This window comes from Phyllostomus discolor, chromosome 4 (assembly GCF_004126475.2).
Source record: "Phyllostomus discolor isolate MPI-MPIP mPhyDis1 chromosome 4, mPhyDis1.pri.v3, whole genome shotgun sequence".
Taxonomy (NCBI): Eukaryota; Metazoa; Chordata; class Mammalia; order Chiroptera; family Phyllostomidae; genus Phyllostomus; species Phyllostomus discolor.
The window spans coordinates 180,716,052-181,869,484 of record NC_040906.2 but is presented as its reverse complement, the minus strand read 5'-3'; the positions used below and the strand labels follow the sequence as shown (position 1 = coordinate 181,869,484).

Genomic DNA, 1,153,433 nt, shown 5'->3' with positions numbered 1-1,153,433 from the left:
ATAGAAAACTGGGCAAAAATACATGAAACAGCTGAGGGACAGGAAACAAACCAATGAGCCTTGTATTGCCCTGGATTTCTGCTTGTAATCACAGCCTAGAACTTAGTTCATGGTGAAGATTCCGAAAAGAACACAACAATTTTATTGAATAGAAAAGTGAAACTCTAGATTTCAGGAGGTTCAGGTGTTCGGAAATTGCAGGACAGCTTTCCACAGATGAGAGATCTACACAGAAAAAAGCTCCAGAAATATGCACAGTGAGGTCCTTGATACTTTGACTGAAAATATGGAAAATTTGTATCTTAAAGACGTCAAAACAATGTTGGACAAGGTTTTAATACCTCTAAGACATGAAGAAATATACTATGTTCATGAATTCACAGATTCCAGATTGTTTCGGTAAGTCTCCACACGTTAGTTATAGCTTCAATACAATTCCAATAAAACAAGCAGGGTTTTTGTGATATTAAGTTGATTGATTCTAAAATTATATGGAAGTGCAAAATGAAACAAGATTGACCAAAATAGTGTTCCTACAACACAAAGTTGAAGACCATGCATTAATTTCAAGAAAATTATAGCTACCAAATCAAGACAATTTGTCATTGGTATAAGAATCAATCTATAGATCAAAGTAACAAAATACAGAGTATTGAGTAGACCTACACAATTGTGGTTAATTAATCTTTGACAAATATGACAAGGTAATTTAATGGGCTAAAGGTAGTATTTTCAATAAATGGTGCTAGAACAACTGGATATGAATATGGAAAAACAAAAACATTAATACTTACCTTACAGAATACAAAAATATAGCTCAATATGAATTATTGACAAAATCCTTAAATTTATATACTTAACATTTCAATTAAGAAAATATAGGATAGAAAACTGTACTTGAACAATGATTAAAATAAAATTTTTTAAAAAAAGAAAATATACGACACAAATATTGACAGCAATCTTGAAGAAGAAAAACAATGTGGGAAGTATCTCAAACCATACTACCAAACTATAGTAATTAAACAGCATGGAAGTGGTAAAAAACAAAAAAAAAGGTCAATAGAACTGAATAGAGGAAACAGAAATAAACAGACAACTATACAGTCAGTTAATCTCTGAAAAGGAAGCAAGAAGATACAATGGGATAAAGACAGTCTAGTCAATAAATGATGTTTGCAAAATTGGACAGATACATGAAAAAAATGAAACTTGACCACCTTCTTACACCATATACAAGAATAAACTCATAATGAATTAAAGGTTCAAAAGTAAGATCTAACACCACAAAAATCCTAGAAGAAAACATAGACAGTAAAATGTCTGACATTTCTCTTACCAATATTTTTTTCTGACATATGTCCTCAGGCAAGGGAAACAAAAAATAAATTAAAAAAAACAAATAGGACTACATCAAGCTAAAAAGTTTTTGCATGGCAAGGATAGCCATCAACAAAATGAAAAGACAACCTATTGAATGGAAGAGGATATTCACCAACAATATACCAATAAGGGGTCAATTTACAAAGAATTCAAACAACACCAGAAAAACAAGCAACCTAATTAAAAAGTGGACAAAAGACTTGAATAGATATTTCTCTAAAAAAGACATATGGATGGCTAGTAGACATATGAAAATTACCAGTCACCAGAGAAATACAAATCAAAACTACAATGAGATACCACTTCACACATTTCAGAATGGTTATCATTAATAAATCAAATAACAACTAATTCTGTCAAGGATGAGAGAAAAGGGAACCCTCATGCACTGTTGGTGGGAATACAGATTGGTGCAGCCACTGTGGAAAGCAGTATGAAGTTTCCTCAAAAAATTAAAAATGAAATTGTATTATGGACCAGCAATTCTACTTGAAACCAAAAACTAATGTGAAAGAATATACAAGGGGGCCTCCAAAACTAGAACTATCTTCTGGATAGTGAGCCCCTTGTAGTAACTACAGTCTTCCCCCTGCTAGGTGAGTGTTCTAGGGACTTATCTGCATTAGTGTACTAGCTAGAGTTGTTGTGAGACACTGCATTTGGCTTCAGTGAATTTCTTTTGAAAACTCAATGAGTTTGCCCATTTCATGATAGGTGATATATGAGTGCAGCTGCCCACACCACTCTGAGTGTTCAGTGATTTTTGACCAAAATGATATGACCCTCACGCCCCACCCTCCCTATTCACACAATCATGTCCTGAGAGACTCTTTTCCCAATGAAATAAGTCCACAAAGGGAAACATTTTGCCAAGGTGGAAGAGGTGAAACAAACAAAAAATGTCTGTAGCTCTAAAAGGTGTCAAAATTGATGAGTTCAAAAACTGTTTTGAGCAGTGGAAAAAACATCTCAGTAGGTGTATTACATCAAATGGAGCATACTTTGTAGGTGACTGAAGTTCAAACATGTAAGAATAAATACACAATGTTTTATAAATAATTCCTTTTGGGAGGTCCCCCCTTGTATGTTAATCTAACTTGCTTTCCCATTGCCCTTATACACAGCAGAATGAACACTGTTAAAGAAAGTTACAGTCATAAATTTATATTATTTAATTGTGCTTAGATTCTGTTTCCTAAAATTTCAATTTATAGCTTTCTAATCAAGGTGGCTAACCAATTATTTCTTTGTTCTCCATAGTTGTTGCAGATTTTCTTCACTTTTCTCATTCTTCTAATTCTTCCCTTGCTTCTATTATTCTTAATATTTTTATTCTTCGCATTTTATTTAGAGATGTAAAGCAAAGCTCAAGAAAAAATCCTTCTATTCCCTGTCACTATGCAAACAAATTCATCTTGCCTCAGTTATTTTATTTTTCCTTCCTTTGTCTTCTCAGTTACTAATCTTCCCGCCTATGTTCTAGATCCTGTTTCTCTTTATCTTCTTGTACTTTTCCTGGCTCCACATTTGGTTGATTATTCCCCTTACGATCAACTTTTTTCCTCTTATTTGCGTACATTGAAATTTAAACATGTTCAAATTACTAATATTACTTTAAAAAAACAGCTTTCTTTAACACATACTGCTTAACCTACCACTTTATTATTCTATTCAATGATGATGAACAACTTTTTTACACTTCTGAAAGAATGCTTTATTTTTCATAGTTATTTCTGGGACAATTTTGCTAGAGCCAGATGCAAAATGTAACTGAGCAGTTTGCATAATTACAAGATAACATAAATGCACAGACTTTCTAAGTAACCTGTTGTGACTTGGCCATTAATGAAGAAGGAATAAGACCTGAGACTTAGTTGACTCAAATGCAGCATTTCAGGTATTCCTGTGTGGACAAAAATAAAATACCCATATTTTGCCAATTAAATGAACACTTTTTTGCCCAAATTTTTGAGGGACAAGTAAAGATGTGCATTATACATGGGTGTAATGATTACATACCAATTGGGTATAATAACCCCGTGTATAATGTGCACAAAAATGTGGGTGCAAAATACTGTAGTTCCTTTTTCTGGTTCTGAGAACATTAGCTCCCTCTTTCTTGAATCTCTTACAATATCCTCACTTAGGTAATTACCTGTTAATGGGCTACCTAATCGCCCCACCTTGTTTGGGTTTTCTATTGCTACTATAACAAATTGCCTTAGATAGTGGCTTAAGACAACATCAAGGTTTATCTTACAGTTCTCTGAGTCAAAAGTTCAACAGGAGTCTCAAGGGGCTACAATCAAAGTGGCAGCAGCGCTTTATTCCCTTTTGGAGGCTCTAGGACAGGATCTGTTTCCTTGGCTTTTCTGACTTCTCGCAGCTGCCTACATTCCTTGGTTCACGTTCCCTGCTCCATCTTCAAAAGCAGCAATGGAGTCCCTCTCACAACCCATCACACTGACCTCCTCTTCTGAACTCCATCATCCTTTTTAAAGGAAACTTGTGATTACAGTGGCCTCACTGGAATAATTCAGGACACAGCCCAGGATCCTTGATCACATCTGTGAACTCCTCTGCTATGCAAGGTAACGTGTTCTGAGGATTAGAATGAGGACATCATTGGGGGCCCATTCTCTTACCTTGTTGCCACTGGATCCATAACTGTGGTCATGAATAAGCATGCCTCAGAGTGGCAGGTACAAAGTGCAAATGGGGAGGGAATAGCTCATTTACTAAAAGAATGACAAGATTTGTGTAATGTATATCGAGCATACCTGATGCATAGATGTGGGTGTGTGTTTTCAGAGTATGAGACCAAGGTGAACAGAATATAACAGGAGATGGTACCAATTTTTCGAAATGGGTAAATTTGCCAGATATTCTAGATCGTATATGTTAACTTGAGAAGCTAGAAATAGCTTTAGTAATTTGTTTTGCTGACAATTGAATGAGATTCATATGCCAGAACTTCCCCAGCACAGTGTAGAGAAAGGAGTTCAAAAGTTTAAGGAAATAGGTGTTTGAAATATTTATCATTTATAATCTCTGCACTCCTTATCTATTACATATTCTAAGAAAAACTAGAGGATCGTTGCTTAACTAAGGCATAAGAAACCAGTGTCCTTGAAAGCCCTGTGGTGACTCTCTTCTGTAGGTCAGTGATGACCACAGGGGAGGCTGCCGGTGAAACAGGTTCCCTAATTGTATTAGGGATGATGGGATGCAGAGTAACAGAGGCTAAGTATCAGAGCCCAAGTAGAACCAAAGAGTTATAATAACGGGCAGCAGGAATAGGGTGTAATGTAAATATTGTAGCCAACTGTGATCTTTGGAGAGGGCTAGTCTTTTAAAATGGTATGTACCTAGGATGCATTTACGTATTGATGGAACCAGCAGGATGACAAAGCTGATTTTAAAAACTATAGGGTAGATATAATTATTTATAACCATGAGGACAAAAAGAATGTTAGATTAAGATTTCTAAATTACATACAAAAAATGCCAATGTCCTATAGTGTAAACAAGGTTTCCAATGACATAAAAATTATTTGTCCTGCATCTCTACAGGACAAAATCAATCTGCATCACTCTAGAAACAAAATCATCAGCATCACTACCTGTTTTCTACTCAACCACCTACCTTCAGAGATTTGCAAAATACTACAATCAAACACACAGGTATCTAACCCTAGGGGTTAGATAATCCTCGTTAGATAAAGCTACTACAATAAGCTGTCCTATGAACCTGATATTCAGTGATGTTGAGCATCTTTTCAGGTATATATTTCCAAATATGTCTTAGTTGGAAAAATGTCTATTCTTATCTTCTGCCCATTTTTAACTGTATTATTTGTGTTGATATCCAAAAAAGGGGGTTCTATGGAAAGTAACCTTGAAGGGAGATCTGATCATAAATTCCCAACTGAGTAGCTGGGTAGGTCTTGCCCCAGACATAAAACTTCTTTATTAAATATTTATCTTTGCCTTATGCAAGCCCTTTCCATTCTTTCTATGCGTTTAGGTTAACACATCGTTGAAATGCCCCCTTTCAGACCCCTCCTTTTAATATTGACCACTTTTTCAAACCCTTCCTTCCAAAGGGTGCCCATGCTCGACAGAGCACATAATATTAACTATCCTGTAATCTGGTCTCACGTTGCTCCCTGCCACCTCTGTGTAATCTTGTTCATGTTTTCTCCTTAACTTCAAGGGCATGGAAGGCACTACAAACTGTCATTTCTCTGAAGAATTTATATCAGTCCATTGAGATCTTCTCCGTGTATCTGTTGTTTGACTCAAAATGATGTTTATAAACATTCTCTACAAATTTGGATGTTACTACATGATATTTATTGTGTTGTTGTTGTTATTGTTATTGAATTATATGAGTTGTTAATACATTGACCCCTCATCAGTAATATGATTTACAAATATTTTTATCTCATTCAGTAGGTTTGCTTTTCATTTTGTTGATGGTTTCTTTTGCTGTATAAAAGTATTTTAGTTTAATATTGTTCTACTTGTTTATTTTTGCTTTTCTTGCCTTTTCTGTTGTTGTCAAATCAGAAAAAAAATCATTGCCAAGACCAATATCAAGAAGTTTAGCATCTATGTTTTCTTCTAGGAGTTTGTGGTTTCAGGTATTACATTTAAGTTTTTAATTCATTTTGAGATCATTTTGTATATGACGTGAGATGAAGGTCTAGTTTCATTCTTTTCAATGTTGTTGTCCAGTTTTCCCACTGCCATTTACTGAAGAGATTGTCTTTCCCCATTATGTATTCTTGGCTTCTTCATCATAAATAATTTCACCATATTTATGTGTGAGTTTATTATGGGGTTCCCTATTCCTTTTCTCTGACATGAGTCTGTTTGTATGTGAATACTATACTGTTTTGATTACTGTAGCTTTGTAATAGCTACAGTATAGCTTTGTATAGTTTGAAATCAGGGCACATAATACTCCCACTTTGTATGTTCTTCTTCTCAAGACTGCTTTGGCTATTTGGGGTACTTTGTGGTTCCCTACAAATTTCAGGATTATTTGGTCTATTTCTGTAAAAACTGCCTTTTGAATTTTAATAGGGATTGCACTGAATCTGTAGATAGCTCTGGGTATTATGGACATTTTAACAATATTAATTCTTCCCATCATCAGCATGGAATATATTTGCATTTATTTGTAATTTCTTCAATTTTGTTCAACATCTTATAGTTTTCAAGGAAAAAAGGCAGATTGCTATGGGAGCCTACTACTATATCAGATATTAATATAATATACAAAATGTTATGTCATTACTGGTAATATTTGCATTCTGGTATGCTATTATAGTTTTAAGTCATCACAATCTTCAAAATATGTATACAGCCCTGGCTGGTGTAGCTCAGTGGACTGAGCGTGGGCCTGTGAACCAAAGGATCACTGGTTCAATTCCTGGTCTGGGCACATGCCTGGGTTGCAGGCCAGGTCCCCGGTAGGGAGTGCATGAGAGGCAACCACACATTGATATTTCTCTCCTTCTCTTTCTCCCTCCCTTCCCTTCTCTCTCAAAATAAATAAATAAAATCTTTATATATATAAGCAGTTTACTCTGGCAATAAAATATCCTAGATTTTATGAAATGCAGACACAAAAATAAAAAAAAATTAGTCTGTTATACAAATGTGAATAATTATTTTTATAATTTTCTACTAATATTATTTTTCTAATCACACTGTTTGTGTATTTTTCTGTCAGTATGTGAGATATCAGTTTACTAAGTCATCCTTTCTACTCTCCTTTCTACACTCAGGTTCAAAACAACAAATATTTTCCTTCTAATTAAAATTAAAATACATAAATAAATTTAAATTTCGGGATTTAAACATTTAGTACTGATTTACAAGTCAACTAAGGGGGTTGGGGAATTCCCCTTTCTTTGTACTAGCAAAACGATTGTGAAGTCAGAGGATCTGTGGAAAGACTGATGATATTCCTGTCAGCTAGGGGTTTTTTTTTAGGCGACACCCATTCCCCAAACCCACTTAAGTAGTCATTGTTTCTGTCTGTCAAGCAAGATACTTCCTAGCCTTTGAGAATATTTCCCTAATAGCTCCACCAATCATTTTTTATCTCTGCTGCCAACCTGAGCTTTCATTAGCAAGTGTAAAAAAAAATGCTTGTGAAGTATGGTAACATAAAGTGGTACTGAACCAATTCAGTCTTTTGAAGGAGTTTTTACTTGTATTTAATGAGAATTGTTTCACTACTAGGGAAGGCTTTGGAAAGCACTACTCATCTAGTATTATTTTTCTTGTCAATAAATTGATCATCTCTATTATTCCAGGTTTTCAGCCCCAAATGAGGAGGAGTTTATCTTAGCTTTTCTATCTCTCATTTCAGTATAGAAATTATCAGCAAAACCTGTTGGTTCTACCTTTAAAGCATATTGGGAATCTGACTTCTCTACAATCTCACCTCAGTTCAAGGATTATCACCTTGCCTGTATCATTTTAACAGCCCCCCAATGAGTCTATTTGAGTTCCACTGTAAGTCTATTCTTTATACCTCATACATAACATAAACCAAAGTATGCCCTTCTAAACTCAAAGCCCTTCAGTAAATGCCCATTTTACAAAGAATAAATTCCAAAGTCCTTATTAAGGCCGACAGGCCCTGCATGTCCTGGCTCCTTACAATGTCTCAGACCTTGTCTCCTGTCACTCTGCTGTCACAGTGCTCCAGTCACACCACTTCTTTGTAATTCCACAAATATGCAAAGCAAGTTCCTCCCTCGGCCTGAAGTGTTCTTTCCTCAGCTATCACTGGGGCTCACGCCATTTCTTAATTTATAGTGCTACCAAAGTGTTGAGACATTTCTTGACTGGTTAAAATAGCAGTCTTGTGAAATTTTCTGTCCTTTTGTTTACTTTATTTTTTTTAAGATTTTATTCATTTATTTATTTTTAGAGAGAAGCAGGGGAAAAGAAAGAGAGGTAGAGAAACATCAACATGTGGTTGCCTCTCGCATACCTTCCACTTGGGACCTGGCCTGCAACCCAGGCATGTGCCCTAACTGGGAATCAAACTGGAGACCCCTTGGTTCACAGTCTGGCACTCAATCCAGTGAGCCACACCAGCAAGGGCTGTCTACTTTATTTTCATATTAGCACTTACCACCAAACACACACATACATGGATATATGTATATAGAAATGTATATTTGTGTGTAATACGTATATACACATATATAAAATATATGTAATACATATACATAGTCTTTAGCCACGAGGCTATAAATTCCAACAAGATTATAAATTTCGTAAGAATAAAGACTATTTTATTGACCATGCACATAACAGTGGGAAATTGTAACCCACCCCACTGTTCTTTTGGCAGTGTTTTCATAAGTGCTGACTCTGATTAATGTGTATATAGATGAACAGCGTGTTTGTACAAGAACCCTAGGAACTAACTTCAGAAGATACAGACCTTGACCTTCAGGCATCCTAGCTCTGGGAGATTTGCTGACCTTTAACCATGCAGCCAGGATGACATGAAATCAGCATGATATGAATCCCAGATGATGCATCCTGGATTATCACTTGCTTTATCAGAATGGACTGTACTCATCTGCATGTAAAGATCTTTTTAACCCCCTTTCCTTGATATCTTTGTTCAGTTCCCCCCTCTCCCTCCTTATAAACACCTCTGCCTCCACTGAGATATAGAGATGGGCTTTGAGACATGAATGACCCATCTCCTTTAAGAGATGGGCTTTGAATGAGTCCCTCATCTTCCATGTGGCTGGCATTTGAATAAACCACTTCCCTTTACATCAGCACCTGCCTCTCAAGTATTAGCTTTCGTAGTGGCAGGCAGCTGGAACTGCATTTGGTTACATGCACATGATCCAAGGCAATATCTGGCACATAGTAGGCATTCAACAATTTTTTAAATAAATGTATTCCTCTCAGCCCTGGCTGGCATAGCTCAGTGGATTGAATGTGGCCTGTGAACCAAAATGTCACAGGTTCGATTCCCAGTCAGAGTACATGCCTGGGTTGCAGGCAATGACCCCCAGCAACCACACATTGATGTTTCTCTCTCTCTCTTTCTCCCTCCCTTCACTATCTAAAAATAAATAAATAAAATATAAAATAAATAAATAAATGTATTCCTCTCTAGTAAAGGACTATAATCTTGATAAAAGTTTATATATATATATATAAATATTTAATAGATAAAAAGAAAATCTGAGATGCATCAAAAAATAAGAGTACCTTTCAAAGCTCAGGCATTGAATTGAGGGGTGGGAAAGAATTTACGTAGTGTGTATGTAAAGGAAAGAGGATGAGTCATTTTGGGAAATTGACTTCAGATTGTTTCTGAATGAAGCTCCTGAAGGTCCACTCAAAAAGGAGGTGCACTGAGCAGGGACTGACAGATTCCAGCTGCATAACAACTCTTTTTCATAATCCACTTTCCCTACGACCAGAAGAGGGATGTGCACCATCGCTGTCTGCCGTCCTCCAGAATTATCCTCCCAGTGATAGTACAATCTGAACTCACCCAATTAGTGAAACCACAGTATGGAAATTCGGACAAGAATGGCTGGATGAATTAATCAAAATTAGTCATTAGCGCGAAAGCTCTGACATTTTTCATCCTCAATTACACATTCTAACAATATGTGCCAAAACCTAAAGATAATAAAAAAAAAGACAAAATCTGCTTAAAAACTGGTAAATCTGTATCAATACCTCTGAGTTTGTCAAGAAACATCAAGCTAAGAATAACTCAGTCAATTCATATTTGCCTGTGTCTCTGCTGGAGACCATGACTTATAATGGGTAAAGGAAATTAGTTTTTTTTTTTTTTTTTAAGAAGGGTCAAAGAATTCGCATTCACTTTTGGACTGAAGTGATAAATTGTTACTGACACTAAGATAATTTTAAGAGGGGTGTTGTAAAACATGATGCATTAGAAAGGGCACTGCATTGAAAATGAAAGACATGGATTTCAGTTCTATCTCCTCACCTCATTTTCTGAACAATGTTGGATGAAACTGACTTTCAATTACCCACTGAAAAATATAATTATATTAGATGCAAGATCCTTAAGGAAGGGATATGAATATCAGAATTAATTGAAGGACTTTATCAAATCACTCATGTCCTTGTGGTCCTTCACCAAGAAGATAAATTCCACCTTTTGGGGAACAATTCTAGTAGTTACCTAGAGGAATCCTCTGAATTCAACTTTAAACCTAAGTTTATGAATAAAAGGGTTCCCATTATCTCTAAATGCAAATATTCATATAGTTAGAGGAGTCATTTAAGTAGCAGTTTATTTCTTCTTAATGCCAGTTCTGTTCTATTTTGTTTCTTGATTACTGCTTACTTTAATAATGGAGAAGTTGCTATATCCTGTAATCATATGTGATCTGGAGAGGAAAAATCTACTGGTATGAGTAACTTCATGGGGTTAATAATTGGGTTGAATATGTCTTCACTGAGTTTCACTAAATTTTTAGAACGCAAGACAGCAAGCAACCATTTAAAATTTTTAAATTTACAAGAACATTTTTCAAAATATTTAAAAATAACAACACCACAAAAAAAGGACGCAAACTTTTCGATTGTAGTTAAGAGCAGGCAGCTAATAAGCACAAAGCCAATATGCTAGTGGTCCGAAGGACCAGGAGGCGCTCATCTGACAGGGGTTCCTAGAAGCCACATTACCGGGCTTTTTGAAGACTACAGATTTTTTCCTTGTTTTTTGGAAAATATCCTTGACTCTGGCAGTAAAATGCATATATTAATTTTTTTAATGTTGGCAAAATAAATGCCTCACAGTTAGATCTTCAGCTACTTTGTCTATTAAAAAAAATCCATTGTAAATCTCAACAAAAATCTTGTATTAAACAAAAGAAAAATCAATCATTTCATCGCAGTCTTAATGATTATTATGAAGTTAAAATTAATTCATGTGACAAGTTAAAAATGCAACTACTGATTCAATAACGAATCAAGGGCAAAATGAAATACAATAAAAATTTAATATGTATTTCATCAGATATGATTAGCATTTAATATGATGTTTTAAACTTTTTAATTATCTTTATTTTGTCATACTGGAAGGTGCCTTTTGAAAAGGAACTTAACAAAGTAAATGAATTCAATGCTTTATAGAAACAATTTTTCAGCACTAATGTAATAAGGATATTGAAAATGGATAACTGGTGAGAGGTTTTCTTTAAATCTAAACGGGTTCAACAAACTAACAGAAAGCATAAACTCAGTATATAAGATCTAGCAGTTTCTAAATAGCCATCTTATCTGATGCTGAGATGAAAATAGATAAATTCATGGATGAATGTAATTGTTTTAACTGTTATTTGTAAATTAAAATATAAAATAGAGTGCTTTCATATTAAATTAGTATGAATAATCAAGAGTAGATATTTACCTTAAATGTACTACTATAAGATACATTTTATGTGTTATATTCTTACTGTTTCTCATAAAATATGTTCTACATTTAATCGAGCTTGATACTGCAGCATGTACCTAATATATACAAACAGCCTGTGAGTTCAAGTTTATGTTGTGAAAATAGTCATCTCCTCTGGGGGCATGAGTTGTGATCATAAATGAGAGGGTAATAATTACTCTTTGATCATTCCACTGTTAAAGTATGAGTGATTTTGAAAAAAATTAGAATTTCAGCACAAACTCTTTAATTACACACATTTTTGTTTTACACTCTCTCATGTCAGAAGAGTAAACTTTGGAAGGCTAACCTAAATCTTGAAAGTTTAACTTTAGGATTCTATTGCTATTCCCAGCAGAATTAAAGGAGGATTCATAAAAATTCCACATATAAAACACTCTCACCAGTATCTTCTCTTTATTTCGAGGGTCTTTTAATTAAGTTAAATTCATTGTAAATAGGTTAAAATACACAGATATTTCTCAATACAATGCATGTACTTTTTCAACACATAGAGTGATTGCATGACTGTTTTCAACTTGTGTTTATCATTTTAGTGACATGTACTCCTAGATAAATGACTTAGCTGAAAGTTTTTACGTGATGGCACAAAATACATGGCAGTTCCTTCTCCACACCATAGCTACCTCATCAAGTCTATTTAATTTTGAATATGGTACAGTATTACTATGATGGGAGATAAGCTTTGTTTATAAATGCATTCAAAAACCTTTCTGTGACAGAACTGTTTAACTACCAACCAAAATTCATGATCTCTCTTTACTAAGGTAAGAGTTCCTCTGGGAGGCCTGTTACCCATCCAAAGTCTACAGTTCAAATTTTTTGACACCTGTAGGCAATGACAAAAATATAATATGAGTGAAAATGATGTTGCAGGTTGAGAAACAACTCTGCTTTATTCACATAGTCTATTTTAATCAAACTAAATGCAAAAGATTTAAGTCTTAAAAGATGGTGGAAACAAGATGGAATCACTGATACAAGGCTAATCATTAACAAGGGCATGTACATTGGATTGTAATTGAGCAGTAAATAATCTTCAGTCACATAAACCAACCAAAACTCTCTTGTGTTTGTGTGGTTTGAGAATTTGTGCCATATGAGTATTATCTATACTCATTATCTAAACTAATACAGGTATTAGTAATCGGAAGTGGGGGACTTCCTTTCATAAACACTTTGCCTGAGTAACATTGATTTAGTGATCAGGGAGCAGACAGCAAGGAAACTGATGAGAAATGGGAAAGATGGATGACTGTATTATGCACGGCAAAATATTCGGTAAAGCTATCAACAGCAACACTTTGGAAGTCACCCAGCTTGCAGCTCTAGGAAAAGAAGTTAGAAAAAGTGAAAATGTAAATATTAAACTTGGTTATTACCCCTTCGTATATTTTGTATTGTTGTATATTTTAACTCTTCACATATTTTAAGCTCCATAAATCATTACTATTATTGCTGTTTTGTATAAACAGTATAGGTTTGAAATTTCCCACATATTTATTTCACCTTCCGAATTGTCACAACTCTATCTGGAATTATTTTCCTTCAGCTATTCTAAGGAATTTCCTAAATATCTGTTTCTTCAGAACTGCTAGTGGTGACTTCTCACTTTTTGTTTGTCTGTAAATGTCATTAATTATTTTGTCTATATTTTTGGAGGATTATTTTGCTTGATATAAAATTCATGTAGGCATGTCTTCTCTAGTGTTTTTCAGATGTCATTCCATTGATTTCTGGCTACAGTCATTCCCACTGAGTAAGTAGTTGCAAGGCTTTGAATATAAAAGGTCTATTTTACTTATATTGTTTTTAAGATTTTCTATTTGTTTTCAATTCTTATGGCTTTCCTCCAACATGTCTGGGTATGGCTTATTTGTATATGTGTTCTGCTAGAAATAATCCAGTAGAGACTGTCTTCAAGGCTTTCATCAACTTTACATAATTCTTGGTCATTGTCTACTCAAATATTTTCTCTGTCACATTTTCTCTCTCTTTCTAGAACTCTAGATCCTATTCATCTGTTTCATATGTCTCTGGTGATACTTCTCTTTCAAGGATTCAAACTGGATTTTTTAAATTGAATTATGTCTTCTGTTTCCATTCTTACAGAGTTCTTAATTTTAGCCCCATTATGTCATTTTTTTCCAATTTCTAATTTTATAACGTTCTCTAACTTTGCGTCTTTTCACCCATGTATTTTCCTCTGTTTTCTTTAACGTATTCATTATTGTTATGTTAATGTTCTTAACTACTAACTCTGATTATTACATCACCTGTGAATCTGTTTCTATTGTCTCTTTTTTTCTCTTTATTTCTGATTGTATGATCCTATTTTATAACATGCCTAGTATCAATGAAATAGCACATATTGTATGTCAAAATTGCAGCTCCAGATAATAATTACTTTCTCCACAGGGGATTTTTGTTCTCTCTGCCCAGGTACTGAGCTAAGTAGCATCTAGTTTATAGTTTTGTTAAGACTCCTTTGATTTTTGAATCATAAAATGAGCTCCTCAGCATGTTCATCTGAGATCCATGTGTTTATTAGGCCTCTTCTGCTGGTGGATCTTGAACACTGTTTTTCTGTAAGAGAGGTAACCATAGGCCAGGTTATGTAGGGACTCTGGTTTTTACTCCAATTGAAATAGGAACAAATGTGGGTTTTTAGTAGAGAAGTGACATAAAATTAATTATGTTTCAAATGGATCACTTAGTTGTTGCAATGGGAAGAAGCTGCAAGAAGTAGGAAGCCATTTAGAAGTCTGTTAAAAACATCTAGTCTGTACATGGTGGTTAAGGAAGAGAAGGGGTTAGATAGTATATATACTTCAAAATTACTGCTAATACGGTTGTCTGATGACTGAATGTGAGATAAAGGAGAAAAACAGGAGTCGAAGATGAATCCACGTTTTGGGAACACAGCAGTTGGGAACACAGCAAGATTCATGCTATCATTTAAAATAGAGATGACTTTTATGGAGTTTGGAAATAGTGGCATTATAGGAAGAGGAGCAGATTGGGAGTTCAGTTTGGGCTTCATTAATTGTAGGAAAATGGGTATATAGCCTCCAAGTCAGGAGAAAGTTTGGGTAGAGAGAGAAATTGTAAGTGGTATTTACCAACTGAAATCAATCTAAGAAAAAAAAAGAAAGAAAGAAACCCCTAAGTGAATAGAATCAAATTTAGGAATGAGAATATTTATTGTGAGATCTTTTTCTCTCCATTCCTGTTATTTTAAAGCTATGTTGTCTATGACAAGCTGAGATAGCTGCCTAAAATCCAATAAAGAGAATTCAGATTTGCCAGAAGAAATGAGCTAATCAGTACTCAAACTGAAAAAAAAATAGAAACTTTCAATGAGTTATTTTTCAACTGTCAGTATCTGCCAAATTCAAGTTGATGTAAAAGACATTCAGGACAGATTTCTATCAAGGAAGATGGCTGGATTTTACCACTACGCTACACACCTTTTTCTTGTATTCATTTTAATCATTTTCATCTCTGTCTTTTCCATTTTCACAACATTTTTTACAACCTAAAAAATTTGAACATGTCTTTATGTCAATAGAAGGCAATAAACTAGTTATGACATAATTTTCAATTGTTTAGAAAGAAAATAGCCTGCTCAAATAGAAATTAGGGTAAAGGAGGAAAAAGAAAACACAAGTACCTTCTTAAAAGAGGGAGTCAAAGATTAAAGAGCAGCATTATGTGAAGTTGAATGATTTTGACAACGATGTTAAATAGGTTGTTTTTCAATTTCTGACAAGAACCAGCACTTAGAGAAATGGGGGAAAATGTAGGATATATCTGCAAACATTTCAAAATACCAGCCTCCTCATTTCAAATAACTTGGTAATAATAGAAAAGAAATAAAGTTATTATTAGTTTAGGAAGGCCCATTTTAAAAAACTAGAATTATATGATATGTATATGTATATCACCTTTTTAAATAATGGTGTTTATTTGTAAAATAAATTTTAAAATTAAAATTTGGCATAAATTACAGTAATCCTATAATTAGTAGATATGTTTATGTTCAAGGCACTAAGAAATGATACACCATAGGAGAACCAAGCTCATCTTAAAAACTAATCTACAAATAATCTGAATATATCACTCCTAGCACCTATCACTCCAACTTTTTTAAAAAATGAGTTTTTTGGAGTGAGTATAAACCAGATAGACTTTCAACACTTATTTTGTAATAAGAAAGAGTAATAAATTATACCTAGAAATATTACAAAGCAATGGTAGAATCTTTCCCATGTATGAATTCTATCTTATGCAAAAAAAGACTACTTTTTAAAAAATATTTTATTTATTTATTTTTAGAGAGAGAGAAAGGGAGGAAGAGAGAGAGGGAGAGAAATATTAATCAGTTGCCTCCCACACACCCCCGAGCCAATGCCTTGACCCACATCCCAGACATGTGCCCCAACCGGGAATCAAATGCTGGCAACCTCTTGGTCTGCAGGCTGGTGCCCAGTCCACTGAGCCACACCAGCTAGGATCAGACTACTTTTCAAAAAAAGATTCAAGGGCTCTGCCTTAAAAAGATGTCCATAATCCTACCACGCAAAATCTTGGGCCTGAATCACCGTCATTTCTCAACTGTTTTCTTTCAATAGTCTCCCAACTGTTCTTTCTACTTTATTCTCTGGTCAGATAAATTTTATTCTCAGCACAGAACACAGCGTTATCCTTTTAAAGTGTTGATACAAGATGACTGTACTGCTTTGACCTCCCTTTCTAACAGCCACTTCAGTCACGCAGCTCCTGCCTCCTGGGCCCCTTTCCATCCGCCCCCCGCACACCAGGTACATGTCTATGCAAAGACTCGACTAGTTTCCTCTCCCCACCATACCTACAAACCTGACTTCCTTGCTCTTTCATGTTTTTGCCCAATATCACCTTCCAAAGGGTACTTACCCAACTCCACCGTTCCCTTAATGCTCCCACCTCTCCTGTTCTCCTCTGCTTCCTTCCCCACAGTGCTTCTCATCTAACATACTATAATTCACTTACTTCTTATGTTCATTTTTTATTGTACATCTTCCCTGCTAGAAGGGGAGTTCCAAGAGGTCAAGAGTCCTTGATGTTTTACTTATTGATATATCCTAAATGCTTAGAAGTGTGCCTGCCACTTAGTGTTTTACTGAACATTTTATTACTACTGGAGAATATTATGCTAATTGAAATAAGCCAGTCACAGAAAGACAAATACCACATGATCTCATTCATATATGGAATCTAATGAATAAAGTGAACTAGCAAGGAAAATATAGACAGACTCATAAATAGAGTAGGCTGAGAGCTATGGGGAGGGGGTTAAGGGGGAAGAGGGATGAAGCAAAAAAGAAAAAGGACTCATGGGCATGGACAACAGTGTGGTGATTGCAAGGGTGAGGAGGTATAAGGGGGACAAATGGCAATGAAAAAAATACAATACAAACAAACTATTAAAACAATAAAAATAAAAAAATAAGACCCTGGCTGGCATAGCCCAGTGGACTGAGCACGGGCTGTGAACCAAAGTGTTGCAGGTTCAATTCCCAGTCAGGGCACATGCCTGGGTTGCAGGCCATGGCCCCCAGCAACCACACATTGATGTTTCTCCCTCTCTCTTTCTCCCTGCCTTCCTTCTCTAAAAATAAATAAAGTCTTTAAAATTTTTTTAAAAATAAAATGCATGGAGAAAAAGTTCAGCTTCAAGTTGAAAATATTATGAAATATTTTCAAAAAACAGGAGAATTGACATTGACTCAGTATCACCCAAAATGAAAAAAGATCAAGAGACATCACATAGCATGTTCCCTCTGTTTCTTTCTGAATCCAAGACTGCCCCACCAATTAATTCCCACACATACCAGCGATTTTGCTTTGCCTAAAATTGCTTCATAGGGATTCACAATAGCAACAAAAGGAAGACCACAATTACATTGAGTCTGTTTTGGTAAAGAAATAGGAAGAGGCAGAGTTGGAAAAATAGTGTTTTATTTACTGACACAGCAGGAGTATTTTAATGAATGATCACATTATGTACGTTTAGTGTTTGTCTTTACTTAAAAGAATCCACAGTCTTTCTTTCTTTTGTTCACAAGGTAAAATAAAATATTTATTCTAACTTTCTTCTTGACTTATTTCTGAAACACTATGTGATAATATGGCATAAAAGAAAAGTACTGAATAGGTTTAATAAACCTGTCACTGAAAAGAAAATGTTTGGAAAGTTGGCTTGTGGTACTGACAAAAGTAGTTATAAATAAACATAGCCCTTAGTATTAAAGTATTACTGTTTAGATAAATTGATAGTGATCCATCTAAATAGGGTAAAAGCCACAGCATTTATTTTTTTTTCTGGGAGAAAACATATTCAGTGTGCCAATAAAAAAAAAAGATGATAGCATACTTAATTGTACTCCTTGCCCCAATAATCATAATGTAATAACAAATATACGAGGGACATTCAGTCTTCTTGACTGGTTCAACACAGCAAGCTACTCTCTCCATTTCTACCATAAAAATCCTGACAAATGCCACTGCTTCCTGAATGCTGCTGACTACTATTTAAGTGTCCTTAAACTTCTGCTCAAAGCACTAATGCTGGAGAAAATCTTCAGACAGAATAAATACTTTGCTTGAAGAAAGAAAAAAGTCATGACTGATAGAAAAGTAAAGGAAGAGACTGGTCACGTCTTCAGACAGATCATATATCTTTTCACCTCCAAAGAGTTCAAACTGGAGAAAAGCCCTTTGAATGCACTGAGTGTAGGAAGGGCCATAAGTTGTCACTTCAACACTGGGGACTTCAGGCGAGGAGAGGACCACAGGTAGGTTGTGAATGTGGAAAGGAATTCACAGAGGACAACTCTGGTTTGTTATAGTTATTTACTAAATTGCTTATTTACTAATCTATGGTACTTCTTGGAGCCAGCCAGGATTCTCATCTGTTTTATCTTCTCTTGTATCACCACAGAGAAACACACAGCTTGATACACCTAACTACTGAAGGTGTTCAGAGCATGCACCCCAAAATATGCCACTCTGACATATTGATTGTTTTGAGCTAAAGGCAAATGAGAAATAGTAGATGCAGGAAAAGCTCTCTGATCACTCCTGCCCTTTTCTACCTACAAGCAGGTCATAAAGTTTCCCATGACAATGGAGTCCTTCCTCTACCAGGAAGAAAAGAGCATTCTTATTACCAGACACCAAATTCAACCTGTATAAGCAAACCTACTGGAAAAAAAACTTTTTTCCATTAATTTCCTCTGTATATTTCCTAGTCACAGCACTGTCGCCCTTGCGTTGGTGCATTGTCTAGTCACATCCTCACAATTTATTTTTCTTTGTTTAGAAAGATGTTTGAGCTTCTAAGCCTAAAAGCTTGGGTAAGCCTTTATTTTCCTTTTGAAAACTCCCATGTGCATGTAAAAATATTTTTCAGAATGTGTGATTTTCTCCTGTTAATCTGCCTCATGTCAGTTTAATTTTAGGCCCAGTCAACAGAATGTGAGGGATAAAAGTTTCTTCCAGGTAGTGTTCAGCAAATTCTGAGTATGCACTCCTACCAGTAGAGCTGTGTGCTTACCAATATTCAGCTGAATTTCTTGTTTCTGCCAGTTGTACTTTTTACTACAATCAGATAAGTAAATAAATTATATGCAAGTTGATGATGTCATTGATGATGGATATGCTATGTAATTTAAGTTAAATGTTTTGAAAGATTCTGTAATTGTGGGTCACCAACATAATCTCTGGAAAAAATTGGAAACTACAGGCTACATTACATATGTGATTATATTAGTAAGAAGAAGTACAGCCCTGGCTGGTGTAGCTCACGCACGTGGTTGGGCATCATCCTGCAAAGCAAAAAGTCACCAGTTTGATTCCCAGTCAGGGCATATGCCTGGGTTAGGGGTTCAGGTCACCAGTTTGATTCCCAGTCAGGGCATATGCCTGGGTTGGCTGGGGGAAACTAACTGATGTTTCTCTTCTTTTCTTTCTCCCTCCCTCCCCCGCCTCTCTAAAAATAAATAAAATCTTTAAAAAAAGAAACAGTACAATTTCTCTCAGCTGACCCATCAAAGCAAAGGTCTTGGAAACCCATTGACAAATAAATATAAAGTCACTTGCTTTAATGTAGAATAAAATGTTAAAACTTTTCTTATATTCCACTTCAAACAATTATTTCAGTTAACTTTTCACCTGTAAGACCTAAGTTGAGTAGGACGAATATTTTTATATACTGTATAGAACGTGTAACCTAGTTCACACTTTGGCAAGTTTATGTGTGTGTGTGTCATTATTTCATGTTGTCGATGAAGGCAAACAAGTTCTGTCAATCATAATGATTCTCAGCATAAACACATCTTAGTTTTATTCATGCTTTATGGGTGGCCGACTACTAATATTCCCCTTCCTCTGGAAACGTTAGCTCTGATGAAAACATCGTTTATGTAAATGACTGTTCCAGACAATCAAAGTTTCCAAGGAAACATGCTTCAGATTCTTCAACAGAATATACAAACAAAAACTTCTTTTCTGATTAAATTGCCTCTGAGTGAGGGAAAAGGCCTAAAACAATAAGCCAATTCAAAGAGATGAAAAGAAATAACTGGCAAAGTGATTGTAGTGGCTTTGTTCAAAAGCCATGAAAAGCATTCTCTTTCATTTTATAGATTTTAGTACCCAGTATCAATATTTGCCTATTGAGAGATTAAACATAAATTAGGTTTAAATGCTCCAGAATTTTCTCAGTGGTGCCTTTGCTTCTGAATAATATCCATTTAGCTGGCTGATTATAAAAATTAAATTGTCCAAGATTTTTGGACATTTTTTAGCCTTCTTTCTATAGGAAGAAATCGATGTGACTTCCCTGCTGAAAAAAATGGAAATAATGGAGACCAAAAAAAAGAGGAAACTAGAAAGTTTCTTCCAATTGTAGTATTATAAAAGTTAGTTATGTATCCAGATTACATTTACAAATATTTATCATTTTACACATTAAATAATCACTTTATCACTATACAAAATGAGGTGGAGGAAGAAGGAGTAATATAAGACGCCACTGCTTCTCACCCCTATAAGCTTACCTTTCAACCATGCCACCCACCACTCTGAAGTCAAGCGAACAGGTGTAGTTTTCTATCCTCTAAACACACCATGCAATTACACCTTTGCTAGTACAAAATGAACTCACAGAGTCCATGTGGGAAGAAAAAGTTAAAGCTTGTCTATGCCTGCTCCAAACTGCAAACATGGGTTATAAAGACTACACTGTGAGTCTGTTTTTTTCTCAGAAGCTTGTAGTATTTAAAAAGAGAGAGAGAAAGGGAAAAAAAAGGCCAAAAGAAACAGTGTGTCAAAGAATACCAGACCTAGGCAGTAGTTAAAGTGGTAAAGGCATTTTATTCAAAACTACTCAAATAGAGGGAAAGAAACCTCTACAAAGAAATGGACTCAATTCCAAGTATAACATTTATAGCCAAGGAGCTGGAGTGGGAGATGAGGGATGATCAGTGGGTAAAAAAATTATTAAGAAGGACTACATGGGTTACATAAGGAAGAATTCTAGGTAAACTGACCTCACAAGATCTGTGGGGAAGACAGGTTAGGATGACCACACTGAGATACCCCAACTATCACCTGGGAGATGGTGGAATAGAAGAACCTGACCTGATATCAAAGATAATAAGGTACTGAGAGTAGGGGATTCTGGCTAAACCTGCTTAGCAGGATTCTAGCTAAAAGTGGGCAATGCAAAGAAGAACATGGAAGTCCAAAAGTTAAGGCCTTGCTGGGAAAAGCATGCAGAGGATCTGGACTAAAGTTTAATCAACAAGAGATTTTTGCCAGGCCCTAAGCACAGATAAGGAAGAATTTTTCTAAAGGGCGCTGCTAGAATCTTGTACCTTTTGCAAAAATAGGGAAACTACACTGAAGGTGCAGGTGAGTATTTCGGCACGTAGAAAGAGGGTATGTGTAGAAAGAGCAAACCAAAGCATTCAGGAGGGATAGCCAAATGTGCTGTCAGTGTCTGTCATGAAATCAAACAGGAATAGATGAACACTAGTTAAATATAGCACATAAGCAAGATTGTTGATACCTGAGTTTGAAATCCCCCAGAAGCAAACCCCCAAAAAGGGGTTAGAATATAGAATAATGTGGGTTGGGAAATGACCCAGGTAAATGCCTGTAAAAAGGTGAAGAGAAAAGAAGGAAAGGAAGGAAATAAGATACAACACAAGTAAATCATCACTGGGGGTGTCTGAAACTGAATGTCCCTGAGGGACTATGGGAGAAGGTGTAGAATATGCTTCGGAGTTATCCCAAATGAGGGACAGGAGCCTGTGATAGTCACCACATCTTATCCAATATTTCTGAGGGCCGCTTCTAGAGGCATGAACAATACAGCACTTTTGCTTTGTACTGCATTTGGAGTCAATCAAGCTATTGCACCCAGAAACGCCCACAAGGGGAGAGGCATGTGTGTTTGCAAAAAGCAAACTTCAGCATTTTGAGTGAATACTAAGAGACATGGGTAAGGCACCAATAGCAATTGCCAAAGTTTGAATAACTGAGATGAAATCTTGTCATTCTTAGCAAGGACACATTCCCTAAAATTAAGAATCCTGTTGTAGGGTGGCTAGAATAGAGAGTCCTTAAAATGGGATCTATAGTTTTGTGGTTAAATTTTTTTAGAAATGCTGTATTTTGGAGAAGATGCACACCATAAAGAAAGAACGTAAGATAAGAGTAGAATATGGCACAGAACAAAGTGCAGAAGTGGTGCAATAGCTTGGTGCAAAGTGGACCAAGAAGTGGTGCAATAGTGACTTAAAGGTAACAGAACTACTGCCAGGACAGTGGCCAAGGTTTACAATTTAATAGCTTGAAGCTGAACAAATTTAAAAGGAGCTTTAAATACCAGCTGCAAGACTTTCAACAGGTCTTTGGAAAGTCTGAAAGGACATTTTGAAAGAATTTTCAAATATTACCACAATATCAAGAAGACAATATATACGTCGGGTCGGGAAAGCACAATTGAAGAATGAATACTAAGATGGGCCCTGGGATGCTGCTCAAAGAGAGCCCCAAGTTCAGTTCAAATTTGTGTCGGTTGATGATGGGTGGAACAGAAATAACTACATTTGTGAAATGCCATCTGACTGGTGAATTTGAAAAGAGGTGTGTAGCTACCAACAGAGGACTCCTTAAGTTCTGTTCTCTTTCATTTCTCTTTAAGTTCTCAACTCTTTAACTTCTCCTGACACGCTGTGTCAGGAGAAATTTGGTAGACTGAGAGATGGCTATCACATTCAAGCCCAGTAACTTCTAGAGTTACTTGTAAGAACGTGCCTAACTGGCATAGAGATCTGGAATGAATGTGTTAAAACATCCCCGTTGTGTTGTATGGCAGCAATGTGGATATTAAGGACAGGAAAATTAAGGCAAAATCGTTGTTTTTCACTGAAAGAAGAACCATCAATACTATGACATTTCTGCAAAGTAAGTACAATTTTGCAAAGCCCTTCCTCTGGCTTTCCAGAAAATTATCTGGAGACCCTAACTTAGAGTTCGTTGCTTTTCCTGCTCTGCCCCACCTGAGGTTGCCATGGGCCCAGCTCTGGCAGGAAAGATGAGCATGACCTAGAGGTTGCTCAGACCACTGTTCTTGCAGATGAGGATGATGACCAGTGAGAAAGGGAAACGAGCCCAGAATCAGAAGTCGAGTTTTATATGCAACTGTTTCATGATGTCAATGGTGCAGCATTTTGCTACTTTATTTTATAGCAAAGCAGAACATGTGCTTGATCTTTGGGATTCTGAAGAAGATGAATGGGCTTTGGAGTGAATGTGACACTTAAAAAATACCTTCATTTTGGACCCTGCATATTTAGTTATTTTGGAATGCAGTTGTTGTCTTACTGAATTTCAAATATAAGACTGCAGTCACATGACAATATTCAATGCTGAAACCTTGTTTGTTACTGTCATTCCCATTCCCTTTCATTCAGAGTCAGAATAAACTATATTTCAAATATCTAAAAAAGAAGAATGAACAATGAGACTAATAAACAGATACATAGCTCAAAATTGTGCAGAGGGTATTTCCTTTAATAAACTCCCCTGATCCTTCATAAGTACAAATAAAGTATAAAGATATCAAAATAACCTAGCCATATTCACTCAAAATAAATATCTACATTGACCAGAAATGGAATGCAAATATAAAACAGTATGAGAGCCTGATGTTTTGTGACTAGAAAATAAACAAAAAGATAATGCAACCTGTGGCAGGAGGCTGAACTAAACTAATTCACTGGTTTTGCGAAGGATCTGATATTTCCAATATTATCACTGGCCCGGAATGACATATCGTCATTCTATGACCTGGTTGTGAAACAGAGGATCAGAAGGTCAGCAGGGAAGTGGGGCAGAATGTGGCAAACTGGAAGAAAGAGAGGGATAGAGGAAATGAGGAGGGAGAAGAGAAAGAGAGAGAGAGATAGGGAAGTTCTAAAACACACAAAGAAATAGAATGTTAAAAGACAGCCAAGAAAATCAATAATTAGAATGTGAATTCATTTTAATTAATTTGAGTTCATTTTTTTAATTGGGCACATTTTAAATATGTTGAAGATTTTCTAGGTGAAAAGGGGTCATAGCTCACTTTACACTTAAAATTTTTTTTAAAATTGGAAATCCTTAAGAAATAAATTAAGAATATTAAAAAGATCATTCAAATGTACTACAAATGAAAAGCAATGCCATTATAATGAAATGTAAGACACATAATTAACAAAATCGAAACAACTGCAGAATGGCTAGAAAGGGGAGCAGAAGGGAGAACTCGTTCAGAGGCCAGTTCAGAGGAAAAACAAGCACCACAAAGCAGAGAAGAAATACAGAGGGTGGACTGAAACACTAAAGCACTCATCTAACAGGGGACACTGACAGAGAGAGACATAACATTTGAAAAGATAACCGCTTGAACTTTTCCAGAACTGAAGAAAAGCATGAGCCCTCAGATCTGAAATGCACTCTGACTTGCTAGTAACATCCATACATAGACACAGTCTACTGATGCTGTACAGCAGCTGGCACAGAAGTGACACTTTTGAAAGCTACCAGAGCAAAAAAGACAAATTACAAATGATAGTCAGATAAAAGACATACTTTTTATCTTTGACAATGCATTGCAAAATCATACCCAGTGATGGAAGAAAAAAAGAAAATTGTCAACATGAGATTTATATTTATTATTCAAGAATGTAAGCAAAATAAAGATGGTTTCAGACACAATATCTAAGATCATTTACTCACTAGCCATTCTTCGAAAGAAAACCAAACCATCTATTTTGTCAAAACAAAAGTGAACAAGGAATTAAGGTAGGGAAAATAGGGAGAAAAAGATGACTAGTGGAATTAACAAAAAATATTCTAGTAAATTTAATTAACTGTATCTTAAAATAATAGTTTTGTGTTTTAAGAAGGGAAATTAAAATTCTTAGTTAAAATAACAAAATGAGGATATTCAGGCATTGCTCACTGAGCAAATCATACTAAGTTCTCCATTGTTATATGGTTAGGAAACAGAAATACTAAAAAAATATATATTTGAATTAAAAATTGTAGTTATTTATGCTAATTTAGGATTAAACAAAATGACTATTTTAGCTGCCAGATACATACAGGAAAAAATGTAGGCACACACATACACACAATGCCTGTCTGCAAGCAGCCCAGCCATTGTTAATATAATAAGAATGGTTTGTGTGACATCCTTGTAACCTAGCAGCTAAGGAGAGGGACCTGGAATGTGTGTGTGTATGCATGAACAATGACAACTTCACTGTACTAGTCAGTGGAGGCAGTAGACATTGTTAAGTAAGCATGTGCACTGTGTGACTGTCATATTGAATATGACTCAGTGAGTAGAGAAATGAATCTGCATCAGATTTTGTGTTAAGCTTGAACATTCCTCCATGGAAACTATTCGGATGATTCAGAAGTCCACAGCTATGGGCAGCTGGTGATTGGCAGCTTCATCATGACAACATGCCTGCTCATGCATCATATTTTGCTCACAGTTTTTTGGTGAAACATCAAATCACCCAGGTGACTCAGCCCCACTACAGACCAGATTTGGTGTATTGGGACTTCTGGCTTTTCCCAAAACTAAAATCAGCTTTGAAAGGGAAGAGATTTCAGACTGTTAATGAGATGTAGGAAAATAGGACAGGGCAGCTGATGGCAATTGGAAGAACTGTATGAGGTCCCAAGGTGCCTACTCTGAAGGGGACTGAGGTGTCATTGTCCTATGTACAATGTTTCATGTATCTTCTTCAGTAAATATCTTTATTTTTTATATTACATGGCTGAATACCTTCTGGACAGACCTTGTATATAATATAGAATATATGTCTCTCTATATAAAATATAGCTGAATGTGTGTGTGTAGAAAGAGAGAAAGAGAGAGCGAGCATACTACATTCTGCTTATAAGCACCATGCTTCAAACATAACCACATAAAAAGTTTGAAAATAAAGGAGTTAAAAAGTTACAAATTTTATGAAGCAATATTAACTTTGATATCATGGAAATAGACTTTTAAGCAACAAAAATTAATAGGAATAAAGTTTACCATATAATCATAAAATAAATAATCTTCCAAGAAGAAAAAGAACCATATATTGTGCGTACTTAACAATATAGGCCCAAAATGTAAAATTCAAAATCTGCTTGAATTATAAGTAGAAATTTAAATATCCACAAACATGGTAACAATTTTTAACAAACTCTATCAGAAATTGAACAGGCATAAAATACATAAGAGAAACTATAAAAGGTCTTGACAGAACTATGGTATTTAGATTACCTATTACATATAAGAAATGAGGCAGCCAATTAATTTTCCTCAAACTAATTCTGCAGTTGTCCCTTTAAAATAGAATTAGGATTTTTATGTGAGAACATGTGAACTCTTTGTTTTTTCCATAATAATTCAGTAATAAGTAGAAAAACTGAATAAACCAGTAAAAAGTATAGAACTTGATTTTGTAAATATATATATGTACATACATATTTATTTACTTATTATAAATCTATGTGTATACAATAAATATGTCCATGCACATATTTACTTACTTATTTTTCATCCAAAGAGGTAGTTTTCATAAAATATGCAAGGAATGATATCAAAGTATTCCCAAGACAGAATATTCTCCAACTAATTGTATGTGCCTAATATATCCTTAATGCCAAGATAGTGTAAGGACAGTAAAGAAAGAGGAAAAATAAAATTAAAAATCAATATCTTTATGAACATATCTCAAAAAATCTTAATAGCAGCTAGACATAGTTGGTAGTGCCTTAAATGCTCACACACACATACACACATGTTTAGTTTGATTATACCATAAGAGTAATTGAATACTAATATAAGATAGCATTGTCTCAAATCAACAATAAACCCATGTAACAATCTCAGTAGACATTGGGCTAGGCCAAAAAAATTGTTTGTTTTTTCCCATAAGATGGCTAGAGTATTGCTTAGTTGTCTTTAACTTCATTCAAAACAATTTTGTTAGACTGTATTTTGACAGCTGTCATATCAGCAGGCATTTAAAAAATTATCAAAACTGGTGAGTTTTTGTGTAGCCATTTTAATATTAAAGATGAAAGTAAACATTATTAGCATATTATTCTTTATTATTTCAAGAAAGTTAAAAATGCAACTCAATGCAAAAAAGATTTGTGCAGTGTGTGGAGAATGTGCTGGGACTGATTGAATGTGTCAAAGTTGCAGGCTGGAGATTTCTGGCTGGACAATGCTCCATGATCGGGTACACCAGTTGAAGTTGATAGCTATCACATCAAGATGTTACCTGAGAAAAATCAACATTATACCACACGAGCAATAGCCAACATATTCAAAATATACAAATCAAGCACTGAAAATCATTTGCACCAGGTTGGTTATGTTAATCTCTTTGATGTTTGGGTTCCACACAAATTAAGCAAAAAACCCTTCTGGACCATATTTCTGCACGTGACTCTACTTAGTTAAATGTAACGAAAATGTTTTGTTTTTAAAAACAAATTATGAAGCAATGAAATGTGGATACTTTACAGTAATGTGGAATGGAAGACATTATGGCAAGCAAAGTTAACCACCACCAATCACACCAAAGGCCAGTCTTCATCCAAAGAAGGTAATGTATACATCATATACATCATGTGATTGGAAGGGAATCCTTTATCACAAGCTCCTTCTGGTAAACCAAATGATTAATTCCAACAAGTACTGGTCCCAACAAGACCAACTGAAAGTAGCACTTGAGGAAAAGAGTCCAGAATTAGACAACAGAAAATTCATAATCTTCCATCGGGATAACACAAGACCACATGCTTTTTTGATGACCAGTCAAAAACTGTGTCACAGCTTGGCTGGGATGTTCTGATTCATCTGCTGTATTTACCAGACAATGCACCTTCAGATTTCCATTTACTTCAGTCTTTACAAAATTCTCTTAATGGAAACCATTTCAATTCCTTGGAAGACTGCAAAAAGCACCTGAATCAGTTCTTTACTCAAAAAAGATAAAAAGTTTTGGGAGGATGGAATTATAAAGTTGTCTAAAAGATGGCAGAAGGTAGAGGAACAAAATGGTGAAAACATTGTTCAATAGTTAGTGGTGAAAATGAAAAATGTCTTTTATTTTTACTTAAAACCCAGTGAATATTTTGGCCAACCCAATAGAAAAATACATTTGACCAATTCAACATTTATGTTTAAAAAATAAGAAAACAGAATTAGAAGAGAATTACTACATCCTAGAAGAAAACACCTTACAAAAATTCATAGGAAACATAATAGACATTGGTATTGAAGTCAGAAAGAGAACAAGATGTCTGCTATCAATATTCTATTGAACTTGATATTGGTGGCTTTGACCATTTCAAAAAGATAAGAAGATTAAAGAGTTACAAAAATATAAATGGAGAAAATAAAACTGGACATATGCCATATTTTCTGAACACATGATTGTTTAATTAGAAAAAAACAAAGACAATCTAAAGTTATATTGTTAGAAATAATAACAAAAAATAGTGTCAGTGATCTTCCATCATAAAATATAATATAAAATGAGATTCAAGTTCCAATAGCAATAAAAAGTAATTTATAGCCTCAATGCAATTCCAAACAAGATCAAGACAAATTCCATGGGACTTGATTTTATGTTTTTAAAATCAGTGTAGAAAATGAATACTTTTACCAATAAAAAAGTTTTAAAGAACAAAAGCAAGATAGAGATACATCTTTACTATCACTTTTACTAGAAAACTAAAATAATTACGCTAGTATCATCTCAATGCAAATAGAGACAGATCTTGACATGTATGGAAAAGAGATATAGTAGAGGTAGTACAGATCAGTTGGGAATGATAACATAACCAACACCGAGTGTGTCCAGCTGCTTGTCTTTAACACCATTCTTGGATGTTATCGGGAATATCATTCTCTGTTAACTACATCTGATGTGTTAATGTGCTATACCTTTAACATTTAACATAATTTTTAGATGTTATTGGGAGCATCATTCTCTGTTCATTATATCTGATGTGGTAATGTGCTGTTTCTTTAATATTCATTTTATTTCCTTGAACTATCAATTCCTGGAGAAATGTGTTTTCAAGTCTTCTACTATGTAGTGGACTTATTCATTTATCATTGTAATGCTTTCATTTTTATAGTAAATTTAGCACCTTATTCATATAATGCTTTTTGCCTAAAACATCAATATTGTCCAATAACAACACAGCTTAGTTTTTTGGAGGGGTGCTATCTTTTTCTGAATTTTTAAATTGTGTGTCTTCATAATGAGGTATCTTCTTATACAAACAGCAGATATTTTGACTTTTACTCTAAATTGATAATATTTGCATTAATTATGATTTACTTCAGAACTAAATTAACTATAATTTAGTTCATTTATACTTACTGTGATTAGGGCTGTGTTTGGGTTTACTTGTATCATAGTGTTGGGAACTGCCCTGCCTGGTATCAGAAGCTGTAACCCTGCCAAGGCTAAGGCTGAGGGAGTGGCCTTGGACCTTAAGCCAGCAAGGAGACAAAAGCTTATCTCCCTGGCAGAAGCTCTGCTTCTGCTGCTTCATTCATAACTGAACCCCAATGCTTGGTCGGTTAGCCAATGACGGGTAAGATTCCCCAAGGGGGGAACGACCTAAGACAGGCACGATCACATAGGAGGTCCCCAAAAGAAGGACTTTGGGGATTAGGGCAAAAGGGGGTGATGGACTCTCACCCTTAGGCTTTGACAAAGCCCAAGTCCTCCTGCTCTGCAAGAAAATCTCCTAATCTCTTGGCTGCCTTACTTCCCTTGTTCCACCTAAGCCTAAAACAATGACAGGGTGGTGCCGCCCTGTGCTGAAAAGGGCGGGTTCCCCAGGTGATCAGGCCTAAGAAAGAACATGTAAATTCCTGTGAAACCTTCTTTGTTTAGAATGCTCTCAGTTGAATGAGAAGGGTCCAAGGAAGAAGTTAGTTTGTTCCTTAAAGTCTTACAGCTCTTTGACCCTGACTCAAAATAGACCCTCAGAGTTCCTTGTTACCTATCGTTTGATCCTTACTTCCTCGCAATGAGTAATGTGCTTTACCTGAATTCTTATGCAAAATGAACCCAATAAAAGCTGGTTTGGACAGTAAATCTGCACGCTCCCCACTAGAGGGGGTGGCTGTTCCGTCCCTACTTCTCCACAGAAACTGGTCTGTCTCTGTGTATGTTTTTTCTTGAGTTTTGATGAGCCATCTGCAGCGTTCCGTGATCACTGCTGGCCGGTGACCCACGCATCATCCTAGTCTTGTTTATTTTCTTTTGACATCTTCTTTATTTTTGCTGAATGATTTTTTTCAATGAATTTTTAGCCTTCTTTTGGGTTAGAATCTTGTTTTCCTCATGACATTCTCCTGTTAGTTTGGGAAATATATCCTTAGAGTTTATCCCATTTATATTTATTGTGATTACTACTCTTTGGGTTTATTTACCATCTTTTATGTGCTTCCTATTGACCTGAATATTTTTTCCTGTTTCTTTTTTTCTTTACTAATTTTTTGTAGTCTGAGATTAGAATTTGGTTTTCTTTATCATATTTTTCCTTCCAGTAGAAATTATATTGTCACTATGCACTTTTTTTTAGCAATCTTACTATTTTAACATTCATGTCTAACAAAGTCTAGAATGTTGAATGTAATTATGAAGTCAATTATTTTATATGGCTCTCCTATGGTCTTTTAAATCTGTCTGTGTGTGTGTGAGAGAGAGAGAGAGAGAGAGAGAGGGAGACAGTGAGAGAGAGACAGGGAGAGATTGAGATTTTTTAAATTTGCCCTCATATTTCTGTGAACTTGATATGAAAATATTCTTCAAGGTCCTGTTTGAAGTTGTATTTCTCCAGAGAGGAAATATGTTTGTGTTTGGAAATTACCTAGAAGCACTACCAACCCCAGACAATTCTAAACTATATTCTTCATTTAAATCATTTATATTAACATAATGAATTTGGACCTGAAATCTGGTTGAAGATTTTTTTATATGAACTTTTATATTATTGTATTTCCTTCTTTCCAGAACAAAAAATGAGACTGGAAAATGCTCTTACTCTCCTCTTTAGCACTGTGAGTTCTTTTCTCTTTACCTTTATACCCTTACACTAGGGTCTCAGTTTTGTGCAAATGTCTCCTGTAAGATTAATCAGCATCCTGCGTGGGCTTTAGGTTTTATATCCTCTTACCTGTGCAACAGGCACTCTTCCAAAGGTAAGCTTAAGATCCTTCAGAGTGAAAGCAAGTTTTGTCTTTTCTTTACCTCCAGGAATTTCTGCTTTCATTTTTAGTTTGTCCTTTTAAAATCCCTTTCCTTTTGGCCAGCAAAACAATATATTTGAGTACTTTAAATTTTCAAAAAAGCACTGTAATTTTTTTTTTATTTGCGAGGGTCCTTTGGAATATCTCACCTGCCATGTTTTGGGAAATAGTAGTGTGGGGTACAGAAGCACTCACCCAAAGATAAGTTTCTGTGATATGCAGATTGGTTTGAGCTAAAGGAAATTTTTGCTTCAGGCTCAAGAGAAACCCCTGCCTCCCACCCACTACCTTAACTATCTAAAAGAATTTGAACTGGGAGTCTGGATAGGAGTTACCACCAGAAATGACTTTTCACTTATCTATATGTCAAGGCAAATTAGTAATTGAACAAGTGTGCTTCCTGTAGTGACCTACTGAGGCCCCAGGGTGCATTACCTCACCCCTAGATCAGGTTATATACACCTTGATCCCCTTTCTGTCCCTGAACTCTTTGTGCACATGGGGTCTCTGATGCTCTCATGCATGCAGGATTCACATACATATACATGCATTAAATTTGGCTATTTTCTCTTTCTAATCTGTGTCATGTCTATTTGATTATTAGATAAGCCAGAAGAAACCTGAGGGTTGAGAAAAGTTTCTTCCTCCCCAACAACAGCAAACCTGTATAATATGATTGAGAGTAATTAGTTTTTATTTTCCTAAATTCCCAGTATAATTTTGTAAATCAAAATCTAAAATAAATTAGACCAAGTGAAATTTCTAGAGAGATAATTATATTAGTTCCAGTTGGCAGCCTAAATGTGAATTAATAAATCAGTAAACAAGTTTTAATACATGGCTTCGAAATACGAGCTAATCCTGCTTGCATAGCCCAGTGACCTTGAAGTTCACAAGTCAGGACTAGATTTCCCTGTACTTCTTGATTTTATTTCTAGATCAGAAATAATGGGATGGTAAAAGTCCTAAATTCTTAGTATAAACAAATTTAAATTCAGCTTGCTATTTCTAATGCTTTAAATATTGTTTATTATTATATCTTGGTACCATAAACATAATAAAAGAAAAGGACACTTAATAATTATTTAATTTAATAATTTATACCCTTAAAAGTTGGTCATTCTAATTCCCATAACAAAATATTCAGAATTAGTAATTTATTCCATTGAATTATGTGTTTCTACCTATGACTTAATACACTAATAATTACATAGGGGTATAGGTTTTGCATTTTAATAAATCCATTTAACTTTGCACATTTGTACTACTGTGATAAATCTGGACTGCCAGTCAATAATTTTTATTGATGAAGAGGTAACTGCAAAACATAAATGCAAAAATATCCTTCAAACCAAGATTGTGAATGTCAATTTATTCATTAAAAAAACACCAAAATAATGTCATTAGACATTCTTTTTATTTTCCACTAATTTCTGTGTAGTTGGATGCCATAAAGGAATTAATAAGAATTTTCCCTGGTATTTATTTAGAAACATTGCAACATTGAAATAATATAAAATTATTAACAGTTGAAATTCAGCCTTCCTCTGAATTTTCTGAGTATTAGTGTGGATTTGGAAAACATTTACTGAAATAGTTAGCTGTGCCTTTTGTACTGGCTCATCTCTTCCTTAATTCACCTGTTCACCAATGTGTGAATCTGAGTGGAATGTAGAGTTATTCAAAATTGCTTTCACTTTGTTAACTCAGTTGATGAATGAGCAAAGTTTGATATACCAAAAGGCAAGCTTATGAAACAACAAAAATCAACAGACTTTAGAATAGTTTGCCACAATGTTAGCACTTTCCTTCAACTACCCATTAAAATAAAGTCAAATGAAAACCTAAGCAGAACTTAATAGCACTGTATACATATACATTCGGTAACAGATTCGTCTATTTTATTGTTGAAAATTTAAAATGTTTTTCTCAGAAAGATGGGGAGTAATAATGGGTGAATGGTGGACCTATTCATTCATATCTACCCTACCACTTGAAGGCCCACTAGGTATGTAACTATCTGCAGCTCTTTGCATACATGACCAGAGCTAAACACTGAAAGCAAAGAAAGAGACAATAATATAATGGACACGATATCAGAATATCATGTGGAATATAGGATATCATGTCTATTATTGTTTCTTGCTGTGCTAATGATGATAAGTAATAATTGCAGAATATTTACTATGAGCCAGGTCTTGAACAAATCGATTTCATTTACATCTCAAATAGCTAATGGGATAGACAGTAGCATTAGCTCTATTTTGTAGAAGAGGGTACTTGTCCAACCTACACATGCCATGCTTCTTAGTTAAAAATAAAGACTGAATTTTTAAAAATCACATGATACATATCAGAATATTTGTGATTAAATAATAGGAGACCAACCTAAAAGATACATATTAGCCTATCTAAAATCACTGATTCTAAAATTAAGCCAATAAAGAACTATTATGAGCCCTGGCTGGTTTAGCTCAGTGGATTGAGCATGGGCTATGAACCAAAAGGGCATTGGTTTGATTCCCACTCAGGGCACATGCCCGGGTTGCAGGCCAGGTCTCCAGTAGGAGCCACGTGAGAGGCAACCACACATTGATGTTTCTCTTCCTCTCCTTCACCCTTCCTTCACCTCTCTCTAAAAATAAATAAATAAAATCTTTTTAAAAAGAACTATTATGAGAACAGTTGCTTAAAAAGAAGTTGAATTACACCTACAATTCAATAGGATATACTTTCCTAGATTAAATATTTCTAATTTTAAAAGTAATACGAGGTCTGTCCAGAAGGTATCCAGACATGTAATATGAAAACTAGAGACATATATTGAAGAAGACACAAGATACAAGAAACGTTGTACATAGGGCAATGACTCCTCAGTCCCCTTGAAAGTAAGCACCTTGGGACCTCACACAGTTCTCCCAGTCACCATCAGCTTCCCCGTCATATTTTCCTGAATCTCACCGAAGGTCTGAAATCTCTTCCTTTTCAAAGGTAATTTTACTTTTGGGAAAAGCCAGAAGTTCTAGGGCTCCAAATCTGGTCTGTAGGGGGGCTGAGTCACCTGGGTGATTGGATGTTTCCCCCCAAATCTCTGCATAATATGCATGTTGTCGTGATGCTGCTGCCAGTCACAGGTTGCCAACAGCTGCAGCTTTCTGAATCACCCAAATAGTTTCCATGGAGAAATGTTCAAGCTTAACACAAAATTTGATGTTAGATTTGTTGTTCTGCTCATTTAGTCACTTTGAATGCAATGGTCACACAGAACATGTGCTCACTCACAGTGTCCACCACCCCCACTGACTAGTACAGTGAAGTTGTCATTGTTCACACACAGCCCAATCCACTCTCCTTGGCTGCCAGGTTGCATGGATGTCGTGCAAACCATTCTCATTATATTAATAATGGCAGGACTTTTTCCAGACAGACCATGTATATGTTCAATTAAAATTTTGAAAATGAACCAAAGTGAAAAGTAGAAAACATCAATCATAAAATAACCTTACCTATCCAGGGTAACCACTGTTAACATTTTGCTACATATACCCTTTCAATCATATGATTATATACATGCCTTTTAGATTTCCTATAAACTTGGTTATATATTATTTTGTAACTTTGTTTTCACTTAATAAAAATACTTTAACATTCTCCCTTGATAGTAAGTATTCTTTAAGATGATTCCTAAAGCTATGCAGTATTCAATCACATGATAATATCCTAAGTGTATTTCCACAATCCCTTATTATTGGACCTTAGATTATTTCTACTATTTGTAATAACCATTTTTGTGCATAAATATTTGAGCATGCCATGTACATTTTCTTACAGCAAATCCCCAGAAGTGGACTTTTTAGGTGAATGGATACACATTTTGGTCTTTGATAAGTAGATTTTTTCCACTGGCCTCCTACTGGCAAAGCCAATGTGTCCAATGTAGTGTGACAACACAAATTATGAGGGAGTTTTGTGTCTTCTCTGCCTTACTCTCCTGTCATCGCTGGGCTAGAAGAGCAGGAGAAGATATGGACAGTTCTATAATCTCCCTGGTGGTGGTCTTCTAATCTTATAGGCTGCCTGCTCTTCCACAGTCCCTCTGCTGCCCACACCAAGCCAGGTCTTGCTCTCCGCTCGACCTCTGAATATTGGTTCTTTTTCTCATTTAGCCAACAAGGAAGCTTCCCCCTTCTCAGGACCTAGCTCTATCACAGTGTTGGGTCCCTGAAGATAGTTCTCTCCTTTCATATCACTGGCCTTTTTCTCCAACAACAAAGGCAGTATTAAGTGTAGACAGATGGATGTCTATTGGACCATTAGGCGGGCCCAGGTATGGACTCTACACCTAGACTCCTAAATGAGTATCTATGAGCTACTTCCTAGTCTTTTTCTAGTTCCTTGGAAGTTGCAGTGTATGACCAGAGAATGGTGACCACTAGGGGGCAGTATTGTCTAAAACCACCAGCTAGCCTGACAGCTGACTTTGCCTAAGTATTGCCTGCTTTCTAGAAAAGATATTGTATATAGAAGATCCATATACTATAGTGTCAATTTCTCCACACCTTTGCTAACACTCTTTTTTAAACTAATTTGAAAAAAAACAATGGTATCTCATGTTATTTTAATTTGGATTTCCTTAATAACTAAAAAGGTTGTACATTTTTTAAATACTTCATTTTTAAAATTATGATTATACAAATAAAACATACCCTATAGAAAACACATTCACACCAATTTTAAATGCACCAAGAAAGGATAGACTGTTACATTTTCACTTCCAGATGAAACCATTTTTATGTCTATAATTCCAGAGTTTCTCCTATGCAAATGTGTATATATGCATAAACAAGTATATTTTATGCCTCAACACACAGACTTAAACCTATCTCATTATTTTTAATAGCTACAGGAAAGTTTTACACAATGAATACCAAATCTACTTAACCAGTCCTATTATGATGAAATTTTTGCTTGTTTCTAACTTTTCACATGACTAACAGTGCTATAATGAATATCATCTTACACAAACCTCCGTGCACTTTGTGCAAACACTTTTGAAAATAAATTTCTCTAAATGTAATTATTGGGTCAAAGGGTTTACACATTAATTTTGACAGAATAAAATTCTGTGAGGTCAGAGGTTTTTGTCTCTGCTCACTGCTCTAACCCCAGCAACTAGAACAGTCATTGGCATCTTGAAGGTGCTCAATGAATATTTTTTAATGAATGAATGAAAATATTTTGCCCAATCTTCATTTTTTTTACCTATTAACCAATAGTGTATTAAAAAGCTCTGGTTTATAGATGTCATACTAGATGTTATTACGTCTTCTGACTGTTACCAGTGTGAAGAGTGAAAAAGAGGCTATTTTTTTCCATTTAATTATCTTGAGGCTAAACATTATTTATTTGTTTATGGCCATTAATATTATTCTAGTAATTGTCTATTGTCTTTTCCTCCCTTTTATTGTATTGTTTTTCTTCAAATTGTGTACTAATGTCTTTAAGCATTACAAATTTTATCCTAAAGTATTGTCTATGATTAGTTTTGTTTATATTTGCATGTCATTAAATTTGACTATTCCTTATGGTTCCTATGATCCTTTCATGAGGAGAATGGTCTTTGCTACCTGAAGATTAGAAAATGTATAGGTATGTCTATATTTCCTTCTTGATCATTTTCCTATATTTAAATCTTTAATCTGTCTCAATCTTTTGTTGTTATTGGCAAGTATGAAATAAAGACCTAATTTTTTATGTTCTTTATCTTTCTAATTTCTTCATAATTTTGCCCATTTCTCAAGTTGTTCATATCCTTCTTATTGATTGAAAGTAATATTCATATAATAAGAGTTTTGTTAGTCGGGATCTTTCAGGTTATTAATGACAGAAAGACAACTGAAAGTGCTATACAGGGGAAAACTTCTAAGGACATTAAGAGAATTTATTGCAAAGATGACTAAATTCTAGCATTCAAACGATGTTACCAGAGTGGAATGTATTTCTTGTCTCCAATTCTTTCACATTATTGTCCTCATTCCCTTTCACTTCTGTTTCCTTTATAGGATGAAAAAATAGGAGGAAAAGTATTGCCATTGGCTATTCCAGATTTATATGATCCTCCAGTTGATAATCTCAAAGCAAAGAACAAGCTTCTGTGACCTACACTCCTACTCAACCCACACTCAGCTCCACAACCGCCTTTACTAATAATATCACAGGCTCTCACACGGTCCTGCCTTTGGATATGGGAAGACGCACAAGAACCTTCTTGTGGCTAAGAAGAGAGTGTTCTGACTCAGGCCAGGCCTGGGTCAAGAGCCCACCCCTCTGACCAGGGGATTCAGAGACCAAAAGTACCAAGAGAAGCACACTGTCAAAGTGGGGAACAAGCAGCTCTTCAAAGGGATAGGATAATAGTGTGAGGCCACATCAGAAACAAGAAATACTAGTAAACTAAACAAAAGCATTGAATGTCAAACCAGTCCTGGCATACAGATATCATGGAAAAAAAATCCAGTTTGTCACCTGGATTTTGTCTTTTGTATATTGTCTCTGAAATAACAATTTGAATTTATGTAGTAAATTTATCTATCTTTCTTTATGGTTGGTTTCTTTTATATTTATAAATATTATTTAAATTAGTGAGTGAGGTATATCCTAGACCAACGCAGGACACAAAATCAATACCTGAACTGTTTTAATTATAAAATGGGATATGGTTCAACTTTTAGGCAGGATGGTATTTAGGTGTTAGAGTTGACAAATTAATAGTACCTGGGTTTACTATTAAAGATAGATCAACATTTGTTTTTCCATTATCTTAGAGCTGAAAGAAACATGAGGAAATCCCCAGTAGGAATGAGAAAGACTGGGTGGAGGAGAAAAATGGGTCCTTGAAAAAAGATAGTTTTTAAACAGTATTTTGAGTAGAACTTACACGTGAGATATTTATGCAAGAAAACCTACTAGATGTAGAAAAGGTACATGGATTTAAGAGAATGATTCGAGAAAGAAGGTATCTGAAGAGCTTGGTGAACCTCTCATGAAGCTCAGACTGCTCACAGAGGGAAGGAAAATTACATGAATCACAAAATGTGCATGTAGCCTGGAAATAGAAAGGCCTCAGTTTAAAACTATATTTAATGCACAGCAATGTGAATGTACTTGATGCCACTGAATTTCACACTTAAAAATGGTTAACATGGTAAATGTTATGTTATGTATATATTACCACAATAACAAAAAAGTAGATTCTGCCATTTCCTGGAGTGGTGACACTAGGTAAATACTTTAACCATGTGGAGTTTTAATTTTAGGTTTGTTTGTTTGTTTGTTTGTTTTAACATATTGGCACAAGTCATAACTTGATTAACAGAGAACTGTTTTAATCTTGATTTTTCACGAAAGCCCTAACACCATACATCAAAGTCAGGTACAAGACCATCAAGGGAATTTGCAGAAAATGGTGAGAGGCACTGGTCTGGTGGGTCTTCAATTCTCACTCACACTGGGTATACTAAAGGACAGGAGTAATGTAGTCAAGAGTTTTTGCAGGGGGACTGTGCTGTGTTCCTCCCCTAACCAGGGAAGGCTCTTGGTACTTTACCAGGGAAGGTAAAGGGAATTAGGGGTTCTTTCATTTTCATGTCAAAACCAAAGTGAGGGCCTTTGAAAAAATCACTGAAAAAGAGCGATGTCTGTTTGAATATGAGGGTGAGAAAAGAACTCTCCCTTGCAGGAAAACTCCAGGTGTGAGAACCTCAGCAGTAGAAGGTGGAAGGAAGGAGTCTGTGAGGAACCCACAAAAGTGTCTTATGAGAAAAGGTAGTTTGCAACAACGTCTTCAAGTTCCGGGAAGCTCAATGCCAGTTCAGGAAAGCCTCAATCAAAAAAAATAAGAAATTTCCTGTTCCTCTCTCCCTTTCTGTCCACTGGCTATGGCCAAAGCTGTACGAGGCAGGGAGAAGCATTTATTCAGAGAAAGGAGGAGACAGAGACGGGATGGTTTGAGAGGATAGTGAAGCCAACAGAGAGGTGGGCCTGTGATTGCTCTCCGTGGCCTCGGCAGTCCTAGTGAGACGTCTAATCTAAAAAAAAAAAAAAGTGACGGGGATGCTTCACTGGGCTTCTAGATTGCAAGAGCATGCTTCCTCAGTCCCCAAATTGAATTTCAGTCAACTCTGAAAATGAAGTGAGGAAAATTTAATTGCCTATACCAAACAAAATTTTGCAAAATAGTCTTTTAACCTTAGAAGTACAATGTCCTGTCTGCCATGTAAAAACTGACACAGAACAGCTACCTTGGTCCATAAATATGGCAAACCCCTTCCCTTTTAAGAAACTCAATTTGACCTTGCTCTCTCTTTTTGCTCTTGTATAATCACCTATAACCTGCTGCAATTTCTAGCAAATGATCCTTGCATACCTCAGCCTCAACCTCTATCTTAGTGTTAAACAATATTCTAGTCTCATATTGCAAAATAAGCATGATATTTTGCTGTATATAATTTGCAGCCATGTTTTTATGTGTGTTATACATGGGATTATTATACCCATGGTATGTAATCATCATATGCACATAGAAAACAGATCTTTATTTTTCCCTCAAAAATTCGGGCCAAAATGCATATGTCATACACGGCAAAACACAATACTTTAAAAATTGAGAGCTCCTTTCTTCACAACCGTTTTTTCAGATTCTCATATGACTGACATCGTGATACACATTGGGCGTGCTAGAAAGAACACAACATTGTCTCACCTGCGGTGAGTTTGTAGATTAGGTGTGGAAACAGGAAACTAAAAATAAAACTATGCGGTAATAAGAAAATTACAGTAAAATATACATACAATTTGTTATAGGAACACAGAAGAAGGAGAAATGTGTTCTTCCTCTCAGTGTGGGGAAACCTACACACAGGGAAAAAATAAGCTGAAGAACCCATTAAATGCAGTTGAATTCCCGTTTAGGCACTGCCTGTCTTCCTCTCCAGCACACTGGAACGTCACTGTGAGCAAGCAGCGACAGGAGCGCTTCACCTGGGTATTGCCATGGAGACTGCTGCCTTGCTTACCCGCTTGAATGAAATTCTTCCCTCCAAGTTGACATGGCTCCCTTTGTGGGAACAATTTAGAGTGCTGTGTGATCCTCACTGTACCCACATAGCTGCCCTATGGATTTCACTACTGGGTCCAAAAAGCCACTATTAGAATCAACTGCATCGCTATCTTCAGAGGGCTACAGAAAATCATACACTTGCCACCTGATATTTAAATACATGCTCTTAGGGTGTTTCTCCACGTGTAACTGATTTACAGTGATGGTCAGCTGGCGATCTCCGCAGAGCCTACTCTGTGCTTCCTGTAGTCCGGCAGCCTCAGTGCAGATCCTACCTCTGGCACTCTACTTGAGCCCCTGTGCCCAGCTTCTTTATCTATAAAATGAAGGTGATTGAAGACTTAATGCCTCGCATAGAATAAGCATTCAGTGGCTGAAAGCACTGCCTTCATTATCCAGATGCCTAAAATGAAAGATCAATGAAAATCCATTCAAAATCAGAAAAAAAGTATAAAGGAAGAGGCAGAGGTAAGAGTTTGTAAAAGAAAAAAAAAGAATGTAAAATTATTGATCAGAATTACTGAAAGGAAGAGCTCTCGTTGGGATTCTGGGTGATCTTTTTTAGGACCACATTATGTTTAAAACATTCCAACTGAAAAGAGATAGGGACCAAGAAAGACAAGTGTCCTAATAAAACTGTAAGATCTATCTTCAAAATTGAACTATGTAGCAAATCAATGAACTAATGATTCCTATCCTACAAATTTTTAAAGATTTTATTTATTTATTTTTAGACAGAGGGGAAGGGAGGGAGAAAGAGAGGGGAGAAACATCAATGTGAGAGGGAAATATGGATCGTTTGCCTCTCATATGTGCCCTGATTGGAAACTGAGCCTTTTATATGTGCTCTGACCCACTCATGTGCCCTAACCAGGAATCAAAGCTGCGACCTTTCACTTTGCCCAACCAACTGAGCCAAACTGGTAAGAACCAAATTTTGTGCATTATTTTAAATGAAAATATTCTTTTATGAGATACATACACACATGCACACACCCCAAAGAAAACATAAACAAACAACATTATATATAGCTCAGCAGGTGCTTTTACCCATAATTTCATCTCAGATAAGTTTTATGAACCCATAGTTAGGATACGCATGATCATTAATTACCTAACTCATCCCATTGCATGGTATAAAACTATTTGTACTATTTTATTAGGCAAAAAATGTTATCACATATATAAGTAAATTATCACATGAAAAACTCATTTTTAAACATAAGGGTTTCAAATATTACACTAAATATTGTACCCTAAAGTGCTTATTGTCTAAAGAATCCTGCTTTAAATCAAGTTAATTTTTGTTCTCAAAATATTTTTTGCCCAAAAAAGCTCAATGGCATTCCCTCATTCATAAGCGTGTTACAACAAGGCAAGGACAAAAAGGCAAAATTGCTAGCACTCTTAGAGTCAAAAGTCTTTTTGCATTCCTTTGCAAAATTGCTTACTTCCAAGATTAATGGTCAGTGAATGGGTGCCGGGTGATGGCTAAAACTTTAAAATAAGGAAGGGTGACCCCTAGTGTTGGCCTTTAGAAACCAAACTCAGGTAAAATAACAGAGCTCCTAAACTGTGGGGGAGATTCGGTAGCATGCGTTATAAAACAAGTCAAAATACCTAATTTATTTACCCTAATTGTCTGTAGACACATAAAGCACTATTGGTTAAGATACTATTAAAATACTTAAGAAAGTTTTTCCAATGATACCACAGTTCCTTCTATATAAACCCCTTTTCACTCACAGCAAGTGAACAAATCAAAAAAGAATAAAGAAGAAAAGGCACGAGATCTGCTTGAATGAGCAAAGTGAAAACTAGCCGAGGGGAAAATAAAGCCTAAACATTAACTTCACATTGCATTGAAGATGACAAATTATACTTAAACTACAACATTAGACTCGTGTGAAGTATTTAGTAAGAAACTCTTGAGATAATCATTTACTTCTTTACTAGATTTTGCATAGAAAAACTCACCTTCAACAAGCTCAAGGTCACCAGTCCTGCAAGAAAAGGGAAATAGTTCAGCTGAAACACCTGTCATTTGTGACAAAATGAAATGAAATGAGAGGTCAGAAGTGACTTACTGCATCATTTGAACCCATTGTCATTCAACAAGAGGAGGCTTTGGCAAAAAGAAGACATGCTGGGAAAGGGAAACCTTATATGTGATGGGAAATTCTTCCCGGAGAAAAAAAAACAAGGTATGGAGAAAAACCCTGAAGTTCTTTCCTATTATGTTTTATTGCCTTTATTTACTAAAGCCCTTGACTGGAGCTGGCTTGGCACCAGCACAGAGCTAAGCAGAAACTAGACATTTGATGCTCTCCTTTGTGTTTCAGGTGCCAAAGCAACATAAGAGTCGCCTAGGTGCAGTGTGTTCCAAGGACAGCTCTGCCAGGGATTTGGCGTGAAGACCACAGAACAATGGGGGAGATAAGGAATACAAAGGCAAATGAATATGCTGATGAATTTGCCAATTTAATAGGAGAGGTAGAACTGAAATGGATGACAGAATTTCAGCTGTTAACAGTGACTGCTGGCATATCACCCATTACCAATACAACATATTTAGTTTTTAGGAGGCAGATTTATTTTCTTGCTTTGTTCTAATGAATCCAAAAATGTGAGCCTTTTGCTTGGTAAAACCTTCACAGCTAGGATCTTAAGTTCCAGTTCTACTTGTAAACAATTTCTACTGGTCATTTAAAACTTTCAAACCTTACTGAAGTCCCCGAATTTTGTTCAAAGTAGATTTCCCTTTTATTTTACTCTTATGTCCTCTGATTTTACCCTTCACCTTTACCAAGAAAAATATCCCTTTTTTTGTTTCACATAAATAGTTCCTAGTAAACATCTGTTATCTAACTTATAACTGTAAATTATTTAGAGCACACATGCTAAATTATTTAAAATACTGCTTTGAACAAATTGTATTTATATATGGGACTATAGAGCAGGGATCCCCTGAAAATAGCAGAATGTGTTCCCTACCACCCTTGATTGGGAGGAGCAGGAAGTGCAGGATATGGGATTTAAGATACTTTGCATAACAATGGCAAGTTAATAGCTGTGCCTTTCCTGAAGGGAAGAGGAGGAATGCTGCCCAGGGAGAAAGGTGTGCTGACTTTAGGAGCGTGTAGTGACTCCTGACTAGCCAGGGGAGGCAGGTGCTCACCCGGGATGCCCCTGTGTCACAGGGAACTCTTGCCCTAACTGAAGATGGAACAGAAAGAAGGTAAAAGATACTGAGGAACTGACAAAAATAGCTGACACTAACACACCATAGGAGGGGCTGGATATGAGGTCACATAAGTTCTAGGCAGAGCATTGAAATGAGGGTGGGCTGAAAGGATGCAGGGGAGAGCCCACCACAGAGAGAAGAGGTCCAAAGTGAGTGAGAGAGACGCGAGTGCACCTTGAGGTCGGGAGGAGAAGAAGGTCAGACTAGAGAAGACCACGGCAGCGCTGATGGAGCTGCGGGGACCTCCCTAACCAAGCACCGATTCCTGGGAGACGCTCGGAGCTGACCTGTGACTAAAACTCCTGAGTTGCACACTTCGGTCTCTCTGAAGGATGTACAGAGAAGTCACTCTCTTGGAGCTGTGCCTCCCTGGACCCCACCGTGACCCAGTACAACATGGCACATGTTTTCCTGAACCACTGCATGGAGGCCGACGGCAACGTACCCCAGATCCTGAAGGAGAGAGCTGCTGCGAGGGGTGGTGACTCTGAAACCTACAAGAACACCTTCCAGAGGGGATGGAGACCGGTTTGTGCTGGTGGGTTAAAGACAGATAAGGAAATAGGGAACTTCTGGGCATGGTTTTGGTTTGTAGCCTTTTGAGGAGCAAGGGAAGTGCTGGTTCTTGCAGGAGAGGAGAGCTCTGAGCGAAAGTGCTGTCAGCAACCACAAGATTAGAACCCTGTTCGTAACAGCCTGTTTCTTTCAACACTAATTGTTGGGTCATGTGTCAAGGTGCCATATGGACCGACCCTGGTTTGCTTGGTTACTTTTATGTTAACAACAACAACAAAAAAGATCTTACCCTCCAAGATGACTTATGACTAAATGATTTATTTTATTCCTTTTGTTTTTTTTAATTCAAACATTTGGAAGAAAATAAAATACCCATTTTTAAGTCTGCATTTTCAATATATTTGTAAAAAGAATTCATTCAAACAAGTTGCCTAGAGTTTCTTTTGCCATTGTACTCCTCAATCAAGGACTTTCAATTACAAGCAATACATCTCATAAATTTTTCCATTTATTTAGCAAGAAGGTAATGTTTAGTAGGTGCATATATAATTTCATTTTGTACGACTGATTTACCTGCGTACTGATGTTCATTCTAGCAGAGCACTAGCCCTCTCTGGGAACTTTCATTTCTTTTAAAAGCTGTGCAATAAAATGTCTTCCATAAGACACTGAAATGGCTTCTTTGAAATTTAGCTTTTGAGAGTGCACAGAATCCTAAGAAGGAGCTTATACACATGTTTTGCCTTTCTTTACACACAACTCCTAAAAGTAAGCAGAACAGGCTCCTTAGAAATGTTGGAAAGGTGATTTCTTCTTGCCAAATGACAGTACAAAATGATGCCCTGTTCAAATACACATACACACTCCAAACCCAGATGCACGTGAGAGTTAAGTGGTAAATACTGTGCTATGGGAGGTGGTGTGCAAGGAAGCATGCAAAGGGACGGTATTAACAAAACACATCTTTTTCGAGATGGAGAATCAATTTTATAAAGATCTGGTGAAATAATTCATTTTATTCCATATTTGAAGTCATAATTTTATACTAAAATAAACATGTTATGAAATTGAATTGGGCAATGCTTGATTATAGAGATTAAATGTGAAACTTTGAAGAAATTTTGTATTAGTTGGGGTGCTTTAAACTGTTTTCCCAAGCCCTTTGGGTTTATTTATTGATTGATTGACAATCGCTTGATTGATTGATTTTTCGAGAAAGAAAGGAAGAGCGATAGAGAAACATTGATTTGTTGTTCCACTTAGTTATGCATTCATTGGTTGGTTCTTGTGTGTACCCTGACTTGTGATCAAACTCATAACCTTGGCGTACCAGGCAGCCAACTGAGCTACCCAACTAGGGCTTTATTTCCCCATGTCCTTTTGTAGGAGGGTGCAGCCAGAGGGTCCCCAAAAGAAGGATTTGTAATGGAGTTCAGAACTCAAGGTGTCCAGGAAATATTAGAAAGATATATAGGATGTCCTCACCCCCCACCCCAGGTGTGAGTTGGGGGAAGGGACACCTGGAGCAGAGCCATTGAGAGCTGTTTTGCATAGCAACTAACCTTTGCAGCTAACCTCTGGAATGGCCATTTAACATATCTATAACCTTTAACTGGTTGCATAGATATGTTAAATAGCTGTGGCCCGTGCTCTGAGCCAGGGGGATGGAAGGAACTTCCCCTAGTTACAATGCCTGGGAGGCAACTCCCCCTAGTTACAGCACCTGCACCTGTGTGAGAACTTGGAGATGATTGGTTCCACAACATGGGGCCACCCCTATGCAGACTCATGGATGGAGCCCAGTAAAGCTGGAAGGATATTTAAACCCAGATTTGGCGGCCACTGGGGAGAGAACCTTGTGGTTTTGACTGAGTGGAGGCTCCTGCAGCCATGTAAGGAGAGAGCCACGAGGCTGTGGCCCTGGAGAGAGAACCACACTGCTGCAGCCATGTGAGGAGGACCATGCACTTTTCGCACAGGGGGATCCCCCCACCCCCGCAGCCATGAGAAGAATCACCACTCGGCTTTAGCAAAGAACCACCATGCAGCTTTAGCAAAGAATCATCACGCAGCTTCAGCAGAGAACCACCACGTGGCTTTTCTTGGAGATCCCGGCAACACAGCTGATGGTGCTGAGAACTGAGGAAGGCCTACCAGCCGGGCACAGACTACTGGGAAGAACCAGGAGCTGCCTGAGCCATGGACTTCTATTTCTTTTCCTGAGATACGGTACTGCAGTCTGGGCAAAGGGGGGAAGGAAGGACTGTGTGTGTTTGTGGATGTTTTAAGGGACTTTGGGATTTTGACAAAGACATTAAGTCATTACTTTTAGCCTGTATAACTTGAATAAATAACTCCTTTCTTTTTCACCAGTCTTTAACATGGAGAGCTATAATTTTCTGGCACAGGGAAAGGTGAACCTAGTACAGGGTGCCCCCAGGAGAAATGGGTGTCAATTTGGTAGCATTGTGGGACCCTCTTCCCTGGTGGCCAATCAGGGAGGATCATGGGAGACCACATGTGCAGTAACTTTAAAGAAATACAACTATTTGTACATACTCAGTAAAAGCCTACCAAAACTAGCCAGGAAGGATCTGCCCCATAAGAATGGAGTCCCTCCAGCCCATGAAGTCAATCTCTGCTTGGAGTTGGCCTGCTCCATGTTCTCTGCTATAAACTCTGGGTGTTCAGTTCAATTCTTTGTCCCGATCACTAAGAACCTGGTTACCTGTGCCCACCTGTGACACTTTGGATTTACAAGGATTTCTGTAACAATGTTTTAGATAGGTTCCATAATTTTACCTACTTTCTAGATGAAGAAATTGAGGCATAAATCTGTATGCCACTTGTCCACATCATACAGAAAGCAAGTGGCCATTCAAGGGTTCAAATTCAAAGTCTGTGCTCTTAACCTGTATGCTATAAAAATCAGGCAATTGTTAAGGTTTTTTTCAATTGCAAAATTAACTTACTTTGTGAATGAAGAAAGTCTTTCCAGAGCTCAGCAGCACAAGTTTCAGAGGTGGGCCTTCTCCCTAGAAAAAAGGTATTCAAGAATTGTATTTATGTATTTCCATAGGAATGTATTTGATTGAAATATCATTTACACATTACATTGTTATTTTTTTCAGCAGTACAACATAATGATTTGATATCTGTAAAGAAATGCTAGTTGCAAATTAAAACTTTCTTTTATAAATTTAAGTAGCAAAAATATAGTTTTCTGCATATTATAAATATATAACTTATAAAGAAAATAATTCTATAATTTAAAAATATATCTAGTGGAATCTCAATGCCAGAATGATTTGACACCCACCACAATCCATTTTTCTAAAAAGCTTTTATAAGTATAAAATTTACATTATTTCTTTTTCCTTTTTATGTTTCACTTGACCCCCATAAAACTTTATACCAAGGTGATACATGTTTTTATGCTTCAGCATTTTTTTATTTATTATCCTTTAATATTTTCTGGAAAAAAACTATGCCTGTAAGTTTAATGTTTAATATTTCAGACTATAAATTTTTGTGTTGAATTGTTCTTTCATTGAATTATTATGGTTCCTGTTGTCAGTTGATTTAAACAACAAAAATAAAAAACTTTATCCCAGTTTGCAAATAATGTGAATAAACTTTTTAAATTTCTTTTTAAAAACATCAAAAACATTGATAATTATCGATCATAAAATATAAAATTTAATTGAAAATGCACTTCTTAGTGACACAGATGGGACTGAAGCTTTTCTGTTTTTTCCATTTATTCTTATTAATTCACATATTCATTGATAAATGTTATTATTGCTTAAATATTCCTATTATTTTCATAGATATAAGTGTTAGAAAGCTTATTCATATAAATTAATAACTGGTCCTAGAAGGAGTTTTGATATAGCAATATTATTCAATTATTTGAACTCATTATTGGTTATATGATAAAAATGACCTAGTGATGTTTCTTTTAAAATTATTTTTAATGATTAATCAATGGAAATTGTATTAGTTCTCCTGAAATTTTACTTAGTGCCATGAGAATGAAATCCCCTGATTTGTAAGAGGATTTGTTACCCAGTCATTAGGCATTCACTTTCTCAACACCAACATCAATATTTCCCACTGTTCTTTGTTGGGCACCCTGGTGGTTTTTACACACTGGTACAATTCACTGATGGAGTTATTCAGGATGCCTGAATGAGGTCTATGGCTTTTTCATAAAAAAGAAAAAGGCAATTGTGAAAATAAAAATGAGAAAAGCATACTTGGAGTACATATGGATGATAACGATGTAGAAATTTGTTCCCTTTACCTATGAGTCCAAGTACCTTTTGGAGAGTCTGCATGTTATGTTCAGAATCACATCAAAGACCACTGCCCTCCTCTAACCGCTTCCTGCTGAGGGACAGAGACAGGATATGTCCCATGGTACCCTCTGAATCTTATACTATGTGACTAAATCATCATTTAGACTATGCTAAAAGATGATATGATGTTACTAATGGGGTGAGTTCATGAAAACTGGAAGAAAAATATATAGGTTACAGAGTTTTGGTAGATTTATGCAAGGTGACAGGCGAGAAGAAAACATTCCAGAAGACTTAAACAGAATGTGTAAAAGTATAAAAGGTGAGAGGAAAATAAAGAACATGCTACTGAATATTTTATGCAAATTTTTATCTTTGGGGCCCAGTTTACAAGACAAAAAATATACCTTTCTCAGTAGGGTAGAGGAAGCTTGTTAAGAAATAATGAAAAATAATATTGCCTATGAAGAGTAGAAACAGATGGAGGATTTTAAAATTCAAGGAAGAAGTTTAGCTTTGTTGTGCTAGGAAAATGCAAGTCATTGAAGGTTCTGAACAAGGGAATGGTATGTTCAGATGAGCGTTTAAGGAGAATTATTCTACATCATTGTAATACACAGATTAGTAGAACTAAAATCTGAAGGCAGGTCAGTCAAGTAGATGGTATTCATAGCTGCTTTCAAAGAAAATTGGAACCTAATTAGGAGAGTAGCTTTAGGTTAAGGGGGGAACAATGGGGTAAAATATTTGGGATTTTGTTTGTTTGTTTTTTTGTTTTTAATCAAAAGGATTTGGAAAATGTCTGTATATGAGGAATGGAGAATTGATAGAAAGGTAAATTCAATCAACTGATACTCAGATGCTTTTTATATATAAGCCACTGTTATTCATGTTTGTGCGTGTAATTTAGGATTGTTCATCTAATAAAAAATGCAAAGATGTAAAAATCCTGATTCCTCTGCTCAAGTGCTTGATTATAATCATTGTTTACATTTTACCAAGAATCTTACAGTCTATGAACATCTTTTACAAAAGTAATTCTCATCCTACAAACGCACTTTTGAATTCTAATTCACCCCGCTGTACAGAAGAGATAATAAAAGTACTAAGAATTTGGGTGTCATGACCAGGTTGCAGTCCTGCAAAGCCAAAACCCAAAACTGTGCAGTGAATCTTCAAACTCCAGGTTCTGCATACTTTTCCCAACATTATGAGGTGAGTTAGCCAGTCATTTTTGAACACTTACTATGTCCCAGCTATGCACATTATGATCTCATTTACTCTTTTGAAGCGTTCCACAAATTAAGCATCATTATTTTTGACATTGTTTACCACTGAAAAAATGAAAAAGCTTCAGAAAGGAATGTGACTTACAACAAGTTATTTATCTTGTAAGTGGCAACAGGAAGATGAGAGCACAGGCCTGCCTGACAACAGCACCTGAGCTCTGAGCACCGCTCCAGTCAACAGTATCAGGAAGGCAAACACGAGCTGCAGGAGCAAGGAGCTGTGGGAAAATTCCCAGAAACATTGGGATCAGGTAAAGATTCTGTGAAGGAGTGAGCAGTTGAATGGCCGTGTAAAGGATGAGCCGACAGGTAATGGAGAAGTTCTCTGTGATATTGTGATAGAATAAGAAGTATATACATTTAGTCTTCATCCCTATTCTACTCACAGAGCTTCTAAAACCCTTGAATTTTCTGAGTAGTAGGGGTGAACGGAGTATCTTTTATTATTCATAAAAAGCCCCTTTCAACAATATATGAGTTTATGTTAAGAAGGTGATTCTTGATGGGCCCCCAGATAGCTTCAGGATGGGTGTTGTTTGCCAAGGAACCATACACATGATTGAAGGGTTGAGCTTTAAGCCCCGCTTCATTACCTAACCTCTCAGCAGGAGTGAGGTGCTAGAGGTTGAGTTAGTCACCAATGGTCAATGGTTCAATCAATCATGCCTATGTAGTGGGACCTTCACAAAAACCCTAAACAAAAAGATGTGGAGGGCTTCCAGCTCAGTGAATGCAACCATGTGTCAAGAGGGTGGTGCACCCAGACTTCATAAGGACAGGAGCCTCTGTGCCGAGGACCCGTTCAGACCTTGCCCTATGTACCTCTTCATCTGGCTGCTCATTTGTACTCTTTATAATACCCGTATATATGTAATATCCCTGATAGTAAGTAAAGTGTTTCCCTGAAGTTTGTGAACCATTATAGCAACCTGAGAAGGGGATCATGGGAACTTCTGCTTTGTAGCCAAATTGGATAAAAGGGTGGGTAACCCAAGGACCAACTACATGTGCCTGGTACCTAAAGTGAGGGGCAGTGGCGTGGGAGTGAGCCCTTAAACTGAGAGGTCTGTTTCAACTCTGGGCAGTTAGTGTAGGAAGTAGATTAAATTGTAGGACACCAAATGGTGTCCACAGAAAACTGGGGATTTCTTGGTGTGGGAAACCCACACTTTTGATGTCAGAAATGCTGTGGACAGAAACAGATCATAGAAGCCATCAAGAAATAATGGTCCAATTTAATCCCATTGGAAGCCTCTTCTGTTTGAAATCAAACTTAATGCAAGGATTGTGAACTACATACTTGGCTAATAGTTGTATTATTAACCCCCACTGGAAATCAGAAGAGAACACTGGCAGGACATAAAATCGATTGTAGATTTAATTTTGGGTGTTGCTGTGCTATATTGAATGCCTACAATACATATCTAGTAGACTTTTGACAAGTAGCCAGATAGCTGGAGGCTGAAAAATATGAATTTAAGAGTCTATAAAGTGAGTATAATTGTATCTACCTCACAAGCTCTTATTAAAGATTAAATATAATTATGTGAGGAAAACTGTTTGAAAACAGAAAACCATTGCTATTTTATGATTTTTCACACAGAAGGGACAGTTGTAGGCCTGGGGGAAATGAGATCTCTAAGGAATAGGGTTTAGTAAAGAGAACAACAGAGAACTGAAAAGGAATATTGAAAAGAACTGAGCATTTAGGAGATAGGAAGAGAAGAATAATTTGACTAGTTCAGAGCAATGGAATGTACTTTCCCAGAAGTGAAGGAGAAGAAACTTGAAGGGGTAAAATCAAGTAGGCTGAGAGTAAATAAATGGGTATTGCAGGCAACAATGTGTAGATCTTGAGAGGGTAATCTCAATAGAATGAGAAAGAATACAAAAGAATTAATTGAATTTAAAACCACATGGGTAGAGATGAAAGGGGCACTAAAGATGTTTGGCAATAAAAGAAAAGAAAGAAAGAGTGCAGTAGGTAGAGTGGGGTATGGAAATAAATGTGTAAGTTAAGCAGGATGTGAGATTCTAGACTGGAAAAACAATATCTGTGAGAATGACATCCCTTATATAACAGGAAGAGCTAGGTCAAGGACAAAGAGACAGTCTGGTTTTATAGCAGAAACATCTTTTTCTCTAAAATTGGAGGAATCACGAATTGCCAAGCTGAGGAGGACAGAAAGTGCCCTGAATCTTTAAATAAATAGGAAAAATAATGATTTAATGAGGAGTAAGAATGAAACTTGAGGAAGAAGGGGATATGGAATGAAAAAATAAGAGGAAAGACAACAAATATTCATGGCAGCTACTCTTCTGAATATTTGTTAAAGAACTAGTAAGAAATTTAGAAGGGTGGGGTGTGGGGATGGCCCAATGGTATGGGTTCCCTTAAAATTAATATAACAATTCCCTGATTCAGATCTGAGAAACTCTTTGTGTTCTCCTTACTGACGTTATGCAGCCAGGGACAAAAAATCAAAATACTTCCGTAGAAGAAAACCCTGTAATTAGAAAATCAAGAGTTTGTGTCAACCTATTTTTTTCCCCTGTAAATAATGCAATGAAGTTAGATTCTAGATTTCTGCACATCAGTTTTATTATGAGATTTTAAAAAATCAGTTTGTGGATGATTCTTGGACCAAGTACCAGTCTTTTAGTATTGCTGCAAATTATTTCCAAAATTTTTAAATGATGATTTTATAAGTAAAATTTTTAAATCTCATTGACAGATCAATGACTGCCTGTCACTGACTAAAGAAGCTGGCCTTTGAAGACTGTGTTATAAAGTAGTTGAAGAAATAAGTTGTGATATTTTCATATTTGCAGTTTTATAGTTGGAACATAAGAGAAGTATTATAGGGAAATCCAGTTGTGACTATATTTCAAGGTAAAATAAGTCAATATAAACATTTTTTGTATAAGTAAGAAGCTTTAAGGAAAGAATATGACCACAGAGATTCTGAATTATTTACTGTAGTTTGTTTCTAAAACTATGTAGAATTTGTATAATTTTTTAGGCAATGAGAAAAATAATAAATTTAAATTAACATTTAAATTTTTTTTAGATTAAAATCTAACATATACAGATACACACATAACAGAAAAATATACAATAAAGATTAATTTAAAAATTAAAAAATAAACGGAAGGACATTAGTAATCTAAAATTCCCAGAGTGGAAACATCTTGTTTTGCGGCAGAAAATAATTTTGGTGAAAAAAACAAACAAACAGAAAGAAACAAAAAAATAAAAAAGGAGAGGAGAAAAGATTTTTAAAAAATGAAAATAATCAGCCCAGGCTGGCGTAGCTCAGTGGATTAAGTGTGGGCTGCGAAACCAAAGGGTCACAGGTTTGATTCCCAGCCAGGGTACATGCCTGGGTTGCAGGCTATAACCCCCAGCAACCGCACATTGATGTTTCTCTCTCTATCTCTCTCCCTTCCCTCTCTAAAAATAAATAAATTTAAAAAATCTTTTTAAAAAAAGAAAGAAACCTTGTTTAAAAAAATGAAAATAATCAGAAAATAAAATATTAAAAAATTACTCTAAACAACTTATAACACTTATCAAATAAACATTAAATCCCAGGCTGGTCATGCCCTCTCACCTTTAACTATATTTTTCTCAATTTTAGTTTTTTCCTGAATGGTTCACTAATTTCCTCACACATTTCCTATATTATACTTATTTTCCCATTAGATTCAGAGGGGAAAAATGCTTAGAGTATAACCAATTATCTTTCAGACACAGGCTTTTGTGAACTTAGTGCATACCACTGAATTTATACAGCACCAATATTTACAAAACTCTTTAAGCCAGACATAGTTCTAATTTTGAAGCTTTATAAAAGCATCAACTCAAACAAACCATTACAGTGGATTTAAAAAGAACTTTGCTGAGTGTAATGGAAGCTTTCTGCACAAAATATTAAGCATGAGTCCAATATTTCTTTTTAATCTTAGCAAAATAAAATATTTTAATTTAATAGCTTCTAAGTGACTAGCTTATTAGCAAATAATATAAAATTAAAAAGCTTCAGGCATATTCTCAAGACTTCTTAAATGATACTTTACTTTTAGGTGCTATTAACTCTGACCCAGACATAGTTTTAAATCCAAATAAATGAATCATTTATTCATTTATTCATCTACAATTTTCAGCTTTAAAAATATATATACATATATATAAAATTAAACCTGATCCCAGATATAGACAATGAAAATTGTTTTTATTATAACAAGCCTATTCCTTGATTATGAAGTCTAATTCCCTAAAGCTGTTGATATATGTTTTTAATCATATCAGCATTAAATTTTAAATAGGAAATTTTCTTCATTGTTTTATTTTCCTTTTACATCTTTTCATGCATATAAGTTTTGGAGGATTGGCTGCTGGTAATGTAAAAGTTTTAAACTTGTGGTTAAGCAGCCTTGAATTACTAAGACCACAAAAATCAGGCACTCACTTGCAGAAGCTAGTGCTTAAAAAATAAAAACATATTTGTAAGCACAAAATTCTTGCTAATGGGCTTAATTACTTTTAATGTTCCCTTCTCTCTTACTTTCTTTTCCTTTTTTTCTCTTCCATGTGGACAATTCCCATCTCTCCTGGCCTAACACATACTTGTCTCGATATTCCCGTGACTGGACCTTTACTTATCCTGTCACAGAGCTTGACTGTTAAATGAAAACTTTCCAATTGCACATCTGTGATTGAAAATAAAGAAGGGTAGGCATAGACCAAGAAGCTCAAATGATGAGCTTCTGTCACCTGGTGTAAGAAGCTATTACTCAAATGAGACACCAGTGTTATTATCACTATGTCTGGATTTTGAATTATGACTTAACATTCTGTAACATCTGGTTAGGAGTAACTTGCCAATATTCAGGATTTCATCTGTTTGTGGGCATAATTGAGTGTGCTTTTAAACAAGTATTTAAATAAATTTATACATTTTTACCTATTTGTGAATTTAACTTATCTTAAAGTTATACCTACATTCATGTAATCCTGTATTTCAAAAGTGTATCTAAAATGGGGATTATATTTTAAATGCTGATTCCTTGTGTTTATCCAAATTTTCAAATTTAAAACAAAGATTAATATTAATTGACCGTAGAGACATGGGTTTATTTCTGGGCTCTCTATTAGACAAAGTGGGGAGAAGTATAAAATGGAGCAAAAATAGCCTCTTCAACAAATAGTATTGGGAGATCTGAACAGCTACATGCAAAAAAAATGAAACTCAACCACCAACTTATACCATACCCAAAAATAAACTCAAGATGGGTAAAAAACTTAAATATAAATCGTGATACCATAAAAGTCCTAGGGGAGAACATAGGCAGGAAAATCTGAGATATTCCATGCAGCAATATTTTCACCAGGATGTCCCCTAGAGCAAGGGACATAAAGGAAAGAGTGAACAAGTGAAACGTCATCAAAATAAAAAGCTTCTGCACAGCTAAAGAAAACATTAGCAAAATGAAAAGGGATCGAGGGTGGGAAGTGGGGGGTGAGTGGGGCAGGGGAAAGTGGTAGCAGGAAAGTGGAGTCAACTGTACCTGAACTTCAATAGTGAGTGAATGAATGAATGAATGAATAAAACCAAGTTTATTCTGTTTACTTTTTCAGTCCATTTCATTTTTATTTTCATGGTTCTTACTGTCTAGCCAAAATATATTTAGGAATCCTTAAAGAAATTCATATTTTCCAGTGAGTTTGCAAAATAGGGTGATAATTTTCAGTTATATCTGATAGTTTCTTTCTTTCACAAAAGGGAGGCCATGTTTTTGTTGAGCTACACATTCTGTCTGTCTAGTTACTTAAGAAGGCTTTCATACTATATGTTTGACCCAAGGAAGAAGACCCAAAGAAAAGGACCATTAATACCTCTTACCCTTTTTTTCAAATGCCAGGGAACCGGGACCTTATCATGGGTACTTTGCTATCTTCTCCCTTTACTTCAATCACCTGTGCAGAAATACTTCACACTTTGACATTTTAGTAGCAGCTGTTTTCCTGCACAAGCACTGATTTTTCTTAAGTGTTATTCCATGTAAACTAGGCTTATGTCTCTGCCACACTGCACCTGGAAAATGGGCCAGCAAGGGGCAACCATGATTTTTACACTTTTCCTCACTCGTTCATCTGAAGATAAGGGATTAGCTGGTATAGATGATTCTTTTTGTTGATATGTAAAAACATTTATGTTTTATAGATGTAATTTATAACCTAAAAGAAAAATATGTACAATAAAAGGAATATGAGAAAAATGCAAAAGAAGACTTCTCAAATGCTAAAATTTTAAATACTTCTTTGAAAAAATAACGTATATGCATTTTATTGTATAAGCTGTGCCCTGGGTGACCTTGAAATTCACAAAGTTTGGTAGTCAAATGAACTCTAGAATTGTTGAAGGAAAAATTAAGTCAAATTAGTTTCCATATGTCAAGTGAACCAAAAATTATATTTGATTGCTTTAATGTTTTGCCAATAATTATATTTATTATAGACACACACATACACTGAAGTTTTTTAGTTCAGTGAACCACACAAAGCAAACTTGAAAAGAATAATATATAAAGAACTCTTATAATAATAAAAGACAAATAATTTTTTAAGTGGGCAAAGGATCTGAATATATATTTTTCCTAGAAGATATAGAAATGGCCAACTAGCAATTGAAAAGATACTCATTATCAGGGAAATGCAAATGAAATAAGATAGCACTTTATCCCCACTAGGATGCTATAATCAAAAAGGTAATAAGTGTTGACAAGGTTGTATAGAAATTGGAATGCCCATGTACCACTGGTGGAAATGTAAAATGACACGACCTCTTTGGAAAACAGTCTGGCAGTTTCTGAAATGATTATTCATAAAGTTACCTTATGATCAGCCTCTAGGCATATACCTGAGAAGAGCAAAAATGTATACTACCTTAAAAATTTATATGAGAATATTCATAGCAGCATTATTCATAATAACCAATGAATAGAAATAACCCAAAATGCCTTTTAACTGATGAAGGGATAAATAAATTGTAGAATATAAACAGAATATTAATTGACATCAAAAAGCAATGAAGTGCATCCAAACTAATGTTATCCAATGTTGTTCAGCTCCAGTGCAGCACTGTGGGGCATGGACTAAGACCAAAAACAGACATTTATTTAATAAATCTATAGTTAAAGGGTATAAAATTTTCTAATTAATTGTTATAAAATTCCTCTAGCCTATTTCCTGAGATTCGTGCCTATGTTAGGAAACTTTCTTGTTGGGAACTGCCCTGCCTGGTTCCAGGAGCTGTAACCCCCCTGTGGCTAAGGCTGAGTGAATGACCTTTGGACCATAAGCCACTAAGGAGACAAAGTTTATCTCCCTGGCAGGGGAGCCACCTCTGCCTCTTTTACTTTATCCTGCCTGGCCCCCAATGCTTTATCGGTAAGCCAAAGATGGGTAAGATTTCTCAAGAGAGGGATGACTTAAGACAGGCACAATCATGAGGGCCCCCAGGGAAGGACTTGGGGGCTACAGAAAAGGGGTGATAGACCTTCACCCCTTGGCTTAGACATAGCCTGAGTCCTCATTCTGTCTTTGAGAAGTCTCCTAATCTCGTGACTGCCTTACTTCCCCTGCCTGACTTAAGCCTAAAACAATGCCTTAAGCCTCAAACAATGCTGGTAGTGGGTACTGCCCTGGATTGGAAAGGGCAGGTTCCCTAGGGCGATCAGGCCTAAGAGAAAATAACTAAAATCCTGTGAAACCTGCTTTGTTTAGAATGCTCTCAATTAAATGATAAGGGTCCAAGCGGGAACTGAGTTTCTTCCCCAAAGTTTTATGGCCATTTAACTATCTGACCGTGACTCAAAATAGGCCCTCAGAGTTCTTTGTATATTATCTATTATTTGATCCTTACTGCCTGATAATCATTAATGAGCTTTATGTATACACTCTGTATTCCTATGCAAACTGAATCCAATAAAAGCTTGTCAAGGCAAGGGTCCAGGGGCTCTCCTCTTGAGAGAGAAGTCACACTGTCCCTTTTCCTCCACAGGACTTGTAGTATGTGTGAATTTATTTCATCTCATCCATAATGCCTCAGACACTGCAGGCCGGTGTCCATATCACTTTCTGATTAGTTTATTACTGTTACAATTAGTTCGTTGTTTTAAATGGTGAAGATATGGTTCACTTTTCTTATTATATAGAACAATGCTAATTGGATTTCTTTCACCTAGCAAAAATCATAATTTTCCAATTTATAATCAAGTAAAGCAAATTTAATAAGCAAAATACAAGAAGAACTTAGTCTTAATTCTTAAGAGATAGTAAGTAAAAATATCAAAGTAATTTTTCCCACACTATAAAATTTACTATAAAAAGCAATTCATAATGGACTCTATTAAATACATGTCAGTATTTCACATTAAAGCTGTGAGTTAACTGAAGCGATTAAAATAATTTGAAATAAATTCTCACCTTGAGCAGTGTCAACCTTTACTGAATTATATTAAAATCATCCATCAGCATAAATTTGGACCTACAAGGGGGAGCTAAAAATACAAAACAATTATCTTCTGGGGAGGAGGCCCCTTGTAGTACAGGCTTCCCTCGTTAGGTGAGTGTTCCAGGAACCCATCTGTATCAGTGCACCAGCTGGTGTTGTTGTGAGGGGCTGCATTCAGCTTCAGTGTTGTTTTAAGACACTTGCAGTGTTTTCCCATTTCATGATGGGTGACTCATGAGTGCACTTGCCCACACCTAGCTGAGTGTTCAGCTGTTTTTTGACCAAAAATGGCATGAACCCCACTCCTCACCCTGCCTATTCACCTGGTCATGCCCCAAGCAACTCATTTTTGTTGTTGTTTCCCTTGATGAAAAAGTCATCAAAAAATGTTTTGTCAGTTTGGGAAAGATAAAACAAAAAATGGCAGAAACACTAAAAGACATCAATATTGACAAGTTCAAAAACTGGTTTGAGCAGTAGAAAAAATGTTTCAATAGGTGTATTGCATCAAATAAAAAGTATTTTGAAGGTGACTGAAGTTTAAACATGTAAGACTAAAAACATAATTTTTGGCAAATACATTCCAAGTTTCGGGGTTCTCCCCTTATATCTGTCATTGAGCAACATACAATTTATCTACTGGTAATAAGTTATGCAAACCTGACTTTGAAAGAGTCTAAGAAGTATTTAGAAAAAAACAAAAACCAAACAAAGAAAACCCTAATTTCTTATCATTGTAATATAAGCAACTAAAACCAATTTTAAGTCATATTTTTGAGATGTGAAGAGCAGAGGCCTGTAGTTAAGTATAACAATTGAAAGAATTTTAAAATTAAACTTTTGTACAAAGTTATGAGTATCTATAGAACTTTTAGTACACATTAACAAGGAACTGTGGTTTTCAGATGTCTGCAAATTTATTTAAATAACAACCTTTTTCCTTAAGAAATAATACAGCCTTTTTATTTTTATGCATTATGTACAATAAAAGAAAGAAGCACTGTGCGGTGATATGGTTGAAAGGTTATTATTACGCCAATGACAGAAACAAAAGTATATTATCTCTTGGATGATGTCAATGAAAGGGTATCATTACTTTTTCTGAAAAGAACATTCTGGTAAGTAAACACACAAGTACTGTATTTATTGCATTTTATTCCATATGTATCTCCAAGGAAATCAGAAGAAGTGCAATTAGTTTGTGATGTTTCGGGGGGGAAATCTTTGGTTTTATTTGTTCAACAAAAATTTTTGAATCACTTATATTTTCATCAAATTTCCCCTTTATACCATAGCATTCTATTTTGCTATCCACTCTATATTTCTCACACACATCCCAAAGTTATCTTGCCACAGAGAGTGAAAATAAAAATTAAAATTCTAGAAGAAAGTGCTTAAATGTCCAGTGTTAAGTCTATTGAAGGGTTATGCATATCACACAAAATTATGTGTACTGCAGCTCTATAAGTCTCTGCAAATAAGCATGTTATTCTAAGAAATGCCATTGTAATATGTAAATAAATAAATATTTCCAAAACATTAGATTATTGTAAACTAAATTAAGCTAATCTGTTACTTAAATTACTTTTTATTAGTGTCTTGGAAATCAGTGGTCACTGTTCATTGCATTTTTCCAAGTGAACTGTCAGGCTTAAAGACTTTTAAATACCATTAAGATGCTACAGGTACAACAGATCACACCTGGAAGAATGTAATTTAAAAGGAGAATTCTTTTTATATTAAAAGGTAGCAGTTGATTCTTGAAGTATATTAACACTAGGGTTTTCCTCACCAAAATTCTCTCCAAATCTACAAAGTATCAACGAAAAACAAAACTACAAATTCCAAAGTACATGCATGTCTTACCCCTTTTATCAGTTTGATATCTCAGATAAAATATGTAGGTTCTACATAGACAAATCTTTCACCATTCAAGTTAAGGACGATCCAGCTAGGTGTGCTGGCCAAGTGACATTTTCCTGTTGCTTATTGTAACTACAGGAAGATGCTTTCACAAGAAGAGAAAGCATCTATGTGAATAATGGTTAGGAAAATACACATGCTTCTCCTTGCAATCTCACAGATCCTGTTTGATTAACCTGATGATGGGTGGATCAATTCAAAATAATCACTTTCATATTTCTTTAGCACCTTTCTTGGAGATTTTTTTCTTGGGTCCCCTGCCACATAAATGTTAATTTGCCTGTTCTTTTTCTTTTCTCCCTCCTCAGATAATTTGATTTCATCGTTATTGTTGTTGTTGAGTGTAGGTCCCATTTATTTTCAAATTTCTAGGACAAAGATCATAGTCACTTCCCCTATTTTAGAATAGGTATAGCCTCAGCTTTCTTCACAAACTGTAAAAATGGACCATCATTCACTGTAATTATGGAAGGAATGAATTTCCAGCTTTCCCACCTAATTCTTCTATGTCAACCAAGTATGATAATAAGAGCTAAATTTTGAGGATTATGTGGGAGGCACCATAGTAAGCACTGTACACATCTTAGCTCATTTAATTTTCCCAACTATGCTCTGAGTTACATACTATCATTGTTCTTATTTTATATATAAGGAAACTGACGTATAGAGAGAATAAGTAATTTTAACCTGTTCACACAGTTAATATAACACAGAGCTGGAATTTAAAGCTACCACCTTGACCCTGTGGAACTGCTTCTTTAACCACCATATCACTATCATTTGTTTCTTTCTCCTAAGCTTCCATTAAGCTCAAAAATTATACCTACAGAATACAGGCTTTAAAGTAATTAATGGAATAGTTTAATATTTGTGGCTGTAAAGCATGAGGGCAAGGAAACAATGTCTACTGAGAGAGATTTCAATTAGTATTGACCAAAGGGCTTAAAAGAAACAATACCATAGTCAAATTAAAATGCAAACAAACAGCACCATTCTGGGTTCTTTTGGCTACCACCATGCACACTAAAAACATGTAATATCTCTGCATTTCTAAATATTGGACATTGAGAGGTGGGCACTAAATTGAACTTTGGCTCCCTCTTCAAGTTCTAAACAATTCAGAAACTGAAGCAGGTATCAAAGAGATGGATATCAGAATACCATCTTCGTTGTCAACAGTACTAGGTTGGAGGACAGGGTTTAAACCTGTAATTTTCTGGGCTTGCTGGTGCTCCCCTCTAAGTATAGGCCTTGATACTCTGCACTGAAAGATAGTTCTGTTCTCTGGGAACTGACAACCTCTCCCAGCCAGCTGGAAGCAGAATCCTAGTTTTAACAACTTAGTGCATTACAAAGGTAGAAATCAAATGGGTGAGTAAGGTAATAGACAGCAACACTAAGCAATGATGTTATACACTAACTTCTCACCATCGGTTAATCACTTTGGTTATTTATTTATTTATTTATTTATTGCAAATGAGATATTAGAGTTAAGGTGGAAGAGAGTTACTCTAGACAATATACATTATTTTATATGTCTGTGAAAAATTTTTTAAAGATTTTATCTATTTATTTATTTTTAGAGAGAGGTGAAGAGAGGGAGAAAGAGGGGGAGTACAATATCAAATTGTGGTTGCCTCTCACACACCCATGACTGGGGACATAGCCTGCAACCCAGGCAAGTGACTGGGGATGCTTTGGTTCACAGGCTGACACTCAGTCCCCTGAGCTACACCAGGCAGGGCCCTTGTCTGTGAAATTTTTACAATGCATATCAAGTACAAAATGACAAAGAATGTTTTTAAAAATTCAAGAAAATAGTTTTGTAGATCATATTCTTTTATAATAATGCAGTAATACATTATATATGCTATATATGGCTATTATATAAAATATAATCTCTAAGAAAGACAGCACTCAGACATATATACTCATGTGTGTGTGTATATATATATATATACATATTTTAATAAACATTTTGAAATTGTAGACTATTGAACAAATTTTTATTGACTTCTACCTAATGGCATCTAAGTGGTAGGAAACAGCTAACTTCTGTTACTTCTGCTTAAACATACCTGGTTAGGGGGAATCTTGCATTTAAAAGAACGTGTGCCACAGTGGCATATACTTAGCATAGTTGTATCGGGACACCTAATATTTGTAATACATAAAAATATTTATATATATTTACACACACATATATATTTACACACACATATATAATTATTTTGTTAGTAACAGAGACAATGTTTTCTTTAATTTTTTGGATAGTATTAACACATGACTCATGTTTGAACTCCAGATGGTAAAATGAGGACCAGTAGGTGACACTTAAACTATTTTAAATCCACAGAAGAAGACTTGCAGCTTTTGAAATCTACATTTTAGCACATGTATCCTGATGTGGACCCTGGCTTGTGGGGTCCTCGACATTGTGGATAGGGGAGAGACATTCACACAGACTACAGAGTCCTGTGGAGGAAAAGAGCGAGCAGCTTCGCTCTCAGGAGCCGCCAAAAGCCTCAGTCTCCACCATGACAGGCCTTGATTGGTTTCTCAGCACATTACATGATGGTCATCATTTACTATGCACAGGTTAGCCTTAGGTGGTTACCTTTTACAGAAAACAAAAGAGCCAAGCTGCTAATCACATCACAGAAGAGGGATATTTGCAAATGAAAAGGGAAAAGTAGTTGAACCAGTTACACTCCATACTGGGGAGTTTTAGCATGGATTTAGGAAGTTACTTTGCAGTAAATGCCCTCAATTCAGGGTGAGGGAGATTTTTAGCAAAAGCAAGACTCAAAGCGACCTAGGCACATTGCAGGCCTGATTCCCCACAGAAGAACCTATCCGTGGGCATGGGTCATGTGCATCTCCGAGTGGGAGCTGGGCCCACACCATGCAGAATGGTCTCCTACAGTATCCCAATAAGGACATGTTTCTACACAGATACAACACCACTGTAACGATAGAAAATATGAATAATAATTTTATAATATCATCTAATTCAGTCGTTACTCAAATTTCCCCAATTATGTTCAAAATATATTTATAGTTTTTTTTTAAACTTGAATATCCATTTAAAGAATCATATATTGCGAAAAGTATTGTTGTGTCTCAAAAATCGCCTTTAATCTACAGTCTTCCTACTCTCTTTTTTTTTCAGTATAAAATTTTTATATTTAGAATTAGCCAGCTGGACTCAGTTTAGATGACCCCAATTTTGTTGGCAACCTCCATCATAGTCTGGAGCTAGTCAAACATATGCCTTCTTCTCCCCATCAGGCCTGATGGCCTTCAGGGTGTTGACCTTGGCCACATCAATGTCATAGAGCTTCTTCACAGCCTGTTTGACCGGGTGCTTGTTGGCCTTGACATCCACAATGAACATAAGTGTATTGTTGTCTTCTATCTTCTTCATGGCTGACTCAGTAGTCGGGGGAACTTAATGATGGCATAGTGGTCAAGCTTGTTTCTCCTGGGGGTGCCCTTATGAGGATATTTAGGCTGCCTTTGGAGCCATAGTGACTTAGGCCTCCTGAAGGTGGGTGACATGTGGATCTTCTTCTTTTTGTGGCTGTGGACGCTTTTTAGCACTGCTTTCTTTGCCTTCAAAGCCTTTGCCTTGGCTTCGGCTTTGGGAGGGGCAAGGGCTTCCTTCTTCACTTTGGGCACCATCTTTGTGGAAAAGGCAAGCCTTCCTACACTTTAGAGAGTATTATTTCTTTTTTCTTGACTTTGACTTTTTAAAAAGTCCTGACTTGAGAAGTCCTGGTTTCAAATTATGGCTTGTCTGATTGATTTATAATGGTACCATTTAGTTTGTTTCTCTAATTACAATGCTTCTTGTAAGCTACAAATTGGAGAGATGCTTTATTCAGAATAAACATTATTGGCAAAACTACTTTATTGGTAATGATTTATAGATTTTATATTGTATAGCAGAAGACACATAGCTGTCTGCCCATCCTATCATTAGTAACTACTATGATTGACCTTCCTCGGTTGGATAGTGACTGCCAGATCTTTTCATACTGAAGGTACATTTTACCCTTTACAATTAGTAAGCAATCTATGTAGTGATATTTTATCACTGTGAGACTTTGATTACTCCCAACAATCTGTTAGCCAAAGATTTTATCTTCCATTGATGCTCCTGCCTGAATATCAGATATCATATCAGTGCTGCAATAGTGATTTCTAAAATCATTTTTTCTATATTTATTAATAAAATACTGATTACTCAGTATCGACTACGCATCTCCATTGGTTTCCTTGCCTCATTGCCTCCTTCCCTTCTTTACAATGCATCTGCTAGAATGCAGCACAACTGTTTTTGACCCACATCACCTTTCCAAAACATTGTTTGCCCTGAAATCAAATGTACCGGAAGTGGAATTACACAGAAAATACCAAAATGGTTCTCAGAAACAGCCAAACCTCTGAAGTGTGCCATATTTAAAAATAAACAAATCAGCACTGGCTGGTGTGGCTCTGTGGATTGAGTGCCAGCCTGTGAACTGAAAGTTTGCTGGTTTGATTCTCCGTCAGGGCATATGTCTGGGTTGCGGGCCAGGTCCCCAGTTGAGGGCGTGTGAGAGGCAACCTATAGATGTATCTCTCACACGTCCATTTTTCTCTCACTCTATTTCTCCTTCCCTCCCCCTCTTTCTAAAAATAAATAAAATCTTAAAAAAATAAAAACAAACCAAAAAAAATAAAATTAAAAATAAATAAACCAATAAATAAGCTAACAGATAAATTCTTCAGTAGATCCTCACATATCATAATATGAAATTTAAACTTTTCTGGATTTCTTTCTATGAAAAACTCTTTCTTTAAGTAGCACCATATGAGCATTTCTCAAGTCACGTGTTCCATACATAACGACGAGGTCCTAGAGGGGTATTTGAGGAGAGCTAAATAAAGGACATTTTATAAATGTGCAGACAGGTTCATAAAGAGACAGAGTGTAGAATCCTACAATTTTCAGCAAGTGAGGAGCATTGCCAGACCTAGAATGAGGCTCCGTGAGAAAAGCCATCTGAAAGAAGTTGCGGTCTTCAGTTGAGGAATGCAGTAAATCTGCGGTGACCTTGTTACTGCGAAGAGGGCGCCAAAGAATGAATGTACTCCCTGCTCTCTCCTCTCACTCTCCCCTCCTTGGAGTGCACGTGTTCCAGGTGGGCCAAACACAACCAAACTCCAACACAGGGTGCTGGAGCATGAAATCCATAAAGATCACCATCCCAGCCAGGAACAGTATGGAGGGAAGTGGAGAGTGGATCTGGAAGAGCCCACAGTGAAAACTATTTGACCCGTCATAGGTTAGTAATAGTTGTTACGTGAAAGGAAAGAAAAGGTAACTGCTGTAACTGCTGGCTGAAATAAAGCCTAGTAAATACAAATATATCCATTTATATGTGTTTTACATAGTTCCAGGATGTGAGAAAACATATGATATATAATGTTTTCAAAACTTCATTTTTAATCAACAGTTTTTAAAGACACTTAGTAGAACTGGTTTTCACAGAAATTATGGGACAAAGATTCACTAGATGTACAACAGTGTCTGGTTTACCTGACTCTTTCCAACTATGTTGTAAACTTAAGAGTCAGAACTGTGTCTTTCATATCTGTGATCCCATTGCCTGAGATATAAACATTTACTGAGTGAGTGAGTTAGTGAGTATGTAAAATGAATCAGCTCTAACCTAATATTCAAGGCTCTCCCCCAACACTTTCAATATTACCTACACCTGTTTCTCTACTCCTGCCAAACCATTCCTGATGCACATCCTATACTTTCTCCATGTGGTAGCTTTCATAGTCCTGTGTTTTCTACCAAGAACAGAATTTCTCAATCTTGGCCCAACTGACATTAGACCAGACTGTGCTTTATTGTGGGGGCTCTCCTGTGGATTGTTTACCAGCATCTCACTAGATACCAGAAGCACTTCTTCAGCTGTGACAACAAAAATATCTTCAGACATTGCTAAATGTCCCGAGGGTAAGGATGGGTGTGGTTCCCCATTGAAAATCAGTGTTCTAAAATATCACTTTTATGGTTTTTTCTATTAAATATAAAGGAAGCTTTAAGGTGCTACATTTACACAGATTGTGTGTTTCCTGAAACCATATATGATGCTTCTCTTTTCTCAGGCATTGTAATACTTACTTTTAAACTTCTATATAGCCCTTGTTACTTTCCACTGAGAATTTAATTACTTGAACTCTTCAATTCTTTTCTTAGTTGAAAGGGCCATGAGGAGGATGCTTTCATCTTCCCCAGTGTACCTGGTGGTATCAGCAGGTTCTTTTTTGTTGTCTATAGCATATACTTGATAAGTGTTTTTAAATGAATAAAATCTTGCTTTTTCCATAGCAGAATTGCCATCACATAGTCACTATCTCTCTTTGTACTGAATAAAGGTTTTTAGAGAAAAATGAACCAAATAGGTTCTAACATGGTAAATCTATTCTCGTAACACAGAGCTGGGAGGAATATTTGGTTCACTTGCTGGAATATGAGGGGCCTATGGCTGAGAAAAACAAAATTCAGAAAAACAGCGTATCCATGATTTCACAGTGTAAATATTGAGACTCGAAGAAGGATTCCATGTCTTTTTCATAAGCGTTGTATTAAAATTCTTAATTAACATAAGGATCCAATTGAAACCTAAAAAATATATTGAGGAGACTAAATGCTTAACTTTGGTTGGTTAATATTTATCATAAAACTTTACCTTTAATAATGAGGCCTATAAAATTGTTTTCATCTTCAAAGTGTTTAAGGCATTAATTAATTATTGCAAGACTCCTTTGCAGTAAATAATTAATTATTACTATCACTGTCTTTATTGATGGGAAAATGAAACAAAATTACTTCAGAACTTTAAGGTATTTAGGTCAGCTACAGTGTTAAAGATCTAATTTTTTTCAGTACACATTTTTTTCACTCTCAAACATGATTTAAGAATCATTTTATGAAATATATTTTTCTAATATCAGATATATAAATAATAAACTCTCTTCTTTCCACTAAATATTAAATCAACTTCAATCTTCAGTATTCCAGTTCATGAGCAATAAAACTTTAAAAAGTGGTGACTTCTAGAAATTACATTTTCATTCCTTCAGTATCATTATTAGTAAGTGCATGAACATTTTCTTCAAGAAAAATATGTAATGTTTTCAAATTCTAGCTCAAAAAGAAATGAATTTCAAAACATAGTTTGATGATATCCTGGGGTTTACAAACCTAGCACGTCCCTTGGAAAATAAAATGACACAAAATTTATTATGTTCTGTCATATTTTATAATGCATTCAGAAGTAAACTCTTGGAAAAGTTTTGCATATTTCTGTCAGTGTTGTTTGTGACTTTTCTGTTTCTTTTGAATTATAGCATATATTCAGAGATCTTGGAAAACAAATTACTTGTCCTTTTAATTCCATACCAGGTATGGGTGTGTGTTTGTGTTTGCACAACTTACTCATAACATGGTTATTTATAACAACATCTTCAGCTGCACAAATGAATCGGTGTTTCCTCTGGAGTGTCAACCATTTGTGCTTCTTCTTCAAAGTGGTCATTTAAGTGGCAGCTTCTCACTAACCACCCGATTTCTACCATCATAACTAGCCTTCTTCTGAGTAGTACTTACCTCCATGTAATACGTCAACCTACAATAGTTCTACTTCTTAAGAAAATATAAAGTATTTTATCATGTTGTAAATTGTGCCCATTAGCTGCTTAATAGTTTGGTTCTACAATGCAGGAAACATTTAGGATGGAAGGAAGGAAAGAGAGGGAGTGGTAAGAGAGGAACAGTGTCAGCACTCACCGTTTCAAATAAAGGGTGTCCGGTTAGTGTGAAGGGAGGCAGGGGAGAGGGAGGGACATGATGGAGAAGTACTAGGAATTCCTCTATAGCAGAGAGTATAGTTAGGAGAGATTATTGTCAATGCTGTTATTTTTTCACTTGTGGGATGACTCCAAGCTACTATCAGGGAAGTCTAGAACTCTGCCAGGAGAGGTGTGGATAATCTCCACATAAAGAGCCACTTCAAAATGCTGCCCTGAAACAGCCTTTCTTTTGCTATTTATACATTTCTAGTCATCTACATGCCTGCCACCACTGTGACATTAATCAGAATGTGTGGGTGCATGAAATCAAGACTGCAAGGAGAAAATACTTTTGAGATGATACAGAAAGCAACCAACACTAACATTTCCCCTAAATTTACACTGAATATGCCAGAATGAAAATACTTCTGTCAGAAATACTGCTCCTTTGTTTTCCTGCAGAGTTATCTGAGTCTCTGTTGATTGAATACAATTTTGGCAAAGCATGGCTTGAGTTGTACTAAAATTAGACCTTAGATTAAGATACCATTGCCTCTATTAAAGTACAAACATTTTACTTTGAAGAGATGAAAAGGAAAAAAAGAGAGCTAGAATGATGGATAAAAAAACGGATAAAGAACTTTCTTTATTACCTACATACTCTATAAGATGCACCTGTTGCCTATTTTTATAGGTGTCTTATCATTTAACTCTCATAGCATGACTATAACATATGTATTTATATACCAGTTTTATAAAGAAAAATTCATGCCCAAAGCTGTGAAGTAAATTGCCCAAGATTACTTACCTAATTTGATTAGTCATTTCGCACCAGACCTAACTCTGAAGAGAAACCTTTGTGTACCTCACAATCCTAATTACCTTATTACTCATTTATACTATTTAACACACAATTTAATATCTCAGTGAGAGCATTGAAGCCAATGAAAAGGTGGCAAAGAATAAACAGTGGGTGAGGGGAAAGCATTCCAGAAATAGAGCAAAAAAGAAGTTCTAGAAGAATAAAGAAAACAATGTGGATCAGGAGTCTGTAAAAGCACCTTACAACCACCAGACCTGTGAAATGCACCTTCATGAAAAGCAAAGGCATTAAAATAAACAAAACAACCAATATATGATTGATTCATTTAGTTTATCATAATTAATCAAAATTCTTGAGCATAACACTCTAACATGCCATATAGATTTATTTATTAATTGGCTACAATACCGTATAATATTATTCTTTCAGAAGACTAATAAAAATGTACTGAGAGCAGGAGAGAAAAAGAATCATCATAAAAAACTGACTTGTTTCAGGATAGCCCTATAATAATTCAGCACAATGCCATTAATCCCACCATGTGTTTAGCACCAGCAGACAGTTTCAATTCATTCAGAGCCACTCATTTCTCAGCCAAAATGACGGTGCAAATTCAAATTAATTTTTCACATATTTCTTCAGGTACTTTTAATGGTTTATTAAATTCTGGGAAGAACATATTGTATCTACTGCCTTTCCTCTATTCTCAAAGCTGGTAATTCTACATGAAACTATCAATCTCGACATGATTTATCCTTTATAAGATCATGTTACTTATTTCTCATTAATTCCATTGGCCTCTAAATTGTCCAAGATTTTATATTTTTAATAGCTTATAAGAACCAGTTTGCCAAAATCATATGCAAGTTTTTATATTAACATATACTCTTTTTATTTCACCTTCCATAGTATCTGTACATTTCGCATAGACATAGGGACCTATAAATAGAGCCATTTCTGTTTTCTCGAATTGTTATTTTCCAAAGACATTGGTTCCTTAAACACCTAGAAAGTCAATAGCTTACTTATCCTACAGAAAGGAACATAATAGAGAACTGTAGAAGTTTCTCTTTTTTTAATGCTCTTGCTAAAATAGATTATAATTTGGAGTGGTTTTGAAAATGACGGAAAGCGAAAGGTTACATTTTCTAGGGACTATTTTGTGCTGTTATCACAAAACTCTAATGCTTATCTGGAAAGAACCAGAGGTACAAAGTATCAAATCTCAGCGTTCCATGGAGCCATTTGTGTTAAATGTTGTTATTCCTTGGTTTACTATCTGGGATTTGGACCAGCTGCATGAGACAGAAAACAAAAATTAACAGTGGCCTGAATAAAATAATAATACAATTATCTCTCAGGTAAAAAGAACTCTGAGAGGAAGGCAGTCAGAGCTTTGAGAAACCCAGACTTCTGTCTTCTTTCTCTACCATCCTAATGTATGCTCCTCATACCAAAGGTCAACTCTGGTTTGGCTCAAAAAGAAGAAAAGAAAGAAAAAAGAGGATAAAGCGCATACTTTCTCTTTTTTAAGGAGACTTTGTAGAAATCCTACATTCTATTTCCACTTACATATCCATGGAAAGAAATTAGTCATATAGTCATATTTGACTACAAGAAAGAGTACAAAATAGCCTTTTAGCTGAACAGTATATCGGAGTTTCATCACAAAAGAAGAAAAATAAATGGGCATTAAGAGGTGATTAAAATTCTATGCCACACCAGGTTTTGCTCTTGGTCCCTCAATTTTAAAACCATTCTTTAAATCCCTTTTCACTCATTTTCTATACTCTTTCTTTGGCTAATGGTTTTCATTACCCAACATCTAACTAATCAACCCTATATTATTGTCATGGTCTTCCAAGTCTACATTTATCATTCTATCCTCTCTCCTAAATTCTTAATTTCCAAATACCTACTTCTATTTCTACACAGATATTCTACTTTATGACAGAAACAATGTTATGTCCTCACTAAACCCGTTCTCTTTGGGGGAGCATATAAAAAGAACACATTTCTCAGCCTCCCTTACTATTAAGCTGAAGCCATATGACTAAGTTCAGGCTCATGGACCACTGGTAGAAGTGATATATTCTTATTAGGTCCCATTTGATAGCTCACTCCTTCTTCTATATCTGAGGCAGGAAGTAATGGGCTCCACGATGGCAGAGCTACACAACTGAAGGGGGTTACCTCCCTGACTTAAAGCTTAGAAATGAGCAGTCCCAGAAATACCTCTGCCCAAACCCAAATCAGACTTTATATTAATCCATAATATTTACAATGTTACTTGTTCCAGTAGTATTAATTACACTAGTTAATATAAACAGGTATCAATAATTTAAGGCATCACTATATTCTTTAGTGATTCAAATATAGCATATTTGTTTTGAAAAAAGAACAAATCATATTTGGAATGACTATTTTTTTATATAAACAAGATAGGTTAAAGTTGAATGTTAATCACATTATAAAGGTTAGAAAAGTTGGGAGGACTTCCGGTCAAGATGGAAGCATAGGTAAATGCAGCTTGCCTCGTCACACAACCACATCAAAATTACAACTAAACTACAGACCAAAGATCACTAACAACTGTCAGAAATTGAGTTGAGTGGAAATCTAACAACCACAGAGCTAAAGAAACTGCATCAATCCAGAAGAACAGGAGACTCAGAGATGCAGAACAGGCAGGTCCCACACCCACGTATGGTAGATAAAAATCAGGAGGGATATCTTGGCAGTGAGGGGTCCCAGCCCCACACCAATTTCCCCAGCCCAGGGTTCCATGCCAGGAAGAGAAGGCTGCATAACTTCTGGCTGTAAAAACCAGTGGGGTTGGAGTTGATGAAAAAAACTACTGGGCTCCCTGGCAATTCCTCTTAAAGGGCCCATATGGAACATACTCAGATGTACTCTCTCTGAGCTCCAGCACCGGGTAGCAGCTTGAAAAGCACCAGTGGCAACAGGGGACCTGAAGTGTCTGGCATCAGGGGACCTGAAGTGTCTGGCATCAGGGCAAGAGCTGGGGGACAGCTCTCTCCAAGACAGAAAGGTGGCAAGAGGCCATTATGCCTTTTATGAGCCCTCCACACCACAGAGCCACAGAACCAGGAGACAGGTGCCATATCTGAGACTCCATCAACCTGACTTACAGTTTGCCCCACTCTGGTATGTACCTGAGGCTCCATGCAGCCCAATTTACAGGCTTGCTCCTAGCCCTGTACCTCTGGCGAAGTGGCCCCAGGCCCAGAACTAGCAGCAGCCAAGTTGGATCACAGCTTGACTCCACCCGGGAACCTCCAAGCCCTGCACAATAACAGCCATTATATGGCTTTGTAACTCATGCTGTGTGGCCCCAGGTGGAACCCAGATGGTGGCTAACCTGACCTGTACCATCCAGGAAACCCCAGAGCCTGCACACCCAGTGGACAGATACAGAAACACCAAGGAACCACCACCCTGCCTTGGCACAGCTGACCCTCCACAGAGGGAGAAGGTTGGTAATCAGTGGTCACAGCCAGCCTTTGCAGCTAACTGGCCTGGATAAATCCCTTCCATAGACCTGCCAACAGCAAACAAGTCTCAACTACAAGAGGAGGGGATACTCAGCCCACACAGGGGGCACACCTTGAGCACCCAGTTGGGGTGATAGGGAATGCTGTTCCACTAGAGCCTATAGGTCATGCTACCAAGAAGAACAGAGACAGAATCATGGATATGGAGAGTGCTTTGATGGTTACCAGATAGGAGGGTGGTGGTTTGGAGGAATGGGTGAAGAGGTGAGGAGGTTAAGAAGTATAAATTGGGTCCTGGCTGATGTAGCTCAGTGGACTGAGTGCGGGCTGTGAACCAAAGGGTCGCCGGTTTGATTATAAGTCAGGGCACATGCCTGGGTTGCAGGCCAGGTCCCCGGTGGGAGTCACATGAGAGGTAACCACACACATTGATGTTTCTCTCCCTCTCTTTCTCCCTCTTTTCTCCTCTCTCTAAAAATAAATAAATAATTTTTTTAAAAAGAAATATAAATTGGTAGTCATAGAATAGTTATGGGGACATAAAGTACAGCATAGGAAATGGAGTAGCCAAAGAACTTATACACAAGACCCATGGACATGAACAAAGGTGGAGGAATTTCCTGAAGGAAACAAGGGACACTGGGAAAGAGCAGCAAAGGGGGAAATTTGGGACAATTGTAATAGCACAATCAATAAAATATTTTTGATCCATCTAAGATCAGGGACAAAATAAGAGTGTCTGCTTTCATCACCACTTCTATTCGACAAAGTATTGAAAGTTCTAGCCACAGTGATAAGACACAGTAAACAGAAAAGGAAATAAAAAGCATCCAAATTGGAAAGGAGGAGGTAAAGCTGTCATTGTTTGCAGATGACATGATAGTGTACATAGAAAAACCTGTAGACTCCACCAAAAAACTACTTGACCTAATAAATGATTTTGACAAAACAACAGGGTACAAAGTCAATATTCAGAAATGAAAGGCATTTTTGCACACTAACAATGAAATACAAGAAACAGAAATTAGGAAAACAATCCCATTTACTGTAGCAACAAGAAAAATAAAATACCTAGGAATAAACTTAACCAAGGAGGTGAAAGAACCGTACTCAGAAAAATACAGAACACTGAAGAAAGAAATTAAAGAAGATACAAGTAAATGGAAGCATATAATGTGTTCATGAATGGCAAGAATTAACATCATTAAAATTACTACACTACCCAAAGCAATCTATAGATTCAATGAAATCCCTAACAAACTACGAATGACATATATTACAGATATAGAAAAAATACTTCAAAAATGTATATGGAACCATAAACAATGCTGAATATTCTGAGCAATTTTGTGAAAAAAGAACAAAGTAGGAGGGATCACAATACCTGATATCAAACCATATTACAAGGCCACTGTAATCAAAACAGTCTGGTACTAGCATAAGAACAGGCACATGGACCAATGGAACAGAGAGCCCAGAAATAAACCCATATCTCTATGGTTAATTAATATTTGACAAAGGGGGCAGGAATAAAAGGGAGTAAAATAGCCTCCTTAATAAATGGTGTTGGGAGATCTGGACAAGTACATGGAAAAAAAATGAAACTACACCACCAACTTACAACACACACCATGCACCAAAATAAACTTATGATGGACAAAAGACTTAGATATAAGACATAACACCATAAAAGTCCTAGAGGAGAACCTAAGCAGGATAATTTCAGATATCCCATGCAGCAGTATTTCCACCAACATGTCCCCTAAGACAAGGGATATAAGGGAAAGAATAAAGGAATGGTACTACATCAAATTAAAAAGTTTCTCGGCCCTGACTGGCATAGCTCAGTGGATTGAGTGCAGACTGCGAACCAAAGTGTAGCAGGTTCGATTCCCAGTCAGGGTACATGCTTGGGTTGCAGGCCATGACCCCCAGCCCAATCCAATCAAAAAGCATGCAAAGGACCTGAACAGACACTTCTCCAAGGGGAACATACAGAGGGCCCACAGACATATGAAAGGATACTCAGCATCACTGGCTATCAGAAAGATACAAATTAAAACCACAACAAGACACCATTTCATACTGGTTAGAATGGCCATCATTAAATCAATAAACAACAAGTGCTGACAAGGTTGTGGAGAAAAGGAGACCCTAGTGCACTGCTGGTGGGAATGCAGACTGGTACAGCCACTGTGGAAAACAGTACAGAATTTCCTCAAAAAACTAAAAATGAAACTGCCTTTTGATCCAGTGATTCCACTGCTGGGATTATACCCTAAGAATTCCCAAACACCAATTCAAAAGAAGCAATGAACCCCAATGTTCATAGCAGCATTGTATACAATAGCCAAATGCTGAAAACAGCCTAAATGCCCATCAGTAAATGAATGGATAAAAAAAAAACAACTGGTACACTTACACAAGGGAATACTATGCATCAGAAAGATGGAACTCCTACCCTTCCTAACAGCATGGAAGGAACTGGAGAGGATTATGCTAAGTGATACAAGCCAGGCAGTGAAAGACAAATACCATATGATCTCACCTATAAGTAGAACCTAATCATCAAAACAAACAAGCAGGCAAAATAAAAACAGAGACATAGAAATAGAGAAAAAACTGACAATGACCAAAGAGGAGGAGATTAGAGGATAACAGGGCAAAGAAGGGGACGGGGAAAGTTAAGGAACATGTATAAAGGACCCATGGACGAGGACAATGGGGTGGAGACTGACTGTGGAAGCAGGGGGAGGGTGTGTGTGGGGCAGGGGAAAGCAACTGGGAGAATGTGGGACAACTGTAGCTGAACAAAAATAAAAAATAAATAAATAAATAATTTTTAAAAAGAACAGCCATGGGGACGTAAAGTACAGCATGGGGAATACAGTCAATAACATTGCAATAATTACTACATATACAGTGCCTGGGGGGTACTGGAAATATCAGGGGGCACACTTTGTAGAGGACATGATTGTCTGACTACTATGCTGTGAACCTGAAACTAATACAAAATAATATTGAATGTCAACTGTAATTAACAATAAAATTTTTAAAATAATTTTTAAGAAGGTTAGAACAATTATATATAAAAGCAAAAGAAAAACATCCCAATTAGGGCAAATTTTGGGGTTTCTTTAAATGTCTGATAATTTGGATTAGCATTTTCTCATTGATAAGTACATATACTGTTCCTATTTCTCGATTATAGTATCCTTGTGATTAGATCTGCTGTTTAATGTCTGTTTACAGCACAAATTTATGGCATCTCACTTTGTATTGAATAAGTATTCAAAGATAATAATTATAATGTTGATGAACACAGTGATAATGACAATGCTGATAGAATTGATGTAAAATGTACACTGGTGTCATTATATTAAGATTAGTGAATATGTAATACAGAGTACTTTCATGCCCTGACTTGTGTGACTCAGTGGATTGAGTGCTGGCCTGCAAAGCAAAGGACTGCCAAGTCTATTCCCAGTCTGGACACACGCCTGGGTTATAGGCCAGATAGCCAGTAGGGGATGCGCAAGAGGCAACCACACATTGATGTTTCTCTCCCTCTCTCCTTCCTTTCCCCTCTGACTAAAAGTAAATAAATAAAAAGTCTTAAAAAAAAAAGAGTACTTTCGAGTAAGGTGTTTGGAGTTGGAATAGTTAAAGCTATTTCTCCTCCATTTAATTTTTTTCCACTCTCGGGGTAAAATTTTGAATAGTATTAAATTCAGCTTTCTTTTTTTTTCTTTAATTTTTGGTTGCCTCATCTCTTTTATAGATTCCAATTTTATCATGTGATCACTGTCACCAAGACCTTTAATTTTGGGCTGTCTTCTGACTTTGTATTTGTGAAAATGAAACAATACATTATAAAATCTTAATTGGCACCACCATCCTCTGATAAAAACAAAGTGCCTTCCTCAGAAATCCAAATGTCAACACTTACTGCCTCACTATTTTTTTCCAGTTGACATGTAAACAATTAGTTTTCCAATGTCTCCAAACCCTGAGAGTAGTCACAAGATGGATTCCCTACTCAAATAAAGAATTAGAGTAAATAAGCATTATTGCTGAGACAGGCTCTGTGTACAGTTTGGGGCACTTAAACATGAATTGCAATACGTACAAATGTTTTTAGATGAGAGGTACAAGGACAGCCTTTTTATGCTGTGTGATCTGTGCAGAAATAGTAGCAATATTTATTCTAGTTGTTTGGGCAGAGATCACGTTCAAGTCATATATACACATAAGGTGGGATGACCCGAGATATGAAGAGAACCTTTATACAAACATAATGGACTTCTTTTAAAAATGTCTTTAGGGAGACTTAGAAAATGTGTACAGCTACCTAAGACAAGAAAGATAAAAGGTATTAGTAAGAGAGGGAAAAGGATGAATACAAGTTTTTTGTGTTTTTTAAAGTAGCGTAAAAAGGAGATAAAAAAATTGTAAGATATAATACAGAGCACAGATAATAAAGGGTCGCTGCACTCTACTTTCTTCCAATTTTCCCTGGAAAGAAAAATGGTCCTGAAAACAGGAAAGAGCCGGGGAAATGCCAGGGGGGAACCATTAGGAAACAAGCAGGTAGCGAACAGGGCACTGTCAACTGCGGAAGAAGATTGTTCTGAGTACAGAGGAGAAAACAGCCTGTCTTATTTGATGACAGAACACTCCTCCCCGCAAAAAAAATTAAAACATATTTTCATGTTTGAATAGAAATACAGCCAGATGGTAAGGAATGAAGAGGGCCTGAAAGTGCCTCCTCTGTGTGGCTCTGCCCTCGTTCTCATTTTCACGGCCTTACTCCCAGCGAAGCTCCCACCGTACAGCGGGGCACAGAGCAAACTGCCATTAGACATCTGAGGAAATGCTCCTCAATTCGAAGTGCTGTTGGGTACAAAAAGCTTTCCTTATGCCTAATGATGCTTTCTGTTTCAGAAACTGCACTGAAGTAATGTTATATTTATGTACTTGATTTTCATATTTTTGATGAAAACCTTTCTCTACCTCGAAAGACACCTTTAAACGGTCCAAAATGCAACCTGGTGAAGGACGCTAATGGAATAGTAGAGGAGAAAAGAGGTAACCAGAAAACAAACATTCAGCCAATTTATTCCTTAGCAATTAGTGGGCTGACAGATGCAGTGCCAAATCACCAATACAGCCACAGAACCGGAGTGGTGCTTGTCAGATGCTTTTCAGATGTGCTGCTGTTTCCATAGACATATTGAAGGACCAGGTTAGGCATTCATGATACAATCATTTTTTTGACCTGCTCAGAGTGATGTGTAGGCATGAAATAAATATCACAGTTGGCAATTCTATCAAAAGAACTCATCAGTTCCGTGTGATATGTTACTCAGAAACCTAGAACATCAGAGACTTGTTTATCTGGCATAAAGGAAGATAACAGGGAGTTCTAGGGTGTTTTTTTTCTTTTTGAAATAGACTATAATTTTGAATGGCTTGAGAATGAGAAAAAGCCATAGGCTGCCTCTTCTATTGGTTCATTTTGCTTTTGCTATTAGGTTCCTTTGATGCCCACCTTGAAAAGGTCAGAAATATGCAGTTATCAAATCTGGCTCCAGTGTGCCATGGAGTCAGGTTGAAGCATGCTCAAGATTCCCAGGGTTTAATCTTTAAAGGATTAGCTTTGGAAGAACAATGTATGGACCATGTAAATCAGGGAAGTATGTAGCAAGGCATGAAGGAATAGATAAAAATATAATCTTTTAAAAACTAAAAGGAGCAAAATCTCAACCTATAAGGACCCCAGACATGGGCCCATAGGTTTGTCCCTGTGACCTCACAAAGGGTGTATTTACTCACTGGAGAGATGACGTTGTTAACCTAGGGAGCTGAGGGGAAAGAATTTTTCCCTGAGGAAGCTGATCAGAGCTTTAAAGGGGGATATTTCTGTTACAGAACAAACAAGAGGGGGCCTGGGACGATATACTATTATTGAAAGAAGGCCCAGGGTCCGTTATGTCCGCCGCCCTAGGAAAGACATCTCTCAATGCCAGAGATTTGTGAAAAGGAAAGGAAATGTTTATTTAATGCTATACTAACTTAAAATAGTGACCTAATGTCTTTATCAAAAAATCCTAACATCCCTAAAAACCCCCACAAACAGACACAGTCCTTCCTTCCTTCCCCCTTTGCCCAGTCCAGAGTACCGTATCTCAGGAAAGGAAATAGAAGTCCATGGCTCAGGCAGTCCTCTGGTTCTTCCCAGTTAGTAATCCCTCTCAACTGGGAGACCTCCCTGGGTTCCGGCACCCTCGGCTGAGTCGCCGGGATCTCTGCTAAAACCAGGTAGTGGTTCCCCCTTCTAAAGCTGCGGGGGGAGGGGGGGTTCCCACTCTGTCTAGGCCGCGTCGTTCTCCCTCTCAGGGCTGCGGGATTCTCCACTCTGTCTGAGGCCACGTGGTTCTCTCTCTCAGGGATGCGGAGTCTCCACTCTGCTAAAGATGCGTGGTTCTCCCCCAATGGCTGCTGTGTCTGGGTTTAAATCCCCCGCGCCAATCTTCCTCTGCAGCCCCATTTGCGACTCCTCCTACACTTGGGCACACTTGCTCTCAATCTGCTGTCTTCTCCAGCTTTTCTGGTCGCCATCGTGGATCTGGGCAGGTGTCACCCCATGTCACGGAGCCAATCTTCTCCCAGCTCCCACGCAGGCGCTGTAACTCAGGGGACCTGCCCCCCAGGTCCCATCTTGGGGGGGAGGTCCCTTTCCATCCCCCTGGCCCAGAGCATGGCCATAGCTATTTAGCATACCTAAGTGACCAGCCAAAGGCTATAGGTATGCTAAATGACCATGCCATGGATTAGCTGCAAAGCTGCCCTGCATGTTCTTGCTCTGTGTGCCCCTTCCCCCAACTCACACCTGTGGGGGAAGGGGTGAAGACACCTTAAAATCTCCTGGACACCTTGAGTTCTGGACCCCATTTCAAATGCCTATTTGGGATCCCCCCTCTTGGCTGCACCCTGTAACATTCCCACTGACCTGTGCCTCTGGGAAAGAAAGGGAATCAAGACTTTCAATTCTCATCCTGCCTTGTGTCTCCTCCTCTCTGGGTTTGTTTTTTTATTTTCTGAAACTACAGCAACCTGTTTCTCCATCTAGCTTCTCTGACTGTGTTCTCGAAAACCAACAACTCTCTGTTGTAAGATGTTTTTGTGGAATACTTGTGACAAAAAATCTAGTTATACACCTTACTGTAGTTAACTTTCTATAAAGACCTTGTTTCTGGACATAGTAATTTTAACTATTATCCTACAACACTATATGACTTACATCTGTGTGATGCTTTTCATTTTTGAAGTCTCCTTCATTTATGTTAATTTGCTCTGTAAGATCAGAGAAATGTAATTTCTCCTGAAGCCCCAAAGGGTCGCACAGCTAAGTCTAAGTATATAACATATCTCATGGTTGCCAGCTCACTAAAAAAATACAGAAGTTAAATTCTCTACTCTGTACATACTCCAACCCTCAGCCAGCTGCACATTTCAGCTACAATACTTAACCTCACTGGTAATTAATTATAATAAAACATTTTAATTACTTTTTTTACCATCTAAGAATCAGTTCCACAAGCCCATTTTGTTCACCATCATTACTCCTGCACAAAGTATAGTCTCTGGAACTTTAGAGATGTTCGATAGACACCTATTGCATAAATGGATGGATGGTTTATTTTTCATCAAGTGGTACTTAATATTTCTTCCTTCAGCTAATTGTACTTCAACTATATCACCTGCAGCTCTTTGTTACACTTAGATATCTCTGCAGGTACACATTTATTTCCTTCTACTAGACTGTAGATGCTTAATTATCTAGGGCCATAAAGGCTTAATACAGGCATCTGTCCTGTAGTGATATCCAATAAATGGTAGAGAAAGTGAAATTTTTCTCCATGCAGTTTAGGAAGCCACTAGAATGCTATGATCATTTGTCTGAGACAAGCCACCCAACAGTAAACCCTTGATGAATTTCAGGATATCACATCCTGTACTTACAACATTTTCTAAGTGGGTGAATAATTTTCTCTTGGTTTGGAATCATGACACGTGTGATAGAAGCCATGACTACTACATATCAATCCATGTGAGAACACAATGTTCTGAGAGAGAGAGAGAAAGGGAGAGGGAGAGGGAGAGAGACAGAGAGAGAGAGAGAGAGAGTCTCCTTTTGCCAGTATTACAGAGCAGCAAGTAAAGTAAAAAGTGACAAAACACTCACAGGCGCCATTTGAACTCTGACATTTCTTGTCAATATGTCAACTTCGCCAGTAATTGCTGTCAGATGGGTACTAAATTTCCTAAATTAGGTGGAGAGGTTTTTTTTTTTTACAAGTCCTGCCTCATATTTTATATGGACATCAAGCTCTTAGGCTTAAATGTGAGAGATGCAAATGAAAAAAAAAGTTCAGTTTGTGAATTAGAAAAATGAATATTTCCAAAAGATTTCTACCACACCTCAAGGGACAAAGTGACATTCTCAATCAGGAATAAAGTTTTCCAATTTAAGAAGGGAAAACAGTAGCTTTAAAGGTAAGTAATATATAACATAAAACTAAAGTTTGTGAAGAAAAATTGTTCGAAAGGATGAAGCTATCCACTCAAACTTCAAATATGCTAATTAAAACATATCTTCTGAAAGAAAAATTGTTAAGTCATATACTTCACAAAATAGTCTACTTTCACTGAAATTCAATTTCATGTAACCAGGAGGTTCTTAAATTGTCATTCAGACCTACACAAATGGTATTGATAGTGGAAATGAGAAATTTTTATTGATCATGTGATACAAATCTCTGGAATTCCTTACTCCAGACTTTATTTATTAAGGGTTACACTTTCTCTCCCTTCTGTGTCTGTTCTAAGGGACAGCTGGGGTCATCCACTTCCTTCAACTTCCCTACAAGGGCGGATTTATTTTGCACTGAAGAAATAGCTGTGTGCCCAGTCTGTCACTCATTCTTGATTACTTGCTTTCAGTCTTTCTGTTTTTACTCGTGGTAGTTATAAAAATAAGAAAAGTGTCTAATTATAAACTATTAAAGCCTAAGTTTAAAATCTGCTTGTAAATTTTTTGTAAACTGTTTTAATTTTTTTTTTCTCAACTCACTTATCACCTACAGCTTCACTGTAATGATGCTTAAGATTTGGTTTTACTATAAACACAAAAGGCATAATTTCTAAGTGTGTCTAACATCAAAACGAAACCCCATCCAATTTGCAATAGCTCCTAGAAAGCACAAAATGTTCTCACCAGCCTGAACAAAAGGCTCGAGCTCAACCTCTGGGAACATAAGAGTGGGATATCTCTTAGTACAAGTTGCTATCGCAAAATCCCATACTCGAGGTGGCTCTTAAACAAGCAAACATTTTTCTCACAGGATTGGATGCTGGAAGTCTGAGATGAGGGTGCCAGCATGTTTGGGGTCTGGTGAGGGCCGTCTACTAGGTTGCACATTGCCAACTCTGTTGTGTCCTCACGTGAAAGAGAACAGAAAGGGGAGCCATCCCTCTGCTGATTCTTCTAAAGGCACTAATCCCATCATAAGGGCTCCACTTTCAAGGAACTCATCTAATCCTAATTACCGCCCTAAGTCCGTGCCTCCAAATACCATCACTTGGGGGGATGTGGTTTCAACACATGAATTTGCGGGGGCGGGGGACACACACAAACATTCAGTGCATAACATGGAGTAACTGCCATGTTAAGCATGGTGCTGAACGGGATCAGAATATAATGCCCCCAAACATGTCGCTTGACATGAGCATTATTTGAGCTGAAAGCAAATGAGAAACAGCAGACTCAGGAAGAACTTTTAGCTCTCTTCCTTTTTGCCTAAAAGGCAGAGCACAAATTTCCCTTTATAAAGGTGTCATAAATTTCCGTTTGTAAATGTCTTCCCTTTTCTAAGACAAGAAAAACAACACTTATCTGCATAAGTGTACTCAACAACACTTATGCACCGTATATTTCTCGGTCATCTTCCGACAGTTTTACTGCCTGTAGGACCCCCCCCCCCCCTTTTTTCCTCTGTCTAGTCTCTTCTCCACAATTTACTGCTCATTGCTAAAATGGTATACATGCCCCTGAGGTCCAGCTGTCTCCTTGTGTTTTCACTGCTTTTCTGTGTGAGGCCTGGGTGTACATAAGAATATTAACATCTTTTCTCCTGTTAATCTGGCATTTGTCAGTTTAATTCACAGCTTCTCAAACACTGACACTAAGAGGATAGGAAAAGGGGTTTTTATACCAGGAACACTTTTGGCTGCAAGAAATAGAAAAGCTGTTAAAACAAAATTGGCCTCTGTAAAATCGTTTGTTATGTAGCACAAGAGTTCACAGCGTGACAGGACAGGAATGGTGAGCTGGTTAATGTGTCATCCCCTGTACCACGAAGGACCCAGGTTGCTCCCATCTCTTCCATACTGCCGTCCTCTGAGTGTAGGCATATGTCCTCAAGCTTGTCTTTTCATGATAGCAAGATGGCAGTAGTAGCTTCAAACATTGTATTTTCACACAACAATATCCAAAAGCCAGGATGTAAAGAAAGCATATTCACTTCAATTCACTTCCTTATATCCTTAAGAATAGTTAAACTTCCTAGGAGCTGTCCAACTGATTTCCCTTCACATCTCACGTGCCAAAATTCTGTCACATGTCCATGCCAGAATGAATCACTTGGCAGCGGTATGGAATTACCATAATTGGCTCGGACTAATCAAGCTTCACCCCTGGAGTTGGAAAAGAAGCCAAATTCTCCTGATGCTCATCGTCCCTCAACAGACAGAGCATGAACGAAAGCAGCGAATGTTTGTGTGCAGGCCACCGACCTACACTGTCTGTCACGCTTGCTAATACAATCTCTTTGTTCTGTTCAGGCATTCCTTTCTCTCCTACTTTCATTAATTACTTAAAATACTGGCTTATTTGTTTTATTTTCCACAACCCCAATTTCGTAGCACCAGCTTAAAGAGTTCCCACCAGACCACTTTGTGGCATGTCTTATAAATAGGCTACATTCATTTCACAAAAGAAGCACTTACAAGCACATTAAGAAATGCAATTGTCCATTAACCTTCCTAATCTTTGAAGATCAGGAACATAATTCACTCAAGATACCTGGGGGCAGGAAGTAGCCACAGCATCACTTAGCAGATTCTATTACTTTAGTTCTTCAGAATCCAAGATCATGATGTTGTGGTACCTGACAAGCTCCTCAAGAGCAAGACTCTCAACTCCCACAGTGACGTTATGGGCAGTTAATAAAGACTTATTGGATAAATTAATAAATTAGTGTTATTCTTTTTGTGACTCTCTTCTACAGTCTGACAAGATGAAAATTGCCCTTTGGAAAGTCATTAAACCTCCTATATCTATTTACAGTCTGATTTTCCTTTACCCCAGAGATTCTAGACTTCTCCTGCAACAATGACCACTTGCATTAAACTATATTAAATTAATAAAATCCATTAAACTACACCATCCTATTTCACAGCACTTTACAGATTTGCATTATTGCTTGACATATTATGTTCAGGGAGTATAATAACAATATTATTTATTCTTACATTCTGGGTTTCAAGGAGTCAACTTCAGAGGGTTATAATACATGCTGTGGTGTTATAAGGCTTTCCGCTGGCTGGCCTTGGCCACACTCCAGGGTCATGTCATGACTTTGAACAGTTCCAGAAGCATTCTACCATTCAGTTTTCAATTTCCTTAATATTCTCTACTTTACACCTCTTCCATGCATTTTCTTGTACAGTTTCCTCAGCCTGAAATACCATTTCCTCCCTGGTCTACCTTTGGACCTTACCTTGAGATCTTCTTCAGACACAGTTTGCCAGATAGCCCCAAGCAAAATTAAGCACCCTTTTTCTAAGCTCTTTTAACTAGGTTTTTCTTTTTTTTATTTCAAAGAATTTTATTATTGTTTTAATAGGCATGTTTTGAAGCAGTTTTTTTTTTAAATCACAGCAAAATTGAGAAGAAATTCCCCATATAAACCCAGCCCTCACAGGCACATAGTTTCCCCCATCACAGTGGTGGTGTACATGCCATGAGTTTGGACAAATGCATAATGACAAGTATCCACGATTATAGCATCATACAGAGTATGTTCACTGTCCTAAAATCATCTTTGCTCTGCCTATTCATCCTCCCCCCACCCAACAGCCAGTGATCTTTTCTAGAATGTCATATAGTTGGAGTCAGATAGCATGCAGACTTTTCAGATTGACTTCTCTCATTTAGTAAAATGCATTTAAGCTTCCTCCGTGATTTGTAATGGATTCATAGCTCATTTAGTCCTTTAACTCTGTTTTATTATAACTTCACTTTGGTTCATTTAGGCTCTTTGACATGCTTGTTTCCTTTTTGGATGGTGAATTTCTTGAATATGGATTTTTTCATTTTTGTTTTTTAATTTCTCTTGCCTTTTATAGTGACTTGAACACAGAAAGTACTTACTAAATTTTTGCTAAATTAAAATTTTGAATTGGATGCTAACCTATACCAACCAAAGAATATTTATAGTATCACTATAGACCTAGTGTCTTGTGTGAATTCTAGTACCTTAATTTCAATCATTTCTTAGTGCTTACTACAACTACAGCTAGTCTGCCCCATTGACAGAAATGCCCTTGAGGGAAACATATTTCTCAGGGTTAAATTTCACTATTACAGATATGAATGGGAAGGGCCATATACTGAAGCCTTTTTTGTTTGTTTACTACCCCGTGAATTCAGTGCTGCTGTTTGGCTACCCAAAACACTTTAGATTTTTTCTATTTCTTTTTCTATCTTTTTCTTTCTCTTTTTTTTTCTTTTCTTTTTCTATCAGAATATTGTAAAGCATCCAAATAAATGATGTGTAAGATTTTTATAAAATAAATTGTCAATATACATTATTTTTACTTTATACTTTAGTTCAAATGGAATAGTAATGGCAAATAATATTATCTCTTTAAAATTCCAATAAGTAAATATTTTTATTTACTGTTTTTGCATAAGAATTTAGAAACAGCTCCATACTTTGTAACCATTTCTCCTTTCACAACTAGCATTCTGGGGCACCATAACTATCTTATTCACTAAGGATTTTTAATTCATCTCCTAGAGTGTAAATACTTCAGGAACAGTAACTTTTCCTTCTTTACTGATATACTTCAAGACCCTAGAAGAGTGCCTGGCTCATGGCACAGGCACTTGGTCACTTTTTGTTGGGGGGAATGAATTTACCCATAGCTCCTGTATCCACGCATCTAGTTGCGAAGACCTTCGTATTTTTTCTCACCATTTTCTTTCATTCTTGTTTCTTCTTTTCCTTTCCCCTATTCAATCTCACATGTACTTATACATGCAAAAAAAGAAAATCTAACACTGAATTTATCTCTTTTCACTTCCCAACTTATTTTATACCCCAAAGTCAATTTTAACTTTCAAAATCCCGAAAATCCCCATTCTACCAATAATGTCTTAATTGGAATTCAAAGCCTTTTATAATTTGGCCCATGTTAATTCAGCTCTAATTCAACCTGGCTGCCTACTCATCATTGCTGAACAAATTTGCTTTACACTTTCCTGCCTTCTGTCACCCACTCATACCCTTGACTTCTCAGAGAATGCTCTCTCTTTTCTTTGTGTTTGTTTCCACAGACAGGCAACTTACAAATTTTAGGCTCAAGTTACCTCACTTCCTCCAAGAGATCCTCCTTGATTATTCCAAATGAAGCCCCAATAACATGAGCAATTATGGTTTTAAAGTATGAGGAAAAACCAATGGAATGTACAAATTCTTTCTACAGAGAATTGTGTACATTCACATCTGCCCACAATTCTCCAAAGAAGTCAAAAATACTTTTAGTCACCTGCGCCACTCACAGACTAGCTTCTATCTTCATGGTTTCAGTGTATTCTTTTACCTTTTCAACTAAATTATCAGTCCCTGCAGGGTATGAAGCATGTCATGGACATATATATCTCTATATATGTACCACGATGTATTGATTAGAGCTTAAAACTTTTAAAAACTTAGAAATTTGTAGTTTATTTGAGTCCATCTTATAAACAATTTTCAGTAAGACAATTAAGCCTATATATTTTAATCATACTACCTATTGTACAATGAATTACTAACATGTGTTCATAACTATATCTTTTAAATCTCAAATCATACTTAATGCCATTCTAATTTGAGAAATTCAAATGACTTCAATGTAATTTTGATAATACTTTGATTATATAAGAAAGAAAAAATAAAGCTGTTCTCTGGAGAATATTGGGCCTTAGTGGCCCCTTGTCCTCACCAGGCCTTATTCCTCCCTCTCCAAGGCCAGTCAAGACCAGTCATCAAGTGTTGTGCCTGTGTCTGCAATCTAAAAACAAACAAATACATTTCTTTAAGTCAAAATTGTAGTAAAATGCATCAGTGCCAAAATGAAAATGTGATGGGGGCCAGAGAAGGAAATCACAGAGCGGTAAATGATGTCTAAAAAGGAGAAAAATAATTTCATGTCTTTAATTTTCGTAGTAACATGTAATGAAAATACATTTTTAAATCCCTAAATGGATTTATTTTATGTCATGAAATACTCCTCTCTCAAAAAACTAAAATCCCTTCTCTTATCTTATCTCTGCCATTAAAATAGGAAATATTGTAGCTTTTTAATGTACAGCATTCAATTTGTAGAGAATTCTTAAAATCAAAGATAAAGCCAATTTCAAAGGAATAGGTAACCATATTAGGATTCTTCTGCAAGAATGTACTTGTTTCACTCAGATTCTCCAGAGGAAATAAACACAGTTGGAATATACAAAAAACCATTCATCATTTTGTTAAAAGTATAAATAATCCACCAGGGGGAAATGTGGTGAGAAAAACCCAAGAGCAAAATGGAATACAAAATTAACTTGGACAAATCATTACAAAATGTACTGCAAAGCATAATCCTTTGTTCCCCCACAGACTGCACAATGTAACAGAGAGAGAAATTCACATGTTTGGCATCTGATAGGAATTTCTCCTAGAATAATAGAAAATAGGAATCAACCTTTCTATAGGACAATTAACCATTTCTTAATCAGTATTATCCTCCAGCTTCTACAAAATATCTTCACATTTTTAGGACTCTTCAAATAGGTACTTTATGGACTGAAATGTGGAATAAGACTTTAAATCTCAAAAAGTCTCAGGTGAGACTTTTTTACCCCCTCCACACACACAAACACTATAAGTCACAGGAACCAGCTATTCATTAAAGAGCCAGATATGTGTAACAGCCTCTGAACCAGCTCTAAAATCCTTTTAGCTCTTGCGTTTGACTTGTTTGCTCAGTTTGTGGATTCATGTGGACTGGTGGCATAGTATTTTTCTCAGAAGTCTCAAGGTTCCTAGGTCTTAAGATTATGAGGTCTACTAGAAAGAGAAGTTTGGTTCCAATTTTGCTAACTTGAGAATGGATTTGGGGTCTGAACAGCTTTTGTCTTTTCAAATAACAATGTAAAATCTTAGATTCATTTAATACTTATATGACTGATATTATAAGCCATCTGGGCTAACTTGACATGTCTGAGCCAGAACTGAGTTGGCCTTGTAAAACTAGAGGAAATAAATGGTAGATCCATGCCTTTTTTCGCATACCACAAGCCATGCTTGTAGTCCAAACTCTCATTTCCTCACACTGGCACTTTTTTTTCTGTAATGGTAGTAGTATTTGTCATTTCTGTTATGAGCTATTCATGCATGCAGGCTTTATCTAATTCATAAAATGTATTTAACAACTGTTGGCCAGGTATTACTCTAAGCCTTTTGTAAGTATTATTTCAATTCATCCTCAGTACAATTCTGCAACGTGTGCACTGTTATTTTCCTCTTTTTATTTTGTTAACTTAATTGTATCTTTCCATGACCATTTATCCTCCTTATATCTCCCTTCCCCCTCCAGTGTGGTGATTATATGGCCTATTGCCAAAAGGCCATGTAATCCCCATACTGTTGTCCATATCCATGAGTTCTTTTTCCTTTTTTCTTAATCCCTCCAGTCCCTAAACCCCATACCCAGAGCCATCAGCCTGCTTTCTATCTATGAGCCTGTCTAAATATTGCTTGTTAGTTCAGTTTGTTCACTAGATTACACATATGAGTGAGATCATATGGTATTTGTCTTTTTCTGGCTGTCTTATTTCACTTACCATAATGTTCTCCAGGTCCATCCATGCTGTCAACAAAGGGTAAAAATTTTCTTTTTTTTTTATGGCTGCATACTGGGGCACAGAGAGATTAAATAATTCTCCCCCAAGTCACATAGTTTGTAAGTAGTGAAAGTGAAATTTGAATTTAGGCTGACTCCAAAGTATATGCTGTTAATCACCATGTTCTCTGAAATTATCCTCCTTAGATATCATTTGATTCTATAATTCCCATACCCCACCTTAGAAAAAGAACAAGAAAAAAAATCTATCAATTTAAATTAATATTTTTGACACAGGTCCATCCTATTTATCCAACTCCACAATGGTCCAACTAAGAAGATGACTGGATTTGGTTTCTCTAATAATGAATCCTTTTTTTTTTTTTTTTTGGTAGCTCAAGCCACTACTTGTGCCCCTCTCCTCCTGACTACCTGTGCACTCCTTCTGTAAGGGTTTGCTAAAAGGCCCTGTAAAATTGTAATTTGTTATGTCTTTACCTAAAACATTGTCTAACAGAACCTGCCTCTCTGTTAGCTGGAACAAGACTTCTTGCCCACTAGACTTACAATACATGCAAGACCCCTTCTACCTAACTGGACTGTTGAACTCCGTCTTAAATAGCCAATTTTGTCCTGCTTTTGTCACTGCCCACTCATGATATTATCCCTCCAATAGTGTAGCTTTCACCTTCTTCAAACATTGCTTAAGATTAATTGTAGCCCTGGCTGGCGTAGCTCAGTGGATTGAGCGCGGGCTGGGAACCAAAGTGTCCCAGGTTCGATTCCCAGCCAGGGTACATGCCTGGGTTGCAGGCCATAACCCCCAGCAACTGCACATTGACGTTTCTCTCTCTCTCTCTATCTCCCTCCCTTCCCTCTCTAAAAATAAATAAATAAAATCTTTAAAAAAAGGTGGCATTTAAAAAAAAAAGACTAATTGTAACAGTATTTTTAATCTAAGAAATCTTTGCATTTGTTTATACAGTGATGTTTTTGGCATTGCATTAACATAGTTTATACTCAGTAAGTTCTCATTAAATACTTGTAAAAGGAAAAAAGTAAGGAGGAATTAATGGAGGTGAGGAGAGGCAGAGGGAAAGAGATGGAGAACAACATAGAAAGAGATGCTCATTTAAGGAATTGTTTACAAGGATAAACTTAAAGCAAATTTCTACTGTTCTTACATTTTTAAATCTAAACTTTGACCCTCAAAATACAATTATAACAATTGAGTCTTTAATTATACCAGTGGACTAACAGAAAACATATATATATATACATATATATACTAGAATAATACATATGCCACCCCTCATACCCATAAAAAAACTTTCATCTAATAACCTTGAATTTCATTTTTAAAGCTCAATCTTTTAAGTAATGATTTATTTTTTTTTACCGTATCTAGAAATGTTACTCCAGGGGGAAAATGAGATCCAAAAGATAAATGTTAGCAATTAAACTAGAATCTTCTATCTTATACTAGATGGTGCATTTATAAAGCCACATAGAAAAATATGAATCATCTTTATGACAATTGTTACAAGAATCATTAGTACTAGTCTTGCATTAAGTAAGGAAATAAATTGCTTTGCTCAAAATTTAATCCATCTATTCCTTTACATGTTTGCTAAAGTGAACAACATTTTATATGCTAGAAGAGTAGCTAAGGACCTAAACTCCTTGCAGCAAATAATTAATATGCTTTACTGTTACCAAATGTCTACATATTGACAGTATAATTTAACTGGATATAGTATAGGGCTTGTTTCATTGTTTTGATTGACCTGACCTGTCAAATCAAGTCAAAACCATCAAACAACAATTGACATTGACAAACAATCCCAGGCATGTGAATCCTTTTTTTAACCTATTATAGTAGGAATTTTGAACAGTGCAAATAACAGAGTAAAAAATAAAGACATCGTGTATATCAATAACAATAGTTACCTTCATGCAAGAATTCCTACTTTCCAAGGCCTGTGATGTCTTACCTTTTCAACTTTTTTTTTTTAAGATTTTATTTATTTATTTATTTTAGAGAGGGGAAGGAGGGAGAAAGAGAGAGAGAGAGAAACATCAATGTGCGGTTGCTGGGGGCCATGGCCTGCAACCCAGGCATGTGCCCTGACTGGGAATCAAACCTGCGATGCTTTGGTTCGCAGCCCGCACTCAATCCACTGAGCTACGCCAGCCAGGGCTCAACTTTCAGTTATATAAGAACTAAATTATCTTTGGTGTGTTCCATATTTACATACTTTCATTTCCTTTTCTCTCCAGCCAGTCATCTTTTGGGTATAATCAAATAAATTACATTATGCCTACTTTTGAAAAAGACTCCATTAAAGGAGATAAAACACAAACCGGTTGCTTGTACACTTGAGTATTTGCAAAACATTGATAAAGAAAATGTATTTATTTTTAAAAAACAAATTTGGGGGTTATAATAGAGTTAACTCATCAACCTGTTGAATTCATCAGCCTCTCAACCAACAGAGGTAATATTAACTTGGACATTTGAAATGTTCATAAAACTTGAAAAAAACTATCAAGATGCTCAAAATGATCATAGGATAATTTTTTTTAACTAAGTGTGAACAGTATTCTTTAATCTTTATATATTTTATTATAATCTAGCAGTAAAACCAATGTTAGTATGTAACAAATGAGAAAAATAGCAAATTTCTTGTATTTCTAACTAGAAAAAAGACATGGTTTTATTTTCCGCTGAAAAAAAAATCTCAAATCACTACCTTCGCTGTATAATTGGCTCTGCTGGTAGTCAGTATGTTTATGTTTCGTATAGCCTTCACACTATCACTTTATAAATCTCTCTATAAAAATCATTTAATTCATGTCAATCTTCTTTACAATGGCTAGCTGTCCATGCCTACAGAACAATTCCTTATCATGACAATAAAATACCCTTAATAATTTGACTTCAGAAGGCCTCTAAGCCCCTTATCCTACTTCTCCACCATCCTGTTCCATTACCCAACTACTTAACTCTATGGGTTTCAACTTCTCAACGTCCTCTTATTTTACTATACTCTTTGATTTTTCCAGTTGGAATGTTCCTCCCTTCCTGGTAAACTTTCATGCATCATTTAAGGCCCAATATAAATGTTACTTCCTCTGTGAAATCATTTCCTACTATTCAAGGAGGAGTAGGTTGCTTCTTCTTCTGTTTCCCAAGCCGGTATTAATTCATAATTATTATACCATGCATCAAATTGGGACATTAATATTTCTTTACGTGTGGGGCACTGCTGTATATGGGTAACAGTGTGGTATCTGAACTCGCTTTAAGATACCTCACAGTGTTTTCACATGAGATGATGCAGGTAAGTACCCCACCCATTATGTGTTTTCTTAAATGAATAAGGGATAAAAACTTTCACTTCTTTCTATATGAGGAGATAACCTAATATAAAATATTTTACTTTTAAATGAAATTTTAAAAAGAATGCACGAGTGCTTAAATGAGTCATAGTATTTATGTATTCAAAGTTAATGTGTATGAAGTACACAATCCACATCTCATATATTGACAATAATGCCACAGAATTAAAAGTATAACTTGACATCCCTAAAGGCTTCAAAAATGCTTTGTTTTTTTTAAGGGACAATAATACATTTTTCACTGGCAATCTCATCTTCTCTTTAATTTTTTTTGCTCAGAGTTTACATTTTTAATTTTGTATTCAGTCTTTTTTGAGACCTATGATTATGAATTAAAGACAGGATAAACTATAAAACTAATAAAATGTGTTCTTCTTTGGAGAAATACCAGTTATTTCAAGGAGAAACCCCCATATGTAGCACATGTATTTATTTATTTTTAATTTATATTTTGATTGTTGTTCAAGTATAGTTTTCTGCCTTTTACCCCCATCCCAGCCACCCCCTGCCCTCCCCACCTCCCTCCCATTTCCACCCCCCTTGCTATTGTCCAAGTGTCCTTTATACTTGTTCCTGCAAACCCATCCCCTTTTCCCCTGAAATTCCCTCCCCTCATTTAAATGAGTAATAAAAGCAGTATAAACAAGAGATGAAAAAAAGTATGTTAACCAATCCCCACATTCCCTACCACTAGTAATGAATAAATCACTAAACATAAAATAAGCCTAAAATAAGAAAATACACAGTAAGCCATGTCCCTGAAAATAAGTGGATTGAGGCATTAAATGCAGAAATTAACACTGATTTCACTAGTCAATATCTTTAGTTTCACAGATCCAGATTGTAATATAATATTTATGCAAGTTTTTAAAATGTGCCTTTCCTAAACAGTTTGGAAAGTTCCTGCTACAGACAATAGGGTGGGGGCAGAGATTTCACGTGCAGGATACATTTAACATTTTCCCGTAGATTGCATTTGGGTTGGAGGCACATAATCAAAGCGCACATCACTTGAAATCAGTATCAGGAAGCTGATTCTGTGTTTGCAATACCTTTACACTGACTGGAAGGCTAGGGAGATTGGATCACCGTCCTGAGAGCCCAGGCACAGCAGATCATCTAAGCACACAGGATAGACCAGCCGAGCTCGCATGTCTTTCAGCCCATGGCATTTACTGGCCTTGTTAAGTAGGCGAATTTTCTGTGTTATTCACAATAAAATGTAATCACAAACAGCATGGGATACAGGGACAAAATACATGTACCCTTATATATAGATACTCTCTATACAACATTTTGTATGTGTGCCTTGAAATCATTTTTTAAAAAAGCTGTATTTAATAATTCCAGATGGCTGCTTCATTTTATCATGAAATATATTTCCAAATCTTCTAACGTTTTACCACTGATAAACTACATTGGCAACGATATATGTGATTGATTAAAATTGATGTTTATAGCAGGTGGCCCAAATTACACAAATCTGCTTTGCTGTGAAGCTGTATTAAAAACACCACTCATAAAACTAACCTGTCATTTTAAGGAAACAGTTTAATCCAATCCAGTAGCTGTTGCTTTTTAAAAAAAAATTTGACCATGCCCTACCAATATGCTAATACCCATCTGGAATTTAATAATCCATTATAATAACCCAAAGATGCCAAATGAAATGACCAGAGTATTTCATTTGTCCCCCAAAAATAACAAGCTGAAACATTGCTAAAGCTCATTTTTTCTCACCTATTTTAAGGATTATATTATGTTGGAAACTTATAAGCAAATATCATGCTTGCCACAGAAACTTCCAAGTCCTCTTGTACTAGGATCTGTTATGTGCTTGGGTAAGACTAGTAAATGTTTCCCCACATACCCTGCCCAATCTAGTTGCTACAATCCGACACTATTTACAAAGTTCGTATCTAGGGGTAACTAACTTATACAGACCATAATGATCAGAAAATAATTGACTTACATTGTCCATCGTACGTTTGGTAACAGTGCTGATGAGAACAGTGTAATACGAGGACTGGACACCAGGATATGTCATCTACAACTGGCTGGTAGTGTGCGGCACTGGCCGTGACAGGGCGCAGACATTTTGTTAGAATTCATTCTAAAAAAGTCATGATAAAACAAATTAAAAATAACATAAATCAGTTTATATTTTAAAAAGTCATACATCTGACTTCAAGAAAATACTTATAAAATTTGGATTCCTATCAGAAACACTAACAAACTAATATATTTTTTAAATTCTTAAAATTTTGTCTGATGGGATGTTGAAAACATAGTTAATAAGTGTATATGCATGTGTATAGCATTTATATGTACAGCTGTATATATAATCTTGGTGTCTATATGTACATATATTTGTATAAACACATATGGCATTTTGGTTTTATCACTAGCAGCAGTTGGCATTGTCACAACTCTTGCTTGTATACTTTAAAGCCTTTTAATGTCACAGAAAAAAAGTGTTATTAGGCCTGGGAAAGATGAATTGGTTATGGTTGATAGGATACTGACCATCAAATTTACATCCAAGTACAAGATGTTTTGAAGTTTCTTTATCATTTATTTCACTAACTTATTCCACTGCCTGTGTGTAACTTCACATGAATTTAAATATGTATATTGTCTCATAGAATTTTCTCTTTAAGGCTAAATGCTGTTTCAGTTGTCCATCTAAGAACTTGCAATTTTGCCCCATCAGAGGAACTTTAACATTTCGAGTCACAAAGAGAGAAACACCTTGTACTCATGGTATCTCCTTTGTATCTACAGCATGGAGACTCAGATCTTTCTGTGTAGGTATTCAAGGCTCTCTCTCATTCATTCATTCAACTTTATTGAGTGCAATTGTGTCTGTTAACTACGCAAGACTATCAATGCCCAATTTTTATGATTCTTACTTTATTTTACTCTTGGTTCTCTTAGACACACACACACAGAACATTCAATTGTACTGACCTGTCTACTCCCCCCTCAAATATACTCTGCTTCTTTCCATTATTGTTGTTTCTCACACACTATTTCAGGCAAGGGTGGCAGCTCAAGCACAGACTCAGAATCCTTATCTTCAAGAAGACTGCAGGCTTCTAAGGGTAGAGACTTTCTTTGTTAAACTCTGAAAATCACCCTCTCACCAGTTCTTATTATTTCTCAATAATTACTCTTTGCAAGAAGAAATATGTATAATATATAAGAAGCTACTCTAACAATATGTTGCATTTGTGTCTTTAAATGAGTTATACGTAATCAACCAGAGCACTACTACATAAAAATATTTTGAAGGTTTTATGTAGTATAATATCCCTTTTAAATACAATGAAAAAATGACTGCTCTGAAAATTGCTAAATTCATAGATCTTTACTGTCAGTGTTACTGAGATTATTGCTCAGTGGAGCAAATACAGTTTCATTTAAAGCACATTCTTTAAATTCTGAATTTGCTTAATGCTGTGAGTAATTAGCATCTCTGGTTTAAAACTAAATCATTCTTCTATGCTTCTAAAAGTCAAATCTCCCTGCTAGTCCAGCATGTGGAGAAATACCTATTAGTTTGGGGAGAATACACCTGCATTTGTACTAGGCTCTCCCAAACATTTAGCATTGTCTTTGGCAAATGACTGGCAAATTAGTTTGCTTGACATAGAATATCACAGTCTGAAACATATGTTGAAATGACCATTATTCTTCCGATGCAAGTCACCTTTTCATTTCACTTAACGCAAACAGACAGGGCACACACTGGCCAGCACTGCTGGACTGTTTCTTAAATTGTTTATGTTCAATGTTGGTACCTAGGAAGGAAGGTATTGTAGAAGGCACAGAAAAGATTTCCACTCCTTAAAATCAAAACCATGAGCAGGATTAAGCAGGATTTAAGAAGGAATCAAGAGCCATAAATTGAAATCCTTCAAATGACATTTTTTCCCCTTTTACTTTTATTTAGAGTAAACTGTGGTGATTTTGAAGTGGGGCAAGAATGAGGAGAAAAAGACAGGCTGCTTCTACCACTGCCCTTTCTCCAAAGACTGTTACAGGAGATTCTTTGCGCTAGACACCCCCATGGTAACCTCACTCCATGTTTTATTACTCTATGCCAAAGCCTCTTCCATCAAGATTTAAAACTTACTATAAAAAGTACTCCACAGGAAATGTGGAATTGGCATGGGTGGGTTCTTGTGTGGATTGATGGAAAATAGGTACTGTTGTAAAAAGATATTTGTACAAATTCAGGTTCAAACCCATCAGTGAAACCTCCTTCATATTTCAGTGAGAGAGTCTGCCTTTCCAAATCTGTCAATAACTAATCGGCAGTATTGGAAGTCGGGGTAGCAGTTACCTTTGGTGGAGAAGGGGCCAGACAGTGGCTGAGGGGAAGACTGGGGCATGCTGGTCATGTTGTGACTCTTGAGTTGCGTGTTTGTTATGCTGGCATGTTCGCTTTGTGAGAACTCATCAAGTTTCTCACTTAAAATCTGTGCTATTTTCAAATTATGTAATATATATATATATTTAAGTTTTCTAAAAATAATGAAACAAAATCTGCTGCCAAGTTAAAAACACAACACTTCCCCTACTGTCAAATGCATTAGAGCCTTCTCAACTTGACATTCTCTAGTCTGCCAGTATGGAAGTGGACTTTATATGTCTTGAGAAGAAAAAAGTAATACATCAACTTGAAAATTAATAAAGAAAATAAGACTTTTTCTATCCTAGTATTACAAATGATGTATGACATCTAATATAATTAATACCTAGTGTTATGAATCTTTAAACCACCAGAATAGCATTGTAAAATTCCAGCATCTCATAATAACACTCTCCTCTAGGGCAAGAACTGAACTGCAGATAATATAGGCCATTTCTGTGTTGTGTCTTTCGAGTACCCAACTCTTTCAAGGTTAGCAAGAACAAGAGGTTAATGTTCATGATCCTCTGCAACATGGGCCTTGCTGGGTAGAATGCAGAAGGTTTCAGGGCGGCAATTTCAGCAGTAGGATTCCAGTGGGTAGAGAGTAGCAGTGTCATTTCGTTCTTTTCTTCTTGTAGCCTCCTGGACACTATCAAGGTGTTGGTAGTGATCTCTCTTTTAAAATATTAGCTCTTCATTGCTATTTCCTACAAACAAAATTCTAGATGAAGGCAAATCCATTTTGGTCCCCAACGAAGAAGGGAAGTACTTACTATCATGTTATCAGCATGAGAGATGAAACCCATGGCAGCCATGTCTGCAGTGTGCCTGGCCTGCAGGCCACTCATGCCGGCCTTCGCTGTCCTCTCTTCAGAATGGAAAAGGATTTTATGTTGCATTCTCAGCATTTGAAATATAGAAGTTCCCAAGCCCCTCTATGGGTGTAGACACAAAATGCATTTTACTACTAGGACTGTTCTAGTTATGAGTTACTGAAGAATGCAAGTCATGCTATCTTACGAAGAATAAGATGGAGGGGTAGGATAATCTATATACACAGGAAACTGAACATTTTGAAGGCACTAGATCCAGTGGCTCAAATTTCATCAATAAAGATACTATCTGTCTTCTTCTCTCATGTCTGCTCTTCTCTGTATGGGCTTTATTCAGTCAAGCTTATCACAGGGAGTAGCCCGATGGCTGAGACATGTCAGGCCTCTGTCTTCTACTTTCAGCAATCATGGTAGAAAGAGCTCCTCCTTTGCAATAGTTTGACCCCAAGAGTGCTCTGAAAAGTGTGGTTCCCCCAGTGGCCCCCCATCAACCATGTTCTATAAGCAGAGGAACTGAATAAGCCCATTGACTAGGCATGGATCACTGCCACATCCGGATTCAGGTCAGTGTTCATCTGTTTTAAAATGCAAGCCCTAAATATGAGAGCAGGATAGTTTTCAAAATGAAGAAGTGGGGGGTGGTTCTGTCAGAGAGGCTTTTGTAGACACAGATAGCAGATATCCAGTAGCAAATATATTCAGATTAGTATTTTAAAATATAATGTTAACTTCCTAAGGAGAGTAGCAAAAAAACAGATCAATTTACAAATTAAGGTAATCACAGCTGTATTCAAAGTTTTGTACCAGTCTGAACTGATGTTCCCAGGTAAACGAGTCCAGAACGTCCTCTGAGCAACACTCCAGATTGCCTCTCCAAGAAAACTCCTCTGAAGACAAAGTCCCAGCTTTCCTCTTGTTTCAGCAACTACGTACTCACGCCTTTCACACTCAGCCCAGGCCTCTGGTTCAGCTTTAACTCTTCTACCATTTTAAATGTTCTTCCTCTTTATTTTTTTAAACCTTGCCTAGAACCAAAGAGAAAAAGCTAAGTACAATACAAATGAAAAACTTAATCTCTATATATAAATTTACACTTTAATCCACACACGCAGTATATATTGCCAATTAATTAGATCTTCTCTGATTTCAAATGTTTGTTTTTGTAAGTGCCTAACATACTATAGGCTTTATACTGAAGTATTCCTTTTAAAAAATTTTAGTGTTATTGTAAATGATGTATTTTTTAATTGTTATTTTTTATTGCTAGTACACAAGAATAAGATTTTCTTTTGTACCTTGTTTACTGCTGCTTTTCTAAGATTCATTTATTCGTTTTTTTGCTGATTTTTGAGGGATTTCCTTTAGAGATAATACCATCATCTATGAATAAAGTCAGTTTTATTTCTTCCTTCCCATTTTGCATGCTTTTTATTTCTTTTTTTGTCTTAGTGAGGTAGCTAGGAAACTAGTACAGTGGTGAACAGGAGAAGTGAGAGAGGACATCCTTACTTTGTTATTGCTTTTGGGGGGAAAAAGTCATTGTGTCATCATTGAACATGACATTAGCTAAGTTTTTTGTAAATGGTCTCTATTGTTTTGCCTGTATATTTTACATTCTTCCAAGCCTCATTCTTTTGTGTGTGTGTGTGTGTGTGTGTGTGCGCCTCTATTAAAATGGTAACTCCCAAGACACACAATAACAACCTACTTTTTTCAGTATCTTATAATGTTTGCCTACTCCCATTCTCCAGCCAGAAAAAATAGGCACTTGTTCATATAACAGGCTTTAATTTTTTTCTTAAAATACTGACTTCTTACTAAATTGAAACTAAGCATATTTCATACCATTTTATTTCAATTCTTCATGGTCCAAATGATGTACTCTCCTGTTACTTGGTCATTTTAATTATTAAGTTATATATACAGAAGTAGCTAGTATTGATGTTTACCATGATTCAAACCACTATTGTCCCATAATCAATGGAACATTTTATGAATGTCCAGAAAGAATAGCTGCTCCCTTTCTGAAAAGGTCAGGAACAGCTTATGACTTGGCTGTTCTTAGATTAAATTAAGAAAGGTAATTTAGATATTGTTTCAAAAAATAAACAAACTGATTCTACTCCCCTCAGGGGTTTAAAGGGCTAAAATGGTGGGATAATAACATGGACTGTTGGCATATGTGCTAGCACTATATCAAGAAGTCTTGGCAAAAGCATAATCTTTGAAAAATCTATCTAAAAATAGCCTACCAATTAGTTGCTTTCCACATAGCTTTAAAGGAAAGATCGTGGCCTCTCCTTCACAAAAGATTTTTAAGAAGCAAAAGAGTGATGTTTTAAGGTTAGTTTGAATGCTTCTGGGCCTGGAGTCAGGAAAATAGACTGTCTAGAAGCATTCCCAGCCTATATGATCCAGGGACAGTCAAACTACTCAGTGATGGGATAATCTACAAACCAATCATTCTATGAGACTCTTGGGAACAGGCTAAGCAAAAAACATAAAGACAAATCACAGGGTAAAGTCCTGGACTGCTATAAGCTCGAGTCTTTTATCCAATTTTACCTGTTGTTCTTGCTATTTCACAAGTTGTTATATGGTAGATTCTCTTTGGGGGAAAAAATAACATTCAGTATCAACTATTGTTGAAATAAAGGACTCCATAAAATCTGTGTGATGGTATCCTTATTTCTTTAGGGATCTGAACATTCTAAGCTTTTAGGCTTTTCTGTGATTTTGTAACATTAACTTTTTTCCCTTTAAGCCTTTGTTTCATGAAAATCTAAGCTTCTTTTATTTCTGTTGAAAGTTATAATCTTTTATATTTGTCTTTCTGCCAAACTGCTATTGATTTCCACATTTCTAATTTTACTGATCAATGTTATCATTTTTAGCCTTATTCTTGACTGATTTTCTGTCTCTCAGATTGTTGTTGGATTTTGGTTTTACTTTTCTTAAGGAACAAACCTAGATTAAATTTGTTTCTCATTTCATTCAAAAAGACTTAACAAAATTTTCAGCCCAGTAATTCTAATCAGAAGATTTAAATTGTTTAATTCTTTTATTGTTAGCTAATATTTTAATTTCCTACTTCATCTACTGGGGTCACTTTGTAAGTTTTGTTTAAATTGTATTGCCACTAAAATTTAAAATATAAAAGCCACTATATTTAAGCATCATTGTTCTCATCAGACCCTATTACTTTCTCTGTTATCTTTCATCAGCACTATTGCAATTATTGTTCATCTGATTTATCAAGTGTTCTCTAAGCACTTTGAAGGTAAACACAATGTCCAACTTATTCATTTTGGAATATTAAGCTTCTATTATAGTTCTAGTACTAGGTCAATAGTACTCATAGCGCATGCTTAACTAATACAGTATGCATTAAAGGAATTAATAAGACTGAATAAATTAGCAAATAATTTTAATACTTGGCATACAATGGAATCTCCAACCATTTCCTTAACAATGAATATAGAATGGTGTTTTCTCTACATAGAACCCATATTTAGTCATTAGTGTATAGCGCAAAAGGAGAAGATTGTTAAGACTGTGATCCTAGGAAAAGAAGTATCTCAGAGAAAATTACTGGGAGTGATGGCCCAGAAATGTGACCTTTTTAATCCTCGTAACAGGTATTTCCTGAAGATGGGTGTTTCAGTCTCTCCTCATCAGATGCCATGAAACATCATATTACATAACTCACTCTCCTATTCAGTCAAGTAGGTTCTGAGTATCTGGTCGCCTACTAGGATATGGTGTTCACAGAGCCCAAGACTTGAGATGCAGTTTTTAAAAACTAAATGAGTCATTTGAGAAGCAACATTCAAGGAAAAGTTGAAAGGAATGTCCAGTCAGACATCGGCCTAAACCATTAATACATAGAGATTCAGCAAAAAGGGGGAAATAGGGAGAGGCATAGAATGGAAAGAGCAGAGGCAAATGAGAGAAAACAGGTTCAAAGAGGAATTCAGGTTGAGAGTTGAAGGCAGAGTTTTTGGAGAGACATCCTTCACTGAAGAATGTATCCACTTTCCAAATGATTTCTGCAGCCTACTGGTTCAATAGCCTGCTGAACATCCTCCTCCAAGCTCAAGTCTGGGTCACTTTCTTACCATAAAAAAAGGGAAGCTAATTTTTGAAGCCGGTAATGAAAGTTATATTATTAGCATACCAACCCAAATATTTTTTTAATATTGATTCTGCAATCAGCTTTCTTAACATTCTTTTTCAGTCATCTCTGACTCTTTTCCCTTCTTCACCTTAAAATTATCAGTGGTCTGCCTGAAACACAGAAAAGGTTGACTGAAGCAAACATAGGTACATCTTGATGGACTGATGGCTACATGTCTTATTGTTCTGTTTCTATTCCTGAACTAGTTTCTTCTCCCATTAAAATTTTTGCTAAGTGTGGCATGATTGCTCAAAGTAGGCACTAAAAAACGTTGGATATATGGTAATGTCTCTACTCTCACCTTGAATTTCTAACACAAAGGGTTGACATTAGGCGTGTAGGAAAAGAGCCAAGGTTTACCTCACTGAAAATGGAATACGTTGGAAAAAGGAATAAATTCAATTGTTATAACTATGTGCTTTCCCAATCTGGAACTGACAATGTGGGAATAACCCAATATGAAGTGCAATTAGGATCAGGAGTATTTTTTGCCAGTGCAGGAGATATTTCTTAAACTTTGGTAGGCGATACAGCCTTGAAGGTTGACAAATGAGATAGGCTGCAAGTGGGAATTTTCCTCTTTGGTTTTTCTGACCTTGGAATATAGAAGCTAAAAATACACTCAACTTCAGGGTTCAAAGAGTGTGTTTTGGTTCTAAATTAGGAAGATTCAAACATAACTTTGGTAAACAGAACTCAACAGAATGCCTTGATTTCTTCATCTTTTTTTCCCAAAGACAGATAAAGTAGATTAAAAAATAGTAGTTAGAACAATGTCACTATAAACACTCCTTTGACTAAATTATAAAGAAATAGGCCAATAAGAATTATATCATCCTGGCACATGCACATAAAACTCATCCTAATCCCTCATCAAAGAAGTAACAGTATTGTGAAAGGGATATCAGTTATCAGGGAAGGTTGCATTGAGAAGTCATATTAAAGAAAATTCCTTTTAAAAGATTTGAACCTTAATCACATAAGTGGATACCACAGGTGATGATGCATCCAGCCTCTCTTCCGGGACATTTGAAAGCCTGGTCTTTTTCCTTCCCAGTCAGGAAATATGGTAACTTCAAGGACCAAACTATGGGCCAGAAGAGGCCTTTAACCTACGTAAAGAAATTTACTATACCTATGTAAAGAAATTTATTAAGAGGTGATATTTGCCCCAACCAAGAATCTATTCCTAGGAAAGGGTGAGATTGAAAAAGCAGGCATTCAATAGACACCCTTTTTTTTTTAATGATTAAGTAAGGAATGCTTGATTAGTTTGAAGCATGCAGTTGGGCTAGGGAACATTTAATTTTTTACAAGTTAATTAATAGTTCAAGAAGTCATTCTGCAAGAAAAAGTCATTCTGCCAATTATATTTCAGTAACCTACTGAGCCCAACTCAGCTCCAACTCAACCTGTCCAAAGGAGAAAAACAACAAAGGTTATTTCCTGCACTTGAAGTATTTATAAGAACTTTTTTCTGGAAAGAAAAGAAACAAGATCAATATAAAATATACAGTAACTAAGCCTCTTAGATTTTGAGCTCTTCAAAATCATATGATCTCACATATAAGTGGAACCTAATCAACAAGACAAGCAAGCAAAATATAACCAGAGACATTGAAACAAAAAACATGCTGACAGTAACCAGAGGGTAAGCGGGAGGGGATAATGGGTGGAAAGGGGAAGGGTCATCTAGGAACATGTATAAAAGACCCTTGGGCAAAGCCAAAATGGGGGTAGGATTGAGGGTGGGGGATGGGGATGGGTGGGATGGGGGATGTGGTAGTGGGAAAGTGGAGACAACTGTACTTGAACAATTAAAAAAATAAAAATATATAGTAAAAAGATAACAAAAGAGTGTTTCAAGTTGTTAACTAATAAAAGGTAACTAGAACAATTTTATTTGTACAAATATTAGATAGAAGACATAAAGCTAAGACATAACAGACAGCTTATCTTTCCTCCATAATATATGACTTTATTTATTCCCCTGCTCTCACAGGAAAGAAGCTTCAGAGGAGGATCACGTTCATGGGTATGAACATTGTCTAAATGTTCTTCATGCAATACAGGTCTGTTATGTAAACATTTTCTAGAAATGTGAACATTTTTTCTATATTTACAACTTAGCTCTGTTTCTAAAAATGACATCCAAAAGTGGAATACAATCTTGAAATTGTAGAAAATTACCTTTTATTTATTTAATACAGAAGAAAATATCCTTAATTTCAGTTTTAGTTCAGTACAATCATTCACAAACTCCTGAAATATCAGTTATAATATAACATTTCCCAAATTTTTTTAAATTTAAGATCATTTTTACAGTGAATCAACTTTAAAAAATCTTACTTCTACCACCAATTTCCTTAGCTTGTTTATTTCTTCTATTCTACAATGGAGATATACATTTAATCAACATTGTGGACTTCAACTAAAACCTTTCAAATAATTGAAAAAAATAAATGTGTTCTTACTTGTTTATTTCAGTTAATTTTATTTATGGCTAGTCTTTTCTATTACATTTACTATTCTTCACTTCGGTCAACTTTCAATATACATATGGATACTGACTATTTTTATTACTTCCTAAATATGTAAGTTACAAAGCAATTTATTAGGTTTTTTCTAGTAGAAAAACCATTCAATAACTCTGTGAATTAGTATTTACTGTTTTCATTTTATAGATGACATAACTGGAACTAATTAAAAAATTAAATATTTTGCCCAGCATCTATATCCAAGTTTCTCAGATTTCAAAGTACTGCTACTGTTTGAGATTCTAAAGCAAAACGAGTTTGATGTTTTTAAAATGTTAGAGGCATTATTAACTATATTAAGTTAAAATAACTTAAAGCTTCATTTATCTCAAAAAACTGTACATCTTTTTAGATGTCATCTCAACCTGCTATGTATTTCCTCCTTACCACTCCTTATCACTTTTCTCATCTTTTAAAAAAATATTGTATTTATTTATTTTTGAGAGAGAAAGGGAGGGAGAAAGAGAGGAAGAGAAACATCAATGTGCAGTTACATTTGATGCACCCCCTACTGGGGACCTGGCTTACAACCCAGGCATGTGCCCTGACTGGGAATCAAACCAGTGACCCTTTGGTTCACAGGCTGGCACTCAGTCCACTGAGCCACACCAGCCAAGGCACTTCTCATCTTTTAGTATCTTTCTTTTCATAATTTATACATTACCTTCTGTAATGCTACATTTTCCACTTTTTTGGTAATGCTGTATTTTCAGGAACTCATCTTCATCCATTCCAGTCTATCCTTTCTATTTGAATATTCTTTAGCTCCAGATGCCACATTTCTTCCTATGGCAATTTATGTACATTATTGCTTGGTTAAACTTGACCCTATTTGTCACAACTGCCTTTATGTGCATTTCTTTAAAGATTTTATTTATTTATTTTTAGACAGGGAAGGGAGGGAGAGAGAGAGAGAGAAACATCAATGTGCGGTTGCTGGGGGCCATGGCCTGCAACCCAGGCATGTGCCCTGACTGGGAATCAAACCTGCGATGCCTGGTTCACAGCCCACGCTCAATCCACTGAGCTACACCAGCCAGGGCAAGTGCATTTTTTAAAGAGAGGTCACAGATAATATTCATGATATAAAGTTTCTCTGCCATCCAGAAAGATAAAACAGGCATAATTCAGAACTTCTTTAAGTCTGGTATTTGCAGTTTATGTGTGAGCAGTACTGAGGACACATAACCAAAAATCAATAGGAATTTAATGTAAAGCAAGTACCATGGGGAGAATCAGGGACTACACATAGAGCAAGAGAGAAAACATCTAAAGGAAATGGATAAAAGCAAGTTTGTAAAGTTGAATAAAAAAATGGATGGTTGTTTTATATGATATTTACCTTTAGGGAATGAATCTATAACCTGTCCTGAGGTTCAATATGCTTTCACTTTCTCAAACTGTTAAAAAAAACATGTCTGCTTGGAAGACCTTGAGGGAAACACCCAGATTAAGATGACTCACCAGGGTATGCCAGGAGGTTTATATATCTTCTTATTCTCTTAACTACAAGAAATGAACTCTCAAACCCTTGAGTATCTCTCAAACGGCAGATGTAACGAATGGCTAAAGTAGAAATGGCTAAACTCAAAGTTGCTCCAGCCACTATCCAGGAAGTAGAATAACCTCAACCTCCTGAATATTCCCACTGACCAAAATGCTGCTCTTTTCTATAAAAAATTGGTTTCTAATAAAAAGTTCAACTTATAATTATATTATGAATTATTCATAAGAATTCCCTACACACTTCATAAGATCTCTGTATGTACTATGTACTTGGGTTAGGGATACATGCATCAATCATCCATTCAATGACTGATAAAAAGGAAGCTGCATAACACAGTGGTTCAGACCATAGGCCCTAGAGTCAGACAGAGCTTCATTCAAAACTTCCTTCTGCCTTCTGCTGTAAAAGGCTAATTCATAAGGTTGTGTGAGAACATTTAAAAAGTCTGTATTTAATCACTTTCTCCATGCACAGTTATGTGAGCAATAACATAATCTAATGTTATTAGTCCTACCTGACAGTGTGCACAAAGTTTCCCATTGTTACTGTAAAAAATTACCACAAATTAAGTGTCTTCAAGCCACACAAATTTATTATCTGACAGTTTTGGAGATCAAAAGTTCAAAATGGGTCCTACTAGGCTAAAATCAAGATGTTATCAGGGCTGCATTCCATCTGAAGGCTCCAGGGGAATCTGTTTTCTGGCCGTTGCCAGCATCCAGAGTCCTCCTGCGTGCCTGGGCTCCTGGCCCCCATCCACTGACAGCAACAGACTGGTGAGTCTTTAACATCACATCACCCTGACTCTGATCTTTCTGCCTTCCTCTTCTGCATTTAAGAGACTTTGTGATTACACTGCATTCACCAAAAATCCCAGATAATTTTCTTATTCTAAAGTCTACGTTTCTCTTAGTTTAAATAAATTGAAAAAATATATAAATAAAAATGCTGAAAAATAAATAAATAAAGTCCATTGATTAGCAGTTTTGATTTTATCTGCAACCTCTTTCCTCCTTGTTAGGAACATGATTTATTCACAGAGTTGAGCTTTAGCAGATGGACCTCGCTGTCAGGAGGAGCTATTATTCTGCTTATCATGTGCCGAGTGGCTAAACAATATTATTCAATTTGTTAACTATAACATTTTTTAAAAATTAGGCATAATAAGAAAAGATTGATATCTACAAAATCCCTTTTCAAAATAACCTAATGATAGTATGTAATAACAAAGTCAAACACCTGTATGTGTATTGTTTATTATATACTAAAAATATTTTATTGTTTATATAAGTAAAATATTTTCTGTGAACAATAAATGAATTGTAAATTATAAAAACATATAATAGTAGATGAATTTCATAATAAATTAATTTTTTTGTAATTTTAAAGAGAATGATATATGCTGTTTGTTAACAAGAATTAAACCCCTGTACCAGAACCTAAGAGGAGGTACAAAAGGCATAAAAGAACTATGTCCCTGGGAACTTTCTATCTGATCTGTAAGAGAAGACACTCGTTTTGCAAACCAGTGAGCATCATGTGGACCAGTTTATGTTTAAGTGCACTAAGTGTTTCAGAGCTGCTTCCAGAATGAGATCAATGTAGGTTAGAGTTTTCATGTGACAAGGCAGGATATTTTAGCAAATCCAGCTAATTTTAACTCACTGTTTTCCTTTAAAGCTGGTAAATATGATGAATGTATTTAATTTCTTGCCCCCAGATGCACATGCAATTGTGCATACAATATGTACATTTTCACTGAACCCCTGAAGCCTATGCACAAATTCCAAAGGCTCATCACGGCCTTGCTGGAAAACCTCAGTTCTGTCGGAGGTTTAGATATGACTGGATTGATGAGGAAAAGAATAGATTTCTAAGGATAAGGAATGGTAGATTTCCTAGGCAGGATAATTCCTTGTCTTCACTGCTTCCTTCTGACAAAGCTAGACAGTATGCATTATTCTCAGCGTTTTAAGTCACAAAGCTAATACTTACTTCAAGAAGAAAATTAATGCCAAAGTCATAAGAAAGAACTAAGAAGTTTCAACCCCAAAGCTTTTATATTTCTGCCATTTTTTGTTACAGGTAACTATAAAGTTATGTTTTAAAAAATCCTTCCCACTTTAACATCTGAGGTATAAAATATAAAAAAAAATACCTCGTTTTACTTCCATAAGGAATCATTCTTTGTCTTCTCGAACTGGTAAAGTCCTTTCTTTTGCTGGCTCGCCTGAATAGTACTCATCACAGTAATAAAGAAGTAAATAAATGTGTAATTAATTGCTTAATTGTCTTTCTACTCCATCCTCACAGGAATGTGAGCTCCACAAGGGTTTCTGCCTTGGTTTCTGCTAAATTTCCAATGGCTTCTATATCTGTATTTGCTGAATGAAACAAAAAAAAATGTTTAAGCAAATTCCTTACCCTTGAGATTCATCCCGAATTGATTTTGCATGAGTCACTTTGTTTTACTAAATGTTACCTCCAAGCTTCTTCCATCAAACTTCCATTTTTGTTTCTGTCCCACCTCCAGCTCTAGAGCACTGATATTTGAACTTCCCATACAAATTTTATGTTAACCCAGCTCAATCTAATCTTTTTCTTTGAAATTATGGAATCTAATAGGTATTTACATAACCAGCCTCTGACTTGACCTTTACATCCTTCTTTTGCAAATTGCCTTCATATGTTACCCAAATGAGAGTGCGTAGTTTATGTAGTCTCTACTCTTAGGGTGGGTTTGGATGCCTCATCTGACAGCTTATACCAAAATTATTCCCCAAAAGATAAACAGGCTGAACACTTGACTGTTTGGCCCTCTTAGGTTTAAGCACTACAAACTAAATTTCGTTAGTTTAAGCAAGAGAGAGACAAAATGACAGAGAGAATGAATGTACCGTAAGGATATAGGTACATTTCATTAATGCTTAAGGACAAGAACATAGGCTGATTTTAGAAAAAAAATTGAACTAGAAAAATGGAAAACATCAAAAACCCAGAAATTTCCTTTCTTTTCTTTTCTCCTGTTCTTCTTGCTAAGCACAAACTTCATCCATTCATCTTCTTCTGGAGGCCTCAGAAATACCATGAACAAAGATACCCATCCTACAGCATCCTAAGGTTACATGTTTTTAAAATCTATTTTTACTTTAAATTTGTTGGGGTAACATTTGTTAATAAGGTTATGTAGGTTTCAAGTGTACAAATCTATATGTCATCTGTACAGGACATTATGTGCCCATCACCCAAAGTCAAATCTTACATCACTATAGATTTGCCTACTTCTATCCTTAACCACCCACCCATGACCCCTTCCTTCTGGTAACCACCATACTGCTCTCTGTGGTCTGTGAGCTTTTGTTTGTTTTTCTTGTCTGTTCATTTGTTGTTTTCAGTTTTATATCCCACATATGAGTGAAACCTTATGGTTCTTAACTTTTTCTGACTTTTTTGTCTAGCAGGATATTCTCAAGATCCATTCATGTTGTCACAAATGGCAGCATTTCATCATTTCTTATGGCTGAGTAGTATTACATTGTATATATGTACCACCTCTTCTTTATCCAGTCATCTAGCAAAGGACACTTTGGTTGTTTCCATTTCTTGGCCACCATAAGCCTGATGCAAAAACTTGTCAAGAATAACACACAAAAAAGAAAATTACAGACCAATCTCTCTGATGAAGACAGATGCAAAAACCTAAACCAAATACTAGCTAATCAAATACAACAATACATTAAAAAATAATGCATTATGATCAAGGTTGGTTCATTCCAGGATCACAAGGATGGTTGAAAATATGCAGAGTTTTAAGTGCAATAAGCCACTTTAACTAAGAGTACATCTTATTCATTCAAGTGCCTTTCTTTGTTTTCAATTTGTTTCACAGCCCAGATTTAAATCTCAGGAAAGTAATGCTAATTACACCATCTTGGTTCAGATGTCCACTGTGTTACAATAAATTGTCATCAGCAAAGAAGAATCAGATTGTGTCACCATGGCTGTCCTGGATCCACCCCATGACACCATGGGGTAGCCAGATGATAGAGCTGAGAACAGTCAGGAAAAAAAGACTAGCTTCATATGAAGAGGGAAACATGTGCAATAAAACAGCACTCCAAAAAATCTGAAAATATAAAATAAATATTCAAAAATTTAGCAGAAAATAGAATTTAATGATTACTAGGTCTCTCCATCAGAGAATAATTTATTTATATGTATTCACATGAGAAAAGGAACAATAAATATAAAGATGAACAATTTTTGCTATGTAAGAATTACAACTAAAATTAAGAAGGCAAGAGTAAATTAGACAATACTAATAAATGATACCCCCTAAAAATCTAGGTCATAAGAGAACTCAGACAAATAAGATAAAAGCCCCCAGGAAAAATGTTTTAAATTTGGTAATACATTCAAATATTCTTAATTTACAATGATTTTATTCACAATTTTACAATACAATTGATCTCTGACAGTAAAACTGGTGGAAATCAGCACAAAATTACTGAATTCCTCATTTTTAGGAATTACTCATGGCACTATCAGAAATGTGAATAAAGAGTTTTGGAAACCCCAAGCCAGATGCTTAATTAGCAAGACTGCGATGTGACTAGGACCAAGAGAGCTACAAAACTATCACTGAAGAAAGGGTTTATCAAGCACGAGGCACAGAAGCAGGAGAGAGGACCAGATTCCTAGGGGAGTTTTCAACATTGTCCAGAGAAGTGGATTTCTTGTCAGCTGACATGCAGTTTCTTGCCTTTTAAGAGGTATTTCCTAATTCTAAAATCCATCTGGATCGCTACAAAAACATTGCTTTTACTTTACTTTGATTGTTTACACTATTACAGATGTCCCTATTTCCTTCCCCTCTTTGCCCACCTCCCCACCCCTGAGCCATTCCCTTCCCTTCCCTTCCCTCTGGCCTTCACCACACTGTAATCTATGTCTGTGGGTTATGCATATAATTCTTTGGCTAATCCTTTTACCTTCTTTCATCCAGTCCCTCTTCCCTTCCCCTCTGACAGCTGTCTGTCTGTTCCATGTACCCACACCTCTGTTTCTATTGTGTTTGTCAGTTTATTTTGCTCATTAGATTCAACACATAAGAGAGATCGTATGGTATTTGTCTTTCACCTACTGGCTTATTTCACTTAGCGTAATACTCTCCAGGTCCATCTATGCTGTCACAAAAGGTAAAAGTTCCTTCATTTGTATGGCCACATAGTATTCCATTGTATAAATGTACCATAGATTTGTTATCTATTCATCTGCTGATGGACATTGAGCTGTTTCCAGGCATTGTAAATAATGCTGCTATGAACATAGGGATGCAGAGATTATTTCAAATTGATGTTTTGGGGTTCTTATGATATAATCCCAGAAGCTCCAGTAGCCTTTTATTTCCCCAACAGTTAACATCATGTCAGAGCCAGTGTACTCAAATGCCTGACAAATTGCTCAGGTCTCTGGAGAAGGCTACATTTTGCTGGTCTGAGTATCAGAGAGGAGAGAGTTATGCACAGAGAGAGATTCAGAAATCTTCAGAGGATCTCTCCTTGAATCTTTGGCTGCATCCTGACCAGTGCATATCTGTGAGGAAACTCTCTGGAAACAACAACAAAAAGAACTACCCAAAAGAATTAGAGGAGAAATTGTGCAAAATGTTCACAGTGCCAGGAATAATTCTTCTGCTCACGGGTCACAGTGGGCAGTATGACATTGGGTAGAATACGCACAATGATAGTTTCCTTAGTAGTGTCCTTAGGCAAAATTAGCTGCTCTGATACCACCTAACAATGATTAAACTCAAAACCTGAAAACCAATCTGTTTCCAAGTAACTTAACTGTGTCCCAGAGCAAAGCTGAAAAGCACTTATAGCAATACAAAAATATTCAGCATCGAACGAGATAAAGTTAAAAAAATCTGTCTTCCAAACATAAAATAAGAAAATGAGAAGAAAAATAAATCAACAGAAACTGACCCCAAATTATGAAGAAAATAAAATTTATAAGTGAGAACATTAAAATAGTTATTACAATGTCGTGCATGTTTTCAAGAAGCTAAAGGAAAGACTGAACATTTCCTTTAGCTTCCATAGAGACATGGATGACATTGAGAAGACCTAAATCAAACTAGAGACGAAGACTACAAATAAGCCTCAGTCCTTACTTCAAATCATGCATAAAAATTAACTTGGAATAGATCATAATCCTAAGTGTAAAAGTTAAAATTATAAAATGTTTAGAATGAAGTATATGACAAAATCTTTGTAACTTCAGGGCACTATTTTTCGTGTTTTTGTGTACTATTTTTAGGTAGTGGATAAAAGCATGAAAAATTTTTTTAAAAAAATGATACTTGTACTTCATCAAGATGAAAAATAATTGCTTTTTGAAAGAACTTTACAAAAATGAAAAGGCAAGCCACAAACTAAAAGAAAAAAACATTCATAATAATTGTCTGACAAAGGACCTGCATCCAGAATATGCAAAGACATCTTACAGCACATGTGCCCTGACCGGTGTGGCTCAGTTGGTTGGACGTTGTCCAGTAGGACAAGGGGTCATCAGTTTGATTCCCAGTCAGGACACATGCCTAGATTGTGAGTTCAGTCCCCATACTTGGAACATGCAAGAGGCAGTCCCCAGACTGGGAACATACAAGTCTGACAATACAAAGTATGGACAAGAATGTGAAACAATGGGAGCTCACATATATTGTTGGCAAGGACAGGAAATTTTTCTACCATTCAGAAACCGTTTTGAGAGTTCCTTATAGGGTGAAACACGCATGTAACATTTGAACCATTAATTCTATGCCTAAGCATTTACCCCTGAGAATTAATAACATGTGTTTACAGAAAGATATGTACATGAATATCCATCATAGTTCCTGGTAAACAAATTGTATCATATTCACACAATGAAATATCACTCAGCAGTGAAACTGATCAAACTACTGATACATGCAGCACCATAAATAGATTTCAGAAACATTGTACTGTAAAATAAAGCCAGGCATTAAAGACTGCACATTTTAGAATTAATCTATAGTGATAGAAATCAAATTAGTGTTTGTTTGGGAAGAGGAGTAAGTGGAGGTTTTGATTACAAAAAGGCACAAGGGTGCTTTTTGCATGGAGGAAATGTTGCTTCGAAGAGGTCACAGTGTGTATGTTTGCCAAAATTCATCAAATTATCCAAGAATTGATGAATTTTCTAAATAGATAAATTCATTCTTTTATTTTACTTTTTAAAAAGACATGCCAATGTACAAAATGTGAATTCCACCGAACAGTTAAAGAAGATTTAATACCTATCCTTCTCAAACACTTCTAAAAAATTAAAGAAGAAGCAATACTTTCTAAGACATTTTATGAAGCCAACATAATCCTGATGCAAAAATCTGGCAAGGATAACACACAAAAAAGGAAACTATAGACTAGCATCTGTATGTGATGCAACCACTGGCCTGCAGTGACCGCAGAATGCTGCAGATGGCTCATCGAAACACGAGAAAAACATACACAGAGACAACCAGGTCCTGTGGGGAAATAGGACAGAACGGCCACTCTCTCTAGTGGGGAGCACCATGGCCAACCTCCCTAGGGGAGAGCACCTCATTCCCCTGCCCAAGCAGGCTTTTATTGGGTTCGTTTGCACAGGAATTCAGGTAAAGCTCCTTACTCATTGCTAGGAAGTAAGGATCAAATAACAAGGAACTCTGAGGGCCTATTTTGAGTCAGGGTCAGATAGCTAAAAGAGCTGTAAAACTTTGAGGAACAAACTTACTTCTTGCTTGGACCCTTATCAGTTAATTGAGAGCATTCTAAACAAAGCAGGTTTTACAGGATTTTACATGTTCTTTCTTAGGCCTGACCACACGGGGAACTTGCCCTTTCCAGCACAGGGCTGCACCACCCTCTGTCATTGTTTCAGGCTTAGGTGGAGCGAGGAAAGTAAGGCAGCCAAGAAATTAGGAGATTTTCTCACAGACAATGAGGACTCAGGCTATGTCAAAGCCGAGGAACAAGGGTCCATCACCCCCTTTTGCTGTAGCCCCCGAAGTCCTTCCTTGGGGGTCTCCAATGTGATCGTGCCTGTATTAAGTTGTTCCCCCCTTGGGGAATCTTACCCATCATTGGCTAACCGACCAAGCACTGGGGACCAGGCAGGGTGAAGTAAAAGGAGCAGAAGCAGTGCTCCTGCCAGGGAGATAAGCTTTGTTTCCTTGCTGGCTTATGGTCCAATGTCATTCCCTCAGCCTTAGCCTTGCCAGGGGTTACAGATTCTGATACCAGGCAGGGCAGTTCCCAACATCTATGAATACAGATGCAAAAATCCTAAACAAAATACTAGCAAATCAAACACAACAATACATTAAAAAATAATATATCATAAAGAAGTGGAGTTCATTCCAGGGACACAAGGATGGTTCAACATATCCAAACTGATTAATGTAATACAGTGCATTAATAAACCAAAGGATAAAAATAATATAATCTTATAAATAGATACAGAAAGAACATTTGATAAGATGCAACATCCACTTATAATTAAAACACCCAATAAAATGGGTATAGAAGAAAAGTACCTCAATTATAATAAAGGCCATATATAACAAACCCTCAGCTAATATAGTCAGTAGTGAAAAAAATGAAAGCTTTTCCTCTAAAATCAAGAACAAGACAAGGATGCCCACTCACTTCTCTCATTCAACATAATCCTGGAAGTTCTAGCTGGAGCAATCAGGCAAGAGAAAGAAATAAAAGATATCCAAACTGGGAATGAAGAAGTAAAAGTGTCACTTTTTGCAGATGACATGACTCTGTATATAGAAAACCTTAAAGATTCCACCAAAAATATTATTAGAAATAATAAACAAATACAGTGAAATTGCAGGGCAGAAAGTCAAGTGACAAAATAAATGGATGAATAAAATAAAACCAGAGGCATGGACACATGGAACAGGCTGACAGTTCCCAGAGGGGAGGGGTGCAGGGGCACTGGAACAGATTAAGCAGAGAACATATAACACATTGTTACGTCACATTATATGGAAGCATAAAGTTGGGTGGTTGCCATTTTTGAAGTTAAAATATGGGTGGAAGGGAGCATGTAGACTCGGAGTTCACAAAGGGTGAATGATCCCAGATGTGTGTTCAGCTTGGTACATGTATGTCCACTCAAAATGTAGATGTTGAAGCCCTAATCCCCAGGTGATGGTATTTAGAGCTGGGGCTTTGGGAAAATAATTAGAGTTAGATCAGGTCACGATGATGCAACCCTCATAAAAGGACGAATGCCCCTACAGAAAGAGTAAGAGGCGTAGATGTCTCCCACCGCCACATGAGGACAGGGTGTAAAGCTGGCCTTCTGTAAACTAGGAAGTGTTCCCTCACCAGACCCAGGATCTGCCGGCACCTTCATCTGGAACTTTTCCAAGCTCCAAAAATGTGAGAAATAAATGTTTTTTTTTTGTTTCACTCACCAAGTCTATGGTATTTTTATTACAGTATCCCCATCTGACTAAAACAGCATCTTATATTTTTCTGCTTCAAAGGAGAAGAACCTGAAACTCCATTTCCAACCCCCCTTTAACTGGATGTTCTGGATTAGTCTGCAAATGATAAGCATTAAGATGCAGGAAGTAACAAAGAATAGAAAAGCTTCTTCTTTTTCTTTTTTTTTAGGCAGCAATAAAGGAATGTTCACAGGTCGATGTAAGACTCTTTGGGAGAAGCCTTCCAAATCATTCATTTTGGGTGCCTCGGGCTACAGGAATAGTAGTAGTCCCTTCTTGGAGACTCTTAAGATTTGCAGCAGCTTCCACATGAACTCTTGAGTGGCTTCTCTAAGGCAACTGGCCACTGAGACCAACAGGTTGACATCCTAACCCTCACTCCCCTATCCTAGGAATGGTTACGTCTGTAATCCCTGTGTCAGCCCTCTCCTGTGTGAATTTCCAGGGTGGCTTCTGATTTTCTGACTGAAACCTACCAATATGGGAAAATACCACAAGTTTGAAATAGCCAGAAAGTGATTGAAAGATAGTCCTTTATAAAATTTAAAAATTGGAAAACAAACAACAACCAAACAATCACCCTCGATATCAGTTCTAGTGAAGTCCCAGCTCAGGGGGTTTTATTATATAATTGTCTACCTCAAGGGCTACTTGTATGGAAAATAGAAAGGCTATTGTTATCTTAATATACTGTAAGAAACCATTTGAAAATACTATTTGTCTCTTGCTACACAATTTTTTATGGGAAATGGAGAAAAGCAGTTCACTATATGAGTATAAACTCAAAACTTTACTCAAATAAATGAACCATCTTTGTGGTTCTTTCTCTCCAGGCAGGAGAATCCTCCACGGGCCCATATCTCGCCCATACTTCAGTTCATCTCAGCAGATTCCTTATCAGCGGGCACACATTACTGCACATAGTCTACCATTGTTAATGTGATAACAATAGAATTGAAATGTTTTGTGCATTATGCATAATTTTAGATTATTGAAAATATGGCATTTTGTATCAGATGGCAAATGATGAATGACTTAGTGTTTGAGGGAAATAAATTCCCATTTCCTGCTCTAAGAAATATTTTATGCCAGTGACCAAATTTAGGGTTTTGTTTCAAAATTAATTATAAAACTAATGATGATTTAGAAGAGAATGTTTATGCTTGCAACAGTTAAGGAAAACACCTCTGTGAGCAACCTGAATAAAGGCTTACTTCTCGGTATTAAAAGTGCAAAATGAAAGCTCTCCGTGTTTGTGAATTTATGTTTAGCTTTAAAAAGATTACTCTCACTTAATAGAAAATATGTGTGGTTGTCAGAAGAAACATTATGGTAGATTAATGCCCCTGGCAAAAGTATTTGAATATTTCATTGTTACAGAGAACCCATCATTCAAGTCACTGAATATTTATTCCCTTTTAATGTGTTAAAAACAAGGCTAAATTAAAGAAGTTATTCATTAAAGGTCTATTTAGCCTATATGAAGTAAATGAAGCTTTTCCGACTTAAAATAATCCTGGCCTCTTGCTAGCTTTTTAGCATGCTAGCAAATGACATACTGATATGCCAAGAACAAGACAGCTATGGTGAACTAAATGTACTTTTGGCACAAAATCAAACAATGTTCTATCAAGCAATGCTACTGTCTACTATATAATGTGACACCTAAATCTATCAGTAACATCGTATTCAGCTTTCAGATAAGTTTCACTGTTGACATGTTCCTCTTAGCATCAGGCGACAAGAGAAAGTGTCCAGTAAAAAGTTTTGAACTTCAGGCACTCCAGAAGCATGACAATGTAATCTGTGCTCAACTGGGCATCTTGGTCAACTGATAAAAATGTAACAAGTGACAATCAATTGTGGGAGAAGTGGATTCTAAGGCAATTGCACAAGAGGGCAGAATTCCTGAAATGGTTCCCGAACATGTTACAATTCAATCTGCAACAATGCATGAACACAGAGAAGAGCCAGAAAGTGACAATAGCAGAGCAGCTATCACTCACTGTCAGAGATGGAGCAGAGGAGAAAATGTAAGTTTGAGGGAGTCTGAGTAAAGCAGCAATCTGCAAATGATCTCCAACAAAGCAGCATTTTCTAAAGGACAAAAACTGGTACAGAAAGGACTATTTTTAGGCAATACTCTTTAGTTCTTTCCAAATGTCGTGTTATTTATGAGGAAATAATAATGTAACTGCCTTTTTTTTTTTTTACCCCTAATAGATGCCAGGCTTTGTATGAGGCCCTTTATTTCTTTATTTTACTAAAGCCCAGTGAAAATACTTCAAGATACTCATTATGATCTTCATTTTTTTAAGATTTTATTTATTTATTTATTTATTTTTAGGGAGGGGAAGGGAGGGAGAAAGAGAGAGAGAAACATCAATGTGTAGTTGCCTCTCACATGGCCCTCACTGGGGACCTGGTCCGCAACCCAGGCATGTGCCCTGACTGGGAATCGAACCTGCGATGCTTTGGTTCACAGCCTGCACTCAATCCACTGAGCTATACCAGCCATGGCATGATCTTCATTTTATAAGTGAAGAAAGTACGGTTCAGAAGCTAAGTAACTTGCCCCAAATCATACAGCCATCAGGTGCGTGATCCAACATATGATCCCAAATTTACAGGGCTCAAAGTCCAATCTCCTTTCATATTTGAAAATTTGTGAACCCAATATTTGTCAATGCTTATATACATGTATAAACATATATGTGTACAAAATGTGAATACACATAGTATATCATGCATACACACATCTTAGGATGCTTCAATAACTGTACCAGGTTCTGTATGGAGAAAAAGCATAAGAACATGTAAAATGATTTTAATCAGTTTTCTGGGATTTTCATAGGGCTGAAAACAATCTTCTTCAAAAAGTTTAAATATTCAATGTTTTTTATAAGATATAGAAATAAAAAGGAGGCAGTCGTTCATATTGTTTTAGAAAAAACATCAGTGAAATTTGAGATATCTCAGGGAAAATTCAAATAGTCTCTCATGTTATTGACCACAGAATAAGCAGCTTTAAGGAGTCCTACAGAGGATTAGGAGGATGTTGAAACTGGCCAGAGTGATTCAGACTGAAGGTTGATTTCCTAGAGAGAGAGCTAAAAATATACTCTGATATTAAAGAAAGTTCTGGAGATTGGTAAATACTCTACTGTTACCCTCTTTTTTCCTCAAGTTTGAAAATAAAAGTGGAGCCCTCTTCAATTTACTGAAAGTAATGATTCAGTCACAAAGCACCCTTTCATATGATTCCTTCAGATAACTCTCTTTAGCTGTCTTCAGCTACTTTTTAAGTTTCCTTCCTCGCTCTGAGTCAGCCTTATGGAAGGTTAAAGAATATCTAGGATGTATGTTCCTAGTACCTCAAGAGAAAAATCAGGTAGAAAAATCAGGTAAAAATAAAAGCATCTGTACCTTTAGGTAATGTAAGAGCACACCAAGATTTTTTTCCTAATTAGCTGCACAAACTTCAACGACTCAATAGCTTTATTTTTACCTCATCTTACTCCACTGTAAAATATGCAAATTGAACTAGATGACATCTATAAGTTTTGAGCTCTAACTACTATAATTTTGTACACCAATCTGTGAACTGTAGCTGACTCCAAAGAGTGACTCTCTGTGGGTATGTCATCCTCCATGTTGTGTACTTGTATTACAGCTCATGTTTTTGTTCTAGCAATGATATGTAGTGCCTTTATATAAAAAAATAAGTATCAGTTTTTTGATCTATTATTTTGTGGCAATTGGCATAACAGAATTCTCTTTGCTTTGGTACATATCATGGCAAATATTCACCAAGGGTCTTCTACAAATAATCCTGTCCACACATTATAAATACATAGCAGAGTACCCTGCCTTCCTCATATTACACTCAGGGGATTGATTTCATTGGTCCTTTTAGTAAATAAATACCCCGTTCTTTTCAAGCTCATCCTTTCTTTCTCAACCCTATTTCACATACTCTAACAAGTGACTTGACTGGGCCCCTCGCACTATCTGACCAAACTCGGTATGACTTGTACCTCTGAAAAGAAAACCCCCGCATTTCTTTTTGATCATTTTAAGAGTATGTCAATCTGTGAATATCACGTTCTTGTTCTAGCAAGAATAAGTCTGGTCACCGCAGCCAGGTTGTTATCAAATTTCTCTTGCTTTTGTGATAAGCGTTTGGGATTTCAGCGAACTGAGGGAGGGCTCCCTGAGACTGTCGCTGCAGCTGGATTCCCTGAATTATCTCCATCTGTCCCACATCTCTGCATCAAGAGAGCTGAGGCCTGACAGCTAGATTATAATGTTGCCTTTGTGTAACATGAAAAACTTTCCTATTGTCTGTCAAATGCAAATTTACTAGTGCTGGCATCCACAGGGTAGTTTTGAGGAAAGAATGCTTCGGAGTGGATCTAGTTGGAGTTTTGAGGCAGCCGTTGTTTTTGTTTTGTTTTGTTTTGAACCAGTAATTTAAACCTTTTGTTGTTGTTTTTTTTTACAGAACTGTTCTTCACATCCAGAGAAATAGTCAGGCAACTTTCCTTCCATTGTTTTTTGTTGATAAACCATAGCATAGACCCTATGTGATTTTAAAGAATAATCCAGGATTTGGGTAAATAACCCCCCCAGAGTAAGTGGCTCCACTTCCCACCCTATATTGTAACTAGAATAACTTCCTGTCATCCAGGTGTTTAGACTTCATTTCAAATAAAAGGGAGACTGGTGCTCAGGAAGAAGCCCTTTCCCTCCTACCATCCACCCCTTCACCCTCCAATTCTCTTAGAATCACTGAAGTTGTAGCTGCCACTGGACTCCTGGATGCTTCCCTCCCTTCCTACCGGCTCTCTAATTGTAGAGGATGTTCTCCAATGTAAGAGTTATTTTGTGTTTGTGTTTCTTAGGGCTGTGGTAACAAATTACCACAAATTTAGTGGAGTAAAATGAGGCACAACAGGAGTTGAATCCCTGTTTGAAGACCATTAGTCTGAAATCAAGTTCCCAGTAGGACTGCATTCCTTCCAGACGCCCTAGGGGCGTGTTCTTCCTTGCCTCTTCCACCTCCTGGTGGCTCCACCCATTTTCTTGAGTTGTGCTGGTATCTCTCTAATCTTTGCCTCCGAGGTTACAGGTTATGTGACTTCCCCTTCTTCTGTGAGTCTTCCCTGTGTGCCTGTGTGGCATCTCCCCCTGCATCCACTGTAAGGATACTTGGGATGGTATTTAGGGCCCACAGGATAATCCATGGTAATCCCTTTATCTCAAGATCCTTAATTTCCTTGTATGCAAAGACCTTTTTTCCAAAATAGTACATTTACACATTCCAGAGATTAGAATTTGATATCTTAGGTGACCATCATGCAATCTACTACAGCCATCTGTGGAATATCTAGGCCATAGGTAATTTTACCTCTTTGAATCCCTAAAAGAAACAATTAACAATTGCTTTATTGAAGAGTTGATATCAAGTATCTTGATGTTCATTGATATATCTCCCTATATTATTCTCTCAATTTTCCTATCAAACCTGAATATTTGTCCCAAGATAGAACACTTGTTCGCCTTTCACAGAATGCTTTTCTTACCTCCACGTATATCTTCTCTACCTTCTACATGTTCTCTGAACAATACTTTTTATTCTTTTGATTAATAAAAATATTTATTATATTAAAGTCTATCTTTATCTCCCTTGGTTTTTCTTCCATTTTCATATATTTCTTGAGTCCCCATAATTCTTCAAGGTCTGTGAAAGTCACTGACTTTTAATCTCAAAGTCCCTTACCCTTAACTTACCCAGGACTCCTAGGGACTTTCATGAAAACATCCTGGTAGCTTGTCTTTCAAGTAAAGTCTTCAAACTAGACAGGCAGGTGTGTAGAGAGGTATAGCCAAGCCTCTGAGAGCTGAGGACTGCTAGATATCCCCTACCTGAAAACTGAAATTTCAACGGCTAAGAAACTCATTGTATTCCTAGAAGTCCCACTAGGGTACTTTCCCTAGAGCACAAAGCCAACCAGAGTACCAGTAACTTAAGTAAAATGGAATAGTTTACCATTTCAACCTGAGGATCCCCTCACCAAAGGAGGCACTATAATCAATACTCTATTCTGGGGTAGTAATTTCTTAACAGAGAGGAAACTAAGAACTCAAAGCCCAGAAGAAAGTCGCGCTAACCAAGAAATCTAAAAACTGCCCCAAGGAATTATCAGATGAGCAGCAGGTCCCGTGGACAAGGCAGTTTTAGAGTCATGTGTGAAAAAACAAGTATATTGATGACCAAATAAATCAAAAGTGGTTTCAAGCCCTGAGTTCACAGCCTGCTTCCAGGAGATCTTTAGGAAACACGAGATTCAATTTCAACAAGCAACTTAGGGATTTTGGCGAACCTTATTTCCTACAACAGTGGGTTCTCACACAAGTCTTCAGTTTAAATCCAAGTTTGAAAGGAGGGGCTGAAGGTGATAGGGATCACCCATGAAGAAGTCAGGAATTATGTTGTCAGAAAATGTTCTAAGCTTATTTTCCTATTCATAAGCTTAGTGGAAAATTTGAAAAGTACAGAATACATTTTTAAAGACTTACTAAAATTATTTCTAATTATCACTCTGATAAAACCATAATTAATGTTTGTTGTATTACTGCTGTCTTTTAATAAAAGTACTGATGTTTATTATTTATTGTAATATTAGAGTTATTGTAAACATATTATTTTTGTATTCTACTTTATTTTTCACATAATGTTGCATAAAGATCATTTTCCAATTTTGTTAGGTTTTCCTTGCAAGTGACTCCAGTGAGTGCATTATATCCTGTTACATAACTTTACCTCTTCATTCTTGATCATTGGACATTTGTTTCAGGTTCTGTGCTATATAAATAATGCTGCAGCAAATATCTTAGTGCATAATTCTTATATAGACCATTGATTATTATTATAGTGTAAGCTCCTAGATGTAAAAATACTTAGTCAAGTAAATTAACACTTTAAGACTCTTGACAACTAGTAAATAAAGCTGTATGTAAATTATAGTATAGTTGCTGACATGTAGAAAATACTAATGAATTCTAGCTAATTTCTAATGATAACTTGCCATTCAAAAAGTTTATACCAATTTATAACCCCATCGTCAGCCACCTTTAATTATGGTTTTTGTTAAAAATACACCTCTGACTTCCCTTTGAAGTTTGGGGTGGATCCCATGTTCTGGCCACCTGCCAACACCAACTGCCTGCTCCCAGGTTCGGTACTGCTTACAGGTGTGGCACTTGCTCTTTTCAATCTCTAAACTGAATGTGCAGAAATTCCCCAATGCTCACACAACCCCTCTCATTCACATCATTGAAAACCATACTGCACATTGTTTGCATTGTGTGACATTTAGGGACAGGGCAGAAGGACCTGACACCCAGAACTGAACTGGGGGCACATGTGTTCACCTCTCTGTGGGAAGTGTTTTTATGCGGCTTGGTATTCTCTGGGGAATAACTTTCCATTTTATGCAAGCCTCGTCCATTGAGAAATGACCAAGGATAATTTTTTTACTTCATAAGGCATTCACCATATTGTTACTGTGAACATTCGCTTCTCCCCTATTTTGAAAGGCACTTTTGGTTTAATACATGGAGTTATGTTATAGTTGTCTTGTGCTTGAATATAGAGGTGATTTACACAGGTTTCCTGCAAGTCTATGCTGTGTAATTCGAAAGGGTGACCTTTTTCACTCTCAAAATTGAGAAGGAATTAGCTCATTAAAAGGCAATATTATACCCCTTATTCAGCTATCATGAAGTTCAACTTGAAGCACAATATATTTTAAGCCTAAGTGTGTATTCTGTCCAAGTATAAGTTTGAAATTGTACTTCATACTATTGCAACAGTGGTTCAATATGTTTTGTAGAATTTTTATAAAATTTCACTCTAATGTTTCTTATAATAGCAAGTATTCAGTTGTACTGTAAGAAAAACCATGTCCTCTTACATTTTTCTCATTTTATCACTGTCTACATGCATCTAAGTCTCTTACCATTATCTAAGACTCAGTACCACTATTCCAAGTGAATTCTACTGTATAACATCATGAGCCATACACATTATATCAATTAGGAAAGTCATTTCAGTTTGAAGGTCAGGGATGGGGTTTCTGCTCATCAGCACAATGCTACAGCACAAGACATGTGTTTAACACCAGATTCATATTTTAAATTGTGCACAAATGAAACATTGCAAATGATGATTACTCAAGATGTATGAGATGAAGACATATTAATCTTATGATCTCAACACACATAGTCTGGGAACTCTGTTTAGGCAAGAAGTAAATCTTTCATTGGTCTAAAAAGCACTTATTATGCTGCACATAATAGATATTATTTTTGCAAATAGTGGGGAAAAGGGGAAAGAAGTTAAGGAAAAGAAAGGAAAGAAAGGAGAGAGAGGAAGGAAGACTGGGAGGAAGGAAAGAAGGAAGGATGGAGAGAGACCTAAGTAACATACCAAATGCATTCAACTTGAGTCTTACTCTTCTTCTATTTCTGGCCAAACTGTTCTTAAACTTTGGTACTATGATTATTTTTGTTGATTCATGACCATTGTCATACTTGACCTTGATTTAGTCACTTGGCTTTGCATTTTTTTTAACTGCTAATGTTGACTTTGTAATATATCCTTATTATTGGCCCAATTACTTCCTCTAGATGCTGTTAAAATGGGTTCCTTTTTTCCCCCAGGATCTTCTCTATGCACTATTGGTTTGGTTTGAAATATTCTAACCTGGGTCTTGTTTAAATTTGTGATTTAAACAAGAAGAAACAAATCCTCTTGTACTGAGTATTAACCTCATACAAATTCTGCCCAGTCCAGCTATCCCAATAGTCAGATTTGCCTAGAACTCTAAATTTATCTGCTCTGAAGGTAACTATCAATATCTTTAAGACTTGTCAGTAGCAGCTACAGCTAATACAACTCAAGTATCCTTATGTGCAATTTGGGAAGGATTTTTAAATCAGCACAAATAATTATAGGAAGAACAACCAAACTCAAAATCAGGCTTTTTGGTATTTCTCTGTGTTTATCTCTCTCTCTCTTCCCCTTCTCCCTCCCCCTCCCTCTGCCCCCTCTCACAAACACATACACACTGAACACACATGGAAAAACATACCAACGAGTGTTCAGCTGGTTTTCTTCAGGCTTCGGTGGTTCATCTTTGATCATGGTGAACAGAATACATCCTTATATTTCTAATCCAAGCTCTAACATTTACGGTTGTATAATGTTAGGGTTTCACTTTTAATAATAAAAGATCTAGATTTAATAAATTTGTATTATACAATTAATTTTATAATTTGCTTTAGAAATTATTTCAAATTTAATTAAATCTATTGTTAGTGCAAATAGAATTAATGTTAAAGATATCATTTTCCAAGCATATGTAATGATTTTAATATCTACTTTTACTGTCTTATTAACTTATTTTGAAGATTTTTTTCTCATATATTTTTTATTTCCCAGAAGCTATGATAGAGTTTATCTCAGAATATCTTAACTTTTCCCACACCATTTTATTTTTTTTAGGAGATAGAGAGAGGGGAAAAGTGGGAAAGAGAGAAGGAGAGAAACATCGATGTGAGAGAGAAGCATCTACCAGTTCCCTCTCTCACGTGCTCCAGGCAGGGACCCCACTGTAACCTGACCAAGGACCGAACCTATAACCTAGGTAGGTGCCCTGATGGGGAATCAAAAGCGGGACCTTTCACTTTGTGAGACGATGCACAACCAACTTAGCCACAATGGTCAGGGCCCCATATCCTTATAAACATACACAATCAGGGGATTTGAGGGTCAAAATACTGCTTTCTGACACTTCCTCTCCTTTGCTCTGGAAATTCCATGAAAATAAATTCTCATGTCCGTCAAATTTAAAGCAATCAGTTTTACTTGACTGTGAATTTTTATTTATGAATACTGGAAATTATACTCAATTTGGAATCAGAAAATAAACACTCAAGTTTGAATGTTCTGAACTGCATCTGATCTCTTCAGGAACCATTGCAAAAGCACAGGATCCCTAAGAAGACTTCAGGACCCGGGCAGAGCAACTACCACTGGGCAAACTTAGAGACAAAGGCAGCAGCGTAAGCTATGTGATAATACCATATAAACTTAGCAAACACGTAAAAGTCAAATTTATTTTCTTCTGTGTCATTTTCCTACATCCTTCTCCCTTTCGTCTAATAAAAATGTCCCAAGACAATCATACACAATCATGCCAGGGTTATGTGTTCCTGAGAGGCAGGCCTGGGAAGCCAAGAGGCATCTGGGACCCAAAACACACAGAGCTGCAGTTCTAAAATGGGGTCCAAAGCAAAAAGCAAAATTACTTTCAGGAGCTGGAAGACTACCAAGGCCAAAGATCAAAGACAAATTAAATAGTTAATTAAAGGTTCAGGAATAAGGTGACCTTGAAATGGTAACAGCTTTAGTCTCCATAAGTAAGCTCTTAAACACTCCCTGCTCAGCCCAGACTGGGACGTGATCATTCTAGGACCCAGCCATACAAAAATATAATAAACAAGCTAATTAACAAGAGTAAACACTTCATAGCAACAAAAAATTAGCTAGTCCCCACATGGATGGGCATAATGCTGCTCTGCTTAGTTTATTGAGAGAATAGCAATTCTTTGCATCAGCCTTGTCTTTGCCCCTTGGTTGAACAACAGGTCACAGAAGTAGGAACAGATCTCCTTGCTCACCAAGGAGACCCTGATTTAGGCAGTGCTACATTTTCTGGGACTTTTCCTTGTTAATTGTAGAGCTGTTCTATTTATTGAAAAATGTTTGCATTAACCTGAAGTGAAACACATAGTCAGTTCTCCAAAATTCCTACTCATTTACTTGCAAGCACTATGTATCCAGGAAACATGATTGCACAATCCTGTTTCAGGGAGTGGGTAGGCTCTTAGAAACATCCCAGCTTTTCCTAGGTTCAAAATGTTACTCCTGCTGCCATTCCTTCTGTTTTCTCTCATGAGATTTTATATTTGGCATTTATAGTTCACGGCTTTCTCTGCTCTCCTGTATTGCCCAAGACTATTTTAAACTTTTGCAATCAGTTTACCTTGAAGTAGGAATTGGTCCTGCTGTTTATAATATTTTTAATGTGGGTAAGTCTCTGCATTTCCCTCCCCCTTCCTGTCTGCATTGTCGCCGGATCCAGACTTCATGTACAGTGTTTCCCATATGTAAGGACTAAACTGGAAAACCTGAATTAGCTGGAAAGAAATCTGGCTCTGGGAAAAAATTCCTTGATGTTTTAAATTTACTAATTGACTTGGGAAGCCCCTCTTCCTGAGATATCCTGAGGTCAAAAAAATTAAAGTCTGTCTTAGCTTCATCCAAAGTTGATATTAAAGTGTGTGTGTATGTATGTATATATATATATATATATATATATATATATATATATATATATATATATAAAATCTCACTTCTGTTAAAATGGCTGTTATCAAACAGACAACAGATAAGGGATGCTGGTAAGCTTGTAGAGAAAAGGAAACTCTCATGCACCGTTGGTGGGAATTTAAATCTGTGCATTGGAAAACAGAGTGAAGATTCCTCAAAAACTTAAAGAGAAAACTACAACATAATCCAGCAATCCCACTTCTAGGAAAATAATCAAATGAAATAAAATCAATATATTGAAGAAATATCCATTCCCCATGTTCAATGCAGCACTTAACAATAGCCAAGACATGGAAACAACTCAAGTATTTGTCAGTGGGTGAGCAGATAATGAAAATATGGTATATACAAAATTTAATATTATTTAGCCATAAAAATTAAGGAAATCCTGCCATTTTCAACATGAATAAACCTTGAGTGCATTATGTTAAGTGAAACAAGTCAGTCAGAAAAAGACAAATATTCTATATCACTTATATGAAGAATATTTTTTAAAAAGCTCAAATGTACAGAAACAGAGTGGACTGGTGGTTGCTAGGGGTGAAGGGGGTGGGGGAAACGGGTAAGCATGGTCAGAGGGCACAAACTTTCAGTAATAACATGAATAACTTCTCAGGAACTAACAAAGAGCATGGCAGCTAGGGTTAACCATACTGTGCTACAAACATGGAAGTAGCTAACAAAGTAGACCTTAAAAGTTCTCACCAGAAAATTAGAAAAAGAAAGAAAATGGCCATAATGTGAGGTGATGGGTGTGTAAACTAACCTTGTTGTGGTAATCAATTCACACTGTGCAGATCAACCCATGCCATAATATACACTAAGTTTACATAACTTATGTCAATTGTATCTCAGTAAAGCTAGAAAAATCACTTTATAATGCCTGATTATCAATTTAGAAACATTATTGCTAATCTAAAACATGAAATTAAGAATTATTATTTAAATTACTAAAAGAAATACAAATAATATGAAAAGAAATAAACAGAATTGGAGAGGCCAATTCTATTGTATTGATTACTACATGCATTTTCTAAAATAATTAACTGAATTAATTATGATGTGAATGCAACAAATATAACTCCTTCCCTCCAGTTTTTTTTAAAACTAAATGATAAAAGGGTCTTGTAACACTTTTTAAAAAGTAACCAAAATACTCTTATGGTATCAGAATGTTTTTGTTTGGATTGGTCTGTTTTATCCTTCCAAGAGAAATTCTTTGCCACCTGATTTTTCACAAATAAGGCGATCTGGCCACCAATGACTTTTTAACTCCCAAATTCAATGGACACTTGTAGGTCCTTATCTTACCTAACCTCTCTGTCACTTTCAACACGGTGACTATTTCTTCTACCTTGAAATTATTTCCTCCATCATCTCCCAAGATTCTGTTATGTCTTGGTTTTATTCCTAATTTTGTGGTACGCTTTCTCAGTCCCTTTTAAGTTTTATCTTCCCCCTCCTCTCTGTAAATATGGGTTTTTCCCAGTTTCTTCATTTGCACTCTTCTGATTTCAGTTAACCCTTTTCCTGGAGCATCTTAGCCAAACTATAATTTCAACTACCATCTGTTCGGCAATGAGCTTCAAATCTATATTTGCCTCTCAGATCTCTCTTCTGAGCTAAAACCCACATAGGTCCATATGTCTATTATACACCATTCATCTCTAAATCAATAGATCCCTAACTGAACTCACCATTTTTCTACCTTTTTTTTATACCCACCCCTTCCAAACACTCTGATGTGGGTCACCATCTAACTACTAGGTTGAGCCAGAAATTGAGCAGTCAACTTTAATCATTCTGTATTTTCCATCCCTATTTCCTCTCTTGTGCATTCCTGTTGATCTAACCTCCTTAGTATTTCTCAAACCAACCCCATTCCCTCAGTTTCTATCACTGCTACTTCAGCTCAGGCACTCATCACTTCTTACTTGCAATACCCAATAGCTCCTAACAGATCTCCCCAGTTTGTTCTAAAACTTTTCTACCCACATTTTACACTGACCCTGAAGCTGTCATTCTTGAGTGACTATAGAAGAAAATCATCATTTAATCCCATCTAAGTGTTGAGGAAGAAGTATCATGAAAGAAGAAAGACCTCTTGAATTAAACAAATCATATTTAAGAGATTAATTTGGAAAATTTTACTAGAGATTCTGTTTTTGTTTTTTTAATGATTTTTATTTTGAACCTCAAAATCTTTTAAAGGGGGCCATATTCTTCTAATGTATATTGAAAGATAACATGTATTTTATGAAAAAATCTGTACTGTGTAAAATTCTTCTATGGGTCCACATTATCCTTAGAATAAAAAGCCATTTGTTTAGCATATTTCACAAGGTTCTCAATGACCTGGCTCTGGTTTATTCCCCTAACTTTCCATCAGTGTTTACTAGACATTACTAGTATATGTACTACAAGTGATAAAGAACTATTTAATGACTTAAGATCTGTACAGGTGCTCTTTTCTGTACTTGGAATTCCCAAACTATAGGCCCCTGTGCACACACACATGAATTTCCCCCTCCCACACAGATTTTCTCCTAGCTGGTATCTTACCTTCTCTTCCTTTAAGAAACCCATCAAGTGAAGCCTTTAGAAAATCTTGGGCAACACAATCAATTATTTTTAGATAAAACTTCCTCTAACTCTTTGCTCTCATCTTTAAATATTAGGTGAAATTCTCTATTATATTACTCATCACACTGGAATGAAGTGCTCAGATTTTTGCTTTTTTAAATCTCTTTTTCTTCCTAGACAGTGAGCTTCTCGAGAACAAAAATTATATTTTTCATCTCTATATCCCCAATATTGAGCCTGATATTTGAATAAACATTTTCTGAAATCATAGAGATATTTTTTATTAAATCTGACATAGTGAACAAGTTCTTCACTATGATTTGTTTTGAACATTTCATGTTTGCTATTCTTTAGAGAAACTCCTAGCTTATAATGTAAGTCCTCTGTAATATTCAGAGGATAACCATTAAGTGACTAACCCCAGTCTGCAGGTTATGTAACAAGGGCACTGAAATCTAAAGGACTAAAATGAAAGTCATTGAAGACAAAATAAGATATTAAAATATCCTATTTTTTACTCTATAAAGTAAATTATGTTTAGCTCACTTCATGATTTTCTCTTTAATTGGCTCTAAAACTCAAATTTATAAGCCTATTAAGAAAAGAAGATAAATTACTTTCAGTAGATAGTACATGAAGAAATTTGGTGAGGGCAAGCTAGCCCAAGTACATTATATTGAAAATCATTTCAGAGAAAATTTAGCCCACTTAAGGAAGATAAGCTCATTATTATTAGCTAAGTTGGTCCTTTAATATCCTTATCATGTGTACGAATTATTATGCAACCATTATTAGTTATATAATTGTCATTACATACAACAATTCTTAGAGAATTCGGCTTGGATTTGTTCCTATTCAACATACAATTAAATATCACCAAGAAATCTGAGGAATTACAGGAATGATGTATTCATGACCACCCTGAAAATATGTTTAAAACATTTGGCTGTCTGCCAAAGTTGTTTACCATCTCTAATGCTAAAGAATTGCACAGGCCATTTAACAAATGAAAACAGCATCTGTTTACTCCTCACCTGGCCTGTTACACAATAGCTGTATATACAGTGTGTAATCAGAATCTAGGGTAAGATAACATCTTTGCTGCCACCAACACAATCAGAGAAAAGAGTCACCTCCAGGTCTCACAATGCTTCTGGCCAAGATCAACACCTAGGCACTCAGGCCACTGGTGCACAACAGACTAGAAATCAGAGCTCAGAGCGCAGAACCTTTAGTCTATTATCCAAGGTCAACTTGCTGACTCCGTGGTATATCCTTGGACTTCATTTATTGTCTAAACCTCTAATTACCTACTAGCCTCATTTATAATCCCACTCATTCATTTTTTCTTTCACAAAAATGCATCTTGAACACGCTTTGAGTATCATGTATAATACATGGGGATTCAAGATGAGGAAACCCGGCAAGGTTTCTGCTCTTGTAGGTTTTATAGTTTATTTGGGGAAGTAGGTATTACTCAAAGATTCACTTAAACATGTATAATTCTAAACTTACCAAGTGTCATAAAGGAAAATATATAGGATAATAAAAATGTCTGATGGGAAAGTGATGGATTTCTTTTCTCATTTTATTACATTCCCTTTCTTGAATCCTCTAAGTCTTATTTACTTCCCTTCTCAGAAGTTGTCTAGTAGCTATCCACTGACCGAAGCTTTGTTTCTCAAACGTCTTCATGATTCCCGGCACAGAGATTGGCTCAGACCACTCAACTCTCATTAGGAACTGTTATAAAAACAATTGTTCTCCATAATATTTTCAATGACAGGGCCCTTCCTCAGATGTATCTAAATGGCTTTTATGTATATGCCTTTTAATTTTGTATATATTTTCAGCTTGAGCAATTTCTTGGCGTAATGATGTCATACATTTATTATCTGCTTTACAAATGTGGAGAAAACAGATTTTAGTCAGTGAATGCCCTTAAAGGAAGCTGTTGGGCCTATTCCAAATGCTGAAGCTTTGAGGGAGTTGTACCAAAGGCATGACAAAAATGAAAATTTAGCTAATATTTCTTTCTTTGAGAGGTTGTGACTGGTGTTAGAAAGGAAAGAAAAAGAATAGTTTTGAAAGTCTTGTGTAGTTATGTAGAAGAAAATTAATAAAGTTATCTTGTGGGAGACACTCAATTACTGTGCGTAAAAAGTGGCCCAGCGCTCACTTACACCACCTCACTTCTATGCCAAGGTAAGACTCAGTACTACAGGGAGGGTATTTAAAGCATCGGAAACTGTGAAACCAGTGCCCACTGCTTAAAAACTTGAGCCTGACGGGTTCTACATACAGAATAAATGCTATATAAATATTAATTTGACAACTGTCAGTTGCACATATTCAGAGTTAGTGTTACATAAACTGTCAACCCACAGTCAGGTTGAAGAGAGGATGGATACACTCGGGGGAACTTATCTTATCAGCCTGCCCACATTGTTTTGTTTTGTGTTTTGTTTTTGTTTTTTTTTTTAAGTAAAGGAACTGACAGAGTCAAGGGCAAAGGAAGGAGAGCTGCGGATTTTACTGATCCTCCCAGGTTAGGATTTTATTGCTTCAGCCCAGATATATCTTCGGCTTCAAGATTCCCCTCTTTGCGAGCACACACTTCCCTTTTCCTCCCAGCAAATGAGTTTACCACTGAGGACTAAGATCGATATCAAGCTGTAATTCAGGACACAAAAACTTTACCTGGGGGACTAAAGAGGTGATAATTCTATAAGGCCTCAAGGTTTTCCCCCAATATTTTAAATCTATTAGACTTGAGAACTCCACCCCATGGGGGAGCAGAAAAAGTAAAGAACAGTGTAGCAACCCTTAGCCAAAAAGACCTTAAGAGGCCAGTTGTCTCCTCCTCTCAAAGCCACAAGTTCAAGGAGCTCTTGCCATGCTTGCCTCTGCCCCACCTGTCTGACCTAGTTGAGCTCGTGCCAGTTCGTCTTTCAGATCAAACCACCTGCTTAGTCCTTCCCCAGGACTTTGATCTAGGCCAACTGCAGCTTCTCAGTCCCAGGCAACAGGCCAGTCAGCTCTTTAGATGGAACTGGAGTGCCCGCTGGCTAGTCCAATGCTCCCTCCTGACTCCTACTGTTTCCCAGCCATCTGAAGCTATAAAAGCCGTGGGCACAGGAGCTGGTGCTAGCTTTGAAAAACCATAAACACACACACACAGTCAATGCCCTCTGTAGAGTCTGACCCTGGGCAGGAAGCTCTACTTTATTCTCAGTTGGATCAGCTCAAAACTTTTCCTGAAAAGAGCTCCCAGTTTATATTTTGTGCCTGTTCTTCTTTCTGCCAAAGTTCTTTTTTCGAAGCATCTTACTAAACTGCCTATTTATTTATTTGTTTGTTTGCAAATTTCTGGTGAGGGTTTACTTCCATAGAAGAGCTATTTAGATAACCTAAAATTATTAATTACCCATATACACCCTGCTTAACAAAGTAGTGCTGCAAGAGCATTATTTCTTTGCCCAAAGAGTTTTGAGACTTACCTTGATCACTACTTGTCTATTAATAATAATTTATGGTTTGGACATGACAATAATAAGAACATGTGGTATATTTAGCAGATATAGGTTACTGAACCATATACAAGATTGGGAAGTATTATCCATGCAGCCTGAAGTGTTCTTCCTGCACGAGCGGCTATCTGCAAAGCTGACTCACAGTATGGCAATAAGGAAGTGGGATGATATACAGCAGTAGAAATGCTGCAAGAATTACCATGCAGGCACTATTCTCAAGTACTACCTACCATAAATTCTCTCAAGATAAAGTGTAGACCAGAGGAAGCAGTGAACCATTTTTTTATACTTCTTCCATTCTGCCAGAACGCTGAAATTAAAATAGGAAAGAGTAAAAGAGAGCCTCTACTTTGAAATCAGAGTGGATAGCACCAAAGGAAAAGCAGATCTGTGATGGGTTCCAGCTCTATATAGGCTTGCGTTACTTTGATCAACACTTAATATCAATGTTCTCAGCTCTTTTCTATTGTTTGTTTTATTTTTAAAGGATAACAAATATCTCCCCTGTTAATGTGAATCCTCTTATTACCATAAGATAATATAACAATACAAAATTGTCATGTGTCACTAAAAATGCCATATACACATGTGATAAAACTACGTAATTTGATGTTTTATTTAGAGAGACTGCATATTATAACAGAAATTCAGTGATTGTATATATCTAGTCACTAGAGATAGAGTTTGCCCAGGGCGAGTCTGACACCACTCTAATTCCTAATATTCTGAGCTCCTCGATTACGTGAGAATTCTAATAATTGGGGATAGGTAAGGGAATTTATCATCTTTCCCATTTACTTTCAAAAAGGAAATAATTTTTAAATTATATCTTCAACTGGCAATTTCAAGAGGGATTTAAAAGCCAATAATTTGAAAATAGGTCTGAAACTATTGGTTATGTTTTTAAACATAAACAGTAGAAATGTGTAATAACCTGGTATCATTAAGTCAGTTGTCCCACAGATGTCCATGATGTATCCTTGAAGTAATCTTGATCGAAGGAACAATCAAAAGATATTTTCCTAATCTAAGCTGATGAATTTATGGCACATAGACGCTATTAATACTGAAAGTGTTGATGAGCTTTGTTGCTTATTTACATTTTAATTTTTTATCATAAAGGTAAAAATAACCCCAAATACTGGATGGAATTTTTTTTAAATTCCTAGGCAATAATCAGAAATCATCATTTTTATAGGAATAACTGAAACAAATTTGTCAAAGGCTTTTCAGAATGTTTTCATCTAAAAAGAAACAACTGATAGAGTAATATGAAAAAAAGCACAAATAAATAAAATTAAAAATTACTTCAGACTTTCTCAAGGTCAATGAAACATAGCTAGTAACAATTATATTTTAGGATTAAATCACTTGGGAAAGTCCTACACTGTAATTATTCAAAAAAATGCCAAAGGCCTAACATGTACCATGCTTAATGTTAGGCGCGGGGGATATATTAGTTGAAAAGACAGCTTATACCAGCAGGAACTATACAAATTAAACAGAAAATTACAGGATTTGAATAAATAATTACAAGGATGCAAAGCTCTGCAGACTGAGTGGTTGAAATACATATATGATCACTAAACAGAAAATTAACTCTTAATTGGATAAAAAGAGTTAATAAAGGGACTACGGTACATGTCACTTGAGATTCTTGACTCATGAGATGAAAATCACCCCATCAGAGGAAAACAAAAATTAGCATCAGTGAGCGAGTGAGACTGGCCAGTGGCTGCAGAGGCCCTTTCAATTCAGGCAGCTTTCCAGAGTCTCTCTTCAGCAAGACTTGTCAGAGACTCAGAAGCACCGTGAAAAGAGTGTTGCCATTTGTATCCCCAGATTTGGGTTAGTATGATTCCTGAAATGTATTGATTACAGGGCAAAGCAGAGAAATTTTCTGGATTCTGAAGCTTAAATGTAGAGTCAGTTGTCTTGAGTGCAATTTTCTGAGATTTATTAACTGAAGGCAATTGCATCTGTTAACTCAGAAACGTAAGATTATTTTTCCTAGTAGTAAATTAAATGCAATGTTTATATTTTAATTAACCTACAGGGGATGAAATTAAAATTCAATAAGTTTTGAAGACACAGGAAAACACTTCAAAGAAACTACCTCCCCAGACACTCCCCAAATACTGGTACATGCTTCGACATGCAGTGTGAAGTGGGGACATAATTTGACTCTCCTCTGGTTTTAGGGAAACTGCAATTGAAAGTTTTGAGGGAAGAACTTTGCAGTGTATATCCTAGCTTTGATCTTGAACAAGTTACTTAAACTTTTTAAATCTCTGTATCCTCATTTGTAAGTTGAAGTTATTAATAATACCTCCTTAACAGACCTGTGAGATTCCAACTGTGAAATGCTGCTAACCTTTGCTAAACATAGAGTAAGTCCTCAGTAAAAGTTTCCTGATCTCTTTCCCAGTCTCTAACTGCACCATTTTCCTGAAACTAAATAAGAGGGAAAGGGAGGGAAGGGGAGAGAAGGGAAGGGAAGGGAAGAGGAGGGCAGGACAAGGGAGGGGAGGGGAGGGAAACCTTGCTTTTCTTTCAAACAGAGCCAGAGTCAGAAGCCCCAGAGTAAGAGATACAGAAACCCCAGGCACAAGAAGAAATTAATGAACTAATCTGCATTTTAGCTATCAACTGGTAACTGAGTGGACCCTATCGCCCCTAATTCGGCGACAAATATAAAGTAGGTGTTTAATAAATATTGAATGAATTGAATGTAATGAAAAAAATGACTAAGTTGAATGCCTGAACTGAAGTAATAAATTAATGAATGGCGTGATACCTGTCTCAAAGATCCCTGCACCTCTATGCATACAAATTTGGGGGTATATTTCAGTATACCAGGGCAACTTTTAAAACCCCTGTGCCCAGACCAATTACATCAGAGGGGAGGTGGGCATTAGTGCTCTGTATGATTGCAATGTACTGTGAAAGTTGACCACAGTTAGAAGTTTTCTATATTATAGTTTTCTATATTAATCCATGTACCACCTCATATATAATTTACTTGGTGACAAATATCACCATTTCATTTTAACCCTATCTCAGTGCCTTTGAGGTGATAATTACTAGTTAATTACTCTATTTTGTTTTAGTTTAGTAACAGATGAGGATTAAATGATGTAGCCCTTGTTGGATCTTGGCTCTCCTAGTAACAAACCAGGATGTGAAATAAATGGTTTGTATTAAGAGAAACTTTAAATAGATCTGAAATGGATTATAATTCTACAATTCTAGCTGAGAAAGAGAATGATCTAGGGTGTACACTTTCTATCTCTTCCACTGTAATGACCTTATATCTATTTTAATAATATCTCCCACTAAGATATTTCTTTCCTTTGATTATTTATTTGGCCACTAATTTTCAGATCACTGTATTAAAGTATACTTAAGGCATAGCAGATAAATTCAGTTGTTTAACACAGTTGCAGTGCATTTCTTTTATTTTTAAGATTTTATTTATTTATTTTTAGAGAGGGAAGGGAGGGAGAAAGAGAGAGAGAGAGAAACATCAATGTGCGGTTGCTGGGGGCTGTGGCCTGCAACCCAGGCATGTGCACTGATTGGAAATTGAACCTGCGATGCTTTGGTTCGCAGCCCACGCTCAAACCACTGAGCTACGCCAGTCAGGGCCTGCAGTGCATTTCTTGACCACATAAAATGTCAATGGTAAAAGTTAGGGGAGTTGCCTCTACTCAGTCAACCTAGTTGGATGGAGACTTGTCGTTTTCAACATAGGGCTTCCCAGGTCACCTTGGGGATCCAATGTCCAGCCAGCAAATGAGAGAGTGGAGGATCACCACGGGAAGTTTGTGTGTCAGTTTTGGAATCAGAACACATTACTTCTACTCACATTCCATTAGCAAGAATTCAACTGCATGGACATTCAGAGGTGTAAAAGGAGCTGGGGACTGTCATCTACCTACATGCTCAGGACAAAAAGGAGCAAGGTTTCGCAGAATACATAGCAGTCTCTGTCACCTCACCAAAGACTGTCGCTCCTTCAGTTCTTATTGCAAATCCTTTACTGAGGAAATCCTTTTTTTTTTCTTTTTGGGGAGAAGCAGGGTGAATTTTTTGTTTGTTTGTTTATTTTACTCCCAAAAAGACCTCTTGAGGAGTAGTTGCATCTCCATGAGGAGTACTCCATATTTCATTTTAAATTATTATCTATTTCATCCAGAATTTCAATTTTATTTTTTTTTATTTTGTTTGTTCGGACTTATCTTCTTCTCTCTGGCTGCTGGGCCCTTTGAAATGACTGTGGCTTGATTTTTGGGTTTCTGCTCCGTGGAACTGAAGGCTGGTCACAGAGCACCAAAGCAACGAAAGGGGCACACATACTGTTGGCCCCCCAGGGGATAGAAATCTTTGTAAAGCACCTGCCATTCTTTCTTAGGCTTGAGCACATGGCAAACGTTTGAGAAAGACCCAATTCTGTTTCTATTACTACAGAAAGTTAATTTTGCTTTGGAAACCAATGAAATCAGGCCCACAAAGATGTCGATCTTCCACTGGGTTTCCACTAATGTCTAGGGTTAAGTGCTCCATGGATCCCAGTGATTATAATCTAGCCCAAGGCTCCTTTGGTGGTCTCGGGCACTTGCCCCATAAAGGCGGAAAAGAAATGACTTCCTTTCCACCATGCTATTCATTCCATGTCTTCTGACTGCCACTTCCCTTAGGAAAGACAGTTTGGATGGAGCAGGTATTGGAGAGTAAGACCACCCAATTCAGGTCACTGTGTTCCTAGAATGTCCTGTTTTGGATCTTTGCACATTAACCTGAGGGTACAATTTTTTTCCCCAACAGCAAGGATTTCACCTCTATCTGTTTATTTCTTATTGATTAATGAAATATGTATATGAGCAAAATACAGAAAACTAAGATTCTAAGATATTTTAAAAGAAATGTAGTTGCATCTACACCAAGTATATGTAGTAACACAAACTCAATTATTGAAAAATCAAAATCCTATTCTATTTACTTTGGTAAATAGCTATTATTAGATTATAATTGGCATTAATCCCATAAACAGTACTGTGCTTTTTTCCCTTCCTTTAAACACTGTAAATAAATTAACAAACTGTTCTCAAATTTTATTTCACCATCAAAATCTTAAAGCAAAACAACCTTCAAACTAAAATGATTGATTTATTATAAATTCTAAATAGGTGTCAATTCAAATTAATGAGACTTTACTTTGAAGATAAAAGATAAAATAAAATATCCTTATATTGGATTAGTAACCAGTACTTCCTAAATCTATTCGTACTAATTATTTTCTAGGACAATCCTGAATAACAGAGGCATTTTTCATTCTCTATGAATTTAACAATTATGCAGTATAATTCAGATGGCTTGAAAACATCTTACTTGCCCCAGAATAAAAGGAAAAGCTTAGAAAAAAGACTAAAAGAGCTATAATTTTGACTTGAAAAACCATTCCCCCTTTTCACTCCCCTCACACCTCTTAACTTCCAATCCAGGGTTTCATAATCTTGGGAAGAAAAGAAGAGGCAGGTAATGAAAGAATTGTATGCAACTACCTCTTTTTACCACCAATTCAAAGCTTCACTTTTAAAGGCCAAGTGACTACTGTATTTATTACTCAATGAACTTGTAATTTCTAACAATGACTGCAAATTGTATAATGGTCAGGCCATTGGTGTGCGTGTGTGTGTGTGTGTGTGTGTGTGTGTGTGTGTGTGTTGGTCAGGAAGCTTGCCCTGATGGAATTATCTTTCAAAGTGCATACTGTGATTATTCAATTGTACTAAAACACTCATACTGTGAGTGCTAATTTGCACAAGCTACCATTGCACTTGCCACTGATGAAAATACAGATAACAAATTACACACTAGATAACTACGTTGGAATTTGAAAACGTTTCTACTCACTCGTTATCCAGAGTAGAAGGAACTGCTGGTGGTAACTGGGTAAAAATAGGAATGCTGACGTCTCATACGTTTTCCAATGAGAGAATTTCATGCATGAAGAAAATCTAGTTACTTATAATTCAAATTATAAGGACTGTTATTTTTTGTTAACTATCATCCTCAAAAAAATAATTTGAGAAAAAGCCAATATATTACACTGTGGTCCCCCATTAAATTTAGAATTTATGTTTGTAAAACACCTATTTTGTGCCAAATACTGGAAGGACTGAAAAAATTTCCACAACTGACATGTCTAGTAGAATGATAGACATATCTATCAATGATTACAAACTGTTATGAGTTATAATGGGATTACAAGATGCAATGAAAGCTGTATTAGTTAAAAATTACACTAGCAGCTATAATAGATAAAATCCAAAATTTAACTTGAGATTTAACATCATGAAGGTTTATTTCTTACCCTTACAGTGGCCCCGGGCAGGAGCTGATGGTTGAGCAGCTCTCTTCTAAGCAATGACTTGGGGACCTGGTTCGTTTTTCCAATATAGTCATGCACTGAATAACAATCTTTCGGCCAATGACGGTCCTCATATACAACAGTGGTCCCATAAGATTATAATGGAGCAGAAAAATTCCTGTTTCCCAGCGACGTCATAGCTGCAGTAAGGTCACAGGGCAACACATCAGTGTTTTGCACCCTCTCAGTCTACCCATACAGAGCAAGGTTATCAGCTAAAAATGCCTGGGGGCACTCACCTGGGCTGGTGCTTCCCCCAGACACCTCCCCTTTCTAAGTCAATGTTATTATTGGACTGACTCTTGTGACTGTTATTATGATTGCAAGATGCCCTTCCATGATAACCACTAAGAAACTTTGAAGAAAAATTAAGAGGTTATTACTTACAGGCCCTGGAGAGTACAAGGCACAGCCAAGGGCACACAGCTAGGTCCCGTGGAGAAAGACAGAGAGAGAGGAAGAGAGACACAGAGAAGGGAGTGAGTCCCTGCCATGAATTTGCACATGTTCATGCCTGAGGTTCTGCCTTTATTGGGGTTGAGGGTAGGGCTGTAGGCTTTGTGATTACACTTTTTATTGGTAAATTTAAGATGAAAGAGTGGGAATTCAAAGCACAGGAAGAAAAATAAAACAAGTACTCCAAATTTTCCAGTTATCTAAATCAACCAAGATCTCTAACAAAAAATGAGCATCCATGGTGGGGGAGCGGGGAGGCCTCCTGGCTCTTTCTCTAGCCACGTGGCTGGCAATACATTTATTCATTCTCAGTGGCTTTCCTGAATGAAAGCAGATGCTTCTGTGAAATGGATGCCAGCCTAGAAATGGATGCCTAGGCAATCAAAGCTTAGGGCAGGCATTCGAGTTACTAAAAGGAAAGCCAACTGCGAGGGCCTACACTACAATTATTCAGGTGTTTGTGGTGATGCGGGTGTAAACAAACCTTTGGCACTGCCCGTTGAATAAAAGCATAGCACATAAATTATAGTACTGTAAGAGTGGAAAATTGTAAAGGTGAGAAGTTGCAACCCACCTCACTATTTTTTTGACATTGTTTCTTTAAGTGCTGACTCTAATGTGCAGCTTGTAGGTGAACAACATGTTTGTACAAGAATTCTAGGAACTAACTTTAAAAGACGCAGATCTTAATCTTCAGGCATCCCAGCCACGGAACCAGGATGATGTGAAGCTGGAATGATATGAATCCAGGATGGCTAAACCAGGATGACCTACACCAGACCATCACCTGCCTTATCTGAAGGGACTGTGCTCATCTGCACGTAGAGGACTTTTCAACCCCTTCATGGATCTGTTTGTTCCGTTCCCTTCATTCTCCTTATAAAAGCCTCTGCCTCCACTGAGGTGTGGAGATGGGCTTTGTGATGAGTCCCCCATTTTCCCAGGGAATGCGTTTTGAGATGTGAGCCCCTCATCTTGCTGGTGGCCGGCACATGAAAATAAACCACCTTCTTTTACATCAGCACCTGCCTCTGAGTTTTGGCTTTTGTAGCGGCTGGCAACCAGCCCTTGTGTTGGTTACAGAAGTAGGTTTCAACACCTGAGTTTGTGGAAGGGCATTCTATGAGGTTCGCACAACAAAGAGTTCACTTAAAGACAGATTCTGAGAATGTATCCCAGGTTTAGCTGCACATGACTGCAGGGCTATCTTCCATACATAGCTCCTGAGATCTCCTTTGAGGGGTTCTCTAAACCAGCCATCTGATAGTGGAAAACCGTATGAAAAATGACAACTGGGAAGAATATATGGCCACACATAAGAGTACATACATTGTTTCCACTCACATTCTACAGCCATGTCAAACAACCAATGAGGCTGAGAAATGTTTTGCTGTGTGCCAGAAAGGAAAAGAAATGTATGCAGCAAGGTCTACACACTAACAGAGGAATAAAGGTAAATTTTACAGGGGCATTAATTCCTCTATTTACTTTTCCAAGTCATCATCCAATTTCCAGAAGGACAACACATCGTAAAGAGCATTCCTGGGTGAAGTAACAGCTGTGTAAATACAAAGAAACATGGAATTACCCAGGGCATTAGTGGAAGAGTAGGTTGTACAGCATGACTGGAGTGCAGGATGCAAGGCAAGCAGGGCATGAATCTGGAAGACCAAGGACTAGATCATTTAGTTCATTGGCACAAAACTTACTGAATATGTTTTATTATGTAACTTTGATAGTTGAAATTAGGAAAAACATAAAGAACAAGCTTCACCCTTGAAGAGGCCCCAGTTCAGTGGGGATCACAAAAAAAAAGAAACTTGTTTAAGAAATAAAACAGACTACAGGCAGACTTAAGAGAAGACTGATTAGGGCTTTGTGTCTGATTGGATGGGAGGAAAGATCACAGTGATAGACTGACGGGAAAAAGAAGAAATATAAAATGGACTCCCAGACTTCTCATTTGGAGACGGGGTACCTAAGAGAGAGAATATAGGAATAGATATATACTGGAGGATAGGTAGAATTAATTAATGAAATTAATTTTAAACTTTTTGAGCTTCAGGAAGTTATGGGACATTCACATTAAGTCTAGCAAGTCTTAAAATTCACACATAGAGTGTGATTAAAATTTCGTTCTGCTCGCTTCGAGAGCACATACACCAAAACTGAAATGACACGTAGCAGATTAGCATGGGCTCTGTGCAAAGATAACATGCAAATTCATGAACTGTTCCATATTTAAAAAAAATAATTTGTTCAGTCTCAGCTGGCTGGAATTCTTTCTGTCTCTTTGCTCTACATGCAGAATCTTTTACTTCAACTTTTTCCCAGTTGGTCAATAAACACTTTTTTATTGTATAAAAAAATGCAACTATCCCTTAAAACCTCATGTAGCTCTCACTGTTAAAATATTTTAAAAGAGAAAAAGAAAAAAATGGGACTTCCTTGCTATTCTGTCCATTGTAGATTTCTGTGTAATGACAAGAATGAAACTACTTTTGTGATTGCGTGCCATGAGTAATTTCCTAAACAACAAAACCAGTAGATTGTTTTCACTCAGCCTACCAGGTGTTGTGCTTGGGGAACGCGACGTTGCTGGGCCATCTCCTTTCTATTAACACCACCCCCCATTTTGAGGGTGAGGACAATGCCCTCCTTGGTATTCTCACCAACTAATCCTCCTCTTTCCTTGAATGACTCCTCTTCCTCCTCCCACTTTCATAATCGGTCCCCTTTTCTTCTTCCAGAGAGCAACCTCCGCTACATCAAGGTCCTTAACAATCAGCTTCATCAAGGCTCTCACTCAAATGCCCCATAGAACAGGGAGGTGGCCCAGGTAAATGGGAAATATTTGTCTATGCATATTCTAAATGAAGAGTTGGATCTAAGGCCAAAAGGAGAGGCTACTCTTTGGTTCCCTTCACTATCTGCCACAGGAAAATGCTAAGCAATAGGCCCACACCACTTGATTTATTAAGAAAAGCCCATTTTTGATATATGATATGAATTAAATGGTAGCCCATTTATATGTCAAAAACTGTTTCAAAAGGAAAAGAATAATCCATTTTTCCAATTTTTGGTATTTAGTCTCTGACATAAACAAATGATTCTTCTATTAACATCTACTGTCCTGACCTGTCCTTAGGTATATTATCAGAGCTCTAGCTGTAAACTGGACACCTTCGCTTTGTTAGCACACAGGCATTTCATATTAAACAGAGATGTACGGAATGTAGCAGGTCCAAATTCTATTCTCTTTCTGAAATATGCTTTAGGACATATTCTAAATCTTTTATATCTATCATCTTTATTTAGGTGTCAACGACAAGGTCTAAAGATAATAGTTAAGCAAAAATTCAAAGCTTTGAATAACTTACATACAATAGGTCACTTGAATGTGTTGGGCAATCTATGCATAACAAGAATAATAAGAACAAAAGCAGGTGGTATGTACTATTTCTGCTACTGTGTTAGAAAATGTATTAAGAATTTTATGTGAATTAACTTAAAGAATCCTCAAAACAATTGTAGGATAAAAGTGCTTTCATTATTCCCATTTTATAAAGGAGGAAACAGAGATTCCCAGGGTAATCTTGGTAATAAATGGACAGACTCTGGATCCAAATCCAAACCTGACTGACCCAGGAGCCTTGCAAACACTATTGCTCAGCTGTCAGCCCCATCTATATGAAACTTGTAGTGGTTGAAGCTAAGGTTCAGAATGTTCTGAACAATTTTGATGAAACGCCTATCATAAATAATCAATTGTTTCCAGAATGGTACTGTGAAATCATGACCTTTGCCCAAGGCAGACTGGTTGCTCTCTGTCTGTGGGGCACCAGCAATCATGGTGTTTCTAGCATCACACCCTCCTTCTTCAAGTTATGAAACCTCTCCTTTTCTCCCAAAGGCATCCTATCCTGCCTCCCATTCTGGAGCTGGTGGTTGCGTGGACCATCCAAAGACCACATCTATCTCATCCTTCTGTAGGATTGGGGATATGGGTCAGTTTGCTAGGGCTGTCATGACACAGTCCCAAAGACTGGCTGGCTGAAACCATGGAAATTTATTTTCTCATAGTTCTGAATGTTAAAAGTTCAAGATGAAAGTGTTGGTGGTGTTGGTTCCTTCTGAGGCCTCACTCCTTGACTTGCAGGTGGCCACCGCCTCCTTGTGTCTTCACAAGACCTCCTCTAGAACATGTCTGTGTCTAGACTTCCTCTTCTTATAAGGACATCAATCATATTGGATTACTGCCTCTTTGATGACCTCATTTTAACTTAATTACCACCTCAAAGAACCTATCTCAAGATATATAGTCACATTCTGAGGTACTAAGGATTAAAATTTTAATGAATAAAATTGGAGAAATATAACTTGGAGAAAATAAAGCTGTCCAATTTCTGATTAATATTGTATATATTTATGCCTTGCCCCTAAATAGAGATACTGGTCCCATTTGGGGATATTTTTCAAGCAAGGTTAAATGATGTCTTCTTGAGGATTGATAAAAATATGGAAAAACAAAGGTCATACACTATTCTCTGAGATTGCTAGCTCCAAAGTTAACATAGACTTGATTACCTATAAACTACAAAGGTTCTCTTCACAGCCACGTGGAGAAGAGCTATCAAGGGTCAACATGAGGAAACAGGCATGAGAAGTGGAGAGAAGGAGAGAGGTTCCTGATGATACTGGTTGACCCCAGATTTCCAGCACACCTAAAAACCTGTGGTTTTTACTGAAGGCCATACATTTTTGTTTTATTAAACTACTCGAATTAGAATTGTCACTTCCAATTGAAAAAGGCCTAACAAATGTACCTGGGAAAAATAGGTACCTTTGGCAGAATAGGTTAGGTAGGATGACTAATGTTATCTTGGTGTGACTATAAATCAATCATAGGCTACCGAACTTTGTTAATAATCAATACCCTTATTGAACAATTCTATATGTATTGCTTATAGTGTGTTTGCAAATCAGGTGCTCATTACCTGCAGAACATTTCCTTATATGGAACTTCCTGAGGAGGGAGGGGCAATGGCGAAACCATACTGATAACTTGAGAACTTAATTCTTCAAACAACTTTTTTTACATACTCAGTTTATTATATAAGACCATAAAAAGGATAAATTGATCAACATCTCTTATAATATGAATGTAAAATAAGGCAAGCTGTCATTTTTCAACTACAGAATTTGGGAAAACTTGCAATGATTCTAGGACTGATCCTGAAGTATATTCTAACCATTTTTCTTATTAGTCTATGGTGGATTGGCATTTCCTGGGCAACTTGTGATTGGGTGAAGCCATTACTCTAGTCCATGGGTTTGTGAATATAAGTGATATTTTCCCCTTCTAGAGCAGAATAGCTAGTTACTGATGTAAAAACTTCCAGAAAGAGGATGACACAGAGCACTGTTTATCCAGCACACCAAATATAATGTAGTTTGTGCAAGATAAAAACCCAAGTTGTTGTAGTTCACTGAGAATGACATAGCCAATTCTGGCCAAAATAAAATGTAAAAAGTATAACAAACTAGTCTGACAATGTGAATTAAACCTGCACACTTTGTACACTGTTAATGGCAGGTAAATTGGGGAAACCTTTTTGAGTATACTTTTGCAGGATGTCCTAAGAGATCATTTAATTATTCATTTTTCTCCTGGTAATATATCCTAATATAAAAAAGGAAAATAAAAAGTAAGTGATAACAACAGTTCTGCTTTCTAGGAAGTTCGGAGCCAAATTTGTTTTAATACAAGTCCAGTGTGTTGTAAATTACGAGTATCCATCCTGAGTTCAGGCCACGCATTAGTGAAGGTTCTCCAGAGAAAAAGAATCAATGAGCTAATAAGGTATATATTTTTTTCAATACATAGAAATTTATTATGAGATTTATCATGGGAATTGGCTCATTTGATTATGGAGGCCAAGGAGATCCATAGTCTGCCATCTGCAAGCATGGAGAACCAGAAAAGACAGTGATGTAATTCAGTCCAAATTTAAAAGGCTGAAAACTTTGGGGGTAAATGGTGTAATTCCAGTTATGAGTCAAAAAGCTTGAGAACCCGGAGAGCTGATGTCAGAGGGCTGGAGAAGACGGATGTCTCAGCTCAAGCGGAGAGAGCAAATTTGCCTTATCCACCTGTTTGTTCTATTTAGGTGTTCGCTGATTGGAAGGTGTCTACCCAATTAATTAATTGTTATTAATGAGTGTGATTTTCTTTCCTCAGTCTACTGATTCAAAAGTTCATCTCTTCTGGAGACACCCTCAGAGACCAACTCAGAAATAATATTTTACCAGGTCTCAGGGCACTAATCAAGTTGGCACATAAAATCTTCCCCTTGTGAGTTAATTTTTTCAAAGAAATTAAAGTCCATACTTATTCTTCTATAATTATTGCTGAGTTCTGGCAGAAGCATCTCCCTCAGACACTAGGATGAGTTTTGAGCTTCTCAGCAGCCATGGCCTGCAACTTTATTACTGGAATGCATGTGGTCGCTCATTCTCAGTGGTAAGTCCAGAGTTACAGGTAAGTTAACAGATGATCACACAAGAAAACCAAGGCACACACTTTTAAACAGTTTGACCTGCTTCTTAAACTGCTCCCTTTTCTTCTTTACCTTATGGGGACTCTCACTATTTACAAGCTTTTACTGACTAATTTCTTTTCAATTTCTTGATGCTGTAATTCCAGTCAATATCTCTACCTCGCTCTCTCACCAGGAGGCCTGCCCATGTATTTTTCAAACATGATCCTGAAATCACTGGGTAAGTATATGAAGGCAATAAGTTCTTTATATTCAAAGTTGTCTATAGTTCACCTTCACCACCCTAGAATTGACAATCCTACCAAAACAATAACAAACTCTGCCCTGAATGTAATCTTCTGCCTGGCTTACCTTTAATATGTTTCAGTTTTTTCTGTCTTCACTTCAAGTCTCAATTTTCTCATTTTTTTGAGCATGTTGCCTCAGGATATAGGACTCTTCGTGCTGACTATCCGCCAGAAATAGCTTTGTTGTTTCTAAACCCATTCAGCAATTCTTTGAAGAGGTTAGGCTGCATTTTCCCTCTCAAGTTTGTTCGAATTTTCTGTAACCTTACGATGTTGCTTCCCGATCTTCCAGGGGTGACTCACTACTTGCTCCTTCTGTAAGTATGATTGGAGTGCAAGGTAAGTAAATGGAATCCAAGGCTATTCCTGGCTGGAGCCTGGGAATGAGATAAATTACATTAGCCGTGCAGGCAAGTCCCCAATCTGCTTAAACTCCCAGTTGCCCCTCGTCCTTCATCAAATCAAGATGGGACCCTCAATCACATATCAAAGGAAGGGAAATTTTTAAAATTTAACAGTTTGAGCTTTGGGGCATTTCATTAGATTAGCAGATGATATGCAGCGTTAGGGGAAATACATTAGGTAAAAATGAGATAGGCAATCATGGGAGTTTTACATTGTGTTGTGTTTTGAATTTGGTTCTGTCAGAGGCACTCTTTGTAGCATCTAGAGCCTTCAGAGTTCAAGAATCTCCGTGATTTGCTACAGTGGTTTAAATTAAAACTCTTTCCAAGTGGTAAATATAGTAAATTGTTTCAATTTATTGAAATCAGGAGGTAGGATCTTTATATTTAGACATGTTTTTAAATGTTTCAAATATTTCATGATAAAAGTGGAAGGTATCTTTTAAAATTCTAAACAGGGTCTCAAACACCAATATGTTAGGTTTTAAGGAGCTACTGGTACCCTTTTCCCTCCACAACTCAGAAACAATTGAGAAACAGACACAGAAACTGGATGAAGATTAGAACGTCATATTTATCATTTGTGAAACAGTTTGAAGATGTGGCTTTAGATCTCGAGTCAAGTGCCTTGTTCATTCACCCAGACGCTGGCGTGTTCGGCACCGGCAGAGGCAGAGCCCTGCTGCAGGACAGGGGTGAACCTGAGCATGCCCTCTCTGCAGGTAGGCAGGTCTGGAAAAACGACATGAGTTTCTAATGTGAGTGGGAAGGGGCACGCGATGGCTTTCTTGGGTACTTGAAATATTCTATTTCTTGATCCATAAAGATTGTTTAAGTATCAATATGTAAATGTGTAAATATCTATCAAGCTGTACACTTAAGATTTATATATTGCTCCACATGTATTAACCTGGTAAGGCTGCCATAACAAAATAGCACAAACTAGGTGGCTTAAACAACTGAAGTTTATTTTTTTGCAGTTCTGGTGGCTGGAAGTACAAAATATAAGGTGCCAACAAGTTCTCCTGAGGCCTATTTCCTTGGCTTACAAATGACTGTCTCTCTCTGTATCTGCACGTGTCCTCTTTGCACATGCGCATCCCTGGTGTCTAACTTCTTATAGGGACACCAGTCATACTGGAATAAGGTCCCATCTTTATAACCTTGTTTCACTGTAATTGCCTTCTTAAAGGCCTCATCTCCAAACACAGTCACATTGAGGGTCAACGTATAAATTTGGGAGATACACAGTTCAGCCCATAGCCACATATATATGGCATACTTCAATAGCAGAGTTTAAAAAGAGAGAGAAAGAAGAAGCAAATGACCATAAATGGGGGCACTTTAATGTAAAGAGATTAAATTCACTATATAAATTTAAGATATCCTTTCCAAGAAAAAACTCTGATAGGGAAAACAGTTAAAAAGAACTGGAAGTCTATGGGAAAGAAGCAGACGAAGGGGGACTAAGCAGGGTTGATGAGAGGAGGGATCTGAAAGAGACCAAACTCCTTTGTCCTGGGACCAGCTGGTGTACCAGGTGCGGTCCACAAGCTGTCCACTTCCAGTGATAGAGATGGAGGGAGGTACGAGAAAGAGGGAGTGGGGATAGATACTCAGGGGCACGTGGGAGGCAATGGGAAGATAATGGAGGGAGAGAGGCGAGAGAGAAGAAGAGCAGTCAATGGGAGAGGGCACGGGGGTGGGGGCGGGGAGAGAGAAGAGAGGGAAGATGGAGTGAGGGAGAAAAGAGAGGGGGAGACAGGAAGACGGAGGAGAATAAATAAATATGACCTCACAAGAGGCAAATATTTGGCTTAATGTTTAAGTAAATAAACTCTGGAGGCCAACTGCCTCGGTTTATGTCCCAACTCAGTCACTTAAGAGCTATGTGAACATGGGGAAATCACTAAATTGCTCCATGCCTCAGAGTCATAACCTGTCAAATAAAATAAAGAATACTACCTACCACGTAGGGTAATTTATAGAAGCAAATGAGCTAATACACGTACAGCATGGCGTATGTTTCAGCAAGCGCTGTATTATTATCACTTGAGCTAAAGACTTCATCTGGAACCTGAAGTATAAATCAGAAATGAGGACCTACCTGCCTCGGAAGATCCAGCGAATATGCACAGCTTGGGAAATAGCCCATTCCCTTTTTCACTCCCATGCCTGCTCCTCCTGCTGGGCCCAGGTTTGTATAATTACTGCCAGCTCCGAACACAGCAAGCCTAGACAGATTGCTCTGTTTACCTGGTGCTGAGGTGGCTGGGATGTACGCTGCAGTTCTCAGGTGATTTTATTTAAGCCTGATATCTCCCAGCATAGACCTGATTTCTCATCTAGGAAATGCTGGTATCCTGCCTTCCTATGATGAGGCGAAGTGAGAAGTCTGCAGTCCTCCAATGTAATTTTTCTATATAGGTTATCTCACTTGCTTTTCATACTGAAAGAGACAACACAAAAATCCACCGAGGACCATTTTATTCCCCTCCACCTCACTGTGCTGTGGGTTGATAGATCACACGAACCCCTGAGGAAGCTCCTTCCTGAAATGTGAGAGTGCGGGTGTCGTGCTTATTTTCTACACAGGCACTCCTTTCCTTGCCAGTGCGCATCTCCAGGGGCCATAAGACCATGCAGTCTCTGGGAGCTGAAAAACCACAGGTAATGTTTACCCTGTGTGTTTATGAAAAGGTGTTAACAACTAATTGGCATTATTACCATGAGTCTGAGGAACATTTGGAGGAACATTTTCCTGGCATAGATTTTTAATAGCTTTTAAAAAGAAAATGGTCCTATAGGAGATGCCAAATTTGTGGCTTCATCCAGTGCAATTCAGATGGCAGACAGGATGTGGTTCAGCAGTTATGGGGGTTGCAGTGAGTCAGCTATGGAGACAAATGTTTCCATGGTGACCTTCCCCATTCATTCAGTGCAAGGCCTCTGTATACCCGTGAGGATTAATGACATGGCATTAACACTGATAATCATAATGAAGAGAGCTGTCTGAGAGTGGCGCAACTCTACCCTGACATTTGTGAGGAAATAGGATGGAGGAATTTAGCCGACATATAAAGGAAGAAAATATTGAACTACGGGGACAGAAAATTCTTTTTTTTTTCTTTTATAGCATAGTTTTCCTGCCAGAATAGACCCTGCTGCTGACAGACTTCTATAGTCTCCCCTCTGGGAATTCTCAGTATTACAACAAAATGGAGAGGGAAATAAATAACCCAAAGAAGCAATTCAAAAAGTCAAAAGAACCAGGATGAAAGAACATGGGAGAGGCACAGATTTAAACTCTACTCAGTTATCATGGTTTATTTGTTTGTTTGTTTGTTTACATGGTTTGAAATGTTCCTTAGGTAGTCCTTTTAAGAAAAGCCTTTTCACTGAGAGACTTGCCTTTTTCTATAGCTTCACGGCACCTCTTTTGTCCCTTTCAGGGAACAAAATTCTTTTCACATTGTGCTAATAGCAACACTTGGTTTCGGTGTACAGAGACGTGGGGCATTGCACAGACTGATAAAGTGAAACATTAGGAGCCTACCCTCTAACTCAGATGCTGGCCTGGGTAAAATTATAGCCACAAAGAGAGATTGTGCTTTCCCAGAGCAGGATGCAGATCTTCACAGGTTCCCAGAGGACTGAGCTGTGTGATTGAGTTAGTTGTGTGCATGCTTATCTTTATTACATTTCAAGATTCCATAGAGCAGAAACTTCATCTTGTTCCTTTTTAGCATTGCCAACTCCACCCCCAACACACACACACACACACACACACACACACACAAATATACACAGGCACACATACAAACAAGTGCACCTAACCACACACACATCAATCTAGCCTCCCTCCGCCTTTACTCACCACATACCACATTACTACATTATCTATTAAATGAGTAGATTTGATCAGTATTAAAACCTCAGATGAGGCAATGGAGCATTTTGTATATGAAGTTTTAGAAACCCATAGAGGCGAACAATAATGGTTTATAAAACTATGCAACACTGTCTTGCTTTCTTAAATGTTTAGACAAGTGGTTTTGACACAAATACAATGAAGCCCAAGAGGCAGTAAATGAAAAACATGTGTGAAGAAAATCAAAAGCTCTCACGGCAGCTGGACTCGTTAGACTGATTAAATGATGTCTGCAGAATGCTGATGGTCGGACCTACTGTGGCATTTGTTAATCCATCAAATATTTTTTGAACACCTACTTTAACAGCTATTTGCTATGTGCCAAGCACTAAGTACTTATGCAAATTAACATGTTTAATCTTCCATAACAGATCAACGTTCTTATTAAAATACCTATTTTTCAGGTAAGTAAACTAAAGTGCAAATAATTTAATCTACACAGATAGTAAGGATGGAGCCATAAATTGAACCAAGCAGCCTAGCTCCAGACTGCAAGCTCCTAAACACTTTGTAATACTGTCGATCCTGTGCTAGGAACTGGGAATAAAGTGATAGTCAGGAGGCACAAACATTTTCTTTGTTTTCGTAAAGCTTCGAGTTTTGAAGAGGTGACATGCAGTAATTAAAACCAATTACAAACACCAGTGGCCAAGTGCTGTGAGAGCCAAGGAATAACTCTCTAGGGACAGGGCAATGTAAGTCATCCTAATTTAAGGATTGCGAAGCTCATTATAATGGGGAAAAGATAGACATAATAAAAGAGGTGAGTGCCATTTTCCTCTGACCTTGTTTCCTGCTGGTCTTTTGTGATGAGGTATAAAGGACTCAGCCAGAGGTGTTGCCATCTTCAGGAATGAACCTTTCCAAGTGGTTCATGAGGTCAGACGATAAACTTTGAGAGACACACCTCTGGTAGGTGAGTCACAGGACAGAAAGATAGCGTCTCGTTGGGCAAGGAATGTCACATCAGGTGGAACCTGTTAGGGGAGACTGTTGGGAACTCCAGGAGCATAGACGCAGATATTCTAGGGAATGACACCATCAATAAAGGATACCAATATGTTTTTAACAAATGTTTTTTTTAGAGAGAGGGGAAGTGGGGGAGAAAAGAGGGAGAGAAACATAGGTGCAAGAGAAAAACATCCATCAGTTGCCCCTCACATGCACTCCACCTGGGGACCAGACCACAATCCAGGCATGTGCCCTGACTGGGGATCTAATCGGTGACTTTTCACTTTGTGGGACGACACCCAACCAATGGAGCCATGCTGGCCAGAGCAGATATTGATACGTTTTGCTAGGGTTAAAGAGATTGTTAAAGATATAGGAAACTTTGGGGAACTGAGCATGTGTTAAAGTAAGTCCCTCTAAAAGTCAATCTAAATCTTGATAATTCATTACACATTTTCACTCATCACCATCAGGGTTAATACACAATGAGCACTTCTATTTACCAAGCTCTATGATAAGACTAAAGAAAGAAGTGTTATTGTTGTTATCCTGATCAAAATTATGACATCCATGTTTAAAGGCAAATTATGCATGCCCTGAATTGTACCTCTACATTTTGTTGCAATTACTTTATAACATATCTATTAGTCTCTGGCATCAAAGCTAAGATTGCTAAGTATTGGGGAAAGGGATTCTAACATCTTTTATAAAACATGGCAATACTTAAATAAGAATATTTTTATTATCTAGGCATATTGCTTAACTAAGGTATTCCTTTCTTAAAAGGTAGGTTTGGCATAAGTTAATTTCACTGAAATAATGTACTTACTTTTTAAAAATCTATTCCTGAATGAATTTTAAGGAGAGCCCTCAAAACCTAATTAATTCACTAATATTGTGGCCCAGAAAATGACTTCCTTATTTTAACAATAGGAAGTATTTATATGACCTGTAGGACCTTGGGTGGTCCTTTGGGAATTACAAAAGTGAGAATTTCCTTTTATGTTTGCAAACCTCTATAAATTGCCAGTGGTCTTGGTGTTTCTGGATGGTTCACGAAGAATTTGATGTACTGTCTTTTGTCCTCATGGATCCTGTCACTGCCTTTACTTTCCTGTCCCTTTCATGGTTCCTACTTGGTTCTGGAATCTCTTTTTGGTTGCTTTTTCTCCTTTGTACAAAATGTTGTCTTGTCTTTTCAGCATTTCAAAAGGCCTCCCCAGTGACTTGAATTTTTAGAAAGCTACAGGGCGTAGCTCAATGGTAAGCTTAGAATGACAGTGAAATCCCTAAACAGGGACTACTCATTCTGAATAGAGAGACCTAAAAATAAAAGCTTTCTGCAGCGGGGACTGTATGCCCCGACAACTATCACTGAAATGCAAGAGGAAATCAAAAACATAAATAAAAAATAACCTTGCTAAAAAGGACTAAGGTGTTAATTTGGTGCCAAGGTAGAAACCTGGAAAAGGCCAACTTCATAGTAGGTGGTTTATCACCTCCAGATAGCTTGATGAGGTGGAAGTTTTAGTTATCTAAGAAATGTCATCCCCAAGAATGTAATGATACAGCAAAGACACTCTAAGTCAGCCCTACTTCTCAAAAACACATTCCCCAGGCAGCTCTCTTTGTTTTTCTTCCTTCTGCACAAGGAGCCCTGGTTATTTATTGGTGGTCTTTTTCTCCATACTTTTTTTCAAATGGCAATTCTTTTGAATACTTTGTCCTAAGTCTGGGTTTCCCCCTTACTCACTTCATTCTTTCTTGGAATACAATTTCACACCATCCCAGTTTTAGGCTCCTTTTACCCCACTGTTCTGAATGTATTTTGACCTCCAGCTGTTCAACTCCTCCCTTTTAATCCTGTCTTGCATAGGTTCACTTCCTTTTATGGACTACACCCAGGTTCTGGTAACATTTGAGAAGAAAGAAGCATACAAAAATGTGTGGTTCCTGCTACCAAAAACCTATGTTCACTTCTTCAGCTGGACCGTCCATGCTGCTCAGCAGTCTTGTGCTTCTTTCAGCTCAACAATGAGCCACTGATATGACTTTAAATCTTCACCCAGTTTTGCAGTTCTCTTCATTCTGTTTGTCGTGTTTTCTCTTAGCATATGCTCTTTAGGAAGAAAAGTGAGGCTCTCTATAGCACACAAGACTACAAATTATTTCTATCTACGTGGAATATAATGTATTTAGGAGCTTAAAAAATTATACTTTTTCTTTCACTTTCTGTATTCTTCTAGCTGGGCTAATCATTAAATTGGCAGAGACGGGCTAACAGGAAAGGGGTGTGGGGGAAGGTAGAAGACAGTGTAGAGTGATAAGAGGTGATGGAAGGAGACTTGACTTGGGGCACTGAACACACAGTACAACATGCAGATGATATATTATAGAATTGTATACCTGAAAACTATGTAATTTTATTAACAAATGCATCCCAATAAGTTCAATTAAAAATAAACAAGGTCTTTCCAATGATCCATCAAAACATTAAGCTTTGCACCAAAACCCTAAAATCATTAAATAGGAGATGGGACAGAAACAAGGCTACTGGGAAGACAGAGGAACTTTCTTTCATTAAAATAGCATATATTGATTTGAAAAAAACCAACAAAACAAGCAAACCTAAACAATATAACAACTAAAAATAACATAAGTTTTGAAGGAGGAGGAGAAAAAAGCAGTATCTTAAGCTGAAGAAGTTAAATTGAGATGAAAATGTTATCCTGGCTTGTGTGGCTCAGTGGTTTGAGCACAGGACTACAAAGCAGAGGGTCTCTGGTTTGATTCCTAGTCAGGGGACATGCCTGGGTCTCAGGCCAGGTTCCTCGGTCCAGGGAGCACAAGAGGCAACCACACATTGATGTTTCTCTCCTCTTTCTCCCTCCCTTCCCCTCTGTCTAAAAATAATAAAATCATAAAAGAAAAGAAAATGTAAAGGTTGTATTATGATAAAACTGTTGAGATGGAGAAAGCCCTCTATCAGAAATTTCTAAATATTAATTAGATCCCTATATACATTTCCCCCCCACTTTTTTTGGGAAATCTGGATTGGCATATGATCTACATCTGTAAGCACAGAATGCTTACAGATATCTGACCAAGCAGAAGAAGTCAGTGTGAGAGAGTTCCAGAGAGGGAATGTTTGGAAAGCGACTATCTGGACAGATAAAATGCAAATGCAAACATGCTTGATCATTTCAGAAACTGGTAGAGGAATGGATTTAAAATTCTAAAAAATTTAAGTCCAAGGCAGAAAAAAAAATAGTCTTTTAAAAGTCGTGTTTTAATGATGAATAATTTTGAGCAATTAAAGTTTAGACTAATTGCTATGGTGATTTTGGAAAAGAATGAAGCTAATGAGTTTCTGAATGTCAACTGCAATTTTTTAGTACTTTTAATTTGCAATCTCTTTATTTAATGGAGAAAGCATTGAAGACTCACTCTGAATGTATTCAAACTGCATTTTCACTTCTACAGCTGTACTTTAGCATAGGGATTATATTTTACTATAATATCCACTCATTTTTTGTAAGTAAAATCTCAGAAAGTCTCCTTTAGGAGTGCCAAATTATATACTCTGTCAGATTCCAAAAATAACTTTGCTTCACATTATACAGGATAAGAATCTGGCCTGATATACTAATCCTATGATTGAGAGGAAAATAGTTGACAGATTGCTTGACCTAGCAAATCATTCAGATAACTCTGCTAGGAGCAATGGCCCTGCCATTTCTTTGTAATATAAATTTTTGATTCATATCAATTTTCACTGAAGGAAACTTTGAGGAAAATGCCTAAGGATTTTTGAGTTGGTTATATTTTAAATGTATTTCAAGTAGATAGAGAGCTATCCCCTCTCTCTCCCACTTTTTGCAGAGGCAAGTGGGAAAAATAATAGAATTATAATTTGTCTTTTCCTTCCTGCCTCAGATGTTAATTACAATAAATGTAAAAAGACAGCACATATACCTATGTGCTTAAATCTGCTTCTGCCTAGACATTTACCTGAAGATCAATAGTTAGAAACCCTTGGAAACTATGCGCATACATAAATAATTGGTGCTTTTCCTCACATTTCAGAAGTTTGCTTTTCATTTGCTGGTATTGATGTCTGCAGAGAAAGGTGCGAAATGACACTACAAAGTCTAACGTACCAATCACAGCAGCCCAATCATCCACAGGAAAGGAGTAATGAGCTGATTTTTCTCATGTTTCTGCCTGCATTTTCCCCTCTTGATTTTTCAGCACCAAGGTAATATTTGATATCAGAAAAAAATGCACCGAAACAAAAACATGAAAAGCCAAAAACCGCATCAAACCTGGGGTCACTTTCTGTGTCTGCATTTCAGATTCACACTGCCAATTATTTCAGGCCCAGGAATCTCAGAGACACAAAGATTACCTACTTGTACAAATGCATTATTTTCCCCTTAGTTGTCAGTGTGACAGACAACACAAAAACAAACACAGAAAATTTGTATTTGCAATGTTTTTATATTCAGTTTTAATGGTTTACTAGTCCAACATTCACTAAACTGAACGATGGTAGAATAACACCTGCCTTGTGGTTTCTCTGACGATCTCCCTCCTCCTCCCCTTCACCCTCTCTCTACCTTGCAATTAAAATGCTCTAATGAGAAATACCACTAGTTTCGAGGCTTTTAGTTGACAGGCATTGAACTGATTTAAGAGCCCTGGCCTTTCCCAGGCTAACTCAGGGGCACTGATCTTTGAAATCAACCTTATTCAAGATAAATATATATATACAAATGAGGGGTTCCATACAATTATTTGATCACTAGAGGGTATTAAAACATTAAAGTAATATTGTAGGTAATGGTCCATGTCACCTACAGATCTATAATGAAAAACTAAATCTAATTGTCTGTGTTTGTACAATAGACATTGATGTATATTTTACCTGCATCAGTATTTGAAGTAAATAAACAAGTATTTTTTAAATTGATTCATTGATTTTAGAGAGAGGGGAAGGGGAGGGAAAGAGAGAAAGACATAAATTTGATGTTCTACCTATTTATGCATTCATTGGTTGATTCTCATATGTGCCCTGACCGGGGATCAAACCCACAAACTCGGCATATCAGGACAATGCTCTAACGAACTAAACTACCCCGACCAGCACTACAAATAAACAAGTTTTAAGAGACAAATTTCACCCCTCTCAAGCAGTGGTCATTCATCAGAGCAACAGTGCACTTAAGTGACACCTCTGAGACTTTGTAGGCTCCTTCAACTTAGTAGCTCAGTGTGCCATGTGCATTCAAAATATATTTCTGAAGCATTTAAATAATTTTAAAAATATACCGTGGTATGTAAATAATAATTTAGTACAATGTTAGAAATAGAAGAACTTTAAAGGTTTCACAGACAATGCTCTTTTTTGGACACAAGGGAAACAAAGCTTTAAGAGAAGAAAGGGTCTGCCCGAATCCAAACCTTGAGTTAGTAAACAAGTCAGAACTAGAAAACAAAACCTTCCAGTGTGGCATATATTCATCAGCACTAACTCCTGTGGAGGTCAGAATGTATTCATTGTCTTTTACAAATCTTATTTTTCCCAGCAATTTATATTAATAAAAGCAGTCTTGAATGGGTTATTTCCTTGACAACTCTTTAAAATATAAGCTTTTATTTTCAAACTTCAGGGTTTTTTTTTTAATTAAAAAAATAGTTTCTGTTCAAACCTTAAGGGTTTTATACATTATGAAAGAGTAACTTAAAATTTGGAAATTGACTTTAGAAATGTTTGTCAGTTTACATATCCCCTGAAAATCCATTTGACATTCAAGATGTTTATTCATCAAGAATTTAAGGGTACTTCATTATGCAAAGCCTACAGTTTACAGACATGATTGACATTCTTTTCTGTTTTTTCCTTCCTTTTTTAAGTCCAGTTGGAATTTGTTAACAAGTAGAAGACTAAAGATTTAGAGAAGAAAAACCCTTTCGAAAATAAAGAAGTTAATGAGTATTCATATTTCTTTGGGGACTTTAATAGACTGTTTAAAGGAGGAGTCACAAATTTGTATTTCCAGAAATTGACTCTCATCCATTGTGTAACTGTGTTGAGTTTTTTTTTTAATGTGAACATTTTTGCAAATACTGTTAATTTAATTTTGGAAAAGAGTATTTTGATGATTATGTAGGATCATGTATCTAATGTTTATCAGACAGTAAGCAAATATTAATGGAAGTTATTTGAGACTATCGCCTGAGTCTTTTTTATTGTACAAAGTACAAAGTCTGATAATTTAAAACACATTTATACATGAAAATGCCTCACCACTTACTGTGAGTCACTAGTGAAAGTAATAGAGGATACAGATTTATGAGATCAAACCATTGGAGATCAACAAAGCCATCAAATAGTCCGCAATGAACGAAATTATTAATTTACCTTCCTATATATCCCAATGTAAATGGTATTTCTTTGATATAGATTTAGAAGTCAATTACACAGACATATACACGCACACACCGGCCTGGTGTTCTAAGCGATTGTTCTAAACCAAGAAATCGCCTGTCCTGCCCTTATCCAGAGTGTGCCCAGCCGTTGTTGCTCAGTGACAGAAGCTGCTCTCCATGGGACACGGTTTTGTATGTAGGCCTCTAGTCTAACAGTTATAATGATGTTTTTATCATAATCACTAAGCATTTAATTGCACTGAGCAATTTAGAAACAAAGTCTTGGTCGAGACAGATTGTAATCTAAAACAGATAACTCTGATGTGGACAACATAGAGGGTATGAAAACAACAACAAAAAATAAGCAGTGAATAATTCCAAAGATAAAACTATTTTCACTATATTTCCATTCAGGGTAAATGCATTTTGGTCAACTCATGTTTAATTGTTAAATACTTTAACGAGCCATTGGGTGCTATTATTTCCTTACTGCCCTTTCATTTTTCCAGAAATCATACTTTCCTAGCACTGTGTCACTGAATAAGAGGCAAGGGGAGTGGGGAACACCATGAAAATTAAGTCCAAAGAGTCATTTCTGTACAACATTTAAATCATTGTTAAAATGTATTTATTTTAAAGAAGAAGGGAAGGGAGGGAGAGAAACATAGATCAGTTGCCTCTCATACGCATCCCAAAGGGACCTAGACATGTGCTCTGACCGGGAATGGAACCTGCAACCTTTCCCTTTATGGGACAATGGACAACAAAGTGCGCCATGCCAGTCAGGGCTAAGCCAATTGTTTTAAGAGCATATAACATACATACAGCTAATTACTATAGTACCTCCCCCCTTCATACAGTAAGTGGTGACTATCATTGACAATCATCGTTTTTTCATTCCTAAAGAGTTGATTTAAAATATGGGAATAAAAATCTTTAAAAAAAAAAGAAATAGGGCAAAGAAACATATATTCAAGAAAATAATTATAGTAAACATCCTTGGTTATTAAATCTCCCTAATGTGATACCAAACTCCTGATATTATTGTAAAATCTTTTGCCTTATATCAATGAATCTTTATTCCAAGAAGAAAAGGGCAATTTGGGCATTTTCAGGTATTTGTATGTTCCAGTAATAACTGGTTATCAAAAAGAGAAGAAAGTAAACAGAAATGCCATTATTTTGCTTGAATTTTTTTAAATATAGGGTAGCATATTTTGGTGTCTAAAGCCTGCAGTGTTCGATTTGAATAAAATGTATCAATATAAAAACTGGTAAATATTTTAAAGACCGTCACTCTGTGATGGTAAAAAGTTCAGTACTTTGTGCTTACTAATGAGGAAACAAAGTAATTATAGTTATAACAAAAAGTTCGCCCTGACCTGAAATAAAGATTATACCAGTTTTAAGTTGCTAAGTTTTGCTCAAATTACCTTCAGTTCTGCTTCAGTGCAACATATGTGTTTCTAAAAAATCTCTACACTGCAAAACAACACAAAACCATAGGGACTGGGGCATGACACTCAAAACATTTCTCAGGGAACATTTTTAAAACTCAAGAAATAATAATAATGGTAGTAGAGTTTTATACTTGTTAAACACTACAACAAACTTGGTAATTTAACTTGAAAACCATCTGAGGCTTGTGGCAGAGTTGCAACTTGTGAGCTCTGGAGAAGTGGAAGGAAGATTTTCTGAGTCAACGGGAGGTTGTAACATCAGTGGCGGTGCATGTAGGCTGTGATTGTCCATGGGATATGTGGGTGTAGGGGTTGTGTCATGCATTTTGCATTCCTATGAGGCTCAACTCAGCTGTGTGCAGTCTCCTGCATTCACCTAATATTTCCAACAGATAAAAATACAATAATGCTCCACATGACAAAGTTTGGGTCGATGATGGACTGCATGTTCAGTGATGGTCTCAAAAGATTGTAATGGAGTTAAAAAATTCCTATCACCCAGTGACGTCAGTAGCTGTCACAAGGTCATAATACAAAGCATTACTCACATATTTGTGGTGATGCTGGTGTAAACAAACCTACTGCACTCCCAGTCATATAAAACTATAGCACGATTATGTACAGCACATACTTGATAATGGCAATAAATGACTATGTTTCTGGTTTATGCTTACCATGCAATCCTTTTATCATTAGAGTGTACTCGGTCCACTTTTCCCCTTTTGAAAAGTTTGTTGCAAAGCAATACACCGTGCTTATGGTGACTCTTGTTGCATCATTTCTCTTGTGCTTAATTTAATCTTGTGTCATTTTGTACAGCGACATGCTGTACAGGCTTGTAGTCTAGGAACAATAGGTTATACCGGATAGCCCTGGTATGCAGTAGGCTCTACCAACTAGATTTGTGTAAGTACTCTATGACGTTTTCTCAAGGAAATGGCCTAATGACATATTTCTCAGAACATATTCCCATCATTAAGTGGGACAGGACTGTAACACATAGGCAAATGCAAAATTGTTGTTTTATGCTGAACTTGTTTTTAACTATATCATTGCATTGGAACAAATCCACATCTTTAAAACCAATCATTATAGAAGAACTGACTATACGATTTTTGTTGAATTCAAAATTTTATTGATATGTACCAAAATATAACAAGAAAACAATTTGTCTGGGCCTCAGTTATCTGGTACATCCCAATCTCCAACAGCAACTAAATGAAATTAAATGAGTCTGTCAAGTAGACACAGAAACCAAGTGACAGCTGAACTAGTTGTTATGCCAGTGGTTCTCAAATGTTAATGCAATCAGAATCAACTGCAGAGTCTGTTAAAACTCAGGTTTGCCCCAGTCCCAGAGTTTCTGCCTCAACATTTGCATTTCTAAACATTCCCAGGAGATGCTGATGTTGTGACTCCAGGAACCACACCTCAGGAACCATTTGGTTAGACTAATACCTCCTGCTGAAAGCAGTTGACAACGCTGTCTCAGAACTCCTATGAAGGAGAACATCTCTTTTCCTCAGTTACCACTGAGAATGTGACTTCCTCATCACAAAGATCCCAATGACCCTTCTCCACCTTTCTTTGCTCTGATGTTAGCAGCCAATCAAACAACAAAGAGAATAAAACAACAAGTTTAATGTTTAGGTTCATGTAGTATGTTGGGCATCTGTATTACCTCCTATGAAGCTGTCATTCTCCAGTCTATAGAAACCATGCATTTTTGGTGCAATTCACCTCCCCTTGATGAGCCTTGATTAGAATGATTCCATTAGGTTAAACTCAGTCTCCCTGGGCATCCATGACGGTTCATTCAGGGAGAAATTTCAGTGGTTTGAGAAGTAATATTTTCTTTCTTTTCCACAAACCTGAATGGAGAAACAGGTCCCTCCAGAAGGTACTGGCAGTCATCTTATAACCAACCCTAAGGCAAGCCAGGCTGAGGGTGAAGGTAGAATTGCAGGAGATCAGAGCCAAGAGGATCGCAGGAAAATGGAGCAGAACTCCTCATTGAACAGAACCTGAAGTCAACACCAGCATTGTAACCTTCAACTACATGAGTGGATTAATCACTTTTAATTTTTAAAACAGTTTGAGTAAGGCTCTTTACTACTTCAACCAAAAATAATACTATGAAATGAGTCAACAAAAAACCCTCCAGTCTAAATAGGTAAAGACAAAGGCAAGAAAGGCCCAGAGCCAATAAATACATCAAGCAGCAAGAATACTGAAGGTAGGCAAAGACTCTATAGGAATCTACTAATAAATATATTTTTTACTGTTTTTATCGACTTTAGAGAACAGGGAAGGGGGGGAGAGAAGGAGAGAAACATCCATGTATGAGAATAGGTTACCTCTCATAAATGCCCCTACTGGGAGTGGACCCCCAACTTAAGCATGTGCCCTGACTGGGAATCAAACCCAAACAAGCCAGGGCATAAACATTCTACTTAAAGTGAACTTCGGCTATTTATCGATATGAGGACCAAGATCTTGTTAGTAAGGGTTTTTGAAGTAAAGTATCAGCTATTCCAGGTAGTAGAGTTTTCTATGAATCCCCCAAAACATCAAAGGATACAAAGCATCTAGAAAAATGAAATGTATAAGCTACTTTCATGGCCACTCTAGTTAGACTTAACTTATCCATACAGAAAATGAATGTAGTCTTCATTCTGAGTGCAGTTAGTCATTCTTAGTTCTTTTGACTAACTCCATAAAGTCTCAACTAAAAGAGTCTTTCTAACCTATTGTCACATACAGATATCTAGCCTGACTATACCCTACCTATAGACACAAAAAGCGAGCAAAACCAATTAGCCAGTCTTCTTCTCATTCAACTTACAAAATTTCACCTTAGCCAAACCTACTGCTGTCTAGATATGGTCTATGTTTGCCAACACAAAAGAAAAGAAGAGCCATGAAAAGTAAAAGACTCATAAATTCAAGAAAAAATAATTAAATTGGTCAGTTTGCCTATGTAAGAGAAATTATTTCACTTTCATAGAGACTGAGGGCAAATTAAGCCCAGTAAACCAAATGACAAGGAGAAAGAGCATCATTTTAGGAGTGACATAGATCTGAGTTTGAAAACCCACCTGCTGTTTAACATTGACAAGCTACTCAGCTTTATCGAGTACTAGATTTCTTATCTGTAAAATGGGGATAGCACATGATTTACAGAAGGATTTTTTCTGGTGTGACAAATAAGGTAGCACATGGAAAGAACCTCACAGTGCCTGATAGATATTAGGTACTTAATATACGATGATTTCCTACCTTTCCCCTAGATACTTCCACAGCCTCTTAGAACAAAATATAAAATAGCTGGATTTTATTGGGTCATTTAGTCCCTTCATGAAGGAGGGTAGTTTGGGTTCTATTGACCTGCAAGACTCAGTGGCATTGCTGTATTGGAGGGATTGTCATTTTGAGAGTACTCCAAACAGAACTGGGCAAGGGGCCCTCCACTGGGGTGTCTACTGGCAAAGGAAACCATAATACTCTCCAGGGAAACCAGGGCAACACTCAGGAATATACAAGAAGGACAACAATCAGTCCCATGGAAACCAGAATACTATACAAAGTGTTTCCTATTAACAAAAAGGCAGAAGCTCTTTGTGTCTCACCTGACAAGCAGCTTTTATGTTTGGCAGTGGGACATGAAACCTAAGGATTAAGTGTGTCCATGGAAAGTAAGTCATCAACCAATGAAGCTACTGGAAAAGTCTGTGGCATTTTGAGACTCATTTATGAACTCCGCCTACAAAGGTGGTGAAATCATAGTCCAATTTACTCCAGTAACAATCTCAAATGGCCAAGTTGAAGAAGAAAAAGGAACTGTAACAGCTTTTGCATATACCAGTCCTGCTGTCTTTTATGTAACAAAAGCTCGCACTATTGCAAATTCCATCCATTAAAAGTAATGTGCATTTATTGTTGTTTATTTATTAATACAAGGTATGTGTTAGAGGATATGTGGCTAGAAGTTTTTCTTTTTAAAAGATTTTATTTATTTTTAGAGAGAGGGAAAGGGAGGGAGAAGATTAGGGAGAGGAACACTGATGTGAAAGAGATACATCAATCGGTCGCCTGGCGTGCAAAACAGGCATGTGCCCTGACCAGAAACTGAACTGGTGACCTTTCACTTTGTGGGGTGATGCTCAACCCACTGAGCCATGTTGGTCAGGGCTAGAATTTTGTCTTGTTTTTCTGGTTGTTTTAACCTGATTTTGGCAGCTGCAATGTACCATTTAAAAGCTTTGTTAGAATAATAGGTTTACCTAAGAAAATTGTAGAATATATGCTGAAAAGCAAAATGTGTCATGTAATGGTTTTATAATTTTCCTGCCTACCACCATCACCTCATTATTCAAACTGTATCCCTGGGTTATTCAGAATACATAGTGTTAAAGGAAAAATTGATTTAATGGGATATTAATTCATATAGCATTCAAAAATTTCTATCATATTTATAATGAATTTTTACAACTGTTTTCCTAAAAGAATAAAAAGAGTTTAAAGAAATTATCATTTAAAAAAAAACCCTGGTTGGTGTGGCTCAGTGGATTGAGTGTTGACTTGTGAACCAAAGGGTCACCAGTTCGATTCCCAGGCACAGCACATGCCTGGGTTGAGGGCCTGGTCCCCAGTTGGGGCATGCAAGAGGCAACAGATTGATGTATATCTCACACATCAATGTTCCTCTACCTCACTTTCTCCCTCACTTTCCCTCTCTCTAAAAATAAGTAAGCAAATATCAGTCGTGTGTTTAGCATACAGCTATGATATTTCAATGAACATGGTTGGACTGCCACTACCATTACCGGTTAGATGACCTTAGACAGATAGACAGATAACTGAATGAATCCATAATATAAGTCACCAGAATTAGAGAGAACTCAGTAAGTACCACATAGATCATTGTGAAAAACAAATTAAATAATAAATGTAAAAATAATTTATAAAAGTAAAAAGTACTGAGGCAGTTCTGGAATATTTAAGTATTCTAGATGCAAGGAGCTGACCTTGAGAAGTAATTTACTGTCTGAGCCCAAATTCAGTGTCGGTACTTTGCAAACACCAGTAATAACATCTACCTGTCTTGTCTGCAAAATGTCAATGATATATTCTAAAAGAGCTTCTTGAACTGTAAAATATTATAAAATATTTAATGAATAGGTGTTCTTGCCCCAATTACACCAGCATGAATTCTTAAACCCATGAGAGAGACACTTCAGTTATCCATTTTGGATTTTAAATTTAGGGAGGTTTAGGATTCTGGCTGTTTTGTTCCATGGTGCATCTTGAATTTCTAGAACAGGGGAAAAGACAGGAGGTGCCCAATAAATACTAATATGATACAGAGGAAAGTATATGAATGTTTATATGCTAATAATGACAGATTGGAAAAAGAGATAATGGTTTGTGTGCTACTAGGAAATAAACTAGCAATGAGAATAAAGAAATTTCTGGAGGATAATGAAATCATTTGAGAGAGGACTGTGTACTTTTATTTCATGATTTACATTGGGAAAGAATAGTCATATTACATTTCCCTTGGGGCCAAGCAATACATAGGTTTTCTTTCACATATGTGAGAAAGAAAACAAATCAATGAAAATACGCTAAAAGCAAGCATTCAGTGATGTATGGATCTTTTCAAGAAAGAAAAGGTGGTATACATCCTCATGCTGACATCCATTTGTCCCTATATGCTGTATCTCTATCTGCATGGATACCTAAAGTTCAAGTCAATGATTGTTGCTCATAAAAGTGACTCTGAACTCTGAAAGAAATGATAAGTCACATTCAATGTTGTTTTTACTAAGGTTTGTAATGTTTCATAAATACACTTTCTCAAAGAAATTGTTACATTTTTAAGTTGTGGTATTTACTTTTTTCCTCCTGTTTAATCAAGAATCTAATATGCATCATAAGATATAGATAATTCAAATAAAAATAAATATGTCCCATACTATAATGCAGCTTATAATTCAATGAAAAAAAATTAAGCCTCTTTTTAAAAAAAATTATTTAATCCAGTCTACCTATTTTCCTGTACTACCAATAATTGTACGTGAGGTTCATTTCCTATAAAACTAAAAACAACTAAGTTATAGTAATGTGCATGAAGGTTGATAGTATAGATTGGTCTAGATTTTCCTTTCTGGGTAGCTTTGCTACTTACAATTAGGTTTTTTTGTTTGGAGGGTTTTTTTGGTTTTGGTATATTTTCTGTGTGTATGAATACATGAGAGTACACTAATGTTATCATGTATTATTTTATAGCAGCTGCCAATGTACATTTCCATCAAAATATTTATCCATAGTGTAATATGATTATTTCTAATTATCTTGCCAACAATTATACTCTGAATTTATTGGAACACAGATTCTTGTTTGACTTTATTTTTCTAATATATACAATAGCAAGATAATCTGGAATATTATAGACACCAAATACATGTGGAAGGAAAGAAGGAAGAATGAAAAGAAGGAAATGGGTTAAACTCCATGCAATTACATGTCACAGTTTAAACAAAATGAGCACATGATCTGAAGACCTGGAGAATTTTTAATAGAACTAAATACACTGATGCCAAATTATGCCGAACTTTTAAGAGCATACAAAAAGCATAAGAAACAAGGCAACAGGGGATATGTTTTGAACCAGGAATGAGATCATGTTTATCAACCTACCCTGGTCAATCTCATGTAATCTTCATGCCACATATACTGAGCTGGACAAGGGCTACTCTTGCAATACAAGTCACTTTCAGCTGCGGGAAGCTCGGGTTTCCACAGCCAGAAGAAAGCAGAATGATCTGGCTGTTACCTCAATGACACAAGCAGAAGGTGAAGGGATTACTCGGTCACCCTCTCTTTATTTTAAACGTGGAGAGCGGCAGAGCTACAAAATCAAGTTTGCCCAGTCTTCACCTGGTACACCAGTCTCTTCATTATTACTCACCCCCACACTCTAAATAAACAATAAAACAACAAGAAACTCACTGAAAAATGTTCTGCCAAAATTACACACCTGCTGTTTCCAGACTTGAGAAACAGAAACTCGAACGTGATTTACAGAAAAACAAAAGCACAAATAAAAGTCTAGCTTGGTGCAGTCCTACCGAGCAGGTTTGACTGGTATCGCAGCAAGCTCACCACTACACTGGGATTCCGCCCCAAGCGCAGGGCCCCCTGCCCCCTCCCCCACCGCGCCCAGGATCTGGGATGGCTTCCCACCACCATCCTGTCCGTAGAGGGCGATTCTCACTGGTGTCTCTTAGGACAGCTGAAAAGATGTTGTTTTACCAAAATAAACTTTTTTATTAAAAGTTATGATTGCGCCTTCAACACAGCCCAGCATGTGGTGTGTCAGCTTTGCTGTATGCTATTTCTCCTATTACTATTCCAGGAAAGATCTTTATCAGCGACTGCCTGCAGAGTAGGGAAAAAAATCCAAAACGCAGTGTTATAACTTAGAGCCCAGAGAACAGAAAAAGAAAACTAAAAACAGTAACAACAACCTGGGATCCTGTAGATCTTCTTTGCCCTTAGGGAAAGGAAAATTTGCCTAATTTGAGTACCTTAGCTCACAAGAATTCTTTTTAAGCCTACAAGAAAGTACTTCATCTAAGCAAATTTAAAATGTATTGAAAAATGTGGTCAGATATCAACAAATTACACTCCAAAATATACTTCCCCTATATGACCCCCCCACAGCCTTACCCAAACTGCATACAACTCACCTCTCCCACACCCACTTGTGTATGGGCCTAGGAAGCTGTTGCTGCTTCTCTCGGTTTCCCACCCTTCGTCTTTATAAAGACTTAGCTTGGGGACACCTTCCCCAGACCTTTTTGTGCCATACTTTTCTTCCCTACTTGGGTTCATTTTGTGTTTTCTTCATCAAAATTTTTACAAATCATAACTACTTTATCTATTTGCCTGCATGCATTTCCCTCAGGACTTATATTTCCAAAGGGGCAAGTACCTTCTCTTCTCTCTTGTTGATCATTACATTCTCAGTTCCAAGCTTTCTGCTTGACATACACTAAGTGCTCCACATTCTGTTGAGTGAATGAATTGTGCAAACTGGTGTTAAGCAACTCTAGTTCATTTATCGGCCTTGTGGTTTGTTTACTGTGTAATCTTGAGGAGGTATTTCCCTCCCTAGACAACTATTGATATCCTTTCTCTGTAAAATTGTAATATGTCTAATCACATAGAGATGTTTTGACCATTAAATGAAATGAGAGTAAAGAGTACTGCATCTAACAATGACGACAACATGAACAACAAAAACTCAAAAGTTATTTGTTATTACAGTTGTATCAACCAGGAAGGGAGACAAGGAGATAAAGTAAGTGAGTAAGCCCAACCAGGCAGGTACTTACTGGAACTGCATATACACTCGTGGGAAGTGAAGGCATTTTGAGTTGTTGATTGGCTGTTTTTTAGAGACAGAAGTCCACCATCTGCTTGACCACAATTTGATTGGAAAGTACACGCGTACCTCTAGACTCAAGGTATTCAAGGGTGAGGATTTCCATGAGTTATCTCTACCCAAACTCTTCTGGATCTTGTGTCTTCTTTCTACAGCATGTCCTGGGAAAGACCAACTATGAAATAGTCATGAGAGGAATAGGAACTTTGTGCTCAACCATATCCTAGCATCATCCAGCACCCCCATTAATACATAGCTACAGAAGGGGAAAGGCTTGAGAAAAACACTAAAGTAAAATATTAAGTTGTTCTATTGTTTTTTATGAAGGGAGTCAAAGAAATCTGCTAGAGTCTTGGGTTTATATTGTAACATCAGAGATGAGATTTACTTCATTGGAAAATGTAAAGAATTAAAAATCAAACTAAAACTTTCTAGTTTAATGTATATTTATGTGTAAATTAAGGGCACTTTAAGGATGAAATTAAGGACACTTTAAGTAAAGAATTCTATCACAAATCATATAAGAAGAAATTAAAAGTTTCACAAAGAAGAATACAATTTTTTTCAATTTTGAAAATCTGTGCATATTTTCATTTAGCAGCCAACATAAAATTGACACATTTTTATTTTATCTAGAAAAAATTTAAAACTAGCCCATTTATGATTTAAAATGTTCAGTTAATGTGCTTAATCTTCTGCTATTGCTTTGTGAATGCTTTAGCAAAGTACTATCAATATTTCTACTGATAGCAGCCCTAGATCTGCCTGAATATCCAAAATATTTAAAGGTACATTTTGGGGTGGCTGATGTTTGTGTAGTCTCTTTTTATAGAGCAATTAGCCTTCATGAAGTTTCAATTTATCATTCAAGGAGTCAATTTCCTACATGTAATACAGTGACTCTCAATTTTATGATATCCAAGCCTCATTTTTATTATAAGTTTGTTACAGTCTGTTTATGATCCTGAAATAAAACTCATAAATAATGTAACTTATTAGCACACATAATTTCAAAAAAAGAAGAAAAGAAGAAAGAGGGAAGGAAGGAAGAAAGAAAGGAAGGAAGGAACAAAGGAAGGAAGGCACACTTCCTATAAAATAACCTATATTTTAACTTGTAAAGACTTGCGCACAAGTATACCAGAAGACATACTGAAATTGACAGATACTTGTACCCACCTGAAATAAATAAGATACAATTTACGACAAGTAGGGTGATGTGAATTTATTCTATGTAAATAGGGAAATGAAAGCAGAAACATGCATAAACACTAGAACAAAAACTGTGGTAGGCAGAAGAATGCCTTCCCTCACCCCTGTGAGATGTCCATGTCCTAATCCCTGAGACATAAATATATATACATATGAAATATATATATATAATGTTACGTGTCGAAGATAAATTTGAGTAAATGGAATTAAGATTGCTAATCAGCTACCCTTAAGATAGGAAGATTGTCTTGGATTATTTAGGAGTCATGAAGGGCATTAAAGTATAATCATGAAGGTCATCAAAAGTGGAATAAAGAAAGTCAAAGTCAGAGAAAGTTGTGGAGACGGGAGCAAAGTCAGAGTGATGTGATGTGAGAAGGCCCAGCTCACCTTTGCTAGGCTTCGCAAGCTGTGAAGATGGAGGAGCTAAGTCAGGAATGCTAGCAGCCTTTAGAAACTGAACCAGAGAAGGAAGGGATTTACCACCACAGCCTCCAGAAAGGAATTTTGTCCTGTCAAAGTCTCAATTTTAGCTGTGACATTTCTGACCTATTGAGCTATAAAATAAGGAATTTTTGTTGTTTTAAGCCACTAAGTTTGTGGTAATTTGTTACAGCAGTTGTAGAAAATTTATACCATAAGTAAACACACCAATCTTACTTATGTGATAAGAGAAAAGGGGATGTAACTTTAATTGCAATAAGGATGACAAGTGAAAACGAATTACAAACTTTTGTGGGGGAAAAAAAAGGGAAATATGACACCTTCACAATTTCCCTGGGCTTTATAAATATGGAGTCAAAATAATTTCTTATTTTGTGGTTTGGTATGAGACAAAAAATATCATCGCAGAAAACGCATCTCGTTTCCTGATTGCCTACTATTTGTCAAGGCATGTATGAGGCACTGGTAGTAAACTTGGAGTTTACGCTTCTATTGGTTTGGGGAAAGTAAGGATGAATTGAGAAGACATACTTACAAACAAACAAACTACAAAACAAGAGTCTATGAAGAAATTATATTATTATTCTCCAGGAATAGTATCAAAGTTTGAAAAACAAGGGAAAACCCAAAATTGTATCAACATGTGTTTTTTCATAGGTTATAGAGTAAATTAAAATATATGGGTGGAAATAATTTATACACATATATGTGTATATATGTGTGTGTGTGTGCTGTGGACTAAATTGTGATTCTCCATATTTCAACCTATATTAAAATACACATGTTGAAAAAATATATATATAAGTGCTATAGACTAAATTGTGACCTCCTAATCAGAATCTTTTCTGATCTATGTGTTCATAGGTTTCATCAAATGTGGGAAATTTAGAACCATTATTTCTTCAAATATTTCTTCTGCTGCTCCCCCTTTGGAGACTTCACTAAACTATTTAGTGAAGTACAATTACATGCACTAAACTATATAGAGAATCACTTCAGAATCACTTCAGAATCACCAGGCCACCTCCTAAACAAATTAAATTCTCAACTGTTAAGGGTGGGGCCCAGTCAGTACATTTTAAAGTTCATAGATAATTCCACTGTGTGCCTAAGATTGAACAACCCTGTCCCAAGAATTTGGAGAATGAGGGGTGGAGACAATTGCCTGAGGTCACATGGTCTTCATCTGTTTTTCTAGAAACCTCAGCAGGAAAGAGTTGCTTCACTGTCCAAAACTTACTCTTGAGGACAGTGGGACAAGGGTTCTGAGCAAAATTTTGAGCACTTGCTCTTTGTCTCAAGAAAATGGGAGGAGGAGCAAGAAGAGAACTCCAGCTCTTCCCCTTCTATTTTATCTAACTACACTATTGGGCTGCACCCTATCTCAGGCTTAAATCATCTACACACACACACACACACACACACACACACACACCAATTGCCAGGAGGGCAACAGAAAGGTGATATCCCAGGGTTCTCTCAGTGTCCTTTTTTCCTCTTCTGGTCCCTGAAGGTTGAAAATAGTAGAGGAAATTAGCATCAAAATCAGTGTATATTAAAATCATTCTCCCCAAATTAAATAATACAAAAACTTTGTACATAATAAAAAGCAATTGGTTCTGGCTTCAGATGAAGCTTCAAACACCTTATGGATATTCTAAGGTCATGCAAGATGCTTAGCTATGAAATTCCTTGTTTCATAGGACTGCCTCGCACACTGCAGGACATTCATCATAGCTACCTCCTCCCATTCTCCCTAAATAACAGTATATTGTGCCAAAACAGAAAGGGTCTCGTGATGACTGATAAATTTGAACCTTTATCCTAAAGGTAATTGGGGGATTTTAAAGGATTCTTTAAGGAAGGGAAATACAAGTTTCAATCAAACAGTAGTGATCTAGACTAGGCTGTCAATTTCTTTAAGGAGGCACTAATTCATATCATCATAGCATCACCAAAGATTAGTTAGGAACACCGCAAATAGCAGACAATTATTGTAGACAAATGATGGTTGGATAGAAGGAGAGAGAAGGACAGAGGCAGAGACAGAGAGAGAGGAACAGAGGAGGCAAGAGGACTAGTTACCTGGCTAATATAATTATTTAGATAATTATTAAAGAAGACTCAAACTGAAGTATGACAATAATGAAACTGGACAAATGATAAACATTTAGAAGAAATAATGAATAGGTCCTATGAAATAGTGTAAGATAGTAAGTAACCAGAACATTTATTCTGTAGCCCAGATAATCCTGATTTAGGAAATAATAGTTTTTACGCAAAAGGAAAGTACAATAATACAAGAAGCACAAAACTTAAGCTACTAAATTGTTTCTATAAGGTATGAATAGTCTTTTGAGCACACCTTTTTCATGCCACATAAGAGCGAATGCAGATACCAATGAAATTGCAGTGAATGCTTGACAGATTTGTGTTAAGTAAGTGAGGCTTTATCTCATTCTCACAATCAAGCTGCTCCAATCCCAGAACCACTGCAACTTGAACAATGGCTCTTTCTGACCTCAGCTCTGACTGAATGAGTGGAGTTTGTTGTAGATTTGCAATAATTTCTGAATTATTTTCTCCATTTTCCACTTTATGTTTGTAATTTTTTGCCAATTTTCTTTAGACTAATCATATTTTAAAAATACACACTCACTCACATCATTAATTATCTAAACCAATACAGCAATAGGTGCTTTTAAAGGAAAGCTTAGGCTGTGACAAAGGAGTTTGAAGGACCTCAGGTATAAAGGATGTACCTTCCTAATGTGGAGACAAATTGAACAAATGTCTCAGTTTATAAAAGGATAAAATTATTTTGCAGTGTGGGAGATTAAATAAATTAGAAAAAAGAAAAGGTGAGAAAAACAAAGAGAAGAAGCTCACACATATCAGGGCAGTCTGAAGAGAAAAGCAGAGTGGATTACAGGGAGCTTGAAAACGAGGGATGAACAAGCATGCGCCAAGGCTGGTGATAGATTGACTGGGGTGACTTTGAACATCTTACTGAAAGATATAAAGAATAGAGTTTAGTGAGGGAAAGAAAAATCAGCTCAAAAACATTTATTGCTGCATTATTCACAATAGTCAAAATATGAAAAAACATGCGTGTCTGTCAATGGATGAGTGGATAAAGAAGATGAAATATAAATACACACAATGGAATATTATTCAGCCATGAGAAAAGGGGAAACCCTGACATTTGGAACAACATGGATGAATCTTGAGGGCATTATGATAAGCAAGATAAGCCAGAGAAAAACAAATAGTATATATCATTTATATGTAGAATCTAAAAAAAAAAAAGCCAAAGTCTTAGACACAGAGAGTAGAATGGTGGTTGCCAAGGCCTGAGACATTAGACAAAGAGGGAAAAAATGGAGACAAATAACCAAAAGACATGTTTTTTGCCAAATTAAAGTCACTGTGTGAAAGTTAATTGATTTAACCAAATTGAGGATCATGCTACAGAGACGATAATTGAACTCAGAAAAATCTTTTAGAAAAGAGAAGTCAAACTATAATAAAATCCAAATGAAAGACTCAAGTATTTACAAAAAGTTTTTCACATTACATTTCCAATAAGCAAACTTCTTGAATGCAACTGAACACAAAACAATCCAGACTTTCAATAGTGTCAGAGAAAAGTACCTGAGAGGATATTACACAGGGAAGTCTACTTGTGCTTTCAAGTCTAATGTATATAAACTCTAAATTATAGTAACAAAGGAAAATTAAATTTTGAATATTCAAGAAATTGTAGCAAAGTCTTGGACAAGGGGATGGTTGTAGTACTTTTGGTTGGCAAGACCAACAAAATGAAGAGCCCTTTGTTCTTAGCCCCTCCCACTTCACCCTTCTTCCCTTTGAGTCTTTGAGCCACCCAGCTTCTCTGCTTTCTGAGAGTCCTATCTCCTCTCTCCAGGGTCTGTCATTGGATGATGAAGGATAATGTCCATTCAAATGTTAGTTAATATCCCTGGCTGGTGTGGCTCAGTGGATTGAGCGCTGGCTAGCAAACCAAAAGGTCACTAGTTCAATTTCCACCCAGGGCACGTGCCTGGGTTGCAGGCCAGTTCCCCAGCTGGGGGTGCGAGATGGGCAACCACATATTTATGTTTCTCTCCCTGTCTTTCACCCTCCCTTCCCCTCCCTCTGAAAATAAATAAAATCTTTTAAAAAATGTGAGTTAATAATAGATTATTGTGTTCTGCATTTAAACTGAAAACACTTATACAAGTCCTTCTAGATAACTAGACAAAGGCACCCAGCAGTGGCTGTTCAAAGAAGTGACTGGGAGTAGGGAAGCCAAAAGCACTGCTCTACCTTAGACCCTTAGAGTCACACCTTTTAAAAAATTGTGTGTGTGTGTGTGTGTGTGTGTGCGTGCATTCTCTAAAGAAATGTACATGAGCTCTCCACTCCCAAAGGAATATTTTACATTTCCATAGTCTAAAGGAAATATAGCAGATTCTAATTAAATGTTGTGTTTATCACTCCTCATCCCCACCCTTACTCTTATGGAATTATAAGTAGTGAGTAGTGCAGAGAATCACAGAAATGACTTAAAGAGAGAGATGAGGTAGTTTAAATTAATGTGGATGGTAAGAATGTACATTTTCCAGGCGAATAGCACTTTGGAAACAGTTATTTTGAAGGCTAAGGTAACAGTCAGAGAGTAGAAAACAGAAAATAATTGGAACAATGGGGAAAATAGCATAGATAGTAGGAAAGCACACAGGATGGAATGACCTTATAATAAGAATGTTTACGTTTTTTAATAACTTAGTGACAGCAGATCTTGACTAATTGTAAAACGTTTCTTCCACTCTGTTCTCTGCTCTTCAGAGGTACCTGGTGCCTCTTATCTGTTCACAGCAGCAGATGAGCTTGCTCTCATCATATGAGTAATTGAGCGTGAACATTACTGGCGCAGATATGGTTTTCTGAGGAAAGGTGTTGTGTTGCTTATTGATAGATACCATTACACACACATGCACTCACACATAAAACGCATATGCAAAACTCCGATAATATTTTATATTACATTTTAGGGAAATGATTTAAATATTTTATAAACACCAATTAAATATCACAGAAGTTCCTTCCTATGAATAAAATCTAAATGGAAAAGACACAGTGAACCTACCAGTGCTGAGATTTTTTGACAAGTACACAGAACAAGAACTTAAGAAGTGTGAGCTGCACGTATCTACTATCTGCTATAGTTCTGACAAATCTCCCATAAACATTTCTGATAGCATATCTGATTAAAATAAACTATATTAACATAATGTGTATAAATTTTAATCAAGTTATCATTTTATAAAGTTTTTTTATAAAGTTATAATCCTATACATTATTCTCAAATAATGCTCTCAAATGCAATTTTGGATATCTTTGTGTTTCTGCCTCTAACACTGCTTCAGTCTTCTTTGTTTTTCCAGGGTAATGTCTGTTTCTGATTCTTCCTTTCTCCTGCTTCCTTGTCAATGTTTATTTCCCCTCCTTGATATCATGTGCCATCTTTTAAAGATTTTGTGTCCAGTCCATTTGTGAAAGTTGTTTCTATTTGTTTTCTTTTCTTCTCTCAGTCTCATGCACTATTCTCTCTGTATCACCTATGTTTTGTTCTTACAGTATTAGAGATTCCTACTATTTGCAAATACTATTGTAAGTCAGTGCTGGGTTGCAATAGGTCAAGGTCAAAACAGAGAAGAGTAAGGGCTGGGAAAAGCAGCCGAGCAGAGTAATAAGTTGACAGTATTAGTGCTAAGACTTCCAGGCCTAAAATTATTTGAACGTTTCATTCATTAGTCTGTTTTATATTTGATAATTCTCCACTTTATAGTTGCTTAAAAATGTTTGAAAAGAGGACATCAGCGGTGTCAAGTAGTGGATAAAGTGGTGGTGCACATACTACACATTCCCTTTTCAGAATGTCTGTATCTGAAGATTCTCAGAACGTGTCCTATTATTGCAGAACAGTGCATTGGCTTTATCAGTTAGGTGTGGGTAATTGTCCTTGTGTGAGTGAGTGTGCACAAAAGCAGTTTATAATATGTCTTCCTCTTCTACAATCTATTCTCTCAACACTGACTGCATTCCCACCAAATTGTGTAGCATGCAGGGCTTTGAGATCCTTAATGTATAACAGAACTCCTTGATGAGGAGTAATCTCACTTGGCCAGAATATACAGGGTTAGACTCCTAGGGCTACTGTAAGAAAGTACCACAAACTGTGAGGCTTAAAATAACAGAAAGCTGTTCTCTCATAGTTCTGAAGACTGAAGGTCTGAGACCAAGATGTCAGCATGAACATCCGCTCTCTCGCTCTCTCTCAAGGCTCAGGAAGATGGTACCCTCCCTTGCCTCTTTCTAGATTCTTGTGATAGCCGGAAATCCTTGGTATCCCTTGGTTTGTGGCCAGATAGCTCCAGCTCTACCTGTCTTCACCTGTATTGAAGTATGTCTCCATGTCTCTGCTTTCTCTTATAAGAACCCCCATCATTGGATTCGCATCCACTTTAATCCAGTATGACCTCATCTTAACTTGATTATATCTGCAAAGATCCCATTTTCATGTGAGGTTGCATCCATAGGTACTGGCTTAGCATTTTGACATTTTTTCTTTTTGGTAACACAATTCAACTCATAACAGGTACCTTTCCATGTTTTTCCCATTTAAAATTAGAGTGATGAATTATCAAATATGATGTTACATAGTCTGTAGATGTTTAAGGTATATTATTTGATTTTTATTTCTTATAATGTCTTCCACTATTAATTATTTTTGTGTTAATGGTAATAAGAAAACTGTCACAAGAAAAGATGTCTGCTTCTTCTGTAAAACACAGGTTGAAGTACAAGATTTAGTAATATGTTACTCAATATCTTATATGTTGCTCAAATAATATTTTTATGTTATTGTTCATATATATTTAGAAAGAAACACACAATGAAACATAAAAATAGCATTGTTCTATGCTAACCTGTCCAGGAGTAAGTTGAGATGTCATCTTTTTATGAACTAAAACTAAGACCACTTTGAAACAAAATAATGCCAGTGGGCTTGGCTTGGATGGAGAGCAGATGGGAGATCTGAATACTCAGTAACTACTGAGCAAAAAAGTAAACCTCTGTTTCTCTTTTGTTGTTGTTTCAGTTAATTATGCTAGTTAAAATGAAAACTTCCACCATTAAAATTACCTGCAGCTGTATGGTTCTTGCCCCTATTGTTGGTGTACCCTGAAAATACTCAACAGATGACGGCAAGACTTGCTTGATCTACCCACCCACATAGTTTTGTCACTTTGGAAAGTTAGCAGACAGCATAACTAATAAAGTTAGTGTGCTCTTGTGAGAAAATAATAGCATGTTTGAAGAAAGTGTATTAACCCTGTTGTAAAGTATTGATTGCACTCTGTAGTAAAGGAAATGAAGACCAAAGATAAAGCGTTTTTAATTCTTATCCTGTTTGCTCTTGCTTGTTTTATTCCATTTCAATTTACACCTATATTCAAGAACACTCAAAATGTATCACTTATCCTCAAAAGCAGTTTTATTTTTCCTATACCCTCTTGTATCAATTTGATGCTTTAAAGAACAGATGTGTAATCTAACTTAGAAAGTGATGAATAAGAAATACCATCCAATCTCAAATAGCCATGAACTTAATTTGCTAAGTTTACTATTTAAAAGGAGAAGAAGTAGAAGAAAAGAGGGTGGGTGAGAAGGAGAACAGAAGGAAAGGAAGGGAAATACTGGGCGGTGGGTAGAGATGGGTGGAGTTTTGTTATTTTGTTTTACTTTTTTATTGTTACTTTCTGATTTTTTTGTTTACTGGGTTATAATGGTTTCAAGTTATAATCCTGATTGTACACTCCTAAAGAACATAGCAATAAGCAAACAATCAATATTTCTGAAATCCCAAGTTTAAAATTAGAAATTTTAATGTTGTACTGTTCCTCATGGAAGACCATTAATGCCAATAACATGTTCACAAATGTAAATATTCATCCACACCAGCACCTCCTATATAGAAAGAGCCATCTCTCTAGAAGATGGATGGTGTGAGAAACAGGAGTAATGGAAACTATATACATATGTATTGCTTGATTTCTTAGTGAATACAGGAAATTCTTGAAACTTTTGTTTCAGATTATAGAGTTTGTATTTACAACATTAAGGCCAGTCCTTTGTTCATTATTTATATAAAAACAAGGTATGAATAAAAATAAGTAATTTTGCACATTGATTGCCTCCATAGTCATCGTGGTGTGACAAGGCTGAAGAGTATGGCTTGTGAGCACTGATGTGCAAAAATAAATTAGATTCTGGGTAAATGAAAGAAATATTCAAAGTTCAAAATCTGGAAGATTCTTAAATAAAAAATTATGACAGGATGAAACTCCACAGTTTTGAAAGGCAGTTGATGAACACTTCATACATTATTAATAAGATATAAATGAATATTTAAAAATCAGATAAAATTATCTTTTATTGTTAATGAACATCTTTTGCAATCATCGTTGTGTGGTGATCTAGTAAGTATAAAACCACTCACCTTTCTAAACCACATCCTTCAAGAGCAGAGCTCCTGTAATTGCACTCTGATTCTCTGTCTCCTTGCCCCCCACCCCTCCTTTTTTTGAGATGTATCTGTAAAGACATTTGGCATCTCATCAGCAAAAACAGCAGCTAGAGAAAGGCCTTCCTACGTGCTCTGTCAAAGAAATTGCAAGTTTAGTTGGAGTTTTAATAGACATCAAGGATTTACTGACATAACATAGATTGCAGGCTTTCATTCTTTCTATTATTGTGCCTTTCTCTTTTAATGGAAATGAAAACAATTATAGAGCAGAAAAGATAAAGCATCTTTTTTAAACTACTGTATTATAATCCATGAAGAGGTATAAATTGACAAACACATGTATAAGGTAGATATTTACACATCAGATGACACTGGTAAAGCTTAACTTTTATTTTCAAATTTTGTAGGAAACCTCTCAAAAGTCAAGCCAAGCCAACAAATCAACAATATTCTATACAGGACAAGAAAGGACTTACTGCTATTTTTGTTCCAATTAACTTTTTCTTGGAGCTGCTAGTGATTATGTATCATTTTTATGTTTCTAATGCTGTTAATAAATTGTTTCTTTCACAAATTCCTCACAATCGAGACTTTAAAAAAATAACACAAATTAGACAAATATCCCCTGAATTTAACCCTGAAGTTTTCCATTATAGTGTGAGGAGAGGCACACTATATACAAAACCCCATCCTGCAAGCAGTGATCCTACATCAAAGATAAATAAAGATTTGGCAAATTAAGAATCAAATTTCAATCTAGAAATAAAAATGGAATCGTCAAAGTATACTTGATAGGGTTCTGTTGAATATATGAGATGTGGACATCATAAAACAGCCAATTTACTCAGTTTAGAATTCATGTTTCATTAAAGAATCATAGAATTATAGAGATGGGGTGTTTCACCTGTCAATTCAATGTTAATTACTTAAAGTAACTATTTAAATTTTTAAGTAAGTCGTATTTCTTATGGTAATTTTAGGAAACAGTTTTCATTTAAACACCTTAGATTGAACTCATGTTTATTTCTATTCCCTTTAGAAGTAAAAGAAAGGAAAGTAATGCTGATAAAACAATAAATATGCCAGCCTTGGTTGGCTGGTGTAGCTCAGTAGATTGAGCACAGGCTTGCAAACCAAAGGGTCACCTGTTCAATTCCCAGTCAGGGCACATGCCTGGGTTGCAGACCAGGTCCCCAATAGGGGATGCATGGGAGGCAACCACACATTGATGTTTCTCTCTCTCTTTCTCACTCCCTTCCCTTCTCTCTAAAAATAAATAAATAAAATCTTCTTTTAAAAAAGATATGCCAGAACAAAGAGAATCAGAAGACAACCATGGGTAGGAAATGTGAATAAATTTTTAGAAAATGAAAAAGCAGATGGAGAGTAATCAAATAGGCAAAGAAAATGAAGATGAAATCTAAGACCTGCCAATGAGAATATTAAAAATTTGCTAGCTGGTTCACCCCTCAGCACCCCAGAAATGCTTGGAACACAGAGGCCCACAGTAGTGGGACAGGCAGACTTGTGCACTTGAACCGACTGTTGGTGTGCAGACTCTGGAACTCCCAGGTGAAATTCTAATTTGCCCTGCTCCCCCCTGCGTTCTATCCACTCTCTCACACACACACAGAAAAAAAAGATTGAAGGAAGTCAGACAACTTTAGATTGGTAGGTGACACTTTAAATAAGAAAGGGGACTTGAGTCTTTTCTTGTGTGGCCAAAAGAGGAGGTCACCACACCTGCCCCCCAGAATCTTAAGAGTTTAAAAAGAGGCCCAAGAGGGCTCAGTCAAGTATTCAATCCAGGTAGTCTCAGCAAGACTTTACACTCTCAAGGTTGTGTTCTTGAAGTGGCTCCTAGTATGGGTACAGTGGGCAGATCAAACATTCTAAAAACCGGGGAGGGTATAAGGAGCCTCCTATTGCTCAGGTCCAGTTCATGGGTCAAACAGTGGTCATGTCCTCTCAATGCCCTCCTTGAACAGGAGTGAATCTGTGAGTTCACACACACTATGTGTATATAAGTGAAATCATATATTATGTGACCTTTGAGTTCGACTCTTTAAATATGGCATAATGATTTTGAGAACCATCCATGTTGTCTCATATATCAATAGTTCAACCTTTTAATTGCTGATTAGTATTTTATAAAATGGATATACTTTTGAAAAACATTAAACTATTGAGAGACATTTCAGTTGTTTCCAGTTTAAGGATATTACAAATAAAGCTGCAACAAATAATCAGGCACAACTTTTTAAATGCACATAAATTTTAATTTCTCTGGGAAAAATGCTCAGGAGTGCCATTATTGGAATATATGTTAAATGTATATAATTTTTAAAAAAGAAGCTGACAAACTATTTTCCAGAGTGGCCATAACATTTTGTATTCCCACCAGCAATACAAGAGACTAAGTTTCTCCACACCCTCATGATCAGTAGGTGTTATAACTATTTTTATTTTAGCTGCTCTAATATATGTAAGGTGATATCTCATCGTGATGTTAATTTTTATTCTCCTATGGCTAGTTATGTTAAACATCATCTCGATCTTGTTCAATATATTTATTATTTTTCTTGAGACTTCTTTTTTCACCCGTGAATTATTTGGAAGTGTGTGGCACAGTATCCGAGTGTTTGGAGGTTTTCCTGTTATCTTGTTTCTTATTGATTTCCAGTTTGATTCCATTCTCATCAGAGAACATGCTCTGTATGATTTCAATGTTTTTTAACTTGTTGACATTTGTTTTATGGCCCAAGATATAACTTACCTTGGTATATGTTCTGTAGCACTTATAAGTAGTATTCTGTTGTTGGATAGAATGTTCTATAAATCTCAGTTGGACCTTCTGGTTGACATTGTTGAGTTCTTCTAAATCCTGCCTCATTTTCATATTAATTTTTGACAGAGGGAGATTGAAATCTTCAAATCTAATTTGGATATGTCTATTTCTCCTATTATTCCATCAGTTTTTTATTCACACACTTTGCAGCTTATTGTTCAGTGAATTTACATTTAGGATTGTTTTGACTGCTTTGTGGATTAACCATTTACCATTATGTAATATCCTTCTGTATCTCTAGTCATTTCTTTGCTCTGCAGTCTGCTTAATTTGATTAATATTGGCACTCTGTATTCTTTTCATTAAGGTTTTCATGGTACAACTTTTACTACCCTTTTTTTTCTTTTAACTTCCCTATATCTCTTCTAAACAATATATGGTTAGACTATATATTTTTATCTACTTTGTGAATATCTGCCTTTTAATTGTGTATTTATAGAATTTACATATAAAATTTACATTTAGTGTACTTGTTAATAACTTAAAATGTGCTATTTTATCTTTTGCTTTGTTCACTCTCTTTTTTCATTTGTCTCATTTTTCCCATTTTCCTGAAGGTTACTTGAACATTATTTTAGAGTTTCATTTTGATTTATCTCTAGCATCTGTACATGAATTTCTGTACATCTTTCTTAGTGGCCATGCTAGTTAACACATTATGCGTACATAACTTGTCACCATGTACTGAATTTCATATTTCACAAGCTCAAATGAAGTGTAGAAACCTCAGCTCCCTTACAATTCTTTACTCATTTATAATATAATTGCCTTAAATAGTTCCTCTCTACATATTTCAAACTACATCATTTAGTATTATAATTTTTGATTCTGTCATCAAATATGATAGAAAAACTCAAGAGGAGAAGACAAAATTATCATAATTAAACATTTTTACCTTTCCTTTTTTCTTTCTTTCTACCTACTATTTCAAGATATACTCTTTCATCATTTTCTCAATTTTAGGAAACTTCATTTAGCCATTGTGGGCAGATAGGTCTACTGGCATCAAAGTCTCTTCATTTTTCTTCATCCGCACATTTCTTGATTTTCACTTTTTTAAAATTTATTTTTAGAGAAGAGAAAGGAGGGAGAAAGAGAAAGAGAAACACTGATTGCTTTCCTCTCATCTGCTCCCAATTGGAGACCTGGCCTGCAACCCAAGCATGTGCCCTGACTGGGAATTGAACCAGTGACCTTTCAGTTCACAGGCCAGCACCCAGTTCACTGAGCCACACCAGCCAGGGCTCCATTTTATTCTTGAAGGATATTTTTTTTTATATAGTATCCTGGATTGACAGTTCTGTGCTTCAACCACTTGAAAAATGTTGTCCCACTTCTTTGTGGTCTTCATGGTGTGTGCTGAGAAATCCACTGTCATCTGAATTTTTTTCTCTATGGGAAAAGTGTCATTTCTTCTTTTCTACTTTCCAGAGGTTTTCTTTGCCATTAGTTTTTTAAAAGTTTGGTGTTGATAAGACTGTGTGATCTTTTTCAGGTTTTCCCTATTCAAATTTTATTCATCTCCTTGAATCACTGTATATTTACCTTAACAATTGAATTCTGAGTTCAAAACTTCCCCACAAAGTCTAGTCATAGATGACTTCACTGGTGAATTACACCACAGTGACAAAAATTAATTTAGTGGTTGTTTGAGTACAAGATGGGAGAGAGGGGCAGAAATAGGAGGAAAGAGTGACAAAGGATCTTGAAGAAACTTCTGGAGATATGGGACATGTTCATTATCTTGATTGCATTGATGTTTTCATGAGTATATACATATATTGAAATAGATCAAACTGTATATTTTAAATATATATGGTTTATTGCATGATATTTTTATCCTTCTGAGTTAACTTTGAAATTTTGTCAAGTTAGGGAATTTTACTTTCGCATCCCTTTTTCTATCCAGACCAAAAGTCATTAACAAATTAGCACTTGACCAAGTCCTGTGTAATAACATTTTCATAATAAAGACATTGTTTTTAATAGGGTAATATTTATGTGTTAAATTTTATATGGGAAACAACATTATATTTTTTAAAAAATATTTTTTTTATTTATTTTTAGACAGGGAAGGGAGGGAGATAGAGAGAGAGAGAGAAACATCAATGTGCAGTTGCTGGGGGCCGTGGGCTGCAACCCAGGCATGTACCCTGACTGGGAATGGAACCTGCGACGCTTTGGTTCGCAGCCTGCACTCAATCCACTGAGCTACGCCAGCCAGGGAAACAACATTATATTTTAGGTGAAGAGCTCCACAAACATCAAAGCTCCTTAAACATAATATTCATTTGAAGGAAGGAAGGGTGAATGAGAAGAAAAGAAGGAAGGAAGGAAGGAAGGAAGGAAGGAAGGAAGGAAGGAAGGGAGGGAGGGAGGGAGGGAGGGAGGGAGGGGAGACAACACAGGTGAAGGACAAATTTTTTTTTTCATTAATAACTTCTGAAGCCCCATATACAAAAGGCACACAATGTTTATTTTTTTTATCATCAAAGAAAGGAAATATAGGTACTCTAGGTATGTATGAGATATGGAACTAAATGGGAGTGAAATGGACCAGCACAGTAAACAATTACATGATTCACAGAGCAGGGTGGCAGAGCACTAAGGGCCATCTATCAAAACCTTTGAAAACAGCTGGATTATGGCAGAAAAATCACAGGACTCTTAGCAGTTGATATATAGTGCCAGCCATCTGCTTCTAGAAATTGTTGATAAAATGAAACTTTTACATTTAAATAAGGTTACTTAGGATTTAGCATTTTATTTCTCTCCATGATGAGGAATCATACCTTTTTGTTTGTTTTCTAATGGACATTCCTGTTTGACAACCAGTGTTCTCCCTTGTTCTCTAATAAAAAATAATCTTAATTCCACTTTTAATGGCTTACGAAAGAAGTCCTGGATATTAACACCTGATCAATTTCTAAACACGGCTGACCTTTAATGTAATCCAAGTTTATTGATTTTAAAAATATAGAAATAAAGAAAAGTTAAGAGTCAACACCACAAGAACAATCCAGAAAGAAATCCAGGTTTATAGTCTCTTTCCTGAAATCCATGGGGCAAGTTGTGTTCAAAGTTAAAAGTATCAGAATGTTAGAACAGGGATGTTGTACATATACCAGTGGGGTTAGTGGGAGCTCAGCCATTACTGCAGGCAAACATGTTCATGTGCAAAACTGTGTAAAATAGAGACCATAGGTACCTTCATGTTTAGCCAGTTGTGGCCATTACAGAAGCTTCAAAACACCTTTTGGTGTTCAAAATGTTTTGGATCTCAGATTTGCAGATAAGGCATTATGGATCTGTAATTTCAGTATGTTGAAAACAAGAGGAGAAAATTGTGGTATAAAACTAGTGATTGACTGGGAGGAGAGGGATATAAAGGGATCAATGGTAATGGAGAAAAATACAATGAAGATTAAATTAAAAGAAAAAAAAAACTAGAGGAAATGAGCTCAAATATAAAAAAATACACACATTTTAACAGATTCCCATTACTTTTCCAAGTGTTGAAAACATAGATATATTTCAACTATTGTACTTTGAATTTGTTTTACCAAGTTTCAACAGAATGGTCATGTAGTTTCTGAAAAGTATGGCTATGAATCTCATGAAACCAATGTTATTTTTAAAGAAAAAAACTTAAGAATTATGATTGGTGGTATGGTATGCAAAACTGTAAAAATTATAAGGTATCATGGTTAAGACAGTACACTTAATATATGCTTTATTTGTACTTAAATTTAAGATAGTTAATTATGTCCCTTTTACATTGGAACCTCATTATGACACTATCATCAGGATCTATGTAGAACAACCTTGCAGTACAACATATTGATACTGAGGTGTAACTGATTACTGTTTCATATGAAACTTTTTAATAAAAGGAAAGAAAGAAGGAAGGAAGGGAGGAAGGAAGGAAAAAAGGAAGGAAGGGAGGGAGGGAGGGAGGGAGGAAGAAATCCGAGTGTATTTCATTCTGGTGGAAAATATATAGACATTTCCCCAGGTGATGGTAAAATAATGTGACCTCCAGCTTCCTGTTCAAGTTTAATTTTGCACTTAATTTCACCATGATTTTCATATGTAATATTGGTTTTTAAAAACTTGATTTTTTAAAATTCAGATTAGGTTAAACTTGGTTGATAAATTGAAAAGAAATTCTCAGTATACAAAGAAGTTTGAGTGCTTAGAGAGGTAAGATACTGTTAAAACTCATGGCCCCATTCCCACTCCTCAGCAAATACAAACTCCAATGTTATTCTGTGAATCACTTTATGAGCCTTTCTCTTAATTTCATTAACACACTCTCTCTCTCTCTCTCTCTCTCTCTCTCTCAAAGTTCAAAATATTTACCTATATAAGGAATAAAATGATTATGACAAAGTTCAAACTATAGTAGACAAATAGCTGTCTCTTAAACGTAAGTGTAGTTGTCGTTGAATAAATGAAGAGAAAGAGAACTACTTAAACAACAACAAAACCACTCAGTTCCAGGCCCAGTGTGAAGTATTTCATGTGCGCTGCTATCATTTAACTTTCATCACAGCACCTCAAATGTCTGCTATTCTATATTTTACAGACAATGTGAAGAGATTTACCCAGGTCACTATTGTGCACAATTTCTTGGTAGTCTACAGGAGTAACCTTTTCTGTGTATGGGACTACTTTTTTTTTTTTTTTGACTATGCAAAAGATTAAGTCTATAAAACCAAATAGATCTTTTCCTTAATGTTGGGATCTTGATAGAATTCACAACTAAATTCTCCCACTAAAACATCAAAACATACACATTCTCCCCCAAAGTTTCTAGTTACCCCAGAGATACTCAAAATAGAAAATATAAAAAAAATGAATCAAGAGCTCAAACACTTAATTATGTCCAGCCTGCTAAGTTTTTAGCTTCAAATGTCCCCTAATCTGTCCTCTAGGGCTCTTGATGCCTGTCATCTCTGTGTCTCCCTATTAGCCTGGGACATTCTAAGACAGAACCAAATTGGAAATGCTTCAATAGCAGCATCTCTAAAATAGTGTTATGCCCTATTGCAACCTACATTCCTGTCCCTTTGGCCAGAATGTTCAGGCAAGGTCGGGTAGTGCCCAGATGTTTTGAGACATTTGATTAGCAGCAGTTATTCCTCTGAAAATATGAGGGATTTTTTTGAGATGTGTGCTCTTTATGCTGACTGCTGCTATAAAGCTGTGGATTATTCTTTCCTTTTTGCCATAAGAGTACTTTATAATTTCAGTAAGGTTCTCTCTGCATGAAATAATGTGCTTTAATGTAGATTTCCTACAGTCATCCACAAATACTTCTCTGTGGGATTTTACATTTCAACCAATGTACTCATATGGCTTTTGCATTCATTTCTACTTACATTTTTATAATGTTCACTCTGGCTAGTAATTTTAGCCTCACCACAGATTTGTGACTTTCTTTCTAAATCTTAAAGTCCTAGAACTCTGAACCATAAGGCAAAAACCCTTTTTTCTTGGATTAGAACTAACTCTTCATTCTAATATGAAATGACAAGTCTTAGATCACAAAATATTAAATAAAAATAAACATTTTTCTCCATGTTAACATGATGAACTTGGGTTAAAAAATAAAACAGACTGGCTTTTGCTAACTTGCATTACAGTCTGGCCACAGGTAGAGCAACATTCTTATTTGGGTCTAGCCTGTGTGTATGCATTTTCCCACCCCCTGAACTAGCATGTTGGTTTAAGCTTCTTAAATCCAGTTCCAATTTCAATAAACTTCATTGGCACGGCAAGGGATGCAAGCATGACTAGAATCCACAAATTATGTTTTGGACTTTAGGGCAGCTGTTTTCACAGAGGAAAGGGTTTTTTGTTTTTGTTTTTGTATTTGTTTTTATCTTCATTTTCCATTAAGTAAGGGAAATGGAAGAGAATGTTTCAGTCCTGGTAAGACAGGACAGAATAAGAGAAAAAAATGGACTTCACAGTGGGGCTCCTTTCTGAAACGAGCTGTGAGCAGGAAGCAAATATTGTCCTTAAAGAAATACCAATTCAGTATGTTATATCGAAATGAAATGTGTAATAGGAAAATATCTAGGTTCTGTGGGTCCTGAAGTTTAATAAAACTTTGTGGACCCATTTTAGAAAAAGAAATTAAAGTGATAAATTCAAAACTGAATTCAAAAGTGAATATTTTAGGTGACTTAAAAATCATAACAAATTATTTCTTTTTAAAGGCTGAAAAATAAATATTTTAAAAATCAAGAAAAACACAACACTTTTATTAATTTACTGCCTTGTATATCTATGTAGTACTTTTTTCTCTAGCACCTCTGTATGTGAGAGTTCCTATCTATATTCTCTACAAATGGAGTGGAAAGATAATACATTTGTCTTATAGCACAGTCGACCAATGGGCTTTAAATTCATGATAGGTTAGAAACCTTTAGTTCAGCTTCACAATTTGTGGTTGGTTGTGTCCCTATGTTGGGATGCACAAAATAGGGGACTTTAAAGCAGACATACATAGTGTTTGTAGAACTGTTTTTGTTGTGTGCCCTACAGTCTGAGGTGTTCTATAAACTTCATTTGTGTTATTCTTAGAAAAGAAATAAATTTAACTGTACATGTTGCATTATTGAGTATGTTTGTAATAGAAGAGAATTTCTCTTTGACTGGGTATCTTCCCCTTACTTTTAAGTATTCAATGGTGTAAAAAATTATCTCAGACTAGCTTCTGCCTCCATGAATTATAATTCTTTTTTCTCCTCCCCCACCTATTTATTGTAGTGTCAACTACTGTAGAGCCCATTTACATAGCGATACAATCTATTCATATTATGACCCTGGGTGAGTCAGCACAGAATATTCAGGAAAGAAGCCCTGGCTGGCGTAGCTCAGTGGATTGAGCGCAGGCTGCGAACCAAAGTGTCACAGGTTCGATTCCCAGTCAGGGCACATGCCTGGGTTGCAGGCCATGGCCCCCAGCAACTGCACAATGATGTTTCTCTCTCTCTCTTTCTCCCTCCCTTCCCCCTCTAAAAATAAATAAATAAAAATTTTAAAAAATAACATAATCCAATTGTTTTAAAAAAGAATATTCAGGGAAGAAGCCATTTCTATACCAGGACAACCAGAAATAACTTAAATATACATGAAAGCGATTGCAAACCACAAAATTGTATTCCACTGAGCCAGGATTTCTCAACCATGGCACTACTGACCCAGTTAGGCCCAGTACACCTCGGCTGGTGAGAGAAAGGGGCATCTTGTGAATTCCAGGTATTTGGTAGTTTCTCTGGACTCCGTATGCCAACACGTTCTCCCTCCCCACTCCAGTGTGAAATCTAAACATGTCTTTAGAAATTGCTGAATGTCCTCTGGGCAGAAAAAAAAAACACATCCAGTTGAGAGTCACTGTATTAGACAAATTTAATGGCATTATGAACCCATCCCATTAACTGAATACCAAAAATGTCCACTGTTCGGCAGGACAAAACATGGCAGGAGGCATGCTGGAGAGGAGGTACAAAAGAACCAATTTCAGGTACATGTATGTTTTTCCTCAAAATTTAGAAAAAGCTGATGATTTTATAAATACATATTTGGGGACCTTCCAGGGTTTTGGAAGGGGTCCATGAATTGAGGACTTTCAGATGAAGCTTCATTACCTCATTTTATATCAGTTTGTTTGTACTTGAGACTTTGAAGACAATAAAGGGTTTTGGTATTTTATGCTCTATCATTTAAGGGTTCCCTGACCTTGGATGAAGGGTCCTTAATGAGCAGTGTTGTTTAAAGTATGATGAACTGGAAAAAAAGCGTGGTGAATGATTCCTGGGTTTCCTCACTTGTTATTTCTCCTCTTTGTCTTTGGGGACTGTGACCATAGGTCTGTCAGTAAAAAATGTATGTGTTCTGACCAAATAAGATTAGAGGATTGAGCATTAAATTAACTGTTTCTTCTTGCAGTGTGTTCTTCAAACATAGTTGACAATGAAACTGTCTTTCATGGAACACTCTTGTTCTCTCAATGGACACCGATATTGTTTGGAAAACAGTTTGGTGAATGCTGTTGTTGTGACAAGAAGATGACATTTAGTACCTTGAAGTTTGGAGTCCAAATCTTAGCTCAGTTTTGTGCTAGCAATGTGGTTGTAATGACATCAATTAACCTTTCCAAGACCTTGAAATCTTATCTGTAAAACTGCAATCCAAATACCTGCCCTCAAGTATTTACTCTGAGGTTTAAAGATGGCACAGAGAAAGTACCGCGTGCAGTGCTTGACACACGGTACATAACACCACAAATCATAACTCCTAATAAGGTTTGAGTGTGTTTCTTGAAAAGACTAAGGAAGCACTAATCTAAAATCATGGGGAAGATGTTTTTTATTGGTTGTGATTCTATTAGTTTTTACTTAATGTATGTTGATTGACTTTCTAGGTAGAACAAAATCTGCCTGGATTTTGTTGAGCCCCATGCATGCTCAATAGTTATCTGCATGACAATCTTTTCGCTCTAGAAGAAGCAATTAAGCAGCTTTTTCTAGTAGAGAATAATTCATAGTTAACTGAATATGGTCTTTCATGCAATAATAGTATTCTCAGTAAGGTTATATACTGAATATCAGCTGTAGTGTGTCTGAGTGGGTGGGAGTTATGATGCTCTGCATTTTCTTCTTTCTATTTTTTTAAATTTAAAATAATAAAACCCTGAGCTCTTTGATGCCAATGTTCTGGTAACACTTATGCTCCAAGTAGGAGATTGTGTCTATTTAGAAAGTGCAATACCAAGTGCAGTTTTGCAAGACCTAAAAATAATCATAGCCTTTAGAATTGAACAAGATCTTAAGGAGCATCTTTTTCTGTGCTTTCCAGTGAAAACATGAAGAAATGCATCCCTTGGAGTGCAGGCAATTGGCAAGCAGGTCCCTAATGATAGACCAAGACTCCTGTGCTCTTTACCATGTTTACATGCACCAAACAATGCAGGTCTGAGGTGACTGGGAGAGAGATTGATCAAAAGTGATGATGATGCATGTGCAGCCAGTTCTATTATTCATATTCTGATTCCTCCCAAATTATCCTAAATCCCAACTGCCTTCTTTCTTTTCCTCTTAAAACAAGCCCTCAATTGAAGAAATTTAAAACAGTCACAGACTGTCTTATAATCTTCCCCTATCCCTTTTGGGATTTTTACCAAAATTCTGAATCTAAATCTCTTCCTCTATGCACAATGTCTTATGATATTCCTGGCTGCTTGAAGTCTCCATCCTGGCCTTCCCTCTCTGAAGCCTGCACCCAATTCCCAAGGTAATGTGGGTGCTTTACCCATACAATTATTATTTATTAAAATTACTGTGTGTTTCTTTCCCCAACTGGCACATGAGTCAGACAAGCCATATGTATTTTTGTAACAAGTTAACTGAAGATGCTAAATATGGAGTGGCTGAAGGAATGACTTAGTATCCTGAAGGTAGCTTGTATCTACTGGCTTTTTAGAGAAAAAAGTGATATGATAAAATAATTCAAATGGAGGTATAAATGACTGCTACACCTTCTTCTCTGCCCTCACAGGAACATGTCAGTGTTTTATAAGACACGTAAAATATTGGCGTAAAGCACTCTGGAAGGTGTCTCTAAGTTCAGAACACATAGGCAGTCAGGTCTCCCTGGCATATAGACTGGTCTGTATTTGAACCGTATGGCAGCTGAAAAAGTCTCGTGCAGGAACTAGTGAGGCAAAACCCTGGGGAGTCCTAGGAAGGCATCAGGCAGTTGGAGGAGAGAGGGAGAAATGAGAAAACATGATTGCAACAACTATTTATTATTGCAGGTCCTAAAGCCAGAACTCATTTCTTGTAGAGATTTGGTCACCAAACAGCTCTCTGACTATATATATATTAAGTTAAATACAGCCTCTTCTATGGTTGACATCAGAATAAATTTCATCCTTTAATTTCACATTTTAGTAGCAGAAACTGACAACCCACATCCCAAATTGTCCCCATTAGAAGTGAGAGAAACAGATGGAAGGGGAATAAGCAGAGTGAAGATATTTGTCACCCATCCTTGCTAGAAAATGACAGAAATTAATTGCTTCTTCATCTCTGTTTTCACAGCAGGTTGTTTGCACTTCAGTAGTGCCTATCGTTTTTGCCTGTATTTCTTTTTTTTTTTTACATGTCATTCTTTGTGCACCCACAGTCACCATTGATGCTAATTTACACTTTTGGAGTTACAGTTCCCTTTGCTCCATCTCTGTCTGTACCCTGTAATGCCCAGGACAGAGCATTACATAGAAGAAGGAAGGGAGAGGGACAGAGGGAGGGAAAGCTGCAGAGAGGAGTTGCCCCATTAGCAAGATATAGCTTAGAATTGTAGTGGGCATTTGGGTGCGGGAGGGGATGTAATGGATGGGCTGGAGTGGGGGAATGGAAGTTGAGGGTTAAGAGGAATAAAAAAGGAGATGGAGATAATGGACCAATTGCACAACCTAGTTTCAAATTCACTTGCATTCTCTGTGATTTTTGCTGAGAGTTTTGCAGAGTCTGGTGTTTCAATTTGTACTGAAGTAGTTAGGACCAACTTTTCAATTTATTCCACTGCTAAATAATTAATCTGCCCTTGGGCTCCTTAGTAAACTGATCAGCAGCTGTATTACTACTGGACAAAATAGCTTCGTGATGGGTCTTGTCACTTACCAACTCACGTGTCATTTTTCTCCATTGAGAAATCATACCTTTGGATCTGGATCACAAAATATTTCTTCTTAATGCAGGCCTAGGTTGCAGTAATTTAAAGGCATTTCTAATATCTTACCTAGTCTCCTCAAACATGTCCTTTTGCAAGGATTTATAGATTCCCCGCTAAGATTTATTTTTCTTGACAGTTTTGTGAAAAACCTGGAGGACCCAGTAGGTCATCCTAATCTCTTTTTCTCACCACAATCCAAGGATAAATGGCAGAATGTCACAGAGGAGATAGAAATGTAAAATTTCTGTAATTTAGAGATGCATAACCTTCGAAGTTACATTCTAACTGATACCCTTTCTTAATGTAGAAACCACTCCCAGTCCCCATTTCACCCTGACAAGTGGTTAATTAGCACAGGCTTGAGGATGCACTATAAAACCTTGGGTAAGGTGCCCTCACATTCTGTGACTTCCTATTTTTCATCTAAAAAGATTTAAGAAGCAGGAGAGTTGAGCCTCTTCATCTTCTTATGAATCTGCCAAACTTAGGCACCCATTCTCCTGGGGTCATTTCGTTTGTTTTGCTTATTTGTTGGTAGACTTAACTCTTCATTTAGAGAAATAAAACAAATACATTGAAATATAAATAAGTAAATAAATCAAGATGAGAGGAAAATAAGGGTAGAATTGTAACATAAGACCACTGGAAATTTAGCACATTCAGCTCAGACTAAGTCATACTGCATGTGACTACGAAGTTAGCTCTAAGTCTCCTAGCAGTCAAAGTAAAAAAGGAAACCCTAATAGTTACACACATTTTCAGAAAATATAAATACACATAGTTTTAAAGAAGAAAATGGTCTATTAATCATACAACCTTTTCTTACACTGAGTCAAAATTTTACTTTGGTAACATTAATATGTTGAAGTTAGCCTTGGTTTCAAAGCCAGCATACAATGAAAGTCCTCTTTCATGACATTTTTCAGATATTACAGCATTGATTTGAATGATGGCTGTTGTTCTTTCTAGGCCATCTGTAAGTTTTACTTATTTGTTTATCATCCTTCTCCGTCTGCTAGAACATAAACACAGAGCAGAGATTTTCCCCTACTTTTTACCCTTCTGTATAAGTACTGCCTAGAATAGCACCCAGCACACTGAGGCAAAACAATGGATACTTACTGAATGAATAAAGAAAAAAAATCAGGTTGTATGGCCCTGGCTCATAAATCAGTGGCTTAGTACATCATCCTGATATACTAATGTGTTGGTTCAATCCCTGGTCAACCAGTGAATGCGGTAAGTGGAACAACAAATCAATGTTTCTCTCTCTCCCTCTCTCTCTTTTTCTAAAAAAGTCAATAAATGAAAAAAAAATTAACTAAAAAAATCAGGTTGTGTGTGAAAGACTGGCAAGAGGGCTACCTTTGTCAAAGCACCCAGAATTAAGGGTGTATAAAACCAGCACCTGGCTCCTTGACCATCAACCTGAACACAATTTGTTCACTGAGGCATTTTACAGTTGAAGACACCTTTGTGAATTAGAGGTACGAACTTAGCTCTCCCTTCTAGAAGCTATCTAGAAAGGGGGAAAACCTCAAACATTCAGATCTGATATGACTTAAACAGCCCCAAACTATTTTAGGATGCAATCTCACTTGATCCAAGATGCCTTGAATGTCAGTTCACAGCTCTCATTATTGCAACAGGAACTGAGTTCTGAGTAGGACACAGCGAGTTGTGACTATAAATCTTCAATATCTCTGAGTGTGAAGAAGGGATATTGATAGATGTTTATTATGCATGAAAGAAAATATTTCATCAATAAGAAGAGTAAACATATAAAAATCTAATAAGCCTGCATTCTTGAACAATATTGTGGCTATAAACAAAAAAAAATAGAAGTCAAATATAGGAGAAAATAAGCTTCAATATCTTGCATGAGAAAGATACTTCCAAACTTGAAATGGCCATAGGAGTGAAGATTTCCTTACTCTGCTCCAGTATTCTTAAGCCCTCTGTCCAGGGGGTTGTTCTTCCATTATCTCAGAATTCTATGCCATTTCCTGCCAGACCATGAAAAGTCTTTTCATTTATTTGTTCTTTTCTTTGTTCACTTTTCCATTATCATTAATTGAGCGACTATGTGACAGTAACTATTCTGTGGGTGGAGATACAATGATAAACAACATTCAATCCTTGACTTGTAGAAAATTACAGAGGCAGCCTATGCACCAATGACCTATAAATTTGGTTCCTGAGGAGTCAATGATCTCCAGAATTAATGACCTACTGATTCATATATAAAAGATTCAAGCAAGTGGGTGGGAGGAAATATAGTCTCAGCCCCTTCAACAGCTTATAATGTATAGAAGACAATATAATGATAGTTGTGACAAGAAATATACCAAATATAAAAAAATTAATCTTCAAGATTACTACTGACAAAGGCCATCTCTTTTTTTAGATGTGCTGCTGACTAAATAATACACTAGTCTAGAATTCGATTGCTCGTGTTTAGAGCAAAGGAATTGTGAGAACTATATTCATTGCAAATACAAATAAAATTGCAAATAAAATATAATTTTTAATTAATTTTCTGTTATAAAGTAGAATTCCATGATAATTTAATATATTGTTGCCACTCTACATTAATGTTTGGAAACAGCATATTTCTTTGCACTGCAAACTCTGAAGTCCGAGTGCCTAGGTTTGCACATGAGCTCCATTGCTTACTTAAACAAATTGCTTAAACTATTTGAGCATCAGTTTCCTCATTTTTCATTTGAGCATGTAAAATGGGTATAATATCTTTAAGGATCAAATGAGGTAACCTGTGTGTATTAATTTCCTATTGCTGCTATAAAAAATTACAAACAGCAGCTTAAGATGACACAAATTTATCATTTCACAGTTCTGGAGGTCAGGAGCCTGGAATAAATTTCAAGGCTAGCAATGTAACATTCTTTTTGCACTCTGATCTCTGTTTCCACATCTTTCTTTTCCTCATTCTGTTTCCTCTTATTCTAAAAAAGTATTTAAAATTATAGTTAATGTACAAATTATATTAGTTTCAGGAGTACAATGTAGTGATTCAACATGTATATACCTTACAAAGTAATCATCATCATAGTCTAGTAACCATCTGTCATTATATATAGTAATTACAATATTATTGACTGTATTCCCTATATTGTAATTTACATTACTGTGACCTATTTTATAACTCTATCTTTACTTCTTAGTCCCCTTCCCCTTTTCCACTGACTCCCAAAACCACCCTCCCCCCGCCAACCATCAGTTAGTTCTCTGTATTTATGAGTTTGTTTTTGTTTCATTTGTTTGTTTCCTTTTTCTTTTTAGATTCCTCATGTAAGTGAAATAGTATGGCATTTGTCATTCTCTGTCTGACTTATTTTACTTAACATAATATCCTCTAGACATAATTATCTATGTTGTTGTAAGTGACAAAATAGAATTTTTTATGGCTGAGTTATATTCCCTTGAATGTGGGTTGTGGCAAAAGTAGGTTTACAGTTGTTCCTATGGAAAATAATATAACAATTGATACATACCAGCATAAACTCTGTGTTTGGTGTACTCACAACTGTAAATCTATTTTTGTCCCACCCTGTGTATGTGTATGTGTATGTGTACGTGTATGTGTATGTATATATGTCTATAGACATAGGTGTAGACATAGACATAGATGTAGACACAGACAGAGACATAGATACATATCACATATTCTTTACCCATTCGTCAATCGACAGACAGACAGCTAGGTTACTTCCTTATCTTGGCTTTTGTAAACAATGCCACAATGAACATAAGGGTGCATATATCTTTTTCCATTTTTTATTTCTTTGAATAAGTACCTGAAATTTGAATTGCTGGGTCCTACAGTAGTTCCATTTTCAATTTTTTGAGGAATCTTTATACTGTTTTCCACAGTGGCTGCACTGGCTTACAATCCCACCAACAGTGCACAAGGGTTTCTTTTTGCCACAGCCTCACCAGCCCCTGTTACTTGTCTTTTTTGGTAATAGCTACTCTGACAAGGGTGAGGTGATATCTCACTGTGGTTTCGATCTGCATTTCTCTGATGATTAGTGATGTGAAGCATCTTTTCATGTCTGTTGGCCACATACATGTATTCTTTGGAGAAATGTCTATTGATATCTTCTGCCCATTTTTAATTCGATTGTGTTTCCAATATTGAATCGTATGTGTTCTTCATATATTTTGTACAGTAAACCCTAGTGAATATGCCATTTGCAAAAATCTTCTTTCATTCAGTAGGTTGCCTGTTCATCTTGCTGATAGTTTCCTTCCCTTTATGAAAGCTTTTTAATTTGAGATAGTCTTCTAGTAGTTTATTTTTGCTTTTGTTGCTTTTGCTCAAGGACGCATATCCAAAAAAATATTGCTAAGACCAATGTAAAAGAGTTTACTACCTGATTTTTTTCTTACAGGTGTTTAACAGTTTCAGGTCTTACATTTAAGTCATTAATTTATTTTGGGTTGACTTTTTTATATGGTAAAAGAAAGTGATCTAATTACATTTTTATACGTATCTGTCCAGTTTCCCTTACACCATTTTGAAGAGACTATCTTTTCTCTATTGTCTATTCTTGCCTCCTTTATCAGAGATTACTTGACTATCTAGGCTTGGGTTTATTTCTAGGCTCTCTATTCTGTTCCTTTAATTATGTTTGGTTTTGTGCCAGAACCATACTTTTTTGATTCCTTTAGTTTTATAGCATAATTTGAAATCAGAAAGTATGGTACCTCTCACTATAATCTTTTTCCTCAAAGTTGCTTTGGCTATTTAGAGTCTTTTGTGGTTTCATATACATCATTCTAGGATTGTTTCTTTGTTCTGTGGAAAATGTCTTCGGTATTTTGATAGGGATTGCATTGAATTTGTAGATTGCTTTGGATAGATTACAGTTATAATGATATTAATTCTTCCAATCTGTGAGCATAGTATGTCCTTTAATTTATTTGTGGCTTCAATATTTTTCATCAATGTCATAGATTTTGGAGTAAGGGTGTTTTACCTCCTTGGTTAAATTAACTTTTAGGTACTTTATTCTTTTTTATGCAATTGTAAATGACATTGTTTTATTAATATCTATTTCTGAAAGCTCATTATTAGTGTGTAGAAATGCAACACATTTCTGAATATTAATTTTGTATCTTGCAACGTTACTGAATTAACATTTATTAATTTTAATAGATTTTTGGTGGAAACTTTAGAGCTTTCTATATATATAGCATCATGTTATCTGCAAATAGTGCCAATTTTACTTCTTTTTAAAAATATATTTTATTGAGTATGCTATGACAGTTGTCCCAATTTGTCCCCTTTTGCCCTCCTCTGCCCAGTACCCCATTGCCTCCAGCAATTCCCACCCCCTTAGGTCCTGTCTATGGGTCGTGCATATAAGTTCCTAGGCAACTCCATTTCCTATACTATACTTTGCATCCCCATGGTTATTCTGTACCTACCAATTTGTACTTCTTAATTCCTGCACATTTTCCCCCATTCTCCCCCTTCCCCCTCTCAGCTGATAACCCTCCAAATAACCTCCACGTCTATCATTCTGTTTCTGTTCTGCTTGTTTGCTTAGTTGTTTTTTAGATTCAGTTGTTGGTAGTTGTGAATTTATTGTTCATTGCCATTTTAATGTTCATTGTTTATTTTATTTTTCACCTTCTTTTTCTTATATAGTTTCCTTTAACATTTAGTATAATGATGCCTTGGTGATGATGAACTCCATTAATTTCACCTTGTCTGGGAAGCACTTTATCTGCCCTTCAATTCTAAATGATAGCTTTGCTGTATAGAGTAATTTTGGTTATATGTCCTTGCTTTTCATCACTTTGAGTATTTCTTGCCATTCCTTTCTAACTTGCAAAGCTTCTCTTGACAAATCAGCTGACAGTCTTATGGGAACTTTTTTGTAGGTAACGCTCTGCTTTTCTCTTGCTGCTTTTAAGATTCTCTCTTTATTTTTAACTTTTGGCATTTTTATTAGTATGTTTCTTAGTGTAGTCCTCTTTGGGTCCAACTTGTTTGGGATTCCTTGTGCTTCCTGGACTTGTATATCTATTTCCTTCACCAAATTAGAAAAGTTTTCTTTCATTATTTTTTCAAATAAGTTCTCAATTTCTTGCTCTTCCTCTTCTCCTCCTGGCACCCTTATGATTTAGGTGTTGGCGCATTTGGAGATGTCCCAGAAGCTCCTTAGTCTATCCTTGTTTTTGGATTTTTTTTTTAATTCTTGCTGTTCTGATTAAATGCTTTTTTCTCCCTTATGTTCCAAATCATTGATTTGATTCTCAGCTTCATCCCCTTCACTGTGGATTCCCTGTAGATTTTTCTTTATTTCACTTAATGTAACCTTCATTTCTGCATGGGTGTTTTTTATGCTGTTGCAGTACCCAATGTAGTATCTTAATATCCTGTGTTTTGAACTGTGCATCTGACAGTTTGCTTATTTCATTTTGTTTAGTTCTTTTTCTGGCGTTTTATTCTGTTCTTTCATTTAGGCCATATTTCTTTGTCTCCTCAATTTGGCAGCCTCCATGTGTTAGTTTCTGTGTATTAGGTAGAGCTGCTTTGACTCTGTTTTAGTAGCATGACCTATTATAGAAGAGTACACCTCTGACACATATGGGGTGAAGCCATAGGTAATCTGCAAGACAGGGCAACCTGTATCACCTCTCTGGGATCTGCATGAGGGAGGGCTCAGAGGGGGGGAAATGCCACTGCCTGGCCTCTAGAGATTTGCCTGGAAGGAAGCTATCCCCTGGCACTCACCCTGTTGCCAGTCTCTTCACTGGCAACAGCTGGTGATCTTTCAGCTGTTGTCCTGGTGCCGAATCCCAGAGGGGATGGTTCTACATAATTCTCAAGACCATTGTGGGCCCTTTAAAGAGGAGCCTCTTGAGAATCCTGCAGTTTCTTCTGCCACCCCAACCCCCACTGGTTTTTACAGCCAGGAGTTGTGGGGACTTATTTTCCTGACACCAGAAGCACAGGTTGGCTGGTCTGGTGTGGCACTGGGATCCTTCATTCTTGAGGTATCCCTCTTGATTTTTACCCACCACTCATGAATGTGGGACCACCCATTCCATGTTTCAGTGCCTCTCCATGCCTCTCAGCCCTTCCTACTTGTCTGGATGAATGTGCCTTCTTTAGCTCCTTGGTTGTCAGTCTTCTATTCAGCTCAATTTTCTGATGATTCTGGGTGATCTTTGTTTTGCAGTCGAGTTGTACTTTTTGCTGTAGTTGTATGAGGAGACGAAGCATGGTTACCTATTCCTCCATCTTGGGCAGAAATCAGCTTATGCTGATAATATTTCTTAATTCAACCAACAGCCAGATGAAGTGACACAGAGCAATGTCTTGAACAAAGGTGTGTCTGTCTTCATGGAGTTAGGGGCCTGGCTTGGAGGCACTTAGAAGTCCCCTCCAATTTTACTTCTTTCTTTCCAATTTGGACATCTCTATTGCCCCTCTCTCATAAGGACTTTGTGGGTTACTTTGAGCCTACACAGATATTCTTGGACAATATTGTTATGTCAAAATCCTTAACTTAAGCACATCTGTAAAGTCTTTTTTTGTCAGGTAAGGAAACATATTTACATGTTCATAGTTTCCATAGACATGAATTTTTTGAGGGAGAGGGGTTTAGGTTGTCATTATTCTGCCTACCACTCCATGTAAAGTGTTTTTTTTTTTAAATCAGCTAATATTACTACTTACATTTACATTGTTCACCATGCTTCTCTAAAGTTTATATAAATTAGTTAAGTAGCCATTTTACATCATGCACAAGCTTAAATAAAACTAGATTTTGAGCAACTGAGCCTCTGATTCTTTCCCCAGACTATTGCAGGTTGTCATCCTTTGACTTTCTGCTGAGATCCGTGGACCATTAGTTTATATCAGCTGTAGTTGTCAACAAGTAAATGAGCTAATTGACTATTTCATTATGGCCCCAAAGAAATTGTATGTGATTTTAATAGTCTACTGTGCTCATATGGCTATTTCTTAATGAACTGTTTTCTGAGCTTATTTAGTTTAGGCAGTTGTGCAGCTTTAAAAGCATATAAACTGATGTTACAAGAAATCTGTATTTTATGTGGTTTTCAACATAAGTCTTCTCAGGTGATTTGAAAATATTCAACAATAAAATGAGAACTCATCTCTAGGGGAGGCAGGTACCACAGTCAACAAGAGGCACATTTTAGTCAGTTGTCAAGAGCAAATTACTTCACAGAAAGCTTGTTCAAGTAAGAAGTTCAAGCTCCGAAAGTTAACACCTCAATCTTTTTTCTGCCCATCACAGCCACCACTTCCTTTAAGATCTAGCTCCGAACTGGTCATCCCTGCAAAACTTTTACTTCCAACAGAACATCACCAGGACCTAATACTTTGCTTTCACTTTTAGGATAAACACACACAGGCATGCACACACACTTGGTTTGTTGTCCCTTGTTTTTTTGCCTGCTAAATGTAAACTACTAATTCCCATGTCCCCCGTGGAGTAACTAGCACTGTGTTGTACACTTAATAAATGCTTGCAAATGACAAAATGAATTCTTTGCTTTGGTTAAAGAGGACTTCAGAATGGAAATGAGCCCCTATGTTTGTGTATAGGTTTTAATGGTTCATTTTCTTGTCAGACTTCCCCTGGTTATGAATGTTGTGGCAGCACCAACAGCGTAAAGGGAGGATTTTACTGGAGAACACTTGAAGGATTAGAACAATTTACAGAGCCTGGGAAGCACCACATTTTGGGTTCAGAATCTATTTTGTTTTTTTTTGTTTTATATCGAGACCTGAATAAGCAGAAGAGGAAGATGGCAAGATCCACAGGGTTCCACACATGAAGCCTCCTCACGACCCTTTTCAGGAGTGGGTGGGAGGGAGGAAGGAGCATAATCATTCGACGATTTCTCATTCAACTGTGTTACGCATCTTCAGGCCGAAACTTTGCATATGAGCTCTTAACCCTGCAAATTGTATTATTGAATACATGATGTATTTAATTAGATTGAAGAGTTATCCTCTTTTCTGGTTTTTGCTAAAATAATAAACAAAGACAAAACAAAACAAAATGAAAAGGAATTTCAGGATAATTTGTCCATCCAGACCAAAAGAATTCTAACTGGATCAATGGGATGCCATGTAACTGGTGCTTTTATACCATTTTTTTTTCTCCAGTGACCTGGGAGGGAGGATTAACTTTCAGGGGGCATGAAAATTACTCCCTAGTATAAAGGATAAATAAGGCACCATATAGTGTCCCAGACAAGTTAATTCATGAAACACTAATGAGGGTACTATGAAGACCAAACATTTATTTTCCATTATAGTTTAGTCTTTTATTAACATCATTAGACTAGGTTCTTTCAAAATGGGGAGAGACTCTGAAGTCAGAATATACCAGTTCTAGAAGTGACTCTCACTGTCCCATCCCTCCATCTCAATCCAATTTACACTTTTATGATTGGCTTCCTTTTTGACCCATGCTTGCTAATTATATCCAGCTGTAGGCAAATTGCTCTTTCAAATTGGCAACACTGAGCTCTCAAGCTGCTCGCATTTTTTTCTTCTTCCCTGGATAAAACCTTTGGAGCATGCAGTTTTTTTTTTGTTTTGTTTTGTTTTTTGACTAGGGTTTCTGAACTAGTCCCCAGTTATGGATATTTTAAGGGGTCAGGGGACTTACAAAATAATTCTGGTTTTAAGTACAATGCACTTCTTTCCATTCAATCCAAAATCACCTAAGAAATGATAGGGAGGAGAAGAGACTTTTTTAGAGACTCGAGCACACTGCCGTCACTATTCCACTTGTTCCTGGACAAGATCTAACTAGTAACTGGCAGGCCCCAGCCCTACTCCAGGGAGCAACTGGACTTTGGCCTCCAGTAAAAGATTCAAACACTCATCCAGGACAACAGCTTTCAAAGGCATAAGAGGCACTTTTTCCCCCTTTTCTGTAAGTCTCTGTTCTGCTCAAGGGCTGTGTTGTCAGAAATTCCCTGTCCCTCCCTTCCTGGAGGACTGACTTTACTAAAATCATACATACTCGTGCAACACAATTACTATAAGAAAGTGCTTTTATTTTTCTTCTTCTTCTTTTTTTCCTCCTTTCAAAGAGAAAAATAGAAGTTCATTTTCACCCACCTGCCCAAGAGGCTCTGTTTGATTGATTGGCCTTGAGGGTTTTGATCCTTAACACAAATAAAACTTTTTAAGAGGTAAGAAAAGGGAACCCTAGTGCACTATCAGTGGGAATGCAAACTGGTGCAGCCACTGTGGAATTTCCTCAGAAAACTAAAAATGAAATTACCTTTTGACTAGCAATTCCACTGCTAGGATTGTACCCTAAGAATCCTAAAACACCAGTTCAAAGGAACCTATGCACCCCTATGTTCATAGCAGCATTACTTACAATAGCCAAGTACTGAAAACAGCCTAAGTGCCCATCAGTAAATGCGTGGATCAAAAAACTATGGCACATTTACACAATGGAATACAATGCAGCAGAAAGAAAGAAGGAGCTCTTACCCTTTGCAACAGCATGGATGGAACTGAAGAGTATTATGCTAAGTGAAAAAAGCTAGGTGGCAAAAGACAAATACCATATGATCTCACCTATAAGTGGAACCTAATCAACAAAACAAACAAGTGAGCAAAATAGAACCAGAGACATAGAAATAAAGAACAAACTGACAGTGACCAAAGGGGAGTGGGGAGGGGGATAATGGGGGAATGAAGGGGAAGGGTCAAGTTAAACAACATGTATAAAGGACTCATGCACAAGGACACCGGGGGCAGGAGGGAGGGTTGAATGTGGGAGAGGGGTATGGGCAGAGCAGGGGAGAGTAATTGAACAACAATAAAATATTTTAAAAATAATTAGGTTCATAAGTATTAGGGGGGTGGGGAAAATGAGATTCAGAATCAGAATATGCAGGTCAGAGGACAGCTCTGCTATTGACCAGTGGCATAACCTTGACTAGGTATTTTAATCTCTCTAAGTTTTTGTTTCTTTCATCGATTAAGTGAAGTTAATAATACCACCTGCCTCCTTTACAGGGTTGCAATGAGGATGGATTGAGATCATGTGGGTCAGCAGGCATTACAAACAAAAAAGCATAATATAAGCAATTAGTTATTATTAACAAGTTGAGAATATTATGTAATTGCTTATAAATCTATGCTGTGGGCACACTCAGGGTCAGTCACTGGGTGAATAAAGCCGTGCCTCTGCTTGGTATTGGTGTGCACGTAGTCCTTCTGTGAAACAGTAAAGGAAAAGAACATTTGCTCAGGAATTATTATCACCCAGGCCTTTTCATAGCTGTGCCTGTAAGTAAATTTATATCTGTAGAAAAATATATATTAAAATATATATTTCATTTAATTATTTGGAAAATCTGACTCATTAGTCTCATTTTTTTAAAGATTTGTACGTATTTATCTTTTTTAGAGAGGGAAGGAGGGAGATAGAGAGAGAGAGAGAGAGAGAAACATCAATGTGCGGTTGCCGGGGGTTATGGCCTGCAACCCAGGCATGTACCCTGACTGGGAATTGAACCTGGGACACTTTGGTTCCCAGCCCGCGCTCAATCCACTGAGCTACGCCAGCCAGGGCTTTCATTAGTCTCATTTTCATATAAAAAAAAGAAAAACAGAGATATTAAGTGTTGCTTAAAGCAGTACTTTCTAAATTCTGTCCCTAAAAGAACCCCAATCCTAAGACATACTTAGGATTGCAATTAGTTATTATTAACAAGTTGAGAATATTAACTTGTTAATATTTCTGAAAGAGTTCTATGGTTAAAACTGAATAGGAATGTGTTTCCTTCTCTTCCAACTTATTCACAGAATGCAATACCACACTGATAACCACAGAAAAGTCTTCTAGTAAAGAAGTCTGCTGTAGTTAAGGAAACTGTTTAATGTTGTTCAATTCAGAGTTCTCCAAACTCATTTGATATGGAGACCCTATTTTCCAGTAACACTGACTAAATGTGGATAGAATTCTATAGAAGCCGTTTTGCCAAATGCAGATCTAAATTCATGACTGGAGTTACTATGTGAAGAAATTGCAGTCAGAATACAAGTCCTCTTTTAACAAAATATACTCTAATGATATATCAAAAACAGAAGGAAACTAAAGGACAGTTATGCAATTTTATTATTCTACATCTATTAATAATTACATCAATATTATGGTTTATGGGGTTCCTTGTTCAGTCTTCTTTTCTTAGGTCTAATCATGGTATATGTTGACTTTTGACATATTTTTTTCTCTAGTAAAATATGTATAACATAAATTACCTTTTAAAAAATCCTTATCCAGCACATTTTTCATTGCTTTTAGAGAGAGAGGAAAGGGGAGAGATGGATGGATAGATAGATAGATAGATAGACAGAGAAACATTGATATGACAGAGAAACATCGATCAGCTGCATCCCAGGAATCGAACCGCAACCTTTTGGTGTACGGATGACACTTCAACCAGCTGAGCCACCTGGTCAGAGCTAAAAATTACTGTTTTAACCATTTTAAGTACGCATTGCAGTGACATTAAATACACTCTCGGTGTCGCAGTTTCGATTCCCAGTCAGGGTACATGCCTGGGTTGCAGGCCATGACCCCCAGCAACTGCACATTGATATTTCTCTCTCTCTCTCTCTCTCTCTCTCTCTCTCTCTCTATCTCCCTCCCTTCCCCCTCTAAAAATAAATAAATAAAATCTAAAAAAAATACACTCTCACTGTTGTGCAACCATCACTACCATCTATCTGCAGAACTTTTTCATCTTCCGAAAGTTTCTGCAGAAACTTTGTACTGTCTTCTGAATTTTTTTCTCCAAAATTTTCTCATAAGCATTTTCCCACATTGCAACTTGCTCTTTTCTAATAACCTTCATTTCTAGCGGCTGTGAGATATTCTATCCAGATAATGCCCATGAATCTGCCGATTGTTGGACATTTATATCATTTCCACTTTTCTTTTTGTAAATGATAAATATCCATTGTATATATAGCACTTTCCACATTGTGGATTATATCTTTAGAATATCTAGTAAATAAAGAATATGGGCATTTTAGTGAATTTTAAATGTATGTTAATTTTTGTTATACCCAATTTATATTCCTATTGATTGATTGAATCATTTAGTCTTTCAAATAAAGACTTAGTAAGTTCCTAGCATTTGCCTGGTAATATGTGTCGGACACACATATTCTCTACTCAAATTATTTTAATCTTAATCCATTCTGGCAGCATTAATTATTATGACTAGCATTAGTGACAACTAAGGACAACAAAATTGATTTACTTGTCTAAAAGTTTTCTTGCATTTCTTTGACTTTCAGTTATAAGCTATCCTTGCTAGATTGCTGATTCCTTTTGAGAATTTCCTTGTCCCTCATTGTTTCCTCTCCCTCACTTCTCACCCATAGGCGAGAGGTTGGGCAAATTACCGAATCTGTAACTTTGTTTCCTCATTTGTCAAATGGGAGTAATGATTGTTAAGAAAGTCATGGGATTGTTGTCCAAGCTGAAGGAGACATTGTATATCTTGATGTTTACATGATACATTGCTTATCTTAAGTCAGTACTTAGCAAATTGTAAGGACTCTATAAACATTACTTGTTACTGTTACTACTTCTAGAACAGAGAAAGTGAGATGAATCATGTATCAGTTGACCCAAGGAATGAACAAAGTAAGAACTACATGGGCTTTGCCCTAACATGTCAATTTTTAGAATTTAATCCATTTATTTAATGATGAGACAGAGAGAGAGTGAGAAAGAGATTTGTTGTTCCACTTACTGATACATTTATTGGTTGATTCTTGTATGTGCCCTGACTGGGGATCAAACCTGCAGCCTTGGTGTATTGGATGATGCTCTAACCAACTGAGCTACCTGGTCAGGGCTGTATGCCAATTTTTAAACAAGCTTTTGGTGTGTTTAATCAAACATATCTACCAAGTCATGAACTTAATCTTTCTTTCAATTGTAGAAGAACAGATTAATTGGTATATAGATGGTGGGTTTTTGTTTTTCTTGAAGCATATTGCTGCTAAATTTAATAAAATTCTAAGTAAAAAGGAAAATATATTATCTTTCCATTATTTTGTTATCTAGGATTTAAGAATGGTCCTCAAAAAAAGAAGTAAGAACAGTGATGTGCTAGAAGTTATAGGCTAATGAATTTTTAAAACTTCTATGGTGCATCCAAAGAAAAAATGAACTTAACTATGCTGAACTGAATTAAGTATCTGGCTAGTTAGTGTGGTAATGAGCCAGCTATAAGACTCCAAATTATGTTTAATCAAGCTTCTTACCAATTTTTTTTAAAAAGCCTTTTCCTTCCTGATTATATGTACATATATAGTCCGGCAGAAGTAATGCTGGCTCGAGTGTGGTTGGTAGGGTGCATAAATGTCTCGCAGGAGATGGACAGCCATTTGAACATTTCACCGCAACTGTCGTATGGTGTGCTTGACTATGAGATTGTTATAGTACAGAGTTACATGCTTATGGTTTTGTAATTAAAAGGGGCATTATTTGTGTCAGACCCTGTATATTTGTTATATACAAACATATTTTTTCCAGATTTATCATAATCCTGGTCTTTAATATAACATATTTAATTTGAAAAAAGGAATATGTATCTTGGTAAATTATGTGTTACATTAAATTGAATATTATTATTATTTTTTTATTTCAATCATTGTTCAAGTTAAATTGAATATTATGTTATATCGATTTACAAAGGCTAAAGATACAATATCCAGTAACTGACAGGTGTCAATCAATAGATTGTGTTTTAGGAATTGTATATATGACATCAATATTCTGAATGGAAATTGTTTATTCAGTTGTGGCCACAACTATTTTATTTGCCACGTTACAAAAAATGAATAAAGTATGCAATACACAGTCTTTTCAGAAGCAAGTAAGTGGCATGTGGTGAGGCCGCTGCTGGAGAAGTAGCAAACTAAAACACTTCACTGTCGTAATAGGCGCACAGCATTCTTTTCCTCCGGATGAAATCATTCGTGGCTCTTTCATTGTCGGTGTGAAGTCCTTTTGTTAAATACTTATGTCTTAAGTAGCTATTAGATACTACAGCAAAACCAAACCCTTTTCTAGCCCAGCAGACCTGTGTGGAAGGAAAGGATGGGAAGCCTGATGCAGTTCTCAGGTTCTTCCTGGGGGCAGACGTGGAGAGAGGCCGGAAGGTTTCCGAGCAACAAGCAAAGTCAGTGAAGCAGAGAGTAAATCCAAATATTCGGCAAATGACAAATAAACCGGGAAGGAGACATGCCAGCTGTTCACACTGGAAAGTTACCGGACGTTTGTTTTGGTTCAAGTTTTATTTTTATGTGACTACGGAACAATAAGTTTTCAGTGGGGGAGGAGTGGCTCATTCCTTATTTCATGAATAAGAAGCGGTGAACTACCGACGCAGGTAGACGTCTCCTCCGGGCGCCGGCACACTCCCCCTCCTCGCTCCCCGCAGCCGCTCGGGTGGGCCCTGCACCTTGGGGACCCGACCCCGGCGCACCTCTGCTGGGGCGGCGGGGGTGTGCCTGCGCTCGTCCTCAGCGGTCTGGCCACACTGCTCACCAGATTCTCGCGTCTCAAACTCTGGTTTCTGGAAAAGGGCAGCTAATGGCGCCAGGTCCCCTTTCCCGCCACCGCTCCCGCGGAGCGGCGGCGGGCGGCCGAGCCCCGGCGGCAAACAAAGGCGGCGCGGGGCGCGGGGCGCGCGGCCGGGGCTAGCGCGCGTCTCTCCGGCAGGAGGCAGCGGCGGCGCCGCGCCCGAGCCCGCATTCCTGCGAAGCTCCCGGAGCCCGCGGGGCGACGTCACCCCCGGCTCCGCCCCCGTCCCTCCCCGAGCAAAGTAACTCTTGGCTAACAGGAGCAGCCTCCGCCGAGCCATGGAGAGCTGCCGCGGCGGCCGACCGGCCACGCGAGCGACGCTGGCGCCCCAGAGGTAGTTCGGCGACCGCTAAGAAGGAAAAAGTGCCGGCGGGTGGCTGTGGACTTCCCGCTCTCACCCCGCGAGGCCCGGCCGGCTGCTCAGTCGTGGATTTCCCTGCGATCCTCCGGGCAGCTCTTTGCAAAGCTGCTTGAAACTTCTCCCAAAGTCGACATGGATACAGCGGTAGCGGCGCTGCCTGCTTTTCTGGCGTTCTTGCTCCTCTCCCCTTGGCCTCTGCTGGGTTCGGCTCAAGGCCAGTTCTCCGCAGGTGAGTGGCCCCGATGGCTTCCCCTGATCCTGTGCTCCGGAGGGGTGGAGTGGCTCTTCGCTAGGGCCGGGGGCTAGGATTTAGGGGAAGCTTTCGCGGCCCGGCGTGGGGGGCAGGGCGGAGGGAGAGGTCCCAAGAGTTTGTGCCAGGTGGGACGCGGGACCCGGGGCTGGGCGCCACTTGGGGGCAGGTAACTTTTGTCTTCGCGACCCATTGTTACCCTCTGAGGCTAGCCCCAGGCGCAGGCTGGCTGGGCTGTGCGGGAGTGAGCGAGACGTTGCTTTTCTTGGGAAACTGGTAACCTCGGTGCCCAGCGCAGGCTGCACGGGGCTGGGGAAGAGAAAGAAAAAGTAGTTACGACTCTGGGGACGACTCTGTTGCTCGCGGGGCAAGGTTATTGCTGTCTGCCACTAGAGTGTTCAAAAAAATTTCCCCGGGAAGCCATTGTCAGAAACGTGGAGACCCTAAGGGACTGACCTCGGCGCGCTTTGCCAGGTGCTTTTTGTCCCGGGAATAACCTCCCCTGACTATTGTCCAACTACTTCCCCGTCCATCCCACAGTCCCCTTTCTCCTCCCACAGCGCTGGGCAGCTCCAGGCTTTGCCCTTTGGGTTAGGGCACTGAGTGGAGTGGGTTCCGTTTGTGCGTTCCATGTTCTGAAATCGGATGCTAAGGATCCAAACGGAGGGGTCCTGGGCAGCGATGGCTGGGAGCTGGGTCCGGGAAACCTGGTCGCCGTGTGGGAGCACAGCTACTCCCGGAGCGGGTCTGGGTGCCGGGGGCTGCAAACGATTGCCGCCCGCCGGGAGAACGCTAAAGGAGGCGTGTGGCGCGGTCTCGCGTGTTATCCCTTTGGGTTCTAGGTAAAGCCACTTAGTGAAGTCCTTGAAACTCGCTGCCTCCCAGTCCCGTTCTGTTGTTTCCTCCCAGTTTTGTTATCCTTTCCGTTGGTTGCTTCTTTCGTTCTCTCCTCTGGGGGCTCTGGAGTTTCACCAGGTGGACGCTGGGGAGCGGGCTCCCGGGCGCTCGTCGGCCTCCCGCCGATTCTAACAACTTTTCTGGCCAACCCACCCAGCTCTGTGTAGCCGCCGAGTACGGCTGCCGCCTTGATTCGCGGTGCTGATGGACACGCAGAGGTGGCCGAGCGGTGCTGGAGAAGACTGGGGAAGCGACCGCCGCGCTCCTGGCTGAGGCCGAAGGACGCGGAGAAAAGAACTTAACTTTGCACATGTCCGTTTCCCTCATTGTTTTGGCTACCGGGTTTCCAGGAAATAAACTCGAATTGTTGTGATCCGGAGTAATGCTTGTTTCCCTTCCCGTCTCCCCTCTTTAGAACTCTGTAAAAGGAGTTAGACACCAGATTCAGGTGGCCGCGTGTGGTGTTCGCTCAGGCAGATTAGGAAGTGCAGCGTGTAGAGGAAAGCTGTGGGTATCGGTGATGTGTGCAAAGGACAAAAACAGCTCTGTGCAATGAATGATCCCATGGCTTAATGTGATTCTTTCTGGAGTAGGCATCACTGTATGCATCTGTGACATATAGTGCCTATTAGTATTGGAATTGTGCTTGATGGAAGTCATTCTGTGCAGGCAAGTTGGAGTGAGTATTGATTTCTTCACAGTGTTTATCACTGCACGGAGAGCCTAGGCTGGGGAAGGCATGCAGTTTGTTAATTGAAAGTTTGAATTCTACCAGTTGCATGATAAAAACTTACCTGTATTCAAAGGCTGAAACTGTTAATGTCTCAACAGTTGATGGCTACATTTGCAGCAATAAAGAAACCTTTCTTTTTCTTTTTTCAAATATTGTTTACTCTTTAATGAGCGAGTAAATATTAAATTTCCTCCAGCTGAATGAGGAGTTGAGCTTTTCTGGATCCCTGGAGTTCAGCTCTCTCTAATGAACCATTGTGTTCTTGGATATACAGTTCAATTAATTTGACTAAATATGCCTGGCTTTTCTATACTGACCCGGCAAAAGCATTTGACTTTATATTACATTTAAGTAAAAGAAGGTGTAATCCTAATATGCAATTTTCCCAGAATTATATCTCAAAATTTTGTTCTTCAGGATTTACATATATGCCTAGAAATGAGTGCCTTTTCTTACCACAGTTTAAAGTCAGGTTGTAGATCTGCCTTTCTTCATAAATTAAAAGTTTGTTTTGTAAAAATGTCCAATTTTTCTGGCTAAGTCATTTGGTGTTCTTTTGTCACCAGCTTTTTTGGCAGTCAGATTTGTTCCAAAGACAGATTTAGAGATTGGCGGTGTGTTCTTTCGTGCTGATCTTCTTATAATATTATTCTTTAAATGAACTTTTATTCTTGAGAAATTTAAATAAAAGTGCTTTAAAATCTAAAATATGTGTTCAGAATTTTACTTACCCTTTACGTGTCTTTTAAATCATACCCACTGAGGCCAATTTATCCCTTTTAGATATTATCATGTGACTCCTAACATAGTAAGCTTCAAAAGCAAATTTTGAAAAACTGAGGCTTGTTGCATCTTTGAATAAGTATTATCCAGTCTACTTTGTTTAACCACAAATTCAAGAATATTTAATCATTCTGACTTTTGCCTTAGCTTTTAAAGTATAAAAATGTTACATGTGAGCCTCTTTCAAACTAGAACCTCTTATAACTATGAACTTATATTTTTTCAGTTTAATCTCTCACTGCAAATGACACCAGTGTCATACGGTACACCTGGGGAGACCAAGGTGTAGAAGCACAAAGATGTATTGAAGTTCTTCACCGGGTTGTGTAGCTGTTCCCTCTTGATATCATGCAAGGTGTAAGAAAGTTTTGTGTACTAGGATGCAGATGGCTGACAAAGCCAGTCACAGATGAAGTCACTGAGAAACTCAACCTTCTCCTCTGTAAAATGGGGGTAATAATACCTACTCTGAACTTTCCATGTGGTTTAGATGAGAATCATATAAAATAATTTATATGAACTGACACTGTCAATTGTAAAGCATTATGCAGCTGTCTAGGGTGTAATCATCATACTTTAAAGTAGCCAAGTGCCTTGACTTCCGCCTCTACTTACTCCTGCACTATCTCTTAGTGAGTGCAGGCTGTTCTGGATGGCTTATGTATGTCTACCAGTCAGCCAGTCATTTGTTTTAATCATTATTAAGCATTAACATCCTAGATTGGCCAGATCATAATTTCATCAGTGCAGTGAGAGAATTATGCTTTTTTTTTTTTTACTTACCTCATACAAATCTTTACTTGAGCTAAATCTGTGGAAGAGTCATTATTGACATCCCTAGTATTCTAGCTATATAAGAAATATATTTTAAGTCATTTTCCCTTAGCTTTTTGTTCATCTAACTGTTGGTTGTTCAGCTTTTTCATCTCAATGTAGAGAAAACTAGGCAGCTTTTTAGATGCAGTCTTATCAATGACCTAGAGAGGGACTATTGTCTCTCTAGTATGATGTGAGCCTGGGAGTGCAGCTCCAGACCCTGCTTTGAGTGTAGTCTCCGGCACAGCACAGCACTCACTTGATTCCTCAGCGCCCTGCCTCTAAGCAGTGCCACTGTCCTAGGGCCTGACTCCTTCATGTCTTCGCATGAGAGATTAATTTCTCCCACACTTATTTCCTACTAGGACATTGCATCAGAGACAGCTTGTTTTCAGGTTGGCCCTTTAGTTTTCTGGTTCTGATTGGCCAGAATCCATCAGTCTCTCAATTCCTTAAAACTCCAAATTCTGATCACTAGTAATGATGTGTGAAGGGATATTTCCAGGACTGGTTTTTGTCTCACTTGGTCCTTTACACTCTACCCTGTTGATTTTCCTAGATTGCAAGATGTCCTTTTGTGTCTGGACTGCCCAGATGAGAAGAGGCAGCTCTGGCTGCACTTGGGCTGTGTGGCGTGTGTGCTGCTGACAGCTCTTCTCTTTGTATTCATATATGTGAATTTGAAAAATAAATCAAGTCCTCCGTCACCCCCCCCCACACTCACTCCTTCCCACTCCTCTAGCAACAACAAAGCTCTACACACATGCACAGAATCACAGCCTTTGTGTTTTCACCAAATATCTCCCAGTGCTGTGTGTTCTTGAAACTGGAAATATAACTCAACCGCTACCCAGAGCAAACACCAATCCTCCTACCAAATAACATATTTCTATCAATGGTGGTTTACTACACATTTTTATGGCCTTAGAATTTTTAGTTCATGTAATGTGGTCTTCTGTAGAGAAATTGTGTGTCACCTTCTAATGCTTTTGAAGTGCAGTGTTCTAGGTCTGCTAAAGATGGTATTGAAGACAGTGTAAGTTATGTTAACTATGCATTTGCCTCTCAGAGGCACAGAAAATGTGGTTCTCACCTGTCCTGTGCTCTTCCCGTTCCTCCTACTTGCTCTTCCTGCAGGGCAGGATGTCAGGAATTCTGGAATATTGAAAGTAGGAAACATCAAGAAAGTTTACAGGTTGTTCTGAAAGAAGAAACAAAGAATGCTGGGAGTGTGTGTGCACACGTGTGTGTGTTTGATGTTGTATTTAATTTTCTAAAGAGGAAAAAAAGCCCTGTTTTGCCTTATTTATTGGAATCATCCTTGGCCTTTGTCCAAACACGTTCGTGTCTAAGAACTTCCCTCTGTGGATTCCTGTCAGACTCCACCCTCTGCTCATATACAGTTGTTTTGTGTTCCATTACCATATGATGTTTCTTTTTGCCTAAAAAGGATATAATTGCTTTTGACTTGTTTTTTTTTTCTATCAAAACTTGTGCCGTTTGTCATAGTTACTGAATAATGGTATTTTATCAAGTCATAATATGTCTTAAACTGGTATTTGATGACAAAGTAAGTGAATAAGTACATCAATCATGATACCTTTCATTTCAGTTGGAGCCAAAAAATGAACTTATACATCCATGAGATAATCTTTTAATCCTACAAAAGATTTATTTGTCTTTGCTTATATATCTCTGAATGGAACAGAAACTTCAAGATCTGTTTTGTAAATGGGAATAGGAATTTTAAGTGCCATATTGCCTGATACTTTGAGATACATGAGATAAGTTACATACAGCTATGCTTTGGAAAACTTTTTAAAAATGATGTTTGAATATTTGATAGCAATGCAAATTCTGGAGGTAGATAGTTTATGGACTTCCTTCAAACTCCATCTCAGTGGAAATGTTCTATGAAAAATGTTCTTTAAAAAAATGTAGTTCCCCATAAAAGGTCTTATTAGTTCCTTAAAGATTCTGTTGTGAGAGGTATGTCTACTTTCCTCTGGTATTCTTGTGGGAATTCTTTTAATTTGTAGTTAATATTCTAGTAATAAAACAGCTTACATAATTTAAGAAAAACCCTTGGTTTTGCGAGGGTTGTCAGATTGTTGAGGCTCCGGGAACACGGCAGGTTTGGGTGAAAGGGTCAGGTCGGTTCTGCTGTGGAACCCTGCCACTTCCCCACTTAACTCGGGCTGCGTGTTTGGTATTCTCCTCTGCGTGTGGATAATCCATAAAAATTACAAGTGGCTTATGTTGTCACTGCAGTTGTTTCAGGAGCAAATTAAGTAGTCCTTGATGAAATAATCCATGTTTCCACTTTATAAGATTGTAGAGCTCTGTTAATAAAAATGATGAGTGGGTAGTGCTGGCTGAATCCTTCCACAGGTGCCATTCTAGAAATTATTTTAACAAGCGGAATACAGAAATAAAGCCAAATAAACTAGTTCCCAGTTGAATTTATTGTTGGGAAAGCTGAAAGATGTAAATATGTACTTACACACATACATACATACATACACATATCTTAACAGTGATAGAACCTCATTGTCCAAAGGTTCAGGTTACAGGGAAGCTAAGGACATCTAGAGATGCGGTCAAACCCCTATACATAGATTCTTGAAAAGAATATTGAACGTAGATAATTTTTGTTTCTATTTCATAGATGAAAAATCTGAAATGGAAAATATGTTAAGTATATAGTATACGGTGTATTTTACTATGCTATACTTTTAAGGAAAACATAATAGATCTTATTCCAGATTGATACCTATGTATATATACCCCTCCCCAGGCAGCTAGCTCCTTAACTAGTGGAATATAGGCTGATTCTTCAAACTCTGACCAGGCAGGGCAGCAGCTGACCAGCTGCAGAAATACCCCTAATCCTTGTTTGGTGGTTGGTCACTTGGCAGCTTTGTAAGTGGCAGACTGGTCACAGCTCTTTGATGTGACTCACGTTAGGTCAGTCAGCAAATTCAAGAGTGGAGAGGACACCTATTTCAGCACCCTCACTGCCCACCTTGGGGGTGAGAGCTGATTCCCTCATGGTCATTGGATCCCTCAGTTGCAAGGTGCCCCAGAATTTTGCTGCTTGAATTGTGTGCTTCATGGGCCAGCCGTATCCGCATCGCCTGGGAACTTGTGATGGTCTTGTGATTACCTATCAGAGCCGACTCAGACTCTGCTGTTTAATAAAATCTCCAGGAGATTTGCTTGAACATTTAATTTTGAGAAACACTGCTCTAGGACAAAAAAAAAAAAAAGCTCAGCTTGCAAATAATTGCTACATGCACTTTACTGTAGAACTGTAAGAGTATTTTGAAAGGATTAATTACAACATGAAACAAATTTCCCTGGAATTTTATTTCTGATCAGTATTTACTTAATTATAATTTAACACCCGGGACACATGAAAACAATAACACCATCCAGCTTCTTAAAGAATATTCAGACAATTTTGAAAGAAATACTTTTATAAGAGAACAAAAATAAAGCAATACGGTTTGGGTTATAGACCCATTGTATAAGAATATTTAAAGGTAAACATTTTATCTGAGGAACCGAACATGATCTATGCTAATCATTTTAGTCTATTGATATGTTGATTCAGAAATAGTATTCCCTCTGACATTTCTAGTAGTAGCAGTTTCTTATTTTACATTTCTCGTTTTCTCCTAAGGGTAATTTAAGGATCTGGGTAATAAGGAGCTCATTTTTAGGATAGTCAAATATAGTGAATGGGAGTTAGGTAGAATACATTAGCTATTCCTGGTGTTCTTTTTGGTATCTTTCCTTCTCATATTTAAGAACAGAGCTTCTTGTCAGTTTTCTCAAGAGAAAAATTATGATGTAATAGACAGTGCACACTATTCATGTCAAAACACAATTTCACTTGCATTTCATAGCTTGCTTTAGCATTCTTTTAGAAAACGAATTCTCCCAGAAGACCTAATTGCCTTCTTATTAATGAGCCTGTGTGTTTTGTTACCATTTACTATTCTAAATGTGTCGACTTTTGCTGGTTGTTTCAACAGTGAAGTCTCTGATTAAATCACAACTGCTGTGTTTGTTTCTGCCATTCACTAGCGATTCAGAAAATACTGGCATAATGACATGGTTATGGCAGAGACTAAAGAAAAACAAGAAGTATAAATTAATGTTAACCCATTGTAGTTGGTTGTATTTTGGTCTCGGGAGCTGGAGTTCCGGGTAATACACGGCAGAATTCTCTTACATGTTTGATACTGTAAATGAAAGCCTGCTTAACCGGTATTGTTTCAAAGACAAAAACAATAGCTCTGGATTAATGAATAAACTACAGATCAAGGGTTGTTACATTTCCCGTGTTAGACACTGGTGTTTATAGGAGGAGGTTTCACTGTAGACAGGTTCAGTGTTAGAGAACTTAGTAATGGAGAGAAGCTCTGAGGGAGAGGTACTTCCTACACATTTTCAAGAGCTTTAGAGTCTGAAGGCAATGACTTGTGACTTTTTGTAATTTTACTTCGGATTCTAGAACTTGCTTTTTGTATTAGTTCTGCTTTTATTATTTTCAGCAATACATAGGTTTATGTATCCTCTTACACACGGGAGAGGAGAGAGTGCCCTAGAGCAGTTGCAGAGACTAGAAGCTTCCATTTTCTGAGTTCCTGTGATCCACCAGGTCTTATGATCAATGTTTTTATGTAATTTTAAATTCTCATGATAATCCTTTAAGATTGGAATCATCTTCACTTTGCAAACTGAGCCCAAGGGAGGCTAACTACAAGCTTGTCTCAGGTGACAGTGTGAGGAACTAGCAGAGCCAGATTTCTTATTGAATATGTACCCATGTGTGGCAATTGGACCTTTTTGCGGGGGTTGCATAGTGGCAGAGAATGCAGCCCTGACTGGTTGCGACAAAAGGGGAGTTTATTGCAGTTAAGGTAGAGCTTCACTTAGGAGCTCACATAATTCCCCTGGTATATGCTCTCTCTCTGCCTGCTCAACTCAGTCCTGGGGCGCTCCAGTAGCTTTGTTCTCAGGGCCCGTGTGTAGAGAGCAGGTTGTTCCGACAGCTCCCACGGCAGAAGATCTCAGGTTCCAGTCTGATAGGAAACCGTGAACTTAAGTGCTGGTTGCACCTGAAAGGGTCCCGAGGTTCACTGTGATTGGATCTGGTGAATCATGTGCCCTGTGGGAAAGGAAGTGTGCCGATTGGCTTGGTTTGCTAGGGTTCTGGGTTCAGCTGTTGGTCCTCAACCAGGTCATATTGGACTGATTCAAGGGGTGGGGTGAGAGTAGGGGGAGGCAGAGGTGGGACTGTGGATCAAACCATCAGTTGTCAACATATAGGGAATTGGGTTGTGGAAAGTCATACAAACAGTAGTCTGGTTGTTAAATAATGTGTGAGCAGTAAAAGCAAAGAAAGAGGGAGTTTCCACCTGTGCGTGTATTTATAATTCTTCTGAGGAGAGGACAGGAGGTGGCGGGGAACAGACAGTTGGATCAGATAGTCCCCAGCTCTGGATGACTAGGTGGTAGCATCAGGAGGACCTGGCGGCTTATGCCTTGGTCTCCAAGGGGAAGGGGAAGGAGGAAGCAAGAGGCAAATTGCGTGGCAGATTTGTGGGCATTACAGCTCAGCTGTTCATAATTTAGGGAGTGTTTCTTTTTTGGCTTCCCCTTTAAACCCTGTTTTAAAGTACAAATTTTATTATTTTCATTGCCACAATATTGAATAAGCCCAACATTAAAAACTGACAGAACTTTGAGTGCTGAGGGACCTTATAAATTAAATGCTCTCCATTTGATGTAATTTGCCAGAATTCATACAGTTTGGAAGAACTTGAGGTCAAACTCAAGTTTTTGATTTACAGGTCACTGTTGCTATGAACATACACATTGTTTTGCTTAATGCTAATTTATATAGATTATTATTTACAGTCTTTGATTAATTATTTTGGTTTGCATTCTGAAGTTCTAAAACAGTATTTCCAGATGCAATCCTGACTCAATGATTGGCTTTGATTAGAACATAATCCAAATATGAGGCGGTAATAATTAATATGTCTGTAAAAGACAATCTTAGATAACTGCTTGGTTTTCAGGTGCCCTGCAGGATCTGTGTATACATATGTGCACAAATAGTTCTTTACATGTATACATTTATTTATTTTTAGTGGAAATCAGAGGGTAAGCTAAGCTGTGATAAATGACAATTGATACAGAAATAAAACCTAGTAACTGTTTACTTTGGAAACTTAATTTTGAAAAACTCAGGAGGAAGAGTGAACTTGTTTATAATTTTGATCTCAGCTCTGTCTTCTGCCTGACTTCACAATGTGTATCTGAACAACATGGGGTGTTTGAAAGCGTGGCTGTCAGAAGGTACTGAATAATGAATAAAACGGAGAGGAGCAGCAGCTGTTGGCCCAGCGCCCTTCCCCAGGAGGGATTTACCGGGCCTATGTTAGAGGCTGGCCTGTGCTAGTGGCCCAAAGCTGGGTGCGACTGAGGACCACAGGCCCAACTGTGGCCGTGCCAGCTGAGAGCAGAGTGTCATCCCGGGCACGGCCAGAGCGGCTAACGGCTCTTCTTTGGCGGGAGCAGCTGGCCTGGCACATAGCAGGAAAAGACTGTGGTCCTGGAGAAAGACTTAGGGGCTTCAGCATGTTTCCTTCTGTCACAGGAGGTTTATTTTCACACACCTGTGTCTATTATCTTAAAGAAATTAATAGATGATTACTTACCCCGGTGTATTGCCTACTTTCTGTGACTTTTTTATAACCTCATGTTACAGTCTTATCAGGTGTGATGACTGTGACTCCTGAGTGTGATAAAGTTTGTAATAATTTGTCTAACATCCTGGCAGGTTGTTGCAGAGTGATATCTAGTGTTGACTCCTTATTGCTTCTTCATCTAAACTCACATTTAAATACCTCGGAAATGTGCACTGTGAAGGGGCTGGCAGCTTCCAAGAGCGCGAAGGGCTGCTTTGGAGATCTGTGAATGAAACCATTTTCGTGCACAGAGCATTGGGCTCGCTCTAAGACCGTTCCAGTCTTAGCCGTCCCTTGCTAGCTCTGTGATCTGGAGGTAATTCCTTTTTGCTTTAGCTTTAATTTCCTTATCACTAAAGTGGAAATATTGCAATGAAAATGATTTTAATCTCTTCTCTAGTTGCACAGTAGGACACTTCTAAAAGTAAAATGAGTAATATATGTGAAAGTACTTTTTAAAAATAATTGTAGACTGCCATAAAAATGTAAATATTTTTGTTGGGAATGTAAATTTTAATAAGAATATTGTTGAAGGTACAGAGTATATGCCAAAGCATGGACATGAGAACAGTAGATGCTTTGTATATTTGTATATCTAAGTTGTACACTGCATATCTAAGTTGTTTACACAGCTGAGTGTTGGGGAAAGTGGTGTGATAAAGCGGCAAACTTCTTGTGAGCAGTGAATAATTTTGTTATGTACCATAACATGTAGTTCCCCAAATTCATTTTCCCATTATGTACTTCCTATGTCCATAAATTCTACTCTGTAATGCTACAACATGGGCTTTGTATTTTAACCAGATATGTTAATAAAGATTACAGGATTAGAAGGTATTTTCACTGAAAAATCTTCAACATATGCTTTAAGGACTGTGATGATATATGGCCAGTTAAATGTATAATTTTTCTTTTTGAATAATTTTATGAAGAGATTAAAAGTACCCTTGCTATTTGAGCTGGTTTGCCTCATTGGTGAGGGAATGATTCTGATAAGGTTTGTGTCCCTTTATTTGTTTAGACTCCATATACATTTGAGCATTTATTACTGTAGTGTTAGGCCCTGGGTGTGCTGGCACATAAGCCAGGTATTGTCCCTTTGCTTTGGGAGCACATGTGACTTTATGACTGTGCATGGAGTGGTTGTCTTTGTGCAGCTCCACATAGAATGATTAACTGGTGAACTGGGCTAATTTGTAACTATCTTACCCCTGTGTTTTCTTGGCAAGTCAAAGCTCAGTCTGTCTCTTGCAGTTTGTTGGTCCACTTCAGAACTTGCCTGGGTCAGTACAGGCATCGGTAGCTTTTCCGTACCCTAGAATCTATACACAAAAAACTTGAAGCCTACCAAAAAAAAGAATTACGCAAAAAAAATTTCCACAATGATAGTAACATTCCACCAACTGGAATTTCCCAAAAGTTGAGTAATCAGAGCAAACAGGTCTTGTCTGGTGGGGGAGAGAGCACACTTGCTTTCTGGAGGCTCGTCACTCTCCTTTCTGGAAACAAGATCAGGAAGTTTGGGGTGTGCTGCACGGGGAGGACGTCGTGTGTGAATGTGCAATCACAACGTGGACATTTGTAGGCAGAGCCCCTGGTTGTTGGGCTGCGGATTCTTCTTTCTGAGACCTGCAGATGCTTATCAGTTGCCACTGTTGTTCTGACTCTCATCAGCCTTTTCCCTGCTGCTTCTCTACTAGTGTGGGTTGCCCAAAGGAGTGGGTCGCTGCTCGAGAGGGAGGCCAGAGGCCTGCAGACAGAACTGGCAACCAGGCATCCGGGAAGACCTTGACCCTCCCTCACTGTCCCTGTACCCGCACCGCACCTGCACCAGGAAGCAGAGCAAATTCCATTCCGGTGCTTTGGTCATTCATTTCCAAGGGGACAACAGTATTGTCATTTAAATACACCCATTGCCCTGCCAGGAAATGGAGATTTTGAACATCAGTATTTAAAAGAGGCCCACAAGAATTTCAGCATGTGAGTTAAGGAGAAACTTTAATTTGGGAGATGCGCAATTTTTTTCTAAGAAGAATTGCCAAACTTCAGAAATAGAAATTTAGAAAACTATTTTGTTTTAGTTGAGTCAGTAACATTTTGTGCTCATTTTATCTTTAAGCAGAGGACACTCATAGAAACTACAGCATAAGTTTAAGATCACAGGCTTTGGATCCTGATTGCCTGAGTGTGACTGTTGGTTCCAACGTTTTCTTGCTACGTGATCTAACCACTTTGCTTCATTTTCTACATCTGTAAACAGGGATGAATTCACGTATGTATCTTGGGTGTTCTGAGGAATGCCGAACTGAAGTGCTTTAAAGAGTGCCTGATAGCACACTGATACAATTCATTCAGTCTCGGGCAGGTCGGAGGAGGTGTGAGATTTGGGGCATTCATGAACCTGCTTACTTGGAGACTGAATCTCAGCTAAAATATAAAAACTCTAATTTGGGTGTAGGATCAAAATGGGACTTGACCGGAAAGTTGAAGAGTGAGATCTGTCTTCCTTCTAGAGATGTCCTGCCTGTCCCATCCTAGTGAGACTAATGTCCTATCTGGGAGCAGCGCTCAGATTTCCAAACGACGCTCTTGGAATGGAGCAGTGGAGGAGAGAGGCCTCCTTAGCTCCCGAAGAATGCCGTTTCCCAAAGGTGACAGAGTGAGAAAAGGATATCGTATTGCTCTATTTGCATGTGACACATGCTAAGTAAAGGCACTGCTAGCATTTGGGACTTCATTGATCCACAAATTCTAGGTAGCATTTTCATTTGCTTTTATAAAGTTTACTGTTGATATTTCATCTTTGTTAGCCTCGGTAGCTTCAAATCCATTTAACCCTTGAGCCACTGTCAACAGGGTCAAGTCTGTGCCGGGGAGCCTGGGGCTGGCGAAACTTTCCACAAGTGTTAGCTCCAGTGCGGATTTGCTCTTTGGCCAGTCACTGCAGAGGGAAGCCTCCCTAAACCTCACAAGGATTTCATGGGCAGTTCGAGTTTCTGATTTCCTGTGCTCTTTCACCTGCCTGCTCTCTCTCTCTTCTAGCTGTAATCAAAACAATCTTTCCTTTTCCATGTATTATATTTACGAAAATCTTTGCTCTCCAGTTATCATTATAAGCTTTCTTACTAGGCAAGCTCTTTGCACTATAGGTTTGAATCTTGCCAAAATACATGGTCTTGTCATATTCAATTTACCATCATAATGCAATTTTGTATCCTGGCTAGATGCTCCTAATACAGGGTGGACACAGTAGGTTGCGGTTGATTTTTGACATTCTTTTGAGTTAATAAAGCTGTTGTAATATCGAGTGCGTGTCTTTTGCCACACAAATACCTGCAAATCCACTCTTGCTCACCCCTGTGCAGGTCTTACCGGCTGTGGTGGCAGCAGGTGTCTTTCTAAGTTCCTCTCTATTTGAAGTTTCTTAAGATGTTGTCCTTTGGGTACACTTCCTGGGAAGATAAAGCATCCTCTACCCTTCAGGGTCCTTCTGGCTGAACTAATAATAATCTGAGTAACGGGAGACAGATTAGGAGCAGAAAAACAAACTAAAGTTTAGTAACATATATAACTCCTATGTCCTTGGGTGTGACCCAGGAACACTGAGTACTCACCAAATGATGAAAGCCATCACCTCAGATATCACTTTCAGCTGGAGACAACAGATGATGTTGGGGGATGGAGAGTCAGTTAAGGGCAGTGACCAGGAAAAGCAGGGAAAACGGGGGTAAGATTCTTATGCAGAGACGAGCCCTCTGCCTTCTTTGGGGACAGGCCTGGTACTGCGAGGGAAGCACCCTCACAAATGTAAATGTCCTTTTACAAATGGTACTTCTTGGTTTTCGCAGAGCTTGTCCCGGGTCTGCTATTTCTTAGAATTAACCAGCCTAAAATAATCAGTGTCCCTAAGAGCCATGTTTTGGGGTAGCACATTCTGCTCGCTTCAATGTTATCTGCCCAGGTTTATAGTCTTAATTAAAATAATTGAAAAGCAAATTCCTATAGCATGTGTCAACTTAAATATGGAACCATTCAAAAAAGGGGGATGCATCTCTGGACTGTTTATTCCGGGCTCCAGAATCATGATCCAGTTACTATTTGGAAAGCGGAATCATCTCTTATATGTCACAACAAATATCTAAAGGGCGAGGAATCAGAAAAAAATTATGTTAGATCTAGGTATGGAATGAAAACACTATATAATAGACAGTATACTTTGTGGGTGAAACAGGATTACTGTAATAAATCATACATTCCTAACTGGGCAGATCATGGTGGATAGTCACGGTCCAGACCTGTAACTTCTTTAGTGAAAGGTTTTTAAGCAAGCCCTGTCCATTGTTCTTGTGCAGCTAGGTTAACACACCTTTGAAATGCCAGAAGTAATACACCTGCAAGGGGTAACCACCCTAAGAAAGTGCATAACCTTGTAATCCAGTCCCCACCTTCCCTCCACCTCCATGTAATCTTCCTTAGCTCCCTCCTTAACTTCAAATGCAGAGGAGAAACTGCAAAACTGTTATTCCTGGGAGCATTTGAGATCTTGCTTCCTGGCAGTTGTTAGTTTTGGCTTAAACTCTTAAATTCTTTACAGGTTTGGACATTTCTTACGCTGAGAAATTAAATTTAATAATATGTACAGGAACTACGAATTCTAACTGGTGTGGTTCAGCCTGTGGCTTCCAATCATTTTTTCATAAAGGAGTTGGGGAGATAGATCCACGAGCCAGCAAATGTTACAGCAGACAGTTCCGGGAGAACCCAGGGGGCTCAACTCCTTGCTTTTAAGGCAGTCTCTTGGATTGAGCAGAGTAGGTCATGTCCTTTCCTGGCCCACTCTTATCAGGAATGCAGGTCCCAGGTGACTCCTGGGAATTGCTTTCAGGGCTGTGTTCACTCTTTTATTTTAGATACAGGAATCCACGGGCAGGACTTTGAATTTCCCTCGAGTACATGCTGTTCACCTATGTATTCATTTAAGATTTTTCCTAGCCTCTCAGTGGTTTAGAGCCAGTCAGTAGACAGAAGCACTCAGTCCACCTCCATCACTCAGTCATTATTATGCCACAGACTTCCCTGGCTGCTTACACATTTTAGAAAAACATACAATTTTATTAAGAGTGTCTCTTGTTGCTATCAAATGTAGTCAAGGAAGGGGGGAAAGTGGGGCAGCATGTCATGTCACCATTTACCTTTACAGCTGCCAATGCCTTGAAAACTGTGCCTTGAAAACACTGAGGGTTGTTTTGTTTTGTTTTTTTGAGGTGGAGACTTTTATTGTTATTGAAACCCCATCTATTGTTGAGATCACAGCTACATCAAGCATTTTTCTTTAAGATTTTATTTATTTACTTTTAGAGAGAGGGGGAGGGAGGGAGAAAGAAAGGGAGAGAAACATTGATGTATGAGAGAGACATCAATCAGTTGCCTCTCATACACCTGCAACTGGGGACCCGGCCCTCAACCCGGGCACGTGCCCTGACTGGGAATTGAACCTGGGACCTATCGGTTTGCAGGCCTGCACTCAATCCACTGAGCCACACCAGCCAGGGCTATTTTCTTGTTTTTGTTTTGTTTTGTTTTTTTGTTTTTTGTGTTTTGTTTTTAATGTGAGCAGTCACAAAAAGAATATATCCGTTCTGTACATTATAGAAATAGTCTTGAACTTTAATGATAGCGTGTCAAATCTAATATCCTTTGAAGCTTGTTAGGTTATATTAGTGTAAATTGTTAGCACTTTCTTTTTGGCATTGCTTGTTGGGGCAGGCAACTTTGGTTTGTGCGTGCATGTGATTGATTAAGGTCCCTGTTAGGCTGGTGAGCCAGTGGCCTCTTCATCCAATAAGATGTGTATGACAGAGCTTGTCTCACTCCGTTCGTGTGGATTTGCTTAAGTTCCCCAAGTGCAGCAGGCACACTTTGCTGTTTTGTGCTTCACAGATGTTGGGTTTTTAACAATAGAAGGCAGGACCCTCCACCAGCAAAGAGATTATGACTCCCTTTATTGTGAAACTTGCCTTATTGTGGTGGTCTGGAACTGAACCTGCAGTATCGCCAAAGTATATCTGTATTTAATGGATGTCCATCTCCTGCCAGACATTGTGTTTACTACAGAGGGCAAAAAGATGCAATTGACTAAGTCCCTGCACTCATGGACATCGCAGACTAGTTGGGGGAACTGAGAAATAAGTAAGTTATAATTCAGAGTGGGAGGTGCAAGAAGGAAGTACCATCAGCAGATGGGGGAAAGGATAATCATTCAGCCCTCATGTGATGACTTAGTCTTTTCTGGATCAGAAGATTATCAACCACAAAATTCCCAAGAATGGGCATACAGTGCACTTAGAAAAATGAGGAAGTAATGGTGATGGTGGGGCATGTTTAGCAATGGAATTAAAAAGAAACCACAAAATTCCCAAGAATGGGCACACGGTGCTCTTAGAAAAATGAGGAAGTACCTGATGATGGGACATGTTTAGCAATGGAATTAAAAAAAAAACACACACAAACACCAAAGTTCAGGTTTGAGCACTTGTCAGTTTCCATCAGGTAAATCCTCCTACTGCGGCTGATTTCAAATTGCCGATGTGACATCACAGAGCTGGAAGGAATGTGTCATCACACACCGCTGTCTAGTATTTCCACCACACAGATAAAAGATAAGTAGGTAACCTTAAGGACATAAGTATAACGTGGTCAGAGTAAAATGTAGTAGAATAATTAGGAAGTGGTGACTTTTGAGTTAACAGCTATTTTAAGTATAATTTATTCAAATGTTATTTTTTGAATAAATTATACTTTTATTTTTATTTTATTTTTAAAAACAGGTTGTGATTAACAACTGGCTTACAAAATTGCTGAAAATCTTCAAATCTGTCTGTCAGGAGCTGGTATGGGCTGGTGCCAGCATACCACTGAATGCATTATAATCTTGGATATGGGTGTGAGGGGTCCAGGGAGCAAATTTTCTTTATTTTATAGGCCCTTCTATAGCACTCTCCCAGGAGAGCAGAGTCTAGTGTGAGAAAGGCTTGTCCATGTTGAAACTCATCAGGGAGGATTCAGTTCTCAGAAAGATTCAGGTTCATCGATATAAAATGCAGACATCAGAAGGCTTTTGAAGCATCCATTACAGAACCTAATCTTAGGAAAAGTCCAAAGAAGCCTGCCTTATGCTCAAGTCTCTTCACTGCACAGGATGAATATCTTTGGTCTTAGGTGTTGATGTAAGGAGTTAAGCTTTCCTTACGGACTGTTTACTTAGATCCCTGCTAAGTCTACTTAAAGAGTAAGCTTTTAAATGACTTTGAATTATGTACCTTTTCATGCTAAGCACCATCTTTTCCAGAATATTACACCATAGGAAGTGTGTTTCCAGCCAATATAGCTCAAAAATTATTATTGAATCCTTGTAATAACACACCAGTTGTGGTCTGCAAGAGCACTGAGCATTCAAGTTATTCACAAGTGTGGGAAGACAAACGTTGCCCGTGAAAGTGAACGCATTTGCATTCCGTTCTGCTATACACTGTGGCTTTCACGATTTGTTTGTGTTTATGGAATTAACATTTATAAAAGAAATCTACATTTTAAAATAAACATATTTCTTACAAATTAATTTGAGCTCTTAGTTTAATCTTTTCCACAGAATGATCAATTGTTAACTAAAATTACTTCTGATTTTTTTTTTACTTAAAAATTTTATAATTTAATTTCTACCACAGTCACATATAGTGGAAGGTTCTTTTATCACGTGCTCCTGTGACATGTTTATCTATAAGACAAAAAGATTCTGTGCACTAAGAAGTGCCTTGCGGGTTAATCTTGCAATGCTAAACGACAACTCTGTGCTCCGAATGCCTTTGTAAGGTCTGCCTACGAGGAAGTTATTGCCTAAAAGTAAGATATTCATACTTCAGATTATGTTGTAAGATCTTTTTGAAACTGGCAGGTTGTTAATAAGTTGTACATGTATGTTTTTTTCCCTTTGGTGAGAGTCTGTGTGTGTGTGTGTATTAATTGAACTGAATAGCGTATGACCAAGTGTTGACAAGTCTTCAAGTAACTTATTTTGATAAAATAGATTTCTCTATGATTTTCTCTGTATATTTTACATAAAGTCTTTCATCTAATATCTGGGAAGAATGATCTTTTCCTCATATAAGAACAATTTCAATAATTTGGAAGCATTTCAGACTTTACAGCTTAAAACTAGCTTCTGTAACAAAGTTTACCCAGTCTGTTCAAAACGAAATACAGATTTTAATTCTTTTGAATTACTGGTATCTCCTGAAACAAAGTGGGAGAAGAGATAAGACAAATGTTACTTTGTATTAAAGACATAGTACTAAATTGACTGGACGTTTTGTTTTTCTGCACTTAAATATGGTTGTCGGAAGAGTCCCATGTTAATACGAACTCTCAGGAAACTACCAGTTTCTATTGTATGACCCGGATCAGTAGACTGAGTATGGTCTTTTACTTTAATGCCTCTAATACTATAGCAATTAATTGATTTAAGAATGATGGGTTCGCTGAGCATCATCAAAGCTTTAATTATGCTATGTACATTGGGTAATTCATGAGGCTGGAAAACGTACCAGTAGTGGCCACAGTGATTGAAAGGAAAGGACACTCCCACCCCTAATTTTGAGGTAATCATATGATTATATTACCCAGGACAACCCATTTTAGAGTATCTGTTTTTGCGAGACCAGTTCTACTTTGTGTTACTTTGTATAGCAACACTATATATTTATGAGGGACTAATATAGATCTGTAATTGATTTCTCAATCTGTTTAGTCCCTTCTTCATTGAAGTCCGATTACATGACACAACTGTGTTGGTATCAGGATTTAACCCTATTCTGCATCGGAAACTGAAGCCATTGGTATATATTTCTCTGGGCTTTTACATGTTTTGTCTAGATTGTCATCTCATGGGTAAAATAAATAATTTTTTAATGTTTCAGGTCTACTAACCTATAGTGACTTGACTTTAAAAAGTATTATTTTCAGTGAATGACGTTTTAGTGGCTACTGGGTCTCACACTGAGTTGAGTACTATCTGAGCATCAGCTCAGTATTTTCAGACTGCATGTAACTGCCCAATTTGTGGGTATGGAATTTAATTCAGTGGGTAGCAGCAAGCTTCAGAAACATGAAATAGAAGAGAATATCACAATAATAAAAATAAGCATGCCTCTTGTAAAGGGAGTATTATGTCATGAAACCTTGGTTTTAATTCAATATCTATCTATTTCTGTCTATATCTATGTATCTATATCATCTATCTGTCCATCTATCTATCTTTCTATCTATCTATGTATTTATCTATCTATCTTTATGTCCCTGTGCACCAGAAAGGCAGGAAAGCCACCACACTATTTTATGTCATGTTCACTACAGTCTTATGAAGTAACCTGAGGTCTGTGATGTGTTCAAGGTTGCACAGTTATAAACTCCAATATCACTCTTCAAATATTATGTTTTGCCATTTCTTGTAGGTTATGAAGAGCACAGGGCTGGCTTATTTTGGTAAATAGGTGATTTAACTTACTTGGCCTGTTTCCTTTTCCTAAACCTGGGTAAAATGCCACTATCTGTTGGATCAAATAAGGTAACTGATGTGAATAAGCGATACGGACCTTGAAGGAGCTCTGGGAATGTAACATTGTTAAAGTGACTTTTGTTCATTGGTTCTTAAAACACTAATTGACAAGCATGTATTACTAGAGATGATTAGATTAAGTACCTTGTATTTATCAAACTCAGAATTCTACAATTCAGTGTTTCTTGAGTGGAGATTTTCTCCTATTTAGTACTTTTTATAGTATTTTGTTTCTTGTTTATGACAGGATGTTGTGGTGAATAAAGAAGCTCCGATTTTTACTTATACTTACTTTTCCTATTTTGTTGACAAAACAACTGAAGACAGATGTGCTTTGGACATTTCAATAAATAAACATATCCAGCAAAGTAGCTGTCTGCTGCCTGTCTTCCGTCTTTCCGTCATTCTTTCTCACAGTCACTTATCTCTCTATCATGTGGCCATGTAGCCAAACTTCCGGGATGTAATGCTAAACATACAGGTATTTTGCATTTTGTATGTGAGTATTGGCATAACCTCTTAATTCAGCATACTTCCTGAAGGCTTAGAGTTATGGACATTTTCACGTTTAAACGTGTCTATCAACCTTTAGAGGAACAACGCAGTTATCTGGACAGAGGTGCATTGATGCCTCTGGGCCCCAGCAGCCCCTTGGTCTAGTCTTACTAAAAGCAGTGGAGGATATTGGGATGCAAATTAGGTAGAGGAAGGCCCTGTGCCAAGTGTTGTTTATTGAACTGAGGAACTCTCTCCCCGCTGGGTTGGAGGGAGCTGGTGAGTTTAAGTAGCAGGAAGGGCCTGCCATCTTTCTAGGACCCAGTTTTCTCAAAGAAATATCCAAATGTAGATTCCCTGGGCCCCTGCAGGGAGGGGAGGGCTTGAGGACCATTTCCCCTCCTGGAGTCCAGGTTGAAAACTACCTGTTTGGCCACTGGGGACACTCCATTGTTTGGAAGGTAGGGTCCTTGGAATGGAAGCTGGGCTGTGATTTATCTTTTTCACAACCTGACAGAAAAAGGAGCATTAGGGAAATAGGATGACTGCAGCTTTGGGGGGGGATTTATTTACAGTTCCTGAGAGAATGAATTGTCTTACGTTTTCACACTTCATATATAAACAGTATGCTAATAGCCAAAGCATCCATACCAATTCATGAGAAAAAGTCTCTAGAGGACTTATGTCAGTCAATGTGTTAAAAAGCACTCATTGTTGAAAAATACTTCAAAGCATAAAAAAAGTTCTTTTAAAGTGTTCTGCAATTCAGATTTTAAAGTGACTCACAAATCATCACAGTCCACCTCAGTTAATGAGATTTTACTGTTCATATGTTAGCTACATCTAACAGAAAGGGGAAAATAATACATTCTGATAAGTGATAATCACTTAAACTTTGGATCCAAACTAAGAGAACAAGGCTTTAATAGTGGGAGAGAATGGTTAAGAGATATGAGGTAAGAAATAAAGGAGGGGAAATGGGAAGAATTTAGTCAAAACAAGAAAGCTGAGGTATTTAAATATACGACTATCATTTGATGTTTATTAAGTGTGAATTTGTACATTTACTCATTTCAAAACACAATAAAAATCTCAAGTATTTTGAGCAACTTTATTTCTGTCTAGTTTTTGTTAAAATTATTTTTTTCAGTATAGAGGCAGGGATAATTAAATTTAAAATATTTTAAAAGAGAGCTTACTTTAATGTTATTTCTTTACCTCAGTTCTCTGGCATCTTTTTTTTAAAATTTTAATTGTTCAAGTACAGTTTTCTGCCTTTTAATTCTCTGGCATCTTAACACTAGTAATATTAAGATTTCTGTTCTGCTCCTGACTGACACATGTGTATTTTGTGTCTCTTGAGTGAGAACTTCACTGCTGGTAGTATGGACTAGGGTCATCTCCAATTTTGACAATTCGATATAAGGCAATTTTATAAGTGATAAAATCACATGCTGTTGTGTATGCAGTAGAGTTGTGTCAGGGAGTTGTTTTGTTATCGTTTTTGGATGTGATCCTTTTTTAGTTTATGAGTAACCTAATGTTTGCTACTTACAGTGTTTTACTGACTTCAGAACCACCTTGGCCTTACTAGTTTGCTGTGATGACAAGCACCATAAACATTTTTTAAGTGAAATTTTCTGAAGGAACTTACAGTCTTCTGTTTAAGTAAAAGAACTTTATTATAAAGTGAGAACAGTTTTATGAGTCGCACCCAAAAAATGTCATGTGTTGTCTTCATTAGTTCATTACCGTGCTTGTGTGACTTTCATGACTTTTGTCTGTCTAAATGCAGGAGGATACACAGTATGTATTTGTGTAGAAGATAAATTCTGCAGGATGGTAATAATTTTGAAAACTATATATGTTGTTACTAATAGTCAAAATGAGGAAGTTACATTATTTCAAAAACAGCTGTCTTTCTGATTGTACCAGGTAAGGATTAAATTTGGACCTGGTCTCAAATATGAAGATCCTAAATTAAATTTAAGTTACTTCGTTTTGGCTTAATATTTTATATTACAAATAGTCATTTATTGAATACTGTATGTACAGCAGTTAGCTTAAAACTGTGAGTATATGATAAATTCCCTAATAGCTGAACTACATAGCAATCATAGGTTGAATTATATAATTAATATTTTCTATTTTCCACTTTACTGGACAGAGTCTTAGGACTAGCCTCCTCCCTGTCTGGCCCACTTTTCTACCTCAAGATTTAGGGAAGTGTTTTTTTTCCTGCTTATCATATGTTTTTCCAAACTAACACATTGTTGGGATTTAAGATGAGACTTCCTCATTAGGCCTGTTTCATCTCCCAGGATTTTGGAGGACACTCAGTGAGTCTCTGAATATGTGCTGGGTACCTTCACTGTGGCATGCTTCAGGGACTGAGGACATGCTCCTTTCCACCAGGGACCTTTGACCATGGTCCTTAAAGTCTAGGGTATACAGATATTAAACAGATAGCTACAAGTAATGAAGAACCGTAAGTTTGTCAAGTACTGTAACAAACAACAGGGAGATAGGAGAATGTCTCCCAGGAAGATTGCTTGACGTCATCGAGAAATGAAGACTGAACCGGGTGTGAAGAAAGCGGGACAGAAGATTGTAGACGAAGAGCACAGCCTGTGTGCGGAGGGCATGGCGATGGAACGGAATGCGGTGGGATGCAGCAACGGTCAGAAGCCTCGTGGTTGGAGTGAAGATTGTGAGGAGCTCAGCTGTAAGCAATTTTGAAGACTTTTTTCATAAGGAAAAAATGGAACCACAGAGGGAGAAAGACACAACTATGTTTTCATTTTATGAGGATCACTGTGAGCACAGTGTGAACAACGAATTGAAGGAAGTGCATGGATTTTGGTGAGGCCGGTGGGTGAGGAGGGCATCACTGTAACCTAAGTGCGGGGTGATAGCAGTCTGAATGAGGGTTGGATGGAAGAGCAGGAGAGGGATTTTGAAGGTAAGAGCGATAGGGCTGGCTGATGGATTTGTGGGGACTTAGTGAGGGGAAAGGATGAGAGATGCTGCCTAAGCACATGGTTTGAACTATAACAATTACCCAAACAAGGAACATTAAAGATGGGTTTTGTGGACCTTTGCCGCTGTGAAAACTCAAAAACAAATTTGCTTTTTCCTTGCATAATTTTGTTCTGGGCACCATGACTAAATATTCTTATTTCCCACATTGTTTCCCTTTCTATTACCTTTATTTAAGGTATCTTTGGAAGTATGCATGTTTGTCTTTTGAAAACTTAGTCTTTTAAAATTATCCATTTCGTTCCAAATAACTGAGTTCTTACCCCCTGGCACCTCTCTATGTTGCTTCTCTCTCCTTTATACTTGAGCTTTCTTGAATGAGTGATAAGCTTTGTAAATTTTTGAAGTTCTGACCTTGTTAATACATGTATAAGCATATATATGCACCCACCCATCTGCACATGCACAATTTTTTTTAAGATAGCACAGAGCTGGTGTGTAATACAACATGGAGAAAGAAAGAAAAAATTTAAAACCTGTTTTCTTTAATGGTTTGTCCTAGAAGATGAACACATGCTAGAAGGTTAAGAACATGATCTTTGGGGGAGATTACAAAGATTTTTACCATTTGTCTCCTTACTAAAGTCAGAAAAATAGGAATTCAGTTCTTATTTCCTCCACATATTTTCAGGGCATTATGACAGATTTAATGTGAATTGTAAAGTGTCGGAGGCGTGCTCTAATTCCCTTTCACGCACAAAAATCAAGTTTTAGCCAGTTTCGGAAATGTTTACTAGCAAGCATGGGCAGAGTTTAAAATGCTTTTGGATTGCATGACAGCATGGTGCCACTTCGATTGAAGGCTTGTAATACTTTATTTTCTCTCCTGAAGAGTCGCGATAAAGCCTGTAAACACTTTTCCCATTTTGTTGTTTCTGTTGTACCATTGTGTTTAGCTCTGACCTTCCCTTCCCACCTGCCTTCCAGGGAAACAAAAGCGTTTTCTTGCTCTGTGGCTCCTGCTGCGCGCCCCAGCTGCTGGGCCGCGGTTTCAAAGTTGTACCTTGTTTGCACACTGTAATTCCGGCTGGTCAGAAAACTTTCTCAGTCTCAACTGAAGTATATGAGTCTTAAGGGGTATATTTTCAAAGGAAATCTTTGTCAAAACCTACCAGGTACAATTTATTTTATTTTATTTTATTATTTTATTTTATATAAAATCTAATTATTGTATCCTTTTGAAAATTAATTATGATATACGTCAACATAAAACCTCAAGAAATTCACAAAATTACAGGTTCCAGTAACTACTCTATTCATTCACCATTAAGATAACTGCAAATGTGTTAAGCCACATGGAAGCTGAGGGCCACGTTAGGTCCTGTTCAGACTTTGCTCTCCAGCAGTCTCAGTCTGTTCAGAGAAATGGGCATGTTGGTAAATGTTATAATTCTCATAGGAATTAAGTTCGGAGACAAGACAGATGGGGAGGAACTGGCTCTACCTGGAAAATTTGGGCGAAGCCTCGGAGATGAGGTGGCCAGCTGCATTAAATCTTACCCTTGGAGTTTCCAAATTAAGAGCAGGGGAGTGGCTTAAATGCAGGATATAAATATAGGATGAGCAGTTGGGTAATAGTGTTAGGTTTTGTATTGTGGGGACTCACTGAAGAGGCAGATTACTTAGTTGGGGGTGGGTGGGTGGAGTTTACCTAGGAAGTGATACCAACTTTGAGACCTAAAGATGTGCTGGAATTAGAAGGGTAAGAGGGAGCCAGCGAGGACTTTCTGGGTAGAGAAAGAGAAGCAGCCTGTGAAGGGCTCAGAATTAAAGCAGATTTTGGGGGGATAGACCATGAAACCCTCGGGCCCCGTGCCATGGAATGTGGGCTACCTTGCAGGCGACCTGATGACACTGAAGGATTTTAGGCAGGGCAGTGATGGCATCAGACTTCCACTACTAGACTACATTTTATTTATTTTATAAATTGGGAACATTGGTGAATCAATTTCCAGCAAAAGCTTCACCACCTAGAACGGGTTTCCACCTTAATGCTTGGTCTTTAGTTACCTAGAAGGCTGAGGTTTTTGTGCCCTGCGATAGTGGTGATTTTTTCTACCTTTGTTTTTGCTGCTAGTCTCATCTGCATCTGTCGTGTTTGTGGAACACAGAACCCCTGCCGGAATTATAAAGAGTGATGGAAAAAGTAACATGAGAAAGAAAACATGTATTAATGTAAACCTAATGTTTGTTTTGGTGCTCATATGAGTACTTGGGTCTAAATTAATCTGACGTTCTCATCACAATTTTCCAGCACAGGAACTGACAGACCGCAGGTTAAATAATTGGAAATGATGGGTATAACTCGAACGACATTACAGCTGCCAAGTGTGGGTACACAGGAGCCAGGCTGCTTTTGTCTGTTTCCTCCTGAACGTTCTTTCCGCATTCTTTATCAGCACACGATCCCGAGGTACAAAAAGCCTTTGTGTCCCACTGGGAATGAGAGAAAATCAAACCTATATATTAGCTTTGCTCCTGGTTAGGAATCTCTAACATTTCTGTATTAACCACCGCAGTTTCAAATGTAGATACATGTTTTCAGCAGGATGTGTCCTACCTTTTCCCCAAAGATGTCACCATTCAAACACAAGAAATTTCAAACACAGACTACAGATGTCTGTTTTTATCTACCTGGTGCTATAATTTGTGGCTCCTTATTAGAAATGTAAATCTGATGGTGCTAACCTTATTAGCAAGTACTTCTGGTAGCACTTCCCATTTGCCACTTTATATAAATTAACACATTAATCTTTACTGTAATCATCTGAGGTAGGTATTATTGTTGTGCACTCTTACAGACTGAATTGTGCCCCCCAAATTCATAGGTTGGAGCCATAACCCCTAATGTGACTTTATTTGAAAATTAAGGTCTTTGATGAGGTAATTAAGGTTAAATGAGGTCATCAGGGTGGGGCTCTAATCCAGTAGGACAGGTCTCATAGTGAGAGAGAGACCAGGGATGCAAGCGTGCAGAGAAAAGGCCATGTCAGGACACAGGGAGAAGGCAGCACTTTGATCTTGGACTTCTAGCCTCTGGAATTTTGAGGAAATGAATTTGCTGTTTAAGCCACCCAGTCAGTGCTCTTTTGTTGTGGCAGCCATCACAGATGAATACATACATGTTTTTTTTTGCACACAGAGAGATGGAGGTATGGAGAGATTAAGCAGCTCGGTCAAGTCCACGCATTTTGAAAATGACAGGGCCAGGATTCACACTTGGAAAGGGTGGTTATATTATCAATGCAGTTAACCACTATGCTGTGCTGGTTCACATGTAGGTAGAGCTTCTCACTATCTGGGTCTGGATAGTGTGATTATATGCTGCCTCTAGCGTTTTCCCTTCCCTCCTTTCCTCTACCGCCCCCCTGCTTTCTAGTGACATCCGTGGTGCTCACTCACTTTGGGCTATACTGAATAGGAATAACACACCTGCAGAATCCCATACTCTTATCATGGTTAGTTATTTGCTGTGGCTCAAGCAATTTCATGGTTCAAAATGAGCAGGGTCAGCAAACACTGTTACATTTTTTCTTGTCATGCATTAACTTTCAAATAGTAGCAAAACTCACCTTCAATTTTTCCCAGCATCAGTCTCATAGTTCTGTTAAATGCTGCTTCCATAGTATATTGCTGACTGCCATGTTTTGGAAAATAATGCCTGGGAAAGGACGGGAAAGAGAAAAGGAGAAAAAAGAAGTTGTTTGAATTAAAGTGGCCCTGTTAATGCCCCAGACTTGTCTGACTGATTGAGTACTTTTAATTATTTAAAAATATGTTCTATATGTTATATGCTTCATAATAGTCTTTAAAATAGGATAGTGTTTTTGGTGGATACTTATGCCTCAGTAAACATACAGAAATGGTACATGTATTAGGTGGGCTTGGTCCCCAAATGATGATTTTTAGAGGAAAAAACCAAATGGGTGGCTTAGCATGGTTGGGGTGGGGACAGGTACGTATAGGTCTTGTCACAGCATTCAGAATACTGGGCTGAGCATGGACATTGGAGCTCAGATAAAACAATACAAATCCAAATGCTGGTCGTCACTAATTTACATTAGTTAAACCATTGTTTAACTTCTTTTTGGTCCAAAATGTGATTCATCATCATCATCATCATAATACCACCTGTTTTCTGGCTGTTATAAAGATTAAATGAAAAAAAAAGTTACCTAGAATTTTAAAAAGTGTGTTTTTCACTCAAATAAAACTGCTATTTGTTTCTCATTTCTAGAAGGGTTTTTCCTATTATTGCTCATCTGATTATTGCTAATTTATTCTGTGATACATGTTTCCAGTAGAAGCACCACTCTGTCTGTTCCCGAACCTGCCCGCTGCCCTCCAGTGGGTCTGTGTTCTTTCTGTCCAGTCTTGGTCCCCGTGGAAGGCCTGTTCTCAACTGCTCCATGGGGTCTTCCTTCGTTCACTAGCATTCCTCACGGCACAGAAACTAGAGCCCAAATAGTCACTTCTTCTTTTCTTGTCTTTTCTTTCTCTTTTTGTTTTACTTCATTTTATTTATTCTAGTAATACATAGAACATAAGTTATCTCTGTGTCTCTGTAGTAGCATTGCCTGTCATATAGTAGGCATTATCTCTGTGCGCGTGTGTGTATATGCATTTTCCCCCTTTGTTGATATATTGTAAAATAAAATTGTATATATTTACAGTGATGATTTGGTACACAGTGAAGTGATTACTATAGTCTAGCTAATTAACATATCACCTCACACAGTTAACATTTTGTGTGTGATGAGTGCGCCTGAAATCTACTCAGTGTCTTTCCAGTGTTCTGTAACAGTATTAGTCATCTCTATGAATTTTCAGTGAACGGTTTGCTAGATAAAGCATTTTTATGATACGGATCTTTATAAACTTACATTATTAGCACATGCTAGGTAGTTTTTTCCCTTTACAACTTTATTTTTTTTTCCATTGAAGGGAATTGCTAGGAACTTGATGGCAACACCAAGCTCCTAGCAATTCCTAGCAAGACTAAATAGCCTGAACACTGGTTATTTGCTTAGAACCTAACAATAAATGTGTAATGTGTGCTAGTAATAAATCATTGTTCTGTGTTTGGAATGACATTGCTTAAGTTATTTAAAAAATGTCATTATGGGTTGATTGCAACAAAACCATAGGTTAACATTTTTATAGATGACTAGGTGTTTCTGACAATTTTCCTAATCATATAGTTGAATTGTAATTATATAGCTTGTATTTTTTTGTGGGTAGCATTACAATGTCACAAAATTGACATTGTTATATGTAGCTCATTCTTCCATTTTACTGTGTGTTCCAAGACTCCATTGTAATGTTTTTGATGCTGTGAGCATCCTGTTGAGATAGTCTGCTTGTTAAAAATGGAAATTTAATTTCTGTGAAGTTTGTATGTGTTTTGAAGGAAACACATACAGGCTTGTGGATTTGATTTGTATTTTCTGAAAGGAAGGAAACTGTTGAGTTTAAAAATGTGATTTGCTTTGAACAAATTATGCTAATTAAATTTATTTTTGAGGCCACTATTAGTAGAAAAACTGTAAATGAGGATGATTTTCCATTGCTCCTTTCTGCATTTCTCAAGTATATAACTCAGTATTTTCTTAACACTTTGTTTTTTAAATAGATCATTAACAAAGTTAATTAACAAGTGATTTATTTGCAACTTGAAAGCTTACTTTATAATGGACTAGACAAGAAATATTTTGTCTAGTTTATTTCTAACCATGGGAACAAATGTGGTAATGGCTCAGCAGCGATGGAGTTAGTATCACAGACTTAGTCTTACTCAGATTTGTAGAAGTTAGCATTAGATTGCTTAACCTGTTAAAACTTGAAGGCAGATTATTATTGAAGGTCAATAAATCACTTGAAAACTTAACTAGGATTATAAACAGGATTGAAAATAACCTGTAGAATCCATAACTTTTCCAAAAGAATTAGATAATTTTACTGTTAGGAGTTTAAAATTTTGGTAAGCACTTACTGTTAAGGCTTCTATAAAGTGAATTAGAAAGAAGAGTTAGTGGAACTGAAATCCACTACTCTTAAAAAAAGTAACTTTGCTAAAAAATAACTGCTTATTAAACTTAGTTTATACTCTCTTGGAAATAACTTAAGACTAGACTTTTGTTTTATTTTACTTGATAAACATGGAAATTGTAGCCTGTGTATCTAGCATTCATCAGTTATACAGTGGAAGGACACTTTGGTCATGAGTTAGGATATGTTTCCACCGCAGCAGGGGACACTGGGGATGTATAAGGAACCACGAAGCGAGGCAGTGGGGGAGGGGGGGATAGATTGAAAAGGAAATGACTGACCCTGGAAATTATCAGGACATCCTGCCCAGGATGTCATTACCAAATCTGTGTTCTGTTATTTTTATAAAAAGATAAAATCTATACATACCAGAGGACAATGGCAAGCAGCAGCATAATTGGCCTGTGATGATAAAGGACATTTCATACCACATTAGCCTAGTACTTTTTAATCAGAGTTTCAGTTTAATTACAGTATAATTCTAAACTAGCTGTAGGCACTGACGATGTGATGATGATAAAGTACAGAGATTTTATCTGGGAATGGATCTTCCCATCAAGCAATAGCTGTGATTGTGAGCAAAGTGACCTTGAATGTACAACAGTGTTTCTGTGACTTGGACATTAAGGAAATGCGTGAGTTCCTTTAGGACATTGGCTTTCCCTTACTAATTTGTTTTCGGTTCCCTTGTTCATCTTTATGAATAAGTAGTCCCTTAGAAGAGAGTCAAGCTCAATGTTACTACACTTAACCCACACCAATTCATAATATTCCAGGAAAAGAAGATAGAAAGGAAAAGGAAGTAAACAATCAGAATTACTACTTTTGAATTATATTATTATTATGAAAGACATGCTGCCTTTTTACTTTTAAACATTCAGAGTGGTGAAAAACAAGATGTAAAGGCATCGATAGGATAAAAATATGTTGGTAGAAAAAGACTCTGCTCTTGTAGGCCTTGGTAATATAATATTGTGTGTTGCTTAAACATTTAAAAATGGAGAGGGACTTTGCTGGGCCCAGTGTTGATGGCATTAGTATACTGTTAAGAGCCCATGTCATGATACTTAATACTTAGACATTCAGGTTAGTAAAGTGTTATTAAATCATACATCTAATGAAGTTAGCCCTAAGATGCTCAGCCAAGAAAAATGCCTGACGTTGATGTATCAAGTCGTTTTTGCGAGCAGGATACCACCTGGTTCCTCCTTGCTCTGACTTCATTTGTTGTTGTCTGTGATAATGAGAACTGTTCATTGGCTTAATGCCTTTACTTGTAAGAGACAGATGCTATCTGATCCCTACTGTCAGAAGAATTTCCAGAATAAACCATTCGACCAAGAACAATTGCTGTCTTGTGGATTACAAACAGTAGGGAATTCTCTGTGTTCTCTCGTACCTTTGCTTTCCACGTCCTCGTGTGCCCATCAGTAGTGAAACTAGACGTTGGTGGCTTTTGAGACGATGCTGCTTGTCTGTGATTTGGCTGTTCTTTATTTGATATGACCACTCAGTACCTAAAAATGTCTGCATTGCTAGTTCACTGGTAGCATTTCTATTGCCCCTATCTCCCTCAGTGTTTTTCTGGTTGACTTTTCTGATATATACATTTTCTTTTAAATGTCCTTAGTGTCTAGTCCTCCTTCTCTTTCTCCATCTCCTTCTCCTATGTCTTGTGCTGTGTCCACACATAATTCACAATTAGACTTTTCTTTAGATCTGTTCCCAGATCAGAGTAGAAAAAGCCATTCATCATGACTAAAGCACATGCAGTACAGTGCACTATGAACTTTGAGAAAAGGTAGATGGAGCCAGGTCACAGGAACTTATTTTCTTTTTTGTTAAATTTCATTTATTGGGGGTAATATTGGTTAATATACACTTCTGGTATACAGCTTTGTAATAAATACATCATCTGCATGTTGCATTGTGTGCTCACCACTCAGTCTAGTCTCCTTCTGTCAGCATATATTTGACCCCTTTACCTTCTTCATCCTCTGTCTTCCCTCTTCCTCTCTGATAACTGTCCGACTATTGTCTTTGCCAATGAGTTTGTTTGTTTTGTTAGTTTGTTGTTTTCTGTTTTATATCCCACATGTGAGTGAAATCATAGGGTTCTTGACCTTTTCTCTCTAATTTCACTTAGCATGATGCTCTCGAGATCCATCCATGTTGTAGCAAATGACAAGATTTCATCATTTTTTATGGCAGAGTAGTATTCTGTTGTATATACATACCACATCTTCTCTATCCCCTCATCCACTGAAGGGCACTTAGACTGTTTCTATGTCTTGCCTATTGTAAATAGTACTGTATTGAACATAGGGGTATCTTTACAAATAAGTGTTTTCAGTTTTGGGGGGGTAGATATTCAGAAGAGGGGTTGCTTGTTTGAGTGGTAACTCCATTCTTCATTTTTTGAGGAACCTCCAAACTGTTTTTTGTAGATGCTGCACCGATTTACATTCCCACCAGCAGTGTATGAGTGTTCCCTCTACTCCACATCTTCTCCATCCCTTGTCGTTTACAGTCTTCTTTATAACAGCTATGCTGATAGGTGTGAGGTGGTGTCTCATTGTGCTTTTGATTTGCACTTATTTCCATTGTAGCTAGTGAAGTTGAGCATCTTTTTATACCTGTTGGCCAGTTATGAACATACCTGTATGTTCAATTGGGAAAAGAGTCTCTTCAGGTCCTCTGCCCATTTTTAAATAGGTTTGTTTTTTTTTTATTGCTGAGTTGTAGGAATTCAGTATATATTTTGGATATGAGCCCCTTATTGGGGATATCATTTTCAAATATCCTCTCCCATTCAGTTCGTTGTCTTTTTGTTTTGTTGATGGTTTCTTCAGGGAGGAGGGCAGAAGTATTTTAGTTTGATGTAGTCCCATTCATTTATTTTTGTTTTTACTATTCTTAGAACTATATTTTCAATTTTACTAATAGGCTGGGGTGGATATTATAATTCTAAGTGTTTCATTTGGTACTTGACCTCTTCATAGGGTTGGGGAATATGTTCAACATTATCCAGAATGGTTCTTATTAGGGTTCCTGAGTCATTTATTTTTGTTTGAAGAAAACAAGAATGTTTTTCCTGCCATTAGGGGTGAATGTTAAAAACACGCAAACAAACAACATAAAAGAAACCCTATAAAACGCTAATTTGTGTTAATGCCTGACATTCATGCAAGCAGGATTAATTCATTCATTTATTTTTATGTTTCATTTTTTGACTGATTCGATTAGAACAAAATTAAATTCTGAGAAGAAAATGCATAGCAGCCAGATGGTCCATTTTAGAACCCCTCTTGAGTTAGTTTATTTTGTACTTATTGTCTGGAAAATGGTAATGCTGTATAGTATTAGGAGAGGTAAAAGACCTGTAATACTCAGTTCTTCTAAGTTTGTAAATCTTGCTAGGGACTTTTGAAATGTAGATTTTTAAAGATTCTTAGTAGAAACTGAGGAGTAGCTCTCACTAAGTTAATGTTAATATTACTGTTTAAAACAAATGAACTGATGAGGTGTTATGTGATCACACTAAGGTAACTGAGGAATGATTATTGAGTCAGGTCGAGAAAGAAGGAGATAGATTTTGAACTGGAGGAGAAAAAGGTATGAAAGGGTTTCTTTATAAAGGGGCTTTGATACCACAGTCACTGCATTATTGCAGAGGTTGCATGGGGAAATCAGGAAAATAAAAATTAATTCATCACTTTACAAGTGTGCCTCCATTCATTCACCTTGGATCACTGTCTCATGGTCTGGATTGGCTAGTCTCTTGAGGATTGTATGTTGTAAGCATTCTACACTACATCAGCACAAAAAAATAAATAAATAAAAAGCAAAGCATTTGTTGTGCAAAATTGTAAGTATTTAAAAAGATAAAGGATTTCACGGTCTAAATCATGGAAAAACCACTGGTGAGTGAGGTAAGGTAAGTAACTAGTTGACAATCTGAACATAAGTAATTGGCTATATCTTAAGTTTTAATTATAGAACAAAGTTAAAGAAAATGTAAGATGATAAAAATACATTTTCAAAATTACTTTGAAAGATAAGGTGTAATGGGGGCTTTTAAATAAATTTTTTGCTCTCTGAAATTTAAATTAGAAATGCTAGCCTATTCGACTCCCATATTTGTCTTAAAACTGGTGTCAGGATTTACTTACGCATTAAAAATAGAGGACTGTCTTTTTAAAGGTGATGTTTGTATACTGATCCTGCACTGGTGCTCAAAGTTACGTTGGTATGTGCGTGACAACTAGAGTGACTTAGGCTTGAGGGGTGTAATAGTGAATAACAAGAAATGAATGTGGAGAAGCAGTAAAAGTGCTAAGGGCTTGAATGATACAGTATAAGATTTTAGGCTTGAATGGTACACTAGCAAATTTTAGGCCTTGTACGGTGTGATGTATGAAGACTCAGAATGGCCCTTGGCCATGGCGGTGGATGTGATATTAGAAAGCTCCCTGAAAAGTGGGTGGGACACTGAATGGGAAGTCCCGAGCCCTTGTTTTGTAGCTTGGATTCCACCTCCCACTTGGGTATGTAAACCTCCTAGAGACTTTGTTTTCATCTGGAGAATGAGAGCATAGACTGATCTAAATGAGTGTTAGCCTTCTGTATTTTGTGCAGGTTATTCTGACAATTCGCTGTAGAAAAACCTGAAGGTGGGTGGATGAGCTAGGGACTTGCCGTGCATGTGTGAGGAGTAAGGGCTTGGGGCTGACACAAGAATGAAGAGGAAAGCGTAGATCGGGGAGATGGGGTAGAGAGGGGAATGGCAGTGTGCAGACAGGATGAATGTTGAGGTTGAAGAAGAGGGAGTCAAAAATAGCTTAACATTTTTGAGCCTAGGGGATTTTGAGGACAAAGTTAACATTAACAGTCACAGGAAATTTTGCAAACACTTGCTTATTGTTGGGGGAAGAAGATGAGCTCAGGCTTTCACATGTCAAATTTCAGTTGACATCTGAGTGAGATATCCTGCAGGCATCCGGAGTGACAAGGGAACGAGGGAGGTCAAGCCTGGTGGTGATGCCACCAGCAGTCTTCCCAACAGAAACGGAAAGTGAGCCCGGCTCTTCGAGGAAGGAATGGGCAGAGAAAGCGTTGGCCTGAGGTTGTAATGAGGATGGGGGAAAGCTCTTCATGTAATTCATACTCAACAGTGTGGAAGTGAGGTGCAAATAAGTTAGTTAGAGAAATCAGAGAAGCCCAAGGGGGCCTGAGAGGGTTGAGCACGCCTGTGAGTTTGGTTATGAGATAGTAGATGGCCTCAGGTAGTTTCCTTGGACTATTTCCAAAATGTTAATGTGTAAGAAAGAATTTTCTGGAAGAAGTGGAAATGATAAGAATATATTCCTAATGTTAACCACAAGATAGAGCATAGACGTTCTATACTCTAGGAAAATAAATATTATTAGGTGAAATTGAAGACAATTCAATAGTGTGCCAAGAGAAAAGAAAAATTACCACACCACCTTAGTTCTGTATTCATTGAGCAATTAACAGTCCTTTCTAATTCCTCCTTCGGACCCTACCTAACCTGCACCGCCATCTACCAAAAACAAAGCACTATCCTTTGCGGGAAGGCAGAGAGAGAAAAACTGATGTGTGAAACCTCCTCTTTCACACCTGCTGAGATTAAAGGTATACTCATACCTTTAATCCGTGGACCACTTGGTTTGTCCAGCCCCTCCCAATCCGTGGACAACTTGGTTTGATCACCCCCATCAGTAAACACTCCTTATGTGTTAAGGTGGATTTTATTACAGTGGAATTTGGACAGGGCGATTAAGTCAATACAGGAGTGACTCTTGTTTAGTTTGTAAATAAGAACTTGAAGCTAGATGTTACAGTGAGAAACATCTATCCGAGGAAGGCCAACCTGAAAATTAGTGGTTTAACTCCTCTATTTTCAGTGCCGTAATCCTTTCAGAAGTGAAATGCAAACATTTTTGTCCACCTGAGACATCTCATTTGCTGCTCTGACAGTTTTATTGAAGCTAGGGACGTAAAGCACTAGTGAACGCCCGAGCTACCCCATTCACATTGTTGTGGATCTTAAAGAGTGTGGCTAGTCACTGAGTAGACATTTGTGAGGTAGAGCGACCCCAGGTCCACTCTGGGAAACTCAGTGTTTGCTGAGGCTTTACCTCAGATTGAGACCCACCCCTTTGACCCACTGAGTACATCTGGCTTTCTTCTCTGTAGCTCTCTAGGAAGGAATGGGAACCTTGTGTGAGGAAGATTAAGCTGGCAGAATGGCTGACTTGAGGCTGGGTGAGAGGAAGTGCTGTAGGGAATGACTGCTGAATTCTGTATCCTAGGAAATTTATTCTTAACAATATAACAGCCTACAACAGAAGGCACTTTTTTATGTGCTTGCAAATTAGCAAAACTTAAAATACTGTTTTACTATCTTGTTCTAGCTATAATGCTGCTTTTCTTTGATGTGGGCAGGTGAAAAGCAAAGCAACTATGAAAATGATCTGCTAAGTAACAGATATCCAAGGCATGGTTCTCTTTCCTTTTGCTAAAACAACAACAACAACAACAAAACCCCACATTTATTTGAGACCATTGAGACCGTTTCTCCCTTAGAGTGGCAAAAAGCATCATGAAAATGCAAAATGGCCCGTATTGACACTCATGTTTTGTGTAGTACATTCTGTTCAACTTTGTCAGTTATAGATGGCATGTGAGGGTTCCCTGAATACATGTATTCCACTTTCCGGAGGAGACAGGTGACCAAAGGATTGTGAGAGCAGTCCCAGCACAAGTATATGAAATAAAAGTACTAAGCAGTACTTCAGGTATGAGACAGTTCATGTGGCGGGGGAATCCACCACTAGCGTCTGCCTCCGACTGGCAGGCAGATGAGTCCCATTGCAGCCATGAATGCTCAGACGCAGTGCTGGCTCTGGGCTGGATCCAGCGAGGAGGGAAATAGCGAAGGGCCTGTGTATATGTTGGTATCACTATCAGAAAACAATGGCATGGGGAGGAGCGATGTGGATAAGGTGGGAAGGAGTCCATGAACCACAAGCAAAACTGGGCCAGTTCTTAACTCTTTGATCTCTCTCTCTCTCTCTCTCTAACTGAACATTGATATTAAAACAGTATCTCCAAAGATTGCCTGCATTCATTAATTTCAATTAGGGAGGGGTGCCACACCCCCTCTTTCAGTTACTATTAAGTAATGTCAACACCTCTACCTAAGTAATGTGATGCTAAAACGCCCCTTTACTTGCAGTGCATTGTTCTTTCTTAGGCCCTTTAATTCATTGGCAGTGGCCTTGGCAAGTGGAAGACAGTGGTCATAGAGGAGCTGTAAATGCCTCAGAATTTAGCTGTTCCTGTTCTCTCACACCTGTGAAAACAAGGTGGTTTTTAAATAGGAACTTTATTATTATCAACTTTCCTCTATTCTTTTTTTTTAATTTCTATTTTTTAATGCTTACCCAGGGATATATTGACTGATATGAGAGAGGGGGAGAGAGAGAGAGGAGATAGACAGATATGCCTTGAAGTGAGAGAGAACCATTCATGGGTTGCCTTCCATGGGCACCCTGGCCAGGCATATGAACCTGCAGCCTAGGTATGTGCCCTGACTGGGATCAAACCCATAACCTTTTGGTGCATGGGACGATGCTCCAGCCAACTGAGCCAGCCAGGGCTGCTCTATTCTTAATGGAAAAAATTGTCAGTGTCTGACTTATGTATTTGAATATGTACTATCTGTATCAGGTTTCCATCACAAATATCAGCTGCTTTTTATACAAAAGAGTGTTTCCTTTCTGAGTGTTTAGGAAAAACTAGGTAAGTGCAATCCTTTCTTTAGTGCTTGTAAATATTATTAGTTCATATATGCTGGTTATTCCTCTTGAATTTTAGCTTTTAGAATTTGGTTTATAGGTTACAGAAAAAAGATTTCAACTTTATGGTAAACTTTGAATGTGACCATGAAAATAATATTGCTACCTTTAGTTCTCTCTCTCATGGATATAATACATCTGCTAGAGATTCCTAAGTGTAACTGTGTGTGTTTTCTTTAAGAGAATTTGTTAACTTCCTGAAATAAAATTGGCTTGTTTTATTTGTCATAAGTGTGTTACTTTTTCTAGAATTTAGTTCAGGGTAATTTCACACCAAAATGGGCAAACATTTTTATTCTTTCTCGCTTTCTTGATTGCTCTGAATTCTTCATAAAATTGGGAATCACATTTTAACTTCTTACTGCTTTTTTATTAAGTGTTTGGGAAAATAAATACATGGTCGCAACTTTATTTTACATACTGTTGGTAACAACATGGTAAAATTTGAATTTTTTCAGTCTCAAGATTGATTTAAAAATCAGTTTAGAAACAATACACGTTTGTTGACATTAATCATCATCTAGGACTTAATGTCACATAGTTTGAATTCCTCAGTGATTATATGTAGGTTTTCAGGTTTTAAATAAGTGATAAATCATAAACCTATAAATATGTAGTAGTTTAGTAAAACCAAACTGAAACAATGCTTTCTTAACCATGAATGAAACTAAGTTATTTAAAAAGACTACCAAATCATGGTAAAAAGAGTGTTGAAATAGAATTAGGTTTACATTTTTGCATGCTTATTAAACTAAATCTCTTTATTAACACGATGCATGTGGCTCTGCAGTGTGTTATTCACACACACGTTAACCTAGAGATTCACATGAAGCTGACAATACTGCGTACGTAGGTTTGCATCGGTGGACAGTTGACCTCAGACAAAAAGATGTTCCCCAGTGCACAGGACATGCTGAACATATTGATGACCAGGCTGTTCTGTGGGGCGTTTTTAAGGATTTGTTTGGTAAAATCTAGATCACCTCTTGGTACGAGAGGAGAAGTTGCTGGTGAACACAGGGATTGCCACGGGAGGCGTAGTTCTGGGGCTGCAGACTTAGGTTTGCACTATGGATGTCCTCTCTTGGAAATTACAGAATGAAATAGTGAACGCAACTTAACAGAAGGCATGTGCTGGTAAAACCTTCTTCCTAAATTTTTAAGAAAAAGCACTTCTTGGTCTGTCAACACCAGGGCTGATTTTGAAGAATTGATGTAATGTTGATGGAATGACTTCAGTATAAGCATAAAATACGGTACAAAAATACTTGATGTTGAACATTATACTGGGATGTGGCTGTAAAACTCCCTCTTTTATTAGGAAGTGCCATCTGTTTCTTCTTTAAAATAAATTTAAAATATTTTTCTTATCGGTGGAGTAGGATTGACTCTCTATCAAAATGGTATCCCAGCTCAGTCCTCTGCTTATGCTCCTGCTCAAGGCAGTAACTCACGGGAAGCAGCAGGAGTCTAACTCAATCTCAGTGTGTTCAAAAGCAGTTGTATTTGCTCTCAAGGATGTTCATAGAAGTCCTTCAGAGGTCCAGTTACTCTGCTGTTTCCTCCTCATCCCTTCCTGACACCAAATCCTGTACTATCTCATTAACATTTCCCATTCTAATAAAGCTTTAGTAAAGACCCTCAGAACATCTTTACTGAACTATTGCAGCTAGTCTTTATATCTGGTCCTCTGCTTTGTACACATGACCTCCTCCAGCCAACTCATTCCTCACTGTGTTCTCAAACTGATTTCTCTGAAACAAAATTATGATCTCCTTAGTCCCATCTTAAATGTTCACTGCCTCCCTAGACCTAACAAAATATGGCTTTATCTCTTAAAATGGTTTCCATGTATGAGGCTTTTTTTTATTATCTTGTAGAATCCTCCTAGCAAGTAAACGAGGTACTTGCCTTTGCTGTACAAATGAGGAAACAGACATAGAGATATTAATATTAAGTACCTGGCCCATGGTTACGTAACTGGTAATAACAGGGCTAGGATTTGGGCCAGGGAGACTGATGCTAGGCCCCCTGTTTGTAAACACTGTGCTATGATGCTTCTAAAGGTGATTGTTTTAAAATTTATGGTATAAAATTAATGTTGAAAGGCAATGGTTCTTGGCCTGAGAGCTGTTATAAGTACTAATTGTTTTTAAATTATTAGGTATATCATATGGCTTCAGTTTTAGTTGAGTCATTAGGCATTTTTAAATGGACATGTATTTGCAACACTCATAGATCATATATATATATATATATATATATATATATATATATACATATTTTTTATCAGTGTCTTTCCCCACCCTTGTGTTGTTGACAGTTTGGGGCATACGTTTTGCCCCAGAGAAAAATATAATGACACTGAGCCTTGGTAGGAAGATATTTCACTTTTTGCTTCTGCCTGAGGCAATTATGAGTTTTCAGTTGTTGGAGAAGTTCAGAAAACTTTAACATTTTGATGGACAGAGTCATTGAAAACTTGCAGTCTTAAAAGTTAAGTTTTGATTTGAGAAAAAGAAACATACAAATATACATCCTCATTTTGCCAACTTCTTGCCATTATTTCAATCCACAGTTTAGTCTAAGCATTTATTTTATCTTCTGAGGTCATCAATTTCCCTTCTATTGTTAAATAAGTTAGAAAGATTATTTTTCCATTGAAAATATTTTTTAGTCATCATTAAAACTTGCAGATGACTAAAGACAAGTTAATTCTATAATGCAACCTCCATGTGATAACCCTTTATCTATTTGGTAACAGCCATCATGTGTCACTTTTCCTTTAAAAAACATTGTTTCCTGCCACAACATGACTTTGTTCCACTTTGAATTAAAAGACTTTGAATTAAAGTGTATTAGTAGATCTTCTTTAACATTACCTAGAAAGTTAGTGGCAGTTATCTTTAATAGCAACGCATTACGGGTCCATGTTATGAGCTGAATTGCGTTGCCCCAAAATTCACGTGTTAAAGTCCTGACCTTCTGTACTTCAGAATGTGACAGTATTTGGAGACAGGCCCTGAGAGCGGTACTTAAAATGAAATGAGGTGATATGGGTGGGCCCTGATCCAATGTGACTTGTGTTTTTATAAAAAGAGATTAGCACATTAGACAAGTATGAAAGGAAGACCATGTGAGGGCACAACGAGAAAGTGGCCATCTGGGAGCAAAGGAGAGAGGCCTCAGAAAATACCAAGTCTGTCACACCTTGGTCTTGGACTTAGAGCCTCTAGAGTTGTGAGAGAATAAATTTCTGTACTACAGCCTGGTAGTGTGTTCTCAGTGACAAGACACTACCTGGCTGTGGAAGTGCGTCCTGGCCATTGCAAACATAGCCTCCAGACTGTGCCTTATTTCCTCAAGCTAAAGGAAGTGGTTACTCTGCTATGATCTGTGACCCTGGTAGTTTAAGTGGAGAGGCATGATTTGTGGGCAGACTCAAAATTGAGATTATACAAAATGTGTTAGGTTTTATTTTTGTATTATTTTGTCTTGCATGTTTCTTTTCTATTGATATTTGTACTGCAGCAATGAATCTTCAACCTTTGGTGAAAACAATGGAAGTTAAAGAAATGTAGCTTTGTAATATATAAGTTGTAGCTTCAAAATATAGGTTTTGTGTACTGATGTGCAAGTGATCTATTGAGTCATGAAAACATTTGTCTAATTGGTCTTTTGAAGCTTGAGAAACTTTAGGACCATTGATGTTCAAGAGTTTTAAAAGTTCAAAGTTCCCTAAGGGATCCTTGAAAAATAACTAGCAACTGATGAAAATTTAATATTTCTGAATATCTGATTTCTGTTCATAAACCGATAGGCCATACTATCTTGGATTTTATGATATTGCAAGTGAACTTGGGAAATTACCACTTTGTATTTATAAGTAAAAATGATTTGGGAAGGAATTGGCACTAGATGTTCAGTTGGGAGGCAGGAGAAGTGTGATGGAGAACAGAACATTTACATGGCCTTAAAACATCTGCCTACAGATTTTTATTAATTGCGAAGACAAAAAGTTGTAACTGTATAGTGGCACAGCAGAACACCAAGATTCATGTTATCAAGGAGGGGCACATGTATATCATATGTGTTTGGGTATGATACCACGTTTGCGGTGTTCAGACAACTAATGCATTGCCTGAATCTGATCATGAGGCAACACCAGGTAGACCCAAATGGAAGGATGGCCTAAAAAAACCCTGACTTTGTCTGCTTCAAAACGGCAATTTCATGGAAGACAAAGAAAGGCTGGGGAACTGTTCTGGGTGAAAGGAGACTCAGAAGTGTGACAATTAAATGCAATGCATGACTCTGTATTGAATCATAGATGGAGGATATAGTTAAAATGGGTGTTATTGACACAATTAACAGTGGAGTGCAGACTCTAAATTAGGGATCAGCAATTTTTTAAAACGACCCAAATAGTAAATATTTTGAGGCTTTGCTGGCCATACTGTCTCTTGCAACAACTCCCCAGCTCTACTGTTCGCGCCGTTGCTGTGGACTGTGCAGGAAGCAGTGGGCAGGCCTGGGTGCCAGAGAGTTTCACATGCACAGTCAGTGGCGGGTCAGATCTGGCCCACAGGTTTGCTGAACCCTGCCTTAGGCAATTGTGCGGTGTCAGTGTTCAAATTTCTGATTTGATAACAGTATTGTGGTTATTGAGAGAATACTCTTGTGGTTCGGAAATGTACACCATGGAAATATTGAGAGGTAAAGGGAATGTTGTATGCAAGCTACTATCAAATTGTTTTGAAGATGTGGATAAAGTGTACAGAAGTGTATAGAAAAAAGTGTTAAATATGTGGAAAAGAAAGAGAAAACAACTGTGTCAAAATGTTGAAAATTGGTGAAAATTTGGATAATGAAGGGTATCCAGGAATTCTTTGTATTACTCTTGCAACTTTCCTGTAGGTTTGAAATTATTTCAAAGTAAAAAAAGCACATTAAGAGAGATCCCTGTGTTAAATGTAGAAATAGAAGCAAGCAAACAAGCAACACACACATGCACAACCCCCGCCCCCCCCACTCATTGCATTTGCCTGTGTTGTACCATCTGTGACAGAGAGAACCATGTGAATAAACAGAAGCTACAAGACCAGGCTTCTCAGGGACTATTCAAATAAAAGGCAGACTTCGGGATGGAAAAGAAAAAAGAACAGAATTAGGAACAAAAGGCTCAGCAGAACCTCCTGTTTCACTTGGCTTTTGTATTTTGAGGCACAGGCCTTCGGGAGAAGGCGAGACTTGGAGGAGGTGCTGCTGGCCCTTGCTCTGCCTTCTCTGCCCTCCTCAGAATCAATCAGCTTCTCCTTCCCTGCCTTTCTCCCTCTCCCATTTCTGTCGTTTCTATTGTTGGCCTTTTTTTTTCTAGTCTTCTCTCTCCCTTCTGCTCTTCAGCTCCGTCTCATAAGATAGCATCTAGATTTGCTTCTGATACATTCCTGTTATATATTAGCTCAGTTTAAATCATTGTAGAGTAGTTGTAACCTGCCCAGCTGCGTTCAGATCACTTGAAACAAAGCATCAAAACTGCAGTGTGAACATACCCACTGTTAACCACACATACTCTCACATACACCTGCTGGACCTCCACCTGGTGCTAAAAATAGGAAGGAATGTGCTTTACCCATGAGTCCATTGGCCGGTCCATTTCAGACAGGCCACTTTCTCCTTATTGATTGGCTTCCTTGTGTGTTGGTTTTCTTTTTCTTTTTGGAGGTTGTTTTATATCTATTAAATGCATTTCTTAGCTCCATTTTTCACTTATTTGTAGTTCTTTCCCTTTAAGACCTCACTTTTCCTCACTAATACAGTCCCTAGTGAATCCCTTTTATCCCATTTGCACTTTGCTTCAAACTCTTCCTGACAACTTTGTTTTTTTTGTCTGTACAACAGTGTCTATTTTATTTTTAAAGGTGCACAATGTGATAATTTAATACACAATGACATTGTGAAATGATTACATATCCATCGTCTCACAGAGTTACCATTTTGAGTCTGTGTAGTGATAACACTTAAGATCTACTCTCTGCCAAGTTCAAGTGTAAAATGCCATGATTTCACTATAATCACCATGCTGTATATGAGATCTGTGGAACTGACCAGCATCTCTCCATTTCCTCTATTCCCTCAGCCTCAGAAAACCACTGTGTTATTCTCTGGTTCTATGACTTTGACTTAACAAAATCACATACATGTGATACCCTACAGTGTTTGTCTTTCACTGTCTGGCTTATTTCATTTAGCTCATCTTCCGTAATATCTAGAATTCTGTGCTTATTTTCTTTTTCTTTTTCATGTTCATTTCCTGCCCCAGTTTCTGTGTTCAGATGTACTGAAAATGAAACATTTGTTTTATTCACTAAAATTCTCCACAAAAATGTCACAGTTACCAGAAAACTGGATATTCTAGAAAATACCTTTACTCCTTGGCATATTTATGACAGCAGTTGGGAAAAGGTTGCACGTCTGTGTGCTGAACGTTTTAGCTACTGCCCTTGCTGTCAGTTACTCTCAGGCACGCTAGCTTCACTTAAGGCCAATAGAACATTGTGGCATAAAATTTACTTTTAAATGATGTCCTTTGTTTATAGTTTTTGAAGGCATTATCCTATATTCTAAAGGTATTTTGACTCCCCAACTGAAGGAAGACTTAACTGGCCCTTAATGTCTCTTAACTTTCCTTGTCTGGTTTCTTTTCAGTTGGGTGACACATTCTGTCCTTTCCTCAAGAGAAAGAAATTCCCTGTGTGGTTAGATGTAGTGAAAATCAGTATTTTAAAAAAAGATTTTATTTATTTACTTTTAGACTGAGGGGCAGGGAGGGAGAAAGAGGGAGAGAAACATCAATGTGTGGTTGCCTCTTGCATGCCCGCCACTGGGGACCTGGCCTGTAACCCAGACATGTGCCCTGACTGGAAATCAAACTGGTGACCCCCTCAGTTCGCAGGCCATCACTCAATCCAATAAGCCACACCAGCCAGGGCAAAAATCAGTATTTTTTTAAACTGTACATATTAAGCAATAGAACCAGGACCTGTAATAGTTTATAGTAAAGGCTTTTTAGCATTTTAAAAAATAAATATATTGTGTCTTCTCTAGGTCATGCCTTATTGAACCTCTGAAGACCTCTGTATTAGGAATTACCGAAAAGCAAAATTCTACCCTGTATTGATTTTTTTCTTGCCTTGCTTCTTCTGCAGTAAGAACAAAAAAGCCGCATGTAGTTACTCACCAAAGCATTTTTTTTTACTTCAACTTGGTCTTTTTGTAAGAAGACAGAAGTGCCATTGCAGAGCAAAATATCTCTCAGAGACCTAAAGGAAAAAGTGATAGGTTACTGTGAATGGTTTTATGAATTTATATCAGATTTATTTTAACATGACTGCTTTTGTTCAAAGCTCATTAGAGGTTAATGGAATGATTTTATAGAAAAAGCCAAAGCTCAAGCAATACCTCAAAATTAGTATTCATGAGACAAGGACACAAAGAATTTCAGAACTCAAAGGAACCTCAGAACATTCCAAGAAACTCCATTATATTAAAAATAATGAAACTGAGACCCCAGGAGAAGTAACTTAACTGTTTTAGTGAGGTCTGAAGTAGACCATGATTTTTTAAAAAAACTATAATGTATATAAAATTAAAATGGTGAGTTTATCATTATATTTAGAAATAACGGGATGTATCTTTTTTTGTTAGCTGTGAAGTGTTTATTAAATTAGTTTTCTATGGATGCTGCAACAGATTGCAACAAAGTTAGTGGCTTTGACCAGTATCAATGTAATGACCCGTTTCTGGAGGTCAGAGGTTAGGTGGTCTCAGTGGGTAGAGCATGGCAGGGCTGCGCTCCTTCTGCAGGCTCTAGGGGAGGAATCGGTTGCTGGCCTTTTTCAGCCTCTAGCAATAGCCTAACTTGCTTTCTTCATGGTTCCTTCTCTCCATCTTTAAAGCTAGCAAAGTCAGGCCAAGCCCTTCACGAGCTGGGGTCTCTCTGGTTCTCCTCTTCAACTTCCTCCCAATGATTACAAGGGTTTACCCAGGTAATCCAGGATAATCTCCCCATCTCCAAGTCAGCTGAGTAGCCACCTCAGTTCCATCTGCAACCTTAATTACTGTTCATTGAATCTAATTTATACACAGAAATTGGGGATTAGAATACTTTTGTTGTTGGGGGCGGGTGCATTATTCTGTCTATCACAAGCACTAATCTGAATACTCATGTTAAAATAAAAATACGACCAGAAGCATCTACATGCTTGCTTGGACACAAAGGTAGGCTTTATTTGATAGTTAAATGCTCCAATTTCTTCCCCTATCCTCAACCCTGGTGTCAGAACATCTTCTTAAAGCAGTATAGGGCATGAATAAATAACAACAGTATGAGAAATGGCCAGCATTTTGTTTTATTAGATTTGAAGTGGCTTTCCTGGTCAGAATGTAAATTATTTTGGAGGCATTTTCAAGTTATTGGAAGGTGAGTCAATCAGACAGGAGTAAATACTCCTTGTGTGTATTCTTACCTTATTAATTTGTAACAGCAATTTCCCTTGGCATACACCTATAGCCAAGTACAAAAGATAACCTTTTGTTTCTTGATAGCATAATATATGCTTTCTAGCTAGATAAAATAAGCAGAGGAAGGCACTCATTTATAGTGTCATTACTAATTTTTCAAGGTTAGATACTGATCTAGTTTTGTTAATCTTGCCATGGATATTGTGATTTTATTTTTCTACAAATGTGAACAGTACATTTGTCATTGCTATCTACTAACTACCTTGTTTCAAAGTTGCCAGATTTATTTATCAAAGGGAACTTCTTTGGGAAAGGACCTTACACCGTGTTGGTAAAATCAGATGCGTTAAGACTTTCTCTTTTTTTGGAAAAAGTATTTAACTTGTGTGTTGAATTACCCTGGCCCGAGGCAGTGCTTCTGTTTGGTACAAAGATGTTAGAAAATTATTTCTGATTGAAATAGAATCATTCCAACTTTTCAAAGTGTTGAAAAAAATCTCTGATTCAAGGAAAGTACTAAAGGGTAGTTAGGTGAAGATAATTAAGAGGAAAGAAAATGGAACTAGCAGCCATCTATTTTTGGGGCGGGGGTAGGAGATGGGGTTGTTGACATGTGTATAAGTGAATGGCCAATGAGGAGATTTGTATCCTGCTCATGGGAGTCATGGAATTATTGGTAGATTTGTTGGGGGATCCTTTTCTGTAAATATACTCCAGAACAACTTTACTTAGGAAACTGTACAAAAACAGTAGGTTCAACAGTAATATAAGCCCCAAAACTGAAAAGGAGTCCTTTTAAATAGAGACAAATTATACTACTTGCAGGTTAATTTTCCATGGTAAGAAAACCTTGAAATTAAAAATTTGTGTAATGCTGCCAGACTGCAATGTTGTTCAAGATTATGTATGTTTATATATATACACACATATATATGTGTGTATATATGTAAAGTTAGTAAACATAGAAATGTCATCCTATTAATATTCCTAGGTTAGTTTGTCCTGATGACTCAATCACAAATAAAAAAGTCTTGTCCAGTGTTAAGTAGGATTTCAGTGTCTACTAATTGCCTGGAGTTATGCTAGATGGTAGGTATAGGGTACTGAACACAAGCAAATTTACTTCCTGACCTTATGGAGTTTATAATCTAATAAGGAAGATGCATATCAACTAACTGCTCAACAGTAAGGTAAATGCTGCTATGAGGATCTGGAGAAGATTCTCCCAAAAGATAAGCTCTAATCTGAGGATAATTATAAGTGAATAAAGTGAAGGAATATGAATTGGGGGAAAGCAAAGCATTCTAGCTTGAGAGAACATTTCAAAGGCTGTGGCTGAAGGAGCTGGCATTTACAGAGTACAGAGTTGTAGAATGTGTTGACAGAAAAGAGGATGGAGAGGAAGTGACTTCCAAGTTAAGCACAGACCAGAGGGGGTCAATACAAACAGCTCTAGAAGTTTTGAATTCTTGAAGTGATCGCTGACCAGGTGGAGTGGCAGACATAACTCATCACAGAACACTCCAGCAAGAACACTGAATGCGTAGAAAGACCAGATGAAAACCTGCCCTTTGTCTCCTTAGGGAAAGGTAGAAGCACCACATTCCATTTGAATTAGAAAAACCCGTGTGTCACCTAGTCTGACTGCCCAGAATTCGTCCTGCCTGAGAGCACGTTTGCCTGGGCTTGCATGCTCTTGGACACATCATATTGTCCAGCTGTCTGGGTGTGTTTCCTGCCCACAGCTGACCTGGAAGGCTTGCTGGCTCATGGCTCCAGTTCTCTGCTTTTCTGAGAAGCCAAAGGGCTCTTTTACTCAGATGTTAAAATCTTCTAGAGCAGATGCTTTTGGAAAGGATGCATCCCTAATTGCCCCACTCGCCAGCAGTGGTGTTTTGCTGCAGGCCAGCAGTGAGCAGTGTGTACACCATGCCTCTCTGATGTCATGCTGATTGGTAAGTGGCTGCAGACCTAGTCAGACTGACCTGTTGGTGTTCCCTAAGGGGGGTAAAAAGCATAGTGCTTTTTACATTCTAAAGGAAATGTTCAGTTTGCCATCTCATTGACATATGGAAACTGGCGGTTGAACCCTGAAGGTACCATGTCCTCAGGTATGGTATTTCTTAATCTCTGAGATGTTGGTATGCACTGAGGCTGGCATTTGGAGATGCAGACTTGGTGGGCAGCACTGTCATGGGGCCCATGGAGCAAGTAGCCACTCCAGGAGGTGGCTACTTGCCACCTCCTGGAGTGGCCATCTAGAAGGGAGGCTGAGAGCAGGCAGCGCTAGGTCAGGCCTCTGTGGACCCTTGCACCCTCTGCTACAGAAATTAGTATGCATCCTAGATACTTTTCAGTTTTGCAGCCAGGAGTGTCATGCATTTTTCGTGCACTTTAACAGCACTGGGCATGCATCTGTGGGCTAAGTCATTAAAAACCAAATGTTTTCCTGAATGAGCTTATCAGTTGTTAACTTCAAATATAATACTGATTATAATAGAGTCCCTGCATTTCTTCTAAAAAAAGGAAGTCATTAAAAGATTGAAACAAGGAAGGTGGTGGTGCTAAGATTGCATTTCTGCTTCAAAGATTATTCTGGCTATAGTGTAGAAAGCCGAGTGCAAGCAGAGTGGACAGGGAGATGAAATGAGACTGCAGTTGTCCAGGTGAGGGAAGTTGGTAACTTGGTTACTGTGGAGCATATGGAGAGAAAGGGATGGATTTGAGAGAGAGGAAGATAAAACTCAAGATTTGATGATGGATTGGATGGGGGGAATGTTAAAGAAGGTGGAGTCACCTTCCAGAATGTGAGCCATACCATCCAGGGCAATATATCATAAATAAAAAAAAAACAACCCTTATTTGTTAGTATATATTTTGGCCATTTTCATGCATACTATTATCTTCTTTAAAAGTCAGGAATAACTTGCATTGTGATCAATATGGATTGTCTGACACGAATTAATAGCTCTTGTATATCCAGTGTATTTTTCTTTTTGTTAGATTTCTCCTGTTTGTAACTACAGCATTGATAAAAACTTGGAGGTAGATATTATAAAGACAGATTTAACCAAGTAAACTGACAGTAGAGGATAAAAGAGAAAGTTCAGTGATATTTTTCTTGTAGTCTGAGTCACAGTTGTCAGGGCTTGCTTCATGGGCAGCCCACCAGTGTAGTCACACAGGGCTTCAAATTCAGAAGGTGGCAAACACTTGGGGCTTAATGCCTTGTGATCTGTCCTAAAATTCGTATTAATACTATCTTTTATTAGAGCTTTGTAAACAAATCCCCATGGGACACCAGAGAAAGAGATTCGGACTTGAACGCCCAATTCACATGTAGTCTACTGCCCATTGCCCCCTCTACCCCTTGTGATGGGTTCTTGGCCACCCACTCTCCTGTCCCTGCCCAACACAATGACTTTGCCCTCTGCCCATGGAGGGAGCTTGGGTGCAGGTGTGAGTAAGGAGGGTTGGATCTGGTGTGTGCTTCCTGCTCATTGAGTTCAAGTATAGAGCCTCACTCACATGTGCAGGTCTGTAATTACCCTGTGATTATGCCCACATCCAAGAGAGCTGGACATTAGCAAATAAGAATTATGACAGGTTGAACATAGCAGAATAAAGAAGGGTAAGACAGTTTTTCCTGTTTTTTTTTTTAACAAGAAGTCTTGCATTTGTATTTTGCTTTGGTCAAATTATGTTTTTGGCCCTGACAATTGTTAATATGAACTAGTATCTAGAAACAGATTTTTATCTTTGCAGCTTGTTGATTGTATTATTAGAAATAGGATTTATCCATGCTGTCACAAAGGGTAGGAGCTCCTTCTTTCTTTCAGCTGCATAGTATTCCATTGTATAAATGTACCACAGTTTTTTGATGCATTCATTTACTGATAGGCACTTAGGAACCTCATCAACAAAACAAACAAGCATGCAAAATATAATCAGAGACACTGAAATTAAGAACAAATGGACAGTAACCAGAGGGGAGGTGGGAGGGGATAATGGAGGGAAAGGAGGAAGGGATTTCAGGAACATCTATAAAGGACACATGGACAAAGCCAAGGTGGGTGGAATCAGGGGAGGGAGGTGGGATGGCTGGGGTGGGAGAGGAGTGGTGGTGGGGGGAATGCAGACAACTGTACTTGAACAACAATAAAATTTAAAAGGGATTTTAAAAGTTTGTAAATATTTTGTAATTGTTATGGAACATGGTATATGAATGGATTTGATTGTGGTGAAACCTAAATATTTTATAATAGCAGTTGTCATTCCACAGGTCATACTGGTTATTAGTCTTTTAATTTCCTTCCTATTAAAGTGGGCTTTTTGTACCTTCACAGTAGTAACACACAGAATTTGAATTTAAAATATGAATTTACAAAATTAATAACAAGTATTCAATTGTTTTTACCTTTCATTGATAAACTGCTTGATATTAATAAAAAACTCTTTCATAGTCTTTTTATTATAATTTCATTTAATGACAGTGTTTGGAGACATTTTTAAAATATTGATTTTTAGAGAGAGGAAGGGCAAGAGAAAGAGAGAGAGAAATATCAATTTGTTTTTCCACTTATTTATTCATTCAGCAGTTGATTTTTTTGCATGTGTCTTGACTGGGGTTTGAACCTGTAACCCTCACATATCAGGACAATGCTCTGACCAACAGAGCTACCAGTCAGGGTTTGGAGAGATTTTTCATTTGAGCTTTTCTACACCCGCACTACCTCAGTATGCCCCCACTGCGCATTTCAGGCCTTCTTTCACTCTCAGTTGTCTTGATGCTGAACGTCTTTAGTTGGAAAATACAAATTTTGTTTGATTATTTTATCGAAGGTCATATATGCATTACACAAGTCCTTTTAATTTATACAAGTCGTGTAGGTCTGCTCATGACAACTTCTCAAACCTTTTTTTCATCATAAAAATCAAACCCAAAAGAAAGAGAACAAACTGGATTTAATCTTCCCATCCATAACTTTTGTGATGTCTGTTATATCTATTTCTGTGAACTGACAATGTTTATGTTGTTTTTGTTATCTTTTTAAAAAAATAAAAAAAATGCTCCATGTCTTTTTTTTTAATTAAAAGAAATAATATTGCTGTTGCTGTTCAAGTTTTCTTCTTTGTCATGAGTTGGAAGAGTTGAACAAGAAGCCGTTACAGGTACTCACTGGGGAATGAAATGCACCTTGGGGTGGCCATCTGTCCTATTAGCTTAAAAACTAAAATAAAGCTTCTAAAGGGCTCCTTGTGAAATATGTAATAAAGAGATGTTCAAAGATTGCTAATGCATTACCTTTGATTTAGACTTATATCAATGCTTTTTTTGGATATTTCAGAGATCTGTTGAAGGTACTTTGTTGATTTTATCCAAATTTACTTTTAGTTTTCTTTAATGTCTACTAAGGTAGATGACGCAAATAGATATTTTGGATTATTAATGAACTCCTTTCTTTCTCAAAAGTCTAGGGAACCTTAAGGAATTTACTTTGGTTTCTATACCAGTATTTTTCTAGTTTATGACCTAGCATTTTATTTCGATCTAGAGGTTAGACTGCCCCTCTAACTTAATAGTTGAATTTGTGGCTTTTTAAATGATTTCACAGTTGAAACAACTGTTTAGCTATGTAGAGACATATAAAGCTTTTGTTATTGTAATCTGGCTCTTTGCCTAAAATATCTTGCAATAATGACTAGGTGTTGCATTCCAAGCCCAATTTAGTTTATCTCTAAGTTTGTCTTGCAATACAATGGTGAAATCATTTATTTAAAAGTAAAGTTTGACTTTTGTAGGGAAAGCTACATTATTTTGCTGGAACTATGATAAAATTTGAATTTAAGTACTTAAATTTTTTTTATACTTCCTAAAAGCTACCTTAATTTTTTGTTGAAGTTATCTATAAGGGCACATTATTTAACTTACAGTGTAAATTTGGTTTATGCAATATTACTTCAGCTATAATACTAATGATGCAGAACTGCCTATTAATAAGAGATCTATAGTGGTTGGTGGATGTTGGCTACATATGGCATAGAAGTGCAGTTCACAGATAAATTGTGGTCATAGTAGTTTGAAGAAGTGTGTGTACAGTAGTCCTCCCTGATTTCATGGTTTTGCTTTCCCCAGTTTCAGTTACCCGTGGTCTGAAGATATTAAGTGGGCAATTTATGAGTTCAAATTGCACATCGTTCTGAGCGTTGTGATGAAATCTCTCACTCTCCTGCTCTACTCTGCCCAGGACGTGAATCATCCCATTGCCCAGTTTATCTGCCCTGTATGCACTACCCACCCTTTTAGACACTTAGTAGCTTTGTCTGATTGATTGACTGTTGGAATATTGCAGTTCTTATTTTACTCAAAGAAGTTCCCATAGTGATCCTAGCTAATTTGGATACTCCAAAACAAAGTTGTAAAGTGCTTCCTTTAGTGAATACAAGGTATTTGAGAAATGAAATTCATATAACTTTTTAATAGTATATTATTATAATTATTTTATTTTTACTAGTTGTTAATCTCTTACTGTGCCTAAGTTATAAATTGTAGTTCATTACAGGTATGAATATATAGGAAAAAACACAGTATACATAAGATTCAGTATTATTTGAGGTTTCAGGTATCCACTAGGGGTTTTGGAATGAATCCCCCACAAATAAGGGGGTACTACTGTACATTATAGATTAAGCAGATTAGTAAGCATTACTAATGCTTACTGCAGCATTAAGTAAGCAGAGCTCTATATCTTAGCCTAATTATTACCCCTGGAAATAGCATGTTAGAGGCTACTAGAGGAACACTCTGCTGAGACAGACATATATTGTACATTTCTTTATGGTTGCTTCAGTAACTCAGTTATTCAGTTAATTCTACTATGTGTGATAGGTAGGTAGTACCGTGGATTTGAGACTCAAAAAATATTTGATAGATTGAAATCTGTTTTTTTCCTGATATTCCTCCATTCTCCACTCTTTTTTACTTTGTGTTCCTTATCCTTTCTAACCTTTTTTTTCTGATGTTTCACTTCTTGTTATTCCAGTCTCTCAATCTGTGCTGTCCAAATGGCAGCAACTAACCACATGTGTCTTTTGAGTCCTTAAAATGTGGTAGTCCAAACTGAGGTCTGTGAAAAATGCAAGTTATATAGTAAACATGATATGAGGAAAAGAATGCAAAATACCTCAATTTTTGATGTTGATTGCACATTGAGGTTGATAATATTTTGAATTAAATAAAATATTGCAGTTAGTGTTACTTGTGTTTTACTCTTTAAAATGCAGCTAACTAGAAAATTTAGAATGACATAGATGGATCTAATTATATTTCTCCTGGAGAGTGCTGTTATAGATTCTTTTATTGATTTTTTTATAGTAATTCACTTAGGACACTGTTTCCTATTTTATTCTCATTCCCCTTCACCTCATTTTACAGAGGCCAGAAATGAGAAAAATGGCAAATCTCCTGAAACGGTCTTTAAAAATAAATGTTAGATGGAATATTCAGAATAACAAACCATGAAGTATTCACACATGCTACCACATGGATGAACCCAACAGATGCTAAATGAATGAGGCCAGTCGTAATAGAACATATGCCGTAGGACCTCAGTTATATGCCAGGTCTAGAATAGGTAATGCTATAGAGACAGGAAGTGGGTCAGTACTTACCTAGAGGGTGGTGTGGTGGGTTTGGGGCTTGTTAGGAATGACTGCTGGTTGGTACTAGGGTTTTGTTTTTGTTTTTAAGATGACATGGAAAATCAGATGGTGGTGACTGTTGCCCAACTCTGAATATACTAAAGACCACTGAATTGTACACTTTTGAAAGGTGAATTTTATGGTATATGAGTTATATTTCATTAAAGCTGTTAAAACAGTGAATATTAAACTATTCTCATCACACTGAAGTGGCATGGGTCGGTCTTGCTTGGTTTTCTGCTCCCTTTTCCTGCTTCTTAGGACAAATATGACTTACCCTTTACTAATCATTTAGTCTTCCTAGTATTTGTGTCTGTTCTTAATTGTGTTAGTAGTGGTCAGTTGCTTTCATCTTAAAATGTGAAAAAATAGGTCAATGTGTGTAGGAACTTTTGTAGGCAGTTATAATCCCTTTTTAAAATTGGTGTATATGCACAATATTTATTTTAATGCAGTTCCTCCCTAAGCAGGCTTGTTAGGCAAATGTATTTAAGTGTCATTTTAATGCATTTTATAGCTTTATTTATTCCTTTATACCTCCATGATGTGTCAACATCTGATGAATTGTGGCTTTTCATTAGGACATGTAGCTTTCCTATATATAAAAAAGAATAACAAAAGAAAAAATCTTTTTTCTTTTTGAGCTGGTTACATGTATCTATTTATACTACAAGTGCATAAATACGTATTTTTTTCTAACAACTCCAGACAATACCCAGGTCTATGTGCTGAAGAGAACCATTTTGATAAAATTGGTCCATTATAAGAAATGAAAAAAGATTAGTATGAAAGAATTTTTAGAAACAATTTTTTTTCTAGATGCATTTTCCCTTTTACCATTTTTTCTTTAAAGGTGGCTAAAAATTGCAGTATTTTAAGAAAATATCTTTATATTTGTGTTTCTATGTTTATTATTTTATATCTCTCCTTCATTTTGAGGGGCTTACTTTCCTAACCTTAAAAATAAATATGTAGGGAGATAATTATAAGTTGACATAAACTTTGACAGATGTTACCTGCCCTTTTGCTTCTTTTGACATTTGAGGAAAATTGGAGAAATTAAAGTTTAATGGTTATCATTTCATATAAAAGTTTATCATCTCCTATAGAGATTTTCTTCTTGCGTCTTTCCCATCAACTGAAGTTGTATTTTCTTTAGATGAGGTGTGTGTTGTTTCGTCTCTTAAGTCAAGAATTTCGTAATCACTTGAATTGTGTCAGTAAATTGATGGGCAAGGAAGCCCCAAATTTGCAACTATATTCACCCTGATGATTACTTGTTTTCTAAGAAAAAAGACATTTTCATGATTTTCAAGTTACAGTTAAGCCATATAACAAATATGTAATCAGTAATATATTAAGACTCTCCACCTCTTTGCATTGTTTCCCATTGATTATGGACCACTTGCTGTAGACTGAATGTTGGTATCCCCCTAACATTCATATGTTGATACCTAACCCACAATGTGATGGTGTTTTTGGAAGTAGGGTCTTCGGAAGGTAGGAGGTCCTGAGGCTGAAATTCTCATGATTTGCATTATTGCTTTTATTGCCTCTTTAAAGAGGCCCCAGACAGCTCCCTTACCCCCTTCTGCCATATGAGGACACAACGAAAAGGCCACCATCAATGTAGCAGGAGGGGGGACGGACCCTCACCAGATACCAAATATGCTGGTGCCTTGATCTTGGACTTCCCACCCTACAGAACAATGAGAAATAAATTTCTGTTGTTTACAAGCTTCCCAGTCTATATATGGTATTTTGTTACAGCACCCTGAATGAACTGAGATATTACTGTTATCTTCAAAATAATGTTACTCTGATAGATTGGTACTTTGTCTACTTGTTTATTAGAATTGGCAATCCCTAAAGGTTTGTTTTTTGGAAGAATTTGAAGAATGATAGTAACATACTAGCAACTTCTTGTAGTCCTGAAGAGGGTGGGGCCAGACTGAGAGGGCCTGTGCTTTTTCACTGGTCCCAACGACTCCCTTTGTTGCTGTGGGTGTCACTTTATCTTTTAATAAGCAGCTCTGATAACACAGTATCAAAATCACCTTTTCAGAGTCCACAGACACAGCTCAGATGGTGTGAGGATGACCTGTATGATTTGCCTCTAGTGTGGAAAAGAACTTGGTGAGATGGGACAGAGATCAAGGCTGTGGGTTTCTTGCCTTCCCTTTTTCTTCTGTCCCATTGTATCTGCGAGAGTAAAAACTGTAGGATGTGATGAACTTTGCCAAGTTTTGTTACCATGCCTGACCTTTGCAGAAACTGGGTATATTAATTAATGTGATAATCTATAAGGAGATACTTTGATTTATTGGGTATTACAGCTTAAAGGAACATAGAGATAATGAAATTTGCCCTCATTTTCTGGAGGATTTTACCAAAGATTTCAATGCACTTAATGTTAACCCTTTGTTCTTTAATAATTCACTCCTGGTAATTTTAACTCACCTTAAAATTTCCAGTGTCCAAGCTATGAGGTCGGCTTTTTACTTGCATATGATACTAAGATTAATGCATGTATTTCCGGGATTCTGTGGTGACTGAGATGGGTGTAGAGAATAAAAAGAAGATGAGCTTAATGAATTTCTTCCATATGTCTAATAAATAATTACATTTAAAAAGGCTCTCGTTCTTTCAAACAGTATTGTTTCTTATTGTGAACAATTTAAATATATGAACAAAATAAATGAGGCATCCATTTATTTTTAATCGACATTCAGATATCTATTATATGATCTTTTCTATGTTATAGTTGAAATATCTTAGTAGAGTTACCAGTCTGTCCATCAGTCTGTGGGAATATGGCTACATACCCGTACTCTGTGAGGAGCTTTGAATCTTTTTATGAACTAGATTTGTGTTTTATTTTATAATAAAAATATAAACTGGTTGGCTTAATTTTAAGGATAAGGCATGCCTGTCAGAGTTTACTCTTCCCTTCCCTTCCCTTTCCTGGCTTTGTCATCATCTGTTCCCCAGAACATTTACATCTTCTCTAATTAGTGGGCTGGGTTGCAGGAACGGAATTGATTGTTGTTGTTGTTGTCATCGTTGTTGATAGTACATCTCACACTGTTAAACTAAGGTGAGATGGAGGGGAAGTGCCCAAATGCTCAAGTCTTTGTGGAGACCATAGTGTTGGCTCAGTAGAGAAAGTTGCGAATTCGAATCAGGAGAATGGTTTCTTGCCTTGCCTACCACTTGTACATTTTGACAGGATAAGGTGTTTGAGGTCAGTACATGTAAGGATATTAAGGAGTTAACATTAATAGCACTGTGGCTAAACAGATGGTGTAATTAGCTCACAATGGGGAAGAACAACTTTTTCACTTGGATAAAAAAGAGCTCACGGTGGGTGGTAGAATAAGAGGTTACAAATGAAAATACCTTATGAAGATTAGGTGACAGTCCTATGCCTCTCAGGGGAGAGGCATATATGGTGAATACATGCATATTTACATGATCTCCTGCCTATTTTATTTAAGTATACTAACCCTTGTTAATTTTAGGGAAAAAAATCTCTGTGAGTGAATGCGCAAATGACTTAATTCAGCTTAGTCGAGGAGATATGGCTAAGTACTGTGGGGGTTTCAGAAATAAATTTTATCTTTGTATTCAAATAACCATTTTTCTGGAATAAATTCATACTACAGTGGCAAATATAGGACCTTATAAACATTTTAATAATAAAGGTATATTATAAATGATTAGCCATATGACTTATTTAGCCTAATTCAGGAAAATATTTTCAATAAGAAGAGAGAAGAAAGATAAAGGACTGAGTCTGTCTGTTCACTCATCTAACATTGTCACTGCTTGTCTGGGTGGGTAGAGTTTGCTTTTGTCAACTCTGATTTATTCTGAACTTGAAGATGAAGATATAGATATATATCTTCACATATATATATGTGTGTGTATATATATGCAGCACAAAGTGATGCAACAAGATAGAAAACATAATCAAATGGATAAAAGAATATGACAAGCCCTTCTGTTTGTATAATTCAAAATGTTTTCTTAAAGGAAATTCAGAAGTTGAAATTGGCTAGTAGTTTGTGCTGTTCAAATTGATAGAACTCAACTTTTGGTAATAATGTAAATTTAAAATAGTATCTGAAACTGTGGTTAATTATTAAGAAGATATTTACAAAGATTTTCCCCCTTGTCAGCCCATCTGCTCCTATGGTACAGTCGTAATGCAGAAACATTGACATCTCAATTATTTCCATGGCAACAAATTGATGTCAGGATCTTATATTTGACTTCACTGCAGGGCCAAATAGAATTTGGATTACAGGGGTGGGCTGGGAGTTCTTATTACAGCACAGGTTTTTAAGAAAGAGAAATAGAAATATCTTGGGAAATTAATTTTAAGTTTCTTTTTTTAAAAAATAAGTTTACTTTAAGAGAGAAAATATAAAAGTTTACATAAAGTCTATGAATAGCCTTCTACCTTTCTGTATATACAAAGACATAATGAAGAGCATTTGCTCTTTTTGTGACAGTTGCAAGGAAGTGCGTGAATCTGATTTAATGCTCACTCAAAAACATACGTAAGACTCAGGAATTTGGCAGTAGTACAGAATAGTAGAAGTCCAGAACCTCTTACTTTTAGTTAAGTAGTGTATATAAATTATCAGTGTATGGTACCTCAGCTTTAAATCACATAATCTCTCTTTGGTTTAGGGTATCATAATTACAATTGATCCTTTATAATATAGGGATGGCATAGCTTCAAAGATTTTGTGGTACACTGCCTTCATTCTTGTGTTATGTGATCCAGTGAAGAGCATTTTGTATTCTATTGCTTATTCCAGATACAATTCTATCAGTGTTTTATTGCTCATTCTCAGGGGAAACAGATTCTTATGAACAAACTTACTTATTGAACCTAAAATTACTTCTCCATTCCATAGCCTTTGTATTAACTTGTCTTAAGGCTGTTCGCATCATATTAAAGTTCATTTGGGATTCTGCCTCTCTAACTAGATAGTGAAGGCAGGGATGTTGTCTTTATACTCTGTGTCTGGCATACAGTGGGTACTTTGAGTCTGCTTGTTGATAGGTAGATGTGACCTTCTAGATTGTTGGGGCATTGCAGATTCTTAGAACATTGATGGTGCTACTCTGTTCCACTGCTGGATTTTAAGTTTTGTAGGTTTAAAATTTTGGTTTTACCTGAAACACTAATTCCAAAGAATATGCACTCTTAGGTTAATTGTAGCATTATTCACAACAGCCAAGGTTGGGAAGCAGCCCAGGTGCCCCTCAGTAGATGAGTTGATAAAAAGCTGTGGTAAATTCACACACTGGAATACTACTTGGCCATTGAAAAAAAAAAAAAGGAAATCTTGCCCTTTGTGACAGCATGGGTGTACGTGAAGAACATTATGCTAAGTGAAACAAGCCAGTCAGAGAAAGATAGGTACCACGTGATTTCACTCATGTGGAATCTAATGAACAAAATAAACTAACAGAAAAAAATAGAAACGGACTCATAGATTCAGAGAACAGACTGACAGCTGTCAGAGGGGAGGAGAGTTGTGGAGCTGGGTGAAAATATGAAGGGATTAAGCAAAAACCAAAAAAATAAAAAAAACTCCATAGACACAGACAACAGTATAATGATTACCAGAAGGAAAGAGGGGAAAGGGAAGGTAGAAGAAGGTATAGGAGGGATAAATGATGATAATGAGACTGACTTGGTGTGGAGAACACACGATATACTATACAGATGATGTATTATAGAATTATACACCTGAAACCTATATCATTTTATTAACCAGTGTCACCCCAATAATTCAATACAAATTTGGTTTTAGCTGTTTTTAAGAGACTGATTCCTCCTGAACAAACTTAAAAAAAAAAAACCCAGACTTATGATGTAACGTTTTTTGGATGAACAACTCCATGCAAAGGATTATGTTACAGATTAGATGGCTCCTGGGTGAACCAGCCCTACAATTTGGAGAATTAGATGTTCAATAGTGTTTTGGTTGCTGTGTCAATTGTCTCTGGACATTTCTGTCCAGGTGCCTGATAACCATCTCTAGGACGAAAGATTTCTCTCACTCTGTACTGTACTGGACAAATACCACCATGATGGTTAATTTCATTTGTCCACAGACTGAGCAAAGGGTACACCCCGACAGCTGGTAAAGCATTTCTGGGTGTGTCTGTGAGGGTGTTTCCGGATGAGATTAGTATCTGAATGGGTGTACGGGGTGAAGAAGACCGTCCTCCCTGGTGCTGGCCTGTGTCTTTAGGTTCTGATGGAACAAAAAGGCACAGGAAGGGGGCACATTTGCTCTGCTTGAGCTGAGGCATCCATCTTCTCCTGTTCTCAGACGTGGGAGTCCTGGTTCTTGAGCCTTCTGGCTCATGCCAGGACTTACACCCTTGACCCTAATTTTTGAGCCTAAAATCCAAGGCTGGAATTTACACCGTTAGCGCTTACACCCTTGACCCTAATTTTTGAGCCTAAAATCCAAGGCTGGAATTTACACCGTTAGCGCCCCTTCTTCTCTGGCCTTTCAAAGTTGGACTGAAGTGTACCACTGGCTTCTCAACCTGGCAGATTAGGGGACTTTTTGGCTTCTGTAATTCGGTAAACCAATTGCTCTAAGTTTGCATAGATATGTATTTCATATACATATGTATTTATCCTATGGTTATATGTAGTATGTATAATACATACTATATATGAGATATATAATATATCTAATAGTATAATATAGACTGTATATACTATGTATAATACATCCCTTAAGCTGTTTCATTGGAGAACTCGAACCATACAAACCCCCAAAATTACATTTTTCTTTTCCTCAAATGACTCGCATATCTTTGCTCTTCCTTTAGTCATTACTTCACACAAGAGTGAGTGAACTTGTAATAGTTTTGCTTATACACTTACGTTCTAACCTTGCTGAGAATGCACCCTGGGACTCTGTGATGATGCCTACCGGTGCATGTCAGTAGTGACTCTGTGCCTGACATTGGGCTTAGTGCCCACATTCAGATTGTTTGAGTAGTCCTAGGAGACAACTACTGTGTTCTCCTTGTGTAATAGAGGGGGCAAGTTCGGCAATGTGCAGAAACTTGCCTCAGATCACGTCTTGAAATCAGTGTGGTGGCTGGGATTTGAATCTGATGCTGGGCTCCTATAGAGACTGACAATTAAAAAAAAATTCTTCTTTTTTTTTAAAAGGGGGGATATGCTCCTTATGTCTTAATTTTTACATTTTTAAATATTGGAAGCTGAGAACATCTCACTGTTGAGCCGAAGGTAGTTTCCTGCCTGTGGCACTCCTGCTCTCAAGAAGCAGGGAGTTGGCATGAAGCAGAAAGGAAAATGAGTAGACTTAATGATAAGAAATTGTAATGAGATTTCAAATGAGCAAATATACCCATTTTGGATTCATTTAATTTTCCCCCATGCAGCCTAATAGCATTGCAGTAAAAACTTGCTGATACAGATGAGTTGTGGGTGACACCTGCCTGAATTAACCAAGTCTGAATCACTGAACAATTTTATACAAATTAAGTTTTTATTTTCCTGATAGATATAATTAGCCTATCAATTAGGAACTGAGAAAACTAAGCTTCTGAGTTACTTAGTAGAATAGTTTATTTTACATTAGTACTCTGTCTTTGATCTTGTTTACACTATGGACTTTTGAAATACTTTAATACTTTCTACATAGAGATCAATTCTTTGAAAAAGGCTTTCATGTACAATGCCACATTTAATCCTCACAAGAACCTCTCTTTTCCCCAGACTAGTTCATCTGATAGTTCATCTGATGGGAAGGGATAACTGTAAAATGATTTCTTCAGGACAACATGGCAGGCTAGTCAGAGCCTGGTCTAGAACCTGTTTCGTTTGAGGCATTTTATTACCACTACACAAATCTATGCTGTTTAGACCGTCCTTTTTGAATTAACAATATTTGTTTAGCAGTATCCGAATTTGTGTTTTTCCCACCACCCTCTTATCCATACTCCCTTCCTTTCCCAGTCTTCACTCTTTCCCTACTTCCCCTTCCATCCATCTATCAATCCAGACTTATATTTCTGAAATATCCAGACAGTGTGTTTGTTTTAAACAGATTTTCTAGCTTTTCTTTTTCTGGTGGTTATTTAAAATTTTTGTTATTTTGGGGGGTCATAATTCCAATTTATACTCAATGGAATGAGTCTTTTCATAATGTGGTAAATTATTGACTACATTCGTTTTCTAATGTTTTGTGATTAGAATATCTATCCACAACCAATCTGAAATAAAATAGTTCATTTAATTGACTGTTGCCGCATTTTAATTTAGGAATAAAATGGATCCCTTTTCTGTTCTCTGAATTCTATTTCTAATTCAAAATTCTGAAGCTTTTAAATAATAGAACTGGCATCAGCTGTCTTTAACAAACATAATTTATTATAAGGAAATTGAGTGCCTTGCTACTAAAGGACAAGAATGTGGCAAATTTCAGGATCAGTGAGGGTCAGGAACTTTCTTTGCCTTCTCTGTTTCAATCACACATACGCTTTCTGTTCTCCCATCCCCACACACTCTCCTATCCTCTGCTCCTTCCCTCTTTCTTCTTTCTTCTTCAGGCCTTTCTTCCTACCTCTTTTCCTCTCTTCCTCTTCCTTCTCTCTCTCTCCTTTCTCCCTCTCCCCCTCTGTCTTCCCTCTCCTTTTCTCCCAAACCTTCTCTTCCTTTCTTACCCCGCACTCCTTTACTTGTACCTTGTCTCAAGGAATCACATTCAGTGGTGGTTAAGATTGACCACTGGCTTTGACTGGTTAAAGCTCAATTGTTTTATTATAGACTTCCTCATCAACTTTATACCTAATGGGTTCTGTCATTCATTCATGACCATTTTCTTACTCCAATAGTTGCAAAATGAAGATTTCCCAATTGTATTCTTCCTTCTCCATATATTATCTAGAATTGTTTTATATAGAAGAACTTTTCATCTGCTAGGGCTATTTGGCTACCTTGAAATTCAGTTCATAGTGGGAAGGTGGGATAATGCTCTTCCTCATGTATCAGTTTTCAGCATGTTAGGTTGGATCCTCTGTGTGCATTGTACTTTTAAAAATCTCTCCAGGTAATTCTTATGCAGAGAAGCACCAAACCAGAGCTTGAATATATCTCAAACCTAAAAGGTTTTATTACTTATTATAAAAGGGATTTTACAAGACAGCTATTGTTTTTACACATGATATATTCCTTTGCTAAGCTTTATCACAGTGTATGGATTTAATTCAAAGCAATTTATGTAGGAGTGTTCTGGGAGGTGCTTGCTTATTTTTGTTAAATTATAAACTGAAAGTAAATGGACCATAGACGAAACCCTCTAAAGGCGACCTGAAAATGATAGCACACCAGCTAACATTTATTCAGGGCTTATTCTTTGCCCAGCTTTGCACTTGGGCCTGTACAAAATTAGCTCCTGCAATGCTCATAACACCCAGTGAAGGAGATAATCTAATTTTTCATGCAATGGAGAGAGAGTCGGAAGCTAAAATTTACCCACTTGTCCAAGGTTATGGGATCAGCAAAGGGGTGCAGAGAGTCGGGAGACCCAGAGCCTGTGTAGTGGATTCTGTCCTCTGCTCCTGTCAGAGGAGGGCATTTCGTGTGTTTAATCATATCCTTCATGTGGAGTTTTCCTTCTTCCATTCTGAGGCAAAGAAATGAAAAGACTGTGTTTTTAATCTGTAGATCCTGTCATAGGAAAATGAACACATGTACAGTTGTATGTAATAATTAGAATTTTGATTCGACCATTATAACTAGTGTTTTCCAAATAATTAAAATGTGGTTACTTAACCTTTATGGTGTCATTCAGTCATAAAATCTGCAGGTTAGTTGTAATGAGCTTTTTTTTTTTTTTTAATGTCTGAGGAAATAAGATTAAGGAAGTCAAGTGCTCCATGTCACACAGTGAACTTTGAGCCAAAGCTCCTGTGGTTGCAATCTTTATTCTTACCTACATTATGCTGACCAGGAAGAGGAAAAGTTAATAGCAATTAAGAGTGGTTCGGAAAGCAGCATATAACCTCCCGAAGACATTTAAGGTTGTTTCTCAACAAGTGCAGGAGACCTACATAGCCATGAACAACAGGAGTCAGAGAGAGTATGCCCCAATTAATTTTCTCCGTGACAGAACTTGGTCATTTCTCTGTAGTCTGTTTTCATTTTTTTTTAGTTACTCCCTAGTGTTAATCATCAGTGAAGGAATAAGGTCTTGACTAATCATGATGAGCTCAGAATTTTGCTGTAATTTTTTTTAGTAGGTGTTGGAAATGGGCACTCAATATTGTATCTTGTTTTTATGTGGTGTGCCTCGTGGTAGATGTAGAAATTTGAACTTAAGTAAGTAAGCTTGTATTATTTTCTCCAGATGAAATCTTAGGTTTTATAGATATATAATGTTACCTTTTCTAAAGTTTTGAAAATCTAAAAGCTCATTAAAAACATACACTGAGTTCCTACAACACTCTTTGGTAATGAAGACACAATCAGTAACTTGCAAAAAAATTAACTCAGGCACAGAAAAAAGTGACCTAAAGGTTATTCCAAACTCACTTGTATATACTTTAAGTGAAAAGAAGGGAGACCTCAGATGGGTAGTCTTGTTTATTTAAAAGGTGGGACCTTTAATGTGGGAGTTGGGAAATCCAGAGAAAGTGAAAGAAGGCCAAAACAAACAAAAACCCCTGTAGAAAATAAAAGCAGAGATTGATGGTGGCCCTTGAACTAGTAACAAGCACTCTGAACTGGTAGAACAGTGGTGCAGATTTCGAGCGTTCAAGCTGCCACATGCCCCGTCCCCAGATGGTCCTGGGATGACTCGGGCATCCCCCTGAGGGCAAAAACTGAGCACTTTCATCTTGTATCCCGAGGAATTAACATGGTGCTTGACAATTTTATAGATTCTTCTAAGTGTGCATAGAAAAGGCATATTTTAATTGTATTATGAGTTTGGCAAAAAATTCTATTGAAAAGCATTCTATAAAGTGGATAACGAGCTTTTAATTTAGGTCTGTGGTTCTCAGACTTTGAGCTAAATTTATTTACAATTTAAAAAAAATTATTGAAGACGCTAAAGAACTTTTGTGTATGTGAATTCTGTCTATTGATATTTACCATATAACAAATTGAAAATGAAAAGTTCAAACAACCCCCCAAATTAAAAAATCCATTTCATGTTAACGTGAAACATGTTTTTTTGTTGGGGGGGTCCCCTACATTTTGAAAAGAAATTAGGAAAACTGGCATTTCTTCACATATTTTACAATTCTCTTGAATTAATTTCTAGTTTAATACATGAGAGCAAGTGTTTGTTTTTTAAAATGTGCTTCAGCATCCAATCTCTCGTATTATGTCTTTGGTGGACTATATGAAAGAAAAGGGAGGTGTATTTAGACTTTCTAAATAACTGTAGCTCTTCTCCTTTGACACAGTAAAACCGTATAGATTGTAGTTTCTTAAAAGTTTCAATGAGGAATCAGAAACTTTTCAATTAACATTTTCTCCTTTGTTGCACTTTTTGTATCTTGTGTAGATCTTTTTACCTGAACACGATTTCGTAACATCATGCCTTGGTCAATTAGAAAATAACAGTTTCACTAAGTTATGCCGATCTCCAAATGTTGACACCCTTCATTATATAATATCGAACACACTTGTTAACATCAGAAAATGTTTTAAGTGTTCTATAGCTGTCAAGCTCGGGATGATGGATAAAACTTCCAAGATACTAATTCTCACTTAAAAGTTCAATTTCTATCATTGGCAACAGCTACTGTCAGTTATTTTTCTTGAAGTGACAGTCTCACTTCTTCCTTTTCCGAAAATGTCAGTCATATCCAATTCTGAATAGTTTGTCTTCAGCCATTCAGTCAAGTAAAAAATAGTGTTTCGTGAAGAGTGGCTAGTTCCCCTCATATCTCAGCCTCTTCAGTGCTTTTCCTTGAGACCAGATTGCGTCGTGTGCTGATATGCAGCAGAAATGCATTATGCATACTTTCCCCTTTCTTTCTCACCTGGGATAATAAAATGGCATGTACTCAAAGATTGTGGTTTTTGAAATTAATTTTACGGGTGTATCAAAGGCATTCTTAAGTGAAACTGCATTTTGTTTACTGTGATTGCATGGCGGTGAAGAGTAAAATGACTACTAGCAAAATCTGCTGCCCCTGCATTCATTCATGCTAATGGCACCATCAGCTTGATTCAGCATTGCTTTTGCACCATCAGTGGAAACACAATACTATCTTAGCATCATTATGAAAATAGTTTTTACCCCACAATGCCTAGGCGGGTCTCGGAGAACTCACGTTTTGAATGTCATTGGCTTAGCTGAGTGGTTGTTATATAGTCATGGAAAACAATTGCTTGTATATGTAAAGAAGTATTATCTTGGCATGTATTTATCACAGTATAATTTCTTCCATTCATTAGAATAAATGGTTTTGTTTAATTGGTTCATTAACAGCTTGAAAAAATTAAATTGTTATTACAGAGAGGTAGATAATTTGTTTTTAATTTTCAAATTAAGTACAACATCGCCTCACAGTGAAATTCTTAATAGCGATCTCAGTCATCATTATAACTATGTATGCATCCTTAGAAGCAAATACGGTTTGAGCAGGCGACATACTTCTCCACTGTCAAAGTATTCCGTCATTTCTCTGTCCATAGGGTTTAGGTTTGATTTTTATGCTACTTCCATTCCATCTCACACAGTAAGTATATGGGCAAAGTAACTTAAGGGTGAATGTGTTGGACTCTTTGTTTATTGAGTTCACGTTAAGGTCTATTATACATATAACTATTAAATATTTACTCCTACTTTTGGTTAATGGTTAATTAACAAAAAATTGTACCTTGGGGGGAATAGAGATCAGAGTATGTCTTTCGAGAATTTTCTGGCATGTTTTTCAGATTTCCTTTGGTGCGGGGTGGGGGTGGAGTAGGGAGAAGCAGCAGTTAAGTCTTAGAACCATGAGAGAGGTGTCCTGACAATAATAATGCCTGTAGTGCATTTTCTTTACAAGCTCTACAGTTGCGTTAAGAACTTAAAACAGGTTTATAAATATACACACCAGGAGTGAAGAAAATAGTAAATTCTAATGAAATTATAAAATACAGGTATTAGCCTATGTTTTAAATAATGCAAAGTTATGTAGGCAAAGGAATAGATTGTTAAAGGTTTTTAAAGGAGCATGTTTTCAACTATGTTTAGCATGAGATTTTGTGAAGTCCCTTCTTCCTTCATGTTCATGTTTATGTTTCAAAATTACTTCAGTACAAAGATTTAAACCTATTTTGTAAAACTGGGATGGCATAAGAACAAACATGAGAAATTGATTTGACCTTTGCTACTTTGACAAGCCAAGATATTCTGTTAGGGGGCCACTTCTAAATGTTATGCTTGATTTATGTATGTATGTATGTGTATACATACATACATACATACATACATATTCTAAGTTAATAATTAAATTTTAAGTTGTAAATGATATTAGTAATTTCTTGCACTTGCCACATACTCCAAATGTATATAGTAAAAAGAGTTTGACGGCAAAGAGCTAGCAAGCATCATAAAGATATGCACACTAAATAATTTGTTTCCAATAATCAGTTAGTGCCTCACGTATGCCATGCTCTGTGCTTGGTGCTAAATATAAAACAGGAATAAGATAAGTTTTTATAGTGTGACAGAGGGAGACACTGCAGAATGTAAGTGGGGGAAAGTGTTCTGAGGTCTACAGTAGGGATATATACAGGGGACTCGGTTCAAGTTTAAGTTAATGGAGAAGGGAGTATGTGAATCGAAAAAGACCAGACAAGCATTTGTAGAATATGTGATCCTCGGGAATTACAGGTACTCCAATGTGTTAATAATTTTAAGTAGCAATCATTTATTGATTCTCCAGAACTGTAGAAACAAGCTTTTAAATAATGAATAGTTCTTCCTTTAGCCACAAAACATTTATGAAGCATCTATAGCATCTATTGTGTGGCAGGCCCAGCCCCTGGTGATGCTGGCATGGGCGGCGTGGTTCTTACCATAAACTGGGCTACAGTTTAGTGAGAGAGACACATACTTACACTGCATGGTTTAAGTGCCCCAAAGTTGACACACACAGTGGCTGGCCAGATCAACAAGACATTTGTGTTTGTCACAATATAAAGAAGAATGTTTACTAAATCATGGAGTGCTTTCCTGTGTGCTGGGTACCGATGTTTCTAAATAAAAAGGAGGCCTTTGGTTTTTGTATTGCACATACTTCTTATGATTGAGGAGCACGGTTTTGATTCCACACACTGGAAAATGGCCAAGATTTCCCACTGCCTTCATGCACTCATGGAGGTTTAAGTCTGGTTCAAAACCCTGGTCCCAATACTAATTAGCTATTAGGTTCTTGAATCAGTTATGTAACTGCTGTAAACTGTACTTTCTTCAACTGTAAATGAGAGATACAAACAGTAGCTAACTCCTAGGGTTTTGGTGACCTTTCAATGAAATAATCTATGTAAAGTACTTAGCGTGGTGCCTGGCACATGGCAGATGCTTGATTTATAAGCTAGTTGTTATTATTTTTTATCTTAAACAGCATCAGTAAACCACATAGCAGTTAGTCTTCAAAAGAACTCCAAAATAGGATTTTTTCTTATTTCAAAGCTCAGGTGGAAATACTTTTTTGCTTGGCCCTGTACTACCAAGAGAAGCGTGCCTGCTCAAACCAGTCCTGGTAGTGACTTCGTGGAGAGTAGTGCTGTCCACCACTTTCCTATGAAAAGTGGGACGTGGGGTAATTAATATTTTCTAAACCCTTGCTATGTATAACACATGGGACTGAGTATTTTTATAAATAAGAGACTTGAAATGATCTTTGTCCCTAAAACACTCACACTTTATCATGACAAGATAAAAGTTAAATAGTTGTGCATATAGGGAAAAAAGGATCAAGTATTACTTAACTTTGTCTCGTTTAAGCTTTACATTTTCCGAGGGGCAAACATCATAAGCTTGCCATTGTTAGAAAAGGCCTTTGTTAAAACAAGATGTTTTGAGCACTTTCCCTTACTGTTTTTCTTAGTTTTATTTGCAAGCTGGAGCAGGTATTAAGGATGAAGTGTTCTGGTGGGACCGGTAGCCCAGAGTGCTTGAAGCATTGCTAATTTCCAACCTTGTAATTTAGTTAAATTGAAACATAACTGCGTTTAGATGAATGGGCCGCTCGTTTTCCTTCCCAAAGCAAACATGCCAACCTTTCATTACTTGTCCGTGCTATGGCTTCTGTGCTATTCCGATCTGCTCATTTACGCATAATCAACATGTTACGGTGGTGCAGATTTTTTATTTTGAAAAAAGAATTTTAAAAAATTAGGGATGCATGATGCATCAATCATTTCACCGTTTGAAGTGGGATTGAGGGAGTGATTCCAGGTAACTCGGTGTTCCTGTGGAAGGCGGTTTGCACTTGGCGCATGCTTTTACAAACCTGGGACTAAGTGACACAGTAGGTCTGATTACAAATACAGTTTATCTTCATTTGGAATCCATGGCTTCTATTAAATTTAATTACTTCCCCCGTGGCTTCTATTAAATTTAATTAATTTCCCCTGCAGCTGGCATAGTGGAGGTGCTGCTGCTAAATGAAGGTGATTGCTAATTGAGGGAGTTTTCTGAAAGAGGTTTTACCCTTTCTCTTGTTTATCTGGAAATCACTTATCCAGCCAGACATCTCAACATTAGTGAGAAATCGCAGGTTGCAAAGTCATACTTGAGTTCATCACCATTACTTAGGAAATCTGCAGTATTTTTTTTGTTTGGTCTGATTTTTCAGTTAGCATGTATTTTTGGTGAGTGGCCAGCCTAGAATTCTAAGCGAAAAAACCAGTCCAGTCTTTACCTAGTCAAGATGGGACTTGTTAGGCCTGTCTACACAGGGAGGTTTTGGCACCTGTGCCAAGGTTAATTGCTGCTCAGATTTAAAAACACAGAGGAAGGGAGGTAAAGAATTGAGCATTGTGAGCAGTGTATTATCCATTCATGAAGCATTATTTGGGTGATTCTCAAGTTAGAATGAACAATCTTACTGTGAATATGGTTTTTCTTACTGAGGCCATACAACTACAGTAAACATCAATACATATTTCTAAGGAAAAACTAAAATTTCAAAGCAGGTAAAAAAATCAGGATATAGAAAAGATATATATCTACTATCATTGTTGTCTGTTTGTACAAGTGGTCATATGTGTGAAAGAAAAGATGTGTACTGTCATATATGTACCCTCATTCTGTGCATTTTTATTCTCATGCAGCTCTCATTTTTTAAGCATCAACATGTGCCAGAAATTATATGTACATGATCATTATAGAGTATTTTTTATATGTGAAAAGTTGAAGTTCAGGCTCTTACCTTTTTCTGATAACAATTACCTGCCCATTGAAACTGTATGTGAAAATTCTGGCTTTGGAGGAAAATTCTCTTTTTCTTTGGACAATACTGTTTTGGCAACAAGCTCCTTGAAAAGCTACTTGTTTTTCATAATCTCATTCTTTGTTTTTTTTCTCCTACATTTTTGGCCACTCCTGCTTGGCTGAAACTTTAATTTTAGTTTGCTGTCCTTCATGCTTCCCAATGGCCCTGTTAATCTTATAGCTGCTAGTACCATCTACAAACCCATTTATTACTCTAACTTTCTTACTTCTGTCCTGGCCTCTCTTCTGAGCCTATTAAAGAAAACTAGAGCTGGGTGTTAAAGTGGTAAAAGTAGATTTTACTCAGGGTCTGTTGCAATAGGGGAAGAGAGACCTCAGTTTAAGAACTCTGCTAAGCTTTGAATATAGCAAAGGTAAGTAGGGGTTCACGGCCAAGGAGTAGGGTGGCTGTCATGGATGGAAACTTCCTAAGTGGAAACATGTGGGGGAGGGGAGATTCTGGTTGAACCAAGGTGACAGCACTCCTGCTGAAGGCAGGCCACGGTGACCAGATATCACCAGGGGGAAGGATGGTGGGAGATGAGATATTTGGCCATGCATTGAGGTTGACCAGATGTCAGGGGGAAAGGAATTCTTGCTAAAGTGACTCAGCTGGAGTTTTGCTAAAATCAGGCTGTAGAAGTCTGGTAAACTATGGGGTCTAGTTGAGAATAGAGCTTAGATTATTTTGATTAAAATTCAATTAATGAGACAGTCTTTATTAAGTCCCAGAACATTTGTTTGTTTGTTTGTTTTAAACTCATTCCACATCTCCACTTGGTTATTTCCTACGCATAGCAAATTGAAATAATCAAATTCCTGTATCGATCTGTACTTTTCTCCTCCAGCCCTCCCTGCTAGCCTTGACTCCATGGTTACTATCACAAGCCCAGGGGTTATTCTTTTCATAAAAATTTTTTATTGTATTTTTTCTATTACTATTTAGTCCTTTTATACTCTCCTCCCCCTGCACCCCTCGCAGTCACCACCCTGTTGTCCACGTCTGTGAGTCCTTTCTCTTTTTTGATGAAGCCCAGGAGTCATTCTTAATATTTTCCTCCCTCATGCCTCTCCTTCAAGCATTAGGCTCTACCTAGTCTACACTCAGGTCTTTCTAATACTTTATGGTGTTCAGCCCAGCCTCATCATTTTAGTCTGTGCTACCTAGACTACTGTATTTGCTCCCTAATTTATTCAGGGTTCCATCAGATTCATTGTTCATTGATCATATACCTTTGTATTGTAATTATGATCATTTTACTTGCCCACACCCTTCCTTTTGGCTCCTTCTCCTCCATATTTCCTTCCTTTTCTCCTTCTTTATTTCTCTCCTCTATGTCTCCCTTATCCCCTTCCTCCTTTCTTCTTTTCCAGTTCTCTTCCTCAAGCCTCCCTCATCTCCTTCTCATCCCTCCCTTTTCCAAGTACCTGTAAATTGGAGTGATAAAGACTAATGTGTTTAAGTAAACTTTGGTGCTTATTAATGATTTAGACTAAGTTTCTTTAAAGATAATGTAAATTACCTATTTTTATTTTAAGAATGACTAGAATGTTTTCTCTGCCTCCATTTTAAAGAAATTAATCTCTTTATGTATTTTTTTCTTGGTGAAATATAGACTCTCTTATACATTATGTTATTATAACTTATTTGCCAGCTTTTAAAATGGCAACCAACTTCTAATGTTTTGAGCTTTACAGTTCTGCTAAAATTACACATATGTGTGCTATTGACTAATGCTATCAGAATTTGAGTAGCTTTTACAATAAATCTTGATTTTTCTTCTCAATTAGTCATTAAGGCTCCTGGGTAGTTACTTAACTGATACTGAATTAATGTTCTGGTTACACTAATTAGAGCCATGCAAATGCAAGAGTCAATCAATGAATGAGTTAGAGCTTTTTCATTAACCCTTTAAATGCCTGCGACTGTCCTCATGTTTTATTCAGGACATAGGTGGGATAGCCTCATGGAGACTGCCCTACCATTTTTTAAAAAGATTTTTATTTATTTATTTTTAAAGAGAAGGGAAGTGAGGAAGAGCGAGAGAAACATCAATGTGTGGTTGTTCCCCACACGCCCCTCACTGGGGACCTGGCCCGCAACCCAGGCATGTGCCCTGTGCGGGAATTGAACCAGTGACCCCCCTATTTGTGGGCCGGCACTCAATCCACTGAGCCATACCAGCCAGGGCTGCCCTGCCATTTTTGTACACTTTCAATCTGAATATATGTTTCGCCAGATATGAAGACATATTGTTATTCTTTGGAAACTCACTACTGTGTGGGAGAAATGACATAGGTAATTGGTAGGGTACAAATTACCCTGTGGTCAGAAACTAGTTATTGCATTTTATAGGCATTGGTGGCTCAGTTTTCTACAGAGAGGTTTATGGGCAGCCATTTAGTGTGGGTGGGAGGCCAAGGGGCTTGTTTTGAAGCTACATTTGATAGCAAGCAAATATTTATTTACTTGAGATGGAGTTTACTTGAGGTGTTTTTTAGAGCCTGAGAAAAGGGGATAGGAGGGATGTTAGATCTTCTTTTCCTAATGTACTTGGTCAAACTAGTGTTGAATGAAAGGAAGAGAATGTGGACAGTGATGAGAGAGGTGCAAGAAAGATATAGGACACAAGGAGATAGACGGCATACAGAACAACGAAGTTACTCTCTGGTTGTAGGGCTAGAAAGACTGAGTTTACCTGTCAGAGTAGAGAGAATTCAGTGAGGAAAACTCCACCACCTGCTTGATTCATTTATGGTTGCAGAACTATTGCATATTTAAACTTTTACAAATGCATCTCTATGCAGAGTTGTAAAAAAAAGTGTTCTGAAGTGTTTTGAGGACATGTCCATCAGTATTCATCTTTGCCTGTCCTATTTGATATTTATTCAAATATCGATTCAGTACCTGAGACCTGACTTTCAATGAGTCCTCGGTGGGTCTGGGTTCGGAATCCTGAGGACCCTCAAAGGTTAGTCATGCTTGTTCTTTAGATGTGGGACTTACTGTAGCTATTGAGTGTTCATGGTGGCTGTGATCTCTTCTGAACTGTTTCTAAGCTTTCTTTTTTCGTGGCTTCTCTTTAGGATGCTGGTATGGACTAGCTGTACTTTCCTAACCTTTTTAAAATTACCGTAATAGTGAATAACACCAGCTGCCCAGCTTTGCATATGTATCCAGCCTGTACATGTCTGCTTAAAATGCGAATCTGCCCTTACTTCTTAGAGGTCAATTTTGTGAATCTGTCTTCTTAATCCTTTTTTGGAATTGACTGATTTATACCTTTACTACTTTGTCTTTTTGTACAGAAGATGGATCGGTCTCACTCCCAACCTTACAGAGACTAGTGCTGTTCTAGGTTGTCTAGAGAGGAATAGTGTCAGTTGGTAAGGACTGGTCTTTGGGAGAGGACCCTGGAGAGTAAACTCAGGCCTCACTGGCATGAAAACAAATGCTCTTTGTCAGTTGGCTTAATTTGCTAATCTTTGGTTTTCTTATTCTTAGAAGAGCTTAAAATAACACCTAGGCCAGGCTGCCCTAGCTCTTTGTTGATTACTTCTGATCAATAACATATTCTCCCTGCAGTGCCTGTGAAAATTAATAAATAGAAACCTCATTTAAAATGGAGCTTGGAGTCTAGAAGAGAGACTGCCCAAGCAGGGCACTCACCCCATGCTACTGACCCCAACAGGAAGAGACATTCGCTGCAACTCTTAAGGGAAGTGATCCCACTTTTCTACCTCAGCAGGAGAAAGAGAAGATTCCTCCATAACTCAGCCAATGAAAAGTCACTATGCTTCGAACTTAGTTGCCTCCAGTGGACTCTTTACAATAGCTCCTTTAAGTCCATTAAAAGAGCATGCCTTCCATTTCTCTGGTCTTGCAAGTGGTTTGCTACCATGTCCTAAATGGTATTTTTTTTGCTGTAGTTTGCAAACTGCATTTGTAGTTTGCAAAACTGCAAATGGTAGTTTGCAGTTTTTTTGCTGTTCCTGAATAAAGAAACCCATTTTGCTGGAGAAATATCTGGCTGTTTGTTTAAGGTCAACAGCCTATAGTTTTAATTTCACATTTTTATGTTTTATGATAGCACCACTTTACAGGCTGATTTGGGTGATTAAGTCTTCTTAAAAAACATCAAATGCTTCTCAGGTGTTTACCCCGCTACCCAAAGTTCACGGTGTAGGTAGGATACAAAACACTATCTGCAGAAAAGAAAATACAAACTTCAACAGATGAAAAGATGCTCAATTACCTTTTTAATAAAGAAGTGCAAATTAATATGACAGAAATGCCATTTTTTGACTTATCAAATTGGCAAATATGAAGAAATTTGATAACACTTCTGTTAGCAAAGGTTTGGGAAGCAGGAGTTCTCTTTGTGTTGTTTGGTGTGTAAGTTGGAGCTCATACTACAGCTCCAACTTACACACCATATTGGCAACATCTCTTGAATACAGATGGGTATATGCAATAACACCTCCTCTGATAATTTATTCAAAATATCTATGTGCAAGAGGTTCATTGCAGTGTTGTTTTTAATAGCAAAAGATTAAAAAGGAACTAAATGGCCACTACTAGGGAACTATTCAAATCAGTTATAGCCCAATCATCATACAGTAGAAAACTCCCCAGCTGTTCAACAAGATAAAATAATGAGGCAGTCCTTATATATTGATATGTAAGTATTTTCAAGTCATTTTATTAAAGATAAAAAGGTGCTGACTACATGTATAGTGTTCTAGCTTTTCTATTAAACAGCAGAGAAAATAAAGTGTATTCCTTCTTGCTTGTATGCACACATATATACATAAAAAGAAATTTAGAAAGAATTCACAAGTTGCTAATAGCAGAAGCTACCTGTGGAAGGGGAAATTTTCACATTTAAATTTTTAGATTTTTGAAACATGCAAATATTATTGTCTTTTGAAAATTAAGTAAAAAAACCCCAGTACTCTAGTGTGAATTAATTTAATCGCAATGTTTCCTTCTTAACACTTATCTAAAATCAGTTGCCCTGAGGTGGGGGAAGAGTTCTAACTGGAAGGAGGGAGGAATTTAGCAATTTTCAGAGCCTTGAGTCCTTAGGCAAGGCAGGACGCACCATCCAGATTCTACACGGGGACATGATGGTCCTTAAGAAATCTGGAAATTAGGTCGTAGGAGCTTTGCAAGAAAATGGAGGTGAAAGGATGCCAACGCTAACTGAAACTACTTTGAAATTTTGCCTACAGCCAAAAACTCCAAGCGAAACAAAAGATAAGATGGGAACATTCTTCTTTCTATACATTCTGTTGTTTCTTGTACAAATCGGAATTTCTTTCTGATTCAGAACCAGAGTTTACAGTAATGCTCAGAATTAGCTTGTGATTGAGGTGTATGACAGGTGAAATATATTCATCTACTCTGGAAACCTTATGAACATTTAGAAATCTGTATCTGATTGTAACTGAGTTTTCACTTTCAACAAACTAATTTCTCTAACATTTGGAAGACTAATTAGGAACAGCATGTAGTCATTTGCAGGGTCATAGACCTTGTCATTCAGTGTGGACTTTACTCCTTGATGTTTGGCTAGTTTTTTCCATCCTTCTCTTTACCCTAAAGCGGAGATTTCAGAATTTTGAAATCATAGCAGGACTAATGAAGGTAATATGTTAAAGGAGATTTGAATTATCATGAACCTACTGTAATTCTTTCAAAGTTAAATAAGTCCTGTGAATTAAGGCTGGTTGATTCACATATTCGTGTGACTATTATTTTTATTTTAATTAATCGATTGTTTTATTAAAACAGTGTATTGATTACTTGCCATGGGACAGAATTTATGGCTCTGAGAGTTCACTGGTCAATCAGTGTTTCAAAGTGTCACCTTCATTTTTATCTGTAGTCTTATAAATAAAGATGTTACTTTGTTCATCCATGCCTCCTCTCCCTTCCCCTGCCAAGGCCCTAATTTCATTTTAAAATATTGGGAAGTAGCAGGAATTGGAAAAGATGCGTAATTGTTCAACTGTTGTTTCTTTCCTGTTGTTTCAATTCCCATTTAGTAAAGAAATTTATCAACATTTATTTGAATCTTGATCTACTAAGAAATTTTTCCTAATTTTAAAAGTAGTTTCTTGATTGCTGCAAAGTATTTTCTACACAATTCTCAGTGGGTCCCTTGTATTGGAAATATATCTTTGTGTAATGGAAAGAACACAGATTTGGAAATCTGATTGGAATACTGATCCATTACTTAATAATTATATAACCATATTTAAGATATTTTCTTTGATCTTTGGTTTTGGTGGGAAAGCAAATTCAACCCCCAGAGCTGACAAAAGATATTGCTACCTGGCACACAGTAGGAGCTGTGTGAATGCTAGCCATTATTTGGCGATTAATTCAGAAGCTGCTGATCAGTAACAGCTGAATGCGTTTTAGTCTTAGAGCCTTATCTTCTTTTGTTTTAGGCTTTTCTCAATTTACCTTGGCACCTGGGGCAACTCTAGGTCACCATCCCCCCCCCCCCAAGTTGATAATGCATTGCATCTGAGGGGAGCATCAGTTCTTTGATTCGATCCCCTAATCAAAGGATGAAAGATGAAGGCAGATGAAGAGAGCTAGAAGGAAGTCAGTTAGACAACAGAAGTAGAGAGATGAAGGCTGACTGATTTTTCTCTTCTCCATTCCCTGCCTGTGACAAGCAGCCTGCTGGTTTCTTAAATCAGATTCTGTGTGCCCTGGCAATGATAGAGCACATTCTTTGTAGGAAAATTCCTGCTGGCAGTTGCCATTTGAGTGGAGAAGAAACTTACAGTAGAATAATTATGGTTTAGTGGCACTGTGTGTGTAAGAGTAGGTAGAGTGAAGAGCCAGGGATTGGCATCCATTTAAAAGCAGCGTGCCAAATCTGCGTTTATTCCCTCACTCAGGAGCAGAAGTGGGAGTGTTAGTGTGGCTCACTCACAGAGAAGCCTCGTTTTTGAAACTCCTGTGATAGATAAGTGGTTTAATAAATCAAATTACCCCTAACATACGCACTCCGTTGAACATTGTGCCTCTAGGAGTAAGTGACACCTTCTGGCCAATGATGGTAGCTGTCTTCCAAGTTCAACTCCTCCTCAAGGCCAGTAAGCTACACTGCTGTGCTTCTCTCCCACCCCACCACACCCAACAAGGATAGACAGCGCTGCCTTACTCTTACTTTTGGGGTGTGCCTTTATTATTTCTGCACTTGCCACTCATTTCATTTTTTAAATCTCATTACATTTCTTTCTATCAAGAACTTATCTCCATTCTTTTCTCTCTTCCCACTTTTGGCCAGCTAAATTTCAGGAAAACCTTTTGACAAAAGCAGTATACTGTAATGGCGAAGGCTGTGGAGGAGTCGGACTGCATGCATGCTTGAATCTCCTTTCTACCTGGTGATCTTGGGCAAGTTAGCTTGAACTCTGTGTCTTTGCTTCCTATAAAGTGGGAAAAATGATACCTATTTTACATGCAGGGTTGTATTGAGGCTAAAATAAAATAATGTGAGTTCTCAGCATATCATTTTATATGAAAAAGTTACTCAATAATTGGTAGCTTTTATTGTTTAGCTACCACTCTGCCCTTTCATTTATGTGCCGTAAATAATCTCAGCTGGTGAAATTAGTGTCAGTATGTACTCAACGCATGATAAAGAAAAGGTGTTTTGGAGAACTTTAGTTTCAAAGTAGCTTTACATCAACATCTGAAGTGGGCAAAATGTCAAAAGTTGTCTTCAGACTTCATATATCTTTTAAATATTTTCCTCCACAAATTTTCAGATTTGCTTTTTTTAAGCTCTAGCGGGTGAGATATGTTTTAGAACAATTCCTTCAGTTGGATCATTGTTCTGTTTTCATTGCTAATATTACTATTTCATTATTTTCTGTCATTTTCCAATTTAAATACAAAATTTAAAAACTACTCCATAACACCAGATTTAAACTACCTACAAATGCTTAGGAGGCTATCCTGGGAAACTAATCTTCGTTTTAAATTGTGTTTTGGAAAAATGTTGGTTGAGACCCCAAAGAGCAATTTATAAATTAATGTTTTGTATACAGCCTAAGGGTATCCTTTGTCACTTTGCCTGTGAGGCTCCAAAACCTGTAAGAAGTATAATTCTTGCCTTTTGTGTTGTCTTTTTTTGGGGGTGGGCATGGGAAGCTCATTAGTTGGATTCTGTTTTCAAACTGCATTAGTCATAATGCCAAAGTGTTTATTTCTAGTGTGATTTTTCGAGAGCTCAATTTTTATTAGAATACTTTTGATGACTACAAAGCACATAGCAAGTTGTTTTCATTACAGTTTCTGAGTACTGGCTCTTCTGAAATTTTTTCCCAGCGTCACACAGTGGCCAAGCCACTCTAATACTAGAGGGCTTTATTTCTTAGACTACTAAAGGAGTTTAGACGGTCATGATTGCTCTCCTCAACCGTTATGATTTGTCCCTTAAGAGTAGCCTGCTAATGACTGTTGGGGTCAGCGCCTCTCTTTCAAGTAACAGGTATGGAACTGCCTTAAAATTACCCACTAGCAAGATAGAAAACTATCATTTTCTTCTACTTTCATCGGCAGACCCAGGCTGTTCTGGGACACTCTTGGTCTCTGCGCAGCCTCTCCCTGGATGCTGTAGGGGATTCAGATCTAAGACATTGGCTTGTTATGTTGAGGTCATTCTACATCAAAAAGGTGTGTTTTTTTTTAACGTCCCACACTATTAGTAATAGATGTACAATATACCTCCACTGAAACTCTTCATTTTCAAAAGACAAAGTAATTTAGGAGAAGCCAGTTACTTACATTTTTGTGGCACTCATGATATTAGACCTTGTCAGCACAGCTATTGTAAGCCAAGCTTTTGGAAGATTTTAAGCTTTGAAATTGGTCCAAACAACTGTAGAACCTGTTTGGGAGAATCTTAACCATAGGCATTTTTATGATTTTTATAATAAAGGCAGTATACTGGCAAGGTTTACCCCATGAGAAATATTTAGTTTTCTTTCTTGATATGAAATGATTCTGTTTATCTGAGTTTATTTTGGAATGGGCCAGCATAAGAGAGACTCCAGTGCCTCCGAGATTCCTTTTTTCCCCAGCTAGTTAACATTTATTGAGTTTTTGAAGTGTCAGTCTTGCTCTACATGCATGATCTCATTTTATATATATATGTATGTATATAGATATGGCAAGTTCTCTCTGCCTGACTCATAGAGCAGGCAAATAAGCTGAGATTTCAGGAGGTTTCAGTTTGTACAAGGTCATTAGCTATTACATGATGGATTTACTCTGCTGTGCACAACTGTGCCGTGCCGCCCTATGGATTATGCATCTCTCCAAAGAAGGTGGAAGGGAGGTTCAGAAATATTTAGGTATGCTCTAGTATGACTTGTTTTGAAACTAAGTAAAAAGGCTTATTAAAGAAAGCCCCATAGGGCCTTCTTGTCTATCGAAGAAGGCCAGTTTGTTGAGGAGAAAAAGCCACAATCCTCTAATTGCTCTCTGAGACTGTATTTTTTAGTCTGTCCACCTGCCTCCTCAGAGTGGTTGTGAATGGTCCCAAGACAGGATAATATTGTGGCTTCAGTTTGTCTCGAGTCTTTTCTAGGCTAGTTTGTCATCTCCTGAGGGATGATTTTACCCACGTGGTGGTTCGTAGCCTGTTGTCTAAATGGATAAAAAATATGCCTGCCAGCCACAACTAGCTAATGATGGTCAGGATCAAATACCTTCTTTAGGATTGCCTAGGAGATCTCTGATTTGGGATGCAGGGCTTCTCTTTTATAAATCGTTTAAAAGAAGGATGCCCTGTCTTCTCTGTTATGGTTTATGAATTGTGTTCCTTTGACTTTATCTGGTAAGCTCAAGTGCCTTCCTCATTTCTTTTCAAAGGAAGGTAAAAGTTACTTAGAAATTGAAGAAAAAACTGTTTAGAAGATGCTGTGGAAATTAAATACAGAATAAGCAATAAACTATTTTAAATAATAATATAATCAGGGTAAAATAAAGTCACAAAAGTCAGAAGACAGTTAAATGAATGCACATGGATTAAGAATTTAAGTAACAAGATAAATACTAAATAAAAATTCATAGAAAAATATAAAAATAAAATTGAATAAATTCCATTGAGTTGTGTGTGTGTGTGTGTGTGTGTGTGTGTGTGTATAACATACTTATATGCTAGAGGTAACATTTGTTGAGACCAGTGATTTTCAACCACTGGGCTGAAAGAAGTTTTAAAACTTGCGATACCTCACTGTTTGGTCAGGGGCACTGAGCTTTTTTCCCTTAGACTGCCAAATAAAAAAAACGACAACATCCAATACAACAATAGCCATCCCATATGAATGAGTCTTAATTATACCTATTTTTTTGTCAGATTGGCAAAAAAAAAATATATATATATTTTTCAGTGTGTAGCAGAATTTTAGTAATTACTTTATGTATGCGCAAGATGAAAAATGTTGAAAATTGCTGGCTTAGACCGATCTCATATGCGTGGTGTTTTGGTCACATGACTTGACTCTTTATGAGAATATTAATTAGAGTTTGAAAATATTAATTGATCACCCATCCTGAATTAGTTTCATTTTGGGATTAATGGAAACATAGGCATATTTTTTTATAGTTCAGATGCGATCTGGTCATTTTAATGGTTTGTAATGTGTCTAAATGGTTCTACACTCTTACATAAACCATGGTAAATTTTCAACACCCATTGCTACGTAACAATAAGTAGACAGTTATATAATAGTAACTTGCATTTGTTCAGACCTTTATGTCTGCTTTCAGTTACATTATTGCATTTGCAAATGTATGGTACACTTTTATTTTATATATTACAGCAGTAATTCTTCAAAGGTTTAGTTTATATCTTTTTTAAAAAGCTGATTTTTTAAATATTCCAGGATATTCATAATTTACCTATTTTATAAGTGAGGAACAGCATTTGCTTTTCAGTAGAGCAAAATCCTTTGAAATAGTAGTTATAAAGATTGTGATCTGTGGTGTATTCTATTAAATAAAAAGTAAGGAGCTATGTTTTCTTTTTTAAAAAAAAATTTATATATTTTTAGAGAGAGGGAGAGAAACATCGATGTGAGAGAGAAACATCTACGTATGCACCCCTACCAGGGACGGAACCCACCACCCAGGCATGTGCCCTGACGGGGAATGGAACCTGCTACCTTATGCTTTGGGGAACAATGCCCAAACACCTGAGCTACACTGGTCAGGGCAAGGAGCTATGCTTTCAATAGCCTCTCTCCCTCCCTTCCACTATCAGACATAAGAGAATAGCTCTGGCTAGTATGGCACAGTGGATTGAGTGCTGGCCTTTGAACCAAAGGGTCACGGGTTCCATTTCCAGTCAGGTCACATGCCTGGGTTGTGGGCCAGGTCCCTGGCAGGGGGCATGTGAGAGGCAAAAAGTGGATGTATCTCTCACACATGGATGTAAAAAACAGTGAGTTTTTTTAAATGAAAATATCAGGGTACCATGATAACTCCACCCGGTCCTTAGGCCAAGTCTTACTTATTTGAGTATTTCTGTTGGCTTTACAAGAAAGCAGTTTTACTGTTAGGTCTCTGTGATTTCAAAGGAAATCTCAGGGTCCTGGCTGGGTAGCTCATTTGGTTAGATAATTGTCCTGATCCTCCAAAGTTACAGGTTCAATTCTGGTCACAGCACATACAAGACTCAGCCAATGAATGCATAAAAAGTGGAAAAAACAAATTGATATTTGTCTCTCTCTCTCTTTCAAATAAATAAATATATAAAATTGAAAAAAATAAAAAAATGAAAACTCATGTTAAGCATTAGCGTGTCCTGTGCACCACCTAAATGAGGTTTTATAAGACTGTTACTCATTAAAAAACAGAAAAACAAGCAATTAGGGCCAGTAGAATGCTGGACTACTTGATGGTTTTACATGAATATATCTTGAGTTGTTCCAGTTCATAATGAGCTTGCCTTAGCTAATAACATTTCATTTTAGTTAATATGCATTGCACATTATTTGTAGCATTTGATAAATTTTAAAAGCATATTTTAAAAATGATTTAATTTTAACATCATCAGCTATGACCACTAATGGAGCTGGAAAGATTGTAGTCTGGTGTCTTAGTTATTCGTTATATAATTTTTTTTTCAAATTGCTTAGCTTACTTGCAAAGGTACTTTGTATTTTTTTTCAAAATATGTTTTAGATATAAAAGACACCTGAGTTTTAAGACTGTATGTTTATTTAAAATTTATAAAGAACTTCTCCGGAGAACATTTGCAACACAACAGCAGACCTACACATTTGCACAATAATTAAGAATGTTTTCAGAATCACTGTGTTGATTCACATGTATTTTTATGTGGAAGTGTGGGGTGGGCAATGGGGAGGGGGCATACAGCATGCACTTGTTTTTTCTGGGAGACACCTTGTATATTCACATCTCCAGGCCTCTGCTGAGGCATGCCTGGTGCCAGTCCAGGGCGTGGCATGCACTAGGCTGCCTAATCAATACTTACTGAATTAATATCTCCTTTTTCTGATGTGGCCTTGTCTTTTTGAGATATCCTCTTGTCTTTATTAGGTAACTAATAAATTAAATCTGTAATTAGTCTATAAATCTGTTAATTATATCACAAAATTTTGTAAGTCATGTTTATATTTCACACTGTATCTTCTTCCTAGAGGACGTACTTCACTTCTGTAGGAAGCAGTACAGACATTACTGCTTTCCAATATTTTGACATTGTGTCTTCAGATTGTCAGTAATGGCAAGGTGTGTGCTGGCTAAGAGGAGTGGCTCTCCAGCCACATGATGTAATTTCATAGTGTTTCTTGGGTGCCTTAATGGAAGGCTGGAAGGATAGGATGGTGGCTAAGAGTTTGGGCTCTGGTGTCAGACTACCTCAGTTAAAATCCTGGAACTGTCATTACTACCTGTGTGAACTCGGATGAATTATGTAACACCTCCTCAGGTTTTCTTGTGTGGAGATGATTATAGTAATGATTTCTTCACTGAGCTGTTGTGAGGGTTTAATAAGATAAAGGGTGTAAAAAGCACATAGCATTCTCTGGCACATGGTAAGTGACAATAAGTGTTATCATTGCTGTTATTAATAGAGTCAGAGTCTAGCTTTGTACCTTTAATATGTGCCTGTTCGTCAGAATACATCACTGGGAAATACAGGGTCCAGCAGAAGTAAGGCCTGCTTGAGTGTGGTTGGTAGGGTAATAATATGGGTGTAATAATTTATGGTTTTAATTTGAACATCTCACCTAAAATGTCATATGGTGTGCTTGAGTGTGATATTATTGTTACAGAATTTCATGCTTATGATTTTGTAATAAAAGGAGTGTTATATGTGCCACATCCAGAATGTAAGGGATGGCTATAATCTTTGCAGTTCCTGGTGTTTTCCCTTTTGAAAGGAGATCTCGTGCCTCACTAGCTGCAGCACTGGCGATGGGGGAGGGCTCCCAGGGGGAAGTGGAATTTGATGAATACCAGCAAAAGTCAAAGCTCTGAAATCTTCAGAGTGTTATCAGTTTATTAAAACAACAACAACAAAAAAGAAAACAAAATATTTCCTTGACAGTTATAGTCAGATAGGACCATTGTGTTTTTAATTTTAGGTAAACCAAGACAAGTGACTGTATAAGGTTATCTTATGCAAGAACAAACAGTTTTTTGTTTTCACTTCCTCCCCCAAACATGGGCTTTCAGCTTATGTTTTTGTTACATGTGACAACATGAAGTGACAGAATGTTCAGTAGAACTTTAAAACGACACTTTTCTTTTGAAAATGTTAGATTTTGTTTCTATATGATTTTAAAGGTGTGGTGAGTGTTGGAAATGCTGAGTTTTTCATTCCTTTTTCACAAAGCAGAGGGCACTTGAAGGAGCATGCTGTGCGATAGGGGTCATAGGGAGTTATAAGAAGTTATAAGGATTATGCCACATTTGAATTTTTCACTTAAGAAATAATTAAAACCCACTGTTGGGTGCTGAGAAGAATAAAAAGACGAATAAGGCCCAAATGCTGCTTTCAAAGGGATTATAGGAATTGAATAAAATACTAGAAAAATAGCTTTAGGAGAAAGTAGAAGGTGGTAGATACTGAAGGAAGAGCAAATTCGCTATGCTCTGTGAGGTATTATTTCCAGCTGCAGATCCCAGGGAGAGCTTTAAATATGAACTGGTGTTTGAACTGGCCTTGAACTGATAAGTGCCAATAAATACCAGTACATGTGGGAAGCTGTGAGGGGGAATTGAATCTCCGACAAAGGGTCTAGAATGTGTAAGGACTACAGACAGAAATCAGAGGAATAATGATGAGAAGCTGTAAGTCATAGTGCATTTTGCCAAGAATACTGATCTCAAGAGATAATATGCACGAAGAGATTTCTATGGCGAAATTAGTTCAGGAAACTTTCGATGCCATAGACACCTCCTTCAAGGAGGTAGAAACCTTCAAACACTACAGACTCAGAGAAGTCTTCTGTTAAAAATGTATAGAGTAGTGTAGTTCATCAGAAACCCTCTTTTTGAGTAAAATGCACAGAAGTGCTGTGGCACAATTCCTTGCAGATGCTTATTGGGAAATGTTGGTCCGTAAAAGTAGATTGAGCTACGGTGGTGGAGGGTCTGAATATCAAAGTGAAGCTTTCTTGTGAACTGGTTCACCCTTTAGGAGAGTGCATCTGGAGACTGTGCAGAGGTGGGTTGGATTGGAGACTGCGAAGAGATTTACGGAGGGGCATCCAGTAACAAATCCTTTTCAGCAGACTGAGTTTGAGGTCATGTAGGCTGGACTTGAGGTGGTTATGGCAGTGATAGGAGGAATGGGTTTGCAAGAAAAGAATCCTGTAAAAGTAGAGCCGTCAGTTCTTTGATGCTGGGTGCTTGGGGCGATTTTGAGATAGACTAGAGACTTTTGGGAGGTGTTTTAAGCCCCCTCTCCCCACCCCCCACCACACACCTCTCTGAAATTAGCCATTAACCTCTCTGAAATCAGTAAGCATTGTAGCATTTAGTCATTTGATTGCCAGTGCCCTTCATTCTTAGTGGCACATAAACTCAAATTTGTTAAAATCTCATGTTGTCATGGATCCTTGTATGTAAAGAAATAATGCAAAGAGTAATTTGGGGCTCAGCAGTTTCTAACAGTCCGATGATCTCGACTTTTGGAAGAGGGGTTACTGGAAGAGTATCCTCCACTCATGCGGGCCAGAGGAAACGTGGGTTTGATTCAGAGGAAGAGAGGGACTGAGCATCAGAGCCAGGATTTCCTTATGAGTTGTGCTGTGGGCTTTTTTGAGATATCTATATAACAGGGAGGAAATCCTTCCGAACTTCCACAGGCCTCACTGACTTATTTACTTACTAACTCCTGTTTTATCCAGCTACTACAGATACTGTGGCTTTATGTAAAATGCTGCTTTGCTGAGAGAGGTGGACCTTCCTTTTGATTTTCTAGGTATTAATTGGTCAAGGTAAGCAGGCTGAAACTCCCTGCTTCAAAGGATTTTTCAGTGGTTGCCATTCTTTCTCTCCGGTAGATCTTTACTCCCTAGCTAAAAAAAGAAAACATTTTGAACCACAGTTTATTTGTTATAGTTCTAAGAGTACTTTAATGTTACTTCTTAAAGATTCAGGTTAAGATTTGTGTTCATACCATACAGTCTATTCTTATAGCCTAAAAATCCCAGCAAATATTTATCAAAGACAGGATACCAATCCTCCAAAACAGAAATATTGATCCAGCCAATTATGAAAGAGCATAAGTTTTATTTAATATATATTTTAAATTGCTCTGAAATATATTGTTTGACTCTATATACATACCTTCATAAATGTTTATCATGAAACACATGGTATTTTTTTCTTATTCTTCTGCCCTGGCTAACTTCATGGGGGGAAAAAAAACATAAAATGTTCCTGAACCTGTCCATAATGGTAGCTTGATTGATAGGGTTTTAGTCTCTTTATACAAAATATTAAGCTTTTCTTTTTCCTTGTTTTATTTTTAGGTTGACAGTGTTCCTAGGTCATGGGAAGATCTGAAAATAGTTTTAATTCATTTTTAGTCACAGCTGTTATTATTAACCTATGGTCAGATCCTGTGTTCAAAAAGAGAAAGAAAAATAATCACAAATAATTTCCTCTTTTTAAGTCAGAAAAGCTGGACTTCTCAAGCTTTTTAGCCAGACATTTAAAATTGAGCTTAGGTGCTTAGAAAAGACTACATCCAACTTTACTCATCAAAGGGTCATTAGTTGCCAGAGATAGCTGAGTCTGTTTTCAGGTGACTGAAAACAAGCTAGTCTTGAGTTTGAACCCTATAGATTTAGGGGACAAAGAAGAGTATATTTGAAAATTTTAAATTTAGCATTGTATGTATACTACTGATTGGCCAGGCTACATTTCAACCTCTTAACCTCTCTTTTTGTTTTTCTAATATTTCTAAAGAGCAGAAGTGCTCAGTTTATTCTTTAAAAACATCTGTGAAACTTTTTATTTTGAGTTCTTTGGGGGGAAAAAAGCATTTTCCCACTGCTATTAAAAATGGGGCCAATAATGTGTTAGTGAAGAATCTTTTGATTATAGACTGTTTAAAGGGGAAAAGGAGTACAGTAGAAAGCTGCAGGGGAATCTAATAAAGTATAAGGATAAACTGAATAACAAACAACCAATGATGGGGAGGTCGGAAAAGCAGTCTGACCTCTGGAACATGTAGAATTGGGGTGCAGAGCTCCTCAGGGTTCTCTGCTCCCCTGTGTCTCTACTTCTTTTTGCACATTGGCTTCAGTTTTCTTTCTTCAGGGTGCATCCTTTTCCTCCATACAATATTGCGATGATTAAGAATTTTCCAATTTCTATATTCCAGTTTCTGTCAGTAGAGTGAGACTTCACCAAGTCCCAAATTTGAGGCAGGGAATTCGGATGTGTTGGCTTTGGTCCCACCCTGGCGCCAAGTCATCAGGGTTAGGGAACAAGGTCTGTGGAATTAACACTGCAGCTCCCTGAAAAAGCATGTCGATGAGGGGCAAGGATGCAGTGGTGCTGGGCAGAACTGCCGGGCAGAACTGCCAAGGGTGTTTGCAGTGCCACCACACACACAATGCCTTGCACATGTTACTCGATTTGAAATTTTCTGAATAAATTAAGAGTAAATTGTATGTGGAAGAATTATTGTAGTGGCACAGAAATAGTTAAATTCATTGGGAGAAAGTGGAGGGCAGTGCGTTTTTATTTTAGAGGGATTCTAAGGTATCAAAATCAGTGTAGTGTATTCACACATGCACGCACACACACGCATGAACTACATCATTAAGTTCATACCTGAAATAACATTAAAAATGTGTGCATGGGGAAAAATAATACACCACAAAAAATTAAATGTGACCTTTTGTCAACACAATTAGAAAATCTACAACAGGGTTTGTAGGCAGGAGGAACTTGGAGTGGAAGTACAAAGCAGCTCTGTTGGCTCCTGGTTGCTAGCTTGGGCTCAGAGGTGTGTGAGCCTTTGTATGTTGCTTAGCAATGTGTGTGTGTGTATTTTGTTTGAATGGATCGAGCCTCATGAATCATGAATTGTTGCTTTACAAGAGTAAGGTGTTCTTACAAGCCAGCCAAAACAGTAACCAAACCCAGGCCCTTTTTATACCAGAAGGATTTTGAGAACAGAAGTTTAGCTTCTTAGATTGTTGTGGAGCTTGAAGAAATATATCATTTGATAATTCTATCATTATAATCATCTCTGCTTTTTATATGCAGATATTTGTGATTCCAGCTAAAGAAGAACAATAGTACTAATTCATCTATTTAGCAATTCGTTTTGAGTATATTGTGTCAGGTGGGAAACAGAGTCCTTCTTTCCTCAAAGGGCCTGTAACTCTGGAAGCGTGGATACCTGTGAAGATAGTCCTGAACACTTAGTAAAAAATCTTGTTCTTACTATTTATCAAGTTCTGAGTTTCTGCCAGACAAGTATTTTTGTTAGATTTTAAGAAAGAAGAAAAGGAGGGGGAGGGGGAGGAGGAGAAATGCAACCAAACCGTGAACCCTTTTTTTATTTGTCCACTGTTACCTTCGTCTCACTTTTTTAGAAAAAAAGACTCACTAGTATTTTCTGCCACAAACTTCAGTGTTCTTTAAATACTTACAGGATTATTTCTGACTACCAGTCTGTCTCATCTGTTTTGCCTTTTTTTAAAAAAATGCAGATTCTGAGAGGTATGGAACGAGACCCAGGGGAGTGCATTTTTTAAAAAATCCTCACTGGAGGACATGCTTTTGATTTTAGAGAAATAGAAGAGAGGGAGAAAGAGAGGGAAAGAAACATCCATGCGAGAGAGAGAGACATCGATCAGTCACCTCTTGTACTCACCCTCACTGAGGACCGAACACACGACTTAAGCATGTGCCCTGATCAGGAGTTGAACCTGTGACCTTTTTGGTTTTACAGGTTGACACCCAACCAACTAAACCACACCAGCCAGGGCTGCCTCAACTGTTTTTACACCCCATTTTGCTCCCACCTTTCCCAGCTCATTAACTAAAACATTGTATTGTCTAGTTTTATTCTATGTGGTAAGATATTTCCCTCTAAAACTTTGTTTCTTTATCATTTTAATACAAAATATTTTAATAGTTTTCTTTACCAGTTAATGTACTAAAAATACAGAAAATTCTATTTCTTTAAAAAATGGCAGTAGGAAAAATAGACCTGTCAGATGTAGAAATATAATTTTAAAGAATCTGAAAATGAATGGCTGTATTGTATACAAGCAACTAGAGACTTCTGTAGGAAAAATGATGAAGTCTGAGAGAGGCAAACAAACCACTGAAGTAGAAAGTTAGGGATCTCACCCAGGCACAGAAAGTGTCTTTCCAAATACCAAAATTGGATGCTGTCATTTTTGCCCAGAGTTGAAGATGATTATACTAAGAAAAACTGTCTAATTTCTATCACGATCTCCTACTTTTTAAATTTTTTATTACAAAACAAGCTACATAAAGCACTGCTTCCCAGACATACCCTGTGTCTGTCATATGTGGTTCGCACAATGTGAATGTTGTCTTTCGGCTCTAGCTGGTAAAGGTATTATGGCTTAGTCATAACGTGGCCATTTCCACGAAATCTTCCTGACCATAAGGGGCAAATGCTTGTTTTCCTGCTTTCTTCTAAGCAGTTAATTTTGCTTGTATTTTCTGTTGTAATTACCATAGATTGCTTTTTGTTGTTGTTTTGATTCGTTTTTTGTATCCATGTCCCGGATAAGCTCTCTGAGGGCAGCCAAAAGGTCTAATTCAACATTTATTCACCTAAAATGAACAGTTGACTCATAGATCAAAGGTAGAAAATATATAGTTTTAGCTTTATTACTAGGAAGACTTTAAGGCAATATTGTGCAAATAATTCAGTTTAAAGCCTTAGGTTTACTTGAAGTCATTACTTTCAATATGTGTAGGAAAAGGTAGGAAAAGACTATTCCTAGAATTTCAACCTCATTGAGACAATATATTTGTTTCTTCCCATTTGATGACTAATTTGAGATGGCTGTTTTTCCCTATAAACTCTACAGCTAATGACAGTTCCCTTTTTTCTTCTGAGAGAACAAACAGCTATATATTTTTTAAAATTTATTTTTAGACAGGGGAAGAGAGGGAGAAAGTGAGGGAGAGAAACATCAATGTGTGGTTGCCTCTCACATGCCCCCACCAGGGACCTGGCCCAGCAATCCAGGTATGTGCCCTGACTGGGGATCAAACCAGGGACCCTTTGGTCTGGAGGCCTGTGCTCAATCCACTGAGCTACACCAGCCAGGGCATGAACAGCTATATTTTAAGCAATGTGCAAGGTAGGACCTGATTTTAGCAGGTCCTCGAGTAACGTCATTTAGTTCAACATTGTTTCATTAGAACATTGATGAGAAAAAAACAAAGGATTTCCAGCAGGAGTCACTGCTTGTGTGGAGCTAGCATGTTCTCCTCACGTCTGTGTGGGTGTTCTTCGGGTACTTAGGTTGCTCCCAAAGCCAAAGACATGTGCATGGGATGGACTGGCATGGCCACCTTGTCGCGGTCTGAGTGAGTGTGTGTGATGGTGCCTGCGGCAGAAGGGCATCCTGTCCAGGGTTGGTTCCCACTTAGTGCCCTGGGCTGCCAGAAGAGGCTGTGGCCACCCTAGACCCTGAACTGAAATAATCTGGTTGGAAAATAATTATCTTACCTGTTTTTTATTAATACTTCTTAAATATATACATGGTTCACATTTATTGAATGTTAATATTAGAAGTGATTTGGGTCTTTATTTAGAAGCTTGGTGATGTTTTTGTGACCACAAATATACCCTAAGAACTCAATCTTTGATTATATATCAGTTTAGGGTTAAATTTGCTGTGTTATAAGTACTTTTCCTTAATGTTGTAGCCTCCAAGAACCCATCGATGGCATAAGTGAGGATGTACTGTACACATGAACTCAGTTGGGCAACGTAATGGCAAAAACTCAAGTGAAGTAGATCTTCTGCATGGTTACTGACATGTTATTCCTCTGTATAAATAAGCTTCAGTACTTCGCAGCTATTATGAAGGATTTCATACTGACCAGTAACTAACCAACCTCCTGAGTTTCCACAAGAGGAAGGAAAAGCTTGAGAAGGTTGTCTTAACAGTAGGCAGTCAGCTAGATATTAACAAAAAAGAAGAGATCAAAAGTGGCTAAACTTAAACTTAAGCGTGATTAAGTCTGGAAGTTCCAGCTGTAGACACCCCAGGGGACAGCCTCAGTCTCAGCCAGTGGAGACTTAATCCCCGGTCAGGCAGGAAGATCAGCTTTTCACTCTCCCCAGGGAGCAACCAGTCCATTCCTGAAGATTATAGGGGTAGAGGGAAGGGAAGAACCATTCCCCAGTTAAAGGAGAAAGTCCTTAATTCCTTTGCTGGGTGCATGTGCAGTGGAAGCCAAGATGGCACAGGGGAAGGGGAGCTCCCAGCCCAAATCCCCGCAGAGCTGGGAAGGAGATTGGTTAGTTTGAAAGAAAGCCTGCTGTTTCCCAAGCCTAGATAATAGAATCAAAGCTTAACAAAGGCCCTGGTTTTGTTCATTTTTCCTTTTGTGTGCTGTTCTCTTACTGTAGCAGCCACACGGGCCTGGGTGTGGCAGCTGTGGGGGCCAGAGCTGTGGTTTGGATGGGAACTGATGGGGGTCAGAATAAGGTAGTTGTGCCCAGGTAATGGGCACAACTGGTCCAGGTAATGTGCCCTGGTCCTCCTGAGCTTTGTGAGGACAAGTGTGGGCTTGTGGCCCCAGAGGCGGACTTGTGCAGCTGAGATGGAGCTGAGCCACCTGCCCGTGAAGGAGATGCTGGGCACCTGGGGGCAGTGGTTTGTTTTCATGTGGTAAACCTTACCACAGTGGCTCATGTCCTCCTGTGCATGCTGGGGTCCTGAAATGCTTTCCGAAATGCTTTTCTTGCTACTTGGTGGCAGAATCCTATTTCCACCAGCACGAGTTCGAAGCAGGGTTTCTGGATCCCTTGGTACTTTCTTTTCTGGGGGATAGCTTTGGAGGAACAGATGTTTTTCTCATCATTTCTGCCTAACAGCTCTTTGTTGAGAACACAAAGAGCGTGTGACCCTTCTGGTCTGGGCTCCTCCGCACTGGTTGCGAGGGCTCCTGAGACAGCAAGCTGATTTGAAATTTAAGTCTTCAACAGGTTCCCAGGTGGTTTTCCTACTGAATTCCAATTTTCTCTTTTCACTCCCCATCATATTGAAGGAGGCAACTAAAAGTCCCATCTATTCCTTTCAGCTTCCATTTTCTTCCTTCCTTTGTGTTAATACACAAATTGAATAGACTCAGTGTTATTTTCTAGTAAAGACCCCCTGCCCCAAAAATGTGTTTTGCCCTCATATGTTTTCTGAGCTTCATGTACTAAGATCAGAAAAGAAGTATTTGATCTTTATTTGGGATTATTGGATACTTGTTAATTATAAGTATTTGAAAAGTTCTCCATAAAGTCCCAATAAGAGTTTTAGAAGGGAAAGAGGGAAAAGCCTTCATGTAATAGATTTGGGTGTATCGAGTGAGTGGTGTGGATTCTCGACATGAGAGTGTTTTACAGAGCTAGAGGGAATCATTAAAATAATGTGGGAGCTGGAGGCATCAAAAATAGGGGTAGGAAGAGGGAATGGGGTGGGCAAGAAAGGCAGTTTGATTAAAAAGTCAGAGATACTCAGCACAAGATGTAGCATTTGGCAGAGTTGTGACATGTACAGTTATTTCCCTGTTATTTGTTTCCACTGGTGTTCTGGTACTGAGGAGGAAACAGGCTAATTCTCAGGGACACCTTTGCCAGACATGGGTCCCGTGGACGCATGCTTGCATGCATGCTTTAGTGTATGCAGAAAAATGTTTCTCTAAGGACCATGAACCTCCGGTTCATTCGAACCACATTTCTTCCTAAAAGGAAAAAATGTCATTTGGCATATTTGAAATTTTAAGGGAGGAGTTTGCAGGAACTGTGACTATGCTAAGAAAGAGGCAAGTAAATGGATTTTAAGTGGTCATAACTTTGAAAGGAAATAAAATTGATAAAAGCTGATATTTGCAAAAATGTGTCTTTTTTGTGACTAGATAAGGTGTCTTATGGAATATTGGAATCTGTCTTTGTGTTTTTTTTATCTTAATTAGAAAACAAACATACCTCCTTGCAACTGAACCATTTTATTTTTCCTTTCATCTGGTGCGCATGGGTAGGAAGTAATATACTTTGTTACCTCAGATTGTGAAGAGTGGGAGAAGAATAACAGAGAATATCTCCGGGAATTATAAGAAAAAGCATGTTCTTTTTTTTTTTCCTCTCACATCAGGTAAATAGATTTACTGTGAAATGCTATTTGTTCCACAGGGAGTAGAGGTGAGCTCTTAATTCATGGCAATATTATTGGGGATGAGAAAATTAAGGAAGAGGAAATGAATGACAAAAATACTGCTATGACCAAATAAATTTTGGTGATATTAAGAAAATCAAGATGCAAGTTTCAGTAGTATTGTCTAATCTTAAAATACTTGTTTCTTCATGAAGTAGGAATGATTTATAATAGCAATAGATCAAGAAAGAATCTCTAATGATATGCAACAAATTACTTTTCTTATATTAACATGATCTGTGCTCGTTCGATGACTCCCATGCTTTCCATTACAGTATTATTGTTTTGTGAATTCACATTATTAACCATTATATTTTTTCTATGTATGAGCAGTATATAAAATTGTCTTTGGAGGTGCTGTTTAATGGCCTATCCTTGTATAAGGCTGCTGGGACAATTGTATTAGCCATAGAGCAATATGAAATTAAAGTTAATTCTCTATTGTCTTCCTGTAGAATGGCTCATCTTATTGGAGTATTTTACCGTCTAGGCCCTGCCCATTCCACATACCATGTATCTTTCATCCTGGACCATTTGTTAAACCTAACTGGTTCATATTCTAAAAGTGGAAACATTAATCTGAGAAAAAATGGAATTACTTTTTCATTGCATGCTGGGTAGTATACAAAAAAAAAGAACGAAAGAAAGAAAACAAGAATTTTAGATACCTTTTTCTGCTTTATGGGAGATTAGATATAGTATGATTTGTCCTGCTTAGTAAATATCTACTGAAATATGTGAACATTCTCTCATTTATTTTAAAAAGGTTTTTCCATAGTTGGGAAAGTGGAAAAAATATAACACCTTAATTTTATTTATTTATTTATTTATTTATTTATTTTTTAAAAGATTTTATTTATTTATTTTTAGAGAGGGAATGGGGGGGAGAGAGACAGACAGACAGACAGACATCAATGTGAGGTTGCTGGGGGTTATGGCCTGCAACCCAGGAATGTACCCTGGCTGGGAATCGAACCTGGGACACTTTGGTTCCCAGCCCGTGCTCAATCCACTGAACTATGCCAGCCAGGGCTAACACCTTAATTTTAAGGTAAGAGAAGTATCTACATTAAGGAAGTTAGAAAATATAAAGAAGGGTGTAATCGCAGTAGCCTGAAAGAAATACCACCATAATTTTGACTTACCTTTCCAGTCTTTTTTGTGTGCATGCATGTGTATGTATACACATGAATGCTTTGTATGTCCATGTATTCTCTAATTTTAATTTTAAAGGAAAGTCACTACATTGAATGTGTAAACTTTTAATTACAAAAGTAACTCATAAATGTATAGTTTTATATTATTTTCCCCAATCATTTGCAAAAAAGAAAACATCTCTATGCAGCTGCACTCACAGTTGGTCTGGTTTTAAACCCTTACCTGGAAGGTAACAGTGGAAGTGGTTTGTGAGAGTGATTTGTGAAAATACTGTTCTTTTTCAGAACACATCCCTAATGGCACCTTTTTCTTTACTTCAGTATAAATACCATAGTGTCCCACTCCCCCCTGCCCTTATCCACGGGGCATATGTATGGTTCCAAGGCCCTCACTGGGTACCTGAGAGCCCAGACAGTACTGAACTTTATGGATACTCTGCTTTTTCTATACATACATACATACATGCCTGTGATACAGCTTAATTCATACATTAGGCACAGTAAGAGATTAATGACAATAGCTAATAAAATAGAACAGTTATCACTATATACTGTTATAAGAATTAGTGAATGTGGTCACTCTCAAAACATCTTACAGTAACTATCCCTTATTTGTAGTAAATGGCTTGGTGTCATTTGTTTTAGGGGATTCCTTGCTGAAGTATTTGTGTAGGCTCAATGCTTTCTGATACAACATATTGTTATTACTTGGACCACATTTAATGTTATGTCTTCGACCCACACATTTTTTTCATTTAAGATTTCATTGATTTATTCTTAGAGCAAGGGGAAGGGAGGGAAGAAAGGAGGGAGGGAGAGAAACATCAATGTGTGAGAGAAACATCAATCGGTTGCCTATCACACAATCCCCGACCAGGGATGGACACCACAACCCAGGCATGTGCCCTGCCCAGGAATCAAACCAATGACCTTCTGATATGCAGGATGACACCCAATCAACTGAGCTACACTGGCCAGCGTGATCCCACAATTTTAATGCTCCATGGGATGGAGCAAGATGACTCGATTTGCTCATGCTTCTCAGAACAGTGTGCAGTTTCAAATTTATGAATTGTTTATTTCTAAAACTTTCCATTTAATATTTTCAGACCATGGCTGATTATTCATTTATTAAAATAAAAAAATTGTGTCAATTGTCCTATGGCCTTGGGCATTAAGCACAAGTTAAGTTTGTATATAATGTCTCATTCAGCTTTTTCTCAAGAATTAAAAATCAAAATTTTTAGAGAAAAGTCCCTTTTATTTGTTGCACAGAAGCCTTCACATTAGAGAATTCTGAAGTTGTTGGGGAGGTGGTTTGAAAGGTGAAATACAGAGAATAGTTTTGCCATGTGAGCAAGTGAGGAGAAATTAAAGAAATTTTATCAAAGAGGAACTAAAATGACCTGATTCAGTAACCCTTACCTAATCTAGACCGTGTGCTTATAATGTGTCCCTGCTGCTTCCTCACTGGGCTGTGTGGGCGTCATCTAGACCTCAGTGACTTGGCTTTTTCAGATAGATTGAAAAGTACACAAACTTTTGAACCAGAGATACATATACAGGTTTCAATTTAACAGTTAATGGTTATGTGATCTTAGCCAAATCAATGAACTGTTTTCTACCTCAGTTTTGTGATCTGTAAAATGAGAACGTTTTCATTGACTCTTATTTGTAAATGTTAAGTAGAATTAAATATACATATTAAGTGAAAAATTATGGAGATTAACATCTGTAGAGATTAAATTATATAAAATTAAATGAGATGTTTGTAAATATTAAATTGAAATACACCTACAGTGTCTGACAAATAAAATGTGATTTGTAAGAAACACTTAGATTACTTTCTTTTTAAAAGATTTCATCTTTTTTTGAAGTGTGTGTTTTCTCTTATTCTGAACCATATTTAGGAAAGCTTTGGAATGGCTTTATTTCATTAGATCAACTGGACAGAGCAATGAAAGGACTAATCTCCTCCAGAAGATGAGGTTTTGAAAATAGGTAGTGGCAAAGCAATCCAACTTCTTGTCTGTTTGAATCATCTCTTAAAAATTAGATGAATGACAGACAATATTTGCTATCTTAAAAAAAATTCTTCCACTCTGAGGAAATGTAATCTGTGTATACTTGCAAAAAAATTAAAAATTAAATGGGCTGGTGGCTTGCAGAGGGAAAATGCCAACTTCGGGGGTGGTGTGTGGTGGGTTACAGAACTGCTGTGCTAGGACAGAGAAGTCTGAGAAAGTCTCATCAGCGACTGAGTTTGGGAGAGTCCGTTAACCTTAGAGAATCACTAGTGTAAAAGGAGCCTACGATACCTTTCCTACCTGAAGATGGAAAGCTGATTCAGGTAAAATTGTGATATCTTTTTCAGTTCTGATACTTACCTATAAAAGTTGAAGAAAATAGCTTTTTTTATGAGCACTTATTTTACTTAATATTACAAATGTATTTAGTATTGATAGACTTGTGCCTTAGAGCTCTGGGGGCATGTCACATGGAATTTCTTTCTCTATACATTCCCTCTTAAAGGTTGAAGGAGTCCAGTTTTGCTTTTGTTTCCTGGTTGTGACCCATAAGATGTTGGAATCCCAGCACTGTGGTTCCTGCTTCTTTTAGTGACCTATTAAATTTTATTAGTCTTTTTTTTTTTGTAACCAGGGTTTTTAAGGCCAATTAAATAAGACAGAAAGAGAAAAATTAAGTAGACATTATTTGGATAAAAAGTCAACAGACGTGAAGCCTTTGTTTTGAAAAATCTCAATAGGAGGCTTTCCAAAAGGCTCAACATAGGAGGGCGATTCTCATAGTGATGGTTATAGTTAAGTGTCACAATATATGTACCTGTAAAGCTACTGCTTAAGTAAGCCTCGGTTGTGGTCTAAGGTTAACCCCAAAAAATGATCCCTAAAGTCCTTTCCAATTCTGAATTCTAGTGGTTGTATTACACTCAACAGGGTGTAGTCTTTGGAGAGGTCAAATTTCTCAAAAGTGTCACATCATTCCATCTGAACTGTCAAATGATTTCAAAGCCATCGTGGTGAAATACCATTGATACCACAGGGGTTCATGCCTTAAGATGAGGCTTGAAAATATCCAAGCAGCTGCAGGGAGGCCATCTGTCCTGAGACTCTAGTGGACATTCTTATATTGGGTGGAGAATGGTTCTTGATGTCCTTGAAGACCTTTTGCAACTCCTGACATTTTCAAATTCCTTCATCCTAAATACATGCATATTTAGAACAACGATAGCCCTGCATTTTCCCAGAAAACCAGGGTGGACTTTATTGAGATAAGGGACAAATGAATGCTCTTTTGTACACTAGTCTGAGCAGCACTTCGTGCAGATAGACACTTGATAGATACCCTTGATACTGTGCTTCTCTCTTCATGGGATTGCTTTGGTCTGTGTCAGGAGTCAGGTTAGAATGTCACTGCCTTGTTCTGCTTTAGCGATCTGTAGGTGGGCTTAAACTACAGTCATTGCCCTCAAATATCTAGTAAGTACATTAAATGCCCTCTGCTACTGAGGAAATGTGTGGATTGTATGCAGGTCTTGAAGTAAGCTGGGGTAAAAGTATTGATAACACAAGGGATGCTAACTGAAAGAGACATGTATCCTTGGTCTCCCAATGGTTTCTGCTTGTAAATGGCATCTCTGAAGGGATGTCCAAATTCTTGGTGCAGGCGTGTAGACAGCTGAGTCACAGCTGCTAAAATGAGGCTGTGCCTCCTTCCCCTTCTCCTAGAGAAGAAACAGGGAGAAAGAAGTGGAAGAGATCTAGTGCCAAGAGCTACTTAAAATTCACTGGCTTGTGAAATGTATGAGATTCTTGGGCCAAGAGGAAGCCATTACTCGACTCTATAGGGGTGTTTGGAGCATGAAATCTGCTTTTCCTAGGGAACTCTTGCAATTGGCCATACTTTGTACAAACATGTATATTTCTCAAGCGGTCTTTCCTGGACTTGTAGGGATACCCGTGGTATGTGGCCTATGGTTTGTGGCTGCTTGTTTAGTCTAGATTTTTGACATGGTAATATCTGGCTTTCCTGTTGTTTTCTCCCTAAAGTTTGATGCTTCCCTTCTTTGAAGTGCTTATTTTCATTCATTTAAAAAAGCTTTGAAATGCCTGCTTTGCTTGGATTTAGCTCCTGTGTGGGTGCCTTTGTTAGCAATATGACCTTGAACAACTCACTTAAGTTGAGGTAAAAAGCTTACCTTAGATTCTTCATCTGAAAAAATAGACATAATAACAGTACCCATTTGTTTAGGTTGTTGTGAGGATTAAATGAATTACTTCATATGAAGTACTTAGAACAGTACTCAGCACATAGTAACACTCAGTAGTTATTAGCTGCTCTTGCTATTGCTTCTGAGGCTGCTGCTGCAATTTTAATTGCTACTATACTGACACCTATTTCTGTTACTACTTCTGACACTGTTAGAGCTTCTACTACTACTCTTACCTTGTGCCTAAAGAGTAGCATTGAAGATGAGTGAAGAGAGTTGCTAATCTGCCCGAAAAAAGTAACACTCTGGCTAATAGGAAGAGCACTAATAAATTAACAGGTGTTCAATACTATCATTATAGTACTGTTTTAGAAACTCTGTTGGCTTAAATAGCTACACATACATATACACACAGAGGGAAACAGTCAGCATTATTTAGATATTATGAGTTTGTATGCAGAAGTCCCAATAACATCAACAGTAACATTATTAAATTTGCAGTACTAGCAAAATGACTGAGTACTAAATTTTTAAAAAGAGAGAGGCTTTCCTAAGTATCAGCAACAAGTATTAAGGAAATATGAAGTTGGAAAGCCTAGAAAAATACTCACCAAAATGTTAGCAATTATTATCTCTGGTTGGTGGGAATATATGTGATTTTTAAAATTTAACATGAAAGTAACTAATGTTTATTTAGTATGTGCTAGGTGTTATGAACAGTGGTAAATATTTTTTGTATCTGTTGGTTTTACACTTTGCATTCTGATCAAATATTTTCATTAATCCTCTTTGAGATCCATAAAGCCTTTCTGAGTTTTGTTTGTGAATTCTAATGCATCTAAAGATTGTAACTGCACAACTGCATACCAAATAGCATGTATTGTGTTTCGCTCTTCCTTATATTTGCTTGACACTGTTGATATTTAGAGAACAAGTTTGATCATAGGATTGAAATAAAATTGCTCTCAATTCTGGACTGGAAACATAAAAGAACTCCTTTCTCTGTATGAAAATACATGTTTATATGTTCTGTGTGTAATGTATACAGTAATGTTGATTGGTTTAGATCTGACTTTTCTATGATAACATTTCATAGAAATGATAACATGTTTCATGATAACATTAAGATGTGAAAAATGTATGTATGACATTCTGGGTCCTTGGCAATATATACTTTGTATCTTAAATGTTTAAAAAGAGGAATGTGTTCATTTGGTTTTCTTTGGGGGCTTTGGTTGTTACTGTGATTATAAATTTAAAGCTGGGAAAAGAAGTTCTACCACTGAAGGCTCAGCCAAGTTAGTGTTGGGCAGGAAGTCAATCCTCCTGCCTTCAATTACTTACCTTGCACTTCTCCCCTGAGATTTCTCGATCAGTGTTTTATAGTACTATAAAATTTTATTCTCTGACTCAGAATTCTCATTTCACCCTTGGAGGTGTAATTAATGCCATTGAGTCAGATTGAATTGCCTTTCACTCACTGAGCACTTGTGGTCTTAAAAGAAATCGTAGTCATCCCCGTTCAAGCCTGCATTTTGTAGACATGGCCGCAGCCTGGCCCATGGCCACATGGCTGGTCACTAACTTTTAATGACTGTTAATGTTTTGGTAGACATATTTTTTTTCCCAAAACATCACCACATTATTGCCAATATTTCCACAGCAAACATAAGTATTTTTGTCTGTTTTAAAAAATGCTTTCTTTGAACACATGGAAAACATATCTTTATATGAAGCATAGTCAGTGCCTTTTAAGTATTACTACCGGGAGGGGTGGCGGCAGACTGCAGAATTCTGTAAATGGGTGATTGTCATCTGGTGGGGATAATTGCTTGTCGATGTGATCACAGTGGGGGGAAGGTTTCTGACCTCACACCTTTCCTTTTAGATTAGGGAGCCCTTAGCAGGTTGGAGTTTAAAACCTATTGAACAAGAATCTGAGTGCCTCTTCCTTATCTAAAACCCTTTTGTGTGTATACAGGCAGTTCTTAAAGAGAAACAACTTTGTAGGCAAGTGCCTACAAAGTTCCTGAGTGGTCTGCCGGGTATACCTGAATTCTGGCTGTGCCACTTAGATTGAGTATGTCATGGACTCGAAGCTGTTATGCCATCTAAGTCTCACCTTGGGGTCTCCACATCCCCACCCTCCACCCCTTTGAGCCCTTTGAGCTCTTAGTCTTCATCTTTATAGCACAGCTCCCCAGTCTCATCCCCAGTCCCTTCTGCTCCTTCTCTAACCAAGGCTTTCATTCCTCTGGGGCTCTTTCCCACTTGCTCTAACCCAACAGCCTTTCTTCCTGTTACTGTCCACTCTGCAAAGTGTGCTCTGGAAGAATCTTAATCAAATACAGCCACTTGGGAATAGCCGCTGGCTGATTGCATACTCTGTCTGTGCCAGGATGTTCATGTCTTGGTTTCTTCAGCTCTGCATCCTCTGTTCATCATCTTCTAACAAAACTCTGTGTTACTGTCCAAACTGTAGACTAATATTAAACACAAAACTGAGAGATAAGAGAGGGATCAGGAAGGGACTGGAAGTTGGAAGGTGTTTTCCTATGTCCCCTAATAATTTTAGTAGGGGACTTCACTGGTTGATTGATTTCTACTCTGCTTATTGAAATTGCTATTTCCAGGAATAGATTTTGTTTTCCTAAAATCAGGTTATTTGAAAATGTAGCATTAAATAATGTTATGAATAGCAGTTATTATAGTCAAAATCATGACTATGGAAATATGTTCAAACATTTCATATGGAAGTATGTTACACATTCTTTGACAAAGTTATAAACCCATTCCTTTGCAGATAAGTCAGCAGCTGAAATGGTTTTGCCGAGTTTGGTTCTCTGTTACGCCTTTGCATACTAGTTGTACCTTCAGATGAGGTGTGAAGTTACTGAAGTGATAAGTGAAGAGGAATTAAGCTGTTTTGTGTTGGTAGAGTACTAGGAAGTTACACTCAAAGTCGTTCTTTCAGATAATTTTTTTACGGGCTGACTTACAATGCTGTTGGTGTCATTAATCTTATCTTGAATGGTTTATTAAACTATTACCTCTTATAAGTAGTTTCTCTTTGTTTTCTCAATCTGCTGAAATAGCCACTTGAAAAAATTGGTGGCTAGGGAGGGATACTATTTTGTGTTGTTGTTATTGATCCTTCTTCCATTTGTGCACTTGGTCAACTTTGCTTTACGTCTACAATATCTTTGGGTCTTGTTTTATTGTCTCAACATTTGCCACATAATTGCTAGATTCTACATTGCTCCTTAAAATATGCATTGTCTTCCCCTTCACCAATTGATAACACTGAACATTTAGGTTCCCCATGAGCATTAACTGTTGTATTAAAATACTTTACCAGTGATCATTAACCCAAAGTTTGTGATTATATTTGCAAGCAATTTTGCTGTAAGTGCCCTTCAAACTTGAAAAGGTAGTCCTGTTGTCTTTTGGTGTCATTAAAAACATCCACAATAATTGCTTTTTTATTTTTTTGGAGGGTTGGTAGCCCTAGCTTGTATTTATAGGACTCAGGACTGCACATATGTGAGCGTTTATGTCAAGTAGAATTGTAGAGGTGTAATTGCTGGATTAAAGGCCAAGTATATTAAAACATTAATAAATAAAAACAAATTGCTCTCTAAAATAGAAAGTGGCAACTGCCTTCTTACTGTCGCCCCGTCCATGGTCACCACTGGATATTATTAGTCCTTTGAAATTGTGCATGTGATAGGGACAAAAATTCTCCTTTTTTTTTTTTTTTTGCAATTTGCCTTTACTTGAATAGCAAGGATGACAGACTTTTCTTAACTTTATAGGGACATTCATTAGGACAACTTGTTTTTACTAATTATTTGCTACGATGGCCTTGTCAGCGTCACATTGTAGCAATGTCTTTTATTTTATCTATTTTTAGAGATTTGACAATTTCTGAGTCTAAGCTATGGCGTGAGGTGAGAAGTCAGGCAGGAAAGCTGCCCCGCGGACTCCAGACTTCACAGGCTCTCCTCGCGCCGCCGCTGCTTTTCATCTATTATTCAAACCTGCTTTGTCAGCTTCTCATCCCCTCATATTTGAAATTAAAAATTTGCAGGTTTTTAAGTTTAATTCTGAAAAATTGTTTCCCTTTTATCAGTAAACTGGACAGCTTGAGAGATTTAGTTGGCCATTATGTTTTAGAGCAAGAACTGGAGGGAATATTAAATAAAGTAAGAAGGCTAAATAAATGGGATATAATGCTTCAGTCCAATCATTAAATTTGATGAGATGAGAATATTTCAAGTCTTTATATATTTTTATACCTACTGTTCTTGGGAACTATGAGCCCCTGATCTGCATAGAGTTTGTGGCGAAGAAAAGTTAACTTCTATCTCTATTAAATTATTTTTTCCAAGCTCAGATGTGCATTCTGCATGGAAGCATTTTTCATATTCTTGAGTTTCATATGAAATTCTAATATAGGCAGAGTCAACATGTTTAAAATATTTTATCATGCAGGAATAGTTGATGTGTGCTAGTTACATTTTAGCAGTTCTACTGGGGAGGAAACTCAGTGGTAGCATGCATTTCTAACATATAACTGAATTTATAATCATATAATTTCATCATTTTTTTTTACAAATGATGGGCTATTGTTACAAGCTTACTTTCTTTTTCCAACCCTCCAAATTATTGGTCATGTTACTTAAGATGTTCCATGTAAATATAAAACAATAATAAGGATCTCATCTACATGTTTTCTTAACTAAAATCTTAATTACAGGATGATTTTTAAATATGCAAAGCATATAGATTTAATAATCATAGGTTATTGCGGAGAAGATTTTGAAATTAATTGGCACAGACCTCTTGTGTAGTAGGTAGAAGCAGAGATGGGAAAATGAAGCCAGAAAATTTTGTTTTGGTTGGGATAGAAATGAGAAAATGAAGACACAGACAGATTTGAATCTTGGTGAGGGCCTTTGTAAAGCCTTCTTCACCAGTTCTCCCAATTAAGACTTTCGCTTAGGTTAGAATGACTATTTACTTACATGTCATTTAAATGTCAGTGTATAGCAGTGTTTTTTTGCTGCTTGAGAAATCTTTATTTTACGTGACGATTTTACTAAATGGTAACCACATGTACTCTTCCGAGAAAGGGAACTTGAGAAGGGAAAGTTATTGTGAGTCAGGATTCAGCACTGACTTAGTTAGAAGTTGACACTTTTCAGAGGCTATTGTAAGTCTCGCTAAAATTGTGGTTAAAGCCTAGAATGCTTCTTTTATGAGAAAAGGGGCAAAGGTCCTTGACAGCAAGGTTTCTGACATGACTTACTCTCCGCGTAACGATTTTCTTGTGTTTGTGTGAGCGGCCTGTTAGCTGTTGACCTGGCCAAGCTGTCTGTCGATGATGAGTAGAATGAGAAGAATGGTTAATATGTTCATGATGGTGTGATTTACTGATTGAAATAATGATATCCAACTTTTCTTTTCCTAAATAAAGAAATTGACAGAAAGAACCCCAGCTTTTTACTCTTAAGAATTTATTTTAAGAACCGTGAAAAACCTGAAAGATGGCCTTTATTACATCAAGTCCAACATTTTCATAGAAAAAAGGCTTCCTATTAGTGAAAATGATATACATATTTTACTTTAGAGATACATTTCAATGACTTACCTAAATTAGCTGTTTATCATTTCCTTGAAGTGTGTTTCAAAGTCTTACAAAAAGTATTGAATTAAATTGTTGACCTTCTTAAAATGTAGCCAAGTACATTTAAGATTCTTTGGCCAATCTGATATAAAACTTTAAATTCAAAGTCTCAAAGCAGTCCTTTGCCCTTCCTCTAGGAGGCTGGGTTGTGGACTTCCATTTTACATTCCATTTCATGGCTTCAACATTTCATGGAACTCCCTTCGTAAGTGAAAAATAATCTATTACCCATCATGCTTGAGTTGGGTCAGGAGCAACTGCTGAAGCCAGAATGTGTCTGATATGGGCGAGGCAGAGCCCACCAGAAATCCCTCCATGAGAAACAAAATAAAACAAAGCCAGAGAAGAATGTTTAAATGTGAGCCTGAGTGGTTTCCAATTTTGCCAAAATGTAAATATGGCTTCAGCTGGAAATTTTATTTTTCAGTACATTTACTTTCTATTACTTTGTTCAGTGGCTTTCTCTAGATTGTGTATCTAACACTAGGCAAAAAAAAAAGGTGAGATTTTACTGGAGTAGATAAAAGAATAAAAAAATAGGAAAGGAAACCTGGGTTAAATACATTAATGATCATTGGAGAAACACCTAATTTCTTATCCCAGGATTAATGTGAGGGCTACTGCAAAAGTTGGCAGAACAAAACTGCTTTTCATTTATCATAATGTTTTCAAAGCTAGAAAAGCTACTTGTTCATACATGATTTAGGGGAGAATAGGTGAATTTTGAAGGTTGTCGACCCGGAGTGACAAGACAGTATCATGACCACACAAATTCTTAGTCTAAAGTCAACCTGTATGAATAAGATTCTTTGCTGACGTTGCTAGTTATCAGTGAGGCTTTTATAGCTCTCTCTTTTTTAATGACGCTCTCCTATCTGTGGCATCAGACCTGAGAGACTTCGCCGTGTGATGTGATTCAAAGTTCACTACATTTTATCCTCAAAGAGTGCGGCACCACCGTTTCATTAAGTGGATGGGACAGGTACTGCTCTCTGTGTTTAGTAACAGCTCGACGTAATGCCGGTTGGAGGGAGCTGCACTGGCTGAGGTTGGCCTTCTGCGAGGTGCGTTTAGTGTAGTGGTTAAGAGTAAAGAGCCTGCTGTGCCTGGGTTCAGATCTTGGCTCTTGGTAACTTTCTTGTTCTGTGACCCCGGGCAATTTTAATTTTTTTCTACTCTGACATATTTTTCATTGATAGTTCCTTTTATATTTTAACAGATCACTTTTCATCTGTGCCATCACTTCTATGGCTGTTTGGCATGTAATTATTCATTAAGTCCATAATGGGGTTGGATGAAGTTACATATATACTATAAGGGCTAACCAGGTCTCACAGGTTTGTTTTTGGACTTTACCTTGGCCTGACGCCTGAAAAGTAGGTATAGAGACGTGGGTGGCTCACACCTGTCTTCTAGGTCCCCTCCCATGATAGACATTTCTTATAGGTACTTGAGGCCAAGGATTGCTGGCCTCTTTTTATTTTTTAATATTTACTTCCCCATTTCTTACAGCTACTTGATTTTATTTCAGTTATAGAAAGAGCTTGGGACTAGTGACCTGTAGTAGAGGATAATAAATGATTGCGTTGTTGGTTCATAGCCTTGGGAGTTCCCTGAGTGAAATGTGAAACTGACCTCTGCACACAGAGGGCAAGAAGAGACCCAGGTTTAAGAAGCAAGGGAATTTACCTATGAGGCTTGTCATGGGGTGGTCACAAGACTGGTGTATCTCCACACCTTCCTGCCAGGATCGTAAAAGCTTATATAGAGTCCTTAACAGGATTCAGCCGTGGATACCACCCAGATGTGCTCATCAGCCCATTTCTTTCTGAAGGCTGTGTCAGTGGGTAGAGCATACATCCCAAGGACGTGGGAGGGGGTCCTGTTGCCTGGGTCCACTTCATGGGTGAACTGGTAGTCACATCCTCTCAGTGACCTCCTGCAACACGAGTGAATAGATGTATTTGTGTGTTCCCCTGCACTGTGTATATAAATATTTACATTCATGGATGCATATGTATGCTGGGGTACAATGTTAAATATTCACCCTTTGTGGTCTTAAAAGTTTGAAGCCCAGAATAGAAGCCCTTGAAAGTGTCTTTCGCTCTCTTCATGTTTTCACTTTTTGACTTACCCCTCTGTCCAGCCCGATAATCTGATTTCCTTTCAAATATGTTATTGTAATTCCATTTCTCTTACAGTTTCCTGGATGTGGTCTGTTGCTACTCATGTTTATATATAGCAAAGAAAATTGAATAATATAGAGGTGATGCTGAGATCAAAGACCCTTGGTGGTGAGCTTTTAACCAGACTGTGCACTACCTGTAATTTTCAGAATTCTTAAGATTGCAGTGACCTAAGTCAGGGGCTGGTGAACTGTGGCTGCAGGCCAAAAGCAGCCTGCCACCTTTTTTGGTAAATAAAAGTTTTATTTGAATACGGTCATATCCATTGTTACATATTCTCCGTGGCTGCTTTCTCGCTACAATGACACACTTACATGGTTTCAACAGAAACGGTATGGCCTACAAAACCTAAAATATTCAACAACGGGTTTCCTGCAGATAAAGTTTGCTGATCTCGGATGTAAAGGAAGGTATTTTCCTAACTGAAAGTGTATCTGGTGATTGTTCAGGGAGAAGTGCTTATGGTAATATGGTAACATGGCCCTTATGGAAATTCTGTTTAGTCTTTCTAGATGAGTTATAGGGAAACCATAAGTTTCTTTCTTATTAGGCTTTAGCTGTTTAATGTGTGCGTAGGATTTTATCTGTATAGCGTACTGATTTCTGTCCAGAAAAAGTCCAGCCATTGTTAATGTAACAAAAACAATTTGTGAGATATTGATGTAACCTGGCAGCCAAGGAGAGTGGACTGAAATGTGCATGCATGAACAATGGTGACTTCACTGTACTGGTCACTGGGGGCAGTAGAGTGTTGAGCAAGCATGTGTACTGTGTGGTAGAAACTATTCAAATGATTCAGAAGGCCACAGCTATGGGCAACTGGTGATTGGCAGCTTTATCACGGCAATGCACACATGCATCATATCTCGTGCAGTTTTTTGGCGAAACATCAAATCACCCAGGTGACTCAGCCCCCTATAGCTCAGATTTGGTGCCCTACCACTCCTGGTTTTTTCCCAAACTAAAATCACCTTTGAAAGGGAAGAGATTTCAGACTGTTGATGAGATTCAGGAAAATATGACAGGACAGCTGATGGTGATTGAGAGACCTGTGTGAGGTCCCAAGGGGGACTGAGTACCCAAGGGGGTACTTTGAAGGGGACTGAGGTGTCATTGTCCTATGTACAATGTTTCTTGTATCTTGTATCTTCTTCAATAAATGTCTCTATTTTTCATATCACATGGATGGGTACTTTCTGGACAGACCTCATCATATACAGAATAATCTGTAAAGAATGGGACATGGAAAAAAAGGGGTGCTTTGAAAACAAACTTGTTGAGTGTTAGAGGATTTACAAGTGTTTTCACTGATCTTCATACCACTATGCTGTAGCTATTATTATCTTGATTTCACTGGCGGAGGGCAGAGGGGATTGAAGCTAAAAGCAGTGAAGTAACAAAGCTGTGTAAGAACTTAGTCACCACTCCATGTTGTGTTAGTTATTACTCTATGCTGTGTCTAGAAACACTGTCTTCTACCATCTAAGTGCTGCCAGATCCTTAAAATTCCTTAAGTCTTATTAATTGAAGTTACGAGATTTTAATCTTGTTTCTCAGCAAAGATAGGGAAATTGGACTTATTATTCCATTCTGGTTAATTCAGTTTTATTAAAGGAAGAATATTCTGTCAGTTGGAGTATTCATTTTCTTTGAATCATAGACAGTTTCAACAGAAGTCTTACAAGCCAAATAATCATGGATTATATATATTAAACATATATTCTTGGCTGCAAATGGAACTCTAGGGGTGAATAGTCAGTTAATTTGTGGGTGTGTTTGAAATGAGTTCTCTCATCATTAAGAGTCATTTGTATCTATCAATAAATGATAGGTTTAGATTTCCACAAATGTGTTTCGAGTTCCATTTTTTGAATAGAGGAGTTAGGTTCAAATAATATTTTCATATACTAATTAACTACAAGCAGGTCAAAGGATATTTTCCAGGATCTGAAATGATTATATTTTTAAGAAATTATTTATCTTTTTTTTTTATCTTTTTTTATTGTTGTCCAAGTACAGTTGTCCCCATTCCCCACCCCACCTCTCCCCCCCACCCCAGCCATCCCCATTTCCCACCCTTGATCCTACCCCCCTTTGGTTTTGTCCATGTGTCCTTTATAGGTGTTCCTGAAAACCCTTCACCTTTTCCCCCATTATCCCCTCCCACCTTCCCTCTGGGTACTGTCAGTTTGTTCTTAATTTCAATGTCTCTGGTTCTATTTTGTTTGCTTATTTTTTTATTAGGTTCCACTTATAGGTGAGATCATACGGTATTTGTCTTTCACTGCCTGGTTTATTTCACTTAGCATATTCTTATTTATAACTTTTCTTATTTTTCTTTGATTGTTCATCTTAGGTACTGAACCAGAGCAATGTATTATGACCAGTGACTCATACCATGCCTTCAAAGGCATTCGTCCTCTGCATCCTGTTTGGATTCCAGTACTTTGGTTGAGAGAGGTGTTGCCTGTCCTTACAGCAGATATAAACTCTACAAGCACTCATCATGAGATGTCGACTTTATTCTGTACTTTCAGTGTTCCCAGAATTTAGAGTTGAAAGGGGGATTATGTATACATATACTATCTCCCCATAGATTAAAATAAAAAGGAAGTAGGGCTCTGGAGGAGTCTGAACATTTTGTGAAGGTCATTTGTAAAAAATATATTGTACTAGGATCTTCAGCATTTTTCCCTCTTGAACATCGACCCAGTCTTAATTTTTTGACTCAGTATAACAGCAAGAACTACACGGAATTATCTTTCCTTGTTCTTTGCTGTTTGTAAAGAACACACAATATTTCTTTTTAATTTTTAAAATGATTTGGAACATACAGTTTGAAAAAGTAAGAAGAAAGACTTAGACAAAATATGTTGGCAAAAGTAATATGTCACAGTTGCTTATGACCCTCATAAATGGAAAAATTAATTTTTCTAATTATAAATTAAGCTGGGATACACAAATTTTCTCACCTAAGTGGCACCAACTTTGGAATAGTCTTTTCTCTGTTAAGGACACAAAAAAAGATTAATACATTGCCACTTCAGGACATATGCAATACTGAATTAAACTAACTTTGAAAGGTCTGCTTTATCTATGCTAATCAGAAACCATAATATAAGTTTACTGGTATAATCCCCAAAACTCATTACAAAGAAGCCAACACATTTCTCTCTCTCTCTCTCTCTCTCTCTCTCTCTCCCTCTCTCTCTCTCTCTCTCTCTCTCTCTCTCTTTCTCTCTCTCTCTCTCTCTCTCTCACACACACACACACACACACACAAAGAATTCAAAAGAACAAAGAGAAACATAATGAATATCTTAAATGTAATTCCATTTATAATCTGAGTTAAGATAGTTTATTCCCAGACAGATCTGCTGCTTGGCTGATGGGCACAGAGGAATTAGCAATCTGTGAAATGGTTATTCAGAAGTAATTTTCCTTTAAGAACCCAGGAACTTGTAGCCATTTCTCTGACATGATTTGCAGGTACTGTCTGTAGTCTTATTAGTAGTAGCACATAGAACAACTGGAGATGTAAGATGTTTCCTTACTGATTTTTCACCCCCTCTGCCTAACTAAATTTCCTCAATGTCATTTCAGTATTGTCTTCTTTTGTTCTGCCATTTAACTCAGTGAGACTTTAAACTCATGAGTTAAGTTTTTGTTTAAGAATTAAAATGTCACTTAAGATATTTCTCTAAAACAGATTACAATACTCTATAATACTTTATAATACTCTATAATACTCTATAAAGATGTCTTGAACTCAGGGACATGTATATAGAACATTGTGTATTATGGAAGACTTTGTATCTAAGGCTTTAGAGTGATCCTTAAGCAATGAACGGGGATTGTGTATAATGGGATTACCTCAAGATACATTATGTGGTATCTGCTGTAAGGTTGGATCAAATTCTCTACCCACCCCAGTCAAGTCTACTTTAAACTCTCTATGGCTGCTAGAATTGTTATTGTTATTGCTATTATTGTTATTGCTATTATTGTTATTATTATTTTTAAACCTGGGGCTTGGATTGTGTCATACCCTCAGATAAAAACCTTTAATGGCTTCACTACAACTAGAATAAAATCTAAAATTTTATCATATCTAAAATCTTACCTAAAATCTTAATCTAAAAACTAAAATTTAGTTTTGTTTGTGTCTTGTTGCCTACATTCTTTTCATATTCGTTGCACAGACTTTTGTGGGGAAAATTTGAGTTTCTCCTACATATCATGTTTCTTTAGGTTTCTATGCCTTTGCTCTTGCTTTTTCTGTAATTTAAGTTTTGTTTGCATTCTGGCCTGGTGCATCCTCACCCATCTCCTAACTCCACGAAGCCTTCTCTAATCAAGCCGGGCATATGTAACCAATTCATTTGTCATTTTTATTCTTTGTGACTTTGGCCATACTGTTATTATTCCTTATTACACATTGTAATTAATATACATGAATATGATGTATATGTATATGTATCTGTGCCCCACTGAACCACCCACTCATGTCTGTCGATACCATTACTCAGGACAGGAAGAGTTTTTTGTATTTTCTCTTACCTAGTTCATTACATTGTACTAGTCCTTAACCTGGAAATACAAAATAGTTTACAAAAAGATTTCTAAAAACTTTTACTAAAGATTTATCAATATAGTCTATATGTGGTAAATAGATATATACTACTGCTTAGATTATAATTTTATTTACTTATATATTTATTTTTATTTAATCTTTATTGTATTTTTTCCATTACCATTTAGTCTCCTTATACCTCCCTCAGAGCAATCACACTCTGTTGTTCATGTCCATAAGACCTTTTTCCTTTTTGCACAGTCCCTCCACCCCCGACTTCCCTCCCCACTAGCTGTCATCTGCTCTACATCTTAAGAAGAAATGAGTCTGTCTCCGTTTTTCTTGTTACTTCAGTTTGTTCATTAAATTGCTTTCACATATGAGTGACAGTGTATGGTAATTTTTTTCTCTGACTGGCTTATTTCACTTAGCATAATGTTCTCCAGGTCCATCCATACTGTCACAAAGTGTACATGTTTCTTTTTTATGGTCAAGTAGTACTCCATTGTGTACATGCCCCATAGTTGTTTTATCCACTTACCTACTCATGGACACGTGGGCTGCTTCCATATCTTGGCAATTGTAAATAACATTGCAATGAACATAGGAGTGTTTATGTTCTTACAAATTAGTATTTTGGGTTCCTTTGGATATATTCCCAGAAGTGGCATAGCTGGGTTGAAAGGCAGATCCATTTACAATTGAGATATCTCCATATTGCTTTCTACAATGGCTGTACCAATCTGCATTCCTACCAATAGTGCAGGAAGGTTCCCCTTTCTCTACATTCCCCCTAGCACATGTTGTTTGTTGATTTATCCATGATAACCATGGTTTGAGATGATACCTTATTGTGGCTTTAATTTGCTTTTCTCTGATGATTAATTAACATTGAGCATCTTTTCATATATCTATTAGCCATTTGTATATCCTCTTTGAAAAAGTGTCTATTCAGTTCCTTTGCCCATTTTTAAATTGGGTTGTTTGTGTTTTCGGTGTTGAATTTTGTAAGTTCTTGATAAAGTTTGAATATTAACCCCTTATCAGATGTATCAGTGAATATGATCTCCCAACTGAATACAGCAATGCATCAAAAAGATCATACTCCAGGATTAGGTGGCATTTATTCTGGTAATTCAGGAGTTGGTACAACATTCAGAAAGCAATAAATGTGATTCAGCACATAAACAAAATGAAGGATAAAACCACATGATCATATCAATAGATGCAGAGAAAACATTTGATAAAATACAACACCCATTTATGATAAAAACTCTCAGCAAAGTGGGATTAGAGGAACATATTTAAACGTAATAAAGGCTATGCATGACAAACCCACTGCCAGCATCATACTCAACGTGCAAAAATTACAAATGTTCCCTTTACATTTGGGAACAAGACCAGGATGTGCACTTTCACCTCTCTTACTCAACGTAGTACCGGAAGTCCTACTCACAGTAATCAGACAGGAAGAAGAAATAAAAGGCATCTAAATTGGAAAGGAAGAAATAAAACTGTCATTATTTGCAGATAGCATAACACTGTACATAGACAACCCCAAAGATCCCACCAAGTATCTACTAGAACTAATAAATGAATTCAGCAAAGTAGCAGGATTCAAAATTAATATCCAGAAATCAGTTGCATTTTTATACACCAATAATGAGCTAACAAAAAGGGAAATTAGAAGACAATCCCATTCACAATTGCTACAAAAATAATAAAATACCTAGGAATAAACCTAAGCAAAGATGTAAAAGACCTGTACCTGGAAAATTATGAGACACTGAAGAAAGAAATTGAAGATACAAATAAGTGGAAACACATACTGTGTTTATGGATAGGAAAAATTAACATATTGAAATGTCCATACTACACAAAGCAATCTATAGATTCAGTGCAATTCCTATTAAGATTCCAAAGATGTATTTCATAGAACTAGAACAAATATTTCTTTTTTTTTTTTAGGATTTTATTTATTTATTTTTAGAGAGGGAAGGGAGGGAGATAGAGAGAGAGACAGAGAAACTTCAATGTGTGGTTGCTGGGGGTTATGGCCTGCAACCCAGGCATGTACCCTGGCTGGGAATCGAACCTGGGACACTGTGGTTCCCAGCCCTAGCTCAATCCACTGAGCTATGCCAGCCAGGGCTTTAGAACAAATATTTCAAAAATTTACATGGAACCACAGAAGGCCCTGCATAGCAACAGGGATTCTGAGAGAGAAGAACAAAGCAGGAGGAATCATGTTCCTAATATCAAACTATAAGGCCATAGTAATCAAAACAACATGGTACTGTCATAAAAATAAAAACAAAACAAAACAAAACAAAACACATAGATCCATGGGACAGAATAGAGAGCTTAGAAGTAAACCCATACTTTTATAGTTAATCAATATTTGACTACAAGCAAGCACATTCATTGGGCTAAAGACAGTTTCTTCAGTATATGGAGTTGGGAAAATTGCACAGCCATGTGCCGAAAAATGAAACTAGACCACCGTTTTACACCACACATAAGAATAAATTCAAAATGCCTGGCTGGCATAGCTCAGTGGATTGAGTGCGGGCTGCGAACCAAAGTGTCGCCGGTTCGATTCCCAGCCAGGGTACATGCCTGGGTTGCAGGCCATGACCCCCAGCAACCACACATTGATGTTTCTGTCTCTCTCTCTTTCTCCCTCCCTTACCTCTCTAAAAAATAAAAAATAAAAAAAGAATAAATTCAAAATGGATCAAAGACTTAAATGTTACACCCAAAACTATAAAAACTGTAGAAGAAAACATAGGCAGTAAACCCTTAGACATTGCTCATAGCAATATTTCATTGGATATATCTCCCCAGGCAAGGGAAACAAGAAAACAAACAAACAAATGGGGCTACACCAAACTGAAAAGTTTTTGCACAGCAAAGGAAATCATCAAGAAACTATACTTTATTTTAAATTCTAAAATAAAAAATATCTTAAGAATGTTCTTCCCACCGAAGTCAAGTTCACCAGGAACGGTTTCAAGTCCCTTGATTGCCATGGCTGTGATGTGCAACAGACAATCGGGTTGGCCACTGGTTTTGTGCAGCTCCTAGTTGTTATTGCTAATGAGAACCCTGGAGTCTCAAATTAACAATTGCTATGAAGGACAGCAGTTAAGGCCATTTGTCTCCAAGTGAGCTAATGCAGGTTGCACTGGTAGTTTAAATTTATACACTGAGGGCACTCACTATTATAAAGGGCAATGGGGGTCCTCAGGGCATGTGATATAGAGCAGTAAGTCATTTTGGGGTTGAGAGCAAATTATGTTTTGAGAAAAACTTTCCCCATGCTATTGTGAAGATGCATTTCCTTGCAACCTCTTTCATTGATCAATTTTAAATTAAAAATACATCATTTTTTATGAGAGCATTTATAGAAAGTCTATTTTAAGCATATTTAATGGAGAATATTAAGCTTTCAAACTGGTGAAGTTTAGTTATTTTAAAGGATTGATGTACTTATGTGTGTGATTCAAGGATTCCCACGTACATATTCTGCTTTTTAAAAAGGTCATTAGGGCTGTAAGTGTCTTCTGGGCATATCTGATCTTGCCTTCTTTGCCTGTGATGCTAGCTTGGGAATGTAACTTCTATTGATATTCAGATTGACAAATTTTGATGAGGAAAATGAATTGCTTGTTTACAGAGCAGAACTTCTAGGGCTGAAGCTTACCACCCTGTAGTCTGCTGTTTGGTTACAGAATTCACTGAGTTGCTTTCCAAAGATTCACCATGGAAACTAAACAAATAAGCTACTTAAAAGGAGACAGGTTATTGGTTTTTCCCCTTAAACCCACTGCTGTATTTTCATTAGTGCTAATTCATTTTCTTTCAAGATTAGACATATAGGCCAGTTCTTATTTTCATGAACTGAATAAACTCAACATGTTGCGTTGTTCATGCCTGTATCTATGTAGGGTGAGAAGCTAATATAATTCTGTCACTGTCATAACATTTCCCTTGAAAATAAAGCCAGGAAAAATGACTGATAAAAAAAGGAGAGCCTGCCTCCATTTCTTAAAGCAATTATTAAATGAACTGGAAGTGGTGAGTATGATTATAGGCTAATCTGATTGGTTTTGCGCTTTAGTTTTTCCCCTCCTAGTAAGTTATAATTGTGTATGAAAGTAATCTAAATAAAGTACTGGACTGTATCACTGACCTCAAACATTTTAGATCCTATAAAGTTTTAACTGGTTCATTTGATATTATATGTACCTTACAAAGTATTCCTTTAAAGCAAGGAACTTGATAAGACTTAAGTACTAACTTCACCTTTTTGAACTTGCATTATGGAAAAAGATGGTTTTCACTCTTTGCCTTTCTCCCCTTATAAACAATAAAGGTATTAAAAACTATTAAGATTCTGTGTGGTTTCTAAATTTCAGGAAATCCTCACTAAATGTGTATCTGACATGCCCCGGCCAGCCTGTGGTTGGGCGTCATCCCGCAGAACGGAAGGTCGCCAGATTGATTCCCAGTCAGGGCACATGCCTGGGTTGTGGGCCCGCATGCAAGAGGCAACCTATTGGAGCTTCTGTCTCTCATCAGGGTTTCTCTCCCTCCCCTCCCCTCTGTCCAAAAATAAATAAAACCTTTTAAAAAATGCATATATAACACTCCACACATATGTCTAATATTATTTTTCATATTTTAAAATCTGTTCCCCAGACTTCCATCTGAGGCTCCTTTGGTTTCTTATTCAGACAAAATACTGATAGAAATTTCATTTTGGGTGAAAATTTAACAGGAATGGCGATAAGGAGGAGTACCATTTATTAGTCAAGTTATGAGTGCTACATTTACATATTGCAGTGTAATGCTTCCCTCTCCAGCACGTTGTGCACCGTTAGCACACCTGGTTAGCATGTAGCAATCTAATGTTATTTTCCCCCTTTTAGGTGGCTGTACTTTTGATGACGGTCCAGGGGCCTGTGATTACCACCAGGATCTGTATGACGACTTTGAATGGGTACATGTTAGTGCTCAAGAACCTCATTACCTGCCACCTGATATGCCTCAAGGTGAGAATCATTCTGTTTTATCCAGGGTTGAGGAAATCACTTTGGAATATGTAGCATTTTCTTATTTTAGATATAAATTAATAATAGTTTAGTTGTTACCATAAACTTCTATGATCAAGTTTCTTGACCACATCTAAAAGCCTTAATATAGTCCTTGTTTTTCCCTCAATAATGTTCTTTAATCCTGTTATTGTTCAATAGCTCATTATATCTTTATTATCTCTGATGTTGAGAAGATACTAGTTTTTTTAAAAAATTACTATTTAATAAAAAGCCATATGTAAATGAAACCAAGAAATAAAAAAAGAAATAAATACAATGAAGAAGAAACAAAATTCATTCAAAATAACCTAAAATATGAGATCAGCTCTCTTAGTACCTGTACAGGTTTGACCCAATCAAACCAAAGGGAATCCTTTGACTCCGTGGTGGGAGATTGCTTGTTGTCTCACTGTCCCTCCGATCAGTGGCAGGCTGTCAACTAGAGAACGTCTTTTCTGAGTGAGTTGTAAAAAAATAAGGCTGAGCTCTGACCATTCCTTACCGAGACCTTGTTAAACGCTTAGGATATTGGTTTTGTGAAATTCTACATTGTCTTATTGTTTAAACCAATTTTGAGTCATTTTTTCTCTGGACTAATATGGGGTATCAATGTGTACATATTACTTTACACACTATCAGACTAATATTTGTACCTCCAATTCTGCATAGTAATTTGGAACTCATTCTAAACTCTATGCATATATATTTTAAAAATTAATTGTCAAAATTGAAAATGCAAACGGTAATTTGAAAATACTGTGCCAAAGAGAATAAACTGTTTCCTTCCAATATGTAGAAATAAACAAATGTGTTCATATGGTACAATCATATACTATATACAGTCATGTGCATATAGTATGCTGTTGAGGGAGAACAAACTTTCCTCTGCCCTAGAGGTTCGTTCTGGCTGCTCTAACAATCGAATAGACATGAGACAGATTAGCAAGAGAAAATGACCAAATTTAACACTTGCACATGTGTGGCAATGCCACATATATGACAGAGCCTGAGGCCCCACGTGCATGAGAATTTTAGAGATGGAAAAGTAACATGGGAATATAAGACATCCTGAGTTAGGGATGAAGTAAGGTGCTTTGAGGGCTTCAAAGGGTCATTTTGGGATGTTACGAAGAGCTGATGCTTAATAAATGAAGTTTGTGCTGCCCTATAAATAGGTCAACAAGAGGTTATCTCTGATAATCTCTTATGATGGGCAAGTTCCAGGTAGTTAAGGGAGGGGCAGAAGTTCACCTTGAGCCTGAGGTTAAAGTTGCCATTAGCTCCAAACATGTCTGCATACCTCAGAGGCACATGTCGGGGCAACTTATTCTGAACCCCCATGAGAAAATATAGTAATATACAATAATATAATATAATAGTATACTATATAATAATATATCAACATTGATTATAATATATAATGGTGCATAATTGATGGGCTGATTGACTATTATAATAATTTCAGTTTTAAAATACATTTTCAGTATTTTTACTGTGATTACTTTAAAATACTTTAATCGTTATGAATTTTCTAGATTCAGAAAAGTCTTTAGACTGAGTGAATTTTAGGTATGAGATTTTTTAGACATAGCCAATGGAATGGAAATGAAAATGTCAATCTGGTGATTGAACTTATATAAAAAAAAACTTCAAAAAGTGAAAACATTAACAGTAAACAATAACACACCACAAGTTTACAAAGCAAATAAAACCACAATGATACATTTCCAAAGTGTGGTTTATAAATGAATATGTCCTTAGAAAAGTGTTTTAATTAGTTCACTGGGTGATGTATTCTTTGAGAGTAGGGTGAAGTAAATCTACTTTCTGTTCTAAATTGTCACTTTCCTGGGCTGAGTAGGCAAATGGTTATTTGTGAAGCTGAACAGAATCTTAGTTTTTTGGCCACAGGAATAAATTGGTACTAGGTGGCTGACATCCTTTGCTTCTTATGTTTGACCCCTGAGTTGTCTGCCGACTCATTTAATTTTGTGCATAGGTTTGTATTTTTTTCTTCAAAGGTACATAACCTTATTTTCCTGGTACATGTTAATTAAAGGAACTACTGTAATATTTCACCTGAGTTTTCTCTGAGGTATATTTAGACTGAATTTTTTTTATAAAATTAAAAGGGGTGGGCTGGGATGCACACATTCTGACTGTTTATCATCAGGGAATAATCAGAAATATGTTGATTTATGGAAATGTTACCATTGTTAATTACCACTGAAGATGGGTAATGAGTAGCTGAAGAGGTACTGCTCAGATGACCTTGCTGGCTCACCTCTGATGAACAGTTTAATAGGTGGTTTACAGGACAGGATGATAGGCACGGAAAATGAAAGTGTTTGAAATTCAGCCACATCTTCCAATTAGTAGGACATTAAGTAATTAATCATGCAGAGGAGGGAAAAAGGTCACCGCCACTTTATTTTTGCCAAATGTAACTTATGTTTAGTCTCAGAGAAGGTGAGCGAGAGCACCCCCATATTCTCCTTTTACTGGCCTCTTTTTACCATACATGCTGCCCCTCCCCCATTTTCCTTCCGCTGTTTCTCTAACATGCTCACTGAATGTTATCTGTTCATAATTTGAGATAAAAGGAGATTTTTAGATTTATCATTAAAATTTAATGAATGCTTCATTTGTTTTCAAGTAAATTGTCTTGCATGCTTCCTTTTAACATTTTTTAGCTTTTTAAATGTTTGGCAGTCCCAAAGTACGAAGGCTGGGACTCCAGTGCAAAGTTGTTCTTGAACTGCTGAACTCTCTGTAAAGTAGTTGGACATTGTTAATTGACTTCATTTTATTGACCTTTTTGGGCTGGAAAAATAGAAGAGAAGAAGAAAGACAGGGTCAATAAATAGATTAGAATAAAAGAAGACTGAAGATCGGTAGAAGAATAGAGAAAAGAAGAAAATTATCTGTCCTTGCTTGAAGACATAATGCCATCAATATTTGCATACAGTGTTTTTCAGCATTTCCTACCCCCCACACTACCTTTGTCAGGTGACAATGAGGGTGGGTGAAAGGCCTGCTGAGAATTTTAAAATAACAAGCAAAAAAAAAGTATATTCTAATGGCCAAAAAAAATATGAAAATGTGAGCAAGTACTCAACTGAGTCATCAAGGAAATGCATATTGAAGCCACAGTGAGAAAATATCACATACTCAGAAGAACATGAAGATTCCAATTTCAAGTGTTGGTGAGAGTATGGAGTCAGCGCAGCTCTCATGCACATCTGTGCAACCACTCTGTGCAACCTAATGACCTAGCAAATCCGTTCTCTGATATAAGCCAAGTGGAACTGAGTACACACGTTTTCCAAACAACATGTGCAAGAATATTTACAGCAATGATATTCAAAATAGCCCCAAAATGAAAACAATCTAAATGCCTATCAACAGTGCAGTGAATAAATACTGACATATCCATATAATGGAATATTACATTACAATGTAAATGAACTAATTAACTATTACTATATATGATATCAGTGAAGATCACAAACATAATTTTGAGGGAAGGAAACTAGACCCAAAAGAGTAGGTACTGTATTTCCTTTATATAAGTTTCAAACACGAGGAAAACTAATTGATGCTAGTAGATGTCAGAGTATTGTCTACCTGCAGAGGGGGCTAGCAGAGGTGCGGATGGTAAGTGCTTGAAAGGTGGCATGAACATAGCTTTTGGTTGCTAGTTAATACTCTGTTTCTCGATCTGGATAGCCTTTGCACAATTGTGCTCAAACTGTGCAAAAAGTGACTGAGCTGTGCAATTGTGAGTTGTGAATTTTTAATATGTATCTTTATAAAAATTGTCAAAAAATAAAGTAGAATTAAACCAGTGTTTACAGATATGCTATGGAAATAAAACTAATAATTAAAAAATGTTACAGATTAGAATCAAAGAGTGTGATAGAAGACCAAAATGGGCCCCAAACCTTTTATCCCCCAAGCTGCTCCCCCCACCTCCCACCAAAGATGTGTGTTTTTTGACATCTCAGGGCTTTTGAATGCCGTCTTCTCTCTGCTTAGACAATTATCTGTGCCCTTATCCACTCACCAAACTCTTACCCCTTCTTACTATGTCTGGTCGAGTTTCATCTGTATTGGGAAGATTTTCTTGACTGGCTTGGAACTCATTGTTTCTTCAATCCTCATATCCAAATATGTTGCCAGTGTACTTTGTACACATTTCAACTGCAGCTATTATAGTATCATTATTTATGTCCTTCTCCTCACTAAGCTTTAATGTCCTCCCGAGCAAAACTATATTTTTCATCTTTGATTTCCCACGAGACACTAGTTCATTTTACTCAGGCGAAAATGTCAACTTATATAATGTGAATTAAAATAGTTTGATCAAGTAATCAAAATGGTTTTCCTCTTTTTAGAAAATTAATTGAAGAATAAGTTTTCCCATTTCCCAAGCATTACATTCAGTTCCAATTTTAAAATAATTAAAAGACCTTCACAGAACTATTAATATTTGCCTTTTACCATATAAATGCTTTCACCTATTTATTGTGGGTACAATTTTAAATGTTATTAATACTACAAAGAAGCTCCCTTTAGGATCTCTCTCTCTCTCTGTCTCTCTCTCTCACCTTGTGTTTGTGTGTCTCTGTCTTTTGTTTGTTAAATTAATTTAAATTTTCTACCGCTCAAAAGCCTGGTATATAAATAAACAAAGCCACAGAGAATGAGAGATGTTACATGGAACTAGAAATTGTTTTTCATCTTGAGTACATCTGTGTCCATGACCTTGTTTCTCACACGTTCTTTTATCTGTATGACCTCCTGAAACAAATTCATTTGACCATTTTGCTCTATGTTCTGTCTCGGATCTGAAAGTGGGGATCATGATTGACATCTCAATACATTTATCTTCTACTGTAATTATAACTGCTTTTTCTTTTTAAGAGGTTTTTGTGAAATGACTAATTGAGTTTTAGTTTAGAGCCCCTGGAGTACCTGTTTGACAGTATTTAAAGTCAGGACTACATTCTACCCCACTTCCAGTCTAGTGTGTTTTACTGAGCATAATATAAATCACCAGGCGGTATTTCCTCTGTAAAATGCACATACACTATTTTATGGTAAAAAATAAAAGCCCTCTCTTATTAAATTAATCTGAAGCCATTCCTCCTCTGACATAAAACTTAGTGAGGTGGGATGCAGTGGCTTCAGGCCCTGCTGGGTCCCAATTCTGCCCCCTTGTCAGCTCCTAGACTAACCAGGAGAGCAAATGACATTACAAAGGGAAGGGTGAGAAATGAACGATGCCGCTAAGAAATGTTCCTTTATGTTAAAATATTGCTTTTAGAACTAGGTATTCTCTTTTTAATTTATATTTTAGGATTATTAGCCAGATTGTTAAAATAAGGCTTGTCTTCTTCAAATACTTCTTTGGAGAGACCAAATGTGTTTGTGTATCCATCCAGTGGGGGCCATGCACGTGCCATGGTTTTTGTGCCCGGCTTTCTTCTGACAGTGTGATGCAGTGAAATCAGATGAAACTTTGGTGTTCACATTTGAGTCATATAATAACATTTCTTAGGTAACACAATTTTAGCTAAGATTTCTGTGTAATGATACTCATGTCTTAATTTTATAAGGGAAGACTTAGTCATAATGTAGTAAACGATAGTATGTGTGCAATGTATCACATTTTGATACCTATGAGGATTAATTTCAAGGGAATATTTTTGGTGACTTACCATTTCTAACCTACAGTCAATCTCTCTGGACACCTTAATCACTCAGTAAAATGAGCGGATCACTTTGTGTAATATTTTCATCAACCTCTTACAGCCAATGTAAGACATGTGTTTCTACAAGGTCATAACTGCCAAAATCTTACATGTTTGAACTAATAGAATTATTTGACAGCAAATCTATCAGCGGCAAACATGCCAGAGAGTGGCAGAATAAAGTTCTGTGTGTACAGTGTTGGTAAAGAGATAGTGCGTTGCAATAGTAGGGCCAGTTTTGTTTGTGTTAAAGGACAGAGCTTATCAGGTCAAACTGGGGATTTCTTTTCTTTTTGTCATCTAGTTACCGCTGTCTGTTAAAATGGCCAAAGAGAGTGTATGCATGAATCTGTGCAGTTTGCCCAAGGAGAACCAAGACAGGGGTAGGGACGGGAGACAAGAAGGAGACGGGGAGAAGAGTTCATTAACACAGTTGGAAAACATTGCGGTATTGGAGATGGGTGTTCGATTCTAAGAACGTGACAGAACCAGAAAATCTCACTTTAAAGCTGGAATGCTGTGTATCATTCAGTGATTTTTAAGATTATGTTCTTTTAAACAACAGAATTCTTTTTTTTTCCTGGAAAGCAGTATTTCTCAGTAGTTATTACCATGTAAAATCATGAACCTCACAAAATTAGTGAAATTTTAGAGAGTAGAGTGAATAACTTTATTAAAGCCAGCCAGGAACAGGATTTGAACTTTGGTCTTTCTGTCTAATATCAAAATTACTCTTGCCATAGTACCATCCTAGTACCATCCTGCTTTGTAATTATGGTATAGCTGACAAATTTCCTTGCCTTGATCATGGATATTTATTTATTTATTTATTTAAATTTTATTTATTTATTTTTAGAGACAGGAGAAGGGAGGGAGACAGAGGGAGAGAAACATCAGTGTGTGGTTGCCTCTCACATGGCCCCCACTGAGGGCCTGGTCCACAACCCAGGCATGTGCCTTGACTGGGAATCAAACCAGCAACCCTTTGGTTCGCAGCCCGAGCTCAATCCACTGAGCTACACCAGCCAGGGCTGATCATGGACATTTAAATTCACTATGCAATCAGCTATATATTATATTTAATTCACAATGATTTTCTACTTTATATAAAATATTTTTTATTTATTTTCTTAAAGCTCTAAAAAAGCTTTTTAAAGCTCTAAATGACTGTCTCTTGAGTGCCACATGAAATGGAATTTCAGACTTGCTGAAATTCCAGACTTGCTGTTTGGATTTCTGCTGCAACTTCAGGGTTTCCTCTGTAATATTCTTACCCCTTAGGGAGATGCTTTGTCCTTCCTTTGATTTACCTGTCTGCTATTTTTAGTTATTTGATGAACACTTGCTGCATGTCTGTTTAAGCAAACCGTTAGAAACACATATATTATCTGGTGCCTCATTAGAGCATGCATGGTAGAAGAAAAATTCGTGGACTAAAGGACTCAGACTAAAGTTTAGGGTTTGAAAATAATCTTGAGACTTTGTTTGCAATGGGGTATTTTAGGACTGGAATTATGGGCTTATTTCAGTGTGTTTCTTCCAAACTGTGTTATCATGTGTCTGTTGGTGCCTGTGCCCTCAGCACAGAGAAGATAGTTTATCGCATTTCAGTTGCTTATTAAAACCAGTGGGAGGTGGAGGCATTGCAGGGTCAGAGAGTGAAAGGCTGTAATGGACCACGTGTAGGGTAAGCCACTTCATGAGGGCTGGTTTTTAGTGTAAGGACTCTTACCCTTGTTGGACATAAATGCAGCATGAAGAATGTCTGAATTACAGTGGACAGAAATGGCATGCTGAGACAGGAGTATTTTCTTGATATTTCAGGGACATATTGTATCTAAGTAGATATATCCCGATAAATTTTAGGGGGAAAAGACAGCCTAATATTAAAAAAAGAGAACAACATATTGATGCCAGTGCTAGAGAACTTCCAAGTTCCTAAATGAATTACAGATAAGGAGACAGAGTAATTTCAAAGCCTGTATAGTCACCTTTAACAGGTATCTTAAAATCAATACATAATCCAAAGGAACAAAATTACTTTTTGTTGTGGGGAGTGTGAGGGAAAGTACAGTTATGACCTTATACTGTTCATCTCCAAAAATAAACTTGGCCCATGCTGGCTGAGCAACTCAGACATGTGCAGTTTAAAAGTTTATTGTCTTCTAAATGCAAGAAGACTGTCAGGAAAAAAATATACAAAAAAAGCAATGAAAGGCAAGTAATTAAATTAGGGATTATTTTAAAATATGTGATGTTAATTATTTCATATAATTAATGTTATGAGAAATGCAGAGTTATGCTTATATATTTTATTATCATTACATAAAAATGCTTTAAAAATCTTGGAAGCGGGCCAGCTTTCAAATCTAATAAGTAGTATGACATGTTTGCAGGCCTCTTCTCCCTCCCCCAAAGAGGAAATTATTGAGACATATTTTTCAATAAAAAGTGAATGTTTTACATATTTAGAGCACATGACAACTTAGAAACGCCAACAGCATCATAAAGTCTTCCCCTTGCTTCTTGCAGTTTTTGAGAGTAAAATTAAAGGAGACAGTTCCACAAGTTTCAGGTTGATTATGTATTTCTGTCCCTCCTCCATTACCACCGGTTTTAAACAGTTGGTCTGTTAAATGGGAAAGTGCAGCGGTAAATTTGGCTATTCAAAAATTATATTTTAAATGTCTGATATTTATTTTAGGCAGGTTATGGTTATAGGATATATTTTTAAATGCCCTTATTACCACTTTTATGTAATCCCAAACATTTTTTATATGTCATTTCATTTATTCTCATAAAGGCCCTTGAAATATGTGTTCACCTCATGCTATCAATGAGGAAACTGAAGTTCAGGGAGGTTAAGTCAATTGCCAGAGGTTTCATGTTTTGGGAGAGTCAAGGTTAGGAATCTGAGTTTATAGAAATATAGGAGAAAGATCTGGCTTTGCAAGTCTATATAAACAAGTATAAGTCGAGATCCTTCTTTAGAGTCTTCAGGAAAAAACAAACTATGGGGTGACTTGAAAGTGTGGCAAAATTTGTTTCTCTCATGCTTTATCCAGCTACAAGTAATGGGATCCCCAAATCAAAATCCCTTTAAAGCGTAAGGAGAGCTGCTTTCGCAAATCGAGAAGTCCAGGATTGGCTAATTAAGTGGCTAATTATGTTCTCAAGGAAACAGGTTCTTCCGCCTCTCTGTTCTTCCCCTCTGGAAGGTCATCTTCTTACTTCAGACCCGTTCTCTCATGGGTATGAGATCTGCAGCTGTTAATAGTTATTACATTTAGACATGAAGAAAAAGCGCTTATTTCTTCATTGTGCCTGTTTTTCTTTTAAATAAGCAAAGAACTTCTCTCAGGTTACCATCAAGAAACTTATCTTCTTGTGTAATTTGCCAGAATTATGTCACATATCTGTCACTAAATCCACCAGTAATGGAGAGAATAAGACAAGGTTTGGCTTATCCTTCCAGGCCCACCCTCCTGCCCCCGTTGGAGCTGAGGCTGAGGCTGAGGCTTCCCATGAGCAACCAGATTGTACTGGAAAAAGGAAGGGGGTGGGGGTGGGGGTGGAGGACACCAATGCCTATTGCAGAACCATTTTATGAGTATATGGTAGCATAGATCTGTAGGTATAATTTAGAAGCTGTAAATTTAGAAGAGTAGACAAAGAATTTAGAAGCTGTAAATTTAGAAGAGTAGACAAAGAAATTGTTAGAGAAGCATTGTATTCTCAGCCTAGTGTTACTAGTTTTTCTTTTCTTTAAAGCATTCACAGGATCTATAACTTGAAAGTGGAAATGTTTCTGCTCTTAATACATTTATTTTAGCTTTATAACTTGGAATTTTTACTGTTGAGAATTTTTGTATTCTCTCATTTTCTTACTCAGTTTTATGACATGAAAGAAATAAGGTAATATGCCTTATAAAAAACTCAAAACCTAAAAATGAGTCATGTTATATATGTGGGTGAACACATGCCAAAGGTCCATTTAATTCACTAATGAGGGAGTCCGCAGGGTGGTAGGCTGCTTCAAAAGATTATAGGAACAAGAGAAGCATTTATAGGCACTGAAAGAAAGAATACTGGAATAAGATTCCCAGTTTTATATTAAATAGAATAATGGCAATAAAATGAAAACCTTTGAGGTATTCTTTACTATCTTACAAGTCATTTGCTTCTGTACTAGACAATTTATTTGCATCATTATCATATAAGTATCATTTGTATTGTCATAAGTTATTTCCCAAATGAACATCTTCTTTCATAGATTTATAAAGCATCTTGACAATAAATAGCCATGCCAGCAAAGGTATATACTCTTGAAGAATTAGCTAATCCTTGGATAAAGAATATTCACTTATTCTTTTGTCTAGTTATAAGTTTTTCCTTTAAGAGTTCAACCCCTTCTGATGATAAATAATCTCTAAGGACAATTCTTGTTAAAAACAACCAAGAAAGGTGGTTTCATTTTGTTTTGCTCTGATTCATTCACATAAGTACAACAAGAAGTACTTATAACAAATATAAGCCTTGTGGTAGGATCAAAATATACAGTGCCATACAGTATTAAACAACTAATAAGTTCAGAAAATTAACTTCTGTTTGGAGATTTTATTAGAAATTTAGGCTAGTCTTTAATCTTTTAATTAATTATTAATTAATTAATTAATTAATCTATCTATTTATTTATTTATTTTGGAGAGAGGGGAAGGATAGAGAAAGAGTATGGTTACTTCTTGTATGTGCGCCTATTGGAGACCGAACCAGCAACCTTAGCATGTGCCGTGACCGGAAATTGAACCAGAGTGACCTTTTGCTTTGTTGGACAACACCCAACCAACTGAGCCATGCTGGTCAAGGCCTAGCAAGGTTTCTTAAATAGTTTCTATTATTCCACAAATTAAAAAATAAAAATCTTTTTCTTTCTGTTTAGAAGCTTAGAAATTCAACTCAAACTATTCATCTACTCAAGGTATCACTTGAAGTACCTATAAAAGTAGGTGAATTCCTTTCTCTTTTATGTCTTCCAAATCAGCTGAGATGCCTAGCCTGTCAGGAAGTGACCTTCTTCTCATGCTGAGAACCTCTACCTGACCAAGGAACAGATCTAATTACTGAGAGAGTTTTGTAGGTGTTGATTCACATATGAAGTATAGCCATTGCCCCTTTGAAAGGCTTACCACTTACATTTTAGTAAAAGTCGATTTTGAACATAACACTCAGTAAAATCCAAACAGTTTGGTTTGTCAAATCACATTCTGATATAAAGAATGACAGATTCGTCTAGTACTTATCCTGTTAACTACTTTGCCATTAAAAGTAACAGCAACAAAAATGTAGTGTTGAATTTTGAGGGATCAATGGGAACAAGGTAGCATTTAAGTTCCTATTAAAGTATGGATTAGATACCAAGAAGGATGAAGAGCTTTATCATATACCAACCAGAAAGTAGAACACTAAAAAATATCAATAGTCTTCCAAACTAAGAATTCCAATTAGATTTCCCCCATCATTCATTAAGTTATACTTAACTACTACCACATTTTGCTCTGTATAATGCACCCTTTTTGCACAAAGTTTTGAGAGAAAAATAAGGATGTGCAATATACATGTGTAGTACTAATTCCATATCTAGATAAATATTTTTTAATTCTTTTATTTATTCTTATGTGTTAAAAGTGAAACTCGACAGCAATAACTATCTATATGTAAAATAATACCCTGAAATAAGATAATCAGTTTTGTTTCTAAATATAAATAAATTAAAAAATTGAATAAAAAAAAAATTAAGAGTTTTTTTCCTGAAAGTTTGAGCCAAAAATGTGGGTTCGCATTATATAGGGCAAAATACAGTAATTTGTGGTCTCTTGAATTTTGGGATCGCAGACTGTTTCAGGAAGTCATCTGCTTTGGCAGTTCTTGCTCTGTGTCCTGATATAGTCTGGCTGACGAGTAAACGGTACCGGCACCGAAGCGTGTACCCGGAGGCTGCACTCCTGAAGCTGGTCCTTGAAGTATCTGGTTCAGTCCTTTCCACTAAGGTCATTAGTTAAGGGCCTAATTTCTAGACTCTATAGCAGAGCCCTCAGGTAAAGAATGGGAGGAATACAGAAACGACTTGCTGGTAAGACTAAACGTGACTAACATGACGTTAACCAACAATATCTGAGTGGAGAAAATTTATCAGGGCATTGAGTTCACCTCGTTCATAAAGACTCGGTTATTGTGTTTCCCTTGACGCTAAGGCTATATGGACAATGAGGGTATTAACAAATTTCAAGTTCTTCCTGTAACTTGCCATATCTTGGGCACCTATTTATTTTAATTACATTTATCTGAAGAAAACTAATTTACAAAAGATTGAATTTTTCTTATTTGAAGCCCTTCCTATGCAAACTTCAGGATGATGTTGAGCTAGTTAAAATATATGGAGCAAACCAAACTTAATTATTTTTAGTTTTCCTAGTCTAATAAAGGGAACAAATCCTTGTAGTTGTCCAAAACCCTATAGAAAATTCTGCAGTTTTTAAAAAGAGTGACTTCTTGAAAGTTTTTATTTTTCTGAATTTAGAGTCTTATCAATCAGGCAGGATCAAAAAAGTTATTATTGTATGAGATCGATCACTTGATCAAGTAGCATAGATCCCTGAGAACTGAAATATTTTAATAGAACTAATATTAATGTTTATTAAAATGGTGGTATTATATTAATTGCAATTAATATTTAGTACTTAGAAATAAAATAGAAGGGTGCTTGCCAAGTTGCTCAGTTGGTTAGAGCATTGTCCCTATGCACTAAGGTTGAGGGTTTGATCCCCAGTCAGGACACATGGAAGAATCAACTAATGAATGCATAAATAAGTGGAACCATAAATCAATGCTTTTCTCTCTCTCTCCCTTATTCTCCTCTCTCTTAAAAAAATCAATAAAAGAAAATAGGAGTTAACACAATTACAAGAAAACTTAGCTCTTTCATAAATAGTGAAGTTATGTTTTTAATAATCAGACCATAATAAAATCAACTTAATGCACAAAACATTTTTCTGGAGAGATATAGAATTTCTGCTTAAATTAAACAGAAGGTTAGGAATGATTTTTACAACCTCCTGTTGAGAAGATTGAAATTACTGAGATCAATTTGTTATTTTAATAGAAGGAAAACATAATTCCAGTCTGGCATTAATGTAATATTTGGCAGTAAAAGATTTTTAAAATTAAAAAAAAAAGTCTATTAAAACTGAGCCAACTTTAACAAGTTTTAGCACAGTTCATTGCTTCTTTTCAAGACATTATTTGCATGTATTATACTCCAAGATAAATAAATTTTTCTTTGCAAATATGTTGCAATTTCTTATGCCCATTGAAGTGTTGTTTTTGCCAAATTTTTCCACATTCTAAAATAATTGTTCCCACCCCCCCACCAGGTCAAAATTACTCTCTTTTCCCAGGTATATAGTAGGTCGTCATTCGATTTCCAGTCATCTCCCACTTTCATCTTCATTAAATGAAAAAAAAAAAGAATTGTGTTAGATTGTTAAACATAATGCCCAAATAGTTAAAATGTAACTAAATAACTAAAGTACAGCATACATAATCTGTTCTTAAAGTTGGTGGTATAACCCTTAAAACATTTTTTTCATGATCCAAACAATTAATATTTATCTAAGTAATTAAATTTATTAGAGTTGTTCTGTATTCATTATATATTGCACAGACCATTTGTAATCACTTTGAGCTTTTCAAGGATATTTACACAATTCTGATGTTTTACTAAAGTTTGAGTGTAACTCACAAATCTTTCTATGCATAATTTTGTTTATATAGGGTCCTGTACAAATAATGCCCCCTTTTATTACAAAATCTTTCATTACAAAATCATAAGCATGTGATTCTCTAACATAACAACATCACACTCAAGCACACCATATAATATTTTAGATGAAATGTTCAAATTACTGTCTGTCTCATGCGAGACATTCATGTACCCCACTAACCACACTCAAGCAGGTGACCATGTATACTATATTGAGTTTTTGAATCATAAGTAAAAATATATTCTCAGAAAAAAATACTGTCCAAAAGTCTTTGTATGGAGTGATATCTCTATTAAGTTGGATATTAAATTTTAAAAAATCATTCTATTTATAAAAATGTTAACAAGGGAAACATTTTGTAGGATATGCCTGTGTGTGGCATGTATCAATTACAAGTTCACCTGCAACCAGTTGTCAAGACAGAGTTATTCTTTAATGAGAAATGAGTAATTTTTCAAAAAGGGAAGATGTTAATATGACATTCCTGGTTTAATTGTTGGTAAGTAGCAAGCCTATTAGGGTATGACTGTACTTCTTTAAATCAGTAGCTACTACAACAAATAGACTATCTTTCTCTGAAATTATTAAGAAATAAATTATTAACTCTGAGAAGCATTTGGCTATTTTATTTGTCTCAGGATATGGAGTTGTAATCTACTCTACATACAGCTAAGAAATAACTTAGAATTTTTTGAAAAATAAATTTTTTTTCAAACTTTAGAAGACTTATAAATGTAAGCTTACTACTGATTTTGATTTACCACTCTTGTTGCTTATAACAATGGTATCTGAAAGGTTGCTAAAGGATTTGCTAGTGTTCATAAAATGACATTGTTTTTGAAAAATAGCATCAAGAAACTGATACTTAAAATCAAGAATAATGTGAAACAAAACACCTTTTTTCTGCCATTTAACACTGCTTGGCACATAGACATGCAATACATAGTTGTTGAATGAATAACTCAAAATCTTTTAAAATGTGAATGAGCATTTTCAACTTTTTTCTTTAATACATATACTAATTATTTTGGAATTCAAATTATTTTTGAATGAATAAATAGGTGAATAATAATATTGATGAAAAAGGAAGTGGGGAGGGTTTTAGACAATCGTTTAAATTATTGACTGCTGTAAATTTATCTGCTGTTGCTAAACTGGCCTTTTCAAGCATTTCCATGTAAACGAATGGGATGTGTCTACTGAGGATGGTTTAAATGGGTTTAATTACAACCCTTTGTGTTTCCTCCTCTTTCAGTAAGTAGAAATGCTCTCTAATACTTTCTCTTTTCACTCTGTATTAGTAAACAATTTCTAGTGGTTAGCACTCTACTAGTATTGTTTGTGTTTGTGCTTTTTATGTGTGCTATGTGAAATCTTAGAAACTGTAGGTCTTTGCAGCAGTATTGGAAGATATTTCATGTTGTGTTTTACAGTTTAACTTGGCTATTGAGAATATAATTGTGACAGTAAAACCTTGCTATATGTGACAGGCACTGAGTTTGATACCCCCACCCCCACTGGATTACTCAAATAGATTCATTGCCAATGAAATCAAATAATCGTCTCCTTAGCTTGGTGGAGCTGAACATTTCTTCTGTTCTATTTTACTCAAAACTAAAATCAATGAATACAATAAGCCCGTGGAAAGAGCTGACTGGTGGTGTTATATGTCATATTCCTCCTTATGAAGTCCAGGTTTCTCTCAAGGCACAGTGTTTATATGAACTCCATTGAAAAAAGAATAAGACAGCTTTCATGTTATTCTCTTATTTATTCAGGTGAAACAATTTTTTTGCTAGTTCAGTGGCAGTGGTGCAAAAGTTATTTGGAATTTTGAATGCTTTGTATCTGTGCTAACTAATTGGATACCTTAGGCTCCAAAATATCATTAGATATCTTGCAATGAGTAAAGAGAAATGAGTGGTCACCAAAAACGTTTTGTAATTTTTAGATAGGTTTTCTTCATGCATTAACAAATTTGCTATCTGTTTTTTTATGGGCCCTTGACCACACCCAGTTATAATACTATAGTATAATAATGATAGTGTACCATAATGGAAGACATGTTTCTTCATGCTGAATTTTCCTTGTCTTTTGACACATGAAATCCCCCAATTCAGTGTATTATATAACCTGTTTTGGTAGTAGTACAAGAATAGCACCCTTAGCATCATGAAAATGAGTTTCCATTAATCTAAAAGAGACCTTAGAGATCATCTCTAGTGTAACTTTTCATTTTACAAATACAGTGGTGCAGAGGTACGTAAACTGATGCAGGAACCACAGGAACCTGAATTTAAGTGCAGATCCTGTCTATTACTTGGAATTTGGTCATGACACTAACCTTTCTGAGCTTCCATTTTCCTATCAGTAAATTAGGAATAAGATTTGTCTCTCAATTTTGTTGTATCAAGAAAGGATATAATGTTTGTGAGCATCTGGTAGTATCTAGCATGGGGTTGATGCCTAGCATTATTTTTCTTCTTCCCTCTGGCCCTAGATGACATGGCTGGTTATTAATCTCATTAATTTGTAAGAAATTGATTTGAATTTCTTTCATTTACTTTTTCTTAGCAAGGTATAAATTACATTTCCCCATTATAATTTTTCAGCAGCTCGTTAGGAATTATTTTACGTCCAATGCAGAAAATTACCTTTCCTACATAATTGTTCACTGAATGAAAGTGCTTTGCACTTTGACACATAATGACATCTGAAAATGATTTCCATGGTAAGTATTGTAGGGCACCTTAAACTTTTCAAATATTATTCTTGGCAAAGAGAGGATATTTAAGACATGGAAATAGTTTGGAAAAAGGTTCATTATTTCTCAACCCTTTAAGCTGTTTTTACATAACTATTTTTCTATTTGGCTTACTGAATTGCTTTGTAATCATTCCTATTTTCACATTTAAAAAATTAAATGCATCATTTTCCCTTGGATTCTACTTAATGTTAGAAGAAGCTGTAGCCTGTACTGTCATAAAGGCATAGGAAGAAGAAATAAAACATCAAGAAACTGGAAAAATTTTTAAAGTATCTCCCATTTTAGAAATTGAGTGTCTGTTACTATACAAATATCTGTAGGCCAGCACCAGCAAATATCTAGATTTGGAAGACTGGATCTGAGTCTGTCTGATGTGGCTTCTTATTTTTTTTTTAAATCTGGATTTTTTTATCATGCAAACTGATTTTGGTATTTGAAGCTTAAAGTTGAACTTATACAAGTATGGGTTGGCATGTACTTATTTGGGAAAATTCTTATCCTTTAATCATACTCTAGAGATAGGTCCAGGCTGCTAATTGGAAATTTCTGTTCTAATTGGAAAATAGATTATGTTGGCTCTTCTTCTCAAGACTTCCTTCCATTTCTTGAAGAATGAGAGAAGGTTAAGTTCTTTTGTTGGTTTCTATATATCTCATCTACATATTGTGTTAATAGTGAATATTTAGGGGGTTATGAACCCTTTAATTATAATATTGTATATGTGTGTGTTTGTATGTTTTTGTGTGTAGGTATACATGTAATTTCCCAGGAAATACTAGACACTGAATATCAGAAAAATCACACAGAACAGTGCAATATTTTTTGGAGTCCAAAAATTGGACAGTTCTCTCTCTCTCTCTCTCTTTTTTAATTATATAGGCTTCAAGTATACAAGTCTTTTTTTTAAAGATTTTATTTATTTACTTTTAGAGAGGGAAGGGAGGGAGATAGAGAGAGAGAGAGAAACATCAGTGTGCGGTTACTTGGGGTTATGGCCTGCAACCCAGGCATGTACCCTGGCTGGGAATCGAACCTGCAACACTTTGGTTCGCAGCCCGTGCTCAATCCACTGAGCTATGCCAAGTTCTCTCAAATGTAGTCCTTCGTGGAAGGCTGAATTTATAGTAGGAGACAAAACTCCCACGTCATGCATCTTCTGGTTTGATGTCTTATACTGACCCTATCAAGGATGATGTCTTTCTGTGAGTCTTGCCTGCATTTGGTTAATTTCATCTCCACTTCTTCAGAGTTATTCATAATCAAAGTTTAAACGATTTAACAGCTTTTATTTTTAAAGGGTTTTTCTTTGAATTTGTTTTTCTCCCAAGGACATAATATAGCTTATTTCTATTACTAGACGAACCCATTGTTTGATGTTCTTGCCACACTGTGTTGGCACTGAAGTCCATTTTTGGGGTGGCTTACATCCAGGATGAATAGGATTTAAAAAGCTTCTTTTCTGCTTTTCTTTCTATGTACTAACTACTGTCCATGGGAAATCTTAGATATATTACTTTGTGTTTCATTGTGTCCTCCATTTCCTGCAACTCATTGTTGATTATTCCATGTAAAGCCATAAGCAAAAATATATAAAATACAGAAACACAAAAGCATCAGTGGACAACAAAATATTAAGGTAGCAAACATTATTAAACAACAAAATAAACACCAGTGGAGTTTGCTGTCCATTCTATAAAATGAATGCTCTGGAATGCCAAAGCTTTTTCTCCGTGGTCCAGCCAACTGGTGTTAGAGAGGGACAAGCAACTTGCTTAGCATTTCCCAAGAGTCTGAGAATATCTACAACCTATAAAGAATTTGATATTTTTGGTAGATATGCCTTTTGAAGAAAAGGAAGCATTTTCTTTTCTTCAAGCGTTGACAGAAGCAGTTTTTATTAAGAGCTTATTATTTTGGAAGACTCAGACTCTAGATTCTAACACTTGAGACTTAAACACAAATTCATGTGATTTAGATGAATGGTCTTCTCCTTAAATATAAAATCATGACATTAATATTTGCCTTTCATTTTCCAGATAGTGGTTGTAATACATGGTATGAAAACAGTGCAAGTACACGTTAATAACCCCAACAAGTAACACGTGTATCATGCAGGTTATGATAAAGGATTATCTTCAATTATTTCAGGTCATTTCAATTCCAAATACTTCAAAGAAGAGAATGAATTGTCTGTTTCACAGCAGTGTATTATATATAATTTATTTGATTTGTGTTATCTTATCTCATGACAGTAGGTAGCAGTGGCAGAGAGTAGGGAGAGAGTAGGAAGCAAGAAGCAGGTACACTGGAGTATGTGGAAATAAAGTGGTAGAAATAGGAGTTGACCAAGATCCAGAAAGACAAGGGTAGAGCTTTTAGTTAGAAACTAAACAGACTTGTAGAAGTATGTCAGGGGGTGAGGCAAGTGGCTAATAATTAGGTAGTATGTTTTACTCTTTTTCTTCCTAACTAGTGCCCACGATAGTGCTCTACTGTGATAATTAGGGCATTTTGGCCATAACAAATAAATTGCCATTTCATTCTGTTATTTTCAATTTTGTTTGAACTTTATGTAGTGTAACAATGATCCTGGAATGGAGGAAAAGGTGGAAGAAAATTATTGTAAATAACAATAGCCTCTTCAAAAAGAAAATAGGCGACACCAAGAAATGACAGATTTCTGCTCTGGAAAGTTCCCACCAAGGTTTCCAGTTATAGAGCATCTTTCACATGGAGTTCTTTGGGCTTCTTTAAAAAAGAGAGTCTACTGATGTATTAACAATAATTATTTTGGAGTCTAGTTTTTGTTTTTAGATTCCTAAAAGATAATTTTTCTCAAGACTTCTTTATTTGTACATTCAGTGGTAATTTTCGTCATGCTTATGTTCTTCTGATATCAAAACCAGTACATGCACAAAAATTTAAATAAGTCAGAAAACTTTAAAAATTGCATGTCTCATAACTAAGAGAAAACCACTATCAATATTTTGATAATATCCTGCCAATGAGAGTTTATGTGTATAGAGTGTATATGCATATATATGTGCATATATGTATGTACATCTGTGTATGTTTATATATAATATTATGGCATGTAGCATGTAACATTATTTCCATTTTTTCTTATCAAATATATTATTGATATGTCTTCATCATCCAAGATAATTTTGGGAAAGGTAACATATAAAGATTCTTTATTAGAGAGCAGTGTAATACATTTTTAAATATTTCTGCAGCATTAGGCACATATGTTCTTTTCTGTTACTAATGCTGCAGTAAACATCCAACACTTCTATAGTTTATAATTGTTATATTTCAGAAGATTGTCTCAATAGGAACTTCTTGGTCTTGGCCAGAGGCAGAGCATAACTTAGGTTTTATTTATCTTACTTTATTATATTTACTCTTCAGTACATAAATGTAAAAATTTCTTAATGTGTAAATGGAAATAACCTCTAATTTTTATTTATTAAAAAATAATTTTTACTTTATATGTGTAGTTAATTTGTCTGATTTCTGTAGAGATTTCTGAGGCTGCAGACCCCTAAAAAGCATACCGCATCCACAGATCACATTGGAAGCATGATTCATTACCGTGCTGGAGTTAGAGCACGAACAACTCCTTTGTTCACATTAAGAAAAGAAGAATTTTAATGTGTTTAAAACACAGTCTAATTTATATGCTTACAACTGTTCTGAGGTTGATTAAAATCTGTAGAGTGAATGAAAATTGCATGTAGTGCTCATTTTAGTTGACCTTCCATGTTAATTAGGACATTTTTTTCATTTATCTCGAAGCTAAGTACATTTTCTTTGTCCAATATAAACTTTGATTCTCTTTTGGGGGGCTTCTTCTTGCTTTAATAAAGTTTATCACTTTCAGAACTGTTTTTGCTTTCTTCCAAAATTTGAATGACAAGTCAAAGTACTATGATGAATAGTCACTGTTTACTTATTATTCATTTATTCATTCAGTGACAAACATTTATTGTATGTGTCAGGTACTCTTCCAGGCACTTGGGATAAATTCATGAACAAAGACAAAATTCTCTGCTTTTGAGAAGCTTTTATTTTGATAGGAAACAAGATAATAAAAATAAGTAAATTAGAGTGTTTCTGAGTGCCATGGAGAAAACTAAGGACTTAAAAAAAAATGTGAGGAAACTAGCCATGCAGATATTTAGGGGAAAAGCATTCTAAGCAGAAGGATTAGCAAATGGGAAGTCCCCAAAGCAGGAGTACTCCTGGTCTTTGCGCAACAGTAACATGACCAGTTTGGCTAAAGGAGAGTGATTGCAAGGATCTGTAGTTAGAGAGAGTGTCAGGGTGGTTATAGTGGTTTATAGAGCCATCAGCAGGACAGTGGGGGTTTGAAGTGAAGTAACATGATTTGACTTATATCTTGACAGGATCAGATTGATTGCAGGATGTAAAGAAGAGATATTGAGACAGAGCAAGAGTAGAAATGGGAGACTATTTAGGAGCATTTTGTGATAATCCGAGTGACAGAAGGTTGTGACCTGAGACCCAGATACAATCAAATGAGGTGATTAAACTTTAGAGTTAATGGCATTGGGTGACAGACTGGATTCGTGGTGTTAAGTATGAATAGTGTTATGGCTTGAGTACCTGAAACAATGGAATACTCATGAACTGAGGTGGGGCTGAGTGTGGGAGGGGCAGATATTTGGAGAATAGATTTTAGATGTTAATTACTTTTTGTATCCAAGTCTCATATTCAGGGGAAGAGACTATTTGAGAGGCTTTACTATATAAATAATATTTGTAACCATGAAATTAGATGAGATCACAAAGTTTGGTATAAATAGAGAACTGAAGAGTTCCAAGGAGTGAACCAAGCATCACTTCAGCGTTCAGAGATCAAAGGTGAGGAGAAATACACAAAAGAATCTAAGTAAGAGTAGTGATGGCTTGTGCCATTGTAGGAATATGTAACACATTGAGAACTATAGACACAAATTTCGGAAATGATGCAGGTGAACTTAGAGTAGAATAGAACTATCAAAAATATTTCTACTTTGGGTACCAGTAAGAGAAAAAAATAATTTGAAACAGGATAAAACTAATATTAAAAAGTACACTGGAGCACTCCTAGAAACTTGGAAGATGGGGACGGCATTTTTTCTTCTGGGGTTGTTTTCTTTTTTATATAGCAAGTAAAAAAAAAGTAAATAAATTAATTGCAACATATAATAAAAGATAATCACACATACTGTGAAACAGTTTTGTTACTCAAGAGAATGACAGCTACTTCTAATATTGAGACTAATGGATACCCATAAGCAGGCCAAAGATTTGTCGCATAAACAATTTTGGAGTGACCACTAACACAGAATGGATGGGTGATGGAAAAGCCAACATTGTAGGCCATTATACATGGATGTATATGTGTTACAGAATTGCCTTAATAATTTGTAATGTTATATTATTAACATAATGGAAAATTACAACAGTAGGTCTAGAAGGAGAGAAAGTAGGTCTAGAGGGAAAGATAATTTCAGATAACATTTAGGCAATATTTTAAGGAAATTATGGAATACTAGTTCTCAAAGCTGGCAGCATGTTAGAATGGGGATTTGTTATAAAGGACCAATGCCACACTCCCAGAAATTTTTTAAATTGTTTTGAGTTAGAGTGAGGGCGTCTATATTTAGTTAAAGTCCCACAGGTGATTCTAATGTGCATGATTAAAGTAATAAACACTGAAATAATAGAATGGACAGCAAGGAAATGTGTGTGTTTTGTGTAAGCCATTTCTGTCTGTTTGTGTTCCAGTAGGTCACCCTGTTTTGTTTACAGACATACTGAATATACACCAGTGCCTGGTCAATGTATATGTACTGCTCATCAAAATGTGAATTAGTACAGCTTTGCAAAGAATACAGGCCAAGGCCTGCAATTTGAAATTGTATTTAAGCATACCATCATTGGTGAAAAAATTTAAAAATAACATTTAAACACTAGGAATAAATCAAGTTGGTGGAATAATAGCCTTAGTACAAAATCTTGAATATGAACTTACTACAGTCTGCCATGTATACCTTGCTTTTACTAGGAGACACTAATTAAAATATATTGGAATATTTCCAGTCTTTGGTCAAAATTTCTGTCTTGTAATTGCCTCTCTTATTAGTTTCCAAAGTTTGCAGCATACATTGCATCCATATGGTGTTATGTACACACCCAAATTCATATGCACACATATACCAGAGTCTTTTCTGTTCATTTCCCCATTCCGTCTTTCTGTTCAAAATTTGGCAAGAGGGAATGTGAGAATTCAGGACACTGTTATACCAGGAATGTATTTGTAATGTATCGAGAAGTTAGACAAAATGTTTTGAGAGCAGGGTGGTCTCATTTGATGCCCCATGAATAGAATGTCCATGTCATTCTTACTGGTCCTTCTTGCTCATCAGAGTGTCATGTGTGAGCCTAACTAAAATTGTCTGTCCTTATCTCGTTATCCATTCACAACAACTTAAAATCAAGTAGGAAAGTCCAAGGACAGGTAACTTCTATTTGTCCTTAAGTTTTTGACTTACTTTTCCACTCTTTTGAAATTCTTTTCAAAAAGTAAATGAATAATCTATAAAATGTCCTACTACCTGGATGCATTTAATGTTGGAATGGATTGAAGCCTAATGTTTGGCTTGAATCCTTGGTTTTTGGAAGATCTTATGGACCAACGTGGTTTTAACTACCACATTCAAAGCATTAGAAAATCCTTTCTTTTCTACAGATTCCCATCCAGTTTTACTTCATTTCTAATTTCTTTTATCACTATTATTTGGTATCTATGTGCCACACCTCTTAAGTCTTTTTGCTATGATATAAGCAACTGGTAGCAGAGCTGTCCCTAGAACATCTTATTTGATAGTTTAGGTTTAAAGTCATGTGCTCAGAACTTGGAATAGATAAGACACAGGCTTATGTCTTGGTAGATCACCTAAATCTATGTGAAGGAATAGGTGCTAACTTTATAGGTCCCAAATATAGTGTCAAGCCTTGGACAACTGGGCCAATGTTCATTCCGTGCAGTTGTGTGCCCGAAGAGTTTTTATTTTTTAATCTCTGAGGAGCTTTCCTCCAGGTAAAATGCCCTTGAACTCATAGCTTAAGTAGAATCATTGAAAAGCTGAGATTTTGAAGATAAAGAATGAAATTGGGAATGGCCTCTCTTGAGGTTAAATACACATTTACTTGTTATTGAGAGAAGCAAAGGCTGGTGGGTTAGTTGGGTGAGTTGGTGGTTAGGATGCTCCCAATATCCCATTTTGACTTTTCTTTGGAAGGAAGGAGGCTGTTTTAGCCAGAGAAATGTGCTAGGGTTGAAATAAGCTCATAAGGTATGAGAGGACAGCAGGAGATTGTAATGGATTTTGAAGTTTTCCAGGTTGTTATAGTATCTTTCAGACACATATGAGAATGTATAAAATTAACATGCTAATAAGCTATTCAGTTTGGGTTAGAAGTGCTTAGCAATAATTGTTATGTGATTGATATTGAAGTAGCCATTTATTTTTACTAACTCCATTCTACACTACAGATAGATTCAAAACTAATTAAACAGGTGTATTAAGAAATGAGTTGGCAGGGTAATAATTGTGAACAGGAAGAATCAAAGATGAAGGAAGTATTTTGAGTTTCTTGCTGACAGGAGTAGTGAGAGTGGTAGACAAATTCCAGTATTTCTGTTTATTCAGTTTCAATTCACTGAGTTGTTTGATTATAATGGACTTTTTCATATTGTACTCTTGAAATGTTTGATGCAATGAAATCTTTTAAAAATTCAATTATACTGAAACAATAGCCATAGGACATCATAAAGTTTATTGACCACGATAACAAAGGGCAAAATGGTAAAACACAATTTGTATTTAGTAATGTTCGTGCTATTGCTTGGAACCAAATATTTATATTGTTTTCGAGGCAAACAAACTTCAATTTAATAGTGACTTTTTGGGTAATAAATCAGGAGGTAGTCTTTTAATCCTTAAAGTAGTAAGATAAAAGTTATTTTCTAATGAGATCAATTGACTCTTTCTTATTAAAACTGTAATGAAAGTATAAAACTAATTTACAATGTAATGATTCTTTTGTTTTGGGGACTTTTGTATAGGAATGTGGAATGTCTAAGAGATAATTTTGAATTTAAAACTTAAAAGTTTTCCTGGAAATTTTTCATCAGAAAATAATGTCCAGGTAGCTAGGTTTAAAATAGAAAAATGCAAATTTGATATGATGAATTACATTGATATTAAAGACACACTGCATCATGAATATTGCCGTGCAAAACTATCTAAGATCCCTAAAGACCTATACAAGAGAAATATTTTATTTAGATAATGAAAAAAAAAAATCTGGAACAATAGCTTTGGGATCCCTGAATTCTATTCCCTGTTTTACTGTTAGCTCCATAGCCATGAGCAACAAATTTAACCTTTCAAAGCCTTTTCCTCATTTGGCTAAAGAATGAGTAATAATTTCCAGCTACATGAATAATAGGGTTGTCCTAGTAGATGATGATCTTTATTTAGTTCATTAAGTTCTGTAGGTTACAACGCAAATACTATAGTGTGAGCCCATGCTGTTATCATTGAGCTACTTGTTTTATTTAAAACAAATGTTTGTTTAAAAAGTATTTATGTTTGGTCTGTTAGGTGCAAGGGACCAAATGACATGTCTCTCCGGCAAAATCTGAGACCATGAAATGCAGTGTCCATTTGTTATTCATTATTGCATCCTGTCCACTCAAGGCCTACTTTTAAACTTGTATGTGGGACTAATCAGCAGTATTTGTTTAGACTATAAATATGGATGACATAGAGTGGTCTTGTAAGTATTAAGCCACCAACTGTGTGCATGTATAGGGGAGTCGAACTGAATTAGGAGGGCCTTTTGTTTTGAACAAGAGATCTAAATTTTATTTTTCTTTATTATTAGTTCCTTATGAATAAACTGTTTTCTCTCCCCTCAAATTTTCAGTCTCCTATGTGCTTTTTGTTTTATTCTGAGGTACTCCCCCAATGTTGATTGTTTTTTTTTCTCTCTTTAATCTGTTAGATTTAAAGAAAGGAACAATGTTCTCTGCTTTCTGCTTTCCTTGCATCATCAAAATCAGTCCTGGAATAGATTTCCTCACAAGACTAGCCATAAAAGGATCTTCAGAAACATGACATCCACATCTGTTGGGCATATGCCACACTAGGTGTATACTAAAATATGAGAGAAGAGATATAAACTAAATAACATTTAAAGAGTTTCCAAACTTTTCAAAGTTTATTAAATTTTATAATCCAATTTCTCAATCAGTGTACATTGAGTTTGTAAGATAGTAATAGGTTAATTGGAAGTTAATATACTAAATGTAATTCTTTGGGCAAGGACTACAACTAAGTTTTCTCCACATATCTACGTCAAGTATTTAAGGATGAAGAATAGTCCATTTTCACCCATAAAATTTTCTTTCACCTGAGGAAAAGGCAAAATTAAATTTAGATTTATCAGGCCAAGATCTGATATATTTTGAATGTCTTATAAGATGTCTTGTTATACTGTGCTTACCTCCTCAAATTTTTACTTAGAATGTTGAGCCTTTGAAACTTATTTACATGTGGAACCATTTCATTTTTCTCTCCAGAGCTCTTTGAAGCTAAACTGTACTTTGGAAAAAAGCCTACTCTCTGAAATCATTATTGCTGCACTTCTGAAAACTGCATCCCTTCTTCAGGAATGCAGAAGGAGGAAATGAGGCAGTGAAACTGCTTAAGAGTGATGGGACAGTGAGGAGGCAAAATTATATAAATGTACTTTCAGGATAACATTTTTTCTTTGGTGAAATGCCTACTATATCTTAAAGACAGAAAGCTTGACTTGTGAAGTGTTGGTGGACTTGAAATTGCATGCAAAGTCAAAGCTCTTTAAAAAAAAGTAAATCAAGTCCACTGTACAGTTTAGCTCTTTGGTGATTCTTGCTTTTTGGGAAAGAAGTGAGGCATTTTATTCTTATATATTCTCTGAATAATGGAAAGATTTTATGATACCTGGGTTTTAAAAAACCATTATGGTAGTCTGTAATCTTATAGTATATTGGTTCTGAGGAGTATTCTAGAAACCTAGCCCAATTCCTAACTTTGCAGAGAGGAAAACTCACTGTCAGAGAATTTTAAGTACTTGCTTGGTGAAGAGCCACAGAGCTACTACTTAGCTTTAGGTTACAATGGGGGTGGCTTTTCCCTTACTCTGGTCCTGTGGTTATAAAGAATTAAGGAAAATGACTCGGATACTCCCATTCCAGTTAATAGCGATCTTGGTTGGGTCAGTAGCACTTATTGTGTTATAAATACATTGGAACGACTTGAAAAGAACGGTAAAGCTTCATTGGGGTAAAACCAGGATTACGCAAAGGAAGCTGCACCTAGTCAGAGGAAGCAACTGGTACAGACAGGATTTTGCTCATTGGTCTTGTCACAAATTTGCCTGCAGATTTTTTTTATTTTTAAACAGAAGATTTAAATGTTAAGTCACCTCACCTTTTATTGGAATTGCTCTTACATTAATTGACTTTGTTGTGGTTGTTGTTGTTTGTTTCGATAGAGTAAGTGCGGATCATGGCTGTCCTCTCTTTTTATCTCAGGTCCTTCCTCAGTTTTTCTCTGCTCTTTGTCACTCTAAATTGAGTTATTATCTCCTTCAGTCTCCGCTTCCTGTTTTCCCTGCCTACCCTCAACACCCTTCCTTTTTTAATGGCTAATTTCAGTGAGACAATTTTATAATTTCCTGACATCTGTAGATTTAACCCCAATGATTTCTAATGTAAACTCAGAAATTCTGGAGTGAGGTGACATCGATGCATTTTTTTGGACCTTGGAAGTGGGAAGGCCATGTATGCACGTTAGAGAGTCAAATCTGAAAAATTAGGTGCTGGATTCACTTCATTTAATTGCTTTATAAAATTGAACTAACACTGTAACTCATTAAGGTGAGAATATTTTTTCCCCAAGGTTCTCTCAGACTCTCAAGTAGAACATTACTTTGTAAATTTTTTTTTACGGTAGTTAATGGTTTCCATTTTAGCACTGCTATTATGTGCTAAGAGACCTGTGTTTGATGTAGGGACTAGTATTAATGAGGCCCAAGTTAGGGGTTTGATTTATGTATGAAACACCTTAGAAGGAGAGACCCTCTTTATTGCTGTACTTACTATTATCATTCATTTTTATATGGGCCTTCTGTCAACACAACTCAGAGATGCAGCAAAGGGCAGTGGTGATCAAACCTCACTGCTAAGACTCTACGGGAGCTTAGAAAAATGTCTGTGCTGGTCCCACCAATTAAATTGAAATCTCCAGGGGTAGGACCAGAATATTGGTATTTTTTAAAGTACTCCAGGGTATGTCATGGTGGAGACTCTCGAATTCAGCAAGTTTGGATTTGAGAAGTCTACTATTTGGGGCCCAAGTGGATATTCTATTGAGTGGCTTTATGTATACTTAAAAGTCTAGAATCATGTGACATTGGTAATCGCTTTTAAATACGTGTCATCAAACTAGGCAGAATTAATGGTGCAGGTACTGTGGGGGGCCTGGACAATTCAGTATCACCTATGGCTGTGTTGGAAAACCAGCAGGAAGTATTGCATACATTAAAATTACATTTTATTTAATCATACATCAACACATTTATTAAGGGTCAGCTATGTTTCAGGCACATAGGTTAGAAAAGTAAACAAATGCAAAAACATTCAGCCCCTGTGGAGTTTAGATCTTTGAGGAAGATGCCACATAGTGGCCAAGGCTTTCCTGTACAGCAGGTCTAACACAGCTCCTATTTTGTTCCCAAGTGTTAGAGGATCCGAGCCTCAGATAGTAGTTTGCCTCAGATAGTTACAAGGCCACTTCCAAGAAGACTCCTGTCTGCCAAGACTGGAGCCGACCTCGGCATCTGCAGAGGCTGGCAGTGTGAGAAGCAGGAAAGAGGTGATGATATATGTGAAGAGGATCACAGGTCCACGTTTGTTGTCTCAAGTTCATGTTCAGAAAATCTAAAAGAAGGCAAACTACCACTGTGATTCTCATTCACTCTCTTTTCTGCTTCTTGAACTCACACATTTGATTTTTATATAATTTAAAAGAGAATTGAAAGTTGAAAAATGATACTCAGTTTATAGGGACTTTGTGCAGGTCTGACATACGTAAAGCTCTTAGCCCAGCACTTGGTATATAGAGGACCTTAGTGAACAGAAATGTCCGTGTTATTAGGGAAAGGGACAAGAATTGTTATTTAAACTTAAAATTAAATAATATGAAAATTGTAAGAACTTTAACATACCTTAATAAAAGATGTGCAAGACATACTTTCTGTAAATCTTTTAGTTCAAATTTTAATTTCTTTAACTGTATCTGTTGTATAGGTTAAAACTGCTTTGGATAGCTACAATTTTTTTTTGTCTAATTGATTCAAGTTTCCTTCTCCACAGACTTACCCAAATTAATGCTCTGACCTCTAATAAATACAATTTTGCAGCTAAAAAGCTGATCAGAGTGATAAACTGCTTCCGGAAACATCTAGGGTCCATTTTGTTTCTATGCTTACCGTAGGCTTCTAGGTTTGACCCCTGTACTGACAAGTTTTTCTGATAATGAGAGCTAGTCCATCAGGTGTACTCTATGGAAAGGTTTATCTGTCTTCCACTCAAATAACTCATTTCTCCTGACTTACTTGAACACGGAGGAACTCGCCTGGCTCAGTACTTGTACAATGTTTGCGAAAAGATTCAGAGACTAGGAAAACACTCTCCTCTGTGGCTTGGGAAGTGGCTGACAGGTCTCACAATTAGAGCCCTATGGGTAGTTTCTTTGAAAGTACTCAAGAATGGCTTAGCATTTGGATATCAAACCTGATGAGCTCTTCTGGTTTTTCCCTGTTTTGATTTAACTTAAACATTACAGAAACAGTTGGGGAACATCCAGCCCTAGAGCTAGGAAAGGGACCTGTTCTCTTTGTTCTAGGACTGATATTGACAAGTTATGTAACAGACTAATAAATACAGTCCCAAAGTGCCAAAATGCTATCAGTAGCATGCTATCAGCACCATGGCTGTTGGTTAGGTGCTTGTGGCATGTGGGTGTGAATGGCCACTGGCTAGAAGAAATACTAGGTCCACTTCAGGTCAGTTATGAAAGGCTCTAGAAGGACTTTTATAATTTAATTTTTGATCCTCTGAAAGTATTTTCATCTGGCCAATAAAAGACCTTAGATAAATATCACCTCAGTTTTCCTTTTAACTTCTATCTTTATTCAAATGAAACAAAGTTTCAAATGACACATTAGGTCCTTAAACTTTAAGCCCACAAGTGATTTGTAAACTGAGTAAAATATCTTTATTCCTGGCTATGAAGCAGTAGATAAGATTGTTCAGGAAAAAAAAATGAGCATGTGGATTATAAACCCTGACTAGAGCTTGAATTTGGTCTGTGGTACACATTTGTAAAAAATGTTTATTTAAGTATAGCTGATAATATTAGCAATATTATAATAGTTACATTGGTTTCAAGTATACTAAGTTTGAATGGTAACAGATGACTGCTAGAATTAGTGGGGTGATCACATTAGCAAGGCGTAAACATTTTTATTCTTGTCTGTGTCTGCTTCATGTGGTATATTGTCCTAGGTTTTGTACGACTTTTGAATCCCAATGTTCATTAGACATTTCTGGCCACTTTCAAAATATATCTAAAGCATGCACATGCCCCCCCCCCCCCACCCCGACAGTATATTTAAAATAACCTGTTCTCAAATTTGTCACTGACAATACAGAAATATAGCTCATCAAAATCACACCATAACTAGGAAAAGACAAAGTCAGTGATTCCACTATAGCAGCCTATTTAATAAACTTGGATTCAGATACAAGAGGTACAACAGAAAGAGTGTTTTTTTTTTTCATTGATTTAAAATATTAAAGACTTTATAGGCCTGTAGGTCACCCTAATACAAAACATGTATGCAGTGCATTGGATGTGACTGTTACTACATTTAAATGAAACTGTGTGCATTTAATCTGCTGGCAGAGTGAAATCAACAGATGAAATAACTCATTATCTATATACTTTCATATAAACTATTTAAGCATTACTGCTTTGGAAATTATTGGTTTAATTTTTTTAAGAAATCAGTGATAATTATTGGCTCTTTTGAAAAGTTTACTTAGTAATGCCTTCACTTTTCTTTTCCAAATGTTGCCAGTTACTTATCAAGATGTGAGAGATATTCATGATGATAAATTGAGCCTATTTTCATGCAGATGACAAATCAATTATGTGTTTCTAATGATACGTTTTTATAGTTATCTTGTGTTAACACACTAGGTGTGGAATTGAGTAAAAGTAGTACAAACTTCTGTAATTATCTGGCAAGTTTATGTATGGATCATTTGGTCCCCATACTAGGAGAGGAAATAAAATACAATTGAATGCCATTTGCTTCCAAGAAATATATTTAAAATTTGAAACAACATTGAGAATGTTTAAGAAAAATGAAGCATTGAAGAAATCATCATGACTCAGAATTACAATATGTTAGACTTTTATTATATAAAACATTATAATGTTTCTATGTTTGAGTACTATAGTTATAAGCAGACTGTATATTTTGTGTGTGACCTGTTTACATCAGTCATCAGCTATCTAATTTGTGTGTTAGACCAACACCAAAAAGTCCAGGCTTTTGCTCTGCTGATTACTATATCTGAGGGCTTTGATTTTATCTATACATTGGAAGGGGACTGACTATATAATCTGTTTCTTCTGCACCTGAAATGCTGTAACTTTGGTAAGATAACTAACCATGAATGTGACTTTGGAAATGTGATTTGGAAGGGTGTGGTTTACCAAAAGCAGTGTGCAAAAAGACTGTATTACGTACTTAAATTCTGTGCCTAAAAGAAACACGCAGAAAATTTTCCAGACGAATTAAAAAGGAGAGCCTTCCTCTTCAGTGGACTTTTCTGGAACTTTGATTTATATTGTAAAATTTTGACTTTGTCATGATTTGATTACCCATTAGTGGTAAAAGTGATAAATCAATAAGAAATGGTGAGTAAACTGATCTCCAGGTAAAGAAATGCAATGTTTATGCTTATTTTTTAGTGAGAGGGTACTTTATGAATTAAAATATAGGGGCACAAAGAAGGCTTCCCGATGTGCAGGTAGGAGTGGAAGCACCTGCTATTGTACCCAGTAGTCTTGAGCAGACCATTGTTGTGACCGTCTCTGACTCTGGAAGTTCTTTTAGTTGAGCCTGGAATAGACTACGTTGTAGTTCCTAATTAACTGTGGCATTTAGGGATAACAACGATTTATTTCTCACTCACGATGCATGTCTGTAGCAAAGTCACTGGCAACATTGTGCCCTGGACTGCATCAAACAGAGAGTACTTTGAAGGTCACTGAAGTTTAATCAATTTTTAATATATAAATTCTGTGTTTCTTGGGTCCCTCCTCGTAAGTTAAAGGATCATGCAGTGTACTCAAGGGCCTGCATAGTCACACCTGTACTATAAAACAGACAAACAAACACATGAAAGAAAGAAATACAAGACATGATAGCAAAAAATGTCTGGATGCTGGTTTTTATTTTTTTAATGGAGAAATAGAGGCTTAATTTCACATGAGAAAACAGGTAACCATTCATAGCACAAACAGAGAAAGCAGATTTTCTCACAGGTAAATTCATACCTTTGGGGGAGTATTAATTTTATGTGTAGGTTTTACCCAGAGCTACCTACAAGTAGAGTTTATAAATTGAATTCCTATATAGTATACTAATTACAAACATTCTAAATAACTGAAAAGCTGGTTTTGGATACTAGACACTTAGCCATATTCATTTCAAGTAGTTAAAGATGCTCAGTGTACTCTGAGTTTCTAAGTGCAGGAAAGCCGTGACTGAGGCAGCGGGTGTCTTACGTCCCATTTTCAATATTTCAAAACCAAACTAAAGGCCATTGTATATGTAGAATTGTGCATTTGAAGCATCAACATTCTCTTTCATTGATTATATTATTTTATAATTGTGACGTAAGTTATTCAAGTTACTCAGAAGCTCTGGATTGGCGGTATTAATGCATCTGAATTAGTGCAGTGATGTTATGTGGAAAACAAGCTCAGTCTAATTTGGTGGTAAGGGGTGTGGAATAACATTGCTTTCCAGCTCTACTTAGTTTCCTAGCTATTAGTTTCAACTAAAAGCATATTAAAGCACATTAAAGTTTTATTGCTGCTCAAATCAATGTGAAGGAAGTCACCTGGGATCCTCTGAATATGTTCATTTTGGAGAATTAGTGTATGAGTTCTGCCAAGGGAAGTGGAAGACATAGAAGAATGAGGACAGAGGTGCATTATACTGGCTTCACACTCACCATACATATTAGGTCAATACTTGAGATATGTTTCTCAAATGCTAATTAATGACTCACCTTGACATTATGTAATGGCAGCTGTCATCACATCTCAATGTTCTCTGCCTCTACTACTTCTTTGCCTCTGATTGATGAAATTTCAATGAGATGGTGTTGAACAAGGCCAAGTTTAGAATCCCGCCAGCACCACTTACTGGCCTGGGACTTTCAGACCATTACTACCTCATCTGAAATATGGGATTAAATGAGGATTAAGTGAAATAATATGTCATGGTTTAGTACTTTGGACTAATACATATAAGTAGATCAATAATAGTTGCTTGTGTTTTTTTTTTTTTTTTTCTGATAGTAAAGTGAACAAGCCCTGGGAAATAAGAGAAATTTAAGTTTCTTAAACTTTCTTAGATTATGCTAAAATGATGGAATGTTATGAGATGTTCTCTTAAGCTTTGTAACTTTCTAAAGCATTGTCCCAAACAGCTATTTGTATGGTAAAAACTTTGTAGGCTCTAACCTTGAACAACAATGAATGAGAACATGCTTATATTTGAAGGGAAATAAGAACTTTCTCTCTTATTTTGGATACATGTGTATTCATGACAAAGACCTCTTCCTAACTTGTGTTGCCCAGGAAGCAGTGAATTGAACTACAACGGTGGAAAATGTCTGTGGAAGAGACCAGCTTTCCTTTGAGTCTAGCCTGCAAGATAGTGTCCGCTGAGCATTCTCTGAAAGATCACTGTGTAGCCTATGGCTGATGCTTCACTTACCAATTGAGCTCATAGGCAGACACTCACTTCCAGATGTGTTACCAACTTTCTGTTGAACTGCAAACACAAAAGAAAAATAATTTGCACTTTTGGATTGCTAGTAAGTGTTATAAAAATTGAATTATACCATTACATAGAGAATAATACTTTTTTGTACTCAAAGATAGAAAATACTGCCTTTGAAATTGAACAAAATGAAAATATTAGTAAACTTACAGAGTATGACTACTAATGCAAATTTAAAACAAGAATATTTGCAGGCAATTGAAATGCATGATTCTCAGATACTTAATCCTATCTATAAAATGCAGTATAATATAGCAATTCATGAGGCACAGAATGCATTCATAAAATAAATGAAATAATATCATATGGTTATTGAACTGGATAATGGAAACCATTGTAAAATTAACTGTTTCTTATTTGATAAACTTTCCTAAAGGTTTCTTCAGTTATCCATCATTTGTTTTCTTAGATGGCCAGAGATGGAGGAGGTGTACAGAGTTCTAGGTAATCATGCCACTTTCGCAGTGTGACCATAGAACCCTGTACTTCTGAATTTCTCTGGGTTCTTATCAAAAGGCCTAACAATCAGGCAAGTGGCACCCAGAACTTGTACTTAATGAGCAACAATTAGGGTGTGTGCCAGTGTTCCAGCCGAGCCTGTGTCTTAGTGAACACAAGGCTAGATGGGTTTTTGTCCACATCACATGTCTTTTCTAACTGGCTCATGTGTTGGAAACCATAAGCATAACTGTCACATAGGTGAAGACTTTTATCCATATGTACATCAGTGTCCCCACTTTTTTCCTCCTGCCTTCAAATCTGAGCAGTCTGTTACAACTTCAGGAACTCCTCCTTCTAACTTAAATATATTGCTGCTTTTCAGCAGCTGCCTGCAGACAGTTAAAAATTGAAACAAGCATCTCATTTGGTATTTCTTCTCTCTACCCACGTGCTGAGATAGATAATGCACTGGATACTTTTGTCATTCAGCTGAACCAGAGTTCTATTTGCTTGGTTTATCAGGATAATTATTTGCTTTGTAACATCAGATTTAGCAAGACATTTATTTCAGGTGATCTGCTCGTGAAGACAGCAAGGATCATTGAATTATTCCACTGTCCAGTGAGGATTTTTGGTAGACTAAACCTCCTGGTCTTTGAAAAATGACCCAGAGCTCTGCTCAAGATTCCCTCCTTCTTTTTCTCATCCTCTGATGTGACCGATTAGGGATGTGCAGCTCCCTCTGCCAATGTTTCTCTGTGGTTGGAGCCATGTTTTCATTTGGCTGCACAGAGCTGGTTTGTTGTGAAAAGGTAGGAGGTATTGAACTCTTTAGTTGTCCCAGAAGCCATTAGCTATGGTGCATGGTGTATGGTGACCACCTTGCACACAAAGGTGTAAGTGACCACAGCCAGCACTGTCCACTGATGGTGTCTTAATGGGATTGTAGGTTCTGGCCCACATATATCCCTTCCTTCATGGCTAAGGACCATTATAGTGAGTGGTGATTATTGTGGATCAAGTGGAATTTGGTCTCTGCTTTATTACAACTTCTCAGAATATCATTTGGCGGCTCCTACCACTTAGTTTTTGAATAAGTAAACCTGTTTTGATGTATTTGTGTGTTAATCATTATAAAAATACATTGAATTTAACTTTGAGATAAGTTGGCAAGTCTGAAATAAAATTTTAATTAACATAGCTCTTTGGACTTATTCTTTGTAATTATTCAAGTATTTCATAGAAATGTGATAAGCATGTATGGATGGTAAAGAGACGTTATTGAATAGAGAGAAACGGTTAATTAATATCACTACTAGTTACTGTCAAAACATATCAACACTATAAATGTGATGCTGTCTCTTCAATTTCTTGAAACGTATGCACTGATTAAAAATGCAGTCAAGTTAGGCAGACAGACATAAGTAATTGTTGCAGTACAATAAGACTTAATATGGTCAATAATAAGGTAATTGTAGTAGAGACCTTAAAATGGAAATATTATATTTTTGCTATAATTTTAAAATACAAAGACAGTTCTTTTGAATATTTATAATTTTACTATAACTATGAATAAATATAATTCTTCATATAAGTTTGAATATTTATATTTATTTGGGTGGTGTTCTCTTCTGACTACAGAGAGCTAGCTATTCTATAAATATAAATAGACCGAGGCTGGGAGCAGTGTGTACTGTGACAGTGGCCAGAAATGCTGAATTCTTAACACTCACTGTATAACTAGATATCTGGAAGCTGACTCCCACCTACGCTCTGAAAGATCACTCTCCTCTCCACACTTCTGCTCCGTTCCTCCTGCCTTTCTTGCCCTCTAAGGAAGTGACTGTTTCCTAGGTCATTCTGTACAACTTGTAAAAGCCAAGGACTCATCAGAGGTCCATGATTTCCACCTTTGCCTCTTTCCTATTGCTTAATAGATTATATTATATGGACTATTAAAATGTGAACTCTGATCCATATCTTGATTAAATAGTTTCTAAGTTATAGCTACAGAATGAGCACACTTAAAGTTCAGACTTAATAGCAGCACGGTAGCAGCTACCTTGCATTGCTTTATTCTGTATTGAAAATATAGCAAGCAGAAATCTCCCAAACCTTCCAGTCTCTATCTCATTCTTAAACTGTGTCTAGAAGCTTTAAATCTTCTTGATTTTTAAGCCCAGCCTTCTCTTACTGCTTCTTTGAAACTTAGCATTTCCCACTTTGTTAGAAGTAAAGAAGTTAGGTACCATGTTATAAAAAGCATGGGACTAAAGTAGGGTCAGGAGGCTTATAATTTCAAATCTGATTCTGGTTATCTGTGTGATGTAGAACAAATTAAAGTATCTCCAGACCTCCATCGTTCAGATACAGGTTTGGACCATGATCTGAAGTAGAAATTCAGATTGTGCGTCAGCAGCACAAATGGACGGCTGACGCCATGGGTGTGGAAGATTGCCCATGAAACATTGCAGGTTGCAACGTGAAGAAAGAAGAAAGAAACCCAGGTGAAAATATTTAATTGACGCCTCAGCAGAGAAATGACATTAGAAAACTGAGGAGGGTCATTAGAGAGGTAGCAAGACAAATAGCAGTAGTTTTGTGCGGAAGTGCATGAGGTGAGAGTTTTAAGAAGGCAGAAGAATAGTAAACAGGTCATGTTGCTATGGAAATACATACTGAGCTGAGAAATGAAAAATACCTAAATGATTCACTAATTAAGGACTCATGGTGACTGTGGAGGGACCAGTTTGATCCTCAAAAGGGGACAAGGGCAAAATTGCTGTGAAATGAGCTCGCTGTGCCCATGAGAAACTCCATTCATTGATAATGCCGTCGAAAGCTTGGGTGGAGGAAGGAAGAATGACAGACAGACACGTATCTGGGCCCAAATGAGGGACTTTTGTTGTTAAGACGGAGGAGCATGTATTCTGGGCTAGATCAGTCAGGAGGGCGACATTAAAGAAGGAGGGAAAGGGGTAACTGATGGGGGAGGGGCCCTGCTGCACTTAGAAGAGAGAAGGAAGACTTGGTCTTGAACAGGATGGCCCGGGCATTTCTCTGTTTTACCAAGTCATTTGACATTGTGTGGACTGATTTTACATTACCTACTTTTCCCAGAGCTATTTGCCTTTTAATTGGCTCACTGAGTTTTAACAACTTCAGAGAAGGATTGTTTAAGTATGACTAGGGAAAAAACTGCATTCAGCAACATTCTGAAATTATGAAATTTCAGTGAAGAATGTTTAGAAAAATTGGTAACTTTGGAGGAAATATTTTTAAAAATTACTTGAATTACTTTCTTTGCTCTAGAGTTGCTAGAATTATACAATATTACACACACACACACACACACACACACACACACTACTGGTAAACAAAGGTGCCCTCCACACCCTAGGCCCTGTGTGTGTTTAGAATGTGCCTTGTTAAAGGTATTAAAAATCTATGTCTTCTAGGTAAGAAAGGAAAGGGAAATTAAAAGACTCAATTAGTATCAAATCTTAAATATTTCAAGTCCGCTGTTTTAAATTGCAAATAATTTGGGCATTGTGGATAGAAATGTAGTTTCCTGTACAATTATGTAAAATGGTTTGTGAAGCAGCTTCATCCTATATATACTCCCAATTTTGGACATGGTGTAACTTACTGAAATTAACTGTTCTGCACATAGGTGTAGGGAAACTCATTCATCTTCACACCATAATATTCATCCATAAATTCTAATAAAGAGAGTGTTTAAAAGTTGTACAATAACAAAGGCAATATACCTTTAAGAACTTCAGAGTTGTCCTGGCTGAGTGTCTCAGATTGTTGGAGTGTGGTCCTGTATACCAAAAGGTTGCAGGTTTGATTCCTGGTCAGGGTACGTACGGGGTTGTGGGTCTGATTCCCTGTGGGGTGCATATGGAAAACACCTCGTTGATGTTTCTTTCTCACATCCATGTTTCTCCTTCCCTCTCTCCCTCTCTCTCTCCCCCCCGCCCTCCCTCCCTCCCCCTGCCTTCCTGTCTCTAAAATCAATAAACATATTCTCGAGTGAGTATTTATAAAAAATAGAACTTTGAACTATAGAGTTAGCTGTTACCATAAGGAAAAAACAGCTTTTTATGTCTGTAACGATAATCCTTATATTCCAGTAAAGTGTTAAATTCATTAAAGTATCTCTTATGCTATGTTTAGTTACTTAATTTCCATTAAATATTTGCCAGTAAAATAACTATGTTTTAAAAACATGCTATAATTTGGACCTAATTAATTCAGACTGACTTTAAATGGGTAAGGGCTGACCATCCAAAGCCAAAAGCATGTGATTAAATAACAGTCTAGATAAAATGGCCTGCACTTGAACCTGAGCTTCATCATGTATTAGCTGTGTGATCTTAAGCAAGTTTCTTTACACTCTCCGGGCCTCACATTCCATATAAAGCAGGAATAATAATACTGCCTTCACACTGTCATAAGAATTGGATAAATTAACACTTACAAAATGCTTATCATTTTGCCCTACTCTTAAAAAAATTTTTTTTATTGTTGACACTATTACAGATGTCCTCCAGTTCCCCCCTTTTTCTCTTTCCACCAAACTTCCCCCCACCCCTTGGCCTTCACCACCTGCCCCACTCTTTTTAATAATGCCATAAATTTTTATTGCTATTTACATTGATTCCCATGTTAGGTAGTAAAATAAAATTGAATAAAAATACAAAATTTGGGATATATTATATAAAGAAATGATTTATAAGAGTGAGTGACTATCCTAGGAATATAATTTTGTTGGATGGAAAAGTATTTCCATATATACAGAAAACAAATGTGTTAAAATGTAAACATTATCTCTGGATGGTATGATTATGAGTAAGCTTTTAATTTTAGCTTTTTTGCATTTTTGTATAATCTCTATGAGAGATATGTGTTACTTTTGTAAAATACATATAGCAAATGTTATGAAATAATAGAGATCATTTTAAATATGAAATATTTAACAAGAGAAGTCTATTTATTTTGGGATTCAATTGTCTTCTAAGAAGTCCAAGCACTTTCTGAAATTAATCAATGAGCATAGTAATTAAGTGGGTGATTTTAGAAGATTTTGCATCCTGGCGTAAGATTCTTTTGCCACCCTGCAACGCGCTTTTTGGAGCGCTCATCCCAACGTCAGTGGGTGTTTGTTCAAGGGTGAAAACCAGCATTTTAGCATGGAAATTGTTGTCTAAAAAAGACTACAATTAAAACAAAACAAAAAAGTCACCCAACCTTGTATAAATTATTTCTGGAGGCTTTGTGTTTCTTACTTTATTAAGACTAGGTCATCATAAGTGAATTTGAATTTCAGACTGCAGAATTTGTGTAGTGTTCTTTCATTAGAGTTCGGTGTTAACATGGTTATTACTGTGTATGTGGTTTCTATTCAGGCTTTTTTTTTATATATACTAGTCACGAGAGCTCACTTTTATTGGGAACATTCATCAAAGCCTCTTTAGATGTTTACATAATGAGGAAATAAAGACTAGGATATGGGAGTTTTGGGTCAGAATGCCAATGTGCAGTATTGTACAATCCCCTAGGAGAGAAAATAGGATCATATACCAGTTGGCACATTGGACAAGTGCAAGCAGCCCTCACTTGCACTGCTGTTTCCCAGTCCCCCATCACCGCGGCCTAAATTTCAGTTACCACGGTCTATTAACTGTGAGTAATTGCCTAAAGCACAAACTTTACCACGAGATCTTCAGCTCACAGATCACCACATGAAAAACAAATGTGCATCATGATCAATGGCTTGTCATGCCACTTCTTTCAAAGTCTGTTGGTGAGTGGTGGCTGCTCATCTGTCACTCCATTGAAGCAGACAGCCAGCGTTTACCTTGTCTGCCAGCGGTAAACCTACATGACATTGTATAAAATCAGGTAATTTAAAGAGGGGGTTGGTGGACAAAGATGAAAGTGCAGTGAAGAAACAAAAAGTGATAACACTGGAAATAAAGTTGGAATCAAACCACATTGGGGTCCTAGAAGAAACTGGTGACCGTGGGAATGTTGACCTTCCTGCTGCTATGTAAGGGACTCCGGTAGCCAGAGAAGGTTACCAATCAGCATAACTGAGCAACATGGTTTGACCAAAAGGAAAAGTTGTGCCAGAGGAAGTGACACGGGCAAAGTATTCACATTAAAAGAATCCTTGTAGTTAAGAGATGCAAAGGCGAAATTGTTGGAAGCTAGTGCAGATTTAGAAAGGGATGTGAAAATTTGCTGAGGCATAAAATACATGCCAGCTTCATACTATAAGTTTTGTGGAGACAAAAAGGCAAGTGCTGTTCAAATGACTTGATAATTTTTTTGAAGAAAGCTGCTATAAACATCTGTACATGTGTGAGCATAAAGTTTAATTTTTTTGAATAAGTGCCCAAGAATAAAATTACTATATAATATGGTAAATGCTTGTTTAGTTTTATTTAAAATTTGTCCATCTGTTTTACAAAGTGGCATAGCCAGTTTACATTCTCACCTGTGGTTGCATGAGTGATTGATTTTCTCAGCATCCTCTCCAGCACTGGGTGTTAGCACTATTTTTTATTTTATTTTAGCCATTCTGATAGTTGTTTAGTGATCTCATTGTGGCTTTATTTATTTTTATTTACTTATTTTTTAGAGAGAGGGAAAGGGAGGGAGGAAGAGAAGGAGAGAAAGAAACATTGATGTGCAAGAGATACTTTGATCAATTGCATCTCCCATGCTTCTACCTGGGGACTTGGCCAGCAACCCAGGCATGTGTCCTGACTGCAAATCAAACTGGTGACATTTTGGTTCATAGGCTGGAGTGCATTCCATTCAGCCACACCAGCCAGAGCTCATTGTGGTTTTAATTAACATTTCTCTAATGGTTAATAATATTCAATAGTTTTTCATATGCTAGTTTGCCATCTGTGAACTGTCCTCAGTGAAGTGTCTATTTTTTGGCCCAAATCTTATTTTATTGTTATTTTTAAGTATTGTTTTAAGTGCCTAGTCTATTGTTTTTCATTGTTTCTAATATTTTATATTTCAGGGCACACAATAATGATTAGTTTCACACTTTTTAATTTCCCTAAAAACTTTTGACTGAATATAAGAGGGCTTTTTAGGATTTCAACAGAAATTTTTTAAAGACCTTGAACTATTATAAATTTTCTCATTGATTTTAAAGGTTTATTTGCACAGCTTCAGCTTGCATGTTCATTTTTATAGTCCCATACTTCTGACCCATTAGAGGACTTCACATTATGGAAGGTGATAGGTGCTTTGCTAGGGATGTACACGATGCTGTGGAAGGACAAAGCCTTCGAGAATAATGTCTCAGTTGAAATCTGCACAAGGAATAGGAGCTAGTCAGGCAAAGACAGGTGAGAGGGCCATCTTCCAGGGGGAGGAAACTGCCTATGCAAAAACTTGGTGGTGCAAGATGGCATGGCCCTGGAGAGGAAAGAAAATAAGTTCAGTGTGGCTGAAAGTTGGAGTGCAAAAGAAAGGCAGTGGAGCAACTGCAAAGATGAGGGAGGCAAGGTCATGAAGATAAGATCAATGTCAAGATGTTACGGGGGAGACCTGAGTTAGGCAGCTCCCCCCTCCTTGGTTCTTGCCTTGCTCACAAGAGAAGAACTGAGGCAAGAGACAGCATGCATCGTGGAAATGAGATAACAAGTTTATTTATGAAATACACTTGAAATGAAACTACAGGCAGGCACCCAGCTAATCTGAATGCCACACGTAGAGAAGAAATGGTTGTTATTAAGTGTGTTGGTAAGTTTGTCCTTTACACTTGAGCCTGAAGCTGCAAGTGGGCCCCCAGCTAATCCGAGTGCCCCATTGGGATTCAGGGGTTTTATACTTTAGCCAGCTTTTGGGTATTCCTCCTCCTCAGCTAGTGAAATTGTTATACACAGAATTTCAAGAGCTCCCCTCCTCCTGCACTGTCATAGTTTTGCTTGTGATGCCTAACATCTGTCAGTCTAACTGGACCAGGCTCAGTGTGGCTGAATCAGTGGGTGAGACATATCTCCCTTTTGTTTCTTGCCTCCTGTTTTAGATTTAGTTCTTCATTAGATTGCCCTGGGTGGGGCTGCTTTATTTCTCCCCTGTCCAGTATTCCTGGCTGTTACCCAACAAAGACACACGGTCATTACACAATGGCCATGAGCAAGACCCCAATTAAATGTGTCATCCACAGAGATCCCCCTGACTGCAGCATGGGCACTGAATTGTAGGACAATGCAACTAAAGCACTTAATACTTTATAGAACTGTTTTACATTAAAATATGTTTTTGTGTTAGTGTTTGTTTTGGTGTTTGAGATTATTGTTTATTAGCATAATGTTTCAAATGACTATGTACTAACCTGTCACATTAATAGCAAAATGTGAAACAGATTAAAGTTGAGCTACTCTGCTTTAAATTGGGGTGGATCAAAGTACCACCTTATTTTCCCCTTCCTGTGTACAACCAAATCCTAACTCCATCTCTCCAAACTTGGCATACAGTGTCCCTTGTAGTCTAGAGTGCATTGCAAGGAGACCCCTTAATGTTTTAACAATGGTATTTTAGATTTTACTTGTTTTGTGTAACTTTTATTGCATGATTTTATTTTTACAAAAATTCTCAGTGAACAAAATGTTTGAAAGTCCTTTTACCCTTAGGGCTTTAGGAATTCATTTTGGTAATTCTAATTTCGAGAAGGGGAATTTTTAACTCTGGAGTACTTTTTTTTTTTAAGTAAGAACTAGGTGAGAAAATGACCTATCAGGAACTTTCCTTTAATCAATTCGACTTGTGAAAATTATGTGAGAAGCTGGTGATCTATCCTCAGAGATATATTTTATTTTTGAAATTAAGTTCCCATGTTCATTACAGTTATTTACCAAATGTTCTTTCAGGCCTTTCAGAAATTATAGTGATGCTTTCCTTCTATCCTACTTGTCCAGACATGCTGTGTTTATAGGAGTACTGTTGTTTTTGGATGTACCGATGTGTACACACACACACACACACACACACAATCTGGAAGAAGTTAAGGGCTGCTTGAGAGTGGTCATTATAATAATAATATGAGTGTAATAATTTATAGTTTTAATTTGAACATTTCACCTAAAATGTCATGGGGTATGCTTGAGTGTTATATTACAGAATTACATGCTCATTCTTTTGTAATAAAAGATTTTGTAGTAAAAAAAGGGGCATTATTTGTTCTGGACTATGTATGTATGTATGTATGTATCAAAACACTCATTTTGACAAAATGGTGGCATCTTTTCTTTCCTTGAAGTGCTTAAATTCATATTTCTTGATTAAATCCCTTACCCTTGAGGCCCTTGGGCTTCAACCCTTGGGTTGTAGTAGGAATTACAACTCCAAAACTGAATGAGTCATTTTTCAACCATAGACATGATACTCTCTCTTTTAAATCCCTGGCTAAATTCAGGATTTACCTCATTGGTGTGGTTCAACACCCAGCAAAGCATCACATACACTTGCATGCCAAGGTGCGTAGAAGTTAGAGTTGAAGAAGTAGAGCTGAAAACAAATTTTTGGGTTGCTTTTTATTTTTAACTTCTAGGCTGGAGAGTTAGAGGTAAAAGAGTACCACATTAAAATGGAAATAAAAGTCTAGCTTTCTGGCTCTGAATGAGTTAATGTGGTTTGCAAATTCAGAGATACGCTAGGCTAGCAATTTTCAAACTGGTGTGCCACAAGATTTTTAAAACTTGCAATATCTGACTATTTAGTCAGGGGCACTGACCTCTTTTCCCTTAGATTGTCAAATAAAAAGATGACAGCAATAGCCATCTGGTGTGAACAAATCAAAATTATACACAAGATGAAAAACGGTTGAAAACCACTGTGCTAAGCCAACGGGTAATAAAAGCTGATTCAGTGTTTTTTTCCATTTAAAGTTTAAATGTTTAAGTTTCCTTTTACACATATTTGCTTAAATGTTTATAAAACACTCTGCAATCCAAACAAAACATTTCTAACATATCTCTTAGAAAATCTTGGTGAAGCGTACACAGTACTGGATTGGATCAATGTTAGTTTAATTGCTATCTCTTTGCATGCTCATTTTTACTCTGTATCCTTTTTTTCTCTAAGAGCCTTTTGATGCTATTGATAAGTGTACTTGTCTTTGAATTGAACAAAAAAGTTAGCTTCCTTTGCATCCTCTATCTCTGTATCCCTGGCACATACAGTATCTGCTGACTTACTTTTTACAACAGACTGAAGATTTTGAAGTTTAAGAACATTTTTGTATCTGATCCTAATTTGTACCACCATTGCCTTCTACCTTGGCTGTGAGCTAGTTCATAGGTTCACTCTACAAATTTAGTGTCTTTGTTCATCTAACTTATCCATGTGGCTTGTTATTTCTGGCTCCTATCATCTTGCCTGGAGTTTTAAATTTCTCCTTTCTGCCTTCCCCATCAAGTGGATGCTTGGGTGGGTCCATGAGCATAGACTTAGTACGTGGTCTACTCTCAGGACTGGCCACAGTGAAAGCACCATGCTCCACCTTCTGAAACGGAGTAGATTGCTCACATGTCTTGGTTTTCCTGGGACTGTCCTTGTTTATACCTGCTGCCTGGGCTTCATTATTAATAGTGTCCCATTTCACTCAGGGCCCTGGTTTAGAGGAAGGTGCATATGGTCACCCTATCTCCGGGTCTTTTCTCCTGCATCCCTCACTGAGTTTCCATTGTTGGGAGACCCTAGCCCAAACTCCAAAATGTATTGGATTCCACATGCACAAAAATGTATGATTACTCAAGTAAAACAAAGCAGACAGAATATAACACCTACATCTACTTAACAGTACTTACTTTCATTAAAAATTTGCATGTATTTCCCAAGTAAAGCCTATGATGCACACTATTAGATTGAGTGAATAAAATTGTATTATCTTTCTTTCCCTCTTAGTGGCATCGGCTTCTAAATATGTGCTCATTTGATGTTAACTAAGGCAGTAAAACAGCAGAAGCTCTTTATCTAAATTGTCCCAATGGCCAATATATCTCACTATCTATTTATTTATTTTTGATGCAATAAAAATATAAGAAGGCAGAGATCATGAAAGCATAAAGCTAGAATAAATTTTTATATTTTTCTGTAGATAAAATCTCTCATTCATCTGCGGTTGTACATTCAATTATAAACCATTATCCAAGAGATTTAAATCTTGAAAAAAAATCCACTAGGGAATATTTATAGGCAAATTCATTTCTGCATTTTGTTTTCTTCTTTCATTTGATTAGGTAAATGAGCCTAGGAGATGTGAGAGAGAGTCACACCACGAGTGTAGGTTTGCTATAGTACTTTTCATTGCCCTTGGTTGGTGGTGGATTTTTGCTCATTTTTCTGGATCTCACACTTGAATTCTTTGGGACTCTCATGAGAATTTTTTCTCATGCCTTATTCATACCTCTTTTCATGATTTCTCATGTACATTCATTTTTTTCCCTTTACCTATAATTGCCTTCTTGTGTAGTATACAGGGGGGAAGGTATGGTACGGAAATCTCTGTTTGCAAAAGCCCATAGCAATTACCAGCATTCTTAGATAGGTGGCTTTTCATTTACTTTCTTATTTAATAAGGACACAGTCATTCCTCTGCTTTAGTTCCCAAATAGTTTTATTCATCAATAGCCAAACTAGTTATTATTTTCCTTATCAGCGTTCAACAGAATGTTTGATTTGCTTTACCTCCAATTTAGAAGTTCAACAACTTGTTACAAAGCTTCTAAGTTCTCACACATGACTTATTAAAGACGTAGCTAAAAATACTTAATAACTAACTGAAAAGTAGTTCTCTTCAATTTGACTATTGGGATTATATTTCTAGTAAATCTTCTTACATGATGGAAGTAGGAAAAATTAAAAAAATGATTATATATTTCATTAAGATAAATGGAACTGTTTCAACTTACAAGGGGGATATTTGGATTGTAATTCTCACAGATAATTTTTATGTATTGTTATGGCTTTAATAATTCACTGTGAATAAAATACAATAAACATAGGTATAAATTGCATTCATAATTTAAAGATTTGGAAGAAGGTTTTATTATATTAATGTAATTAACATATTATTTGCAAGTAGAAGATACTTTTTCATTGACCTAGATGTGGTAGGTATTGAGTTTAAAGCTTCATCTACAATAAGTCATTTTTGGCACAGTTTCACAATTTGGAGCTTCATTTAATCAGATATATTAGTTAATATTACATTATTTTTGGTATAATGAGTTGATTGGAAAGTTTATTTGGAAATTATGTCAATAAATACATACTTGGGAATAATGTTTTATTTCATGTTTTCATACTAGTAATGCCGATGGCTTTTGAATATTGCTGTTTTCCACAGTTTTTTATCAAAGCATCTGTGTTTGTGTGAAATCTACAATAGATCGTCCGTACTGAAAGTCATGCTTTTTTTGTCATGATCTTTGTGTTATTGACATAATATAATTTCTGTGGGTACCCTCTATCTGACAAAATAAGATTTCAGAACTTAGAATAAGCTTTTTGAGTAAAAATGAAAACAGCTAATATGTATTGCTAATTCGTGGATATTATGTTTTGAGTCTGTGTTGTACTTTTAAATTACAATGTAGAGATTGAAGTGTTATTAATTATATAAAATGTAGGAAACTTTTAGGCTTCTTAGAGTGTGTGTATGTCCAGATAATGAAATACCCAATATAAATTTGTAATGTTTACATATTAGTATACATGCATGTTAACTGTATTTTGTATGAGGATATCAACAGTAATTAAGCTTGAGAAATATCTGAGATATGAGATTGCTTTACCTTTGCATGCACTGCTGTCCTCTCCCTCTCACATACGGACTCACATCCAGATAAACTGAAAAACTTAGAGGTAAATTATATAGGGTTAGTCTTGTGCTTCTTAAAAACATATAAGCAAATGAAAAAATAATTTCAACATATTATATTGACTGGTTTCTACAAGTTTAGAGATACCTCAGAATAGTAGATAATGGCTCTGTGATGAATTTAGTCCATCTTTCCATTTCCTGAATTGGCAACATTTTTAGGGTACCATTTTGAAAGGAGAGGGTATAAGCAGTCCTTGGATGATATTCTCATTGTCCTGAAGGGGACAAAATCAGGTTTCCCTCTGATTGAGCATACAAGCCACCATGACCTAAATGATCTGTCTTCTCACCAATTCCCATAGCTCCTACTGCCCCACCACGCTTGATGGTGAATGAGTAAGATTTAGATCAAAGATTAAAATACTAATTTATATTATGCTTTCTAGTGAGATAACCTTGTAATAGTCAGGTGTTAGGAAACTTATTTACAGTTTTTAGTGTTCTTAAGAGTTAAAGTATTATCACTTTAGGTTGGAGTTTTGTTTTATATAATTAATATTTTTTATTCCTTTCCTACTGTTGCAGGAATAGCAAGCATGAGATCATCATTTGTTATAGACTTACTATGAACGAGGCCTTCTGCTTAGTGCTTTAGCAATACTTCCCAATGTTTTCTTCATTCCAGTCCTGTGAGGCAGGCTGTTACCCTTATTTGCTAGATGAAAGACCTGTGTCTTCAAGAAGAGAAATAAGATGTTCAAGATTACACATTTACCATGTATTAAACTGGGTTAGTCTGATCCCATCCATATTGTTGGGAGCAATTAAGTTTATAAGTGTTTTTATCATTCCCTAAGACATGTTTATTGAGAGAAATAGAATCTGTACTGGATTTTTTCAGACAGCCAAAAAGGAAAACAATTCCATCTCACAGAATTTATGAAATGTTTCAGATTGGGACTTTATAGCAGACGATTAATAAAATCACAGTACTCAGGAAATTAATTAATTGAAGCCTTATTTTACTATAGGATGTATCATAAAATTGGCTAAAATTTTTACCTTTTTAAATGACAGGATTATTCACTCTCAGGCAAAAACAAAAGACTTTCTCAGTTTTCATTTTTCTAGTTCCCTTTGCTTCCTTGAACATTTAAAGTATTTGCTGTTTATATATGTCACTTAGGTTTAGTGTCTTTCAGATTTTTAATCTATGAAACATGTAGCAAATGAACAATGGCTAAATTCCTAAAACCCAGAGAATTTTGTGAGATTGCAACCCCTTAGAGACAAACGGGGAAACATCAGGGATATAATACCCTTGTGTTTTTCTGTTCTTTGTTGCTTCTGATTGTTATTCATTGGAACATTTTTGAGACAGCAGGTGTATACTAATGCTAAAGTGCATTTCATCCTGCTTTTCACTAAGGTGAAAGTAGATAAAAAAGACATTTATTGCCTGAGATATACATCCTTTTAAAATGTAACTTAAAAAATAGATACAGTGGGTATTAAGAAAAAAAACACCCACCACTTTCCTTTGTAGTTAAAATTGAGTGCTTCTACTTAAAGGATTAGATAAATATATAATTGTAATGAAAATACAGCTTATACATTTGGATTCATTATCTCAGAGCACTTGGTATCACAGGACACCTTCGTGGTCAGAAGATGTGTTACTGAGAAGGGATACAAATGCAAGTAGTGCATAGCTTCCTTGCATGATGACTAACACACACACACACACACACACACACACACACAAAACCTTTCCAGCCTGTGTTAAGTACTGCAGGGGAATCCTAGATAGTTTTGGAAGAGAAATAAATTGGAAAACATTCTTGCTTCTGAAACTGAGCTTCTCAAATCATAACTTAATTATTTGTGTCTCAGATGTTGGGATTTTCTCAAATGTCAGTGATTCCATTAACTGATACTTACTGATTCCTGACCTCTTCTTAATACAGTGCTGGATTCCCTGGCTTTAATATGGAATATTGTCATCAGCATGATGGCTTGCCTTCTTGAGGAGATGGCAAACACATGGAATAATTAAGGAATAGACAACAGGACAGAGCAGTTACCATTCACTCAATATTTATTTTGTGCCAAATTTAGTTAAGTGTTTCATGTATATAATGGGAATATCTTCTTACCCATATCTAAAGGCTCCATTCTGTTTGGTGTCACTTAAGGAGAAGCATATATTCAATATCAGGAAGTGTTTACAATAGCATGCATCCACAGAACCTGCAGATTCATGCATATGTATGTATGTATGTATCAGTGTATTTGTGGGTGTCTATCATACATTTCACAATAAGTGGAGAAGTTGCTAAAAAAGGAAAAACCTTTTTAAATGATTCCTCAAAAGTCTATACCACATAGTGGTTGCTCTGATTTTGTGCATCTCTCCGAAAATAATCACTTGGCTTTATCTTTAGAGACCTAACTTCTCTCCTCATTTGTTATTCTTCTACACTGACACTCATTTTTTTCTATTTTCCAGGTAACTGTCTGCCCTTTATTAAATAAACAAATGTCTCTAGATTCATTCAGAACTTCCCCCCTTTATTCTCCCTGTACAACAGAAGCTCAGGTGCACAAACACATGTCTTCCATAGGCATAAGAGGAGATTGGGGAGAGTGAAAAAAAGAAGACTGAATAATCATAGTTTAATTGAGAATTTTGGTTGAGTCTGGCTGCACACATCCTATATTGTGCTATGCCAGCCACCATGTTTTACAGTGTTTTGGCAAATGCAGATTTCTTAATTGTTAGCAAATTCTGGATAGGGATCCTGATGTAAATTGAGTTAGTTTAGAAAGATAAGTGTAATTTCTTTGGCTAAGTGGTGGTAATGGGAGGGTTTCTAAGAGAAGGAGCACAGTTAGTGGAGCAGAGAGGATAACACAAGAAACAGTTATCTCAGTATTGTCGGTGAGGATGCAGTTACTGGCTTGTTGAAACAGAGGATCCGTGTGAGGGAGTTGGGCTTCTCTTTGGGTGAGAAGAATGAGGAAGTGTTTTTTGACATAAAAAATCAAATCCCAGAAAAATTTTTATGCAATAAACATTTAAAGGCATAAATATATTTTATATATGTCTCCCCAAACTTCCATAAGGCACATGGTACTCTCTCTCTTTTGCAGATAAAGACCCCAACTCAATAAAGGGGGAAAGAAGTTGTGAAAGTCGCTTAATTTGCATGTGACAGAGCCAGGATTTGAACTAAGTTTGATCTGACTCCAGAGTTCATTCTCTTAACTGTATGCTTAGAAAAATAGACAAAATTACAGATGTTTCTTAGTTTAAGAGCTGTCCTGTTTATTTCAGCTGGACTTGGGAGAAACAAGAACTTTGCCCTTATATATTTCTTCAAGCAGCTAAAAATGCAAACAACTGTGTTTCACATAACTTATGAAATGTTTTTGGATAAAGCATTTAACAGCTGAATTTCTATTTAATTTTTTTTTATTTTAGAGGAATTTGTTTATAGAAGTTTTACTGTACTGCAGAATTAACTGATATGAATAATCTGTTTATAGAAATGAAGTCATCTTTTATTTCTTCATTTTAATACTTGGAATGTTAGAAAACCTTTATTACTTTTATTAATGATAACAAACTATTGATTTTAAGAAATTACAGATATTTGTGTCATCTGTCTTACTGCATTGTCCAGGATATCCAAAACAGTGTTCAATAGAGAGATAGAAAACATCTTTATTGCACTTCTGAATTTTCACAAATGAAATTAATTATATCAGTTTTGATACCTACATTTTTCAAAATAACAGATTTCTTCTAATAAAATGATTTCTTCTTTATAATTTGCTACAATTTATTGCTACAACAAAAATGAAATTGTTAAAATAAAAAGATTTTTAAAAGACTCCTTTAAGTGATATTTTTCCTGTGGTTCTACCATTTTAATTTTGTTTACAGTTTGAATTTTCTTTTTGTTCTAAAAGTGGGGATTAATTTTTAACTTATAATACATTTTTATACACTTTATAATACCCTATTTGACAGCCAGCACATGGCCATTTAATGAAGGCGAAATGGTGTGTGGACAAATGTAACGACATAATGGCCAATTTTTTTTCTTGACATAACTATGCTTAGGGATTTTTTTGTTTGTTTGTTTACCATATATCTGACCCCCGGTACCCTTTTCAACCTTCCTACCCAGCTTCCCCTCTGCTAACTACAATCCTTTTTTTTTTGGCTGTGTCAGTGAGGTTTTTTGTTTTATGTGTTCATTTGTTGCTTTCTCTTTTATATCCTGCATGAGAATTAAATGATGTGATACTTGTCCTGTTTTGTCTGACTTATTTCAGTTAGCATGATACTCTTACGATCCATCCAAGTTGTTGCAAATGGCAGTATTTCAGGTTTCCTTTTGGCTGATAGAAGCTTTTGTACAAGGTCTATCCAGTAGGTATCCAGCCATGTAATATGAAAAATAGAGACATTTATTGAAGAAGATGCAAGATACAAGAAACATTGTACACAGGACAATGACTCCTCAGTCCTCAGAAAGTAGGCACCTTGGGACCTCACACAGTTCTCCCAGTCACCATCAGCTTCCCCATCATATTTTCCTGAATCTCACCAAAGGTCTGAAATCTCTTCATTTCAAAGGTGATTTTACTTTTGGGGAAAAGCCAGAAGTTTCAGGGCTCCAAATCTGGGCTATAGGGGGCTGAGTCATCTGGGTGATTGGATGTTTCACCAAAAATCTCTGCATAATATGTGATGCATGAGTGGGCATGTTGTCATGATGCTGCTGCCAATCACCGGTTGCCAATAGCTGCAGCCTTCTGAATCATCCAAATAGTTTCCATGGAGGAATGTTCAGGCTTAACACAAAATTTGAAATTAGGTTTGTTGCTCTGCTTGCTTAGTCACTTTGAATGCAGCGGCCACACAGTATACATGCTCACTCAACTGCCTACCATCCTCACTGACTGGAACAGTGAAGTAGTCATTGTTCAAGCACGTGCATTCTCCTTGGAGAATGGACTCCTCTCCAAGGAGAGTCCACTCTCCTTGGCTGTCAGGTTACCTCCATGTTGCACAAACCACTCTCATTTTATTAACAATGGCTGGACTTTTTCTGGAGAGATGTTATGTATCTAACAGTTTTTAATGTTGAGATCAGTGCGTAGTAAATGGTTTTACTTCTTCTTAGATACAGCTTAGCAGGCAATCATAGTCAACTATCTTCATCACAATATTATGTAGAATTGGCTTTGAGAGCTTTTGGCAAGGTGGTGCAGGCACTTATTGGAAAACTTGGTCTTAGAAGTGGAGGCTTTCTTCATTTCCTAGTCATTACTTATTTAATTTATATACCATCTTACGTCTTTCATCATTACACAAATAATTTGAAGTGTCTATTTCTAAGATAGTAACCCAAATGCAAGGGTAAATAAAAAAGAAAATCCAGATAAGTAATAATGCAAGCATGATTATAAAATCCAATTCATCGCAGATAAACCTAAATTTTCTAGCCATTGAGACCTACATTGCTAGTTGTTCTTGAGACTCAAATTAAGTTATAAGCTTCCTAGCACCAACTCAAAAGGAAGCACATCATTCATTACTTAGGGTTTTCTTCACTGTGTTAAGAGAAAGCAAAGCTTTTCCATGTATTAAATTCTAATGTTCAGGGGTAAAAAGGAGGCCATAGAACATAAAGTGGCGGTTCTTATTTTAAGGGATTGAATCACTCTGTGTGTCTTTTTTAAAAATAGTTTTTTTCTTCAGCCCTGGCTGGTGTAGCTCAGTGGATTAGAGTGCCAGCCTGCTAATCACAAGATCACCGGTTCCATTCCGGGTCAGGGCTTCCATTTCCAGGCAGGGCGCATGCCAGAGTTGCAGGCCAGGCTCCCAGCTGGGGCCGTGTGAGAAGCAACAGATTGATGATGTGTCTCTCACACATTGAAGTTTCTCTCCCTCTCCTCGCTCTCCCTTCCCTTCTCTCTAAAAATAAATACAATTTAAAAAAATATAAATTCTTTCTTCAAAAAAATTAAAGTTAAAACATTTCTTCCAAGAAAATGAATTTAAGCTGGGTAGACATAATTTTGTTCCAGTGTGGTTTTTGTGCTTATTTTTTTTTACTCTATAGGTATCTGTATTAAAAATGATGAAGTTCTTTTGATGCTGAGTGTCTTGAGCTAGGGAAGTGCTTCTCAAATTATGATCTATAGGCATATTCTCTGAGTTCTATGGAAGTTAAAAAATTGTATATTTTTATTTTTATGAGTGTAAAATTAATATTTACTTACACTTCTTATAATTAAGATGGTGTGGTCTGGATGATTGAGAACTAATGCCAAAGCATCATTTGCATTCATGTTGATGCTTTATTTACATGTTTGCTAAGTGAAAGTGTAAATTGCATTGTAGTTTAGTGCACAAGAGAAGGTTTAATGGTATTTCACACAGAGAAAAGTGATGGGAGAATTTAGTTACTCTGGGGCAGATACACATGTCATGAGCACAAGAAACATGTAAATTTTGACTTTATGTTAGCTGATGTCATACTATTTTTAATCATATTTTGTGCAGTTCCTGGATTTCTACATATTACCTTGGAAAACCTCATTAAAATATAGTGAGTAATCAGAAAGTACTTTTTAATAAGTGGATTTAAAGTTTCATTATTTTTGTATTTTGGAATGCATTATCAAATTTATTGGCCAATTAAAACATAAATAAGTGGCTAAAAATTTCTATCAAACAAAAACAGATTATAATAACATTGATTCAAATGATGTTTCATCGTGATCAAAATCAAAAGACTCAGGCTCAGAAGTAAAATGTAGTATATAAAAAAAGTATATACTTTCCCTATTAAATGTAGTGTTTGTAATATTGATTCTGCCAAACATAATTTATTATGTTAAATAAATGTTAATTCAATTGGATTGATTTGTACATTTATTTGTATGAGTAAATTCTTATAATATTCAAATTTGTCTGTGAATAGTTCAAGTGAACACTGAGGCCAGTGAGAAAGTTTTCCTTTTCAAAAGATTGGTCATGTTTGAGAAAATACTGAATTGGGTTTACTCTTAAAAGGGTTTTATGCCCACAGGGATTCAACAGAGCATGCTTTCCTGCACATTTGGAGGTTTTTAAGGTAAAAGTTATAATGCTTACTTACTAGGTCTGCTAGAATGAGAAGATTCCTTAAGAAAATTGACTGATGCCTAAAACAAATGCTCCATCGACAGAGGAAAAATCTGGAAACCCTATCTGGTTGCCGTGTTTATGTTATGAGCCATGTGGTTTTACTCTGACAAACCATGGAATTCAGCTGTTTTTACTTCTTTGATAGAGACCTAAGAAAGAATTTATACTTAGACAAAATGACTTATTTTAGGAAGACATTGTAGCCATTGGAGAAATCTTGTTCTTCTAGTAGGTCATCTGAACTAATCTATTAAATTTGTGTAAGATTTAGGTTCCTTATGCTTCTGCATCTTTCTTTTGCTTAGCACCTTAATAGCTTGCAGCTGTCCCACTGCTCGTCTTATCTGGGTGTTTGGAGGGGGATTATGGTAGCAATTTTGGCCTGCAGATTTTACCCCAGCTATGATTCTAGGCAATAGGTGGTGAAACCTCATTTTCCATTACTACCCTAAGAAACTTGATAGTGAGGCCATTACTACCTGTAAAGAAAGAATCAGGGATGTACTTCTGATCAAATGACAGAACCCAATTTAGTTACTACATTTTTAAAAACAGGAAGAATCAGAGGCCCTGTGGTATGACTAGTGCCCCTTGTGAGGTCTTTTCCAAGTGGAAGGACATCCTTAGCCTGAAGTCCTTTCTAGAAGCTCACTGTTGACATCGGTGTGAATTTCTTTATGCACACCGAATTTATCCTTGTGATTTTGTTTGATTCTCATTCATTTATTGTATTTTTCAGGTGTCAAAGGATATTTATGTGGTTTTCTGTGTCCCAGGAAGCGATTTAACTACTGTGGGGAGGATAATCAAAATGGGGCTTCAGTCACGATTAGTTCCAATTTTTTTCTCCCCAAATACACATGTCTATTTTAGTGTCTTCTCAAGTTTTTTTTTCTTCTTCTCCCTCAGAGCACAACTTTTTAATTGAATGCTGGTCTGTATAAACATATTAACATACTCAGGACTTTTGGTTTTGTATTTGAAAAAATAAACCAGGAAATTGTTGTTTAGATTCAAAGATGTGGCTAGTGAGGGTCAATAGATGAATATACTCAAGACAGACAAACTAGTTTTGTGTGCTTATGAGTGCAAGATTAAGTTGCTTTTATCCAGCCACAGACAGATTTTCATGTGGGGTCTTGGAAATCACCTAAATTGTTCATTGCTATTGAAGTAATATTTTGGTACAAGATGGTAAGAACATTCTTAGTTATCAGAACTAGCCACATAAGTTAGAAATTTAGAATGAATTTCTCTCTTACCTTCTGTAGTTTTTCTGTCACTACTAGTGATAAAAAGTTTTGTAACCAGGTCGTGGCAGTCCATGTCCCATAGTAATACAAAACATACATGGTAGGGCAATAATTTCATTAAATTTACCCTGTCATGTTCATGAAATATTTAAGATTTTGTTAAAGAGTTTACAAAAAGTGAAAAGTTGTGGCATTATGGAATTTGCATGTGTAATATACATGCAGATGATTCACAAATGTTGCACAAATGTTTACAGCCAAAATCTTCCCTCCAGTTAGATACAGAATCACGTATCTAATTGCCTACTTTATATCTTCACTAATGTGTTTCAATAAAATCAATGCTCATTCTTTCTTAGATGATTTCTTATTTTTTGTCAGGCTTTCTTATATTTGTTGAATTTCTTTCCTTATGAATTCTCAAGGCCTGAGAAAAGTCAAACACCTTTCAACCACCCTCGTAGATAGGATACTCACAGGCGACCAAATCTCCATCATTCAGACCCCCCAGATAAAGTCTGACTTAGGAAGCTATTAACGACAGACTGAGGATTTCCTTCTGCAAAGGGTGGAAGCATAGATCTGCAGGGGCAGCAAAGGGGGCAGTGTTGCCTGTTTCCAGCAGTGTGTCTCCACTGGACGTGTCTTGAGTTATATTTAAGTCATTGTCTGGGCTTTCTAAAAGTCAAACAATGACTCAAATATCTCATGCAGCATCAATTCTTGCTGATTTTTTTACCTGATATAAGTTTTGAATGGTTGCTTCCCATCATTTCCATCATGTACTACCATAATTAAATAGAATTTTTCTCTACCTGAATGTTACAACTATTTTGTAACTGGTCTGTCTTCCTTAACCACTCTGCCTGCTCCTTACCTCTCTACCCATCTATTCTCTGCACTGTAGCCATGGTGATTTTCCAACGTGTACATCTAAATTAGGACAGCAACCTCTGCCTCCCCAGCTTCAATCTGTTCTGTGTATTTCTATAATAGTTAGGATTAAGCCAAAACTCCTTATCTTTCTCCACAGGCCTTCTTGGCCTGTATACTTCCTGCTTCTCCATGCTTATCTCTTCTATTCTTATCCTGCCCAACGTTCAATACGCCTTATGCATTATAATCTCTCTGCTCCAGGTCCTTTGCACAAGTGGCTACTGCCTGACGTGACCTTTCTTCTTCTCCTCAGCTATAATGACTTGCTCTTCAGATAATAGCTCCAACCTCATTTTCTCAGACGAAAGATGGGATGTGATCGTGTCTTTCCATTATATGACCCTATAGCCAATCTCTCCTTTAAAGAGGTTACCACTATTTTGTTTTTTTAACATATTTAAAATGTTTTTCAATTGTAGGTGACATAGAATATTATATTAGTTTCAAGCGTACAACCCAGGGGAGTAGACCTTGATAAATCTAATGCCCATCTGAAACCATACATAGTTATTAAAATATTATTGGCTGTAGTCCCTACATTGTACTTTACATCTCTGTGACTAATCTGTAACTACCAGTTTGTACAACCTCCCTCCCATCTGGCAGTTGTCAAAATGTTCTCTGTACCTATGAGTCTGTTTCTGGTTTGCTTGTTTGTTCACTTTATTTTTTAGATTCCAAGTATAGGTGAAATCATGTGTCATTTGTCTTTCTTTGACATTTCACTCATCACAAAACATTCGAGGTCCATCCATGTTGTTGCAGATGGCAAGATTTTACTCTTTTTTTATGGTTGAGTCTTATGTCATCATATATATATGCATCCCTACTTCTTTATTCATCTATTCATGGACAGTTAGCTTGCTTTCATATCTTGGCTATTATAAATAATGTTGCAATGAACATATAGATACATATGTCCTTTCAGTTTAGTGTTTTGAATTTCTTTGGATAAATTCCCAGAAGTGGAATTCTTGGGTTCTTGTTGTTTCTTGTTATAGCCTTTGTTTTAAGAAGTTTATCTTGTCTAGTGTAAGTATTGCTACCCCAGTTTTCTTTGTTTCCATTTTCATGAAATATCTTTTCTATCCTTTACTTAAAGTCTGTATCTATCTTTTGGTCTGAAATGAGTCTCTTGTAGACAGCATATGTAAGGGCCTTATTTTGTTATCCATTCAGCCTCCCTATGTTTTTCGATTGGAGCATATAATCCATTTGTATTTAAAGTAATTATTGATCTAGAAGTACGCATTGCCATTTTATTACTTATGTTTTTTATCTGCTTTTTCATCTTCATCAAAGCGACCCTTTAATATTTCTTGTGTTGAATAATACCAGTTTGGTGCTGATGAAATGCTTTGTCTTTTTCTTCTCTGGGAGGCTCTTTATCTGTCCTTCAATTCTATGTGATAGCTTTGCTGGGTAGAGTAATTTTGATTGTAGATCCTTGCTTTTCATCACTTTGGAAATTTTGTGCAAATCCCATCATGCCTGCAAAGTTTCTGTTGAGAAATTTTATGGGAGCTACTTTCTACCGTAAGAAATGTTATGGTAGATAACTGTCTTTTTCTGGTGGCTTTTACGATTCTGTATTGTCTTTAATCTCTGGCATTATAATTATGATGTGTCTTGGTATGGGCCTCTTTGGATTCATCTTGTTTGGGACTCTCTGTATTTCCTGAACTTGGATGTCTATTTCCTTCACCAGGCTACAGAAATCTCCTGTTGTTATGTTTTCAAGTACATCTTTAATTTCTTGCTGTCTGTTTTCTCCTTCTGGCACCTCTATGATGCAAATATTGGTATTGGAGTTGTCCTAGAGGCTTCTTAAATTACCCTCATTTTTTGGATTCTTTTTTTATTTTTGCTGTTCTGATTGGGTGTTCTCTGTTTCCTTATCTTTCAAATAGCTGGTTTGATCCTCTGTTTCATCTACCCTACTATTGATTCCCTGTAATGTATTGTTTATTTCAGTTATTATATTCTATATATCTGACTGGTTCATTTTTATGTTTCCTATCTCTTTGTTGAACTTCTCACTAAGTTCATCTACTCTTCACCTGACTTCATTGAGCATTCTTATAACCAGTGTTTTGATCTCTGTATCTGGTGGAGTGCTTGTTTCTATTTTATTTGGTTCTTTTTCTGGAATTTCATTCTGTTCTTTTAATTTGCGACCTGTTTCTCTGTCTCCTCATTCTGGCTGCCTCCATGTGTTTGTTTCTATGTATTAGGTTGGGCCAGTATTTCTTCCAGTCTTGGTAGAGTGGTCTAATATAGTAAGTGTACTCTGTAGAGCTCAGTGGCATGGCCTCCTTTGTTACCTGAGCTGAGCATTCCAGGTGCACCCCTATTTGGGCTGTGCCCACCCTCCTGTTTAGTTGAGCCTTGATTGCTGTTGACACAGCAATGGGAGGGATTTACTCCCAGGCTAATTGTCTCTGAGGACTGGTTGTGAATACAGTGGAGGATTTGCCATGTGGTGAGATGTGCTTCAGTGACACTCGGGTGCCTGACGAATCTGCCCCTTCAGTGTGTTACTAGTGGAGGTTGTCTTTCAGGTGGTCTGAAACTCTACACTGAATATTCTGTCTCTGAGGTCTTCAGGAGGTGCAGGCCAAGATCAGATGCTGGCTGCATCTTGCCTGGATTCATTGGGAATTAGCTACAGAGCAATCCTTGTATGGCTGCTTCTTTGCTGGGCTTGGAAGTGACCCTAAGAGGCCAAGCTGCAAACCAAGGCCTCATAAAGGAAAAACACTGAAATGATATTTTTTTAGAACACTTTACATTTATGCTCACTAGGTTTCCCTGGAATTTCAAAAAATAAATTATGCTATTGTTTTGTAAGAGCACTTTGATAAGAGCATAATACAGGAGCTGAAAATAATGGTTTTTGTAGTTTTTGTATTAGAGTTAGTTCTGGACAAATTATTTAACTTTTCTAAACCTCACATTCCTCAGTATAATGGTTAGCATTTTATGTATTAAGTATCTTTCTAGCTAGAAGTTTGCATTAATAAAATATTTTTACTGTTTTAAGTAGTTCTATTCTTAACACATTCCAGTTAGGCTCCATCATCATCTCTGTTAAGGAGATACCTGCTGTGTGTTGACCATGATGTGGAAAGGGCTAATCCGTGGCAATAGAAGTTTGCCATTAATTTTGGAAAGTTTTATAAACTTTAACACTACAAAGTTGGAAATGTCAGATCTGTTAATAACCTACAGAGTTCTATGATCAATGAAAGGAATTTAAGGAGATTGCCAATTTAAGCTCCATAAAGGAGAAAGAAGTATACAAGCCTTCAAAGCAAAATGGAGGGTAAAAAAAGGGCAAAAAATGCCTATTGTGTCATTATGAAGTGCAAACTAAGAGTTTATGCTGGTGCTTTATGGCATATAAGCACTGCAGGGCTTCTGTGGACCAGACTTGAGAGGATCTTGAGTATTATATATACGGTATTACCTCCTTGAGGACATGCACTTGATTTCTCTAACCAGCAGAACCATACTGAATCTAATGGGTGTATATCAACATGATTGGAGTAATCATTGCTAGTTTATTATGCTTGCAGAGTTTGTCACTGCTTGTAGGACCATTTAACAGCAATCATTTTTTTTAAAGTCATATAAACAGTTCCTAGGGAGATACTTGATAATATTATAGTTAGAAGAAAGTAATGTTGGAGACTTATCTTTGTTTCTGTTATTCTCCAGGTGAGTAGTTTGATCCTATTCTGTGCGTGTAAGGTGTTTCTGTTTATCTCATGAATATCACTGAAATCTTGAAAATATATCTCAGTAGATTGAAAACTCTGAAAGTTGAACTTTTTAAATTACTAAACATTTCCTCTTTTCTTTTATAAAAGAGGGCCAGTGTGTTTTTGGGGGGAGGTGGGGAAACACCTGTGCTTGATTGTTAGTCAGAGTTCCTTGCCCAACTGTTAAACTTGTTTTGGATAAAACTCTTTTCATTTTAGCTTCTACAGTATACCTCAGAATAAAGCTTTACAAAGTTAGTATGTAAAGTGGAATTCTACAATTTCTCAATGTTTGTGTTCTCCCATTGAGCCTTAAGTTAACATTTATGAAAACATTAAAGTGCAATTCCCAGTTGCTCTCAGGGCAAGCGAGCACTATCGGAATGGAGGTCACTTGCATCATGCAGGCTTTTCTGGTGAAGTTTAAAAGGCATGTTTTGTGGGATGAATATCCTGGGGTGATTGTTTTTCCTAAGAGGAAGTTGACTTAATTGCTTGCCAGCAGCCAGGAAAGTATTTTCATGCTCTTTCTTTCCTCACCATTGGTCAGTATTGCTCTTCACAATTGACCAAGTGTGTTTTAGTGGTTTTTTTAAAAATAGCAGCTGAATCGGCAGCACTGGATGTGGCATAGCTTATCCTAGAGAACAGTGATATGATTCAGCGTTATTACAGTTTGCTACAGTATTGGGAACCACTAATTCCACCAGAGCTATATTAAATTAATGTAGGCTTGGGAGATTTATAGAAATGTGTCATTTAAAGAGTTTTTATATTTAATATTTCAATATAGATGATTAAACTCCTTGTGACCAAAACCAGTCATCTCAGCATTTGAGGTCATGATACCACTCTCATTTGCTTTTTTATTTCTGGGACCACAGTTTCTTTTGTCGTATTTGTATGAGCCATGAAGTTACTTGGAGAGACAGGAAAGAAATATAAACCCATTTTCTCTATCATCCTGTTCTTCCTCTTTTCTTCTGTCTTCCTAGATCTTATATTTTAAAGTTTAATTGCTTCTCTTTTAGTCCTCTCACTTGGATTCTTTTCTTCATTTCTCTATCTTGAATACTCTATCTATATCTACTATCAATTCCTTTTGCTCCCCGCCCCCCTTTGTCTGATGTATGCCTTGTAAGACAGATGGTGTTTTTGAAAACCAAGCAGACAGATTGATTTTTGGTTTAGATAATACTTGTAAATAAAAAAAGAGATGTTTTTACTTTGATAGTTCCCATTTCTGTAATTCTCCACAACACTGCTTTCAAACAGTAATTTTGTTGTATCTAAGACACTTATCTTTTCTGAGCCTAAGATATTTGTCTCAAGAATATTAGAGGAGAGTTGGGTGGTTGGGGTGGGTAGTGTCAGAGTTCGGTAGCAGAATCAGGTCTCTGTGACTTCAGAGCCTGAATTTTTAACCATTTCATAGATAAGAATATAGTTTCATTTAAATAACAGTAGAAAAAATGTCATTTCTTCCTTTTGAGACTTTTATAAAATATCTATTATTATAATTTAGAACTTCCACTGCTGAATAAAGAATGTAGTTTCCTTGGTTGGCCATTGAACTTTTCCTGTAGTCTGATCACTGTTGAGTCTGAGAACTCAATTGAGAAATCTTGCCCAACCCAAGTTCGTTTCTATTTGATTGTTACCATTTTCTTTTTCAGGAGTAGTTGTTGACTCTATTTGTTAACTTTGAGTCAGAAAAAAAGCCTAATTCTTCTAATATATTAATATAGATTTTTGGTTCTTTCAGACATACTACAACAACTGAATAAAATATTTTGACTTTGGGAATATCCATTTCTATGGAGATAGGGAAGCACTGTACACATTCTCTACTGACCTTAAGCCCTTGTCTTCTGTTACTAAGAGTTAAAGCATATCTAGACAATAGGCTGGAATTGTTAGTGTGGCATTTAGTCTTTTTGCTGTTTCCAGAGGCTGCAGGTTGTACTATCTTCTCTTGCTCTTTCCAATCTTCATTCCTTGGAAAAGACAAGTGATGATTCACAAAATTAGCTGTAGGACACAGGCTCTCTTGCCTTCATAATATAAGAGAAGGATTATTCTCTTTCAAGTTGCTTTTTATTTTAGTAGCTGCTTCTCAAGACATTTCAGTATCACATAAGAGAAAAGATATGCAGGTTGGGGAGCCATGGGGAAGAGTGCTGTAGTTTCGGAAATGGAAGAAGAAATAACAGGAGATCTTAAACTTACGTCTATGAGTCCTTTACTGTTGTCGGTGAAGTTTTGTCTGTATGTGTGTTTACAGAGAGAATATTCTATATTATCATCAAATTTTAAAGAAAGAAAGAACTTTCAGAAAAGAGGGTTGGAAAGGAATAGGGAGGGCTTCAATTGGCGTGGCTCAGTGGATTGGGCATTGTCCCACAAACTGAAAGGTCACAGGTTCAATTCCTTATCAGGGCACTGGCCTGGGTTGCAGGCCAGGTGCCTGATTGGGAGCCTGCGAGAGGCAACCATTCAATGTTTCTCTGGTACATTGATGTTTCTGTCTCTTTTTTTTGCTCCATACCCTCTCTCTAAATATAAACAAAGAAAAAAATTAAAAGAATAGGAAGGAAAGAGCTGGGAAGGAGGTTGTTGACACATTGGAATGAACGGTGTTAGGTAGAGTTGTAAAGGCTTGAGGGAGGTTGTGAGGAAAGTTTGGAAATTTTTAAGTGTACTAATTTTTCACAATATCATTTCAATTTTACCTTTGGAATGTTTTTTTACATTTTCCGGCTAGATTCTCTCTACTATTTAACAGAGAAAGGAATGACTATGTCTAAAAAAGCCAATACTAAGAACCTACCCAATTAGCATGTTGTAACACTTAAAGACAAGCTCATTTAGTCTTGACAGCAGACTTAATGAAAATTTTAGTGGTCAGAATAAGGACCAAGTAGATTCATGCTTCTGCTTTCTATGATGTTGTAGGGGAACAATAGCATAATGCTTGGCCCAGTTCCTAAATCTTGACATGTAGCAGTTAAACTCCCTGAGGAGGCTAGTGCCCCAAGAAGAAGTATTGTGCTCATTTTACCTAAAATATTGTGTTGCCTGAAAATTTAAGAAGCTGTTCTCTGAAATCAAGACTTCTTAAATTTTCAAATATAAGTTGATTATCTAGAACAAATACAAAGATTTACTCAGGGAATATGAGCAATTTTAGTCCTGCAGAATGTCAGTAACACAGATTTATATTTTTCTAAAGCAAAAGGAGGAATATTTTAGGAAGCACAATATGTTGGAAATAGAATACTGTGAGGATGCATGCTCAGTCCTTTTGAATTGGAGTTTGAGGGACAAACTTCTTTTTCCAATCTGACATTTTATAATGTGTGCTTCATTCTGTCTTTTAGGAACAAATGGCGTGGTGTACAGGGTGAACTCTATTGGAAGGGAAGCATTATCTTAGAGATAATAGAATGCAAAAGTTTGAGGAAATAATAATAGAGCATGCAAAAAATGTGAGGGCACCTATTTCAACCTTATGCAGATAATGGAATCACTAGGGGAACTGACAAGATTGAGAACATTTATACTCCTTTCAGATTCCATGACTTTTTGTTCTATCTGAAAAAAAAAAACAATATTGTTATTATTTCTATAATTACATATTTTTGATTTCCTTCAGCTGAGTTCACCAGGAGTTTACAGGTGCAAAATCTGTTCGATGCTAGAGGGAAACAATATTTCTGATCTTCAAAAGCTTGTGGTAGAGCTGCCAGGTGCACACATAGGTGCACTGTATTTGGCACATAAGAGAGCATTATAGAAGTGCTATGGACATGCAGAGCAGGAAATACAAATAGGTAGTAGTTGTCCTGTTCAGTTTTAATGAACGTGCTGTTCCATACTGAATGTTCCAGACATTGGTCTGGGTTTTTCAATGAACAAGATAGATGAAATCTAGACTTTAACTGGAGTTTTTCAACTGAGTAAACAAATAAATTAAAGCCAGTATGAGGCAAGTGGTATGCAGGAATTAACAAAGAAGGACATGTTACAAAGAACCTTAGGAGGAACTACTTTAGTTAATACACCAAGGGGTGCTTCACTAATAGATAACATTAGAGCCAAGACCTGAATGATGAAAATAAACCAGCTGAGTAAAGAGCATTCCAAGCAGGGGAAAAATCCAGTAGAAATGCAGAGGCAGGTGTGAGTTTGGGTTTTCAAAGGGCAGAGGAAAGCCCACTATCTCCTGAGCACATTGAGTAAGGGAAGAAAATGGTAGGAGATAATGAGAGAGAAAGGCCAGATTATATGGAATCTGGTAGGTTAGGAAGAGGTTGCATTTTATCCTCATTGCAGTGTTGGGGTGAGCGGAAATTAATTATATGTTTTGAAAGCAATCTGGCTGCCTGTAGGGAACTATTTTAGGGCTGCTAATGTGGAGATTATGAAACCTGTTAGAAACCTATTCTGGTTGTCCTGAGAGTTGATAGGAGTTTGATAAGACTAGTGAAGATGGAGAGAAGAGGATGGGTTCAGGAGATAGTTTAGAATCATATGTTACAAGAGAAGTGGGAGGGAAAGGGGAAAAGCAAACTGATTCCTAGGTTCTTATTTTTAGTACCTTGGTAAATTATGTTGTCACCGGATTAGATGAAGAATGAAGGGGTTAGGGGAAGAAACTTGAAGAAAGGAAATGAGAAGCTGAAAGATATAAAAAATAAAAAATAAAAAGGTCAGTGGCATTGGCTTTAGTGCAAAGGTAATAGTGACAGAAATGCTTAAACATTAACAACAACAAAAAATTTAATGTGGATGAGCAGGGACCCAAATCATGATTTTGGTTGTCATTAGTCAACCAAAGAAACAGGTGTGTGTATACATGTGCATGTATGTATGTGTGAATGCATGCATGTATCTATCCTATTCTGTTTCTTTGATCAACTTTGAATAATACACCCTCTAAATTTATACTGGTGTAAAAGTGTTCAGCTTTTTCTATTTTCATTCTCCAGATATCCACTATCCCAGTGAAGACTTTTGTTTTATGGAGTATATTTTTACATACTGCAAAGACTGCATGAGGGAAATAGACTCAATATAAATGAAAGTACTGATTGTGTTCTTGTTAGAGCATAAAAATGAAAAGAATTATGTGTATTATAATATAGTGCTCTCCACATGTAGTCCAGGACCACTATGGGTCCCCAAGACCCTTCTGGGATTCTTGAGGTCAAAACTACTATCATAAAAAACCTAAAGATAAAGTTTTTTCTGTTTTCTCTCATTTTCTCGTATGTGTATAGTAGAATTTCCCAGAAGCCACACGATGTATTATATCACATTAGCTTGGATGAAGAATACAAATGAGAATCTAGGTATCTTAAAGAGATTTGCAAATCTCTTGTTCTTTTGATGTTTTCTGATAACTTATTTTACATGTTGGTACTGCTTGATCAGTTAACATGTTGTTATGTTCTAAGAGTTATTCTATTTTCCTCTTATTCACTCAGCCATTCGATTATTCAGCTAAAACTAACAAAATTTATTGAACTTCTATATACAAGGCCTTTGCCAAATGCATGCTGATTATCAATTCATTTTTTTGCTGCTCAAAATCTACTCTTCATTACCTACCCTGTGATAGTGGAGCTTGGCTCTTTCAGCATTTCTTCTTTGCAGCTTTCACAATGTTAAGCTTTGTCAGTATAGGGTGCTGAAGGGGCATTTTAGTGGGAAGGAGCTTCTACTGGTTGAAGTGTGCTTCTATTTTAGATTCCTCTTGCTGGTATAACAGAGCTAAAAGTCGACTGGTGACACGCCCAATGCCTGCAGTCCCCCAGTGAGCTTGAAGCTGCAGCTCTGGTCTGGCGCCCACCTTGCTGTGACCCTTCCAAGGTGCCACAGCACTCCTGAGCTCTCACACCACCCCGCTGCAGGGAAGTGTTTCCTGCCAGCTCTGTCCTGAGGACTGAGCAAACTCTTCCACCACCCAGTAGGCTGCAGCCACCACACCTTCGTAAGAGGTCGGATCCTCAGCAGCCTTCCTCCCCTTTCCGTGTTCTTTCTCTCCTTGGGTATTGTAGTTATCCTTTGGGGCTCTCTGTACAACTTTAAAGTTTCTGCTCTCTTATAGTTAGTAATTCTTTGTACTACACTTTCACTGTTACATTTACTTTGTGACTGCCGTCTTCTGATTGGACTCTGAATTGGGTGCTATCTTCTGAGAGAGGTAAATTGTCCCTATATACATTTTAAAAAAGTTTTTTATTTATTGATATAGAGAGAAAGTGGGGGGAGAGTGATATAGATTTCTTGTTCCACTTGTTTATGCATTCATTGGTAGCTTCTTGTATGTGCCCTGACTAGGGATCAAACCTGCAACCTTGGTGTAGCTGGACAACACTCCAACCACCTGGGCTATCCAGCCAGGATCTGTATATATGTGACTTAAAATGTGTACAAAAGGAGTGTATAATTAAAAGCCAGAACCATAAAAGCAGAAAGTATTACCAAAGGCATTAAAGGTAGAGAAAGCCTGACATGGGCTGGAGCTGAGGAAGAATTGTGGGTAAAAATTGGCTAGGGCTTTAGATGAGGGGAGGCTTCCTTCCAAGAACATGCACCAGCTGGAGAAGAAAATGGGCATGCTATGTGTGAAAACAGTGAGGGTTCTGTCAGGTTGGAGAAGGTGGTTTGTGAGGAACAGGGGTGGGAGGTAAAGTGGTAAAATTACTTTGTGACCAAATCATGGAGGGTTGTCAGCACTAAGCCAGAAAGTGGGAATTTCTCTTCATATAGTTTATAGGGCACATTCTACATATTTTAAATAAGTACTGTCAATAAGCCCTGGCTGGTGTAGCTCAGTGGATTGAGCATGGACTGCTAATCAAAGGGTCGCCAGTTGGATTCCTGGTCATGGATTGACTTTAAAACCTGGAACTACATTGTGGCTATTTGAAGATTGTTACTTGTGGAATTAATTTTTTTTCTATAAAATTTATATGTGGATCCCTGGTTTATATGGCTCAGTGGATTGAGTACCAGCCTATGAACCGAACGGTTGCTGGTTTGATTCCCAGTCAGGGCACATGCCTGGATTGCAGGCCAGGTCTCCAGTAGTGGGTGTGTGAGAAGCAACCACACATTGGTGTTTCTCTCCCTGTCTTTTTCCTTCCCTTCCCCTTTTTCTCTAAAATAAATAAATAAATAAAATATTTTTTAAAAAAAACTGGCAATAAAAAAGCCATGTTGGTGTTGGTGTGTATCTATATATACACACACATATATATATGTATATATAGGTACATAAAGGAGTTTTAGGATGAAGTATGGCAACTTATTTTTTATTCATTATTTTCTTTGCAGTTAATCCTTTATCTGGCTTAAAGATAAAAATTTTATTAAGATATACGATTCATAGGACATTATTCATCTAGATCTTAGACTGGTATTTATGAATATGGGTCTTGTAGTCTCTGGCTATTTTTTATAATAAAAATTATATTTAGTCTAAATACTCTCTGCTTCTCTCTCTTTTTAAATGAATTGCAGTATGAAGTTTCTGATTTTTGTATATTTCTTGTTGTTGAAAGAAAGCCAAGATGCTCTTAATCTGTAGAATGCAAATTGGATTTATTTTTAAAGGCAAAATACTTTTCTTTATTTTCTAAGTATTTATCATTATTTATTTGATGTTCCTCTTGTAAAATAGTATTCATGTATTTCTCTCTTTTTTTAAAAGTACAAGTCCATTTTATGATCATGTGGAACATTTGGTGAATGTACATAAACAAAAGTAAGAAAACAGAAGACTATCACAACTCCCCCTATATAAAACAATGTTTTGCTATGTATTCTTTGTATTTCTCAGTTATACATACATGTGAATGTAAATATAACCAAAAACAGATACATCCTGCTTCTGTAAATTGGATTGGGATCCAGGATACCCAATTAAAAAAAAGAGAGAGTATAACGTATCCAAAAATATGTGTGGCCAATTTATTTGTTAGTGTGCCATCTATAAGAATCAAGAAGAAAGAAAGAAAAGGAATTCCAGGTCACAAAAGAAGATGAGAACTGGGAAAAATGAAGCAAAAGTACTATGTATAACTTATCCCTGTACTAAGCTTTTTCTGTACTGGGCCTGGTAGTGTTGTGATAAGAAATCTTCCCACAAGCTCTGAATCATAACACCCCCAGATGGGAACTGGTTCTATTTAAAAATTTGATTTCTTTTACAGTAGACGTCCTCTTATCTTCCATGATTTTAATAAGTTTTGGTGGGTTAATTAAACTAATTAGACCAGTAGTCAATGAACGTGCAGTGTTGTGGGTAAAAGTTACTGTATTTTAGAGAGAAAATCCAAAGGGTTGACTAATTCTACAAAATGGTTAGGAAGTGGGACCCAAATACAATCCTAGTAACATACGATTCTGTAACACTACACCTACTACATTTAGGTTAAATTTACATCCTAAGGAAAAAATATTGTATAATAAAATTTGTGTCCTTCCTTAGGTGTGATAAATATATATCCAATTTTTCCATATGGATCTTTGTTAAAATGCACAATAACATGAAAAACACTATTTTTCTGGACATGACCTTGGGCTAATACAGGCAGCTCATGTTCAAGTCTCATTTTTGTACTTAGTACTTTATGGTTTACCTGCAGAACAGACTGCGCCTGAGGGTGGGGCTGTGAGGTATTATGAGGGTAAGCCTCTCTAGTTTTGTGCCTTCCCATGTAAATAGCCGATAAATATTTATTAAATCAAAGGAAGTAAAGTAGATTAGTTATTGTCAAGTGCAGTTTCTGGCAGCTATAGAGCAACGTAAGGACTCTTGCAGAATTAGGCCTAATGGCCATGGTGATAGCTGACAGCTTCACGGGTTAGGCGCTGGACAGGTGAATCTATTCTACATCAGATTCTCAGTCTAGAAGTTTTGACATTATAGATTTCAGTCCTCATAATTACACTGCAAAGTATCCTTTTTTCCCTGACCTGCAGTTCAGCGTGGCCAGTATACTGCGAAAGGTCACACAGCTTTTATAGCTGACAATCTTGGGATTGGAAATAATAAATGATTTCAGTGTCTGCACTCTTAGCCCATTTTCCTATGTCGTGTTATAGATACGGAAAAGGAAAGGTGCACACGGGATGTAAACCAGGCTCGTAGGGTATTGCTTTGTTTGATATTAAAAGACCCTTGCTTAGTAATACTAGATATTTTTCTAGAGTGGGATCTGGATTTAAACCAGGCCTTACCTATTTGACCATGTAAATAATCAAATAGTATTTGGCTTTGAATTTACTAATTATTCCTCAATTTTCTAATTTTTGAAATAGGAATAAACTCAGGTTATTGCAGAGGGCAAATGTGTTAATATATGTCATGTACTTTGAACGATATCTGTCACCTATAATAATTTAGTTTATTTACTTGTTTGACTTCTTTCTATGGCTCTGTTCTGAAAGGCATAGTTCTGAGTTCAATTTAACACTCAGAATAGATTGATACCATTTTTAGTATTCTTTCTATCATATACTCCTTTTTGCTTATACATTTATTTAACTTTATTATATGTAATGTCATTTCAGGTTCCTATATGATAGTGGACTCTTCAAATCATGACCCTGGAGAAAAAGCCAGACTTCAGCTGCCTACGATGAAGGAGAATGACACTCACTGTATTGATTTCAGTTACCTGTTATATAGCCAAAAAGGGTTGAACCCTGGCACTTTGAACATACTAGTTAGGGTGAATAAGGGACCTCTTGCTAATCCAATTTGGAATGTGACTGGATTCACGGGTAGAGATTGGCTTCGGGCTGAGCTAGCAGTGAGCACCTTTTGGCCAAATGAATATCAGGTAATCATGCTTTCTTTTCTGGTTAATGCTTTGATGTCATCGAATCTCACTGTGTATGTAATACTTAGAGGTAATTATTAGCCCCACAAGAATGCAACATAGTCTGTCTAACTCTCCCCAACCCTGTCCTTAAGCAAATGTTTAAATACGTTGGCATAACATTTTCAAAAAAAAGAGGAAAATAATTTTACATATAGAAAAAAATAGTTTAGGTACAGAATTTGTTGGTTGTTTGGCAAAAAGCTACTTACTTATTGATAGATATATTTCTATGTCTCTGTTCAGGAAGAAATAGTGTTTTTGATTGCAGTGCAGTATTTGCAAGTGATTGATTGGTTTACTCAGTTCTTGAAAATAGCATTTGGAAAATAAATATGAAATAGTGTTTCATGAAATATGTTATTTAGGAAGGAGACATTCTGAATAATTTTTTCAGTTACATGAAGTATAAAATTAAGCAAACAAAAAAAAAGAAAAGCTTTTTCGGAGACCCCACCACCACCACCACCAAATGCTTGATATCATTACATTTAAATCAGGCAATAAATAGTGTTAATACCTAGCTTATATTTTATGTGACTGAGTTTATGTGGTTTAACAAAAAAGGTTAATTTACCATATCAGAGAGTTATTCAATAGTCCTCACTATGAGATTCAGTTCCTGGAAACAGAAAGTTACCTCTTTTGAAAGTTCACTTTTGTGTTAGAATTTGCTGTTTAATTTATATGACTTCTTATTTGTAGCTTATTAGCCTAATCAGAATGTGGTTTTACAATAGCAAGTTTTATGTGCAATGAGTGATAATATATAAGTTAAGAACAGTTTTATTTGTTATTTAAAAATTTAACTATTTCTTCAGGTTATGTTAGTCTTTACTTCCAAGGGAGGGAAAAATTCAATGCATTGTTTTAATTGCTTCGTTTGAGTTGATTCTCTATTTGTTAAAAGCCTTTCACTTCATAGATACTGTTTCACAGGTAAAGCTCTTCAGTCAGGGTTATGTGTCATTGAGAGTTCAACGAGCTTTCATTAGGTAACAGTTGATTCCATTATTCCAGAACAGAAAGGTGTTTTTATTCCGCCTGGGAGAGCCATCTGCTTTGGGAGGTCCAAAGCTTTGGTAGGGCTGCATGCATGGTAGCTAGACTGGTGCAAGTGTGTGAAACTAATGCTAAAATACTGGAGGAAAGCTCGATGGGCACAACTCTGATAACAGTCGGTTCATTACTGCCGTTGCATCGTCATACTAACTTCACAGGGAATCTGTTATTGGGGCTTAGCACTAAAAAGAAAAGCCCCACGATTCAGCAAAATAAAACTATCAATGTATTCAGACTCCTTAAAAGATCCAAATTACGAATTAAATTTTTACAAATCTAATTACAAAGCAAAATGGTTAAAAATTTGGGTACTGGAGTCATATTGCCTGTATTCAACCTGATTTGCTCTTTGCTACCTGTGTACATGGTTAAGGAATCAAACTGTTATACCTTAAAATAAAACATAGAAGTAGAGTTTGATAAACCCAACAAGTAATATATCTGTGTTACTAGGCTTCTGTTGCTTGCTGACAAAGAAATGGCATACATTCATCACTTTTTCCTTATTTTCCTAAGCTCTATCTTTGAGTCATTGATATTAATAACTTTTTAATTTCTTAAAAAATTTATTTTCAGGGAGAGGGGGAGGGAGAAACATCAATCACACTCCCAGCTGGAGACCTGGCCTGCAACCCAGGCATGTGCCCTGACAGGGAACAAAGCTGGCAGCCTTTCAGTTCACAGGCAGCTAGCTGCTCAATCCACTGAGCCACCCAGCCAGGGTGATATTAATAATTTTTTTGATGTCACAGATTCTGCAATATTAATGTTGAGTTATAGTACCTAGAACTGGATGGACGCTTTTTGTTCAGTCTCATTTGCATGACCAAGCCCTCTAGTTTACATGGACCTACAGTGTGTTTAATAAGCAAGCAGTGAAAGAAGTTTCTGGGAGAGTTTCAGCTTGGCCAGTAAGATCTTTTTGGAGATCTCTTGTCACGGAACAAGATAAGGAAATAAAAGAACCCATGGGTAAATGTCTCCTTGTTGCAGGTTGCAATTTGAGCCACAGATCATTTTTAAGTGATTACTTTGCTTCCACATATTTTTACTTAACTTGCAAAACTTAACAATCAATGAAAACAAATAGCAGAGTAGAACATTTTTCATGTGCATAGTGCTCAATAAATTATTTGGTTGATGTTTTCATCGATTCTGTCATTTAGATACATACTTGTACCTGTATGTCAGTTATTAGAAACAACCAGCTCGACATAAACTATATTTATGTAGCCTTTTTGCTATTAGGAAATAGCATGAAACACATTTGACTGTTGCTTAATGCAGAAGCTTTATGGATTTAAAAAAAAAAGTAAAACATTCCTATTGCAATGTGTCATGTTAGCTGCTTATTCATTTTAATTCTTATAAAAAGGAAAACTGAATAATTTTTAACTTTTTCCCAGACTCTAGGTTAAGTAAAAATTATTCTCCTTTCTTCCATTGTTTACTCAATTTCTCTTCTCCAGAGAATTTACACTCTAAACTTCTTATTAAACATTTTTAATACTCTCATTTTTCTAGTTATTTTTACTTTTTTGTATTTCTAGAGAGGAGGCCTATATTTCCTCTAATCAACCCCCTTCTCACACAGTTTTTACAGCAATAAAACTACCAAAAAGAAAATAGTCCCAGAGTGCCACTACTTTTAATCAACTTGGACTAATCTTTGGATAGAGGATACTCCTGGAAATGGGGGGGAATCCCCTCATTTTTTGTGACAGAGCTCCCTAATTTACATGTACCTGTGTGCTGCTCTCTTTCCCATTTTTCTGTTGAACTAAGAATCTGAAACAGCTACAGCATATCCTTGCTATCACTTGTGCTTCTCAGTGATTCCATCTTGCCAGATGCCTGAACAGGAAGCTGACGTGGTAATTTAATTACTCATGATGGGTATTATTCAATAATGAGGAGATACTAGATTTTAACCCCAAGAAATTTAACCTCTGATTTGAAAAAGGAAAAAATAATATACATAAAATAGTGAAATAAAAGCAAAAATGATATTCCAAATAATGAATTTGGTTGCCTGGCAGATCAGGATGAGGCTCATGAACTTTGGGGCTGCCTTCTGGGGTGAATTTTGACTCTTATTTCTCAGCCCTGCAGAATTCGACATGGTTCTTAATCTCTTTGACTGCAGTTTCCTCCTCTAAAAAGGGAAAATCACAATAGTTTCTACTCATTGGATTATTATATCACATAAATAATTATATATATGTGTGTGTATTATATATATATTATTTTTAGAAAAGTGACAGAAGGCATGTGTTTATCATAAAGTTTAGTTAATATTATAATGGATAAACAAAATTTGCAGACTCCACTGGATTTAATATGTGCTGATAATTTTCTTCTGTTTCGAAAGCATGCTATTTAAAAACAAGGCTTTATTATTATTATTTTTGAGCAGTTTCAGGTTCACAGCAAAACTGAGGGGAAAGTACAAAGATTTACCATATACTCCCCACCCCCACACATGCATAGACTCCCCTATAATCTACATCAACCACCAGAGTGGTACTCAATCGATGGACCTACATTGACATCAGGATCACTCGAAGTCCATAGTTAATTTTAAGGTTCACTCCTGGTGTTGTGCATTCTAAGAGGACGACAAATGTATGACACGTGTCCATCATTATAGTTTCATACAGAGTTTTTCCACTGCCCAGAAAACCCTCTGTGCGCCACCTATACTTCCCTCCCCCTTCACGCTGTTTTTCCTAGTTGTTTTTTTTTTTTTAATGTTAACATACTTGGCACCTTATTAGCATAAGGTCAAACCATGCTAAACCCCTGAGGATACAGGCAAAGTCCCTCTTCTCATAACCTTATAGTCTAGGTTGGCACTGTAGGAGATCATAATGTAAATCAGATGTGGGGTCTAGCCTTAAGGAGCCTCGTCCAGATGGGAAATGTGAAACATAAATAGATTAACTTTGAAATAGTATAGCAATTGTTAAGTGACTTAAGAGAGATATAAAATGTAGTGGGGAAAATGAAAACAAAGTGTAGATTTGTTTCCAAAGTAATTTGAGGCCGAAGTAGGACTAGAATTCTTGCCTCTGATTCTTCTGTTTCAGATTATTATGCTTCCCATTGTACCACATTGTTTCTCTTAAACCACACTATTTGGAGCTAACACTTTCTGCAGTGGAACAAGAAAAGGAAATGTAAATTTTATGAAGTAAGCACTGCAGTGAAACCCTGATATATGGAGCTGTTTCTCACCTGTGTCTTCAAAACAATAGATGTCTCTTTTTCTCAGCATACAAATTAGAAAAAGTATCATATTATATTTGTTTTATTTGCCATGGTCACAAAGTGCTAGTTTTGCCTGGTCTTCTAGGCTTCAAATAAGTACTGTAACATTTTAAATTGATTAATAAGTAGAAGTGAAAAGAAAAAAAAACCCATTATGAGGCATTATCTCGGTGTTAAATTTCAATGGAAGATCAGCACTCTTCTTGAAAGTGTAATTTTCTCCTCTCTGGAAATCTGACCTGTCTTGTATTTATAAAACTAAGTTCTGCTTTGGGATTAAATCCATTAGTTTCTTACTGAACAGTGAGGTTGTTACCAAATGAGGCAGGCAGACATAACTTCCAAAACTATTAGTGAAAACCTAATCTGCTGTTTTCCATTAACTGGGTGCACATCATTAATCACAAAAATGATGCGTGATGAAAACCACAGGGGTTTGGCCAGAAATTAGAAAGTGATAATATAGCAGAATGTGGGGGTTTTTTTTGTTTTTAAACCCCTGAATTCACTGAGAAACAAACACTGAACTTTTGCAACCCGTTTTCTTAACATTTTTCATTGGTTTGAAAAAAATTGTAAGAACTGGATAGGCATGGAATTTTCTGTTTTTGTTTCGTTTTTAAAGGTTTATGTTAACATGTATTGCACTGATATTTTGGCAATGGGATGATTTTTACACTCCAGGGATACTGCTGGCTTTGAATCTAAGAAGACTGGGACTTAAACCAAGGGAGTGTTTAGTTAAAATAAAGAATCTCTAAAAGATTGATCCTTGGAGATAAGGGCTGAAGTAAGAACATGCTCATGAACCATCTGTGCAAAATGTGAGGAGGAGTAGATGTCACTCCTGTGCCATACATAGCTCTTCCAAATTCAGCCAGGTAGAGAGCCCTGTTGAAGAAAGGAGGCTCGGCTTTCCTTTCTTGGAGGGATTAGTCTGCTGGGTGCCGTAACCAGATACTGAAGACTGGGTGGCTGGGACAACAGAACTTTATTTCTCTCAGACTGGAAAGCCCAAACATCTGGGTGGTGGCCTGTTTGGGTCCTGGTGAGGGGCCTCTTCCTGGCTTGCAGATGGCCCCTCCCACTGGGTCCTCACTTGGTGTGGCCACATAAACTCTGGAGTCTCTTGCTCCTCTTATAAGGGCACCAGGCCTATCAGATTAGTGTCCCGTCCTTACGATCTCATTTAACTTTACCTCCCAAAGGTCCTGTCTCCAAATATAGTCTCATTGGGGATTAGGCTTTCAATACATGGATTTTTTTTTTTTTTTTTTTGGTGGGAGAGACAGGGAGGATACAATTCAGTCATTAACACTAGGTATAGCCGATAGCTGTAACTTCTTCATTTATAAGCATTATAAATGACTCTGGCTCATTATGTTGTATAACAATGTTACAGATTTTATTAATTTTTTATTCAATAGTCCTTCTTTTCTCTTCCACATTGGCCAGACTCCCACCCACCTCGCTTACTTTCACAACTTCCTTTGCCCGTGAGGGTGGCTGTGTGACGCAAGTCTGGCCAGAGAGTTATGGTGGGGAAAGATGTTCCTCTCAGGTAAAAAGACAGAGGCAAGTTGTTACCTGAGATTATAATGCTTGAAGCTACTACAGTTACCATGTGACTGTGAGGTAGGAGAAAACAAACTAAGGGTGACAGAAGAAAGTATGGAAGGAGGAGGAGCCAGGGTCTTACTCTCAGGTCAAATAATAAAAAATAATAATAATAAACAGTTTTTAAACCACTTTTAGGTGGGCATTTCTCTATACGGGCAAAAGCATCTTAATGTGCCATGTCACACCTTTTTTCAACTTTCGTGTCGTCACACTTATCACCACATCGTTTACAGATGAAACGTGAAACACTTGGGGAAATTAAAAGTATTCCTATCTGCCCTGGCTGGCGTAGCTCAGTGGATTGAGTGCGGGCTGCGAACCAGGCATTGCAGGTTTGATTCCCAGTCAGGGCACATGCCTAAGTTGCAGGCCATGACCCCCAGCAACTGCACATTGAAGTTTCTCTCTCTCTCTCCCTCCCCCCTCTAAAAATAAATAAAATCTTAAAAAAACTATGGTAATTTAACATAAAAAAAGTATTTGATTGAAACAATTCATGGTTTTCAGCTCAGGTGTAGAGAGAAGACACTTGAAACTTTCAATAGGTCTGTCAGGCAATAAATCAGTGACTGAAGGAAGCAGAAAGAAAGGAAGAGAAAGTCATCTGCTGGGTGTCCACCATGTGTAAGACACTGAGCTGGATACTTCATGTATGTCACCTTGTCTGGTTTTAATATTTGCTGTATTTCACCATGTATAATGCATACCCATGCTTTTAAGCAACACCCATGTATAATGTACATCCTTAGTACCACCCACGTATAATGTGAATTCTTGTTTTCTCCCAAGATATTTGAGCAAAAATGCATGTATTATACATGGCAAAACATGGAAATCAAGTGTGTGGATGAAAAAAGGGCTCTGTAATAAATCTAACTGAAAGTAACTTCACAGGGTGATTTGATCATAAATTTCTGACAGGGTAGTCATGCCTCAAGCCTATAACTTTTTTTGTGAAAGTTTCTCTTAGCCTTAAGCAAGCCTTGTCCATCATTTTGTGCATCTGTGTTAACACACCTTTGAAATGCCTCCTTTTCAGACCCCTTGGAAGCCTAACCATCCTCTAGGGCACATAATTTTGTTACTGTATTTTGCCGTGTATTATTTGCAATTTTTTGTCCAAATTTTTGAGGGAAAAAACTAAGGATGTGCATTAATACATGGGTAGTACTAATTCTGTATCTATATAAAAGTTTTTAATTCTTTTATTTATGCTTATGCATTAAAAGTGTAACTCTAGAAAGCCATAATGATATCCAATGCAAAATAGTACCCAGGAATATGGTAATTAGTTTTGTTTGTAAATACAAATACATAAAAAATTGAATTAAAAATTAAAACAAACAATTTTTTACTTGAAGATTTGGGCCAAAATTATGGGTGCACGTTATATATGAGAGTCAATTATACATGGCAAAATATGATAATTACTGTGTAATCTGATCTTTGCCTTGCTTTCTTCTACCTTCTTGTAATCTTCTTTACATTCCCTCCTTGATTTTAAATGTATAAAAGAAATCGCAGAACTGTCATTTCTGGGGAGCTTTTGAGATCTTATGTCCTGGTATTGTCAGTTTTTTCAAATAAACTCAGAAAACATCTGTACGGGCTTGAATGTTTCTAACTTGAATTGTTAAGTGAAGGTTTCTTATCTGTTGCATGGACTAAGTTGCTGCCAAGTTTGTGGCCAAAATTATTCCCCTTTCTCTTCTTTCGTGATTTAATCTTGCTATTAAGTGTTTGGACTTGAGCCATATCAGTGACTTCTGAAATTAGTCATAACTAGATAGGCTGATTTTAGTTATGGCAACAGTCAGTTCCTACCACGGGCACTTGGGTTCATTTTTATTCTGGCAAAATACATGTTATTAAGGAAGCAGCCTCTTGCTGCTGATTTTTCATCTTAATGATTCCCTAGTTGTTTCATTTAAAGTGCTCCAAATGGATTTGGAAAAACTCCCACGTTATTATAGTCATTACTTTCTTACAACATAACCATGTGAGGGTGACTTCTCTCTGGTTCCTGACGGCGATTTGCTTTTTTTTATAAAGCATCAGCTTTGCTTTCCTGTTAGACTCTGTTTGCATTGATTCACTGACAAAATTTACAGTTTGTAAATAAATGTAAACAAATGAAGAGGAGAGTCTTTCTGGTTAACACGATGATCATTGCAAGTGTATGACAGCAATCTCTTGTTTTTCCACTAAGTCATACCTGTTTTTATTTAGCATAGCAGGAGCTGTCAACTGCCCCTTACTAATTATTTTGAGAAATACATCTATGAAATTAATTCATTTTCCGTTTAATCGCAGTTAAAATTCATGAGCGGTAAGGAGAGTTAGGTAGTGTTTTTCTCTTAGGAGGTTGTTTTCCCCAAGGTGACTGGGGAAGAGACGTGATCCAAGAGTGGCAGGAGAGATTTGCTTGCCCACTCGCTTACATTTAGCCTTGTGTGTTGCATCTGAGTTAGTGCACTTCCCATTCCATGCCTCCTACATCTCTGTGGAAGTTATTTCACACACTTTTAACAGGCAGATTTTCGTGTGTCAAGATTAGAAAAAAGTGCATTTTACTGGGGCAGAGTTCATAGTCAAACACACAAAAAATGGAAGAACTCCTTCTTATCAGTTTAATGATGTTTCTGACAATGCTGTGCCATTTAGTAGTACAATACCATGTCATATAAAAATACAGATAACAATTTAAAATCAATTTTCTCAGTTTTTTTGCCTATTGACTTTGATAGTTAATTGGAATTGGTCTTTTTTGGAGTTCTTTTGAGTTTCTGTACAACTTGAATTTCTGTGTGACCTCTGTGTCCATTTCCATTTCAAAGGCTAATTTTTTTTTTTCCAATTCAAACTGCCTGTGGTTGGTATGTGAGCAAAATATTGGGTTTTCATGGGCAAAACAAAACTTAGTGACACTATGTTTTTATCTAAATTTTAACTTTTATGCTGTGGTAATTTCAGTTTCAATACTTAGAACAATTTATATAAATAATAAAAGGATGTAATTATCTATTTTACTTTTTTAATTAAGGGGTTGTATTAAACAAAATATAAGGGAAATATCAGAAAAATGTATAGTCTGTAACTATTTTACTCTTTCTTTAGATAATACTGTATATAATCTACTTCTGTTGTTAGTAATACAAAGTGGAATATAAAGGAAAACAAACTTTAAACACCGAAAATAAAAGTATCCACTTATCTAGAAGACAATTTATGGTTAATTTTATCTGTCATGCTTTTCAAAAGATTTTTTTAAAAACATTATTTATTTATTTATTTTGAGAGAGGGGAAGGGAGGGAGAAGGAGAGGGAGAGAAACATCAATGTGTGGTTACCTCTCTCTCACCCCCTACCTCGGACTTGGCCTGCAACCCAGGCATGTTCCCTGACCGGGAATCGAGCCAGTAACCCTTTGGTTCACAGGCCAACATTTAATCTAGTGAGCCACACCAGCTAGGGCTCAAAAGATGTTTTTAAAACTTATTATAAAACTTGCTGCTACATCTTGTTTCTGCATTTAGTTATATAAATAACTATTGCACACACCTCTAGAATTCTCTGATGAGATTTGGATTCTCAATATTCTCTGAATGGTCTTTTAAAAATCATTTTCCTCAGCTTTCTGTAAACAGTAAATGAATTCTCATTTTATGTTAAAAAATAAGGTCTATAGTCACAAATTTATATCAAGTAATAATTCAATAAAGTAATAAAGAATGGAAAACTTTCAGCACCTAGGGATCAAAATTCGTTTTAAACGTAAACATCTTTAGATCCAGGTGTTTTGCAATAGCAGCACTAATGTAATTCTTGGAAATAGACACAGCATCTCTCAGGTTAATTTTTATTAAAAGTCACTTGTGGTTTGTTTGTGAACTTCAATAATGGAGGCCTACATGGGGGTGAAGGGTAAATTTCTTTTGGGGGTGGTGGCTGTATTGCTATTTGTTTTCTTTCATGTTTTACATTCTTTCTATTTGCTTTTTAACCCCCTCTCCCCTTTTTTGGCAGGGCATTGGTAAGCAGAACAATAAATATATGACCAAATGACTTTATTACATTGGGTACTGTGACTTGATGCATGAGAGAGGTGGAAGATCTCACTCCTACGTAGGGAATATAGAGTTGACAGACAATAACATCGAGGCTATCTTATTTATAGGGTAAAGCTTCGAACTAGATGCCCTTTGGCCTGTGTTCAATACCAGGGCCACTGGTCAATGCCTCTGTTCTTTGAGTGACTGTTTTGTGGGCCTTTTTGAGTTTCAGTCCCTGCTAGACTGGATGATAGCTAGTCACTTACTACTCAGATTTTTTTTATGAAATTCGAAGGAAGTAATGAAAACTGCAAAGTGGTATAGGTCAAGTTCTGATTTACAAGTGAAAGAAACCAACTAAAGCTAGCAAAGTTGGAAAGAGGCAGAACTGAAAAGATTTGGGATTCTCTCACACCAGTTAAGGGAACTGGAATATCCAAGACTGAAGAAGACATGGCATCCAGAGCAGTCCTGAGGACATTACTTTGTCTCTGAAGGTTGACTATGAATGACTCGTTTACTTATCCATTCCACAAATGTTTATCCAGCAAACTAATCTGTACTGGGTACCATTCTTGCTGCTAGAGATCTATAGTGCTGAGTATGTCTCAAGGTTCCTGTTCTCCCAGGAATTGCAGTGTAAGAATGGAAGGGGGAAAACAGATAAACAAATGAGAGAAAGATCAGAATACAATAATCACTAAGCAGGTAATTAGAATAATGTGAGAGTTAAATGTCTTGGAAACCAACTTGGACCAGGTGGCTAAGAAAGAATTATTGGAGAAGGTAATGTTCACCTGGAGATCGAAATGGTGCAAAGGACCCAGGGACCGATAATTTTCCTGATCTTTATCAGGGAAATACATTAGAGACAGAGCAAACCGCTCATCCAAGGCCCCGAATCTGGAAGATTAACATGGTGGCGATACGAAGACAAGCATAATGGTCAAAGGGGAATCTTTTGAAGATGAGATGGTTATGTTCTAGTTATGTGGAGCTTTGTAATCCAAGTGAAAAGTTTGAACACTCTGAGATTTCTATCAAGGGGTCCTATTTACTTATTTTTGGCCTCATCTACACGTTTCAGATTTATATTCCTTGTTATTACGCTGCTTACTCTCCAGTCACAGCTTTAAGTGTGCACCGTCTCGATAATGGTAACAACAGTTTCCTGTTTCGTCTTACCTTAAATTCTGATAAATCAATTACTCTTTTGGGATGCTAATTTACTGATATTGAGCTCCTCCGATTTTGTCAATACTTCCTTTGTGGTCAAAATGATTAGCCTTCATTTGAGGTCCTTCATAATTTAGCCTCAGTCAACAGCTCCGGTCTCTCTACCATTATATTTTACAGACACCTCTGATTTAGTCAGACTGAAAACTGCTCTCTCTAATTGTTCTTTGAACAGTTTGAGAACTGTGTGTGTGTGTGTGTGTGTGTGTGTGTGTGTGTATTTACACATGATGTATCTACCTTCTAAAATGCCCTTGTTTCTTCCTTTCTTTTGCCTACATTCCATTTATCCTTTAAGACTCACCTTTATGCCCACTTCTACTAAGAAGACTTTGCTAGACGTATCACTTCTTGTATGTGTATTGCTTACATTGCTATTCAGATATTTAGCCTGTCATACTTCAGATAAATTTATGTCTCTAATTATATATGTTTGAAAATGCTGTGATGAAACGATGGGAAAACAGTTATCTGAGGGAGATGAAGCATTCCTATCAGCTGTCTTGTATTGTTATTTAACTCAGTGCCCAAAGGACCACAGAAATCCATACTCTGAAAGGAGCTCCAGGAAGGAAGCAGTGCACAGGCTCAGGGGTCAGACTAGAGTGGAGGTGGATCTGGGTATGTGAAGGCGGGAGTAAAAGGGGTTTAGGTTTCATTGCTGCAAGGCATAGAGAGTGCCCACACTGCTCAGAAATGAGAATGATCACTCTGGGTGACGGGACTTTATACAGGTCTGAGGTGGAGGGTTTTAAAATGAGGAATAATGATAAATGGTATTGAATAGATTGGACTCTATGATTGAGAAATTTCCAAATCCAGGTCAAGGGATTTTTAAAAAAATATTAAATAAACTATAAAATAAAAATAAACATAGAAATAAAGAAGAAAACAAAAAATTTATTTTGATTTCTACATCCTTGTGGACTGCTCACAAGAATCTAATAAGCAGAGTGTGATGACAGTGATGATTTTTGAAAGTCATTCTTCTAAGTCTTGGCTCAGCAGATCAAAGGTGGCCCTTAACTCAGCATTTGCTGGCCCTCTCCACAATGCTATTACTCAAGCCCCATCTGTTCAAATGGACTCTTAAAGTTGTGACGTTAACTGTTTTTGGATGATGATCTGTGGGGGGCAAGGCGTATTTTTGCTACTTAGAAGAGATTTTTTGCTTAGAAGACATTTATTTGTTATGAAAGGTAATCAGGTTTTGGCAGACAAATTCATATTTAAAAGAAAAAGTCCATTCAAGGATTCTGCCTTTGTCAACAGAATTGCTAAATTTTGTTCATTTAAGCTGATTCTTTCTGCTGGGATCACTGGGGAACTTTCCCTTATTGTAAAGGATGAAGGATGTCCAGATGATGCTCTTCTCCTCCATCTGCCGGTTAAATCCTTAATCTCCTACACCTGGGTGGCTTTAAATCTTTTATTTGTTTTATCTACCAGTGGTTCCAAGTCAGACAAGTTCTTCATCACATATGCCAAGTAAGTTTCCTTGTGCCATAAAAGGGCATGCTGTGCCCCACGATCTCCTGGAAAATAAAGTGGGTTGCTGTTCAAAAATGGACTTGCCAGTTTTAATGCAACCCAGTTAGTAAATGGCATTCGCTCCCTGTACAACCAGAAGTGCCCTATTGATTGGCAGCAGGAAGCTCCTTGTTCACATTGAGATTTCCTTTTGTGGGATTTCTAGCCCCTGTAAATCGTCAGTGTGCTGCCTTTGTGGTGGAACAAAAGGCCCTTTTCTGCTTTTCTCATTGCCATTTGCTTCTCTGTTTGGAACCAGTTGAGTTATTTAGTCATGGGTCTGAGTTGTAAGGCACAGAAATTTGAAATGTGTTTGTGTTTGGGTCTTTGTCAGGGTTCTTTTTGGAAAAGAGTCAAACAAAAAATCCAGGAGGCAAAGTTATCCACTGCTTCTTAGTTATCTCTGTACTGACTTTAATTCACTCAGCTAACTTGTTAAGAGGTTATGCTCCCAGTTGACTTTCAACCTTGAACCCTGTTGTATTTCATAGAAAGCTATTGTTGCAGAAACAATCCTCACCTGAATCACATAAACCTTCCAACAAATCATCTCTGCACCCCATGAGATTATGTACCGGTATATCTATCAGCTATGTTATGGTATAATTGGGAATCAGAAGGAAAGGGACTTTCTCTGTTCTGCAAGTTAAGGCCTATACAGGTATCTATAACTAACTTGGTAAAACATGTTGCTTGTTAGGCCAAGACAAGGGTATATAGCTCAGTAAGCTTGGAAAGGGAAGGGGAGGGGAGAGGAGGGGAGGAGAATGGAGGGGAGGGGAGAGGAAAAAAGGAAAAAGGAAAGACACCAGGCTGTCCAATACCTTTGTATTTCTGATGAGCCATTATATAAATGCATGGAAGGTTTCTAGAATCAGGGACTGGAACTTTTATTTTTTAAATGTTGTTGCTGCTACTAGAAAGACAGTGGATAAGGGAGATTTTTTAAACCAAACTATAATTTGTGATTATATTGCTCGGAGAGAGTGAACTGGTATTGGTGTGAAATTTGGAAATTTTCTATTAAGATGATATTTATTATCTTTGAAAATAAAGATAAATTATTTAAAATTATGAATATTTTAATTTGGAGGGGATCATTTGGAACATATGCATTAGAGAGGAATTTGTACTTTTTATCACAACCAGACTACGAAAAAAGACTTTAATTTCTAAATGTTATTACAGTTCTCTGCTTCAGCAATACAAAGCAGTAAGACCTATAAAAAATTAATGACAACTTCTGATGTAACAGACTCTGGGAGCAGTAAATCTGGAGAGAGGAGGGCCAAGCCGTTTTATGGAGCAGGCCTTATATCCCCAGTATTGCTGTTGCTTTGTGTAGTGTCTGAGCCCTGTTTCCAGACCAGGACTGCTGCATCTGCTTCGGGCACTTCTGTTTGGAAGGATCCTAAAGACTAATGATTGATTCTAGACTCTGAATTGCCCACCCCTCTCTGCTTTCTGCCTTTCTTCTGGAGGCCCCATTTATACCTCCCACTCCTGTCCCAAGGGAAACATTGCCCCTCTGAGGAGAGAATGTGTCCTTGGACCAGCTGCCAGGAGAATTGGGGAAAGACAGAGGTGGTGCCTCTAGCATTGCCTTTAATGACTCAAAAGCGCATGAGCGCTTAATTGGACTAGACTTTGTAGGATGTTAAAATAAATGGGAAAGGTGAACTCTTTGAATGAAGAAACTGTCCTATAGCTGAGTTGTAATTTATAGCTTTCTAACTGTTGAACGAAACATTTAATCTAGGGAATAGCAACCTTATCATGTTTAATGCCCAGGACTATAATTTTATTTATTTAAAAGTAACATATGATCTCTGTAGTTTTTTTCCTCCTGTATTGTTGGCCTTTCTCTCCAGGCCCACCCCCATAGACGCCACATGCCCACTGTCGCAGACCTCTCTCTCTCTCTCTGCAAACATGTGCAGGTTTCATCCAGCGGGAAAGTCTGGCACCCTACTTTTGTGCACACCTAGTTCTTCCAAGGGTGGTTTTTACTTCCTCTGGTTTCTCTCAAATTGTTCTCTTACACCTTACAGCTTAGCTGTTACCCTTTTCATGCATCTGACAATTCCTGTCTCAAGATGATAACATGTCTCTAATTTTTTCCAAGACCTTATTCCTCTTGACTTCTGTATCACTTTGACGGTATGGGACCCACTTTCCCTTCTGGAGATTTAAAGTCTGTAATGTCCTCGATTTTCTATGACCAGTTTAAAAAGCTATCCTTAATTTTTTTTTGTTTTTTTTCTTTCTCATTCCTATATATGTAAGCATATCTGAGTATATAGTTAATTTTCCTTTATAAATATTTATTTTGTATGAGATAAATAAAATATAATCATACATGTATATAAGGTTTTTATATAAATTTTGAATAAAATAGTAAAAATATAAAAATTTACAGAATTTATGTAAATATATGACATTTTATAAATATATGACTGTGTACAAGATATAAAGAAAAATAAAACAAATATACGTGTACCCATAATACTACACTGTTGTGTAGTATTCTGTTGTGGAGTATGCTAAGATTAAATACCCAGTCTTCTGCCTATGGATTTTTGGGTGATTTCTGGATTTTCTAATTGTATATTAAAAAACAATATTGTATATATGTACAAATTCTTGTACACATGACTTTGAGCATATATAAATATTTTGACTTGATAACACCTAAATCGTTTGCCAATATTATCAAACAATTGGCATTTCAACCAGCATTGCATTATATAAACATTTCTATTGTTACATGTTACATTAACTGTAATAATATTTGTATTGTTGGATTTTCAGATTTTTCACATTCGTACTTTTAGATTTTTCAGATTTAAAAAAATTGCATGGGAATAAAATCATAATCAAAATTTGTCTTTTTTGACTCTTTGAATTTCTCTACTGTATTTTCAGGTGTTTGTCCTTTGTGTTTCTACTTTTTTTAAGTACCTTTTTTAAGTGTCCATTCATGTCTTTAGCTCGTTTTCCATTTGGTTTATCTGTTTCTTACTAATTGGTAGACATTCTTTATCTCCTCTGTTAGTCACTTGACAGTGCTACGTGTTTGTTTCAGGTCTGCGCTTACATTTTCACTTCGGTTATAATTCTTGGACAAAGTTTTCATTGTAACATTGATGGTTTTTTAATTGTTTTGTTTTATTCAGAGATTTTTAAAAGTTTTTAGAAACACTTTCTGACTCTGTCATTGTTTTATTCTGCATTTATTTGAAAAGTGTAATGATTTGCCTTCCAAACTTAGTTGTTATTTAATGACCTGGAAATAGATTTTATATATGGTGTGAAGTAGGGCTTTTTATAATAATCTTCCTTAGGGCTGGACTCATTCATATGCATTTTCTCTCTGTATGTGTGTGTATTAAACATGTATTTGCATTTTGTGTACATATATCTATTTTTTCTTTTGTGCTCTGAGTCCTCTTTCCAACTGACTGCTAGAAATTTCCGTGTTGATACATATCACCTTAAACTCACATATGAAACATAACTTTTCCCGTTCTTTCCCAACCCTCATCCTCACATTTAATTAGTTCCAGAATTATTTAAATACTGAATTTGGAATGAATTTTAGGGTTAATCTCCACTGCTATCCTTTTTCATCCCATGTGACCTAAACCCCCGACCTCTGTAATATGTTGCGTAGACATTTAGCATCTCTGTTTTTCCCACACTGATCATGGGAGCTGGTACCATACTAATACTAATTTTTCTAAAGTAAAACTTTGATTTCTCAAATAAAACACCCTTGTTAATTTTTAAACGTTTGTATGCTAGTGTGTAGTCCCTAAGGCTCTTCAGTTCTTTTCTAGCCCTAACTTGGCTTTACTTTATCTTTTACTATAAAATCTCTCTCCTTCTAAATTAATTTTTCTTTAAATCATCTTGTGCTTTTTGATTTTATTTATTATTACTTATTCCATTGTACCCATTGTTTTACTTCTTGGCAAATCTAAATCAAACCCTTCCTATCTTCCTTAGACATTCATGATTCACTGAGTTAGGAATTTCCTGAATGTTTTTGTTGAACTGAAGGTACCAATTCTTACATTTTTATATTCTCTGTATCACATATCACAATACTCAATGCATACATAGATAACACATATTAGTCCATTGATATAGAGGCATATTAATTTTATGAAATGGAATTGTATTGGACAGATTCTATATTTTTTTCTGAGAGATTCACTTTTTTAAAATTTCAGTGGAGAATCCTTCCTAAGTTACATGTAGTATTTATGCTAATTGTAAGTTATTGATTTCTTTTTTCTTGATTTTTACTCTTTTCTGTATTTCTTTTTTTTTACTCTCTCAATATGTCTATAGAAATAAGACTTCATTCTAGTAGGCTTAATTTTTTCCCCTTTTTATTTTCTATAAACAGTCCAAGTAAGTGAAAATGCCTCCACTAACTATTCAAAACAGAGAATGGAGAGAAGAAACTTTAAATTCTCTAAGCTACTAATGATGTAGAAGGTGAACCCATTGTTCCCTGGTGACTCATAAGGTAGAAGAAAACTTAAAGCAAAGGGAAAATCCGGTTTAGGCCTCCCCATAGTCAACTTCATTTCAGTCGTTAATTGGTCTGTACCAGAATGGCGCTGATAAATCAACAAACCCGTGGCCTTGAAAGGGGCTTTCTGAGAAATCAACTAAAAGGCATATACAGCTTTTTTATTTTTAACTTACTCTTGGTCTCCTTCATGACAATCAAAAAGAGAATACTCACCATATAAGTAGAATAAAGAGCTGTTTTTATGTTCAGAAACTATTTTATTTAAGAAAAGAAATCCAGAAATAACTAAATAGGCACAGAGTTGTGCTGTTTAATCCATTTCTTAAACTGTGGGTTAGAACAACTCGTTTATCATAAATTTTATTTATAAAACATGCATTTCTTGCCTTTTCCCCTCTTGATTATTGGCCCGTTGCTATCCTTCTAGCAGGCCTAGGGGACACACACTGATTTTATGTTAAAAAGAGTTCCCTGGGGATTTAATATTTCTTTTCATGATAATGAACAGATACATTTTGTAAATAGGTTTTTTTTTTGTTTTGCCCAGACACATTTCTAATACAGGTAAAGATAGCCTGTAAACTAACTCACTGAGAGAGTTACACATGTTTATGTTAGAAGGCTTCAGAGGTCATTCCCTCCAGCCCTGGGATTTGGGAGGTTCACAGAGGCCACATGATCTGTGTGTGCCGCATGCAGAGAGGTGTCTGAGTGAACCAGGAAGTTCTTACTCTTCAACTGCTTTCAAGATAACTTAGCTGCTTTGTGCACTGCACAATTAAATAACTCTTTTTCTCCTTAACCTCAAACAAAGGGATGTTTGTATTTGCACCTATTGCAGTTATTTGCTTTATATGATATAACAAATCATGGGTAGTTAAACGAAATATATTTTGCAGCATTTTGCTTTCCTGGTGTTTAATGCTCTCCTTAGTAATGATATTAATTTGATAAAGCTTAATACTTTGAGGATTATTCCAAACATTTCTTCTCATAAAACAAGCATATTCCTTTTTCTTAGTTTTATATTTTGGTATTGCTGGCAAGATTATGTAACAAGAGCTCTTACATCACCTCTAATTTACCACTGAAGAGCAAAAGGTATTGGCAGTACTTGGCCTTTTTAAGCAAGCCACAGGCAAAATATGAAACACATTTCATAGTAATTATATTGCTCCGGAGTTGCATAAGTCTGGGCTGTGATAGGATCTTCCATGACTGGGCTTTAGTCTGACTACAGTGCTGCTTTTGTTTTCTGCCGGTAAATGTCTTTGCTGTTTAAACAGGTATCTAGACTTCAAATAATTGTTAAATGAGTGTTGTAATCGAGACAATTGACTCTTGGAACTACAATAATAGTGGAAATCTGTTGTTCTCTAAAGTCTATGTAAAAATATTCCATGTGCTTTAAAGAGAAACATTCCATTTTATGAAGAGGAATTTGCTTGAACAATTTACTTTAATTGAATAAAATTAAGTAACGAATCATCATGCCATAGCTTTAACTTAAGTTTTCTAGTTTAAGAAAATCAGTTAGAGGAGAGATTAAGTTTACCTCTTAAGGTGATAGAGAGTCATTTCTATAGAAAACATGAGTGACCATTGAATGGTATCTGACCGGTGTTGAATCACATCACTGCAAAGTCACCCAGGCAATGACATGGAAGACAGTTGATGAGAAGTCTAGTGGGATGAATACACTAATGGATATGATCTTCAAATATTTATTCTCTGACCCACTCTTTGGCCCTGTGAACACCTTCACATACCACCCCTCCACATCCACCAAGGGTACCTTCCTGTAGACCTGCAGAGCCATCTGCTCCCTAAAGGAACACCAGTAAAAGTGATCCAGAGTAATAAGTGCCAATGCATCTGAAGGCAGAGATCAGTGGCCCCCCCAAAAGAGGGCTACTTTTGGAAGATCTATGTGGGAATGCAGAGCTAATATGAAGTACTGGAATTAGCCTGCTGATTCAGGAGACTCATGTATTAGTAGTTTAGGTCACAAATAGAGAATGGAGAGCATGAAATAGGCCACTGATTATGCAGACTTGAATGAAATCAATTGATTATAGAAATTATTCGGACATGGATAGATAGGGACTGAAGGCTGATTTGGCATGTCAGATTAGAGAAAGAAGGCAGAGGTGATGCCCCATTTTCTAATTGTGCAAGTGGTGGAGTGTGATGCTACTTGTTCACATGGGTTATTTGAGAGAAGGCAGTGTGTGTGTGTGTTGTGTGTGCGCACTAGGTGTTGTAGGGTTGGCTGATGCTGATTTTAGTGACGGTGAGCCATCTATGTGGAGTTGACTTCTAGTTTGGATAACTTTAATATCAGGAGAAAGATCTTAACTAGAGAAACCAATTTGGAAGTCATCAGCATAAAGACGCTGAAAGAAGTCAGAGGAAGGTAGTATTCCCCCGGGAGAGCAGAGTGAGAAGATGGTCTCTTGGACACTGGCACTTATGGTAATCTGTAGGACAGTCCAGAAAGTTGAGCTTACAATGGAGACAGAGAGAGTGATACAAAAAATTAAGGGAAATCCATGAAATTGAGTGATAGGAAATTTAAGGCAAGAGAACATTTCAGGAAGGAAAGGGATAAGAATATGAAATCCTATAGAAATCTCAAAGGTAAAGAAATGAGGTCTATTAAATTTAGCATGGGCAACTTTAGTTTTATCTTCTTTCAAATGCATGTTTTCAATAAACAAAAATACAGTAGTTTCATTCAAGAAGCATAATGAAATGTCACCTGGTCCCTCCCACCCCCACCATGCGGCATCCACACTGCATATGTGCTCCTCGCCCATTGGTCATGTAGTGGCTGCCATCTTGGTTATCAGGTCCACTGTAGCAGGATCGCAGGGCTTATGTTAAAGCAGCCGTCATTCAACGTAATAATGGCCCCAGCATGCAAGAGTGGTGATGCTAGCAATGGCAAAGAGAGGCATAAAATGCTGCCTTTAAGTGAAAAGGTGAGTATAGTACAATTTTGAGAAAGACAGATACCACATGAATATAATTTTAATACAGTATGTTATTATAAAGTTTCTAATTTATTATTAGTTATTATTGTTAATCTCTTACTGCTCCTAATTTATAAATTAAACTTTATCATAGGTATGCGTGTGTATGTATAGGAAGAACATAGTCTACAGGGTTTGGTACTATGCAAAGCGCCAGGCATCCACTGGGGGTTTTGGAATGTATCCCCTGCAGACAAGTCAGGGTTACTGTGGAGCAAAAGTCAGGCAAATAGTTCTGGGGCAAAGAATGTTCTGTATTTTTCCAGGCTTTCTATAAAAATGATGATGTTATTGTTTTATTTCTGTTTGCTTTTTGGTATTATATGTTGTTCTTAGTAGACGTTTTTGAATATGTTACAAAATAATCTACAAGTGACAGAGAAAAGGATGAATATAAATTATTTCGTTTAGCTTAGATAAATCTAGAACATAAATCATTGAGATAATACCCTTATCCTTAAAAAAGAATAAAATAATATAGTTTTCTAGCAGTAGAGACAAGGCAGCTTAGATATCAGAGAATATATCAGCAATTATGACTCTCTAACTCTAAGGTAGACTCAAACAGTTCATTTATTAAGACAAAATTATATGATCTGTATTTATAATGGTTTGATGTGCATTTTAGAATTGTGGTTTCTTCTGGAAAGAAGATAAAAGACTGCTTTTAATGTTTAAATAAATTAGTATTTAAAATGTACATACTATATGCTTGAAATCACAGTGTACTTTTGTATTTAACATTTGTCTTCACTTCTTATGTTTTATCTTATCTTTTAAAGCAAGTGACAAAACACAAAATTTACCTACACTTGAATGTTTTACATGCTTTTATTCAATATCTTTAAAATATTGCAGAGTGATAAAAATTACTATTTTGGTTACCATACTTAGAGCTAAGCATCAGGGCATCTGAGAAAAATTAACATGAAAATTTCTAATTTTAACTGTACTTGAACAACAATAAAAGAAAACAACGAAAAATCTGAAAATGGTAAGTAAAAACATTGTTATTTGGGGAAACATTGGTATTAAAAGTGATGCTAAACACTTTAATATTTGTACCATATGCCTGTATTTTAAAAAGTAGTAATGTTTATACCTTTTCATAAGGCAAACATGAAAAATATTTCTTGAATAAATGAATTAAAGAGCCTTTTTTAATGCCAGGCACTGTTCTGGGTACTTAAAATGCACTGGTGAATAGAAGAGACAAATCGCCACTCTGAAGAAACTTTTGTGTTGGGTGGGGTGTCATAGGAGACTAACGTGGTATGTAAGACTAGAAGCTAGTAAGAACTATGGAAAAGAAATAGAGCAGAATTGTGGAAGGAGGTGTTGAAAGTCGATGGGCAGGGGTAGGCTGTAATTTTACATGAAATAGCCTGGGTAGTTTCCACTGAACAGGCTCTTGGGTAAAGGGTGTAGAAGATGAGGGTATAAGCACGTGGGTATCTGCCAGAAGAGCATTTCAGGTGAGAGAAGAGCCCAGGGCAAAGGTCCTATGCCTGTGTGTCCAGGAGGAACCGCCATGGCTGGAGGGAAGTGAGCTGGGGGCAGGGGTGAGGCGGTGGGGGAAGAAAATGAGGTTAGAGGCTGAGAAAGGTGTTGGATCAGGTCACTTCAGAACTTGTAGTGCCTTGGAAGGACTTGACTCTAACTCAGAGAGCATGGAGATTCATTGAAAGCTTCTGAGAAGAGGTTTTTGGTGAATTTAATTGTTTCTCATGTTCTTTAGCCCACATGAGGGGGGACTCCCCAACAAACAGAATTAATGTATAAAAAAACTGTGTATTTATTCATACATGTTTAAACTTTAGCCACCTTCAAAGTATTTTCCATTTGATGCAATATACCTATCGAGAGGTGTTCTCTACTGCTCAAAATTTTTCACTGTTGATTTTGATGCCTTTAATGCTTCTGCTGTTTTTTGTTTCCCCTCTTCCACATCAGCACAGTGCTTCCCTTTGAGGACTTTTTAAATCCAGGGCAACACAAATAAAAGTTTCTTGGGGCAAAACTGGGTGAACAGGGAAGGTGGGACACAGGGGTCATGCTATTTTTGGTCCAAAGCTACTGAACACACAGCAAGGTGTGGGCAGGTGCACTCATAAATCACCCATCATGAAATGGGTAAACACTTTGAAAGAGTCTTCAACAAAAATTCACTGAGGCCGAACGCAGCCTCTCACAACTATGTCCGCTGGTGCATTGATACAGAAGGGCTCCTAGACCGCTCACCTAGTGAGGAAGCCTGTACTACAAGGGGCCTATCCTCCAGAAGATAATTCCTTTTGTTGGGGATCCACCTTCATACTGTATAAGGTTGTAATTTCAAACTTTTTAAAATTAATATTTATAACAGTGTGCTATAAATAATTGCTACAGTGTAGTCTATGGGACATATATGAAATTGCCCTGAGACTTTATAGGGTCCTAAAGTTTAAGTTATATTGGCTCTGCATATGCCTCATTTTCAAAAACCTAAAAGTTTAATTTGGAAAATTAAGATTTATTTTACATAATCTCCTTAATTTATAGATATGGACACTAATTTGTCTACGGTTATTTAGTTGTATTTGCTAGAGCTAGTAGTAGGATTTGGGTTGAGAATGAGAAGCAAGAACTAAAAACTTCCTACTCTGTTTATCCAGGGGTGGGTGTGCAATATTAGGTTTACCATTGTTTGTATGGATAAAGACATGCAGAATATAATTTTACAACAGCTTTATTAATTCAAAAGAATGTCACTCACAACTATAACCCACTTTTTGGCCACCTCTGTATATGTGCTCAGCGCCTTATTTTTTTTTTCTAATCCAAGCCAATTCCCACTTAAATTATATTACTCTATCCTTTACACATCTCTTTGTCTAGGTGTGAGTATATCATGGCTTTTACTACTAGATCTTTCCTGTAAATTACTATGTAAAAATCAATCTTTTTGTCATCCTCTGGACCAATTTTCAAAAAAAAAATCTTGCTTTTTATGCATCTTGTAGATATTTATAACCCATTCCTACTCTATGGATTTTCCATCTCCTGCAGCAGAGGTCAGCAAATTATGGCCAAATTATGGCCTGCGGCCTGTTTTTTCACATTGTGATTTAATATGGTTTTTGCATTTTAAAATGGCTTGGTAAAAAAAAAAGAAAAGAATATTCTTTTCTTTTCAGATATGATATGATATGAAAATCATGATATGAAAATTACATGAAAGTCAAATATCACTATCCATAAATAAGGCTTTATTGGCCCATGGCCGTGCTCACTCCTTTGCCTGTTGCCTGTGGTGCACTTGTGCTACAAGAGCAGAGCTGAGTAATTGTGACAAAGAGCATATGACCTGCAAAGCCAATCAGTATTTTCTGTCAAGCACTTTAGGAAAATGTTTGTTGACTTCTGTCCTAGAATGTGCTTCTAAAACTTTGCTTTGCATAGAATGGCCTGGGGGGCTTCTTCAAACCCATGTTCCTAGGCATCGCTCGCAGAGGTTCAGGTGCCATCCGTATAGGGTGAGGCTCAAAGCTGCATTTTGTGCCTGGGTGATTTAGATGTGGCCACGCTGCAGACTGACCACACTGTGGAAGCATTCCCTGAAGTGGTCCTTTTTGAACTTATTGTTTACCTTAGCTTATCTTTCCTGTCTTGTGTTACCTGATTTTGAAGAAGGGGAATGGAAGTGGGTATCTCTGAATGAAGCTCAAGCTGCCTTGTTCAAGTAGCAGAACTAGTCCAAGCATATTGAATCTTAAAAATTAATGCAGACTATTTCTTGTACTCTGAACATATCTTTGATTGTATTTTAATATGGAAATATCCATTCTCCCTTTTCTACTGTTTTTCCTACATGAAACCTTTTGTGTGCTCTTGTTTATACTGTGACTTCAGTGCCCTTGCAGAAATGTATTAATTGCTTATAGAAATGACTGTGGGATCAAATAGTTATTCATGTTAATGATATTTTACATTTTCATTTTTCTAAACCATCTCACTTCTTGGAATCCCATCTTTTTAAACATTAAATACAACTTGGCTATTAAAGTTTTTATTAAATTATTTTAAGTTTGAAGAACAATAGTTCAAAAATTTTATATGGTGACACAGTTTATTGTGGCATATCTCAGAGTAAACTAATCATGGTTAACTTGTGAAAGAACATCCAATAATAACAGTTTCCATATAGTATAAATAATTACATAAGCAATTATGTACCTGCTTATGTAGGATATTAAATATTTCTTATTTCATACTTTAATTCCACACAAATATACCATATGTTTTAATGACTCTGGCTTTGTTCCCTAAGGTCTATGATTTCTTTTTGAGTTAATCAGACCTGTGTCATGTATTCACATATGCAAAATCATAATAATTTCTATATATTATTTAATAAAACTTAATTGAATTTAGGATAGAGCAGAGGCAGAATATATATTATACAAATTTATGTAAATGCTACACAGCATGTCTCAAGCAAAGTGGATCCATCATAGTGGATAAGCAAAAATTGGGTGCTTAGCCAACGTGATGCTTAGCTACATGCTAAAATTTTGTTAGTTACTACAGGTGTATTTCAGGTTATTTTCAACACTGTGTCTTGAAGGGAAGGCTGTCATTTAATCAGTATTGGACACCCTAGAAAGGTTGATTATTAGCCACCAGGGTTAGGAAGAACATAATGCTTAGCTCTTATAGCTTGCACAGCAAATGTTTATTGATTGTCTCTTTTTAAGATATTTGTTTACATATACCTAAATTGAGTAAAATAAACTGAAAGTGCCAACATACCATAAATATAAGGAATGTATATAATTTACTAATGTGTTAAATAGCTCTTTTAATTGTCCCCAAAATATACTAATGTTTTCAATAGTTTTTTAATTGTCCTTATGGAAAATATGTAATATGGTAGAGACTGAGAAACATGTAAAAGCTAGAATTAAAAAAAAAGAAACATCCACACCTACACACACCAAGGCTCTATCACTGGGATAACAGGCAGACTTTCTCAGATTCTGTCAGTTGCATTGTCTGCCTGAGTCCATCTGATCACAGTGTGTGGGCAGGGAATTCAGTCTACCTCCTGTTGGAGCACCTCCCCTGGACATTTTGCACATGAGTTACCCGTGCTAGGCACTCACAAGAAAGATTGCTGAAATGAGTTGGATTCTGCTTTAGTCAGTGGAGTATCTCCTCTTTTCTTACGCTGTTTAATTATTATTATTATTTAAGTGTGGTATATCTAACAACTTATAACTCAAATAATTTCTGGAAAATATTTAGAGCTGATATAGTACAATGGACAAGGTCTGAATTTTGCTTCCTTAAATTTTTATTAGTACCTTCACTCCTGTCATGAGATAGGCTGGTAAGTGATGTTTGGTGTTTCCGGTACAGCTTCAGAAATGTCAGCCACGTGAAAGAAAGTAAAGACTTTTGAAGGTCTGGAATACAGAATCATTGTTATGTTAACAGCTACTTTTACTTACCCTGTCTTATATCTTTACTTACATTATCTACCCTGATTTTCACGACTGGATGAAGTGAAATGTTATGTCTAGTTTATATAGTTAGATAAAAGTTACATAAACTTTTTATAAACTAGTTTATTAAAGACCTGATGACATTTACTTAACCAGGGCCACAAAGCTAGGAATTGTCAGCTATGTGTTGAACTCTAAAGTGTCTCACTCCATTGGCTGTTCTTTGACAAGCACGACATTGTTGTTTCTTTAACGAAGGTTATTGGGATTGCTTCTGAAAGACAGGCATTCTTGTAGATGTTGGGATAGAATCCGAAAGTATCCACTGCTGTTAACTGAGAGTAGCCTCCTCAAGTAGTCTTATGGCACATTCCAAGGGGTCAACAAATAATTACATTAAAATTCAAGTGTTATAATAAATGTATGTCCTTATGCTAGGGAACAAGGGGAGGATTAGCTATTGCCTGAGATTTGTAAAAGGAGAATTCACAGGGCAGAAGCACTGTCTCCTGAATGTAGCATCACATTCTGTTGTAGGGAAAAAGGGGAAGTTCATGACAGATAGAGAATACAACACATATAAATCTAGAGCTGTGAAAGAAACGTTTTGGGAATTCTATTTCTTTGTGCCTAGAGCCTGGGGAAAAATATAAGACCATGTGACAGAGAAGTCAGTGTTTCAAAGGGAAAGATAGGTTCTTACTTATACACATACTAATATTTAGTTTTGATAAAAATGTAATTAGAATATCAACAGGAAATATTAGTAAGTTTAAAAATGTCTGGTCTTGATGTAAACCAGTATTTTGCAAAGTCTTTTAAAAATGCACCTGTACTTTTTTCTCTAAATAAATTACATTAAAATATTTGTTTAAAATATATGGTATAATTCCAAGAGAGAAATGTATAGATTACAATCACAGAGGTCAGCAACATAGAATTACCAAAAACATATTTATATTTATGTTACTAATCTTTGTTTTGTTTTTTTTGTGAATTGTGTTATTCCAGTTGTTCAACAAATATATTTCTAAGATAGTGTGTATCAGTGCATTTCTCACTGTATATTCTCTGCAAGTATATAAAATATATAGTAATCTTCCTTATGAACATCTGACAGATCAACTTATTTAATTCAATCTCTTTTTTACTATTTTATTGGTAGTGGATGGTACCTTCTCAAAGAATGCCATGGGTTTTTTTTTTCTAACAGTGCTGTATTTTATTTATCTTCATGCTATATTGCACTGGTATGAACTTCCAAAACCACAGGTATCTTTCTAGCTATTCAAAGGAGTTAGTTAAAAGTTCTGGGAAGAGAACTTTGTGTTTTATCTACAAGAATCGCTAATACAAATGCAAACTGGGCCATGCTGTTAGCCTGAACATGTAAACTGGGCCAATTGCAAGAAAATGAAAAACTACAGGACCAAAGAACTAATGAGCATTCTTTTAAAACACTTTGGGAATAAAACTACATGTCTGCAAGCTTAATTCAGGTAAGGGACTGCCAACAGGCAATCCCATCTGTGAAAGGGTGATTGTAACCAGGAAGGCATTAGAAGTATCAGTATGCTGTAAGAGCTATTAAGTGCTGGACAGTGATGGTATTGATGGGAGAACAACATGACCCCCTGGCAAGAATCTGAATTTAAAGTATGTGGCTCGTCCCCTTCCTAGCATTGTGTCCTTGAGCACATTACTACATTAGTTTTCTATTGCTGCCACAAATTTAGTGCCTTAAAACTACCAAGTTTATGCTCTTATGGTTCTGAGGTCAGAAATCTCATATAGTCTTACTGATCTAAAATCAAGGTGTATTCAGGGATGTGTTCCCTTCCAGAAGCTCTAGGAGGGAATGTTCTCTTGCCTTTTCCAACTTCAAGAGGCTATTCATCCTATTCTTTAGCTTATGGCCTCCTCCATCTTCAGAATCAGCAATGGCAGGTTGAACCCTTCCCAAGTTTTAGCCTTCTCACCTCTTTGGTAATTGTCTCACTCTTCCACTTTTAAGGACGCTTTATGTAATCTTCTCATCTAAAGTTCAGTTTATCATCAATCTTATTTATATCTGCAACATTAATTTCTCTTTGCCATGTAACAGCATACACACAGGTTCCAGGCATTAGTATGTAGATTTTTTTTGGGGGGGGGTTCATTATTCTGGCTACTACACTTATCTTTTATTTTGTTTCTTCATTTGTAAAGTAAGGTTGTTGTGAAGATTAAAAACAAAAAAATTAAAATGTATTAAATGCCTTGCATATGGCAGGAATTCAGTAAGTGGTGTATCTGATGTTATTTCTTGTTTCCTGCATTGCCTTTTCTTTTATACTCTCAATTTCCTTCTTATTGTGCCAGATATTTCTAAAATCAACTGTGAGAGGTATTCTCTGGTAGACAGCTGTCAGAGGGGAGGAGAAAGGGGGAAATTGGATGAAAAGAGGTGAAAGAATTAGTCAAAGAATGTATACGCATAAGCCATAGACGCAGACAACAGTGTGGTGATGGCCAGAAGGAAGCTGGGCAGGGCCTGGGCGCAGGTAGGCAAAGGGGCAGGGGCATGAGGACATCTGTGTCTGTGTCAACAATAAAAATAAAGATGTTTCAGGTGCATAGTTTTTATCCTAATGCATACAGAGGGGCTTAAATAAGTTAGAACTTTTTAAAGTTCAAAAAATTAAGTTGTGCATACGTAGAATCCTTTAAAGCATCTTCTTACTCCCCATCCTTCATCCTAGTGCTCCTGGTCCACTACACTGAGCACCAGGGTTCTTTTACATGAGCAACCATCAGAATACATGGAGGGTTTGGGAAACTGGCGTTGTTGGGCCTGATCCCCAGAGGTTCTGGCCCAAGAATTTGCATTTTTCACTAGGTCCCAGGAGACAATGAATATTGTTGGCCTAAAATTACATATAGAGAAATCAGTGCTCTAGAAATAACCATAAAAATGGGGTTAATTTTGCTTTCTTCCCATGTGCAGTTACGTGTATCTCTGTGCTTTTGGTTTGGTTTTGTTTTGGCTTCTAGTTCCCCAAATACTGAAAATATCTGGGTGAAAGTGCTAAGTTTTAATGGAAATGCATTAGCATTTCTTTCTTTATCGAAGAATGTAAATCTGCTCTCTAAAACATTGTTATTTGCAGTGAAGCAAATTATAACCACAGAGCAGATAGATATCAAAAATCTGTGCCTTTCCACCCAAGGAAGAGTATCTGATCAAGATTCGTATTGATATTTTGGTTTTTTTTTCCCCATCTTTTTTCACTCAGTTTAGCAGGCTCTTTCTCACTTGTGAAAGTAATAAAATTGAATTGTTCTTCATCTGATTGTGTTACTGCTTCACAAATCAAGTGTCTTATAATAATACTGTCTTGAGTTACTAAACATAATGCTATTATTTTGCAACATGACACTTAAGCATGAAAAATAAACTGTTAAATTAATAATGTTGCTTGACACATCTTTGAAATTGTCCTTGAGTTATGGTACTGTAAAATATCTAACAATTTGTGCCACGTTTAAAGTCAAATTTCCTTTGATATAGAATCCTGCAGTAAGTTTCCAAAACACATTTCATCTCCATAAGGTATGCCAAGGTGGCACAGGTCAAATTTTCTGTATTTGTCTAAGTGGTAAGAGGCTGATACTTTAAAGGGAGGAAAAAGACCTCAGAGAATTCTCATTAAAACCTTCAAGTAGGTTGTTAAAAAGTATAGCTCTACAGAGGCAACTGTCTTTAAAAAAAAACATGATTTTTAAAGAAGTTCAGTGTCATTGCATAGAGAAATCAAGTGCATCGTTGAAGTACTTTGAACTCTTGTGTAATTTAAACTATTTAAGCTAGTTTATCACAATCTTTTGAACTTAGAAGGGACATGGATTTTATAAATTTGATTTATAACTTATTTCTCCGAAAGACTATTACTTAAAATAGACAAATTTTTAACTTATAAAATAACTTATAAATTTCTTTATAAAGTTATAAAGAAATTTATAATTTATTTCTCTGAAAGAGTATTACTTAAAATAGACAAAGTAAAATAAGACAAAATTACTTAAGTATTTTAAGTATTACTTAAAATAGACTAATAGACAAAATAGAATTGTCTATTACTTAATAGACAAGTAATACTCTCTAAAAGAGTATTACTTAAAATAGACAATAGTAATGTCTATTACTATTAATAGACATTAATAGTCTATTAATGTCTATTAATTAATAGACATTAATTAATGTCTTCATTTATCACCAAAGAACTCCAAAATGAGAGCAGCCAATGAGTACACAGTGAACTAGAAACTTTCAGTGTTTTGGAAGCCAGTATAGTCAAGCGTTGAGAAGCATGCTGTCACAGAACCAGACAGCTGGAGAATGGCCTGTGCATTTAATAATTAGATCGTCTGCTTCGAGGAGAAAGGCCCTAGTGGTGTTTTGGGTAAAAAAGCCAAATCCGGTTGGCTGTTAAGTTAGGTGTATGTTATAAATTCAGGAAGCAAATGAGAGTAGAAACTTGGGTGAAAAGAGTATGTTTGGACAGTAGCCACAGGATAACCATGACCAAATGCAGGCTTTTAAAAGTGAAGCTACTTGATCATATTTATAAAAGGGCTAGTAGAAAGTAGCAGATGGAAAGGAAATGTTAAAGGTGCAGAAGAAACTGAAGATGGAATGAGATCCCGGAAAACAAGTAGTCAAAGCCATCAGGTTGGCCATGAAAAGGCAGGGTCAGCTCATCTTCCCAGAATGGTGGAAAGGAATAATGACAGTGAAGAAACATAGAAATGTATACCTTTTTGCAGAGGGTCTTTTCAAAACAGAATATGCATGGGTGAAACTTTGTAACAGGAAGGATAAAGAACCACTTTCCCTCTGGACAGCAGAGGGACAAATAATTCTCAGAATTCACTCTGAGCTGGAACTAATTTGCATTCCCATCAACCAGGATAGAGAGCCTTCCAACTACATAGGGCATTGAGTAGAGTCCTCAGAATGATATTGCCCTATTAAGAAGAGTAAATTGGCCTTATTTTAAAGGCTACTCTTGGGCCCACCGGAACACAGCTTAAAACCAGCCCTTCAGATGATCATGTTATATTGATTCACAAATAATAGTGTCCCTCAAAGAGCTCAATACTCTATAAAAGGATACAACAAAATCCAGCATGAAACAATGTAAAATCCATAATGTTTAACATCCAATAAAAAATTACCTTGCATATCAAAAGAAGCAGAAAAATAGGAACTAGAACTAGTAGTTGGAAACAATAATCAATAGAAACATTACCGGAAAAGAAGATGATGAGATTTGCAAACAAAGATGTTAAACAACTATTATATGCATATGTGCCATCTGTTCAAGACAGAAGAAAATATGAGCATGATAAAAGAAATGGGAGATACAGAAATAAAACAAATGGAGGTTCTAGGGTTATTTCTACTAACAAAACAAAGCAGAAGCCCTGCCTGGCCTGGTAGCACAGGCGGTTATAGTGTGTCCTATCCCCCAAAATTGTGAGTTTGATCCCCAGTCGGGGCACATAGAAGAATCAACCAATGAATGGATAAAGAAGTGGAGCAACAAATCAATCTCTCTCTTCCTTCCCCTCTCTAAAAATCAATCAGTAAAAAAAAGTTAAAAAAAAAAGAAACAGAAAATGTGGAGAAAAAGAGTCTCAGTGAGCTGTGAATAGTCAGTATCAACAAGTCTAACACATATAATCGAAGACCCACAAGACAAGGAGAGCAGGCCAATATTTGGAGAACCAATGGCTAAATACTTCTCAAATATGATGAAAATTATAAACCCACAGATCCAAGAGCACAGTTAATTCAAGTAGAACGAGTGTAAATTAAACCACACCAAGGTACATGGTGGTAAAGCGGCTGAATACCAGTAGGAAAGAAACTTGAAGAAGCAGTCAGAAAGCAGCAGGAAAAAGGTGCTACCCTCACTTTCAGCTGTGGGGGGAGGTGTGTACAACAGAGGCTGGGTGGAAGCCCAGTCTTCACCCTGCACTGGTGGAGAGCCAGCAGCATTCAAAAGGTGGGCGATTCTGGGTTCCACAAAGAGGGAAATTTAACAATAGCAGGATCCTCTATGGGTGGAACAGGTAGGGGGTTTGTTGCTGTTTTGTTTTGTTAGTTTGCTTGGAGCGTGGCCGGAGTCACTGAGATTGAGTAGAAAGAATAGTGAAAACTAAGAGGAACCTCCTGGTGCTTGAGGATTACCAGGACTGTAATGAATAGGCTCAATGTTCTTCATTTTGGTTTATGACATTTTCATGCCAGAACTGGCTTAGATTCTCAGACAGTGACAAATATGCCCCGAGGGCTGTGATGTGGTTTGCTACAGCATGTGCGAAGGCATGGCAACAATGAAATTTTAGGTGTTCTTATCATATTTTGGTAGAGAGAAGAGAACTATCTTCGTAGTACTGAGTATGAATAGAAAGTATTGGCATGTAAACTCACAACAAGGTAGTACATTTATTTGCCTTATCCAACTGTATATTCTCATTGAATAGCACAATACCTGGCCCATAACTTAGGACCTAGAAAGATATTATTTAATGTACTTCTCATGCTCTTTTTAATAGGTGGCAATTCTTTAATACCAGAAATAAATTGAGATTAAGAAAACTCTAAAACAAACCTCACATACCTATCAGCCAAGCACAATAGCCTGAACTTCTGTTAAGTCATTGTATGCTTGAGACTTACGAGGATACCATTTTCATTCTGCTTTCCTTAACTTGAAAGGGAAGATGATGCTTCTGACCTACTTTATATGTAGTATGAACAATAATTATAAAACATTATGTACTTTATGAAATGTTCTGTGAATGCACCTTTTCTATAAATATGCAGATTTTAGAAAGTAGGCCGTTGTGTTTTTGTCCTTCCAAACTCTAATTAAATTGAGAAGAACCTTTAGAAGTTTTGTTGAAAAGCCGAAGCATTCATTGTTACATTCGACTATTCATTGAATGAACAATTTCAGCAGGGCCCCCACGAGGCCCAGAATTGTGAAGAGCAAAGTTTTCATCTTTTCAGAACAAACACACGTGGGTCAGTATTTACAGTCCAATCAGTATATGAAAGGTGTCATGTCATTTGTTCACGATATTTGCTCTGACTGTGAAGGGGAGGGAGGTGGAGTGCGGTTGTGGGCATCTAATCACCATGATGTGGAAAAGATTTGGAGGATGAGGGGGCATTTGAATTGTTAGGATTTACCCCCAGGAACCGGGAGTAGCATTTGAAAAAGTGTTTTGGGAGTTGACGAGTAGGCATTTTCAGTGAAGTGCAGAAATCCAAGCTAAATAGAATTTAAGATTAGTTTTGGAACAGAAAGTGAGAATATAACGGGCTGAATGGGGCCAGATTGTGAAGAGCTGTGAATGCCAGGCTAACAATTTTGAGCAGTACAATAGAGAACCCCACTGAAGGTTTACCTGTAATGAATAGCTTCAGAGTCTTGCTTTAGTGAAATGTAATTTCTTGGCACATGTAGGCCACAGATGAGTCACAGCGTCAGGTAGACTTATTTTCGGACTGTTGTAGTGGTCTAGGTATAATGTGCTAATGGCCTATAAGAGTGAAATACAGTGTGTAAGAAAAGTGAAGAGTGGGTACCAGAGCTATTGTTAGGAATTGCTTATACTGTACAATAAAGTGAGTAATCTTTAAAGTTGCTGCTTTGCTGTTTCCTTCAACGGCAGTTTAATTATTTCCATAACCATTTACTATATTCCCCTAATAAATGCTATTGATTTTAATTTTAGTATAAATATGCTATATTTAGTCTCTACTCCTGTATCTGAAAATGATCATTTGGGAATGATTAATTTATGAAATAGAACATTGACAATTATTTAACCTACCAGGAAATGTTTATGAATTTACAATGATATAGTAATGATTTTTATATCAAGCTACAAGCTTTTTAAAATGGGCTCCACTCCCCACCCTCCTCCCCCACCAGTACAAAAACAATACTGCTGACAGGCCAGGGAAGGGTTATCTTCTGTGGGTTCGGAACTGGAATTCTTCTTTACTTGTAGGTTCGTATAGATTTCTGACTCTGTTTGTTGACTACACTGGGCTCTACAACAGCACTTTTCCCTTTTGGCTCCCATCACCTGTGTCATTTTCTAAGTTGACAGGCACGCTGCTGGAGAAAATAATCTGTGGTAGACATTTGTACGTTCAGGACTCTGCAGCCAGGGCAGGTGGGGAGGGAGCCTAGAGATGAATGCAAGTCAAAGGCAAGCCGGTGTCTGGCCGCACCTTCCTTCCTGGAGGACTCAGGCAAGTCTGTGAGGGAACATCTGGCCTGTTCTAACCCCTTGTGGTGGGCTGGTTTGTTGAGTGCCTGGGTAGGAAGAATCAGCTTTTGTTATATTCATAGCACTACTATACCCATGTTTCTTATATTTAGTATCTCCTATAATCTCTTTCAGCAGTTACATCACTTATTTTTATGTCAATTGCCATTTTTGAAAACTCTCATTGCTATATTATTGCTCCCTTTCCCCTTTCTAATAAACACATGGTGTTTCTAAGATATTCTTGGAAGAGAACCCATAGTACTTTTTAGAGATATCTACTAATTAATCTTTACAGAATCCCTTTGAGGCAGATAGATAGGGCTGAAGAGGGTATTCAGCACACAATCTGCTGTCTCTCTGTTATGATAGAGGATTATTAATATGTAGAAATTTTATATACTGAGAACATAAATTTGTAGAGATTGATCTAAACTGAATCCCTTGGTGAAAATATGAACATACATGTAGCATAAAATTGCAATTGTAAAACATGCTCTATCAACTTCAGCTGTTCAAAGAATTCTTCTAGGTCCACACACTAAACCTCTGTCAGATAGGTTATTTCCTTTGTCTTGAATGTTTGGGAGTCATGAGGGATCAGTGAACTCCTGAACGAGGGTTCCAGCACATGATAAACCCAGACTTTTGATAGCATTGTTTAAAAATTACAGCAGGCTGTTGTGGCATGTGTGTGACTCATAGTACATGCATATAATACCTTAATTGACTTGCATCATTAGAACTTTATGTTGATACACTGATATCAAACCCAGGCAAGTGTTTAAGCTTTTACAGTTTGATGTGGGTCTTCAGGATTGGGACTACCCTGTTTTCAAAACAAACCAAATATTCTAAAGACTTGTCCCATTATGGGCGGGCACTCTACTGTTTAAGGGACAGCGAGGTATAGTCCTAAGGTGCGTTAGTGTTCCCTGCTCCATGTCATATGGACTCACTGGAAAAATAGCAAATGAGTGATGGGTAGAAGGGGAAGGCTGGAGAGGAAGGTCTTTCCTATCATTCCTTTCTCTTTGCTCAATATCTGCAGGTTGCCTTACTCCCTATTCCTCCTATTTCTTGTGGCTATTGAATAAATAAGAAAGTACTATTCTTAGATCCTGATTCCATCTAAACACTCAAAGGTAGCAGATTAATTCTGGTAGAGATTGTTGGGTGTACCAGAAAAGCTCTGGAGTTGTAAGAATATTGAGTTTGTATGTAAGTTATGGCTGCTGCTCTGTACCTCTCTCTTACTGGGATTACAATAACGAGGGAGGCCTGTTGGGTTTGGAGTTGGTGGGGTGATAATTGCAGCGATAAAGAGTTTTAATTTGTAGTCACATGGGCTCCAGGATAACAGGAGGTGTTCTCTTATCACTGATGTAATGAGTTCCTTCCTGGGAAAGACTTCAATAGTATGTAAGTCCCTGATTCTGCATCACTCAAGTGCCAGGCATTGGGGAGTTCCGGGAAGATTTAAGGGGGAGAGTAGGGTGATAAAAGTGACATTAAGGGAAAAGTAATTGATCATCATTTTAGCCTCAGAGGGCCTTTCTTTTGGTCTCCTAAACTTTCTTTAACATGCATTTGGAGGAAATTATTTGGGGGAGATATCATATTTCTTATTAAATGTGCCTAAGATTATTTTTGAATAGACAAAAGAACATGGATTGTTTTCTTTGCCATTAAACCCTAAAGCTTAGTCCTTTGCCTTGGTTGGAGAAGTCCCATGGGGCCTGCACTGTCCTCCCCTCAGCCCCCTCAGCCGCAGCCCCCTCAGCCTGCTGGCCTAAGATGGGCCATATGACTCCTGACCAGCTCAGCAGGGTTCTGCAGGGCAGACCATGTTGGTGGGGTCAGTGTGATGTTCAGTTGTTTTCTGTATTGAGGTGGAGAGACAATTGTTGCTTTGTGCTGTAATATGACCAAATGTTTGCAAATACAGATTTCTTCTACCTCTCTAATCCTCTCAGAGGGACACAACATGAACTCACTATTACCTGGGCTTTTCCCCCAAAGTTTGATTTGCTTAAATAGCAAAGTATTTTTTTTAAAAAAGAATCAATTCTAGTAATTTTCTACAAAAGGTATGGGAAATAGGTTTTATAATTATTTAAGTTCCAAACATATTACATAACTACAATTACTATATTAGCATTTTCTGATTTTTCAAAGTTTGTGTTCACATAGTTGTAAACATAGTGTAAGTACACTATTATACCCTGTTTAAAAATGTCTGAATATAAAATAGTCACACCTCCTCATTTTGACATTACTTTCGTGATTGTAGTTTTCAGACTGGAAAACACGCTTGAGAAAATATTATCCTTGACTTAGTTATCCTGTCAATTCCATATTTTTTCTCTTCAGTTTAACATACAAATTTTTGTATTTTCTCATATTATCTCCTTAGTCTTTAGTTCCCCAAGGATAGCACTTGAACTCAGAAAGGATGGTTCACGAGCTGTATTGTGAAGTTGCTTTCTAAAAGTATTGTGCCACCACAAGTAATTTTTTAAACTTCCGTTTTATTAGGTAGCATCATTTTCTTCTTTGATGAAATTTCCTGACAGAGTATTCACACACAGGAGGCCTGTGACAGTTTTATGGCCGCTAAAGTCCTGCAGAAGCAGCACTTAAATTGTTTCCACTGACATTGAGAAGCTACAGTGCCCTCCTCGTGGTGCCAGGCCCCCGGGGACACATCTGCCGAGCCCTGTCCCCGTGTCCCTAACCCTGTAAGCCCAGAGGAGACTGACTTAAAAAAAGATGAAGTTGATTTAAAAGAAAAACAAAACTTGATATTTTTCAGAGGTACATAATTTAAACAGCTTTAGCTTTTATGTATCCATATATTTTTCTTTACCCACCAACTAATATTTGGGAGGAAAACAGTAACAACAATTATTTCGAACTCTATTTGTCAAAATTGTGAGGCCCGGCTGGCCGGCTCATTTGGTCGGAGTGGCCTCCCATGCACGGAACGGGGCGGGCTCCATTCCAGGTCAGGGGGCATGTCTACGTTGCAGGTTCCATCTGGTTGAGGCGTGTACATGAGGCAATGGATTGATGTTCCTTTCTCTCTTAAAAGTAAATCAATAAACATATTCTTGGGTGAGGATTAAAAACAAATTACAGTAAATATTTTAGTAGTCACTGGGATGCTTTTCTTCATTTGTTTTTATGCATATGCCTAACGATTTGAAATGTTTAAAAATAAACTTCGTGAATAATTTCTTCAGTGTTTTCCCTTTTAAAAAAGTGGAGCGGGTGAAGGGGGGGCAAATAGCTCTTTGGCTTACCACTAGAGTACTTATCTACTTGGCTTCTGAGTGCATTGATTCCTATGGAAATGGCTGCTGCTGTAACAGATTTACCTGACAAGCAGTTCTGTAGCCTGCTAAGGAAAACCACTCATTGAGAAATGAGTCCATTTACTTTGTGTTTTTAATTAAAGGTGTCTAATGCTGGAGCGCTCGTTGCTTTCCCATTTTCCAAAACTTCAAAAATCAATTCTCTTTAAGTTTTCTTAATCTAGGGTCTGATCTCTATTAATTTTTGTTGTTGTTGTTGTTGTTAATTAGAATTAGGCTGTAACAAATTCAAAGAACAGACCTAAGCACTGAGTTTTCCAGGCATCTTAAAAAAAAAAAAGAAATCTGCCCTTGGTTGAAATCTGGGAGAATTGATATGATTTCCAGTTCTAAATTCTGTTACGTTCAATTTATAATGGCTCATAGTGTAAGTTACTTCTAGTCTAAATAAGTGCTTACGTCAAATCTCAGGGTGGTTAATGGCTGAGTAGGAGAGGTAAACACAGCACTTTGTGGCCTGAAGACCAGAACTTAGCAGTCTGAAGCTACTTCCATCCCTGGCCTCTTGGCCCAAGCCTCCTTCCTTCACCAGTCTTCATCGGCAGTAGAAGTCTCCAGTGTTTGCTATGTATGACTGGGATTGGAGTACAACGAGCCATCACCTGAGACATCAGGAGGATTGTATTGGAACCAAGGATTGTACTTTGTCCCTAATACCTTTTGTTGTTGTTGTTATTGTTGTTGTTAGATATATTTCATTGTCACAGCCTGTTGAGAATTTTTTATTCTAATTTTCTCAACCAGGGCATGAAGTATTCTTAACAGTCTTTTGTGTTCTCTGTGTATTAGCTACTTGCATTCTCTTTCGTGTGTTCTCATACTAATGATGAATAGACTCAGGCTGCAGGTCAAGCCCTGTGACCTTATGCAGAATGGCTTCTTCCTGGTTGACAGCAATGCCATGGTCAGTTCCTTTTTCGGTATAGAGGTTAGACCAGTTCAAAAGTGACATAACTATGTTATTACCCATCTCTCTTTCCTGCATCTTGCCCCAGTAGAAGAGTGTGAGAGATTTTGCCAAATGCTTTATCGAACTATGGGCAAATTAAGAATTGCATCTTTTCCTTTATCTATTAGTCTGGTATTTCTAGCTTTTCTTTGACAATACTCAGAAAATATTCATTTAAATTACTAATAGAATTTCACTGGGAACTTGGAAACATTGCTTTGTACAATTTTTAAACAAAATTTATTCATTTTTTAAAAAAGAATGGAACTGTATTTGTTTCCATGTTCACATATCATGTGTATTTTTATTCTCTGTATTAGCAAATTGCACTTTGAATCACTCAGTCATTCATTCAACATACAGTTTTCAGTACTGGAAGGGGATCAGGTACTTGTGTAGGTTTCTCCATACTTAGGATATAATTTGTTTGGACCAGGAGACTGGAGTTAATTCAAGATAGCTATTCATTTCAGCTTAAGTGATTGGCTGAGGTCATTTCATAAATCATGCTATAATGTTATTGTAACCACACAAAACTGATGTCTGTCCTTTCCCTAACCTTTACTGTTTTTGTCAAGAGTCTTTTATGAGCTAGGCTGCCAGAGCTCAGGACAGACTGGCCACCCAGTTATTGATCTCATTTCAAAGTCTGTTTCTATATCACCATCTAGAGTCAGGGTCAGCAGAAATACTGTTTGGAGAGAGCAGGTCACATATTTCATTAGGGTAATATGTGATTGTATTCTGACCTCCCTTCTCTTTAAATTGATTCTCAGTGTTTTGCATGCCTCCTCACTAATAGGGGACAAAAGATAACCATTTTCTTATAGACAGTTTCATAGTTCTGTTATCTTAATCTAAAAGGGGTGTAAAAAAAATAACTGCCCCTACAAAATGTGTTATTTTATTCTGTCAATGTACTGTGACTGACTTTTATTTACAATACCCAGCCAAATTACTTTGGCTTATGCCTCACAGGTGGTATTTCTTAAGCTTAGCTCTTGGTTAAACTTTCACTGTGTGTTTTATTGAATGCTTTTTTGAAAATAATGAAACCAAGCAGAGGGCTGTTCTTACGTTAGTGAAAACTTTTTTTCACATTCACATTGTTATGCTAGGCTGCAAAGAGTCCACTTTCTAGGCAGCAGGTCATGCATTATGCTGCAGTTAGAGACGTTTTAGAAAAACCTCTCTAAAGAAGTACGTGTTCTGTGATACTACATTCAACAAAGGATGAACACCCTTTTGGATGCACTCAGGTCTTTTTAAGGCTAGATTTCCTAATTCTCATAAGAGTATATGAACTCTATATACATAATTTCTTAGAATTTAGAGTTGTTTGAAATGTGTGCATTGAAATGGCTTCGTTGGAGAGTATGATGCCCTAGACAGGCAGTCCCCAACCTTTTTAGATGGAGAGCCCAGTTTTGGCACAGACCTGGTGGGGGATGGGGGCAGGAGGTGGAGCTCAAGCTGGCTTCACTTGCTCACCTCTGCTTACCTCCTGCTGAGGAGTTGGGGAACTGATGGAGGGGCAGAGGCCAGAGGCCAAGCTCAGGCAAGCTTCCCTCTAGGTCTGATGCCTAGCATGCCAGGGGCCACCATCAGTCTGCGGACTGGTGGTTGAGGACCTTGCCCTAGACCTTTCCAGGCACCCATAGTTTAGAGAAACAGTATTCTGGGAGGATTGCTTGAAAGATATGCAATTCTTTCTTTCTCTAGGCTCCCCATGTTATCTAAAATCGATCCCCAAATCAAACTGTATCTGTGGACAACTGGCAGACAGAAACACATCAATTTGCCTCTCAGTGGAATTGTTTTACTGATCAAATTACTCCAGGAGCTGTGTGCTGCGTTTATTGCTAGAAAGCTTAGAGCCAATTTATGGCTCCCTAATATGAAGCATATAAATGTTTATGGTAAACTTATCTGAGCTTTATTTCTGACTGTAGCTGATGTCTTCATCCTCATTTTCCCCTCATTTTCCTCTGATTTTACGCTTATGGAATTTTCTTGTGGTTAATGTATCCTTTCAGCTGACACTAGGCTTTCCTAGAAAAGAGGCAGAATCTAAATAAACAAATACAAAACATCTGTAAGCAAAAAATAATAATTAGGAAAGAAATAAATTTGTTTTCCTTTTGAACTTCTTTTGAACTTCTGTTCTGTGGTTATAGACAATATTTTTGCTATCTTAAGATGTCCTGGAGAACAATATTAGTTGAATAAAGAAATTTGTGTTTAAATTACTTAGAGATATCATAAAACTGTACATATGTTGCCTTGAGCAGAATGTTATGCTCTTATTTATTCAATGATTTAATACATGAACATTTATAAGTAAGAGATACTATTTTATATTAATATCTATACTATTTATTTTAATATCTGAACATATAATATTTAATCTTTACTTAAATATGTAATATTATCTAATGTGCATATTTAAACATTTTATAAAGGTTTACATGCCCCATCACACTGATTAAGTCTACATTGTTTATATATAAAACCCCCATTTTAAAGGCTTGATTGGGTTTTCACTTGCATATATTTGAGAGGGAATCCCAAAAACCCAGAATTTATTTATAAAAAATTGTGTGTTTATTTTTACACCTTTAAACTCCATTCACCTTTAAAGTACTCTCCATTGATGTAATAATGCAGCTATTGAGACTTTTTTCACTGCTTAAAGCAGTTTTTTGAACTTGTTGATGTTCATGCTTATTAGGGCTTCTGCCATTTTTTGTTTCACCTCTTCCACATCAGCAGAAATTTTCCCTTTGAGGAGTTTTTTCATAGGGGAAACCAAAAACAGTTGTTCCGGGCAGGGGCAAGATCAGGTGAGTAGGGCGGATGAGGCACAGGGATCAAGCCTTTTTTTGTCAAAACCTGCTGAACAATCAGCACAGTGTGGGCAGGCGCTCTCACAAATCACCCATCATGAAAAGGGCAAAAGCACTGAAAGAGTCTTCAACAAAAATTCACTGAAGCCAACACAGCCTCTCACAATAACACCAGCTGGTGCACTGATACAGATTGGTTCCTGGAACACTCATCTAGTGGGGGAAACTGGTATTAAAAGGGGCCTGCCCTCCAAAAGATAACTCTGGGTTTTTTGGGTTCCCCTTGTGTATGTGTGAGTGTTTGTACATATGTATATATGTATGTATGTATGTATATCTCATGTGGCAAAGGAAAATAAGATATCTAATTTTCAAAGAACTTGAGGAGTCACTTATAACTCATCCATTGTAACAAGATATCTTTTAGCCTCCTCAAATGCTGGTACTAAAAGGGACTTAAGAAAACAATTTGTACAGCCTTCTCATTGTCGGGGTGAAAAAGAGTGGGGTCCTGAATTTGTCACTTAGGTGGTCTTATATAATTCATTACTGACAGTGGGGCTTCAAGTCACATCTCCTGGTCACCAGTACAGTTCTCTTTGGATTATGTCACATCTCCTGCTGTCATATCCCATTCTAATTTCAGAGCACTCAAATAAATGTGGAATCTCCCTGTAAAGTGTGCTCATGGGGACCGTGCTCATCCCGTGCAAAACTCAAGTTCCAGTTGAGCAGTCTAGTCCTTATTCCCAATGACTGCCATCAGCGTCTGCAACTCCTGGTTTGGTATTATTGTCCTTCTGCCCCTCGTTACTGTGACCACTCTTAAAATTCAGTTGCACTGCTCTCACTTATTAATTTATTATCTTTTTTCCCTTTATAGCCAGATACACCCAGAAGGGGTTGTATATAGGTTTTGAACACTTTATTTACACTTTCCAGGAAACATTATGGAGTTGGCCTGTTGTTTATAATTAAACAAATAAAAACCACAAACAAACAAAGAAGTGTAGAGTTCTCTGGCCATCTCTGGGCTCTGAACACACTCAGCTTCGCCTTAAAAAAAAGAAATATTAAATAATACCTACATCTTAAATATAGAAACGATATTGCAGCACTTCAGGGAAAACAGGAGCACCTGCTTTGGAAAAGTTTGAGTTTGGTCAAATTTGTTAATTGTGAAGCTTAGTGTCTTCATCCTTGAAATAGAGATAATACCTGCATCACAAGTGTGTTATGAATAGACTAAAGCATTGTCATATGTTGCACGGTACTCTTAAAGCACAAAATAATATTCTTAGTACTTTTCTGCTAGTGCCACACACTGCAGTCACACAGTGTTACCTATTCTTCACTTTGGAAAAAGGAGCGTAATTTGGCTTATGTGTTACTGAACTGACAATATTGCAAGGTGCTTTCATACATGATGCTGTTGAATAATTTTAGTTGTCAGACCTCACCAGCAATAAAAAGGTCCTGTTCATCCATACTGTGCTATTGGTTAGCCTTAACCAAAAATTTGCTCTTTGATTTTTTTCCATGGTAATCTAAAATGATACAGACATTCATTTTACCTAAATCAGGCTCTTTCAGTTCATACCGTTCTGTGAACTGGTCTACGAGGTTAATCATGAGGAAACCTGCTTGTAACTTTTAGGAGATATTTCTGAATCATTTATCTGGACCCAAAATAAAAATGCTTTCAGGTCTGTTTCTGTGGTGACCAGTGGAGCAACCTGGGCTTTTTTTTTCCATCTGAATGTGCGCACCATGGATTGCTGCTGCGGATGTATCTGCATGTGGGACTGGAACCCTGTGCTGCATTTGTTGAGAAGAATTGTAAATCCCAGGAAGCAGTTTATTATGAAACTTTTAAAATGTTCTAAAAAGTATGTTCAGATTGTGTTTTTTATTTTTACTAAGTTATCTTTATATGCCCGTTGTAATAATTTACTTAGCCAAACACTGGATTATAGTTGTAATTTTTTGAGTTTCAGAGAATGTCAGCTTTTTTAAGAACTAGTAAATGTGGTACGGTTTATGAGAGACAAAGTTTGAGCAGGGAAGTGAACCCTCTGTCCTACATCATAAAAGAAATTCAGTTCCTCCAGTAAATTAAAAACAGTAACCAAAACAATAATATTTTAGTGTTATAATTTGTAATCTTGTTTATTTCAAATAAGAGTCATTAATTAGACTTGCTATTCTATTGGAAAAATTTTAATTATAATTATATGATAAAAGTGCAATTTAAACAGTTTGAAGAGAGGAGGTTTGAACACTGCATAATGGACCGTTTATTTTTCAGTATTGTTAGTATAGTAGTTTCTGTGGGTTTCACTCTTATTATAATAAATTCAGTGAACCGTGTTCACTAATAATGAAAAGGAAAAGGCTTTGTATTTGGAGAACAGAGGGGGGTATACATTTATAATAATAGTTTTTATTTTATTCACTGAACAACTATTTGATTTTGATAGACGAAAGCTTGTGAAATTCATACTATTATGATGCTTTTGACATTATAGTAATAAAATGCTGTATCTGCATTGACAAGTATAGCATATTTCCTTTACTCAAATACTTCTTAACTGGGATTTCTGTGAGTATACTCAAGGGAGATCACTCTGGACATAGAAGGATTGCTGGTCCATGACACCAAGACATGTTTTGGTATGGAGTTCAATCTTGAAGTGATGACAGCAGAAGACATGAATCTTAGCCTGTACATTTGAAGGAGTTTGGGAGATTTAAATTTATTGTCTGGGATCTGTGGATCACTAGGTTGTTGAGTTTTAAATTTCTAGCCTTGTAACTCTCGTACACTCCTTTAGGGTGTATTTCATACACTCCTTTAGGGTGGAGGATCTAGAGTTTTAATAAAATGTGTTCTGGGACTTCACAAAATATTAATGTCAATGCTTTCTCTAAGCACTTGATATTTTCTTTACCCTGTATTTTAATAGCTAATTTATGTGTGGACAAATCCATTATTATCAACATATGTAAAACATTAGAGTTAATATCAGGGTTCTTGTTTTGGGAAATTAAATTGTTAGTATATTGATGAGTGTTATTAATATAATACTTGTTTTCCTGATGAACTTCACATTAAATCTTTGACATTGATATTAATTTTAAGTGTATTTGTTCCAGCTCTTCCAAATGAAGTACACAAATGAGTCAAATTTGCCGAGAACTAAAAGCATTGTTCAGAGATTATGCATCAATGGCCTTGGAAGAGAACCAGAGATATTATAATCACAGTTTGCCAAGTCTGAGTAATGATTTCTTCAAAGTTTAGAACACCAGTGTGCTAGTGTTTTGTGAAGGCTTAACCTTTGATCGAGGAGGGGGGCTTCTGAATTTAGGCCAGGGTGCCAGTAGAGATTTGCACCTGATCAGACCTTCCTTTTTTTGAGTAGATAATAGCTACTTCTGCCAGAAAACCAGATCAAAGCATAGCAGGAGAGATTACTACATTGGGTTTTATCAGCCATTTTCCAGCTAAAGCTCTTATAAAGCTGATAACAGGGTGGGGGTGCATGAAATCATCTGCTTCCAACCCCCCTGTGGAGCTTTCATCTTGATTTGTTAAGAACTTGGGAGGCCCATGTCTACACTGTGGACACCTGGTCGGTCCCCTTGCCATCCCTGTCAAAGTTTGAAGCACTTACCTAGTAATCACTACTCTAACACTGGGGCAGCAGGATACCACGTTCCTTTTGCTTTTAACTTGGCAGCTGCTGTGTCTTCTGCATCTGGTCCTCTGCCAGCACCTCAGTTACCTTGGATTGACTACAGAAGACTTTGGTTTTTGAAGTTTGTGTTTCTCCCGCTACTATCAGGACAAAGTGTCACCCCTTCTCTCCCCTCCCTCCAATACATCACAGCTCTCATGCAACCTCTGTCTGTCCTTCTTTATTCCTTCAGGGCTGCCCTGGACCCTAAAGACCTGAATATAGCAAGTCTTCCTCACCAAAAGTTGACAACTGAAGTCAGAGTCGTAGCTCATTAAAATTTTAAAAAGAATGAGCTACCCAGTTCTGCCATCTCATTCCATGTAGCATATCTGTACATGTTAATAACAAAGCAGGAGTTGGAATCTTGGTCTCTTGATGCCTGACCAGTTCACTGAATCCTCCATGACAGATGATACACGGGCTACATTTAAACAGCATAACTCCTAAGGTGGTTTTATTTTTCTCTTCTGGTGAAGAAATATATGTATAGTATCTAAGTAATCTCTAGAAGTCCATCCCAAAAGTTAAGGCTATTGTATGCTGCATATTATATGCTTTCTAAAGAAACATGTATGAATGATTTTTCTAAGATTTCTAGCATCTGTATTATATGTGAAAATACAAAGACTTGAATATGGTAGAGTTGACATTCATGTGGAGTGTCTTTACTTTTAAATACATCAGCTCTCCTCGCCAGTGCTGGTTATCCAGGACTATTGTATGTGGCTTTGTGAAGTTGGGGGGTGAAGTGTAATAGAACGTTAAGTACCTTGGCCTTTGATCAGTCGAACTTAGTTAAAGTCTTGTTTCTATCTCTAATATACTGAAACCTTTTGGAATCTAATTTAAGTTATGTGTGGCTCTTATCTGAGGAAATAGGATGTTGCAATTTAGATACCTTTTAAGGTTGCCTAGGTACTAAAATTCTAGGAGATGACTTTGAACATCATTTTACTCTTTCAAATGATTATCGTTGTGCATGAATATATATTTGCATTTCTCTTCTGTTGTAATAATACATGATTGACAACTTCATAATTTATTGATGTCAAAAGCTCTACCCAAATTATAACATCATTCCTATGGGAAAGCATAATCCCCTTTACAGCTGTAAAATGTCGTTTCTAGGAAACTATCATGGCTCAAAAGTAAGGACTTTCTGCTCTGGGTTAAGCATAATCGACTAGCAAAGTACAATCAGCAGAAGGGAAAGTTAATTTAATTGGTTTAAAGACTTTCTTGCAGACACAGAGAATGTTAAATTGATTTTGCCTTATTACATGGAAAAATTGCAGCACATTCATTATCTGGAAGTTGCTTTTAGAGAATGTATTACTTCCTAGATCCTACACCAATGATTTCAAGAAATGAGAACAACTATCCCAAATTTACCATTTGTCAGTTCTTTTCCTTAAGACTAATGCATGTAACTAAAGAAAGATTTTTCTCTAAGAATACCTGTATAAGAATATTTTATGTATGTAGCTCTTAATACTTTGAACGTGTACTGTTTATATGTATTTACTCTTTATACTCCAACTCTGTCCCAGTTTCTGTGTTTCTATCAGTGACACATTGTTTTCAGAATCTCTCTGGCTGGAAACTTTGTAGGTGGAACTGACTCAACTCTTATCACTACCCAAACCATACCTTATTTTTTTTTATGATAAAGTCAGTTGATGAATTACATTATCTTGTAATGTGTTCCATATCTGGGTATCATCCTCTGTTCCCGCCATGACCTAGATTTCTATGTGCCATTCTCCTGAATAACTGGCCTCCTGGGCATCAGTATCCAACCTCTGGGCATCCTGCCAACTGATTTTGGGGAACCAAAACCGTTTGTCTGATTTTCAGATCTCTCTTATTAGCCTTCATGTTAGATAGAATGTAACCTTCTTTTGAGCCTCCCCAGCTTCACCTGACATTTAGATTCTCTGTGTTTCAGTAGATTTTTGCAGGTCTAGCCCGTGCCTGACACATATAGATGCCTGCTTTTCAAAATAGTGTCTCTGCTACTGAGGACAGCATCCATGTATTCCACTTTAACTTCTTTCTCTGTGTTGGCTTACACCATGCTGGGCACAAAATTAGGTGCTAAAATGAAGATTTGCCCCTTGAACCCTTCCCTCTGTATTAGTACTTACATATTCTTGATTAGCACTTATATATACTATCTAGTGACTTGTTTCACAGATATTTACATGTTCAGAACATTGTTAGTTTTATTGCTTCAAATATAATAATACTTTTTATGTATGTAGTTGTGGAAGTTTAGTTTTTATTTATGTATTTTAAATGACACGTTCACAGGATTTACTTGTAGTAGTTGCCTTACAACAAAGCAATTTAATTCATATTTTAATAATGAAGAGGTTAGTGCATTTAATGAATGAAGTAGTTACATTTTTGCAGGACAATTAGAATCTACTTTTCTCATAAAATTGATAAACTCTTGAATTTTAGAGCTAAATTTTAGAGGGCATTTTATTAAACTTCCTTTATTTTATCAGAGAGAATAAATTTCTGCCCTCTGGGACTTTTCTGGAACTAATTAGCCCTTAGCATGTGAGATATGAGACACTTATTATCACTTTGTTCTCCTGTCTGATTTTAACTTGACAAGGTTATTACTGATTGATGTAATCTCCCTTTCTGTGTGTGACATCAGAGTGATAGCTTATTGCTTATGATTTCACCTGGATCATTTCTTTTGATGGAGATAATAGTACAGGAAATGACTGAAGAAGATCATATACTAGATGAACACTCACAAGTCATCTTCATTAACATTTCATATTTACACTTTTTTGGTGGAAAGCAAGTGATAAAACTAATGATGATTCCCTTAAGGAATGTTAAAAATACAGTTCTCTCTTTCCTGCCAAGGTAAGGAGAGAAACTGGAAAGTATCTCTCAGAGCAATATAGTAAATCTTCTGCAGTTGTTCTTAGACTCATGGAGAAACACTTCATTTTATTTTGTCTTAAGAGAATGTATAGCTGGCAAAATTCAAATAGTAAGAGTGCAGTATATTGAAAATATGTTACTATAGGTGACATTCACATTTAAAGAGGGCTTAGTACTACAGATAAAGGATTGATTTAAAGTTAGATGATCAGATTTCTGTACAGTAATTTTACTAGAGCCATTGTGTTTTAGAGGTTGTAAAACAAATGAATTGTTAAAAATAATTTTACTGTTCACTGAGGCACAGTGATTATTGCAGAATAATTTCTTTTTTGCCTTTCTCTGATGCTTTGTTTTTCTGAATATGGACCCTGTTCCCAAAAAAGGCTTCTCACAGTTATCTGTCTTCTAGATATAAATTTTAATTATGGTTCTCTTACTTTCTTTAAATTTTGTTTCCTCTTATGTAGAAAATAGGCCATTTTGTGCTCAGTAATGGATGACCCCCGGAATTTAGTGACAAACGTTGGTTAATTTAAGTCATCATCATCAATTTAACAAGCTTCTCTGGTAATACACTTTTCACTTTGAAAAAAATGTGTCAAGGAGCAAAATGTGTTTCTCTGAGGAACAGCAATGACTATAAGATAATCATACACCTCTAGGGCTTAAGCATAGGAAAGGTGTAGACGAATGTATCTATTCCTTTGACATAATGACTGTTTTATATGTGAGTGCTTCTATTCCAGTCTTTCCACTACCCCGGCTCACCCCCTACTCTATTAGTCTGAAAGAGGAACAATTTTTCTCCTGCGGTAAATTATGATGCTGGTGTTTCTATGATGGTTCTGTACATATTCCAGCTGAACTGTACATTTACTTATAATCCTTAGGAAATCAAAATGGCCCATTAGCCGAAGTATTTGATATAATAAAAAATAGATTTTTCTTGAGCTCTTTTGTTCATGCTCTTTCCAATTAGACTTACCAGATATGCCTCTGCTGTAAATCTTCAACTTAAACATGTATTCTATTGCTACTGGTAATTTTGGTATACATTCTTGTATGTGTAGATGCATACTGTTAGGATATTTAAGCTAAAGGTGAACATTGTACTCAGTATTTCAAGTTCTGAAGGTAGACCGAGTTCCCAAGAACACAGAGAGGGGAATTTTAGATGTTGTTTTTAACTGTGGAGACCTGATGGGTGTTTGAGCAATTCCTTAGGATAAACTTTTCTCAGGAAGCAGTTTTGTGAATTCGTGGTAGTAACTAAATAATGGAAGAAGCGTTACACAGTTTTAAAGAGCATGGGCTATAGGATCAAATCCAGTTGTAATAAAGTCCCAGCTGAATCACTTGTTATCTCTTTCCTTGTACAATTTATTTACTGAGTCTAGGCTGCAAATTTGTTCAAAATTGCCTAAGGTATTGTCTGGCAGATAAGCACTCAGTGAACAGCAGTTGTTTGCATTTTTCCGCCTCACATTTTCCATCATCGTCATAAATTTGGTTGGAGTATGCGTGTGTTGGGTGGGTCGGTAGGTTTGAGGTGGCTGTTAGTGACTGTACAAGGAACAGGAGTAGTGGCTCCCAGGCATGGTTCTGTTCCTGCGGGTAACATGAATGACTCAAGAGATTCCTGAAGTAGGTCAGTGTAACTCTTTCTTGCCCATAGACTGGATGACCTCACTGAGAGCTTTAGCAATGAAGGAGGCCTCAGTGAAGCCTTGAGCTTTCTTAGCAGGACTCTTGATGGAAAATGAATGTATTGAAGGCCAACTCCACGTTGCAACAGTTCACATGTCATCACGTGACCCCTTCAAATCAGCCCTGTGTTTCACAGAATGCTGAAGGGATATGGGAGGCTTACGTAATGTTCCCAATATGTGACGACCCAGGATCCCAGACCAAGCTTATAACTGGGGCTAGCTTAGGACTTGGCTTTTATAAAGGTAACTTAATTTCTATTTTCTTGAGAAGTTAATATTCTCCTTTTAGGTGGAGAGTTTAACAGTTCAAAATAATTCATTCCTGTACTTAAGAAAAAGGCTAAGTTTTAGGATTTTAAGATGCTGATGTTGATCAATATTTGTATTTTAACATAAGACTAAGACTCTCACTTAGGATAAAAATCTCCTTTCAAGACAGTATAGTTTATATGTATTTTCACTGCATGAACTTAATTGGTTTCAGTAATTTAACTTTCAGTTTGTGCCACCGTTTGAGTCAAGGGAGAAAATGAATTTAAAGCTGGACATTAGTATTGGTATATCAACAATTTTGCATTGTAGTGTAACTTTCATCATGCTGCTTAGTTTGCCATTTATAAAATTGGGATAAAATCCAAACTTGGAAAGTAATATCTCACTGTAACAGTAAAAACAGCATTGTGTGATCCAAATAAAACACCCTTCATTGTTGCTGTCATTTGCACACATGGAGAGACTTCTTTCAGGCTGAGTAACTCCTGGTATGGGATTTTAGATTTAACCATGTCTCTTTGGCTTGTTGGTGCCATTAAATAATTCATTAGTCCACCATGTAAGAAACCAACTTAAACCCGTTCTTAACCTGCCTTTCTTTCCTCCCTCCCTCCCTCCCTCCCTTCCCTCCTTCTTTCTAGCTATCTATATGGCACTTTAGAGATGGGTTTGTTATTGGGGCAACTTGGCCTATAGACTTGACACTCAAGTTATGTACAGCCTTGTCCATTTACTCCAAGAAGCCCTACAGATATTATAATTTTCCTGGCCTTTTTTTGTTTTGGCTCACTTATTTTTTCACAGTAGAAGAGTATGGGGTGAGGCACTGCTGAAGTCCAGAATCCCCTCCTTCTTGCTGCAAACATCTGCTTCCCAACAGATCTCCCAGCTTCCCTCCTTGTCACTGGTAGGCTCTTCTTTCAACTCACTGCTTACTGATCTGTTGAAAACACATATCAGATATTAAGGATTCTATCCAAAATCTTCTCCTGGCTTCTCAAGGCACTTAAAATGGAATCTAAATTTCGTACCATGGATCTTACTCCTGGCTAACTTCACATGAAGTTGGCCTCTGCTGTCTGCCTTCCTCACTTTGACCTATGCTTCTGGATGTTCCAAGATTTTTCCTGTCTCAATGTCTTTGCGTTGTTACTTCCTCTGCCTGCATCGGTATTCCCTCCATCTTCACTTTCAGGTATCTGTTCATATTTTACCTGCACAGAGATTTCCCTGGTCCCTGACTGTGTCTCAACCCCTTTGTTCTCTAGCTCCTCACCTCCATAGCACTTTATCACCGTGCATGTGTGCCCCTTGTCTTTCTCCCATAGAATGCTTTTTTATGAAGGCACTAACTTTTTCTGTGCTGTTCATCTCTTGTGCACATTAGACATCAAATAACTGTTTAATGAAGAAACAACACATGTATCGTGCTATGCTACAAGGGTGAGTAGATACTGAGATTCATATTGTTATTCCACATATTTCTCATTTACTTCCTTTTCCCCCCCATTGCTTTGGATTTTTTTTTTCTGAACCTTTTTCTCCATTATTAGCATGGGTCTTTCAGGGAGATTTAAAGGAAAATATAAAAATCAAGACATAGTAATCTATCAGTCAACTAAGGTATGCATAATTAACTTTGTGGTATCATTGAGTATATAAAATATTTTGATGTTTTGAACATAATGAAATTAAAGTTTTAAGTATTACCTTGCTTGTTTAATATTATGTAATGGTCTTCCTATGATAATTTCAAAGATTTCCCATAACCTCTTTTCTGTTTAACAAAAGATACAAAAAAGTCTATACAAACAATATAGACAAAGCTAAACTAGTGTTATTCTTTAAGTGAATAAAACTGTAGTTTAGGCAGAAATAATTTATTTCCTGTTACAGTCCTCCCTTTGTACTTCCTCAAAATAGCATATTTAAATAATTTTCAGTAGTCCCAGTTGACTTCTGAATTAAATATTTGTTGGCTACTTTTCTTTCTGCCAAGATTTGTTGTAAGCATATCACCAGAACAGTTTACGTCTGTTTACATATCAGAGAACGCTCTGATCTTTGAGAGTTGGGACTCCAGATTGGATTTATTCAGTAAATCATTATGGATTTTTGGTGGTATGTGGTTCTGTCTTTTATCCATCCTTTGCATCCTTGGTGGCTAGGATATTTAGTGGGTGCTCGCTAAGTGCTTAGAAAATGAAGGATGATCTCTTTGACCAGAGAGTCACTCAGAGAATCACTCACTTTCTCTGATATTTTTTGGTCTTCCCCCAGGTGAAGTAATTTTCTTTGACTCCTGAACTCTCTAATATCTCTAATTCTGCTTTATCACAAATAACTGTTATGGTCCTTTCCTGTCACCTCCATCTCTTCTGCCACATTGTAACTCTTTTGAGGACAAGCTTTAAAAATTAGGTATATCTTTCTTTCTAGTTCCCAGCGAATATTAGACTCGTAATACATTTTTTCTTATTTTTTAAAGTTTTTATTTATGTATTTATTTTTAGAGAGAGAAGGGAGAGGGAGAGAAAGAGAGAGAGAGAGAGAGGGAGAGAGAGAGAAAGAAACATCAATGTGCGGTTGCTGGGGGTTATGGCCTGCAACCCAGGCATGTACCCTGGCTGGGAATCCAACCTGCGACACTTTGGTTCGCAGCCCACACTCAATCCACTGAGCTATGCCAGCCAGGGCGCAATACATTTTTTTAAAGAAAGAATGAATGAAGGAGTGTCCAGTTGTTTAAATGTTTTAAAGTTAGTATTCTTTCTGAAAAAGTAAACCCATGAATCTGCTGTGATTTGATTTTCTATGTGAAGGAAAAGATACTGAAGCAAGAAGACTGGTTCTTAAAACCAGCTCTTCCATTGCTAACTGTAAAACTAAGACAAAGACATCTGGCTCAGTTTTTCTCTAAACTAAGGTAGATATGCTTAGGTGAGTGGTTCTCAAACTTTACCCTGCATCAGGATCACCTAAGAGGCTATGTATGTGCATTTTTACTAGTCCCTAGATGTTGCTGATTCTACTGCTTCCTGGAGCACGCGGACTCTTAACTGCCCTGGTCTCTCTAAGGTAGTATTTTGCAGCCTTCAATACTTTAATGCCAATATGTAGAAGCAGTGCAAATTCAAGTAGCTTAAATATCTCTAGATTCATTTCACTGTCTCCTTCAGGTCATTTCAGTTGGTTTCCATTCTTTACTATATTCATTAAAGAAAGTAATTTGTCATTACAGTGTCCATCACTTTCCCTCACCTTTCACTAAATACTGTCACTGAAAGTAAAGGCTTTTCCCCTTTTTCCATTGCCTGTTCTCAGCAAAGGCACAGGGTCTGGCAGAAGTAATGCCTGCTTGAGTGTGGTTGAGTAGGGCAATGTTATGGGTGTAATAATTTGTAGTTTTGATTTGAACATTTCACCTAAAATGGCATAAGATGTGCTTGAGTATGATATTGCTATGTTACTGAATTATATGCTTATGATTGTTTAATAAAACATTTTGTAGTTAAAATGGGGGCATTATTTGTGCTGAACCCTGTACTTGATCTTTCCCCATCCTGCTTTAGCACCCAGTTATATTCTATTTCTTTTGTATTGTCTGGGTAACAAACAATTGTTTATGAATCTGTCACATTTTTAATACAGTTTCAGACTTTTTTGATTGTACAGAGTGCCAAGGATTCCTTTCTTATCAGTACTGCAAGTTCTAAAATTATCTGCCTCAAATAGCCCATTTTGATTGATTGCCAGACACCCAGTGGGGTAATGGGTGTTCTTCTGAAACAGTGTTGACTATATAATATGGAAAAGCACACCATTTTCTACTTTTTATCCTTTTTAATTTTTTGGAGTGAGATTTCTGGCTTCAGTTCTAGCTAATTTAAGATCTCTGAACATTGTGGATAGCAATTTTCCTTAAAAGTTTACCAAGAAAGACTCTTAATGTAAGTTTGCATCTTTGCTGATTTATGGCACATAAACTTTTGACTAAAGTTGAAGCACAAACTTTTTATTAAATATATCAGCAAATGTTTGAGTTGGTATTTTGCAAACAATAAAATTAAATATATGCAAATTAAATGTATGCATTAGGAAAAAGTCACAGCAAATACATATGTGTATTTATATTTGTAGTTTTTTTTCCAGCAGTGCTAGGATGTCTAGCTCTGTTGTACTCTTAGGATATTTTCTAAACTTTTCTATTATTTTTCTCCTTGTGGAAGCTTACTATTAAATATATTTCCCAGTACTTCCCCCAGTAATTATGAATTTTCACTAACTTTTTACTGACTAGAAGCACTAACATCTTAAAGTATATAGTAATAGCTAGATATATTTTCACCATTCAGTCCTTATAGCAAAAATTATTACTTTACTTGTTCTTTACTTGTAAAATAAAATAAGAATAAAAAGTTCATGGAGATTTTTATCCCTAAATTTAAGTAGGAGTACATACGTTGGTTACTCTAATTAATTTTGCGTACAAATTTTTGAAATTATTCAATTGTTAACTTGTTAAACCAACATGATGAAAGTAAAGAGTTCTGTTTTACATGTGGTCTTAATAAAGTCATTACTTAATATGTTCTCACTTGTGATGGAGGAGCTCAAGTTTAGTTGAACTTGGCCTTGATATACGCAGATCTGATTATGCTGCCTGTTCAATAACAATTAATCACCTAGTTCCCTTAAAGCTTTTTTTCTCTATAAGTACATACTATCAGCAGATTTCATGTTAGTAGTTATTTCATGTGATGGTACATACAGATTGCATTACTAATTTTAATTTTCTTAATTGAGCTGCATGATCATAAATTAAAGCTCTTGAGATTCACTAAACTTTGCTAAGAAACAGATTTACTGTGTTAGTTTGAAAGCATTTTTTTCATATGTAGTCGTGCAAGTGATCTGCTATGTGTAAGATTGGACTGTTGGTGCTAAAATTTAAAAGGCTCTGGCTGTGGATTGCAGGAAGACAAATGGCACATCTCTGGAAGTGAGGAGAAATAGTCCTGTAATTCAGTGTCATGTTGATAGAAATAGCAACCTTAACCATCATTTATTTTTGGCTCAGACAACTAACCATAAAATATAACCCAGATGGTGGAGCTATGATAGTAAAGATACAGAAATGACATTTTGCTGACGATTTGCTGCCCTTTGCTTCTCCACTTTCAGTGTTACACCACATCTTTTATGGTGTAAGTTGCTTGTTTATGTATTTTAGGGTGGGTCCACAGGATGAAAAATGTATTGAATGGCATTTTTACATTTTGGGTTATTTCACTTAACTTTCATTTCCCTCTCCCAATTGCCTTTTTGACTTTTCCTCTCTTTTGCTAAATTCATACTCTAACATAAATTAGTCTCTACCATGAATAGTGGGTCCTATTTCAATTTGTTTCTGAATACATATTTAAAGATGTTTAAAGAATGTAGTATTATGCTCTGTCTGCCTACCTCAGCACTGGGGATGCCGCTCAAGGAGCTGGGCACATTATACTGAGGCCAGCTTCACATGTAGCCGTTTAATTGAAGTGAAAAAAGGAATCATGTAACGGTCCTTCAATGATGTGCATGTCACATGGTTCCAAGCATTTCTGTTATTGTTGTTTTTGCATTGGAAATGAGAATGAGGAACCTAGTGAGTGTATGGTGCTGAGTCTGTTGCAGTCTGAGGGCCAAGAAGTGTTTCCTTGTGGTCTTCAGCATCATGGCCGCCTGGAGCTGCTGGTCCTAATATCACTGGCTGGGTCTAAGGCGCTGGTTATGATGAAATAGTCCCTGGAGAAGGACAGGAAAGGGAGGAAGGGCTTAACATTTGTGAAGAACCACCTAGATTGTGTATAATCTCTTTTAATCCTCACAATGACCCTGGAAAAAAGATTTGAATTGGGTCCTGTGACTGGGGGTGCACTTGTCTGTGGTATGGGTGTGTGTGTGTGCTCATGTATTGGGTGTATCTCCCTTATCATGAAGGACTCACACTAAAACCCATTTGAGAGAGCAGTCTATGTTCTCCCGCCCCTACCCTCCCAAAGGAACCTTAACGCTATGGATAATGTGCAGAGAACACAAACGCTCCTGTGACATTCATTTTGTGAATATTGTTTATCTTTGGTTCAAGTTTTGAGTTTGTTTTCAGAGATGAAAAATTTGTCTGGGACTCTCTTTGCCACATTATAGAGTCCTGTTTTTATACATATTAATTGACATCAATATCCAAATTAAAAAGACTTGACAATTTTTTGCAAGTGCAAGATTTGGGGAATGAAAAATAATTTAAATAGCTAATGGATTATTATTATTAACTTAAATATTCTAGCACAGGATCTAAAAATATTGTTAGTTCCTTTATTTAGATCTTCTAGATATTTTGGCGATTGCATTAGGGATAGTTAACTCCCTGGACTAACTTGAAGTATAGGAATGTACTATGCTTGCATTTTCATTTTGGTGTAGTCTTCTGAAAATCTCCTTCTTTGGATTTTTTTTAAAATCCAGTCTACTTTGAAATCCCCTAAGTTTCATTTTCTCCTTTTGATCTGTGATCCTGCATTTTCACTGTTTTACCAGACATTGGCGGTGTTTTTTGGCTGATGTTCTGTTGTTCGTCAGGTAAACTCAGTATCACTGGAAAGGCTTGTGGTTGGATGGATGTTGTAGTCTCCATGCAAGTGTGGTCTTGTTATAACTAATATTGTCACCTGTGTTAGATAGTGTAGCAGTTCCTTTCATCACTTAGGCAGTTGGTAATGCTAAACCTCAGGATATTTTTGTAACATTGACATTTTATTGAAGAATACTTGACTATACTATACATTGAATCTGCATGCTAAAATCAACTTAATTTACTAGTATATTGTTATAATTGTGTGGGTAGATAGGACTGTGTGTGTGTGTGTGTGTTGAATGAGACAGAGAAAGCCGCTCAACACCAGCTTCTGTTGAGCAGCAGACCTTGTAGCTCTGCACACAGCCTGTGTGCACTCAGGTACCAGGGTGTGGTTTCAGAATCTCTGGAAGCCTAATTACTCCCTGCAAACTGCAGAGTCCTAAGGTTAAGTCTTGACAGGACCAGTCCTAAGGAAGTGGACCTGTTTAATGTTAGGATGTCTTAAGAAAAATAACTGATTTTTGATTCGTTATGCACCTGTATATTTGACTTGTTCGGCACAAGCTCTTCTGGGAGCTCTAAGCAGAAATGTATTCCTTACGGTTTTTAACTATTCAAGGGAAGTAATTGTATTTTCATGATTTCTAAATTAGCTTGGGAAAATAATCTGGAAGTTTCTCAAGGGAGAGTTATTTTATTATGTTAACAGAGTTATATCAGTTAGGTAAAGATGAACTGAATATTTTATCCCATACTTTGTCCTAAGGCAAAACTGTTTAGAATCATCCACTGATATCACATAGTTGTTTTCTTTAACATCTTGGAACTCCTTCTAGTTCCAGCTTTCAACAGGGGTCCTGTGGTTCACTGATGCCATTGACGAGTAAGAACTGTCACTGTACTCAAAGACCTTATATTTTAGTAGAGGAAGACAGACTTTGAAAAGTTACTTATGCAGTTAATCATAGTTATAATACTGTTCTCTTTGTGACTCTAGCCTGTAGACACATGTTACAAAACAGCCTCTAAAAAGCAGATATTAATTCCCAACTCACTTAGGATCAGGTCAGTGGATAGTAAACACTCCTCTCCTTTGTGTTTCTTTCCTTTCAACCATGGTACCATTCATCCCCATTATTGCCTCCCTCGGGACCCCAAGTCATTATCTTCTGTTCACTTCAGTACTAGTTGCTCTCCCCACCTCCTCCTTCCCCTAAATCACCTTTCTTATTTTGCCTCATCTCCAGAAATCACCTTCCTCATTTTACCTTAATTCCCCAAATCACCTACCTTATTTTAACCTGATACACTGGTTAAACAGATCCTATAATATTAATATTTCACCAGTGTTCTCACTTTACATGCAAACATCTCACTCTCTGACCATAACATAAACTCATTCTCTTCTACTCTGCTCAGGTTACTGACGTCATCCGCCAACCTCATGGGGAGCATCAGTCCATCAGACGTTCTGTCTTTCTTCAGTTCATCAACTTGCTCGCCATATTAAAACTTGATTTCATTGTGCTTTTTTTCATTACATTTACTATTTCCATACAATTTTTGCCTGTTTTTTTTCCTGTCTACTATTTTATAGGCTTAAAACCAAGCACATTACACTACGTTTAAAAGAAACCACTGTTCATGGTAGATCAGGATGACAAGAAATCCGCGGCGCCGACTTCAGTTGTGCTCACTGTGCGCTTGGACGTACAGCTGCAGTATCCCGTTTCATTTTTCTTGTTCCTTCTCCTCTTTGTACCCCTGCATCTGACTCTCACCAACTCCCAAACTCCTCCTCCTTATCCGCCTATCCTTCATCGCTGAGAAAATTGAAGTCATACAGTAAAAATGCTCTTATCTACCAAACCTCCAAACTTACTTCTATCTTCATTTATACTCTCGTTTTTCCCTCGTTATAAAAAAGTGTAGAGCCCCTCCTCTGACTGATGCTTTAGATATTGTACTTGGTTATCTCACACTGGCGGTTATCGTTTCCCTCTCATGTACCCTCAGAAATCCTTTAAATAGGCTTTACATTTTCTTTTAAAGTCTAAAATTTAAATTAAAAAAGGGAAGGTCATTTTAAATAGGTTTCAATTTTACATGAAGTCACATGAGTAATTTTACATACATTTTTCTGTAAGTTAAAATTACACTTACGGAATGTGAACTATATGCATGTCTGACTTTGGAGGCAACACTAGTTTAACATCATTGTGTATCGAAATGAAATGAAGTGCGATTTTTTTTCTAGATTTTTAAAATACCTATAATATCTTTTACTACATAGTGTTTCATGTATAATTTAATCATTTCACGTATACCGTTCAGTCTTCACAAGAAACTTGTGATATAAGCGAGGCCAATGATGCCTAAATGAGGCTACAAAGAACAGAGTTAAATAAACTACTTGGATTACATGTGATAGTGGACCAGCAACTAGATCTCAGGCTTCCTGATTTTGAGTTCAGCTTTCCATTATATGAGGTGCTTCCTCTGTACTAAGTCAGTTTACCATAGGATAAAGTTTTCTTTGTCTTTTGGGTCTGTATTCCCCTCCCTACTTTAATTTAACTTCAGTTATTTACTTAATAATCCAAGAATGTTGCTAGAGTAGCAAAAACTTGATTAGAATCCTCACCTTCAGCATTTCAGGTAATGGAGTGGAGGGAAAGCAGCATAAAAAGCAGAGCCCGTGTGTTCTGTTCCTGGGCTGGCCTCCTGGATGGGCTCAAGTTGATGTTTGGTATCGCTTTCACTGCTCTCCTCTTCTGGGAAGCCCTGGTAGACTACTTGACACCAAGCATTACATCTGACCTGAGCATTAGCCCAAGCAAGCTCTGCGTAATTAAGCCATTCAGATTTGTTTCCCCTGACTGGACAGAAGAGCCTGACAAGGTGAGGGCTCTGTCGGAGCGATAACACTGATTAGATCCTTAGCAGTAAAGGAATCTGATCTTAGAAATTTCCTCTAGCTCTCATTAATGAGGCAAAGACAACACTTAGGAGGGAAAATGAGGTGACTAAAAAGAGAAACATTTTTTTTTCGTTAATAAAGAACCGATTCTTTTGAATCAAGGCCTAAATTTATTGTCCAGAAGAAAGCTCAATTTAAAAGAACAAATAAAGTTTTTTCTCAAGGGTGTAGTCATTATGTTTAAAGTTATCACTTATAAGGAGCAATGGAAGTTAAACAATTCAAGCAAATAAAACCAAAATAAGCCTAGAAATTAGAATAATTTAAGTACTGCTGACTAAAACAAAACTGACTAATTATACAAATATATGGTTCATTCATAAGGATGTTTTGTTTTTCAAAAATGGGTTTTTCCCTTTTTCTTTCAATGCCTTCTCTTTCTACATTCAAGCAAGTACAATATTTTTCTGGGATACACATACAAATCTGACATAAAAAGAATGGTGATAACCTTATTTTGTTTATGTCGTACTTTTGCATGTGGTACTATTTAATCCTCATAAAATATTGTAACGAGAGCTGCATCATATCTATATTTTAAAGTCTGATCCCCTCCTCTGTTTCTTGCTAAGCCTTTGGTTCAGTATTTAAAGAGTAACACGGTAATTGTTTTCATATCAAACACGTTTAGATGAAGTGTAAATCCTGTGTATACACAGTTGAATATCTCTATGTTCCTAGGTCAGCTGTCCTTTCGTCATGAAGCATTTCTCTTCCTCCAAAGACTTTGTTCTCCTACTTCTCAACTTTAACTTATTACAGTGAAATCAGTAATCACCAAGGACAAACTTGAAGTGGACAAGAAGTAACATAGGGAAAGCTTATGAGGAGAGTGGATGGATGGGAAATGAATCGGCCACCCAGCCTGCTGCCTGTGTCCTACTGTCATTGGCTTCTGGATGGTTCTAGAAGTACAGTGTCAGGATGGGAAGGCTGTCATGCTGATGATACTGCTATTTTGTCAATATAATACCTAATTAGAATGCCAGTTGAATGACATTGATTTTTAAAATTTAAACTTGAAACTTTAAAAGGAAATTTAAAGCCTATTTAAAGGAAGTGTTCTCACTGTGTTTGCTGCTTTATCTTGAGAGAGGCAGTGTGGTGACATTGATGGGAGAATGCAACTTAGAGGGAGGCTAGCCAGGGGACATTCCTGACTGCTGCTTGTCGGTAGGCTGTTAGCCTTCGGTACCATTACTTTACTTTTGTTTTTAGTAAGGATAAAAATAATACGTACCTCATATGATATGTGTGTGTGGTGGGGTGTGTGCTCACATGAATGCGTATGCTAGTTTAGGACAGACTCTTGTATATAGTAAGTGCTTGATAAATGTTAATTAGTATAGCTGTCAATCAAGCCTTTGCCTCTCCACTGTAGTAAAACTATCTATTGGAAGTTACCAGAGAACTCCTAATGTCTAACTACAGTTAATACTGTTTAATTCTAGTTTTTCTTGACTTCTCTCCTATATTTTATATTTTTTTACCACAGCCTACATTAAAAGAAAAACTAGGCTCCCAAATTTCCAATTTGTCGTTCCTTTTTCGCACAATTCTAGTGAGCTGCACGGTTTCCACTTTCTCTTCTCAGAGGCCCTAAGTCTGTGCTGGGCTAGAAACACAGCCTAATCCCAGAATTCCGAATGGTCTCATGGGAAAGGAGACATGGCTGGAGACTGATCACAGCACCATGTCAGAGAGATTGACCTCCTAAAATCTGTGTTCCTAGAAGTGCCATTGTTTATGCAAATGCCTGTTTTAACATTTTGGTTATTGTAATTTATCCGGACTTTTCTAATCCTTTTGGTGGGAGCGTTGGCCTGCCTGAGACTTCCTGGTACTTCTCTTCCTTTCTTGACCATCATGTGTGAGTCACACTTTCTCGGCTTCATTTCTGCTGGCTGTCTTCTTGCCTCCATTGCAGTGGTCTTCTCCTCTTCTCTTTGAGATACAGCTGTCTAGTCATCTCATAAGCATTTACCCTGTACGTATCCTAGGCAAATCAAACTCGAAATATCTGAATTGTGCTTGGTTATCTTTTACCTCAAATGTGTACATTTTTCTTCATCACTAGTCCTAACTAGGAATCCAAATAGTGTAGCATCCATCTAGTGGACCAAGCCAGGAATTATAATTGTCCACAGCTAATAAGTTAGTAAGTTCTATTTTGTATATCTCCTTAGTATTATTTTTTACCTCTTTTCTTTCTTCTCATTTCTTGATTTCCACTGCTACTAGAATATCACCTGATTGTCTGTTTCTAGTCATCTTTTCTTAGGCCATCCTGGACCTTAAAGCCAAATATATTTCTAATAGGTCAGTGTGATTATATAACTAATTCCTACTGTAAACATAAACTTCACTACATTTCTTAAAATGTTTCCAAGATACTCCAAAAACTCTCCACAAATAAAGGAACCCATAGTCAAATAAAATGTGCAAATATGGTACACTATGTCTATTTTCTCTTGAAAACTCACAGCACATATTATTAAAAGAAAGGTTATATGAATCTCTACTATTGACTCTAACAAGAAAGCTATGCCATATGAGCTAATGTTTGAACATAGAACCTTTTTTTGCTTGTTTAATATTTATTAATGTGGAATGATTGACAGGATACACTCCTGACAACACTCTGAAGGTCTTCAAGGCCTTCCATGCCTTTTCTCATCTCATCCCTTCCTTTTTGAGCCATCGTAGACATACAGATTACATTGATTTAGTTCCTCAAACACATAGCTCTGTTTTTTTAAAGATTTTATTTATTTATTTTTAGAGAGGGAAGGGAGGCAGAAAGAGAGAGAGAGAGAAATATCAATGTGCAGTTGCTGGGGTCATGGCCTGCAACCCAGGCATGTGCCCTGACTGGGAATCGAACCTGCGATACTTTGGTTCGCAGCCCGCGCTCAATCCACTGAGCTAACATAACTTTGTTTTATTCCTTCTTATATTGTCTCTTTTGCCTGAATGTCACTAATTTATCTGATGAGGTCTCTGAAAATTCAACTATTTGAAAAGTTTAGATCATTTGATATCTTCACTGGTCAGCTTACTGCTTGGCATATTGTAAGTGTGTTATTGTAAGTATGTTAAATAAATAAGGAGAATAGAGGGAAATCAATAAGAGAAAGTTTAAGGATATGGGATTTGTTGGATCTGCCTGTTCCTTCTGCATATGTATTGCCCAACCAGGAAATCTGACTTAATAGGTTACTCAAAGCATCTACTGAGAGCTGCTCAACCTCAGTAATTTGATGGTTCTTCAAAAAAATATATTTCATTTACTTGTAGAAACTTTAGAAAATTACTTTATATTATAAGATACAGTTTTATTTCTTACAGGACAAAAATCAAATTAAATTTCTTAAGCTTTTTATAGCTATTCTTCTGCTCTGAAAAGTTTTTATAAATGATTGTTGTAAATGTTTTCTATCTTTCCTGACAGGTAATATTTGAAGCTGAAGTCTCAGGAGGGAGAAGTGGTTATATTGCCATTGATGACATCCAAGTATTAAGTTATCCGTGTGGTAGGTTTGATTAAAAATTGTATTTTTCTGTGTCCCTTCAACACTTATATTGGCTGTGACTGTTGATTGTTTAACACTTGATCACTGCTGTCTCTGCTATTGTTATTATTCCTGGCCTTCGGTTCAGTTGTAAAAGAACACTGAAATATTTCTAGTTTTTAAGTCAAATATTTTTCAAACCTGCAATTAATTATACATATATTAAAGAAGTCTTCTAATTAATTACTGAGAACCAAATGCAAATGAAACTGTAGGTAGGGCTTGTTCGATCACTTGGTATTGGATTTTCTTGGAAATCATAGAAAAATAACAAATCAGAGATCATCTGAAAGAAAAATATAAAGAAGCCTCGTTAACTTATGTAATCTGCCAAGCTGAAATTTGAAGTAAAGTAAAGAGAATGAATTAGTTCACCCTATTCCAAAGTGTCATCATAGATATCTGGTTAATCTATATTAAACAACAAAACAATGGAAAGCCAGTAAAACAAAAAACTCAGTTTACTAACACATTACATTGTGTTAGTACCGTTGTTACATTACATGCACAGCGGTTGTTCAGTCAGTGAGTATAACTACTGTATTTTGGTGTGTGTAATGCACACCCACGTTTTTGGCCCAAATTTTCAGGAGAAAAATCTCTCATTTTAATCTTTTAATTCAGCTATTCATTTATATTTGCATACTACTTTCTTGCATTATAAAGGGATTTTAGCATTTATTTTTGAATGTATTATGGTACAAGGAATTTTATGTAACAAATCATCACAAAACACTAGAACAGATATAAGGTATGTCAGCTACTACCCATGTATAAGGCACATCCTTATTTTTCCCTCAGAAATTTGGGCAAAAAAGTACACATTATACGCAGCAAAATATGGCAAATTTGTGTTTACATTACATTCCCTGAAAAAGACAATTACTGCTTGCGTCCCCACAGCCAGGCGTGAAATAACTGGCAAAAATTCAAACTTTCCCTATATTTCCCGAGAACAGCATTTGTGAGGGTCCGTAAATTCTAGAGAGTGTGTTGAATCATCCTCCTGGTGGAATTTCTGTAGCACATCAGAAGCAGCTTGCACAGGGGGGCAGTGTGCCAGGGGTCAAGGCTTATGCCCCTGGTGAGTGGCTGCAAAACCCTAGTTTGCAGGAGAGTCCCTCATGGAGGATGGCAGATCCCACGTTGCTGGGCCCCTTTCCTGTTCTAATTTGTAGGGCTGCCGGAGCCTCAGAATTTATATTTCTGATAAGTTCCCAGGTGACGCTGCTGCTGCTGGTCTGGAGTTCACAATTTGAGAACCTCTATTCTAGTTCATGTTCTAGCTCAAGCATTCCTTTTTCTGAAGTGCCTACTGAAACGCAGCACTGGAAAAAGGGGTAGCAGACGAGGATCAAATGATTTATACACGTTTTAAGAAAAAGGAGAATAAAATTATCACACTCAGAACTCAAGTTGGCTTACTAAATTCTTTCAATCCATTAGTATATGAAAATGATGTTTCTACCTACAGTTCATTTACACTTCTTGAAAGAGAAATGTTAAAGAAAAGCTTTCTTGAGTAAAATAATAAACTATGAATTGAGTACAACAGCAGCTTCATTGTGATACAGTTTTCTCCGAGAATTTTTTGCTCACAGAGGCTGGGCTTTTTTTTTGTTTATATTTTCTTTCACTGAAAATGAATAAGCTTCTGTCTTAAAAGGGAATTACAGAAAACACCTTTTTGACAGTCATATATGTATAATATATTTTGACTGTACTCATCAGTTGTTGCTGTAATACTTCTGTTGGGTAACTTTCTTTGGAATGTAAAAGAGGAAGTAGATACAACAGTAGTTAAGCTAATATTCTATTTGAGAGAAACACAAATATTTCCTTGCTCTTTGAAATATTAGGGGGTTGTAACTACTGAAATTTTAAAGATCTAACTGCTTTAGATATCATTATATATTTTTATTATTTTTTTCATAATGCTCTGTTTTATACCTATTCGATCTCTTTTGCTTGTCGGACTTGAAACTATTTTGTTGGTACCCATATGCAAAAGTCTATGACAATCCTCTATGCTACGTGTTGAGTGCTCAGTCTGTAGAGTAATGCTCTCATAATTATGGAGCAGTAAGTGATAGAGCTATTGAGGAAAAGTACTGTGAAAGAGAGGAGGTGTCTTTCAGTGCAAAGAAAGCTCAATTTTGTTCCATGTAAGTCTTGGCCAAAGATAAAACATTAACAACATTATTCTCTTGGGGAAAAGTAACATGGCCTATTTTCTTCATGTTAAAACAACAATTTTTTTCTTGCCTTCACAGATAAATCTCCTCATTTCCTCCGTCTGGGGGATGTAGAAGTCAATGCAGGTCAGAATGCAACATTTCAGTGCATCGCTACAGGGAGAGATGCTGTGCGTAACAAGTTATGGCTGCAGGTAAGCCCAAGCTGGCAGCTAAGCTGAAGGGTACACTTGATTTTTTTAAAAGGAATCACTGATGTATTGGTTGTGGTGTCATTCTTTTCTGAGAGAGGAAGAGAGAGAGAGAGGGAGAGGGAGAGAGAGAGAGAGGGAGAGGGAGAGAGAGAGAGAGGGAGGGAGGGGGAGAGAGATGCTCTGTTTCATTTGATTTAATTAGCTGCAGGTCCATTTCAGATATTGTTATTTTTGGAATATGAATAAAAATATAACAGTATTCAGTTAAAAAGTATTTGGATTTGTGTCTAAGGAAACTTAATAATTCTCTAATGTTTCATGTATTTCATGCAAACTGTAAAAACAATTTTTCTAGATTCATTGTATAGGGCCAAAATGAAAATTTCCTCATTTAATATTTTGAAAACTCAACTAAAAAGAGCATAGTACTTAAGTAGGAACTGTCATACTCAGATACATTTACAGAGTATTTTAAGAAATTTTTGGTATTATTTCTAGAAATGTGAATTGGAAGACAACCAATTATTTTTTTTTCAGAATTTTTGTGTATAAAGTTTAATCTTAGACTCAGGTTGACAGTTGCCTTGAATATATTAAATCTTCAATAAGCATGTATTTAATGAGTTGCAATTTAGCATACATGTTAGAGAAACATAAATCATGCATATAAAGAATTTTAGAAGAACCCAAACAATAGACTAAGGAGTGTACCCTGTTTTCAGAGAATTATTTGTCAATCTTGGGGCACTGGGGGTGGGAAGGAGCTAAGTAAGAGCAGTTCCAAAGCCCACTGAAAAAATATTTGAAGTAATGTAAGTAATAATATTTTCTGAGCACATTTATTATTATTTTGTTTCTATTTGCATCAGAATGAGGAAAGAGGTTTAATCAGCTTGAATTTTAAATTCCTGAGAATGCCAACAGAGATGAAAAAGAGAAATTAATGTAAGATTAGCTTAGTTTCTTGAACATAGACGTCAGGATTTATTTTAGTATATCTTTATAGAGGTGAAATTAGTGTTGAGGATAATCATTAGTTTGCAGGTGGTTTGGGTAATGATTATAGTGAGTGATTTATAAAACCATACCTAGTATAATGCCTGGTATTGTACTGGATGTTTTAAATGTATTATTTCACCTAATTCTCACAATAAAATCAGTTGGCAGATGTACTTCATATAAATCTAATTATTACTACTTTTATAATTTTTCTGATTTGCAGGTATAAAGATACCATACTGAATATGTGAAAAGGAAATGAAGCTCCCTTTTTTCTGATTATGCTAATTTCCCATATAGATATTAAAATATAATTATTCCTGGAGAGCAAATTGAATATGGTACTTGCTTTATCATCTAAACCTAAGTCAGAATCTGCCTTACTCTCCCTCTCAGCCTAAATAATAGTTTAAAAAATACTTGTAAACGTATTTTCATTAATTGTTTTGCTAATTATTTTGTATTTATAGGTAGGACCATTAGTTGGCATTTGACTTTTTAGCTGTGATCCAGGTAGTCTTACCTTGGAAAACTAGAGGCTCTGCAGTCTGCACCTGCTTTCATGCTCCAGGATTTAATGTGACATTGAAATAAAAGGGTTTTTGTAAAGGGAGACACCAGTTGCCTTCTAGCAACCCATTCCTGGCCCTGCTGGCCTGAGTGGGTTTTGGTCAAAATACTGCTTTTGTTTGTTTGTTTTCTACTTTGTAGATTGATTCATTTCACTATAGTTTCTTAAAACTTTCTTCTTGCCATGTTTTCAAACTAAGATGAGAGATAAAATTCCGTGGGACTTCTATTCTGCTTTCTATTCTTCATGTTTGCCTAGGTGTGTTTGCATATTTCTCTTCTATTTTGACATTGGGATTGCCCAATTCATCAGCAGTCTGCATATTCACCTTATTTACTAAAAAGAAAAAAGAAACTTTTCTTACTTAAGCTACCTTAATTTATTCTCTTAAGTATTTTTCTCCATGTTTAATATGTATTGAAAACTACCAGTTATTGAAGAGAGAGTTCAAGGGGGTGTGAAGCCATCAAGAGGTGGCAAGAGACCAATAGTCAACAAGTACCTTAAGGGAAAGTTGAAAAGTACTTGGAAGAGAAAAGAAAACTATCAATCACTTAGTTTAGGGATGTTTTCAAATTAATGACTAGTTATTGTACATGCAGAAAATGAGTTGATCAGAAAGTGGCCAGTGACTTAAAAAACTTATTACCCTTTTATTAATATAGTAAAAACATGATAAAGTGGAAAGAAACTTGGTTCCACACTGAATGTTAAAGCCATCCCACACAAACGTATGTCAGGTCAGTTGTGCTTGATGTAGAACCACTTCCTGGAAATCGGGAAGCCTAGTTCTTACTTCTAACCTTAATTCCAGCCCTTTAATTCTGATTACCTAGTTAATTGTGTAGGCTTTAAAGAGTTTATGGAACTATTCTGGGCCTCAGTTTTCTAGCCCTAATCTATAAAACAAGTTGTTGGATAGAGACTAATTGTGATCAACTTTTTATGTCCTCCACATGACTTACATTATATTTAGCATTGTGCTCCAATTGTCAAAATGTTGTCTGAATATGGGGTAGAATAACAAAAACACACAAAAAAACCCAACCGATTTTCTATTTTAAAGGAAAAATAACAATACAACTTTTATGAAAGATACTGATAATAATGTCTGTTACTATTTGATATTTAGAATAATTTATGTATGGAAATACATATGCAGAATAAATTATCTCACTTGTTAATTATCTTTAGATTATAATTCATATTGTAACCAATTTTATTGTTTAAAATGATATATAAATTAGGTAAATTGTGGAATGGAGAACAAAATCTGAGTTAATCTAGAATAATCCATAAGTCTTATTATGGTGGTTCTGGATGTATCTCTAGGGAGTGTTGTTTCCTGTAAGATGTCATATTATATAATTATAGAGCCTTAGCAGTAGGTCATTTATTATGAACATTTAGTAAACAATGACAAAACATGTAATTTGAATGAAACTCCTTGTGTATGCTGAGCAGTCTAGTGATACATAAAACAACACATATGAATGTTTTTAGAAGGTTGATGAGCTATAAATAGAGTGAAATCACGATGCTTTCTGGAACATAGTTTTCCAAATTGTGGTCAGTCAACTTATGCAGTTGGCAAAAAGTTCATTTGTTCTTTCGTTTGTTTTTTTCCCCCATAAGATGGATCTAGTGGTGCTGAGTTGTCTTTAACTTCATTTGAAACAATTTTATTAGATTATATTGTGACAGCTGTTATAGCAGCGTGCTTTAACAAAAAACTTATCGAAATCAGTGAATTTTTTAAAAGATTTATTTATCTTTAGAGAGAGGGGAAGGGAGGGAGAAAGAGAGGGAGAGAAACAGCAATGTGTGGTTGCCTCTTGCATGCCCGCCACTGGGCACCTGGCCTATAACCCAGGCATGTGCCCTCACTGGGAATCAAACCGGTGACCCTTTGGTTCTCAGGCCGGCATTCAAGCCACTGAGACCCAATAATCAGGGAAAAATCAGTGAATTTTTATGTTGCCATTTTACCATTGAAGATGGAAGAAAATATGCAACATTTTTGATGTATTGTGCTTTATTATTTCAAGAGAGGCAAAACCCCAACTGAAATGCAAAAAAAAAAACTTTTTGCAGTGTATAGAGAAGGTGCTGTGACCGATCGAATGAATCACAGGTGGTTTGCGAGGTTTCTCACTGGAGATTTCTCTCTGGATAATGCTCCACAGTCAGCTAGCTGACATTGGTAGCAATCAAATTGAGACATTAATTGAGAGCAGTCAGTGTATAGCATGTGAGAGGCAGCTGACATACTCAAAGTATCCAAATCAATGACGTTATTGGTGAACATGAAAAATGTGCCTTTTGCTTTACAGAAAAAACTAAAAGGACTATTTGGCCAACCCAACAGTTAGTAACTTAGAATATAGTCTTTAGTTTCTTTTACAGACTTTCCAAATTCCTGTGGTAATAAAGCTGAATGAAGTAGCATATATCTAGATATAAACATAACATTTTTTGTCAACATATGGTTTGTAGTATTTTTCACTGTGGTCAATTCTTGCAACAAGTTTTAGAAATAAGCCATTTTGTGTTCCTGAGGAATTCCCTGTAGTACAGTATTTGTGGATCTTACATTAAGGCTTAGTGTAAAACACAGATTTTAGAAAATAAGATCACAAATAAAATTTTAATGAATAATTTATATGGGTTCTATTCCCAAGTAAAACAATAAAATCACCTTGTTATATTACTGAGAAATATCAGTGAATTTTCTTACAGCAAAATTAGGTTATACATTTTTATAGGTTGAGAGTTTTAATTATGTCCTTTTTTATTTCAACTCTTACTAATATGAATAGTAATGTGATGGCAAGAAAAATGAACATATAAGCCAACAACTAACATGATACAGAAATTCCACTCCTAAGTATCTACCCAAGATAAATAAAGACAGATGTTCACAAAAAGACTCGAGCAAGAGTGTTTATAACAGATTTCTTATATAACAACCAATAATTGTGAAGATCTCAAATGTCTTTTAACAAGAGAATGGATAAACAAATTGTGGTTCATTCAAGCAATGGAATGTCACTCAGTAACAAAGAATGAAGTACAGATATATCACCAGTGTGGATAAATCTCAGCAACGTTATATTCTCAGAAGAAGGACAGACACACAAAACAATGCATACTGAGTGATTCCATTTATAGTAAGCTGTAGAAGAGATAAACTAATTTAGGATGATAGAAGTCTGATAGTATTTGCTTCTGGGGGATGAGGATTGACTGGAAGTGGACAGGGGAAAACTTTCAGGAATAATGTAAACATCTTATATCTTTAGTGATGTGTCGGGTCTATGGGTGTATATACATTTGTCAGAAGTTTAGATCTGTCCAGTTCACTGTATATATAGCTTACCTCAATACATTATGAATGGGGGGGAAAAGTGAGTATATGATACAGCTTATTAAATTCCTAAATCACTGTCAGTACTAATCAAGCCAGAGATGATAGTAGCCTACAAATACTACTTACATTTTTGTCCATCTTGTCCAGTTGCAGTGATGTGATTAGGTTTAAAATGTAACTTTTGTGTTAGTGTAGCTGAAATATAAAATAAAGCCTGTCTGAGTGTTCTGTTTTCAGAACATGTTACAACTTTGGAGGATGTGAAAGAATGGAAAGACTGAAACATATAAATTAGTATTCTTTCATGAAAGTCCAGTATAAGTGGACACCTACATGGGGAGTCAAATAGAGCCCATTGCTGGAACATCTGTCGGACCATATGCTTTGGCTTCGGGTTCAGTGTAGAAACTAAAATGCTAATGACTTCATCCATCATTACAGAGCTTTGTGTGCATGCATCATTGCATTGGACAGAGAAATTTGACCGTGGAGTCGTTGAAAGTGGGGAATTATGTGGGTAGATTTGGTAGCACCATTTGTTTCGGTGAATTGAAACGAGGCTGTTTAATGTGTGATTGGTAATCCTATGCAGAGTGCCATCAAAGCTGTGGTGATTGGGCCAATTTGTCAGTAAGTGCCACGGGTGCTGGCACGGTGCCACCACAGGGGGCCTGCCAAAACAGAAAAGTCTGCCATCGCTTTGCCCTTGGTGAGCTTTGTCATGACTAATGTAGTGTGATATGGCCACTTTCTCAGCCAAAGGAAATGTCATTCCTTATGAAGCAATAGATAATTTAAGCGATGGATTGAGAGTAATAGTTGGAGAGTAAAATTAGTAAAATAAGATGCAAATGGCTCTTCAAAACAACCACAGAGAGGGAGATGGACCTCTTGCAGTAACACCTGGTGTCAGCCGAGGGTCAGTGAACATGGTTGGTCGGAATTATCCGGCCACACTGTGTTTTATCTGTTTAGGCAGATGTCATAGCCTTGTTCCTGTAGTACACAGGAACACTGGCACTGTAACCATGGAAATCAGAAGTATGATTTAAGAAAAATGAGTACCACGTTTTAACTGGTGATATATATCACTCTAGTATTTCAACTTTTATCTACCTGATTGCCCACATAGCTCCTTCTGGTGGTCCCATGGTATAGTATTTTTCCATGACTATTTCTACTGTCATATAAAGTGCCAGGACGTTTGCTGCATATTTAATTTCCGCGAGACATTTTATTATTCCTGGTGCTGTTTCTCTTTGAGAGCAAAATCTAGTAATTTTGCATTTATTATAATGAAGATAAGTCCTTGGAAGAAATTAGTCTGTGCCTAGAAATATGCAATCTACAATGGATAATTCACTGAAAATTAATTGGAGAGAAACATTTCAAAGCCAAAGTGACTAAACATGCAATATGTGATAAGCTCTCACTGAGTATCATGGAAAAAGAAACAAAGGAATGAGATACAGTAAAAATGGCCCTTCCTAGGCTTGGTGAAAGTTCTGGCATTTTCCAGGTCATTGTCCTTAAGAGTGACTGACTCACATCTGAAATCCTAGACTAACAAAAGGAAGCATGTAATTACCGGGACAGTGACTAAAGTTGAAGAAACAATGTCAGTATTGCTCAAGTGACATGGTATACATAAATCTTGAGATTTGTGGGAGACTAAAGATATGTCTTAAAATCTTAGAATATTGGAAATACACAAGAGGGATTCAGTTTGTTCTCTATAGAGACTATAGTACAATAATAACTAATGCTTTAAAGCTATATGGTAAGAGTGACATGCTGATTATAAGGAAGAACTTTCTAATGGTAGGTCTGTTGAAACCTACAATGAGCTACTCCAGAAGGTAGTAAAATTACAGTTAGTGGAAGTATCCAAACATAGTCTGGGTAAGCCCTTGCTAAAGATGTAATTTGAGGCTGAATACTTTTTTAAGATCCTTTCAGCCCTGAGAGATGCTTCTATAACTAAGAAAATAACTGTATAGTATCTAAGCACTGCACTATTCCAGCAACATAAACTGGAATGAATGAAAGATTTGACCAAGTCACTGAAGGACATGTAGGACTTGAATGAACAAAGAGTAAGTGGGCATAGTTGTTTCTGAAAAAAGTGTATGTGTATGTGGGTGGTATAGGGACATAAGGAGGGAGATCTTATTGGAGTGGAATGTCAAAATGGGAAGTAGAAGTGAATGTAGTTTATGATGGGTTAGTCCTATGCTGTGATATGCAGGCAAAAGCAGGAAGGAAGCTACTATTAGCAGTACAGACAGCAAGTAACCAAGGCCTTCGATTGGACAGTGTCAGAAGAGTGGGAAAATTTATAGGTAGAGAAGGAGAGGGGCAGGTGGAAGAAGGCAGTAGAGCTTTAGGTCTGCTTGGTACTAGTTGACAGAATTTGGGAATATGTGAGAGAGACATAATAAAAACAGCTCTCTTTCTGAATATCCTCAATAGTTTACTTTTTACAGCCAGCCAGTGAATTTGGTTTCTCATTTTCTGTCTTGGAAATCATTCATCTGTTAGATTCATTGGTTTACATTTTTCTTCCCTACCTTCATAACTGCACAGAAGTTATCCTAAAAGGGAGTGAAAAAAGAGGAGACATTCCCATCCCTTTGGGTTCTTTTAAACCTCAGGAAAAGTTTAACAAGGCAGTCTAAAGCTCTGGCCTGATAAACCTCAGGGTTCTCCTGGTGTCACTTAGGAGAGTCCATCTATGGGCTGGCTTATGGTGCTTTCGGCTGTGGCCTCTCTGGCCCTTGTGGCTAAGGGAACAGGGGTCACGTCAGAGAGCAGTGTTAACCATGTCTGTTGTGCTTTCCTGATGTGTAGACTGTTCTAGACTTCAACTGGTAGATGAACACTAGCCTGCTATTTAAGTCTAATTTTCTCTGTTTATACTTCATTTAAGCACTAGTGATTTTTTTCTGTGTGTATGCTAATTTACAATTAATTCTGCTCCACTTAAGAGACCATGTTCTATTTGGTAGCTAATTGCTATTACTCTTGTCAGTCTTGCTGTTTCCCCAGGACATTGGTTTATTTCAGCTCGTGGCATTATACTTTTCCTTGATAGCTTTCTATAAACAGTTATGGTCATTGGTCTCAAAGTAAAACTATCAACCAAGGACCATGGATTTTAGTGTTTTTTTTCTTTAACTTTCAGCATTTTGGGTGTGTATGCATGTAACAATAAGCATCAGAAATTTTAAACATATTAATCTATGGGATTGTTAAATGTTCCTCAGATTGGCTTTATGTGGCTTTCTACTATAAAGAGTTCAGTGCCTTAAAGATATAGTGCATTCTTTTCCTTTAATAATTTATAAATTCTAAGTTTGTAGTCTACAGATTACATAATCGATTATAAATGAGTAATGAATGTATGGAATATTCTTCATCTTCCTTATCTATCCCTGGAGTATTCTGTAAAAGCTAGGCAGTCATAATAGCTCAAGGATCCCTTCTTATCGATATCCATAAATTACAATTTACTACTTTTCCCGTGCAAAATAATGCACTCTCCCGCAGCTCCTAGAGCTGCCCTTTCAGTGTGCTTTCAGGGTGCTTGTCCCGTCTCGCACTTCGCGCTTTCCACTGAGCTCCTGTGATTAGTGTAACTGCATGGGGGCTCTGGCAGCGGGCTAGGGTCCTTCTTCATGAAAAGGGCTTAATATAAAGATGCAATATTTATAACATCACTTTATTATGAAATACAACAGATATAGAAAACAACACAAGATTAAACCTGTGATTCAGTGCGTTTTTATAAGGTACAGAGCACATGGGCCAGGAAGGGGCCTCAGCCTGCCCTCTGAGAGGCTCTTTCCAAGTGCTGCAACCGGTCACAGCCGACTCTTCTCCCAAGCCCTACAAATAACTGTTATTGTGAATTTTAGTCCTCGTTTCCCTTATTGTTTAAAAAAATTATTGTTCTTTTTTCACTTATATATCTGTCCATAGCTGGTATAGATTATGAGTCTTGTCTATTTTTAAAAATACCTATTAATGTCTCTTTTAATCTTTGGGCTTGTTCTCTATCCATTCCTTTTCTTTGCAGGCTATCTTGTTGGGGAATCCAGGCCACTTGAGTGGTAGTTTTGCAGAGTCTGTGCTTCATTGATTGCATACAATTGTCCTCTTCAGTTCATCACATTCTTCTGAATTTCCTAAAAATTGGGCAAAAGATCAAGTCAGGTCTGATCCTTTAGCAATGCTAGAGGTGGCCCTTGGTGTGATTACAGGGGGCACCGAGGGGAGGCTGGAGTAATCAAGCACAAACTAACCTTGTTATTCGCAGGTTAATGTTCTCCTACTTCATCTACTTCCTCTACTTCTGAAAGCCTCAGCTCTACTCTAAACACATTGTGACTCATTGAATCAAGTTTACCCAGATTATTCATAATCTGCTTTGAAGATAATTACCTTTTCTTAACGTTAATCGGTTACAGACTTTAATCCCATCTTCAAATACTTTCAGAGGGCATTTAGGTTAGTGTTTGATTGACTAATGAGACTAACCTAGCTAAGTTCTTACATCAAAGACCATCATAGTTATAAAATGTATTTTTGGTTTAGAGATTGTTTTGATTATCTTTATGATATTGCTGTTAGAGCTTTTGCACAACACACCAAATATTCTCAACCTCTCTGTTGAATAAGCAGGTACAAATTGCTATTCCCATTTGTAGATGAAAAGGTAGTGATTTGAGTTTGCTTTCTGTGTCTTTAGTTACCAATGGTAGGCTGAGGTTTGGAGATATTAAACAGAAACTTTTAGAAGTAAACAAGTCATAAGTTTTAAATTGCATGCCTTTCTGAGCATTATGAAATCTTGGACAGCCTTCTTCATTCTTTCTATGACATTTGTTATCCCTTTGTTCAGCATATTCACATGGCTATGCTGCCCACCCATAAGTATCTTAATAGCTGTCTTGATGGCCAGATCAACATTTTGTGATCCCAAAGTACAAGAGTGGAGGTGCTTAGATGGTAGTGATGCTTTAGTGTACCAAAGAGACGTACTTCCTTTAGGTGAAGCAGTGAAAGTTCTGTACTTTATAAAGAAAGAAAAAAATATGCTGAGGTTGCTAAGATGTGTGTATGCTAAGACTCAATCTTCTATCTATGAAATTGTGAAGAGGGGAAAAGAATTTTGTGCTAGTATTGCTGTTCCACCTTACTTAAACTGTAAAAGTGGTGGCCGCAGTGCATGGTAAGTGCTTGTTAAGATGGAAAGAGCCTTAAACTTGCGAGGGGCAGTCATGAACAGAAAATGTGTTATGACTGACAGCAGCCAGTCAAACCAGAAAGCACTGGGCCTATAGGAAGACTTCAACAGAGTCCCCTGAAAAGAATGACATCAGGCCATTTGCTGTAAGTGAGGGATGATTGCACAGATTCAGGTATAAATTAGAATTGAAAAAATATAAAAATTATGGATAAAGAAAGAGACTGCATTTACATAATTTTCATTACAGTATATTGTAATAATTGTTTTAAATTAGTAATTGTTGTTAATCTCTTTCTGTGCCTAATTTATAAATGAAGATTTATCGTAGGTATGTGTGTATAGTATACATGCCCTTGGGAGAGACCACTGTAATGAGAATTGTGAAGCTAATCAATGGTCAGTTTAGGACTAGATCCTAGGAAAGGGTATCCCAACTAGGCAAGGGTCAGTCTACTTACCCATGCTCTCTGCATGACCCCTCACATGGGTCACCTGCTCCCAATACTGCAAAGATAACTGTGCTTCTTAAGTTAAAACTTCTTTTCTTGTTTAATAGCTGACTTTACTTTTTGTTACTTATGATCCTGAGTCTAGTAATTTGCTGTCCCCAGCACATTTATATCCTGCTTTGTATCAGAATTATAGTAATTGCCACCTTTCTTTTTCTGTCAGATATTATTCAGTCCATTCAGTTCTTTCATTGCCACATAGTAAATACATTGGTGAACTTCCTGTTAGCAGTTTAGTGTAATTATTCCTAGAAGAACACCATTTTCTTGTTAAGTGTGATTCTACTGAAAAAAAAAAATTCTAGCAGATAGAAATGAGTGCTTTTCCCCAAGAAATGACATAAAGTTTCTAATCTTTATGTTTGCCACGATACTCTTTCATGTTTCTGAAGTGCTTCGATTTAATTATTTGATGATGATGATGATAGCTGTGTGTCATCCCTGTGATAGAGAACAAAAAAATTCACCTGGCAGACAAGCCCTGGGAAGGAACCCATATGTCCTTGGGATTAATTTGGCTAGATTGTTACATGATTCACCTCAATCTCAGTTAATTATGTGTTCAAATTTACTTTGGGGTCAGTTTTGGAAAGAAATGACAAGTACTGACAAATCATGTGCCCTCCTCTGAATGCTGTTCGGCAGGAACCTGAATACCAGTTGCAGACAAACAGTCTCATTCCAGTCTCTGTAGCTCTAAGAGGATAAAGAAGTTATAGATCATTATGTACTCAGGAAAAGCAGTAAAAAATAAATAAAACAATAAACATAATTTTATTTTGTCTTGAAGTCAAAAGAGTGAAATAATCTCTGGAAGTCTTCTAAGTGCCACATTATTTAATTTAAAATTAAATTTTATTAATTTATTCTCAACCTTTGAAAAGAGAAGATGAAATAAACTGTACTTGCCCATTCTAACTGTACCATATTACCTTTTAGGATTTCATGTTGAAAAGTAATAGAAAATGATTACTTTTACGCCACTTAACAGTCCAGAAAAAAAGGGGATTCTAGGAATTGTTGACAACATTTCAGACTGTCGTTGGACAGAATTGGGGTGCACACCCATTTTTAGACCTGTCACTGCTGATGAGAATAGGACCACTGTGATCGTGTTCAATCAATGTGCCTAGGGCTGTCATACCTCAATACATAACCTAGGGATCTTGTAAAAATGCAGATTTGGATTTAGGAGGCCTAGAGGGACCAATAAACTGTAATAATCTGAGAGGGGATCTGGATGCCACTGGTCTGTAGACCACATTGTCAGTAGCAGAGGGTTGAGTTAATAACCTTGTTACTATAGATGTTGGGAATTAACCAGTATCAGCACTAAACTGCTTTATGCCAGGAATCGGACTAGTCAAATAAACACCGCATGCATCCTGCATGATGAGGCTTAGTTGATTTAACAGAGAGTTGATAATACTTAGGAAATACAATGACTTGCCAGGGACATTGGTAAGTGAGAAGTCTCTACAACCTACACTGTAGACAAAGTATGTGAGAAAGCATGGCAAGGATCTGGGGATGGGGAAGAGGAATAGAAAAAGGAAGTGATTAGGTTGTAATCCGTGGATCATTTAATTTTTTTTAATTTATTTTTCAGCATATCTCAAAGTGGGGGTTATTTGGAATGGAAAAAATCATATAAAATCTCAAAGCAGGATGAGGATTTCATTTATTTTTCACTGGAATTGAAAAATAAATAAATGAAGGCAGAAAACTATATGCAAACATTGCTGCATAAGAAAAATGTACCACTAGCTGTTACTGCCTTCTTCATAGCCCTGCACACTCTACTAAAATGACAGCTTGTAGTAAGGCAAAGACCTATTATTTTGGATTATAAAAGAAAAAGTTACCATTTTTGACTTCTGTACACCAACTGCTATATTTAACTGTAATGCGTATTAGAAGCTGAGTGAATAAAACAATGTCTCATATGGCGGATTATGTTTTTTCACTGGTACAATGCATTAATTAAGGCTCAACAACAAATAATGGATTTGCCGGGCTAGACATATACCAATAAAAACAGCAGCTTTGGTTCAGTTTAAAAGGAATCCTACTGAATTTCATGTCATCAAACCTGGCAAAAGTTTGTGGGGACTACATAGACATTTTCCGCTAATTTAACCACAAGAATAATTTATCACAGATATTGGTTGCCAAGATGCTTTAGATTTGTGGGAATGCTAAGAACCTGTTTTTTAAAAGATTGCTTTCTGTTTGCAGAGACGAAATGGAGAGGATATACCAGTAGCTCAGACTAAGAACATCAATCACAGAAGATTTGCTGCTTCCTTTAGATTGCAAGAAGTGACAAAAACCGACCAGGATTTGTATCGCTGTGTAACTCAATCAGAACTAGGTTCTGGTGTATCCAATTTTGCTCAACTTATTGTGAGAGGTAAGGTAAAATGGTTTCACTATATGAAATTGCATGGTTTTATTAGAACAAAAGTGACATTGTAAATATTTGGATTGTCTTTGAAACCTAGTTCTCTTCATCTCAGGTTACTATAAAATTATATTATTTTAAAAATTTTGGTAATGTCTTAAAATGAAATTAAGACTATAGTTCTACAGTTTGTCAAACAAGTTTTCATCAGCTGTTTTCTTTTCATTGAATGGAGTCTCCTTTAAAATGCTCTAATAGGGCTAGCCATATAAAACATTTCAATTCTTTATTGCCATCATCTGGTTTGCATTTAACTTTAGATCCATATTTCCTTTTCTTCTTATAGTTTCAGACTTCATTATTGTTGTTCAAGTTCAGTTGTCTCCTCCCCCCCGCCCCCCACTCGCCACACCCATCCCCACCTCCCACCCTCGATCCTACCTGCCTTTGGCTTTGTCCTTGGGTCCTATATACATGTTCCTCGAAGACTCCCTTTTTTCCTTGTTGTCCTCTTCCCCTCGTCCCTCCAGTTACTGTTAGTTTGTTCTTTATTTCAAAGTCTCTGGTTCTATTTTGCTTGCTTGTTTGTTTTCTTGATTAGGTTCCACTTATAGGTGAGATCATATGGTATTTGTTTTTCATCGCCTGCCTTATTTCACTTAGCATAATGCTCTCCAGATCCATCCATGCTGTTGCAAAGACTAGGAGCTCCTTCTTTCTTTCTTCTGGGTGGTATTCCATTGTGTCAATGTATGACAGTTTTTTGATCCACTCATTTACTGATGGGGGTGGATCATATTTCTTTTTTTAAACAGTTACATGGATACTATATTTGCTCTTCAAAACATTGTGGCAATGAGGTCACCTTCAAAGTTCCTATCCTATGTAGACCTGTAAATTTTATTGGTATCAAAATGCAATGCTTGATGCTCACTAATTCCAGATGCCTATAGTCTCAGGGAGTTAGACTTGCTAAGAGGTCCTCATTAATATTCTTCAATACCAAGGTTGCTAGAAGAATTGTGAGGGATTATGACAAATGAGTACATATCAGAAGTGAATACTGGAGAAATAACTACAAGTACTAATATGTTATCACATTCATTCAAAATTTACTGAGTCCATTTTATTCCACACACTGTTCTAGGCTGCAGAGCTGGAATTGTAAACAGAATACAAAGCCCATGCCCATATGAAACTTATTATTGAGTTATGTTAGGTACACATAAAAAGTTATCAAAAATGTAGTACTGTGGTATGTGTTACAAAGAAAAATAAACTTATAAAATGACAAGGATTTATATTTTTGTTAAGGAGATCTGGAAGGCCTCTTTGAGAGTTGACAACGCAGTTAAAACTGTAAAAAATGAGGATATCTCTCACGTGAAACTTTAGAGGTAATGCAGTTTCGTTCAAGCATCAATCAATAATGATGTAAATAAAAATAATTATAGATTATGTAAGTCACTTCAGGGAGAAGTTTGCCAGATTCTAACAAAATATCCAAACTGGACTGAGATGTATCAGAGGCACCAGGGAAGGCCCCCGTAAGGAAGTTTTCTTTGGAATTGGATCCGAAAGTTGAGAAAAAGCTGCTCTAGTAAGGGGTGTGGCTGTGGGGATAGGGTTAAGTGAAAGAAGTGTCCTCAGACAGACAGCAAGGCCTGTGTCAAAAGCCCAGGGCTGGCAGGAGAATGAGATATATCCATATTCAAGTTAATATATTTTATAAAGCTTGACACCAAATGACTTTACATACATTATTTCATTTTAAGATTTACTTGATTTTAATGTCTTAACCTTTAATACTTTTAGAAGGAAAAAAATGTGGTTCAGACTATTTCATAATTGCCGAGAGCCACAGCAATCTAATAATGGACTGTGCCAGGGTTTAACCCCATCTTTCCAGACTCCCACTGCTGGGCGCATTCTCCCCCACCACAGCTTTATCTAACCTTTACATTATAAAGTAATGCTGTTAGCCTCTTCTAATGTTTTTGCCTTGGCAGATCCTATAGATCATCAATAAAAAACTTTATCTTTACAGATTGATATGACTCTTGTTTTCAGTGTAACTCCTATCCTGTCTGCAGACTCAGCTCAAATCACTTGCTTGATATTTATGAAATCACAGCCCAATTAATTGAATAAGAAAATCTGATCATTTTCACCTCCAGGTTTCGGTAGAAAGTGTAGAAAAAAGGTTTATTTTCTGCTCATGCATACTTGCATATTCATTTTTGTTGAGCTTCATTCTGGCATCTGTCTCACCTGAGCATACTTTTTTTTTTCATTTTTACTGTTGACACTGATCCAGAAGTCCCCATCCCCCACCCTTTGCCTGCTTCCACCCACCTCCACTCTTACCTTCTCTCTAGCCATCTCAACGCTGTTGTCTCAGTGTTTAATATGCCAGGGATGTGGGGAGGGGTGTGTGTTCTTGTTTCATTATGCTCATTATAACCACATGGCACTGTATGTTCATGCACTACACAGCCACTGAAGGGGATGATGGTTTTTAACAGTGCAGATAGAGTGCTTTTGAATAGCTTCCTGTTATACACACATATAATTGGTTTTTGTAGAAATGACGTTGTGATGTATTAAACAACTTATAGAAGGCAGAGATTACAGTTTTTATCCAGGAGCACCCTTTATAGATATAATTTCTTTTTTTATATGCTGTTTCTTTTTAGAGATTTATTTTGTCATATTAGTTCTTCCTTATTTATCTAAATCAACATGTAGATTTTACATTTTTTTTTAAACCTGGAACTACCGTGTGGCTATTTGAAATTTGTTACTTGTGGAATTAATGTTTTTTTTTCTATAAAATTTATAAGTGGATCCCTGGCTGATATGGCTTAGTGGATTAAGTGCCAGCCTGTGAACCAAAGGGTCGCTGGTTCAATTCCTAGTCAGGGCACATGCCTGGGTTGCGGGCCAGGTCCCCTTTAGGGGGCACGCACGAGAGGCAACCACACACTGATGTTTCTCTCTCTCTCTCTCTTTCTCCTTCCTTGCCCCTCTAAAAATAAATAAAAACTTAAAAGTAATTTATAAGTGGAGAATTTTGATTATCATAGAAATGTTTGGCTTTTTTCCTTTATTTTTATTTTTGTAAAGAAAGTTCTACCATTTAGCATATATTTTACTTCGGTTTTATATTTTACCTGTTGGGCTAAAATATGACGGAGCTTCGGGTGTGCTATCCAGAATCTGCTAGCACTTTAGAAACACATTTTGATGGTTTTGGCAGTTTTATTTTTCTTTTCAACATATTTCATTTTGCTATATATCTAATATTTGCAGGTGATACTTTGCTTGCTGCTGTATTTGGGAACTAATATACAGCAATAAATGTTCTTGTTTGTCCAGATAAACACCAAATAAATATAGCCAGCCCACATACCCTTCAGGGGTCAGCTGCCCTGGTGTTGAAATAATGCTAAGAATTTACTATGGTGACTAGTCCTGTCTCTCATTGGCACTTTCAAAACTGACATCCTGTTACAAGGATAAAAAAGATGGTAATTTTAAGGGAAATTTTGGGAGCAGTGATATGAATAGTCTTTAATAAGAGCTGGCATGGGATTGCCTGTTGTCAAAGATGACCCAAGGGCAAGAGTTTATTAGTGCATTTTCTCCTAAACTGAAGTGACAGGGCATGCTTAAGGCTTTTTTGTTGCTGTTTGTTACAAATGAAAATTTTACTGCAAAATTCTCATGTTGAAGAGTATTGATCTGTGTTCCCACAACTAGAGGAAGGGGGAAAAAAAAACGTATACTGAAATGGAATGTACCTTGCCATGACTTTAGCATTGCTGCTCCCCGATCATTGTGAGTAATGATAATGTCTTCAGCTTGTGGAAGCCAATCTTTATTGACAAAGAAGTTTTTACGGAGATGAGATGAAGAGCAGATGTTTTTGCTCGATGTTCCTAGAAAATCGAAGTGTAAAAATGTGAAATACAGGTTGAAATGCTATTTACAAGCCTTAAACCAAAAGCACCAACTTTATAGTCTAAGTTATGTTATATGGATTCTCATTTTCTACCTCATTTGCACGCCTCTCTTTTCTTTTTCACCTGTCTGAATTAAAGACCGTCTTGCATTTCTAACCAGCTGAACCACAATAAGCTTCTATAAAACTCTCCGATTGCTACAATAGACAATTTTTATTTCCATTTGTTAGTTATACTTTATATCTCTTATGTTTATCTGGAAAATTCTAATTACACTTTAGGTCATTTAAGGTCAAAGGCACAGTTTTTTTGTTTGGCTTTGTTGCTGGTTTGATTTTTAAATTTTAGTGGCAGCTATTAGCCGTTATCAAAATACTCTGCACATAAGGATCGTTAATATTTTTTTTACGTATTTTAATAAGTATCCATGACCTTTAGCTGTAAAGTAAATGCCACTTCATTTATCCAGCCTAATTCAGTGTGGCTGGATCTGTAAAACATGTTTGGTGTTTAAGATAATGAAGAGTTGAATTGTTGTTGACACACACCTTTGTAAGACAATGCCAACCTGCTGAAAAAAATAAGGGTGTTTACTGACTTTTGTCACTGGGAAGTGCAGAGATAGGCTTCGGTGCTGGTTCATTTAGTCATGAAAGAGCTAGATTCTTTCCAAGACTTTGCTCAGCAGTCCATGGTTTTGTCTCCTTGTCATAGGGTAGCAATATGGGTATAATTCCTTGGTCACATCCACTTGGATTTAGAGAGGTTATTATTGCCTACGAGTTTCAAAAATTGCATGCTTGCATATGGAGTGACAGCTAGAATGTCCTGTAGAGAATGTTTGTACATGGGACTTAAGGGCATAAATGATGTTATTTAGAGAGTATTATTAAGTCTTGTCAGGTAAGATGGGAACTGAACAAGTATTTCATAAGAAGGTACAATAGCTCAGTGGATTGAGTGCGGACTGCGAACCAAAGCATCGCAGGTTTGATTCCCAGTCAGGGCACATGCCTGGGTTGCAGGCCACAGCCCCCAGCAACCGCACATTGATGTTTCTCTCTCTCTCTTTCTCTCTCCCTTCCCTCTCTAAAAATAAATAAATAACTTCACTTTAAAAAAAAAAGAAAATTAGGAACTTTATATATAAAAAAAGAAGGTACAACTTAACCTGGAAAGACACACAGAGTTTGGAATTGGGCAATGTGGAAGAAGGGTGTTACAGTACGTCAGGTAACAGTGTGGAGTGGGGTCATGGCTTATTTGATGAAAGGTGAGGGGTAATGGATTCCGTCACCTGTACCAGTTACTCACTACACACGTATGTGAAATAGGAAAGAAGTCCAAACTAACACTAGTTTTGCATTTGAACATTTTAGGTTGTGTTCTTGTTGTAATTGTTTATAGTTATGTTCCATCAGAGCCTATCTAGTTCATTTTTGTTGGCATCGGCACCTAGTACATCTTTGCATAAAGACATTGATGCTTTTCACCCTGGCTAGTGTGGCTCAGTGGATTGAGCACAGGCTGCAAAACAGAGAGTCACCAGTTTGATTCCCAGTCAGAGCACATGCCAGGGTTGTGGGCCAGGTCCCCAGTAGGGAGTGCGCAAGAGTCAACCACACATCAATATTTCCCTTCCTCTCTTTCTCCCTCCCTTCCTCTCTCTCTCTAAAATAAATAATAAAATCTTAAAAATAAAAGACACTGTTGCTTTTCTAAAAATTAATAAACTTGTCTAGTTGAAGGCAGAGCAGTGGGGCTGACCCTAAAAGATGTAGGGAATGGGTGATGAACCACATACCCTTCTTTCCCACCTACAGATGGAGTAAGGATTGCTGGCGAACAGGAAAAGATAACAATTGTTGTCGTGTATTCTCTTTCATTTTTAGTAAGAACTAGAAATGGTCACTTAAATTTAGCATTAAAACTTGTTCCACTTGTAAAATAATTCTGATTTAATCAATATGTTATATTCTAGTCTTTTTGTATATACCAGTTAAAAATTGGGTTTGAATACTTGATTTTAATATTTTTTATATTAGAAGTAAGGACATACAGGAAGTGGTAAAGATGACATACTTTACTAATACTTTTGGTGGTGGTTAAAGCCCATGGGATTTCTAGTTTGAGGGCTTCAGCACTCTGCTTAAAAACACACTGATGATTTTTCACTCATTTTCTTTCATAGCACAGCTGTGGGACTCATGAATCCACACAGAGATCCTTTTTCTTAACGGTGACTTGATAACTTTTCCTTGCCTATATTGTGAAAACTAGTCAACTAGAATTATCTGGGGGAATTCAATTTAAACCCCTATGGTTTACAAAACCCGAGCCATCGTGAAAGTGTAAGGACACATGGATAGACCACGTAGTGGTTTTCTCCAACTCCCCGTACACAATTAGAAAAGCACCTGCCATTGGTGAGATCAGATGTCTACGATTTGGAGGAGACTCCAAATGTCACATATCTAAAAATTTTACTTTTCTGTCCTTGAGTATATAAAAGAAACATTTGGAGTTTCCTCTCATTTCATTCATCATAGCTACTTGTAATTCAGGTGATTCAATGTAGGGAATGTCTGGTACATTTTTAAATTCTCAGTGAGCAAAAGGATACTAGATGTCCTTATTTTAGACAGTGCATTATTACTGAAACTCTGTTCTGTCCACTCGTGTACATCATTCCAAATACTTTCTCCTGATACTTTTTTCCTCTGAATTTCCTTATGCTTCTTTACAAAAATGATACAGTGCAGCACTCATTTAGCCCGAGTGGTTATTTTCATGTTATGTATTCTCTGTTTGTTTCAAAAATAAAGATGTAGCAAGAGTTCTTTCCCAAAGGATATCTGATTGCATTTACGTGGACAATTCACATGTAGGACCTCTACATAATGTTTAGCGTTTCAGGTGCTGGGCCCTGCTTTTGGAGTGAATCTTTGGGGAGTTTGCTTTTGTTGGAGCTTTCTTAAGAATTTGAGAAGGATCAAAAAGGAAGGAGAATGATTTGCATGCCAAATAACTCTTTCTGTTGCACTCTCGGGAATTTAATTTCAGAACACTGACACGAGGTCCTTACTTTCCTTCTGAATCTCTCAGTTCTGTTCTCTTGAAGTCTGTGATAAATGAAATTTGGGCCCACTTCTTCCAAAAGACATATCAACTTCTCAGACTAACAGTGTTTTTGTAATTTATTTTTCCCTCACTGTCTACTATTTTTTCCCTTACCCCAATCCAATAAGGAAATAATGAACTTGATTTGCAACTTCATTGGAAAAATCAGCTAGCAGCCTTTACTGAATAATTAAAATGACAAGTAGTAGGCACTAGGAAATTACAGAGAAAGGGCAGGCATAGTCTCAGGTCTCAAGTAATTTTTAACTTAATTATTGTATAGGAAAATGTAGAGTTATTGAATTTGCAGCACAGAGTTTTGACTTTGATTTTGGTAAAATTTTTAATTTCATAAAATAAAAACACCTACGAAAGGATCTATTCTATTAAAACCTTTTATTAAGCATTTATCTTATAAATATATTATATCGTAAGATCATTAAAGAGTATTAACCGAAAGTTCTGTAACTAACTGAACTCAGTCAGCGAGATAGAGGGATGATTCACAGTGTTTACTCAGGGGTGCAGTGAGTCAGGTGGGGGGTGATGTGCATTACGGAGGGGCAGTATTTCATTGGTTGTAGTTCTTGAGTTTCTCCCCCCTCCTACCACTTCATCTTCTAAAGAGTCAATAATAGCATGCTTCTGTATTAGCGTATGACTGACAGATGGATTTGATATGTGGCTTCTTGCAGTTAGTATACACTATTTGCCACATAGATGGTTACGTCTTTTTAAAAGCCTGCAAATCCACTTTCCACTTACTAGTAAAATACCATCAGGAACTTGACTTACTAAGAGTACACACTAGGACTTAAACAAAAATCAGAAAACACTCATGAAGTGTTAGAAGTCAAAGATAAATCAGTCAAAATGAACTTTTTCAATGTTTGTCATATTACTACTGAAAGAACCACCCCCCCCATCTTGGTTACTGTAATTCATGCTATTTCCTTCTCTAAGAAACATTTAATCTATTGGAAATAAAAACAGTCATAAAGTATACACAGATAAGTACAGATAAATATTTATATATGGTTAGTTCTTGGCATGGATTGTGTTTGCTTCACAGTTATCAGTTTTTATAAAAAAAAAGTTGTACTATTTTAGTGTTAAAAGTGAGGATTTGGGGAGTAAAAGTGTGGATTGGGCAGAGATTAAATTATTGTAGAAAAATCCACAAGGATTTTATCAGTGTGTATTCACAGCCACCTCTCTCTGCTCAGCTTTATCTTAGCTCTGATATTTGTTTTTGAGGAAATCATGGCCTACCAGCATGTTCTCATCTCCTACCAGGAACAGGGACAGAATTACTTTTGAATTCAGGATTTAATTTGGAAGTTAACTTTGTTTTGCTCTCCATCTCCGCTTTCTGGGCCTTAAACTAATACTTGTTATCTTTCTGCTGTAATGCGTTTGGAAACAGATTTGTTTGTGATGTCACAGAATCTGTTCTTGTGTTTAAACAAAGACACAACAAATGGATAATTACCTATACCCTGTTGAGAGGAAGTTTTACCCACATGGTTATTTACATCTTCTTAATTGCCATTGGCGTTTTCTTTCATCTTTATACACATATAGAGGAAACCATTGCTGCTGTCATGTGCCCATGTTACCCCTCCACTAGCTTCCCTTCACATTAAGGAAAATAAAAATCAAAGCCCTCTTCTGGTCCAAAAGGCCTTTGATGAAATTTCCCCTGGATATCCTTAACATTTTTTTCTTTTCTTTTAAAAATTATTTTATTGTTGTTCAAGTACAGTTGTCTGCATTTACCTCCCACCACTACCCCCAACCCCAGCCATCCCCCCTCCTTCCCCTGCCTCCACCCCACCTTGGTTTTGTCCCTGTGTCCTTTATAGTTGTCTCATTTCTCTGAACCCACAGCAGGTGCGCTGACTCTCCCAAGCATACTCCTCCCCTAGGGCCTTCACAATTGCTATTTCCTCCATCCAAACATCTTTTTTTCTCAAACATTTGCATGCTTTCGCATTATTTCATTCAGGTTTCCTCTCAACCATTTCCAAAATACCTGAAAACCAAGTAATACTTATTTTCTATTGTAAAAGAGAATTTATTGATTTTTAATAGAGTTTTTTCTAGTTATTTAGCTCTAAGTTTTTAAAAGCTCTTTGTGTAGTGGCTGCTATTAGTATGCGCAGAGCAGTATCTGTACAAGACAATGGCATCAAATATTTTTGTGTTGTTTGGTGAGATACAACAAATAGAAATGCATGTTAATTAATCGCATCCTTCCTTAGTCTGAGTTTTATTGCACACCCTCAGGGTGCCTGGCTCTTTTGTCTCACCTTCACTGCCATCACTGTCGTGCATGTGGCCCTCTCCTTGTTCCTGTGTCTCCTTTGCCCACCTAACCTGAGTGACACTGGCTTCCTTTCCCTCGATTTAATGCACTTGCTCTCTCCTCCCTTAGGGACTCAGCTTTTCCTGCCTGTCGTGTTTGTTCACCTGTCTTAAAAATCATACTGCATTTCTACCATCTGCCTCTTCCACTATATTGACAAGTCAGTGACTATTCCCTTTTGCTTGTTACTGTTGTGTCTCTGTAGCCAGTCCCCTGGCCAGCATCCAGCAAATATAATTAAGTAATTGTTGCTAAAGAAACAAAACTAACATGGATTGTAAAGTGCCATATGAATGGCATGGACTTAATGTGTGGAGCAGAGGAGGGTAGACTCATTGCTGTCTAGGGTGATCAGGGGTTGTGTTAAGGAGCAGGTAAAGTTTTATCTTACCATTGACTTGTGGGTAGGATGTGGGTAGTTGAAGAAAAGTAAAGGGCATTTCAAGCAGAAGGCATGGTGTACACAAGCATACGCTCTTGTGGACTAGTATTAAACAATGACTGTGACACAGTGGTTTCCAGGGAAGAAGACTGAGAAGTGTACTTTGAGGTCTGACTATGGAGCAGTTTGAATGCCAGGCTAAGGAATACAGAGGCCCCCACTGCTATCTGAAAATGGAGCACTTCTATGGAAATGTGCCTATGCCAAAATGGTGTAATGCAAAGAAGCAATTACTATTAATTTGCAAGGAAAATTTTTTCATCATTCCCAGAATGAAAATACAACACACGCACAAATGTCTTTATTTCCTTCATTATGATCAAAAAGCTTAATTACGTCCAGTTTTATACCAAGCATAACATTTTTACGAGCTCTTTGGATACCTTAGGACCCATCTTGTTAACGGATGCACAACATAAATTGAGACAAAGCACAGATGACCACTGGCTACTGCAGCTTGAGGCTGAGACATTAAGTGTAGTTTCCAGGGAAGGAGCTCGGCAGGGCCGCTCTGGCTGTTCGAGGTTCTGCTGCCTGTAATAACTGCTCTCTGCAAAACAAACACTGAATCCTGTTTTTGCTTTTTGCCCTGTTTTGTAAAAGCAAAAATCTTCTTGTGATTTCTTTGAGTAGATGAAAATGGGTAGTAGTCTACATCTTCCATAAAAGTGAAGTAGTGTACTTAAACTTACAAAATGTTGTGTCAATTATATCTTTTTTTAAAAGATTTTATTTATTTATTTTTTAGAATGGGAAGGGAGGGAGAAAGAGAGAGAGAGAGAAACACCAATGTGGGGTTGCTGGGGGTCATGGCCTGCAACCCAGGCATGTACCCTAACTGGGAATCGAACCTGTGACACTTTGGTTCGCAGCCCACGCTCAATCCACTGAGCTACACCAGCCAGGGCTTCAATTATATCTTAATAAAGCTGGAAAAGTATATATTGAAGAAAGTGAAGTGGTGTAATGCAAACTTTCAAAAAGCAGGAGGAACCTGTTTGCATTTATTGTGTCCATTGATTTAGGAATTTCTGGGAGTTTCAGAGTAGTTACTCTTGTCTTCATATATCAGAAAACTGGGATGGGAGATGATTTGGCAAAAGAGTTTTCAGTGAACAGAGGACTCTAAAAAATCATAAAAGCCTGAGATGGGGAGGTGTTCTTGAGGGGGTTGTGGAAGGAGCAGGCAAAGGGAGAGAGATTATGGTGGAAATACCGTTAAGAACACGTGGAATGAAAGAAGCCTGGGGTACGAGGTGGAATATGGTGTCGTGGACAGAAATTCAGCAGACCTAGAGAAGAACCTAACTGAGAGTGCAGATGGTAATTTCAATAGTATATTCTTGATGAGGGTGCTGAAGACAGGTTTAAAATCTTTAGGTATGTGAGAAAGGCTTCAATTAATTGTAGGGTATTAAATAGGGACTCAACACAAGATAAATTAAACAATATGTAGTGCATAGAACTGTTTTATATTTTGTAAGCTTTCATTTCACAGAATTCAGCCAATATTGTTAGAATTTTTCATTTTGTTAAACTTAGCATGAGAGTCTATGTTCATGTAAATGGAATTTTAAAAAGGTGGACTCTGACAGGGTTAAATGTCTTGTTTTTTCTTTTTCTTTTTTTTAAAGATTTTATGTATTCATTTTTAGACAGAGGGGAAGAGAAGGAGAAAGAAAAGGAGAGAAATATCAATGTGTGGTTGCCTCTCATACACCCCATACTGGGGACCTGGCCCACAACCCCGGCATGTGCCCTGACTGGGAATCGAAGGGGCAACCCTCCGGTTTGCAGCCCGCACTCAATCCACTGAGCTACACACACTAGCCAGGGCTTTTTCTGTTTTTCTTTTTAAAGACCTTATTTTATTTATTTATTTTATTTTTAGAGAGAGGAGAAGGGAGAAAGAAAGAGAGGGAGAGAAACATCAATCTGCAGTTGCCTCTTGTGCACCCCCAACTGGGGGCCTGGCCTGCAACCCAGTCCTGTGACCTTACTGGGAATCAAACCAGCAACTCCTTGGTTCCCAGGCAGCACTCAATCCACTGAGCCACACCAGTCAGGGCTCATTTTTTCTTTCTTTCTGACATTATGCACATATAAAACCAAATCGAAGATACATAATGTGTAAATATTTTTCTGCTGTTTTATGTATATTTCTGGTTGAATTTGAGACTGTTAAGTGAACATCTTTTTCCTGTTCTTTCTATAAACTTTTTACTTCATAGAAATAAGGCAAATTCTCTAAAGACTTCTTCACTTTCTCTGCTCTTAGGAATTTCATCGCCCCTGATAATAATGCTCCTAGACATGTCTCAATCCTCAAAGAATGCCATTCAGTGCGGCGGGTGGTTTAAAAATGTTTACTTAAGAGTAGATAAAGAATTCCCACCTGCCATAATGTCCTGTGTTAAAACTCCCAGTAGGTTTGACATTTCTTTTTCTTGTGCAAGATTGTTAAGAAGTAGTTACCATGATGGGGCTGGTTGATGCATGGTAATGATGAAAAGCAGGGTGTTTGGGATTCAACATGAATGGTAGGAACGTGAGGTGTCAGAGAAGCCGTATATTAAAGAGAATTTGAATTAGAAATCGAATCCCAATCTGCCACTGGGAACATTTTGATCATTTTGATTTATTAAACTTTTATAACAGCATTCAGATGGGGTAGAATTAAGACCCTTTGGTCTTGGATAGTTTGTGGTTCACCAACCACTATGTAACTGGTGTCATTTTTGAAAGTCCTCTTAGCAATCAGTGAAAAAGTAAAATATGGGGGTGTAAGAGATTTGTTTTAAATGGCACTTTTTCACGAATATCCTTGCATTTAACTTTACATTTCTCTTTTTTATTGCACTGTGTCAAGGATAAACTCATTTTGATTTGCAATTTCAACATGCTAACTACCTTAAATTTTTATTTTTACTATCAAACATATTCAAAACTCTAATAGATTCTAGGTTGAAGTTTTGCATTTGTATATAGTTACAGCTGTCTTTTCTTTTTTGTTGCATGTACTTTTGCTCTCAGAGGCATTTATGTCTGGGTCTAGTTTTTGTTTCTGAGTGTTATGAATAAATATTAAAATTGAAATGAGAATGCAATTCTGAATATTCAGTTGCAAAAACAAAATAAAAACATTGCATTTTGGTACAACTTTTGGATTTTTTTATCACTTGGGTCTTTTACAAATAATCTCTTAGCATCAGCAAGCATGTCCTTTTCTGAACAGTGGCTCCATGATAAGGAGAAATCATTTACTATTAGTGAGGCACTAGAGGTTAAAGGCATTACAAGTTCACACTTGGTTTTGCAGCCACAAAGTGTACTTAGCTATGAATGAGGAATGATACAAAAGACAGATGAGACAGAGTTCAAGGAGCAGTAATGTGAGGGTCCAAGACTATCATTCCAAGCTGTCTCTGCAGTAATGATGGATGGTTTGGTGGCAAGAAGTAATAATACCAGATGATGAAAGATATCTCAGCATCTTGAGCCACTGCATACTGGCTACCTGTTGGAGTTCTGGGGCATAATGATTTCCAATTTGCAACCAAAGGGTTTGCTGCATTTAGCAACCCAGATTTTTGGCAGCTGTGAAGGAAGCAAGTAGCATATCAAACACTCCTGCACATTGTAAATTTAATTACCTCATGTTTATGCATAGTACTTGTTGACAGGATCTTGTAAGCTATGCTAATATGGAAGGTAATTTGTTACCTTCAGAAATCACTTTCCATGTGTCTTCTGATCATTATCATGAAACATGATAAATGATCTAGCCCATGAAGTATAAATGAAAATGAAATGGATAATTGGATTCCATGTCTAAATTGTGTCTGGGATAGTTGCAGCAATTATAATTGAATCTGTCTCATAAAAATGCATTTGGCAATATATTAATGACCTTTTATCACCTTGAACCTGTGGTCTGTGGTGTTTTACAAAACTACTGTTAAGATGATTGTAAAAATTTTATCACAGTTATTTTTTAATTCTCCCATACCATAAATTTTCTCTTTTCTTGCTTTACTTGTCTAATTTTAAACCATCTTGTTTATTGACAATGGGTTTAAGCAGTTTATACTAATAATCTTCTTTTGATACTGAAAGTAAGTGTTTTGTTGTTTCAGAGGCCTTGATTGAATGGTTAGGAACAGCACAAGATATAATTGAAATGGATTTTATGAACACCTTTTATCATTAGCAGCACATATTTTTCTGCTGGGTGATGAAAGTGTGCCCTCTTGCTGATGTGCGTGTTTTCTTTGATTCTTAAAAGAGAATGTGTCTGAAATACCCAAATAAAATGACATTTGTTTGAAATATCATCACTTTTATTCTTTCTCTCTTGTGTCTCTTCAATTCACTTTAACAAAAAAATTATTATAAACAAAAATGTTCTTAATTTATTCATTGATTTGATTAACATGTTTGATCCTTGTCATAGGTCAATCATTGTGTTTGTTGCTAAGAAAAGTGACTAGCTATGGGACTATCTAGTCTTGAAATTATAATTTCTTTTTTGTACTTTATACTGTAATTCCTTCCTCTCCTCTAGTTTCTGTCCATGAAGGTCCAAGAAGCTTTTTCATTTTCATTTACAGCTGAAACACTGTTTTAAATTCAGCTAATAACGAATATATGGAGAATAAAAAGATACTGAAAATGCGACTATTTTAATGAAATATGTCAATAAGCAGGGCATGTCCTTTGGGGCTTGTTTCTTCTTGAATTTTTGTGCTTCATGCTTCTTCACTTTCTATACACATCGGTAATGAAGGCTGCTTAGCTTCAACTCATAACCTTATTTTAGTAACTGATGTAATGGGATATGGACATGGTTAAGCCATCTATTCTTCTTTCTAGCAAATAGGAATTTAATAAAACATAACACAAATGTTTAGTATATATTGTAATAAAAACACCCACTTATAATGCATTTTTTAATCCTTGCCCAAATATATATTCTTCATTGGTGAGAAAGAGAGAGAGAGGGAGAGAGAGAAGAAAAGACAAGAGAGAGAGAATCATGGGTCTGTTGCCTTCCACACCTGCCCTGAATGGGGACTTAACCTGCAGTCTAGGCATGTGCCCTGACCGGTAATCAAACCGGTGACTTTCAGTGTGCTGGATGACATCCCAACCACTGAGCCATGCAGGCCAGGGCTATGATACATTTACAGTGTGCCAGGTTCTGTGATAGATGGTTAATAAGTAGGTAGATAATATGTGTAACATTATTTCTCTAATTTCACGACGAATCTTATTATCCCCATTTTGTCTGCAGGGAACCTGAGGCTGACAGGTAACACTGCTCAGATTGTGTGGCTCTAAGGGGTAGGCTCCAGACTGTAACCCAAGGCTGAGTAGCTCATAGTCTTCTTACCACACCATGGTGAAAATATGCTATACATAGACTTGTTTAGTTTATATAAGGGCACTGGGAAAAGGCTACTTGAAGCAAGATTTAAATAAATAATGATAAGAAATAGATTTGTATTTTTTCTTTTAAATTTTAATGATTTTAACTACTATGCAGCTATCACCATTTTATTGTTACTTTAGAAATAATGCATTTACTTAGAGTTGCTTGGTTACTGCTTTTCACTACATCCTGCCCTTACAAGTGACATTGTAACTGTAGCCCACCTTTTTATCACAGGGGTTTCCAATAGAGTGAGCAGGAGATAACACCATCCTCTTTAAATAACATATATAGGGTATTTAAATAATGATCATCATTACATATGTTCCTTTCTCCAAATCTGATACACTTATGTAGACTGGTGCGTGTACATACCTGTGTACACTTAAGCACATGTGTGTGCTCACTAAACTCAGATTCCAAGAAGCCTAGGAAGCTTTGATTGAATCTATGCAGAATGTAGCACATGGGTTTATCAAAAGCTAAGAAACTGTTCTGATATTCCACCTGCATTCTTCATGACCTCTTTCCTGAACATTCTTCTTGGACTTTGTGCTAAGAGCTATGAATTGTTTTTGCAGCTCTATGAAAATTTGGGAAATATTTTACAAGTTTCTAACAATATAAGATTTTTTGGATTTCACAAGCTTCCTTGATTGTGGAAAAAGTAAATCATTTAGAATTCAATAGCCTATCCTCTTTCTGAAGTCACAGTTTTTAGTAATCAATAAAAATGCATCTGTAATTATCCTTAATTTATATGAAGATTAAAAATTCTTACAGCCTGATTTTTTTCTATGGTCTGGTCACCTTTAATCAAGTCTGGTGAAAATCCTAGGTTTCTCAGCCCCTTTCTCTCCCTCCCCCCGACCTTGCCTTCTCCTCCCTCTTTCCCTCTCTCTCTTTTTCTCTTTATTTCTATGCTATCTTTATTGTTTTATTTTTATTTTTTTAGCTTGGTCAAATAGGGTTAGAAAACTTTTAATACATGCTCTGGAGGAAGTTTTCCTTTCTACTTAGTCTATTTTTATATTTCAGGTAGGGATGTACTCTGAGTAACTCTTCACATTGAGAGTGAAATCATGAGCCACTTTCTTTTCTTCCAATGACTCACTCCAGGGCAGCTCCATTTCTGTGTTTGCTGCCTGAGTAAACATCTGGAGATGCTATGAGATGGGTTCCTGAAGTTTCTCTGAACTTCTCTGTGAAGTAATAGTGGCAGTGCAAAGTTCAAGTAATGTCAGACACTAATGACTGAAAATGGACATGATTCCAGAATAACATTAAATAAAAGGAAATTATTATAGGAGCTATGGCAAAGGAATGAACTGTGTAAAGATATTTTATTATATAAGGATGAATCCAAATAAATATTTCTCAAAGTCTTATAGTTACAAAGCAGAAAGAAAGTCTACTCAATGGTTTTGTATGGTATAGTCACCTCATAATATATTTAATATACAAAGGTCACTGTCATACTCAAGTGCTCTGTCCAAGATGAACTTGACCCATCTTAACTGAAGACATATTTTAATGCTGAAGCTTGTAGAATGACCATCCCTCCTGTTTCTTTCTAAGAGATTCTCACATTGATCAAGTCAGAAGAGCTGTTTCGATCAAGTGTGTAAGGAAAAACCCATAACCTAGATGTTGTGAGTGTTTTAGGAATTTTCAAGGTAAATTTTGACTAAATTAAATTTTTATTATAAATGCTGCCTTTCAATGTTAAATCTCAGGAGGAGATTCTAATTGTATTTGGGTTCTCGAGTTTTATGTAGGGTGTTTCTGGGCAGGAGTCTGGTTCCAATTAGATGATACACAGTCACCTTTCTCTTTATTTACTTTTACATTTCTTATCTAAGTATGGTGTAGAAAATTGTCCATTAAATATATAACTTAATAAATGTGTAGCTTGATGACTTTTCAGGAACTAGATGTACTCATAATCCATATAAAAATAGAATATTATCAGCACTCCAGAAGCCCTCCTCGCACTTTCATAGGCGCTAACCTCCCTCCCCCATGGTAGCCACTGTCCCTGGCTTCTCACAGTAGTGAATAACACAGGTAAATGGAATTCTGTAGTTCATACCTTCTCTCTTGGCTTCTCTCTCCAGTATTAAGTTGGTGTGCTTTATTAATATTGTCACAAGTAGCTTTTGATCAGTTGACATCATTGTTGTGACTTGCTGGAATTTGTCTGTTTCATTGATGATAGATATTTATTTTCACTGAGCTGTTCTATAGTAATGGTATAGGAATATTCTAGTATAAGCTCTGTGGAACAGGTGAACTAATTTGGGGAAGCCCATACCTACAAGTGCAATTGCCAGGCATGCTTATGTTCAAGTTTAGTAGGTCCTGGAACAGTTATACAAATTTGTTGTATCAATTTATAACCCAGCTTGCTGTGTGAAAATTCCATATCCTCACCAGCACCAGGTATTATCCTTCCTTCCATTTAAAATTGCTTTCTTGTGTTTCTTTATTTTGTTTATAAATGCATTCATAGAGCAATCATCTGTGGGGGGCCTCCACCCGCAGGGGACCCCCCTCCCCCCGCCACCATGGATGAGAATAAGTCTACCAAGACATGATCTGCTTGGGGAGGAAAGGTGGCCAACCTCTCAAAGGAGAAGGGCCAAGAAGAGCCTTTTCCTCAATGGCCTTTTATTGGGTTCATTTGCACAGGAATACAGATAAAGCTCATTAATCATTGCCAGGCAGTAAGTATCAAACAATGGATAACAAAGAACTCTGAAGGCCTATTTTGAGTCAGGGGCAGATAGCTAAAGAGCTATATAACTTTGAGGAACAAACTCACTTCTTGTTTGGACGCTTATCATTTAATTGAGAGCATTCTAAACAAAGCAGGTTTCACAGAATTTTACATATTCTTTCTTAGACCTGATTGCCCAGGGAACCCACCCTTTTCAGCACAGGGTTGTACCACCCTCTGTCATTGTTTCAGGCTTAGGTGGAGCAAGGGAAGTAAGGCAGCCAAGAGATTAGGAGATTTTCTCGAAGACGATGAGGACTCAGGCTTTGTCAAAGCCGAGGGGTAGGGGTCCATCACCCCCTTTTGCTGTAGCCCCCAAAGTCCTTCCTTTGGGGCCTCCCACATGATTGTGCCTGTCTGAGGTTGTTCCCCCTTGGGGAATCAGGTCATTGGCTAACTGACCAAGCATTAGGGGTCAGTTATGGATGAAGTAAAAGGAGCAGAAGTGGCGCTCCTGCCAGGGAGATAAGCTTTTGTCTCCTTGGTGGCTTACCATCCAGGGTGGCTCCCTCAGCTTTAGCCTTGGTGGGGTTACAGCTTCTGAAACCAGGCAGGACAGTTCCCAACAATTGTCAGTTGATTTCTTAACATGTTAAACACTGAAGGCACAAACCCAAAGACAAAAAATATAAAGCTTTGCCTTTCAAGGACCTCAGTAACTAAATACACACACAGAGAGAAAATATCCATAAATCTCTTACAAGAAAATGGTGTCTTTATTTTAGGGTGGAGAGGGTGTGCTGAGGAAGGCTTGCAGAGACCATAATAAGTAAGCTGAGATTTGAAGATGAATGATTTTGCCAAGTATATACATGGTGAAAGGGCCCTTCAGGTAATGGTAGATGAATATAAGAGAAGATTTTCCCATAGAAAATGCAAGTTGTTACATATACAAACCTGGGTCTGGAAATTTAGAGTGGTAAGACATGAGACTTGACAGGTAAGCAAGGGACAGATAATGAGAGAACAGTGTGTTTTATGTTAAGAAGTATGCATCTGTCATCAAAGTTTACCTTCGACCTCTGAATAAGATATACTAGTCCATTTGTTAACAACTGCACAATAAAATACCCCAAAACTTACTGGCATAAATCAGTAATCATTTTCTAATGCACAGCTTCTGTGGGCTAAAACTTCAGGAAGGAACAGCGGGAATGATTTTTCTCTGTCCCATGGTGTTTCAGTCCTCAGCTAGGAGTGTTCACATTGGAGAGCTCACATTGGAGAGCTGAAGGTGACTCACATTCCCGGAGGCGAGGATTATTTGGAAGCTTCTTCATGTATTTGTCTGGCACTGGGGTGGGGTAACGCCACCAGCTAATTGAACTTTTTGCCTGGTGGCGCAGTGCTCCAAAAGCAAGTGTTCCCAGTTTTAGGGAAGAGAGGGAAGCCACATGGTCTTTTGTGACCTGGCCTCATAGTCTCATTCCATTACTTCCTCTGCACTCCACATGTTCAGGCAAAGTAGGTCCAAGGTCGCCCCGAGTCCAGAGGGGACAACATGGACCCAATCTCTTAATGAGAAGGCTCTCAGAGAATTGGTAGCCATGTGTTCAAACCACTGCAGTAACTATGGTGTTTTGTCTTTTTGCATTTTTTGGTGTTATATATAATACTGTGACAGTCACAAAAATTATCTAGTTCCCCCACCACCACCATCCCTGCTATTCTGCTTGTAGTGCAAATACCACGCTTATGGCACCACAGAATATAGAGAGCACGGACATGACCTTTGACCTCTTCTTCCTCACCTAGCTGACATTTGATTTTACACAGGGGTCTAGCAAAAATAATGCCCCTTTTTATTACGAAATCATAGACATGTAATTCTGTAACATAATGATGTCACACTCTAGCATACCTCATGACATTTTAGATGAAATGTTCAAATTAAAACTGTAAGTTATTACATGCATATTATTACCCTACCAACCACACTCATGCAGGTGTTACTTCTGCTGGACCCTATCGATAGAAAAATTTAAATTTAAATTAGTAATGCATTAATTCAATATATTTTGATTTATATTAAAATAGAATAACTTCTGAAGCAAGGTAAAAATATTCAGGCACAAAGCAGTGCCTTTACACTTTAAACATGTCGTTACACTTTATAGTTGTTATATACGTCTGGCGTACCTCTATAAGTAATTTCCAAACTAGCTTTCCTGATCTTTGTCTAATGTCAGGCTCTTAATTTAGAACTTCAACAGAATTATAGATATATACCTTTGAAAAATGTAAGTGTATGAATTTGAAAAAAGAAATGGCAATTCAAAAAATGGCCTCCCCTTTCTCTTGGTGAAGCACACTTTCATTTTTTTGCCGGACACTCTGTCTCCCAAGTTTACTGTAAAAAGTCCTTTTTCAGATTTCCGACAAGATGGAGGCATAGGTGGATGCACCGTACCTCCATGCACAACCAAGATTAGAACAACAACAATTTAGAGGCAGAATAACACCCAGAACTGACAGAGAATTTATCTGAATGGAAGTCAGACAGCCAAGAAGTTGAAATAGACCCGTTCATCCAGACCGGTAGGAGGGGCAGAGAGGAGCAGCCGGGCGCGGGGTCATGGCGTGGGGAGAACAGGGAGAACTGAGTGCATAAGGCAACTCGGGGGGGAGCGTGTAAGGCATCTGGGACGCACACGATCGCGAGTGGACCCTGAGTACGCAAGCGGCAGCTGGTGGAGCCAGTGAGGTGGCGATTGTGGACCAGGGCAGAGCGTGCAACCCGGGATCCCGGAGAAGGGACTGAGGTCCGATGAGAATGGAGCTACCGCCGTTGTTCCCTCCCACCCCCGCCCCCACATACAATGTCACAATCTAGCAACTGGGGTGCCCAGCCCCGGTGAACACCTAAGGCTCCACCCCTCACAGTAACAGGAGCGACCAGACCAAAAAAAATGAGAGAGAGAGAGAGAGAGAGAGAGAGAGAGACATATCTCAAACAGAAGAACAGATCAATGCCCCAGGACTCATCCTTTTGAGTGACCAAGAGATAGCCAATCTATTGGATGCACAGTTCAAAACACTGGTGATCAGGAAGCTCACAGAATTGGTTGATTTTGGGAGCAAATTAGATGAAAAAAATGCAGGTTACCATAAAAGAGATGAAAGAAAATGCACGGAGAACCAATAGTGAAGGGAAGGAAACTGGGACTCAAAACAATAAAGTTGACCAGAAGGAAGAAAAAAATAACCAAACAGGAAAGAATGAAGAAATACGAATTCAAAAAAAAACGAGGAAAAGCTTAGGAACCTCCAGGATATCTTTAAACGTTCCAACATCCGAATTATAGGGGTACCAGAAGGGGAAGAGGAAAAGCAACAGATTGAACACGTATTTGAACAAATAATAAAGGAGAACTTCCCTATTCTGGCAAAGGAAATAGACTTCCAAGAAATCCAGGAAGCTCAGAGAGCCCTAAAGAAGTTGGACCCAAGAAGAAACACACCAAGGCACATCATAATTACATTAGCCAAGGTAAAAGTGAAGGAGAGAATCCTAGAAGCAGCAAGAGATAAGGGGACAGTAACCTACAAAGGAGTTCCCATCAGACTGTCAGCTGACTTCTCAAAAGAGACCTTACAGGCAAGAAGGGGCTGGAAAGAAATACTCCAAGTCATGAAAGACAGGACCTACATCCCAGATTGCTCTATCCAGCAAAGTTCTCATTTAGAATGGAAGGGCAGATAAAGTGCTTCTCAGATAAGGTCAAGTTAAAGGAGTTCATCATCACCAAGCCCTTATTTTATGAAATGTTAAAGGGGCTTATCTAAGAAAAGAATATAAAGAAAAAACATGTATAGTAAAAGGACAGCAAACTCACAATGATTAACGACCACACCTAAAGCAAAACCAAAAGAAACTAAGTGAACAACTAGAACAGGAGTGGAACCACAGAAATGGAGATCACATGGAGGGTTAGCAACAGGGGAATGGGAGGAGGAGAGAGGGGAAAAAGGTACAGAGAATAAGTAGCATAGATTGTAGGTTGAAAATAGATAGGGGGAAGGTAAGAATAATATGGGAAATGTAGAACCTAAAGAACTTATAAGGATGACACATGGGCATGACTAAAGTGGGGGAAGTGGAGGGGAGTGAAGGGGGGAAAATTGGGACAACTGTAATAGCATAATCAATAAAATATATTAAAAAAGAAAGAAATGGCACATTTTGGTTACAATGGGGACACCTCTTAGCTATCTACTTTTGTAAGTGTGGTCATTTTACAAAAATTCACACCCCAGAAAGATGGGATATTTTCTTCTCCTCTTTATTCTATTTAAAATAGTAGGTTTTTCTATCCAATTTTTCTTCACCTTAAGTCCACTGATGGAGGTACTTATTTACAAGATTATTTAGTGCCCATGGAAATGTTAGCATATTTTACTTATGTTTTCATTCTTTAGCAAATTTTTCAGTTGATCTAGCTAAAGTTGCAGCAAAATGGAAAGTTTGAAGTTCAAGGAATATTTGAATGGTCTGGCTGTAGCCATTCCACACCCTTATTTTTCAAAGGCATGATGTTTGTCAAAGTAGAGTAGGAGAGTTTCTCATCACTTAACAATGGCTATAAAAGAACAGCCCAGCCCCTCAGCCATATAATTGCATTGCTGTGGTCTTGATACCCTTTATCTAGGTGGATCCTGACGAGAGCCATGTTCTAGTATTTTCTGTTTTAGATGATAAATTGGATCTGGAACCAATTCCAGTGTGAGTGGGCAGGGAAGGTGTTCCCCACACCAGCAAGTATTTCTTTGGATATCCACTGGGTTTCCTAAATTCAATTTCATCTGACACCATCTATCCAGAGATAGCATCAGACACTGCAGGTTAAGGGTTCTGTCCTGAAAGACTGATCTTGCCCTCCCACCCTCTTTTCAGATGCCAGTCACAATGCTTCTACTGGTTGGCTATAAATTGAAGGTTCCTTAGAACCCCCTTCTTGGGCTTTAGATGCTAGTCACGAGTCTAGGTTATTACCTGTACTACTGCCCTTGTGACTATAGATCAGAGGTTTCTGTTCCCCGCAAACCCTCCTTCATTTGATTTGAGTAATTTGCTAGAATGGCCCACAGAACTCACAGAAACATTTTACTTACTAGATCACCGTTTTATTATAAAATGATACAACGCAGAAACAGCCTTGGTTTTACCACGTTCATCTCACCCAAGAGAATACATAATTGTTTTTGTGTTTTGTTTAATCTCAAAATCGAGGAAATGTTCTGTAATTGCTAATTTGTATCATTTACTTTTTGAAATGAGTATATATTGGGAATCTTCACATTATGACACTGAGCTGGATCTGCATAAGCTAATGACACAGGGCTTTTTTTTCCTATAAAGATTTTTAAAGTCTCTGAAGATTTATGTTTTTTGAATTGGAAAGCATCCTAAAATATGACTACTCTGGAGCTAATAGTGCATACATAAAGCTTATTATTTAAAGGAGTTATCTATATGAAGTCTTGTTCAAATGTTTTTCTATGTCATCACAATTTTTTTCATAAAAATTAAATATAGTACTTTTATACATAGAGAAATATGCCTGCCCCCTCCCCCCAAATGGTCACTCTGTACTTTCCAGAGTCATGTAAAAATACCAGGTAAATAAGAGTTCTCCTGATTAACTTGAGGTAAATACTGTCTTCGGTTTTATGAGCCTGGAAACCAGGGAGGGAGCAAGTAGTATTCCTTCCTTCTATTTCTGACTAAGTCATTACCCTGAAAAATGGCCATCTGTTCCTGGCTACATATACATAAAAACTTCACGCATCATTCTAAAGTGTGTTGGCATAATCACAAAGTACATATTCATAATGAACATATGCTTATCCTGTGTTGTATTACAACGAGTCAGCACAACCCAGGGGTCAAGTTGGCAAACTTAGACAAAAAAGAGTTATTATATGTTTGCAGCTGTAACTTTTTTTTGCAAGCTGTATAAATCATTTGATGCCACTTGGTCACTAAGCAATTGCCTAGAAAGTGTTCTTTGGTTCCAGTCAACTAACTCCTTTAATTAAATAGTAACATTTTGTAGGTGCTGTGTATCAATGTCAGAGCCATTGGCTCGGTACATGGTTCAAAGCAAGAGGCGGTACATCTTATATTTTGAGGACCTAATTTCTGTGTTTGAAGGTAAATTAATAAATACACACACAAATTTTACTAATGCTGTCTCTAAACGTTGGTTGTCACACTGAAGTCGTAGCCTACCTTTTCCTGTATGGCATAGGTATAATTCAGGTAGATGCTTTTCCCTGCAGTGGCACGAATAACTTTTTATCATTACTTTAGGTGTTGTTGAACCAGTCATTCATTCTCATATAATATTCTTGAACACTGTCAGGCACTCTGATAGCTACTAAGAATATAATGATGAGAAGTTTTATGAAAACATTACAAATTTTATTGGAAAACATGTAAAATAGTGAAAGCAAAGCACTCATGGTCTCCCAGTTCTTCAGTCACTGCTGTTAACTTTTCAGTGTCTTTTTTCCTGGCAGTGGTTGTTGGTGGGTTTTATTTTGTTTTTCTTATGCATTGTTTTAATGAAGGATCTAATAATTTTAAACATCCCCTGACTTTTATTTTATAATCTTCACAGCCTGAGGTCTGGAACTGTGTGTGAAATTCCATTGAATAGATCTATCACAATTTGCGTCACCATTTTTTTACTTGGAATATTTTGAATCATTAATTTTTTGTTTTAAACGGATATTTAAATTATCTTCTTACAGTTTATTCCTAGAATTGGGACTACTTTTGCTTATGAACACACTTTTATTTCTTTTTTAAAAAATATGTTTTATTGATTATGCTATTACAGTTGTCCCAAATTTTCTACCTTTAATCCCCTCCACCCGGTATCCCCCATTCCCCCTGGCAATCCCCCCTACCCTTAGTTCATGCCCCTGGGTCATGCATGTAAATTCTTTGGCTTCTCCATTTTCTATATTGGTCTTAACACCCCCTGTCTATTCTGTATTACCAATTTGTACTCCTTAATCCCTGCACCTTTTTCCCCATTCTCCTCCTTCCCCCTCCCAACTGAAAACCCTCCAAACGATCTACATATCTATGATTCCGTTTCTGTTCTGCTTGTTTGCTAGATTTGTTTTTTAGATTCAATTTTTGATAGTTGTGAATTTATTGACATTTTAATGTTGGTAGTTTTCATCTTCTTTTCCTTAAATAAGTCCCTTGAACATTTCGTATAATAATGGCTTGGTGATGATGAACTGTTTTAGCTTCATCTTGTCTGGGAAGCACTTTATCTGCCCTTCCATTCTAAATGATAGCTTTGCTGGATAGAGCAATCTAGGTTGTAGGTCCTTGCTTTTCATCACTTTGAATATTTCTTGACAGCCCCCTCTAGCCTGCAAACTTTCTTCTGAAAAATCTCCTGACAGTCTTAATGAGAACTCCTTTGTAAGTAACTATCTGTCTATCTTTTGCTGCTTTTAAGATTCTTGCTTTATATTCAACTTTGGGCATTTTAATTATGATGTATCTTGGTGTGGTCCTCTTTGTGTCCATCTTTTAGGGATTCTCTGTGCTTCCTGGACTTGTATGTCTATTTCCTTCACTAAATTAGAGGAGTTTTCTTTCATTATTTTTTCAAATAAGTTTTCAATTTCTCACTCTTTCACTTCTCCTGGCACCCCTATGATTCGAACGTTGGTATGTTTGAAGTTGTCCCAGAGGTTCCTCAGCCTCTCCTCATTTTTTATGGATTCTTTTTTTTCTTGTTGTTCTGATTGGTTCTTTTTGCTTTCTTATGTTCCAAATCATTGAATTGATTCTCACCTTCATTCACTCTACTGCTGTTTCCTTGTAAATTGTTCTTTATTTCAACTATTGTAACCTTCATTTCTGTCTGGGTCTTTTTTATGCTGTTGAATTACCCAGTGAGTTCCTTGAACATTGTAATAACCAGTGTTTTGAACTCTGCCTCTGGTAGGTTGCTTATCTCCATTTCATTTAGTTCTTTTTCTGGAGTTTTGTTGTTCTTTCAATTGGGCCATGGTTCTTTGTCTCCTCATTGACACCCTCCCTGTGTGTGTTTCTATGTATTACATAGAGATGCTTTGACTCTGTGTCTTAGCAGCATTACCTATTGGTGAAAAACACACCTGTAAGTTGGATGGGGTGGATCCTTTGGTAGTTGCCAGGGTAGAGCAACCCATGTGAACCAGGTTGATGGAGTCTCAGATATAATGCTGCTGCTCTGTGGCTCTGTGGGGGGATGTTCAGAAAAGGGAAAATGACAACTGTCTGGCCTCTGGGGTTTTGTCCAAGAGGAAGCTGTCCCCTGGCACTCCACCTGGTGCTAGACACTTCAGTTTCTCTCTCTATGCCACTGGTACCCTTCCAGCTGCTGCCTCACTGCTGGAGCCCACAGGGAGTGAGTCTATGTAAGTCCTAAGTCTGTTGTCAGACTTTTAAGAGGAGATGCCTGAGAATCCCACACTTTCTCCCACTGCCCCAAATCCGCCCCCTGCCCTGGTTTCTACAGGCAGAAGTTACAGGGACTCCTTTTCCTGGCACTGGAACCCTGAGCTGGGTGTTTTTGTGTGGGGTTGTGATCCCTTGCTTCCGGGGTATCCCTCCTGATTTTTATCCCCCAAATGTGGGTGTGGTACTGCCTGTTTGTGTCCATGTTTCCATATTCTTATCCCTCCTACCCATCTGGATGAATGTGACTTCTTTAATTCCTTGGTTGTTGGACTTCATACAGTTCAATTTTCTGATGATTCCAAGTGATAGTTGTTTTATAGTTCAGTTGTAATTTTTGCTGTGGTTGTATGAGGAGGCAAGCCATGTTTACCTATGCCTCCATCAGGACTGGAAGTCCCTTTATGATCCTAAGTTTTTCTCTGTGCAAAGGAAATCAGCCTGGCAAGATGTAGCAAACAATGATCCAGTTCTCAGGAGAAGACTAAGCAAAGTGGACATGACACTTTCCTTTACAGGAGAAACCACAGGACAAAAACTAACAGCCAGGAGCACAGGACTCACTTATATATATATAAGTGATATATGATTTTATTCCAAAAACCTAATCAACTCACTTGCCTATGAGCAAGCTGTATACTCAAATGCCTGTTTATGCCTCATTAGCCATGGTCAGTTTGTGTGAATAAATGATCTTATCTTCCTCAAATTCTGCTCCAATGCTCTTTTGAGAAATGGAAGTGTATGTGATGTAATTTTAGGTAACCATAAGCCTCGGGTTATGGAAGGACAATTATTTTTAACATTGTTGTGGGGTTTCTCCAGAGGAATCTACTGGTGTTTTAGGTTAGAGAATTTTTTATGATGTGAGATAAGCTGTGGATTTCATGAACTTTAGTTAGCCTGTCCCTGGTCTACTCAAGGCCATCAACACTCCTGGGTCATAAGCACAACTGTCCTCAGTGGAGAATGACTAGAATGGAGTGAAGAAGAATGTATTGTTTAGCTGGATATAATTCACAGTGATAAAAATACATAGTATAAACAAAGATGCATATTATGTGTGCCATGAAGCTTTTGTTATTCAACCGCAATTTTTTTTTACTTCTAGTTTTTCTACCTACTTACAGCTGTGAAATCGTATATGCTCATCTTATGTTTCTCAGAACTTTGGTGTATGTGTAAAATAGTTGTGAGTGTTAGCAGTGGAATACTGTATATACTTTTTCCATAGTCTACTAAAACTCTATCCTAACAGCCCTCTGATTTCCATGGACTTGATAATAAGTAATTAATAGTCTAGGTGCTAGCATGGAAACCTCAGGTTTAATAACAGTAAACTTTATTTTATTTATTTTTTAAGAAGTTCTGATTCTTTTTTTTAAAGATTTTATGTATTTATTTTTAGATAGGGAAGGAAGGAAGGGAGGGAGGGGGAGAGAGAGAGAGAGAGAGAGGGAGAGAGAGAGAGGGAGAGAGAGGTATCAATGTGCAGTTGCTGGGGGTTCTGGCCTGCAACCCAGGAATGTACCCTGGCTGGGAATCGAACCTGGGACACTTTGGTTCCCAGCCCGCGCTCAGTCCACTGAGCTATGCCAGCCAGGGCAACAGTAAACTTTATTGAAGCACCTGAATGACACGGTTTTAAAAGGGTATCTATCAATTGCATCATGGGATTTAAAAAGAGATTTTTTTTAAAAAGATTTTATTTATTTATTTTTAGAGAGGGAAGGGAGTGAGGGGGAGAGAGAGAGAGACAGACAGACAGATATCAATGTGCGGTTGCTGGGGGTCATGTCCTGCAACCCAGGCACGTGCCCTGACTGGAAATTGAACCTGCGATGCTTTGGTTCACAGCCCGCGCTCAATCCACTGAGCTATGCCAGCCAGGGCGAGATTTTAACATATTAAAAATAATTTGATTTCAAAATCTAATGCACAGGTGTGTAAACATAATTAAAATACTAATTTGTCTGAAAGATTATGTATGGAATTTACCAAGTACATTATTGATATGAGAAAAAATTATGAGAAGGTTACCAGAAGACTGAATGGAGAGGTTCTTGAGTGCCTAGGACATTTGATAGGACTGGAAATCAGAAGTAGCAGAAAAATGACAGTGAAAATCATGAAAGAACTATTACTCCTCTCATTAATATATATGCATTACAGTTCATAAAATGTGGGTGCAGTAGGAACCTTGTTAAGTAAATCTAAAAGGTTTAAAATGTGTATTTTGTTTTATCATTTAAGTAAAAATGCAACATTATGTTGCTACACAAATGATATCAAATGGCCACAGAAAGTGCTTCTAATCTACGGCCTGCTTTCCATTTCTTATGGGAGGAAAACTCATCTTCCCACTCCTCAGTGTCACTGTTTCTAACTCCTTGAAACACTGGAGTACCTTTAAATTGTATTATTGTCTTTTTGAGACATAATTTGAAGTCATTTAAAATTAGTATAGGTTAGCTGGTAAACAAATGCTTGAGTTAGTTGGCTCACTGGTGTCCTCCTTGCTTCTCTCAGTCTCAGTGTCAATTCCCCTTTACCTCAGCACTTAATAGGTGACGAGGCAAAAAAATGAGACCATGGGAAGCATGAACTAGCAGTGTTTTCTTTTTGCCTGGAACTGGATCAGAACTGTAGTGAGAGGAATGCCGAAGAAAGAGAATAACATTAATTTTGAAGTGATCCGTTCATTTATGTAAACAGGTGACAGCAAGTAAGGAAATATCTGTCTTGAAGGCAATTGTTTAAAGTTTATTGTTTTTGAGGTTTCTTTTTTCTTTTATTGCAGTAATTTAGGCATGGGAAGTGAACATTAATTTCTGTAGCTATTTTGATTAATAATTTTTAATCTCTATTTTCATTCATCCCTCTAAAAAAGTGCACAAAGATAAATTATTAGGTCTTTTATAATTTTTATTACTCTGAACCTAGCTAGGAAACTTTCCTAGGTGATGTATTGTTTCTTCCTCACAAGCTCACTACTAACTGAAGAAAAAATATATCTGAGATGGTTTTCCAAAGGAGGATGGTATCATAGTTCATATCTGGGGCAGGAGAAAATGGCCACCCAAATATGAGGTGTCCATCCCTAGAACCTATGAATATTACTTTATCTGGAAGAATGGGTTTGGTGGATTTAAGTTAAGGGTCTTGAGAGGGGGAGAGTGTCTTGGGTTATCTATGTGGGCCCCGAACACTATCACAAGTATTGTTGTAGGTGAGAGGAAGGGGGAATTTGAGAAGAGGAGGGAGAAGGCAGCGTGAGCCATGAGATAGAGACGTGTCAACCGAGTAAGGAACAGACAGTAGTGGCCAGGAGGCACTGGCAGTGGCGAGAAGCTGATTCTTAACCCTAGAGTGTTTGGGGCAAGTGTGACCTGCTGTCATCTGGATTTCAGCCCGGCGACACCAATTTTGAACATCCGGACTCTAGAATGTTGAGGGAATACATTTCTGTTGTTTTTAAAGCACCAAATTTATGGTAATTTGTTGTAGCAGCCATAGGAGATGTATACAATACTGTTGCCTGCTTCTATAGTGGGGCAGTTAATCTTGCGACAGTTTCTTTGTTAAGGAGTCTTTGACGAGTAAATAAAACAAGTTGGAAGAAGATAGAATTGCGAGGCATTTCGTTTATTTATTTGGAAAGAGGAATGTAGATGTGTCATTGTCCTTCATGTTTACTTTGTTAACTGACCTTTTCTGGCTTTGTGACTTCTATTTCTGTTAACTAATTAACTGCATGTTGAAACGTGACACATATCTTTGTAAAATAGCATTTGTAATGGTAATAATGGGATAAGGATATACTTTCATAATGACTTACTGTGATTTCAAGACAATTTTTAAAATCATTTGAAACCAAAAACAAGCAATTTCAATGCATAATTGTGGTTCCATAATAGGTTTAGCTCGAGAATAATGAATATAAGTTATTAATTGAAAGTTAATTGGTAACATCGGCATGGTTTATCTTGTATTTTGGGTATTGCATGCTTCAGTTGACACCTATTGTGCATTTGGGATTTATTCGCACACCTCTGGGTCTGATAGTGTATTAAGTTATGAAGAATATTAATATTGCTGTGGAACAATTACTTGTTCATTTGCTAACTGATTAAAATTCATGCATAATTTATTGAAATGAATAGAGATTTTATAAATAAGCCTCCTTGTTCTCAAGGGCCAAAAACCAAAATATATATGCTAATATGAGTCTACTTTTTTTACCTCCAACATAAAAAATTTAATATGTAGTAGTGTATTAGTCTCATTAATGCTAGATTTCACTTCTTATAATCATGTTGTAAATCAGGGTATACGCTTCTAAGCCTCTCCTAACGTTGCCACATTTCCAAATGTGAAGTACTGCTGTGATTACCAAACTGCCTCTTTGTTGGCTTGACCCTAACAAATGACAAGTAAAACTGATGAGAGGGAGTTGTTTCCATACTTCAGGCCAAGAACCTGATTACTTCAAACTCATTTCTTCATATACATAGAACACTAGTATTGAATATTAATTTTGGGTGTTTATATGCTACCTGAAGAAAAAATAAAACAAAGCAAAATAGCATCAAATATAGAATTTCTTGGCATATTTATGAGTGTGGAGTCTTTAAACATTCTTAAAACAATCCTAGTTTACCAACAAACAAATAGTAATGCCAAGAATTTCAATAAAATATTCAGGTTTACCCAGCTATTAGTGCATGCATTTTTTGAAACTAGATCTCCTGACTTTAAATTCATGTTCCTTTACATGCCATTTTCTTAAAGATAGAAATGACAGAAGAAATATTATGCTTTAGTTTTTCACTTTTTGTAATGTTTTGTTATAGCTTTTCCCCTTTGTTCTCTCCTCTTCTTCCTCTTTTGTTTTCCTGTTTTCTATGGCAATGCTGTGCAGAGTTTTGATGAATAAGATTAAACATTCAGTATATACTCATTAGGCCAGGTTTCAGAACACCCATGAGTTTATAGATTCAACAAAGTTTGCTATTAATTATTTATTGGACAAATCATTTCATCATGTTAATATCAGGTGTCTTTGTGCTGTTCATCTGTAATGTGAGCAAAGGCATTGCTGTTCTGGGGTAGAACTCCAGGAAGCTACGAATTTAGCCTCATTTTCTACTTATATTAGTCAGTGTCTGAGCAATGTGGAATGAAAACAAATATTTCAGGTGAGGAAACTCAGTTGTAAAATACAGACTGCTTAAAATATATACAACATTTAGATAGTTTGGGAAGATGTTTGTGTTTTTTCTTTATGTTTTTTTCTCTATCCAGTTTCATTCCAGTTAAAAGTGTAGAAAATTTATCAACTTTCTCTTTCTCTGTCTACCAGAACATTTGCATACTACAAATTGAAAAGTGCTAGGCTGGTAAAATTTTGTTATATGAAACATCTAGCTCTACTATTCTTTAGCTAATAAATTAAAATTCTAAAGTATTTTGGTTGTATTTAATCTTTTTATTTTGTAACATAAATTGGAGTTAGTTGTGAAATTGGATGTCATTTACCATTTACACAATTTTGATTATATTTGTTGAAATATATTTCAATCCATAAGGTACAAATTTTGTAGTTAAATTTTATAAATTGAGTGTTAAGACTACTTTTCCAAAGCAATAAAAGTAATTCTAAATATAAACAGCTTATGTAGCATGTATGTTACTTGATGTTAGTTTTGTTTTCACTTTGAACATGAGCAAAGTGAAGGACAAGTTCATGTGGTACTACTGATAACTAGTTTGAAAGTAATGAGTCAGAATTAATGATGGGAATAACTTAGCATTTTTCAATAGATTCTTTATTTTAAAAATTTAGTGTTACTCATTACATACTCCCTCCTTTATGACAGTATCTCAATTTTAAATAATGAATTTGAAAACATAATCTTGAAAAACACTTTAGCCTGTGTAGAGATCTAGGCCAGCTAGTCTTACCTTTTAGGTTAAGGATTTTTGTGACTCAGGGTTACATAAGGTGGAAACTATATTTTTATACAGTCAGGGTTTAAAGGCTAATCCTGGCTGTAACTGAAAGCCCTTACTTCATACTAATCTGCATCAGAAGGTAAAATCTATCTATAGGTTTTTTTTCCTTTGTGTCTTATTTTAAGCATGCATTGTCATTAAGATAGAAAATCCATTTTTGAAATACACTGTATCTACCTAACTTTTTTTCTGTGTGTACCTTCTCCAGTTTACTTATGCAAGGGTGGGGGACACACATCATGCAGTTATATTTAATAGTTTTCCTTTATATGATTGCTTTTACTTTAAAAAAATCTTAGCTTTATTAAGAGAAAATTCACGTACTACAAGATTCTCCCAAAGTGATTTCTAGCACATTTATTAATTTGGTGGTTTCTGGTATGTTAAGAGTTGTGCACCCACCACCATGATCAGTTTTAGAACATGCACATCACTCTGAAAAGAAACCCCATGCCCGTTAGCAGTCAGTCTCCATTCCCCTCATTGCCCAGCCCCTGGCGGCCACCATCTACTCTTTACATAGATTTTCTGTTCCAGGCATTTCATATGAATGAAATCACACAATATATGGCCTTTTGTGACTGGCTTCTTTCAACTTGTAATCAAAGTTCATCTATGTTTTACCATGTTTCAGAATCTCATTTCTTTTAATGGCTGAGTAGCATTCCATTGTACGGATGGTGTTGGCTTCTGTGTATCCAACAATTCCAAATGTTGATGGGTATTTGTTTTGTTGTTATTTATTGCAAAAAATGCTGCTATGGATATTTATGTATATTATTGCAGGTACAAGTTTCCATTTCTCCTGGCTAGACACCTGAGTGTAGAATTGCTGGGTTGTGAGGTTACCCTAGGTTTCACCTTTGGGGAGCTACCTGCTTTCCACAGTGACTGCTCCATTTTAGTCCCACCAGTCTTTTTCATGTCCTCGTCAACACTTGTTATTATCTGACTTTTTTTTCTTTTACCCTTTCTTGTGTCCAGTGATGTAAAGCATATTTTCTTGTGGTTATTGGTCATGTCCCTCTTCTTTGGAGAAATAGCTGTTCAGATCCTTTGCCCATTTTTTCCTTGGGTTGCTTATTTTTCATTAAGTCAAAAGAGTTCCAGAGGTATTCTAGATTTGTTTTCATTCTTAAAAAAATAACCTTTGAAACAATGTTGAGGCAGTTGCAACTTTATAAGAGTAATGCCTTCCTTGCAGGGGTGTCCAAGCTTTTGGCATCTCTGGGCCACACTGGAGGAAGAAGAGTTGTCTTGGGCCACACATTAAATGCATTGAAACATGTAATCACAGAAAAAAAATCTTATGTTTTAAGTAAATTTTCAATTTTGTGTTGGGTCACATTCATAGCCATCCTGAACCACATGCGGCCCATCAGCCAGGGGTTGGACATCCCTGCTTTAAAGCCTTTTGGCTACTGGAGATGTACTTTCAGACATTAAGAGAAGGCCTCGCCTGGACACAAAGTAGTAGTTAGAATGTCTTTGTGACATAGCATGTACAGAGTTAGCACTGTGGAGACCTTCATAAAGCCCAGCACCAAACTGTAGCCACACTGTTGTTAAATAAAGAAGAAGTGCTTTAATTCACCATTCGTCATTTCTGTAAGTTCAAATGTTGAAATAATGTTTCCTGAAGTTTCTTTCAAGTGAAATATCTAAGCTGTTCAAAATTAAATTGCGGTATACCTTTGACATTTGAATTTAATATTTGATGTATTGCCTTAATCCATGGTGCTCCCAAAGGTCAGTGATATGTGGTGAGTTGAGATTTTGCCTCAGTGTTAGTTTTAATTTCTTACACTCTGAGGTGGGGGTGTGGAAAGGAGTCAGTACCTGGGATTAGCTTCTGACTTCTGCTTTATGCCTTTCTCCTTATTTCATCAGTAGGAACTCTGCAGAAGTAAAAAAAAAATACAGCAAAGAAAAAACACCACACAGCCACATTTCATGAACTGAATGACGAGTGATAGCAGTATTCCTTAATCTGAAGATGTGTAAAGGTCATAAGACCTCAGGAAGGGGAAAGGGGAACTGCACTCTGTTAGTAGCTAATTGGAGCTATCCGTTCCTAAATATTTCTCTTCATTTTACTTATTTACAAGTATTTTACAGTTTTGTTTCCTGGAGAAGCATGATTTTAATAAGAGAAGACTTATCATGATGGGTTATAGCCCATCTGTGAAAGTATTTGACCTTTAAAAGTACAGTTGCAGGACCACTGATGCCCCAGTTTTCTTTTATGTGTTTATTAGGTACTCCTAAATAAGTTATTTATTAAGCCTTTAGGCTCTGAGATCCATTAGTGTATTCCTATGTATTATGGTATTTTGGCTTTTTAACTAATTAGGTTGTATATTAATCTCTCCTAGAACCACCAAGACCCATTGCTCCTCCCCAGCTGCTCGGTGTTGGGCCTACATATTTGCTGATTCAGCTAAATGCCAACTCCATCATTGGCGATGGTCCCATTATCCTGAAAGAAGTGGAATACCGAATGACGTCAGGTTCCTGGACGGAGACCCATGCAGTCAATGCTCCAACTTATAAATTATGGCATTTGGATCCAGATACTGAATACGAGATCCGTGTTCTACTTACAAGGCCCGGTGAAGGTGGGACGGGGCTCCCAGGACCGCCGCTAATCACCAGAACCAAATGTGCAGGTAAGACTAAATAGCAAGCCACTCTGCATAGTGACAAATTTGAGCATAAGACACATACTATACATACAACATTGGCCATTCTAGTTATTAGGCGCATGATGTAATCACACTATTCTAAGAGTTCAGGGAATTTGGTAAATTGTACCCTTGGATACATCATAATCTGACTGTTTTAGGCACAACGTGAATCTTTCTCTATTACTATTCAGTATTTATTCTGTAACCATAATCTTTTCTGGTATGTTAGTTTTGATCAGCTTGCCTGTATTCACCCCCAAATCTCTGGTAGACACAGGTGGAAGTATTGAGAGCAAACCTTGGCAATTCAAGCAAGCACTGAATACCTTTCTAATATGTGGAAGCTGTCTTCCTTAACCATCGCAGAGACCATATCTGATCACATGAGAAGTGTTACTCTGAACCAAGCCTCAGTGAGGCAGCTCTGCTGTTCAGGAAATCCCATGGCTGAGAACCAAGTGAGCAGGTTGACAGCCAGCTGTAGAACACACGGAGGCCTGCCTTTTGTTTTTAAGCCTTGTTACTGCCTTCCCCATGTCTGAAGTGTACTGGTGAAGATAAAAACATATGGAGAAAACAAAAAGAATAAAAAGTGAAATGAAAATTAATGTATAAACATACATCCTACTTCCTTTTCCAACATATTGTTATAAGGGAAAAATTGTTAGTTATTTGTTAGAAGCCACTGGAAAGTTTAATCATCTAAGTTATTAACAGTGCATGTTTTTGTGCACTCTTTATTTTCTTATTGAAAATAGTTTCGTTGAAAAGACATTTTTTTTAATTCATCAAGCATTATACTGAAACACCTGCAGAATTAATCCATGGATTTGTGCATCGTGAACATTTAATGATCTAGGTTCTGGAAATTGAAAATGAAGACTGTGGGGATCTATGAAAATGTAAATGCCTATAAAATGTGTTTTGTTTCTTGAACATCTGTTTCGCATTGACAATATTTTGTGGCTACCCACCAAGAATACTGATCTAAGATCAAGACAAAACCCATGAAATTTGTTTATGTACTCTCATCATAAAATGTTTTTAATCTGGCTTAATTTTATATATTCAAATTCACATTAATTCATATATTAGCATGCCATATTAATATTGAAAGATTTTCATACACAGGAAGTTTATCTGCTCAATCATTAGTCTCAGTCATTAGTCTGAGATTTAGACATAGAGATTCTACTAATATGCTGATTGATGTTATGTGGCAAATTGTTTTAATTGTAGTGGGGAGAGACAAGTCCATGCCACAGCCTCATCTAGCTGGAGGAATAATGTAGAAAGGAGACAGTTTGGAAGCTGAGAAGTAGCTCATTCTGTCTTCCAAAATTAATATTCCATGATAACAGAAAATGAACAATGGGATTCATTTTACAGAGGATATTGCATACACATTTTCAAGTAAAAATTGCCTTCTTTTCTACATTTAATTTTTATAGTTAATATACAAATTAAAATAATAGTGGTAATTTTGCTATTCCAGTGTTCTCCCTTTTGATTTCCTGTGTCCAGACTTCTTTAAATATCAAAACTGCTTTCTTACTTTTTATTTCATCAACATAAACAATTAAAAATTAACAGTACCACACAATATATATTGCTAATAATTATGTAATTTTAGTTTAATTTAGAAATTACTTGATGTTGGTTATTGGTGTGAGGGCCAGTGGATATTGCAAGTGAGTGGGATAATGTTTTAAAGCTACGTATGCTGTATTACGTGGATGAAAACAACATGTCAATAAGCATTAATTTATCCTCATTGAGTGCCCTTAAAATCCATAGTGAAATGCCGTTAAAATACATATTGAAATGCAATAAATATGTGACTAGAAAGTGCTTTGAGGTATTTTAAGAATAGTCTTACCTGTATGGGCGGGGATAGAATAAAAAAAACATATATTCATAACTGCTTTCAAATTTATAAATGTCTTGACCTTTTGGAATTATATTGGTCTTTTACCCTAATTCTTTATTTGAGAAACATTTAATTTGTGGACTTTGTAGCACAGAGCAGTATCCGGCTCACTCATGGTTTTCATTTGAACTGTAGAAAGTTTTTTGGTTTTTAAACCTGTCTTTCACATGTGGTAAGTCTTGTTCTCATATTTATTAATTTATTAACATCCTCATAAGTTGTGTTTGATACAGATTTTCATGGTAAAAAAGGTGCTTATAGACTAGATTTTTAAAGTACATTATAGATTTGAAAGAAACCAGGGTTACTGTTTTACTAGGAATATCTACTAATCTTGCCCTGTTGTTAGAAAAGGAAGGAAAGTTTATAAAAGAATGTATTGTGTTAGTTATTAAACTATCTTTGACCATCCAAAGTTGAATAACTGATAGACATTGAATATCTAAAACAGAATCAGTATCGATTAAAATTACAGTGTCCATCAACTTCCCTTCTTCAAGATCCGTATACCTTCCACCCAATTACAAGGGCCCTCACACTTCACCATCGTCGTCGCTGGTCTCAGCCCAGGGTCCCAGAACAACAAAATAGAACACAACGTATGCTAACTATGACATTATCTAGTATTTAGTATAGATTTCAGAAGCTTACAGTTCTTCCCAAAATGATTGTATTTCTATCACAAGGGCTGGTATATAGGGAGTGTTCGGTAACACTTAGGCATTACTGTTGCTCTTCATTATTGGTAATGAAACAATGTATTTTTGTTAAATAAACATGTATTACTTTAAAGTTGAAACTAATTCTTTCGGAAAGCAGAAGAATAAAATGCTTCCTAGTCTAGGGAAATGATCCCTTTGAAGCCCCCAACATAGTTTCTGGAGCAGGGTCCACATAACTATATTAAGCTGGGCAAGCCCTGAGCACTGGCTCTGTAACTCCTTCCATTGTAACCCGGGCTGGGAGAGTGCACCCTGTGGTCGTGGTGTTTCACCCTTAACGTCATGGGACTGAAAACGTTGGTTATTTCACTGTAGCTATTTTAAGAGACCCTGCCTGGTAGACTACCAGAAAGCCTTAAAAACAAGTATAAAAATTTCTTTGCTGTGTTTGTATCTGATATCAATTTTATATGAAGTTCTTATAAATAACAAAAGAACGATGATTATTTTCTGCCCCTGAGAAATTCTGATTTTATTTTGGTGAATCAGAGAGAAACAATATTGATATTACATAGCAATTAAAAAGTACATTGGTTATAATTCTATGTTAAATATTCTACTTTAATGTATTTAAGCCATTGAAATTTTATTTCTTGCAGAAATCTGCCTATAAATTATTGTATAGCAAGTTAAACAAATGGTTTTATTTATGTGCATCAATGATGCAATTTTGTATTTCAGCATGCAATGTAGATTTTCATAGTTAAGTGTTGGTTACATGGCTGTATAATTAGCATATGAAGTGAATTTTTCATGGTATTTCCTTTCCACAACAATCCTGTGAATTAGGTACATTTTGCCTGTTTTGCAGCTTGTGAAACTAAGACTCAGGAAGAACAAAATAAAACAAGACTTGTCTGATATTAGACAACTTGGCAGCTATGGCTCAAATGCATTTGCTAAAAATGGGGTTTCACTTAAAAAGCCTGAATTCTTTCCCCTCTTTCTGCCACCGTAGGTGATCTTTTTCTTTTCATGAATAAATGAATGTACAATAGATAGAATCTGGGAGGGATTTACTTTTTTTATATAAAGAATATCTGTATGGATTCCCTGAAAAAAATCGTAGTTTGATGTTTGCAGCTTCACTTTTATCCACTCAAGTACATTCTGTGTCTTAAACATTTTAATCAGTGAAAGAAGCGTTAATAAAATCTTCTAATTTATCTTTACCTGAAAATGTCCTACCTTGTTGCCAAAGCTCTTTTGTTGCTGTTTTTTTTTTCTTTCTCTGTGAAGTGTATTAAAATCATCTGGTGAGGGAAATTACCTGCTTCAGGGTCTCGCGAGTTCGGAGAGGCGGTAATTACGGTCTCTGGTGGCTGTAGCCGCCTGCGCTCGCCTCCTGCTCCCCTGTGCACCTGAGGGGTTCGATTAGTTCGCTCTCTGCTTACAGCCTGGCCTGTGTTCGTGTTCACAAAATGCTTCTTCAGGCATTTTATAAATTTTAAAAAAAAGCATAAATAATAAGTTGTCCTAAAAATGAGAAATAATTCAAAAACTTCAGTGAACAATCAGAGAAAGTATGCTCTTTTTTTTTTTCCATGTGTCTGCTTCCCCTGGGTATACCATCTGGTATTGAAGCTAAGAAAATACAGTTTCTCTTTCTCTTATTAAATGGAAATAAAATATGCCATCCTCAGAAATTGTCTGCATCACATGCTTTGGCAATTGCATGTTAAAATTGCTCTTTTAAATTGCCTTCTGCTTCTGGGTAACCCATTGCAGCTCTGCTTTATGATTAACTGACATTTTAGCAGTATCTCCCTCATAGGAAAGGTGAAGAGTTCAGGGTGTCCGGAATGTAATATATTTATACAGTTGCAAAAACTACTTTCTACTCTTATATTGAAGTTCAATGCTCTGGGCAATTTTCAGTGAAACATGTAGATCTGTGAAGCAGTGAAAGGGAGAGTATCTTATTTCACACGTAAACATTTACTAAAAATACATTTTTTCTCTCCCAAATTCAAACTGGAAGGAAAAATCAAAACAAAACTCTATCATATACCAGAAACCAAAAGGTGAGGAATTAAATTTTGGCCTTATGGCTACAACTTCATCAGCAAAAGGGAATCATGTATTGGTTTTTACTGTGGTCCCAGATAGCTATCTGTCACCAAGACGAGGTATCACAGAAACTTAGCCTCAAGGTTAAAAGAGAAGAAACCACTTTTGTAAGAATTGGCATGGTTTACCAGTGTAAGGGTGAAATCTCTGTTTTAAATTGAAGGCCTATATCAATACTTGTTTTAATTTTTAAAATATTTTTATTTAATTGTTTAAGTACAATTTTCTATCTTTTAGTCCCATCCCAGCCCACCCACCCACCTCCCTCCTATTTCCACCCAACCCCTAGTTTTTGTCCATGTGTCCTTTATACTTGTTCCTGTAAATCCCTCCCCTTTGAAATGTATTAATAGCTTATATATGGACGTCATGTGGCTTCTGTATTGTTACTGAGCAAGAATTTTAAAAGGCAATGGTATTATTTAGAAATTAAAAACAACAAAGGTAAAAAGCTATAAGAAAAGTAATGAAAAGCAGTTTTTTGGTTTTTTAAAAAAATCTAGGAAAGTAAAATTATGTAATTTTTTTTCTTTTTGTAATAACCCAATTTTGTTTTTCAGATTCTATCAAGAATATTACAGCTTGAAATACACATATTTATTCAGAAAAAATCATTTATTGGCTTCTTTCTTTGTTAACAACACTGGGTTAAGTGCTAGGTCTTCAAAGTTATACAAGCAGTGCTTTCCCCTCAGGTCCCCAGTAAACACCAGAGACAGACCCATAAACAAAGAGTGAAAATACAGAGTGATAGAAATTGGGAGGAAGAAGCTGTTCTGTAAGGGGGTGTTTTAGATAAGCTGTGCCCAGGAAAGGGTGGCTTATAAACTGTCTCTTAAAAACTAACAGCAAGTTTTTAAGGCCGAAAAGTATAGAAAATAAACAGAGGGGGACCACGTTTAACCCAGCAGTAAACATTGCTGATGGGGTGGAGTTTGGAAACAGATGGGGCATTCACTGGCTGTCTCTGTGCTGCGGGAGAGCTGGGCTGCCGTGGCGTGTGGCCGGGTCTCACGTGGTCCAGGCTGCTATTCTGCTGTTTTTGAGAAACACACTAACATGACTAGATTTGCTTTTTAAACAAATCTTCCCATTTTTGAGGAAGGTGAGTTTGAGTTAAGGAAGGACTAGGAGCAGAGAGACTATGAAAACATGCTTAGAATAACTTTATAAAACATGCTGTCTTCTTCTTCACTACATGTCTCTCTCATTTTCAGTCAGAAACACAAAATTTGTACATTCTTGGAAAGTATTGTCATTCTTAATAATCAATCTAGTTTCTATCACTAGGGATTTTAAAGATATTTTATAGGTGATCTAACTTATTTCATTGTTTGATTTACTTCTCTTTTTAAAAAGTATGTTTCCCAATGTGATTAACAGATGTGGAAAACGCTAATACAACACATCTTTTAGAGGGTTCAATGATGAAAGATTACAGAGAAGTTCAAGAGCTACTCTGTATTTGATAAGATACTTAACATTTCTTTCATAAATTATATTGAGTGTCCAAGTTGTACACTTAGCCACACTTAGGAAGCAGAAGACACAACATTAATAACACAAGATTCCCATTCTTCAGGGACTGACACTCTGGTGGTAGAACTGTAATAACAACAGAAACACCAATGATGTAACACAGATAAGAAATACTTTAGAAATCCAGGGTAAAGAAGAAGAATTTCTGACCAAAAGTTAGTTTTTCTCAATGATATGTCTGAACACAATATTAACCTTTGTTTTCTGCACAGAGCTAGGTAACACTGTATGTAGCCTCCTCCCTAATTCCTGAACTGTGATATAATGCAGAAAAAGGTGTTTAGCCAGTTGTTGCCATAAGGGTGACTTACCTTCTTTCTTTCCTTTCTTCCAACACTTAGGCAAACTATATGCCAGATGGCAGTATTCAATGAAAACTATAATTCATATTTTAATTTAAATCATCAAAATAATTTGTTTGGTTTATTTGAATTCTCTAGGGCCTGTGGATTATAGAAATGTTATTTTAAGTTGCATAGAGCACATGTATTCTAAATGTCCAGTGGGTGGGGGGAGATATATTTATAATATATTCAACTTCTATTAACTCTACTAATGGTCTGTAATGCTAGGATCTCCCAGCATAAGACTCATGAAAGTTGAACTAATAAGAAAATCATCTTTCCTCCTACCTATTTTTGTCTTTTACCCCTGGCATGGGATGTATAGTTAACCATACATACAGTTCCTGGAACATTTTCTTATGGGGAATATCTTTAGTAACTGTGTAATTAACTTTACTGAGTAGAGGTGGGTTACTTCGAGCTCAGAATTGTCTTCTAACTTACTTTGTTGCTCGAAAGCATTTGGTAACCAGTAAAAATGACACTATTTTATTTATCTGTCATACTTAACTACATGCTGAGTCTGTTAACGACATCATTAAGTACTCTTTTTATTGGCTTCATTTGTTTTTATTGAATTTTGCATACTACAATAAAGCTGACAGGTGGAAATGATTTGAATAACAGCATCAGTCCCATTAAATATCGTAGATTTTCCCTCTAGTCCTAGGTCTTATATATATATATATATATATATATATATATATATATATTAGGAAGTAGAAATAAAAATAAAACATTTTAATATCTCAAATGATAATAATAACACAAGAGCATCTGAAGAAGAAAATGACTAGACAGAATTAAAAAGCTGTGGATCCAGATGTTGAACACTAAGGGATGCGCTGAATGTAAGATGTGCTCGAGACACTAAACCTGAGAGTGTCAGCCCTCATTGTGCTTCCACTGGTGCATACTGGTCCTTAATTTTTCTTCCTTTTTATCCAGAGAATCGACCTCTGTAGATTTTGTCTTTAGTTGTCACTCCCTGTTTTTTCCTCCTGACTTATATTATAATTTGTTTTCTTTGCTGCAGAATAAGAAAAAAACTCCTTATTCAGGCTCTGGCAAAAAAAAAATGCAGTCACATTTTTGGAGGGCAGGAGTATAGATTCTTGGTTATTCTTGAACTCACTTATGCAGATCCATCTTAGTTGTAATCAGCATTTTTGGAGAATGTTGGTCACTCTGTACAGTTTCTCGAATGGAAAAAAATGAGTTTCTAAAGATGTATCCTATTTTCGTTATTTAACTTGACTCTAAACTGAATCTGAAGATTGGATTATCATCTCAAAGTCTCACTTTCTGGTCTTCACTGTCTTTCTACAAGATACGGCCTCATTATAACCAACAAATGCTGTAGGGATGGCTTTCTGTTTTTCTTCTCTACCAACCTGTATATAAACTGCAGAGAGGAAAAAAAACATATTCCATGGCGAAAGATAATAAGTGAGCTCTTATTTTATTTGTTCTGTTATATTAAACATTGTAATCTCCATAAAAACTTCAGAAGGGCAGAAATTCATGCCTTTTTGGTCACCCAAAGAAAGATATGTGCAAATTCGGCTGTCACAACGTGTGACATGGCCTAAATATCACTGAGTGATGTGCGTTTTAATTGCCTCGGACAGATCAGCTGGGCAAAGTTTGAGTTCAAATAGCTCACCTTTCATTCTCTGGTTTTGTTATTATTTCCCACCTCTATGTGGTCCTTCACAATAAAGGAATAACATACAGTGAGAAAAAAAGTTTATCCTATTATGGTATTTTTAATCTGGTACTGTTATATCCACCCCTGAAACTATACAAACATCATATTTTTTGTCCTCATGTTATATGTGAATCTATAATACTTTATTGTTAAAACAAGGTTTTATTTAATATATGCATAAAAATCAATTACATGGTTTCCTTTTTTAATAGTGATTATAGAAGGAAATGAAATCATTTCTGTTCCAATTTTTAGGTATTTTTATACATCAAGAGCACCAAACATGCTTGCTCGTGATTCAGGATAATGTTTAATGGAAACCACAACACATTTCATTGTGAGAAGTGTTTTCTTCTCTACTATAGACATTACACATGAATAAAGAAATTGATATCTAGTTTTGAAATATAAATAGCAGAAATCTTTGCTTGTTACATAGTGTGTTAATTTTTAACTTCTTTTTTGCCATCCAGTAAATTATTATAGTGTAGAAAATTTAGGAACATGTTTTAAAGGTTTGGTTTATCCAGGATTAAACAATGATATCTTAAGCTTTTCTTCATTTTATCACCTTTATATGATGACATTTTAAAGCACAAACTGGTATGTTGATGAATTTGTGATTTTTGAAGAAGGACATTAAAGTTCGCTCTGGTATTTTAAGGATTACAAAATGAAGGCAACAAGAGCTGTTCTCTCACCAGATGAACCCCTTCATGGACCATCACGAAAAATACGCTGTAGGGGATGAAGCCTTCTTCTTTTTCAACAAAAACAACCTGTTGATATGAGATTGTGGGCATAGGCTCTCTACTTGGGCCATTGGTCCTGTTTTCCTTAATTATTTAGTCAATGAATTTTGAATTCTTATTAAATTCTAAAGTAGTAGAGATAAGATAGTATTTTTCTCATTTATCTTGTTTTTAAAAGTAAAATTAACAGGTAACTAATATGTAGATCCCCTTCTAACAAGTGACAGAATGTTGAGACTACATCGTCATTCTATTTAATTTTACTTAAATAATCTTTTTAACTTATTTCCACTGCACATAAGTTATATCAATACAGAAAGCTGCTTGATTTTCAAGGCAATATGGAGAGAACTTCTGCTCTGAGTCCTCCTTCCATCTGATTCAGATAACCCTTTAACCTCTGCTTCTTCTTCACTCTGGTTTACTACCCCCCACCCACAGAGGGAACATTCATTTTTTAAGGCTAGATTCCATGAATAATCTAGCTACTTTGGGGAAAAAGTCAGCTCTTTATATTAAATTAATATTTGATATTTCAGCTTAATTAAACCAATTTGGGTTCTCTTTTAAAAGTTTTAATCAATATTAGCAGTTTGGATACCACTTTAAAATTATATTACTGAGGAATACTAAAGCGGAATCATTGTTTCAGAGTTCCCTTTTGTGTTTCTCCATCCCTCCTCTGGTGAATGCTGCGTCCTGTGTGTTGTGTGCACTGTGCCCTCTCAAACAGTCAGCCTTGCTCTGCTTGGGATGAGGAAATGCACCAGGGCTGCACTACCTGTCTCTAAGATGGAAGTCCCTTGATTGAAGTCCCAGACTTTGTAAACAGCTCGTTAGAATTTACATACCCAAGTCCTTTTTGTAAATTATGCATAAGAAACATTACACCAAATTTCACAAATTGAATTTTTTTAAAAAGCACTACAGTAAATATCTATACAACTATCAGCATTCTTGTCAGTGCACTATTATTTTTTTCAGCACCTATGGTTTTATTGTTTAAGTTATAAAAATAAGATATGTGCAGTATTATGTTCTGCTCATTGTACTTGCCATCATATCTCATTTCCTGTGTTTCTACAGGACATTCTAACACCTTTAATGGTTGCTTAATATTCTACTGGACATATGTAGCACTAGAGTATATTGAACCATTCTTCTATTACTAAAAGTTTGGACTGCCTCCAATGAATCAGTTATTTTACATGCTTCAATGAGAGTTATGCATGTATCATTATTTTGTACATGGTGGAAAATTTCTTGACAAATAATATTCCATTGCTCTCTCTTCCTGGCATCAGCAAAGGCACACATGAAGTCATGTAGTTTTAGTGTAAGAAAGTACTTTGTAATCAAGTCCAACTCTCCCATTTACCACCGTTTTGGGTACTTGGTCTCAGTAGTGAAATAATTTGATCAAAATCAAACAATTTATTAATGAGAAAATCAAGACTCACACTGCATTTTCTGTTTTCCTTTACGTGAGTATCTCCTATGTGGCAAACGCTGCCTCCACGCGGGGTATTGTGAGATGAAGACTTTGCTCGGCAGCCACTCAGTGTCCAGAGAACCATAGCCATCGCAGTTCCCATATATCAAGTACTTACTTCGTGCCAGGCACTAGCTCTTAGCTTCAGGTCCAGGCTGCCTGAGTGCATTTTTATGCTGAGCTGCCTAGAGAGGTTAGAAGAGGGGCATGTAGGTAAAAAGCTAGACCAGTAAGTGGCATAATACATTGTGCTTTGGGCTCTATGGGAACACAAAGAAGCCTTGAAGTATGAGAATTTCATAAAGCAGCAGATCACATCATTAGTAGTGATAAATTATGGTTCATGAGTCAGTAAAATCATACTTACCGCTGGGCAAGTAACATACAGGGCAAGTAACATACTCTCATACTTCCTACTCAGCAAATAATACAGTCTCTCTAATGTTTTGTATTGTCATCTGTAAAATAATGATCAATAATTGAACTTGCCAACTTGGCATTTGTGAGATAATTCATGATGTGCTAAAGCTGAGAATTAGTTGTTAAATTTTCAGGAATTTGCCAGCTGGTTGTTAAATTATTATTAAAAAATAAATATACAAGCAATAATATCAGTTATATTTTAAACAAAAGTAATAAGTACTCAGACCTTCCTTATTGTTTCAATATATTGCACCATTATCTATGTTCTTGAGGCTATTTATGTCTATTTTATCTGTATGTTGAAGATACTATATCATAGTAAACTAATGTTCATCTCTTCTAATTATGTTTTGGGAGTATTACAGCATGGAAATTGGCAAATGCTACAAATCTGGGCTTTTTCCTTCACCTCACCACCTTCTCTGTTTTTGGGAGAGCTGAAAGCATTGTAAATATGTTAAGCATTTCCTGCACACCACTGGAGATAATGCATACAAAATGTTTCCTTAGCATATATACCACAACAAAGATTAGCCATTACTGTATTGCAAGCCATTTCATTAAAAATAATTATTTTGATATTCTAAAAATTACTAAAATGAAGAAAATCTAAAAAGAATGATGCTATGATCCACCCATAATCCTCCCTCTATAATGTTTCCTTTTGCTGTAGTTGCTACCTCACATACCTATTCACCTATTTACCTTTTATTCATCCAACATTCCATGTTAGCTTTTTTATATAATGTATTAAAATATTTTGTTTAGTGGAGTGAATTTTAAAGAATAATCAGTTTGAAATGTTCTTATTAAAATGTTTAGAATGATTTGTTTTTAGAGGTGATTCTGTAGTGGTAGTTTAGGAAAAGGACTGAAAGATTTCAGGGAGATTAGAAGGCGACCACATCAGTCTGAGCAAAAATTGATCAGTGCTTGAAGTGAAGCAGTGGAGATAAGAATTCCAATGAGGTGGCCGAGTTGAAAGAGATTTGAGTGGTACAATCAATAGAATTTGGTGACACATTGTAAGTGAATTCTGGCTTAGAATATTTAAGGTATAGTGACAGGTTTTAAGTTGAAAGAGTAAAACAGTGGGGAAAGACGTTAGAAGTGAAGTAGCTACGTTTAGTTTTACAAATGAGATTTTGGTAGGTAGTTAATATTTTGGGTCTTGACGCTTCAGTGAGAGTGTAGAGAACAGAGTGTGCAGATGTGGGTGCCATCACCATGTCATTGTGTTGTCGGAGTCATGGGTATGCTGTCCTTGAGTTAGAAATTTAAGTAAATCTTATTCAACCATATTTAAAATATTATTCTCCTTTTTTTCCTGGTGGGTGGAATTATACTGCACATATTAGTATCTTATTGTATGAACTCTACAGATTGCTGAAATTGTTCTTGTTTTTATATAGAAACAACTTTAAAATATGTAATGGCTGTTTTATGTTGTCAAATGCATTAAACATGTTCAGGACGTGCTTTATAAAAACTGATTAGTTTGTTGAATTGTGACATCCATTTGTGCGTCTTAAATGTTTCCCATAATGGGCAGGTAACAGCACAGAAATAAGGGCAGAATCAAAATGTGGTTTAGTGTTGGTTTTCTCCTGCTGATCTTAGGTGAACTTACAGATAGGCTCATGCTGTAAAGTGTTCTATCTTTATTCCGGCATTTCCTCTGACCTCCCATGGTACTTCACCCTCACCTCACAGATTCGTGGTGCTCTTACGCACAATGAGCACCCTACAGGTACCTCCATACCACGGCAGGAGAGGATCGTGATCGCGTGTTTGTGGGATTAGCAGCAGGACTGGCATGCTCATTCTTTGGGGTGATAGTATGAGACAGTGTTGCACTGATATCTTACTGGAACTTTGAAAACTTATTTTTCCTTTTAGTTAGTATTAAGTTTTACACTTCAGTGCAAATAATTAGTTTGATTACACTCTCAAATCAGAAGCTTTTGTAAAACAAACTTAAGTATATAGACTTTCGAAAGATACCAAAGCAAAAGATCAGAAGTACCTGTGTACTTATGTGAAGAGCAGACAATAAATGTTTGCACTCTGTCCAATTTTAGTGGAATGTTCTTATAAACTAAAAACTGGGTCAGCAAAACTGAGTTTGTATTATAACATAACAGTACTAACATCATCTTAAGGAAATGATCTACAACTAACTTACAAAAACAAAAAACATGGAAAATTTTTAGTGATTTACTCCTTCAACAGTCCCTTGGTCTTTAAGTAAAATGCAAAGTAAATTGGCTAGGTTACTTGGGTTTCTACGTTTTTAGCTGATAACTTTTTCTCTCAATTATAATATTTTTATGATTGTAATTTTGTAAATAATCAGGAAGCTTTTAAAAAAATCTGTGTTTAGCCTAATCAGTTATTTTGTTGTTTACAATTCAGTGAAAAGGTGATCAAAATGCATTCACAAATTGGTTGAACAGATCCTTTATTATTTTTTAATGAGATGAGTTAGTATCACCTCATATTATTATATTGCCTCTGAGACAAAGTGCCAGATTTGGAAATCTAAGCTCCTAGAAATATGTTTTGACACAAACATATATACATATCTTTTTAACAATAAAGTTAAAATTGGGTAATGTTACTATTATCTTGAATTTAAAATTCAGAATTGATTTGAGGAAGAAATTCTGTTAAAGTTAGAAATATTCTTTTAAAAAATAAGAAGGTGTAATCACAGTCCTTTTATATGCCTGTCACCATACATCTGAACAGTAGAGAAATAGATGTGTTCTTGCCTGTAAGCGGAACCCTAGAACAGAGCTTCTATATTACAAACAGTACATAATACTTTAATTTTCATGGGACTAGTAAAGCATTTGTCATATTGTGGTTTTTAGCAAGAAACAGTACATATATCTTCCATTAAAATATATATTCTTGTCTTGGACAGGTGATATTAAGGAGTGTGGAGTGAGAAATCATTTGGCAGTGTAACAAGGCGCATTACAAGTGCCTACCTTGAAAGTAAGAAAGGAGAGAGACATTTTCCAATACTATCTACTGTTAAGGTGCTTGCATTACCCCTAAACAAACTGGTGCTTGGGGCAATAAGCATGCACTGTCTTTTTTTTTTTTCCTTCCTAGCACTAATATGAAAGTGCAATTCAATCTTTTTGACAAATACCGCATCACTTCCATCTGAGCAATTTTCGTCACTCAAACCCAGTTGATGTATAAGTAGCTGGTGACACGCTGGCTGAAATGACTTTGGATTAACTGTATTGAGGAAAGTCAAATTTCATGTAAGGCATTATCTTTCGTTCACTTCCCTTTCCTTCTCTCCCCACCTCACCCTACCCTCCCTTTGCCCTGAGTTCAGATTCAGCCTACTTGCCTGTTTCTTTATAAGCTATATCAAGCCAGGAAATGTTTTACCCAGGAAAGGTAGCTTTCCTTGGAAGAGCGTAGTTTGCTTCTTTGTTTTATTGTTTTCTCAATTACGTGTGGCTATATCCATGCATGGTGGTGCACAATTTAAGCAATTTAAAACTTTTCGCTCTCTTATGAGGGGCTCTTTTTCTAAAAAAACAGCAACAACAAAAACTGTTATACAGTGTTTGTAACCCTAGACCAGTGATTTTCAAACCTTTTCATCTCATAACACCCAGACTAATTAGTAAAGTTCTGCAACATACCAAAAATATATTTTTTAAAGATTTTATTTATTTATTTTTAGAGAGAGATAGGGAGGGAGAAAGAGAGAGAAACAGCAATGCGTAGTTACCTCTCACATAGCCCCACTGGGGACCAGGCCCACAACCTAGGCATGTGCCCTGACTAGGAATTGAACCAGCGATTGTTTGGTTCATAGCCCATGACCAATCCACTGAGCCACACCAGCCAGGGCCAAAAATGTTTTGCTTTTTTTTTTTTCCTCTCTGACAAAATCATTCACATAGGATGGCTATTATTGTGTTGTCATTTTTTTGTTGTTGTTTGATAATCTAAAGGAAAAGAGGTCAGTGCCCCTGACTAAATAGTCTGGTACTGCATGTTGTAAAATTCTTGTGGCACACTGGTTGAAAATCTCTGCCCTAGACTCTTAAAGTCATTCATAATCTGTCAGTTGGTATGAACTATGAACATTTTGCCTTTAATTTTCTACTTTTGTAGTTAACAATGCCCTTTGCACTCATGTGTGGTTTGGATATAGCTGTTTCATTTTTTTCCTTCTCTAGTTGTTCCATCTGTATCTCTCATGGAATTGAAATGAGAGGTTTATTGCATTATTATTATTTTAAAAGATGACTCATGAGTTCCCACTGCTAATTCCCAAAGTGGCAGTGCTGACAAAGAGGTCATTTCTTTGGTAACTTAATATGTCAGGTAAAATCTATTTGTAGTTTAAAATAATTGAGGTAGAAAATATAATCTTTAAAAAGTGCAGACTACAATTAACAGTTTTCCTTAGTTCACAAGTAAGATTTAAAGGAATTGCCCACGTCTTCAGTCTCTGTTTCATTCCCTCTCCGTAGACTAGGTAGGCTCTGCTGAGTAAGAGCATAGAAATAGTTATAGATATTGTTATAGATACGGGTACATACAAATTAAGTGTAGACATAGGTAACAAAGACACCTATGTCTGTCTGCCCACTCACTCACTTGTTTGTGACCTGCAGGGGAGTTTCGTCCCCCCCAGATACACTCCAGCTCCTACAGGCCGCCCTCAGGGGCAGTCTTGCTCTACTTTGTAGTAGCTGTGGCATGAACTTCCTAATTATATTCCACTTAGTGTTATTTAAAATCAAATTTCTAATTATTTTTTAAACAATACTTCAAGAAACCTATTTTGCTAGTTAAAATTTGCCCTTTAAATAAATTTTGAATTAAAAAGCAATTAAAAAAGAAGAAAACCTACTGTAACTTAAAAATATTCATTCACTAGGATTTAAGCATTTACTTTGCCACTGCTAATTTATTCTTGTGTTTCAAATCAAATGCAAATTCTTTTCTCCCATATATATTGTTTTGAAAAGTACATGGAATTTTTATAAAAATGTTTACATGTATTACTCAATTGTGATATTAGTCTTAAAATAATGCATACAGAAACATGTATTTTTAAGACTAAAATGGCATATAGTTTTAGAAATTGGAAACTAAATGTTCAACATTAGGGAAAGATCTTATAAATGACAAACCTGTATTAAATGTTTTGTAGCCATTTAAATTATGTGTAAAGGTTTAATTTGAATATAAGATAATGTTAAGCAAGAAAATCAAAGTACGATTAAATAAGAATAAAAATCAGGTAATAATATTATATATAGTTTTCTTACTTCCTAACATCATTTAAAGCTATTCAGTTATATAATTAAATATTTATTATAGAAGAAAATTTACCCAAAAAAGAAAGTAGAAATAGCTGTAGACACAAATTTAACTAATTCATGTTATCTTAAACTTTCTGACTTTCGTTTCCAAATCTTTAAAGTTAGGATGAATGAGAATATTAAAAAGGGTCTATTTGAGGACTAAATATCCTAATGACATTGCAAGTTAACACTGGAAACTTATTTCAGGATACACTTAACCCACACATATCTGTAAATAGGTATAATTGAGCATTTTATAAAGTCATGCACTTTGAACCATGCAATTATTTTAGGTTTGGGCTGATTTTATTTGTAGCAAAATCTCTTTTTTCCATTTTCAATAAAAATGCATGAAAGAACAGCCCTGGCTGGTATAGCTCAGTGGATTGAACACTGGCCTGTAAACCAAAGGGCACTGGTTTGATTCCCAGTCAAGGTACATACCTTGGTTGTGGACCAGGTCCCCAGATGGGGGTACATGAGAGGCAACCACACATTGTTTCTCTCCCTCTCTCTCTCCCTCCCTTCCCCTCTGTCTAAAAATAAATAAAATCTTTGAAAAAGGCATGAAAGAATGAAATTGAACTGTTATTGACTGGGAGATGTCACAAGATGCACTCCTAGCATTGTGCTTCTGTGAGAACACATTTTCCAGCACTCACGGGTCACTCAGCACCGTTTTCATTCCGACAACTTAGTCTGAAAAGGATTTCAACTGCGAGTTCTGTTTTCGCTTTTCAGGTATAAAACATATCTCTCTGCTTTCATTTTAGAGTGTTGTTTTAAATTAGACTCTTAGAAATTTCAAAAGCAAGTGTTTGGCCTTGGCCTAGAAGGTACTTCTATTTTTAAAAGATAGGTTGTTAGTGACAGTAACTGCACTGACACATTTTTATTTAGTACTTAACCTTATTAAACGCTAGGCAAGGTACAGCAGGTAGAATAAGGTCCTAAATTGAATTTGGGGGAAGACATATAATATTTAAAAAGCATATTAATAAGTATATCATGAGAATCAAATTTATGAAATGTCCATTCTACTTTTAAATTTTGACCTACTAGAATACTTAAGAATAGAGAATCTTAACTACAGTTGGGTTGCTTGGTAATTTAACGTTCCTGAAAATCACATAGGAATAAATTTTTATAGAAACTTTGTTAAAACCTATTTACCTTTGGGTAGTAATCATGTAATGTAAAATATAATTTACCTCTATTGGGGATGAAAGATAAAGTCAATGTCAAATGTCTCAGATGAAAAAGACACTAGAATAACAAATAGGAGACTAATTTGTTCAATTTAGAAGTGAATCATCACTGTCTTTTCTCACATGAAATAGTAATGCAATAAACTTTTAAAAATCTTCTGGTATAGTTTTTAGTTTAAATTTGTATGTTTAAGATTTATTACATTTGTCAGAGTGGATGCTGGCAAAGAGTATGTTAATATAATATTTACTATTAAAATTAGAGTATTTTTTCTTGGTATATATTTCTGTGCCATTTTGCTTTTCTCACTGACCAAGTCATAATAATTTTGTGTTAATGTTTTTTTCGTATATGTGTTTATGTGTAGGACATAATTCTGGCTATGTCTCAGTTAAGACATTGAACTGATCCCAAAAATTGTTTTGTTATCATTGTCGATTAACTTTGGAGAAGCTGAATGTTTTGTCCTGAGTGGTTATATTTTATTCCTAGTTGTTTCCTGATGATATTGATAACCCAAGTGAACTTAAGTAGCAGAAAACATAACACCCATGATAATTTAATAGGATATAAAACATTATTTGAAGTCTTTATTAGATTATGTATTTACATAAGAAATATGTTATTTACTACCTTATTAATTTCAAGAATGATTTGAGATGGTCTATGAGAACATACAACTTTCAATAGAAGAATATTAAGCACCTTGGGGAGAAAAAGGGATACTAAAGGGAAAAATTAGATATCTTTTGAGAGCAGGCAAATATTCTATTGTCATAGACTCTGGTGTTACTAGAGGAGACCATATATTTGGTTTTGAGTTTATTAGTAGTAAAAGCAAAATCTTCATCAGTCGATAACTGTGATGTTCATCATTGTTTATAATCAAGAGTTAATGTTTATCCATCACTATAGCATTCTAAAAACTGGGCTCAGTATCTGACACAGGATTTTGTATTTATCAGTGAAATGGCCATCCGAAGTGATAATTCGTTATATTTTCCATATGAAGAAAAGCATCTCAGAGAATTTAAGTGTTTTGTCCAAGGTCACCCAATTATTAAACAGTTGAGCTGGGATGTGAATCTAAACACTTCTGACTCCAAAATCAATACTCCTATCCACAGGAGTCACAATTTTTATAAGATAAAGTAAATCAGTTGTTTCAGGAAAATATACCTTTTTTCAATTCTAAGGATAAGAAAAAATATTTTCTGAGGGACTCAGGCCCACTTCAAGAATAAAATGGAAATGTCCAGAGAAATGTCTGTAATGCACATCCTTCTGGCAATCCTTATGAATACTTCTTTGCTCTTTGTTGCTACCGCACTGTTTTGTCCTGAGGCTATGAGGACATTGATTTTTCTAAGCGCTGTGTCTCCTATGAACAGTTAATATTTAAGTCAATTGGAAGATGTGATGGTTAGAACTTTAGTAACTTTGTCCTTATCAAGACCTGGAAAAATACATCAAGATCTGGAAAAAATGCTCTTATAACTGAAAGCTTAGTCTAGAAATTCTTCTGCCATAGACAATTTGTTAAATATCCAATGTTACTTTAAGTAGTCTAAAATGTTTTTCTTATCTGTTTTACTCTTCTATCAACTTTTACCTGCCTATTGAACTACAATTCTTCTAATATATAAACTTTTATCAAGACAGTAGTTTAGGCTTTACTTGCATTAATTTTTAGTAAAAGTTTAAATACTCATTTATATTACCATATGAATTTATAATAAACTTTATTACTGATTTAACTAAGGGAGTGACTTTTGCAAGTTTGTCTTAGTGAAGGCAGTGTTAGAAATTTAAAAAATCATCTCATTATCACTATGAAAATATCAGTTATTTGACCTTCCTATCTTTGTGTGTATTTCAGATCTGTGTTTTATTACTTTATGTATGTAAATATTTTAAAAAATAAGTTTCACATCTAGTGCCCATGAGGTTAGTTTAATTTTTCTATTCCATTTCTATTATAGTTTTAAATGTTGAAACAAGTGTAGAAAGAAAACAATATCACCTAAAAGTTCTATTCTACAGAAAAAATTACCGTTAACTTTCTATGTGTATGTGTATAAAGATGAAAAAGATAGAGAAAGTGTTAATGGTTAGATAAAATACTTTGTGAAATGTTTTCATATGTACTAGTTATTAACAATAATTATTTAATCAATTTTTATATAATAATAAAATAGGATACTTAATAATAAAAAATAGGTATAACTGAAATAATGACTGTCAGCTAGGTAAAAGTTTCCCACTGCAAATATTTCTTAATTTTCTTTTTATTTCTTTGGTTCTTTCCTCCCTTCAAATTTGTTTAATGCAATGTACCAAAAAGTCCTGGAGAGAACTTTCTAAACATAACCTTGCACATGTAGAATTGATAAGATATATAAATATAGTCTGGCACAAATAACATGTGTTTTCTATTACAAAGTCTTTTATTACAAAATCATAAGCATGTAATTCTGTAACATAATAATATCACACCCAACCACACCATATGACATTTTAGGTGAAGTGTTCAAATTAAAACTATGAATTATTACACCCATATTATTACCCTACCAACCATGCTCAAGCAGGCATTACTTCTGCCAGACTATATATACATATATATCCACACAAACCTGTGCAGAATTGCATCTGTGAGATTTTTATGGAGTGTTATGTTCTTTATAATGTGAGAAAATTAGTCAATAAAGTCAGGTATATTTTAAATATTGCATGAGTTAAGAAAATCAATTATTCAAGGAACATGTATAAAGGACATACGGACAAAGCCAAAGGGGGTAGGCTCAAGGGTGGGTGGCAGGCAGGGATGGGTCGTGGGGTGGTGGAGGGATGAAAATGGAGACAAATGTACTTGAACAACAATAAGAAAAGAAATAAAGAATAATTAATTAAAAGATTAAAAAATTAAAATAGTAATTATAGGGGGTAAAAATGACTATATTTTGAAATTCATTTGTTATTTTAGTTGGTTACTCTTGATGTTTTCCTATCTATTACTTCTTATTAATTGGGAGCAAGCCAAAATACTTACAGTGGTATTAATGATGTATTACAACTGTATCATTTTACTTTGTGATGTTATTTATACAAGTATAACATTTATCTTCCATTTTGTAGCCATAATGCTTACTTTCTCTCATCCTAGTTCTACATTTAAGTTTCCTATAATTAGTATCTTATAAGGATTTATCTAACACTGTATATTCTTTATTCGATATATTCCCTCTCACTGAATTTTTTCCAGTAGATTATTAAAAGAATGTAACATGTTCATGATATTTTAAGTGTATTAAACATATAAACAAATATATCAGATAACATTTTCTCTTACTTTTAGACTTTCATATTTATCCATGTTGAACCATATCAATCAAATATTAAGTTCATGGCTTGAAAAATATCCCACTCTGACTTGTCATTTGATATCATCTTTCTATAGATGATCATTAAATTACTTCCAGTTTTTTGAAAATATAAATAATGCTGTTATGAACACTATTTGTATATGTATTTATATGTGTCTTCTTGTAAACATATACAAATTTTTCCTGTGGTATGTGGCTAAAATTAGATTAGTAGGGTGATATGGTATATCCATATTCACTTTTATCAGAAATTATGAAATTATATTCTGAAGTCTCATATTTATTAATATCCTCATCATCAATTAGTAGAGTCCCAGTGTCTGCATTTCTTCACTAGTATTTGATATTGTCCAACTTTCTCTTTTGACAGCCTGAGTGCAAACCGAAATTTTGGTTTTTCATTTACGTTTATTTTATTTATTTATGTTTTTATTTGAAGATTGAACATCTATCTCGTTTAGTCATTGGTTGTTTCAGTTTCCTTCTAAGTGAACTTTAGCTATGTGGTTTTCACCTTTTTTTGTTTTGTACTCCCTTCTGTAAACTTTATTCTTTATAATTAGATCATTTTCATTACTGAAATGTATTTAAAAATATGGAAAACACTTGATTGTCTCCCTATTTTCTTCAGCTAATTTTATTTTTATGTACCAATATATTGTCTGCCTTTTGACAAATTTTCTTTTCCTCTGGCCTTCCTCTCCCTTTTAGTAATTTGTTAAATATTTTTAGTCTTCCACAATCCCCAACTATATTTTTAATTCATGCTTTTTAAAGCAGTACTTATTCTATACAGTTGAACAAACCAGTTCATTGTAGCTAGTGATTGGAATGCAAAAATTAACTTAAGACCCAGTTCTGTATTTAAGAACTTTTTAAAGATGGAGATATTAATTTTGTATTAGCGTTGTCAAAGCAGACTTACACTTTTTTTAATCGAAAGTCTGAAGTGTTGCAGAATTCTACTTTTACCAGGAAAACTTGATATCCTGGTCATACAATTTTATAGTAATGTCATATACAAAATCCCATTAAAGAAAAAGCATTAGTAATAATATATAACCAGTGGGTGAAGAGTTTCTCTTCTGGAGAAAGCAACTGAGAGAGAAACATAGGGCCATGACTGTGATAACTAAAATTATAGGATCACACTTCATGTAAGAACTGTAACTGACTTTCTCCATGGTGAGGGTTGCATCTCCCAGTTTGAACAATCATCTCAGTGTGTTGCTTCTTTTTCTGATTCATCATCAGTGCTCCTTTGCAAATACTTTTATTTACACATGGATGTTTATACAGGTATGTAAGAGTTGCCATAAAATAGCTTCAGCGATGGCTGTTACTGGGATAAGAATAACTAGAGTTGATTATGGGGTGTCCCCCAGACTATGATGATGCATGGGCAATTTGTGTGTGTGATGGGAGTGAGCTGTAAGGGAATGTGACGGTGGAGACAGGAAAAGGAGAAAAGGGTTTTTAGCCTGTTCCAGAATTAAACTGAGGGCATTGGAGAATTTGGACATGAGAATAAATTAATTTTATTTCCACAAATCTGTAACTCTATAATTTAGTATTTCCTTGTGAATAAAGGCCACAACCTCTGATAGTATTGGCAAGTTGATGATTTTATTTCTAACAGTCATGACAGATATTTTCATATCACATTGCAGATATTGTAAATACCTTGAAATAACATGTATGCATCATTATTTTAAGCTTACAGTAGTTATTAGACCTGCCTCTTTTTATTGTGCTACTGAATTAATACATCTTGCTTTGCCTGGGTAGCTTCATTTGTTACAGCATCATGCCAGTACACCAAGGTTGCAGGTTCGATCCCTGTTTAGGGCACACACAAGAATCAACAAATGAATGCATAAATAAGTGGTCAACGTCTCTCTCTCTCTCTCAAAATCAATGAATAAAAATTGAAATTAACACATCTAATATTATATCCCATATTTAAAAGAAAATTTATAGCTATTCATTCTAACAGGATTCACTGCTCTCTGTATTTTATGCATTTGTAACCTTATCCTCATAAAAGAACCTAGATTCCAGTAGGCTGCTAAAGAAAGAGAGCCTCGGCATAAAATATTACAGGAACCTTTTCTGTAAGAGGTACGCTAATTCAGCTAGCTCTTAACCTTCTTTTCTAAATATGGTGATACCTTTCCATTTTTCTCTGCCATCATGTATGAAGTTCTCAGGGAAGTTGAGAAATATTTTTTCTACTGATGAGCTGTTAAATCATGTTGTCATCTTTTTATGAAGTAATTGTACCATATGTAATGGCGGGAAAACTGGTAATTTATTTATGTCTGTTCCACCCTACAGACAATCAAAACATCACAGCAAAGAAAAGGCAGAATGAAAATTCCATTTACAAAAATTTCTTGCAAGAAAAAAGATGTTATTTTTATAAAGATGAGATAGAAACGTTACAACTTCTATTCCTGAATAGTCTTAGGTTTTATTTTGATGGTTTGAAATAATTCTAAGAACAATTGATACAATGATAAACAGATGATACCTAAAAATGTACAAATCATATAGATTAGAAAACAGAAAAGCCTGTGAGTGTTGATGTAGACATTATGTGTCTTTTTTTGAACTCCTGATCACTATCTCTGAGAAGCAAACTGTGCAGATTTTGTCAATATTTGCAGCTTCCTGCAATTTGTTTCACTGCTCAAGTTTCATTAATAGAACTCGCCCAGATAGAGTTCACTGGAGTCTGCTCCTTCTTTTATCGATTGAACACATTAAAAGGTATTTGACTCATTCTTGAACTGAAATGCAGCCTTCACCCAGGATTTGACAATTATTTCCTAATATAATTGGATCTATCGCTTTTATCTCAGGCTCTTTCCATGTATGTGAGTGTTTATGACGGTTTTAGTGAGTGGATTAGCTGTGCCCACCCTTTGGCTTTTCCCACCGAGTACAGCCTTGGTGAAACTCGGAAGTATCTAGCCTAAAGTCTTTCCTCTCTCTTACAAACACACCCACACACATAGAGAAGAAAACAATATGAAACAGTAGAAAAATGGGTAGATTCAATTCATTGGTAGTTGTAATATATATCACACATTTTTATTTATACTTATGAAATTTATGTTTTGAATAATATCAAAAATTATTTAATTTGCTGTCAAACATCAAAGTCTTCTATTACTACATAATAGATAAACATTAAACCTAATATCTATATTAGGTTATATAATAGTGCATTGGCACTTACTGTTATTTAAATATCATCTCCATTTCCTTTTTGTAGTGCTGATGTGAACCTTGTGAGCTTTACAATGTTTGGAAGTTAATGGTCTGTTATATGACTGTAATAGTTCTTAGTGAAAGAATATTAGATTATATTATGCAGTTTGAAATGTAACTTTATCTCATAATCATAAATAATGACAGCGTCAGTTGAAATTACAGACATTTGTTTTTTCTTTTCTGCCGATGCTGTATTTAGTGTGAAGGATTTTCATTTTTTAAAATCTTGTTTAACATATTTATTTGCCCTTCATCACACCCTGGATTGGGGGAAAATAATAGAATGAAATGAGCATACTTCTAAAGGGTACAGTGTTCTTTGTGGAAATCGGAATCTGAAAATTATTATATTAAAGTTGGTAAACTCCAAAGCATCATGTTCTGCCAGGACCCATATATGCCCTTGTCAGGTTTTGCGTGAGTTTTATTCCTTAATTTTATAAGAGGTAAATTTGTATGGAAGCTAGTGTAACTGACAGGAGGGAAGTAGAAGCAATTGGCTTGCACTAACCAAGTTTGAATGGTTGTTAATGTGAGTGACTTTCAGGCGGTGAATGTCAGAGAACAGTAGATTACTTTCTTTACCTCGGGCATTTTAAGCCATCTCCTGTGGTAGACTGACATAATTTCTCTCCCTCTCCCTTGCAACTGGGAAGCAAAATAATTGGAGTCTGGTAATTTTGGCCTATGGCTGATGAAGATAAATCATAATGAACAGTGGAATACACACTGACAATTCACATAGGGCTACCAGAACGTGAACTTTCAGTAATGTATTAATCAAATATTGTTTCTTTCTGATTTATATTCAAGCAAGCCCTGGAACTGTTAATTATGAATGCAACCATCATTTCTTACTTTTGACATAATTTCACAGGATAAACAAATTGTTTCAAGATGTAAACTATTGTGTCCTTTCAACATGGGCTAGAATCTTATATTTTCCATTATTTCCATTATATATGATTTTAAGCCATAACATTGCATATTTAACAAGTACTATTTGAGGCTTGAAAATAATGGAGGTGGAAGGGAGTTCAAGACCATCTGTCTAGCCCCTCTCCTTAAGGCTCTTGAATATGTAAACCATCTCGAACAGATGGAGGTATAGTCACCTGCAAGTTTATAGAAATATAGGTTCTAAAGCTTCTTTCAGGAACTCATTTTTGAATTTGATCGCTCTGATTGTTAAGGGACTCTTATATTCAAAGTATTTAAATTTAAATTCATCTTCTAAGGTCATTTTCTAAGCTTTTGAAGACAATCACTTCAGTGTTTCCCTTGGTCAATATAAATTTGTTAAACTGTGTACTTATTTACTTAATACCATGTAGTAATTATTTTTAATGCACTGGTCACTGTACTCTGTTCATTTACATCATAGCATTCATTTCAACAATCTGATGAGCTTAGATAGTGTCTCCATGTAGACTTAGGAAAGCGAAGTTCAGGAAGGGTAAGTAGTGTGGACAAAGGTACATGTCTAATGAAATGTTGACTGGTAACGTACCTTAAAAGTTTTCTGATTGAACTCTTTTCCACTGAACTGTATCTTTTGTGATAGATTCTGAACTCTTTGTTTCCTTTCTGAGTTACATTTCCGTGACTTGTGGTTGCTGCATTTTGTCCCTGACTCCTTTCCTTAGCTAATGTGGTTGGTTATTCAGTGTTTCTCAACCATAAGAATTGTATGTAAAAAAAGCTTTAGTATGCTCTGCAAAAATACAGCGGTTAGAATTGGGCCTCACTGGTAGTTTCTTACACTGGGAAAGTAAAACAGAGGTGTCATGTTCCTTGGTGTTTCTGTGTATAGTCAGTGGAAACAGACCAGGCCTTTCATTCCATTCATTGAATTAACAATATGAAAAATTGAATCTTAAAACATCGCATACGTCTTTGGAGGTAGCCTCCATACTCAATTATTTGTATAGATAAAACCACAAACTTAGGTTTTCAGAATTTCTTCATTCTGTAGTAGTCTCCACTTCTTTTTTGTGAAAGTTATTTTTGTTCTGTACCGAAATTCACAACCCTTCAGAACTAAGAGAGGCATTTCAGTAGTTTCTGTTGATACCCAAACCTAATTTTGATCTCACTGATGACCTCTTACTTTTTTCAGAAATTAAAAGGAATGTTATTAGTAAAACAAGGACAGGGCATGTGGCCCCCAAAATTATATTCATGGAACTTACTCCTTTGAAATGATTACTTATTACTTTGGAGGGGAGACTTTTGCCAACTGTTACATTTTCCAGGTACATGTAGTAAAGAAGGATAGAATTGCATATTTCTAATTGAATGAAATAGAATTTATCAGATTTCCAGTTTAAGTGGGGAGAAAGAAAATATCTATACTAATGACTCTTTACTAAAGGTCTGGTGAGAGAAAAGAGAAATCTGAATGGCCGCTGTGCAAATGTTTTGAATTACTTCGAGAGTCGAGTATTTGAGAGCACTAGAGCCATGTATGGACTTAGAGCTAAAGAATAGTGAGTGGGAAATAGACACCGGGAAGTTTATGTAGACCTGTGTAATTTAACTCTTGGTGATTCATTTTACAATGTCTGTGTGGTGTGGAGAATGCCCTCAGACTCTCCTCCGTGGCTGTGTTCCCCTGCCGTTAAGTGTGTGCCTTGTTCGCTTTCCAGGGGGAGCACAGCGCGGGCACACAGCACTAGACAGAGCGGTCATTCATTTAAGAAAATTGTCATTATTTTTATCACGGATTCTTTAAAAATTATTTTTTTGAGTATTTACAATTAATGAAAGATAAAATTAAATATTCAAATTACTGTTGAATGTTTTTGACCATTCACAAGTACAATAGTAAGTATGTAGGTCACTGATGTTATAGGAATATCATTTTTGTTGTGCTTTTCATTTTTAGTCAAATGTGTTATACTTCATATTTTTACTTTATATATATATATACCTAATACAATATGTATCAATGAATTAAGAAATTAATTTATATGCTTTAAGAAATACGATAATCCTGACAAATCTTGAAGTACTTTTCCCATTTAAAAAGAAAAAGTGATAGAAGGTATTGAAAGGATACAATAACATTCAAGAGATTTAGAGAGACTAGAAAAATCAATAGTTTATGCTTAGACATGAAAGTGTAAGAATTCTCCATTGGGGTCTAGAGTAACATTCTGTAATCACACACTCAATACCTCTGCAGAAAAACCGGGGGGGGAATAAAAAATCCTAAACCACTCTGTAGGTTAGAATTTGGATAAATGATTATAAGTCTATATTTCATTAAAATTTTCACAATAACAGGATTAGGTACTATTACCCCCATTTTATTCATTCATTCATTCATTCATTCACTCATTTATTTCTATTGTCCCCACTTTAAAAGCACAGTAACTTGAAACAAAGAGGAGTTAGGTGACTTCTTTTGAGCCAGAGGCAGGCTGGCTCCACAACCCGTATTTTTAGCAATGCTGCCATGCTGCCCCTTTGGCATACAGTCACACATGCGTACATGTGTGCCAACAGAGACACTACATTTAGCAAGCAACTCATTAAGGACGATTTAGAAGTGGGTTCTGAAAATTCTAGAAATTTATGTGATTGTTTTAAATGGAGTCTGTATTATAATAACATGTTGCATTTAATTTTGTTAGTGTATATTAACTATTTCTATATTATTTCTATGTTAATAATTGCTATTGAAACTTGTATATACCTTATATTTAGCCTGGCTTTCTGGAAATTCCACATTTGGTATTTTTATATTAGATACAATGTGTAAAGTATTAGCTTATACTAGGAATTGCAATTTTGTGATACATTAGAGGAAAATATGTAGATGACCAAACACAAAACACTCATAGAAATCAAGAAAAGAAGACATAATCAAACTTGCACAGTTTAAGACTTTATGATAATTGCTACATAGGCATTGAACTTAAAGTTCTTCAACTTGGTGTTCCCATCAAGAAAGACTGACAGTTGAATTATGCTTACTGATGTCCAGCTCAGCACTTAAGAATACTGTGTAACATTTATGTTGTCTGTAGTAACATGTTACTGGTTTTGCACTTTTTAACTCATCCAAACTTTTGTGATCCTTTGGAGAAATGACTAATACAGCATCTGGTACAGGAAATGTAAGGGTTGAGCCTGAAACATCATATAACACCAGAAACTAAGGAAGCTATCAAAGGTTACTAGTGCTATGCCACAATGATGGAAGAGCCAGTTCCCATTTGCCAAAATTGGGATATTTTGAAGAAAAAAAAAGAAAAGTGGGAAGGAAGGTAAAGAATAAACTGTTTCAGATTGAATCAAAAGAAATATGTTAAAATTTATAAGTTGATAATAATACTTAAAAATTGATATCATTTATAATTTTCATTTTATGCTAGGAAGTCAATAATAATACTCTGAAAAATTATAAATATAAGAAAAACATCAAACATCTAGCCTGTCTTTCCTATAAACTCAATGTAACTAACTCAAGTCTCTCTTTATAGAATTATTCCAAAGAATAAATAAATAATAAATAATAAAATTATATTTTCACTTTATAAAACTCAAAGATTGGATTTAGTTGATGATCATTAATGGCTATTAATAATACTAAAAGAGAGATCATTGAATATTCTTTGTTTCTGATAGACATATATCAAACCTATGAAATATTCATGCTAAAAAATTCAAGCCTGAATCTAAACTGAGCTTCTGTAAATAACTATGAGTTGCCAGATGTGTACGTTTTACTAAGCATATACAGGGATAAAACTCTGAAGTTTAGAAAACTGCATAGGATAAGTGACCTACTTCCTTTAAATGCAACATGACAGACAGAAAGTGCATAGATTATAAAGGACTTAAAAGACATATCAACCAAATGTAATGTATAAACATTGCTTACATTCATATTTGAACAAATAAATAAAGTAAAATAAAATAATTATTGAATATGTGAGGGTTTGTTAAATTATTCTATATTTAGTATTTTTCATATTAAACTAAAATGAAATATAACTTTGTGGGTGTAATTCTATTGTGATCTTGTATGGCATCCCAAGTAACATTATGAGTGTCTATACTGAGTATTTTTGAAATCGTCTCTAATCACATTTTTATTTTCACTTTGAAGTAATTCCTTAGGGGAATCATTTTTTTTTTCCAAATCTCCATTTAGTTTTAATTATCTGTAACACATTGTGGTCAGAAAATGAGGTAGTACAATTTATGCCTCTTCAGAAATCAGAACTTTTCTTCATTAAACAAGTAAATGATAATTTTTAAACAGACATGTGGACTCTTGAATGTAGGCATTCACTTAAAATGTAGCATTTTACCATAATTCAGATTTTCTCTTCATTACTTTATAGATCAGATATATCATTTTTGGTTACAGTGATCTTTTGGAGATAGTAATGATAGAATTATCAATAAAAGTGAATTTTGTTTTTCTCTAACATTCTAGCAAACTTTCTAACAACTTTCTAGCAAAAGCTGTTGATATTCTGATATTTTAGTCTTCAATACATAAATATCACTCAGTTAACAATCACTAAGAATTGAAATGTCTCTTATCAAAGTACAGTATCTTAATTATTACTGATTTTGATTATCATTAACAAATAATAAGAGTAGTAGTAATAATAAAAGATGTGACATGCAAATGAGATCACTAAATTATATAGAAAGTTATGACCCATGTGTTAAGTCTTAGCCAGCGACCCTGACTGCTTTCCTTCTCTTATAGAATCTTCTAAATCATACTGATAGTCTGCTCCAGTCATAAATCACATCTTTGCTAAATTATACATGCTTCCAAATTCCTAATCTTCCATCATCATTATTGATAAATTTATGGAGTTTCACTTTTTTCTCAAGACCATAGATAGTGAAGCTTATTTTGATAAATGGAGGTCCTAACTACACCTTTCCACTGGTTGTCATAAGCCCTTTGTAGCTATTTTAATATTTCAGAGGAAATGGCCATTTTTTCCATGGGTATGTTCATTGAATAAATTTCCATCAAATGAAATGATTAATAAGGCCTTGCTGAATTTCATATTTTTCATTTAGTGGGCATTGTATCTAAAATGTTGTCATTGTCTGTCAGAATAGCAATGCAATGCCTTTATCTAAATTCTTTCTAAAGTGACTGATTCTTAAAGAGGAGAATAATGTATTTACTTTTAATCATTGTACCTTGAAAGATGGATTTCAGTCTGTTGAACTGTTGTGAAAAATGTAATGCTAATTGTAATTTGAATGGTCTAGTCACCTGATAATACAGGTTCACATTCAAGTAATTTAAAGCAAATTCTAGAGCACACATTTTGTTTCTTGTGCTAGCAAATACATAATACACAGTAATAGAAACTCACGTGCTAGGGAAAGATGAACATGATTAAGTAGACTTAATTATTTTTTTCTACTGTATATTTATAGCTTTCTCAACTGCGTCCTGGTGGCTGCAGCACCCTGCGCTATATACCTTACTGGGTAAAGTGTCTCTTGTTGCCACGCACTCTTCACCGTCTTGCCATTTTCCACCTTTCCCATTTCAACTCATGGACATTCTGGTTCTCTCATGTCTAATCATCTTTGGATTTTGATTACACATACAATACACACCAGTTATTTATATTTTTGGTTTTGCTAATCAACTAATTACTTCACATATTTTAGTTTTCTTCCCAAACACATTCTGTGCCCTTTGAAATCAAAAGCTCTCCTGTGCCAGATATCATTTTTTATTCAGTTTTCAAGACATGGTAGGAACACATGAAAAATCCTAGTGTAATTGGATTCCTGAATTTTAAAATGAACAAGTGGTGTTGTGGGGTCAGTTCCTCAGATGTAAGGTCTGACCTGCCCCCTGAGACCTGAGTGATGCCTGTTCATAATGCAGTCACCTTCCCCTCTCCCCGAGGCACGCGTACAAACCGATGCTACTCCCTGTTGTTATGATGTGCTGACGCTCGGTGAATGTTGTGATGCCACCTAGACCATAGTTTTCCCTCTGCACCCATCTTAGGTGACTTTAACTAGCCAAGTAGATACTCATTTCTTAGAGTATTTCTTTTTTAATCATCATTCACAGGTTTCTAAGATCCTTTGATTTCCAGGATTAAACTTATTTTTTTATCTTTTTTATTGTTGTTCAAGTAGAGCTGTCTCCATTTCCACCCCCACCCCAGCCATCCCCACCTCCCACCCTGGATCCTGCCTCCCTTTGGCTTTGTCCATGTGTCCTTTATACGTGTTCCTTGACAACCCTCTCCCCTTTTCCTCCCATTATCCCTTCCCAACACCCCCTCTGGTTACTGTCAGGTTTGGTTTTTTTTTCTAATCTGGTAAGAGGTTTTGTTTTTTTTTTTTAATTTTAATCATTGTTCAAGTACATTTTTCTGTTCTTTACTCCCATTCCAGCCCACCCATCCATCCCTCCCCACCTCCCTCCCATTACCACCCCTCCCCCCAGTTTTTGTCCATGTGTCCTTTATATTTGTTCCTGTAAACCCTTCCCATTCTCCTCTGAAATTCCTTCCCCTATGCCCTCTGGTCACTGTCAGCCTGTCCTCTATTTCAGTGTCTTTGACTATATTTTGCTTGTTTCTTTGTTTTGTTGTTTAGGTGCCTGTTAAAGGTGGGATCATATGGTATTTGTCTTTCACTGCCTGGCTTATTTCACTTAGCATAATGCTTTCTAGCTCCATCCATGCTGTTGCAAAGGGTAGGAGCTCATTCTTTCTTTCTGCTGCATAGAATTCCATTGTGTAAATGTGCCATAGTTTTTTGATCCATTCATTTACCGAAAGACACCTAGGTTGCTTCCAGTACCTAGCTATTGTAAAATTGTGCTGCTATGAACACTGGGGTGCATAGGTTCTTTTGGATTGGTATTTCAGGGTTCTTAGAATGTAGTCCCAGCAGTGGAATTGCTGGGTCAGAAGGCAGATCCAAGCCCTGGCTGGCGTAGCTCAGTGGATTGAGCATGGGCTGTGAACCAGAGTGTCGCAGGTTCGATTCCCAGTCAGGGTACATACCTGGGTTGCAGGCCATGACCCCCAGCAACCGCACATTGATGTTTCTCTCCCTCTCTCTCTCTCTCTCTCTCTCTCTCTCTCTCTCTATCTCCCTCCCTTCCCTCTCTAAAAATAAATAAGTAAAATAAAAAAAAAGGCAGATCCATTTTTAGTTTTCTGAGGAAGTTCCATACTGTTTTCCATAGTGGTTGTACCAATCTGCATTACTGTCAGTTTGTTCTTAATTTCAGTGTCTCTGGTCATATTTTGTTTGCTTTGTTGATTAGGTTAGATTCAGCCTCTTCCTCTCATTCCATTATAAACTCCAATTCCTCAACTCCCTTTGCATCTCTCTGCCCACCCCCTCCAAAAATTCAGTTCCTTGACTATTGCATCACTGTACTTACTCTGGCTACATTGCCCCTCTCTCTTGCCAGACCACATCGTTTAATCAACATCACCTCCCTCTGGGATGCCACAAGACCAGACACCCTTTCACTGAGCTGTTCAGCTGCAGTACAGGCGCTGATGATTACCATCAGCAGTACTTTCATTCACGAGAGCAACTGATGGTATCCCTAATAGTGTGTCTTCCTTTCAAACATCTAACTGCTCTCTTAGCTCTCAGTTCAAAATCTTACCTTTGATTGTAGTGAGAAAAATCAAAGCCATCTGATCTCAACTCCACCATTACTCTTTCTTCTTTTACTTTCCTCAACAAAACATTTTTTCAGAATTTACTCCTACCTGCCTTCTTCCTCACTCTCTGGCAAGTATATCCTTTGTCCTTTTCAGGTATAATAATATTTTCCCAAAGTTGCTCAATCTCAGCTGCTTGTCTTTCCCGAGGCCTTTTTCCTCAAATAATTCATCTGATGTATTTCTGTTTATTCTTTATACCGCTCTTCCAAACAACCTACAAATACTCATATTCTTCAATCACTTTATCAAAGAAAAAAAACACTTACTTTTACTGCAATTTTCCCTCCTTTTTGCTTTGTCCTCTTATCTTTTGCATTAACGAAAGTATCAACAGAATTGACTTTTTTATGCTGTGGTTTCTTTCCCTATAGTATTTACTTACTCATTAATCATTTGTTTCTTTGACCACTCTATTAAAATTGCAAACTCCTCATTTAGAAGTTTGTAATAGCTCTCTAAGAGGCAAACCAAAGTCATTCCTCTTAGATATTACCCTCACTATATCAAAAATGTTTATGTAAAATACAATAAGCATATATTTATACAATATACATTACACTCACACTTATGGTACATCTCAATAGACATGCACATGGTTTTGGAAGAATTATTTGATCTAAGATTTTTCTTCTATGATGAATTGGTCTTTGTACTACTTGTTGTGGCTCATTAGATGTGTGTTGTTCTCTGGCTGGGTAATTTACCTTGTCGTATCCAATATAACAAAATAATCTAGTCAATAGATGCCTAAAATTAAACATTAAGATGAAGGACAGCTTTTCTTTAACAATGCCTTAATTTGTTTTCTCTCTTTCCACCCCCCTTTTGCTTAATTTTTTATGGATGTATACATCCATAAAATACAATAGTATAGTAATCTTACAGGATTTTCTTGATTTGCTATAGTTCAGAATTCCTTAAAAAGGAACAAGACCCTGGCTGGCGTAGCTCAGTGGATTGAGCGCAGGCTTCGAACCAAAGTGTCGCAGGTTCGATACCCAGTCAGTGTACGTGCCTGGATTGCAGGCCATGACCCCCGGCAACCGCACATTGATATTTCTCTCTCTCTCTCTCTCTCTCTCTCTCTTTCTCCCTCCCTTCCCTCTCTAAAAATAAATAAATAAAATCTTTAAAAAAAATGAATAAGAGTAAAGCCAAAATCCATAAAATGGAGTAAAAATAAAACTCTTCCTACCTATTTTGTTTTTTCAAAATTCTGTTTCTCTTTTAACTTCTAGTTCATTTTTGAATAGATCTAGAAAGTCAAATCATTTAACAAACTTTTCATGAATTCCTAAGGGACGGGCTTCATTCACACTCTGACATCTCAACCAAAACTACTTTTGTACCTTGTATTCCTTTAGAATATTTAGACAGATTTTATTTGTTCATTTTTAGAGAGGGGGGAAGAGAGGGAGACACAGAGGGGCAGAAACATCAATGTGTGGTTGCCTCACGCACATCCCCTACTGAGGACCTGGCCTGCAACCCAGGCATGTGCTCTGACTGGGAATCGATCCAGCGAGCCCTTTGGTTTTCAGGCCTGTGCTCAGTCCACTGAGCTACACCAGCCAGGGCAGCATTTCGGTTTTTTAAGCTATATCACATGTCACATGATATGCCACATTTGAGCTATTGACAAAAGTTATAATAATATTTTAAAATGTAATTCTCTTTTCCAAATACTGCACCAATCCCCTGGCATGTCTTATGTCTGATTCTCGACACAAACCTGAAAGATTGATATTATTGCTCTGTAGAAGAGTAAACAAGGAAAGTTGAACTAACTTCTCCCAGATCAAATAGATACCATCAGGGTTTGACATAAATCTCTTTTTTTATAGCCTTGCATTTCCTCCTTCTCATATTTGTATATTTATTAATTTGTGACTCCTCAGGAAAAATGTGAGATCAAAGAAGGAAGGGATAAACAGATGTTTGTGTAATGTGATAATAGGGCACATTTTCAAGGCATCGACAGCATTCAACCATTGGAAAGTTGCAGTGAAGCAGGGAAGGCCGAACAGAAGGAATAGCATTTGGTGTGCCTCTGGAAAGATGAGGGAGGCAGGGGAGGAAATGATGAGTGCAAAGGACAGACTCTTCTGAGTCTAGTGATCCTAGAATATGAGACGTATACCAATTTAGTTGTTTTTGATCATTTTCCTTATTTGCCTCACAAACAATGTACCTCCTGTCTCACATCCAGTATTTTTAAAGGGAGTGGGGTCATGCAGTTTATTTGGCATGTTGCCTTGTATATATTTATGTAAGTCAAAGGGAGTCAAATCAGAAATGATTCTCTGTGATACCAAAAGCTTAACAGAGCAGCACTGAGCCCAGTATAGTGATTACGGGTTGGTTCCTTCTTCTTCGTGCCTCCCCTCGGGGGGTTGTGTTTTGGCTTGCTGTTATACTAGTTGTAGCAAAAATTCAGCCAGATCTACTGAACTCCTTGGCATTCCCTACATCCCTTGGTAGTCCAAATTAATACTAATGAATGTCTTTAGACTACATCCTTCTTGAAGCCCAGGAGCAAACATTCTGTGTCTTTCACCCAGTGGAATGATGACTCACTTAGGGTTACTGATGAATGTCCCAAAATTTTTATGAAACCCTGACATGTTATGGCTCCCAGAACACCACTCTGCATAGTGAACATCTGCATTTAGCCGAAGGTGATCTCTGTTTGAAAGGCATTCAGAATCATTATTTCTTCCTTACTTATTTGCAAACAAATCCAAAGCTGATTTAATTTCGGCAGAAACAAGTGGGGAGGTGGGGAAGAATGGGGAGAGTGACACATGGGTTTCAGTGTCTCTAATGGAAAATCGTAATACCAATATTATATACAGTTTCTGTTTCTTGAGACTTTGGCCCTATTTATTGAGACTCCACCAAGTGCTGTGCTCTTTACCAAGAGCATGCCTTATCTATTTTAATTCTCACAACTACCGTATGATGTAGGTAGTATTAACCCCATCTAAAATAAATGAATGCACAGCCCGAATGAGATTAGGTGAATGTCACACTGAGTACAAGATTGAGAGGGAACTGTGTGTGCAACAGATTCAAAAACTGTCTACTGTATGTGTGTGTGTGTGTGTGTGTGTGTGTGTAGCACTATGTTACTGCTGCAATATAGCTATTCAAAAATTAAAACATTGTTCTTATGTCAGACAAATCTGTAACATCATTATAGCACATCCCATTTATTTATTCTAATTTAGTGTTATCATTATTATCAATGTATTTTCATTAGTTATGCTGCACCATGAAGATTTTGTTTAATATTGGTGGCAGCCTATGCTGTAGTATCAAGCAGGCTGATTCAGTGCGTGGTGCCCTTTGATTAAAATGCATCAGTCATTTATGTAAGATATGGTAGATGAATTCCCCTTGAAATCATAGAAACAGGTAATTAAATTCTGTTATTTTCCCAAACCCAGGCTTTGATCTTTTCCTGGAAAGACATCATATAATCTTAGAGTAAACCAGGTCTCAGTCCCCCAAAGTTCATTAACATGCAAATAAATTTTCGACATGCTAGTGATTGTTCTTACTAAGTAAATCAGTATAAAAACATCATTTTAAGCAGAAAAGATTTTAAAATTCTTGATAACTCTAAATTGTATTTCAAAATATGCAAAGATATAAAAGAGAGGCTAATGCATTTTGCACATATCTGCCAATTTTTGGTTTCTACTCTGATTGTTACATTGAAGAAATGCTAATAAAATATATTACCTGTTAAGGGATATCAAGTCTCCTCAGAATGCAAATAATAAAATGTTAATGGTCAGCATTAACCATTTAGCTTGGAAATGTTTATAGAGAAACACTTGTATATTTTCTCTACCTAGGGAGGATTGCCTCCTACAGTAGTCTAACACAGGAATTATTGGTACCTGTCATCATTGATAGAGTAGAAATTTTTTAATGAAGGTTTTTGTTATTATTACTAACTGTAAGTCTATACTGTTTTGTGTAGCCTTCTGCATAATATATGCTAATGAAATTTTTGAATACATATTTTAAAAGTTCAATAATCAGGTTTTTCTAACCCACAAAGCAACTCTTTCATTTTTAAACAGCATTTACCTAAGTTAGATGTATTCTCCTTGATCTTTTAGTACTAAATAACAAAACCCTAATTCTTTTACTGCGATAGCCCTGCAGATATTTATTATTCAAACAATTTCATCAGTGTCCCTCTTAAAATATGGCATGGAGAACCAAACTCCTCTTGCAGTGCCTCCGCCAATAGTAGACGGGTTTCCGTCTTCCTTTTTCTGGTCAGTAGGATCACATGGCAAATCTGGGTAGCCATTTCTTGGCTGAAGTTTAGCCATCAACTCAAATTTCTGGGTGTTTTATGTGTTTGTTTTCTTCCTTAATGTTATTATTATATAAATTGGCCTTTTAACATTCTCTACCATAGCAAGATTTTATGCATTTTAAGACCAGTGAAATGGGAAACTTAGCAGGCAGGAAAGCCTTTGCTTTAGTGAATAGAGGGAGGCAGAAAGACTGCAAGCTTATATTAATTATTTTTGGTCTATCAGATATTTTCTTACGCAGAGCACTTTCTCACTCTCAGGTTTTATCGTTTGTTTTGTTGTGTTGGTATGCTTTGTCGTGTTTCTGTGAACTGTTGTGGAGCCCAGGCACCCATGCATTTACTTGAATGAGAGAATTATAAAAACATAACGACAGAGCTTTGTGCTGAGTCTTCAGAGTCAATGAAGATTTCTCTGTGTAGGTATTGATAGCTATTCACATTTACTTACTCCATCCATTTTCTTTCTCAGGGCTGGCCTTTATTCCTAATGATATTATATTTTTGTCAATTGTATAGTCATAGGATTCCACAAATTCAGAGGTTTTTGGAAATAGCTTTTTACTTGCAAGAGAAGCATTAATGATAAATATCTGAAGTTCCATTCTGGAAAAAGTGTCAGGATTTTTTTTCCTCATGTATTGACAAAAGAATGAATAGTTTCTCTGAAATCATAAAATGCCTCTGGTTTCTTATAATTGTAAATACAGAAACTATAGAAAAGGTGTAACTATTTAGCCTTAAACAAATTATTTTAGTAGATATTTAAGCATTTATAAATGTTGACAACTTTAATCATAAATGTTTCCTATATCTTTTGCATAAATCAACCGCATGTTTGTACAGCATTCATTTTTATATATAGTAACAATATATTTACTACTTAAGCACAGCATTAAAAATTGAAGTAATATTTCCTTTATATAAGAGAGATACCTTAGAAGATAACAGGAGAGCAAACCAAGATAGACAAATGAGCTAATTAGATCGGAATAAGAGAAATGTTCCCATTTTAGTTTCAAGCGCCTGTTTTCAAGCAGTTTATTTTTAATAATATATATTCCTAATTGAGACCATTATATGATGTTTATAGATTATGCAAATGAGATATGAAATTGTTGAGTATCACATACTGCTCCACAAAATGATATTAAAGTATTAATTTTAATACCTTTTCATAGCCTGTTATATTTGCAAATTAGAATGCAAAGAAACACCCCATTTTCCCATACACACAATATGTTAAAACACTGCTCCAGTTAATGACAAATTATGTAAAACAGTATATTTGATTTAAAAAAGTTTCAAAGCCAGTTTATTGAGGTACAATTTATACAGAGTAAAATTTGTCCTTTTTAGTGTATACGCCTATGAGTAATTACAAACCACTACCCTAATCAAGATATGAAAGATTCTATTACCCCAAAAGTTCCCTCATGCCCTTTGTAGTCAAAATTCAGTGTCAATAAATTAACTACTTCCTATCTTGGATAACCAACCCCTCCCCCCCCCCCCCCCCCCCCCCCCCCCCCGCCCAATAAAAAAAGGATGGAACTTCTACTTCCAGATCCATTGAAAGGTTTCTGATTTGCCTGGCCTAGATTAAGGCCCACCTGTCCACCCATGAACCACAGCAGAGGGCTAGGGTACCATACCTGAGCCCTGTGGCTAAGGCTTCCTGGGTGAGCTGCCGGAGTGCCCATTGAACCAAAGATGGGGGAAGGAGTGTTTATGAGAAGATGGCTGCTTCTCCTGAGGGCACAGACTTGGAGTCCTGGGTACATAAAATCATTAATTTCTATTATTATATGAATTTGGTAAAATTTAATTTTAAACAAGTTAGTTACAGTTAATTTTTTTAAATAAGAAAGAATTCTCTATATGTTACCCTTAAGATAATCTATGTTGTATGATAGTAGGATCCACTTTATATTTAGTATAAAAGAAAATTTACGATGTAAATATAGTATGAAAGAATCTATGGTTGACGCTTATTAAATAGGTAATCTTCTTTGGTCATTTTTATCTCTGACAAATATAATAGGTTTTTCACTCTTGCTCATTTACCTCAAAAATAAGAAATATGACAGATTTTCTTTTAGTTTCTTAATATTTCTGAATTTTACCTCCTAAGTATATTTGGTTCTTAATGTAGAGAGTACACAGTAAACCCAGCTTTAAACTGAAGCTAAATAGGCTCAGATCCCATCATAAGAACAGTAATCTCCTGACTCCACTTCTCATTTTCATTAAAAGCAATGCTTTCATTGTTCATGCCTTTATTTCAGAAGGCTCTTCTGCATCAAAGCTCTTTACAGTTGTTTCATTCCAAGTGTCCTAAAGCAGTCTTCGACACTTGTTCTTGTGTTGCTTTTGTGAAGGAAACTCTATTTCATATCGCACACCTAACAGTTAAAGTGTAGCCCTGTCCTCACAATGTTCACTGAGAGAGAGAGAGACAAAGAGAGAGACAGAAAGACAGAGAGAGAGGATGCTTAATTTGTATTCCCTAATTTTATAGCACATGGTAAAAAAAATTGAAAGTATACTATTTTAAGAAAAAAACACTATACATCATTATTTGAGAAACAACTGAAATCTTTCATTGTTATACAAACACCTGTGATAGTATCATAGTAGTTATCTTTGTTTACATATTTGTTGAAATTAATGTATTTATTAAATTCCATTGAATACCTACTATGTGACAGGTTGTATTTCAAATATGGGAACTCAGTAGCAAAAAAAGTAAATGGATTGACTTCATGAAATTGAACTTGCATTAGAACAATGAAAATAGTTATATAGAAATGCCAAGTAAATGACAACAGCTAGAAGGAAAAATAACGCAAGGGGATGGAAAGTGATGGCAGGGCTTTATTTTGATAGTTAACAGACCACAGGCAGAGAGTCAGGGAACTAACTCCTCTCTGGGGTGGTGACATTCGAGCTGAAGTGAGTAAATAAAGGGAAGATGTGTGGCTCTTTACAGGAAGAATATTCCAGCAAAAAGAACAACCAGAGCTGGGTCACTGGAAAGGGCAGTGCTATTCAAGGTGTGCTTCCTGGCTTGCTGCCTGGGGCAAGCTACTTGTCAGTGATAGGCACCGAGATAGGGAAACGGGGAAGAAGCTCTTAAGAAATTTGGTGTGCTAATTGGTTGTGTATGTTGAATGTGATATTTGATACATGGTGCATGTCTATTCTTTTCTTTCATTGTTAATTAATTTTTATTATATTTTACAAGTTTATGTTCACACTAGACTGGGGTATGGGAACGTGTTCTTCACCACAGATAATTTGTGAAGCCCTGTGTGAGAGAGAAAATGGGGACCCACTGTTGTGAGGTAGGAGGGAGGACCTTGTATTGCTCAGATCCTGTAGGACAATGAGAATTTGTCTTCCGGGTGAAAAAGAATCAAGTTACGCAGCTAAGAGTGATACTGGGTATAGAAAACTGTGAGGAGAGAGATGTGAAATAGCAGTGCTGGTTGTTGCTTGACTGTGCAAAATCTCTGCCTCGGATTTGTGGTCAGATATTCAACGTGACACCAGTTGTCACTGGTTATACTATTTTCTTCAACAACTTTCAGCTGCTTCGCTGCAAGTGCAGAACAGGCAGAGAGTAGGACTTCACTGGAGGCATGGGTTTCTCCAGGAAATTATTAAGAGGAACAGAAGAGTTGAGCTGATGAAAGGATGTGATTATACTGATGTGCCTGCAAGGAGGGAAGAAAAGACATAAAAGGATGATGGTCAGTGAAAAGATAATTGGGCTGGTGGGCTATGAGGACAGCAAGTCAATGAGAGGGATGCCCCAGTTGGTGTTTTGGAAATGTTGCAATTATTGGTATCGATTGAGGTGGGAAAGAGGTCACCATAATTGTGGTAATATGTTAAAATACTGATAGAGCCTCATTTTCAAATTTACACAGGACAGCAGAGCATTACACACTGTGTTTTAGATAAAGTCAGTCACTGTGGAATGAAAAATACTTGTGTCCTAATGACATTTAATGTTCAAATAAAATAATTTCAGAGGTTTTCATCAAATGCTTTTCATATGTGAATATATAGTTCCCTTCCACTCTGTCTGGTGAGAGGTCAACTGTGTTCTGTGCTCGGTGATGAATCAACTTACTGGGAGAAAGTAAACAGTGAGGTAGGAGCCGAGTTGTTGTATTAGTGTCTGCTATCCTGTATCTCAACAGCAAGCTCTGGCCATTCGCTTTAACTCCACTGTGTCTGAGAGGTGCATGGGAGGCATTGATCGTGGAGGGATCTGCATTATAGCAGTGAAAGTGGGAAATGTAATACATTGCAGGATCAGTCTGCTTTGGAAAAATAATACTGATTCCTTTAACATAGACACATTTTGAAAAGCATTTGAAAAGTATATCAGTATTTTACACAGAGACCTTAAATATCATGAATAGTAATAATAATATAAAATTTTATTAAGAAGTAATGTACCAAGTCATTTATGTTTGGCTGAGCCTTAAAATAGCCTATCTTATATGATAGTACCAAAAGTTTCCTGTCTGAAAAAATGCATTTATGTATGATATCATGATTCTAAATAATGAGGTATTATATGAATAGAAGAGCATTTGCACCTTACTATAAATTTATACTTTTTGTTAAAAACTAAGATTTAATTTTTATTTAAATATTCTAATTTTCTTGAGTCCACTTCCGTAAACAAAACACTTCAAAATTTCCTTGTACATTACCATGTATAACAAATATATTTGCGAAACACAGTACTTGCCTCCTTCCACAACCACATCAAAATGACAACCACAGAAAACCATCAATTAGAACCACTTGAAATCTGGCTGAATGGAAGTCCTACAACTAGGGAATTAAAGAAGCCACATTGAGAATGGTAGAATGGGTAGAGATATAGAACTGGCTGGACCTGCAGCTCTTTGTGGCAGGTAAAAACCAAGAAGGATATCTTGGCTGCAGAGGTACCCTCTGAGGAGTAAAAAGTCCTGGCCCCACCCCTGGCCCCAGAGTCTAGGGTTCTAGTATCAGGAAGAGAAGTCCCCATAACTTCTGGCTATAAAAACCAGTGGGGATAGATGCTGAGTGAGGTGGAGGGCTTCTGGATCCCAGGCAGTACATAACTCTTAAAGGACTCACACAAGAACTAACTCAAACTTACTTCTTCTGAGGTCCAGCATTGATGTAGATTTTAAAAGGGAACAGAGACATAGGGGAGGAAATGAAGTGTCCAGAATCAGTGCAGGAACTTGGAGGGTGGGGGAGTGGAAGGCAGTGTTCTCCCAGACAGAATTGCTGGCAGAGGCCATTGTTCCTTTGATTAGCCTTCCTTCCACAGAGCCAGCAGCCAGGCGCCATATCTGAGTCTCCATCGACCTGGCTCATACTGTTTGCCCCACTCTGGTGATTCCCTAAGACCTTGCTCCACCCAACTTTCAAGTCTACTTAAATTGTTTCCAATGGCTTTTCCAAACAAATTGCCTGTCTTGGCTCATGCTTCATACTTTCCTAAAATCTCTCAAACAAGAAGCATCTGGCCTCAGCATGTCTCATGTATCTTACCTAGTGGCCTCAAACCTGGCAATAGCAACAGCCAGTCTTGTTTGCAGCTTGGCTTCACTTGAACATCTCCAAACTCAGCACAAGTAGCAGCCACTGGCAGATGATTTTGTAGCTAATGCCGGGCAACCCTGGACCGAACACAGGCATCAGCTGACCTTGGCCTGCAACTCCCAAGTTAACACACCCAGCAGACAGCTTCAGACCATGTTGAAGTACCACTATCCAAACACCTCCACAAGTGACATATTCGAGGTGCAGACTCTGTGGGCACCAGAGCCCTGCTAAAGTAAATCCTGCTCTGTGGAGTGGGCCCTGGAGTTTTGTTCTGTTCTTTCATTTAGGATGTGTTTCTTTGTCTCCTCATTTTGGCAGCCTCTCTATACTTGTTCCTATGTATTAGGTAATGCTGCAATGTCTCCAAGGCTTGGTAGAGGGACTGATCCTCCACAGTGGCACAAGTTCGGTGTCAGTGGTCACAAACAGTCCTTGCATCTGACTGGCCTGGGGGTAAATTCCTTCCACTGGCATGCCAACAACAATGAAGGCTCAAATACAAGAAGAAGTGTACAAAACCCATATAGGGGGTGCTCCTCAAATACCCATCTTGGGAGATTAGGGGAGTTCTGCCACAGGGCCCTGCAGAACACCTACTACATCAGGTCCCTCTACCAAGCCTTGGAGTCATAGTAGCACTACCTAATACATAGAAACAAGTATAGAGAGGCTGCAAAAATGAGGAGACAAAGAAACATATCCTAAATGAAAGAACAGAACAAAACTCCAGAAAAAGAACAAAATGAATTGGAGAAAAGCAATCTATTTGATGCAGAGTTAAAAAATACTGGTTATAAGGCTGTTCGATGAACTTAGTCAGAACCTCAACAACATAAAAAGGACCAGAAAGAAATGAATGATGCACTAAGTGAAATGAAAAATACTTTACAGGCAATCAAGAGTAGAATAGATGAAGCCAAGAATTAAATCAGCCATTTAGAATATAAGGAAACAACAAAAAAAAAATAAAACCCAAAACACCCAATCAGAAGAGCAGAAAGAAAAAATAATTTTAAAAAATGAAGATAATGAAAGCAGACTTTGGGACGACTTCAGGCTTACCAACATTTGTATCATGGGGTGCAGGAAGGAGAAGAGAGAAAGAAAGAAATTGAAAACCTGTTTGAAAAAAATAATGATGGCAGACTTCTCTAACTAGGTGAACCAAACAGAGTAGAAGTTCAGGAAGTGCAGAGAGTCCCAAACAAGATAAACCCAAAGAGGCCCACACTGAAACACATCATAATTAAAATGCGAAATGTTAAAGACAAAGAGAGAATTCTTAAAAGCAGCAAGAGAAAAGCCATTAGTTACCTACAGTGGAACTCCCATAGCCTGTCAGCTGATTTCTCAACAGAACCTTTGTAGGGTAGAAGGGATTGGCAACAAATACTCAAAGTGATAAAAAGGAAGGACCCATAGCCAAGATTACTCTAACTAGCAAAACGATAATTTAGAATCAAAAGACAAAGAGCCCTCCAGACAAGAAAAAGCTAAGGGGCTCATCACCACCAAAGCAGTATTATATAAAATGTTTAGGTCCTTCTTTAAGAAGGAGGAAAAAAGGATGAAAAATATGAACAAGAAAATGATAGTAAATACATATTTATCAATTGAATCCAAAAAAAATAATTGAATAAGCAGAACAGAAACAGACTCATAGATACAGAAGACATTTTGATGGGTGGCAGTTGGGAAGGCAATTGGCAGGGGTGGGTGAAAGGGTGTAGAGATTAATCAGTACAAATTGGTTGTTATACCATAGTCATGACAATGTAAAATACAGCATAGGGAATACAGTCAATACTATTCTGATGGCTGCATATGGTGTCAGATGAGTGTAAGATTTATCAGGATGATCACTTTGTAAGTTAGGTAATGTCTAACCACTGAGATGCACACCTTAAACTAATATAATAATGTATGTGAACTGAACTTGAAAAAGAAAAAATGGATAATAAACCATTTTCTTCTACCATTGTTCCTGCACATTTAAAATACTGATTGGCTCACCGAATATATTTGTGTCCAGGGTGGAATAGAACAGATTCGTGAACCATTTGAGTTTGGAAAGTACTCTGGCCATTAGCAAAGAAGCAGCCTCATGTACCCTAAAGAAAGGAGTCACAAAAATGTAGGTTTTTATGATTTAGACACTTGTCTAGGGCCTGGCAGTCCAACATGAGCAAGTTACGTAATCCATTCAGGCTTAAATGTCCTTGTTGGTAAAACAAGGATAATAGTAAAACAAAGATAATCCTTTCAGGATTGGTATGAAGAATAGAAATAATGTGTGCAAAATAAAAGGTGAAGACCCAATAAATAAATATTATTATTGTTGAGTGAAGAAAAAATAAATTTGCATTTGGAAAGCACATATCTGTGAAAGCAATATATATACTGTGGTCTTTATATTCAAAACTTCCAATGGAATGTTACATTCGTACTTTCAGTATACTTCCAATGTTTGACTTGCCTGGGTGAGACTTGTGATGGACTTATTCACCTTAGATGATATTTATTCCTTTTACTTCATTACACATAATCCACCTGTGCAAGATCTTAAGGCCTGTGGTAGATGTTATACTCTACTACACAGCTTATCAGCTTCTCTGCAGGCTTCTCAATTTGAATTTTAAAGTAAAAATGAATGAATTTGTGTTACTTGTGGAGCCCATGTTCTGAGCTATGCCTGCTCTCTGGTTCTCAGGTCACGACTTATGAGTGGAAAGCAAGTTCATGGATTATCATTTACAGTGGCTGCACTGTATCTATGTATTCTTTATGTGTGCACACACATACATTTATATAATGCATATATGTACATATTAATAACAACGCATATATCTTAATGTAGTTTTGGATATTTAAGGAGTAAGGAATAAGTTCTGATTATTGATTATCAGAAAGAATTTGATACTTGTAAAAAATAAAAATTTATCTGAATTTAGATGAGCAATATATTACACTACTGGTTTTGAAAAAAAAAGAACAGTTTTATAACATAAAACCAAAGGTAACACTAGGAAATCATTTAAATGTTTTCCTTCTGGCTTCTATGAAGTAAGGATTCAAAAGATTGTTAAAAGGTATCCAGTACATAAAAAAGGACAAGGTATCAGAGACCCAAGGCTAAAATGAGATGAAACAATTTTAAAGTCAAAGATGTCGTTTTCTAAAGCTTCATGAATTTTAGTCAGGGCGGGGGAGAGAGGACAGAAAAAGAATGCATTGACTGCATTAACTTTATGAAAAAAAGGAAGCAATCATTCAAAAGACCTTCCACAAAGTTTTCTATTTTTTGGTTAGTGTTAAAACCTATTTTCATAACTAGGATGATCTCAATGAGAGGAACTTTTGGAAGTAAAAAAGAAGATAGGAGCTCTATAAACTAAACTTTCCGGTAACTCCACATTTTATGTTAGTGACATGTCTTTTCTGTGCCCTTTTTTTTTCTCAAAATGTCTAAGATAACTATAATATAAAGCTATTAGGGCCCTCATCACTTCACACACGGACCACTGCAGCTGCTTCAAAACAACCTATTTTTCCCAGACTCTCGTAGAAAATAACCGGTTCTGAAATAACCGATTCTACACGCCTATAGATTTATCTTTCTCTTACTCTGCTTTTAACAAAGCTTGGTGACTAAGTTCAAAACTTACAAAACAAGCTTATCGCTGTTTGCAGGAAGTCCGGATTCTTCCTCTAATCTTTAAGATTCTTGATAACGTGGCCCTGCTCTGTTCAGTTTTATCTTTCACTGATCTCTGACCAAAGCCTCACCTCCCACTCCAGGGACTCGCACTGTCCCTGCACTGTCCCCAGACCACAGGGTTTGCTCACACTGACTTCTGCAGGCTGCCCCACCTCATGCTGTTCTCCCTTGCCCTGAACTTTGGGATACATACCCCTCTGCCTGTGTGACTTTGCTGATTACCCATCGCCCCATTTGATTGAAGTCTCTTGGGGATATGGGGAAAAAGCCTTGACACATCTTTTGTATTTCCTCCTTTACTGTGGTGATGAGGAGTGCAGTCTGCAGAGAAAGCACTCAAGTGGTTATGGACTGTGTCCATTAAGTTTCCCCAGTACAAGACCCTTAACTTCATATCCCATTATGCTGCCACTCTGACAGCCAAACAGAGGGTCTGAAAGGCTCAGGATTGCTGAGGCTTCAAAGACAGGATGTGTAGTTCTCTGGATCCCTAAATAGTGAGAGAAGAAATAATTGTTTCAGTATAAAAGTTAGCAAATCAAATGATAAAGAAAAATGAGAAGGATTGAACTTAATTGAAGGAATATAGGTGAAAATATCTTTTAAAAAAAAAAATCAAGTTTGGTGAAATCACCAAGGAGAATTCAGGAAGTTTTGTCGAAGTCAGTTGGACACTGATTTCTAAGAGGTAACAGAATAACAGAATCATTTTGAATAAGAAGTGAATTATGGAAATGCCATGCAAATCAGTGAGATCACAAGGTGTCTCCCATCCTTGTTGGTCATGATTCAGGAAAGTGCACCTGGATCGCACACCCATTCTTCCCTGTCGAAAGGGAAGAAAGCATGAAAAAGGGAAAGAGGGAGGCATGTGACTTAATCACATGGTTTATATAACTGTATATTTATCCAGGGTTATTCAAAACATAATCTCCACTAGATAAGATAAAAAAACTGTGCTGGCCAGTCTCTTGTATATTTCTTACTATCTGAACATGTACATGTAGATGATTTCCATTTTTAAATAATTTGGGGACTGAGTATTTATTAGCTCTTTTAAAGAAAAGTAATTTGTCACATATTCATATTTACATATTCCCATTAATAATAATCCTTTACTTTTATAAAGCTATATATTTTGAAAATGGAATATCTGTGGCTTAATGAATATGCGGCATGTTTTTACATTTCATACAGACAAGAAAAACCAAACATGGGCGACACAAGTTTGTGTAAAGGATCCTCATTTGTTTTTCTTGATTAATAATGTGTATTTTTTTTAAATAATTTATAAAGGATGCATAACCTTTGCATTCACTGCTAGGACAGTTTCATATGGTTTACTAAATTTTGCATTATATTATTACTTTAGCTTGTGGGAACATTTAGTATAATTGCTTTAGCTGTTTTTCATTAAATTGTGAGCCTCCCATTGCTTCAAAAAGTGTATCTTGGATGCTGTTTGGATTCAGTAAATAACTATTTGCTACTGTTAAGAGATACTGAGATTTCCATTTTAAATGGTATTTGGCTAGCAGCCCTGGTCATAACATCCCTAAACTTCTCACTAAATGGACTATGAAGACCCAGAAAAAGATAATTCACAATATGGAGAACATAGACTGATGATCAACTTACTGCCAGAATTTGGGAGGAATTTTGTTCTTTTTCTTTTTTTCCCCTATGTTTGGTTGCATAAAATTTCAAGAATGCAGCAATTGAAATCACTTTATAGTTAACATCTGTGCACCCACCACCTAGATTTTACTATTATCATTTTATTCTACTTGCTTTGTCACACATACATATATTCATATCTCCTATTGTCAGAACTAGATTTTAAAATAGAATTGGTGGGTTACCTGTGCTAGGCTTCTGAAAATAGAGCTAACTAAGCTCACTTTGAAACAAGAAGTAAAAGCTATATTGAACCTGGCTTAAAATGAAAGCTTTCCTCAAAATGAAAAACTAGCCAACTGCTCATATACTATAGACATTTTTCTTTTCAGTGGAAACCCCATATTCAAGTACCTACCTATCAGTTTTAAAATCTATTCAGAAAAGTGAGCAAATAAAAGATATGGAGGAGAGGATATGTGGTTATAATTCACACCCTGCCAAGTATAATTCCCGCAAATGGGACACTACAAGCAAAAAATTACCCATCTCCAGTGACTCTAAAAGGTTTCTGAAATGTAATTAATTAAAATTACATCACTCCCAATGCAGGAATAGAGCATAGTATTGATGCTGTTATAACATTTTTCACTGATGGCACATTGTTACAATGTATCGGTTCTACTTCTTTTAGTGACTGCTGTGACAGGATGTGTAAGTCTTACAGCCTCGGTAGCTTTTGCATATCCCTCTGTGAAGAGCTGCTCCTGCTGGAATGCAAGATACCGACACGCCCAGGTGTTCAGATCCAGTGGATCTGGAAACCGTGACTATCTCCAGTGTATGCAGCATCAGTGCTTTACAAAATGGCATGAAGGATGGCTGTCGCTGTTTGCTGTGTTATCAGTTAGAGGTGCAGCAGCACTGGTAGAACTCAGGTTGTGTGTGGCGGTGGGAAATATTTTATGGAGGACAGAATGAGTATGATAATCATATACAAATTGAAAATCAAGTATGTCATACCTTTATTTTTGTCATGTATTTTGCTTGCATTAGGAGTGGTGTCATCTCTGTGATTCAGGAAAGATCTATGATAAAGGTAGATATTGCTAATGGTCTCCAGAGTGGGCCTTAGTTGGGAAAAGAGGGAATTACAGGAAGCAACTATAATGGTCACACTTATTTTAGAAATGTATAGCCTGTAACGATTTCTCTTATTGACCTTTATCTTATACAATATTTTTAGTGTGCACTTCATTTCTTTGGCTTGAGAACAGATATAGAGTGTTTTGCAGTACAATGCTCTATAATTATTTTGTGAAAAGTATATTTGGCCTTTGAAGCCATAATTCATGCACATCAATGACAATAATTTAAATATCTTATATGCCAATTATTAATCATTCTAATATTTTTCTCTAGGGAAGATCGGAGCTAAAATAAAAACATTAATGACTCAGTCACAGTTTTTATCACAGCATTATTAACTCTGATTTGACATTATTAAATAAATGTAATTAAAAAAAAAACTAATCCCTGAATGGTTAATCATGCTTTCCTACTAAACTGAGATATAGTAGTTTGGGAATATCCCTTTTAAAACAGCCTCATTAAGAGAAAAATAATAGCACTATTGCACAACTCTGCTTGACTTGAAAGAGGACATTTCATTCTGCAGGTGTCCTAATTTCACTTTCGGCTGGAGTGGCACTGGAAGAGTTTTAGCCAAAACTGCAGTGAGAGTTGGATATCTATTCTATACTGAGATGCTGAGATGCCTGGGCACAGAAAAGAGCTAAGTTTACTGGTGAGCAGTAGTTAACAGGCTGCCTGGGTCCAAATGCTTGCATCCCATCTCTCCACCCGCAGATGCAGACTAGAGCTTTCTTAGTGGTGGTCTCTCACCTGACATGGCTCCCCATAGATTTTTATTAGGTCATGTGTCCTTTGCTCAGCCCCTACCTGATCACCCATGTTTTGCTGCTACAGAATTAGTTTTTCGAGCAACACTCACTGAGAATTGGAAGATTGCCAGAGTTGCCACTGCCGCTTTATCTTCCAGTGACTTTGAAAGAAAGCCACAGCATGAATTGAATGCTCAAAGTTCTGCCCCTGAACAATCTGCAGTATATTATTTCAGTTCTGGTTTTTACTGCTTCTTTGGGAATTGATTTTTTATTTCAGTGTACCACCCTCCCCTCAATTCTCTTCCCTTAAAATAGAAAAAAGAAAAAAATACAGTGCACAAGGTGTTTGGGAAGAGGAGCAGAAAGTAGGCATTTAAATCCCATAAGGATATGAAATGGATGGAAATTATAAAACAAAAGGCAATAATTGCTCTCTCATGCAACAGTAGATTCTTCAGTTCTGGAGTGGAGAAGCTGACCCCAGAACCTTGTAGCTTTCCAACCACGTTTCTTAAAATATAATTCCATTATTCAGTTCTCTGAATGTGTTTCTTATCAAGTGTTTCCTTATTTGTTCATGTGTCTCCTTCCAGAGTCTTGGTTATCTATGTTAGAGAGAAATATCTCCATTTTCATATACTTTCCATACCAATATCACCTTTTGTTTGTGGAAAATAGTTCACTGTTTGTTCAGATAGTCTCCAATCTTTTGCTGTAATTGCCAAATGAATTTTTAAAATGTGATTTGGCAAGACACAATGACAACTACCATGTTCACTGCTCAATAAGTCTTATAACAAATGACCTTATTTGATTTGTTTAACCCAGTATTTCCTAAATCAAACCCTTTTTTACGCTGTTATATCTATTCTTTATCTCCTCTTGGATTCATGTGTAGCTAAAAGAATTGCATAGATTCAAAAGACGCAGAAGGAAAAATTGATAGGGTTTAGAGAGAGAGGAATATGGACAGAAGGTGAGCCAGGCTCTTAGCTCTCCCAGCGACTCAGTGGTTCATGGTACCATTCACCGAGATGGGGTACTGGCTATATATTTGGGCATTCGTATATATCCTGGAAATAAAGTAAAACGATTGTTCTTGCTTTAAAGAAAAGCAAGTCTACCTGTACGTTGTAAGGTGTATTATTCAGAACACATTCTTAGGGGGGGAAATGCAATGTTTATAGAAGTAGATTAGTATTTTAGCTGTGTGAGGAAATTGAATTTAAAAATATGATAGTGAAAAATTATAGCTAGAATAATTAGGAGAAATTATATTCCACATTAAGATACCTCAATCTTTTGATCAAGGCAATTACTTAATTGCTGCATTGCTGTTATCTGAAAATGTTATTTGCTTGAGACAAAATATTGCCAATCATAACTCGTACTGTGTTCTTAAATCTGCTCGTCCAGCAATAGGAGCGCAGTTGCACCTTCAGAACTGTTAAGATGATTGTTTGAATGGGACATTATCTGATGATACTCAGAAAGCCTTTAAACATAAAAGATAGAGAGCAATGCTTCATTGCCTTCCTAGGATGACTTTTTCTCTTTCTGAGTCTAAGCAAGATTAATGTTCTCAACTGACAGGATGACATCCAGTCATGAAATGACAATAACGTATACAAAACGGGAATAGAGACATGCCTAATAAAATGCACTGCCTTAATTTTTCCTAGATATTATTAGTTTTATATTTTAATGATGTTTAACTTCTAAATGGGTTGAGTATGCCATTATGTTTTTATATTTGTGTGTGTACACTGTTTTTGTTAGCAGTGATAGATTACTTTCTTTTTGTCTTGATTCCTGTGTCTCAGAAAAGCAATGGCATTTTTTGTATTCCCTTCAGTTCAGTTTAGCAAACATTTATTGAGTAATTTCTCTGTTTAAGATGCTGTGAAACTACCTCTTGTATGAATGTAGCAAAAAGGGAGAGAAAAGCATGAGAGCATCAGTTTAGGCAAATACTTAATTTCTGGTGCTCAAAGCTAATTGGTGATTGAATGGGAGGAAATAACAGTGTTACACTCACGGAATAGATTTTAGTACGATATGAGAAGACAATTTTTCTTTTTTTAAAAGATTTAATTTATTTATTCATTTATTTATTTATTTAGAGGGAAGGGAGGGAGAGAGAGAGAGAGAGAAAAACATCAATGTGCGGTTGTTAGAGGCCGTGGCCTGCAACCCAGGCATGTGCCCTGACTGGGAATCGAACCTGCGACACTTTGGTTCACAGCCCACACTCAGTCTACTGAGCTATGCCAACCAGGGCTTGAGAAGACATAATTTTTTCATACAAGCCAGTTTATTAGTAAGAACATGCACTGCCTATGAATAATAGTGGTGAGTGTTCTATCTTGGATAGTGATGGTGAGATGGCTTACTCTGAGAAGTATGAGAAGAAATCATTTGAGGAGATGTTGAGCTTCAGTTTGCAATAGTCAGAATTAAAACAAATAGGTGTAGGCAAAGCCACAAGCCAACTGAGACAGGTAAAAGGTAAATTACAGATAAAGGTAAATTGTACAATTTTCAAAGCAAGAAAGAAGACCCATACAAAACCAAGATCTCTAGTTCTACAAATCATGAGTCAAGTGACCAGGGACAGTATCTCCTGATGAAATCCATCGGCCCCCTTTAGCCTCACTTTTCAGAACGAGGCTGGTAACTAGTAACATCTTTAATGGAAAGAACACCTCTTACAATTCATGGAGGTTTTGGTTCATATCATTTCTGTGGCTTATTTAGCTCTCACTTATCCACTCCATGAACATGTTTTTTGGTACTTTGTGTTAGTTTGTAATGTACAAAATAACCTGTCAGACTTCCTCATCTAAGAACTCTAGCATTAGGAAAGAAGGGCTAAACTGTTTGGAGAATTAAGGGTATACCCTGATTTCTTCATCTCCAGCAGGACTGTTTCTTTGGAAGTTTTGCTAGGTCTTAAATATTCATGTAAATTTTGAATTCACTGTTCTGTCATTTTAATGAAGTTTCTCCCTCAAATCTTTGGAATCCAGGGAAGGCTGGTCCTGGTAAACTTGAGGTTTCTCCTGTCTCTCAGGAGGAGTAATCGTTGTTAATTTGTAGTTCCTCATGTCTCCTGTGGACACACACGTACCCCCATTTGAAAAACATAGTATAAGATGTTGCTCATAAGGACTTTACCATAAAGTTAGGAAATGATGTTTCCTTGGAGTACTGTGGGCATCCTGGGAAGGAAGGTGATGGCTGGGCCTGTATCCACTTGAAGGGGAATTTTCACTTGGGCTTTGAAGGCAGAGGGTCGTTTCTGTAACCTGAGGAAATGAAGAGAGGAAGACCTCCCAGTCTAAAAGAAGGGTCCTATGATGGCATAAGCAGTGTGGCTGGAAGATGGGATGAGAGTAACTAAAGGTGAAGATGGGAAGACACACACAGACAACTTTTTTTAGCCTGAAAGGCAAACTAAGGAATTTGGTCTTCATATAGTAGTGAGTGATTCTTTAACACATAAAGCCATTTGTTAACTGAAATCAATGTGAAAGCCTAACAGATACTTCTTTAAACATTTTTATTTCAGCAGTTTATGAAATTTCCTTACAAGCCAATCAGTGAAAACAAGAGTATTTTGATAAAAGCAAAAATTGACTTCGTTGGTTCTTGCCCTCCACATCCAGCTTATTTTTTGTATTTTCTCTTGATTTCATGGTGTCTGGAAAATCTTGATTTGTGTAGATAATCCACATAATTGAAAAATATACTTTACTAGTTTATTTAACAAACCCAGCATAATGTAGTTATTTCCACTTTTAACAAGTTCCAGCATAACTCCCCCACTCTGTGAGGCTGAAATACACAGTGGCTTCCTTCAAAAGATTAGAGTATGCAAAGTGCGGGGAAATGAATGGTATTACAGTGGAGAATCTAGACAGACACTACTTCAGCCAGGTGATTGTCAGCATCAGTCATAGTCAGTCATGTTGATACTCTGTGCCCTGGACATGATATAATGAGATTGGCACTTTACCTCTCTGGTCTCCTGCCCCAAAGCCCTCTCAACCTAGAAAAACATCAGAGAAAGCCCAGTAGAGGGCCATTTTTTAAAATATTTTATCAATATTTCTCAAAACTGTCAGTGTCATCAAAAACAAGGAAAGGGAGAATCTATCACAGACTTGAGGAGGCCAAGGAGACATAATAACTAAATGTAACATGGTGTCTTGGATGAGAACCTCAAACTTAAAGGGGACATTAGTTTAAAGCCATAAATCTAAGTCTGAACAAGTAAGCAGTTTAGTTATTAATAATGTATCAATATTAATACACTAATTTTGACTAAGGTAACTATCAAGGTAAGGCATTATTTACAGAGGAAACCACATGTGGGTTATATGGGAACTCAGTACTGTATTTGTAATTTTTCTGTAAGTACACAACTATGAGAGAGAGAGAGAAAGAGAGAGAGCAAGGCTCATGCTTGGACACTGTTATTGAAGTAGATGGGCCGGCAAAAGAACAGTGCAAACAGTGTACCTCTTAACCATGAGTACTGATTTCCCAGGGCTCCCTTAACAAATTACCACAAAATGGGTAGCTTGAAACAGCAGAAGTATACTCTCATACAGTTCTGGAGGCCAAAAACCCAAAATCAAAGTGTCAACAGGATGTCACTCATCTCTGAACATTCTACAGGAGAACCTTCTTTTGCCTCTCCCAGTTGTGGGCGGCGTCCTGGCTCTCCTTGCAGTTCTTTGGCTTCTAGATGTGTGGCTCCAACCTCTGCCTCTGTCTTCACATAGCTTTCTCCCCTATGTTTTTATTTTCCCCTTTTTGTCTCTTATAAGGACACTTATTAAATATATGGCACATAATCCAGGGTGATCTTATTTTGAGATTACCTTAATTACTTCTTCAGAGATCCTTTTTCTGCCCATTCTGAAGTTCTAGGTATGCAAGGACCACTATTCAACCTACTCACAGCATGCTGTATCCATAAGATACATGGCAAAAACATGGCAAAAAAAATCCCACAGGAAAATAATTAGCTGTGCAAATGAACACAGTAGCAGTCTATCAAATATTAGAATTGTTCAAATTTATTACAACAATAAAAAGTATTGTTGATCTTTCACTATATGCTAGGCACTGATGTGAGTGCTTTACATATATTCTCTTAAGCTTCATATTTCAGTTATTCTTGGTTTATAGGTGATGAATCTGAGGCCCTGAGTGATGAAGAAACTTGCCTAGAGTCACAGAGCTGGTACATTTTAGACCTGTGTTAATAGCATTTATGGCAGTTAAAATGTTGCAAATAAAATGCATATCGCACATTTGTGGAAGTCCTGAATCCCTCTCTGGAACCTCAGGATTGCACTTGAAGGCTTAAAGTCCTGGGGTGGTGGCAGGCATTGACTGTTCTTCGGTTGCTTGAGGTGAAGGTTTATCGGTCCATGTTGCTGGGGGTTCCTTGTGAGAGAGATCAGTTGTGCTTTTTTAATGGTACAGGATATCAGATAAGATTCCATCTCAATTACCTAGCTGTCTTCCAATCAATTCTTACCTTCTCTATTTAAATTGCTATTTTCACCCTAAAATATTTTACTTTCTTATTTGAGTTTCCCTCTCAGTAGAGTAAGTTTCTGCCTATTCCCCTTGCATATGCACATACATGCCTTTTTATCCATTTAATTTGTGTTTGGACAGAAAGTCTTAAAAATTCTCTTAATGATATAAAGGCTTATAAACTTTATTACAAGCTAATGTAGCATTTCTAGAGGCTAGTAAAATATGTACCTACCAAGTAAATGCATATAATGAAGTAAGTGATTTAAATAGAACAATTAGCAGATGGCAGGAACAATTATATATTCATATTCCTGGCCAACGACATTTGGTAGATATAATTACCTTACAGGTGTTAACTGCCCTTCTATCATGAAATGAGACATCTCTGAAGACTAGTAAGGCATAGTTAAATGACTGATAGCCTCAAATTAGCAAAAATTCTATTGGCTCCTTTTTCAGACATGAATCAGAAAGCTAAATTCAGTTCTTGGAGTCTAGTGCTAAGTTCAGAAAAAGAGGAACTTAAACAGTAGAACAGGTGTGGTGCAATCTTCACGTTGATTGCTGGGAGGAGAAAAAGAGCCCTGAACATTAAAAAGACATTTAAATTCACTCAACATTTGGAAGGCACAAAGTCCAAAAAGTCAATCATTTGGGGAAAAGGAGGCAGCTGTTATGAAGAATTCCTTTGAGTTTTTTAAAAATTACCTGAGCTTCTTATGGAAAACAGTATTGCAATACCATTTTCAAGCAAAAGTTTTGATGTAGATAAGTTTGTGTATTTTTCTTTATAGCCTTAAGGATTATTATATTAGAATAAGAAGAAAATTAATTAATTATTTTAGAATAAGAAGAAAGCATTAAAGTAATTTTTCATGTTTTAATCACTTTGACCAGAAATATTTGAAAACATAGATAGCCAAAAATACACAAATTATAGGTCATGAAGTATTATCACTTCAATTTGATTTCTGTATTGTGAAGAATAAACATGTTACTTTATTTAGCATACCTATTACAGCATTAGACTAAGGAAGTATTAAGTCTTGAGTCCCCGCTGGGAAAGATCCCTACTGTCTGATTAAAATGGGAAGATTTCCTTACTTCTTTTCTATCTCCTAGTCAACTACAAAGTCAAATTTTTGTATACAAATTTAATTTGATTTTGTATTTTGAATTGAATCTCTGAATTGGGCTGTATTCAGCATCACCATAATTTATTTTTTCAAGTCATGATTTTAATTTTTGTTTTTTTGTGTTTTTACAAAATAGTAGTTTCACAACTATTTTTTATGATATTGAACATCCCTATGACTCACAAGTATCTTATTTATTGCTGGATAATAGTTATTTCTCAATAAATAATTTTGATTGATAAAGCCTATTTTACATAACTGTTTTTACTACATTTCTTCTCTTTCGATTCTGTAGAAGAAAATAGAATGGAGTTCTTCTCTAAAAGGAAAAAAACATTATTTAATGCAGTACACTAAAGTATATTGTTTGTTAACATACTTTTAAAAGTGTAAAGTTGTCCAACTAATATACAGAGATAGATTGTTATGGGGAAATGTGTATTATGTTATATTACTTTTTTCTTTAAAAAAGTAATATAGTAGTTAATGAAAAGTTTTTCATAATTTAAATGTTATTATTTTATTGAAATATATCATATTTTTTCTTTAGCACTATATTCCCTATATAACAGATATAATCAAGTCCTTGTTGCATACACACTTTTCCTAAAAACAGTTAAACTAAAATATAGGGGTTTTGACATCTATCGTCTGAGTTATTCTCCAAACAAACCTTATGCATTAATTGTCCTATTTTTCTTGTGTAGGTAAGAAATTACACTTTTCTGTCTTTTTTTTTTAAATCTTCATAAATCCACTTCTTTTTAAAAGATTTTATTTATTTATTTTTAGAGAGGGAAGGGAGGGAGAAAGAGAGAGAGCAAGAAACATCAATGTGCGGTTGCTGGGGGCCGTGGCCTGCAACTCAGGCGTGTACTCTGACTGGGAATTGAGCCTGCAACACTTTGGTTCACAGCCCGCACTCAATCCACTGAGCTACGCCAGCCAGGGCAAGAAATTACACTTTTCTGTCTTGATCATGGAGAATACTCAATCAGCAGAAAAACTTTTCCACACATATATAAAATTAGCACACCCTTCACTCTTTCCAGGTTTCTAGTCTTTCTGATAGATTTTGGTGAGCGAAATTACTGTATTCAAAAGAAGGGATTTGAAATTGAGATAAAAATTTATGTTTGGTGACACTCTTATTTTAAATCAGAAACAGCACAGAAGTTTCTGATCTGGAAATTTAAAAAAAAAGAAGAGGAGGAGGTTCAGCATGTAGAAAATCTTCCACATAGAAGACCTTTAGGAATAATAATTTCAAATATTTCTTAAAATTATGAGATAACTACTAAAGTCATTTTTAAGAATATAATCTCAAAAGAGAAAGGATCAAGTCAAGGAATGTATGTAAAGGACCCATGGACAAAGACCACAAGGGTGGGGATTGAATGTGAGAGGTGGGGGTGGGTAGGGCAGGGGAAAGTAATGACAGGAAAATGGGGACAACTGTAATTGAATAACAATAAAAATAAATAAATTTTAAGAAGGACCACCTCTATGAAAAGGGATTTACATAGAAAAAGACTAGAATTGGTATACAAAAAAGTAATACTAGTCATACTTGAAAACAGAGTCAAATATAAAATAATATAATGAGAACAAAATAATATAAAAATGAAAATTCTCTTGTAAATTAGGTAAGAACATTTATTCTACTTAAATATTTTTAGATTTTATTGGATTAAATTCTTAAGAATCAGAGTTCTTCCTGCAATACTGTGCCCTTGGACAAAATATTTAATCTTATTTCTAGTATGGAGATAACCATAAGAACAATTTCATTTAGTGTTCAATAAGAAGTCCAGATTGATTTACATTTTTAAAAAAAATCATTGTTTGTTATAAAAACAAGTTTGGAAGCGAAGAAAAATAGAAGAATTTCATATTGTTGTGGCTGGAATTAACAAAATGACATGTAAAGCACGTAAGTAAGTGCCAAGCCTACAGTTACTGCCCACTACATGCTACCAGTAATTAATTGTAAATTTTTCCCATTAGTTCGGTTTAGAGATGGGAAGGTCTGACATCAATATATTAAGATGCCTACAAAGCCTGTCTCATAAGCACTGCAGTTACTGGTTTTCCATTGTGCTTAGGTTCATCATGGTGTTTTGAAATTAATGTGGAATCAGGAAAAATCATGAATGAGAAAACTGTGTAAAGCTGAAGTGTTCCTTTTTTGGGATAAACTCAAGTTCATCCTTGAGTAAATTTACTTTTCTAGCTATTATTTTTTAATAGACAGCTTTAGCTTCTTCTTGAAAATAACTGCCAATTCAGCACTACTATTTGACATAAATCCTTTGAGAAAATATTTTCAAGCAACTACTATATAGATCTGGATTTCTAAATATACCTAAATGTTTTCCAAAATGTATTTTAGCAAGAAGGTAAATATTGAAACCTCTTATATATTAAGAGACTATATTTTTCATTTGGAGAATAAAATTGATAATTAACAGTCCATTTAAAACAGTGTCATTTTGATCTTTCAAAATGTAATTTAAAAGAATAATAATAAAAAAGTATAAGATTTTTAACAAAGTTACAATTTTTTTGTTTAGTGATATTTTGATGCTATTTTTTTTTTGAAATATGATTTCTTTACTGGAGAAAATCAAGCCTGCTTTACGAACATAGTAGATTTCATTTAATCAATGGGTTATGTGTTAGTCTAGCAGATGGGTGAAATTCAAAGTTACTCATGTCACTCTAATTTGTTTGCCTGACTTTTTCATAGTGGCTGATTTATATTGTTAGAGCATTTAAATAATGTTATGAGCTATTCTGTTCAAGGCTAAATAGACCTTTTTCTGAGAGAAATCCCCTCAATGAAGTGAATTGACAAAAGTTATGTATGGGGAACGGAAATGCTTATTGTGGTTCAGAATTTCTGAGAAGGCTCTTCATAAGGCAAAACTAAGGAAGCTAATGACAAAGGGCTGACAGGAAAATTTCCCTCTCATAAAACTGTGGAATGAATAGGAAGCATGCCCAGAAATAAATGGCTGTTTTCTCAAGTGGAAAGAAGTTAATAGGGGGTGTCTTCAGGACCAATTTGAATACTGATGGTATTAAATCTATTAATGATTTGGAAGACAAACTAGAGAAGTTTTGCTAGGGTCATCATTTAATTTACAGTAAAAATAGGCAAAAATTAAGAACACAGCCAAAAAGAAAAATTGCATTTACAAACATTCATAGAAAGAGGCAGTTCCAAATGTTTGGCTGCCCTATACTTGCATGTAATTGACACAAAGGAAATTGATCCTGGAAAACTTCAAGCTTTATTGTTACTATAAGAGAATAAGTGATGTAAAATTTAGCTTTCTTTTTTCTTGCTTTTCTGAATTGTATATCCTATATGCATCAAAAGAAATCTCCATGTTAAAGAAAAATCCATTCGAGAAAAATTTATATACACACCAAAATTGTATTTAGAAGAGAACTGTTTGTTTTGATTTACTTCTCATGCATAGTTACTTCCACAACTGGAACTGGACAGCTCGCACTAGTACCACGGTATTTGTACAAAACAGACGTGCCACAACGCAAGTCCACAGAGACCTCAGTTTACTGCCTTTTGATGCAAATGAAGTCATTGATCCCCTTTTTGGAAAGCCTGGTGCATAGAGGAATAGCTGGAGTTTTGAAAAACTTTTGTTTGATGGGTGATTCCTTCTGCTTTCCACACTGAGACAGACTCTTTGTGGCATCCGTAAATGTTTTGGCTCTTGGAATGTATTTACTCAATCTTAGATAAATAGCTTAATTATAAAATACAAGAATCTTTATTACAATATGAATGCTTATATTCTAGAAACTATACAACATTTATTTAAAGTATAGCTCTTGATTGATAAAGTATATTTACATAGAGAACATGGCAGTCTGTAAATACAGGTGATTGTAAAATGACATCTTTGGGATATACCTATTTCTGTTTGCAGTCAAACTTAAAATTAATTTGAGATGCTTTCTTCTAAAATTTGAAAGTCTGTAAAACTAAAATATAATCTTTTCAACAGTATTATCTAATCAATTCCTTATGACTGCATACCATTCTATGTATTTGTTTTTGCAATAAAAATACGTTTGTAAGTTTGTGACTATTACATTAAGGATGGGAGAGTAAAAAAATATAAGCATTGCATGGCAAATTCAATTATTTCCCATCTCTAGTACCTTTCAAGTAAGACTTGTTCAACATAAGAGCATGTAAACAACCAGATGTTTAATTCTAAGCTCAAATCTAATAATAATATATGCTTGTAGACCTGTTTTTCAAAACCCTTTCTATATATTACTCCAATTACAATTATGTATCCACCTTGGGAGCTTCTATGAGATAGGGGTTAATATTCCCACATTATTGATAAAAAGAGACTCTTTTCTTTTATCTCTGTGTAAATATGTATATTGTATCTGAGTATAGTTAACTGGAACAACACCATAGGTACATTTTGTGTCCATCTTTTTATAACTATTATACTTAGAATTTTCTTCTGTGTAATTGTAAATGAAGGGAGGACAGAACTGTGGAGGTAAAGAGATTTGTTATGAGACTATTCTGAGTCACACTCCAGAGCAGTAAGGAGTTGCAGCTTGATTTGCTAAGTGTAGAGAAGTAGGGGGAAACCTGGTCTATCCAGAGTGGCTCAGGCTTGAGTAAGTGGGTGGGCAGCTGTATAAGGAAACCAGTTCAGAAAAGGGAGATAGGGAAGGAACATGACTCGTACTAACATGGGTTTGAGTTGCATGGAAGAAATCAAACTGCATTTACCCAGTGAATTAGGCTGTTCTAATTCACCACTAAAGGAAAGGGGAAAATATATGGTCTCTGAACTCTATGTGCTAAACTATGTTTAGATACTATATTTAAAAGAGTCTTAATGAATTATTAAGGGAGCTTATGACTCCTCTTCCCCTGGAGGATTTTTTAAGTACACAGAAGCATTTGTCTGCTGTGTTTTGAAAGTGATCTTTCCAAGGGAAGGGGGTTTGCCAGCCCAGCTAACCTGCCAGGAACTCTCCCCAAGTTTTCAACCTGTGATAAACTTGGTTTATGTTGACTCTGTCACATGCTTCTAGTGAACCACAGTTTTTAAAAGTGAATGTTTTCCCTTTGCTAAACCCATATACATTTATTGTAATTTACTTAAATATCCTCTCTGTGTCATAAAATTAGATGCCAAGATCTCATATTAACTTAAAAAGCACTAGTTCTTTAATAGCTTGCTTTTCTTTTTAATGTGTTGTCATTCAAGAAAGTTATGACATATACTTCAACAAACTGTATCACATATAATAGTCTTAAAATCAGTCATTTTTTCATCTTTTACTCCATTCCCTTCCTTAAAGTTTTCTTCAATGTGAACCAAACCAAGTGCAAAAAGCAAGGACTTGGTATCATTACAATAAAATACAACTAAAAAATGGTATATCAAAAAGTTTGAATATTAAGTTTAAAGTTAATTTCTAAAAGTCATTTCTTTGCTAAGCAAATCTGTAACTACCCCTTTTGTCTGGTTCATCAAGATTTACTTCACCCTGTTAAAAAATGGACCATGAAAGCCCTGGCTGGTGTGGCTCAATGAATTGAGTTCCAGCCTGTGAACCAAAGGGTTGCCAGTTAGATTCCCAGTCTAGGACATGTGCCTGGGTTGCCGGCTGGGTCCCCAGTAGGGGGCATGCAAGAGGCAACCACACATTGATGTTTCTCTCCTCTCTTTTTCTCTTCCCTCCTCTCTGTTTAAAAATAAATAAATAAAATCCTTTAAAAAATGGATCATGACAGCAGTAATTTGAGGAATAAATTTATTAAAGCTATAAAATCTTTAGCAATACTATCTCCTCCATCTTCACAGGTGAAACTTAGCATTCATTCAATCATTAGTCATTTATGGATACACCTGCTATGTATTAGACATCATGCTAGGTTCTGGCAATAAAAAATGAAAAAGAGGTGTTCACATTCCAGTAGTAGAAATGAGCATGTAAACAGAGAATTTAAAAACATAAGTCTCTTGATATTTGTATCAACACCATTATAAAGGCATCTTTCTGAGCAAGGAGAGGATGTGGGATCAGGGTGGGTGAGGTTCCTGGAGAGCATCTTAACTAAGAGATATTAACAGATGGCTGAGAAGATTTAGCCAGATGAAACAGTAGAATGAGCAAGCGGCTATCAGAGAGAGAAATGTATCAGAAGAAAGAGCAAAAACAGCGTCATATAGGGAGGAAAAATGAATGTGGGTATGAAGTAACTACAGATAGCTTGGTGCTCCAGAAATATGAAGAGGGAGACTGTGGTGAGCAGACAGGGAAGGGTAAGCAGAGCCTGGATCATTGAGGATACTATATACATTGTTAAGCAATGTGGACTTTACCCAATAGGTTAGTATTATTCACAACTTTGGTACCTACAGATGACATAAAGGATTTTACTACAACTTAGAAAACTCTGTTATAGGTACATTTTTAAGTAAAAGGAAAACTATTTTAAATTAAAGGTGATACTTGTTTCATTTCATTAAAAGTCACTAATTTCAATTTTCATTGTTATTTGTTTGTAGATTTAAGATGAATATTCTTCAGAAACATCTTATGTTTTAGATCCAGTCAGCATTTAAACTTTTCTTTGTTGTAGCTTAGTAGGTACTAACTCATAATTGTAAGTCAGTGCCAAAGAACTCGAGCAAGTGCTTGGAGACTGTCAGTTCTGGATGTTTGGATGTAATATGGCATAAGAAATGACAAATAGATAGATACTTTATTGGAAAGTACTTTTTTGGGAACCGTCAAGGTCTAAATTGGCAAGCATATCCAACTTAGAAGTTAAGAAGTTAAATGTTAATCTTAGGATGTAATGGTAAATTGATTTTAATATACTCTTTTATTGAATCAAGGACTAGAAATTATTTTTTTCATGTTTTGGTGCAGCATTGGATATGTTTTTAAATGTACCTAACACTAGGATAGCAATCTCTTTTTCTAAAAATATAGAAAATAATTATATGTTGAATTAGGTTAAACTTGTAGTGACTGTTATTTGCATCATGATTCAGTCATTTTAAAGAATATTTCTGATGCTCAGAATTAAATATGGTGATTATTCTCTCCCTGCCATGATAGGTTTAGATGATGTAATAAATTGAACATATTCTGAAATTGGGTCATTCAATGACTTGAAGTCATTGAAAAGGTTTTTAATAGCATGGTCAGCATCAGGAAGAAATGTGCTCATCACATCCTTTATTTTGGATTTTGGGAACCCATGTGAACTTTTCTCCACTCAATAGTCAGCATGCCACAGTATGGCTAGGCAATCTTGTATTCATTGGCCATTTCGCTGCAAAGGTGGGAAATACAAGGCAATTTTATTCAGTTTATTATTTCCTTCAGTACTGAAACAAGATCAGGTAGCATTATGCTTAACTCTTTGCTGTTCTTAGTGAGTAAAATACCTGCATAGACATTTGAACTTTATTTAATTCTCTTTTCAAAGTGCCAGCTTTCCCCTCTGCATCCATAGCTGTGTCCTGCTTGTGTTGAATCCACTGTCTTGTTCCTGCATCTTTGTATATTCCTGGTTTTCAGGAATTACTGGTTCCAAAATTTATGGAGCATTGTTTCCTCCAGTTTATTCCACACATCCATGAAGAGCACCTCCTGGGCATGTCAGTGACTGGTCCAGCTGTTAAATGGAACTGCGTCCAAGAGACAGACATTGCTCCTCCAGGTTGACATTATGTAATATCTAACAACAGTGTTTGTTCATTGATGTAGACATTTTGCCAATAGCTTTTACTGATTTTTGAGAGTATAGTATTTATTATTAATTTTCTCAGTGGCATTACAAGCCTCTCAGAGAGAGTGTGAATTTACTTGCTTTTGCCTCCAGGAAGATAGATTAGAAGTCGACATTTGGGCCCTTCTCATCTTTGGTGAATAACATTGTAAATTTCATCACAGAAAACATTCTGCTCTCATTCTGCGAAAACTTCTTTGGTTTAGCACAGTGGTTACTGAGTTCTTTTGGGAAATGATGAGAAAGTGTCAATAAGTGTAAGCTACTATTTGATAATATTTTATTATCAGATAGTGTGGAGATGAATGGATCACCAGTATAAGAAAATCGAGGTTTCAAGTACTAAAGTTTTGCTTTGTGTTTCTTTAAGTATATTTTGGTCCATTTCATCACTGCTTGTCATAGCACAAATATTCACATTATATTTTGACATTTGATTCTTTTTTACTCTTTAAGGACCTGGGTTTGTTTGTCACTGTTTTTAGGCTTTGATGAACAAAATCTGAGACACTGATACATTTTTAATTGTTGTCATAGAACAACAACAAAAAAGTATCAATTAAAAAGGTTTTGCACAGCAAAGGAAAACAACAAAATGAAAAGACAACCCACAGAATGGAAGGGCATTATTGTCACTACATCTGATAAGGGATTAATAGGCAAAATTTATCAAGAACTTATAAAACTCAACACCAAAAAATAAAAAACAAACAAACAAACAAACAACCCAATTAAAAGAAGAGCAAATGACCTTAATAGATATTTGTCCAAAGAGGATAAGCAGATGATCAATAAACATATGAAAAGATGCTCAATGTCACTAATCATCAGAGAAATGCAAATTAAAACCACAGTGAGATATCACCTCATTCTGGTCAGAATGGCTATCATCAATAAATCATCAAACAACAAGTGCTGCCAAGGACATGGAGAAAGGGGAACTCTTCTGCACTGTTGGTAGAAATGCAGATTGGTGCAGCCACTGTGGAAAGCAGTATGGAGATACCTCAAAAAATTCAAATTGGATCTGCCTTTCAACCCAGCAATCCCACTTCTGGAAACATACCTGAAGGAACCAAAAGTAAGAATGTAAGCACCCCTATGTTCATTGCAGCATTATTTACAATCACCAAGATATGAAATCAGCCCAAGTGTCCATCAGTAGATGAGTGGGTGAAATAATCATAGGATATTTACGCAATGGAATACTACTCTGCCATAAGAAAGTAGGAAGTTCAATCCTTTGCAACAGTATGGATGGACCTGGAGTACATTACACTAAGTGAAATAAGCCAGTCAGAGAAGAACAAATATCATACAATTTCACTCATATGTGGTATCCAATGAACAAACTGAAGTAACAAGCAAACAAACTCATAGATAGCAGAATGACAGCTGAGGGGGTGATGGGGAGACGAGGGTTGAGCAAAAAGGGAAAAAAGGACTCTTGGACAACAACATGGTGAATGCTGGTGGAGCAGGGTATAAGGAACTAAATGGTAATGGAAGAAGATACAAAATTTAAAAAAATAAATAATGAAATAAAATAAATAAAAAATGAAAAGCAAGTTTAACATGTGTAAATAATAGCAGTCACAGCTTGAAAAGTCACAGTAGTCACAGTTAGATGGGACAAATGGACCAGCACAGCCTTATGTCAGGTGTACTCCTTTATAATGTAACCATTATTAAGAATTTAAGTAGGTTACATTAAAAATCATAATAAATCTTACATTTCAAACTTCTGAAACATGGGGTAAAAGACAAGGGTGGGAAGGATTTGGCCTACTTAAATGGTTGATGTAGCAGTTCATTTGCATTTAGATACTCACATGTTTAAAAAGCTATGGTCACAACAGCATAAATGTGAGCTATTAATGGCATATAATACCTATTTAAAAATTTTTAAGTCTTCTACTAAATTATAATACTCTTCTATGGAAAACTTTGCCTGTAATCATTCCTTACTTTTTCCACATTTCTTAATATGAATTCTCATACACCATTGTTTTTGAGTCTGTCAGAATTAGATATCAGTTGTAAACTGCTCAACTCCCTCCTAGTCTCAGTTTTATTTTTCATAAAATTGTAGGGGGGAAATACATCACATCAAAAATTTAAAATTTTATTTTGCTTCTTTTGTTATTGACAAGATTTACCTTTTTGAGCTATGTTTTATTTACTAAATTGACTACATTAGCTTGTTATCTTACAACATCATATTGAGGAGGCAGTAAGCTTAGTATAATTCTTAAACAATCCAAAGTTGACACTAAAACTGTTGGCTCTTAAGAATGTGCTTAGAAACAACTAGTTTTGACTGAAGTGTGTGTGTGTGTGTGTGTGTGTGTCCCCTTCCCCTCTTTGGGGCTTTGGTGTAGTTTTGGCATGACCTGGTGACATAATGAAGCAGTTGAGAAATCACCTTCAGGTCCATGTAAAATTAAAAGAAAATTTCAATAATGAGGTGGTTCGTACATAAAAAGAGATAAAGTTGTGTCAAAGACAAAATAGAGGCCTCTTGCTGTAGGGCCCTTGCCATGCGCCCCTGAAGGGGACTCCTGTCTAACTTAGCAGGAGGTGCCATCTTAATTAAGCCTCTAATTGTGAGTCCTTGCCCCATGATGCAGAGCCACAAGGGGAGAATCAGGAATTCCCGTTGAAACCTAAAATCCTCATTTTCTAAATTGTGACAAATATTATTTAACTTGCATATTTTTAATTACATTAAAAAAAACAATGGTGATATAGGAACTTAAGGCATGATTTACTATTAACACTTTTTGTTTCAGTTTTTATTAAATTTTTGGTACATTTATTTAAAATTATAACACCAATACAATGTTCATAGCAGCACACTTTACAATAGCTAGGTGCTGCAAGCAACCTAGATGCCCATCAGTAAATGAATGGATCAAAAAACTATGGTACATTTACACAATGGAATTCTATGCAGCAGAAAGAAAGAAGGAGCTCCTACCCTTTGCAAGAGCATGGATAGAGCTGGAAAGCATTATGTTAAGTGAAATAAGCCAGGCAGTGAAAGACAAATACCATATGATGGCATTATCACCTTTAACAGGAACCTAAACAACAAAATATAAAGAAACAATCAAAATATAACCAAAGACACTGAAATACAGAACAGGCTGACAGTGTCCAGAAGGGAAAGAGGAGGGAATTTCAGGGGAATTTCAGGGGAAAGGGTTTACAGAAACAAGTATAAAGGACACATGGACAAAATTATTATATTATTTTACTTGAACATAACTAATGTGTAGAGACATTGAATACATACTAGTTATTTTTCCATCAACGGGTGCATTTTGTTACTTTGGGCTAGAGGACCTACATGCTTCTGCTCACTCAGGGAGCATCATTAAAAAAATAAGGTAGTTGTTTTCAAATAATACAGATTTAATGTGTTTATTTACTAGGAATTACTGAAGCTATTCATTCTTTCATTCAATATGTTAATTTTAAGTAAGTATCTACTATGTGACATTATGCACGGATCCATGATGGATGGAAAGAAAATGTGGCATAATTCTCGTCTTCAAAAAAATGCACCATTCTAAGAGCCTAACAAATATTCAAATTAGAGAATATTGAAATTACCAGGAGAGTAACACCACAGCAATGAGGATGTGCTTGAATAATTGTTTTAGTTAATATTTTTATATACAGTGTTTAAGATATCAGGAAAGTATGGTTGTTTTAAAAAAGTTTCCTAAATGGTTACATAATCACACTGCATGTTGTAAGGAAAATGTCTCAAATGTCATTAAAATATATATTTCTGATGTATTTCATCCCTTCATGAAACGGAAAAATGAGTCATACTTTAGGGAATTCTTACAAAACTGAATTCCCAAAGCATGTACATCAAGAAAGGGAATGCAATGGAACTGCCATACTTCATTTTAATGATTTTCTGAAGGATCTCCACTTATGGTACAAAATTTTAAAAAAACAAATAGAAGTCCTATGTGGCAGTGAAATATAAGTAACCTTAATTGTTGAAATATAGCTATTTGAATTTTTCAATTTGATTTGCTTATGAAGATTTATTAGTAGATATCTGGATATATTGTTCTGTATTTAAGATAAATCAATATAAAAAATCCAAAAATGAATTACTTAGATGTTTAATTTGAATTTTGTAGAATTCATAGTAAAATAACTTCTCTTAAGCGTTCAGGTCATCTGACTTACCAAATTCTTTTTTACATTTGCAAAAAAAAAATATGAACATGTTCCAAGAAAGCATTAGAGTATTTTATTTTTTTTTTTTAGAGTATTTTAAAATATTATAAATATCTACTGTTTGATTATGACCTTTGGTTTCTGGAAATGCCCTTGAGCAGTCACTCATATTGGAAGATAGATAAATAAAAAACAAAACCTTTCAAACAACTGTCCCTATAGCTTTACATTCAAAACAAGAATTCCTGACAATTTCCGTACCAGTGTTTAATGACATTGAGAACTTCACTTGTAGAGAAAAAGAATATGCGTTCATGTGTGAAAATGAGTGGGCAGGCTCAAGGGGCTCCATTTAGTAGAAAAGGTTTATGCTCAGCAGCGTATTCTATTATTTTTGTAAATTTTTCTATCTGTTAGATTTCTGTTAGATTATAGTATTGTTTTTATTTGAAGTTAGATATATTCCCTAACTTACAAACATATTCTTCATGGCTAGACAATGGGCAGAGTGGTACATAAATCTGGCATTTTTTCCTAAAAGTTACTTAATCTGACATTTCAAAAATTATACATGAATGCTTTTATTTTCTGCATAGAGCATAAAAGATGATAAATAGCCACACATGTAATGAGGTTTGTGGGGGGAGATGGGGGAGAGCTCTTCCGTACTTTCCCAGGACTTAATTCCTATAAGTGATAATACTACTAGACCACTAATATATATGTAATTAGAATAAAGTTAACAACCTCGTTTTAGTCATCAAATAAACCAGGTATTTTTTCAGTCACTTTTTATGTAGTAATCTTATTTTAGCCTTATTATAATTCTTTGAGGTAGATTTACTTTTTCTCATTTCAAGCATTTGGCAATGATGCATATGGATGTTAGCAACTTGCACTTAAATAACCAGAAGTCCCATTCCACAGCCCATTAGCATATATATATATATATATTCACATATATACACACATATATATGATCTTTTCACGGATGGAGGTTTCTGCCCTCCTATTAGGGCTACATTCAGTAATTTAAGATGTATATCAGATGTAGAAACACACAGAGGCTCAGAAATATTCTTGTCAAACTTGTTCCAGGCCACAATAACAAACGTGCTTGTATAGATAAAAACAGCAAGCAAAGGAGCTTGACTTCAGGAATCAGAGTGATTGCCAGTAAAGTCATGGTAAACAGTACTGATTCAGGCTCTAATTAAAGAACCAATTCTTTAGATCCCATGTGAATGAAAAAGAAGTTTAATGTGTCTTTAATGACGCCATCTGTTCTTTAGTGTAACCTAAAACAAAGTCAGTTGTTTATATAGAACATCTAATTTTTAAGCTGGAATAACAAAATAATTTAAAATACCTAAAGTCTATTATTCCTGTGCTTTGAAAATAACAATCATTGTTTGCAAGGACTTTTTTCCCCCTGTCTTGATGAAGTTTATTTTTATATTTTATGTTCAAAGGCTGTAAGTTTCATAACTCCTTTAGGGTAAAATTGCTTAAATTAAATGTATTCATTGCTATTCTTACTCTATGCTTAGCACTAAGAAGTGAAATAGTAAATATGTTTCTTGCCCTGGAGAAACTTGCTCTCTAGTTGAGAAAATTAAAAAAATACTTGAAAGATCAAAAAACAACAACAACAACAACAATAAAGGACAGTTCCAAATGTATGTCGTTAATATAGGCTGATTGATATTCATGATGGATAGAACTCTTAAAATATTCATCAAATTTCTAACATTAAATGTATATTTCCTTCTGTGAAAGTTTTTTCACTTTAGTTTTTCAATGTTCTACAATAATCTTTTTTCTCTTCCTCTTCACTAACTTCTCCCAGTAATTTGACTTTTGCTTAAATGGAAATCTTTATTTGCTTCTTAAGTATGAACATACTATATGTTAAGGCTATTTCTAGAGGGTAGATATGGTTAGCAGTTTAGATTTCATTTTATAACTAAATTCAGGTAGACTTTTAATAGTGACTCTTCTGTTATTAAAAATGACCTTCCTTCAGGAAAATTGTAGCTCATTTATTATGTGTCAGGAACTTCCAGACTGCAGAAGATACAGACATTCATTAATTCATATATATTCATTCATTCATTCATTCACTCATCTGTTCATTCATAAACTGAAATATTTATTGAACAATGATTATGTACCAAACATTTTATTATGAGAAGACAGAAAATAATAAAGATAACTAAATAAAATATAAATAATATTAGATAGCGGTAGTGCTAAGGAGAAAAATGAACAGCAAATGACATTGACATTTAAATAAGATCAAGGAGAGGGAGAGGCAAGTGCATGTCTGGAAGAACATTCCAGGAAGAGAGAATAGCAAGTGTGAAGGCACTACACGAGGCCAGACAGGGAATTATGTGGGTTGGTGGGTGGTAATAGAAAGTGCAGGACATAGTAACCCATTGTGATGACTTTCACTCTTACCTTGACATAGGTGAGCAATCACTGGAGGATTTCTCAGGGTCCCTCTGACAACTTATGTGAAGGAGGGGGAAAAAGGGAGCAAGTGTTCACTCCAGTTTAGTTTGGAGACATTTTCACTAATTGCACCCTGGGTGTTAGTGGCTAAGGTCAAAGAAATAGCAATGGTGCAGGTAGGGCTGAGTGGTCGGATTTTAAGCATGTGTTGCAGAGAGTACGGATGGAATTGAAAATGAAATGGATGTGAGGTTAAAAGCAGGAAGGCCTTTGGATGACTCCAAGATTCTTAGCCTGGTTTATTAGAGCTGTTTTCATTGAAAGAGGAAAGACTACAACAGGAATAGGCTATAAAATAACATTAGCTCTATTTTGGAGCTACCCATTAGACAACCAAGTTGAGATATTTGGTAGGCAATTTGGTATATGAACCTGGAGATTAGAGAGGGATCAAGCTGGAGATTAATAGGATTTACTTGCAGAAACAAAGGAAAGCAATCCCTCCAGGTCATCATTCCTAGTATTATCATTTCATGCTTTCCAGTGGATCATTTGAAAATATTAGTAGATTTTAATAGAAATATCTTGACCAGCTATCTTGCATAAAATACTTAGCGATAGATATGTAATTTTTTTATTTGTGTAATTTAAGGGGCTTTCATTTTCTTTAGACTAGCACAAGGCAGTACAAGCTCTAAACCTCATTGTTGAATACCTTTCTAAAGCTGAAGAAATGAGTTCTTCAGAGTGTGTGTCAATATGAATCACCTCTTATTTATTTCTGCCTTATGTGTTATCGTATATAGGACTTGCACAGATCTTGAACATACTCAATTAGAATAATGAAAGATATTTTTGCAAAGGACCAATGATATGATATTCAGAAAACCATAATAGAACATGAAAAAAGAAAGCTAAGATTTTAAGCTTGGAAAAAATAACCCACTTATGTTAGTTAAGTTTATAGATGTTTATTAATCTTTTTCTGGACATCGTCAGACCTTGAAAAAGTGAACATAAAATATACAGTAGTGTTGTAAAATATTTTAAGGTGAGAACATTCTTAAATAGATTTAGTTGTGAATTTCATTGTCACTAGGTTATTTACTAACTTTAAATGATAATATTTTTGTAGTAATTAAAAAATAGTCCCTTTTCCTTTATCTTAAAATAGATCATGATTCTTCAGTTTAATATAGGCCCAGATTTTGCAGGTAGAAGTTAAAGAGTTCATTAATCTTATCTCTGTCAACTTCCTAATTTACAAATGAGCTGAAGCAATTAATCCTTTCAAGTCTCCTGTATTAATTATAGTCTCAGACAGGTTTCCTTGAGGTTTTGTAATTCTTTTTGTCACATTTTCACTGTGTTTACTTTCTCAGCCCGATGCCTGTTGACATGCTGATTCATGTTTTAGTGTGCTAGATAGGTTTTATTCACCCAGAGGAATGAGCATTAAAAAAGCTGCACCTTATAATCACATTGGCATTTCTAGTGTGTGTAGGCCGTATATCTCCTTTTAATTTAATCTCTGAAAAATGTACAGGGATTTCTGCAGCTAAGCTGTACAAATCGATAAAATTTATAATCAAGGCTGTCTAATCTCTAAACCTAATATAAAACTTCACAACTATTGATTACATGTGAAGGATCTGCAAGCTGTTACTCATGCATGAAAGCAAAGAATAAATGGTGGCTTCCGAAAAGGAAATGGTCAAATAATCAGCAACCTGGCAGCCCTTATCTTTCCATTGCCCTGAAGCAAGCATGTTCCCAGACACTTGCGTTTTATAAAATCAAATGTGTGTCAAGATATGTCGATAGCCTGCATCACTTTTGAAGTCTGCATACTACAGCTTTTTACTTTTATTACCTAGAAATTTTTCTTTTTTCTTAACAAATTATTCTCCTTAAATTTCCAATAGGAATGACAGGACCTAAGTTGAAGTATTAAAATCATAGTATTTGTAAAGAGAAAAATGAGCCACACATACTTGAGATGTCACTAAAATGTAGTTGTGTTTTTTGTGTGTGTGTTGGAGGGTTCAGTGGGACTTTATGTCATAAGATAGCCTCACTTAAAATGGGCCTTCTTAACATTGCAGTCAGTAAATACACTTTATAATAATTTTCCTAAGTTGCATTGACTGATTTATTCAAGGTCAGGTATAAGAGTTTCACAACAGCCCTGGCTGGTGTAGCTCAGTGGGTTGAGTGCGGGCTGTGAACTAGGCATCGCAGGTTCGATTCCCAGTCAGGGCGCATGCCTAGGTTGCAGGCCATGGCCCCCAGCAACCGCACATTGATGTTTCTCTCTCTCTCTCTCTCTCTCTCTCTCTCTCTCTCTCTCCCTCCCTCCTTCCAGCTCTAAAAAATAAATAAATAAAATCTTAAAAAAAAAAAGAGTTTCACCACAGAGTGATGTGGCTGAGGAAAAGGTACTAAACAGTGTTACAGGAATTTGGGAAATATACAGGGATGGGCAAAAGTAATTGTACAGTTGCACCGTGACATTCTTTTGAGTTAATAAAACTACTGTAATAATCATAACCTGCATTCCATTTTCCATTCCAACAGCTGTAAACCCATGGTTGCCCACTCCTGTGTATGGAAATGCATCTTTCCCGTCAGGCCTATCACCTCAAAAGGAAAGAAATTTAGACTATGTTACAGACTCAGTCTTATGTATACCTACAAAGTCATATTAATATAAACAATTAAATTATATCAATAAATGTTTTACAGTGATAGAGTAGGGTACTAAAACCTGCTATTTTAATTTTTATAGATTTGAATAAAGGACTTACATATCTTATCACTCATAGAGTTATTAGCTCAACCTTTGATATATTACTATAACAACTAAACCTGCCCTCAGAGAGCATATAGGAAATAAGAAAAAAACAAAATTGTTTGATCATTTTTAAAGCATATGGTGTGTTACCACAGTATCTGGCACATGTCAAGCATTTAAATGATGCTAACTAAGCATGTCGTGGATCAGCACAACCTGTTAATAGAGAAATAAAATTTGTAAAGTACTGCCCTGAGGAAAGATCACTGACATAATCTTCACACAAATACTAATGTAATTTACAAATGAAGAGATTAAGAATAGAGATTATATCAAAATGCTGAGCAAAAACTAGCCATAGAAGCCAACCAGTGGCATAAAGCGAGCATGTACTATAGTTTACACCCTGGGATGGCCGGGTGGGACCCTCCGATCCTGAGTGCCTGTAGACTCCATTGACTGACCTGCACTGACCTTTGCTGTTGCACCTGGGACAACTCAGCTCCGACTCACAGATATCTCGTTCTAGCACTGTTGGTGGAAGGTGGAAGACCCATCAGGAGCGCAGTGGCCTTTGAGATACATTACACCCCAAGAAATAGCACACCATCACTTTGCCTCTTTGCCTCATTCATTTGACCAAAGCAAGTCATAAAGGAAGCCCAGAATTAAAGGGTGGGGAAAGAAACCCCACTTTTTTCGGTACGAGGAATTACAGTCACACGACAAACTGCAAACAGAAGAGGAGATGAAGAATTAATCACATTGTAATTATAACACAGAATTGGGTCCTTTGGTTGGAATTCATTAGCTCTTGAGCTTAAAACGTTTTTAAATTATTTGCTTTATTGTTCAGAAAAGAAAATTTTCCAGGAATATACTATGAATCAATGACTATGCTTGACATACAAAATATTTACCTCTTTTATTAGAACAATCTATGAAGTAGATAATTTATCTTCTTTTTAGGGATAAATAAGGTATTGAAAAATCCCCTCTAGAGTTTTTTAATTGCTATATACAACTCCTCTAAAGTCATCTTTTTAAATACATATATGGGAGCACTACTTCCCATATTACTTTTTACCAGCATTCTGTACAGATCACTCTACTTTTTTTGCATCTGATGAGTGCTTTGCTATTTTTTATATATAAAAACAATACTTTTTTAAACAGGAAAATAGAGTATTGTCTTTATTTTCATAATTTAAAAAATGTCTTTTCTTTCAATTTTATGTTTTATACAAATGTATACAATTATCTATAGAGAATATTTTATTTTTTATTTAAGTTTTAAAACATAAGTGAGACCTACATGCTATGTTTTAAGATAAATAAAGCAAAGAAACAATAAAAAAATCATCTTGACTTAATCATGTAAATTATTCACTGTGTTCAATAAAGAACATTAGTTTCAACGACATGTAGAGGAATAAAATATGTAGGCTAGAAAATAATCTGCTAAAAAATACAAGTGGGATATTCAGTATCAAAGAGGAATCGAAGTGGGTTCACTGATTATAATTATATGTTTCTGTCAAGTCTAATATTATTACATAAAAATTTAAATGAAAAAACCATTAAAGTGTCCCCAAATTTTCAACTGCTTGCTATACTGAGAAATAGATTTCATGATAAGACAACATTCAGTAGGATTTAATATTTAGAAAAAGAATTACTATCTCTTTTTTGTCACTTTGGTATTGTTGTTTAAAAATCAATTCATTTTCTTAGCATTATAATAGAGAGTATGCGAATGTTAAATTTATTGGAATTATTTGATGAACTTCAGTCAGACTCTTGAGAGCAATGAAGATGACACGTTTTACTTTAATTTTTATGTGCTTGGTATTGTTCTGATGGTACTGGCTAAATATTACTGTGGCCACAGGAGAGCTGAGTGAGCCTTGCACCCTCTGTCACTTTGTATCCCCTGAGCGCAAGTGTGTCATTTCAACAACATAGCCATAAAGCCAGAAGAGCTGACAGTTGGCTTGCGATTATTCCTGGACCCGAGGCTCCCTCATGTTATAGTATTAATCAAGTCATCTCACCAACTTATCATTAACTCAATCTGACCCACGGGGGCAGAGATGAAATCTTTTTTGGCAAGACTAATGATATTATAAGATTGAAAAGCTGTGCAGTGCAAAACCTTGATTATTCTCAATTCTTACCATGGGCCAAATAATAAAAATACAAAGCATCAACAGGGAAAAGTAAAAGAATATCTTCCAAAGACCTTAAGTTTTTTTCATCTCCCAAGGGATGTCAATGTTTTCTTCCTTTTCACTTTGTAAAAATTTACCTGTGTTCAAAAATTGTACCTCAATTATTTCTTGGTTTACACTAACAAATTTTTTCTCTGGCAGTCAGGAAATTCACTTGCCTTGTATTTGTTTTGATAAATGGAATGGAAATTGTGCTTTGCAGTCAGCTTCTCGGATTTCTGATGAAAAGGCAGCCAGGGGCACGCAGCGCCTGTCATGATTCAGTGTTCTCAGTTTGTGCACATCTTTGACAAGATCTTTCTTTTTTTCTTGGCATGAGGTTTGGGACATCTTCTGTTTTTCTCTGACTGACAGCTAGATAATAAGTTTTATCATTAAAAACTGATTCTAGGGAAATAGGATCCCTGTTCTCCATTCTCTGGTAGCTGCTAAAGCTTTTGTTTTCACAATTCTTTCAGAGTAACGAGAGATTATCACTACAAAAGGATATGGATGTTGACCTGCCATGTCATATGCCTAGTGAATACCAAAAGCTCGAATTCCCTTTTATCTGTTGTCTAGAACCACTTACAAATCATCGTGCTCTTCAGAGGGGACTCAAAGTCAACAGGTTTTGTCTGTTCATGTTGCCTTTATGTTTCTTAACCTTCAGGGAATTATTAAGTAGTTCTTTATGTTACCCTATTAAGTTGATCTAGATATTTAACACATAAAATTATTACAGACATAACCCCCATGGCTCTATCTATTTAGAATTTAGGGACAATGATATGTTATTTTTTAATTTACCGCTAATTATATAATACTGGTCCTACATTTGATATGTAAATTTTCTGCCATTTTCTTTTATTTCCCCTCAACTTCATGGAGCCTTTTTCACTATAACAACTAGGAAATAGGTGAAAAGTACAAGGAAAATGGAATGGGAAAACCTAGTAGGCCTGCCTGACCAACATTTGACAAAGAGAATAAAATCAACTAATACTGACATTTCTCATTACATGTGCATTTTTTAAATTAATAGGTGTTTTCCTAGGATTTGTTAGGAATGAATGAATGAAAACTTCATACCAGTTTTAGTGTGCATCTATACACAGGACAGACATTTAACAAGAGGGGTTATGATTAATCATTTAAAGGGTAGAATGAGAAAGAATGAGATTTTTCTTAAAGTACCAGTTTTTACCTGTTTTTTAATGTCCTTCTCTCCCATTCCCCCTTCCCTAAGTCTAAAATTATGGTAATTATCTTCTAAGTGACTTTTCATAACCTATCACATCAAGTTAAATTTCTTACCCTAATATCCCAAGTCTTCCCAATAATCGTTTTCTACATAATCTACTAAATAACTGGCACAACAACCAAATGGGATTACATATTTTTCCCAATTGTGTTCTGCATGTTTATTCATTCTGTTTCTCCTGCTTGTATATCCAAACAATATAGATCTTTCCTTTATCCCTTGAGATATAATGCAAATGTCTCCTCCCTTTTGCACCTGGAGGTCATTTCTTCCTCTTGAATCGCTATACTATATTATTCCATTTATATAGCACTTATATCATACTGCTTAATTACTCTTGTATTTTTCATGACATCATTTTAACTAAATAAATGTGAAGCTCCTTGAGGTCCATCATTGTTTTGTTCACATTAGTATTCTGTACTGTGTCTGGTATTATATACAATGTATATAATAAGTAGTGTCTTTTGGTTTCTTAATAGATTATTTGTTTGAAATATTTTTAATTAAAAAAATTGTATCCTCACTCGAGGACATTTTCATTACTTTGAGAGAGAGAGAGAGAGAAAAGAGAGAGAAACAACAATGTGAGGGAGAAACATTAATCAGTTGCCCTCTCACACAATCCCTGACTGGGAATTGAACTCATGACCTTTCCACCCACTGGCTGATGCTCCAACCAACGGAGCCACACAGGCCAGGACTTCGAAATATTTTAATATGATCCTTTACTACATGAAATTTACTTTCTACCTATATTTCTTCCCAAAATTTTGCCAAAACTTGACCTCAAAAGTTTTTAATTACTTATTTCTTTCCCATTTTTTCTTTTACCAAGAAAGCAAAGAATGAGAGAACTGTTTTTACAAAATTACATAGATAGAATACCTAATGAAAATTTGAATATGGAAAGTCAAATCCTGGGAAAATGAGAGAATATTTAGTATGTTTCAAAAACACTTGATAGCTAGTACATTGATCTCAATTTCTTTACCTTCCTTATGTTTATTAATGTTGTTGGTTATAAATACTGTTTACTGTTGTGCCTCTATGTAACATTCACCGGGCTGGGTCATCTCTTTAAAATTTTTATCCTTAAAACAGCACCTATGCCTGTCTTGTATAGAAGATTGTGGGTTCCAAGTAATATCCTTCTGCTTTTGGGTTTCTATTTAAGTAATTTAAGTAATTATTTAATCAATTTAAGTAATTATTTCAACTTAGAAAGTCACATTTTTTATTTATGTATTATCTCACAAATACAATGCAATTAATTATTGGTGAAGCACAAGAAATAATGGATGAGAGTGAGAAATTTAGGTAATTTTATTTTTGAATTCTTTGATAGAATTTTTTAAATGAATTTCTTAATAGTAGAACAGTCTCAAGTCTCTGCTCTTTATAAAGATTCTAATATAAAAATTTCAGTTCAGGTAGTTGTCAGCTCATGTTAGACCTAACAGAATTCAGAGGAATTGCATAGCACAGTGCCTATCATATGTATGTGTTAATGAGTATATATGTATATGTTATGTCTATGTGTTTATTTTGTGTATGTGTTTCTCAATACTGCCCTAAGGTGAGAGTGAAATTATATAATTAAGTCACATATTTGGAATAATGACAGTCTTGAGCGTTTATTCCATGCACTGAGGAAATACAGATTTTAAATACCATTTTGACTTTGTAGAATGATTCTTTGCCTAACAGAAAACCACTTCTTTCCACACATCTGTATTTTTCTGTGTCAGTTAATAAAGTATTGGTTACTGAAATTATGATGGTGACTTATATACATATGTATAGGATTTATAAAGCTATCTATCTTCTCCTGATTTTGAAATGAGGGTTTTTAATATAATTTATTATTATCAATGTAAGCAAACATTTAAATACACAAGATCAAAATTTGTGCACCAAGTAAACCCCATGCATTTTTTACAAAATATGTAGTAAATATGTCTTTTGAAAATCCTTCAAAAAGTAAGAATTAAAGGTGTAGAGCTGCTCCATCTTCACAGAGTGAAAGCCATCTAGGTGTGCTTTTAGAGTTGTGTTAGAATGCAGGGTAAGTGAAAATGGAACTGTGAGAATAAATGAAAAGGTGAATGAGAGAGAGATTACTTGGAAAAAGAAAAATCCATAAAGGGAGGAAATGTCAGAATCAATGAGGAGTGAAAGCAAGTACATTAATACTAGTTCAAAGAAAATTTGAACAGAGGAGCAAATATTCATTGCTGTATGGGAGATCTTCATTCATGCATTCCACATATTTTCTAGGGAAATCTCACTTTCTTATTATAGATAACTTTTAGAGCAAAGTTGATCTAACCTAAGCATGGCCACTAAATTGTATCTACGTTTTATCTAGCAGGCAGCAAAGTCAGTCTACCTGGGAATCTTGGGGTGATCCTAACTATAATTGCCTGGTCAGCTGGTAGCCAATGGTGCTGAAGACTGCTTTTAGTCTAACTATGCTGAACTGAAAGTATCCCTTGTGCCTGGTAAAGGAAGTGTTATCACAGAGCTAGACATATAAAGAAATTTGCTAAATTATTAAAGAGGCACATCTTTATTCCAACCTAGTTATAGTGCTTAAGGTAAAACACATGCAACAAAAGTAATGAAATAGGAAGAGTTAATACTGTGAACAATCAGAAAACTGGAAAATAGCATTTAAAACCTAAGCATGTCAATGGGGGGAAGGTGGGAAACTGAACAACAATCAATCAGTAAATTAAAAATGACCTGCTTTTTCGTGAATATTTTGTGAATTGCTTAAAAAGAGGAAACATGTCATGTGTCTTCATATCTCCAGTGACTGATATAATTTTATTAAGTTCTATTCTACCAGTAAATTTATTGAGACACAGAAAATATTTTTTCTTACATTTCTGTAGTTTTTGTAGATAAATCTTTGTTCAAGAGAACAATTTAATTTTTGGACGTTATGTTATAACATTATTGAAAAGAAAATGTAAAGTTATGATACAAAAAAACCCCTAAACATTTAGATTCTACCAAAAGGTTAATTTGCATGCATAAATATATGTATTTTTGTAAACTTCAGGTTTTTAATTAAGTGGCCTCCACAGTGCATTGCAGATGACACATTAAATACATTGAACTGGAATTTCAATTGGGACTTGCCATCTGTGTACCATGCTGATTATTTTTACATAACTGACATTTTAATCTCAAAAGTCAAAATGTATAAAAACACCCAATTAGGCTTTTTTTAATTACTTTTTTTCTTTTTCCTCTAATGATTTCCATTTAGCAAGAGTAGTGAATATCTCTGATGAGTTAAGGGAGGTCCCTACAAGGCCTTGACCTTGGCCTTGACTTTAATCTCCTTGTCAAATCAATGTAATAAAGTGTGCTGTGTACTGGTTTGTTTATGGCATAGACTTTGCGATGGCCATGATTTCATAGAGTAATTATTTTTATTAAGTTAGACAATTAAAGTTAGTCTTGCATGAGGAAAGAATACACTTGGGAAGCAGTGATGGATGGACTCCCGTCTTTGGAGTGTTTAGTCCTGCCAGCATTTTCCAGTTGAGTGAATATTCACCTTCCAGTTTAGTTGGGTGACAATGAATGGATTGTTCGACCTGGGTGTTTCCTAGAAAAAGATAGAAAGAGATCAAGAAGCACAGATGACAATGTGAATATCCACATGTGTTCTTGAATTTTTTTCAGATATTTTTCTGCTTTGATGAACAATATCATTACTGAAGTAATAAATGTTAATTAATATCTGTGTCACTTTTTTGTAAGTGGTAGTTTATGTTACAATTAGACTAATTAGGATACAGCATAGCTTGGTGACATGACAAATCATAGAGCAGAACATGTTGACTTTTATACATGATGATATATTAGCTAATTCACTCGCTCAATAATGACACAAGAAAAGATGGAGAATTGGCAGTAACAACAGCAGCAACTACAAAGGCATCTTGGCTACATTTTCAGATCTTTATTTTGCACCGTGCTCCTAAGTACTATGGATTGTTGACATTTTACATTTCAGTCATTTTCCTTTGGTAAACTATAGCCCTTGACCAAAATCTTTAAGAATAAAATCCTGAGTAAACAAAGAAAATGAGAATAAAAGATGAGTTCTAGATTTTCCTGGTTTACACATATGTCATGATCATTATCTTATTTTTCCAAGATTAATTATCATAAAGTTGACAACTCTCTATGTCTTTGGCTTATTCTTCAGAACCTATGCGAACCCCAAAGACGTTAAAGATTGCTGAGATACAGGCAAGGCGCATTGCTGTGGACTGGGAATCCTTGGGTTACAACATTACTCGCTGCCACACTTTTAATGTCACTATCTGCTACCATTACTTCCGTGGTCACAACGAGAGCAAGGCAGATTGTTTGGACATGGACCCCAAAGCCCCTCAGCATGTTGTGAACCATCTGCCACCTTATACAAACGTCAGCCTCAAGATGATCCTAACCAATCCAGAAGGCAGGAAGGAGAGTGAAGAGACGATTATTCAAACCGATGAAGATGGTATGCTCGTATTTTGCTTTGTTTTGAAAGGGGGGATTATATAACACAAATTATGTAAAGGTTTACAGTTTTTTCCTAGAGTACCCAAAATTGAATTAAAATCTGAAATCTGCTAAAAACTCTTAATAAGGTTAACTCTGGAAAGAGTCTGCCTCTAACCAAAGAGCTTAGTATTTTTCAGAGTAGCATCGAATACTAGATGAAATGTAGTATTTTATTTAGTATTTCACTGTATAGTGCTCTGTTTTCATACAGTTTTAGAGAATTGGCAACTGCACTAACAGTGTAAATAAATTTTTCTTTATCAAATATTCAAAAATAGTTTTCACTGTTCATAGCAATATAACAACTACCTGTGGGTAAAATACATTTAATTCTTTAGTCTTTTGCATTTTACAAGCAAACAGCAATAGCTTTCATTTTCCTTAACCTTTGAAAACAGCCCTATTTATCCATTCTTTTTATTTGTATATGACATTATGAAAGTCTGGGTATAAAAGAAGGCCAAAGTTCATACCTTTAAGTCTAAATAAATACCCTAATCAGACATTTGTAAACTATCATCTTTTATCTACTTTATTACTACCCAAGAAATTGAACTATATCTTACCCAATTTCTGTGTTACTTCTGAATTATTGAATAATAGGAACAAACATATTATTATAATATATCCACACACCTATTGTAGCACTATGTCAATGAAAATATAAATGTAGTTTCTTATAAAACAAAAATGTATCCCATAGAAAAATTGTTACAAATGATAATAGTCTAATACAAGAATATTATTTATTTAATAATATTTATTTATTTATTTATTATTTAATAACAAGAATATTAAAAAGCTTTTATAAACAAATTATGTAGGGGAAGAAAGTACTATATAGTGAAGTTATACCCAAGTGGTACCAATCCCCCTCAATTTCTGAACTTTAGGCTTCAATTTTTGATGCCTACCAAGTATGAGATTGCCATATAATGTGTCAATATACCATACTTTCTAGATACTTTCCTTATCACTCTGAAGAACCTAAATGACCCTGATTTGTCCTATTGATTTCGTGGTAATAAAGGGAAATAACAGCCCTTTAACCTCATTTGCTCAGACTTTGAAGGAAACAATTAATATTGCCCAAAAATTATGCTTTGGGTTATTCTCATATTCCTAAAACATCAAAGAGTGTAAACCTCAGACTTAAGGATAAATATACTTTTTCCATTCTTGAAGCCTTAGCTATCATGTTTAACAGCTAAATTTGGACATAATTGAAGCATTTACAATATTTTAAACAACAAACCCTGCTGTAATATAAAAACACACCAATATTCATATCACTCCCCATATATATATACAACATACCTCAACATATGCTTATGCAAGAAGGAATGGCTAGTATAGTAGTGTTACAGGTGCAAAATGGGGAATGTAAGCATAGATTCAAAAGTCTTGAAAAAATGTCTCCTTTCATAAGGTGGGATAAATATTAAAAAGTCTGTATTATACTAGACATTTTGTAACCCTTATTTTTAGTGATAAGAATAGGCTCACATGTTTTATTGCCTACCCATAAAATTTTTAAAAAATAATTCCTTAATTGGCAATTTTAAAACAATACATGAGTTCTGTGCTCCTTAGTCATTCATTCTCTCCAATATAATTCATTTTGATGGTATCCTTTGGTATGTTTTTTTTAAGTTACCTTTCTTTCCCACAAAACAAATAATGCAGTCAGGCTTATATAATGTTTTTCATATTTTCCCATACTTTTTAAATTTTTAAATGTATTTTAGGTATACATATGACTAGATTAATAATCACAGAGTGAATTGTAAAATTTTAAATTATGTTCTAAATTGATCAACTCATGACTGTGTTTTTTATCCAGAAACAGGTTTATAAAAGTAAAATGGCTTCATTTGTTGTAATTTCAGTAATATTTTCTACGCTTATTTTATATTAACCTGTGCTTTGAAGCACTTTGTAGTTGGTTTTAATGATACTGAATTGCATATTATTACTTCAAAGTATGGTCAAGAACTAATTCCTTGTACCTTCAGGTTGTTTTTTTCCCTTTGCTTTATCTCTAAGACTAAATGATAATGATTGAAGCACAAACTGTGACATATTCAGATCTGCCCTTGTAAGTTCCAGTTTCTACACGCAGTGCTTGAAGTGTCTCGAGTTCCTGAGATGGGGACAGAATATCTACATTGTAATCTGTTGTTGTGAAGATCGATGGGTTACAATGATATAATTAAGTCTGTCTTACTAAATTATTGCTGCCCTATATACATAGAAAAAGAATAAATTATCAACCATCTAATGAAAGAATGTAATTTCATGAAAATAATTCTGGGGACATCCATAAATCATGACAGCAAAGCTAGAATGATTTCCCACCAGGACCCTAAGGTAGAATTTATATTTAATTTATTGCATACATTTTTTTAATCCACGTGTAGAATTTTTTTTCTATGAGATTTTGTTTTCATTTTTTTCCAGCATTGAGAAAAATCAATATTAAAAAGTTGGCTCAGCAGAAAAGGTCAGTTTAGGGACAGGGCTTCTTTTTTTTTTTTGCTAATACAAAACTATTTTTAAATGTACATTTATTATATTTTAAAGGTCGTAATGCTTATTTAATATAAACTTGACCCAACTACATTTATTATTTTTTCTCCTTTCCATTTTGAGAGTTATATTTCCAAGGATTTTCTTACATGCAAAAAATTTAGCTGAAACAGCTCTCAAGTAAATCACAAGCAGGGGACTAAAAGTCAGCATTCTCTCTCCATTAAAAGTTGTTGATGTGGAAATATGAAGTGGCAGCCGTGGCAATATGCGGACTGCCATGATGACATCTTCGTAGCTCTGTGTTGTATTTATACACATTTTAAGTACATCTGGACGTATGTATATGGAAGACATTGTCCTCCTTCATTTGTAGACAGTTATTGAATGTAATTTACCTATTGCCCCTGTAGTTCTTTCTTTTGTCACTATACTTGTCCCACTGCAAGTTCAGTAGTATGGCACTCTCTTAGCCATAATATTCCCACAGATTCTTCCCTCTTACAGGCAGGACCTTAGGTACTTGAAGTAAATCCAATTGACAAAATAGAGCTAGTTTAAGGAGAGTGGAGAAATATGTGCATTCTAGAGAGACTTTTCTCCAATTCAATCTCCTTTCAATGCAGAATTATGCAAACATTTAAATCTATCCCTGTTTGTAAACAATTTGAAATATATCCATGGCATCTTATAGTATTTAAAGGACCAAATTGTGTTTGGTGAACCAGGATACTAATTACTTACCATCATATTAAAATTCAGTCATGAATTGGTCTTTTGTCTCCTCCTTCCCTCAACAACCAAATTCTATATACAAGAGGTATGGAAAGGTGAAGACATTTTTTCCTTAATTACATCCATGAGCTTGTATCATTCGAGCAGAATGGAAACAGCAGGTACTCTCATGAAAAACAAACGAATGTCCGTGGCAGCTTCAGTAGATGCTACAGATTGCACATAGGGGCCTTCAGCCGCAATCAGTGGCATAGCTGTGCCAGCGCTGTGGACTGGGGTGTTGGGGGGCGCTGCTCGACACCTTTGGCCAGCTTCTTCCTGAGCCTTCAGCTGACAGGCACATGAACAGATCATCTGAAGTTCAGTAGTGGCACCTTTTCTGTTTACTGTGAGTTTCTTTCCTTTATGAATTTATTATTAATGTGCCAAATTATGTTTGCTGTCCCAGAGGTCTTAACATCATTCATCATCTCCTTGTAGATTGAAATAAATCTGACTCTTTTGACATATCATTCAGAATTTCTTGATGCTGCTAGCCACAATGCAATGCGTTTCCTTTGATCTAGTGATTTTTAATTTATTTCAACCCTCACAAAATTGCTTTATACTCTGAAACTACATTTCAAAATAATGTCATGTGTGAAATTCACTGAAGTTTTATATTAAGAAAAAATATTAATTAAGACCAAACTTGCCCATATTAGGTCAATATTTTCAAACAAAAGACATTATTAAGCAAAGCAGGATGGAGAGAATGTAGTTTTAAACATAAAGCAGAACAAGAAACTGAATATATGAATAAATAATAACTATATATTTAAATAAAATACACAGAAAGTGTGTGTGTGTGTGTGTATATATATATATATACACACAATAACAAAAGTATCTTGTGTCATACTTTGTCAATAGAAGCTGACACATCATTTATTGCTGCCATTGGGTATTGTTAAAAAATGTCATTTTCAAATAAGGACAGGAATAAAGGTTTCTGAAATCTTGTCATACCTGGGGATACTTCAAAACTGGTTATGTCAATAGGTAACTTCTAAACAAGTGTGACGTTATAAAATGATTTGATTCATGGCTTTGAAAAAGTGAATTTCATTTAAAAGACTGAAATAAAAATATTTTGACCTATTTATCTTAGCAGTTTTTTAAAACATAATTAATGTGTCTTTTTTAACTATAGAAATTAATATAGCTTTAAAGGTCAGGTTGACTATTAATGGGCATGTCTTTTTTAAAAAATAAGTAGAACATTTATTTTCTTATATAAATCCATAAGTAGGGTAAGCTTCGGAGTTGAGTGATTCCATGGCTCAGAAATATCAAAGATGCCAGGTTGTCTTAGTGTCTGTGACAGGCAGTCCACGCATTGTTCATCTTCAGGGTTCTTCTGATCACAGTATAACTGCCCATCGGAACTGGGAAAGCTGTGTCCTGTGTTTCATGCATTAGGAGAAAAAGAGAGAGAAAGAAGAGAAGTGGGGAAGAGAAGAGAGAGAGCTAGGAAGGGATGTCTTCCTTAAATATGAATGCTTTCATTTAATCTGGTTGAGCCATGTCCATTCTGTGATCGGTTAGAATCACCAGGAAAATGCTATCCCTTGATTTGTTTTGAATAATCAGAATCTATACTCAGAATGAGAAAGTCATAAGTTTCCTTAGTCACATGGATTGTGTGAAAGATAGATGGATAGTTGAGCAGAATTGGGATTCTTTTCAGAGGAGGAAGAAAGGGTGATGAGTAGTCAACTGACCGCACCCTACGCAGTCCCATTTTATCCCATTTCTCTTTCCTTGTGATGGACTTAAGAGTCCAAGAGATTTGGTAATAGCCTTACAATTTGGCACCTTTATAAAGAGTACAAAGTGTCCTGTGGACCTGAGTTTGAGTCATGATTGTCTTGTCTTCTAATTATCTGACTTCAGACAGGTGAGGTCACTTCCCTGTGCTTCTGTTTTCTTACCTGTCAAAAAGCTTAATGCTACTATATGATTTCACTTTCCAGTGTAAGAAGCATTACCTATTATGTTCCATTATTATATGCACTTAGTTTATAGAAACTCTTTTGGTTATTATAATCTTCACAATATCTTTCAGGGAAATAGGGCTCTGTTCATGAAATAAATTACCAGTAAGATTTTCATGTTATTAGAGCTTTACAACAGAGTAAACTATACTTCACAGTTTATTCAGCTCTCTTGGGCAATTAGAATATTCTTTGAATAAAAATAACTTTTTGGTTGTGTATTTTCTGTATTAGAAGCTTACAGACTTCCTTTAAACTTCTTTTAAGGACATATTTTTATTTATTTTATGTATTTTTAATTTGGTTGTCTGGTCCACATAATTTACTTTTCCTGTTTCTGAGCTAAGCACTCTTATAAACAAAATGTATGTATTTGTAGTGCCTGGCCCTGTACCAGTCAATTCTCTGCAAGGAACATCCTTTGAAAATAAGATTTTCTTGAACTGGAAGGAGCCTTTGGATCCAAATGGAATCATCACTCAATATGAGGTACTGGGAGAACAAGAAAGTTCATTGAAATGTGGATTAGAGGAAAAGTAAAAGGAATGGTTAGAGGGAAATAAGAAGGGAAAGGAGCAAGTGTTAAGGGACTAAAATCATTATTATTTCTCTTGTTTTAATTTGGCATTTCTTGATTTCAAAATTTAGCATCAGAGCAAATATTATATGGCACCTAGAATTTTCAAATGCTTAAAGTAAATGTATGTTTTTTGTGTGTGGTTGTTTCATAAAAGCAGGATTGGTGTTTTTCAAGCAGACTCGATGATGGTTGTAAAGCATGAATTTTTATAAAATTGAGAAACTTATTTCAGACTGTGATTTGGGGAAGGCTATTGAATGTCAGTTTCATAGTAACAGTTTAATAAGAAAAACTAAAACCTTATGTACACTTGACTATATTTGAACTTGGAGTATAAATTATCTTGTTTTTAAATATAATATTTTAAAGGAAAAAAAGGATCATTTTGAATATACTAATGTGTACTTATATTCTTGTATAGTCAGTGTTGATTAAAGCATAAAATACTTAAATTGCTAGTAGCTACAGGGTGTGTCCTGAGATCAGGAATCACTAGTGCAATCATATAATCTGTGACTATATTAGCATACTTGAATACTAGTTATATGTAATTTATATAACTTGAACAAAGTATAGATTAAGTTAATTAAAAAAACTATTTGTTGAACACATCTGTATATCATATGAATTAAAATATATAACCATAAGATTATGTATTCATATCAAGTACATTAATTAATTTTTGATAAAATGGATGTACATTGGTCCAGTCAAATAGATAGTAGATATACATATGAGTATAACCATATGAAAATGAGAAGGAAAAGAAGTGAAAGAAAATGTGATTCCCTCCACAGAGATGCCCCTGAATTCTATCTTATTTAAAAGTATCTATTTAAAATTTGTAATGACTAGTGTTGGATATGTAATAGGAAATGTATTTCCTAAAACAGGTTAGCTACAGTAGCATCAGATCTTTTGATCCCGCGGTTCCAGTGGCTGGACCTCCACAGACTGTATCAAATTTATGGAACAGTACACACCATGTCTTCATGCATCTCCATCCTGGAACCACATACCAGTTTTTCATCAGAGCCAGCACCGTCAAGGGCTTTGGGCCAGCCACAGGCATCAATGTGACGACCAATATCTCGGGTATGCAAATGAATGTAGAATTGGATTGTGTTAGTATGTCATAGAGAATTACAAATACATTGAGTACAGTTTGTTTCATTTATTGAATCTTTAATGTAGTTATTCATGATTGAAGGCACTTGACATAATTATTTGAATACATTTATTCTTGGTTATATGTCCAAAGCTAGTTTTAATTGACAGTGGTCTCTTTAAAAATTGCTTTATATCTTTATTAGGAATCTTTCAAAGTTCACTGGATATGCTAATGGGCTTATAATTATTTTGAGGAGTTATTAATTATTATGGTATCAGATCTTTACTGTAAATGATTTTATCAAAGAATGGTAGATGATCTGTGCCCTACTATTTTAGTACCACGTAGCTTGTCTTTCTGTTCCATTTTTACTGACATTCTGATAATTTTAAACAAATATGACCTTTTATTTTTCTTAGCAATCCCACATAAATTCATCTGCATTTCACAATAGCAATGTTAGGTTGATAAACAAATGCAGTTAAAATTTTATTATGTTATGCTTATAATTTCATTGCTTGCATTTGACTAGATTAATTATAGATGTGACAGCTTCAATCAAGTTGCCAATTAAACCTTTTTAAAAATTTTTTGCCAGGAATTAGCATTGTAAAATGTCCCAAATCTACTCCAGCTTATGTAATGCTATATATTATTTGTCTATGATTAGTAAAATGAGCATATATTATACATGTAATGAGTTAAAATTGACAAATATCTGTCAATTAATATATTAAAATACTAATTTTGAATTTAAGTCCAAAATTGTATTTGGAAGAGTTTTGAATATAATACAAAACTGTAAAAATTTATATCATGAAAAATTAACTATTCCAATATGAGTGATAGTTTCGTTAAAATATTTATTTTTGCCCTGGCTTGTGTGGTTCAATGGATTGAGTGCGGGCCTGCAAACCAAAGGGTTGCCGGTTGGATTCCCAGTCAGGGCACATGCCTGGGTTGCAGGCAGGTCCCCAGTAGGGGGTGAGTGAGAGGCAACCACACACTGGTGTTTCTCTCCTTCTCTTTCTCTCTCCCTTCCCATCTGTCTAAAAATAAATAAATAAAATCTTCTTTTTTCAAAAAAGAGCATTTAAAAATATTTGTTGTCACTTTGCTAGAAAATGTGGCCTGATTAGATGATGTAGTGAGAAATGTTTTCTACACTCTAGAATTAGCAGTGGTGTTGTAGATGAATAAGATCTTTCAACAGAGATGCCTACAAAATTTTCATAAACTTGTGAAGCTGATAGCATTGAACAAATGGACATTATTGAGAGCCATAATTTCTTTGGTTCTGACACATTTTATTGAATAGAAAATTTATAATTAAAGACCAAACACCCATTTAGCATTTTCTTTGAATTATTTATTTTCTCTTTCACTTAAAATAACCTACATCCATGGGTACTAGGATCCAAACTTTAAAAACTTGGTACAATCGCTATATCTTAGGAACACATAGTAGTCAAGTTCATGCTGGTAAAATATATGTTTGTGGTTCTAAGAATCACTTGAACTTTTAAGTCATTAGGTCACGGAAAGCATCTCCTCTCAGGTAGCCTTTACCTCAGTTCCTGCCATTCCTTTCTCCACATCTCCATTTATAATTCCATAACCAGGACACTCCCCATAGTCTCACTGTTACCACCTTCATCCCATCCCATCTTTGCTTATTTCAAGGTCTCAGGAAACTAAAACCTAAAGCATTTTCCCAAAGTGTTTGGAGTGTGTCACAAGTTGCCAAAGTATTATTTAAATTTCTACAGCTCTTGGCTCCTATCTTTTTCTGCTTTAGGTTTCCAGGGTTTGCATTCACTGGTATGCTATTCATCAAAATAAGTATTAAGTTGATATTTTCCTCAGTCACATCATTTATTCAGCCTGACTTAAGATTTATTCCTGCTAATTGATTGAAACTTTTTTTTGTCATTAATCACTCATCAGCTCCAACTTTGCCTGACTATGAAGGAGTCGATGCCTCTCTCAATGAAACTGCCACCACAATAACCGTATTGTTGAGACCAGCACAGGCCAAAGGGGCACCTATCAGGTAAGAGGTGGGGGGAAACGCAATAGCTAAAGGAAAAAAACAGCCAGTAAAAGGGTTGTTTTCTCATAGTTGCTTAGAAGCCAATATACTGAGTGGGTCATTTCTATAGGGAATCATTTAAAAAATTACTAGCAGAAGCTTTTATTTCTCTTTAGTATTGTATTTGTTTGCTTTTCATTTGGACTAAGCCTAAGGATAGACTTATAGTTAAGAGAAGAATTCTAAGGGGATTGTTGAGATATTCATGAACTCAATCATTCACCTCTCTGTGCGATTGGATTTAACAGTGTTGCTCTTTTATTTTTGTCTCTAGTCCCATTTCATTTCACTTCCTCTGTGGATATCTATGGTATATGAGCTTTGAAGGTATTTGTCCTAAATAGAATGAGAAAATACCTCCTATCCAATGCATTAAATCGTTATGAATAATTTCATATGAATGATTGAAAAATAGGAGGCTTTGAGGAAATAAAAGTAGAATATTTATAATGAATGTAGCCTGTGACCTTTTAATTCCTGAATTATCACTTATCAGAAATTTCCATAGTAAATATTAAAATTCACGTTGTATTTTCTTTATCTTTCCAATATTAAAAGCCACCATATTTTCTTCATCTTGCATAAAATTATGAGCCATGTTTTCAGGGATTGAGTCAAATTATTCCAACCATTTTAGATACATATTTAAAACTGATTCAAGTTTTTATTAGGAATTTGTAGCTTTTTTTGTGGATACTTTTGTTTTCATATTGCTATTGAGAAATACATCTAAACTCAAAAGTCAGTGCAGGTATTTCATAATTAAGTCATCTCAAGTTGTTTACATGTTCATTAAAAATAAAATTTATCTTTATTTTATATGTAGAATAAATGCATTTGACCTTATGAGCATATACTAACCATTCAGATAATCCTATATAACTACAAAGGAAGAAATACTTTTAATTAAAAAATATATTGATAAAAGAACTTGAGTTTATAAAGGAAATTCTCTTAAGTCTGTCTGGCTAAAATGCATGGGACTACTACACCAGAGGAGAAGAGAGATGACTGAATACACTTGTAATATAAACACTTAGAAACATTCCTACTTGAAAATGCAAAATAAGTATGCAGTGCTATTCATGAGTCAATGATCTGTGAGTCAGATTGCAGATCCAAAGGAGAAAGAGTAAAGCCCTGCATTCAAAATCTTTTCCTAGTGACAAGAAATCAGGATCATTCACATGTCCCTACCTGTGATAAAATTTACTTTGTAGGTGTTCAGTTCCATTACTGTTTTTTAAATGAGCTGCCAGGTACTGGCATTTATTTATAAGAGTTAGATATTTGAGTGAATTCAACTTTACTTAATATAAGTTGAAAACACAGTGTATAATTTTCCTGCACTGTGGTATAACATGCAGGGCTTGTTATATACAAACTCTGTATTCTTTTGATCAATGTATTACACAAACATTGACTGGCCATGGATTATGCGTCAGGCACTGTGCTAGGCATTGTAAATCAAAAACAGAATGATCACAACAAAACACGGAGCCAGTGTCCACGTTTGTCATGGGCGATCAGCAGTGCCTGTAGCCTGGTAAATACTTTGCTTATAGCTGGTATTCACAAAATTTGTTGAATTAATGAGCATGTTATCAATGACACATTTTTAAATCAAATGCCTTTCTTCTACTTTTTTTTCTTAACACAAAATTTTTAGCTGCTAAAAATCCACATAATCTGAATTTATGGTAGTATAAAAACAATCCTTGATAATCATACATTCTCTTTCTTTGCCACAGAGATGCACCTCTTTGTATCTATTGGAAAGACATCTGACCTTTTTGAGATTGAGCCCAGTGTCTCAGAACCCCCAATTTTATACTTTGGAGCTTAGGGTTCAAATAAATTTAAAATCTGTCAAGTATTACAGATTTCTTTATGTAGTAACATGAAAAAATAATTAAATGATATATAAACAAATTAAAAGTATTGTAAAAGAATGTTACTACCAGGAAAAAAGCTGTTTTCCAACTGATAATCTTATCCATCTTTTCCATTTTTAATTTTTTATAATGATTTGCACATTGATCTGGTACCACCCAAAGTGGGGGCGAGGTGGCAGAACTGGACTGGTCTAGTCGGGCAGTCAGGCCTCGGATGAGCCTTGCCTCCTTTGCTTTTGGAATCCTCCAGTCAGGTAGTCCTGAGTCCTTTCCTCTGACCACATTCCTGCCTGCTGTGTTGCTAACTGGAGCCTTATCCTGCAGTTTATATGGTCTGGTGCTTTTTTTTTTTTTTTTTTTTATGAGAACCCAACTTTATGTAATCCATTTTCAAAGCACTGTATTTATGTTCTGGTACATCAAATTTTTTATTAGATCCTCATTACTATTTTAGGTTCTTGAAATTCTTTTACTTTCCATCCAATTTCTTCTTTATTTATGTCAGCCTATCAGAATCTCTTCTGTGCTAATGCTTGTTGACTTTTCCACTTTGTCTGTGACCCATCTCCTCCCCTCCCAACGAAAGCCATACTTACATACCACCTAACCAAACCTCCTGAGAGCATCCATCTGTTAGCTTTGTTTACTATCATAGGCTCTAAATACCAGGTTCTATCTTGCCTTATTTGACAGCATAACTAGCCTCTGCCAGACTGCATTTCACCCTCTATTTATCCCGTCTCTAGTGAAATATCTAATTCTTTCTGCTCTGGTCTTCCTAATGTCAAGCAAACTGCAATTACAAAAGCCTCCATCATAGCACCTGTGAAATCCTTGTTGGGTAGAGTTTTTCCGTCAATGGTTTCTATAAATTCACTCATCCACTGTGTGCCAGGAGCTGAGCTGGATACTTGGAATAGAAGTCCACATAAGGCGATTTAGTATGTGCCCCCAAGTGGTTAATTGCAAGGGAGGTAAAACATGGTTAAAAAATTGACCTTGTTAAAGTCAATGCCAGGATTTTGAGCCTTGTTATTCAGAAATGAAGAGCAGTAAATGTGATGCTAACCAAAATGATATTTAAACCTTTACTCTGGATCATCAAATGCTGGCAGTGGGGCAGCACAAGCAATGGTGTCTGAGATCTTGGGAAGTCTGTTCACTAGAGAATTAGTAAAATATTGGTTCTGGGGAATTTCTCCTGAAGCTTTAAGGAGACATTTTAGATCAAAAAATAAGGAATTGGCCCTGGCTGGCGTAGCTCAGTGGATTGAGCGTGGGCTGCAAACCAAAGCATTGCATGTTCAACTCCCAGTCAGGGCACATGCCTGGGTTGCATGCAGGCCATGGCCCCCAGCAACCACACATTGATGTTTCTCTCTCTCTCTCTCTCTTTCTCTCTCTCTTTCCCTCTCTTTCCCCCTCCCTTCCCTCTCTAAAAATAAATAAATAAAATCTTTAAAAAATGAGGAAGTGTAAATTGTATAAACTTTATGTGATATCACTAAGAAGGTGTACAGGCTGAAACTATAGTTGGATTCACAGAGAGTTCAATTACTAGTAGTTGAAAATTCATAGCAGGCTGTTATAGGTAATTTTGGGTTGAGCTTCAACATTTTTAAGCATTACATCGAGAAAAGTATCTACAAAATGTATAATATCACTTTTTGAGCTAATGTCAAAATCTTTGTATATTTTCTTACTGTTTTACAAAGCAAAGAGAAATTGTATGATGAGATGTCATTATTTGGTTTCACAGAAACTAAGAATGACTATATTCCAGGTTTAATAACATTAGATTGTAGTCTAGCAAAATCATTTTTGGTTTTTTAATATAAGGAAATCATATTTTGCATATTGAGTGAACATTCATAATGCCAGTATATTAATTTTAACTTAATCATAGAAATATTTTAAAATGTAATTAAAAGAAATGGGGACTAAATGAAGTATGGGTAGAGTGAATAAACTCTTCAGGTGACTTTGGAGTATTTTAAATCACTAGAGTACTGAGCTCAAATAATATTTAGATCTAGCTAGAATTAAGTACCATTACGTAATTAGACAACCAGAAGGATGAAAAAGCACAGGCCCATTTCATGTAATCAGTCAAATCAGTTCCAATTTGATTTCTCTTTCCTTATTTTCTGCCCTTTATTTAATTTGTATTGCTATATAAGGAAGTAGCAGGGGAAAAAGAACAGTTCAAAATAAGTGGAAGAATAGGTTGGGGTACAGCTTGCTCAGACAAATTCAACAATGAAGGGAAAATATATTATTTTAAAAGTGAATGTAACTACTTTGAGTTTAAGCCCATCTCAAGTTCGATGAGATTTCTCCCCCAGAATAGATTTTACTTTTTCTTCCTTCACTTCCCTCCAACATCAGCAGTTTGCTTTGCCCCTGGAAGATTTGAAGAGATGAGCTATTTTTGTGTGAAATGTCTTAATTTGCAATATATAACTATGGCAATTTAATAGAATTAGTTAAGATGGAACGTGTGCATGTATGAGTTTATCTATATACTTTTTATCTGCATATGTATATTTCAGCAGAACACGCAAATGTACATCATAAAGATACAAATTCTAAATTGAAAGTGAATGGAAAAAAATACTAGGTTTGTTTAATGTGGAACATGTCAGCTATCATCTTTTTTCTCTCGAAGGACTATCATGTATTTCCAGTATTTTTTAATGTGGGGTGGGGAGAGTCTATGGGGACTAAATAGTAATGGAAAAAAACACAATGAAAATAAATTATACCAAAATAAATTATACCAAAATAAAATAAAATTAACAAGTGCTCCTCCATGGACCACTCAGAGAGCATGTATCTTTTTAATAGTGTGTCTAAGAACTTACAAACCCAACTTGGAAGAGAAAGAGAGCATGATGCAGTACAGGTGATTTCAAATAACATAGACTTCTGCTTTAGTTACTAATCCAAATCTGAAATTCTGACATTAATATAATTTTTACACTATTTCTAAGGGAAAGAAGATGGATATTGACCTACCAATTTTTTTTGCAATATTTTAATAGGAAATGGGAATTTGAATAATTAAGGAGAAAAATATTTGATTTATAAAACTCCTTTCTTAACCATAGGAAGGTTTTCTGTTTGTAGGGATAACACAGTTTATATATATTAAATTAGAATTTTACACCAGGTTCTAAGCTAGTATAAAATTTAATTTTTAATTGTCATGGAGGCAGATTCCATCTCTCTTTCTCTCTCTTTGTGTGTGTGTGTCCCTCCCCTCTCTCTTTCTATTCCTTTTTATAGAAGTTTACTAAAGGAAATATTCTATTTCTGCTGGAGATCCACTCAGTAGCAACTGTTTTTCCCTGCATTGAATGAGCGTATTTTCCTGGAGGCTCAGAGTCAGAATGCAGCTCTACACACAGCTTATTTATAAGCAGTGTATTTGTGACCACAATGCATTGTCTGATAATTTGCAGGAATTTTGAAACACAATTTTTAAAATTGGTTAATAATATATTAACAAATATGTTAATATATGTTAGATATATTGTTAATACATGTAATATAATAAATGTGTCAATAAAGTCAGCTTCCTTGGGTATACATTTCCTAAAAATGTTTGCCTAAAGAATCCCTTACCAAGGAAGAATATTATTAATATACCAATTTCATAAATTAATAAAAATACATTACCAGTGCTCAGGCAGATCTTTATTTTAAAGTTGCATTTTTTTTCTTTCCTCTGTAAAATAATAGCTGTTATAGAAAAGTTTAAGACATTTAGGAAAGGTATTGAAAGTTTTAGCTAGATTGGAGCTTTAATAGGCCAAATGCCATCTGTTTCTATGATTTGCAACACTTTATTATTAACAACTCTAGAAGAAGGAGGCAGCTCTATTTTGGTGGTGAGGACAGATTTCTGTCCATCTGTGCCCGTATTGCAGCATGTCACTTGTGCTTTAGATCTGCATAGCTGCGAGCCAAAGTTGATGCCAGGGCAAGGTCAAGAGGTGGGGACTGCCTGTCAGCACGTTCTGTCTCTAACATTGTGACAACTGTGAACCGGTGCTTTCAGCTCCGCCCCAAGGCGGCCATTCTGTTGGGCCTTGGAGCTAGCTGGACCTTCGATGCTACCATTTCAAAGGAAAATATTAACTTTAAGCATTTAAAAATACCAGACAAGAAACTTAAATCTATTATGTGTCTCTGGTTAATGTCAGGTTCCTTATTAGGGTGGCTCATTTCTCAACAGTTAAACATGAGTCTAGTTCTTTGCTGATGTTTTTAACTTTCTTGTTTCAGTTTTGTGATAATTACACTGGGATTGGAATCCATGTGAAATTTTATTTTATTGCAAAATAGCTGAAAACAAGAACACAGGGTGTTAATAAGACTGACCTTAAAGTTTTTTAAATGTTTCCTGTTACTGTTAAATGATTGTTTCTTCTTTTGAGAAATCCTAATATCTAGAACCTCTAAATGTGTGCTTTATTTTCTTTTTCCAAAAAGTGCTTATCAGATCGTTGTGGAGGAGTTGCATCCACACCGAACCAAGCGAGAAGCCGGAGCAATGGAATGCTACCAGGTTCCTGTCACATACCAAAGTGCCATGAGTGGGGGTGCACCCTACTACTTTGCTGCTGAGCTACCCCCGGGGAATCTTCCTGAGCCTGCTCCATTCACCGTGGGTGACAATAGGACCTATCAGGGTTTTTGGAACCCCCCTTTGGCTCCACGCAAAGGATACAACATCTATTTCCAAGCAATGAGCAGTGTAGAGAAGGTAAGCTTTCTCCAGGATTTGCTTTTTCACTGCCCTGAGGAAATGCTACAGCCAAGTGTTGCAAATACTCAGTAGCATTTGTCAGTTAAACAAAGGGGGGAAATTTGGTGTGTGCGGGGGGAGGCTGTCGTGCCCAGGTTTGAGTCTGGCTCCATGTGTTACCTTGCACAGGATTCCTGTCTCCTAGTAACTGCTTCTACTTGAACCTTCTTCAGGAAAGCCCGCATGGGCAATTGTGAGCAAAGTGATTTGAAAAGGTGGGTGTGCTGCTGACACTCGAGCCCCAGTAAATACGGGGAATTGTTCTGCCTTTGCTCAGTAGTGGCACACTTCAGAAGATTAAATTTACTGCAGGATAAACAGAAAGCGTGCTCCACAGCAGGCTAATAAACCCTTATAAACTTTCAGGGGGTACAAGCCAAATAGTAAATAACAAGTAACAATCCTCTGATTACACGAGGACGCCTGTGGTATATCTGACAGGACCCAAACAGAAGGCTGCCTGGAGACCCTGAGTGCGGTGCTGTTCGAGTCTGTTTTCCATTTCCCTGCTTGCCCCTCCTTTTCCCATTTTGGACACAGTTGTTTTTGAGGACTGCCGCTGGTCCCAAATGAATATTGGAAAGGAAAACACAACAGGGAGTTAGAAACAACCAGTGGTTCCTTATGTGGGGAAATAACCTGGCCTTTCATGCTTCGTGCTGTTCTCTGTGAAGGATTTTCTTTCCTACAACTTACTTATTTTTTTTCTTCAGAGAGAGATAGGAAAAAAAAAGTTGAGAAGAGAAAATGTCCACAATTCAAAATCCAATAGGAGGAGGATATTTTTGTTGACTTGTAACTGGGTAATTGAGTCCCTGAAGTGAGTACTTGATATCTAGTTGCACTGGTCATGTTAGGTCTTGGAATAGCTTAAGTGGAAGACACAGCAATCCGTTTACATTTCTTCAGGGACCATGGGAACTTAGAGTATTGACCAGTTGCTTTTGATGAAAACTTTATTTTTCTCCTTACCCTAAATGGTTGGCTTGCAGAATATGGCAGAGAAAAATGCCATAGCATCTTCTAAAATGTACCCCAAAGCCAGAGACCGCTCATGGTTGCAAATGCTCTCGTCATTTTCTAGTATATTTCCTCATAAGAGGGAGTCTTTAAGGGCAAGCCAGCTGCCCACTCCCGACCTACACAACGTTCTCTACCACTGGCTCCTCAAAAAAGAGAGGACTATGGAAGTTAATATTCCATTCTGGACATGAAGGTTACATCGTGGTAGAAAGCATACTTCTGTGTTTGGATATTCATTTTTACAGAGATGAAAGATTGCAAATTAACTTTTGTCATTTGGTATATGGTGTGAGAAGAGTACTAATAAATGCATGTTACTTATATAGGATTTTCTCTGGCATTCTTTAAAAGCATCCTTATGAATTTTATCTTCTAATTGTTACTGTGTCTCCATGTGGTATAAGCAAAGTACAGAGTAGCAACAATATATCTCACAGTTATCCTGGCAAAGAGTTTTAAAATTGACATGGTCCCTACCAGCGGAGTCTGGTAATCCCGATAGAGTTAACAGCAATTGCTTTTAGGAAATCAAAATCCCCCTGGGGCTTTATGGGAAAGTGAAATAATCTCTTACAGTTTATTATGAAGGCCTTAGGTCACAATTAAGGGATAGAATTGCATACTTTCATTTTTAATTACTGTTTCTCCCTCAGTGCTTTATTTTGCTTAATTTAAAAATAACACATGCTTAAGAGAAAATGATAAACTCTTGGTTTATCAATATATAGAACTACTCCCGATGAAATTATAACTGCATCTTAAAAACAAATAGCCTCTGTTTTGTTCACTGGCTTTAGCATCTTTATCAACCACTTATAAGTTTAAAGGCATAAACTGAAAGAAATAAGTCTAAGAGTTGTACCCATAAAAGTGTGTTCCCCTCCTAGTGCCACCCCACAGCATTTTTTAAAAGGAAGAGAAAAGGAAAAGATAAAAAATAGAATCTGTAATAACTTGCCCTTTCCTATTTCTACTATTTCCTCAACCCCTTCTGTCTAGCAAGAGGGGGAAAATCATCACCAAGAAAGATTTATCCCCAAACAGCTAAATTAAAAAGAAAAAAAAAGGATAAATTATGTTGCAACTATGATGTAATTTTTTGAAGATCTTTCTAACTGCTGTCATGTAGCTCTTTAGTCATGCCAGGCTCTGAGTGAGAGCATGTAGCGCTTGGCTTTAGTCCAAGCGTACAGCCACAAGGAGAAAATGAAGTTTCTGTTGGGGTCCAATTTGTATTAGCTTTGCAAACACTTTTTTTTTCCTGATTGTTCATAAAGTACAAAAATGCAAATAGAATGCCATTATACTTGTCCCAGACAGAATAGCCTGTTTCATTACAAGATGAGAAAGAACACCTAAATCTTGAGAAAAATGTTCAAATTTTTTTTAAGTTCTTATTTTACATTTAAAAATAAAAGATATCTGAGAATACATATAAAAACATTAAAAGCTTCCTTAATACTGCAATTTGATTCTTTAAACCTATTTTATAGTCCCAAATTGATATTCAAAGTAGTTATAGTTTATGAAATAGGAAACATGTATACACTGACAATTTTCTTTCACTTTTACTCCATCAGGAAACTAAAACACAGTGTGTTCGAATTGCTACAAAAGGTAAGAGGTTTGCTTTTTATTTTTTTTTTTCAAATTTCATTCTCCTGCTTTCTAAAATGAAAGAGCTTTGTTCCCTGCTTCCAGGATAATTACATGTGACACTTCTATTACAGAGTGTTTGTAGTAGGGCCCAGTTAAACTGCCAGTCAAGTCCTCTGACTCACTTGGGTGTCTTCAACACATAGTGGGGTGCTAGTTTCCATCCTCTAGGAATTGACTGGAGCAATCTTGTTATGAGAGTAGGAAGGATTTAGAAGCCCTTAGAAGGGCTTATTTCTGCCATTAAGTATCAGAAAGGTCTTGTGTTGCTGATCAACCAATGTATTGGGAAAAGCTCAGCAACATCAGTTCAAATTCACAAGGTGGTTGTTTAAAAACCTCTGTTACTTTCTGTGGTAGACAAAGGTTAAAAGAACCGAGCTAGTCCATGCCTATGGAAGAGCGTAGGTGTGGAGACTCGTCTTCATCAGCAGTGCAGTTTCATTGAAGATGCTTTACTTTCTTTTTAACCTAATTTTTTAAATCCAGCTGATGCCAAGAAATTAGATCTGTGATGGCCAGTGGCCAGGGCAGTTCCTGCTGACATTTCACAGCATAGTTGTGTTGCCTGACTTCTTTAGGAGAAAATATTTTCATCTTTGGATGAGTATTTAGAGTCCAGAGTGGGAGAAAATCTCCAGAATTTACTCTGTTTATAATCCTTCAGTTAAGACTTATATGATCGTGCCAACAAGGGAGGGTGAGGGATTGGTGGACTTTAATAGGAGGAACAAGAGAAAGCTGTCTGCATGCAGTCGTGGGGCTCTGTGGAGGGTTGGCGCTCTGGATGGTTTTCTGCCAGAATTAGTATTTAGACATTCATGAGCAGGAGCTGATTCCGTTGGGGTGAAAATGAATGGCCATATTCTGTGTGTGCTGGCGTCACTCCTTCCACCGTTTCTCTCGTCCATCATCTCTCTGCTCGGTTGAGCATTTGCGTTGTACCCTTGTTTGTGAAGACAGTAAAGACTTTTTTTCTTGACTCATGAGAAGTAATAAAAAAGCTTCACAGAAGAGAAAAAAATACACTTTTTGATTCCAATACCAAGATTCTTCATGATATTGAAAAAGCAAATCCTTAATGGAGGGAAAGAGAAAATACACACAGAGGCATCTGATATATAAGAATTTATTTTATTCTACAAACAGCTTACAGATCAAGAGTTAGAGTGGAAATTTTTAGAAGATAATGGAAGAAAGTAATTACGTATGTATCATCTATGTTTTTCCAGATTTAAAATAAAGCCAGAAATGTAAAAGGGCCTTGCATCAGCCTCCAAAGAGTTTTTTAGATATGGTCATGTTGTATTTCTATAACTGAGAAGAGATATCTATAAATTATTCTAAAATTTAAGGTTTTTGTATTTGGTTATTTAAGTATTTGCATTTACACAGCTATTTGTTGTTTTATCCCTCCCTTAATACAAATAATATTATAATGAAAAATATCCTATGTGATTTAGACTGCAGGAGAAGTAAGATTATGGAAATTAAACGTACCATGTGGCACATAGCATTTGCCAGAAACTCAGAGGTAGTAAGGAAGAGTCCATTTGTAGTAGTTCCTTCTTTATTTAATAGTTTATTCCTGTTTTACTTCTGGATCTCAGGTTGACCGTGTGGTTTAGTGAGGAAGAGAAGCGGACTCTGGCCCTGGACTATCTGGTTCATATTCTGACTTTGCACCTTACTATCGTTTAGTATTTGCAACATATTTAACTCTTCACTCCCAAAATATAAATAGTGGAGTATTTGATCCTCTTTATCATTGTGAGGATTAAAATAGTTTTTATATATGAAATACTTGAATAATCCCCTATATTGTGACTATTACATGAAATAACTACTAATTTTTCATTGTAATCATTTTGTACCTCCAGAGGACATAGTTTGTATTACATAGTTATGAAGGGAATGTTCATGAAAACAAAACTAAATTTTTACGGGGGGAAAGTAAATGTTTAGTGTTTTAATCCAGATCTAACATAATTCCTTCTCTGACCGTTTAGCTTCTTTCCACACTTATTAGGGTAAAATCAACTTATTGTCTGACTTCATTTGTACCTAACACCATACAAGTATGGTCATCTTTGGTATACAAATTTTCAATATGAAAATTAAAAGGTTTCCTACAGGGTATTTTGAAGACACACTTAATTGACAAAATGACATAACCATACTGACTGGACAGAGACATGAAGGAACCTTTGGGCAAGGAATGGCTAAGTATTATACAGATGTAAGCACACATAAGAATTCATTAAACTGTTTGTTTAAAATGTGTGTACTGTATTGGTTTAGGGCACTGAATTTTCTGTGGAATGTGAAAGTATTTAAAATTCAAGAACAACTAGCATGATCATTTTGAAAAATTTGTGAAATGTGAGACTTGTTCTACAAAATTTCCAATGCAATAGATTGTTGCCTTCTTGGAGCTCATACCTGATGGTACTAAGGCATAAAGAGGGTGGTGACATTGGCCTGACTGTTAATAGAGAGAGCAAATAATCAGCATCACAATATCTGCATAAAGAGTGATGTGAATATATACTATGGGGCAAGAGAAAGGGTGTTTTGGGAGTTATGGTCATTGTAGTTGAGATCAAAGGTTGTGCTGTCTGATTCACATTTAGGTAAGAAGTCATGGAAAAGATACACATCCAAATGGAGTGGAAGGGTTTGTCTAAATTATATTGGATGTCATGAACACTATTCCCTTTATAAAATAGCATATCCAAAACCAGACTTGTTACAAACATATGAAAAGGAATTTAGTCACCTGTGTCTCTGGGAAGCAAAAAGGAAAATAAGTATCAGGAAAGGTTTCAGTGGTACATTAAGAAAACTGGTCATCACTGGAAAGTCACTTGTACAGTGTGGTAGGAGCACCGTGCAGCCTGATGCTTTAGGCCGTTGATGTCGGTGTGCTCTCTATCTTTTTACATAACATGTACAACAGTGCTCTTAATCAGGATACACACAAACAATTTTTTGTAAATAAGCAGCTAAGGGCCTTTTGAGAAAGGTGTACTGCAACTGCTTTCTTAAGGAAATTATTTCAATGAGTAATAGCTTTATGTTTAGATTTAACATACTGATCATGCAAATATTATATAAATTATAATAAAATTTATTTCAAGGTTTTCAAAAGTATTCTATGGAAATATGCTTTATCAGTATTAAACTAATGAGAGATGTATGCCAATTAAAGTTTTATCTCGTTCAATAGTATTTAGCATACCATCTCATTTTAAATTTTCTGTCATTTATGAAACCATGTACTCATTGACATAAAATTATTCTTAACATAAAGCAAACATTGATAAGAAATTAAGATATTGGATAAATCCCTAGAATAAGACTAAAAAACAAAACCAATAATACAAGATATTGACAAGATTATAATCTGTTTATATAAGTAGCTTATTACATTATGAAACTATTTTGGTTATGTCCAATATCCCCCTCTTATGAATTTCTGGATTTTTTAGAAGAAAACCACTTACTTAAAATTTAATTCAAAAGAGGTTTTTATATTGTTCAAATCTATCTATTAAAAAATGTCTGACATGTTTATTGTTAAAAGCCATGAACTTGATAAAACAGAAAAATGTGTCATATATGCAAATTTACTTGAACATAGCATTTAAGGTGAAAGGGAGGGTTTTTTAAGTTAATGAATTGTGGCTATATTCTATTATTATGACAAACACTTAAGTTTTTAAGTGAAAAATGGATTTTATCCCAAAAGCCCATTTGTAAATAACCATTCTTTGACTCTCCCAATTTCTTTTGCACAGAACAGTGAATGCATAGAACAAAGCCTTTGCTTCTATGGAACTTAAATTTCACTAGAGGGAAACAGACGAGAAACAAATAAATACGTGATAATCAGATGGAGGGTACATTTTTGGGGAGAGAAATAAAACAGTAAGGGGGCTACAGAATGCTGGGGCATGTGTCTGGGGCATCACGATTTTATGTAAGATAATCAGACTCGCTGGTCAGGTGAAGGAAATGAGGGAGAAAACATGTGACAAAAGAATGTTCAAGGCAGAGGGAACGCTTGCAAAGACCTTGAGGAGGCTGTGTGCTTCGCTGCTAAGGAAGGTAGGCTCAGACCCGGGGGTGAATCAGATTGGCCTTGGCAATTCTCAAACTTTAACTTGAGTCAGAGTCAAATAAAGGCCTTATTAAAACAGGTTATTTGGTCTCAGCTTCAGAGTTTCTAAGTCAGTGGGCCTAGGGAGGGGCCCAAGAATGGCATTTCTAGCAAGTTTGCTGCTGCTCCAGCTGGTGCTACTCAGGTAACCAACCACACTTGGAGAGCTGCGATGTAAACAGCTCCCACGCACTGATGCCGATGCCTGGTTTAGGGTTGTATCTGTAACCCAATTCTGGCCACAGAGATCTAAGAATATCTCTTCTGTCTGATCTTCTAAGAAATAGTGTTTTTTTCTTTCCAATTCATAAAAGGAGAGATGGCAAGAATAATCTCCAACTCATCCTTCTTATCAGGGGCATTATTTTGTGAGGGTTTGTGATTTAGAAGTTCAGGGCCAAATTAGGTAAAAAGAGGAGAAAATCAAAGAAAACAATTAGCCTATTATGAGCTGAGCTACTCACTGCTGGAACTTCTTAACCCCAGATATATATTTGCTGAAATTAACATTCTTGTTGTGAAGACCACTACTAGTGAGTAATGTATAACCTATAGCAAATGATGTCTGAACTGATGTTAGATTTTTACCCCTCTTAGGAAAAAAAAAATATCACATAACAGTTGCAAGTAAGCAATTAAAGTTCATATAACCTAATCGTTACCAGTGGCCTTTTAAAAACAGGCAATCTCCTGTTAGATATCAGCCTTGCACACCAGGAATACATTTGCTGCCTTGGCTTAGATCCTTGAGTAGGATTTATCCTCACCAGGCTCCAAGAGAGCTGGAAAAGAGCACCCTAGACAGTTCCCATAGTAGCCATGGAAACAAGGACATTCCAAACTCTAGCAGGGGTGTCCAACCTGCGGCCCACAGGCCCAGGATGGCTGTGAACATGGCCCAATACAAAATCATAAATTTACTTAAAACATTAGTTTTTTTGTGATTACGTGTTATATTGTATTTCACGTGTGGCCCAAGACAACTCTTCTTCCAGTGTGGCCCAGAGACATCAAAAGGTCAGACACCTCTGCAAGTCATGCATATCTGCATTCATCCATTCATTTAATATCACTTTATTCATTCTTTTGATATTTTTGATATATTTCTTTATTCTTTCTTCCCTTCTTTGCTGCCTATTCCTTAATTACTAGATAACTGGTTTATTTTTAAAAAATAGGTTTTTTATCATCTTAATTTTGTCTCATGTTGTTTTGTTGAATCTTTCATCGTCATTTTTTCTGAGTGCTGAGAAGGATAAAAGTATCTTTTTGAGTGATCGGTCATGCAAAAATAACAAACACGGGAAGAAAACACTCTGTCAAGAAGTTACATTAGAATCATGGAAGCTCCCCTTGGTTGCACCGTGTGTGCAGAAGCTACTTGACTGAATTCATTTTCATCGGATTTACCACAGATGAACTTGAACTTGATACAACCCAATCATCAGCTCTTAAAGCACACTCTTGTCTTTTACCCCTTTCAGAACTTAAAACTGCAGTGGAGGATGGTTTGGAAACAGGAGTGAAGTCTACTAACATGCTTTATATTTTGCTAGCAACATTTTGAAGGAAATAGTAAAACATCAAACATAAATTTTCAGACACTTACATACCTTTTTTTTAAGCTGATGGAAATTATGGTCAACTGTTATAGTTTATTCTGGCTATTAAGAAATCTTGGGCCAGGTTGTGGCTTTTCTTGGTCCCTAGGATGAAATTAGCTTTGAGGAAGCTGCCAGCTCTCTGAAAAATTTTAATCAGTGAGAATAACTTTGTGTTTTTCCTCTGAACCCTAAATGCTCCTGTGTGTACTCATACTCCTTTCTTCTGCAAGGCAAGTAGCCCATGTCCTAGTTTTCAAAAATTAATTTAATTTGGAGTTTCTTTCTCTTTTTATTTTTATTTTGTGAACTGAGGAAAATGAAAGCATGTCTAAGTGAAACAGGTACAATTTTAATAAAACTTAAATCAGTGGCTCATGGCTTGAAACTCTTCTCTGTTAAGCACCAGTGTTTCCTGTGGCTCTGTCAAAGATCTTATCATTGTAAATTTTTATGTTAATATAAAGAAAGGATTTTCTCCATTATACTATATTATGCTAAAAAATAAAGAGCTAGTTAATATTTTAACTTCTTTGCACAACTAACATATCCCTTTACCTTTGTGAAACTCCGGTAGACTAAAAACATAGTATTTCTACATTGGATTCAAAAGCTAATGACTGTATAAATTGTTTATTGTTCAAAATTTTCATAAGCTGAAGAACTATCTGGATACACTGTCAGGTTTATAAGGGTAGGGGTGACAATCTGCTTATATTTTTTGTCCGTGTCTGATATTTAATATAAATGCAGTCAGTCTCTTTGGAATGGATGAACGAATGAAAGACTATTGCTGTGCAGAATTATTCTCCTTTTAAAACATGGAATGTATATACATTTTCCCCAGTCTTTATTTTATTTACATAATTTAGAAATAATTTGAAGTGTTTGCTTTCTTTTTAATCTTTACAGAAAGTGAAAAAAATGACTGATTAAAAATGTTGCCTCTTAGTATTCCTATTAACTTTTGCTTACCTTCCATTTAAATTGTGCTATACTCTTAGAATTTTTTTTAGATGTAGAAAGAAAAGCTTTGCCTGAGTTATTAATTTATTATTTCTTATATTAATTTCCACCTTTTCTTTTCATGAGGAGTATAGGTGTAAAAAATTGATACAATTTTACTGTCCCCCTGATTGGGTACAGAGTGTGTATGTGTGTGTTATTTGTAATCAAGTCAGCTGACTCCTGGAGACTTGAATGAGTTATGTCCACAATGTCCTGTCCTCAACAGCCCTGTTGAGAGATTATTTACATTTCTATAAATAGAGATCAAATGACATAGCTCTTCACCTTGAGAAGCTTATTGAGCAATTCATGATATATATAAAGACCTGAGGAAAACTAAAGTCTAAAAACAAATACAGTAAAAGTTTTGCATGTAATATAAGTATATATACTACCTAACTACTAATGTAATGTGGAGTGTTCAAAAATGGCAAAACTACTGATGGGAAATTTCTGGCCAGTAATGGATTCTAATCTCTGTTTAAAGAAGCCAATTGAATTGTATTTACTTATTATGTTTATTTATTTATTTAGCAATGATATATTACAAAGATATTACCAGTTCATTTTGCAGACATTTTAGAGATTGAGGATTTACTTTTATAATAAACTGTTTTTCAAATTGAGAACAATGCTTACATACACAAATCTTTATGTATAGAATATTAACAGATGCCTTTCCTAAGAGATTCCATTATTTCTGAAAAGATATAAAACTAAGTCTTCTACCTCTGCTTTTACATATATTGATCAATTTTCACATTAATTACTAAATTAAATGACAATATCATTTTATTACATGTATTGATAAAGTGAAATCTATTAAAATACATAGGTTCCTAAATTCTGTAGCTACTACTCATAACCCATGATTTCAAATCCACCACTGAACAGCTCTTATGTTTTCACCAGTTGGCTTTACAATAAGTAATGGAAATGGTATTGGTAATAAGTGCATTTGATCATATAAATTTATATTAATAAAATACTTATATTTTACTCAGTATTTCTTTAGCAATATGATATGTGCTAAAATTTTAGTGACCTTGCTTTAAGTCATTCCCTCATTTGGTTGATGAGAAAACTGATGTTCACTGATAACTTGATTTTTCCAAAGTAGAATAGACTACTGAAAGTATAGAATCAGAAACCAATCCCAGTACTTTTTTCAATATACTACACTCATTCCACTTTGCCTGTCTAGAATCATTAATGTGAATACTAATATGTGTTCAATTTCCATTTTCATGTCAACCAAGGCACTATGGTTACCAGAAGTCCACTATAGTAATTATTTCTCTGGTGCAATTAAAGGCCAATCCTGAAATTTTATTTGGTAGTTAGTATATACTGATAACATCAAACTGAGGGTGGCAGTTGTTTCTCAGAGAGAATTTTATAAAGTTTCATTCAAATAATATCAATAGCAAAGTCTAAACTATTGCTTTATTTTTAGGAAATTGCCTTAAGGGACTAATGAGAATTAAATAACTCCTCTACTCATACATCATTTCATAGACATTTATGAACAAGGGTCAGAAATAGCATGCCCTTACAGAGCAAAGATGGTAAATTCTCGGTGATGTTTATCTCTTTTCAAAATCACTTTTTTAAAGCTGTCAGTCAACACGGAGCCTATTCATATTTCTAGGCAATAATATAGGATTAATAGATAATGGTAGGCTTAATAATACTTCCCTAACCCCACCCCCACCGCGATGTCCGAGTTCTAATATTCAGACTCTATAGCTGTTACTTTATATGGCAAAAAATACTTCTCAACTACTTTAAAGATCTTGACATAGGGTAATTATCCTGGATTATACAGATGGACTCAGTGAGAGTTCGTATAAGTGGTATGTGGAAGGCTCGAGTGAGAGAATGGGTGTGAGGACAGAAGTCGGGATCGGCGTGATGATGCGCTTTGCAGAAAGGTACAGAGATCAGGAGCCAAGGAAGGCAGGTGGTCTCAGGAAGCAGGAAAAGACAAGTGGTTTTTTCCCTTGAGTCTCTAGAAGGAACACAAGTCTGCAAACATTTTAATTTTAGTCCTATAAGATTCATTTAGGATTTTCGACGTCTAGAACTTGAAGATAATAAATTTGCATTGATTTAACTCACTAATACATGATAACTTGTTATAGCTTAAAAATAACTAATCTAGGTTTTATTAGTTACTGAAAGTGGGGTCCAACTCTAACAAATACCTAAAAATATGGAAGTAACTTTGGAATTGGGCAGTGGAGAGATCAAAGAAGTAATGGCACATGGAGCATGATACAAAAACCTAAATTACCTTTAACAGACTCTTAGTAGAAATATGAATTTTAAAGTCTCTATTAGTAAGGGCTCAGAAAAAATGAGGAACATGTTTTTAGAAAAATAGAGGAAAGGGGTTTGCTGTGACATATTTAGCTGAGTTGCATCCTGCAGGTATGTGGGAAACAAAATTTATAAATGATGAACTTAAATATTTAAGTGAACGGGTTTCCAAGCAGTGTTGAAGGTGCAGCCTTTTTAAAAACATGCACACTCACAAATTACATATTACATATTCACATACACACATGTGTGTTATTTGTTGATATCATTAACTTTATATACTGAAAGTACAGAGCCCCTATTTTAATCCTTTGATTTTGAAGAAAGCAAATGCTAAACTAAAAAAATAAACGTAAAGTATTTTTGTTCTTAGCAATTAAAAACATCTTTAGAGTGAATCTGCACATCAAAATATTGGATTAGTTTTATTGCAGTGTTATGGTATCATGAGCTCTGCCTCTCATATTTCTATATTTATTCTGTTCTAGGGATAAAATATTAAAATCAAGTTTGACCTCCTTGAAACATATTCACTGAGTGTTATAGAGCATTGGTTTATAATTATTGCTCCATAATAGGTGAAGTATCCTTTATCCCCTATTCATTAGTGTCTGACATTTTGCATTCTTTTCAGTTTTTAATGAAACGTGGATTACTTTAACGATTATCTCTATGATTGAATAAGTGGCATTAAAGTAGAAAGTTAATTGAATCTTTCTTGAATGCACAGTGATCACTATTGAAAGAAGATTATAAATTACATACTTTAGAATTTTTTCAATATGTTTAAAACTTTTAGATTAGTATTCATTATTTAGATTACAAAGTATTTATGCGATCAATTTTATCAAGTAAATTATGTATTTCCTATTGTATTTATAAAAATCTTGGAAAAATTCTAGTTCACTTTAAAATAAAAATTTCTCAGATTTTGTGAAAATGAAATACATAAAACACCATATAGTTCAGTCTGTTTTTACTTTAAAGACCGAAAGTGAATGTTATCACCCAACATCTAAATAGTTCTCGATTTTTCACATCCTGTTTTTGACACAGATCTCAACCTAGTTTCAAAATTTGGAATCTTGTTCACTTCTGATATTTTTACTCTTTTAAGAACTCCTGCTGAATTTACTGGGAAAGAAATTACTATTTCCACTTCATGGTTTAAGGAAATGTAGAAATTAACATTTGTAAATATGATAGTGGAGGGGAAAATGTGATCTTTGCCACATTTTCTATATCCCTAGTAATAGCAGAACATTCACAGTTTGTGTATTGATGACCCTTAAGTAAATGTACAAATTGTTCTTTTAAAACAATGCTGCTCTTCCTGATAGATGTTTGTATGTGCAGGTGTGTCTTCCATATTGTAAATTCAGAAAGATGATGTTTTAATTACCGGCTGCTGCTGTTATTTACAAATAACACCTGGCTTTGCATCTGCTCTTTGCCTGCTGTTTTTTCCCAGATGAAAATTAAACTGGGCTATGTTTTTGAGGTAGGGTTTCACTGTATTAGTAAGACTTTCTTCTACTTACTCTGATAACCTTCATCTTAGGTCTGATTTTATAAAAAGCTGACTGGTATTGGCCGATTACTATTTTTCTGACAAGGGTAGCTACTAGGAGAGATAGTTGAACTAAATGTGGTTTATTGTTCATGGCCTAACCATATACTAACACTACAGCAAATAAGAACATTTTTAGAGAGACAAGGAAGAATGAAAAATGTCTAATAAGAGTATGTAACTAACACTTGTTGTTTGTTGATTTATTGATGATGGCCATTCTGACAGGTGTGAGAGAATATCTCACTGTGGTTTTAGTTTGCATTTTTTTGATGTTTAGTGATGTTGAACATCTTTTCATGTCTTTTGGCTGTCTGTATGTCCTCTTTGCAGATGTGTCAATTAGGTCATTTGTCCACCTTTTAATTGGATTGTTTGTTTTTTTTGGTGTGAAGTTTTATAAGTTCTTTATAAATTTTGGATATTAACCACTTGTCAGATATATCAGCAAATATGTTCTCCCATTCCATAGGTTGTCTTTTAATTTTGTTGATGGTTTCCTTTGCCATGCAAATTTTTTTTAGTTTGATGTAGTCCCATTTGTTTACTTTTTTCTTTTCTTTCCCTTGCCTGAGGAGATACAGCAGATAAAATATTGCTAAGAGAAATGTCCAAGATTTTACTGCCTAGGTTTCTTCCAGGATTTTTATGGTTTCAACTCTAACATTTAGGTCTCTAGTCCATTTTGAGTTTTAAAAAAACTGTCAAGACATTTCTCAGAGACAAATGACTCTTCATTATATGAAAAAATATTCAACCTTACTCATAATAAGAGGAATATAAATTAAAACTAAAATGAGATACAAAGGACCCGTGCACATGGACAACAACAGTGTGATGATTATGGAGGTGAAGAGGGTGTAAGGGGGATAATTGGTAATTGGAGCAATACCAAATAAAAAGCTTTTGAAATATGCCTTAAAAATCATTAAAAAAGAGTATATAGCTAAGACATCACCTCCTGTAATTTGGGCTTTTCTCAAGGTTTTCCTACCAAATCATTTCTCAGAACTACATTGTTGGTTGCTGATTTTTTAAACATAAATTTCACATCATCATGGTGAAGGGCAGTCATCTCTTGAATATATCTCCATGCCTTGCTCAGTTTCCCTACATCTAACTATTCTGTCAGCTGCTTAACATTGGGAGGCTGGTCATCCACTGAGAATGTATTAATTGCCTGCTTATACTCTGTCAGGCATTAAGCCAGATTTTGAGCTCCAAGGAAGACAGCTGTGGAATGGAGGGTGTAACACCTGTATGCAGTTACCATGCAGAGCAGTTTTGAAGTGAAAATAGTCATTGGCCAGCTTCCGGTCAAGATGGGAACATAGCTAGACACTGCTCACCTCCTCGCACAACCATATCAAACTTACAACTAAATTATAGAGCAACCATCAGACTGCAGAAATTGAGTGGAATGGAATCTGACAACTATGGAATTTAAGAAACCACATCCATCCGGACTGAGGGGTTGGAGACAGGGAATAGGGCTGGTCTCACAGGAGAAAGGAGTCCCAGCCCCACACCAGGCCCCCCAGCCCAGGATTCCATTGCCAGGAAGATACATCCCCACAACTTCTGTGTGCAAAAGCCAGTATGGATTGAGTTGGGAGAAACTTCTGGAATCCCAAGCAGTTCCTTTCAAGGAACCCACACATAACTCAGACTCACTCCCTTTGAGCTCCAGCACCAGGGTAGCAGCTTTAAAGGCACAGTGGCATACAGGAGGGATCTGAAGTGTCTAAAATCAAGGCAAAAGCTGGGAGACAGCTTTCTCCCAGACAGAAAATCAGCCAGACCCACAGAGCCAGCAGGAGGTTGCCATATCTAAGACTCCATCAATCTGGCTCACACTGTTTGCTCCGCCCTGGAGATTCCCCTGAGGCTCTGTCTCACCCAATTTGCAGCTGTTATCAGTAGCTTTGCCATATGAGTGCTTGGTTTTGGCTCATATTCACAACTTCCTAAATACTTTCAAACAACAGCAGCTGGCCTCAGTGAACCCCAAGCCAAATATCTCTTGCTAAGTGGCTCCAGGCATGACACTAACAGAAGCCAGCCTAAATTCACAGCTTGGCTTAGCCTGGAAATCTCCAAGCCCAGCATAGTAGCAGCCATCTCAGATTGCTCTATAGCTCAGGTAGGATGGTCCTGAGCAAAACACAGGTGTGGATTAACTTTGGCTTGTACCACCCAGGAAACCCCAGAGCCTATGCACCCAGTGGACAGGTATAAACCATATTGGAGCACCATGACCCTACCCTTGCACAGTTGATCCTCCATGGATGGTGGAGGTTGGTGTTAAGTCACAGCCAATCCTTGCAACTGACTGGCCTGGGTAAATCCCTCCCATTGAGCTGCCAACAGCTACCAAAGCTCAACTATAAGAGGAGGATGTACTCAGCCCACACAAAAGGGTGCAACTCCAGTACCTGACTTGGCTGATAGGGGAGGCTGTGCCATTGGACCCTACAGGACACCTACTGCTTTAGGCCATACTACCAAGACAGGGAGTCATAGCAGCTCTACATAATACATGGAAACATACAGATGGAGGCTACCAAAATGAACAAAGAAACATGGCCCAAAGGAAAGAACAGTTCAAAACTCCAGGAAAAGACCTAAACAAAATGGAGATAAGCAATCTATCAGATGCAGAGTTCAAAACACTGGTTATTAGGATGCTCAAGGAACGTAGTAAGAACTTCAACAGCTTTTTAAAAAGACCCAGTCAAAAGTAAAGGATTCACTAATTGAAATAAAGAGCAATTTGCAAGGAAACAATAATAGAGTGAATGAAGCTGAGAATCAAATCAATGATTTGGAACAGAGAAACAAAAAACAATCAGAACAAGAAAAAAAAAGAATCCAAAAAAAATGAGGATAGTATAAGCAGTCTCTGGAACAACTTCAAGAGGTACAAAATTCGCATCATAGGGGTGCCAGAAGAAGAGAAAGGGCAAAAAATTAGAAATCTATTTGAAAAAATAATAAAAGAAAACTTCTCTAATTTGGTGAAGGAAATAAATATACAAGTCAAAGAAACACAGAGAGTCCCAAGGAGATGGACTCAAAGAGGCCCACTCCAAGACACATTATAATTTAAAAGGCCAAAGTTTAAAAATAAAGACAGAATCTTAAAAGCAGCAAGAGAAAAGCAGTTATTTATCTACAGGGGCATTCCCATAAGACTGTCAGCTGATTTCTCAAAAGAAACTTTTCAGACTAGAAGGGATTGACAAGAAATATTCAAAGTCATAAAAAGCAGGGAACTACAGCCAAGACTGCTCTATCCAGCAAAGCTATCATTTCGAGTCAAAAGAGAGGTGAAGAGCTTCCCAGACAAGAAAAAACTAAAGGAGTTAATCATCACCAAGCCATTATTATATGAAATGTTAAAGGGACTTACTTAAGAAAAAGAAGATCAATACTATGAACAATAAAATGGCAATAAATACATATCTATCAGCAATTGAATCTAAAAAACAAACTAAGCAAACAACAAGAACAGAGAGAATCATGGATATGGGGAGTGTTTTGATGGCTGCCAAATGAGACGGATGTGTGAGGGAATGGGTGAAAAGGTAAGGGGATTAAGTACAAATGTATAGTTAAAGAATAGCCATAGGGATGCAAAGTACAGTCTAGGAAATGGAGTAGCCAAAGAACTTATACACATGACCCATGGACATGAACAATAAAGGGGGATTGCCTGAGGGAATGTGGAGGCTGGGTGGAGGGAGGCAAAGGGGGAAAATTGGGACAACTATAATAGCATGATCAATAAAATAACATTTTAAAAAATTGTCATTGGACACATTCATCTAAATCATGAGATATCACACTCTGAATGGAGATTCCCAACTCTGTCAAGATCTATTCTTGTCGATAGAATGCTACTCTGTTCATTCTGGTAGAATATTGAAAGTCTATGTTATAGGTTTATTATAATTTAGGATTTGGTAATAACTTCCATTAAACAAATATAGCCTTGTCTAAAAACTACGTAGGCTTTGGATTCATTTTATAAAACATCAATCTTACATGTTATAGATACAAAAATTTTTATAATTACCCAACCTGGTGAGGAACTCTTTCCCAACTTTGTGATTATGGAGACATACCTTTACTTTTATTGCCAGAAAATGTACAGATTTTTAAAGTTGCCATCATCCTAAAATAGTGGCCTGAAGCTTGCTTTTTTTTTCTCTAACTTAAAATGTCTTGAATATATTTTCAAATTAGAAGACACAGATATTCCATGATGTATGAATGTATGTATGTTTAATCCTTCTTCTATTGATGGACACTTACATTGTTCACATGTCTTGCAATTACATGCAATGGAATAAACATCCTTGGCTAAGATGCTAATTGTCTGTTATAGAATAAATTCCTAAAATCAGTATTTCTAGATCATATGTTGTTTATATATTTTAAAATAATTAAAGTCAAATTACACTCATAAAGAATTATACAGATTTATGTTTCACACAATATACTCGAATGCTTGGTTATCCATTCTGTTATTCTACTAATTGATACCAGTCTTTGCAGGATTTTGCTTGCCTAACAGGCAGAAAAATGGTTAGCATTTTATGTTTTGTTGTTAAATTATTTGCATAATGATACCTCTGGTTTTGTTTTATAACTGTTTTATAAAGACTGAAGAGATGACCACATGAGTAGTTAACTGTTCAGTTTATGTGGTACATTTTGTTTCAAGTTGATGAATCAAAAAAGTTAACAAACATTCAAGCTCTTTTATTGAAGGCTGCCTCTTAGGGAAAGCCTAGAAATACTTTAATTTGCTTTGGAATATCTTTAAGTACATAGTGGTTGTTTCACATTTCCTGAGCTGCAAGCAATTCTAAATCATCTTGGTTTATGATATATATGCGGTTATCAATCACCGGAAGTCTCTGATTTCAGAATTTTTCAGACTTTCTCATATTGAGTAGGGCAACATTCCCTCCCAGATGCTGTGAAAACTGTACTTTTTATTCATTAAAAACAAAAGCGTCAAAAAATAATCAAAGCAGAAGGAAGCATGAGTAGGCAGAGGAGTAAGCTGGGATTCATTAGGTAAGCCAGGTGGCAGGAGCAAATGTGGAGAGTGATTTTTATTTCACTGCTAAGAGAACTTTTTTTAAAAATGCAGTTTAAAGAAGCTATTTGAAAACTTCACATAATGCTCTATAGAACAAGCTGAAATTGTCACACCAATCATAGAAAATACATACTAATTCATATATACAAACTAATATTTCAAATTTCTCCTGAAAAAAACAAGTTATATATTTTTTAAGATGTATAACCAAGTTGAAAAAAATTAGAAAAATATGTACTGCACCAGTTAAGCTCAGTCTGACTTCTGTTTACCAGATGTTTTGATAGAAGTCTTTTTTGTGTTCAGTATTATGTCTGTGAAACGTTGCTGTGAAATGTCTAAACTATATATTTTGTTTATTGATAAAGAACAAATAAGTTTGAGAATCATTGCTAAAACCACATGGAATTTTTTCTTAATTTTTATTTATTTATGTGTTTATTTATTTAATTTCTAAAGCGCAGGGAAGGGAGGAAGGAAAGAGGGAGGGAAACATTGATGTCAGTGAGAACCACTGATCTGTTGTTGCTTCTTGTATGTGCCCTGACTGGGGACCAGACCTGCAAGCCAGGCATGTGCCCTGACCAGACATTTCACTTTGCGGGACAACACCCAACTGACCGAGGCACACCAGTTGGGGCTACATGGAAAATTTTTGTGACACAAACATTTTGTTTTTACTCTCAATATAATAATTGTTTTATAAGTAGTAAACAAAAAGGTAAATTCTCCATGATATATGCAGTCATCTAAATATATAGCAGAGAAAGTAGAATATTTCCTATTTCTAAACTCAGGGTCACTTCTTTTCTAGTTTCAGAGGAATTCAGTTTTAGAATTAGCCAAATAACCAGTGATGCACTTATCTTTCTAATTTATTATCATGATCACAATATATTTATTTGACAAAATAATGCCAAAATGATTTTGTCAGATATTTTAAACATGACTGCCTTCTCTCCACTTTTCTTTATCTAAAGACTTTATTGAAATAAATATGTAGTAAAATCCTAATTATGCTACACTTATTTTCTGAAAGTGTTAGTGTCATGGGGGTAGTAAAATCTAAACTTGATTTTCTAAATATAATATTAGCTTAAGATACACATTTTTAAACCTTGATAGGCAAATGTCCCAGGAGGCTGGGTGGATGCAGAGCCCCACTCGGGTCACTGGCTCAGAGGACTGGCTTGCCCCACATTTGCATCCTGCTTTTATTTGGATCCATTCACAGGAACAGTTGCTCATCATGCAGGGTATCGGAAAATGACCTAAATTAACTTTCCTGCAGGACGTAGAGGCACCTCAGAATAGAGGACTCCAGTTTCAAATTTGCCCTGAGGTGTAAACTAATTCAACCTTTATCTGGAATGACTTAAATGACTTAGTATATGAGGCCTGTTGTTTCTCCCAAAGAAGATCTATCAGGGATAGAGACCTGGGTCTAGTGATCAGGGGTGCAGGACTGCTTCCTGCGAGAAGGCGGAAAACTCCGATTAGTCCAAAATAAAAGAGGGGTGGCGGTGGCACTGTGAACAAGATTCACTTCCAAACACACCTGGGAGAATGAGTTAGGAGGAAGACTGAAAGGAATCAGATCATTTACTTTAAAAAAAATCAGAATGATTGGTAGTTCTTTTCAAGGATCCCTTATAATTTTGTGATATGTCAATTTTTTTGATATTTCGTTAATTTTTACTTTCCATATTTATTTCAATATTTTATTCAAGTATGCTGGGTATTGAGTATGAACAATGTCAAGAGTACAGTGATAAAGATCTGTTCACTGACCTTTAGGCACTCACATCCTAGTTACTGTACATGGTTTGTTTGTCTTTTTCCTAATCATTTTCTCTTTTTAAAGATTTTATTTATTTATTTTTTAGAGAGGGAAGGGCTGGAGAAAGAGAGAGAGAGAAACATCAATGTGCAGTTGCTGGGGGCCATGGCCTGCAACCCAGGCATTTGCCCTGACCGGGAATCGAACCTGCGATACTTTGGTTTGCAGCCCGTGCTCAATCCACTGAGCTAGGCCAGCCAGGGCTCTTTTTTCCTAATCATTTTCCTTTGATAAAAGTTCCTCTCTCTTTTGTTTATGGTGAATAACTATGCTTTTCTTAAACCTTTTTTTTTTTTTTTTGGTAATAATTTCTTACCTATAAAATTAGTGTTCTGTATATGATTATGTTGCTAGCAGCCCTCATACAGTTTGGTTACCTGAAAGGTTAAGTATTTGTCTCAAAGATCTCCCAGATGTAGCTGCTCCCAGAATACAGATGTGGCAGAACTCTGTGGTTTCGTTCAGCTCATTCTCCTGCATCCCTTGGACCCTCTGTGCTTTGGTTGTCTGAGGCTCTTTTGTTCAGATCCTGAGGCGTGTTTATGGAACAGAGACTCCCAACCCCACTGGTTTCAAATGTAACAACTATTTTGTAAGAGCTTCTTCATGCTCCTGAAACAAAATTTATTTATTGTACCAACATATGTAATTTTAAAAGTAGTCAATAAAATGTTCTAACATTAGTATTTTAAAAGAGCTAAAGAAAACATTTCAAATAAGACGTAAATAATTTCCTAAATGATTAGACCCAATCGCACTAAGACAAGAGGAATATCTGATATGTGTCTCTGTATATAGAATCATAGAATGCAGCATAGTTTTTCTGTCTTATATGTAGTTGAATTATTAATGCAGGCTGCCCTGCCTGTCCCCTTAAACCTACATATTATAAATTCTTAACTCTAATTATTGGGAGGCCACAGTGTTTCTACATTTTCTAGATGGCTCCAGAAATCACTAGCTGCCAAAGTGAGACATGCCACAATTGGGCATGATATATTGGAGTTACTGTATCTTCAAGTGGCAGATTATAGAGTTGAAACCTGAATTCCTTTTATTATGTTGTGACGCTGTTGCCCTCGTGTGTCCAGATGATATTGGGAGAAACCACTCACTGAATGCAGCAGAAAATGAGAACTTCCTAGATTTTCTTTAATCAGCACAAACAACATTAAATAAGTAGTTTCAAAATCTTTGTTTCGTTCACCTGCATCTTTCTCTTTGCTAATAATATTCTATATTTCTCACAAAGCTATGAAATACAACATTACTTTAGATGTTGCTTCAACAGATATTTTTACTATATACCAGTTTGATTTAAACATTTCATTAAATTTATCCACAAATATTTATTAAGGATGTGAATGTTTTATATGACTCCAGGTCGTGCCTCAGTCAACAAGTCTTGTTCATCTGTCTCTGATTTCCTAGCCCTTCCTCTTCAGGTTGAAAGCAAAACAAAAATAGCATCTGACATAACTACTTCATTCCCCAAAGAGGAAATGTAAAATATAAACCTTTAACAGTGTTAAATGTTGAAACTGTTAACATTTTTTAAATGTTAAAACATTTCTGATGGCTTATTTTTAGGCCTACAAAGACTGTAGGTTTCACAAAACACAGAACCCATGTTTGTTTTCTGTTGTATCTGTCTCTTCATCAGCTCACTTACTTTACAGTACTCTGGATATTTATTTAATAATTTTGTACAGGTGGCATGAATGAATGAATGAATGAATGTGTGAATGAATATAGCTTGTTTGTTAAACATGTAAATTCAAGAATCTCAACATGCAAATATGTATTTTTGATGAGGATTTTAATGGTTCTTTTCCTTTACCAAAGGGAAACTTGTACTAAACACTTTGATGGTTGAAACGCTGCTGATTAAAAATTGATTATCAATTTGAGTGCATGTTATAGTTTTTCTGTCTTATATGTAGTTGAATTATTTCTGAAAACAGAAAAGGAAAGTTGATTGGGTGCCTTAGCCGCATTTCTCTATAATGAGGGACTTTTAGACTTTAATTACTTTAACTGTGCAAATATTTCTTTCTGTTGATTTTTTAAGAATGCAGTACCAAATATTTCTTTCTGTTGCAAATATTTCTTTCTGCTGATTTTTTAAAAGTTCGGTACCCTTTGTGTAAAAAGCATAGTATGAATAACTTAATTCTGAAGATAGTTTAGTGACCCTGTCTACACAGTTATGGACCAGAGTGTATCTTGTACTGGAGGATTGGTCTGCATTCCAGGAGCTGGTCCTAAAGCTAAAGGAGTATTTTTTCTTTAATGTGGATGTGTGTGGTTACTAAGGGGTTCAAACCTCATTTACATTCATGGGACCCCAGTCAGACCCAATATTGTATATAAAATTATTCCTGACTTGTGACATTGACCTTTAATTATTAATTTTACTTTATAATAGAAAATCTTTCATTAAATATAAAACCACCATTTCATTTAACTTCTAAATCTGTGTCAGTAAAATAAAACAACTTTATCTTCATGCAGTAATAGTAGACATATGCTATTCTGAAATCCTCAGACATCTGGCAAGATATAAATTGTAGAGGTAGCAATGACCTCATAATGTTTTAATATGGGCCTAAACTCTTTGGAAAGAGGTTTGTCAGCAGGGTTTTCATGCTCCAAATCTGACTTCAACAATTGCTACCTTCTACCACATTTATCCTTTATATCTTAGTATCTGCACACATTCCTCGACGAGCCCACTTTCAAATTAAGAGCATAGCTCTGGCATCGGTACCAAGCCCCGAGTGCTACCCTTATGTACCAAAATCAGTAGTGCATGCCTGAGATACTCCCCAGGGATTATGAACTACTGGAAACAGTTTAGAAATACTAGGGAAAAAAAAAGTGTTGTTCATTCTTTTTCTATATTCTCCACATCTACCTCCCCCTTCACTTCTCAAAAGTCCATTAGTGTCTTCACCAACACTCCGTCAGCTGTTCACACATTTAAAACTCTGGGAAAATCACATAGCTTGAAAATGGTTTACAGCACACCTTGGTTAATCTTTTTTAAAATATGTATCTTCCTGACGTGACCTCACCTGCCTGCAGTGACTGTGGAATGCTGTGGATGGCTCGTCAACATGGGAGAAAAACATACACAGAAGACAACCAAGTCCTGTGGGGAAGTAGGAACAACATGGCCACTCTCTCTAATGGGGAGAACGCCCCGTTCCCCCACTGGAGAGGCTTTTTATTGGTTTCGTTTGCATAAGAATTCAGGTAGAGCTCATTACTCATTGCTAGGAAGTAAGGATCAAACAATAGATAACTAGGAAGTCTGAGGGCCTATTTTGAGTCAGGGTCAAACAGCTGTAAAACTTTGAGGAACAAACTTCCTTCTTCCTTGGACCCTTATCATTCAACTGAGAGCATTCTAAACAAAGCAGGTTTCACAGGATTTTACATATTCTTTCTTAGGCCTGATCACCCGGGAACCTGCCCTTTTCAGCACAGAGCTGCACCACCCTGTCGTTGTTTCAGGCTTAGGTGGAGCTAGGAAACTAAGACAACCAAGAGATAAGGAGATTTTCTCCCAGACCTTGAGGACTCAGGCTCTGTCAAAGCCAAGGGGCAAGGGTCCATCACCCCCTTTGCTGTAATCCCCAAAGTCCTTCCTTGGGGGCCTCCCATGTGATCGTGCCTGTCTTAGATTGTTCCCCCCTTGGGGAATCTTATCCACCATTGGCTAACCGACCAAGCATTGGGGTTCAGTTATGGATGAAGCAGCAGAAGCAGCGCTCCTGCCAGGAAGATAAGCTTTTGTCTCCTTGCTGGCTTATGGTCCAAAGCCACTCCCTCAGCCTTATCCTTGGCGGGGGTTACAGCTTCTGATACCAGGCAGGGCGGTCCCCAACATCTTCCACAGGAGATAAGATCTAGTGTCAGGTCCAGGCAATACTGTCGTGCGCGTGCTGTGCTCAGCACAGTGAACCGCACTGCTGCTGATGGCCCTTCAGTGAACAGACCTACGTCTGTGACAGATGCCACCGACACCTTTGTGGGACAAGCTGAAAAAAAATTTTAAATGTAGAGTCCACAGAACATTTGAGCTCTTGGAAACCGGTATGATTGCATCTTTACATCCCCTTAAAGAGATGGATGTTTTTGCCCTGATAGTTTAATTGACTGTTCATATTTGATGGTTATTTGTGGGGGGGTTTAATATCTTGTTACAATCAGCTTATGGACAAGTCAGACATATAAATAATGACTGATACTTTGGTTGAAAATGTCTTGGATTATAATGAGTTTAGAATTACTCTCCTAAAGGTTTGATTTGATGAAGCTATTGCAGCTGTGGCCTTGACAAAATACTGAATCTTCTGTTACTGATCTGAACTTGGGGACTGGCTGAGCTTGTGGAAACCAGCATGACCAGGCAGGCCAAGCCAGAAGCCAGAGCAGGAAAACCACAGGAGACTGAATAACACATCACAGAGCCCAAACGCAGGGGGTAGGGTGGGGCAGGAACCAACCCCCCGCTGACTTGGAAGGGAAGATGAAGTCTGGAGCCAAAGCTCAAATGTCCTCCGGAAGTGAGAGGCAGCGGGCCAGAGGGACCTCCATAGCCCGCCTTACCCGGAACCTATAATCAGGCCAGAGTTGATATCAGAGCAGGCATAACAAACCAGAAATACTTGCACTGTTTCAATAGTGGCTGTCTTCCACAGGAAGCCCTTGCTCTCGCGACTGCTGCCCAACTGTGGCTAGCTTGATACAAGTGCCACTACAGAGCTGGTCACACCTGATGGGCCCTGATACTGGTTGTGAGTGAGGAAACGCAGGGCCTGGGATTGAGTGTGTCAATTCAGACGGGTCATTAGACCAATACGGTGATTTTCATATAAAGAAAAAAAGGAGGGATTGATATACCTTTTTGGCTTTGTCATTTTAAATTTTAGTGGTGAAGCTATCCCCACGTAGTTCAAAATCTACAGATTAAGAGATAAAGAAAAGATTTTTTAAAAAAGAAATAGAAAACAAGGCCAGATTCAATTTGATTTCAGAAATAGTTGGGTAATAAGTTATCTGGGCTCAGGAGCATAAATCATTTTTCAAAAATGGAATTAAGGTCTTGGTTACTTGGTATTCTCTTGCTGGTTGTCACACATACCCACTGACCCCACAAAAAAAGGTAATTGTCCTAGTGTAGTCTTCTATAGAACATTCAGAAAGAATAGATGGACAATTGCAATTACTTCATCAATTTCTTAGAATGACTCTGGGAGTTCAACTTCACATCTCCCCCTCTTTTAAATTTCCAGCATTTACTCTGTAGCATTTGTATTGCATTAATGTTACACAACCTGCATTATTTTATACATTTATTTTCTTTCTCGACCAGATGCAGAGTTTCAGAGGGCAGGGATTATATCTTTAGCTGTGGGGTGAAGGAAAATGTACAGGCTTAGAGTCAGATCACCTGGGTTCTACAAACCAGTTGTGTGGGCTTAGCCAGATCACTGGCCAGTGTCTAGATTGCCTAAAGTTTAAATCCCACCAAATGAGTGGTTCTCGAGGATGTTTGGAAAAATAAAGTCAGAACTTTCAAGCCTTACCTTCCTTATCTCTGTCTGCTTCAGCTACTACATCTGTTCTCTCATTTAGTTTATATCTTGGGCTTCTACATAGGATTTTTAAATATGTTTTTAAAAATTTCCCCTGCTATGAAAAATTTGACTGGCATCATGTTGCCTAATTTCTTCCAAAGTTGAAGACTTAGTAAGTGTCTAATAAATATTTGTTGGGAGAGAAGAAATGAAGGCTGTCACTCAGTCATGTAGTGTCCAGATGTCGTCAACAATTTCCATGTGAAAAGTTTAGTCTGTAGCCAATGACGATTTTGATTTTTGAGGAGAATTCTTTTTACATCAGCTTACAATTCTTCTTGAACTTGATTTCTGACTTAAGGAAATAGAAAGCCAACCTTTGTGCACATGCTTTGTGCAAGGAATGAGGTGCTTTTTAGAGAGTAATCCAGCTGCTATCTGATCAGCCATGTAGGAGTTATTCCATGGAAATTCTTTGAAAAACTTTTTTTTTAAATTTTCAGTCACACATATGAAGGCTTTGATAAGATTAAAATAATCCAAGGAAGCAATTTCAAGAGTCACAGCTAAAGACAGGAGCTAAGAAACATCCATGTCTCACATGACACAGTCTCCTAGTGGACGAATCGGGTTTTAGGACCTTCTTCAGATCTTGGGATATGCAGATATATATGAACAGCTGCTACTTAAGCCTGAAACGCTGCTGGTTAACTTCGAAATCTTATAACGTGTGTCTTCCAAAATGTCTTGTTTCTTGCTGCCTTTTTTTTTTAACTCTATATTCTTTTTTTGAGAGCCAATTATGCTCTCACATGAAGGGTGTGCTTTAGTGTAACTCTAGTCAGTTTTGGTGCTCTGACCAGATCCCTTTAACTGAGCTTGTGGACTTGCTTTCTAGTTTCTGTGAGTGTTCTGCTAATATCTCCATCTGCCCTCTTTCCTTCAGAATCACTTTTAGCTGAAAAGCATTTTCTTTCCCCAGAGCCTTATGCACCCACCTCCCAACCCTACTAGCTTATAGCCTATGACAGACTGACATGAAAGCACAAAAAACTAGCCCCCTCATATCAAGTGAGGTCACCTTTGGGGCAATTTATGCTCCAGAGCTCCCCAGAAGACCCACTGAGACCACATTCTCAGTTACTTCCTTTCCTCATCCTATTCCGTGCCCCTTGCTTCTTTTCTTCCCCCAAGAGCACGCCCTTAATAAACCACATGCAACTGAATCCTTGTCTCAAGCTCTGCTTCCAGGGAGCCTAACCTATGGTGGTGAGACATATTTGAGAGCACAAATACTGTCATCTTTAATCTTTCACCCACATTCCCCAGCACATCTGGAATCTGATGCTCACTAGTATTTTGAAGAGTGAACAAAGTAAGAAAATTTGATCATTTGGCCAAAGTCCTCACAGTGAAATATGAATAACTGAAGTCTTCATAAGTCCAGTACAATTCTTACCTAACTTGAAATCTGAATTCTGAGCTCACTGAAGACATAGGAAATGGGCAGAATTGGGAAGCGGAGGAGTTACGGTGTCAAAGTGGAATCCATTTTAACACATTATCCTGAAATTGGAAAATATCAAAGCATCATATCAACCAAAACTGTTCTTAGTTATAAAATTTCACAAGAATATTTAATTAGCCTTTCCGGCGTCCAAGATGTTGAAGCGTGGATGTGGTGGGTCCTCCGGGGCGAAACTGTGGATTTCCCTCGGTCTCCCAGCAGGAGCCATTATCAACTGTGCTGACAACACAGGAGCCAAAAATCTGTGTATCATCTCTGTGAAGGGGATCGAGGGGCGACTCAACAGGCTTCCTGCTGAGGGTGTGGGCGACATGGCGATGGCCACAGTCGAAAAAGGCAAACCAGAGCTCAGGAAGAAGGTACATCCAGTGGTAGTGATTTCACAACGAAAGTCATACCGGAGAAAAAAAGATGGTGTGATTCTTTGTTTTGAAGATAATGCGGGGGTCATAGGAAACCATAAAGGTGAAATGAAAGGTTCTGCCATCACAGGGCCGGTTGCAAAGGAGTATGCAAGTCTGTGGCCCAGGATGCATCCAGTGCTGGCAGTGCTGCATGATTCTCTGGTGTATTTGTAAAGAAGAAAAAATTTAAAAGTATTTCCTCGCCCCCCAAAAAAGAATATTTAATTAATATAATTTGAGTATTCAACTAATAATATAAATTAACATATAATTAATATAATTTTGTTGAATAAGAATATTTAGTTAATATAATTGTGTTGCACATCAAGAAAATAAAAATAAATATGGTGTAGCTCGTGCCACAAAGGAGTTATGAATAGTGAGAGAGCCTGACAACAGATGAGCTAATAATTGTGATATGAGGTACTCAGAAAAAAAACAGAATTGAATGCCAAATGACACTTGAGATCAGCTGGTAGAAAAGGCCAGAGGCATAGGGAACAGAATGAGCAAAGGTATGTAGGCATGAAAACTGATGGAATGTTCAGGGAAGAATAGGTAAAGAAATTGGTGAGAAATTAGGCTAATAGGTATGTTGGTACAGGGTTATGGAAGGACTGTAAGACTAGGAGTTAAACTTTATCTTGAGAGGAAGGGCAAGCTGTCAGCAGTGGTTTAGGATTTCATTTGTCTCCTCTACCTTAAAAACTGTTAATATAACAACATTTAAAGTACTTTGAGACAATATCCTAAAAGACTATTATCACATTTCTGCTTTTTTTCTTATTAAATGCTTGCATGAATGTTTTCCATATTTGCAGCAATTATAATTATGTCTAGTTTCATCTGTCATGAGCTTTTATCATATTACTGTGTTGTTTCAAGTGCTGTTGTAAATCATGTTTTTATTTGAATGCACATTTTCATTTTCCTTAAAGTTTTGTGGGCTGTGAACAGAGCAGCAGTGGGATCCTAGTTCAGTTTCAGGAAAACCACACACGAAAGCGGCAGGTGGATGGAGATGAGTGGGCCTGGGAGTCGCACCTTCGCGAGGGCAGTGCCGCGGAGTGGGCCAGCAGAGAGGGAGGCAGACTGGGAAAGAGGGGCCACGCACCCCTGCGCCCTCAGCCTGGACTAGAAAAGAAAATGCACAGGCCTGCCTCACAAGCCTCTTAGTTGAATTAATATATTAAAAGAACTTGGCATTTAGGGAGCTGTTAAAGAATCATTCATTCAACAGAGGAAGTTGTGGAAAACATTTAAAGGTTACTTTGACTTGTCGGCATACAACTTTCTGAAAGACTCTTTGAACCCTTTGAAGGTGAGTGCTCTCTTATGCGCATTCATGTGCTAACTATACCCCTTGACTTACGTTATTGCTCACTGTACGTATTTTTTCAACGAATAAACTAATGAACAGCCAGGCAATAATTTCAAATTTACTAAAGGGACACGCAGTGTTTTCTAGTGGAAAGCATGCTTTTAAAAGAAATGATATATTCACTATTCCAAGAAATGATGAATAAGTGAAACTACTTTAGGTATTACATGGTGATGGTTAAGTATTTTCTCTCTTGCTAGTGAACGTATATTAGTTGTGTACATTAATGGGGCTAGACAAGTGATTATTATAAAGCGCAAGGTAATTAATGAGGTCCATTAAGAATCCAGAAATTTTCTGGTCACTATGAAATACGTCATGTCTAGAAAAGAGGGGAATTGGCTTTTTCTTTTGTAGCACTAAACTCAAGTTTTAAAGTTTTATTTAATATCTGTCTCCCGTTCTAGTCTTCAGGCTCCATGAGGTCAGGACTGGGGTCAGACTTGAATCTACCCTCAGCAGCTATCATACCAGGTGCACAAATGTAATTTGTGAAATGAATGACAGATACAAAGTGAATGAATGAAATGGGGCATTAGTTAGGGTGCTGGATCAGCCACAGTGTCAGTGTGAGGATGAGCCTACTTATTGTAATGGAAAAGAAAATATAATGTGAATAAGAAACTCCTCTTCTATTACTGAATTCTTTCTTGTTCCATTTTTAAAACTAGAAGAAAAGATTTTCATGAGACACTATACAAAATTGCTCATAATATTTTTCAAAATTATGTAGTCCTGCCAAATAATATAATATGATGCATTAATTTTTTACTACCTGATAGCAAGTTAAAATTAATATTAACTGAATATTCAGTTCTTGCTACGTGCCAAGCACTTTCAGGTTCTTTAAATATGTATTCAGTAATCTTCAAGACATACCTAGAGAGCAGGAATTATTTATCCCATTTTAAAGTTGAGAAAACTGGGCCTCAGAAAAAGCAGGATAACCTGCCTCGGATTACACGGTAATTTTTCCTGACTCAAATTTTTCCTCCTGTCTGTCTGATACGTAAAACAATGTTTTTACAGATTATAAAGTATCTCTGATCCTTTGGCTGTTGTTACAACAGCCAAACAAACTGCAAACATACTCTAAGCTCTTTAGAAGAGAGATTTTAGAAAATGCAAACTAGGCATATATGATTTCCATCATAATACAAAAGCACATCTATAGATGACTCTTTCTTGGTCTATAAACTTTTAGAGAACTGTTGATAATTTGTCTCTGCTTTATCAACTTCATCCCCTGAAAATGTCCCATGTCAATTTCTAGTTGCTATTTTTAAGTGGATTATAGGCTTTAGATATATCACACTTAGTAGCTTATTCAGTGCATAAAATTTTATATATTTATGTTTTAAAAACTTAACAAAGAACTTAACTCTTTTGTGCAATTTTAAAATGTCCAAATAAACATGTTTTTGCCCTCCAGTTCTTGGACTTAAAAATAACTTTTTCAGTAAATACTTCCTCTGTTTATCCAACCTTAGAATAGGACTAAACCAAGAGTTTTGCTTTCCTTGGCTTCCTCCGTAATACCCTACTATCATGGGGTTTTCTTTTTTTTTCATATACACTTACTTAGTGTGTTTTGCTAGTTGTTACTCCTCCTCTAGAGTTTCCCAGAACTTTGGCCTGGGCCCCTTCTCATCTTACACATGTTCACTCTGCAAGATTTCACCATAGCTGCAACCATGTGCTGTACTAGGATGACCTGTAAACCTGTTTACCAGATATCTCTTCAGGGTTACAGCCCTATAACTGCAGTATCCAGTGCTTCCCAGCCTGTCAGACTCAAGAACTCAAAACTATTCTGACCTTCCCCCCCGAAACCTGTTCTCATTTCAGTGTTCTTTATCTGAATTTATATTGCCATTCACTGAGTAGCTCTGCTCTCTTCCTGCCATTGCTGTCCAAGCAATCATCAAACACTACTGATTCCACTGTCTAAACATCTTAACTTTGCCTGCCGTCCTCCAGCATTTCCAGGGCCACCTTTATCACTGCAGCTGGCCCTCCCACACCTGCCATTGCCTTCTTCCTGGTGATTCTTCCTATGACAACCAGAGGGAGCATTCAAAAATGCAAATCTGATTATGCCACATGTTTAAAATACTGTTGTGGTTTCCAAAGGCCCCTAACATAAAGTTTAAAATCTTTGGTCTACAAAGCCCTGCATTATCTGATTGTAACCCTAACTTCCAAGTGTGGCATTGAGGCACTTCCAACCACTTAGCCACACTAAGATGTCTTTAATTAGTTGTTGCAAGAAGTCCTCAGAAGCCGTCTCAAATGCTTACCTCCAGTGTTACCTTCATGTTTAACTACTACTCAGTACTAGGATCTGGGCCCTCTTTCCTTACTTAGACTCTTGCTGTAAGGTTTTACTGTTGCTGCACTCACATGCTATACTGGGATGACTGCAAACCTGTGTGTCTTATTTCAGACCTGTCTTCAGAGTTACAGCCCAGTGACTGCAATATGTATCCATTCAACATCTTTGTCTCACTGGCACATACCATTGAGGTCTCAGCATAATTATACTTTTCTTATTCCCCAAAACTAGATTAGAATCTTCTCTTATGTGTTCTCATAATGCCCTATCCTTTATGTCAGAAGATTTATCAGAATTCGTTATAAAACTTTGTTTGCTGTCCTTTATCCCCTCTAAGCTAAAAGATATGCTCTTAACACCTGCCCAGGGCCCATCACACAAAAAGCACTCAATATTTGTTCAACAAATAATGAATCTATACTGCTTGGCTTCTATAAAATAAATTTATCTCTTATACAGATTTTGAAATATAATATTAAAAATAAGATGGACTATTTGAATATATGCTTGGAAATAGTTTTGATTTTCCAAACCTATTGTTATGGGAGAAACTTGGTTCTTCTTGCCAACACAGTAAAGATTACAAATCAGCAAGCCTATTCGTGTGCAAGCAGAGTTTATTAGTGATGCATTCTCATGGAAGAGAGCAGGCTTTGCTGACATGGGGGTGAAAGTCAAGAGCTTGGGTAAAAGCAGGGGTGGCAAGAGGCATCAGGTCCCTTGTTCTGAGGACTTATATAGTTGGCAGGCCGGGGGCGAGGGAGTTACATATTGATTGGTGGGTAAAGGTGGTGCCAGCTTCCCCTGGGGGGATGTATCTACCCAAACGTAGCTATGTGTGGGGGTTCTGTCTCAGATAGTGGAGACGGTACGTAGAAACATCCCCACCTTGTAGGCCTTGGGATGTTCAGGACACCCGGCAATCTTAGTAAGATTGTTACAGAAGCTTACAGAAAACCTAGTGTCAAGGACTCTCCCCTGTTTTGTACTATCATAGTTTTGCTTGTGTTGTTCAGCATCCCTGGCCAGGTTCTTGTTGGACCAGGCTCAGGACTGCTGGGTCAACAGGTGAGACGTGACTTCCATTGCTTCTAGCCTCCCGTATTAAGTTCTTTGTTAGATCACAATGGTGCAGGCTCTCCTTCACTTCCCCTCTGACCGCTTATTTCTAGCTACTACCTGACAAAATGGCATTATTTAAAAGACTAAAGCATATGCTGTAATGCAGTATTTTAATAGTTCTCCTTTTGAAAGAATGATTTTTATGCTGGATATCTATTTCAAATAGTGATTTCAAGTATAATGCTTGTCCCTCTGTAGGAATTCAGAGTCTTCAAAAATTAATATGTATCATGTCTTATACCTATCTTTTTTTAAACTAGGATTTAGAGGAGAAAAATCTCTCTCCTTTATAATGCGACTAGGGAAGCAAAGTCATGTAGTCAGAAATACTTTGCCCAAAGTAAAGAAAAAACTTAATTCATTGAACAGTTGTTGAGCCTCAGCTACGTGGAAGTCTGTCTGGCAAGATGTCGATGGATGCGGATCAGGGCAAAGAGCATCACTTCTGAGTAAGACAGTCTTTGCCTTTAAAGAGCTTAATGCAGTGAGGACAACATACACATATTTCACTATGTATAAAACAAGGGATAATCAAGCCTGTTTTTTAAAAGACTGTGAGAGTCTGCCATATGAAGGGATAATGTATTGTATTCCCAGGGCAAGCGGTGAAAGCTTCATGGAAAAGATAGATTTTCCTTGAGGTAGACATTGAAGAAACAAAGGAGACTGGACTTGCAGAAGAATGGTGGGGCGGGACAGCAGCCCCATTACAAGCTGAATATCCAGATAAGCTTGGAACCTGTGACGAAGCAAAAGGAACTGTGGTATTAGATTCCTGTAATTATTGTAAAGGCTTTGTGAAAGTCAGGTTGGAGTGTACAAGCAATTCTCAGCCCTTTCCAAATGTAGCCCTCAGCTATTGAGGAAGAGGTATTGTGACAGGATTGTGTTATCTACCTGATTCAAAAGAAAAATGATTTTTTAAGAAAAATGATTTTTGTAACATGCAAATAAAGAATTTTTGAAGCAAATTGCAGAGCCTTCTGCAGCTACTATGTGTATGTGTATGAGTATGTGGAAAATAAGGAGAGGCTCTATTAGCGACAAAAACAAGTAACAGTGGGAAGGAAGAGAAGTAGACCTGCCTACAAAATCTGTCAAGTGCCGTAAATGATACTTTGTCTTCTGTTATACTTGCCACTCAATACCATCACTTTGGTCTCTCACCTACCGGATTCTTTTGATACTTAAAGCATGTACCTTGAAAAATACTATTTAAAATATGTTGGAAAGCACATAGATTTTAGTAGACTGAGTAATAATCACCCAAACATATCAAGTCCTAATCTTTGGAATGTGTAAATGTTACCTCATGGAGATTTTAATTTGGGGAGATTATCCTGGATTAAGTAGGTGGGCCCTAAATCCCATCACGTGTATTTTATGAGAGAGTGACAGAAGAAGATTTGACATGCAAAGGACCAGAAGGCAATGTGCTACAGAAGCATTTTATGCAGTGACGTGACCTCAGATCAAGGAATGCTAACAGCCACCGGAAGCAGGAAGAGGCAAGGAGCTATCCTCCCCTAGAGCCTCTGAAGTGGTACCTTGACTTTGTCCCAGTGATACTGCTCTTGGACTTTTGGCCTATAGTAAATTTGTGACAGTGGCCATTGGAAATGAATATGTAAATGGAAAATTATTTTATGACTTTTCTCTGAGGTTTTGCTGTTCAGTCAGCATTTTATCTTATTTGAGCAATGATAGAACCAGGGTTTGCTAATCTACAAAACATTGATTTTCATCTTCTAAAAATGTGTTTACTTATTCTTCTTCTATAAGTTTTGTCTCCTTCGAGGTTCAGCTTAAATAACTTTGATATAATAAAAGTTGAAGAAAACGGTCCTGGAATCAGAGTCATTGGTATATGAATTCATAGAAACTAATGAAGAAAAACAAAACTTGGCCTCATAGGGAGAGGATGTCTTAATGCAAATTTTTGTAGTCAGCCAAGTTCATACATGCAGAATTTATAAGTTTGTTTGGGGATTTGGAAATAGCTTGAGATAATCTAATTTTAAAGGACTGGTGAATTCCTTTAGCTTTGTAGAATTTATTCCACTTGTGTCAAAGATTTACTTATTATGCTGCAAAATAAACTAGCACTGTGGGTGACCTTAATTGAAAATGTAAATATTGCACATTACATTTTATTTTTTTCTTATTCATCCTATTGATACATATTAATGAACTGTAAAAATACAGTGGTAGTGCTGCAAAGTCTACTGATAAGCTTTTGGAATGTTAGTTAAATGTATTTCTGGTTTTGTACCCTAAAAATATTAAATTACTAATTTCCATGCCTGATACTGAATTTACATTCATTATAAATACAAAGATATAAGAGGGAACAATTAATTTTTTCTTAAAATATTCCTGGTAAGCAGGAAGATTCATAAGATCATGGTTTGCTGAAGCCATTGCAACATAATCTTATATTGAGAACATTGTTACAGTGCAAGTTGTAGAGGTCATGTGCCTCAAAGACGTGATCTCAGTTCCTAAAGTACGTGGTGATGTAATAGGATAAGATTTATCCAGATGTTTACGCAGCTCGAACAAGGAATTATTTTAGGTGTGTTTACTTGGGTTGAAATGTTATGTGCTAAAGGATTGAGTTACTCTTATGACTTGGATTATTCAAACAGCTTTGAACTTCAGAAGTAGGTTAAATACTTGTTTTGAAAAGACAGAGACAAAAATCTGTGAATTATCTGCTTGCCCTAATGATGTGCTCTATTTGTAAAAATAAGAGATCAAATAGTTCTGTTTTAAAATACACTAGATGAGAAGTGAATTGGTTTCTTTATTTTATCATATTTTTTAAAAGAATACTTTCCATCAGAGTTTTAATAGGAAACCATAGCAAAATATAGAACATGCAAATGTGTAGAGTGCAATTTCTTAGGTGAAGATAAAATGAAAAGATGTATATGAGGGTTCTGCAGAGAAACAGAATCAATTGGATATATAGATACAATTTATTATTTTAAAAATATTGGTTCATAAGAATATGTAGGCAGAGAAGCCCCACAACAATTGTCTATAAGCTGGAGACCCAGAAAAGCCAGTGGGGTGGCTCCTGTCTTGAGTCCAAAGGCCTGAGAACCAGAAAAGTTGATAGTGTAAATTCTAGACTCAGCCCAAGGGCAGGGGAAGACCTGTGTCTCACCTCAGCAGTCAGGTAGAGGGGATTCTCTTTGCTTTCTCATTTTTGTTCTAAAAGAGCCTCCAGTGGATTAGATGAGTCCCATCCACATCGGGGAGGGCCATCTGCTTTACTCCATCTCCTGTTTCAAACGCTAATCTCACTGTCACAGACACACCTAGAATAATGTTTAAACAGATACCCAGGCACCCATGGCTCAGCCTGAATTGACACATAAAATTAACTACCACAGGTAGTAAGGGAAAGGTGGCAACATCAGATCTATGGCCAAGGGAGAGTAGAGAAAGTTCAGAAGGGCTTTCTCATGAACCTAGCTGCCAGGGAGGTTTGATGGGTCCAATCTGACTTCAGTAAGGTGTAACTTCACGGTCAGAAGCTGGTACATGCAGAGAAAGACTACATGCAGTACAGCTGTGCGGGCCTGAGGCTGTCAGGTGCTCTCTAAAGACTGGTACTGGTTTCCACATCTATGTTTAGGTCACACAGATTCTCAAGAGAGAGAGGCTCTCCACCTTTCTCTCAACTCTTAATAGGAATACCATGAAAGCTGAGCCCCCTCTCTGTTCCTCTCAAGAAGGAGTGGTTCTCTTCTTAGCCATGCAGAGCAATAAAAATGTTTATTCTAGCCCTGGCTGGCGTAGCTCAGTGGATTGAGCACGGGCTGTGAACCAAAGTGTCGCAGGTTCGATTCCCAACCAGGATACATGCCTGGGTTGCAGACCATAACCCCCAGCAACCGCACATTGATGTTTCTCTCTCTCTCTCTATCTCCCTTTTAAAAATAACTAAATAAAATCTTTAAAAAAATGTTTATTCTTATTGTGATGCACTGCCTAGAATTCCCTGTAAATTCACTGGTATAATCTAGTAGTTTTCAAGATTAGTTAAAATGTAGTTCTAGCTTTGTACACTATGAAAATACTATCACTTTTAATACTTGAAACTAAATTTATGTTTTTCTTTTCATTGCAAACATTTAAAAGGGTACCACTAATCTATTTTTTCTTGAAAATGTTGAGAAACAAGAGGATCCATAAGACCAGGGTTTGCTGACCCACCGTTAGTTAGAGCCAGGCACAAGAAAGCGAAGTGAATCAGGCCCATCCCTCCCTAGCTGTGTGCCTGCCTCACTTAGTTCCATCAGACCAAATGGTTCAAACCACAACCTAGGCTCTGTCTCCCATCTGCCTGCTTTTGGCCTCACAACTTAGGAAATTCAGACTAAACTGTTTCTACTGTCCATTAGTAGGTAAACGTGTCTACACCTGAGCAAAGGACCACTGGGCTCTGTTTGTACTACCCAAGACCAGCTTGTTTACAAGGAAAATCACACTCATTATCAATGCTGGTTCATTTTCCTATCAGAGAGGGTCAGGGCCAGGTTTCTTCTGCCAATTTGGACTGAATTACTTTGACTGTGGGTCCACTTCTGATGAAAGAGGTATGGGTGGGATTTTGTCAGTTAACCCGCCCCCTCATGAAAGCAGCTGGGCGACCACAGATGCAACGAGGGCATGCAGGTGGGCCCCTGTGTGAGGAACGTCTCCGCCCTGCTGCTCCTGTTTTCTGCAGATGAAAGACCAGGTTGTTTGGAAACATCTCTTCAATCTAATAAATGAACAGGAGTTGGAGCAAACAGAGTGAGCATAATCTGAAGGAAATGAAAGAATCGGAATAAAGACTAGTCTTTATTCTTGTAAAATTAGGGGAATTGTTATGTTGCCAAAACCAATCAGAAAAATAGAGTAGAGCTTATGATTTTACCTGATTCTTCACTTCAGATTTGTCTCTTTTTTTGTAAAGAAAATTAGAAATTAATCCTTAGCTAAGAATTTTGGAACAACTGTTAATATTAACACATGGCATTTATTAATAATTTATTGGCTATCTTTACAGATCTGTTTGCAAATCATCTTGGTTTCTCTGATTTTAGTCTTTGCTTTATCACTTTTGCCTTTTTCCCTTGCTTCTTCTGATTCTACTATCCAGTTCACCACATGTCAGAAAAGTTCTGTATTTTTAAAGCAGAAAAATGTAAAGAGGATGGTATTTTATAAAATAAGGTGTTAATCTCTTTGTCAGAGTGATGATATCAAGTAGCCAAGGTTGGGCAGGATCCAGCACCTGATCTACCTATTATTTGTACACTTTGTAGAAGAAAACATTTTTTCTTCAAAAGCTTAGCTTTCTATATGCTCAAAATATGAAACCATATTAGGTTTGGGGGGATTGAGAAAAGTTATTGTAAAATCTAAGGCTCAGTGAAGCCTAGGAGGAAGCAAGTTCACACAGATGTTAATGAAAGAGGAGCTGATTGGCACCATCTAGGAAAGGCAGGTGTGGGAGGCATTGGTGAGGACTGGGAGCCAAGCTCCGGGATCTGGTGGTGATGCTGGAAGACAGTGCCTCAAGATTGTTTCAGAATAAATGCAGGGTTTTCTTTTTCTCCATAAACTAGGAGGCCTTGAAAGTAGCAGTACTCATTTGGAGTGAGGTGCTTAGAAACAAGTGTTAAGGAATTCAAAATAGTAAGTGGAACAAGTATATGAACAGTGAATTCACCGAGTGTGGAGGTAATTGAAAAAACAAAGATACTACAGGTCAAAGAAAAATGTAAGCACTTGTGTGAAGGCTTCTGTGAATCAGATCTTAAGAGAAAAAAAGTAAGAGACCAAAAGTTGGAATGGCAAAAAGACAAAACAACAACAACAAAACACAGTGCACTTTAAGAATTGGTCTAAGTATAATATGAAGCAGGGATAAAGGAGAAAAGGATACTGCTCAGAGTATGAGAGTGTAAAGGCACCACTCAGTGATGGGCATTCTTCTCCTGGCTTTGGGAATAGAGAGGTTAAAGAGCCTATTTGCATGTACATTGTAGAACTCTATTTTTCAAACAGCAGCATCCACATCGTCAGCGGTTAAATCTCTACCATAACGGAAGTATTTGGAGATCGAATATTTCCTGTATCCCTACTCCCTTGTAGGAAGTGGAGATGCCGGTGTCTGCCCACAAAGAAGAAAGATACGGAAAATCCAGAAAACAAATCTTTATGAGCTTTCTTTAAGATTATCTCACTTAATCCTTAAAATATGTGTGAAAGAATATTATTGCCCGTTTTTATAGGTGAAGAAACTGAGATTCGAAGAAGTTAGGAAACTTCCCAAACTCCATGTAATTAGTGAATGGCAACCCCAGAAACCCTTGCTCCTCCTAAAGCCCCAGCCGCCCTCTACTGAGCTGGGATTTAGAGTACAGATTAGAAAGAGAAACTGGAAGCACGCAGGAATTCAGAAGAGAGGGAGACGGAAGGACTGGAGAAGGCTTCATTGAAGAGGTGGATGCTTCTCACTGAAAGGGTCCTGTCTAGATAAGGAGGGGGTCTTTGAGTATAAAAACAAAAGGTTCATTATCTAGAAGTGGACAAAATGTCATTTAAAGTATGTTGGATGTAAATGCCGGCTAGATATATTGAAACATAGAAGTCATGAAATATAGCCAATGCTTAGATAATTTTAAACTATCAAAAACTATTGGAAAATATGGTTCCCATTTTTCATTCAAGGCCAAAAGATGTTTTAGGATTAAAAACCAATCTCAAGTTTTAAAACATTTATTAATAATTTAGACTTTATACTAAATCATCATGGAAAAGCTGGAACTCAAAATCATTTTTTAATCTGGCTCCTCTGAACAATATTAAGTCAGTTTCTAATTTAGTAAACAAAGACCTGTGAAAATTGCAGTGCAGCCTCTATTAATATGATTTAAACCATGTTGTGTGTTCTCCTGAGATATGCCAGATTAATGAATTATCCCAGCCTTGGAAGAAAATGAACTGCTGAAAATAAAAGTAAAATTCATGGCTAAAAGCAGCTAAAAAAAAACCCTAGCTAATCTTAACTCCTCATTTTATAAGTAAGGAAAGTGAAAATCAGTAAAAAGGCATTTATATTTTAGGTCATATTACATCCTTATTAACTTGAGCATTATTAAAGGTTTTGTTTGGTTTATATTTCTTTAATATCTCATTATATTACATTCAAATGTGTGTGTGGGTGGGTGGGTGGGTGGGTGTTTTGAATGGCGCGTGTGGACGACTGGCCAGATCTGGCATTCTGAGTTCTGTGCCAGCAAAAATGTCAAGTGCATTTGCCCTTCAATTACACGCAGTGCCTGGATTTCATATTCCCAGTTGTTCCCTGAAGAAGAGAATTTTCTGTTCCTGTGTTTTATGAGAGGAAAAAAAAATCACTGACATTATCATGAAGCTTTTTCTCCTAATACCTCTAGATTTTCACACTCATCCATTCATAAACATTTTACTCTTGAGGTTCAGATTTAGTTGTTTTTAGCCTGCTTTGCTTTAAACATTACATGTGAATATGAGATCCAGCATCATTTAATTTATTCCTTTTATTTCTCAGTAATCTTTAGCTCCATCTATTTTACTTTTAACAGGCCATTAGTACCCAGATGTCCCATGCATAATAAGCAGTATATGGAGAATATGTAGTTCCTGATTATTTATACTTTTCTTTCACTTTTGGCATAAAAGCAGGCCAGCTCCTTATTCCCCAGGGTTATGGTTATAGCACTGTCTTATTTTTTACTTCAAGTCAATTTTTAATTTTACCCTATTTTATTCTTTGATCTCCTTTATTACTTGACATTAAAAAAATACTTCTTATCAATAAGACAGCTCCATCATCTCTGAACTCTCATTAAAGATAGTGGATAGACATTTGAAGCATTTTGTTACTGGTGTGATACACTCTTCCTCATGTCAGTAAAAAGGCCACACCATCCACCTCCAGGTCTTCTTTAGAGAGGTTTTCCCTCACATTTGAATCTAAAGAGGTCACCATTTTGCCTGCTCTCATCCCCTATTTTAATTCTCAGTAGGAAACTAATCATTATCATATGATCCTTTTGTGTGTCTTTTGCTTTGCAAACCGAGATGTAAACTGTGTGAGACCAGAGGTTTCTTTGTCAGTAATGATGCTTCAGGGCTTAGAAATATGCCAGGCAAATGGGGAGGCAACAAATAATGTAGTAATGAAAGGAAGGAAACCTATACCTTCTTCCTAGATTTAAGGTGGGTCATGGATTTATATTTTTTCTTTTTATTTAGTTATTTTTAAAAGATTTTATTTCTTTATTTTTAGAGAGGGGAAGGGAAAGAGAAAAGAGGGAAAGAAACATCAGTGTGTGGTTGCCTCTCATGTGCCCCCTACTGGGGACCTGGCCCACAACCCAGGCATGTGCACTAACTGGAAATTGAACTGGCAGTCCTTTGGTTTGCAAGCTGGCACTCAACCCACTGAGCCACACCAGCCAGGGCTATATATTTTCTTTAAAAAAATATTTTATAACATTCTCTAAAAACTATCCAGATTTCATCCTTTCATCCATCTATCTCTGTACCCACCCATATCTGCTTTTTTCTAGAAAGGATTTGATGTGACAACTTCTTTCTTTATGGTAGGTAGTGATGGAGAGGTCATCCTTCTCTCTCTCTCTCTCTCCCTCTCTCTCTCTCTCTCTCTCTCTCTCTGTCTCTCTCGTTCTTTCTATCTCCTCCCTCCCTCCCTCTCTGAAAAGACAGTGCTGAAAATATTCCTAATCATATTTCTCTCAAGCTGAAGTACCAGATGGGAGTCAGGAAGCATGGGGTATATTTTGAATTGCATCAGTAACTAATACTGTGGCCATGATAAAGACATTTACCTCCTCTGAGCTTTTCCTTTATCTAAAAATCACAGTTGGACTTTGATGCTGAATGACTTTTAGGAAATGTTTTAGGATGTTAGCAAACCAGATACAGTTTCTTCCTCCTGTACAGATCCCTACTTATGCTGCTTTTTAGTGTTGCCATAGTCTGTTAATAAGCACAATTATTTAAATACTTATCTCTGCTTCTACATCATATACTCTCGGAAGAAAGCATTTGTTCATCTTTAGCCTAGTAAAGACATAGTTTTTAGCCTAGTAAAATCTTTTCTACCCCTGAGGTATTCAATAAATATGTGATAGATGATGAAGAATAACATTAATATCTCTGTGTTTTTAGAAATTAGACATCTGCCTAGTTGATGCTGTTTATTTTAACTCATTAGCTATGGTTCAGACATTTAGATTTGGAAAGAGAGTTTTATCTGAACTTAATTGTATCTTAACTAATACTTAATGGGACCTTATTATATATTAGATATTGTCCTAAGTTCTTGATGTATTTTAATGCATTTAATCTTAGCCTCAATCAACCTAGAAGGTAGGTATCTTCCTCATTTCTCTTTTACCAGTACAAAAACTGAGGAACTTAGAGGTTAAATAACTTAAGGTCACATAGTGAGTAAGTGGCAGAGCTGGAACTCAGATTCATATCAAAGGTTTTGTTATATAAAATTATTTAGTGCCACGTGATTAGAGTAATTCCTGTAAGTGTATTTTCTATATATGTTAACTTTCTTTTCCCATTGCTATTATGTAGAACAAAATTTTTCTTAAAGTATAATTATAGATGTCATAAATCAGTTAACTCTAGACTTAATGTCTTTTGTTTCAAAAATGTTAAAACTTTAAACATTATATTGTAGCTGATATATGCTTTCATTTGTGTAACACTGATAAATGTTGCATATTTTTTATTTATCAGTTATTCATTAGATTAAGTGGTTGGTTTCTATGTAAATCACTGACATAAAATGAATGAGATTATATCTCTGCTCTCAATTAGCTCTCAAACTGGTAGATGTTGCAGACTTACTGAAAAATACTTGCAGCACAATTTTACATGTGGGTTGTGGACAGATAATTAACTCATGTTTTAGAGGCAAGAGGGTAGTTAAGGATAAGGTCTTGGGAAAGATAAAAGCATAAAATCTTACATTCTGACTTCCACTTTTGGAAGCCTGACAGCTAATGTGCTCTGAGAAACTCTGTGGAATAATCCTACCTGGATAGGACATGTCTTTAGACATTGCTGGGCCCACAGCATCTAGGGAGGTCTCTATTCTGCCTCTTCAACCCCACAAAGGTAGATGACTGGAGCTGAGGACAAGAATAGGCAGGAGGGATTGGTAGCCCCTGAAGGGAGAGGCTGAAGATACATCAGGAAGGTCATACAGGGGTGCTATGGAGAGGTGATACTATGGAGGGTTGCAGAGGTAGTCTGGGTCCTGCGGTACCACATGGTTAGTAGCAGAATTTTAAGATGAAAGCATGATCAGTTTAGGTCTGCAGGATTCCCATAGTTTAACAAAGCAGTTAACTCACAAAGGTCACCAGGTATTCATGAAAGTAACTCACTGTGAGAATTAGCTGAAACAACAAATCTAAATCCCTGAAGAACTGCAGGTATTCGGATTGTCAGGTGCAGAATACAAGAGCAGTGATTTGACTTGAGGTGGTGGACACACAATACAATACACAGATGATGTATTATAGAGTTGTATACCTGAAACCTATATAATTTTATTAATCAATATAACCCCAATAAATTTAATTTTTTTAATGAGAGGTATACAAAATATTCAGAGAAACAAAGTGCAAATCATAAAGTTTAGCAAGATGTTTTCAGGAATAACTAAAAACAAAGACCCATTTGCAAAGAACCAAATGGAACTTTTGGGAAGAAAGTACAATTGTTCAAATTTTAAAAGTAACTCATAGGATGGACTAAATAGCAGGTTTACCAAAATAAAAAGCTAATGTATTGGCTGGCCTTGAATCTGAAGAAGTTTCCCACAGCAAAATACAAAGGAGCACTAAGATGCTCGAGAAGAAAGATGCTAGGCATGGCAATGTGTCTATCATATATTACAACATATTGTAGATCTACAGTAATTAAAATCATGTTATTCCAACATGATACATATATTACCTCATGGAAAATAATGAATAATCTAAAAATTGAATTCAAGCATGTGTATAACTTGGAGACAAGTGGTTTTGAAAATTATCGATCAATTTGAAACCTGCGCACAAATAGGCGAGAAGTGGGGGGTGCTGAAATATGTTCCTATTTGTATATCATACTCAGAAAACAATTACAGATGGATCCAGGGTGAAATATGAAATGTACAGTTTTAAAACTTTTAGCCAAAAAAGAAGACATTGTAATTAAAACTCAAATAAATCATTGATATATTTGACTTCATTAAAATTAAGAACTATTAGTCATCAAAATAGCATCATTAAAATCAAAGGAAAGCCTCCCAGTAGAAGGTATTTACAACATGTATAACTGACCAAAGATTATTACCACGTGTAAAATATTTCCATAAACCAATAAGAAAAACATGAAAACCAAATAGGAAAAAAGGGGTCAAAATTGTGCTCCCAGCATTTGCAGAGAAGAAATTGGTATACATATTTAAATAAGTATCTCAAAAGATAATTCCAGTAGCCAAAAGCATATTAGGTATATTTTTCTACCATAAATTGACAAAAATTAATAGTCTGATAATACAAACTGCTAAAATGTAGTTTAAATGGAGTTTACATACAGTGCCAGGGGTGTGTATAAATCTCAGTAGCAATTTAGCATTATCCTGTGAAGCTGACTATTTGCAGTCATATAATAGTTGCAGTCAAAATCCAATGGAAAGGACTCATGGGGCCACAGTTTGCCAAACCCTGAAATAGATCAAGGAGTATTTGAGTGTTTGGGGGATGGCTGATGCTCTCAGATAATTAGGTACGTGATGCCCTAAGGAAATCATCAGTAGATGAGATGGAGAAGGTTGGTTAGAGCCTAGGTTTGAAAAGCCTTGTATGTAATACCAAAAACTTTTGCCTTTCCTTTTGAATGGAAAGCAGTTAAGGAAGTCATTTAATCACATTGGCATTTTAGGAAACTCATCCTGGTGGCAATAGAGACGATAAATCTGCGGAGGCCTGCGTGAGAACCAGAAAGTCTTAGTGAAAAAGCAGGTTGACTTAAGAAGATGGAATGGAAAATTAAGGACAGATTTCAGACATAACTTAGCAGATAGACTGTACTGTGTTTAAGAAGTAAGAGAATACACTAAGGCTCTGTTTGGCTCAATTGAATAAATCTAACTAAATGAAAAGTTCAATGAAAAATGCACATGTAAAATAAAATATTTGCCTTTCACTAAGTTACTGTGGAGCAAAAACTAATATTTTACAAGTTTTTAGCCATTAGGTACACTCCTGAAATGTGATAGTTATGTTATCACCTTTGTAAAAAGTATTTTTTATCATTTCTTCAGGATCATATGTAAGTTTTGAACTGTGGTTCTAAAATCAAAACAAACAGAAAATCTAAGACCACAAGGAGAGATGCCTTGAGCCATATGAAATTAATTTGAAATATTCACAATATAAATCTATACTTCTATCTCATAGTGAGTTAAAATCTTTATACAGTTCTGCATTGTTTTGTACATCATAATTTTTCAAGTAATGTTCAAATTTTTATTAAAAAAGGGTAAGCTATGTTCTAGTTACTGTTGAAATATGTAGCATATAGCTGTCATTATTTTCACCAAGACAAGACTCCAATAGGCCCTGTCTCTTATTGTCAGCAATCTAAGACTGGACAAGTTTCATGAGATCACATGACATGATAAAGCAGAATGACTTTAGGGGATCACTGAGTTAAATGATACCTGCCTCAAGATGAACGTAGGGCTCAGATATCCAGTGTGGCAGACTACTTAATTAATAACATGTACTTTACAAAACTCTCATTATCATTTATTCAATAGACTGCTAATATTTTTCTGAAAACTGTTTTTCAGTAACGTCAGAGCCCCGGTCCATAATTTTACTTTTTATGTGATGGACCCAAATAGTTAACACCCAAGCCATCTCCACCCAGGACAGCAACATCTACCACTACTTCTGGTACCAGTGTTTCATGGCTCATACGACCTTTCCCCATCATTATGTCATTTAGTACTCCTGGAAGCTATGTAATATAGGCACTGATATTATTTTTACTTTACAGATGAGAAATTAATGATTGGGAAGTGAGTGTAAACAATTTTTCAGAATTAATTATAACTGAGAAGGGAAGAAAGCATTGGTGAAATACCTAGATCCCGCAGTCCTCTATCTTTTTGGCACCAGGAACTGGTTTCATGGAAGACAAATTTTCCATGATGATTGGGGCAGGGTGGAAGATGGCTTTATAGCTTGCCACCAAATGCAGCTTAAGTGTCACTTGCCCCACTCATTGATAGGGTTTTGATATGAATCTGCAAGCAGTTGATTTGTTATGATCTCTGTTCGGTCAGACCTCCCTGCTAATGATAATCTCTATTTGCAGCCATTCCCCAGTGCCAGCATCCCTGCCTCAGCTTCACCTCAGATCATCAGGCATTAGGTTCTCACAAGGAACATGCAGCCTAGGTCTCTCACATGTGTAGTTCACAGTAGGGTTAATGCTCCTATGAGAATCTAATGCTGTGGCTGATCTGAGGGGAGGCAGAGCTCAGGTGGTATGTGAGCAATGGGGTGTGGCTGTAAAAACAAATGAAGCTTTGCTTGCTCACCTGTCACTCCCCTCCTGCTGTTCATTCCAGTTCCTCACAGGCCATGGATTGATAGTGGTCCCTGACCCTGAGGTTGGGGACCCCTGACCTAGAGGATTTGCATAATTTATAGGACGATGGTATCTCAAAAACTCCTGTGAGATCACCCAATATATTATACTTAGAGGCTTCTATCACTAATATCCTTCATAAAATTGGAAAATGTTTTTGTATGATTACAGCTATTAAGTAATTTGACTTTGTAAGTAAATTTTGAGGAATTTGTGTAGGTTTTTTTGTTACCTAATTGTTTTAGGTAAGTTATTTTTAAGTAGTGGAAGAACACAATTTATAAAGTTGCTTTAGCTATTTTTGCAAAAATAAAAAGCATCTCAAAAATTTGTACAATAAAAATGAAATACTGCCTTAGTTTTTCCCACTGTCCAATAAATTATGCTGCTCTTGGCTTCAGAACACCAGGGACTCTGAATATTCTCTGACAGATAAAAAGGTAAAGATTTATGGCAAAGGAAATTATTTCTGAAAAAGGTGCTCCATGTTGCCTTTGCCTGTGTGTTCAAATTATAAACAGGGCTCAGGGGTGCAGTGACTATAATAGTTCTGTGCTCTCTCTCTTTTTTTTTTTAAGAAAACAGAAAATGTTCACTTAGGAGCTACTGCTTGAGTTTCTGTTAATGAATTTTCTAAGCTTGAATGGTTTTAGATAGGATATTTATATTCCTTACTTCTATTAGGCCAAGAACTTAGAAAAATATGTTTGATTAAAGTATCTAAAGTGATACATTTATGCAGACATCTAATAAAAATACTCTTAGTAGCCCCAGTAGTAGAAATAATAATAATACATTTTATAGCTAAAGATTTAAGGAGGATTCACAATCCAAGGGCAACAGCCACCAGATCATATGTTCCTGGGGAGAGCTGCATCAGCCTTCTGTTTTCAAGTTTAGTAATGATGTTGAAGCACCGATGAACAACTCCTTGCATGAGAGTTAAAATTATGACACACAAGTACCCTTACTCAACCCACATGAATGAACTTGGTGTTTTAATTTTCATTTCTTATATTTATTTTATTGTATTTTTTTCCACTACAGTTTATCCCCCTATCCCTCTCCGCACCACAATCACCACACTGTTGTGCCTGCCCATGAGTCCTTCTATTTTCTTTTTTAACCATTCAGTAAATATCTATTGAAATCCAGTGTTTAACAAAGACCTATAGACTGTGACCATAAAGTAATAAGTTTTGGATAATAGATTATGAGTCTTATATCCTGAATGCAACCTCAAGGTTATCAGTACCTATCTTTGGGTCAGAAATTTACTTTTAACTCCTGGAAATATTTTTGGCTTTTCACTCCTGGAAATATTTTTTAATTAATTTATTAGCAAATTTATATTATTTAATAAAACTTAAAAAATGTTTAAAGCTCTGAATTTGAATCACCTTCATGTCTATCTGGTTATTTAATTATTAGACCCAGCTAGTATTAAGGCTGGCTGTTCATACTTTATGAGAGTTTGTTTGCACCTGACTATATTATGAAGGCTTCTTGCTTCTGATGCAGCTTAGCAGTTCTGAAGATTATGAAAACATGCTACTTATGTAACAATATCTCTAGAAATTTATCCCATAGTAGAATATTTTCTTGAACTACAATGTTAGGTTAAATATACGTTTACCTCATTGAACAAGAACTGGTCTTTTAAAGTTTCAGAAGGGATTACTCTCTGAAAACTAAGTGTAACATAAAACTTGATGAGAATAAGTTTTAATTAGTGAATAATGAGGATTTGTTGCCTAGACTAATGTTTTTCTTCTAGAGATTTCTATATCAAACATCCTGTCTCTCTATTTGAAGTGGTAACTATGTGAAACATATTTATTTTGAAAATTACAAGCAATGCTCTTTTTCGCTTCATACGCAACTTTAAAATCTGTTTCCTGTCTTTATTATGGGTGTGTATATCTGTTTAAATTTTTATTGAATTCACTGGTGTGACATTGGTTATTAAAATTCTATCAGTTTCAGATGTATGATTCTATAATACATCATCTATATATTTCTAAAGTTTCTTTTGGGAAGGGAGATCTCCAATATATTTAATCCATGTTTTTATGACTTGAACCATAACGCGGAATTAGAAATGTGGTAAACAGTGAACTACCTCTATTCATAATTAATGATCCTGGAAATTCCCTGAAGCTTGCATATGTGGAAAGTATCAAATTGGACAGGAAAAACCCCTCTCTTACTAAAAGAAAAAAGCTGAAGGCTTGGTTATCCTATTTGAGACTCATAGTTACCAAATAGTGTTCCATGTGGAAGCTTTATTTTATTCAGTTGAAATAAGATAAATTAAGACAGTTAGACAGTTATAGTGAATTGTTTTGCAAAGTTAACCATTCTCTCTAACCCTTTATAAAAACCATGTGTCATACTGGTTTAGCTTTAAATTATCATTTTATAAAATGATATTAATATTAGATGCATTAGTCCTTCTCACTGTCCTACCTGGAAAAATTAAATTTAGCAACCTTGTGTCAATCCCCCTTTAAGTGAAATGGGCTGGTTGGAAAACTGGAGCAGGTATTTAGATGTGCAGAACTGGGGGTGAAAGTGGAGGGTGGGGTAAAGGAGCCAAGACAGAGAATCTAAAGAGGGAAGGACTGGAATGTAGAGAAATGAATTAAAGGTGGAATTGGCCAAGTATTCATTGGAAAAATATGGGGTTAGTTTTAGGGATACACTTGCTTGTTCACTCGGCTACCATTCCTTGACTCTCTGAACGGGCCTTGAAGGCAATTTCCCAAATGTGCAATTCCTAAGAATCGGCTGCATTCTTGTCATACACATTCTTAGCAGGAGGGGCTGTGGATATGGAAATGTTGAGAACTGCTCCTTGAGAAGACAGAAGATATGTTAGATTTTGTCTCTGTTTTTGAGCAATTTATATCTCTCTTTATCTCTCTAAGCTTCAATGTTTTATGTACAATATAGATAATAATACTTTCCTTGCCAATTTTTAAAAAGAAGATGTCTTCAGAGAGCTTGTAAATTGATTAAAGATTATAATTACTAGTATGTGTGTATATGGGGGATGGTCGTGACTTCAAGAAAGAAAGGAAGTGAACATATATAAAAAATTCTTTTTTAAGATTTTATCTTCTCAGCGTTCGGTTTTCCACGTTTACTGTATGGGTTTTATTTATTACGAGAATGTGAAATATTTCTTGGTATATCTGCTTTACTTTTCTTATTCTTTCTGTTCCCCAAACCAATGATTCATTTCAAGTTTTATATATCAGATTATAAACTCACACTTTCAGCAGTTTGATTAGATATTTATTTGACTTAACTACTTGTGTGCCAGACAAGTGCCACTCACAGAACCTTAAAGGGCCAACCACAGCACCCTGTACTTAAGTGGAGAGGGGTTTGCTGAACAAAACAATAAACAAATGAGTCTTTAAATCTGACCTCATCTCTTTCCCATGTACTGACTGAAAAATCTTGTGTTCTCATTTGTAAAGATGTTTGGAGAAAAATTGTTCAACGTTCCTTTGGTAGTTGTCTAGACTTTTGTTTTATTCTTTGTGTTAATCCCTATTCAGAAAGCTTTTCCCTTAACTTGACCCTGTATCTCCCATGCTGTAGTTTAATAGGCTTCTGCATTTATACTTGCAGGCTATTTTTATTCAGATAAACATGTTGCCTTTTGTAATGGTTCACAGTTTCCTTTCTGTGATAATTAGCTGCTTTTAGTAAACTTGTTTTTTTTTTTTTTTTTTGGTTCATTTAGCTGCAGCAACAGAAGAACCAGAAGTGATTCCAGACCCAGCAAAGCAGACAGACAGAGTGGTGAAAATAGCAGGAATTAGTGCTGGAATTTTGGTGTTCATCCTCCTCCTCCTAGTTGTCGTATTAATTGTAAAAAAGAGGTAAGGCCTCATTTTGCCCTGTTTCACTCACTTATTTATCTCACTAGATGTCAACCACTTTTTTGCTTCCTCAAGCTCTTTTAAATTAGAGAATTGAATGTGGAAGAATTGCATTTTAACCATGTTGTCTGCACCTGAGCCTATTTCTCAGGCTTCTCAAATAAATTTTTATTGATTATTTATAGTTTAATTTCAGATATAAATATCTGTTTTAGTCACATTAACCTTTAAATTAGTGTATGAATTTAAATTTCTCAAATTCAAAGGTACTTCAGATATCTGTTTATCTTAAATGTCAAGTGTTGTTTATTCAGAATGACGAAATAAGAATTTATCATAATATTTGGGTTACGGTCTATGAATTATTTTGTATTCTACTTTTCTAAATATTGGCTATAAATAAGATATGAAAAGAATGTAAACATTACTTTGTGAAGTTGTACATTGAATATTCACTGGGTATTTTGGCATTTTAGTATGAAAAGTCAATTTTTTAAAAATTGAGCATTAGTCTTTTCTCTATATCAGCTAATATTTTCATCATCTAGAATTATATGCAGATATTAAGACCCACTAGAATTTCAAATGAACTCTAGCTTGGAGGTTAAATTATACTCCTTTTAAAACGTTTTTATAATTTGAACTTTGTTTTATTCTATACTGTGTTATTGTCTGTCAGGCATTGTCTTAGAAACTGATACAACTCTCTCATCCTTCCAATCACATGTTTTAGATAATACTACAATTGGGAAGGACTTCTTAAAAAAATCTTTACATGCGGACTACAGCCCAAAATAGTTTTGTGTACAGAAGTGTTTGTAATTTATGAATTATATTGAATAACATAATAAATGCTATTGGTTATATTATTATTAAATCATATAATATACTATTGTGATTATTATTTTATACTCCAAATAAATCATTAACAATATAGATAAGATTCATACTACATGTTTAATGATTCCATCAGAGTTTATTTTAATATATTGCCTCTTTACAATTATTTCCTGGAGATATATATGTTGGAGAAGACACATCTGCATTAGAAACATTAGGTATGCATTATAGTATTTTGTGTTAAATTAGCTACCTACGTGCTTTCCCCAATAGTGCTTTCTCTTTTTGCTGTTGTCTACCTCTGTGGTTGGAAAATACATCCTATTTGAGAAAGGAAGATTTAAGTATTTAGTAATACAAATTTGCCAGTCAAGATCAATAAAAGTATTGAATATAACCTCCAGACTTTATCTCTCTTTATACTATAAATTTATACTTGGAGGGTTAACTACACCAAACAGTTAAGAGAGTTAATTCAACTTTGCTTCACAATTAAAATCAGTCCAGTCACTTCAGATTGGACATAGCCTCTTATCATATTCTCATTTAGTTAAAATTGGGTTAAATGATCAGTTTTATTATGTACTTGAGAACAGTTATTTGTTTTTGGAGTCTTTCTTATGCATGGCTTTCTGTTTTAGAGATAACAAAAAAATTGAAAAATAAGTCTCAAGAACACCAAAACAATCTCTAAGCATGATTGGGGGGAGGGGTGTATACTCTGACAACTTGCTATAATTGCATAATGTAAGAAATTCTTTCTGGTTCATATTTTAAATGGTTGGATAAATGAGCCTCAGCGAAAATGTTGAATATGGGAGTTTTCATAGTTATGCTTTAATTGATTGCCTTTTGGTAGAGAGTATGCTAGGGCTTTTGTTTCTCTTCCTCATCACCTCCATAACTAGGAAAAGTTGCAATTTTACAGATAAAGTTACATATTTAGATATATTCCATTACAATAGATAACTAAAGTACTCGAATCCCTTATGTATCTAAGCAACTTTTTAATGCCTTTTACTCATATGTTGTGTGCCGTACATTTATCCTGTATGATTTAATCACAACTATGTTTATTATATATACACAAAATCATAAATACTATAACAATATTGAGTAACATCAAATTTAGGGAAATAATTTCAGTATATAACACACTTAGCCTTTTAATACATAAATGAATAATAAAAATAATGGAAAGGCAAAATATTTAGTCTTTTATTATCTTTATTTTTATGAGAAATTATTACGTTTCTCAACATTTTATCCCTCACTGGGAATACTAATATACATAGGTATATTTCTCATGTTGAAAAACATTCTGTGCATTTTTGGTTGTTGTGTAAAGAAATGGTTTGGAATTCAATTTAGTAAAATTCTACAGCTGAGGATATATATAAAGTAAGTTTTTAGGCTAAGAAAAGGGATATTGCATCTTTCAAAACGCAATGCCATTTTTTAATTTAATTGCTTTTGAATTATTTCCAAATGTATATCATTATTTCATTGGTTATGTATTATATTTTAAATGCGCAGCATGAATAATTTAATAATTCCAAACATAAATTTGAAATTATATTTCAATACAGTAAATGTCTGTGTATAATATCATGGTTACATACATCTACTGTAGACATTATTGTGTGTGTATATAGTGTGTGGTGCATATGTATATTCACATAATATATGTATGTACCTGTGTACCATTAAGATATAATGACTAGTTTATAAAAATTTTAGGTGTCATCCTCCATATATTCTATATTAACCTAATAGGTCTTTATGTTTTATATCTAAAGAAAAATAATCAATTTAGTGTACAAGTTCTATACACAGCTGTTCCATCTGTCATGACATTTAGATGGTAATGGATGATATGCTTAACTGCATGTCGAAGATACACAATCCATTTACTTTTTCTCTTTTTCTTTTTTGGCTATAAAAGAAATGTCAGCATGTTATTTTTTCCCAAATTATGTATTTTAAATTTTATTTTTCAATTGCATATCCGTCTAATTGCATGGCAAAAGGTATCTAACCAATGCATGAGCAAATTGAAATGCAAACCAAAAAAAACATGAATTTTATTTTATTTCATCTTAATTTTAACGCACATTTTTCTGCTTTATTGAATGTGACGGAGTCACGCTTTTCATTCACCATTGCTTCTCTTTTTCCACTGTCTGTGATTTGCTTGCCAGGAGGAGCTACTATTCTTACTCCTACTACCTGTAAGTAGAAAATGGGTGATATACAACTTTACATGTGTTAAAGATGCAATATCCCTTTTCAAAAACAAAACAAAGCAAAAACGAAACAAGAAAAACTCACAGGATGTTTGTGATTTTACTGACACTTCAAAACATTTTTTTTCTGAACTCAAATTATAAAGTTTAGCTATTAAATTATTTTGTTAATCTTTTTAAAAAGGGATATTGCATTTGTGTATATTCAGCTACTTCTAATTTTAATTTTCAATTTTCCATGAGTAGCTTTAGTCTACAACCCAAAACATCATTTATTTACTTAAGTCAAACCTGTAACTTATCAATATGATACCTCACTCATGTGGTAGGGATAGTGGTTGTAACTCACTAATCTCTATCTTTACATAATATTAATTATATTTCACAAAAAATATAAAAGTGATGTGTTCATACAACAAACAGAAGTGCCTTCACAGGATGCAAGTCATGTCAGAACTTACTGTGGAAACATTCGTCTCCACAATTCCAGAAATCCAAGATGGGCTATAACTTTAAAATGAACACCTTTGGTCTGGCAGTCTAGGCCATCAGTATACTCTTGTGAAAACAAATGGGTGAAATCATGATATTACAGTGGCAAATAAATAAAAATTCCTTCTTAGAGAAGAAAATTATTATTTCTTTTTAACTTAAATAGGATTATTATTTTTAAAAACCATGGCCGATGGGGGGGAGGAGTCTCTTCTACCTACACAAGACGTACATGGGTGTCACATATGTCCTTTTCTCTTCCAAAGTCTTATCTCATTCTGTAATTAGGTATGAGATACTAGTATGAATAAGGATCAAGACTATTGTCCACTCTATTTCCCTAGTCATTTTCAATTTATTACCTTGGAGGCCAGGATATTCGTCCAGTCCAAAGGAATAAGACAACAAAGTATTCACGGACATTGCTTGATCAATACTGATCCACCAACTTTTAAAGCTTAAGGATCGTGATTGTGAACGTTTGGGTCCCACACTATTTGTTTCACTAGGTAAATTTAAGTTAGCTTTACAACAAAATTTGTTGAGTCTTAATGACTAAAGCAGAATTCTGGCAACCTTTTTAAATATTATAAACATTTGCCTTCTTAAAATCCGCTAAACAAGCAGGTGTAAACTAACAATGTTCCTCGCTTATCGTGATGAATCATAATATCCTTGTTAAATCATGTTGGATGAAGCCAAAGGTAATTAACTGTACCATTTCATATAATGATGGAGCACTTTCCCTCTTTATAGCCCACCCATATATCCACCTGCAGAAGTTTATGCTGTTGGCTGCTTTGATAATGAAAGTCATTTGCACATTTGTCAAACTCAAGTAGCTGCAAAATGAATTGCTTAACTGTCCTGAAGTGCACATTATATATGCTTGTTGCTGAGGGAGACAAAGCATCAGACACAGAAATCATTAAGTATTTTATTAAGAGAATATCAATAAGCTTTCTATTAATTCTCTGTATATTCATAATGTTAGAATAGGGTTGCCTTTTTAGTGGATGGATAACATTCCAGTATTCTAGGCTAGGTAGTCAGTTATGATACTGTTATTGTAATACTTAGGAACACTGGCATCATTAATCATAATTAGAAAGAATGTCATGGAGATATGCTGTTCAAAGCTGCTTAAACATACCTAGTGAACCTAATCTGAGTTAGATGATTTTTAAAAATATAAAAGCAGTAATACATTAAATTAGAATTTAAAAGTAAATCTAATGTGACCTTTGAGCTACCATTCGTTGACATCATAGTAACAGTTCTCAACCAAAACACTTAATTATGTTGTTAATTTTTATTTGTTTTGTAATAACCTGAATTAACGTCTACCTCACAGTGTTGTTGTGAGAATTAAGTTATTAGAACAAAGCTGGTGATGGTTGGTTGGCAGATGTTAACTAACACATATTCCGCTGTAAGTTGACAACTAACAGAGGTTTGTAGATCTGAAAAGCCAAGATCCTTCATTGCCATGAAAACTTTCATCTGTCGTGAATTTGACAAATCCATTACTTTATATTTTTCCTTACTCATGAAACATGTATAAATTATAGATTTTTAAAGTAAAGCCTCAAAGTTTATACATGTTTTCTATTTCCTTTGAACTTTTTATCTTCAAAATTTTAACATTTTTAATTCGTATTTCAAGTAGTTATTTTTATCTAATTCAAGCTCTTGAATTTTTAGGGAAAAGGATTTTTTCTTCTTGCCCAACAAAGACTGAGATTTATTTCGTAAATGATCTAATTTGCTGTTTCAAAATTTTAAAATGTTAAAAATGTGTGCTGCATTCACATTCCTCTTCTCAAAATTGTAACAATTTTTAACTTGTAAATCAAGTAGATGCTTTTATTATAGTACACTTTATAATGAGGCATTAATAAATGTCAGCAACTGGATATAGTATAAGAGTATAGAACTTGAAAACAGGTCATTTTTCACTGCTTATTAGATAAGTAACCTTGGGCAAGTTATTTAACTTGTCTGAGCCTCAGTAAACTCATCTATACAATTAGAATTCTCATGCCTTTTCAGCCGGTCGGCCTGAGAATTAATTGAATTAGCAAAGGAAAAGTGCAAAGCATATAACAGGCCTAATCCATCCATTCAGCAAGTATTTGAATACCTGCTCTGTGCCAGACACTGCTCTAAACGCGAAAAATATGCAGATGGTTCTTCCCTTCGTGGAACACACAGTGGGGAAAACAATTAAAAGCACACTTGCAATGATATGTGATGAGTGTTATTAGAGGCAGAAAACATTGTGTTTTAAACACACCTCGGGGGGAAACCTAACCTGAGACAGGTTGTTGGAATCAGTCAACGAAGCCTCCCTATTGAAGTGAAACAGAATACAAGTTAACCAGATCTTAGAGGCAAAAGAACATTACAGGTCAAAGAACAGATATCCTATAAGACACCACGGAGGTAAGTTTGAAAAGTGGTCTATCAACTAAAATATGACCTGCTGGTGTTTAATTTGCTTCATGCACTCTTTCAAAAACAACAAAAGCAGTTGGGAAAAATCCAAAAATTTAATGTAAATATTCAGATTCATTACTTCTCTTTAAATATAACTTAAAAATCAGAAGCTCAATACTGGGAACAAATGCCAACAGTCCTCTAGAGAAGTTGTCCTGAACCGCTGTGCAGTTCTCCCCCAGCCCCACCCAGACGGCAGCCTGGCACTGTCAGCCACACGTGCTTACAGTTCCTATCTGAAACCTGTCAGGGCTTTATGGCGATTTTACTGCCTAACCTAGAAAAAAAGAGACAACTTTTTCATTTTCAATGAATAGAGCAAATATTGCTAATAAATGGTGGTGGTGGTGGTAGTGGTACTCATGGTGTAGTTAGTAGCAGTAATGGTAGTGGTGGTGTTGGTAATTCTTATCACACTTTTGTCATTGTTTTCTTACTACTAGTACTATCATTAGTATTATTTCTAAAGAAAATAGTAATGCCATTTTGATCCTTAAAGCTTAATTTATGACTGTCTCATTTAGGTATCACAAATCTGCTGTATTTATACGTTGGATATAAAACCCCTAAAGTCAAGTATTATGATTCTTAGGGGAAAAAAATTTTATTTAGGAGTAGCTCTTACATTGCTAGGATAATCTTTTAAAGGAACATCCTTCGGACATAAATGCAACTATTAAATGAGGCCTTAAAAAAGTATTTGTAGAATATTTACTCAGGTGTAGATACTAATGAGAATCAGAAGAATATGTCCTAGCTAATAATCTGGCTGAGAAATGGTATTCTGAAAACCGCTAAAGAATATTTCCAAGGCAACATAAACTGATGCCATAAATTTAGAAACATAATCTGGCTACTACAAGCTTTTAGAGTGCCTTTACTTATATCATATAAATTGCCTCGTTAGTGTGATATTAATGTTTTATATACCTTTAATCGTTTTTTTATTTCATGTGTAATGGTCACAGAGAATCAGAATGTATTTCATATCTTTGATATGTAAGATAAAGATTTCATTATCTGATTAGCTGAAAAGTCTACCTTCATTATTTGCAAGCCCCCTGAGTTATTTGCCCTGCTTAATATATAAGGCATTTCTATAGTGGATACTCTGCCACGTGGTTCTAAAACACACTTTTAGGATTTGACCGTGTCTATAATTCAAGATTGTAATCATTTGTGTAATATGTCCAATTTTCTTATACAGAATGTAATTTCTCCATATATTCCTGTGTATCTGCATTATATCTAGCTGTGCTTGATTTTACAAGTATTGTCCAGGTTAGGCTTGGATTAATGTTGGAAACATATTGTTAAGTATGTTCATGCTACACATGTTGCATTGTTACTGAGTAATAAAACAATGAGGAATGGGAGTGGATAAAAGAATTAATCATCCAGGAGGAATACCAGAATTTAGCTTTATCTATAATTTTTCTTGAACAACTCTAATAAGGAGATACTCAGTTATGGCTTTAATAAAGTGTAGTTGTGTTTTACAATACTCTATTTTAATGATAAAATATAAGAAATAAGAGTTTGGGGTTGACAGCTTGAATGTTGAAATACCCAAATGACAAACTAGTTTTATAGCAAGCAACAAATATTGTTTGAATGTCAAACTTAATTCCAAAAATTATGACCTAAGTTATTTGTAACCCACATCTGTATCACTACCCTTGGACATTCCTGAACCACTTACTGCTGCTGTCAACTCTCCTTCAAGCTTCACATTAAGGTTTCTTTTTTGTATTTGCCTTGGCAGCAAGCTTGCTAAAAAACGCAAAGATGCTATGGGGAACACCCGACAGGAGATGACTCACATGGTGAATGCAATGGATCGAAGTTATGCTGATCAGAGCACTCTGCATGCAGAAGATCCTCTTTCCATCACCTTCATGGACCAACATAATTTTAGTCCAAGATGTAAGTTCTTCATTAAAATTTTCATACACGATTTTCAAAGCTCTTTTAGTGTACTCTATGGCCAACACATCTTTTGAATAATGAGAGAAAGTAAGAAAAACAGATGGAAGAAATAAGAAAAAGGGCAATAGATAACATTATAGAATTTATAAGAACTCATTTTCAGTCTTGATACTAGATTTACTGTAACCTGAACCTGCATGAATGTTATTACTATGTCATCATAAGAGATATTCATATATACCACTCAGACCAAATCATATGTCATTGCTTTAATATACTTGATGGCCCACATTAAATTAATTTGTGTCAGATTCATAGTTATTTTACCATTTGAGTCTTCCTTCGTGCAAGATAAAGTTTTTTGTAAGATAAGAAACATCATACATTTTCTGAGAATTATTGGCATGGGTAAAATTATTCTATCAAAATATTGTATAGACTCCTGGAGAATTTCAGTAACAAAAATTTAACTAGGGGAGAGCGGAACTACACGCTCTTTAGTGGCTGGTGTGAAGTCCAAAATTTACTTGAATTAGGGGATTGGCATGAAATAGTGAAATCCATCCATTCATCCATTCATCTGTCTATCAACTTATCTATCCCTCCATCCATATTAAGAATTCCTAATGTTGATCTATAAAGGAGGGCTTTTAAAATATTTCTCCTGAAGTACTGTCTAATGGCAGATGATTTGAATAATTACCCCACCATCAATATTAGTTAATTTCAAATTTCTGGTGAATTTTATATTTTTCTATACCCCTGTGTTTGTTACTTAAATTTAAGCTAAATTATCTAACTCTGTTCCTTTAAATCCTCACGTAACATTGATGCTTGACAAAAGAAAATCATGTTTACCTTTGGCCTTGTATATATGGGCATTCTGCCACAGACAGCGGAGGTGTGCTTACTTCAGTTTGGAAAACATATAAGGGAGGATGACAATAGAAGTATTATTTCTTATACAGATTATAAACGTATGTTGTGATAAGGTTGAGAAAATAAAGTGTTTGCAGGTTGTATACGTTTACTTCTTTTCAGAAAGGGAAGTTTGTTTGTTTGTTTTTTTTCTTTTGTTCAGCTTGGTGAAAATTTCAGGCATTACTGGCCCTAAATGCAACCCATTATTTCCCTTGTTACATATCTAACCAAAGTAGTTAGAAATGTTATAGTCATTTTTGAACTTAATTTTAATCATGATAGGGCCTTTCTGATCTATTTTATTTTTATTTCACTGTAAGATAAATAATAGAAAAGAACATAAAAAAGTATTGTTGAAAGTAAGTTTGCCTGAAAATATAGATGTGCCACCTCCCTAACAACTTTATTTAATAGTTAATCTATTTAGGATTTGAGAGCATGTTTGTTCTCCACACTTTTCTATGGCCTAGGTTTGTACCTTACTGGGAAGTTTGGATTCAGTAGTGTAATTATACATACCTACTCATGAACTTGGTGAAAGGGTTAAATCTGTTTCCCACAGTTAACTAAAATCAAATTTATTTGGAATGAATATGAGGTAATTATTTCTCTAAGTTTTTTGCACTTGATAGATCTAAAATTCATGGGTTTCTCCCCTAATTTTATAATCTTTATAATGTCAGGCTGAATCATCCTGGCTTTTTAAATTGAGCAGAATACTGAACTATAATTATAGATACACCTTTCTTATTTTCAGATAACCCAAGCTGAAAAAGAATTTTAATTTTTCAGGATACATTAATCAAAGCATGTTTAATAATTATATTTCTTAAGAAAATATAAATATATTTTAAAGGGGAAAAGATAGTAAAATACTCCTTTAGGGCAACATATTCCTTCATGAGCTTTGTTTTCCCACACAGTGCCCAATGATCCACTTGTGCCGACTGCTGTGTTAGGTGAGGCCCTGCTACTTCATCATTTTTCTTTGCATGGATCACACCTCCTTGCATGGGTTATAATTTTGTCAACAGAGTTATTACTTGCTGTTCAGGAAGCAGCTTGATTTAAAATATATAGTCATTGCCTTATCAAAGAGAACAACCATGGTCAACCCAACTAGTAGATTTCAAATTAGTGATGTATGCTTTTCTGAAGCAACATGTTCATCAGTTCCTGGTTCTGTTAGACTGGGGCAAAAGTACAGTGGCCCACAATGTAAGATGTATGTTTATCTGTGCAGGTTAATAGAATGAACCCAAATGCACATGTGTCAGGGACCAGTGCTACCTGGATAATTTGTTTGTATGTAAGGATTTGGTAGAAAGAGATTTCCTAAATTCTCCTGATATTATAGTTACTATATAACACCTAAGACATCCTGTATTACTAGCAATAAATAAGTCCTTTTCAGATACAATTAATTACATATTTAAGAATGGAATGAGTTTTATTTCAGTTTGTACCATATTCTTTGACTGATTTTATAGCGATGATTGATGACCATTTGCTTATATGTTCACAAGTTATATATCAGTTTTAATCCTGTGTTTCTAATGTTAAGATTTAACTGAAGAAATTGCCAGAAACAGTGTCAAAAGCATCTCAGTTTTCATGTTTTATGTATAAATTTCTTGTGAACATAAAACTTTAGTTTGTATTTTACGCATGCTTTATTATCCATGTATTCAACATTCATTTCCATTTTCAAAATATTTTGGAACAGTTACACTAACTCAGTTAACCAAAATGCACCTCTTTTTCACTAAAATAATTATTTAAAGCTAAAATTATATGTTCTAAAAGAATCAGAAAGTCAGTGTTCTCTATTGCTGATAGCACTGTCCCTTTAATGTCCACACCATCAGAGGTATAGAGCGAACTGAGGGAACTGCCCAGGGGGCAGCCTGACCGTTTAGGGAGAAGTCAGGAATCACCATCTTTGGCAAGGCAGCAGCAGATGCCTCTGAAATTATCATTCTTGCTGAGTACTCTAGAAGCCTGTCAGCATCCAATTAATAAGTAAAATTCAATGAAAATGTTAATAGCACACAGGAAACCATAGTTCCTAATTGTTAAAATTGTATTACAGTAGTATGTTAAGGACATGTAAATAGAGCTGGGGTCACATCTAGCATTGCTGTGGGCTTGCACCATAAACTCATGAAAATACCTTTCGTCTTTTCTTTCCTTTCTGTAAAGCAATATGATAATTCCTACCATACCTTTTCCACAAAGTTTTGAAAAAAGAAAATGAGATGATGGATGAGTTTTTAAAAACTATAAAGTTTAAAATGTTGTGATGATAATATTCCCTGTGAAAAGGGATATTTCTGTGGAAGGAAGGCTGGAGTTAACACAATAGAGTCCTCAAATCTGCTCATATAAACAGCCATTATGAATTTTGTCACTTTGAAAGTTGAGTTGTTTAATTTCTTTAAAAAGTTATTGTTTAAAAACTAAATCTCATTAATCGTATCAGATCTAAAAATGATTTGTTGCATTTTTCATCATTCTTGGAATCATGAATTTTATAGTTTTGCATCCAAGTGATTTTGTGTTTATAAAGCAACTTGAAATCATTTCAAATATTGCTTGATATTTGTATCTATTCACTGATTTAAAAAGAGCTTAGAAACTTTTCATGGTAATTCATATATTTGTTTTTTGTGTTTTACTGCTTCTTTGGGTTAAAGTCCCTATTACTGGTAAGTGTATTGCAAAGAACTCTAGAAAACCTTTCCATCAAGGAAATACTTAAAATTATTATTCTTAAATGTGTAATAAGGATAATGCTTAGTACATGTACTCTCACTACTAGTCACATTATTAGGTGGTTTAATGAGGTGGAAATGTATTGACATTAATAATTCATGTGATTATTTTAAAGAATACTGCTCATTGTACTGCTGTGTTAAAGCTTAATGCAAAACAAAAGACATTTCATACTGGGACACAATTGTGTAAGATTTGGAATATGGGTGAATTCTGTGGGCCTTTTACAAATGTAAATACCCTGCTGCTCCAGCAGGTGCCTTGTGAGCTCTGGGGCCACTCCACAGAGCCCCTTAGGTGGTTGCACTTCACCTCACTGACGTTATCTGTCCTCTTCTCATCCTAAGCTGTGTAGTGTGCCCAAATTGATGCCTTTTGGTTAAATTTACAGGAGAGATGTGTAGATGCTTTATGTCAGTCTATCGGTTGTAATATTTTAGCAGAGATAGATCAATTGAGTATAGTCTCATAGAAGAAGAAAATCTCATGAATTATGTTTGCTAGCAAATGTTTGTGTATAGAGGGGTGGGCAAAGATTGAATGAAGGGCATTAATTCATTTGGGTGATTAGTTCAGAATGGAATCCATCAGGAGTGCTTTTGATTCATTGTGGTATTTTAGAAGGAAATGCAAAAAAAAAAATAATAATGCATTCAGCCTAGTAAGACAAAGTAAAGTAAATGCAATCAAGCTAAATTATAGAAGCACACAAATCTGATTGTGGGGTTCTTTTTTTTTTTCCTTCTCCAGGAAGAAAAAATGTTTATCATGGGGACAACAATTCATTTTTTGCCATATCCTATTTGTAGAGTTGGTGATAGAACAGGCAAATGTACCAGCATTTGAAATATGTTTCACTGTTAATTAAATATCGTTCTCTACAGTATGCATTATCATTAAAAACAAAAGTTCCCCTAAGAGTGTACTTTCTCTTCTGTTAATGAGCCTGGCAATATAATGCTTTTCTCAGTAACACCCCTTAAAACATTTTTTTAAAGTGGTAAGTTTAAATGTGATAAATATAAGCATGCTTTTTCTCATTGTAATGATTAGTACTATGGTCATTAAAATAATATTTATTCTTCATAGGTAAAATGTTCTTGTTTTTTTTTTCTTCCTCCTTATGACAGAAAGATGCTTAAAGTTTCTTTTCATTTTAAGCTAATATAACACAATTGGGATGGGCCTACACTTAAATGTGGGTGGTAAGGGATTCAGCTGATTTTAACTAATTCATTCATTGAAATGTTTATTGACTGCTTTGCACCAGGGACTAGGAATAAAAAAAAAATGACTCTGTCTCTACACTCTAAGTGTGAAGAGTTTAGTGAAGATAAAAGACCCGGAAACAAATTATTAAAATATAAAATAAATGAAATGAATGTAAATGAGAGGTCATGAGAACATAAAGCAGGAGCTGTGTAGCTCTGCCTGGATGGGCCCAGGAAGAATTCCAGAGGAAGGACCTACATACTTTGCCCCAGAGAAATACACTGGTTTCTTTTACACAGTAGCCAGAAGAGTCCAAGTATATTAGCAATAAAAACAACAGCAACAACAACAATAATAATAAAAAACCAAGAGGTAGAGATTGAGTAGGAATAACATGTGGCCTGGCTAGCTGACATAAGAGGGTCCAGGGGATGCTTCTGTAGAATGCCCGTGTCTCCCAGTCTGCAGTGTCAGGGTAAGAAGCCTTAGGGGACTGGGCATAGTAAGGCCGCAAGGGCAAGACAAGCAGCCGTGTGGGATGGTTGCCCAGAGAGAGGTTGGGTTATGGGTATGAAGGAATTTGCTCAATTTAACCAACAATGAAATACTTCTCCAATTGACAATGTGCTCTTCTAGTCCTACTCTATACTTCTGTGAATGCAGACACAAGAAAAAGTAAGAATCCAGCAAAATCTCCCATTATACTTTTAAAAAATGGATCAGCTATTTTCTACATCTCAGAGCATCTGTCTTGGTGAAATACACATAATGTACTCTGACCTCATGCCCTGAGCTGAAGTGAAAGGCTTTGTATTTATGAGGATGCTGCCCTAGGCCTCTACTATATTTCTTTCCCTTCCTCCTATTACCAGAAAGAGCTTGGGGTCTTAAGAATGTTCTTTGCATTGATATATATTAAACAAGGTAACTTTGTCTTTTTTTTAATGTTCTTGAATCTGAAAAAATGCCAGATGAGAACCACAGTGCTACAGCCGAGTCCAGTCGTCTCCTTGATGTACCTCGCTACCTCTGTGAGGGGACGGAATCCCCTTACCAGACGGGACAGCTGCACCCAGCCATCAGGGTGGCCGACTTACTGCAGCACATTAACCTCATGAAGACATCAGACAGCTATGGGTTCAAAGAGGAATATGAGGTGAAAATTTCAGTACTATGTTAAATGTTATTTTTAGTCGTGATACTCAGTGGAATTTAACAGATTTCCTTCCTTTAACATAACGAAGATTTGAATACTCTGTAGACACTCTAATCCTGCATTTGAGTGAAAAATCAAGTGTGTGTATGGGGAGATTAAGCAGACAGATGAAAGACAAGGTACTTCTTGGGGCTATATCTGGGCCTAAATACATTTTAAGTACTTAAAAATGTTGAGTTCCATAATTTACTTTACTGTATTATTTAAACTCCACTTTCTTAGACCTTTTGTTTCCCCAGTCAAGAATCCACGGCAAGATCCCTTGGGTTCCATGCAATCACTACAGGCTCTATTGTTCTGGTGACTTACACAGTCGGTACTACCCTGCCTCTTTGCTTGTTAACACTCGGTTAAGAGATGGGACGAAGTCTTGTGTTCTAAATATACTAGTTGTCACTCTTAGTTTTGAGGGTGATTGGGAAGAAAAAACAGAACACTGCAAATCCAAATGTCCAGAAGCCAAAAGAAGAAATTGAGAAATTATTCCGCCAACCTCATTTCCCCTTCCTACTCAAACCAAAATAATCAAAATTTAAACTGCAAGGGAAGTGATTTAAATGAAGCATTCCAATAAACAATGTATAGCAAAAAGGGAACAGTTCCTTTGCCACCTTTGCTTACTGAAAAATATCAGTATGAGGCAGAGAAGGAAGCTCTTCCACCACCACACATGTAACACCATACATGCACTGCCACACATGCACTGCCACGCATGTACCACCAGACACCCATAGTTAAAGTAAAAGAATTCAAGCAATAATTTACTTTAAACGACCGTTCAGAATACATCCAACTACATGAAGAATTCTCTAAACATTACATTTTCTTTGCCAATTACTTATATACTCAGTTTGGGAGTGAATACAGTTGTCTTTGAATTTTGAAAGTTGGTTTTAGATGTTTGCCGGAAACACTATGCTGTGGTAACGAACTAGTGAAAGGAATTATAATAGGCTGCTAGAGCTGGCTCTTTTTGTTCATTTCATGTGTATTTCTGTGTACCTCACTTCAAAGACTGTTGACTCTTTGAAGACCCTATTTCCTGTGTTGAGCAAAGTTAAAGCTCTTCTGCAAAAAGAAATTTATACCCATATTTTAAATTGTTACATATGGCAATTAAACCAGTCAACATATTCATCTGTTCCAAGATTCTTGGAGATGAAGACTTTTTAAAAATTCTCATATGGTCCCTTGTTGTAGAGACTCAGTCCTTTTCATGATCTTCAAAGAAACCTAAATGTGATGTACTACACGTGATTTAATGAATAATTATGGGGGAAAACAAGTCCCCCCCGTTATATATGCTAAAGGAAGCACGTTTGAAAGATAACTCATTAAAAATAGTTTTGAAGTTTTTGATGCTTTCTCTACCTCTTTCTTACAAAGTTATAGCGATCTTAAATTGGAAATACTTTTAAGGTCCTTCTTTTCTGAAGTTGTCTCTTGTCCTTAATTTGAACTCAGTCCAATCCAAGATGAACAATGGGAGTCCAGCAAATAAGCTTTGTTCTGACAATAGAATTTGTTTACTACTGTAGGACTCCCTCCCCAAGACAGTGGCTGTTACTACTTTGGTCTTCAGAACAGACAAACCTGATTCATGAAAAGGAATTAAATTCAGTCTGCTTGTTCCTTTTATTTTTCTAGAGCTTCTTCGAAGGACAGTCAGCATCATGGGATGTAGCTAAAAAAGACCAAAATAGAGCAAAAAACCGATATGGAAACATTATAGCATGTAAGTTCTCATAGAATTTGTGGTGAATATACTGTAAATATTGTGCATAAATGATAAATAGTAAGTTGCAGTTCTTCTTTATATGGTTTTAAATTTTAAGACAATCCCAGAGGGTGTCACGTTTCCTTATAAAATAACCCACTTAATATTAAAATAGCACTGGCTATTGGTAATGACATTGAAATTGTCATCATCCTTGTTAATTAAATTGACTCACACTCTTCACCCTGTGGAGAATAGTTCTGTGTGATTTTATGTTTGCACACAAATGCACAAGGTGTTATTAAATGACTGAGAATATCAGAATAATTAAAAGAAAAATCTTTTCAGTGATAAATGGCCTCTTTCAAACTTACTCCCTTGGAATCCATCTGAACTCCAGTTGCTCCATGTTATTTCTCATCAGGGACTTCCTCCTTACCTCTTCAATGTGTGTGCATGGATAAATAACATAATATGAAACCACAGAAGAGATGAGGGAAGTAACATAATTTAGCTTGCAACTAGCTACTTATTTACTTTGACCATTCTTTTTTCAATTTAAATTATTTTAAAGTTTCTTATGAATACATGAGAGACTAATCTTGATGCTCAAGAAATAAGTTGAGGGCAGAGGGTCAAAATCCATTTCCTACTTCACTGGCTCATTTGCTATAAAGCGCAGGCAGAAAGAGCCCAGCCCTTTAAAATCACATCTAAGAAGCGAAAATAGGAGTCAAGGCAAGTTGAGTTCCTTGGACAAGTCCATGAGATTCACCAGACACTAGCTGTCGTGTCCTCTAAAAGCTTCCTAACTATGCAGATGTTAGTCAGTAAAACTTTGTTAATAGAATGCTATTGCAATTGTAATAAGTAATAAGACCATTAATTATCTTGAATTTCTTCAAATGAGTGGAGTTTTGGAAAATTTAGATACTACATTATTCTAAGTCTCTACCAGTGGCATTGTGTCAGAACAGGGGGATATTTAATAGCTGTTATTTTATTATTTATAAATTTTAGATGATCACTCCAGAGTAATTTTGCAACCTGTCGAGGATGATCCTTCTTCAGATTACATTAATGCCAACTATATAGATGTAAGTATTTTTATAGTTCAGTATGCCCAATTTGTTGGTTTGCATATGTGAATCTTTTACTTGTTATTACCTATAAAGTGATTGCTAGCTTTTTAAAATAAAGAACAAACTGTACACTTTTCCTTGTTCTACGTCCTAGTACTTACTGACGTTGTTGTGCTTTCTTTCACACCTGACTTTGGTTTGGGCTGTAGATATGGCTGTACAGGGATGTAAGTACCACTATATGTAAATAACAGTATCCTATTATAAATATTTGATGTAACTACTCTTAATTACAGTTATTACTAATGCTTACTACTAGCTTTCTCTGCATGCTTCACGTAATTAGCCTCATACAGTATATCTATGTTCATTTCTTTGTAACTCCTTTACATGTCTTAAGATCTCTTTTATCTCCTTCCCTTATCTATGTTTAGAAAAACAGGACCATTTTTAGCTCTTGACAGTTTCTTACGTACTTGAGTTTTATTTGTTGACGATTTCTGTTTCTGGCTTTTATTCTTACCCTTCCCCAAACATATGTGAGAAGCTGGATAGTATGATGTGTTAGTGTTTCTGAAATTTTACTTTTTACATTTGACTTCTGATGTGAATAATGGGTAGGGAAACTATTTTGTGGTATATGGTATTGGTTTGTGAAGTATTAAAATTACTTAGGCAAAATAATTACCAAATTGCATTTGTCAAGTACACATATCGCACATATATATCAAATCATACAAGTGAAAAAGTTTGTTTTAATCATATATTCTATTCTTAAATTTTACTTAAAAACACATCTACACATATATTCTTTGTTTAATGGAAAAATTTTTTTAATGATAGATAAAATATTGTTTAGGAAGCAGTATATTACATTACATATAAGAGGGACAGGCTCTTTGTTTGTGCTTCCTGGTTCAAAATCACATTGGAAATCATAGAAAGGTTATTTCATCACTCTGAGCCTCAGTTTCCTCATCTTTAAAGTGGGGGTAATGATAGTTTTAATCTTACCACTTTTTTGTGAAAATTAAATGAAGTAATTCATGTTGAGCTTTTAGCACAATGCCTCACACATATTAAGTGTTCATTAATTTTAGTTATTTTTTAAACTAATTTAAACGAGGTGCGTGTAAATTAATCAGTTCAAAATATGCATTATTTGGAAGGCAAATGTAGAAATATCAAGTATTACAGCATATATGCATACATTTACATCTATAAAATGTAATAAATTTAGGAGCCAACATTTTCTAATTTACCAAAAGAAAGAATATTTTTTATGATATTAAGTTCATGTTTTATAGTTATTTTGTGGATTGTAATTATTTATATTTTTGAATGAATAAATTTTATTATATTGATTAAATTTTTGACCCTCACTTTACTCTCACTCAATATTTTAAATTTACTAGACACCTTAACATGGAAAACTAAGTTCTTGGTCTATTTTTTAAAATAAAACACATTAACAGTTCTCTGACAAATTCATACTTGTTCTTACCAATTTAGTTTGACCTTGTTTTTCTGCCAAGACATATACACTGGAGCCTTGTTATAGTGCTACTTTGTGATTCACATGTTAACGGTGAGACTGTTTTATACAGTATTTCTGTTAAGACCCCAGTGTATTTTGGCTGATTATTACACAATTTTATAATTTTCCCACTCCCATTAGATTATTATATTTAAAAGATGTCTCCTGCAATTGGTAAATTTTTCATGAAAAGCGGGAGATGAAATGCTTATGGAGCTTGAAAAAAAATTCATAAAATACTGTGCTATGTGGGTGTATTTAGAAATAGAGAACTTCCAAATTTGCAGTAACTTAATGCTCACGTTATCAAGTTTTAGATTGGAGAGTTCAGTTGATATGCACTTGTATTTGTGCTGAGTCACCCACCCAAAATGTGGATAAATTGTACCCAAGGCTTTTTACTAAAGTGCTCTGGTAAATACACAACAGACCCAAAGCTCAACCCCATTACACCATTAATATTTTTTCTACTCATGATCCATTGGAATTGAAACCAATTGATAACAACTAACAGCTTGTTCCTTCATAGGAATAACTTTTTTATTGAAACAATATTAAGTCTTTAACCACATAGAGGCCTTGGCATATTAAAAAAGAAGATAAGATATATATTTTAAAACTCTTCTTTTCCTATATATGTGTGTACCTATAGTTATGTGTGTGTGTGAATTATTATATTAGTATCAGCACACATAAAACAGTTTCTGGCAGATTCTGGAATGTATTAACAGAATAGGAATACTCTGTAAAATCTCTGCAGGACTTTGATTTGACGCACACATGCATTGTCCAGCTCTAACATTGGAATGTTCTGTTATTTTTTTATGGTTCTAATATGTCGTTGTCCATTTGTAATGCAGTGTGTTGTACTTTTGGATGATAAAATGAGAATTGGTCTTTTTGAACACAGTTTTGCCAGGAATGAATGACTAAAGATTAACATGAAGGCATAAACATTTTAGTGAAACCAAAGAAAATCTATGAGGTTAATCCCTAGCAAACAAATCTTAACTGTGCAATATATATTCTAATCAGAGCCCTTAAAATATTTATTTTTTTATCTTTACCTTTCAGATAACATAGGTTTGAGAAGTGAACTATGAGTTCACTACTCATTTCTGGACTTTTTACTATAACTTAATCTTAACAGGTGGTTGTCTTCATCTTTTTATGCCTTCATTCATTTATTTCTGACACTGATGTAAAATTATGACCAATTTGTTCTCCTATTTTAGGGCTACCAGAGACCAAGCCACTACATTGCGACTCAAGGTAAAACTTCGCCTTTTTGAGTGTTATAGAACAACCAAACTTGCTTATCCCTCCGTATTGGGGAGGGGTTGTTTGTTTGTTTTTTACAATTTTATCTGTCAATTAGATAAATGATCGTTCCTTCTGAATAACACTATTCATTCATTCATTTGTATAATACAAATTGTTTTATCTGTACAAAATATATGTGAGTGTATGTATATATAAGCTTGATTTACTTATTTATTTATTTATTATCATTTTTTTATTGTTGCTCAAGTTCAGTTTTTAATTACAACTGTAAGAAAAGCTGGTGGTAGTTTTTGTGATTGGGCTCTTGGTATCCTGATGTCGCAGAGTACTAGGCAATAGTGCTGGGCGGAGGAATTCCTTATTTTTGTTGAAAGCAAGGGAAGCCTCACCTCACATAAAGTGCCTTGTTTCTGGAGCAGGCTGTGAGCCTGGAATGTAATAATAGTACCCAAGGCCCATATCATTACAATGAGATGTTATACTATCTTCCAGCATTTTTTTTGCAAGTGAAGACTGAGACAAAACATAGGGCTAAAGGGAACCTCGTCAACTTCTTCCTTCATGGAAAATAAGAGAAGAGTAGGGGAAATTTGTTATAGTGGCACATTGGGAAATAAAAGTATCCTAACATCAACAACAAGAGCACCTTTAGTTATCTCTCAAAATTGGCCATGGGTTGTTAGAAGAAAAACCTGCATATCTACTGTATAAAAGAGGAAAGTAAAACAAAAGCTATATTACTCTTTGACAGAGGTTATTTTATAAGTGTTTTCACATATTTTTGGAGTAATTGAGTTTGTGTAAACCATTTAAATTTAGAAAAGTCATCCACGATGAACAATATTCTAGTTTTAGGGTAATAAGTAAAGCCCAGCAGATGCTTTTGCAGTTTGGAGATTATACTGTAAGATTAAGATGTGTCCTGTATGTATGACATGTCTTCATTAACCCCTCAGCATGCACTGTTTATAAGTGATATGCATATAATTTTAATTGGCAATATGTACTTTTTGGTTGGTGATGGCACAATCCTGTTTTCATGTATATTTGAAGATGTATTGACATCACTTAGATACAAATACCCTAGAAACCAGTATTTCTTTCTGAACTGGGAAGTAAAACATAGATGGCAAATAAAACAAACAAACTTGCACATGCCTGTATTTTTACCTAGTGTGACTTAGATAGGAAATGCATTGGAAGTACTTTTAGTGACATTTTGTGTTCGACCTTCAATTTTCTTTTCCATTTATTGAGTTTACATCACTTTTTAACTTACCAAATGTCTTATTAACTATCAAAAGTCTCTGATAATATAATATTCAAATTAATTCTTTGCTAGGCCCCGTTCATGAAACAGTATATGATTTCTGGAGGATGGTCTGGCAAGAACAGTCCGCCTGCATCGTGATGGTGACAAATCTAGTTGAGGTTGGCCGGGTAAGAAAAAAAGTGGGTTGTTTATTTGTTTGTCTGTTTGTTTGGGGGGTTTTTAAGGGGGCTATAAAACACAAGTATAATTTGAGTAGCAAATCATAACAAATTTAAAATAGAATATCATTCAATTGTTTAACAAAAATTATAGTCATAGCTTATCAAATGAGTGCTTGATTCCCTAAGTGAAACTTGATCACTGAGAAATTATTTGATTGCTCATTTATTGATAAAATAAACTTTGATTTTCTACTGGAATCTAATTACATTGTCAGGCTTGTATAATTTTATGAGATAACACAAAGTCTTTCTCTTTAATGTGTAATATGTAAAATGATGTCTCATTTATAGGTTTTTCAAACTATTTCTTAAATTTATTTTTATAGTTTTTTTTTCTATTACTATTTGTCCTCCATATACCCCCTCCAATCCCCTCTCCGCAATCAACACACTATTGTCCATTTCCGTGAGTTCTGTTTCCTATTTTGCTTAATCCCTCCACCCTCTAACCACCCCCATACCCAGAGCTGTCAGCCTGTTCTCTATCTGTGAATCTGTCTCTATTTTGCTTGTTATTTCAGTTTGTTCATTAGATTCCACATATGAGTGAAATCATATGGTATTTCTCTTTCTCTGACTGGCTTAGGATCTGGAGAATATTGTGCTAGATTTTTTAAACTGTATTTTATCTGCAACATGAAGAGTTACCACTCAAATTAAATCATATTGGTTATGTTTTAGGTATTCAGGTTAACCTATGTCTTCCTTTTTGTCATTTAGGTTAAATGCTATAAGTATTGGCCTGATGATACCGAAGTTTATGGCGACTTCAAAGTAACTTGCGTAGAAATGGAACCACTTGCTGAATATGTAGTTAGGACTTTCACCCTGGAAAGGGTAGGCACCCTAACGTTCTATTTTTTAAAATGAATATTGAAACTTATTTTTCTCTTAGAATGCTTGTTAAAGTATGTTTCGACTATGCTATAAATCTGTCCATTTTACTCATTTATTTTACAAATATTTGTTTAAGAGCATATCATGTTCAAGGCATGTTTCAAAACTTTGAAACACATTAAATCCCTGCTCTTGTGGAGCTTATAATCAGTTGAGGGGAGAAAAGCGATAAACATTAATAAAGCAAATACATCATATACTATGAAAGGTACTACAGAGAAAAATGATGTTGGGAATGGAAGTACAATAGATAATATTGCTGAGGTAGAAGAAGGAATGGTTTACAATTTTAAAAGGATGATCAGTAGAAGACTCATTGAGAAAACTGCCTACAAATAAAGGCCTGTGGAAAGTGAGGGAGTGGAGTGAGTGATTTAACTATTATATCCCAGGGAAGTTAGCCCAGAGAAGAATATTTCTGAGGGAGGGAAGATTCATTTTAGAGACCCTGAGGCACGAGTATACCTGTCACAATGAGACACAGCCAGGAGTCGAAAGCCTTCAGAGATAAGACAGAAATACGAGATGGAGTCAGAGAAATCACAGAGCCAGATAAGTGAGCCCTTATAAGCCATTATGATGATTTTAGCTTGTATCAAAGGAGGCAGGCGGTCATTGAAGGGTTAGGAGCCCAGGAGTAACATGATCTGACTTTTATTTTTAACAGGATCAGAAAGACTAAAGCAAAGTAGACAATGTAAGAACATTTAAGTGAGACACAGAAGCAATGAACTACATTGCTGCAGATACCATGGTTGCATATGTATCTCTGTATATCTGCAGAGCTTTAAGATATGGGTGTCCTTTGGCTAAGAATTTTTTTCCATTAATTTATCATAAGGTGTGCATTTAAAATACAATGACTTCATGTATACTCTTGGAAAATTTAGTTGACTGTACATGTCCAGCAGTAGGAAGATATTATACATTTATGATCTAACAATAGCATTTTTTAAAAGATTTTATTTATTTATTTTTAGAGAGGGAAGGGAGAGAGATAGAGAGAGAAACATCAATGTGGGGTTGCTGGGGGTTATGGCCTGCAACCCAGGCATGTACCCTGTCTGGGAATCCAACCTGTGACACTTTGGTTTGCAGCCCGTGCTCAATCCACTGAGCTACGCCAGCCAGGGCTTGCAATAGCATTTTTAAAAATGTATTGACTTGAGAGAGAGACAGAGAGAGAAACATTGAGACATTGATTTGTTGTTCTATTTATTTATACATTAATTGGTTGTTTCTTGTATGTTCCCAGACCCAAGATTGAACCCACAACCTTAGTGTATCAGGACAACATCCTAACCAACTGAGCTACCCGCCTAGGGCCTAGAAATAGCATATTTTACAAACTAGATCTATAAGTATTTATACCCACATTAAAATAATTAGAGAAAATATTAAAAGTAGCATTATACAGAATAACATAATTACGATTATCACAACTCTAAAAAAGTATGGAAATTTCTTAGACAAATCAGTACAATAAGATAATCAAAGATCTAGATTTCAAAAAGAGCCATCAAGTTTGATTTAATGATTAACTAGACCTCATTATTATGGAAAGAAAGAATATAGAATATGCATTTTTCTTGTTAGTTCATGAGAATTTTATGAAAATCAATCACGAACTTATAAAGGAAATGTGAACAATAACAAAAACTTCAAGATGCTTCTAAAATCCAATAGAAAATAATAACAAATCACTAAGCCATGACCCCATAAATTAGGCTCTTAGAAATCACCAAAGCCTCTTCTGAATAATCCCTGAGTGAACTATTGCCTCAAAGCTAAAATTATACTGTAGTAATCAACAATTTATACCAAAATTTCCCACAAGTTATCCTCTAAGAAAAAAATATATCCATAAATCATTTCAATTTTTAAAGGTAGTCTAGATCACATGAAAAATCATTAAACTAGAAAACTTTAAAAATCAATAAAATAAAAAAATAACTATTAAACAGAAACACACACAAAAAATTAAAAAGCTAGTTCTTTGAGAAGATCAATAGACTAACTAAACCACTGATTCAGAATGAGGAACAATCAAAAAAATATGCAACTTTAGCCCTGGCAGTGTGGCTCAGAAGATTGAGTGCCAGCTTGCAAACCAAAGGGTCGCTGGTTCAATCCCCAGTCAGAGCACATGCCTGGGTTGCAGGTCAGGTCCCCAGTAGGGAGCACGCAAGAGGCAACTTCACACTGATGTTTCTCTCCCTCTCACCCTCCATGCCCCCTCTCTCTAAAAACAAATAGTAAAATAAAATAAATAAGTCTTTTAAAAATATGCAATTTTAGTAAATATAGAAAGGATATCATTGTAGCTATGCTTGTTGTTAGGAAACTTATAAATATATTTTGTTTAAACTTAGAGGTACAGATTTTCATCTATATACACTGATATGCTAAAAAATAATAATTTCTTAAATTAAACTCAGAAAGAGTTAGAAGCCTGAACAAATGATAGAAGAAAATAAAATGATTGTTAAAATTTACCATTAAAATTGCACTATGGTTTCATAGTTGAGGTTTCTTTAACATTTACAGAATTATTAATGCCTATATTAGTCAAACCATTTAGGCCATAGAAAACTGTTAAAACCAACTAAATACATTTTTAAAAGCTATCATACCTATGATAACAGAACTAGATAAAGAAACTCCTCTGTTTTTTATCTCAATCTCTCCAGTGTGCATGCCCACACCTTTTGAACCAATTACATTCAAGAACATTCTTGAAACAACTTCAAAATGAAATACTGAAAATTTGAATCCAGAAGTGAACTGAGAAAAGATCATAACATGATCCATCATGATTTTTTTCTAAGAATACAAAGATATTAAAACTGGCAGAATATTTCATATGATAGTGCATTAAAGAAACAAAACTATGTTACTTCATTAATAGACATTGTAATGCACTTAATTTGATTTAAGTGACATTTATAATAATACTCTAATTATATTAGGAAAATAAGGAGAGTCCCTAAACATGAGAAAGGTGTTTCAACAATAACTAGGAGCATGCGTGTTCAGGAATAAAAAATTAAAGGCCTTGCTGTTATAATCAGGAATGTGATGTGGATAATTATTCTCACTAGTATTCAACATTTTAGGAAGCTCTATCAAATGAAATAAGACAAAAGGAATAAACTGCATTACTATTAGAAGAGATGAAATTATTTTTAAATAAAATGATCTTATACCAAGAAAACTACCAATAATATTTTTAAATATTAACTAATAATCACTTATGTAAGCAACTAATTCAAAATAAATATTCATAAATTCTAGCTTATAACAATAAACAGAGGGTAGACATTAAAAGTATCTTTCATGATAATAAAAAAGTATCTAGGAATAAACAATAATAATATAGATAAGTTTCTAGAAATATAGCAAGAAAGGTACAGGTCCTAGGCAAAAAAACCACAGAAGTGTATTGAAAGACACGAAATACGATGTGAACAAATGGAGGCCTGCTACGGGCCCCAGGTGTACTTGTGTGTAATTGTTTTTAATACCACATTAGGGATTCGGTGCAGTACGAATTGGAACGTCATTGGGTTTTTATTTTTGACATGTTTTCTTGTATTAGAACTGGAAAGAGTGATTTTTTGTGAAAACCACATATTTGAAAATTACTTTGGAAAAATTAAATAAAAAGAACAACAAGGGAACCTGTGCTGCCAGATATTAATATTTACTAAAAGGAGCAAGGCCCTTACAGCAACTACGGTGAAAGGATTAATGTGGAAGAGGTGAAGCAACATCTAGAATCAGCACTAGACTTGCCTTTGAAAGTAGTAACAAAAGGGATTTCTCCATTCGTGTGACTCCGTGGTGCTGTTTATTATTGTCACTAGTATAATGGCTTGCTGAGCCCTGCTTTCTGTAGGGTGTTGTGTTAAGAACTGGAACTAAAATAAATAATAAGACATGATCACTGGCTTCCAAGGTTTTAGTCATATTGGTCTGTATAGGATAGAATCAAAACATAAACTTTCTTAATTTGTTTCGTTTATTTCATGCAGTTGTTCTACCTATCCTGCCTTTCGAACAATGGACATTGACATTTGACCGAGAGGTCACAGCAGAGTTGGAGTTGTATAGACTATAGAGGGGGTTTTGCTTGTTTTGTTTTGTTTTTCAGTTTTTGGTATTTTTGCTACAAAGGTGGATTCTGAAAAATAAATTCTGCAGCACTTCATGTGTGCTCCAAGCTGCACTACTACTACAACCTACAGGCTTCTTTTAACAAAAAAAAAAAAAAAAAAAAAGGGAAGGGAAAAGCTTTGAAATGTGCATTTAAAGGTGTCTCTTAAATTAGCCCAATATGAGAGAGGCACAACAATAGATACTTTACCTCTTTTATTTTGTATTTTTGTTGCTATAAATAATACTCTGTGTGCTGAATTATTGCACGGAGTTAAGAAAAATAGGCCGCCCGAAGAATAGTTTAGCTGTCCTTATCTTTTTATAAACCAATCTAGAGTAGCACTCTGCTGGAAAATCTCCACATGCTATGCTTCAAAGCCATTTTCAACATGGATAAGCGAAGCATTAAAATCTCTTTGTGAGGTGAGAAGCTAGAAAGTTGCTTTTATAAATTACTTGAGTACTCAGTGCATTGGGTCAATAGGGCAGTGTTTTAGCTTTCCCATTTCTTCCCTTTACCCTAATTTTATGTGTTTCCATTCCCAGTAAGGAGCAAGCTGTCAGAGTAAATAAAATTTACCCTGACTTACAAAACTGAGCAAGACTTCTAATTTTCTTCCTGTGGCTGTTGTCTGACAATAAACGTAAGCTCCTAAGCCGTATCAGCCCAGCATCCTTTTTCAGACAAAGTCTAGTCTTGGTAAATTCTTCATTTTTTTCATTGTCAGTCAGGTCTAGTACTCCCGATTGTGTTTTATGACTGGATTTGGGGCCATCTTGAAACACTTGTTTACATGTTTGCGCAGAGGGGCTACAATGAGATCCGGGAAGTTAAGCAGTTCCATTTCACCGGCTGGCCTGACCACGGAGTGCCCTACCATGCCACGGGGCTGCTCTCCTTCATCCGGCGAGTCAAGTTCTCCAACCCACCCAGCGCTGGCCCCATCGTTGTGCATTGCAGGTGAGTGATGGTCCACATGGCGATGACTGTGTACAGCCAGCTTTTTAAAAGTATAAACATAAGGCTTTTAAGCACAAACTAATGCATGTATACAAAATTCCAGCTTGCATTTATTACAGATTAGGTAAAACAGCAATAATATAAAAGTTAGCCATAAGGAGGATATAAAATAGGAACTTAAGAAATAAATACGTTCATTCTAATGTGTATAGTGTTGTCCATGATTGTGAGTGTAGAAACTACTTTTCAGTGGCAACATCTGTGTTTTGGTTTTTGCTGGGGGATTTTTTTATTGCTTTTGTAAATCCCATATTTTATGGAATGGTAAGTTGAAATAGAGATTTCTTGCCAATCTAGTAAATTCCCAATAGAATCCCAGATTTTAAAACTAAATTTGAGACATACAGAGTTACTGAATGGCCTAAATTACAGGAATTTGTGCTATAAAACAGCTATTTAAGACTTTTTTTAAAAAAACATCTATTGGAGGACCTTGAAAACGACATCAGTGAGATCCAGTAAATACATGCCAGAAAAACATGAACAGTATATCCAGACTTTCTTCTGATTAGAAGCTTCTCCTAAAATAAGCATTCAGAGATACTAAAAGCAAATTACATGGCCTCATTTTAAGATGTGAACAAAAAAATATATACTGAATTTGAAAGTCTTTTCCTAAATGCTACATAGCATTCTCAAATACTAACTCCTCCAAGCCACATGATAGTTTATACTTAAGCATATTTTTTCTTTCTGAAATCCAATCTATTCAGAATTTAAATGACTATGTATAAAAGAAGAAAAAAAAAACACAGACAATGAAGTAAGAGTAAGTCATCTCATAAGAATTGGATACTATGTACCCTGAAAAAAAATCTTAATTCAATCCTACTCAAGAAATCTGATGGACTCTTCAATTACTTTCCTGTCTCAAACCCTGGGAACAGTGATTGAGGGATAGTAGGCACAAAAAAAAGAGGGAGCGAGAGAAAGAAAAGGGGGGGAAAGAAAGAGATATTCACAATATCTTCCACTTAAATTTCTTAAAGAACAGTGAGTTTAAAGCCCTGGCTGGCATAGCTCAGTGGATTGAGCGCGGGCTGGGAACCAAAGTGTCCCAGGTTTGATTCCCAGCCAGGGTACATTCCTGGGTTGCAGGCCATAACCCCCAGCAACCGCACATTGATGTTTCTCTCCCTCTCTCCCTCTCTCTCCCTCTCTCTCTCTCTCTCTCTCTCTCTCTCTCTCTCTCTCCCCCCCCCTGCCTCACTTCCCTCTCTAAAAATAAATAAATAAAATCTTTAAAAAAAAGAAAGAACAGTGAGTTTAAGAAAAGTGACTGGACAATAAAGAAAGAATGTGAATAATCTATCTATGCATTTAGAAAATGAGATAAATAGGTTTTCAATTCAGGGTTGTCTTATCATAGAGGTTTATTTTCCTATGAATTGTGTGCTTCAGAAGTGTTCCAAGATTCTTAGATACTCTCTTGAAACAGAAGTGTCATTTTCTACTTAGACTCAGGTGTCTCTGAATTTATGGAAACAAGGTTACAGACTACAAAGGGAATTTCCCCTCCAAAAATCCCAACTATATCTTGTTTCCTCCATTGACTTGTATGCATAACATTGGAGAAGCTATCCTAGGGTGTAAAATGGCCTATGCCAACAGCATATTATGATTCAAGTAATTCATTAAATATCTATGCCTAACAATGCATTTTCATATTTTCTTCAGATGTCCATTTAAAATATTCTACTATTGGTCTCCTCCCCATTGATAACCACTATTTTCCCCCACCCTCTTCATGAGAACTTCTCCTGCATTGTAGCTTCTCAGATTTCACATTTAAAGGCTTTGGAATTCATGTTCTTTACCTTGGTGCTTACAAGAGTCTGTTTGACTAAGAGAGCCAGCAGTCTCCATTTCTCCAGAGGACCCACAACTACTTGAGGGTTAATGTCCTTATTTGAGGGTTAAATGTTAAAGTGTGAGTCCATTCCTTGCTCAATTATAATTCTATGAACTTAAAATTATGTGTATTTGATTTGCATAAAATGAACACTATATAAGAGAATAGAATTCTCAGAATTTGAGAAATTCTGTAGAAACTCTACAGAATTTGAACATGTATACATTATTTTCAATATAACGTGGTTTACAAAAATAATTTTTATTTATAAAGTTGTATCATCTAATTTGGAACTCTTATTTTAATCTTCAATTGATACCAAACCATATACTCCACAGGAAATTTTTTTTTTGTTTATTAATAAGTGTTTACAGGATATGTACAAATTATGCCTTGTGGTTTGTTAATTAATTCAATTCCACATGTCTGAAAGACAAAAGGATCCTTATATAAGATTGCACAGACATGATTCCTGCAATTCTTTGTTTAATTTTTTCCAGTGCTGGTGCTGGACGAACTGGCTGCTACATCGTGATCGATATCATGCTGGATATGGCTGAAAGGGAGGGTGTCGTTGATATCTACAACTGTGTCAAAGCCTTAAGATCTCGTCGTATCAATATGGTCCAGACAGAGGTATGTGTTGATTGTTGATTTACCTCTAGTGGGTTTTATTTTTAGCCTTTTCTAACATTTTTCCAACAGATCAATGTTTTTTTACATAGAATTAGTATTAGCTCATCAAACTAATATTGGTATGTTTAATATTGGTATTTTTATTAATATTTCCTTATAGAGAAAAATTCTCTGTATTCTCTCTACCTTTGGTGACAAAAAAATTTTATTAAAATGGTATGAAGATTTTCTTTTTCTTTCTTTTATAGGAACAGTACATTTTTATTCATGATGCCATTTTAGAAGCCTGCTTATGTGGAGAAACTGCCATACCTGTCTGTGAATTTAAAGCTGCATATTTTGATATGATTAGAATAGATTCCCAGACTAACTCTTCACATCTCAAAGATGAATTCCAGGTATTTGCAATTTCTAGGGCCTCTTTTATGAGCAACTTATTTTGACTTGTTCTTGGCATTATTAATTCTTCTAAGAAAGGTCTTTCGGGTCAAATTTATAACCTTTGACCCAATGGTAAGTATAATATAATGACTGTCTCTTTCATTATACATATTATGCAGTCACTTTTGTATTAATGAGCTGGTATCTGCTGTATCATGAAGGGCAAATGAGTTCAGACTCAGTTAGGGAAAAGAATGGGGGAAATGTATAAAAGTCGATTTTAGTGGTGATTTGTGTATTTTTACAACCTTTTTTAAAATTCAGTCTAATGCGTTTTGGCCTGTGTCAATCAGAATATGAGATCAAGCACATTAGTGATAATAGCTTAAGTTGTGAAGTTTAGTAATAATTAGTAATAATAGGTGAAGTTTGTGCTAAACATTGTTTCTAAAAATACCCTAAATGTTTATATTTCCCTTAAAGCATCCATGAAGGTGTGTGACAGTGATGTGACAATGAAGTCAGAAGTACTTCCAGAAACTTAATCCTTCAATTCTTTACTCAGTGTTCTTGCTGGCATAGCACAGCCTGTCTTTAAGTATGGCACACTGAATGTCCTCATAAATGACATTTTCCAACTTTGATGATGGGTTATCATCCTGGGAGTCTCTGATTGTATTTTGTGGGTAGTTGTGTTGCCTAGGTTCCCTTTGCCTTTTAAGAAGAGGCACAGTGTACAGTACATGTATTTTTTCTTTGTCACACTTACAAAGAAAGAGTGTCATTAGCTTAACTACAAAGTCTATCGGCCTGTTATAGTGGCAAGTGCCATCGAGTTGTACAAATCCTTCACTTGGCCTCCTAAACACTTGATGAATCTGTGTTATGCTATTAAATGGGTCACTGTCTTATAACTTGGGTTCCCCTTTTCTTTTTAGACTTTGAATTCAGTCACCCCTCGACTACAAGCTGAAGACTGCAGTATAGCATGCCTGCCAAGGAACCATGACAAGAATCGCTTCATGGACATGCTGCCACCTGACAGATGTCTGCCTTTTTTAATTACAATTGATGGAGAGAGCAGTAACTACATCAATGCTGCTCTTATGGATGTAAGATACTGCTTTCTTTGTTAGTGTAAAGTGTCACGAAAAGCTACGTAGTGCAATGAAAATGAACACTGGCTCGTTTCCTGTCCAAGAAAATTAAAACAGCCTATAAAGGAAAATTGGAAATGTTCAATGAAATACAAAATTGTGAGAATGCTTTTGAGTTTCCTCTATAAGGATTCTTAGGAATGATACATTTTAGGCTTTACTGTAAATTTGGAACTTGATTGTCCTTTATTATATTCTGAATAGGAAATATCTTCAGGTGAGAGTTTTTATCTTAATTATTTTCAGAAAAGAAAATCATGTTATCTATTTTAAATACAGTTAAGAAGGAATTTTAAAAATTACAGAATGCCATATCTTTCTGAATTTGTATTAATTAGGGAAAATTTTATCTCTGGCATTTACTGTTCCAATAATTTAGAACTGACTTGTTCTGTTGGCCCTTAGCTAATAGATACTATTTATAAGTAACTAGAGAAGATATGGAAGATATCATGTCAATATATCTATCCTAATGAAAGAACTGACTTGCCCCACCGCACTCGTCATAAGCTGTAGATGGGAAAGCATATACTCAGCATATTAGCATCCCACAGACAGAACAACATGGAGAAAAAGAGAGTTTTAGAGTATGGCTTTAGCCACCTTGCTTTGGTTACCTTGGGAAGAAGCAAAACGACTGTCAAGGCTCAGAATGCCTTTAAACAGTTTTGTCACCTTCTTTTGTAAACATTTCTGGCTTTTGGCTTTTGGAACCATAGCAAGGAGAAATTAGAAGTCAGAGATCATCCCTTTGTGACTAATAATGAAGCTTTTTAAGTTGTTGCTCCTATTATGTTCTTCAAAATTAGCTTCTGAAAAACCCATGCCACGTCTAGGACTAGTCTTTTAGCCAGTTAACTTGGTTTTTGTTTAATCTGCAGAGCAGAATATCCCAAAGGCAAGCTCCAGTGGAAAGTTCCTATCTGGCTGTGACCAGAGTTTTGCCTACCTGTTAATTATTTTCACTAAAATCACATTGGATTCTCATTGTACCATTTCTTCTCCTTTTAGTTGTCTGGAAAGGCAAATAAACTAAATACAGAGATAAAATATTCAAGACCTTTCAATTCTGAGTCTAGATTGGAAATGAAAAAAAGATGTGTGAAAGGGAAGAAGGAAAGCTATTGATGCCTTTCAGTTTTGTCTTAGGTATCTCTGAAATTTTCCCTGATTTCCAGGTTGTTTTCTAGTTAATTTGAAGATTGAACCTTGTACTCTTTCTGGTTCTACTCTCTGCTTAATTCCCTATGAGTCAACAAATATATTTCATAGTGGACACTGCCCTGTGTATTTAGCAGTATAGTTGGGGCTTCAGAAAAGTAAGGTTTGATTTAGCTTACAAGAACAGGGTGCACTGGTCAACACTGCCTCCTCCCTTCCCCCGTCCATCCCCATCATTAGTGTCATACACCCTTTTGCCATGACTGAAGGATTAGGAGGTAAAGCCAAGGATTCTGTGATTTAAAAGTCTTAGGTATGCTCCTGTGCATAAGGGGGAAAGAAATGGGAAATCATTGGTGTCTTCCCTATCCTCTTCTTCATCCATCTCCCCTTTCCTCTGACTCAAAAAGATGAGCAAACAGCAATCAGCATCTTTGACTTACTTTCCCATGGAGCAGGCATTTCATTGAAAGGAAAGCTTCCTGCTTTCTTCTGATCCTTTCTCATGAGACTTCTTGCTTTCTTAGGAGGGACTCACTCCAGCTGCAGGTGCAGCTCTGTAAAACATTGAGGTCATTTAGAAGCAGCCAGGTGAATAACCATCTACTCACATTTACCCTCAAGTCCTCCATGGAGTGAAATGCCATGGTTAGCAGCATTTCCCAAATAGTGGGATCAATGAATTTGAAGAATCAGTTTCTACACAGATGTTAAGACACTTAGAAGACTGAGAGTAGTGTGATGCAAATGAGTTAGGAGATCACCGACAGTTTTTATCAGCGTTAAGGAAATCTATCTCAGGTAACAATCTAATTATTTGTTTTATAAATCACTAGTTTAAGTTATTAAATGTATATATTTAAGTTATTAATGAATACATTACATGATTAAATAATTTCAGTCATTATATATGTACATTTCTATTTCAGTGTAGAACATCGATCTGTAGAACTCTAGAGATCCAGGCTAGATGAGCTTTGCCTTTATTAGCCCCTCCTTCTAGCCCCTAAAAGAGATAATGTACTGTGTCCCAATGAAGGGTCACTTGGCAAACTAGGGCCCATTTTCTCTTAGGTGGAGCAAAGAAATATACTGATTTTACTCTTTGGCACTTGAAAAACCTTAAATGATTAAAACTATGATCATGTTTATTTATATACATTAAAAATGCCCAGAAAATTAAGGGAAGTAGATTATAAGATGTACAAAATGTGCTATAATATCCAGATGATGTAAAAGCATATGATTATGAAGCATATGTGGATTTTCTTATTTGGAATGGAGGAGAAGCAAGCAGTTACATGTATTACAGATTGGCAGATGGTTGATAGACAGGTACCTACATACACATACCCCAGAGGCTTTGCCTTCAGCCTATCAGGCTAATTGATCACCTTTGGAATACTGAAACAGCCTGATAGGCACCTCATGGAGGATCTTAACCTCAAGAAGTTCTTTAGTTTCTTCTTCTTTATTTTTCTATTTACTTTTCTCAATAAAATAAAACTTAAATTCCTTACTTGATTTGCTGTTTAGACATCAAAATCTTACCACCAGACAACTAATTACTAGTTGTAGTGTATTTCAGTGGTTCAGATTTGTTATCCTGTGCCTTGTAGAGCAATCTGGTTCCATCTCCATGTGAAGCTGTTACATTTTACTGGCTCTACACTGAAGTGCATTGAATCTGCTTACACAACTGATCGTGCATTTTAAGTTCTTCTTATGTTTTCCCATCTACATTGTTTCTTCACAGAGCTACAGGCAACCAGCTGCTTTCATCGTCACACAATACCCTCTGCCAAACACTGTGAAGGACTTCTGGAGATTAGTGTATGACTACGGCTGTACTTCCATTGTGATGTTGAATGAAGTTGACTTGTCCCAGGTTAGTGGCTATGGGCTGCCTTTGTGTATTTATACATAACTTAATAGCATAGTAAGAAAATTCCTTTACCACCCTAATGAGAAAAAAAATCACACTCTTTTTAATTTCAAAACACTCATCCTCTAGGGCTGTCCTCAGTACTGGCCAGAAGAAGGGATGCTGCGATACGGCCCAATCCAAGTGGAATGCATGTCATGTTCAATGGATTGTGATGTGATTAACCGGATTTTTAGGATATGCAATCTAACCAGAGTGAGTCATTGTTTAATTATTCTAATTAAGTTGATCCAGAATATGTGGATTATAGCCATGACAGGGTATAATTCCATTCAGACAACATGGAGAGTAGAATTCATAAACCTTACATAATCAGTCCCCAAAATAGTAATCATCTTACACCTTAGTACTAGAACAAAAAGCAGTATGAAAACAGGAAAGCAGACATGCTGGAAGCTACTGTTGTCTGGTCTATTACTAGGCTAAAGTATTGCATCTGAAAGTCTAGATTTGGATGCACTGGCTTAATTGAGTTTGATTAGTCTACCTGGCTCCTGAGCTCATGTAGACCTATCTCCAGGTTGAGTGCATGTTTTATTAGTGTTGACATCCAGCTCAGAGAAGACATGCAGTTAAAAATAATACAATAATAATAATAACAAAGAAGGTTCACCTCCAAAGGAAAAGCTATATTATTAGAAGTCATTATAGAAGGTTCCATGTCACTATTCCAAGTCCTGTGTGTAAGGAAGAGCCCCAGGCATGAAGAAGGTAAATCACAGACATCACTGATTCTCCTCCCACCTACAACTGCGTCTTTCTAAATGTCCCAACGTCTCCCTCTGCCCAGACCTATGGATAGAAGCAGAGCTCTGCCACTGTGCCCTTTCCCAAGAACAAAGTAGCAACTTTCCCCGACTATTCATGTGCTTTGTGGGTGGGGGGATGTCTTGGGTCTCTCCTTAAAAAAAAGCATTAATAAAAACTGTTTAGGTTATATAACCAAATAACGAGCATAATTTGAAAATAAAACATTAGTAACTTCCATTAAATGTCCCTCCTTTTTTTAAAGAAAAATCACTCTGTAGTTCAGAGCAGCAGCCCTGAACTACATGAACTACATATCTATGTCTGTTATATTAATTGTGTGATTAGGATGATCATATTTCAATGTTTTTCATCTCAAAGTAGCTGTATGTGTTCCTGTTTAGTAAACATATATGTATATAACTATAAACAGAGGATAAAATCCTATCCAATTCTATTACTCATTTTCATGAAGAAAAAGATAAATTCAATCATGTCATACTATTCATGAATATCTTAGATGTAAATTTAAATGAAATCTCATTATATCTGCACATCTGTTACATTATGGTTCTAGTAATGTTTTAGCTGGAAACCATAGCCACTAAACTAAGAAAGTAAGACTTGTCTGTTAATTGAGCTGTTTAAATGAAAAATATTCCAGTAACACGAACTGAAATTGGTGTTACATTTTTTGTTGGCATATTTGTTTCCTTATTCTTCAATATTTGGCATTCTAGGTCTTAACAGTACAGAATTATTTTTCTGTTTTCTATCTCAATATTTAGTATCATTCACTTCATCAAAAATTTAGTACATGAAACAACAAGAAGTTGGGTGTTATACTATGTAGGTCCTAGTTCTACCAAAAGATGCATGAGCCCTCCTTGCTTAACATTGGTTCCGATCTGATGCTTTATGATATGGCACTCATGAATTGCATAATCTTCCTTCACACTTTTATTTGAGAGTTTAAGATTTTGATTCACTCATTCAACAAAACTCTGGAAATTATTTAGCTAGGTTTAAGTGGTACATAGTTTGGCAGGGAAAAAGAGAAATTTTCTTGTCCTTAAAGAATTTATATTTTATCAGGGAAGATAAGTATTAAACAACTAATTAAATTATCATTTATTTACAGATATGAATAATTTTACAGAGAAAGTACAGAATACAAAGTATTTGGGTGATCTGACATAGCTGGGTGATCAGGAAAAATTTCTTTGAGGCACTGATAAATAAGCCGGAGTTTGAAGAATTGTAGAAGCTATTTGAGGATGGGGTAGCCAACCACTTTGGGTTTACACAGCATAGAGAGAGAGAGATTTTCAGGACACACGAGTTTTAGTGCTAAGACCTGCAAAGTCCCAGGCAAACCCAAGACAAGTTGGTCACCATTTGGAACTGAGAAAGGCAAGCAAGAAGGAAATGTTCAGGGCAAAGGGAATGTACATGCAGAGTCCCCAAGGCAAGATTAAAAGAAGGCTGATGTATCTGGAACTTGAATGGCCTGTTCGAGTAAAGGGAAGGTTGAAGAAGAAGGTGGAGCCAGATCATGTAAGGATTCTTAAGCCATGATAGTAATTTGAATTTTATGCTATCATTTGGAAACCATTAAAGCAGAAGAATGACAAGATCAAATTTGCATTTCAAAATAATCATGATGCCTGCAGTAAGAAAGAGTTGGAAAGAGATCAAAGTGTATTCCAGGAGATCCACTAGGAGGTAATTTTCATAACCTGTGATTGGGAGTGCACTGATGTCAGTGGTGATAAAGAAGAGATGACTTTGAAAGTTCTTTAAGAAGTATACACATAGGAATTGATTAATGGACAGGGGCTCCGAGAGAGAAGCTTATATAAAGGATAATTTTCAGGTTTCCTGCTGCTGTAACTTAGAATGTTTCTGCACTGGCATGCATGAACATAGTTAGGACTTACAGACTTGATCCAGTGTAAATGTCATTGATATCATGGTATCCATTGGTAAGGACTTGTTGCTTTTTGGTTCAATTTCTAGTCCCTACTTACGTAAAAGTACTTTTTCCTCCACAGCCACAGGAAGGATATCTGATGGTACAGCAGTTTCAGTATCTAGGATGGGCTTCTCATCGGGAAGTGCCTGGCTCTAAACGGTCATTTCTGAAGCTGATACTTCAGGTGGAAAAATGGCAGGAGGAATGCGAGGAAGGGGAAGGCCGCACAATCATCCACTGCCTGTGAGTACCGAGGTGGCTGACCGGCCCGGGAGCCTTGGTGCTCATGCCCGCCTTGGCCTTCCCCTCCTCTGTGCCAGAGAGCACCTGGCTCACATCTTACACGGTGCCATAGATCTTCCTGTCTCCTAATCCCATCATTAACTACTAACTAACTTGAGCTTTCAGATGCTTTTAAAAGTTGATTATTACATAGTTTTTATATAATTTCAAATAAACTCTTGAACACTACTCTGAACCACTTTTCTGATTTACACAGTTTGGAAATCTGTCACAGTTTCTGAGGATCTAGGTTGGCAAGCTATGCCTGTAACATATTCCTAAGCATAAGCTACCGAGTTAACATCTCCCTCAAGTGTCCTTTCCCTTGGCCCTGCACACATCCAGGTGCACATCTGAAGCAAAATGAAGACACAAATGAAAAAAAATTTAAAGATCATGTTTTATTTTCCAAACATATATCTTTGTGTGACCTATAGTCTCCAAAAGCTTTGACGTAACATGCCTTTGCGTTCCTTGGCTTTAGAAATGGTGGCGGGCGAAGTGGTATGTTCTGTGCTATCGGCATTGTTGTGGAAATGGTGAAACGGCAAAACGTCGTTGATGTGTTCCACGCGGTCAAGACACTGAGGAACAGTAAGCCCAACATGGTGGAAGCCCCGGTGAGTCAGTCTTCGAGACAGAAGGGAGCGTAGAAATGAATCAGGCATTTACCTACTTGTGAATTGGTTTCATGCACACATAGGGGATGCGAGGTGCAAACCTGTCTTTGTGGGGACTGTTCTCTGTAGTTGGTGGACTACAGAGCAGCCCCTCTACCCAAGGAAACTTAATCACATATCACATAAGCTGCCAATAATAAAGAAAACTATTTTCATTAAATTGAGAAAATGTATAGGAATTTGTTTTTCTATTATGGATATAAACATTTGCTAATATAAAGTTAGGGTAAGTGGTTCTATAATAAGAATAAATTTGTTCTCTAGGCATTATTCTTACTTACTTTTAGTTTCTTAGAGTATATTGAGTTTATTGGTAAAACTAATCTGAGGGATATACATCAGGACTTTCAGTACCAATGTTTAAAGGGCAACTGCAATTTTATAATTCATTACTTCTGGTCAAAGTATAAATTTTTAAACTTATCATTGACAATTTTCAGCTTTTACAAATTACAGAGTGTAGTTCCTATGATGCTACCTGACTTTACCAGAGCTCAAAAAATCAGAACGTAACATAAAATAGGAGCAGATGCATATGTATGTGGGAGTGTATCTGGGTGAAGCTGTATAAAGAATAAGAAAGCAAGCTACACTTCTTTAGCACATTTCACTTCTAAGGAGAGATGCCTGTGGGTTACACATGTGTGCATGGCAGGATAGAATCAGGAGCCCCTGTGTAGTGTATGTTCACAGAAAAGTCAACCAGAAAAACCAAGGCATCACTGTTGCTTGCCCTACATTTATCAAGATTATCAGATAACCAAAATGAGCAATTCAATAAACCTTTAAGCATTTTTACCACTTCCTGCTCTTGGATTGTTCACACAAGGGGTGCACTGCTTCCTGAGACTAAATCTGAAGAGTTACATTCATACTCTTTCACTTTCAAGAGTGAGAACAAGACTTTTTCACCCTCTACAAGTGCTCCAACCCCCTCTGCTCCCAGCATCCCTTAGGTGTCGGCAGTTGTCCAAACAAGGCATGGTGGCTTTGACTGGGGTGTTGGCAGTCAAGATGGAGAAAGGGGGATGGGTTGAGGAATTTTTGAGGTGGAACTCTCAGGTCCTTTTAAAAGCAAATGGGTAATGGTTATGTCTTTAGACTCTTTGCAGTCTGAAGATTTCTCAATGTAAACTCTGCCTCTGTCTCTCTGACCAAGTCTTCTTAATGGGGTTACTTCTGACCTCAGAATTCAAATTGTACCTCCAAATTTCACTGTGATTTTCCACCATTACTTTAAGAAAATAATTCTATGGTTAAACTCTGCCATTCTAAAATCTTCCAAAAAGTTATAATTTACTTTTAACTCATGTCCAGTGAATCATGACAAAATCCCCCACCCTCTGATTTGTGTTTCATCACAGGTGATGATTAGTTTAATGTGCTGTTGACTTGTACTGACAAGTTTGGTAAGGAAATTTAGAGTGTAAAACAAATGGCTGGAGACTGATTAAAAAGATATAACTGTTTTCAAGCACTTTTTTGTTTCTTCAGATGCACTTGTTACAGTAGCAGACTAATTAAAATCACATCTACTTGACAATTAGGGTAGGGTAGATGCAGACCTCTTGGGGAAGGTTTCTGTCACCCCAGTTTATTGCTGGAGACACCTGGATGTTAGCTTTAGAAAGAATATGAATTTTGCATTATTCTCCATTTCAGCCTGAATTTATCTACTTGGGTTGAATTGGAAAGTTTTTAATGGGTTACATGTTGTAAGTCATAATTAGTAATACAGTCTCCAATTTTTTTTCAAATTCTGAATAAGCAATGCATACATGGACTTAGAGGAAAAGCAGTTTAAACTCAAAATTTTTATTGCTAACAAAGCCATCTTAAATATATCAAGGCAGCAGAAATAAATTTTCAGATGTAAATAAGCTCAAAAAAATTTAAGAACCAGTAACCAGTGTCAAAAACTTTCTTGAATACCCTGATGGACCAAAAACTGTCAAAAATTAAGAATTTGACATTGTAAAGTAGCAGTTTGAAATGACTGGCTTCTTTTTTTCTTCTAAGGGAAATGTCTAAAATGTGGAGAATATTTGCATGTATTACTGTAGCATTATTTTATAGTAGAAAAAAATAAATGCAATCTAATAGATAAACAATCCACCTGTTATACTTTTATATAGGGTTAAAAGATATGTTAACATGGGAAAAAGTTACCTAATGTTACACAAAAGACAATGAATATAAAATTATATCCTCATGTACGTATGCAAGTATATTTGTTCTAAAGTAATTATTTCAACCATGCATTAAAAAGGACTGAAGCAAAACTAAGACAGTAATATTAACAATTTTATTTTCTGATGATAGAAGTATAGAAAATCTGCTTATTAATCTTTATATTTTTCTATATTGGAAAAATTGTCATTATCAGGTATTGCTATTATAATCAACTTTAAAAATAGTTTTTTTAATTTGATAGAAACTATCAGGCAAAGACAACATATCTTTTTACATCATCTGTTTTCTTAAACAGCAGCCATTAGACTGAAATGTAAAATATATATTCCCAGATATTCAACTTGTATATAGAAAAAATAATTTGTCATTCTTGAATAATCTAAATTGTTTGCTGAGTATTCATGGGGTAGCCGTTGTTCACCATGAGTCTCTTTGTTCCTCACTTTCCCCAACTCTTTTGTGCTAATGTCTTTCAGGAGCAGTACCGCTTCTGCTACGATGTAGCCTTGGAGTACCTGGAGTCGTCTTAGTAGGGTGAGACGTCCGCGTCCCAGCAAGAACCTGTTCATCTGTTGAGCCAGCAGCTGTTGTACCTGTTACACCTGTGCAGAAAGATTTTAATGTTGGGGGGTGGGCGACTTTTACATTCGAGAGGTAAAAGTATTTTTCTTATGAAGTTGTGTATCTTAATAAAAAGGACTCAATTAATTTCTATTACTGTATGAAAGCATCGACATTTCGTGCCACATATACTATATTTAATAAGAACCAGATTCAAATGAGAACTTATCAGTGTTTGTACAGTGAATATGCAGCCTTTTCTCTCCTGGTTTTGGTAGAGCAGCCACCACATGTTGCATGAATTAATACTTTCTATGTGGTGTTTTTTTCCCTTTTTTAGACAAAAAATGTTAAATCTTTAAAGAAAGAAGAAAGAAAAGCTGTGCGAATTCATAGTAAAGTTCATTTTTATATGTTTCAAGTGTAGCAGATCTCTATATAAATATATAAATATATATAACTGGCTTATTTTCTTTCAATGTGCAATGATGGCTGGATCATTTAAAGTTCTTTTTAGAAAAAAAACATAAGCCAAAGACTCAAGTGTAAATATGTCTATATGGAGAAAGCACATTATATTTATTGGTTACTGACATTCCTTTTTTGATGGCTAAAATACTACCACCACGCTATCACTTTTTTTTCTGAAGCTTTTTCTTTCACTAAAATTCATCGTAAACAATTTTTGTAGATTATTTTTTGTATGTTTTTAGTGTAAGTAGAGGATAAACTCTTTATTCACAAACCAGGAAGCAATGTTCTTTATAGTGGTCCTCTTGTGAACATGCTTGTGAATTAAATTTATGTAAAACACCTTGGCAATTGGGTCTTTTCCTATAGGACCAAATTACAACATTTTGCTGAAAAGGTATAATTTTTCATGATTTCATTAGGTAAAATAAATAATGGTTTGGTGATAACATATGAGAGTCGAACACATTCAAATCCTTTCTGGTAGCGTGCGCGGTGTAGAACATAGCCTTTAAGCATCATTTAAATGTTAAAGGACTTGATCTTTTCAGCCTATGGCCAAGCAGAAAACAAAATAGCAGCATTTGTGCTTTCAGGGTCAAGTTTTAGCAATCTGTAAACTGTCAAGGTGATAAAACGTTTCTTTTGATGTTTACATGCACGAGCTTTGGGTTCTGACCATAGAAAGTGTGAACAAATTGATGCCAGATTCCTGTTTTGTGCAGCGTCACAAGATTCTCCAGGGAGCCTTCGTAAGTGTGGTCTTGTTCGCGTGCTCCATGTAGCTGTAACTCAACATCATCAGCTTGCAGTTTGTTATTGACTGAAGCGTTCCAGTAGCCTCGTTCTAGATTGCCAGTACATGACATGGTGCTTTTAAAGATTTAATTAAAGTAAGAGTGAAATAAAGTTTTTATAATTATATCAGGTATTGTTTGCACATCATTTTCTCCTCATTTCCATGCCTGTACTCCCAATTAAATACCCTATTCTCAATAAAAGTAGACCATGAAAATTCTATTAGGAGTAAAACTAATCTCTAAGCACCAATTTCTTTCATTTTGCTTTTTAAAGTTGAATTTCAAAAAGTCCATACGAGTGGAGGAAAAAAAGCCAAGATATTGACATCAATTATTTTTTGAGTTTCCATAGTTATATGTCACTATTCTTTTATATAGTATATATTTTCTCACTTCTTTCTTATAACAAACTTGACAGATAGTAATTATCACCTCTATTTTACCAATGAAATTGAAACCGAGAACATAAATGATTTGTCACCTGATTCAAATCTGAGTCTGATTTAGCAGCTTCCTCTCTTCCACTGACCACACCGCTTCCCTGTTGTGTGACAACAAAAACTGGGTACTTCATTCTTATTTTTCCTCATTAATTGATTGTCTCATAAAGTGTTACCCATTATGGGCATCTTTAAATTCCATTTGCTTTGTACATTATTAGGACATTTGTGACTTTTGTTGGTAAGAATTTAGATAATGAGACTTCCTTTCCTGGGAAGACTAAGTTCCACTTAAACATGGATGCACTTAACAAAATAATTACAGACTTACCCAAGATTTTTGTACCCAGTGGCACTAATCCTGTGCAGGATTCTGCTTTCCTGCAGGACCCTGACTTCATTTCTACTCACATCATTGCATTCACATGCCACCAGAATCACCATGAATACCACTGTTCACAAAGCTCAGAGGTCCGTGTGGCCTCCAGACTCCAAGCAAGGGACAAAAGGAGCACTCTCTCTCTCTCTCTCTCTCTCTAGCAGGAAATGGAAATGCCATGCTTGCTTTGTTTGGACACCACAGAGACCAGTTCACCAGGATCGGGAGGGGAGTAGTTCTCAATCCATCTTTCTCAAAACTCATGTTTTAAAAATCATGCTTTATACCCTTGTGGAGCTCCATGAGTAGTCCCATGCCTGGCTATGTCCCTCTCGGCTATGTCCCCCTGGGCAAGAAACGCTGTGTCAGAACTTTTTAAAAGTGACCATATTTTTCATACTTAAAGGCCCCATGTCTGTATGTCACTTATTCCTGTTATAAAGTTGAATTTTATAGATTCCTTTCGTATATGTTATCAGTAGGGAATGTTGGAAGTGTGTCAGTAGAAACACATAAGCAACTGAGAATTTATAAGTTTTAACCAAGCTGCCTAGCCTTATTCTAATATTTCGTCTTTGGAGAAAGAAAAGGCTTTTGCATGAATGTGTTTCTGTGTCCCAGGCAAATGATTTTTGACATTGAAATATAAACAAAAGAAAGATACTTTTGCTTGGATGAGGAGGGAGAGGAGACGTGTTTACTTCTATACTGATGTGCTACATTCATTCAATATTCACCTTACTGAGAGTCTCTTGGGTTGCAGGCATTTATATAACAAACTTGGAATTCAGATATAAACAGCTTCTTAAAAAGTTAATAAATATTAAAGTATTTATTAATATATAAATAAACATGTTTATATATTAAATATTAAAATGCAGGAGATAAATGATTGTCCTTAGCTCAGGCAAATATGAGATAGTCTGTTAGCTTTGAAAGATCACCTTTGAGATTTACCAAAGTTTTATGGAAGAGTGACAACTGTACTTTTATATTTAATGTCTGTGAACTTCAGCAAGTATTCCTTTTTAATAACAAAACAGCCAGAAAGCAATATTATATTCCCACACCGCAATATAATATGATGAATATTTACTCTATAAAATATTTCCATAAGTAGACACTCCACAATATTCTAGACTCATTTAGGTGTCTTAGTAAACACCCCTACTTAAGAGGGGGGAAAATGCTGTTTTATTAACCACTATCCTGAGTGAGATTAGAAGACAGCTGGCTGTGCCTCTCATAGCAATTTCTACTTACATATTATTTCATAAGTCTCCCCACATGGTAGGAGGGTTATACAAGAGAGAGATTATCTGAGTTTGTTTACAATTCTGGTCTGTTCAAGCAGTCAGCAGAGTATCACAATATTGTAGCTCTAAAGCTAAAAGGAAAAGCTTTGTCTTGGGATCTACTTTAAGTACGTTGTAAATGGTTTCTCACATATAAATTGTCCAAAAATCGATGACTGTGTGGTAGATGCATAACACTCCTAAACTTCCAGCTTCCTCCAAAGTGAATTGAAATGCTAACCTGGAAGATAACAAACACCAAAGGGACACTGTTATCAACTTCCAGGCATTCCCACCATGGTGTGTGGTCTGAGATGAAATCAAACTGGGAGAGAGGGAAAAACAAGGTCACCGTGGCCTCTACCTGTTTGTTGAAAAAGAAGAAATGCCAGCAGGGCCCATGGGTACTGTGAGTGAGGGAAATAGGGCAGGTATATTTCAGAATGGTCATTCAGATCAGGCATCCGTAGCTTGTGCACTTTCTAGTAGGAATAATTTTCATCTCTACAAAAATATGTATCTCATTCTTAATAAAACACATATCACTTCTTGCATTTTCCTACTCTGAATGTAAAAATAGATACTAATTTTATGCCATCTTCAGCTCTACTCTAAGAAACAATAGCATGAGACTGATAATAAATGACAACTGCCAGTAGACATGGGGACTGAGGGAACAATGTGAAAAAGCCAGTCCACACTTGGACTTGAAAGCATATATGACACCCAAATAGAACATGACTTACCTCCCAGCAGCATGGAAATGTGGACTCAACCGTGACTCACTGTCAAAAGGGTAATTTTTATGTGAACTCAAAATTTTTGAATGTTGGCCATTCAAAAACTAAAATCAACTTCTGGATCAATGCTGTGCAGAACAAAACCTGTCAGGAGGCTTCGTCTGGTCATCCTAAGAGCTTCAGGCACCTGGTTTGTGAACTCCCCTGGAGAATAACTCTTGTTTTACTGTATGGGCCTTTTGAAAATGTTTTTAAAAGAAACTTGAATTTCAGTTTTCTTTAAATAGCTGTCATGACTGCTTTTCATACTTATTTTCTGTTTCTCATTTACCTTCTTTTCTTATTTTTCTGTCTTAAAAATGTGCATGGATGAATCTTGACTTCTCAGATATAAAACAAAAAACAAAACATGTCTCTTTCTATGCTCGCCTACCTGGACTAAATTCAGAACAGCATGTTTTAGAAAGTAATTCACACATTTCACCTAGTAAGCAGCCCAAAAATGATGACTAGAAATAATTCTTCTGGAAGTAATAGTATAAAGAACTCAAAAGGGGAGCACTTGTTCTGTGAGCCATGGGATGGGCTGAACTGTTTCAGTCACAAGTGCAGAAAAGTATCTGCGGAAGCCCCAGCCTTCCAGATTGCACAGTGCCTGCTGACTTCCATGGCAGGTGCAAAACAGTATGAGCTCTTGCCAGCCCACAGTGGGAGCCTGAACTCCAGTTCCATAAATCTAATTACTTGAAGCACAGTCAGCAGACTGAAATTGATTTCTTTTCACCTTCATGTTATATTCTTGGCATGATAAAGGGAATAACTATTTTTTAATTATTTACATTCCATTGCTAAGTTCTTTATTGCCTGAGCTCAAAAGTATCATTGAAGGAATAAATTTATGTTCACCTAATAGATCACATAAGTTCACTGAATGAAATGATACATATTAAAAGGATATTAGAGATGATTGAGTCCAATGCCCTTGTTATTAAGTTTAAGAAATTAAAACCTAGAGAGGTCATATGTCTATCAGTAAAGGGTCAGATAGTAAATATTTAAGCCATGTAGCTATTGGTCTCTGTTTCCTTTGTTGCTAGACCTATTCTTAAAGAATGGCTAAAGGAAGCTCTTCAAATGAAAAAAAATGATAAAAAAGAAATTTTCAAGCATCAGAATGCAAGAGCAGTAAGAACAGAACTTTGGGTAAATACAATAGAATATACTTTTCTTCATATATTTGCTTTATAAATCATATGTGATCTTTTGAAACAAATAACACCATCTGGTATTGAAGAAAATGGTAGAGTGGAGAAAAGAATCTAAACAGAATGAGGTTTACATAATTTACTCAAAGTAATAAAATAATAACATTAGGTTGTATTAAGTCACATATTTATAATTTAATGCCCAGAGAATTCACTGAAAAAACCATGCAAGAAATATTCTTAAAAACACTATGAATCAAGATGGAATTTTAAAGCGTGTTCACATAATGCGCAGCAAATTAAGGAAAGAGAAGCAGAAATAAGAATGGTAACATAAAACATAATAAAATGACGATTTAGGGCTAACATGTCAATAATTACCTTAAAAGGTCTAAATATGCCAACAAAAACAGATTGTCATTGGATTTTAAGTGGACAGCTATATGCTATACACAGGAAACTCCATATTTCAACGAAAGATACACTGAGAATAACAGGATTGAAAAAGATAACACCATGCAAGTAGTCTATGTAGAAAATGAGCAGCTACAATCAACATCTAATAAAGTCTACTAAGCAAATCAAATTCCTACATAAAGAGACATGATGTAATGATAAAAAGATCAATCCACAAAGCAAACATAATGATGCTAAATGCATAAACATCAAATTGCAAAATCTCAAAAGTGTATGAGTAAAACTGACAGAGATTGAAACTTCAAGCCCTACTCCTCCCTGCCCATGGAAGTGGATGGAACTAGTAGGCAGAAAGTCAGCAAAAATGTAGATCTGAACAAAACAATCAACTGGAAGGGTCTAACTTAAACATTTAGAACACACTACCCAACAAGAGCAAGATGTACTTTATTCAAGCACCCATGGAACAATTACCAAAATAGGCTATACGCTGGGCCATAAAACAAAACCAACAAATTTAATTCTATACCATATATTATTTGACCATAAAGACATCCAGCTAAGAGAATTCAGTAACAAGACAATAGAAACATCTCTAAACAGGTAAATTAAGTGACACTACTAAACAATTTATATGACAAGAAATTTTCAAAGAAAAATTATAAAAACAGACCTGAAAGAAAAGGAAGTACAATGTCAAGATATGTAAGATGCAGCTAAAGCAGTAGTGAGAGGGAAATTTATAGCTCTAAATGCACATGTTTGAAATGACACAAGGTCTTAAAACAATAACCTAAGTTTCTACATTAAGAAAATAGAAAAAGAAGCCCTGGCTGGCATAGCTCAGTGGATTGAGTACGGGATGGGAACCAAAGTGTCCCAGGTTCGATTCACAGCCAGGGTACATTCCTGGGTTGCAGGCCATGACCCCCGGCAAGCGAACATTGATGTTTCCCTCTCTCTCTCTCTCTCTCTCTCTCTCTCTCTCTCTCTCTCTCTCTCTCTCTCTCTCTCTCTCTCTCTCTCCCCCCCTTCCCTCTCTAAAAAATAAATAAATAAAATAAAAAATTTAAAAAAAAAAAAGAACAGGCCCTGGCTGGCATAGCTCAGTGGATTGAGTGCAGGCTTAGAACCAAAGCATCGCAGGTTTGATTCCCAGTCAGGGCACATGCCTGGGTTGCAGGCCATGGCCCCCGGCAAGCGAACATTGATGTTTCTCTCTTTCTCCCTCTCTTCCCTCTCTAAAAAATAAATAAATAAAATCTTTAAAAAAAAAAGAAAATAGAAAAACAACAAAATAAACCAAAACAAGCAGAGGGAAGAAAATAACAAAGCAGAAATTGATGGCAATGAAAATAGGAAATTAGTGAATATCAATAAAATGAAAATCTTGTTCTAAAAAGTCGTAACATTAATAAACTTCTAACAAGACAGACAAAAGTGAAAAAGGATACAGAAATTGCCAATATCAGGATCATAACGTCATTATAGATACTGCTGCCATTAAGAAGATAATAAATATTATAAAAATGTATACTCACAAATTGAACAATTTAGAAAAAAAATTTACCATTCCTGAAAAAAACACAAACTCTTAAAACTCTACCAAGGTGCAATAGATACTCCGAATAGCATTTTTATAACCACTAAAGAAGTTAAATTCATAATTTAAAAATCTCCTAAAAAGATTATTTAGGCCCAGATGGTTTCACTAGAGAACTCTGTTAAACATTTAAGGAACTAACACCAATTTTACACAATCTCTTTTAGAAAATCGAAGAGAAAGGAGCACTTTTGAACTCATTTTATGAGGGCAGTATAAACATGTCACTAAAATCCATAATACCAAACAAAATACCAATATGATACCAAACAAAAGCAAGAAAAACTACAGACCAATGTAGGCCATAAATTTTACATAAAAGTGTCCAACAAATTATTAGCAAACTGAATTCAACAAAGTAAAAATAATCATGTAAGAAACTAAGTGAAATTATTTTCATATATGTAAGGCTAGATTAACATTTAAAAATCAGTGTCATACTGATTTAGACTGATATATCAACGATCTAAAGAAAACAAGGATATGAGCATGTTACAGATCTAAGAAAAAGTATTTACTAAAATCCAACCCTCGTTCATGATGCAAACTCTACAAGGGAACTTCCCCTGCTTGCTGACATCTAAAGGAACTAACAGTTAACTTCGTACTAAATAGTGAAGGACTAAATGCTTTCTTTTTAACACTGGAAACAAGGTAGACAATCTCACTACTTTATTCATCAGAGTGCTGGAATTTCTAGCACAGCAATAAGCAAGAAAAAGAAACCTAAGTCATACAGATTTGAAGGATAATATAAAAACTTCCCCTATTTGCAAATGACATGATTTTACATGTAAAAAATCCCAAGAATCAAAAAAAATTTTTTTAAAAAACCTACAATCATTAAGTGAGTTAGGTAAATTCACTGGATAGAAGATCAATACAAAAGTATCAATTGCATTTTTATATTAACAATAAAGTGATGAAAGTGAAAAGCATAATGCCATTTACAATTGCCCCAAAGAAACACTTAGATACATACTTATCAAAACATGTACAGGATCTACAAGCCGAAAATTACAAAATGCTGATAAAAAAAAAACTTAAAGCACGCCTAGATAAATTGAGATAGATATTTGCTTGTGGACTAGAAGATCCAACATAGTTCATACTCAGTTTTCCCCACACTGATCTATAGGTTTAAGGTTATTGCAGCAATCCCAAACACAGACCTTAGGGTAGCTAAAACAATCTTGAAAAAAAAATCAAGAAACGGGAGGGATTACTACACCCAATATTAATTAAGGCTTTGTATATTGCTATCTTCATCTGAAAAGTGTGTTGTTGCTGGAAGAAACCACTTTATCCAAAATTAAGTCTTCAATACTGCTATACTTGTTTGAAGAGTGTGGTATTGTTTAAAAAAAAATAGAAAATTTTCTGGATTTAGGGACAAGCAGAGTTCTTCGATTTGACCCCTAAATCATGATTCCTAAAACTAAAATTGATTATTTAGGTCTCATCACAATTAAAATCTTTGCTCTGGGAAAACACCTGTAAAAAAGACAAGGGAAAAGGTTAGAAGAAATATTTGTAAATTACATGTCCAATGAAAGCACCAGCATCTAGAATATATAACAACACTCAAAACCCAACATTAAAGAAGTGCAATTAGAAAATGTGCATAAGAAAAGGCATCTCACTTAAGATGATATACATATGACAGATAAGCACATGAAAAGATGGTCAATGCCATTAACGATTAGGAAAATGGAAATTAAGATACTCAGTTTTATATAAAATGTAAAATGGTAAGGGCACTCTGGAAAAGGGTATGGAAGTTTCTTATATCAAACTAAACATGAAAATAACATACAATCCAGCAATTGTATTCCTAGAAAAATAAATACTTATGTTCACACAAAAACCAAGGCACATGAATATTCACAGCAGCTTTTTTAATATCCCCAAACTGGAAACAGCCCAGAGGTCCTACAAATGGTGAATGGTTGAATAAACTACAGTGCATCTCTATTATAGAACACCATTCAGCAATAAAAAGGAATGAACTATATTATAGGGAACAACTCAAAAGTATCTCCAGGGAATTATGACTCTCCAGGGACTTTATGTTTAAAAAAATAGAAAAAAAGCCCATCTCCAAAGGGTTTATGTTGTCAGATTCTGTTATGTAACCTTTTGAAATGACTAGATTTTAGTTATGGAGGACCAATTATTGCATGGATTAGGAACGTGGGAAGGGTGGGCGAATGGGAAGTGGGCGTAGTTATAAAAGGGCAACACAAGGGTTCCTTGTGATGAAAGTATCTTCCCTGTGGTGGTGGATGCATGAATTTACACATGCAATAAAATTGCATACAGTTAAATATATACACACATGTAAGCACAAGTGAATAAAAGAAGACTGGGTAAATCTGAGTAAGATCGGTGGATTGTTTCAATATCTATATTCTGGTTGCGATATTGTACTTCAGTTTTGAAAAGTAGATTCAATCTTCCCTGAAAGATGAAACTCGAGTGATAGTTGATCGACCAAAGATACCTGGGTCACCTGGTCAGCTACCCCACACATGTTGCTGACCAGGTGACCCAGCCATATGCAACAAACATACAACTACAAAAATTTCCAGGTACTCTCCAGCAGCAGATAATCCAAAGCTATGTCCCCATGCATTAAATATAGAGGACAATATTAGGTGGTCATTGACTTCCGAGTCCATAATCCCTTTTTCATATAAAGACAGTACCCTTTTCAGCATATATCTTTTCTTACTGTTGGAGTGTTAGAAACATCCAAAAGAAAGGGAACATGAGACAGGATTTTAATCCAAATCTTGTGTTTGTCCAAAACCAAGAGTGAAACCAGAGAGAGAAAACAGAAAGACAAACAAATATGGAGCAAGTAGACAATCAAGGCAGACAGTGATATGTGCTATGCAGAAGGTTACAGCCGATGATGTTACACTATCTGGAGAGCTGCAAAGAATTAAGCAAGAGGATCCTTTCCATCCAAGGCTCCAAACATGGAATGTGCAGAAGGAGGAGAAAGTGGCTGGTGAGGCAGAGCACGCTGAGGAGAGTAGTACAGTGTGAGGTCAGTGAGAGTGGTCACAGCACCTGAACTGAATAAGCCAAAACCAACAGTTTGAATATATGATTCATCTAGAAACTCCATTCTCTCCACCCTCACATTGCATGGAGTTTAATGCATTGCATCGCACACGGACAATTTCAAAAAAACGTTTGTTAGATATAATTGAAGCCATACCTAGAATCCGGGCTCATTTCTTCTCCAGTGTATTCTCCACAACATCGCTGAGTAACTCTGCTTCTTAAAAAGCACACAAATAAATCCCTTGGGCATCTGCTTCAGAGATCTTCCCAGGATGTTTTTTTTTTAGGGTTACACTGTAGAGCTCATTCCCCTAAGCACTTTGGCATTTCATTTATAGTATTCATGGGTTCAATGAACTCTTTAGTAAGTAATTTGACTCTAGACCATGATAAACAAAAAATAAATCTGGGCCTAAGGGGACTGTAGCAATTCATCCAGTTCAATATCACTGATTGAATGTAAGAAAAACTTTTCCCGCATTCCAGTCCAAACATGTAAATGATAGCTATATATAAATATACTTTGTAAGTACAGAGCCTACTATGAAGGCCAGAAATGAAAATCTCATCAATCAGAATTGGAAAGGCAGCATACAGAAATCCACAGCAGTGAGTGGGGAGTGGTGGGGGGAGGGGAAACCGAGCTGTATAACCGGCGGGTATCAGGACAGGTGGGCAGGACCAGGGCCAAGCTGAAGTCACACGGCTGACTGACAGTGAGAGATGTGCTGGGCTCCTGAAATCATTTTAAGTTTAAAAAACCGGTTCCAAAAGGGTAGATGTTGTAGGATTCCATTTATGTAACCTTTTAGAAAATGACAGAATTTTAGAGATGGACCACCTGTGTCTGCCTATCTGTGGCCTGAGCCATACAAGGCCAGGAGAAGAACAGGCTGCCCTTGACCGACAGATGGAGTCACTCTCCTCTACTTAATGTGGACTGAGAGTCAAGAAGTATATCTTCTACCCTGAGTGTCAGTCCTGAGATTGTATTAGATTCTTCGGGCTGTCATAACAAATTACCACCAACGGGGTGGCTTACAACAACAGAAATGGGTGGTCTTGGTGCCAGAGGCTGAGAGTTTGAAGTCAAAGTGTCAAACTCTTTCTGACACCTGTCGGGGAGAATCCTTCCTTGTATCTTCTAGCTCCTGGTGGGTGGCCACCAGTCCTTGGCATTTCTTGTTTGGCAGCTGCTTCAATCCAGTCCCTGCCTTCGCCTTTACATGGGGTTCCTTCTGGGTCTCTTCTCCTCCTACAATACCAGTCCTTGTGGATTACGGGCCCACCTTACTACAATGTGTATTTATTTTAATTTAACTAGTTTCATCTGCAATGAAACTGTTTCCAAATAAGTTCCCATTCTGAGGTAATGGGGCTAGGACTTCGACGTACTTTTTGTAGGACACAGTTTAGCCCCCAACACCCAGCAGTAGGTAACTAACACACGCAGCCAAATGACTAGAGTGTGAGGGTAGAATGAAGGCAGCGATGTTTTCAGACACAGTCGACCGGTGACAGTGGTGTGTACAAAACTGCCTCCCCAGTGCTTGCTGCTAGAACATGTTTTTCCACACATGTGTGTGCCCATGAAACGTAGTTTCACTGGATTTTAAACATAATACGAATGCTATAGCATGGGTATCCTGCGGCTCCTTTCTGTCTTCGCTTGTGTTTTTGAGATTCATTTAGATTAGAAAGCTGGTTCATTTTTTAAATTGCTTTATTCTATTGTAGAGATCTAAGCTATTTTATCAAAATGTTCTCTTATGGATGAATGTATGTTATTCTCTATTTGCCTTTAAAAAGTGCATATTTTTTTCTCTTCCGGTCTCCTAAGAGCTACTCTCTGCCCTTCTCTGCCTGCTGGTGTGTCCTGGGAGGCTTACCTCTAGGGACTGACTGCATCACCTGGGTTTAGCCAAGGCAAGACGCCAATAGGAGATGAGCTGGCAGGAAAGGGAAGTGGTGTTTTCTTTTGCTGGTCTACAGTTTTTATGCTTGCTACATTTCTCTACCAGCCTGACCTCGTGACTGCAGCACTCCAGTTCTAACAACACTTCTTCATCCTCTTACCGTTCAGGGCTAGGGATGATGACGAGTTTCAGCCCTTGATATTTCCAGGCTGCTTTACCAACCTTCGTTGATCCCTAAACTCACTAGTTACACTGTAATGGTCTTTATTTTTTTTTAAATCCTCAGTTTATTATTGAAGTATGTCATCAATTTCTTGCCAAAATTTTGACTGACACAATAATTGGTCCCAGAAGTGGTCCTACAGACACTGCTCATCAAATTGGATTATGGGATTGGGTCATTCACAGGTTCGATGAGTGCCTGTAGACTCTTTGCTGGTAAAAATGAGACCCTGGTAATCAGAGGCAAGCAATAGCTGGTACCTTTTCTAAAACAAGGTCTCTGAAATATGATGTACACCTATTGCCCTGGCAAATGCTTTCCCTTTAGTTTCTACCAGTAAATATAACCTGCAGTATCTCACCTTCGGCCTGCATTCAGCAGTACTCCTTTGCTGTCTTTTATCAAAGCTGTGCCTGATCTCTGTCATGTTATAGTCTAGACTGAAGCAGTGATCCTCAAAGTGTCATCTGTGAACTGGATTTTGGTTTATGTTTCTTTCTTGTCATCACTGAATTAAAGATTTTGCACCAGCTTGTGAACCATGTCACTAAATGCACTGTTCAGTTCAACTGACAGTTTTTATCTTAGCGGGATTTTTATTGAGGGAACAGGGTATTGATTTGCAGTCTGGTGCAAGCTGTTTATCTTATTGTTGCAGAAATGCACCTTAAATAGCTGGTATTCTTGTCTAGAGGGACCTTGATCATCTTGATCTACAACAGAGTATCATGTTGGGACATAACAATTTGACTGTGTCACCAAGAAGAAGCTCACAACCAGAGGCCTTAGGGAGACAAAGCATGACTGAGGAAGGGAAACATGTGAAAGTTCATCGACCTCTGAGGTTATGACATTTCTAGGAGGACAGTGGTGTGAAAATGTCAAGATATTGCCTCTTAAATGAGACAAGTTGCTTCACTTTGCACAGCTCAAGGCAGAAAGAGCCCTAGCACTTAGTATATTTAAGGTGTTATATTTGTGTCTACTGCTCTGGCCCATCTACCAGGTGACCTGGAAGGCTCCCTGTTTCAAGAAACATGTGGAGCAAGAGAGGGTCTGAGGCAGGTCCAGGCTGCTGCACAAGCTGACCTGCCACCGAGACCTGTGACCCAGCAGCCTGAGTGGCACTTGAAGAATTTGTGGCAGATAGACATGAGATATGTAGCAATAGTAACATCCCAATGAAGATTCCTGAGGTTTGGAGGAGCAGTATTCCCTTTTCTGCCAACTACTATTTCCCATTGGTAAAGCTGCTTTGGGCTTGCTACGTGGCCCTAGTAGAAAATGAACAGCCGAGTATGGCACAAAACACCAACACTACGAAAATGGACCCTAGGAATGGCTACCATCAAGAACTGAGGGTTACCTGACCCAAGCAATTATAAGGTGTGTGGCCGCATTCCATTGTGAAGTGTGATTGGCAGGTAGGAGACTGAGACTGAACAGAAAAAGAAATCACAACTGCATTTCAGGTGTGGTGGCTCAGCCCACTGACAGCTGCTCCCCGTCCTCACTTCCTCTCCCCTAACTCACACCCGGGGCCTCTTTCGAGATGCCAAAACTCATCTTGGTTTTAATAGTTAGGTACCAGATTGTGTGTTGGCATGGCAGCACATTTCCCACTCCCTTGGATGGCGGGGTCTGGAACAGGTGCTGGCAAGCCACTGTCTGTGAGCACGATCCAGCCCAACACCTGTTTGTGCCGCTCCTGAGTTCAGGAGGTCTTTTCTATCTGTAAACGGCTGGGGTCGGGGGGAGAACCAGAAGGAAAACAAGAGTTTGTAGCATGTAAACATTATCTGAGACTCAAAAAATCAGTGTCTCTGGTGCCTTCTATGCTAGAACGGCAAAACCTAGAACATTGGCTATCTGGACCTTTACTGACAAATGCTAACTCTTATCTAGAAACCTGGGGACCACATCGTCCCAAGTTCTTTGTAGATTAGATTCCACTAATGGAAGGTGCTCATGGGAGGCTTAGAGGAAAGCAAGGAAGCAGAGGGTAGTATTCCCTTGCTCGCTGTAAAGAAATTTCGTGGACTTTGGCAGGCAGCTAATAGGGGTTTTTGCTAGAATCTTCTAGGCATTCTCTTGTGAATTGGCCACAAAGACCCGGCAGAGATCACAAAGGACCCCTCACTTTATGATTTCCCGAATTCTGATATTTAATCTCTTCTTCCTGGAAAAACCTACAGTGGGTATTTTTGACCTCCTCCTCAAACCTGACCTGAGTCAACACGAAAAACGCTGAATCAGCTAGGAACACAGGGTGGCTGGCACCCGGCTCCCAGCTGCGCCTGGAGTTACCTGTTCTGTGAGAGCAGAGAGTAAAGGAATTCTCAGTATTCTGGGGAATCAGGAGAGGTTTCTCCGAGGAAGTCAAGACTGATCTTAGATCTGAAAAACTAACGAAGTAACCGGGCAAAAGGCTCAAAAAATTTTCAGGCCAACAGGAAATGCTATAGGAATGAAGGCTGGTATGCAAATAACCCCTTATGAGGAAGAATATGGTTCAATTAAGAGAAAATTGCCGGTTGGAGGGAAACTTAGAGAGCAAGGTGTAAGATTAAGCTGGGCAAGGAGAGAGCCGTACAATACAGGTGCTTCTACACTGTGTTAAGGGTTAGGGTTTTTTTTCTCGTGACCAATGAGAAACATTTCCATGACCTCTGTTGGTCATGAAAACTTTGTTGAAGGGATGACCAGAAAGATGGGGCTTTACTAATGGTTGGGAGAGTGGTGAGAGACACAGGATCCCCCTCCCCCCAAAAAGGGGGGGGTAGGACAAAATACGTCAGTATATACCAACCAGTTTAGCTGGAGCAGAATATAGTGGAGATTAATTTAAAGCAAGTGTGGAGGCCCAACATGCCAGGGGTTTGGACTTTATTTTGTTGTCAATAAAGTTATCCAGGGAACAATAACTACACTCTCATGGAACTGTTTCTTATGGCAATCATACACAGACATATCGAATTGCAATTTAGGTTGAGAAACAGTGTTGCCTTTTGTTAATGTTGTGTTTTGTGGTTCTTGAAATGAGACAAGGAGGCTTAAAGATACAGGAAATTGGTGGCTTTGGTAATGAGTTTGAGTTTTTTATATTAAAAGTAGCTGTTGCAGAGTTTTTCTTTATGCCAGCCCTGTAGAAATAGAGGTAATAGATTATGGCGGTTTGAATATTAGGTTGTGTCTTAGTTACCCAGCTTTTGCAATCTTAATCTTGAGAAGAAGGTGCTGAAAAGTGTTCTAATTGACATTCGACACACGGGCTTCCAAGAGACAAGAAAAAAATAATTTAAGTATACATTAAAAGTGCTATTTATTGTCTTAGAAAGAGGAGCATCAAGAAAATGATTTAGTATATACTTACAACAGCTGGGTAAGAAAAAAGAAGTGTCATTCTGACAAGCTAGGAAATGGTACAGGTCTGTTTCCCTAAAAAGAGACCCTGAAGTGGACATTAGCATGTGGACAGTTTACGGGGCATTTTGAGAACAGTGATGAGGGTGAGGAAAGCAGGATGGGGCAGTGGGAGAAGGTTTACCACAATGCGGTGGCGGCAGAGCGGGGGTGGCCCTTCAGAGTGGCAGGTGGCCCCTACTGAGGCAAAGAGGCCAGGCATTTGTGTCTCTGCATCAACCGATCATTGGCTGCAGGTTACCCAGAGGGAGGTGCATAACTTCGGAGTGAGAAAGTTTCCACAAACCAAGGGCAATTCCTAGAGCTGTCAATAGTTAGTACTTCTGACACTTGGGGGGATGGGTTTATGAAATCTGAGGAAGGATCTGGGTGGTACACGACAGCATTCATTACCAGCCAACCCCATGTGTTGGATCCACTTATTTTGTATAATGAACTCACACCATTTGGAGTCAGCTCTTCCAAGATTCCAGTTGGTCTCCATTACCAGAAAAAAATACGAGAGGAAGGTTAACAGCACAAACTCTAGATCCTTGTGTTACAGCTAAATTTCAAAGATATCCATCATCTTCCTCCTCTACTACTCATTCTAGAAATACCTCATTCTGGACTCGGTCCTCTGATGGTATTGCTGGCTTATGTAGGTGAGTGATGCAGACTCTCATCCACACTTTTCCCAGCCCAGCAGCTGTGATTGATTATTTACTATCACTCAGGAGCATAGGAGAACCAACAGATGCCCCAGGGGACTATTTGGCCAAATGAATTCTTCTGTACCCCCATTGTGTACCAACAGCCTGCCTCCCCATGAAAATCAGGATCAATTAAACCTTCCACATTAGTGACACCATTGGTTGCCTGCCAAACTCTGAGTATAAGGAGTTTGAAGCGGCCAGGGGTCAACTTTGACTTAAAGTTTGATGGGACTCTGTGTCCTCTGGCAGAAATATTCTCTCTGTGGAAACAGAATATCTAGCATCACAGAGTCTGGAGTTGAAGGTATAGGGAACAAAGCTTCAGTAACCCAAATCTCAGTGGGTTACTGAGATCGATGATAATTAGAGCCGCTCTTACCTATATCCCTTGGCCCCTGCACCCATATATTTACATGTTGGGGATAGAGCACAATATAACGGATATTGATTTGGGGTATGGGTCACATTCATCAGCTCCGTTATTCAAGCTGATGTCTCATCTGCACATTCCCAAGCTATTCCATTATTCCATCAAGCTGGTAGTTTCTGCGTAATATAAATGTAATAGGACGAGTGGGTCTCATGGTTATGTGCTCACTGCTGTGCTGATTTTGCTTTAAAATGCTTCCTGTGGTTTTGTCATTAAGTGGACTCCCATGTTGGTGGTTCTAAAACTCTGTAAGACTTTGGATAGTGGGTCACTGGTTGAGGCTGTGGGTGCAGCAGAAATAACCCATACTTAGAATAACTGTTGATTCTAGCCAACATAAATTGTTGGTTATTGCAGTACAGGGTGGAGCAAATGTAAGTTTTTCGTGGTTCATATGGAAAGTAATACAATAATTAATAAATAACAGTATAAGAATACACTCTGTTTTTCAGGTACTTAAAACTGTAGACCTTCTTTTGCCCACCCTGCACAGAAGAAATTTAATGTACTCCACTTGGCACCAAAGCCAAGTGACTGGTTCATCTCTTCACAGGTTGGTACCACATTGGGAGCTCAGACTTCGTCCAAGTTGCTGTTGGGTTAAGCATTTGCCAGTGGCTAAATGAGAAGTGACCAGCTAAAATGAGGGTGGGCAGCTAACTTCAGTTCATAAATTGTTTAGTTCGGTATATGGGTGCAGCTGAAAATAGATTGCTCCTCCACCACAGCTCCACTCAGAGGCGGCCTTGAAAGACAGTGGAACAATTAGCTGTGTAGTCCTGCCCACTTGGTTGCAGTGAACACTCTCTAATGTCGATATGCAGTACAAGCATATTCACACTTCATGCCCTCTCTATAGATGTGTCTCCACACATCTTCCCCAGATCTCCTTATCTGCAATCATCCCATTTTTCTCCTTCCAAGACCTCAAACAAACAGAAAGCCACCTGCCATTATCCATGAATCTGTCTATATTCATACATGACTGTTCTTCTTTCCATGCAAAGTGGATGTCAGTTGCACTGCTCGAAATTGTATTAAGTGCTGTAATTTTCTCGGACCACTGTCTTTCAAGACCACCACTAAGTGGGGGTGTAATGAAATAGCAGTCTGTTTTCAGCGTGCACCCATATACTGAATTAAACAATTTATGAACTTAACTTGCCCCCCACCCCCATTTTAGCCAGTCACTTCTCATTTAGCTATAGCTGTGCAGTGAGAGAAGAGTGCTGGTGTGAGAGTAATGGATCGTGGGGGGGTCTGCACTACCTTACTGTGTGGTTTACTTGTATTCCTTTGTTTGCTTCAGGTGATACTTCCACCTTACAATGAATTGATTACAGCTAGGCCTGTCTGATCTTATGGGTTGGTAGGTTTGAGAAAACTCTCTTCAAAATGAGAGCTCAGTCCCCTTTGTTGCTTCATATCTATGGTCAGATTCTCAATTTCCACTAGGGCCCAGCAGCAAAGGGCTGTTTTTTGAACGAGTTCTCTGCTGGAATCGCTCCAGAACCCATGCTAGGATTCTTCTACTAGGAAGTAGCCCAAATGCCAAAGGATATCTTCCTACCACAGATAAATTTAACACAATACAGTCTGTGGTTTCAGGACACAAGCGGCTAGGATGCTTCAAGTGCAACTTGGACCTGCTCAGAGTCCTTTCTTGCTCTGGATACCCCGACAGGCGGCAGGATCCTGTCTCCAGAACTGGAGGAGTTCTAGACACTGCCTTTCCTTCCACTGAGGAAGTGAAAGATGCTAATCTGTGTTTGCTGCCTCCGACAATTCTTTATTCCTTGATTTTTGATGTCTTAGCCTGCCCTAGACCTTTGAAAATTTTACAAATGTGGCATGTCACTGAATCTTTGTACATTTTATCCACCACAGTCAGGAGTTATTATTCTGTGCCAAGTCCTACAATATACTTATCACTGCTTGCTCATTGAGTGTGATTAGCATTTTTTCACTGAACGGTGAGCCAATTTAATCTTTTGCAAAATATCCCACATGTCCAGGTCCTTCCAGACTATTTTCTGACAGATGGTGGTAGAAAACAGTAGCTCTCAACCATAACTAGGTGCCGCCACACCTCCTGTGTGAATATGAACCACATGTGGTCCTATGTCTGACTGGGATGGAACGAACTAACTTCCCAGATCAGTAGCCCCATATCACATTTCTATGACCATGTTAATCTGTCCTAGTTAACATAATATATCTGGAGTGTCCATTTTAACTGAAGATCCTACTTAATTGAGTGTTTGGTAATCATTGTTACCTAGAGAATCACGTAGGTGTTTAAGAGCAGTGCTAATGTCTGGTATTTCCCAATGTCGCAATATTTTTAACAGTTTTATTGAGATGTAATCAACATACCATATAGTTTACTAATTTAAACTGCACAACTCAATGTTTTTAGTATTCTCACAGACTTGGGCAATGTTGTTTCTTTACTTACATCTTGTGAAGAAGTTTCAAGGGATTCCCCTTAGTTTTTTCTCTACCATAGCTCTTACTTTACAAATCAAGCAACCAATTTGGAGATTCTGCCAAAGCACAGGATACTAGATTTGGAGAATAGATAAATGACCACTGGATGTGTCCATGTACTTAAGAAACTCACTGTGAATTGGATTTGGACCAGAACTCCTTTTATCATCTGACCCTCACTAGTCACCAGTCCAGTGGGGGTCAACAATGAGGATGCTTTCAATAGTCCTCTACTTGTTTCGGTATTCCTCTTTTTTTCAATGTACAGTAACAAATGTCACAGTTCTCTTTGGGAAAGGGTCGTGGGAATCATTATTCATATACCTGCCATCCTTTCTGATGGTTGGCTGTTAACCAGCCTCGCCTACAGTCACTGGGTTCCCAGATCTAAGAAATAGCTCAGGTCTGGAAACTGGGTAGTGAATCATGGCTTGATATTGGAGTGGCCTTCTGACAGTGAACCAATGATTTATTTCAGTTGCATAGATTGAACACTCTTATAGATTGTTCATTTGTCTTGCTCTGCTAACAGCATGTTTTATTAACTACCTTCATAGCTCTCTGTGTGCCAGGCCTCTCTCTTCCTCCAACATATCATGTCGTTAGCTCTAGTCTACAGATGATGGCCTCTTCAAACTCTTAAAATGTCATTCCCCATCTCCCAAGCACATACTTTAGTAAATAGAGTGTCCTCTGGGACTTCCAATAGATTATGGTCATCTGGTAATTTTCTTGGATTTATGTAGACTCTCTACTCTAGTATGCCCATTTTCGAGCCCTTTAATTCTTTTTTTTACTATTTGCACTGACAGTCTTGATATTTCCTATTCTCTCAGTATGAGTCATCACTTTTCCAAGTGTTTGGACTCAATCTAACAGTGTAATAGCACCATCTCCTAAGTTCTTGCCAATATACTAAATCCTGGGGTGATTTATAGTGGCCCTATACTAATAAAAATGTCCTTAACCAACTTTGTATTCCATCCCCCTGTCAGATCACTCTTGAGATCCAGTCTCATATGTTCTCACAACTCCTATGTGCACATCTAGCCTAAGTCCTTCATTGCCTTTAGTATCTAGGGGCTGATTCTCTTAGTAGGCCTAACACTTTTCTAACCCAGTTATATTGTGACCCAATTCCAGCAGCTTCTCTCGTAACCACAAAAGAAAGTAGGGCTGAGAAAGTATGGTAAACAAGTAATCTATTGTATTTAAGTCAGAAACCTGTACTTGGTCTTCAAAGAAAGGGAGAATTAAAATCATTTAGGAGAATGAGATATTTCTGGAGCCCAGGGGTTCAGAGGATTCTAGATCTTTAGGATCCCTTAGTATATTTTCCCAGATGTCCCCATTCAAGTCTCAGGGTTCTACTCTTTCTCCATCAGTGCCCGGATCTTAGCATATCAGACCTGCCAGGGTTAAGAATTCAACTTGCTTTGGAGCACATTCTCTTATAATTACAGCAAGTCCTAGGTCTAATACTCAGGTTTTCCTGTCTTTAGCTGTAGGAAATAAGAGTGTATGGTGTCAGGGAAAGACATTGACTTTACTACTGTACCTTTTGTTGGTGATTAATAGCCTTCAGCTTTTCACTGCCGTTTTTCGGTATGTTTATTGTCCCAGCAATAATGAACTGATTCCATCTCTCTTAAAATTACTATTTCTCCAAAGCTCTCAAAATCCCAAGATACTGCAGCCACATATTCCATTCCACCAGTATCTCACCCCAGTTCACCACTGGTCAAAATGCCTAAGAATTGCACTGCAAGTGATGGGGTCCTTATTGCCACATGGCCAGTGGTGGACCTATCTCCAAAATGACATTTCTGAGTTTGTTTCCTAGGTGTACTCCCAGTATCGACTTTCCAGTATCAACTTTCTTAGGTTGCATTCCCCAGGAAATAAACTCCAAGGTTCTGGGATTTGCATGCAGATTATTGGAGAGTTCCTTTACTAAGGAACAACACAAGTGAGGGATGAAAGAGGCAAATACTGTAGAGGTCGAAAATAAACAGTGATGCATTGCAGCCAGGCCTCACCTAACCCCATGAAGGTTTCTGAAACTGGGATACTCCTTCAAAATTGTCTCCATTGAGTCAAGGGAATCACACTTTTGAACATTCATTAACTTCAAACAGCCACCTAAAAAGTGTTTTAATGTTCACTAAGGCATTTCTTTCAGTCGAGAATAATTCCTGGAGATCAAGTCAGGTGGGAGGCATGGCGGCAACACTCATGGTAGCTGAGGAAAGGAAATGAGTGCATTAGTTCTGAACACTTAACATTTACTTCAACTGGAGTGTTATGAGAGTAATATTCAAATGCATGAAACCAATATACCCTTAGGCTTTACAAATATGCAGAATCTATGAGCTCTGTCCAGCAAAAGTCCAACCATTGTTAATATAACAAGAATGGTTTGTGTCACATTGATGTAATCTGACAGCCAAAGAGAGGGGAGTGCAATGCACATGCATAAACAATGATGGCTTCACTGTACCAGTCAGTGGGGGTGATAGACCATTGAGTGAGCACGTGTACTGTGTGGCCATCACATTAAAAATGACTGAGTGACTACAGCAATGTATCTGCATCAAAGTTTGTGTTAAGCTTGAACATTTCTCCATGGAAACTATTCAGATGATTCAGAAGGCCACAGCTATGGCCAACTGGAGATTGGCAGCTTCATCAGGACAACATGCCCACTTATACATCATGTCTTGTGCAGAGTTTTTGGCAAAACATCAAATCACCCAGGTGACTCAGGCCCCCTATGGCCCAGATTTGGCACCCTGAAGCTCCTGGCTTTTCCCAAAACTAAAATCACCTTTGAAAAGGAAGAGATTTTAGACCATGGATGAGATTCAGGAAAATATGGCTGGGCAACTGATGCCCATTGGGAGAACTGTGTGAGGTCCCAAGGTGCCTACTTTGAAGGGGACTGAGGAGTCATTGTCTTATGTACAATGTTTCTTCTATTTTGTATCTTCTTCAATAACTGTCTCCATTTTTCAAATTGCATGCTGGATATGTTCTGGACAGACTTTGTATAATTTTGTAATATTTGTATTGTAAGAAGTAAATGTAAAGATGAAAGAACAGAAGAACTAACCTTTTGGGGCCAGTCCACGTTTAATGATTAATTTTTTCCCTCCAGCAAAATTTGAATTTAAAGAAATTCCTGCCACTATATTGTGTTTGAAGACCCAGAAGAGACAAGCACTGAGAATTTTATAATAATGCTATAATCAACTTTGGGCAGAGGAAATTTTTCAAAACTGACACCTCTGATATTAAGAGTTCTTGGTTCTTACAGAAACATAGGGGAGCAACTCTCTTATAATTTCATAACTACTTTTAAAGAATTTTGACTAGTTCTATTTTGCTACTTTTGCTACTTCGTCCAAAATCAACCAGTTCCGTGAGCTTTCTGATCACCAGTGTTTTGAACTGCACATCTGATAGATTGGCTAATTCTTGGTCGCTCAAAAGGTTGAGTCCTGGGGGACTGATCTGCTCTGTTGCAAACATGATTTTCCCCTGTCTCTCCTTTTTTTTTTTTTTTTCCGGTCTGGTTGCTCTTGTTACGGTGGGGCGCGGAGCCTTAGGTGCTCACCGGGGCTGGGCACCCCAATCGCTAGATTGTGACGTTATATGTGGGGGCGGGGCGGGAGCGGGGCGGGGAGAAAACAATGGCGGTAGTTCTGTTCCCCTGGACTCAGACCCTTCTCTGGGCTTCCGGGCTGCGAGTTCTGCCCTGGTCCACAATCGCTGCCCCTCTGGGTCTGCCAGCCGCAGCTTGCGTACTCAGGGATCACCGCTGCCTTCTTGCGCCCCCGGATGGCTTTTGCGCTGATTTCGCGCCAAACTTTCCCCGACCTCCGCGCGCCGCCGACCCGAGCCAGCCCACGCCCGCCCGGCTCGTCTTCTCCTACCAGTCCGGCTGAACGCGTCTACTTCAACTTCTTGGCTGCCCGACTTCCATTCAGATAAATCCTCTGCCGGATCTGGGTGTTATTCTGATAGTAAATTATTGTTGTAAATTATTGGTTTTCTAATCTTGGTTGTACGAGGAGGTATGGTGTATCCACCTATTCCTCCATCTTGCCACAATCCTGTGTTAGTATCTTTATGCTAGGACTAACACTACAAACCTAGTCCTTTGGTACTAAAATAAAAAGTGGATTCCCAGCCCAGATTTTGCCATGTTTCGGTGTTTTTAGAGATCATGAAAATTACTTTGTACTTCCTTTTAATTACTTCCTGATACATTAAGGCTCTTCGTGTTATGAATGCATCATTGTAACTTGTTTATAGAAAAATTTAAGGTACAAGAAGGAAAGCTCAATTTTTCTTCACCATTGCTTGCAACCCATTTAATTTTAATTTGCATTCTTCATCCCTTGATGATGTCTAGGGCAGACAGATACCATAGCTTTCTGAGAATTTACAATTAAAGAAGGGTACGTGTTATAAATTCTAGAACAGAGAACGACATGGCCTAAATCTTAATCAAATAAAAAGCAACTCCCTTTCCTATCCCAACTCAAGCTGACCTGAGGCTGTGGTCTTGCGTGAGTGGAAGGCCTGTTCATTTATTCTCCCTCTCTCGTACCTGACAGAAGGAATCTGAAACAGTACAATGATGGAGAGAAGAGATTAAAGCCAAGGTGTAAAATTTTTATTTATTTTTTATGTCTTTTGTCTTGCAATTTTATCTTCCTTTGGCTACCACCAAAAAGCGGTCAATGTCTGCCCTGGGGAAGACACCTGAAGGCCAGCCTGTGCTACATTTTGTTCTTTGGAGAACTTGTGGAGACTTCTGCGTTGCACCGCGTGGTTTCCTGACACCGAGGATTCCCTCTCTGGCTTACATCTGGCCATACCCAGCTCACCTCCTCTACCCAGTGGGCTTAACTCACTGTCTCTCACTGCTAAGCTTTCCATGCCCCAGCACCCCACCTGCATAATTGGGGATCTTCAATATGAATGTATCCCAGCTTTGTCATAGCAAAATCAACAGTGATGGCTGTGAATGGCTCCCTGCCATAAGGAACTGCTTCTGTTATCAACTGAACTTCAACATTATACAGATGAGAGGTAAATATCTGATTCTATGCTAATGTATGTTCCCAAACTCCAAAGGACACAGGTTAAGCTATTGAGAAGTATCTCATTGCACCACACCTTGGTGAAGTGAGCTAGGGAGGGTCTGTGGGTTTCTGAGGCTCAGTAAGTATGGGAGCAAAATCACCATTCTGGATTATTTTATTGGGCAGCACAGCCCTTGAATGGAGAAGGGATAGGGTAAGGAGGAAGATGAGAAAAGCCACATCCCTTTCCTTCGATCTAGTAATGAATATCTAAAAAGATTATTACATCTAAAACACCCTTTCCTGCCCTGGCTGGTGTAGCTTAGTGGATTGAGCGCAGGCCTGTGACCCAAAGCATCACCAGTTTGATTCCCAGTCATGGCACATGCCTGGGTTGCAGGCCATATCCCCAGTATGGGGTGTGCTAGAGGCAACCGTACATTAAAAAAACAAACAAACAAACAAAAAACTGCCCTTTCCAAATTCTTAGTCTTCCCTTTATATACTTTGACATGTATGGTCTGATGATGGTAGGATTGTTTGCTATGCCTTCTAAAAGTCCTACAGAGGGGTGCATATTGGCTCTTCTTTAGACTGAGCGGGCTCCTGTTATGTATGGCTTATCATGTTGGTAATTTAATAAAAATTCTGAGATCAAAAAAGCCCAACCCTGGCCAGTGTGTCTCAGTTGGTGGTGTGTCATTCTGCAAACTGAAAGGCCACTGGTTTGATTTCCAGTCAGGGCACATGCCAAGGTTGTGGGTTGGGTCCTCAGTTGGGACGCATACAGGAGGCAACTGATGAATGTTTCCCTTTCACTTTGATGTTTCTCTCGCTCTTTCTCCCTCCCTTCCCTTCTCATTAGAATCAGTATAAGAATTTTTTTCTTTTTTTTATTGTGTTCAAATACAGTTCTCTTCATTTTCCTGCCACCACTCTCCCCCAAACCACCCACCACCACCTCCCACCCTCAATCCTACCCACCTTTGGCTTTGTTCATGTGTCCTTTATACATGTTCCTTGATGACCCTTCCCCTTCTTTACCCCGTTATTCCCTTCACCCCACCCCCACCCCTCTGGTTACTGTCACTTTGTTTTTTATTTCAATGTCTCTGGTTATATTTTGCTTACTTGTTTGTTTTGTTGATTAGGTCCTACTTAGAGATGGGATCATATGGTATTTGTCTTTTACCACCTGGCTTATTTCACTTAGCATAATGCTCTCCAGTTCTATCCATCCTCATAAAGGGCAGGAGCTCCTTCTTTCTTTCTTTTGTGTGGTATTCCATTGTGTAAATGTACCACAGTTTTTCGATCCCTTATTTACTGATGGACACTTAGGCTATTACCAGCACTTGGCTATTGTAAATTACACTGCTATGAACATTAGCTTACACAGATTCTTTTGAATTGCTGTTTCAGGATTCCTAGGGTATAATCACAGCAGTGAAATTGCTGGGTCAAAAGGCAATTCCATTTTTAGTTTTCTGAGGAAATTCCACACTGTTTTCTACAGTGGCTGCACCAGTCTGTATTCCTACCAACAATGTACTATGGTTACCTTTTATCCACAACCTCATCAACATTTCTTGTTTGTTGATTGATTTGTGTGACCAGTGTAAAGTGGTATCTCATTGTGGTTTTAATTTGCATCTCTCTGAAGGCTAGAGAGAGATGCAAATTAAATGCTGAACACCCTTTCATATGTCTCTAGGCCCTCTGTATATCCTCCTTGGAAAAGTGTCTGTTCAGGTCCTTTGCCCTTTTTTAAATTAGATTGTCTTTTTGGAGTTGAGTTGTGGAAGTTCTTACAATATTTTGGAGATCAAACCTTTGTCCGAGGTATCACTGACAAATATATCTTCCCATATGATTGGTTCCCTTTTTATTTTGCTGATGTTTCTTTAGCTGTGCAGAAACTTTTTATTTTGATGAAGTTCCATTTGTTTATTCTTTCCTTTATGTCTCTTACTCTAGGAGACATATCAGTGAAGATATTGCTGTGTAGAATATCTGAGTTTTTCCTGCCTATATTCTCCTCTAGGACTTTTATGGTATAATAACTTAAAATTAAATCTTTTATCCATATTGAGTTTAATTTTGTGTATGGTGTAAGTTGGTGGTCGAGTTTCAGTTTTTTGCATGTAACTGTCCAGGTTGCCCAACACTGTTTGTTAAAGAGGCTATTTTTACTCCATTTTATCCTTCTACCCCCTTTGTCAAATATTAATTGGCAATAGAGACATGCATTTACTTCTGGGATCTCTATTCTGTTCTACTGATCTATGTGTCTGTTCTTATGCCAGTATCAGACTGTTTTGATTACAGTGACCTTGTAATACAGTCTGATGTCAGGTCTTGTGATCCCTCCTACTTTGTTCTTTTTTTTTCAAAATTGCTGTGGCTATTCAGGGTCATTTATGGTTCCATACGAATTTAAGGAAAGACAAAAATCACGTGATCATATCAATAGATGTGAAAAAGGCATTTGATAAGATACAGCATTTATCTTACATATGATACAAACGCTCAGCAAAGTGGGAGTAGAGGGAGCATACCTCAACAAAATAAAGGCCATATATGACAAAACCTCCAGCCAACATTATACTCAACAGGCAAAAAACTAAGAGCCTCCCCATTAAGATCAGGAACAACAAGAGGATGCCTGATTTCACCACTTCTATTCAGCATAGTATTGGAAATCCTAGCCACAGTGATCAGATATGAAAAAGAAATAAAAGACATCCAAATTGGAAAGGAGAAAGTAAAACTGTCATTGTTTGTTGATGACATGATAGTGTACATAGAAAAGCTATAGACCCCACCAAAAAACTACTCGACCTGATAAGTGGATTTGGCAAAGCAGCAGACTTCAAAGTCAATATTCAGAAATCAAAGACATTTGTGTACACCAATAATGAAATATTAGAAACAGAAATCAGGAAAAAATTCCCTTTGCTATAGCAACAAGAAAAATGAAGTACCTAGGAATAAACCTAACCAAGGAGGCAAAAGACCTGTACTCAGAAAACTATACACCACTACAGAAAGAAATTAAGGAAGACACAGGTAAATGGAAGCATATATCACATTCATGGATTGGAAGAATTAACATCATCAAAATGTTAATTCCATACTACCCAAAGCAATATGTAGATTTAACACCATCCTTATTAAAATATCAATGACATATTCCCCAAATATAGAAGAAAGCATTTTTTTAAAATTCCAGTTTATCTGTGGGGAATGTTGAATAGTTTGCTTCATTGGTTTGTTCTTTATTTTTCTCATTTGCAAAAGAGAGAAGACAATAACACCTACATAGAGAGTTGTGAAAATTAAATAAAGTGATGCATGTAATCCCCATAGTTGTTTAGCATAGATCTTAGTACATATAAGAATTCAATCAGTGTTAGCTACCATCATATAATCTGATATGTTTATTTAACTGTAAATAAATATTGATGGAACACATATTTATTCATTTAACTGTTGTAGGCACTTTGGAAGGAGTAATGAAAAGAACAGACAGCTCTCGTGAAGCTTAAATTTTAGTGGGGGAGACAAATAACAAACAATAGAGTAAGATGTATAATATGTCAGACAAAGATTAGTGCTATGAAGAGAAATAAACAGGAAGAGTGGCTCGGCAGTTTGGAGGCGTGTTGTTATTTTAAGTGATGGAAGGACTCACTGATGAGGGGACAGATGAGCAGAGACCTGAGGTAGAAAATACTATTCATCTTGTAAGAAAATGTATTAATTAAATTCAGTATTACATTTTCCAAAAGTTCGGTATAATTTACAACTCAAATAGGTAACTAAATATTATACCCAATGAAGAAAAATTACCTTAAGCTGAGTGGATTAATTCAGCTTTTCAAGAGACAATTTATACTATTTATAAAAAATATCTACCAGTCCAGCCAGGAAATCTTCCCTTTTCCCCCCCCTTTTAGCATGCCTTGTGATTTTGTTGTTGAAAGTCAGATTTACGGTAATAGAAATTAAGGTAAACAGGCCTTTATTGTGGAGTTCTGTGTTAATGTGGCCAGGAGTTGGCCTATGTCTAATGCTTGTCGTAGCTGTGGTGCCATTGACTTCAGATTCATCCGGTGTCCTTGTTTTCGTCTCCTTGTTGTTTGGGGAGCTTCCCTAAGAACTGCTTAGGGGCTTTTACACATTGCAGTTCCTTGAGCTCTAATCTGTTGTTATACTGGAGACCTGTTAGTGTGATAGTGATGTGTAGGGAAGGGAAAGTGAGCTATAATCTTATGACTGCAATTTAGGCCCATTTAGTGGGCCTGTGTCTTTCATAAGAATTTGACTTTCATAAGCCAGTTTCTTTGTTTTCATTCCCTCCTTAGGTGAGCCAGGAAGTCTAGAGGGAGCTGGAGCTGAGCAAGGCTAGAGTAAAGTCCTTTCCCCCTGGAGAATAGGCCTTTGTTATAGAGAATTCTCTAGGTGTATTTCAAAAGAGTTATTTCTCCTCCCTCAGCCAGAGCCAGGATAGATATTTCTTAGCTCTTTGTAGTAAAAACCCTGGTTCCCAAAGTAAAAGCCATAAAAGTATAGGAGTAATATCTTACTTTTTTAAAAAATAATTAAGTGTTGAAGTATAGTTTACATACAGATCTGCACAAATCAGAAGTGAAATAAGCCAGTCAGAGAAAGACAAATACCATATGATTTCACTGACATGTGGAATCTAATGAATAAACTGAACTAACAATCAAAACAGAGACAGACTCATAGATGGAGAGCAGATGAATGCTAGTGGTGGAGGGTTGGTTAGGAGGTGGAGGGAATGAGAAAATAGGAAAAAGGACTCACGGACATGGACAGCAGTGTAGTAATTGCTGGGGGCATGTGGGTATAAGGTGACTTATGGTGATGGAAACACATATAATAATGATTAAATCAAATAAAAAGAAAAAGAAAAAAAAAGAACAGCTCAACAAAGTTTCACCAAGGGAAAATACCCACATAACCAGCAACCTGATCAAGAAATAGATCATTGCCAGCATCCTAGAACCTGGCTCACAACCACTTCCAGTCAGTATTCTTTCCAAGGGAACTGTCACCCTTCTCACAGCACAGGTTAGTTGGACCTGTTTTTGAACTTTATAAAAATGAAATCAAACCGAAGAAATTCTTTTGTGTCTGGCTTTATTTTAATTTACACAATATTTGTAAGGTTAGGTGGAGCTATTGTGTGTAGAAGTAGTACATTCATTCCCACAACCGAATAGTCATTTATTGTATAAATATAAATCATTTATCTGTCCATTCTACTGTGATGCACATTTCAATTTTTTCCAGTTTTTCTCCATCAAGGACAGAGCTGCTGTGCACTAGAGTATGAGTCTTTTCATGAGCACAGGTAGTCACTACTGCTAAGTGCATATCTAAGTATGTACCTAGGAGTACAAGATGCACGTTTGCCGTGAATAGATACTGAACAGCAGGTTTGCAAAGTGGCTGTAACACTTCAAACTCTCTCCAGCAGCATTCGAGTTTGAGTCACTCCACATGCTCCCAAATACTTATTATAAATATTTTAAATTTAGTTTTTGGGGGGAGTATGATTTGGAAAAAACAGCTAATGAAATTTAAAACCCATCCATTAATGATCAATATTGACTTCTTGGCAATCTTGAATTCCAAGTTTTGTCTCTAACACCATGGTATTTTCTAAAGTTCTCTGGGTTCTCTGCCTCTTTGCAATTGCCTCTGACCAGATTTCGGTCTTTCACAGGGCTCCAAACATTGGCAAATGCCCCGAGGAAAGTATCTGCTTTCCATTTTCCTTCTTGTGTGTGTGCATGTGGCTTAAAACAACAATCATGGTTTTATTATCTCTCACATTTCTGTGGGTAAAATTTTTGGAAAAGTTTCAGCTCAGGGCATTCCATGAAGTTGCAGTCAGAAGGTGATGTGGGGCTGGATCAGCTGGGTACTGGTTCTTCACACAGTCTGGAGTCTCTCTGTTTGAATTTTGCAAGTGGTATAGCTTGGCCTTTCTTAAAGCACGGTGGCCTGAGGTTGGTTGGCTCTGCTTACAGGCGGCTAAAGAATGTGGATCCTTAAGTTCTGTAGGTTTCTGCAGTTCCACAAAGCCTTCAAAATTGTATACATATCTATCCACACACATCCTAGACAGAAGTAGACAGAGAAGTCCTACTTGATGACCTCTGGCTTGTTTGTTATTAGGAAAATTCACAGGGGTTTCTCTGAAGGAAAAAGGGTTTTACTATTTTGTTTGTTTGCTTTGTTTACTTTTTTGGAAAGAAAATTCTATCCAACATAATCTCCAAAGATTAAGTCTCTTGCATAAGAGAATCAATATGGAATAGGCTATTCTGAGATTTCCAATTCTAAATAAAGTATCATGAATCATACAGCTTTTGATGTAAGCCATTTTCAGAAATGTCGAGGACAGCACTTAGAATCCACGGTATACATCAAACACTCTGCATTGATCTACAATTCAGTAGAAAGGCAGATGGAAAAATGTGTTGACATCATTTTGCCATCCACAAACATACTGCTAAATGTATTTCTGAAAGTATTGTAAAGAGTAGTGCATACTATCATTTTATAAATTGCAAGTACTGTATTCACATTGAGAAGTGATATAAGAAAAGAAGAAAATAAACAGCTGTAAATGTGCTTTAACCAGGAGAATATGGGTTTAAAAAAAATGAAAAAGAAGATTAAAGGAGTTAGTTGCCTTGGGGTCAAAACACTCAGATATTGAGTCAGCAAAACAAAAATAAGAATCATCCAGAGGAAAAAAATGTTGAAAAACAGATACAGGATTCACTTTTGTTCTGTTTTTGCATTTGTCCAAATATATTTATTGGATTTTAAACAAATAAAGTTACTCAAAAGATATATTATAGAAATGGTCCATAATTTTAAAAAAAACTGCTATCATCAGGACTGCTATCATCAGGACTTTAACCTGGCCACATCTAGGAATTACCAACAATTAAAACATGCTATACTGCATGAATGATGATGTTAAAATAATATATTTTTAGCTTCTAGAACAGATGAAAAAATGGTGCAGGTGCTGAGAAAGGAGATGTAGGAATTGTGTCCTTTTTTCTTTGATGAAAATGGAAAACACAGGAGATGTTCACACCACTGATTTATCAACGGTTATACATTGTTCTCCTCTCTTTACCTCAGCAGGGCGCATATGTCTGACCTTCGCCCCAAAGTGCCTGTGCCCCTTACAGTAAATAGAAAATCTGATGCTGCTTGAGTAGCTGCCCATCATTTGCAATTTCACCTTCCAAAGTTTCAATTACCCATAGTTAACCATGGTTTGAAAATATTAAGTGAGAAATTACAGATATGAACAATTCGTAAGTTTTAAATTGCATGTCCTTCTTAGTAGTGATGAACTCTAACAAGCCCCCTGTTCCCCTACAGGCATGAATCATTCCTTTGTACAGGGTGCTCACACCTACCCTGTAAGTTCACACCTGCCTGTTAAGTTACTTAGTAGCTTCCATCTTGATTTTCAGGTCAACCATTGTGCTTTCGCGGTGGCTGTGTTGAAAGAGCCCTTAGTTGACTTAATGATGGCCCTAAAGCACAGGAGTAGTGAAGCTGTCAGTTTGGACATGCCACAGAGAATCTGTGAAGTGCTTCCTTTAAGTTTAAGGTCAGTACAGTAATATAAGATATTTTGAGAGAAAGAGAACATTCACATAAGTTTCATTATAGTATAGTTATGATTGTTCTATTTTATTAATAGTTATGGTTCTTTATCTCTTACTGTGAATAATTTATGAATTAAACTTTACCAAAGATATTACTTATAGGAAAAAAACATAGTATATATAGGGTTTGGTACTTTTCCAGGTTTCAAGAATTCAGGCGGTCTTGGAATGTATTTCCTATGAACAATGGGGGACTTTTCCTTTCTATTTTCTTTTCTGTGCCTGTCTAATTGGGTGAGGGGTATCATATTTTGAGGTGGTAGCCTAAATGTTTAAGATCAAATAGATTTGTGCCCTCATCAGGGACTCCCTCTTTCCCTTATATGTTTAGGAATCCCCATGTCTTTAGCATTGGCCAGTTTGCCAGGTCTGGTCACTCCCAGATCTCAGAGCTGGTATTGGCCCCCAGTGTATGCTCTGAAATTGGAGAATGAGCTGCACCCCTATATTGTTAGTTTTTTTTTTTTTTTTGAGGTGCTCTGGCTCTCTGCTGGACCGTTAGGCCCAAGAATAGGGTCAGAGTTATAGGGAAAGGCTGGAAGAATTGAGTGTTTTCTCCTACTGTCTAGGATAGATGTGCCTGCAAAGAGGGCAAGTACTCGCTCGCGCTCCATCAGTTTCGTGTCAGGGAAGTCCAACATCAAAACTCTTTTGGGCTCCCAAGGCTATAGCTCCTTTTTCTTATAATAAAGCATCATCATAGCAAAATACAGTGAAAAATAGGTCGTGTTAACAGTAAGCATTTATTTTGTTGTTACTTAACCTTAATTTGTACAATAAACATTGCACAGGTTATTAACTCCATTTTACAGATGAGAAAATAGAGGCACCAAGATGTTAAGTAAATTATACAGGGTCATTTAAGACAGAATAACTGTCCATAGTAAATAAGTGCCATCACTTATGGTTAAATTCACAGAGGTGTGGTTGGATTATCTACTTCTCTTGTCACTCCAACGGCTGCTGAGTGCAGATTTTTGACCAGGCAGATGAAATGACGCCACCTCTGCCCAGAAACCACGATAAGAGCTCTCCACACAAGAGCAGGCCATGGCTGTCAGGTCTACGGTTCTTTAGATGTGTTTATTTCCCCAGAGTGCTAGTCTGTTCTCAGTCAGATCTCCTTCCAGCTTTTCTGGCTCACAAATCAAAAACTTTATTTTGTCCTTTTCCTCTATTCCAACCCACTGCTTCTGCCTCTTGTGATAACTTTATTTCAGGGATTCCATTGTTCTTTCTGTGACTAAACCTTAGTCAGGGCTTCTCTTACTCTCTTGAGAAAGTTTCCTTAGTCTCATGATTTCTCCCTGAGTGGAATAATGTGGACGATGGGGTGTGCAAGTGGGACTGACATGATGATGATGATGATGATGATGATGACGACGACGATGATGACGAAGATGCTTTCTTGCTACAAAACATCTTTGATTAAAACTTTGGTCCATAGTATTTAGCATTCCAGATATGCTAGTATCATTTGATTCTCTCTGCTTAGAGCTTCATCATGAATAAGTAAGTAGTCCCATTATTTACCTGAAGCTTGGATAAGTGGATTTGAAGTTTGTTTGTTTGTTTGTTTGTTTATTGTTATTTTGTTTTTCTGGTTGGAGAAGAAAGAAGCATGTTAATTTCTACATTGCCAAACAGCTATACAAAGTTTTTTCTGTTTCATGTTTGCTGCATACATCATTTGCTGAACATTTTCTTGCCACACAAATCTTCCCTCTGAAAGACCCCTAAGAACTTTTAACTGCTGTTTTCATTCTATAAGCATTTTTTGAATGCCCATATATGTCATATGTAGTGTTGGTCAACTCAAAAACAAGTGAAACAAAGTCCCTTTTTCCAAGGACCACTTTTGTCTGTCTAAGGGTGCAAGAAAGCTAATACAAGAATGTGTCCCTTCTCTCAACTAACTTTTGTCTAACAAATAAAGGCATAAGTGGTGAAAGGGGAGAGCTCTGATTTTCAATGATTAGAAAAAAAGCAAAAATTCTTTGAAGTTTAACTGTTAAAAGGACCTAAAGACATTGGATTGCCAGATACCCAGTAAAATTTGAATTTCAGATAAACAATGAATATTTTTTATTTAACTTTTTAAATCTGGCAACCCTAATAAAGTGAGAATGTGTGTTAATTCCTTTTATGGTAAGTATTATTTTCTTCAAGAAGACATGAAATAGAAAAGGAATGGGGTTATGAATCAGCCAGATGTGGATGAAAGTCTGACTTTATCAGTTTTTTGCTAGGTGACAGAGGGAAAGTGATTTGTCTCTGAACCTCATCTTCTCATAGAAATGGTAATAATTTTGATTAAAAGTTATTAAGATCACTAATAATATATAAAAATGGCTAGCATGTAGTAGGAACTGTCTTATTATTATGTGCCAGTGGTAACAATAACAGTAACAACCAACATTTATTCATCTCTTGTGCTAAGGACTTAACATGCATTATCCCATTTCATCCTCACTACAGCTTCTTGAGATAGATAAATAATTAAATTTAGTTTTGAAGATAAACCACTGATGCACAGAAAGTCACACAGCCAGTATATATTTGATAAAGATTTGAACCCACTCTTAAACACTGCACCATAATGTTCTCCTGCTCTATGCTATTTAGAAACAATGACTTTAGACAGACCAGTGTGACTTGCAGCAACACAACTCCTTCATGGCTATTGAAGATCAGAGGTGCTCAAGAAAACATTAGTATGAGAGGCAGAAGCATAACTCTGACTCCTCTCCCACTAATGGCGACAGAACTAGCTTGGAGGATCAGTTTTTTCAGTTACATCTTGGTATGGAGATATTGGCCACTGTCACTGCTGCTACTAATAATAGTGACCATCATCATCATCATAGCCGCTAATATTTTTCTGTGGGCCAGACCATTTTGTCAGCATTTTACATAATTAACCTCTTTAATTTTCATAAGATTTACAGATAAGGAAACTGAGGTTCAGAGAATTTAAGTAATTCACACAGTCCAATTCACCTCACTTACTTCAACAATGAACATTTTATGAAACCTGATCCTAGCCATAATTAGTCCTTTATTCCTCTGTGTTTCATTGTATCTTCCCAGAACTCAGCGTGTGGTTGTTCAATTATTTAAATTCTGTGTAATAATTACTCTTAAACTTAGCTTATACGTTTAAGATATGTATGTATGCATATAAGATACACATAGTTTATTCTGGGTTTTGACAAGCTCAGTTGGTTGTTTCTCAAGGTCATTCATATGGTTGCAGTCAGATGGCCTGTCCTGGGGTCATCAAAAACTTTCTTAGTCACATGTCTGTCACCAGGACTAGTTGATCATCTAGTCCAGGTCATCTCTCTCTGTGGCCCCTGCGTGTGGCTGGCCTGGGCCTTTTCATACCATTGTAGACTCAGGGCCATCGGACTCCTTGCATGGAGACTGAATTCCTGCAGGACAAGCATTTTAAGAAATAGGACGTAGAGGCTTCCAATCTCTTAAAACCTGGCTCAAAATCTGGAACAATATTAATGTGGTTTGATCAGTTATTCTAATTGGCCAGAGTAGTTGCAGAGCTCATCTAGATTTGAAGATTAAGTCCTTTTTACAGTGGTTGTTCTGGGGGGTCCTGCATGAGAGCAAACTCCCCTCTGCTTCATCATACTCTCACTGCAGGGGTTATGGCCTTTACCTGGTCACCACATTTTGCTTTTCTATTTCTGATATCATTGTGTTTCTATTGGTTTTACTTCCCCTCAAAACGAGTATCTGGGCTTCTAACCTAAATCCAATTTCTCCATTGGCCATCTTTAATATGCATCATTGGCATTTCTCAGTAAGTGTTTGATGGGTTGATTAGTGCGCAGATACATTAAAAAGATCTAGGCGAAGGAAAGTAGATGGATGAAAAACATATGAGGGGTAAAGATAGATGAAAATGAAAATATTACAAAGATGATTGCTATTAAAAGTTTAAAAGAGCTTGGGAATGTGTGTCATAGTCTAGATATTATAAAAATATATAAGTAAAATACATAATATGTATGTATGTTAGCAAGTTGATAATAGGCAGACCCCCTCTTTTCAGACTAATACATTGGAATGGAGGTATCTGGAAAATGTTAACAGACATAATGGCTCTTGGCATTACCTTTTGGTCAGATTAGCTTATTATTCTCTTCTGTTTTCATTCAAGTGTTTCTTCTCCATTGAATAATTTAGCTTAAAAAAATCAGAGCATTGAAGTATTTTGTCATTTTCCTTCATGACTTTCCTACACTCTTACATAAGAAATTTCATATAATATGCTGGCTTTATGAATTTATTTTTTGTTTCCCTAAATGCTAAATGTAACTCTAGTCCTCAACTTCCATTTTATTTTGAGGACTTCTACATAGTGAGTAGAAGAATTCCATTATATTATCTTCATAGCTATCACAACCAGAACGAACTTCCTGGATTCTTGATATCTTCATCAGTTTTCCCGTCTCCAACCTTCATCAGTCTCCATCTCAGAGAAATTGCTTTTTAAACTCACACAAATCATTTCAACTTTCTCACTGCTTCCTAGAGAGGAGTAGAGAGAATTATGGGACATGAACAGAGACATAATGAGAAAGTAAAAACCACCAGGACTTTAAATGTTAAAATCAACAAAATATGCAAAATGCCTTGAGGCACTGTAATATCACTGTCTCACAGAAGGCAGAAGATTGCGAGGGGAAATTTAAATGATGTGCTAGAGAATGTCAACTGCATTCAGAATGGAGCTTTGGATTTTTACAGGAATCAAATACCCATTTCAGTCATTAAAATGAAGCACTCTGAAATTGTTTCAGACTGAACTTTGCATAGGCCGAGGAAGAAATTACAATTAAATATATCATGCCATGTTTTTCATTTATGAAATGAGACATGAGGTTTTCTAACAAATGAAATAAAATGCAATGTGTGTCTATAGGACAGCTTCTATTCCTAGGGTGTCAAAATTGAAGACCACAATTGCACCTACACATCCCCTCCCCAACCCCATTAAAACCCTGCGGGGATGATGTAAATATGGCCTTCAGATGCTTCTAGAGGATGAGTTATAACCAGAAGCAAATAGATATTAAATTATCTCTGCAGTGATTTATTTTGTGGGGTTCTTTCATAATAGCAGCCTTCCCTCTGCTTCATCGTCCTCTCACTGCTGGGGTTATGGCCTTTACTTGGTTATCACAGTCTGCTTTCTTATTTCTGATATCACTGTGTTTCTATTTTGTTGGTTTGTTTCCCCTCAAATACAAGATTCTGGGTTTCAAACCTAAATCTACTGCCTCTTTGTCCCTTTCACTGATGATATGGATGAGGCATCCTTGAACTTGAACATTAACTTTGGACCACCCAGTTAACAAGAGGGGCCCAGACGCTTTCTGGGGGGTCTCATGAGACATTCACTCAGGAAATGGGCCTCTGTAGCTTCTGCTCACAGATGCACACAATCTCAAAGACAAACAAGGGGCTGCCAGATTTATACCTTCCTTTGCTCTGCAAATGGTAAGGGCCGCCAAACTGAAAAGTTTCTTTAAGGCTTACAGGTCACACCAAGGATTCTTGATAATGCTGATATAACCTTTAATGAACAACTGTTCTCCTTCCACAGCAAACCTTGAACATTTCTCCCAAATATTCCGTCAGCATTGGTGTTCTCCCTCGTCTCCTGCAAACTTCATTTGCTACCTCAGGTTGCATCTGGTTTCTTCTACTCACTGTGTTTTCTTATTACTTTTCCCCATAATGCAATCTAACACGATTAAAGATTTTTTTTTCAACTGTGGAAAGCAAATAATTCTTTCGATTAAAGAAAAAAGCATAGTTGTTCACACAATGTTGGTGTAAGTTTATGCAATAATGGTCCTACTTCTGAAAGAACTTAGTCCTTTCATTTCTCAGCCCTGCATTTCTCTCACACCTCTGAGACCCAGGATATCCTTTATCATTGCTTTGCTCTCCTGGGGGAGAGGGGGCGGGGGGGTTAGAAAATTATATCAAGTAATTTAACAACATGGGAATTTTCTTTTTTTTTTAATTTTATTTATTTATTTTTAGAGAGGGAAGGGAGGGAGATAGAGAGAGAGAGAGAGAGAGAAACATCCATGTGCGGTTGCTGGGTGTTCTGGCCTGCAACCCAGGAATGTGCCCTGGCTGGGAATCGAACCTGGGCCACTTTGGTTCCCAGCCCGCGCTCAATCCACTGAGCTACGCCAGCCAGGGCTGGAATTTTCTTGATGTAGTGAGAAATTCAGCAATAGGTAATCCAGAATTGGTATAACGACTCTGTGATGCTCTTAGGGTGACCCAATTCCTCCATAATTCCTTTTTAAAAATAAGCTTTTTTATTTTAGAATAGTTTTATATTTATAGAAAAATTACAAGGATTATACAAAGTATTCTCATTTATGCCCAATTTCCCCTGTTAGTAACATTTAACTTTACTATGTACACTTGTCACAATTAATGAACAAATATTGATACACTATTATTAACTAAACTCTATTCTCTATTCAGATGTTTCTTAGTTGTTTCTTAACATTCTTTTAATGTACCAGGATCGTGTTCAGGATACCATGTTACATTTTCTTACGTTTCCTTAGGCTCCTCTTTGTCATGCTAATTTCTCAGACTGGCTGTGTTTATAATGACCTTGACAGTTTTGAGGGGTATGGGTCAGGTATTTTTTTAAATGGCCTCAATAATGGTTTGTCTGATTTTCTCATTATTTGACTGGAGTTATGGATTTGGGGGGAGAAAAATCTCTAGGATAAAGTGCTATCATAGCACATCATAGCAAGGACATATACTATCAACATGAATTACCAGTGTCGTTGTTGACTTTTGCTACCTAGTTAAGGTAGTGTTTGTTAGGTTTCTTACTTGTAAAGTTATATATTTTTCGGACTATAAAATGCACCCTTCAATTTGGGAGGAAAATGGGGGTGCGTCTTATAGTCCGAATGCCACTAACCTGGCTCACTGGGGGAGGAGGGCACGGGCGGCAGTGGAGCAAGGCCACAGGTTATTAAATATTTTACCACATTTTTTGCTTCAAAATTTTTTTTCCTATTTTCCTCCTCTAAAACCTAGGTGCATCTTATGGTCTGGTGCATCTTATAGTCCTAAAAATATGGTAATCTTTTGTCCTTTCCTTTACAAAATGCACTCTCTGGAGAGAAGTTATTTAGTCATGGAGGGTTATGTTTTACCTCCTTGAAAGGGAATAAATATAAAAATTATTTGGAGTTCTTTTTCATAGGATATTTGATATTATCTTCCATTCATTTATCATTTTTTAATATTGGTATGAACTCATCAATATTTTCTTGGTACTTCGAGTTTTACTTCAATGCTATGTTATAATTTTTTTTTTCAAATTGTTCCAGATATGGCCATTGAGACTTTCATTTGGCTCCTGTGTCCCTTTGACCTACCCCATCATTGAGAGAGAGCATGTGTGTGCATGCTAATGAGTGTATGCTTGTTTTGTTTTGTGATTTTGAGTACTTTCTTTCTGACATTACTGAATGTTATAGGCTCATCTCATCTTATGTATTTCTTGTCTCAGTCCTAAAATCAGTCATCCGCTTACTTAATGGTTCAGTATCAGTGCACGTGTAAAGTCTGGGCAGAAAGGGGGCTCTGCAATCAATCTAGTTGAAATTGACCTCAGAGTGTGATCTGATCATAAATTTCCAATTGGTCATGGTGGATAGTCATGCTTCAGGCTTATAACTTCCCTAGAAAAAGGTTATCAATGACTTAAGTCCTGTTATTCTCACTTATGCAAATTGACACACCTTTGGAATACCTCTTTTTGGGACCCCTTGCAATTCAGGTGTGACCACCCTCAAAATAGCACATAATCTTGCTAACTATCCTATAATCCAATCATAGAGATTTCCCTTTCTTTATTCCTTCCACTTTCATATAATCTTCCTTACAGTCCTTCCTTAATTCCAAATGCACTTTAAAAAAATCCCAAACTCTCATTCTTTGGAGTATTTGAGATCTTGCTTCCCAGCATGTCACCAGTTTGGCTCAAACTCTTAGAAAAATTGTCTACCAGACTGAACATTTCATACCTTGACATAAACTATATAGGACTTGTTAACCCATATCCCCCGTGGGAAACAATAAATTAAATAATAATAGGTTAGCATTTATAGAATCACTATGAACTCTGTTAGCTTGATATAAGTGCAGATATATATGTAGAAATATTTATAAATATGTGTGTATATGTGAAATACTACACACATATATTTCTTTTCTTTGTCCTAGAAGCAATGACATCCTAGTAGCAATGAATACACCTAGGACTCAGGTCTTGGTGTTAGTACCATCCTTTAATAAAAGAAACTAGGGCTTTTGGGGAATGAGTGATTTTAGGACTGTGGCAGGAAGTGGGCAAGATGAACCTGGAGCCTATATATGCATTTGATTTGATTTACCATTCTGTTTTCTGCCTTTGGAAATTTAAGAATCCAAAGGTTTCTTAATTTTCAGGTTCTCAAATGCAATTCTTTTAAAATGCTATAGGGTTCCCATATATTAATTTCTAATATGCCTCATTAAATAAAAGCCACACCCACAGATCTTTTTAAGATAAAATCTCTTTTCTACCTTGAGTGTACCTGTGAGGCTGAGGTACAAAGCCCTTAAGATTCTTAGAAACCCTGTTCATCTGAAAGCCATACCTATACAGTCTTTTCAGGCCTTTTTATCCACCTGAAAGGTATCATGAGGCACTGCCTTGGGCCTTTCTGATAACTTGATAGTCGCCTTTTGGATTTGAACTTTGGTAGGAGACCTTTTCTTATTTTGAGAGGCTTTTGCTAGCTGAAAAGACCATTCTACGCCCTTTGCAAATCCTCAAATGCAACTCAAAACCTGAATAATTTGTTTTTTAGTTCCTCTCTTCTCTCCATTTATAATAGGCAGCTAGAAGGCAGCAGGCAGCACTCTCAATGCCCAACCAGGAAGTCCCCTTATAAGATCACTAAGTTCATTGAATATATTTCCTATTTTCCAAGTTACCTCAGATGACTGCTTCCCCCAACTGTCTTTCACTATATGAAAGGATCTCATTTCCTTCACCTTATAAGTCCCTCACTTTCTTCTAAGGTTTCACAGATAGCATTCTTCAGTTCTTTTAAGATTCAACTAAATTTTTCTCTAGACTCTTTAGACTTAACAGTCTCTTCAAAGTTTTTTCAACTTTTGCCTGGTCCTAAACCCAATGTCACATATCTTTGGTTTTTATTATGTACCCCCTTTTAGGTACCAATTCTGTTCCATTTCTCTTTTGCTGCATAATACTTTATGGATCAAAATTGACAGGAGTAGCTTTATTGTCTCTCATGGTTTTGGTGTGTCTGGAATTTGGGAAGGGCTTGACTGTGTACTTCTGGTTTAGAGTTTCATGGACTTGCAGTCAGTGACTAAAAGTGGAACAGCTAAGGGATGAATCTCTGTCTCCATGTAGTCTTAGGGCTTATTCATTGGTCTCTCTGTGCGGGTTTGTTGGGACTTTCCTACAGTATGGTGGCCTCAGGGTAGTCGAGGAAACCAACATGAGAGTTTGGGCAAGCAAGAGAAAAGATGAATTGTCGTTAATCATCTAGCCTCACGATTTGCAGAGCATCATATCCCCCACATTCAACTGGTTTCAAGAGAGTCATAAGCCCACAAAGATCCAAGGGGAGAAAACTTACAGTCTATCTCTTGAAAGAGAAGGGAAAGAGTATAAATGAAGTTGTACTTTGTATACTTGTAATTTGTACAAAATGCCCTTGTCTTTGGTACGCAAAGATACAGAGAGGGTGGACCTATTTGAAAAAGGTCAGGGCCTTCTGGGAAGTAAGCCCATCTACTACCTAGAAACACTTTTTTTGTGTGTAATAAAATATATGCAACATAAAAATTTTAACCATTTTTAGGTGTGTAATTCACGATGTTGTGCAGTAAGTACATTGGTAATGTACAGTATAACCACCGCCACTCTTCAACAAAGATCGCAGCTTTTGAAGGAAGACCAGGCTCAGGAAGTCCAAGCCAAGTTGAATGACAAGAAAGAAACCACAGCTTCTAAAGAATAGAAAGGGCAGTGGAGGCTGGTAACTTAGGCTTCGCGAAAGTGGTGGGGAGGGTTTAATCAGATGTGAATGTGTTGCTCAGAAGCCCTGCCTTAACAGACAGGTGGCAGGTTCTAGGCTTTAGAGAAGAGCAGAACAGTAGTAGAAAAATAAATCAAATACGACTATATTTTACTCTAATTTTGTGTAGCTCATTTTACTGGTTACTTAGAACTGATGAATCTACTAATCTTCAAATCTAGAGAAAGTTGTCTTTGAGCTGAACTTTTAGTTTAATCTATTCTTAGCAACCGTGTTTACTAGAGTAGTGGATTTTTCATTTCTGACTCCCAGTAACTCAGACGTTGGAGCAGATAAAGCAAACGACAGACCAGCTTTCATCCTGGTATTATTATAGCTCTTTGCTGTCAGGAAAGTCAGGCTGTTTTGCTTCCCTTCTGTAGGAAATTGTCAGTTGATAGGCAAAACTTCAAGAATAATTAAATAAATAGAATATGTACACTCTCCCCTGGGAAATCAATCTTTTGCAAATGTATTTAAATGAATTCAGTTTTCTTCTCTTTTAATAGTGCTAGTCTGGGCAAAACATTTATTTTAGATTTTATGTGGCATCCAAAAAACTATGATGCCTCTTTAAAAATAAATTATAGTGTAAAAGTCACAGAGGAAGCTTACTGAAAAGAAAAAAATCTCAGGAACATTCCTTGTGTATCTCCTACTGATTTACGTGCACTTAAAGTATGCTAAATAAATCTCAAAGCACTTCCTGTTTCCTGAGGTCATCTCAAAGTGTCTCAGTAAATGTTTAATGCATCCCTACTCCTATGTCTTATTCAGCATGCCAGGAGGAGAAAGATTTGTTTTTGGCAGAGGTTTGCTCTGGCAAATGCCACAGGTTAATTCAGCAGGTGCCATTGGCACCTGTGTAAATCGTAGGTCTGAGAGCTGCCCAGAAATGCTGGTCTTTCTCTTTGGAAAACCAGACTGTGACACTTGGATTAGGTCATCAATGAATACCAATTCATCTGTTTACCTCACCTATTCCACCACAAAAAGAGGCTTTAAAAGACCTTTTATCAACATGCTTGCTTTGAGAATGTTCAAGAAGGCTGTGGAATTTGGGTAGAAAACTGGAGATGGGACTGCAGAGCTGTCTGGGGTACTGACATGGAATTGTTGATAGTAATAGCTCTAGTACCATCAAAAAGGTTTGCTGTGTTCTGGTGCACTCTGGGTGTCATGAATACGCAATTTCTTATTTCTCTTCCTCACAGCAATGCTCTCTGGTTGATACAATTACTATCCTGTTTTAAAGGGAAGAAAGCTAAGACTTGGAGAATTTAGATTACTTTCTTATGGTCTGCCTAGTGTGGTGCAGCACTGGGACAAAGTGACGCCATGGTCAGTGACTCCATCTACTACACTGTGTTGGAAAACGAGCAGACGCAAGGGAGGTGGGAAATATCTGGGCCTTCAAGCACCTGTTCATCAACCTCACTTGGTGCAATTTACCAATTAGTAAGACATGGGAGGAATTAGATTTGCATAGCTGATTTTAGTTGTTCTCAAGACATAGTAAAATCAAGTAGAAATTGCTCAAAACCAGAAGTTTCGCTTCTATTACAAACTACCTGAGTGAATGTGAAAGGGTTACTTAGGCTCTTTAAAATTTGCAGAGAAAATAAAAATAAAAGACGATGAGAGAATACTTTAAGTTCCAGATGTCTTTTTATTGAATGTTTTGGGGTGACATTGGTTAATAAAATTACATAGGTTTCAGGTTCCAGGGGTGTTTTTGATTTGTAGTTCTAGTTTTTACCTGATCCCTAAGTGCAAGCTTGCCTTGAAACAATTCTGACCCTTCATAATAATTTGAGTCTTCAGGTTAATCTAACTGGAATTAGTTTCTGTTACTTTCAGCTAGCATAGCAGGAAACACTGAGTCGGGTCCAACCTGGGTTTAACCACATCAAGATTTAAGAGCTCCACCCCATTTGTAGACACACTAGGTTCACAAATGGAGCATTCTAAAGGCTCAAGGTTTATGTTTACATTCTTCTCTTTTGGTGCTGCTGGTGGTGGTGACAGACCCTGCATGGCTCCCTGCAGGAGAGGAAGGGAAGACCTGGGCGGTTCCAATTCCCTTGTGCGTCAGTGATCCTTAGCATCAGTCTCTGTGATCAAAAGGTACAGCTCTTTGGAGGATAATCTTTCTTGCATGAGATTTTCACGGGCTGCACTGCAGTTATCATGGGTTTCTCCTCTCAAGTTGCCAATTACAGAGACTTAGGCTAGACAAAAATTTCTCTAAGAAAATACTACTGCTACCTGCAGAATCAGGTTGAGAATTCTTTTTTTTTTTTAAGGATCAAATGCTATTCATAAGGCATGTGTTATACGTGGGTTTATTTATTTATTTTTGATGATGGGGGTCTGTGCTTTGGGACCTTAAGAGCCAGTCTGGGATTAATGATGAGGCACTCTCTATACTGGAATTAGGGACTGCCCTAGGAAAGAGCTTCTATAGTTAGTCCAGCCCTGAATAGTCTTAAAAACTGAATCTTGAAATGGGGACCTTAACTAGACACTGTAGTGATTAAGGTTCTTTCACATACCAATGAGATAAGGTGACTCATGCTAATTTAAGCAAGAGGAGACATTTATTAGAAACATAATATTTTATGTAATCCAAGGAAATGTTGAACCATTAGGCCTTTGAAAAGTGAAACCCAGGAAAAGCCGGTCTTAGAAGCAGGGATTTATGTTAGCTTTTTAAACATTCCCATTTAAATGTTCTCATTTTAAAGACAGTTCATTTTCAGTTTCCAGCATGTCTTTTGGTGCGAACACAGCAATATTTAAAAGGCAGAGAAGAAGGAAGTTGCAAATTTGATTGAGAAGGAGAAGGTAGAAAAAGAATAAAAAATTAGGGGAGCCAAGTAAGGATAATATGCCAAGGAAAGCAGTGTGGCCATGAACATGAAGATAAGGAATAAAAATTGTCCACAAGACATAACAAAGAGAAATAGGGTAATATGTGGTGAGTGAAAACCGTGCAAAGAAGGGGCTAGATATTACAAAAATAGAAAAGTAATCTCTGTTTGTTCAAGAGCAAAAAGATCTTTCATTCACTTTCAATCTTTTAATTTTTTTAAGTAAAACACACTCAAGTACATTAAAAATATATAATTTGGTATGTATTCTAGATTTTGTTTTCTCTGATGCTTGTCTGATATACTCAATTTTTAAATATTGTCAACATTTTCCCAAGTCAATACTTTTTATCTTTGACAACATGCTTTTGAAGCAGCATAGTGTACAATCATGTGGATAATTGATTTAATAAGCTCCATTCTAACATTTTAGGTACCTTTTCATTTTTTGCCATTACAGGTGATTATATCACCGTGACCGGGTAGCTCAGGGGTTAGAACACTGTCCCAATAGGCCAGGGTTGTGGGTTTGATCTCTGCCTCAGGCACTTACAAAAACCAACCAGTGAATGCATTCGTAAGTGGAACGATAGTTGATGTCTCCCCCTGTCTCTTCCTCCTTCTAAAATTAATTTAAAAAATTTAAAAGATATAGATATCTTTGTGTGTATCTGATTCTGTTTAAAGGTAAAATTACTAGATCAAATTCATTTTAGGATAGACCACACTAGTTTGCATTATGCTGAGTGACTAAATACTGTACCCTCAGCAGTATGTCTTTCATAAATTAAATTTGGTTGTTCTAGCGAATGGTGAGTATACATGTAAATGTTTCTTAGTCTGATAATGGATTCTATGTCTTCTCTTCATTTGCTTAATTGTTCATTAGATACTTTGAAGCTATGCATGTTGTTGTGGTGCATAGAGATTTAGGGCTGTCATATCTTCCTCAAGAATTGATAGCTTTTTCATTATTAAACAATACAGCATTTTTGTCTCTAACAATGCCTCTTGTCTTTAAATCAGCTCTATCTGATATTGGTGGAGTTTCATAAGCTTCTTTTGCTTAATTTGTTGTGTGTATCTTTTCCTATGTTTTTACTTTTGGATTTTTCTATGTACTTATAATTAAGGTGTACCTTTTTTAATATTTTTTTTCATTAATATTTACTCCCACTCAACATCATTCCATCTCTATCTACCCTCGCCCCCTCCCCCCTCAAGAACTTGCATCCATGAGTTCTTTCTCTTTTGCTTTCTGTTTTGCCTGATCCCCCCAGCACCCAACCCCCATCCCAGAACTGTCAGCCTACTCTCTAGGCAATATATATTGGACTATTAAATTATTTAAAATTCATATGTGTATTTATTTAATTTAAATTAATTTAAAAAAGAATATATTTTAGTTTATCTATCATCCTACTCTTTGCTAGCTTTTTTCCTTCCATTTTTCTGATTAATCAAAACTTAATTTTATTTTTAATTTGCTGTATTTAGTGGTTTGCCTAAATATTATAAAATACATTTTTATTTATATTGGCCTTATGTTAATGATTACTTTTTTAGGTTCTCTAGAAGGTTAAAACCAGAGAACATTTAATTCATTTACTAGCTTTTTATTTTGCATTATTATTACATACTGCAATATTTTGTTTAAACTATATATAATTTGCACATATTTTAAATTCCTTCAACCATTGCAATTATTGTTTTGTACAGTCAATATTCAATTTACCCTTAAATTTATTGTCCTAATTTCTTCTGAATTTTTGCCTTTCTGTCTGGGATCACTTACCTTTGGCCTGAAAATCACCCTTTCCAATAGTTTTAGTGCAGGTCTACAAAGAACTTCTTTGTTTGAAAATATAGTTACTTTGTCCTTACTTATATTATTTTTTCCTGAATATGGAATTTTAAGTGAGTAATTATTATCTTTCAGCATTTTGATGATGCTATTTCCATCATATTCTGGCTTATTGTTTTTGTTAATAAGTTACATATACAGTAGTCTTATTTTTATCCTTGAAGGTGATGATTTTCTTTCTCAGATTATATTTAAAATACTCTGTTTGACTTTGGTTTTAAAAATTTCAGTATATGTTCCTTGATAGGCTTTTCTTTGTATTTACCCCTTCTTGGTTTTCTTGGAAATTGCCGAACCTGTGGACTGATGTCTTTTTCAACTTTGGGGAGTCTTCAGCCATTATCTCTTGAAATATTGTTTCCCCCTCTACTCTCTTTCTCCTTTCATGTTAGGGTTCAATGTACACATAAGCAAAGATTATTTCACTATGACTAAAATGTCCCCTATATTATTTTCTCAATGCTGAGTTCTTTTTTATCTCTGTAGATAGAGAATAGATATTTTCTGCTTCCACTTTCTTTTCAGCAGTATTCTTATCATATGTCCAACTCATCTGTTAAATCCAATTATTAAAGTCTTAATTTCAGTTGTATTTTTCTCATTTTTTATTTTTAGAAATTTATATTTTTATGTGCATTGTTTATATTATTACAGATGTCCCCATTTGTCCCCTATGCCCACCTCCACCCAGCCCTGGCCTCCCCTTCTCTCTGGCCATCACCACACTGTTGTCTGTGTCTAAGAGTTATGTACACACGTTCTTTGGCCAATCCCTTCGTGTCTTCCATTTAGTCCCCCCTCCTCTCTGACAGCTGTCAGTCTGTTTCATGTATCTATGCCACTGTTTCTATTTTGTTTTTCAGTTTATTTTGTTCATTAAATTCCACTTGTAAGTGATATTATATGGTATTTGTCTTTTTCTGACCAGCTATGTCACTTAACATAATAATCTTCAGGTCCATCCATGCTGTCCCAAAAGGTAAGAGTTCCTTTTTCACAGCAATGCAGTAGTCCACTGTGTAAATGTGCCACATCTTTTTTATCCATTCATCTACTGATTGCCACTTAGGCTGTGTTCAGATTGCAGATATTTTTGCTATGAACATAAGAGTGCATATATTCTTTTAAATTGGTGTTTCAGGATTCTTAGGATATATTTCCAGAAGAGGGATTGCTGGGTAAAAGGCTGTTCCATGTTTAATATTTTGAAGAAATTCTATACTCTTTTCAAAGTTTACATTCAATATTATTTTGTATTAGTATAAGATGTACAGCATACTGTTTAGCCAATCATATACATACAAAGTGTTTCCCCTAATATTTATAGTACCTGCTTGGCACTATACAGAGTTATTGCATTATTAATGACTATATTTCCTATGTTGTATTTTACATCCTTGAAATGGTGTAACTGCCAAGTAGTATTTTTAATCCCATCATCTTGTTTCATTTCTCCCCCCACCACCCCTCAATTCTGGCATCCATCAGTCTGTCCTCTGTCTCTATAGGTCTGGTTCTATTTTGTTTATTTTTTCTTTAGATTCAACATGGAAGTGAGACCATATGTTATTTGTTTTTCTCTGTCTGGCTTATTCCACTTAGTATAATACTCTCTAGGTCCAGCCACCTTGCTGTAAATGGTAAGATATCTTCTTTTTAATGGCGAGTAACATTCCATAGTATAGTTGTACTGCATCTTTACCCATGTGTCTATTAATGGACACTTGGGTTGCTTCTGTAGCTTGGCTACTGTAAATAATGCTGCAATGAACATAGGGATGCATATACTCTTTCAAATTAGTGTTTTGGGTTCCTTTGGATATATATCCTCAGTTGTATTTTCAATTGTATTTTTCAACTCAAGAATTTTCACTGATACTTTATATTTTTAAAGATTTTATTTATTTATTTTTATCGAGAGGGGAAAGAGAGGGAGAGAAACATCAATGTGTGGTTGCTTTTGTGTGCCCCCTACTGAGGACCTGGCCTGCAACTCAGGCACATGCCCTGACTAGAAATCAAACCAGCGACCCTTTGGTTTACAGTCTGTGCTCAATCCACTGAGCTACACCAGCCAGGGCTCATTGATACTTTTATAAATGGCACTTCTCTTCTGAGATTCTCTTTCTTCTGGTTTTGAACATGTTCATCAAAATTATTTTAAACTTTATGCCTAATAATTCTATGTCTGAGTTTTTTTAATTATTAAATTCTAGACATTTCATTAAAAAAGTTATAGAAGTTCTGGTTCCTTTTTCTCACTGGCAGGATTTTTGATTGGTTTTGTCTGACAGCCCAATCAGGGATTGAGCTCATTTTAGTCTAGGGAAAGCATGTTCTATTGATAGTCAATATTTTCTCTTGAAAAGTAGACTTCTGGGTCCCCAGCTGAGAGCAAGGGGCAGTTACAGGAGCTCCTCCCTCCATCTTGGCAGGCCCTGACTTTCCCGCATGATGAGGCTGCTAGAAAGCACTTCTTGGCTTCTTCAAATTCCTACTGATCACTTTCTATCTGGTGTCCCATGAAACCAACCCTGTGCTGCTTTGGAAGGGGCAAACCTCTGAAGGGGAAAAGTGGTGCTGCACAATTCATTTCTTTGAGCTCTCCTGGATGCTTGATAGCCCCAAATTCCAATTTTTCTCTTTCTAGCTATGTGAAACTGCTAAAAACTCAACTCAGCTTCTCTCTTCCTTAACCCTCCCTCACTTTTGCTCTGCTTCTCAGACTCTCTTGTGGTGCCAGTTTCTAATCCACAAATGTTTTGATGGGAAAAAGTGCAGAATATTGTGTTTCCTCATTGTGTTTTTTCGCCTTTCAGGATATTGGTCTCTCAAGTTCCATCTGCCCTGATAATGTTCTTGTTCCTTAAAACAGACGTCTAAGAAATTATCCACTTTTTTTTTTTGTCTTTCTCTGAATGACTTATTTCACTTAGCATAATGTTCTTCAGGTCTGTCCATAATTATCCACTTTTCACATTGCCCTTGGTAGGAGCATTGATCAGATTTATTGAATAAAATATGTTTCCCTACTGCTTTGGAAATTCACCCTTTCATATAGTAGCATTTGTCTGACTACTATTATACTTGCAATCTGCTGTTTCAATGATTGAACTTTAATTATTCATTTTACTACCTGGTGGTTCAAATACCCTTTCAATACTCCTCTTTGTCAATTTTGTCTTGGAGCTCACATCAGCATTTCTTTGCCCACAGTGTCAGCAGTGATTATGATCAGGACTGAAGTGGGAACGGTGGGGATGCAGAGCAGAGTGGGAGATGTGGACTATTGCCGTCTCTAGTGCATGAGGGTTTTGGGGGCTGGAGATGGCACACCCCATGATGCAGCCTTCTGGCTCAGGAAACTAAGAGAATGGTGGTGTCCTTAACTGTGACTGGGGATATAAGAGAAGCAGATTGTAACAGAAAGGATCATCTGTCGAAACAGCAGAAGCAAGGGTAGCATAGATAATTATAAAAGATTGATGATATTTTAAAATGACTTCTTTAGCTAGTAGTATAGAAACTTGACTTATCACTATCAAAAACATCGAGTAGTGCGGGCTGGGAACCAAAGTGTCCCAGGTTCGATTCCCAGCTAGGGTACATTCCTGGGTTGCAGGCCATAACCCCCATCAACCACACATTGATGTTCCTCTCTCTCTCTCTCTCTCCCTCCCTCCCTCCCTTCCCTCTCTAAAAATAAATAAATAAAATCTTAAAAAAAAAACATCAAGTAAAATCCAGTGTGGATGAGATGTCAAATGAAATTAGTTGAGGCACCAATGCCAACGGAAGTATCATTTCAAGGAGCCGTGCACAGCAGCCTTTCTCGTGTGTTCCACTGTGTGACGTATGCTGTTAGGCTTACCCAATGCTCACAGGCAATTAAGGAGTCTAAGCTTGGAGAGAGGGTGCAGATGGCAGAGAAATCAAGTTTGGGAGACTTTAGAGTAAAAAAAATTGTAAGTGAGAATAATAGAAGCTACTGGTGAAAAAGCTAATGACATGAATAAATTCTAGTCTTGTGAAACAAGAAATGAATTCAAGGAGATTATTGCAAGTATCAAGTTTGTTAATAAGAGCTGCAGAAGTTTTGTAAGCTATATATCAAAGTAAGGTAGTACTATATTTTATTGCTAGGTCATTTATGTGAAGGATATGGTAGAGCTGTGATGAGACCTGACCCTCTCTATTCTGGCTCTGCTCTCTTCAGCCTGAAGATAAAACAGTTGCTAGACAGGGAGTTTGTCTAGATGCAGCTTCTTAGCATCTTTCACTTTTGTCTATACCAACTAGTCTTCCCTACCTCACCCTTAAAGAGACTTAGAAGATATCACTCTGGATTGTATAGTCTAGCTCTAAATACAAAGGATGGATTTTTAAGATTTGTTTTTATAGGATCAGAATTGCAGAATTTTAGCCTGGAAAGAAATTGTACAATCTACTTGACTCCTACATGTTCTTCACTTGATAAATGAGACAAAGAACAGCAAAGACAAGGCTGAAGTAACCTGTAAATCAAAAGCAGGGCTAAACTCAGGAAACCCAGGTTGCTCATGACAAATTCAGATACTCTCACTATAGTGTGGAGATTCATACTACCTTACTGAATTAATTTACTGTATCACTTTGCATATTGCACCCCTGCCCCACTCTCCTTTAAGATTCAGCAAAATTTTTATTGTGGAAGAATAAAAAGTGGTTTCGATCCTCTCTCTCCAGAGTATCAGATTTCTGAAAATTGCTGACACAAAACACTTTCAGACCCAAATTTAATATAAAAGCACTGAGTATGCAAATGAGGCATAAAGGCAAACTTTAGAAATGAACTAAAGAGATAAAGAATCAAGATTAAGATGTTTAAGATTAGACTTCAGTCCTGCACTTCTTCTGTTCTTTTCTGGTCAACAAGCAACTTTGACCCCAAACTGTAGATGCACACCTGGGCCAGCAACAGTCACCGAGCTACTTATCAAATCTCACTCTCGGGGCAAAGTCTGTTCAGACATGCTCACCCCACCCCCATCCTGTTTTACTTCAGTGTCAGAAGGAAATGAAGCCACAACCAGAACAAAAAGAACTCTAACACCTTTTGCTCCCTGCCTCCTCCCTCCCTCCTACAGCTACACCACCCTAGCTGGGCTCTAGTGTGACATCCCTGCCTGCCTGAGGGAGGGATCATGAGCAGAGTCTGCATTTACAGGCAAGTGACACCCAGGAGCCACAGGCTTCTGTAAGTACGAGGTCTGCGTGAGACCCAAGTCAGAGCAATGGCATTGTCACTGGAAGAATTTGTCCACTCTCTTGACCTCAGGACCCTGCCCAGGGTCCTAGAAGTCCAGTCAGGCATCTACTTTCAAGGTAAGCACTCTCCTGTCTGTGGGCTGGCTAAAAGTACTCATAAAGTGTACACTCTTGGGAATTGGAGGAAGAAATTTTAATAGAACATGTATGAGTTCTGTTAAAGGACAGATGAAAGAGAGAAAGTAATAAAAGAGAGAAAGTAATAGTCAAGACCCAAGAGTAATGAGGAAGAGAGAAATAGGGCTCTGGGGCAAACAGGAGGAAGGAATTGTGTGAGGCTTCTTGAGCTTTTCATAACCTTCTAAATAGTTCAACATGAACGGTGAATTATTTCTGCCTTTTCTTTGAAATAGGTTATAATGCAAGATCGAAAAGTTAAGCTGTCTATGTTTCTAGAATATAGAGAATAAAATTTAATTTTATAAAACAAAGGTAATTATTAAAAGGGCAGTGTTTAGAAAGAAAAATTCAGCCAGCTCTTAACGACTCTTTGGTGTTGCCTTTGTCAGTGCTTCTTACACCCTTTCTGTAGGGGGCCAAACTCCCCATTCTTTAAATGATGCCATTCTTATTGAAGGTATAGAAATTAATGTTTTCTAATCACAAGATAGTTTTTAAAAATTGATGTTGAAAAGCCAAGATTCAGTTTGGATTATTGATTAGTAAGTTAACGCATTTTCAATGTAATTCACTATGTTAATTCAGCAAAAGCATGTTAAGGCCTAGAGATTCTTTAAGCAGTTAGTTTAGATAGATGCAAGAAAGTAAGAGGTGTTTTCTAGGCAAACATGTATTTCTTGTCATAATGGTCGTAGAACTGATGCACTAATAAAATTGAATACAATAAAACTACTAGGAAAGTAACTTAAAGAAGTGTTGGTAGGCAAACCTTTCATAGAAAAAACGTTTTAGATATTATATTATAAAATAAAACAAACATTGACAAATGTCAAATCCAACATGCACGCACACACACGCACACACCTGTTGGTGCAAGCTGTCACCAGCTTAATATCAGGTTTTGTTTAATTCACTTGTAAATTGATTATTTGAAGTCAAACCACATTTTTCCATGTATACAATATTATGCAATATATCTTTGCTCACAAGTCAGCCCCAAATCATTTTTTTTTTTGTTTCATAGTTTGTGCTATGGAGGCTTTACATACAAAGTCAGTCTTCATTCCCAGGTTACAGAAGTATTTTCCTACATTATTTTATATCGACTTATCCATTTTGTAATTCACATTCAGTTTTTAATTCATTTGGAGGACACTTTGCTAAGGGTGCAGAGGGATCCAATTTTAGTTTGTTTTTTTTCCATAAAATAAACCTGACTCCCCAGTACCATTTGTCCAGCTAGCCATCCTTTGCCATTGATTTGTATCACTGCTGTAAGTTATATGTAAACCTGGAACAATCTGTCTCTGAAATATCACTTACATACCATTAGTCTATTTTTTCTTCGATTGTGCCAAAACCACCATATTTTTGTAACTATGGCTCTGAAGTGTGTTACTGTGTAGTCCATGTACAGATTGACCCCTGTTTTTCCTCCTTTTATCTGAGTCAACTTTAGCTATTCTAGATTTTTTTGAATATGTTCTTAAAGAAATCAGCCAGTTACTTAAGAAATTCAACTAGAATTTGTATTGGATTATACTGATTTTGTAGATTGACTTAGGAAGATTTGACATTTTTATATTAAGTCTTAGAAAAGAACAGAGTATGTCTCCCCATGTGTTGAGACCCTCTTCATCCTTTAATAGTTCACTACTATGCTATACTTCAGTTAAGGGGGGAGGTATATACTTAGAGGAATTTTTATGAAGTAAGGACATTTATGTAACCACCACCCTGGTCAAGAAATAGAAAATTACAAATATTCTAGAAATCTCATCTTGTACTTTTTTCTCAAACATTATCCTTTACCCTCCTCAGAGGTGATCATTATCATGACTTTTGTTCATTTATGAACTTTATATAAATAAAAAATTATAGCATGTATCATTTCCTAACTGGCATATATGCTCAACATCATCTCTGAAAAATTAATCAATAATGTTCTATATAGTTTATTCATTTCAATGTGTATAACACTTCATTGAATGAATATACACAACTTATTAGTGCATTCTACTGCTAGTGGATATCTGAATTGTGTCTAGTATGGAGTTGTTACCAGCAATGTCATCATGAACATTTTTGTACATATGCATACACATGTATGTATACTCAGTTGTGTATATAAATTAGTGAAACTTCCATGTCATATGGTATGTGTATACTCAGCTTTGGTGAATAATGAAAAACAAGTTTCCCTAGTAGTTATACCAATTTACATTCCTACCAGCAGTGTATGAGAGTTTCAATTAATCTATATCCCTGGCAACATTTGATGTTATCAGTAATTATAATTTTAGTTATTCTTGAGTATAGCATTTATAGTTTGCATCTTTCTGCCTGGTGACCCATGAAATTAGGCACCTTTTCATATATATGTTTACTGGCCTTTTGGAGATGCTCTTTTATAAAAACATTGTTCGTGTCTCCAGCATTTCTCCACTGTACTTCATGAACTTTTTTAATTGATTGGAATATATATATATATTCCAACATATATATATCCACACACTGTATATATATACTATATACACACCACACACACACACACACACACACACACACACACTGGGATTTCTGACCCTTTGTCTGTTATCCATGCTGAGATATCTATCTCAGCCTATAGCTTAGTATTTCATTTTTAAATGGTGCGTTTTGAGGAAAGGTTTAATTTTAATGGTATTGTATTCAGTTTATAATTGCTTTCTTTCTTATCCTTTCAAATAATTTTTTACCCTAAACTCATGAAGATATGTTCTGTTTTTTTTTTTTTTAAGTTTCCAATTTCTTTTTTTTTTCCATTACAGTTTACATTCAATATTATCTGTATTGGTTTCAGATATACGGCATAGTGGTTAAACAACAATATACTTTATATTGTTATAAAGTATAAGTATTCTTTAGCAGTCCTCCCATATTTCAATCACCCACCTGGCACCGTGCCTAGTTATTACAGTATTATTGATTACATCCCCATGACTATGTTGTGACTACCAGTTGGTACTTCTCAATCCCTTCAATTTTTTCACCCAGTCTCCCAACCTCCCTCTCCTCTGGCAACCATCAGTCTGCTCTCAGTGTCTATGAGTCTGTTTGTATTTTGTTTGTTCTTTTATTTTGCTCTTTGGATTCCACATATAAGTAAAATCGTGTAGTATTTGTCTTTCTATGTCTGATTCAGCAAAATATCCTCTAGGTCCAGCCATGCTGTTGCAAATGGTAAGATTTCATTCTTTCTTATGGCCAAGTTTATATACATATATATATATATAAAATCTCACCATTATTTATCCATTTATCTATTCATGGGCACTTGGGTTGCTTCCATAGCTTGGTTATTGTAAATAATGCTGCAACGAACATGAGGGAGTATATTGTCTTTCAAATTAGTGACTAATGTTTTCAGTTTCTTCAAATATATACCCAGAAATGCAATCAGTGAGTCACAAGGCAGTTCCATTTTTAATTCCTTGAGAAATCTCCATACTATTTTCCATAATGGCTGCACAAAATCAATCTGCATTCCTACCAACCGTGCATGAGGGTGTCCTTTTCTCCGCATCCTCTCCAACATTTGTTGTTTGTTTATTTATTGATGACGGCTCTTCTGACAGGTGTGTGGTGATATCTCATTGTGGTTTTAATTTGCATTTCTCTGATGATCAGTGACAGTGAGTATCTTTTCATACATCTGTATGTTCTCTCTGGAGAGTGCCTATTCAGGTCCTCTGCCCATTTTTAATTGGATTGTTTGATTTTCTGATGTTGACTTATATGAGTTCTGTATAAATCTTGGATATTAACCTTTATCATAAGCGAGTATCTTCTCACATTCAACAGGCTTTTTGTTTTGTCTATGGTTTCCTTTACCGTGTAAAAACTTTTTAGTTTGACGCAGTCCCATTTGTTTATTGTGGAAGATAATTTCTTACATTGCCTTTTTGTTTTTTGTTTAGTCCCACCTTAAGATCTGCAAGGTGGGACTAAACTGAAAAATATTATTACAATATTTTTATGGATAAACTGCCTTTCTCCTTCTCTCTAACTGTGTCATATTAGTCATAAACAGTGTCCATACATGTCTGGTTCTCTTTCTATAGCTTCTATTCTGTTCCATTCATGTAATTGCTGTACTCACACCAGTCTTACCTTGTCTTAATTAATATAGGTTTGCACCAATGTAATGTACAACTTATATTAAACATGATAATATATAGCAGAGACGTGCTTCCCAAACTTAGTTGCACATTAGAAATATCTGGGAAGTATTAAAACTAGAGATGCCTGGTCTGTCCTCAAAATATAAGAATTTAATTATGTAGGAAATAAGGCATTACCATGAGGTTTTTAAAAATCTCCCTGATGATTATGACATGCACCCAAATTTGAGAACTGCTAGTTTTGTACTACTATGTAATGCTCTCCCAATTTCTTATTCTCCTCCAAGTTTAGCAGCATGAATTTTCATATACATTTTAGAATTAAATTATCAACTTCCACAAAAGCCCTCTTAGCATTCTGATCAACAGTGCATTGGTTGGTTGGACAGAATTGCCACCATTTTAAGTTTACTAATCCATGAACCTCATGTAGCCTTTCAGTTATATAGATCTCTTCATTTTATAATTTCTTAGTTTTGTTCTGTTTCTTTCATTGATCTCTAACTTGATCTCTGTTATTTTATTGTGTTTGTCTGTTTGCTCCTTTTCTAGCTTTCTAGGTTAAACAGGCAATCATTTAAAAAACATTTGTTGAATTTTGATAAATGTGTTTAAAACTGTATTTTTCCTCTTAATACATCTTTAACTGTTACCCATAAATTTTGCCATGTAGTATTTTTTCTATTACTCAGTTCCAAATAAATTTATTATTTTCAATCCAATGGATATTTACTTATTTACTGATAATATGGGGTTTCCTTCAGCTATTCCTTTTGCTTTAATTGATAATTTTATTGTATGTTGTTAGAGAACAATAGTCTGCATCATCTTGTGTCTTTCTAAATGAGTGAGTCTTCCTTTGCTTGATGGCATGAACCATATCTTACAATGAAAGATTTCATATGTGCTTCAAAAAGCACATATTTTGTTGTTTGGTATAGCATCTTTCAGTATATACCATATTGCCTAAGTTTTTCATTGTTTTGTGCTGATCCTGCTCTCATTGCTTAATTTTTTTTGTGGTTTTACCATCATTTCCTAAGAGGGCTATTTAAAAAAAAAATCCTTTAACAGCTGTTGATATATCTAGTTTACTCCTTATTTCTGCTTTTTTTGTTAGATCATATTTTTGAGGTTGTTGCATCTGCTTGTGTTAATGAGGGCCATACCTTACTCTGCTATTATTGTTCTTTTTTTTCTATATGACTTTTTTCACTAAGTTCTAGGTTGTTAGATAATGTTACTAACCCAGTTTTCTCTCGGAACATCTTTTTCTAAGCATTTATTTTCAATTTTTTGTCATTTTGTTTAAAGCACAAGAAAACATGTTCTTTGTCTTCTTTCTGCTTGTTTATCAGTGTAGGCAGCAGAACCAGGTTTGGCCCACCCTGTGGTAAAGACTTCAGGACAGATTTTTGGGGAAAGGAGATTTGAGGGAACTTGAGAAAATGAAATTGTATAAGGTTCTGTGGTACTGGATTGAATGCCCCCAATTTGCAACCACAGTGATAATAAGCAGCGTAGCTATCAATCATATGCTAGTCAAGCACTTAGTAAGTTGTCCTGTTGATGTGCAGCATGGCACCGGGGTTATAAACTCAGGTCTCTGAGTCCTGGCTGTTACAAATGAGGGGTGCTTCCATGGTCAACTTAAAACATTCCAAATCTGTTTTGTCCCTCTCAAGAAAAATAGGCTTCATCATAACCCTGAAGGTTGAAGTGAAGATTAATTAAGCTATTGCATATAAAATATTAGCAAAATGACTGTCCTTTAAGAATCTTGCAGTAAATCTTAAATGTTACTATTATGATTACCATGTTGGTATACTATGAGGAAAACTGAACAACCATTTTTCAAAAAGTAAAACACAACAGATTTGAATTCCACTATAGTTACATACGCTGACATAAATTAAATATGGAGAAGAAATATCAAAAGTTAAAATATTAACAATAAAATCACTAAAAGAAACCATAGAAAAATATTCAACTAGGTGCTTTAAAAAGTGAAAAGTTAAACTTATGAAGGAGAAACTTCTTTATTAAAAAAACAAACTACCCTGGCTGGCGTAGCTCAGTGGATTGAGCGCGGGCTGCGAACCAGTGTCGCAGGTTCGATTCCCAGCCAGGGTACATGCCTGGGTTGCAGGCTATAACCCCCAGCAACCGCACATTGATGTTTCTCTCTCTCTCTCTCTCTCTATCTCCCTCCCTTCCCTCTCTAAAAATAAATAAATAAAATCTTAAAAAAAAGAAAATACATTAAAAAAAAACTAAAATACACAAATGCAGACAAAAGTCAAACTACAAACTGGGAAAATTTTCATAGTATAAACACCAGACAGATTGTAAATACGTAAGTGTATAAAGCATTATTAAATAACGATAAACAAAAATGAATGTGAAGTTTTAAAATAAGAAAATGTGTATAAAAAAGCTTCACATGTCAGAAACATAATAAAAATTTTTCAAGTTTACTAATAATAAGATGCAAATAAGAAAGAAATCACTCAATCACTTTTTAGGTCACAGATCTTAAAAAGATTGAGACATGTAGGCATGCCCAATATAGGTATGTGTGTATTAAAATGAGGAGAAGCACAGTTGTTGGGTGTATAGACTGTTGCAGATGAAAGTATCAATTGGGCAATATGCATCTACATATAACATGTGCATAAATATATGACCTCTAGAAATTAACTTAAAATATACTTACAAAAATAAAAATAATGATTATACAATAATAATCATAAGCAGCATCTTTTATATGTATACATCAAGTGAATATCAGCATGGAATAGCTTATGTAAAGTACAATAATACATTTTCAAGGGGCTGGAATTACAATGGGGGAAGAAAGCAAAGCCCTTACCCTATTGGGGCTTATATTTTTGTGGATGGGACAAATGAGAAACAAATGACAGATTTAATATACATACAAGTGTCATGAAGAACTAAATAAGTAGTAAAGCAAGGCAGGGGGAAGAAATGATCTTTTGATAGGGTAATTAAGGCAGATATTTCTGATGAGATGAAATTTATGCAGGGACCAGAATAAACTGAGGAAACGAGCCTGACACATATCTGGAAGAACATTCTTGCTCAGGACAGAGCAAGTACAAATCACATAACATTCTTCCTAATTAAGAAACAGGAGGAGGTCAGTGGGAATGAGGCATTGCGATTGCAGGGAAGGATGGTGGGGGATGAGGTTGGGGACGTGGTGGGGAGGTATGGATTGCGTAGGACTCAAAGGCCAAAGTAATATCTAATTTGGTACAGAGTGGGCTGGGGAACAGGTGGGGGCTATAAGATAAAGTCACACTAAAGAGCTGATTTAGGGACAGAGAACTGAATGCTGGGAAGGAATCAGCCATGCAAACATATGGAGACCAAAAAGAATTTAGTCTGTTTGAGGAAGAGAAAAAATATCCCTGTACCTTGTACAGACAGAAGAAAACAGAGAGGAGAGCTTAGGAGAAGAGGTTTAAGGAGTAGGCAAAAACATTTCAAGGAGTTTGGATTTTACAACTACTGTCAATGAGCAGTTTGAGGCAGGAGATTGACAGAGCCTGATTGCTGCTTTAGGAGGCTCATTGGCTGCTGTTGGGGGAAGAGGGCAGAATTACAATGAGACGCATCAGGAAACCATTTAGTAGTCCCAAAGACAGACTGTGGTGGCTTGATTTAGTTTGCAGAGAAATGACCAGTCAGGATATGCTTTGGAGATAGAAATGTCACAACTGGGTAGTGGATTCAGTATGCATGAGAGGCTGAGACTAAAGGATAATTCAAGGATTTGAGCTAAGCCACTCGACTGGTGTTTGTATATTTGACAGAGCTGTGAAGGCCAGGGGAGGAAGAGGTCCGGTGGGAAAAGCAAAAGTTCTGTTTTGACATGTTAAATATAAATATTTATCAGAGTAGAGATTTCAGGTAGACAGCTGAAAACTCTGTTTTGGCCACAGAGAAAGGTCATGGCTGAAATGTCCCATCCATAATATAATTGATCAGGATTTTATATGATCACATACATTGTCGGTTAAAAGTAGTAAGTATGATTTTTTTCTACAGATACTTATGATCATTCTAAAGTATACACAATAGTAAAAATTGTAAGAGGATGAAGATGAAATTAACATTTTAAATAATTTTAATTTTCTGTTAACAAAATATATTTTATCTCGTAAAAGATAACTTTATTATATTGACTATGAATATATTTTAGTGAAAGCAATATAACTGAAAATTATTGAAAATATAAGCCCTGGCTGGTGTGGCTCAGTGGATTGCATCTGGCCTGTGAACCAAAGGGTCTCTTGTTTGATTCCCAGTCAGGGCACATGCCTGGGTTGCGGGCCAGGTCCTGGGTAGAGGGTGAGTGAGAGGCAACCACACATTGGTGTTTCCCTCTCTTATGCCCTTTTTCTCTCTCTAAAAATAAATAAATACAATCTTTAAAAAAAACAAATATGAGTTGTAGTTCTAATATTTTCTTCTCTTACCTCACATCTTGTAATACACTATGGAATATGTAACCCACTTTAGAGAACCTTGTTGGGAGACAACATAATTGCATCACGAATCCATGAAAGATCATGTAAGCTATTGCATGAATTATTATGATACACAGCATAGCTACCTTGACCTGTGCCATTATATCACCCTCCATTCTTTGAAAGAATGATTTGTAGCTAAGAAGCAAATTTGAAGAATTTTTAAAATTAGTGTTCATTTACTCCAATTACCTCCATTTGAGCACATCACAGGATTGTGCTTCCCAACACTTCTGCAGCCGTAGGACTTGCACTGGCCAATTTAATGAGAACAGAAGAATGTGTATCATTTGGAAACAGATGTTTTTAGGAACCAGTCCATAACTGAATGCATTTGATCCTGATAGACCATTACCAGACGGAGCCTCTGACAGTCTGGCTTCCTGGGTGACTACAGTTATTAGAGACTCTGCCCTGGTGAAATGAAAAATATACCTATACCATTTAATTTTGTAAGACACTGATGGTTTTTTTTTGTTATTTCAGCATAACCTAAACTTCCCTGACTGATACTGTATTTATTATTGCTAGAAATGCACTTATTATGAATTTTAAAAATTAGACATGAGATTTATTCTGGAGAGAGTCATAAAATGTCAAGGAAGTTCCTTGGGCAATAATGCTACATGTTCATGGAAGAGTGAGTTCACCACTCTGCTTTCAGGAAACACTGCTTATTTCTTCCTTGAATACTCTTTATATTGCTAATATTACCACTCATCACTATACATGTTCATATATGTAACCATTTTGGTGTTGAGTTAAAAATATGGCAAAAAATACCTGGTTTGCATTATTATCTTGTTCAATGAACTGAATATTGAGAAAAATATTTTTGCTCTATAGAAATAATTCAGTGACATAGCTGACAAGCTAGGAAATGCAGAAGCACAGAATTACCAAAAACTGCCTCAAACAGAAAGAAATACTATTAACATTTTGATGTATTCTCTTCTAATTTTTATGAAAGTATGAATTAACTTTTAAAAAGAGAAAAATTGATGCTAAAATTCCTTTTGACTTGCTTTATCCAGAATCTCACTACTCATCATAACCACCATCTACCACCTTCATTCAAGCCATCCTAATTTACTGCCAGAATTATCGAAGTAGCCACTTAACTTGTCTTCCTGCTTCTCTGTCACTCCTTAAATCTATTCTCCACATGACATAAAGAATCATGCTTTCAAATTGTGTGTCAGATTACATTGTTTTTCTGTTAAAAATCCTCCAATGGTTCTCCATTTTTTTTTTTTTACCATGTGTGATAAGGCCCTATTTTCCCCTTCTTGCTCCCATTATTTATCTGAGTTTATCGTTTACTAATCTCCTGCTTCCAGCCACACTGACCTCTTCACTGTTCCTCAAACTGAGGGACGTGCTCCTGCCTTAAAGCTTTGCTCAATCTCTTCTCTTGGGCTGGCTAGCTCTTCTACCAAATGTGAACATGGCTAACTCCTTTTTAATATAAGTCTTACCCTAACTACCTTATCTGATACTGCAAAAATTTTGCACTTCCTCCCTATATTCCCTGTTCTTTCTACCATGTTCTTTTTTTGTTTTGGAATCCAAAACCTATCTCATTCTTTCGTGCCATGTAAGTTACTCAATGTTTAGTTTTCTGTCTTCTCCTATTATATTTTCCTCACATCTTAATTGAGGTATAATTTTCTAAGCTACAGAATCCACCCATTATAAATATGTAATTCAGTGACTTTTAGCAAATTTATAGAGTTGTGTAACCACCACTAATTTTAGACCATTTCCATCACCTCATAGAAGTCCCCTGAACTATTTGCCAATAACCGTCACTGGTATTTCCAACCCCTGGCAACCATTCACCCGCTTTTTGTCTATAAATTAGCCTTGTCTGAACATTTCATATAAAATAAATTATACAGTGTATGTCTTTTGTATTTAGCTTTTTTTACTTACTATGTTTTTGAGGTTTATCCATGTTGTAGCACACATAAATATTCTGTTCCTTTTTACTGCAAATGATATTTTATTATATGAATACTCTATATTTTGTTTATCTAGTATCAATTAAAGGACACTTATATTATTTCCTTTTGAATATATTATGAATAATGTACCATTTTACATTTCTACTTACAGTGTATTAGGATTTCAGTTTCTCCAAATTCTTACTAAATTCTTACCAAAAATCCTGGTATTTTCTATTTTTATATTACGGCCAATGGTATCACAATGTAGTTTTTAATTTGCATTTCTTTAATGACAAGTGATGTTGAGCAATTTTTTCTGTGCTTATTAGCAATTTATATGTCTTTTTTGATGAAACCTCTTCATATTGTTTGCCCATCTTTGTGTTCTTGTTATTGAGTTATAACTGGTGGAACCAGTTCTTTCTACAGCTAAAATAATCTATATACATTACCTTAGAACTGATCCTTCTATGCTTACAGGTAAGGGGAATGGCTTCCACTAAGCATAGCTCACCAGTTTTATCATTAGGATGTATTGTTTATGGAAGACTTCCTGTTTTAGTATAGCCCTTGAGCTAAGAATAATCTTTAAAATATTTACAAATAGTTGAAAAATATCAAAATGCAATTTTGTAACAAGTGATTATTATATAAAATTTAAATTTCTCTGTTTATAAATAAAATTGTATTGGAATGTTAATAAAATAATTATTTCTCTATTTCCATTCTAATATTTGATTTACAAATAATACAAGTATTGTCAGATATAAATAGCAAATATTTTCTTCTGTGACTCATTTTTTTCATTTTTCTTAACATCTTTCAAAGCAAAATGTTTTCAATTTTTATGAAATCCAATTTATCAATTTTTTTGAACACTCATATTTGTAATTAAGGTCACACAAATTTTGTCCAGTGTTTTACATTGGGAATCTCCCAGATCACTCTCAGTTTTGATGATTTTCAGGAAATACAGAACTCAGATAAGCAGTTTTACTTAGAGTTATGGTTTATTACATGGAAAGGATATGGATCAAAGTCTACAAAGGAAAAAGGCACATAGGGCAGAGTTCACGAGAAAAGAAGCATGAGCTGCTAGTTATTCTGTAAGTCCCCTGGAAATGATGTGTCACAACATGGGCAGAATATTTCTAATTAGGGAAGCTCACTCATGCCCTTGTGTCCACAATCTTTATTGGAACAGTGACTTAGGCATGGAGTATCTGTGTGACTGACCTTAGTTACTGTGTCTCCAACCCATCCAGAGGTCAAGTTACACAGTGTGATTTGGGACCATGGGTGTACAAAACAGGCATTCACCATTAATAACATTGTGAGCATAAACTATCTGGTGTGGCCTGAGATTTCAGATATAGGATAACACTCTAATCTGGTAGGTTATTTTAAGGGTTTAGATGTTGTCTCTCAGAAGCCTGTGAAGCTTAATCCTTTCTTTGGAATATGTGGAGTTTGGGCACTCCAAGCCCATGGAGTTAACCCTTTACTTCTTAGTTTTTTTTGAAAAAGAGACTTATCTCTTATCCTTAAATCTAATTTCCATTTGACTTAGCCAGAATTTCCTAAAGTCTTAAATCTAAGTAATGAAAAAAAATTAACCAGCTTTATACAGTTATTAAGCATGCTGTGAACACATCAGTTAGAAAAGAGTTTCTAGTTGGGAGAGTGAGGGAGTTTCCCAGGTAGCTGGGTGAATGGCTTTCCAAACTCATAGAACATCTTTACCAAAATGTTATAGCAGAAATGTGTTAATATATTTCAAGAAAAAGTGAGACATCAATGAGGTTGGAAGGAGGGGAAGAGTGATCAGAAACGATTACAGAGAGGAAATGGTAGAGAACCATATATGGTACTTTTGGACATTCAAAATTTTACTCGTAAAAGAATTGGAAACTTGGAGATACTAATCAAATTAGTAAAACAGCTGAAATAATCATACAACTATTCTCTTAACTATGTATTGAGATACCATGAGCAATGTCTTCTATTTATCAAGCAAAGGAATGCTTGATGAAACCACACATGTATTTACATAAGTCAGAACACAGCTTTGCTGAAATGAGCTCATAAATACAATGCCCAAGTTTTATCTTATACCAGTTGTGAAATGCCATAAAGATGAGTTTCCCTTCTTGAAAAGTAAGATTTTTAAGTACCATGTTTTGAATATATTAAATATTGTATTTCTTTTTCCTGCCAAAATATACAAGAATCATGGAAATTATTTTGTAAAGTTGTATGTCTCTCTCCTCTATTGTTCCTTATGTCTTTCTTCCTTTTACAAAATAAATAAAGTATGATTCTTGCTTTTAAGGACTCCATAGGACAGTAAAAGGAGATAGATATTTTAAAATCTATAATTCAGATATGGAGTGAAAGGTTCTCCAATAGACACAAACTTCTGAAAACACTGGGAAGAGCACAACTTACCACTTAAGTCAGAGGAAGCTTAACAAGAAGTACAGATATACATATATATGTATATGTGTACACACACACACACACACACACACACAGGCTGGGGCTTGCAGACTGAAGATGAGTAGGTAAATAAGAAATTTTCAAAATAGGCGAAAAATGTTTAAAAGGTTATATACATTTAAAAATTTAAAATATGGCTCAAGAAGAACCCAGGGAACAGTAGGTAATTACAAAATTGGTGGTCATATTTTAAGTGGCTTCTGAATTCTAATGAGGATATTGAATTTATTCTGTAATCAATAGAAATCCTTAAAGGGTATCATTTTTAACATGTTTTCCTGATTATAAAATTAAAACTCATTCATTGTAAATGATTTTAAAAATGTAGGAAAAGCCAAAGAATTTTTGAGATGTTTAAGACAAAAAAAAATCAGCTCTGATGAATAGATTAGATTCTAGTAGAGGTTTACAAGATGGATTTGAGTCAAACCATAAGGAGCTAATAGCAGCTGAAGGGAACAGATTAAATCTACAGTCCTTCAGGTAGAATCTTCTGAACTTCACAGTTTATGAGAAGCAGCCAGCAAAAAGGAGGAGTTGATCACAGGTCTGAGGTCCCTAGACTAAGTAAATGTGGTAGGTGTTTAAAACATTACTTGAAAGCGTTACTACAAGAGCAGCAGAGGTTTTGGAGATACAGGCATGATTCGGTTATATCCCAATGAGTCTGAAGCTCCTATAGGGCACTCAGATGCAAATGAACATTACACCACAAAAATGTACTTCTGAAGTAAAAGCAGTCATCAGCTTGTCACTTTTAACATATTTGCAAATGGGTGAAATAAGTCTTATTTTAGGAATGGCCCTGTAGTCCATTTGAGAAGAAATACAAGGGTCTCAAAGAACAAGACAGAAGGTATGGATAGAGGGGGAGCCTGTCAAAACAAAAAATGTCTTTTGGAGGAGAAGCAGGAGAAAGTGGGGTAGTTTCTTGACAAAAGGAAATGACATAGAACGATAAGTTTTGAAAGTGTCAAGGATGTTTGCTTTTAGCACATTGTTTATGATGGATTATTAACTATGACTATAGCTCTCCCTATATAAAGCTTATTATGTGTCAGGCACTCTGCTATGCCCTTTGTATATATATTTGGGTATGTAAACATATATAATATATAATAAACATATTTTATGTATGTATATGACTATATATAAATATATGTGAATATATCTAAAACAACATATATAGACAATACTTTATGCTCATCTATATTAAAATTCAGTATTTATATGTATATAAGTACACATATATTTAATCTTACTTAAATTATTTAATTCATTATTTCTATAAAGAAATTTAATCCCTGGCCATATCTTATGAGATTATTATTATATCCATTCTTAAGGTCACCTATTTGCCATATCACCTACATATGCCTTAGAGATAAAATTTAGAGTAAAGTTTATTCTTGCTCTGCTCACTTGAAGAGGTTATAAGATTCTATAGTGAATTCTATCATTATAGAACCATCAATGTTTTAAGAAATATGATAACAATTTATTAATGGCAGTTTGACAATACAAATTTGGTTGCCAGAATAAACATGCACAAGAAATAACTAGTACTAGTTACACATTTGTTTTGTCTTTTAATAACTTATTACTGGTTACAATTGCAATTTGATATGTGTAACCTTGAAGTATTAACTTTAAAGCTGGTTGAACAAGTATATTGAAAAATGATACTTAGTGAATTATATGTTACATGAACATGACTTTTATAGATTTGATGCATATATAAAGTTCATATAGCAACAAATTATGCCTATTTTAATGCCATAATAATTATTTTATGGCTAATTAAATTTATTTTTTTTTCAGGCTTAATTTAGTCAGCAAGGAACATGGTAGTAAAATCAGGACAAATTTGAAAAGTATAGCATTGTATTCAACATGTATTTACTCATATTTTATATACTTTACATATTCAGACAAAGCAAAACTTTCACTTTTTAATATGCATTTACAATACTGATACTAGTTCATATAGACTCAAGAGGAAAGAAATTACATAAAAGTCTAATGAAATATGTATGGCCTCTCACCTTTTTAAAAAATAAATTTCAACTAAAAACAAAACAGCAACATTTCTTTACATGAGCATATATTTGTAAGATTTATGAAAGACAAGCATTAAATTTCTATAGTAAATTTTTCTGCGTGTTTACAAAATGTTCTGTTGAGCTTCACCAACTGCAATTCAAGACAATCTAAGTTCACAGATTGTGAACACTTTGTTCACAGATTGTTGAAAACCTTTTATACCTCAGCTCTAAAATTAAGTAAACTTGTTTTACCCCGAACTTAAAATTGATAATGTTTTATTAAATAAATCTAAATTTGCTCAGTGTTATTAGCATATGGTTAGACACTAAAATAAATATTAGAATAAAATCTGGAAAACTTGTGTTTATGTTCATTTAAGAAATATATATTGAAATCATGTTGATTTGGTAATATGCAAAACTTACACTTGTGTCTACATTTTTAAGGTTAAATTGTTTGAAATGATGTTAATTTTTTTGCAATCATTTTTATCTAAGACTTGATACTTCAGCTAATGTATAATTTGACTATTGGATTGCATATAGGCCATATACTATACATCAATAAGAACCATTGATCTATGGTTCTTTCAATGTAATTAAACATTATATTTTTAGAAATAAGAATCAAAATGTTTAAAGTTTAAAAACATAAAAAATGTTTTAAAGCTTAGTGAATTTTGCTATGTGTGCTTGAATAGTTTGTCGCCTTAAAATTTAGCTCAAGCAGGCCTTATTTTAGGAAAATGTCCTAAAATAGGTATTTGAAGAACAAGCAAAAGAAACTCAGTTAAGAGTAACTTCAGCTGTATTATTTTCTAAAGTTTTAGAACAAAATGACTGCCAGAAATTTTTTGTGTTATTTACCGAAGTGGGGATGTTCTAAAACGCAGACAGTTTTGTACCAGGGAGCACAGTATTTACATCTGCAGCAGAGTGCTGACACTCACACATTTCTAACTCACTGTCGTCAAGTATCAAACTTGACTACGCGACACAACATTAAAAAGTGGAGTGTGGCATATGATTTTCTATAGGTACATAAATATAGACTATGTACTTTTTCCATTTTATAAACATAAAGAAAAGACTGAGCAAGATTTAAATAAAATAATGGTTTTTATTGGCTGCTAGACTTCCAATGTTGTGAAATGGACATTTTGGTTAGGGATCTTAATTGCCTACATTCATTTTAACAAATTATTGCTCATTTACTTAACATCGAGCAACATTTATTAAAGGAAAAGAAAATTAAAACTTTTGCCTTAAGTATATTTTCTGTATATTATGATATTGATACATTTCTTTATTTTCTGTATAGTATGATATTGATACATTTTGTCAGGCACTACTAAATGACTAATCAGTAAGTATTGAAAATGGGAATGAAAACAACTTTAAATAATGTGTAAAAATATGAAAACATATTTTTAGAAATGTCTATCTTTGATGCAGTATTCAAGTTTTTGATATTTTTTTCTGTTAAATTTTATTTACTTATATTTTTTAAATTATTTTATTGTTGTTCAATTACAGTTGTCTGCATTTACTGCCCACCAAACAATACAGTTTAACTGGGGCATCAACTTTGTTTTACTCCTAATAACTATTGGGAATCATCACACCTTTTTAAAACATAGATTCTAGCAAAAGCAATGAGATAAAATTTACTTAAATGAAATATATTTTTTCATGTGAAATAATACTTTGTAAATGCAATGGACAATCATACTTTGACAAGATTTTGTAGTTGTTAAAGAAAATTAATTTATTAGGATTTGAGACAAGTTTTCACCTAATTTATGTAATGAAATTAGTTCTTTAATATTCTGATCCTCATAAGGAAAAATTAGGTCTCCAGTTTTACTCTAGGGTATAGAGTAAATGTCCCTATGAAAATGTGGTTTTAATGAGTCAGCATTCGTGTCAGTTAAAGAAGGAACACCTGCCCCATAATGATGTGTGAATTCTAACCACAGACCAAAGCACATTTTTTTGACTTCTCTATTATAATCAGAAAAAGCTTAAGGCATATTTAAAAACATTTTTCCCCAGAAGTCCTGAAATAAAATGTTGTTAGTTTTGAATTAATTGTTCATTGACAGAGTTCACTCACAATTTGAACATTAGGAACACACTTACTAATTTTAAATATATTTCTATGTAAGTAGAGTGTATGCATTTCTTACAGTAATTTTTTAAAAAATTAGCAATGATATAGCATGCTCAAATCGTTTATACAATCGACAATAATAAAATATTGAACTTGCCTTAGATCACACACAAGCTGGCCCTTTCTTCTTTTCATTCTATTTTGTGTTCCAGTCAGGTGAGATTTGATACATTTACAGATGTTCTTCCACGGTAATGCACTTTGAGTACCCCCCATGTGCGGCAGTTCAAACAAACAAACAAACAAGCAAACTTGCCATCAAGTTTTTTTATTCAAGGAAAGGGCAAATAAGTAACAGGCTAATAATAGAAGTGGCACCTAAAAACAACAACCTCAGATCATCTCTAGATCCATTGAATGCTTTAAAATACCAGGGGGACGAGGTTGCCCTGTCTTTGGTGACCGGGCTAAATCTGCTGCGAAGTTAGTGCAGGAGTAAATCAGGGCCTAAATCAGGGCCACCTACGGAGGATTAATGCAGGCCTCGGCTCCCTGGGCCTGTGGGTAAAATATGCAACAGCAGAAGGCTTAGAGAGGGCAGGTTGTAAATCCTGGAAGACCAACTCGGAGAGACACGTCCGGTCGGAAACTGTCGGTAACAGAAGGAGCAGCTCCAGCTCAAAGACCCGCAGCAAACTGTAAGGACGCCACCACTACCGCCTCTGCTTCCTCCGCCCTGCGCTCTCACCACCCACGGCCCCTCCAGGTGCATCAGAGCCCAGACAGCAGAATCAGTTTCCCTAACAGCCATAAGGATCTGTTTTCCTTCCCCCGGCCTACACCTGTCCCCGCATAATTTGTCCATTGTTTTAAAAAGTAATTTTCTACATTTCTCGTCAATCTACTCTTTTTAGAATGACGCAGCATTCTAGATCAACAAAAGTAACCTCATTTTATTGAGGCAGAGACCAGTTTCAAGTCACGTTTTTGTGCAATCATTCCATTCACAGATTATTAATAGAAAGAAGACTAAAAATTTTTCTAAAACAGGATCAACAATTACCTTTCTTTTTGGGTTTACTCTTTTTAAAATATATAATCTTATTATATTTTCCATTACCATTTAGTCCTTGTCCCCCTCCCCCCAGCAGTCCCCACCCTGTTGTCCATGTCCATGAGTCCTTTTTCTTTTTGCTCAACCCCTCCACCCCCTAATCTCTCTGCCTCACTAGCTGTCATCTGTTCCCCATCTATGAGTCTTGTCTCTGTTTGGCTTGTTAGTTCAGTTTGTTTGTTAAATTACACTATGAGTGAAATCACACATTATTCGTCTTTCTCTGACTGGCTTATTTCACTCAGCATAACGTTCTCCAGGCCCAACCATACTGTTGCAAGGAGTAAAATTGTCTTGTTTTTCTGGCCGAGTAGAATTCCATTGTGCAAATGTCCCATAGTGGTTTTGTCCATTCATCTGCTGATGGACACCTGAGCTGCTTCCACATCTTGGTGATTGTAAATACAACTGCAATGAACATAGGGGTGCTTATGTTCTTTCGAATGAGTGTTATGGGTTCCTTTGGACATATTCCCAGAAGTAGGATTGCTGGGTCAAAAGGCAGATCCATATTAATTTTTTGAGGTGTCTCCATACTGCTTCCCACAGTGGCTGCACCAGTCTGCATTCCCACCAACAGTGCAGAAGGGTTCGTTCCGGTTTCTCCACATCCTCACCAGCACTTCCTGTTTTTTTTTTATTTATTGATGATAGCCATTCTGACAGGTGTGAAATGGCATCTCATGTGTTTTTTAATTTCATTTCTCTGATGTTTAGTGATGTTGAGCATCTTTTCATATGTCTATTGGCTATCAGTATGTCCTCTTCCGAGAAGTATCTATTCAGGTCCTTGCCCATATTCTAATTGGGTTGTTATGATACTTAAATATAAGGAGGCAGATAAGCAATGAAATGAAACAAAGTAATCTTTAAGAATGACCATTTATTCAGTTGGCAGTGAGTAACTTGGCAGTATGCTGAATTTGCAGCAGCAAGATAATTAAATAACCATGACCTTCTCAAAGAAGACAAGGCCTCCTCCTGAAGGCAGGCATAACACAAAGATATCATGACCCTGCTCCATATAACATGCTCACAACAGTTGTCACTCACTCCTGGATTGATGTGCTTTCGGTCAAGTATGAATTTTCAGATGATGTAACTAAGAGAACATTTGTCCTCAGTGTAAATAACATGATTCTCAAGATTTTTTAAAAGTTGACATTTAATAAACTACTTCTTTTAACACATGCTCTGAAGCTTAAGTGAGTGCTTCAAACCACTTAAGACAAGTAAGAATAGAAATTTTGATGTCTACTATTGAGTGTTCTCTTACTCAATAAGCAATTCATTGACAAGTTCTCATTAAAATTTGGCAGTGAAATTAATAACTGATAGATGTTATTTATCTGACAAGTGACTTTTAGCATTGCTTTTATTGCTAGGCTCTTCTAAACAGAATCCTTAGTGAAACAAAGCTGAAATTATCCAAGGAAGCACCATGTTTTAAAAAACCACAGTCTCAGCTGCTCAGTAAAATTCAGCAGCTCTTATTTATTAATGTAACTCACTGACAATATTAATCTCATTGTATTCATTAAGAGACCAAAAAGTCCTGCCAAACTTTCTGGAGAAATGACTTTTTAAAAGATTTTACTTATTTATTTTTAGGAAAAGAGTAAAGGAGGGAGAAAAGTGAGGGAGAGGAACATCGATCAGCTGCCTCTCACAACCCACATGCCCTGATCAAGAATCAAACTGATGATACATCGGTTTGTGGGATGACACCCAACCCACTGAGCCATACCATGTCAGGGAGAAAATAATGACTTTGTTGCAAACTGACCAGAACTGATTAGGTCATTAACCATTGTTAGGTTTCTTTTTTTTTTTTTTTTTTTGAATATACACTGAGAGACTTCAGTTCTTGGAAGTACATGTCCTCATGTAATGAAAGAAAATCTTAGATCAAATTTTGCCAGATGTAAACATTAATTTTCAAGCTGGCATAAAAAAGCAGATATGTGGCCTGTTTGTCAGCTGGAAATAGTCCCAGCTATTTATCTTTTCAGATGCTCCAACAACACCTTGCAGGAAAGGTTCCTTAGAGACTTGTGCAGCAATATTCCAGATCAGGACCCAGTTTCCCTTCTGCTTACATGGACGAATCTGCTTTGAATCAGCAGCTGCACCAGGCCTGTGAAGCATAGGGTTTATATTGGGACTCAACCATATTCTTACACCCTTTTGCAAGAACAGGGAGTGCCTACGTCATATTTAGAACTAATTAACACATTTTGAACACCACTCACTTCACCAATGTTACCCATTATTGTAATCAAGAACACTTCTGTGGTTAATAAGAATAAGTGTAGAGGACAATTTGTAGCAGGTTGTTTTAAGAGTATATGTAGATTTTAAATAATCTCTTGCATGTTAACTAGTAATCTTGTGTTTATATTTCTGATTATGTACTGTATATTTGGCATTTTCTTCATCTCTTTCTCAGGCTATAAGTTAAAACAATTGAAGAACCTACTTATGAATGTCCTATCTGTGCTGAAGTATTTTAAGTAAATTACATGCACATTCTAATAATATTAAGCGTTTATTTCATATGTGTCCCAGATGCTTTATTTTTTCTCACTTTTAGTGGAGCTGATTTTTCCATAGAATGCTTTTGTTTTGTTTTTTATTCTTACAGTTTTAACTAATTCTAATTTGTCATGATTTCTCAGGTTGACATACATGGGGGCCCTGTCTTTCCTCTATTTAGTGATTTGTAACAGTAGTTCTCAAACCTAAGTAAACTTTGAAATATACTAGGGGAACTTAATACATATATGTGTGTGTGGTGTGTATAAATTTTTTCTGGGTTGCACTCTGGTGAATCTGACTTAGAATTTCTGAACTACAGCCCAAGAATTTTTATTTAAATTGTCCTCAATTCTGGTGCAGCCTGTTGGCAAACAATTGTTTAAGAGGAACTGGGTAAGACTATCTCTGCTTCATGATGACCGTTTAACTTTAGAAACAATAAATCAAGAACCTATCTTGGTGGGGTTTTTTTCTCAGTACTTCCACATATAAGTACGCCATCATCTGCTGGATGTCTACTTTTCTTTCACCAGTTCCTGTGGGGTCATTTCAGTGTCTGAGACTGTCACCCTATTCAGGCTCTCCTCACTTCATACTTGTGTCACTGAAGCATGTGGCAACACTCCGTCAATTCCCCTAGTATCTTTTGTTACGCTGCAAGGTGCTTTTAGAACTTTGAGTATAATGCCTCAAGTTTGAACTCACTTTCCTTAAATTCTCTCCAGCCGCTGATTTTTTATTTTGTAATCAGATCATCTTGGGAAGACACTTACCTTCAGATAATCCTTTAACATGTGTTAATTTGTTTAAATCTGCAAAGAGATATTTGTGTTTTCTGAAATGCCCTTTCCATCAATGTTAATAACTCTCCATCCAGACTGACCCTGTTTGGCCACAATCATACATCAACTACTACATATGTAAGAGATTGCACTTTAAATTGTTTGTTGCCGACTTCATTAGCATGAGAGGACAATCAAGGTGACACAAGGATGCTGAACTTACCAAAGCTCTGAGGCACCTTGAGCAAGGCAAGAACAGAGGGGCTCTCATTTAAAGCTTCAATTTTCCTTTGAGAGAGAGAGAGAGAGAAAGAAAGAAGACGAAAGAAAGAAAGAAAGAAAGAAAGAAAGAAAGAAAGAAAGAAAAGAAGAAAGAAAGAAAGAACGAAAAGAAGAAGGAAAGAAAAGAAAGAAGAAAAGAAAAGAAAGAAAAAAGAAAAGAAGGAAAAAGAAAAGAAAAGAAAAGAAAGAAGAGGGAAGAAAGACAGAGAAAGAAAGACAGGCTGTTCAATACAATAACCACCAGCTTTATGTGGCTACTTAAATCAAAATTAATTGAAGCAAGTAAAATTAAAAATTGAGTTTCTCAGTTACATTAGTTATATTTCAAATGCTCACCAGCCTCAGGTGGTTGTTAGCTGCAGTGCTCGGCACCTCAAATTATGATATGTCCATCATGGCACAAGTACTGTTTTACTGGGCGTTGTTGCTCCGGAGTCCCTGGAGTCCCAGAGTTGGGAGGAGGCTGGTTTCTTCTACAGTAACAGTGTAACCTACTGCCCTCTCTCCGCATCATGACTCTCCTAAGGAGTTACTGCAGTTCTGCGGTTACAGATTTTCCTCAGGATGTTTCTGTTGTACTGCTTTGCCTTGAACACATGTGTTTCTGTGTTTGACTCAACTTTTTCAGTCTGTCAGAGTGTGAAAAGTTGCAACTGCAGTGCACACACACAATTTATTTAAATTGAATTATTTATTTTGAGATGACTGCAGAATACACACAACTAAGCACTGATACAAAGTGATCCCGTGTAGCCTTCATCCAGTCCACATCCACCTTCACATCTTACAAAACCCTGGCACACTATCACAGCCAGATGATTGACATTCGTACAGTCAAGACAGCGACCGTGGCTGCCCCCACATCGTTCACGTTGCCCTTTTATAGTGGTACCCACTTGCTTCCCACTTCTCTATCACGTCTTTAATCAGATTCAACCATCAATCTGTTCAGCATTTTTATAATTTTGTTATTTCACAAAGGTTATATACAGCAAGTCATGTAATATGTAAACTTTGGGGAATGGCTTTTTTCACCTGGCTTAATTCTCTAGAGATTCATCCAAGGTTTTGAATATATTAACAGTTCATTCCTTTTTTACTGCAGAGTGGTACTTCCTAGTATGGTTTTACCAATATTTGTTTACTCACATGTTGAAAGACATTTTGACTGTTTCCAGTTTTTGGCTATTACAAATAAATCTGTTATAAACATTTGTATAAAAGCTTTTGTATAATTTTTTTTTATTTTTCCTGGACAAATACCAATCAGTGAAAGGCTGATAGTGCTTATTTGGTAATTTTTTAAGAAACTAACAAGCAGTGTTTCCAAGTGGCTCTACTATTTTACATTCCCACCAACAATATCCAAGTCATCCAGTTTCTCTATACCCTCCCAGCATTTGGCATTGCCACTATATTTATTTTAGCCATTTTGTTAGGTATGTAGTGATATATTACTGCAGTTTTAATGTACACATCAATAGTGGCTAACAGTGTGTTCATTTGTTATTTGTATATATTTTCTTCAGTGAAATGATTGTTCAGTCTTTTGCCCACTTTCTAATGGAATTGTTGTGTGTGTGTGTGTGTGTGTATTTGACTTTGAGAATTCTTTATAAATTTAAATATAATTTCTCTGGCAGATATATGGCTTACAAACATTTTTTGCTTATCTGTACTTGTCTTTTCATCCTTTCATATTTACTTTTACAGAACAAAAGTGTTTAATTTTGGTGAAGTCCAGTTTATCAAGTTTTCCTTTATGAATTGTACTTTTGATGTCAATTCTAAGAACTCTTTGCCTAACCCTAGGTCCTAAAAATTTCCACTGTTTTTTTTGTTTCTTATATCTCACATTTACATTTATGCTCAATTTTGAATCAACATTTGTATGTATATGGTGTGAGGTTTAGTAATAGGTTATTTATTTATTTAAAAATTTTATTTATTTGCCTCTGTATTCCAGTTGCTCCAGCACCATTTGTTTAAAAGTCCATCTTTCCGCCACTGAATTGCTTCTGCAGCTCTGACAAAAGTCAAATGGACTTATTTCTGTGGGACTGTTGCTGGGCACTATTTCATTTTGCCCCAGTGGTGCGTGTTACCTGTGCCTCTGTGAGGACCACAGTGATGGTCATGGTACTTGTGTCAGGAATCTTGACCTCTGGTAGTCTAGTTCCCTCCACTTTACTCTTCTTGTTCAAAATTTAGCTTTCTAGTTCTTTGCCTTTCTTACACATTTAGAAAAATCTTGTCTCTTGTTATAAAAATCTTTTTGGAAGTTTCATATGAGTAGCATTAGCTGGTATACCAATTTGGGGATAATTAACATCGTTATTATGTTGAGCATTCCAATCCATGAACAGAGTATGTCTTTCCATTTTTAAAAGATCTTTACTTCTCACATCAGTGTTTTTTACTTTTTTACATATAGGTCTTATACATGTTTTGTTAGATTTACAAGTATTTCATTTTTAAGAGATTGTAAATTGTATTTCATTTTCAATGTCCCTAGTTCATTGCTAGTTATAAAAACAATTGACTTGTATATATTATCTTATATTCTATAACTTAATGAATATGAGAGTTTCACATGAGAGTTTCTAGAATTTTTTGTGCATTCTTAGAATTTTCTATTAGATAATCATGTCATGTACAAATACAGACAATTTTATATGTTCCTTTCCAATATGCATGCCTTCTATTTCCTTTCTTCTCTTATTGTACTGGCTAGAACATCCAAGACTCTTTGAATAGGAGTGGTTAGAATGGATGGTCTTGATTTGTTTCTTTTTTTAAAAAAAATTTATTTATTTATTTAGAGAGAGGGGACGGAGGGAGGGAGAAAGCGAGAAAGAGAAACACCAATGTCTGGTTGCCTCCCACATGGCCCCCACTGGAGACTTGGCCTGCAACCCAGGCATGTGCCCTGACTGGGAATCAAACCGGGGACCATTTGGTTCACAGCCCAAGCTCAATCCACTGAGCTACACGAGCCAGAGTTGACTCCTTTCTGATCTTAGGGAGAAAGCTTTTGATTTCTAACCATTAAGAATAATTTATCTGTGGGGTTGTTTCTGATAAATTCTCTGTATCAGTTTGAGGAAGTGATCCTATTCCCTAGTTTCTCAGAAAGTTTTTATTATTATCATTATCACTATTATTATTATTATTATTATTATTAAAGGGTGTTTAATGATCTCAACTGCATTTTTCTGTATCAATTTATCTGATTATAGACTTTTTTCTTTTTTAGACCTTTTAGTGTCTCTGAGCCACACTGGAAGAATAAGAGTTGTCTTGGGCTACACATTAAATATATTGCTACATAATCCCAAAAATTCTCATAGTGTTTTAAGTATATTTATGATTTTGTGTTGGGCCACATTCATAGCCATCCTGGGCTGCAGGCAGCCTGTGGGCCACAGGTTGGACACCACTGAGAAGATTACATTCGTTGTTTTTTTCATATATTTTTAAAGATTTTATTTATTTTTAGAGAGAGGGGAATAAAGGGAGAAAGAAGGGAGGGGAACACTGATGTGAGAGAGAAACAGTGATGGGTTGCCTCTCACATGTGCCCCACATGGGGACCAGGCCTGTAACCCAGGCATGTGCCCTGACTGGGAATTGAACTGGAAAACTTCCACTTTGTAGGATGATGCCCAACCAACTGAGCCACACCAGCCAAAGCTGCTTTTTGGATATTGAACTACCTTGTATCTCTGGGGTTAAGCCCACACTTGGGCTTAATATATAATTATTTTTATATACTGGCGGATTCTATATCTAATATTTGTGAAGCACTTTTTGTCTATACTGATGAGGGATATTGGTCTGCAGTTTTCTTCTTTTGTAATGTTCGTGTGGGTTTGGTGTAATGGTAATACTAGCTACAAAGAACAAATTGGTATGTCTTTCTTTTTCTGTTTTCTGGAAGGGATTTTATAGAATTGGTGAAAATATTTCCTTAAGAGTTTTGAAAGAATTTTCTAGTGAAGGGGGGCCTAGAGATTTCTTTTTTGGATATTTTGTAATTATGATCAATTTTCTTAATAGTTCTATTACTGAACCATTTATTCATTTTATATTGAGTGAGTTGTGATATATTGTGGTTTTTTGCTTGAAAGAATTGGTTCATTTCACCTAAATTGTCACATTACATCTGATTCTGGATTTTTATTTCCCCTTGTGAATAGTTGCATATTTTTCTATTGCATAATTGCTAATGGCTTGTTAATTTTATTGCTCTTTTAAAAGAATCTTCTGTTTGCTTCATTGATTTTTTTCCTATTTTTCCAAGTTCTTGAGGAAGAAGGTTAAATTATTGATTTGAGATTTTTGTTCTTTTTTTAAATTATAGTACTAAATGATTATTTCCCCCTCAGTAGTTCTGTATCTGTATTTCATAACTTTGATAGTTTTTTTTCATTTTCATTCAGTTCACATGTATTTTACAAATTTTCTCTTTAAGTTTTCAATCACAGATTACTTGAAGGTATGGTGCTTAAGTATTAAGGGTTTGCAAGATTTTATGTTCTCTTCCTGTTACTGCTATTTACTTTAATTCATTGTGGTCAGAAAATACTATGGTTCAACTTTTAAAATCTGTTAAGAGTTGTTCTACAACACAAGATATCTTGGCATATGTTCTGGTGGGCACTTGAAAACAATGTGTATTTGTTGTTGCTAGGTGTAGTGTTCTATAAAAGTAGATTAGATTCCATTGTTTAATGGTGTTACTGTTCTCCTATACACTTACTGTCTGTCCAGTATGTCTGTCAGTTGTTGAGAGATGGATATTGACATCTTCAACTGTGATTGTTGATTTATCTGTTTCTTCTTTTAGGCATACCAGATTTTGCTTTATATATTTTCCACCTCTGTTGTTTGGTATATGCACATTTAAGACTGCTACATCTTCTCTGTAGGTTTACCTTTTTATCATTCTGTAATGTATATCTCTGTTTCTAGTAATTTTCTTTACTCAAGTCTACAAGATGTTAACATAATTACTTCTGCTTTCCTTTGATAAATATTTGCATGATATATCTTTTTCCACCAAATTCTTTTCAACTTGCCTATCTTTTTATATTTGATGTAAGTCTCTTGTAGATAGCATATATTTGGATTTTTTTAATTCACTCTGTGAATCACTATCTTTTTATTGATGTATTTAAACCATTTACATTTAATATGACTATTGATATGTCAAGGCTTATGTCTGTCATTATATCTTTACTTTGCTGTTTGGTTTCTGGTTTTTGTTTCTCCTGGAGGGGATGGGGTACATTTCCTCATTATTGCCAGGTGGGGTTAGAAGTCCAGCTTCCCCCTTCAGCCTCTGTTGTCACCTAAGAGGGAGGGGATCCATCTAACTGCTTGTTTGAGTGTGAGTACTGGCTCTTTGCTATGCCTTCGCTAATACCACACTTGGAAGGATAGGAGTGCCTCATTACTGGCCTCCAGTTCAGTAGTAACAGTGCTATTTTTTTTTTTACTAGCCATCCTCTGATATCACCCCAGTGTGAGGAGGAGAAAAGGCACCTCAGTACATCTGGGTAAGGGTGGAAGTCCAAATTCCCCACTTAGTTTTCCTGATGGGGGTGGAGGTTTATTAGTGGCTTACAGAGATGCAAATCTCATCTCCCAACCCTGCCCTTTCTGCCACCACCTCAACAAAGGGTGGGTGAGCATCTTACTGCACACATCAAGGAGGGGATTCTAAGGACTCTACTCAGCCTTTCCTGGTGTGGGTGGTTGTGGAACCAAAATTTCTTCTGTGGGTGTTCAGCTTGAGTGGAGTGATTATTTTCAAAACTTTTATTTCTTACTAGACTGTTCCTTTACCTTTGCTTTGCTAGAAAGACCAATATATTTGTTGGAGCTTATTAAAAATTTTTTTATCTGTACCCATTGGCATTGCCAGGTCCTTCAGTTTCAACTCTGGGATTAATGAGGTTAGGACAATATATATCTTACTCCATCTTCCTAGAAACAGTGGTCTTCAAGCCTTTTAATAAGACTTTACTATGAGCTTGAGACTGGCAATAAATATTTGTTGAATGATTTCATCAATACATACAGTACAAATACCCTGTTCATGGATACCAAAAGATCAGGCTCTTCTCCTTATATCTTGCAATTTTCTTTCATAGTAACTATCATTTTGTAATCATACATTGGTATGGTTTTTTTGATTAATATCTTTTATTCCAATGTATGAAAAAAATTCATGAAGGTGAGACCACATATTTCCTCACCATTTAATTATATCAGTGGTATTCTTAGGTAGCAGCTAAGAATGAGTGGCCAGAGGGGAATTGAAGGAAGCACCCCTGCCATTCTAATATAACAAGGAACTTAATATAGGAGGCTAGAAGCAAAGGAACACATGTCTCATCCTTTGACCCAGCAGTCCTGAGCCTGGTGAAATGAGATTGCCAGGCATGCCACACAATGCAAGCAAACTGTGATAGTACAGGAGGAGGGGAGAGTCTTTGAGACTAGGCTTCTGTAAGCTTCTGTAACAATCTTACTAATTTCCGGGTATTTTAAATATCCCAAGGCCTAGAAGGCAGGAGGGGTGTCCTTGAAATTCTTTGTACCATCTCCACTATCTGGGAAAGAGTCCCCACACATACCTATGTTTGGGTAGTCGTGTCCCCCCGTGGGAAGCTGGCACCACCTTTACCTACCAATCAATATGTAACTCCCTCACTAGCGTCCCGCCAACTATATGAGTCCTCAGCACAAAGGACCTGATGCCTCTTGCCACCCTTGCCTTTACCACCCAAGCTCTTCCCTTTCACCCCCACCTTACTAGGCCTGTTAGCAATAACAAACTTCATTTACATTCTAATACCCTTGTTGATCTGTAATTCTTTACTGTATCAGCAAGAACCAAGTTTCTCCTGTAACAATACTTCTCATAGTTCTCTTCTTTAGCAGAAAGCAGATATTTAGTTAATTTGTTGAACAGATAAAAATGAATAAGCAAATAAGCAAAGTATCTTTCAAGGCTTCTTTCTGAGTGGCTGTAGAGCTGCATCCTTGCTTAGTATAACAGTTAATTCTCAACTAACTTCCATATGAAAGAATGCAGCTGATCTTTTGCATTAGGAATGCTCATGGACCATTCTCCCTATCTCTTTAAATTATGCCAGACACATATACACGATAGAAATATTAGTGTGGCATGTGGGGTAAACAGACAAGGAAACTTGCAGCCAGAGGCCACCAGCCTAAGCCAGTAGTCATCCCAGACCCACCTGAGCAGGTCACTTCAAGGAATGAGAAGTTCAATATGTTGACATACTTATAACCCATATGTGGCATAACAAGGTTCATTGGTGCAAGTTGGGAAAAAAATGACCTTGAATGTGTCTTTATTTCCATTCTCTCAAGTTCCTATTTTCTCTTCCATAATCTTCTCTTCCTTAGGATATTGAACAAAAAAAATATTTTTTTAATTCAGGGAAGCCCCTTCCCCATCCATAAGAGGAAACATCTTTCATCTTGATAAAATCATATGAGCTTATAGTAATATAACATTATACGAAATTATTCAGTCTTAAACAATATCATGTAAAATAATAATGATGACAATAATGATGATTAATATTTATTAAGCCCTAAGCAGATGCCAGGTGCTGGGCTGTGCACCTAAAATTTGATTACCTTTTTTATTCTAAAAATAATTATTTGAGGTAATATTACTATCATCATTTTAAAGATAAGGAAATTGAAGTTATTGCCACGCATCTATTAAATGTAGACCCTGGACATAAACCTGAATCTAGAAAAGGCATTCTTATATGTACTTTTACCTCAACAAATGCCTAAGGATGAATGCAGAAAGGAAGTGTGTGTGTGCGTGTGCACGTGTGCACAATAAGTTGAACAGTTTTGTCTCTTTAGTGGAGATAACGATCAGCACTGAAATTTCATCCTGCAGCCTCAACTTTAGCAACAACACTCCTGTCTGTGGTGTTTCAAACACACAGATATATAATTTCTCCCCATAAGACAATGTAAGATTTACAGGCACAGTGTAGCCTAATTTAACTCATGAAATATACATACGTTTTCCCTGACCTTTTGGATCTGCGACTGTTAGCTCTTCCTCTAACTGCCTCGGTTCTCTCTTTATTCTGTAGTAACAGAGGTGTCAGCTGTGAACACAACTGCCAGGCTACAGGTGATATTACGCAGCTTTCTTGAAACTTAATGTTACCACTTGATTAAGGTTGGGGTGATAGGTTGTGAAAGTATTTGAAGTGTGAGATTTCTATTGCATGCCATGAAGATGAAAGGAACATCGTCCCTTCTTCTCCATCTCTCTTTCTTACTGGCTGAAATTCAGACATGATGTGGTAGGAGTTAGAACAGCCATATTAGAACATAAAACAAGGTCCTGTGCTAAAGAGGCCAGAATAGCAACATTAAAAAAAAAAAGCCAGATGCTATGAAGATTCTATATGTACTCTGACAAGCTACCACTGACTTGTTACTTGAAAGAGAAATAAACATATTTCTTGTTTAAGCCACTGTTCTTATGGTATTTGCTTCAGCAGCTGAATTGGGGTTTTGGGGATGGGTTCACAACCATTCATTAATTTTTTTCTCAAAATAGAGAAAGAGTTGTGACTCAAACATACCAATTAATATTAAAGAGAAATTGCTTGGTTAAGCACAGCTGCATTCAAGCCAATGGTTGTGTCTACATTTTTTCAAGAACAACAGTGTTTTATATAACAAAAAGAACTCTTCAGACTCCCCGGCAAAATGAAAATAATAGTCTTCAGAAAGGAGTTGTCAAATGTCCTTTTCTATAGCACAGAAAACCGTTCTTTTTCTTGCTTCCCATCAGATCTATCAAGAATCAGAAAAACTTTAGTAGGCTTAGTTGCAATTCTTTGTGTCTGGCATTAGTGGCTACTAGTTTACTTATTTTTATTCTTTACCATCAGTGTGTACCTTCCAAGTCCTGCTACCTAGAATGCAAACTTCACTAAGAAAGGGGATTCTTTGTTGTTGTTTTTTATTTGTTTATTTAGTTGGTTGGATTTTGTTTGTTTGTTTGTATCTTTAGATTGTTTCCAGTATTGTGCTCTGAATTGTTTAGGAGATCAGTGGATGATAGTAACTAATTAAAAAGAGTGAGTTCTGAAATTTCTATAAATGTTACAGCCATCAGCTCAATTTTGTGTGAAATTTTCCTCATTGTTTGCAAAACTTTGTAGAAATGTGAGGAAAGTGAGCTCTTTCACAGGGGGCAATTTTTTAGAATGCACTTCAGAATTTTATTGTATTTTATCATTTCCCAGTTGGACTCTTTTGAGCATAAAGTTAAAAAACATTTATCATTCTTAAAAATAAATGATATTGAAATTTTATCTGTTGCAGACTTGTATTGATGAGAAAATCCTTAAAAAAGACATAATTTGATCTGAAAAAATATACTGTGAAATCACATAACTATATGTTAATCAATGTTTATTTTGTAACTTTTATTCACTGAATAAAACTATAGACATTTTGAATGTGTGACTTATAATGAATATTGCACTTTATAGAAAGACTTGTGTACATTTAATATATTTTGAAAACAACATAGGTCTTCTCTCTTTGATCTTCTTTCTTTACTAGATTGATTTTTTTAAAACTCTTCACTAAATCAGGAACAAGGAAAGGGAAAATAGAGGCAAAAACATGGAAGAAAATGTACAGCATAAATCAGACACAATATTTCACAAATGTAAGGGAGGTAAATTTCACTATTGAGCATTTCCACCCAAATATAAATATTGAACACTTTCCTTATGAAATTATCTATGCATTTCTGGGAAGAAGGATCCCATTTTTACAAATAACTAGGTGTATTACAAATAACCAGGTATATCGAAAGGTATGTTGTACAACTAATGTGAGATTAATAAAGTAAAACGTTTCACAAAGTTAAAAACATCACTCTCATGTAAACATAAATGAACATGTGAAAGATTTTATTTAACTCATTAAATGAGAGAACCAGTACAATGTTAAAACCAGGTCAAACACACACATACACATGCAAAAATACATTCATAAATGCTCAAATGAATTTTCTGGTTTCCAAACCTGATATCATTCTCAAATATGTAATATTTACGGTTCTTTTCTACAAGATATAGGTCACTTGTATGTGCACTAAAAACAATCTTTTTTTATTTTAATGGAAAATAACCATTTGCATTGCTGAGGCTAAGTATCATTTCCATACCTCTCAATTTCTGTAAGTCAATGTAATGTATTAAAAGCTGCGTAACTCTATAGAATCAGTAATTCCCAAAAGGTCCGCTAAGTAATACCCAACTCTTCATTCAAAAGACACTTTTTTTTTCTCTTTACAAGTCTTGGACAGCTTTTTCCTGACAAGCTTTGACATATTCTTGAGACATGGTAGGTAGTAAAGGTTAACTCAACAGACTTTGGATGTTCAAACTCTGCACATTCTACAGAAAAGACTGACTTTTGAGTGGTTCTTTGGAATATTCTGACTGATGAGAGTGTCTTTTTATACTTTGGAACATGGACTGCCCAAATAGATTATGTTAACAATGGGACTTGTAGTGAATTCCAATTCTGGTTTGACTGGGGTACCAGGCCATGCTGTGTTAGTTTGACTTCTAAAGGGGTTGATGAATATTGAGTAGTTAAAGTCAGTGACATGGGCATCACATGTCTATGTCACTGACCTTTAACAAAGACCTTGGATACCAAGGCTCCCATGAGCCTTCCAGATTGGCAGTAGTGTGTACATGCTGTTGTCTGCCATTGCGGGGAGACTTAAGCTCTGCCCGTGGGACTCAGCTGGGAGAGGATAACCAGAAACTTGTCTCCGAGACTCTGCCGTACACACCTCTTTAAGTGTGAGTAAAACAGCTTCCTGAGTCCTGTGAGTCCTTCTAGTGAGTCGTGAAACCCAAAGGTGGGCATGGGGGCCTCTGATACACTCGGTTAGACATTATTTCTCCTGGATATTCAGGCAGCCATTGGAGGAGGCCTTTGATAGACAGCAACTGAGCTTTTTTTTTCACATTGCTTTAGTACATGTTAGAATGGCCACTTGTTACAGACTGCAGTCCCAGCTTCCTGAAGCTGAACATAGAGGATGCTGAACAGGCTACTTATGGTATTTGTTGTACTTCTTTCACATCATTTCTCCAAATCCGTCCCAACTAATCTTCTCTAAGATAACTCTTATTTAAACTTTCCTCTCTCCTTTTCAGTTGGTCTCCCAGACAATATCCTGGAAGTTCTGTGTTCTCTTCACAAGATGACTTCAAATTGTCAATTCTATGACCTTCTTCCTTAGGATCTGGTTTTGACTTCTCTCAACAAGAAGCAGATCTTGCAAATCAAAATGTTTGATTTACAAAACTTTATTTTCTGATGTGGCACAAACAGCCCATTTTTGAAGTAAAAACTAAAATACTAATTTTTTTCATCTTTGCAATTAAAAACAAACCCTAATTTTCTTTGCAGCCAGGCAAAAATTCCTTTATGTCGTACACTGAGTCTTGTGTGAAATATACTATGTGATAATCTTTAATCATTTGATTCTTATGTTCACATAAAGATTATAACTGTGAAAAATATGTGCCTTTTCTAATAAAGTCTATCTTTTCATGATTACTATCTTCCAAGTATTCAAAAAAAGTATTTGAGTCTCAGAAATAGGAATGACTAAATCTATCATCTTTCCTGGGGAAATAATCTTTGTGTCTTGCCTTTAATGATGAAAGGAATGCAAAGGAAGAATACAGCTTCTGGTGAGATACTGTTTTCTTAAATTTGCTTCTCAGCTTTAGAACATCTTTACTTTTTATACTCTAAGAATTACTTTGGTTTGCAAAGCTAAATGTTGCTAGTATGAAATAGCTGCCCTTTTTCTTATACAAAGATTTCTAGTTTCATAGGAAGAAACTTCCCCTGAACATCCCTGGCAGGTGCTCTCAAGCCTCCCCAAAACACTCGAGGGCACACAATTTACCATGATGCACAAACCCAAGCATGCCAGCCGCATCCATGTGAGCTGTGCTACAGGCAGTGTTATGGCTTCAGGCCATGGTCCTGAGCATATTTCAATGGTTGACAGATTGATTTGTTATAAAAAACAGCTAATGATAGCTGTCTTCGGACATTTTAAAGTTGCTATTAGAAGAGTTCCCCTGGCTGGTGTAGCTCAGTGGATTGAGCGCGGGCTGGGAACCAAAGTGTCCCAGGTTCGATTCCCAGCCAGGGTACATGCCTGGGTTGCAGGCCATAACCCCCAGCAACCGCACATTGATGTTTCTCTCTCTTTGTGTCTATCTCCCTTTCCTCTCTCTAAAAAAAAAAAAAAAAAAAAAAAGGAAGAGTTCAATAGTTGTTTTTCGTGTGATTCCAAAGGCTAAAAATAGTTCTAATATGTATATCCCATAAGAGCGCATATTAGCCCTGGCTGGTGTGGCTCAGTGGATTGAGCACCGGACTGTGAAGCAGAGGGTTGCTGGTTGGATTCCCAGTCAGGGCACATGCATGGGTTGCAGGCCAGGTTCCCCAGTGTGGGGAGTGCAAGAGGCAACCACACGTTGATGTTTCTCTCCCTCTCTTTCTTTCTCCCTTCCCCTCTGCCTAAAAATAAATAAATAAATAAATAAAATCTTTAAAAAAAATAATGCATATTATACTTAATAAAGAAACTGCAGAGCTTTTCACAATGAGATTGGCTCAAAAGTAGATACATCACCTTAGAATAATTGGAATTCTGTCACTGAAAATGTTCAAACATAGTTTGGACAGCCATTTGGTAGAGACATTGTATAGAGACTCAGTCAGACATTGTAGTATACTAGTAGAATAAGGTCATATTTAAGCTCCTGTCTGACACTGAGATTCAGTGATTCCAGATACCAGTAAAATCAGTGACACTTTGCTTAGAGATGTAAATGGAACTGAACCTCACCCTACAGCTGTCGTCAGACTATAGGAAGTTGACATCATTCTCAAGTTAGATGGTTTATGCCTCAGTTTAGATAGTTGCTCTGGAAAAAATGATGGATCAAGGGAGTCTGTATTCTGCCAGATTTCTTTTAACTAAGTTGTTGGGGGTAGAAGATTAGCCCAAACTCAGGGTTAAAATCTGTAAAAATAAATATCAACCAAAGGAGTGTAAAGAGTGCAAGCTAAATCATGGTGTAGGACTGGGCCGGAAGTAATTCATACCTGACATGCACTCTTCAACTGATGGATGGTCACTTGGAACTTTGTGTTGAAGAGGATTATTAGGCCTCGTCTGGATTCAGCTGCATATGTGCTGTGGATGATTAGTGATGCAGGGAGGAATGTTAGAATATTCTCTAGATGTTTGCTGTCTCTGTCATGGAGAATGCCTGACGGGCTAGTTAGGTAGAACTCATGGAATTCATTTCCTAGGGGATTCTACCTGCTTGTGGCTTTGGACTTGAGCCTGTGTAAGTCTAACAATTCAACACACCCAGGGTCAATTAGGCTCAAGCACTGCCTCATTCAACTCAGAAGAACATAGTGTACAAATCAGAATGCCAAGATAATAATTTGCAATTAGAACTATTACTGTCAAGTTGATTAAAATTCCTGTGTTTTAGCCAGGGCACTCAGGCTGCTGGTGACACTGAGATAGATGAGTTAATAATACCAATTAAAACTTTATGTATTAGGTTATAACTTTCTTTTTTTTTTGCAGTATGTTCACATTTTACTCTAACTCCCTCCAACTAGATCCTATTTCCTGGCACTGACTGTGGTCGGTCCTTCACTTATAATTAATGGTTCATGGAAGAGCTTCTCAAACTATGTGTGGTGAGGGCCCAATTTATTTTCTTTTCCCAATCGATCATGGACTGGCATTTAATAAAAGGCAATGAAAATAAATTGTTGTAAAAACAATATTTAAAATTTAAAATATATCAAATACAAACATATTTTTATTATTTAATTTGGTGGGCATAAAATAACTTCAAAATTCCTACAAAAGTTTCTAAACCTTTCAAATTCTAAACTATGCTTCATAAGCAGAATAGTTAATGAAGTGTTCAGTACACTTGAATGTAGGGAACATTTATAATGTGGTGATGCTTTACTTTTTATGCATTGTATGAATGTGTTGTAGTGCATTGGAACCCTTGTGCAATCAATTCAACCAGTATATCCATAGTCATTAAATAAATGTAGAGACCAGGTTTACTATTTTAAATGGCTATAGAGGTCTATAATAGCTTTATTTAGCATTTAGGATGTAAAACAATAGGCAAATATATTAGAATACATAAAATTACTTGAAACCAAGTCCTTCCTAAAACAATAAACCAAACTTCCAATGCAACATTATTCACATAAGAAATTATATTATTATTAATGATGGCACTTTGAAGGTTAAAATTTGAGTGAAACGTGGGGAACATTTGATCAATACTAGTGTCAGGAGATGAAGAACCACTGATTTGTTCCACCACCATAAGGAAATGTTTTGTAGATGTGTAGGAAGGATGTTCATTTCATACTCCCACATCCCACTTCCCTTCGCTCCGATCATTGTTAACACAAAAAACCACTATGATGACTTCTATTATACCAACTTACAAACCCACTTAGCATAGTTTTATTCAATCTATTAAATTTATTTTACCATTAAATGAACATTAAGCTTTTAGCTGGTGTATAAAACTGCGAATCTTTCTTCCTCGACCAGTGCAACTTATTTGAATGACATGCACTCCACGCAGTGTTTGAAAAGCTGTCCCTTTTCTATTTTCTGGACTCACTACTGTATTAGGCTGCTTAATTGGCTCTCAGGCTCCAGCCTTTCCAACCTTCCCCATATTGGCTTTCATTGCTTTCATTGCTTCCCCATATTCAGACTTCTTAAGACTCACCAACATTCACTGCAATCTCTAGCTCGTTTCTGTCTTTAAGCTTGACTTTCTGGATAACATTTAAATTCTCAGCTTACCTTATATTTTTAAAGGTAAGAGAGATTATACCTTAGTTCTTAGTGTGGACATTTCTCTTACTACCTAAGGTCAATGTTTTGCTGTCTTTTGTATTGGTATTTTAGAGGTGGAGTAAGAGAGTCTCTATGACCTTGAAAGATCGTTTCCTACCATGATCAGATACACCTCTCTGTGGTAACTCCAATATCTAAGTAGTTGAATCTGCCTCTAGGAAAGCTGCAAGCTTGCTGTTTCATACTTATTTTTTTGTCACTACATTGGAAAGAATAATCATACCTAACTATGAAGAGTAAAGATATATCTCTGCTGGCAACCCAATCTGATGTGGTTCTGTATACACTGTAATACAATATCCAGCAAACTTTACAGATGCAATCTTAACTCCTCCAAACATATCTCAGATCATTTCATTTCATCATTTCACTTCCTCTTCAAGTCCAGTAATACAAAAACCTAATTGTAAAGTGCAAACTTAAGCAGAGATTCATAATATAGAATTGCCTACCCTAATGGTCCTTGTATAGATAGTTCACAGGGTGGCCAGCTACTCTCACATATGCTTGTGCATTTGATATTAAACATATCAAATGAAAATATAACCCATGCTAGAGCTCTGGGTTGCCCATGCTTTAAACTTCTGGTGTAGAAGGACTACTACTGTATTCAAAATTACGTACTATCATTTTATGTAAAGCTGATATATAATTTAACATTAACTAAGAATCTACTAAGTGACAAAAATTGTGTTACTAGCAGTGTGTACATGAGGACAAGTATAAATATAGTTAAGAAATAGCTTTCTCTAGGAACTCATAATAAATTCTAAAATATGCATAGTATCAAGGGTTAGAAAATAATGCCCTAGTAGCAGGCTGCGGTAATAACCACATCAGGTCTATGACGGAGATACATGCACGGAAGAGAAAATTAATTCTCACTGAGGTGTGGGGGTCAAGGGAAGTTTGAAAGAGCCCAGGAATATGAGCTGAGCCTTTAGGACTGGTTGAGATGGATTTCTTCTGCCCTGACTACCATATATTTTTAACTTTTCAAGGAAATGGAAAAACAGCTATTGAACCAATTGTTTTGGCTCTTCTGATGTGATCATAGTATTGCTTATATGAATTGTCGAATAAGAGATGAGCTCATAAAAGGATATTAATGTGTCATTTCTGTTGTGCAAAGTAGCGTTAGAGAAGTTGATTTCAAAGGCATATGGCTCTTTCATTACAGGCTTCAGGGGGAATGTTTGATCACTGGAAACAGGCCGCTTTGTTCCAGCTCTCTCTGATGTTTGGCACTGTCCTGAATACTTATGCTATTGATTTGGGAAGAATTCGTCTATAAAGATTTAATAGGTTTGCATATTCAAAATACATGTCTTGTTAAAATGAAGTAAAAACTAGCTTAATATCTGTATACATGCAAACACTTAGTTCAGATACACATCTCAGCAAGTTTTTTTTTTAATTTTTAATTTTTATTTATTTTTTAGAGAGGGAAGGGAGGGAGAAAGAGAGAGAGAGAAACATCAATGTGTGGTTGCTGGGAGTCATGGCCTGTAACCCAGGCATGTGCTCTCACTGGGAATCGAACCTACAACACTCTGGTTCTCAGCCTGCGCTCAATCAACTGAGCTATGCCAGCCAGGGCTTCAGCAAGTTTTTAAAAGGCATTTACACATATTATATGAGCTGGTTCTGAGATTATGAAAGTTGGCTATTTTTTAAATTAACCAAAAAATATTAAATTAAATATTTTTAAATTTTTTTATACTTTTGGTGAGAAAAAGTATATTTTAAGAAACATTGTATTGACAATAAAGTACAAGACCTCCTCCAGTTCAGATATGTTCTTGTTGTCTTCTCATCTACAATAAACATACATTTCTAGTGTTGGGTGTGGTTGACATTCTCTTTATTGAAAGTGGATTAACAGCTTTCTGGTTAGAGAAAATTACAGCCACAAAGAATTAATGATAAATGTTAAAGATTAGTATTTTCGTGAAGTGCCATTCCTTTTATGACTGAAAGAAGTGATTTTCTTTTTTCTGAAGGAGTAACATGTTTGGAATGAGACCCGAAGAGTAAGAAGATTTTTGTGTGTTGACTAAAACTCACAGAATTTTCTCATAGAATTCTCTGACTTCTGTTCCCTATGAGTTGTTATGTAACCTCACAGAAATTCATCTTTCAGTTTTCCAGTGGAGCTTTTGAAAAGGTTGGCATTCCAAGCCAGTCAGTTTGATATACATCTACAATTAGACACTCATTGAAATGAAGCCCAACAGGCTTCAGCTAAAATGAACTGGGTCACATTATGTTCCATTTTATGGGACAAAGAAAAGTCGTACCATATCACTTACCTACTTAAGATCTTTCCCTTTTCTTGTTTCCATTTTCGACATCCTTTACCTCAATGGCACTGAATGCTTCCTCTACAGGGCATCATCTTCCCTATCCAGTTATTGCTACAACAATCTCAGAACAGAGACTATTTCAGTTACACATTTGTTGCCTGGGCCGGTGCTTTCCAAACATTAATGTGCTTATGAATCATCTGGGGGCCTTGTTAAAAATGTAGGTTCTGATTCAGCAGGTTTGGGGTCTGGCCAATATTCTAACAAGCTCCCATGTGATGCTGTAGATTAGACTCTGGATAACAAGCACCTTGATACACATGACCTCTCATTAAACTGGTATTAGTTCCTAAACCCTGGTAACAGAAAATGTAGATCCTTTGATTTTGACATTGCTTCAGGTTTTTATTGGCCCTTTAGTTTATTAATGATTTCATAAAGATGCTGCGTGATCTAGATGCCCTCAACTTCTCTTGTCTTCTTCTTTATCTTTCTTTTTTTTTACTAAGTCCCTTTTCCTACTTTATATTTGAGACATAACAAGCTACTTGAAATTTCCAGAATGTATCACATCTCCGTACCCTTTCAAATAATATTTCCTCTGCCCATCCTGACATCTTGTCAGGCTTCCTTTAAAACAGCTCAGCTGTCACTGCCTCCAGGAGTCCTTCTCTAGTCTCTTTCTCATGTAATTTCTTAATTAAATGTCTGCAGTATCATCCCACATTGCCTTGTATTTCTTAAATTATAACTCTCTCATAATCTGTTTCAATATTTGCTTCAATATTTGCTTACTTGCCTGTTCCCTTCAAGACAGTGCTTCTTTGGGAGAGGGGAAGAGATTGTGCATTTTATCTTTGATGCCAGCTGTCAGTCACAATGCCTGGCACACAGTAGGTTTTAAATGAAAAAGGGAAGTTGATATGTTATAGTTATGCAATACTATAATGCAATATTTCCTTTCACAAAGCTTGAAATTGAATTGGCAGTAACAAAAACTAAAGTCATAAAAAGTTAAGTACAGGATGAGATAATATTGAAGATGTAAAATGTTAGTATGTGATTAATTGCCAAATGAGGATCATAGAAATGAACTATTCTGATTTCACTGGAGGAAAATGTCACTATGGATTTATTATTATTTTTAAGTATCTCAACTTGTTCTACAAAGGGTTTGTGATGGCTGACAAGGCTATGTATTAGAGTTAATGAAAAGGATGAACACATGCAATTAATGGAAGAGTATGAGACAATAGGGGATTTATGGAAATATATACTAAAACTTGAGGAACAGATACACCAGCATGTCTGCTAAAATGGTCTTTATTAAATAATGGACATTAAGTTTTGTGTGCTAGATTTTCATTTCACTCTCTACTTAGGATGTGACTTCTGTGGGGTCATCAGCCCCTCCCTTGTCCTCTGGCTTCTGGCTGATTCTGGCCAGTGAGGTGCCTGGCAGAGGATCAAATGGAGGGAGAAACGTGAGATCAGGATATTTATTTTCTTGCACTGCCTAGAATGGACTGTGCCTCTGTGTAAATCGCCCCTTTGTTAAAACCTCCTCAAAGTATTTTACTTTGAGTGTGCCCCCAATTTCTATTGAGATTCTAATACAATAGAAGAGTTAAGCTAGATTGTATGTCAGTCTCAACAGCTTTTATGACAACCGTTAATGTTATAAAAATATTTTAGGTGCCTGATATATATCAGGCAAGAATCTAGGGAGAATGGGTCCAATAGAGAGAAATTTGGAAAACAAAAACAAACCTCAAATCTTACGTTTATGTTGTTCACATTTTAGTGTGGTAAAGGTGATATAAATCATATCATCTTTGGAGGTAAGGAAAAATTGATATGTCTTAAACTCTACAGTTTTATAATGTTTATTTACATCAAACTAGTTTATTTACTATTTAACTGTAAATTGATAATATCCCAATGATGTAGTTTTGGGGTTGTTCCATTTTTACTAGGGGTAGATCATCCAGAATTTTGCCTCCTCTTTTTTCTGTTGCTCATCTTCTTGTCACTTCACTGCTTGCTCTTCTTCCACCAGGAGGTAAGAAAGGAAAATAAATGAGTGGAAAGCTTTCTCTAGCATCTATGATAAAAGGTTTGCTACGAAGCAGACGGAAATCCTGAACTAAAATGAAGCTTTTCAGTTTATCTGGACTGGTCCGCCCCCTATTGCCTTAAAAATATTGTTTCAGATGTGTCAAAAATCAAGAGATAAAATGGACAGAAGACTTATATGCACAATGATAAAGAGAACCAGGCCAAGAAATCGATATGATGCTCTTGGTGTAAAGCCCTGCTGTGCAGACCCTCTGTCTTTGGATTCGGATTGTATCACAACTGTGTTTGCAGTATTTACTTAGAATATCGTTGACTCACATAAGGTTAATTCTGTGACCCTGCAAAAAATAGATCGTAAATCCCAATAAGGGAGGACATATTTGTAGTTTGACCTTGGGAGATGAACCAAAGGTTCCGAGGAAACCATAAATTCAATTTATAATAATAACAAAAATAAGATTGTTTCTACCTTGCCCAATGGATAGATAAAGTCAAAATCTAATATTTTTCTTGGAACATGCTGTACATTTTGCCAAGCTTGATTAAATTCCTGTTTAGTAGGTAGCTACGAGAGGAACTGAAATAAAACACTTAATATGAGGCTTTTGACTCTTATCTTTTTCTTCATGATTTAATTCATCTTTAAGAGCTGTTTTCTTCTTCTTTTTTCAGGCTCTATTTATGAAATGTTTGGAAATGAATGCTGTTTGGCAACAGGAGAAGTGATTAAAATTACTGGACTCAAAATTAAAAAAATCATAGCTGAAATTTGTGAGCACATTGAAGGTCGTGAATCTCCACAACCATTTGAACTGCCTATGAATTTTCCAGGTAGAGTATATTGCAACCATTTCTCATTTGTAAAACTGCATTGTTAATAGATATAGTCATCCATACAACTGAAAACAAGGAAAAAGTGGTAGTTTTTTTCACTCTAGGACAGTGGGTAAAACAATCATAATTCTTATAGTTCAGTGACTTTAAGAACTAATAGAAGGCAAATATTTTCTTCCTTTTTTTAAATAAACATCCTTTGCTTAGGACTTTATATTTTCTGTTAAAAAATATTTGATGAGTTTCGACTGTAACCACCACTAGCAATATCACATAGCAAAAGATAAAGACATCAAAGATATATTTTCATAAACTATGTGGCACTAATTAATATATATGAAACATATCAACTCTTTTTGTTCCAACTGCCATTTGCTCACTTTCTGGATCACCACTAAACTCCCCTTCCTGAACTTGCTGACAAGTCTGGCTGTTTTTCTTTGTCTAGGCAATTCTACTCAGCCTTACACAATTAGACCAAATAGCATGTCTTCTGGAAAACTTTTGCTGACCTTCTAACCTAATGTAGATATCTCTCTTTTATGTCCCCACAGTGTACTGGGCACCATGGCGTGTACCTTATTTTAATCATTGATGATTTTCTTATTTGTGTTATTCTCTAGACCAGGAGGTGGCATACCTTTTCTATAAAGGGCCAGATAGTAAATTTTAGATTTTGCTGCCAGATCCTCACCCTCACAACTACTCCCTTCTGATGTCATAACATAAAAAAAAACTGGAGATAATAAACCAATGAGCGTGGCTCAATAAATTATATTTATGAAAACAGGTGGCCAGCAGGATTTGGCCTGTGAATTTTAGTTCACTGACCTCTGCTGTAAACTAAAATTCTTTCACAGATAAAATATAACATGAGAGACTTTGTATTTCTAGTAACAGGCACATTTTCTGGCACAGAGAATATGCTCAATAATTATTTATTGAATGAATGATTCAGGGAAGAGAAAAATCTGGCAAACATTTACAATATAATGTGATTCATGCTATCATTGAAGTATGCGTGGGTTCTGTGAAAGCCTTGATAAGGGCATCTAATGGCATGTAGTCATGTTTCAAAACATAGGTTGCTGAGTCCTTATACGATATTTGAATCCCAGCTCTGCCACTCTCAGTTGTGTAACTTTGTCATTTATCCTCCTTTCATATAAAATGAGAATACTAGTGCTATTTCTGTCCTAGTGTTGCTGGGAGGATCAAATGTTGAAATATACTTCAAGTGCCTAGAATGGTACTTATCACTTGCAAGGGCTATAAAATGTGTCAGCTTTTATTACCTTTATTAATTGTTATTATCATTGGTGGAGTTGGGCAAAGCTTTTTAGCCAATGTTGTACTTAAGCTGAGGTTTGGAGAATAAAAATAAGTTACCTATACGAGGAGAGGGTTCTTCCAAGTGCTCTAATGTTCCACCCCTTTCAGTGGAAATCTTTCTCATTATATAGTTCTAATTATTTGTTCCTCACCCTATCTTTTATTTCAATGATTCTCAAACTGGGCTGCACATTGTAATCACTAAAGGAACTTAAAAAATCTTGATGCACCCCGGCTGGCATAGCTCAGTGGATTGAGCACGGGCTGCGAACCAGAGGGTCACAGGTTGGATTCCCAGTCAGGGCACATGCCTGGGTTGCGGGCCAGGTCCCTAGTGGGGGCCAAACAGAGGCAACCACACATTGATGTTTCTCTCTCTCTCTTTCTCTCTCCCTCCCCCTCTCTAAAAATAAATAAATGAAATCTTAAAAAAAATCTTGATGCTCAGGCCACTTGCCTGAGATATTCTGATTTATTTGGTCCGGGATAAAGTTTGGTCATCGAGATTTTCTGAAGCCCCCAGAGTGTTACTAATGAGCAGCCAAAGTTGAGACCACTCTTTAGAAGAAGCTTTTCCTAAGTACTCTAACTGGATGTATCACCTTTTGAATCACCGTAGGCTTTCATGCCTTAATCATTGCATTTCTTACATTTTGCATGTAATGGAAGTTCTTTTGTGTGCTTGTCTTATGAACACCATCTGCTTAATAGATCCCAAGGTTGCTGAGGACTGAATTGAATCTCAGTTATTGCTATAATCCCCCCAGTGTTTAGAAGACCTGTATAATAAATATTTAGTAAGTCAAAATATCTAGAATCTTCTGGTAGAAGGAGCATATCTTATTATAGTAGTTAAAACACTTAGCTTTTGACTAATAATTTAACTTGGGAAGTTGCTACTTAGAATATCCCCTTGAGCTTTCAATTGACATAATCATCCTGCATCCATTGAGTAACAATGTGGAAAATGTATATATGCCTAATTTTATTGCAATGATCAGGATTAAAGTGAAGGGGTAAAGTGACTGGTGAAGATCAGGGAATAGTTTATTTAAAAAAAAAAATCCCCTTCTAGGTCATGATGAAAGGAATCCCAGATAGAGGAGTAATTTGTCCAAATCAGCACTGGGGAGTAAGATAAAAATCAAAGCCACTAATGTTTGTCTTTTATAAATTTCAAAAGAGAAATTTCTTTATTTATGCTCTACCCAAACCTTTCAATTTTAGCTTCCAGTTAGATTTTAAACTCAAAAGTTCAATATCTTTTTAAACATTCTTTCTTATTTGAGAATTTCTTCAAAATTTATTTGTTACTGATTTCTAATTTTATTCTATTTGTGGTCAGAAGACATGCTTTGTATAATATCAGTTCTTTTAAATTTATTGAGATTCATTTTATGGCCTAACATATAACTTTTCCTGGAGAGCATTTCACACGTACTTAAGAAGACTGTGCATTCTTCTTAAGGCTGGGTGGAATGCGCTACACATGTCTGTTGGCTTACAGTATTGTTGAGTCTTCTGCTTTCTTGTGGATTTTCTTGGATAGGCTAGCTCTGCCTATTGTAGAAAGTAGAGTATCAGAGTTTCAAACTATTGCCATTAAATTGTCTATTTTTCTTTTCAATTCTGCAGCTCTAGCTTCATACATTTTGGGGTTTTGATATAAGGTGTAAACATGTTTATAACTGTTATCTGTTCTTAGTGGAGTGACCCCATAAGCCCTTTAATCATTATATAATATTCTTCTTTGTCTATAGTAACAATTTTTGTTTTAAAGTCTATTTTCTTTTTTCCATTTCATTATTTTTTATTTTAGTTGTTGTTCAAGTACAGTTTTCTGCTTTTTACTCCCATCCCAGCCCACCCCCCCACCCTCCCCACCTCCCTCCCATTTCCACCCCCTCCCTTGTTTTTGTCCATGTGTCCTTTATACTTGTTCCTGCAAACCCTCCCCCTTTTCCCCTGAAATTCTCTCCCCTGTAAAGTCTATTTTCTCTGACATTAGTGCAGTCAGTCCCATTTTCTCTGGGTTATTATGTGCCAGCTTAATTTCTAACATTTCATTTTCAAAGGATTTGTATCTTTGAATCTAAAGCATATCTCTTATAGATGATGTTTTAAAATCCATTCTGTGAATCTTTGCCTTTTAATTAGAGTGTTCAGTTCATTTATAGTTAATGCAAACACTGATAATATAGGATTTACTTCTTCCATTTTGCCATTTGTTTTCTATATGTTTTAGACCTGTTGTGTTCTCCTTTCCTCTATCATTGTCTTCTTTTGTGTTAAGTAGATCTTTCCTAGTGTATCATTTTACTTCCTTTGTTTCTTAAAAGAAAATTTATTTTTAGGGCAAGTTTAGGTTCACAACAAATTTGAACAGAAGGTACAGAGATTTTACATATTCTACTTGCTTCTAGATATGAGCAGGTTCCCCAACATCAAAATTCCACAATGTGTTTTCATGGTTTATAGCTTCTTTTTTTTTAGCACTGAATGATACTGCACTGTCTGGTTGTGTCACTGTTAATTTAGTCATTCGCCTATTAAAGAACCACTTGGTTGTTTCCAAGTTTGATAATCATCAATAAAGCTGCCATAAACATTCATATGCACGTTTTTGTGTGGATATTAGTTTTCAGTTTGTTTGGATAAACACAAATTCTTTATGTATTTTGGATACAAGAATTCTTTATGTATTTTGGATACAAGTTCTTTCTCGGATATGTTTTTATAAATATTTTCTACCAGTCTGTCGATTGTCTTCTCATTCTCTTAAGATATTCACCTACTAGTTTATCAGCTATTTCTCTAATAGATTTTGCTTTTAGAATCATATCTAAAAAGTCATTGTAAACCCCAGCTCATCTAGATTGTTGCTATGTTATGTTCTAGGATTCTTATAGTTCTGCATTTGACATTTAAGCCTGTAATACATTTTGAGCTAATTTTTGTGGTGTGTAAGGTCTGTGTCTAGATGCATTTTTTTGCATGTGATGTCCAACTGTTCTAGCACCATTTGTTAAAAATCCTATCTTTGCTCCATTGTACTGCTTTTGCTCCTTTGTCAAAGTTGGTGGACTATACTTATGCAAAGCTATTCCTGGGTTCTCTGTTCTGTTCCATCAATCTATTTGTTTATTCTTTCACCAATACCATATTGTCTTAGTTACTGCAGCTTTACAACCAGTCCTGATGTTGAGTTGTGTCAGTTCTCTGACTTTGTTCATCTCCTTCAATAGTGTGTTGGTTAGTCTTTTCTCTCTATCCAGAGTGGGGCAAACGTAGCTTTACCATTGTGAGTACACAAAAAAACAGAGTTATTCTTGTATTGTTATTTGTTAACTGCATTATTTTCCATAAGAACAACTGTAAATCTACATTTGCCCCACCCTGTGTGTAAATGAAAGAGTCAGTTTGTCAATATATGTAAATGAACTTAGTGGGATTTTGACTGGCATTGCATTAAATCTATAGACATCTCAACAATATTGAGTCTTCCTATCCAAGAACATGGATTGTCTCTCCATTGTTTTTCATTAATTGATTTTATTCATCACAGTTTTGTAAAATTTTCTTATAGATCTTATAAATATATTGTTAGATTTATACGTAAGTATTTTATTTTTAAGGTGCTAATGTAAATGACTGTCTTTTTAATTTCAAATTTTAGTTGTTTGTTGAAGGTGACTGGCTTTTGTACATTAATCTTATACTCTGAAATCTTACTATATTAATTAGTTCTAGGAGTTTTAGGGTGAATCTGTCAGATTTTCTACATAGACAATCATGTTATCTCTGAACAAAGACAATTTTATTTTGTTCTTCCCAATCAACATAATTTTTATTTCCTTTTCTTGTCTTATCTCATAAGTTAGAATTTTCAGTATGATGTGGAAAAGGAGTTGTGAGATGGGACATCTAAGCCTTGTTCCTGATCTTTGTAGAAAAACTTTCAGCTTCTTACTATGAAATATTGTGTCACCTGTAGGTTTCTTGTAGATATTCTTTATTATGTTGAAGAAATCCTGTATCCCTAATTTGTGAGAGGTTTCGATTTTTTAAAAATATTTTATTTATTTATTTTTAGAGAGGGAAGGGAGGGAGGGAGAGAGAGAGAGAGAGAGAGAGAAACATCAATGTGCGGTTGCTGGGGGTTATGGCCTGCAACCCAGGAATGTACCCTGGCTGGGAATCGAACCTGGGACACTTTGGTTCCCAGCCCGCGCTCAATCCACTGAGCTATGCCAGTCAGGGCAGGTTTCGATTTTTTAAAATCATAAATGGATGTTGAATTTTGTCAAATGCATTTTTTGCATATATTTACATGATCACTTGATTTTTCTTTTAGCCTGTCAATGTGATGAATTACATTAATAAACTTTGAAATGTTGAATAATCCTTGCATAACTGGATAACTACCACTTGTTTGTAGTGTATTATTCTTTTCATACATTGTTAGATTTAATTTGTCAATACCCTTGCATAACTGGATAACTACCACTTGTTTGTAGTGTACTATTCTTTTCATACATTGTTAGATTTAATTTGTCAATATTTTGTTGAGGGTTTTGCATCTAGTTCATGAAAGACATTGGTCTGTAGGTTTAGTTTTTTTTATTTGTTTGTTTTTGTGTTTTATTTTTGCTTGTAACAATCTTTTCTTTGCCTGTTTTTTTTTTGTTTTTTTTTTTGGTACTAGAATAATGCTGGTCTCATAGAATGAGGAAAGGAGTATTCTCTCTATTTTTATCTTCTAAAAGATAGTGTGGAAAATTAGTACAATTTGTTTTCTAATGTTTGGTAGAATTATTTTTTTAAGAAATTGATTCAGGTTAAATGACTAAAATTTGTAAAACTTGCTCTTTGTACCAAATGCCTAATACATTAACATTTTTCAAAATGAATTTTCCCATTGTTTTATTTGAGAAACTTGATTGATAGGAAACATATAATATTACATTCGATGGTCATTCATTATATAGGGATATGCAAAAGTAGGTTTACAGTTGTTCATATTGAAAATAATATAATAATAAATAATAATACAAGAATAAACTCTGTGTTTCACATGCTCAAAACTGTAAAACTACTTTTGCTAATTGCTCTATGTTTTATATAGCATTAAAATGACTAAATCTTTTATGGTTAGTCATTTTATAATTGTTCCTAACTTTTTAGAAGCTGACTACAATATCAGCTTATAAATTTCTTTGAGAAATTACCTGATAGGAAAATTGTTAGGCAAAATATATTTAGTAGCTTCATAGTGAATAACCTCTTTAGCTCTTGCTTTTTGAAGTACTTTTGTTAAAAGAGGCAAAGTATAAGGCAGAATCTGCTCCTATTTTCCCATCTGGATGTTATGAAGACATGATTCAGAGCATCCCTAAATAGACTCCCTGCCTTTTGGATAATTTGTTATTCAAGGAATCATGAACTATTCTGGGTCAACTTCTCTTAAGGCATTGTTTCCCCACTGTGCTCACTTAAGCAAAATAAGTTCAGCTATGTCTATTATACAAAATACTTTCCTAGACAAAAAGAGATGTTCTAGATATACTATGCAAAAATCTGTGATGTAATATAAGTGCACAAAATGTTTAGGCTTTTACACTGATTTTCAGTTCCTTTTTGGGGCTATTTTTTCTTCTGCTTCTTAGTACATCATCAGATTGTCTCTCTAAATCTCTAAAATGATTGTTGAATAATTAAGATGTATGGTATCTGGAAGACAAACGGACCTTTCAAGTCTAGGTTAAAATGTTCTTTTCACCAACCTATGTACATTTAAGCCTCAGACCAGCATGCTCTCAGAAAGATCACCCTAAAATCAGCTTTTCCACAATTGTCACTATTCTAAATTTTCATAGTGTTAGTATTTTATGAACATCTTCTAAAAATCTATTTAATCACACTTTGCTCATCGCATTCCCTTTCCTACATGTATAACTCCTCTACATTTCTTTGTGGTGTTCCCTCAACAACATCACCATGCTGGAACCAGATTTCTCTTAAAAATTTGTCTACCAAGATCTTTCTGGTATTTTGGTTCTCTCAACTGGGTATTGGTAAAGCACATTATTATATTTACACATAATTATTAGTGATGTAGAGGTTCTGCCATTGAAACAAAAGCCTTTGTTAGTAGGTTTTATTTTTAAAGAACTGTTTTAGGTTTACAGTAAAATTGAGTGGAAGTTCCAGAAATCTCTCATTTACCACCTGCCCTTACATTTATGCATAACCTCCTTCATTATCACATTCCCCACAAGAGTGGTACACTTTGTTACAGCTGATGAACCTGTATTGATACATCATGACCAAAGTGCATGGTTAACATCATTGTTCCTTCTTGGTTTTGTTCATTCTATGGGTTTAGGCAAATGTATAATGACCTGTATCCACCATTATAGCATCATATGGAGTATTTTCACTGTTCTAAAAGTCCTCTGTGCTGTGCTTGTTTGTCTTCCTTCTCCCACAGTCTCTAACAACCACTCATCTTTTGATCATTTTCATAGTTTTGCTTTTTCCAAAATATATTTGGAAGGTATGTAGCCTTTTCAGATTGGCTTCTTTTATTTAGTAATATGTATTGAAGATTCCCCATGGTTTTTCATGACTTCATAGCTCATTTCTTTTTAGCACTGAATAATATTCTATTGTCTGGACTTACCACAGTTTATTTATCAACATACCTGCTGAGGGGCATCTTGGTTGCTTCAAAATTTTTGCAATTATGAATAAAGCTGCTGTACACATCCACGTGCAGATTTTAGTGTAGACATAAGGAACACAATTTTTTAAAGTGATAAGATATATTGATTTTTCTCAATACCATACAATCTCATAGAAAATTAGAAAGCAGAAGAAAATGCAGAGAAGTAAATTAAAGCTCCCTGTAATCCCATCAGCAGAGCTATATAGCATTGATATTTGTTACATTTCTTCCACCGTTTTCTAGTACATTATACAGCCACATACAAACAGACATATTTAATATAATGGGAAGCAAGCTTATTTTTGAGGATTTGCCTACATTATCAAATATTCCTCAAAAAGCAATTTTTTATTTTCTATATAATAATCCCTCATATACATATATTACAATTTATTAAGTCCATTCTGAAAATGATTATTTATGCAGTTTATGCTATACTGAGCAGCTTTTAGTTGAAGTTTGGTCTGTACTTCTCATTATTATTATAACTTCATATATGTAAAATTGTGACTTAAGAACTAAAAATATTTTTAAAGATTTTGATGCATATTGACAAGTCACATTGCATAAATATTTTGACAATTTACATTCCCACCAGGAAATAATGAGAGGACCACTTCAACTGTTTTCTGAAGCTATTACTTACTGTCCATCTCTCCCTTCCCCAATTAAAAAAAAAAATAACAGCAGTATTGAGGTACAATTTACGTAGCACAAAATTCAGCTATTTAAAGTATATCATTCCATGATTTTTAGTAATCCTCTCTCAGCTTTTAAAAGCAAGATGAATTTATAAACCCCCAGAATCCCAGAAAACAGCAGGGCCTGCCGCTGGGCGGCAGGAGGGCACCCAGCGGGAGGGGCAGGCAGGGCTCTCTGTAGTCAGGCTGGGGCGCCAAGCGGTAAGGCCCCGCGTCAGACAAAAGAAGCACTGTCCTCGAGTGGGTGTTTATTTTCCCTCTCATTGAACACCGTTCTGTAATTCTGAGTAAGTAAATGTGGATAGGAACAAATGAATTTGAAGGCTTTTCAAAATGAGGTAATGATGGTTATTTGCAGTAGGATCATCCAGAAAAACCAATGGAATCAAGTTAAACAAAAATTTTACATTTGTTGTAAGTAGTATGCCAGTTGTTTAAGAGGACAGAATAAAAATATATAAGAAAAAATGTGTAAATAAATATTTAGAGAGTATATACATAAAACATAAAAACAAATATATTTTCATGTATAGAAGAATATATATAACCACTTATAACCATTTAGAACATATTATGGTAATATAATTTTAAAAAGCCACAGAAAAGCACAAAACAACTATGCTTAGTATCTTTATACACAGTATAACTAATATCATAAAACTAACTCTTTTTATTTATTTTAAAATAATATTAAAGCTCACTTACTTATTAAAATTAACAATAACATTTTAAGTGCTGGAATCAGAAAACTGAATATTATATATATATATATCAAATGTACATGAATTAATTTATTAGATAAACAGCAATAAACTTAATTCACATATTATAATCATAATTGTTATTCTGTTGTCTCTTGAAAAAGTAATTCTAAAATTCATTTGAGAGTAAAGAAGTAAAATATTAAAGTAAATATTTTTTGAAAACACAGAACAATAAGATGTACTTGTCCTGACAATATTAAAACCCATTAAAAAGCAGAATAAATTATAGTGAATGCTGCAGAAAATCAAAAACTGAGTCAATAAGTTAGTAATAGTGGTACCGGTTATTATATAAGCATTAGAGCAATGCTTTCAGTTTGATTGCAGTGTCCCTGAACTTAAGCCTTTGCTGATAGGTCTGAAACAGATGTCAATGTAGACTATTACTTTCTACTTGATAAAGTTAGTACAATACATCTGTGATGAAAGGAAAAATTATTTAGTAAATTAATGTAGTGTACTTATCAATTGAGAAAGCAATAGATGCAATTGGATCATCAACTTTATACTACATAGCAAAGGAAACTTGAAATTGATTTAAAAATTATATTTTAGGTAAAATTATTTTATGTTTGTACTGAAACAACTTTCAGATGATAAATATAATGGAAAGCCATGAAGAATCAACATATCCAATTACATATAAAGGAACTTTCTCTACATCACAAAAGTAAAAGCAGGAAGAAAATTTCAACAGCAAAAATGACAATTTCAAAAATGCTAGATATCACTAAAATGTAAGACAAAAAAAATCAAATGGTTTAGAACAACGCTGAGTGGGAAATGAATAAAGGACAGAAGAAATTTAGATCATTTATTAACCACACAGAAATTAGTTTGGACTCTGTAAATTAAAACAATAATGACAACTTCCCCACATATTTATCAGCAGAACTTTTACAATTACGATAATGAAGTCGAGAAAGGTTTTGTCTAGAGGTCACTCTCAAACCTACCTGAAGGGTATATAGAATGTTGTAACCTTTCTAAAAATGAATTTGATACATTGCCAGAGCCATCTGCCAGTCAGTCGGCAAATATCGTTGCTTTCATGCGTGTGCAGACAGAGGCTGGTGACGGGGTGCACTTGTACCTCGGTCCCTGCCCTCCTGGGCCCAGCAGTCCATTGAGGAGAGGGCCTTCACTCAGTGGTTCCACCTAGTAGAATAAACTAGAAGGAAATAGCCCCTTAGAACTATTTATGTAGCAAAATAATACAAGCAATTTCAACACCCAATAGTAAGAAAAAAGATGTTATGATACATCCCTTACAACGTATTATACAGTTATTAAAAATCAAATTTGTGAAAAATACTTTTAAACATGAGGTGTAATCGTGGTTCAATATTATGTGAAACAGAGGGATTCAAATGAATGTGTTTTGGTATACTTTAAATGCTGTGACAACCTTTCTATCTATACATATGTATGTATATATCAAGATTGAAAAAAAATCCCAGAATTTAAAGACTTGGGTGACCTCTTTGATATATTTTAGTACATCAGTTTATTCATTTCTTTATCTATGAAGTTGGTAAAATACAAATATATTTATCTTGTAAAACTCTTCCAAGAATTAAACACGTAAAATGAGGCGATCATTAAGTGCTTCCTACAAAATTTGGCCTATAAAAAGTACTCAATGGTTTTAATTCCTTTTATTTTTATTCTTTTTACCTTTGGAAGATTTAGAGAGGCTCCTCTGTTTCATGGGCCTCAGGGTCGCCAGACTCTCCTGTTCTCATTTCAGCTCTGTCTGTCTTGTTATGAAAGTAAATTCTGTCTTTGGAAGGCAGCTGGTCTATTAATAGTTTTTGGTGGTATGGTAAGCTTTCATCTTTCTCTATCATATTGTGTGTTGTTTTGCAAACAATTAATTTGGAAGTCAGGAACTGTCGTGTTTAGACTGCCAAACAATTGATCTTGAAACCACTCTTGATCAGACACAAACCATATGAAACTCCCATTCCAGTATCTAAAATAATCAACAGTAGCAAGTTCATTGTCTCTGGTCTTTCTGTGAACTCCTGTCAGGACCAACCTCTGAATAGCCTGAGGCAGCTCCACAGGTGTTAGCTGTCCAGATCCCCTTCTGAGCTAAGGAAACTCATCTCGAAACTGCTCAGGAGCACTTGCTGACCAGGTCAGTTCTAGATGGAGTCCAGCAACCTGCTTTATGCAGCCAATCCCATGGGCATGGTGGTGTGCTAGCCAGGTAAAGAGCCACTGATTATAGGTAGGATTTGCAAATTTTTGTGGTGCAAGTTGGTTTCGTTGTTGTTGTTGTTGCTTTTGTTGCCTGCCTAGTAATTTGGAATCAAAATGATATCTTTAGGAAGAAAATGTCCCTTTTTATATGCTGGTGAATTTAGGAAAAAAAGTTTTCTTCATCATGCAAATCAAAATCTATTTAAATCATAAGCTCTGAAATTTATTTAAAACCTACAGCTACATCGGAAAATTATATCTCTTCCTTATTTGAATTTAATGTAAACCGATCTTAATTGTTTTTGCATAACCATGGGTAACAGATTTTTTTGAACACAGAATGGTGAAAATCAGCAAATATGTCAGACAAAGCACACACTAAAGGAAACGCTGCAGCATATGTGACAGTTAGAGAGGAATTGCTGCTGTTTTCACCCTTCACACCAGAATAATTTTTTCAATATTTACCTCCCATGTGTAGAGAGGGAAACATATGGGGCTTTACATAATCGTAAGCATAAACAGGTGGCTACTTAGGTACATTTAATTTGCAAGCAACATCAATACTGAACAACGCAATCAGCACCACATGGCTCCCAAACTCTCTCCACTAACATTCCATTAGCAAAATTAAGATCATTAAAACAGAGGGAGGGGATACTCCTCCCTCAGTTGGCTTCAACTACCTTTCAGAGCCATGAATAAAACATATTTTCAAAAATGCCTTGGCATTTTGCTGTTTCTTTTGTTCAAGGGAACTTCAGCAACTGTGTAAAATGCATACCTTGTGAATAACTACAAGCAGCACAATATTTGCATTTTAAAAGTGCTTACATCTCCCTATAATCTGCTCATTATGGGCATAAAATTATTGTGGTTAAATTCTAAGCAATTAATCAAAGCATGGGGTCAGACACACTCTTCAAAGCAACCTGGAAATGTTTCCCCAAAGGCAGTCCACCTAGAAAAGTCACCCAAGACTCATTTCCATATGCAAACACTTGGGCAAAAGCTATGGAAGACACAGTTGCTGGAATTTTTTACTCAGTCTGTGTCAGATGCTGAATTGTGGATTCTGTATAGTTTATCTTACCTAATTTGATCCAGTCTGGGATGTCTAGTTCATCCTTTTGGCCTTATAGGTACTAATCTCTCTGATTTTATAACCTTCCTACAATGGCCTAGAATTCCAGTTTTTAAAAAAATGAGGAAAAATAATAAGCATTATTTTTTCTTTTTTTGGTGCATGTATATATTGTTTTCTATGCATGTTGCATTTATTAACTCATTTAACCATCACATTGATTTTGTGATGTATATGCTACATTTTTTTTTCATTTTACAGAAAAGGAAACTGTAGCCTGAGAGTTTAAGTTCTCAGATTTGCACCTGGAGGAAAGGGCTGAGGCCAAAATTAAACCCAGGCTGTCTGAATCAACACTTCATACTTCTAACCCCTTCACTTTACTGTTGGGACAGTTGTGTGTCGCTGGTCCTGAGAATTCTATCACCTTAAGTCACCAGGGCTAGGATTATTAAGTCTGGTATTTTGAAGATCCTCTTAACAAAGCCTAGTGAGAGATTTGGAGCATGGTCTCTGGGGTTTCTTTTCCAGCCTGATGCCTCTGTGTGTCTTTCCGTAACCCAAGAGATGAGGCTCTGAAGAACTGGAGTCCAGCATTTGTATACCTGCCAAGGTTAATGAGAAGAATCTCTTACATTCTCCCTCCTCATCCTAGGTTTATTACTCATTCTCATTGCTTGGGGGAGAGACAGCTCAAACATAAACAAGTCAGTATGGCAACTTTATTAAAAACTATGATTATAACAGAGATTTAGGCAGAGATACCAAATTACATTATTTGATTTTAAGACCTAACATTAATTAGTGTAAATTATTTGTTGAACATCCTAAATGTGCTAGATAGTGCAGCATTACTTTTTTCAAGGAGTTTAAATGTTATGTTAGTTGAGAAAAGAGGTATTTTTAAATGCAATAATTGACTTTGAGTTAAAAATAAATTAATTAGTAGGTTTTATGATTTATTTGTTTTACCTCCAGGTAAGAGAACTATTAAAAACTCTTTATAGCTATTATAGACCATCCTGATTCCATTATAATTGTAAAGACATTTAAACATAGAAATTCTACAGCCTCACTTCATGTCATCTAACATTTAAAAATGGTCACCATCTTTGATATGTCTTCTCCACTCCCCAAATACTCAATTAAATTACCATGCAAAATTTTCTTATCATGAACTTTGACTTTTTTTCACATTCCTTATTTCTGATCCTGTAGACTCTTCTCTGAAGACTGTTGGGATCACTGATTAGTTGATGATGTTTAATAATCATGTATTTGACTCTGAGAAATCTGGAGAATTTTCTCATAGTATGAACATTGTTATTACATTATTATATAACATATTATGATATGTTATATATCCTTTGCTCAAAGATTTTGAGGGTTTTGCTTTGATACATTATTTCATGCACCTCCATTTCAATCTGAAATTGAATAGAGATGCTTGAGCTAGAATTTCTAGTAAAAATACTGGACTTAGCATAGTTTTGAAGAAGATTTGTAGGATATGCTGACCCAAGAATCGTCTTGGGAATATAACAAAATGAGAGAAACGCCACAAGAAGCATGTGAAATGAGAAATACATATAGGCAAGTATAAAATTTGACTGCAGAACAAACAGTGCAGTTTTTCAGAGACAAAGCAAACACAAAAATAAATGAGACACACTTTGCTTTATTGGCAGAGCGACAAGACACATAATCAGAAATATGGAATAGTCTGATTTATCTCCATATCTTCTTCACATACCTCATATGTTAAAATTTTCAAACATGCCTCTCAAATACATGTGTATGAATTTAAAACTGTGTGCATATTTGACATATGTTTGATTGTATCTCAATGGCATATTTCTTTATAATGGCAACAGATGAGAATCCATATTTTTATAAATTTGAGTTAAAGGAGATTCAGCCACTTGAATTTTTTATTATACTAGAGTGACATTATTTTACCTTACAATATGGCTGAAGAAAAGCTTGAGTGGGAATAGAAATGTCAGCTCTGCCATATTTTTGTTATTCTCGTGTTTATATTAGTTTTAATTCCAATACATGGTTTTCTTACAGGAAGTATTTCAAGTCATCCATCCATTAGTAAGAGTTATTTTATTTTAAAACTATGACAATATATTCTAGAAATCCACTTAAATTCAGCCAGGTAGCCTGTGGCACGTTGAAAGTACATAAACTGGTGTGTGCAGCACTGGCAACCCTTTTGCCTTTGCAGCCCCCAGGCCTCCACGGGGGCCTCACCTGCACCTGCAGGCACATGGCCACCTGGCCTGTGAACAGATAAGACTTGTGCCCATCAGCGTCGTAAATGTCAGTGAAGTTCACTTTCCTATTAGATTTTAAAAGTTCTAAGTGATTCTGTATCCAAAAGCATGGTGAACACCCACCTTACAACCATCCCTTTAGCCAATAAAAGGCTAGAAAAAAATTTATGATTTCAGATAACAGTGAAAGGTTGAAATGTATAATTCTGTGATTAAGCCCTTGAGCTTCAGAGACACATAACATACTTTGCCTCTTATGATCTACGTGATGATGGAGAATTTATGGCACCTCTTCAAACATTCATATGCTTACCTGTGACATGTTTGTGTTTTATTTGTAGTTACCTCATGTTGCCATTATAAAATTAAATGATATCTTACATGTGAATTTCCAGCACATTGCAAGTTGCTCATGTTTTAATAATTCTAAGTATTAATGATATGAGAGAAAGATGAGAACTAGTAGGTAAAGTTCACTCTAAGATTATTTGTTTCAAAGATGGAGGCAATATATTTTCTTGGAACTGGGAAAACAGACTAAAGATTAGACTAGAAAAAAGACTATAAATTCTTTACAATGCCTCCATGCTATGTATATTAAATAATACAGTTGGAAATTTTCATTTTAAAAATTACTCCCTACTTGGGTGGGAATTGATGAGACAGAGAAAAAAGTGGAAGAAAATGTGATGAACACGAATTATGCAGAGTTAACCAGGAAATTATTCTCACTCTTCCCTTACTGGAGGGTCTGGAAAGGCTGATCCATGCGAAGGGGGGACCAGCTCTAGAGGTGCATATACATATTTTGTAAAATGTATATGCAGAGTAAATATGGTTTCCATAGTAATGTCTTTGTAAGCCATGCCTATGATAGGGAGGTAACCTGCCTGGTGGCAAGAGCATAAAACTCTTATTCAAGAGCCCTGAATATGAAAACAATGGCCACTTTCAGGCCCCTCAGTGACAGCATTTGTTTTACTGTCCTAGGTGATTATTGTGAGGAAAAATGATGTGAATGAAAACAATCATTCAAACTCGAAAATTTCTAAGCTTATTTTATTTGTTACTATTACTAACAATGATTGCAGATCATTAACAATTAGGTAAAAATATAAACTCCCTGAAAATCTAAGATTCAGAGCCAAGATCTTACATGCTAAATTCACTTATTGACTAATTTTCAACAGATCAATTTCATGCAGTTTCCCATAATTTTTCTTTCTCAAGTGACATGTTCTTTGTGAATAATTTCTTGTAATGTAAAAATGATAATACTATCCATTTTAATAGGTGACAATAAAATTTGAAAATAGAGATCTATTTTCTGTGTTTTAACTTATTTTATGAAGACTATATATTGGCTTATTTTATAATCGCTTTTATGACCACTCAGCTTCTGAAATGTGGTTTGTTTTTCTTTGGAAGAATAACAAATCATATTTTCTTTAGTGAAAAACTACCATACTCTTTGTGAAAAAGATGCAGTATTTGTCTAATTTAAACCTGATCAGGCTTATGGTGCTTTAGTTTATTGTGAAATTGAAGTTCCTTTATGACTATCTAGACATATGCTCTAGTGTTTATAAGAAAGGACTTTTGGATTGGCTATAATAGTGTATGAAGAAATGAGTTAATCAATTTTTTTCTGCACTCTGCCACTTAAAAAGCTAAACTGTATACTTAATCATTTTCTAAGGTAAAACATTCAGATGTAAAGATGGATTATTTTTGCAATAGAGACATCCAACAAGACAGCGCTGAAGTGTGTGATTAACTTGAAATAATGGTAGCCCTTAGGGCTTCAGGCTTTTTCTACTTCATAACATTTTAGGTTTGTTATTACCTTAGGTGAACCCAATTCCCAGAGAAAGAAGATACTAAATTAATTTTCTGTGACTTATGTCATCAATACAGCTAGGATAGAAAAACAAAAACAAGCTGTGTTTCTCCACTATTTATGGGATTCTAGGTAGCTATTTTTTAAAACTTATTTCACAAAAACTGCTGAATTCTCTATACCCTGGTGATGATCGTGGACCCTTAGACATAAACCCTCACACACAGACAAATGAGATTAAATGTTGCGGGAATGTACGTGCACAAACACACACACACACACACACACACACACACACACAGATTTCATTTACTGTGAGAATTCAAGAATACTACTTTATTAGATTTTCCCTGATACAAGACATAATAAAATAAGAAGTTCCTTCAAAGTAAATGTTTCTTTCTCTCACGGTCCTCAAACACACTAGCAGTGGATGAACACTCTCAATTTCTAAAGGTTTTTAGGACAGATCTCACACGCTACCTTCCTCATTCCTGCCAGGACTGTGCCACCCACACTTCTTCAGGAAGTTTATATCTAAAAATAACAAAAATCTTACATTTTTTTTGTTTGGGCCAAGATCAACTACAAAAATAACTGACCATAAGTCCTTGTACAATAAACCAAAATATACATAAAAAGCATTACAGCCCTGGCTGGTGTAGCTCAGTGGATTGAGTGCGGGCTGCGAAACAAAGAGTCACAGGATCAATTCCCAGTCAGGGTACATGCCTGGGTTGCAGGCCATGATCCCCAGCAACCGCACATTGATGTTTCTCTCTCTTTCTCTCTCTATCTCCCTCCCTTCCGTCTCTAAAAATAAATAAATAAAATAAAATAAAATAATTAAAAAGGCATTATAACTTGGCTAATAATGGTTTGATATAGACATGAACTTGGTTGAAATGTATATGTTGAGTAAAACTAATAATTGACTTTTCCAAGCTATATCATTCCATTGAGTTTTTAAAAAATACATTGTCTTCTTTGTGCATGCTAGTATATAATATTATCATTAATTTATTTTTGGGTTCAGAAAGCAATTATGTAATTTTCCTTTATTCGTATTTTCTCTGGAATTTATTAAAATTTATGCAGTCAATAAATTCTGAAACTTCTACAAAGCAGATGTGTTCACTAAATCAAAATAATTCAAAGAGAAGCAAAATAATTCAAAGAATTAAACATTTAAATACACAACCATAAAAAGATGCACCTTAAATAGTAAAAAATCATTGTATTAGTGACTATTCTGGTAGCACTAGAGAAAAAATTTCAAATGGTGAAACTATGACAAAATTACAGAAGGAATGAGAAGAAAGAATGAAATGTAATTGAGAGTATTCATTCAAGCCAGAACTACCAAACCTGGTATGTTCCAAGGAGAGTTACATGATGTTCTAATAAAGCATGGTGTGTTATATTGTTATTTATTAGTGGATATTTTACAAAGAGCTCTTTAAGCAAAAGAAATTTAAAAAATTTCAATTGTTGTTTTCCCTTCTTGTGAGTCACAGTGTGACTACATTTTATGAGAAATATTAAATTAACTTGAAATACTGAAATTATTTTTTATTGTGGCAAAATATACATGGCCTGAAATCTGTGGTTTCAAAGTGTACAATTTGGTGTCTTTAAGTTCAGTCACAATGTTGTGCTGCTATCACCACTATCTAGTTCTATGTTTATTGTTGTTTTTGTTTCAGATGAGAAATTTCAACTATTTTTATTTTTATATTTTTAATCTCCCAAAGAATATTTTATTGTTGTTCTATTGGAGTTGTCCCAATATCCCCCCCATAGCTCTTCCCTGCCTGCCCCTCTCACCCCCCACTCCCACAGCCAATCCCCGCCCAGTCATCCACGGGTCATTTATCCTTGTCCTTGAGCTAGGCCCTTCCCTTTCTTTCCTCCCTCATCCCCCACCCCTCTCCGCTCTGGTCCCTGTCAGTCTGTTCCTTGTTTCCATGCCTCTGGTTCTATTTTGCTCATTTGTTTGTTTTGTTCATTAGGTTATTAATTTACCCATAAAACAGTTTCCTTCCAGAATATCTCTTAATTTTGTGTCTAGAGATTACATTTATGTGAACATTGGTCTAATCCAATCCTCTCATTTAAAAAAATGAAAAAATGTTATTTTAAGAGATAAATGCCTTGCTCAACATCACACAGTCAGTATCTCACACAGATTTCTCGTTTCCAAGAACAGGGCCTTTTCTCTCTCAAGGAAATTTTTTCTGGTCTCCATTTACATTGCCTCAATCACATGGTCCAGTAAGCTACAGACAATTCATTATGATTTTTCTAGAAGAGTTCGGGATTCACAAAAGTATATCTAATCTTTAAAAAAAGATACATTACTTTGAAAAGTTATATTATACTTGTTTTATAACTCTTTCACTGCAGTTTTTGTAGAAAACTTTCATTTTAAAAACTGTCTCTAATTCACACAATTCTGTTCTTAGGTCTTTTTAAGATTGTGGCTGATAAAACTCCATACCTTACTATGGAAGAAATTACCAGGACCATCCATATTGGACCAAGTAGACTGGGGCATCCTTGCTTCTATCATCAGAAAGATATGAAACTGGAGAATCTCTCCATAAAGCAAGGTGAGCAAATCATGCTCAACTCAGTCGAAGAAATCAATGGAGAAATAATGGTGAACTGTGGAGTGATAAGGAATCATCAAAATCACTCATTCACTTTGCCTTTGTCACAAGAAGGAGAATTCTATGAGTGTGAAGATGAACGTATTTATACTCTAAAGGAGATCGTTGAATGGAAGATCCCCAAGAACAGAACACGAACTGTGAAGCTCACAGGTTTTTCAAATAAGTGGGACTTAACGAATCCATTCCCTAAAGGCTTTTATGGTGCTCTGATACTCAAGCCTGTTTATGAAATTCAAGGTGTGATGAAATGTAAGTATCCACTGAGAATGATGCTCTATGAGCGAGGGCATTGTGTGATTTGGGAAAGAGAAAAACTTTAGAGTGAAGAATGGGACTTTGTCCCTGACTTGTCCACTAAGCCCTCTGAGAGTTAGATTCTCATATACAAATAGGTGAAGAACATATTCGCTCCAAGGATCAAACTGAATAATGTATATAAACATATATTGTAAATTATGTGGTGCTAACTAAATGTAAGCTGCTCTGTCTCATACAGAGTAAGATATTCATTGTTTTTTACCACTGCTAGTTCAACATGGTCAGAAAAAAGTAACTTTAAAAACAGAACAGATTTGGTTAGAAAGAAACGTTCTTGTATGGAAGTGGTCAAAAAGAGGTAAAAATGCAGTTTTCTTAATGTGTCTCTTACTCCTACTTTTGTGACGACCTTTTCTTCAGCCACCACCACTAGTAATAAATCTTCCCTGCTAGCTGGAAATTCCTCTGACTTAAGGGAAATGATGTGACAAATTAATTTACACATAAGCATGTTTAAATACATAATCTTCAGATAAGTATTTGCATTTTAAAATAGGAATAACTAGAGAAAGCATTGTTACCCTAAAGAAATTAATACCTTGAATTTGCAAGATTAGGTACATAATCAGGGCAAGCCTGGAGCAATGAGTTCTGAGCTTGTAGTCAAAAGATCTGAATTCTAAGTTTGTATCAATAACTTAATAGGTGGTGGCTTTGGATGAGCCAGTAAACTTGTATTTATACAAAAAGGATGATGATATTCCTTTGCCTGCCTCTTGGAGTTGTTTTGAGAATAAAATAAGCCCTTGCCAGTGTGGTTCAGTTGGTTAGAGCGCTGTCCTACTAAAAATTTGTGGGTTCAATTCCTGTTCATGGTGCTTATGGGAGGGAACAAATCAATATCTCTCTCTCTCATTCCCTCCCCCTCTCTCTTCCCAACTCCCTTCCTCTCTCTTTCTCTCTCAAGTCAATAAACATTTTTAAAAAGGAAAATGAAATAAGATTCTATTCAGATTCTTTATGTAATACACTTGAGAACATAAAGTAATATGTAAAACTGTCTAGTCAAAGTGTACTCCTCTCTCAAATTCTATGCATCTCTGCTCCTATTAATATTGTTGGTTACCAATACAATTATTAAAAAGTAGGTGTGAAAATCTGGGTAGGTTTTAGAACTACATATTGAATTTTGTTACATACAAATACTTAACCACAAGTTGATTAATTAATTTGAACCAATGGTATAGGTAAGGAATCCCACTCAAATGGTGACTATTTTTTAATATTTTAAAAGATTGAGGCCACCGCATGATTATTTTTCAATTGGACAAAAATGAGGCCACAAAAAATTTTAGTACTCACTTTAGTGTTTTGTTAGTTATCCCAAAATGTGCAATCAAAATTAATAATTGAGTTTTCCTCAATATTCGTAAATAATGGATAACATTTTCTCATTTTATAATTTGTTAATTTTCTAAAACCCTTGGCACCTCCTCTCACACAGCTGCAAACGAAAGTCAGCCTACGACCTAAGTATTTGAGCAAGATGGTTACACTTAATGAATTTAAATTAGGGATGGTTCAAGAAAGGCTTCTCTGAGGAAATGGCATTTAAACAATGACGTGGAGGATGAGTAGGAGGACTGTCAGGCAAACCCTTGGTGTTAGTTTTAAATATGGTTTTATTGTTAAAATATTGGCTCCATAAAAGAGAAAAGAAGCAAAAAGTATATAAGTGAAATATTTGTTCCTAGTAATTCTCCAGTATACTCCTTATTACAGGCCTGAACCCCTCTTAATTTTCATATACATTTCATATTTTTTTAAAAAATTATACATTTTTTAAAACATTATACATTTCATATATTTTTAAAAAATTATACATTTGGAATTGTACATTCCAAAATTATTTTTGGAAAATAGATATAAATAATTGTCCAAAATCTCTAATTACTGGTCTCATATAAGTCATAAAAAAATACATGTGTGCCTTTTACAGGACGATGGCATTCATATTAGTGTAAGAAATGGAATGCATAATATTTCTAAATGAAAAATTAAGTCAGTTACTTAAATTTGTTTCAGAAAAGAAGCCTTTGTCATTAAAACCTTTTTTTAAAGATTTTATTTATTTATATATTTTTTATTTATAGAGAGAGGGGAGGGGAAGGAGAAACAGAGGGAGAAAAAAATCAATGTGCGGTTGCCTCTCAGGTGTCCTCCTCTGGGGACCTGGCCTGTAACCTAGGCATGTGCCCTGACTGGGAATTGAACCTGCAACCTTTTGGTTTGTAGGCCCATGCTCAATCCACTGAGCTACACCATCCAGGGCTCATTAAAACATTTTAATGGTGTTATGTTTTGAAGTATAGGTTAATAATTTTTTCTTCCCTACCTAAAATTTTAAGGGTTGGAAGCTGCATTCCCCTTAAAGAGAAAAAAAAACAGTGGCTTCCAAAATTTGGGGGTACAGTTTTTGCTCAGATATGACCTGTTAATTTACTTACAAGCAGAAGTCTGACATACAGGCAGAAAGGTGGTATTAGGAAGGTAGTGTATGAATATTGTGGGAACTGGGTAGCAGGAAAAAACTTTCTGAGTGAAAGGCTGTCTCTCTCACTTTATTTTTGAGAATGAATCCAATCTTTACCAAAGTAAAAAGAAAGGTCAAATAGTGGCAAAAAGACATAACAAAATTGCCAGCAAACTTTGTGCTCTTGATCATTTCCTATTTTCCCCCATATCTGCTATACTCCAGTATAACTCGTTTAAACGTACTGTCCCTGCTTTCTTATATTTGCATTTACTTTTCCAAATCATATGGGGAATTTGCTAATTTTCAAGCCATCTGTTTTCGACAGTAACTACCTACTACTACCCCATATGGTGACGAAGATTTAATTCTCTTGTATTTCTACTTCCTCTTTTCTTACCCCATTCTCTCAGTATATGGTAAATTATAATTAATATTTTCTTTATTGTGACAATAAAAAATACACTGCTAAATCAAGAGGTAGGTAATTACTATAATTCCATTTTGTTTAATTAACTCTTTGGTTGTCTGTAATGATGACCTTATTGTTTCATGCTTATTTTTTTCATCCTCTCCTAAGTCTTACAGTATTCTTTAACATCTCTGAAAAAAAAAAAAGAAAGAAAAACCTTTCAATGCAATTTTCCACAGAGATCAAACTATCAGGGAATCTACTTTTTTTCTATTCTTTTCCCCCCTGCAAGTACTCCTCCTGGCCCCTTCACTCTCATGCTCTAATTAGAACTTGTTGCTCTCTAGACCTATACTGCACAGGCAGCTACAACAAAAACGCCAAAAACTGGGTGGCTTATAAACAACAGCAAGCTATTTCTCAAAGTTCTGGAAGCTGGAAGTCTAAGATCAGGGTACTCCCAAAGTCCAGTTCTGGTGAGGAACCAGTCCGTGTTGCAGAGTCCTGGCTTCTCATTGGATCCTCACACGGCAGAGAGCAGAGAAGGGAAGCAAGCTGTCTCATCATTCTTCTGTGGTCACTGATCCCATTCATGAGGACTTCCTCTAATTTTAATCACCTACCAAGGGCCCGGTCTCCTAACACCATCACACTGGAGGGGAAGGCTTTAGGGTTTCAAACTATGAATATTGAGAGACACAGACATTCAGGCCATAACAGTGCTGTCCTGGGATTTATATTTTAAATCATCCCCATGGTTCCCTCTGGACTTGCTTCCGTGCCCACTAGCGATTTCCGAAATCAAATAACTGCGTTCTTGGTTTTATTACAATTTTGAGAAGCCCATCCCCTGCTTGCTTCCTGAGATAGGTGCAGAAGACTAGTTATTATTTAATTAAAGGACGTGAATATTTGAAAAATCTTCATTCTGTGCTCACATAAGATTGATGGTTTGGCTACTTATAGAATTCCAGGGTGAAATAATTCTCCTCAGAGTTTTGAAAGCTTTGCCCCTTCATGTTCTACCTTCCAGTGTTGCCTTGAAGAGATTATCCATAGTACTCAAAAGTTTCACAGCAATGCACTTCTTGGTGGGTGGTTCTGTTATTTCACTGTGATGGCAGTTTTCAGGAGAGAAATTTAGGTCCTTCATTTCTGGGATTATTTCTTTGAAAATTTCCTTTAACTGTTTTTTTCTTTTCCCTCTTTCTGTAACTTCTGATCTCTTGTTGAAGCCCCCATGCTGATCGAGGACTTGTTTCTTCTCCACATTATGTCTCCTTGTCTTTGGTTTCCCTTCAGGGAAAATTCTTCAACTATGTTTCCAACTGTTTTAATGAATTTTTAATTTTAGCAGTCATGTTTTTAATTTCCAAGAGCTATTTCTTACATAACTTAAAAATGTTATTGTGTTCTTATTTTAAAGTAGCAATACATTATCTCTCTGAGACTATTTTACATTTTTTAAAGTTTTCTATTATTCCTTGCATTTTATCTGCCTCTTTTGAGCTTTTTAAGAAAAAGTGTTGGTCTGTCATTCTTGTTAAATGCTTTTTCTCAAATCCTAAATTTTTTTTGCTATTTGTTCAAATTTGCATGTGAGACTGTTTTTAATGAACAAGTGAGACACTATTTCTCTACAATCTCTCCATTCATGAATTTGTTTCACTTTGCCACCTTTTTCACAGGCACATTTTCTCAACTCAGGTCTAGGAGTCTTTCCTCTGGATCTTGCTTGGTTTGACCTGAGAAGAATTTTCGTGCTGTCTTCTGGAGGTTATGAACTATTGTAGCCCAGTGGGGAATGGCTGAGAGTTTCACCCTTCCCCCACGGGCTTAGCCTCACCTCCTCAGCTTTGAAGCCTGTGCATCTCCCCTGTCCACTTGTGCCCGGTTTCCAGATTCTAGGACCCTGTGCCTCTAGGACCCTGTGCAGAGAAAGAGGGGGAAGCAGTGGTCCTGATGTTTCCCAGATTAGAGTTGGAGCCTGGCTTTACCCACTTTTCAGACATTCGAATAATTTCCTTGTTTTTGCCACCTAGCTTCTCTTCCACCTTCAGAGGAGCCTTATGCCTCCAGTTTGTAGGTATAAGGGGCTTTTGGGGGGACAAAAAAGCTGACTTTTCATTAAACTTCTAAGGCGCCTAGGTTTTCCTTTTTCTATTCTGCCAAATTATTTACCATTCTTCCATCCGAGTTAACATTCTTCCATCTGAGTTCTGTTTTCACTTAGTTTAAGGGTTGTAGATGTCTTAGATTTATTGCACCTTTTCTGTCTCTCTCTCTTTTTACTACTGGTAAATTCAAGGGAGAAAAGGGATAGAAGGCAACATATTTGACCCATAAACTTCACTGCTTGTTTAAATTAGTCCTAGCCCACAGTTTTACTTGGACCTAGTATAATCTTAAAACAACTGGTCACCAATATTGCTAAATGATAATTATAATTTATAAACAATTTTAATAAAACAATTTTCAGTAACTTATAAAAATATTAGAATCAGTTTCTTATGTATTTATTTTTAGTGTCCTAATGCTTGAGTTAAAGTCAATATTCAATATTCAATAAAGCAAATACATGAATCAATGAATGAAGCAACCAAAATAATTGCTTCTGTATATACACATTGTGCAGTACAAAGTTTTCATTTAGGTAACAAGAGGGTTTTCTCACCACATCCAGATTTGCTTTATTACAATGAGATATTCATGAATTTAATATCTAAGGAGCATAAATATTCACTTCATGGCACAAAAGTTGGTATTATTTATATTCATATAACAAGTTCAATTTTTGTTAGTGTGTGTCTATGAAAAATGCTATGATTTGACATCATACTTAGATTCAGTGAATACTGTAGTCAGCTTCCATTTGATTTTCCCCATTTAGGCAGCCATCTCATTGCTAATAGGAATATCAAACAGCAAGCAGAGGAGAGTGTAGTTTTTACTATCTGTATGACTATTTATTTTTATACTACCAACTATTCATGTTTTATCAGTCAGGATTCTCCAGAGAAACAGTATATATAATGTTACATATTGTTAATATTACATACACATAATTGTATATTAACTAATTTATTTAATTTAAGGACTTGGCTCATGCAATTATGGGTCTAATAAGTTTTACATCTATGAGATGGGCTGGAAGGCTGATGCTGAGTCCTGAGGCAGAATTTCTTCTTCTCTGGGAAACCTCATGTTTTGCCCCTAAGGCCCGCAATGGATTGGACGAGGCTCAGCCACATTATCAGGGGTAACGGAACACCCTTTGCTCAAAGTCAGTTAGTTAATTTACTTAGACATTACCCACATCTACAAAATTCTTCCACGGCTGCCCCTAGGTTACTGTCTGGTTAACTAACTAGGTACCATAGCGCACTCACCATCACAAACATCAGTGGGGAAAACGTTGAAGAGTATCATCCAGTATGAGAAATGGCTATTCACTTTTCTTAGCTTTTATAAACCAAATGAAAATGTAAAAGACAAAACAGTGTTAAAAATAAACCCATATGAAAAGCCAGTATATTCATTTTAAATTTTCTCAGGGTCATGATGATTTCTTTTTTTTTCTGCTGCTAGTGTTAGCAATCCAACAGTCACTTCCTCTATTTCTAAACACAAACAGCAGTAGAGCCAGAGGAGAACCATCTAACAAAGTGGAAATTCACAGGATAACTTCTCTTATTGTAATGAAACTAAATAAATAAATAATTTCACAGAATAGCCATAAAAATTGAGACCAAAGGCGTGAACTATAAAACAAAATTTAATTTAAAACTCTAGAATAAGGCAGAACTCAGAAATTATTAGTGCATCTAATAATCACCATAAAGAGTATAATGTGATGCAAATGTAAACAAAACAAATTCACTGAGGAATTGAGAGCTAGAGATGGAATTTATCAAAGCACTTTTGAGAGAAATAAGTACAATTTTGGAAAGTAAATGACAAACTTAGAGAGTGAAAATGTCCAACAAATACATGAATTATTATTGTTGTTAAATAATAACATAGGCAGAACTGGACATTCAGAGAGAACTGCGGTGCTAGAATTTATAAAACTTGTTTAGAAAAAGCACCTTGCCTTCGACACCTGAATAAGATTTCTTCAACAGGTTTTCAACCCTGTACTATCAATTCAGGGCCAGTTGCAAAGGATGAGTCCTTATGTGCTGAGTTGAGACTGAGGATATTCCGGAGTTAAATATTAACTTTCCGAGGAAACATGCATTGCCCAACATTGCCCAAGCTTAAATGGAAATCTTTATATTCTTTTTAAAAATAGTGTTTAATGGGGGTAGCGTTCCCAATATTCACAGGTAGCTCAAGAGTTGCTAGGGCAGGAAATGCAAAAAAGCACCACATTGTGATTGACTTTAAGCCCTAGCTGTAAAGGGGCTTTCCCTGAAAGAACAGGCACAAAGGTAAAGTGTAGTAAAATGACTCAGCAACATTAAGAGGAAACCAGTGCAACCTTTTTGAGAAAATGGAATGGACATTTTGTTTGTTTCACAAGCGCTCCTTCTGAATAATCAGAAAACATACCCAAGAGAGAACAATTCACATTCGCCCAGAAAGAAAATTTGGGAAGTCTAAACTAAGGTTGCATGAGTATATATTATTTTTACTTCAGATTAGTTTGAAACTGGAAAATTCATAATAAACACCTCCAGGAATGTCCTAAGTGCTTTGAGTTGCTGCCTTCTTATCTTTTCATCATTTTAAAGTCAAGATAATTTTGGGGGGAAATTTTCTAATTTAGCTTATGCTCTAGAGCTTGTTTTTTCTTTTTCATTTTGTTAGTTTGTTTGTTTTGCTGGGTGTGGGGGGGTTGTGGAGGGAGAATTACATTTCCCAACTGTAAAATCACAAATCCTTGTTTAAAGAATACCTCATACACATGACTACAATTATGTGTACCAAAATGTAAGCAGTGGTACCATAAAGCTGATAAATTGATAAAAAGATTACAAATCTTTTATCTTGTTTTTCTCCCCTCTTGTTTTTTTAAATATATTTTTATGATTAGAACAATTTTGTTTTATAAGAAAAGCAAAACAAAAAGTGATTTAATTTTCTCTTGGACACATACTTAGATATAACATAATTTGTCATAAAAAATTAGTTAACCCCATTCCAGTTTAAGCACTTAAGATATAATTTCTAAATTCTAGGTAATTTTAAACAAGTATAAATTTTTACTTTGACTTTCGACTATAGAGAACATAAAACATACAAGAGCAAATAGAATAGCATTAAAAAACCAAGAGGGATTTTATTTTACCTTGTTAACAAATATGACAGCAAAATGTGTAAAATTTGAAGTTGACGCAAAATAATGAGGCAGATGGAGTCATGGTGCATTGGGTGTCTGTGGCTCCACAGCAGGTAGTAGAGGAAGAAAAGCAAATGTTTGGATTTTGGTGTCTCTTCCCATCGTGCTGTCAAATTAATCTGCCAAATTCTTAATTTAATTTGGTCATTCTTAATTTCCAATTTTTGATATCCTCCTGAAATAGTTATCTCTTGTGCTTGGTATTCAAGGAGTTGATCATCTTCATTGTCCTCCCTTCGGCAGTTCTCCTGTCCAGACCCCCAGCTCTAGTTTAATCCGAGACTGGATTACATGTTGATTATAACCTATGTTTCATGTCTCCTGTCTTGACCTGTAGTCTCTCCCCATCCTTAATGGCTCATGTTACAGAAGCATCTTTCATATCTATCTTTTTCCTCCATTTCAAAACCAAATGTGTTCTTTCTTTCACTCTTTTTCTTCCTAATGTGGATTTAATGAGCCTTTTATGTGGTTCCATTTTCTCTTCTCTCAGCATATCACTTATATTTAAAAAATATTTTTACTAGTTGTAGTAGAGTTTGCAATAGACATTATAATCTACATCTACTTTCAAATAATACTACACCACTTCCTGTATAGTACAGATACCTTAAACAAAGTATTCCCAATTCCTCTCTCCCTTCCCTAATAACATTACTGTTATTCACTTCATTATTCGTGAGCTATAATTATCCAATATATTATTGCTATTATTATTTTTAACAAACTGTTATCAGTTATGTCAAGTAAGAGTAGAAAAAATAAAATATTTTGTCTTCATTTATTCCTTTTCTAACACTATTTATCCCTTTATGTAGATTGAGTTTTGACCTGTATCATTTTTCTTTTCTCTGAAGAGCTTCCTTTAGCTTTCTTTCAAGGCAGGTAAGAAACTCTCTTAATTTATGTTTATATTAGAAAGTCTTTCCTTCTTTATTTTGTAGGGTAGGTGAAGTTTTGTTTTTAACTTATCAGGGTTTTCCTGATGAGCCTGAGCATTAAACTGACATTAGACAGAGTAAGAGAAGAAAAACATACAAATTTAGATATTTTACCTACAAATTTACCTGTCTCGTGTGACACAGGAGCCCTTATAAGGAAATAAAGACCCAAAGAAACCCGCTTGCTTTTATATAGGACTAAACAAAGAGGTACGGCTGTGGGACAGTAACTAAACTGTGTGGGGAGGTTAAAGGAAGGCACGAATTATTGTAATGAGGTCTGTTTGTACAGAATCCTCTTGACTCTCCTTAGTTTCTTTACCCTTGGTAAGGGGAGGACATCTTTCACATAGGAGTTTTTATCTCCTTTTTCTAGAGGAAAGGGGGAGATCAGAATGATTTGCTTGCATCTGCTGTTTTTCAAGTACTTTTCCCTCAAAATAATCCTTATGCTAAAGTGGTATATTTTGGGGTGGCATATTTTGCCACCTTGACTCTTGCAGGATAATCTCACTGGATAAAGAATTCTCAGTTGGTGTTTTTTTTCAACACCTTAAATATAGCACGCACTGTCTTTCTGTTTTCATGGTTTTTGAAGAGCAGTCTAATGTAATTCTTATTCTTCTCCCTAGATAGTTAAGATTATTTTCTTCTGATTTCTTCAAGTTTTTTCTTTTCTTTGAATTTCTATATTTTGAATATGATATGCATAGGTCTTGATTTTTTGGTATTTATCCTGCTTATTGGTGTCTCTACTTCATTAATTTTGAAAAATGTTCAGCCATTATTACTTAATATATTGCTTCTCTTCCTTTTCATTACCATTTTTTTCAGGCATATATGTTATACCTTTTGTAATTTCCCCACAGGCCTTGATATTCTATTCAATTTTTCTCATTATTTTTTCTTTTGCTTTTCAGTTTTGGAAGCTTCTTTTGATATATCTTTAAGCTGACTGATTTTTTTTCTTTGCTGTGTTCAGTCTACTGATGAACCCATCGAAGTCATTCCTGATCACTGTTACCATATTTCTAATTTCTAGCACTCCCTTTTGATTCTTTCCTAGAGTTTCCATCTCTGTGCTTGCGTTATCCACCTTTTCTTGCATTTTTTCCTTTAGAGCCCTTAGGATATTATCATATTTTTAATTCTCAGTCTGACCATTCCAAAATCTCTGCCATATCTAAGTCCGCTTTTGATGTTTGCTTCATCTTTTCAGACTATATTGTTTGCCCTTTAAAATACCTTGTACTTTCTTGTTGAAATCTAGACATGATCTATCAGGTGAAAGAAACCAAGATAAAGAAACCTTTAGTATGAAGTTTTGTATTTATTTACTAGGGATCAGGCTGGGCTTATTCTTTGCTATAGCTAAGGTGTCAGAGATTAAAATTTTATGTAGTGCCCTTGTTTTTTGCCTCTGTTATCTTTCCTAGCGACGTCCTATTTAAATACAGCCATAAATGCCATTTAAAAATATTGTAATCCCTATTATTACATAGGAGCCCTGTTGATATATTCAGTAAGGTGTGGGGGAGGAGGAGCATCCTATAAACTTATAATTAGGTCTCAGTCTTTTAGTGGTTCTGTGCCTCTAGGTTATGACCTTTACAAGTGCTTCTCAGTTATCACTCTCTTGCCCCCTTAGTGAGATTGAATGGATCCTGTGGATTCAGGTTGGAGCTGTCTGTTTCCCTCCCTGCATGAGAAAGGAGAGGTGCCTGGAGTTGGGCAATTCCTAGCCCTTTGTGGGTTAGACTCCGGAAAAAAAAACCCAAGGTAGTTAGTTTTCTTTTTTCAAGAAGAACTAAATGCTCTGGGTATATTTCAAATTGTTTACTTTTCCCCTCATGCTGCCCCAAGCATGAGGGGATTTTTCTTTGAACTTTATCCTGAGAAACTGGTGCAGTTCTTTGAAGTAAACTCAGCCAAGTGTGGGGAAATCCCCCTAAGCGTGACCATCCAGAAATTTTCTGTCTCTAACTTGTCTATGCTCAGTCTACAACAATTAGTTAGTTAATTACCCTTAAAGCGTTCTTCATCAGTTGATGGCTCCAGCAGAGGTTTCTATTTCCAAAAACCGTAAGTCTCTGTGTTCACCTGTCTCTAGTTTTAGAGCTGATGGTTTGCCTTCGGACCTCAGTTCTCTGATGGATCTAAGATGAGCTGTTGATTTTCATTGTATGTGCTATTTCCCTGTGTTGAATCTTCTCTCAAAGCATATGCATCATGATTATTGTTATACTCTAAAATGTCCAGATTATTCTCTTGTAGAAACCAAATGATAACTTATTTATTGCAGTTAATAAGCCATCAAGATAAATTACAACCTAAAGGGCCATGTTTTATATAAAATATAGAATATATTCTATAATGTATACCAGGGGTTTTAGCAACAGAAACTAATTCTTTCCAATGAAATTTCATATGTTAACTGGATCACATCCTTTAATACTCAATCACGGACATTGTTTTGCAATTACTTTTTATTCATTCAATTTATTTAGCGCCTACAATGTTCCAGGCACCATTCTGAACATGAGGATAGATGGTTTGACAAAACGATCAAAGACTCCTGTCTCTGTGGATCATATGTTCCAATCAAGGGAAACAAACAATAATCAATGATAATAATTAATAAGCAAATTATATGGAATGATTGAATGTGAAGGGTAACATGGAAAATAAAGAAACAGAGCAGGCAAGGGACAGATACAGTTACAATTTTAATTAAAACACTTTCTTAGTCCATTAATTGGCTAGAACTAAATACCATAGACTGGGTGGCCTATAAACAACAGAACTTTATTTCTGATCATTCTGGACGCTGGGATATTCAAGATCAAGATGCTGGGAGATCTGGTGTCTGGTGAAGGTCTGCTTCCTGTTTCATAGACAGCCATCTTCCTGTTGTGGCCTCACATGGGATCAGGTTAAGAGGGTCTCTGGGCTCTCTTTTATCAGGCTACTGAGCTCATGACCTACCCATCTCCCAAAGGTAGCACCTCCCAATGCAATTACTTTGGAGATTAGGTTTCAACATAAGAATTTTAAGGGAACAAAAGTGTTCAGTCTATGGCAAGTATTTATTGAGCAAATCTCATTTAAGATGAAGTTAAGTAGACTTGAAGCAGAACAAGAGGAAGTACCATAAATATTGCTGGCCAAAAGATTTATCTTTTAGCAATGAAACATGCCATGCAAAGAAAGGGCCTGATTAAAAACAAGGTCAGGGAGGCAGCACTGAGCTGGGATCCAAGAGGTACCTCGGACTATGGAAAGGGTATTGACTTTTATTCTGGATGAAAGGGCTACCTATGTAATGGATGTTAAGTGTTAAAAAAGAGAAAAGGCAATAATATTTCTGAGATCTCTGGGCTGAACAAGGAGAAAAAAGTCTTCAATAACTGAGATAGAAAAAAAGCAACATATAATAGACTAGGTTTTGATTGGGAAGATGAGAATTTTCATTTGGGCACATTAATCTTGAGACATCTATTAGATATCCAAGTAGAGATCCTGAGTAGATATCTGGAGTGCAGGACAAATATTTGGCTAGAGATATACTCTGGGGAGTCATCTGCATGCAGATGGTACTTAAAGACTTGAGACTGTAAAATTACAGTAGGCGTGAGTGTGGATAGAGAAAGGAAGAGAACCAAGACACATGAAAAGGTGTGAAGGGGTGGGGAAGAAGTGGGTGGCATATAGACAGAAGAAACCATAAAAGAAATTGAGAAGAATCATAAGTAAGATAAAGAAGTAAATGAGGCAAATATGCAAAGAGGAGAAAGTGAAATCTACTCCGTGAAATGCTGCTGATAAATCTAGCAGGATGAGATAGGCTAGCAAACCATTAGTGTATTTGGTATGGAAATACTGAAAACAGGGCAGGAATTGGAAACCATAACAGCAAAAACTTAACAGAGGTCAGATAGCTTGGTCTGGAAGCTTTCTCTGGCATCAGGAAAGTCCTCCTAAGTTAGTCAGACAGTTTCTTGCCCTCAACACACACCATGTGCCCAAATACAGATTGAGATCCAGTTCACATTAGGGTGTCTGTGTTCTGATGGATCAGTCTGGGAGTCCCACAGATTCCTCACAACATCTGCTCCACCAATGTCTAGCTGCTCCCTCAACTGACACATGGCATGAGCTTGTCTGCTGCTAGCTCTCCAGTTCTTAAACCTAATTCATTTCGACCTAAATAACTGAAATTTTAAAGTTGCTAGAATTACCCTGGGCTTCTGAGAAGCCTGTGACACCAATCTCAAAAGTGTGCATATGCTAAATCCTGGAAAATGAACTGATAAAGATAAGAAATATCCTTTTAGCCCCTCTCTCTTTCATTAATGAAGAATTTTTACATTTTTTACCAACCTTCAGCCTACAGACAAGCTTTGATTTTTTTCTTTTTTATATTCAAGTAAATAATAGTTTTTTCATTTCATGTCTTCAAGAACTTTGTACACAAAATGTGCAGGTAATATGACACAAAGTATAGAGTTATGGTTTTCAGATGCTACATGAATGGTTAATAATATAAGATATAATCATATAAGTAGCATTTTAGAAAAAGAAGTCCTATCTTCTGTGTTATTCATTTTCAAAAGCATACAAGGGAAAAAAGATATTGACAGAGGGTGCCTGGAGATGTTGGGACACAATGGTGGGTCATGAAAATACTATAAAACATTGTGGTAGGAAGATGTCAAAAAATAAATCATTATAATATCCTGTTAATGACAACAGATAACTATTTTTAATGCAGGAATTTCCTTTTTTATTTTTTTTCATAACACTTCATCCTTTAATGTTTCAGCATGCATCTCTCAAGAGTAAGGGCAGCCTTCTACATACTTACATCTCCATTATATTTCCTAAAAGCATCAACATTAATTTAGTAACATTACTGACATAAGGTCCATAATTCAAGTTTCCCCAGTTGTCCCCAATATCCCCTTTAAACTCTGTTTCTTTAAATGCTGTTCAAGTACAGTTGTCTGCATCCCCCCTCCACCCCAGCCATCCCTACCTCACTCACCTGATCCCACCCACCCCTTGGTTTTGTTCATGGGTCCATTATAGTTGTTCCCGAAACCCCTGCCCCCTTTCCTCCCCATTATCCCCTCCCACCTCTCCTCTGGTTGCTGTCAGTTTGTTCTTAATTTCAATGTTTCTTGTTATATCAATGTAAGAATGTTTTTAAATGTCTCCATAGTCTCATATAAAAAGTTCTGGGACAGTGGGCTCTTAAAAAAAATATAGAGATTCACTGTCCCCAGTGACACATCAGGCAAAGAGCACACTGGTGAGTACCCGCCCCCAGCATACCTAGGGCTCCTCTGACTGTGGCCCACCCTTTGCCACCGTTTTATATCCAGATGTTAATGTAGCATCAGCAGGAAAAAATAACTATAGAAAGATAATAACTGAAAGAAAAATGAGGGCATGATTAACACTAATACTTATATCCCATGATTTTGCAAGGTGACTATATGGCCCATGATAAACTGTTGTCTTGGGCCTTGTGCAGGGAAGGTCTTACATGAACCAAAACTGTCTTCTAAGATAAGTTTACATATATTGCCTGGACTGTAAGAACATAACAAAACAATATAATAAACCTTTTATGGAAAAAATGCACATGTATACATTAACTCAAGCACATAAATTCATGTATGTTATGTGTGAAAAAATTATAAAGAAAAATGAGGGCATGATTAACATTAGAGTCATGAGAACTATTACACCTGGCATTTTGGTGAGGTTCACTGGACTTCATTGTACTGGCTGCTGTCTGTTTTCTAAGCTGAGCAATAGTTTTATGGGTGTTGGTTGTATATATGATCTATTTCATTTTAAAATTTGAAAAAAGGAGAGTCACATATAAGAAATGTTATATCGTGAATATGAGTTTTTTAAATTAAGTTTATGTATGACATCTCAAGAGATTGTGTAATACTATCTCACAGCAACACTTGGATGCACAAAATGTCATACTCTTTTTTTTTTCAGTTCAAAAGGATATAATCCGCATCCTCCCCAGTTTAGATGTTGAAGTCAAAGACATTACTGACAGTTATGATGCCAACTGGTTTCTTCAGCTGTTATCTACACAAGATCTTTCTGAAAGGACCAGTAAAGAATTCCCCATAGTGGCTGAAGTCATAGAACCACCTCAAGGAAACCATCTCCCCAGAAGCATTTTACAGCCTGGAAAAACCATTGTGATTCACAAAAAGTATCAGGCATCTAGGATCTTAGCTTCAGAAATTAGAAGCAATTTTCCTAAAAGACACTTTTTAATCCCCACTAGCTATAAAGGCAAGTTCAAGCGACGGCCTCGGGAGTTGCCAACAGCTTATGACCTGGAGATAGCGAAGAGTGAGAAGGAAGCTCTCCACGTGGTGGCCACCAAAGCCTTCCACCCCCTTCATGATGAGTTGTCATCTGTGTCTGTTGGGGACCAGTTTCTAGTGCATCACTCACAGACGACTGAAGTCCTCTCTGAGGGAACCAAAAAAGTGGTGAACGTTCTGGCCTGTGAAAAAATCCTCAAAAATTCGTATGAGGCAGCACTGCTCCCTTTGTACATGGAGGGAGGCTTTGTGGAGGTGATCCATGACAAGAAACAGTACCAGATTTCTCAGCTCTGTGCACAGTTCCACTGGCCCTTCAATGTGAAGGTCTCTGTGAGAGATCTTTTCATCGAAGAAGACATTCTGGCTGCTACTCCAGGACTGCAGTTGGAGGAAACCATCACGGACACTTACCTACTCATAAGCGACTTTGCCAACCCCACTGAATGCTGGGAAATTCCAGTCAGCCGCTTGAATATGACCGTTCAGTTAGTTAATAATAATTTGTCTCAGGATACAGGATCAATTGTAGTCAAGGCTCTGACTGAAGAGATCACGGAAGAACAATATTACATGATGCGAAGATATGAAAGCTCTTTCTCGCACCCCCCACCTCGCCCTCCCAAGCACCCCTCAGTGGGAGAAGCAAAGCTAACTCTGCTAAATGTGGCAGAAGAAAAGACTGTGGGTCTGCCTAAGTCCCCCAAGGTAAGGCTGTGATTTTGCAGTTTTTCTTCTTGAGTGTTTTTCTTGAGGCAATTTATTTCAAGTCTCTTCTGAGTTTGGTTTTGCTTACTTTTCTTTCTTTCATGCCGTATTTGAAATGAGCTTTTTCCGACGCACAGTGGATGAATGAACATCAACAGAGCATAAGCTGTTGCAGCATTTTGTGTTTTGATGCTTACCCAGTAAATGTGACAAGAAGTTTATGTTGAATTAGAAATAGCAGGGATGACATTTGAATATGCTGACCCAAATTGCCGTTTAAATGGGTTTTACTAATTAGGCGTGTTTGGTAAGGTTACTCGGAAGAAAATCTCTTTTATTTTGAAAGAGCTGTTCACTTTTTCTTGATAGAGTTGTTTTAATACAATACTTCATCCAGGAAATGAGTGTACAAAAACCTTTCTTCTTCTGGTGGGTTACCAGTAGCACGCATCTCTAACACACGTCTTCATTTTGTTTTAAGTGCAGAAAGATGTAAAAATATCTTGGCAGAACTATGCGTGAGCATATGAGCATCTGCCCACATTCTGCCTATCTGAGAATTGGAGTCTTTAACAGTTCTATTGAAAAACAAAATCAATAAAATCGCAGACAGTATGAGATCATTACAGAATCAACAACTCCATAACCACTCTAAAGGTTTTGGGAGGGGAGGGGTTGCAGCTTCATCACTACTCGAAGTTTTTGCCTTTTGAAAACTGCCTGCTGAGGGTCTGGAAAGCATTTGCCCTTACAACATGAAGCGTGGGTCGTTTATCTGGCCGGCAGTGCTTCCACGGCGGTGTGTGGAAAGAGTGCATTCTGGCCTGGCAGATGTTGTGCTAGCAGCTTGGGGAAACAAAGCCATTAGTAATACAAAGAGAGATGCTGTGTTTACTCTCTATACTCGGGAATAATAGCTGCCTCAGGCTTCAAGTATGTGGGTATGGAACTACTTATAATTCTACATGTCAAACATTGCATCCTGATTGTATGCTAGAGAAATCCAGTAAGGATCTTCAAACTCATCTTCAGAAGAAGGAAGATAAAGCCAGCCAATTTTTTTTTCAGAAAAACAATTTTGAAGGAGTCATTGTGAATTAAACAACTGTTCCCAAATAATGTTGATTAACATGCTTCTATTCATGTGGAGGGTATCTGGCTTCTCCTGTTAAGTGTATTTTTGTTGCTGAATTGAGTGATGTGAAACATGGAATGCTGGTTCCTGTTTTACTGGTAAGCAGTAGAATGCCCCCAACCCCAAGGTTTCCATCCCTAAGGCTTAAGACCTGTGACTATGTTGCATTGGGTAGCAAAAGAGTCTTTGCACAGGTGCTTAAAATTAAGGACTTTAAAATAAGATTATCCAGGTAAATCCAATTTAATTACAAGTCCTTTAAAGACTTTTCCGAGTTGAGGTCAGGATCAGAGAGATGAGATGACAGAATTGTCAGAGAAATGCACCCTTGTTGACTTTGAAGATGGAGGAAAGGAGCCTTGAGCCAAGGAAAGCAGACGGTACCTAGAAGTTAGAAAAGACAAAGAAACCTTCTTCCCCAGAGCCTTCAGAGTGGAATTCAGCTGTGCCTACACATTGATTTTGGCCAGTGAGAGTCATGTCAGATTTCTGACTTACAGAACTCTAAGACAATAAATTTGTATCATTTAAGGCACCAAGTTCATGTTATAGCAGCATTAGATAGTTAATAGAGGGCATGAAGTTAGGAGGGAGGTATAAGTAAAAGCTTTTGATAGAAAAATCTATATTTAAGTTAGAACTCGTTTTGTTGTCAAAGTGGCTTTTTCTTTTTAATAAATTTATTAAAAAGCTCCAAGACCAATTGGAAGTAGGATCTCGAACATAGCCAGAGTGGTTCTTTTCATCACAGATTGGTTTATTTTCACAGACTAGTTTAATTCATACAAGGCACACTACTGCTTACAGTTACTGCATCTCATAATTCCATCACAGGGGAAGAATACTTTTCTGTTTGATTACAGTTTAAAAAGAGAAGGACTTTGGATCACATGTCCATCTCCTGGTTCAGTCAGCTCATTGGTTGCCCCCCAAACAGTCAAGATTAATGGGGCAGGGAATGAGGACTGGTTGTTTCAAATAATAGATGTTGGGACAATATTTGAGGATCTGGAGATATGAAAGAATGGATGTCTATCACAATCAGAAATAAAAAAATTCTAACCTACTAAGAAAGCATTTACAGCATTTGTTAAAATTTTTAAAATGCCCTTTGACAGAGTTAACTATTTTATTAAGAGAGGAACCCACAAAACAACACTATATGTCTAGGCTACTATTTTGGGAAAATCTCCAGTCTTCTTCCTATGACTCTCCTTACTCTCACATCGCTACCATACTCACAGCACTTCTAACACCAGATGTGTGCAGGTTTTCCCACACCAAGCAATTCTGAGGCACCAGCTAGTTATTCTACAACTTAATTCTGATACTCTTTACCTGCAGACAGTGTCAGTTTTCACAGGTTACTTTGGGATCAGTCCCACCAGACAGCCCCCAACCCACATAAGATACCTTTCCCAAGTATTAGGTCCTCAGGTCATCCACATCTCCTGTCTATATTGGCTACAAATCAGAGGTTGCAGTGAACCCCTCCTTGGGCTCTCTTTGCCAGAGTGGCTCACAGAGCCCAGGGAGATACTTACTTTCATTTACCATTTTGTTAAAGGATATAATAAAGGATACAGATGAGTAGTTAGATGAAGAGCTAGAGAAGGCAAGCTCTAGGAGGGTCTTGAGGTCTGGAGCTTCTCTTCCCAACCAAGTTACTGTGTGTTATTCTCCCAGTACATGGGTGTTTTCACCAATCCAGAAGAAGCTCCCCAAACCTCATACCTTTTGGATTTTTGTGGAGGCTTCCTCACATAGGCATGATCAATTATTAACTCCATTTCCAGTCCCTCTTCCTCCTCTGGATAATTGGAGGGGGCTGGGGCTCAAAATTCTAAACTTCTATTTATGGATTCATCTTTCTGATGACCAGCTCTCACCCAGAAGCCACCTAGGAGCCCACCCAGATTCTCCTCATTAGAGAAAAGATACTCCTATCACCCAGGAAATTCCAAAGGATTTAGGAGACCTGTTTCAGGAACCAGGGTCAAAGGTTCCTGAACAGGGAACCAGGGACACACACACACACACACACACACACACACACACAATTTCTGTTATCTCACACCTAGTAAAACTAATGCTCTCTTAGACTAAATTTATAGATGGAGGATTCTAGATCCACTTAATAATTCTTAACTAATTCTTCACTGGTCAAACCTCACATGGATTATTGTGTCTAGTTCTAAGTCTACTTCTAAAGAATAGTGATAAACTGAAACTTCTTAAGATGTTAAGTGTTGTTTGTTAAGTTGTTAAAAGGTCCTGGAGACATTTGCATCAGGACATATTAAGGGAACTGCGTAATAGTTAAAACTTGAATGACTTGGTACTTGATAACATGTTATTTTATACATTTAAAGAGCTATCTGTAGCAAAATTACATTTTTTAAAGATTGTATTTACTTATTTTTAGACAGAGGGAAAGGAAGGAAAAAAGAGAGGGAGAGAAACATCAATGTGTGGTTGCCTCTCATACACCCCCTACTGGGGACCTGGCCTGCAACCCAGACATGGGCTCTGACTCAGAATCTAACCAGCAACCCTTCGGTTCACAGGCCAGTGCTCAATCCACTGAGCCACACCAGCCAGGGTGAGAGTACATTCTTATTTTTCATTACAACATTGGTTGACAGTCAAGGAAAGACAATTTTGGTATAATTTTTAAAACAGATTTATTGTCCCACGAAATGTTATAGCAGAAGCTAAGAAACCCTAGGTTCAGTGATGTTGTCAGGAGATTTGTGCTTGGTTGAAAGTTTATCAGTCAGTTGAAAAGGGTCTATAATTCTGTTTATGATTATATAGTTACATCAAATTTAGTGCAGTAGATAAAGAGCTTTATTTTCCTGAAATCACTTTAAAATGTCAAGGATACTATAAATTATGTGTTTAGACTTACTGACCTCCTCATTTTCAATCATTTTTCTTACCATGAAAATAGAAATCTGCTTGGTGGATAATTGTTTTAATATAAATGAGGTATCTGTCAGTTTCTGCATAATCTACTGGAAAATTATTGTAACCAATTATATCTTATTATTGCAATGTCATTCTTCCATATATTTCTTTTGATATCTACATTAAAGCTCTTCTATGTATGCTTTTGAAGTGATTCGATAGAACATTTTTCTTTTTAATTCTAATGGCAAGAAGCTACCATTGAAAATAAGCCTCTAATATTTTGGGCTTTATGTGAAATATTGCTTTAAATTCAGAGAACAATTTGTAAGGGTTATTCAAGTTTAAATATTCAAACACACTTAACTCATTAAAAAATCTTATTATATATGAAAAGAAGACAATTAGATGCTTCATTATATAAGTTTGCTTTTGTTTTCCCTGTGGATCATCTAAGAAATTTAGAAATTAAAAATATATAAGGAAAGGTTATAGGAATTAAGATCAATAGAAATAATTGTTTTTCAGGGTAATATTGTCAACTTTTCTTGAGTTTTAACAATACCTAAATAAGAGAAAATTGACTGTAGTAGGAATTTGAGAATGTAATGTGGGTATGAGCACAGACAGCTGGGCGAGGCAGATGGGTATCAACAGAGATAACAGCACATCTCAAGGCCTAATAAGTTCTACACTGAAGGGTTTTATTCTTGTTTTAAAAGTATGATACTTAAGTGGGAGAATAATATATGGGGTTTAAACAGAGGGATGAGAATATACCAAGGGACCCTTAAAAACTGTTTAGGCTTATAATAGTGTGCATAATGTACATTATGACTTTTAATCAGATGAAAACAATATTTTTAAGTGACTAAATAAACGAGGCTGGGCCTAAAATTGTGTTCTAACTAGGAATTTTGTGGGTAGACTCTTCTTCTCCAAAGGTTAGTTTCTATGTCAGAAGTAGTTTCAGAGACTTTGAAAGAATATACACTCATTAGGGTGTTTGCCTGTCGCAGATATATATGGCTATGACTTCTGAGTGCCACACAGGAGAAATGTAACTTCTGTATTCTGATTAAAGAGACTATAACCAGATAGAAAAACAAACCTTTGGTTGAAAGATGAGATATTCCACTCCTTCAGAGACTGCAACTGGGACCAGAAATCTTGCATTTCACTAACACTGTTTGGCCATTTAATGCCCAAGTGTCCACTTTGCTGCCAGAATTTCTAGATTTCTGTTGGGCAAGAACACCCATAGGAGACATTAAGGCCAAGAGCAAGGGAGGCACTAATGGCAAGGTACCGTGAATTGAACAGAAAACAGAGCCTGGACCAGAATTGGAGTGAGGGCTGGAAAAGGCTGAAGGAAAGCAATAGTGTCTGGGAGCTGCACAGAGAACACTTCAGCAGCTGCTGCTGGGTGCCGGGACTTACTTGTGATCTGATGTGACAGAGAGGCTGAGACGTGTTAAAGAAACCCACACTCGGGCTGAATCTAGATCTTTAGAGCAACGATTTTCAGCCTTTTTTATCGCATGGCACACACAAACTAATTACTAAACTTCTGTAGCACAAGAAAAAACACATTTTTTGCTGATCTGAAAAAAAGTAGTTATAATTTTGACTCATTTACACTGGATGGCTATTGCTATGTTGGCTGTTGTCATTTTTTAAATTTGACTATCTAAGGGAAAAAAGGTCTGTGCTCCTGATGGAATAGGTATTGTATGTGTTAAAAATTCATGTGGCACACCAATTGAAAATCTCTGCTTTAGAGAATAGTATTATATCCACTCATTTGTTGTCTATAGAATTTAGACATTTCACACAAACAGTGTGATTTGTTTATACATATATTTTTTCCCTGATATGGTATAAAGACAGAGTATTTGGATTTATAACCAACTCTTATACCCAACCAACTTCTGCAGACTGGTATCCATCCATTCTTGGTGGTTGCTTTCAGGCTAACACAGAAGCAGTAAGTCTATTTCCCTGTGAATAAGGAAAACTAGTGTTTTAGCAATATTCAAAGACCAAAGGCTTAAAGGTAGAATGTAGACACACTCTAAAAATTGGGATCTTAAATCTGATTAATAAGTAAATGAAGGGAACTTACAATTTTTCTTTAATATATTGAGGAATTTCAACTGTGAGATAATTTTAGCATATTTTCAGCAAGTATTCAAGTTGTTTTTAAAGCAAGACACATACAGATTTTTGAGGTGCCTGAGGTTTGTATTCTAGTAAATGACATGAGCCAGTAAACAGCTGAGTAGGAGGAAGTGAAAGAGATGGGAGGAGAGGCAAAGGATGAATAAATTAAGTGCTGAGTTGAAAGTTAGCCAAATCATAGTTCCAACTGAAACCTTCCAGGTAGATATTCTCTATTTCTCAATGAGCACAGATAGACACCTGTACTCATTGAGAAATACAGAATATTTGCAAATTCTGTTTGTGTTTCTGGAAGTGGGGATCATGACTTAAAATTTCACTCCAGCCATGACATGCAGTACATTAATACTTCTAGCTAGATAGCCAAAGAATGCTTTAAGTGATTTTTAAATGAAAAATAATTGGTAAAAATAAGGCATTAGAAAACATTGCCTGATTTTAAGAGAATTTTGACCTGCAACAATGAGCCACTTATTAAACTGTTAATAAAATACTCTTTCTCTCTAGAGAATTTATATCCAAAGAACACTGTCTCCTGGTGGGATAACTGAAGAACGATTCTACTTGGAAATGCTTGAATGCACCAAAATTGTAGCATTCTTTGAGCTTTCAACCAACTGACAATGTTTTCACTTGAGGAGTGAGGAAGGGCTGACGAAAAACATGAGTTAATACTGTTTTTCACCTCCCTCTCCCATCTGTGGAGACAAGAAGTAAAATACCACCAACTATGAGATTATCACATTTTCAGTCTTAGTATTACTTTTCAGCTGCAAAAATATAGGAATTAGAAAATATATTTCTCAATGGATTGGAAAAATATTTGAATGAAATTTGGAGTCAATCATTTCACATTAGACTTCTGGCTTTTACAAGGGTTAAAATAGTTTTCAGTTTCTTAAATGTCCATAACCTAGAAATCCCTGTTTAGAAATGACCAGTTATGATGCAAGAATCAGCAGTTTGAAATGTTCAATGCACAGTATTTATAAAGTGAGGGCACTTGAATTGCCAGCTTCCAATAATCCCTGTAGACATTTCAGTACCTGGAATCACTGAATTGAATGTGGGCTTATTAGATATTTAAGTTCTATTCTTTGAGCTCAATATCTTAAGTTTTATTTTATAAATTTTTAGAAATCTGAAGAGTAGTTGGAGAAATCTAGAGGAGATAAGTTCCAGCTGGCTTTGTCATTCCCAAAACAGATTTATCTGAGTTTCCTATTACTAAATTTATCTGTTTGAGTTTATTTTAGAATAAAAATCTTGCCTAAAAATAAAGTGGTAAGACATAAGCTCTATATTTGAGCAAATACATTTTGCTAAACTACCCAGATTCTTGCAGGACAACAATTTCTTTTTAATCTTTTGGTGGTATTTTCATTGATATCAGATCTACAAATTTTTGTGCTTTGCTTTCCAAAACGAATTTCCTGGATAAATGTTAAGATGGAAAATGAGTATGGGATGGCTATGAAAGCATGCATAAGGGATAGGCTTCCAAAAATTGATATTTTTTTCAGATTTAAAAAAGCAGGAAACTTAAAAAGAAAGTTACCTTGAAATAGAAGACAGTAAGTAAGTTAGTCAAAATGAACTTGGAATTTAAGAGATCAGAGAGTCCATAAACACTCAAAAAATTCATAGAGACAGAAATGGTAATATAAATGCATTATTTAAGGGTCAGCTCTCAGCCAGCCTTTTACAACATGAAACTTTTTTTTCCTTATACTTCATCCAGAATCTAACTTCAATGATTATAGTGTCTTAGAAAACTCTACCCCCTACTTAATCATCAAGATACACTTATAGTAGAACATTTTGTAAGATATGCCTTTTGTTTAAGCATTTACCATGAACCAGCTACATAGCTAATTTTAAACCTGATGAGGAAAGAAAAACATTAGAAGAAATTCTATAAATCAGAAGGCCACTGACCACAGAACTAGCCAAATGGAATAAATGTATACATTAAAGACCACAGAACTATATATTGTCTCCTGTTATTGATGTGGTTACAAATTTGAAAAGGGTTGATTCCAAAATTATGGAGTTACACAATATGTAAAAACCAAAAACATCTGTTCTTCTAGTGTAAGAGATAAGAATGTAATTTTAATATGTGACATTATACTTAATTTGGATTGCACAAATTTACATACTTTTTGTCCTTAATAGAAGTTTGTTGCTTTCAGATGTTTTCCAAATCTTAACTGATGTTCAAAAAGTACACAATCACCCCTTAATGAAATAGGATAAAACACAAAGTCACGTAAGGTCATCATTATCCAAGGATGGGTACTGCGCTACCCACGCTATTTTTCTTCTCATTGTCTCTGGTTCCAGCTTCTCCCCTGAGCTGTAATCATTTCTATATGTTCCATTCACATTAGACTCTTCCCCAGCCAAATTCTCTCTCACATGGTTGCCAGGCAGCCTGTGTGCAATAAACTATCCAAACGTCTGCAATCCAGACTGGTCTCAGTCTTCAGTAATTAAAAAAAACAAAAAACAAAAAACATGAGCCCATCATCAACCACGACTAACTGCGAGTGACTGGAACTGTGGGAAGTGAAACCATGAGTGGGGGTACTACTGTAATTGCTAAATAAAGTTCTGAGAGAGAAGAAGAAGATGCTGGAGAGTGCGTGGTTCATGGAAAAAGAGATGGACTTCTGTGAGGGGGTTAAAAATATAAGGAACAAAAGAGGTACACAAAAAGCCTAACAATAAGCAATAGGAGAGCATAATTAACTAAGTGCTTAAATTAATTACTCACTATTCTAATCTTTTTACATATGTAGACTCGTTTAATTTTTACAAAAACCCAATGAAATTAGTCCTCAAATTATTATCTCTCTTGTACAGGTAATTAATGTTCATCAACATTGAATAACTTTTCAAGACCAAAGTCTGAATTATTGCTTTTTAGGTAGAACTAATGAACAATAGTTTAATAGACTCAGCACCATAGAGAATATTTATGATTTTAGAATTAAAATTTAAGCTATGGATGATTGATGCTTATTATTTTCCCCACAAAATTGTGGACATCATCAATGTAATTAATTGGTAAGTAACTAAAAATTTTATCAGATTGTAAGTTGTCAAAGGAAATTTTTCTGAAACATGGCTTCCACCATTAGGGCCCCATATTAATGTCAGCTCCTTCTTTTGGAACATGGGTGGTTGTTATTGTGTGGGTATAAGGAGGCAGAGAATCATAAACTGAGAACAAAGCACTGATGAGGGATTGCTCTCTCTATTTCTATCCACTGCACTTATTTAATTGGCCAGAAGAAATTATAGTCTATGTTTATTTGCAATGAGAAGGTATAACTCTCTCTAATGCCTGCAAGTAGAGAGAAACTGGCTATTAGTTGACAATCTAAAGCCTACTATGTCTCAAAAAATTAATCACTTTTAATTCTTCTGTATTTTTTTGTCTCTGCAAGTGCCACCACCATTTACTAAACCAGATATCTACAAACAATCCTTTTTTTCCCTCTTCCCATTTATCCATCATTAAATCCTATAAATTCTACTTCTTTAGCATCTCTTGAATATATACCTCATTACTTCAGATTTCCATGACTTCTGTTATGGATTATTGAGAAGGTCTCTCAACTAGTCTTTTTATTTCTGGTCATACTATATTCAGATGTATTATTCACACCACTGATGTACTGATCATTCTAAAAGGAAAATATTTCTGTTTAACTCTTGCTAAAAATACTTTGTATTTTCCTTTTAATTTTTTTAATCATCTGTCCCTTATTTATTTCTCAAGGTTTACTCCACTTCATACCTTACCTCACATTCGTGATTCAGCCATACTAAATTTGCCCTTTGCAAACTTTATTCCCTCCTGAGTTCCCAATCATTCCAAATCATTTATTGGGGGCTTTCTAAATCCTAAAAAACAAAATTATTTTCATTAAATCTTTTCAGTGTCCCTATTAGTCTTATTATTATTTCTAATTTATGCACAGGGAAACTGAGGCTCTGGAAATAATTGTCCAAGGTAGGAGAGCTACCAGTATGTGCTAGACTTAGAATTCTAAACTGTCCTTTACCCTTTATCTAAACTACTCTGTATTGTTACCTGTTCTAAAAGAATTTCTCTGGCACTCTTCTGCCTCTCAACCCCCAGCTCACAGCCTGGGTTTGGTGCTTCTAATTTGGCTTTCTCTAACAGCTCTTTTATGTGTTTACCACACTAATTGGACTCTGTACTTCTTTAAACCTAGGAATGTATATTTGTATTTGCTACAGAACAATGAATGAATGCTTGTGGGAAGAAGTAAGGAAATTGGGAGGAAGAAAGAAGGGGAGAGAGGGCCTTGGCCAGTGTGGTTCAGCCAGTTGGACTGTCGTCACATAAACTGAAAGGTCGCAGGTTCGTTTCCCGGTCACAGCACATGCCTGGGTTGCGGGTTCAGTCTTGGTCCTGCCCGAGGCAAGCAGTTGACCGCCTCTCTCTCTCCCTCTCTTCCCCTTTCTCTAAAATCAGTTAGCATGTCCTTAGTTAAGGATAAAAAAAAGGAGGGAGAAAGAAAAGCAAAAAGGAAGGAGCAAAGAAGGACATTTTACTTTACTTTCCTCTAAATAAATTCCTTTACAGTCCATGTATTTAAAAAAGCCTGAAAATGTCACATTTTTAGATAAATTTTCCAGACTACTGGTTTGTAATACTTCTATATGGAATATTCAATTTTTATGCAGCTAAACCTGTTAACCTTTTCATTTAACCTTTTACTGCTTTTAAACTTATCCCCATTCCAGCAATTCAGTACATGTTCATCAATTCTGTTTTAATTGTTTTAGAATTTGAATTTATGCATGTACTTAATATGTACAAATGTGCAAACATACCTAGGTAAATATATGTATATGTGTACACATGTATGTGAATCTACATACTATATATGTATTATAGACTACTAAATCCATCTGAATTTTATGAAGGTAATTCTAAAATATCTTAATACAATTTATTAAGTAATTCTTTCCAATTTTTCATGCTTTATCGCATAATATACTTCTCTATATAACAGTCTGTTTCTGGGTTATTGACTCTTTTTTAGTGATCTTTTATTTTATTTTTGAACTAACAGCATACCTTTAAAATAAGATCCACCAGTATGTGTTTATATATAGATATACTTTTTAAGTGGTTTTATGAGCAAGGCATGTTATTTTAGGAAATAGAAAAAAACAAAAGAATAAAAGGAAATCACCAGTGATCTCATCACATTAATATTTTGTTCTATAAATATTTCCATTATTCATTAACATAGACTCAGGCACACAAACATATATGATTCTGTATGTATCTGTATGCATGGTAAGTGATACATGGACATATATCCATATGTATACATGTGTGTAGTTTAACACATTGTTACATTTGACTCTTCAACCTCTACTTTTATTTTGCTTTTTTAGCAGAGTTTAGCTTTTTTTGAAAGTGTTATGAAAGAGGTTTAGTCAAAAAGACCAAAGCCCACATCATCATCAGACATGTCAGATTTTTTTTTCTTTGCTTCCAGTTTCTCCCCCTGAGCTGGGGCACCAGTGGTGGAGGGGGCAGGGCGCCCCCATAGTGTAGCACCAGCTGCTGGGGCAGGTCCAGCCCCTACATTGTGGATAAGGCTCCCAATGTTGACATTGGCCAGAGCCTCTGCAAACAAGCCTGGCCAGAAAGGTTCAATATTTATACCAGCAGCTGTAATGAGGGCATTGATTTTGTCCCCAGTCACCTTCACCCCATTGTCCTGCAGGATAAGGGTCGAGTAAATGCAGATGGAGGCTGTGGTGTGGGCAAGTCTTGGTACACTGCTAGTCACTAGATGAAGTGAGGGCTTCAACCCAACATAGTCTTAGCTCCCTCAGAAGGACGGAGCACTTTGGGGTCAGCTGGGGAAAGTGGCTCCACAGTGAGTTGCTAGCCTGTCTACGCAGAACCTGGAAGGTGAAGGTCCCACAGTCAGCGCCAAGAACATTAGCCAGTCTTGCATCTTGCAAGCCAGAAGCAAGTGTTCTTTAATTGCTAGAGCATTTTGCCTCACCTCAGATCAAGAAAAATATAGGTTAAAAAGTTAAAGTGAGGAAAGAACATTTGGTTTTTAGTGTTAATCATATCCTGGGAATTTCTTTGTTTTTATTGTTGTGCAGTTACAGTTGTCCCATTTTTTCTCCATTGTTCTCCCCTGTCCCATCTCCCCCACTACAATAGTCAATCCCTCCCCCCATTGTCTGTGCCTGTGAGCCCTTCATTTTGTGTTCCTTGACTTGTCCCTTCCCCTTCTTTCCCCCATTATTCCCCTCCCCACTCCCCTCTGGTCCCTGTTAGTTTGCTCTTTATTACTAAGCATCTGGTTCTATTTTGCTCATTTGTTTGTTTTGTTGATTACATTCCACTTATAGCTAAGATCATGTGATATTTTTCTTTGACTGCCTGGCTTATTTCACTTAGCATAATGCTCTCCAGTTCCATCCATGCTGTTGAAAAGGGTAGAAGCTCCTTCTTTCTTTCTGCTGTGTAATATTCCCTTGTGTAAATGTACCACAGTTTTTTGATCCACTCATTTGCTGATGGGCACTTAGGTTGCTTCTAGCACTTGACTATTGTAAATTGTGCTGCTATGAACATTGGAGTGCACAGATTTTTTTGAATTGGATTTTCAGAATTCTTAGGGTATAGTCCCAGCAGTGGAATTGCTGGGTCAAAAGGCAGTTCCATTTTTAGTTTTGTGAGGAAATTCCATACCGTTTTCCTCAGTGGCTGCACCAATCTGCATTCCCACCAACAGTGCTCCCACCAGGGATCCCTTTTCTCCACAACCTTGCCAGCACTTGTCATTTGTTGATTTATTAATGATGTCAATTCTGACTGGTGTTGAAGTGGTATTTCGTTGTGGTTTTAATTTGTGTTTCTCTGATGGTTAGTGATGCTGGGCATCTTTTCATGTCTTTATGGGCCTCCTTGGAGAAGTGTTTGTTCAGGACCTTTGCCCATTTTAAATTGAATTGTTTGTCTTCCTGGAGTGGAGTCATGTGAGTTATTTATTTTTTAAAAGATTCTATTTATTTATTTATTTATTTATTTATTTATTTATTTTTAGCCAGAGGGGAAGGGAGGGGGAAAGAGAGGGTAAGAGACATCAATGTGTGGTTGCTCTCACACCCCCCTCCAGTGGGGACCTGGCCCCCAACACAGGCATGTATCCTGACTGAGAATTGAACCAACAACCATTTGTTTCACAGGCTGGCACCCAATCCAATGAGCCCCACCAGCCAGGGCTTGTGTGAGTTCCTTATATATTTTGGAGATCAAACCCTTGTCTGAGGTATCATTGGCAAATATGTTTTCCCATGTGGTTGGTTCCCTTTCCATTTTGTTGTTTTCTTTAGCCATGCAGAAGCTTTTTAGTTTTATGCAGTCCCATTTGTTTATTATTTCCTTTATATCCTTGGTTCTAGGGGATGTATCAGTGAAAATATTGCTGTGTGGGATATCTGAAATTTTTGTGCCTGTGTTTTCCTCTTATCCCAACACTATGGGTAAAGAAAACTTGGATTTTTCTTCTCCACTTCAAGTTATGTGATGAGGCCATCAAATGATTCACTTGGGGCCTTTGACACTGGGTTGTGAGAGTTTGAGAAAAATAGAAACTGATATTTGCCCCATGTCTACAAAGTCTAAAGACAAGAGACTATTACTGGAGTTTTCCCGCTTTGGGGTTAAGCTATATTGAGAGTAAACTGCCCTTTCATCAATGGCAGAGCAAATGTATGGCTTCTCAGGAGACTGGAGGTGAAAGAACTGTGACCAATAAATGTATTTCCTAATGTCCAAGAGCTGAGAGTGAGAGTTGCAAGTGGCTAGCCTCAGGCAAGTAAGCTACCATGTCTTTCCCAGATGGGATGATTTCCAATCATGCTGCAAAAGCATTCCATGAATGAATGGGTCAGCTTTTAATGTCCGTACATCCAAATTACAGCGACATCAGCAACCCAAGAGTGTTTATCCTTTTTCTCTGTGCTGGAGAAGTAAAAAGGACAGGTTAGCGAGTAGGGGAAAGAGATGGAGAAAGCTAATAATCAAGAAGTTAACCATATTTTCTCTGCTACAGATTTGGGAGCTTCGGGAGGGTTTAAGTTACTACAGGGAGAAGTCAAAGTAGGCAAGGTCTTTGAGCTCTGGTTATTTTACTAAAATGGCCTAGAATTAAGTGACTGTTATACAAATATGGATTTTAATGGGCCATTTGTTTACTAAAAGCTTTGGGATTTCCCCAGGATTTTGTACAGAGTTTGAACAACCACAGATATTTGAAGGTATATGAAAGAAAAAGAATAAGTTAGTTTCTGCTTATATCCTGTCAAGTCCAACTTGCTCAATGACTTCTTTATAAGTGTGTATGTGTGTAGATGTTTGCAAATGTACAAACCCATGTGTGCATGTTTCTGTATGTGAGTATTTGTGTGTGGGTTCATGCAATGCAGTTATCGCCAGTCATCCTTTTGAACGTCACGTTTTTTAATGCCCAAATGAAAATCAACTAAGCCCTCAATTTCCCATGATTTTTGACATTCCAATGCCCTTCTCCTTTCTTTTTAAAAATTTATGTGGGAGCTTTATATTTTCTCCTGTGACCTCCTTTGCTATGTTCACTTTCTTCCTGAATTTCATTTTTAAATTTTATAGTTTTGACATATAAAGCTATACATAATTAATGTGTGTAATTTTGTGAGTTTAGTGGTAAGTATACACCCATGAAACCTTCAACGGTCCATGCCGTAAACATATCTATCACTACCAGTTTCCTCCTGCCCTCTTTATTAGTGCTTTCACTCTTCAGGTTTGTGTGCCATCTCAACACAGGTGTTTCAACTATGTCCTAGAGCTAAAGGTTACTAAAGGTAACCTATGTCCAGGTTACTCTGGTCTTTAGTGCTTCAAACGATGAATTTAACTTTTTCTCTGATTTTTCAAGGAACTATAAACAATCTACTTTAGAGTAAAATGGAATTTGCTGAAGGTCTGGTGAGAATAGCTAGGAAGGAAGTGAAATTTCTACATGCTAATGCCTTGACCCTTAATCATCTCCATGTTTTTTCATCTCACAAAATCAGTGCTTTTCCATCTGGAATCAGCTCATATTTATTGGTTGCTTGTTTTATAATTAGCATTACTACTTAATACATTCAAAATACTTATTCTTATAATTTAGTTATGTAGTTTTAAGCTTAGAAAGCCTGACCTGCTTTAAAATCAGATTAATTTATGATTATTTTAGAGCATTTTATATTTTCTTATTTATCTCCTTAATCCATAAGGAATTTATATGGTATGCATTGTGGGAAAAACTTTTATCTCTTAAAAATGGTTAATACATTTTCCCAGTGTCATATATTTATTTAACTATTCCTTACCCATCTGTTTTGGAGGAAGTTTCTCAAATTTTACTTGAGTTCTTTCATTTACCTGACTTGCCTTAAACCAGTAGTTCAAAATGTAGTATTTTCTATAGTGTCTTAATATTATATATATGTGTATATATATATATTTCTCAATATTAAATATTATCTGGAAATTAAGAAAATGTGATTTTTGTTCTTGCTCTGTTACTAGTTTGTCAGGATATCTGGAATAATCTTAGCATCCTTGACTATAAAATAAAGTTAAGGTAAATGATCAGTACCATTGCTTTTAGCCTAAATATTCTTCCAATCTATGATTCTGTATCTATATATTGGCCAGTAAATAATCAAAAGTAACTGAAAATCTTCATCTCAGTCTCTTGAAATGACAAAAAGTTTGCTTTGTTCTAGCTGAATAATGTTAAAGAGAAAAAGCGGGAAGTACCAAAAAATGAGCTGTGGTATTTGGCAGAGATGATGGTCTCCCTGGTGACGTCGTCTGTTTCTCTGTCTTTGGCACCTGAAGAGTTTTCCATGTCTGTAATGCTTGCTTTAGTGGGGCTTGTTTTGTCTTCTTAATCCTGCATTTAGTAGGAAATTGGTCCCTATTTTCCCTTCTCTTACTTTTTTGGGAAGTTGTTCCCAAGAACTGCTTTGTTTAAGACTCTCCCTTTGCTATTTTGGTCCTACACTTCCAAAACCCAATTTGTGGTGGTTGTGTCACTCAATTCAATATGCACATGGCAGTATTCCCATTCACTCTTTTATCTGTTTCACCTTAAAGTTTTCCTGTATCTGTGACCCTTCTTGACATTCTTTTCCAGGGTCACCAATTCCATCCCCATGTTGCCTCCACCAGGACCCATTCTCTGTGTACAACCTGTCCCTTTCCTCTCCTTCATCACACAATGCGTCTGATTTTGTGCAATGGTGTAGCCTGTTCCTTCCTGAAGCGAACTCAATTTGTTTTCAAACAAATATAGCAATATTCTTTTCTGCATCTCAAGGATGTCATATTTATGCTTGTATTTGGCACTGTAACACCAGAATTGAGGCACTAAGAGGCTATGGTACGAGCTTGGAAGAGCTTGTTCTTGCAAATGAAAAGAAATTTACCCCCATTTAGCTAAAAGCACAAGACCTTTCCAATCAAACATTTCACATCATGACCAGGCCGAGAGAAAAGTGTACCTGTTCAGTTGTAACCGGTGCTGCTCACTGAAGTTGATTTCTCATTGTCCGTGCAGCTACAGGAGATACGGGTAATAATAAAAGCTCATGCCAGCCTGACTGCTGCTGTTCTATAAAGCCTTGCCAGACCACTCTGAGAAGCTGTTATCCCCTATTATGAAAACTAAATCTCTAATCATAGTTAAAAGGTAATCAGTCTTCAAAAGAGTGGTCTGTAGAGGTAAGCAGTAATTCAGCTGTGATTGGCAACATAGGATTTTCAGTAAATAGTTCAAAATGAGAAGCATTCAGGGAGAGCCAGAAACATCATCAAAATGCTGATTCTAAAATTTTCGTGACATTGGTTATTGACAGATATGTTAGAAATTCTTTAAGCTGTGTGTTTCTTAGAAACGATAATAATTATACATAGTGGTTTTGTTTACTTCATTTCGTCTGAATCCTGTAACACAACCTTGTGATGCGGTATCATCATCGTCGATGCATAGCTAAAGCCTCTTGCCCAAGGTTCCCAGGTTTGCAGCCAGTGGTAGGGTAGGCCCTTCTCCCTGCTCTTCTGCCCACAAGCCAGGAACTTTGTGTGATTGGTCCCGTGATGACTCTGGAAAGGTGGTGTATGAATGTCTTTCAACTTTCCTGCTCTTTTGTTTCTTGAATGGAATCTGTGTTGATTGTTTTCGTCATAGGCAAAACAGCACAGTAGCATCTTTCTCACAGGCTGGTTATAAAGACAAAACCCAAAGAAATAACACATCTGAAAATCATAGCATATCAAAAGGAATTAATACAACTTACCTAAAAGACAGCTAATTTTTTGTTTTATTTATAAATTTTATGATTTGAAATAAAGCTTTTTCCTTCACTGCATGCGCAGGTCGGCACTCAGTCCACTGAGCCACACCAGCCAGGGCAAAGTAAAGCTATTTCCTTTAGATGAAATGTGCTATAACTAGGCAAATCAGTAACATAACTTCAGAAGCAAGCACGTTTCTGTTTTATACAAAAATGATGTTGCCGGCCCATTGTTGGAGAGATGGGTGTTGTGTACGACTTCCCTCACTGGAGCTGCAACGATCTGTGTTTCCATGTGCTAACCAGGTGAACAAAGACTGTTTACATGGATTGTACACTAGGATTGCTACCAACATTTTTAATCTTATAAAATCATCCCTCTACTTCTGTTTTATCTTCCTCTGAGGTAAAACAAATCTAAGTCTCTGAATATTCTTCATTCGTTAAGAAGAATTTTCCATTTGGGGCCAAGTAATCAAGTGACTTTTACCACAGTTTCTCTGTAACTCCTTAGCGTTTGTGCTATTTTTCACTAGTAGTAATATTAATGTACATATATTATCTCTTTTGTTACACCTGGGATATTCTGTACAGCAAACATCATGTTTGGAATGAGTATATGACTATCCCCCAAAGACTCTCAGTAAGTCTTTGTCTGGAGTTAAACAAGAGGATACATTTTTAAAACACCTGAGAAAAATATTTGAATTATATACAGAATTCATCCAGTTTCAGTGCAAAGCTAAAGAACTCTAGGACTTATTTCTAAGCTATCTGCTATTATATTCAGTTGTTTGTCAAACCATCAATCAGTTATTTGGAATATGTAGATATTGCAAAACAAAACAAAAGAAGCTAACAAAGAATAACTGTTATCCAGGATGGGCAGTCAAGGTAGTATTTTACAGGCCCTGAAAAGAACTCTGATTATCTCCTGTGACTGAGATGAAGAGCCAACAGAGAGTTTGGAGCGGAGGTGTGGCATGATGGGATCTCTGCTGGGAAAGAATTACTCTAGCTGTAAGGGGGTCCTAAATGATCACTGTTAGTAATGCTTGGGGTGCCAGAGTTCTGTTTCTGAAGTGGGATCTAAAAATTGGGGCTCTTTTTGTTCTGACTTCAAAATTTATTTGAAAATATTTTTACAACATCAAGGTAAATAAAGACACTTTTATTTGTTTCATAGTTTGTCAGGTTCTGGGCAAGTGGGCAGAAGAGTACTGAGGATTAAGTGAAGGAATCTTGTCCTAGCAGAATTTATAAGATAAAAGGTTTATCACCTATTCAGAGATTCTAAAAAGGCAGAATCTGCTGTTATGATAATTTTTTGTTTGTCTTTTCAAGGAAAGATACAAGGACAAAATGTTAAAAGAACTCATCAAAATTAAGTCATTTTTCTTGAATAAAAGCTTCTTGGATTGTTGCAAATATTTGATTAATTTGTAAAGTTCTGAAAAAAATGATTCAGGGGTCTTTGCCAGTGTCCATTAGTTTTATGGATGCCAAATTTTAGTTGTCTGTTGCCTACCATTCCTACTATTGATCTTGGACACATAAGGGAAAATAATTATTGGCCAAAACCCCCAATGAACATGGATGCAAATATCCTCAACAAAATACTAGCACACCAAATTCAACAGAACATTAAAAGATCATACACCACGGCCAAGTGGGATTTGTTCCTGGAATACAAGGGTGGTTTAACATATGCAATTCAATCAATGAACCACACCATGTTAACAGAATGAAAACAAAAGATCCCATAATCACTCCAACAGAGGCAGAATAAGCATTGGCAATATTCAACACCCTTTCATTAAAAAATCACTCAACAAATTAAGTATAGTTAAACATTTTCTCAACACAATAAAGGTTATATATGAAAAGCCCATAGCTAATATCATACTCAGTGGTGAAAATTGAAAACTTTTTCTGTAAGATCTGGAACCAGGCAAGGGTGCCTACTCTTCAATAGATGCTGTTAGGAAAATTGAATATCCTCCACATGCAAAAGAATGAAATTTGGATTCATGTATTACTCCATACATAAAAATTAATGCAAAATGGATTAAAAACTTAAATGTAAAATACAAAGCCATAAAACTCTTAAAAGAAAGCATGTAGGAAAAGCTTCTAGACAATTGGTCTTGAAATTGTTGGTCTTGAAAACAATTTGGGGGGTATAATACCATAGGCAATGATAGAAAAATAAATAAGTGCAACTACATCAAACTAAAAAGAATCTTCATAGCAAAGGAACTTATTAACAGAATGAAAGGCAACCTATGAAATGGGAGAAAATATTTGCAAACCATATATTACATAAGGGATTAATTTCCAAAATATATAAGAAAATAATGTGGTTTAATAGTAAAAAAATGACCTGAGTAAAAAGTAGTCAAAAGATTAGATTACAGATGTCTCCAAAGAAGACATACAATGGCCAATATGTATAAGAAAATGTGTTCAACATCACTAATCATCATGGAAATGCAATAAAAATCACAAGGTATCAGCCCACAGCTGTTCAGATGACTATTATTTGTTTTAAAAAAGGTAAGCATTGAGGTTGTGGAGAAATTGGAGTCCTTGTACATTGTGCTGGGAATATAAAGTTGTGCAGCTACTATGGAAAACTGTGTGGAAGGCTCTTAAAAAGTTAAAAATGGAACTACAATCTCACTTTGGGTATACAAAGTATATCCAAAATAATTTAAATCTCGATGTTGAAGAGATATCTGTTTACTGCAGCATTATTCTCAGTGACCAAAGTATGAAAACAATCTAAATGTCCATGTACAGAAGAATGGATGTAGTAGAGATGAAATATATCATGTCCAGGGTTTTTACTATAAGCATTTTGCCATAAACATCTTTGTTGAAAACACTTTTCCACAAATCTTTTTTAAAGAATTATTTTATCATTTTTCAATCACAGTTGTCTGCATTTACCTCGCACTATTCCCCCCGCACCCCAGCCAAACCCACCTCCCTCTCTTGCTTCCACCCCCCCTTGGTTTTGTCCATGTATCCTTTATAGTTGTTCCTGAAAACCCTTCCTCCCATTATCCCCTCCCACCTTCCCTCTGGTTCCTGTCAGATTGTTCTTAATTTCAATGTCTCTGGTTATATTCTACTTGCTTTTTTCTTTTGTTGATTAGGTTCCCGTTAAAGGTGAGATCACATGGTATTTGTCTCTTACCACCTGGCTTATTTCACTTAGCATAATGCTCTCCAGTTCCATCCATGCTGTCCCAAAGGGTAGGAGCTCCTTCTTTCTTTCTGCTGCATAGTATTCCATTGTGTAAATGTACCATAGTTTTTTTATTCACTCATTTACTGATGGGCATTTAGGTTGCTTCCAGGACTTGCTTATTGTAAATTGTGCTGCTATGAACATTGAGGTGCATAGGTTCTTTTGGATTGGTGTTTCAGGGTTCTTAGGGTATAATCCAAGCAAATATTTTCACCACCTAACCCACTGGTCATTGACAATTTTTCCATAAAAGATAAATAACTATTTAATATTTAGGTTTACATTTGGCAAACAATATATTTAACCTAGTTGTCAGTTTGATTTCTTTTTTACATAGATGAAGTTCTTGAAGAAGAATTTCTTTTATAAAAGAAAAACTTGTTTTATAATCAAAAGACTTTGATTATAATTTATACATCACACATACATAGGTTTTAAAAAGAATTATACTAACTTAAACTGAAAGGAACAGACCTTTAAAAACAAAAAGTCTTTGAGCCCTTAAACTTCCTAGTACAGGCTCAGAACACTACTTAATTACAAATTTAGGCCTTTTCTTAAAAGAAAGAGGACTTGGGGGTAGTGTCAAGGGTCCAGAGTTTTGGACCAACAGCCAAGAAAACCCCCAGGGAACATACTTGAGTCCTACTCATCATATTCTGTTCCTTCTCAAAGGGAAATGGCAACTTGTGCTCTTCTGGATCTGATTTTTTTTTTTGAGACCAGGAACTCCTACGTTGCTTCCATTATTCATTTGTTTAAATTGAAGTGCCCATTGATCCTGTCTCCCCATTGTATGTTGGGTAAGTGAGGGCATATAGCTTATTTCTTTATTCCACTGTCTTCAGATCAAGAAAAGCTTTCCTCCAACTGACACGAACATCACCAAAGTGCCAAGCATGTAGTGAGCCCTCTTGGATGTTGCAGACCTAGAAACACCCCATGGAGCTGGGACTAAACAACCCACTAAATTGTGAGGTCCTACAATGGTGGTGTTTTAAGCCACTAAGCTTTGGGATGATTTGTTATGCAGACTCGATAACTAAGACACTGTTATAAGCCACTAGGTATAAAAACATAAGATTATATAGAATAAAAGTAAATAAATTGGCTAATTTCAATTTTCCATGTTTGAACCTGAGCTAACCTTAATGTAAGTGCAAAGCCACCAATATTAGAGTCTTAAACATTTGTTGCTATATTAATTATTATTTAGGTTGTTTGACTTCTTACCTAAGGGTGCTTTTTACAAAGTGAGAGTTTAAGCCATTTATAGATCTTGGCAGGAAAGAAGATACCAGATGTCATGTATGTGATGAAAATATCCATAATCTTCCTGTTGTCATTAAAAATCTTTCAAAATTCTTTTAGTGGAAGTTTATATTTGTAGCTACTTATCAGTAACAAGAAAAAAATATATTTTTTAAATGCATAAAGTATTTTTAACAGATCTCTTGAGTATTTTTAACACTGTATTCATTTTAATGATAGAAAATGGGATAAAGAGGCTCAAATATGTTATAAAAGTATAATACTTCTTTTGGAAGTTTCTAGTGTTAAAATTTGGTTTACTAGTCATGCAGAAATACATCAGGAATATGTGTGATGATCAGAAACAGTGATTCTTTTATAAGTTGCTACTCTAAAAACATTCTGATAGATCTCAATGGTTCTACATTAGCTAATGAAACTATTATTAAAAGCTACATTCTTTTCTATGTTCCCTAAGAAAGTACATTTCAGGCCAAAGCTCTAATCTCTTATCAGCAAAAATCTTGAGATTACCTCTAGCTTCTTAGTTATTTTTATCTTCAAAATCATGCAAAAATTAACTGAGGGGCTTTAGGTACTTGAGTTTGAATCAGCATATATTTATGCATGTATACACATTGAATTCTGAAACTTATCTGGTGCTATCAACATGATATAGATCAACTTCATTTTATGCTAAGTAGATTATGACTGGCATAGCCAAGAGAAGTCTAATAAACAAATTGATACAATAACCATTCCTTGAATACTGAGTCTCCCCCACCCTTTTAATGAGCTGCCTAAATGAAAAGATTGGACTTCTAAATCATGCATTAGAACTGCTTGTGGGTTTAGACTTCTCTAGGAATGGAAACATCATAATGACATCAGATTTAAAACATATTGCTGTTTTCCCAGGAAAAGGCCACAGGAATTAGAATCTGTTGGCAAGAATCCTTAGTAAAGGGGATCAGAGTATAGTCTATGAAATTATAGGAATAGGAAGATAGTTGAGTGATTCTTAAATACAAAAATGAAACATCACATTCAAGTTTTTTCTAGAGGATGATTTCATTAGCTTAATCTTTAAGCAATTATAAAGAAAACATTTTATTAGCTCAGATGTAAGTACTTTTTCTTAAATAGCCTCAGTGAACAAATTAACACTTTTTCTGAAGAATGAATAAATAATATAAATAGAAAATTTACAGAACTACAAATGACCAATAAGTATATGAAACACTTCTTAACTCACTAAAAATCAATAATATGCAAATTTTAAAGTAAGATCATTTACCAGGGACAAAAGCGGGGGAGGGGGGGGAATGATTAAGAATTAAATAACCAGAGGCCATGAGGAAGCACGTTCTAATATACTGTATGAATAATTTTTGACCTAGCAATTTCACTTACCACTGCCTAAGAAAATTCTGCCATACCTGAGTTTACATAAGAAAATTTTGTGACACTGTTTCAAATAATGAACACATGGAAACCATATAGTTGTCTATTAATAACAGAATAATTATACAGACTAAGAATATCCATACTATGGAGATTTTTAAAAGAACAGATGTAGATGTATTGAAAAATAAAATGTCCAAGATATAGTACTAAGTGAAAAAGCAAGTTTAAAACAAAATACACAGCACTCTTTTAGTCACTAAAGATACACAAATTATACATTTCTACATGATATATACATGCATGTGGTGTTATACACACATACCATGTTGATTTCAGTGACCCTGTGGAGGGAAGATGGAGAAATAGTGAATTAATGATATGTATATATGTTTTATAATTACACAGAAATAAAAGGAATAGGAAAAAATTATGGTGCAATAATTGGTTTTCAACTGTGCTTCGGTGAAGCATAAATAATTACAGACTGTCACAGTTCCAACTTTCAGTGTGAAGTTAGGGATTGCTATGGAAAATAAAGGTAATTTTAAGGTCCTTTAGCTAATGGAGCAGAAATGATATCTTCTTAAGTCTGAAAAGTAAGTCTGATTGGCAGTAGACAGCAATGCCTGAGTATATAGATTTAATGACACTTTATACACTACCAAGCACCTAAGTTCTCAACAATTGGTACTTATTTTCATTTATTCATAAAATTCAAAAAACATGAAAGTTTAAACAAATTCTTTATTTTTATTTTTACTGTATTTTTCATTACCATTTATTCCCCTTACACCCTCTCTCCTCTGCAATCACCACACTATTGTCCATGTCCATGAGTCCTTTCTCTTTTTGCCCGATCCTTCTACCTCCCAAACCCCACCCCCAGAGCTGTTCTAATCACTGATTAAAGAAAACCAAGGAGCACTGACTCAAATAATTCGTCCAATTTAATAGGATCTTTAAAAATGTTAGATTTATTTCAGTTTGTTTCTTTCCTCATTAAACCTTTCATTTGAAGTATAGCTTTAAGAACTCAAATAATTCTCGCAAATGTAATTAATGTTTCTATCTCACTAGAGCCAAAGGGTGACCAAAATTCAGAGAGTGACTTAATAAAGAAAAGTCTGCAAAGTGAACTGAAATGAATGCTGTTTTCTGATGTTGTATTTGAAACACTGTAATATTTGCATTTTAGATGGAGGTCAACGTGGTGCTGCTTAAGGGTACAAATTCTGTAGCGTTTGCCACATAAGCAAGAACGATGCACTACATGCCATAGGAGCTAAGATCAAGACTACCAAAAAAATTAGAGCCTTTCAGTGGAAAGCAAAGCCAATATGATGAATGCAAGGTGATACTTGAGCATTCATCACTGAGCTATGTGCAGGTAACTTTGTAGAAATGAGGAACTTAGGAACTTTTTAGAAACATTTAAAGATTTTTAGAACTGATAAATTTCTGATCTGAGCTATTGTCTGAATATATGAGTAATTCAACTGATAATTATATTGTGTGACTTTATATCTAAATTTTTTAAAGACAGTTAATTATATTTTGAAGCACTTTCACACCAATTTACAACCTGTAAGACTGAAAAATCATTAAATGCCTCGACTTAGAACTAAACAGGGAAAACTGTGTGTTTGTGTGCTGTGTGCTATAGTTCAGAGAAAACAGACCATGAGAAAGAGCGGGAAGATGTACTTAAAACATTGAGGGGAGGGTGGTCTATCCTAAAACATTAATAAATTCTCACAAATTGTTATATTGGACCTATTTTATATATTTTATGGTTTGTTTTTTTACTTATCTGGATAAAGGAGTTATTGTTTTTCTGGAAGTAGAATGGAACAGGGTCTAACTCTTTGCCTTATAACCACCTATTTTACCAAAAGGATCATTAAATTAAACATCTTTAAAACAAAAATTTCCCCTGGCTGGTGTAGCCCAGTGGATTGAGTGCAAGCCTGCAAATCAAAGGGTCATCAGTTTGACTCCCAGTCAGGGCACATGCCTGGGTTGCAGGCCAGGTCCCCAGTAGGGGGCACATGGGAGGCAACCACACATTGATATGTCTATCCCTTTCTTTCTCCTTCCCTTTTCCTCTCTCTAAAAATAAATAAATAAAATCTTTTAAAATATATAAATAAATAAAATAGAAATAGAAATTTCCAAACACTATTAAGTTCATGCCTACATTCAATAAAATTGCTAGTTACTACATCAAACAGACAAAAAAATATGCTATATGAAGTGTACAGATTTCACATTGGGTATTCCTGGTGGCCATCACAAAGAAGTAAGCAATCAGTAGAAGAGCTAAGACTACAATGTAATGAGTGCATTGGGTGATAATTAAGAGTTTGGAGCATTGTCCTATACACTGTAAGCTTGAGGGTTCAATTCCCAGTCAGGGCACTTGCCACTCAGGGAGTGTACAGGAGGCAGCCAATCAATGTTTCTCTCTCATGTCAATGTTTTTCTCTCTCTCCCTTCCTGTCTCTCTAAAATCAATAAACCATATTCTTGGTGAATATAAAAAAAAAAGTTTGTTAGAATTCTCACAGAGAATTTTAAACAGTGATTTCAGATGTGTACCTTATACTGCAAGTCATGAGAACAGATCCTTTGAATTTTGGTTGCTAAATTTCTATCTGTTTGCTTCTACACTAGCCACTCAATAAAACGTTGCACTAGATTGATATCAGTAAGGATTTATTTAAGAATAATTACTGTTTTTTTCACAAGGATTATTATAATGGTCAGCTAGCACCGAAATACACTGTTGCTGGTGGAAGTGGGGCTCTTTCATGGTGTAGGGAAAATGGAGTTGGTCAGGCTCCCTCGCCTGGATGTCCTGGCAAACATAACTTAGCAGTGTTCATACAACCTTGAGTAGGGGCCCACATGCGTAGAATGAAGCTCTGTTATGTAACATGAAGGTCAGTACTGGCACCTTGCCAGCTTTTTGTACACTCAGTATATAAAGGAGTCTGGACTTCTTGTGGTGACACCCAGCTTATGGTGTGTGTGTATGACCCCACCCCAGAATAAAGATTTGTCAGACATCCCCATGGCTCTGTAAATTTTCTTCTGCCTGCCCTAATCCTGTGTGAACTAGCCTGGCCTTCAACAGCTACAAGACATGTGGGATCCCAAGAAAAGCATTTCATGGACCCACACATGGGAGATTGTGGTGTGACAAGCTTTATTCTGCAGAGGGGCTGCTCCTGTATCCCATCTCCATCCATCCTGCCATGAAAAGGTCCAGCTGTGTCTTCAGCAAGGCCAAAACGAAGGCCAGTGTGCAGTGTTTCTGTTTGATACTAAAGCTTAGTCCCCATACAGGTAGCTTAGCACTATTCCCACCTAGCCTGCTGTACCCAGGCTTCTGCCTGGAGCCTGCATTTGAAGTCCACATGGGCGCTGGCTGCGTGGCTGTTAGGGCCACATGATTAAGGAGAGAGAATATGCACCAGTACATAGCACAAACATGGGTCATTGAGAGAGAGCTCTTCTTTGTTCCTTAGGATTATATTATTTTGGGCTTCAGAAAGATCCAAAGAAGTTTTTAAAAAAATAACCGGTCAAGCCCTGGCCAGGTAACTCAGCTGGTTAGAGCATCACCCCCATGTGCCAAGTTTGCAGGTTTGATCCCAGGTTACAGCACATGCAAAAATTAACCGATGAATACATAAATAATTGTAAAAAGAAATCAATGTTTCTCTCTCTCTCTCTCAATTCCATAAATAAATTTTTTAAAAAATAACCAATCAATTCCCCAAGCTTACATTGGCTTCTGATGGATCCACCCCCTAGCCAACAGACCCCTCTCCCAGGTTAGACTGTCAGGCCTCTACGGTCAAGCGCCTGCCTCTGTGTCCTTTTGACTTCTACTGTGCATGTGTTTAGCTCTGCCTACTCCCCAATAATCTGGTACCAAAGGAGAAAAGGGGGGAGTGTTAATCACTGCCTGGACAATGCTGTGATGCTCTGGAGTGTGTGAAGCTGTAACTTCCTGGCGAAGCAAACGGGCTTATGCTCCTCAGTCCATTAGGCTCAACAATGTCCAATTCCCTTTGTTTCCTTCTTTATTAATAATTAGCTAACTATCCATCGTAACAATACAATTCAATTTTGATTAAATTGCTTGAGTGACTTTTTTATATTTGGCAGTAAAAAGTCTCTTCATTATTTTGCAAACAATGGATGTAATAATTTGTAATTTATCATAGCTGGAATTGACTCTCTTATACTTTGAAGCTAGTGTGCTATAGCAAGCTTCCCCATCCATTTTTCCTAGTTGACAGTTCATCTCAATTTGGACTTTTATTGTTCTCTCTTCATCATCTTCTACACTTATGACATGAGGAAAACTCTGTTGCTTTGTGAAATATTTCCCAGAAAATAGCCAACTGATAATATTGGTGGGCAATAAAGATATGTAAGAAAGTAACAATTCTTATCCCTCAAATAGCTTTATGCACATGACTTTGGCCTTGTGTTTGCAGAACCATTAAGTCTAAAGAGACCACTTACATTTTTTTTCATTCTGCATTATTGAATTTTTTTAAAAAATTGTTGGATATAATAGTGTCCTTGACTTTGAGAATTCTTGAGAGTCTCAGGGGGTATCCCCTGTGAAATCAAGGGTCTCTTATAACAGGATTAGATTAATAGGACACTTGTAGTTTACATGAAGCTTTGAAATTCACAGTTAATGAGGTTTCCCTGGTGGTGGCCTATACAAATGGAGATGTCAGAACAAAATGAAGCATAAACTCCTTCTGTAGTTGGGGGGTCTAATTTTATTAAAATATGAAAGAAGAAAAGAGAGAAAACAAAACAAACAACATTTATGTTAATCACTTCAGGAAAAGCAGGGTTGGAACAGCTTCTGGAAATTTTAAGTAAGAAATAAGAACATACAGATATTCAAAAAATTGAATGAGAGAATATAAATGTAAGACAATACACAAGCTGGTATTGAGTCACAGCATGATGACCAATGATCACTGTTGCCTTCAGGTAAGGCCAGCAAGCAACACCCACCCTTAGGGCCTGGCCTACATCCTTACCAAGTACTACATTGCTTTAGGAAATAGTGTTCTAAGTAGTCAAGGGCAGGTGTTAGTGGACTAGTGTCCCACTTAAGCCCTTTCTGAAGATATTCGACCTTGGTATGCACTGAACAAGGACTTTATTTTATAATCCTGTTGATCACAGAATTCTCCTGCACACATGCATTTTATAACCCCTTTTATTTTTCAATATTTTGCTATTTTTTAAGTATTAATTCTATCTTAAAGAGAAACGGCTAGAATAAAAATGCCTCAAGTGCGTAGACTTCAACCAAAAGAAAGAGGAAAACAAACTAATTTTTGGCAAATGACCATGGAAAAATATATAGCAAATGGCTTTAGCATTGATTTAGCACTTACCTCTTGGGGGTTTTATGAGCATTAAATGGGATAAAACATGTGCAATGTCACGTAGTGACTAAGCTCTCAGTACGTGTAACAAATTGTAAGGGATTCCATCAGCCCCATTTTAGGATAGAGATTACATTGCATACTTTCCTGAGTCTTTCTAAACTTGCGATAGGATCTTTGTACTCTCATGTATGCTTTCTCAATTAAATCTAATTAAACCATCTTTTAAGAATGTATAAGATTTATCTATTACAGTTTATCTCATAATTACCTGTCCAACAGTGATATAGTATAAGCCACAAATGTGAGTCATATATGCAATTTTAAATTTCTTATCATATTAAGAAAAAAACAACAAAAAACCCAGTCACATTAATTTGATTTACATGTTTTTTATCCTTCTATTTACAAAATATTATTGATTTCACTGATTTACATGTATTCAAAAAATTATTAATGAGAGTATTTATATTCTTTCTTTTTAGTTTGAAAAATCTAGTGTGTCTATTATACTTACACACATCCTAGTTCCAACTAGCCACACTTTGAGCATTCAGTAGCCACATGTGCCCAGGAATTACATATTGGATTTTGCAGACCTATATAGAGCAGAACTTTAAGCTAAAAGAAGCCATCTTTAAATGTGCATTTTCAGTCGTTTGCAAGTGCATAAGGTAATTTTTGATGGGTTTTAGTAGGTAGAGAGAGTAACAAAGTTAAGACAAATGCATTTTGTTTTGTTTTTGTTTTAAAGTTACTTGTAATAAAAACCAATTCTATCATGCAAAAGCCTAGTGTTGCTCAGAAACACCTGCCTCTCACAGACATCAATTCTTTTGGGTATTCAAAATTTACTTTTGTTTGGGATTATTTTTTTAAACTTACTTTTTTAAAAAAGATTTTATTTATTTATTTTTAGAGAGGGAAGGGAAGGAGAGAGAGAGAGAGAGAGAGAGAGAGAGAGAGGGAGAGAAACATCAATGTGTGGTTGCTGGGGGTCGTGGCCTGCAACCTAGGCATGTGCCCTGACTGGGAATTGAACCTGCAATGCCTGGTTCACAGCCCACACTCAATCCACTGAGCTACACCAGCCAGGGCTGTTTGGGATCTTGTTGATGAGTTAATCCAATCACAACCATAACACAGATCTTGATTTTTTTTTTAAATCTGTGAGGTGAGTTTATTTCTAGGCCTTTTTTTTTAGATTTATTTAATTATTTTTAGAGAGGGAAGAGAGGGAGAAAGAGAGGGAGAAAAAGAGAGAGAGAAACATCAATGTGTGGTTGCTGGGAGCTGTGGCCTGAAACCCAGGCATGTGCCCTGGCTGGGAATCGAACCTGCGATACTTTGGTTCTCAGCCCACGCTCAATCCACTGAGCTATGCCAGCCAGGGCTTAGATCTTGATTTTTATAATCCATTGAGAAAAGGTATATAAAAGCATTCTGTAAACTGTAAAGCATTATATAATGCATATTAAGGACCAGGAATATTTTAGTCACCTACAAAGTTTATTGGCTCATGTAAATAAACTAAAAGGACAATGCTTTCTTTCCTTCCTAATGGACTTTTCCTTTACAAGTTATTCACAGAAATCAGGCAAATTCTTGTCTTACTTAAACTCTTAAATTTCAGTTTCATAAGTTAAAGAACAAAGCCACATTGGGAATGATCAAAAAAGGGACACTGGAAACATTCCTTTTGTCTTTTTGCCCATCTCCTCCAACCCAGATATGTCAAATTTATGTAATGCTCTATGATTATCTAGTTATTAGAAGTTATCTATCCTTGTTTTTTCAGTACAGATAGAGAGCTGATTGCTTAGGTTTGTCTTTAATTTTTATGAAAGTTGGTAACTGGTAGGCAGTGCTAAATGACTTCCACCTGTTTATTTAGCCTAGAAATACTTAAAGTAATAGCTCTAAGAAGAGATAATGAAGAAGAGATGACAGAAATTATGAACTCAAGGAAAGTAAATGTTAATTTTTCAGGCTGAACATAATTTTCATTTCAGTGCTGATAAGTATTGAAAACTCTTTAGACAGGGTACAGAAAATGATGGAAGTGGCGGACAGCTATTTTAATTAATTAGATAGAATGGTTATGGAATAAAGCGAGCAAGCCAGTCATGCCTATTTCTGGGGAAAGAACAGAAGCCAAGAGAACAGACAATGCAAAAGCCTTGAGATGAAGCCATTCTTGTGCTGGCTGGAGTAGAGCTAAGAGGTAGGATATGGGTTTGAGTGTCAGCAAGGGGCCAGATCTGTTGCCAATGACAAACTTCAGATTTCTCTTCTGACTAAGGTAGATAGCAGCAGAGGGTTTTGAGTAGGGAAGCAACATGATCTAATTTGCATTTGGAAATGTTCCTTTCAGTGGCTTTGTGAAGAAAAGACTGTAAAAGGGTAACAACAAAATGAACAACAGAACGCATTTTACAACCCAACCCTATCAACAATAAGGGGCCTATGATTTAATATTTTATACTCCTTCTTTTCTGACTGTATCTTATTCGTATTGTATTCTCAATTCTTCATTTTTTGTATTCTGTTGATCTCATATATAACTGTTGACCAATTCAAATATCTTCTAAAGTTATGTCATGAAAGTATATATGTCTAAATATTATAAATATGTATGCATGTATATGTATATGCATACATACCTGTGATATATCTATTTATCTATAGAGAATAAATTGCACTATTGTTAAAACATTTTCTACTCTTCTCTATCTGATCCTGCTCTACCAGACCAGGCTATGCCTAAAGGAAGATAATATCCTCAGCACCACCAATATCACACTTATCCATATATCTGGATTTGGCTGATAAAATGTGACATATGTGACATGAGCCACTTTAGAGCAAAGCTTTGAGAGCCACTGTATGGATCCACCATTGTTCTGTTCTCCCTACCAAAAAATTGTTAAGACTTAAACTGTAGCCACTCCAACTTGGTCCCAGAGCCTAGCTATAGCTGAGCCCTGAAAAAAAGCAGGTAACAGGAATAAGAAATAAACTCTACTGTTGTAACCTACTAAAAATTGGTGATTGATGATACCCCAACTAAATAATATAAGCTAATACAGCCAGCCACCCACCCCTCTCAGAATGCTGAATTGATTTCTTAACATACAAAGTGCCTACATATATTAGTGCCTTTGAAGATTATCATATTTTTAATATATTTTTGTCTATTCAAGAATATATACATATAATCCAAGGCTTAGATACATCATCAGAAACTCTGACAATAATTGTAGAATCCAGTAATATATTATTCCATACATCATGGCTAATACAGGCACTATCCATGTGGGACTATTTACATTTCAATTAGCTGAAATTAAAAATGTACTTTCTTAATTAAACTGGTTGCACTTCAAGTGCTCAATAGCAACATGTGGCTAGTGGCTAGTGTAATGGATAGCACAGATATGGAACATTTCTGTCATCCCAGAAAGTTATATGGAGAAGCTCTACTATGGAATAAATAAATATTCTTTTGACCTACAGTACAGATATTTTTGATTTACTACCATTCCTTTCAGAAAATAAGGTGGTGACCACTTTTTGAATATGATACCATTTTATTACTTTTGCCATAAAATTGGCAGAAACCTTCTAACAAGGAAAAAGTGGTTATATATTGTCCACTTTGCAGAAAAAATCAAGATTCATTGTAATGACATTTTTATTAGGATATAAATAATTGGACTACAGAGCAGGTATTTTTGGAGTTCAAAGTGACATTACTGCATCCTTACAAAAGCTAAACAATGAGCCACTCTGATAAAACTCACTTTTGAATTAATTTGACTGGCATATTAATATACCAGAAAATACACCATCATTCTAGGCTTTATTTCTTTGGCTAAATAAAGGAGCTGTCATATTAGTAAAGAGTTAATAATTAGTGGAAAATGCTAGAGGATGCAGGTGACTGGCAGTTAAAGAAGTCAGAAGCAAAAAACCAAAAGCTCCATTTACAAGTGCCAGAATGTTTTCTGAAATGTTTTTTGTATACTGATCATTCTCATCTCTTTACTTTTATTCTCATCAAAAGTAGCATTAGAGGCAACAGACACAGCCACTTGAATTTGGTCATGAACATATTCTGTTAGAAAATGTCATATAATAGTTTTTACCTTTTCTGCTGTTGCAAAAAGTGAAATGGATTAGTAATAACCTTAGGTTTGATGAAATTTATCTATGAATTTTTAGTCACATTTGTGTCATTGATCTACAACTTAATGAGATGTTTGTGCACTACCTTTTCAATCTGACAGCAGCTCTATAAAGTTGTTCTTCTAAAATCATACAGATGATAACCTGCTTGCATACTAATATTTTTACATGTAGTTTTAGGAGGTTATATTAAACAGGGTTGAAAGGAAATTCTTAACTTTGAAAGACAATGATAACACCTTTCTTAAAAAGGTGGTGGGAGAAATTTTTAAACAACATACCTGGTTACATAGTATGAATTCTTTTCTGTATTTGGATGATTTAGTGTTAAATATTGATTGCTAAAGTATGACATGTGAAATGAGAATGTTGCTGGTTTTATGCTTTTACTTTGTGGAGAATATTTGTGCAACATACAATTAAAAGTTATAGTAAGGTGACACCAAAATAAAGTAAAAACAACTTTAAAAAATAGTATCTTATAGGCCAGGTGGTTTCTTTCAGGATTCTGTAGGGTAATGGGAAAAATATATATATATTAGATAAAAAGGTGAAATGTTAAACATTTTTTTTTGGAAACCTCCCAATTCTTTGACCTCTCCATTGCTGTCAGCAGAAATCCAACATTTATTTATATTGGGAAGGCAAACTAACCAGTTCCTCATGGTAACACTTAATCTGAAAAGCATTAAGGTATTTGTTGTTTTGGGACTCTATGCCTATCATGAGCAATAACCTCTGACTGTTGCCTAAGTCCGATTGCTGTTGACGCTGGCCAGTGGGCAGAACTGACACCCTGAGAATGGCAGAGTGGAGAGATACCAAGTGTATGGGGCTATGACAACACTATTTGTCCATAGCATCCTGAGTTGCAGATACATACACCTTTCATTATAAGAATAATGTATTAAATATCAACTTGAAATATTATTTGTATTAAATTTCAACAACATTAAAGCAACGGTCATGAAAATGTCTAGAAGCCTACACACATGGTTGAGAAAGATTTCTTTTAAAAATTATCCAAATACTTTTACCCAAATGTAGGAATACAACCCCTTTGTAGGATGGGGACTGCTTGTATAATTTATGCCTTGTGAAGCATTTAAATAATGTGAAATAAATATCAAGCAGCTTCTTTTTTTAAAAAGTATGTTATTTACTATGCTATTATAGCTCTCCCAATTTTTCCCTGTGTATCCCTCCTCCACTTTGCATCCCCCATCCTCCAGTACTCCTTCCCCATGAGTCGTGCATATAAGTTCTCTGACTTCTCCACTTCCTAAACCACTCTTAACCTCCCCCTATCTATTTTATGCCTGCCAGTTATGCTTCTTGTTCCCTCTACCTTTTCTCCCCCATTCTCCCTGTCCTCCTCCCCACTGATAACCCTCCATGTGATCTCCATTTCTGTGATTCTGTTCCTGTTCTTGTTGTTTGCTTAGTTTGTTTTTTTTTTAGGCTCAGTTGTTGATAGTTGTGAGTTTGTTGTAATTTTATTGTTCATAGTTTTTGATCTTCTATTTCTTAGATAAGTCCCATTAACATTTCATAGAATGAGAGCTTGGTGATGATTAACTCCTTTAAATTCACCTTATCTGGGAAGTACTTTATCTGCCCTTCCATTCTAAATGACAGCTTTGCTGAATAGACTAATCTTGGATGTAGGTTCTTGCCTTTCATGACTTTGAATAGTTTTTTCCAGTCCCTTCTTGCCTGTAAGATTTCTCTTGAGAAATCAGCTGATAGTCTTATGGATACTCCTTTGTATGTAACTCTCTCCTTTCCCCTTGCTACTTTTAAGATTCTCTCTTTATCTTTAATCTTGGGAAATATAATTATGTTGTGCCGTGATGTGTTCCTCCTTGGGTCCAATTTCTTTGGGATTCTCTGGGCTTCCTGGACTTCCTACAAGTCTATTTCCTTCACCTGATTAGGGAAGTTTTCCTTCATTATTGGTTCAAATAAGTTTTCAATTTCTTGCTCTTCCTCTTCTCCTTCTGGCACCCCTATGATTCAGATTTTGGAGAGCTTAAAGTTGTCTCAGAGGTTCCTAAGCCTCTCCTCATTTTTCTGAATTCTTTTTTTCTTCATTCTGTTCTGACTGAATGTTTATTTCATCCTTTTGTTCAAAATTGTTGATTTGAGTCCCAGTTTCCTTCTCTTCACTGTTGGTTCCCTGTGTATTTTTCTTTATTTCATTTTGTGTAGCCTTCATTTCTTTCTTCATTTTGCCACCATACTCAGCCATTTCTGTGAGCATCCTGATTACCAGTGTTTTGAAATATGCATCAGATAGATTGTCTAGTTCCTCATCACTTACTCTTTTTCTGGAGTTTTGCTCTGTTCTTTCATTTGGACCATATTTCTTTGTCTTGGCAGACCTGTTATGTTGTAATGAGGCAGAGCCTTAGGTATTCACCTGGGCAGGGCCACACTCTTAGCTGTGTTTAGCGCTGTCTGTCAGGGAGGGGTCAGAGAGGGAACAATGCCACTTGCTCTGCTCTAGTCCCACTTTCCAACAAACTCTCCTGTGAGACTGGAAGTTTCTCCCACCTTTGTAACCCCCACATAAATGCTGAACATAAATGCTGTTGAAGCTACAGGTTTTGAATCTTTAGTTTTCCTATCAGCCAGCCCCACCTTGCCTGCACAGTCCACTGCCTTGCCACAGGTCCTCTCTGCCCACCTGGCTGCCTGTCTCTGCCCCTCCTACCAGTCTGGATGAATATTTCTTTAACTCCTTAGTTGTCAGATTTCCGTGCAGTTGATTTTCTGGCAGTTCTGATTGTTTAGTGTTTTTAAATTGATTATTATTCTTATTTTGGTTGGGCAAGGAAGCAAAGTGTTTCTACCTACACCTCCATTTGGCCAGAACTCTTCAAGCAGCTTCCGTATCATATTTTAATTTTATCATACATTAACCATTAACTTAAAATTGTATCAATATTTATCCAATCTTAGAATAATCACATTTTTCCTATGTCACATCAAACAAGAAGATTTAGTTTGACTATGTTTAGTGCAAATGTTATGGGAATCCAAACCCAAAGATTTATTAGGAGAATTGCTCTTTTATCAATGATGCATTGCCATCTGGCTTAGAAATTGTGATTAAGCCCTGGCTGGCGTAGCTCAGTGGATGGAGCGCGGGCTGGGAACCAAAGTGTCCCAGGTTCGATTCCCAGCCAGGGTACATTCCTGGGTTGCAGGCCATGACCCCCAGCAACCGCACATTGATGTCTCTCTCTCCTTCTCTCTCTCTCTCTCTCTCTCTATCTCCCTCTATCTCCCTCCCTTCCCTCCCTGGAAGTAAATAAATAAAATCTTTAAAAAAAAAAAAAAGAAATTGTGATTAGACATGAATAAAATTGTACTTAAATTAATGAGTTGTTCTGTGTTTTCTTTTTCAGATATACCTCACATTTGATACAAAATACAATATGAGATCTATTAAAAAATAAAATAAATACTTGAGATATATGTATGAAGAGACACTTTTCATGTAGTCCAATGTTATGACAAAAATATTTGCTTTCCTCAAAAGAATATATAAACCATGCTTCCTTGTTTTTGTCTCAGTAAAAACTATTTTTTTTCACCTAAAGGTGATTAGAACATGTTGTGAATTAGAGTAGGACACCAGTAATTTTTTCTTTCCCCATGAGGACAGCTGTTTCATTACAACTCGGGTCCAATAGAGTTAGGTGATTGACCCCTGGACAGAAGTGTGGTAATACCCCATAATAACAATGATTATAATGAAGCCATTATACACTTTTTCTATGTAAAACATTTATCATAAGCATTTCTGAATGCTTGAGGAGGTAGTGCCCCTATTTCATAAAGAAATGAGCAGAGGTTAAAAATGACATTTTGTTAGTGTCCCAGGAAAGATCAAGCAAAGCACCTTTTTATTAATAATTTGATCTACTCAAAACTCTAAATCTGCTCCTATATTCTGTGAAACCCATGACAGAGTATTATAGTGGTCAGTGAAGCTGGCTGCAATTCTCTATGATGCATTATGCTCTAATAAACTTCCAGCTCAGCTGTATGTCCAGGGTAGTGTAAGGCTTATTTTATGGCTTAAATTTCATCTTCAATCTAGTAAGGTCCAGGAACATTCTGCCTTATGGCCTGGCAATGTTCGCTGGGTTCTTACAGAATAAGATTACTTAATTGAAGTCTTAACCTTTTTTCATGGATTCTCTAAAATTTCCCTGGTCTTATCATAGCATCTATTTCAGACTTACCTGTACATTTACTGCTGCAACAGGATGCCACTTCCTATGAAAGCATATGACACATGCAGCAGAAATCTTAAGGCAGGATTGGAAACATGATAGAGCCATTTTATGAATATGAATCATTCTTTTATGTTTCAATCTTCTTTCAAAATAAGCTGCTGATCTGTGGTGCTTCATATCTAGTTTCATGAAGACTTTTCTTCCTCATTAACTTTGACATAGAGAGCATCAATCCTGGGGTTTGAATAAATATCAAGTTCAGTTGCTTTTCTCACAGTTTATAATCACCACATATCTTTACGCTCTTGTCAGATCTGAACAATTGAGGCTAAAGAAGTTACCCACACTGCGAGGGGCATAGACTAAATAATTATGTGCTTTTCCAGCCAAAGAAGAATGGCTTTCACCCTGCAGTGAGCTCTAGATTCAGCGAGGCATAATATCCTCAAGGCTGGATCCAGTTTTACATATGAGGAGATTTTTGCCAATGGCAATATTCTGGCATGTGAAGCTGTTATAGAGGCTATGCTCAAAGAATTATGGAAACTTAAACTGAATGAGACCTTAGAATTCATCTTATCTCACTCCTTCATTTACATGTACGCTGGTAGCCCTTAACACACTGTCTAGTTAGGAGTGGGACCGAGAATCGACACTGATGTCTCTTGGCTTTCAATCCAGGGCTGCTTTTATTATGAAATAATTTGAGGAATGAAATATTTGAAGTGTGAACATCAAATTTTAATTCAGTAAGGCATAAATTGTATATTATTTTATTATTATTATAGTGAAAATGGTAACTAAGTTTCTGAGAAATTGTGACTTTAGCAAGGTAATCTTATTTATTCATTCCCATTTTGGTGTGCTATTCATAACATCTTCATTTGGCCATCAGATCTTGACTATGTGTGTTAGTAAAGCAGGCACTTCAAGTGAATAAACCCAGATAAATACGACCTACCCCATACAGGGAAGACTACCAGCAGACCCTGCCAGACATTAGTCCCAACTCACAGCTTTGCTAAGGGGAGAAAATCCTAGCAGAAATATCAAGTTGCTTTTTGTATGTGCTCTCTTCATAATGTGGCATTTCTTAGTTCTTTTTCAGCTTACTAAGATTTGATTTGGTTCCCCTGTGAATTTATTTTCTCTATTTTTTTTAATTTATACCCAGCTTGTTTTCTGTGCAAGTGTGCAATAGTGCAAGAGTGTGTATGTGCATGCAGGTATGTGATAAAAAAGAAGTGCCTAAGAGAGAATGGGAGGAAAGTAGGGACACATGTATAGTAAAGAAAAAATACGATGGAGTTTTCTTGTGTCTCTCAATTATCACTTGACCAAAGCATAAGGAATATTTGGTATGAATTATGGGCTCTGTGCTCTTTTGATGCTGATATTACTTAACCCAATATGATCTAAAAATAACTTTATTGTAAGCTGTCTTTTGAACATAAATGCTGTTTTAGAAAACTATTTTGAAAAAGAGATAAATAATCATAAACCTAAACTTGCCTATAATTCTGCACACTCTGATTTGTAATCTGCTCTTTTTAATTCATTTAATGTAAGACCAACATTTCTATGCATAGTATTGTATTATATATATATACTATAATTTATATAATCAGTCTTATATCATTGGTCATTTATGATTTACACTTTTATAGTATTAAAATATTTTAATAAGCAATATCTTGTTAAATCTTTAAGCACATCTTTGATTTATTACATAATATAAATAACTAGAATTGGCATTTCTAGATTATTCTCCCAAATTTGTGACTGAATAACTTCACATTAGTTGAATTAAATTTTAAAAATGCTATTAATCAAATAGTTCTTGTATACCTATTTGGTCAAGCACTAGGTACTATGGAATGTAATAAAGAGTGAGAGCTGTATGACAGATTGCTAACTTGTTTTCTAATTCCTCTTCTGTACATCCTCCTCTGTAACATGGAATCCCTGATTTGTAGGGTATGGCTACCAGTATAACTTATTTTTCTTGGTCTCACTTGCAGCTAGGTTGGTTATGTAACAAAGTTATGGCAAATAAAATCTGAGCATGAAAAGATATATGTAAATCCCAAGACACGTCTCAAAGGGAAGTTGAAGGTCAGCCATTGCAGTGAATGGCATGGCTGGAGCCTCAGCAGCTATCTTGTCCACGATAAGGAAGCAGGACTTTGAGGATGTTAGTGAGAGAGAGAACCTCATGATGTTTAGTAGAATATTATTGCTTGGAAGTAGAAGGGAGTGAAAGAATAACTTGTGAGGAACTAGAGAAATAGTTGGACATCAACTGAGTTTGAAACGAATAGTTTCAGTGTTCTAAGTATGAATGCCAACATTAGGCATTTTATGCTGTTTAAGTCTTATTCTAGCAGGATGGACAGTCTCTGAGAATTCTATTCATGTTTATAAATATAAGAGACAATAAATATAAGAGACAATAAGTTACTTTTTTCTTTAAACAATGTAATTCAGTATGCTGAATTAGAATTGGATCCAAATCCACCCACAGAGCAAAATACTAATATACGATGTTTATACCAACAGGCCAGCACTTGTAGTTTGATATATAGAACAAATACATTATATAACATACCATACTGTTATTTGCTTTTCTCAATATAGCATATGGGTATTTGTGTGTTAAAAAGATCATCTTTTTTAATGGCCTTTAAAATCTACCTTACTGATTACTCACGATATCACTAGTTATTCTGCATTACTTGGAGTTTTAATTGTCGTTTGAATGATTGTTTCTAATTTTTCTCTATAAAATATTTTATAGTTAAGATTTGTTACTTAGGCAGATTTCCCATAGGCAGAATTATTGGTCAAAAATATAATAATATTTATGTCCTTGATACATATGTCTCAATTGCTTACCACAAGGGCTGGGAAATAATTTAAGCTCTCCCAAGTTAGACTGTGTGAGAGCACTGTTTTGGTCACCTTGGCTGATTGTGTGAAGTTAGGGCATTCTGTTTTAGTATCTCCAAAGCTCAGGAGCCATCAAAATGAGTTCCACTGTGTTTCATTTCTCTTAGTCTTTTCCCTCTCTTACTTTTTAATTGTATATTTGATACAAAAGGATCTGGGGTAACATAAGTGTACTAAGGGAGATGGAGGAATTGAAGGAGGGAAAATGAGCAGGAAGAGACTACTAAAGAGAAACTTTGTTTCCACTGAAAATTCCAAAGGATCCCCTGCTTCAGCTTCCTGAGCTAAGGGACCAGACTACCCTGGCAGCTTCTGTAACTTATTGGAGAATAATTGCCTGGAGCAATCAGTGGACCATCTGTTCTAGCAGCAACTCTGATCATTGTACCTGATACCAGATATTGGGAAGCTGGTCAAATTCAATGATTTAATAATGGTTTTATTTCCAGATCTCAGTTATTTGTATTTACTGTATAGTGTTTTTTGTGGGCCAAAAGCAATTTTTAAAGGGTAACATATTTTTCCAGACTTAGACTTCATATCTGGAAAATTGGGTGTCCAGATGATTAGCAGTCAAGTAATAAACTTGAAATTAAGTGGCTGTAATGCAAAACTATCACCTGAGCTGAAATATCATTATTTTAATCTAAAGAAGAGAGTCACTTTGCCTTTTAGTCTTCTCTGGATGGCTTGGCATGCTGAAAAATCAAAAGAATAGCCCACTTCCTCTTTCTCCTTCCTTTAATAATTCATCATTACACATGTAAAATATTTCTATGAAAAAATTGCTCTTTTATATGATAACAATTTTAATACATGATTTTGTAAAATCCAGGAAGAAAAATTCCTATCTTTTTTATTGTGGTACTATATATATATATATATATATCTCATAAATTTGTCATTATAACCAATATTTAAGAGTGCATACAGTTCAACGGCATTGAGAACATTCACATTGTTGTGCAAACACCATCCATCTCTGGAACTTTTTACCTTACTGATCTGAAACTTTGTACCCATTAAACGGTAACTTCCCATTCCCTCTCCCCACCACACCCTGGCATCTGGCATTCTAGTTTCTATTTCTATGAATTTGGCTACTCTAGGTACCTCATATAAGTGAAGCCATACAATATTTGTTCTTTTGTGTCTGACTTATTTCACTTAGCATAATGTCTTCAAAGTTTACCCATGTTCTAGACTATGTCAGAATTTCATTTTGTAACGCAGAATAATATTCCATTGTATGTATATTTCACATTTTGTTTACTTAGTCATCTGTCAATGGATACCTGATTTGCTTCTACCATGGTGAAAGCAACCAAATCCTATGAGCATTTGTGTACAAATATGCATTCAAATCCCTGATTTCAATTCTTTTGAATATACAAGGTCTCTCTGGAAAATGTCCAACCATTGTTAATATAACAAGAACAGTTTGCCCAACATCAGTATTACCTGGAAGCCAAGGACAGTGGACTGGAATGTGTACCCGTGAGCAATGATGACTTCACTGTACTAGTCAGTGGAGACTGTTGAGTGAGCATGTATACTATATGGCTATCTCATTCAAAATTACTGAGCAAGTAGAGCAATGAATCTGCATCACATTTTGTGTTAAGCTTGAACATTCCTCCTTGGAAACTATTCAGATGATTCAGAGGCTTTCAGGGATGATGCAATGAGTGCAGTACAAATTAAAGGTGGCAAAAACGTTTCAAAGATGGTCGAGAATCTGTTGAAAGTGATCTGTGCTCTGGAAGGCCTGCAACAAGGAGAACACCTGAGAATGTTTAACTCAGCCCTGTGACAACCCAGATTTGGCACTCTGTAACTTCTGGCTTTTCCCAAAACTAAAATCACCCTTGAAAGGCAGGAGATTTCAGACCATCAATGAGATTTAGGAAAATATGATGAAGCAGCTAATGGCGATTCCAGCAAGGGATTTTGCAGAATGTTTTTGAACAGTGAAAGAGACACTGAGAGAACTGTGTGAAGTTCCCAGGTGCCTACTTTGAAGGGGACTGACGCATCATTGTCGTGTGTACAGTGTTTCTTGTATCTAGTATCTTCTTCACTATATGAAACAGCTTTCTAGACATACCTCTTATAACCAAAAATTGCATAGCTATGTCACATGGTAATTCTAGTTTAATTTCTTTAGGAACTACCATATTGTTTCCTCAATGATCCATATTATCTTTCCCCCCTATGATTTCATATGCTGCTTTTAGCTGCACTGCAAGGAGCTTGCTTAAGTTATCTTTTTTTAATACCGTAACAACCAGTTCTTTTTGCCATTTTTCACTGGTGCCAAATATTTTTTGTTTGTGAATCTAATGTCATCCCATGGAAAATTATCAGGGTTCTGATGATTTCTTCTGTCTTCCATCTAGCCTGAGCAGTCTCTACCCATTATCTTGGCCAGCCAGTAACTGTTATTCTCATTCTGCAGATGAAGAAATTGGTTAGATGAATAGGTCTGTTATGAGAATAAGTTGTTAGAGTAAAGGATTGACTGAAAAGCATAGTAACCATAAGTGATTTCCACAGGTCACTTAAGGAATTGGAGAAACTAAATGTCAAATTATATATAGCTGAACACTTTCTGCTGTGTCTTCAGACTTTTCTGTTCTTCAAGCCTTAAGAATGTATTCTAGAACTGTTGTATATCCTCAGTTGGCTTATCTTTCTTGGTTCAATTTATTTTGTATTTTTATTTTATTATTAAGTAGAGTGCATAACATGTCTGGCAGATTCTTTCTCCCTCTATGATTCTAAGTTTATATTATTGCAAATAAAATTTGATAAGCAGCAACAAACAACGCTGTTCTATGAGCCTTTTTCAAGATCAGAAAAAAACACCAAGATAAATAAAAATGAGGCAGCATAGATATTACTTGACATTTAAAAATACTGAATGCTCACCAGAAAACTTTAGAGCAAAGCTTAAAAGAAATGGTAAACTTTCCCATATTTTTAAAATAATTTATGTATTGGGAACCATTATGTTTTGCTCTGCCTCTGTTAATAATAACAAACATTATTGACGACATGTTTGGTTAAAAAATGAAGTTAAATGATAAGTTTGCAGACTTAAAACTAAATATCTTACTGAGCTACAAATTTGTGAGGTTTCATTGGTTTCTAGATAGTATCTATAAAATTTAACTGCTTTTCAGGTGTGGGCGAGCAAACATGTGCAAATGTCTTCCTGTATAAATGACCAGGGGAGAGAGAGGTGGACCTATCTTCAAGCATGATTACGAAAGGAAAAAATTAAAAAGACTCTTGATTATTAGTTAAAACGTGCTGGTAATATAATATGTATCATTTGTTATATTGGTCATATAACCTGTATCATATTATAATGTATCATATGATATAGATCATCAAACCATATGATATATATTATGTCCCATACATTTTTATTTCCCTTTTCTTGAAAATGTTTTATAGTAAATGTTTTATCTTGGAGTAATAATTCACAAATGCTCCCTAGAGGGCTAGTTCTGTGTCCATCACAGATTGTTCAATAAGTAAGTCTTCTCGTTTTCCACAATCGTACATAACCACACCCCAGCTTTATTTTCAGATAGCAAAGGAAAAAATGATCAAGATGCTCATGCTCTCACGTCTTTCTGTAGCAACTCAGCAAAGTGAGGCTGGCCTTACATGTGGTCATTGTTTTAATGACATTGAGAGCATTTAGGCCAATCAAGAGATTGAGAGAATTAATTGGGTTGGCTATGCAATTGAGTTCGATGAAAATCACTTTATTGAGCATTTTTTATCTATTTTTTTCTATCACTGAGCTATGGCTATGAACAGTCTGAACTTTATTTCCGATAAAGATTTCTAGCAACATTCAATTCCACTAGAGTCTTCCAAACCTCTATACTGTTTGTCTGACGAGATGCTCTCATTAACCAGGGATCATCACAAACTGGTCACTTCAGCTCTGAAGTCAATCACGAACATGGCCCTTCCTTTTCATTCTGTGGTCCCTGCTGCCGGGGCTCTGAAGGTGTCTGAGATTCCAGGACTTGATTTCATGGGTTTTTAAACAGTTTTAGATGGCCTTTGTTTGTTTGTTTATTTATTCATTTATTTATTTATTTAACTTTTCGGTTAAAGTTGACATGTAATGTTATCTTAGTTTCAGATGCACAACATAGTGACTATACAGTTATGTAATTTATGAAATGATCACCGGATCAGCGTAGCACCCATCTGATACTATACATACTTACTACAGTATTATTGACTAGATCCCCTATGCTGTACTTTGCCTCCCATGGCTGTTTTTGTAACTGGCAATTCATACATTTTAATCCCTCCCCCTTTAGATGGCCTTTGTGATAAAATTTTTCTTCCTGCTCAGAAAAAAAATCCGTAAAGCAGGAAAAAGACAATTAGTTTCCTATTGCCAGAGCTCTAATTATTTTCCCATTTCTTTCTTTGGAGGAATCAGGGGACAATCTCTGCCTCGAGGTCCAGTGACCTCTTCTCCAATGGCTCCTTCTCCAGCCCTGTCCTCACATGCCCATGCGAACAGTCAGCGATGATATCAGAGAAAATCAAGACGAGCACTGGCCAGTGATGGCATGCCTCGCTTGCGGGCCGATGCCAGCTGGCTCAACACAAATGCACACCAGCTGAATGTGAACCCGTCAATGAATACTATTAAAAATGACTTGTGTTTTTAACTATTAGTACAATGGAATCTCCGAGTACGAGAATGTTGGTAAAGTGGCAGATTGCAGAATCATACAAAACCTCTTTTTAGTTTATGTGCTTGGAACAATTTGTTAGGTTTATAGCATTAAGCAGACTGCCCGGGCCCTCCCTGTTTCACACGCCACCTCTTCCCACTGGCTGGTTCCTCCTCTTTTCCTCACCCTTAGAAGTAGGTGGAATTAATTTTGATTTATTTTTTGTCCCACAGCAGTTCACCCTTGCTATCCTGGATCCTTGGAAGTGAAAATTGCTCCTTTATTTTGAGCTTCTTGTCCACATTTAGGATCTAACTCACAAATGCTTCGTGTGGACTGCGTGTGCCTGGGATCCCCGTCCCCACACGGTCACAGCACTGGCCTATCCAGCAGGCAGGACGAGAGCGCGCTGATCCAGTCTGTCTCCCGAGTTACCCTTTCAGCGCCTTGGTCTTCCGCTTCCTCTTGTTTTCTAGGTGTTGGTGTATTTGGAGCTCACTTAGCCATAACAATCTCCTTGGACACTAAGTAAAACTTTCCTTGGAGAGCTATAGAAGTGTCTGGGCTTAGGTCGAACTAAGAAATATTGTGTTTGTCATAGGAACCCTGAACTTAGTTTGAATTTCCTGTTTTCATAAGGTTAATTATTTGTTCTCAGGTTGCAGTAGGCATATATGGCCCCTCCCCCAAAGATGTCTGCATCACACTCACCTGATATACTTGACTATTACTTTATATGTCAAAAGAATGAATATTTCCTTATAAGGCAATGATGTGATTAAATTAAGAATCTTGAGAGGAGTTTATCCTGCATTAACTGGTGGACCCTAAATGCCATTACACATATCTTGCGAGAGAGAAAGTGAGGGGGTTTAGATGCACAAAAACATACAGAAAAAAGCAATGAGGAGATGGAGGCAGAATTTGGAATAAGGCAGCCATGAGCTAAGGAACACCAAGGAACTGTCAAGAGCCACCAGAAGCTGAAAGAGGCAAAAAAAAAAAAAAAAATCTCTCCCCTAGAGGCTCTGAAGGGAACATGGCCCTGCGGATATGTGATTTCAGCCTGTGACCCCCAGAACTTTTAGAGAATAGATTTTGGCTGTTTTAAGCTAATTAGTTTGTGGTAATTTGCTACAGCAGCCCGAGGAAGCTAATATAATACACAGGTATTCCAGGGCTTCCCAAAGAAAACTGAACAGATATATTTCCCTGGCATTTTGGAATTTTTTAGAAAAGCCTCGTCAGAAAAGTAGCTGTGAGTTATTTAATTGACTAACTCACTCATCAAATATGTATTGAGGACTCCCTGAAAATCTGAAAGGTAAGCTAGTAGGAACATTGCCAGGAGCACACTATATAGCAAGATGTACTGGAAAATAAGCAAGGTCAGGGTGTGCTCAGAGAATTACAAAGCAAAGCTAGAAGGGGAGGCATGAAATTGGGTGGTGAATATCTTAAAGGTCACAGAGTTCAGTCTGGAATTTATCCTTTGGGTTATAGAATAAGAGTCTTAGAGAAATTTTAAGTATTGAAGTTAAGTTGAAAACTTGAATTGTATATGAAAAACCTATGACTCCTTGCTATTGAAATAGGATGGAACTTCCTCTGTTTTCCACTAGGGTAAAAAATACTACAGCCTTTCCTTGTTTGCCTAGATAATTTGGTCTTCAATTCCTCATCCATAGAAAATTTTCCTTTTTTAGGCATGATTATATTCACAAGATACATATTGCACAATTGTATTATAGTCCCATTCTTTTGAATGACTGTGAATTTAGTTCTGGATAATGAGAATTTTTTAAACTTAAGTTTATACTGAATTCTAATGCTTTTATATTGTGCATATTATACACATTTTATATTATACATATATCATACATATACAATAATGTTTATATTACACATATAAAAACAGTTGAAATTCTCTAGATTTGCAACATACTGCCTTGTGTGGAGCATGGTGAGGGGAGAGTTTGAGAATGTAAGGCAGGGTTAAGTTGCTCATAGTTTAGTTCAATAGTTTGTGTCTTTTCTGTGAGATGTGAGTAATGTAGGGGGAAAAAGAATTTTCCTCTCTACCTTTATGAGCTCTTGGCTAAGACCTCTATAATCTAAGAAAGATTAACAGAAGAAAAATAGCAAGTTTTTTTTAAGATTTTATTTATTTATTTATTTTTAGAAAGGAAAGGGAGGGAGATCGAGAGAGAGAAACATCAATGTGCAGTTGCTGGGAGTTATGGCCTGCAACCCAGACATGTTCCCTGGCTGGGAAAAATAGCAAGTTTTTTAACATGTAAAAGTCAAGTATACGTGGGAGATACCCAGGAAACCTGAATAACCCGAAGAGGCAACTTTAGACTTTATGCTTAAATACCATCTTAAAAGAGAAAGGGGTGGGGTTATGCAGGTCTCTTAGGGGAGAGTAACTGGTTTTAGGAAGGAAAGGATGAAGGGGCCCTAAGAAGAATAGGTGAGAGGTAAGATCATTGTGACAAAGTTTGTCTGGGTCATGACGTCCTTTGTCTCCTGTGATAAGAGTCAAACTTCTGGTTGATGAAACTCCAGGGAGGATTTAAGACAATGAAGTTTCTTTTGGAGGATCTGTCTTTAAGCCCGTCAGGGGAGTTCAGAGATGGTCTCTCCCTGTATTGGCTGCTTGTCAAGTTCCTGCAGCTCAAAGTAATTAATATTCCAAAGAGGCTGAACTCTTACAGTCATGTTTGGGATGGCGTGTTCTACTACCATTCAATAAGAGAAAGCCAAGTGATCAGGACAGAGCCCCACCTCATATGTGTCTCCCTGAGCCACCGTCACACCCTTGCCTGAGAAGTCCCTTCCCCAAAGCCTCACCATTGACCCAGAGCAGGTACCCTGAGAGAATGTTCACAGCTTATACTCTGTATAATGTATAGATAGCATCTTGTATTGTGTGAATTCTGGTATCAGAAAAGTAATCCACTAATACTGATCCTTGTCAGGGATATAAATTTCTTAGAAGTACAAATTAAAAATAGTTTGGAAGAGGCAGTGAGGTTTTCTAGCAATAGGGAGTGGATGAATTTCAGTTGCTGGTAATTGCTGAATGCAAATGTCACTGATCCTTGAGGTACGCCTTTTATTTTGGAATTAGTTTATGATGTATTTGTGCACATGTAGTCAGAGAGTAAAATTCTCAAACTTTACACATTAGCCATAAATATCTCAAAGAAAGGTACAATTGAATGCCAAGAAAATGAAAATGTTTTAAGTAAATACTCTAGGAGCTGAGAGATTAGATGTGAATACTGGAGATATGGGTGGCATTTGAATACTTCTCACGTGGCGCTGCTTTAAGAAATACAACACTCTGAAATATTCGCCAGTGCAGTCACCAGCCTCTCAGAGTCCTGAGCATCAAGGAAAGGTGCCAACTGCAATCCTGAGAAGCTCAACTTAAGCCTGGAGTTTATGTAAATAGCCTTTGTCCAGAAGATAAATGGATGACTTGAAAAAATAAAAACCTCTGCCCATGGAAGTCTCTTTTCAAATGAAAGACATTTAATCCTGGAGCCACGGAGTCCTGGCCGAGTTCCCATATTTGAACCGAGTACATAGACAGATACAATGCTGCTGCTTTGTCAGCAGTGAATAGCTGTGCTAGACTCTGGAAGGGAGCTGTGAAGAGCCAGGGAAGACTGCCATCTGGTGGCAGTACACGATTACTACTAAGATAAAGTCACAACCTCCCCGTGGCTTGATCAAATATTTGTTTACAACCTAATTTTTAAAGCAAGAGAGGTATGATATTTTAAATAAAACAGCCCCTGAGCATTGTTTTAACTAATTACCATATTGTTATTATTTCACAAGTTCTTTCTTGTTTTTTTCCTATTGTTTAACCTTTTCTCTGAAGTGTGGGGGGGAAGTTCAAGACAGCTCATATATTGTTTTTATTCTATTTAGTCTCAGTTTTACCTACTCATTACTTTCTAGTTTTCAGAAATGGGATAAACCCTCTAATTACTATACTGGCAATGTAAGACACAATTCTTACTACATTAAGAGGTCAAGATGAATATAGAAGAATGAATAAAATGGCAAGTAATAAGCATAATCTGAAGAGAGTCTGAAAGCGATGAGCCTTTAGCCAGACTCCAGTCTGGTCTGCATTTGAGGATATTGATTAATCCTTTTGTATTTGAGTTTGATTAATCAACTTTGGCTCTTACAGTTTCTTTGTCAGCTGAGATTTAACTTGGCAGATCATGCAGATCATGTACTTGTGTAGAGATTTTAGTGTGTTTAAAGTGTTTATATGATCCCGGGGCTAGATTCTGGTGTTATAAAACCTATGTCAATACATACTCAGCTCTTAAATATTTCTTATCAATTTTACTCTCTACTGACTCTCTCTTCAAAGTGATGTGTGAGTTGGAGCATTTTCTGCAGGATTTCAAATGTTAAATATGCATGTATGAATGTATGTGTATGTGTATGAATGTGTGCAGGTGCATGTGTGCAGGTGCATATGTGCATGTATGAATGTGTGCCGGTATGTGTGTGTGAATATATTCAGGTGCATGTGTTTGTGTATAAATGTGTGCAGATGTGTATGTTTGTGTATGAATGTTTGCAGGTGTGTGTTTGTGTATGAATGTATGCAGGTGTGTGTTTGTGTATGAATGTATGCAGGTGTGTATGTTTGTGTGTGTGTGAACTTCACCTCATAGTCAGTTTTTCCTTGGTATAAATTTAAGATCTCTCCACTTCCTGTACAAACTATATGTAATAAAATTAATTTCCTCTCAAACTAAAACTTTAGACATACATTATGAAAAAATCAAAAAAGATATCTGTCTAAATTTTCTGTTATTATGTGAACATTTCATATATAAGTGGAAAAGACACCTGGATCCAAACATCCTTCCCTTTTCTCTTTATTCCCTGTGAGTAGCCAAGAGCAAATGCCATGATGGATGGTGAGCTTCTCTATGCTGGAGGATCTGGTCTGTGTTACTGTCTACCAACAACTCCCTCCAGGAAGGTCCAGATCTAAATGAATGGATTTATTGATGATTTTATTCACCATGAATGTATGTAGTCTGATTAATGCTTGGAGGCTTAGTGCCCAAAAATCTTCAAGAAGAATACAAACTAGCTAGCTGACTTCCCTGAAGTCCTTTAGGAGAGACATTGATCATCATTAAATAAACAAGTCTCTACATCCCATGCCCTAGAGGAGACAACACAGAGTTACCCAGGTGAGCAATATTACTTCATCACCTATCAATGCCTGTGCATCAGAAGAGTTGTCATGGTGACTCAAAGTTTTCAGAGGCTCTGGTGGGTGAGGCAGGTCCTTTCTGGTCTACAGTCCAGGGCCTCTTTAATACCATGTCACCTGATTCAGAAGCTATCTCATTGTTCTTTGTGGTACCTCTCAAGATCTGTGGTGTCGACTTTGAACACATCATGTAGTCTATGTTATTCATGTACTCAGTCTCATTGTTAAATTGCAACCTCACTTGCTGAGCACCCAAGCCTCTTCCTGCAACATTTTCTGAATTGCAGTTTCCTGTGTACGTTCTGGAGTAGAGTCAAGACTCTGAAATTCTCCTTCTCTAAAACCATAGGAAAGCTAGATAGGCCATCCTGAGAATTAACCCCCAACCTCAACTTTAGGCAAATGAGATGATTTAAGAATCTATATCCTACCATGTCTGCCCACAAAAATTCCAGCTGTAGTTAATATAATGAGAATGGTTTGCATGACATTGATGTAACCTGGTAGCCAAGGAGAGTGGACTGGGATACACATGTGTGAACAATGATGACTTCACCGTACTAGTCAGTGGAGTGGTAGACCCTTGAGTGAGCATGTGTATCATATAGCTGTCGCAGTCAAATGACTGAGCAAGCAGGGCAATGAATCTGCATCAAATTTTGTGTTAAGCTTGAACATTTCTCCATGGAAATTAGATGATTCTGAAGGCCACAGCTGTAGACAACTGGTGATTGGCAGCTTCATCACAACAGCACCCCCACTCATGCATCACGTCTCCTGAAGAGTATTTTGGTGAAACATGAAATCACCCAGGAGATTCAGCCCCTCTACAGCCCAGATTCAGCACCCTGCGACTTCTGGATAAAACTAACATCACCTTTCAAAGGGCAGAGATTTCAGATTGCTGATGAGATTCAGGAAAATAGGATGGGGCAGCTGATAGCAATTAGGGGAATTGTGTGAGGTCCCAAGGTGCTTGCTTTGAAGGGGACTGAGGCATCATTGTCCTACGTACAAAGTTTCTTGTGTTCTATACCTTCAAAGAAGGTCTATTTTTCCTAGCACATGATTGGCTGGATACTTTCTGGACAGGTCTCGTATTTTCTGAAATTCAGTATATTTTTTCATGTGTCTTCACGTTGTACATATTTTCTAGGATTGTTTTCCCTATGAGTGGGCATCCTTTAAAGTGTTCTGACTTGTTTTCCTGTGAATTGATACTTAATCTTGGAGCATGATAGATTTAGGTTTAGATTTCTTGGACAACCGCTCCATAGATAGTGAATATTATTTTTTATCATGACGTGCATAACACTTGTTTTTTTGTTGATTTGTTTGCAATAAAGTTAGCAGCTGTTGGTGATCACTGTTAACTGAAATCATGGGAAAGTCTTGGCCACTGGATCTTGGTTTTGCTTCCAGAGACGGCTAAGCCTGGGGCCCTGCCTGGGCTGCCTGCTAAGGGTACACAGTGGCACCCTAAATTTCAGGAAATTGTACTGGACTGCAGATTTGATGAGCCTGGTCAAGGTTTTGGAAAATTGTATTTTCTAGTCAAACGAAACCAAAACAAAATGAACAAGGATTTTTCAAGACTATTTTAAAAAATAAAAAACACTCAACCTCTCGACCAAAGGCTGTACTACTAAAGACACCATTAAGAGAGTGAAAAGACAAGCCACAGAGTGGAGGAGGCTATTGCAAACACAGATAAGGTACAGACACTAAAAAGGACTTGTGTTAAAAATACATAAAGAACTTTTACCAATTACAAAAATACACACAGCACAGTAGAGAAAATGGGCAAACACCTGAAGATTTACTTCACAAAGTAACTTCATTTCACGATGACCAAGATAACATTGAAAAGCTATTTAGTCACACTAGTCATCTGAGAAATGTAAATTAAAACCACAGCGAGATAACATTATAGAATCACTAGAATGGTTAAATAAAGACTGACAGTTCCAAATATTAGCAAGAATATGAAGAAACTAAAACTTTGTATACTCCTTCTAAGAGTATATCCTAGAAAACCTTTTGGTAAAGTTGGGCATACACATACCCTATGGCCCCAAAATCCTATGTATGTGTGCACCCAAAAGAGAAACATATATATGTGCACTAAATGACGTATACAGGAATATTCATAACACCAGTATTTATAATAGATAAAAATTAGAAAAATTCCAATGTTCTTCAATAGTAAAGAGATGAGTAAGCTTTGGTATATTCATAGAACAGAATACTCTATAAAGTTATACTTAAAAGGAAAGAAACGAGATACAAAAGAGAATGTACTCTAGCATTCAAAGTATAAAGGTTTCCAAACAAGAAAGAGAACTAATTGTGATTTTTGAAGTTAGAATAATAGGTAGCTTGGGGAAGAGAGATTGGAAATGTACTGTGTTTAGGCATGAAGAAGCTGCTGGTGGACTACCAATATTCTATTTCCAGATCTGGGTGGTAGTTACACAGGCTCATTCAATTTGTATCAAGTCATTGAGCTGTTCTTATTACTTGTGCATTTTTCTAAAAGCATTACATACTTCAGGAAGTAAACTTATTAAAATATTGTATTTATGATATAAGCAAAGGACAACTGAGTGATTTCTCTAAAAAAGTAGAACTGGCAACTTTCACACTTCTAATAATGTTTCATAAGTTATATTAGGAGGAAAAATATGATGAATCATACCCTTCTAGATGTCAGCCAAAAATGTGAAGTTATGAAGATTGAAATGAAGATTTACAAACATGTGAAGTATTGTTTTAGCAACTGAGAAAATAAAGCCATGGTGATCAACAATATAGTTTTGAAGTTAAGCAACAAAAATGTAAAAGCAATTTTCTATACTTTTTCAGTTTTGCTTATAATTATGTTATACTCAATCCAGTACTTCATTACATTTAAAAGTCACTAAAGTTAACAGTAATTCCTTTGCATTTTTTAAAACAGTGATAAAGAAAAAAATACATAATTTTAGTACACTGGTTCTTCCTAAAAATGGGCAAGTTAATAGAAATAAGTGATGTGCCGACAAATTGAAACCATTTCTTTTTCGGAAAATACTCTTGGAAAATGTTTAGGAAAAATGCAGAAGATTTCAGTATGCTAATACATGGAACAGACATAAGACAGTAAGCACAAAATAAGCGTTAGCTATTGTTATTGTTTGAATGAACAAGTGACCCTAGTGAGGGAGATTTTCTATAAAGTTACACAAGAGTTCAGGTTTTTCCTGACATATATGTTTATTATATTTGTGAGACTATGTTTCAATAATGAAATCCATGGAAAAAAAATAATGCACTGAGGAAGCCATTATCCTATTTTTAATGACTTCTGTCATGAAGGCATTGCTTTACAGGCAGACTGAACTAAGTACAGCTACTGAAATAACAGCTGCATTGTCTCGAATTTTTTAAAGTGATCCTCAAGCTTAGACAGATGAATCTATACATGAAATAATTTCCCAGTATTATTATACGCAAGTTATTGCAGCCAAGAGTAGCCAGAAGTTTACAAAGTGCTGCAGAATGTTTTCAATAATGTATAGAAACAAAAGTGTAAAACAAAAATGCAGAGTCCTCCTGACACTGTCGAGATGGGAAGGGACTGTGGCATTATTTTGTGCCATATAAAGGTTTATTGGAGCTTCAACCTGAGTCTCGGCTTCTCACCTGCCTCCCTGAACAATGTGAGCTTCAGCACATGCTCCAGCTTCCCCACAAGCTATTGGACCCTGGATTCCATGCAGTTGCCCAGCTACCAGGTCTGGGCAACCAGCAGCGCGGCCAGCATCTATGCAGGCACCAGGGGCTCAGGCTCCCAGATCTCTGTGTCTCGCCCCACCAGCTTGCGGGGAAGCTAGGGATCTGGGGGCCTGGATGCAGGGATGGCTGGGGGTCTGGTGGGCATAGGGAACATCCAGAGCAAGAAGGAGACTATGCAATGCCTGAATGACAGCCTGGCCGCCTACCTGGAGAGGGTGAGAAGCCTGGAGGCTGATAATCAGGGACTGGAGATCAAAATCTGGGAGCACTTAGAGAAGAAGGGACCCCAGGTCAGAGACTGGGAGCATTATTTCAAGACCATCGAGGACCTGAGGGCTCAGATCTTTGCAAATTCTGTGAACAATGCCTGCATCGTTTTGCACATTGACAATGCCCATCTTGCTGCTGATGACTTCGGAGTCAACTATGAGATGGAGCTAGCCACCATCTCATAGCCAACTATGATGTCATTCTCCACCAGTCTGTGGAGAATGACATCAATGGGCTCCGAAGGGCCATTGATGACACCAATATCACTCAGCTGCAGCTGGAGACAGAGATCTCAAGGAGGAGCTGCTCTTCATGAAGAAGAACCACAAGGAGGAAATCAAATGGTCTTCAAAACCAGATTGCCAGTTCTGGGTTGACTGTGAAGTTGGATGCCCCCAAATCTCAGGACCTCGGCAAAATCATGGCAGACATCTGGGACCAGCATGATGAGCTGGCTCAGAAGAACTGAGAGGAGCTGAATAAATACTGGTCCCATCAGATTGAAGAGAGCACCACAGTGGTCACCTCTCAGACTGCTGAGATAGGTGCTGCTGAGACGACACTCACAGAGCTGAGACATATGTTCCAGTCCTTGGAGATCCACCTGGACTCAATGAGGAATCTGAAGGTCAGTTTGGAGAACAGCCTGAGGGAGGTGCAGATGTGCTATGCCATGCAGATGGAACAACTCAATGGGATCCTGCTGCACCTGGAGTCAGTGCGGACCCAGACCTGGGCAGAGGGGCATCACCAGGCCCAGGAGTATGAGGCCCTGCTGAACATCAAGGTCAAACTGTAGGCTGAGATCGCCACCTGCCACAGCTTACTGGAAGAAAAGGAGGACTTCAGTCTTGTTGACACCCTGGACAAGAGCTACTCCTTATAAACCACCCAAAAGACCATGACCTGCAGGATTGTGGATGGCACAGTGGTGTCTGAGGTCAAGGACACCAAGTTTTGAGGCATTAATGGCAGCAGAAGTGGGGCATCCCTTGGCAAGGCAGAAGGCCAATAGAAACTTCATTGAAAGCTGAAAGAAAGAAAGAAGAAGGAAAGAAGGAAGGAAGGAAGAAGGAAGGAAGGAAAGAAAGAAAGAAAGAAGAAAGAAAGAAAGAAAGAAGAAAGAAAGAAAGAAGAAAGAAAGAAAGAAAGAAAGAAAAGAAAGAAAGAGAGAGAAAGAGAGAGAGAAAGAAGGAAAGAGAGAGAGAGGGGGAGGGAGGGAGGGAAGGAAGGAAGGAAGGAAGGAAGGAAGGAAGGAAGGAAGGAAGGAGGAACGAAAGATTTACTGATTGTCTTATAATGAATCATTTTTGAAAATTAAAGATGTATTAATACTAATATTTATTTTACAAAAAGGTGAGTGCTCATGTTTGTCTACCTTGCCCATGGTAAGTGCCTGTCAATCATCTGCTGCCTAGAGGAACCTACACACTTGACTGGCCCTTCAATTAAAAGGAACAAAACTGACTGTAATAAAGGAATCATCCTGTATGGAACATTGGAAAATGGATTGTTAGGAAACAGTTTTAATGTCACCTGCTTTTTATTGCTAAAAGCAACACAGTGAATATGGTGCAACCTATAGAACCTCTCATTGTGCACACTTGAAAAACTAGGAAATAAAATTTCTAACCATTCTTAATATGTTCTAAAGAATTTCGGTGGGTTTTAAAAGCAATTATTAAAATATTAATTAATTAACTACTAATTCAAACCTGTTTTGTTTTTAAAAGCAGTTTGACATCAGGGAAGGTAGAAATTTCATAGCCAATTTCAATATCTTAGCAAAATTAGTAGACGTTGTTGAAATATATATACTATGACTTAGAGCAATTAACAATGTACTTTTTCATTTGGGTCCATGTATCTTTGTGAAGCAGCATGTTTTAGTGGTGACATTATTAAAATTCAATATATAAGTCCACTGAATTATGAAGCGAATGATTGAATTACTGTACCGCAAAGTATAAAATCACGATTTGAGAAGTAATGAAAACCATTGAGCCATTTTCTCAATATTATTAATATTCAAAATAAAATTTTGCTTAAAATATTTTTACTTTAACTTATTTTAATATTTCTACTTTGAGCTTGTTTCATAATGTGCATGATATGTTAATAGAGTAAATGTACATAACTGCATGTATGTCAGTAGAGTACATATATATGTAATTTAATGTACATATACCCATATCACATTTATGGTTCATGTTTAAAAGTTTTACTGTTAAGAAGATAGAATCAGAATGGTTTAGAGATCAGTGATTTAGAAGTTGGTAGAGAAGAGAAAAGACAGCAAAGGAGATGAGCGCATGACAATTCCAGAGATAGAGGGAAGACGAGGACACAGTGTTAGTAGAGGCTGAGAAGAAAATGATTTTTTAAAAATGATGAGGTGGTTCACAGAGTTATGTGCAGGAGAAAGCTCAGGAACTACAAGGTCTGAGGAAAAGCCATGGGATTTATCACTGATGATTAGAAAGTTACTGGTGAAAATATTTTGTCAAGGGGTAGGAATAGAAACCAGATGCTACGCAGTAAATACCCAGATAGTAAGTCAGTGGGAGGAAAGGCAAAGGAGCAGTAAGAACAGATCACTCTTATTAAAGTCTGGCAGAAAATGAACAAGGAAATGGCGAGGCAGAGTCAGAGAATGCTCTGGAAGTGGGCAAAATAACTAAGTGTGTAAGTCAATAAGGACGTGGGAGGGGAAGTGTCACAGTTAAAGGCGGAGAAAGAGGATGGGGCATTTTGTAAAAAAGGTAAGAAATAAAGTGCTCTTCTAAAACAGGAAAAAGAAAGATGTGAGAATTGATTATCAATGGACACAACCCCAATGACTTAAGTGATTACATACTTTGCGAACTAGATAAAAGAGGAAAAGATTTCAAATATCATCTATGGATCCCTCACAAGGAACCAAAGCAGAGATCCTCTGATAACTGAGGGACATTGAGGAGCCAGGTGTCTCCGGGCAACATGAATTTATGTTAGAGCCAAATTACAAGACCATTTCTATTTATTATTATTATTATTATTATTATTATTATTATTGATTATTATTGATTATTTTACGAGCAATGAATTAATTTTGGGAGGTGGGAAAACAGAAAATGAGATTTAGGGACTGGCGAAGAGAATAAAATGGAAAGTGAAAATCTTATATCTACGGTGAGAAGACGGTTAACAAACTGGTCCTAAGACTGAGAGTAGGAAAACAAGTGAGGCAAGGAAGAGGCTGACAGGCAGAAATGAACTGAGGACTGAGAGGGAAGAATAGTGTAAAGTAAGTGTGAGCACAGAGGGAAGTCTCAGAATCCAAGGTCTTGATGATGGAGAAATTCTGAAGGACAATGAGGTCCAAGTTCTGATTGTACCAACATGAGGCCAAAAAAAGGTGGAAAAAAAATGTTCAACTAGATGTGACCATTAAGGGCCTCTGATGTCATATTTGTAGAGGGACGAAAAAGAGAAGAACACGAGATGAAGAGGGTATTATGAGCAAACGCCTTCTTTGCAAGGGCAGACCCTGGAGGCCACTCAGGTCACTCCTGAGTTCTGTAGAAGTATAGAGATGGTGTTGGGTGGCGGTGTCTGAGAAAGCTTTATAAGGGGCTGGGGAATAGTGTGGGTGTGCAGGAAGAAATGAGAAGGGCAGCCTTCACAGGAAAGTGTTTCAAAGAAATGTTGAGGTCGTAGGTGGGCAGCAGCCTTCATCGACTACATTCTGCACATATGTTGGGTGCTTGTTCACAATAGCATGTGATTTTTCATTTTAGCAGCATTTTGGTGGCAAGAATGCATTTAACATTTCACATAATATGAATGCTCAGAGAAAGAGTGAGATGAATCATGCTCATTAAAACTTTTTTCTAGCTCAAATAATAATATAGCAATGTTTTAATTCAGGTTGCCAGGATGGATACCTTTCAAAGACTCGTGTTGAAAGGCTGTGTTTTAGTACCCAGAAAGTGAAAATGATTTCAAATGCAATTTTTAAGGTCTGAATTCAGAATACTTCTCCTGGATACAGAACTATTACATGGTACACTGCGGTTCCCATCTGCCATCGGCAGCAGAGTTGCTCTGCTGGACACTTTTCAAATGCTATTCATATGTCCACTGACTCAAAACTAATTTCACCGAAAACTAATTGAAACAGAAAATGTGTCATATAGTTTATCCTGTTGTAATTTCTATTTCTATAATTTAAACTAAGATTAATTCTCCTGCCCTTTGGCCACAGATTACCTCACACAGTCAGAGTTATGAGAGTTGTAATTAAAGTAGAAGTTATGGAAGTGATAATGATAACTATGGGAATTAATGATTTTAAAATTTCCAGGAGGGAAAAATAAAGTAAAAGAAGATTGATTCATATGCAAAGAACCATTCCAGTGTTCATAATACCAACATTGTGAGTGAACCTGTCCTGGTATTTTGAAGGGGATGCACCTGTTGCAGCATCTTTAAAATCACAAACCTTTGCATGGTTGCCCGTTATCTGGAGTGACAGCACTAGCATTTTTTTTTCTGAAGGCAGCCAGACTTCTCATTTATATTCTCAAGAATAACAATTGTACAGATAAGCTGTCTATTCTGACTACGTTTTAAAATCAAAATATATTGGTTAAGCATTGCCTCAAGTGTCCATTTCATTTTTTGCTGAATTCATAAAAAATTAGAGTAGCGAAAAGCAGATTGAATTGAGCTTGACAAAAGTGTGTGAAGAGCTTCTCTACCATGAGTACTCTGGAACAAAATTCTTCATCTTGTTGTGATCAAACAAAGTGTGTGACTGTATTGAGTTCTTCATGCAGCCAAGAGCTAGAATTTGATTTTTCCCAAGAGGATGGTTAAACCTGCATCAGATCAGGATGGTGACACTTCTAGATGTTAAATCGTCTAGTTCCCAGTTGCAGTAGGGAAAACAGAGGAAAATGCAACTGAAATATATGAGCACCATTAATGTGTTTATTTAATGCATGATACATTCTTGAAATGTATGTTTGAATATGAAGATTTAAACTCATCTCAATAGTAACTAAAGGATTTCTTTCCCAAAGAACATGGTATGATCTTTGATGTATGATGCTTGTTAAGGACTCTAATCATAGTTCCAGCACGGATGTGTTGTCTTAGGCTTGGTCCTGGCAAGTGCAGCAGATAGAGGGGGATTTTAAAGAATCGAGGTGGGAAGGTAGTCCCTTATCAGGATGACTTAGGAAGTAGACACAAGCATCTTTCTTTCCTATGGGCCAATTGCCTCTTCTCCAAATCAAGGGAATGGGCAGGGAAGATAGAAAACCCAAACTCTTATAAACATCTCAACTTCTGGTCGTAATTGGAACAGGCAGGGGAGAAAGGGGTTGTCCCAACCACAACTGGGCCCACGAGTGTCTAAGTGTCAAGTCACATGCATACACCTGTGACTGCTGCTGAGGCCCCCAATCAAGTACCAGCTCATACCTACCTGCATGGTCCCATTTGATGAAGAGCGTGATCAAAGTGGGAGGAACACTAGCTGAGGAAGGTTCAGTGATGTCTGCAAGGATTCTCACTTGGAAGGACCGCAGTCTGAAGTTCTAGGAGAAGTGAGAGAGATGGAAATGGGCTTCTGATGAGCCCAGAATATAAGGCCTGCCAATCACAGGCCTGGGCAACCTCTGTGCAAACAGTGTAAGGCTGCAAGGGACAGGAATGGTGTCCATGACAGCTTGTCTTTGGGACTCGGGGGGGGAAAACTCAAAAGCATATTCTTTCAGTGGGTAGAAAGAATACATTCTGTGTAGAAGATATAGTTTATGAGTATAGATAGTAATTGTATAAAACATCAGATAACCATCTGAAAGAGAAGACTATTTACATGGATGATCAACTTTAGATGATTTTTCTTTTTATATTATTGCTTGTTTAAACATTTTTGCCTTCATTTATAGTACATGATGAGAATATTATGAGTTTTTAAAACCACTTGATGATCTTATAAATTACTTATGATGATTCAACCATATCACAAACAAGAAAATATGCATACACTCCACACACACTCTCTCACACACACACATTAGAAGACACATTACATAGAAAATTACATGTTCTCCAGGAATGATAGATTGATGTGCATCACAAACCTATACTCCTTGTGATTAGATTTTAATCTTATTTCTTTATTTTAATATATAGTTCCTGAATTACTGTTTCCATTGTTCTTGATCAAAATAGAATTTAATTCTGAGTAAGAAAGTTAGTTAATGAGAAATTTCTTCCCAAGTATTACTTGAATTTACTTTTCTGATAAAAAAAGATAGGGACAGTAGAAAGAACAGTTGTTTACATAAGCAGAGAAGGAGGTGGTTATTTTTTAGTCTGTTAGGAGAGTGAGTGATTTTCACAAACCATAAAGTGAAGTACTTTATCTGGGATACTTCATGTTGTTTTCAGTGTGAATGATATTTAGTCCCTGGGCCAAGACAGGCTCTATGCGGCTTTCTAAGGAAAAGCAAACCTATGTGCCCCTGGGGAGAAGGGCCACCAGTGAGTATAATCATGAGCTGGGAATTTCAATGAATGTTTGGAAAATGATGATGTTTACCCAACAACATTGCTTTAGGTATGAGATGAAAGATGAGTTTGAAAATATTGCTTAGTTTTTTTCATGGAAATCTTATTTTTGGTAATGTTTATTTGTTCTTTTCTTTGTTTGTGAGAAAAAAAATTCAGGACCTTGTAACTGAATCATTGCTTTCGGCAGGAACACCAAAAGCAGTATGCGAACTACAAGCCAAGAATAACAGGAGAAATAATTTAATAGTTGTTTTATCTGAACAGGCAGGATCCTAATGACTCATTTCTAATGACAAGCTAAGTGGAAATTACACTAAATAAAAGAGGATTTATTTATGGAGTGCAACCAAAGAGCAGTCCAGAGGCCTGGTGCATACCAGTTCAAATTTATCTGGGTTCCTCTTTATTCTTTGCACACATTGTATTTTTCCTCATTTTCCTCTGGATCTGATCTTCAAGTTGAAGGTTTGATGTCACTAAAGCAGTGCCTGATGGAGAATCTTCTTTCTTTCGTCACCATGGGGCCCCAATCGTGTGCCTCAGGAACACGGAGCCACTGCGCACACACACTCAGTCCTCAGGGTTTCACCTTCCCTCCCAGAGCCAGTCTATGGTTTTCACTTGAACCAAAGAAATGTATGGGGTATTACATAACTATAATGTTTTCAGTAATAGCATTGAGTTTATGTAAAAACACAAGATTTGCAATATGCATTTTTATGAATAAAATAAGGTAAAATACAGGGTCCAGCAGAAGTAAAGTCTACTTTAGTGTGGTTGGTAGGGTAATAATATGGCTGTACTAATTTATAGTTTTAATTTGGAAATTTCACCTACAATGTCATATGGTGTGCTTGAGTATGATGTTGTTATGTTACAGAATTACATGCTTATGATTTTGCAATAAAAAATTTTGTAATAAAAAGGGGTGTTATCTGTGCCGGGCCTTGTCTATGTGGCTTTCAGCTCTGTGATAATAATAACTGTGGGGAGTGACTGGATAGCACTCATAACATATGAACGTGTGAGTATGTAGTGGACATTGATATGCTAGCCAAAGAAAAAGTTGTAAAAACGAAGTCTATATTTTATTCATGTATTTCTCCATTTATTTAATATGCAGTTATTTGATATCCATTATATTTAAAACACTAAGAGAAGAACGGAAGACAGCAAATAGGACAGATATAGTCTTCATTCTAGTTGGTTATATTTTTAACCGGAGAGATAGACATTAAACATTAAACCAGGTACTATGTAGTGCAAGTACAAGGTACTCAAAGCCTAGAAAAGAAAGGTACTGGCTAAAGTCTACATGGTTAGGGAAAACTTGAAGGAACTAAAGACTTGTAAAATTAAGGAGGAAGAGTGTGTGATAAGGCTCTAGGTCAGTGATTTTCACCTGTTGTGCCATAGCACACTGGTGTGCTGCAAGAATTTTTAAAACGTGCAACACCTTACTAGTCAGAGACACTGACCTCTTTTCCCTTAGACTGTCAAATAAAAAAATGACAACAGCCAACACAACAATTGCTAACTGGTGAGAATGAATCAAAATTATACCTATTTTTTGTTAGATCAGCAAAAATATATATATTTTTGGCGTGCTGCAGACTTTTAGTAATTAGTGTATGTGTGCCATGAGATGAAAAAGGTTGAAAATCGCTGTTCCAGGCAAACAAAATAGCCAAGCCTTAAGTCAGGAAGGGAGAATGATGGGATTGTGGAGCTAAAAGACATGAGAGTTGGAGTCCTAAGTGCTTATCATGGTATACAAGCTCCTGCCTCATTTTATTTCATAAATCTTGTCCCTCCCCTGAGTCATAAACATATAGATGGTAAATTAGGCTATGTAATTGCTGGAATTATCTGGGGATGGTTAAACAAAGCTAGATCATTAACAAAACCTTGAGAAACACTTAACAGTCAGTGTTTAAGCCAGCAAAGGGGAGTAAGAATGCGTGGTCATAGTGGAAGGAGGGACACCAAAGCCAAGGAGGAAGAAAGGAAAGGGAGCGGGTGACAAGATGTCAAATGCTGCCGAGGGGTAACAGAGGTGAAGTCTAACATCTGGCTTTAGAACTAGGATGGCTGCTGTGTAGAGGAGAAAGGGAAAAGAGCCTCAAGGGCTGGCGGAGTAGACAGAGTAAGAGATCGGCAGATCTCAGGTCCCAGTGACATCCAAGAATAGTCCTGGTTGGAAAAACAACAACAAAAAGAACAACAACAAAAAAAACCCCCACAGTCTTGAAGGTAAAGGCTTTGGCTGGAGTGGAAACAATAAACGAGGACAGGCAATTAGATGAGAGGGACAGACATTTAGTGATTTTGGAAGTGGAATGACAGGCTATGATGGGTTTCAGGTGTGACTCTGGGAGAGAAAGTCTGAGGTGGGGAAATGAAAAGTTTATTTGTAATAAGGAGATCCAGTCAGGGTATTAAATGGGGTGACCCAGGAATCCAGTCTTTAAGTGAAGAATGGATTGCTACTAGAGCTTAGTAGGTAGATGATACCAACAAGGAAGAATATGGTGCATAGCTAGATGGCAAAAATATCAGAGCAGCAGTGATTTTTTTTTGAACAGAGGTAATAATGCAATAGATAGCACAGTGGGCAAGAGTATCATCAACCTGAGGGTATGTAGGTTGTGGAGGAAGAAGCAGCCATCTTTACTCACAGAGTGCTGTCCTCAGTAGAGAATGAAATTTTAGGAAGGTAATGTTCTGAAAGGAAGTTGAGTACATAGTACAATTTGTAAACCATGGAGAGTCCATGGAGTGGAAAGGAAGTTGAGTACATAGTACAGTTTGTAAACCATGGAGCAAAGTTCTGAAGACACAGTGTAAGAATGTGAGAGATGATAAGTGGGTGGGGAGAGAGAGACAGGGAGAAAGAAGGATTAAGGCTTAAAGGAGTCCAACTGGGCAGGGAAGAACAGAGCTTTGTGGGAGCTTTATGTAACAGAAAATCGGTATTTGAGCCTGGTTTGGAGATTGAGGGCACTCACCAGAAGAACATAATAACATACATCCAAAATCATTTGTTTAGTTCAGGAGGCTGTGGGGTTCAGCTGATCTGAGTTGTTTTCAGCTAATCTAGGCTGGGTTTGCCCAAATGTCTGGGGCTCCCCTGGCTGTTACTTAGCTCAGATGACTGGAATGACCTGATCCTGCTCTCTGTCCCGGTCGACATCCAGCAGCCTGGTCTAGGCATGTCCTCACGGCAGAGTGGATGGATAAGAATGAGCAAAACCATTCAAGTCTCTGTATTTGTTACATGTGCCAATATTCTGTTGGTCCAGATGAAGCCACATGGACAAATCAAAAGTCAGAATAGGAGGACACTGAAAAATTACATAGATAGGACATAGATCCAGGGGAGGGTAAAGAACTGGGGCCATAGGGGCAAGTATCCCACCACATTGAGCTAATAGATCACAGAATGAACAAATGGATCATAGAATGGTATGAGAAGCACCTGAGGGTCAGGAGGCATATCCCCCAGAATCAACACTGTTTATTTTGTTAATTTGGGTGCATCATTTAATCATGCTAGACCTTAATTTTCTTATTGGCCTTTTCCAAGTTTTAAAGCCCTTGAGTCAAGCTTTTAATGAACTTAATGTTATATACAATCTGTTTGGTTAGCATAAAATGGATATATGGATCACCCAAAATGGCTAATTTTAACTTTATGAATTTCTGAACATTTTGTAATTATGTTCAAACTGAAAAAATTATAGTCTGAATTTGGGTGCTGAAAGTTCAATTTTTTATTTAGGACTTTAATTTTTGCTCCTATCTGATGATTCTTTTGAAGCATACAATATACCAGTACAACATCAAAGACTATATGACATCTCATATATGTGAGATGAGTTTTAGGGCCTACTGATGTGCCTAAATAATTCATGGTTTTGATGAATTATTATTCTTAAATGACTGGAGGAACTTTGTCAAGTTTGCATAATACTAGTACAAGTGTGATTTATTTTTAGGCTGATGTTATGATGTGTTTTATATAAAGAATGATAATAACAGAGAATTGAAATCCCTTCATTATTCAGTATGTAATCATGAACTACATAATGAAATGCAGTATTATTTACTATAGAAATGAAAACTGAGTAAAATGTTCTAAATTAAGAATATTCTATAAGATTCACAAGAAGAAAGTAATATATACAAATCGCCTTTGGAGATGATTTTCTCTGTCTGAGATGACTTCTTATTCTAGTCACTTAGATTGCCACAAAAATCTCCCACCTAGATTAAAAAAATATATTGATGAAAATATAACTTGTAACTCTATTTGACATGTAGAATGTTCTGTTTCTCATATAAGAAATAATTTGCCCTATGATAAATGTTTATCCTTGTCATATCTCTAGGAAGCATTCATTTTGGGCTGATAATTTACTTATAATATCAATCACTCTGGCCTGTCTCATTTCAGAGTCTCCATGTAGATATATCCAAGAAACTGCACTCCAATCAAGTTGGCCTGGATTCAAAAGTACCAGCTGGTTGTCAAAATTCTTTGGCCGACCTGGAGAAACAGAGAAGCAAGAGTGGGGCACTGCAGCAGCAGGCACTGATGTAACCACAGGTCAGTTACGCCACCCCTCCAGGACGAATGCACAGTATACAAATTCTTACTACTATTTTTTTGTGGATGGGGGGCAGAGTTTATAACCCAGTCAAAGTGACTGCCTGGCCTGCAAATTTCATTGTAATAAAGTTTTAAGGGTAGCATAATATTAAACACTCATGCTAATAATAGGTCTCTTCATTGTTTTTTATTAGATTTTTCTCACAGTTTTCATGGCCAGAGAACTTAAGACTACTTATATTATCGTAAAAATTTTATTTTTAAATTTTTGCTAGAATTAAGAAGGATTAATGGCTTGAGAAGAAATTAACATAATTGAGATTTTCAGTTAAAGAAGAGTCAGATGAATAATCCAATGGAGACTTGAATTATGACAGTTTAGTTTACAGAGAGGTGATATGACAGTCTTCATCTCTACTAAAAGGAAAACAGAATCAAATAGACTTGTGAAGAAGTCGATAACATTCAATTAAACCACCCCAACAAACATCCATATTGTAGAAATCTGGGATGAATTAACAAGGGGAATATTTTAGACACACCAAAGCAGCTCCATACTATTGTACTTTCTCTATGAAACTTTATATTTTAGTTCGCAGGAAAAATGAAACTGTAATTATTCCTAAGCATATGATTTGTTTCTTCCCCCTCCTTATCTGGTTTTGTAGCTAGCCTCTTTTTTCCCTCCAAGGGCATGTAAAAGTCACAATACCAGACATAAGGCCTCTGAAGTGGTGCTGCTGAAACTCTGTTTGTACGATCTGTGTTCTTTCATGTAGTCAGCTTACTGGCTTCTGACACTCCTATAAAAATATCCCATAGAGCTTTTCTTATTACCTTTTCATTGACTCTCTTTGAGTGATAAAAATGAAATTCTGTACAGGGCTTTGAAAACCATGCATATTGCTATTCCTCCAAATTTCAAATGCTAACCAAGGGTGACTATAAAAGAAACAGCTACTGCAGTGAAAATTGCTGCAGCATGTTGAGTCTCAAGCCATTATTAATTTATTAGAAACTATTTTTTCCTAAGACTATGGATCCTAAAGTGTACCAGATAACACAATTCCTGATATCAAAGCTTTTGTTTCAATTATAAGAAAACTTGTCATCTGACCTTTCACTGTGTGTGCCTCTTCCAGAGATGGCACATGGCAGCCCCGCTTTGTACCCTGAACAAACAGTGCAGAGTATGCTGCAGACGGGGGCAGCACCTGCCAAGAATATATTGTGTGGCTTAAGCAATGGTTTAAGGAGAAAGAGGTCCTTGAATTACAGTAGAGATTTTAGGCAAGTGAGACTCCTAAATTTATTCCAGAGAGTGCAATGAAATCTTCCTTAGCTTAAATAATTTCAACATGCATATTTTTCAGAAATTTTGGTATGCTTATCTGAGCAATATTTTCATTTGCTTTCCCATTTGTAACTATAATACATTACAGGTACTGTCTCCATTATGAATAAGAGTTGTACAGCAATTCCATGTGTAAGAACACAAAAGTTAAGTAAAGCAGAAATACAATTCCAGATGTGGAATGAATAGCTCATCTCTGAATATTCAGTCACTACCTTGGAGTTCAGATGGGCAAGCAATACCCTTTTTGAACTTTCCCATCTTTTTAATATTTAGACATAAGACAGTCACTGTCTAAATTTTCCTTGGGCAAGAGTGGCAGTTTCATCAGAGTCCTTGTCTGTAGCATGTTATACACAAAAACGTGATTAAGACAGCGTTGCTGTGTCTCTACTTTTGCTCCTTCTGGACACCCAGATCTCATTCTTTCAGTTAGAGGAAGTGAAACCACTTCAAATGTGTACCTAATAATGACACAAAAGGGAATTCTCTATTTTGGAATCCGGTGTAAACACCTGGACGTTTCAGTGTGAATGCATATTTGTTAACGGGAGTTTACTGTCGCAGCCAGGCACAGGGTCAACTGTACCTCAGGGCTGGCCGCTCCCTGTGCCTCAGCCGAGGAGGGAAGCCATTCCACAGATCTCGGGGATTCCTTCTTCCGTGGGGCCTTCATTCGCTCTGGTTGGTTTGTGATGCTCACGTTTTGTCTTAGAAACATTGTGACTAGGTCTGCAGGTTGTTTTGTTCATAAATTACTAAAAGAACAGTTCCCCGAAAGTAGGATGATTAAGTGGTTAACCTTTGGTGTCTGAACTCAGACTGCTGGGATTAAATCTTGTCTGTCCTCCTCACTAGCTGTGTACCACAAACAATTTGTTAACATTTCTACCTCTTTATTTGTAAAAGTGGGTTAATAATAACATTAAGCCATAGGCTCTTTCAAAAACTACATGGATAGGTTAGAGTTGGTATAGTGCATAATAAACTCCAATTGAATAATAGCTATTATAATTAACTTCAGCATCTTTATGAGCTGATTGCTAAGGAAAATTGCTTCCTAACAGTATGTTCTGCAAAGTGACGGTTATGACCACCTCATGGGGCTCTTGCAGTCTTTGAGTTTCTGTCTGTTCTTTTTTTTTTCTTGCTTTGAGAACTATATCCTCTTGGGAATTCCATGACCTCTATGAATCCTACAGACATAGGAGGTGATTAGAAATCTTCTCTGGAGATGAATCACCGATTCCTCTGAGCCCATGAAACGTGTCATTGTGCAGAGACAAGGAAGCACTGATCTCACTAACGAGCCCCTTTCCCATCTTATCTCTGCAGTAGGAGCACAGGGTTCCGTTTTTAATAAGTTTAAGTGCTCTTCTTGGTAGGTGTCATATGTGAAGAGCAAATGTTTGTTTTAAGCAGTTTGTTGCATGACCTGTTCCCAGGGTAAATGTGCATGTGAAGTTTACCGAGAAGTGTTCTTGGGAACAACACGTAAAGCAGAGAAACAAAAGCAGAGTTGTTCTCTGTTGGGGCCAGGCCTTTATAGCCTGCAAATCAGTCAATCATTGAGTGCAGATGGCCCTGAGAAAGGGGCATGGCTGTGGGTAAGGTGGCCTCCTTCAGCCAAGGGCAGGCTTTTGGTATCAGAGGGGCATCATGTAGTTGTGAGGAGGATGTGATTATTATGTAGGTCATTCATGAATTGCAGTGATTGCGTCAGGTAATCTGATTGGCTAAACAGGAGGCTGTTTTCCCTCCTTCTCATGTGTCTCACAAGAAACTGCAATCTTTGCCAGAACGGATAACCTTTTAAAATATGCCTGCTTGATTTTGCCCTACATAAATGTTCTCTACTGAACAAATTTTTTACTCTCCTAATCAACATTCTCTAATGGAATTTCCTTTCTTTTGAAGCTTCAACTATGCTCTTCTAATTATTCCTATGCCTTTAAGCTAAACCCATGATCCATCCTCCATAAATTAGACTTGCGAAGTGGTGAGAACCCTAGGCAAGAAAATAAATGCACGTACCCTAAAGTCTAGTCCCAGTTCTGCACAAACTAGACATCTAGCCTTCCACAAGATATTTTGCTTTTCTGAGTTAGAGTTTCTTCACCAAAATAGGAGGGATACACTGTCCATTCTGAAAGTGTTGACTCTATGGCCTACTCTGATATCATAGAGTGATGCAACTGCTGTCATCTCTCAGTGAGACTCACATGGAAATGATGCCCACGTCTAGGAACACACTTACTGTGGTGAATTAAATGGAGGAGAGGACAGAGCTCCATGGAAAAGCTCTTCACAGAGGTCAAGTCAGAAGCCGGAAATTAAGGATGTATCTGCAGGAAAATAAAGAAGTTGTTATATTGAGTTTAACATTAATCTAAATGTTAAACTTCAGATTGCACTTCTATGATGGGAAATGAAACAAAGGCAGTTCCTTATCTGAATGACTTTGAGAATTAGACAACATGAGAGTTCTGTATTAAAGACCTCGACTGAAGACTGAATGCATGTTATAAGGAGGTAGGTACTTTTGACAGCATAAAATATAGGCTTGTCTCCCAATTTTAATAAAAGAACACTTCAGCAATTAGCGTTATTCTGACTAGTGTGTAATTTTAAGTGCAATAAATGTTTTTACTCTAGAGACCAGAAACCTCTTATTTAAAATAGTGGATAATTTCAAACTGATGATCCAAAAATCTTATTCTCGTATTTAACATCAATGCAGCATTTTCATAATACAAACAAAATAGTAACACTAGTAGCATTTCCCTTACATTTCCAGAAAATACTATCTCAGTTTGGAACTACTGAACAGCCTGAAGTAAAATGTTATAAGATTGCTCTTCATTTTATAGCAACCTATTCCCCTCTTCTCAGAAGGTTTAAATGTTTAAGAATATGCTGGAAGGAAAACCCACAGTCATTTCATTCTTTGAACAATTCCAAAATATCATTTTCCATTAGGCAATTGTGTGAGTACTGACAGCCTTGCCCCTCATCTTCTCTAGAGATTAATTTATTTCCTGCAGTGCTTGCTCTTCATGGAAAATCTGACTCCTCAGCCTTCACCAATGGGAGTTCTCATCAGCAGAATGTTAATTATAAAAGCAAAACCATATACCATGTTGAAAGAGAAAAACAGTTCTCTAGGCAAAGGAAACTGTCTTCTCTGTCGGTTCTCTTCACTCTATTTTCTTCTCAATCTGTAGCTGGGCAGAAAAATTCACCACCGGGAAAAGAGTCTGTAACATGGTGGGGAATAGAGGAAAATGTTCAGGCTTTGCCACCAGGCAGACCCAAGACTAAACTGTCACATTTCACTGTGATTGCGTTTCCTGATCTGTGAAATGAGGATAGAGATATTTTGCTTCGCTTGAAAGTGTGTAATGAGACACAGAGTAGACGCTAAAATACTATCAGTATAGAGCTCCATCAACAACCTTTATTTAGCACTTGCTGCATATTAATTGCTGTGGTGTAATATTAACCATGCCTCATGTTGGTTTATGAAGGAATCTATTAGATATTTGAAGAAATATATCTTTCAGCTCTTAGGAGTTAGGAGTGTTAGACTAAAACATTACTGAGATAGCCTGTTTGAAACCTTGTCTTAAACTCCATTTTCTTAATCTTCTGGTCTCCATTTTTACAGTTTTCATAATGCGTGCTAGGAAATTATGAACATATTATTTTTTCACCAATGAATTGTTTTTAAAAATCCCCAAACTCTTTGTTAATAGTTTTAGATCCATCAGAACTTGAAGCTGTCTTTGAGTTTATTTTTTAAAATTATTTTATCTAAAATAAAAATTGTCAGTTTCTAATGTATTTAGTCGCAGAAGTAAAACTTTGATAAATTAAACCTTGAGACAAAGAAAGCAAGAGCATAATGGCAAAGTAGAGATAAGGTTGAAAATTACTAGTTGAAGAAACAAAATCAATTATTTTAAAACCTGAAAGATCATTGTTTCAGTAACATGATTATGATGAATTAGTTCATTTAAGTGAATTAACTTTTCCTTATTTTCACAGTGTTATTTTATGATTGTTGGTTAACACTAGAAAGAACAACTGAAGCATTAGATGATAAAATAAAATAAAAAAAAAGGAGAGATGCCGTGCCGTAAACCATAACAACCGAGACCTACCACAGGCTGCGACAAGCAGAGATGAGCTACATGTGTGTCGTACAACTTGTGATAGGCAGTGTTCTTTCACATAACCAAATAGTGATTTTCTTAGGATCATTGACAGTATCTTAACTTCAGTGGAACAAGGGCCTAGATTTATATGATGACCTCTGTCTTTGACTTTTATGGAGTCAAGTACAAGTTATCGATTTCCCTTTTTTAATGGTAAGTGAAATTTTTTTAAATATGAAAGGTACTACTAAATAATAAGCTTTGGAACTTCCCCCTGATTCCTTCATTTTTCTCATGAATAATTTTTCATCTTATTATTTTCCCCTTTCTTCTCACCATTTTCTTTTGTTGGCAGGAGAAAATGTTTCTTTTATTTGTTTTCCCAAACCAATTCTAGTTCTTATTTTATTCAAAATGCCCATCTTTACTCTGACCCGTGAACTAAACAAAGCAAGAAGAAACACATGACAGTAACTTTCAAAATTTATCTCAATGTCTCTCTAAATTCTTGAACATAAAAAGTCATTTTTTTTAGTTTTGTTAAAAATACTTATTTAATCTTGGGATCTGCTCTCTAGAACAGGGTTGACAAACTTTGGCAGTAGATCAAATCTGTCCGATTGCCTACTTGTGTACAGCCTATAAAACAAGATTTTTAAAAATTTTTTTAAATGGTTGGGAAAAATTAGAAGCAATTAAAATATTTTGACATGTGAAAATTGCATGGAATTCAAATTTCAATGTGTATGTAAAGTTTTATTGGAACTCAGCCATGTTCATTCATTTACACATTGTCCGTGGCTGCCTCTGTGCTCTATCAGCAGAGCTGAGTAGTTTTGAGAGACCAGATGCAAAGACTAGCATACTTATCACTTGGTGCTTCAGAGTAAAGTTTTTCTATCCTCTGCTCTAGAGAATCTGATTCAGAAGCTCTGAGGTAGGAACTGGGAATTTATTACAACATGTTTCTTGGATGGTTATGGTACAGGGGTACTCCGGACCACACATTTAGAAATAATGCAGTGGAAGACTTGTGAGCAGCCCTTCTTTTCTTCTCACTCACCATAACTGCCACATCAACAAGTTCTATTGGCTTTATCTTTAAACAGTATCTAGAATATGATCATTTGTAAATCACGGTCACTGTTACCAATCTAGGCCAAGCCATCATCGTTTCTTATCTGGATCCTTGTATTGGCTTCCTGTCTAGTCTCTCTGCTTCTGTCCTTGCTCAATACTGTCCATTCTCAATACAACAGCCAGTGATTGTGTTAAAACCTTAGTCAGATTATGGAACCTTTCCTCAAAGTCCTCTGGTGGTCTTTCTACTTCCCCCATCCTTATGATTCTAGCTATATTGGCCTAACAGTTCCTCAGAAACTCTAGGGCTGTTCCATCCTCAATGCTTACACAGGCTGTTTTCCCTAATTGCCATAATCTTCCCTCCAGAAATCTACATGGCTTTCAGCTTTGCCTCTTTCAGGTATTTTCATAGTCACATGATACCTTCTATAACCACCTTATCTGAAGGTCTACTGGAATTGCCTATCTCCCTTAGGCCATCTGTAACATACGACACCTACTAAACAATTTCTGTGCCCAAAAACAGTTGCCAGGAGTATACATGTAGGACCCCTTTCTGAATATTTTCAACACTATACCATTATGTAGTATTTTCACCATATAGGTAAAGTAGACATAATCTCAAAAACATAGATAATTTTTAAAATGTAAACTAATTAAGATGTGATGTTTTAGTGTGTATTACCTTTATGTGATATAATCCTTTTAACTATAAATCTAAGTAAATTAATTTTTAGTAATGGCTATGTTTTTTAACAACCAGTTCACAAAATTCCTGAAAATGTATCAGTTGGCTCTTGTAAGGCACTATGAGCCAGCTTTAACACACTGCTATTCCAATCCTCCCTTCCCTACCAAGACCTCACTGCCACCCTCACCTGCGCTAGACAGTGTTTTTCCCAGCTGGGTCTGGTAGGAGGGCCTGAGAATGCCTGGGAACATTTTAGAGATGAGCGTCTACCGCACATCCACTCCTCTGACCCCTACCAGAGGCCCTGAGAAACAAAACAAAACAAAATGAAATGAAAAAGCCCATGAAGTTGGAAAGTTTCTAGCCTCATATGAAGACAAGCAATGATATAACATTTGTTAGTGCTTACTAGTTGTCAAGCAGTTGTGTAGTAACTTCATATTGATAACCTGAAATGGTGTTAGTATTTATATTACAGAAATTAGCAAAGGCTACTGTTCAGAGCTTGGCTTTTTGTTGTTGTTGCTATTTAGACTTAAAGTGATGGAGAAAATATTAATAATGATTCTTAAACTTACAAGGACATTGTATCATAGCTGTTACATTTTGAATAGCACAAATTCTTCTAGTATTATAATGAGCAAGTCATTTGTTACTGTAACAAAATAACCAATATTCATGCCAGAACTATACTCATTTGGCAATTGTAACCTTAGGTTGGCTATCTGTAAAAGAGTTTAGCAAAAAATAAATAAAACCCTTCCTCGGTTTAAAAAAATCCTATTATTTTATGTTGAGATAATCTAATTATTCTAATTCTCTCATCTCCCATTTTTCTGCTTAACTATGTACTATCTTAAATCAGTTTATTGACAAGGGACAGTGAGACTAATAACTGTCAAGATGACAGATTGAACTTTCAAACTAGGGGCTTATAATAGTTTTACGTGAATAAAACATGTTAATAGAAGGTAATATCTCTGTAGCACTGTACATTTTACAAAGCACTTGCAGGTCTATTATTTCATTTAATATTTCTTCAACTCAGTGATTCAGTTATTACTATCAAAACTCCACTGATAAGGAAATGGAATTCAGAGATTCCTCAAGACACACAGCCAGTAAGTCTTAGAACAAGAAATCATACCTAGGGCTGCAGATTCTGCTTTCTGTACTACAATATATCTATTCCATTTGCCCTCAAGCCCTGATCTCCCCCCAAACAGCAACACTGTGAGAGAGAAATACTGTTGTTATCCCTTTTTACAAATAAAGTCACAAAGATAGCCGGTGATACTGGTGGGAATAAAATCTGGGCATACTGCCTAAAAACCCTGTGTTCTTTCATCTATAATGGATATACTGGAGTGAGCAGCTTCATTGCTGTTTGCGATATAAGGAAGACCAAAATATCTGAGGACAGCAACTGGGGGTAGCAGATGATGAAGAGAGGGAATGAAATCAACAGGAGTGTGGAATCCAGGCCGTCTTTCTCTCGTCGGGCCACTGACTCTCCTCACTCTGCCCCTAGCCCTCAGCCCTTCGCCCAAGTTAACAGTGAGATGTTGACAGAAGAAAATAAATTCAGGTTGCTCAGGGAGTTAATATGATGTGTGGAGAAATCCTATTTCTTTCTGCCTTGACATCTCTTTTCTTAAAACTTTACCAATTAGTCTGTGAGCTCCTCAGAGGTCACAAAACTGTGTATTTTGTCTTTCTATTTCACACATATAAAAATAACTAGCAGCTGGTGAGACGATAAAATTCCTCTCTGTAAAATATAAAACATTTTACATTTAATTACTCATTTAATCTTTCTCCTAATAGACACAAAGGCACATAGACATTGTATAAAATAGGCAGTATCATACCTCCCCCCTCTTTTTTTTAAAGATGAGGAAATGAGACACATGAATGTTAGGTAATGTCCTTAAGATTATAGAGTTGGTATTTAGCAGAAAAAAAGAAGGAAGGAAAAGGGGAAGGAGAGGAAGGAAAGTGAGGGAGGGTGAAAGGAAGAGAGGGAAGAGGAGAAGGAAAGCAGAAACGAAGGAGAGAAGAGAGAGTGAGAGAAGGAGAAAGGAAGGAAGAAAGAAGGACGGACGATATGAAGAGAAAAGTGGGAAGGAAGGAATGGAGGGAGGAAGGCATAGGCTAATGAGCATTTGGGCAAGAGCCTCAGAGGGTGACTGGTTTCTCTACCTTTTGACTAGTACATGCTATTAGGGTTTTTTGCCCGTCCTCCCACCCAGGGTACACAAGACCATATTGGAGAAGAATGGAGTGTCTTGCCTGAACACAAACAGAATTCCTCTTTGCAATATAGCTTTCTTTACTTGAGTATGAATATGATGCTGTGTTAAAGTCAAATCTGTGTATATGTTAATCAGGAGCTTTAGATCATGCAGCTTGAACTTGAGACCTGTTGCCTTTTCTCCAATGTAACATTTGTAGATAACCTTTTTCTCCTCTGTGGTCTTCAGAACTCCACGAGGTTTGGGCTCTGTTTTATGGGCACCATGCCACAGCCAGGGTGGTGGGTCTGCAACCAGATGTTTATGTTAGAGCACAACTAGTTTCTGTCTCTTTGTGAAGCAAGTCTCTTAACTTCACTGTAGATTCAGTTTTTTACCTTACATGACCTACATTGTATTGTTTTTATGGGGGTAAACTAAAAATGCAAAGGAAAGCACTTTGTAAATGAAAAAACACTTTACAAATTTAAGGTATTGTCTCCCAGCTCATAAAAATATTTACTTTGTAGCTAAAGAGTTTACATTTCTTCCTTTTTTGACTCTTCTTATTTTTATCCCAATTAGTTCTCAAATATATGCATGAGAGTGTCCTGTAAACAGTATTTGAAAGCAAATAGTTTTCTTCCTGGCTATTTCCAATACATATGTCTGATGGATCCCCCTTATTTTTCCTTTACTTATAGAAATCTTCAAAAATGAAAAACATCAAAAATAACAAGATTTGACTGAAGCCACTGGTAATGAAAACAAATGTCTCAATGGAAAAGTAAGCATAGCTTTCTGGCTGAAAAACAACTACTTCCCAATGGCCTTCCCAAGAAATTTGACTTACCTGTGCAAAGAACAAAACAACTTTAAAAGTTTTAAGAGATAAAACAAAGAACAGACCTATGTAAAGAATTCATATAATCTACCCTGTTGTACCAAAATCTTTATGCATGGTTTCATTGTTACTAGGACATATTTATTGAATGTGCACATTTTTTGTGGTTACTTCCACTAACAATTATTAAGCAATTGAAAAATAATTTGACTTTCAGTTTCTGAGTAAAACCAGCATGAAGTAGGATGACAGCTCACCAAGTATTTACTTCTATTTTCACAGTTGCTTTTGCCATTTTTCTGGTGTTAAAATCATTCCCTTTAAAATTAACTCTAAAAAAATTATATCTGAGAGTGATTTAAAATACCCAGGCTTCTTATCTAGTTCTCTTAGAACTGTAAAAATGAGTTTTACTTCACATTTTTAGTTTGTTTTGGAAATACTCTGTAAATAAGTGTGTTTGAGGCTTTAACCGCTCAAGCCTTGGTGAGTCACAGTGATTTTTCCATAACTTTCGTCCCTGTTTCCTAACAACCAGAATTCATGATTGCAATATCAGCAAAGTGCTGATAATATACCTTATTATTTTATGTGATGTATGTTAGATAACCCTTTAGGTTGATGTTTATTAGGATTGTAGGGAAACCATTTTATTTATGTATTGTCATGTATTAAATATATAAAGATAATATTATTTTGCATCTAACAAAATGAAGAGACAGAGAAATTTTGCACTGAAGTTATATCAGAAGTTAATGTCAGGCCTTGGTTTTGTTCACAGGTTATACTCTTTACAAAAGTTACTAGTTCATTTTCTATCTCATCATCATTTTATGTACAGAAATTATTCATTGGTTTAGTACCAAAGAGTTTCTGATGACAACAAATGAGTCAATTTTTCAACAGAAAAAGAAAATTACTGTTAGAGATCTTTTACACAATGTTTATATTGCCGTCAGGTACCCCTTAACAATGTTTCGGACAATGATGGACCCCATATACAATGGTGGTTCCATAAGTTTATGATGGGGCTGAAAAACTTCCATTGCCTAGTGACGTCATGGCCATCATAACATTGTTGCATGAAGGTTGCAAAAAAGCAACAAGTCTGTGGATGAGATGGCACACAACCTTAACCTGAGTGTGGGCAAGGATAACTTGGAGGTGCTCTCAGAGGTTGTTCCTTAGCAACTGATTTATGAGTTGTTGCAACTAGTTGAAGACTAGGCAAGAGAAAAGGAAAACGCGGGACAAGAAAGAGAAGAAGAACCCCTGAGGAAAATGAGTGGAGCATTTAGCAGAAGCTTTTTCACACCTCCCAAAATTCCTCAAAATGTTTGACAACGGGGACCCCTGATACCAAAAGATAATCACGGTACATTAACTATTTACGAGCAAATATGTGATGAAAAACACAAAGGAGCTGAGCGAACCATCATGGACACATTTCTGAAAAGAGTGGCACCTCCTCCAGGAGAGCCTCGGGCAGGTCCTTCGGGAGGTGTTCCAGAAGAAGGCGCTGCCCTCCCGGGAGATGACAGCTCTATGGGTACAAGGGGGAAAGTGGAAGAGGGTGGTGTCGATGATCCCCACCCTGTCCAGGCCTGGGCTAATGTGTGTGTTTGTACCTTAGTTTGTGACGAAAAATTTTTAAATTATAAAAAAGCCTTATAGAATAAGACTATAAAGAAAAAAGTATTTTTGTACAGCAGTAAAATATGCCTGTGTGTTAAGCTAAATGTTATTATAAAAGAATTGAAGAATTCAAAAATGAAAAACTACATGTAGTAAAAAAAAGTTACAGTAAGCTAAGGTTAATTCATTACTGGAGAAAGAAAAATCTGTTCTATGAATTTAGTGTAGACTAAGTGGACAGTGTTTATAAAGTCTCTGGTATTAGATGGTAATGTCCTGGGCCTTCTTGCTCACTCCTCACTCACTCCCCAACTTCCCTAGAGCAACTTGTAGTCCGGTAAGCTCCATTCATGGTGAATGCCCTGTACAAGTGTACCATTTCTTGCTTTATACTGTATTTTACTGTACCTTTTCCATGTTTGGAATATGTTTAAATATACAAATACTTTCCATTGTGTTACAGCTGTCTACAGTATTCAGTACAGTAACATGCGGTGCAGGTTCAGAACACTGTACCACAGAGCCAAGGTGTGTGGCAGGCCATACCATTGAGGGTTGTGTAAGTGCACTCTGGGGTTTGCACAGTGATGAAATTTCCTAATGGTGCATTTCTCAGAATGCAGCTCCACTGTTAAGTGGCACATAACTGCTCTGATTCAGTTTACTTTCCCTTATCTTTTAAGTAAAAGTGAATTCTGATTGACAATACCCAAAAGATTGTTTATCAATTTGATGTGGTAACAGTACTAATTAAAATTTCTGAAAATTTCTGGGATGGCCTCTGAGAACAACATCTTGCTTGTTTTGGCCTCTAAGAACAAGATATTTTCATCTGATGCCCCCACGAGTGGTTACTGCAGCGCACAGAGAGGCCTTTCTCAACAGAACAATCTTGGCCAGCTCATGTTATTTTTTAAATAATAATGGATACTTAGTTGTGATTTTTCTTGGGATATGAGAACAATTAAATCTGTCCATTTAGTAAGTACAATTCTTTGATTAGAAAAATCAAGAGACTGTCCTTCTTAGTTTAGTTTTACATCATGAAGGGCTTTCCAGTGGAAATCATACATAACATTTCTAATTTAACATAAATTTTCCTGTGTACTGGGCTTTCAGTTCTTTGATATTGAAAAGTGTAATGAACTTTATGCTCATTGATGGAAGATTTGGGGAGGCTGAAAATAAATTTTCTCATGTTAATTCATGTGTGTGTGTGTGTGTGTGTGTGTTCTCTGTCATGTTTAGCTGTGACACAACTATCATTTTATGACAAGTTAAAATATTCTTTAACTAAAATCAATTCTTTACTACTAAGAAGGAGGCTGCCTATTTTAAAGAAGCCAGAAAGAGAGACATCCTCTCCACCCCTACCCATTCCAAACCAGGGACCTACAGTGTTGAACACAATGACCAAATTTTACATCATGGTCAGGCTGCATAGGAAGTTGCCAAGGCTACGAGTTATTAATGCTGTACCAGTCAAGCGGTCAAGGGAAAGGAATGGACATGGAGTGAGAAATGGAAGGAAAACATTCTTCTCGAGATGTGTTGTTTATATAACCAGCACTTGATTTTTTTTTAAATGTCTGTTTTAAGAGCAAAGCCAACATTAGTGAGATATCTAGTTGCTTACCAAAAATATTAAAATACAAATTATTTCTAAAAGGAAAAAGCTATGTATTTTTTTTCATTGCTTTTATTTTTTTATTTCATTGTATTTTTTTCCATTACCATTTAAAACTTGTGGCAAGGAAGAATTAGGATCCAAGCATATCCCAATAGGCTGCGATACAAACTGAACCTAACAGAATTAAAGCATTCTTTTTATTTTACCATCTAAATATTTCCACCAATTTACCACATCTTATTGCTTCCACTTCTCCCACTGTGGGCTGAGCTTCAATCATCTCTTCTTGGATTATTGCACTCACCCTGTAACCATGCTCCATTCCTACTCTTGCTACCAATCTATTCTTATTACAGTAGCCAGAATGATCTCATTAAACATATTGTATTATTCAACACTACAGTTGTTTCCTACCTCAATAGAGTAAAAGCCAAAATTCCTAAAATGATCTATAAAGCCCAACATAATTTATTCCTGCCGTCTCTCTGGCCTCTTCTCCTTCTACTCACTGTGCACAAGCCATGCTGGCCTCCCCATTGCTCACACACACGCCAGCACATTTGCTTTCTCTTGACCCAGAAATGCTTCTGCTTGTATATCCACCAGGTCCCTCCCTCCTTCCTTCTGACCACACTGCCACGAACTGTACCCTCTACCCCACCTGGTTCTTCCTTTCTCCATTCCCATTTTATTTTTTCTCCTTAACTATTGATTATATCTATCATACTGTGTATTTTCTTAAATCTTTGAGGGTGGCACTAATTTCTGCCAATATACCTGGGATATTATCTTGTTTTATGTTTACTACATAGGCCAGAAGTAAGTGAAGGTAATTTCAACTCAGCCTTTTCACTGTAATAGCTCTTTCTCCACTGACCAATGAATCATTTCTATGGTTCCAAGAGATGGTGCATATGTCTATTTTGATTATAACTTCAGAAACACGCGAATGGCCACTGGTAGGGTCTGTGTAACCAGTGGACTCAGTGGGAAATGAGGGTGGTCCAGAAGAATCTACTTATATTTGACCTCTGCTAACAGGAAATGCACTATTTATGAAAGGGTAAATCCAAGGACTTCATGCACCCTGTTACAATTGTTTGGTATATATTCTATCATTAATGTACTGAAGCTATACTAAAGCATGAGAGCTAGATACACACCCCTTTAGGTGACAAGCAAGGTACTTGAGCTGAGAGGTCCTAGGCCCTGTAGCTTCTTTATACTGATGTGATTCACACTCTTAACATCTTCCAGTCATTGCTTGAGAGCAGTGCAATGGTTGGATACATAAGACATAGTACCTGGGCGTCTGAAGGCTCCAGTAATTTTTGCTCTGCACAGTGCTTGCTCTCTCTCTTCCACCCCTTATTAAAGCTAAGGCACAACAGAAAAGAAAGTGAATGAGATGGTAGATTTTATTTTATCACCCAGAATGCAAAGGAAGACAAGACAATGTAAAATATAAAAGAGATGTTAAAACACATTGAAATGAATTAAAGAAGGCATAATATTCATTTAATTAGAATTAGAGATGGAGAAATTGAGAATGGTGCAAGGCTCAGGTGAGGCAACATTCAAAGATGTTACCTAAGAAGTTTTTAGAATTGATTAATAGTACTAATTCTCAGATTTAGAAAATATAGCATGCCTTAAAAGTTTTTAAAGTAATTTTTCAGCATATCATATAATAGTAAAATTCAAGAAGAAGGACACAGAGATAGGATTGAGGTATCAAATGGGCAAACAGCAGACTGCCAAGGCCAAGGCAGCAGCTGGAAGCCAGGTTGCTGGAGGAAAATCTCTCAAGAACTGTGATCCAAATTAAGTATTTTTTTTTTTAAAAAAGACTCTTAAGATGAACAAAAACAGAGAGGATACACAATCAGTTGAATTCTCAGTACAAGACTACAAAAAAGATGCATACTATGAAAAAAAGAAAATCCAGATATAAAGACCTGTGAATCAAGAAGAAATGTTAAAAGAATTTACAGAATGGATGAAGATATTTGCCATATATACATGTGTCTAGAATACATGAAGAACTCCTACAAATCATTAAGTAAAATGTAGACCACCTAATTTTAAGAAAGCAAAAAGGATTTAAGTAGGCATTTCATATACAAGGATAGTCAGATGGATGATGAGCATATGTAAATGTGCTCAAAATCACAGCAATCTTTAGAAAAATGCAAATTAAAGCCACAATGACATATACCATTACAAATCCACCAGATGGCTAAAAAAATTTTTTAAATGACAAGAACAAGTTTTGAAGAAAGTGTGGAGCAATCAGAACTCATGCATATTTCTAGCTGAAATTTAAATTAATACATCTATTTTCAAAAACTGTTATCTACTAAAGCTAAATATGAGTATTCACCTTCCCTGTGACACAGAATCTCCACTCTTAGGTGTAAATCCAACAAAACTGAGTGTCTTCACTTACCAGTAAAACACATACAAAGATGTCTGTAGCACACTTATTTGAGTAGCTCCAGACGGTAAGCCATCCATGCCCATGAGCTGCAAAATAGACAAGTTGTAGAAAACGATAAAGCAACATGCGGGCAATGACACATGCAGTGACATGAATATGTTTCATAATGATAATTTTGAAGGAAAGAAGCAGACATAAAAATAGTACATGCTGCCTGATTGCATTGTTATTATTTTGAGAATATGCAACACTGCTAGTAGAAGAAAGTATACTGTTTGCATTTGAGTTGATAATGACTGGAAAGGGTACAATAAAGCTTTCTAGGGTGCTGGCAATGTTCTATGTCGTAATCTGTGTTCTGATTATATGCACATACACATAGATATAAAAGCATCAAGCTTCACATTTAAGAATTGTACACTTCATGTATATGATAAAGAAAGGAAATGATGGATAAACACAAATTTCAGAATAGTACTGATCCATGGGGTCAAGTCAGAGGAGAGATTGGAATGAGAGCCTAAGAGCTTTTGGGTATATTAAGAATTGCTTGCTTTCTTTCTCTTTCTGAGCGTTAGGGAGGGAGGTAGGGAGGGAGGGAGGGAGTAGGGAGGGAGGGGGGAGGGCGGGAGGGAGGGAGGAGGGAGCGGAGGGGAGTGAGGAGCGGAGAGACGGAATAAAGCATTCGTAGCGTCTTCCTGTACGTCCTGCTTCTTCTTCTCCGGCTGCTTCTGTCCCTACTCCCTACCCCCTCCCTCACTCCCTCCTTATTTCTTTCTTTCTTTCTTTCTTTCTTTCTTTCTTTCTTTCTTTCTTTCTTTCTTTCTTTCTTTCTTTCCCTTTATCATTTTTTAATTTTCATTTACTTTTAGAGAGAGGGGAAGGGAGGGAGAAACAGGAGAGAAACATCAGTGTGTGGTTTTCTCTCACATGTCCCCAACCAGGGACCTGACCCGCAACCCAGGCTTGTACCATGACTGGGAATAGAACCTGTGATCTTTTGGTTCACAGGCTGGCACTCAATCCACTGAGCCACACCAGCCAGGGTATGTGCCTTTATTTTTAATTTTTAAAAATATTTAATTGTTTGCACTATTACAATCATCCCACTTTTTCCCCTTTTGTGGCCCCTCCACCCAGCCCACCCTCCAATTCCATAATCAGTCTCCGTCACCATTGTCCTTGTCCGTGGGTCCTTCATAAATGTGCATTGACTAATGCCTTAACCTTCTTTCAATTAGTACTCACGTCAACCTCCCCTCTTACAGCTGTCAGTCTATTCCATGAATCTATCTTCTGGTTCTATTTTGCTCATTAGTTTATTCTGTTAATTAGATGTCTCATAAGTGAGGTCATATGGTGTTTGTCTTTCACCAACTGGAATATTTCACTTAGCATAATAGTCTCCAGTTCCATCCATGCTGTCACAAAAGTTAGGAATTCCTTCATTCTTTCTGTTGCATAGTATTCCATTGTGTAAATATACCAGCTTTTTCTTTTTTAACCCACTCATCTACTGGTGGACACTTAGGCTGTTTCCAAATCTTGGCTATTGTAAAAAGTGTTGCTATAAACATGGGGATGCATAAATTCTTTTGAATTAATGTCACAGGATTATTTGGGTATATTCCCAGCAGTGGGATCGCTGGGTCAGAAAGCAGTTCCATTTTCAGTTTTCTTTCTTTTTGTTTGTTTAACTTTTTTTATTATTGGTCAAGTACAGTTGTCTCCATTTCCTCTCCAATTAGTTCCATTTTTAGTTTTATTAAGGAAATTTCATACTGTTTTCCACAGTGGCTGCACCATTCTCAACTACATCCCCAACTACAGCATTCCCAACTACAGCATTCCCAACTACAGTGCACTAGGTTTCCTTTTCTCCGCATCCTCTCCAGCACTTTTTCTTTGTTGATTTATGAATGATACCCACGCTGACAAGTGTGAGATGATATTTCATTGTGGTTTTAATTTGCATAAGAATGTTCATTTCTTATGGGTTTAGGTAAGTATGTAGATGATTTATTTTTATTTTATTTTTTGCCTCAGAATTATGTTTAATGAATAGCAAAGTATATACAGACATTTGGGGCAGATTTAAAGAGAAACAAGCAGAGGTCCTATTCATGTGGTCCCAGCATTAAAAACAAATAGGCATTGGCATCTATTGTTTGTATAAAAATTGTTGAGTATAGCAATTTAAAAGTCAAGATCACTTGCAATCTTCAAAAAAAATTCCTGTTATTTCTCACACTGTGCTTTAAGTGAAATGTAGACTGGAATTACTTATAAATTCGAAGCAACTGCTCTTTTCCATTTATTATCAGGGATTTTAACTCTCCATCTTCTACTTCCACCCTTTTTGGCCATTTTCAATGATTCTGTTAGTGGCAATATTTTTGCCATTAATGGTTTTGGTGGAAGTAGACATAGATTTGTAGTTACCCATCTCTGTACTGCCACAAGATGTGAAGAAGGAAGAAAGGCCTCCATTCCCCAGGGAAGCAAAGGAATTAAATCCTGTATCAAAAGAAGAAAAACCACCAAATGCTGGAAATTCACTGAAGGTGGAGAAGAAAGGTGTGGACTCTCTGCTTCTGCTACTCCAAAAGTTGCTTGCACCCCCCAAAATGCTTTCAAGTGGGTCTCTGTTTATTTTATTCTTATGTAATGTATACATATAATATTGTATAAAGCAATATTTCATTCACAAAAAAATGATAAAATAATTTAAGGAAAACTCTACTATTTAACTTAGCCAAAGGAAGAGGTAGATACTCAGTTAAACTCCCTCAAAATACACATTATAATTCTCTGGGTGCACTTTAGATTATCACATGTACCATTATCAAGCATATGTTTTAGCTGTGCTATTTTTGGTAGAATGCACTTCCCCACTGATGTAATCTGATAAGTATTTTCCTATATATGCCCCACATAATAATGCAAAATAAGAAATTTATTTTCTCCAGCATGTTTCTTTAAACATTCTGAATTCTTTTGTTGAAAATAAACGTTCTCTACATTGTATAGAAGATTCCTACCTGTTGCAGTATTTAAAAGTCAAAGCTAAACTCTTTGGTCAGTATTATCAAAAGACCTAATGCATGCCATCTTTATACTCTTTTAGACATTAGCCTGACATTTTTTGTGTATTGAAAGGAAACATCAAACTTGGGTTGAATACTTCCAATACATGAAAAAATACATGTAGAGTTTTTATTTGTAAGTTAGAAACCATTACTGAAATAGTAACAAAAATATTTATAAATGCTCATATCCTTAATTAGACTAGTAGTATGTCATTAGAGAAAAATGACCTTATCATTTCTTTTCCCTATTACATGGTAATAATTGTCTGATAATAACTTCATCTGGATTACTGGTTTCTGTATTCAAAATATTAAAAGGTAAAACTTATCTATATATGATTTTCTCATTTAGATTCTGAAATTCTAAAATATAAACTTACTTTATCAGAGTTTGTTACATAAAGACTCCCTTATGAGAGTGGAAATTAGACCATATGTTTTGTTTTATATTACATTTGGTAATTTTTGTCACTGTGGTTGGTGTTGAAGCAAGTTTATTATTTCATTTTGATATGCACATAGAGAGATGCACTCAAAAGACTCTTACAGGTGTTTTGCACAGCAGTCATGGGAAGGTAAAATTTCGGACATGGGTTTGCAAAGTCCTAAAACAACATAAGGGACAAGTCCAATATAAACTTGTGTTTGATACCCCTAGCCATGTAGGTTAGAGGTGAAGTTAGACTTTATAGAAATCTGTAAATCAGAAATGGTTTAAGTGGCAGATAAGAAAAGTGTTAACAGTGTTTTTAAATTCCCCACAGATATTAATACTGGGGATTTGGGAATGTTATAATTCCTGACAATATGGAAAATCTCCAAATCATAGATTTTCTCCTATTTTAAAATAATAATTTATTTATCTGTTTTAAAATAGAGTGCCCATAATAATAAAAAATGAATAGTGTTGTGTGATGGTTTTAGTTTCATGGGTTTTCAGTTAAAAAATAAGTGTATGATAATAAATGCATGGTTTATTATTCTTAAGAGATAATACATATGATAAAATATAAAAATGATGTCTGCTTGAAATAACTTGATGTTAGAAAACACTTAACAAAGAGAATATTAATAAAGTAAATATCAAATAAAATCACTAAAAATGAAATATGGTATTTTTATTATTTAAAAGCTATTATTCTTAAAATGAAATTTTACAGCACACAAAGAATTGTCCTAATCCATAAAATTGACTTTTGTTTTGAGACAAATATTCCAGACATAGAAAATATTGCACTATTAGATTGGTTGTTAGGGTGCATATTGTTTCTTAGGCTTGCATTTCCATTTTTAACAATGAATATATATTTGATCTACTTGCCCTGATTTGGGTTTTGCCATTGAAATTGATATTGCTTAAGCCATATTAGATTTTAGAACAGTTTCGGATCTCGTCACAGTGTTCATCATTCGTAACTTCTCTGTGCACTTCTGTGAAGCTCCTTACTGAAAGCCACAGGCTAGAGGAATAGTGCTCTGCAGATCCCCACGTCCAAATTGCCAAACTAAGAGCTATTTGCTTCTGAAACAGGGTATATTTTGGAACACCATTCATCAGTTTGTATGAAGTAAACTATACACGTAAACTTGTTCATTTTATTTTATTTATAAAAACACCTCGCCATTAACAGCAGCCAGGACCATAAGCTCCCAACTAAGACATGGCAACAGCGACAAGGAAGGACAATAATTATCTTTTGACCACTTTTCTCCTACATGCTCCTGTTCTTATTTATACATGTGACCACATTAAAGTTTGACTCAGTTATATCAAAACATAAGTTTAAATGTAAGTTTTGAAAACTGAAGTAATGGCCTATGATTTCCCCTAACTTCTACAGATATAAAACTTACCGATAATTTTTTTAATATTGTTTCAAATGCTTTGCTCAGTAAATTCTTTTATTAGGATATTAACCATTTGTTATTTTTACAGAGTATATTTAAACCAATCCTAAATAGGAATTGCAGTAAAATATTTAAAAATATAGTTTTATATTAATTAATAATTCAACAATTGTAATCATATTTTAAAGTATTCTAATTTATTTTGTAATTATTTGCAAAAACTTAGTGGGGAGAAAAAGCTCATTTTTTATTTCCAAATAATGTTTCTGTGACTCATTAGCTTTATCTTCTAACAGCTGGCAGCAATGTGTCTATTAAAGATAAAATTACATTGACATATTAGCCACATAATTAAGGTAAAAATTCTAACAATCTTTAGATATTTGCCAGACAATAAGAATGACATAGCTCTTTTAACATATTGTGTCAATAATTAATCAAAATTATTGTCTTATGATATGAAAAGTCAGAACAATTTAAAAATTTTAATCAAATTTATTTTAATTAATTTATATTACCAGTGAACAAATACATAGTAATATAATATTTAAGTTAATGCAAAGTTAACGACAGTAAAAAGATTAAAAATGGGATAAATACATTCTTATATTTATATTTAGAACAACTTTATTGATAGAGTTGATATACAATAAATTGTGGATATTTACAATGAAAATTTTGATAAATTTGGATATATACTTATACCCATAAGCTCATGACCTCAATAAACATAATAAGTATATCCATGATGCCAGGAAATTTCTTCCTGTCCCTTTGTATTTTCTCCTCTTATTTTTTTCTGTCCGTCCTCCTGTCTCTAGGCAATAGTTTCCATCTTTCAATCACTATAAATTAGCCTTTTTCTAGAGATTTTATAAATAGAATCATGGATTATACACCTTTTTGTCTGTCTTCTTTAGCTTAGTGTAATTATTTTGATAGTCATACATGTTATTGCATATATCAGTTTTTTCTTATTAATTTTGCTGAGTTGTGTTTTGTTGTGCAAATGTACCAGAAGATTTTTATCCAGTTGTCCATTGATAAACATTTGTATTATTCCCAGTGTGGGGCTATTTCAAATAAAGCTGCTATGAACAGTTGTATATAAGTCTTTCTATGGATATATGCTTTCATTTCTCTTGAGTAATTAAAAGTAAAATGTTCAAGTTGTGTAGTAGATGTGTCTAACTTTTAAAGAAACCACTATAATGTTTACACAAATTGTTCTATTTTTTCATTTCAGTCAGCAATGTATTAAATTTGCAGTTGTTTTACACCCTCTGTGTGGTAAGTGCTGCGGGTGTGTTGGTGTGTACACAGTCAGTCATTGGCTTGCATGGTTCCAATATGAATAATTTGCAGTTACCATGGTTTTGTTAAATGACAACAATCCCCCAACAACACAGTTCAAGTTTCAGTTTACAGTATATTAACTAAGTACACAAAGGGTAAACATTGCACATTAACTAGTTTAACCTGACAGTTCCTTTTCCTCCATACTATTTCTAGTCAATTATGTATAGATATTGATCATGTCTTGTTAGATCAGTTAATTTGCAAGAGTCAAAAGTTTTTTCTCATGGCACCAGACTCTCCTGCATCCTAGTGGTGATGTATATTTCTCATTATTCAAAGACCACAAGGAGTCCTTACCTTTGATGTACTTTTACTTTCTAAATATGCCTCAAATCCCTCTACTTCTCTGCATCTCTTTCTTGCCTTTACAAGGCCTTCATGGATTACATGCCATAATCTTTCATCCCACTTCAATTGGTTAGTACACTGCAGAGTTCAAACCTCTCCTCTGAGAATTCTGCAAGATTCATTCAAGCAGACACCATCATCTCCAACTCCTTTTATCATCTAGTACACATAGTACAATAATGTATCCTCAGTGTTGTGAATACATGTTTACATATATTTTCACTGAGTTCTTGGTATTCAAGTGATTTGTATCATTTGGATTTATATCAGTAGTGACACAATGTTATGTACATAATAACATGATTTTTAAATGAGTAAATCTCTGTTATATAAATTTAATTTACTATGCTGTCTTCAGCTTAGATTTTTATCTTAAGCTTTCTCTAGTTGCATGAGTACCTACATAATAGTTGAATGAATAAATGAAATGAAAGACTGTTCATTGTTGAATTAAAGTCAGACTTGACCAGTGGGGCATCTTTCAAGACAACATGCCACTCCGGAGCTACAGGGCTTGCAAGATGAGAAGGCTAAAAAAAAAAGGCTTCCAGTCAAGATGGAAGCATAAGTAAACATAGCTTGCCTGTTTGCACAACCATATCAAAATTACAACTAAACTAAAAAGACATTCATCACTCAGAACCATCAGAAATCAAGTTGAATGGAAGTCCTACAATTATGAAATTAAAGAAACCACATCCATCCAGACAGGTGGGAAGGCAGGAGATACAAGACATGAAACAGGCTGGCCCCACACCTATGTGTGGTAGATACAAATTTGGGGGGATATCTTGGGAGTGAAGGATCCCAACCCTGCACTAGGCCCCCAGCCCAGAGTTCTAGTGCCAGTAAGATAAATCCCCATAACTTCTGGCTGCAAAAACCAGTGGGGATGGAGCCAGTGGGAGAAACATTCAGAGTCCCAAGCAGTTCCTCCTTAAAGAACCCACACACAAACTTACTCAGACTCACTTCTTCTGAGCTCCAGCAACAGGGTAGTAGCTTGAAAGGCACCAGTGGCATATGAGGAGGAACTGAAGTGTCTGGCATCAAGGCAAGAGCTGGGAGACAGCTTTATCCAGATTGAAAGGCAGGCAGACACCATTGTCCCTCTTCTGAACCCTCTCCCCACAAAGCCATAGAGCTGACAGGCAGCTGCCATATCTGAGACTCCATCAACCTGGCTAATGCTGTTTGCCCTGTCCTAGAGATCCCCTGAGGCACTGACCCACCCAAATTATGGGATCACCCAAGCTGTTAACAGTGCCTTTGCCATATAAATGTCTGGTCTTGGCTCATGCTTCATAATTTCCTAAATTCTTTCAAATGAGCAATAGCTGTCCTCAGTGGGCCCCCAGGCTCATTAACTCTTGCTAAGTGCCCACAGGCCTGGCACAAACAGCAACCAGCCTAGATTCTCAACTTGACCTTGCCTGGGAACCTCTAAGCCCAACAATAGTAGCAGCCATTTTCAGATTGCTCTGTGGCCCTGGGCAGAACACAGGTTGGGGCTGACCCTGGCCTGTACCACCAGGGAAACACCAGTATCTTCATGTATGTATGGATACCTACATATCACATTGGAGCACCTCTACACTATCCCCATACAGCTGATCCTCCAGAGGGCAGAGGCTGATAGTCAGTGGTCATAGCCAGTCCTTGAAACTGACTGGCCTAGGTAAGCCCCTCCCACTGGCCTGCCAACAGCAATCAAGGCTCAACTACAAGAAGAGAGTGTACCTAGCCCACACAGGGGACACATCTTGAGAATCCAGTTTTCGTGATAGGAGAGGCTGTGCCATTGGATTCTACAAGACACCTACTAGATTAGGCCATGCTACCAAGACAGGGAGTCACAGCAGCTTTACCTAATATATAGAAACAAACACAGAGAGCCTGATAAAGTGAGAAGACAAAGAAATATGGCCCAAATGAAAGAGTAGATCAAAGCTCCAGTAAAAGAACTAAACAAAATGGAGATAAGCAATCTATCAGATGCAGAGTTCAAAACCCTGGTTGTAAGGATGCTCAAGGACCTTAGTAAGGACCTCAGCAGCATGAAATATATCCAGCCAGAAATGAAGGATACACTAATTGAAATAAAGAACAATTACAAAGAAACAACACAAGAGTACATGAAGCTGAGAATCAAATCAAAGATTTGGAACATAAGGAAGCAAAAAACAACCAATTAGAACAGTAAGAATAAAAAAAGAATCCAAAAATACAAGGATAGTATAAGTATCTTCTGGGGCAACTTCAAGCATTTCAATATTCATGTCATAGGAGTACCAGAAGGAGAATAAAAAGAAGAAGAAATTGGAAATCTATTTGAACAACTAATGAAAGGAAAATTCCCTAACTTGGTGAAGGAAATAGACATGCAAGTCCAGAAAGCACAGGGAATCCCAAAAAGATGGATGCAAAGAGGTCCACAGCAAGACTCATCATAAAAAAAAAAAAAATGCCAAATGCTAAAGATAGAGAATGTTAAAAACAGCAGGAGAAAAGGCATTAGTTACTTACAGGGTAGTTCCCATAAGACTGTCAGATGATTTCTCCAAAGCAACTTTGCAAGCTAGAAGGTATTGGCATTCAAAGTCATGAAAAGCAGAGACCCACAGCCATGATTGCTCTACCCAGCAAGACTATCGTTAAGAATGAAAGGACAGAAAAAGAGCTTCTTAGACAAGAAAAAACTACAGGGGTTCATCATCATGAAACCATTATTATATGAAATGTTCAAGGGGTTTCTTTAAGAAGAAGAAGACAATCAAAACTATGAACAATAAAGTAGCAATAAATACATATCTATCAACAATGGGTTCTAAAAAACATAGTAAACAAACAAGAAGAACAAAGATAGAATCATGGATATGGAGAGCGTTTTGATGGTTGACAGATAGTGGGTGGGTTTCAGAGAATGGTTGAAGGGGCAGGGGGACTAAGAAGTAAAAACTGTAGTGACAGGATAGCCATGGGATGTAAAGTACGGTATAAGAAATGGAGCAGCCAAAGAACTGAAACAAAAGACCCATGGACATGAACAAAGATGTGGGGATTGCCTGAGGGGGTGGGGGATGCTGGGTTGAGGGGAGCCAAGGGGGAAAAATTAGGACAGCTGTAATAGCATAATCAATAAAATATAATTAAGCATAAAATGAATGCTGATATCATATTTAAAACTTTTGCCCAGATTATAAATTTAGTGTATATGCATGATGTTGATAAGCACTGAGAACACTAAATTCAAAATGTTATTGAGCTGAATTCAGATCCACCTTTGTCATTTACTAGTTGTGTGATCACAGAAGTGAGACTCTATTTCTCTATCTATAAAATGTAGTGGGGAGGGGTGTGTGGCAAATGCCATCTGTTTCTAGAATTGTCATGAAGATGAATTATGATGACAGATGCAGATGAAGCACCGCCCCATGTCTGGCACTTGACTGATGCGTTATAAACATTAGTGTCTGTTCTCCATTTCCCTCTCTGGTGCTGGAACACAATCATGTTTATGTTTTCAGTATCAGATCAATATTGTATCATCATTATTTAAAATAAATGATCTTTTAAGGCATTTAAATGATGTTAGCAGGAATCAAACTTTTCCTGACAATTTTTAATCTGTATTCAGATCTTGGATTATTTATTTATAAATTGACTATCAAAAGAGAAAACTTAGGCAAACTCCAGGTAACTATTAGCTATTATTATTTCTTAACATGTGTACAAGCCCTCACATGGATTATGGGCACTCAAGGGCTGAAACCTGCTGTTCTTACTGCCTGATTTCCAACAGATGAGTAAGATAAGTAATTGTTCAAAATCCTTGCCAATTCTATCAGTTAAAATAATGGAGAATTATCTATAACAGGAGCTTTAAAATCTTAATTTAACTTTTAAGATTAATGTTGGTAAAATTAAGTCCTGTGACAGTAAATGTATGTGTATATTATACATACATTAACACTGATGCTTATATTTCTCTTATATTGTTTCCCAATTTTATTTTATTTTACTTTTCCTACTTAATTAAAAATACCTGCCAACACTCTTGGCACGTGGCTGAACTCTGAGCAACTGTGAGGTTATAGAGAGGGGTTGGTCATGCGAATGACCACTAGATGTTGCTAGTTGTCTAGTTTATAAACCTAAGCAGTTGTATTTCTCCAAAGCTTGCTTTTTCCCTTTTGTCACCGATGTTTTTCGAACACAATTCCTAATCTAACGCTAACTTTCAGTAAAATCGTAGGTTATAAAAAGCTAAAATTATCAACATATTATAAATGCTTCTAATTCTCCACCCATCTCTTTATATCTCTTTATCAATCTCTTTATTATAAGTGAGAGGTAGCTTATACCATTCAAATCTGCAATACAGTCATGATATTTAAAAAGTTATTCTTAGTATAATGTTTTAATAGTTAGCCTACCTCCTTTTATACCCATACTAACAGAAATTTTTCTGTGAGGACCACAGATAATTCAATTATGAGTTAGTTCAACAGAGCACATTCATTCTAGAACCGAGTCACTTTTAAACTTCTAATTATAGACTGCCTCTATTCCTTCCTTTGCTACATAACCAGGAGTTGAGGAAGGATTGGAACAGAACATTAGGATTTGGGAGGGAAAACATCATTATGTTTCAAATCTGAAGAACCTGATAGGCAAAACTCAGGTAGGGCAGTTTCAAGTTTTACTTCAATTAGGCAGGTTTTTGTGTTTAACTTTTTTCCTGTTCAGGCAAAAATGGAGGAAGTAAAAGTACTGAGCCCTGGGGTGGGGGAAGAGGATAGAAAGGCTTCATATTACCTCTAGGTCAAGCAAAGGGCATGATTCGAGGGCCGCTTCAGACCACACCAGAGTACCACCTAATCAGCAACACAATGGACACACCCGAAGGCAGACTCAGCAGGCACCAGAGCCTCAGTAAAGGCAAACCAGCTAAAGCAACTCAGTAGAGTCGGCCCCAGCACCACAGCCGTAGCCAATCCTCACAGCCAGTCAGCCAGCCTGAGGGTCAGTCCCACCCACTGACATCCCAACAGCTATCAAGGCTCAACTGCGACGTGAAGGCACACACAAACCACACGTGGCACACCCTAGGAACACCTGGCTCAGGTAAACAGCTGTCAGAAACAGGAACAGCAGTTGAAGATGTTACAATCCTAGTTCATCTCCCAGAAACCTCAGCAACCAAGAGTCTTCACCACACAGTCGTAAGGTCAGTCTTGAAGGATTATCGAAATATAGAGGGGGGTGAAATAACATAAATCAAGAGGTCAGAGAGAGGGACAGCACCATGAACCAATATTCCTCAAACATGCATGCCTGGAGGTACACATTCAGGAGAGCAGTAACTCGGCCTTTCTTTGTTTCTTCAGATTCCAACAAGGTCAGAAGAGAAAATTTTCTCTTCCAAATTTGGATACCTTTGTGGGTGAATGCATTCTCTCAGCAAGTTTGCTAGGTAAACTACCTATCAGACAAGCTGGAATTATGTCACCAGCTCTAGGTTATGTCATTATCAGTATCCCATTTTGCTAGCATGTACACTTACAGTATTACATGTTAACAAGCAGTTTTGTATTATGTTTACGTGTTGTATTTAAGGAATATTCTTGAAATCTTTGGCCTTTGCATACTACTCCCCCGTCTGTCATATTATAATGGTATTTGTATTCCAGAGTGTTCTGATAATAGTATAGTTCTGTAATCAAAATATTCAGATATGCAGAATTTACTTTTCATTGTGTCTTTAAGAGTTATAGGCAGAAATTAGTGATAAATTGACTTCAAAAAAGTCCTTGTAAGTTTTATTTTTTTCTTTTGAAGGGAGGGTACAGTATTGTTCACATTATTTTCTGCTAATTTTGATTTTTGAGCACGATAAATATTTTCTGATATTTTCCTCCTCAACAATTTTATACTGGTAAATTGCAAAATTTAATGATATTTCAGGAGAAACATATGACAGAAAGTATGTTCTATATCAACAAGAAATAACGATTTAAATATAAAGATCCAGTATTACTCATCATTAAAAAAGTTGCTAGCAACTTCCAGGGTCAAGCTACCTGCAGTCCATCCATAGCTCAATAGATCATGAAAATTTCCAGAAGATACCTATGAATGCTAAACCAAGGGGGACAATCACTACTGTTTAGGCAAAAATAAAATTTCTTGCACTGAAAACAGTTTTATTTGCACATGTGATTTTATAATGTCATCAAAGAGAGAAAGACACCATTTTATGGTCGTTACATATGTAAAGCCCTTTATCCTCAAAACACAGGAAAGCGCTTTAGTAGTATGACACACGCGTCCAGAAAAATAAGCTGAAACACTTCCAAACAGCGTAATAAGTATCCAAAATGGCTAGAGCCAGATTTTGAATACAGGTTTATATACTTTTTTCCTGCTAGAACAACATTCCTGCTAGAAAATAATACATCCTAAATAATAATACATCCTAAATAATACATTAAATATGACATCCTAAAATAAAATGGTTATATGAAAGTGTAATAAACCTATGCTTTCTATACTCAAACTTAGACCCTACTTTCTATGATTCATAAGCCTTTGGTCAACAGATATTTAGTTTTAAATTCCCCAAAACTATTTATGGTCAATTTTGCAAAAACAAATTCCCAAATCATACCTGTATAAAGAATTAACTTTGATAGAACTAAAATTTCAATTAACCTAAACACTTCTTTCTTCATCACTTGAGAAACTGTGCTATAAGTTTAACTTAGTTTGTGAAAAATAAATGGATAAATATAGTCAATACTTTGTTGAATAGGATTAATAATGATTTATTACCCTATAGTAATATTATTACTACAATAATGTTACATTTTCATTATAGGAATCTCAATTCTCAGAAAAATATGAAGGTCAGTATACCAAATATCTGACCTATTTTTAAATACAAAAGAATATTGTGCTTCCTATCCCCACAACAGTTTAAATGCATTTGGATATTTTTATTGCTTTTGGGAAGAATAAATGGCAGCCAATTTTTGTTATAGTATTTTATTACATATATAATTTTGTTTTGTTATACATACTAAAATTATCTAATCCCTTGACCAAAATTGTCAGTTGGTCTAAAAATATCTCTATGTCAGAATCAGCTGCATCAAGAAAAGGTAATTGAGATAGGGAAGAATTCATGGTTGTAAGAACAGTAGCACCTATTATTACCACTTAAACTTTTCTATTGAAATCAATGATTTTTGAAATAATAAATAAATCACTTAGGAAAAAACCTACATCCAGATATTTATACAAAAGCTGGTGCAGAAACAGTGATTGCCAATAGGAAATCAATCTGAGACTCTCTCAAAGATCTGTTACATAATTTTACCATATTTCTATTAGTAACTCTTCTATCCTGAAGCAAAATTAATAGATACCTATAATTTTAAATAAATGTCAATAATTTTAATAGATTAGGCAACTGTGGAAGGCATTTACTTAAAAGGAATTAATTTGTCAACCAACTGAAATTACATGCTAATTTTATAAACTCCTATAGTTCTCTAAAATTTTACATTCATTGACAACAAATTAAGCAATTGGCATTTAGTTAAATTTAACCAGTCAACCTGGTAGAAAAGCTTCCTTATGTTTTATATCTTAAAGTAATCTTTTGTATCACCTACTGTCAAAGATATACAAATGAGCTTTTTTTAGAGAGAGAGAGGGGGGGAAGGGAAGGAGAAAGAGAGGGAGAAAAACATCAATGTGCTGTTGCCTCTCATGCGCCCCCTACTGGGCACCTGGCCTGCAACCCAGGCATGTGCCCTCCTGACTGGGAAGAGAACCAGCAGCCCCTTGGTTTGAAGGCCAGCACTGAGTCCACTGAGCCACACCAGTCAGGACAATAATTGAGCTTGAAATTAACAAAAAAATAATTTTTAAAATATCTACTTAAAGAAAACCCAATTTAAAACATCCCTTATTTGGGGGTTAGTCAGATATTATGTTTTTATCAATTTTCACTGGTATTTCAGATTTGTTTTTACTATAGATACACATGGCTAACTCTCAGTTGTGAGCATGTCTCCATGCCTCAGGGTAGGAATCTAGGATCTGAAATAGTTCATACAAGACAAGCTAATCTGAAAACAGAGTCTAGAGTCCAGGTGCAGGTTAACTAACCATTAACTGTCTCCTCATCTGCATCATCTTTATTCGGAGGTACACGCTTGTGGTCAAAGCATCTTTCTGATAATGCTGACCCTGATGCTGTTATCCTGTGCAGTTCCACAGACTTCTTTTCAGGAAATCCAAGAAATACCCTAAAGGAAAACTTCATTTGTGATATAGTTAAGTCCTGAGACATAAGGACCACAAGGTGGTGCTATCTCAAAGAAATTAACTGCATGGCAGCAGTTTTTAGAAAAAGCGTTTTACTTGCTGGTTTTCTTTTTTTCTTTTTTCTTTTTCTTTTTCTGTAACAGTAATGTATTCTCCACTGAATAAATTCTTTGTAAGAAGGTTTTAGTTTAGTGTTTAATTATATGGGTGAACCTGAGCACTCAGCACATGCTATAGCTCCAGATTCAGGGAGAAGGGAGAGCTCAGAAGGCCATCTACAAATTCATTAAAAAAACTTTGGGGCAAAATAAACTGATGAACACAATAGGAACAGAGGCATAGATACATGGAACAGACTGACAACTGCCTGAGAGGAGGGTGGTTGCAGGGCTGAATGAAAGAATGTGAAGGGACTGAGCAAAAAAAAAAAAAAAAAAAAAGAAAGACATAGACACAGATAACAGTGTGCTAAAAGAGGGTAGAAGTAGGTGGAAGTGGAGGTGGGCAAAGAGGAAAAAATGAGGATGGAAAGAGACTTTGTTTTAAGCAATGGGTGCACAGTGCAGTGTACAGATGATGTTTTGTTGAGTTGTACACTTGAAACACTTGACCATGGTTTTGTGAACCAATGTCACTCTAATAGATTCAATTTTTTAAAAAGTTCTGGTCACCCTGGCTGGCATAGCTCAGTGGATTGAGTGTGGGCTGTGAACTAAAGTGTCGCAGGTTCGATTCCCAGTTAGGACACATGCCTAGGTTGCAGGCCACAGCCCCCAGCAACCACACATTGATGTTTCTCTCTCTCTCTTTCTCCCCCCCTTCCCTTTCTAAAAATTAATAAAATCTTTTTTAAAAAGTTCTGGTCATATTTCTACCTGCATATGCATGGATCTGGTTCATATTAGCATACCAAAGATTTTGAGACCTAAGCTAATAAATACATGTTTCCCAGGTCCCAAACTGACTACTGAGTAGGGCACATGTGGGACAGTCCAGTAGCACTGAGCATTGCAGAGGCTTTAAAAAATTAACTGACATTGAAATCACAGCCTGCAGAAAAGAGGTAGTAAATCACAGCCAGGTTTTACCAGGTACATTCTCTGCTAAAACAGAAACATCAATATTCCTCATGGAGCTTAAATAAAACTGAGTCTCATAACACAATAGTCAAGGTGATGAGGATCCACCCCCAAATTATTCAGCATATGCAGAGATGAAAATGTCAACTTTCATGGGAAAAGACAAACAAAATGTCAACATTTTCTTCTTTTTTATGGCTGAATAGTATTCCATAATGTGTGTGTGTGTGTGTGTGTGTGTGCGTGCATGCAAGCACCACATTTTCTTTGTCCATTCATCTGTCAGTGAACTTGGGTGGCTTCCATGTCTTGACTATTATAAATAATGCTGCAGTGAATGTGGAGGTGCATATATTTTATCAAATTAGTAATTTTATTTCCTCCAAATAAATACCCATGGGTGGAATTATGGGATCATATGGTAGTTCTAATTTTAATTTTTTAGGAATCTTTATGCTCTTTTTCATAATATAAATCCAATTGATTTTTGACAAAAGAACAAAACCAATATAATGGTCAAATAGAGTCTTTTAAACAAGTGAATACAATGAATACCCCTCTATACCCACAGGATAACTAAAACAATACTGACAACATCAATTGTTGGTGGGGATGCAGAGGAACTAGGAGTCTCATTACATGGTTGGAATGCCAAGTGATATGACCTCCGTTATGGGTTGAATTTTATCCCTCCAGATTAGTACTTCAAAGCCCTGATGCCCAGCACCTCCAAATATGACCTTATTTGGAAATAAATTCTTTGCAAATGTGACTAGTTAAGACAAAGTTTAAGACAAGGTATCCTTACAAAAAGACAAAATGTGAGCTCAGGAAAACATGAGAGATGAGGTGGTGCATATGCAAGGTAAGGAAAAAGTGCCAGCAAACCACCAGAGACTAGGACAGAGGCATGAAACGCATTCTCATTCTCCCTCTGAGCCTCCAGAGGAATGAACCCTGTTGACACCTTAATCTTGGACTTCCAGTTTTCAGAACTGTGACACAATTAATTTCTGTTGTTTAAGCCACCCCATTTGTAATACAGACGTGCCTCACTTTATTGCCCTTCACTTCGTGTGCATCACAAATATAAAGGTTTTTTACACAGTAATGCTTTGTGGCAATTCTGCATCAAGCAAGTCTAGTGGCAGCATTTTTTCAACAGCATTGGCTCACTTTGTGTCTCTGTGTCTTCTCCTGGTGAAGATACTCTGAAAATTGTTAAAGTGACAAAAAAGGATTTAGAATATTACATAAATTTGGTTGATAAGTCAGAGGCAGGTTTTGAGAGGTTTGACTCCAATTTTGAAAGAGGTTCTACTGTGGGTAAAATGCTACCAAACAGAATCCAATACTACAGAGAGTATGTGAAAGGGAGAGTTAGACAATGTGGCAAACCTCATTGTCTTATTTTGAGAAATTGCCACAATTTCTAATTTGAAGTCACCCCAACCTTCAGCAACTACCACCCTGATCAGTCAGCAGCCATTAACTTAAATGAATGTCTGCATAAAACTGAGAAGGAAGAGACTTAAAATCAAGGATGGCTATTCAGATTCATAAATTGGAAGATGGGTATGTTTGATTATAAATAATGAAATGCATGCCAAAACTCAACATATCAAAAGTCAAAAAAGAAAAGAGAGAAAATTAAAAATTCTTTGCCACACAGAGAATTAAGTTTGAATAGAAAAATGCAAGGGGATATTACAAATTGTTTAGAAAATGAAAGTTGGCCAAAACAGTCAAATCACAGAAGATACGATTCTATTTGTCAATAGACACATGCAAATTTTTCAACCTCGCTGGTAAGGAAGTGCAAATTATAAAAAGATAAGCAACAGGGTGACATTTTTTTTCACCCATTGTATTTGCCAAATTGACAGAAAATACACATGGGAAATTTATAGAAAATTAAATACAAGTTTTAAGCATATGTATGAAAACATGTTTAAACATACCAGTGAGAAAATACAAATTTAAGGGGCCCAACAAAATACCACTAATTTACCCACCAGATAGAATAAAGTTAAAAGAAAAGAAATGAGTAGTTTGGGGGAAAAGGTAGTTATAGTACTCATATATTTTTCTGTGGGTTACAAATTACTATAATGTTATTGGAAATTATTTTAGTAATATGTGGGTGATAGAAAGAAAGAGGCATAAACTTTTTTACCTAACCATTCTGAAGTAAAAGTTACTCTGAAGTTCCCATGGATAAAGCTATATGAAAAAGAATACTTATTCTAACTTTGTCCTGTCAAATAGTGGAAACAGCATTATTAAATGTTCATCAAGAGCAGCACAAGTCATAAAGATATTTTTAAAATATGTATTTTATGTCCTCTTTACCTGTAATATATGCATACATATAGACACACTTTTTTTCATTTGAGATACAGATCATTAATATCTTTATAGATTACCTAAAGCTGAACCTAATTACCCCTCAAGGACTCACCATACTAACATTTAGGCTGTAGCACCATATACTCATATACTCAGCAAATGATTTCTAATGTATTTCATTTTGGTGGAAGAACTCTATATAATGCCAATCCTTTTCAGTTATTGAGATACTTTATGACTCAGCATATGGGCTATCTTGGTTGAATGTTCCATGCACACTTAAAAATATACGTATTGTTTACTGATTACTTCTTAGTTTTCACCAGACATTGAGGTTTTGAGGATTAAAATCTCAATATATGTAGAAATAACTTAATGGTGTTTCTGAAAAGCCAATGGAACACCTCAAAAAGATTGAAATTGCATGGGAAGCACTGTAAAAGAAATGATACAAACTTCTAGGGTACATTTAATAAGTAAACATGATTGTATCTTTAAAAAATAGACAGGCTATGGGAAACCTGAGACAAATGCTTGGTTCTTCCCTGATTCCTGGCTCCCCATTTTTTGGTTTATGTATTTCTTTAAGCTGAACTTGGATGAAGGAATTTACAAACTGACATTATTGAAAGGAGACATCTTACAGTATTGCCAAGGTTTAAGAAAATGTCAAGTTGGTAACCACTACCTTTCACATGGGTTCCAAGGAGACAGACCTGAAAGATCTTGATTGTCACATGAGGATTGTATTAGAAAAGCCATCAAACAAAAGATGCTCTTCAACCTCATCAGAAGTTACTTATCAAGTGCCTAACCATGAATGGACATCTACTTGTGTCTATGAATATCAAAGACTCCTTGAGGATAAGAAGCTGCTGACATGAGACAGCTACCCCAAGATGGTGACAAGGCCTATATGTGTATGGATTCATACTGAACTCAGAATACATTCTGAACTGTCTATACCTGTCTGCTAATAATATTAGTCATAATAATAGTTATACTTGTTCTTTGCATTTTTCTATATAGTCTAACCATTTATGATCACTGAAAATGTATAAGTTAACTGTTAGGACTCTTTTCATGGCTTACGCAAATGTAATAGTAGATACCAAATACAGAAAAATTAGATGGAAGGCGAAACTCAGATCATGATAGTTCATGGTATAGAAATGATCCAGAGGGTTTTTTCACAATGAAAGCCATAGATCTGGCTGCCTTCCATATTCCTTTCTCTTCTGGAAAAATTTGGCCTAAACTCAGATCTCATGGTTACAGTATTGCACCAATGGTCAACAAGATAATGTCAGTATTGAAACTTGCCAGGAATGAGCCTTCCTAGCACTGTGAAACTACATTATCTGACCAAAAAGTTCACCATCAATGCATGCTCTAGATTGATTTGTCGCCAAAAGTCAAATCTGTGGATCAAATAAAGGGGGATCAAAAAAGGGGGAAAGTAACTTCACAGGGTGATCTGATCATCAGTTCCTAAGTGAGAAGGTCATGATGGGTAGTCACCCTCCAGGCCTATAACTGCTTTAGAAAAAGCTTTTAAGCCAGCCCTGTTCATTGTTTGTTGCGCGTGGGTCACTGGCCAGCAGTGACCACGGAACGCTGTGGATGGCTCACCGAAAAACACGCGAGAAACAAACATACACAGAGACAACCAGGTCCTGTGGGGAAGTAGGGACAGAATGGCCACCCCCCCTAGTGGGGAGGGCCTGATTTACCGTCCATACCTGCTTTTATTGGGCTCATTTTGCATAATAATTCAGGTAAAGTACAGTACTTATCAGTGGGAAGTAAGGAACTATAGAAAACAAGGAACTCTGCTGGTCTATTGAGTGGGGGTCAAACAGCTGTAAGACTTTGAGGAACCAACTTCCTCCTTGGACCCTTCTCATTCAACTGAGAGCATTCTAAACAAAGCAGGTTTCACAGTAATTTACATGTTCTTTCTTAGGCCTGATCACCCAGGGAATCTGCCCTTTCAGCACAGAGCTGCACCACCCTGTCATTGTTTCAGGCTTAGGCAATAAGGAGATTTCTCCCAGACTATGAGAACTCAGGCTATGTCAAAGCCGAGGAGCGAGGGTCCGTCACCCCCTTCTGATGCAGCCCCCAAAGTCCTTCTTTTGGGGGGCCTCCCAAAGTGATCGTGCCTGCCTTAGGTCGTTCCCCCCCCGTGGGGAATCTTACCCGTCTTTGGCTAACCGACCAAGCTTTTTGGGGTTCAGCAGCAGAAGCAGCATTCCTGCCGGGGAGACAAGCCCTTGTCTCCTTGCTGGCTTACAGTTCCAAGGGCGTTCCCTTAGCCTTGGCCTAGGCGGGGGTTTCAGTTTCTGATACCAGTCAGGGCGGTTCCCAGCAATTGTTCTTATGAATCTAGGTTAACACACCTTTGAAATATCAGAGTAATACCCCTTGAATGGGGTACTGACCCTCAAGATAGCACATAATTTTGTTAACTGCACTGTAATCTGATCCCCAGGTGCTTTCTCTCACTTCCATGGAATCTTCCTAATGTTCTCTCCTTAATTTCAAATGAATTTTAAAAAGCTGCAAAACTGTTATACTCTGAAACATTTGAAATCTTGCTTCTCACCATATGTTATCAGTCTGCCTCAAATAAAATCATATAAAAATTTAAAAATATATGCATTCTGCAATTTTTATATATAGTGCTCAATCAATTTCACTGAAATCAAACTAATAGATACTATTGTTCAAATATCGCTTATGCAGCTGGATTTTTTGTTTATTTATTCTATCTAGAAGGAAGAAAAAAGTATGAAAATCTCAAGCTATGAATTTGAATTTTTCTACTCTCACTATGATATACCACAAATCAGGGCTCAAATACACCTTATATAGTTCTGACTTATGGCCTTGAAGTTTTATTGACATACTTTATTTTTTCATTTTCTGAGAAAAAACCTAAGACTAGACTAGATTCTCTGGGATATCAGCAAAAGGCAGGATAGGGGTCAGAACTGAAGGTGATAATACAGTAAGGAGTGGTGCAATAAGGAAAGTTTCCAGTTTATTTGGAGGGGACTAGATAGTATTTGATAGAGATTGTTCTGAAGGCCTTTTCATTTCTTTTTTTTTTAAGGCCTCAAATGACCCAAGTATCTGACCATTGGTTTAGAATACAGTTTTTTTCTAATTTTCGAAGACCATTTATATTCATTTTGAACTATGAAAAGTTACTGCCAAGTAGACATTGTTATTCTAAATTTCAAAAAGCATTTTCCAATTGCCTATCATGCTTATACACTGTATACCTTTAGTGGACATTGTGTAATCTAGGTGTAAAAACAAAACAAATAAAAATGTGCAACAATATATTGAACATCCAGATAAACAACAGCAAAATCAAAACAATAATTATAAATACAACATATTTATCAGATGGTGCATCTAATAGCTAAAAGTATTAATTACCTTATACAAAGAACCAGTTTTATTAAAATATTTACTGTAAAGTACTCCTCTACACAAAAGATCAAATGCACTTATGCAAAAACTTATTTTATTAAAAATTCAAAATAAATTCAGCAATGAAAGTTGAATGACACCAGCCACAACACAGGTCATTCTTCAGATAGACTCAATGTAATTATGAAAAATGTAAGCTCCTTTAACTTGATAACCAAATCCTTGGTGACCTGATTCCTATCTTTTAGCTCATGTTTCACAAATTCTAAATAGCCTACATATACTTCCTTCTTTTTCATAGACCTATTGGGTTTTCTTCTTTCTTTTTTAATTTTTTTAAGAATCATATCAAACTCAGAAAACTTTAATATAAAAATTTTCTGTTTTCAGGAATTGAAAGTCACAGAAAATACACTCTATATTTATAAATATATTCAAACTGTAAATTTAAAAAATGCTATAATTGAAATTAGAAAAGAGAATTTGAAGGATATAAATACTAATGAAATGTATTTTTATATGTAAATGTTTAACCATACTATAAAACATAATTAAACTGAGATACTTTTGCCTATAAGTAATCTAAATATGGCAGTTATAAATGTAGACTCATATGTATGTTTTACTGGAAAGCTAAAAGAAATACTAAAAAATCAATGATTTTCCCATTAGTGATGCAATTTTTTCCAACATGATAAACAAATCATTAAGGAGATACTGTGATTTGTAAAAAATAAATATTGAGGCATTCGGATGACCAAAATGTATTTCTCATATATATATTTGGTCTTCGACCACTATTCTTGGCACACAGTTCCCATAGCCCTCAGAATTTCCTAAATGCTGAGAATGATAAAAGTGCTTTTAATTATGTTAATGCGATGATCTGGTGCCTAATAGAGCCAACCAGGTGATTAGAGGGTTGGGCCTTTTAGCCACTCCTCTCACCCAATTTCCTGGTAGGGTGAGTGGGCTTAAATTAGTTTCCAGTGACCAATGATTTAGTCTATCATTACCATGTAAGGAAGCCTGTATAAAATCCTCAGAAGGGCAGCTTGCTGCCCCTTCTTCGGACAGCTTCCACAGGAAGCCAGGATGATTCTGGGAAACCAGAACGCTCTCACTGCATGGGGTCCCCTCTCCAGGAGGACAAAAGCCCCTTCATGCAGGAGGACTTCACCCTCTGTATTACATCTCTTCATCTAGCTATTCACTCATGCCCTTTAATATCCTTTGTAATAAATCAGTAGCCTAGAGAATAAATAGATTTTCCTGAGTTCTGTGAACTGTTCTAGCAAATTAATCAAACCTGAAGAGGGGTTTGTGGGAACCTCTGATTTGTACCCCATAGGGGTACCTGGGGTACCTGAAGCACCTGGGCTTGTGACTGGCATCTGAAGGGGAGCTCACCTTGGTGTGACCTAACCCTTTACTTGTGGAATTGAATTCTATCTCCTGCTAGGTAGTGTCCTGCTGGTGTTTGGTGAGTGTGTGCATGTGAAACACTACACACAGGCATTTTTGGAATTAGTTCCAGAACCCTTCTGGTTCTCAGACCAGCACTCAATCCACTGAGTCACACCAGCCAGGGCCAGAACCCTTTTCAATCACCTGAAAAAATACCATAAAAATCTTCCCTTAAATTACCTAGCAGTAGTATTTCTAGAAAATTAAGTGACTATTAAAAGTCCAAAATTATTCTGTGACAAATGCAACAGATATAAGCCCTAGGCTCAGATAGTTACAAACACTTATAAACTAGAGACACTTCCAGCAAGATGGAGGCATAGGTGGATGCACAGTACCTCCACACACAACCAAGATTAGAACAACAACAATTTAGAGCCAGAATAACACCCAGACCTGACAGAGAATTTATCTGAATGGAAGTCGGACAGCCAAGAAGTTGAAGTAGACTCATTCATCCAGACTGGTAGGAGGGGCTGAGAGGAGGAGCGGTCGCAGGTCACGGTGCACAGAGATCGGGGAGAACTGGGCGCACAAGGCAACCGGGAATGCGTAAGCCTTCCGGGACGCAGCGGTGCACCAAGAGTATACAAGCGGCGGCTGCCAGACTCAGTGAGGTGGCACTGTGGACCAGGGCAGAGCGCGCAGCCCAGGATCCCAGAGAAGGGACTGAGGTTCCAGGAGAACAGAGCTAGTGCCTTTGTTCCCTCCCGCCCCACCCCCACCCCCACCCCCGCCCACACATAGAACATAACAATCTAGCAACTGGGGTGCCCAGCCCAGGTGAACACCTAAGGCTCCGCCCCTCACCATAACAAGAGCGACTAGACTGGGAGAAAAAAAAAAGGAGCGAGAGAGAGAGAGAGAGATATGTCTCCAACAGAAGAACAGATCAGTCCCCCAGGACTCATACTTTTGAGCGACCAAGAAATAGCCAATATATCAGATGCACAGTTCAAAACACTGGTGATCAGGAAGCTCACGGAATTGGCTGATTCTGGGTGCAAATTACATGAAAAAATGCAGGTTACCATAAAAGAGATGAAGGAAGATGCACAGAGAACCAATAGTGAAGGGAAGGAAACTGGGACTCAAAACAATAGAGTGGACCAGAAGGAAGAAAAAAACAACGAAGCAGGAAAGAATGAAGAAATAAGAATTCAAAAAAACAAGGAGAAGCTTAGGAACCTCCAGGACATCTTTAAACATTCCAACATCTGAATTATAGGGGTACAAGAAGGGGAAGAGGAAAAGCAACAGATTGAGCACATATTTGAACAAATAATAAAGGAGAACTTCCCCACTCTGGCAAAGGAAATAGACTTCCAAGAAACCCAGGAAGCTCAGAGAGCCCCAAAGAAGTTGGACCCAAGAAGAAACACACCAAGACACATCATATTTACATTAGCCAAGGTAAAAATAAAGGAGAGAATCCTAGAAGCAGCAAGAGATAAGGGGACAGTCACCTACAAAGGAGTTCCCATCAGACTGTCAGCTGATTTCTCCAAAGAGACCTTACAGGCAAGAAGGGGCTGGAAAGAAATATTCCAAGTCATGAAAGACAAGGACCTACATCCCAGATTGCTCTATCCAGCAAAGCTCTCATTTGGAATGGAAGGGCAGATAAAGTGCTTCTCAGATAAGGTCAAGTTAAAGGAGTTCATCATCACCAAGCCCTTATTTTATGAAATGCTAAAGGGACTTATCTAAGAAAAGAAGATAAAGGAAAAAACATGTATAGTAAAAGGACAGCAAACTCACAATGATTAACAGCCACACCTAAAGCAAAACCAAAAGAAACTAAGCAAACAACTAGAACAGGAACAGAACCACAGAAATGGAGATCACATGGAGGGTTAGCAACAGGGGAGTGGGAGGAGGAGAGAGGGGGAAAAGGTACAGAGAATAAGTAGCATAGAATGTAGGTTGAAAATAGATAGGGGGAGGGTAAGAATAGTATGGGAAATGTAGAAGCTAAAGAAATTATAAGTATGACACATGGACATGACTAAAGGGGGGATATGGGTGGTAGAGGGTGTACAGTGTGGAGGGGAGTGAAGGGGGAAAATGGGACAACTGTAATAGCATAATCAATAAAATATATTAAAAAAAGAAAAAACACTTATAAACTATAAATTATATAAGTGATAGAGAGGATGTGGATATGAGGTCTTTATTTTTCCTTGTGGTTGATGGTTCACCTTGTTCCCCCAGCACTAAATTCCATTATACCTCATCCTATAGAATAGCTTGTAAGTGAGGAGTGAAGTCTGCAAAGCTATGTAGATCCAAAATGGGAACTACTGATTTTTTTCCTACTCTGTGCTTATGATAACACTCATTAGATAAATTGTATCCATTTATCTACTCACCAATATTCCTACACCAGACTGAGCTTCAAGTAGTAGGAAAAAGATGTCTTTTTCAATTTGTGGTCCTAGTGCCCAGCACAATGCCTAACTCTTAATAACTGTCAATAGATATCAGCTGACTTACTGAAAAACTCAATGAATGGGAAGCATTTATAACATACCATAATAGAGGTGAAGTTGGTCAATTCCTCATGGATGGGCTCCTAAATTAAATTGTCTTGCCCAGGGTTGGAGTTCATCTTTGTAGACATAGGAAGTAACTTTTTTTCTTGTGCTCAGCATGGCTGAAACTTGGCAGCCCTTAACCAAGTGCAAAAGAAACTCAAACAAGGAAGGGATTATTTACAATAAGAGAAGTGAGCATGCAGTACATCGATGCCCTCTGGACATGGCATTTTATTTCTGCAGAGGAATCTACTGAAGGAGCCAGTTTCTCAATGAACATAGAACCTGGGCAAAAAGAACCAAATTTTGGGCTTAGGGATTTATACGTATTGTTAAAGTATTCTGATGCACCATCAATTCTTTGTTTTTTTTTTTTTTTTTTATTTTTACTTTATTTTTAGGGAGAGAAGGGAGGGATAGAGAGAGAGAGAGAGAGAGAGAGAGAAACATCAATGTGCGGTTGCTGGGGGTTATGGCCTGCAACCCAGGAATGTACCCTGGCTGGGAATCGAACCTGGGACACTTTGGTTCCCAGCCCGCGCTCAATCCACTGAGCTACACCAGCCAGGGCACCATCAATTCTTTAAAGGCAGATTAAGAAGACTACCGAATGTCTATTTGGAACAGGAAACTTATTTTTTCTTTTAAAAATAATTCTATGCATATTTTCATCTTCAGTTAACACAATCCTTCAAGCCATTACAAACTTTTTATTTTTGGTATATCTTTGTTAAGTATTCATTGCACACTTGGGAGTTGCTGGAACTTTCCATCTTTGAAGGTGACCTCCCCAAATAGAGATCTGATATGCATGAGTTGTTTATATCACTTATATGCAATTACAGTTATTTACCACATCATCAAAAGTATTCAATCATGAGGAAACACTTTTAGTTTTTTACCTATTGAATATGATGTTGGCTGTAGGTTTTTTTGTATAGTGCCTTTATTATATTGAGATATGGTCCCTCTATCCCCACTTTGCTAAGTGTTTTTATCATAAATGGGTGTTAGATTTTATCAAGTGATTTTTCTGCATCAATTAATATGATCCTGTGATTTTCATCTTTCACTTTGTTTATAATGTAATGCATTTATTAATTTGCAAATATTGTGCCAACCTTGCATCCCAGGGATAAATCCCAATTGATCATGGTATATGATCTTTTTATTGTATTTCTGGATCCAGTTTGCTAGTATTTCATTGAGTATTTTAGCATCAGTGGTCATGAGGGATATTGGCCTATAGTTTTCTTTCTTTGTTGTGTCTTTACCTGGTTTTGGAATTAGGATAATACTGGCCTTGTAAAAAGAGCTTGGAAGCCTTCCCTCTTCTTGAATAGGAGTAGTCTTCTTTTTCTGGAGTAGTTTGAGAAGGAGAGGTGTTAGTTCTCCTTTAAAAGACTGGTAAAATTCACCTGTGAAGGCACCTAGTCCAGGGCTTTTGTTTGCTGGGAGTTTTTTGATTACTGATTCAACTTCATTAGTCATTATTGGTCTATTCGGGTGTTTTGCTTCTTCCCGATTCAGTCTTGGGAGATTGTATAATTCTAGAAATGTATCCATTTTGCCCACATGCTGCCCAGTTTCTTGGCATGTAGTTGTTCATAGTATTTTCTTGTAATCCTTTGTATTTCTGTGATATCCATGATTATTTTTCCTCTTTCATTTCTGATTTTATTAATTTGGGTGCTCTCTCCTTTTTTCTTGATGAATCTGGTTAAAATTTCATCAGTTGTGTGTCTTTTCAAAGAACAAGCTCCTGGTTTCATTGCAATTTGATTTGTTTTATTAGTCTTTATCTTATTTATATCTGCTCTGATCTTGATCATTTCCTTCCTTCCATTCCCTTTAGGCTTGGTTTGCTATTGTTCTTTTAAGTGCAGAGTTAGGTTGCTTATTTGAGATCTTTCTATCTTCCTGAGGGAGCCCTGTAATGCTATAAACTTCCCTCTAAGCCCTGCTTTTTCTGTGTCCCATAGCTTTTGTGTTGTGTGTTCATTTTCATTTGTTTCCAGGTATCTTTGGATTTCTTCCTTGATTTCATTGATGATCCATTTATTATTTAATTAAGTACCTTGTTCATGGATTGGAAGTATTAGCATCGTTAAAATTCTATACTACCCAAAACAATCTACAGATTTAATGCAATTCTTATTAAAATACTTATGGCATATTTCCCAGATCTAAAACAAATATTCCAAAAATTTATATGGAATCATAAAAGATCATGAATAGCTTCAGCTATCTTGAGAAAGAAGAACAAATTTGGAGGGATCACAATACCTGACATAAAACTATACTACAAGTCTACAGGAATCAAAACATCCTGGTACTAGTATAAGAAAAGACATATAGATCAATGGAACAGAACAGAGGGCCAAGAAATAAACCCACACCTTTATGGTCAATATTTGATAAAGAAGGTAAAAGCATACAATGGAGTAAAGACAGTCTCTTCAATCAATGATGTTGGGAGAACTGGATTGGTACTTGGAAAAAAAATGAAAGTAGACCACCAACTTACACCATACACTAGAATAAACTCAACATGGATAAAGGACTTAAATATAAGTTATAATACCATAAAAATTCCAGAGAAAAACATAGGCAGTAAAATTTCAGATACTTTGCATAGCAACATTTTTGCCAATGTATCTCCTAGGGCAAGGGAAACAGAGGAAAAAATAAACAAATGGGACTACATCAAAATAAAAATCTTCTGCATAGCTAAAGAACCCATCAGCAAAATGAAAAGAGAACCCACTGTGTGGGAGAACATATTTGCCAATGGTATATCTGATAAGGGGTTCATATTGAAAATATGTGAAGAACTCACACACATCAACACCAAGGAGACAAACAATCCAGTTTAAAAATGAGCAAAGGACCTGAATAAACACTTCTTTAAGGACATACAGATGGCCCATAGACATATAAAAAGATGTTCAACATCACTGGCCATCAGAGAGATGCAAATTAAAACCACAATGAGATATCACCTCATACCTGTCAGAATGGTTGTCATTAATAAATCAGCAAACAACAAGTTTTGGCAAGGATGTGGACAAAAGGGAACCCTAGGGCACTGTTGGTGAAAATGAAGACTGGTGCAGCCTCTCTGGAAAACAGTATGGTGTTTCCTCATAAAATTAAAAATGGAACTGCCTTTTAACCAGCAATTCTACTTCTGGGGATATATCCCAAGAAACCTGAAACACCAATTCAAAAGAATGTATGCTCCCCTGTGTTTATAGCAGTGTTATTATTCACAATAGCCACGTCTTGGAAACTGCCTAAGTGTCCATCAGTAGATGAGTGGATAAAAAAGCTGTAGTACATTTACACCATAGAAAACTATGTAGCATTAAAAAAAGAAGGACTTCTTATTTTCTGTGAGAGCATGGATAGAACTGGAGACTATTATGCTAAGTGAAATAAGCCAGGCAATGAAAGACAAATACCATATGATCTCATTTATATCTAGAATCTGAGGAACAAAACAAACAAACAAACAAAATATAATCAGAAGCACAGAAACAAGGAATAGACTGATAGCTGTAAGAGGGGAGGGGGAGATTGAGACTAGTTGAAAGAAGGTGAATGGATTAGGCAAAGAACATCTATGTATCGCCCATGAACAACAGTGTGAGGATTGACTGTGGGAGGAGGAGGGGCTGCAGGAGGAGGACAAAGGGGAAAAATTGGGACAACTGTAATAGCATAAACAACTTTTTTTTAAGGATTTGATTCTTAGCGGTTGTGAGGCACTCTAGTAAGTGGTTTCATTTTCTTTAGCATTCTCTTAAATTTTAGACTCTAACATAATCAGCACAATCTGCTCAAAAAACTCGGATGACTCGAATACGGTGAATGCTTAAGTGAGAAGATCTCAGAGCTCCAGTCAGGTGCAGGCTGGGAGGGAAGAGCTGCCACCGCCTGTGTTGTAGCGCATCATTTTTGTGTGGTGACGCTGTCTGTGCGGCAGCAGTTTCTGGAGTGTGGTCATTCCGGCAAATTTGATACTAGGCATCATTTTGCTTTCTGGTTGCCAGTATGCTTTTGAAAGTTTACTAATTGTTCCTGGTCCGGTAAAAATTTTAGAAGTAGTGAAGCTTAGAATTGTACGTGTTTAAAGCTGGGCAAGATGCAGAATGTCCTTTATCCGATTACATAAACAAGGGAGCTACACCACGTTGACTTGCCCGGGTCACTGAGAGTGGAAAGAGAGCTTGAGGGGAGAATCGAAGTCTCCTTCTTTGTAAAATTAACTTTAAATTAAGCCACCTGATTATATTTATTTATATCGTCATGCATTCATTAGGTAAATGAAACAAAATATTGGCAGAAAATATGTGTTTAGATTTGATTCAGTAAGAAATATAGGTATACAAATTTTTTCTAAAATAAAAGCAAAGAACAATATTTCTCCCTAAAGTCACTAAACGTGCCTTCATGGCTTAAATTAAAGTAAATTAACTCTCATGATCCGATCACGTCTTATCTTAGCAGCCCGGTTTCTGGTGGTTCACACCTAGGCCCTCATTTTCAGAACGTTCTTTTTCTCATATGTTTATCTGAATGCTTTGCACACAGTGTTTTATCTCTCTCAATTTCCTACCCCGTGTTTGCATTGTCTATTCCTAGTTAATCTTTCAGTTTCAGAAAAACATCCAGTTTGAATTAATCTTCCTATTTCACCTCCCCCACCCCTATCCCAAAATACTTAGCCTTTTTATATCTCTTTGTTAACACATATATCATTGTATTTTGTTAGTTTGTTTTTAAGTATCTCTCTCCACTTCAGGGCACTATGGGCATTCATTTACCTTAATATGCTGGTGAATACCATAGTGCCTATTAGTTAATACACAATTAATATTTAGTGAATAAATGACTGCACTGTAAACTATGAAGTGCTGTAAATACAACTGTAGTTATGCATTCAGAAAAGGAAAGAGGGTAACTTTGATGGACAAGGTTGGGTAAGAGATTGGAAGTAGCTGCCTAGTAGTGTATACAGAAAGGCACACTAGGTGTACTAGAGGAAACTTCCTCTCCAGTGACACTTAGAAGTACAGAGGGAGTAGATAGTGCCTGCTGATTCAGTCTACTACAATATCAAATGAAAATGTCTGTTGAAATTGATTGACTTTTAGATAACCCATGCTAAAGATTTCCTCACTACTTTAGATACTCAGTACTAGATGGACTACTGGATCTTCCTCCCTCTTGAATGGGAATGTCATTGATATTTTAACACCTAATGCAAATGCTTACTTTCCTCTGGATTTCTCAGTTTATGTTAGAATTTGAAACGCAAAGTATAAATCACTTAATGAATGATTTATAGTAACTTATTGGAACTAAGACATTTGCACACTGTTAAAACCATTCTTGAATGTAGAGTCCAATCAGAAACTCAAATTCTCCAGAATTCCAAGCACTTGTTGCATTAGAAATAGTGGAGTATACAGGAAGACCCCAAAGTTCTGAGTCTCTCCATCCCAAATCACAACCTATGTTAACCTGTACCTGTTACATATCTGTTTTTTTAATTTCAGTCATCAAATCCTTAAAATAGAAATTAGAATGCCTTCAGCATGAGATTATTTTGAAATTGCATGAGCTAATAACTCAAAACAACCTAGAAAATAACCAGAGAAATAAATTCTAGTTATTTTTCCTCCCTTCTGCTAAATTTCCCTGGGCCACATAAAACAAAGCATATTTTAAATAACACTAGGTCATTAGAGAAGAAATGGCCCAAAGATAAAAATAAGTATGTGTGTATAGGGGGGATAATAAGGGGACTAAATGGTAATAGGAAAAATGAAATTAAAAAGTGTATTTCTTTGTTTTGTTCACTATCATCTGGGAGACAGTTTTTAGGCAAAAATGAAGGTATTCATTTGGGATAAAACTAAGCTATTAGTTTAGAAAATTTGAGAACCTAGAGGTAAATGAAGCCACAAAATATAGTTTGACTACATTAATAAATTATCTTTGGGAGTTATTTACTTGAGTCATTCACAATAGCCATTAATCATTCTAATAACCAAATCTATATTGGCAGGTGCCCATTTATTATCATTATATATCATTAGCTATGCAGGTGCTGGTTGGTCAGAGTATCGTCTGCTCAGAGATTCATCATTCTCTGATTGGCAGAAAAATATCATCTGACTCTCATCAGCCCTATAATTTGTTATAGTTTGAGACTTAACCTTAAGCACAATGGGCAGTGAAGATGTGATTTTCTTTGATGTTCCCCACTTTTCTATTTTTGAGCTTCTTTACTGTGAAATTGGTCCAAAACCCAGCATCAGCCACAGATGAAAATGATAAGTACCTCCCTTTTGGAGACCAAATTAATGGAGAAAATACAGAATTAAAAAAAAATCATTGATCCCTGAAAATATGTTGATCAGTTGCAAATGTATAAGATCCTTATGAAAAAACAAACCAATATTTTACTTGGTTTGGACAAAACAATACAGGCAATGTATTCTGGACACTCATCTTATTTTATGGAAAGCTATGTGAAACAGGTATGTACATTTTAATTTTTGCCAAGGAAGATTGCTTTTTTTCTTTTTTCACTACCGAGAGTGTCATTATCATTATAGTTAATATGTTTAAATGTAGCTATCTGAATGCTCATGGAGTATATAATCAATATAATCATTATCTTCTAATATTCAGACCTTCTTATGACCTAATCAAGTGATTTTGATTAGTAAAATTATTTGGCATACCTTTTCTTTACATTTTATGGACTTTTTGGTAAAAATTGCAGTTTTTAAAATAAATTTGTGTGAACTGCAAAAGCATACTACTTGGAGAAGAAATGCACCTCTCTGGATTCAAAATCTTCACTTTTTGAGAAATTGCCATCTTCAAGTGTGACAATCTGGTCAGAGAAAGTGCTATTATAACCACCTTTGTTTTATGAATGAGGTTATTAGAGGAACTATAACAAAAGCTTCTTTCAACTATGAAACCCAGGGAGAAATTTCACACAAATTAAGGTAAGAAACATACCCTCCTTTAGAAGCCTGATCTTTGTCTAATAAACTCTAAATGAAAAAAGGTATCTAATAATGGCTCTCAACACGCAGTCTCCTTTCTGTTCATTGTTAGATTGAGGCAGAGGAAAAGAATGAAAAACAAGGAAGATCTGGTCTAGTAACTAGACCGCTCTCTTCTTGTACTGAAGCTGTAGGATGGGAACATGGAGTAGAGGTGTGATGCTTTGGCTTGGCACTCTGGGTTTCCAGAAAGCCCCTCTTTTTTCTTCCTCTTGTTTTGGACAGTTTCACTACGTGGCTTTACTGTTTCTAGTCCTTGAATCAATTTTCTTATTTCCAAGCTTCCTTCACTGAACCAGCTTTCCATTTTCATGAAATTCTTTGATAAATGGGCCTCATCTGAAGTGACTGGATTTCCAAGAAACTCAGGCAGAGAATGAAAACGAGGATTAACATGTGGTGCATTTGTATAGAAAAGTACCTCCTGTACATTTGAATTATTACAAGCATCTCTCATTATTTAGCAACAAACAACTGACCAAAAGAATTGAGACACTCTGCTAGCCTAGCTTAGACAAGAGTGTTTTCTACAAGCTGACATCTCTGACAAGCTTTCATCTCTCAAAGTGAATGAAATGCTGTGAATGGACTGTATTACTAACAGGACTAACCCTCTTGGCATTTTTTGGTAAGGGAGCATATGTGTATTTTTCCTCTTTCTCTTGACTGTCTATGAAAAGTTTAAACTTTCATCCTAGAGATTTTGTTTTACCTATTCTGTTTGCTCTGCAGAGTGATTTTCAAAGCCTCCTAGTAGTTCAGTCTGTGCTTATGAGGCTGGAGCTACTGGCTGTCTGTTAACAGTGGCTGGGGAAGTAAGTGTTATATTTGCTTTATGCTTCTTCACTGAGCTGTGGCTGTGAGGCCTGCTCACTCTGATTTTACTGGGGCTAGGATAAGTTAGGTTAAATCCTGATTTTTTTGGTAAAAATATATAATTTTCAGTGCAATTTTCCTTGGAGCTAATCAATTTTAAAAAACAAATAAGAAAGGTCATGCTTACTAAGACAATTTCTAAATTATGTACAAAATGTTGTTAATTTTAGATAAACACTAAAGAAGATGATCCTTAAAGGTACTCGGTGTTTCACTCATTCTGTTTTTATTCCACACATCACCAGGCCCTTCTCCAACTAGTTGCTGTTTATTCCATACTTACTACATTCTGGCACCTTACTTAAGCCCTTTGGCAGCATAGTTTAAATTTTTACCATAATATTATTATCCTTATAATACAGAAAATCAAATAGAAGCTGAGAGATGTTGAATAATTTGCTTTAAAAAGCTAGTTGTAGATTCTTAACACTCACCTTTCTATCTTGAAAATCCATTTTTTAAAATTACTGTGCCAGTTTGCTTCCCTAAAGCCCAATCTGCAAAACTTTGTTAATTTTTTATTTATAATTGAAACTTATTTTAGGCCTTAAAGATCACTTTCACTATAGACTATATCTAATGTCTATGCTGCTTCTCAATGACTTATTCAGAAAAGTAAATTGACTAGGGACAAAATTTTGAAAAACAAAAGCATGTCTTATAAATGTGCATTTCAAAAATAAAGGCCATCCAAGACTAAAAAAAATGCTGAAGGAGTTCATGAACATCAAACCAGTATTAAAAGAACTGTTAAAAGGATTTCTTTAAGAAGAAGTAGGGAAACTCAAGATAAATAAATAAATATCACAAAGAAAAAAATCCACACTGACGAAGGCTAGCACATAATAAAAGCAGTGAATTAACCAGCACTAAAGCTAGAGCAAAGATAAAAAGACAAAAGTAGGAAGATCATGTGTAATTACAACAGTAGATTAAGGGAGACATGCAAACACACACACACAAAGCAGTAAAAAATAATGACAAAAACATAAACATGGAGGGGATGAGTAAAATGCTAGTGATTTTAGAATGTGATTGAACATAAAATAGACTGCTATAAACATAACTTGTCATGTATGAAGCATATGGTAACTATAACCCCCAAATCTACAAAAATTCATAAGAAATAAAAAGAAAGGAATACAAACACAACACTACAAAAAGTCATCAACATACAAGAAAAAAGAGCAAGAGAATAAGAAAGGAACAGAGAATACAAAAAAAAAATCAGAAAACAGTTCATTAAATGTCATTAACTATGTACTTATCATTAATTACTTTATATGTAAATGGATTAAATGATCCAATCAAAACACAAATGTATAAAGAAATAATACATATATACAACGAAATATTACTCAGCCATAAAAAAGAATAAAATCTTATCATTTATGACAACATGGATGGATCTGGAAGGCATTATGCTAAGTGAAATAAGTCAGAGAGTAAATACAAATACCATATGATGTCAGTTATATGTGATATCTAAAAAAACAAAGTAAACAAATAAAACAAAACAAGTACAGACACTGAGAACAGACTGATGATGGTCAGATGAAAGTGGGGTTGGAGGGCCAGGAGAAAAGGATAAAGGATTAAGAGGTGCAGACTGGCAGTTAATAGTCACGGGAATGTAAAGTTCAGCATAGGGAACATAGTCAGTAATACTGTAATAACTATGTATGGTGTGAGGTGGGAGCAAGACCTCTCAGGCTGATCACTTTGTAAGTTCTATAAAGGTCTAACCACTATGCTATAGAGCTGAAACTAATACAATATTAAATGTCAAATGTAACTTAAAATTTTAAAACACTTTAATAAAATAATTTAAAAGTACAATGAAAATAATGCTCTTTCAGGCCCAGGATAGACAGCCCAAAATAAAGTTGATATTGACAATCATCTATTCAGTTTTGAAGGTTCAGGTTCAAAGTAGAAAGAAGTTGGAAGAGGTCACTTAGTTTCAAAAAGCAAGGAAACAACTTGTCATCTACAAGACCAAAAAAATTTCTTGAAATTGCTGTGTATTTTATATCACTAATTACCTTGGCTGCTTCTTGACAGCTAGATCAACAATCAAAATATCAGTGGTTCCTTCCCAAGTTGCCAAGAAGGAAGACAGGAAAACGTGTATTATTAACAGGAAGCATGGATTCATGCCTGACTACCAAAGGCTGGCTGAGGCGTAGATTTTGCAGTAACCCAGGACTGGAAGTTGCCAGAGTCCCAGTAGACAAGATGAATACAATTGAGAATTTGACAAATAGTCCAAAATCAGAAGCACAAATACTATACTGAGTACTTGGTAAAAATGATTTGGCATCAAGAACCAGAAGAAAGGTAATAAATTTAAATTAAGAAAATGTGCTGGAGGTTAATTGGAAAGAGAGCCAGAAACATGAATCTCTAAAAGAACTTAGAGGATAGAACAAGATAATTCACTGCAAACTTCTTCTTCAATTTAGGCACATAGTTGATCTATGTTGAGCATCATCTACATAGTTGAGCATCATCTACAAGAAACATAGTTGAGCATCATCTACATACATACCCAATCTGAAGCACATGTTGTCCTTAGCCAAACCTTATTGGATACTTTCTGTTTGAAGAGCAAATAAATATAAAACATGAATAATTTGGAACTATGTTGGAACTAGGTAGATCTTGTACAAGCATCTATACCCAGAGTGTGTCTCTGATGTGTCAAGTTCTATGACTGTGATTACACTAAGCTCTCCTAGTCCTGTGCACTTTCTAAAATCAAGTTGAACATAATGGTTTGGAGGATAAACTGGCTAAATTATGTATGCTAAACCATAGTCAGTTTATTAACTCCTGTTTGAATAAACAGTTGATGATTATAGACACTTCTCTTCTGCTACATTAGAGACCTTGACTTCTATGTGATTGTTCTATCTTTCCTTGCTGCCTTTGAATCTGAGTTTTTGAGGGATTTACCATATGAGGTAGAGTTAGTACCTTCAGAGGAATACAGATCTGGAGAATTATAGAGCACATAAGTAGGAATTTCTGACATGTTAATAAACAAAATTTTGTTTTAAAATATAGCTATATTTTATTATTTTTTAAAGATTTTATTTATTTACTTTTAGAGAAGAGAAGGGAGGGAGAAAGACAGGGAGAGAAACAGCAATGTGTGGTTGCCTTTTGAGTGCCCCTTCCTGGGGACCTGGCCCGCAACCCACTCGTGTCCTGATTGGAAATTGTACTGGCGACCCTTTGGTTTGCAGATCAGTGATCAGCTCACTGAGCCACATCAGCCAGGGCTAAAATATAGCTATATTTTAAAATATTCTAAAGATGCATCAGATTTTTTAATGCAGAATAAAAACTTATAAAAGTACAGCATTCTCTAGATAAGTTACTTATTTTTTTCTTTTTCACTTAGTGTGCTTTAGAATTTCATTAGTATTTTTAAAATCCAGTGCCATTATTATCTTTTTATGATTTAAAATAATAAATCTACAACATAAATCCATTCTGTTTGATGAGAGTAGGATTTTGAAGAGAAGCATGTCCAAGTTGCATATGACAATAAAGCAAATTTCTGAGACTTTCTGAACTGTGCCAAACTACTGCTTATGATATATAACATGTCTAGATCTGCCAGCTTAACATTATGATAGATTTCCTTACTTCAGAAACAACCCCTTTTGTGTGTTAATGATATTAATAATAAGTTTTTGTTTACACAGACTTTAATTATTATTTCTCTGCAGTACCCTTCCTTGCTGCGATTGATTCTGGCATAATAGGGATCCCGTCAGAAAATGTCACATTTCTGCCACCCTTCAAGGATCAGATGAATTTTTGTTAGACCATTTCTAGCTGTCATTCATCCTTTCCAGAAGCAACATAAAAGTGAAATGAAGTTTACCAGGTATTTTTTTACTTTAGTTTTTTTTCTTAATATGGAACGCTTCACGAATTTGCATGTCATCCTTGAGCAGGGTCCATGCCAATCTTCTCTGTATCGTTCCTAGATTATTTTAAGCTCCAATTTTACTAAAATTAACTTTGGATTTGTTAAGTAGTTTTGAATGGATTCTATAGACTACAATAAAACTTTATTTAAAAGGATAAAACAAACAACAAATTGGAATGTAGTTAAACCAGGTACCTTGCTTTCTAGCTTTCTCTAGCAATTGCATGCTCCCATTCAGAATCCAGAAACTGTGCTGAAAACCTTGGCAGATATTTTTAATTAATTCAATTATAGAAAAAATTGAATTAAATACCATTAATAAATATATTTTCTACATTTAAGCAGCTGGCTTGTAGTCAGTGAGTGAACATGTATTAAACAAAGTTTTTAAATTAAGATTCAGCTCCATTTTTGAAATCAGAAAATTTTGTTTTGTTTTACACTGGAAAATGGACAGAATTTCTTGTACTTTAGCCTTTATGCTTTAATATTCCTGGGGCTTCAAGTCTCCATTATTTGGCATTTTTAAAGATAGTCATTTACTTACCTCAACCAGACTTGGGCAAAGCCGTGCAGGGGAAAGCTCAAGCTGCAGAACAGACCCCTTACTTGTGTGGCTGCCCTGCCTCACTGATCATGTGGAGCAATGTGGGGAAGAGAGTGATTCCTGACTTTTGACATTTTTGGTGACTAAATGTCAGCTATCAGCCACCAATCAGGGATTTCCATGGGGAAGAATTAAAGGTGGGGTAAGGGTCTCAGATGTTAACGAAAGTAGCTTCCCATGAAATAAATCAGTTGGAAATAAACATGATTGTCCTAACATGGGTCAATAGAGGAAAAAGCACGTTAGTCCCTGGCTCAGGACTTCTGTATCTTTCTTTCTGGGACATGACTGATCAATCGATTCTGACGTGTTTGTTCTATGTAAAATTCACATCATTAGTAAATGCTTCTTTCCCTTTCCTAATAGGATTTTATTTTTATAGCTATATTTTATTTATTTTTCAAGTACAGTTTACATTCACTATTATTCTGCATTAGTTTTAGCTACACAGCAAAATGGTTATACAATCAGATACTTTATAATGTGTCCCCCCTATATTTATTTTTAAATGTGTTCAATATGTCTCCAATGAGAAATTGAAGTGCAACAGAAAGTTCTTAGATGCAAATAAAACTTACCTTCTTCATCATTGTCTCTGAACCTTCACACCTTAATTCCTTGCCTGATGTTTTTTATGTTTTGGACTCACTCCTGCAAAAAAAAAATATTTGAACTAGTGGATGTAAAGAAACAAAGTATTTGATAAAACTATGTTGTTTGGGTAAAAGTGATTATATGTATGGCACTACTCTTGCTATACATTTTTAATTAACCATGTATATTTGATATATTAACAAGTCAATAAATAGTGATACACATCACTTTCTAAAATTAGTACATAGCTTTCCATTGAGTAGATTTATATTCTTCCCAGTTTTAGACAATACAAAGATTATATTCAATGTAGACTTTTAATAGCTTAATTTGTTGGAATTGTGACAGATTAATTTACAAGGAACAAGTTCTTTGATTAGATATTGCTAAAGTGCAATTGAAAAGTATGCCATGGATTTTATTCTTGCAAAATAAAATAAAAAACAAAAAAAACAAAATGTTGCAAATTGTTTACTAAAATTTATGTCTCAAAAAATAAAAATAAAGTTCATGTTTCTTCATAGATGCCAAGATGAATATCAGCAAACTTTCTAAAATTGCAGCAGTGTGATATGTAAAAAATGGCACCATTTTCTGAGTTTTCATTCTCTGATATCCATTATTCTCTTTAGTTACTATGTTTCATATAAGTTTGAACATAAAGATATAATATAATATTAAGACAAAAACATTGTATGTTTTATTAATGCTAATTTCATAGCAATTAAATTGAAATTTTAAAATAATTTTAACATTTGGGATAAAAATAATAATTTTATCTACAACTCAGATACCTTTACTGTTTTTTTAGGAACACTGTCTTCCATTGTATGGAAAATTTTAATCAAGTTAAAAGTTGCAGGAAACCTTTTCTAGGTATATTGGAATTCATCCTTCATTCTTTCAATTAAATATTTCTGGAAATCTGTAGTAAAACAAGAATCTGCCATGATAATTCCCCAAGGAAGAGTGTTTTTAAAGACCGGCTCCTGCATATTTGCATGATTTTTTCTTTCCTTCCTATTTTAAACTTTGAATTACTATTGCTGTCAATTTAATTGATCATTATTGAATTAGCATCAATAATAAATAAAACGTTTACTGTTCAATGTAGACTAATTCAAATAGCTGAAAGGTGCTGATAAATTAATAAAAATCATAAAACCTGATTGGAATTTTGGATGTTATTCTACCTAAATCTGTATTATTGAAGATTATTATTATTGGGTGCGCATGTGTACAGGATGTCCCTTTTGCTGACACTCAGGAACAGCATGGTCTGCAGGCATGCAGCAGCAGCAGAGGGAGGGAGGCAGCCCGCCCAGCGCTGGCACCAGCTGGTGCCTACTCGGACTAGGCCACTTACTGCTTCTTTCTCTGGTAGACTTTGTCTTACAGACAAATTCTAGATATGTATAGTATATATACATAATTATATTCTACTACATATACTTCTTATTCCCTAAAGCAAAATTTGAAATTAAATTAAAATAAAATTTAAAATTAAGAGAGAAACCAAAATAAAAATGATTGCACTGTATGTTACATTTAAAGCACTGTGTCCAAAGTCTTATGGTAAGACTTTGTTGCATTAATAAATAAACCTCTAAAATGTAATGGCTCAACACAGCAATTTTCAACCAGTGTGCCATGAGAATTTTTAAAACATACAGCACCTGACTATTTGGTGAAAAGTACTGACTTCTTTTTCTTTAGATTGTCAAATTTAAAAAATGACAATAGCCAACATAACAATAGCCTTCTAGTGTGAATGAATCACCATTTGTAACTATTTTTGTCAGGACAGCAAAAAATATATTTTCAGTGTGCCACAGAATTTTAGTCATTAGTTTATGTGTGTCATGAGATGAAAAATGTGGAAAGTTAGTGGCTTAACACAACGTGATTTCAGTTTCAGAGTCAAATGCTTCAAGGACATTTACCCAGATGTCAGAAAGCTGTCTTCCGCAGAGGGCAATGATGCTGGCCCCTGGGGTACCTCCGTCAGTAGAATTAGCCTGAAAGAAGGTTTGATGTTTTAAATACCTAAAAATAGAAATAAACAACTGGTTTATACATATATATATATATATATATATATATATATAATCTATACTCTCTTATATAATACCCACACATACATATATGTTATTTCCTTTTAAAAATGCAAAATAAAATAAAATTGAAAAATATAAGATGTACCAATCAAAAATTTTTTTTAATTATACGCAATTCACATGGCACCACCAAGTTGCCTGAGTGGCTGGCTGGAGCTGAGAAAGCTGTCTTTTGTCTATGTATCACTGACGGGAGGGGCACAAATTTGGTAATTTTCTGGCCACCTTTAGGTTTTTATAAGCTCCAGTATCATCGGAAGTCAGCACTATAACTCATATGAGATTTAAGTTGTAGCTATAGTTTTTAAAAAGATAATGGGAATGTAGCATTGGAATAAATTAGAAAAACACAACAATTCCTGACTCTTGGCATTTTTTTTTAATATATAAGCTCCAACCAGTTGTCATCCATCAACAGATATCTTGCTTCATCTACAGGGATGGAAATGAGGGGTGGGGCTAGAGTCCAAGGGTACTTCTGAAACTTTTCCCTCCAGAATAAAAATGATGGTGAATAAACATTACAGCCTTTGGGAATTAGGTACTTATTGAGAATTGTTTTAAAGAACTTAGTGATAGTATAGAGTGCTTATGAGCAGAAAGGACATGTCAGGATAGGACAGTTAATGTGCAAGAAATAATAGTCCTGCAGGATAAGACCTAGGCCTACGTCCCTTTTCTCTCTCTTGGTAAATGCCACACTTAGAAAGGAATCCAGGGCCTCATATGTGGTGATATTGGAAGGAAGTAGTGAAGTAAAATGGAAAACTGTGGGCCTGCAGTAAGTATGGGCAGATGCATGTAAAACAAAATAAAAGAGTGGCAAGTTCTCCTAGAGGTCTTGGTCCTGGTATGACTCCTAAGGGTTACTATGCTAAAATGGGCTCTACCTCTTCCTCTGATTTACACTGCATTTCCTGAAGCTAACTTTATGCTCAGTTTGCCTTCTACATGATGCCAGAATGTTGGGTACAGGAAAAATGCGCCAAAGCCTGATTGATCTCAGGCTCTGAGAACGAGGACAACAGGTTAGTGGACAGGCTGGTCTCTCCATTGTGCAGGCCCCACATGAGGAAGTCTTCCAACTTGTGGTAGAAGACAGATTTAGAAAGTTTTCCAAGAGCCTAAAAGAAGGAAAAGAGCAAGGGAGAGTAGGGCTGGAACAGAAATTTTTGTGCCTGCAGGAAACTTAGGCAGATACAAGCTAGATGTTGAGAGCATATACAATTGTTTTCTGCAAGAGAATTTATTCCAAATTTTTTTAAGTCTTGGTTATTATTAACGTCAGTACTAGAAAGCTGGATTCTTGACTGTCGATTGAAATGATCCTTTAAATGTGTGCTGTTCTCTTACTGGGCTTATAAACTCTGTAAATATGTGATTATAAATGCATTGCCTTTATGATGCTGTTTAAAGATCATTATGGAAAAATAAAACTTCCTTAGATTTTACAGAGTGAAATATGTACAATGATGGAATTCTCTAGATTACCACTAGATGGTATATAACACCTATTAAATATAGTATATTACCCTTTCATTGCTGTTCTGTTTCTTTCAGGTTCTTTCCAAATGACATCTTAATAATTGTAAGTCTAATTATAATTAATTAATATTAGTACTATAATTAATATTTACTTAATGACTTCCATAGCACTCATCCAATAATACTATACTAACTGGGTGACCTTAGACAAGTCACTTATTCTCCCTGTGCCTCGTTTCCTTGTCTATGAAATAGGAATAGTGAGTACCTACCTAGTTCGTAAGAGTTGTAACAAGTTAGTAAGTAAATATATTTAAGCGTTTCAGCAAGTCCTTGCCACTTTATAAGTTAGCTATTATAATTATTTTCCAGGTACTCATTCTACATGACACTCACATAAAAAATCTGTATATATGTATGTTTTCCAAATAAAATTTGCACTTTCCAAAGTGCAGAACGGAGACTTGAACTAAGATCGTTGCTACTCCATACTATGATGACTATGTGGACTTAAACACCAATCAAAGAGCTTCTCGGTGTGCTGTGCTGCGGCTCTTTACATATTCAATCTATATTAACTACTCCACTCCATATTCAACATTTCTTGAGTGCCTACTATGTACCAGAAATGGTGGTAGGTTCTGGGGATGTTACCAACTTCTAGAGAGACAGGTAGCTTTTGCCAGCAAGGAAAAGGGGTGAAATAAGATCATTGTTAGCAGGCAACTATAGGTGCTGCTGCACATTCTTCCAAGAAGAGTATTGTTTTGTTTTAATATAGATGCTGCCCTAAATTAAAAAAAGAAAACAATGAGTCAATAAAATGGAATGCCCCAAATTCAAGCATATAATAGACCAACAATAGAGAAATAGATAGACCTTTATTTCCCTCGAAATTTCTCCATATACAGAGCATAGTCACATGGCTTATTTGCTGGCACTTCTGGGTCAACAACATCCTTCTTTTCAGAACTGACCCTCTCCCCTCTCTGTTCACGTGATTTGAATGGCAGCTGTTACATTATTTCAGCTCTAATCCCCAAACCCCCACAGGTCCTGTGATGCTGATAGTCCACGATTAGGCTCCAGGCTTGGGCTGGGCCTGACAGTTTTTCTGAGCCACCTTTGCTTGCCAGTTTTGGAGCCCAGGGCCAACTGCCCCAAGATATCCCATGACCGGCACATTGATTCTTTCAGACTAGAACTCATGGACAAAAACAATGGGGGGAGGGATTGAATGTGGGAGGTGGGGGTGGGTAGGGCAGGGGAGAGTAGTGGGGGGAAAATGGAGACAACTGTAATTTAACAACAATTTAAAAATAAAATTAAAATAAACTGATAAACTAGAGCAAAAAATAAAAGATATTAAAAAAAGATATCACCAGGCCAGACGGCATTTAAAAAAAAAAGCCAAGTTGGCTTCCAAGAAAAATGCCACCAAAAGGATGTTGGAATTGATGAGGAACAGGTGAGGGGGAAGAGTCTTAACAGGTGAAATGCTGGCAGGGACACCAGTGTTTGTGTGCCTTCAAAATCAATAAGGGTATTTCCAGTGGACCAGAAATGTCTTAAATGTCTTCCCTGTAGGCAGATATGTAAAAAATTGCACAGTTTCACTTCTTGGAAAAGATAATAAATACAGTAAAACATGTGAAAAAATAAAATGATTTGAGAAGCAGCCAGAGCAGGAGGAGTGCTCCGACTCTGCTCTGTCTCTATAAATGCAGGAAATAGATGTTCGTGTGATATGTACCCTCCCTACTCCCATGGGCTGAGAGTTGACATTATTGCAAGAGTTATAAATTCAGAGTTGGAAAAGCCTGCTTTGAAAAACCTTGTTACACCTTCACTAATTTACTACCTAAACCCAAGCCTTGCTTAGATTCCTTTCAAATGAGCACTAATTCTCTTCGTCCTGTCAATTACTCACAAATGTATTGTTTCTCGTCTAAAAAGCTCTTACCCTTTCTGACAGCACGGATGGAACTGGAGAGCATTATGCTAAGTGAAATAAACCAGACGTGAAAGACAAATACCATATGATCTCTCCTTTAACTGGAACCTACAAGTGAACAAAATATAACCACAGACATTGAAATTAAGAACAAATGGACAGTAACCAGAGGGGAGATGGGAGGCTATTAAGGGGAAGAGGGGAAGGGTGAAGGGTTTTCAGGAACATCTATAAAGGACACGCAGACAAAAACAGGGGGGGTGGAATCCGGGGAGAGAGGGAGGGAGGGATGGCTGGGGTGAGGAAAGAAGTAGGGGGAAAAAAGCAGAAAACTGTATTTGAACAACAATAAAATTAAAAGTATGTAATAAAAAACAAGTTATATAAATAAAATGAACATTTTCAATTTTTGAAAATGTAATTAAATATTTTAAAATAATTTTATACAAATAAAACTTGATTTTTTTTAAATGAGCCTAGTTTGATCACTTCTTTGAGACTTATTTTATGGCCTGAGTATTGTGTATCATATTGTGATTCTCCTGTATGCACATATTACATTTATTATTTCGTTAACTAAGTACGGCTGCGAGAACTAAAGGGCGAGGGGCTGAAGTTTCTTCTTCCCTGACACCAGAATGGGGTCAAAATCTGTGTTACTGGGCACTGCTATTTATTGATTTTTTTCTCTTTTTACTGAGAGCATTTTGCCTTATTAGTATCATCTGTCTTGAAGTAATTTGAGAATTTGGTTTTGTATAGACATATCATAGATGTGTAGTTATTTCACATCATTCAGGAAGAAGATGTAGGGAGAAAGTTTACTACACTGCCTTTGTTGCATACAGTGACCAAAAAATTGCCTATATCTTTTGCATTCAGTAAAAACTTATTCATCATCTTGGTTCATCAAAGATGTTTTCACTGCCCCAACACTACAACAGGTGCCTTCCTTCTCTGAGCACAATTATTGTGACAATTGCTAATTTTTGTAAATGCATACAATTTATTGGCAAGAGTCCTAGTCACTTGATTTGTATGTTTTTGTTGTCTTCTCAAGAAAATTCTGGAACTGAGTTGTATAATCTTCATTTTAATAATAACTAAGCTGAAGCATGGAGGGGGTTAGAAAAATTGGCCAAGTTCACTCTGGAAAACAATAGAACTGAGATTTAAACTATACCTTCCTATTCCGGTGCCCATATTATTCAAACCAATGTATCTGACTTTTCCCCCAAAAGTTAGTGGATAGAATTAGCCTGGGATAAAGCTCTGGGAAACCTTCCTATGTCAGCTCGGGGAGTCACCCCTTCTGGCCAGTTCATCTCTCTCCTAAAAGAGAGCAGCTTTCACCCTTAACCATTCATTATCACATGTGGACTGAGGAAAAGAAAGAGTACACAATTGCTGTAAACTTGTGATCAGTGAAACTGCACACACACACACACACACACACACAAATCAGTTAGGTATTCTGCTTGTCAGTTCAGTTTTATGAATTTTAAAATTTTAATCGACAGTATTTTTTTAAATGTTCTGGATTTGGGTTGTAAATCAGAGAGATATTGCTTTAAATTTTATGAAAGTAGACTACATAAGATAACAACAAAAAAGCCATTGCAGGTTTAGTGTCTTTATTATTTTATCAAGGATTTATAATAGCTTAATACAAACTTCTTTAGATGTTCAAAATTATATATTGATGAATGGAAAAATCAAGAATTATTAATTATTAATTGAGCAAAATAATCAGAACAAAATTTGAATTTATTATTACTAATACATGTTCAAAATCCTAACAAATGAATGTAAATCTAAAACAACAGAAAGAAGAAACTGCATGCTTATGATACAGTTAAAATTTGAAATTGCTGTGTCCAACAAATTAAAAATGTCTACTATTAACTCATTCATTACTCCGGAAGTGTTGGATTAAACTTTTCAAGAATCATTTCTAAAAACTCTAGAGCTTGCTGTCTTGCAATTTGTGTCTTCATTAAAATTTTCCATATTGTTAAAGATAATGAACCTGGAAAAGTTATAAAATATTGACATGTAAACATAACCCCAACTATTAAACTGTTTATTTTAATTTAAATTCTATGTATTTTATACACAAATATTATATTTGCATTGCATAATGATTCACACATAATTTTTTATTGAGTTTATTGGGGTGACATTGGTTCCCCAAACCATACAGGTTTCAAGAGTACAAAGCAATAAAGCACAGTCTGCACACTGCACTGTGCTCCCATTGCTCCAAGCAAAGTCTCTTTTTGTAACCATTTTTCCTCCCTTTGGCCCCCTCCCTTCCCCCACCTATCTTTCCCTCTGGTTACCACTACACTGTTGCCCGTGTCTATGCACACAGAGGTTTTTAAATTTAAAATTAATTGACCAGCTCTTCACATAGAAATCAATAAGAAAAATTAGGTAACTCACCAGATAATAGTGAAGTAACATTTTCTACAAATACACTAGCACAATTTATAGAAATTGTCCATATGATAGGGATTGGAGAAAAACAAGAACTTTAATTCACAGTTTTATGAAAAAAAAATGTAAACTCCTGACTATTCTTTTGAGTACCATTTTGCAGTATATGATCCATCGACTTTAATTCATTTCTTTTTGAAAAATGTATGTTAAAATAATAAATTGCCTGACAGTAGGCATAAAATGCAATTTTTGTTTTATTGCCAATACCTTATAACATAAAATGATCTCCAGTTATGATAAAGTCATTAAATAAAACACTATATATACTTCAAGTAAAATAGTTGAATTAATACAACTTGATATAGAAAAAGCTCTAAAACTTTTTTCAGTTAAAAACGTGTACTCCATAGTAGTGTGTATGATTTCATTTGTGTTAACAGCACAGGTTTTATTTGTTCATTTATTTTCATTGTTCTATGTACAAAAGTACAAATCTAGAAATATTGACCAAAGACTAATTTTTAAAAAAGAGTGAAAGACTAACAATGTGATCGAAGGGAGAAGGTAAAGATTTTTTATTTTCATTTCATGTGTTTATATACTTAGACTTTAAAAGTTTAAATGTGTTAAACATACTCTTAAATACATAGGGAAAAATACAGCAGTTAAAATATGTTTTAAGTAAAGAATAATTAAGAGTTTTAAAAACAATTTTTGAAGCAAAAAAAATAATATTTCAGGTTATATCTGTTAATATACAAGAGGTAGCAGTTCAGAAATATCCAGAACACTTGGTCCCATGTCTACAGTTTTTCCTTCTGAGACTCTGGCAATGAGAGGATAATGCTTGATTTCCCTTTAACTTTCGTGAACATCCTTTACTCTTCCCTAAGTAGTTGTAACATCTTACCTGATTGGTGGATGAGGGCATTTCTTTCAGGTTTCTCAGTTGGGTAGAGCTAGTCTACTAATGTCTTAAGACCCAAGAATAGCTATTTTTTTCTTCTTTTTATCTAGACTAGTTAGGTTAGTTTAACATTTTTAGATTTGATAACACTGAGTCAGTCCTACCTTGACACACCTAACAATAGCAAAATGCTGACACCATATTCTAAACTATCCTAGAGTACAAATATCAGGGTGCAGGGTGACTTGATAGGGAGAAAGAGGATAGGCTTTAAATTAATACTCCCAGGATACAAATTCACTGGATCATTCACCAGCTTGGGAATTACTTAAACTTACAAAGCCCTGATTTCTTTATCAGTAAAATATGGGGCCACTACCAGGCAAGAAAATTCAATTGCATGAAGCCCCTAAAATAGGTAGGTATATTTGTTACTTGAAATAATGCAAATAAAATTTCAAATCATACATTTAATGTAATTGTGCTTACTGTGCTTTTGTATCTTTCAGATATTTTTGCTTTTTTGTTAATTTTAAGAATACTAATATTTTAATTATGTTTTAATATTGGTTCACTGCATAAGAGCATATCTGAAAATCTGTGATAATGTGGTTATTCAAACACACAATGATAGATTACTGAGTTTTTCACTTTGCTAGAGAATCCTATAGTTGAGGAAATGAAACAGAATATGTCTTCCACAACTAGTAAAGCTGGAGGAGAGTGTGTACCTAAATTGATTTGATAGTTTCCTTATTACCTGCAGCAGGATTTATTTTGACATTACTTGATTTTCTTTTCTAAATTTAAGAGTCATGTATAAGTAAATAAAGATAGAATATTATAACAACTATGTATCTACATAGAGTCATATGCATAGATATATAGTATATATGTATGTATATAATATTTATGTATATTTATATATACACACATAGATTTTAGATTAAAAAATAGACTTGACATAATCTGGTAGCTTCATGAGTCAATAAGAACCTATGAGAAAAGACAGACCATGAGTGGAAGGATCAAAATATGTAAAATAGATGCCCATGGGAAATCAAGACTTTCTTTGAAAGAATGTGTTATGATTGTAAACATCTATATATACATACATACACACATATATCTCTGAGATAATCATTATTTCTTCCCTTAAAACTCAATGTAATATTGATTTTCTTTAAGGTATTTTTAAAGTGTCCTTACCTGTCCAGCTATTCACATCTCGAATGAGACTTAGACCAAACAGAAACATGTTTTGACGTTCACTAAAGTCACTGATGAAGGGGGCGCTGTCCCCATTCACAAGCATCCGGGGGGGCAGACCCTTCTGTAATTCATGCATTTTGATCAAGGTTGTAGGTACCTGTAATGCAGCTATATACTCCACACAAACAGACCATATTCTTTCAAAATCTGCTTCTGCTTTAGAATAATATACCAACCTAAAAGAATAGTGGATATATGTACAATTATAATTAGCACAGTCAGAATTTTAGCTTAGTATTTTCTAGAAAAACATTATCCTCTGTCAACAAACTAAGAATGTAATTCTTAGTTTTAGAATGTAATGGCTTGAGTTCCTACCTCTGAAAGTACAAGTGTAGTTAGTTAAATTTTTTAATTTGAAAGGACCATTCAATCATTGTTAACATTCAGAATTTTTGTCACTTTTAACAAGATTCATATTTACATATTTTATAATAAGCAGATGTTACACTATCACTGTTTTACTATTACTGTTACAGTATTACTGTTAAGTAATACTGTTTAGAAATATACAGAATAAAGTCAAAGTTTCCAAGACAGCATTTTTGCTAGATTCAGGCATTCTTTGTAATTATTGATTTCCTAAAGCCAGGAGGCCCCTGAAATGTTGAGCACCCTAGAGAAATAGCTGTGTTTTTCTTGTCTGATTTTCTAAATGCATAGACTTTTCCTACATGGATGAAGTCTTCCAGGAAACCAAACTCTCTCACATATTTGGGGGACAAATTATTACAGTGGTAAGGATGAGAGTATGGTAAATGATTTTACAGCTATGTAATTCAGAGTTCCTGCCTCCATCAGCAGTCTAAACATGCTGAATAACTTGCAGTCTTTTTATAACAGACTCATTCTTCTTGAAATATTGTCTACTCTCTGCTTTGCCCATCAGCTACATTTTCTTCCAAGTATCATCCTTGATGTCACCTCCTCACAGTTTTCCTGCACACCTGAGACAGAACTGGCTCTCCTCCTCTTCAATATTCCCACAGTACTGTGTCATTCATATATTTAAAGTTTGTTTTTCTCATTAAAATATATTCTAACTTTGGTTTCCATATCACATACGTTGGGTTCATTAAATAGAAAATGCTTCCATTATGTTTCCCAGTGTTAAAGGGACTATAACATAACCCGCAGGTGAAATCTTGCTGTGTTTGGTTCCCATGCTTGTGGGCTCCTGCCAGACCCCAATGTCCAGAAGTAGGAGAGTGGGGTCAGTGAACCCCTGAAGAAAAAAACTGTGGCCTAGACTCACAGTCAACTATCTTTAGTCAGATCACAACTGACTATGGAATAAAAACAAAAAGATATTGGAATTCACAAGGATTTTGAGCCATGGCCTCAAAGCCTTGTGAGTAATAAATTAAACAAACTGAGAAAAAAGACATGAGAGCACCCCCAGTTCAAGACAAAGAGATCTTATGAGCAGAAGTGTAATTCAACATAAGTCTTCCAAATGATTTAATTGAATATATAATTGAATGATTTATCTAATGTCAGTTGAGATGTGATCAAGTAAAAATATAAAAATATATCTTAAAAGTTTGACTTTAATTATATATACACATACTCTAAGCCAATCTCGTACTCTAAGACCACAGAGTTTTATTTAAGTTATATATGCTACACAGACTTCAGCATTATTTTATGTAAATAAAAAATACTAGTATATTTTTTACTTAAAGAAAGTAACACATGGGATTAAGGAAGTGTCCAGCATTTGTAGATCGCATATATGGCCCCAATTTCTCAATACTCTCTGTGTCCCTGTATTTTGGTGTGGAATTTTCCATATCTCCCTCCCCGCTGCGGTGGGAGGCGGGGAGGAAGGAGAGTGGCATAATTCCCTACCACTGGCTCAAACACGTGTTTTGAATTGACCAATAGAATATCAACCAACTTGACACAGCACATAGTTGAAATAAGTTTTCACAACTTGCTTTCTCTCTTTCCATTCTGTCAACACTGTAGAAAAGAACTAAGCTTGCCCTATGGAGGATAAGAGAAAAGTGGATCAGAGCTGGGCTTCCCCACTCAGCCCTGTGGAGCCAGCAAAAGTCAGCCAACATGAGGTGAGCCCAGGAGATGTCAGGGGACCTGTCCAGCTAACCTCAGACGTGTGAGCTATAAATGTGTACTGCTGTGTGGCACTGAAGTTTAGTGATCATCAGTTGTGGTACATTCTTATTAGAAAAACTGGATGAAATACAGTTCCACACCCCTAACAAAGTGCAGAGCCAGGATTTAAATCCTGGAGATCTGGCTTTACAGCTTATGTTCTTTTCTAGTACCCTCTACTACTTCTTGTCTTGATGATAATAGATAATTTGTATTCAGTGCTTCCCATGTGCCAGAGGTATGATAAGCATGATGCATGGATTCCTCAACTAATCCTCAAAACTACTCTGTGTAGAATGTAAAATTATTATTATAGGTTTAAAGATGGCGAGACTGAGTTTAACACTGTTGGGATCCCCAGGCTACTGGAATCAAATCTGTTTGACTCCAAAGCACAAGATGTTAACTTCTACATTCTTACATTTTTAAGGAATAATTAATAGCCTAAAAATATTCAAAGAAAATTTTAGGACAAATCAGAAGGGACATAAGCAGCATTTGAAATCTTCCATCTTAAAAATCCTTAAACAATTCATCTTCTATCAGCATAAGGTATCAAAAGAATTCTATTTAGCAGAACTCTTTTTTTGAAGTTATAAGTGACATAAATTGGTGGAAAGCTTTTGTTCTTAAATGCAGTTAAGACGTCTGCAGCCACAAGCCATATCATTCACACGGCCAAGGGAGAAGACCCCTGTGTTGCCCAGATTAACTAAGTTGTCCAAGCCGTAATACCAGGTAGAGGAGGAAGTGTTTTGTGAATCTGCTAATCAGGTTAATTATTTACCTTACAGGGTGATGAAGTCCACAAGAGAAACAACTGGGGAAATATGAGGTACTCAAACATTCCTGCTTCAATGTACAAAATTACTTATACAATACCAACAGTCCCTGAATTTTTTGTTGTTCTTGTTTATTTGTTTTGGTTTTTGAGCATACTCAGATGTTCTACCCTACACCTCACTTTTAGGGTTGACTCCACCTCTAAATAGTATCTGTGATGGTAGCTGTGCTACAGCATAGCCAACTATTTGGCCAAACATAATCTGGGTGTTTCTGTGAGAGTGTTTTTGGAAGAGATTTCTATTTAGATCAGTAGACTGAGAAAAGCAGATTGCCCTCCACAATGTCGATGGGCCACGTTCAATAAGTTGACTATTGAAATAACAGAAGAAAATGCTAATCTTACTTTGAGTAAGAGAAAATTCCCTCAGCTGATGTCCTTCAAACTGGGGCACAGGTTCTTCCTGGTTCTGTGGCAGTTACCAGCATTCGAACTAAAGCTGGACACTGGCTTTGCAGATTATGGACTTGCCCACCTACATAATTATAGGAGTTACTCAGAGTTAGTTTCTTATCATCGCTCTTTCTCTCTCTTTCCTACTGCGTCTATTTCTCTGGGAAACCCTGACTAACACAGTGTCTGCATAATTTAAACACAAATTATTCTTACACCTTCACATCTGGGTATACAAGACCACCAGGTTTACATGTGGAGCGACTTGATAACTTTCCAGGCTATTTTGTGTGCTAACCCAGATGCTGGTTGACTTTCCCCCCAAGAATGTACCTATCATATTGAGTGTTTATGATCAAAATAATGAATAAAATCTCTTTTTTAATAGTGAAATTGGTTGCGTGTTTTATTTGTTGATTGGTTGGTATGAGATTTTCCTTCTCAAGTTTGTGCCCCTTCTTCATAAAACACTTTCCGACTCTGATCATACTAAAATATTTACACCTCATCAATAAACACCTCAGTGATTAGATATATTATTTAATGGGAAGACTGACAGTCACATTAGAAGAAGAATAAAAAAGCACAAATAAGCCCCCAAATTATTTTCCATATTAAATGAAATGATTTGGGATCCATTCTTACCTGTGCTCAAATGGTTTGAGAACATCATGCAAGGTTTTGGTGTGTGCATCCCATAAGTACCTCAGCAGGTCCTCGAAGCTACTATAAGGTGACTGCACGTGCTGTTGTGAAGAGGAGAAATTAATTCATGTTTGAGCAAACACAGCAATTTCTCTCCCTACAATTTAATCTTGTTCAAATGAATAATTTAGCAATTTTCTACTTAATAGGAGAATTCTGTTTCTAAAAGTTCATTGTGTAAGTCATCAGTGACTAACACTCTGGAAAGGCTATAATAATTATCTATTATTAGTATTAATATTGAATGCACCTATAGGAAATGAACTGCAAATATTTTCCCAACAGTCAGAACTTTTTTTGTTTATCATTTTTTTCTCTGCTGTCACAGTTGAAATTATCACAAAAGTTAACATTTAAGAAAAGGGAAAAATTCTTAGAATATTTAATTTAAGCCTATCTAAACTGATGAACTAAAACTATAGAGCTAGAAAATCTGTATTTTTGGCATTGATCTTGGTCCATGTCTATGTTTAACCAGTGTATTTTTTTCTTGGTCATTGAATAGGTGGTTTTCATTGCCCCATAACAGTTAATTCTACCTATATGTGATCATTTACTGATGCAGTTTAAATAAGCCAATGGACTATTTGCAAACAAACTCCATAATCAAATTTCTCTCAAGAGTTAGCCTATGGTTGACCTGAAGTTCCAATTAACCAGCATAGTCTCATTTAGTGAGATACCTGGGTGCTCTCACATTTACATGTAATTTATTTATGAGATGAGTTGATAGATTTTGCGTCAATGCTTTATTGGTTCAGAGAATGTTAATGACATGTGATGCCCTGCTGCAATGTAACAATATTAATATAACTTACATAAATTTTGCATTTTTATACTTAGGAAAATACTGCATAATACACACAAAAACCTAAACCAAAGCATTATGCAAAAAAAAAAAAAGATTACCACATCCTAAAAGAATAAATTACAAATATAAAAAAGAACCTTGTAGAAGGTATTCCACTTTCTCATTACTGTAGGAAAGGATGACTGACAAGTAGAAACATTAACACAAAACTTCATCTGATCCTTGGGTGGTGGCAAGAGTATGACTTGGTCTGATGATATCCCCATTATGCCAGAATCAACCGCAGCAAGGAAGGGTAATGCACAGAGGAAGTAATTTATGTCTGTAAGAGTAAAATATATATTATCACCACAAGCCCTGACAAATGTGATAGAGAACATTTTTAAGTAATCTGTAAACCATTAAGCAAAACTCACAGAACCAGAAATATATAGAACGACCACTGCAAAAAATTAAAAATCTTCATAAGGATTATATATATAAATTTAACATGCTTGTATTCATATCCTTATGCTCATAAATAAATATAAGTTAAGGTAGTTGATTCTAATATTTTAAAACAATGAAGTAATTTTAATAGATTTGGCAATATACATTTTCAAACCATTAGGTATAAAAGGAAGATAGGTATCTACTTGTGCACAGAAAAATATTACACCTCTAACTGAGATTTTACGATCAAACGTGACTTTCTTTATCTAAAGTATTTTATATGTGGTTATAGCATTGATAATTTGTGTTTTATTTAACCAAGTTCAATGTGCCACCAGGATATCACAAAGTCCTTACATTAAGTCTTTAAGGCAAAATTTTGGATAAGTGTTGACAACAGATTTTTAGATATTTAAATTGACAATGAATTAATTTTTTTCTCTCTACCTGTAAACTATCTATCCCAGCAGATTATGACATTATAATATAGTTGGCTCAGAGCTTATACTGACCCCCACTGGTGATGCAGACAATTTTTATTATACACATACATTTGTGAGTGCAGTCCGACGCCCCAGTGCAGCAGGCTGATACTCTGAACTACTAAGCCAATCTGAGAATAAAGAAACTTGATTCTAGCCCTTTTTTCTACATCTAGTGGGAGGATGAAGACCATTCTTGGCAATCCGGCTGTCAACATTCAAAAAAATGTCAACATTGCTCTGTAGGGACACACAGTTATTGTGAAGGGGACCAGGGGCACCCTGCAAACAAACTTCAATTACACCATTGTCAAACACAGGGCCAGCTACAGCAACATCAAAATGCCAGATGATATCTGAAACTTATTTGTGATCTTTTAAAGATGAAATAAAAACCATGTATTGATTTGGTGAGGGGAAAGAAATTTGACTTCAGAGATGTGGCCATGACTGTATGTTGACGCTTGAGAAGAACCAATCACTGTCATATTAGAAAAATATGTAAAGATGTATATGATATGTGCCACTCCAAGAAAGTGAACTTTAAAGTGATTTTGTTCTTAACTATTGAGAAATATCCTAAGAAATTGTGCATAAATTACTTTCATTAGTAACTCACAAAATAAATTCAAAGAATTAGAAAACACCTTATGACGATTTTAGTATTTAATATCTGACTGAAGCCTTAGATTATTGCTTGATAAAATAACGTGATAGACTAATGCAAGTTCACCTGTTTAAAAGTTAAACACACTTACTCTGAGCAAAATTAGCAAAAGTATTATTTTCTTTTTCCCTCATTTCTCATTTTCACTCATCCCTCAGACTCCCTGTCACTAGTAGGACCTCCCACCTAACTGTCAGTGCCGGTCTGTCGGAGGCCTTGTCCTTTGCAACTCTTTGTTTCAGTCCTTCTGCAAAAATCAGAACATGTCCTAAGTAATCATTGCCATTGTGGCTGTTAAAGCCTAGATTGTGACAGAAAGGTTGCAAGGTGCATGAGGAAGTAGATTCCTTTTAACAAAGGAAGAGTACCACTTTAGTTTTATCTCTGTGTCTAGAACTTAATGTTGAACACATTTTGGAGAGAAAGGCTACTATCTCTTTTGCTATTTCAATGAACCTACCAGCCCACCAACTGTCCACAGAGATGCACAATGGATCTCCAGATTCATAGCCACAGTCTGTCCTCTGGCTGGGGTCAGCTAATCGACCTAGGAGAGAAGGATGCACAGATTATTTATTATGCACATTTTGAAACTGGTAATAATTGCCACTTAATTAGGTGTATTTTTGGCAAGAATGCACAAGTATTTTTAAAATATTTTTATGTTTCAATTACAGTTGATACTCAATACTATATTAGTTTCAGATGTACAACATAGTGGTTAGACATTTATATAACCTAAGAAGTGATCCTCCCCATAAATCTAGTACCCATCTGACATCACACATAGTTATTACAGCTTTACTGGCTACATTCCCTGTACTGTACCCCCATGACTATTTTTAACTGCTAATTTGTACTTCTAAATCACTTCACCCCCTATATCCAGCTCCCAAACCCCCTCCCATCTGGCAACCATCAGACTGTTCAACGATGCATCTTCTGATGACTGGTATTTATCTTCCTATCACTCTTTGTCCTTCATTTCTTTGCTCTGAGCCAATTTTTTTCCTGTCTCTAGTAGTACCATAAATTTCTACTTTTGAATTATCTGTCTTGAATATTATTTAATTTTGTAATTATTCTCTCTTCTACTTCCTTCCCTTCTTCCCCTCTAAATTAAGGAGGTATAGGCACACAGAATAAAAGAGGCCTACAGGCAGACCAAATCCTTCTCTGTCATTTACTCAGTTTACCTTTGATAAAGAACTTCACACTAATAGCTCAGTTATAGAATGGGGATAATGATATTAACTTTATCATATGGTTGTGTGTTAAGTGAGAAAACCCATGAAAAGTATTTTTTCAATGAGGATAGTCATTCTTTTTCTCATCAGATGACCATTGATATCTTCTCAACCCCTCTGACTTCAGATTTATATTGTCCCATTTTCCCCGTGCTTATCCTTTGCATCTTCCAATTCTCTGTCATACTTTCTTTCCCCCTTTCAACTGTTGCTCCCAGTACAGCTTTTTGTTATGCTTTGTTTTACTGTTTTACCTTACCACTCTACAGCTTATTCTTCCTACTCTTGTTAACTTCTTCTTCTCTCTGGCTTCTACCTAAGTAAATAGAGGATACACTCTCATTTACTTCTCCAACTGCTTTCATGACTCTGCTGACCATTATGTTGCATCTTTTGTTCCTAGCCCTTCTCCTGCTCACCCACTCTCTTTTCCTTCCATTTCTCTACAATTGCACCATTTTCATTCTTTTTGTGTATGTGATTTCTGCTCATCTCTTTTCCATTTATAGCTTCAGTCTTTTTTTTCTTTTTATTATTCTCTGTCACTCAGGTTTCCTTAACCTGATCATTCCCAAAGCAATGATTTAAAGAATTGTCAATGCCAATAGCCTACATGAATATTAGAAGTGTGAATTTTCCTAATTTACTAATCCTCAGATTGCAGAATGTCTGTAAATCTCTCCCCTCTATCTTTTCTCTTTCATTTTTTGAGGGTTATCCTATCTCCTCTTTCCATTATTCCACCTCCTTTTTTTTCTCACTTACTTCCTCCAAGAGTTCACCATGCAGAACACCTTCAAATATGAACCTGATATTGGTAACAAATATTCTTCAGCTTTACACACCCACTTCAGCCTATGTCCTATTTGATTTGTTTTCACCTCTAGTGAACATGGCTGAAATTATACACTGGTCTTGATACCCATGCCAGGTTGAATAACTTTTTTTCTCTCAGAGGAGTACAATTTTGTACTCTTTCATTTCAAGAATCTCAGTTCTTTTATCTCTGTGTCCAAGCTGAAGCCACGTCCTGTCCTTTCTTTCTGAAGAATCTTTCTAGCCGTCATCACGAACATTCACTCATTTGGATTCTTCATTTCAGATCTGGATTGTCTCTGCACTGTCTGATCTCGGCCCATCACCACCAGTACCTTGTTTTAATCCACCGAAACCAAACTACTCAACCAGCTTCATGCAAATTTTTTTAGTAAAAACATATTTGCTCCAGAACCTAAAAAATTTTATAACTCTTAAAACTTCAAAACCAAACCCTAAGCTAAATGTACCCAATGTATCAATAACATTAATTCTTACATATTCTGAAATACAGTGTTTTGCTTTAATTTGATCTTCCATTGTTGATCTCCCAACAACATCATTGCCTCTCTCTGTCTTACATTCTTTTCCCTGACTCTTTTTTAACACGCACACATACCCTACACACAATCACATACACCTGTGCCATGGTGTTTCCAGGCTCTGTCCTTTAGCTTAACTTCTCATATTATTAAGTCAGATTAGAATTTCTAATGGTGGACCTAGGCAATGGTTTTTTGGAGGGTTGTTTTTGTTGTTGTTTTTTATGGGCATGCAGAGAAGAAGGAAACTTGATTCAGTGCACAGAGCTCAGCAGTGTTACTGTGCTGCTGTGAAAACAGAAGGACTGCAGACCAGCTCTGGGACTGAGGCCCTCTTTGGCACGGCCCCTCTCTGGCTAGGCATCTCCGCTTTCAAAGGTTTGCTCTACTCCTCTTCTGTCAGCTTCATTCTGCTCTACTCCACACAGGTCGCCTTCACTCTGCTCTGGTGAGACATCCTTGGTATTTCAGCTCAGCCAGGAGGTGCAGTCTTCAGCCTTTCACAGACAGTGCGCTCCCCATGTTTTTCAACTAAGCGGTAATATTCAGTGTGCATCCAGACCTAAGTGAAATTCTGTCAGCATTTCAAGTCTTAGCTCAAATCCATTTTTTCTGATTACTCCAGCTCACTGCACACTCCTTCTTGTTCAGCACTTTTAATTATTGTCCAAGAGATGTTATTTATTGTTTCCTGTTTAATTTTTCTATCACTCTCATTCCAATGATGTTGTAAGATTTTTTGGTGGCAGGGAAACTCAGAAATATTTACTTTCATCACACACCCCACACTCCCACTGCTCTTAGAAAATGCTAGGCACATACAAGCCCACCACTAGGTGAGTTTATTCAAGCTTCATCCTAATGTGTGAATGTAATGAAAGAGTAAGAGAGGCATTACTCTACCAGCCCACTCAGTTTCCAGCTACCACAAGCCTGCAGGCCCCTGAGGCTAACACGCCTCCTGTAGTGAACAACGTGTTCATGATTTCTCCTTATCTGCGTCTTTCTGACTCCAAGGAAAGCCACATAACTAAGAATAGATTTGAGTCTTGAGATATCCTCTTACCAAGATGGATTGCTCGCCAACCTCAGTAGCTCCTCCATGTGATGCCTGCTCAGACCTCAGATAAACTCTGATCTCCCTATATATTTTTTTCCATTAGTAATGGAACTAATTTCCTTATGTGTGGTGTTATCAGTATGCACTAGGCAAAGAGGTTCAACTCTTTTTCATGAGCTTTTTCTGTGTGCCAAAACAAAAATATTTTTTAGATTCTGAATCTTTGGCACAAACATATCTTCTAAATGATCCCTGGCATGTACTTCCTTTGAAGAGAAACATCCTTACATACAAGGTGTCACTACATGCCATCACCCAAAAGGTAATCACAATCAGAACTCTAAGGAATTTGAACTAATTTGATGTCACCTTCTGTTTTTAATATATCTCCCCTTGAATGTTTTGTTCACCTCAGCACTTAGAATGGGTCTGGACCTTCTGGACTAGTAGAAGGTCAATAAATATTTTTCAAATATTCAGTAGATTAGATATGACATCTTTTGTGTTTGGCAGCTATACTGTATGCGCATTGCATTTTTCTAGTCAAAACAGGCAGCACATTAAAGGAGGATTTATGGAGGAGAAGGAGAGAATAATGGTTATGTAGGGGAAGGAGAGAAAAGAAAACAATCAATTACAAAGACATGGAATGACAAATATAGAGTCCCACTTCTCAATTACTGTGTAATTGGTTATACTGGCAGGTCATCAGATTGAAAACAAGAGCCGGTCTTACCTGTACTATATTGCCAGCCATGCTGCAGAGCCAATCCCCACAATATATTTTTTTCATTTTCTGGTGCAAATTTTTCAAAATACCTGGCTGTCTGGGTCAGTAACATTTTATACATCCCCATTCTCTCAGGATATATCCAGGGATTAATAATGTACTTTCCATTCTCCATCCTGTACTCACTGAACTGACCAGGACTCCGGTCCCATAGTGGGGGATACAGAGCTGAGAGACTGGCTGCTTCTTCTCCTAAAGAAACAGAAAAGCAGCCAATTAGAATGCAGGCCCAAGAAGACAGGAGAGCCATCATGCCAAAGCCGGGGATGGAGGCCATGGCGGACTTTTTATTGGGAAATGGAGGAAGGAGTTGCTGTATTCATTTGCGTTTGCCAAAAGTCAATACTGTGTTCTTTTCACTGCCAACAGTAGAGTGCTAAGAGTGTCTTTCCAATGCAAATAGGATGTTTTATTTGTTAAATAACAGTAATAACATAGTTTGACATTTGTTTAATAGCTATTGAAAATTTATTGTTGATTGAATAAATATTTAAACACTTAGAAAACAGTTATTATATATACATTGTACTTTATGTCTATTAAATTAAGTACACTCCTAAGCATATATCTCTGCCTTACTCATCTGGAAATTTAAATATATGGGCATTTACTTTACAGAAAAGAATAAAGATTTTATATAGCAGGTTTGGGGCTGCTATTAAAAAAAAACACTGCTTGAAAAATTGGTCCTTTGCTAGCATTTATATACTCGGCTCTCAGAGTTCCTAATCTACAGTTAAGTGACAAGGGTGATTCACTGTTCCTAAGCTGGGCAATCAAGATGGTTTACGCTAAATACTTGTTTTCCTTGTGAAGTCCAAACTTTTGTACATTGACCAACCCCCTCAGGAAACCTACATGGCCAGTCCTCAATAAGCGGCATGGGCTCTGTGCCTCCAGTGGGAATCTCTGGGTAAAAACATCACACGCATGTTGCTACACTGTCATTGCTTGTGGGAAAAGTGTGTGCTATGTGGCCTTTCATGAAAAGAAGGAAGCATAAGGAAACCTATATACGCATTACTCCAGATCCTGCCTGTGTCTTTTTCCTTATGGTTTAGTTATGAATCTGTTAGGCATCACTGTGAAGAATCTTAACCATAAGTATATCTACATGCTGAATCTGGGAAGTCCTTTTAAAAATGTTTGAACATAGGTCCCTGAGAGAAAACAGACACCCATTCGTTTATTTCTCATGAAAGTCTCAGAAAAAAACTTTTAAAACATTTGGTATGTTTATTGAATATGAAAACTACTAGCTCTTATAGTAAATCATGTATCTCTAGATTCTAGAGGAAAAGACAAAGTCTAATAGACTTGAATTTGAGGTGTATAATTTCTAACTAAGAAAGAAATTTCTGTTGATTGCAATTTCATTGTAACGAAATGGGTTCCCTTAAAAGCAAAGGCTTTCAACTTGTGTTTGGGGGTTAATGTAGAGGAAACTGATAAATTAGCTAACACATAAAATAGTTAAATTTTGGATATCCATCTATGTCAAAACTTAAAGAATAGGTCAGGATGGCCTATAACATTACAGATAAACTACTATAATTACTACTACTATAAACTACTATAACTACTTGTCAGCAGAAACCTTCCAGGAGTTCCCCAGCCTACAATATTTGCAAAACATATCACCAATGATATTAGAGTACTTCCTCCTCATTAAATAAAAAAGCTTTAATGTAGTACACAGAAAGTGTGAAAATTGATATACTAGGAGTTAAAGTATAAAGATGTACTTTAAAAGATACAAATGATTGATTTAATAGCAATTTCTGTTGCAAGGAAGAAGCTTGAAGTGTGCCTGTGTACCCAATAGACAAACCCAATCTGTTGGCAAAAGCTCCTGGTTAATTCCCAGTTTTTCTTCTGCCTTAGGATATTAGCTGGGAAGGTGAACACCCAGAATTTAAGCTGTATTTCCAGTATGTCTTACACAAGCAGCCAAGTTACTAAGTGCTGGCCACTGGAACATAAATGGAAATGATACCCATATAACCCTTAAAAAAGCAAAAAATGAGGACATGCCACTTTCTTATCCCTTCTGCTACAACGTGGCCTAGATTTTGGATGTGAGGGCTAAATTCCCGTTTTGACATGTAAGGATGATGCTACTATCTTGAGGATGGCAGAGTGCAAAGCTTGAAAATGTCTGTATCCTAATAACTTGGAGCCATGAGACATCCTTGAGTCTCTACATCTGGGTTTTACCTGGGGGAGGGAAACAAGTCTCTATCTTATTTAAGCCACTGCTATTTGGGTTTCGCTTATACATTGTGAAAATGATTGCCTCACTATTAATAAGGAGTGCATCTGGAAATCCCGATTACTAGCATCATTAGGAACATCTGTTTCATGGCAGGGCAAGCACATGGTTTATTCCTAGCATGGTCCACATTAAATATCCCTTAGCTGGATTCAGCTGCTTTCCTCTGTCGTCTTACTTACCTAATAGGCTTCTAATCACTTATTATTCAACTTTCCAAACATATTAATATAAAAGGGAAGAATTAGAAATTGTTATATTCTGGATCAAGAACACACACATTCTGGTCTTAAAAATATATTCCATATTTAGAAAAAGTACATATATGAATGTCATATAGTGTGTTTGAGTGTGATATTGTTGTTACAGAATTACATGCTTATGATTTTGTAATAAAAAGTGGCGTTATTTGTGTCAGACGCCTGTATATTTTACTGATGAAGTATATATCAGATGAAAGGAAAAAGGATAGTGAAAACTGACTCCCAGGTGTGTGGCTTGGCCTGAGACACAAGTGGGTACCAGTCACAAGACCAGTACATACAGTATACAGTGGTAGTGAAAACATCTCACTCTTCCCAGACTCGCCCCTAAATGGAAGTCACCCTTGCTTTATTCTTTAATTCATGCCTTTTTAATAGCTTCCGTGTTTTCTTGCCCTGAGACGACCTTAACTGCAATAGTCAGAATTCAATGAAACTCATTGTATCTTTGCACAGAGATAAATATTGTTCCTTTTCAATAAGTTGCCAGTTCTAAGATACCAGTGCATTGAATTGATTTAATCAATGACATTTTGATTGCTCTTTGCTACTGAAACAAATACTTTTCCTAAGATCTTCAGGTCCTTCCCTAGATTGTAATCAACATGTCACTGTCAGCAAAAGTGAATTAGTTTTCCATTTTTTATATCAAGCATCTCAAGTATTTATGGTTCCCTTCAATATACCTAAACCAAGACTCCCCTGGAGTAAACTTCCTGTTGCTACGCTACATCTCTTTGAGTTTTTCCATTGTGCCCTCTGCTTCACTTTAAATAATTAACAAATAGAATCCTCAGTCTCTCCCTGGACATTCCCTACATTTCCATTTCTTTGTATTTACTGACACTTCTCCTTTTTGTTTTGTTTGTTTGTTTGATTGATTTTTCTTTGTTGGATTTTTTTTTTTGTTTGGGTGGGGGTTGACACACATTTTCCCCTGGTGTATAGCTCTTGCTCATCCTTATTCACTTATAGCTCATACATCATAGAGTACATTCATCAAGATGGAAGCTACTCTTCCTGAACACCCTATTCACCCGGTCTTGTGACATCATGAACTCCACTTTTACCACCATTTCTTTGCTTTATTGGTGATTGTTTATAGATTTTTAACACTATTCTTCTTTGTGGAAGTAATCAATTTGATATGTCACCTATCATGTGTATCCTCATCGTCTATCGTTCATTCTGTTAAGAAAATCAAAACTCATTCTAAGAATTTCACACTCTAGTAGAAATCGGAACATTTTTATCTCTCCCTCCTGTGATAATGTAGGTTCATAAGCCTGTATGAATGACAGCACTGTGGTAAATGTTAAAAATGCCACAAAAGTTTTGCCTCTCCACCTATGAAAGGATAGTCTACCTCTCTACTTCTTCGGCTGGTATGATTTGAGAATTGTTTTCATCAACAGAATGTAGTGAAAGTAATGTGGAGCAATTTCTAAGCATGGGCCTTATGATGCCTTACAGTTCTTGCTCCTGCCCTTTTAAAAAGCAGACATGATGTAAACAAGCTGCATCCAGCTCGCCGAAGAGACACATGGTGGAGAATCAAAGGACAGCCAACCAACCACCAATATTGAGGTCATTGTACACCATCCAGCTTCAATCCAGCCACAGATTACTAAAGCTGCATTAGTGAGCCAATGCCCAGCTGAACCTAACCCAAACTGCCGACCCAGACTGTGAGCTCATGAATGAGTGTTGTCATAAGCTGCTAAATTTGGGGTGATTTGTAGCATACCAACACACAACTGATATAAACACTCTAGTAATTAAAAATGTAGAGGAGAACCTCTACATTTTTATCACTTTTAGAAAAGTAATATATGCATTATGCAGCCTCAAAAAAGAGTGTAAGCCAACATCCTGTAATCAAATACATCAATGTTTATGCAGTGAAATGTATGAACATTCACACTTAAAGAGTTAAATAAAAATATTAATAATATTGTCTTATTTATATAATACTAGACCATTAAATAAAATGGTAGGATAACTTTAAGACCTTTAATCAAACATCTTTACCTGCAGTGTTTTAAATTGACATTCAAAAATGCCATCATTGGGGCTCTAACACTTTTTGAAAATTACCTCTCTCTGTCTACCTCATCATTATGTTTCCTTTAGATGCCGAAGGAAGGAATTCTTTCCTCTTCATTAAGGTACTTTTCTCTGTGTGGGATTGAGCTTCCTTTCTGTTCACCATTTTTAAAATGTTGACCTTCTTTCAATACAAAACACAATCCATTCTCCTCTCTGAAGCTTTCCATGTCTACATAGACAGTTCTTTTTTCCTTTAAGCTCAAGTAAGTTTACCACTACTGTGGTGCTTTATATATTCATTTTTGCATTGTCATTTTGTTATATACAATCTGGCTTTCATGATGTGGAGTCATCATCAATAAATCAACCCACATTCATATGCAGCCTAAAGTATATTATAAAAAGTCAGTGTGCATGAACTGGGTGCATGGCAACCTGTTATAGTTGGTGCATCTTATTACTTGTTAGACCTTATTTAGATTTAATTATGTCTAACAGTCACTATTCCGTATATGAAATGTGCATTCTGTTGTTGTGTTCGGTGTTCCACACATGTGCATTATGTTCAGTTGGTTGATAGTGTTGATCAATTCTTCTGGATTGTTCCTAATTTCCTTTCTAGTTGTTCTACTACTGAGAATGTGGTATTGAAGTTCTAACTAATGTTATTGAATTGTTCATTTTCCCCTTTAATTCAGTTACATTTTGTTTCATGTGTTTTGGTACTCTGTTTATAAATATATGCATATTTATACTGTTAAATTAATTTATACTTATTTTGAATAAATTGACTCTTTGGTAGTTTCCAGGAAAAGTCTGCTGGTATTTTAATTAAGACTACATTTAATTTGAGGAGAACTGAAATTTTAATCCTACTAAAATTTCATTCCAGTTGATAATCACATTTTTTTAATTTACTTATGTCTTCTGTAATTAGCAATATTTATAATTGTCAGTATTTATGGTCTGCATCTATTTTGGTAAATGTATCCCTAAAAATTTCATGTCTGGGATACTAATGTAAATAGATTCTTTAAATCTATAGATTAATATAAATCTAAATAAATTCTTCTAATTTCCCAATTGTTCATTGCTTGTGTAGAGAAATGTAATTAAATGCTTTTGCTAAATTTATATAATAGCTTCTTTTTAATACTCCTTATTATCTTTGTGTATAAAATCATGTTGTTTAAAACAAAGACAGTTTATTTTCTATTTCCAGTCTGCACAATTTTATTTTTCCTATTGTATCATAGTCCTAAAACTTCCAATAAAATATAGAAGTAGTAAGAGTGGACATTTTGTTTTGATTCTGTTCTTAAGTGAAACACAACCCTTACAGGGTAGGGCAAAAGTAGGTTTACAGTTGTGAGTACATGAAACACTGAGTTTAAATTTGTATTATTATTTATTTATCATTGTATTATTTTCCATGCAAAAAACTACAGGCCTACTTTTGCCTCACACTGTATAATGTTACTTGTAGATTTGTCACAGATGCAGTTTTTTCAGCTTGTGAAAGTGCCCTTTTACTCCTAATCTCTTTTTAACGCAAAAGTGTGCAGAATTTTATCATTCAATACTTCTAAACCTATGGAGATAATCTTACTTTTTTCTTCCTATGAATTACTTTGATTAATTTTCAAAGATCAAATTAAACCTCTATGCTGGGATAAACCATATTTGTTCATAATGTAAAACCATTTTTATATATTGCTGGATTCTATTTGCTAATATTGCAATTAGTGTTCCTGTATCTTTTCAGAGGGTACATTGCTGTGTAATTTTCTGTTCTTGCTTTTGGTGATTGTAACAGGACAATATAGGCCTGATAAAGGACTTGAGAATTATTCTCTGTTATTTTCAGAGTTTGTGTAAAATTGTATTATTTTTTCCTTGGGCCTGAGAAGTATTTATTGGGTCTAGGAAAAGACTTTTAAAAACTACTTCTTCAATTTCTTTATTTAGTTTGTTTAGGTTTTCTATTTATTTTTGTATCAGTTTGTATTTTAATCTTCCAAGAAATCAGTATTTTTCTGTATTCACACTTGTTGGCATAAAGTTTTTCATGTTATTCTTAAATCTTGGTAAAATATGTAGTGATATGCCCTGTCATTTTCCTGATATCAGTCATTGGCACCCTGCTCTCCATCAGTCAAACTGCGTATTTATAAACTCTATTGATTTTTTTTAAATGATTGGTTTCACTGGTTTTCTTTGTTTTTCGTCCTACAGTGATCCTTTGAAGACCCAAGGCACCTTACCGCTTCCTTGGCTCAGAATATCATGCATACCTCACTTTAACTTTCTCTCCACGAACTTCTCACATAAGTGGGGTCTCTGACCCTGTCACATATGTGGGGTTTCCGTGCCTACATAGGTGTCAAATTTGGCTATTATCTCTTATTAATGGTTCTCACGTAGATTTAATCATTAGATGAGCCGTGAGAACCTTGAGGGTAGGAGGAAGTTTCTCCCCACAATGGCAACAGAGCATTATCTATTACTTTCTTCTGGGACAGAGAGCATTTTTATGCAAAGACGTTACACAGCACATCAGTCGTGTCCAGATGGGCTTGTCCTTCTGATGAGGCTGTACCAACTACCAAGGTTCCTAAAATGTGCACTTGCCCTAGAGGAAATGGGTGGCAATGTTCGGATGCTGCCACCATGTGGCGAAAGAGAATAGGCACTGTTCCATGAGACAGACGACAAATGGGAAGAGACCCATTAATTGTAGGTCTTTTAGGAAGTCTCCCACCCTCCCTAACAAAAACACCTAATCGTTAAATAGTTACCAGTATTTTAGGCTTAATCATCTTTAAGGACTATTAAAACAAATAACAGTGACTTGTATATGCAACATTATTTCCAATAATAGTTTTCTAATCATGTTATTTGGGGGGAAATGTGAAGAATAATTATATTATTTAAAAACTAGTAGTTAAATGTTTGACAGTCTAACCCTGATTAACTTATTTTCTTAATCATTTATTCATTCGTTTAGGCCAATGGTCGTATTGCCAGCAATTTAACAATTTAGTGGCAAAGTTTGGGTAAAAATTCTTCACATTCTTTATGATACGTGTTTTAATTCTTGTTACTAAAATGGAAATATGTAGTTTTGCAACTTATTTTTAAGCATAATTTAATACTGTATTTTACCAGAGATATTCATAAATTTTAAGAAATGCCTATACTTATGGAATTACTTTGTTCTTTCTAAAGTTGAGATAATACTACATTGTAAGTACATATCTCCAGCCTCATAGCATAGATGTTTTAATTGGTAATAAATTTTTATATTATTTACCATTTTATCTCCAGTATTTTACATAATGTTTGACACAAAATAGTTAACAACAAATCCTTGCTAAATAAAAAATTTATATCTGCAATAAGAAATTTTTCTCTAGATCAAAATATGTATAACTTTAAATTTTGAGAGACATTATCATATGAAAGATGAAAAAAGTTATATTAATTTAAACTACATACAACTCATTAATTAAATTTGCAACCCCAACAGCTGTAAATGATAATATTAGAATTTATTTAGTCTTGGCCAATCTAATTGGTAAAATAAAATTTTAATTGTATTATATATATTTAATTGTATTATATGTACATACTAGTAAAATCAGCAACCTTTGCAAATGATTTTTACCCAGTTCTGTCATCTTGGTTTAATTGTCTATCACCCTTTTTACCTATTTTCTTAATTATTTTTCTTAATAATTTATAAAATCTACTTATATAATATAGTCTAAATATTAAAATTTTCTCTGTAATGTGGAGTACAATGTTTCAGATTTTATTATGTTGACTTAAATATAAAGATTATTAAATTTTTTGATATAATTATGTCTTCATTGAATCTAATATGTGAGTTGAATGTATAAAGTTTCTTCTAGAATATCAAGATGGTCATAAAATAACAGAAAATCAATTGATATTTTTAAAATACTGAATAAATTACAAGAATCAACCTCTTTGTTAAAGATATTACCTATTATCATTCAGTTTTCTCAAACACATATATTTATATGTTCATAATCTTAACATTTGCCAAAGAGATGTTAGCCTGTCTATCCAGGTGTCTACAAAAACTTACTTTATGTCTTGCTTAAACTATAGTATTATGTTCATATTACTTTTAAACTGTGATAAAATCAAAGGGATTGTATCAATGTAGTTTAGTTTCTAAATATTGACCACATTTGAGGGTATGGCCTAAACATTTTTTACAATTATTATCCCACTTACTAAAACTTTTAAGTTGTTTAAAAGCTCTTCTTCAGTTCTGTTAGCAAGTCTTACTCTACGGCCTGATACAAACTCTTACACGGTAACGTTGTAAACATGGCCATTAACTTCACTTAGAGTTGAAGTCTTTTTACGTGTAAGATAAATTTTAGTTAAAAATCCTTTCTCTAAAAAAAATCAACATATTTTCAATATTGGGAGTAATATTTTCTCTAGAAATCCTTCAGTTGCTCTCCTTTCAAAATGATACAATAATATAATAGTCATTATAAACCAGTCAGCAAAAAAATTAAAACTACAATGGGTGTATCCATTAGAAATTGCAATTCCCTTCAGGGGATTGTTGACTCTTTCAAATTCAGGGACCCCCTATTTAACACGCACCAGGCAGGTAGCAAAATACAACAAAGCTAATATACAAGGAATGACACAGAGCAAAAGAGAGTTGGTCAATGTTTTGGTCAGTGATGGTCTGTATGGGGAACAAGATAGAAACAAAATAGAGGAGATAGATTAGGCATAAATTGAGTGAGGAGTCCGAACTGAGTGATGTATTCTAAAAACTGGTGTCAGACACTTCTCCCTGTAGAAATTTCTCTACAGTCACATGTAGTGTCATTGTGTGCCACTCAGAGAGATTTGCTGGATAGGATACAACCCAGAAATGCTCCGTTGTCATTAAGTTGCTTGCCACTACCAACAGCGGGCCCTTTAAAACACAGGCTCAAGAGGCCCTATAGTGAATAAGTCCGACCCCGTGTGGCTTTAAACCAGCAATTCTCAAGTAGGGAATGTTGCTGACCAGGGTACAATTGGCAATGTGTAATCATTTTTGGCTGTCATACCCAGAAGAGGTGTGACACTCTCTCTAGCACTTAACTGACTAGTAACTCTGCCCACTACTATGTCCAGTGGGCAGAGGCCAGGGATGTTACTAAGTACACTACAATGCACATGTCAGTCCCCTACAGTAAAAAATTATGTGGCCAGAAATGTCGATTGTGTCAAGGTGGAGAGACATCTAAATAAAGGAAAGCTAACAGGTTTATTCAATAGAATTGCTTGTTAAACTAATGTCAAAGATCCTCCTTATTAAAATGGACACTGAGTTTCTTTGCCTCTTCAAGCATGAAAAAGCAGCCCATCGAAGTAAGTTCCCTGAGTGGCCCTCTGAAGTTGAGAGACTGTCTATGATAGAATAGGAAAGTTTATTGTAGTTTATACTAATTAAAAAATTGAATCTTGGATACTGCAAAGGGTAGTATTAGTATATAAACTTGTGCTTAATGTGTTGACAAACATCATATTGTTTTTTGGTCATGAAAGGGATCTCCCAAAACATCCAGTAATGACCTAATATGTCACTGGACTTCATTAGCTTGAGTTTATAGTTGTTGATCATCTTTGGCTGAGGCATCAGTAAAACTACATATTTTTTCATCAGCTTTAATATATTAGAACCCATTATGGTTAAATGCAGTATCTAGGGATTTTCTAAAAGGAAATTTTAGTTTAAGAATAGTTTTATATTTACAAAAAAGTAGAAAAGATAGCATGTAGAACTCCTAAATAGGCCACTCCCCAAGTTCACCCTCTTGTTAATATCTTATGTGAGTATCGATATGTACAATTAATGAGCCAACACTGATGCATCATTATTAACTGAGGTCCATATTCTTTTTAACAAAAAGTAGTTGTAACTCTGTTTTAAATTTTGGTTGAGATGAATTGTATGGAATTTAGGTGATTCGCAAATGCTGGCCTAAATTTTAGCTTTTGTTTTCTGAATAAACTGATTTTATTTAAAGTGGCCAGATGAACTCACATAAGAGGGCTCCTTGAATGAGGGCAAACATCTCTACTCCACAGCCGCATGCCCCAGCCAATCAAGCTCCTGTGGCCTTACATTGTGCTACCACCTGCCTTTCACACACCGAAGTTCCTGAACTGCCCAGTGACTCTGCCACCAGCCTGCTTGTTCAGTGGCTCACAGGAGCAGCCTGGACAAATGACAAAAAGGAAAACAACTAGAAATCCTACTGATGAAGTGAGATAGATTTCCGACAATCAGGAGTTTTACTTTCTTCTTGCACACACATTCCAAACTTAACAAAATAAATGAACTTTGCCATGCCTGTATTTTAATTTTAATAAAATGACACTTTCTAAAGAAAAACAACAACCAAAAAAACCCCTCTGATACTGTCTGAACATTCAGGGATTAGATATCTTCAAATTTCCTAGTAGAGGGAAGCTGAAAACTAAGGCACACCAAAAATCCCTGGTCATCTAAGCTATGCAGGTCTTCACATCAGTTTCTAGAAACATGGCCTCCTTCTGTTACTTTCTAGCCCTGTGGATTTTCTGACTTGCTGGTAAAACTCAGACCTGTCATTCCCAAACAGGATCAATAAGAGCATGATCACTCTATTGTCTAAATATGCCAACCACTGTCTGAATCTGATGTTAGGAAACATGGCCTAGACTGAGTGTCGTTTCTCTAAGAAAATTTATCATTTGGGTTTGATTTATTAAATCTTCTCAAAAGCAATGTGGGTTACTATTTTAACTTTCAACTTTTAACTTAGAACAGGAAGTGACATTAAATATCACGTAATCCAAAACTCATCTTATGTCCTAAGAAGCTAGAAGCTGAAGTCTAGTCCAGAGACATTGATTGGCCCCAAAGCACACACTGAGTCAGGAATACGAGTGGATCTAGAATGCAGATATTACAGTGTTTTCATTTGGTTCATGAAAACCAAATGAAATGTGCCATGCATTTAAAAGGCCACAGCAATGGACCAGTCACAAGAGTGGTTCTAGCCATAAGGAAGAAGAAACAGTTCTAGGGAACATGTGGGCTTTTCCACCAGCCAAGTGACCACACCAGAGAGGCAACCTGCCAGCAGGGGGCACACAACTGTCTTTTTGGGGAAAAAAAAAATCTATCAGCAGAAGTTACAAAGTTGGTGAATTGCAACAACATGGTCTGTGTCATTGAAGGCTTCTTGTTTTGAAACTTTCTAGAATTGTAAGATTTCGAGTTACTTGAATTTGAAGATATATAAGAAAGAGCTAACATTTGCAGATTCTTTTTTTTAATACCTTAGTTATAGATGAGCTTCAGTACAAGTGAAAGCATGGAAGTCAGTGTAGAGGTTCCAGCTGTTTAGGGCAGAGGCATGTCAAACCAAATATTCAGTCCCTGAAAAATAGCACAGTCTCTTGATATAATCACATCTTTAACACGGTCACAGTAATGAATCAGGGTGAGATTACAGCATACAGAGTAAAAGAAGACTATGGCTAGATTCACAACTAGTTTGATGGATCAGTCAGATTTTGCCTTAGAAATTGTGGAACTGGATCATAGAAATCAGGGAACCTGTGGAGTAAAGTAAAGAATAAGAACAGGAAAGGGTCTGAGCATGGTATGCTGAGAGGAAGAACAGGCTGGGGTGTGACCGAAGTGTTTTTTTTTTCCACTGAGGGAGTAAAATGACACTATGACGTGTCTGAGAATATCTGGTATGAGAATGAACATAGGGGCAGAGGTATGCATTGGTGGCAGCAGTCACACTCATTTTGAATTTTGAATTAAATTTAAAAGCATATAAAGCACTGAGAAAAGAGCTTCTCAGGTTTATATTGTATCCCTTTGTGGCAAGAAACTAATTTTTTTAATTAGAGAATTTTTTATGTCCCTAACGTACATAGGGGCAAACTCCTAAATGCCAAAACAAAATTCAAGCATGAACTTCATAGACAAGATTTGTCTTCCTCCTTTCCAACCTCCCATGATTCAATGGAATGAAACAGAACACCATCCTGCCAATAGTGTGATTCAAACAGTGACATTTCACTGTGGAAGACACAAGGAGACATAGTACTGTGAAACGTAGATCAGAGTAGTAAGTCTTGAAATATCAGGTATTGTTATGTACAAACTTAAAATGGCCCTACTCAAAAAATATTTGTTATTCAGAGAGAATAATAAGAGAGGGTTTTTTTCATAATGAATATGCAGTGTTAATCTAAAATTCAACATTGCTTCCTTGGAAGGCTGTTTGCTAACACTTAAAAAAACGAAAATAATTCATGGAATGATTTGAATAAAAAACACTCTATCAACACATGTGCTTAGTTTTCACTTCTTCTGGAAAGAGACAACTGTATTTATATTTTCTCTTTGGAGACACTTTTCTTAATTCAGTGTTAATTATATTAGGCAGGGTAACAATTTTAAGGGAACTACTATTGCTGATGTGTAGTTAGCAGCTCAGTTTTAATGTATTATTTCCATCTGTCTGTATTACTGATGGGAAGTTTCACTTATGTTCTGACACAAGAATTAAAAATTGTAGATATTATTTTAAAAATATATATAACCATTTCAAGTTTGTTGGCTGAGCTGATATGCTTAGTCAATTCTCACTGACATTTTAGAGAAATACTAAAAATTAAGAGACATCAGAAGAATGACTTCAAGCAATTTCTGGGCGACATGATACTGGTGAAATTAAACTTGGAAAATAGCAAATCACCCAGTAATTCACTAGTGTACATGAAAAAGCTAATGGACAGTGTTCAGAGATCTGAAAACACAGTCCAGCTCTAAAGGGCAGGGGATGTAGAGAAGTCTAGCCTGATCAGGGCGGATGATGAGTGAGGAAGGAGAAAGGGGTTTCCAACCTGCCCTACACACATCTGGCAGAAGGTGCATGCAAGCTGGTTCAAGGCTGTTACTACTCTTGTCTTGAACTTGGAGCAGAATGTATACCAGTAAGTGAAGCCAAAAGCAAACTTTGAACTTGACTGAAAAACAAAGAGAAAACAAACCTAGCTGTTCACATTAAAGTCACAAAGAATATAAAAGAAATGAAGTGAGACTGCACCAGTGCCTACTGATGTTAAGCAGCCTGTGGCCCATGGGCCCGCATGCAGCCCAGAGGGACTATGAAGGCAGCCCAACACAAAATCATAATTTTACTTAAAACATTATGAGATATTTTTGTAATTACATATCACAATGTATGTGTGGCCCAAGACAACTCTTTTAGTGCGGCCCAGAGACACCAGAAGGTTGGGTGCCCAGGTTTAGAGCTTTAATCAAGAAAGAATGTGTAAGGGTTCAGAACCAGTGGCCTCAAGATGTGCTACCATGGTGTGTGGATTATTTTGAGTGGAAGGCAGTCAAGATTCTGTGGGTTCAAGGGAGACTTTGGCCCTTCCATTAACTACCTAGAAGAATCTAAATTAGGGGGTCTTTCCTGGAATGAGAGTTGTTACCAAAAGTAAATTTTTATTACTTATCTATATGGTAGACCAAACATCTAATTACTGAATGTCTGCTTTAATCCATTAGTCCTTTGAACTGCCCCCCCCCCCATCCCTTTGAAGCCCCAGGCTCTGTATCCTGTTCATTAGCTCCGGATGTCATGTGTGTGTTATTTTAGCTTTTTGTCTCTAAAACGTTAATGTATTTGGTGTGTTTCTGACTCTCTTCCATATGTGCGGATTTGATGTGCACAAAATTAAAATTTATTTACTCCTATTAATGTCTTATGTCATTTTAATTATTCAACCAGCCTAAAGAGCTAGCAGAAGGAAGGAGGATATTTCCCGTCTCCCACGGGAAAGAAGGAAGGAAGGAAGGAAGGAAGGAAGGAAGGAAGGAAGGAAGGAAGGAAGGAAGGAAGGATAGTGAGATGAAAGTAGAATGAAATCAACAGGGTATACATATGGAAAAAGAAGAGTCAAATTTATTGTTATTTATAAGCAATAAGATTATTTACCTAGAAAATCTAGGATATCCAAATAAAGAGCTGTTAGTGTAGGAAAAAGTTTAGAAAAGCAATGTGCTCCTAAAATAAAAATAGAAAATTCAAGGTTTTCCTATATATAAGAAAAATAACGAAATAATACATAAAACCTAAGAAAGAAAATAGATAAGTAAACAAAACACTTGGGGATGGCTAGAGAACAAAGAGATAAATAGATCAGAAAAAAAAAAGACCAGAAATTGACTCAGATATTTGAAACAATTTGTTATTAGATGAAAGGGAAGCTCACAATAGTTTTATTTTTGAATAATCTATTGATATAAGTGACTAAAACCAAGGAAGACTGCTACCTCACAAAAATAAATTCTACATCAAAGGAAAATAAATATAAAAATGTGTGTAGGAGACCGTTCTGTGTGGCATGGACCCAGCTCCCACTCGAAGATGCATAGGACCCATACCCATGGATAGGTTTTCCCATGGGGAATCAGGCCTACAATGTACCTAGGACACTATGAGTCTTGCTTTTTGCTAAAACTCGCTCACCCTGAATTGAGGACATTCATTGCAAAGTAACTTCCTAAAATCCATGCTAAACCTTCCAAGGATAAGTGTAACTGGTTTAACCACTTTTGCCTTTTCATTTGCAAATATCCCTCTTCTGATGTGATTAGCAGTATTGGCTCCTTTGTTTTCTGTAAAAGGTAACCACCTAAGGCTAACCTGTGCTTAGTAAATGAGGACCATCATGTAATGTGCCGAGAAACCCAATAAAGGCCAGTCACGACAAGGGCCAAGGCTTGTGCTCCCCTTGAGAGAAAAGTGATGCTGTCCCTTTTCCTCCACCACACTCGGTAGTCCATGTGAATATCTCATTTCATCCATAATGACGTGGACACTGCGGGCCGGTGTCTGCATCATGGTTCTGCTGTTATCAGCCTGAAACTCCTGGTCCAGGGGCCCATGCATGGCAGTCTAGGAGAATATATGATTTAGAAACACAATGACTCTAGTATTTCTAGTGATTCTAGTGTTCAGTCACACAAAATCCAGTATGTCATCTGTCAGGAAAAAAAAAAACAGAGCATAACGGTATCATTAGGAACTTGTGTTGGTCAGAAATTTCTAAAAGTATGTTTTAATTAAATTGTCCCATAGGTATTAATATGTTTTCCAGAGGTCTGGCTTTGTGACTGTCAAAGCCATCAAGAGCTGATGTAGAAGAAGATTGGTAAAAGTTCGACACAGTGCCTCATGGTGAAGAATTATGACTGGAGAAAACCTATTAGAAACATAGTTATTTCATTTTCTTCTTCATGACTGGCACAGGAAGATCCCAAGAGTAGGTGGATGGTACATGATTGACATATTGTTGTACAAATGTATCCATAAAACCCAATGCAATGCACTAACTGTGGGAGAAAGGGCAATGGAGTTCTATATTGAACAGCATCTTTCCTCATCATACCCACTAAGAGTCCAAAAGAATTTGTAAAACAATTTTTAATTCAGACTTGTATCTTCTCTTCTAACCTTTCAATACACATTTTGCAAATGGCAGAGTATCAGAAGTAGGTTCTCCTACCATGTACAAATCATGGCCATATCATTAAAGTGTGGTGGGTCTTTCATGCTGGGTCTCAGGATAATACAATATAGCCACAACCTTTGTTGTCAGAGGGAATAAGAAAATGCTTTCACTGGTCCCACTGTCTTTTCTCTCCTTCTTGGCTCTCAACTCCACATGTCCTTCGATTCTGCTGCTAGCTCCTATAGCCGTGCCTCTCCTCCTCAGCCTGCCTTGCTGCAGACTGTCCAGTGTTCCTTGTCATCCATTTCCAGGGACCAGGAATTATGGGTGGAGCAGTGGGAAGCCAGTGGGATCCAAAAAGCATCTCTTTCTCACACGTCTTCTTAGGGTTATTAGGCTAAATTTGTGTCTGCCTCTTCAGCTGCTTTACACTGCATTTTCCAAAGTTGACTTTGTCTCCAAGATGTGCCTTAACCTGATCACAGAAAGAAGGGTAAATATAGGAATAGGGTCACCATTGGTTGCAAAGCCCCCAGCTCAGGCTCAGGGAAGGAGATCAATGGTTTAGAGTAAAGGTTGGTCTCTCCATTGTGCATTCCCAGGTGAAGAATGTCTTCTACCTTTTGGTAAATGACAAAGAAAGTAATCTAGGTGCTTACCTGCTGCAGGGAGATGGAAAAGGGAAGAGAGGATGAGTAAAAAATGGTGGGGCTGCAGAAGCATAGACACATGTATCTGAAGAATAGTTGTAAGTTCTCCTGGAGGTTTGGACCTGTGGGCTTTCAGCAGGAAACTAACTGTAGGAAACTGTAGGAAATGTATGTAGAGAGCATAGCAATTTGGAGTTAATTCTCATGCTAGGCCCACTCATGGGAAAAAAAGGAAAGATTTCATGAGCATTAGGGTCCCAATTAGAAGGGACCCGTTTGGAAGTCCACTCATTTGGGATGGTCTTACGTGGAGAGAGTAAAATGACCACATGGAACAAGAACCTTGGTTCACAAAATGAACTAAAGCACACCTTCCTTGGGGCCCCAACCCCTTTGAATTACCCTACAGAGGTTCTAGGGAAAGACTTGTCGTTTCATCTGCTTTCCCTCACACACTGACTCAGCAAAAGCTGGGTGATTATGCTGTCAACATTAGCTCTCAGCATAATCATCCTCTCCTTTTATTTTTTATTGTGTATACTAATTATTTTTATTGTTGTTCAATTACAGTTGTCCCCATTTCCCCCTTTACTCTCCTCTGTCATACTCACTTCCCACCTCCCACATTCAATCCTTCCCCCTCCCCACCATAGTGTTTGTCCATGTGTCCTTTATAAGTGTTCCTCAACTTGGCCCTTCTCCTTCTTTCCCCCTGTCATCATCTCCCTGCCTCTGGTTACTGTCAGTTTGTTTTTTTATGTCCATGTCTCCAATTATATTTTGCCTGTTTGTTTGTTTTGTTGATTAGGTTCCACTTATAAGTGAGATCATATGGTATTTGTCTTTTACCGCCTGGCTTATTTCATTTAGCATATTACTCTCCAGTTCCATCCATGCTGTTGGCAAGGGTAGGAGCTCCTTCTTTCTTTCTGCTGTGTAGTGTTCCATTCCATTGTGTAAATGTACCACAATTTTTTCAGGTAGCATCTTGGAGGCAGTTGTGCTTTTAAACCTTCATCTCAGGTGAGAGGCAAAGCCAGGCACCAACAATTCCATTCCATGAGAGCTTGGAGGAGGACCCTGCAATTATGGTGAAAATAAGCAGACACTCCTTAGCCCTTAAACACAGCAGCTTGGATTCTTTATAGCTACACCTGAGTTCAATGTCCCTTAGTGTTACTAAATAATTTGCAAAACAGTTCCTTGTCACTGTCAAGAGTAGGTTGTTATATCTTGCCTTGAAAAATTGGTAAATAATAGTGCTCATTCCCTTTTATTGTGCCATGTATAATAAAACATGCTTAAAAGATGACCAGGAACCCTGTATCCTACTTGGATACGGAGGGGCTCACCAGTACACTTTCCCCAATCAAAAGAATATGACCAAATTCAATCTTTCAGGCTCCCTGAGATCTTTAGCCCTGAGTGTATAAATAATGGTTGATTCTTGATGAATCCCAGAAGATTTTTGGTTCATCAGTGAGTTTTTCTACAGGGAAGGTTGTTGTAAAGGGGGGATTATTGCAGAATTTGCTCCTTCCTATGTCCCTTGTGAAACATTTTTAAACTACTGGTTAACATGATATATTTCAAAATAACTACAAGAAAGTCAGATGGTTTCAATAAATATTCCAGATGTTCTTAGTAAGTTATATTATATATAATGACTATAGGTATACATTTTATATTTTAAGATGCCATTAAAAAACTTGTTCTTCCACACAAGTGAAATGTACATTCAAAATGTATCTCATTTTAAATCTTACCATTCAATCCATTGTATTCATCAGCCCTTAGTTTACCTATTGTACCCATGCTGTCAGCTAATGCAGGAATTGAAAAGTAAACTAATTAGCAATAATGCAAAAAAGAGCTGGAATAACAGCTCTTTTTTTTTAACCTGGGGGAAGAATAGAATGATACTTCCAAACATTATGAAATCCTCTTACCTCAATGGAAAAAAATGTCACTTTCAAATTATATACTTTCTCATGAACTTTCCCCCTTGTGTATCATATTAAGATTTCAATGATCTCATGGAAAACTGGAGAGTTATCTGGGGTACTGAATTTTCCATAAATAAGTAAAATCTCTTGTTACGTACACATCTGATACTCAAGGGACAAATTTATTACCACATGCACGCTGAAACATCATTTCTGCAGTAGAAATGTAAATGCATACTAACATAACACAAAATGTTGTTGAACTAAACAGAATCTTAAAAATATTCAGTCAAGGTCCTGGCCAGGTAGCTCAGTGGGTCAAAGCACCATCCTGATACACCAAAGTTGTGGGTTCAATCCCCAGTCAGGGTATATACAAGAATCAACCACTAAATAAGTGGTAATGGGAAAAATACAATTAATTTTTTTTACAAAATCAACCAATGAATGCATAAGTAAGTGGAACAACCAATCAATATTTATCTCTTTCTCTCTCCTTCTCTCTATAAAATCAATAAAACAGAGTTTTTAAATATTCAGTCAAGAGGCCAATATTTCAATATTGGAATATCAGATTTTCCATACATTAAAATTGTGCTGTAGTATATAGAAATAATAAGTGTTAGAACCATGTTATTTTCAATCACACAGTTATAAAAAGGAAGAGCATGGCTGTATTATATCCAAATGGGTGGGACCAGAGTGGACATGTGAATTCAGAACCAGGCTGATGGGTCAGCTCTGTGCCCTGAGGCTCCCTCTCCAGCCCTGCAGCAAAGTGCAGAGCAGCTGCAGTGCCGGCCTCTGGGGTAAGCAAGTACATCCCCAGGAAGGGCCCCTTGTGCTCATGCTCACCTGCCTTCTACCCCATTTGTAGTAGCAACTATTTGTTCCCCAGAAAAAACATCTGTGTTACCACTATCTTTTGCAAATCTTGATATTTGGCTCATTTTGTACTATATTTCAGAATAAATAGCGATGTTCTGCAAACACTTTTATAGCAATTTTTTTAAATTTCAAAGTTATTGTCAATGTCAGCATTACAAAGCTTGTTTCTTACATATCAATTGAAATGATTCTTTAAATATGTGCTTTCAGTGGGTCTATAAACTATGCAAATATGTTATAAATATATATTTCTTTATGGTACTTTTTATAGATTACATTGAACAAAATAAAACTTCCTCACTTAGTAAAATATAAATTACTGATGAAATTTTTTAGATCACCACCAGATGGTACTATAAAACCTATTAAATATAGTCTATCCTTGTTTTGGATGTTTCCTGTTTCAGAATTTTCCCAGATGCTTTTTAATGATTACAAGTTTTATTATAAGTAATATTTATTTAATAGCTTCTGTAGACACTGATCAAATTGTATTGTACAGATGAGCGACCTTGGACAGGTTAGTTGTCCTCCCTGTTCCCCAGTTTCCTCATCAGTGAAATCAGTAAAAGGCTCTTGGTCTTCATGTCAGATGGCCTCCTCGTCTTAGCTGAATACACGAAGGGTGAGCCCAGGCTGTCATAAGACTGATTCAGACTCCTTCCCCATTTTATTTTCTTTCCAACTACAATTAAGAAATGCAGCCAGGGCCTCTCTGGTAGTGGGAGCAGCTAGGTTTGAGCTGCAGATACTGGACAAATAGGACAGGAACCTGGCCTCCTGAAGTAGGAAAAAATGAAGCTGAAAAGCAGAGGAGCAACAGTAAAAGGCAGAGATAGAGTCCCAACAGTGGTCATGTCCCCAGTTCAAGCCGTTCCTGGAGCCTGTGACAGCCCTGCCCTTCCAGGGATTCATTAGTCACACATCTTTAATTATATTTGACAAGGCATCTTCCGATACATACTCCTTTTTTTGCCTCAGCTAGTTTGATGTGGGTTTCCATCACACATCCAACAGAATTCTTACTAATCCAGGGGGCCACTTATCCTATCCATTCAAAACTGTGGTCCAGCAGCTTAAATCTTTATGCCATAATCTCTTCAAGTCTAACTCTCATTGTATTTAAAAACACCAAGGAGAAAATAATGCAAAGAAAGCAAAAGGCAAAAATTAGAACAAATAGAAAGCTTGTCACTCATTAGGACTAAGTGGCATCTTAAAGGGATACAACCCCTGAGAAATGCCAGGCACTTTGCAAATGGGTGTTTCCTCTGACAGCCATTGCTTCAGTCCTACAAGTCTGGATGGCTCAGTCCACCCATACCTTCTGATCTGCAGATTTCAGTACTTTGGGAGGGTAGGTGAGTAGTATGACTTTATTCCATTAACTTATGGTGGTCTAGATTCCTCCTTTATAAACTATGGGATAAACATGTATTTTTCAGGTACTTATATTCTCAGAAATTCAACATAAAGAAAGTAGCAGAAGATACTAGGGTTCTAGTGGAAAAGCTCAAAGTAATAAACCAACTTTCTCTTTCTCTCCCCCCCCCATCTCTGTCTCTACTTCCATCATTTCTATCTCTATCTCTATCTCTATCTCTATCTCTATCTCTATCTCTATCTCTACTTCTACCCCTATCCATCCCTCCTTCCCTCCTCCCTCTTTTCTCTATCCCTTTTCCTCTTTCTTGCTCTCTCTTTGTCTCAGTAGGAAAATGTAGAATCTTAAAATCCATTATGTCAATATACTATCTATGAAAGCAGATTCCTGAAATGAGGATACTGCTAGGGAGTCAGGGCCATAGAGAACCTGAGGACTTATCTACTAATTTTGTGACCATTTTAAACCAGCAAGAATATGCCCTAAATGAGTTTAGAGCAGTAAAAAAAAAAATCACTCCTCTGGCCTCCTGGAACCTGGCCTCCTCAAGTCACTACACAGGACTACACAGGTCAAATAATAGCTGCTGGATGTGTGAAGGAACAATATAAAATAAAAAAGTCAAACATGGCTTGAAAACAGACTTTTATAGCTATATATATTTCACTTTCATTTATCCTTTTCTACATTGTTCAAAAATGATTAAAAGAAACTATCAATAAGCCATAGTCCTTCCTCCATCTCTTCTAAAAAAAACTTAATTTCTCACCTTTTCCATTTCAGGACTGGCCCAATAGGGTCCAGTTCTTTAAGATCATAGTATTTGGAGTATCTATGAAATGTCACTTCCCTCGACCCACCAAATTCAATTCAGCCAATTTACTTTTTGTCACATTTGAATTAATTACTTTTTCTTTATTGCCACTATTATTTTCTTAAATCAGATTCCAATGACCTCAGATTGGATTTCAACAATTTCTTTCCTACTCTCTTTCCTAGTCTCTTTGTCTTCTTCAGATATATCCTGTGACCTCTCTTCCCTACCTCAGGTATCCATAGTGTACCACTGTTGCTTTCGTTTCAAAGCAAAACTCTGTTTTGTCCTCTGAAACCTGCAGGAATTCTTTTAGATTTACTTGTGTATTTATGTATTCACTTGTTTATTCAAACAAATAAAACATTTTTAGTGCTTTTTAAGATCCTCTGTCCTGGATCCAAGGGATAGAGAAATGAAAAAGAAAAGTGAAAACAAAAATGAATCTCTACCATCTTGGAGCTCCCATTCTAGAGTGGGGAGGTAGACAGGAAACAAATCATTTAACAGAATATGTTAGATGGAGATAAGTGCAGTAAAGAAAAACATAAAGCACAGAAGGAATGACAGGGATTGTTGAATGGACACAAATTAGTGTAGTCAGATTATTTGGATAGTCAGAGAAGGGGACATTTGGAAAAAGACCAGAGAAGTGTGGAGATGAGGTAAAGGACTATTTTGGAGAAGAGAATTCTTAAATCCAGGGAAATAAATGCTTCAAAAATCATCATTCAACACAATACACCAAAATAAACTCAAGATGGATAAAAGACTTAAAAAAACCATCATTCATGAGCAGCAAGGAGGCCAGAGTAAAAGGGGAAGTGTGAGGAGAACAGAGCAGATTGAGGGAACCAGATCATGTAGGGTTTTGTGAGTCATATATAGTCCTTGGGTTTTGCTCTGGAAGAGGGACGAAGCTATTTTTTAAAATCCTCACAGGAGGATATGTTTATTGCTGAGAGAGACAGAGAGAGAAAAACATTGATGTGAGAGAGACATTGATTGGTTGCCTCCTGTACAAGCCCTGACCAGGAGGCAACAAACAACCAGGGATTGAACAAACAACCTAGGTATGTACCCTGAGCAGGAATCAAACACAACATTTTGGTGTGTGAGAAGACACTTCAACCAACTGAACTACCCGGCCAGGGTGGGACTAAATAGTTTCAAAGCAATATATGTTCTGGCTTACAATGGAAAAGGTCACTCTGGTCCTCTGGCCACCATGTGGACTCACATATGAAAGAGAACAAGAGTAGGAGCAGGGAGATCCTTTCAGGTAAGTGATTTTCCTGTGGACTGCAGTGAGAGGGGTGAGATGTGAGTCAATTCTGAATCTATTTTGTGTTTAGGGCTGACAAGACTACCTAATTGCCTGAGGTGGTGTATGAGAAGAAAAAAACAATTCAAGACTTATGATTAAATAACTGAAAAGTGGACTTCCTATTAACTGACACTAGAAAACTGCTGAAGATACCCAACCACTCCTCAGAAAGAAGCTATGTCTTTCACTTTGGCCTCCTTCCTTGCCTTCCTCTATATCTCTCATTTCCTTTGCTTAGAGTCATCTTCCCACCACACCAGCCTCATTTGATTAAGGAAATGTATGAAGCACTCATACTTTACAAAGCCCTGTGCTAGAAGCTGGGAAGGATATAAAAATAGGGAAGTTGTGACCCCACACATTCCTAACAATCTCTATGAGAAAAATAACATATACGTTTGTGATAACATAACATTGTAACTCAAATATGCAAATTTTTATGAATAGTAAATAGGTACAAAGGCCCAGGAGGAATAGACCTATGAACAAGACATGGACGGCCCTGTTCAATGTATGGACTCATTACTTCATGGTTGGAATTTGAGCACTAAAAGAAAAGAATGGCACATCAGAGTTAAAGTGAAAAGAGATCACTGTCTGCCAAGGGAATTCAATAAGTGGGTCAAATTTGTGGTTCTTTCAAGGCCAGCTTGGGCTTTACCATTCCACTGTGCTTTTCCTAAATAAATGCCTCTCCAGGAAGTTTCAGCTCCTTCATAAAATCAGTACTAGTCTGATGTGCACTTATGTTGTTATATTCTTAGAAGTATTCATTAGTTATACTCTAGAATGTAAACTTGAAAGCAAGAGTGTAGGGGAAATAGAGTTAGTCAGGCTCCCTTACCCAGATGTCTGGGCAACTAAGATAAGCAGTATTCCTATAGCCCTGAGACTGGGCCTGCATGCACAGAATCATGCTTTGTTATATATCTTGACACCCTGCTGGCTTGGTGTGCATTTAGTACATAAAGGAGTTGGGACATCCCAATGCATGACACATGGCTTGCATGGCTTTTGAGGGTGTAGATTGTCCCACCCTTGAATAAAGGCAAGTAAGGCATTCCCACAGCTTCATGCATTTTCTTCCCTCTGCCCACATCCTCAGTGAATGTGCCTGACCTTGAAAGTCTGCAAAGCAAGGAGCTTCATCTTACTTTACTTTGAACTTTACAAACATTAAATAAATATTGTGAAAAAGTTATAAAATATACCTGAAAAATATATCTTAACATTAAAATGTTTTTGAAAAAAAGGAGTGTGAGAAGGCCAGGGAGTTTGCCCCAAAGTAGAAAACTTCCTTTTTTTAATATGTATATTTTGCAACCCCAAATCGGAACCCACTAAATGTTCAAGAGAATTAGTCAAATAGTTATCCCATGGTGCAGATATGGGCCCACAGTGTCCGAGACATTATGGATGAGATGAGCTACATTCACACGGACTACCAAGTTCTGTGGAGGAAAAGGGACAGCATGGCTACTGTCTCAAGGGAAGAGCACCCCGGCCCTTGCCTTGACAAGCTTTTATTGGCTTTCAATTTTCACAGAAATAAAGCTCATCAATCATTGTCAGAAATTATTAGACAATAGATAACATTCAAAGAACTCTGAGGGCTTATTCTGAGTCAGGGTCAGATAGTTAAAGGGCCATAAAACTTTGGGGAAATAAACTCATTTCAGGCTTGGACCCTTACTAATTAAACTAAGGGTATTAGCAAAGTAGGCTTCACAGGATTTTATGCATTCTTTCTTAGGCCTGATCACCCTAGGGAACCCACCCTTTCCGGCACAGGGCTGTACCAAGCACCAGCATTGTTTCAGGCTTAAGGCATTATTTCAGGCTTAAGTCAGGCAGGGGAAGTAAGGCAGCCAAGAGATTAGGAGACCTTGTGCAGACAGAATGAGGACTCAGGCTATGTCAAAGCCAAGGGGGTGGGGGTCCATTACCTTCTTTTTCTGTAGCCCCCAAATTCTTCCTGGGGGCCCCATGATCATGCCTGTCTTAGGTTGTTCCTCCCTTGAGGAATCTTACCCATCATTGGCTAACCAACCAAGCACTGGGGGCCAGGCAGAGTGAAGTAAAAGGAGCAGAGGCGGTGCCCTTGCCAGGGAAATAAGCTTTGTCTTCTTAGTGGCTTATGGTCCAAAGGTTGTTCACTCAGCCTCAGCCATGGGGCGGGGCAGGGGGTGGAATTACAGTTTTTGAAACCAGGCAGTGCAATTCCCAACAATCCCATTTATCTGGCACTGCATGCTATTTTAATTTCCTCTGAAATATTTTAAGTTTAAACCCCTATCACTTTTTGATAAAGATTTTAAAATAACAATATATGGAAACACTATCATGGATAAAGGTACCATATTTTTATATACCACTAAAACCTGCTATTAAGCTAGTTCTGTCTTCTCCTGGCATTTTTCCTACAAATAAACACAGTTTATTGCTTTGTTGCTTTTGTTTGTCATACTTCACAAGTATACATTTATGTGGGGTGTATGTGTACATACATTTTAAACAAATATTCTATTTATTCTCAAACAGATATTGTCCCAGGCCATCAATGGCATTCATAGTATAAAGGCTTTGTCTTTTGAAGGTGCTGAGATTGACAAAAAAAAAAAATGGAAGAAATTGTTACACAATGCTGATGTTTTCACTTTGAATAAGGCACTCTTTAGTTGCTTAAGCAAGATTTAAAAGTATCATAATAATATAAATTGACATGTTTTTTCTTAGACCTTTTATGGAAAAGAAAAAAACAGCAAAAAAGTACAAAGAAAAAATAATCCAAGTGAAGAAAATTGGTTCACACTCACATTGACTAGCTCAAAATACATATAAAACTTAGTTTTACAGGTACATTTGGTGAATGTTATACTTTTTCTCCTTGTCCTTCTTTCTCAAAGTAATAATTTTATATATTTTGTGTAACAATTTTATATCCTTCATTTCTAAAGGAAATCCAAAAAGCTTTTATATTTTTTATTTCAAAGAGAAATTTAATATAGTAAATGAAAAAAACAATTAGAATCTATAAGATCATTCAACTACATTGCAAAGACAAAAATCAACTAATTATAGTTTTCACATGTAGCAGTAAATAATTGGAAAATACAATTGAAAATATGCTTTTTAAAATCAAAATAAATTTTGGAATATCTTAAAATAAAACCAAAAGAAAAATACAAGTCTCGGACAAAATCAAAAGAAACATGGTCAGTACCATTTAAAAATCAAAATCAATGTATAGATTATATTCTTATGCAAAAAATACTCTAATATTTTACAGACATTAATTTTTCCAAATAAATGTATAAAGTCAGATAATCACACAGGATTTTCATAAAACTTAATATGCTAGTTCTAAAGATCACATGAAAGACAAAGATGGAGATGAAAGGACGATAAAAGATTTAAATAAATAAGGGGATGTGCCCTACCAGATATCGACATGGTCTATGAACTCATAATAATTAAAACAGCATGTGTTAGCATAAGAAGAGATCAATGAACATAGTGGACAGTATAGAATAGACACCTATTTACAGTGAACTTGAGGATACTGTAAAAGTAGTGAAATAGTCGAGAGAGTGCATTTCAGAGTCAGAGTGGCTAGACTCAGACCTCACTCTGACACTGGGAGCAAAGGGGAAAATCTTCGAAAGAATAAAGGAAGATACATTTTAATCAGTGGCTCAGTTTTGAACATCTACTCCACAGAAAACACAGGGGCACAGGAGCACACGTCCAAAGTGGGTTTTTTTTTACATTATTGTTTGTAAGGAGTTAGAAACGATAAGAATGTTTGAATATATTGGAATATTCAGAGTATGGTACAGAATAAAGTAAATCTACATAACTTGGAAACACATCCAGCTCATAGTGCTTGGCTAAAATAAAGAATTTGGTAGGATTACATGCATAATATGATCACATTTTATTTTTTTATTCCATATATTTGTAATACAAATACACAAGAAAAACCAGCAAGTATGCACACAGTAAACTGTCAGGAAAGATGTAGGAAAATGGAACAGAGAGATCTGAAGGTGATCTTCACTTTTTAGTCTACGTATTCCTATATTTTAAAAACTTTTTACAATAATATACTTAGACATTATTTATATAAATAAGATAGGTAAGTAATTCATAGTACACCTTTCTATCCTGCAGGGTTCCTTTAAAGCTGACCATATGACACTTTGCTGCCCCGCGGAATGCCCAGTGTCATTGGCTCCTATTTCTGTCTAAGATTTTCCACTACCCAAGGAACTTCAACCCCTCCCCCAAGTTACAGAAACTGCTTTTTGTCAACGTTTCCACATAACATTACACCGTTTCTCAAAATGACCGTACAAATTATAATCCTACCAGCCATATGTAAGACTTCTGCAATTTAATATTTAGTTGTATCAAACTTTTAGTATTTTAAAAATAAGGTGGGTATGATATGGTATGTTTATTTATATCTCTTTTGTCTTACTAACACAACTGAGTCTATTTTCTACATTTATGGGGCCATTTATGTTTGCTTTTCTGTGATAGTTTATCTGTCTTTTGACCATGGTTTTCCTACGGTCTGTGTAAGAAATCTTGCTGTTAATCTTTTTCTCATTGATCTGTAACAGCACTTTGAAATACTCTGGGTATTCATATTTTGTTGTTATAAATTTGATGCTGCTCCTCCCACTTAGTGACTTGTCTTTTCATTATGTTTTTATATTATCCTTTGATGAAACAAAACTTGTATGTTTATTAAAGTCTACTCTACTAATCTTCCCACTTGAGTTATACGCTTTTGAATGTTTTTAAAAAATCCTTCCTTATCCCAAACTAAAAGAAAAGCAGTCTTCTAACATTTACTTTTCATTGTTAAGACTTTGCGCTGGCTGATGTGGCTCAGTGCAATGAGCACCGGCCTGTTAACCAAAAGGTCGCCAGTTTGATTTCCAGTCAGAGTCCATGCCTGGGTTTAGGGCTGGGTCCCCAGCTGGGGGTCTGTGAGAGGAAACTGTAAATGCTTCTCTCTTTCTCTCTCCCTTCTCCTCTCTCTGAAAATCTTCCTTTCCCCTCTCTATGAAAATAAATAAATAAAATTTAAACAAATAAAGTGTTAACATTTTACCTTTCACATTTAGTCATAAATTCACTGTCAAATGATTTTTGTTTAAGATTCAATATAGTCAAACAATTTTTTATTTCTATAGACTTAGCCATTTGTTTTCACATCATTTATTGAATAATTCATCATTTCCATGGTGATTTTAACGCCACTACTAAGTATTAAAGTTTAAATACAGTATCTCATAGGGAATTGTTTTCCCACTTTGTGTCATGGTTATTCTTGGCTCTGGCACTTAATATGTAACACAAGGAAGCAAATTGCTAAAGTTAAAAAAATAAACCTGTGGGATTTTTATTGGTATTCTTTGAACTATCAATTAACTGTTAATTTCATATTAATTAATTAGGAAAATTTACATGTTTAGGATACTGAACCTTCCTATTGACATTTATTAACATCCATCTCTTAACTGGCTATGCTTTGTTTAACTTTTCTGAATAAGTTTTTTATTTTAATAAAAAGATATTGTACCTGGCTGGCATAGCTCAGTGGATTGAGTGCGGGCTGGGAACCAAAGTGTCCCAGGTTCCATTCCCAGCCAGGGTACATTCCTGGGTTGCAGGCCATAACCCCCAGCAACCGCACATTGATGTTTCTCTCTCTCTCTCTCTCTCTCTCTCCCTCCCTCCTTCCCTTCCCTCCCTAAAAATAAATAAATAAAATCTTTAAAAAAGCACTACGTTTCTTTAAAAAACAACAACAAAAAAATAAAAAATAAAAAGATATTGTACATTTTTATTAGATTTATTGGTAGCTGTATTTTGTAGGTATAATAATACATATCTCTTTAAGTGATGTTTCTTGTTTGTTACAGATATATAATATCATGCATTCTAAGTTGATACTTTTTTGTTATAGAGCAAAATTTCATTACTCTAGTGTTGATAATTTATCTGCATTCTTTAGAATTTTCGGAGGGTCAATAATGTTAATAATCATGTCTCTAAAATAATGATCATTTTGTTTCCATTGTAATCTTTAATCTTATTTTTTTCCTTTATTGTTTCACTGTAGAATCTCCAGTACAACATTGAATAAGAGTAGTGAAAGTAGTTTTCCATGGCTTGATTTTATCATAATTTTAAATAGGATGTTTTTAATGAATCATCATTAAATATGCTGTTTGCTGTGGCTAATTTTTGTGGATACACTATCTTAAGATAAGGAAGTTTTCATTTAGTAGTATCTATTACCACTATTTCTATTCAATATCTTACCAGAGGTCCTATCCAGTACTATACATAGACAAGAAAAATAAACTTAAAGCAAAAGGACTGGAAAGGAGAAAATGAATATTATTATTTTTATATGATGTAATTATCTACTTAAAAATTATTCTGCAGAAAAATATTGTAAATGATGGAAGAATATAGCAAGGTGTATACATATAAGATCATTATACAGAAGTCTATTGCCATTCTATACACTAACAACAAACAATTAGAACATGTGCCTTAACAATAGCATAAACTATCAAATACCTATGAATGAATCTCACAAAGGATGTATAAACCTTCTGGGGAAACATAAAAATTATTGAGATTCAGGAAGACAATCTAATTAAATAAAAATATACAATATTTTGGAGTAGGGAGGTGGGTGGAGGTGGAAGAAGGTATAGGGGTCATGAAGGGTGATGAAAATAATAAAATTTAAAAATATATAATGTTAATGTAGAAATAAAACTAATATCTTAAATATGATAGTCCCTTCAATCAATTAATATGTAATTCCATTGAAAATAACCACAGAAAAAATTCATTACTACTATTGGAAAAACAAATCAAAGTATATGCTTTTTCTGAAAGTAGGAATTTTAAGATCACCACCATATGTGAAAGATATGAGTTTGTATGGAACATAATAATTTTAAATTCTTTAAGCTTTTGATAATATTGTAGCTTACGGCACTGAATAACTTACATTTGATTTTTTCAGATCTGCTTTCCAACCAGTAGGCTGGTCTGAGTGGATCACATCAAATATCTTTGAAGCCCTCTGGATTTAATTGGACTAGTAAGTGGAGATTTCTAGGAGGCCAGAGGAAGGGAGGAAAGCAAGATCCCCTTTAATTGACTATATCACCCAGTAGAAAATTGCTGTCCTCAAAGTGTCATGCTCTACACATATCTCTTTTTCTGTGTTCCAGTGACCACTCTGTACTCAAAATTATTTAATACTGTTGCCAATAGAGTCTCCTTTTCTAACAAAGTGTGGTGACAGGTCATCTTTTTTAGTTAACCCCAAGTTTTTGAAGTATCCATGGTGGTTTCCCCTACCTCTGATCTATGTTTCATAGATTGTCCTATTGTAAATAAACCCTCTTCAAATTATCCTAAATTGTATGTGCCTGAATGAACACATATACAATAAATATCATTGAGTAAAAAATAAAGTAAAAGGAGTTTGGGATCCTGTCAGAGAAAAGAGTACTCTGACCTTTAATAGCATATCATAATATCCAAAACTTTAGTGACTAGACATTAAATGAAAACTTCACTGATATCTAAGAACAAGAAAAACAAAATATTATAATAGAAAATGTAGGTGCCATTTTGTTGTTTTCTTAAAACTAGATCAATTACATATGAAGTATAAACTTTGCAGTTCACTTAACAAATATTCAGTATATAATAATATAAGAAACTACATATAAAAAGATCTCTCTACAGTGAATCAGGTTGATTAAATCTGTGCATAAGACCTTTAGACTTCTTTTTTCAGGCAGCATGGTGGAAGGAAAGCAGGTAGTAGAAATGAAAAACTTGCATTAAAATTTCCTAGTGAAGTATAGAATAATTTACGGCACATCCTTGTTGATCTGGCACAGTGAGAATTAGCCTACTGTACTCATATTAGAGCAGTTTAATTATTGATGATGGAAGATTTCAAGTAGTTAAAATACCTATTAAAACACTGCTATAAAATTTTGATGATTCTAAATTATGACACGTGCTATTTGGGGAAATTTAATGGTAATCTTAAATGTGTACAATATTTACATAATGTCTACCAGACTTGTAAAAAATTTCCACTAAGATTAAAATAAGGTTCAAAATGGGTGGGGTTGAAATCAGGCATCCAACAGTGCTTTGGCCTTAATGAGTGACTAGACATTAGTTTTTGTCATAACGCTAAGTTTTAAAATGTGTACATGTACTCTAGGAGATTGTAGAATCCACTTTATTGGGATGCCTAAAATTGGTCTAAACCCAACATATAATATGGGTTGGGTAGCCTGCTTCAAGAAAAAAAAAATATGAATCATGTATTTCCAACCCAAGGAGTCTATGATTCATAAATTATTATCTAAAATACAGTCCAGAGAACAAATATAGCTTGTAACTGCATGCATATGTCAATGAAGATCAAGGCAATGGGACAGATCCAAGCTAAATTACTCTAAAGAAACAAAGGATGAATCTAAAAGCATCAGTTTTTCTGTCACTAAAAGACTACTAAACAATCCAGCTCCTACAATGGCCAGCCTCTGTGTGTCTAACTCCCTGTTGGAAGTAATGATACAAACAGGAGTATTACTTGAAGATATTTACCATCTGAGTGAACAATTACAGAATAACCCAAGACTAACCAAGTGTTTCTAACAGTGTGATGTTATTTATCAGTTCTGTAGAAATTCAGGAATGGTAAAATTTGGTGAAAACTGATGTAATAATGGTCCTAAAATATGGATAATGACAATAATAACTAACATTAACTGACAGTTTGTGGTGCCAGGAACATAGTAATTATCACTTATTGTTTGTTATGACTACTGCATGTCTCATGTACTGTAAGAAGAATTACCATCACTATTTTATAATAATAATCACAGAAACTAGGTATTATTAATAACATGAATTCAACAATATTATTAAATGTGTAGATAAATTAATAAATCAGTGAATGGAAAAAAACTGAGGCTCAAAAAGTTTAATTTGCCTAAGATCATATGGCAGAAGGATTTGAAACTTAAACTGAGCTGTAGGATATGGGAGCTTTTGGACAGGAAAGGAAGGACAAGCTAAATATAAACAATGGCAAGAGGAAAACCATACAAGCAGAATGAGATGCATATGCTTATGAGGAAAGAGACAATAAATCTAACTAGGATAGGGAGTTTGTGTGGTGAAGAAGTATTAGGGGACACATTTTGGTATAGGATGGGGATAGTGCAGTTTCTTGAAGTCTAGGAAGAAGAGTTTGAAAATAATGTAATAACTGTAAGCAAAGTGACATGAAAAAATTTTGGTTTAATAAAGGTATAAACTGGCAGTATTTAATAATGTGGATTTGGAAGAAATAATTGATCTAATATAGAAAGAATTTGCAGTAGTCTAAATGTAGAATTATAAGGGTATGATTTTTATGGTGATTGCACAGGAAATAGAAAAGCTAAGTCTAGGAAATATATATTTTTAACAAATTAGAAGAGAAGGGAAAAGATTAAGGAATGAAGAAGACAATGTTCAGTGGGAAAGTGTATCAAATGGTGATATCACTAAAAGAAAAATACATGTAGAATATATTATTTATCTTCATTAAAAAATCACTATCAGTTGGAGGAGATAGAAAAATTTTACATGGAGTCTAAGGTGATAGTTTTATCTCCAAATATAGTTTACACAAAAGTGACATGAACAGACCAGTACACAGCTACAAAATCGGGATTATAGATACAGTTTTTAAGTCATGGCATGTGAAAGGGTCTGGCCAGTTTCCCAGCCCACCAGACTGCTCTTGACCCAGTCAGGCCAGTTTTCCAACCACAGGACTGCCCATGACTCAATTATCCTGACTTGCTCAGTAGCCCAGCTCCTTAATCAAAACTCTCTCCCACTGTGCACTATGGACAACTGACACCAGCCAGAATGGCCTGTGGTCAGACTGACCCTCCAGTACCTGGGAACAGCCGGGCCCTTTACCTAACCCATAGTCCCAGCTCACATCCTGAAACCCTGAGGTACCTGCACAGAACAATAAGAGGCTAACCCCCCCCTCCCCTCCACAAGCCCCATGGTTTTTCTTAAAAACAACAACAAAACACTCTTTTCTCCCCCCCCCCCCCCCCCTCCTCCCCTCCCCCCTCCTCCTCTCCCTCCTCCTCCTCCTCCCCCCCCCCCCTCCTCCTCCTCCTCCTCCTCCTCCTCCTCCAGCTGCAGTCTGTCCACACTCAGCCACCTGTGAGCTCAGCATCATATAAAGGCACTTGGATCAGATGATCTGGCTCCTCCCACCTCTATCTCTCTTGCATTACTAACAGCATGAAAAAGAGGCACATGGGAAGAATATTTAAAACAGATTTAATGGAAGAAATGACATAGTTCAAGTTCTACTTAGCAAAGATACTCCATGTTTTATGTGGAGTAGACAGTATCTACTTTACAGTATTTTGAGTGTACAAAGTGGAAGGGCCTTGCAAACTGTAAAGCAATATAGATAAAGATAGTTAACTATACGGTAAAAGTCATGAGAATAAAAAGGTAGATTTTTTAAGCCATGTTTTTCTTAAGGTTTTTAATTTGAGACTTTAGCCTTCTTCTCGATTGAAAATCCACATCTTGCTGTGTTACAAAGTGAAAGATTCATTATTATGGACATTAAAAGGTTGGTGGCCTGGTTTACTTCTAAAACACAGTCAAGATAATGCCTGTCTGAATTCTGACAAATCACTGAATTATCATCTCTGAGGTTGCTTAATTGGATATATACAACTTTAGCAAATAAAGGAATAAGCAAGATAAATTCCCATTTCAAAAGTTTTTCTAGTAGCATATTTACTGAAATAAAGAAGCATCTTAAATATCACTTACATTTATTCTGTTTTATTTTAGCTTTCAACCTTGAAACTGCATACTAAATTATTAATATACACATTTAAGTACATCGACTGCATAATCATCAATTCTTAGTTTTATTTTTAAAGTTACTAATTACATTAAAATAAATGCTATCTTAGGGAAAATTTGAAACATAGATATCTGAACATTGTACAAGTTCTTAGAGAAGCAGGGCCAGGTATGTTCTGTATTCTTAGACTATGTTCATAATTTTTTAATGTGAAAAATATTTTTAACCATTTTTATCTATTTTAGTTGAATGATGCCTGTAGATCTTGGTATTTCTTAATGAAATCACAACTCAAATTTGGTTGCATAATGACAAATTGCACAACATAAATTGTAAATAAATTGTGATTACATTTTACTTTTCTTTTATTCCTCTGTTTTCCTTTGTTGGTCAAGGTCTCAGCTATTAATTATAGGTGTCACAAATATTGCAATTCCACCATCCAAAATTATCCAAGTGATGATATAGGCATTATTCTAATTCTCATCAGCAGGTTTGAGCATTTCCAGAACAAGGACTATTTCTTAATTTCATCTTTGAGCAACCAGTACCTTGGACAGTGCCAGGCATAAACTAGGCACTTATTATCTGTTTTGGAGTAGATGAATACATGAATGATTGTGCTGTGATATTATAGTTTTCTGATATATTTCTGGAGATATGATTCAGCAAGTGTCGAACATCTTTTTAATTTTGCTGTAATAATGTTGCTTGTATGCAAACTACTCCTAAATTGTTTCAATTTCGTTTTAATTCAACATGTTACTCCTGGTAAATAAAACATTACACTAAAATTCATGTTAGCATAAACGAGTACTATTTCAAGACATTGACCTCCTTTTAGTTACAAAACCAGTATATGAAATGCAAGAGAAACTTAATTTAAAAATCTTTCTAATGCAGTGTTTATTTCATTATTATCTTTCGGTTCATTAAGGACATCTTAGAGGTAGGAGGAGACCTTCATGTTTCTCCCCTCCTCCAAAAAAAAATGAAACTTGAAGGAAAAGGAGAATTTCTCCAGCCAGATTTTTAAAATGCTATCACTGTGGAACTGAATGGATCAGTGTACATTTTAAAGCATCTATTCTGAACCCCCTCTCCAATTCCTTAAACTCTTATGTATTCACTCTTGCTGATTCCTGTTATCCATGCATTACTGTAAAGAGTATGGTTCCTAGCAATTGGTCCTATATTTACAGTGGAAATTAGAACTTGATAGAGAAGAAAATGTACCGAAGTCAAATCTGTCTGTACACGATGTCTGTAAACCGATATGTAGTCGGTTTGCACTACATTAGTCGTGGCATCTCAAGAACCCTTTGTCTGTGGGACGCTGAGCCTGGCAATCATATCTACTCCTGGAAGCGTTGCCTGGTGACTCCGCCCGGGATGGGGGTGGGGACTGTGCACCGCGTGGAGAGCTCGACTGAGAATTAAAGTGAGCGAACAAAGAGAACTCCCAGCAGCCGCCCGCCAGCGCCTCGCAGCTGCACCAGGAGACCTCGGTCACACCCGGAAGGCTGTTTGCATCCTTCTGCCCGTGAAAACAGCTCAAGTGAAAAATTGATGGAGATTGATCGAGCCCAGGACAAAGCTTTGCAGAAAACTAGTGCATCCGATTTCGAGCGATTTTGGAATCATCTGCCAAGTACGGGATACAGGAGTGCAGCGAGGACTTTGAGCTTGGCTACGGATCTTCCCTCTCGGGCGTGGCTTCGGCCTTTTTGTCTTCTTGCTACCCCTCACCCCTTCCCCTGTCCCCGCCTTCTCTTTCCTCTAGAAAGTAGCCTCTCTTTGGTTACTTCTACCCTCTCCTTCTTTGCAATCCCGCCCCCTCCCTTGCCCAGTGCAGTGAGGTCAGCTCATGAATATCAGTGCACTTCCTGGGGAGCGTCTGGCACGGCTTGGTACCTCCCGCGGTCGCCGGCTCGCAGCAGCAGCCCTAGCCCAGCCTCGGACTGCCGGGAAGTAACCTGCTCTGGGGGCCAGAGTCTGCACCGTAACGCCATTGTTTGGGGAAAACCACTGGGTGTGGAACTGGGCCGAGTGGGCCCAAAGTCGTGCTCAGACAGAAAGTCGAATACAATGCTGTGAAGTTAAACTTTCCTCGTCTCTGAAAGACACAATAAATGCTGAGGTCACCGGAAGATCAAAAGGAAAGCGCTGCTGATTTGCATCAACTTCGAAACATCGCCTCTGCTGAGAAGTGAGCAGTTATTCTGGATTTCTAAAGGGATGGGGATGAGATATGGGGTAGGTTAATGGGCAGATGAAATTGGAGGTTTAAACTATTGGTTTGGGTTGTTCAGGGGTGCTTGGTTGACGATTTCCACAAGGGAAAGCTTGGAGAGACACAGCATCTTGTCACTTTGGGAGAACCACGTGACAGCAGTCAGTTACCCTTGATTGTGGAAGCCGAGCTTCCTCCTGGGTTAAAGCTGTCTGGGAACCAAATTTAAGCGTTCTCTGGTGGCTCTCAGCTCCGGAGTTATGCTGCCTAATTCAAAACAAAAATAAGGTGGGACTGGCAAAATAACTTGTTTGGGTGATCACGTTAGTGTGACCCACACCGATAAACTAGGCCAGATATTCTAGAAGCATGTGGCTCCAAGAGAACCCGTAGAAAATAAGTTGATTAAAAATACTTTGTTTCTCCCCCCTAACATCTTCTTTGTTCACTATTATTTTTCAAACTTAGTTGGAAGGAGATCCTGAGAAAAGAAAAGGGATGGAGAAGGAGCTCTTCAGTAATTTTTTTTTAAATAAGGCATTACTGCACGTTGACTTAGTTATGATACTTAAATAGACAATAACAGGAATAATAGTCAAGTAACTGGCAAGCATCTCCTCTCCAAATAGGAGTTTTAAAAAAGAAAAAAAAAAACAGAACTTTTTGCCTAGTCATGCCTCTTTTAGTGCTTTAGAGAGAAATTGTAGTTCTAAGAAAAAGGTACCCAATTGACTAAATGACTAGCTTAGCTGGATCACTATGGAGAGCCCAGGAAGCAATGGTTTGCTATTTTCCAGATTGTAAAAGCCAGTGATGGTTTTATCTGTGAAAAAATGCACAATAGAAATTGGTCTTATCACCATGAGTTAAGATGCACAAGCTTTCTGGGTGCAGAGTCAGGATGCAGCAGCCTTCTGGCTGTAGGGTCATCCTGTCTCAGAATTTGGCTCCATAGGAAGGACTGGGCACTTGGAAAATATACCTTTACTTATAATATATCATCTGAGAAGATGCTTAAAAATAAAAATATTTTAGCGATTTTACTTAGAACTAAAATGAATAACAAGAAGTATGAAACTTGGATAAGTGAAGAAAAAATTATCACCTGTAATTTAAGAAATTGTGCAGAGCCATCAATAAACTTTTCTAAAAGTATTTTTAAAAATTATTTCCCAAAGCTTAAAAAAGAAAAGTCCCTTTAAAGTGCTAATGACTAAACTATATAGATGATTCCTAATGTCATTATTTTCTTGAAGCTGAAGTTAATTATATATATATATATCATATATATCTCTCTCCCAGTCTAAAGGAAATTGGATGCATTTCTCCAACTAAGAATAACAGTAAGTGTTAGAGCTGTTTGTGAAAAGTGCCATTTATCCATAGCAAATTTTCCTCAGGAACCTCCATAACCCTTTCTCTGTAACTGACACTGGGATAATTAATTATATAAAATTCTCTCCACTAAACTATGCTTTAAATTCCAGATTTAAAGTGAGAAAAACCATAGTTAAAAAACTAAGGTATTGACAACTCTAGCATGTGATTATCTCCTTTTCCTCTGATGCTTCTTGACTTTATCCCTTTTTTTTAACCTTCCCTCCACTAAATCCTGACTCCATGTCTCATCCTTCAGAATGTTAGGTTCAGCTACTTTCACTCATCGTTTTTACTGAGGTGGAGTGGTTTGGAGAGAGCGCCTCCCCGGGCAAAAGGAGAATTGACAATTCCTCATCTTCCTCCAGTCAAGGCTTTTATTAAGCACCTTCCAAATCTCATCCTTTTCTAGAGCTTTTCCTGCAGAGCAAAATCACCCTTTGCTCTGTAACAGTGCAGATATGCTGTAGGTTTTTGTTGTTGTTGTTTTGTTTATTTCTGTTCCAGACTAAAAAAGAAGTTTGGTGGCAGTGAGGAGGGAAGAGAATGATCTGGTAATGGACCATTGTAAATCGCATCTGGTAGATCAGATCCTTACTAGACAACCATGAGTCAGCCACCGACCGGGGGCGCTGCCCCTGCCACAGCCGCAGGTCCTGTCGCCACCGCTGCCACTGAGGCTCGTCTGCACCCGGAGGGCAGCAGCAGAAAGCAGCAGCGTGCTCAATCACCAGCCAGACTGAGGGACAATTCGGTCCGACAGGCAACCACGGCCACCCGGTCCCCAGTGGGGGCAGGCACTAAACTCAATTCTGTCCGGCAGCAGCAGTTGCAACAGCAGCAGCAAGGCAACAAGACCGGGGGCCGTGGGGTGCCTCCGGCCGCCACCCGAGGAAGCGGAGGCGGGGCGGAGAAGGCGGTGCCACCCGCTCCCAAAGGGGCCGGGTCGGGAGCTGTCCAGCCCGCGGCTGGTGCTGAAGCGGCCCCCGCAGCGACCCTGGCCTCGGTGGGCGGCAGGAGGCCTGGTCCGCCTGAGGAGCAGCCCCGGGAGCTAGAGCCAGTGTCCTCTAAACTCGGGGAACCCCCTCCACTAGGGGAAGGAGGAGGAGGGGTTGGGGAAGGAGGAGGAGCCGGCGGCGGCTCCGGGGAAAGGGAGGGGGGCGTTCCGCCGCCGCCCAGGAGCTGGCGAGGGAAAGGAGGACGCGCTCCGCACAGAGGCGGCGGCGGCGGCGGCGGCGGTGGGGAGGGGGCCTCCCCTTCGCCATCCTCCGTGGTCAGAACCCCAGGCCCCAGCAGTAGGAACTCCGGAAGTGGCGTTGTGGGGGGCAGCAGCAGTGGGGGAGGGAGCTACTGGAAGGAAGGATGTCTGCAGTCTGAGCTCATCCAGTTCCATCTCAAGAAAGAGCGGGCGGCAGCTGCGGCGGCCGCGGCTCACACACACACTAAGAACGGCGGCGGCGGCGGCAGCCGCAGCTCCCCGGTCTCTGGCGCCCCCGCCATTGGCGAATCTCTTGCAGTCCCTTCCTCCTCCCCGATGGCGGCAGCAGCGGAGGGACCCCCGCAGAGCGCAGAGGGTGGCGCGGGCGGTGGGGGCATGCAGGCGGCGGCGCCCCCTTCATCGCAGCCGCACCCGCAGCAGCTCCAGGAGCAAGAAGAAATGCAGGAGGAGATGGAGAAGCTTCGAGAGGAAAACGAGACTCTCAAGGTGAGGGGGGGGGGGGCGGAGGGGGAGGGGCAGATTTGGCCTCGTAGGACTAGGGCGTGTCTCGGTGGTGAGAGGCTGCTAACCTGTTAGGGAGCCTTGGAGGGGGAGGAGAACAGGAAATGAGGGGAGGGGGTTCCTAGGCCTTTTCCGCCTGTAACCCCCGAGATTGGTAGCGTTAGATTTTCATGTAAATCTAAGTCTGGACCTTCCTTTTTTCTGTCGTGGTTTGCTCCACGTTTTCATGGAAAGAGCTAGATAGAGCAGGGCGCGAAAGAAGGCCTAAGGAGGGCCCGTTTTTTCCATTTTCTCGGTGTCACGCCTGTCCCCTGGAGGATTTGGAGTTGAGATGGGGTGTGCACGGTGTATGTCAGAAGGGTGGGGGGCGAGGCTGATTTTGCCCCTCGGTCTGTCACCCCAGAACGAGATTGACGAGCTAAGGACCGAGATGGACGAGATGAGAGACACTTTCTTCGAGGAAGATGCCTGTCAACTGCAGGAAATGCGCCACGAGTTGGAGAGAGCCAACAAAAACTGCCGAATCCTGCAGTACCGCCTCCGCAAAGCTGAGCGCAAAAGGCTCCGCTACGCGCAGACCGGCGAAATCGACGGAGAGCTTCTGCGCAGCCTGGAGCAGGACCTCAAGGTCTGCCTCACCGGGGCTGGGGCGCGGGGCAGGGGAGGCAGGTGGGGCTTGGGTCAGGGCTCTTTGCTCTTGGCCAGGGGTGACTGGCAAAGAGCTTTAGGGACACTGAGTTTCATAGCTTTGACCGCAGATATCAGCCCTGGAAGAAGAAGGGGAAGGGCAGACTGGTGGATCTCAAGAGTGGAGTGTGTCAGGCCTTATAGAGAGCCAGTACTGTAGGCCCTCCTGGAGTCGCCAGGGCTCTAGGAGGTAGGGGGAAGAGGGCGCCTCCCTTCCTGGTGGAATCAAGGGTGTGGCAGAACACAGGCTCTGGCCACAGTCTGGCCTCTAGAATCCACCTGGTCTTCCAAGTGAAGGCCAGGTAGAACCAGGCACTTCAGGGCAGTGCCACAAAGACTCCTCCAGCACAGGTGAAGCCCTGAATAGGAACAGCACTGGGAAGGTGGAAGTTGAGATTTCTCCCTGCAAGTCCCCACCCCCTATCTTGCAGGAGCCCTGCGTGGTTGTGCTTACCACTTCCATAACTCCCAGACAGGAAAGCCATCCAACTTAAGACCCCTTTGGAAGTACAGGGAGAGTGAAATAAATAAAAGAAACACATATCGGGCTTTTTGCTTAATGAGAAGTTGGTTCTTCAGACTCAGTGGAGAAATTTCAACTTTGAAATGCGTTTTTAAGCAGGTGGAGTCTGTTTAATTCAGTTTGACTATAAGTCAGATGTTATTATCATGGCTTTACACAACCAAAAAAACTATATAATTTTAATTGCATTTAACTTCAAGGTAGAAAAATCAATTGAAATTATCCTATATTTGTTTTAAAAAGAAAGCAATGAGAAAATGTGTTATGAAAAGTAATGTATTATTTCTTTTTTTTTCTTCTTTTTTTAACCTTTTTTTAGTACTCACTAAGCACCGGGCCCTGTGGCAAGCATTGTTACATATATTTCTCAAGGGAAAATTCCCTATAAAATAGGGATTATTAATAGCATCATTTAACAGGTGCTTAAACTGAACATTTTACTGTGGTTAGGTGCCCAGCCTCCACCCAGCCCTGTGACTTGGCTAGTAGGTAGCCAGGCTAGCTCCCCCCCACCCAGTCTAAAAACACAACCTGTGTCTTGAGCCACTAACACAAGACTGCTCCACTTTTCCAAACCCCAAAATTTCCAGGATAATCTCAGAACAAGGGATAGAAATGCAGTTATTTTATTATTTTTTTAAAACTTAACCTCAAGGACTAAAGTGGTTCCTAAAACAAAGTCCTTGGGAAGCCCAGGATCAAAATTCATGCCCCGCACCCCACCTGTGAAAACTTTGTTTTCTAGCCTTTAACATGGGTTACAATAGAAATGTGTACCTCACAGAATTAGAGAAGATATGTGAAATTTCTCTACGCATGGTAAAGTAGAATTGAACATTTATTACCACAGCATAGTGTAGAGGTTAAGAGAACAGGTTTGAGAGCCAGACTGCCTGGCCACGTGTTAGCTCTATGACCTTGAGTGTATTACTTCCCGTCTCTGACACTCAGTTTTTCCATCTATAAAATAAGAATAATAATCATGCCTATTTCATGGGGTTGTGTGAGGGTTAAATGGTTTATGTATGTCAACTGCTTATATATATAGCATCGGGAATAATGCCTGCATATCATAAATACTATGTAAGTATTGGCTTTTAATACTTTTAATGTGAATGTAACTGTAGCTGACGTGTTTTGTTGTCTTTAATTATATTTTATTGTTACAAACATTTTAATTCAGGTTGCAAAGGACGTGTCTGTGAGACTTCACCATGAATTAGAAAATGTGGAAGAAAAGAGAACAACAACAGAAGATGAAAATGAGAAACTGAGGCAGCAGCTTATAGAAGTTGAGATTGCAAAGCAAGCTTTGCAGAATGAATTGGAAAAAATGAAGGAGGTTAGTATTCGATTATCTCATGGTGTAGTAATTATTTCCATCTCTTCAGAAAGAATTCCAAGGACTAACATGAATGTTAAAATAATTTTATTTTTTCTTGATTATAAGACAGTTTGTTGTTCTCATCTAATATAGTAACAGATAGATGAGTTTGTTCTAAAAATGAGAATTTGACTTCAGCCCTACCTCTAATTTGACATATATGACCTGTGAATAATGTTTCATCCTGTGTATTCTAAATGTATAAAAATAAATTAAGTCCATATACCAAACGCAAAGGGAGTCAAGCATATGAAGGAATAAGCCTTGTCTGAGCAGAGAGGAAGAACTAGTTCTGTGATACTAATAGTGAGTTCGTAGAACCACGGACTTTTAGGATGAAAAAGCCATAAAGTCCGCTTAATATAATCTAGTCCTTGCCCAAATCCTTCTTAGAACAAAGCCTCCAAATGGTCTAGTGCTTAGAACATCACCAGTGACTAACGCTTAAAAGGTATTCTGCAGCAGCAAGTTCTGTCACAACATACCTCTTTTTAAAGGTTTTCTTTGTTTTGAGTTGAAATGTATTTAAATGCAGCTTTGACTGTTATCTTAGTCCTACCCTTTAGGGGCAAAGAGTCAAATTCTCTTCTACATCAGCTATTTCAAGATTCCTTCCCTGTTTCCCAAAATCTTCTTAACAAAATCAGTGTCAAAGGAAATAATTGGAAGTGAAAAGAAACAGAAAAGGTTTATCAAGAAATAATTAGCTTTGTGATAAGTAAGAAAACTTGAATTAAAAAAATAAAATAACATTTTTTTGAGAACTGCCTGAGAGTATTTAGGTGCAACTTGTGAAAACCATTGAGAATTACCAAATTACATAAGTGGTCCTCTGAACATTTTCTCTGCTTAAATAATGCAGATTTGAAATGAAAATCTTAATCTTTCCACAGTCAGATATTGCAGTTTTTCATTTGCTTTGCTTATCTCATAATGGTGTAAAATTGTATCTACGATGTAACAGTGAAATTACCAATAGTCTGATTAAGAATATGTATGTGTCAAGGATTATAGAAAACTGTTTCAGAGGGGTAAACTCTTTTGTGATCTAAGTTTCTGCAATATTACTATGCTAACTTGACTTGCAGCAGATTTAACATGGCATTTTTTTTAGATTTTATTTATTTATTTTTAGAGAGGGAAGGGAAGGAGATAGAGAGAGAGAGAGAAACATCAATGTGCGGTTGCTGGGGGTTATGGCCTGCAACCCAGGCATGTACCCTGGCTGGAAATTGAACCTGCGACACTTTGGTTCACAGCCCCTGCTCAATCCACTGAGCTACGCCAACCAGGACAACATGGCATTTTAATAATATGTAATTAATGAGTAATACCCAAGGGTAGCTGTAGGCTACAGTAGAAAATCTCAGAGACTGGGAGCCATGTGACCATCTCTACTGGTAACTAACTGGTGACTCAGACTCCTCTAACTTCTACTTGCTTCTGTTTATTCAGTTGTAAAATGTTTTTGAGGATTCTCAGCTTCTCCTGTGGCGATTATGGGTTTTATTGTGAAATCCAGGACATCACCATTAAAAAGAAGCATAGATTTTTTTCTAACGTTAAGAGATCAAATATGAAATTGAATAGACATAAGTATGTGTTTTTTCAACAGTAGTATATAGATAAAATTTGTCAAAAGTTGAAAGTTTAATTTCCAGGAAAATAATAAAGTAGGTAGCCAGGGCTGCTGCAACGAAGCATCACAAACTGGGTGGCTTAAACAATAGAAATGTTATTTTCTTCTTATTTTCTCATAGTTCTGGTGTCAAGAAGTCCAAAATCAAGCTTCCTGATGGGTTGACTCCTTTTGAGGGCTATGAAGGGAGGGTCAAGCCCAAGTCCAAGTCTTTTCTTTTTTTTCTTTTGGCTTGTTAGATCACTGTCTTCACATTCACATGGCATTCTCCCTGTACCTGTCAGTGTCCAAATTTTCCCTTCTTAAAAGGACACCAGTCATATTAGGTTAGAGCCCACTCTGATGACCTTGTTGTAGCTTGATTGCCTCTGTAAAGACCCTGTCTTCAAAGAAGGTCACACTCTGAGGTACTTGGGATTAGGACTTCAAAATGTAAATTGTGGGGACACAATTCAACCCTGGAACAGTAGCCATCAAATACCATCTTATGGGCAAGCAAAGAGAAAGGTCGTCGTCAGTTCCATTCAGCTTCATTCCATGTTCATACCAAACTTGCCTTCTCTCATATTCTTTGTTTATACAATTAAAACTATTCAAGTCAAAACAAACTTCATTTGTTTACCAAGAGTAAAAGAGAAGTACCTCATGATTTGGTACCATGTGAATGTTTTTCAAGTTGCTATCTAGAACACTGGATTTAAGAATAGCATCAGGACTTTCTGATTTTCATCATATGTCTGGAAAAGAGGAAAATGCTTATAAACTGGCTGTCCACTAGCTAGACAGATGGGATTGCTGCCATCTTAAAATGAAAGTCAAAATAATCTGGCTACTGAAAAGAAGGCCTGGAACCTGGGAATGTGCTCAGGGGAATCATTGTAAAGATGCGCTACTTTGATTCCTTTCCTCACACACTTCCCTATGGCATTTTCTCCTTCAGAGTTCTAGCTCTGAATTGGGAAAACACTCTTGCAGCACCAAGTAGCATGGAGGTGTATGTTCATGCCAGAGAAGCAATTTGCATTCTTCTTGGGGTTATAAGAGCAAAACTCAAATCCCTGGTTAGAGACCACAACAGTAAAAGTATAAGGAATCTAGGAACACGTATGCAGCACATCTTCTTCTAAGGGAATCTTTTATTTAAAAAATGGCCCCTGAAATAACATGTACAATTTGGGAAAATAGGGATGCAGACATAGAACTAGAGAAGAAGGGCAAGAGTGTGGAAGATAAAGATTTGAGGGATTCTAAATGTAATATAGAGGAAATGAAAAATATTCTGGTGAGAAAGTTGCATAATAATTCATATAAGGTTGACCTTTATAGTGTGCAGAAAAGTCAGAAACAGAAAAAGTAGCTTAAAAGTATGTTTAGAAATCAGAAATGTTTCATTTACATAACATTTTTTTGTAATGGTAATTTTGTTGCCCTCCAAGAACATAAACACTAAAACTGAGCTGCAGTAGTAGTAACTGGCTCATTTTGTAAGGTGGGAGCTGTGAGTTTGAAGACTGCCTTGCCCTGTGTAATTGCAACAGCTTCAGTTAACCATCTGCTTCGTTGGCTGTAAAATGAACACATTCGAGTCCTTGGTGAGTGCTAACCACGCGACTGTCATCCCTTTGTGTCATTCTAGCAGTGGAGGAAATAGAACCAGGCCAAGCTTTCCGTTAAGAAGAGAAGACACTAGTTATGGAGTAAAATCATAAAATATGAAATAGAAAATACTAGAAAGAAATAATCCTCCAACTCCCAGATTTTAGTTTCTTGTCTGCAGTCATGTAGATGTTGAACTGCACAATTGGGACCAATAGCCCATCTGTCGGAGTTTGGAAACCATTTGCCAAAGGTTTAACTGGCTTCAAGGGTGTTGACCAATTGCTCTCAGGGCTGGTGGCTGTACAAAGTACTATGCACCTTCTCACATCCATCTGCTTATCTTCTTCCCCTGAGATAATGAATTAGGCTCCCAGGGGGTAAGAAAAGTTGAGTAGAGACAAGATGGAGGCAATCAGTTAACTTTACTACAGTGTGTTGCTTGTATTGACGTAACTGATGTTCTGCCAATTGCAAACAAGAGGGAGCTCTTCAGATGCTGCTTTGGAATCTTAATGGCATTCTCACTCTGATTATAAAACACTGATTGCTACTAGCAGTATGTTTTCTTGCAGTAGAAAAAAATGCCTTTCCCTTTATGTAACCTGGGGAAAATGACAGTCTATTATTCAGCATCACAAAAAATTATAGAGAAAATTATCTGATGGAAACTATGACCAGCACTTTGAATGCGAGGACAGGTTAATGCACAAATAGCATAAAGCGAGGGTCTGTGAAGGGTGAGTCTTTGCATTGTTTAATTGAGGCTTAATGCCCTTCATGAAGTCTCTTGCTGCTGTAGGAAAACCTGTTTTCACAGCTTTAGAACTCCTGTGTTCTCCAAGAGGGAGGGTCTTCTCACATCCCCTTTAAGGTCCAGTGCTTGGAGAAGTGTTGCTAACATCCATTTGAGCAAATGAATAACCAACAGAAGGCCTTTGAAAATAGAAAGAGAATCAAGTAACTGAGGTGTTGCTAATTGTTTATTAGATCTTTTGTGTTTCAGAGTCTGCACTCTGTGTTGTCTCATCCCTTTCTTGCCTGCGAGAGTCTTAAAAGAAAATGACTCTCTTAACTTTTCCGGATCTTTGCTCTAGAGGGGTCTTAACTGGCCTACTTCAATAGCACCATGTATCTTGGGGCTTTTTTTTCTGTGAATTTGGTTAATATCTTCTATCTGTTACCCTGAACTTTTATTCTAGAACCAAAAAATAATGAATGCTATAAATTCTCTGGGTTTTGTGTTTTGGAGGGTCTCTGCTGTAGAGAGTATATCTATACCCAGACTCCCTCTGTAGACAGAACACAAAGAAATGCTTGCCCTGTGTGATTGTAATTACCTATTTATTTTCATATATAAAATCAAGAACTGATTGTAACTAGCTTTTGAAAGCACATGTTGATCTTAGTTATATAGTGCAAAGGAGAGATGCTGAGTGATGAATTAGCAAAAGAAGCAGCCCAAGAGACAGTATTAATGAGCAACATTTTTGATGTTTTAAGTATTTCCCCTTAGGTGTGGTAGTTTCCTTAAAATTTGAAAAAAAATCAAACAGTCATTGACATTTTTAAATGAAACTGCCATACATATTTTTGAAAGCATCAACACTATTACCTCAGTCATATCTTCTCAGACAGGGGTTCCTGGTTCTGGGCCTGTTAGGAACCAGGCCCCACAGCAGGAGGTAAGCTTGAATGTCATGGGCTTGAACCATCCTGAAACCATCCCCCTCCAGCCCGGTCTGTGGAAAAGTTGTCTCCCACGAAACCAGTTGCTGGTGCCAAAAAGGTTGGGGACTGCTGTTCTCAGAGACAATAGTTTCTTGAATAACATAGGCAAGAAAAATGGAGGTTAAATTAAAAACAAGGAATAGTGTGCCAGGTAAGCACAGGCAGGCTTGTCTTCCAGGAGGTCACCACATACTTTTAAAGATGCATTTATTTAAGAACTATAAATGTTGTGGCTGCATATGTAGTTACATGCACTGTGAAGTGATTCCCAAGACTCAGTCTTGGGCAAGTGGCTCTTTTGCTGATATGCCAAGTCTCCCGCAAAAGCAAAGTACAGTAGTACACAGATCAGAAGAACCCTGTTGGTGGATTGTTTCTTGAAGTAGATTGAACTTTTATTATAAACTTCAAATTTCTGAATTTTTTTACATAAAAATGTCAACATAACTCACGCTACATAAAGGATTAGATCCCAGTCCCCCTCTTAGCTGGAGTTTGGAACTTCTTGAAATAGTAAGACACTGTAAAAATAAAGGTTTTGACTGGTTAAGCCTCTCCTATTGAGGTGTAGTTCCCTGTTGAAAAAATCCATTCATTTTGATGTTTGCAACATCATGGGCTTTATAAAAATTGTTCAACCAGTGTATGTTGAAATGTTTGTTGAATTTGCTGATAAACCATATTCATGGGAGTGAAGTCTCCAGCCCTGGGCTCTCCCGGTTTAGCAGAGGGTCTGGAGCTCAGGGCTGAACACGTGCGCAGCTTACCTGTGTTTAAATTTCTGCATAGAAGTACATTACATAAAGAGTTATTGACATCTTTTACTTCTCTATCCAACCTATCTTAAAAAGGGATGTAAAATGGTTCGCAATAAATCATAAACATTGAAATAACGGTTTAAAAATTAGGTCAAGTAAGAATTCTAGGAAGATGAAGGCAAACCTAATCCAAGGGATATACATTATTATGAGTAGCTCCAAGTTTAGTAGCAATCAAGGCAGGGAGAGAGATTTTGAAAAAAAGAAATTCTTTCCTAGCTGTAATCAGATATAAGGAGGCCTCTGAGCTTCCTTGAGGCGTCCTGAGCAACCATGAAGAAAATCAATTATAGTACAGCAAAATGTTGACAATTATATGAACAGACTCTATTTACATGGCAACCAAGGGATGGATGAGCCTCTAAACATTGTCAGTTCTCATCTATGTAATCAAAATATTAGGAATTAAAATTTTTGCAAAATGTTAAAAACTAAGGCATTTTGTCAGTAGTGTGAATTTGCGTGTGGTTTCTTGGAATGGGCGTGCATCATGGAGTCTGGAAACAGGCTTTGAAGGCTCAACTCTCATTCCCTGTGACATTGAGCAAGTAACTTTAAATTTATGGTCCTCGGTTTCTTTATTCATAAATGTGATAGTTAAACTGAGTGCTCTCCAAGGCTCCCGTAGAAATGTTGTTTCTTGTTAACTTTGTCAGTTATCTATCTCTGTGCTCCCTAAAAGTTTTATTTACAGCCAGGTATGCCATTCCATTTCATTATTACTATTTTATCACTGCAAGTATTTTTTAATTTATTGCATCCACAGATATTTAGTGAACAGTAATTTATTACCTGTTGCAGTGTGGCCATAGGTACCACAGAGGATGCAAAGATAGAGATAGCAGAATGCTGCATTAAAGTGAGTTTGCATTTGCTGGGGACACTGCTGAATGGTTTTGAACCACAGAGGCTAAGACCTGCAGTGCTTCTGGTTGTTGCTACTGCTCAGCCTTCAGGGCCTGGCTTAGTGAAAAAATCAGAACTGAAGACTCAGTGTGCTGGGCTGAGGACAAGTGGAGCTTTCTGAGTAATCTGAGCCCCACTTTGGATGTAGCCTTAATGCTCCACCCCAGGAAGCCACAAAGACCTCATGGTAACCAAATAAGTCGTCTTCTTTCCCAATTATAAGTCAACCAGAGTATTGAATGATGGCACCTAGACATTCTGATTTGTGCAGAAAGTCTCTGAAGTGATCCATATAGGTCTCTGGGGTGAAATCCATGCCTGGATGACTGACTGACAGACTCTCACCATGGGAGGTGTGGCACCTGAGTTAATGATTGCTGGTTATCAGTTAAACATCTGCACATTTGAATTTTGTTATTAGTGTAGTTTAATTTATTTTCATCCCCTTATCACTTCCATGATTTTTTTTAAGGTGAAAGGCTTTACAAGAGCAAAAGAATCTCTTAGGGGTTACTTGTCCTTGTAAATTACTTGTTAATTACTACTCCTTTGTGGGTATGACAAACAAAAACCCCCATTTAACAACTTATTGGTAGTTCCTTCCCTAAGGGACTCTGAGGATGCCACTGGGGTGGTGCCTTTAGGCTTTGGGGCAGTAATAAACTATTTTTCTACCACTCCTCTGTATCCTGGCCAGCCCCCATTTCCTGAGAAGGTCCTTGCCCTTAGCAGTGGCAGAAAGTAGCTTTTGCCCTCTGTCTTGGCTTTTTCCTTGAGGCTAAAACCCCAAAATTTTGATCTGACTTTATTTTAGCCAACTTTTAAAGCAAACATTTATTGACTGTGTGTGTGTGTGTGTGTGTGTGTGTGTGTGTGTATAAAGGATAAACAGTAAATGCCAGCATGAGAAAAGTCCTTGACCTCAAGTTTACTATTTTTTGCTAGGAAAGACAGCTGTGTACAGGTTGTATTTTGACAGCACTTACACATATGCATCTCCGCACCGAGTGCTTTGATACACATTACCTCAGGAGAGTAAGCTCCATGAGGACAGGGCCATACCTGTTTTGATCACTGTGATGCTCTCAGCATCCAGTTCTGTGTCTGGGACACAGGAATTAGACTACATTCTTCTGTAATACTGTAACAACTGTTATTTCATATTCACTTGCATACAGTCCCCTGCCCCCTGCGCTGAAGTCCCTGAGAGTAAGGACTGAGTCTGTCTTATTCATTGTGTCCACAACAACCACAAGTTGTTGACCCAAAGCTGATAAATAGTAAGTAATTTTGGATAAGAGAATGAGTGGAAATTAAGATAGGTATTTCAGGCCGCCTTTTGCAGAGAACAAGAAACATGACTCAGCACCAGGCCTCTTTCCACAGTGCTTAGTGCAGCACAGACAAAGTGAGAAGGAAGCTGATATGGAATTCGCCCTGATTCTAGAATTAGAGGTCTCCTGAGACTTCACTTCCTCCTCGATCCTCCACCTTGCTTCTCTCAAACCCCAGTTATTCACCAGAAGCAACAAAATCTTCCCTGCATCAAGTTCTTACAGGCTTCTTGGAAAGGGAAATGGAGACAGGAATTCAAGAACAAGAGGACAATTCTGCCACCCCGACACCCACTCTGCAGTTTAATTTCTGTGTGCTTTGCTGAGAAAATGTGAAATGCATATTTAGACAACAAGAGAAGCCTACAGATGCTGTCACTCCCAAAGGCTATTCAACTAAATCTGCTTTAAATCTTCAATGTTTGGGATAGTCAATGCAGCAGTTAATTTGGCTGAAGAGATACGGAAAATTACCCCAGGGCTGCAGTTGCTTGATAACCATGTGCTAAGTAAGTGCTAATTAGAAGCCAGGCACTGTGCCAGCTTCTTTATGTATAATTATTTTGTTAATAGTTTCATTTTAGAGATGAGCACTGGAGGCTCCAAAAGGTTAATATCTGGAGTAACAGGCTGGGTCCACAACCATCTGTCTGCCTCCAAGCCCAGTCTCCACTGACCAGTGCACCACAACCTCCTTACTGAGGCTGCCGCTTCCATGGCCACTTCCATCTTCCTCCTGACCCACAAATGACCTGCCCTCTTTAGGGACCTCAGAGTTCTGAGAATCTCCAAGTTCTGTACCTCTAGCACATGTGTAGGGAATGCTCTGAGCAAGCAGTGCGAGAAGACGGCCAAGGTGCCCATAGGAAAAAACTATTTTATCTCAGGGATTCTTTGGAAACAATGACAACAAAATACCTAGAAACAGGGCTAGAAAAATCTGTTCAGGTCTGCTGATCCTGTGCCCTATTCTTTACAGACTTAATAACCTGGGTTATCTGAGATAGGTCACTTAATAGCTGACTTTCTATTTAATCACTTCTTAGAGGAAAATATTTTCCTTAGCCAGTCTATTTGCTAAGATAATACATGTGCAGGTGCTTTGTAAACTGTAAGGAACAATGTAGACATCGAATGTCATTGTTGTTACCACAGAGCTCTGGAGGAGCTAATTAAAACTCCACTCCTAGGAAAAATTTTTAAGTCCACAAGCTTGAAATTTCGTCTATATAGGACTCCAATTCTTTTATACAGGCCTTTGAAACACTTTTGCTCTCTTTTCCCATGAGTGTCTACTGCTATCTGAGGCTCCCCTTTACATCTTTCACTGTGAATCTGTTGTAACTTGTTCCACTTTCCCTAGTACCTCTTCCCTGAGCCACGTCCCTGGTTCTTAACTGTTTCCCCACCATCAGCATCAGCTCGTATTTGTGTGCGTTTGGGGCTGGGGACGCGCAGACACTGCAGCTACACTCTCCGCCTTTGCCTTCATCAGCCGGGCTGGCGATTCTAATTTGTCTGGATAAATGTGTCTCTTCTACCTTTGCTGCCCTGAAAATATTCTTAAACATTTTAGCAGAGAGAGGAAGGCTAACATATTCAAGCACAATATATTTTAAGTTGTTTTGTAGCTTTTATTGAGTCCACACCTAAATTTGATGCTTCCTGATTTTAAGAACTGTATTTCGATTTAATTGATATGCAGAGGCTGTTATACACGCCAAAACTATCAATAAAAGCTTGGGCAACAGAGAGTTGTTGAGAACATATGATTGCTGTCCCAGGAGCTCATCTTTAGCCCCTTTGAAAACAGTGTGCTCGGTTCCTTTGTTTTCTCACGTTGTGTTACATATGAGCAAATACAACATGCAATTTCGCTGTATTTTAGGAAGTATTTTCCAAATTGAAAATGCATTTGTATCTTGAAGATTTTGGATTTTATTTCATTTTAATGGAAATACAGTCACTTATTTGATATCTCTGTTCAAATTCCATTTTTACATTTTAGGGCCAGTTTAACTGATCTTTATCCAGATGGTAAATGATGTTTGAAGATGACATTTACGGATGCTATTTAGTTTCTCCCCTGACATTTCCATTTTATACTTACATAGTACACCTAATGGGACAATTTATATTCAGCATGACTCAACTCGAAAGCACTTCAGATAAAAAATTCAAACTATTTTACATTCATTTACTGGCTAGCTAAATTATTTCCAGTTTTTGTAGCCAATAAATCATAGCGGTAAGTGGTTAATAAATTGAACTACATTATTTTTTTCCCTTTACAAAGTAGTGTTCTTACTATTACATTGGCCAAGAACCCTGAATAATAGTAGAAATAATTAGCAAACACAATTGATTACTGTATTTAAGTGCACAGTGAGCTACTAATATGTTGGTATGTAGTTGTATCCACTGCTTACTTGTCCATAAAGGAAGAAATTTTCGTAGACCTTTCTCAACTGGTAGCCATCTGTGTGAATTTAGAAAAGTATTGTCTTTCAAGGATGAAATATATATTGCTATTGGATTCATTTACTTAAAGGTATGCTATATTTAAATTAGAATATGTTCTGCAGTGATTTGGAACACATTTATCATATTTTTAAGTCCCCCAGTGTTGACTTTAAGTTTTTTTGTTGTAATACATGTACAAGTCTCAATTTTCCCAATTATTAAAATCAAGAATAAAACAAGGAACTATAAATTCTTTTGGTTAGTCCAATTCCTTGCATTACTTTCTGGTCTTTGTTAATTTAATATGAAATTATAAACTAAGATTGTTAGTATTAAATTATTCATTGTTATAGTATATAGTTTCAACTTAAAGAATGTTTTGCCTCATATGTAATTATATAGTCCTATAAACAATTCTGTATATTTAAGCATTTTCAATATTTATTGTCAATGATTTTAAAACACATTTTTGAGAACTCAGTTTTAAATAACTTTTAATTGAGTAATATTCTTGACTTATTTTTCAGGAAAAATTATTTTTTTGAGCCTTTGCACTTTGGAAAATAGCATTTGGTTGACTTCACATAGGAATGGCAGAATAGAATTATTGAATCAAAATTTTTCTTCTCACATTGTATCTTTGTGTCCCATTAGCTTCTGGTATTTGTTTTACAGTGGAAAAGTGTAAGATCAGTCTGACTTTGATTCCTTTGTATGCCAAATTATTTTCTCTTTATATATTTATGGTTATTTTCTTCACCCTTTGTATCATTCAGGGTCTTCCAGTAGGAAATAAAATTCACCCTAGATGGATTAAGTGGATAGGTTTACTCACAGTGATGTGGGCAGGATTAAGGGAGCATACTTTTAATTTGGGCTGATGAGTTGTTCAGAGATTACCTCCACTTGGAAACCATCACCACCTCTAGTCACTGCTGTGGTGACAGTGTTACAGGGGCCAGTGAAAGCTGGAACTCAGGAATAAGGTCCAGCCAGTAGAAGTTGTCACCTGGAGGGGTTTTAGCAGCTAAGATGTGGTGTTGAAAAAGTGAGGAAGCAAAGAGGAAAAAGACTCTGAACTATCTTTTCTCCTACCCTTCATCCCTTAGTATTTCCACCGTCGCCTTCTATTGGCCAAACTCAACTGGAAGACAACTAGTAGGGGAAGCAGGCTGGGTCACACAGTACGCAGGGATCAGCCCACAGATGCACACAGACAGGCAGAGCAAGAACGCATTCGGATAGCTAAAGGAGAATAACCAGTTCAAAGATATCGCCAGGACATATGTAGGTGATAGTCTTTGTTTATGTATATCCAGAACAGATAGCTCCTTTGTCTGAAAATTCACACTTATTTATTAATTACCTCAGAGGAGCTTTCTTGTAGTATAGGTGTGATAATCGTGTGCTCTATTTTTCTGTGTAGGATTTTCTTCACTTTGTACTCTTTAACTGCTGTCGCCTCACCCTTTAGCCTTCCTTTGTATCCGTTTCACCTGTGTCCTTGGACAATTTCTTGTTTGTTCTCAGAATCATTGAATTAATTTCCTGTTATGTCAGTCATGCTCTTTAAAGACTCCAGTGCAAAATTTAATTCTTACATTGAATTTTAGTGTCCCTTTGTGAGTTTTCTCATTTCCAACAGTTCCCTGTTCTTCAGAGCTTAGTTTCCTCTCTGACCCTCTATTTTTAGTTAATAGTGACCATATTTATGATTTTATTGAGAATACAGTATTTTTTAAAACTGCCTTTTGTTTTCCAGGGTCAATAATTTTTGGACATATATTTTTACTTTTTCCTTTCTTTTTAGCTGACTACTACTTTTTATTGACCAAAACATTTTAAAGCTTTATTGAAATATAATTTACATAGTATAAATTCAGTTGTTTTAAATGTACAACTTAATGGTTTCTAGTAAATATACTGTTGTGTAACCTTCTCCATAGTAAAGTTTTAGAAGATTTCTGTTATCTCAAAAAGATACCTGGGGTCCATTTTTAGTCACCTTCTGTTCTCATCCTTAGCGCCAGCCAAGCACCTATTTTCTGAATCTATAGCTTTGTGTTTCTGAATATTTCACACAGTTATAATCATACAATATGTTTCCTTTTGCATTCGGCCTCTTTCAGTTCACCGGTGTTTGATCATCCTGGCTGTACCATGTACCAGTACTTCACTCCTTTTTACTTTAAAGTAATATTTGATTATATGTGTATGTCACCTATTTGTTTATCAGTTGATGAACATTGGATTTTTTATTTTTGTGAGTAATGCTCCTATGAACACATTGTGTGTGAATACATTTTCATTTCTCTTGTGAAAAGAAATTCTACATCTAGGAGTAGAATTTATGGGTCATGCAGTGAATTTATGTTTAACTTTTTAAAGAAACTGCCAAACTGTTTTCAAAAGTGGTTGCACTATTTTCCATTCTCACCAGCAGTGGATAAGGGCTCCAATTTACTACCATCCTTGCCAACATTTGTCTTTTTTTGTTATAGTTATTCTATTAAGTGGTATATCATTGTGGTAATTTGTTTTTCTCTAATATTGTTGAATGTTTTTATGTCTATTCTTCATTTATAGGTTTTTGATGCAATATCTATTTATGCTTTTGTCTCTTTTTAATTGGAGTATTTTCTACTTATTCTTGAATTCTAATTAAAGCTCCTTATATAGTCTGGCTACAAATCTCATGAGATGTATGATTTGCAATGTTTTCTTCTATGGTGTACCTTTTTTACATGTTTACTGGTGTCTTTGGATGTGCCAAATGTTTAATTTGATAAAACCCAACTTCTAAATATTTATTCTTCATGTGCTTTTAGTGTCACATCTAAGAACTCTGCCTAGTCTACTGGGAAACTCTACTGTGTTTTTGTAAGAGTTTTCTAGTAAACTCTTAATCTTTTTGTCTACAATCCATTTTGCATTAATTTTTGTATATGGTGTGAGTTACATGTTTAAATTCTTCGTCATATGGAGCTTCAATTAATCCTTGCAACATTTGTTGAAAAACTGTTCTTTCCCTATTGAAAAATGCCTTAGTCCACTGAACTTTTACCTCCTTTTCTATTTTTTCATTCTTTTTAGAAGATATCATCACCGACTGTCAAACTTTCTTTCAAATTCAGTGTTAACTCAAGATACTTACTGCAATTTTTTGTAGTCCCTCTTACTGCCCACTCTCAGATCCAAAGCTGTAGTAAAACTTGATCTGCTCGACCCAGTTCCTGACAGCCACTGCAGCACTCAGACGTACCGGGTATGAGGGAAATTTGAATCTGATGTTATTGCTCTTTACCTGCCTTTGGCATATGAAAAACAATAAACCCCACCATGGGTGCTCCCAAGGTTTGTCTGCCTGTGCATCTACCCTGGAAGCCCTAGGTAAAGTAGGACTGTCTCTCATGATTTATTGCACTATCAGTCATCTAGTTCCTGCTTGCTTCCTGCTTGTATGGGAGTTTTAATAACTGGAGAACTGCAACTGAAAGTGGGCTAAGCCTCTTCTCCAGATACATGATAAAGCATTGTTTGATATTTATGCACGTATTGAAGAAAATAGGGTTAGAATGTAGAAGTGTTGGATGCTTAGTTTTATAATAACTTTACTGAGGCATATTTTACATATATAATTAACCCATTCTAAGTGGACAATTTTAGTGATTCTTTTTAGTGAATTTTCAGTGGTGTGCAACTATGATAAGAAATCAGTTGTAGAACATTTTGTCCCCTAAATATAATCCCTCGTGCCAATTTCCTGTTAAATCTGATTTCTTCCTTCCTTCGGGCTCCAGGCAGCCACTAATCTGCTCCCTGAATCTCTATTGATTTGCCTTTCCTAGACATTTTACATGATCATATAATAAGTGGTCCGATGCTTCTTTCACTTGGCATGTTTTTGAGGCTTTTCCATGTCGTTTTATATTTTAGTAGTTATTTCTTTTTTATTGTTGAATAATAGTCCATGCAATGGATACTACATTTTAACTATCCATTCATCAGATAGATATTTGGGTTGTTTCTAGATTGGGACTATTATGGATAATGTTGCTAAGAATAGTTTTTATAAGTCCTTGTGTGAATATAAGTTTTATTTCATTTTATTTTGTTCATTCTTAAGAGTGGAATTGCTGGATCATAAGACAAATTTATGTTTAACATTTCAACACATAAGGATATCTAGTTTTGATTGGTTTACATCTCCATTTGTTCTGCTTTAGACAGTAAAGGCTACATATAGGACTAATTATGTTTCTTGGTTGAATTCCACTAATGCCATTGTTGTAGGAAATTTTTTTCAGATTCTGGCAAATGCTTGAATCTTAACCTTATTTTCTGATGTTACTGTAGTTACGTTGTTATCTTTGTCTTCAAGTATATCTTAGTAAGAGAAAGTGATAGCTTCGTGTCATATTAACTCAGAATTCTTTCAATTTGATTAACAATGTGAACAGGGTAAAATTTATTTTAAAAATATTACTTTAGGAATTGAATCTGGTTCATTTTTTATTACTTCCCATAACTTCCTCAGTATATGGAATATTTAATCATATCCTATTCTACTGGTGTCTCATTCTCTTATGTTCATACATATATTCCCTAGGTACTTATTATTTATGAAGTGTTAAGTTTTTCTTATGTCTTAAAAAGGTATGTGCACACATGTATGTGTTCTTCAGCATTGTATACCAAGAGACTCCATACATTTGCTCAGCCTAGAATATGACACTTGTTTTGGTCCAAATTAAAGTTTCAGAAATTTAGTGATTGTTCATCTATTCCAAAATAACGTTGAAATGTTCTGAATGATTTGATCAAATACAATACATTTTCAAAGAATATCAAGATACCCCTTAATGTAAAGTAAAATTAAATTATGACATTTCAGTGAGAATGTGTTCTGATATCTATAATATATTTTAAATTATCTGTTTGGTATATGTATAGAGGATACAGAAATTCTTTTTGGCCTTGTGTTTTAGAATTCACTAAGCAATTTTTAATATGAGCTGAAATTCCTTCTAGGACCTAAAAAAACATACATCTAGACACCTGTTCATACACAAGCATGCTCAAACATGTATACACACGTATTCACATATGCATATACGTTTATAAGCATGCATTCATAGTCATTGCTCTATGGAAATGCACACACTTGTGCAAACAAAACACACTCTGTGAATGTGTGGTTTGGTTTTAAAAGCTTGGGTTCAGTTCTTTGCCTTTTAAAATATCCTCTGAATTTTTATTGAGCCAGTTATGTCCATCTCTACTTTTACTATCTTTCAAAATGGGAAAGGGCCAATTTCCTAGGAATAGTTGATTAAATAAAACCATGGAAACAAGATTTCTTTCCAGTGCATTTAAGATTTGTAGGGAAAACATTCTAGAATTATACTTCATTTATGACTTTTGTTTACTTGGTACATGGATAGAGGTCACAGAATTGCAATTGTCATGCTTTACTCATAAAGTTTTTGTGTTTTTATAAATCTTCAGTAAGAAGTTAATTTACTCTTATGCCTTTTGTTTTCAAGTTATTTCAACTGTAATACTAGTAAATACCTGTCATATTCTAACAAAAGAATATCTAGGGAAAATTCTCCCTAGTAGCAATCAAAAAAGATACAGGCAAAGACAGAGCAAAAACATCACAAAGTTGTCAGCATACTAGAGTGATAAATCTGAGTTAAGATGATGCAATTTAATATGAATAAATATTAATTTGTAATTGCCTGACAATTTGATTCACAGCTATTTACACATACACACACACACACACACACACAGCTTAGGGAGTTAAGTGGACCATAATCTAGATATGAAACCAAGTGATATGATAGACGAATGCCAGAAAGAACTGGGGAGTACATATACCCTGGAAAAAAAAGACTTGGGGTGTGACCACTCTCTACCATTGCTTAGAGGCATTTAATATAGAAAATAAAGTAGGTTTGTTCTTTCAATCACTTTTTAAGTGGTTTTTAACTTTAAATTCTATTCAAGTTATCCATAAAGGGGATTGTGTTGCCTACCTTACATAGGAGCAAGCTCCTGGAAAAAAGTAAGCAGAGTCTCAGTGGCACAGAAATGATTCCTGTAACGACACTAACTGGGAGTTTGGGTTTCTTGACCTCCTTGCACATACATAACCCTAGCTGTCCTGGGCAAGTCTGAACACTCCACTTAACTAGGGGCCAGGCAGGTTATATGAATGGTTGAAGCTGTCTGTGTTAAGAACAATGGGGCAAACTGGATACGGTATATCTCAATATTCAGTTCCAAGCCAAGGTGTCCATGCTGAAACCAAGACCCAACTTTATCAGGTCTTCTAATTGTTTATGGGAAACTGGAAACCTTGATTTTGGAAATGTAAGTTACTTACATTTTAAAATTTGGAAACTAATTCCAAAAATTTCAAAGCACAGTTGTGGTCTATCACTTTTTAGCTTCATCTAGGAATTGCCTCCAAAACTTGCTTCTATTCCCTTCCAGTGCATTCTGGGAATTGTTGAATATTCTGGTCTTTAAAAATTATCACTAATATATTAATATATAATTGTATAAAGAATAATTTTAAAATAACTTCATAATGCCCACCACTTGGCATCCTACCATTTTGTAATAGCACTTTTAGCATATTTCTTACAAGATTTTGAACTGGATACAAGTTAATGTTACTGCACTAGTAAGGTAGAAGCTGGTTCAGACTCAATATAAAAAACACTAGAAATCATCATTTCTGGTTAGAAATGATGGCTGTCAGTGCTTAGCCATGATTTTCTAAATGTGTTTTACTTGCTAAATGCAGCGGTGCTTAGAATCCAGTGTATTAACTAGAGCAAATTAGAAGAGAATGTAAATGTCTATATTTGCTGATGACACTCATAGCTTAGAAAGCATACATTTACTGCGGGTCAAGTACCTAAGGCATGAAATGATTTTTTAATGATGATTGTTTCAAAAGTCATTAACCAGGTACTCTGATTAAAAAAAACAAAAACCAGAAAACTCTCAGCTGGGAAAGCTTCCAGTCCTAAATCCTTTTGTTCGTGTGGAGCTTTCTGAGGCCTTTGTATTGTACCTATCCAAGCGTAATATATGACAGGGATATTGAAGAGCCACTTACTATTATTATGTTACCTTTGCTTTTTCAAGCAAGATGGTCCTGGTTTGGGATCAGTTAATAATTGGTAATTTAAGAGCCCTCTAACAACCTATACTCTGCTCTAAAAGAGGGCTTCTACAGTGCGGTATGAGTTTCTTGTATCAGAAACTGCCTCACTGGTAGCCTTGAGCCCTCCCCCCGATATTGCCCTGAAGTCACAGTTTTTTTGTTTTTTTTTTTTTTTTTGTAAATTTTGCCTCTTTTTTTTAAAGATTTTATTTATTTATTTTTAGAGAGGGAAGGGAAGGGGGGGGGGGAGGGAGAGAGAGAGAGAGAGAGAGAGAGAGAGAGAGAGAGAGAGAGAGAGAGAGAAACATCAATGTGCGGTTGCTGGGGGTTATGGCCTGCAACCCAGGAATGTACCCTGGCTGGGAATCGAACCTGGGACACTTTGGTTCCCAGCCCGCGCTCAATCCACTGAGCTACGCCAGCCAGGGCTGAAGTCACAGTTTTTAATCCTGAGAACCGATGAGTGTGTGTGTAACTTCTGCTGACCCCTATGTTGAACATACACATATTGCTTATGTGTAATATGTGTAAAATAGTGCCCCCGAGCCCATGCAGCCAGGTGTGTAAGAGCTCAGAGAAAGATATACTTGGAGACAACACAGCCTTGCACTTACCCTTCTTTGGAGCGTCATCGAGTTGTTCAGAATAAGAGCTTTGAAGCAGTAACACATCCCATTTCTAACACTGGCTGAGTGACTTTCCTTTTGTGTGCTGCAGATAATTGTGTCAGACTCAGAAGGCTGTTGCAAGATTACACGAGTAGATACATATTTTGTTCTCAGAAAAGTGCATGGCATGTGCTCAGTAAATCCTAGATGTAGTAATTATAGTGCCCTTTCTTGATTCAATCATATGAATGGATTTCTCGCCCAATTTTATCAAAAATATAAGAATTTTGTACACATAATAGGTCTTTCAGTGGCATTTTGACAGATTCTCTTCTGTTGTTTAATTGTTGAAAACATCAACAGGCTGCATATTAAGAAGCTGCCCAAATTTCAATTGCGGAAGAAAGGCAGGCTGAAAACATTTCTAGAACACATAATCCGTTTTATATGATTGTCATGCAAACAATTTTTTGGCAAACCTCTCTAATTCCTGGGCTTCATGTGGATAAAAAGAACAGCAGCCTCCTTTGGACAAGTCAAGGCTGAGAATGCAAAGAATGAAGATGTAGACAAGACATGTTTTCAGCATTTTTTCTCTAGAGAACCATCTGAAGTGCCAGTTTGCAAACAAAGCTGAAAATCTGAGATCCAGTTCCAGCCTCCCAAACTGCTCCCCGTATGCAGGTGTCTGGATAGTGGGTGAAGGTGGGGTGGGGTGACAGAGGGGAACTGAGGACATTCTGTCCTCACGGGAAAAGGACTTACATTATTTCTTACACTTACATTATTTCTCCAACATCCTCTACCCAAATGAATCTTTCATCTTTTCCCATTAGAGTGAAACTTAATAAAAACTTACTGGAATATGAAAAGATGATTTAATATGTATTGAACATTTAAATGTGATACGTAGAGGTACTTATAGTCCTTGAGGCACCTTAAAGGCAATATACCATTTATTCAAGGAAAAATGTTATTTTCAGAGCTTTCTCTGAGTTTGACACCCACCTGAGTGATATTTAAATAAAAGTGAAATAGAAAATGCTTCTTAGGAAAGCTTGGCCTAGTTTCAGCATTTCTCCTACATTAATTTGAGGGCTCGTTTTAACATTGCCCACAGGATAAAGTCTAAATTTCTCAGCTCCACAAGCTGACCTCATTCCTTTCAGTGGCTTCTTCTACTTCATCTCTAAAGTGCCTCTACTTGCATTATTTCATTTCAGACGTCAGTGAACCTGTACCACATCCGTCCTCCAAGTCTTTTCTTCTGCTGTTTACTTGTTTTTATTTCCAGTGAAATTTTGCACTCTTCAAATATAAACTCTCCTGGATGATTTTCTATGGTTTGTTCCCCCAGATCTCGTATCATGGATGCTTCTTTGCACTCTTGGTTCTTTGCTCTTCATTTCATGCCCTTAGTCAATTCTGTCTTCTCTTTTAGCTTATTATCTGCATCTTTTTATCAGCATAAACAAGTAGCTCTTTGGAGGAGAATAAAATATTTCTCAGTCATATTTGTATGTTACAGAGTAGCATATGTACACAGAAATCAACAGATAATCTGTGGAATTAATGAAACACTGACTAGAAAGAAAAAAATGTTCTCAGAACTAGAGCATACTTTTATTCATTTTCTTTGCACGCCATACTGTTACCTCCTGGCCATTTGAACTGCCACCTTTGTGTCTGTATTTCTTCTAGGAAAGTCTGATTATGGGCACTTCTTGCTTAAAACTCTTTAATATTCCTAATTCACTTTAGAATGATAATTTGACCTTGGTGAGAGGAAATCCAAGCTTTATTCAGTGCCCTTCAAGATTGGCTTATGCCTAATTCCACGTCACTCATTTCCTCACACTTTGTACAACCACACACAGAATTTCTTTGTGTCCCAGAAATGGTCCTTCTCCATGGAATGCATTGTTGTTCCATTCCTCCCCTCTCCAGCTTCTGCTGGCTAACTCCAAATCTGCTAGATTCAAGATAAGATGCTGCTTTTTTTCTGGAAATCATCCCTAATTCTCTTCACCATCTTCAGCTCCAGATGGAATTAAGCCTTTCTCCTTTGTGATCTATTAGATCAGAAGAAAGATTAGAAAGACATAGGTCAAGAACATGATTCTGCTTCTTACCAAGTAGTGACTCTATTAGGCCAATGCTTCTCAAACTTTATCATGCATCATTATCACCCAGGGAGCTTGTTAATTCATAGCCCTCTGGGCTCCATCTCCAGAGTTTCTGATTCATTAGTTCTGGGGTTGGTCCTGAAAATTTGCATTCATAATGCGTTACAAAGTGACACTGATTATGTTCTTTTTTTTTGGATTTAATGTCATACTTTATTTTTTAAAAAATTTTAAATATATTTTATTGATTATGTTATTACAGTTGTCCCATTTTCCCTCTCACTCCCCTCCACCCTACACACCCTCTCCCACCCACATTCCCCCTCTTTAGTTCATGTCCATGTGTCATAAGTTCTTTAGCTTCTACATTTCTCATACTATTCTTACCCTCTCCCTGTCTATTTTCTACCTACCGTCTATGCTACTTATTCTCTGTACCTTTTCCCCCTCTCTCCTCCTCCCACCCCCGTGCTGCTAACCCTCCATGTGATCTCCATTTCTGTGGTTCTGTTCCTGTTCTAGATGTTTGCTTAGTTTGTTTTTGTTTTAGGTGTGGTTGTTAATAATTGTGAGTTTGCTGTCATTTTACTACACATGCTTTTTATCTTCTTTTTCTTAGATAAGTCCCTTTAGCATTTCATATAATAAGGGCTTGGTGATGATGAACTCCTTTAACTTGACCTTATCTGAGAAGCACTTTATCTGCTCTTCCATTCTAAATGAAAGCTCTGCTAGATAGAGCAATCTTGGATGTAGGCCCTTGCCTTTCATGACTTGGAATACTTCTTTCCAGCCCCTTCTTGCCTGTAAGGTCTCTTTTGAGAAATCAGCTGACAGTCTGATGGGAACTCCTTTGTAGGTAACTGTCTCCTTATCTCTTGCTGTTTCTAGGATTCTCTCCTTCAGTTTTATCTTGGGTAATTTAATTGTGATGTGCCCTGGTGTCTTCCTCCTTGGGTCCAACTTCTTTGGGACTCTGAGCTTCCTGGACTTCCTGAAAGTCTATTTCCTTTGCCAGCTTGGGGAATTTCTCCTTTATTATTTGTTCAAATAACTTTTCCACTTGTTGTTTTTTCTCTTCCCCTTCTGGTACCTCTATAATTTGGATGTTGGAACGTTTAAAGATGTCCTGGAGGTTCCTAAGCCTCTCCTCATTTTTCTGAATTCTTGTTTCTTCATTCTTTTCTGTTTGGTTGTTTCTTCCTTCTGGTCCACTCCATTGATTTGAGTCCCAGTTTCCTTACCCCTGTGCATTTTCCTTTATTTCACTTGGTGTAGCCTTCATTTTTTCATCTAATTTGCAACCAAATTAAACTGAATCTGTGAGCATCCTGATCACCAGTGCTTTAAATTGTGCATCTGATAGGTTGGCCATCTCTTCATCACTTAGTTGTATTTTTTCTGGAGCTTTGATCTGTTCTTTCATGTGGGACATTTTTTTGTCTTGATGCACCTGTTATGTTGTGAGGGGTGGGTGGAGCCTTAGGTGTTCACCAGGGCGGGGCAACCCAGGCGCTGGGTTGTGATGCTGTTTGTGGGGGAGGGGTCCGAGAGGGGACAGTGGCGCTTCCTCTGCTTTCTGCTGGATTTCAGTCCCTTTTGCCTCTTCCTGCAAGCAAACTGGGCTCTTCTGGTATTGATTTCCGTGTGGGTGGGTTTGTGTACATACTGGGACCCTGTGGTTCTCTCCAACAAACTTTCCTGTGAGGTTGGGAGTCCCTTCCTGGGCCTTAACCCCCACAGGTGTTTTCAGTCCATGTTTTGAGGCTTTATTTCCCAGAGCTGGGGCCCTGGGTTGCGTGGTCTGTCTCGCTCCCCAGTTTTGCCTGGTTTATCTGCATGAGAATGTGGGACCTTGGTTAGCTGCCACCTTGTGCACCGTGCCTGCTCCACAATCGCTGCCTCGCAGAGTCTGCCCGCTGCCACTCCTGGGTCCACCAGGCGCCCTTTTTTTGCTGACCCCTCTCCCTTAGGCCACCTGACTCCGCCTCCCCTACTGGTCTGGATGAATGTGCCTATTTTTAACTCCTTGGTTGTCAGACTTCTATGTAGCTCAGTTTTCTGTCAGTACTGGTTGTTTTTTTGTTTCTAAATTTTTGTTGTCCTTATTTTGGTTGTGCGAGGAGGCACAGTGTGTCTACCTACACCTCCATCTTGGCTGGAAGTCTGATGATTATGTTCTTGGGATCATCATACTTTGAGAGCCCTGCTTTATATAATTTAGCCAACCTCTCTAAGCTTTAGTTTACCATCTTAAAAGTGAGGCTGACAGGTGTTTTAAGAATTAGTTGAGAGTGTTTGACATGAATTAGTACTCAATCAGTGGCAATTAATATTGTTTCTGTATTATCATTGCTTTTATCTATTAAATTATAGACTGAACTGCCAAATAAAGTAGGAGCACTCATAGAAAACAGAGCCTATATTAGTTTTTTCTTGTCGTATCACAGGTGCCTCAGGAACTAGATTAGTGAACACTAAATAAACATATAATGGAGTAAAATCAAAGTAAAAGCATTCAATAAATAAGGAAATGAATTCAGGGACTTCTTTGTAGGTAGCTGCTACACAGTACATTCCAGGATTCCCTAGTTCAACTTGCTGTGTTCTTGGTTTTCCTGGGACTGTTTTTGTTGATTGGTTCCTTTTGGTTTTGGTGAGTCAGTCCCCATACTTTTGTTTCAAGCAACAGAGGGAAAGATATTCTGTTGAAATTGAAAATAACCCCATGGACGATTCGTTTGACACTGTAGTTTCAGTTTCATACTGAACGGAAGCATTGCAGTTGTTTGTTTCCCTGTCTCCCATGCTGAATTGTGGGCTTCCTAATGGTAGTTGCAGCTCAATAGTCTGGTATGTGATAGTCATTCATACATATGGGTTATTATATATATACAGAGAGGCCCTCCTTGTTATATTGGTGCTAGAGAAATGGAACCGAACACCAGAGATCATATGCTGCTAGTCCATATAATGATTTTGCACTCCATATGTGTTCTTTGACCTACAAAGTATTGTTTGTATGAATTTCAGTGATAGTCAACCAATAAAATGAGGGAAGTTTTACATAACATTCCAGATTTCTGGATCCTCCTGAAGAAAGCCCACACTCCTGTGTGACACCAATCAGTTGAAGCTAATTCCCAGTCCGCCTGCTCTGTACATGCCACAACCCCTACCCTATTGTTTTCAGAGTGTGTGTGTGTATGTATTGGGTCATGTGTGGTTGCATGGAAGTGTAGTGAAGAAAGAGATTATTTCACATACACCCAGTGAAAGTTTATCTTTACAAACTTATAACAACCTGACTTATTTTTTCTTTAGCAATATAAATGCTAGCAAGAATTTTATTTCACCTGAAATTCTGAAATATCTAGTATATTAAGTCATTAATTAAATTTTGTCCAGTTATTTTTCTGCATTTTCACAATGTTGCCTATATTTCTCAATTAATTAGATAATTGCCAGCTCCTTTTCTACTGTGATGTGTATCTCAGTCCAAAGTAAAAATATATGTAAATAGATCTGGCTTGAGTTATTTTTCTCTTTTGTGATTTTTGAACTAATACTTTTCATTTGGCTTGGTTTTGTTATATGCGATTAGGCCATTTAAAAACATCAAATTTAATTAAAATTATTGTTTATCAAACTGAATATATTTATGCTTTGTTACAGCTATCCTTAAAAAGAAGAGGAAGCAAAGATTTGCCGAAATCTGAAAAAAAGACTCAACAGACTCCCACAGAGGTATGTAGAAATAAAATCTCAACTAGTACATCAAGCACCTCTAAATGTATATAATAAGCCACTTCTATAAGTAGACATAGTACTCATACACTCCTGTAAAGCAAAGTTATGCATAGTGATTATGCAGCTATAGATACAGGCAGTATAAAACATTCAGTATCTTTACTTACAAAGCTAGCACTAACATCCCTGTTATTATTGCATTAACACACAGCAAAATGTCACTAGTACTTTATAAGTTCCTATATGTGAGAACTGTACCGATGCTACTAATCTTGTTCAGTCATCATTAGTAAGGTCAGTAGAATGGCTGTTCCTATGGAATTTGGGGAGAGTAAAGAAAGGAGTGGGGTGGGAAGGGATGGCAAAGGGAGAGAGGGGCTTGTGAGGGCTTTGAGCCCTAGTCTGAAGTAATTCTCTGTACCAGTGACTGGAGAAGCAAAAGAAAGGCAACAAAAGAATAAAAATAAAAGTTAAAATATGGATTCAACATGGGCTTGTCAGGAACCTTAGAAACACGGCCACAGTAAAGACTAGTTCTGCTTTCAGGGTGAGTGGAAGGTACTGATGGATGTGGTGAAGGAGATTTTAAAACAGAAGAGGAAATACTTGGAAGCAGAAGTGACATTATGGCTCTCCAAAAACACTTGCCTAGATATTGACTTAATGTATATGTTGGAATCTAGAGTACTGTACCTTTTTTTTATTCTTTCACAGGGTTTTCTCATTAGATAGTAACTTTAAATACACAAAATTTGAAGAAGTTTATCTTGCTCATATTTTTAAAAGTGCACCATATTAAATGTTTATTTTCTCTTTTCCTTTCTCTGTCTGATGTATTCATGGGTAATTTTTCTTCTGGTACTTGCACAAAAATATTTATAGGCCAGAGTCTTATACCAAGATCATTGTTTCTTTCTGTACATTTTTCTCAGTTTCCTTGTTAAGTCAAATATGCTGTTGCTGCAGCTTTCTCACTGTCTTTGCCCTAAGTTTAGCCCCCTCACACTAAGTATTCGGCTGTGAATCATTACCCACATTGCCACAAATCCTCTTCACCTTATTTAGTGAGAAGCTGCTCTATGCTCCTTGTTCTAAAATTTGAAGTCAGTGTTAGTCAGCAGTTTCTTTCTTTTAATTTACTTTTGTTCTGTTCCTGTATTTCCCATGTTAAGGTTTATGTATTCTTTTCAACAACATTGTCTAATCCAGGAATTCCTCACTATTTATTCCTGGCTCTATGGACCCCAGTGCACGTGCATTTGAGAACTTTTCTGCAAAAAAGCATTTAAAGCTTTCATCAGTTTCTCAGTGGGACCTGGAACCTTACAACAGGCAAGATGCATTGAAATCCACCAGTTTATTTCATGGTTGCAAACATCCTGGGAAATTTCTAAGTATGCTGTTGTGGCCTTTGAAATCCCTGCCATCATTTGGAATTTAATTATTTTTGGAGGTTATTACCTGTCTTTTTTCCCCCAAAAAACCCACCCGAGCAAATTGACATGGGACTGTCTTGGAGGAGAGATCTCAACTACAAAGTAGTCATAGATGATTTTATGGCTCAAGCAAGGCTGAGGACCGTTGATTCACACGCTTTTATTAACTGAAAGCATCCCTTTCTATTGTAATCCTTGTTCACATCTTCATCTCTGTAGTCAGCCAGGGCATATTCTAGGCCGGGGCCACCTTATTCAGCTTTGACTCATCAGGGTTAATGTCTGGCACTCTGCAACATACTCAGTATGTACTTTTGAATACTCCCATGCCCCCATTTTTAAATGGCCTTATGAAATTGCCAACATGCTATTGATTTTGACCTACATTAATGACAGTTTGATTTGGTTCAACTTTCTCTATTTTGTGTAGCTTTGTATTTCACTTTTTCATTTGCCTCAGCTTCTTTGATAGTTCCCTGCGTGTTCCCTCAGCAGCACAGTGACTTTATGTAATGAGAAATGGTATTACATAACAATTATGAATAGTAACTTTAGGGCTAGTTTATCTAGAAGACAGTCTCTTCCATGTAAGCTGTATGGCTTTACATCAGTTACTTACTCTATATGCTTTTTTCCTCATCTGTAAAATAGGGATTATAAAGAGAATTGTACAGATTGAATGAGTTAATATTTTATTATTGTACAGTTTAGCTTCTAGTGGTAGCTAAGTCAAAGCCAGGCTCAGCTCACTTCTTTTTGCCCTTCATCATCTTTATGCTCCCCTTCCTCACATGCCATTTGTATCTTCTTGAGAGTGAGTCTTTAATGTACACGAAAATAACAGACAACGTGCTTCACATCTCAAAGCATTATAATGGTTTTTGCCTACTATTCACTGTGAAAATAGGAGCAAGCATAAGTTGCTCAGTGGCACTTCCCATGCAATCTCTGATTTAATGTTTTCAACATTTATGCATGGTATTTCTATGCACAGTTCCAAATGCAGCCCGCCATAGTTAGATCGCAAGATGAGGATGCAAGGCACATTGGCATGCAGTGTTCGTAAACTCTTGCCATGGCAGAAACCGTCATACTTTTATTGTGAAAAGATTCCTTCTAAAACAGTAAAATGATTATCATCCCCATCATTCTCCTTTCCTCTAATGACTTTATTACACGCAGTATATGTTCAAGTCTTAACATTTTTGCTTTCATTCTTTTGGATAGAAGAGCTTATATAAACACAAATCAGATAGCGTTCTGTTTTATATTTGCTTAAAATAGCCCAGTCAAGTGTTTTTCTGCTTCAGTCTGTGACTTATATCATATCTGCTTAGATTTAAACTGCAGCATTTTGCCAACATTTTTTTTTACTAACTAGTCAAGGCTTTGTCTTCCAACCAATGACTCCTACCATTCATGTAGCCCAGCCTAGCTTCCCAGCTCACCTACTCCTACTCCCCAACAAAACCTAGCCCAGGTAAAATCATTTTTGATATGTATAGTGTTGGTCACTTTTCTATTCAAACACTGTTTTCAATTCTTGGTTTACATGACCTTTGACTCTCAGTCTCCTCTCCATACAAACCTTTAACATTTCTTATTGGTCTCCCTGGCTTTAATTCTCCTCCCTTTTGCCTCTGAAATCATTGTAATAGCTTCAACCACCATCTCTGGGCATCTCATGCTAATGTCTTCCCTTCTGGATCTGAGCTCTCTACAGGGCCAGAAGTGTAATCCTTGTAATATAGGTATCCCTCAACTGATGTACCTCAAAGATGGCATTTTAATAGACCCAAACCCATACTTTTCACATAAAACTTGCTCTTCTTTGTTCATTCTCGATCCCTGTTATCGGTGGCACAACCCATCAAGACATCTAAATTCTATGTATAAGTGAAATCATATGGTACTTGTCTGTCTCTGACTGACTTATTTCACTTAGCATAATATCCTGTAGATCCATCCTTGTTGTTGCAAATGGTAAGATTTCATTCTTTTTTTTATGGCCAAGTAATATTCGATTGTATGTATATGTACCAGAGTTTTTTTATTCACTTGTGTTTGATGGGCACTTGGGTTGTTTCCATAGCTTGACTGTTATAAATAATTCTACAGTGAACATAAGAGTGCATATTTTCTGTGAAATCTAAAGAGCAATATAAATGAGCTAAGAAAAGACTCACATATCAGACTCACAGACTGATGGTTGCCAGAGGTGAGGGGGCTTGGGAAACTAGACGAAAAGTGAAAGGGATTAAAAAGTACAAATTGGTACTAACAATATAGTCATGGGGATGTAAAGCACAGTATAGGAAATATAGGTAATAATATTGTAATAACTCTGTGGCACCAGTTGGGTACTGACAATATCGGGGGGGTCACTTTGTAAAGTATATGGTTATTTAACCACTATGCCACACACCTGAAACTAATACAAAATAATATTGAATGTAAACTGTAATTGAAAGAAATATTAAAACTAAAAAAAAAACAAATTTAAAAAAACCTCAACAACAGCCTTTAAACTCAGAATATCGTGGCTGTCTTTGATTCTTCTACTGATGTATTATTAAACATTGAAATGTCTTTGTTGTCATGGTCACTGAATTAATTTGAGGGCCCTGATGCAGTCTCTTGCAGGACAGCTTCTCTCTTCCCTTGTGAAGTGGGTTCTCGCATCAAATCTGTGACATCTGTTCTTACCCTTTCCTCTCACTGTGTTCCTGAAGTTCTCTGTTCTTTCTGTGCTTCTCTCCTTTCTCCTAGTTGAAGAAAGGAATGTACACAGGCCAACACATCTGATTTACTTTATTCCACCCATCAGCCTACTTTTCTTCTCTTGTGCTTCTTTTCTGGAAGCAACACATACAGAATATGAGTTGAATGGAATTGGTCTGCATATAGATATGTTCTGTCGTTTACTGACTTATGCTTAGCATGTTAATAAAGCTGTCTGAAGCTCAGCTGCCTTTGTGTAAAGTAGGCATAGTGTCACTTCCTTCACAGGGCTGATATGAAGATGTAATGATATAAAGAAAGGGATGTTCAGGCTCTGTACGCCCGGCAGCTGTCAAACCCTTCCACACTCATTTTCATGAGGACAGAAGACCTGTGTCATGCTCTCCGTCTCTTCTACTTCAAAGGCTCTGGGCCATATTACCTGAGCATCTTTGGCAGAAACTCATTGTTCTGCTTACCTTCACCACTGTCGGTTGCTATTTCTTTACCAGAAGGCATCTCTAACACAGCTGACGTGGTGCTTGAAAGGAAGGTATTTCTATTCCCATTTTAAAAACGAGGTGATCAGAGTCCACAGAAGTTACATGATTGTCCCAAAGCACATACTTAGAGAATTTTGGGAACTATGTCCTAGACATAATCTGCTTTGATGTTAGCTCTCTGAGAAAGAATTGATTTGTGCATTTCTGTACCTTTTTTTAGTTTAGTTAATAATTTGGGTTTAATTGTTGTCTAAGAAGGTGTGAAAACTTCTCTAGGGTCTGTGCCCTCATCCTTTTACCAGACAGAGCCAACCATATTCACTTCAGACTCACAGGAGTGCATCCTATTTTAACAGTGATCTAGATGGACCATGTAGCAGTTTCTCCGTGGATGGGCCATTCCAGTGTTAAACTCTCCTTACTTTAAAAGCCCTTAAAAACAATTCTCCCTTAAATAAAGATGGAGGTCAGTTTCTTTCTGGAGGGTTGAGTTACCGTGAGCCTGAGTCTTAGTGTCAGGCAAAACTGAATTCAGATTTCACCTTTGTTGTTTGCTGCTTATTTGTTGTATAATCTTGAACAAGTTACTGAACATTTTAAAATCATTTTAATATCTACTCATAAGATTACTCTGAACATTAAATTAGGTCATACGTGTAAAGAACTTTACAAAACCTGACTGAGTCCACGGTCAATAAGTGGCAGTGAGTGCCTATTAACTACGTGTTCCTTCTGGCAAATAGGTTTCATATTTATTACAGTCAAGGGAATTGAAACGACCTAAAAAACCAAACAAACAAAATGAACATTTTTGAAATGACAGCCAAACGGTTGTATGTGGTTACAATATATAATAATCTCTGAATGATGATGACCACATTTTTCTCTTTTTATATCCCTTTCTCATTTCATTGCCAAAATGCAATAGTCTCCTAATATTTGCCAAAGAATTTGAATGGCTGGAGAAAATGAAGCATTACCCCCCCACCCCTCATTCTCTCTCATTAAAACCTTGATTGCAAGAAAGATAATTTGTGCAGGTGTTCTCTTTTGGTTGTTTTCTTGATTTACATTTAAAAAATGGTCTCCTATCCTCTTTTTTTCCCTTTTCCCAAATGAGGAGGACAATGAAGATCTGAAATGCCAGCTGCAGTTCGTGAAAGAAGAAGCTGCTTTGATGAGAAAGAAAATGGCCAAGATTGATAAAGAAAAAGACAGATTTGAGCACGAGCTCCAGAAGTACAGATCCTTCTATGGAGATCTGGACAGTCCTTTGCCCAAAGGAGAAGCTGGGGGACCTCCCAGCACCCGGGAGGCTGAGCTCAAGCTGCGGCTGAGGCTGGTGGAGGAAGAAGCCAACATCCTGGGCAGGAAAATCGTGGAACTGGAGGTGGAGAACAGAGGCTTAAAGGCGGAACTGGATGACCTGAGAGGCGACGACTTCAATGGCTCGGCCAACCCGCTCATGAGGGAGCAGAGCGAATCCCTGTCAGAGCTTCGGCAGCACCTGCAGCTGGTGGAAGATGAGACGGAGCTGCTGCGGAGGAACGTGGCCGACCTGGAGGAGCAGAACAAGCGCATCACGGCGGAGCTCAACAAGTACAAGTACAAGTCCGGTGCCCACGACAGCGCGCGGCACCACGACAGCGCCAAGACCGAGGCCCTGCAGGAAGAGCTAAAGGCAGCGCGCCTGCAGATCAACGAGCTAAGCGGCAAGGTCATGCAGCTGCAGTATGAGAACCGCGTGCTCATGTCCAACATGCAGCGCTACGACCTGGCCTCGCACTTGGGCATCCGTGGCAGCCCCCGTGACAGCGATGCTGAGAGTGATGCAGGCAAGAAGGAGAGCGACGACGACTCGAGGCCGCCACACCGAAAGCGCGAAGGGCCCATCGGTGGCGAGAGCGACTCCGAGGAGGTGCGCAACATCCGCTGCCTCACGCCCACGCGCTCCTTCTACCCCACGCCTGGGCCCTGGCCCAAGAGCTTCTCTGACCGGCAGCAAATGAAGGACATCCGCTCGGAGGCCGAGCGCCTGGGCAAGACCATCGACAGGCTCATCGCTGACACGAGCACCATCATCACTGAAGCGCGCATCTATGTGGCCAACGGGGACCTGTTCGGACTGCTGGACGAGGAGGACGACGGCAGCCGCATCCGTGAGCACGAGCTGCTTTACCGCATCAACGCGCAGATGAAGGCCTTTCGCAAGGAGCTGCAGACCTTCATCGACCGTCTAGAGGTGCCCAAGTCCACGGACGACCGCGGCACCGAGGAGCCCATATCCGTGAGTCAGGTACAGTTCTGCCTATTGCGAGCCAAGGCGATGGCGAGGCTGGTCAGCGGAGCTGCAGTCCCGCGTGGGGCGTCTCCGCGCACCGACTCCCACGCCCCGCTTTAGGGAAGCCCCAGATCAGAACCTTTCACACTGTCCTTCTTCAGGCCTGAGTTTTCATCACCTGGTTATTGATTACTTAGTAACTGCTTGCCCTCTGTTATTTTTAAAGGGAAACTTTGCCCGGCCCCACAGTTTTTGTGTAAACATTAAAGGATTTTAAAATTTATAACTATAACTGTTACTACTTATTATTTTACTAATATTAATGAACAAGGTTTTTTTAAACCATATCTACTCATAAGTTTACTCTGAACATTAAACTAGGTGATATGTATAAAGAACTTTCACAAAATCTAACGTGTTCCGTATTACTCCACAAATTCTAAGAGCTCTAACTGCAAGAAGATCCCTAATACGAATCTTCAGTTGTTTGCAGTTTTTGAGCCAGGATTCAAATAGAGTTTAAAATAATTCTTTAAAATTTCTAAGTTGATTCACAGCCACTGGTAAATGTAGAAACCAGGAGAGAAACAGATGATACTGTGTCTAGGGCTGGACCGAAAGGAGTAAGTGGAAGCTGCTCTTGTACCACAAGTTGAAGTCACATGATTATTACTTCTAAAAAAAAAAATATCACTGTCGGCTCTATAGTGGAAAATCTCAGGACTGAGGAAGGATTGTTTAAGGCAACACTAATTCAGAGAAACAGTAATAACTATTCCCGAACAGGGAAAACCAGCATTTTTCCTTCATCCTAATTGTAGAGGCACAACCGATGAATTGGACTGAACTGCTCTAGCCAGGTATGGTGGCCAAAGACCAATGCATTTTGTCAGAGTTAACCACCTAAGAGACAATTTATAAAACCAAACAGGCAGTGCCATCCCCCTGTGGCAAGCCTGGTATCCTGTATCCATTGGAGAACCCGCCGAGTACAACAGCATGCATGGCTTTTAAGACACGCAAAAAGCTTAAATTAAAAAATCAGCTCATACTTACAAGCATGACTGACATTAATTTAACTGGCCTGTTAGTCACCACCGGAGGAATTGCGACCCTATTGCTTATTGATCTTGCATGTTGCTCTGCTTTGCTATGGAAAGAAAAAAGAGTCTTATGATAAAACTTGTAGAATTTTTTAAATGTTGAGGCTTATTTCCTTTTATGTGTTGTATCAAATAGACATTGGTTTTTAATTTCTTTGTTGCAGTGTTTTGGGTACTTTGAGCATGTGGTTTTTCAATTTGACCCTTGGGGACAAAGAGGCAGAGTGAGAGAAAGGATGTGATAATAGGCTTTCAGATTCGGTAAACAGAGGCATAAAAGAGGGTTCTGCTTTATCTGAAGTTGAATGAATGCTTAAGTTAGTTGATATAAAGTTTCTAAAATTATTATTAATTAACTCTTCTTTTTGTCTTTGCATTTACCTTCCCAGATGTTCCAGCCTATCATTTTACTTATTCTCATTCTTGTATTATTTTCATCACTTTCTTACACAACAATATTTAAACTTGTCTTCCTTTTTACACTGTTCTTTGTACTGTAAATCTTTCATCATTCACCATTCATTGTAGTATTTTTGGTTTGTTTATTTTGTTCACCCTTCAAGACAAGAAGTAAAAGAAGTATACTTTCTGTAGTAACCAATGCTATAAAAACACTGAAGACTGCTTAATTTCTTTAAAAAGACCCATCTTACCACTAGCAAATTCAATAAGAAGCCCAAGCACTAAAATATTTCAGGTAAGGAAGTAAGTGTGACTTTTTTTATAAATCATTTTAATTTTTGCTTCTGTCTTTTTCATCTTAATTTGTACTCTTCTCAAAAAATAATTGGCAGAATGACTGTAAAAATTGGCTAAATCTCTCAGTTGTTTCTCAGTAGTTACCGATTCTGGTCATTCAAAGGCTGGACATTCACAAATTGGGTACATCTCCAAAAATTATGTAGGTGTGTAAACTACTTTTACTAGGTTACATCAGACTAACAGGATAATTTTGATATCTAATAAATATCTACAAAAATTTTGGTGAATGAATGAAATGCGACCCTCATGCAAACTAAGTAATTAATTGTTTGTAGTGCTGATGGTGTTCTGTCTAAAGAGATGAGTTTTGAAGCACAAGAGTGAATTAGTTCATTGAGAAAATAATTATCCCCATCCTACTCCATTTGACCAGCTTGCCACCAAACCAGCATTTCTACCTTTACCTGTTACCCTGGGAACCATATGTTGCTAATCAGGTTGGTTGCCTGGAGTCCTGTCGTCTAGAAGACATTATCATACAGAACTGTTTCTGGAGCAGGAAATAGTCTAGAATTATAATATGTGAAATGTTTTCATTAAGGAAATATATAATCATTCTCTAGAATTTTAATAAATTGCAGTCCACATCCAGTAGTATAGTTCCAATAGGGGTTACTCTCTCTCTATATAAACTTGCTTCGTTGAACCACAACCCCCTTCTGCTATCTGAAGTGGCCTGGGTGGGCTGTGTGCACCAGGCGCCCTCACTGGTCCATCCCATTGGCCACTTACCCAGTGGGGAGGTGGATGGCACCAGTGCCACTGAAGACTGAGAAATCACAACAGTTGTTCAAGTCATGTACTTGGAAATACTCTCAGATTGGTTGGTAGATATGAAAATTTGTAGTAAAGTATCTTGCATCTCAGAATAAGGACTACCATGTGGAAACTCTCTGCTCTACTACAAAAGTTGGTACTGGTAACCAACTTTTGTGACCTCATGCCCCAGTGTCTCCATTTGAGTATTAAGTTATTAAAGAGAAACACTTAACAATAGTTGAGCTTTCTGTTTAAAATAACTGCTCTTAATCTCCATGTTGTTTCCTGTTTGGTTCTTATTTCATTTTGTTTTGGAGGGGAGGAGAGGGAGCAAGAATCAGTTAACCAGAGGTGGGATCTGTCACTGCGCACTTGAAGATTCAAAGGCTAGGTAGAACTTCATGACAAAAAGTAATGAAAAAACGTAAGTGCTATATTTATGCAACTATTCAAGCATTTACTTTTTAAAATTTTTCATCTCAGGAAAGCAGCCACTTTAAAAACCAAAATCTGTCTGTTCGATCTTTGATAAGTTTCTAGGCCAGAGGGACTATTTTGGCAAAGCAAAAAAAAACCAAAACCTGAAAGCAAATGTTTGAGGTCTGAAATTTATCTGAAATATTTATTGCTTTTGGAGCCAGATCCCCTCAGCTAAGCAGTGATTCTCAGCTACCTGGACACATTTGATAGTATATGGAGGTGTTGTGGGTTGTCATATGACTGAGAAGCTTTTTTGGCTTTTAGAAGAAAGAAGTCAGAATTTCAAATAATTGTCCTGCCCAAATTGCTAATATTATTCCTGTGGGCAAATGTATGCAATGCACTTGTTCACTTCAGGAGTATCATGGACATTCACTAGCTTGTGTGGCTCTAAGCTAGAGCATTTCCACCTTTATCATCCAGTCTTAGCCATGACAAAGCAGTTCCATTTCCACAGTGGTGATAGTGTTAGAAAGCTGCTCTTTCATTAATACAGGTTCTTGAAACCAACTAAATCAGAGAAGACGAATAGGAATAGTATATGACACAAAGGAGAACCATAATGAATATTGTGTATGCACAAGGTCACGCACACGGAGACACAGGCACACGTGCACACTGAATTAAAGCCTCAAGATTACCCCCCACAGACACACACCTTAACAGACCACCTCTTCATCATTATATAGCCACCCCTGCCACAAAGCTTCCTTATTGATCAGAAAAGCGAATATGGTATCCCTCAGATCCACCTAGAATGATGAATGCTAACTGACTCCACCCTCCAAACTAAGGTAAAGAGCATATACAAGACATGAGAAAATGGAGCAAAAAATGGAGTATGGGTTCTTTGTCTTTTCAACAGTGTGTGCCTGCATGTATGCACACATACCTCTACCGAGCTGTGGTGCACAATGAGTGACGCATCAGGGAATCCAGACCTACCTCTATTGTAGGGGGACTGCTGAGGGCTAGTAGCTGGGAGATGATGTCAGCAATCGACCAGAGGGCATGAAGTGACCTTGTCCCTTGCCTTAGTCTCCTTGGAACTTCAGGCTGTTCTGTAGACACCCAGGGTTCAGGGTACATCTCTCCCCTACACCACAGGATGCTGGCTTGGAAAGAGAAGTGAACAAAGATGGTGCCCAGGACCTCAGAAAGGGTTTCCAGTATCATCTTCCTCTCCCCTTTGATCCTGTTACTTGCATTATCTTTATTGTCTAAAGATAGTTGTAAAACAAGAACACCCAGCCTTCTTTGTTCATCAGGAGGAGAAAATCCCCCAAGTAGTGAGACAAAGACTCTTCTATTTGCAGTTTTGAAGCTGTGCTATTTAAACATCGTGCTAAAATAAATTCAAACAAACCAACCTTCTTGAAGAAAATTCCCTTGCACACTCATTCTTGGGTATAGGAGGAAGTGTCTTTGGTAGCTTTGGCCTAATTTAAGAAAAAAAAATCCAGTTGACTATTTTTAAGCATAACTAACACAACAAACTCATAAAGTAAAGGAGAATTCAGTGTTAAGCCTAGCATGTGAATTGGCCTAGAGCATTATACGGTTGTGTCATCAGCTGCCAGTGAAGTTCGGAATGTCAGTTTGGTAGCTTAGCCTTAACTTCAAATACTCATGCAGTGTTTGTAGCTCTGTTCTTACAGACCTGCAGCCCACCTTCCATCTGGTAGAGGCATGCATTGTTGGGTCAGATACCATAAATGAATGGAAGGATTGAAGAGAAAAGTGGTAGAGGATACTATCAGAAAGTGAGAAAAGTCGACTGTTTTAAACTCCTGGAATTTGATACGGTTCAGAAACAGTATTCGTGAAAACACTACTGCTTAAACCCTAGTTACAACCAGTTAAAGGTCTAATGAAAGATAGTTTTGATTCTGTGTGCGACTTTGATTTAGGTTGTAGGAGATGAAGTGATTGCATACACACTTGGATGAAAATAACATTTCCTGAGTAGGTCCTGGTGTTCTGAACAGCCTACTGGTAGGGAACTCATACAGAATAAGAAAGCTTTATGGCCTGGACATGTTAGGAAAACCTTTGTAGTGACTATATTAAATGTGGTGACTAAATGCTTCTAAATGGTACTTTTGTGTTGATCAGCTGGGACAGGAGGACATGGTGGTCACTATTTTAAATGTTGGGCATTCTGAAAGTGTGCACAAAACCATCGAATCTCTATAAAGGTCCTTTCAATGTAACATCATAAACACCCTGTAGTCCATACAGTCTCTGCTTAGACACTCACTCATTCTAAAATATTCATTTGCTGATTTAAATTAACTCAGTTGCTGTCCCCCTGAAGTTGTGGGTAATTATTAAAAACTTCCAGGAAGAACTTCCAAGTAGAGTAGTTACAAGCGCACTTGATCAGAGAACGGGGGCAGCAAGTGTAACACTTGCCTCTTAAAAATAAGGAGAAACTTTAGAAATTGTCATCTTTCACTGTCCACTGTTAAGCCAGGCTGTGTTGTCCTAAGATCATCTTATATTTCAGATATTTATGTTTAATAAATTTAAATGTATTGACATTTCCTGGTTATTCAATTCTATTGTTACAATTATAAAAGGGTTTTGTTCATGGTTGTATGAGTTTTCCTGTAGCTATTTTTCAAAATAGGGTACTATCAAAATCCAATATCTGAAAATAAAATTGCATGATTTTATAAATTTATAAAGTTTATGATATAAGAATAGAAAATCAGTGGTTTCTACTAATTATTCAGCCTTTTCAAAAATATTCATGTAACTTCATTGACTTGTGTATTATAATGTTTCTTTGAATATTGTCTGAACCAAATTCTTGTTTGGGATATTTCAAGCTCAGTTTATTTTTGCTCTTTGAAAAATTATTTTTCTTTTAAATTGTCAGTTCATTTTAGATATATTAAATAAATAATTGAAGGTTTTATCTTAAGCCAAAATATATATTAAGTAAACTGTGAGTTGGCGGACTGACTGCACAACTGAAAAACTGTAACCTTTCAGACAAGCTTAGAGCCCTGACTCACCTCACAGAAGGCAACGCGGCCCTGAAGGACTCAGGACTGCGCAGCTCCTTCGGGAGCCGTACTGTGCTGCACGCCCCGTGACGGAGCTCGGGAGGTTACTGGTTCTGAAAATGTTGCTTTACAAATTTACTTTCTGTAGTCTTTTCTGAGTGTAATGAGTTGAGCTGCTTATGTAATCTATGTTAACAAATAAAACCGCATAAGTGATTTTCAAAGGCTGGCAAACAGCAGTTGCACCTTTCTGAGGTTGTCCAACATAATGTACCTTTAAAGTCTGCAAGTCAGTTCTTCCAGTGCATGTCGAAAGAACCTGCCTTAACCTAGGCCTCGGAAAACTTAGAGGGTGTGAGGGTTAGAAAGAAACTCATCAATTTGCCACTGGCCACAAGTGAGTGAGTACAGGAAGAGAATTTGAGAGCTTTAAAAAAATAGGTTAGAGAATCTTTTATTTCTTAAAGTCAGCTCAGTTCAGTGTGTAGTTTAAAATTCCCTTTCTTTTTCTTTATAAACATGCACAACTTTTGCACAATTCATGTAACTCCTTTGTACCATTAACTCCTGGAGAGATGAAATAGTTAGACTTTTTAAATAGAGCATCCAGTGTTGTCAGCCTAGATCAGTAATTTAGCACTTCAGAGGGAGAACTAAATGTAAGTCAGAAAAACTAATTTATTCTGCATTTTAGGTGACTCCTAACAATCTGAGCTCCTTTGTGTGAAAGGAAATGCGTTTCTGCTGAGGTACCAGGGCCACTGTGTGGGGAGTGTTAAGTTACCCTAACTGCTTAGACTCCATTTGTGGAAAAAACCACAGTGAAGCAGCCAAAAGAGATAATTGGTGGAGGGTGAGCATCCCCAGCTTTGGACCTCACAAATCCTGTGAGAAGGCCTCCAAGAGGGGAAACTAGGAAAAACTCATGTCTCTGGACACACTCCTCACTTTAAAGGGAATGCAGTTTATTCATAAGAAACTGTTTGAAGTACTGGTATCTGTAGAGATACTAATTCAAGTAGCAGGTGGATGCAAAATAGTTGGATAAGAAAGAATGAAGTTATTATTTTAAAAATATTTTTAAAAATAACTTAATAAGTTATTAAGGAATCTTACTTTTCAAAATATTTTGATGGCAACAACAGATACAGACAGTGTAAGGGCCAAGACTGCGGTTAAGGCATCGTGTTGGAGATTTGCTAAGAGCCCGTGGTGCGGAGAATGGGTCTGACTGGCTCCGAAGTCCTCTGATGAGCGTGGGCCCCAGGCTACGCTGAAGTGTGACTTCGAGCCTCCCTTCTGTACCCTCACCTCCAGGTCGTTCACCTGTGCTTTCTCACATTGTGATGCTGCATGAAACCCTCACAATCCAGCACTCACTCATATGGTTCCGCGTTCTGATCTTCCCTCCCTCTCCCCACTCCATGCCCTATGCATAAAATGATTCTCTTCGTGAGCTCTAGTCAAAGCTGACTTACATTGACTTCTTCCTTCCATTCCTTTCTGTGTGCTACTGTTCTCGTCTGTGCCAAATGCTACTTCCTCTGGCAATAGCATTTTATTAGAAAATTACTGAAATGCTGTCACTAATGGTGATAAATCCAGCATTTCTGGTAGGACATATAGATGGTCTAGAAACTCCCTGGGGGTGGGGAGTGAGAGGGGAATGGAAATTAATTCCTGTGTCTTTCAATTTATACTCACTAAATGGCTTCTCTCTTAGCCCTGCTTTACTGCTGACAGAAGTGACTCAGGGTGGCCCTCTTGTGGTGAACGGTCATTCCCAGGGCTCACTTCTGGAATAAGAGATAGCTGAAGAACGCTCCCTTTTATTATTTACATTTTGTTGTCAATATTGTGAACATCTCCCAAGTCTTGACACTGGAAGTAATATAATGAGATATTAAAAATAAATTTAAAGCCCCTTTTTAAAAACTCATTTTAAATAGCCCGCATTTCTAATATCTTTTATTTCTTCAGAATACACACCAGTTCTTTAAAAGAACATAGTTTTGAAACTGTTTCTTTTGAATATTTCTGTCATCTGGAGATTCCTGTACACAGCCCCATGACAGATCTGCTTGACTGAAAGCTCTGTGGCCATGTCGCCAGCCCCCGGCATCAGAAGGAGAGCCAGCACCCCGTGATTCGAGGGGGAAGACATCCAGCACTGGGCAACTAGCACATGCGCTGAAACCCAGCATTGCAAATGCGTGACTTCCACGGATAATGAGCACTCTCTGCATGTGACTGTGTGACTGTTACAGTTTTGTAACCCAAACCATACCCTTGCAAGTATCAAAATTATACCACTTTCTATAACACAGAGTCCAACGTCTGTCATTCTGGAACTCAAATAACACAGGGCCAAATTGGGTAGAATTGGGTGCGGAACTGTATAGAAACTGAGGAACCCAGCCATCACCCAGCAGATGGTCTCATTCAGAAAGTGTGGGGGAAAGTTTCAGCTTTAGTAACGGGTAAATAATTCTCTGAGTGATTGTGGTGTGCAGCAAAGGCTGGGAGTGACACTCAGTTGTGGTCCCCTTGGTAGATGGCTGTGGGGACCACCAGGAGAGGCTCTCCACACTGCTTATAAGTCGATTCCAAGATAGCAGGCCACTCGGGATGTGGGCAGTCATGCTACAGGTCATAGCTGAGTTGCCAGAGCTTGCTGAGGACAAGGACTTCTCTTCTTCCAATTCTCAGGGTGTAGCACGACACCCGGCACAGAGTTGGTGCTTACAGATTATTTGTTAAGCGAAATGTTAATTGGAGTGCCCAAGACCTCTTCCTAGAAATGGAGGATAATTTCAGATTCAGGAGAGTTTTACTAAACAATTGAGATCATGTATCCTAGGGTACATGATTCTAGAAGGAAAGAGTATTTTAAATATATTACCTAGAGTAGCCTCTAAATTTTAATATGCGTAAAAATGAATGTGGTTTTTCAAAGTCATCACTTTCCAATTTTTTTCTGTCTCCTTGTTAGTGTAAACAGAAATGTGATACCTCTTCTACTAAATATGTTTAAGGAGTAAAGGAGGAGGGACTAAAGAACTATAAAAAGATTCGGAAGTCACCCAGTCTCACACCCAGCCAGGGCTGCCATAGCATAAAGATTTGAACAAATAACTGCTTCGTGGTGCTGCACAGTCATATTTCAGACAAAAACCTATAAATGAAGTGTATACTGGCATGCTGAAGGCCAAGTTGGTGTGCTTATTCCCAGATTTTTTTCCACCACTAAGTTAAAATCCTTTTATTTTTATATTTTGGTGTAGGATTTATATTATCTAAAGAAAAAGCCTCTCAATAAATAGTCATCAAAATAAGTACTCTGCTATATGACTCCTTTGTTACCCTTGGAAGATGGAGTATCACCTTTCTCATTTGGACTTAGAAGAAAGCTGAATTTAAAATCTGACGAAGCCAGAAATCAGCCTCTCACACCTGAAACTTGAGCCCAGGGTTCTGTTCCCTTCCCATGAATGCCTTGGAATTTTGAACCTCAAGGCACTCCACCAGGAATGAGAAGACCTGGACTCTATTCCTGGCGTTGCTAGTAAACGGCTTCGTGACCTTGAGCAAATGTCTCAACCTCAAGGGCCTCTTCCCTCTGCTGTAAAGTGAGAAGCTGCCTAGAGGGTTTCAGAGGTCTTTGTGGCTGTAAAATCCTGCAAGTCGGGGAACACCTGCTGGTGGCATTTATACACTCAGTATTCTTTCACCCTTTCCAAAATACTTGAGTTTGTAGCTTAATATCGCTATTCATATAAACCTTTTCAAATCCTTTCCAGGATTTTCTTTTTGGTTTCTCGACAGCAGCTGGCATGTCTACATTTGTTTTACATTTGCATTTTCTATATTCCTACATTTGTATCAAGTATTAGATACACTTCTTTACATATTTGTAATTCACCGAAATAGGATTAGTATGTCATCGGATATGAATGACTTTTCGGAATTTTCTGCAATACATAGAGCAAAAATTTGGATCAGTTTTATATTTGAAAGCTGAAATATTTAAATGGTCTAAGAGTAGCCTGGATTATACAACATACTGCATTTTTCCCAAAAGGTTTTCAGCCACTCATTTGGACACCAGCTTGGAAATGTCAGGCACGTCGAGATGGCTGAATATCACTGAAGGCTGAGTACACCAGCATCAGCCTTTTAAATCCATTCATTTTATGTACATAGCAGCAGGAACTTTCCTTGAAATTGTCTTAAAGTTTTTAGTGGAAAGGTTCAAAAAACCTGTGTTGAATATTTATTGCCTTTGTATGCTGTCACCTAATTGTGACTTTGTTTCTTTTGAATATGAAATATACCATGGAAATTTTAGCTAACACCTGAAAAGTTGTCACAGAAAGGGTTGGTACATGTAAGAAGTGGTGGGCTAGGTGTGAAATTCTTGTCCAGGTCTTTCATGTTCTGTAATTTAAGGTCAGCTTTACTATGACAAGGAGCAGGTGAAGGACCTGTAGTAAATACTGACACACCCATGAAAAGGGACGTGGACATAGGTACTACTGAGTGATAGAACAGAGTTATAGCCCAATATACTTTCTCCTGTAACTTAACTACCTATCATCTGAAGTTCTCATAGGATTCAGGAAACAATCAGTGTGATTTAGAAAGGACACGTGGAAATTAAGAAGTCTGGAGTGGAAGAGTGGATATAGGGGAAACGATGTTACTAGATAATCCTGTATAGTTGCTTTGGGACCCCCTTCCCACCTACCCCCTCTTCCTCCTGTCTTCCTAAGGCAGAAATGAGCTAACATTTCTTGTATGCCTGGCACTTAAGTATCTCTCATGTTTTTACAACAACCCCCTAAAGCAAATAGAATTCACACAGATGAGTGGTGGCAGTGGAACTGAATCCAAGCTCTCCGTGACAAAATCCCAGGATCCCCAGATGGGGAAACTGGTTCCAGATCCGACGCTTCTGCATGAGCGCATTTCTGTGAATTTAGGCAAGGTGCCTTACCTCTCTGAGCCACGGCTTTATGGGTAGGGCGGGAATAGTAGTATCACAGGTGCAGCTGCTGGGATGGTGACTTAAAGGAAAGATACTCAAAGCACTTAGCGCAGGGCTTTGCCAAGTGCTGTCTCTCCTTGGGCAATCACTGTCATAACTATTACTGTTACTGCTTTTGAAATTAGGATGCCAGGCTTTCAAAACACAAGGTATGGTTTCATTCAGTTGTCCTGTGTGCGCTAAAAGTCCTACTGTGATCAGGTCACTATTACTAAGCTTTTTAGTTCCTCATGAAATACTACTCTGGAGGCAGGCAAAAATAATGTGAAAGTGAGCAACCACACAGACTTAAAGATAAGACTTTATTATTTAAACCGTTACCTAGCTTATTGGCTGAATTAGACACAGATTGCTCTAGACACCTTCTTTCCGCCTCTTAGACCAAACACGGTCAGACGCATGTGTGTTCTCACACAACCTGGACACGCTGCTGGGGGAGGCAAGGCGCCCTAGCCTTGCCAGCACAGATCCCTGTGGTCATGCTCGAAGGAGCCTCTCCTTACACTTGGGCTGCAGCACACCGCAATCGAAAACCAGCACGTGGGTATCTCTTTGGCTTTTTTCCTCTGATAATAAGTATTATCCTCTCACATGGGATCTAATTTTCTCCAGCAGAGAGACGTCACTGTAACTGTAGAGACAGGCATCAAGCAGTGCTATGAATCACGAGGAGCTATCAGGTTGGTCTTTAAATATGTCCCGTTTCTACTTTATTTAAAGATAGAAATTGGATACAATTCACAAACCTTTTGAAATTGTATATAAAGCATTGCTCCACATGTTCTGCCTCATCCAGACACAACCTCTGAAAGCACGGAAAAGTGCATTCTGATGCTAGCCAAACAGGGAGAGAGGTATGCGCGGAGATAATTCTTGCTTATAAAAAGGGGAGTTGAGTTTTCAAATAAAAGATGTAAAATTGGCCCTTGTCATGGTGTGATACTGCCACCAGCTCTTTTGGCAAGTTTGAAAATACTGAGCTCCATTATAAAAGCTAAAAATGTCCTGGACCTGGAGTTGTTTACCCAGAGAAGGAGCTGCTCTAGAGTTACAGAGCTCTGGTTGGGAGAGGTGGCTTGAAGGCCGCCTCCAAGTAACTGACGTCACACTAGCCTGGGCTGCTGCTGTGACTCTGAGCTGAGCAGCTTTTTGATTTGTGAAAGTGGTGAAGGTTTCAAAGGGACTTGTCAGTACCGATCTGTTGAATGGTTGGACTTATATTGCGTTTCCATTTCTTGCAAAGAAACAAGCTTCACCAAGCTGAGACTTTTCTCTTTAAAACAACTAGCAGTTCTTCCATTGCTAGGTTGGCCAGTGGTCGAACATCCATAGGATTCCTCCCCAGAGCAAGAAGGTATGTGTCTTTCTGGCAGTTTGAAAGCAAGTGACTAATTTTGGCAAAATGTAAAAGGGCTGCTGCCGAGATGTTTGAAACTATAGATACTGTTTCCGTGGAGGCTGATTTCAACATCTGCTTGTGTCGGTGTCTGTGTCTGGTCTTAGCAGTGGGGCGGGATTCGTCACAGATTGTACCGACTCCCAGGGAACAGAGGGTTCAGCTGCTGTGAGTGGATTTCTCAACTCTGGACTGACAGTGCCACCCGCTCCCTGACTCTGTTTTCAAGCACCGCCTCCCAGTTGTTCAGACAGTGTTTTGCCTACCATGGCATTTCACTAAATATATTTATTAGAATGCTTTTTTGATTAGGATGAAGAATTTTTAGCATTTGTTAAGTGAAGCTCACAACCCTTAAGGTTGCTGGTATTTGAAAATTGCAATGAAAAATAATAAATGAATGTTGCTGCATCCAAGATGATGGTTTTCTCACTGTGTGATAAGTGTTTCTGTAGTTTGAGTTAAAGGGTGTGCCATTCATCGTGGGTTAATCTGTGGTTAGGGAGGAACCTTGACCACCACATCTTCTGTTAAAGCTGGTTAGGTTTAGTTTTTGTTTTTTTTTTCCCCAGCCAAAAGTTTCAAAGTTGTATTTTATAAGAGGTGTAAAATCAGTACACATATGTTGGATATTTTGTAGTTTGAATATACAACTGGAGGGAAGACAAGGAAGGAGAAAAGATAATAAATGAGAGGGCAAAATTGATTTCTTCAGAATTGCATGTGGTAGGATCTCGTTGACCTTATTCAAACATAAGACACATGCTGAAATGACAAGAAATAGCAATAGAAACCATTTCCTTTCGCCCTGTAATGAAATCAAATGGTGGTTGGCTGTGGAAAGATGCTTTTGCCAGTGAACGATAGGGGAGGAATAAGGTCTGTTAATTAGTTGAAATAATACAAGTGATTTATAATAGCCTGGGAAAGGGCTAGGGAACTTCAAGGCAAAAGGTGCCTTACTCTGATGGGTATTGTCATGGGAACATGGGAACGCCTAATCCCTCAAAGTTCAGAGGAAGCAAAGCACCTCCCAGGCAAACAACTCTTCTAGGAACTGTGAGATTGACAACAAGTACCTACTGCGTAGGCATTGCTGTGGGAATATGTAAACTTCTTAAATGAAAACTCTTCAACTGTATGGAAGAGTAATATGTTTAGAAAGAGGAAATAAGAAAGCAAGAAACAAATACTCTGAAAGAAACTCAGAATAGAAGAGCAAAGGAGTCCACTTCCCTGACACTGTTTTTTATCGTTTGTCTGTTTGGCTAAAGTGCAGTTTTCACTGGGGAAGACTGAAATGGTGATGACCAGGAGTAGTAAGAATGGAGCACCCCTCAAAGAAGTGTCACCATGACCTATAGAGACTGATGGGGAAAATGAAAATGAGTTATTGTGAGACTCCTGTGTTACACTTCAAATTTCCTGACAGAGTTGGGTCGGAAGGCCAACAGAACCGTTTCCCTCCCATCGCCATCCTTCTGCAGCCCGCCCACAACCCCACAGTTCTGGCTTCCAGCCTCGGGGAGGGGGATGCAGCTTAAAGGGATTATGTAATGCTACCTGAGAGTTGTTCGAGGAACAGCTCGTGCAGGACTAAGGAGTGCAGCTCACTCTGTCTTTACATTTGCTCTGATAGATTTTTATTCTGAATGAAATTCTGAAAGGAATGAAATTAAGTGGAGAATCAAAGAGGCATGGGAGGGGGTGCACATAGCAGAAATCCTTTCTGCCCTCCCACATAGATGCCAGTATCTGTGGGTGGAAGGACTGACAGCCAGGGACAAAGAGGACTTTCACGTGGGCCTCAGTGGATAATGCTGAAACTGAGTTTCCGAAGCTGGCAGACCATTTACCCTGTAACTTCTCGTGGGAGAACATTATGTCCCTACGAAGTTGTCTCGGTAGTTGGAGTTTCTAAAATTATATATTTAAGGGGAATTATAACAAAAGCAGTTTTATATGAGTGATTTATTCAAAAATTCACTAATAAAAAACTTTCCTAAGTATTTTACTTTCAGTGTATCCTTGAAACACTTGAAAACTACTGAGTGCAAAGGAAAAGCATTGAAAATATGAAAGTTCATACATTAGACTTGTTTCTATCAGTTTTCTAATTAAAGATCAAAAGCATTAATTTCATTTTAGAAAAAATACGGAAGGGTGGATGAAGGGAAGGAAAGGCAAGGGAGGGAAGACAAGAAAAAAGACAGAGGGAGAAAGGGACAGAAGGAAGAACCAAGGAACGGGCATTTATGAAACACCGCTATGACCAGAATGCTTTTAGGCACTTTTATTAAGCATTCTCTCCTTTGCTCACTTAATCCTTACAGCAACTCTATGGCCCCCACTTTATTTTTTGGAGGAGAAAGCAATATATTCAGCTATATTACACTTGACATTTATGAGAAGACAGAGATGCTAAGAGGGTGAAATAAATCCTCTCCCCCAAACTGGCACAGATTTTGCTTTGTAGGCATTTTCTTTCAAAGGCTTGTTTCTGATCCATAATTATGACATTTGCTGGCACTAGGAATTGCTCTGGCCTTGAATAGGGGAAGCTCTGTAGGTTGGCCTTTCTCCATATTAAGTGATAAGTTTGGCTCTTTGCAATTAAGTGCAAGATTCTGTCTGCTTTGGGAACGTGTATCCAGAGGCATACACGTATCTTCATGTATCTTCCTGTTACCAGGAGCAAACCTGATCGAGAGTTTGCCTGGATGACCTTCAGTTACCTGAAAAAAAAAGTGGGTGCCACCTTTTAACCTAGTCTGGAAGTGATTCAAGGAGAGTTAGGAATATAAGGAAAAATTGGAGCCACTTGCTACATAATTGTAAGAGAAACTTGATGATGATTTCTAAACATTTCCAGTGTTTAAAGACCATTACAATGAAATAGAGACTATCATAACACCTTTTTCCCAGGTAGTTTGAAATTAGTCTATTCCCTTTCTGTAAGTTCTTTAGTGAAATCTGCAACCATCTCGTGATGTCTTAAACCACTCCACTGTTCCTAAGAAGTTTCAGTGTTAACCACATGCTAGTGAGAGAGAGTTTCAGCTCACAGGTAATTACATGTAGCTTTAAGCAGTCTGCTAGTCTCTGAAAATAATCACTGTCTGCACATCCTGTGAATAGTTATTAAATGAACCTAAAAAATTACTACATACTCAAGATCAGTGACAGATTCACCAAAACAAAAAACAAAATTCTGTATATTCTTTACTATCTTCCTTTTGTTGGGTCTTCATGGATGCATTTCTTTGGGGCCAGCTGGCATTTGCTATGGCAGGTACTTATGGTCATTTTCTCATAGGTGTACAGGGTCAAAAAATAAAGGATGATGGAGGGCGCAAAGTGGGATGAGAAAAGAACAGGCCGAGTCAGTAAAATGAGACATGACAACATCTTTAATGGTTTAATTGGAAATTTCTTGACTTAATTAGTCATAGGATTGTGAGTGCCAATGAAATAGATAAAAATGAACCAAGTATCTACAGCAAATTGCTTGAGAAAAGAGATATAGTACAGACCCCAATATTTCTAGGGTATTTTTGATGGTGGAGCCCCGCAAGTAGGACTAACATTTTTGTCCTTATTTGTCTGTTACAATTCATTGCTAGATCGTAGCACAGAAAATATATGTTTGGAACGTTTTGCCACTCGGATATACTTGTTCAGAACAGTCTGACAAAAGTTGAAACTAGTCTTGAATGTTTATCTTGTGTTTGGGCCAATGATGTGCGGCCGTCTTCTGTTGCCCAGAGTGGGGTGTGCTGCCTGGCTCTGTCCGCTTCATTTCACAATTCCAGCACCTTGGCAGCTAGTAACTCTGGGGAACTTTGCTCATAATGAGCATAAACTGCCACCTGCTAAGTTAAGATATTTTGGTCATGGCCTAGAAACCCGAAGAGTTAGCTTTCTTATAAGCGTGATTATCTTAGATGGAGATCCAGACATTTTAAACACACTTTTCTACCCATTGAAAGAGTATGTGATTTTATTAATAAAAATTATTTCCAGTGGAAGTGGGAACAAGATTTTTAAAGCAAAGTAAGAAAAAAATTAAAATTTCTTAAACTGTTTTGCATTTTATATGTCATTTCATCTTTGGAACACCACTGTGATTGCCCTCTTTTAATGTAAATAAACTAAATCTCAGAGATTTCGGATGATTTAGAGTTACTAATCCGGCATTTTAAATTGCATCTTTGAACCCTAAATACACATATCTGAAGTGCTAGAAATCTAATCACTTTTGGTACAGCTTACTGGACCCAAAGACAAAATTACTGAGCACAGTGTTTTCTTTAATTCTCTGTATTCAGGATCCTAAGTTGGTTCTGGTACATAATCTATTAGAGGGAAACGAGACCAGGGGTGCATTTTAACATTTGGTTCCTAGGATAGTTTTGCTGCTTTTACATTTTCCTTGCTGAAGTGAAATAATGAAAATACAGTTTTGTGATTGAGTTTGGTTTCTTGCTAATATACCAGTCTCAGATGGACTACCAACTTTGGGAACTCACTAATACAGTAATCACATTTCACATATACTGGAACTCTGAATATAAAATTGAGACCGTAGTCAAGCACTGGCTCAGGACTTTAAGTCACAGAGACACACAATCTGGTTGCATAATCAGAGCAGAGGGAGTGATTCTGTTGCAGCATAACCCGCCATGGTTGTGCAGATGTGACATTTGAACTTCAGATTTCCAGACTTAGATAGTCATGAAAAATTCTATGCTTATATTAGGTGGCTGGTTAAAGGAATACTTATGTCTCACATACACATTAAACCATCTTGTCCTTTTTAATTTTACTGTTCAATCTTAGAAGGGGAGAAAAACTTTTGACACTACTTATTTTTTTTACTGTATTTGTTTCTTCTTAAGTAAATTGTCATCTCTTCTTTTCTTTGGAGTCCAATTTTCCTACAGTTTGTTTATGTCAATGGCTCTTGACAAAACGATTGTTTCCAGAAAACATATGGATTTTGAACTCTGTCTTGTTATGTTTATATTAGGCTTTATTTTAAAGGCAAGTGAGACTGCTTCAAATAAAACAACTCCAAAATTCCAAGAAACAACAAAAAGAAGGCAGAGACGAGCAGAAACACCCCTTCACTAACACTCACGCGGTTGCCATGGACCTGCACAAGCAGTGGGGGAACCCAGAGACTGACTGGCACAAGGAGAAGATGGAGTTACTGGACCAGTTTGACAATGAAAGGCGGGAATGGGAAACCCAATGGAAGATCATGCAGAAGAAGATAGAGGAGGTACACGCTGATTTGTTTTGAATACACTGGAAACTTAAAGCTCATCATGGAAGTGAAAATGCTGTTGAAGTTTGTCTTGCATTGTAAATTATTTTTATTTTCCTTATTTCATTTAAGAGATGCGTGTCTAGGTGACATTTACCATACCAAAAATAGAGTAACCTTACCCAGTGGTATCACACGGACTAGGCTTATTTTGTAGCCTTGCATGAAAATTAAGAACTGCAAAGGTCACTCTAAAGCATATCAGTTTATTATTTTCTGACTAGAATGCCTTGGAGTAAAAAATGAAGTATGCATTTTTTCATGAGTTTTCAAATACTGTGTCCAGGAGGAAAATGTAAGAAAGACATAATTGGTGAAACAAATTAGCAAAACTACAATTGAGCATTAAAATGCAGATCTTTCCTGTGATGACTTGTGAATAATGTCTGCAAAGGAAATTACATGTTAGATAATACAGTAAACTCAAAAGGAGTGTCGTATCTCACACAGAAAATGGCAGTGGACCTGATATTTATCCTGGTCGGTTGTGCCACGTGTGGTGGCACACGTATTAGAAAAGAGGTAACCAGAACTGGCATGCCGTGACTCTGACACAAATAGTCATTTCATCCCCATTAACCTTCCCTTCGGCTGTTGAGTCTATAATATTCCTTTGAGCATTTACATTGATGTACATTCAAGCCTGTTCCAGCTGAAAACTATTTATGCTTGTCTTGCTTTGTTCTGGAAACATCGATGGTATTGACTTACATGGTTTTGTGCACATCGCCCAAGTGATTGTTTTAACAGGCTCCTTGGCCTTTATTCAGAGGCAATCAGAGCAGGTGCTTTATGTGTTTATAGTGCAAATATTTTTTTCTTATTGACAGCCATGTAATTGGTAGTGAATAAAATACAAATTGGCATGCACCAAGAAAAAATTAGAAAGAGTAGCTATTAAACCTTTCCTCTAAAATAGAGATGAGGAGGCAGGCGTGCAGTGTATGATTAGAGATTGAAAGGAGGATCCACTGCTCATCCCCGTGTTCTTTGGAACAGGTGTTCTGCCCTCTCTCTGAATTCCTCCACCCAGAGACTCAGGTTGGATCCGCCAGAAGACAATCTGGGTCAAATCAGAATCCACAGCTCCAGTCAGAAACCCAAACACTTGAGTCCGTGGCTCCCAAGGGAGCCACTCGTCCAGTTAGGAAGAGTCACAGATAACTGGAGCATCCAAGCAAAATAATTGAGTCATGATTAGTCTAGCCAATGGTTAAGCCATGTTGCAAAAAACAATCTGCTGTCTGGTTAAATTTTGTATTGCAAAATATGTAATTCTCACAGCTCTGTAGATTTCATCTGAAGTAAATATGAGCCTTACCAACTAGGCATTAAATGTAGTTAACTTTTTGTTGATTATACTATTACAGTTGTCCCAATTTTCCCCCTTTGCCCCCTCCACCCAGCACCCCCCCCCACTCCCTCTGTCAATCCCTCCTCTTTTATTCATGTCCATGGGTCATGCATATAAGTTCTTCAGCTACTCTATTTCTTGTGCATGTGCTTAACATCCCACTGCCTATTGTGTTACTACCATTTTGCACTTAACCTCTTCCCCTTTTCCCCCATTCCCCCAGAACCTTCCCCCCAACTGACCACCCTCCCACTGTTCTCCATATCTATGATTCTGTTTCTGTTCTGCTTGTTTGCTTAGTTTGGGTATTAAACATACTTTAAACTTAGGCTGATTATCTCGAAAAACACTGTCCCTTTATGCTTCAAGGGGAGAAAAGGGCTGTAATGTTTTTCTTCACCTAGCTGCTTGCAGTATATAGCTCCACGGCCAGGGAATATGTTCAGAAAATGGGCTTACCTAGAATATTCTCAGTGGATGCTCTTCAATCCCTGAATGCTAGTGCTGTGCTTCCCTTATCATACAAATACATATTTCTTTTAGAGTTCCAGCTTTGTACCCTGTAAGAACGTACATTTTACATATCACTTCTTACAGGCCATAAAGCTGGGATTAGAAAAGACTGAGGGAAAGAGAAAGAAAGTATCCTCATGTGTCACAGAAAATCAAAATGATTTGTTTTAAACTAAAATTAAAAGTCAATCAATACTTGGAGAAATTATAACATACCACGAGAGAAATAGACTGTTTACATTTATCACTAAGTTCTGTGTATTAAGTCAGATGCAAATTATTAAGCCGTCTATTAGGGAATTACATATTTTTAGGAGCACACATATAACTTGAGTGATCCCAAATAATAATATTTTCCAATGAGAGGTTCCAGCATTGAATACTAAGATGCTGATGATTCTCTATTCAGCCACTATCCATGATCATTGTATTTGCTGTTGTAAAACCAAGGTGTACATTCTTGTATCATTTAAAACTTGGTATATTCCAGATTGAAACCCTGTAGAGAATACATAGATGCCTGGATTTTTTTTATCACATTGCAATCTTTTCTGTTTATCTCCTTTGGTCAAATGATTAGATAACCATTGTCAAGGGCTGGGTACCAGATTGCCTTATACACAATAAACTGTTTTCCACCAGTAACATTATGTTATTTTTGTATTCATATCTCACCTGAATTCCCAAGAGAACTTACAATGGCATATACAAGACAAAAAGAAAGGTGAGATAAAGACAAGAGGAAGAATCATATATAAAATGTATGTAGCAAGGCTGTCTTTCTAGTAACTAACACAAATATTATCAGATGCATATTTCTCAATATTCAGAAAACAAAAGCAAACTTGTTTTCCAGAAATAGCACTTGTGTCCCTACTTTGGAAACTAAAGCAATTTTGTTTTTACCCATGACTCCTCAAAAAGAGGACATGAACAACAGCATCCTTAGATTTCACATGATACTTTTGAGGGTTGCTTCTTATGGTATCCTCATGGTCAGCAAAAATCATAATGCCCACAGCAGTTCAGTAGAAATAATTTTACCAGGGCCACGGCTGCGATTTGGTGCTGTCCTGACTTCATCCAACGACAGATTCGTAACAGTCTAGGGAAACAAATGCACTGCTTAGCTTTCAGACATCACCTATGTATAGTGCTTCTCTCCTCCGAGAATCAGGTAAATATTGAGCAGCAATAAATCTGTTATTCCTTAAATAATAGATGTAGTACGAATATAGGTTGTGGCTGTAAAATGTAGTCATTTGCTTGAATAGTTATTTGATAGTCTCCTTTGAAATTTGACAAGCTTTCCCAGAACTCAAGCCAGAAGAGAAAGCCACTTACTCCTCCCCGCTGTCTAGAGGTGAGCTGAGTGAGTGCCTGCAGGCTAAACTAAATTCTCATCAAGAAAAAATTTGGGGTCCACTTGAACATAGACTAGTAGATGGTCAGAACCTTGAAGTTCTGTTATATAGACATATATTTATATATGTCTTATATATTTATATAGACATACATATATTTACATAGGACAGGGTCACATTTGTCTTAATCAGGACAAAAACCTTTTTTTTTTTAAATGTGTATAGCCTGGCATTAGAAAATCTCAGTATTAACCAGCCCTCGCCAATGTAATTTCCAACAGAAACATCTTTTGATTTCAAAATGTCTACTTAGGGGACAGAATAAACTGACTATATGAGATTGTCAACTATTTTGACAGTAAGTATTGGCATGCAGGTGGGATCATGTATTTAAAAATATGACTTGAATGTTAGTTAAATGGTTGCTTCTCTCTGAAAGCAGTGAAAGAGTATGGCCAGTAATTGATTCAGGTCATTCTAATTTAATGACAGTGCTTCTGTATCTTAGTGATATCTGTATTTAGATACAGGTTTATTTTACTTTTGACTGAGCTGATTTCTGCTCAGAAAGACTGAAATCGTCATCCATGCTTTGACCTATAAAAAGTAGTCTTTATGGTTTATCAAAGTTGTTCTGGCTAATCCAGATTTTAGAAGTACTATTTAGAGGCATAAGCATGAATAATATCCCAGTGTAATATATAGTCATATGGCAAAAAGGACTGAAAACAGTGTACTTAGCTTCAAAAATATTGACAACGTGAATTAGGGGAGTAAAAATTCTTATCTTTGTTTTCCTTACAGCTTTGCCATGAAGTAAAGCTTCGGAGGAAAATCAACATGAGTGAACGTGCTAAAGTCATTGATCTTGATCATGAGAAGACCACTCAAGATAAAGTGGTAGAATCTTCTCGAACTTACCCCAGTACAGGACCACAAGAATTTACAGGGATGAATCACAGGAATGATCTGGAAAAAGAGAATAAAACAGAGAAGAGCTTAATCAGTGAAGGAAATCAAATGTGTAAAGAACAAAAAGCAACTAAAAAATCAAAAGTAGCATTTATGGATCCTTTGGCCACAGATGACCAAAAGGAATGTGAGGCCTGGCTTGACCCGAGGACTTCCGAGGGAGCGGGCCAGGGCTGTTCCGGCGCCCTCAACACAGTAAGTAAGCCGTGACTGGCCTAGAACTGTTTCCAAAACTTATTTACATTCGCAAGTCCTAACACATTATTGCTTATATATATGTATATAAAGGCTCTTGAAGAACTTGCCAAAGTCAGTGAAGAATTATGCAGCTTTCAAGAGGAAATTCGAAAGCGCTCTAACCACAGAAGGTAGGCTGGTCCTTCTATGATTATTTTGTGTTGGAAAAATACTGTGTTTAGTTAGTGAATTCCTTACACTTAGTGATAATTAACAATGAGTTATTAAAATCTGTTTTCAGATAAGAAATAAAATCTTTAATTGACTGTTTTCCTGTTCGCTGATTTCTTAAAACAATTCTTAAAATAATTCTTAGTTTGAACGTACCTTCTGGTACATTCAAACTGGAGCATCATTTGCTAAGTGTATCTTTTTAACCAGCCAGTTTCTTTTTAAATCCCAAATGTATCTGACCAAACAAATTTTATTTGTTTTCTCCTAATTCTCTTTGTAATTTGATTGTTAGGAATACTTTACTTTTTTGGTGCTTATTTAAGGTATACTATTTGTAATAAGTTAACAAGTACATTCTAATGAAGTTTTTTTCTATTTTGAGTATTTAGACAGTAGAAGAGTATACAACTGAGCTAATCCAGTAAAATCTTTAAATGATGTCAGATTTAACAATGTGGTGTTTTAATTACATAATGATGTTCTACTGGAATGTTTTATACCTAAGGGTCATTTATTTCTGTATATCATGTATATAATAGAAACATACATCATTTTCAGAACAACATATTAGAAATGTGTATGCACATCTATACAATGCTATGAAATACTGTTTTAACTCAGAGACACCTATATAATTGTGAAAGTAAGTTTGAGTCAAATTAAAAAATAAACTGGAATTTTCTGCAAGTTAACTAAAGATGGATTATCGTATGACCAGCACGTATCTCTCAGTGAGGCAGGACGCTTCTCTTAGAAAGCTGTACCAGTGAGTACCCTTATTTTTTTTTTAGCTCGTAGGAAGCTCAGAGAGAATTTTTTACTGACTTTAAGTATATCTTCTTATCCACTCATGTTTTTTTCCATAGTTTTGTCCTCTATGTGCCCATTTAGCTTTTGTGTACTTCTTCTTTGTTAATGAGTATTTACCTGTACTTTATGGTGAGCTAGCACATAATGTAAGTTGAAGAGATATCAATAGGACTTATATTTATCAATATAATTAACTTTAATTTGAGAATCCTTATTGTTGCTATATTTTGGTTTTTATTTTTATTGAGTTCAAGAGAAGTATGAGGTTCTCCTTGTTACTTCATGGTTTTTAGGAAGAAATTCAAAATTCTTAATATATAATTCAAAGCATTACAATGATCTGATGTTTCTCACTTATTTTCCGTCGTCTTCTCCACTCTGCCTTATAATCCATGCACACAAAAGTGCTTGCTGTTCCTTGCATTAGCAACACTGCTTTTACTACAGTTCACTTTGCCTATCTGCCCTTTACTCATCAAAAAAATTCTTACTTTTCTTTCAAATGATACCTTCTATTTGGTATTACTCATGTCTTATTGCACTTTTATTCAGATTCCGTTACACTAGTTAGAATGTTACTTCAAATTCAAGGGGAAAAACTTAATCTCACATGACAAAACCAATAGGAATTCAGTAGGCAGAGCAAAGGTAAGGAAACAATTAGAAAGTCTTGTAGAAGGGGGAATGCTAATAACAGATGCACAAGATACTATACATGATCTAGTCTGAATGTAAGTGAGGTTTTAGGTAATAGAAAAAATGAGAGCCAAGGTTGGAGAAGTGGTTTGGGTCAAGTATATAGATCCTAGAGTGCAGCACTGAGGGACAGTCCAACAGTAAAAAAGACTTGGAGGTTTTGATGAGAGGACTTATATAGAAAATATGCTGTGGGAAGTTATGACTGCTTTTCCTATAGCAAAGATCCATTGCTTAAGCCATGTTTTTTTGAATTACTTATCCTAAATAAAGTTATTGCTAATATATCATATATTTTATCATTGTTTAGGATGAAGTCAGATTCTTTTCTCCAGGAAATGCCAAATGCAATTAGGGCACAGGAAGTGTGGCCTCATGGAGGCCACAGGATCAACAATGGCCAGTGCATTCTCCCAACAAATTTAGAGAAAGAAAAGCAAAAAACCAGAAGGAATCTAAACTATGCTGGTATGCTTCAAAGGAATTCTTTCAAAAAATGTGGAATTGATACAATTGATCTGCAAAGTAATGAAACTCCACCAGTGCCTCCTCCAAGAAGCACATCTAGGAATTTTCCCAGCTCATACCCTGAACGAGCCCTTGAAAGTCTGCAGGAAAGTTTAAATCTCAACAGGCAGGTGGTCCAAGAGGGTCCAGGTGAAAGGAACTGCAGTCCTCACGTCCTTCTGAGGCATGATGAGATGACTACACTGTGTCTGAATGAAGGGAAAACTTTGAAAAATGGTATCATGTTTTCTTCTTTGGCACCAGAAGCCGAAATAGATAACAAGCATCCATGTAAAGAAAATGTTGGATTAAGCATGAGGGAATGGAACGCTGTGATAGGCACAAAAAATAGCCCCTCTACCCTGCGGTTTCAGAAAACCTGCTCTACTCCTGATAAGTTGAAATATGAAAAGATGGTCCCAGCTCGCCCTGCTAAATCTCATTCTGACCTTCATGGAAGCTATGACTATAGCTCCTCGGGGACACAGAGCAGTGGCCCACTTAGAAGTTTCACTTGTGGCTTTGAAAGGACTACTAGGAATGAAAAGCTGGCAGCAAAGACTGATGAATTTAACAGAACTGTATTTAGAACAGATAGAAATTGTCGTGCAATACAGCAAAATCAAAGCTACTCAGAATCATCTCAAGATCTTAAGCCTTATGATACCTTAATTACTCGTATAGACAATGTACCAGAAAATGACAGTGTGTCTGATATTCTGCAAACCAGTACCCACATGCCTGTGCCTAGAGAAAATGTGCCTGATAATCCCACCAGTAAATCCACAACAGGCCTAGTGAGGCAAATTCAGGAACACCTAAGTCCTAGCAGTTATCGGAATATGCTCCACGAGCATGACTGGAGACCCAGTAATTTGTCTGGCCGACCAAGATCAGCGGATCCTAGGTCAAATTATGGTGTTGTGGAAAAGCTGCTGAAAACCTATGAGACATCTACAGGGTCTGCACCGCAAAATTCTACATGCTTCAAGGATGACTGGCCCCAATGTAATTCTGATGTCAGTGTTGAGGCCACACTGGATCGGCATTTAAGGATAATCCAAACAGAACAAGAGCTTCAAGGAAAAACAGCTATGTGTGGGGCACAGCAAGCGAAGCAAGGAATAGATTGGAAAAAGGTAACAGAGGTGAGAAAGCAGTTAATATATTTTGGAAGGACTTCATTCATGTTTAGCCATAGCTCAGACTTCAGCCCCTTGCGTTCATATAAATAGAAGGCTCATGTTTTGATGTCTTAACTTTCTGATCCTTCACTTTGTGAATAACCATAAACCTTAAGATTGTAACTGTACATGAACTTGTTAAAGTGGAGTGTTAAGCCTGCAGTTAGCACATTATCACTTTCTTTTAAAATTCTGAAATAGGGTAACATAAATATAGTACATGTGCTTACGAACCTCGAGAAGATGAAATGTAAGTTTCTTGAAAAAGTATTCTGAATATGCATTTGTTGATTTATAGAATTTAATTCTTTTAGAGTATTTTTAAGTATGTGGGAAATATTTAAAAAATAATTTGTACTTTTCAGTTATTAACTATGAACAGTTCAATCATTCTCAGTATTTGATTCATGCCTTTTCTCATGGGTTTAGTCACATATGTACAAATATGGGTAAAGTACATCGGTTAAAATAGTGCCTTATAAAGCTCTTACTTGTGGAGCCAACAGGCAGGACATTGAAGTAAAAAAAGTGGTATTATAGCTTAAACAATTTTAAGGTCATTCTTATTTGTATAAATTCTTAGCATGAAAGTGCAAAAAAATTGGTACTTGAAACGGGGTTATCCTTTTTCTGTTCCGGACAGTTTTCAAGAGTGTAATCTTGACTAGTTACAGGCGGAAAAGAGGTGGAGGAGGTTGGCGTTCACAATGAGGAGCTGTCCAACAGTACCCCATTATGCATAATTCGCCGACGCTTACAAGGTTACATAGTGTTAAAATTAGCTAATGCTTCAAACATCCTTGTTTTTACAGGATACAACTATGTATGCAGTGTAGTTTTAAGCTGTGCAGGTTACCTCCTTCTTATTTGAAAAAATATTGTGTGGCTTTCAAACCCTACATACATATCAGTCTCATCTATTTTATCAGAAACCTTGTGCAAGTGTGCACAAGGCACAAATAACTACTTTGCCTTTGTAGCTTTCTTTCTTTATTCACCTTTTTATGTTTTTCAATTACAGTTTACATTCAATATTATTTTTATTAGTTTCCAATGTACAGCATAGTAGGTGGACAATCATATACTTTACAAAGTGACCCCCCTGACATTTCTAGCACCCACCTGGTGCCATACATTGTTATTACAGTGTTAATGACTTTATTTCCTATGCTGTATTTTACATACCCATGACTATTTTATAACTACTAATCTGTGCTTCTCTATCCCTTTGCCTTTTTCACTCAGTTTCTCAAACCCTCCTCTACTCTGGCAACCGTCACTCTGTTCTCTGCATCTATGAGTCTGTTCCGTGTTTTCTTTATTCATTTATATTGTTCTTTAGATTCCACATAATGAGTGAAATCATGTGGTATTTGTCTTTCTCTGACTTATTTCACTTAGGGTACTCTAGGTCCATCCCTGCTGTTGCAAATGGTAAGATTTCATTTTTTTATAGTCAAGGAATACTCCACTGTATATATGTACCACAGCTTTTTTATCCACTCATCTATGAGGAGCACATGGGTTGCTTCCATAGCTTGGTTATTGTAAATAATGGTGCAGTGAACTTGAGGGTGCATATATGTATCTTTTTTTTCAGTTGAGCCCATAAATACCCATAAGGTCCTATAATTCCAGGTGGGATATAAAAAACATGTATACAATAACCAGCCAAATTTTCATTAACTAAATAGTCTTCCTTTTGGCGTAGATTGGAGGTTTGGGAGGAGTCCTCTGCTATGGATCCTTAAAAGTAGTTCTTCATTCCCCTTCCCTCTAGCAAAATAAGATTCCAAAGAAAGAAAAAGAACCTGAAGGATACTGTCATAGAAATTGAGGCCATCCTTACTGCCTATCTCAGATAAAAGAGCAAAGGCTTTGTTTAAAAGGTCAGTAACAACCAAAGGTATAAAATGGGTTACATACACTTTTTAATTGCAAGGTTCTAAAAATTATTATCTTCCTTTAAAATAAAAAGAAAAGAAGGAAGAAATGAAAGAAAGGGAAAGGAAGGGAAGGAAAAAAGTGCAATCATTAAATGAATGATGTCCTACATTGATAGTAACTATTAGCAATTTCAAAGTTTTTGAGAGCTTGTAACACTACTTCTTTAATAGGGGAAAAAAGCTTCAAACTAATCATTTGATGGTGTGTGTGCTTTTTGCTTATGACCTTTAAAAGTGTCAAGAAGTTGAGAAAAAAAAGGAAGTTTTTCTATAAATTATCTTTTGGTTTTTAAATAATACTTAAAAGATTGTAAAATATCACCAAGAAACACTTGCAGTTCCATCATATCAAAGTTCTCTATAACATGAACTACTGAATAATAAACTTAAAATTAGTTCTAAAAAGAGACCAGTTGCATTAAAATTTGTCAGTGTGAAAAGATTATTAAATGTCATATTACATATTAAAATTTCTTTGTTTAAAACATTCAAGACCACAAATATTAGATGATATTTTTAGTTTGCAATGCTCTTTCCTGTTCATAAATATATTAATACACTAAGACCATTGTTGAGATTCATAAAATATTAAGCCCATTTTTGGTGCTGGTGTAATGAGAGGAACGTCTTCTTTTGTCTTAGGAATCCATGGCAGTGAAATCTTCACATGGAAAAGGATTTTCCCGACCCGCTAGACCAGCGAATCGCCGTCTCCCATCCCGATGGGCATCGAGATCTCCATCGGCGCCCCCAGCCTTGCGGAGCACTGCCCACTGCTCTTCTATTTCTCTGCGATCTGAAGCATCACTGGTCTGAGTCTCTGGCCTGGATTGCTAGATTTCAAAAATCCCAACTGTCAAACAGAGCATTCTGAGTGTTTACAGGCTATCCTGTCTCTTCCGTGTCTTTCAAGATCAGTGGGACAAGCAATTGAAATCTTAACTTCCCATCAGTCTTCAGTGTTTTTAACCTATGGAATATTTATCTTCCTGTCTGTTGATTTCTTAGACTTTTTAATGCCATCCTCATTAATTTGCCAATATGGTTTAAGTTGAAACACTGTACTATATTGTATATTACAACTTTCTTGCAAGTGGCAGAAAGCAAGGTTATGTGCATGGCCACGTGTTTGCAGGTGCATGTGTTGAAGTAGGAAGTATCCTAGTATGTATTTAGATAAGAAAACTTTGTGCTAGTGTTGACTTCGAAATTATAACACGTACACCTATATACTCTTTGTGCTTATTTTAAATTTTCAAAATATACAGTACTGTTTATATTTTGTATACCTTTTCATAGGTATCCACTTAAAGCATTTCAGGTACATATATTAGCTAACCACTTTCTTGGCCCCAACTACATTGAAAAATAAGAGTTATACACATGTCTAACATTGGTAGATTCCTATATACAACTTATAATTTCTTAACACCTATAAGGATAATACCATTGGTCTCCTATTTTACTCTTTTAAATAAATAAAACTGTCACAGGTGTAACAGATCACCCTTTTGAAGCAAACATAAAATGTGCATGAAAGCTTTTATACATTATTTGGTAGTCTATTATGGCTTTAAATACATACTTGGTCCTCAGAGCCAGAATCCTGAGACTGCCTTATAAACAACGTGACTTAAAAATTCATTTATTTTGTCAAATCCAGTTATAAACATTCTTTAAATGGGATATAAAAAGAAAATTATGTTGAATTCTATTTTTTGTTACAATGTAAGTTTTAGTTCAGCTACTTTATTTGGAGTCAGACATATTTAGAGGTAAGTCATTTCCTTTTTCCTTTTTCTAAAATCAGTAGATAAAAGAATAATTTACTTATTTGTGAACAAGGAAGATGAAGAATGATGTTTCTTATGTGGTTCTTTAAGCGTGCTACATGAAAAAAAAGCCTTAAACTAAACTCTGGTACCCAAGAGTGGTGTAAGGGGCAGAAACATGTATTTTGGCCAGAATTTGCAAACAGCGAACACATAAAATCTACAGTGAGAACCAACAGAGATGTGAAAGTTGAGGTACTTGGAATCTCTTAGAAACAATTCTGCTCTCCATTGTCTCTGTATGAAACTGACTATGTTATTAAGATATTAAGTTTATTTAAGCTTTGCCTTTACTACCAAAAAGGTTAAGAAATTCTTATGACAAAAGTATCCAAAGAACCTTCTCTGTATAATATAACAATTTACAGAAGTTCACTTCATAATACACCCAGTAAATAATTTCCAAATCCCAGACTGCCTTAACAGGCTCAAGACTGTTGCATGGCAGTGGACAGATTTACGCTTTTCAATGAGGGAGTGTCCAGGAGTTGAACTGAATTAAACTAGAATGTGAGGTTGGAGCAGATGGTAAGTAAGGGCTGTTGATCCACTTTTTTAATTCTTGTTTCTTTCAGGAATATCCTTTTCCATAGGAAACCTATCAGAGAAAAGTAACCTAGACACCAAATGATGTCATTAATATAATATGCATTGCACCTAGAAGGGAGAAAACACTAGGGAGGTGGTAGCCTGTGGCATAAAATGATGGACATGTTAGAAAGATGCTGGTGTGTAATGTTGGAGAGCCTGCCCAAGACCTGTGTGACATACCTGTTCCTCTACATCACTGTGTCCCAGCTAGCTGATGGGGATCAGTGGTTCTGACCTTTAACTACAAGTCAGAATGTTGAGGATCTCTTTTACAAAGTTAGATTACTGACCTCATCCCATGATTACTAAAGATTTTCCAGTGGTGGAGAGTAAGAATATGGAATATTTAATAAAACAAAACAAAAAGCAAAACATTTGATGATTAGGAAGATGTGGAAGAAGTGGCATTGATACCCAAGTGGCTGGGTGTCACTGGGTAATCGCATTACTTCCCTGGGACTTGCCTTGGTGATCTGTAAATTCAAAAGATTATCAATCAGTCTCAATAATTTTAAGCCACATTTCCTATTACCAACTGATTTAAAATGTGGGACACATTTAACATCTTATGTTGACTAAAATCATAGAACTTTAGAGCTAAAAAAAAAGCATCTAGTCAAACTCCTTGATTATAAAGATGAAAAAACTAAGAGACCATATGAATGTTCTATTTTAGCGTATTTTATAAGTTTATATGAAAAATCTATCAGTTGAATGGAAATGACCTTTGAAAAATATTTTTTGATGTGTTGGGATTTTTAACCAGTACTTTTCTATTTTGGATGGGCATTTTCTTCCCAACAACATACCCTTCATTATGGCATCACTGCTGGATTTCAGGAATTTATAAACATTTTAGAAATATTTGATGAGAAACACTTGTGTTATCGAAGTTTTCTCTAGCAGACTTTTGCAGGGAAAATCTTATGTTATTTCAAATAAGGATTAATAATATTATGAATTAGAAAGGAATACAGTGCAGCAGAGAAGAATGATTGGGTTTCTGTGTATGTGTTTGGGCATGGGTGTGCAAGTGCACAACATTTGCACAGGTTCTCTATATGGCCTTATGTCAAAGCCAAATATAAAAATATAAGTTATGTTTGCATAATTCACTTGAACAAAAATTATCCATAACTTTTATTTGTTTTTGCATAGACAATGAAGATGACCAGATTATCATGCACAAAACATGACTTTCTTCTACATAGAGGATGTAGCCAGACCCCATGTCATCCCGAGAAAACATCTGGAACTAAAAAAAAGAGAATCTGATTCCCTACAAAGATTTTTAAAATTATTTTAGGCACATTTGTGACAAAACCACTACTTAATATCTTCTTCAGTCATTGGAAGCTACCAAATAAAATAGGCATGGAAACACTTGCTGTGGCATCTGAAAACAGTGAGAATATTTTGATTTTCCTCCTTTTCTACACTGGTCTTCAGGAAAGCTGAAAGTTTTTATGAAGTTTAAACTCAAAATGTGCACATTTCAACCTAGCTTCATCTAAAATACATTTTTATTTCAATCTTTGCAAGATATTTTGTGTTATAATTAACTCAGTAAATGATTCTTTGAGTTCATAATATCTGGAGTGAAATAGTTAATCTTCAATGAAAGCCAGAGGGATATTTACAGTAATTTTTAAAAAGGAAATTACATGTTGGAGTGAAAGGGGACAATAGTCTTTACATATTAATACTCTCAAAAGGTAGATCACTGGTTCTTATAAGTTCTCCGTAGGAAATTCCAGGAGAGAGAAGCTGAGACCAGGAATGTTACCCATTAAAAAGGAAGCTGGTGGTTGTGGAACCCAGGGAATCAAAGCTAAGTGAATTTAACTCAGCAAAAACCAGTGCTAGACTTTCTCAGGCAAATCAAAGGCCTTGGAAAAGCACAACATCAAGGACTCCAGGGTTTTACCGTGCTCAGAACTTAGGCAGGTGGTCATCCTCAAAAAGCTTCTTCATAAAGCAGCTGAGACCAGACACTTGATCCAGGAAGAGAGTAAGAATGAAATGTTCTGGGAAATAAATCAGCAAAAGCAAGATACCAACTCTAGAAGCCCAGTCCTGGGAACTAGCATGAAAGGAAATTGAGAGATGCAGCTAGAGGTAGGGAGGGAAATTTTTATCTGAAATAAAAATGGAGAGGTCTTCACTGGCACACGGGATCATTACTGAGTTGGGAGCAAAGAAGAGTAGGTTAGTAAGTGAAGGACCCATTTTTAGGCATAGAAGTGAAATCACCACAAAGCTGAAATATGTGAAGGGTCAGTGTAGCTTGAGCTCTCACTGGGATATCTTTAGGAACTAGAATTGATAGGAGGCCATCAGAGGACCTCATTTTGAAGAATTTAAAAAGACAGGCGAAGATGAGGAGCTGCAGACTGATACTCTTCAACTTCTGTTGTCAGTTTCTTGTGACTATCGCCAGAATCTTAAATTTTATCTAGATAATGGAATAAATATAATAAGCCATCTATACCTTCATATGATAGGCCATAAGAGCAAAATTACACCCTAGACATTGAAAGTGGTATTTTCCCCAATAAAAAATAAAAAATGCTCAAGTAATCAAATAGTCTATTTTCAGAATAACCTAGAATATCACACAGAATTGTATGTATGAAGTGGGTGAGCATAAGAAAACTTTAATTGCATCTGAGAATAAAATACAGTGTCAAAGAAAAAGAAGTGAAATGTGATTATAACTAAAGGAGGTGAGACTTAACTCCTCTGAGCTCTGTCTGCATGAAAAAGAAATGGAATGCATTGGGTGGAGGAAAAGGTACCCCCAAAACAAAAATGCCCAGTGTTGATCCATTGCTGTCTAGTGGAAAAGAGTAGTAGCTGAGAACATGACATGTCTGGATATAGGACTGCTCCATTCTGTCGTGAGAGCCAGAGGTTCCCACAGACTGTTCTGTGTCACACAGGTGGCCCTCATTCAATTGGCTCACTTTTCCACACTCAATCAACCTTATGGTCTCAGATGAACTACCTAAGTATTTACAGAGAGTATGAAAACATCTAAATCAGTGTTTCTTGAATGTTTCTGAAACATTCTCTAATAGCAGAGAAAATAAATACTATCCAAAAGTCTCTAATTGTGTCTAAAATTCTTTAAATTTGGGGTGTTTTTGTGGGGGAGCTCTGCCCACAGAGACCCCCATCTGCCACGGATGAGAATAAATCTGCCAAGACATGATCTGCTTGGGGAGGAAAGGTGGCCGATCTCTCAAAAGAGAAGGACCAAGAGTCTTTTCCTCAACAATTTTTATTGGGTTTGTTTACACATGAATTCAGGTAAAGCTCATTACTCATTGCTGGGAAGTAAGGGTCAGATAACGAGAAACTCTGAGGGCCTATTTTGAGTCAGGGTTAGATAGCTAAAGAGCTGTAAAACTTTCAGGAACAAGCTTCCTGTTTGGACCCTTATTCAATTAAGAGCATTCTAAACAAAGCAGGTTTCACTGGATTTTACATATTCTTTCTTAGGCCTGATCACCCGGGGAACCCGCCCTTTCCAGCACAGGGCTGCACCACCCTCTGTCATTGTTCCAGGCTTAGGTGGAGCAAGGGAAGTAAGGCAGCCAAGAGAAGAGGAGATTTTCTCACAGACAATGAGGACTCAGGCTATGTCAAAGCTGAGGGGCGAGGGTCCATCCCCCCCTTTTGCTGTAGCCTCCCAAGTCCTCCCTTGGGGGCCTCCCATGTGATCATGCCTGTCTTAAATCATTTCCCCCTTGGGGAATCTTACCTGTCATTGGGTAACCAACCAAGCATTGGGGTTCAGTTATGAATGAAGCAGCCAAAGCAGCGTTCCCACCAGGGAGATAAGCTTTTGTCTCCTTGTTGGCTTATGGTCCAAGGTTGTTCCCTCAGCCTTAGCCTTGGTGGGGGTTACAGCTTCTGATACCAGGCAGGGCGGTTCTCAACAGGTTTTAACTTGAAGATTTTTATAGTCCTTAAATATGGATTTTTGTCTTCGTTTACCGATTAAATGTGCTGGCAGATAGTAGGCTCAATAACTATTTGTTGAATAAGTTGACAAAATTTTTAATGTTTTAATAGAAAAACAAAAGTTCTGTTCTCTCCTTTATTTAATCACAGCTGGACTAAATGTACTTATTTTATAAAATTGAGCCAACCTTAATTTACATTATACAGTAATTTCTTTTCTTGTCACAGTGTCACCGTATTTTGAGGATGGGCATCCACTTAAAAATGTGCATGCAGATTGGAATTTTTTTTTACTGTTTTGCAAACTTTATAAGCATAATCCAATCCATAAGGCAAAATGACCAGAACACTTGAAGAAGTTTTGTTAGGCATCTTTTAGTTGAAAAATCAAGTGACTCATGTCATACGAAATGAAACACTGTCTTTTATTGTCTTAAGGGAAAAATAAGTTGAAGAACCCTTTGAAGGAAGAAAAATATGTGGAGTAACTTTTATCGCATAATTGAATTAAAAGTTTCCAAAATTTCCTTGTCCATGAAGTCAACTCTTCATAATTTTCACACTTTAATTCTGCTGCAGTTTTATCACACCCAGTGAAAGCTTTCACAATTTTGCTTTTATAAAGCATTCAATCAAAATGTTTTTGCTGAATAAGCAAAATTTGAGAACTGTTGATTCTTAGGAAAAGCAATGATTTATCGTTTAACCCATTTTTTAGCCATTGTTACAGTATTTTCAACTCTCTATTTTAAAAAAGAGCTATTCCACTAAATTGAAGATCTGTTCTTCATTTTTCTCAGCCTAAGCCAGCACACACATAAGTCAAAGAGCAAGTTTTCACTTTCAACTCTGAATATTTTAAATATATCTGTAAAGATAAGCATCCAAATAATTATTTCTCCTAATTTTCAACAAATCTCAGCATTTCTTTGCAGCCCATTAACACACAACGAAAACAAAGACGAACTGTTTGGGAGGAGGTATGGTTGCTGGGCCGCTCCAGGCTGCCGATTCACACAACTCACAGAAGGACACCTTCCCCGGCATCAGCTCTGTGGATCTGTGTCTCTGCATGTACCCATCAGGGAAAGTTTTCACGTTTATTAAAAATACACCTCATGTATTTTAAAAATCACTTACTAATTATTTTACTATAATTATCTGTATAAAATTAATAAAGGTCAATCAAATTGCTAAATTATTAGTGTTTAAGTTTAAAATGAAGAGCAAAATTAGCATTCCTCTCTCAACCAGTCATTCCTGGATATCCTTCCGGTACGTTCAAACTGGGGAGCATCATTCACTAAGTGTATCTTTTTCACCTAGCCAGTTTGTTTGTTTTTTTTTTTAATCCCAAGCATATTTGACCATAACGTCAACAGGGAGCATCACCAAGATTTTTTCTTTGATATGAGGGTACTACTGGCCTCACAGAATAAAGTGTGAAGTATTCTTCTCTTTCTGTTTTGGGTTTTTTTTAAGAGTTCATAAAGGATCAGTGTTAATTTTTTTTTAGGTGTTTGGTAGAATTTACTAGAAAAATCTGCCCCAAATCTTTCTAGAGTGAAAAAACTATTGCCTTTGGAAATACAATATTCAAGTGAAATTTATATTCCAAAAATCTGTGTTGAGTTTATAATATAGCGTACCACTGCATTTCCATTTCACAAACATGAATATGCTTCATCATTTTTGTGAAACTATATACCTCCAAAAGGAAGGATAATTGTTGAGGTGCCTTTGCAGTCTGAAAACAAAGACAGACTCTCTTTGTAGTAGATTTCTATTGGCTCCTTACCAGTACTTTATCAGTCAGGGTTGAAATCAGGAGGACGGGAAAAACAGTAGGAATTTAAACACGTAAGGAATTGGCAACACAGGTACTAGAATATTTGGAAGAACAGAATGGTGATGGGCGTACAGGAGCAAGAAGGGGGAAAAGAAAATACCTAGGGAGGAAGTGTTGCTAACGTTCCTGGCTGGATAGATCACATTTGGTGCTGCACTATTGGAAGCTTTTTCGTGGCTGAACTGGAATGCTAAGAACCATTCCATACAGGAAAATGCTGCTTCCATTTGTAGGGTAGAGTCTGGAATGACCTCACCTCGTTACCACTGCAAAACTACGCTCAGTTTCCATAAGGTAAGAGCTAGGCGCTAGAAGCTTTCCCTGCATCATTCTGATCTGCCAGTAGCAACGGAGCCTACGTAATGCAGTCTGCAGCCTCCCAGCCCTGGCTGGCTACACACAGCAGAGGACACAAAGGCTAGTGGCAAAACCCAAAATGCTTCTGTAGAACCAAGTCTAGAGGCCAACATTTGATTTAAAAGGCCTTAAATAACAGGAAAAAGTAATAGAACATTGTTTCTGTTTATTCCAGTTTTTTAGAGCAAAATAGGATAACATGTAGTAAGATCATTCACTTAGTTCTCAGTAAATTAACTAAAGGGATTAATAAGCTTAAATTGGCAGAAATTTCAAACCATTAGAGCTTAGAATAAAGAAAGAGGTTTGGTTGTTGCCCACCCCATCCACCCAAATTATACGCAGAATATTAACTTGTTTGTGACACAGAGAAAAACAAGGAATAAGTCTTTCACCACAAAAGTATTCTACTGATCCACCACCCCTCTCCCCCCAAGAAAAGAAAATAGAAGATTAATAAATCATTCCTGATTATTAATTAGAGTACATTTCATATCTGTGCCATAATCAAGCACTTCTAACCCAGGTTATCCTAAATTTATGAAGCCAAAAAATATATTTGTTCATCTAATATTTCTTTTTAATTCATACTCATGAGGTATTAAACAAAGCTTCCATAATTATTTAAATTTCAAACCCATTTCGAGAGAGAAAACATTAGAGGCAAAATCAATTGAAATCTTAACTTTTAAAAATATTTACTTTCCTTAACAATTCTGCTTTCTGAAATTTACTTATAAAGAGCTAATGGAAATTTCCAGAATGGAAAAGAAAGATGGCTTTCAGAAGGTTGTCATAAAGTGACTGGATTTTCTGGCTTCAGTCTGAGACTGGGGTCAGAGCCCTTTTAGGTCTCAAGTTACAACGAAAAGGCAGATCTGGTCTTAAGTCACTCACTGTCTTCAGATTCTGACGGTACATGTCCTGCAAGGTGGCATGGGCACACACATTAGCAATGGGAGGCACAAATGAAAGCGGGTGTCCTGTGGAAACTGACAGGCAGGGAAAACAGCAAGGCATGCAGCACTCTCTGGCTGGTATAACCCACAGAGACTTGCTGAACTGGGGACAGAGGGCATGTCATGGAAAGTGCTCTGGATGAAAGATCCCTTTTTCTAGAACTGCATAATGGATACTATTATTTTCCATATTGATAGAGAAAGAGGGGTAGGAAATGGCTACCTGATTTTGACAGTTTAACAGGGAGAACTCTTCACAGTGTCATGCAATAACATAGCCGTGTTGGAAAGGGGGTTTTCCAGAGCTCAGGCACAGTGTCTAACTGGCTACCAAGGAGAGGAGGAAATGAGCTAGCAACGCCAGTCATCTCAAGTTATCTCTCCTTATTGTATTAGCGGACTACAGCAGCTAGGGGAAGATGAATTTAGAGGACTTAATAGAAAATATGTACTTACTCTTTTCACTATAGGAAAAAAATGTTGCTATATTTTATGATGGCAAAAAATGATAAGATCACTAATGTACAATGTTATAGAAACAAATATGTATAAAAAATTTTAAAGATACGAATAAAATATAATTTAATCTTTTAAATAATGTTTATATTTTGGTGTCCTAATAGAAAAATTAAATTTTTCCTTAAGAACAAGGAAATATTTTTAATCTTCTAAATAAATATCTTTCTGTTTACTTAAATTATATAAGCATGATAAGCTCTATTGTGTATACTCTATAACTTATTTTAAATAATATATTATGAAATTCTGAGTTACTCACCTGACCCTGATTAAATTACCATTACCATCCTTGAGGAAAACTTTCAATAAGTATATTTATGCTGACCATACATGGGAGGGTTGCTAACCTTCACAATTATAAACACAGAATGTCCAGTTAAATTTGAAGTTCCATTAAACAACAATCAGTTCATAACCACTGTCCTGGTTTATTCTACTCTGAACCAGTTGTTAACACAAAGATTAGTAGATGACAGATAAATGCAATATTGGGCACATAATTATACCAAAACATTTTTTGTGTTTGGTGCTCCTCAAAGGAGCATCATGGGAGTAAGGAAAGAAATAAAAACGAGACATTTTAAAACTGGAAAGCAGAGACCAAAGTGAAGCACAATAGTAAATAAAAAGCTAGGAAAATTCTTTGGCAAATGGAATGGGAAAACTGAGAGATAGTTAGAATGCCAAGCAATTTACAGCCAGTTAATGAATCCCAAGGTCTCATTTCCCTGACCAAGGCCATTTAGGAGCACAGTGTTTCCACGTTCCAGATACCTGGACAGGATTGCTTCTTTCTTGGTCCCTCTCCAGTGACATTCTTTGAAGGTGAATCTGACCAGAGAATGATCTTGACCCTTCTATATACTCATTTTGATGTGTCAGCATATTAAATGATGAATATTCTGTTGAGATCCTCTCCTGAGATCTCCCCTAAAAGTCCTGCCTTTAAAAAACAGATTAAAATCCCTTAAGACAAAAGACCCAGTGCATGTACTCTCTCTCTAGAGCACGCCCGCCCACCTCTTTCCTCCGGCATGTACCATTGCTTTCTCCTAAGCTCTAAGCAGGGGTGTACAACATTTTGGCCTCAGTTTTTTGGAGGGCTGTCCAAACTTTTGGCATCTCTGGGCTACATTGGAAGAAGAAGAGCTGTCTTGGGCCACACATTAAATACACAAACACTAATGAAAACCGATGAGCCAAAAAAAAAAGGTTTTAAGTAAATTTACAATTTTGTGTCGGGTTAGATTCATAGTCGTCCTGGGCTGAGTGTGGATGAGTTTGACACCCCCTCACAAGGATTCCCAGGAGACTTGCAACCAGGTATCAGCAGGCAGCAGCAGCTGGTCCTGGGCCAACCCCCTGAACCTGTCTCCAAGGACCCTGCTTTTGTCTCTGTGACTTGTTTCTTGTGTGTCTGCAGCCCAGCTGGCTCACTTCTTCTGCTTCTGTGACTTTTTTTTTAAAGGACCAAGGCAGCCTCACCTAAGCTCAACTGTTTCTCACATTTCTAGAGGGCCAAGACAGCTATGGCTGGGTCCCTCCTGCTGCTCTGATCTTGCCTCTTGTATCTTAAACCTTTATTTCACCGTCCCCAGCTTTAATAAGTGCACCTTCAAAATCACCTGGACTCATATTGTGAACTCATCCCTGTACAAAAGCAAGAACCCACACATTCCAGACCGTGCCAGGGCAGACCCACTCCAGTCCCAGTCCATTTCTGGTGACAGAAGGGAGGGCTAATGGGAACTAATTGTAAATGGGTTGCTTTGAAAAGCAGAGAAGATTTTAAGCTGGTCTCCACGGGATACTAATGGAGCTCCTTGGTGTAGCAGGCTGGTACTGACGTGTACTTTCCAGGCTTGAAATCCTATGACATGCAGCTCAGAAGAAAATGGGACAGTCAAAAGAATTCTTGTGACTTTTCCAAGTAAAAAGAATTCTTGTGGTTTTTCCAAGTCCAAAGAATTTAGAGCAGAGAGGAATTTATAGCTTAGAGTAGAATCAAACTAACAAAGTAGCTATAAACTGCTAACAAAAAGATAAAGGAACCATCAGTTAGGAAAAGAAAGTCTCTTCTTTTGTAATCACAATGAAGTTCATTTTATAAAATTTAAAATTATTGGAGAAACTTAGTTAATAGTGCAATATTTTTCCAGCTGAAAAGGTAATAAAGAAAGCACTTATATTGCCTGTGAATTGTATTTGCCCTTATAGAAAAGTTAAGGACATGTACCTGAATATAATCTCATTACCATTTTGGCATATTTTCTAATATTTTATATGTCATTTTGTTTTATAGTTTTCACCATATAATATAAATATTATTTTATGTCTGACTCTTTTCTCTCAACATCCTATGTTATGTATACATTTAATGTCACTGTTTTAATATTTGCATGTGATTCATTTTATATAGTTGGTAATATCTTGGTGAATAAAGTTTTTTTCCTTCATATTTGCTACTATTTTCTTTTGAAAGATTATTAGGAATAGGATTTCTGAATAAATAAAATAAACATTTTAAAGTCTTTAGTGATGTTGCTGAATTGCCAGAAGCTAGTTTTCTAAATCACACACTATTTTATCAAAGAGTTTTCTTCTGCCTTGTCCTTCCGGCAATTGTCTATGATTTTTAAATTGACTGTAATGATTTCCTCTTTTCATTGCAATCAAAAACTCTAAAAGCACTCAAAACCTCTGGGAGTCACGGCACAGACCAGCCCTATTATTTCTCTTTCTCTCTTTCCCGGGACAGCCCACCCTCCGTGCCCTCGCTGGAAGCACAGGGAGCCTTCACTAGCGACCCAACAGCAGCCATCAAAGACAAGAGGAGAAGTGCAGGGTGAATCTCAGGGGGCCTTCCACAACGCTTTGAAGTCTCAGTGGACGCTTGTGATCATTTTGTACTCACCTACAGAAAGAGATTGTGTGACCTCATATTAATAACCAAAAGGTGGATTTTTAAATACTCTCTTTGGCTGTATTACTTATTTATCTTGCTCTGTTCCGAACTGTTAGGTTTACTCTGGAGACCCAACTAAAGTAAACCCTGGGGACTCCCCTGACCCAAGTCTCCAAAGCAGCCACTAGTGTCTGCAATCAAGGGATAAAAAAAGTAGGTCCCTGAAACAAAGCATTGTTTCTCTTTCCCCACCCTGCTCCCAGGTTTCCACTTCTGTCAGCTGTTTGGAGCTCTAATTAAAGCCACTGTGTTCCATCCACAGGCAGCCAGGCCTCAAGAGGTTGAATTACAGCTCACCCTGCAGTCAGAGACTAGAGGCTGAGTTCCAACTCCTCAAGCGAAGTGGGGAATAACTGGCAATGTTTGATCAAATTTAGCATTGGTTTTCTAGCAGAGAGACAAAAAGTGGGGGTATATAATTTTTATTAATGTACAAAGCACAATCATCTTTGCTACCATGATTATTTTAAATTTCCCCAAATCCCCTGCAGTTAATGACAAAATTGATTAAGTACTACCATCACATATTACTAACCAATGACTAAGATATCCAATGTGAGATACTCCAGCACTATTTCATCGCTGTATCAAATTTAGTTCATTAATGGATACATGTTTCTGTTCCCATAGAATAGAAAGGATATGTGGCCAGGCATAATGCAGAAACAAAGTAGGGTTGGACAAAAGTAGGTTTACAATTGTTCAAATAGAAAATAATACAGTAATTAATAAATAATACTGCAAGAATAAACTCTGTTTCATGTACTCACTACTACCTTTGTTCCATCCTGTATAAGAACTTCACAGCACTCTCAAGGATTCTAGGATGGAGAAATAGGTATTTGCACAGAAAACAGTAACTAATATAAGCACTACATGGAATCGAACAGAAATTATAATAATATATCTTCTATTTCTGTAACTTTTCAGAGTTCACAAAGTTTAATCTTCACAACAACTCTATGCATTTGGTATTATTACCACCATTCAACAGATAAAGAAATTGAGACTTAGGTAGACAGATACTTGTTCAAGTTTTCACATCCAGTAAAAGGTAAGGTCTAACATTGAGTTCATGATTCTGGCTGCTCTTGGCAATTAAGTATCTATAAGGTCAGAATTGTAGCCTGGCCTGATCAGCGGAGCATCCGTGACAGATGTAGGATTTGACTGGACCCAGGCACATAGGTCAGGTTAGGTACAACACAACCTCCATGGCGAGAGGATGGCCATGGGACTTCGTGAGATTTCTATTGGAATTTGGAGAACAGGAAGTAGACCTGTTTGCCTTAAAGGGAGCTTCAGGCGAGGCCAGAATGGTAAAGCGAAGTGTTTATACTTTATTCAGTAAACTAATGCTTAACTAATGAAAATGCTGAAACGAGAGAGTGACATCATGTCTGGAGGAAACAATAGCAGACTTCACTCAATAAGGTACTTGAGTCAAAAGTATTCTTTTAGAAATTGTTTCTAGGAACTCAAGACTGTTATATTGTGGCAGAATAAATATTCAGACCACTAACTTTGGCAAAAATGTGATCGGTGTCATTGAATTATCAGAATCCCATCACAGATGCTGCCTTGCTGTTTGACAGTAGCTGAAGGAAATCCACTTATGTCAACTGCTTCTTTGTAGCAATGCCCCAAAATTCTAGGAATAATTTTTTGAGTAAGATATTTGGTAATTTTCATCTCTAATAAATAGTTTTTGAGGACTTGGAAAATTTCCTGCACTGAAGCACAGTGCAGTTTTTCTAAAGCCTTGAGATCCCCGTGAAACTGGGAAGAGGGATGGCAGAGAGGAAGTGAACAGCATAACAGTGACAAGCGTTTGTAGTGGATGCAGGGAGGCGACAAGACAGACCCATACCAACAGATTCAAATCTAGGGTTAGGAAACGTTGCTTCTTTGTCTTTCCTTTCCAGGTCACAGCCAAAGCATTCAACTTCCATCATGCTGAGACAACAGAATAAAGGCCTACACCACTTGTATTTTGTCTAATAAACCTTTGCCCCTCTTCTAAAATCCTCTGTTAATGAAGAATCCAGAGAATCTATGGGTTTTAAGGATTCACTAAAATTATGCTTATAAATACTACACCAAACACCTTTATAACAACATATGAAAGCAAGACACACCAGGATAAGATTAATTAATATTGTGAAAATGTTCTTAACACTTAAATATTGGCAGTGAATGCAATATAACAGAAAATTACCTTCTCACTTATTCCTCTTCTCCCATTCTCTGATTCTAAATTTCTTAATACTTTAAGGGCACTCAAGAGTTATTTGTTCCCATATGGATTTTCAATAGCTTGATATAGTTGATACTCATGGAAAAGACTATAATTTCTCGGGCATTATTTGACTGTCGTAATTAAAAAGCAGACATCACTGCACCGAGTCAACCTGTATTTATTGAGCCTCTCTGCACCACCAATTTAGACATCATAGAAACCTGGTCTTTTGCTCTCAAATATTAAAATTTGATTATATGAGTAGAGAAACATATACATAATCTTTCTGGCATTTCCAGAGTTATCAGTCTGTGAGCATAAAACACTATTGTAATAGCACAGATTAAATACAAACATGTCAAAAAAACTAGAGTGGAAATGGCAGGTTAGGCAGTTTGAGTAACAATATTTCTGACCACAGATGGTGCCCACATTCCAGCATGCACATAGAGAGTTTTTTAAGACCCCAGGCTTTGGCAAGCCCCGTTCTATGACCTACAAGAAATAGGTCATCTTCATTCCATCTGACTAAAATCCGCTGACTGTGCCAGTCTTGAAAAAAGAAAGTCTCTAACAAACACAGTCCTCACAACTTTCAGAAGGATGGGAGACATTTCTCTAGATGCATAGAAACCCATAAGAAGATTAACAGTTTCTTTAACAAGCCCAAAGATCCCCCCCAAGTGCTATGTACCATTATCAGAGAATAAAAAGCCTTATTTATTTCATTCAACAAATCTCTACTGAGCACCTCTGTGGTCTAGGCACTATTGTAGGTCTTGACAAGTACAGCCATGAGCAAAACTGATCAAATCCCTTCTCTCAGTAAATATATAAATAAAGATATAGGATTCCATGTGATGACTTGTAGTATGTTGGAAATGAAATAGAAAGCATGGAAGGTAGGCTGGAGTAGGGATTCCATTTAAAACAGCGTGAATGGGCAGGTCTTGTCAAGAAGATGGTCATTTAGGTGATATTTGAGCAATGATCATAGGGACTGAGGGGATGAACTACATGGGTATCTGGGGAAACAGTGTCCCAGGTAGAGGGAATAACAGGTGCAAATGTCCTGAGGCAGCAGTGTGTCCAGATATTGGAGACACAGCAAAGAAGCCAACGTGGCTAGATAAGAGTGAGTGAGCAAGAGAGAGAGAAACTAAAGGTGTATTGAGGAGCTAGGTTATGTAAGGCCCTTGGAGGTCTTTTAAGACTTGTGTTTCTACTCCAAGAAAAACAGAAAGCCATAGTGGGCTTTTAAATCAATGGACGACATGGTCTTATACATGTTTTAAAGATATTGCTCTAACTGCTATGTTGAGAATTTTTTAGAAACTGTAAACACAAAATTCTTCTTTGCCTTGGAAAACACTGAGTTCATAAAACTGACATACAGGGATGGGTAGAAGGAGGTTTCCAGTTGTCTATATGAAAAATATTACAATAATTAATAAATAATACAAAAATAAACTTTTGTGCACTCACAACTGTAACCTACTTTTGCCTACCTCTGTATATCAACTGAGAAAAGAAATTCCTTTTCCTTTGTACAAAACAAAAAATGTGGCAGCCTTCTCATTTGAGCATTTGGCTGAAAAATGGTGGTGGCATAGGAACAGACCCATACACCCTCTCTCCCCCGCTCACCCTGGTGACCAGTTGTACACACTGAGGAGGCAGCTGGTCAGGATTAGTTGCTTCCTTCCCACACTGGAGAATGAAAGGAAGAGGTAGGCCTCAGGAGCTTATTATTAGCAGATGCAAGGTGTACTACTCCCACTAATCAGCTTACTCTTAAGAGCAAGGGAACAGTATTTTTATTAATAAAAATAAGGGAGAAAACTGTACTAGAACAATGATTAAAATAAAAAAAAATTTAAAAAAGGAAAAAAAGGAAAAAATAAATAAAAATAAGATTTTCTTACTTCAATTACATTCTCTAAATATATATAGCACAATAAAATGCAAAATCCCAACCTGACACACAAGGCCTCATCAACACAGCCCTGTTCTTTCTCACGTTTTCCATTTTGTTCTGGACTCAGACAGGGAGCTCCAGTCAAACCAAGCAGCTCCACTCTGTTTCAGTGTTCATGCTATTTGCTACACTTAAAATGCTTTCCTGGCTGCCATTTTTCCTGGTCCAAATCATACCCAAGATGAAGCAATCAAATGAAAGGGAAAGAGCAAAAATTAAAGCAAAAAACGTTGGGTGACCCCTTGAATTTTGGTTGCACCACTTCAAACATTCTTTTCCTTTCCTGCCACTGCCTACCTCACGGACGTGTTGTACACCAGCTAGACGATACATGGGAAAGTCCCTGCAGACTGCAGAAATAAAAACCACGTTGATTTACTTAGTCAACAAGCATTTATTCCACTGAAAGGGAAAGGCTGCGGGGACTAGAGAGAATGTGGGAAGATATTTAGGAATAAGAAAACTCAGTGGTAAGTACTGTCATGGAGTGGGCGTATGGCTGCCTGTGGGTTCTCTTCTCCACTGCACCTGGCCGTGTGGGGGGAAGTAATCAGTTCCACCCCTAAATTGGGGGCGGGGCCTGGGGCAAATGTAAAAATGGAAGCCCATATTCTATATGTCACATACCTTCATAATCACCAAATTACAAAACTATGGTCTTTTTATATCACTTGAAAGTCTGAAAAATAGCAAAGGTGGCTGAATTTAATCACTGTTACACATTTGGTATTCTGTTTATAGACCGGTGTGATATGTTGAGTCATAAAGACAAACATTAATAAATCACCATACATTCCACTAAATTTATTTTTCTTGTCCTCGTTTTGACAAAATCATCAATGATGTGCTGTAAGTATAAAATATACACAGTTTGAAGACTTGCTACCAAGAAAATGAATATATATCTCATTAATAATTTTGTATTGATCACATATTAACATAGTATTTCAAATATATTGAATTAAATAAGATTTAAAATTTTCAAAACATACATAGCACACATTTATTTCACATGTTTAAGATAAAACTGGACTTTGAAAAATCCAAAGCTAATTTGAGATAACCCTTTTTCATTTTATTTCTGAGTCAGGGGAGATGATAGAGCATTCTTTGGGATCACCAGTCCTTCAATTCTTTCCCTGAACAGACAGAAGAAGAACATATCAGGAACCAGGGCAGGAGGTCAAGAACCTGGCTCAAGATTTGAGGCTTTGATTCAGTCAAAGTCCCCCTTTGGCTATGCTGAGTCCTGGTTCATCCCTACCTATGGAGTTACTGTGAGCATGATTACCAGGCTGTGTGGATGGAGGCAGGAAGGACTCCGAGTCAATACTGGCTCCATGAATGGAAGAGCCTGCATTCCCTGGAGCATGGCAGGGTCTCAGAATGCCCAGAAAACCAGGCCCAGAAAAACTTTCTTCCTCATAGAGACCTGAAGTAGTGAAAGAATTTCCTTCTAAATTAAAGTCATTGAATAGCTTATGAAATCAAGGACTTCAGAGTTCCCCGAAAACCTGAATTTAAGATGTAACTGAAAGTGATTTATAGTCTATCAATAGGTTCTACATCTTTTCTTTTTCCTTTTCTTTCTTTTTATAGAGATTGAGAAAAGAAGGGAGAAGGTGGGGGGGTCATATCTGCCCCAACTGGGGTCCAAACCCACAGCCCAGGCACTTGCCCTGATTGGGAATCCAACCAGAGAAACTTCAGCCCTGCAGGGTGATGCCCAGACAACTGAGCTATGCCTGCCAGGGCTTGGTTCCACATATTTAAGCATAACAATGCTTTGGATTATTATCTGGCTAATTTAAGTAAAGCTAGCAGATTCAGATAAGTCTAACTTGACTTAAATCTCTCTCTTTTTAATCTGAGTTACTAGGAGTGTGGAAGTAACCCAGGGATTCAGGACATTTAGATGTGTGAGCACAATATAGAGCCCAGGGCTTGATCACAGGGGCAGGGAGGTGAACTTCCTTCCCACAAGAAAGAGAGCGTTTGGGAGAAAGGTGTTGAGGTATCTCTGTGGGGTCTGTACTTCTCATGGAGCAGCAGGGGAAGCAGGGAGACTAAGGGTCGATTTACCTTCTCAACATAGGCCCCAGAGCAGAGCAAGATTAACACTGAGTGGGAAGAAGCTTAAAGTGGTTAAGAGGAGAAAAGAAAGCAGGAAATCTGCTTGCTTTCTGTCTCCTCCTCCTCTCTTTCTCCCTGTAAAAAACACATACACACCACCCTCATGACAGAGGTATTTCCTGAGTGTTACAATACTGGGGTAGTATCCAGGACACAATCTTGTTTCCATCCAAAGGCACACAGGCAAGAGGATACCACCCTGCCGCCCCCACATTGTCCTTAAGAAAGTGGTAATGAGGTACTTCAAAAGAATTCCATGGTAGAGTGTACAAATACCCTCACAGAGGTGACTGGGGCCACTGAAAACAGAGGCATCAGGCTCAGGACCTTTGAACAGGCCAAGCCAGAGGCCGGGAGGCCAAGCAGCCAAAGATGTGGCAGAGAGAGAGAGAATGAAAAGCTGTTGGCACTGAGTAGCTGACCAGCTATGATAAGAGAATGTTTGTCCAAGTGGGAGACAGAAGAATGACACAATTAGTCTTTGAACCGGTGAGATACAGGACTCCTCTGCCAGAGCTGTAGACTTGGGGTGTAGCTCCAGGCAGGTAGAGAAGAGATTAAGAGGAAAAAGATAAAATCAGGAACGCAGCAAACTGTGGCTAAATGTAACAAAAACATTGCTATTGGAGTCAGAGTTCAAGTGGATGTTAACTCAGACAGGCAGGGCAAACCTCCTCCCTGAATTTTTTTGTCTTTAAATTGTATATCTTTAAATTTAAACAGTTAGCCTCCTTGTTATCCTTTATTCTGGAGGACAGATGCCCATGTGCATGTTGGTATTTGCCTTTTTTCATTATTTATTCAGCAAAAGTTTCACCGGCTTTCTTCTTCTAACTTAGGTCGCAGTGAAAAACAAGCACAAGAAAATTTTTAAATCTTTTGATTCATATCTTTTTACCATCTAATGTAAAAGTAATTCTTCTAATACACACTTTTGAAAGAGCTGATATTTGCATGAACAGTTAGTAGCCTTTGATTATGGAGAATATATATATATATATATATATATTTTAAATTGCAATCCAAACAGAGCAATTTGGGAAACTATGTTAAAAGCATTTGCTAAACTAAATTGGGGCAAAAGATACTTGCTCATTATTAAACCAGCTACAGGAGAGATATGAGATTGAGAAGATAAGTCATTCTGCACATTATCAAAAGGAGGTCAGGGTTCAGGACAACTGCCAATCATTTTCAGTAAAGTATTTTAAATCTAAGTTTTACACATGCCTGAGACATAATTTTAACATTGTAAATGGTTATTTTAAATTCAAAGGAAATATACATCATTGACTTTCATTATAAAAACAGTAAAAACATGTATGTATTAAAAGGCATAAGTAATTATACTGAAGTGCTACTGATGTGTTTGTTTATGTGATGAAGTGTGTTCTTTCCTCTTTCCTTTGTTTTCTAAATTTTACAATTTCTCCTATGAATTTAAATAGTAAGCGTGAAGAGAAGGGAGAAGTATTCGTACCTAGCCACAGTCGTTCACCTGGAAAAGTCTGGGATTTATATCAGTTCAGTAGTTTCTTCTCTCTTGTCTTTTGGGACTGCTGAGAAACCCAGAGGAAATCCTACACCTCTGAAGGTCGGGGTGTCGCCGCAAAGGACAACCATGGAGTTTTCCTGGGCCTAGAGCCTGGCACTCTGGTGTTCTCAAGTCATCCCTCTCCCACTGCCCTCTGGACATTCCAGTCCTCCACTTCTTCCAAACCCTCTGCTTCACAGCCCTTCCTGTTTTTAACAGTTTGCTTCACCCGTTTAAATGAAAGAAAAAAATAGAGCTATTTTGCAAGAACAGGATCAACTGTTCCTGTGAACTGTCAACTTTCTACATTTGCACCAAGCCACCCAGCCTTGACTCCCTCCTCCTCTTAAAGGCTGACTACCTCCTGCACCTCCTACCCCGAGAAGGAACTTCCCTCCATCCAAAGTCCCCTCTCTTGTTTCTGTGTCCTAAATTGTCCCTCACTACAGTCTCTTCCCTTTAAATATGCTCTCTTTAAAACATGTCCCCAACTCAACGTGCCACATGCCCCAAGTCATCTCTCTTATTTCTTCCCACAATCACAATTTCTGTAGCTTTCTTTGTCTCACAAACATTCTTTGATGTGCATCATTCTGGCATTCATCTATATTAAGCCTATGAAATTATTCTTTCTCAGGATCATCAGTAATTTCCTTATTGGAAATAATATGGAAAGTTATCAAGTTATACTCCCCTCTTTGCAACGTAAGTCTTTAAAGCACTGACATTGCCTGTCTTCTTGAAAGATTTTTTTTTGGCCTCCATGACATGCAGCTTCTCTGCTTTCTTTCCTGACTTCAGGCTTCTGCCCTTCAGTATGCGTTGTCTTCCCTCTGATCTTCCGTTAAGTATAGATTGCCCACAGTTTTCAGTTCTCTTCCTTGTGTACTTTTTGCATTCATTCCAGGAAATCTCACTCACCACTAGGGGTATGATTAAGATTTTTACCTCAGTTTTTATTTTTGATTGCTCCCTATATATGCATTATGTCACCTTCCCCTAAAGAGATTTCTGTATACACCAGAACCACAGGGTGGAACAGCAGACCTTGCAACTCTGCAAGCATCCGACTGGGTGGGTGAATGAAGGAGGGATATGCTTGCTTTTCTGTGAGAAGGGACAGAAGAAAGGAAAATTTTTATAGTGTGAAGAGTAGGACTGAACTAGGATAACATTAGTCCTGTTGACTAAGTTGGCAATGAAAGAAGCCATATTTAGAGCAGTGTACAGTATAGCAATGACTCAGAGGGATGACGCAATCTCTTGAGCACGCATAGTACAACATGGTCAACATGTGCTCATCTGAAGGGCAACACCACCCTCTCAGAGCATACTCAGTAGAAGGACATAAACTACATGTGCCTCTTGAGGTTGCACAAAACAGCATGTGTTAATCAGGGGCTGATACAAGATTGCATCATACAAGAGTATGAAAGCAAAGACCTTTGACAGACAGTAGAAACAGACTACAGGAGCTGCAATGGCCGAGAGATGGCCACTGCTCTGATACACCCTGCTCTAGCTGACTCTGAAGCCACCATAGACTCTGCCTTGCAAGACTCTGGCTGGCTGCCTCCTGGACCTGGACCTGATCTGAACTCTGCTCTAGCTGACTCTGCTCTAGCTGACTCTGAAGCCACCATAGACTCTGCCTTGCAAGACTCTGGCTGGCTGCCTCCTGGACCTAGACCTGATCTGAACTCTTGGGACTCGGGTTCATTATCCCCCAGTTCCCTTGTGTGGTGTTATTGCCGATTGTTTCTGAGTGATTATTTTTGTTATTAGGTTATTATAGATTTGGATTGAGCCTGCATTAATAAAAGCCGAGTGAACAGCATAGTCACCTGTGTGGACTCACTTTTATTCCTTGATGCCAGTATTGCCTGTAGAGCTCATGGCCATATAGGTGGTCTGGGCCTCCTGTCTGTGACAAAGGCCAAGTTATAAGACAGACTATAGCACGGATACTTGTAAAGTGAGAGTATCGCTTGTGACAGACTGTCAATTTTCTCACACCTTCTAACTTGTTCTAGACAAGAGAGACTGAAGAGGTTGTACTCTGCTCAAAAGTCCCTTTTTAGCAAATCTCACCGTGAGGGTATTTAGTGTCATTTGTTCCAAGACATGAGCAATCTCTACAGTACACATTCATTGGAGCAAGAAAGGGTCTCAGTCATGTTATGTATTAATTTATTCAACAAATGCTGAATGACCTCAAAGATATTCACAATCAAGTGGGAAGGCACATATTAAACCAGTAATTACACAGGTTATTATTTAATTATACTCTATTAACTTCCTAATAAGGAAAAATACAGGATGTCAAGAGCACATAATAGAGGTCTTTGTCTAGTCCAGGGCACCAGGAAAGGCTTCCCTGAGAAAATGTCAGTTAATTGAAAGGTGGAGGAAAAGTAGGAGTTAATTAAGCAACCTAATGGGGAAAATACCTTCTGAGTAAAGTGATAATAAAGGTTATCACAAAGCTTCACAAGCTCTGAGAATTGAAAGCAAGCCAGTGTGGCAAGAGTTCATTGAACAAAAAGAAGAAAGGCTAAAGAAAGACTGTTATAGACATGCTGGCACCAGATCTTGGAAGAGCCTGCTAAGGATGCTGGATATTACCCTATAAGCAATGATAAGTCTTTGAAGAATTTACGTCAAGATTGGCCTTATTTGCAGTTTTAAATACAGATTTCAGATGTTTTGTTATGCATACCAACTAAATCACTAATATTCTAGCTCTAAAAATGCATATCAAATGCAGAAATACATTTACTATTGTGTTATTTCTTTTTTCTAAGTCCTACTCAGTTAAATGCACAGCTCACCATTGCTTTCTCCATGAAGCCTGCTCTGAGCATTTCAGAGCCCAGTGATCAACCCTTCTGTGAGTTCTTAGAGCCATTGCAGCCATGCAGTCTTTTCCCAGAACATTAGCTCAAGGAGTCAGGAATTTCTGTCTGCTCTGTTCACTGATATATCCCAACCACACACAACAGGACCTGGACATAACTGGTGTTCAGTAAACATTTGTTGAATGAGAGAATGTACTGACTGAGTAAGGCTTTGAGATTCAGGACCTATAATATCTCTTTTTGAAATTAATTAAATTAATTTATTATTGGCTGAAAAGCCAACAACATTTTGTTAAACTTAAACACATGCATATTTGTTTAAGATCTATATGTCTTCACAAATGTTCTGCTTTACACATAAATTTATGTATATGTTAAATGTATATATATTAATTTAAAGCAAAATATTTTGAAGGTACAAATTCACAGAACTGAAGGAAATGCTGAATAAGATTCTAAGCTATAGGAACTAAGGCCTCTTTGGGAATTGCAGTCATAGGCACTCTTGCATGGTAATCTTAGGGCCTTGTCTTATGTCCATGCGTGACCACATCAGATTTAAATTATTAAGAGACGGTGATTTGCATAGTTCAAACGATATGCATTGCTTGCCCTCCACCTTTTTGAATTTGGGATGAGAGAGGGACCATTTCCAACAGGAAGAGCAAGGGTGCCATTAACATACCAGAAAAACTGACAAGGAAACATTGCAAAAAAATAACAGATGTCTAACATATTCACTTTACTGTGACTTAGAGTCTCTTCCCTTAGTGAAGTGCTATAATAGACAACAAGATAGAGGAACAAATAGGCTTCAATACAAGAAAACTCAGAACAGTAGAAAACTATAATCTGTATTTATGTAAAATAATATGTATAAATTAAATAAATTTATTTATTATAAATTTATTTATAATTTTATATTGTTCATATTGAAATGTAGGTCAATGTGATGGATTCTAAAAATGGCCACAAATTCTTTCTCCTCCTGAACCCATGTCATTGCAATTTAACTTTACAGATCTTCCCATCAAAAGGTGGATCTGTCTTGCATCTTTGATTTGGGTATTAGCAAATGAGACAGAAGCAGCAGAAGGTTAGCAAGCACTTGCACCTTGGAGGTTGTCTATAAGAACAAGCCCATATGGCTAGTCTGGTCAAGTATAACTGGTCATATCGAGAAGAGACAAGGGTGATAGGTCACACGGAGAAGAGACAGTGGAAGCCTCCCAGACCAACCCCCAGCCAACCTGGGTTACCTGCAGACACAAAAGACCTGCAGACCAGCAGGACCCAAACAGAATGTCAGGAGCCCAAAATCAATGCTTGTTGTTGTATGGTGCTAAGTTGTGGTATGGCTCTCTATGAAGTGAAATCTGACTCATATAATCAGTGAATTGGTTTTTTAAGGCTAGGAAATAAAAGTGAACAAAAGCAAGTAGAGCAAATCCAACCACAACCATGTGTGAGGTCTGTCCAGAAAGTATCCAGCCATGTTACAGTGAAAAATGGAGACTTTTACTGAGGAAAATACAAGATACAAGAAACATTGTACATAGGATAATGACACCTCAGTTTTCTTCAAAGTAGGCACTTTGGGGCCTCACATAGTTCTCCTAGTGTCTCTTCTACTATTCAAAACACTCTACAAAATCCTTTGTTGGAAATCACCATCAGCTGCCCTGCCATGGTTTCCTGAATCTCATTGATGTTCTGAAATATCTTCCCTTTCTAAAGTGATTCTAGTTTTGGGGAAAGTCAGAATCTGCAGGGCACCAAATCTGGGCTGTATTGGGCCTGAGTCTGGGCTGTATTGGGCCTAAACACTCTTCACAGGATGTGATGCATGAGTGGGCTCATTGTCATGATGAAGCTGCCAATCACCAGTTGCCTAGAGCTGCAGCTGTTTTCATCCTACTTCATCTCTCAACCAACAAAGAACATTGAGGTAGTACTTTTTAATTATTTGGCCTTGGAGGGGTGTCCTCACAATGCACACCTTCCCAATCAAAAGACACAGTTAACATCGTCTTGATCTTGCTGTGACTTTGCCTTAACTTCTCTGGGTGTGGAGAACCAGGTAACTTCCATTGGGACTATTGGGCCTTCGTTTCCGGATCATAGGCATAGACCCACAATCTGTCACCAGTTATGACCTTCTTGAGAAAGCCTGGTTCATTGGTAGTGGTTTGAATCAAGTCATTTTCAACTGTAGCATGATGTTTCTTCTGCTCTGATAGCAGAAACCACCGGACAAGATTTGCCACATGTTTCATGCCAAGATCCTGCATCGAATCTCAGAAACAGTGGTTTTTGGAATCCCGATCAGCTTCTAGTTCTTGAACTGTCAGTCGCCAATCTCTGTTGATTGCAGCCTGTACACATTCAACATTCTCAGGTGTTCTGCTTATTGCAGGCCTTCCAGAATATGGATCACTTTCAACAGATTATTGACCATCTTTGAAGCATTTGTGCCACACTTTTATTTATGTTGCACTCATTTTATCATCCCTGAAAGCCTTCTGAATCATCCAAATAGTTTCCACAGTGGAATGTTCAAGCTTAATGTAAAATTTGATGCAGATTCATTGCTCCACTCACTCAGTCATTTTGAATGCAACAACCACACAGTACATGTGCTCACTCAATTGAGTCTACCACCCACACTGACCAGTACAGCAAAGTCGTCATTGTTCGTGCACATACACTCCAATTCACTCTCCTTGACTGCCAGGTTACATCAATGCTGTACAAACCTTTCTTGTAATTAACATTGGTTGGACTTTTTCCAGACAGACCTTGGTATGTTGTCTCTCTTGAGAGCTTTAACTCAACATGGTATGGGATAGTAAGCAAACTGTAAATTAACCTATTAATCTACTTTTGTTATTCACTCTCTGAATAAGACCCATATATCCTAGCTTTCAGCTAATCCAACTTTTTTTGTTTTTAGGGTAACTGGTACCTGTTTGGTTCTAGGCTTTGTTGTTGGTTGGTGAATTTGTTTTGTTTTAATTTACAAAACTGAAAAAAGAGGAGCTGCACTTTCTTACTGATCTTTTAAAAACATCCCTTTACAAAGATTTGTCCCACAATTTTCTGGCATGGCAGTCTACCACCTGGAAAAACAGGAAGCAAAGTTCATCTTTTAAGTTCTCCTTTACCTTTCAGCTCCCACAGTGGCTATCTCTGAGGATATTTTCAGTAGTTCACAATAAAGTTCACTGATAAGCATCTCCAGTCCCACGCACAGTTTATTATAGCCCACAGAAAATTCCTTCTTCATCTACTGTGTCTGCTCTCTTCTGCTTAGGAATGAGATTTATTACAAAGATTCCTAACACGTATAACAAAGTTAACATTGAAGATAAGATTTAATAGAAGACAGGAGTCCAGCAGGTCTAAGTTCAAATATGAGTTTTGCCAATTAAAAACCTTGGGTACATGATTTAACATTTCCAGTCCTCATTTTTCTCATTTGCAAAATGGGAATAAGTGCTAAATTTATAGGTGATAAATTATAGGTAATTTATAAATAATTGTCCAGAATAAATATTTATAAAAGTATTTTGATGACACTTGATGTAATAAAATTCTTAGTAAAGGTGTTTTGACAGTTTTCATGTATTTAGCATTGTCTAAGCATGTTGATTCCAAAGTCAGTGATTGACCATCCAGACAAGATGAAAGCAAACCTGCAACATTAACATTAATGATAATAATAAGCACATATAACACTTTGAAATATTAAAAGCACTTTCATTAGCTTATCTCACTTAAACTTCAAAATAATCCTATGAAATGGATTATCATTAAATTTGTGAAATTTGTGAGTTTAAGTGTTTTTTGTAAGTTTATACAGCTTTAAAAGTGGCCACAACTCAAAAAGTGACCCAGTTGACTCCCAGCCCTGTGCTGTCTGACTATGGCATGCTGGCAGGCTCTCTGCCCTCAGGGAACAAGCATCCCACATGCTGGAGTAATCTGGAAGGCAACCCCAGAAACCACTCTACATACAGTCAGCTGATCCTCATGCTACTTATCACTCAACTGGTGAGGCACCTGTCACTAAACTGGTGAGTTTAGTCTTCTAAACTAGCCCCTAAGTTGCCGATGCCACATCAAAAGCTTGGGAAAAGCTTTTAAATGTTGTACAATATTTCTTATACCATACCAACCATACCATACCATACCATACCATACCATACCATACCATACCATTTGTTTCTTTAGAAATATTGGCCAAAATACTGAAGAAGAAAAAAGATAATTCTTTGTCTTTGCTTTTTTTTTAAAGTCCCAAAAATACAAAAAAGCTTCTAGAAGAAAAACAGTACTCACAGAAAAAAACAGTAACATTCACTTCAAAATTGTTCCTTTGTATGTTATTAGGGTTTCTTCAGGTGTGCCTCCCAAACTACATAATTTGAATTACTTAAAGTAATACAGTATGATTTCCATAACTTGTATAATGCACTAGAGACACAAAATTGGTCAGATGGCAATTTCATTTCATTGTGTCATACCTTGTCTTAGAATCATGGTCTTTTTTTAAAAGGTATATTTTATTGATTATACTGTTACAGTTGTCCCAATTTTTTCTCCCCTTCCCCCCTACACCCTGCACCCCTCTCGCACCAGCATTCCCCCCACTTAGTTCATGTCCAGGGGTTGTACATATAAATGACTTGGCTTCTCCATTTCCTACACTATTCTTAATCTCCCCAGTCTATTTTGTACCTACCATTTATGCTTCTTACTCCCTTTGCCCCATTGATAACCTTTTCCCCCATTGATAACCCTTCCTGTGATCTCCATTTCTCTGATTCTGCTCCTATTATAGTTGTTTGCTTAGTTTGTTTTTGGCTTTGTTTTTTTTAGGTTTAGTTGTTCATAGTTGTGAGGTTGTTGTCATTTTACTATTCATCGTTTGATCACCTTTTTCTTAGATAAGTCCCTTTAACATTTTATATAACAAGGGCTTGGTGATAATGAACTCCTTTAATTTGACCATATCTGGGAAGCACTTTGTCTGTCCTTCCATTCTAAATGATAGGTTTGCTGGATAATCTTGGATGTAAGTCCTTGCCTTTCATGACCTCAAATATTTCTTTCCAGCCCCTTCTTGCCAGTAAGGTTTCTTTTGAGAAATCAGCTAGTAGTCTTATGGGAACTCCTTTGTAGGTAACTGTCTCCTTATCTCTTGCTGCTTCTAGGATTCTCCTTCATCTTTATCTTGGGTTATGTAATTATGATGTGCCTTGGTGTGAGTTTCTTTGGATCCAACTTCTTTGGGACTCTCTGAGCTTCCTGGACTTCCTGGAAGTCTATTTCCTTTGCCAGATTGGGGAAGTTCTTCATTCTTTTTTCAAATAAGTTTTTAGTTTCTTGATCTTCCTCTTCTCCTTCAGAATCAGGGTATATTGATCCATTTCCAAACTTACCCCATTTTTGTATTCTGATGTAATTTAAGTGAAATATTTTAAATCAGTGAATATACAATATTTCATTTTGAAAAGCAGAATGTCATTATTGGATTATGTAATACAAATATCATATTAATAAAAATAACAGGTACTCTTTCAAATTGCTTAAAAATCAGTGGTGAAAGCAAATTTTTACTGCTGACAATTGTGATAGAATGTGAAGGGCTGTGTCACCAGAAGTGATAGATGCACCAAGCTAATGCGCAGCAGATGTCGGGCAGACAAATACAGATCTTCCAGTTGCTCCCATCGCTTCAGCAAAACTTAATTGCATGATTAGCACCTCAGGCCTTGTTAACATGCCCTAGAAGCCAAGAAATATATTCGGATCCAGCTCAGTGTTCTCCGATTTACAAGTTGTATTAGAGATCTCTTCCACAGAAGTGTGATTAATTTTTTTAAAAGTGAGCTGCTTATTTGTTTAAAAAACATTTTAATACTTTTCCTCATTAACTCAGCAAGCACTAACAAAGAATATATCCAGGATATCAAAATAAGCCTTTGGGTTATGTTTTAAATGTTGAAAGGGAAAAAAATGCATATATATATATTCCTTACCCAAAGGCATGTTTATCCATTTTAGGGAGAGGAAGGGAGAGATAGAGAGAAAGAGAGAAATAAAGAGAAACATTGATTGGTTGCCTCTAGTACATGCCCCTAGTGGGGATTGAACCTACAACCTTTCAGTGTACAAGATGATGCTCTAACCAACTGAGCCACCCAACCAGAGCCTACAGGTTGAAAAGTGAAATTTTTTAAATGACTCCATAAAGCTGATAAAATAAAATGACTGACTTCAGAACTGGGGCAAAGAAAGTGCAAGATGAGCCTGGAACACATTGTTGTATCAAAAATTAAAGAAGTGCTCACCCAAACAAGCAAAGAAATAAAAACAAAAAGAATGGAAGCATAAAAAAACAACAACAACAACACAGAAGCCAGCCTGAAATGTCTCCACCTTAGCAATGTGAGACATTTTAATTACTCAAGTAAACAAGAACAGAAATCTCTTCGAACAAGACAGGAATTTGTAATTCCACCACGGAGACTGACAGAGGAGAGGAAGGGGTTCTTCCTAAGAGTAAAATGAGGACTGACAAACGTGGAAGGAGTCCTCAAGTTGTAAAATCAACGTTTTGCCTCCATCCTCTTGGGACAAAAATAATCTAAGGATAGATCTAAATGTAAGGAGTAGGAAATACTTTGATGAAGAGCAGAGTGTTTTCATAATCTCGAAGTGTCTCCTCCAAATATTGTTTAATGGTTTCAATGAGAAAATTAGTAATTATACAGTATAGCAAAAGAATCAAACTTAATATCACCACGCAGGGAATCGGTGGACAACATGCGCCTCCAGATGTGATGCTCTAAAAAGGACACAACATCGTTTCTGAAGCATTCTAACCTGGACCTAACTCTGAGAAAACATTGGATGAATACAAATCAGAAATGTTCTATAAAATAATTTCCTGTATTCTTCAAATATCAATGTCATTGGCTGGAGAACTACTCCAGATTGTAGAATACAGAGACAAGAAAGCTTTCTGCACTGTATGAACCTAGATTCATCTTGTGCTGAAGGGAAAAATGCTACATAAATATTATGAGAAAACTGTTAAAATTGTAATAAAGATTATAAATTTGATAAAACTATTGTATGATGCTATATTTACTGAATTTGATAACTCTGCTGTGGTAATATAAGTTATTCACATTTTTCTTACATCTTGTCTATAAATTTGAAATCATTTTAAAATGAAAAGTTTTGAAAAAAGAAAAGAACATATATTAAATATATTGTTCTAATCCAATGGTTCATAATACTTTTTAACAGATTATGTAGATACATCATAGAACAATACACATTTGCACCAAGTAAGCAGGAAATCATATTATGTACTGGTGTAAATCAGTTTATATACCTATATATATCAATATATATGTGTGTATATATTGATATAATGGCTTTATTTCCCTCTATTTCTTCCATCATGATCTAATTTATTTGTAATATGTGTGTTTTACCTTTGTACAAACTGTATTCACTGCATTCATTCTAATTCAAGTTATTTTAATAATTAGTATTATAAGTTATGTGTATGTAACTGTTTTAACTAATTATAAAACTGGTAATACTGGAAATCTGGGTCACACTTCTAATTAGGTCTCCTGGGTTATTGAACTGAGTACAATAGAAATGTGGTTCAACTTTCCACTATTACTATCAATAGCAAGAAATGAAATATTTTTTAAGTTAGTATCTGCCACTGTATTTACATGTTCTTTCATCTCCTGATTACTGAGAACCGGGCAGGACCAACTGTTTCAGTGACAACTGTTTTTGTAACTACTGAAAAAGCAGACTAATAACTGTTCACAAATGACCTCTGGATTCTGTCCATTCTCAAGTGTCCCAAACTGAACTCTATGCTATATTACTAGACTTGCTTAAAGAGGTGTCTACAATATATACTATTTATTTTAGCTTCCGTGCTACACAGTTTGCAGCTTCTTTTTTCCAACATCCACCCAGTCACACAACTTCTGCTAATGTTACCGTATTTTTCAGACAGTAAGACACACATTTTTTGCTTCAAAACTTTTCCCTTATTTTCCTCCTCTAAAACCTAGGTGTGTCTGGGGTCCGCACCATAAGATGCACCTAGATTTTAGAGGAGGAAAATAGAAAAAAAAATTTTGAAGCAAAAAATGTGGTAAAACAGTACATCTTATAGTCTTAAAAATATGGTATATCTAAAGCATCTCTTTCCTGTGCCCCATGAAAAAATTTATCATTTACAAAACATCACAGCCCTTTTTATAACTCATGCTTTTCCCATGCTATTATGAATTGCCATGCTAATTCTTCCATGCAAGGAAGAATTTTTCTTCAATCTGTTTAGCCAAGTTATCTCATTCTTCAAGTTCTGCCTCAGATGTCCCCAAGTATAGTTGGCCATGCTCTCTCCTGTGCTCCAACAGCCATTCTATATTTTTTGTAGTATTCTATGATTGTAAATTATCTGATTACATACCTATCTGACATTGGACACTATTAAATTCTTCAGAATAGAGAACATATACATCTTTATATTTCATCCAGGATATGAAATATACACTTATATAAAGCAAATATTTAATAAATGTGAAATGAGCTCTGGCTGGTGTGGCTCAGTGGATTGAGTGCTGGCCTGTGAATCAAAGGGTCACCAGTTCAATTCCCAATCAGGGCACATGCCTGGGTTGCAGGGCAGGTCCCCAGTAGGAGGTGTGTGAGAGGCAACCGCACATTGATGTTTCTCTCCCTCTTTTTCTCCTTCCTTCTAAAAATAAATAAATAAAACTCTTTTTTACACAAAGAAAAAAATAAATGTGAAATGAATGAATGTAATAATGAAGAAAAACAAACAAATGGATGGGTAAAAGCAGAATAAAATTAAAAAGCTAAAGAGGGGTGGTGGTAATGATACAGAGAGATCTGATCAGATCACTGGGAAGGAGTAGGGAGGAGCCATAGGAAAGGCTGTGTGAGGCAATGGTAAACAGCCTAAGTGGGATTGGCTGAGAAGCTGAATGGCTCTTGAGCTCACAGAATTATGGGTCAGAAGACTTAAGATAAAAAGAGGACAGAGACTGGCTCTGGGCTCTCTTCTTCTAGGATGCCTGGATGACTATGCTGCAGTTGCCTGTGCTTCCCAAAGGATGGTGTTTTGGAAGGATTTTGGGTGGGAAAAAAAGCTCAGGGTGCAGCCTAGGATCGGGCTAGCCTGGCAGAGTGTGGCAGAGTTATTCTTCTTTGGGTATTGTAGAGGGGACAGGCTGTGAGGCAGAAGCCTGCCATTCTTCCAAAACAGTGTAGCTTCTGTATTGTATGTTGATTTGGTTTGTAAATTATTCCTATAGAAATAAGGTAGTTGAAAACTAACAGGACCCCATTCACTGTTTGGTAACAGTAAGACATTTTAGAAAAGAAGAGCTAGAAATTTTTACCCATTCAAAATGTATAGACTATCAACATACATACGCATACTATTTTGTTTTTAATGGAAATTCTCTGGGGTCCAGAAGAAGAGTTCTTAGATCAAGCCTAGATCAAGCAACTCAAATCAATGCTAGAAAGAAGGCCTGGGAGTTTTAGTTTACCAGGTGAAACCAACCAGCCAGGTCCTGGCAGAAAGGTCTTCCTCTGAAAAATGGCACCCCTCTTGCACAGCAACCCTATGAGCTGCTGTCCTTTTGGCATGAGACAATTCTTACTTTTCACTCATTTTTATGGTGCAGATCATCTCTCTCTGTCTCTTATCATTCCTTGCCTGTTGCTCTGAGTCGTGTGTCTAAGAGTTTCACGGCCTTGTTCTGTTCACAACCCTACAAATTCACCTTGGTTCATCTATCTCAGCCTTCTATCTCAACCAACACCTCGCCTGGCCTCTGATTCCTCCTTTTTAATATAAAGGAGAGGAACTCTAATGATCCAGAAGCTTCCTTCTAGCTATAAAAATTTTGTGATTATAATGTTAATAATGACAACACCATGGGTAAAGTTGCCTGAGGTTGGTGTTACGTAATAACTCGAGGTAACTTTTGCAGTGGTTGAGCTAAGAGAAGCCACACTGTTACCCATGTGAGCCACCAGGCCTAAAGGAAGAACCTGTGTCAGGAACTGTGTGCTGGCCTTTACCATAGAAGACTGGGCCCCTCGGTGTGGTCCAGTGGAGCTAATATACCCCAAAAAGCTCTAATGTTTCTGAGGTTCAGTTTTTGAAAAACTAAAAATAGAAGAACAGTGTTGGATTAAGTCTTTTATAAATCATAAACTGGAAATACCAAAACACAAGCTTCCCCTGGAAAGAAGGCGTCAGAGTTTGCCATCTGCTTCGTGTGAGGGAGGGAAGAGCATAATTGATATGCCTGTTATTTATATACAAATGGTGATATCATGCTGGCAATTCCAACTTTGTAACAAAGGAGTGTTTTTAATTTCTGAATAAGTTCTGGATCACATTTAAATGATACCAAGCATCCAAATGAGAAAAGAAAACTTTGTGTGATCAATGAATGGGAAGATAAATGAATGCCTATCAAGTTGACATTCCACAGACAAGAAGCTGTATGTTTGATGCAATGCTACACATTTACATAGATCATTGCTTGACATTACACAGATGTGCCTCAGATTTTTGTCAGAACCGCTCAAAGGGAATTATGAGCCTTGGGAGACCAGGTGGCGAATGGGTTGCCTGTGAGCTGGGTTGACCCTATTGCTGTGAGGATTCCACCTAGCTTGCTAGCACACAGCCACTGCGATGAAGTGCACACTTGTCCTGCCCATTAGTCTGTACGTGAAGGGTTCCTGGCTGTGTGATGATTCCAAGACATCATATTCTTAGTCATGGAAATAGCTACAGCATTGCAAAAATGTGTGATACTCTCTAGCCCATACCATAGTTAGTGCCTTCTGTTCCTTATTCAGTCACGTGAAAGTGTACAGAGATTTCTTGGCCCTATAAAGTGTGTGTTCTCATTCAAAGACAATTTCTGGCTTGTCTCTGGCCTTTTTTCACAAAAGGCATTTTGATTTCATTTATTTTACTAGTTTTAGTAGAGAACAGAATGTCAAAATCTGCCTGAGATGTTGAATTAAATTCTAAGGGAAGTGTTGTTACTACATTGTTTATAATGGAAATATTTAATAAGTTAGGAGTATGTTCTGCCATATATCTCTTTCTTCAACATCTTCTAAAAATGGACATGTTCAAGTTTTTCTCTACCTTTTTAATCATTTATGCTACCAATGACATCGGCATGCAGCTCTTATAAATATTATTTTATTAATTTTTATTTGATTCAGAAGGGAATTACTAGTTAATCGGTAATTTATGAAACTTAGGGGTTAATTTAAAGTGAGCTATTTCATTTTTTTGTAAGAAACTAAATCCAAAACTAGGACAAACTTTGTAAAAAAAAGGCACATGGTAGAAAGAGCACAATTTTTTAAATTGGACATCTTTAGCATTGATCCTAAGTTTGCTCCTTACTGGATCTGTGCAATGGTAAAAATGCCTACTTCTATGAACCTGTTTCATCATCTTAGAAATAGAAAAATATTTTGTGTAGAAAATATCTTTTTGAAGATTTAACATGGTAACTTGTCAAGCTCCTAGCACAGTGAGCCACAGACAAGGCATTAGTAAATGTTATCTCCCCACCTCTCCTCCTTCCTAAGTAGCCTTAGACTTTGTTAAGAGATATCCCAGTCCCTTTTAATTTCTATATCCAGGAGAATAACAAGTCATTATTTACCCACTATAAAGTCATAAGCTTTACCCACTATCTTGTTCAGTTCCAAAGTGCTTCACAAAAGAAACTGGTTTGAAGCAGAGTGCCAAGCAGCTGAGCCTAGGAACATGGGGTCCCCATTCTGTGGAGAACCTGCTGCCAGTTCATGAATGGAGCCGAAGCCAGCACTTCTCAGATCTGCACAGCCCTGATGGAGAGCTGCACGATAAGAAGAAGGAGAGTGAGTTTGAATATCTGCTGGGAGTATTCTCAGAATCTTTCCCTGCAAAGTTGTTGCTGTTCTGGTTTCCAGCCAAGAACTCAGCCAAGTCAGTTTCTTATTACTTGATTACCTTATTAAGTGAAAATCTCTTTTAAAAGCTGTTCATTCAGCATTCCATACAATGTGTTCTTTATCCAAGTTTGCCTTCAATCCCAAACTTGCTGGCTATCTCCTAAACAACGGGTGGAGCACTAACTTGACTCTTAAATAAATTCTCTTTAAGTTATATTTATATCTATTGAATAAACATAAAAAATAAAGGTCTGTAAATCTAAAAATATCTTATGTAATATAAAACATATATGGAAACATGGTCAGTTCACAGTTTTCTGTCAAATCACAGCTAACTTGTACCCAAGGGACAGGACATGTGAACAAATCAAAGTAACTGTATGCAATTTAATAACTGTAAAAAGGTTGAAAAGGTGATTGTCTTTGAGTAGTGTACCTTGAGATGTTGTTTAAAATGTGAGCATTATACGCAAGGTAATAGCTCCCTGCTTCTAGGTAACAGGACGCATGTGACACCAAGTCATATAGATTAGTAAAGGCCAATTATAAAGGAGAATGTTAAGGACACTATATATGCGGTCTGTCCAGAAAAAGTCCAATCATTGTTAATACAACGAGAACAGTTTGTGTGACATCCATGTAACCTGGCAGCCCGGGAGAGTGGACTGGAATGCACATGCATGAAAAATGACAACTTCACTGTACCAGTCAGTGGGGGTGGTAATGCCATTAAGTAAGCATGTGTACTGTGTGGCCATTGAATTCAAAATGACTGAGCAAGTAGAGCAACAAATCTGCATCAAATTTTGAGTTAAGTTTGAACATTCCTCCACAGAAACTATTTGGATGACTCAGAAGTCCACAGGTTTGGCAACCGTTGATTGGTAGCTCTGTGACAACATGCTCACTCATGCATCACATCTCATGTGGAGTTTTATGGCAAAACATCAAATCACCCAGGTGACTCAGCCCCACTTCAGCCCAGATTTGGCACCCTGCAACTTCTGGCTTTTCCCAAAACTAAGATCACTTTTGAAAGGGAAGAGATTTCAGATCCATGATGAGATTCAGGGAAATACAATGGGGCAGCTGATGGAGTTTGGGAGAACTGTGTGAGGTCCCAAGGTGCCTACTTTGAAGAAGGCTGAGGCCTATCATTTTCCTGTGTATAGTGTTTCTTGTATCTTGTATCTTCTTCGGTAGATGTCTCCAGTTTTCATAGCACATTGCTGGATACTTTCTGAACAGACTTTGTATTATCCTGAGGAAAATTGAAAGACTTTGGAGACCCAACAAAATGTCATAGTGTACAATGGACCCTTTGGTCAGATCTAATATCTGACTATTTTGACAAGGAATACTCAGTGCTATAGAAGTTTCTCAAGTTTCTCTTATTATATATAATGTATAAAATCCAGTTCTTATGCTTGTACTGTAGATGCAAAGGTGTTTGTGGGTGTAAGCTTAATAGATTCTACCTTAGGAAGGCAGGACTTACATGTGAGAATTACAAACACAAAGGGAAGTATTTAAAGGAATTGGCCAATGGCAGCTGACAATGTCCACTCAATAGCAAAAATAGGAGAAGTGAATTTTCAAGGCAAGAAGAAAGTTCACCTGGAAATATTGAATTTAAATTTTAGGAAGAATAGACAGTAAGATATATTTAATAGGCTTTTTAGAGCTACAGGGAAATGTCTGAACTACAGGTATAAAAGTAAGAATATAAGTATCTATAAATATTAAAACTAAGGTAATATATAAAACTGCCTAGAAATATGATGACATTTCTTTTTAAAAGACTGATAATGAGGCCTAGGAGAAAAGTTGCACCAAAGGCAATTTAGCAATTAGCAAGGATATTTTCAATGAATAAAATAGAACCTAAGTTCCACTGGAAAAATATAGGCAATAGTAATAGTATTGAAAGAAAGAAGAGATAAACTTTCACACCACCCCTGATTGCCTGGGGAATTTTTCTGACCCTTGGCACAATGCAGAGGAAAGGAGCTGGGTGTTGGCTGACTGGCCGTTAGCTAGTCTGTGGCACTCTCATGAGTTACAGCATAGGCAATTTACAGCAGACTCCAAGTATTCACACCCTGGGTCCATGGCGTTTGATGCTGTTAAGTGGTATGCATCCCATGTTTTACGGAAGGTTTCTTCTCTTCAAGTGTTTGTTTTCTGGTGTGAATTAGAGTCATGTGTAAAAAAACCAACAACAACCCAGAATTGACTGAATGAACTGAGTTGGTTTGAAGAGGACACAGTGAACTCTAAAATCTTGCGCTACTCCTTGCTTCAGAGAAACAGCTTCAGAAAGCCAGTTCTGAGTGTCAGTGGCCTTGGATGTGGCTACTCGATAGATCTTTCTGGGTGGATCAGGAGTGACAACGGTAGTCAGGGGCTCTCTGCATTTACTCTGGCTGTTTCAACCCCTATCAGCTTATCTTTTTTTTAAATCCTCACTTGAGGATATGTTTATTGATTTTTAAAAGATTTATTAATTTTTAGAGAGTGGGGAAGAAAGGGATAAAGAGAGGGAGAGAAACATCAATTTGTGAGAAAAACATTGATTGGTTGTCTCTAGCACTCGCCCCAGCCGGGGCTGGAACTTACAACCCAGGCACATGCCCTGACCAGGAATCAAACGGGAGACCTTTTGCTTTGAGGGACAACTCTCAACCAACTGAACCATGCTGGTCAGGGCTATGTTCATGAATTTTTAGAGAGAGGGGAAGAGAGAGAGAGAAAAAAATATTGATGTGCAAGAGAAACACTGATTGGTTGCTTCTCCTACGTGCCCCAAGTGGGGATTGAACCCACAACCTAGGTGTGTACCCTGACCAGGGATCAAACTGGAAACCTTTTGGTGTACAGGATGACATTCCAACCAACTGCGCCACTGGCCAGGGCCTATTAACTTTTCTTATCTGCTTATGTGATTCTTTCCTACATGCATTCTTAGTAACTGATACTTTTGTCACCTTCTGAGGTAATTAAGAGACCCACAAGTCAGCTTTCCCTGTTAGCCAACCCCAACAGTAGGAAGTAAGGGTTCCTAAGGGCTGTATCTATAGAAAATATCATTGTCAACATAGCCATAGTTATTTGATCCAAGAGTGGATTTCAGAGCCAAACTTATCAATCAAAAGATAGGGAGCTTGAGAATTAGCTGAGCTCAGTTCTATAAATGACAGGGAGAATCTGGACAAATATATTCACAGCCTCCTGCTTTGGGATTCCTGAATCTGCCTTCTTCCTTCCCTTCTTGTCTTCTGATCTCTTTTTTGATTTTGTGAGAAAAATTTTTACACCACCCCTGATTGCTTGGGGAATTTTTCTGGTGACAAATTCTCTGGTTTCGCTTATGACAGTCAGAATTGATTCATACTGCTCCCAGCAAAGAGAATGTAATGAGTCATATTACAATTGAGATGACTTGAAGTTAAAGAAAGACACATTCCTTGGAGGGTGCATGGTAGAATGAACATTCCCTGTTTCAGGGTGGGAGCTGGGGCCGGTGATTGCGCACTGCCTCATCAGAACCCCGCACTACAACTGTGTATGAATTGTTTGTTTCATTGTCAGATGCCCCACTGGATTTTAAACTCTGTGGAAGGATCAAACACTACCAATTTGCACACCAATGGATCCTATGCACTTAGCACAGGGCCTGACATGCAGTAGTTGTGTCAGTAGTGTTTATTGCATGAAGGAGTTAATGATCTGGATAACTTGCCATCCTTACCATGGTATATTTGGCCAAATATACTAATATACCAATATGTTTGGGTATACAATATACCCAAATTGGCTAAGTTTAGTTTGTATTTTCACAGTTTAACTACTAATACTATTTTCTTTTTTATTTATTTTAGGGCTTCCATTTACATTGTCTTACAATTTTTTCTTCTACTAAACTTAAGTCAATTTTTTTATTTTGTACAGCAAAATCCATTCTGTGCCCATATTATGAGCATAAGATCATGACTTTACTCAGAAATTGAGTTTCAAACATGAAAAATAAAGAAAATGATACAAACTGACAAAAAATAGCAAGTAATGTAACTTGCAAGGAACTACAAACACCTGGCCAAACAAATTATTCTTTCTGGTCCGCTCCTCCATGTGTCAAAGAGGGGAAAATGCTTCCCACATGAACCTCTCAGTCTGTGGAAAATCTGTCATCTGTTGGTGGGCATCTAGCGTAGCTAAGACAGTTTGCCAAGCATTAGAATCATGAGCTCACAGACTGGGTTTGGCAGGAAGGAGAGAGGGAAGTGACTATTTGGTGAGTGATCTGGGTCTGTACGAAAACAGCTGTAGAGAAACTGGATCCTGCCTTTCTTATTTGCAGCCTTCCTTCTTTCCTTCCAAGATATAACATGCGTAAACATAACCCAAGGATAAGGGGTCTGAATGTGGGCGCTGGTGAATGTTTTACAATTGGCTTTCTGGGGAAAACAAAAATAAAAAACACCCTCGTTATAGCATTTGTTGATTTCCATGGAGTACATTGTTTTTATCACAATCAATTTCCTGATGCTAATGTGCTATCCACTAGCTCAAAGGATCTCTGAGTATTTACCAACTGACTGTCATGCAGTGGTGTCAGTGCAGTGAACTCCAGGCACCATTGCCTCTGCTCCTGGAGGGTGTGTCCCACATAACTCAACCCATCCTGGAGTGTGGTTTCATCTGTTACACTAACGCATGCATACTCATATTCATTTACCAAACTAACATTTATGAAGTGTCTTGGGACAGAAATAAGAGATAAAAAGATTAACCTTATCCTCTGAGGGTTAGTAGTCTAACAGAGACAAGATTTTTTAACAAGTACACGTCATGTTAGGGATATGTACAGGCTATATGGGACCACAGACAAAGTAGTTAAATCTATCTGAGGCAGCCAAGGAACATAATGTTAAGTATTTTAGTCATTAAATGGGCATGCTTTTAGCAATCCCTATGCACCAGGAGCTGCTAAGTATTTGATAATACAAAAATCAAGTTAGATATTTCTAAAGAGGGCTTCACACTGTAATAGGAGAGACAGTGTGTAAATGGCCATAATCTAGTGTAAGTACAATGATATAAGTAGATATTAGAAACAGTATAGAAACAGTTCTGGCATAAAAAAGCATAAAAGTCACACTGCCTAGCAGAGCTATCAGATTCCCAGTCACAGGGTCCCTTCACGTCTCTCCAGACTCCTTTCTGCCTTACCACATAGCCCCTGCTCCACAGTAACTGGGCATCTCGAAACTCCTCTAAAATGCCTGCCAGTCCCCTGCCGTGTGCTGCCACTGTATCCTGGGCTTTCCTCTTATGGAACCAAGGGGTACTGAATATCTTTTTTTGTAACATTTGTCTTTCTTTCTGTCAGATTCTCTTCTCTTTTTTTCCTTTTTAAAAATTTTCATATTAATTCATGTAAGTTTCACATAAAAACATGATAAAATTTACCATGTCTGTTCGGCAATCCTTTTGCACCCCAAACCACCTGGGATGATCTTACTTCCTCTGGAGCACATCTCTAAATGCTGCTTGATGCTGCACAGTGTGTAGATCGTAAACTCAGTTTTTTATTTGTAAGTAACATTTTTATTTTCCCCTTATCCTTCAAAGCTTTTGCTAAACATGCAATCCTAAGTCCAGAGTTATTTTTTCTCAATAGTAATCTCTTCTAGATTTCATTGTTGCTGTTGAAAATTTTGTTGTAATCTTACTGTTGTCCCTTTGCCATTTGGAATAGAAAGAATAGCAATAGGTGTGTAATCCATTCCTCTCTCCACATGGACAGGAGAAGCAAGCTTGACCCTGAGCAGAACTCCTTGCAAATGTTGACTGTTAGAATCTACTAAGATGAAAAAAAAAAAAGAATCTACTAAGAAATACATGAGGATCATGTAGGGGTTGCATGTGCTGATTACAGAGCTAAGGATGCTTTCAGCACGGCAACCTATTCCATCCAGATTGGTCATAGTAAACAGTCTGCAGCTGGCATACTGAAGAATGAAAGGAATGTACAGTAACTTTCCTATGCTAACTTGGGCCATAGTCACCTCTCAACCCTCTAAAACTAAGTACATACTGGTGAGGCGAAGGGATTCTGGAAATGGGATCTGAGAGTTTGGGGTTTCCTGATGGTACAGATATCTCAGCGTTTTGTGGGAGTCTGACAGGTTAAGTCTTTGTAATCATGAGCAAGCATCTCTTCTTCCTCTTTGGCTAATTGTTAAGAGATTTTTGTCTTTGGTCTTGTGTAGTTTCATTTGTCTCCGTATGGGTTTGTTTTTATAAATTGCAATAGGTCTTTAAGGGGAGAGGGTTTCCCTAAGACGAATAACAGGGAACAAGGCATCACGAGCCACTGTGAACCAAGGAAGAGAGCAGACAGATTCGTGGCGCACAATGGTTAAGAGCCGGGGTTCTGAAGCCATGTAACATGAGTTATATTCTTGGGGATGGATCAACAGAGGACCTTAAGCCTCAGGCTGACATTTCTGAAAGTTCATAAAGAATAACATTTACTTAATTTTCAAAGTAGGTGCCAGTTATACTTTGTATCTTGCTGTCTCTTAAATATGAGTTGCTACATTCACCTAGACAAAAACAGTTGATGACTACTTTAAAGACAGATGGCACAGATACATTTTTCCCTACAAAAAATGGTTTCTTTCCGGTTATATTTTCTTTCCTGAAATTCAGTTTTTAAAGATATCAGAGGAAGCATTTCTAAAATATAAATGATGACTGCAGTAGGGGAAAATAGTACCTTGTGTTTCATCATATTGATTTCTAAACTAAACTGTGTTCCAGTTGCATATTTGCATAAATCTGATACAGCCATGAAGTCAAGAAGCATTTGAGGTCAAGGTCAGTCTTACTTGTCTGAGGAGTCAGTCAGTGGCTGCCTATGCAACGTTCTTTCAGGGATAACAGGAAGGCTGCCTGTCACTCGGAACAATTCGCCTGCCTATAGGCTGACTCCTCGTGCCTTTACGGAGGAAGACAGTTTCGTTCTTTCTAAGAACAGACTTTTAAACTGTTGCCAGAGAAAATGGGCTCTTGAGATGTCACAAGAAAAGAATTCTGGGGCACAGGCATAGGGGAAGTTTAAGTGTTGTGGAAAGGTAAATTGTGTTGGAAAGAAATAATATGCCCTCGGGCATGTAGAAAGCAGGAAGGCTGTAGGAACAGCTGCTCTGAGGTCCCTGCTAATTCTCCATATAGTTTCTTGGTTTCAGGAACAAGCAGTTGATCTTTCAAATTATCCAACCTATTCCCTGATTCTTGCTGGGGCTGTGCTGGGCCCATCCCTGGAATTTCTGAGAGCTTTATGGCCTTATCCTATACCATGCTTTTTCCAGATTTTCCCAGGGTAGTGTCCTCCCCTTTATGGTTGCCATTTTGGCTTCTTCTGCACAGGAGCCCAGTAAAGGAATTTCCCTCTCACTGTTCCACACCTCCCTGCCCCCAGACTGGAAAACCACTATTTCCTGACTGCTTGGGAGTTAATACCTCTTTGGCAAAGAATGAGTCTGTCCCCTGGGGTATCTGAGAAGCTGCTCCTTCATAGTTAATCAGGCTTAATTAGATGTTTGGCTCCCTTCTCTTTCCTTAATACCTGACTTGGTCAGCTACACTAACAAAAACAAGATACTCTGTGGAACATTAGGAGTTGCTTGAAAATTATGTCAAGGTATATAAGTGAATGAGGTTGACTCACTCATGCCAGTAGAAAATTCACTTTTGATCTAATGGGATAATTTGATCACATACCACAATTCCACCCAGGGAAAGTTTGCACAGTATAACTTTGTGTAGAACAGCAACAAACATTCTGGATTACGGATTTACTTATTTAAATAACTCACTGAAAGACATTATCAGCAAATACAGTTTCAGTTTTTTTCTACCACCCATAACAATATAATTTATGTATTAAGTAAAATTTATATTTCAATGCCAAAACCTTCAAATTTTAAAAAGCAAAATAAAATCATTCTAAACAATATAGTCTCTGATGTTTAATAAATATCATTTTTTAGATATCAAGGACTTCATGCTATTGTAGAAAGATAATACATTTTATGAGAAGGAATCTAAAATAGATTTACTTTTAGATTCTATGTCTATTGTTGCAAAGGAAAATAGCACTTGGCATCTAAAACAACACAGCTTTCAGCAGGTTCCATGTGGAACTGTGAAGTCAGTCTCCTTTAGGACAACGAAACAAAAGGGCCATCAAACAGAAGCAATCAGTTTTGCAATATCTAAGTATCTGTGTTACAAGACACATCTAGTATATATTATATGAGCAACACCTGTAATTTAAGTATTACAGACTGCAAACATGAGTTCCTGCTTTTAAAATTGTAGTAAAATCACCCCGGAAGGAGATTACAGATATGAGACAGACACGACTGTGTACTGCTGGCAGAAGTGAACATCGGTCTAACCTTTTCAGAAACAAGTCCAGAACAAATATTGAATGCTTTTAAAACTTACTCATGACCTTTTGGCTCGTCTAAGGAATTTATCAGAGATTTTAAAAAAGATTTTATATGGATGTTTTCCAGAGCACTCTTAAAAGCAAAAATTAACTCTCCAACAAAGGAATGGTTAAATAAATCATACCATTTCCACATTATGAAATATTGTGAAGCCAATAATCATGTTATGAAAACTTTAATATTAAAGTTTTATAATTTAATGTTAAGCTTTTAAAAATGGGTAAAGTTTTATATATGTGCCATCAAAGTTTGTAATGAATAAATAAAATGAAGATATTTCAGTCCTTTATATTTTATACTGCCAGATGGCAATGGCTACTACCACATATTGATGGATTAATCTTAATCCTGTTCATTTAGGTCACTAGAGCAAATTTATTTCAACTTCTTCACCTTTCACATATTTGAAGTTGAGTAGAAAGAACTACCACATGGTCTGTATACTTACCCCCAACTCTAACAAAATGTTGTAATTTCTCTAAGTTAAAGAACAAACTGACAGTAACAAAAGGGAAGGGGGAAGGGGATATCACGGGGAAGAAGGGGAAGGGTCATTAAGGAACATGTACAAAGAACCCATGGACAAAGCCAAAGGGGGGAAAGATTGAGGGTGGGAAGTAGGGGTGGGTGGGGCAGGGGAAAGTGGTGGGAAAATGGAGAGAACTGTATTTGAACAACTGAAAAAAAAAAAAAAAGACTCCTGGTCCTATCAACCATTTTCTATGTGAGATTTTCTATTTATTTATTTAACGTGTTGTTATATATAATGCTTTCTATCTGCTGGTTACTGTTCTGTGTGCTCTAGAGTGGTGAGTTAAAGTAACCTTCAGAGTATTTTCTCACCTGGGTTATCTAGAGGTCTGCATTTTGAGGACAAGAGAGAGAAAAGAAGAAGGCAGTGGGGCCATTCCAGGTGAGCAGATGAAACTGGGTCCTGCCCCTCAGCCCTACACAAAACCATGATCTATGAAGGACTATGCCTTCGGTAAAATGATAAATAGGGCAAAATCTATACAATCAGAAAATGTGTCTGTCTTAACTTGAGCTAAGAGTGAGATGAAGTCTCCTTTGAGAATTTATAAACACAGGCATAATTTGGGCAGTCTCAGGAAATTAATTTAAACCACCTGGGTGGTGTCAGAAGTGCCGAGTTGAGAAATATATATGCAATAGCCCTCATTGGCATAGCCCTGGCTTCTGGCGAAACACTTTATCTAATGGGCATAAGTTTAATACAAGCTCTCAGAAGTCCAAAAGTCAAGCAGATAAAGTTGGGCCAAACATGACCTCACACCTCATGAATTACAAATGTAAACCAGAAATTTTTCAAACCAATGCAGACCTATTTTATCCTGTAATTACATATAAGGATAAGTTGTTATTTTAAAATGTGAATAAATAAAAACATTTCAAAACAATAATAGGGTCATTCTCCTTCAACAAGCTCTTATCAAAAGAAATTCCAAACTGTATGTCAGAAAAAAGAAAAATCATTCCAGATAAAAGAATGATCAAAAATTGATTTAAAAAAAGGTAGATAAGTCTTTCTTAAAAGACTGTATAAAACAGCAACATCATGTCTATTTCAGGGAGCAAGAAAAGAAGATACAACAAAAATAGTGGACAATTGCATAGCAATATTTAATCAGAGTTATATATATATTATAATTTACAAAGACAAACCTAAGAAAAATAGAATTTATAATTACTGAGTCAGTGAAAAAAAATAGAAAATTTTAAAAATTACAATAACCCAAAAGAAATTCAGAAAGGAGAAAAAAGAGGAACATAATCAAGCCATAATGTAAGCAGAAAATAATAAAAATTTAGTATGAAAATCAGTAAAGTAGAGAACAAGAAAGGTGATCTGACTTTTCACAGGCATAGATATAAGAGTCATTGTAGAAGTGTTAGGAAACTAAAGTAATAGTGTATTTTAAAATAATGCATCATGATCAAATTGGATTAATATCAAGCAAGAGTACAATAAAACCCTAGCATTTGAAAATCTATCAGCGTGTGAGTATCTTTCAGTCTGAGATGAGGTTTCTTGGAGGCAGCCTATATATGGATCTTGTTTTCTTATTCATTCAGCTACCCTATGTCTATTGGTTGGAGCATTTAAGCCATTTACATTTAAGGTTGTTATTGATAGATATGTATTTAGTGTCTTTTATTGTTAGACTAGTTTCCTCTGTTTTTTTCTTTCTCCTTTGCTTTTTCTTTCTCCTTTTCTTAAAGCAAGCCCAAACATTTTTTGCAGTACTGGTTTAGAGTTAATAAACTCCTTTAGCTTTTTCTTGTTTGGGAAACTCCTTATTTCTCCTTTGATTTTAAATGATAGCCTTGCAGGGTAGATTAGCCTTGGTTGTAGATCCTTCCTTTTCATCACCTTGAATATTTCATGCAACTCCCTTCCAGCCTGAAATGTTCCCATTGAGTAATCAGATGACAGTCTAATTGGTGCTCCCTTGTGGGTAACTCCTTGCTTTTCTCTTGTGGCTTTTAGGATTCTCTTGTCTTTAAGCATCATCACTGTAATTATGATATGTCTCCATGTAGGCCTCTTTAAGTCCAACTTGTTTGGGACTCTCTGAGCTTCCTGGACTTCTGTATTTTTTCCCTCCACCATATTAGGGAAGTTTTCAATTATTATTTCTTTAAATAGGTTCTTGATCTCTCGCTCACTCTCTTCTCCTTCAGCTATTTCCATGATGCAGATGTTGTTATGCTTAATGTCCAAAATGTTACTTAAGCTCTCCTAATTTTTTTAAATTCATTTTTCTTTTTTCTGCTTTGTTTGCAATCCTGAGAAAGAAAAGCGAAGTTGGAGGAATTGTACTACCTAAAATGAAGCAATACTATAAGGCCATAGTAATCAAAACAGCATGGTATTGGCATAAAAACAGACAGAGATCAATGGAACATAATACAGGGCCCAGTAATAAACCCATGCCTTTATAGTCAATTAATATTTGACAGAGGAAACAAGCACATACAATGGATTAAAGATAGTTTATTCAATAAATGGTGTTGGGAAAATTAGACAGGTATATGCAGAAAAATGAAACTAGATCACCATCTTATACCACACACAAGAATAAATTAGAAGTGGATCAAAGACTTAAATGTTATACCTGAATCCATAAAAAATCATAGGAAAAAACAGAGAACAAAATGGACATTGCTTGTAGCAATATTTTTTGGATATATCTCCCCAACCAAGAGAAAGAAAAGAAAAAAACAAATAGGACTATGTCAAATAAAAAGTTTTTTTTTCACAACAAAGGAAACCATCAACAAAATAAAAAGACAACTCAACAGAATGGGACGATGTATTTGCCAATACATGTGTTATGGGGTTAATCTACAAAATTTATAAAGAAATTACAAAACTCAGTATCAAAAAGACAAACAACCCAATTAAAAGTTGGGAAAGGACCTGAATAGACTCTTCTCCAAAGACGACATAAAGATGGCCAAGACACTTATGAAAAGATGCTCAACATCATTAATTACCAGGGAAATGCAAATTAAAATCATAATGAGATATCATCTTACACCTGTCAGAATGGTTATCATCAATAAATCAACAAACAACAAGTGCTGGCAAGGATGTGGAGAAAGGGGAACCCTTTTGCACTGTTGGTGGGAATGCAGACTGGTGCAGCCATTGTGGAAAGCATTATGGTGATACCTCAAAAAATTAAAAATGGATCTGCCTTTTGACCCAGTGATCCCACTTCTGGGAATATATCCAAGGGAACCCAAAACACTAATTAGAAAGAACATAAGCATCCCCGTGTTTATTGCAGCATTATTTACAGTCACCAGGAATGGAAGCAGCCCAACTGTCCATCAGTAGATGAGTGGATAAAACAACTATGGGACATTTGTACAATGGAATACTACTTGGCCACAACAAAGGTTTTACCCTTTGCAACAGTATGGATGGACCTGGAGAACATTATGCTAAGTGAAATAAACCAGTCAGAGAAAGACAAATACCATATGATTTCACTCATATATAGAATCTAATGAACAACCTGAACTAACAAGTAAAATGGGAGCAGACTCATAGATGGCGAGCAGGTTAACAGCTAGTTGCGGGGGAGTTAACGAGTGGAAGGATGGAGCAAAAAGGAAAGAGGGCTCATTGACATGGATGACAGTGTGGTGATTGCTGGGGGCGGGGGAGTATACGGGGCTAAATGTAATGGAAAAAATACAATGAAGATTTTAAAGATTTAAAAAAGAAAACGTCTATTAGTAGAGTTCACTACATTAATAATATGTTGAAGGAAAAATTTATCTGATCATCTAATTAAATAGAAAAAAGCATTAATAAAATTCAGTATTTACCATCACCGCAATTCATAGCAAATTAAAAATAGAAGAAAACTTTACCAATAAATGGAACCTGTCAGAAAATTACCATGCCTAATGGTGAAATGCCAGGTTAATTTCCATTATCATCAAGATTCATATAGCAGGGCTTACTATATCATCAAGATATTGAATATCATAAAGAAACCCATAGCAGTGCAGTTAGCCAAGTAAAATAAATAAAGATATAACAATTTATGGTGCTAGGTGGGTATTTGAAATATTAAAGGAACCACTTTGTAAAGTATGCAATCTAACCACTATCCTGTCCACCTGAAACTAATATAAAATAATATTGAATTTAAATTATAATTGAAAATAAAATGTAATAAAAGAAAGACAAAATCAACCAAGTCATCCTTATAAGAAAATAGCATGTTTGTATAAAAAGAATCTATAGAAAACATTTTAGTTAATAAGATAAAAGTGGTAGGGGGTAAATGGAGACAACTATACTTAAATAACAATAAAAGAAAAAAGAGAAATAACAGGATCTTTTACAAGACTTAAGATTATGTATGATTGTATATACATATACATATATGTATACATATATGTATACATATATATACATATATAAACTGTTTGAAAGGAATTTTGAAGATAGCAATCATAGTAACAACAAAAATAAAAAATACCAAGGAGGAAATTAAGAACATATAATTGGAAGATATTAAAGAAACAAATCAAGTATATGCAGAAGAGCCTCCTATATAGTAAAGATATTCGTTATTAGAGCTTAACCTCTAAATTTAACATGAACTTCTATCAAAATCCCACCTGTTTTATGCAACTTGACAGACTAGCTTGAAAATGTATGTAAATCAGCTAATGGATAAGAACAGCCAAGACAATTTTGAGAAAGAATAACAAGATGGAAGGATTTTCTCAGTTAAATACTAGTGCTTACTATAAATCAATAACGATTGTTGGACAAGGGTTTGAGCTCCAAAATATACAAAGAATTCATATGACTCAACATCAGGAAGACAAAAAATCCAATTAAAAAATGGGCAAAAGACCTGAATGGACAATTCTCCAAGGAGGACATACAGAGGGCCCAGAGACATATGAAAGGATACTCAACATCACTAGCCATCAGAAAGATGCAAATTAGAACCACAATGACTTATCACCTCACACTAGTCAGAATGGCCATCATCAATAAATCAACAAATAACCAGTGCTGGTAAGGATGTGGAGAAAGGGGAACCCTAGTGCACTATTTGTGGGAATGCAAACTGGTGCAGCACCATGAAAAACAGTGTGGAATTTCCTCAAAAAACTGAAAATGGAACTGCCTTTTGACCCACTGCTAGGATTATACCTTAAGAATCCTGAAACACCAATTCAAAAGAACCTATGCACCCCAATGTTCATAGCTATTCACAATAGCCAAGTGCTAGAAACAGCTTAAGTACCCATCAGTAAATGAGTGGATCAAAAAACTGTGGTACATTTACACAATGGAATTCTATGCAGCAGAAAGAAAGAAGTCACTCCTACCCTTTGGGACCGCATGGACAGAACTGGAACATATTATGTTGAGTGAAATAAGCCAGTGGGTAAAAGACAAATACCATATGATCTCACTTATAAGTGGAACCTAATCAACAAAACAAACAAACAAACAAGCAAGCAAGCAAAATAGAACCAGAGACATGGAAATAGAAAAACACACTGACAGCAACCAGAGGGGAGAGGGGTGGGGGATAAGGGAGGAAAGAAGAGGAAGGACCTATCTAAAGAACAAGTATAAATGACCCATGGACATAGACTACAGGGTGGGGATTGATGTGGGGTGGGGGGTGGGGCAGGGGAGAGCAATGGGGGAAAATTAGGACAACTGTAATAGAACAACAATTTAAAGAAAGAAAGAAAAAACAAACAAAAATTCCAGTGCTTGCTATAAATCAATAATGATTGCGACAATATTGTGTTGGCTCAAAAGCAAACAAAAGACTAAAGAACAGAATGGTCAGCCTAGAAACAAATTGGCACTGCTAACCAATAGTGAGAATACGGGCGATTCAATAAATGCTGTTAAATAATTGGTCATAAGTATAGAAAAATAAATTAAATTCATGTCATACCAATATACAAAAACCATTATCAAGTCAAGTCCTAAATATGAGAAGCAAAAGGGTGGCTTTTAGGAATGGTAGGAGACTGTATGACTTCGGGATGGAAAAGAACACATTTAAAAGTTTAAGTTATTTAAGGAGTTAAAAAAATAAACTCTAGACAGGAAAAGACATTTGCAGCATAAGGAGCCCTGCTCCTGGTTAAAACCCAATGTGGCATTTTTTCAGCCCTGCCAAAGGCTTTCTGTGACAGGGTCACCTGGAGAACCACCCCCCCTCCACTGCCCCTCACCAGACTTTTGGCATGACAACCTCTGAAGGGCGTTTCCATCGAGGACAAGGCCCCCGGTGGGTGGTATTTTGTGCATATTCCCCTATATTGTTTATCTGCTGAGACCTTACCTGGTAGAAGAGGGGGAAACCTTGAAGAACCATTTCCTTCCTCCAATTTAGCATGTTTTTATTCCTAAGCCTTCCCCCTCATCCTCTCCCTATCGCAAGGTTCATACACTGAAAGGGCCTTTTATTCAGGGCTCCCTCCACAGTAAAACACACCCCAACCCCCCAGGAATGCCCTGTGTCTAGACTGATCTACCTGACCCTCAGCTGGCACGCCTTCCCACTGAGGTAAAAGGAAGCAGGAAGTTGGGACTTTCTCAGGTTTCTGCCTTTTGCTTATACCATGGCAGTAAGTCATTCAAGGCCTGGCCCTCTCATTTTTTGGCTTGTTGTTTTAATCGATTACTCTAGCACCTGGCAGCTCAGCTCATCCTCCCAGCTCAGCTGAGCTTCTAACAATACATAATTCATAAATGGTTAATAATCAGAATGTAAAATGTTTTCCTACAAACTAATCAAAGAAAAAGTAATAGGAAAGGGGGAAAGAATACAAACGGATAATCCACAGGAGGTGAAGAATGGGCTATAAATGCACCAAGGATGTTTACATTTTCACATCTATGGGATAAACAAAAGTTAGAATTTGATAATATAAAATATTGGCAAGCATGTGAATGAATAGGATCCCGAATAGGCTGGAGGTAGAAAGGCAAATACGTACTATGACTTAGGAGAACAAGAATCCTACCCGGTACAAGACGCACCATCAGCCCCAACCAACATCATGAATCTTGTATGCAGTGCACTCTCAGTCAAGCAGCAATTTGAGAGAGTCATTTATAATTAACCAAAAGGAAACATCATAAGTGCAAGGCTGCAAGGTTAGTGCTGCCAGGAAATCTCACTACTTCTTTTTTGTTCAGTTTTTTCTTCTTTTACCTCCTCTACTTAAAACATTATAGCTATGGAGTCCAAATTTCATCAATATTTCACCATTTAACTTCACAGTGTTCTAGTTTTCAAAGTGTGGGAATAAGCATTGCAAATCTAATAAAAGATATTTTAGTTCTTATTGAATTTGAAAGAAGTTAGAACTACATAATACCCATATCAATTTTTTTCAAAAATATTTTAGGTTTCTTGCCCACGTTTCAAGGCTTGACTGGGATAGGAAGTGAACTAAGTTCCATTTGGATTATCCAGGTATGTTTACACACACACAGACAGACACATGATTAAATATGTGAAATTTAAACTGAAAAAGAAAAGGATCTGTTTCTAAAACACAATTTGTTAACCACTGGTATAAGCCATTCTTGGTATTATACAGAATGAGAAGCTGCCGCTTGGCTGTCAATGAGTGGGAAAGCAATTATTATGTAGACCAAGAAGACCATTTGTTTCCCCGACATAGAAATTCTTTCTATTAAACCAAGGACAACATAATACTATTAAAAGAGTCTGTGTTGTATTTCTGGATGTTCTTCTAAGGGAAAAATAATCGTTCCAGAAACTAGTGGGGGAAATATTAGATCAGTGTTAAGGGTTAAAAAGGAATAGTAAAGTACTAAGAATTCTTTCTATTAAGTCTGATTTGATTGAAAGGGCAAGAGAAAATGTGCCATACATATTTCATGCAAAATATGTCTCTTTTGGAATACCACATGTGACTACTTAAATTTATTTCTACAGCCTAAGCTCACTGGAATATAAACAAAAAAATTTTCTGATAACATTGCTTTAATATTTGGAATAGAGGTTACCTAGAAACTTACCAGAGAAATAGCTAAGTTGAATTCTCCCACTGCTTTTTCATAGCATTCCATACTCTGAACAACTTGACCATCTTCCATAATATTTCAAAATAAATCGCATATGTATCATTTCATATATAATATTTCAGTATGCTCCTTTAAGAAGTAAAAAGCTTATTTAAAAAGACAGTTCCAAAACTATTATCCTTAAGAACACACATAATGGCAAAATAATATTTAAATGTAAATGTAAATATTTATACTATGGTTCAATACTCTTTGAACATATTAATATTTGCTAATTTTTATAAATTTGAGTTGATGAAATATGGGCTCAATATTTGGAGGCAGTAGAACTAGGACCATTCTAATCTGCTTTCATTTACCCCAGTGTTATACAAAGGAGACGCTGATAGGATATTCAGTCTAAAGTGCCAGGTAACAGGTTGATGTGGTGAATGATATTTATGACTGATATTATTTCCCAATTCTGAATCCTTCATAATGTGTGGATGATTACAGCAAAAGGTTTCTTCAATTACATGGAGTTTTGATTCCTTCACAGTGATACTAGTAAAGTCATATGAAAAGGAAGATATTTTTAGAAAGTATATTCTATAGAAAAGAATAAAGGAATAAATATGAAGTAAAAGAAAGAAAGTAAAGACAATAAGTATGGTAAGAAAGCATAAAACCAGATACCTCAAGAACAACAATAAATGTCAATACATTAAGCCTCTTCCCATTGAAAGTATGCCATCAGTTTAAATGTATAAGCACTCCGACAACATGTTTTTCACACACAACTTAGTAGATTGATGTTATTTGTTAGAGAGAAGTAATAGTATTATAATTTCAAGAAGAAAGGAATTCAAGAAAATTTTATTTAATGAGATCAAGACATTAATTGATAAAATTTACCATGAACAGTGTGTGTGTGTTGATGTTGTGTGTGTGTATGTTTATCATTATGGAGCAATCTCCATGTACTAAAAATATTACATTATAACATATGATATCAAAACTATTTTAATTGAAAAGGAAAACATGCTCAAACAAAATAGGAATAGAAAATATAAAGCAGGAAGAAAATGTAATATAGGTAATCCAATAATATAATTAATAAGATTTATTAATGTTTCCAAACTTTTACCCTATAAACAATACAACTTATTTGTTAATAATCATGGGAAATTTATAAAAATTGATTATTTATGAGGCTGCAAAGTAAATCTCAAATCACAAACAAATATAAATGACATAGAACACATTCTCTGGATATAATGCAATAAAACCAATGTAAAAATATGAACAAAAAAAGTCAATCACTTACAAATTTAAGTCAGAGGTTTCATAATATTTTTACCCAAGAAGAAATTAAATCTGCACTTAAAAGTCAAAACAATGATTTTCTTATAACATATATCTATAAACCCCCAAATTAAAATGAAGCAAAATGAATTCAGTAATATGCTAAAAGTAATACACTGTAGGTGGCTTTAAACAAGAAATACTAAAATGGTTTAATATTAGAAAGCATATTCATATAACTAATTCAATCAATAAATGAAAGCCAACTATTTACAATTTTCTCACTAGAAGCCAAGCAAAATTCAATATTTATTGTTGTTGAGAGAATAAAGTAAAAAGATATTTTCTCCACATGTTGACTAATATCTACATCATGTTTCTACTTCTGGTATTAGCAAAGCCCTTCATTGTAGACCTGTTCTCTTACCAAGAAGTAGAAGAAGCTGGGTAAGAATATAAAATGCATTAGATGTACACTGTGATGATATTGCTGAGTGAGTTGGCTCTGGGGTATAGGTTAAACTCATTTTAGTTTGCTTCTGATCCCTTCCTAGATGTTCTGCATGACAGCTACAAGGCTTCCCACTTGGACAAGGGGAAATGGGAGGCTTTATTGAAATAAAACAGAGCACACACTCCCTCCACTTACTGTGCTCAGAACAGGAGCAAAAAAGTCCTTACCTCATAATTCTAGGCTGTTTGAGGACACCAGAATGCACCCAAGCCTGCCACACAGATCGTAGGTCAACTCACTAGTCTCACACAATGGAAATTAATATGTGCTACTGTCAAGAGTACATTTCAAAAAAACTGTCTAAATAGTTTGAATAGTTTCAAAAGTTTCATCTCATCTGCCAAAAATTCATACTATATTCACATTCTTCTTGCATACTGTATTCACCTTCTTCTTCTTCCTCTTCTCCTCCTCCTCCTTTTTCTTCCTCTTCCTCTTTCTCCTCTTCTCCTCCTCCTCCTCCTTCTTTTTTCTCTTCTTCCCCTCCTCCTCCACCTCCTTCTTCTTCCTCTTCTTCCCCTCCTCCTCCTCCTCCTTCTTCCCCTTCTTCTCCTTCTTCCTCTTCTTCCTCTCCTTCCTCTCCTTCTTCTCCTTCTTCTCCTTCTTCTCCTTCTTCTCCTTCTCCTTCTCCTTCTCCTTCTCCTTCTCCTTCTTCTTCTTCTTCTTCTTCTTCTTCTTCTCCTTCTCCTTCTCCTTCTTCTTCTTCTTCCCTTTAGAAGCTGCTATATAAACTTGCCAGTGCTGTCTATGGCCATACCACCCTAAATGGGCCTGATCTCGTCCAAAACTGCCAGTGTTATTACTGCCTCTCACAGTGTTATTCCCTGCTTTACTAAATATGGGAAGATCAGAGGAGCAGGTCCTTACAAGAAGCAAACATTACTGCCGTTGAGGGATGAAGGTTTTGTTTTCTCTTTTGCAGTGCTTCGTGTGCTGCAGGCCTTCTATAGAATTGTGTGTACAAAAGGAAAAAATGGAGCCCTGTCCATTAACAAAATGAAGAAAAAATGTATTTTCCTCAAATCTTAGGACATTTTTTACCCAAATAAAGAGCTGCCAGAGTACATACTGATTGTAGGTTGAAATTTTCATACTGTTTAGCCGTGACTATTATTTTGAACTTCTAAAGTATTTTAGCATATAAAGTTTTCTAAAAAATATTTTATTTATTTATTTTTAGAGAGGGAAGGGAGGGAGAAAGAGAGAAAGAGAGAAAGAGAGAAACATCAATGTGCAGTTGCTGGGGGCCATGGCCTGCAACCCAGGCATGTGCCCTGACTGAGAATTGAACTCGCAATGCTTTGGTTCGCAGCCTGTACTCAATCCACTGAGCTACACCAGCCAGGGCTATAAAGCTTTTATATTATTTCTGTTTTTCCTTGCATCATTTTTCATGTTATAAGTATGTTGGACATGACAAGTGTGGATGGATTCAGAAGTTTTATATCTATCACCTTTGCACAGACTGTCTTGTAGGTGGACTCGGGATGTCTGTTCCCATGCCCCTGTACACTGTAGGCTGTGCTTGTCTTGGCTCGTGTTACTCCAGGCTCTAAGGCAAGTGGGACTGCCTGTCCCTTCTGTTTCACAGAATAAAGACTACCCACAGAACGGATAGTCTTTTTTCACCCCTTTTGTGTTTACATCATCCAGCCAAGTAACGGCTCTTGAATTTATTCTTTTTTTGTCTTTCTCCATTCCTTTCTCCCTCTCTTCCTTTCACCCAGCCATTGAGTAACCGTTTCACCAAGTCCCTGTGCTGCACATCTATAGACTTTCTCTTGTGCCAATCCCTCAAAATTTGATTTTTAAAATCCACCAAAAAAAAAAACATATAAACAATGAAAATTGAAACATACATGTTGTTTAGTGACCTACATATAGCTTTGATTTATAACTATCTAAAAGTATTTGAAATCAAAAGTACAATCAAGTCAAAAGTATTAAGTTAGAATGAGTAAGTTCCATAGAAAATCACAAGTAAAAATAGAAAACTGATGAAAAATTTGACAGAAACATTCTGAGGAATGGAACATATTGTGAAGAGTCAATGACCTAAAAAGTGGAGATCAATTGAATATCCAATCTGATGTTTTAAAGGAATTTAATTTAATTTGACTGACATTTATAAAAGAATATAAATTATAATACATTGGATTTATAAATTAAGAAAAGAAGCATAAAATTGTTAAAATATAACCTAGTATATGTTATCATTCATTTAGAGTTGAATTAGAAAGACGGAGAAACAGGAGAAAACTCAAAAGGAAGGAGAGAAATGGAAAGAATAACATAAATAAAGACACAAAATAGAGGCAGGTTAGAGTAGAGAAAGAGTAAGAGTAAGGATATTTGTTGAGTACAGTCTGTCTATACCACGTACTATATTGGTGCTTCATTTATATTTTAATCAAACTCTCCTAGAACCCTGAAAAGTAGGCATTAATTGGTCAATTTTTTTAAATATATTTTATTGATTATGCTATTACAGTTGTCCCATTTCCCCCCTTCTCTCCCCTCCACCCTGTACCCCACTCCCACCCACATTTCCCCCTTTAGTTCATGTCCATGTGTCATACTTATGAGTTCTTTAGTTTCTACATTTCCCATACCATTCTTGCCCTCCCCCTATCTATTTTCAACCTACATTCTATGCTACTTATTCTCTATACCTTTTCCCCCTCTCTCCTCCTCCCACCCCCCTGCTGCTAACCCTCCATGTGCCCTCCATTTCTGTGGTTCTGTTCCTGTTCTAATTGTTTACTTAGTTTCTTTTGGTTTTGCTTTAGGTGTGGTTGTTGATATTTGTGAGTTTGCTGTCCTTTTACTATACATGTCTTTTCTTTATCTTCTTTTCTTAGATAAGTCCCTTTAGCATTTCATAAAATAAGGGCTTGGTGATGATGAACTCCTTTAACTTGACCTTATCTGAGAAGCACTTTATCTGCCCTTCCATTCTAAATGAGAGCTTTGCTGGATAGAGCAATCTGGGATGTAGGTCCTTGTCTTTCATGACTTGGAATATTTCTTTCCAGCCCCTTCTTGCCTGTAAGGTCTCTTTTGAGAAATCAGCTGACAGTCTGATGGGAACTCCTTTGTAGGTTACTGTCCCCTTACGTCTTGCTGCTTCTAGGATTCTCTCCTTCATTTTTACCTTGGCTAATGTAATTATTATGTGCCTTGGTGTGTTTCTTCTTGGATCCAACTTCTTTGGGGCTCTCTGAGCTTCTTGGATTTCTTGGAAGACTGTTCCCTTTGCCAGATTGGGGAAGTTCTCCTTTATTATTTGTTCAAATACGTGTTCAATCTGTTGCTTTTCCCCTTCCGATTCTGGTACCCCTATAATTCGGATATTGGAACGTTTAAAGGTGTCTTGGATGCTCTTAATCTTTTCCTCAATTTTTTGAATTCTTATTTCATCATGCTTTCCTGCTTGATTCTATCTTCCTTCTGGTCCACTGTATTGTTTTGAGACTCATATTCCTTCCTTTCACTATTGGCTCTCCTCCGCGTGTCTTCCTGCATCTGTTTTATGGTAATCTGCATCCTTTCATCTAAATTGCGTCCAAAATCAATCAGTTCTGTGAGCTTTCTGATCACCAGTGTTTTGAACTGCGCATCTGATAGATTGGCTAATTCTTGGTCGCTCAAAAGGATGAGTCCTGGGGGACTGATCTGCTCTGTTGAAAACATTCCCCCCCCGCCCCGTCTCACCTTTTTTTTTTTCCGGTCTGGTTGCTCTTGTTATGGTGGGGGGCGGAGCCTTAGGTGCTCACCGGGGCTGGGCACCCCAGTTGCTAGATTGTGACGTTATATGTGGGAGCGGGGCGGGAGAAAACAATGGCGGTAGTTCTGTTCCCCTGGACTCAGACCCTTGTCTGGGCTTCTGGGCCGCGAGTTCTGCCCTGGTCCACAATCGCTGCCCCTCTGGGTCTGCCAGCCGCAGCTTGCGTACTCGGGGATCACCGCTGCCTTCTTGCACGCTGGATGGCTTTTGTGCCGATTTCGCGCCAAACTTTCCCTGACCTCCGCGCGCCGTTGGCCTGCGCCAGCCCCGCACCCGCCCGGCTCGTCTTCTCCTACCAGTCCGGATGATCGCGTCCACTTCAACTTCTTGGCTGCCCGACTTCCATTCAGATAAATCCTCTGCCGGATCTGGGTGTTATTCTGATAGTAAATTATTGTTGTAAATTATTGGTTTTCTAATCTTGGTTGTACGAGGAGGTTCGGTGCGTCCACCTATTCCTCCATCTTGCTGGAAGTCTAATTAGTCAATTTTAGAGATGGGAATGATCTTACAGGTAAACGGAAGAGTGGGAACTAGGTATGCATATCTCACCTCTTCCCATTCCCCTGCCTTTGGTATCCGCCTGCCAAATACAGCCTTCCCGCTCTGCTCCTCCTGCAGGTGTCAAGGGAAAAGGCTCCACCTCTGCTAGCCATAGCTGGATGAAAAGAACTATGGGATTCAGGAGTTGCTGTTACAAAGCCAGTGTTCAAATACACCTACCTAAGCCCCATCTTCCAAAGGAGGATTTTAATAATAAAGGGAGCATTTGTTCACTATTTGCCCAGTTCCTTTTTCCTCTCCCTCTTTTTCTTTCAAACAACTCTGCAATTAGGCAACAGAAAGAGGTGTTATGTGTTGATTGATCCCCAATGTGTCAGCAACAACACTGCCCACCCCCACCAAAGATCCAGAAAATGTCAGTGACATAAAAGCAACGAGCATCTATTTCACTCCTGGATCCATTGGTTAGATGGTATGGTTCTACTCTGTGTGTTCATTCCCCTGTTTAGGCAACAGCATCAGCAGCTACCCCAAGGACGGTCTCCCATAATAAAGGCAGAAACACAGAGATGCAGGAGGTTAAACCCACATACTCAAGTGCATTTCAGCTTTCTGCCTGCCTCTCATCTGTTCACATCCCATGGGCAAAGTAAAAAGCTGGGGAAGACACTCAGCTCTAGAGAAAGGAAATGTCCACTTACATTGCAAAGGGGTGGGAACTGAGTGAGAGAAAGAATAGAGTCAATAATTCAACTTACCATACTCTAAAATCCACGGCAATTGTAATAAAGAAAAATCGAAGAATGCAGGCAGTTTGGTAGGCACAGGGATGTATTTTCCCCACTTCAGCTACAGAGTTATATTCCCAGTTTTCTGCATGAACTGTACTACTGTATAGTATAAAATATATTACTAAAGACTTTATTTTTATAGCCCTTCGTTTGCCTCATGTCTCCTGTTCTAAATGGAACCAAAGTAGCTATACACGAGGGATACACTGTTCTCTGGGCTTCATGCAGGTCACCTATTTTAATTTTGTGTGGATATTTTAAATTAAAATAACAGCTGGGATTTCTCTGTCTCTTATCCTAAGTCGATCTTAAGAACATCTCACAGTAGCATTTCTGATATGTTGCTAATATAAGAGAATTTGGATTCCAAAGGGATATTTAATGTTGTGCAACTTCTTTACACAAAGAGATCATTTTCAGCTCATTGCTTTTTGAAGCCAACTAGATGACTGTTGCCTACTTTGTGTACTTCTTTGCATTCTTGCACTTTTTTTTTGCAGGAACTCAGTTACTTTTTCACAATCATGGCAACAAAAGACTGAACTGACAACTCCCTTCTTTCCCCCACCATGGTGCCCTCCTGCTATCCTTAGAAAGAAGAAGAAAGAAGGATAGAAGGTCCTTCCAAAGTGTCAGGAAGACACACATTGAGTACTCTCATGGGGAAAACAGATCTGAAAAATCTACAGGGGCTGCCCCAGCTGTGACTTCTGGGGAGAGCACTCTTAAAAATTAACATATCTTTTAGGATTTCTGAAACTTCAAAATTAATTCTCTCCTTTTTCCTACTGAATTAAGTAATAGTAATGCTTTTCAAAATGCTGAGTGACCTACATAATTCATTCAAATCATTTGACAGAAAAAAAAATGACAGGAAAGAACAGCTTTCCAGTTACAAAAAAAATGTATTCCGTGCTCACTTGATTTTTGTCTGGTTCTAAAATGCCACACCAGGTTTAGCATCCACACTGCCAGCCTCTCCAGTTAGTTTCATGAGGATTTTGCTTTTTCTCCTTTGGTACATTCACCTATTTCACTTTTATTTTAACTATCTGGAAAGATGTTACCTGTTCATGTGTGTGTGTGAACTGACTTTTCTTGGGGCTTGATGATCTGAGGATATGGCAGCAAGTATAGAACAAGTAGAACTTGTATAGAACAAGTGCAGTTTTGCTTTTCCTGTTGTTATTTTACCTCATTATTCTAGGACAACGATAAGAAGTGAGGAGGAGACAGAGATGGTTTGGGGACAGAAAAACTTTTTTGCACGTCTTATTTATCCATTCATTCTTTCAATTACCTCTCATCGGGCAAACACCAGACAATACCAAGGGCCGAAAGTAGGGCCTTCAATTTGGTATACCTACCAAAGTAGGCCCAATGTCTGCCCTTATGAAACTTGGAGTTTGGCTAAGAAGCCATTTATTAAACACAAATCGACAAATACACTGAGCTTTATATCATGGAATATAAATGGTTTGGGGTATATATATATAGATCTGATCAGAAAAACAAAAAAACCAGCTGAGTATTTAACACAGCAGGACCTTCTGCAGTGGGATGGTTGCAGCACTGATGAAAAACTGGGAAGCCCAGCCCAGAGGACAGTTGAACCGATCTTGAGATTAGCAACAAGAGGAAACCATTACCTTCCCTGTCTCAGTCTGCAAAGACAAAAGACATAAGTGGCATTATCAGAGCTCAGGGATCAGAGTCATCCAGCCAGAGCTGGAGCCACTTTCGAACGTGGCTACCAGTTATGACACCCTGGCAAGGAGATGGAGGAGAGCCGTGGCCTTCATCTTTCCCCGCCCCTCAGTTTCTCTCCAGTCATGCTCATTGGCAATAAACCAGATGTCATAGGGATCATCCTTTTGCAGAACAGAACATACCAAGATGGTGTTTGAGGACAAACTGGCCCAAGACCTTCAAAGGAAATATAAAACAGGAATTAGGAATATCTAACCTAACATTGGGAATATCGGCTTTGGACTCTCTACTCCCTACCTGTGCATCAGCCAGGATATGTAGCCACACCTTCAAAAAATGTTTGCTGGCAGTCTTAAAGTACGCAGACATAAATCGGAGTAAAGAACAAAAAGTGAAGTGGAAGAAGCTCTAAAAATGATATAAGAAACCAAGTGGAGAGGGATTTTTTAAAATATACTGCTAAATTCTTAGTATAGATACAAATAAGAAATATAACCCTCAGTGAAACACTGTAAAGAAAAAAATCCCTACAAGATTCGAGTTCAAATTACATCTTTCGCATTTATAAGCTGTGAGGCCTTTGGCAATTTATTTAATCAACCTGTTTCTTCATCTATAAAATGAAGTTAACAATACCTACCTTCAGTTGTGCTGCAGGATTTCTCTACACCCCTCAGAGACTAAGGGGTGAAAAGCTGGTTGGGGGTGAGGCAGTGAGGCCTTAGACTCATGTTGGCACAGGAAACAGCACTTGCTCACTTTGGTACTACCACCATTAGAGTTCGGGTATGTGAACCACTTGCATGCGTAGTAGGTACTCTCACTAAGCATTTTTTTAATTATATTTTTAAACCATGAAGTAAAACTGTGTGATGTTGCCATAAGAGTTATTTGTTTTTTCATTCCAATCTTTGTGTTCATTTATTTATTGTCAATTAGAATAAACTAAGCAGTTATGGGGAAAAAATTCCCCCATAAAAAAAGAAATTCTATTTCTTTTTTGTCAAGAGTAATCACATTTGTGACAATTGTTTGTTTGCCACCTCCTCCTTCTCCTAGAAAGCTGCAGTCATGCCTATCTTGTTCCCTGGGAGATGGTCAATATCCTGGGACACGGCATCCTATGGCAGGGCATCCTAGGGCAGGGCATCCTCGGACACAGTATCCTAGGACATGGAAAGTCCTGAGGTCATACTGAAATGCAAGCTCCATTTTAGCAGGATTGCTGAACTGCTAATTATAAAATAATTAGGTTGTCGATAGGTACAGTTCAAAATTTAAAGATTGCTTCCCAACATGCTTATAGATTAAAGATTGAACATACTGTTTTCATAGTGGGGCAAATGCTCTATGGAAACAATGCTCAATGGATGAGCAGTCAGCTCTCAACTGTGTTCCTTAGGTAACAGTCTAATTCTACTGAATGAGAGCTTCCTATAAAATTCAAAAAGTTATCTTTCAGATAAACAAATCTTAAAATATTGTTTAACACTAAAGGAGAGCTTATTCTCAGGTGAGTTCTTTCCATGTGAATCAGAAAAAGTAAAGTTGTGGGTAGCATGAAATAAGACAAATTATATCTCTGTGTCAAATATCAAAATAATATTGAGCAAGATACAGAATTTTGAAAGTTATGTTATTCTTTCCAAAGCTTTATTGCAGCTTCTCCCAATTGTGTTACAAAACACCCCTCCCATATCATCTTCTTTCAAAACTTTAACATAAGGCTGATAATTTTCTTTTTCCTTTTATCCCCTGCCATTATATTTACAAATGACTCATCAGAAAGCCTGGACTCATAATTTTTCAAGCTCCATATTTCCCAAACTTTTATCTCCACTTCATTTCAGCTGCAATCGGACACTCTAAATGGCTCCACTCTGAAAATTAAATCACAAGTTTCCACTTCTGTCATGTCCTTTCCTCCTGCCCCGTTTCCTCCCTATTTGTTGCACTTACCCTCTGTCATCAAAGGATCTCTGGTTTTCTTGCCTCTTCTGTGTTCTTCTTTCAGTACATTAGGGTCCCTTTTGACTTTTCTTACCTTTGTAGCCTAATTTCATGCTCTCACATTTCAGCTCTGCCTGGTTATATAGCACCTTTGAGGTCCCAGATTCTTTCACCTTTCATTGACTTACGAAATCAGTTAAATCATGGTAACTCCCACACTCACAATCTTCATTTCTTGTTCATAGAATGCCTAAGATCCTTCTATGTCAGATGGGGTGCTGGATAGATCATGCAAGTTCTTGCAGTTTTCACCTCAACCCCAGGAATCTTTTGATTCATTTCTTGTGGACTCACAGTTACATTCCCCCAAAGCCCAAAGAGACTTTAATAAATGTTTTTCTCTCTTCCCTAGTCTCTCAGGCTCATGGACTCATTCAGTCCAGTGGAAAATTTTTCGTATTTAACTTCTATGGTCTTTAAGCAATAAGCTGAAGCTATTAATCATTGGGGCAACTTTATGAAGAAGATATTTTTACATGCACCTCTTCTCCATACTGCTGTGTACAAGGATGATCAGAATTTGGAATAGCATATGAAGGAAAGAGAAAGGCACAGATGAGTTTGTTTGAAAAACTCCTAGTGCAGCCCTGCAGGCACTGTTGACACTCCGTCCATAAGCATCATTTCCGTGTGAACCATCATGGCTTCTAACAACTAGTTATGGCATCTTTGTTGGAGAGCTACCCTTGGGCTGTCAGAACTCATTTTGCTGGAGGTCACAGCAGGACAGAAGTGGAAGTAAACTGGCACCCCCAGAGACACTTATGAACGACTCACTGGTGCTCTAGTTGTCATCATTCCCTGGTGGGGAAAATTCTTGTGCGTGTGTTTTGCACTGTTTTCCAGAGCTTTCCCAAGTATCAGGCTCCACTTTTCCCCTGCAGTGTGCTCGATGATGCTTCCTTCACTTTTCTGAGTCATCTCTCCTGTATTCCTAGCACTTTCAACAAACTGCTTGCAAAAGAACCCTTGGGTTCAGGTCAGCTCTGGGGGAGGCAAAAAAAGACACTGGGGCATTCCAATGCAATTCCCTCACACACACTGCTGGGAGTCAATGCTTCAGCCAGAAGACCAACGACAGCACTCAAAATTTACTTTAGTTTTCCTGTTTTTTTTTTTTGCCTCAAGACACATTGCCACACCTTTCCCTTCATCAAAAAATATACAGTGACTTCTCAACTCTACCTTTGTTTACTTGGGAAAAAAGCTGTCTTTTCTCCTTGTCAAACTTTGTTAACTTTCTTACTTACTTTCAACACTAAAATTCACAGAGTCTCAAGAGATTGCCTTTATTTAAAAGTATCTCTTCACACCTTGTACTTTTTGCTATGATTTTATAGCTGTCCTACTTTGCATCAAAACATCAAAGAATAAAGTAATTTCATAGCCTTTGCCTTCATTTCATTACTATCCTTTGAATTTTTTTAATCATTTGCTCTCTTTCTTCCTACCTTAATTTAAGCTTCTGTCTCAAAAGTGATGAATTTCAGGAGTACCACTTCTGGAATGGTAGCCTGAGGAGCTCCATAGACCCATTCCCAAGTCAAATAAGCATAATTGGTTAGAAAATACATACATACTATTTTTAAAAATCACAACGATTTAATACATGTGGAGACTGGCAAATAGGATGCAATAAATAAACAATCATTCAAGAACATCTACTAAAAGTCAGTAAGAACAGTGGGACCTGGGGGCATTTGAATCACAGCCTGTTTCCTCTGCCCCTTGTTCCAGTTCAGCACGAAAGAAACTTCAGCCCAGACAGGTGCAGCCTAGACCACAGGGTTTCCTCTCCCCTTAACAGCTATGCAAGGGCCACGCTGTTAGCATTTATCAAATACTCCAGCTATATTTTGCAGAAACTAAATCCTAGGTGACTGCATGAGAGATCAGAGACTCCCTTCTTGCATCTAGCTTCTATTTACAGGCCAGAGACTCTATCACAAGTGTCAGCTGAGAGACCGGGGCTTTAATTTCTCTCAGCCCAGCTTATGTGTCAGGTAGAGAATCCACTATGACAGAGGCAAGACAAGAGGACCACATGCTGCTACCTGCACCCAGCACCCTCCTCCTAAAATAAGTGTACCATACATAGGTAAGTCTCCACTCCCAGTTCCATGGTTCAGACATTTTTTTCTCAGTGGGAGAGGTAGGCCTTTAGAACAGAGAGTTATGAAGTTTTCTCAAATGAACCAGCTTTATTTTAAACAGAGTGTGGGAAGGATAAAAATCTAAGGATGCTCTGAAAAACAATGGACACATTAGTTGGGATGAGCGTGACAGGCCAGAAGTTTGGCCAGCATGTTCATGAGAAACAGAAGAACTACCACCTACAAGAATCATTCCGCAGGAATGCTCTCCACATACACTGGCTTCAGAAACTGCCTCTAACATGAGGCCCAAATTTAATTGTGTCAAACTTTGGAGCAGTTTGTACTCAAGGGCATTGTGATAAAAACAGAGCGGATCAGCCAGCAATGAAAGGAATCTAATACCTGGGTGTGCTCAGGGAAAGAGGCAGTCAAAGACAGCCCTGCTGAAAGCACTCTCACCCCAGGCAACTGGCTGCGAGTACCTGCTCCCTCTCAAGAGAAACATTGAAGGCTTCAAACTAAGACAGCACCACCAGTAGTTAAACAATAAACAGGCAAACAACAATAATAAGCACCAAACAAGTGGGAGGTAATTATATCCAGAGAGAAAAAAAGATATTATCTAAAATGTAAAGTTAAAAAAGAAATTACAAGATATGAAAAGAAATGAGAAAGTGTGACCCATAGTTTTTTTTTCTTTTCATTTTCTTCCTTCCTTCCTTTCTTTCTCTCTCTCTCTTTCCTTCCTCCCTCCCTCCCTCTTTCTTTCCTTCCTTCCTTCCTTCCTTCCTTCCTTCCTTCCTTCCTTCCTTCCTTCCTTCCGTTCTTTCTTCCTTTCTTTCTTTCTTTCTTTCTTTCTTTTCTTTCTTTCTTTCTTTCTTTCTTTCTTTCTTTCTTTCTTTCTTTCTTCTTTCTTTCTTTCTTAAACAGGCAATACAAACTTGCTTCCAGGGGGTCCACTTATAGGCCATAGCAGTTAAAGACTTCAAAGCAGCTATTAAAATATCTTCAAAGAGGGGACTTCCAGCCAAGATGGAGTCATAGGTAGACACACTGTGCCTTCTCGCACAACCAAAATAAGGACAACACAAATTTAGAAACAAAAAACAACCAGAACTGACAGAAAATTGAACTGTACAGAAGTCTGACAACCAAGGAGTTAAAATAGACACGTTCATCCAGACTGGTAGGAGGGGCAGAGTCAGGCAGTAGGCGGAGAGGGGTCAGACCAAGAGGGGTCAGGGAGTGAGACCAACTGTGCAACCCAGGGTCTCAGCGAGGGGAAATAAAGCCTCAAAACACCAATTGAAAACGCCTGTGGGGGTTGAGGCAGTGGGTGAGACTCCCAGCCTCACAGGAGAGTCCATTGGGGAGACCCACAGGGTCCTAGAACATACACAAGCCCATCCACATGGAAATCAACACCAGAAGGGCCCTATTTGCTTGGAGGAAGCAGCAGAAGGGACTGAAATGTAAGAGAGAGAGAGAGAGAGAGTGGAGCAAGCACCATTGTTCCCTCTTAGACCCCGCCCCCACAAACAGGGTCACAACCCAGCCACTGAGTTGCCCCACCCTGGTGAATACCTAAGGCTCTGTCTATCACTACACAACAGGCATGACAAGACAAAAAAAAAAAAAAAAAAGGCCCAAAAGGAAGAACAGATCAAACCTCCAGAAAAAATATAACTAAGTGATGAAGAGATAGCCAACTTATCAGATGCACAGTTCAAAGCACTGGTGATCAGGATGCTCACAGAATTGGTTGAATTTGGTCGCAAATTAGATGAAAAAATGAAGGCTACATTAAGTGAAATAAAGGAAAATGCACAGGGAACCAATAGTGATGGGAAAGAAACTGGGACTCAAATCAATGGAGTGGACCAGAAGGAAGAAAGAAACAACCAAACAGAAAAGATGGAGGAAACAAGAATTCAAAAAAATGAGGAGAGGCTTAGGAACCTCCAGGACACCTTTAAAAGTTCCAACATCCGAATTATAGGGGTACCAGAAGAGGAAGAGGAAGAGCAACAAGTGGAAAAGTTATTTGAACAAATAATAAAGGCGAACTTCCTCAATCTGGCAAAGAAAATAGACTTCCAGGAAGTCCAGGAAGCTCAGAGAGTCCCAAAGAAGTTGAACCTAAGGAGGAAAACACCAAGACACATCATAATTACATTAGCCAAGATTGAAATGAAGGAGAGAATCCTAGAAGCAGCAAGAGATAAGGAGACAGTAACCTACAAAGGAGTTCCCATAAGACTGTCGGCTGATTTCTCAAAAGACATCTTGCAGGCAAGAAGGGGCTGGAAAGAAGTATTACAAGTCATGAAAGGCAAGGACTTACATCCAAGATTACTCTATTCAGCAAAGCTTTCATTTAGAATGGAAAGGCAGATAAAGTGCTTCCCAGAGAAGGTCAAGTTAAAGGAGTTCATCATCACCAAGCCCTTATTATATGAAATGTTAAAGGGACTTATCCAGGAAAAAGAAGATAAAAAAATATGAACAGTAAAATGACAGCAAACTCACAATTATCAACAACCACACCTAAAACAAAAACAAAAAGAAACTAAGCAAACAAATACAACAGGAACAGAACCACAGAAATGGAGATCACATGGAGGGATAGCAACAGGGGATTCGGGGGAGGAGAGAGGGGAAAAGATACAGAGAATAAGTAGCATAGATGGTAGGCAGAAAATAGGCAGGGGGAGGGTAAGAGTAGTATGGGAAATGTAGAAGCCAAAGAACTTATGACACATGGACATGAACTAAAGGGGGGAAATGTGGGTGGGAGAGGGTGTGCAGGGTGGAGGGGAATGAAGGGGGGAATGGAACAACTGTAATAGCATATCCAATAAAATATATTTTAAAAAATCAGGAAAAAAAACCTTCCAATTTTTCAAGTCACCTGGCAAATAGGTGAGAGCAATACACCCAAATACGGCACCAACTGAGTCCAAATTTTTAAAAAGCCCACTTAGCACCATGCCTCCTTTATAGGGGAAAGGAGAACAGGAGAGACTGTTTTGTCTTTGGAGGAGATAGTTAACATGCTGTAGATCGGGGGTCTGCACACTAAGGCCTGCAAGCCATACTAAGCCCTCAGCCTGTGTTTGTAAGTAAAAGTTTGTTGGAACAGGAAAAAAAACTTCAAAGAATTAAAGGAAATCATGCTTAAATAATTAAAAGAAGATATGTTAGTATTTTCTCCTCAAAAAGACATTATAGAAAATAAAGAAAAGTTATAAAGAATAACAAATAGAAATTCTAAAGTTGAAAGTTCAATACCAAAAGAAATCACTACAGGGCTTAATCATAGGTTTGAACTGGCAGAAGAAAGAATCAGTGAATCTAAATATACTCATTAAAAAAAGGTCAATAGAGATTATACAACTGAAAAAACAGAGAAGACAAAAAAATGAAAGAAAAAATAAATGTAGCCTAAGAGAAATGTGTGACAACATTAAACTCACCAGAAGGAGAGAAGAGAGAAACAAACAAACAAACAAAACCCCCCCCAAAAACGAATTAAAAAACTAATGATTGAGAATTTCCCATATTTGCTGAGAAACATTAATCTACACATCCAAGAGGTCCAGCAAACTCCAAGTAGGGAAAACTCAAAGAGAGCTTTGCCAAGAAATATCATAGTGAAAATGTTCAAAGACATTTTTGTCTACATTGAAAATTTGAAAAAGCAAAATTAAGCTGAAATAAAGACAATGTCAGATAAACAAAAACTGAAAAATAATCACTGTAAGCCAACCCAACTAACAAGAAATTCTAAAAGAATTTCTTCAGGCACAGAGGAGATTGTTGGGAACAAAGCTGAATGGGAGTAAAGGTATGACAGCAGATGGTAACTCAAATCTAAGGGACAAATGAAGGCAAACCTGAGAGATAAATATAAAGGTTACTATGACTAACGCTATAAATGCACATTTGCATTCTTTTCTTGTCTCAGCTCCTTTAAAAGACATGTTATTATATAAATTAATATTTATAAAAATGTCAGGTGTGTAAGAGTTATAGATATAATATGTATAACAATAATGGCACCAAAAGCCAGAAACAAAAACTATATAGGAGTAATATTTCAATACGTTACTGGAATTAAGTCAGTATAAATCTGAAATAGATTCAGATAAATTAAGCTAACATATATGGCAAAACACTAAGAAAATTATCCCAAAATACAGAAAAAATTGAAAAAGGAAATGAAATGTAACACTAGAAAATATTCATTACTATCAAACTAAAAAATGAAGAAAAAATAGATAAAAAGGATTAGACACAGAAAACAAAAATTCAAATGGTTTTGAATTATATCTAACAGATATCACTATACCCATAATAACATTAAATATGAGTAAGTTAAACAATCTAATAAAAAGGCAGAGTTTGTCATATTGGATGAAAAAACAAGAACCAACTGTATGCTATTTCAGGTAGACACACTTTAGATCTATAAGTAAAAATATTAAACCTACTTTTGCCAACCCCTAAATACACACATCAACATACAAATATTTTATGTTTATGTGCATATGTTTTAAGTTTATATTGTTGATTATTCTATATCAATACAAAGTAGTGCCTCATACTTATATTTAAGACTGCATAATATTCTTTGAATGAATACACCATAAGTGTGTGCATGTATATAATCATAATTATATATTTACTTATGACATGTATTTATAATGCATTAGGATGCATACATTTATATATGAGGGGTACACACCAAAAAATGGAAGGCAGAGGGTGGACCCTGGTAGGACAGGCTTCCTCCACTAGGTGAGTGTTGTAGGAATCCATCTGTATCAGTGCACCAGCTGGTGTTGCTGTGAGAGGCTGTATTGGGATTCGGTGAATTTTTTTTGAAGACTCTTTCAACACGTTTGCCATTTCATGATGGGTGATTTAGAAGCACACCTGGCCACACCGTACTGAGTGTTCAGCAGTTTGTGACAAAAAATGGTTTGGTCCCCATCCCCCACCCTCACTGTTCCCCTGATTTTGCCCCTGGGCAACATTTTTTTGTTTCCATGGATGAAAAAAGACCTCAAGGGGAAATGTTTTGTCAATGTGGAAGAGATAAAACAAAAAATGCCAGACGCACTAAAAAAAGTACAAAAGCATGCTTCTTTTAGAAGCACAAAAAGGCACCAAAATTGCCAAGTTCAAAAACTATTTTTAGCAGTGGAAAAATTGTCTCAGTAGATTTATTACATCAAATGGAGAGTACTTTAAAGGTGACTGAAGTTTAGACATGTAACAATAATATACAACTTTTATAAATAAATTCTGGGTTTTCTGTGTCCTCCCACCTATATACATAAAAACATGTATACATAATATATTACAATAGATATAATAAATGTGTATATTATATCTAATAGATATAGTAAACTCTGGAAATACACTAAAAATTAGTTGAGTAAGGGTTATTGTCTCTGAAATAGAGAACCAGATAGAGAACAGAGGGGAAGAAGCCTTTTACCCCATGTAATTTTGAACTATGTGTATATGTATCACATACTCCAAAATGAAGTTTTTAAAAATTATATTTCAAAATAGCATTTTACCTTAAGACAAAGCCCATAACATTCCAGTTAATAGTGTATTGTCCTTGTGAATATACTTTGGCTTAAACAAAAGTAATTCACTGGAAGAAGGCAGGTAGCAGGGAAATAAAGCCAAAGAGGCAGAGAACCCTGAAAAATAATTCAATTGCAAAAAATGGCAACAGCAGCAGCAGCTGCAGCAACAATAACAACACCATACACCTATGAAAATCAGTTTAAAATGGCATGTCATGCTACTTTCCAGGATATTAGTTTTAGGTGAAATTGTATTTCAATTTAAAGAACTGTATTTATTACCAGGCACAAATATCTTTAGCCTGATAAATTTCTAGGTTTGTTATGTATGTAAGCTTCCACTAGGGGGCAGTATATTTTTACAAGGTGAAGAAAGTCAGGAACACTATTGTTCTTTGCATTAGTCTGCCATAAATCTTATTCAATCAGACATACTTTTATTATGAACTAAATTTTGAGATAGTGTATACTGAAAAAATAGCAAAACTTTATTAGTCAAATGAAATTCATTTTTCACAGAAGACAGGCAGCTGGAGGCATTCTTTAGCAAATGATTTTTGGTCAGTCTCTCAAGAAGCAATCTACATAGAATCTGATTAGCTCTGTTTTGAAATCCCATGCACAAATATTAGTATAAGAATTTTTCTCAGAGATAGAGCCACTTTCTATTTATTTTTTAAACCTGCATGAAGTTAGGGAAAATGAGAACTCAGGACATTCTTAATTTGAATGCAAAGCTAAGCACACAACAAAATTTTGTCTATTCCTAGGCTCATCATAAATGCAAAGATATAAGTTTCATTCAATTACATAACCAAGAGAAAAGTAAAGAGCTTAAGAAAAATCCTTTGGAATATTGTTCAGTCTTAAAAAAGGAGATACTGACATTTGAGACAACATAGATGAACCTGGAGCATATTATGCTAAGTGAAAAGCAAGATAGAAAGACACATACTGTATGATCTCACTTGTATGTGGAATCTAAATGAATCAAAGGAGGGAGAAAGGTGGTTGCTAGGGATGGGGGGGTGGGGCAGAAGTAGGGAGATGTTGGTCAAGGAGCACAAAATTTCAGTTATGCAAGATAAATGAGGTCTAGAGAAATGTTGGAAAAATGGGAGCCACAAACAGAAAGTTCACGTAAACTGAGTTACTACTGCAAAAATAGGAAGATGAAGAATAAGAAAACTTTCTTCAGGGAGATACAAAATATTGTATATATTGATAAGAGAGAATGTTCACTTAGCCCATGTATAATCATTGAAAAGAGATACACACCTAGACAATATTTTGTGATCTATAACAAAATATAATGTAATCTACAACATTACAAGTTTAGTATAAAGGTTTCAGAAACATATAAAGAATTTCTTATAAAAAAGCAAATATAAGGGTGGCTTCAGGTCTCTCCTCTAGCAGAACAAAAGAGAGTAAGGTCTCCAGAGAAAAGGGAGGTTGTGGTCAAGAATTAATAACTAGCCATTGAAGTTCATGTGGAAAAATAAAAAGACAGTTTCAAATATGCATGGCATTGGAAAACAGACAATATATGTACTTCTTGGAAAAAATGAACAAAGCAAACAAAAGCCAATACATATATTTTTAAGATTTTATTTATTTATGTTTAAGAGAGAAAGGAATGGAGGAAGAAACAGAGGGGGAGAAACATCAATGTACAAGAGCAACATGGATGAGTTGCCACTTTGCACACCCCCAACCGGGGACCTGGCCTGCAACCCAGGCATGCGCCCTGAGCTGGAATCCTTTTGGTTTGTGGGATGATGCCCAATCCACTGAGCCACACAGGGCACACACACAAAAAATAATTTTAAAACCCTTTGTAACCAAGTGGGAGATTAATTAAAATGAAAGGTTGAAATAGGCTATATAAAACAATGGATGATTTTAAACATGTCTAAAGTAATTTAAACATGGTCTAAAAAATAAAATGCAACTTTGGAAAAATTACCGAAATAAATGTTAATATACAAAATGACATCTTTGTAATGTAAAGTAGGTCTCAAATACCAGATTTTATATTTAAAACAAGGAAGATATATAAGAAAAAGGAAGATAAAAAAGTAAAAATGCTAAATTATTTTACAAAGGAATAAGTAAACACAAATTTTATACTTTGTGTTGGTAGAAACAGATAATACTTTGATAGAGGTTCTTGGGAAATTTAACCATAGTAAAATTATAATAAAAATGTATACTTTCTAAAGCATTAAGGAAAATAAAAATATGTGAAATGGTTCATATTACAAACTACAACGTAAAACAGACACAAAGGAAACAAAAAGAAGCACACATAGTGGGTATAAATTTTAAGCTGTAAACATAGGTATGCAAGAAATTTTTTTTTCAATCAGTTTCACTTCTATTCTGGTAGCCCAGTTCTGCGTGGATAGAGTGGAATTATATTCTTAGATTTTAAGGGTTGTTCCACCTTGCCCTGTTGTTGGTGACAAAATTCTGAGAGGTTTACATAATGGTGCAAAGTTAGGCAATCTAGTCCACGAGAGAGACATCCAGATTACTGGGGACATTCACGCAACCCCTTGTGCACGGCCTCTTCCGGCTTTCCCTCTGGGCACAGGAATTTTTCTGCAATTTTTTTGTGTGCTCATGATATCTTCTACCCAGGTTCACAGCCAGCAGAGACTCAGTGGCTATGCAAATTAGCCCCTTCCTCTACCATTTCCCTATTTCCAAAGTTAACTTCAGAGACTGAAAATAAATAGGGTTTGGCAGCTTCCCGGGACCAGCTCTAAACCTCTGTCGTAGAACCAAAACCACTAAGCAGGTACAGTCCCAGGTTCGCCGGGACGCCGACGTGGGAACCCGAGGACGCTACGGAAGGCGGGCGCAGAGGAGCGGAAGAGTGGCGCGAGGAAGCGGAAGAGGGTCACGTGGGGCGGGGGAGGGGCGGGGGAGGGGCGGGGGAGGGGCGGGGGAGGGGCGGGGGGGGGAGAGGAAGAGGAGTGCGCCGGGCCCCCTGCGAGACTTCGGCCGTAGGGTCTGTATTTTAAGTGACGTCTAGGAGGCAACCGCTGCAGCTGGCTGGGTAACGGACTTTAGCGCGTCTCCTTGCGATTTCTAAACCGGGACCTGCCAGGGCCCAGCAGTCCCCGCGCCGCCGCCGCGCCGCCCACTGCCCTCTGCTGGGCGCGGGGACGCAGTACCCCGCGCTGCGGCGGCACTTGGCCTGGTGAGCGGCGGGTGGGGAAAACTTTCTTCAGAATGTGGAGAAGTAGCTAAATTGGGAGGCATTTTTTCAACGTGCTAATTTACATCAGGAATACTTTCCAGGCCCAGGGATAGGTAGTGTTATATGGCTAAAGAAAACAGTTTAGCTGATGCAATCAAATGTAGTGTCGTGAAGCGTACGGTCACAAAGAATGGCCAAGTGGGGCCAAAGAGCCAAAGCTTTTATAGGGCAAAAAATAAAGTAAGAGACAGGTAATATCAGATTGGATGGGCCACGTAGCCAACCTTTTGTAGGTTTGTAACCGAAGGGCAGGTGCTGATGTAAAGGAAAGTGGTTTTCCGGCAATCCTGGAGGAAGAGGGACTCTTGTCTCAAAGCCCATGTTAGCATCTCAGGCGTCCTGGCTAGTTTCTGAAGGGAAACGGTGTAGGAAGAGGAGAACTAAGAAATTTCTGGCAACGTGCTGTTTCTCGGCTCTGCCCTTGGGAGTTTTCGGTGTCATCTCCTGCGTGCATCATCCTGTAGTTTCCTTGTTGTATCCGCAGTTTTCACTGCTGCCATCTGGGAAAATACTTATAAGGAAACTTTTCATACCTGAATCTTTTATGAGTTTGTTAGTACAGCCTATTCTGTAATCACCACCTGATTAGTATATTAGGTTTATTTCAATCTCTGTTACAGGTTGAGAAAGCCCAGAGTCAGCTTGGCGTTTGGAGATTTGCCTGACACAATATACTGCGTTTCTGGTAAAAGGGAGCATTTATGGGATGGCAAAGTTTTCTGTTGGTTTGCTGATGTGCGGTCCTGGGCAGGTAATGTACCCAAGGATCTCTATAATTGACTTTCTCACTACCTATGCATTAAATTACCTGGGTTAACTAAAATTTACATCATTTGTTTTGTGCAGCCAACTTTCCAACAACAACAAACAAATAAAAATGCCCAACCTGTTTTTAGAATGTGTCTTCTAGAATTTTTTAGAACCTCAATAATACTTTTATTGCCACACACATACAAGGTTACAAACAAACGTAGGGGATCAAAACAACAGATTACTTACCTGTTGAAAAGACTGACAAGGCCTGGAGAGAAAAATCTTCATCTCCCCCCACCGACCCCCTTTTTCTCACACAACTGAGAGCCTATTGTTTACCAACCAGTGATCTAGGTGAGAACTCCCTTCCTGAAACTCTCCTGGAAGAAAAACGCCTTAGGGGAAAGACAGAAAGTGTGATGTCTGCAGGGGGAGGGAGGAACGTAATAATTAGGTCAAACAGCTGACCTGTTCTTGAAATTGTACTGTTCTGACTTGGAAGACCAGTGTGTAAACCTCAGTGGAGCACAGGCAGCGATCGTCATTCCAGTACGAGAAGCTAACTTGCGAAAAGGAATGGAGTCTAACAAGGGTGAGTGGTTTGTTTAATCGACAGGTTAAGTGGAGAACTGTTAAGCCTCCTATGATGTTATGGATTCTTAAGTCTTGTATGCCAACTGATTATTGGCAGATTTCATTTGTCAAGCACTGCTCAAGGCACTGCAAATGCTTTCCTGCTGTTAAACCTAGTGGAAGATTTGGGTAAGGAAGTAATTATGGAACAGTGTGAGTGAGGGTTAATAAAGAATATGAAGGAGAACAGACAATAAGGAAGAGTTTTTTTTACATCGTCTAGTGTATTAAAGGGGATGGTCTGGAGTTACTCTCATGGAGAGAAAGTGTAATAGGTGAGGGCTCACCTATACGGAGACTTGAATGAAGAGAACACCTGAAGAATTGGAGGAACTGAAAGAAGTTAATTGTGGCTGTGTGAGGAAGAAAGGTGTGTGTGGCATGTAATGAAATTTGAAATTATATAATGAGAGCCTAAAATGAACTCAAAAATTTTTAAAAAGGTCCTGTATTGACTGTCTGAAATAGAATATATCTGATTTTTTGTTGTTTACTACCTATCTTAGGCTAATTGTTTTCTTATTAAATATGTGTTTGTGGTAATTTTGTGGTTTACTGAATTTCAGAATGGGTAACAGGTTTTAAGAGAATGGCTAGGTTATTCCCCATGCAGAGAGGGCAACCTTTTGATCACCTTAGCAGAACTTTAAAAAAATGGAGAGTGGCACCTTCCATCTCAGCTTCTGTGGTGCTCCCTTCTCGTTCCCTTTTCCTGTGATTTGATCGCGAGCTCATTCAGCTGAACTGAATCTGCTTGAGTCAGGACAGCAAAGTTTTTTGCATGACAAGTTGTAAACATTCGCTTTGCCCTGAAGAAAGTTTATGAAATTGTAAATGCCTTAGAATCTGTTCATAATATTGTAAGTCTAGAACTAATCCAAAATTCTGATTGCTTAGCTGCATGTTTATACAAAATTGGAATCTCAACCCTTGTTAGGTTACTTGTACTGTCAGGAACTAGAGTCACTTAATAGTAGCTAACACCTTGTCAGCTCTTCAGAACTGAAGCCTTGTCTCTGAAGTTAGAATTGAGATGAAAGTATATGTAGTGCTATTAACAAATTTCTAGAATTGGATTCTTCAACAGAGGTCAACAAACCTGGTAGGCTTAAGCAGGGCCCTTGAGTTTCTATGGTACTGTTTGTGGCATAGACAAGGGAATAAGAGAAGAGGAGAGAAAAGGGGGAGAGTTAGTGGAAGGGGGCAGAAGTGGGTGGGGGCAGGTGAAAATATATGGAATTAATAGAAGGCTACATGAAGTATTTATAAGATTTCCTTGGGAAAATGAGCATATTGAAGATGTCTAATGAGGCAAAAATATTACTGACATAAATATTTAAATTTGTAATGATTTAAGGACAAAGAGAAATAGATCTGATGGAATCAGTACCAGTTGTCTTTGTGTTGTTGGCTTGGAGGGAGCGGTAATGTATGAAGAGAGAATAGACTCATTACAATGAAAGAAAACATGTTGTTTATTGATTCTGTTATCCCACAGTAAGAATTTAAAATGCTAATGATTTTATAAACCATACTCCATTATCTTCTTGTTTAATTCTTATTCTTTTCCCCAAACAGAATATTGTGGAAAACAAAGGCAATTTTTTTTTTAAACTAGCCACCCAAGTCCTTATCTGGTTTCTTTGGCACTTTTTTTTTATACTGAAATAATAGTCAATGTGAAAAAGATCAAGACCTCTTCCCCAATTTAACTTTCTACTGAGTTGTCTCTTGTATATCTGATATATCACTAGGTGCAAAACATGCAAGCACATATTCCAAGGAAAAGCAAGCTTGGACATATTTGAGAGAGGGGGAAAGGGAGGAAATGAGAGAGAGGGAGAGAGTAGTGGGGAGAGAGAGAGAGTTGAAATCAGACACAAAGAATATACCATATTCTTCACATTATATAAAATTCAAAGCAGACAAACTGATTTTGGATATTAGAGGTCAAGATAGTTATCCTTATTTGGAGTGGTGATCAAAAGGTGGCAGAGCAAACCCGAGATTCATGTTATCTGCTGAGTGCTATGTACGCAAATGTATTCACCTTGGGGAAGTTCACTGAGCTGTATATTCTTCTGAATGCATGTCTTATGTCAACAGCAGTGCTTATGTATGGTAAAAAGTCTGTGGGCGGAGTTGCAATTACCTGATGAAAGTGAGAGAAGAGGGACAGAACCCTGGGGAACACAGAAACCACACACACACATTCCTGTTTTTCCCCTCTTTCTCTGAACCCCTTCCAGCTTCTGTAAAAACATCACAGAAAGTAAGGATAATGCTAAGAATCAAATTTCTGTTAGAGAATGGAATTTCTCTTGTAGCATTTCTGCACTGAGACTGTCTCTGAGTGGACATTTGGACTGATTTCTTCTTAAATTTTGGAAATGTTAGAATTGGAAAAATAACTACCATCATGAGAAAGATTACCTGGAGGCAGAAGATGGCACTGAATACAGAACAGCAACATTCTTCTAAACCTCCCGAGTGTATTAGATCCTCACAAATGCACTGTCACTCTGTTATCATCTCTCAGTGGTAGCATCCTGAAATGATATATTTTGTGAATTGTTTGGTTTGAGAAAGGGGGGAAAGGAAAAGAATTCCATACTAACCATCTCTTCTAAGAGTGCTTTTATAAGTTGGAAAGTACTTCTAATTATACAAAAAGGTCTAGTAACAAAATAATATTACAGAAGTGTCTGTTCATCTGGACTACATATGCTTACGTCTCTTTTCCAGAAATGGCAAGAAGTCTTTTGAAGACATCATCTATGTCTCTAGGGACAAAATTGCTACATCAGACGGGAATGGCACTTTATAATACATCTCATGGCTTCCATGAAGAAAAAGTAAAGAAAGTTCTTCAGCAGTTTCCTGGGGGAACCATTGACCTTCAGAAGGAAGAAAATGGCATTGGCATTCTGACTCTGAACAATCCAAATAAAAGGAATGCCTTCTCAGGTTAGAGAGTTTTCTTTTGCTTGTGAAAGAATAACACTAAGTCTAACCCGCTGTTACATGACTCTTATCCTTACCCTGGTGACATTCCCATTCACTCTTGGAAGTCATGGATCCCTGTGGAACATGAAAACAAAACAAAACTGTCATTTTTTACTAATTGTGGAAATTTTAATGCTTTTCTTTTAAAACAATCCATGAATACAGATGCTGATAAAAAGGAAACTGTCAGATTAATCTTGACTTTTTTTTTCCATTGAAATGTATTAACTGCTTACTAGCTTCATTTGTTTGTGTTCAGCTAATGTCAGTGGGAAACAAAGAAAAGGCGTTTTCAAATGTTTTTAAAAACTAAAGAGAAAAACCTATACATTAAAAAAGAAATTACTTATTAGCTTAAGTTTTTTATGAGAATTGAAATAAGACTGTGATTATAACCATGTAATTCCAGTATTATCAGTGAAAATACTTCCCGCACCTGTTTGCTGCTCCTTTCCCAACTTGTGGATACTCGTGAGTACCTTCTGTTTGCCAGGCGGCACTCTTGGCATACAAGAATGTTATGTTTAAGAGTCCTGAAGGTCCAGGATACATGGTCATTTGCAATTTTTTGCCAAAGCTGAAATTGAAATGATGCTACCTTGATGTTATGCAAAAGCTAATGAGTAACCTTGTTGAATACCCAGCCCTTGTATTTCAAGGTGATTTGGCATTTTCTGTATTTGTCATTTATATACTTTATGAAGGTAAATTATATTCTATAGTAGCATTTGAAATATTGGGTTCAGAAATACCTCAGTACATTGTCACGCATCTATATGTAATCACACCTATAAACATAATTCAAAAGACTGTAAACCATAAGTTGTCTATGGTGGATCTTTAAATCAAAGATGACTTTTCCTTTCCACTCAGCAGAGTTCAGAGATGTCTATCTCTGTCATTGTTAATCAAGAGAAATATAATTCAAGACACAAATGTGAGCCACATACATAGTTTAAAATTCTGTAGTGGCCATATTTTAAAAAGTAAAATGAAACAGGTAAAATTAAATTTTTTATTTAACTCAGTGTGTATTCAAAATATTTCAACATGTGACTAATACAAAAAATTAAACATTTTTTTAAATATCAAGTCTTTGAAATCTGGTGTGTGTTTTACACCTACTGCACTTCCCAGGGCACCTTTGGACTAACGACATGTGAGTGCGTTATAGCAGCTACGTGCAGTGATGGCTACTTTATCGAACAGGGTGGTTTCATACCTTCAATGAGTCCAGAGAATAAAGACCTGGGACACTAACATTAGCCTAGGAAAAATAAGATTAGCAAAGTAAGACTGCTCTAAGAATTAGATTAGATTAATAGTTTTCATTTACTACTGAATAGCTACAAATAACTTACATTAGTAAAACTTTGTATTCAAATGGAAACAAATGTTAATTTGGTTCTTAATTAACACTAATACAAATAGAGCTATTATACATCAGTGTGGGTAATGGTATTTTGTTGGGTTGGGAGATGATGATTGAGCCCCATACTACACAACCCCCAAGGCCCTCATTTGAAAATCATCCAAGCAGATACTCTTTAAGGTCCCTTCCAACTTTTAACATGTATTTTACAAAGTCAGAAAGATGAGTTCAAGATTAACTACTATAGATTTCTCATACTCAAGGCCAGCTTTTTTTTAAAGCTTAAATATTAGGGATGATTGAAGGTCCATATTTACCTATATAGATTTATTCTCACCCTAAATGTGTGTTTTTCTGTAAAAAGAAAAAAAAAAACTATTAGACTGTTAATCTTTTGAGAGCAAGAACTATATTTCTAAAGCACCTACAACATTCTTGGGTAGGTAGGTCTGCTTTTCAACTAGGTCGTAACTAGCAATTAGGAAGGAGGGCCGAACTGGTCATTATTTATTGTGGGAGCACTTACTTCCTGGTTACTGCAAAAAATGGCAAAGAAAATAACAGTTTTTGACATCATGAGGTTTATATTCCTTAGAAGTGAGCATAGTTTAATGGGTTATACATAGTAAATTTTGGAATCTTGTGGTAGAGATTTTGCTGAATTTAACCCTCTGTTACGATCTTTCTGTTGGCTTCTAAAGCATATTCTTAAGCAGAGGGAAGAGTAAATTTAATCACGCCGAGAGCATTATGAACTTTTCAAGCTTGGAAGACTTCCACAAATAAGCATAAATGGCAGTCTCTGCTATTTCCATTTTAAATTCGTCTATTATAAACAAATTCCAGTAGAATTTTTGAATGATATCAAGGTAACAGTCTAAATAAATTCTAGAATCAATGCTAGTCTTTTTATTGGCGTTCAACCAGGTACTTCCACTGTATGCCCTGGGCTTCCTAGCACAGTTTCTCAGCCGGGAAACGAGATGATATTTACTACGTGTTATTACTAGTTTTGATGTGGTTAGGGTTGGAATGTCGCCGTAGTTTCAACTGCAACCTACTTGAAATAGCAGACCTGCCCAAGGATGTCCCAACACTTCAATAATCCCAACACTGCCCAGTATTATCATAACAGCTCATGCTCTGAGGCAGCACTGTAGTTGAATTAGGGATGTCGGCACAGCTCGTTATGTGTTTGCTGACTGAGACAGCGTGTGCTGCTGTGAAGTCAGGCCTGTATTTTGTTTTTACCCCAAGGAATATGTTTTCTTAACACCAATTCCATAGTATTGATTCCAACGTTCATATTCCTAGGACATAATATTATATCCGCATTTTTCTTCATAACCATATATTTGTGTAATTTCTTAAGAAAGAAAGAGAGAGATTGCTAACAAATTGTGAACTTCTAAAACAGGCAAAAAAAAAAAGTAAATAGAGCAGGCACTGTTATGTATACCTCTTCTGGATATGTTCATGGTGGCAACATAGCAGGAATTTAACATTCAGTAAATACTTGTAAAAAGTATGATCTAAGCACCGTGTTTGCCACCTCATTGTTTCTAGATTATCTCTATTCACTGAGTGTCTTAGCTGTTTGTGATTCCCCCTCTACTCTCTGACAGGTGTTATGATGCTACAGCTTTTGGAAAAAGTGATTGAATTGGAAAACTGGACAGAAGGGAAAGGCCTCATTGTTCGTGGGGCAAAAAATACTTTCTGCTCAGGGTCTGATCTGAATGCTGTGAAAGCACTAGGAACTCCAGAGGCAAGTATATATGAATTGTATACTAGGTTCTACAAGTTTATCGTACGTCTATGCTGAGTTATTTATATTTTACTTATATGGTTGTGATGACAGCTACTCTTGAATAGCTTTTCAAAGATCGAGTTTTGTTTTGCTTCTTAAAGATTAGGTTAAGTACTGTGAATGAAGTACTGGAATTAAAAAAAAAAAAGGAAGGACAGGAAAATTAGCAATAACCAAAGTGTTATACATTATTAAATTTAGCAAGAATTTGAA

The 1,153,433-nt window shown here is 36.6% G+C and overlaps 7 protein-coding genes, 3 long non-coding RNA genes, 1 other non-coding gene and 6 pseudogenes across 32 annotated transcripts in view; 10 read left to right on the top strand and 7 right to left on the bottom strand.

Moving 5' to 3' along the window:
- Positions 1-22,429: 22,429 nt before the first annotated feature.
- On the top strand, positions 22,430-23,596 carry LOC114495087 (annotated as a pseudogene).
- A 40,296-nt stretch (positions 23,597-63,892) lies between these two features.
- On the bottom strand, positions 63,893-64,386 carry LOC114494750 (annotated as a pseudogene).
- Positions 64,387-142,113: 77,727 nt separating this feature from the next.
- Positions 142,114-142,220, top strand: LOC114495810. Its single transcript, XR_003684479.1, has one exon. It is a non-coding gene; the product is annotated as a U6 spliceosomal RNA (small nuclear RNA).
- A 66,012-nt stretch (positions 142,221-208,232) lies between these two features.
- On the top strand, positions 208,233-698,710 carry PTPRK (protein tyrosine phosphatase receptor type K). 8 transcript variants are annotated; one of them, XM_036024680.1, is made up of 34 exons: positions 208,244-208,547; positions 324,113-324,235; positions 393,952-394,223; positions 457,297-457,378; positions 459,691-459,806; positions 472,745-472,919; positions 507,879-508,172; positions 589,995-590,297; positions 596,021-596,130; positions 597,115-597,316; positions 599,280-599,385; positions 605,817-606,090; positions 608,736-608,772; positions 656,289-656,427; positions 657,444-657,485; positions 659,469-659,498; positions 664,270-664,430; positions 666,278-666,313; positions 668,051-668,062; positions 670,313-670,497; positions 672,205-672,292; positions 673,295-673,371; positions 676,129-676,165; positions 677,520-677,617; positions 678,392-678,508; positions 683,533-683,687; positions 686,100-686,235; positions 686,484-686,633; positions 687,555-687,728; positions 690,691-690,822; positions 690,949-691,074; positions 693,681-693,844; positions 694,368-694,503; positions 697,233-698,710. In XM_036024680.1, exons 1-34 carry the CDS (start codon positions 208,451-208,453, stop codon positions 697,284-697,286), a joined length of 4,440 nt encoding a protein of 1,479 aa, XP_035880573.1. In that variant the 5' UTR covers positions 208,244-208,450; the 3' UTR covers positions 697,287-698,710. The 8 variants fall into 8 exon arrangements, with proteins under 8 accessions (XP_035880579.1, XP_035880573.1, XP_035880575.1 ...); XM_036024682.1 differs by lacking the exon at positions 657,444-657,485 and having other exon boundaries at positions 697,233-697,470; XM_036024681.1 differs by lacking the exon at positions 668,051-668,062 and having other exon boundaries at positions 697,233-697,470.
- LOC118500326 lies at positions 255,115-276,046 on the bottom strand. The gene is made up of 3 exons (XR_004902891.1): positions 276,036-276,046; positions 266,628-266,632; positions 255,115-256,039 (listed from the first exon to the last, which is right to left on the bottom strand). It is a non-coding gene; the product is annotated as an uncharacterized LOC118500326 (long non-coding RNA).
- On the top strand, positions 633,663-634,162 carry LOC114495159 (annotated as a pseudogene).
- Positions 698,711-749,776: 51,066 nt separating the features above from the next.
- Positions 749,777-907,694, top strand: THEMIS (thymocyte selection associated). 2 transcript variants are annotated; one of them, XM_036024679.1, is made up of 6 exons: positions 749,777-750,027; positions 792,259-792,417; positions 811,824-811,970; positions 827,540-828,591; positions 894,017-894,169; positions 904,396-907,694. In XM_036024679.1, exons 1-5 carry the CDS (start codon positions 749,937-749,939, stop codon positions 894,161-894,163), a joined length of 1,596 nt encoding a protein of 531 aa, XP_035880572.1. In that variant the 5' UTR covers positions 749,777-749,936; the 3' UTR covers positions 894,164-894,169; positions 904,396-907,694. The 2 variants fall into 2 exon arrangements, with proteins under 2 accessions (XP_035880572.1, XP_035880571.1); XM_036024678.1 differs by having other exon boundaries at positions 811,824-812,282.
- LOC114494076 (60S acidic ribosomal protein P1-like) lies at positions 839,749-844,782 on the bottom strand. Its single transcript, XM_036025002.1, has 2 exons — positions 844,692-844,782; positions 839,749-840,665 (listed from the first exon to the last, which is right to left on the bottom strand). Exons 1-2 carry the CDS (start codon positions 844,780-844,782, stop codon positions 840,304-840,306), a joined length of 453 nt encoding a protein of 150 aa, XP_035880895.1. The 3' UTR covers positions 839,749-840,303.
- On the top strand, positions 882,500-883,974 carry LOC114494074 (annotated as a pseudogene).
- Positions 907,695-942,347: 34,653 nt separating the features above from the next.
- LOC114495085 lies at positions 942,348-947,944 on the top strand (annotated as a pseudogene).
- Positions 947,945-947,990: 46 nt separating this feature from the next.
- LOC114495788 lies at positions 947,991-948,091 on the bottom strand (annotated as a pseudogene).
- Positions 948,092-956,384: 8,293 nt separating this feature from the next.
- Positions 956,385-970,578, bottom strand: C4H6orf58 (chromosome 4 C6orf58 homolog). Its single transcript, XM_028510240.2, has 6 exons — positions 970,242-970,578; positions 966,301-966,387; positions 964,397-964,581; positions 963,389-963,489; positions 959,326-959,564; positions 956,385-956,796 (listed from the first exon to the last, which is right to left on the bottom strand). Exons 1-6 carry the CDS (start codon positions 970,570-970,572, stop codon positions 956,681-956,683), a joined length of 1,059 nt encoding a protein of 352 aa, XP_028366041.2. The 5' UTR covers positions 970,573-970,578; the 3' UTR covers positions 956,385-956,680.
- Positions 970,579-1,005,760: 35,182 nt separating this feature from the next.
- SOGA3 (SOGA family member 3) lies at positions 1,005,761-1,049,785 on the top strand. 3 transcript variants are annotated; one of them, XM_036024672.1, is made up of 7 exons: positions 1,005,761-1,006,655; positions 1,008,564-1,009,761; positions 1,010,180-1,010,404; positions 1,012,170-1,012,328; positions 1,036,453-1,036,524; positions 1,042,311-1,043,483; positions 1,044,961-1,047,395. In XM_036024672.1, the coding sequence occupies exons 2-7, from the start codon at positions 1,008,664-1,008,666 to the stop codon at positions 1,045,069-1,045,071; spliced, it is 2,838 nt and encodes a 945-aa protein (XP_035880565.1). In that variant the 5' UTR covers positions 1,005,761-1,006,655; positions 1,008,564-1,008,663; the 3' UTR covers positions 1,045,072-1,047,395. The 3 variants fall into 3 exon arrangements, with proteins under 3 accessions (XP_035880565.1, XP_035880566.1, XP_028365642.1); XM_036024673.1 differs by having other exon boundaries at positions 1,005,763-1,006,655; positions 1,042,308-1,043,474; positions 1,044,961-1,049,785; XM_028509841.2 differs by having other exon boundaries at positions 1,005,860-1,006,655; positions 1,042,308-1,043,483; positions 1,044,961-1,049,785.
- On the top strand, positions 1,045,132-1,076,646 carry KIAA0408 (KIAA0408 ortholog). Of its 5 annotated transcripts, none has more exons than XM_036024676.1 (6): positions 1,045,132-1,045,268; positions 1,061,059-1,061,313; positions 1,065,394-1,065,756; positions 1,065,850-1,065,929; positions 1,067,789-1,069,133; positions 1,071,758-1,075,384. In XM_036024676.1, the coding sequence occupies exons 2-6, from the start codon at positions 1,061,179-1,061,181 to the stop codon at positions 1,071,929-1,071,931; spliced, it is 2,097 nt and encodes a 698-aa protein (XP_035880569.1). In that variant the 5' UTR covers positions 1,045,132-1,045,268; positions 1,061,059-1,061,178; the 3' UTR covers positions 1,071,932-1,075,384. The 5 variants fall into 5 exon arrangements, with proteins under 5 accessions (XP_035880569.1, XP_028365644.1, XP_035880568.1 ...); XM_028509843.2 differs by having other exon boundaries at positions 1,045,137-1,045,268; positions 1,061,073-1,061,313; XM_036024675.1 differs by lacking the exon at positions 1,045,132-1,045,268 and adding an exon at positions 1,055,518-1,055,987 and having other exon boundaries at positions 1,061,073-1,061,313; positions 1,067,789-1,069,124; positions 1,071,758-1,076,646.
- Positions 1,061,451-1,065,454, bottom strand: LOC118500322. The gene is made up of 3 exons (XR_004902886.1): positions 1,065,392-1,065,454; positions 1,063,172-1,063,272; positions 1,061,451-1,062,522 (listed from the first exon to the last, which is right to left on the bottom strand). It is a non-coding gene; the product is annotated as an uncharacterized LOC118500322 (long non-coding RNA).
- On the bottom strand, positions 1,074,650-1,088,743 carry LOC118500323. Of its 2 annotated transcripts, none has more exons than XR_004902887.1 (3): positions 1,088,671-1,088,743; positions 1,084,454-1,084,543; positions 1,074,650-1,074,793 (listed from the first exon to the last, which is right to left on the bottom strand). It is a non-coding gene; the product is annotated as an uncharacterized LOC118500323 (long non-coding RNA). The 2 variants fall into 2 exon arrangements; XR_004902888.1 differs by lacking the exon at positions 1,088,671-1,088,743 and adding an exon at positions 1,088,373-1,088,606.
- Positions 1,088,744-1,145,333: 56,590 nt separating this feature from the next.
- ECHDC1 (ethylmalonyl-CoA decarboxylase 1) overlaps positions 1,145,334-1,153,433 on the top strand; it is a 19,471-nt gene continuing 11,371 nt past the window's right edge. The window contains exons 1-5 of one of the 7 annotated variants that reach the window (XM_036024668.1): positions 1,145,342-1,145,586; positions 1,146,267-1,146,392; positions 1,146,897-1,146,991; positions 1,149,778-1,149,999; positions 1,153,036-1,153,178. In XM_036024668.1, the coding sequence (XP_035880561.1) occupies positions 1,146,976-1,146,991; positions 1,149,778-1,149,999; positions 1,153,036-1,153,178 (381 nt within the window). In that variant the 5' untranslated portion in view covers positions 1,145,342-1,145,586; positions 1,146,267-1,146,392; positions 1,146,897-1,146,975. Of the gene's footprint in view, positions 1,145,587-1,146,264; positions 1,146,398-1,146,896; positions 1,146,992-1,149,280; positions 1,149,305-1,149,777; positions 1,150,000-1,153,035; positions 1,153,179-1,153,433 lie in introns of those variants that run through there. The other 6 variants (XM_036024667.1, XM_028510774.2, XM_036024671.1 and 3 more) reach the window with 6 other exon arrangements.

What these genes read in the sequence shown, in the direction of transcription:
- C4H6orf58 (XM_028510240.2), bottom strand. Translation starts at nt 970,572, where the DNA reads ATGGCCTCCATCCCCGGCTTTGGCATGATGGCTCTCCTGTCTTCTTGG. An exon ending in TGGCTGGCAATATAGTACAG is followed by an intron (nt 966,388 to 970,241) that starts GTAAGACCGGCT and finishes CTTCTCTCCTAG; the next exon opens with GTCGATTAGCTGACCCCAGC. An exon ending in AGTGGAATACCTTCTACAAG is followed by an intron (nt 963,490 to 964,396) that starts GTTCTTTTTTAT and finishes TCTTCACAACAG; the next exon opens with CACGTGCAGTCACCTTATAG.
- LOC114494076 (XM_036025002.1), bottom strand. Translation starts at nt 844,782, where the DNA reads ATGGAAAACTCTTCAGGTGCCAAAGACAGAGAAACAGACGACGTCACC. An exon ending in ATACCACAGCTCATTTTTTG is followed by an intron (nt 840,666 to 844,691) that starts GTACTTCCCGCT and finishes CACTTCATCTAG; the next exon opens with TGACTAGCAGTGTACCAAGA.
- SOGA3 (XM_028509841.2), top strand. Translation starts at nt 1,008,664, where the DNA reads ATGAGTCAGCCACCGACCGGGGGCGCTGCCCCTGCCACAGCCGCAGGT. An exon ending in GCCTGGAGCAGGACCTCAAG is followed by an intron (nt 1,010,405 to 1,012,169) that starts GTCTGCCTCACC and finishes ATTTTAATTCAG; the next exon opens with GTTGCAAAGGACGTGTCTGT. An exon ending in AATTGGAAAAAATGAAGGAG is followed by an intron (nt 1,012,329 to 1,036,452) that starts GTTAGTATTCGA and finishes GCTTTGTTACAG; the next exon opens with CTATCCTTAAAAAGAAGAGG.
- PTPRK (XM_036024680.1), top strand. Translation starts at nt 208,451, where the DNA reads ATGGATACAGCGGTAGCGGCGCTGCCTGCTTTTCTGGCGTTCTTGCTC. An exon ending in GGACTTTCACCCTGGAAAGG is followed by an intron (nt 678,509 to 683,532) that starts GTAGGCACCCTA and finishes ATGTTTGCGCAG; the next exon opens with AGGGGCTACAATGAGATCCG. An exon ending in CCAACATGGTGGAAGCCCCG is followed by an intron (nt 694,504 to 697,232) that starts GTGAGTCAGTCT and finishes AATGTCTTTCAG; the next exon opens with GAGCAGTACCGCTTCTGCTA.
- THEMIS (XM_036024678.1), top strand. Translation starts at nt 749,937, where the DNA reads ATGGCATTGTCACTGGAAGAATTTGTCCACTCTCTTGACCTCAGGACC. An exon ending in AATTCAAGGTGTGATGAAAT is followed by an intron (nt 812,283 to 827,539) that starts GTAAGTATCCAC and finishes TTTTTTTTTCAG; the next exon opens with TTCAAAAGGATATAATCCGC. An exon ending in GTCTGCCTAAGTCCCCCAAG is followed by an intron (nt 828,592 to 894,016) that starts GTAAGGCTGTGA and finishes GTCTCATTTCAG; the next exon opens with AGTCTCCATGTAGATATATC.
- KIAA0408 (XM_036024674.1), top strand. Translation starts at nt 1,055,839, where the DNA reads ATGGTTGGACTTATATTGCGTTTCCATTTCTTGCAAAGAAACAAGCTT. An exon ending in TTCCTCCCCAGAGCAAGAAG is followed by an intron (nt 1,055,988 to 1,061,072) that starts GTATGTGTCTTT and finishes TTTATTTTAAAG; the next exon opens with GCAAGTGAGACTGCTTCAAA. An exon ending in AAGCGCTCTAACCACAGAAG is followed by an intron (nt 1,065,930 to 1,067,788) that starts GTAGGCTGGTCC and finishes ATCATTGTTTAG; the next exon opens with GATGAAGTCAGATTCTTTTC.